Source organism: Megascapheus bottae, chromosome 5 (genome assembly GCF_031878675.1).
Source record: "Megascapheus bottae isolate mThoBot1 chromosome 5, mThoBot2.hap1, whole genome shotgun sequence".
Classification (NCBI taxonomy): domain Eukaryota; kingdom Metazoa; phylum Chordata; class Mammalia; order Rodentia; family Geomyidae; genus Megascapheus; species Megascapheus bottae.
In genome coordinates, this window is record NC_143513.1 from 65,672,347 (window position 1) to 66,725,171 (window position 1,052,825).

Below are 1,052,825 nucleotides of genomic sequence, written 5' to 3' on the forward strand. Positions count from 1 at the left end.
ACAGATATGCTAAGATTTAATTTACAATCTTCTTACGAGCAATCAGGACACACAGGTGTATTTTCTGCCATGAATCAAGAAATCATCATGAAGATCTTTGAATGTGCAATATCGAATAATTTTACTAGTGTATCTATCCATACAACTGATGACTCAGAGAGAGTGGTAATTTCTCATCTTGAAGAGTACAGTTTATTTTACACAATCTTCACACTACACTATATCCTGTGTAGTGCTAATACTGGTATTAACTAGCTGCCTAGCTACAAAATAAAATTGATTGGGAAATTTCATTCAAGAGCTATCTGAAGAGTTCAAATCAGAGGTTGATAGAGAAACTCCTCGCAAGATAAAATCAAGTAATCTTGGGAATTCTTGAAACTAATGTTGGCAACTTCATCTTTACTTAGGGAACAGACTACACATTTTTATCAGATTTTCAAAGAAGCCTGCAATCCACTTCTGCCTATACTCACAAAGTTCTATTTGTAGGAAAAGTTGCTAAAAAAAATCACATGGTCTATATATTTGTTTTACTAGTCTAATCTGATAATTAAGGTAATATTTTTTTTTATTTTTAAATTTTTAGTTTTACTGTGAGAGATAAGAATGGTAAACCAAATAAGAGAATGTGATATTACTATTGACAATAGTAGTAATAAAAACAGATAGTGTTCTACCAAATTCAGAGATTTCTGATTTAGTATGGCATCATGAGCATGGTTCTCCCTCTTTTACCTTCATTCTATAACTCCCACCGTCATCTCCTGGCCCTATGGCAAGACAACTAAAATCCTTACCCTTCAACCCTTAACCTATAGTCCTAGGGTTAAAATGTATGGTCACATTGGGCTGGGAGTTTGGCCTAGTGGTAGAGTGCTTGCCTGGCATACACCAAGACCCAGGTTCAATTCCTTGGTACTACATACATAGAAAAAAGACAGGAGTGGTGCTGTGGCTCAAGTGGTAGAGCTTTAGCTTTAAAAAAAGTCCAAGAACAGTGCTCAGGCCCTGAGCCCAATCCCAGGACTGGCAAAAAAGAGTGTATGGTCACAGCCTTCTCCATTGTTGCTCTTACTACTTCAACTAATTTGTAGGTGAACTATGTAATTTCGCTTTGAAAGGTATACTGGGAAGACCTGTATTTCTGCAGTAATTTTAAATTGAGGTAGTTTTAAATTAGTCAAAGTAAGTTTCTGCCTCAGTAATATAAACTCCTCCTCCTCCCCCCCCTCAAATATCAACTGCTAGAAAATACAAGGTTTATTCAGTCTATTTGTGTTCCACGAGTCTTCTATCTTAATCCATGTCTGTAATGATCTCTGTAGCAGGGTGCAAGAAACCATGCAGAATCAACCTCCAGCTCTATATTTCCGGCCCCATTGGACAAATATACCATCATATGTTCCTGCCTAGTTAGCTGTAAAATTACTGAGGAATTTGGATATGAAAATTTAATAATTACTTTCTTTGTCACACACACATATGTCCAACCATTTCTAAGATATGAAAACCTGACAACTCTGATTGGTATGTATCTGATACTGTTCAGAGACATACCTGTCTTATCCCACTTAAGCCTCATGAAAACCCTGTTTGAACTTGAAAATAGAATCACAGAGACTTTGTAGAACTCTCTTGGGCTTAGTCATAGGAAGGTGTCACTCAGGAGTTCATCTACAGCATTTCACAATTCTTTTCTCATCGCTTTTCCTCTTTTTGTTTAATGTCACAGTCACTAAGTACCTACAGTATTTGTGAAACTGAAGTGTGTTCCAACAAGGTGCCTAATCCTGGGCCTGAAAAGCTCAGTGTGGTAGGTAAGAGAGATGAATTGCAATAGCTGTTACCTGGTACAAATTACAATGTGTCCATAAAACCCCTCATTTGCATTGCTGGATTAGAATCAAATTTTCCATTGGGAAAATTATATTTAACTGCCTCTCTGGTGGCAGGGTCCCTCTCACATCAACACAAAGCATCTTCCCTTGGAGGAATCTCCTCATGACACCTCTCCTAGGTTTTAGCCATATCACTTTTTTTCCTTGGCATTATCATGTCCGAAGGGCAGATGTGGTCATGACCATCTCTACATGCCCACCAAGAAGGCCAAAGTGCCAAAGCATGGATCATTTTCACTTCTCAATGTACTTACAACAACATCATGTTAGCAATTGCTTTTTTACTAGTATGAGATTGATATCATAATAAGCATTAAGTTGAAACAGCAAACTAGCTATTATTTAAAAGAAGAATAGTAATAGTATGCTGTAGTCAAAAATATGGATTGAAAAGTGATCTCTCTGAACTTAATTTTTTTTAACTTTTTCATATATAAACTAAAACAGTTTAACTGTGTTATACATCATGCAATTATTTTGTAAGCAGACAGGTTGGAGGTATCTGTACGTAATCATTTTCATATGTCAGTACCTTACTTTGTGCTCTTGCCATTCATTGATTCCTGACCTGAACAGCCTTCCCTAAATAATTGGTATCCAGAGAAAAAGATTCTCTGCCTAGGTTTCTGCGTGAGTTATGCTGTAACCTATCAATAGGATTTCAGATAAAGCCTGGATTGCAATTTAAGTCTACCATACATGGCTTTGGCTAAAACAAATTATTCCATTTTCATGTAACATATATTATTTTAAACATGCATTTTCTGTCTTTTGGTTTTAATTTTTAATGTATTATACCATCAGATCTGCACCACATTAGTTAGATTAGTTATTTTCTTATTTAATATTTTTTTAAATTAATGTCTTTCAAACTTCCATGTTACAAGTGCCTATGGGAATGTCACGGGAGATGTGTCTTGTGCCATTTGAAGCCCATGCTTGTCTTCATGAAAACTCCAGGCTCTAGGCACATCTCCATGGAACAGAAACCTTAATTGTATTTAGCCATTTACCTCCAGCTGATTTCTGGGTTGATTTGACACATCCTGTCCTTTGCAGTGTGGTATTTTCCATGTTCCTATTGAACTGTTTGCTAAGAGGGAATCTGGCTCCCTTGGTATTTTTTGTTTGTCTTCTTTTTTATTATTGAGAGAATAAACATAACCACAGTGTTGGCACATTTTCTCTCGGAGTCTCGCTTCAGTTCATCTGACCAGTGTAGATAGTAACCTTTACTACTTCTCATTTGTATTCTTCTACGTGTACAATGTCTAGTGAAAATATTCTCATCTATGTTACCCCCTAGGGCTTGCAGGAAGGGTCAGAAGCGATAAAACACTGCAAAGTTGAGTATGACTTGGTTTCCTGATGCATTTCTTTAGCTGCAGGATGCTGCCTAGAGACTCATAGCACTGGGGTGAGCTGAAAAAAAAAGGTGGTGGAAACAACAGCCTCACTTTATAGAGAAGTGAGCGATGAATGGTCTGTTGGGGAAGTGGGGGGCGATGATCTACATAAAATTGCTGTGAATCCAGACAGAGCTATGAGCAACAGCCCAGGGATAGACAATCAATTCCATCTCCACTGTAATAGAAAGCATTCCCACTTCTGGAACTGCTTCTTGTGAATATTTAACATAGGGAACATCGCATCTATACACATATTTGAGGAGTCCCAAGAAAGGCAGGCACAAGGTAGCCCTATTTCCTCACACTCGCAGATTAAAAAGAGGTTAGATATTCTTTATGCTATGTGATCTGAGTCTCACCAGTGAAATGACCCTGTCTGACTGACAGATAGAGCAAAGGAAAGAATGGGTGAAGAATGTTTCTTTTGAGACAGCAATGAGTCCAGGAATTTGTGGTCCATTAGGGATGTCTGAGTTGTATTGGTTCTGCCTTGTCTGCCTATCGTTGCACCTGAGACCTGTTCTTCCTGTAGATTCTGTGAGATATCCAAATTTTCACCAAACTCTTTCTCTGTGTATGACAGAGTCCATTTTTTTGTTTGTGACTAAAGGAGCAGCTGTAATAAACCCATTAGCAATGCTGCTACTGATTTACTTGACATCAATGCAATTTCTCTTCCTTTTGTCTCTTGTCAGTTCTCACTCCCTTTTAAATTCAAATTAAATCCTCTGTGTCTACTGCATAGCACCTAAGACAAGGTCCATACTAAAATAAGAATTGTAGAAAGAAGAATTAAAGTAGGGAAGGAGAAAGAAAGCTAGAGAGAGAGAGAGAGAGAGAGAGAGAGAGAGAGAGAGAGAGAGAGAGAGAGAGAGAGAGACAGAGAGAGACAGAGAGAGAGAGAGAGAGAGAGAGAGAGAGAGAGAGAGAGAGAGAGAGAATTTACTACTCATCAGAATGTAAAGGACACTTAAACCCAAAACTCATATCATAGGCATATGATCTAGGGATGAATATTACACAGGGATAAAAAGCAGACAAAAGGTGGAAAGTGGCCAAGATAGGATTCTGGGTATATTCCTACATACATATTTCAAATAAAGGAGATATAATGCCTAAAATATTCTAGGAAATGATAACCAGGGGAGGTCAGAAGACCCTGGATCACAGAAACTAGGAGAAAAAAATCAGTAGAGACCTGAAATTAAAAGTGAGTAGCATTTCAAGTAAAAGAAGCCATATAGCAGTCAGGGGATTTAACACTGCTCAGATTTCAACAAACTTCGTGAGTGTTCTGAGCACTTAGAATCAATGAGACTGGGTCTAGGATCCCTCTGCACAGCAAACGTCTGCAGATGCACAGGCTAAGTCTCTTCTACAAAATGGCAGAGATTTTGTACATTTTCCCCACATATCTTAAATCATCTTTCGATTACATTATGCCTGATAGTATGTAAATACTGTGTAGTTTTCATGCTCTATTATATATGAAACAATGGCAGGACATACAAATACTGGACATATTCAATGCAGACTCCATTTTTGTTTTTCTGTGTTTGATCTATAATTGCATCCACAGATGAGGAATCCTCAGAGAGAGAGCCCACCGCATCAGAGGATTGATTGCACATGCATCACTGGCCCTCATTGCACACTCCTGCTGGAGTTGTGGGAAGGAAAGCCAGTTAGGGAGAGGTTACTAATGAATAAATGTGATGGTTCTTGAGATGCTGAGACCAGGTCTGGGTCCTTGTACATGTTAGGCAAATGTTCTGTCTCTGAGCTGCACCTCAGAACTGAAGTAGACATTCAAATATATTTCTGTGAAGAGATAGCAGATTTCCAGAGGGAGCTGTGGCATCGTTTTTGCACCTCTTGGAGATAGGTCTTTGTTGTTTTGTTAACTCTACCTAAACTACCTTCATTTGTCATCTCATCTGTGATGCTCTCCGGTATTTAATGTGCTGCCTCTCTGTGACTGATTTTGCTCATTTTTATTATTTTGATGAGTTCATACACTTAATAACATCTGTCTCTTCTGTGCACCAAAGTCTGACAAGTCCCTCAAATATAACAAACATTGTCAAGTTAGTCTTTCACTGAATCTTCTTGGTCTGCCCACAGAAAACACTCAGATCCTTTGTTCTGACACAATGATGACTCATTTGCAATTCAGTAATGTTTCCTTTGTCCTCTTTTATAGTTAGTTATTCCATCTCTCACCTTTCTTGTACATGAAAATATATACATAAAATAATAAATGCCATATAGTCATAAAAGTATGAATATCAAGCAAGACATAAATAGAAAAGCTACATGGCACATATAACATATGCAAATATTATGTATAATAGAAATACACACATAGTATATAAACTGAAACCCTGATACAACTATGGGGTTTATACCCACAGGAGTAGGGACATTCACCAGAGCTTGTGAAATGAGGAATGAGGGCCCTTTGCATACATCAGAGCCCCCTCCTCAGCAGTATCAATAAGGGAAGGAATTTATAGCAAATCTCACAAATCATCCTGAAAAAAAAAATCCTCTTTCCCAAGAATCTCCAGGGCTTTCCTAACAGAGATATGAGGCAGATGTTCACAAACCATTTGCAAACACTTTGAGCTAAAGCAGTGGAATATATTTGACCTTGTCACTTCCTAAAAAATTGATTGTGATCTAACAGATATACATAAAGCTGTACATATTCAATATACAAAGTTTTGTAAGTTTGAACCTACGTGAATATTTGTGGTGGTTGGTGATAGAATCACGCTACTAAATATCCACTTTGAAAAGATGGACTTCTCCCCTTTTATGAAAAATGATTTTTATTTTACCTTGTTAACATAATCTTTAATATTTTTTTCTTGGCTTGTTTTATAAAGCCAAATCTCTCCTTTGATAACTTAGGTCTGCTCTGTCTCTCAGTGTTTCATAAGTGGCAGATGGCAGAAACTGAGAAATCAATCTGAGAGACAAGGCAGTGGAAGAAACTGAGAGATAAAAGCAAAGCTACTTCAATTAGGACTCTCTTTCTCCTTAGTCTCTAGATCCAATTAGTTACTGATATTAAACCTCTCTTTCTGGGTTTTACTTCTCAAATCTTCATTTTCTTTTGTCGAATTGCCAATGACCTAGCCAAGTCTTCCACTGGATCAAGGGTATTGTTCTGACCTTTAGCTTCCTGCAGTCTCAGTTCTCAAAGCCACTTAAACTAGTTTGCAAAACCATGATGCACACCTACCACTCTATTGCTTAAAAGTCCTGCAAGGATATCCTGATGCATCCTGTATATACTTTAAAGTGCTTTACAAATTGGTCCCCAATTACCTTTGCAGAATTAAGTCCTGACAGCTTATTCTCATACACATTAATCATCAGCAATACAGAACCATAGTTTGCATATGGGATATCAGCAGGACACTTGAAATCACCAGAAATAAATGGTATAAACTTTTCCTCTCATAGGTGAACTACAAAATTATAGCACAACAGAAAAGAACAGAGATATCGAGAAAACATTATTCTTATCATGGGCTCATGCATCGAATTCACAGAGGAAGAAAAGGCTGACTCTGCTTTTTATAAAGAGAGGCTGTTATAATAGAGGCTGTCAGTACTTTCAAAACCAGTAGTGAACATAATGGGCCAATTATAACAGCATTTCTCTGAGGGTTCTGCTGTTGCATGGATGAAGATCTGGGAACTGATAGGAACTGAGAGAAATTTGAAAATGACTGCTAGAGAAGGATGATGATTGATATTGAAATTGCATCAAAGCAGTCTTATGACACCTACTAGATGACTAGATCACCAGGACTCTAAACACGAGTGAATTAATATCATTACTATACAAACAAATGAATTATTATGGATAAAGGAGTTATAGTCATTCAGCATATTCCTAGGAAGGTGCACTGGAAAGACTGACCAGTGAATGCTAAGTCACAGTGAGAGAGAAGATATTGAAGTGTTCATTACACACTAGGATAGGTAAGGATAATGTATTGGCTATTCTTGGCAAAGCAATAAGGAAGTATTTTTAATAGATTTACCACCAAGCTGTGATATAGATATCTGCACACTGATTTGAACATTACATAAGGTATAGTTGTAGCAACAAAACACATAGCATATCATAAATATGTATTTCTTAGGTATAGCAAACAAAATATTAAGTGGGTATACTGGCTCCAACTTATAATCCTAGCCACTTGGGAGATTGAGATTGGAAGGATAGTAGTTCTAGGTCAACTTGGGAAAAATGTTACAGAGACTTAATTTCTCTAACTTTAAAATTTTGAGCATGGAGGCGACCCAGCAGGAGGTGTGACATTCCATTGGAGCTGCTGAGCTATCCAGCCTGATACCATCACCACCCTGCAGCTGCTTCCTGAGAGGACTGGAACTAAACTCTTGGTGATGCACGGATAGAATGTCCGTGCTAAATTCAAAGTCCCCTAGGTTTTTGCAGCCATTATGGTGACTCTGGATGGGCGAAGGGAATTTTCCATCCAGTGCTGAACAGCCTAGACGTGAGAGGTGCTAATTATGAATGACAGCTATAGTCAGGTAAAGAAGAGAGAAAAAGTTTAGTAAAGAAAACCTTTGGAAAGGAATTGAGGAAACAGAAGGGTAGTTTATGGATAAGGGAGGATCTGAAAAGAATTGCCTTATGTTTGTTCTACAAAAAGGGAGAAAGACAAATCCTAGAGAGTTCCTGTATGTAGTAGATGGTATGAGCATTATCATAAGAATGGAGATTACAAGTAGACTTGGTAGGTATATAATTGAGTTAGCCATGATGCAAGCTGGGTCAGGATTGGTACACTGATGTGGAACTATTCTTTGTGCCCACCTGAGGGATTGTTAAGCATGCTTCCTAGTTGTGAGAGCTTTTTCTTGGGTGCAGAACTGGGAGGGCCTGGTATATGCCCCTCCAAACCAAAGAATGCTGTCTGCCTGAGTCTGATAACAATTATTGGCCCCCAAGCCATGTGTTATCTCAGCTGGCATTGTTAACCATGATTCAATCCAGTCCTTACAAGTTGATCTGGGGACATGTTCATTGTCTGGTTTCCAGTACCCTAGCACTCAAGTGAACCTACACTGTGATTCCCAGCACTCCAACCACTGTGAAGGTAGCAGGAACGAGCTACTGGGTTCATCACTCTTAGGTTAAGACAGCATGTGAGGATCCTGGACTTTCAGACTCCCAGAGAACCCACTGAGGTCCCTAGCTGAAGTTGTCCTCCAGAACAGAAGAGGACTAGATATATTTTTCTTAGAGATTTGAGTGTCTCCCTGGGAGAAGAATGTTGTTTTAGGTGGACCATACTGGAGTAACAAAAGATAGCCTGGCAGCTGTAAAGAGGCGACTAGAGGAGAAAGAAAGGGAGAGACAGGGGTCCCAAGGATGGTATGAGAGGCTGTACAACTGGTTCCCCTGGGCAACTTCCCTAATCTCAGCCATTATTGGCCCACTGGTGATTATTTTAATGTTATTGTTGATTGCCCCATATGTAATTAATGAAATGATGTCTTTAGTAAAAGAAGGATCAGAGTTATAAAACTGATGATCCTACATCCCCGGTATAACCCTGTTTCTACTAAGGTAAACTAGTCAAGGATTTGACTAGGCTGAAAGAAAAGCGGGGAGTGTTCAGGGGAGCAGGGAGTGTTAAGGGGAGCAGGGACTGGCACCATCCGGGATGCCTAAGAGTTCCCCGCCCCATTGTGGAAGGTCGACAATGGTATAGCCCAGCCACCTTGACCTCCCCCCCCCCATGAGGAGGGATATCTTGTACAACCCAGCCACCTTTGCCCTTCTAGGGAGGGGCAACCTTGACCTTCTCCCCACCCCCCATGAGGGGGGCTATCCCCTTGGGTGGGGAAGGGCCTGCTTTGTGTGGAGACCTTCTCAATTTGCGCGCCAACTCCAACTAAGGTGATAGGTAAATTCAAACCCTGGGCTGTAACCCTATTGGTTACCTGCGTGTGGCTGGAGCTGACTATGGTCCCTCTGTGTATGTGACAATCCCATTGACCACCTGTGTGGCCAGGTTCGCCTGCATGGGTTTTGCCCTTAAAAACCCAGCGTGAGAGCTGCTTGGGGTCACAGTGTCAGTTCCTGAGTCTGCACTGTGTCCCTGGCCGGCCAGTTCACCATCTACTTCCCCAATAAATTCAACTTTTTATATGAAAAAAAATTTGAGCATGGTGCTGTTTGCCTGTCATTCCAGTCACATGGCATGTTTAAATAGGAGGATTAAGGTCTGGCCATCAGCAAGACCCTATTTACAAAAGAAAGGAAAAAAGATCTGGAAGCCATAAGAAAGGATATCAATGTTTGTAAAGTTATGTACTTTCTATCTGGTGAATATAATGTAACCCTTCTACTAATCACAATAAAAATATTCATATTGTCAAAAAAAGATCTGGAAGCATAGCTTGAGTTATAGAGTACCAGTCTAGCAAACCCTGAGTTCAATTCCCAGTATCACCCTACGAATTAGAAGGAAATTGTCCTCTGTAGTGCTATCCATATTCTACAGCAAGAAGGTCCTTGCCTAGCACCAGTACTATACTCTTCCATTTCTTGACCTTTAGAATTCTGAGTCATGTGAATTTTCTTGTCTAAAATAAATTATTAGCCTTTGATATCCTGCTATGATACTAGAAACTTGGGGGAAACCTGCAGTTCAACTATTGAGTCCTTCTACACACAATTTGCATATTTCTTTCTTTATTCCTTCCTTTCTTTTTTTCTTCCTATCTTCCTTCCTTTCTCTTTCTTTCTTTCCTTCCATTTCAACTCTCCATTTTTTAAAACATAAATGACACATGGATTTGAGTAGCAGGGCTCACAGCATGTTTCTTGATGTTGTTGTTATGACCCTTATTTTACTACATTAGCGATACAAAGATGAACATGCTTCTATGGAAATGTTTGTGAGAGCTCCCTCAGTATGTAAGAAAGCAGTCTATTCAGACTATTTTATACAACATTCCGTCCTAAGTGTCACAACTCTGATCTTAGTCCAGACTATTAATTTAAAATGGTTTGTACTGGAATCTAATAATTTCACAATCTTACCTAATCTCAGAGATTCCCTTTGTTTAGAAGATCATTTTAGATGCTGCTTATCAGACCTTCTGGGTTTCATGCTGCAATTCAAGTTGGCAATTGACTCATCTGAGCCTCATTGTTTCCCCTGCACTGTTTCAAGGACACTTAACCACAACCAGCTAACTATGAAGCTCTACTATTGCTCTTGGTCCCTAAATTACCATAAATATCATGGGAGTAATACATTTCCTATGTCTACCTTCTGATACAGGTCAGCCTGAGAAAGATTCTTACTACTTGTAAGCATGCCACGTTACCACCATAAGTTCTGCCTTCCTATTCTGTGCATCTGACAATAAAGGAATGAGATAGTGAGGAATTCCAGAAGGCAGTATAGAACATGTTCTTTAAGGTTGTGGCTCTAAATGAATAAGGAAAAAGGAGAATTTGAACACAAGCTTTGCAATGCTAGGTGGAAACATAGATAAACCTGGAAGGCAATAGTCACCCCACAGGCTTTTTAGCCTACTGCGCATGGGCAAAGTGGGCCTCAAAGATGAAATAAATTCCTCCAGCAAAGAATTGCAAGAGCTGTCAGCCGGAACCCTGTCAGTGAACAGAGCAACACAGGTGGGAAGGAGGCCAGCAGCATCTGCCACTATATTCAAGTCCTGGAATTTGGGAGTTTTTAAGTTATTCTCCCGTCTTAGCCTACTCCCCCCCCACTCCTGACTTGCATTAATTCCATCTCAAATTCCAGTGTAACTGTTGGAATTTCCCTGATGCCACCTCCATCAAATTAATTATTTTTTTCATATAGTAGGATATATTCTTCAGATTCCCAGCCATAAAACCCTCCATCAGTTCAGAGATTCTTTTTAATACATGCTTATTGTCAATAATAGAAGGGTTACATTATATTTGCTAGATAGAAGCTGCATTACTTCACAAACATTGCCACCATGTCTCATGTTTTTGTCCTCATTTCCCTCCCCCCACCTCATCAGAGATTCTTAAACATCATCAGTTGCTCTGCTATGACAGAAACTCTTTTCTCATGCTCAGATCACACTCCCTTGTGACCCAGTGTGTGTCTTCAGTTATGGCAGGAAGTTTACCATGGCTTTACTGATGTCTCATATCTCTAGGATATTGTATGCTGCATTGAAAACAAAAACTTATGTACATTTAGTGAGAATAAAAAGATGAGAAAGCAAGTTTGACCTACCAGCAAATAAAGCCAATTTATTAGAAAGCACATGCTAGTTTATCATCAGATATTATAGTTTCTTTAGAAATCAAACTTTTTCCTTTAAGAAAAGCCCACAGAATTGATTTAGTGAGAAGAAAATCTGCAGACAAATTGAACTCTAGACCAAATGTCCTGTAAAGTTGATCTTTTTAATAAAATGAAATTTATAAAATGGATAGATATTAACATGACTATATTTTTAATGAATATAGTATTACAACATATTGAATTTTCAAGCACTCATTAGCCTGTAATTTGAAATTTAGTGTTCATATCTGACAGAACAACTAGGAATAAGCCTCAATAAGAAATCATTAGGATGACTGTGTTGTATCCTAAATTGATCAATTTTATATATTCTCTGAATTTATCTGTAATTTATGGTCTACTTGTGTTCAAAAATACATTTAAAATTCCTGAAATTAGTATTTATGGGAAAGAACATATAAAGATTTCTAAAGGAAGAGGATGGGGAATTCAGAATATGGATATGTATATATATAATTACATATGAATATGCATACATTCACATAAGGGTGTAGTGTGTGGGTGTGTGTATGACTTGTTCCCTGTGGTTGAGGAGAGCTGGGCACAGTGGCTCATACCTGTAATCCTAGCTATTTAGGAGGCTGAGATTTTCAGTGCCATCCTGGGCACTAAAGAACCTGAGACTCATCTCCAATTAACCACTCGAAAACAGGAAGGTGGGCTTTGGCTCAAGGGGTAGGGTGGTAGCATTGAGCTGAAGAGCTCAGAGCCAATGCCCAGGCCCAGAGTTCAAGCCCCATGACCCACATAAAAATGTTGAGGAGACATATCCTCATTGTGTGATCCCCTGGATCATGAACTATGTTGTTCATAAACCATTCCACATACAAGATAACTTCATTGCTACAACTTCCCACTAATTCACAGGAATATCAGTTTCCTCTCTAACATCACTTAGAGAACATATCTATAATCTAATCACCTCTATCTCTTTTTGAATTAATTAACAATGAACTTGTGTAGTACAATACTAAATATGTTGAGTCTTCACAAAGGAAGAGAATGTTTGGCCCCAGGCATGTATTCAAAGAATCACTCTAGGACACAGGACTCATCTGTGACAGCCTTGCTGACACACTTCTTTCTACTGTGAGATGAAATAATGGCATAGGGAACATGGGCTCCTGTGAATGCGAACTCAAACTGATGCTCAGTGTGAAATCTTCCAGTCTGTGCCTTCAGTAGTTCCTCTGTTGTGCCATGAAGTCAATATTTCTGTGTGACATTCCCCAAATTTATGATCTATGACCATGCATATATCCTATTGCAGTTTCATCCTTGGATGAAACTTTCCACCTTCATGTTCTTTCAATGAGTGAAAGGCTAAAGGCCCCTGCTTGTAACCCCATATTGCTGCTGTTAGATTTTTGTACTATTACTGGGGCTTGAACTCAGGTCCTCACAATCTTGCTTGCTAGTTTTTTCCTTTAAGGTTGGTGTTCTACCATTTAATCCATGTCTACCCTTCCATCTTTGTGCAGATTAACTGGAGATGAAAGGCTTTTGCATTTATTTATTCAGTCTAACTTTTAGCCTCAGTCCTTGGAACTCCACCTCCTGAGCAACCAAGGTTAAAGGTTTGAATCCTCTGCACCTGACTGACACCGTGGGTTTCATAGTAAATTTCCCAACTAGAAGCAACCATGAGTTAGAGATCTAGCATGGGGCTTCTAAATTCATTTTCTAGAAAGACAGGAACTATTAGACTCTGTGGAAAATAAATAGCAGCTTTGGAAGTACGGAGGACTCCAGGTCGGATTAGAGATGTCACAAATAACTAAGGTGTTCATTTAAGGGGGACTAAGGGAAAATAAAAGGATTTGAGTTGTTTGTCTTGGCTGAAAGCACTTTAAATGGAGAAAGGCAACTTCAGCACTTATTTATAAGCTTAGGAAAAGAATTAAATTGAATTTCAATGGGTTAGGCAATAGTTCTTTCCATGAATTTAGCCTATATTTCATTGGATTTCATTCTAAGACCGTCTTTTGACCAAATGAGCTTTTCTAGAACAAAATATTTCAAAGTAGCATCAGCTCTACCTTTCTCTAACAGATGTTTATTCGTGTTCACTATCATAATGAATAGATGCATTTTTCTTCTACTTTCAGGGAACACAGTCACCTTGCTTAGCTTCGTAATAATAATTTCATTTATTAGATGCCCATGCAAGGCTCTGTAAATACATTGCATCACTTAAACTTCCAGAAAAAGAATTTGGACAAAGAGTATTTTCTGCAGTTTGGAAAAGGCAGGAAAGTTAAGGGACTTGTGTTTGGGTAGGGAAGTTGTTGATGTGCAAAGCTTGTGATGGAAGGAGTCAGGAATGCTCAAGGAGGATAATGCATGCTCCAGAGTGGAAGACTTAACTAAGCACATATATTGAATTTTATGAGAAGTGTTCACAGTGCCTAACTGAAGCAAGACCACTGAGTTCTTTACCACTAGGGCAGTTGACCTAAAGAATAGCTAATTGCTGATCTAAAAGTTTCAGATGTAGGGGAGGATTCTAAGTGGTATCCCTCCAAAATCCCCATGTACAAATAAACACAGCTTTCCAGTACATGAATATGTTTGTACAGGTGGTGGGACAGGACCTGCTCTGGGATCCCACATGTCTTATAACTTGGTGCCTGTGTCTAAATGAAGGAAACTCCCTTTCCCTTTCCACTGAAGAAGGGTAAGACAAAAAGCTTCAGGTAAAATGTTGTTGCCTTTCTCCCAGAAGGAAACCAACATGCTCAAGGGTGAGGGTGAGGTGAAAGAGACCCAGGAGAGATTAGAAAGTGGAAAGAGTTGAGAAAATCATATTAAATGAAGTAAACCAGATCCAAAAAAATGTAGGCTCCATGGGTTCCCTCATTTGTAACAGCTAGTATATGTCTAGAATAATCCTAGTAGAATCTCAAAAGAGCTCAACAGCTATGTACATATGGCCATCTAAAATGATGCTAATCAAAATGAACTCTAAGATATGGAAACAAGAGATCTTTTGGGTTTTTGTTTTTTTTAATGTACTGCGTGAAAATTATGCTAATCAAAATGAACTCTAAGACATGGAAACAAAAGATCTTTTGGGTTTATTTTTGTTTTTTAATGTACTGCATGAGGTCTTTTTCTTTTTCCTTTGTCTACCCCCCACTTGTAACTTGTCTTGTTTTAGTTTGCTTTGTTTATTTTGGAACTCTGTGTCATATATATATACATATATATACATATGATTTGGGTAAGGGAAGGGAAAAACAAAATGGTGAGAAAAAGGACAAAGAGTGAAGTAATACAACAGTGATACTCACAAGACATTAGGTTGGAAATGAACTTTACAACTTAGAGGACAAGTGGGGGGAGAAGAAGCATAAGAAATGTATTGATTACTTATGTAACTGCTACCACTCAGTATATCACCATTACAATAAAATAAAATAAAAATTGGGGGGAGAAAAATAATCTGGATGATTGCTACTGAAACTCTAGTTTGGAAATCATCCATGACATTCTACCTCATTTTTTCTCCTGTTAGTTAATAGTTTTTTATCCAGCCCCATTTTTCCAGACATCAGTATCAGATAGCCCCCTCATTATAACTTCTCAATATTATAATGAGTGGGTAGACAGTTTATTTGCTACTAAATAAGTTAAGGCATACATAAGAACAAGGCAACAGGCAAACAGATATGGCCTTCCATGAAAAGGTATTGTTTATATGACTATTTGGTCAAGGAAACTACATTTTCAACACTATATCTGAGGTTGTGATATTCTATTATTACCCATACAATCACCCATGGCTGGACCAGAGAGAAAAGAATAGTTCCCAAGAGAACTGTGTATAGAACAGAAAGTGGGCACTGACTGCACATTGCATACTAGATGCTAAGTGGTGTGCTACATTGTATCTCCTGCCAAGACAGATTAGGCTATCTACCATTCATCTCTCTATAATGAAAGGACAGAATATATATTAGTCTTTTATAGGAATATAATAAATATTAATAAAATTAATGGAAATTGGAGCTAAAAATTTTAGATATATGCAATATTCCTTTGGTTGATTAGTTAAAAGTGTTATTAATGGAAATTACTTTTTAAAGCCTATTAGAAGGAGAATGTAACTGAGTAAATGGCATTAAGACAATTAAGTAGCTTCCAAGTAACAATACACACATATTATATATATATATACATATATATATAAAACATTCAGTATAAGATAAAGGAACTGGAAAATACCCTATAGTACACTGCCTCATTGACATATATAGCTCAAAGCAATGGGCAATCTTAGCCTGAAGTCTCTAAAATGCAAGCCAGAGGAAACCTTTTCTCTATAAAAACATGATTACTTCAAGTATGTGTTAAAGTTGCAAGAAGCTGACTAATACTGGCAAAGACATACAAGTTGAAATCAAAAGAGTAAATAATCCACAGAAATATACAAAAATAGAGATTTTTCAAAAATATATCAAGTAAAAGACTGAATCCAAAATGTAAAGTTATATGTCTTATAATTTGAATATACATACACACATACACATATGTATACATACACATATGCATACACCTGAACGCATACATTTTTCTCTCATTTTTGTCAAATCTTCACAGAGAATCTGACAATAAAATCATGAGAGAAATTATCTTAGAGATGGTAAAGCATTGATAGGTCAGTAAGAAAACTGTCACTAACTCAACTGAAACTAAAACATAATCAAACTATTAGATGGGAAGGAAGAAGGAAGAACAAAAACAAGAAACAAAAGGAAAAACAGAAAGAAAATTCACAAAATTAGAAATAAAGATAGCTTTCAATTTTGTGAGTATGTGGATTCAAACTAGGATTCCTCTTTTCTGCTATTAAGTAACACAGTATAATGGGACTTTCACACAGGTGAAATTCAACAAGTAAATTCAAATAACCTCTGTAAAGTCATTTGAAATGCACAATATCCATTTCCATGAAATGCTCAGTCCAGCTTGGCAAGGCTTGCCTTATGTGTTAAATTATAGGGGCAATAGCTAGGTCTTATGCAAGACTTGGCACTGCACAATGGAATCTTTAACCAGTCAACTTTAAGATTTACCATGTTTATACTATTAAGTGATGATCAAGACAAGTCATATAAGTTAGGGCCGGGAATTTGGCCTAGTGGTAGAGTGCTTGCCTAGCATGCATGAAGATCCAGGTTCAATACCTCAGTACCACATATATACAAGAAGAATGGTGTTGTGGCTCAAGTGGTAGAGTGCTAACCTTGAGAAAAACCCAAGGACAGTGTTCAGGCCCTGAGTTCAAACCCCAAGACTGTTTAAAAAAAGGAGAGATTAAGAGAGATAGAGAGAAAGAGGTCACATCAGTGATATCTATTTTTCCATGGAAGTTAATCTGTACAGAGATTCCATGAGTCTTGGAAATCTATGGACATCTTTGAGCTATGAATCTACTTTCCACAATAGAAATCAATTTGAATATAATGACATTTTATTTAAAATGAGGACTACATGTATATACATATGTGTGTATAGATCTATGCATATAATAGATATATTATGTGTATATGTAGATAGATGTGTATGTCTTATTGCATATAGGTATTATATATGCATTATACGCATGTATTGCTAGAGCTATTTGTGAAAGTATTGATTTGGGCTATATAGAAATCAAAAGAGAATTCAAAAAGAGAAGATTGTTTTTTAAATTTTGTGGGGTTTTGTTTGTTAATTTTAGCAATCTTATAAATGCTGTCATAGACGATCTATTTGAAGGATAAAACCTGGTGTCTTTGTGAAATATAAAATGATAGGTACATATTGATTTTATAGCCTGTGAACCCTGATATTGGATAAATAACACATGTTGTTGCAACCATTGCGGGGAGGTGATGTGGAGAAACCAGTGGTGAGGCAGCCTAGCAGCTCAGCGAGGTGGTGGCCAGCAGAGGGGAGGAACAGCAGAGCTTGCTCTGTTGACATCTCACCCTGCTAAGATCTGCTTCTGTTCCACAGGATCCTGAAGAACCAGCCACATGAGAGAAATAACAAGGAGGGAGAAATTCTAACAGCATTGCTGACTCTGCCACTTGACAGAAGAGTATCCAATCACCAAAGAAAGAATGTGGAGACAAAATGAGAAAACTTCATCATTCTTACATTTTAGATTGACAAAGAACACAGAAAAATATAAGCTACCTAATTAGAAAACAAAGGAAAAAGTAATGTAATTTAACTCTGATTGGTAATTAATGAAAATGAAAGTAAGGAATTGTAGCTCATAATAATCATATTGTTGAATGTTCACTTCTTGCTCTTTGGTGTGACTTTTTTCTTTAAAGAATTTATTAACATTAATTTTTAGATCATATTTCAACTGACGTGTTTAACAAAAAAGTATTCAAGAAGGAAATCTCTCTATGCAATCACTAGTACTTAATTAAACTAGAACATAATTAAAATTAGGCTGAGGGTTTGTATGTCATAGATACATATTAATCTGTGGAATAAAACATTACATTATTTCTATAGAGTCATAAACGTTTATGTCTTTGTAATTGTGTTTATATTTCCAATACCATGTCCATAGCACTGGGTATGCGAGTATTGAGTCCTCGCTCTTGTACTATATTAAGGATATCATGCACCTTTTGTTCCTTAGGTCTTGACTTGTCTCACTCAACATGATTCACTCTAGATTCATCCACTTCCCTGCAAATGCCATTATTTTATCTTGTCTATTGGTTATATAGAATTCCATTACATATTATCTGCTTAATACTCAGAATGTTTGTAAGGTGTCTGGGTTTTTTTGGGGGGGGGGTTGGTTTTTCTTTGTTTTGTTTTTGTCTGAGATCAGGACTTGAACTCAGAACATGCACGATTTTGCACACTGGCAGGAGATCTTTCATCCAAATCTCTTCTTCAATTCTATCATTACTTCAGTATCCACAATTTACTCAAGAAGAAACTGAAATGCAAAAGTTACTAAGCTGGGGAGCTTCAGGAAGATGGCGCAGAGACAATAGGGACGCTGCCTAGCTCTCTCTCACAAAAAGAGAGAACCAGGGAGTCCCAAGAGTCAATTACATTAAGAAATCCACAACAACAAACTCAAGAAGCAAAGGAGAAGAACTCAAACCGGAAAAGAAATCCACATAAAGCTTATATCCAACTTTCTCAAAGAATTCGGAATGCAAGGACCCCTCCACCACCCCTCACCGCCAGCTCCAAGCCCCGAAAAGCGGCGGCGGATGGCGCCCCGCCGGGCAGTCCCAACCCTCAGAAACCAGCATTGGACCAGGCCAGCGAGCCGCAGAAGCAGAGGAACCCAGACACAAACCAGAACAGCAAGCAGCAGAACCCAGACAACAGGTGGCAGCGGAGATCCAAGGGGAGTGAAGGATTCTCCAACACCGTGCAGCACCTACAGATGAACACAGAGGCTTGAGTAGCTGAGCGGGACCCCAAACCCATCGGGAAAGCAGAGCTGATGCCAAGCAATAGAACTTAACTCAGAACCCTCCACCCCGCACAAGAAAGACCGGCAGGAGCAAGGGGGCAAGGAATTTAGAATCCTGTCCCTTCCCTCAACAGCCCCCTCCCCCAGGCCATTGACTGGCAACTGACAGGCTGGTGGCGCTAAGACCCAGCACCCCACCAAGAGAGGCAGAGGTGTCCCAGCCCCCACCCGCCCACCAGGTTCAACTCACAGGCCTCTGACTGGAGATTGACAGGAGGGCTAGCCAAGACCCAGCACCCCACTAAGGGAGTCAGAGGTGTCCCAGCTCCCACCCGCCCACCAGGTCCCTCTCCCAGGCCACTGGGTCTGGAGAGTGGGGGGCGCTGTGACCCTGCCTTACAACAGCGGGTGGGGTGAGCGAGAAAATAGAAGCCAGCATCTGTCCCCCTCAAATCTTGAGCCAGGCATCCTCCAGCTGGGAATCCTGAGCAAGACAGCACCGAGGGCCCCCCCCAAAGTCACAGACTCTCTGACAAAGCAGCAGGGAACTGAAAGGCCTACCAGCAGCCATGCTCGCCTTCTGAGAATCAGAAAGGCAAGGCTCCGCCATTGGAGCCCACTTCCTCAGCTGGGCCCCGCCCCTGGGAACAGACTGGACACCTGCTGGCCCTGCTGAGAGCCCCTGGGAACTCCCAAACCCCAGACCCTTGGGCGGGGGCCTGCCCCTAGAAGCAGCAGAGGAAAACAAACTGTCCGCCTAGCATGCTGAGACTGAAGCTTGCAGATCCATCCCACGGCCCACTGTGAGGCCACTGGTTGGGCTGACAGCTAGTCATGCAGCAGCACACAGCCTCTGGGAACCAACCGAACACCGGCAAAAACTGCAAACTCTGACCTAGTCAGCAGAGGAATCAATTTGGCCGAGAAAGACAGGTATTCACATATTCCCAGAACCACCGGTCCCAATCCAAGTAAAGACCGCTACCTACTGACCACAGAGCGAACTACAACAACAGTTCTCGATGCCAAGGAGAGCGCAAAGATGAATTACGACATACATAAATAATCAAAGTCCCACGTAAAGCCCAAAAGGTAACAAGAGCAAAGGGACGAGAGAGATGTCACCATCCCAAGAAATGACACCTGAAGAGACACGAAACATGACCCTATTCAAGGAGATGATTGTGAACATGACTAAAGAGATTAACACAGAACTCCAAAAACAATTCCAGGAACATAAGCAGGAAATCACCAAAGAGCTCCTCGAATTCAAAGGAGAAATGGAAGAAAAGATTAATACCCTCAGAGCAGACATGATCAGCTCAGTGTCCACAATTCAAGCAAAAATGGAGGCATTAAGCAGCAGATTGACGGAGATGGAGAATAGAACATTAGAAACCGAAGATAAAACACAAGAGCTGGAACAGAGAATCGCCACCTTGGAAAAATCAGTCAGAATCTACCAGAGAGAGCTCCAGGAACTGGCAGATGCAGCAAAGAAGTCTAATTTTTGTATAATAGGGATTGAGGAGGGGGGTGAATTTCAGGACAAAGGTATGCAACCTTTATTCACCAAAATCATAGCAGAGAACTTCCCCAACTTCAAAAGGGAAAATACTCACATTATTGAAGGTTTCAGGACCCCAAACAGGCAAGATCCTAGAAGGAACTCATCTAGACATATCATAGTAGAGACACTAGACCTGAATACCAAGGAATTGATCTTAAATGCTGCAAAAACAAAGAAGGAGCTATATTATAATGGGAAGAAAATTCTAATTACAGCAGATCTCTCCATGCAAACCCTAAATGCAAGAAAAGCTTGGAAAAACATCATTGATGTCCTGAAGACCAACAACTGCCAACCCAGACTGATATATCCAGCAAAACCTAGCATTTACATTTGAGGGAGAAACAAGAATATTTCACTCCAAAGAGAAGCTTTATGAATACGTGCACACTAAACCAGCGTTACAAAGAATACTAATTAATCGAGAACAAATTGTAGAACATCAAGAACTCCCATCAAGAAGCAAACATCTATAATTCACTAAACACAAAAGGGGAAAAAAGAGAGAGAAAGAAACCTAGAAGTAAAAATAAATAACGACAATGGACACTGACCACTTCTCCATAATCTCCCTAAATGTGAACGGGCTGAACAATCCAATCAAAAGACACAGAGCAGCAGACTGCATTAAGAAACACCACCCATCCATATGTTGCCTCCAAGAGACCAACCGCATTGCCAAAGACAAACAAATTCCAAGTGAAAGGATGGAAACGAATTTTCCACTCCAATGCACCATGCAAAAAAGCAGGAGTAGCAATCTTAATCTCTGACAAAATTAACTTCTCAGTAAAATCAGTACTTAAAGATAGAGAAGGCCATTATATACTAGTAAAGGGTACAATCCATGCCCATAATATTACAGTTATAAACATTTACTCCCCCAACACGGGAGCTCCCAAATTCGTCAAACTCTTTTAGAACTACAGAACAAGATAGTCTCAAACACAATCATTGCAGGAGACCTCAATACACCACTCTCAACAAATGACAGGTCAACTCAACAAAAGTTAAGCAAAGACACCATCGACTTAAATGACACCATAGCCCAGCTGGGCTTAACAGATATACACAGTCTTCCAACCAATGGCCAAACTTTTTACATTTTTCTCAGCAGCACATGGAACACACTCCAAAATAGATCATATAATAGTTCATACAGAAAACTTAAGCAGATACAAGAGGTCTGATATAATCTCATGCATCCTATCAGACCACAGTGGAGTCAGACTAATTCTGAACAATGCAGTCAAAGTCAAAAAACATTCAATCACATGGAAACTGAACAACACACTTCTGAATAACTCCTGGGTAACAGATCAGATCAGAAATGAAATTAAAAACTTCCTTGAATGTAATGACAATCAAGAAACATCACAGGGCTGGGAGTTTGGCCTAGTGGTAGAGTGCTTGCCTAGCATGCATGAAGACCCAGGTTCGATTCCTTGGTACCATATACATAGTAAAAAGCCGGAAGTGGTGCTGAGGCTCAAGTGGTAGAGTGCTAGCCTTGAGAAAGTTCAAGGACAGTGCTCAGGCCCTGAGCCCAAGCCCAGGACTGGCAAAAAAAAAAAAAAGAAACATCACAAACGAACTTATGGGACACAGCAAAGGCAGTTCTAAGAGGCAAATTTATTGCACTAGGAGCAAAAAAAGACAGAAGAAGAGCACGTAAATAACCTTAAAAAAACCCTGAAACACCTAGAGGAGCAAGAAAAAGTTAATTCTAAAACAGCTAGGACAGAAATAACAAAAATAAAATCAGAAATTTCAGAGATTGAAATAAGATCTACTATACACAAAATTGATAAATCAAAAGGTTGGTTCTTTGAAAGAGTCAACAAAATAGACAGACACTTGGCAAGATTAATCAAAAAAAGGAAAGAGGAGACTCAAATAAACAAGACTAGAGACCCCACAGGAACAATCACAACTGATTCCCAAGAAATCCAGTCCATAATGAATAGGTACTGCCAGGGCCTATAATCAAAGAAACAAGAAAATCTAGCAGAAATGGATGATTTCTTAAATAAATATAGGCTACCCACACTGAACAATGATGAGCTAAACAAACTGAACAGACCAATTTCTTACAATGAAACTGTGGAAGCAATCAGGGAAATGCCAACCAAAAAAAGCCCAGGTCCAGATGGATTCACTGCGGAATTCTACAAGACATTTAAAGATGAAATAACACCTGTACTCTTGAAACTCTTCCAAGAAATAGAAACAGAAGAAGCAATACCAAACTCATTTTATGAAGCTAATATTACTCTCATCCCCAAACCTGGGAAAGACCCAACAAAAAAAGAAAACTACAGACCTATCTCTCTAATGAACACAGATGCAAAACTCCTCAATAAAATATTAGCCAACAGAATCCAGAAACAAATTTAAAAAATCATACACTATGATCAAGTGGGCTTCATCCCACAAATGCAAGGCTGGTTTAACATTCGCAAATCAATCAATGTAATACATCATATCAATAGAGTTAAGGATAAGAATCATATGATAATTTCTCTGGACGTGGAGAAGGTATTTGACAAAATACAACATCCATTCATGTTAAAAGCACTAGAAAAAATTGGAATAAGAGGAACATTCCTCAAAATAGTGAAAGCCATATATGAAACACCTACACCAGTATTATACTAAATGGTGAAAGACTGGAACCATTCACCTTAAAATCAGGAACTAGACAGGGATTCCCATTCTCTTCAATATAGCCACACCAATAAGGCAAGAAAAGGACATCAAAGGGATTCACATAGGGAAAGAAGAAATTAAACTATCCTTATTCGCAGATGACATGATCCTCTACTTGAGTGACCCAACAAACTCCACTCCCAAACTTCTAGAATTAATAAACCACTTTAGCAAAGTGGCAGGATACAAAATCAATCTTCAGAAGTCAGTAGCCTTCTTGTACACCAACAATACACAAACAGAAGGCCAAATCAAGAAAATGATCCCATTCGCAACAGCCCCCAAAAGAATAAAATACTTAGGAATATACTTAACCAAAGATGTAAAGGAATTATTCAATGAAAACTATAAAAGCCTAATGAAAGAAATTAAAGAGGACACTAGGAAATGGAAAGACATCCCATGCTCATGGCTAGGGAGAATCAACATAGTGAAAATGGCTATACTGCCAAAATTGATATACAAATTCAATGCAATCCCCATCAAAATCCCAAAGACATTTTTTACGGAAATTGAAGATATAATCCAAAGATTCATATGGAACAAGAAAAGACCTAGAATAGCCAAAAAAATTCTAGGCGAAAAGAGCATTGCTGATGGTATTACAATACCAGACTTCAAACTCTACTATAGAGCCATAATAACAAAAACTGCTTGGTACTGGCACAAAAACAGACCAGAAGACCAGTGGAACAGAATAGAAGACCCAGAAATAGAACCACATAGCTATAGGCAACATGTATTTGACAAAGGAGCCAAAGATATATAATGGAACAAACACAGTCTATTCAATTATTGGTGCTGGCAAAACTGGGCAGCCACATGAAGAAAACTAAAAATTGACTCTAGCCTTTCACCATGCACAAGCATTAACTCAAAGTGGATCAAAGACCTCAACGTCAGACCGGAAACCGTGAAACTGCTACATGATAAAGTAGGAGAGACACTGGAACTCATAGGCACAGGCAACAGATTCCTGAACAGAATCCCAGGGTCACAACAGATTGGAGAGAGATTCGATAAATGGGACTACCTAAAAATAAAAAGTTTCTGTACGGATAAAAACATAGTTGCAAAAGTAGAGAGACAGCCAACCAACTGGGAAAAGATATTCACCAACAATACATCTGACAAATGCTTAATATCTAGTATCTACAGGGAACTCAAGAAACTAATCCCCTGAAAACCCAATAAACCATTCACTAAATGGGCAAGGGAACTAAAGAGAGACCTATCAGAAGAAGAGATTAAAATGGCAGAAAAACATATGAGAAAATGTTCATCATCTATGGTCATAAAGGAAATGCTAATACAAACAACCCTAAGATACCACCTTACCCCAACAAGAATGGCCAAGATTTTGAACTCAGACAATGACAGTTGCTGGTGGGGTTGTGGGGAAAAAGGAACCCTACTACCCTGCTGGTGGGAATGTAGACTAGTTCAGCCACTCTGGAAAGCAGTGTGGAGGTTCCTTAAAGAACTGAAAATTGACCTTCCCTATGATCCCGCCATACCACTTCTGGGCATCTATCCTGAACAGCATGACCCAAGACATTATGAGGACACCTGCTCAGCTATGTTCATCTCTGCACTATTCACAATAGCCAGGCGATGGAAACAATCCAGATGCCCTACTGTAGATGAATGGATACAGAAAATGTGGTATATATACACAATGGAATTCTACATATCCAACAGATATAGATGTAGATAAAATAATGGCATTCGCAGGGAAGTGGATGAATCTAGAGTAAATCATGTTGAGTGAGACAAGTCAAGACCTAAGGAACGAAAGGCGCATGGTATCCTTAATATGCGGCTATTAAATCCAAAGTGTACAAGAGCGAGGACTCAATAACTGCATGCTCAAATCCATGTACATGGTAATGGAAATACAAACATAACTATATAGACATAAAAACCTATGACTCTATAGACATAATGTTTTATTTCATAAATTGATATGTTTCTATGACATACAAACCCTTAGCCTAATTTTGATTAAGTTCTAAATACTATGTCCCAGAGATTGTAATTAGAGATTCCCTCATTGAACGCTTGTTTGTTAAACTTGTCATTTAAAATATGATGTAAACATAAGCCATATAATGAATGATTGTTGTTCTTAAGGTACTATGTTATCTCTCATCACTTTTTCTGTCCCTTGGTTATCTCATATTGTTACAGTATCTCACTTTGTTACCTGATATATAGGATATATTTGTATTTGGTTATTTGAAATTGGATAGGGAAGAGGGAAACAAGATGAGAGGTGGGGATGGGGGGCAGGGAAATGGGGACCAAGACATGTGAAAGGGTATCAATGTATGGGAATTAATGTACCATATATCTGGCAAATATCATGTAACCTTTCTACTAATTACAATAAAAAATATATGGAAAAAAAAGAAGTGAAAGCCATAGGTCTAGATCTTATAGGGATCATGGTATTGAGGACAGGATAGATCAGCAACAATCAAGAGGACAAAACAAGAAGCTACCACAAGACAGGCAAAAACTGAACATTGCTGGGGCAACAAAGAGTGCCTCGTCAAGCTAAAGGTGCTGCTGAAGACGTGGAAGGAGTGGAGCCCCCTAGCACACAAACTATAAGGAGTAGCTTAAACGAGAGTAGCCTTGCCATGGTGGAACAAAGTTTGTTAGTGTCAATAAATGTAAAAATTGGTATACCACGTCAGTAAAAAAAAAAGTTACTAAGCTGGTAATAATCAAATAATAAAGGCTTGAAAACAGTCACTTTTAATGAAACCTTATTCTACTTACCACACATACTGAGGATAAAGTGCTAAGTATTTGTTCTCTGAATAGATGAGAAAGAGAGAAAAACGAGTCAGGGATATTTCCTAGAGTAATAGTTGCTAGGCATGAGCTGTTTATTACACCTTTCTAAACTACTGTAAATACACGTGTGAACAAAGACTATGGCATGCTGGAGTAAGAGACAACCATCTGCCTGGGAATTCAGGATAAGCTTGTCCCATAAGAAATTGACACTTCCTGGCAGGAACATTGGCTCACAGCTGTAATCCTAGATTCTCAGGAAGCTGAGATCTGAGTATCGCAGTTCAAAACCAGCCCAGGCACTAAAGTCCATGAGACACTTATCTCCAGTTAATCACTAGAAAATGGGAAGTGGGGCTGTAGCTCAGGGGTAGGGCGGTAGCCTTGAGCTGAAGAGCTCAGGGACAGCACCGAGGCCCAGAGTTCAAGTCACATGATCCAGAAAGAAAGAGAGGGGGGGGGAGGGAGGGAGAAAGGAAGGAAAGAAGGAAGGAAGGAAGGAAGGAAGGAAGGAAGGAAGGAAGGAAGGAAGGAAGGAAGGAAGGGAAAGAAGGAAGAAGGAAGGAAGGAAGAAGGAAATGAAGAAAGGAAAGAAAAATAAATTGACAGGTCCTGAGGTCTTGAGTGAACATGGAAACGTTCCAAGCCAAAAAACCTGTCAGAAAATCTAGTGAGAAATTTACTAGTAATATCGGGGGCCATAACTCCCTTTGCAATTCTAGCTTTCTATTTGATCTGATTATTACTAAGCTATGTTTAAATGGGTTTTTTCTGTCCTGAATTCCAATAGCAAGCTATTCCATGGACACCAAGTCCAACATTATGCATTCTATATGCTCAATTTCCCTACAAATCGGTAGCTTTACAACCTGACTCCCTTGAGAGTCTTCAAACAGAGATTTAATTAGAAAGCATTAGGAAAACCTATCCTGTAATAACAAAGGCAGTGGTAGACATAGGAAGATAATACTTGGCTGAGATGTTGAAGGATTGACTGCAGAAACTGCAAAGCAAGTGGGAAATAGTTGCATCTGAGGAAAGAAATTTTGCGCTCTCATGAGAATGTACAAATTTACTGTAGGATGATATGTATCCGTAAAATTGGTTTCACTCATTAAAAATTAGTATTTGTTCTTTGCTTCATTTTGTAGCTATAGGGAAATGTATCAGGAAAAGCATTAAAGGTAAGGTACTAAAACAGAGAACTGTCAGAAACAATGATTATGATCACTGTAATTAATTGTGTACTTTATTACAATTAAAATTTTATCTTACACAAAATCATTGACATTTAAAATAAATATTTATAAATGTGATCTAAGTTTTAGATTGATAATCAGTGATACAACTATTGATGATTTGATTGCTGTTAATGATATTTGTACAATTTTGAGTTTATGATCTCATCAGAGCCAAGTGTTTATTATGCAAACAATTTTAAAATACACATATGCCTGAGGAGGTAATTGCCACTTATTACAGAATCTTATCTAAGCTCTACTTTGGAAATAATTGATATTATTTTCTAACAGAAGAAATGACAGATAATTGCTTAAATCACTTATCTTCCTTAGTATGGTGCAACTTATTTGTTGTACTAGCTATTGTTTGGTCTCTGTCTCAAATACTTCTCAACAGTTTTTAATTCCCAGGTATGTTTATGTCGATGTACAAGACAGATATGTACTAATATTTAAAGTGGAAACATTTCTCACCCACTGACCCATTAATGAAAATCAGAACTTTGTAGAGAATCAATGAAATAAAATGGAAGAAATAACACAGGAAAGTGGTGCATAGATGAATAATCCTAAGAAAAAAATGCATAGGAAATAGGAAGAGGATGAGCATACATCCATATGTTAATAATTAAGGGTACCACCCCACCCCTAGAGCCTCATAGCCACTTCTGGTTTTATAGAGGTTAATTGGAGATAAGAGTCTCATGGTCTTAGTGCCTGGGCTGGCTTTGAACTGCTATCCTAAGACTTCAGCCTCCTGAGTAGCTAAGATTACAGGCATGAACCTGTAATGACCTTTACATCAAGCAAATATGTGAGAGTTCTTTGTGTGCCAGGTGTTGGGAGTTCAGCCATGGACATACATTCCATTCCTGTCTAAATAGGGAGGAAGATACAATAAATTCATATTTTTAGGAAATAACAAAGCAAGATAAGGGCAAAGAAATGAAAAGGGTGTTGCATATAAGATGTCACTGATAGAGGATGTACTATGAGATAAGTTGTCAATGTCTACGAAGAGGTATCCATAGCACCCCAAGTAGGTATCTGAGAAATTAGCACTTGGAGTAGGCAGAATAGTTAACACCAGTGTGCACATAGGACCCCTTTCAAGGTTGTAGAAATAAAGTGGTCAGGTACAGCAACAGAACAAGAAAATTGTAAGACAAGATGTCTCTGAGTTTTGGGATACCCAGATTATATAAAGACTTTACACCTATGCTCAGAATTTCAGTGAGCACTGATTAGGTATAACTATTGAGTGCTTGAAATGGGGCAGGAATAGTGAATATTTAATTAATTTAAATTGATTTATATTTAAATTTAAAATGCGATGCTTGATTCCATTATAAGAAACATTCAATTATATTGCAAAAAATACATAAAATGGATATACATTTTGAACTATGGATTTAATGAAAGCTAGTATGACTCAGGTATTTGAATGGAAATTCAGTGTCTGAACTGAGATATGGTAAATATATACAATGCAAACTGGATATAGTTACTATGAAGACTTTTAGAAGCTCAATTATTATGTTGAATTCATATTGAAATGATAATGTGCTTTGATTTTAAACTATCCTAATCAATAAAAAGTAGTATCAAATTGTGAGATACATTTAGTAATACATTAGAATTGAAAGAATAGACTACTTTATGGATGACATTTTGGGCATATATAAATATGTATATATATTATCCAGTAGTGTCATTATACTACGCAAACATAAATATGACAACAATTTAAACAACCATATCCCAAATAATTTGAAATAGAATCTAAATAATGCCAAGAATCCATTAAATTTATTATAGTACATTTTACAGTGAAATTTCACAAAATAAAAATATTTCATAACAAATAATTTCATAGAAATAGTCATTTGTGTTCATTTATATCTTTTTTTTTGCCAGTCCTGGGCTTTAGCTCAGGGCCTGAGCACTGTTCTTGGGCTTTTCTCAAGGCTAGCACTCTGCCACTTGAGCCACAGCACCACTTCCTGCCTTTTTCTATGTGGTGCCAAGGAATCGAACCTGAGTCTTCGTGCATGCTAGGCAGGCACTCTACCATTAGGCCAAACTCCTGGCCCATTAATTTATATTTTTAAAAATGATTTTAAAAGCAGTCCTTATGAATTACATCATTCTGGGTAACTGTTAATTCTGATAGTTTCATACATCCTAAAATAGCATAAAGTATTTTTTTGCCAGTCTGGGGCTTGAACTCAGGGCCTGGGCACTGTTATTGAGTTTCTTCTGCTTAAGGATAGCAACTGCACCACTTGAGCCAAAGCACAAGTTCCAGCCTTTTCTGTTTATGTAGTCCTGAGGAAACAAATCCAGAGCTCAAGGTGACCTGTAGACACTTTTATACACCAAGATTTAAGACCACTAGTCCGAAATGTGAAATATCCAGGGCCTACTCTGTTTTGTTTTGTTTTGTTTTAACTGAGCCACTTTTCAAGCAAAATGTATATTGTATATGATTTGAAAACATAGATCATCAGTTTGATGGACTCCCTTTCAGTCTGGGATAGGAAATTTTAATAGGTGCCATCATTTGTAATGATCCCACTTTCTGTGGTTGAATGAGTTTTAAAACACGTTTTGTTAAATAACTCAGGGTTCTCTGCTAATGAAGTATGAAGAAAAACCATCATTGCAACATTTTATTTAGAATAATAACTTGAAATTAGTAAGACCTACAGGTGTCTTTTAGGGCTTGCGGTATATATTTTTATATATAAACGTGCATGAAATATTCTCATTTCCTGTGTAAATTATGATCTGCAGTTTTACAATTTAATATGCCAAGAATTAAATAAAATACCTTTTTCCCCCTATAGTAAGCCTTTTCTGTTGTGCTGGTAATACAGGTCAAAGTTCATAAATTCAGTAATAGGCTTCTCATAAAAATACAAATTATATGTACACAAACTGCACAATGCCCCACAGTGTTGCCTGAACAATGGAAGTGGGAGATTGCTTTATTAGTATATATTTTTTCTGATTTTCCTTAAGTAAACACTGATGCCTACTTCCTATGAAAAATTCTTTTGAGATTTTTACTTTAGCCCTCTTGGTCTTTTTATTTTAGTCATCTTATAAAAATAATCCTTCTCTTTGAAGCATTCCCAGTGAGTTGTATCACCCCCACATTTATAGTTTTGGATCCAACTATTCAGTATAAACCACTTAAGATACTATCTCTTTTGCTGTCCCTTGGTTATCTCATATTGTTACAGTATCTCACTTTGTTACCTGATATATAGGATATATTTGTATTTGGTTACTTGAAATTGGATAGGGAAGGGGGGAAAACAAGATGAGGGGTGGGGGTGGGGGGAGGGAAATGGGGACCAAGACATGTGAAAGGGTATCAATGTATGGGAATTAATCCACCTTCTATCTGGCAAATATCATGTAACCCTTCTACTAATTACAATAAAAAATACATGAAAAAATATTTTTTGTGCAATGTTAAAAATTGTTTTGATGTTTAATACATTTAACAATACATTTTATTATACAAAGCAAATACTTCAGTTTAATATCACAAAATTAAAATTGAATCTTGCTTTATGGTATATTTTTCATTTTTATGTAGGACAGAGATCAGAGAAAGTAGAAGAAACAAAATAATTATTCTTTAGTCATAAGCATGTGTGCTTATGTTTTGTCTGTATGCTTTGAATATAAATTTCAGAAGAATTTCGGTATTTTAAAATGAAAAAATAGAATTAAAACTGTTGCATTTTGTTACATGATGAAACATTAGCATAAATAAGTTATTCAAAGACTGAGAGAAAACTCCATCCTCATCAAAAAAATGCTAAAGTATTCAAAAAATTAGCCTCAAAGAATAATGTATTAAAGGTGGTGAGGGAAAGACAAGTTAACATTTTCAGAAAGATCAAGGAGATTGTTCTTTATTAGGTGCACAATATTAAAAACTATATATATAGATAGATCTATTTGTTTATATCTATATATCTATCTATCATCTGTCTATCTATCTATCTACTTTGAAATTCTGTAAATTCAATTCTGTGGCAGGATAATTGTTAAGTGCTTGCTAGAGCAAGGTCAGAATTCTCACCCAACGCACTATTAACTTGCTATCACCATGATAACTTAGCACTAGTTTAAAGAGCTTACAAGAAGTGTTGGAAGAAATTTAAGTAAATGAGTTCTTCATTTGATATGTTAAAGTCTCTTAGTAATTTTTCTCAACTATAACCATTCAATCATAATGCAGCTTTAAGTCGATTGTCTTTCTCACTTGGTAGCAAATTGGGAGTTCAAACGAACTCTCCTTATACACTAAACTCTATTTGGACCATTAATAACAATAAAATCACTCTACAATATGGAAATTAAGAGATCCTTCTTTTGGGAGGAGGGTAATGCAATTCACATTCATTCAAAAATGTATCAGAAAATGTTTACTCTGAAGTAGCCAAGATGCCAACATCATTAACAGTTTGTTATTTAATGTAATTACTTAATATATATTTTCTATCTGCTCTCCACCTCATTACTTCCTTAGTTTTTAAACATGTCAAGGGGCCAGGAGTTTCGTCTACTGGTTAAAGTGCTTGCCTAGCATGCATGAAGACCCGGGTTCTATTCCTCGGTACCACATATGTAGAATAAAGCTGGAAGTGGTGCTGAGGCTCAAGTGGTAGAGCTCTAGCCTTGAGAAAGTCCAAGGACAGTGCTCAGGCCCTGAGCTCAAGCCCAGGACTGGCAAAAAAAAATGTCAAATATAGGCTCAGTATCAATTTCCTCAATGTTTTTGCAAATGAAATTTTGTCAGCTAGTATTTGCCAATCCTTATGATTTGATTCAACACTGAAGAAATTCTGATGTAGTCTATTAGAAAACTGTGCATCTTATAAAAGAATCACTTGAAGAGAAGAGCCTGTGGTATATTTTAGTGACAGAGTGCTTTCCAGGCATACACAACACCGTGAGTTTGATTGTTAGCACACACAGAAAAAAAATAATCACTTCAGTTTTTACCATTTGTCTTCATTTTTTCCAACCCAATGGCTTTCATGTGGTCAAAGTCAGGGACAATCTTCTTAGATTTCTTCACTCTAATTAATTCCTTCCATTCTGTCTGTAGAATCTCACTCCATATACTAATTCTGTCCCTTGTGGCACACATGATTTGGTCTTAAACATAATTCTTTTCTTTCGGCCATTTCCACTTGTCACTAGTGGGTTCTGTTGGGCAATTAGTCAACACCTCCTCTGTCCTGGGAAGGCTGAATAGTGCCCTCCACCGTTCTCCTGTGAGTAATCACAAACTAAAAGGTGAACCCAAAGTTAAATGCTGCAACGTTGCAGTTTACGGAAACCCTATAGAGTATTCACAGATAATACTTGCCTGTGTTATTCTCTCCAAATGGGATGAACAGTTCCAATTATTTCGTGTAGCCTGTCACAGGACAGTACTGTCTTATTGATCTGGATCATGGCTGTTGAAATAAGTCCTTTAGTTTGTATAACTGAGGAACTATGTCTGATTGAACACACTTGGTTTGCTTTCTAGTCTTAAAAACAGAATCACCAGAATCTCTGTCCCCAATGGCAGAAGTTAAAATAGTGTCGACAAAGCAGAACCAAAAGAACTGGGGATTCCAGAAATCGCTGGTGAAATTCAGAAGGATTTGCATTTGATGCATAAGTTGGCTGGTGTGGCAAATCACATTTAATGCTGACAACTGTTAAAAATGATAAATGGAATGCGAAAGCAAGAAGGTAAGTGAAACAGACATTTAGGAGCTGGGCTCTTAATAGATGACAAAAAGCTCTGACATGATTTGATATCTTTGGGATGGTAATAAATGGAGAAGGCGGGAAAATGTAGGAACCTAAATTTACAAGTCTCATCATCTTTTGGCTGTTTCCTTAGCTTGGTAATTGTGACTCATGTTGCAATTGTTCTATTGTATCCTAACACAATTCTTTTGGATATAGGCCAAAAGTTTTATTGTTGCTAATATGGTAGTTTTTGTTGGTGCAAGCAGGTCCATCTTGATTTCCAAGGTGATTGCATTAATCTACCTTTCTACCAATCATGCCTGCTTCTTGTTCCTTGTATGTTGATTGTATTATTAATATTTGTCATTCAGACTGGATTGAGATGAAATCTCAACCTTGTTTTGATGCTGAGCATTTGAGCATTTGATATATTTACTGATCATTTTTACTTCTTTAATGTGTGTGTGCGTGTGTGTGTGTGTGTGTGTGTGTGTGTGTGTGTGTGTGTGTGTGTGTTAAACTGGATATGATGGCTCAAGGAATTTCCTGCCCATTCTGAACTAAGAGCTTCTAGGTCTTATCCTCCAGAGTAGCTGGGATTATAGATATGTGCCCCATCCCATCCCTCATCCTGTACTTATTATAAGAGTTGTCTCATTCATTTTGATTGCCTGTGTGTTAAGTAAGTGATTGTTTCTAAAGGAGGAATTTAGTTTTTAAGTTTTTAGTATATCCTGATTATTAATTCCTCATCAGGTATCTACCTGAAAAGGCTTTCTTCTTTACTATCTGCTATATCTGCAGTTTAGTCACTGAGGCCCTTGCTTTGCAGAAATTCTTTAGCTTGATGTCACTCCATGTGTTTATCTTTGTCTATGCAGGAAGATGCTGCCTGTCTCCATAACTCACCATTGGAACTGAAGAGCCAAAAATAATCCTGTACAGTTACAAACAGCTGATTACTCTCCAGGTGCCAAAAGCATACCTAGGAGAAAAGGCAGCCTCTTCAGCAAATGGTTTTGGAAAAACGGTCAAAGATTGCAAACACATATTTCTTTTCCCTTCTTGTTCTAGTATGAAGTCAGATTGGATCAGAGGCCTTAATATAAGACTTAGAACTTTTAAGCCACTACAGAGAACATAGGGAAAACTTAGAATAATTTAAATTTATAAAGGGATAGGAAAAAGCAATTTGAAAACGAAATTTTGCAGTAAGATTCTCTAAAGCAAAAGCTATAGCACACATTTCAAAGTAATTAGCAGTTTTTAATGTTTCCTATTCCACACAGAAAAGTTGCTAAATGCTGTCCAAATACTACCCTTAAAAATCTTATTTTATAGGTTTGAGATGAGAAAAAATATCTCATGCTTAATTGAAATCGAATGGATGAATATATTTGGTCTAAAAATTGTCTTCTACATACCTGGGAGAAAAAAAATATCTATTTTGAGAGGCAAATGTTTGAAGAGTTAAATAACAGAAATAAACTGTAAAATATGTTTTCACTTATAAGTAGTCTGTATTGCCAGAAGAATGTATCAGATGACAGTTCAGCATATGCTAGGTCACTATTTTTATCAGATCTATTTAAAATAGCTTCGCTGGAGATGGTGGCATATTTCTACTTGCTACACAAATGTCTATGAATTGTCCTTCAAAGACTTGCATATGTTTTAAGTTGGCTTGTCACTGTGCACAAACATCTGTCATAAATGTCTTTGAACTGATTCACTCTAGCTAATGATCTCCTTTCCTCCATAATCTAGTTTGCCAAATAAATATTCCATTTGTATACTTATCATGCTGTGAGAATTAGGGAAATAGTAGATAACCCAAGATTGCAAGATGAGTTCATTTTTATTCATAAACATTGAGAAGCAAGTCCAGCATTCAATTTCAGGATGTTAGGGCAGGCACCACTGGTGATAGGTATAACCAATTATTTCTCCATTTTCATCTTAGATTAAATATCCTTGACAAACATACTAATTGCAAAAATGTACTGTAACTGATCTTTTAAATTCTGCCAGTAATTCATTCATAATTACAGTTCTGACAGTTTTATTATTTCCTTAACCAACCATACATCATTTTGCCTTCTTGTTTAGCTCATAGTACTGCTGTTTGATAATGTCTTCAGTAAATATATGAAGTAGAAGTTGTCACTGTGGGCATCTTTGATTGTCCCTAATTGAAAGAGAAATATTACAACAGTTAAAAGATGTTTTGTTGCGAAATATCGATAACTAACAGTTGAGTTCCTTGTCTTTCTAAACATTTTAATGATGATTGGGATTTTTAATTGATTAAGTATTTGCTTGCACTGCTTTAGTTATTACCTTATTTTCTCTTACCTGTTACTATGATGTCTTAGATTTATTGATTATTTTAGAAAAAGAAACATCAACAAACAAAACAAACAAATGAAAAATAAATTTTTATATTTCTAGAATATAGCTGGCTTGGTTGATGTTTGATCTTGTATGCTGTTAATTGCTAGGTTTGTTTTTCTCAGATTTGTTAAGAAATTCACACGAAAGAATATATTTATTTTATTTTATTTATTTTTTATTAAAATAATTTAATAACTGATTTTTACATCATATTTCAAATGACGTGTTTAACAAATAAGTATTCAAGAAGGGAATCTCTCTATAGATTCACAGGCTCTTAATTTTTAGAACATGATCAAAATTAAGCTAAGAGTTTGTATATCATAGATACATATTAATCAATGTAATAAAAAAGGAATTATTTTGTTTTTTATTATTGTTATTGCTTTAATTCATTAAATTAAATTTTGATTTAATTGAGCTCATACAATGAAGAAAAGAATACTCTCTCTTCCCTGCTCTAAAAGAGTCTTGACAATGCATATCCCTGAGATGTCTTGAGTTTTCTTTGTGCTCAAATAGAAGCTCAATTTTCCTGTTTTTCTACCGTTTATTAAATAGGATGAGCTCTTTAAACATTGCCGTAGGACTTTGTATGGGTTCAGAAAGAAAATTCCAAGTGAAAATCAACTCTGAAACCTCTGTGTCTATGAACCAAGAAATATCTTTTCTCTTTTACACTGTATTCATCACAATATAGAAAAGCATGGCTAACAAAAATCTTAATTATTCCTCAAAGTCATGTTTGAAGTCTTGGCCAACTGTTTTGTTACACTACTAAGAGATGCTGGAACTTTGGGGAGGTAATAACTAAGCAACAAAGGTAGGCTACTACAGGTGTGGCATTTAATAGGAGTTTTTTGCTCTCTCTCTCTCTCTCTCTCTCTCTCTCTCTCTCTCTCTCTCTCTCTCTCTCTCTCTCTCTCTCTCTCCTTTGCCTGACAATATGTGAATATCTTTGCCTTAAACTGCTCTCCTCACTGTGATATTTTGCCTTACCTATCTCTGGTCCCCAGGCAAAGCAGCCATGAACCCAATCCACTGGAATCTGAGTGGAAATATACATTCCTCCTTGCAAGTTTCTTAGCTACTTTTGTCATATCAAAGAGAGCTGATGAATACAGTGGTAATAAACTATTTGTATTCACATTAAGTCAAGGGCAAGAATCAATTTCATCTTTATAGAACAAAAGCCTAAATGATGTATATTAGTTTATACTTTTATTTTTTATTCACATTGAGGAATAGAGACTACCAGATTCATTTTCTAATTTTAGCAAGTTATAAGTAAAATAATGGATTTTCTAATTCTTTACAGATTTTCATCTCATTGTATTTCCTTTTAAATTTTTGGATACCTAAAGCTCCATAAGAAGACAAACTTGATTTTCTTAAGTTAACATGTAAGACAAGAGATGACCGCATTTAAAAAGAAAACTTTTTCTCGGTACCCTGAACATGCCAATGTGTGCTGGTTATACTATTAGTTCGAAGTCCACTTTGTCTTGACTCCTTTAAGAGATTCTTGTCAATTTGAATTTCTTGCCTGTCAGGTGTAGCAGTGATGGTTTTCATCTGGCTGTGTCAGGCATTTCACTTTATCCTTGTTCACAGTGAAAAGATGTCAATTGGAAAGACATGCTTTGGGAGAAAACTTCCAACTCACTGAAAAACAACTAATCTTTTTTAAAGATGTAAATTAAGTTTAACGTGAAGCATGATATCCTGGAACATTCATATTGAGACTAACCTTGACAATAGCCAATTAGCAACTTGCATCATGATTATATTGACTCTACATCATATAGTATAATTTCCAGGTTTTTGAAACTCAAAATTTGGCTCTCTGTTTATCTTCAACCACAGAAGTGACCTTATGTGACATTTGTCATAAACACATTTGTTCCTCAGATAAAAATTCATAAACCACCACAGTGCTCAGGGCATAAACATAAAAAATTTTAGTGCATTCAAAATTATTAAATTTTTGGCTCCAGTCTTACTTCTAAGCCTTAGTTCATTGAAAACATCATTTGTGTAGTCAGACACAGGCCTTTTTAATTTCAAATCTATGCTACTCGTGGTAGCATAACATAACACGGAGCAGAAAAATGACTAACAGAAATAAAAGCTAACAGAAATAGCTAATCCAATATCTCCAATTGAAATGATGTAAAACTTACATTAGCAAAATACTCAGATAATTCTGTTTCAATCAGTTCAACTAAGAATATCTGAACTGCTTGCTGTGATTAGAATGTGGGAAATGGGCTAAAATATTTGCTGAGGACAAAGAGCAGAATGTTTGAGGTCAGACCTACCAAAATGGTAGAACCAAAATTGTTCCAAGAGTTCAAAGAGGCTGATATTTGGAGAAAACCCATATATTAGTCATTTTTGCATGTCTCTATTATGTATGTTTAATAAAAGTGTGAAGATTGGAAGAATTTTGGCTATTATCTCTGATGTCTCTACATGTGTGTAGTTATTATTTTCTGTGTGCCAGTACTGGGGTTTGAACTCAGGGTCTATCACTTCATTTTGTCACTGGACGTTAGTCTTTATCACATGAGCCACATGTTCCTTTTCACTTTTTGCTGGTTCATTGGAGATAAGCATCACACAGATTTACTGAGGATGCGTTTGATCTTCGCTCCTCAGGTATCATTCTTCTTAGTAGCTAGTACTATAGACATGAATCACCAGGGCTTGGCCTATGTATTACTGAAAGTATCTCCCTTATAAGTGGAGACATCAACCCCCTTTCTGAGTATTTTCTTAGATACATATCCCAGTATACAGAGCAAGTGCTGTCCCTGTCCTCTTCAGCTCAAGGCTAGCTCTTACTACTTGAGCCACAGCACCACTTCGTTTTCTGGTAGTTTAATTGGAGATAAGAGTCTCAAGGGCTTTCATGTTCAGGCTGGCTTTGAACCGAATATTCAGATCTTAGCATCCTGAGTAGCTAGGATTATAGGCGTGAGCCACCAGTGTGCTCTGCAGGGAAGGAAATTAGACTTGAAATGTTATAGTGTCTTATTCCTATCATTGTATTTTGAAAGAGAAGATGATACCACATCAATACTCATGATTTATTTAGCATACAGATGAAAGTAAAATAAATTAATGCTTTTATTCACAGAAAAGATAATTGTGTGGAAAGAAAAATCCTAAAGATTTTATCATTAAGGCTCTAAGAATTAGAAGTGATTTAACAGCTTTACAAGATATAAGGTTAATATTGCAAGTCAGCTGCATCTGTCTTGATAAACAGCTATAGAGACAACGTATTAGAGGCATAAAATAACAGATGTGAAAAGACAACACACCACGAAACTTCCCCACACCAAGGTCAGAGATACACACCCAGTCCAAGTTTCCTGCATCCTTTTCCTTTATTGTGCTGTTTTCAATTTAATTGAAACAAAAATGTAATTGTTTAGCAAGTTTCGTTGAGTGTACTTTGCTATCTATATATTTATCTGTCAATATCAATATGTTTTATATATTGATCTTGCTTATCAGAAATTTGCCTCAGTGAACTCCCTATCTCCAGCTGCCCATCAGCTGGTCATCACCACACATTCTATCCTTTGTGTCTATGTTCAGTAGTATCTATAGATATACACATTCCATTTCTTTTAAAAAATTTTTTTAATATTTCTTTTTTATTTTAATGTATAGAGGGGTTATAGTTATATTCACTGGATAGAAGGTGCATTATTTCTTACACATTGATACCCCTTCTCATGCTTTTGTCCCCACTTCTGTCCCCCACACCTCCCCTCATTTTGTTTCCCCTTCCCTTTTTTATTTCAAATAAACAAATATTCAAATATACAATATGCCAGACAACCAGGTAAGATACTGTAACAATGTGAGATAACCAAGGGACAAGAAAAGAGATGAGAAATAACATAGTACATTAAGAACAACAGTCACACATTATATGGCTCTGATTTCTCTGTCTTGGAGGTCCATAAATTTGGACTCATCCTATATGGCCTTATGTATCTGAGATTTTAGCTATTGTAATTCTCTTCTAGGAGAGTCCTAGAGGTGTACTAATTATGACAAATGAGGGAAACCATTGAGCTTATGTTCCTTTGGGTCTGGCTTACTTCACTTAATATGATTTTTTTTAATTTTTCCATTTCCTTGCAAATGAGGCAATGTAATTCTTTCTGATGGCAGTATAGAATTTTGTTGTGTATAAATATCACCTCTTTGTGATCCATTCATCTACCGAAGGGCATTTGGGTTGATTCCATATCTTTGTTATGGTAAATAGTGCTGCAATGAACATAGCTGCGTTAGTGGCTTTAGTATGTCTTTGTTTCTGGAACACTGGGTAAATGCCAAGGAGTGGAATTGCTGGGTCATAGGGGAGATCTATGTTTAGTCTTTTGAGGAACTGCCATACTGCTTTCCACAATTGTTGAATAAGTTTACACTCCCACCAACAGTGCATTAGTGATTGCTCCTGGCCACATCCCCACCAGCATCTGTTATGAGATTTCTTGATCATGGCCATTCTAACCAGAGTGAGGTGGAATCTCAGAGTTGTTTTGATTTGCATTTCTTTTATGGCCAGAGATGTCGAGCATTTTTTCATGTGTCTATAGGCCATTCTTATTTCTTCTTCAGAGAAATCTTTCTTTAAGTCTTTGGCCCATCATTTAAGGGGGTGGTTGTTTCTTTGATGATTTGTTTTGGAGAGATCCATTTTTTTTAGCTGTTGATGTATTTTAGTAATGAGGCCTTTGTCTGTTATATGGTTAGTGAAGGTCTTCTCCCACTCGGTGGGCTTCCTATTTAACTTGCTAGCTATGTCCTTTGCCATACAGAAGCTCTACAATTTGATGCAGTCCCATTTGTCCAAACATTCTTTAGTTTCTTGTGTTTCTGGATCTTTATTAAGAAATTTTTGACCTGTGCCACTGAGGCCTATTATATCTCCTATTCCTTCTTATAAAGTTTTTAGGGACACATTCCATTTTCAAGCATAAGAAAATAAAATAATTATGGAGAAAGTTTTGAGAAATATATGAGTCTTGGTAAAAAAGAAATGTTGAGAGAAATATTGAAAACTAAGCCTGGAAAAATATTACTCTAGATGCAGTAAGTCTTGCAAAGAGAGACAAAGAACACATATTTTCTCTTAGTTGTGAAAGTTAGATCTAACTTATAAATACATATGTAAATATATTCAGGATTGTATGTACATCGGCACAAATGAATTAAACTATGGTACATGGAAGGGATGTTTTCAAGGTTAAATTCAAACAAAATGTTTACCAGAAGGCTAAAATATATTGTTCAACATGCATTGTACTCACACACTGACATGTTGTACAGCTTTAGATGAATAATTCCTTTGTACAACTAGTTAAGGATAATAAAAATAATTAAAGTTGCAGATAAATCTGCTTAGGAATACTAAATTTTAAGTTTTCAGAATGATGAATCAAAGATGGTGTTAGAGATGGTCTTTCTTGTAGAATAACAAGGAAACCCTAACTATAAAACGTAAGGGGAAACTGGAGGTGTGGCCTCAATGGTAGACTCATACCACCAGAGAAAACAGATCTCAACTCAAGCTCCAGTAGTGACAGGTACACATGTGCTCATGCATGTATATGCACACACAGTATCCTTAAACACAAAGAAGCCCAGGGTGAAGCCCAGGCACTGAGTTCAATCGCCATGACACGGAGGGAAAAAGTAACAAAAAAATAGCAACTTTGCATCCCCACATTAAAGGGTCAGTCCTAAGTACAATTTATTTAAATAGCTGGTCCTAGTTTATTTAAGTAACTTGTCTTACATAGAAGAGATACAGAGTAATGCTATTATCAAAGCCAAAGAAATACTTTATTTAAGTATTATAAGATACTAGCTTCTTATATGATACTTAATATAAGGTACTAACATTTCAATCACTTTTGAAAATTTCCTGAAAGGTTATAATTCAAATTGATCTTGCAAACTCGCATTTTTTCCCTACTGAAAAATCAGAAAGTTCATGGTTCAATGCCAGCCTGGAATAAAACCTAAAACTTCAGAAAGTGAAGGGAAGGGTAACAATTGTCCAAAACAAAATTCACTTATTGCCCAACCTCTGTACAACATCTTTAAAAGAACTGTAGCATTATATTTCTATGAAAAGCAAAACTTAGTTTGAACCAGCTATGCAAGAGTCATAGTAGTAGAATAGCACTCTGAAGCCTATCCTAAGAAAATAGACAGACCCTTATATTAACAATAAAATTTAAAAATACTGTGGACATGGCTCAAGTGGTTAAGCAACTTTCAAGAGAACTTGAGCCTTTGAATTCTAATACCAAGTATCGCTCTCCCCAGAATCTTTTGTCAATGTCAACCAGTATTTAATCCACGGCATACATTTCTTTCATTAAATCTCAAAATCTTTCACGATCCTTGTTAAAATGTTTATGCCCTTGGCAAGTCAGGTGTTTTTCTTTAATATTTACTTATAACCCTTATTTATATTTCATATCTAAGTTCAAGTGGAGTATTTCATTACTAAGTAACCAGCACATTTCTAAGTAATACTGATGATGTGCATAGTCACACCCCTTTTCTTCCTAAGGCATTCTAAACTTTGAAATAAAACTTTTGATATTTTTAAATTACAATGACAATCTTAATAATTCTTATCATTTTGAGCACTAATGTCTTTACTTTGCATTTAGATCCTGCCTGAGCTAACTATGATAACCAGTGATAATCTTATCTGTGCCTCCTGAAAATCTACGACAGCCAGCATGAGCCACTAACCCCAAGCTTAACTCTTATTTTAAAACAATGTGTTACAGTAACAATCTACTGTGATGTACATATTTTTTTCTTCTAGCTTTTTTAATTAAAAGGGTAATTAGTGTCAAAATTGTAATGCCTCTTCTTTCCAGTGATTTGCTGAAATCGAACTGGAAGATTTCATCAGCTGTCAAGTTTCCTCAGGGTAGACATGTTAGAAAAATTGTTCTTCTAGCCAGCTGTCAAGAAAGCTTCACAATGTTATACAATTTCATCTATTAGTTGTTCTTTCAAATTCTAGCAATGTTTTCTTTGTATATTTTTCTGATAACAGTATTTGTTGATAAGAATGAATATACATATGATTCCAAATCTTTGTTAAACATATTAATAAAACATTATATATATATACAGTATGGAGACATGAAATACAACATTCAAGTTAACATTGAAAGAATATTCTAAGTAAAAGAAACTAATAACCCAAGTCCATATACATATACTTATAAATATTAAATTATTTGTGCACAATATTTAGAATAAACATAAATATGTCCACAGAGAGTAGTTTAGCCATAGCCAAATGAGTAAAGTGGTAAGATACTAATTGACAGGATCAAGAATTTTCAGCTGTTATTGGAAAGATTCTAGCATTGGATTCTAAAGATGACCACACAAAACTGAAAACACATGTAAACAGTAATTGTATACTTTACAATGTCCTTACTTTTCAGGTCCTATCTACTCCTTTAGAATGCTAAATTCCTCAAAATACATTCTCACGGACTCAGTGGAAGTTCTAACTCTCTGCAAAGATACTGCTACCATGAAAACTGTTTCTATGGTGCTGGCCCATTAAGTCCCACCATTGCAAATATAATTAATCAACTGCTGGGAGTTAGACAACCCTCTGACAGCTGCTCTGAGGGCAGAGAAATGAGGATAAGCTTAGCCCCAGACACATAATCACTTAACCTCTGCACCAAGAAAAAATGTTTTAAAAGTACAGTAGTAGAGAAATTAAAGGGCAGTGGGGAAAAAAAAGACTTTATAGTAGCAACATTTCAAGAACCTTCAAAGTTAAGAGAAATGCATCAAAAATATAAAAAATAAATAAAAAGCAAATGGTAAGAAAAATGTCAGTATTGAAAAAGGAAGGAAGAAGGTAGAAGATGGAAATTGGAAACAACATTGTGATAAGCTTGGATGAAAGGCAGATGGACCAAAGCGAAGATACAGAGACTGTCTACTAAGAGGAAGTAGATGAGTTCAGCTTCTCATGATGAACAAAGTATGAAAAGGGAGAAATTCAAGACTCCTCAGGTTAAATTTATTAGTAGTACAGTCAGCATTCTGTAAAGCACAGAACAGAGAATTCTCACTATTTTCCTTCTGAAATGCCACTGTTGTTTCTGAGGTGTAGTGAAAGAGGTCTTTCTGGTGCTAATCATTCTGCCCAAGAAAACCAAAGACCTGTTCATATTGAAGACGTTCACTCTTTGATTGTATTTGAGCATTTGGATAATTAGATTTCTCATCCATATTTAGGAGAAATGCATTCAATTATACATACAATAGGGAAAAATTACAACCACCTGTGATTTCTTACCTCATGCTCAACTCAACATCCACTTCACCATATTCTAATGTAGGAGAAAGCCAGGCTGCTCTCAGCTACTTTCTTTCTCCAATCCACAGCTGTCCAAATTTATAGAAAATAAATTACATTCAAGGGGGGGGAGGGAAATGGGTACCAAGACATGTGAAAGGGTATCAATGTATGTGAATTAATGCACCTTCTATCTGGCAAATATCATGTAACCCTTTTACTAATTACAATAAAAATAAATAAAGAAAAAAAGAAAATAAATTACATTCAAAATCAGAAAAACTAAATGAATGAACACCTTGAGAGCAACTTGAAAAAGTTCATTTCCTTCCAAAGTGACATTCAAGATTAATGGAGAAGATAGGAATTCCTTTTGGGAAAAAAATACTTTAACAATGTGGGAGAGTAGATGACAAAGCACTACAAGGCACAGAGAGGAATTTGTTGTACTTCGAAGTAGAGAGCTGAGTGGAGTCAGGAACTGGGAGCATAAAAAAGAAAAACTGAATATTGTACAGGTTGGCCAGTAGACATGAAGACACCAAACACACAGTAGTAAATTTACATACTAGTGTGATGGGAGAAATGATGAGATGGCTACATGAAAGACAGCAGACAGAAGCAAGAGTAGATGTCAAGATGATTGCAGTGTTGCTGAGCATGCTCGATTGGTATCAGTAGGCCTGCATTTGAAGATATGCAGCAAGATGTTGTTCACTAGACATGGTAGTACATTTTGGTTGTCAGACGAAATGGGGAGATGGTGATCACACTGGTAAAGTGTCCTTCTTGGGGGTGTTTCTAGACGTGATTAACATGTAGGTCAGTAAACTGAAGATGGGAATAATCCCAGCTGCACATGGTGGTAGGTTCTGAGTACACATGGAACCGAGAGCAAAAACACACTTGGGCCTAGAAGCTCAGTTCTTTCTTCTTCAGTGGGTGAAATTGTCTGTTTGGGCATCATAGGTGTAACCCAAGTCCTTACACAAAAGGATAAACACTTTATCACTGAGATACATCTCCTGCCTTCAGGCTTATTACTTGCTGCAGCTACTGTCAATATATGTTCTTTTATGTAAAGGTGATATACAGAGTGGTCACAGTCACATAAGTCAGATATTGATATTTCTTTTAGAACAGTGTCAGACCCCCTTGTTTTTCCCTAGTGTTTTCCCTCTGGACCCCAGTCCTCACAAGTTGTATAATTCATTTTCAACATAGTGTCTAGTGAGTATCATTGCTGCCTTAGTTTACCCTTTGGATTCTTCTTCACTTTTGAAAATAGACTTAAACCAGACATACTCCAGGTAGCTCGAGCTACATGAGCTCCAGAGCTCAGACTGCAGTGCTATGGTCAACTCCACTTATTTTAAACTTCAGGCTTTTTGTTCTAAGCATTTACTGCTTCTTTTGACCCCCATCCTTCAGATAGATCTTGAAGGATATTGTCTTTGGTCATGTAAACCAAACAAATAATTATAATCACAGGTACATTGTTCTGCTCTTCTAGAGAACCCTAGATTAATATGACATTCAGAAAATGATGTAGGAACGTGGTTTTAAATTTGAGATATACTAGTTTACAGAAACAGTTTAAATTTTCAGGGACTGAGTCTGGTTTTGAAAACCACACTCATCTGGACTCTATTTCTAAACCACCTCTGGATGAAGATGTCCTCTAAACCTTATAAACAGTGCAAGAGATCCTAGAAAAGTTGAAATATCCAGTCAAAATTTCTAGGTGATATCCTGCCAACTCATTCCTATTCTCTTTCTCCATGTACGGGAGATTGTGCATCCATACATCAATCCATAAAGCCCCGAAGCCAGCTTGACCTTATCGGCAACATCAAATGCCTCCCTTGATTTCCTTCAGAATTTAGCCTTGACAGCAGCTTCTTTTTCAATGTAATATTTGCTACCACGTTTGAAATATCATTCATCCCATCACTGATTATTCTCTTCCCAAACCTTCACTAAGCAAGATTTTGTTTTCAACAGTTTATCAAAAAGACTCTTGGCGAGTTTATAAACTACTGCACTTTACAAATCCAAAAATAAATTATAAGGGCTCTTCTTTTTTGACCTTCATGAAGTATTTTGTGCTGTTCAATCTTGCAAGCTTTCTTTGCTTGGCCTCTGGAAAGGTCACTTCTTGTCAGTGCCATTAACTTTCACTGGTTTCCTCCTCCTGCTCACCCTTATTCAGTTTGGGTAACTCTTCTCTTTCTCTCCATTTCTCTGCCCTGTTCATACTCATGTGGTTACCTCCATACTGGCCAAGGTTTTGTCATTGTGTGTGATCAATATTTGGGACAAACAGTGCAAAGGAAGAAGAATTTGTTTTGGTTCATGGTTTCTGAGGTTTCTAGTCCATGGTGATCCCGGCTGGCTCCAATTGTTTCTAACACATTTTGCAATGGAGGAGGATGCTTTCTCTCCTAAAGGCAGCCATGAGGAAGGAGACAGGAAGAAGGGGCCAGGCATGGATTGTAATCTTCAAAGGTTTTCCTGGTAACTTAACTTCCCCAGAGAAGCTTCGCCTGCTAAAAGTTTACTAAAAATACAGAATACTTTTTCAAATTAGCATCCTTAGTTTAGAATCAAGCCTTCAACACAGGACCCACTGGGAATATTTAGTATTGAAATCATGGCAACTGTTCAGGCTTTCAACTTTGAATACCATGAGTAACCGGTAACCCCTACACTTGCAAGGGCGGATCAAAATGTTTCCATACTGAATATCTTTATCAAAGTTTTTATTTAATATTTCTATTCCTCAGTATTCTATAAATTATTCTCATGTCTATTTATTTGAAAATATAGCTTATATGTTTTACTTATTCTCCACTCATGCACTGAGCACTTCATAGCAGAAAATTTCCTGTTTTGAAACACTCTGTAACACTCCTATCAAGGCACATAATTGCCATTGAGCAGATAAAGAATTTGTGCAAGAAATGAACAAGAGAAGCTTGCTAAGTTTTACTTGGTGTTGGACATTCGGCATAGCTGTAGAGCATTTTACCAGCTTCAATAATACCCTTCAGTTCAATCCCCATCAATTCAATAAATTCCATATAGCACATATTAATATATTGTATATTACATAGTAGGTGTGTATGTATATCTGTGTGTGAATTGATATAAAGGTAAGAATGAGATTATTGCATTTGATTAACTTGCAAATTTTGATGACTTCTACTCAGTGAAATATTAGGAGAAGACATTAAGAGAAATTGAAGATTTTTTTGTGTTGCGAACATGTTCCTAGAGTTCTCGGAGGAGTTTTTAATTCTGAGGATATTAACTAACTTTTTAAGGTAAATACAATTTAATTTGAGTGAAATTAATTTGGCAGTGTTTTTAATTTGGTTAAATTTAGAGTTAATCTGTTTCTTGTCACTTGAATATTGCATTTGTAACAAAGCCACATCTAAAGACTTCTTTTTTAAAAAAATCTCTTTTATATCCAAGGCAATCTCTTTTTTGAAGGGGAATATCATTATATGTTTCTCTTTGGTGTAAAAATCAACCAAATGGGCACCAATGTAAGATATAAAACTGAAAGTATTATATTCTTGGCAACATCTTATAAAGGAGTCTTTGTCCAGCGAATACAATAGAAATTTAGCAAACCATTCTTCTTTAGTAAAGAGAAAAATGGCTAGCAATGACAGCTGATGGTACTAACATCTCAGGCAGCTGAGAAAACAGAACAGGGCAAAATTTCATGTATTGAGTTGTACCTGAAGTTTAATATTCATGAGAAGAGTGCCTAATACAGAAAACAAATAAATTCTATGAGTGAAATAAATAAATATGTCCTGACTTACAAAACCTTTTTCTATTACTTTCTCATCAATATATTTTGACGTTACAGTAAGTTATGAGTCAAGCAAAATAGGGTTTTTGAGCTTTTTCATAATTTGCAGTTCCATCTATTCTGGATAAATTCTAAAGTCTTCATTGCTGTGATCATTGAGTTCATAAATACCTATTTTAGGATGCCAAAATGACAGTGACATGAGGAAAAAAGCCAGTTTTTTTATTATGGCAGGGTGACTTACCATCTATACATCTTTCCTCTTTCAAGCACATGTACACACCAATAGTGTTAGTGAAAATAATCCCTGTTGTCATGATTCCTTTGAGGAAAATAAATATTGATTTAAAGAAATAGTTATTCGGGGCCGGGAGTTTGGCCTAGTGGTTAAAGTGCTTGCCTAGCATGCATGAAGACCCGGGTTCGATTCCTTGGCACCACATACATGGAAAAAAGCCAGAAGTGGTGCTGAGGCTCAAGTGGTAGAGCTCTAGCCTTGAGAAAGTCCAAGGACAGTGTTCAGGCCCTGAGCTCAAGCTCAGGACTGGTAAAAACACACACACACACACACACACACACACACACACACACACACACACACACAAACCAAGAAATAGTTTTTCAATGCATGTTTCAAATAAAGTCCAAAAGCATATGATATCTTTGTTTTTTGCATAGTTTGGTATTCTATCACCTCTCTTAGCTATTTCTATCATCAACTTTTTAGATCTGACACTGTAAACATAGATATCTGTAAGGCAGATGGCTAGCCAAAAGGTATTTAAGTCTCCTCAAACAAGAGCATTGCTGAACTGTGTATTTATCTGCTTGTCAAACAAATCATATTCCATTTGATCAGCTACTCCAGATCACATTTTTACGAGATCATATTACAGCATAAACTTGTCATTGTGTGTGTGGGGGATAATATGGTGATTCAATGCACATCTTGGAGATTTGTAATCAAAGACATGTTTCTGGAAATTTTTATAATTAAAATAGTATCTACAAACACAAGGCTTGCAATACTTAATTTGAATTCAGCATTAATCACCATCACTTAGTGCATGGGGAAATGTGTCACTTGCTTTTGAATGAATAAACATGACTTTGCCAAATTAGCTCTTCCATTAAGAGAAAGTACATCGATTATTCTTTTCTAAAAACGTCACTCCCAACTTCAGTTAAGGTCAATGGTTTAGATAATCATGTCCATGAGACTTAAGAGTCAAATATGAGTCCATTAGTTTGTTTGCACCATGGTCACTGACATGACTGACCCTGGCATATTATTAAAAATAATTATCACTGTGCAAAAGAGGACGAAGCAAACACTTGGCATCCTTTAGAGGAAACTTGCCACTAAGAAAGGTACTATTAGTACAATAGACAGTGGATGGTTGCATTTTGGTCCTTTCCTCAGGTGAAGTTCTCCTCTCACCCTATCATGTTTTGCATGTTTGGTTTTTATAGTGCACTGCATTAGGCTTTTGCCTGAGTGCAGATGGAGTGTTTCATGAAGGAGAGGGTCTTCATCTTCCCATACATGTTCCTTGAAAAATAATTAACACTGTGAGAATAAGTTAAGGGAAATTATGCCTCAGTTTTGATTTCTCCCTCTGAGAAATGTACTTACATGGGTAATTTCTTGAGAAACTGCCCTATAAACCAACTTTATTCCCTTTCACCATACTTACATGCACAGGGATGATCATCCAAAGTAATTTTATATAATGTTTAATGCATAATCCATTATGCTAGTGAAAGGAAATAATCTGAAATTGTGCACCTAGGATCAATAAATTTATATTTATTTTGCAAATATTTTTTAAAAAGTAGCCTATCACTTCAAAAAGATAATTTATGGTGCTGTGTTTAAGAATTAACTTTTGAGAGAAAATATATCAGTCTGCTTTTTTAAATATCAAAGACTATGATGAGTTTAGGATAGAAGAAGGAATGGGAAAAACATGGTTAAACATGTGAATTAATCTTCCAAGAGTATGGTTGCATAGTTTGCAAATCCCTCCGAAGATCTTTTCTAAAAGCTGAGTGAACAATAGCATCTCCCCAAAACAATGTAAATGTTTTTTCCTCTATCAAATCCTGGACTGGATGACATAATTCTGAGGCATGTGCCTGGCCAGAGGTCTGACTTGCAGAGTGCTTCATTGCTTTGCTTTTCTAGCTGTATCTCTAACGACCAAAACAACCTAGCATAAAGCAGATATTCAGTTCCCATTTCAGCAATTCATCAATGAATTAATCTACAGGCTCAAAGATTTTATTCCTCTTGAAAGACTTAAGCAAAAAAAACCCCAAACAAACAAAAAAGTATGTGCTTATACTACCACTGAAGAAAGGCTTCTTTGCAGGGGGAGGTTTAATGGGAGGTAGACTCTGGTGTTTAGATTCCTCATGATAAGATACGCATAAAATGCAATCCCTATTTCCTTGAGAAGATTTCAGGTTATCTTCCTTCATACTGCCTATTTCTTACACAGGTTAAAAACACTAAGTCATCCCTTTTTATAACCTTCAGGTTCTTCAAATGAATTGTGAGTCCTGATTGTCTTGTCTCAGCCAGATCTTAACATTCTGTAGCTGAAATCCTGGTGAATATGTATACATTTTGGAGACCACTGAAAGTTAAACGAATAACTGATCATGTACAAGTATCTACAATTAAAATTTGAAAAGTTCCTACTTGTATTCACTTTTATCAGAGTTAAGTTACAATTTTAATCCTCAGTTTTCAGTGTCATTTAATATCTAAAATTTGAACATGAACATGGGATTTCTTACCTAGGAAGCAGCAGGATTATAGCTATTCTTCTTAGACTATTGTAATAAGTTTTTAAGAAAGGATAATATACTCTGGTAAATATGAGTATCATTCTTTTATTTTTTTACAGTAAAGCCTAAAACAACAACAAAACAAAAAGAAGTTTCAACTGAAATATATGCACCCAGTAGCTTTGATCATATTCAGTTTCAATTTCTTCCTAGATATAGCAGAATAAGGGCACAAATGAAAATTACAGGAGGTAAGAAGGCAAATGTCAGAAAGCATCATGTCATAAAAGCTTACAGACATTTAAAAACACAATAAGAAAAATGAAGGAAAAAACTCTGTGTGCCATGATTGTTAAAATCACTAGAGCTATTAAAAAAAACAATTGCAGCATATAATACCTAAGTGGAAGAGTGAATCTACACAGTCCAAAGGATAAACCTCTTCCGGCTGAATGCTCTTGACATACTAAACTTCCTTTATCCTTCTTGAGGTTAGTTTATGTTTAGATATAAGCTGTGTTATAAGTACACATATTAGGTAACTTACCTCAGCTTTCTACAGTGAAGAGTATACAGTTACAGAAAAAAATACATATAACACAATTAGGAAACAGGCCAGAAAGGAAAGAAAGAACAAAACCAATACTAGTGAAACACTCCAGCTCCAACAGAGAGCTGCCCTCTGTTTTTTCTCCTGCTTTCCCTCGTCCCTTCCTCTCCCCCAGCTCCTCTCTCCTCCAGATAATAACACTAGCTGCTAGTCTGTAGTGCAGTCAATATTCCCTCGGAATGGATCGCTGCCACAGGTGCCCATAGCACAGGGTCACAGAAGAGAACAAGGAAGAATCATTCAAGATCTTCCCCAAGATTGACCCATTTAGCAAGTTCCAGAGGACTCTACAAGACTAGGCATCCCAAGAAGTAGAAAAATGACCCCAGATGCCAAGCCTATGATTTAAACAGACTAGAATCTCAATTATTCTGATGCCTCAGCGTCATAACTCGAAGTAGGTTCAGTCCTATGCGACTGGCATGCTGAGATTACTGGTTGTTGATATTCATAAATAATGACAAGGTTTTTGTCACCATTTATGCAATATTGCACTAGATATAGACATCTGCCTAGTGCTTTTTATTTATTTACCTATGAAATAAATGTGATGGATTCTGTTCTGAAAATTATTATTATTATTTTTACAGTAGGGGTAATGTATAGAGGGATTACAGTTACATTGGTCAGGTAGTGGATGCATTACATTGATACCCCCTCTCATATTTTTGTCCCTGTTTCCCTCCCACCACCCCAATCATCTTGTTTTCCCCTCTTCCCTTCCCTATTTCAAATAAACATATATGTGATATACCAAGTAACAAAGTCAGATACAGTAACCACATGAGATTAACCATTAGGGAAAAAAAGAGACCAGAAATAACATAGTACATAAAGAACAACAATCCCAAAGCCTGTTCTGAAAATTATCAGTGTTCCTTCTTTCCTAAATTACTATGATCTTTATCTCAGAGCTTCATTTGGGTTTACCTAATTAATATTTTCATAGAATAGGAAAATTAAGTAATATTTTGCTTGAATAGGAAATTAAATAATAGTTCTTTTGGCCATTCAAAATAGGATTTTGCATTGAGATAATTGGCCTTCAAGCAAGACTATATTCTTGTGAGAAGATAGATATTTCAATACTTTTCATTGTATTTGGTATATTAAGGGTTAAGCTTGCAGGATTGTTTATGGAACTTTCCAGTGAGGAGGTTGGAGACTGGGAGCAGGAAATCACAAGACCTGTCCTTCAAAGGGAGTTGGAGATGAAGTAGTGCATAAAGGACAGGAAAACAAAACACAGATTAAACAAAACAAGACATTTTCCTGGTTTTCAGGCCTACTATGGACTAGAATTGTAGAGGTGAAAATGAGAGTGAAGGTTTAACATAGACTGGGCTTTGGCTTGCATGTGTAAGTGTGATGAGCAACTGGGAGAATGAAAAAGTCTTAGGTCTTCTCCCTCTTTGGAAATTTAGCACAGATGTACTCATTGATTTAGAACCAAAAGTTCAGGGTTAGATACATGGTAACATAATTCTAATCTCCTTCTTCCTCATCCTTTTATAGCTAAACCCCAGGTCAGTCCAATGGGTTAGATTCAGACACAATTGCTTGAGGAAAGTATTTGAAAATCTCTTATCTCCCATTTTTACATTATCAAAATAAAGAAAAGGGGTAAAATCATTTTTCAGTATACTCTGCACCTTTAAAATATGATGAATTTATATTCTCAATATATTCTGTGGCCCTTTTCCATTTAAAAATGTGTCTGAGAAACCTATGTATTTGTCTTTTCTTTTCTATTACTTGTATTTATCTTAAGAAAAGAAAAAAATGGAATTTAGCTGGATATATTGAGTTTCAGTTTCATTTTGTAAGAAAGGAAAGATTTATGAAAGTAACTGAATCACAATTTATAGTAATAAAGCAAACAATATTTCTCCAAGAATCTGATAAAGCACAAAAGCAGAGATGATCAACAAATCATATAGGTTGGAAAGAAAATAAAAGAGTATCTACCAAAGATTGTATAGATTAAGAAAAATGTTATGATGTGCATATCTAAACATATTTAGGTTTTACCATCAGAAATAATTTTCCTATAAACACTGTCTTCTTTCCATTTAGGAAATACTTTATCTCACAAAAGCTTTCTGACCAAAGGAAAAGAATAGACTTCTACCTTTTCTTAGTATTACTCTTTTTATTTTGTATGAAACTACAAGCAACAGGAAAAATAAAACTGTTCCAGGTTTTACACATGTATGTATGTATGTATGTATGTATGTATGTATGTATGTATGTATATATGTATATAAATATATATGACTAGGTTTTATATATATGTATGACTAAACAAAAATTATACCTATATTAGTCAGAACACTCTTTTGTCTTACATTTTCATATACTTTAAATTGTCCTATGTTCGCCATCAATCTCTACAAAACAGGTGGTAGATTTCATAAAGTCAAAATGGGTTCCTTTAAAAGTTGCAGATTTTCATTTAATAGTATTGTATATGATTTTCTATTTTCTCACTCCCCACAAATAATAAATTTTCTTGATGGCCACTCAAAAAGACTTGAGGAACAATTGTAATCCTCGCCTCTATTATGAAGATATAATTCCCCTTCTAATAATGTCATTTGTCCTTTACTTAGTCCTTGGACTTGTAAGGAGAAGGAAAAGACATGACTTTCCTAGGGCTGTAGGTACCTGACTCATGCTTACTTAAAATAGCACTGTTATCCACCGCTTGTCTTGGTCACAGCAAACATTGATAGAGATATACTTAATTGAAGGAAGTGCAAGCTAATTAAGATAAATGTATAGACAAAGTAAATAAAAATTTTATGGAGGAGATAAAGTAGGATTAAAACAGGAAAATCAAGGTCACAATCAATATGTAGTTATCATCAAGCTTTTTTGTCCTAACAAATACATAAGGAGGGAACAGCAAGTAATTTGAAATGGTACATACTTTATGGAGGAAATTTTTTAAAAATCATATCACAAAGTCAGCCTTCAGTGACTATCCAGAGACACAGCATATAGTAGAAAACCTTCATAAATAAAATCCTTAGTGGATGGAAGTAAACTGAGTAAATCAAGAAAATTCATTCACAAAGCAACATCTAATTCAATTATTTGAATAACAATTGTGGGAAAGAAATAATAATAGTGAATGAGAATAAACGTATTTCCCACATATTATCCTGGTTGACTGGCTGCATTAATCTAATTCATTAGATTGATTAATTGCTCCGTTTTGTTTTTATTAGCACTGTCTCTGTGTCCCAAAGCCTAAAGCCCTGTGGGTTACACTTTGGTCTCATCTTTTTCAAAATAAATCTTGGAATCAATTAATCATAGAATGCTAACTTCATGGTGTTTCATGCAACAGTGACTCACAATACAATTTGTGAAGAAAATGTATTTTTTCAAGGGTGAGGGCATGGCTTAAGTGGTGGAACACCTGCCTAGCATGTAAAAGACAACGAATTCAAACTGTAGAACTATCAGAAATTGTCTTTTTACGTTAATCAACGTAGCAAATCTCAATGTAGTACTTTTTCAAAAATTAAGCTTAAAGCAATGACACATATATTGTCAGAACCTTCATATTAGCTCTATTTACTTAATGATCTATCTTAAAATGTCTAGTTTGATTCCATTTAAGTGGAATTGCTTACCCAAGATTCCCTGTAAGTCTCATCTTCAGCTTCTTCAGTCCTTGTGGATCATCATTTCATAACCAAAATTTCTTTGCCATATTTGATAAAAGGGAGCCAAGTTTCTTCTCATTTTTCTTTTTACGTTATTTCAGAGAATGACTTTACATTTGGGGAGCCTCGTTGATGGTTTACTCACCTCTGTCAGTCTCCTGAGCTCCTGTCAACTGGGATTCAAATAATGGCTTCCATTCATCTTCCATGGCTAAGGATGACACAACTCCTTTTAGTTGTCCAAAGTTATTCTCAGATCTGATGTCTTTTAGAAAAAAAAAGTTAAATGAATCAACTAACTTTGCGTGAAGGAAAAGGAAAGTAAATGCAACAGTTCATCATTATGCATCCGTCTTTGACTTTTCCTTACTTTCCAATGCTTTCTTCCAGAGTAGAACGTTGACTGTTCACTAGAAAATAACTTTTTTACTCTAGAAAGGCCATTCCAAACTTAAGTTGTAATCTATCTCTCCACCATTTGAATTTAAAGTATTGTATTGTAGAGAATGAGAAAAACAAAACCAAATCAACTCTAAAGCTTCTGTCTTTTCTCTAATAGCATGTGCACCTCAAAATCTGCTGGTATCTTATCCTGCTAGGTAATTCCTACTTATTCTACAAAGAATATCTGATCAAATGAAATAAGCATAGAACTTATAAACCAATTTGCATGTCAAATTTAGTACTGTATCTGGCTTTGGGATATTTTGACTGTCCTTTCTTAGCTTCACTCATTTGAAATCTGAAAAGTGTTGGCCTCAGTTGAATGTCACAGGAATACATGCAGCTGCCATTCAAGTCCTCAGTTATCCAACTAGGGATATCACCCTTAAAGTACCATGTGGGAATTGTGTGGAGGATTTGAATTATTTGAGGGAATTTTTAAATGGCCTGTATAAGACATTTAATTGCTAGTCAATCTTCTTTCCAGCAAAAAGGAAAAAAGAAGTCATCCATAACTTTCTATATAAAACAGAGAAATGCAATTCTTCTAAAACCTTGAATAATCTTGGAAAAGAGCCAACAAGCCAAATATGCTGTCTTGTTCCCTGGAATTAGCACTCATTGTGCACAATATGAAAATTTTTCCAATTTACATGAAGATGATGCACGGGTTATACATTGGGCAAAAGACAAAATTTAATTGGTCTCTACTCCTAAAATTGGAAATAATGTTTGGTTAGAATTTTTTAAAATTAGAACAGAATATAATGATCAAGCTGTCAAAGAGACTTGATTGAAAGTTCCATGATTTCTGAATAAGTTAGGTATAAAGGTATTAAGACAGTACTTATAAAGTTTATGCATTCTAAGTGATCATTTGAAATATTTTGTGGATTAGACCAGAAATATTAAAGTTAAGATACTAATTTGTTAATTACAAGAAGAGCAGTCATACAAAGGCACTTCAGCAATGAAGAACTTAAATTGTTTAGTTGCTTACTAAATGCAAATGGGTAGTTTCCATATAGTTATTTTTATTTCATTAGCTGTCTTAAAATTAGTCTGTATTGAAACATATCCAAGCTGACATTTTTTTCCAATAATTTGTTGGAAATTCATGACAGATTTACAATTTTCCTCTTCTGTAGATCTTCTATTTGTTATGTTCAGATTTCCTAGAGAAATAATTCTGTAGCTCTACCCAAGTCTTGTACTATGAAAAGCAGTTTATTATTCTATGTGGTGGCGCATGCCTATAATCCTAGCTACTCAGGAGGCTGAGATCTGAGGATCAAAGTTCAAAGCCAACCCCAGACACAAAAGGACCTGAGACTCTTATTTTCAACTAACCTTTAGAAAATAGGAAGTGGGGCTTGGTTCAAGGGTAGGGTGGTAGCCTTGAGCCGAAGAGCTCAGGGAGAGTGCCCAGGCCCAGTTCAAGCCCCATGACCCACAAAGAGGGAAGGAGGGGAAGGCCACCGTTTCCCCAGTGAGAAAGTTCAAAGAGAGAGAGAGAGAAAGAGAGAGAGAGAGAGAGAGAGAGAGAGAGAGAGAGAGAGAGAGAGAGAGAGAGAGAGAGAGAGAGAAATCTACCATTTCCCTTACTGTCCTCAGACTCTGATAGAATGCTATTCTCAAATTCTTTGAGATCAGCTTTATTACATTCCACATATGAGAGTGTTTGTCTTTCTAAACCTAACTTAGATTCATTTAACATAATAATCCCCAATTCAATACCAGTTACCTGTCTTAAATCCCAGGTCTTAATTCTACTTAGAACTGAATATTATTTCATTGTCTCCTTATGTAATATTTCTTATCAGTTGGTGACTTATCTCCATTTCTTGGCTAGTGTGAATAGAATTGGATTGACTGTGGAAGTGCAGATATTCCTTTGACACATGGATTTCAAGGAAACAGTTTTTATTATACATGGGGATGTATGGAGCTAAAAGCTGAGGATCAATTATTATATAAGAACAAAATGATGAATATCCAGGATAATTAGACATGCTTATCAGAGCAGAGATGACCAAAAGTAATACGATTGGCAGTTTGGCAAATGATATCTCCAAGTACTGTCTAGACTTGAGCTTGGTAAACCACTTCTTTAGGTTCCTCTGCTCTACTCCTGGTTTCTGATCTACTTTGGTAGATCACCTTGGTAAATTTAAGGTGATATATTAGCCATTAATTCCAATCAAACATGGTAATTAATTCTGATCAAACATGGTAATTAATTCCAATCAATAAAAGAATTGAAACCCTTTTTCCAAACATAGACAGCTATAGGTCCAGAAATGAATGATAGGATCGGAAAATAAGACAGGATTAAATTCCTGCAAAAGAACAAAGAGTAAGCAATCTTAGGTCAAAACTCGTAGAGCATTTCAGAGAGTAAAAAACTACCCTGTCTCATTTGCTTAGGTAAAGGTTGTATATCCCTTGATGTTTAAAGGATGCTCAACAAAACACCTCCCTATTTCACTAAGATAAGGAACTAACAATATTAGAAATACTTTATGTTCAATCAAATACTGAGCACTTTCTATTTTGGGGGAAGAATTAGCCTGGTCAGCATCCAGATGACTTGGCATTAAGTTACAGTAGAAATGAGTGTTTGGCTGGCATGAGTAATAATCAGAGTCAAAAGTTGAATCAAATTGCCTGAACCCACTGGGGGTGGAGAGAGAAACTGACATCTTTATTACTTGGCGTTTTGTTTTTCTTTCCTTTTTAACTGTTAAATTTGGAAATGTGAACTAGGCTTTCATATGACTGACAGACATAGAGTTTTCAAGAGTTCCTTGGAAAGATGATTATATCTCTATTTTAGTATTGCAAAAGGTAACAGTTAAGGTCCCAAATCCTATTGAAATTGGAAGAAAGTGACAAATCAGATCGACCAATGATAACCAATGTTGGTTTATGTGAATTTTTCCATAAGAAAACAACACACACACACACACACACACACACACACACACACACAAAATAAATAAATAAAACCTTACCCACTGGCACCAGGTGTTAAGTTTAATCCTTAAATTCAGATGCATTTTGACACATTTGTAAGTGAGCTTTGACACATACACAGAAGTGAAGATTAACAATTCTGCCTTACATTTTACTATTAGAAGAGTATTAGGTAAGGAGATATGAGCCCTCACTGTGGGAGAGATAAAGTGATTAAAAGGATAGGCTTTTTAGTGAGATGAGTTTTAAATTTAATAAGATTGTTACATATAGAGTAACTTAAGGTGGAGTGTATATGTCTGTGTCTCCATTTCTTTACTTATAAATGAGGATAATACTGTTATATATCAATCATAATAGTCTTAGTAAAGAAGATAATTCATATAAATTGCTACAATTTTGAATATTTTATTTATAGAGGATGTGTTTAAATGTCTCTTAAGTATTCCTTGATAACACACTCAACAAATATGTAATATTTAAGTATTAATCATGTATTAGTTTATAGCTCAAACTTCACCAGTAATGAAGGTAAAAGAAAATCTTTCCCTTGAGAATCTTTTCTGAGTATCAATGTGTATTTTAAGTTATATCACATGTTCACATGTCCATATTTTAACCTAGTCATTTTCTCTTTTCTGTTTTTTTTTGTTTTGGTTTGGTTTTTGGTCAGTTGTGGGACTTGACCTCTGGGCCTGGGCATTGTCCCTGAGCTCTTCAGTCAAGGCTATCACCCTACCCCTTGAGCTACAGTACTACTTCTGGTTTTCTGGTGGTTATTTGGAGATAAGTGACTCACATACTTTTTAGTGGCCAGGCTGCCTCTGAACTGTGATCCTCAGATCTGAACCTCCTGAGAAGCCAGATTACAGGCATGACTCATGTCAAATAAATTGGTTGATTTCTTTTAAAGTGATTTATTTTTTGGATTTGAAACATTCGAACTTCAACTTTCACATTCTGATTTCAGAATCAGCAATCAATTGTTTTGTCTTTTGGACAGTACCATTTTAATCACAATTTTGGGGGGATGATTTTGTTTGTTTTGTTTTTTAAGTTCACAATCTTACATTTCTTTTCTTTTTTTTTTCTTTTCTTTTTTTTTTTTTTTTTTTTTGCCAGTCCTGGGCTTGAGTTCAGGGCCTGAGCACTGTCCTTGGACTTTCCTCAAGGTTAGTGTTCTATCCTGAGTCACCGCACCACTTCCGGCCTTTTCTATGTATGTGGTACCGAGGAATCGAACCTGGGTCTTTGTGCATGCTAGGCAGGCACTCTACCACTAGGCCAAACTCCTGGCCCCCACAATCTTACATTTCTCAAGCAGACTCTCTGCCCCTTAAGCCACATCCATGGTGCTTTTTAGTTTAGTTTTCATTTCAGATAAGACTGATAAATTTTTCCAGGCCCAGCCATGAGTGGAAACTCTCTCTATATGGTATGAGCAGCTAAGGTAGCAGTGAGTGACTCATGACTTACTCAGATTTGCTTTAATAAACAATACCCCCCCCTTTTTTTTTTTTTACAAAAGAAGACTTTTTACATGTTATAGGCTTGAAATTTTCAAGTAAAGAATTAAAATTCATTGTATCACCACAATTCTAAATACGAAGTATACTTTCAAATTCGTTGCTACTTTTCTTTTTTTTTTTTTCTTTTTTTTTTTTTGCCAGTCCTGGGCTTGAGCTCAGGGCCTGAGCACTGTCCTTGGACTTTCTCAAGGCTAGAGCTCTACTACTTGAGCCTCAGCACCACTTCCGGCTTTTTTCTATGTATTTGGTACCGAGGAATCGAACCCGGGTCTTCATGCATGCTAGGCAAACACTTTAACCACTAGGCCAAACTCCCGGCACGTTGCTACTTTTCTTAATGTTCTAAATCATTTGGTGAAATGACGAAAATAGCAACCAGCCCATCTTTCTCTATAATTTTCCTTACATTGTTCATATTTAAACCAGGCTGACAAATGTGGGGAGAACAAGAAAGGCGTCAGTTTTTCACTGTGTCCTCTCCTTCTCCCCATCTAGTCTTTTCACTTCAGTGTTCCCTCTTTCCTTCTTCCCTCTACCTCTCACCATAATACAAAATGAAGAATCAGGCACATTTAGCTAGAGATGTTAATCAGAGGAGAAAGTTTCCTTTTCTTCTTATCTAAAACTCCACAGAGGGGACATATCTATGACTGCGGATCCATTTTAGAATCACTTCATGAACAACTCGTTTATTTTTTTCCTTATCTCTCTAAAAACCCCCTGCTAGCCACCAGCCATTTGTACCACAGTCATTTCTCCACTGATGGCTCAAGGAAGTATATCGTTCTCAAAAGCAATGTAAAGTTTTGTGTTGCTAGGAAATCAAAATGGAATCTACTGAATCCACAAGAATTCCATGCATTCCTTTTAAATGATATACCTTTAGTCAAAGACCTGCTTTTACCTGGGATATATGGATTGGTTCTAGTCATACCATTGACATGGGTAGGAAATGTGCCACCAGGGCCCAGAAAACTATTCTATTCTGCAGGAGATCCAGGATGGTGTTGGGGGGTGGGGGTAGAAAGAGGGAGGGAGCAGGAGAGACCGAGAATGTTGGATAACTGTATTTAGCTACACATTCAGATTACCATAGCATTTTCTCTAAGAGCAGATCATAAAAGTCTTAAATAAGCCACCTCCTTCTCCCTGGATATTTTCTTCTGGAAAGACCAATGGGGAATAAGTTGGCACATGTGATCAAGCTAGGTAGGTCAGACTTCATGGGTTGTAAAGACAAATCTTCCTTTGGTGCCCTAGAATCCTTATTTCATTTAGAAACCCACCATGGAAAACCGTCGGAAAACTCAATGCTGCATTAGAACACAAAAATCATCCATAACAGAAATGTTTTCATGCAAATTTGAAGATATTGTTCAAAATTCCAGGCAAAGAAGAATGTGCCCAAATATTTACTTTTTTATGTCCCTCTCATGTTCCAGGCTCATCATCTCCAATCCTAACAGTCTTGTCTGGTGAGTTCATATATAAGTAACCAAACCTCAATTTTGTTATTATCTATTACACAATTACTCTTTGCTAAAGCAAAGATATAATACCATGAGCAAGGAATTAGAAGTTGAGGATAAATGGAAGGTATTCATTCGACTTGTACAATTGCATTTGGATATGTATCATTTGGAAAAGTGGAGATAAAATGGTCTTGACAAAATTATTTTTCCTTTCTGTAAGTAAATAAGTGCATCCTTGAAAATTACTATTGGCAAGCACGAATGGTTTTGTGAACAGGAATATATTGCTATTTTGTTTCATTGAGGTCGATTCTCTTTTATTTGTTTTTCCCATCTTTGGTCTTCTGCCATTTTCAAACAACAGTTCATTTTCTTACGTGAAGAGAGAGATTCAAAGCAGTCATTCCATGCAATCACCAGAATGTAATTTCCAACTGCTGGTCTAAAGTATTTGGCACTTTTAGGCAATAATTTATAATCCTCCATCAGACCCTGCCATTTGAAATAATCACAGTTTTGTTATTTTATCTTGAAAATTGTGTTCTGTGGGACTGCCATTCAAAGAAAAATATACCAAAATATAGATAAAACCAATCATTCTGTCATGCCCTATTCTGCATCGTAGTGGAAGATGATGGTGACAGATGAAAATTCTTTGAAAGAAGAATTGCCTGTGTATATCAACCCGAATGTAACTTGTTTTGCATTGTCAGATAACAATGCTGACTGGAGCAATGAAAAAAAAAACATGGACAGGAGCATCAGTGGAAAAGTCCATCACTCAATTTCTACCAATAATAAATAAATGGAGAAAAAATATATATTCATTACATGGTTGAAAGACTCGAAGCCCATAACATTTAGAAATGCAATTTCCAAACATCCTGCAAGCATTTTCTGAAGCTGTAGCTGAATTTCAATAGGATACTTGTTCATCCTCAAAACCATACATATTGTGGGAACTTTTTCCTTGTCTCTTTTCAGTATAGCATACTAACTTGACTGATCCAGTTAAATATAAATATTGGCAGGGCTATAGGTCAGAGCTGTTATAAAACTGACAAGCTCCTTGGAGAAGAGAGACATTAGGGAAACAAAATATTGATTATGGGGACCAATGAATTTAAATCATCTTAAAACTTTCAAAATCAAACAAGTTTTATCATTGTCTGTTGATACTCTTATGAAGAAAGAGATTTGCAGTCACGTTTATTAACATGCACAGAATGCATCTCAAAATGATGAGTGTCAGATAAAAGACCACAAAGCCAATCTTTATGGTATTTTGCATTTTGAAGATTATTCTCTGGATTACAACATAAAGTGAGTGGACATATATATTATGACAGGGCTGGCCAGCTAATATTCAGACAAACAAATCAAAATGGAGAAGTCTGTCTTTGCGAGTTGGTTCCAGTATCAAGTAGCTGAGTGGCACAAAGAAGCAGACTAATTAATAGACAACATGCCTGTTTTCTAGTTTTTACCTAAAATGTACATTTTTTTCTCTACTTACTATTTTATTATTTTCAAAAAGAGCACAGTGACGCAAATGAAGTATGGAACTTTTCTAATCATAAGGTTTAATATGTAATTCGTAAAATGTATTTATTTAGTGCTTTATGCCATCCACAAAATTTCATACAGCTAAGGTGTCTAAAGCTACAGAGAAATCAACTGAAATTGGAAATGGATTAAGAGGCTAGTTTTTTGCTCTCTAACTTTTGTCACTATACTCCCAGCAATTTATTAACCCCAAACAAGCTCACAGCTGTGAACATAATTATGTTCTTTTTTAACCCATAGGTTAAAGTCTTAACTTCCAGTTCAGAGATATTTGGAGCTGATAATGTTGAAGGAAATAGGATTAGATAGTCATGAGTGCAGAGTCCTCACCTAGAAATTACCGCATCTGTAAGAAGAAAGAGATTTTGTTCACTTTCCCCTGTATTCTGTGAATAGGCATTAGAAAGTGATCCCTCAATAGAAACAAAATAAGCCAGCATTTATTTCTTGGAGTTTTCCGTGTCCAGAACTGTGAGAGAGAAGTGTTCTCTATTTAGAACCCCAGCTTAGTCTGCATTATTATAGCAACCAGAGCAGTGTAAAGACCACCATCAGTTAAGGTTGAAGAAACTCAGCATTATGAGAAATAGGACAAGAACCATCAAATCATCCACCAATTAATATGAAATCACTTTTCAGTAAGCCAGACTCAAAGGAACATAGGCTCAATGGTTTCCCTCATTTGTCATAATCAGTAGAAACCTTGGACTCTCCTAGCAGAGATTTACAATAGAGCAAAACCCAGATACATAAGGTCATATAGTATGATGCTAAATGAAAGGACCTCTAGAATATAGAAACAAAAGCCATATAATGAGTGTTTGTTGTCCTTAATGTACTATGTTATCTCTCATCTCTTTTGCTGCCCCTTGGTTATCTCATATTGTTACAGTATTTTACCTTGTTATCTGATGTATTGTATATATGCTTATTTGGTTATTTGAAAGCAGATAGGGAAGGGCGAAAACAAGATGAGGAGCTGGGGTCGGAGGGAGGGAAATGGGGACCAAGACATGAGAAAGGATATCAATTTATGTGAAGTAATGCACCTTCTATGTGGGGAATATAATGTAACCCTTCTATTAATTACAATAAAATATATGAAAAAAAGAAATCACTTTTTAGATTAGTTGTTCTAGCTATCATCAGAGATTTTTTTCAGTCATTTTAATGACACAAAGGACATGAAGCTTGCTGATGAGTTTGCTCTCTTTTGCATATGAAGTAGTCACAACCCAATTCAATCCAATGGGTAATGTGTTTTAATTCATAAATTTCTTTGGATTAAAGTTCTGTGTAGTAGAGATTATGAAGAAACTAATGCTGTCAGACAGGGTAGTCATTTTCAGAGGCTACAAGCTCAGATTTCCTTACTGGAGGTTGGAAAGCAGTCACTTTGGACAAGATGGGGCCTTAACCATAGACTTGCTCTCAAGAATCCAATCGCAAGATATTTATCAGACTAGAATATTACTAATCCAGCTTTCTCAATGGAAAATATGTTATCATTTGACCTGAAATTTATGCAGTTCAATTGTAATCTCTTTCTCAGAAAACAAATAGTACAGAAAATAGAGTAACCCTACCTCAAAGAAGCATGGTCAGCTGCTTTGTCCCTTTCATTACTTTTATGCAACTCTGTGCTACTGCTTGTAGACCGGGAGCTCATAGGTCATACTACAGAAAGATCTTTCCTGTTTATGTGATTTAGCTCTCTACCTCCTAGTCCATGGTTCTCTCTTCTATCCATTTTGCTGCAAAAGTGCTGATTAAAAGAGGCCAGGCAAAATCTGGGTATATCTTGTGAGTAATTCATTTTGTTTTTTTCATTGTTGTTTCTCTACTTATAGCAAAACCGCATACATAATCTAACCTGCTCTATAATTTGGATTTTTTTCCCAAATTTGAATATCCTGTCTTCTACTTAGTATAATTTTGAGTCTCTCTGTTTATACCTGATTTTAATCAAATGGATGATCAAAATTAAACTCTAACTGATAGAAATCATTACTAAAATATTTTATTTGTAGCACTGAAAAAATACATATGGTAAACTCATGTTTATAAATGATCTATCTCTCTTATTTTTTGGATCTTCCATATTAATGAACCATGCTGCTAAATTAGAGTTCTGGATATGAAGGTAAGGTGTGATCTACCTGACACAGAAATAAGTGTCAGTGTGAGAGATAATGTGCATAACTTGAGAAGTCAGGTTTATAATTTTATGGCTACCTTTTATCTGAGGAGTTTTGTGTTTCCTCAAAGCAATATGGTCCTTCAATATTTTCAGTGACTTCCAGTCAGAAAATTTGGATATACAGGGCTGCAAGCCTACTTCCTATCATCCTATTCCAGGAAAGAATTGCACAAATTGGATTGGAGTGAGTGAGCTTATCTAAGGAAGTCCTTGTACGTAAACAAATGAAAAAATAAAGGAAAAGGGAAAAGGAAATGAAAGGAAATACAATAAAACAAAAATACCTTGCAGCTGGCATCTAACACATTTTTCCTTGCAACTTTCTATGTAAAATTGTCTCTGGGCATCAGTCAATTCTCCTTCCCCTGTGCTCATCGAGTAGTTGGAAAAAATAAATCACCTATTTCTCAGTCTAAGGGTAGTTCAGAAATGCCAGTCTTTAACAAGAAAACACCTAATGAAATGCTGTGACCTCTGATTACTTTATTCCTGTGTCCTATTTTTTGCTCTCTATAAAGCTCATCTTAACCTGTAAGTTTTAATTTGTTTGTTTATGTTATTTTTGCCAGTATTAGAGCTTGAACTCAAGGCCTCATGCTCTCACTGAACTTGATCCACCCCTCTGCTTCTGACATTTTGCTGGTTACTTAGAGATTAGAGTCTAGCATATTGACAATTCTCAGAGTAAATCTTCCTGAATACCTGGTATTATATTTGTGAGCTATGGGTGCCTAGCTTAAATGCTATTTTTCATACTGGTTAAAAAATAACTCTATCTTAACATTTCTATCATTTATAAATTATTACCTTAATATACCCATTAGTGAAGAAATTAAATTGTCTTTGGAGATAAATATTCTTTTCTTTCATAAAAAAAAGGAGGACAGGATAGTAAATACTTGCTGGTACCCAATGCCCTCATTGTCCACTGTGATTTAGTCTCTCTGACCCTTGCAGAGATCTACTCCAACCAGCTTCTTAGGTCTTCTTAGCTTTGCCCTAAATATAAGGCAAAGATTTCTTCCTATACAAGCAAATAGTGCAGCGAGTAAAAAGAAAAAGGAAAACAGCAACAACAAAGAGTGCTATGCTGGGGGTGGAGAAAATAGGAATTTCAGGCTGTTGCTAGGTTATATTTGTGTTTGCAAGTGATGAGGATGTGAATAGGAAAGCAAGAAGGATGTAAAGAGCACAATTAAGAGTACAGTTGTTGGAAGGTTAAAAAAAATCTGTGGTTGTATGGTAGGAACTAACATAATTCTGTAGTACAGAAAAGCAGTAGGCCATGGAGAAATTCTTACAAAGCGTGACCTTGAAATACTCAGTGATCTATGACACAATACTTTTTTGTAATTAAACTTCAACTCAGAAGAACTTGCTTGTATTCAGAAACACTAAATGGAATTTATATGTAACAGTGACACATTCCAGGTTATATGACTTATTTTGGATAATACTAAACTATTGCTACATCCTCACTTTTCTCTCCCTCGTGCAATGGTGCTTTATGCATATCTTGCACCTGGTGTAAGGCACTAGCCCTGCATGGGTACTAAAACTTAAAAAATGGCTCATGTGTGCCAGGCACTGGTGGCACGCATCTGTAATCTCAGCTATGCTGGAGGCTGAAATCAGAGGATCCTAAATCAAGACCAGCAGGAGCAGGAAGGCCCATAAAACTCTTGTCTTTAATTAGCCATCCACAATGCCGGGAGTGGGACCCTAGCTTGAGTGCGGCTCAAGTGGTAGAGAGCTAGGCTTGAGCAAAAAAAAAAGCTCCAGGACAGTGTGATTGAGGAATTAACAATGCACAATGAACAAACTCTAAGAATTTAAGATTTGAAAAGGGATCTATGGATATACTTTGAAGTTTGGCAAATATCACAAACTACATTACCTGGCAAATTTTAGTTGGATTCATTCAACTCAATTTCGTCCTCATTAGGGAAATGATACAGAGGTGTAGTCTGTAAAATGTGCCATTCTGAGAACATAAGGGTGCCACTAGGGGGAGCTAGAAACCTCTCCTGAGATGATAAGAGCAACTCCAACTTCCACCATTAAATAGTCTGGAAATGATACCAAAGAACAAGACTCAAATACTGTTTCTATCTTCTTCTGGCTCTGTTTTTCTATGTACCATTTTTTATTCATCCTGTTATTTCTTTGGAGATCTTATAATCATCCTTGAAAAGTATTTCAACATCAAGGCAATTGTCTGAAAACAGAAGCTAGATGACCTGTAACTTCTTTTGTTTACTTGTAAGAGATTAGAACAGAGACTGTTTATGTGTTTTTTGTTTTTGTTTCTTTTTTCTACTTCAGCTATAGGAAAGGAAGAGCCTTAGATGATAGTGTCAGTTCAGTACAGCCAAACTTTCTCCTGGGCCTTGAAAGAGTTCCAGTTAGAAAAAGGTGTCAAGAAGTGGTGGAGATGGGGAATAGGGATTTCCTGATACCATTTACAAACAGAAGCATTGTGCAGAGCTTATCTGGGAAATGCCTGCTCATCAGAGTGTGTGTGTCAAGATCCAGCAGACTGGGCCTCACCCCTGTATAGTAATAATAATTATGTAGTTCTTATTTCACAAACGAGGATCCTGGGAAGATTTACTATGCAGTATGCCTCAACCGTTGTGTTTGAAATTCAGTTGTCTGAATCAACCTGTGCTTTCTCCATATTTGCCTCTTTTCAATAGTTGTGCTGAGGATTCTCCCCATACATGGAAAAATAGTTCTCCAACCTTTCAGTTAAAAATGGCAGAATTAATTGTGGTTAAGACTCCTGGAAGGAGAGGCATTTTATTGTCATTCCAACAATACTACAATGATACAAGGTTCTCAAAGAGAAACAGAATATTAAGCTTACCTCTTCTGTGAGAAAAGTCTATTGCACGTAATACACTTTTCTTAAGACCCCAAAGACTCACTTTATAAAAGTCCAGATGTTCACAGACACTCTGCAATCAATTTTGACCTTGGATAATTGCATTCTTCCTATCCAAGGGCAGTTTCAACAGGCTATGATATATTTTGTTTTCGGTTGCTTGTAAGTACCAATAGCTCAAGAAATGCTGTTGTAATAACCCACTTTATCCCAGCTAGGAGCTGACCTCCAGGGAGCTTAAAACATTTTATTATTAGTTTCTTATTAGTTATCAAAACGGAGGTCTTCTTCAGGAAATAGAAAGCTATATTACTTCCATTTTACAGATAAAGCAGTCAAGGCCCAAAGGCTAAATAATTGCTTTATAGCCTCAGAGAATATAAAGCCTCCATGTTTCTCAGGTCAGAGGCCTAAGAACTACAAATATAAAGCCAAAACAACATCCTGCTGTGTGAAATATTTGTCATGTCATATCCCAACCAAAAACAGAATAGAACTTTCTTTATGAAGAATTTGTCATAACTAATTCTTGATTTGCAGAGCAACAGAACATTATCCTTTCTAGTTCCACTGTCATGGGATTTTTAGTAGGTTGAGTCATGACATTATTAAATATTAATTTTATAAAACTTTAATAAATATTTTTCTGTTGCATAAAATGTTGCTATGTTCAAGAATTAAAGAAAAGCTCCTCCCTAATTTTGGAGGATCTAAAGTTATGAATGGAGGGTCACACATTTAAAGCAGCTTATCACATTGAAGGATAGAAACTGTCTTTTTGAAAAATGTATTGTGAAATATTCAAATGTTTCCTGATCTGAACAGGATGCAGTGACATTGTGAGAGACATTTTCCTTGAAAATTGAAAAAGATACCAGCAGGAAAATAAAAGGATCCAAGAAATGAAAGGAAAACTCTAATGGACAATTAAGTTTTACAATGACTTTTCACTATCAGTCTATAAAGCAGAAATATATGTATGTATACATATTATATGTATGAATTGTCTTTTGCCTATTTGCTTTCTTTCAAGATTGTGGGTAAGATAATAGTAGATAGGATTAAAAACTTGGTCTTAATCCTTTATTTCATCTTAATTCTGTTCTCTTTGTGGCCACTGTGTAATGTATAAATACCAATAGCACATAGCAGGAGAAAGCAATTATAGAATTGTAGGTTAGCTCTCTCATGTTTATTTCTGTGATTTCTTTTCATGCTTATTTCTACTGTTAAGCTAATGGTGCCTCTCAGAAATTTCCTATTTCCTGGAAGACAGAAGCTCTCTTTTCCTCTCCCTTCCCTTTTCCTCCTTTTTTTTTCTCCTCCTCTTCTTTCCTTCCCTCCTTTCTCCTTCTCACTCTGTGTGTGTGTGTGTGTGTGTGTGTGTGTGTGTGTGTGTGTGTGTGTGTGTGTGTGTGTGTGTGTTTCTCCTCGATGCTGTGAATTAAACCAGTCTGGTAGGCAAGTAGTATAAACTAACTTTCTTCTATAGCCCCTAGACACTGTTCCCAAACGCTGTTCCCTGGTACATAAACAGAGTCTTGGATGCAGCCTGCCTCTCCAGAAGAACTCCTGCCTTTGTGCACTCCCTTCTGTACTTTGTAGGTGAACCAGTGAGAGCCACTAACATTCTCCCTGTAAGGAACTTCTCAAAGCAGGAGAGTAAGGTTGAACCAGGTCATCCTTTCTCTCCTTGAGGGTTCCCATGAGTTTATGCTATCCATCGACAGTGTACCGAAGCATGTCATGAAACTTAGTAGAGAAATGACAATTACAAGCTTATGGAATGAAAATGGGAGAACTAAACAGAACAACAAGTGAAAAAATGTAAAACATTTGAGTGCTTTTCTTTCTAGAAACTTAAAAATTATTTAAAGAGAAATATGAGAAAAACTATTTAAGGTGATGTATATAGTTTATGCTAAAATATGGATTTGTGAGAGTACCTTTAAATAAATTTTAAAATGCTTCTACTTGCATTTTCATGATGTTTATTTTAATTTATTGGTAATTATATGCCAGACACATTTATATCTGAAAGAACTACTTCATAGTGATAGATTAGACTTGCTAAGCAAGTAGTTTGAACAGTTGTTTAGAATCTCCCTCAACTCCCTTACCATCTTCCTTACCCCACTCACCTCAGCTTTCTATGCCTTTACTAGTTAGGGTCACCAGTCTTGTCTGTAATCTAAAAGTGCTTTTTGTTTCAGATCCATTTCACTTGACAGATGTTGAATCTTAGTGAGTGTCACATTAATCACCTCATGACAAATCTCATAATGCATACATAATCAATCTCAGATGAAATCCATCTCTGTTTTAAAACTTCGTATGATACAGAGCTCTTCATCTAATATCTACCACCACTGAGAATACACAGGGTGTTTTTGATCCTTTTTGGTCCTTGTAGTACTTGCCAGAATAATTGGTACATTGTAGGTGTTTACCAGACAACTGCTGGATAAACTAAGAGGTCAGATCTTATGGCTTACAGCAAAGACAGTTCTGCAAAACATTTCTGACATCTGATTTATGTAACTTCTCTGGAAACCTTCTTTCATTGCAAGGAACTATTAGTCAACATCACAGTTTCCTCACTTTCCATGTGCAAACGGTCACCTGGTATCTAGAACCAGTTATCACACTCATCATGGACTTAAGTCTTTGCATTTTTTACCTAGTTAGTTTTTCCTTCAGAACTTCCCTTTGTATAAGAATTTCAAGTCACATTCATTGGCTTATATGACAGCTTAACTCTCTCTTCAACTATGACTCCAAAAATAAAAGTAAAGATATCACTAGGTTACTCCAGGGTGTGACAGATTCTTTCCATTCTATCTGGACACTGTAGTGATATTAAACCTGACTGAATTCTATTGCCTACAAAGAATGAGTTATTCTATCCTGCAATCTTAAAAGTGTTCACTGAGGTCTGATTTTTTCAACAGAGAGTTTCTGTTATCTCAATTGTTTTGATGCCACACAGAGGCAAATTGCTTTAAAAAACATCACTTCATGAGTATGCAAGTATTTTTTATTTGTAGAAAATGCATTCCATGGAATATAAAAAGAAATTTAAAAAGTAAAACAAACTTGGTAACAACATGAAATAATATTGCTCCAAGGAAAGAAAAGATGACATTTCACTTACATGTGCACACAAATCAATATTTTCAGAACTTTTAAAGAAATAACTCCTAATTTCCATAAAGTAGACTCATTGTATAATATATTACCACCAATAGTTATAATTTAACAGATTTTGCATGCTTTATTTATTCCTGAGGTTCCCATAACATGATAATCTACCATCTATTTTAATTGGTGCTCTTTGTTGAAGCTACATGCCCAAAACTATTATGGGAGAATGATCAGCCTTATTCATATGCATGGTCCTATGCTTCTAATGGAGAGAGCTTAGGATCAAAGTGAAGTCTCCTCTGGTTTATCAGATTGAGAAGAAGTCATATTGGTCCCAGAATTTCTTAAATAGAGATAAATTCCTACTGTGTTGAAAACTCTTCATTTAGATCAAGAGACAAAGCCAAGAGAGAAAGTTCCCATTGTATGGAAACTATAAATGAGCTTAGGCATGGGAATCTCTATGGCAATTTTTATCAGTAAAAATCTTCACATATGAAGTAATCAAACTGCTATGTAATGAAGTGGTAGACTTGGGTTACAGTACAGCAAAATTAGGTACTCAGCTGCTCTGTGTCCTGGCCACTGTGAATAGATATTACGTATCATGGACTAAATGGATGGGCATCTTCTCAAGTTGCCTTCTCAGGACCCCAGTGAGTAGGAGAATCAACACAGGTCCAACAGCACTATTTTTAAAATGCGGATTCTCAAACCCTGCATTACAATATGCTTAACTCAGGGGGTCAAACTTGACAGGAATTCTCAGTCTACATTCTGAAACCATATCCTTGATTCATCATGATGCAAGTATAGTCAGACCACACTTGGAGAAACCCTGGATCAAAACAATCTGTAAAGTGTTCCTGTTTTCTCGGGTATTTTTGAAATGTCTGGTATCCTATTTTACCCTGAATGCAAGCTGCTGGGCCAGAAGTTACTGATAAATTGATAGATTGCTTTCTAAAGTTTGATTTTCATTTAAATTTTAACTTATAGATTTGCAGACTAACTTATTTTTTTGTTTCGATAGAAAGATGTTATTTATTATTTTCTGAACTTTAAGTGTCCGTGTATAGTTCCTTGCTTTTTGATCAATTGACCCTTTACCATTGTCCCTTACCCAATCTACCACTCTCTCCTAGACTCATTTCATGTTTCCTATTTCCTTTACAACATAGATTTACTGAAATTTTGATGGCATTTGTCCTCTACTCCCATAATGAACTAAGTTTTCTGGTCCTTCTATGATGATGAGCATTGTAAAATGACAATACTTGGACTCAACAGAAACATGAGAATGAACTTTCTGGTTGCCTTTCTACTTATTAAATAATTTGTTATATACATTTACATAGGCATTTCCTATTACAATTTCATCATCAATGTTTTTTGTTTTCTGTTTTCTGCTCCAAAATATAATACTAGCCATTTTAGTAGGTAGGTGAAGAGAGTATCTCAAATATATAAGATTAATATTAAGCCTTAAAATGTATACAACAATGCAGGCTATTATGCTTCCTGCCTGTAAACATGACTACAAGAGAGGAAAAGATCATTCAAATTGTGACTTCCAGGGGAAAGCAGTTTGCTAGACCCTATCTCAACAGAAAATGCTGTCTATGGGAGCACATTTGTCACCTCAGCTACAGGAGGAAATACAAAACAGAAGGCTCACAGTCCAGGCCAGAACAGAAAGAAAAACATGAAAGATTTTATCTCAAAAATAAACAGAGAAAATAACCAAGAGCATTGTCTTAAGGGGTATCATGCAGGCATAGTAAGCCCAAAATCCTGAGTTCAACTCTGCTACCATCCAAAGTTATTGTATAATTATAGAATATGCCATGAGAATTTGCTGCTCAAATTTCTTTTGAAAAGAAATCTGCAATTATAAGTAGACTTTACTAATTATGGAAGTTTTTTAAATGGTCACATTGGTATATAATATGACCTGTTAAGTAAACTATCACCATTAAATATGGTGGACTGAACTTTGTCATAGCATGTTCAAAAGAAATTTCAAGTATTTATTCAGGTTAATTCAACATGAACCATTTTATCCTGTATGTGATCCTTACCTCACAATGTATAATGACTTAATGGATGAAGCATGATTATTTATTCATGGTGAAAATTAAGTTAAATATATTTTAACATATTTGCCAAAGCTAATAATAATAATGACTAAATGAAAAGGACATTTTCTCTTTATTATGATGATTAAATATGTCATTTAGGTTCTTTTTTGTCATTTAGATTCTATAGCTAGAATGAGACCCATAACTATGGTAACTGTACTTGAATACTATGCAGTCAATATAGCTAACAGTTACATGTGCAAAGCATCCAAATTCTTCTCCTGTTGCTTGCTAGTAAAACCTTTAAAGTATTTGCTTCATGGGCAACAGCTGTCACAGTTGGTAAAAATATCTACTATATGAACTGAGGTTTAGGTACTTTCTGAAAGCAAAGTCTTTGCTACAATATATTATTAAAGCTCCTTCATAATGGTGAAAGGCCAACACATAGCCCTTCTATGTTCTAGTCCATTTATCCAGTCATAAAGGCACTGTGGACCATCGTACCTATCCATCAGAACTTCAATCCATTAAATATCAATTTTGGACTTCAGATCTTTGCTAAAGAAAAATGCATTTTTCTAAAATGTGTACAAAAGTTTTCATATATGAAGTTTCATTTTTATATGTACATATAAATTGAGTCTAATCTCTGGCCATAAAAGAAATGCAAATCAAAACAACTCTGAGATTCCACCTCACTCCAGTTAGAATGGCCAGGACCAAGAAATCTAACAGATGCTGGAGGGGATGTGGCCAGGAGGGATCACTACTACACTGTTGGTGGGAGTGCAAACTCGTTCAACCACTATGGAAAGCAGTATGGCAGTTCCTCAAAAGACTAAATACAGAACTCCCCTATGACCCAGCAATTCCTCTACTTGGTATTTACCCACTTGTCCAGAAACAAGGACATACTAAATCCACTATCACAGTGATGTTCATTGCAGCACTAGTTACCATAGCAAAGATATGGAACCAACCCAGATGCCCCTCAGTAGATGACTGGATCAAGAAGTTATGGTACTTATACACAATGGAATTCTATGGTGCCATCAGAAAGAATGACATCACCCCATTTGCAAGGAAATGGAAAGACTTAGAAAAGATCATATTAAGTGAAGTAAGCCAGACTCATAGGCTCAATGATTTCCCTCATTTGTAATAATTAGTACACATCTAGGATAACAGATTGCAATAGCTCAAAATCTAGGTACATAAGGTCATATAGGGTGAGATTAAATGAAATGTGATTGTTGTTCTTAATGTACTATGTTATTTCTCTTTTTTCCCCTTATGGTTATTCTCATATTGTTATTATATCTGACTTTGTTACCAGGTATATTATATATACATTTATTTTTTATTTGAAATAGGAAAGGGGAGGGAGAAAACAAGATGATTGGGAGGAGTTAAAGGAAGGGAAATGGGGACAAAAACATGAGAAGAGGTATCAATATGTGAGAAGTAATGCACCCACTACCTGACGAATGTAGCTGTAACCCCTCTATACATTATTTTGACAAGAAAAATAAATAAATAGAGTCTAAATTTTGCTTAAGATAAATCACCCAAATATGTGTCTATATATATATATATATATACAAAAATCATCCATATATGTGTCTATATATATGTCAATTCTCTTTCCATTTATTTATATGCATGTATATATGCATGTTCATAGGTATATTTGTACATATGTATCTACTTTAGGAACTCAGCATCTCTTATGCAGTAGTAAATTAAGAATTAGGTAAATAATCACAATAGTGCAGGCTGAGTAATGGCTCATATCAAGTAGTCTAGAGCGAAGTGCTAGCTCGGCCCTGTGAATGGTAAAGTTCTATTCTTGGCTCAATTCCTAATGGAAAATTTGACTGTCATTCATGATCTATCTGTATGGAAGTCATTATAATAATAATGTACTATAATGTATGAAGGAGTTAATTCATAATTATGTACTGAGGCTGTTTATGCATGAGAAAACAATCCTAGATTACCATGCAATGGTTTTAGTGAAAGCACATTTGCAAACAAGATGATTGAACTTATGAGTCAAGTTACCTTAAATATAGAAAACGTCACAGCTAGTTAATTTGTGTTAACTTCACATTATATCATAAATAAATCTCTCAATATTCTTATCATACTTAAAAAATTTTCAATGTGGTATACCAAATTATAAAGATCAACATAAACCCTAATCTTGAGATATGCATAGACTACTAAATTCTGAACATGAAAAGTGAATAAAAATGAAAATTCTCAATCAAATACATGCCTGACACTACCTTGAATTCTTCAATGAATTACCCTTTGACCTAAACAGATATTCAGAAACCAAGAAAAGTTAACTTCCTAGAATCAGATTGTCATGCATAACACACTGATGCTAGAAAATAAATAACCTTAGAACTTCTTTCATAGATTTGCCTAATTCCCCCAGCTGAGTATGAAAGTCATTTTTCTGAGCCCTATAGATACTGTTGTAACATTCAGTTGACACATTCTACCTGAACCTGGCAATTCTGCATCTAGAAGTTCTCTGAACTCCAAGCAGTCACTTTCCCCCAACTCAGATAAAGCAGTAACAAGTCTCTAGATAAAACAGTAACACTTCTCCCTCAAGACCACTGCAAGAAACATTCCAGTCTAGAACTGAGTGAAGTGGCTTACATACAACATGTATCTATATTCACAATTATTGTTAACATCTCTGTTGTAAAAGTTATTATTAGGCATCCTTTCCTTATTTGTAAGCTCTTTGTATACGTATTCAAAGAGAAGAATTAATGTACAGTTTTCACATTGCTCTTACTATGAGAATAAAAAAATAGATGTTCAAATGGGTGAAATAATAGATTAAAAACAACATGAAAGACCTCAAAGATAGTGTTTGTATATACTAAGGAGATAACTAGCAATATATTCCTTTGGCCCCTTACTACTTGTGATCTTAGGTAATGTCCCCTTCATCTATTATACTTCAATCATATTTGCTTCTTGAGAAGCCACTGAGTTTTTTTCCCTGTGCTGTTAATAAGAGAATTTTGGTTAGGATGAAGGATTAAAGATATAGGATAATATCCTGAGGCTGGATTCTGAGGAGCACCACGCACTTTTGAATAGTACATAGACTAAGATAATAAAAACTTAGAGATCACAGGCACTTTAGGGAAATTAACTGTGTAATAATATCAATCACCAAATAATAAAGCATATTTAAAAGTAGACACCAAAGAACTTAGAACAGACTCAGGAGGTAGACAAGAGTGGTAGGTAGAAGCTAGCAAGGGAAAAGAAAAAGCCTCTTAAAATCCAGCCAAGGTTGAGAGTGTTGAAAGAAAGGACCCAAGACCCGAAAATTATCTTCGAAGAACAAGTGATTGTCCTCATAGTGATGTTGCCCTCCAAACTTGTGTCAGGTCTTTCAGAGTTATTAAAATTAATAATTTGAGTATTCAAGAATGCAACTGGAGGACACAATGAAGGAATCAAAATTAGATATTCATACTAATAGCTACCTTGTCTCTATAAATAGGAAAGCAATCTTTTCAATTACTTGCATCAAAAGCTCTGCATTGTTCACTCTACTTCAACAGATATCCAATCCATTAATAAATCAGTTGATTCTTCAAGAATTTACAGACAAACCACTTTACAGTGGTTTACCCAGTCCAAATGTGGTGTCCTTTCTAATCTAGACTATCTAAAGTCTTATAATGGAAAGGTGAACGTTTGTTATTCCTTTGCTCAGAAATCTCTTAACAGTTTTCCATGTGAGTTAAGGTAAAGCTATTCAATGACCTATGAAGATTTACAAAACTTTATAATCAATTCCCAATTATAGTCATCTTCTCTTGGTCTAGGCATTGTTCTCCTCTTAGGACATGTCACTATACTATTCTAACTGTGTGAAGTTCCTTTCCCAAGACATTTCATATACAAAGCCTTCAGGTTTTCAAATACTATCGTCCTTGCTGTCCTTTCTAAAATTTGAATTCTGACTTTAATCATCAAAGTTACACCTGAACTTATTGCCTATCAATTGTTTCCCTGGAGTATTCTTTTTTGGCATTTATTAGTCTAGAACATGCCCTATATCTTCAGATGCATGTTATTAATCTACAGAAACATAAATATCAGAAAGGAAGAGATTTTTTTGTTCCAGTGTTATATTCTGAGCACCCACATGACTCATGCAACATAGCAGATACTTAAAAGTTTCTGAATAAAATAAATGACTAAACTATTTCCATTAGTACTTAAAATCTAAGTGCACTAGCTTTCCTCAAGACTTTGACACAACTCCTGTGATACTAGATTTTGGGAGAAAAAAATGGTTGACATAGATAAGTAATGTGTGGTTGCACAGTTGAAGTACAACTAACTGAGAAAGCCCAAGGTTGAAAATATGGATCTCTAAGAACCTACAATGCACACTAAGAAGACTAGTCATTAGGTTGTTTTGGAAAGAGGTATAAGTAAGCTGAGAACCAACACCTGAAAAGAAATAAAGAGGGAGAAAGGAAAACAAGTTAATATACTTCACCTACTTCATAAGTTTGTCATCTTTTAACTGCCTCTCCTTCCATACCCTAGGAGATAAGAAAAGTTCCTTTACAGTGAGCTGACAAAAAACTATGGAAGGGTAGCAGGGTATAAAATTAACCCTCAAAAATCAACTGCCTTCCTCTACACCAACAGTGAGAGGAAGGAGGCAACAATCAGGAAAGCAACTTCTTTTGCAATAGCCTCAAAGAAAAAAAAGTACCTAGGAATCACCTTAACTAAGAATGTAAAGGACCTTTTTGATGAAAACTTTAAAACCCTGAAAAAGGAAATTAAAGCAGAACTGAGGAAATGGAAAAACCTCCCATGCTCCTGGATTGGAAGAATCAATATCATGAAAATGACAATCTTGCCAAGGGCTATCTACAAATTCAATGCAATACCCATCAATATCCCAATGTCATTCTTTAAAGAAATAGAAGAGGCAATCCAAAATTTCATATGGAATAATAAAAGACCCCATATACCAAAAACACTTCTTAGCAGAAAGAACAGCAAAGGAGGAATTTCAATACCAAACTTTAGACTCTATTACAGAGCTATAATTATCAAAACAGCTTGGTACTGGCACAAGAACAGGCCTGAAGACCAATGGATTAGAACTGAACACCCAGATATTAAACCACAGACCTATGGCCACCTAATCTTTGACAAGGGAGCCAAAAAAATAGAATGGAAGAAAGACAGCCTCTTCAACAAGTGGTGCTGGCAGAACTGGTTAAGCACCTGCAGAAAACTAAAGTTGGATCCTTCTTTGTCACCCTGTACTAGGATCAAAGACCTGGAGGTAAAAGCCGACACTGAAAACTTTACAAGAAGGAATAGGAGATACACTAGGCCTCCTTGGCACAGGTTGAAACTTTCTTAATAAGGACCAAGAATCACAACAAATCAGAAAAAGGCTGGATAAGTGGGACTGCATTAAACTGCAGAGCTTTTGTATGGCAAAGGACATAGTTAGTAAATTAAATAGGAAGCCTACAGAGTGGGAGAAGATCTTCACCAACCATACAACGGATAAAGGCCTCATATCTAAAATATATCAACAACTCAAAAAATTGAATCACTCCAAAACTAATCTCCAAAGTAACAACCATCCCATTAAAAGATGGGCCAAAGACTTAAAGAGAGTCTTCTCTGAAGAAGAAACAAAAATGGCCTATAGACACATGAAGAAATGCTCAACATCTCTGGTCATAAAAGTAATGTAAATCAAAACAACTCTAAGATTCCACCTCATTTCAGTTAGAATGGCCAGGATCAAGAAAACTAATAACAGATGCTGGAGGGGATGTGGCCAGGAGGGATCACTAGTACACTTCTGGTGGGAGTGCAAACTCGTTCAACCACTATGGAAAGCAGTATGGCAGTGCCTTAAAAGGCTAAACATAGAGCTCCCCTATGACCCAGCAATTCCACTACTTGGCATTTACCCAATCATCCAGAAACAAGGACATACTAAATCCACCAGCACAACAATGTTCATTGCAGCACTATTTACCATAGCAAAGATATGGAACCAACCTAGATGTCCCTCAGTTGATGAGTGGATCAACAAGATGTGGTATTTGTACACAATGAAATTCTATGCTGCTGTCAGAAAGAATGACATTGCCCCATTTGTTAGGAAATGGAAAGACTTAGAAAAGATCATATTAAGTGAAGTAAGTCAGACTCAAAGGAACTTAGGCTCAATGGGTTCCCTCATTTGTCATAATCAGTAGAAACCTTGGGCTCTCCTAGCACAGATTTACAATGGTGCAAAACCTTGATACAAAAGGCCATATAGTAGGACGCTAAATGAAAGGTTCTCTAGGATATAGAAACATAAGCCATATAATGAATGAATGTTGTTCTTAAGGTACTATGTTCTCTCTCATCTCTTTTGCTGTCCCTTGGTTATCTCATATTGTTACAGTATCTCACTGTATATTTGTATTTGGTTAATTGAAATTGGATAGGGAAGGGGAGAAAACAAGATGAGGGTTGGGAGTGGGGGAAAGGGAAATGGGGACCAAGACATGTGAAAGGGTATCAATGTATGGGAATTAATGCACCATCTATCTGGAAAAATATCACGTAACCCTTCTATTAATTACAATAAAAATATATATAAAAGAAAAGTTCCTTTACAGGACCACTGAGTCCCAGAGCCACTTAGAAATAGGGTTCCACAAGAGAAGGGAACCCCATGGCTCTGTATTCATTATTTCCCTGCAAGGCAGCCATGTTACCAGAGAAGGGTTATTAAATTCTTGAGATATTTGTAGAAAACCAGAGCTCCTTTATCATCATTTGCTTATTATCTTCATGGACACTCTTGAAATCAGATTTCATATTTTAGAGTGATATACCACAAAAAGGAAGAGAGAATAGCCACTGGTAAAATAGTATCCATGAAAAAAGGATGCTGTATTTTCACAGACTATAGATCTTCCAGATAGGAATCTGTTACCTGAAGGCAACCATATGTTTCTTCACATTTCTCCACCACCTCATTTTATATAACCCTGCCTCTGGAATGGAGAAACCCTTGAAATAGGGATAAATAATTAAAACATTTATCCCAGGCACTCTCCATTACTAAGTGAGTTATCTTTATATTATTGCAGACACTTATGATCCATATAATTCACATGTTGCCAAGGTAATGCTTATATAATCAGAGGGATGTAAACTAGTATCATTCATATCAGAGAAATCAGACAAAATTTGGAAATAAGAATTGTATTTAATTAACAGAGTAGTCTTCTACTTATGACCGCATCTGAATTTATAGGAATTTGTAGCAGATTTTAGCAAGTAGTAATTAAAAACATTTGTGTCCAATAGATAATGTTCATGTTTATAGTTTGTCATATGGTAAAATATGTATCATATCAGGAGTATAGCTAATATTGTATGTATCTGCCTTCTGATTTATCACAGTAGTTATTCACATACAATACATATCACTAGCTTTTCGAATACCCTTTGGACTAATTCTAACATTGTATTTGAGATCCTCATTAAGTAATGATGAGTAATATCCTCAATGTGTTGTTGTTGCTATTTATTTTTCTTTTTCCTTTATTTGTTTACAACTATAAATGTTATACTTTGATTTTCTAACTTCTTTCATGGACTTTAAAAATCATCCTGTGCTGTAATGAATTTACCCACTGACTTCCTGAAATTTTACATGGACCATTTGTCTTGCCTTTTTTTTTTTAATCACCTTACCTCTACCCACATTTAAGTCATTAAGTGGGGAATTCTTGTCTTTCCTAGGCTCTTAATGACTTTGTATGAAGTTACTTATTAAAATCAGCTTTAGCTAAAATATTTTTCATATTAAACAAATAGGTTAACAGGTATACTTTTTCTTCCTTCTTATCACTGTGAAAGTAGACATGTAAATCAAAATGTGACATGGGACTTTACATTGATAACAGACTGAGTTTAATATAAACAAAATACAATCTGAATACCTTATGAAAGATGAAATGAACTGACAAGCAACAGAGCTCAGAGTAGCATCACTGCTAAAGGTTATACTGTAAAAAATTGACAAAACTACTGTAATATGGCAGAAAATATGTTTAAAATTTGAATTACATGCTTTTTTCATAGTAATGTGCTACTTTTCAAGTGCCATTAAGTTTTTATGTCTGAATATATGTATTATAGTTTTTCTTAAAGAAACTATAATTTTCCTTATTACTGATATTTATCAAATGTGAACCATAAAAGATCAAAAAGAAACATGTATAATACTTATTATATATGATTAGAGTGTTCTGTAATTTGCTATAATTTCCCAGTCATCCTTTCATGGAAACTCAGTGCTTCTCGTGGGCATCTCATCGGAGAAGTTAGTTAAATACAGATATTAAAAATATTAGATAACCGAAATGAGAAACCTTAGTAAGATAACATAATCGAAACATAAAAACTTATGTCTTCTACCTGCTGGCTGAAAAACATAACAATGTTGGCTCATATACTTTAGAAAACTGTTAGTATTGTTTCCATATTGTCAAATATTGGTAAACACTATGGAATTCTGAGTTAAAGGGGAAATTATAAATTATCAAAAGATTTGTTTCTAGTTTATCTTTAGTGAGGTAACAAAATATAAAATCATATTAATGTGATATGGTAAATTATAAAATTTTTTGATAGTCTCTAAATCTCTTTCATTTTCTACTGGTTGCCATTAAGTTTCAATTACTTAAAATTTCTTGTCCCTAAGTTTCAGTTACATACCATGTTTGTGACAGACCAGCTATCATTGAGTTAGAGGCCTTGGTGTATTGACTATTATTATCTATTTTTTAACTGAGGACAGATTTGGCTCAAGGTCACACTAATATATCTCTCAATGTCCAGGAGTGACATTTGCTGAATATTACTATGGGCTACATTTTTAGCATTACCCCTGGCATGCTGAGATTAGATATGACATTTCCTGTCCAGAATAAAACATAAGGTCAATATTTAAAACTCTAATACTATATATATTTTTTTCTCATGCAACTTAGCATTTGCTTATCTATAGAACACAGGCAGTTTGTTTTAAAGCAGGAGTCCTGTGAGCCACCACCAACCAGATGCTAAATCTCTCTCACAGGATGCTACTGTTGTAGCAGTCTATCTGAGAAACTTCTGGGAAGCCCTCAGCAAAATCCCTGAGAAAATTAATACAGCAGAGGGTACATTCTCCATCTCCTAGTGTAGAGCTGAGAGAGCTTCTACTAAGAGAATCAGAGAGCTTGTTCCTTGTGGAGGACAATAAGTTTCATCAGCAGAAAAAGGTACAACGACTGGCAGATGGAAATCCAGGACAACCATCATTCGATCATGAGTTCAACCCGATTTTGCTGACACCAAACAAGCATCAATTAGTTATAAAATTAGTGAAGGGAAGTAGTTACATGAACCCATTGGTAAAATAGCAATGGGAAAAAAGTTTTTGAAATTCCATGACATTTTATTTTAAAAACTTTGAAATGTCATAATAATAGTAAAATTCAATTGAATTTTATCAGCAATGTCCTCATAATTACCCTGTCACATAATTACCCTGATTAGAGTCAATAAATACATAAAAACATGAATGTATACTTGAGTTTTTGTTCCCTCAGTGAAATGCAAGGCTTATAAAATTCAAGTGTTTTTCTTGGCAAATCATATGGAAAATCACCTAAAATCAAGTAACAGAATCTTAAGAACAATCAACAATCTCCAAAAAAAAGAATACTAGCAATTTAAAATTCTCTCTTAAGATGTTTATTTGGTACTTAAATATATTATAACCCAATCATAAATTCAATATCCGGTGATGGTTTTTATGTTCCTCAGTGTCTATCTTATCTAAAAAAGGCACACCTAGGATTGGGTTTAGGATCCAGGTTACAGGAATGTGTCATTGGCAATTCAGATTGTCTGAAAACTTAAATTAATATCCTTTCTTTGACCTATATATGTTGTACCAAAGACAACCCTTTTCAGAAAAACTTTATAAAAGGGCAGTAAATGCATAATCGTTCTTTTGTGGTGCTATCTTCCCAGGTATCTCAGAACTGTTCTTGTATGTGAAAGGAGTCTGTGCTGTTGCTTCAACCTTCTCTATTAAATAAAGTTGACTGTTAATATCTGGGTGGAAGCCACAGAGCTCTTTATATCTATACAGAGTGCAATGAGCCATCCAAGCTAACTCAGCAGAGAGAACATTTACTAACAAAATGATTGTAGAGACCCATTGATTTGATGGATGGCTGGGGTTGTACGCAAGAGAGACACTCATGAAAAAAAATGGTAACAGATTTGAAAGCCTTTCAGAAGCTCCTTTTATCCATCTGGGCATGGTTTATTAGCATGAGACAGACTCCCTGTTTTCACTCTCTTTAATGATACTGTTCTATGAACCAATGAATGTTTTCATTTGGAAAATAAGAAAGCATTGACATGTTATCTGAACTATGGTTTCTTAGTAATGGGAAGGGAATAAATATGCTAATTCTGTGCTTTAAAGAATGCACTTGGTAAGGCCCATTACAGATTGCCGTGATTTTTAGGTCCAGGTGAGAAGAGGTTAATATCAGAGGAAATTTCATTTTGCAAAAGTTTGGAAGTAGAAATGTAAAGGGGAATTTCAATGACACCTTAATATATATATTTACATGTTTTTTATATTACATTCTCCAAGCAAAGCTTAACCCTCATTTGTCAATTATAATAACTTGCAGCAATTTACCTCAAGCAAATGCTTGATTCTTCATGAAAGAGGCAGTTATTAGAAAGAACTACCACAGAAAACTGGGAATATTCAGAAAACCTTATACAACTAATTCCTTTCCTGATAGGAATAAAAGACAACCTTCCAAAGGCAAACACAAATGTATAAACATTCCTGGAGGAAATGGTATTTTCTTGGGAACACCCAGAAAAAGGAAAAACAAAACAGAAGCAGGACAAACTAGAAAGGTGAATGACCTAGCTTTTTAAAACTGGAACGAAACAACTCTCAACATTTGCAAAACATTCCTTTATTATTAGAAATAAATTATTTGTATAAAAATTGCATGCGTCAATCATTGCATTTATTTTTAGCACAACCCAGGGCTTCAATCAGGTCAGCCTTTACAAGAAACAGACTCATTGTCTTATACAAGTTGAACAACGTGGGACAGGAACGGGAGTTCTCACAATCACAGAAAAAAATACAAGAATAACATCAGACATGGTTGATTTCAACAGCATTTTTTTTTTCACAAGCTAACATTAGTTTTCCTTTTGAGATTTTAGGGTTTTTTTGTTTTTTGTTTTATAATTGCTCATGAGTCAGCAGTACTTTTAGCTTGACACTTTGTACGAAACCCGTTTCTTCACTCCCCAATAGCTATTGGTACATTTGGTTCATTGCTAATTTTTGTTCCTTACAAGACTGACTATGAATTTGATTGGTTGTAGTCTACGTTGGTCTCCAGGAGAGAGTTTTTGTAGTCTCATACTTATTGTGTAAGATCACAAACCACGTTTCTTCAGATTGCATCTTTTCCCTGTTCAGATTGAATGATTGCTGTAGCTGATATAGGTTGTCTTGGTAGAGGAAGCTGTTAAGACAAATTGGGACACATTAATAGTAGGTCAAAAATTGTGTTGATATGATTTTACATATAGTTTCAAAATTTAAATCCTTTGATGTTTTGTGATATTCAATTTTTAAGTGGTAAGTTTAATTTTAAGCCTATCATAGGAATTCAATGATTATAGAAATAAAAATTCCACAGCAAATTTAATCTGAGAAAACCACTAATCTGAGGTATGCATGGATGTTTAGTAGAAAATTTAAACTATTAACGTTCTAATCATTATAGGTGAGATTCAATTTAGATGTATATTTGACTAAGAAACAGCTATGTAAAATGAAAAGTATAGATAATGAGTTTAGAAAACTAAAAAACAAAGGTGATGAGGCACCCAAATTCATGGCAGAACTTTTTAACCAACAGTAAAATATCTACAGAAATGTAATTTTTCATGTTTGTTTACTTGAAGTCTCCATTTTTAATTTATATAGTCTTATATAATTCCAATTTCTTCTAAAACAGAGAAGGTAATTTTGTTGAAGGACTTTCAAGTCTTTTATAGAAGGTGGGAAAATTGTCAGGAGTTAAGGGAGCATTTTAGGGGTCAGTCAACTTCATTTAATGTTAAAGATTGCTAAGAATATCTGAAAATACAAGAAGTATTTATGTACCAGGCAAAGACCATGATTAAAACAAGAAGGAAAAATAGATTTTATAGAATGGCATCTTGGCAAAGGCATTAATATACACATCTGCTTTAATGTCTTTCTAATTTTGAGAGCTTATGACAAAACTATGATTCATCACACTTGATTTTTTGAAGTATTAAAAGTGAGCTGCTGGAAGAAAGGTGGCAGACTACTATTGAGAAATGAGAACTATAATTTAAAGTAGGTTCAATTAATTTTTTCCATTGGTTTCAATCAAGAAACATAAAGTTTGGAAACATTGTTTCATCAAAATGGTAAAGCAAATAAAGAATTAAAGACCAAGTAAGGGGGAAGAATAAACTGTGAATGGGAGATAATTTGCATAAACTTTTTTTCCCAAAATATGATAAGGGCAGGAGCTAATAGTTCATGCTTGTAATCCTAGCTACTCAGGAGGCTGAGATTAGAGGATCAAGGTTCAAAACCAGGCACAGGAGGAAAGTCCATGAGATTCTTATTTCCAATTAACCGCCAATACACCAGTAGTAGAATTGTAGCTCAAAGTGATATAGCACTAGCTTTGAACAGAAAAGCTCAGAGATAGTGTCCAGGCCCTGAGTTCAAGCTCCACAACAACCACCAACAACAAAAAGATGAAGAAAAAAATGAATCTGGGCCTGGAGTTTGGCCTAGTGGTAGAGTGCTTGCCTAGCATGCACAAAGACTCGAGCTCGATTCCCCTGTACCACATACATAGAAAAAAGCCAGAAATGGTGCTGTGGCTCAAGTGGGACAGCTCTAGCCTTGAGAAAGCCCAAGGACAGTGCCCAGGACCTGAGTTCAAGGCCCAGGACTGGAAAAAAATGAATCTAAAATGAACAGAAATGAAAAGATAATTTTTACAGTTGTAAATGCTCATGTGAATAAAATACAACAATGCATGTACCTCTGTATATTATTCTGTGTGTACACATGCTAGAGAAAATAAGTCAACCTGTAGTGATGGCAGTTTCTGCGACTCATTCATGAATACAAGGAATACAATGTTCAGCACTGCTTAATTTTGTACAGTTAGCAAAATTTACAGATACCATGTTTGCTTCTAACACTGTCTCTTTTGCTTTATGTAGGATTTAGTATTTCACAAGTTCAGTAAGTTGGCTCCCTTTCTAGTTTCCCAGTCTTTTTATTTATGTCCAGTTGCTTCATGTAACCTTCACATCTGGAACTTGTGTGGGAATGTCTAGAATAAACAATTTGCATGTACAAGAAGACTGGTAGGGCTTCAGATTATGACCAAGAGTATTGCATGTATGCTATAGTTATTAGTCCACAGTGGATATGAAAATATTCAATAATCAAGTAGCAGCCATAAAGGTCAAAATTTTCCATATGATAACAAAGAGAAAAGAAAGCTGAAACATTGGGTCTAGTTGTTCTTTCTGAGATGTTATTCTATTAACCATCAGCTAACCTGCTTAAAGCTCCAATGATACTTTTATATTTGTACTATGTCTTACAGCTTTTAAAACGTTGTTGTTGGTGGTGGTGTGTGTGTGTGTGTGTGTGTGTGTGTGTGTGTGTGTGTGTGTGTGTGGCGCCTTCACTATGGCTAGGGTGATTCATCAGACATCTGTGAGCAGAAGGGAAAAGAGGACAGTATCACACACACACAGCTCCACTGCATTAACTGGACTTATTATTAATAAATCCTATTAATAATAGGATTTATTGAGACTAGGCTATTCATTTTGAGAGGAAATGTCTTAAATTCAAGATTAGGTGCTTTTCATAACTGAATGTCAAACAGTTTTCCAACACACAATTGAATTTCTAAATCCACACAATTATAGGCAGATAAAAAGTAAGTGGTTATTTGTGTGGATACACTTTTTAGTGAGTTTGTGAGTTCAGAAGCTTTTAGCTAATTTTTTTTTAAAAGCAACTAATGGCAACCTGGACAAAGCCCTAAAAGCCTGTGTTTGGGCATGGAATTCTATGTGGTAAAGACAAGACATGTTTGCACAGCACAGGTATCTACTCTCTCCTCAGATGACCATGTAAGGAGACATGAAAGCAGAGATGAGCATGGCTGCTCTGATAGGTAAACCTGTGAAGATTTCACAAAACTGACTCTGCCGAATGTGTTACCACTCTAACCGGACCCAATTTAGTTAAACCTAAACTAGTTCTGTAAAAGATAAAACACTAAAACTTCTCAAGTAAACTTGAAACTCCATTCAGGCAGTAATTGAGATGAGCTTAATTCCTCTTTTCCACTTTCCTTTATCTTCCAAAAGTGAGCTTATAACTTCCCAGGAGTTTTTATAGATTTCCCCTCCAAATAGTCTTCATGTTTGGAATGCTTCAGTCTTATTTTAGAGAAAATAGAGGAACATATGCTTGCAGCATAATTTCCATTTCAACATTGACAACAAATAACAGTAAGGATTTGAAGGTTATTTCCATAATGCAAGATTAGTACTTTGAAATATTAGGAAATTTCCTAAGAACTGGTTGTTCTTTAAAGAACTGAAAAATGCTATTACCTCCACAGGAGAGTGTGGAATGATTGATTTTTTAGATTGTAACTAAAACACAGTAGACTGACTTGAGTCATCAGGTAGATAGATGCCAGTGTTCAAAGGGTTGTCTGTCCCAGTTTACTGGCCTTACATGGGTTTTACCTTTTCATACTGATGCTTTCAGAGTAGAAAAGCACAGGGAAACTTCACTTGGGTCACAGCATCCTATTCTGGTGGCTTGAACGTAGTTATGAATCATTTGTATGAAAGGACAATTAATAGTCAATTGCCTATCTATATTGACAGATGATTGTAAGTAATTTTATAAACATCATTATTGTGCCTTCCATTCACATATCACAAGTTGACAGAACGCTGACCATGTGAGCAGTGTTTGTGGAGCCTTGTGAGGGTTTTTTTCTCTAAGAGCAAGCTAAGTTTGGTAACGGTGGTAAGGTGGTAAGATAACCCAGAAATAACAGGGGGCCTAACAGTAAATGAAGCCAGTGAGTAAATTGAGCAAAGCTGTTCTTCCTGCTTGGCTCTACCTTAGAGATATTCTGCTGCCTGACCACTCACCTCAAAGTCTTAATACAAGGTAAGTCAGTGAATGCAGAGAAGACTTGCAATGACAACAAGACTAATTAAACCACAGATATACAACTCTGATTCTCTGGATTTAATGTCAAAAGTAGGGTAAAATGAGAAATATAGACCATTGAATAATCCTGAGAGGAAGGTAATTTTTACTATAGTCAGCCTTCTATTTATTTTACAATACAAATCCTTAGCCTATTTGATATTATTTTACTGCAGATACAAATTAGGACTTAATTGATCTGTTGAATTATACTAGATTAGCCTGTATATCATTGAGGTGCTTCATATACTGTTTCTGAAGTACATGCCAGAGAAGCGAAGAAACATGAAGAAAACAGAAATGTTGGTAGTCATGGAAAGGATTTTCTTTCAAGGTTATTAGACTTGCAGAAAATAGGTCTAATTTTCATTGTGTCTTCAAGAAATGAAGGGAGGCCAAAAATAGAACACAAGGAGAAAAGATTCAGTTACTATAACTTAACTAAAACATATTGGCTAATTTTCACATTCCTCTCAAGGCCCAAATAGCATGTCATCGAGGATCTCTCTTAACAGATTCTAGCAATATTGAAAAACAAATGCAATGTTCATGACCTTCCAATCTGAAGTCTCCAAAGTTGGGAAATAGTTTCTATGTGACTGAATTTTATAAATGGAAGAGGGTTCCAAGCCACAGGTCTGTACTGCATGCAAAGAAAGATCTGAGTGTCATGCATTGTAAAAGAGATTTGCAGGGCCTGCACATGCTTTGAAGAACAGCCACTCATCCCACAGTCATTTGGCCCTCTCACTAAATGGTTCTGACAGTCTTACAGTGTCTGGGCACATTGTTCCCCTGTGACCATGTAGCATAGTCCCCAAGGCTTATAGAAGATTGTTCAACGTACATCTATTAGGAAGTGCTCCCGCTCTTGACCATCTGAAAGTCTATAGATGACTTACTGTTGGTTTCAAGACTCTCACAGAGTTCACTTTTCACTTCGCCATTTGGTCTGTCATTTCCTTTTTGGATCAGTTTGCTTTGCATGGTGGCAGCTGTCACCACAGCCTTGAAGCTTCTCTTACGTTTTTGAACGTTCTGCTCTGGATGAAAAATTATAATATAAACCTTGGGCATATAGAGCATTCCCAGAGACACTGAAGCACTGAGACTCATGGACACAGTTAGAGTTGTTGTCTGGATGTACATCTGAGGGAAGGAAAAGAAAAAAGAATCACAGTTGTTAAGTCTGCCTAGTAGAAGGTAAATCAAATAACATGCCATTTTATAAAATTATTCCAGCTTCTATGTGAAGATGCATTTGAATGTACTTATTGAAATTGCCCTTAACTATAGCAAACATCCAAACTTGCAAGGAAAGATGAGCAAATTTGTATTTTTTGAAAGACCTGATTGCTGCAAACAAATTCACAATAAACAAACAAGCTGATGGAGCCTACTTTCCTTTTCAGATTATAAATAAACTCCATAAGAAAAGGGCCAAGACCAGTATAAGAAGAAATTACTGTTTGGTGGCAAAAAAGCCATTCACAGAAGGTAGCTGTGAACATGTGATATTCTTTCAGTACTCCTTACCCCAGACAGTAAATTACATATGGTAAAAATAAGATTGAGAATGAGGCATTGTGCAGTGTCATTCTTCCACCCCACTTCCTGAATAATGCATTGTTTATACCTCCATATTGTTCCTTAATTTTAATAATCAAATATGATAAATCACAAGCAGGCTGTAAGGGTTTAATTTAAACAACACCTTTAAACTGTGCTTCCAGAGATTTCTCAGCAATCACTTCATATCAGAATGAATATCAGTACCATTACCAAATGTATAAGAACACCTCCCTGTAAAACTGAGATTTATAAACTAGGGAGTGAGTCCTGGTACATACATTTTGAAAACCCTCCTTGTGATCATTCCTTACAAAACCCCTAACTCCAAAATGACATGGAAGATGTCGCTGGAAATGTTTTCTTTCTACATATGATACATTAAGAAAGTTAATACCACTTGTTTTGATTTTTTCCTTATAATATAAAAGGAGATATGGTAGTATTTAAAAACAAAAATTGTTGATCTCATTCCACTTTCCTGTCTTGAGATCATAAACCATTGAAAACTATTCAGAAGGATGAATTCATAGATCAACACTAGTGTTGCTTTTTCTTGGGTTAAAGGTTTGCTTTTAACAGAAGATAGAGCTTTGTGATCAAGAAGTTTCGAAACCTTTACACTACGCTCATCTGTGAAAGTATACTATGTAGACATCTAAGTTTTCTTATCCATTCATCTACTAATAATGTTATATATATGTGTGACTCTACTGTTAATATGGGAATATCTTTCAAAAAATGATAAAAAATGGATTGTTTCAAATGTCACCTCACTTATGAAATTCTTCCTGGTAATCATAATCTCAATTACAATATTCATTACTCCTAAATATTAAGATACTAAAATGAATAAAGTAAACTATTTATTCATTTCTACATACTTAGTTATATTTATATTAACTTTATGCTATAAGACTTATAAGAGTCTATGCAAGGTTTATGACATAATAATCATATAGAAACAGCTTCTTAATTTTAGGTGTATGAAGACACTCAAGAATTTGATTTGCAGAAATTACATCAACATGGTTTCCATAGTTTCCCATTCTGTAAATTGGGTCTCAGTCATAGATACCATAGTACATTGATGACACTGTGACTATAAAACAAAGTGACGAGATTCTCGGCCAGCATAAAAAAAGACCTGCATCAAGGTCACCCCTCAACAAAGTAAGGAGTGTGTGAAAAGAAATTCTGTATTAAGGTGGAGAATACTAAAAATTTTACTGGAATGAAGATCCCAATGGGGTGCATTTATGTGCCTTTAAACTGCCTTGGTATCCACTTGGAAACAACCTATAATTATAAAAACTCCTAAGCTTCCCATGAGTTACTTAGTCTTTGAATTCCTACCTATTTTTCAAGCTAGCATTGTTGAAAAAAAATTCTCTGCAGAAAATGAAATGCAGAGGGAGACCACTGAAGAAAAACATGGCAAAGTTCAAGCCATACACATCAATATTGCAAACATACTTGAATAGGTAGCCATCAGATGCATCTCCACCAGACCTTGCCAAGCCAATTTAGCCCCCCAAAATAAATAAGTAAATAAACAAACAAATAAATAACATCTGGAGATCAAACAGTCAGGAAATAATTGGATTAGTTGAATTTCTTAACGTGTCCTTGTCTTATTATAGAGTGCAGAGTGAATCCTAATAGTACATAAAAACCTTTATAGTTAAAGAAATCTTGTATTTTACTCTGCTATCCATCATGCAAGTGATAATTTTCTCTCCATCTTTGGTAGCGCCTCTGAAATACACAGTAAATTCAAACTTGCTAAATATTAGACATAAAGAAGATTGTGTAATGCAAGCTTCCTCATTAAATGCATTACTGTGGTTTTTCTTTTTGGCAAGTCTACTCAGAAAAAGACATAATAAACACAGAGTTAAGAATTAAATAGCACTATGCTTAGTGTACCAAGCTCTCCATTAGACATTAGAGTTCCAAATTACTGCAGAATGTTCATCTTAATTATGTGCTCTCTTAAAACGGCTGTTGAAAAAAAAATAATATGAGTTTAACCCAGGAAAAGAATCTACACAAAATTGTACTTTAAAAACCTAAAATCTCACATAACCCTGAACTCTGAAGGCACTGGGTGGATGAGCTTCAGCCTTTGCTACCTAATGAAATGAATAAATCATACAGGTAAGAGCCACAATGATATCAGCATAAAACTAATAAAATAAATAAATAAAAGTGCTTCTTAGGCTGAATGCAGTGAAAATACTTGATGTCCATGTGTAAAAATCAAACAATGAAGCTTGTTGAGCTAGGTTTGCCCAGGCAAAGAAAGGGCAAATGAGACTGAGAAAGGAGATGAGTCCAATCAAGGTACATTTTATGCATATATCGCCATGTTGAAATGGAACTGCCTTATACAACTAGTGGAAGCTAATTAAAAATTATGGAGAAAAGGATAATATGGTTTAATTTTATGAAAAAACATAGCAAAAGCACTAAATACTCTCATTCAGAAGTTTAATCCCTAATATCATGGATTATAGAATTTAAAATATCTTCCATGTTGAAAAGGAATGGAGGGGTTATAACCAAAGTTTGGAAAATGAACATTGATTCTAAAAAAAATACTGGATTTCTGCACACCTAAAAACAATTACAATGTTTTTCCATGACAGGAGTAAAACATGTTTTTAGTGGCCGAAGGGTATGTATTACAGCACCACCCCTTTATAATTATTTTTGTTTTGCCAGTTCCGGGCTTGAGCTCAGGGCATGAGCACTGTCCTTAGACTTTCTCAAGGTTAGAGATCTACCACCTGAGCCTCAGCACCACTTCCGACTTTTTTTTCTATGTATGTGGTACCAAAGAATCAAACTTGGAACATCGTGCGTGCTAGGCAAGCACTCTACTAATAGGCCAAACTCCCAGGTCCTATAATTATTGTTTAAAGAAACACGAGAAAGGGTATCAATGTTTGTGAAGTAATCCTCCCCAAACCCAACAAACCATTCACTAATGAGCAGGGGAACTAAAGAGAGACTTATCAAAAGAAGAGATTTAAATGGCAGAAAAACATATGAGAAAATGTTCATCATCCATGGTCATAAAGGAAATGCAAATAAAATCAACCCTAAGATACCATCTTGCCCCAACAAGAATGACCAAGATTTTGAACTCAGACAATGACAGCTCCTGGCAGGGTTGTGGAGAAAAAGGAACCCTACTGAACTGCTGGTGGGATTGTAAACTTGTTCAGCCACTCTGGAAAGCAGTGCAGAAACTTCTTAAAGAACTGAAAATTGACCTTAACTATGATCCTGCCATATCACTCCTGGGCATCTATCCTGAACATCATAACCCAAGATATAAGGACACCTGTTCAGCTATGTTCACCTCTGCATTATTTACAATAGCCAGGTGATGGAAAAATCCAGATGCCCTACTGCAGATGAATGGATATACAAGAAAGGGTATCAATGATTGTGAAATAAGCACCTCCTACTTGGCGAATACAATGCAACCCTTCTAGTATAATAAAAAATAAAAATAAAAAAAGATGTAGGGTCTATCGTAAACATAAGAAAATCAACAAGCCAATCAAGCAAGCAACAATCCAAACTATCAAAATCTTCCCTTGGTGTTCGGAAGATGTCTGATTTTATTTTCCTCTGTCTATTTTTTTTTCTCTAGAGTTGAGGAAGGCAATATTTTTCTTGCAGAGGAATTACAGGGTGGATTAATATGTCTTCGAAATGTCTTATATGCACAAACTTTGCAAAAAAATAGATGGTAATAAAGTGACATCCAACTATGAAGAATGAGAGTAAAAGAGAGATACATACAGATAATTTTGATTACTAAACTGGTAATATTCATGTTCCAAGTGTCTGGAAAGCCATTGTAATCACACTTTGTACTAGGTAGTATCAGTTTTAGTTCAAACACCAAGTGTGCTGCTTAATGTCAAGGCCACAATCATATGCGGGCTACATTCACAATCACACAGCAGCTCTCTGCCTCAATGATACGTCATCAGAATGCATGTAAATCCATCAAGAGACACTGACAGTGGTATTAGGAGTGTTGATAATAATCCCTTTCCTAACTTTCTCTTATATGCCTCCCCTGCCTCCTTCGCTCCAAAATACCCCAAGAAAAGAGGATGTATTCTCCTACATCCACTAAGCCTATCATTTTTTAGCCTCTGCAACCCAGGCATATTCTGAATGTGAAGAGGTCAGGGACATTGACACTGATTTAAGCAATCTCTGGATAAGCTCTGGAAGAGCTAGCACTGTAGAAGACACCAAAAGGACATGTTTTTCTGGCCTCGTTATAGCTCCCTCTTCACTCTCTAAAATGTATCATTTGCACCCAGCAGAGTCATCTGTAATCAATAGACCAGGAAGAATGAGGATGGAACTATGTGAACATAAACCTGGTGGTGGTTATAATCCTTTTGAAGAACAGGGCAGCCTGTTTTGCTAACATGCAAAGCAGCTGCATGTCAGGTGAAAAGAAAAAAATTCATGATTTATTCCCACATATTTCTGCCTTGCTGTGGATTGTTTAATTTCATGCTTACATTACGGCCAGGGGTGTTCTGTTTGGCTGTTCTCCACACACCTTGAGCAGCTTTCCTTACATCTTGCCTCTCTCTATGCTTCTGTCATTTAGCTCCTTATCTCTGCATCTACCAAAATGGCACTTGTATTAAAAAATAGATTTTCTTCTTACTTTCTAAGGAGATCTTCAGCCAATGGACTTCAAAACTCTCATTTATTACTAGAGGTGATTATATTTTTAAAAGAAATGTGGTCGAGAAACCCTGGAGTGGCTTGTAGATGATAAAATGCCCCGAATCAGCCCATCACAAAATAACTCCAACTCTAAACTTTCTTGAGCATCAGGAACATCAAAAGCAACCACCTAGTTCTAAAGCAATCACTTGGCTCTGAAGCAACCACTTGGCTCTTCTGACTGAGCCTGGACACTAGAGAACTAGCATCAAGCCTCTAGTAATATTTTACTGTTGTTTCAGTTCTCTTTGGTTGACATTTCTTCCTAATTTCTAAATTCAGTACAACCTCTCTACATTGAAGTACTTAAGAGATGAGTCCTTAGACACCTGTACATTTATTTGTCAATCCAAAAATGGCACAATCTTGCAGAACACATTTGAAATGATAACCTTAAACTTCTATTGGGCTTAAAGCTCTGCTATTATTGTTATGCAATTTATAATATATTTGGGATAAGAAAGTTTAATTTTCATTTTTCATTAAGACCTACAAATTATGCTGTTGATCCTTTTAAAAAACCATTTACTTGCTGGCAGGTTCCAGACTTCTCTAGAGACATTCAAATGCCATCTGGGTAACTCTCCTAGATGTCTGACAGCAAATAAAACACACCAGTGCCTGTGATTATTTGTTTCTTTGCCCTGAAATTTGTTGTTAACAATGAGCCTGTTTGATATTTTATCTTTCCAGTTCTTGGGACCATCAGTCTTGAAGTTGAACTTGACCCCTTTAAACATACTCACACCAACCTATGACAAAATCCTGTTGATTGACCTTCAGAGTGTTTCCAGACAGGTTATTTTCTTTGGTTCCACTGGCACTAACTTGCTCAAAGCCTCTATGAACTTCCACTAGACTGTTCCTGTAGCTGTCCTACTGAACTCACATGCTCTGCCTCTGTTATCTTCTGTTTAGTCTACTGATTAATCCTAACAAAGAAGCTGGCAGAGACCTATTATTTGTGAATCAGGATAGGGCCCTTTTATTCTTAAAAGTATGCAGTATTTTTCCCATATTAGTCTTACAACCACTCTCTAAGCCTTACTGAACTCACTTCCCTTTATTCTTCCCCTTACATATCCTCTTTCAGACACACTAACAAATCCTGGAACTAAACAACCATGCCTCAGCTTTAAGGTTTATATATCTGGTATCCTGTTCCTTCACTTCCATAAAGTCTTTCTTGAAATAGTCTTCTCTATGACACCTTTCCTGAACACAAGGTTAAAAATGATGCTGCTCAAAGAACAGTGCAGGAGAAATTTCAATACCAAACTTCAGACTATATTACAGTGCTATAGTATAGCACAAGAACAGGCCTGTGGACCAATGGAATAGAACTAAAGATCCAGAAACCAAACCTACAGATTTATGGCCACCAAATCTTTGATAAGGGAGCCAAAAAAAAAAGAAATGGAAGAAAGACAGCCTCTTCAACAAGTGGTGCTGGAAGAACTGGTTAAGTACCTGGAGAAAACTAAAGTTGGATCCTTCTATGTCACCATGCACCAAGATTAACTCTAACTGGATCAAAGACCTCAAGGTAAAACAGATACCCTGAAAACTTTACAAGAAGGAATAGTAGATAAACTAGATCTCCTTGGCACAGATAAAAACTTTAATAAAGACCCAGAAACACAACAAATTTAAGTTTGGGAAAATGGGCTGCATGAAACCACAGAGCTTGTGTATGGCAAAGGAAATAGCTAGCAAGTTAAATAGAAAGCCCACAGAGTGGGAGAATATCTTCACTAACTATACAACTGACAAAAGGCGTCATATCTAAAATATATCTACAGCTAAAAAAATTGAATCTCTCCAAAACAAATCTTCAAAGAAACAACCATCCCATTAAAAGATGGGCCAAAGACTTAGAGACTTCTCTGAAGAAGAAATAAGAATGGCCTATAGACACATGAAGAAATGCTTGACACATCTGGCCATAAAGGAAATGCAAATCAAAACAACTCTGTCATTCCACCTCACTCCAGTTAGAATGGCCAGGATCAAGAAATCTAATAACAGGGCTGAGAGTTTGACCTAGTGGTAGAGTGCTTGCCTAGCATTTGTGAAGACCATGGTTTGATTCCTTGGTACAACATACATAGAAAAGTCTGGAAGTGGTGCTGTGGCTCCAGTGATAGAGATTTAGCCTCATGAAAAGTCCAAGGACACTGCTGAGGCGCTGAGTTCAAGACCCACAACTGCCAAAAAAGAAAAAGAAAAAGAATAACAACAGATGCTGGTGGGGATGTGGCCAGGAGGGATCGGTACTACTCTGTTCGTGGGAGTGTAAGCTCGTTCAAGCACTATGGAAAGCAGATTCCTCAAATGACTAAACATAGAGCTCCCATAAGACTCAGCAATCCCACTCCATGGCATTTACCCAAACGTCCAGAAACAAGGACATATTAAAGTCACTAGCACAACGATGTTCATTGCAGCATTATTTACCATAGCAAAGATATGGAATCAACCCAGATGCCTCTCAGTAGATGATTGGATAAGAAGATGTGGTATTTATACAAGATGGAATTCTATGTTATCTTCAGAAAAAAATGCCATTGCCCTATTTGTAAGGAAATGGAAAGACTTGGAAAAAATAATATTATGTGAAGTATGTCAGACCCAAGGAACACAGGCCAATGGTTTCCTTCATTTGTAATAATTAGTACACATCTAGGACTCTCCTAGCAGAGGATTACTATAGCTCAAAGTCTAGGTACATAAGGCCATATAGGATGAGACTAAATGAAATGATCTCTAGGATATGGAAACAAGAGCTTTATAATTTGTGATTGTTGTTCTTAATGTGCTGTGTTATTTCTCTTCTCCTTTGTTGCCCTTTTGTTAATCTCATATTGTTACTATATCTGCCTTTGTTACCTGATATATTGTATATATATTTATTTGTTTATTTGAAATAGGAAAAGGAAGGGGGGAAAACAAAATGATTGAGAGGGTGTAGGGGGAGGGAAATGGGGGCAAAAATATGACAAGGGGTATCAATGTGTGAGAAGTAATGTACCCACTATCTGGCGAATGTAACTATAACCCCTCTATACTTTACTTTGATAATAAAAAAATAAAATCAAAATAAATAAAATATTTCATACTAAAAAATATACTGCTCATCTCCAGTACCTGTATTCCCTGTTTTCACTTCTTAACATCTAACCATCTAACACTTCCATAGTCAAAGTCTGAATATTTCATTATTTAACATCTATTTTAGCAATTTGTCTTCATCTGGATAAAATTTCCACAGATGGAGGGATTATTAACTTTGGTGTGTATGTGTGCATGTGTATGTTTTACTGCTGTGAGCTCAGCACCTTCAACAACTGTCGGGTTTTAGTCCTGGGGCCCTCTCAACTCAACCAGGATGAGCCGAGAAAGAAGAGGGCCACACCAGTCCTCCCTTGCTGGAGGACAATCAGACGCATCAGGGAGACCCCTCAAGGTAGGAAGTACATTTAGGTAATATAGGGTGCAGGAGCCTATCAGTACAAAGGTGGGAAGGTCCAGGGAGGTCCACGTGTTTACTTTCACTATAGGTCTCAGCAGAGGGTGATAAAGCAATAACACATTCATACCCAATGGTAATCAAGTCTCAGCAGAAAGTCACAATATTGACAGTATAGCTCAAAGTTAGGCATGGTGTCCTACAACAGCTCATTTCTTTGTGTGGTTATCTTACTCAGTGATGCAGATTCATGGGCCAGCCTCACCCTGCCCTCGACTCCCAACAAACACCATCTGGGTGACATTCATTTTCTGTATCTTGATTGGTGTTGAGCTAGGCATTCAAATAAAAAAAAAACCTGCATAAATCCAAGCAGGAAACAATAATTCAGAGAGATAAATTAAAAGCATAGGAACATTGAGGTCTATTTCCTTTCAACTGACCTTAATCATGAATAGATAAGCATGAAGCTCTTCTAAACTCTAATTAAGATAATAATGGACCATGTTGCCACCACCTTTTCAGGGAAAAGTATAAACTGAAAGTTAATGGCATCCACTTTTGTGAAGTGAGAATGTTAGGCTGCCTCCTTTTGGAGGCATACTTAATAGATTAACTGAGTTTTACACTCTTTCTAAATTTCCATAGATCAAAGTCAAAGGATTTAATGAGACAACATATATAAATCACTGCCACAGAAACTGGTCCATTTTAATTAAGAAAGAATAGCCATTATTGACACTAACCTTAATCTTCCTCACACCACAAGCACTTCTTTCACAAAGGAGCTTCATGGTTTCATGTTTTTTTTTTTTTTTTTTTGAGGAGAGCCTATTTTTATAAGGATTACATAGAAGTACAAGCAAAAAGATGGATTTGTAAAAATAAATGCAAAAATATCCTGTATGCTTGTACAAAAATCATATTTAAAGGACATACAAATTTAACTTTGGGAAGAATCACTATTTTGAGTGATGTGTCTCTGACAGAAGAAATCACAGTGTTGTGAACCCATCAGCAGGTCAGAGATGCTACAGTGTGTTGTCATCAGAGAAAATGAAGCTGGATTTTCTGTGATCCATTTACTGACTCATCACATCCCCTTTGGCCCAGGACTGAGGTTTTCAAAATGAACAGTCAAATGCAAGTCTAGAAATACAGAGGGAAGAGGGAAGATACAGGACTGGGATGATTCACCTAGGAGTTTTGAATCCTTAACCTTGAACTTGATGGTAACGGTGGGCATTAGCTATGGAGTGTCAGGCATTAATCAGCAAGTAGAACATCAACATGGCCAAAGCTAGGGAAGGTTATTCTTTGTGCTGACATTATGGCTTGAAGTCAGGATCTAGACACTGCCTCCTTTTCACTCAATGTTGATGCTCTAACACTTCAGCCACAGCTCCACTTCTGGCTCAGGTTATGTGTGGGGTGTTTGTTTGTGTGTGTGTATGTGTGTGTGTGTGTGTGTGTGTGTGTTAAATTGAACTAATAAGCAATGGCTTAATTTCAGGTCAAAAGAAAAGAGAAATTATTATAAATTACTATGAAACAAAACTTATCTTTGAATATTGTATGTAATGTTACATTCATGTGACATACATGTATACATATATACATGCATACATATACATACATATATATTTCAGCCATTATTTGGAGATAGATGCTTTTCTGGAATTTGAATTTGGGGATAAATTTATTACCAGATTTTATTATTTTTTCTTGCCAGTCTTGGGGCTTGAACTCAGAACCTTAGCTCTGTCCTTGGGCATTCTCAAGGCTATAGTTATACCACTGGAGCTACAGTACCATTTCTGGCTTTTTTCTATGTATGTGGTACCAAGGAATTGAACCCAGGTCTTCGTGCATGCTAGGCAAGCACTCTACACTAGCCCAAACTCCCAGCCCTTCAATGACAGTTCTAAGAACGATGGTACATTACTGTTGAGATAGATAATTTTTTTTTACAAAACCATTACTAAAGGCAAAACAATTATATCAGTAACTCAGTGCAAATTATGTTGTGGGTTTATAATGTACTATAAATACTATGCTATTTCCTGAAGTTATAACAACATAGGAGAGACCACAGAGAAATCCCCTCTAAAATTTATATGATGAAATTTTGAGCCACAGTAGCTCTTAATGTAACTATACTTGAAGATGTGGTCTTTAAAAAGATAATAAACTACAAATAAAGTTTCTGCGGTCACTGTAACACTGTTAGTGTTACAAAGAAATTAGAGATGTCCATAAAGAAAGACACATGAAAGAATGACCACGTAAAATTCTGAAAACTTCTTTATAACAAAACATTTCTAATGACTTAAGTCAGACTTCAAAAAGAAATAGATTTTTCTGGTTGGTGGCACGATTACAGTACCTTCTTGTGGCAATTCAAGCAAACATGCAGAATCCATGTCACTCAAGAATTCTGGAAGTTCTGTGATTATGGGTGCTGTATGGTTGAGCAAAATGACTTAATTTATAGAATTCCTATGACAATTACCAACACCACATATTATTTATTGAACTTTATAGTGCACAGGCCCTGTTCATCAGATAAGTGATGAAATATACTCTTTTGGAAAGCATAGAGATAGAAATCATATGGAATGTCACACATATAAATATTATTCCAAATTCCACAAAACCATTTACTGAAAGAAATTTGGAATGTACACTATTTTAATTTTGAGGACAAACAGGGTGCTATTAATAAAACTATGTTCCAAAGAGTATGGGCTTATGATAATAAAAAAATAAATTATTCCATTGGTAAATTTGATAGCTGAAATTTGAAATTTTCTTTTTTGCCAGTCCGGGGCTTGAGCTCAGGGCCTGAGCACTGTCCTTGGACTTTCTCAAGGCTAGAGTTCTACCACTTGAGCCTCAGCACCACTTCCAGCTTTTTTCTATATATGTGGTACCGAGGAACCGAACCCTGGTCTTCATGCATGCTAGGCAAGCACTTTAACCACTAGGCCAAACTCCCGGCCTTGAAATATTTTTAAATTGAAAATTTGGTTTTCAGAATAATTATCACTCAGTGAATATTTGAATTGCTGCCTAAGAAATATCACTAAATATTTCTTCTGTTATGGAAAAAAATACCCCATACATTTTCCCTTTCATTATTTTTAACTAAGAAGTCTTAAAAATATAACAGTTTCCCAAGAAGAAAATTAGTTTAAGAAAAGACATATTGCACATGGAAGAGGATTGTGATAAAGGAGATAACAGTCTACCCAGATATGTGCATCTTATTCCACAGGGTATTACAGATTCCGGGATTGCCTGCCCATGTCATGGTGGACTCAGACTAAATATAGTCAGGTGGTTTGGACCAATTTTCAAACAATGCACTGTGAACAAAACAATAACAGTCATAAGGGTTTCAGAGAAATCATTGTAAAATGAGAAGAATATGTGCACTGTCCCTAAAATCAACTTGCCTTTCTGCTGAGTCTGTATTCATGATAATGAGAGCGGCAGAACTATTGGATGGAGAAAATAGAAGTTTCTGAATCATCACACAGAAGAGATTTTGCAGTCAGCCAGAAAACACCAGACCCTTGTTGTAGCAGCAAGGAATATAGTTACATGCTCAATGCATGTCTTTCTACTCAGATGATGGAGTAGTATCAAACCCATGGCTGTGGGAGGAAAAAATGAGGGCTCCATATCCTTCCATGGATTGTAATGACTCTACACCATTTACTTGTTCTCACAAAGTGTCTACTCTGTCATGTATAAGCTCAAGACATTACAATTATTGCCATGCTCAGTGATCCTGGCATTGGGTAAACGAAAGCACCACACTATATTTCCTATCAAAATTTCAGAGGATCCAATTTACATACTTCATATGTGTTTAAGGATCTAAGGGAAGTGATCAGAAAGGAAGCCTATGAAGCTCAGCATTTCCAAAAATACTGCAGGCCGTCAGACACAGTCGCGATCCTTGGGTCCATGGCTCTGCACCATGCCTGAATCATAGCTATCTCTGTTGGTCTTCTCTCAGCTAATTCATATCTGACAGTGCCTCCAACCAACTCCTTTGTTATTCAAACAACTAATCTGAGTCTCTGAATCTCTAAGAAATAAGTACAACAAAATGAAAGAACTATCCATGCTAAGTCTTCACTTGTAATGTAACTTTCCCAATTTATAACAGCTCTTTTTTCTTTAACTTGAATGTTGATGATTCCTTGTTCTTTTCCTGTCAAGACTTTCATCTGTGTCTTTGTCTTTGTCATCTTTTGAATCCCTGTACATCTTTTTTTTTTTTTTTGCCTGTCCTGGGCAGGAGCTCAGGGCCTGAGCACTGTCCTTGGACTTTCTCAAGGCTAGAGCTCTACCACTTGAGCCTCAGCACCGCTTCTGGCCTTTTTTTATGTATGTGGTACCGAGGAATTGAACCCGGGTCTTTGTGTATGCTAGGCAAGCACTTTAACCACTAGGCCAATCTCCCAGCCCCTCCCTGTACATCTTATCATCATCCTAAGTCTCTATGACAGAACTTCATACTTCTGTCATTGTCATACAGCTTTCAGATCTCGCTATGGTAAGAAAATATTTTTTTCATTCTTCTTATACTGGAATTCCTCATGGGCTATGGCTTAGAAAATGTGATGAGCAAATGAAATATAGTTATTAGTTATTTGGTATCACCGAATGAATAGCGATTAATCCTTTTCTCCTATGAAGAGAATGGATAGCATTTGCAGGACATTCTTCAGAAATGAATCATCACCCTAATATACAATGAAGTCTAGAAAGGGTTATGTTACTGCTAGGCCACTGAATTTAGGGTTATCTTATCAGCAGAAACTTGTAAAGGCAAAAGTAATACATCAGTATTGTGCAGATGAAATAAAAAATCTACTGAGAAAATATGAAAACTAAAGTTAATAGCTTAACTTTACCACCCTAATTTTGGTCATTCCAGGGCAATAAATCAGTTTCTCTGATGTAAAATAGAAAAAAATATTACTGATCTGAGAAACTCACAGAGTTAGTTATGAGTAATGAGTAAAAAAGTACTGAAATAACATGTAACTGGTAAGTGTTAATATTCTTCAGTATCAGTATCATCACTCAGGTGTTTTGCCTTTAGCTTTTCTGTCAAGTGGAAGGGTTATAGGAAAACTAACTTTGGTTAAACTTCTTCCTTTCACTAAACATTGATTGTAGGAAGAAAGACTTAACAGACAAACTTAAGTCAAAAGACTTAGAGGTACTGCTCAGGTCAGCAGACTGGTGTCTGATCCAGTTAGGAATCTAGAAACTTCTAGTCAGGGCAAAGAAAGTAAAAATCTTTGGTTTTATGGATGACTTCAAAAGCCCAAAGACATAGAAAAGCACAGAGAGAATGCCTTAAAACAGAGTAACAGTGAACTACACATATAAATATATATCATGTAACAACCCTTTATAACCACATTCTATGCATTATCATTTTACTACAGATCAGGGTAGCATTGTGTTTTTTTTCCAATTTTTCAGATAAAGACAGAGAGGAGAAGAAATCTTAAGTAACTTTTCTGAAGACATAAGACAGGTAATTGGCTCCAGAGTCTGTATATTTCATTGTTTAGTCCAATAAATCTGTGTTCTATTTCTTATAAAATTATTCACAGTAGGCAAGATGAAAATCAACCTGACTATCTATTATAGAAAACTGGGTAAAAAAATTGGCATTTATACAAACTGCAATATTATTCAGTCATGAAAGAGGAGGCAATCTTGCTATGTACAACAACCAATAGAACTAGTAATCCTTCAAATCTACAATGTCCTCCGATCAACAAGGATACAATCCCATTGTTAGTTCTCAGATCCTTCTTTATTTGGCTTCGCTTGTATTGTCAACCATAAAAGCATTACTTTGTAAACATGCTCTGCTTTCTTATTTCTATCTCCTGTCACTGCCTATGTCCAGAAAGTTGGATTTCAGCTTTGCTGAAACCTAACTCATTGCTTCTTCAAGAGCTGTACCTGCCAGAATATTCAAACTTAGATTTGTTCTAAGACAGTTTTCAGTTGTTAATGATGAGCCTCAACCAGGTCTCTGGCAACTTGCTACAATATCAGGCTATCCTTGTCAAGTCACTATTTTATCTTTCAAGTACATGACTAAGTCACATCTCTTCATATGGCTGTAATAACCACTCTTCTTACTGTTATCTCAAAACTCCTGCTTCCCTCTTCACTGTGAAAATAGATGAGAAGATTATAGAACTAGGAGCTTTCATACAACTTTCAGTAACTTACTGGCTTCTATAATCACTGGTGCAGTTTTTGTTCCTGTGAATAGGTAAAGACAACCCAATACTCACATAATTACATTACATTGAAAGGTTCTCCTCTCCTAATTTTCCCTTGTCTTCTGAATGAGTCTCATCACTATTACAGTCCATCATAAAGTTTTCAGCGACTTTGGTATTTGCCAGCATAAAAAAAAAATCTTAACCTTTGTGATTTCATAGGAAAATTCAATGTGATTTTTGTCCATATTTGCTGAATACATTTGATTTCTACCCATCATTTCCTGTTACCACTCCAGTTAGCCTTTTCCTACATACTTCTATAAAAATTGCTACCAAGTAGGCTGGGAATTTGGTCTAGTGGTAACATGCTTACCTAGCATGTAAGCAGACCCAGGTTCGATTCCTCAGTACCACATACTTAGGAGAAAAAAAAGCCGGAAATGGTGCTGAGGCTCAAGTGGTAGAGCTCCAGCCTTGAGAAATTCCAAGGACTGTCCTCAGGCCCTGAACTCAAGCTCAGGACTGGCAAAAAAAATTGTTACCAAGCTTACCAATAGGTCAAATTGGCATGAACTTGGCGATTCTCTCACCAATGTCTGTCAGTTGATTCCTAAGATGACTTGGATTAGTTTATTTCCCACATTCCAAAATTAAACAACAGACTTGCAAAGGAGATTTAAATAATGTTTAATAATACATTGTATTAAACATATAAATCCATCAATATAAACACATCTATAAATATGTATGTATATCCATATAGAGGAGGATTTATCTCCAACACATGATTACTGATATGTAAGAATTTAATAGCAAACTAAAATAATCATACATCATCATCAACTATTACCAACTTATTAAACATGAGAAACCCAATTAACAGAATGAAGAAGTAAAACCTTCCAAGCATTAAATAGATAAGAAAAATCATTTGACAAATACCAACATTATTTTATGGTAAAAATTCTGAAACAATTAGACATAGAAAATTCCTCAATAACAAGCCCGCAGATAACTTCACACCAAAAACATTTTTGTCTAAGATCAGGAACAAGATGATAGTGTCAACTATAAATAGTTCGACTCAAAATAGAGTATTTCCAGCTCCCTATAGCCATTAGCAGTAACTTCCCACAGTGTTCTACTCTCAAGCCTAGATGACTAAAAAATATTAATTATTTAGAAAAAGAAAACTGACTTTATAGTGGAAAAAAAGCAGAAGAAATCATATTAACTCAATTAATTGGATCACTCATAAGTCATGAGGCACATCATTGCATGTCATTATATGAGATACAAGACACAGACCTAAGTGGATAAAATAACTTTATATAATAGTATTCCTAAAATGAATACATTGAATGTAACCAACAGAAAAGGGATGCACCTTTTATAAAATAATTCATACTATTCAATTTTTTCCAAGGACATAAGAATTGAAGAAAGCCGAAGAACCTCTCTCAAGATCAAAAGACAAGGGAGGTTTGATGGGTAAAGGCAATAAAATCCCAAATTGGATAGCAAAAAGGTTTAAATCTAGTAATTTCACTCACTATATTAAAGCATCAATTTGAATTTCCTTAGATTTGATCACTTTACTTGTTTTTACATTCCATCATTTTAGCATTAGGGGAAACTGACAGTGGGCGAGCCTAAGGGAAGTATTTGTTTTACTTTCACGGCAGTTGTATAAGTCTAAAATTTGCTAAAATTAAACCAGAAGAAAACATTCTTCACAATTAGGCAAAGAATTTGAACTCACATTTCTGCCAACACAACATATGATTAGCAGGAAAATATAAGCCAAAGTATCAAAAATATATCAGTTTATATCTAAATAGCATGACAATGCTGTCATTTGGATAACCTCAGAAAACTTCTTTTGAAATCAGATAAGACCCTTAAGAGAGGAGTGAGTCCTGAGTGCCTTGTATGAATAGACCAAAACATGCATGAGTTTGTGGTGATCCCTTATTGCCTTCCAGCTGCCCCTGGCTTACTTGTTTTCATCATATACCAAGCCGAGTGCCAAGTGCTGGCATCAGGCACTAAAACTTTCAAAACTGTGAGCTTAAAAATCACTATTTCATTATATATGTTTTTACTATGTATTTATTGTTATTGTAAAGGTGATGTTGAGAGGGATATAGTTACATGAGTCAGATGAAAGGTATATTTCTTTTTTGATCAATGACACCCCTTCCTTTGCTGTCTCCCAGTTTTTCCCTACTGTTTCCATCCACAAGTTTTCTAGTTCTATAGTTCATTTTCAATATAGTGTCTAGTGAGTATTACACTATATATGCTGCATTTGTTCAACCTTTGTCCAACTACTTTTGTGTCCCCTCACCTTTCATAGTAAATCTTATTTCAGATATAGTGCTATAACATCAGAGAATGGACTACACCAGTTACTATTTAAAAGAAATACACAAGAGAATGCCTGTTACCGAGGATGTAGAGAAACTAGAACTATCATCTAGCAAGTTCAGCTATGACTATCTCTCAAAATTTAATGAAATATTTTACAGGTCTATGTTCATAGAATATTATTCCCAATGGCTAGACATGGAAGAAATCAAAACATCCCATTTAGAATGGATGAACAAAATTCAACAAAATATGCAATAGAATATTATTCAACCTTAAAAAGGAATAAAATTGGGCCAGGAGTTTTGCCTAGCATGCATCAAGACTGGGGTTCCATTCCTCGGTAACACATACATAGAAAAAGCCAGTAGTGGTGCTGTGGCTCAAGTGGTAGATCTCTAGCCTTGAGAAAGCCCAAGGACAGTGCTCAGGAGTTCAAGCCCCAGGACTGGCAAAAATAAGAAATAAAATTCTGACACACGAACTCCAAAAGGGATGAACTTGGTGTACATTATGCTGAGTGTAAGAAGATAAGTTTTATGCTATGTATATTCTACAAGGGCAGGGGTGGGGGAAGGAAATGGGGACTAGAACATGAGAAAGGGTATTAATGTTTGTGAAGTAATGCACCTTCTATTTGGTGAATATAATGTAACCCTTCCATTAATTACAATAAAAAATATATGAAAAAGTAACAGAAAAAAAATGGAAAGAAGTGATGATCAAAGAGAAACCTGGAGTTACCAGATTACCATATAAGGTTTGCGTAGTTGTGTTGTTAACTTTGGTTTCAAACTTTTCCAAGAATTCACAATAAATAAAAGTATACATATTATATATGTATGTATGTATCATATATACTTACATATGTATGCATGTACACATTTGCACACTTATATACTCATTTAAACATTATAAATACATAAATATGTATACATTATATACTCACACATACCATATGTGTAAATATAAAAAACAAAATCTATTTTCCTTTCTTCCCTCATTTCCTTCCTTCTCCTTTTCTAACTTCCTCACTTCTTCCCTTACAGTGCCTGTCATGACCCTGTGAGCAGATTTTATGATTTACGGAGGAACTTACTAAAACCTCCAATGTGGCTCTCTTCAGAATTAGGTAAACAAAATTAGACTGCCACTAAGAGTCCATACGTACAACTTGTTCCCTGCATTATCAAAATTTCACTCTCCAGAACCTTTCCAGCCCAGACCTGACCATCAGCTATCACAATTTTTATTACAGGTACTTTAGAATAGAGCTCTGCTTCAATAATAATTACTCCATCAGAAAGCCTCAATTTGTAAAGCATTTAGTCTTTAGTGCTCATGACGTAAATGTCACAGTTCAAGTACTTGATGGAGAAAAATATTAAATGAAGTGCACTTGTTTTGAAGATAATTTCATTTAACATCTCTAAAGCGGAGCATAATTAAGTTACTCTGTCATAGAAAACGATGGAGGCTTTAAATAAGTAACAGCTGGATACCCCAATGATGGAGCAACTGCAGAAAGCCCTTGGCAAGGACAGCTGTGCAAACCCAAACCACGCAGTATGCTAATAAACTTGAATCATGACTAAGGAACGAGCTGGACTGAAATGACAGCTAATAATGCAAATAGTCAAACTAGTCCTTGTAGCTCTTCACATTATTTCAGTCATATTAATATGGAGAATATTAAGAAGTTTATTTATCACTCCTATAGTAAAGTGATTTTCTTATGTCTAGATGGAGTTAGTCATTACAGACCAATGAATACATTTGTTTGTATTATAGGCTATACTTAAATTAGAAATTAAGTTCCATTTATTCATTATTTTAATATTACCATGGTGATTTTTTTTAAGTTCTGCTAAAGTCTTACCCCAAAGCAATCTGATTATTTTTTGTCAGACATGGAACTTGAATTCTGGCCTGGGTGTTGTCCCTGAGCTCTTCAGCTCAAGGCTACTGCTCTACTCCTGGAGTCCCAGCCCCACTTCTGATTTTCTGGTGATTAATTGGAGAGAAAGAGTCTCATGTTCTTTCATTCCCGGGCTGGCTTTGAACCGCAATCCTCAGATCTTAACTTCCTGAGTAGCAAGAATTACAGGCATGAGCCTGGCTCTTTTCTTAAAAAGATTTTCACAGATTTAGATAGGAGTAGCCTTGCATCAATGACTTAAAAATGGTAAAAGCTGACCTCTGGAAAACAGATGTTGCTATACATATTAAAATATTAAATTATTCATTCTCTTTGGAAATTTGAGTGTTTATGTTCATATGAATTTACTGCTCAATACTTTATTCAGACTCTTACTATAACTGTGAGTTTGATCAATATACTTACTTTGTTGGTTGGTTGATCAGAATTGTTCTTAAGTTATACTGGTAGCCTTTCTGACATGAAATAGTTTAAGATAATTAACTGCCTTCTTCTTCTTTCATTACATTTAAATACAAAAACCTAGATACATAAGGCCATATAGTATGACCTCCAGAATATAGAAACAAAAGCTATATAATGAGTGATTGTTTTAATTAATATACTATGTTATGTCTCATCTCTTTTGCTGTCCCTTGGTTATCTTATATTGTTACAGTATTTCACCTGGTTATCTGATACATTGTATATATGCATATTTGGTTATTAGAAATCCAATAGGGAAGGGGGAAAACAAGATGAGGGGCAGGGGTGGTGGGAAGGAAATGGGGACCAAGACATTAGAAAGGGAAGGGTACCACTATATGTGAAGTAATGCACCCTCTATCTGGTGAATATAATGTAACCCTTCCATTAATTACAATAAAAATATATGAATAAAAGGAAAAAGCATGCTATAACTCTATATTTGGAAGAAATACATGCACTGTATAAGTAATGACTAGAAAAACTGAGAATCCAAAAACTGGTCAAAATAATACTATGCCAAATGATAATGGATATACAGTAAGCCACATATGTAACTCATGTACCAGATTGGGAGTTCAGTTATTGTTGGGGACTGACTGTGGGGTCAGTGACCGTGACTGTGGGGTCAGTGACCTTGGACCCGCACAATTGAGTACACAAGGAAGTAAGCTCTTATCATGATTTTGGGCTGTGTCAATAGCTTCTCATTTAACCTGTTTGGGACTTGATAGCTTCTCATTCAACCTATTTCAGACTTGATACTGTTTGTACGAATGTAGCCCCTGGCAGTTCCCTCGTTTAAAGATGTGTATTTAAGATTGAGAACTGGAAATAAACTGGGCTACGGTCTTGGGCTACAGGCTTCTTAAGCTGTGGCTCCTGATTTGGGCTGTAGCCCTCCTGAACCCCATCTGTTTGTCTCTCTTCTATTTTTTCCTAGTCCTTGCCCCCTATTTCAGGAATCCCAATCTGCGAACCCTGGTTTGCTGCCGGTTGGCCCCGGCATCTGGCGCCTGAACAGGGACAGAATGAACCTTATCTAGAATTTCCTAAGAAATGTTCTCTGATTTAGATCTTCAGAGATAAGTCTTACAAAGCAAGCAAAACATAAAAGAAAAGACAGGAAAGGCTCTTTAGGCAAGGGAAACTGGATGAACTATGGCACTAGAGCACAGAATAACGTAGCAGGGTGTGGTTTGTGTCTTTATAAATAACAGTTTTAGCATGTACAATGTGGAATGGTGCTTAGAAAACGAATTCCAACGGCTTCTTCATAGGACCCATCATAGGAAATATTAAGGAAAGTTGAAGTGCTTGGACTTTGAGATACAGACAAGAATTACAGGGGGCCGGGATTTTGGCCTAGTGGTAGAGAGCTTGCCTAGCATGCACGAAGACCCAGTTTCGATTCCTTGGAAACACATATACATAGCAAAAGCCAGAAATGGTGCTGTGGCTCAAATGGTAGAGGTCTAGCCTTGAGAAAGCACAAGGACAGTGCTTAGGCTCTGAGTTCAAGGCCCAGGTCTGGCAAAAAAATAAAACTAACAAAACAAAACAAAAAACCCCAAGAATTACAATCACAACTCCTTTCATCAACAGTCTGAGATAAAGGGAGATCACATGGAAGACTGAAACAACTTTAATTTTCACATATTCTCAGATTACCAGTTATCAACTTCTTTGGCTCCTTAACCAATTTACAATTGATTAAAAACAGTTGCACACTTGTGTTTATGTGTTTATGTAAGTTATATCTGCTCTTATTTACCATATGTAAAAGGAAAGCCAAAGAATTTAAAAATATTTCCATATAAATTCATATAAAAATACTGATAGCAAAACCACTGTATATGACTTAAATGTCTGCTTTATGTAAAACAACTATATTTTCAAATATTATGAAGCAGTGGTCTTTTGTACAAATATTTAAAAATATTTGTCATGTCTAAGGTTAATAGACAATCATTGGATCCTGATGTTTTTGCCCAAATTCAAAATATAAATAGTTTGGATTAAAGTATATAATGAAAACTCAGTTTCCAAATAATGTAGCTGGAAAATGAAGAACTATTTTAATAACCTTTTCTAATAATTATATTTTTATATAACACTATTATTTGGCTGCAGTAGTTCTTAAAGGTTACATGTAATGCAGGCTCCAAAACCATATTAATGACCTTTCCATCTACAATTCCATTAAATAACCATTTGTCTTTTTTGTTGTTTATATGTATTTTTAATTTAGGCATTTGTTTATTATGGTGATCTTGTAACATCATTTATTTAGAAAATTATAACTTAACTCCCAATCTGGTGCATGTGTTACATATGTGGCTTACTGTATATCCATTATCACTTGGCATATTATTATTTTGACCAGTTTTTGGATTCTCTATTTTTCTAGTCATTACTCATAACAGAGTGCATGTAATTCTTCTAAATATAGAGTTATAGCTTGACTTTTATATTTAAATGAAATGAATGAAGAAGTAGTCAGCTAATAATTGAGCAAAGCCAGAATTATGTACTGATGGATTTTATTATACAATACCAAAATAGATCACATTTGTTAATATCACCACTGAACTCATCAGAAAAAAAGCTCATGATCATGGTACAAGTTTCCAAAACCCAATTTTTGCTTGAGAGTTCAAATTTTATCATTGGCAACAAATATTGTCAGTGTGTTTTTTTTCCCTGAAAGTGACAAGCTTTCTCCATTCATTTTTAAGGAAATGTCTGCCATACACCTAATTTTGAATAACCAGAAGTTATCTGTCAGTAGCTCAAATAAAAATGACATTCCCTGAGAATAATAAGTAATTCCACTTTCAACTCAACCTTCTAAGATGGTTTGAATAAATGTCATATTTCTGTAAGTATGAGAAGTGCCTTTCTTGTCATGTAGAAGCCTGGTTAAACTAGATTTAATAAAACTAATAGTTCTCACTGAAACTGGATCATTTAAGGAACCATAAGTGAGGGGTGGAGAAATCAAGGTGATTGATCACACAATCTGGGTGTTATTGTCTTGAGTCCTGTTAAGACATGAACATTTTAACCAACAGTACTTTTGTAAAAATAGTATACATATCAACTCAGTGAAAAAGACAAATGAAAGCTCAACATTATTAAGAAAACACACTTCAGTCTCCTAAAATATCTTTGGGTATCCCCACAAATACCCTCTGGAGAAAATGCTATGCTGAGTTTTAAAGTCTATGACTAAAACCCATCTATATTCTATCTGCACATGTTAAACCCATGTTCTGACTTTTGAGAAACACCTCGTTCTATGTTCATGTCCTAACATCAAGTCCATCCCATTCTTCATAATATACACAGCTTTCTATCTCTCCAAATCTAATTTCAATTTATCACCCTGTTTTTTCTTGCTACCAAATCAGTCATTACATTATGCATTACAAATTTTCTCAAACTTGTCTATAAAAATAGAATTTAAGCTCTCCCTGGATGAGGAGTGATTTATAATCCTGTTTTTACTAAAATATTTTCTTAATTTTGATTCCTGGTGTATTTTATATATATGTGTGTGTGTGTGTGTGTGTGTGTGTGTGTGTGTGTGTGTGCACATGTGTTTATTTGAACTAGATGGCATGGGGAACAAAAGGATGATGAGACAAAGGATAAGGGGTGAACCAATGTAACAGGGATACTCACAAAATAATATGTTGGAGGGGCCGGGAGTTTGGCCTAGTGGTTAAAGTGCTTGCGTAGCATGCATGAAGACCCGGGTTCAATTCCTCGGTACCACATACATAGAAAAAATCCGGAAGTGGTGCTGAGGCTCAAGTGGTAGAGCTCTAGCCTTGAGAAAGTCCAATGACAGTGCTCAGGCCCTAAGCTCAAGCCCAGGACTGGCAAAAAAAAAAAAATAATATGTTGGAAATTAACTCTACAATTTGCTAGGGGATGCTGGGGATGGGAAAGTGGAACAAATCCATGAGAAGGGTAACCATGTTTGAGAAGAAATGTACTCATGACATTTTACACAAGTAACTATAACCCCTCTTTACATCACCCTAACAATAAAATTAAATTAAAATTAAAATAGTTTCAACAAGATGAGCATGCCAAAATGTTATTAATACAATTATTATTTTTTTGCCAGTCCTAGGGCTTGAACTCAGGCCCTGGGCACTATGCTTGGACACTTATTTTTTGCTCAAGGCTAGTGCTCTATCACTTGAAGCCACAGCGCCACTTCCAGCTTTGATATGTATATGGTTAAGGGTAATTGAACCCAGGGTTTTGTGCATGCTAGGCAAGCACATTACCACTAGGCCATGTTCCCAGCCCTATATCATTAATTTTATAAATAGTTTATTATTAGGTGAAAAACATGCATGTGCTTCTCTAGATGTATATGTCTTCATGGAGAAAATGTATTTTTTTATTTTAGTTTTTGGTTTTTGCCAGTCCTGGGCCTTGAACTCAGGACCTGACCAGTGTCCTTGAGCTTTTTTCCTCAAGGCCGTTGCTCTACCATTTGAGCCACAGAACCACTTCTGGCTTTTTTCTATGTATGTGGTACTGAGGAATTGAGCCCAGGTCTTTGTGCATGCTAGGCTAGCACTCTACCACTAGGCCAAAATCCCAGCCATGGAAAAAAATTTTTAATACAATAAATTAATAATTTATCTTGTACTATCCTTCATGTGAGTAATCTATCTATCTATCTATCTATTTATATATGTGATTAATCTGTTACAGAATATCAATGAAACTAAGCGAATTCAATAGTATACAAATATTACAGAAGGAAAACTACATGGGAAGATAGAAAAAGTACACTTAAGTGTCCACAATCATAGACTGAGAGAATCAAATAAATTTGGAACGGCCATAAAACCAAAATATACAACAGTAAAATCTTCTCCCTGCTGTGATATGTAAATGAGGAATCTTATAAGAAAGTTTGTTCTTAAAAATATAGTGCTCAGATGGAATATTTTGTGCAATTATTACTCAGATGAACATGCTGATTGCAAACAAATATCATTTTTAAGATCACTCAATGAGCATCACAGCAATTAGGAGGATTTAACAAATAGAGCTGAGACTTCTAAAATTTAAATCGAAGTAATTTGAGGTATTTAACACTCTGCTTAGAGATTAACTTGCACATTGGTAAATGCCTTGTGTACTTATATTTCATGTGTTACCCACATAAAATAAAGGGATCTAATGACTCTGAACGTCCTAAAGATAAACAAGACTGAAGAAGTATTATAGATTTGTACATAATCGCACATAGAAATATCTCATAAATCTTTAATGGCTTCTCTTTCTCCTTTTTAGACCTTATCTTCATCTACTGCAACCTTATTCCTCTAAAAGCTACCAACTTTGCCTAGATTAAGAGATGCCCAGAAATATTGGAAAACATATTTTTGAGTGTTATCTGTGAGGCTATTTTCTGAAACAGATTGATATTTGCCTCACTAGACTGAGTGAAGTACATCTGCCATCACCAGTACAAGTGGGCAAACTCGTGAACTCATGAGATTCCAGAAAAAACAACAACAACAAAAAGCAAAAAATGGCAAATTCTCCTTTTCCTTATCCAGGACACCCATGCCCCCTCCCCCTCAAACTCTGGAGTCCTGGTTCATTGGCCTTCAATCACTCACTCAGCCCACCCACTACTCCCACCAAAAGCTCAGACTCAGAGTAATTCCACTGGATATTGACACTGCTGGTTTCCAGACAGCAAGTGGAGGATCTTCTCAGATCCACAATTGTATGAACCAACTCCAGTCCAAATATTTTCCTAGGTAGATAGATAGACAGACACAGACAGACAGACAGACAGACAGACAGACAGACAGACAGACAGACAGATGGATAAAATCTAGATAGATAATAGATAGATAGATAGATAATATCTCTGGATAAGTCAATATCCTATGAGTGCATTTCTGTGAGACCTCTAACACTCTACCTTACCAGTGTGTTGGGTTCTATTCAGTTCCTCCACTCCCAGTCCAAGTAAGGCACTGTCACTCATGCTGATCACAACCTTCCTTGATTTTGGTAACATAAGTATTCTGTTTCAGGAAATGTTCCATTTCGTATAAAAATAAAATTGTTGACATTTCCACAAAGTCAAGACCAGGTTTACAGAGCTAAAACTCATCTTAACTAAAAGGTAAATAAAAGGTATCAGAGAAGCATGCAAAGTACTTCTTCACGTTAGAGAAAGAAGCCCCTGCAAAATATTCACTATGTCAGAAATATTATCAGGCTCCACTCCTTTATGCATGTGGATGAATAGTGGAAGTAATTTTTCTATGTGCACAAGTCAAGCCCCAAGAGACTACAACACCCCAGCCCCACCCTACGTATCTCCACTTGCTTCCCTGTCTCAGGGAAGTTCCCCAACTCCTACTCTACATTTCCTCCCAAATACACAGCTTGTGCTCCTCTCTTTGTTTCAGGCATCTGGTTTCAGGGAAACCACTTCTGAAGGATACTGCACTCTACATGTTACAGAGTATTCAGACAGATGAACTTTTAATTCTGGAATAATCCCAGCAGGTTTCCATTTTAAGAATAAAGACCAGGTAATTGAAAGCAGTTATGTAATATGTCCTGGCCGGGGCCGGGAGTTTGGCCTAGTGGTAGAGTGCTTGCCTAGCATGCACGAAGACCCGGGTTCGATTGCTGGGTACCACATACATAGAAAAAAGCTGGAAGTGGTGCTGAGGCTCAAGTGGCAAAGCTCTAGCCTTGAGAAATCCCAAGGACAGGGCTCAGGCCCTGAGCTCAAGCCCAGGACTGGCAAAAATAAATAAATAAATAAAAAGATTTAGATGTGTAATATGTCCTGGCCACACAGCTAATTTATAACAGAATCAGGATATTAGCAAATTTTCACACTGTACAAAGCTATAATGGTTCTTCTTTTTTCAATTTTGTCAGGATTTGCAAACACTAATTTAAAATATTCTATTATGCTTTACATTTGTAAATAGTATTTCAAATGACTAGAGGAGTTTCTTTAGTCTATTTTTACCATGTATGCTATGAAATCTGAGGGACAAAGTTTATGACCAAATTGGCATTTCTTAAGAATTCAAATCTACGAGCTGTTCTCCAGGAGGCTGCGATCTAAGGATAGAAGTTCAAAGACAGCCAGAGCAAGAAAGTCCTTGAGACTCTTATGTCCAATTAACCATCAAAAAGCCAGAAGTGGAGGTATGGTTCGAGTAGTAGAGCACTACTCTTGTGTACAAAAGCTAATGGATGGCACTCAGGCCCTGGATTTCAGTCCATTACCAGCAAGGGGAAAAAAAAAGAATTGCTCTATAAAAACTATCTTCAACTTGAGAGCTTACAGTAATGTAGTATTTCACAGAAACATAATTTCTCTCTGAATAGATTCTCAACAATTTACTCTTTTATCATAATGAAACTTAGTCCAACACCATTATAAATGCTCAAAACTAAATGAATCCTAAAGTTGTGTTTCTATTATCAGCATTTTAGAGCAATTTACAATGAAATGGATATTGTTGTTTGTCACTTGCATTTTTATAAAAAAAACTTTATGTGCTTCTTTGAGGAACTTCAGTTTAAGGAGAGGATTACTCAAAAATTTAGAGTGCTTGCATTTTTATAAGTATGCAAATATAATCATACAGAACTTTTACAAAAGTTTTTGTACTGTTGAGTGTGATGGGACTTCACACAAACAAGAGGGAACTGGAAAGAAAAAAGGTAGAAGTTTTCTCATTTTCTTTCATATAGCATATCCATGATCCTTTAACTAAGTCATTTTACCTTTCTTAGCCACAGGCATCTTAGTAGTAAAATAAAGTTAAGACTCAAAAGGCTGGCAAAAGAATGCAATGAGGAACTAGTTGGAAATGACTTTTGCAACAGATAATAAAGTGAGTGGAGTGTAAAAGGGAGTTCCTTGTTTTCTGTTTAGTCTTCAGTAAGATTCAGAACATTTTCCTCCTCATGCAGGTTTCCACTACATCGGCTCCTTGATTGGTAGTTTGTCCTTACAGCGTCAATGTCTAAACTGGGATGCTGGCTTTGCAGAGAAGTAAAATATGTTCTTTCTTTACATCATGTAGTCTTAATTGTACTAAATTTACACAGGTCTTTAAAAACACAATTATATAACTGGCATTTCATAACAAGATTTTTTTTGGTACTAGCAACTGAAAAAAAAAACATTTTCTAAAGTTTCCACAATGGCAAGACCAGAACATTACATTTATTATCTTTCACAAATTTAATTCCTATGAAATTAGTGGCTGAGGTTCTATTATCCACACAAGTAGCACAAAAGAAACTTGAAATAAGAGAAGGATTACTGGCATGAAACGGTCACCATTTCACAGGCAAGCTTTAGCCCACCTTACATACTAAAGCAAGTTTATACTATTCATGCTAGTTGTTTATTAGGAAGATTGGGTCATATCCGATGCATTAAAATAATTAGCTAAGTATAATTTTATCTATCTATCTATCTATCTATCTATTCACATGTTGCTAGTTCTGGGGCTTAATATCAGGGCTGGGAACTGTCTTTGATCTTTCTCAAGGCTAGCACTGTATCAGTTGATTCATAGCAAGCACTACTTCTGGCTTTTTCTTTTTTTAGCATTTTATTTTATTTTTATAGATTTTATTGTAATTAATAAAAGGGTTACATGATATTTGCCATATAGAAGGTGCATTAATTCACATACATTGATACCCTTTCACATGTCTCGGTACCCTTTACCCTCCCCCCACAGCCCCACCCCGGTCTTGGTTTTCCCCGCTTCCCTATCAAATTTCAAATAACCAAATACAAATAAATTCAATATATCAGATAACAAAGTCAGGTACTGTAACAATATGAGATACCTAAGGGACAGCAAAGGAGATGAGAGATAACATAGTACATTAAGGACGATCATTTCTTATATGGCTTTTGTTTCAATATCCTGGAGGTCCTTTCAATTAGCTTCACATTATATGGCCTTATGTATCAAGGTTTTGCTCTATTGCAGATCTCTGATAGTAGAGCCCAAGGTTTCTACTGATTATGACAAATGAGGGAAACCATTGAGCCTAAGTTTCTTAGAGTCTGGCTTACTTCACTTAATATGATTTTTTCTAAGTCTTTCCATTTCCTAACAAATGGGGCAATGTCATTCTTTCTGACAGCAGCATAGAATTCCATTGTGTACAAATACCACATATTGTTTATCCACTCATCAACTGAGGGACATCTAGGTTGGTTCCATATCTTTGCTATGGTGAATAATGCTGCAATCAACATTGTTGTTTTAGTGGATTTAGTATGTCCTTGTTTCTGGATGGTTGGGTAAATGCCAAGTAGTGGAATTGCTGGGTCATAGGGGAGTTCTATGTTTAGCCTTTTGAGGCACTGCCACACTGCTTTCCATAGTGGTTGAATGAGTTTGCACTCCCACCAACAGTGTAGTAGTGATCCCTCCTGGCCACATCCCCTCCAGCATCTGTTGTTATTAGTTTTCCTGATCCTGGCTATTCTAACTGGAGTGAGGTGGAATCTTAGAGTTGTTTTGATTTGCATTACTTTTATGACCAGAGATGTTGAGCATCATGTGTCTATAGGCCATTTTTGTTTCTTCTTCAGAGAAGACTCTCTTTAAGTCTTTGGCCCATCTTTTAATGGGATGGTTGTTACTTTGGAGATTAGTTTTGGAGTGATTCAATTTTTTGAGCTGTTGATATATTTTAGATATGAGGCCTTTGTCCGTTGTTTGGTTGGTGAAGATCTTCTCCCACTCTGTAGGCTTCCTACTTAGTTTACTAGCTAAGTCCTTTGCCATACAAAAGCTCTGCAGTTTAATGCAGTCCCACTTATCCAGCCTTTTTCTGATTTGTTGTGATTCTTGGTCCTTATGAAGAAAGTTTCAACCTGTGCCAAGGAGGCCTAGTGTATCTCCTATTCCTTCTTGTAAAGTTTTCAGTGTGTCAGCTTTTACCTCCAGGTCTTTGATCCATTTGGAGTTAATTCTAGTGCAGGGTGACAAAGAAGGATCCAACTTTAGTTTTCTGCAGGTGCTTAACCAGTTCTGCCAGCACCACTTGTTGAAGAGGCTATCTTTCTTCCATTCTATTTTTTTGGCTCCCTTGTCAAAGATTAGGTGGCCATAGGTCTGTGGTTTAATATCTGGGTCCTCGGTTCTATTCCATTGGTCTTCAGGCCTGTTCTTGTGCCAGTACCAGGCTTTTTTGATAATTATAGCCCTGTAATAGAGTCTAAAGTTTGGAATTGAAATTCCTCCAGCACTGTTCTTTCTACTAAGAAATGTTTTTGCTATAAGGGGTCTTTTATTATTCCATATGAAATTTTGAATTGACTTCTGGCTTTTTCTGTTAATGGGGTACCAAGGAATTAAACCCAGGGCTTTGTGCATGCTAGACAGACACTAATACACTATGCCATACTTCTGGCCCCAAGTATAATTTAATAATAAAAATTAGACTTAAACCACATATTGATCCCAGATATATTTATTATTTTGCAAACACTGACTTTTATAAAAATATGTAGGTCACTTTATAAAAAATGTTTCTTTACACATCCTCAAAACTAAGTAAAATTATCTTATGAAATTTTCTTTTTGCCAAGGTTTATTTTCAATAAACAAAGTATGATAAGTAGAAATCACAGCTAAACATAAGAAATCCATGAAACTAGGCCGAAGGGGTTTGGCCTAGTGGTTAAAGTGCTTGACTAGCATGCATGAAGACCTGGGTTTGATTCCTTGGTACCACATATATAGAAAAAGCCGGAAGTGGTGCTGAGGCTCAAGTGGTACAGTTCTAGCCTTGAGAAAGTCCAAGGACAGTGCTCAAGCCCAGGACTGGCAAAAAAAAAAAAAAAAAGAAATCCATGGAACTATTGCCTGGCAAAATTTTTCAAGTCTACAAAATTATTTTCTAGTAGAATAAATATCAGACTTTGAATGCTCACCTATACATGCAGACAAATAAAAAGGGCATGGCTGTGGTTTATTGATTTTGGGAAATGATTTGTGAGCTTTCTGTTGTTGTTTATTCTACTTGGTTTACTTTACTGATTGTTTTTATTACAGAGTAGATAAAATATCATTCTGTTATGGAATTTCCTCTCTTTTTTAGGCAATGATCTTAATGAATGACGATATACTTAAGCCAGAAACAGGTGTAGGAAACAGCTAATGTTAACAAATCAGAGGCTGTGTTATAAAATTTGCCTGCAATGGCCGGTAGTTTGGCCTAGTGGTAGAGTGCTTGCCTAGAATGCATGAAGACCCGGGTTCAATTCCTCGGTACCACATACATAGAAAAAGGCCAGAAATCGTGCTGAGCCTCAAGTGGTAGAGATCTAGCCTTGAGAAAGTCCAAGGACAGTGCTCAGGCCCTGAGCTCAAGCCCAGGACTGGCAAAAATAAATAAATAAATAAATAAATAAATAAATAAATAAAATAAAATTTGCCTGCAAGATTCCCAGCAGCAGAGACAAGAGAGCATTATAGAGGTTCAGAGTTCAGAGTGTCTCCCACATTTTGAGAGATGACAGAACTCACAGGGAGAAGAGAACAGGAACTGGGGAGGCAAAGGAAATTTTTACTCCAAGAAACTGAGTGAATCATGCAGGGAAGATGAGTAGGCACATGTAAAGAGTATTGTCTTTCTCCTCAGAAGAACAGATTGTAGCACAAGATGGGGCCACAGCACTGGAATCTCTATGGCAGCCCTTCTGAAAGGAAGGCTAGGTGAAGATAAGCGTGGGCTACAGTCATGTTGCCTTGAGCTAGGCAGTTTCACTCATCCAGGCATCTGAAGGCCTTGCTCCAGCACTGCTCTGTGACCTTCACAGACTCCTTGGCTGCTTTCTTGTTTGTAAAATGGAATAAGAAAGGCAAGCTTAGGCATTTCCATTTTCATTGATAGGAAGGTCTCCCTAATCTATCTCCTGGCCAGACATCTGTGTGTCTTCCGTAATGAACAGTGAGGCCAGACAAGCACACTAAGAATGGAGAGCTCAGATCCTTCCAGGCTCTTTTGGAAGACAGCAGGCTGTAGGAGGCACATTTTTCTCTTAGCTACTGCTGTCATGACAGGCAGGTAGTCTCAGCTCTGTGAGATTTTCTTTCTTTTTCTCTCATAATGACTTTCAAGAACCATGGGGCAAGCCCTAGGGTATGAAGAGGTCAATGCACAACTTTCAGGTTCAAACACTTTTTGTTTTTCCAACACATAATTACAAATAATGAACATTTTGCTTATTTATTTACAACTCTCTATTAATTGTGAAGTTGGTTTAGAATCTGTGGGGAGAAAAGAACATGATAGTTGTTTGAATATACTAATAAGTCTTAGGAGATAAGTAGTGTAGGCCATCATTATGAATTCAAATCTATGGACATACTCTTCAAAAGTATGTGACTATGCAATTATGTTAAGCAACCTGATAATGTCTGCAAATGACCCATGGCTCATACGTGCAAGGTACAGCCTAAACCTGATTCTGGTGATTTTTACACTATTTTTAAAAATTACATCTTCAATTGCATCAGAAAAACATCAAATCTTTGTTTATATTTCATCTCTTTAAACAGACAAAATCAGTAAAATATAAACCCATGGTAGAGGGATGTATCCAGGAATTGCTATCAGGATTTAGATGAAAGAAAAGACTTAGGGAAAATAGATACGTATCAGAAACAACATCATGTCCTTTGGCACATTTCCTTGCACGCTGTGTACCTTGAACATTTTCTCATTCATCGTCACCAAGAAAAAAGAACAAAAAAAAAAAGAGGATTTTTGCTACTATCACTATTTAGGAATACAAAAATTGAAATTGAAAGTGGGATTTTGCTGTAAATACGAGAGTGTTCTGCTGGTTTCTGTTATTAAAATTACAAAATGCAGTGCTTGAAAATGTGCAAAAGGCTTTTCCCCTAATGAAAATTGAACACAAGGAAATGCTATGTATTTGTTTTAAGAAGATAATTTCTGACAAAAATGTTTAATTTCATAGCGTAAGTACTTTTTTTTTTTCTTCGTTGCTCATGGGTTTTGAACTCTGGGCCTGGGCACTGACCCTGAGCTCTACAGTTCAAGGCTACTGACCTACCCCTGGGTGTTGTCCCTACCCTTGAGCCAAAATGTCAGTTCCGGCTTTCCCTTGGTTAATTGGAGATAAAAGTCTCATGTACTTTAGTGCCAGGGCTGGCTTTGAACCTTGATCCTCAGATCTCAGCCTCCTGAGTTGCTAGGATTGCAGGTGTGAGTCACAGCACCCAGTTAACATAAATACTTCTTATGAACATAGGTTTATTTTTTATTTCATCTTTTGTGCCAATCCAGGGGGCATGAACTCAGGGTCTGGACATTGTCCTGGAGATTGTTGGTTCAAAGCTAGCATTCTAGTACTTGAGCTACAGGTCTACTTCCAGTTTTTTCTTTTCTTTTTTGTTTTTGACATTTGTCAAAATGGACATAAGAGTCTCATGGACTTTCTTGCCCAGGCTGGCTTAGAGCCTCAATCCTCAGATCTCAGATTATAGGCATGACCCACCAGCACCCAGTAAACATAGGGTTTTTAATTTGCATTTTTCTAATCATAGCTAATGTATTGCCAAAAAAATCAACTAAATAAAAAGAAAATTCAATTACATATCATTACAATGTTTTCCAAGTGGATATGACCAATAACAATAATTTTTTTAAAACATTTGCAAACTGTTGTATAGCACCAGGATAGAGGCTGTGGTCCAAGCCAGGATAGAAGAGAAGTGACCAGACCTCCACAGGACTCAGTAAGGGCCTGCACAACACATGAACTCCAGAGCAGTGGACAGATGGCACAGCTGTGTACACAACCAAGTTGGGTGGCAGCCAACTGAGCAAGCCAGAGCTGTTCTTTTCTCACTAGCAAAGTCAGAGACCTGCACAAGCAAGAAAGATCTGGAGCCTGATCCCTTCAATCTTATGTAAGACAGAATATCTTGAAGAGGAAGCTTTCTCCTAAGTAAAAGACAATGCAAGATGGAAAAGAAGAATGGTGAGAAGAAAAATAAAGAATCTATACATTGAGCCAAATGAGCCACTTCTGGTTTTCTAGTGGTTAATTGGAGATAAGAGGCTCATGTACTTTAGTTCCCAGGCTGGCTTTGAACCTTGATCCTCAGATCTCAGCCTCCCGTATAGCTAGGATTACAGGCATGAGCCACAGAACCCAGCTAGCATATGCACTTCTTCTGAACATAAGTTTATGTTTTGTTTTGTCTTTAGTGCCAGTCCAGGGGGCATGAACTCAGGGTCTAGGCACTGCAAATGAGTTCTGTTTCTTGTGTTCCAGGCACAGTACTCCATCTCTGGCCTGCTGAACCATTTGTACTTTCAAGGGTTAGGATCTCAGGTTTTTCCATCCAAAGATCAAGTTGGAAAAATAAAAAAGGAAGAAACCTTACATTACTGTGAAACCAAGGGCTGTTAGGTCCATTCAGATGCTAAGGACTTTTCTGAATTTGGAGAGGATTAATAGGGCCAATTTACTCAATCTTCCTTCTGAAAGAAAACTGCTGGAGGTCTGTTCATTGATGTTATTATGCTTATTGCTCACTAGCTCTATGGCCTGGAAATTGTTTCACCTTTACTCTCTCCATTGTACACTTGGGATAGGTTCAATAGAACCAAGGATCAAGAGAAAATGTGGTGTATCATTTTTAAAAAGTGTTCCTCCATTGCTTATTTCATATAATCTTCACTAAAATGTCTTTGAAATGTGTTTTCCTAATTCTAGTCTCAAAGAACTCTTACCACTACTACTGATGAAGGGAAAAATCTCTTTATGTACTGAGTGTATATGGAGTGTTGAGAGAGACTCATGAGAATGTTTTTTTTACTGTCTCCCAAAGTCATTTTTCACTGGTGGCAATAACGTCATCATAGGGTAATACTAAAAACCATGTACATTAAAGGAATTTAAGAAGTGTTGGGCATAGTGGTTAAGGGTCAATTTGTGCATGTGGTCAGAACACAGTGAAACATACAGTGAATAGCCTTCCCCAAAGAAAGATTACTGGAGCATACAGAGAGATTATTTATACCCACTTCAAAAATGTTTCTAACTAGCCAGGCCCTCATGACTCCTGCATGTATTCCTAGCTACACAGGAAGCTGATATCTGAGGATTGCGGTTTAAAGCCAGCCTGAGCAGGAAAGTCTGTGCAACTCCCTTCTCCAATTAACTACCAGAAAAGCTGAAATGGAGCTGTGGCTAGAGCACTAGCTGATAGAGTAAAAGAACTCAGGGACAGAGCCCAGGCCTTCAATTCAAGCCCTACCAATGACAAAAAAGAAAGAAATGTTATGAATGATAACCTAACCATACATTGTATTTTGGAATTTCAGCCTTACATTTCCTATTTTATTTATCTTCAAAACCTATATATAAGGAAATTTGGAACAGTAATTTTAAATTTGCTGCTTAAAGTAACACAATATTCAATCAGGATTATCCTTCAGAATTAGTTACATGTATCTCCCAAATCCAAGCTCCTTTAATTAACACACATACATGTAACTTAGCATTGTTTAGCTGCCTCCAACTGAATTTATTCATTTCTGAAGAGGAATTAGTCAGCTATTCTCACCAAATGGCCAACTAAGCACATGAATATATTAATGATATTAGACATTCTCAGTGGAATAGCCCCATCTGGACATTCCCTTTAACCTGTTGATGTCTTCTCCCTCATCTGTCACTGTAAACACCAGCAATTGGTTTAGGCTTCAGAAAAAAAATTCCTTTCTAGGTAGAATATTTGATATGTTCTCTGAAGTGATCATAACCTTTCTGCAACTGGTAGACAGGAAACTGAAGTGTATCCGCCACAATTCTAAGCTAAAGCTGTAAGCACCCAAGTGTCAATGTGAGCCTTCAATGCTAGTCTTATACAGAAACCTTCTAGAAGATGTCCTTGCTAGAAGTACCCTATGATGAAAGGGAGGACAAAAAGGGCAATCAGTAGATCCGTTGAGACAGAAAATCATCTGGGTAGTGACCTCCTACTTCATGAAAGAAAATAGAAGTTCAAGACAAAAATCAGAGTACAAAAGCACCATTTGAGCAGGAAAATTTGGAAAGTGAGGCAAAGACAAAAAAAATATCCTTTGACTCTTAAGTGTGGGTCCTGAGGACACAGAAATCCCCACAGGACAAAGTGGTACTGTTAGCCACTGGAGCCTTGAGACCTGATGGATGCTTCTGGAAATTTAGCTTACAGCAGAAGGCTTGGATAACATGGCCCTATATGAATTGACCTCTGGCTGGGAAGCCCCTTTCTGGTACACTGCCATGGAGTAACTGACAATGCCCTCAGCAGAGACACTGTATCTCCAGGAAATAGGGAACTGGCACGGCAGATAGTCTCTGCTGTTTCTGTCTGATTAAAGAGATGGCTGCTAGCATTAAATATTTTATAGCTTAATTTACTTTACTTTTCCCACCTTTCTTTTGCCCTGCTCCTTACCAATTTACATGAGCTTTCTTGGCAGAGTCCTGCAAAGAACAAACTCTAATAGATATAATGTACCCATGGTATCAAATTAGGCCTTTTATTATGGGAAATTTGATTACAGGCCATAAACTATGTATTTATCATATAGTACCTGATGAAAGTAACTTGTTAATGAAGAAAAAGAATCAAAGTTATTGACCTATAGTGAATCTCTTCTAAATTTATTGGAAAGCAGAATATTCTGTTGTCTATAGGAATGCATATTTGTTTTGAGCTGGGCACACTCTGTTTTTAGTATCTCTGAGAATATCTCTGAGAAATATACTCAGAATTCATATTTGTTACTTTTCAGGTTATAGATTTTCTTTCTCTCAATAATTCTTTCCAAATTTGAACCTCTCCAAATCTATTCTATTGCATGTTCTGCTGAGGGGGGAGGCATGGGGCTTGAACTCTGCCTGGGTGCTCTCCCTCCACTTCCCATTTTCTAGAGGTTAATTGCAGATAAGAGTCTCAGGTCCTTTTGTGACCAGGCTGGCTTTGAACCTTGATCTTCAGATCTCAGCCTCCCAAGGTGCTAGGATTACTGGCGTGAGCCACTGTGCCTGGCTGGAAAAGTACAATTCCTCCTCTCTACAGCTGGAGCTTACCTCAAATTCAAGAGCCTCCTACATCAGTCTCCCAAGTGCTAAGATTAGAGGTATGAACCCACCATATCCAACACTTTTTTTAAAAAACATTTTTTCTACATTTTTGAGAGAAGTTTTACTTTTAATTGAAAAATATTGATTGTTAAAGTTTATGCCATATAACTCTATTCTTCTGCACATGGATGTATTATAAATGAAATAGATGACCATTTTGTATACTTAACCAGTTCTTTATGAGAGCATTTAAATAAGAACTCATTCAGCTACTTCAAAGATACATGTACTATGATTAACTATAATCCCCTTGCTATATATTAGAACACAATAATTTGCTGAATTTACTGAAAATTTCTGCCCCTTGATCATACTTCTCCTCTTCCCATTTCCCCACACATTCACAGCCTTGTTAGCCACTACTCCACTTCTATGAGCAGATTTTAAGATTTCACACATGCCTTTCTTAGCATTAGCTGTGTTTCTGATTTGTTATGTGGACACAATGTACTGGGAAGAAGCAGATGACAAAAGGAAAAGAGAAGTAACTCCTTGTTTCCTTAGGGTAGCCCAGCACCAACCCCTAACCCAACAGCAACATTAAGTCCTGGCCTACAGCTTCTGTTATCATTCCCAAGGATCTCATGTGGTCCCAGGTAAGAACTTTCACAGTTACAGTACTCTTTGTCAAGACAACTGAGTTCAGAGATCCACCAGTCTTTTTGGCTGAGAGCAGATTAACTCCTGAGGCATCAATAGAAGCTTATTGGCCTGCCCTTCTCAGACTCTTGAGTCTCAAGCCTGAAACATTGCTCTCATATACAAAACCTCCCTTTTTCAGGGTTTTAAAGTTTTCATCATAAAGGTCCTTTACATTCTTAGTTAAGCTAATTCCTAGGTACTTTATTTTCTTTGCGGTTATTGAGAGAGGAGTTGCTTTCTTGATTGTTGCCTCGTTCCTCTCACTGTTGGTGTAGAGGAAGGCAGTTGATTTTTGAGGGTTAATTTTATACCCTGCTACCCTTCCAAAGTTTTGAATCAGCTCAAGGAGCTTGGGAGTAGAGTCTATAGGATTCTTTAAATACAGAATCATGTCATCTGCAAAGAGGGATAGTTTTACTTCCTCTTTCCCTATTTGGATCCCCTTTATGCTTGCTTCTTGCCTTATTGCACTGGCTAGGAATTCTAATACTATGTTAAAGAGGAGTAGAGAGAATGAAAACTTTAAAACCCTGAAAAAAGAAATTAAAGCAGAACTAAGGAAACATAAAAATCTCCCATGCTCCTGGACTGGAAGAATCAACATTGTGAAAATGACAATCTTGCCAAGGGCTATCTACAAATTCAACGCAATACCCATCAATATCCCAATGTCATTCTTTAAAGAAATAGAAGAGGCAATCCAAAATTTCATATGGAATAATAAAAGACCCCATATACCAAAAACACTTCTTAGCAGAAAGAACAGCACAGGAGGAATTTCAATACCAAACTTTAGACTCTATTACAAAGCTATAATTATCAAAACAGCTTGGTACTGGCACAAGAACAGGCCTGAAGACCAATGGAATAGAACTGAGGACCAGGTATTAAACCACAGACCTATGGCCACCTAATATTTGATAAGGGAGCCAAAAAAATAGAATGGAAGAAAGATAGCCTCTTCAACAAGTGGTGCTGGCAGAACTGGTTAAGCACCTGCAGAAAACTAAAGTTGGATCCTTCTTTGTCAACCTGCACTAGAATTAACTCCAAATGGATCAAAGACCTGGAGGTAAAAGCTGACACACTGAAAACTTTACAAGAAGGAATAGGAGATACACTAGGCCTCCTTGGCACAGGTTGAAACTTTCTTAATAAGGACCAAGAATCACAACAAATCAGAGAAAGTCTGGATAGGTGGAACTGCATTAAACTGTAGAGCTTTTGTATGGCAAAGGACATAGTTAATAAGTTAATTAGGAAGTCTACAGAGTGGGAGAAGATCTTCACCAACCATACAATGGACAAAGGCCTCATATCAAAAATATATCAACAGCTCAAAAAATTGAATCACTCCAAAACTAATCTCCAAAGTAACAACCATCCCATTAAAAGATGGGCCAAAGACTTAAAGAGAGTCTTCTCTGAAGAAAAAACAAAAATGACCTATAGACACATGAAGAAATGCTCAACATCTCTGGTCATAAAAGAAATGCAAATCAAAACAGCTCTAAGATTCCACCTCACTCCAGTTAGAATGGCCAGGATTAGGAAAACTAATAACAACAGATGCTGGAGGGGATGTGGCCAGGAGGGATCACTACTACGCTGTTGGTGGGAGTGCAAACTCATTCAACCACTATGGAAAGCAGTATGGCAGTTCCTCAAAAGACTAAATATAGAGCTCCCCTATGACCCAGCAATTCCACTACTTGGCATTTACCCAACCATACAGAAACTAGGGCATACTAAATCCACTAAAACAACAATGTTCATTGCAGCACTATTCACCATAGCAAAGATATGGAACCAACCTAGATGTCCCTCAGTTGATGAGTGGATCAACAATATGTGGTATTTATACACAATGGAATTCTATGCTGCTGTCAGAAAAAAAAAAACGACATTGCCCCATTTGTTAGGAAATGGAAAGACTTAGAAAAAATCATATTAAGTGAAGTAAGCCAGACTCAAAGGAACTTAGGCTCAATGGTTTCCCTCATTTGTCATAATCAGTAGAAACCTTGGGCTATACTAGCAGAGATTTGCAATAGAGCAAAACCTTGATACATAAGGCCATATAGTATGACGCTAATTGAAAGGACCTCCAGGATATTGAAACAAAAGCCATATAATGAATGATTGTTGTCCTTAATGTACTATGTTGTCTCTCATCTCTTTTGCTGTCCCTTGGTTATCTCAGATTGTTACAGTATCTCACTTTGCTATCTGATATATTGGATATATTTGTATTTGGTTATTTGAAATTGGATAGGGAAGAGGGGAAAACAAAGATGGGGGGTGGGGAGAGGGTAATAGGGACCAAGACATGTGAAATGGTATCAATGTATGTGAATTAATGCACCTTCTATCTGGTAAGTATCATGTAACCCTTTATTAATTACAATAAAAAATATTAAAAAAAAAAACCTCCCCACCCCTGTACCTAAGACTCAGTCACAAATCTGCAAGCCCTTTGCTCCTTACTTCAAAGTTTTGATCCCCCTCAAATCTTTTCTTATTCTGGAGCTTGCTACTGCATTACTTGAGTACTCCCTTTAACTTTTTATTGCTCCAACATCTTTTTACCAATTCTCAAGTATCTCTACGGCCTGTTATTGCTTGTATTTTCCTTGCACAGACTCAACGGAGCCCAGGATGTGTATGTTAGGAGGCTTCCTCCGAAAATCGTAGGCTGAAACAATGCCCTAAATTATTGATATGGAGTTTTGGATGGTATCACACCATTTTTCCTGTTGCTTTCAGTCAAAGAGTGAAAAGCTGTGGTGCTGTCACTTTAATAAATAGTTTATATCAAGGAACTCTTGGGAGTGCAGCTTCATGTCTTCTATCTTTCATTTCTTTCTTTAACTTTTTAATTGAAGTATAAGAAATAAGAAGCATGTATTCATCTTAGATGTATATACATGGGGATATAGATCATATTATATAATATATATAAAGATATGGATCAAGATATAGCTCATTACCAACATTAGGACCTCAGAGATCTCCCAAGACCTCAAAACAGACAGTTCTTCATTATAAAGACAAGAAAGGAAGAAAGAATTTATGATGTCCAAGTAAGGGTATCTGATATTTTGATGTTGGAAGCAAAAGGCTAATAGCTGGACTGTTTTGAATTAAAATTACAACCACTGTGTGAGTAAAACTATGTTGCTGTTTTGTAGCCTTAGTATTTGTTACAGTAAAAGATGTTATGTGGGAAATAAAGTATGATCCATGTGTTTACTTAGAAAAGGCTTATTAAATTCCTCTCTGGAGTCACGCATAACATTAAATGTTAAGAGAAATCTAACATGGCCCTTACAGTCAAGTGGGAAATAAATAAACATAAATGGAGCTGAGCACCACTTGCTTATGCCTGATATCCTATCTACTTAGGAAGCTGAGATCTGAGGATCATGGGGCAATGTCATCCTAGGCAGAAAAGTCTGTGAGACTCTTATCTCTAATAAACTACTCAAAAAAAGCCAGAAGTAGTGCTGTGGCTCAAGGGGTAGAGCATTAGCCTTGACCACAGAGAGGCTCAGGGACAGCTTTTAAGCCCTGAGTTAAAAAAAGAAAATAGAAGAAGAAAATGGTGAATTAATACAGCAATGATACAGTGATACTTACTTGGCAATATATTGACAATGAACTTTACAACTGTGGAGAAGGGAGGTTAGGAGGAAAAAAAAACAGAAAAGGAGAAGAGAGGTGATTGACACTGTTCAAAAAGAAATGTACTCATTACCTGACTTATGTAACTGTCACCCCTCTATATATCATCTTTACGCTAAAAATGAATGAAATATATATGCATACGTGGAAGTACAAATTAACTTTGGTAGAGATAAACAGAAGAAAAGAAAAATTGAGATTCTTCAATCATAGTTTCCATGTTTCTCATGCAAAAATAATAAAGAAATATTCTTCTAGAAAAAATAAATTCAAAGCAGCAAAAAGTTTGATGGCTAACACATGAGGTAAGTTGTAGGATGAAGAGAAGTAGTGTATACTAAAACTTGAACCTCAGAAAATCCAGAAGGAGCTGGGTGCAGTGGTTTGCGCCTCTAATCTTAGCTACTCAGGAAGCTGGGATCTGAGGATCCAGGTTCAAAGCCAGCCCAGGCACAAAAGGACCTGAGACTCTTATCTCCAATTAATCACTAGAAACGGGGCTGTAGTTCAGGGGTAGAGAGGTAGCCTTGAGCTTAAAAGTTCAAGGACAGAACCCAGGCCCAGATTTCAAGTCCCACGACCTACAGAAAGAAAAGAAAGAAAGAAAGAAAGAAAGAAAAAGAAGTAAATCGAGGTCTTCCTTTCTTCCTTCCTTCCTTCCTTCCTTCCTTCCTTCCTTTTTTCTCTCATCCTTTCTCTCCTTCCTTACCCCCTCTTTCTCCCACTGTCTCTTCCCTTTCTCCTTCCTACATTTTCTTTATAGGAAAGTGACACTGGGTAGAACAGACAGACTTAAAATGGCACAGGCAGTTAACAATGAAGGAGATTTGCCTATTATGTGACTGATAAAGAAGACTTAAAAAGTTCTCCTAGGTAGCATTAATGAAGATAAGAGCAGATTTAAGAAATTTCTAAAAAAATTTGGAATGAATTGGAGTGATGGTATACATGTGGCAAATATGACAGATAAATAGAAGTTTCCTAGGGCAGGGAGTAGATGAATCATGATCAAACATTAAACAGTGAAGAAAAATCCTTGTGTTCTGCTCTCAACTGGTCCTCTTTGAAATTCCTTCCTGATACCTAAGCCAATATGCTTAGTGGTACCTGGAGACAAGACTGGTATTGAGAAGAAAAGTCAGAAATACAAAATTTAAGAAATAGCTCTGTGAAGAAAGATAATTCCTGACAAATAGTTGATTCAGATATTTAGCAAATTAGTGCACAATAAATGAAGCTGTAGTTAGCACAGAGAAATAAATATGAAAAAGCTTCACCAATTACTGTATAAAAGAGGTTCAAGCTCTGCTAGTCATCTGAGGAGGTCTTGCTTATAGCTTTTAATGAATAGTAAATATAAATCATAAGGTTCTATATTAGCACAAAAGGAATTTGGCTTTATTTTAATTGCATTTTGTCAAATTACCATTGCAGAATGCTTGCATTTTTGTAGAACATTAATCTATATATTGTCTATGTTTTTTCTGTTAGTTATTCATCAAATTAATTTTTTCTGGCCCTCTCAATTAAATCACTTCAGTTCTGTGGATCATTATTAGAATGTCCTTTAAAATGCCTTTTATTCTACTTAAATTCCAATTATACTAAAGTGCTTAGGGGAGTAACAGCACAAGACATTACACATGTTTTAAGAATGGATCTCTAAAAGTTCTCATTTCATAACATAGTTTTAACTTTAAAGATAGTTACAAAACCAAGAGCTAGCAATTCAATTCCATGTTTTGTTTTTGTTCTTTTAAGCAATGAGAACTGACTGGTACAGCTCAGGGGTGTGGTGCATGACAGGCATGCTCAAGGAAGGCCCTAAATTCAGCCTCAAACACCACTAATGTTTAATATATCTATCTATCTATTTATCTATCTATCTATCTATATATATATATATATGTGAGTATAGAACTGGAAAATTACCTTAAACAAAACAACTCAAGATGAGTTGAAGAAATGTAGCTTCTTTATGGATGGGCACTGAAGCCTGCTGTTTCAATGACCATCCATAAAGAAGCAACAATTAAGAATCTAAGCTACATCTAAGAATCAATGTAGAGAAGAACCAAGAGTCTCAGAGTAGCACTTTGTACTAGATAAGTGAATCATTGGAAACCACAAAAATATGGGCTTAGAGACAGAATCAGGAGGAAGATGGAAGGAAGAAAGGAAGAAAGGAAGGAAGGAAGGAAGGAAGGAAGGAAGGAAGGAAGGAAGGAAGGAAGGAAGGAAGGGAGGGAGGGAGGGAGGGAGGGAGAGAGGGAGGGAAGGAGGGAGGGAGGGAGGGAGGGAGGGAAGGAAGGAAGGAAGGGGAAAAAGCAAGGTGTGAAGAGAAAAAAGGGGAGAGAAGGAAGAAAGTGAAGAAGGAAAATGGGAAGGAGGTAGGAGAGCCAGGGGAAAAAAGAAAGAAAATGAAATGTGAGAAGCAAGGAATAGAGGGGAGGAAATGGAATGTAAGGAGAGAATGAAAGGATAGAAGGAAAAGAGGGAGGAAGAATAGGGAAGATGGAAGAAAAGCAAATTAAAGGCAAAAGGGAATGCTGAACAACTGTAGGAGCGTCAGAATGTCTAGAAACAATAATGAGGAGACAGAGTGAATAAGAGAGCTAGAGCTTATCATTTAAGTGGAATGGTCGTATTCAGACCAGTTTAGATTGGATTGAACTGGTTCCAGAAATCCTGGACTCATTTGAACATCCAAAGTCAGACAAGTAAGTCTAGGCAGGCTAGGAGTTGCTGTTTGGGGCTAGGGAGAATGCTAGTTCTTCCCAGTGAAAGCTGATGGAAGCACTGTGCAGGCCATCTTCAGGCAGAAAGGATTCAATCAGCCATGCAGGAGGATGTGAGCACATCAATGTGCTTGTTAGAGGAAGGATCGACGCCTGGCTGATGGTAGTACTTATAAGAGGTTTACCAGAATTGATGGCTAGGTTTGATTCACCTTTTAGAGCAAGATCAGTAGCAAGGCTGAGTTGTTGATTATAGCTGAGAGTAACTTTAAAATCATACCTTAATAGAAAACTTGCCATTGTAAGAGTAAAGGATTGCTAATAGGCAGCCACAAGTATCTCATACCCATAAACCTACCTATTCAGGAGGCTGAGATCCAGAGGATCTTAGTTTGAGGGTAAACTGGGCAGAAGAGACTATGACTCTATTCCCAAAATAACTAGCAAAAAGCTAGGCTGGAAGAATGGCTCAAGTGGTAAAGTGCCTTCCAAACAACCAAGCCAAGCAAGCTCCAGATCCTAAGTTCAAACCCCCATACTAAGAAACAAACAAAGAAAAACCAGCAAAAACTGAGTGAATAATTAGGCTCTAGGGTTTGGAGTTGGTATTGGAAATGTTGAAATTTATCAAACCGACTTACGACGTTTTGGTCACTTGGGAATGGGACAAAATATAAAACAGCTACCTGTCCCTTAATGCTGTAATAGGAGTACAAGGCATAGTCTGTCTGTATAGTGACCTTGGGAGTAAAGATGAAGGGTAGATGGGACTATTGGCAAGGACAGTACTAGCAAAAAGAATGGAAGTTAGAATCTTCAACTGGGATCTGTTCACAAGAAAGGAGACAGTTTCTAAAATTGATTGTTGGAAGTGTGATGGGGATATTGAAGTACCAAGCATTTCTTTGTAGTATGCAAATGAGCCTACATTAGCATACACTGAAACAATGCCAATTTCAGGAGTAAATAAATATATTTGTCTTTGAAAAGTTTGTGGACTGCTGTCAGAAATATAAAACATTGGTTCATGAGCCAAAACTGTTTTATAGTAAAAGTCTTTGTTTCCCAAATGGGAATAATAGAATTATTCCAGAAAAGAAGTTTCCTACCCACTAATTTCCAGATAATCAAGTTCCTTGTAACCATCATGAAAAAAATATGAATTCACAAAATAACCACTAGTGGTACCTGGTAGCAAAGCTAAATTATAGAGTTTTGTCACACTATGAAGGCAAAAAAATAAAGGGCTTCAAATGTTCAGTGGGAGCTGTTTTTTAGTTTCAAGTGTTCAAGGTGGAGTAATGACTAGGAGAAACAGCTCTTGTCACCAATTAGGTTGCAGGGTGATGGATGCAAGCAGACCTCTACAGGAAGTAAAATTGATTTGCTGTAACCGCAGACTTGTAGACATATAAACGCTAAGTCATGCTGCTTTCCTCCTATCCTCACCCAAATTTCCCATAGTGTCTCCCTTATTTATTGTGGCGCCTTGTTAATTAATCTAACCATTAATTAACATGAACATTGATTAGCCTGGTCCCCACCCATACACCTTCCGAGTCTGCTTGAATGGACAATCAGACTTCTAAGCTTTCCAGAGATTCTTCTACGGATGTGAAGATAGATGTTTTCCCAATCATACACCCCTCAGTCCAAAGATGGTCCTTACTCAGAAAGGCCAGTGCAAACAAATGGTTGGTGAGAAGTCCTCTGAGTTTATGACAGTACACAATGTTCCCCAAACTATCGAATCAGAGAATAATTGCTCTACGATGTAAACATTTTGTCTGTACATAGAAAAAGTCAACCAAAGAAACTTTAAGTGTATGTCCTATCTTATTGAAAAATAAAAAGTGTGTGTGTGAGAGTGCATGTGTATAATGAAATCAGATTCATTCACCTTGTATTTCATTCCAATAATGTATCAATTTCTCTTGAACTGTGGTGCTCAAGCCAGTTGATAGCCATTCCTTCTGCTTAGATCTGGGTCTCTTCTTGTCAACAAACATTCTGCTAGACATCCATCTCCAACACTACTTCCCTATGTGACTTCCTCAAGTTATCACTGTTTTTGTTTTGCAACAGCATCGTTTATACCAATCTAAATGACTTTTCTAACATCTGAGCACTCCCTGCTCTCAACCCTTACCCCTGTTTGAAACTCTGTGTTGTCATTGTTTTATTACAAATGACTCTGAAAATTTCCTATACCAGTGAGATAGAAATGGGATGGCAGCACGTGCATATTTATTAGCTAGTTCATTGTCACTGAGCAAGAAAATTACACATTCAGCTTCAACTTCAGAACTAATTAAATTACCTTTTTTTTTCTTGCCAGTCATGGGGCTTGAACTCAGGGCCTGGGCACTGTCCTTGGACACATTTTGCTCAAGGCTAACACTCTACCATGTGAGCCACAGCTTCACGTTTGGCTTTTTCTGAGCACGTGGTACCAGGGCTTCATGCATGCTAGGCAAACACTCTACACTCCTGGCCCCTAAGTTACATTTTAAAATATTTTTATGTTAAATATTCTTCCTGGTTTATTTTTTAGATTTACAATATTTATCACTGTTATATAGTCTGGGTAATTTATAAAGAGCACACATAGCAGAAGGCTGAAGGTAGAGGGAGAAACCACTTGTAAATCCCTTTATATAAATTATGACCTTCACACATTCATGTGAATATTGCCCTTAGGCCTTAAATACCTCCCATTAAATTCTCACCTTCCAATACCAGTACTTTGGCCATTAAATCGTCACGTGAGATTCTGAAGCGACAGATTCAAATGGTAATAATTATACATGAATGAGATTTGTATTACTGTAATTAAATTACCTTAGTTATGTACTTCAATAATGTTTAGGCAGAAGGCTATTTCAACACATGCAATAAACGTTTTATTAATGATCCCTTTAAACAGCTTACAGTCATGAATGTCAAGTACAGTCATCAACTGAGAGTTGAGAGGCAAGTTGGCTAACTCAAATGCATCTCATCTCAAACAAATGATGGAGCATGTGTTCTGAAGAGTAGATGACATATTTTAAAGCAGTGGATGGGGAAAATGGGAGAGAACAATGGAAGGGGTGCTATTTATCTCAATGTATACTCATAATCAAGATGTACTCATAATCTGACTTGTGCAATAGAAACCTCCTTGTACAATTTCTTGAAAAAGTAAATATAAATTTAAATAAAATTTCACAATCCTACATGGCATAAATTATATGGCACTCTGCCATATTGCATAAATGTCTGTCTGTACATACACACCAGGAAGTAATTTTGTTTGAAAGAATCCATAGTGGAGCATCAGTAGAATTGCCTTGCATAGATTTGGGCAAATAGATCAATATACTGGTTATCTCTCCATAGCAGATATGTAGATATAGTAGCTGAAATTCATTAAGTTCTACTGGTTCAGAGCTATTCCAAAAAATAAGGGAATATATCATGATGATAGAATACATTTGAAAATTTATTTCACTTTTGAAGCTAGAATTCAGTAAATGAAAAAAAGTAAATGAATGATTTGGGATAAAAAGTTTTAATGCTTTTATCCTTGAAGAAATGCTTAACATACTAACATAAACAAATGATTCCTGGGAAAAAACTGGCTAGCTGCATAGAATAATGTCATAAAATAGAATTTTGATCTCTGGGATATAGCTCACTATATCAGAAAAAACAGGTTGTAGAAGTATATGTTTTTAGAGAATAGCTGATATATCCATCATTAATTTAAATGGAGCATGAACGATGAATAAAAGTTCACATTAAGTTTTATTTACAGATTAATAGCAAAGTTTGCATATTATGAAGGTGAATGTAGCCTAGAAATCACAATATAAGAAAGTGATAATAAAATAAATAAATAAATAATAATAAAAATAAATATATCTTGTTGATCCACTCATCAACTGAGGGACATCTGGGTTGGTTCCATATCTTTGCTTTGGTAAATAGTGCTGCAATGAACATCATTGTGCTAGTAGATTTAGTATGCCCTTGTTTCTGGACAGTTGGGTAAATGCCAAGTAGTGCTGGGTCACTATTTATTCACAATGGAATTCTATGCTCCTGTCAGAAAGAACGACATCTCCCCATTTGTAAGGAAATGGAAAAAATCATATTAAGTGAAGTAAGCCAGACTCAAAGGAACATAGGCTTAATGGTTTCCCTCATTTGCCATAATCACTAGAAACTTTGGACTCTTCTAGCAGAATTTGCAATAGAGCAATACCTAGATACATAAGGCCATACAATATGATGTTAAATGAAAGGACCTCTAGGATATAGAAACAAAAGCCATATACTGAGTGATTTTTGTTCTTCATGTACTATGTTATCTCTCATCTCTTTTGCTGTCCCTTGGTTATGTCATATTGTTACAGTGTTTCACTTTGTTATCTGATATATCTGATATATGCGTATTTGGTTATTTGAAATTGGATAGGAAAGGGGGGAAAACAAGATGGGGGGGGGAGGGAAATGGGGACCAAGACATGAGAAAGGGTATCATCAATGTATGTGAAGTAATGCACCTTCCATCTGGCAAATGTAATATAACCCTTCTATTAATTACAATAAACATATATGAAAAAAGAAGCTCAAGAGCAATGAGAAAATAAATATATATATATATATATCATTCAGTGAAATGCTTGTTATGTTTCAGACACTTGAAAGTTATCTGATTCAATGTTTCCTTATCTGATTCAATGTAAGTTTTCATTATGGCTACTACTCTGATGTCTACAAAAGAGGTTTAATTGTTTGGAACATTGCTAAAAATTTCTGAACTAGGAAACCATGAAGATAGAAGTTAAAACTGGGACTGCCTAACTAACAGTTCACTATGGTAACTACATAGTCATGAAGAAAATAACTTATGGAAAGTAATAGAAGAGGTCTACACAACTTCAGTTACCTCTATCCACAGCATAGTCAATACGTATAGTGCAACTGTGATGATAACCCACAGAAGAAAGAAAATTTTAAAAAATGGAACAATGATTCCTTTTACTAGACTTCCAGTAATGAGGATACGCTTCAAAACACACACAAAGAGAGAGAGAGAGAGAGAGAGAGAGAGAGAGAGAGAGAGAGAGAGAGAGAGAGAGAGAGAGCGAGAGAGAGAGAATCTGTTAGAAGTAAAGGTAAGATCTGTAATTATAGTGTATATTACTCCTGAGAAAAGGACACAAATGGAATACAATCACCAACTCCAACTTCCAATACAATCACCAATAATAGCACACATCCAACTATCTATCTATTTATCTATCTATCTATCTATCTATCTATCTAGGCATGCATGTCTCTTTTGACAGAGTGCAGATTATCTGTCAAAAGAGACATGCATGCCTAGATAATCTTCTAAAGTCATTTTAAGACAGAACATCTTTCAAAGACATAAAGAACTATACAAAAAACACGAAGATTTTTTTTTCTCAGCCGAACACACAAGCAGTTAGAAATAACAAACTCAATATGAACCAGGAATGGATAAGACTTCCATGTAGAAGCGAGTGTTATCTCCCTCATTATTCACTGAACCATCTTCCTAAATAAACTTTCCCCATAGACTCAACCTGGACTATTCCAGCCTCTTTTCAATGTACTCTGCTTCATTCTTGTCAAAGACTTCAAGTGGATTTCATTGAACATTTGAAATGAAAAAGTGTTTTGGCACATTATTGAAGGAATTAAAAATGTTTAAGGTGAAAACAAAACTAAAATTAACCATGATGACTGTCCCCACCCCATACATAAGAATAAACAACCAAATACTTTCAACATGGAAATTAGTCTTGTTTTGTTATTTTTTTCTTTATGGATTCGTAAGTGTAAGTTAAAAGCTTATGCAGGTTAACTCAACCATGAAATGACTTAAAGTCAGTGTGAACAATTCTCTTTTATGTCGACTTGGAAGATAGCTTGTAGTCACTTGAGGTGTTCAGGTATTATCTGAATGCACACTGATTGGCATCAGTTCTTGATAGGCCATTAGACTAATTACCCATTAGGTAATTAAGATAATTGAGACACTGTGATGCACACACCTTCTTTTATAGACCCTCTTCTCATAGTGTTGTATATCTGTGAAATACTTTAACCAAACTTAGAAGTCAATCTTGAGATATTCTTATAGGGTACATCTTGGGGCATTGTATTAAATTTCATATGGAGATTTAACCTGTAATTTGGAGCTCAATAGCCTTACGTCCTCTTGATTCTTATAAAGCTATGGTAAAAGAGTTCTGGTGAATGAGATAAGTTAAAAAGCCATCAAGAGCTATCCTTGAAATTGACGTACATCAATATACTGAGAAAGCTCCTCTGTCCCCTCCATAGGGATACCTATAAACACTCAGTTGAATAAAAGCTAGATGCAAGTGATGGAAATGTGCTTCATTCTCATAACTCAGTGTTATTCCGTGGCTTGGTCCATCAGCTTCCCTTCCCCCAGGGGACCCTCTCCAGCCCACTCTCCAGACAGAATCTTAGTCAAAATAGGAAAGCCCACACCCCAACACATTCAGGGGATGATCCCTAAGAGATGGAGCAGGATACTTGCTCAAACAATAGGGTTCCCTGTGTCACAAACTTGGAAAATGTTCCAGCTACCTGAGACCCTTTCCCCATTCATTACCCCTATTTATGTCCCTCCACCCCTGCCTCCATCATGTCATGTATCCTTCATGTCTCCTGACTCTCCACAGGTCCTTGTAGCATCTCTCTTCCACTTTCCATTAAAGTTGATCTGGTCTGTTGAGGTCATTTTCTGCTCTTTCTTTATTCTAATACCCATGTGACTGAGTTTCCTCAACGGCTCATGCCTGTGCTACTCATGAGGCTGAGACAGTCATTCGAGCAAACCTGGGCAGAAGAATGTGCATAGGTGCTTTCTTACCAAAGAGCTAGATGCAGTCCACACAATGCTTATCCTAGCTACTAGAAAGCCTATAACATATTTGAATTATGGCTTTGAAAATATAGAGACAAGAAGCTCCTTCTCACCAAGAATAAGACCCTGTTTTCAAAACCACCTAAGATGTGCATTATATAGAATCATATCAGCAGTCTCATTGATTTTATATGCGCAGGGTGCTTACTGCTTAAGAAGTCCAGGTGGTGCTTTCTAAGTTTCCTATCACATGACCATCCATTTCTGTCAAATACAGACAACTGCTAAAGCTTTTAGCAGGGAATATGGTAAGCTTTCACATGACTGAGGAAAATTTTTTTTTTTTGCCAGTCCTGGGCTTGAGCTCAGGGACTGAGCCCTGTCCTTGGACTTTCTCAAGGCTTGCACTCTACCACTTGAGCCTCAGCACCATTTCCAGCTTTTGTCTATGTATGTGGTACCAAGGAATCGAACCCGGGTCTTCGTGCATGCTAGGCAGGCACTTTAACCACTAGGCCAAACTCCCGGCCCCGAAAATTTTAATTGTCTTGATAATACATCTTAACATTGTATGTATGAATGTTCTAGGCTAAATGTATAGACAAGCGAACCACTCTTGAGTTGCCTCAACTCTCAACCTCTTGAGTTTTTCTAATCTTTTTTTCCCATTAACAGCAGACTGTAAGAAGAAAACTATGGTATTGGCTTTTAGCCCTTGAGAGAAAGTTCTCATAAAGCAATGCCAAGATAATCAAGAAGATAAACAAGATGTGTGTCAAAAAGAAATGACTAGATTAACTGTACATAAGTAGGACCAAATTCCATGAGGAGTTGAGAATTATATATGAGATAAAGGGCAAGGAATACACTAATGTGAATTTAGAAAACACATAGGACTAATACTAGAAAGAATTCTTCAATAAATTTGTAAAATTCTAAGTATTAAAATGATGAATGATATCAATTGTAACTCTCTAGGCTTAGCTGTGATTTCAAAGAGGAGATGAACATTAAGAACAAAGAATCAGTGGGAGAATTATATCTGCAGCTGGATGATGAAGAAAGTTACAAGTGTAGAAGAAACACAAAGTAAAAACTAAATTTTAAAATTCTTCAAAGGAAAGAATAGCCAGACCTCTAACATCATAGAAACAAAATACAAAGGAAAAAAATGCTTCTCCACAAAGACTGATAAGGACTGCTGAAGAATGAGAAATACAAAGGATTTCCAATCATTCTGTTTCTCTTGTCTAAAGAAGAAAGCAAAGGATTGGGGAGCATTGTCTCCAAACCGCTATAACCTACATAAGAAGTCAGAAAATCCAGTTAACATGATTAACATAGAAGACAAGAATTGCATGGACTCACTCATACATAGAATATAAACGTTATCTCAGAAATTGAGAGATGAAATGGTGCTTCTCAAAAGCAAGGAGAGTGAGTGGGAAAGGAGAGAGGGCTGGTGAAACCTGAACAAAGGGCTTGACTAAAGGAAAGAACTGGGGCCGGGAGTTTGGCCTAGTGGTTAAAGTGCTTGCCTAGCATGCATGAAGACCCGGGTTCAATTCCTCGGTACCACATACATAGAAAAAAAAAAAGCCGGAAGTGGTGCTGAAGCTCAAGTGGTAGAGCTCTAGCCTTGAGAAAGTCCAAGGACAGTGCTCAGGCCCTGAGCTCAAGCCCAAGACTGGCAAAAAAAAAAAAAAAGAAGGCTAAAGGAAAGAACTGTTGTGTTCTGTTACCTACTGGGGGGACTAAAGCAATAGTATGTCTCAAAAAGTGAAAAAAAAAAAAAAGATTTTGAGTCTATTTACCATAAAGAAGTGATAAATGTTTAAAGAGTCTGAATACAAATGTCTACATGTATTGAAAAAAATCACATATTATTCCATTAATATATATGGTTGTATTTTAATGTATTAACTAAAATAATATTAATGTATTTAAAAAGAAGCTGGCACTTGATATATGCAACTTATGGCTGGCTGCCAGTTAGCTCCATTTTCAGCTCTTTTGGTGGCTGCTTTGTGCAGGTGGCCCTAAATTAGGCTCAGAATAGACTATTTTTCAGCCAACAGATTGATTCAAATAAGAATTCCTATATACAGGCACCAAGAAAAAGACTAAGAAAGTGGGATCTGCCCGTTTCAGCCACACTCACCACCAGCATGCTCCACCACACAATATTCTAACACACAACTCTCCAACACACAGCACTCAAGCCTCTGGGGCCTCTCTGATGTGGTTCTTTTTGGTGTGTGTGTGCTGGCCTTGGGGCTTGAACTGAGGGCCCAGGTAATCTCCTTAAGCTTTTTGTCTCAAGGCTGGTGCTTTATCACTTCAACCACAGCTCCACTTCCAGAGTTTGGGTGAGATGGAGATAAAAGTCTCACAAACATTCCTGCCTGGTCTGGTTTTAAACCATGATCCTCAAATCTCAGCTTCCTGAGTAGCTAGGATTACAGTCATAAACCACTGGTGCCCAGACCTGGCATTGTTCTTAATCATAGTCCTTCCTGCTGGGTTTCTATAAAATGTGAGCCCCACTTTATGTTATAGTTTTGTCTGATATTCACAACTTTTAAGAATCAATTCTATAGACAACAAGATGTACATCCAAAACATAAGGATAAAGGACTCATTTCCTTGCTGTCTTAGAACTCCTCAGGAGCAAACTCAAAGAATGAGAAAACACATACCCTGATCTTCCATTCTATGCATTTGAACTTGACCTGGTAAGCTTGGGAAGAGTGCTGAGAGGAGCAACTCATAAGTGCAACATCTGCTGTAATCTCTTCTACTTAGCCCCTAGGTGTCCTATCCTCCACAGAAATGAAGTATTTAGGACTTAAAACTATTATTACCATTCCTTAGGCTGTCAAAAGTTCGTACACACACACACACACACACACACACACACACACACACACACACTCACACCCCAAATTATCTCCTAATGACCTAAAACTTAGAAGACAGAACCATTATTCAAATAGATTACAACTCTAGAAGCTACAAATGACAAAGCTCATATGTCATTTTATTTCAAAATGCCAATTATGAAAAGCCTGGAGTATTTCCCATAATTATCAATTTTCTGGGCTCTTGTGTCCACACAACAAAATTGTCTTTTTTCTCCTTTGTATGCTTTAAAAATTAATCTCTCAATAAAAAATAATCTCATCTTAAAAATGGAACATAAAACTAGTTTTAGAATGTATATGCTCTTTATCACACATCTTTATCACTCACTCTCTCTCTCTTTCTCTCTCTCTCTCTCATTTGTCATATAGAGAGAATAAACACTCTTACTCAAATGAAGCTTGGGTGGTTTTCTGACTTTGAAAACTTTAGAACCATGAGGGCAGGAAGAGACACCGAAAAAGGTTCATGGGTATTGTAAAGGGTGATGAAATTCGTGAGCATCAAGCTCAGCAGCTCTAATTTCCATCGCCAAATCTACCTACTTACTGTATCAGTATTTCATAAACAAGGCCTCTTAGAGAAACTCGTAGTGTTCTAACAAGTGTAGCCCACACTGTAGCTCTGGTCCACTTGTTCCCATGGCCACTTCCCAGCCTGAACAGACATTGTCAGCATGAGGCCTCTTGTTCTCCACTTCAGGCTTCTCTGCTGCCTGCTAGAAGCATGCTGCCACAGCGGCCTGCCTTTCTGTTCATTATTACCTCTCTTCCCTCGCCTTACTTTCATCCTTATAGAAATGGAAACGAACTCAGGTGAAACTATTTTTTCAGGTTATGGAGCAAGGCTAAAGAACAGAAGTACTATCCAAGTGCTGGTAGTTCATGCCTGGAATGTTAGTGACTTAGGAAGCTAAGAGTGGGAAGAATACATGCAAGGCTATGCCTGGCAGAGAAGCCGTGGAGACTCTGTTGAACCCACAGTTGGATGCAGGAAGGATAATACTTCACTCAACCTAACTCTAATATAGTTAATGTTTGCCAGAGTCTGTTCTAAAACACTTTAGAAATGAGCTAACCAGATTCATATTGTTAGTCATATTAAATTACAAACTTAGAACATATTTTAGTTACCTCCATGTAATCATTATAGAACATAAGTCTCCATAACTATTTTCCATAGTTGTATGATGATATATATTCCTTACAGCTTGGATTTTCTTCTTTTATTTTTGAAATAGACCATCTTATTTTTTAGCCACATGTGTTAATTAAAATTCCTTCAAAGTTATGTGGTTATGTGGTTTCTTTTACTATATACAAGTGATTAGTTGTGAATTAACATTTTGAATGTAAACCATATGGGCTTAGTGTATTGTTTCAACCCTATCCTCTGTCAAATCATTTCAATATGAAAATAAACTTAGATTATCATAAGGTAATTAGTCTTAAGGAATTTTATACCTTGTCTGAAAATGACAGAAACTTTGGCCTACTGTCTATTTTTTTTAGTAATTTATAATTTTGCCTTAACAATATAAACATATTAAATTCATATAGTAAGTAATTGTGGATTTTAAATATTATTTATTTGTCTACTTTAATCAACCTACTTTAGGGTTGACTGAAAAAATGTAGGGCACAGCTGTGAATCAGTGGCTCTTGCCTGTCATCTTAGCTACTCAGGAGGCTAAGATCTGAGGGTCTCAGTTTGAAGCCAGCTCAGGCAGAAAAGTCCATGAGATGCTTACCTTCGATTTAGTGGTAGAGTGCTAGACTCTATTCAAGTGGTAGAGTGCTAGACTTGAGCAGTTAGTGACAGCAGCCAAGCTCTTAGTTCAAGCACAGGATTAAAATAAAAATAAAATAAAATAATAAATATATACATATAAAGCAGTTAAATTTTTATTTTGGATAAAGAACAAATATTTTGAATATCATTTTTGACATGCTTAAGCATGCTTAAACAAAATATTTATCTTTTCTTATCTGAAATTAAAATTTAATTAGAGATTTGAATTTTATATAATAAACCTGAAAACTAACAGCATTTTTTAAGCTTGGAAAAATACTAACAGTATATACTGAGCTGAGAGGTAAAATTGAAATGGACCTACTTATCCTTAGTCCTGTGGAAAGGGAATATTGTATCCTTCTCTACGGATGAAAATGTCCCAATTTGCTTTAAGTTTGAGAATATTGAGATTTCAAGTTGTTATAAAATTTAACTTAACAAAATAGTTACACAACTCTTCTTTTGATGTTATGATATATATGTTACATTTCAGTAATAAGGGAAATGATGCAAAAATGGATCAGGTACTCCAAAGTAAAATACTAACACTGAGGAAAAAGATATCTCAAAAAGGAGCTTCAATGTTGAGGAAAAATACAGAACTTTTTTCTAAGCTGTTCTCCACTAAAATTCACACAGAAAAAATGAAAAACTCTAAACTCTAATCTTCTGGAAAACCACCCATGTATAGGTGGGACCATCTGGTAAAAAGATATGTGGGAAACAAAGATCCTCAAATAATACATGTTGTAAAGTTTTCAACTAAAAGGACATTATTCTAAATCTTAAATGCCTGGAAGTAAATATCGGGTTAACAGGAATCACAGAGAAGCAGGACTGTATGACATAAACTCTGCTGGTATCTGTGATATTCAGATACACCGTGGGGATTGGTAATGGAGTGTAAAAAAGAGATCCCTTTGCTGTAAAACATGACTGTGTGGTACAGCTTTAAGTTATTGAGTACTCTGCAATACTGAACATGTGAAATAACTTGAAATGAGAATCCATGTTTTGGAATTCATGATATGAATGGATTCATCTAGAAACTGTGATGACCGATATGTTTTAAATTTATTTAAATATGCATTAAAATGATTTCAAGGTGAATTTCACTATGTATAAACAGATTTTGTATTGGCTGACATTCACCAACTGTATCTGTTTTTCTCCAGAATATAAATTGTTCATCATTTCTAGTCAAATGCTAAAAAATTATTTTAAAGTAATACAACTAAATATTATTGATCTATTATGATCTAAATATTATTAAGAGTGTAGGCAATAGGGATGAAAATGTTATAATGAAGCACTGAAACATCTCTCTGCCTTTTTAGAGCAAGGATACAGCATCAATCTTTGTTGTTAGTATGAAATTATGTAATACTTTATAACAAATAACATAACAAGGTGAAATACTTTGTGGCTTGTGTGAAGCTATGAGTACAAGTGGATGGGACAATTGTGAAAGATTTATATACCAAGATTAAAAACTTAAAATATGGCAAAGAACCAAATTCATTAACATGGATATATAGGAAAAACAAGGGATAGAGAATGACAAGGGGCAGCCAAGCATGGTGGCTGAGATCTGGAGATCGCAGTTCAATGCTAGCCAGTTTTATCTCCAATTAATGACAAGAAAACTGGAAGTTATGCTGTGGCTCAAGGGGTAGGGTGGTAGCCTTGAGCTGAAGAGCTCAGGGACAGTAAAAAGAATGGCAAAGGGCTTCATATTATCTGGGAATGGGAAAGAAATGCTCACCAACTGGTCACCAACCCCATCAAGAACACTGTAATAACTCAAATCAGTGGTAGCTCAATACTCAAAGCAATCCTGTGTGCCAAAAATGGTTTGGGCCCCAATTTTACAAAGGAGAGTTGAGGTTTAGATGAGTATTATATGAAGTGTTGCTTGGAACAAAGTCAAAATAGGATTCGTATCAAGTACCCAGGCTCACTATCCAAGAACCCCGCTACCTACCTGCAAATACAATGAACATAATTTCCCACCTTGGGGTATCATTTACAAAAAGATAAACATATAGATTTAACTTGCAACTATAGTTCACTGTGATCAGTTAGAAATGACCAGAAATTATTCTGTGCTCATAGGATCTTTCTAAGTAGAAATTATTACATAACTTTCACTACTATCTCACTAAGACATTTGAATAATGACATAAAAGTTTGAGGAGTTGGGCTGGGAGTTTGGCCTAGTGGTTAAAGTGCTTGCCTAGCATGCATGAAGACCCGGGTTCGGTTCCTCGGTACCACATACATAGAAAAAAAAAAGCCGGAAGTGGTGCTGAGGCTCAAGTGGTAGAGCTCTAGCCTTGAGAAAGTCCAAGGACAGTGCTCAGTCCCTGAGCTCAAGCCCAGGGCTGGCAAAAAAAAAAAAAGTTTGAGGAGTTAAGACTGTGGAAAAGCAACTGCTTTGTGTGGTTTCAACTCTAAGGGAAAGGAATGTTTATACATACTACCCTAAATTCTCAATCAAGAGAACTTTTGTACCAACATGGCTTCTGTATTTGAAGTACACCTTAAACTGTCATGGATTTGTTTTTCCAGAAAATAACTGCTTTATTATGCCTATCACAAAAGAACTTTAAAGCTTTAGCTTTCTCCCAGGGCCCACAGATTGAACGACATTAGAAAGACGGGGGAAAAAGTCAAATGAGGATAAAATCAAAAGTATACAAGGGAACATAACTGGTTCTTTTACCCACCTGCTACAATTTGTCACAAGAGGACTGGTTGGTAGACATAATTTCCTTCTCCATTCCTTAGGCATTGTATTAGAGCCATTTATGATACTGCATTAGCAAGATGAACAAAGTAGATGGGATAGAAAGGTATAAGGAATTTGCTAATGTGAGGTGAAATCAAGATCAATCTCTAACAGGAGATTACTTTACACAAGAATTTCTCTTGTGTTATATCAAAGTCTTCCAGCCAGTGGCTCAAGTACTTCTAGCAGTGAGGTGATTTGAATGACAAACGAAAAGTAATAAAAGAGTAAAGTCAGTAGCACAATTTGATAAAATGGGTGATATTTGCTAAGTACATTATTTTTTTATTTCTTCCTTTTCTCTGCCCTTTACCACTACTCTTATTTTTTGAAGCTGGGGAGATAAGGAAAAAAGAACTCTAGAAATTAATGTGCTGAGTGTCTTTTTTATTTGCTGCTCAAGATAACTCCTAAAAACGGAAAGTACTATATGGGGAGAGTAAATGCCCATATGGGACTCTCGAAAAAGGTCTGTATCACATTTTTTAAGATATTTTTATTGTAATTAATAAAAGGGTTACATTATACTCACCAGATAGAAGGTGCATTAATTTACATACATTGATACCCTTTCTCATGTCTTGGTCCCCATTTCCCTCCCCCCACTTCCACCCCTCCTCTTGTTTTCCCCCCTTCCCTATCCAATTTCAAATAACCAAATACAAATATATACAATATATCAGATAACAAAGTGAGATACTGTAACAATATGAGATAACCAAGGGACAGCAAAAGAGATGAGAGACAACATAGTACATTAAGGACAACAATCATTCATTATATGGCTTTTGTTTCAATATCCTGGAGGTCCTTTCAATTAGCTTCATACTATATGGCCTTATGTATCAAGGTTTTGCTCTATTGCAAATCTCTGCTAGTATAGCCCAAGGTTTCTACTGATTATGACAAATGAGGGAAACCATTGAGCCTAAGTTCCTTTGAGTCTGGCTTACTTCACTTAATATGATTTTTTCTAAGTCTTTCCACTTCCTAACAAATGGGGCGATGTCGTTCTTTCTGACAGCAGCATAGAATTCCATTGTGTATAAATACTACATCTTGTTGATCCACTCATCAACTGAGGGGCATCTGGGTTGGTTCCATATCTTTGCTATGGTAAATAGTGCTGCAATGAACATCGTTTTGCTAGTGGCTTTAGTATGTCCTCGTTTCTGGATGTTTGGGTAAATGCCTAGTGGTGGAATTGTTGGGTCATAGAGGAGCTCTATGTTTAGTCTTTTGAGGAACTGCCATACTGCTTTCCATAGTGGTTGAATGAGTTTGCACTCCCACCAACAATGTAGTAGTGACCCCTCCTGGCAACATGCCCTCCAGCATCTGTTGTTATTAGTTTTCCTGATCCTGGCCATTCTAACTGGAGTGAGGTGGAATCTTAGAGTTGTTTGGACTTGCATTTCTTTTATGACCAGAGATGTGGAGCATTTCTTCATGTGTCTATAGGCCATTTTTGTTTTTTCTTCAGAGAAGACTCTCTTTAAGTCTTTGGCCCAGTTTTTAATGGGATGGTTGTTACTTTGGAGATTAGTTTTGGAGCGATTCAAATTTTTGAGCTGTTGATATATTTTAGATATGAGGCCTTTATCCGTTGTATGGTTGGTGAAGATTAATTTACTATCTATGTCCTTTGCCATACAAAAGCTCTGCAGTTTAATGCAGTCCCACTTATCCAGCCTTTCTCTGATTTGTTGTGATTCTTTTGTACCATACTATACTAATGAGAATGAACTTGATTCAGATTTATGAGACCTATAATCTGTCTTAAGTACATCTATTTTCTAAAATGTCTTGTGCATCCATTTACATCCTTCACTGAATATGTATATTAATCTTTGTGTGCATTTGCTTCAAAATTAGGTCATGCCTTTACATAGTGGACTATTTCATAAGTAAGTGCAGTGTTTATCTGCAATGGTAGCATTTTAAAGTGAGACACTGTGAATTCTCAATTTTACTTGAGATGAGGAGACTAAAATCCAGAGAAAAGAACTTCTTTGATCAAAGGGAAAAACCATATAACTGAGGTAAGAACCTTGATTTCTTCCCTTAGTTCAAATGTTTTCTCCACTTTAACTAAATGTTTTTTATGTTTATCTTTTGAAAAATATCCTGAGAGGCAATTCTCCTTTCTTAAAATGAAATTCTCCAGAAATTAGTTTTCTTTTATTTACATAAGGCTTGCTCATGAAAGGAATAATTCCACAGGGTTTAGATTCGTTTCTTTGTTGTTGCTGTTGTTTAATATGCCTTACAATAAACACTGTCCTTTTAAGTTCTCAATTGTCCACTCACACACTGAGAGTACCCTTTCGAAAATAAATCCAATTCCCTTCAACTATAAACTAGATTTCCAGGTTGTCAGGGTTGAACTTCTGTCTCTGCATGGCCACAGGGCAATTTCACACCCTGGTCCTCAGACACAAGCTAATTGAGAAAATAACTAATGAAGTGATGGTGAGAATAACGGCAGAGCAATGTGAAGCTGGAAAAAGGTCTCTTGCCAGCTCTGGATATCAAGGACATGGATCTCTTGGACCTGGTGGGAGATGGTTCCCAATCTCCAGACCACTGATGGCACTAAGGGGTGGGCATGGACAACATGTGAGAAAGAGGTGAAGTAAGATATCCTTCCCAAGATGTGTTTTCCATACTCATCTGTTGTGAATGTTCTCCATCAAAAAAGAGTTCTATGATAAAATAATTCTGACAAATGCTATTGTATTCCCTTCTGTCATGGACATAGTCAGTTAGCATTACCAAGTTCTCTGAGAAGCCCTGTGGAATAAAAAGGAAAACAACAGAAGCCTGCTCAACTTGATGTCCCTGAATGTGGCCCAAATAAATATAAACCCTGCCTTACTTTTCTTTTCCCCATAATGTCTGTTAATAACAGCTAATATAATATCTCTACTTTTCTAAACTCACTTTTTAAAGTACTCTGACACAAAATTGGCTGGAAAATGTTTCATTGTTTATCCAACTCAATTAAAAACCAAAAGCTAGGTATCAGTGGCTCATACCAACAATCTTTAGCTACTTGCATGGCAGAGATCTGTGGAATACTGTTAGAAGCCAGTTTAAACAGGAAAATTGGTAAAGACCTTTATCTCCAATTAGTCACCAAAATATTAGAAGTGGAGCTGTGGCTCAAGTGGCAGAGCACTATCCTTGAAGAAAATTGTTTAGGAACACAGTGTGGCCTCTGAGTTCAAGCCCCAGGACTAGGACAAAAAATAAAAACAAAATCAAAAACAAAAAACCCTTTACCTAAAACTATTTCCAAAGTACTTTGACAGCACCACTTCATGGGGTTTATAAGAAGTAAGAGGAGAAGAATATAAAAGAAATATACTTATGTATCTTTTCCTGAAGAGTTACTGACCTGGGATACAACTACACATGTATAAATAAACCTTAAGTACAAATATGAAAATGTACAAAAAGAGAAATATAGAGATCATATGTATGTTTTGAAATTATAATACGTATATATTAGAGGTTTCATGGACTGGTTGCATTGGTATAATCAGCTCATATGAAGAATGATAGTTGAAAGAGAATGTTTGAAATTTTAGGTTTTAGTTAATGGTAATAAGAAATAATTTTAGTTTAACATCCTTTTGCAAAACCATTGATACGCAAACATAATGTTTTTTTTCTGGGTAAGTCAGTCTCCCTCTCTAAGTCATATAAAAGTAGGGAGGCCACATCTGGAGCAAACAATGCTGTGAGTATTCAACAGAGTAAAGGCATTAAGTAGAAAATATTTCACAGAGAACTATAAAAGTAAAATGTATACTTGTTATACTATGATTTTATGATAGAAATCTGGAAATCTCTGTCTAATGCCAATTCCAGATTCACTTTTATATCCCCAATGCATCCAGGCATCTGCTGGGGATATGATCTTAGAAGTAGGGGTAAGAAAGATGGATGTAGTAGAAATTTCAATGAATACACTTCATCAGCAGAATTTAAACAAGAAAAAGGAAGAATAAGTCAAGGTCAATTTGTACATTTGACTCTCTGTAAAACAAATATGGTAGTGTTAGAATTGAACATTAATAAAGCCTAAGAGTTGTGGACAAATTAAACTCAAAATCTTTTTTTACAGTAAGATGCAGAAATTCCTGATTTCTGTACAAAGTTGATTTCATGGACTTACAGAATTCAACTTTTAGACATAAAACAAAGTAGTTTAAATACAAAGAATCTACATGAGAGAAGGTGTCAATGTGTGAGATGCACCTACTAACTGATGAATATAAATGTAACCTCTCTATACATTATCCCAACAATTAAAATAAAATAAAAATAAATATAAAGAATCTAGCCTGTTTCAGGGCACATGAAAGGCATTCAGATAGGACTGCTTGAAAAGACAATACATTGTGGGGTTTTTAGCTTAATTTCACAATTTGTGCTTTGGATTGCTTTCAGATTTTAGCATTGCAGTGTTTCAGCCCGCATCTTTGAGCATGTATAAAGGGCAGAGGGGAAGAAGGCAGTTAAGCAAGCATGAATGTAGCTTTGCTAGAAGCCCTGTCAATGATTGGCACTTCAAGGAAATGGTGCCTGGGAGAAAGGCTACAGGCAGAGGCAACATGAGCAGAAGGAAGATGAGATAAAGGAGATAAAGAGAAGCAAAAGGAGATTTAGTGTGTTTTCCAACAATGCAAAGTAAGAAGTAAAATGAGGGTATCAGTGTCAATGGCAGGTATGCATGTACTGTACAATAAAAGACAGTAAAACAATAAGATGTGGGGGTGTAATTGAGCTTTCTTGGTGATACTTCCTATATTATCATATAGTTCTGACTGGCTCTGCACCTTACTGCTTTTCATGCTGTCTTCTAAATATATCCTTTTGCATTTCAAAAGTACTTAGGCATTTTGCATGCATGCTTGTCATTGTTAGTTCCTCACAATAAGAAGGCAATAGAACCAAGTGCTGAATAAATCACAGTGTGATTGGACATTTTACCGTGGAGAAAGTATTTTGTGGGAGAAAGGGCATAGTGGTAGTGATAACCTGCCTGCTGATATCAACACTTCCAGTTTTTATGACGGGCTTACAATCTACCAATACGCTTTTCAATTCCCTTCAATTTGAGTAGATGAGAATTTTAGAGACAACAGCTGGCAAGAGAAATACATGGCACTTAATCTTGCTAGACAATGTGAAATCTACAGAAGCTCTGCTTTATAGGGGTGTACAGCGTATTTTTGCATATATTGCCAAAGTTTATGTAGATATCTCTGTTCTTTACGATTTGAGCCTGATGGGAACTTGCTTGGTTCTCACAACTCCATGTTGCTACCCAATCTTTTGATATATGCAAAGACCCTTACGAGGGACTTGCCTCTTCCCTCTGAGCCCAATCTTTTTATTTGTCTACAGATGGAATATGAAGGACTGAGTCCTGCCTTATTCCCCAGGGTGAAGCAAACCATTCCTAAGGGTCAAACAAAGTTAGCAAAGCACCCAGTGGTTGCTAACATGCTTGTCCCGCAGGCAAGCCATTGTGACCTTGGCCCCCCAAGAGACAATAACCCCTCACCCTAAGTGGAACATCCTGCTCTGAGCCTGGAGAAGGACACTTCCCTTGGCCCCAAAGAAACCGTAACCCCCTTTTGTTTTTGCTTGCTTGTTAAGACTTATTTAAGCTCATCCCCAAATCCAGTCCCTCAAACAACCTCCAAACCCACTGGAAAGTCTATGCCCCTGGCTGACAATAAACAGTCCTAGTCTGTTGACATTCCCTTTCCATTCTGCTCCATTTTCCTATAAGGGCCAACAGGTATTTTTCTTAAGATATGTTGGACTAAGCAGGTAAAAAGTGCACCATATTGCACTTGTCACATTAAAAAACAATTTACATGGAATAGCCAAATTGTTTTGTTTTGTTTTGTTTTTTGGCCAGGCTTGAACTCAGTGCTTGAGCACTGTCCTTGGGCTTTTTCCTCAAAGCTAGCACTCTGCCACTTGAGCTGCACAGTACCACTTCTGGCTTTTTCTATGTATGTGGTGCCAAGGAATCAAACACAGGTCTTTCTGCATGCTAGGCAAGCACTCTACCACTAGGCAAAACTGCCAGCACCCCTAATTCATTTTTAAAGCAACAACAAGGAAAAACAAAACCCTACACTCTGGGTTAATGTTATTTTATTTGCTCAAAACTAATCTTAGCCATAGGATTCAGAACCCTACCAAAATGCAGATTCTTACAGATTATCTTAAGGATTCACTATACAAAATTTTAAGTTATTTAAATGGAAATAAAGAAAAATAATTGCATAATAAAGCAACCAAAATTGCACAAAATGAGACACACTGTAAAGCAAAACAAAAGATATTGTTCTAACTTGGTAATGACAAGCAGAAAAAGTTAAGACAATCCTAAATTTTACCTAAGCTCATTAGAACATAAAAATCTATTGGTCAAGTACACTTAATAAAAATATTGTATATGTATTTAAATGTGATGTACTGTTTTAAAAATGTTTGGATTTCATTTTCAACGAGTTTTTTTTCTTTTTTTCCCTTTATTTATTTACCTTTTTTCTTTTTGGTCTGTCATGGGGCTTGAACTCAGGACCTGGATGCTGCCCTTGAGCTTTTTTTCTTAAGGCTAGCATTACACTGCTTTGAACCACAGCACCACTTCTAGTTTTTGAGTTGTTAATTGGAGATAAAAAGCTTCATGGGTACTTTTCTACCTGCGTGGGCTTTGAACCTCAGACCTCAGATCTCAACCTCCCCACCCTGCCATGTAGCTAGGATTACAGGCATGAGCCTCTGGCAATAAGCCAAAGAGTTTTCCTTTTTATTTCAGCTATTAGACTTTATTTGAATATCATTTTGGTGTATCAACCCAAAAATCTATAATCCACAAGGGTTTCTTGGCCCTGCATCTTTGTTCTTGATGTTATACATGCAAACTAGTTTTTATTCAGTTTCTCTATTGTAATACTAAATATATTTCTCTATGATCAGCTATATTGAATAATCAGCCATTCAAGAATAAGTGCTATCCATGAACAGAGATTTTTTTAAACAAATTTATGAGTTTGGGATGCATCTCAGTGGTAGTGGACTTGCCTGGAGTACGTGAAAACCTGGGCTTACTTTATTTCTTCCCCCAAAGAATTGTTTGTTACAAAGCTATGTATCTTTCTGAAGTCTAATCAGCCTGAAAGAAGTTTCACAATTACAAGCATAACCACAGGCCAGTCAGTCTAAGCACTTTACCTCCCATTTTATTTTCTGTTTCCAATTCAATTTGAAATGAGTCCCCAGTATTTATTGCCTGCATTCCTTCTTTCTCTTTATTTTCCCTCATTTTTCCCTTATTTTCAAACACTACAATTTGTCAGTTCACCACAGCAGAGAAATTCTGCAAGATGATTGTACTGACAACACAGCCTTGCTTGAAGCAACTCAGATATGCGAAAATGCACTGTTGCAGAGACCTACCCTCCTTCCCCACACACAGAAGGTCCCATCGGAACGTGAATGAACCTGCATAGAGAAACTGCGTGGGGATCTTTGCCTTTATAACCTCAGCCCCAGAGGAAGCTAAGGGCTGTCCTCCACTATCCCGATGGTGGGGAACAGATGCTGAACAGCTAATACAAGATACCTACCTAGTCCAACTGACCGAGTGTTGGTGACCTCATTGTTGTGGGTTCAAGTCCCACCGGGGTGAATGGTATATTTTGGGATATTTCATGTATAGCAAGTGAAGTGCAAGCTCTTCTATGTCCTTCCTTAGATTGGCTTCCGGTGATCCCACTAAGCCTTATGCTATGGATACTCATATAATGTGCTGCACAAACTAGGAAACCATGTGGAGGACTGAATGGTGTATTTTATGATGATTAGGCCACACAGCTCTCTTGGTGGCTCTGCTAAACCAAGAAGGGCTTTTATTTTTTCATGCAAGTTTGACAGAATTTCCCCTTACTCCATGTGGAAGCATTCTCCCAATTGTCTAAAGGACTTCTTCCATCAGTTTTTGTTTTCATGGAGACTTTTTTCATCCCTACAAGTACATTTTTCCCCCCTTTCTCCACACCTGGTCCCTAAGACCTTTCATATCTTACTGTGCCTTGTAACCACTCCTTCCTGTGTACTTGACATGGGCCCCTATGACACTGCTAACAACTTCTCGCCTTTTTCAGTTTCCTAAACACCAAGAAAAGGTCTTGGCACATTAAAAATAATACTTAGGAAAAATTTTTTGAAAGACAAGTTTCAACAAAAATTGAAAACAAAAGTTACAAGTTATAAGCTGCTATTTTAAAAAGTGGGTCTGTGGAAACTAGTTATTTAGTTATTTCATTAACAACTAGATTTTGAATCATTTTACAAATTTAAACTCATCCGCTTCTGCATTTACAGAAGTCTTTAAAAATCTATTACACACTAAATATCGTTAACCTGAACCTGAATATTCACATCGTCTTCGAAAAGATTTCACGAAATCTAAAATACATTTATCTGTATATAAATGGAATGATATACTTATAATTTCTTTGAGCTTGCCTCCTGTTCTGTTGTGAACTTTTTTGCTAATGTCTGGGGAAGTATCACTTGATACATGCCTCCAGCCCAGAGTATTTCTGGTTCATAGGATGTAAAATCTAAGGGAAATTTGCGTCCATGCTGACTTCAGACTTTCATCCCCCCAGGAGCTTAAATAGGATTAAGTGTTTTATCATACATATTTATTTAGTAGAGTCTAAATATTTGTTTGATATAATTAAATTCTTTATCAGTCTTCCACTCACCATCTGATTTTATTCTATATAATTAAAATTTGGATAGTTTTTTAAATTGTCATTTATTTTTCTGTTGTTAAATAATGTGACTCTATCTTGAGTTATTAAGTTTAGATTGCACCTGTTTGCAAATCACAATGAAAGATGAGTGATTTGATATGCTGGCATTTCTCCCTTATATCTCCCTACAACATTCTTGTTAAATCATATTACTAGTTTAAAAATTCAGAGTTAATAGCATTTACATTTACTTTGGCCCTATCAATATTTCTATTTTATTTCCAGATTTCTTCTAAGAATGTAAGGCCAATACACAAACTTTTTACTGTGTTATGGCTACTAAATCATACTTACTTCAGATACATTCAAGTAGCATAATTATACTTTCAGAGAAGGAATAAATTATTAAAATTCTGACTTTTAAATGCTAATTAGTCTCTAGGGTAATAGATCCTTTCACCAATTAACAGTTTCTTAAGCTTTCTCATTTCTTCAAGATCACGTGACTGCTACTGTTGCCAGTCTGATATGAGATATGCCTTTTCATTGGTGAATCACATCTAGAATGATTCTTATTTTTTCTAACCAACTTACATTTTTGGCCTCACAGTGATTGATACTTGGGCTGGCTATACAAGTTTAAGAATAAAATTCTTCACCCTGAAGAAAATTTTTGTTTTTCACTTAAAATCCTGGAAGGTAGCTGGACACAGGGGACACACGCCTGAAATTCTGGCTACTTAGGAGGCTAGTATCTGAGGGTCACATTAGAAAGCAGAAAACTCCATGAGATTTTTATCTCCAATAAACCAGAAAAAATAAAAACAAACAACAAGTAGAGGTGTGAGTCCAGTGGTAAAGTGCAAGAGGGGAAAAGCTAAAAGAAAGTAAAAGCACCCGAGTTAAAGTCAGATTTTTTTGCCTCTTTCTCCCTCCCCCCCACAAACACACACACACACACACACATACACACACACACACACACACACACACACACACACACACAGAAAGATGGGTGACATCTGACTTTCATTCCTTGTAGAAATATTTTTTCTAAATATTTTAAGAATTTTCTGCCAATTACAGAAATTATACTAAGAGAAGTAGCATTTTCAATATTGTGACTTTAAGAATTATCTTGTTTTGGATGTTTAAACTTTTTTCAATTGTACAGGTCAATCATTTGCTTTATTTGTCTGTGTTTCCTCTTCTATAATATTTATAAGGTATACAATTGGATCTTGAACTTATCATAATATTTTAACTTTTTAAAATATTTTTCTTTTTTACATTTTACTTCGCTGTTGTTTCTGCCTATTTTTTACTTCATAGACCATCACTCTGGTCTTCTAGTTCTGTCCATCTGGCCATTTTTATATTAATGTTCATAATTTTATCTTCTGGAATCATATTTTATTCCCTGATTGATCTTTTCCAAAGCTATCTGCATATATATGCTGTTTTCATTACTAAATGAACTTTAATGTCTCTATTACTTCTAGTATCCTTTGTACAATGCTTTATTTTGCTTTCCATAGGCTTTTAAATCATGTTCTTATTATATTCAAATTTTATTATCCCATAATTAGTGACTAGCTATTATTGATAGGACAGACTGCTTGATAAAGATTAATGGAGAGAGGATGGGGACAAAAACATGAGAAAGGGTATCAATCTGTGAGAAGTAATGCATCTATTATCTGGCAAATATAATTGTAACCCCTCTATACATTACAAGGAATAAAAAAAAGATTAATGGAGTAAGCTGGACATCAGTAGCTCATGCCTGTAATCCTAACTACTCAGGAGGCTGAGATCTGAGGATCACGGTTCAAAGCCAGCCCACACATGAAAAATCTATGAGACCCTTATCACCAATTAACCCCTGGAAAACCAGAAGTGGTGCTGTGGCTGAATTGATAGAGTGATAGCCCTGAGTTGAAGAGCTAAGGGACAGCACCAGGGCAAAGCCTTCAAGACCCACAACCCACCCAAAAAAATTAATGGAGGAGCCTGAATTCTTTGCTTGAATTGGGGACTGTGAACTGATTAAGGATTTTTGACTGGCCTCTGTTCAGAATGCATGGATCCTGTCCAGCAAAGAGGCTGGGGATCCAAGCATAGGAAGAACTTGTGGTTAAGAAATGACAAATCTACCTATGCTAGATAGGGATGCATTTCCATCTGGTTGATCTTTTCAGTATCTTTCTTGCATCATTGTCCTGGTTGCATATACAATCTTATTCTTGTTTTTTGTCTTAGTCTTGTCTTATGTGGACTATGAGATTATCTCTCACAATTTGTTCAAGCTATTCACAATTTCAACTTGATATGAGGGATTCAGCAAATACTTCACATTTCTACATTTTTTTCTGCTAAATATTTGAAAGCAGTTAGGTATTGCTACAGGAAGAACTCTTCTTCCTAATCCTACAGACTCACATCTCTGTTGAAAGACTCTTTTATGGTAGTAATTGCAAGATTCTCACTCTTGGACAAGCTTTCATGTTTGAGGAAACAGTTAGAGGACTTAGCAGACAGGGTTTAAGGGGATACAAAAATTGAGACAATTATCTGGTTAAATCAAATTAGGTCCTCCAACTCAATCCATTTGAATATAACAGTCATTAAATATTTTTAAGAACCTATTTCAGACCTGGTATTATGCCATTTGCTGAGAATAATTGTGAGCAAAATCAGTCTTTTCCTTCATGGATAATAGCCCACTGGTAATCATAGCAAACACTATTCACTGCTTATTACATACTAAACATTTTCATGATTCATGGATTTTGCAAGTATTTGAAAAACTAGTAGGGGGTATCTATTAGTACAAACAACAACAACAAAACCATGAAGATACAAAATTGTGTTTTAAAAAGAATATGTTCCTGACTTCCCCAGAAAAATCTGCTCTAGTTTGAGACTAGGTAAAGCTCAATGCAAAGAGAAGTCCATTGCATTCTGTAGCTCTGTGGTCAAATTTGCACTCTTTGAGGGAATTTTACTTAAAGACGCTTCTTGCCTATATTTTCTCAAGTAGCTTAACAGACAAGAGGAGCAGAAAACATGCCCTGAGTCTGTAGAGTTCTCCCTCTTCCTGACTGATCCCTGCATCTGCCTCCACAGAGACAGAGATGATAAAGGCACAAGGGTGGGGCAGCATGGCAATGAACTGACTGGTCCTTTGCCTTGTGAATTTTAATCGAAGGACGGATAACTGGATTAATTCTTCCTTTGCCTTTTCCCTTAATATTTAATACTCAGAGTAAGTGATAATGAGAAAGCATTTTAAGAAACGTATGTGATCTATCATTGAATGGAGACAATCAGAAGAAATAACATTGTAATGAGGACCACAATAGGATGTATGTTTTAAAAACCTCACATTGTGCCATAATCTAATGGAAATCCTAAGTAGGCATTTATATTATTGTAATATGCTCCTGTTGTTCAAGATGCTCCATTCACTCCTTTAATATGCACTTGCAAAGATACTATTTGAAGGGCTCTGCCTTGACAATATTCATCCAGAAATAGATCAGATCAACACTACTGAGGCTGTAAAAGTTCATATAGGATTCCCCCAGTCACTGTCTAGAGTGACCAGATCTGGAAAGAGAAGGAAAGAAGGGCTCATTCTAGAGGTATTAGGTGTGTGTGTGTGTGTGTGTGTGTGTGTGTGTGTGTGTGTGTGTGTGTGTGTGAAGGGGAGGGGGAGAGACAGAGACAGAGACAGAGAGATTGAGAGAAAGTTTGTACTTTATTTTCTTTCCCATTCTGAAACCACTTTGTTTTGTCTGGTGCTTTGATTGAAGCAAAATGCTCTCTGGAGCTTAGTAGTCTCATAAGCATTGTCTGGTTATTTCTATTTCATAAACTCAATTAGGAAGATAAAATAAGCCCTTATGGAATTTCTGACACCCTAACAGCTCCTAACTACTCCTACAATTCTTTTCCTAGTAAGTTAATTATTACTTTTACTTTTTGTCTACTCGGTACAATCACGGGTTTGTATTCACCTACAGGTGTCCACTCTTCCTGCATACCACTAAATAGGAAGAGAAAAGATGCATTTATGTCATGACTTAGTAGATTCTAACAGCATGCATATAATGCTATTGAAAACAATGGTTTAATTTCAAAATCAAATAAAAACAAAGAATGTAGAGAAATTAAATGGTATCTTGTTTCTGAATGAACACATGCTTCCATTACTTCTTTGCAACAGAACCCCCTTGACTATGCTACAAATCTCTCCATAAAACTTCACTTTACTAAAATGTTTTCCAAAACATCTGCATACATTATTTAAATAATCTTCTTTCTTCCTGCCTCTTTTAATTTCAGGAAAAATTATCTGGGTGGTTAGACGAGTTCTTGGCTATAGAATTTATGCTGAGATGACATATTCAAATGCATGTAGGAAGAACTTGTGTTTTCCTCTGATATTTCCATGTCACTAGTGTGGTGTTGACGGATGCTTACTTCTTCACTGTTTCATCTCAGATCTGACCCCTCACCATCTTTCCTGCCCATGAGACTTGAATTTCACAAGTCATGGGCTGGAAGCCTAGATGTTGTCTGACAAAGAAGGCTCAAATAAGCAGACTGACATGAGTTCAATATTCAGCACAATGTTGGACAAATGCTCAATAAGGATCAGCTGAATGAATGGATGTGTGCACTGCCTGGCTATTCTAAATGCTACACATTGATAAGGTGAAACTAATTGGCTGAGCATTATAAATTAAAATAGAAGAATGACCATTTCTTTGTTCCTTCAAAGTCAATACACTTTTTAAGAACTTCTTGTAGAAGTATACATGTATTCTTTATTTATGATCTTCCTCTAAATAAATGTTTAGTAACAGTATAAATTAATAAATACTCTTATATCTTATCTATTGTTTTGAATGATAAAAGATAAATTTGAGAAAAAATAGCAGATAGTGAATTTATTATTATTATTATTATTATTATTATTATTATTATTATTATTTGCCAATCCTGGGGCTTGTACTCAGGGTCTGAACACTCTCCTTGGGCTTTCTCAAGGTTAGAGATCTACCATTTGAGCCACAGCACCACCTCTAGCTTTTTTTTATGTATGTAGTACCTAGGAATCGAGTCCTGGTCTTGGTGCATGATAGGCAAACTCTCCCAGCCCAGAGATAGTACATTTCAAGGTAAGTTTAATATAGCATGTATTTCTATTACATAAGGTAGTTCAGGGACAAGAGCTTATTTACCATACAACAGGTCTCAGTGTACAATGTGTCTAAATTGAGAAACTCCAAGGCTAAATAATATGAGGGCCGTACAATGTCCTAATAATCCTAAGAGTTAGTGCTTCTTATTAGGGTTTTCAGATTGTCTCATATTTAATTTTATTATAAATTAAAAGTATATCAGCTGGCACCAGTGGCTCATAGCTGTAATCCTACCTACCCCGGAGGTTGAGATAAGACAGTGGTTTGATGCTCACCCTGGCAGCTCATGAATCCATGATAAGAGTCTCATGGAATCTATCTCCAATTAACCATCCAAAAACAGCCAGACAGAACTGGAAGCATGGTTCAAGTGTCACGTGAAATCCTTGAGGACAAAAATTCAGAGACAAAGCCTAGGCCCTGCATTCAAGCATTAGGTCAAGTGCATACACACACACACACACACACACACACACACACACACACACACACAAACCAACGAGCATGTTTTTATCATTCATTTTATAATTTGATTCCTATACTTACTTTGACTCCACAAATCTAAGGGAAAAGAAGGCAAACTTATAATCTGTGTTCAGTCATGAGTAGTTCCATACATATAAAAAGAAATGTAAGGTTTTTAAATGGATGTCAGTTAGCTCTTCTAGGCTCAACAACACAGGGAAAGTTGAAACCCCTGCCATATGCCAGTGTCCATTTCACCCCCAATTTTTTTCTCTCCATCTTTCTTCCTCAGGAAGTAGCTACACTTTGGCAACAGCAGAGCTCCAAAATAAATACCTACTTTAAAATCACATTTAAAGTCCTACTACTACAAGTCAAATTTGGCTACTATGACAAAAATCTAGTAGCTTGGTATGGGGTGAGTTAATTAGGATTAAAAGCTGACTCAGAGGCATACGTAGTGGCTTACGCCTGTAATCTTAGCTACTCAAGAGGCTGAGATCTGAGGATCAAGGTTCAAAGTCAGCCTGGGCACAAAAGTACTCATCTCCAGTTAACCTCTAGAAAATGGGAAGTGGGGCTTGGCTCAAGGGTAGGGTGGTAGCCTTGAGCTGAAGGGCTCAGGGACAGTACCCAGGCCAAGTTCAAGCCCCATCACCCACCAAAAAAACAAAAACAAAAAACAACTTGACTCAGTTGTAACAACAGGGGAAAAAAATCATCATACCTACATATATATTTGACCTCTTTCTTTATGTGAAACTCATTATATTAGAAAAAAGGGTTATACTTTAAAGATGTCCAAAAGAGAATAAAAGAAAAAGAAGCTATATATTACCCAGGTTTTACTTGGTATAAATATTTTTTATCCAGCAGAAATCAGAGGAAAGCCACTAACCAAAGCCCTCTCTAAATAAAACTATACAAAAAGAGTCAAATATAAATATAAGAACTAAGACAAACTTATTAAAAATCATATAAGGTTGACATTTTCATACTCTGAAAAAATATTACTCCGCACTGACTGATCCAATAAATCATATTTAACAATAGAGTTGAGAGGGATTTTTTGTTTTTGTTTATTTTAGCTCTTACATCTGTTCATAAGGTAGATATACCAGTTTGATACTAACAAGTTTCCAACCTTATATTCCAAAATGTTTAGAGTGTTAGGGTTAGAGTTTTGACTGTCTCAGTTTTACATTACAACCCTAGTTATAGTCCTAGACAAACATCCATAGACTGGTATGGATACATACAACCAGGACATTGCAAATGGTCTGAAACTCATGACAAGTCCATGCTGTTCAGAAATGTTAGCAGAAACACATTTTCTTTGAGTTCTTAGTTAAAGTCCACGTTGTCCCCAAAAGGAGCCAAATAAGCTTTCCCACCCCTTACTAAGAACCCCTTACTTACTTGGCTGGGATTTTAAGTCACGCTTAACCTCACCTAAAGTGTGTCCCAGGCAATACAGCCTCCTGCCAGGGTCCAATTTCATCCCCTCCACAGTGATGGAGAATGGTCCAATCCTTACCTCCTCACTGGAAAGATCTCCCATACATACACATTGTAGCTAAGGGCCTTTCACTACAGAAAGACAGCACTACAGCTGTTCCTTTCTCTCTACTTAAAACTATATGCATCCAAACGAACCAAAATGTGCTTTATATTACACATTCTGTATAAACCACATTTAGTGTAGAAAAATAAATGGCAGATTAATGACAGAAGTGACATCCTCACCTTCTAAAAAATGCTATACAGTCAGTGCTGGTGGCTCATGTCTGCAACTCTAGCTACTTAATCACAGTTCAAAGCTAGCCTAGGCAGCAAAGGTTCATGAGATCCTTGCCAAATTAACCACCAAAAAAAAAAAAAAAAACCTGGAAGCGGAACTATTGCTCAAATAATAAAGCACTAGCCTTGAGTAATGAAGCTAAGAGACAGTGTACAGGCTCTGAGTTCACACTTCAGTACCAATACACACACACACACACACACACACACACACACACACACATACACGGATGCTCCATAATAGTGCTTTAAATCACTGTCCACTGCTGCCTTCTGAATTCTGTGTCATCTTCCACCTATGGTAAACTAATAAAAGTAGGGATTGAGAAATTTCAGGAAGATGAGTCCAATTGCAGTAAACATTTTACTTCCTCTTCGGTTGAGTATGTTACTCTAACCTCAAACTTCTATAACTGAAAGCATCATAATTATCATTATCAAGGAATTTTTTTTTCCACCCAGAGTTCGGGTAGAGCAGAAAAGGAAGCATTTGTTATGCTGTCTGGGACAGCTCACCTCTGTGAGCCACATCTGCCCTCTCTCCTGCTCTCTTTTTAATTAACATTTAGAAGAGAACAGTGGAGTTTTTAGATAACAGAGCTGGGAAGAGTGCCCTGGAAAATGGTATGAGTCATGTCAACTTGGCCAAGGAAACTGCAATCAATTGTTTTCTTCTTTTCTTCTTCTTCTTCATGGAAAATCAGCTTTAGTCAACACATACTCAAAGCAATGTGACCCTGATACATCTATATCTAGTTCTAGTTCTATAGGTGCATCTGTATCTATACATATATCTATATATCACCTATGATTCTGAAAAATAACAACACATACTGAGGCATCTTGAGAGAATGGTAATGAACCAACCACCCAGAAAAGCATCCCGGAGGAAGAATTCTCCATCCAGGAGAAAGAGCTGCCACACGCACCTGCCCTGGGCTTACCTTTTCTGCCGACTGGGCCGTGCCAAAGAAGATGGGGATGAAGGCTAACCAGACGATGCAGGTGGTGTACATGGTAAAGCCAATGGGCTTGGCCTCGTTGAAAGTCTCCGGGACCCCTCTGGTCTTGATGGCATATACAGTACAGGTGACCATCAAGAGGATGCTGTAGCCGAGCGAGCAAATGAGGGAGAGGTCAGAGATGTCACACTTGAGCACGCCCCGCGCGTTCTCGGGGTCCAGCGTCCGCTGCTCCCCGTAGTCGATGATGGTGTGGGGCGGGTCCACCACAAACCACACCAGCACCCCGAGGAGCTGGATGGAGATGAGGCTGAAGGTGATCACCAGCTGCGAGGCTGGACTGATAAACCTGGGCGCGGTCACCGACTTCTTGCCCTGCTCGAAGATGCGGTGGATGCGGTTGGTCTTGGTGAGGAGGGCAGCGTAGCTGAAGCACATCCCTAGCCCCAGGAAGATGCGTCGGAAGGAGCAGATGAGGGTGTCGGGCGCCGCAATCATTAAGAAGGTGATGGAGTAACAGAGAAAGATGCCGGTGAGAAGCACGTAGCTCAGCTCCCGGCCCGACGCCCTGACGATGGGGGTGTCGTTGTAGCGCACGAAGGTCACAATCACAAAGGTGGTGGCCAGAATGCCCAGGATAGCCACAAACACAGGCACGACGGCCCAGGGAGAATGCCACTCCAGCTTGATGATGGGGATCCGCTGGCAGCCCGTGTGGTTGGCGTTGGGCCTCTGGTCCAGAGGGCACAGCTCACAGGAGAGCTCGTCCACCTGGTAGTTGTAACCTTCGCAGCGCTCACAGTGCCAGCAGCACGGGACCCCCTTCACCGTCTTCTTTCTCTCCCCGGGCTGGCAGGGCAGGCTGCAGACGGAGGCTGGGGGCGCGTGTTCTCTGGGAGCCCACTGCATGTCTTCCACCTAGGGGTGGTGGAAAAATAAGAGCACTAAGTGAGCTTTCCGCGTCGCCTCCATCTATGATATCCTCATCCTAGCCACAGGTTCATCACCCATCACCACGTACTGACAGACAAGGCCAAAGAGAGTTTACCATATGAAGAGCCCAGTTTCTTTCCCGGATATGGACTTCAGGAAAGGGTTAGGCTATTGGGTCCAATAAAATCATTCACATCGTCCACCACCTGATCAGAGCTGTTAGTTTCCACTTACCTGGTGCTCCTATCTGACATTTTGCAGAAAGATGTATTGTTCAAAACAGTTTTAACAAGAAAAAAATTTTAAAGCATTTAAAAGAGAAGAGCAACAGAATCCAGAGAAAGCTAATCATGAGTATAAATGCAAAATCCTTGAAAACTGGAATAGGATACGAATCTATAGAAAATACGCTCTACAGAGGATTCCAATAGCTCAAAACCTAGGTATGGAAGGTCATGTAGGATGAGACTAAATGAAAGGAACTCTAGGATATGGAAACAAGAGCTTTACCTTGTGTGATTGTTATTCTTAATATATTATGTTATTTCTCTTTTTTTGCCCTTTGGTTAATATCATATTGTTACTGTTTCTGACTTTTGTTACATGGTATGTTGTATATATGTATATATGTATATACATATAATAAACAAATATGTATATGTTTATTTATTTATTTGAAATAGGAAAGGGAAGGGAGGAAACAAGATGATTGGGAGGGAAATAGGAAAAAACATGAAAAGGGGTATCAATGTGTGAAAAGTAATGCACCCAGTATCTGGCAAATGCAACTGTAACCCCTCTATACATTATCCGAACAATAAAACAAAACAAAACCAAACAACAAAAAAATCGACTTCAAGTAACATATCAAAAAAAATAATATGCTCTATGCCTTTCTGCCTTATTGGGGGAAATACATCCTATCACTGTATCAATTTCAAAAGGAGATGATCCATAAAGTGATTTTACTTCTGTCTTAACTTCTGAGTTTTTAGACATAGCAACTACCTGTTTTACCCCACACACGCACCCTTAGAGTCTACACATTTTCCTATTGGTCATTCCCACATTGTGAAGAAGAGTATGCTCAAAGAGATACCATAATGGTAGTGTTCTCTATTGGAAAAAAAAGTAGTAGTCCTCTATTGAAGGGTTTAAATGATGTAACCCATGATTTGCACAAAGGCAGATCACATAATGGCCTTAAATTTTCAACTCATAAATCAAAGACCAAAGCTATTGAAATAACCACATAGTTTGAAGGTAATAATTTGATTTCCAATTACTTGTGTAGAATAAATTTAGCTAATATACATGTTGAGTTTAAATCCCTTTGTACAACTATTTAACAGTAAAATTATACATTTAATGAGGGAAATAACATCTAAGAAGGGAATGATTTGCTAATTGGTATGAATAGTTCCTGAGAGAGAGATGGTTCTCCATGCATATTTGTAGAATGTATAAAGAAAAGTAGGAGAAGCCAACAAGAAGACTTAAAGAGTCAAGGGTGGGCTATCTGAAAAGTACTTAGATTTGGAGATATGCAGTAATTCAGAGATGCACAGAAAAAGAAGATTCCATATCTGTCTATGGAAACATTTTTAATGCTTTCAATTTTTGAGGAGGGAAAAATAAACCTTATTTCACCAAGATCAGGCTTATTACCAGTGCTGAAGTAGAATTAAACATTCTAAATGATAGTCAGCTTCCAAGATGGCCTCTTAGAACCTCTCCCCCTGAAAGCAATGCACTCATGTGGGCGCATCCCTCTTTCAATAGAGCCCACCCACATAAATACCAGACTAGGTAATAATGGATACTTTTCTTTCTACCTTGCTCTCTCTTGCATCATTCATGCCAGGGGAAAATTGTCAAAGAGTTCTATGACACACAACAGAAAAGTCTCCTTGCAGTCACAAGCTACAACTTACCAGGTATTTGACAAATCATCAAGAATGTAACTTATGACATATGCCAAGCTTTCAGATGATTGAAGTATTGATTGACATCTTGACTTCAAGGTCACGAGAGTCTCTGAATCTGAATAACCTAACCAAGTTGCTCCTGAATTTCTCATTTATAGAATAGATATGAGATAATAAATGTTTACTGTTTTAACTTATACACTAGGCTTTTTTAATGCAGCAAACAGAAAACGAAAGCAGCTCTGACTAAGCTTGTCCAGTCTATGACACCATTATTCTAATACCAACATAGCAATCTATTGAGAAGCCACACTCACTTCAGCCACCACATATCTGAAAAACATGTCCCTTGCACAGTTTCATCAATATTCTTTCAACAGTTTTAATGTTGTCTCCCTTTGGCAGCCAGGTGGCTGCCATTTTTTATGGATAGTACCCCTTCATAAATGTCCCTTGAATGGTTGAGAACAGCAAATGACAGCACCCAAGTTCATTATGACAACAAGACTATTTCAGCAGTATGGCAGTTCCTCAAAAGACTAAACATAGAGCTCCCATATGACCCAGCAATTCCACTACTTGGCATTTACCCAATCATCCAGAAACAAGGACATACTAAAGCCACTAACACAATGATGTTCATTGCAGCACTATTTACCATAGCAAAGATATGGAACCAATCCAGATATCCCTCAGTTGATGAGTGGATCAACAAGATGTGGTATTTGTACACAATGGAATTCTATGCTGCTGTCAGAAAGAATGACATCACCCCATTTGTAAGGAAATGGAAAGACTTAGAAACAATCATATTAAGTGAAGTAAGCCAGACTCAAAGGAACATAGGCTCAATGGCTTCCCTCATTTGTCATAATCAGTAGAAACCTTGGGCTCTCATAGCAGAGATTTACAATTGAACAAAACCTAGATACATAAGGCCATATAGTATGACACTAAATGAAAAGACCTCCAGGATATAGAAACAAAAGCCTTTTAATGAGTGATTGTTGTCCTTAATGTACTATGTTATCTCTCATCTCTTTTGCTTTCCTTTGGTTATCTCATATTGTTATGGGATTTCATCGTGTTATCTGATATATTGTATATATGTGTATTTGGTTATGTGAAATAGGATAGGAAGGGGGAAAAACAAGATGAGGGGTGAGGGTGGGGGGGGGGGAAATTGGGACCAAGACATGAGAAAGGGTGTCAATGTTTGTGAAGTAATGCACCTTCTATCTGGTGAATATAATGTAACCCTTCTATTAATTACAAAAAAATCAAAAAAAAAGAAGACAGTTTCAGCTACACAAGTTGGACTTTTTATGGCTTTAATTTTAAACATCCTTCCTTAGATAGGAGATGCTACTTTATGCATTTGTTAGATTAATTCTGTCTACTCACTACAAAAGAAAACCAATCTATTATAATTCTATTAATTTACTATCAGCTATTAATGAATTAAAGAAGCTTCTTTTTTGTTTATACAATAAAGAAAGAAAAATTATTAAACTGAGAGTACATGGTGGCATCTCTCAAAATAGGGAGTAAAAGGAAATGTTCCATCAAGTGGCTACAATATTGATTTTTCTGCCATAATGGACTCATAAGATGATAAAAATGTCCTTTGAAGGTTCCATTTCAAAGAGAAGTATTGCAAAATCCAATTTTCACATTTTATTTCTAGAGCTTTTATGTGTTTATAATATTATAATCCACCACCAAACACTCAAAAAACAGCAAAAAAACTTAAAAAACTTAAACTTCAGGATTGACAGAAATCTTGAAGATTATCATCTCTAGTCACATGTTTAATGTTTTCATTCTGAAAATATTTTATTTTCAAAAGTGAAATGTGATTTGTTAGCAAATAAACATGCCTATACAAAGCAATTCTCATGTAGGATATTCTCATTTTGTAGCATAAGAAAAATATGAAATTTTCCTTGGTAAATTTTCTATAACAAATGAACTATGAATATTATGGAAAACATGCTTTTTATAGTTCTGAATTTTATTTAAATAAAATCCATTTAAGTACTGTAGTTACTATTTTAATATAATGGAAATTATATAGGTTTTTAATAAATTTGCTAAACATATAGACTCCTTTTTACCAAGAAATATTTCAATAAATAACTGAAGTATGGATTTATATCATAGTTAAAATTCAGGAAACCTGGGACTGGGACTTTGGCCTAGTGGTAGAGTGCTTGTCTAGCATGCATGAAGCCCTGGGTTCAATTTGCTGGTACCACATACATAAAATTAGCTGGAAATGGTGCTGTGGCTAAAGTGGTAGAACTCTAGCCTTGAAAAAGCCCAAGGACAATGGTTAAACCCTGAGTTCAAGCCATGGGCCTGGTTTAAAAAAAAGTCAATCTTTAGCCAGCTGTTGGAAAAACAAACAACACATGCATGAATAAGGACCTTATCAATATATTAATAGAGTCTAATAGATTATCTTAAACAATTGCTAAAATGATACTACTCCCTAAATCCCTAAATTTCTGTACAGATTCAGCCCAATCCCTACCAAAATCCAAGATGTTTCTTTTTCAGAATTGGCACCCTAATGATATGAGGACAAGTAGTGACCTCATTCTTCCCTGCTGCCCTGTTTTGGTGTCCCGTTGAAGGAATGTGAGTTTATTTGCAGATACACTGAGGAAAACATGAGGAGTCTGTTGGATGCATCTTTATAGCCATCACCAAATCACCAGCTGTTGTGTTTTTCGGGCATGAGAGAACACTTCTTGAAGCCAAGAGCCTCTTGGGATCAGCAATCTAGCCACCAACTATCACAACAAGGTTGTCACAACTGTGTCTCCCCATTTCTACATGGAATCCCTATCTTCAGTCTCTTTAGTCATTTGACTAGTGTTCTTATAAGAAGAGTGAATTAGAATGTAGACATGTGTAAAGAGAAAAACCACCTGTATACATGCAGGGGAGGAATAATTTATCCACAAGTCAAGGGAAAAATGGTTCAGGAAAAACAAAAACACAAACAACTCCACTGACACTTTGATTTTGAACTTCTAGATCTCCGAACTGTGAGAAAAAGAACTCCCGTTTGAGTGACTCTGCCCGTGATACTTCACTTTGGGATCCCATGAAACCAGCATGGGCTCCAAATGGTGGGCTCTTGTGTTCGTCACTTCGTAAGGAAGGCTCACAATAGGGACTACACATACAGAAAAATAAAAGACTGTTTCTTTTTGTCTCATGGAATCACTGTGAATGTGAGAGACAAAGATAATAAAGAAATTATATGTAATATTAATAAGTAGGTAAAGGATACTAAAAATACAGAGGTAGGGAATGCCCTCATTGGTATTGGGGCACAAAAGGAGTTTCTCAGGGCAGGGGTTGCTTTGGAAGACACTGCGGAACTCAGGAAGGCAGGGGGCAACCATCCTATGCCATGAATAAAGATAAAGAGGAATTGCTAACAGTGCACCTGTGCAGGAATACAAGAAAGCAAACCAAGCCTGTAGGCATATTCTGAGAAGCTCTGTAAGAAGCACCAAGTCTTCAGATTTCACTCTCAAGGTAAAAGAGAGTCACTGAAGAGTTTTAAGCAAACATATCACAGGATATTATTATTTTTTAATGTTGGTGTAGTCACGATGGTAACAAAACAGGAAGAGTGGAGTAGAAGTTAGAGTAAGAATTAGAGAACGATAGCAGGAGCCTTTGAGCATTTTGACTGACAGTGCTGAAGGAGGTAGATAGACATAAGACATGTTCCATTCGTGTCTTAAGGGAAACAAGAAGACAAGGGTGGAAGTGAAGGCTGACATCTCTATTTCTCATTGTCATTTATTCTAACATTCCACTAACCGTTGCTTCTCATGTTTGACCAGTCACTAATCTACATGGCCTTTTCTGTCTCCCAGGATATGGCTTGTCCATTACTTTTAAATATTCCTATTTCCTCTTGTGTTCTCTTATAGCTCTACTGAAATAATTTTATATTTTTGCATTTTTATGGAAGTGTTCACAAAACATTTAGGCTCACTCCAAAATGCATATTCCTGCTGCTTAGAGATCATAGTTTCACTGAGTCTGCAAAGGAACACTAAGATGAAATTTTCACAAGAAGTCTTTGTCTAGTGATTCTCACACAGTGACTTTGACTCTCATATATATATATGAGAGTCATATATGAGAGAGAGAGAGAGAGAGAGAGAGAGAGAGAGAGAGAGAGAGAGACAGAGAGAGACAGAGAGAGACAGAGAGAGACAGAGAGAGAGAATTACTTGTTGTGGGGCTTGAACTCTGGGCCTGAGAGCTGTTCCTGACCCTTCAGCTCAAGGCTACCACCCCACATCTTGAGCCACAGTGCCACTTCTGGCGGTTAACTGGAGATGAAAGTCTCATGGACTTTACTGCCCAGGCTGGCTTTGAACCTCGATCCTCAGATCTCAGCTTCCTAAGAAGCTGGAATTACAGGTGTGAACCACAGTACCTGGCTCTGAGCCATATTCTGGTAAGCACCAGTGTAAAGTTTGTTTTCTCAAAGAAGTAAAGACCAGGTCCAATTTTCTACCATTGTATTGTGGAGTCTAGTGTGGTAACTGTGATATAATAGTTATCAGTAAATATCCATCGAATAAATGAAAAAAAATCAAGTGAATGAAATGTGATATCCTTTACTGGAAAGGCTGTTACCAGTTAATAATAGGTTTCTTATTTGTTTGCTTGTTTGTACTTTTTGTTTGCTTTGTCATGAGACTTGAACTCAGAGATTGAGTGCTGCCCCCGAGCTTTTACACTCAAGGCTAGCACTCAATCGCTTTGAGCCTCAGCGGCACTCCAATAATATCTTGAAATGTGACTTGATCATAAGTTATCAGAATTGGATAGAGTTAAGGATTTCAAAGGCACAAGTTTATGCAAGGCAATTAAAACAATGAGTACTTATCAATGAGTTCCCATCCATAGAATTGATAGCAACTACAAAGGAAACAGGGCACAAGTAGAGGTTGGTTGGAGATAAGAGTGTCAGGTCCTTTTGTGCCCAGAATGGCTTTGAACCTTGATCCTCAGGTCTGAGCGTCCTGAGTAGTTAGGATTACAGGTGTGAGCCACAACACCCGGCTCACTTTTCCATTCTAGTCTTACCTCATATGCCAGACATTTAACTCGGCTTCTAGTAGGTTACGGGAATTAAAGGTATACAAGACATAAAAGATAAACAAAGGGATTGGGATAAATATTTTACTAGCAAATCACAATAATGAACCAAGTATACATAATGGCATTTATTAGTAGCAGGTACTGTCAATTGAAGGCACAGTATGTGAGAATTTTTCTAAGAAATTAATATTAAATACTTAAAATATTGCCGTGAGTTAGGTATCTACCCATGCCTCATTTTTTATGGTGTCTCAAGGCTAAGTATAATATTCATCTCATGACATAGCTATTTAGTGAGAGTGAGAAGGTTCAAATCTAGAGAACCTGAAGCACAAATTCAGTTCAGTCACATTTTATTGCCTCTTCACAATGTTCCTAAGGTAGTATGTGACACATAGCAAGCACAGTAGATAAATAAACACATTTGGAAAAATGATTGGCATTAGGAGCATCCAGAATATGAGCAAGGGAGGCAGGATAGTAGACATCAGATGTTTAAAACAATTAAACAATGTGGCCTCAAACAAAAACAGGACAACAATGAGTTACACCCAGAGGTTAGTTTGCTGGGAATGGGAAAGGAAGAATACGTCTGCAGCAAATCTAGAAAAATGATCAGACATATTTATGAGTATTTCAAGGCTTTTGGACATTTTGGATGTACTGTAGCTTGGATCTTAAGAGTCCCCTCAAAGGCCCATATGGTAAATATTTGGTCTCCAACATGATTCTGCTGATGAATCCTTTCAGAGGTGGAGCCTAGCGGGAGGTCCCTAGGTCATTGCGTCTCCAAGTCATCTCCTTAGAGGTGATTCTAGCCCCTTCCTCTCTTTCTATCACACTCTGACCATGAGGTGAGAAATGTTCTCTGCCTCCCATTCCACATCCTTGCCACTTTTTACCTCTCTCTGAGGCCAAAAAAGCAGCGTCCAAGGAATCATGAAGCCGAACCTCTAAAATCAAGGGCCCAATTAAACTTGTTCTGAATGTAAGCTGATTCTTTCACATATTAGAATAACAGAACTCTAACCACATCTGTCTTAGAATAACATGAAAAGTGGTTTCACAGCTTGAGAACTGTTCACCCTAGTGGATCCTATCCACGGAATCATTGTCTCCTAGTTGGTTAGCTATCTGAGCCAATATAAGAACATCATAACTGTTACTCTTCCAATTTCAAAGGTTTTATTCAAAGTAATCCTAAGCAATGTCATTCCTGAAAAGTAAAGTGAAGGCTTTCTTGGGATCAAGTCATATGACTTAGTTGGAATTTATATTATATGTTATATAAAATGTAGAAATTTAAATCCTGAGTTTTGAGTTTTTTAACCCTTTTCTCTACTTGAGTCAGAGAATGTTATTCTTCTAGAAGGAGATTTTGAAATTCAACTTTGGTGATATTTAGATTCAGCAGCCTGAAAAAAAACCTAAATATTCTTCATATTTAGGCAAAAAAAACATAGGCCTTTTCAGTGAAGCCCATTGTTAAGAAATATGTCCACAGTAGAGAGTTTAAAATCAGTTTTTTGCTGATGGCTCACGCCTGTAATCCTAGCTACTCGAGTCTGAGATCTTAGGATCATGGTTCAAAGCCAACCTGAGCACGAGAAAGTCCATGAGACTCTTATCTTCAGTTAACCACCAGAAAACAAGAAGTGGTGCTGGGGCTCAAGGACTAGGGCCATAGCCTTGAAATGAAAAACTCAGGGACAGTGCCCAAACCCAGAGTTCAAGTCCCATGACTGACAAAGAAAAAATCAACTTTTTATTTTTATGTTTTCATAAATATGAGTCTAAGTTCAAGGATCATTTTGCTTTGGAAAAAATTTCCTATCATGAAAAAAATAGATGTCAAATTAAAGAGGAAAGGTATTTTAGAAAAAATGTAGACTATACAGAGATGAAATCACATTAAAATAACGTGGTTTTTTTAGATTGCATGATTGAAATAAGGAATATTGGTGTAAAAAAGAATACCTAGAACACATGAGAGCTTAGAAGTCAATACAATCATTATGGCAATTGAAAATATGCATATATAGTTGTATTAGTTATGATTACTAATTATTATTTATAATTAATTATAATAAGATTATTCATCTGAATTTCAGAAATGAAAACGCACTATAATTAGAATGTAAATTTGAAGTGATCCCATAGAAATTAGAGTAAGAAAACAGAGTAATCAGAAAAATAGGTAAAAGAATTAAAGGGTCAGTACAGAAAGTCCAAGATCTATAAAATAATATTTAGGGAACAAAAAATTGTACTTAGAGTCATTATTTTTTAATTCTAGAATAAAAATATAAAATTCTGAAATATAAGACCTTAATGAGATCACCATGTAACACTTAAAAAGCATACACAGAGCTAGGAATTTGGCCTAGTGGTAGAGTGCTTGCCTAGCATGCATGAAGACCCGGGTTCTATTCCTTGGTACCACATACATAGAAAAAAAGTTGGAAGTGGTGCTGTGACTCTAGTCCTTGACAAAGCCCAAGGACAGTGTTCAGGCCCTGAGTTTAAGCCTAGGACTGGCAAAAAGAAAAAGTATATGCAAGAGTTAGTTTCTGTCTTATTGAGACTTAAGAATTCAGGGAGTAGACAGAAATTCTTAAAGCATTCTAAACTATTGGCAAGAACGGATTATGTGAAATATGAGACTCAGGAAACAATTTCCAAACTACACCTGCCTTTCTATTTTGAAGTATACTGGTAATAAAATGAGAATGTGATGGGTTACTTTATTCAAGTTCTGGAAAAAAAATCTTCACTTTTCAGTTCAGTAAGTTAGCATTGATATTTTGTACCCTAAGTATAACAGGAACTGAAAGTTGGTTACAAGAAACAAGAGATTCACACCAAAGGAGATGAATTAAAGATGAAGGGCGATTCCAGGAGGCAAGTCCTGTCACAAAGACACTTATCTAAATCAGATAGAGTGAATCTCCAAGAGCATAGTCATGTTAGCTAGCCAGATGCTCTCTGAAAGTTTGGGAGTTAACTGTCAAACCTCTATCTATCTGTATCTATCTCTCTGTATGTAAATATTTGTACATATATATATATATCTTTCTACATTTAGATATTTATACCTATATTGATGTTTATATAAATATCTTTAGAGTGATATATCTACAGATATAATCTCTGCATCTACATGTATTTAGAAATACAGTACCTATATATTACTTTAGATACCTCGATATATCTGTCTACAGATAGTTAGGTATTAATAGATAGATCAATATTTTACACAATCAAACCAATAAATAAATATGTAAGCAATAATTATTACTATAATGATAATTAACTGCAGAAACAATAAAAATAATTTCCCAGGAAAGGAAAGTTAACCAACTTGGCGCTTGCTTGAATTCCATCTATGGAATGCTCTTGATGGGAGAAGATGATAGACTAGGAAGCCTAACCCTAATGACAGGATCAGGAGATGGTTCTTGGTGGCTCATAGTCAGAAGTCAATATAAACAACACGGTAGACAAAAAAATTAAGTTGATGGTAAATATAAGTTATCTGGACACAATAAAACACATGAAGAAAGCTATTCATTTAAAAAGTTAAGTACAGTTACCCCAGGCTATCTGAAATTAGAGGCAGAAATATCATGGGCTGGCATTTTCAAAAGAAGTCTGGTAGACCAATGACTTTTAAAAGCATGAAAATTTCATAAACATTTTTAAGAAGAATGGATTGAGAATGAAGACAACATACCCAGTGGATAGACAGATGAGAAACAAAGGTTTGAGAAGTTGAAAATGAATTTCTGAGTACAAAGAAATGGAGCACAGACTGCAGTATGGAGTTTGCATGAAAACCGAGTATTGATTATTCATATGTCTTTTCTAATAATGGAAGGAAGGAAGGAAAATGGAAAGGTGGAAAAATTAAAAAAGAAAATAGATAGCATTGATTATTGGTAAAAATAAAAATAAATACAGATATTTCTTTTTTTGCCAGTCCTGGGGCTTGAACTCAGGGACTGAGTACTGTCCTTGGTCTTTTCCCTCAAGGCTAGTGCTCTGCCACTTGGGCCATAGCACTTTCGACTTTTCTATGTATATGGTACCAAGGAATCAAACTCCGGTCTTCGTGCATGCTAGGCAAGCATTCTACCACTAGGCCAAACTCCTGGCCCCAGATATTACTTAAGGAGAAATCTAAACAATTATTTTAGAAAAAATACTATAAGAAATGAAGGTGTATGGAAATAAGACCCTTCCTTCCTTTCTTAGGTTTGAACTCAGGTAAGTGTGCTTCCTACCTGTACATTCCACCACTTGAATCACAATTCCAGATATTTTTTAGTTATTTTTTCATCAGACCTCATGTTTTCACTTGGAACCAACCTCCTTGTTTCAGTTCTGCTCATAGTTGAGATACAAATATATGGAATTATGCTCAGCTTGGTAATTGAGATGGGCATCTCAATAAATATTTGCCCGGGCTATTCCCAAGGTGCAGTCTTTCCACTCTCTGCCTCGTAATGCTATTCTGTGATGCTGCAGTCTCTCTTTCTTTCTTGACACATCCCTACAGAATATAGGGTTGTGCCTCTGTTCCACCATTTCCTTCCAAAGTAGCTTATGCCCTCTACTCTTCCTAAGTGTACATGAGCAAACATTGGCATTCAAACCCAAAGATCTCCTTAATCCACCTCTTTTTTGAAAGTCTCATTTCTTGCCATCTGAACATTATTACCATTGGTTCTTCCCCTTTTGCTATGAGAGCTGGATTTACCTTTCTCAACCATTGAATGGCTTCAAATACCATTTATTTTATATTTCAATCTGATTTAGTTCCTTAAAAACTAGAACATTTCTAAAACCTTACTCACCAAACAAAGTCAGACAGAGTCAGAAGATAGAAACCTTGTCATGTCTAAAAGCAAGTTCATCCCTAACCTACAGCATTTTCTTCTTGCCTTCCAGGTTCTTTAGAATAAGTGAATGCCTTATGCTAGCTACCCTATACATTTGTTTTCCTTTATCTATCCTTAGTTGTATATTCTAATCCACCTTGCATGAAAAGCCAGATAAAAGAAATGTTTCCAACCTCCTCTTCTCTCTTCTGTTCCTTCACTGATTTCTTGCTAATTAAAAAGCAATAATGATGATGACCCTTGAAGTCCTCAAATAGTCTGTTAAAATGATTTCAGCATCATATGAAACAATCCTACAAGTATATTATTTATTTGATTTTTGCATTCCACTTCCAGGACTTGAATGCAGGACTTTGCCAATGCTTCCTCACTACTAAGCTGGTGCTCTGACATATGAATCATGCTTCAATTCTGCATTTTTGCTGGATAATTGGAAAAGGAGTGTTGAAGACTACCTAGTTTGGCTTCAAACTTCTATCCTCAGGTATCAACCTCCTGAATAGTTATAATTATGGGCACAGTCCTGGCATAAGTTTTGCATTCATCTTTTCCTGTAGCTGTCTGTTTGCTGTCTGTAATTATCTACTCCTGCTTCACCTCTGCATTAAAAGTCTTTCGTTCCTTCTCAGTGATCAAATCACTACCATTTCTTTCAGAATGATAAATGCCTCCTCCCAATAATCTGTCCCTTATCATTTAAACCCTAAGTGGCCATTTTATGCAATTTTATTTGCATCTCACCTCATGCAATTTTATTTGTATCATTTGTATAATAATTTCATTCTACTCTTATGCTATAATTAACTATTTTATTTGCTTTTAATCTCATTGAAGGCAAAAGCAGTGCCAAATACATGTCTAAATATGCTGTTTAGATGCATATCGTTTTAACTTAGCATTCCACAGAAAGCACAAGTGCTAATGACATTTTTAATGTACATTCTTGAAATAATTTAATCTGACAGACATTTTTAAAGGCAGTAGCAAATAATAGCATACAAAGAAGCAAATATGCACTCTCACCTTTGTGCATTTTTGAGGATTGTGTGATACAAGCTAATACTGTGAAATCCATTTCTGCACACTTTCTCTCCATTACATACAATTTCCAGGCTTACACCTCCTGTTAACCTCACTCTGAAATGTAAAGCAGAACGTATGATGGCACTATATTCCTGCACTTACTGTGGGGGCACATGCTGCTCAGAGCATTTTAGCTGATGGTATATGTTTAAAATGCTCATGCATAATGCTAGGTTTGCTTTGGTTTATCTTTAAAGAGGATATGAATCTGCCTTTTTATGTCATTATAATTTTCTAGCACCTAATAACAAATTATCCTTCACAGATTACAAACCATTTCACTTGAGGCATTTTGGAAATTTGTTTTTGACATAAAACTTGAAATCAAATCAGGGCTTAAATCACTTATGTTCAACTTACTAACTGCAGTCCTCTGATACACCATTTTCCTATTATGAAAATAGATTAATATATTTGTTCAAATGATTTTGTGGAAATTAGATGAATGGAACCATATAAAATGTCTCTTATAGGGTAGATACAGGGACACTAATTGGTAACCTCATCACAACTTACCATGACCTCCTTTGTCTCCCCAGCTACTTTTTGCCCTCAAAATATCTACCTTTTAGGTTTTTTTGAGACAGAATTTATGTATCTCAAGCTGACCTCAAAATGTGATCCACGTATCCTTGCCAGCGAAAGTGTGAGATTACAGCCATGCTTACCATTTTAACATCTACTTCAGTACAATGTGTTTCTATAATTAATTTTGTGTGTATATATATATATATATATATATTCTTTTTCATTTCAAACATTGAAGTAGTTTGTTAAGATGGCAACTTTATTAAGTTCCCTGAGATAACATTTTCTTTGACCAAGAACAAATTGGTCACATGAATGAATGAAAAATCTGTGGAATACTCTGCTTTGTGTGGATTATAACCTCTCTATGTCCAAACCATGATATGGGTTTAGTGAATACATCAGAACTTAGACATTCAGGCAATTAAACATTACCCCAATTATATTGACTACCTATGAAATATCATGCTTCTGTATTTTAAATACAATAGTTTTTATTCCTGTCTCCAGAGATTTGTTAAGTGGGAACATTTATAAAAAAGTGCACACATGTCACATTGATATGGCTGGAAAGTAAATCAGCAGCATTGTATCGCTTAAGTGAAATAGTCACATGTAAAGTCACGAGGCAAACACCGTGCTTTGCATGGGCTGAAGCAGGGAAGTTAATTTAATTTCTCACTAAACCACAGGCAAAATGCAATAGTGGCTTCCTCCTCATCTTAATGCACATCCAACATTTTTGGACATGTGTGTTGTGTTTAGCTTTGTTTAATGATAGAGTTTCACTACCTAGCTCAGGCTGTCCTCAAACTCAGGAACTTCCTGCCGCAGCCTCTGAAGTGCTGGGATTATAGATGTGAACTCCACACTCCTTATTGATATGGTATTACTTTCCACTTGAAAGCCTTTCATGTGAATATACACTACTTGTCAATATGTGAATTTGTAGAACTATATACCACATATCCCATCATTTCTTAAAGAAATCAGATCTGAGCCAGGTGCAGTGGCTCATACCTGTAATCCTAGCTACTCAGGAAGCTGAGATATGAGGATCTCAGTTCAAAGCCAGCCTGGGCACTAAAGTCCATGAAACTCTTATCTCCAATAACCACCAGAAAACTGGAAGTGACACTGTGGCTCAAGTGGTAGGGCTGAAGAGCTCAGGTATAGCACTCAGCCTGGGGTAGGGCAGTAGCCTTGAGCTGAAGAGCTCAGGGACTGCACCCAGGCCCAGAGTTCAAGCCCCAACATCAAAAAAAAAAATCAGATCTCAGATGAACTGGATTAAGCAGAATGTTCTAAAATTGCTTTGGGTTTTAGTTTGAGGAAATAAAAAGTTGCATATCTCTAATGGGTAAATGTGTGAAGTCATGCATACTAATATCAAAAAATGTATAGATAAAATTCAAATATAAAAAAGCTTTGGAGAAATCACTAATCACTTAAAAATGAATTAAGGAAAAGAGAGGTAGGGGGTAAAGTCCAACAAAAGTGAATGCATTCCTTACAACAAAAAAAGGAAGTAGTTTTCAGCTTTTAAGGAAGTACAGTTAATTCAAATTATTTTTGTTAAAATGTTTTAGAAGTAGTTTTGTTCCTTTGTAAGGCACTAAGTTACTTAATTTGGTTTAGAATACTTAAAGAACATCACATGGATAATATTTATCATTCTTAAAGAGGTCTTCATTTCTCATTTGGTAAAATAATATAATAGATGTAAGGAGAGGAATTTGAGATTCCAATGGGTAAAGTGGAGACTGTTTTTCCTTCTGGGAAAACATGACTAACACATGGCCTATGACTCAGAATGAAAGGGTGAGAGGCAGTTAGAGAGGCAGTTAGAATAAAGGATGATCTCAAAACTAAAGGAAACTTCAAAACCAAGCAAACACAAAAAGCACAACTGACATCATTTAGAGCAGAAACAATGGGGAAAGGAGAAAGGAAAGAAAGGGGAAGCAGTTTATCTTGATAGAATCTTAGGACATGTAATCTGATTCATGTGGAGAAGAGTAAGGTAGTTACAGATTATAGCCTAATTCAAGGCACTGTGCAAAGCTAAGCTACAAGCGCAGTATTCACAACTGGATATGAAGAAGTAAAGTAGGCAGATGGTAAAAGGAGCTTCAAAGAAATTGCTCAGGTCAAGAGATTATCTTCATGGCCTTCCCTAAGAGCAGCAAAATCCAATGGGATCTGGTGACCTTTCTGCTATTCCTCTACCAATGCTAGGAGCAACTAGAAACCAGACTCGGCCTCACCACACTAGATAAGCCTGTGGGCTGATTACTTATTACTGGGAAATGAGCCATTATTTTAACAAATATCTGTATTTACTATACTTGTTATAGCCCATTTTTAATTATTTTTAGACCATATTCAATTATTTTAATGAATGCATTATTTATAAATATAGTTTTTTATTATATTGCTGTATCTTAATAGTGTATTAACCTGAAATAAATAATTTATTCGAAAGGCTTTTCATATTTGACACTTCATATTATTAAGGGAAAATATTGTTACCATTTTATTACAATTGTTCAACTTCTACAGAGTTTTTTGGGATTTGTGCTTGGTGATAGTTAATATGTATACAAGCAAATTCCCAACTTAAATGTGAGAATAATTCTGAAAAAAAGGTATTGTTTTTATTTTCAGATCACAAAGCCTTAAATCAGAACTAAGAGATGACAATGTAGCCAGAGGCACTTTAGAGATATCTTCTTGAGAATAAAAGGGGAAGAATGTGTATGCTTTTGTTAAGGTTTTGTTAGAAGCATTTCTTCTTTTTCAAAAGTAACCTCTGGCTTTGTAAATTTCACTAATGACTGATGCTTTAAAGATATAAAAAAGCTGTATACAAAACGTTGAAATATATCTTTTGGCCCAAGAAAAACTATTTTGCCTGTAAAGTGAAGGCAAAATTCTTCTGTCCATATTACCTTTTCTCTAATCAAATACAAATATCAGTATTTGTCTTGTCTTTAGCATTCCCTACATTGCTTGAAAAAATACTGAGATAACAATAAAAATATTTTTAAGGGGTAATCCAAATGATAGCATAAGAAGAAACAAACAACAACAACAAAAACAGAAGATACAGTCTTGATTTTCCTCTGGAGAATGACTGCCCTTCATGGAGGCTGCGCCAATAAAGATGGGATCAGGGACCTTTCTCCATGATAAGTACGGGATTAGTGTCCCCAAAGGGCACGAGCAAACTCAGGGGGCCTCAGCAGTCCTCCCTGGTGACTTCTCCTGAATATATTTGTACAAAGAGAACTTTGAAATCTTAGGACAAAGCTAAGGCAGCAGTGTAGCTGTGGTGGGGGAGCGGGGCAGACTAAGAAAAAGTTCAAGGTTCAGTAGCGCCAGCAGAAAAAATCCTGTGGAAAATGGAAGAATTATATCCAATGATAGACTGGGACTCTGGGTTCCCATCTGGGACTCCTGCTCGCATCTTTTTCCTCATCTTTGTACAGGTTCTCCTCACATCAGCCCAAGATTTTCCCGGCTGTTTCTGTTTCCTTCTTGCCAGTGGTCATCTCCATGCTCAAGAGGATAGCTTTCCTTTCCATTTCAGTCAAAGTACAAATGGAAACCATGAGGAGAGCCCAGCTCACCCGTTCTCTAAGGCTCTTTGTGTCTGGAACTCAGTGGAAATAAAGAATTCAAACAAGAAACCAGTGAAGAGCAGGATAATGAGCTGATCCAAAGAAAGCCTTGTTTATCTCAGAACACTTGACTCACCCCATCACTGAGTGTCTGAAGTCATGGCTTATTAGAAATGGATAGCAAGTGGCAAAATAGCAAAGCAGAGCTTAGGTGTGCTGTTTCCCAAGCAACATATATTGAATAAGTATTAATGAAATGCCTAAGTAGATGATATAAAACAATAAATCTTTGTTTAATATCACAATGTGCTAAGAAACTTCTTTATGCGATCAATTGTAAAGTCCAAAGAAATGAGCATAACTAGAGACCAGGAATAGGTCAGGAATCAAGCATTTATGCACTAGGGAGAGAGATAAGGACTTGGATGCATACAGGAAATAATCGGCAGATGGCTGGGAAGTCAAAACCATCCAGTTTGCATACTGAAGAAAAAAATAAAGAACATCAGCTAGAGCTTATTTCCACACCAAGCAAAGAGCAACAGGAGCTCTTCAACTTCACAAATAAGGCTCAAACCTCATATCTCAATTACTGTCATGCTGGATACATCCTGAACTAATCACACTGTCTAGTGGTGTCCCAGCTCCATCGAAAATGCCGTCAAAATGGCTTTACAACTGAAACTGGGTCATAGGGAGAAATGTGTTTAAAACAAGAACTGAAAAAACTCTCAATTGATTCAGTGTGTTGTCTCAACTCTACAGGAATATTTCAGTGCAAATTGGAACTTTCAGAGGCCAGGATGGGATAAATTTCAACCATTATTTCAAACTGGAACTGAAAATTTCAATCTTATTCTCAGCACTGTATAGGCTCAGTGTCACAATAGTGAGTTACTGCCTTCTGAGAACCACTCTTGTCTGGATTTGCAACCATATAGGTTGCTTTTTATCTTTGAAATTCTCTTCAGTCACTCACTAGTCTTGAATAGCGGCATCTATAATTGTGTCAACAGACATGATCATTTTCTGATCTGAGAAAGCCAGAACAACAAATGCATTGCCACTTGAAATCTAACCCAAAGACGGAAAGCTGTTTTGTCAGAGAGAAAGCTAATCTGTACTTACATACCAGCAGCAATGCTGATATCATGGGCCGCCTTTGCTGAATTTATTTTTCAGGGCATGACTGAATCTCTACTTCACATGAAAGACCATACAAGTCTTGAACGGAGAGGTTGTCAAACTCACATACCTTTTAGTTGAGAGCAGTGATCTCATTCAAATCGTTGATTTTTTTTTTTTTTGCCAGTCCTGGGCCTTGAGCTCAGGGCCTGAGCAGTGTCCTTGGACTTTCTCAAGGCTAGAACTCTACCACTTGAGCCACAGCAACACTTCTGGCTTTTTTCTATGCATGTGGTAACGAGGAATTGAACTCTGGTCTTTGTGCATGCTAGGCAAGCACTCTACCTCTAGGTCAAACTCCCACCCTACCGGGGCCAGCTGGTAGTGAACCAGGGTTCGCAATTTGGGATTCCAGAAATAGGGGGCAGGGACTAGGAAAAAATAGAAGAGAGACAAACAGATGGGATTCAGGAGGGCTACAGCCCTAATCAGGAGCCACAGCTTAAGAAGACTATAGCCCAAGACTGTAGCCCAGTTTATTTCCAGTCCTGACCTTAAATACACTTCTTTAAACTAGGGAACTGCCAGGGGCTACAAACAGTATCAAGTCTCAAATAGGTTGAATGAGAAGCTATTGACACAGCCCAAAATCATGATAAGAGCTTACTTCCTTGTGCACTCAATTGTGCAGGTCCAAGGTCACTGATCCCACAGTCGGTCCCCAACACCACCCCCTACTTACTAATCTTTTATCATCTAGTTTTAACCCCCCAAACAGTAATACTGAGCTATTTAACAGAAAGGCTGAAAGGATGAATGAAATAATTGTATAAAAATACTATATTCTTGATTTGAAAATTCTGTAAATGGTCTTGTTTTCATTTTGTGGTTGGAGAAAGTGCTGAAAGTCAGCTTTCCATGATTACTTAAAAAGGAGTCAATAAATCAATGGAAATATTTGCATAGAGATCAAATGAACCAATACAATTCTGAGAAATATAATGTAAAGAAGCAACGGATATCACAGATAAGATTGACTACCACAGAATTAAATGTCTTTTTTTTAATAAGAACATACCATGATAAATAAATACTTAAGACCTTACAGGGTAAGTGAATTAGTTTCTGCAACAAGTCTCTAGAAGACTAAAATTGTTACACAGCAACACTGTAATGATCCTATAAATATAATTCTGAAGTACCTGAATTCCATCTCCAAGAGAGGATTAAACAGTTCTTGGGTAGATCATATCTAGAAATGGTAAAAAGATACTATTTCTACTCCATAAAAATAAATCAAATATATACTTACTGAGTTGACTTAAATAGTCTACCAAAATGTACCCATAGGTAGTAATGCTGTAATTATGATAGAAATTACTAAGAAATCATACATTGTTCAGTCCTGTCCTCAGTGTGAGCCTATAGTAAGAATATGCTATTTTAAGAATGGCATTCAGCTGTTTATGTAAAACTTTATGTCAAGACTCTCCCTATGACAGAAACATTACTTTATCTACTGATGATACTAATTTTACACATTGACATTCATATTAACTGAATTCTTTATTTTACCTAGATCACTACTTGCATTTTCCTTCTTTTATCTTTTTAGGAAAAAATCCACAAAGCCAAAAACCAATTTGTGATGCTATGCCATAGTTTTATCAAAATGATAAACAGCACAATAATCAATAGCATGGTCTATAGTTTCCTTGTCCATTACCCAATGATTCTATTTTATTTTACTCACTTTAAAATTAATACATTCATTTATATCTTTTTATGTGCAAGATGTTTCCTTTTGAGTCATATAAACAATACCTAGTTGGTTCATCCTTACAGGAGTTATTTCCCCAAACCCTGAAATTTAAAAATATGATCTAAAATTCCAGTACAAAATAACTAGATAAGAAATTCACAACTTCCAAGCTGAATTAAAAAGAGTGAACTGGTCAGATTGAGCTCTCTAGTCTACAGAGTAAGATCCCATTTCAAAGCAACAAAAAAAAAAGTAGCAATGAAGACCATCCAGAAAGAGCAAAGGTAAAAGAAGGACTTTTCCCAACAGTACTACTCCTGTTGATTCATATCTCCCAATGTCATTTACTTATTTAAAATTTTATGAATATTCAAGGTGTAATGAGTTCATATTTAGTTACACTATTTGAATGTCTTTTTGGAGAAAAAGACACTATTTCTAAATAGTCTATTACTTTTACTGTAAAATTGTCAACTAACATAGGTAATTCAGAGATGATCCTAATCTTTAAAACTAAACAATACATCAGCCAGGCACTTGTGGCTCATGCATGTAATCCTAGCTCCTCATGAACCTGACATCTGAGGAGCACAGATTTGAAGCCTGTCCAGGCAGAAAAGTCCCAGTGAGACTCTTATTTCTAATTAGTTAAAAAAAAATGGAAGTGGTGCTGTAGCACAAAGTGGTAGAGTGCTAACCCTGAGCAAAAATGCTCAGGCACAGGGCCCAGGTATAAGGTTATCTGATTAGCACAGGAAACAACTAATTTGTATTTCAATAAAAAGAGTCTTTTCTGTGTCCCATGCTCATGGATAGGCAAAACCAACATAATGAAAATGGCCATACTACCAAAATTGATATACAAATCCAATGCAATCCCCATCAAAATCCCAAGGATATTCTTTGCTGAAATAGAAGGTGTAATCCAAAGGTTCACATGGAACAAAAAAGACCTAGAACAGCCAAAGCAATTCTAGGCAAAATGAGTAATGCAGGTGGTTTTACAATACCAGACTTCAAACTCTACTATGGAGCCAAAAGAACAAAAAACAGCTTTGTACTGGCACAAAAAGAGTCCAGAAGATCAATGGAACAGACTAGAAGATCCAAAAATAAAACTACATACCTACAGTCAACTTACATTCAACAAAGGAGACAGAGATACATAGTGGAATAAACACAGCCTATTCAATTATTGGTGCTGGGAAAACTGGGCAGCTTCATGCAGAAAACTAAAAATTGATCCCAACCTGTCGCCATACACAAACATTAACTCAAAATGGAGCAAAGACCTCAATATCAGGCCTGAAACCCTAAAACTGCTACACAACAGAGTAGGAGAGACACTGGAACTCATAGGCACAGGCAAAAGCTTCTTGAACAGAGTCCCAGGGTCACAACATATTGGAGAGAGACTCGACAAGTGGGACTACCTAAAAATAAAAATTTCTGCACAAAGACATAGTAACTAAAGTAGAAAGACAGCCAACCAACTGGGAAAAGATATTTACCAATAATAAATCAGACAAAGCTTAATATCCAGTATCTACAGGGAATTCAAGAAACTAATGCCTGAAACCCTACATTCATTCACTAAATGGGTAAGGGAACTAAAGAGAGACCTATCAAAAGAAGAGGTTAAAATGGCAAAGAATCATATGAGGAAACGCTCACCATCTACATTCATAAAGAAAATGCAAATAAAACAATCCTAAGATACCACCTTACCCCGATTAGAATGGCCAATATTTTGAACTCAGACAACAAATGCTGGCAGGGATGGGAAGAAAGAGGAACCCTACTGTACTGTTGGTGGGAATGTAAACTAGCACAACCACTCCAGAAGGCAGTTTGGAAGTTTCTCAAAAAACTAAAAATAGACCTTCCCTACAACCCAGCCATGCCACTCCTAGGCATCTACCCTGAACATCATAATCCAGGATATGATTAGGACACCTGCACAGCCAAGTGCATCGCTGCACTATTCACAATAGCCACGCTGCACTATTCACAATAGCCAAGTGATGGAAACAATCCAGATGCCCTACTACAGATGAATGGATACAAAAAATGTGGTACATACATACAATGGAATTCTACATAGCCAACAGACAAGATAAAATAATGGCATTTGCTGGGAAGTGGATGAAACTAGAGTGAATTATGTTGAGTGAGATTAGTCAAGACCAAAAGAACAAAAGGTGCATGGTCTCCTTGATAAGTGGGTATTACATCCAGTGATGACTCAATATCTGGGTACTCAAGGTCATTGACACTATCTTGGAGATATAAATATAACTACATAGACATGAAAATCTATGATGGAATATAGACTCTATCGACATAATGTTATATAGATGGATGTGTACTTATGACATGAAAACTCTCAGCTTAATTTTAATTTTGTTCTTAAATTTATGTGCCAGTGATTGCATATAGAGATCCCATTCTTGAATACTTATTTGTTAAATATGGTGTAAAAAATCAACATTGATCAAATCTAAAAAGAAAAAAGAATAATAAAGAGTAAAAAAAAAAAGTTTTTCTCTTTCTCTGTCTTTGTCTCTCTGTCTCTATCTCTGTCTCCCATCCCTTCCTCAGGGCCACTGGGCCACCCTCAATCCCCCTGTGGGCTATTATTTTAATATCACATAATTGCAAACATTGGAATATTTCTTACATTGAAATAAATGATTTTTCAAAAGTATGCTTGTCATTCATGTCATCTCTATTGAAAAATACTAAAAACAAGGCCTTCCTTCATTTTTTGGTTATAAATAGCTACAATGAATAAAAATGCCAATCAAGTTAAAATGTAAATGGAACTATTCCTTCCTTAGGTTTAGAATATCACAATTCAATCAAATCAGAGGATGCTGAGGACTTCTGTGTTGGCTTCACTAATATAACAATTACTCTTAGCTCTTTAATGAGTTGGAAACTATTACAAAGGGATTTGAGATCTAGCTAGGTTGAAACATACAACGTGAAATCATGAGCAAGGATTAGAGTATTGCAACAAAAAACAAGGGGCAGAGGGAACAAACCAAGCTATGTAATCCCAGAGGAGAGCAATGCCTGTGAATGCCAATCATTCATCATTAATGATTCAGACCCAAATCTGATGATTCCTCAAAATTCCACTCCCTCATCCTTCTTTAAATTAGAAGTCTTTACATTTTTTCCTGCCTTTAAGTTTTAGCTGCTTCAAAGAAACACACAAAAGATTCTCAATTACATAACAAAGAACATGTTTCTCTCCAGGGAAGAATCTAATGTATATACTACAAAATTAAGAAGAGGTGGGTAGGTGAAGAACCGGTGGAAATGTTGAGAGGGGTGACATTGGTCAAAATATACCGTCTTCATAATCTCCTTTTTAAGTGACTACTCCTTTGTACAATTACTTAAAGATAATAAGAAAAATATGTAAAGAAATATTTTATAATTTGTAAAGAAAGAAGAAAGGAAAAAAGAAGGGAAGAGAAGGGAAAAAGAAAGAAAGATGTTTCTGTTCTCCAGTGTGTCTTCGGAGTCATTTCTTAATCTAGACGTGTTTTGTGTTTCACATAATCTAACCACAGGCCAGCAATTCTCCAATTTACCTCATGGAAGGAAACTGGCAAAAGTGCCAAGTAACTATTGTTTGCAAAGATGTATTTTTCAACTTGGATATTTAACAAGTTTGACAGGCTCCATGCAACTGAGTTTTTGTTCTCTGAAGATAAAATGAAACTCTTCAAAACAGAAACACAACTTCTGAAGCTGGAATTTATTTTTAATTTTTTTTATCATAGGGAAGAGAGGACACTTCATATTCAGATCAGAGCTGCCAGTCAGCTGACAGAGCAGCACTCAGGAGCCTGTGTAGGCAAGCTATAAGAAGAACGGGACAGAAACACATGGCAAACTTGTCAAGAGGAGAAAGTCTCTCAGCTTTGCTAAGAAGAGTAAAGGGCTTAAGTGGCTTCTCCCAATGATGTGCATTAAACTGTGATTTCTCTAAGGCCCATTTGGCAGTATAACTTATCCCATCTAGAAAAGGAAGAAGGTATTCGGATTCCAAGCCCATACAGGAAGGAAAGCAAATGATAGAACCCACCCCTGCCACATCATCTGAAGAGAAACTCTACTGGTTTTTTTATATTTGAAAAAGATCAATCTTAGAATTATAGAATTATAATCCTTGTCCTTCAAAAGGCATAGAAATTATATACCAGGTCTTGATGAACAACTTACTCCCATGTAAGAAAATTGCCTTTCTCCAAAATCACCTGAAATGGAGTTCATTGCTATTACAACTGGATGTCATCATCTAAAATTATGATTTCTCCTTTAACCCTAACCTGACTCCATACCACATTGTATTTTTCCATTCTTCTTACTTCTGAAAGCTAATATTTTCTTTTACTGTCTGTTGTCTTTTTTCTTCTCCCTCACTGCTTCCAGCTCTAGCCATTTCCATTCCATCTGCAACCACCTTACTGCCTGTCTAGTGCCAACATCACATATTCATAGTTTTTGGCTCTCTGTGGTTTTGTGAGTGGTTTCAGTTCACCTGCATTCCCCACTGGGAGACAGTATAGAAAAACATCGTATCAAAGAACCTTTCATCAGTGAGCATGAAGGGAGATACCAATCGTAGACATCTGTCAGGCAGAATATTTCTTAAATTATAACTTGAGGACTCCAAGTATTAATCTAGCCCAGCTGCAATAGCCAAGTGCATTGTATGAATGCAAAATAAACCAGAACTTCAAAACAGCTCCTGTACTCTTAGGTAGCCATTCTCTTAGTCACAAAATCTCGATGTCTCTAAAGAAGATTTGTAGGTGGTCATGATGAATAATTTACATGAATGCTAATCCTATTATCTATCCACTCATGGGAGCATTGAAGAGCTCCAGAAAGGCACCTTATTTCACCTGACACTAAACTATAAAATTCTTAAAGTTCCAGGAGCATCCTTTTACATCCTCCCCTTCCTCCAAACCTATGCTCCCTCCCACCTTTGTGATGCCCCATTTATTAGCATGAGAGCATTTGGCCTAGTCATAGCATTTTAATAAAATTAGGGACCAAAAGCACACTCTAGGGCTGGGAGTTTGGCCTAGTGGTAGAGTGCTTTCCTAGCATGCACAAAGACCCGGGTTCAATTCCTCAGTACCATATGCATAGAAAAAAGCCGGAAGTGGTGCTGAGGCTCAAGTGGTAGAACTCTAGCCTTGAGAAAAGTCCAAGGATAGTGCTCAGGCGCTGAGTTCAAGCCCAGGACTGGCAAAAAAAAGCACACACTAGGGGCCAAGAGTTTGGCCTAGTAGTAAAGTGCTTGCCTAGCTTGCACAAAGACCCAGGTTCAATTCCTTGGTACCACAAACATAGAAAAAAGTCAGAAGTGGCTCTCAAGTGGTAGAGCTCTAGCCTTAAGAAAGTCCAAGGACAGTGCTCAAGCCCAGGACTGGCAAAAAAAATAAAAAGCATACTCTAGAAGCTCATCTAGAAAAGATTTCCAATGCATTCACATATGTACTCCTAGATATCTCAACAAATGGGCTGTCTAAAATGTCTTTTCTAGAGTGCTTGTCATTTTTTTTACTAAATCCAATCATTTGCACAACCCACGCGTAACTATGTGCTTTACAATGAGACATTTCACATGATTGAGTTTTCTATCCATCATTCCAAGATATGCAATTGAGCATAAAGTTATTGAAGTCTTTGCCATTAAACAGGTTGTATACACTAAATGGGTCAGGAAAAATAAAAGCAAGGAAAGCTAGAATAATCAGAAAATAGGTTTAATCAAAATATAAAGCAAGCAAAATATAGTTGACTATTAAATAATAGATTTAATATCAAAAAAGTAAATCCATCTGACCTTGGAGACAGTAACATTGTCCTTTGAGTGACCTCCAGTCCAGGTTTATTGACATTAAAAAAAGGAGTCTTTCCCAGCACTTAATATTTATTTTACATTATCATAATAAACCAAATGTTCCTTTGGTTTCTATTTTTAGTCAACCAAGGACAAAGAAAGGAAATGCTCATTTGTCCTTATAGGACATGTCTATATTAACAATTTAAAGATGAAATATTCAAAGCATGACTCAAAACACTAGACTAAGAAGCAGTGTTTAGGTAGTATAGACTTGCCTGTCAAGCATAAGGTCTTGAGTTTAAACTCCATTATCACTTAAAAAAATCGCTGAAAAGTTTAAAACGCTGAAAAAGAAAATTAAAGCAGAACAGAGCAAATGGAAAAACCTCCCATGTTCCCAGGTTGGAAGAATCAACATCGTGAAAATGACAATCTTGCCAAGGGCTATCTATAAATTCAACGCAATACCCATAAATATCCCAATGTCATTCTTTAAAGAAATAGAAGAGGCAATCCAGAATTTCATATGGAATAATAAAAGACCCCGTATAGCAAAAACGCTTCTTAGCAGAAAGAACAGTGCAGGAGGAATTTCAACACCAAATTTTAGACACTATTACAGAGCTATAATAATCAAAACAGCTTGGTATTGGCACAAGAACATGCCTGAAGACCAATGGAATAGAACTGAGGACCCAGATATTAAACCACAGACCTATGGCCACCTAATCTTTGATAAGGGAGCCAAAAACATAGAATGGAAGAAAGACAGCCTCTTCAACAAGTGGTGCTGGCAGAATTGGTTAAACACATGTGGAAAACCAAAGTTTGATCCTTCTTTGTCACCCTGCACTAGAATTAACTCCAAATGCACCAAAGACCTTGAGGTAAAAGCCAACACACTGAAAACTTTACAAGAAGGAATAGGAGATACACTAGGCCTCCTTGGCACAAGTCGAAACTTTCTCAATAAGGAACAAGAAACACAACAAATCAGAGAAAGTCTGGAAAAGTGTGACTGCATTAAACAACAGAGCTTCTGTAAGGCAAAGGACATAGCTTAGTAAATTAATTAGGAAGCCTACAGAATAGGAGAAGATCTTCACTAACCATACAATGGACAAAGGCCTCATAGTTAAAATATATCAACAGCTCAAAAAAATGAATCAATCCAAAATTAATCTCCAAAGTAACAACCATCCCATTAAAAGATGGGTCAAAGACTTAAAGAGAGTCTTCTCTGAAGAAGAAACAAAAATGGCCTATAGACACATGAAGAAATGCTTGACATCTCTGGTCATAAAAGAAATGCAAATCAAAACAACTCTAAGATTCCACCTCACTCCAGTTAGAATGGCCAGGATCAAGAAATCTAATAACAACGGATGCTGGAGGGGATGTGGCCAGGAGGGATCACTACTACACTGTTGGTGGGAGTGCAAACTCGTTCAACCACTATGGAAAGCAGTATGGCAGTTCCTCAAAAGACTAAACATAGAGCTCCCCTAGAACCCAGCAATTCCACTACTAGGCATTTACCCATCCATCCAGAAACAAGGGCATACTAAATCCACTAGCACAATGATGTTCATTTCAGCACTATTTACCATAGCAAAGATATGGAGCCAACCCAGATGTCCTTCACTTGATGAGTGGATCAACAAGATGTGGTATTTATACACAATGGAATTCTATGCTGCTGTCAGAAAGAATGACATTGCCCCATTTGTAAGGAAACGGAAAGACTTAGAAAAAATCCTATTAAGTGAAGTAAGCCAGACTCAAAGGAATATAGGCCCAATAGTCTCCCTCATTTGTCATAACCACTAGAAAACTTGGGCTCTCCTAGCAGAGATTTACAATAGAAGAAAATCTAGAGACATTAGGCCAAATAGTATGACACTAAATGTAAGGACCTCCAGGAGAAGGAAACAAAAGCTATATAATGAGTGACTGTTGTCCTTGATGTACTATGTTTTCTCTCATCTCTTTTGCCATCCCTTGGTTATCTCATATTGTTACAATATTTCACCTTGTTATCTGACATATTTTACATGTGCTTAATTGGTTATTTGAAATTAGATAGGGAAGGGGGAAATCAAGATAAGCAGGGGGAGGGTGGGAGGGAAATGGGGACCATGTCATGAGAAAGGGTATCAATGTTTGTGAAGTTATGCACCTTCTATCTAGTGAATATAATGTAACCCTTCTATTAATCACAATAAAAAATTTAAAAAAAAATTGAATCTCTCCAAAACAAATCTTCAAAGAAACAACCATCCCATTAAAAATGGGCCAAAAACTAAAGAGAGACTTCTCTGAAGAGGAAATAAGAATGGCCTATAGACTCATGAAGAAATGCTGGACATCTCTGGTCATGAGACTAAATGAAATGAAGGCTAGGCTATGGAAACAAGCACTTCATCTTGTGTGATTGTTTTTCTTAATTTACTATGTTATTTCTCTTCTCTTTATTGCCATTATGGGTAATCTCATGTTGCTACTGCATCTGACTTTGTTACGTGGCAAATTGTATATATGTTTATTTGTTTATTTGAAATAGGGGAGGGAAGAGGGAGGGGTGGAGAAGAGAAATGGGGTCAAAAACATGAGAAGGGTTATTAATGTGTGAGAACTAATGCACCTACTACCTGACAAATGTAACTGTAACCTCTCTATACAGTATCTTGACAATAAAATAAAATAAATGATTCCAAAGGAAAATAAAACATCCGTTAACCAGGAAGGAGAGAAGCATAAAGCATATATGTCTTCCTATATTTTTCTTCCAATAAAAAGAGTCAAGATATATGTCATAATCAAAACTTGAAGCTTATTTGTATTTGACAGAAGGGGAGTTCATAAAAGGTGCCAGACCTCCATCTCCCTGCCACAAATCTGTCTTCAAACAATAGCATAAACATATGACACTAGAAACTAAGTGATGATCTAGAAGTCACTAAGAGAAAAAGATCTAGAAGTTACTAGGAAAAAACAACTCAAGGGCTCTAAGTCAAAGTAAACAAAACCTAGTAAATGAAGAAGGTGAAATATAAGAATAATAACTGGACTTAAATTAAAAGAGGTTGTTTCCCTTGGAAAGTTCCAAATATCTGAAGAGTTGATCTCAGATATTCTAGAGTTCTAGTTAAATAATTTTTATTTTCTAAAATGAAAACTTCAAAATATGATTATTTATATCTACACTACTCTTTCCAGGGACATTGGTATCATGAGCAACTAATGTGGAGATCAAATGACTGTTTGTCAGGAAATGATCATTCTTCCATATGAAAACTACTGATCTAGGGGCCAGGAGTTTGGCCAAGTGTTAGTGTGCTTGCCTAGCATGCACAAAGATCCGGGTTCGATTCCTTGGTACCACATACATAGAAAAAAAAAGCTGGAAATGGTGCTGTGCCTCAAGTGTTAGAGCTCTAGCCTTGAGAAAAGTCCAAGGATATTGCTCAGGCCCTGAGCTCAAGCCCCACAGCTGGAAAAAAAAATTACTGATCTAATAAACCACCACACCTGTGGGGAGCCGGATGGCACCTGTTTCCTGCCTCGCTCCTTGTAACTTATTTGGTATGTGAGTGCGAGGCCTTTACTCGTTACTAAGTATCAAGTTGCTCTTCAGTCTGCGCATGACGAAAAAGGGCGTGACCAATCCCGAGTCTCAAAACGGCCTTAGCAACAGAGCAGCCAATGGTAGAGAGCCCTTTGTTCCTTGGGCCTATATAAGCAGTTGCATTTCCCTGCCCAGGGCCCCTCTGCTTCAGCTCTCCCTTTAACCAAGTGGCTCTTCATTAAAAGCGTGATACGAGAAGGATCCTCGGGTGGTGTCCGTTCTTCCCTGCTGGTCAGGGGTGCCGGGCGCCGCAACTGGTGCCGAGAACCCGGGACCTGCGGAGGGGCCAAAGAGGATCCAGAACTTGACACGTGAAGAGGACTCCTTCTAGGTATGTTGTTCTGAGAAGTTCCTGTCTGGGTGCTTGTTATCGTTCTTCCTCTGTGGTTTGTGTTAACTCAGTCTTTAAACATCAGTATGGGTAACTCTTCAGGAAGTGTGTGCCATATAAGGGACTTCTGTGCCCCTTTACAGGCCCTTCTTAAACAGCGTGGGCTGAGAATTTCCCGCGGCACAATACATAGAGTGTTAACAGATATTGAGATACACGCCCCATGGTTTGCGGAGTCTGGAGATCTCTCACTGGCCTGTTGGGATATATTAGGCGAGGACCTGGATAGAGCTCTAGAAAAGGGAGGGGTCTCCCGCGCCACGTTGCCCATATGGAGAATGGTGCGCGCTTGTTTGGAGGAGGACAGAAATACTGAAATTATTAAAGAAGGGAGGAAGGTATTAATTAAGCACCAGGATAGTCTCTCGGAGTCATCGTACAAGGAAGGAGGGACCACCAAGAGTGGGGTAAAATGTAAGAGAAAACAAAAGAATGGAATTGAGGGACTGCAGCCCTCACAAAGTACAGTGCAGGAGGAGGAGAGAAGAGAAAAGAAAAAACAGGAGGAGAGAAGAGAAAAGAAAAAACAGGAGGGACCAAGGAGCTCCCTCTATCAGGATGCAGGAGAGTCAGATCAAAGCACAGAAAATGAGGGGGATGGGCTCCCGGAGAAGCTAAGTTCAAATGAAGAGGAGGAGCTAGAGGAACAGGCTGCTGCGTATGAGGCTGACAGATACAGCCTCAGGGGAGGATTTGGTGCAGACAATGGCCAGGCCACAGAGAGCTTTGGTTCGTCGCTCAGGAGCAGACCTTGTCTGCTTGTCCATGGCCTTAAATAACTGTCCCATGTTAACATTAACAATTGAAGGTAGGACCTTTAGTGGTCTGGTGGACACGGGGGCTGACCGGAGTATCATCCAAATAACTCAGTGGCCAAAGACATGGCCCCTACAATTTTCTTCACAAACCCTGCAAGGCTTAGGTTATGCAGATACTCCTCGGGTCAGCGCAAAACAGCTGACCTGGTCCACAAAGGAAGGTCAAAAGGGAAAAATTCAGCCGTTTGTCCTCCAGGTCCCAGTTAATTTGTGGAGCCGGGATATCCAACAGCAAATGGGTTTAATTCTAACCACTGATTATAATGAGAAATCAGGGTTTTGTCCCTACTGGTGGATTAGGAAAACATTTACAGGGCCGACATACCCCTGTAGAGCCAGTTGCCAACAAAGGTAAACGAGGTTTGGGTTTTTCTTGGGGGTCACTGAAAGTTTAGCCTCCGCTGGTCCAACACCCATACCCTGGTTAACAAATAAAGTGGTGTGGGTGCCTCAGTGGCCCCTGTCCCAAGAGAAACTGGAGGCTATAACTCAATTGGTACAGGAACAACTACGATTGGAGCATGTAGAACCTTCTGTTTCCCCGTGGAACACTCCTATCTTTGTTATTAAAAAGACCTTAGGCAAGTGGAGACTACTGCATGACCTTAGAGCCATTAATGCTCAAATGCAGGTATTAGGGTCAGTTCAGCGCGGTCTTCCGCTGCTTTCTGCCTTGCCTCAAAAGTGGCCCATTATATCTATTGATATTAAGGACTGTTTCTTTTCTATTCCTTTGCATCCCAGGGATAGAGAACGTTTTGCCTTTACCTTGCCTTCTGTTAATCATGAACAACCTGATGCACGATTTCAGTGGAGGGTTCTTCCACAAGGAATGGCTAATAGCCCTACAATATGCCAACTATATGTTGACACAGTTCTTTTCCCTGTGAGACAGCAATTTCCCATTGTTAGAATTCTTCACTATATGGATGATATTCTAATAGCTGCCCCTGAGCAGAATATCCTTTTTCAAGTATTTAGTAAATTATCTAAACTCCTTGCAAAGGCAGGCTTAAACTTGGCACCAGAAAAGGTGCAATTTTCAGAAAAGGTTCAGTTTTTAGGTTCCATAATTTCTCCCATAGCTGTGACACCCCAAAAGGTCGTCTTGAAAACAAAGCATTTGCATACCCTTCGTGATTTTCAAAAATCAATGGGGGACGTAAATTGGGTGCGAAATTTTCTTAATGTCCCTCGCTCTGAATTGTTGCCCCTGTTTTCCTTATTGGAGGGAGACCCGGATGTTACCTCACCTAGAAAATTGACTGTTCAGGCTAAGAGTTCCATTCAGCGTCTTGAACAGGCCATAGAAAATGCACAACTCTTGCGTGTAAATCCATCAGCGCCAATCTTACTGTCCATATTTAAAACAAAGAATTATCCTACAGGAGTATTATGGCAAGAAGGCCCATTGTTATGGTTGCACGGAAATTCTTATGGCTTAAAAACTATTCAGTATTTTCCAGAATTAGTTGCTTTGCTAGCTCTTACAGGTTGCAAGGCGTGTTTGACTCACTTTGCAAAATTTCCTGACAAATTAATTATTCCTTATACCCGGCAACAAGTACAAATATTGGCTGCTCTGTTGACTGGTGGGCAGTTTTGGTGTGCTCCTTTCCAAATATAATTGACAATCATTATCCCAAACATCCACTGCTGAACTTTGTGCGTGAAGATTGGGTGTATTTCCCCAAAGTTACGAAAAAACTGCCTCTGAATAATGCCCTAATTATATTTACAGATGGGTCAAAAACAGGCCGAGGTGCCTATGTAGTTCAAGGAAAAGAGCCAGTAACTTTAAATTTTCAACCAGAAACTCCACAAGTAGTTGAATGTCTAACAGTTTTAGAAGTATTCAGGAAATTTTCTGAGCCTTTTAACCTATATTCTGATTCACAATATGTAGTTAATGCAGTGGCATCCCTGGAAGTCGCAGCCTCCATAAAAGGTAGCAGTACAGTTTCAAATATATTATCCCAACTTCAGAGTTTAATTTTACAAAGGAAAAATCCTTTTTTCATTGGTCATATTCGGGCACATACTGGCTTGCCTGATCCCATGTCAGAGGCCAATGCCTTAGTGGATTTGACTGCCAGAGCCCTGGTGGGCCTTTCCCATAATTCTGTTCAATTAGCGCGAGATTTTCATCAACTTTATCATGTTTCTGCAAAAACCCTTCGATATAAATTTTCCATTTCACGCCAACAGGCTAGAGAAATTGTTAAATCTTGTCAATCCTGTGTAGTATATCACCCCTCTTTTATAATCGGGGTTAATCCTAGAGGACTTTGCTCTAGCGCCTTATGGCAAATGGATGTTACTCATGTGCCTGAGTTTGGCCGGAAAAAATATGTTCATGTTTCTGTGGATACTTTCTCTGGCATAATGCATGCCACTGCCCTTACTGGGGAAAGGGTGTCCCATGTCAAAGTTCATTGCTTGGAAGCCTGGGCAGCATGGGGAAAACCATTAAAATTAAAAACAGATAATGGCCCTACTTATGCCTCTGCTGGATTTCGCTCCTTTTGCACTCAAATGCAGGTGGTTCATTCTACTGGCCTTCCCTATAATCCCCAGGGTCAGGGAATTGTGGAACGTGCCAATAGGACTCTTAAACAACTTTTATTTAAACAAAAGGAGGGAATAGGCCAAGATGCCTCCCCCAGAGAAAGGCTGGCCATTGCACTGTTTACCCTAAATTATGTAACAGTGGATGATAGAGGACAAACAGCCGCTGATCGGCATGCTAATAAAATGGCGATGCCATCTATACAAAAAGCAATGTGGAGAAATGTCATTGATAATAAATGGTATGGACCGGATCCTGTAATTCAGAGATCCAGGGGAGCTGTTTGTGTTTTTCCACAGGGACAAGATTCCCCCCATTGGGTACCACAGCGCCTCGTAAGAATATTGGAAGAAAATCAAACCCCCAAAGAGGATGATGCGAAACAAAGTCCTGGGAATAATCCTGTTAATAATTCTTCTGCTGCCATGACTTTGGACGAAGAGACAGAGGGGAAAGAGCAACAAGGAAAAAATGATGTGGGCAATAATGAAGACCTTCCCATTACCGATGCCCGTGACTAATGCCTCGATGACTGCAGTGACTTCAGCGGCGGCCCTTGCCGTCAGCCGCAGGGTCAACAGCCATGGAGACGCGGACGGAGACTAATCAGCACTTGTATCGTGGTTTTATGATTCTCAATCAACGGGTGGACTTATTGCAGGAACAAATGGATTTAATGTATAGGTATTCTCAGCTTGTATGTGCAGCCAGTTATTCTGGAATGTGTGTAACAACCCTACCTTATAATAATTTTTCCTATGCTGCAAATTTGCCTAGAAAGTTAGGTGGTTATTAAAAGAACAGTGGACGGAACAGTTTGAGGACCTAACAGAACGTCTAAGATCAGAAATTATGGTGATCAATCAGACCAGGGTCACAATAACTGCAGGACAAGTTTTGGATTGGATTGAAAGTTCTTTGTCATTTGTTAAGGAGTGGGCTGGGCTGGGAGTGTTTGTTGCAGCCTGTTGTGGATTTTGTGTCTTTAGCCTCTGGTTGCTCTGTCGCATGAGATCTCGCAATAGAAGGGATAGAGTACTGGTTGCTCATGCACTCACTGCTTTAGAGCAAGGATGTTCTCCCCAGGTATAGCTTGCAGCTTTAAAGGCCAATTGAAACTACCCTGTACTGCCTTTGCACCCTCGAGACCTCGGTCTATTGCACGAGGAATAGGAGTATGGACAGCCAAGAGTTGTGAAATGCTGGACAAAGTACCACTCCTGACCCTAACAGGTCAGGGAGAGCATGTGCGTCAGCATATGGGTTTGCGCCCCTAGCCCATCTCCACAAAGGGGATAGAGAACCTGGAGGGGAGGGATCCAGGGTTGGCCTCCTGGGTCACTCCTCTAGAATAGGACCTCGAATTTTACTTTGGAGGACAGCACCTCTACTCTCTTCACAACAGGCATTTTGGCTTGCTGCTATAAAACAAAAGGGGGGAGATGTGGGGAGCCGGATGGCACCTGTTTCCTGCCTCGCTCCTTGTAACTTATTTGGTATGTGAGTGCGAGGCCTTTACTCGTTACTAAGTATCAAGTTGCTCTTCAGTCTGCGCATGACGAAAAAGGGCGTGACCAATCCCGAGTCTCAAAACGGCCTTAGCAACAGAGCAGCCAATGGTAGAGAGCCCTTTGTTCCTTGGGCCTATATAAGCAGTTGCATTTCCCTGCCCAGGGCCCCTCTGCTTCAGCTCTCCCTTTAACCAAGTGGCTCTTCATTAAAAGCGTGATACGAGAAGGATCCTCGGGTGGTGTCCGTTCTTCCCTGCTGGTCAGGGGTGCCGGGCGCCGCACACACCAAACTCTTTGCTGTTGTTACTGGAAAAAAAAACTGGGATATAACAGTTCTTGAGCAGATGATTGGAGAGTTCTAGCTTGATTGGGTGAAGCCATGACAAGCTGTTGGGCTGCAGAATAGGTGCAAGAAAGGATGTGATGTTTATGAAGAATACAACAAATATAGCAAATGCAGAAACCCACAGACTTATTATGAACATCTTCCAAAGATGGGTGTAAAAGACGCTTTTGTTAAAGAGCTAAAATTTCCATTAGTGAAGAAGCTGCAACTTCAAAACTTATTTGGGTTTGAAATGTTCATTTCCTGAATCACTGTCTATATTTCCTGTTTTCACATTCCTCTTTTTTTTATTTCTACCAACCTAAAACTTTAAGTACTTGATGATCTGAAATTCTCCAAGGCAACCAAGTCTCCTTTATTTTTTTCTTAAATCAAAGAACAGTGTACTTTTTTCTTGTCTGTTTTGAACACTTGCTCCCAGAGTAGTCCTAATGTTTGGATGCTTCTGATCAACCTGGTTGTCAAAGCATGGAATTGACCCTTCCGGTGAAGAAGCTACCTCATGACTCTATCTGGTAAGGACACCAAGAATGGCTACATCATCTTCTCTCAGCCCTATTAAATTCCAAAATAGATTTGCATCTTCCAAATTCTCTGAAGGATCCTCTTCCCCCAACTAACTTCTTATTACTAAACAGAGTGCAATCTGTACTACAGATCCTATTTGCAAATTTATTGGTTAATTCATGAATCTTGTCATTAGGTATGAGGAATGAAATAAAGTATTAACTAAATCATCATAATCAAATAACGGGATGTCAATGTGGGGCTTAAAAATTACATTTGATTACATACACCAATGTTTTTTGTGTGTTTGTTTCTTAGTCCTGGGGCCTGAACTCAGGGCCTGGGCCTTGTCCCAGATTTTTTTTTTCACTCAATTCTAGTGCTCTACTACCTGAAGCATAGCTCCACTTCTAGCTTTTGTGGTAATTTATTGGAGATAACAGTCTTACACTCCTACCTGGGTTGGCTTCAAACCATGATCATCATATCTCAGCCTTTGGAGTAGCTACGATTTCAGATATGAACCACTAGTACATGGCTGTTTTTGTTGTTTGGTTTGCTTTTCTTTTTGGTGCGTCTATGTTACTCAAACTTATGAGGCACCAACTCTAAAACTGGATTGTGTTTCCTCAGCTACTATTAAGTATAGAGTTAGCGGTGGACTCCAAGAAAGCAATCCAAGCAAGATCCCACAACCTCTTCCATCATTGTTCTGGCTCTCCTGTTTGAGCCACATCCATAATGAACAGTTCTATTCTGCCCTTGGCTCCCAGTTCCTTACATTTCTACCAGTGTTAGTGGGTTTCCAGGCCCAATCTCCGGGAATTAAAATTGAAGTCACAGCCCATCCAGTCATGGATGCTTTTCTTCGTCCTTCCATTCTGAATCATCACCACCCTTTGTTATATTTTTTGACATTTTAGAAAGAAAACTCGGAAAGGTATTTTTTGAACTGTAGTCACCCAAAAGCTTTTCCTAAGCAGTATCAAAAAGTAATCATCCAAAAACAAATGGTAGACTTCTTAACCTCCTTTAGCACCTCTCTCAAGCAAGATTTCTTTTATGGAAAGTCTTTCAGTCTTAAACATTCTCATTCTGCTTCTCTGTTTCTGTCGCTCTGTGTCTGTGTCTATGTGTATCTTTCTCATTCTGAAATTGTTCAAAAGATTCTTCCTTCTGTTATATCCCTCAAACTCTCCTACAAAAGTCCTACCCTTGGTCCCTTCCATGTTCTTTTCTGTCTATATCCTGGATCTATTCCTCTGTCTGTGGTCTTTTCACTGTCAGTCAAACTAATTTCAGTGATTACTGATTGTCTCCCCATTCATCAACTAGAGTCCAGGCAGCAAAGATACTTGTGCTCAAACAAAAATAATAAACAAATTCCTTAAGTAAACTTTTATATGTGTATACAGGAATACTTTATGCTTATATTATATATATATGATGCATGTATGTATAGAGCAATATTTATCAAAGCAAGATGATTAGAAAAGATATTTCTGTAAATTCCAGAAGTAGTAGTGAGATGGACTACAAGAGAATTCTGAATTGCTCTGTGACCAATCTCATTCTCTCTACTCCATTCCCACTTAGCAACTTGAAGTCAGGTTGGAACTAAATGAAGATGAAGCATAAAGTCTCACAGGCAGAGATCAGCATCCCAAGCAAGGCATGAGACAGTGGTATGGAAGAGATTCAGCTTGACTTAGTGTGTCTACTGCTCCCCGAATGGAACTCTGCAACTGGCAGGTGGTGAAGAAGACAGAGGCAGCCACCTAGCTCTGAAACAGCTGCTGTCCCCTCCCCTTCCAAGCTGTGTGTAAGAACTGGGCAGTTTGGGGACAGCCACTAGGGAGCAGTGGCAGATGGCTGTCCTGCTCCAGAGGTGAACTCTTGAATGGTGAGGATTCCAGTTACATTTATATGTTGTGACCTACTACATGCCTGCACAGAGGCCCATCCATGGGAAATTACCATTTTTAATTTGGGTCTATAATTAAGCTCTCTAATTTGAGTAGCATTTCACACTACGCATCAGCCATTGGACAGTTATGAGGCTTAAAGGAAAAAGAAAAGTTTCACAAAACTGCAGTTTCTCCTAGCCCAACTTTACCTCTTTGAAACAAAGGGGTAAATAATTAAGTGACAATCCCAAAGGAAGTCTAGCATTTCCCACCTCATTTCCTGGAACAAAACTTTATGGCAGTGCCAGACTTATCCATGCTCATGGTCTTAGTAGAGTCCATTTTTCCCCATTCCATGCATGCAAAAAGGCACAGGAAAACAAAAGTGTTCAAATCTCTGTTTAAATGGATGTCAATCCAATACTGACTAAGTTTATGCTTGCTTCACAAAATACCATAAATCTCCCTCAGAATAAAGGGGCAAAATGTTTTCTTTTGAATTGTGGGTGATGGTTTTGCTTGTGTTGTTAACTTTATGTGACTGGTATTTTCTAGTCAAAATGGTTGCAGTTATTACAAATACTAGCGTATACTTCTACAGCATATTGGTCAATAAAAGAGCAAATGAGGATGGATTTCAGAACAGTAGTATGCTCGCTGGCTTGGCCTCTGGGTCACAGAAATGACACTTGCATAATCCTACCGCAGGAAACAGACATTACAGCTAGGTTTTGTTTGGCATCAGATACATCCTTTGGCCAATCTGTCTGATGAGCAGGGAAGATGCCATCTGTATTCTAGGAGGAATAAGTATCCATCATTTGTCAGCAGTACTTAAAGCTCAACCCAGGTATCTCGGAATTTTTCCACTAAATCACTCCTTCATACATGCTTAATTATACCATTTAAGGAAACAGTAAAGATTAATGAGTCTAACCAATATGGAATTTGTTTGGTATTCTACTGTTAATCAATGTTACAGAAATAGTTATGAGACTAAAATTGTTATCTCTGACTCATATGATCCCTAACTTCCTTAAAATGAGGCCAAAATAAAAAAGACAAAACAGGGATGAGAGAGAAGAGCAGTGGTAGAAAAAACTAAAAGCAGAATAGAACAATAAAATAGGGAACTGATCTTATTTGATATGAAAAACTAAGGAAAGATGCTAGTTAGGATAAAAGTGATTTTTTTAATGAATATGCTGGAGGTACAATCACATTAATTTAGTAATTGGACTGATCAAAAACACTGATAATTAGCAATTATCTCTAAAAGCAACCTTTTAAAAAATAAATGAATAGAAATGAATCTTCCTTTGGGCCTGTTGTGAGCAGAGCATTGCTTTACAGTGATCGGCACTAAATATAAAATGAAACCATGTTCAAAGTTGAGATCAAATTCCAAAATTTGCTTATCGTAGAGATCTAAGGCATTCCTGGCTCCCTTAAAATTCCATGACTCCCAGAAAGAATGACATCACCCCATTTGTACGGAAATGGAAAGACTTAGAAAAAATCCTATTAAGTGAAGTAAGCCAGACTCAAAGGAACATAGGCTCAAAGGTTTCCCTCATTTGCCATAATCAGTAGAAACCTTGGACTCTTCTAGCAGAGATTTGCAATAGAGCAAAATGTAGATACATAAGGCCATACAGTATGACACTAAATGAAAGGACCTCTAGGATAGAGAAACAAAAGCCATATGACTGATTGTTGTCCTTAATGTACTATGTTATTTCTCATCTCTTTTGCTGTCCCTTGGTTATCTCATATTGTTACAGTATTTCACTTTGTTATCTGATATATCTGATATATGTGTACTTGGTTATTTGAAATTGGATAGGAAACGTGGGAAAACAAGATGAGGGTGGAGTGGTGGAGGGAAATGGGGACCATGACATGAGAAAGGGTATCAATGTTTGTGAAGTAATGCACCTTCCATCTGGCGAATGTAGTGTAACTCTTCTATTAATTACAATAAAAATATATGAAAAAAAAACAAAGAAGCTCAGCTAAAGGTTGTTGTAGTGACATGTACGTACTGTCTACACAACTCGGGAAGCTGATCTAGAAATGATGTGACTACAAGGCCAGTCTGAGTTGTTTACAGAAGTGTCAAACATTGAAACAATTTAATATTGTTTCAGATATATATGTGTACCATGTAACACATGATCTACATGATTGACACATGATTATTGAGAACATAAATAATATGGTCTGGGTAAGTAAGAACTGAGATATTTACTTGTATTTATTTTTAATCCTGTTTAAAGGCAAATATTTGTATTTAATTTTTTTTGCATTAGGCTCTGCATATCCATAATTTTGTATGACTGTTTCATAATCAAATCACCCATTCTGTAAAATAACACTGCGTATTTCAAGTTTAAAAAAAAATTCCATAACTCCCTCTTTTTGTTGTCCATTCCTTAACCCTGGAATATCTTGGTTTCTTGTCCCTTGCCCAGAACATTCTAGCATTATTTAAGTGTGACTTCTTCAACCCTTCCTCATTTGATCTGAATTCCTCTTTCTGTGATTTCACCTAGTCATGCTGTGCTCCTATTTCTTCTGATGTCCAATTAGTCATGAATACCTGCCTGATTCTAATTCTCAAGGATTCCTTGTAGTCATCTATATGTGCTCGTAAATTGTATCTATGTTACCAGATATGGTGACATCTGCCTGTAAATCCAGTTACTTGGGAGGAAGAGATTATGCAGATTGTGGTTCAAGCAAAAATGTTAGCAAGAATCTATCTCAGCAAATAAACTAGGTACAGTGGCACACAGCTACACAGGAGACAACGCAGAGGCTAAAACAGGCAGAACACATACAATCTTATTTGAAAAATAGTTACATAAACTGGAGTACGATATGTCTCACATGGCAGCATCCTTAACTAGAAAATATAAGGTACTGTGTTCAAACCTCAGTACCATAGGGAAAAGAAATAAAAAAGGAAAAAAAATTCTCTTATTGGTTCCCACTGAATGACTGAATGACCTTAATAAAAAGCACCTTATTATATTGTTTTGGTGTATATGTGAAAGAGAGAGAGGCTAACCTTGAACTAATAATAATCCTTTTATCTCAGCTTCTTGGGTTATTGGGGTTATGCTGGGATTATTGGCTTGTGCTATCATACTTGGAATGGCCTTTCTATGAGGATCTAACTCATAGGTGATGATAAAATTTAAAGAATTGAATACATGTAAGAGCTAAAATAGAAAAGTACACTGAAGCCAACACTTCTCAGCAGTTTCAAGAAATTTGGGTACCATAAAATATTCTTCATATAAAAATAAATTTGATAATTACTCTGTTTATTAACCAGTTCTATCCAGTTCCAACTTTTCACTTGGCCATGATATATATCAGCATATTCGAGCCTCTAAAATGCCTTACTGGAAAGCAAAATCAAACAAAACAAAATCAGTTCTCTTAACATCCTCCATACTCACTACCACAAAGACTTGGTATGTGAATATTCAGTATCCATTTAAAAGTCTATATGGTTAATGTTCTGAGGAAGGTTACTGAGAAAATTCTGACTTAGAAAAGAACTTACAGTCATCATGTTAGAAGTTATTTCAGCCTTTGGGTTTTTAACCATTTTTTTAAAACAAAATCTGAAAAAGAAACCATCTTCTAATGTTCAGAATCATCACAAACTGCAAAACAGGATCCAAATTCTGTCCTGTGGGTCTCTGTACCATAACCACAGAAAAATGGTATTAACTTTCCAAGGCCAATTATTTCTGCTCAATATCTTCAAGGATGCAAAGATGTGCTCTTTGTCATGCAGTGCTCACTAATTGCTTAGTCAGGCAGCAGCGGATTCATGAGTTCATCTCAGGAAAGAAGCTTAACATTAAAAATACAGGGGTTTAGTCTTTTGAGGCACTGCCGTACTGCTTTCCATTGTGGTTGAACGAGTTTGCACTCCCACCAACAGTGAAGTAGTTATCCCTCCTGGCCACATCCCCTCCAGCATCTGTTGTTATTAGTTTTAAGCTCCCCTATGACCCAGCAATTCCACTACTTGGCATTTACCCAACCATCCAGAAACGAGGGCATACTAAATCCATTAGCACAACAATGTTCATTGCAGCATTATTCACCATAGCAAAGATATGGAACCAACCTAGATGTCCCTCAGTTGATGAGTGGATAAACAAGATGTGGTATTTGTACACAATGGAATTCTATGCTGCTGTCAGAAAAAACGACATCAACCATTTGTTAGGAAATGGAAAGACTTAGAAAAAATCATATTAAGTGAAGTAAGCCAGACTCAAGGGAACTTAGGCTCAATGGTTTCCCTCATTTGTCATAATCAGTAGAAACCATGGGCTCTACTACCAGAGATCTACAATAGAGCAAAACCTTGATACATAAGGCCATATAGTATGAAGCTAATTGAAAGGACCTCCAGGATATAGAAACAAAAGCCATATAATGAATGACTGTTGTCCTTAATGTACTAGGTTATCTCTCATCTCTTTTGCCATCCCTTGGTTATTTCATAATGTTACAGTATCTCACTTTGTTATCCGATATATTGGATATATTTGTATTTGGTTATTTGAAATTGGATAGGGAAGGGGGAAAACCAAGACAGGGGGGTGGGTGGGAGGGTAATGGGGACCAAGACATGTGAAAGGGTATCAATGTATGTGAATTAATGCACCTTCTATCTGGCAAATATTATGTAACCCTTTTATTAATTACAATAAAAAAATTTAAAAAAATAAAAACAAAAATACAGGGGAATCTGCACAGGGTTGCCAGAACTCTCTGTAGGCTCTGAAAATAGATCCACCTGTGCCTGTGAAGGAGGAAGCATGGAAATCAATGCTAATAATGCACCTTTCCAAACATACCTTCCACCACGCACCAAGTAAAAGGGCCCTAAACGCTTGTGGTTTGATTGTGTCAATGTTACAAGCAGAAAGCACACATTTTGTACTTGGCATCTTAGGAACTCTGAGATCATTTTATTGTTTTATTTTTCTTTTTATAGGAACAAAAATAAGCTGAGTTCCAATTTATTGCTCATGAGTGGCCTCCTCTTTCCTAAACCATGAGATTGGCTAACTCGCCACAAACATACAACTTACCATACCATGATCCTCAGATCTCAGCCTCCACAGTAGCAGCTAGGATTACAGGCATGAGTTATTATCACCTAGCACAATCTTTTTATTAAATTTCTATCTTTTTAAGCATTAGGCAGGTCATTCTGGCACATATCTATAATCTCAGGTACTCTGGAGACAAAAAAACAAGAGGAGCACAATTTGAAGACAATTCAAGGAAAATATTAGTGAGATTTTTATCTCCCAAAACAAGTCAAATGTGGTGATTCATGGTACCCAGCTTGAAGATTAGTATTCTAATTTCCCATTTTGTGGGGTTTTTTTTTTTTGTAGTTTTTGTTGTTGTTGTTATTCTTCATGTGACTTGAACTCTGGCCTAGGCACTGTCCCTGAGCCCTTCAGCTCAAGGCTATTGCCCTCTCTTGAGCCACAGCAGCACTTCTTGTTTTCTGGTGGATAATTGGAGATAAGAGTCTCAGGGACTTTAGTGCCTGAGCTGGCTTTGAACTACGGTCCTCAGATCTCAGCCTCCTGAGTAGCTATTATTATAGGTGTGAGAAATCACACGCAGCTCCCATTTTGCTTTTTTACATTACCATAGAAGTAAATAAGGTCTGAAGTTTAAGAGTGATGTCTCAAAACTGAACAAAACAAGGAATGTTACATTCTCAGAATTTATAACTAGCTCTTTATTAAGTTTCGAGTTCACACTCCTTATTATTAACTCTACACCTCTACGATTGTGCTTTAGCTTGAGTCATTCCGGTATGTGGATGAGTTTGTTGGTTATATATCCGAGGATAGAGGGAAGTACATATAATTGAACCTTGTGCCCATCAAGGGCTTATGAGGTTGCTTTTTTAAAATGCATTCACTGATTCCATACACATAGTATTTCTTTTTTTTCATATATTTTTATTGTAATTAATAGAAGGGTTACATGATATTTGTCAGATGGTGCATTAATTCCCATACATTGATACCCTTTCACATGTCTTGGTCCCCATTTCCCTCCCCCCCACCCCTCATCTTGTTTTCCCCCCTTCCCTATCCAATTTCAAATAAACAAATAAAATATATCCGATATATCAGGTAACAAAGTGAGATACTGTAACAATATCAGATAACCAAGGGACAGCAAAAGAGATGAGAGATAACATAGTACATTAAGGACAACAATCATTCATTATACGGCTTATGTTTCTATATCCTAGAGATCCTTTCATTTAGCATCCTAGTATATGGCCTTATGTATCAAGGTTTTGCTCTATTGCAAATCTCTGCTAGTAGAGCCCAAGATTTCTACTGATTATGACAAATGAGGGAAACCATTGAGCCTAAGTTCCTTTGGTCTGGCTTACTTCACTTAATATGATTTTTTCTAAGTCTTTCCATTTGCTAACAAATGAGGCAATGTCATTCTTTCTGACAGCAGCATATAATTCCATTGTGTATAAATACCACATCTTGTTGATCCACTCATCAACTGAGGGACATCTAGGTTGGTTCCATATCTTTGCTATGGTAAATAGTGCTGCAATGAACATTGTTGTGCTGGTGGATTTAGTATGTCTTTGTTTCTGGATGTTTGGGTAAATGCCAAGTAGTGGAATTGCTGGGTCGTAGGGGAGCTCTATGTTTAGTCTTTTGAGGAACTGCCACACTGCTTTCCATAGTGGTTGAATGAGTTTGCACTCCCACCAACAGTGTAGTAGTGATCCCTCCTGGCCACATCCACTCCAACATCCGTTGTTATTAAGATTTTCTTGATCCTGGCCATTCTAACTGGAGTGAGGTGGAATCTTAGAGTTGTTTTGATTTTCATTTCTTTTATGACCAGAGATGTCGAGCATTTCTTCATGTGTCTATAGGCCATTTTGTTTCTTCTTCAGAGAAGACTCTCTTTAAGTCTTTGGCCTATCTTTTAATGGGATGGTTGTTACTTTGGAGATTAGTTTTGGATTGATTCATTTTTTTGAGCTGTTGATATATTTTAGATATGAGGCCTTTTTCTGTTGTATGGTTGGTGAAGATCTTCTCCCACTCTGTAGGCTTCCTAATTAGTTTACTAGCTATGTCCCTTGCCATACAAAAGCAATGCAATATCCATCAATATCCCAATGTCATTCTTTAAAGAAATAGAAGAGGCAATTCAAAATTTCATATGGAATAATAAAAGACCTCATATAGCAAAAACACTTCTTAGCAGAAAGAACAGCACTGGAGGAATTTCAATTCCAAACTTTAGACTCTATTACAGAGCTATAATTATCAAAACAGCTTGGTACTGGCACAAGAACAGGCCTGAAGACCAATGGAATAGAACTGAAGACCCAGATATTAAACCACAGACCTATGGCTACCTAATCTTTGACAAGGGAGCCAAAAAAATAGAATGGAAGAAAGATAGCCTCTTCAACAAGTGGTGCTGGTTAAGGACATGCAGAAAACTAAAGTTGGATCCTTCTTTGTCACCCTGTACTAGAATTAACTCCAAATGGATCAAAGACCTGGAGGTAAAAGCTGACGCTCTGAAAACTTTACAAGAAGGAATAGGAGATGCACTAGACTTCCTTGGCACAGGTTGAAACTTTCTTAATAAGGACCAAGAATCACAACAAATCAGAGAAAGGCACATGGTATTTCTTAATGAATAATCATGACTCTTTGTTCACATTCAGTCAGCATGTTGAAATGAGCTGGTATTATTCATGATATATTCAATAAATACTTATTGAGTGCCTACTTTGGGTCTAGCAAGAATATAGTTAAAATTTAATCACCTTAACATTTGCTCAGCATGTCAAAAATATGACTTTACCTAATGCTTATTAGTTTATAAACAGAGATAAAAAGTAATGATGCCAAAATGACTTCTTTTTAAAAAGAATAAATTAGCATCTAATGAGTAAAATACAGTTCTGAAGATGAATCATCTTGTTACAAGGAAAAGACTAATGATTTTCAGAGCAGAGTAAAAAGCAGGAGCTAATGTAGCATTCAGAGTTCTACCAGAGTGCAGAGAAAGATTTTGGGGACTGACTTAAATTTGTGCTTATACAAAAGAGATGCTTTTTAAAAATTGTGCCTTTACTGTAAACTTTATTTGAGCACATATAGACAACAGTATGAGAAAACTGTTTTAAACATCAACAGCTGTGCAAACAGGGAAGCAGAGGCAAAAATACACATATGACCTCTAAAAATCACAGCTAATAAGTTCTCATACAGTGTTTCAACTCTATTCAATCTATCAAGTATAGTTTAATATCCTTCATTACATCAAAGTTGTTCCTGTATTAAATTAATGAGCCTAATGATTTTTAGTAAAAAAAAAATGGTTGCCATTTATTCAAATCAATAAGCCCCTCAGGAAAAAGGAAAGAATCAAGAATTCTTTTTGCTAAATGAGTAAATAAAAGCACAGTATAGTATATATACATCTGAATAATTATCAACAGAGAGCCATATATGGAATTAAAATATCACAGCAGAGGTCTATAAGTCTGTAATAAAAACCAGTTTAATAGAATTAAATGCTAAGGTAAAGTTTGCTTAAATGTTTGTTTGTTGTCAAATTAGTTAAAGCAAGGAGGCTGTGTTGTGGGATTATGGAATAGAATCAAACAACTTAACATGGTCTATGCAATTCTTTTCATAACTTTTTAATACTCCCTACTCAAGACCTCAGGGTACAAGTCAAGAAAAGTCTTTATATACTGCTTCCATTTGATTTAGCTCTTCAGTCTGCTTACCCTAGCAAAGCAAGTAAAAATTAATATTGTCACATTTATTTAACACTATCAGTCAGCTTATGGGTCATTATATACAGAATATCCATTATTATCTCAAGAAATAGAAAATGCAGATACTACAGTTTCCCAGGAAAGCATAATCTTGAGTTTAAAGATGGTTACATAGCTATGTATCACAGGGTACAAAACCTCTCACAGGAAAGGCCAGAATATATCTTTCCAAGTGTCAGTCCTTGTCTTTAACCACTATATTCCAATGCATTTAAATCCATTCATATTGGTATTCTACCTTAACCCAAATTTGTTTTTCTATGGGATGTCCCACTAGGCAATTAAATCAGGTTAATGAAGCCTGTCTCTTGTCCTGCTTTCCATTTTATTAAGAACCACTAATAACTGTGAGGGAGGTGCCATCATAAAATCATGATCCTCTATCATTTTTATTGACCTCAAATTATTTCCTTGAGTAGACAGAAAAGAAAATAAGACAAAAAAGGCAGCAAAAAGTTTTTAAAAAGCTGTGTCCATTCCCATAGGAATCCAGAAGGGGTAGCTGTGTTTGGAAGCATACGAAGGTGAGCCTTGAGTTATTTTCAGCACATCCAGTAACCTCAATACACCTTCTCCCCCTGGACTCATGACAACACATGGCTGTTATTTCCACAGTTCATCTGCTTCTGTTCACTCAGAACCTCTAGGTTATAGTATGTTTGGTAATCGCTAACAAGGAACGCCTGTCTCTTAAGAGATCCAGCTATGTCAAAATAGACATCTAATTTTTCAAATTCACTTCCAGGTGGACAGAATGTCCTTCAGATGTGGATAAAAATTTTGGAAATGATAGCTGATACAAGATTAAACTTTTTTGCTAACTGATTATAACTGCCAAGCTGAAAACATATTTCTTCCATTCTATAAGAAAATACAATAATATTTTATACAGTAAGTGCAGTTCCTTTGAGGAGATATATACCTTTTTTCCAGGAAAAAAAGAGAATAATTTGCTGATTTAAAAAATTCATTCACTTTACTAAGATATATTCAGAATAAACTTGTTGAAATTCAGTAGACATCATCATAGACTCTCTTTGTGTACAATTTTACTATGGTTGAATTCAGCCAGAAAAACTGGCTCTTGGAAAACAAGAAGAATTCAGCTCAATAAATGTCTGATAAATGCTTACCATTGAGATTGTGAAGCCAATCGTAAATCTGGTTTAATAGAATGAGGAGAAATAGCACATGTGGAAAATAAATCCTCCTCTCCATTCCCTTCCTTTCTCCCTACAATGATCTCAGCCAGTGGTCAGATCTAGAACCTTCGCTGTGTGTTTTTAAAGCACACATATGGGTTCCTCGCTGTCCTCATTATACTGCTCCTGGGGATCAGCTTTGATGGTGTAAGCCTCTTCTCTCCCCATCCAAGCTGTAAAGGCCCCAAGAGAGGGATCACGGATCAGCTTTGGTTCTTTTACCTTTAGTATATCATATGAGCACAGAAATAACTAACCCAGTACAATAAAAAACTAACAGCCAAGCTAGGTGCTCATGGCTCATGCCTGTAATCCCTAGCTACCCTGGAGGCTGACATCTGAGGATCCTAGGTTGAATCCAGCCCAGGCAGGAAAGTTCATGAGACTCATCCCCCATAAACTATGCAGAAAAAGCCAGAAATGGAGTTTTGGCTCAAGTGGTAGAGCATCAGACTTGGGTACAAAGAGGCTCAGAAACAGCACCCAGGCCCTGAGTTCAAGCTTTGGAGGAGGGGATGGTGTGGAGAGGGAGGGACCAAACAGGCTAAGCTAGGCACCAGTGACTCACACCCATAATCCTAGAATACAGACTAAAATATCTGCCCGCCTATACCTCCTATCTACCTGGTTTCATTCCTTTGATCACCGAATGTGGCTATCAGAAATAGTACTGCGATGTAGTCTTCATGATAACTCCAGGAGCAGCAGTTTTATAGTGAAATGGTTTTATCACAAAAGATTAGTATGAAAGGTGACAGATTTGTTTACTTGACTGTTTTAATCATACCACATCTTAAAAATATGTATTTATAATTAGTAGTAGCAGTCATTAATTAAATGTTTTCTTGTCTGCTGGGCCTGGAACTTGAACTCAGGACCTGTATGCTGTCCCTGAGCTTTTGTGCTAAAGGCTAGTGCTCTACCATTTGAACCACAGCTGCACAACTAATTTTTTGTTTTTGTAAGCATTAGGCAGGGCTTCTAGCACACATCTATAATCTCAGCTTCTCAGAAGTTAGAAAATAAGAGGATCACAATTTGAAGACAATCCAGGGAAAATTCTAGTGAGATGTCATCTCAACAGACAGCCCAAATGTGGTGGCTCATACTTGTACTCCCAGCTATATGGAAAAAAAATAGGTGGGTAGATTGCAGTCAGAGGTCAACTCTGTGTGAAAAGTACAAGATCATATCCAAAACATAGAGCAATAAAAGGACTCTGGTCAAAACTAAAGTTTTAGAATGTTTTTCAAGCAACTACAAGACCCTGGGTTTAAACTCAAGTAACACCAAAAAAGGACCAGGAGGAGGAGGAGGAAGAGGAGAAGGAGGAGGAAAAGAAGGAGGAAAAGAATATTATATATATTAAAAATAGGAAACTGAGCCAGGCTCACTCCTGTAATCATAACTACTCAGAAGGCTGTGATCTATGGATCATGGTTAATATCAGCCCATACAGAAAAGTCTGTGAGACTCTTATTTCTAATTAACCAACAAAAAGCTGAAATTAGAGCTGTGCTTCAAGTGGTAGAGTACCCACCTTGAGTGAAAAAGTTAAGGAACAGTGCCCAGGCCATTAGTTTAAGCCAGTATCTGTGCAAAAAACAAAATAGGATATTGAAAACACACCACACACACACACTGTCTAAATGACATATCCATCATCTACTAGCATATGAAAATAAACTATGTATTATCATACAATAAGTCTATAGTCCCAGTGCAAAGAAATCATCCCACTGTCAGAGATGGGTAAAAACAGTCATATCTCCAATTGGCACATTGATAATCAGATCTCCCAGTTCCTAGGTAGCCCCATGAAACACAGGAATCACCTAGGTAATATTTCTTATGTAGGCCTGGCAACAGACTAGAAGATTTACTGTGCTATTTCAATTAATTCTCATTGCAACCCTTTAAAGTGGCTGCTACCAGAGTTTCCATTTGGGAGATGATATTAAGACAAGCTATGTACTCTGCATTTACTTAAGCTCTTATCAACAAATCAGTAGCTTTCCGAACACCCAGACTCAAAATATAAAAACAGGGAGTTGAGCCAGGTACTAGTTGCTCATGCCTATCATCCTAGCTACAAAAGAGGTTGAGAGCTAAGGATCAAAGACTGAAATCAGACCAGGGAAGAAAATCTGTGATATACTTCTCTCCAGTTAACTACCAAAAAGTCAGAGGTGGAGTTGTAGCTCAAATGGCAAAGTGCCAATCTTAAGTGAAAAAGTCAAGGTCCAGAGACTTGGCTCCAGAATCAGCATAATACGGGTCCAGGAGTTTAGCTTAGTGGTAGAGTACTTGCCTAGCATGCACAAAGACCCAGGTTCAATTCCTCGGTACCACATACATAGAAAAAAGCCAGAAGTGGTGCTGTGGCTCAAGTGGTAGAGCTCTAGCCTTGAGAAAGCCCAAGGACAGTGCCTAGGCCCTGAGTTCAAGGACCGGGACTGGCAAAAATATAATTAATACAAATAATTATATTATTATTATTGATAATAATACTAAAAGTGGTTTACTCAGCTCCCAAGGAGACTCATTTGGTTTGTCTTGACAGTCCCCAGAATGCAATCTCTGATTTACAAACTTCCTCCAGTCATACACACTGTTTCCTTCTGAGAGCTATGCTTTCCCTGTTTCTGTATAAATAATACCACTGGGTAGTTAAAGGATCTCATCTCCACATGGGAAATAATTCTGACAAATTGTTTTGATATATTTTATGAACAATAACACAGTCATAAACATAAAACTTTCATGGGCCGTTAAATATACATAAAAGAGCAGCTTGAGATTTGATATGAAGTTTTACAATAAATACATTAGGCAAAAATAGACATGTGTGTGTACTTGTGTGTGTAATTATTTTAGGTATCATGGTTGTGTATATATATATATATATATATTTAGTGCATGTGTATCTGGAACATTGAATTCTGTTGTACCAATCACCAATGAAACAGGCGTTTGGGATATTTATAAAAGTCAGATGAAAGTAACTTTCCTGGCTTTGCTCTTGTCAAAACTCTTTATCATATTGAATAAATCTACTTTCCAAAGGGCAACTGTCCAAAGGCTATTGATTTTCAGATTATTCATAACCTGTGGAGTTTTTCAGAGCTTTGTTTCAATAAATCAATATGAGTCTCAAAAGAATGGCTAAGGTTTCATGAAGCAGCTACATGGAGTAATAAACTGCAGAGACCCAGGCTGACATATTACAACAGTTGGAAGCAGAAACTATGTCTGCATTGCTGAAAGCAGAGCTGTGATAATTATTAAGGAATCATTTCCATGAAACAAGAAATCCTCCTCTCATTTCTGTAATCTCTCATCATCTCCTTCGTGGCTGAGAACAAGGGTGACTGGGTACTACAAAAACATATGTCAGGGGATATACTTGGACACAGCAAAAAAAATGTGTTTTAAAAATACCACAGAGATGTTTCAATCACAGAAAAGCACACACGCACACACACACTCACAGAACTGCGGTAGCTCTAAGACTCAGGAGAGAGAATGAAGGGAGAATTAATCGCACTCTGGAACAGTAGAACAGTGGAAGAACACTTTCCTAGTTCAGAGGAAGTATCTGAAAAGTGTCTTACTGCCAAGAGAAATAAAAGCCTAGAAAATCCCTAAGTTATGTTGCTGCTCTCATAACTTCTTGGCACTAAGGTCCTGTAGATAGGCCTGTTTACACAGAAGAGACAGTAGAGAAGCCAACTCCTATACTACTCTTGCTGAGCCAATAGGGCACTCTCTCAGTACCTGGAGCTGACCCTTGCCCTAGGAGATCTTCAGAGCCCTTCCACCAGCAAGGTATGCATAAGGACAATTCCCCCTGCTGCCATCCAGATCACTGGCTTCCCATCAGACTCCGGTCAAATGAGATGTAACCCACTATGAATGAATGATACACAGGCAAACCAAGTGTCTAGCTGCTTCATATAATCCCCAGGATCCCCCTTATGTGGCCATTCATAATAAGTTCAAAATTCATGAGGCTCAGACTGTGAGAGAGCCTGAGACAGGACAATGGGCAACTGGAAGGGCTGTTACATAAGCTCAGCACCATCTGGGATACATTGATTTTCCTACTATTGCAACTGAGAGAGGCGATTAAAAATTCAAACACTGTCCACAGCTGGCAATCGTGTGTCGCCCTAAGGTCTCACCGTATGATGTAACAAAGGTAATACAAACTTTCTCTAAGCCCAAACATTATAATTCACTACAAATCAGCCAAACCCACTCTGACACATGTACGAGCACTCATGAGCAAGTGTGCACACATGCACAAATACACACAAACACATATATACACTGAATACAAGGCTTGAACAATGCATCTTTCAGAACAAAGACTTTTTCTCTAAGAGTACAGTCAATTGAATTGAATTGAATTGAAAAGAATTCATTGAATCCTTAAAGATAGGAGACACACACACACACACACACACACACACACACACTCCTCCTTGAGGTCTGTGTGCATTGGTGGAGGCTTATATCAATACTTGCTTTGAGATGAAGCTGATTGGTCCAGTGTCCGATGACTTTGTATTCTGTACTTTTGTTATGAATTTGATACTGGAAGATATCATAGCGCCCAGGAGCATCTCCGTTTTCATTAAAAGTGACGGGTGTGCCAGCACTGCCTATAAAGATTTAGAAAACAATGTGAATAAAGTTGTAGTAAGATAGTCCAACGTGTTTGGTTTCTTGTAAGGCAGAATGGTAGGTTAACATATATATTGTGTGAAGTAAGTGATGTGAAGATCATCTTTCCTGCAAGGTCATTCTTGAAAGCAGAGTATCTTTCACATGAAAAATATCCTCCATATATACACATAAGAGTAAGATAAGCTTTATTATTCACATTGGAAAGCAAATGACAAGCATTCGCATTAGGCAAAGTGCATAGAAGATAATAAATAGAAGTTGATAGGCTGAATATCCAGGACTGGCAGTACAGGATGGCTGTTAATGAAGAAAAATGTAAATGTCTTGGTGCATGACAGCTGTTGTACATTAGGAACTACAAGTGGCAATTTGAAACTGGCGGTAGAATCCTGACATGGACTTTATCTCAACTCCAAAGAAATTCCCCATGCTTGTATAACTGCCTCTGCACCTCTACCCACCCAGCTGACAACAGCCCTGTTTCTTCGGGCCCATCATCTCTCTGCTAGCCATTTTCCCGCTTTCTCTTTAGGGAATATTAGAGTCAATTTCCAATCCATAATAGAGAGTTTTTGTTCTGTGCTCCTTTCCATATTATACTCTCCAAAATTATATATAATTTGCAGTTAAATACATCAACATTTTATCATTCTATTTTGCAATGACTTGTGTATTTTATGTGTCTAGCTCACTAAAATCAGTAACTACTGAAATATCTTTGCTTATCAAGCAAAAATGAGTGACTATCACTCATAGGTAATAACTTGTAAGCAAACATAATCAGAATCACAGAGTAATAACTTGAGTAGTTTGTAGCTGTTCATACAGACATTTGGAATTTTCTTCTATTAGTTTTTCTTCAAATTTGCATAACACATGAAATTGGTAAGGAGGCCACAGTTATCTGAAATATCAGATAACTTCTCAAGCTGGGTGCAGTGGCTCACGCCTATAATCCGAGCTACTCAGGAGGCTGAGATCAGAGGATCAAGGCTCCCAGCCAGTAAAGGCACTAAAAAAACCTGTGACTCTTATCTCCAATTAATCACAAGAAAACTGAAAGTGGGGCTATGGTTCAGGAGTAGGGTGGTAGCTTTGAGCTGAAAAGCTCAGGGACAGTGCCGAGGCCCAGAGTTCAAGCCCCATGACCCCTCAGCCACCCCCAATAAAATGAACTACTGAGCCCTTACAATATGGTGCAGATTGAGGGCAAGAGCATGGCCTGAGAGTCTAGAGCCACATGACCCATGATGATCATTCATCACATACTCTTGCAACTAGTACATGGTTTTGCCTCTCTATTTACGATAGAAGCTTAACATAAAGCACTAAAAAGGAATATACATGACTCATTGTTACTTGCAATGTTCATTAACTTCTCTGGAAAATGGCTTTGTAAGCCAAAAATGGAATCAGGAATTAGAGACGAATGTAGGAACTTTCTTCCTACCTGCACTGTTCTATTACTCCTTAGCCATTGAACTGGAAATCGATTTGTTATCCAGCACTAAATACATTCCCAAGTTCTACTGATCTTAGGTAGGTTAACCTCAGTTTTCTCAACTATGATGTTACAAGAATTAAATGAGTCAGTCATTTGCAAGTTCCTAGAAAGATGAATGAGGTAATAAAAGTTACTTTTCATCCTGTATTCATTTTTAATAAATACCTATAGATAGAGATACAAGGAAGATTGCAACCTTGTGTGATGGTCCATGCCAGCAGTCTAAGATACTCAAGAGGTAGAGATAGAAGGATTCATCTCAAGCTTGAGTCCAGTAGGGCTAATGAAATTCTCTCAAAAACAAAATAAAAGCATAAAGGCCTGGGGTGTGACTCACATCAACTAGATTAAAACCTGTAGGCCTTGGATTAATTTTCCATCACACACCAACAAAATATACTGCTAACTCCCAAGCCTGACCTGGAAACTTGTGATGTGCCTGACTCCATCTGGAGAATCCCTGAGATAATAGGCTGTTGACTGAAATTCTTTAGGTAATACCTAAACCAATGTTTATTAGCATGCAAGTAAGAAAGGCAGTTCTGCCTGGAAAAAAAAACTGTTATGAATTTCCAAGTCACATTATCAATTCCTGACATTTATATTATCGCTTTGAAACCTTTTGAGGTCATAGGCTTCCTAAATAAAGCAGTTTTTGAGTCAATTCCCAATGTTGTCACCTCCTTGAACAAATGACTTCTTATCTCCTACAACAGCTGTTTCCGTTTTTTTTTTTCCCCATTGATTCTCTAGATAGAAAAATGTCACTTCTGTGACATCCTCCAATCAATGTACCCTACTGGCTTATACATAATTCCTCATGTGCAGGCTCTTTCTACATCTCAATTCTCAAGTTTAAGAAAGTATATTGGAAATCCAAGGATGAAAATAAAATAAGAACTGCCAAATTTGATATCACAAATATGATTTTAGTATAAAATGATATGAAATGTTTGTATCATATTAAAGGGCAATCTGTGAAAGAGATAATGAATCCGGACTCAGATTGTCATGTTCAAAGTCCAAGATCTATCACTTGTCAGAAGGTACTGTCTTAGGTGAAGTCTTAACTGAATGATGTATTGTTTTCTCCCCTTTGAAGAAATAAAATAGCAATTCTCATCTCAGAGGACTCCATGAGAATGATTAAATAAATTAGTATACATAGATAAATGATAAGCTCTATGCAAGTATAACTTTTTACTTTTGTTGTTTTATGGCAATATTGTGTTTAAAACACACTGTCTGTAAGAGAATATATGAACTCAGTGAGCAAGTTTAGTTTTTATAAAATCTCTCTCGTACTAATCCCCGTGCCCTTTCAGAAAAATGTTCCATCTTCCTAAAGTCAATTTCTCGGGATCTACCATGGTGTGCTTTACCATCCTGTCTCTGGATAGTAAGTCTCTTCCAGTTCCCTTCGTCTTCTTTGTGTTTAATTCGATCTGGGGCTGGCCCAAGGGACATACACTTCTACAATCTTCCTCTTCCAAAGCTGGAGCAGAGTACTCAGTACCTCTTCCTTTCCTCACCCATCTGTCAAAGCATGCCATTCACTTTACTCCATACATCTACACCATCCATCACATTAATAATCACAACATTTATTCACCAGGCATTTATTAAGAATTTACTATGTGCTATTCTATCCTGCATTCCTCACACAACTATGGCCTCAGTGAAGGCAGAGTGTATGTGTTCTCTCAACAGAGCAAGCCATTGATGAATGACAAATAGGCACAAAAGAGGCATCTCTTTAATTCTCTCAAGAAAATGCCCCCTCATCCTCTTCTTAACATTAGGAAGCTAATACTATCACTCATGTGTTATAGTCACAAAAGAAGATACTTAATTGGCCCTTTCTCTTTGTTACCAGGGTGACTTTGGAAACCAAAGCAAAAGCATTGATATGTCTTTGCTATGTCATATTTCTGAGTAAGTTACTGGTAGCTGATAATCACTCTTGCATCTTCTTTTCCTAATCTGCTTTCTTGTCATGGAGTAGCAGCTGAATTACAGTTACATAAATTCTCTTACATAAAGTCCTGCCTCCCTTGCATACAGGCTAATTTTAAACTATTTCCCCGATACACTGGTCTATGAAACAAAGGGTACCTTTAAAGAGTATAAGAGAATCACTCATTGTATACTGCTTTTAATAGATTTTTTTCATCAAAAAAACCCTTTTATACAAAATACACCACCGTGAAAAACAAAATTGAGTGGTATGTTGTCCAGACAATATTTCAAATGACAAATATTTCAATAAATTTGTTGAATTGTTTTGGTTTAAGAAAAACACCAATAGAAGTATTACATAATTCTATTTGGATAGGCAATGTTCAGAAATATAACTTATAACTGCATTTAAAATACTCAAATACGCTGAATGAATTTTAAAATAGGAAATAATCATTACTCAGTGATAAATATCTCAAGGAAGCAGATCAATTAGAAGGTTTAAGTAAAGCATCATATAAGAAAATTGACCAAAGAGACTACTAAATATCAAATATTTGTTTAAAGAAAAGGAAATTAAGGAATATATAACAATTAGGAAGTTTAAATGATACATTTAAAGGGGAATTTGGTACTAATCCAACATCTATTTTAACAGAACTCCATTCATTATGAACAAATAAAGCACATTATGATTTAGCAGGGATTATTAAATCCCCTCTAAGTAAGAATTTGACCACATTATTTTCAGTATAAGAAGAAATGTCCTGTGTTAATTACTGTATCTCTTCCAGTAATGAAGACTTACATGAGAGAAAGGTATGTGTTTATGTACATTTACATACATTCCAGTCTTTTCTAATTCACTCTATTAGTAGGACTTTAATTAAATAATCCACTGTGATACCTGAGAAGAACAAATTGCTCTTCAAATCTATAACAAACCAGTCTATCTTTTTTGTTGTTGGTGGTCATGGGGCTTGAGCTCTGGTCCTGGGCACTGTTTCTGAGCTCTTCAGCTCAAGGCTAGCACTCTACCACCTTTAACCACAGTACTACCTCTGTTTTTCTGAGGGTTAATTTGAGATAAGAGTCTTATGGACTGTTATGCCTGTGCTGGCTTTGAATGGTAATCCTCATATCTCAGACTCCTAACTAGCTAGGATTACAGACATGAACTACCAGCTCTTAGTGAATATTTTCATGTCTGTGCAATAAATATGGTTTTGCCTCAAAACCTAAATATTATTAATTATTAGACCCTGAGTTTAAGCTCAGGGTTTTGCATTTGCTTATTTGGTGTTCTCATATTTGACCCATGCCTATAGCCCTGCTTTATGCTGTTATCTTGAAATGGAGTCTCACAGACTTTTCTACTCAGTGTGACTTCCAAGCACCATGATTCAGATGTCAGTCTTCTGAGGAACTAGGATTAGACATTAACCATTGACATCTGGTTTAAACTACCTATAATCAATCTCCTTTTATTTCATTTTTCTTTCCTTCCTTTATTCTTTCTTTTATTCATTCTTTCCTTTTTTCCTTGCTTCCCTTCCTCCCCTCTCTCTCATTTATCACAAACGATAAGCAGGCATTCTACTACCTAAGCTACATCCATAGGCTCAATTATAAAATTTTGGATCCATAGCATCATATAAGATGTTGTATATTTATTTCTATGAACTTAATATTATTTAATAACATTATATATGCATTTTACATTGTAGAATCTTCTTTGCTGTGAGTTCATCTGACATTATCTATATATAACTTACATTATCTTGAGGTCTTCAAACTAGAGGTATTGTATCCCCATAGACTATTTGAAAATTTGAAGATATTTTGGGGGTGGAGTACTGGTACTGATGTTCAAACTCAGGGCTAATACTGAGCCACACCTCTAACTGTATTTACATTGATTATTTAGGAAGGGATCTGGCTTTTCCTTTTATTTGTGCAAATATGAGCCTGGACTATCAGGTGCCTATTTTATGTTGCTCATAACAGCCAGGATGCCATGAAGGTGCCTCCATGTCCAGCTTCTTTCTTTGCCTAGAACTACAATCTTTCTGATGTCTGCCCAACTCCCATACAGTGGAGATGATAGCCGTAGACCAATATAGACCAGTATAGTGAGCTGTTGGGAAAGAAAGGATCTTGGGAACTTTGTCTAGGCTGGCCTCAACCTTCAGTCCTCCTCAGTTCATCCTCCAGATTACACAGGATTATAGATTCATATCTGCAATTATCTAGCATGCACTTGATTTCTGAAAATATTTTTATTGAGACAATGTGGAAGTAATAAGGGCACCTAGAAAAAGAGGCCAGAAATGCTACTTGAAAGAGCACATTATGCAAGATAGCCCACTATAACAAATCCAAACAGCCAGTAACGTCAAGGTCTTGTGAAATCTTCCTCATTTATCTAATAATTTATCTCAATATTTTATTTCTATGTAAAAAAATTCATGTTAGGTATGAGTATTCTTCTTCCATTTTTACCTTCACAGTTCTTAAACATCCAACCTTTACTACACTACTCTACTCCCTAAGATCTTTAGTATAAGTCTGGTATTGAGGGGAAATCTTATCTTTAAAAAGTGCATCTTACAATGGCCATGGTGGCTCACGTCCATAATCCTAGCTACTCAGGAGGCTGAGATCTGAGGATGAAGATTCAAAGCTAACCAGGGCACAAAAGGACCTGAGACTCTTATCTCTAATTAACCTCTAGAAAATGGAAAGTGGGGCTTGGCTCAAGGGTAGGGTGGTAGCCTTGAACTGAAGAGCTCAGGAACAGTGCTCAGGTCCAGAGGTAGAATGGTAGCCTTGAGCTGAAGAGCTCAGTGACAGTGCCCAGGCCGAGTTCAAGCCCCATGACCCACAAAAAAATGCCTATTACATTTTCCATTTAATGTTATGCTCACCTTTTGAGTATTACTTAACAGTGTAAGAAAGCACATCTCAATTTCAACCAGGTAAACTTGCTCATAGGTACAGTTTAAATATTGGTAAATTCTTGTTCTATGTCAATTAAGGTATTCTTTCCACTTTATGAGCCATTGTATAAATTATATTTATGTATTTTCTAATGTTCTGTTACAGAACTTGGAATGGATCCAACCCAGATTTGATATTTCATATTTATATACACTATTAGATTCAATTTGATAATGTTTTGATTAGAATGTTTGCATGTATACATCAGTGAAATGAATTTGAAATTATTTTTCTTGTAATATACTTCTTGCTGTGTTATTAGGATTATTTCTATCTCAAAGAATGATTTGAAAAATAATCCCTCTTTTTCTAATGCCTAAAAAAGTTTATGTAAACTTGTGATAATATCTTGCATGAATGCTTTATCACTCACAGTTGGAATCATCCTGAGTGCCCAGAAAGAGTAAATACATCAATTATGGTACATGGCATCTTAATGCAATATAATACCACATTGCAGATAAACTGAATGAGTTATACAGGTAACCTCAAATGTTAAAATGAATCGTAAGGACATGTGAAGCTAATTGAAAGGACCTCCAGGATAGTGAAACAAAAGCCATATAATGAATGATTGTTGTCCTTAATGTACTATGTTGTCTCTCATCTCCTTTGCTGTCCCTTGGTTATCTCATATTGGTATAGTATCTCAGTTTGTTATCTGATATATTGAACTTATTTGTATTTGGATATTTGAAATTTGATAGGGAAGGGGGGAAAACCAAGACGGGTGGGGGGAGTGGGGGGGGAGGGAAACGGGTACCAAGACATGTGAAAGGGTATCAATGTATGTGAATTAATGCACCTTCTATCTGGCAAATATCACGTAACCCTTTTACTAATTACACTAAAAAAATAAAATGAAAAAAAAAATAAATGGAAAAAAATGAATCGTACCAACACTAAATGGAGAAAGGAAGTTCACAAAATGCAATTTGCAGAGGAAGAACAATCAATTTTTAATTGCATTCATTTGGGAAATTTACACCAATGTAAGGCAAATGGATTTGAAATGATAAAATATGGGTTGATCCTGGGGTAGTGGCTCACACCTATAAACCTAGCTACTCAGGAATCTAATATCTGGGGATCATGGTTCAAAGCAAGCCCAGGCAGGAAAGTTCATGAGACTCTTATCTCCAAATAAACACAAAACAACACAACACAACACAACACAACAAAACAAAAAACCATAAGTGGTGTGGTGGCTCGAAATCCTAGCCTTCAGCAGAAGAGCTCAGGGACAGCACCCAGGTACTGAGTGCAAACCCCCAAATGAATGTGAACACACACACACACATACACACACACACAAAGCTATGGCATTGATTTTTCAGTAGTGGGGGTAGTTTGGTACTGTAAATACATGCTTAGAAATAGCTTTTTGTCAATATGTAACAGGTTTCTTTGGGGGGGCAGTTAGGGAAGGGTTTCATAGGTGCATATTACATTATTGAAAAAAGTGAAATACTTGAATTGATGAACATAGACATTCCATCAGTGAACAATACATGTGGTCATGAAGCACCTGCTCAGAAGAAGGCAGGGAGAGAAACAAAGGAGAGGAAGAAGGAGGAAAAGAAGAAAAGGAGAATAAGAAGGTGGAGGAGAAAGAGGAAGAAGGAGAAGGAGAAAGAAGAACAGAAGTAGTGAAGGAGAAAAGAGCTTTTGAACAGTAGAGAAAAAACAAAAATGGACTTAAATAGAGAAATTAAACAAAGGTAGAAATAACAAAGTGGAGAAGTTTGTTTGACATTATGAAAAAGGAAAGATGCTTTCATTTGTAAGCTGTATGAATTAATTGGATGCTATACTTAGGCCTCCCATCATGCCCTTTGAGAATCTGAGTTTCCCTATGGATCGAGGAAACCAAACAGATTAGGCCACACATGCACACACACACACACAATTGCCTCACCAAATTTTCTAAAGCAACTTTATGTATATTTTAGATCTTATGTTAGTCAACCTTCTGTCATATTTTCCAGTTTATAAACAATAACTATCTGTAATTAGAATGATGAATTTTTAAGCCAAAATCTTAATTCATATTTCATCATGAAAATTTTATCTGAATAAAATAAAGCTGAAAATTCATCTCTTCACAGCTGACTCATTATTTCATTCTTGCTGAGTTTCAGATTATTTTTATCATGGGCTTTGTATGCCTTTGTTATAATTCATTGTCTGAAATATCATTAAGGTACAGCCTTCTACTGTATTTCAGAACTAATATTTTGTTAATATTTGCCGAATTATAGTGAGTCAATCAAGTATAAGAACCTGATAAGAACAGAGGCAAAAATGTCTAAAGAAATGAGTAAAATATCAAACTGCTAAAGGTCTACTCATCTTTAATAAGAGCTTATAAATTAAATTTTTAAGGATATAAATCATTTACTTACGATGAAGCTGATTTTCTGTAATTACACGAACTGTCAATATATATTAGGCCACTGTGATAAATGTAAATTGTGTAGGTTGCTATGGTGATGTGTGAGTCTACTGAACACATATAAGATTGAGTACAATTAAAGAAAACAATGAAATTATATGAAGACAAAAAATTGTCTAAAATATTTAAAATTGACTTTAGCATACTCAGTTCACAAGCTGAACTCTTGATAAAAATAATAATCATTAAATAATATTTTCTAATTTTAAATGTACATGAAATATTTGCTGGACTATTTTTAATCATTTTCATTTTTATATTCAACAAAGCCAGAAAATGCTTTTAAAAGTCTAAACAAATACCAAAAAATTATTTTGCCAGTCCTGTCTTGAACTCAGGGCCTGAGCAATGTCCTTGGGTTTTCTCAAGCCTAGAGCTCTACCACTTGAGCCTCAGCACCACTTGCGGCTTTTTTCAAGTATGCAGTACTGAGGAATCAAACCATGCTTGGTGCATGCTAGGCTAGCACTCTACCACTAGGCCAAACTCCCTGCCCCCAAATTTAAAAAAATTCAATAATTACCAGTGTTACAAAAAATTAAGATCTAGTTTCAATAACTACCTACCTAGACAATTTTGAAATTACAACAGTAGATTATTGTTTACCAGATAGCAGTGTGTTTTAAAATGTACAGGATGATATTTGAGGTCATGATGGAGGATTAGAATTTTTTCTTTGTAGCTCTGAATGAAGAATGTTAAGGAAGCAAAGAAAAGTCTACATTTTTGAAAGGGAGAGGAAGAGTATTGGAATAAAAAAGGGTTGACTGGACAGGTAAGAGCACACAGAAATGGGAAGGCAAAAGAAAAGTAAGCCATCTGAAGATCCAACTTCAGCATCCCAAGGAGAGGGTGACCAGCAACTATAAGATTAGTCAGCTGTCCTAGTGAGGAGAGATTGGCAGTCCTGGCCACAGAAGAAACTCTACTCACGTACTTACATTGAGAACTGACAGTTACTTCCCATGCATAGCAGGTTAGCAGTGGAGAAGAAATCCAGCCCACTGAACCCATCTCAAGGTTTCTAGTCACTCATGAAGGAGAAAATGTTCCCCTGGCAACATGAGACTCTATCTGAAAATAACCACAACTAAAAAGGCTCAATGGTAGAATGTTAATCTAGCCAGGGTATGGTCCTGAGTTCAGACTCCATATTGCCATTAAAAAAAAAAGTTCAATAGGCTCAATGGTTTCCCTCATTTGTCATAATCAGTAGAAATCTTGGGCTCTCCTAGGAGTGGTTTACAATAGAACAAAACCCAGGTACATAAGGCCATATAGTATTTTGCTAAACGAAAGGACCTCCAGAATATAGAAACAAAAGCCATATAATGAGTGATTGTAGTCCTTAATGTACTATGCTATCTCTCATCTCTTTTGCTATCCTTTGGTTTTCTCATATTGTTACAGTATTTCACCTGGTTATCTTATATATTGTATATATGCTTATTTGGTTATTTGAAATAGGATGGGGAAGGGGAAAAACAAGATGAGGAGTGGGGGAGGGAGACCAAGACATGAGAAAAGGTATCAATGTTTGTGAAGTAATGTACCTTCTATCTGGTGAATATAATGTAACCCCTCTATTAATTACAATAAAAATATATGGAAAATTTTTTTTAATTCAAATTTTGTTTTAGAATGTCAGCAATATTGGTTAACAGGAAATAAATAATGATATTAGGTTAAGATTTCTGACACCACAGTGGATAAGGGATTTTTAGACAAAAATGGACTCAGTTTTTACTCATTTCCATTCAATTCAATCTCCATCAGAATCACAAAGTAGAAAAGTCAACCCAAAAGTTCACAAGAAAGTATAAAGACTGAATACTCAAAGCAGCTCTGGGGAAATAGGAGTGGAACAATACTGAAGGTATCACAATAACAGACTTCAAATGAACACTACCAAGCCATAATGACAATAACAGCAGCTTCCTGGCATAAAAACAGACAAATTGATCAATGGGTAGAATAGAAGACTGAGAAACAAACCAGCACAATTACAGCCATCTTTTATTTTATTTATTTATTTATTTATTTATTTATTTATTATTTATTTTGTAGGTCATGGGGCTTGAACTCGGCCTGGGCACTGCCCCTGAGCTCTTTCAGCTCAAGGCTACCACCCTACCCTTGAGTCAAGCCCCACTTCCTGTTTTCTAGAAGTTAACTGGGGATAAGAGTCTCAGATGCTTTTGTGCCCAGGCTGGCTTTGAACCTTGATCTTCAGATCTCAGCCTCCTGAGTAGCTAGGATTACAGACATGAGCCACAGTGCCCGGCACAGTCATCTATTTTTGACAAAGGAGCATAAAACCTATGTTAAAGAGCAGATTGTCTCTATAAAATGGTGTTGGGGAATGTAGATATCCACATAAAAGAAGATTGAAACTGGATTTCTATCTCTCATTCAACGCTAAAATCAATTGAATGAAATCAAAGATCCTAATATGAGACTTGAACCATTGTAACTACTGCATGGCAGAATTAGAAAATGGTGGAAGATACAGGGGGAAACAACAATGTCTTGAATAGGACTCCAGTAGCTCATCAATTGAGAACATGAGCTGACAAGTGGAACAGCCTCAATTTAAAAACTGCTACACATGTAAGGAAACAATTTCTAGAATCAAGAAACAACCCACAGAATAGGAGAAAATATTTGCAAGCTTTTCATCAAAGCTTATGGACTGTATCCATCACACATGGACTATAATTTAAAAAAATTCAAAAGTTGGGCCAGGAGTTTGGCCTAGTGGTAGAGTGCTTGCCTAGCATGCATGAAGACCCAGGTTCAATTCCTCAGTGCCACATACACAAGAAAAATCCAGAAGTGGTGCTGTAGCTCAAGTAGTAGAGTTCTAGCCTTGAGAGAGCCCCCCAAAAAAAAATTCAAAAGAATTACACATCAAAAGTACGCACCTGTAAATTTAGCTACTCAGAAGGCTGAGATCTGAGGATCACAGTTTAAAGGCAGCCTGTGTAGAAAAATCCTTGTGAAACTCTTATTTCCAGTTATTCACTCAAAAAACAAAAACAAAAAAAAAACTGGAAGTAGATCTGTGGCTCAAAGTGGTAGAGCAGTAGTCTTGAGCAGAAAGTTAGGGACAGTGCCTAGCCCTGAGTTGAAGCCCCACAACTAATATGAAAATAAAAAGAGCAAATAATCCAACTAATAAATGAGCAGCCAAATTGAAGAAAGTTCACAGAATAATAAGAGGTACACATAGTTCACAACTACATGAAGAAAGAACTGTGTACCATCTTCTGTCATGAAAAAAATGCAATATGCAAAGGACACTGAGATTCAGTCTCATACCAGTCCCAATGGCTACCATTAAAAAACATAAAAACAGCCAACACTGTTAATGAAACCAAGGGACAAGTGTACTGTTGGTAGAAGCATAAATGATATGGCTGTTAATGGAAACCAGAATTGAGGTTTCTCAGAAGATTCACAGAATTATTATATGACCCCACCATACCACACATGGGCATTTATCCAAAAGAATGTAAATTGAATATATACAAGATAAACATGCCAATCCATGTTTATTGCGGTGCTATTTAAAATAGCTGATATAATGGAACCAGCCTAGGGACTCCTAAATTGATGATTGGGTAAAGAAAATATTGTACAGTTACATAGGGCACAGTGGCTCACATCTGTAATCCTGGCTACTCAGAGGCTGAGATCTGAGGATTATGGTTCAAACCTATCCTGAGCACTAAAGATCCTGAGACTCTTATCTCCAATTAATCACTAGAAAACAGGAAGTAAGGCTGTGGCTCAAGGAGTAGGCCAGTAGTCTTGAGCTGAAGAGCTCAGCAACAATGCCCAGGCCCAGGGGTAGGGTGGTAGCCTAGAGTTGAAGAGCTCAGGGACAGCCCCCAGGCCCAGAGTTCAAGCCCCATGACCCACAAAAAAATTATATGTTGTCAATAATTGTTAGTCTTTTCATTCCTCGGTGCCATGTCTCAAAAAGTAAAATTAATCAATAATTTTAATCCATAATTTTGTACAGCCAAATATCTAATTAACTAAAAAAAGTCATTTTATTTTTCCCATTGATTTGATCAAGACTGTAAAAGCATTAACCAAGTTGATATTTAGTTTATGTCAATATGAATTCTCATGTGAAATGAGTTAATACCCCTGAGCTATGTATGTTCAGGTTGGGAATTAATATCAGCTTTTTTTTCATTTCTCTCCATATCTGGGTAATTGAGGAACTGATCTGAGTCTCACTAAATGTAAGAAAAGAGGATTGGCAAAAGCATGAAACCCACAATGCTCTTTATTTCCAACTTTGTTGCCTTCAGTGAAGTCCCAAGTTCAAAAGAGAGATTTAGTACAATTATTGGTTCCTGCGAATGAAACTAAAATTTGTTTACATTGATTATCTCTTTTGATAACTATGACTATCTATACCAAATTCATTTGGACTTTTAAATTTTTCTGTTATTAATCTGTATAAGCCTACAAAGTATGGCATATTGCTACAATTAGCTTCAGGAAAACAGCATATCCAAGCTTACAATACTTGTGGCATTCTATTTGTGTCCTATGTGGAGAAAAGTACAATGTTCCTATGCACAGCATTGGTTGTCGTTTGGTTTACAGATGCCCTGATTAGAATTCTGCACTAATGGGATTCAGCTCAGACATCAGTTGCTCACTCACTGTAAGAATAAAATGATGAAATCACAAATTTACTCATTTATTGAAATACTACTAAATTTCTAAATTGCATACCAGCATTCATAGGTCATAAATTCACTAATGAAACCAAATATTTCTCCTTTAGAAAACTGATATCCCCAACTAATGAAGATTGCATTCCAAATATTCCATCTACATGGTCCAAAACAAATATCTGAAGAAAATAACAAGTTTTCTTCAGAATGTGTATGAAATAGACTTTTCCTTCTCTTGAAATTACTAGATGTTTCTTATGTGTTCTGATATTAATGTTTTCTAAAGTTAAGGACTTGTTAAAAGCAATTTTTGAGTAAAACACCCACTGACACATGTAAAATATATATTTTATATTTTTAAATGTGAGAATAACCTTGGAGGATTGTGTATGCAATATGTAATAGAGAACAAGATTGTTCCGGTTTCTATGACATGAAGCCAATCAAAATCTAAAATTATATGTTCTTTTTATCTGACATCAGAAATTTTGTAGTTTTACTTAAATGTTAGTTACCACATAATCAATGATGTTGTTCTTAAATCCTAACCTAAACAAAATGTGAGATGGAATAAGAGCATAAAAGGAGATTTTCATTTATTTACTATTTGTTATGCGCCAGTACTGGGACTTGGACTCAGGGCTTTTTTTTTGTTCGATGTTAGCACTGTAAAATTTGAGCCACAGCTCCATTTCTGGTTCTTTACTGGTTCACTAGAGATAAGAATCTCATGGACTTTGCTGCCCAGCCTAGATTCAAATGCCATCCTCATTTCTCAGCTTCCTGAGTAGTGGGGATTATAGGCATGAGCATCAGGCACCTACTTGAAAAAAGCTTTAATTAAAATGTCATATAGCTCTGACCTTTTAGCATTATATGTTTTGCAAACATATTGCTGTTCATTCATTCTTCATATTTAATGCTAAAGTTCTTCACCATCTTAATGCCAATCATTTTCTTGATACAAGAAAAGGACAGAGAATGATGTTATCTTGGAAAATTTACTTAATAATCAATCTCCCGAAGAAAGAGAGAAAGAGTAACTGTTCACACTGCCACAGTCTAGGTTCTAGATTATTGTTTGTCAGGGGAGAAAATTATGACCATGAGACAATATTTAATTAAATGTTTCATCTGCCTATTGCTCTTTAAAAAAAACCTCATGTGATTGTTCATCTTTAATATCAAAAATAGGTAGTAGTGGAATATAATCCAGTATTAGGAGTTGTCTTTATTACACTCAGAGTAGAATGCTCATTTTTATTTGAAGTGAAAATACTCATTATAGATATTTTATATCTATTTGAAAAATAGAGATAAGCAAAAAGACAATAAGATTAAAGAAGTTCTTGCCTACCATGATACCATGACACATTTTTTATTGATGGATGTATGAGTGGAAATAGAGATTTGAATGTGAGATGAAACAAGTCAGCTTCTCAGAGGCCAGGACTGCATGTTTTCTCTCATATGTGGAATAGAGAGAGACAAAGAATAATAAAATGAAAGCGTGACTATGCGGGATGGGAGAATGGAAAGGGAGAAGAGAGGGGAAATAAGAATCAGTTAATAGTCAGTGACTACAATTAAAGCACATTATAGACATGTATGGAAATCTCCTAAAGAAACTATGTTCCATTGTACTCTGCACAAGGAATATATACTAATAAAGAAAAGAAAGAATAAAATGTGGTTTCAAGTAAAAGATAACCACAATTGTCTTCCAAAGCAATATTACTAAAAACAATTTCCTTAGCCAGGAAGAAGTCTAAAGAGAACAAATATCACAGTGGTATCCTGCATAGGATCTTGGAATAGAAAAACAAAAGTTATACAACTAATAAGTAAGTTCAGTAAAGCATGAACTTTAGTTAGCAGAAAAAAAAACAAAGAAATACAAAACCATGGCTTTACATTGTTTATATCATATGCATAGTCATACAAACAGAAATGACTAGCAAACCCAGAATAAGTAGTCTTGGAAAGGCTCTGACAAACAGGGAAATGCATGTCTTTAACACAACTAGATCTTTAAACTATGATGGAAATAGTAAATTGTGTAAATGTCTATTTATCCCAATTAAGCAATAAACAAATTGGATTTTAAAAAGTAAAGAAATACTTAAATAAGAAAGGATTCTGGAAATGTCCAGGTACCAAACAACTGAAAGGTAAATAGAAAAAAAATAATGGATAATAAAGAATTGCTTTGCTTAAAAAAATCTGTTACTCTTTGCACAGAAAATTGCAATGTCCCACATTACTGTCTCTATGAAACATGGGGCAAAGGGAGAAGAATGAGCCTGTTTTGCTTAGGCCAAATTTAATTTGTGTAATTATGTGCTAGCTGCCTAGAAGTCCTAGAAGTCTCTCATAATCTGTGTCACTTTCATCCTTAATCTGTTTACAGGAGTCTATGCTCTTTCAAGTGGTCATTACCACCTGCTCCTAAGGTGTCTCTGCATTTCAGGAGGAAAGAACAGGATTCCTATATTACAGATGGGCTGGATATGAACAATTAGACCCCTGAGGTTTGATGATGCAAACTGGCCTGAAAGTCCCTGGCAAATAAATGGAAATTTCATGGGGGTAGAGCGTTAGCTGTAATGTCAGTCTCCTATGACAATTGCCCTTAATTTGTCTTATCAACACTTGGCCTGACGGATGAGCACTTTGAAAAGTCAAATAAAATAATAGCACTACACGCCACACTTTTCTAACATTTTATTGAAATAACACATTTACACTTGGAAAGTAAACATTGGTTAGCATACATTTCTGCCTTGTTTGTGAACCATCCTTGCCTACATATCATTGGTTGATATCTAACATTTTCTATTTCATTTTTGCAGAAAGGCCAAACTCCATTCATCAAGAGAATGGATGCATTCCCCTTATACAACACAGAAGCTTCTAGATATTTTCCTACATCTCTGATATAGGACAGAGAATCTTCTCATTATCATAACTATTGGAGAGTTAACTCATGGACATGTTGTTATTTTAGTAAAGACAACTTTATCTTTCCACTAATGTGGGATTCTGATGTTTCTGGTCATGTGGATAAAGATGTGCTATGTGTATTAGTATTGGAAGGGAATTCTGGGTAGGCAGTATCATGGAGCAGCCAGGAGAAAGAGGAATTGGAGAATGACAATGTCTGTCAGGAATAGTTCCAGGATGATGAAGAGCAGTTTTCAAGTACAGGTGACTAGTGGGTTTCTACGTAGCATTTCCCTCTTCTTTGACGTAGATTCAAGGCTCTGCAGACCAAGGCACTAGTCTTCATTCTTCCCTTGAATTTTCTTACCGGGTTCTCCACCCTGTACCATCTTCAACTGCTGAACATTTGCCTGTAGAGTTTTCTTTTGTTCTATGACTGCAGATCACATACCCTCAGCCAATACACAGGCTTTGTGCTTGCTCCCTATGGTCCTTCATGGATCTCTGAAGCAATAGAGGAATCACCTTCCCTGAGAAGCCTCCATGGCCTCCCCTGTAGCAGCTGTGCTACCTTCCACATGTGCAACCATGTGCTTTCCCTCTGGATGCACTGCCTTTTCACTTGTCTCTGAATCTCACTGCCTGTCTATTCTTGCCACATGTTCCACTGAAACTGCACAACAGATTTCCCAGATATAACATCCACTAACCAAATACAGCTCGAGCTCTTCAATCGGACCCTGAAGCAGGAAGCCTGCCTTGGAATCTCCCTCCAAGTTGTTGTCCTGATGCCAGCTCCTTGGTACTTTCTCCCTTCATGCCATTTGGAAATAACTTCAGCACTTGGCTTCTACCTCTCTTTATGGCACTGGTTCTGTTTGGCATGACAATACATCTATCAACCATGAAAATTAAGACATCACGAGGTTAATTCATTGCATGCTGATTGTAGCACATTTATTATCTCACTCTATGGACTGCATGAAGTGGGGACCTCCCTTCATAGAACAGAATGCCTCACCCCAAACAGATGCTTAACATGCTTGGCTGAATTTATATCCACTGCTGTGGGATTCAAAAGCCCCAAAAGCAGAACTCAGAGACTAGAATGCTGCAAACAGAAGAGACAAGAAAGACAGTGTATCTCAGGTATTCTAAAGATTCAGCATTCAAATTTTCCTGTATCCTTCATGGTACTTTTGTAAGCAGTCAGTCTCATTATGTGAGTACAGACCATAAAATGTCTGGAAGCCAGACTGCAGTCAGACCAGTTCATTTTGAAGTTAAGACCAAGCAAGAGTAGGCACAGTTAGGGGGTCATTCCTTTCTGTGCAAGCATAGGAAGGGGGCTGTGGCAAAGCAAAAGGTCAAACAAGGCTATGCTCAAATAATACAACAAGGGTACAAATAGGAGATTGAAATATTGGGATTCATTCCAATCATGATCAAATGAATAATGTAGCCATGTCTTAATTTTCATTAGCGGATCCCCACAGTAATAACTCTGTGTTTAGTAGGCTCAGCAACTGGTGTGAATGAGTCCTTCCTCCAGGAACTAAGCGCTCTCTGGCTGGCTGATGTGAAGGTTCATTAACCACATCTTGCTGAAGAACATTACAGGTTATAAAAATGTCATCTAGACCATGCCGACAAGCCCATCTGTAGTTAAGGCTGAATCCCTTTGAGATAAAAGCACTCCATGTGGCTCAAATGGGGATGCTATTTCAGATGTCAGAAAACTATTAACATATAACCAGAGCATAAGAGCCATAATACAGCAATGGAAGAATGTGGGATATGAAATATTTCTACCAGTCTCTCACTTAAGGCCTAAGTTAGCAGAAGAGTAAATTTTATAGAAAAAGAAAACTTGTTAAAAATTTGTATGTAATACACCAATGTGATTAAGAAGGATTAGTGCTGCCATATTATGCAATTTGTGGCTGAAGATCTATGTTATAGAATGAGGAGTAGAGATGTTGATGATTTTGATTGGCATTAGATTCCTTCTGCCTGGGGTGTGGATGGTGTGGGGATTTTTTTTTAGAATAACTGAGCACAAACTATCATTTGTATAAAAACAAAGCTGTTTGATTTTTTAGAATATCATTTCTAGATAAGATATTTGAGATTAAGTTAATTGCTCTGATGGGTATGTACACATATATTCTCTACAGATTTGATTCCTCAGGTTTTATTTTTCATGATGTGTGCCTCCTTAACTTCCTTCCGTCTCTGGTCCAACTTGGCATATACTCTTTTTTATTGTAATTAATAGGAGGGTTACATTATATTCACCAGATAGAAGGTACATTTCTTAACAATCATTGCTACCCCTTCTCATGTTTTTGTCCCCATTTCCCTCCCCCGTCCCCTCATTTTGTTCCCCCTTCCCTATCCTATTTCAAATAAACAAATATACTCTTTACACTACTTTTTTTTCTTCTCTTTCTCTCTTCTCTCCTTCTCACTCATTCCCAAATTCAGTTGTGTCCAGGTGGGGATGTCTCAAAAGCAAAGAATCCCTGGAGAAGCAATTTTTTCATGCCACATGTTATACCTTGAATATGTCCTGCCCCTTTAAAAACTCATGTAGAAATTCACTGTTATTTGGGCAGACTTGGGAGGTGGATCCTCTAAGAGTTAACCAGTTCACTATGGGAGATTGTATCTTTTGGTTTTGCCAGTCCTGGGACTTGAGCTCAGGGCCTGAGTGCTGTCCTTGGGTTTTCTCAAGGCTAGAGCTTTACCTCTTGAGCCATAGTATGAATTCCAATTTTTTTCTATGCATGTGGTACCGAGGAATCGAACCAAGGTCTTCGTGCATGCTAGGCAAGCACTCTACCACTAGGCCAAACTCCCGACCCAAGATTGTATCTCTTGACAGAGACCATGCCCATCCCCACTTCCCAGCTTTTGCAATTCCATTCCTTTACAAATATAGTTCAGGGCAGGGCCTGTGCCAGGCATAGCCACCAGTCTTAGACTTCTAGTGTCCAGAAGCAGGAAAAAATATATACCTCAACTTTTATACGTCACCATCATTTTACATTAGTGACAGTGAATATACTAAGTCAACCAACCAACCCGCAAATAGCTAACACACAAGTGGGCAATATGTCATCAGACCCCAGAGGGTCTTCCATCCCCTATGGTGGTACAATGTATTCTAATATTATTATTAGCAACTTTAAAGAAAGTTAGTATAAAGTATCATATTAGCTATTGTATTCCCTCTTTCAGTGTAGTCCCAAATACCACAATGTGAAGATCTTCTTAAATTTATTAGTTTAGAATCATACTCTTCAAGTGCTCTGCTAGCAGTGGGAATACTTGACTTTTTCTGAGTTTCTCTAGCCTGGATCTATTTGTTTGCTCTCTTTGTCCCTGGTGCAATGACCTGTGACTATTCAATAAAACCTTTTTAAACTGACCGTCTGCTGATCTGAACCCAAAACAAAACCAAAGTCTGTGAAATAAATTCAGCTTGACTTAAGCTCTAGAACAACATGAAGTTTCAGTCCACCTGAAAACAAATACTGTAAAGCAAGACTTCCAAGCTTCCTCAGATCTCCCATTGTTTGCTCAAAAAGATATCAAAATTATTCATGAAAAAAATGAAGAAAACACAGAACGTTTTCTTGTATAATTGTGTTGCAAGAGCAGTCATTAAAGAGAAGCTAAACATCACTTCTGCTGAGTATAAGGAAAGCCACTTGGTAAATCCACTGCTTTGTACCATGCAAGGCAATTTTCACACATTATTGCATTGAATTCTCTATCTCTGCCATACAAGTAATTTTACTATTTTGTTTTGAAAGTAATGATGCCTAGAAGTTTCATAATTTCTGTTTTAAAAAATAGCTATATGAGAAGGAGGCATCTTTCTATTATTCAATGAGAAGATACTGCAACCAGGTCAGGAGGTTAGGATGTGAAATTCACAGTATAGAGCATGAGCTGGGATCTAATAGGAAGAGAATCCAAGTCAGTTTTGAGGAATTAGAATGTGTCTTGTTATGTGCCCAGATGTTCCCTTTTAATCTGGAGAGAGAAAAATCACATCCCCAAACTAAGCTCCTGTCTTCCATTTACTTTTCATTGGTCAGAAATACCCTAGGGCACCCTTGGCTGGAAACTGGGTATGTGCACCCCTTAGACAAATGGATTGTATTAAACTGGACAGGATCAGTGGCTATTGGCTTAGCACTCACATTATGTCACAGAGTTAGCCAAATCAGGAACAGTGTTAAAAGTAGCTTTTAATCCTCCTACTTATTGTAACTGTACCAGTTTTCATCCACCAACACATCTTAAATCAGTATCTACTTTACAGTGGATGTCAGAGGACCTGGTACTGCTTGGCTATGTCTTCAAGGTGTTTTATGTTCATCCCTGCCACCACAGTGATATTGTTTTCACGACTAGTGCCACACACAAGTAGACTTAACCACCTTATTTATAATTGTGATTGGGTGCAAATGTTAAAGTGTCAAGCAAATGATTTTAAAACAAGACACAGAAGAAGATAAAACGATTAACAGCACAGGGTAAGAGATATGGTTGCTGGGATCAGAGCTTGCTCTGACTCCACAGTTTATGTGCTGTGTGACCTTAAAGAATTCATTTTATCTACAATGGCTGATCTACAAAATGATAATAACAAGAGTATACTATACAGATTATATGAGCTTTTGTTAATAGAGTGCTAAGAATTAGCTATAACATACAGGAAGTACTGAATAAATGTTAGCTATCACTTATTAATATATTTGAGGCAATAAATCATTTCAGGGGAATAAAGGTATATTAATACTGTCTTTTAGATCCTTTATAATTCCTAACAAATGAGATATACACCTGTAACTAAAACTGCGCATATATATTTATGTGTGTATAAAGTCTATCTAAATGCATTCAAGTAATCAAAGTATCTAACATACATATGAAACAATACCTAAAAGCAACAGAAAGAAAGAAGTCAGAGGATTGATCAAAGCTAACAAAATTTTCTGAGACCCATAACGTTTCATTACATTAAAACATAGTCACTGTCTAAAGCTCCTAGCTGCTAGTCAGATATTATATAAAGCTATAAAAGCAACATGTACTTCTATTATAGAAAAATCGGAACTGTGAATTCAACCAAATAAGAAATGCAAACAAAGCCTAGTGTTCTTCAATATGCTTCTAAATTATTCTTCCAGTCCTGAGGGGAGTGTAAAGGTCAAGACCAAAAGCATGGGCTTGAGGAAGTGTCATTCCAGTGCACGGGAATAGGCCAAAGATCGTGAGGAATGTGTAGACTATAAATGAGAGGAAGGCTTAGACTCTACTTTTGACTGTGGTGCAGAAGAACAGAGTCAAAATCATTTGAGGAGAGGTATAGGAAAACAAGCTCTTGTTTTGTTTTGTCTCAAAGAACTGTATATTTAATCTGCTTTCCCATAAATAAACTTCTTACAAAAATCTATGATAAATCTTAAACAAAATGATACAAACTGTATCCGTATTAGGGCCGAACTGCCAATGAACCAATTTGGATCTGATCTGTAGAACTCATTTCAATGGTAACGTCTTCTTTGTGTACAACTTAAAAATCTGAATCATGCATTCCTCGTATTGATAGTGGCCTCAAACTTGGATAATAAATGTTTAGGAAAGCATTTCAGGAATTTTGAAAATTCAATTTATGGTAAACAAAAATGCCCCTCCCTTTTTTCCCACCATACTTTTGCTGGAGCTTTGGGAAGGAATGAAAATAAAATGCAAGAACTCATATCATCCCTGGGCTTTTCTACTCAAAGGTCTAATTTTCCAGAATTAAAAAATCCTACTATCATAGCCATATGGCAGTGCTTTCCACAGACAGAAATGATATCTCCATAAGTCCCTAAGTTTTACTGTAAAAGATGACTTGACTTCTTCCTTTTGGAAATTAGTATATGCAATCAAAATCTCTTGAAAACATTGGTTAGTTTTCTGTGCATAGCATGCACTTCATTTGGAGTGACTGTTGCCAGAATTCTGAGAGGCTGAATCTACCATGCAAATATTATGTATTACAGCCAATTTTCAAATGCCTTCTAAATCCCACAGCAGTGGAGGAATGATTAGCAACACAGTGAATTATTTCAGTTTACTATTAGGATCTCAAGACAAGCAGCTGACTATGACAGACAAGTTTTATAGACTCTATCCTTAGCAAATAAAAATGTGAAGGGATTCACAAATGCTTTTAGTTTCACAGATATAGGAATTTTTCTTCTCCAGAGCAAATACATAAATCAAAGAATGTGTTGTTTAAGTATCTTCAGAAAATAAAATGAAATAATCTAATGGAATTATCGATTATTTTTCATTTTCTACTTCCATAAGTGTTAGCCACCACTATTTATTTACCTATAGGTTCGCATTACATTGATTACCAACTACATATCATATCATGAAGATATATCTGTATATATTCAAAATAAGTTATTTTTTACACTATGGTATAACCTAACTGAAATGGTTAGTTTATAGAAGTGGTTCATTAGACAGATGATTAGGTAAATAGAAGAAATCCAAAATACACCCCACTAGGTTGAGGCACATTTATTGTATCTTATTCTAAATACTTGTGTATTTATATCTTTAGCATGTAACTGGGAATACTTATTTTGGGCTTGAGAAATATGTTGTCTATAAAATTAGCCCTGACCAGGGTCCATGGGATCCCACCAGAATAGTTTTGTAGGATCCTTCCCTAAAGGAATCACCATCTCCTTGCTTTAGTCATGCTCAGTCTCCAATCTCTTCTCCACATTCAGCCTAACAGCAGACCTTTAAAAAGTCTTTGTGGTCAGAGAAGCAGGATAAAAATAGGTCTTATCTGACTAGTATCACTTTCATTTCATGTTCCTGTACATTAAAAAGACATCAACATTATCCAGAAGTCTCAGGATATTTCCCTACATGCTAGTTCTCACTCACGTGCTCCACAAACATTGACTGTTCTCTTCCAGGTATGCCCCCTTCACCATGTTTTCTGGCCTCAGCTGATGCTACTGTCCTTTAATGCCCTGTGAAAATAAAGCTCATAATGCCTAGCCACTGATTTATTCCACAGATAAATTTTCAAAGTTAACTACCAACCTCCCCCCCCCCCTCTCTCTCTCTCTCTCTCTCTCTCTCTCTCTCTCTCTCTCTCTCTCTCTCTCTCTCTCTCTCTCTCTCTCTCTCTCTCTCTCTCTCTCTCTCCTGATAATGAAGAGAAGATGTCCGTTCCATGAAAGTGAATGCCACTCTGTGCATTCTGGTCATTACTTACTTCCACATGTTCAGCACCCCTCTTCATAGGTTCTTGCATATTTCACCGCTTTCTGACCTCTTCTTTAGTAGCAGCCTTACCTGTCTGCATTTAAATGTACACTCACAGAAGACTTGAAAAAAGGGAAGATGACTATAGACAGGGAGGAGGAAGGAAAATCTTCCTTTGCTGTTTGGTCTTTCTTCAACTCCCACAGAGCTCTGCTGGTCTTGGAAACCAAAGTCTTGAAAAATCTGCCTAGAATGCATCTCTATCAACTAAGTTATCTTCTTCTATTCTTCAGTTCCTCAGTATTTTATTCTTTTTCTCAGTATTAAGGTGTCTCTTTCTGCTATAGTTTGGGCCTTGATGTCTTTCAAAGGCTTACACTTGTGGAAGTAAGGGGTTGGAGCCTAGGGAAGGGTAGTTAGGTCATTGGGGGAATGCCTTTGAAGAATGTATTCTTGTTTGTCCATTCTTGTTTGCCTTTATTTCCCTGCTACCTGCGAGTGATCAGCCTCTCCCACCTGTGCACCAGTCATGACATATTACTGCATTATAGGCCCAAATATATTGAAACCAACAGTGCATACTTTGAAATCTCTAAAACCATGAGCCAAATTAAAGTTTTCTTTATAACTTCTGTTTTTTAGTAGGATTCAAACTTGAGATCCTCTTGTATCTGCTTCTCAAGTATAAATTAGTTATTTGTTGATATGGTCTGTGATGTTTCCTTAATTTGATTCCTGGCACAGCTCAAAACACAACCCTGGAAAATAGACCATATAACATGGATTTCAAATGTGAATTACTAGAGAGGGATTGTGGGGCGCAGGCATGGTGGTACAAACATATATTCCCAAATGCTCAGGGAGCTGAAACAGGAGGATCATGGTTTGGGATAATCTATGCAAAAATGTACAAAACCCTAATACAAAAACAATCTGGGTGTGGTAGCATGCATCTGTGGTTCAAGCTATTTGAGAAGAAGAGAGGCAAAAAGAGATTGTCAGATTATGGTCTCATTATAATCATGAGACTCTAATCATAATGGACTAGAGGCACAGTCCAAGTGGTACAGCACCAGCCATTAATAAAAAACCTGAACAAGATGCATCATATAGAAAAAATTACTGAAATTTCCACTAGCAAGAGGATGGGGTGTGACTCAAGTGGTTGATCACTCCATCAAGCATGAAGGAGTTTTACTCTGTTGGCTTATAAATTCTATGTGTCTCCTTCCCAGAATCAGGAATCTTTGAAACATACACTTCAGTTAGCATTAGTAATTAGTTATAGAAACACTAAAATCATAGCGAGGATGAATTTTTATTCTGAGGAAAAAGTTTTTTATCCTCAGGATAAAAATTGTCCACTAACCTCATCTTTCCTGTGTGTTAAAATAATTTTATCCAAAACAGGTAATTTAACAAAAGCATTGATTCAATAAATACAATTTAAAAATTCTGAAAGCACATAAAATTTACCATATCTTATCAAGCTGGTTCACTCTATAGCCTAATTTTTAAAAAAAGGAATTAGGAATTATGAGCCAGGCACTGGTGACTCACACTTAAAATCCTACCTATGTGAGAGGATGAAATCTGAGGTTAATAGTTCAAAGCCAGCCTGGGCAGGAAAGGCTGTGAGACTCCAGTTACTACCAAAAAGCTGTAAATGGAGCTATATCTCAAGTGGTTGAGTGCTAGACCAGGTACTGAGTTCAAGCCATGACTGGCAACCTTTACCCCAAAAGAGATTTTGTTACATACAGAAAGCTCAAAATCCACAAATATCAAGTAAAAGCAATAGTCCAGCACAAGAAATATACAAGAAAAATAGTTGAAAATACTGGGCATTCAAACAGTTTAGTTCATAGGACTGCTTTTTGCCTAATCAAAGAACAATCTATACTTTTATTTATTGTTCCCCAAACTGTTAACACAGCCTATCCCAGTAATATACTTTGTGAGCAAGAAGGGGAAAAGAACCGGACTCAGGGCCTCCTTGGGTAATGCAAAAAGTATTCTTTGATCATTTGTGGCAGGTGCTAGATAAGGCTATAAACAGCCTATAAACAGCTGCTGAATTTAAAAGTCAGAAAGGCAAAATTCATATGGCAAGATCGTAAGAGGCTTACAACTTTTTCAGGCACCAAGAGAAATGCAGTCCATCAGAATTATAGCAAACTCCATGACCATTTCTAGAAATAACCAGAGCCCTAAGCAGGTACATGTGCATTCTTAAACTTCCTATATATCTGGATATGTATTGACATTTGGGTGTAGTTGACAAGAGCAGGTTTCCAGAGCATTTGATGTAATAACCTAATTCAATAGTAACACTAAACATCTTTGGTGATCTGCATGTGGGTGGACGCCAAGCCAGCTGATTCTATGGGTTCTGCCCAGGCTCTGCTGGTATCTGGTTCTGCAAACTTAACCTCTTGGAACTTTGATTTTCTTCTCTCTAAATTGAACAAATCCAGAATTGCTTTGAGATGAACCTCCAGTTCTAAATTCTTAATCAGGAAAACATATAGGGCATGGGTTAAGAAGATAATTAATAGGGTACAGAATTAAAATAAAAACAATTCGCTGATGTAAGCAAGAAAAGACTCAAAGAACAATATGAGGTACATTTTCCTCTAGACTACATATTTATGCACCTGGTATTTATGTGGACTTGAAAACTATTAGTGTTTTTGAACACAAAATGAAGGCATTTAAAATTATTAGCTGCTTATCAGCATGAAACACCAAGAGCACTGGAGTGTGAAATTTTTCCAGTGAAGTTCATCATTAATTTAACTAACAATGCCGTCATTTCCTTCTTTCCCCTCTGTGCTCAGACCTTCTCCAAGGCACAATTTTAGGTTTAGCGATCTTAAATCTAGGTAAGACTAAGAAAGCTGAACATCCAAATCAAATGATTAAGTTTTTAAAACTTCTACAGATATTTAAGCCCTAGGAAAGCTTAATTAAAGTTAATGAAGAATTTAAAACAGGACTGAAAATTAAAACAGTAGGAAGCGTTAAAGAAAAAAATTACTATTTGGCTGACAAAAAAAATCTAGGAAAAGCCACAGGGAACTGGTGCTAATTATCATTGATTGGAGGAACGGATTATGGCTGATGCAAGCAAGGAACCTGAAGAAATGTTTCTGTGAAAATGTGGCCAAAGAACAAAAATAAAGGAGATAGATAAAATGAAGAGATTTTCTTTTCTCAGGCAGGGATACTAATCCTGGTTAGATCTGCTTTCACGACTTCATATTATCATAAAGACAATTATAGCATCCTTTGATAGTGAATATTCATTCACTCTGCCACCATTCACTCATTCATTAAACATTATATTCAGAACTCTGCTTATCAGCTCATTGGAGTCCTGAACTACAAGCCTCTCTACTCTCCTACCCCATGAGAATTGATCATGATTTTATCCTATAATCATAAAATGAACTGGAAATTGTAAAACACCTCTGCTTCCATCACAAGTACTGGTTATTCATCCTGAGCAAGTCTCATTCCAGTGTATTATTACCTACAAATGAACCTGAGAAGGAATTCCTCAAATGCCTTAAGCACTGTGTTCTTGGTTTTATTTCTCAGTGACTACTCAAACTGTTAAAATGAGAGACTACAAAAACCATATCCAAAGCTAAAGAAGGTGCTTTGCTTCCCTTAAATCACCAAAGAAATCATTCAATCACCCATCCATATGTGATTTCACTGATGTACAAGATAGGCAGATTTCCAAAGCCTGGCACATGGGAAACATAGAATATTAAAACCATGTTCTCAGTTAAAGGTATCAAGGAAATGCACAGAAAATGGACTAAACTTGGCATTCTTTCTTCTGGCAAATAGCTACTGTGCTCAACCATCTCTTCGTAGTTGGCAGTAAAACATAAATAATAAAACCTCTCCTAAATAATGCATAGGTGATCCGATTCAGGAAACCATCCTTTGAACTTCACTGTTAGCTTTTGTTTTTTTGAAAGGATAAGTTCCAAATAACAAAGTAAAAATAATAACTATAAATTAATGTCATGGGGCATTGAATGTCGGTGCTTTGGAGATTTGAAGAGCAAAGCTGTCTCTCATTATAACCAGGTACACTGGTGAAAAGATGTGGCACCCTGGGATTATGATGGTGAGGAAAGAATGAGAGAGAAAAATGTGAAAGCCAGTCTTGACTGCTCAGGGCATCTCTTCTGAATAAGAACCACTCCCCACTTGATCCTTCGGAAACAAGACCTGCCTAGCAGAACACTAACGAACCAACCATAGAAACAGGATGAGGATTCAGCTCGGTCTATGGGAGATGCTAACTTTCATTAACAGTGCTTGTTATTAATAACAAATTAAATACACTGCCTCTCCCTAGTGTAAGCCTTGTCTGGAAGGCTCTTGAGAACTCAGAGTAACAAATTCACCCACTTCTGACACTGGCTGCAGAGAAAGTCTAAACTCCAGCACCAGATGAATGCATTAGCCAGGAACCCAGATGAAAAATGCTTATGCATACAGCACAATGGCTGTGATTTAGTAATGTACACACAGCAATTTATATTTACTGAGTGCTACAATGGTTTCTATTACTCTTGGAGACAATTCCATAAGGTATTAAGCCTCCAATTTTCTTTTGGGTTTTCTCTTGTTGTTTTGTTTTGTTAAAGAAAATAAAGCACAGAATGGTTAATATAGAGTCAAGGCAGGAGTCAGGTTGTCTCTACAGACAAAATCCACATTTAGAACTGAAAATTTAAAACCAACAACAAAAGTTCCTGAGAAGTTTCTTGATTCACATAGTCCAGGGAACTAAAACATTTTTCTTAACTGCAAAGCTTTCTCCTCTCAAGAAGCTTTCAATTCCAATATATAAACAGGCTAACAATAGTACTATCATTGAAGATAATTATAAGTAGGAATTTTTGACATGTACTAATGAGCATACCAACATATGTATAAACTTAAAAGTTTATGCTAGCTTGCATGGATACTAATAATTATAGACCTATATCATTCTTCCTACCTGTAAACTCCAGAACTAAAAGTAATTATAAAAAATAAAGCTACACATGACTACAATGGCTACATGGAATAAATAGTTGCCTAATGGTAAATGTAAAAAAATAAATTCGGCAAAACTAATATGTGCATATAAACATAATCTTACAATAGGTAAGCTGAGAACATATGGCAGATCTTAAATACAGTCAGTGAATCAGCGGATCATCCAGTAGGGAGTACACAACTCAACAGACAATGTAGTTTTATAGGATGACTTACGAGGTGCTTGAAAGAAGGCTTTGTGGCCAATGGCAAAACTTCTCCTTGATCTTCCTTTGGGATCTGTCTCAGAAGATTCTCAGAAATCAAGTAAAGAGATACTAATGTTTCAAGCAATAACTTGAAACTAACGACCTAAAGACTAAAATTATATGAATTAATTGAAATAGAATTAAATCAACCAGCAGGCTGTTTAAGGGATACCTGAATTTCAAGAGAAATAAAGGGAAAAAGTAATGACATAAGCAACAAGGACAAGTATAAAAGAATGCATTTTAGATCAACTGGAATGGATGCTTTGGTTCTGTGAACAAAGGCATCATGGATGAGGTTCTCTGAGGAACTGGAAGGAATTAGAACAAGAATTCCAATAGTGGAGTTTTAGAGAAAGACTCCTGTAACCTTCAAATACATCAAATAGGAAATTAAGTTAGTTCATGCATCAACACATCCCACCATATCCCATAAATATGTACATTTTTAATGTTTCATATATCAGTTAAGATAAATTTAAATTAAAAAAAAAGAAAATTCAGCTATTACAAGCAGCACTGGGAACATGCCTGAGGAATTTACTATTTCTGTTAAATGAGGAAGTGTGTTGCATTGATCTTTTTAAACTTAAAAAAAAGAAACTAGAAAAATGAAAAATACTCTAAATTAACTTTCAAATCACATGACATGTTTGTCATATGAGTAAAGTGTGTCTTCAACGGTATCATCCCTTTACCATTCCCTCCTCATCAAACCCAACCTACCACCCAAATTACCTGGTTCAGATATAGAGATTTCTGTTTTACTTATTTATTTTTGTGCCAGTCCTAAGGCATAAACTCAGGGTCTGGGCATTGTCCCTGAGCTTTTGTTGTTCAATGCCAGCGCTCTACCACTTGTTCACAGCCCAACTTGTGGCTTTATTGGAGATATTTCTGTGCTCCTTGTCTTGTATATACATTCCCTGATTTGGGGAAGGGAAGGGGAGTCACAGAATTGGTGGGACAAAGGATGAACCAATGTAGCAATGACACTCACTAGACATTACGTGGGAAATGAATTTTACAACCTGGAGGAAGGGGAGCTGGAGAAGGGGAAGTAGGAGACAATGAGGGAGGAGGTGACATTGTTCAAAAAGAAATGCACTCATTGACTTATGTAACTGTAACCCCTCTTTATATCACCCTTACAATAAAATGGTTGGGGGAAGAGTCTCATGAACGTCCTTTGCTCCAGCTGGCTCTGAAATATAAAATCCTCAACTCTCAGCTTTTTGAGGAGCTAGGATTACAGGCATGAGCCACCAGTGCCTGGCTTAGCTAGAATTCTTAGAAAATAAGCCAAAGAGAAAAGAGAACAAGAGCATTCACTGTTAAACTTTCTATTTAAAAATAATCATTGTTAACACCTTGGTACATGGCAGAACAGTCTATATTTATTTGTGTATCTATGCCTCATTTAAACATGAAATTAGTACACTAATGCTTTGGTTTAAACATACCTTGCGTACTTTGTTATTTTATTACTTTTTTAAAACATCCTTTTTCATTTTTTATTGTATTATTGGGATGATATACAGAAGGGTTACAGTTAAATGTATCAGGTAGTGGGTACATTACTTTCTTGAACATTGCTACCCCTTCCATGTTTTTCTCCCACTTTCCTTCGCCAAACTCCTCCCCCTCACCTTGTTTTCCCCTACCTTCTCTTTTTCAAATAAACAAAGAAACATATACACAGTATACTAGATACCTCATTCTGATACAATAACCACATGAGATAAATCATAAGAGGAAAACAAGAGAAAAGAAATAGCTTCACATAGTACATCAAGAACAATTCTTTAAACACTTATGCTAAATTTCATTGCTTATAATCATTTCTCTGAAGTTGAAACTTTCATCTCCGAATCTTTACTATTTCAAATAAAGTCACACTAAGGTTCTTGATTCTACTGGCACCTGTTTACTAGCAAGATTGATTATTGCCATGTTTTGGCCTATTTATAATTCTTTCATGAACAAGTTTCATATTATTGCCTGTTTTTCTATCAAGGCATTAAGATTTTCTTATCCTCTATGTGCAAATCCACTATTTGTCGTGTGTATTTCAAATGTCATGTCTTATTTCACTGATGATAATTAGTTTTAACATCGAAAAGTTTACATTTCTGCAGAGTTGAATATTGGGTTTCACAGAATTTGCTTTCAGGGAGAAGTTTTACGAATTTCCCTCCACAAATCGAGTCAGCTGTATGTTCATTTAGTTTTTCAGTGACAAAACTTCAACCTGGTGTTCTATTTTGCCTCAAATCATCTGAGATTTAACCTACTCTGTGGTTTAATTTCTTCATCATAAAGTATGGTTAATATTAGTATCTGCCACATGGGACAGGAGGAATAAATGGCCTAATCCATTTAAAGTGCTTAGTGGAATGCCTGGCACATAATATGAATGCTCAACTCCAATTGAGCATTATTTTGGAGAATAGAACAAAATAAATCTAAATTTAGTGATTTTCTTATTTGTGCCAACCCATACCATATTTGAATAACATACATTGTATCTCATTCATTTGAATTGCTACCTCTACTGCAGACTAAATGACTACAGGTGTTTGGATATGTTTCTAGACATTTTATTGATGCCCATTGATCTTACCTTGGTAGTAATAGAACACTGCAACTACATTAAAATCAGTATGGCTGAATAATGTTTTAATTACTTTTAGTGCAATTATCCCTCCATAATTATTCTCTTTTTATTTTTCAGCAAATACCCTTGACTAATCATACTGCCAAAACTTGGTTACAGTTCCAAGAGGAAATTAACCAATGTATATGAAAATGCCATATTTCTAAAGAGCACTGGAAATGCTATTCATTTTTTTAAGTCCAAGGTGAACCCTTCTACCAGAATCTTACCTCTTCTCTAATCACTTCCAAGGTCTGTCCAGTAGAGTATAAATATATAATGTTAGAGTATGAATGTCAGTATCAGCTGTCAAAAAGAAAAATCTGGGCTTTAAATGCATGATTGTAAAAGACTGGAAAATACATTGTGTCTCCTAACTCATTCCCTTTACCCAGCCCCAGGAGACATGTCCACCTTGACCCATCACAGGAATCCCGAGCAGACCTACCTCAAGAGTTACCACAAAAGGAAGAAACCGAACATCTGATAGTAAATACCCTAGGTGCTACTCTTCCGATGATGCTTCTGTCCTATGGAGAATAGGCTACCTGCAGCTTTTCAACCTGCACCACTCAGTAGGCTAGCCAGGGGAATGTCTGCTGAGTCGCAGGAAAATGGAGTGGAAACAAAAAGATGCTGAAAGTGCACTGCTACACTTCTCTTTCCAAGAGAGCCGATTTACAATTCCCTTACAGAAAGATGAAAAACAAAGGAGCTCCTTAACAACTTGTTTCAAATCAATATGTGCCACTTTAATGAGAGGTTGCTTGGGTCTTCTCAGTGGTCTGATTTCTGTCCTGTTTCCTGTTTAATGATTCTAAGACTCCCTGCACAAAGCATATATTTTTGATAGATTCTTGAAAGGTATTGTCATTAACTGTTGAAGTGCTTTTCTATTCTGTTCACTTCTTATTTCATGATAAATACCTTCAGATTTTCTAGATCACTCTAAATTTATATTTTGTAGTAGACTCTTTGGGGACTTTACTTTTACTTCCTCCATGACTTGAGAGGCTTCAAGAAAACAAAACTGTAAAAAGGATCTCTTGTGAGAAACATGAAAAGTATTCTAAAGAGAATATAATAAAAAATGAAGAAAATATATATTTCAAAACAGTGCTGGCCATCAGGTAGATTAAAAGTGAGAAAAATGACAGAAATGACAGAAAAAATGCCTACGACATGTGAAGCCCTGTGGGAGCTAGTGAGAAGAGGAGTGGCAAATTTAATCGGATGGGTAGATGCTAAGATGGGAATTTCCTCAAATCGCAATAAAGAGAAGGATGAAAGTATAGCTGAGGTTCTGAAATGGAAGAAACCTCAGGAGGATTTTTAGAATTTCCAAAAAGAAACTGACATTTTTTTCTCCTACAAATCATCCATAAAAGAAAGAAAAGGACAGGAAGGCATATCTAAAAAGATCAGCAAGAATCTCTGATGATCTCAAATGTGGTGAGGATTTGTGCAAATCATAAAGAAAGATGGCAAAGCATAAGGAGGGAATGTTTATAAAACCCACAGTTAAGAAAGCTAATATCATAGTAAACTAGGACTTGAGAGAAAAACCCTGCCTAGAAAATATTATCCTCCTCTGCCCCTCTTCCATGATACCTTTTCAAAGCATCACACAATCCAAGAGATGAGAGCAGATACCTTTGGTCATCAGTAATGGCATGGTTAATGATTTGGGGGACTTTGTGAATGGAATGCTAATTTCCATGCTATTTTGTGACAGAAGATTGCTGTCTGTTAATGGCTGGAATGGATAATGGCAAGAAGCTACCCTGTGGAGAGCGTTATATAAGCAATCCTCACTCTGAATGAAGACTCAGCTAGATTCACTTCATAGGCAGGTAGGCAATTTGTTTTGCCAAAGAGAAGCTGGGGTTATGCTTGTCTGTTTGGTATTAATAGGCCCCTTGTCTATTTTCAGATTGTATACATTTGGATGATAAATTATATGGTCATTTTTAGCATCTGTCAACATGATAACAGAATGCGTATCTTACTGTTTGCAATAATTTTAGGAAACTCACTGAAAATAGAAGTTATGCAGTGCAAGTGGAAATTAACAGATGTTTTAATTTTCAAAAGTGAAAAGAAAATACATGATATATATGATGGTATATATGATCATAGGTATGTTTGGATATATTGATATATACATAATAGTATACATGTATACTGTAATATATACTGATATATCACACATATATACATATTTCTATATGTATACAAATATATATGAAAATATCTAAGTATGATGATCTGAGAAACAGATTTTCACTCAGATTTTTGTGATGGCTTTGGGAGATGTGGTATAATAAGTGAAATGAAGCCTAGGTTTACAAAGACTGAATTAGAACTACTGCAGTTCCTTCATGGGAGTTCTGTAGATAACAAGTGGTGTGGGGAGCAGGGGTAATATGGGGGAGTGTGTCCTGGAACTCAAACTCAGAGCCCAGGCATTGTTTCTGAGCTCTTTTGCTCAAGGCTAGTACTTTCACATTTGAGTCACAGCTCTACTTCTGGCTTTTCGGTGTGTCACTGGAGATCAGAATCTCAGGAATTTTCCTACCTCAGCTGGCTTCAAACTCCAAACTAAGATCGCAGCTTCCTGAGAAGCTACAATTACAGTTGGACACAAATGACCAACTTCAACTGTGCATTTTAAAAAGCCCTCAAATGAAGGATCTTAGAAACAAGGATAGAAACTTGAATTAATGATCACAGTTTGATATATTTTAATAATCTAAGTGATCATTTCAATAGTGTTGACTAATATTCACTAACAGACAATGTGAATTCTGCCCTTGGCACTGTCATATCCAATATTTTTCTCCCATGCTATTGAGTTATGACATGCTGATGAAAGTTCCATCTGATATAAGGCAAGAGTCAATAAAAGATGACAGAATCAGGATCCAAAATCATCTCATCAAGTCAAAAAAATATGCCATGGCTAAAAAATTACTTTTTATGTGGAGGGAAAAACAACCTCATAGAGAGAAGTTCTCTTTCCAAAGACTTGTTGCACAGAAACATTAAGAGATACAAGTTTATTTAATAGAACATAAGAAAAAGAAATAAAGGTTGTCGATTTAAGATTCTAGTGTGAGTCAGATGCTAATGACTCACACCTAAAATCCTAGCTACTCAAGGGTCTAAGATCTAATAGCCTGCTCTCTGGTGAGAATTTCAGCGGAGGCAAACTGGGAGCTATAATATAGCAAACTACGATTGTCACTTTTAAAAAGAATTAAAAAAAAACAGTAAGATTGCTATCCTCTTTCATCTGTAATTCTGAAATCCAAAATCTGAAAACTAAGACACTTAATTCCATCATCACCTAATCCTGACCTGAAATAAGAGAAGATATTCATTTCCTGATTACATGAAGTTTCTCATATGGAATGTTCATGACTCAAGCTCACTCGGGCTCACTTGATGATGCTACATAATCTTGCCAGTCCCCATGTTGCCTTTTAATTAAAAAAGAAACCCCAATAATACCAATTTGAAAACACATCTAGTTTCAAGTGGCCAGGCTAGACAATGGGGGTTTAATAATAAATTATTATTGTTGTTATAATAACATTGATGTTAACATGATAATATTTGCTTCACAAAGGCACTATGCATTGATCTAAGCATTTTACATGTTTAAGCTCATTTTAAATTTTCATCATAACCTGAAACACTTAGTACAATTATTACCATTATTACTTTACAATTAAGTACATTGAAGCAGAGATTTATCCCAAACTCCGTGTTATAGAAAGATGAAATTTGAATGGTTACTTGCTAGTTGTCTTCTGAGAGAAAATCTAGAAACAGGGATTTTAATTGATGGTGCCAAATAGAAAATATTTAAAGAGGCCTAGAATACCTGCCTAGTATGCATGAAGCCCTGAGTTCGATTCCTTGGTATCACATACACAGAAAAAGCCCAAAGTGGTGCAGTGGCTCAAATGGTAGAGGACCAGCCTTGAGAAAGCCCAAGGACAGTCCTGAGTTCAAGTCCTAAGACTGGCAAAAAGAAAAGAAAAGATGGTTCAAACTACTTTCCAATTCATATGTGTCCATACATATAGATATGTATAGATCAATTTGCCTATGCAGTCAAATTTTTATAAGGAAAAGTTACCAAATGCTCAGGCAGAATAAAAGGGAGAAATAATTGATTTTGAAATCTATCAAACCACTGTTCCCTAAAATTTTCTGCTTCAATGTTCACCACAATACAAAATTGGGATTCTAGAAAAAAGGGTAAAAACCTACAGGTGACAATAGACTTCCAGAAGTCAAACTTTACGACACTGGCGAGGAAGTTCCCTTAAGCTTAATAAAAGCAGGGATGTGAAGGGAAAGCTGCTGGATGTCTCGTGCTGAAACCACGAGACAATGGGGCACAAGAGCTGACCCACTGTGGTTTTGTTGCAACCATACCAGCCAGGGCATTACCATGGCAGAGGACAACAGGTAGCCATGAACAGTAACAAGAACAGCCTGTCAGACTCCTGCAGCCCTCTTCACCTGTTTTTGGCAGCAGAAGCCACATGCTGGCTAGATTGGGTCCATCACAACATACTAGGACAGTTTAGAAAAAAGACCTCAAATGGAAGCTAGCTTCCGCTTAGACATGTATTAAAAGTGGACTGATGTGAGACACCCAAGAAACAGGTTTTCTATTTTATAGACAATGACAGGTCCCACAAAGCAAAAACACATAGGTCACAACCCCCCACCTCCTTCATGAGCAGTGAAGGGGCTTCAAGGGGTCTGGAAGGAAACCAGTGTGAATCATTATCTTGCTTTTCTCTTTAAAATGCAAGCTTGTACTTGTCAGATTTGTCCTGGTAGAAGCTGAGTTTTAATTATTGGCAACTTCTGAGTTGTTGTTTATATCCTAATCCTCTCATTCCAGTGCTCGGAATTCTAACGTTCAAAAATCTGTCTTTGATGTGAAAGTTTAAGGAGACGTTTTGGGAAGACATAGGTTGTATGACCTCTAAGAAACTTTCCAATTCAGAGTCATTGCTTTTACGAAACTCTCCTGGAGAAGAATTACATACTATTAATATTTTCCCTAATCTTGGTTGGCATTCCATTATCCCTCTCCAGTAATTCTGCACAGTGAATTGAGAACGTAAATGTATCAGTAGAGACCTTTGTCCCCAATTCCACTAAGTGATTTAGTGCAATATAAACCACACTCTGGTTGAACATCATTTCTACCTAACTCAAACACTACAATTCAATCTCTACCCATTCTTATTCCATCTCTCAACCTACTGGCCTCTTCCATTTATTTTCTTCTTCTCCTCATGGCAAGGCTTCAACAGAATCTATACTCCACTTCTTCTAAACTGTTAACAGGAGATTTGAGAATCCCCAGGTAACAATAGAGAAGATTCACAGCTATATGAGTCATAAGGAATAAGGAATAAAATGAGCATTGTGCTGTGTGTTTTCCTACTCACAATCCTTAAATGTGGGTGATAATATTTTCTAGTTGATAGTATCTACTTGATATTCTTTCTCTCCTGTATAAGATGACAAATGATTCTCCTGAAATTGGTACTCACGTCCTCAGATTTGTATCAATAGAAATGTTCATTGTGTGTAGTGGTATTTCAGTCATATTAAGAATGCCAGATTCACATTAGTTACAACGTTCAGTCAGGCTGTTCAATTGTTCAAACTTATTTTTCTAGAAAAATGATTACATGAACTATGTTAGATGCAGGAGAAAGCACTAGATATGCTTTCTAACACCAGAGGGTTCGGTGTAAAATAAAGAAGAACTCTAATTTAATATAATTAGTATAATAAAGAAAAAAGTACAATTGACCGACCCAAGACAGCCCACATGCCATTTAGACAAGAGTAAAAGACTGTGGGCGTAGAGTAAGTTACCATGGTAACATAAAAGCCTGCTGGACAGTGAGACACATTCCTAGGCAAACCTCATCTGGCATTTGCTGTTTGGCTTGTACACATTTCAGTGTAAAACTTGTATAAGCAAAAGCAATTCAAAATTAATAAGTGAATCAAGATTCTTTTCCTGTTTCTAATCAGAGAAAGTAGAAACACACACACACACAACTTGTCAACTATATCAGGCCCACCTGTTGGTCTCATCATCCTTCAGAGAGTAGGATCCATGCATTAGTCTGGACTGAATGCTCCCATTTTCCCCCAAATTCCTTTGCTAAACATCCCTATCCTTACACGTGGTAGAATTAAGACAGTAAAGGCCATTGAGAAGGACAGAGGTCAAGATTTTGGAAATTATCTGAAGAAACATAAAAGGACATGAACATTATTAAGATTTTATATCTAACAATAATTTGATCATTTCTTTTCTGAAAGTACTTCAACAAGGGTTAGGACATTATATAGGTCTAAGAAAATTGTTCTTGCCTTCTTTTTTTTCTATTTTTTTTTTGCCAGTCCTGGGCTTGGGCTCAGGGCCTGAGCACTGTCCCTGGATTTTCTCAAGGGTAGGGCTCTACCACTTGAGCCAGAGCACCACTTGTGGCTTTTTGCTACGTATGTGGTACCGAGGAATGAACCTGGGTCTTCGTGCATGCTAGGCAAGCACGCTACCACTAGGCCAAACTCCCAGCCCCTATTTGGTTTTTTATGCTCAGGACATAGATGACATGTGCTTAATACATGGGAAGTAAATAGACTAATATTCAAATAATTGCATTGAGTAATCTGGATCTGACATGTCTTTGCCTATGTTGTCACTGTTAAAAAAGCTCAAGTTTTTGCACATCTGTGGAATGTTATATTTGTGTGAAGTTTAAATGGAAAAAAATGTGGTACTTAGATTCTTTAGTCAAGAGGAGGAAAATGACAATATTTTTTGTAAAGGGGAAATAGCTTCATTGGAGCTACTTAAAGTACTTTCAAAGCCACATGTCTCCTCTTTCTGATAAACTAAAAGCACCCCTTAGAAGTCCTCCATCCAAAAGAAAAAAAAATATTTTGTAAACAGTTTTCCATGAAGAGGTACTTAGGTGCCTGGAGAAGTTGATGCATCTGGAGCGCTCGACGTTTTCTTTCTGGTTGAATATCAGGTCATGGAGATAATTTCAGATCCTATCCAAATGTCAGGAAGGGAGAGATTTGTCAAAATTTATTTGTGGTGAGTTAGAATGAAGAGAGCTCCAACCAAACATCAGATCCCCCGTCTACAGTTTTAAATTTATATGATAAAAATGACTATGTCACTAATCTTAGAAGAACTGTTTTGAAGCTCTGAAATCTCTTTGTCTGAACTTCTATAAATCATTAGAAGAAATGAAAACTTCCTATTTCAATACCTGTATCTAATCCAGTTTGTTATGCAAATTCCCGACACCAGCAAAGATTTCCACTGTATTATTCTGTTTCCCTCCTATTTCATTCACTTAGTTTTCTTAATTAATTCATAAAAAGTGTGCTTCAACTTACAGGATCAGGGCTAGATCTTGAATTAAAAAGATGAGAGAAAGTGCATCCCTAACTTGAAGGATCTTATAATCAACTATATAATCAACCAACCTTCAATTATAACATAAAATGTACAGACTTCAGGTACATTGCAAACTCTTTTCCAAATGGATATTCTACTTACTATTATTTTTAGATGCATGAAAACAGTTTTGATTAAAGGCTAGAGTTTCCTCTGATATAAAGTTTAGAAATGGGAATACATGAAGAGAAAATGGATACAACATTTTAAGGAGGAAAGAGTCCATAGAGATCTTTCAGTGATATATCCTCCTCTTATTAGTGGAAACACAGTCCCCAAGAGAGTGCAACAATTTTTCCCACCAAATATGAATGGAGTATCAACCATATGCTGGTAGGGAAGGTGGAATCTGGAATGACATTAATGAACAGGACCCACATTAGTATGCTGCACTTAACAAAGTAATTATAATTGCAATACCTGGAGACACAAGTATTATGAGGTACTTGAAGAGTGAAAAATAGAGTGATGAATCCCAGTCTGTTCAAAGGCTACTTCTCCCTAGGGGACCATTACAGATGGGACAGAGTGCAGGGGAGGCTTGCTTCATTGCAGAATTAGGAACATGTGTGACTTGGGAGACAGCAAAGTTTCTTCAGGTGCAAGTGGAAAATTCTCTGCTATGCCACCATCCTGAAAGGCAGATATCTTTGGTAAACCATCAATAAGATTGACTATAGAAGACTGTCCACTTAATTCACAAGGTGACTTCTACTCCTCCTGCTTGTCAAGTCACCCCAGCATTCATATAAAACTAAGTGCTTCTTTCTGTCTTGTTTGATTCCCTGTCTTTGGGAGGGTAAGGGGGAGCACAGAAATGGGGGCAAAGGGTGAACAAAGGCAGCAGCGGTATTCACAAGACACAATGTGGAAAATGAACTATATGACCGGTGGGTGGAGATGGGAGGGAAAATCTAGGGGAGAGAGAAGGAAGGGGTGACATTGTATAAAAGGAAATGTACTCTTTACCTGGGTTATGAAGCTGTATGCTCTCTGTATATCACTCTACACAATAACAATAAAAAATTAAAAATCTAAGTGCTAAATCTATTTATCTCCTAACCTATATATCTATATGAATATATGTGTGATAAACCTATATATCTGTCACATTTCTTTTTCCTGTTCTTTGATGAAGAAATTTTTTGATTACTTAAAATATTTCTTTATTTAATGAACATGTTTTGAACACTTAGTTTTATGCAAAGTCTATTTTACCACTAAAGGAGTTGAGGGATAAATAGGATACTATTTGTATTAATAAGTTATTGCATTCTGTAATATAGTTATTTTGATGATAATTTTTAGGCCATGATATCAGCATAGAAAATAGGTTTACAAAAGATCCAAATCATGTAGACTTGCTTTCTTCTTTTTTTGTGGGTTATGGGAATTGAACTCTGGGCCTGGGCACTGTCCCTGAGCTCTTCAGCTCCAGGCTACAGGCCTTCCCTTGAGCCACAGCAACACTTCCTGTTTTCTAGTGATTAATTGGAGATAAAATTCTCACATTCTTCAGTGCCTGGGCTGGCTTTGAACTGTGATCCTCAGATCTCAGCCACCTGAGTAGCTAGTATTACAGACATGAGCCACCACACCCAAATTGAAGAAATGTTTATTATCACATGTCAAAAGCTCCAAAATAACTAGTATTTGCTTTATACTTGTAATATATCTTTAAAGCCTTTTATGTTGCACACAAATTATTAAAGTTGATTTTACGCATCATCATATGATAATTGAAGTAATACAATATGTTAACATGTATTAAATGCAACCATTTTTCAAATATATCCTGTATCTTGTCCCTCAGTGACATACAATTTATTTAATAATAGCAAGAGAGGAAGATGAGTGTGACTCTCATAACTAAATTATTTATCACAGATATACCCCTTTTACCATTGTCTGCTTGGCTTGTACACTGCTGACATTTTTAGCAATTGGGCTTAGTGTAAAAGGATGCAAGAATAACTAATTTTGCCCTATTTGCCCAGAAATATTTGTTACCTCCAATTTTTTTATTACTTTCCAGGCCAATCACAGTAACAAAAAAGAATCCATCAATAGAAAATTCCCATATCTGCACATATGCATACACACACACACACACACACACACACACACACACACACACACGTGGCTGTTTAAAATAAAGGAAAAGTCATTTTTACAGTATCATGAGACAGGATTCTAGAGCTTAAGTATTTGTGAAATATTTGAAGCACCTAGCAGAAAGAGAAAATATGTAGCTAAACAGGTGCCAATTGTCTGACCCCTCAATTCCTATATTCACTACCCATTACCCAAAGCTTCTTGCCAATAGACTTACCAATAGACTGTCAATTCCCTGTGAGTCTCCTCATTAGATTCCTCACAAGTATGGGGGGCAGGAATGTTGAAAGAGGTGACGCTAAACAAGATGCCTTATATTCATAAACTACTTTGTTAAGTAACTACTCTGTCCAACTATTAAAGATTATTCAAATAGATTTTTTAAAAAGTAGAAAACATCCCCCCAGAAGTACCCCATTATGAAATATAAATTGTGCCTACTGCTGAGTCAGTAGGCAACCCCTATAGCTATACTCCGCAGCTCAATACTGGTGTATTTCATGAGGGCTGAACGTACCACAGGTGCTGTACTAATGACTCCAGAGCTATACGTGCTACTTCCTGGCTTACCCATCTTAATGCAAAATGGCAAATGAGACAGGAAGTACTCTGTGTACATTTTATCCTGGAACCTAGTCCTTGTTTGGGAAAAGATGGAAGACAAAGACTTAGATTTTAGGAGTGTTCTCCACGGGAGGTCCCTGTAATTACTAGATACATGTGTGTGGAGGTAGATTTAAGAAAGATTCTTTATGAGTTTTATGTTACTATAACAAATGCCTGAGATAATCAGCTTATAAAAGATTTGGTTGGGGATGGGGTGCTGGCTCATGGTTCTAGAAGCTTATTCCATGATCATTTAGTTCTGTTTTGACATTGATGTGGTGCTTCATGACTGCGGCGCATGCTGGGATAAAGTCATTTATCTGGAGATGATGAAGTGAAAGAGCAGGGGATGAAGGGACCTGGATTCCACCTTCACTTTGAAGACATAGCCTCAGTGACCCAAAGATCTTTGTAGGGCTCCAGTTCCTAATAGTTCTACAACCTCTCAGTAGTGTATCTTGAGTTCAAAGACTCCACTTACCACATGGATCTGTAGATATTTGGGACTCAAAATACAGCGTAGTACTCTCAAGTTCAAAAACCCGGTCAGTGAAATTCCAAATCTGTATTTTTTAATGAGAATGAGTATGTAGCTAGACAGATATTCAACAAAGACAAAATTCATTGCTTTTAATTTGCAGCATATTTTCCTACCTACTTTATCAACTTCATTAATTGTTTCTGGTTAATTTGCTTAATTCAATCATAACCCCTGTTTATGAATATGTTTTGCTTGAATTTTAAAAGCTCCACCCTAGACCCAATATATACTAAACTATCTACCTTGAAAAATACAAAGATCATCATTCAAAACCAGGAAACTTGAAATCTAGCATTGTTGCTTTCCCTACAGATACTTATGCATCTGTTCACTTCCCTTTTCTCCACTGCTAGCTCTTAGATCAGGTGTAGATGGTACATATTTTTACATCCCTACCATGACTTAAGTGGCACTAACTAAATCCCTGTAGAATGAATGAGTGAGCAAATGAACTAATAGACTAATGAAAGTAGTAAAATATTGAACAGAAAATAAACAACAGGGATTGCAATTGGGCAATTTTTATAAATGGCATGATTTAATTCTCATGATATTATTAGGTAGGTATTTTATCCTGAATTTTCAGATAAGCAAACAGCTATTTAGAGAGGCTAAGTGACTTAGCAAAGGTTATACATCCAGTAAACAGCAGAATTCATTTAAATTCTAAATTTTCCTCATTAAAGCCTAAACTCTTATTCTCTAGGAAAGTGAGAAAGTATAGTCTCCACTACTTCTGCCCACCATTGCTTTTATGACAACTTAACAGAACTATATGTGTATATGTGTGTATGTAGACAGAGTAAATATATACATATGTGTACACACATACATGTATATTATATGTAGACAGAGTAAATACATACGTATATGCACACATACATGTACATTATAGTTACATATTATACATGTATGTATGATTTCTGCATACATATATATACGTATATATATATATAGGTATATAAATATATATGGTCTATGGCTGCTCAAGACCACAACAGAAAAATTGAGCAGCTGCAAACTATTACAGAATATAAGGCAAATGTATGCAATTTTTAAGCTAGGATATATCAAAAGAACAGACCACAGAGGTAGAAGGACTGAGGGAGACAACAGAATCTTACCCAAATGGGTGACTTAGCCTCTGCATTATCCAAATTCTCCATTTCTTACTTACTGCATTCCAACACAACTAGGTGATTAGGAAACTTGGCATCACCCATTCAAATCCCTAATGCAAATCCAGTTGGCCTTGGGTAACATTGGTCTGTGCTGCTGCCTCATCAAATTTTCTTCCCTATTTGGAGTTACAGAGAGCTCATTCCCAGGAAGGCCCCTGAGAGTTCAAGCTGAGGGCAGTGAAAGAACTAAAACTCCTGTTAAACAATTGATTAGAGAAGTGGAAGATGGCACCAAGACAATAGGGACGATGCCTAGCTCTCTCTCACAAAAAGAGAGAACCAGGGAGTCCCACGAGTCAATTACCTTAAGAAATCCACAACAACAAACTCAAGAAGCAACGGAGAAGAACTCAAACCGGAAAAGAAATCCAGATAAAGCTTACATCCAACTTTCTCAAAGAATTCGGGTGTGGGGACCCATCCCTGACCCCTCACCACCGGCTTCAAGCCACGAAAAGTCAAGGCGGAGGGTGCTGGGCCAGGCAGTCCCGACCCACAGAAACCAGCATTGGCCCGGGCCAGCGAGCTGCAGAAGCAGAGGAACCCAGATGCGGAACACAGGCATCGGAGGACATGCGAGGGGAGTGAAGAATTCTCCAACACTGTGTAGCACCCACAGACGAAGCAGAGGCCTCCCTCCCCCAGGCTATTGACTGGCGACTGACAGGCAGGCTGCACTAAGATCCAGCAACCCACCAAGAGAGACAGAGGTGTCCCAGCCCCCACCCACCCACCAGGTTCCTCTCCCAGGCCTCTGACTGGAGACTGACAGGCAGGCTAGCCAAGACCTATCACCCCACCAAGGGAGGTGGAGGTGTCCCAGCTCCCATCCACCCACCAGGTTCCTCTCCCAGGCCTCTGACTGGAGACTGACAGGCAGGCTACACTAAGACCCAGCACCCCACCACGGGAGTTGGAGGTGTCCCAGCTCCCACCCACCCACCAGGTTCCTCTCCCAGGCCACTGGATCTGGAGAGTGGGGGGGCACTGAGACCCTGACTTACAACAGCGGGTGGGGTGTACGGGAAAATAGGAGCCAGCACCTGTCCCCCTCAAATCTTGAGCCGGGCATCCTCCAACTGGGAATCCTGTGCAAAACAGCAGCAAGGGGCCTCCCACAGTCACAGACTCTCTGAAAAAGCAGCAGGGAACTGAAGGGCCAACCAGCAGCCAGGCACACCTTCTGAGAATCAGAAAGGCGCGGCTTTCTGCTGACCTAGTCAGCAGAGGAATCAATTTGGCTGAGAACCACAGGTATTCACATATTCCCAGAACCACCGGTCCCAATCCAAGTAAAGACCACTACCTACTGACCACAGAGCGAAGTACAACAACAGTTCTCGATGCTAAGGAGAGCGCAAAGATGAATTACGACATACATAAATAATCAAAGTCCCATGCAAAGCCCAAAAGGTAACAAGAGCAAAGAGAGGAGAGAGATGTCACCATCCCAAGAAATTACACCTGAAGAGACATGAAACATGACCCTATTCAAGGAGATGATTGTGAACATGACTAAAGAGATTAACACAGAACTCCAAAAACAATTCCAGGAACATAAATAGGAAATCACCAAAGAGCTCCTCGAATTCAAAAAAGAAATGAAAGAAAAGATTAATACCGTCAGAGCAGACATGATCAGCTCAGTGTCCACACTTCAAGCAAAAATGGAGGCATTAAGCAGCAGATTGACAGAGATGGAGAATAGAACATCAGGAACAGAAGATAAAACACAGGAGCTGGAACAGAGAATCGCCACCTTGGAAAAATCAGTCAGAATCTACCAGAGAGAGCTCCAGGAACTGGCAGATGCAGCAAAGAAGTCTAATCTTCGTATAATAGGGATTGAGGAGGGGGCCAAATTTCAGGACAAAGGAATGCAACCTTTATTCACCAAAATCGTAGCAGAGAACTTCCCCAACTTCAAAAGGGAAAATACTCACATTATTGAAGGTTTCAGGACCCCAAACAGGCAAGATCCTAGACATATCATAGTAAAGCCACTAGACCCGAATACCAAGGAATTGATCTTAAATGCTGCAAAAACAAAGAAGGAGCTATATTATAATGGGAAGAAAATTCGAATTACAGCAGATCTCTCCATGCAAACCCTAAATGCAAGAAAAGCTTGGTCCTGAAGACCAACAACTGCCAACCCAGACTGATATATCCAGCAAAACTAGCATTTACATTTGAGGAAGAAACAAGAATATTTCACTCCAAAGAGAAGCTTTATGAATACGTGCACACTAAACCAGCGTTACAAAGAATACTAATTAACCAAGAACAAATTGTAGAACATCAAGAACCCCCATCAAGAAGCAAACATCTATAATTCACTAAACACAAAAGGGGAAAAAGAGAGAGAAAGAAACCTAGAAGTAAAAATAAATAATGACAATGGACACTGACCACTTCTCCATAATCTCCCTAAATGTGAACGGGCTGAACAATCCAATCAAAAGACACAGAGCAGCAGACTGGATTAAGAAACACCACCCATCCATATGTTGCCTCCAAGAGACCCACCTCACTGCCAAAGACAGAAACAAATTTCAAGTGAAAGGATGGAAACGAATTTTCCACTCCAATGCACCATGCAAAAAAGCAGGAGTAGCAATCTTAACCTCCGACAAAATTAACTTCTCAGTAAAATCAGTAAATAGAGACGGCTATTATATATTAGTAAAGGGTACAATCAGGAGTAGCAATCTTAACCTCCGACAAAATTAACTTCTCAGTAAAATCAGTAAATAAAGATAGAGACAGCTATTATATATTAGTAAAGGGTACAATCAATACCCATAATATTAGTTATAAACATCTACTCCCCCAACACGGGAACACCCAAATTCATCAAACAAACTCTTTTAGAATTACAGAACAAGGTAGACTCAAACACAATCATTGTGGGAGACCTCAATACACCACTCCCAACAAATGACAGGTCAACTCAACAAAAGTTAAGCAAAGACACCATCGACTTAAATGACACCATAGCCCAGCTGAGCTTAACAGATATACACAGAGTCTTCCACCCAATGGCGAAACTTTTTACATTTTTCTCAGCATCACATGGAACACACTCAAAAATAGATCATATAATAGTTCATACAGAAAACTTAAGCAGATACAAGAGGTCTGATATAATCCCATGCATCCTATCAGACCACAGTGGAGTCAGACTAATTCAGAACAATGCAGTCAAAGTAAAAAAAACATTCAATCATATGGAAACTGAACAACACACTTCTGAATAACTCCTGGGTAACAGATCAGATCAGAAATGAAATTAAAAACTTCCTTGAATGTAATGACAATCAAGAAACATCACAAAGGAACTTATGGGACACAGCAAAGACAGTTCTAAGAGGCAAATTTATCGCACTACGAGCGTATATTAAAAAGACAGAAGAAGAGCACGTAAATAACCTTAAAAAAAACTGAAACATCTAGAGGAGCAAGAAAAAGTTAATTCTAAAACAGCTAGAAGGACAGAAATAACAAAAATAAAATTAGAAATTTCAGAGATTGAAATAAGATCTACTATACACAAAACTGATAAATCAAAAAGTTGGTTCTTTGAAAGAGTCAACAAAATAGACAGACCCTTGGCAAGATTAATCAAAAAAAAGGAAAGAGGAGACTCAAATAAACAAGTTTAGAGACCCCACGGGAACAATCACAACTGATTCCCAAGAAATCCAGTCCATAATGAATAGGTACTACCAGGGCCTATATTCAAAGAAACAAGAAAATCTAGTAGAAATGGATGATTTCTTAAATAAATATAGGCCACCCACACTGAACAATGATGGGGTAAACAAATTGAACAGACCAATTTCTTACAACGAAATTTGGAAGCAATCAGGGAAATGCCAACCAAAAAAAGCCCAGGTCCGGATGGATTCACTGCGGAATTGTACAAGACGTTTAAAGATGAAATAACACCTATACCCTTGAAACTCTTCCAAGAAATAGAAACAGAAGGAGCAATACCAAACTCATTTTATGAAGCTACTATTACTCTCATCCCCAAACCAGGGAAAGACCCAACAAAAAAAGAAAACTACAGACCTATCTCTCTAATGAACACAGATGCAAAACTCCTCAATAAAATATTGGCCAACAGAATCCAGAAACAAATTTAAAAAATCATACACTATGATCAAGTGGGCTTCATCCCACAAATGCAAGGCTGGTTTAACATTTGAAAATCAATCAATGTAATACATCATATCAATAGAGTTAAGGATAAGAATCATATGATAATTTCTCTGGACGCGGACAAGGTACTTGACAAAATACAACATCCATTCATGTTGAAAGCACTAGAAAAAATTGGAATAAGAGGAACATTCCTCAAAATAGTGAAAGCCATATATGAAAAACCTACACCAGTATTATACTAAATGGTGAAAGACTGGAACCATTCACCTTAAAATCAGGAACTAGACAGGGATGCCCACTCTCTCCACTTCTCTTCAATATAGTGCTGGAACCCTTAGCCACAGCAATAAGGCAAGAAAAGGACATCAAAGGGATCCACATAGGGAAAGAAGAAATTAAACTATCCTTATTTGCAGACGACATGATCCTCTACTTGAGTGACCCAACAAACTCCATTCCCAAATTTCTAGAATTAATAAACCACTTTAGCAAAGTGGCAGGATACAAAATCAATCTTCAGAAGTCAGTAGCCTTCTTGTACACCAACAATACACAAACAGAAGGCCAAATCAAGAAAATGATCCCATTCGTAACAGCCCCCAAAAGAATAAAATACTTAGGAATATACTTAACCAAAGATGTAAAGGAATTATTCAATGAAAACTATAAAAGCCTAATGAAAGAAATTAAAGAGGACACTAGGAAATGGAAAGACATCCCATGCTCATAGCTAGGGAGAATCAACATAGTGAAAATGGCTATACTGCCAAAATTGATATACAAATTCAATGCAATCCCCATCAAAATCCCAAAGACATTCTTTATGGAAATTGAAGATATAATCCAAAGATTCATATGGAACAAGAAAAGACCTAGAATAGCCAAAAAAATTCTAGGCAAAAAGAGCAATGCTGGTGGTATTACAATACCAGACTTCAAACTCTGCTATAGAGCCATAATAACAAAAACTGCTTGGTATTGGCACAAAAACAGACCAGAAGACCAGTGGAATAGAATAGAAGACCCAGAAATAGAACCACATAGCTATAGGCAACTTGTATTTGACAAAGGAGCCAATGGAACAAACACAGTCTATTCAATTATTGGTGCTGGGAAAACTGGGCAGCCACATGCAGAAAACTAAAAATTGACCCTAACCTTTCGCCATGCACAAGCATTAACTCAAAGTGGATCAAAGACCTCAACGTCAGACCGGAAACTGTGAAACTGCTACTTGATAAAGTAGGAGAGACATTGGAACTCACAGGCACAGGCAACAGATTCCTTAACAGAATCCCAGGGTCACAACAGATTGGAGAGAGATTCCATAAATGGGACTACCTAAAAATAAAAAAGTTTCTGTACAGATAAAAACATAGTTGCAAAAGTAGAGAGACAGCCAACCAACTGGGAAAAGATATTCACCAACAATACATCTGACAAATGCTTAATATCTAGTATCTACAGGGAACTCAAGAAACTAATCCCCCGAAAACCCAATAAACCTTCACTAAATGGGCAAGGGAACTAAAGAGAGACTTATCAGAAGAAAAGATTAAAATGGCAGAAAAACACATGAGAAAATGTTCATCATCTATGGTCATAAAGGAAATGCAAATAAAAACAACCCTACGATACCACCTTACCCCAACAAGAATGGCCAAGATTTTGAACTCAGACAATGACAGTTGCTGGCAGGGTTGTGGAGAAGAAAAACCCTACTACACTGCTGATGGAAATGTAGACTAGTTCAGCCACTCTGGAAAGCAGTGTGGAGGTTCCTTAAAGAACTGAAAATTGACCTTCCCTATGATCCCGCCATACCACTTCTGGGCATCTATCCTGAACAGCATGACCCAAGACATTTTGAGGACACCTGCTCAGCTATGTTCATCTCTGCACTATTCACAATAGCCAGGCGATGGAAACAATGCAGATGCCCTACTGCAGATGAATGGATACAGAAAATGTGGTATATATACACAATGGAATTCTACATAGCCAACAGACAAGATAAAATAATGGCATTCACAGGGAAGTGGATGAATCTAGAGTGAATCATGTTGAGTGAGACAAGTCAAGACCTAAGGAACAAAAGGCACATGGTATCCTTAATATGCGGCTATTAAATTCAAAGAGTACAAGAGCAAGGACTCAATAACTGCATACCCAAAGCTATGGACATGGTAATGGAAATACAAACATAACTATATAGACATAAAAACCTATGACTCTATAGACATATGTTTTATTTCATAAATTGATGTTTCTATGACATACAAACCCTTAGCCGAATTTTGATTAAGTTCTAAATACTAAGTCCCAGAGATTGTAATTAGAGATTCCCTCATTGAACACTTGTTTGTTAAACTTGTCATTTAAAATATGATGTAAACATAAGCCATATAATGAATGATTGTTGTTCTTAAGGTACTATGTTATCTCTCATCACTTTTTCTGTCCCTTGGTTATCTCATATTGTTACAGTATCTCACTTTGTTACCTGATATATCAGATATATTGTATTTGGTTATTTGAAATTGGATAGGGAAGGGGGAAACAAGATGAGGGGTGGGGGTGGGGGGGGAGGGAAATGGGGACCAAGACATGTGAAAGGGTATCAACGTATGGGAATTAATACACCATCTATCTGGCAAATATCATGTAACCCTTCTATTAATTACAATAAAAAATATATGCAAAAAACAATTAATTAGCCTTTCAGAAGGTACACATAAGGTAATCACATTATTTATTCTCCCTTTCTTTTCCCAGCCCTGGGGCTTGAACTCAGAGTCTGGGTACTCTCCTTGAGCTTTCTCAAGCCTAGTGCTCTACTAAAGCAACAGCATCACTTGCTGCTTTTTATGTATGTGTATGTGGTACCAAGGAATCCAACCCAGGGCTTTGTGCATGCTAGGCAAGCACTCACAGCATCTCCTTTTCTGTAGGTGCCACTTGTCTCTCTACTTCTCTTCCTCCTCTCCAATCTGCACTTAACTGATCTCACTGAATAGTAAATATTTTTCCTATAAATTAAATATGACCTAATAATTTCTCAACCAGGTAGTTAAACATCTTCTATACAGACTGTGTTTACCAAATGAAGCAGGTACTTGAAGATTAGTTATTATTGGTAGATTTATTGTTTTGGTGATAGGCATGTCTTTCCTTCAGATATATTTATTTAGTAGCAATGTGTAGTAGTAGATTAATACCTTCAAATCTTTCTAAATGAAAATAAACTTATACTGGTTGTACTGAGTTCTATTTTCTGTAGGATAGTTACCAAAACATTTCTGAGGATCTTAAGCCAAAATCAAGGCCAGGAGATGTTACAATTGTAACATCTATGAAAGAAGAAATTATCAAACTTTTCAATATCCAGCAGATACTCTGGTATGTAAATATTTTTGGATGAAAGAAATTGAGCTTTATAGTTTTCCAACTCAAACTTTATATAGAATAGAATATTCTACAATCATTGTATCTGCTTGGTTACTTTTGATTTTGCTTGTGAGAATCATCTTTATTATTAAAGCTCTCTATTTATTTTCATTACTGAAGACTATTCCATTCTCAACATATAATTTATATAATAATTCTAGTACTGATGAACACATAGAATATCTGTACCTTGAGCTATTATGTACAGGACTAACTAAAATAAAAATTGTTTAACATATGCCTTTCTGAGAAATGAATATGGATTCCTATTGCGTCCAGACCAGAACAGCATTCATGGATGAGCCAGCATCTACACTCAAGCATAGAACAAAATCCCTATCTAATCTACAAAGCAGTTTGTTCAAATTACATTCCATTCAGCAGAGTCTGAGAATCCTTATAGCTTCAGAACCTTGACAAAACCAGATATTCTGTTTTCTACAACTTGAGCACCTTTCATAGATAGATATCACTATTTTTTTGTGGTACTAAATTGCATTTTCTAGATATGAATGGGTGTTTTCACTCCAGCCTTTCTTTGTTGTATGACTGAAGTACATGATCACAACCTATGGTATTTATTTTTTTGGCTAAGTTTCCTTTTTTTCCTCACAGTTTGTAGCTATGATGTTTTAATAGTTATTCCAGAATTTATACAAACTATTCCATCATTGTGTGTATTTCAAACATCCTCTCCAATTCTGTGGCTTCCTTTATCAGGATTTGTCCTGAACATTCTCATTTAGCTGAATTCCAAGATTCAATTTGTTCAAAAAACAAGCACTGGTAGTACATTCATGATAGACAGATATTGAAGGTACTATGGACTGTGTAGAAGGAACTTGCCAGGAAAACCCAGGAAAGTTGAGGACAAAAAAGTACCATCGAGAGGCAAAGTGAATATTGAAAACATACATTCATATTTCCCAGACAATTAAGGACACAGTTTTTCAACACAAATAGTCTGCAACACTTCTCTCTTGCCTTTTTAAGACAGCTAAGTGGGAAAACAGTACTCTTGACAAGACAAAATTATAAGGACATCAGTGATTAATCGAATTTTAAATATCAATAAGTAAAATGAGCCAGTGCTGGCAGCTCATGCTTGTAATCCTAGCTATTTGGGAGGCTGAGATCTGAAGATCACAGTTTGAAGCCAGCCCAGGCAGGGAAGGCCATGAGACTCTTCTCTCCAGAAAACCAGAAGTGGTGTTGTGGTTAAAGTGGTAGAGGACTAGCCTTGAACAAAAGAACTCAGGGACAGTGCCTAGGCCCTAAGCTCATGATTTCCTAATCATAAGAGCACATGGGTGACAAACACTTCATGAACAATAGAGTCCTATCACTGAAGTCATACACATTCCATGGATTAGCACAATCTTAACTTTTAAGTACAGTTTTGGAACTTCTACAGTTAGGACACGTTGTGGGGGTCAATAGCAGAAGTGAAGATTAGATGTGAAATGAGGCTAAAAGAGTGGTTGGGAAGGTGGCTTAGTGGTAAATCACTTGCCTAGCATGCATGTCACCCTAAGTTCCTCTCATCACTGCCACATAAACAGAAAAAGCCAGAAGTGGTGCTGTGGCCCAAGTAGTGGAGTGTTAGTCTTGAACTACGTATGTGGTACCAAGGAATCGAACCCGGGTCTTCATGCATGCTAGGCAAGCACTTTAACCACTAGGCCAAACTCCCGGCCCCATAATCATTTTCTTTTAACTGAGAAATTCTTTCAAGAGTTGATTCCCATCACAGGTTAAATCCTGAAAAAAAAGTGAAAATCACTTTTGTAAAACAAATGTAAAGTCACAAAATCTGTAGGTCATTGGTCATTCTTAAGGGGCTCTTTTCTTTTCATAATCTAATGCTCTGTTTATTTTTTTTAGAGTTATTTTTTTATACAAACATTTGTGTGCTAAAAACATTGATCATTTACCCACACTCTTGGCAGAGAAAAGCTGCCCGGAAGAGTAAATACCTCCAAACTCACCTGAAATCTGATGAATATTTGTTAACTGGTGATGCTACCTCCCCTTGAAGACCACAGTACTCATTTGCTAAGTAACAAATCATATGATAGATACAGGTACACAAATGGTTCACAGAGATTGTGCTAGTTTATTAGAGGTTGGATAGAATGCAGGGTTATAGCAATATTATTCCCTTAAAATTCATTTACTATCAAAGATCTTTTATTACTAATGTATTCTTCCTGATCATGAAAGTAATAGACATCTCTTATGGAAAACCAAGGAGATCAGAAAAAAGCACACAACACAACAAAAATAATTAGGAAGAAAGCTGACAATGTAATGATTAGAATTCTTCAGTCAGTCTTTTGGCATATAAATATTAGACATCATATAAAAAATGTAGTTCATTTTTTAAGCTCACAGTATGTTCTTATTTGAATAAATTATTATGAACATTAATATTGGGCCTGAATTATATTACATTTATTTCTAACATTAAGAATCTCCAAGAAATTTTTATGCATTCTTAGAGAAAAATTTTAATAAATAATGTTTTTGAATCAAAGGAGAAAATTTGCCAAATTATTCTCTAGAATTTCTCTACTTACAATTTGTTTAATAATTTGTAGCTTTATGAATAGCATTCCAATCTCTGTTCTTATCGACCCTAGATATTTCTTCCAAAACTATTTTCTGGTTAAGAAAGTAAATAACACATCTCATATTAAAACATGTCTTATTGATTACTTCTGAGGCTAAATAGTTGAAAATGTATCACTGAAAAGCAATTAATTTTGTGACTTTTTGGGAGATGCTTCTTGAAAATTAATAACTCTAAAATCTTTAAGGGAGGTTAGGGGAAATGTGTTATTGTCATTCTAAATATTCAATGTATTGACCTTGGAGGTTTGTCCTAGTGGTAAGAGTGCTCATCTCACATGCACGAAGACCTGGGTTCGATTCCTTGGTACCACATACATAGAAAAAGCCAGTAGTGATAATTTGGCTCAGTGGTAGAGCTCTAGCCCACGGACAGTGCTCAGGCACTGAATTCAAGCCCCAGGACTGGCAAAAAAAAATAAAATAAAATAAAAGGAAGGAAGGAAGGTAGGAAGGAAAGAAGACAGAAAGAAAGGAAAGGAAGAGAAAATTAATAGTTAATGCATTAAAGTTTTCTCTGATACTGAAACAGGTACTTCTCCCACTTACTTTCTTAATGTAATTTTGGTTTATTTTATTGAGTTAAACTTATCTTCTTCAATTTCTGTAAAATTAGAAATGTTCCTCTTCTTCTAAAGATTAGATAACTATTATCATTTTAAAAAATAGAATTTGGGCTGGGAGTTTGGCCTAGCGTTAGAGTGCTTGCCCAGCATGCACGAAGACCCAGGTTCAATTCCTCGGTACTACATACATACAAAAATGTTGGAAGTGGTGCTGAGGCTCACGTAGTAGAACTCTATCCTTGAGAAAGTCCAAGGACAGGGCTCAGGCCCTGAGCTCAAGTCCCGACTGGCAAAAAAAAAAAAATAGAATTTGCTTTTTAATTGTTACTGTCAGAATGAAACAAAACTAAAAATTCTTAATAAAATTAGCTAACAAAAATTTCCACTGCTGACCCAATATTATAAAAACATGGGACCTATCATGTTTAATGGTGTATGGATTTTCCTAAGCTGGGTAACTGTGAAATAGAGTGTGACCAACGATTTGAGTGTTACTGTGATTAAACTTTCCAATGTTGGAAGACACTTTTAATGGAAGCTATTATCTATATTTATAGCAGTTTCATTTTTTTACTTCAGCTATTACTTACTTCATTTTTTCCTCTTTTTTTGCAATTGATTTGCAAAGTATTCCATTAATTGCCCCATAACTGTCATATCTATGGGAAATTGTTAGCATGCCTTACTGTGATAAAGAAAGCTCTTGAGTGTTAAATATACTAAGTCTTATTTTAGATCTGTTTCACATCTGCATTCTGCTGAGGCAAAACGAGTTAGATTTAATGATGCTTTCATGTATTTGCAATTAAACGATACTAGACTGGGTGAGTTACACTGTTGAGATATGTGTGCCACTCTAGGTCTCTTTCCTGGACTACATGTTACAGGAATTAGTGCAACAGCTCCATGGTGCAGCTAGAGGCATTTGTTCTGGACAATAATGGTCTTATTCCTTATAATGGCTTCTGTGGGGATCTGATGAGTTCTAGTCTCCCCTCATATCCACAATTTACCTCCTGAGTGAAAAGAAACAACAATAATAATAATGTCATAATTTCTCAGGAACTCTATTGTTACTAGAATGACCAGGCAGGAGTGGATTTGTCAGAAGAGAATGGACAGAGAGGAGAGCTTGAAGAATGTGAATTTTAGAAAAAAATAATTTCTAGGCAGATGGACAAACCATGATTCATCCAATTACTAGATTAGTAATATGTGAAGGCACTTAAAAAGAAATCCTGTCACTTTTTTGTTTCAAATAAGATACGAATCCTATCCAATATAATATTGTCTCTACGTATGTGGGTAATATTTATTTCCTGCCAAGAATTACTCTATGCACTAGAGATGAGGAATCATCCCTACCACCCTGTTCTCTGGGAGCTCATGGCAGAATGAATACTGCAGACAACAGAACTACGAGAGGGAATCCCAACTGATGGAGAGACAACCACGTGGAGGCTTGCTCATGCCATGAGTCCTGGAGAACAGGATCTGCAAACTGATTTTTTTTTATTTTATATTTTTTATTGTAATTAATAAAAGGGTTACATGATATTTGCCATATAGAAGGTGCATTAATTCACATACATTGATACCCTTACACATGTCTTGGTACCCATTACCCACCCCTCCACCCCCCTCTTCGTCTTGGTTTTCTCCCCTTCCCTATCAAATTTCAAATAACCAAATACAAATATATCAGATAACAAAATGAGATACTGTAACAATATGAGATGACCAAGGGACAGCAAAAGAGATGAAAGATAACATAATACCTTAAGGACAACAATCACTCATTATATGGCTTTTGTTTCAATATCCTGGAGGTCCTTTCAATTAGCTTCACACTATATGGCCTTATGTATCAAGGTTTTGCTCTATTGTAGATCTCTGCTAGTAGAGCCCAAGGTTTCTACTGATTATGACAAATGAGGGAAACCATTGAGCCTAAGTTCCTTTGAGTCTGACTTACTTCACTTAATATGATTTTTTTAAGTCTTTCCATTTCCTAACAAATGGGGTGATGTCGTTTTTTCTGACAGCAGCATAGAATTCCATTGTGTACAAATACCACAACTTGTTGATCCACTCATCAACTGAGGGACATCTAGGTTGGTTCCTTATTTTTGCTATGGTGAATAATGCTGCAATGAACGTTGTGGTAGTGGATTTAGTATGCCCTAGTTTCTGGATGGTTGGGTAAATGCCAAGTAGTGGAATTGCTGGGTCATAGGGGAGCTCTATGTTTAGCCTTTTGAGGCACTGCCATACTGCTTTCCCATAGTGGTTGAACGAGTTTGCACTCCCACCAACAGTGTAGTAGTGATCCCTCCTGGCCACATCCCCTCCAGCATCTGTTGTTATTCGTTTTCCTAATCCTGGCCATTCTAACTGGAGTGAGGTGGAATCATAGAGTTGTTTTGATTTGCATTTCTTTTATGACCAGAGATGTTGAGCATTCCTTCATGTGTCTATAGGCCATTTTTGTTTCTTCTTCAGAGAAGACTCTCTAAGTCTTTGGCCCATCTTTTAATGGGATGGTTGTTACTTTGGAGATTAGTTTTGGAGTGATTCAATTTTTTGAGCTGTTGATATATTTTAGATATGAGGCCTTTGTCCGTTGTTTGGTTGGCGAAGATCTTCTCCCACTCTGTAGGCTTCCTAATTAATTTACTAGCTATGTCCTTTGCCATACAAAAGCTCTGCAGTTTCATATGGAATAATAAAAGACCCCTTATAGCAAAAACACTTCTTAGCAGAAAGAACAGCGCTGGAGGAATTTCAATTCCAAACTTTAGACTCTATTACAGAGCTATAATTACCAAAACAGCTTGGTACTGGCACAAGAACAGGCCTGAAGACCAATGGAATAAAACTGAGGACCCAGATATTAAACCACAGACCTATAGCCACCTAATCTTTGACAAGGGAGCCAAAAAAATAGAATGGAAGAAAGACAGCCTCTTCAACAAGTTGTGCTGGCAGAACTGGTTAAGCACCTGCAGAAAACTAAAGTTGGATCCTTCTTTGTCACCCTGCACTAGAATTAACTCCAAATGGATCAAAGACCTGGAGGTAAAAGCTGACACACTGAAAACTTTACAAGAAGGAATAGGAGATACACTAGGCCTCCTTGGCACAGGTTGAAACTTTCTTAAGAAGGACCAAGAATCACAGCAAAGAAGAGAAAGGCTGGATAAGTGCAAACTGATTTTTTAAGGGAAGAGAATTTCACGTAGAATACCTAGAAGATTCATTCAAGGCTCAAAATGAGGAGAAAGTATACAATTGACTGTCTTACTGGTATTCCAACACAAGTCTTAGGATCAATGGCATGACATGAAAATTAAAGGTTTACTAGGACCCTAACTTAGATGCTTTGCTAAGTGTTACAGATTCCATTCTATGCCAGTAAGTAATTGATGAAAGATTCTTATCAAGTCGAGGGTATGATAAGGTTCCCAATTTAAGAAGACTTCTCCAGCTTAATGATATGGCCAAGAGATCAGAGAAGACTGGGAAATACATTGACACATACAAAATAAGCAATTGAAGAAAGAGTCACTAAGGATCTTCATTAGAGATGATGTTTCCGAAGGAAATTATTAGAGATAAAAGGAGATATAATACTATCATTGATTATATGGTTGGGAACCCAAGGGAAAAAGAAAGAGGAGGGCATACCTTAGACTCCCCAGATTTGTCGCTTGAAATGGAGCTGTAGTGAGAGAGAAGATAGGATTGAACGGCTGTGAAATGTGCTTGAGCCACCGTGAGCTAAGCAAGGATAGAGTGGGTGAGGAGAGTGAAGCACTCAACTGGGTGCACAATTGAAGAGACAAAACAAAGAAACAAAGCCAGGCTCAAGGGCTCACGCCTGTAATCCTAGTTGCTCAGGAAACTGTGATTTGAAGATCTTGGTTCAAAGTCAGCCCACGCACCAAAGTCCATGAGGCTTTTATCTCCAAATAATCACCAGAAATCCAGAAATGGTGCTGAGCCTCAATGGGTAGGGTGGTAGCCTTGTGCTGAAGAGCTCAGGGACAGCACCCAAGCCCAGAGTTCTAGCCCCGTGACCAACAACAAAAAAAGGACACAAATAATAATGATTTAAACCTTAATTCCTAGGTAAACAGTGAATCCGTATGAAATATTGCTAACCAAAATTAAACTAAAAGTCATGAACAAAATAACCAGCTATTATATCCTGGCAGAGTGAGTGATAGCATCATGACCAAAGACCAAATCCACTGAAGCAAAGGCATTCATGAACAGTAGTTCCAAGGGCACAAGTTTTAGTTTCAGTGGAGTAAATGGAAATCCCATCTGGTTAAGGAAACTATGATTGGGAGGGAAGCGGGAAATGTAAGTCTTTCGTGAAATAAGAAACTTGAGCTGGTTTACAGGTTGACACTCAAAAGGGTTGTGATGGAAAAGCAGAGCAGAAAGAAGTCAGAGAGAGGAGAAGATAGAAATGGACACTGGAAGAAAGACGTTGTAGATGGGGCTGAACAGAGCAAAACTTGAGAACTAAAGGAATTTCCAGTCAGGTGAAATCAAACCACACAGCAAACTCTCTTCTCGGTACAAAGACAAAGGAAATGGATCATCAGGTTGCACATACAGTTGCATTCGTTTGTTGAAGCATTATTCCCAACAACCAGATATGAACGCAATTCAAATTTCCTTTTCAGGAAAAGCAGACATCAGAAGTGTGGGCATGCACTCTAAACAGAATATCATTCAGCTTAACAAAGGACATCTTATCATTTGTGACAATTTAAGTGAATGGGAGACAAATATTGTAGGTTTTTACTTATACTTTAATTTTTACTTTTGCATCTTAAAAAATGCAAAACTTACAGAAACAGGGAATATAAAAGTTGTTACAGGGGACCAGATGGGAGCACAGAATGGAGAGGCATATGTTCAAAGTTGCAGGTATGTGTAAGCAAATCTAGAAATGTAGAATGTGTGGATTACAGACTATAATTTTGTCTTGTATATTCGAGATTTGCTGAGAGTTGCTGGGTACGTCTATCTCCATCAAAAGAAATTAACTCTTCCAGGTGATAAATATATTCATTCATTTGGCTATAGCAAGCCTTTTATGATATGGTAGGTATTGTATCAAAATATCATGATGTGCACTTTAAATGCTAAAAGAGAAAGAAAGAGGGAAAAGGAAGAGAAAAAGTGTGTGTGTCTATATGTGTGTGTGTGTGTGTGTGTGTGTGTGTGTGTGTGTGTGTATAAGAGAGATACAGAGACAGAGAGAAAGACAGAGAGACCACGCTTTATTATTCAAACACCTGGCCTCTATGGGTCATTCTTTTCTTTCTTCAGAGGTGTTTATAAAATTTGCTCACATCTTCATTCATGTGTCCCCATTCTCACATTTGGAGAAATTAGTATGCAATGCTTATCTTCCTGTAATCCTGTCTCTTTTGAGCATCAATCAGCATTTACTAATGTGAGGCTTTAATGAGGAAAGAACAGAGCAATACTAAACACACTGTTTGCTGAAAATAATAGAAGTGGTGCTTCAGTGTTGCTCAGATCTCTTCACCAATGCTCTTACCCAACCTGCTAGTGGAAACTACACTCCGGGCTGCCATGGCTGCATCCCTAGCTTCACTGAAGTGGATGCCTTGCAGCAATTTATGCCACAAAACAGTTCTTCCATTTCAGCAATACAATGTCTACTAAAAAGGTGAGAAGCAATGCAAGTAAATGCAACAAATGTTTGTTATCTGTAGAAGCAACATATTCCTGTGTGCACTGCTACTGTTTGAGTCAAGTTCCAGAGGTGTATACCAAAGAAATTGCTTGCAGATCTGCTTCTAAGAACTACCCTCGAACATGCCCAGTATCCAGCCTGTCAAATTAAAGGAGTCCCCTGGATCACTCTTCTTTCATCATTTTTAATTAAGCAATAATCTAGTTAAATCTTCACAATTAATCTGAAGAGTTGTTCTGCAAAAAATGGAAGGAAAATTTTAAATTGTATATAGTGACTTGAACCTTACTATACTTTCATTCGAGGGTGGTGAAAGCATTAGAATGCAAAAAAGTTCTTCTGCTTCCTCCCTTTTGAAGAAAACTGCACAATCAAATCATAACATTTCAAAAAAAGTTGTTGAAAAAGGAAAAATTACAAAAGAAAATGGGTTGGAGTTGTATAAGGTCCAGTGCTTTCATACAACAGATAAGGGCCTTAAGCTAAAATATACCTACAGCTAAAAAATTGAATCTCTCAAAAACAAATCCTCAAAGAAACAATCAACCTGTTAAAAGAAGAGCCAAAGAGTTAGAGACTTCTCTGAAGAGGAAATAAGAATGGCCTACAGAGACATGAAGAAATGCTCGACATCTCTAGCCATAAAGGAAATGCAAATCAAAACAACGCTGAGAGTGCAGCTCACTCCAGTTAGAATGTCCATCATCAAGAAATCTAGCAACAACATATGGTGGGGGTATGTGGCCAGGAGGAATCGCTAGTATACTGTTGGTGGGGTGGGAGTGTAAACTTGTTCAATCACTATGGAAAACAGTATGATGGTTCCTCTAAAGGCTAAACATAGAGCTCCCACATGATCCAGCAATCACACTCCGTGGCATTTACCCAAATGTCCAGAAGCAAGGACATACTAAAGCCACTAACACTATGTTCATTGCAGCACTATTTACCATGGTAAAGATAAGGACCCAACATAGATGCCCCTCAGGAGATGATTGGATCAAGGTGTGGTACTTACACACAGTGGAATTCTATGCTGCCATCAGAAAGAATGACATCGCCCCATTTGTAAGGAAATGGAAAGACTTGGAAAAAAATCATATTAAATGAAGTAAGCCAGACCCAAAGAAACGTAGGCTCCATGGTTTCCTCATTTGTACTAATTAGTACCCATCTAGGACTCTCCTAGCAGAGGATTACAATAGCTCAAAAGCTATTCACATAAAGTCATATAGGATGAGACTAAATGAAATGAATTCTAGGATATGGAAACAAGAGTTTATCTTGTGTGATTGTTGTTCTTAATGTACTATGTTATTTCGCTTCTTTTTTTCCCTTATATTTAATCTGAATATTTGCTGAATCTGACTTTGTTACCTGGTACATTGTGTTTACTGGGTATAGTGTATATATGTTTATTTGAAATAGGGAAGGGAAGGGGGAAAACAAAATAAGGGGTGAGGAAAGGGAAACAGGGACAAAAACTTGAAAAGGGGTATCAATGTGCAAGAAGTAATGCACCTGCTACCTGAAATGTATCTGAAACCCCTCCATACATTACCCCAACAATAAAATAAAAATAAAACAGAAAAAAATCCAGTGCTTTTAAAAATATTTACTATAGATTAAAGCCAATTCTCAATCATGCATATTTGCCTTATGTTAAAATTGTTTTTCACTTACATTTATGACTATCCATGTACATGCAACTCACTAAATACCTTTTCCTTGGGACTCAATAATTGTCACCTCATTTTCTGCTCTGGGATTTCACTGGGAGAGTGTGTATCAGGGTTATTTCTGTACTTAGAATAACCTCCACCCCCTATAGCTGAGAACACCTACCCACCTCACAATTCTCTAGACCATGAAATCCCTCCAGATCAAGCTATGTTCTCATGAATTTCACAGGAGCTTTGGAATGTCATCAATAAAAGAACAAAGGAATAAAATGATAGCTCACAGTGGGTGAGCTTTACAAGCCACATGCCTGTGAAACAAGAGTAGAACCTGTCCTATCGTAGTACCTGGAATACCGGCAGGCCAAATGTTCACTGAATTATTAATTACACAAGCATTGAAATAAATCAAAATACATTTGTATTTCTTCAAGGAGTACTTTTGGAATTATGTCAGCTTCCAATGCGAAAGCTGTGTGTGACCACCGCCCTGGTCTTGGCAACCATAACCATCATCATCCCAGGTAAATATCCATATAACTTCTTTTTGAAAGTGGTGGGGAAAGTTGCTCACTAATTTTTGAGCATCTAGTTGTATAATAAGGCTGTCATCTAACGCTAGCTATCACAAGAATTTGGACAACTTTTATCTAATCTTAACCCTGCACCTGACTGTCAGGCAGGGCATATCACTTACCCTCTCAAGGAATTAATAGGTTCATCTGTAAAACAGGACTGCCATCAAAGAATGGGGAAATAAGAGATGACTAACGAAGGAGTAAGGGTGGATTTAAAGATTGAATAAAGCTATCAAAATTCATGGCAAAACCATTTCCCATTATTTCCCCCAATTGTAACTGTACTGCTTTTATGACAAGTGAATTCAACAAAAATAAGCTTATTAGAGTTCTTAGTGCTAGTTTGTGTCTGCCGGACTGATACTTAATGTAAGAAAATCCCCTTTCCTTTCAAAAATGTAGACTATAAAGCATTTTAGAAATTCATGATGTTTTCATTAGATGCCCAAGGACTTTTGACAAACCATTCTTTCCATGCTTTTGGTAAGACTGCTAAACTTAAAAAAAAAAGCAATTCATATATTCTCCTTTATTGCTTTCATCCTCTTTGATTTCCTATTTCATTTTTCCATTACATTTTGAATTTGTCTTTTATATTCTGCATCTTTGCCTTCTTCCTGAAGCAGCTGAAAGTGGTTTGCAAGCTCCAAGGTGCCATTTTGGGGATTTGATTGGGTACTCCCGAGGTGTCTGTCAAGCAATCATTTCTAGAATTCAAAACCAGTGTAGCCCAGATATGCCCAAAGCTCAATAAGGGCCTGCTTTCCTGAACTGGTTGCACCTCCCTAGTTGCAATGTACAGGACAACAGCGAATATGGTTCAAGAGAGATTGATAGGTAGTATTTTCCAGACATCAGTCTTACAGGTCTAGGCTGCCACAGTGACGTTTCTTTCTCACGAGCATCTACACAGGTCCTGCACTAGGAGTTTGATCTCTAGGGTAAAGGGGTCGAATCTTAGGAACCTGAAGTCTAATGGGAAGTGAGGAGGCCCTCTAAAAGGATTAATGTTATTCTCACAGGACCTGTTCTTGAACAAGAGTAAGCCTGGTCTCTCAAACTTTTTGGCTTGCTCTCTAGCTACATGAACTCTTTCTATCTTTCTTTCTTTCTTTCTTTCATTTTCTTTATTTCAATTTTGGGATAATGTATAGAGGGGTTTCAGTTACATTCATCAGGTAATAAATGCATTACTTCTGGCACATTGATACCCCTTCTCATGTTTTTGTCCCCATTTCCCTCCTCCCATCCCCTCCCAATCATCTTGTTCCCTCCCTTTCCCTTCCCCATTTCAAATAAACAAATAAAGTTATATACAATAGACCAGGTAACAAAGTCAGATACAGTAAGAACATAAGATGACATGAACTGTTTCTAAAGCCGTGTGCCACAAGACCTTCATCAGTGATGGAATAGCAGGGTAGTTACATGTTGGACTTTCAGCACCCAAAACTGAAAGGCAAATAAACCTCTTTTTTTATATATTGTCCAGCCTCAAGTGATTAATTAGACCAACAAAAAAAAATGAACTGAGACACAGAACTGGTTGATAACCTGGTCTGTTGGTGGGGAGCAGGCACTGTGACATCTTTTTCTGGGTAGTAAGCATCATAGAATGAGGGTAGAGAGGATAACAACTGAGCTGGAATTGGAGCTACAATATGAGAGGAGAAGGCTGGAGCTGAGGTAGGTTTCCTTCAGATAGTTGAGAAGGTTACTTCAGTCATCCAGTCAGCTTTACCCAATGGCTGTGTTTTGTGGAAGGTTGGTGTAGAGCAGATAAACATGGAAGAACTGAAACCTTGCAATTTCTAGACAACTAACAAACCCAAAGAGAGTTTCATGTGTCAGTACTTGAAAGAAGGCGCATGGGATCTCAAAGACAATGAAAGTTCAAAATGGTGAAAGTAAGGCTGATCAGAATATAGCACGACTCAATTCATGATGATTTAACTAAACAAGACTCTAACAACTTGTGATAAATTTTTGAGGGTAGGAGGCAGTACGTGGGTTGGAGCTCAGTGCCTTTAGTATTCTAAACAAGCACTTTACCATTTTAGCCATACCTCTAGTCCTTCATGCTTTATTTTTTTTTCAGGTAAAATCTTGCTGTTTCCCTGGAGCTGGCCTTAGACGGCCAACCTTATGCCTATGGCCTCTCACACAACTGAGATGACCCTGTTTTTTAAATAAGATGGATTCTCACTAATATTTTGGCCTGGGCTGGCCTCAAATTGTAATCCTCACAACCCTATCTCTCTAGTAGCTGAAATACCAGGCATGAGATAACACATTTGGCTTTAATGACTGGTCTTGAAGAAATCTTATTTCTGCAAGGAATCAAATAATCATTTTTATATTTCACTTTTAATGTTCTCTGGTGCTTCCTCATGCCATAGCTCACCTGATTCTTCTAACAATATTTCTCCTTTATTAAGTTCAGCTGATTTCTCACTTTCCCTTAACCTAAAATTTTAAAGTAGTTACTACAATTTACATATTGGGATATTAAAAGTTTAAAGAAATAAAATATATAATTTAAGAAGTATGGTAAAGAGGCCTCTCAAACTCCAGTCCTGATTTAATTCAGCCAACCAACAGCCTTTTTTGCATCAAGCAGTTGCATCATCAAAGGAAATTAAAGTGTCACTTACATTTAATTTTAATGTTTCCTAAAAAATTCAGCTAACTAGCCATACGTAGTGGCTCACACCTGAGGATTTTGGTTCAAAGCCAGCCCAGGCAAGAAAGACTGTGAGACTCTTATCTCCAATTAATCACTAAAAAAAGTGGAAGTGGGGCTGTGGCTCCAGGGGTAGGATGGTAGCCTTGAGCTGAGGAGCTCAGGGACAGCCCCCAGGCCCAGAGTTCAAGCCCCATGACCCACAAAAGAGAAAAAAGTCAGCTAACTACATTAGCTCTCAGACACCTAAAACCCAATCTAGCAAAATTTGTTTTCAGCTAGTCATATAAAACAATGAAGAACATAGAACATAATGCCTTTTCCCCAAGACTTCAATGCAAATGTTTTCCCAAGAACAGTTCATTTGCTTCTCAGCTCTTACAATAGCTGTCACCTGACTCCATCTAGCTGCTCTCCCTCCCTTCCCAAATTCCCTCCTCCCTCCATTCTTTCCTTCTGTAATAAACACATGCATGCACTCACCAGCGGTTATGTATACCCACAATTCCTAAGCACACACCACATACAGGTCAGTCTGCTGCACCACAAGAATTTCAAGAGAAAACAGAAGCAATGAAATGAGCCAGCTAGTTTTGGAAATTAAGTTAGGCTCAGTGGCTCTCAGATGCAAACCCAGGATATTGGAGGGGGGCCCACTGGACACAGAGTACAGCATGAGGAGGACCTATTAGTCATTACATCCTTGGCTTTAGTGAATGTCAGTATTTGTGAGGAATAAAGGTACTTATGCCAATACGAAAGGCAGAGCTCAGAGACTTCTAATCTCCTTATTCCTAAATCTAACCGCACACCAGAGTCACTGATAGTTTTCATAAGGAACAGGTTCCTGAGCTCTCCCAATGGAAATCAGCATGCCCAGGAAGGAGCTGCTTTTCTAAAATTTGTGCCCATCGTAAACGCGCCCAGTGATTACTGAGCAGCCTGCTCCAGATCATATTGGAAAATCTTACTCTATAGCCCTACTCTTTATTTTAACTACTACAAGATCAAGACTCAATCCCAAATAATTCTGTGTAAGTTCTGTGAGTCAAAAATCTCACAAGAAGTAGAAAATTTCTATATTCCCCAGAATCCAAATCTTTGCAAAACTGTTAGAAAATGCCAGAGAAGCAAAATTAGAAATGAGGCAAGTAGAAGCATCTGGGTCTTTCAAAAGCAACTAAAGACTATCAGATTATTTTGGACAACCTTATTTTATATGTTATGCCTTATTATAATTGTAATTATAATACTAATTATAATTATAATATTAATTATGTTACAAATTTCTTTCTTAAGTTTCCGAAGTTTGGTATAATCTGATATATGGCCTCCTTAAACATAAAAAAAAATTGATCAGAGGCCAGTGACTATCCTCTAGTACATTTCAATGCATTCCGTCACTCTGTTCAGTGAAAGAAGGGATTTTTCTCTAGCAGTCATAGATGGCAAGTTGTGTATAAACTGAGAAAGTTTAGTTTAGAGGTGGGAGATTTGTCATATACAAATGAGAAGTGATAAAGGATAATTTTATTTCTTTTCTTTTTTTCCTTTCATGGTTAACCTCATGTGGTTACTGTATCTGACTTTGTTACCTGGTATATTGTATATTTGTTTATTTGTTTATTTGAAATAGCAAAGGGAATGGAGAAAATAAGATGATTGGGAGGGGAAGAGGGAAAGGGGGACAAAAACATGAGAACGGGTATCAATGTGCAAGAAGTAATGGACCGGGGCCGGGAGTTTGGCCTAGTGGTAGAGTGCTTGCCTAGCATGCACAAAGACCCGGGTTCGATTCCTTGTTACCACATACATAGAAAAAAGCTGGAAGTGGTCCTGAGGCTCAAGTGGTAGAGCTCTAGCCTTGAGAAAGTCCAAGGACAGTGCTCAGGCCCTGAGCCCAAGCCCAGGACTGGCAAAAAAAAAAAAAAGAAGTAATGGGCTTACTACCTGACGAATGTAACTGTAACTCCTCTATACATTACCCGACAATAAAATACAATGAAAATTATAATAAATGCACCTATACAAGAAACCATAAGAGAGAAATGTGAATGAGAAAGAAACTTCCAGCAGATTATCATCTATTTTAGTGTCCCTTTGTGAAACTTTCTGTACTCAAGCAGTTGAAATGATGGAAGCCATCTGTCTACTCACCCCTCTGAGGAGACAGGTATTTTGATTTGAATCCTGCTACCCAGATTCAGTTATCATGTGTGACACTAGGCTGAGGGAAGGACAGAGCTGGAGGAGAGGAGACATTGTCAGATTTTTGGCTGAAATCTGGCCTCCCGATTACCTAATAGCACAACAGTATTATGTTACTTACAGCCAGTACTTCTGGCCTTCCTTCCAACTCCATTGTTCATGGTTATGATGGCAGACAGGACAATGGCTTCCTGATCTCAGCTTCATGGTGAGGCAGATCGGATGGATCACTTCTTAGGGTAGGGGGGGTTAGGGAGGGTGTCCAACCTGGTGATTATTCTTAAGATCTTAAAAAATTACAATTACTAATATATTCATTTAAACACGCTGTGCTAAAAGAAAGAGTATTTTTCTGTTGTTTGTCACTAAATGGTGAAGATCAGAAGAACATATTAAAGAATGTTAGTTTGGAAGCCTATGGAAAAAGAAATAAAGCAGATTATCTGTGTCCATAGCAATGTCAGAGGGAAAGGAATTAGGAGGTTAAGATATATTCTCAGCTTTCAACTAGTAGATGTCATACAATTTACTGAAATAGGAACTGGAGGTATTTGTGTTAGAGGTATGGAAGATTTCTTTGTTTCATTTTGTGCAGGTTTAATTTGAGATGCCAATTGGACATTAAAGGAAATATGCCTAAGACAGGTCTGTGAATGAGTCTAGAAGAAGAGCAATTCATTTTCCATCTAGAGAACCCCATTTATCCAAGGTATGGCATTTCCACCCAAGAATGAAGAACAAGGCCTGGGAGCAGTGTGCATCTGTGTATTTATTTCTTACATTGGTGCATAGCAAAGCTATCCCAGTTCCACCCCATTAACTCAGTAATCATAGCCTGTGCTCCTCCACAATCCTGAACACTTTCCATATACAGGAAAGATCTGACTTCTGCCTCCCACTGCCACCAGCAAATGATCAAATCACACTGTCCAGACAGCTATAGGCCTTTTATTGTGCACTGACTTCATATTCCCAATTGAGGTCAATGGTCCTGAGACCAACTCCTGTCAACTACAGCCTTGCTTTCATAGCTACTCACATAGTTGGCTTTCTATTATGTCCAGTATGTACCAAAATATCAATGATATCATGTGCCACACCATGCCAGTGTCTTCCTTGGTGTACAGACTTGTTTAGCATGCCTCATAGGCAAGCTTTATCATAATTAACAAATACCATTGTCAGTAGTATTTATGATTACTACTACATACTGGAAAGTGGTTATATCAGTATTTAAATATGCAACTTTGTAAATCTAAATACCTTTGTATAACTCAGTATAAAAATTATATATGGATCTATACATATAGGTAAGCCAATCTCCTTACATGTATATAAATATGTAAATAGGTATATAAACACACACAGAGATCTACATTTATATACACACATATGTATATGTGTATGCATATATTTATTATATTCTCTTATGCATGTGTACATATGCATACCTAAGCAAGAATGTGAATGTGGATATATAAAAACACGTAAACATTTTGCCATGAATGTACTATTATAACTCATTGCCACTAGAAGTTACAAAACTTTTAGGATTTTTCACTATCCGAAAAAACTGAGGAGGCTCAAAGCTTTTAAATGACCAGCCCTTAAATCAGAGTGATTCACGTTTTAATAAATAAAAATAAATAGTTTGGCATATTTATTCAGGAATGATAGTAATTTTTTAATAAATTTTCATTATATTTCTTTCAAGTTATTTATTACTTTACAAGTAGTCTGGCTTGTTGAAAGCTACTGAGATTAAGAAAAAGCCACATCATCATTAAATAGATCACCAGGAAATAAATTTTATGTAAAAGTGCTATTATTTTAAGATGGGAGAACACATAGTTGCTAGAAATGATATTAATTTAAATGGTACTGGGAGTATAATTAGGAGTACGCTGCTAGCAAATAATGTGCTTGTTTACTTCACTATCTATGTGAAGCTAAGACAAATTGTCCATTAGGCAAAGTGTCTGTAAGATAGATATGTAAGTTGGATGTATACATTTACAACTTATGTAATTTGTAATATATATATATATCATATTGATTTTATACATAGAAAGAGATTTGCTATAAGGAACCAGTTTGTTTTGTGAAGACTGACAAATTCAAGATTAGAAAAACAGGAGAGCCAAGAGAAAAGGAGAGCCTAGAGAGAAACATGAGATGTAAGAAGTTCTTGTGTCAGGGTCAAGGCAGGAAAGTACCCATGACCCATCCAATGGAAGCCAAGGTAAGGTAGTAGGAATCTTCTCTCCCTGAGAAGACGGTCCTACTCATCATTTGTTCTATCTAGCCCTTCAACTGAGCATTAACCCAGCCTCCTTAGGGAGGTCAATCTTCTCTACTCAGAGTCTAAGGATTTAAATGGAATCCTATCTCAAAATATTCTCATGGAAACACCAAAATAATGTTTGACAATGTAAGTACCCTGTGGTCCATTCTTCAGTAGTGTCTGCCACAGAGAGCCTATATCCTGTAAATCTGATTTTCAGAAGCATCTTCTATATCTTTTTCTTTCCAGTGGCCCTCATTAGCATTATTATTAATCTATACACAGTATCAACCCCATATGCTCTGTAAATGTGAAATAAACAATTATTCAAGAACTGATTCTTTTGTGTCTTGCATCCTCATGGAAACCCCATGTCTCTTCAAGACAATCCATGTTCTGCACATTTACCATATAATCTTCCCAAACCACTGCAATCATCTTACCCCTTTCCTCTTACATATCTATAATGGATCATCAGAGAGAGAAGCATATTGACTTGAATCCCCACAAAGAGATGATGATCATTCTTCTACAATAGGTCTGTAGTATCATTTTCGTAGTCCAAAGAACATTAACTCCCCCATGTCATGGAAAATTTTAGAATCACAATGAAAAGATAAAGGGCTAAACAAACTTAAAAACACAGCAACTTCTCAGGTGTGAATTATACTAAGCTTTATCTCTGACATGGGTGCATATGCAGGAAAGAATGTGGAAACTAAGGAATGCTTCATTGAAGTGGTCTTTCATTCCTTTATCAAATATTTTGTGGTTTTCCATGTACTTTAGGCTTATGCTAGACACTAAAGTTTTAAAACATTAAAGACACAGGCTCCAAGGAAATCAGAATACATCCATAACTGTGGAGTTCATTATTTGATAATGATACCAATTGTACTCAATTAGCATGTCTTTCATCGATGATGTTGGACAAAAATGAGTATCAAGCACTTCATATGAAAAACACATCTAAATGTGAATTCATGTGTAATGACTCAGGCTTATAATTTCAGTTATTCAGGAAGCTTGAAGACTGAGCAGATCAACATTCAAGACCACCTCAGGCTAAAAAGCTAACAAAATCCCATCTTAAAAAAATAGCCGGGTATATTGGTTCATGCCTGTCATCCAGTTATTCACAAGACATCAATAGCACCATGTGATCTAGTTTGACACAGGCATAAAAATACTTAACACAAAATATGTGAAAAATAACTAAAGCAAAAAGGAGGTGGGGCACAAGTTGAGTGGTAGGACAACTACTTAGGCAGTGTGGGGCTCTGGGTTTAAATAGCAGGACTGGCAAAAATTGGGATGGGGGGATTGAAATGGATTAGAAATGTAAATGTAAGCTCTGATCATGTAGAATATAAGAATAAGTCCTTAGCATTCTTTTTTCAATTTCTTTTTTATTAAAGAATTTATTGACATATTACATCATATTTCTAATGACATATTTAACAAACAAGTGATTTTTTAAAATAAGATACTAAAAGTAATGAAGGTAAAAATGCATGAGTAGAACTAAATCAAACACATTTCTGCACAGTGAAGAAATCAGTACACACAATGAACGGACAGTGCATGGATTTGGAACAGATATTAGTAAACAAAAAAGTTGATAATGTGTTAATAGTCCAAGTATATAAGAAACTCACATAACTCAACAGCAAGAAATTAGCCCAATGAAACACACACATAGGACTTATAGAGTCCTCACACAAATGGTCAAGGGAACAGGAAATGATAGGCTGAAAACCGCAGAGCATAATTTGATAAGGATATCACCCACATTTCAGAAGGCTTACTCATCCTAGACTTGGTAGTCTGTTGACTAATTTTTCCTCAGTTGTTATTACATTATATAACCAACTTTGGAAATCAGACATCTGACTATGGACTGTGGCCCTGAAATTCTACTCTGAAATGTATGAAAGAAAGGTTTGCTAAGAAACACAGGAGGGCTAAAATGACAAATGTCACAGAAAGAGGCTTCATGGGAACAGTAACTCCCCCTCTCTTTGTCTCCATTCTAATCTCTTTAATACCAATATCCAAATGCTACAATAACTAGACCAGGCTCCTACCCATCCTCCTATGGCAAAAATTAAGGTCTTTGGTCTAAAATACCTAGTTCTTCCCTTTTCAAATAGTTTCCGCCCCCTCTAATAGCTTTTCTTTTCTTCTTGGTAGATGTTTTCTGCCAAGACTAACTTTTCCTTTCTGACTGCTTTTACAGTTATAAAACTAAGCATATATTTCCAGAGTTGCTTAAAATCCAACTGTGCTCTTTAAAGTTTTGAATGCATAAATCCTTTGACCAGAAACATATTTTATATCACCTTGTCATAAAAATATTTGTATTCTCTAGAATACTAGGCATGTAGTAGGTGTTTAATAATAATTTACTCGATACCATTGAATAGGATTAAGAAGCATTTAAATTTAGGCATGCAAATTGAATAAATACATTAATTCTTCCTTTCTAAAAGGCTAGCCTGGCTTCTTTATCAAAACATTTTTCCCTTCCTTACATATAGGTAGGGTTTTAGACATGACTGTGCACTCTAATTGGCCTAATTTAAAAATCATGTTGGCAGCAACCATTTCTATAACTATCTGGAGTTATAAAGCATTTATGCAGAGAAGTGTGCTTGACAGCTAAGTTATTTCTCCTTGGAAATGCATTGAAATTTAGAAAGGGATCAGTTAGTCTTGTAATTTCTACTATTTTGCTATAATACACTTATTTCCCCTATGGCAACCTACATTATTCCCCAGGGTCTCAAAGGTACTTACTTGTATAGATGCATGACATAGTATGCCTAAGATTTCAGTAGTTCTTTCCAAAATGCTACTGTGGTATGCCAGTTCTCCCTCATCTCTCAGACATTCTTTTACCCAAATGCTTTACAACACTGTGATCCATCTATATCTGTACCTAGAAACTTAAGGGCTTATGGCTTCCATTTCTCTGGGTGTATTTGTACGGAACATTCTTCTCCCGTGCACTTGTAGAGTTTGTGAGGCAGAGTGGAGATGGAAATATCTGTGAGGAGTGAGAGGACAGGAAAGAGAGAGACTGAAAGAAGAAACCAGAGGAGAGGGAGAAGAGGAGGATCAAGAGCAAAAAAGAGAAGAAAACAGGCAAGAGAGCTCCTTTCCCACTGATAAAAACAGATCACAAACATATTAAGGAAATCTGGAATGAAATAACAGCTTAACATTTTTTGAGATGGAGAAAAGTAATTACTGAAAATAAAATGACCATAGATATGCTTACATCCTACTTACCCACTACATCCCCAAACCATTAACATATTGCTTTGAAAGAGATCTGATTTTGGTACAATTTGGAATAACTAGCTGAATAACTAGCTGGAATATCAGGGGATCACCCATGTAATCATGACTCCTTCTCAACCCAAAGCTAGGTGTAATGATGTAAGCCTGCTGTCCAAAGCTACATAAGAGGATGAGAAAGAAAGGTTAAGATATAAGACTAAATCCACCAGCACAACAATGTTCACTGCAGCACTATTTACCATAGCAAAGATAAGGAACCAACCTAGATGTCCCTCAGTTGATGAATGGATCAATAAGAGGTGGTATTTGTACACAATGGAATTCTATGCTGCTGTCAGAAAGGATGACATCGCCCCATTTTTTAGGAAATGGAAAGACTTAGAAAAAATCATATTAAGTGAAGTAAGCCAGACTCAAAGGAACTTAGGCTCAATGGTTTCCCTCATTCATCATAATCAGTAGAAACCTTGGGCTCTACTAGCAGAGATTTGCAATAGAGCAAAATCTTGATACATAAGGACATATAATGTGAAGCTAATTGAAAGGACCTCCAGGATACTGAAACAAAAGCCATATAATGAATGATTGTTGTCCTTAATGTACTATGTTGTCTCTCATCTCCTTTGCTGTCCCTTGGTTATCTCATATTGGTATAGTATCTCACTTTGTTATCTGATATATTGAATTTATTTGTATTTGGATATTTGAAATTTGATAGGGAAGGGGGGAAAACCAAGACGGGTGGGGGGTGTGGGGGGGGGGGAGGGAAACGGGTACCAAAACATGTGAAATGGTATCAATGTATGTGAATTAATGCACCTTCTATCTGGCAAATATCATGTAACCATTCTATTAATTACAATAAAAATATATGAAAAAAATAAATATCCAGTGCATATTTTTAACAACAACAAAAAAGATTAGACCAGGAAGAAAATCCTTGAGATGGTGTTTTAGGGGCAGGGCAGGGTAGGGGGTGTGGAGTAGGAGGCTAGATGGAGTAGTGCATGCCTGTTTTGTCACAGCAATGACAGGAGGCATAAATAGGCAGATCACACACAGCTAGAAAGGAAGCAAATACTATTCTAAAAATAATCACTCAAAATCAAGTCAGAAAGTGTTGCTCAATGATGTTGTGTCAGTCTCAGCAAGTGCAAGGTGGTAAGTTAAAACTCTAGTACTGATCCCCCTCCAGATAAAAGAAAACCAGATGCCAGCAGCTCATACCTGCAGTCCTAGCTCCAGAGTAACCAGAAAATGCTTGGTTAGAAGGATGGTCCAGCTAGTAAAGCACCAATAGGATGAGCAAGCAAGACAGCTGAGTATGAGGCCCTGAGTTCAACCCAAAACAAAACAAAACAAAGACAAAAAATCATAAAAAAATACTTTGTAGTCTGAATGGCAATGCCTTTCTTAACTTTACTGCTTTTTCATTATTTGTTCGCTCTTTCAAAGGGCAAATTAAATTGGCTCCAGATTGGGAAGTTACAAACAAAAAGTGTTCTTCAGCAATCAAGTGTATTCAGTCAGACTATTTCAGGCTTAAATTTCAGAATGGAGGAAAACATGAATCCAAGGTGTTTTTAGTTTTTGATTAAGGAATTTCATAGCTAGGGATGAGACAAAGTACAATCATGGGCTTTCCTTCTATGTTGAGTAGTTGCTTTGTCAGTTTGACCGAGAGGCCAGATTATGCCTAAGTGTCACCTCCATTAGCGTTAATGAGAGAACAGAAGTGCCAAGATTTTAACGATAGACAGATGGGAATCAGATGACTAGGTTACCTTAAGAGGTAGCTGGTTTTAGGAAGGTTATTTAATCTTTGTGAACCACAGGTCTTTTTACTTACTGTGCAGAATAAATTAATATATGAGATGATAATATCTAGTCACTTTATGTAGTATTGTGGCTCTAAAAATTATTACAGATACTTTAGATGCTTTTACCTTATCGAGTCCTTAAAACATACAGAAATATTTTGGAAGTAACTGATGTTTTTTATAGTAGTAGAGTTTGAATTCAGGGCCTCATAACTGCTAGGCAGATGCTTTATCACTGGAGACTCCCTCCCAGCCAGTGGGAGAGGTAGTAATATATTTTTTACATTTACATGAGTTAAATTTTATGTATTTTTAACATATACATAGATTTTATGTTTAATGACCACAATTAAATATTTACTCCACGGAGTATAAATATTTTAGGCTCAGAGAATCCCTACTAAAATCTACTATAGCCAATAACTGAGGAACTATGATGGTTCAGGAATTGAATTAAAAGGAGCCATAAGGATAGTTGAAATGGACTTTGCCAAGTCTGACTTCTATTTCTACACGAGTGTGCTGTTGTAGGCAAGGAGAGGCATCCTGTGTGAAGAGTAACAGCCCAGGGCTCAGAACCAACACAATGCCTTCCAAAGGAGACTTATCAGGCTTCTGATCATTGTGGTCACCCCAGGCTAGGATCCACTACAGTGGATTAGCTGAGCATTTTTTTTTCTGGAAAAAAAAATGCCACACAATTCACCAAGCCTTCAGGGAGTTGGGAAATTACAAATAGACAAAGACTTGAGTGGGTGGATTTTTGTTCTTCAAAGCAGCAGCTGTTAAGATAAAAGGCAATCTTAAGTCTTAAAAAAATAAGAAATACAAAGTATTTACTGATTTCTATGGCAAGTGTGATTGCTTTTCTTTTCACTTCTAGTTCTAATATTCTTAAAGCAATAGTCATAAGTTTTAAAAGTATCATTAATTTATAATATCCCTAATAAAAGTGGATGTAATAACTCTCCATCTTAATCTCCATCTTTGTTCTCTCCCTCTCTCTTCTTTGTCACTCTCTCTTCCTTTTATATATTTAGCTTAATCCTCACACATGATTTCTTTTTAAATTTTATTGCCTGGATGATGTATAGAGAGGTTACAGCTACATTGGTAATGGAGTGAGTACATTACTTTTAGAACACTGTGACCCTATTCCAATGTTTTGCTCCCACTTTCCCTCTCTCCCTATCCCTCCCAAGTTGTAAAGTTAACTTCCAACATATTGTCTTGTGAATATCACTGTTACATTGGTCAACCACATTTTCCCTTCTTTTTTTCTGGTTATTTCTTTTATTGTAATTAATAGAGGGGTTACAGTTATATTTACCAGATAGAAGGAGCATTACTTCATCTCACACATTATTTCTTAAAGTAATTGAGAATTATTAAAACAGCAGTCATTCTTCTGACAAATTGTCCTTCTAGTATGAGAATTATCTACAAATGTAAGCAAGGTAAATTTCCATTTTTAGTCAAACTCTGATCATTTCTGTATAATCTTTTGAAATGGACAACATATAAAAGATCACCTTTAAATGATTTCTAAGATACTCACACATAACTTTTAAAATACCAAAGTGTTCTTAGCCTAAAAAAATTAAAAACAAACAATCCAATGGATGTTAGTCAATTAGGAAAAATGTCTTATGGATTTCTTGAACAAAGCTGAACTTCGTACAAAAGAGTAATACTTCCTGGAATTCCAAATTCCATTATATTTCTGGCCTATTGTTACAAAGAACAAGAGGGAAAAGTCCATTTTCATTGCATGGGGTTGGAATTTTTATGGTTATCACAAAGAAGAGTCTGGGGGGAGCTAGGGATTTCAGCTAGCTGTTCAGGAAACTGCCTTGTGAGTATTTGTTTTTCAGCCTTCTTCTGTGTTTTCCCCCTAGCAAACACAGAGATTAAAGATCAGTGTGTTGGCCATTCACTGTCATCACAACAGAAAATGTTTTCTGCTCCCCTGAGCTGCCATCTCATCAGCACTAAAGCTTGACCTCCACACCCCAACCATATATAGCACATACCTGTCTTTAAAAATGTGTGAACGGAGTTTTATCAGCAATGATTTTTCTTTTTAATCCCTTGATCTGTCACTATTTCTTCACAATGTCAAAAGCCTTGGTGCTCAGCTTGAATGGTGATCAAAGTCAAAGGCACCCAATTTTGGATCTGATCCTGAATCTACACAATCAGAAAGAAATCCTTTCAATTCATACTCAAACCCTGCACTGTGCCTTACAATGGTGAAGAGCCATCATCATGAAAGCTCTGCTTTCCCCATTAAGCTTTGCAGAGGTTGCACATAATGAGGTGATAAAAAAGGAAAAAGATTTCTCTTACCAAGTATACTATAATACATGCATCTGCAGAACTCTGATCTTCTGTGTCTTCCTTGGGATATTAAGTCCTTTCTTGATGCTCTGGTCAAGGCCAGAGCACTTGTTTCTAAATTCCTCTTTGAAATTGACTTTGTAGATAGCTTCTAACATTCATCAGAAAATCAACACTATCAATTTATACCTAATCTATTTCCTTCCTTCAGTTCTCTATCTTCTCCTTCCTCTTAGACTTGACTATCCCAGCACTCCTGTCTGTCCATACACAGTCACATGACAAACATTCTTTGAAAAACATGCTATCCTAAGCAATGCATGTGTCCATCTGTGTTCAAATGTATTATCAAATCCAAACCTTCTTCTTCTTATCCTCCAACTTCTGGAGGGGAAATACTATGGGGGTGTTTTTCCTCCAGAGGCATAGTTCTCACCTTGCACTAGAATTAACTCCAAATGGATCAAAGACCTGGAGGTAAAAGCTGACACACTGAAAACTCTACAGGAAGGAATAGGAGATACACTAGGCCTCCTTGGCACAGGTCGAAACTTTCTTAATAAGGACCAAGAATCACAACAAATCAGAGAAAGGCTGGATAAGTGGGACTGCATTAAACTGCAGAGCTTTTGCATGGCAAAGGACATAGCTACTAAACTAATCAGGAAGCCTACAGAGTGGGAGAAGATCTTCGCCAACCAAACAACGGACAAAGGCCTCATATCTAAAATATATCAACAACTCAAAAAATTGAATCACTCCAAAACTAATCTCCAAAGTAACAACAATCCCATTAAAAAATGGGCCAAAGACTTAAAGAGAGTCTTCTCTGAAGAAGAAACAAAAATGGCCTATAGACACATGAAGAAATGCTCAACATCTCTGATCATAAAAGAAATGCAAATCAAAACAACTCTAAGATTCCACCTCACTCCAGCTAGAATGGCCAGGATCAGGAAAACGAATGACAACAGATGCTGGAGGGGATGTGGCCAGGAGGGATCACTACTACACTGTTGGTGGGAGTGCAAACTCAAACAACCACTATGGAAAGCAGTGTGGCAGTGCCTCAAAAGGCTAAACATAGAACTCCCCTATGACCCAGCAATTCCACTACTTGGCATTTGCCCAACCATCCAGAAACAAGGACATACTAAACCCACTAGCACAACAATGTTCATTGCAGCACTATTCACCATAGCAAAGATATGGAACCAACCTAGATGTCCCGCAGTTGATGAGTGGATCAACAAGTTGTGGTATTTGTACACAATGGAATTCTATGCTGCTGTCAGAAAGAATGACATCGCCCCATTTGTTAGGAAATGGAAAGACTTAGAAAAAATCATATTAAGTGAAGTAAGCCAGACTCAAAGGAACTTAGGCTCAATGGTTTCCCTCATTCATCATAATCAGTAGAAACCTTGGGCTCTACTAGCAGAGATTTGCAATAGAGCAAAATCTTGATACATAAGGACATATAATGTGAAGCTAATTGAAAGGACCTCCAGGATACTGAAACAAAAGCCATATAATGAATGATTGTTGTCCTTAATGTACTATGTTGTCTCTCATCTCCTTTGCTGTCCCTTGGTTATCTCATATTGGTATAGTATCTCACTTTGTTATCTGATATATTGAATTTATTTGTATTTGGATATTTGAAATTTGATAGGGAAGGGGGGAAAACCAAGACGGGTGGGGGGTGTGGGGGGGGGGAGGGAAACGGGTACCAAAACATGTGAAATGGTATCAATGTATGTGAATTAATGCACCTTCTATCTGGCAAATATCATGTAACCCTTTTACTAATTACAATAAAAAAAATTTTGTTGACACTCTGGTTTTGCTATTGTTGCTGTTTGCTTTGTTGACAAATGAACAAGAGCCAAACATTCTAGAAATTGAAAGGTAGTTTGTGTCAGTGTAGCCTTTAGAGTTGTATATCTGGAAGTCGCTAACTTTTGCATGTGTATATGATAGAATTATTGATTGGAGTGGACCATCAAATCTGCACTTGCACTATATTTCTTTCACTGTTGGGAGCCGAGTGCAGGGTAGGCTGGCCCATGAATCTGCATCACTGAGTAAGATAACCCACAAAGAAATGAGCTGTCATGTATGAACGCCATGCCTAACTTTGAGCTATATCATCAGTATTGTGAATCAATTTCTGCTGAGACTTGATCATCATTGGGTACGAATGTGTTATTGCTTTATCATTCTCTGCTGAGACCTATAGTGAGAGTAAACACATGGACCTCCCTCGCCCGGCCCACCTTTGTGCTGATAGGCTCCTGCACCCTATATTAGCTCAACGTACTTCTGCAATAAAGAAGCTCTTGCCTTAATGGGTCTCCCTGACACATCTGATTGTCCTCTGGTGAGGGAGGGCTGGGTGCGGGCGGTCAAGTGGCCCTGTCCTTTCTCAGTTCGTCCTGGTAGGGTGTGTTCTCTCCATCCCTCCTGCGGGTCAGAAGGGACCAAGGACTAAAACCCTGACACTTCACTTCACTCTTGACCTCCATGATTTTTTATTTTTATTTTTTGCCAGTCACGGGGCTTAAACTTAGGGCCTGGGTACTCTCCTTGAGCCATCTCAAAGCTAGTGCTCTACCATTTGAGCCACAGCACAGCTTCTGACTTTTTCTGTCTATGTACCAAGGAATTGAACCCAGGACTTCATGCATGTTTGGCAAGCACTTTACCCCTAGACCTTAATCTTGGCCCAACTCCATGATTTTTTTAAAATCCTATTTCTGGGCCGGGAGTTTGGCTTAGTGGTAGAGTGCTTGCCTAGCATGCACAAAGGCCTGGGTTCAATTCCTTGGTACCACATACATAGAAAAAAGCTGAAAGTGGTGCTTGTGGCTCAGCGAAAATCATTTTATCTATATATACCTATGCTCATATATTGATTTAGTAATATTTATAGAGCTGGAGGTGTGGCTCAAGTAGAAAACTGCCAGCTGAGCAATCCTTGATGGTAAAGGCCCTGAATACAAACCAGGGTACTGAAAAGAAGAAAGACATTTCCATTAACAGAAAATGAGTTCTCATAGACCCAATTCTGCTTGTCCTTTCACGTAACAAACACTACTAAATCTATAGATCTTTCTCCTACATAATTTTTGTCAGTCATAAGGCTTGAACTCATGACCTGGGAGCTTTCCCTGATCTCCTTTGCTAAAGGCTAGCACACTACTACTAAAAGCTATAGTTCCAGTGCCAGTGGTTAATTGGAAATAAGTCTCACAGATTTTCCTGCATGGACTGGCTCTGGACCGTGATTCTCAGATCTCAGCCTCCTAAGTCACTAGTACTATAGGCATGAGCCAGTAGGTCCCAGCTAACCAATCTGGTTAATCTAGGCCATTCTCCTGATGTCAAAATCCCCTGCTCATTTCAATTACTCTATATGAGTACAATCAGCCTAGGATAAAGGAAAACTAGACACCAAAATTCTTTTCCCTTAAAAAACAAGGACATCTTTTTCTGATATGCTCTGAGCACTAGTTTTCAACACAGTAGCAATCTGCATAATCATTCAGGAATCCAGCAGGATGACTGACCATCTTCTTCAGGAAGGCTGAAGGCTTCCCTGAAGCAAAAGGCTGCCCTGACGTTTAAATGCTAGTCAGTCAGCTGAAAGGAGAAGCATATGGAAAGGGGAGAGGGTTTTGTACTCAGTCTCAGGTGTTGTACACTCACTTCCTGGAGGGAAATTGGGGATGAACTCACTGACACACAAGGGAGCCTGGGAAAGAGTCTAACTTGAGCCTAAGAACAAAATCAAGCACATTCATACCCAGCTGGTGGCCTCACACATGGCTACCTAGCATAAAATAATGGATATAGAATGAAAATAGACCTTCCTTACAATCCTGCCATACCACTTCTGGGCATCTACCTTGAGCATCATAATCCATGATAAGGTCACCTGCTCAATCACGTTCATCTCTGCACTATTCACAATAGCAAAGCAATGGAAACAACCCAGATGCCCTACTACAGATGAATGGTTACAAAAAATGTGGTACATAGATACAGTGGAATTCTACATAGCTACCAGGCAAGTTAAAGTAATGGCATTCACTGGCAAGTGGATGAAACTAGAGCAAATCATGTTGAGTGAGATATGTCAAGACCAAAGGAACAGAAGGTACATAGTTTCCTTGATATGTGGATATTAGATCCAAACAATACAAGAGGGATGACTCAATATTCAGGTACCCAAGGTTGTAGACATGGTGTAAGAGATATAAACATAACTACAATGACATAAAATCCATGATAGGATATATACTCTATAAACATAATGTTATATTATATAGATTGATAAGTATCTATGACATCACCCTCAGCTTAATTTTAATTATGTTCTAAAATCTGTGCCAGTGATTGCATATGGAGATTCCCTTCTTGAATACTTATTTGTTAAACATGACATTTGAAATATGATGTAAAAATTAGTGTTAATAAAATCAAGAACAAAAAGAACTGGTAAATTATAAACAAAACCATTTTTAAAATTGGTTTTACATAAAGTGACATAGAGCTGAGCATCCCTGACATATCTGAAGATCCCTGAAATAGTTTGAGGCTGTATTTTCATTTCTAGAAGGAAAAACAACCCAAACTACAAATCTCAAGTATGTACAAGGTCATGAGTTGGTTTCACAGACTTTTTCCATTACTGTAGAAGCTTAAACAGAGATGTCCCACAGATGAGCTAAGTTAGACCAGGCTTCCTATCTTCTAAGCACTCCTCAGAGGAACTTGTCCCTCTATTCAAGAAAGGAGACTGTTCCTTGGAGGTAGGCATTAAAGGATTGGGAGTTTCTTTCCTTCTAGCTTTATGTAGATGGAAACAGTTCTAACATATTGATAGAATTCAAGAATATGGAATGAAGCAATATAGAAATCATCTTTCTCCCAATGTATGCCTCTTCCATGAAACACCACATTTGTTCATTTCACTCATTTCTGAAGTTCCATCAAGTGATGATCTCTTGTTCTCCTAACTATTGACTTAAAAGTTTCTATAGATCTCATCCTGAAGCACTCACAGGCTTGAGCAATAAAGGCCCCAGAACTGATCTGGGATAAATAATAAGCCAAGTGTTAAAGACACTTTTGGACCCCAGACATTAGAATACTATGAAAGAAGAACAACGTTTCAGCTGTGTTATGGCCTAGACAATCATGACAGGTCAATAATGACATGTCAACTGCTACACTTTAAACAGTTTGATTTCAGGAGTGGGAAAGGCAATGTCAGTTAGGCTGCAAATAAAAGTCTAGAAAGATAACTTTGAATGTGGGTGAGTGAAAACTCAGAATTCTGATGTCAGGGAGATATATCTTAGCATTGGAGAGAATTTTTACCATAAAATCTGTGTTAACTTGAATCCACTAAGCAAATTACTGGTTTTACTAATGTCTTTCTGAAACTACCCACTCTAGGCAAAGTGTAAAAGTCAGAGCATTAAAGAATTTGCGATCATGGAAAAAAGAAATCTGATTAGATAAGGAAAGAAAAACAAAGTTAATTTTATAATTTTATGAAAGTCAGGCATCGTGCATAAACTATCCCCTCCATTTTCCAGGGGTTTAAATGTAGTTGGCAGGGTACACATGTTTAAATAAGAGCCCAGGTGAGGTATGTAAGAAAACGTGTTCTTACATTTTGTGGTTGGAGATACCTTCATTTACTTGATACCTATTATCAGTGGTTTCAGAAGGAAACCAATTTAGCTATGGGCATAAGGTTTTGAAATTAGATATATAATAAAGATTACTTGATTACCAAATTCTACTTCTATTTCTCCTTGACTGAGACTTACCTTTCCTAGCATCCTTTGCAGCTAGGTGCCGTCCTGACTGAGTTCTGATAAAAACAAAATGGAAATGTAAGTTTGAATGACACTTCCAGGCCTGGCTCTGAAGGACTTCCTGCTGCCTCCTCCAGGCCTTTTCTGCTCATTTATTGATCAGTAAATCTCTGACCTTGTTACTCTGGGGAATGACAAATCACAATATGAATGGAAGTCGAGCTACTGAATGCCTAGGCAAGGCACCCGCTTTTAGCATCATCAGCCAAAGTCACCAGTCCACGCCATACTAATCCATTGTTCCATCACTGCCCCCACAAATGGGCTGGGAGCATGGCCTAATGGTAGAATGCTTGCCTAGCATGCATGAAGACCTGGATTTGATTCCTGGGTACCATATACATAGAAAAGCCAGTCCTTTGGCTCAAGTGATAAAGCCCAAGGGACAGTGCTCAAGGCTTGAGTTCAAGCCACAGGACTAGAAAAATAATTCCCACAAACACATGTGAGATTTTATGCTTTATGGTGATGTGTTTGTGTTACTTTCTCTGCATTTGTAAAAATAAATGTATCATTTCAAGGAACTTTTAGTTAAAGCACGTTTTGTAATATATGCCTGAAAGGACAGAGCTTAAAATATTGCAAATATGCATAATAAACTCCTATTTGACAAGTATGAATGTTCACCCCGTACTACCCAAGGCTGTTGTAATACACTTCTATCACAGACAAAATTTTAAAAGGGGTAATTTTGATCATATTTTTGTCAGTCCTAGGGTGTGAACTCAGGGCCTGGGCACTGTCTTTGGGCAATTTTTGCTCAAGGCTAGCACTCTTCCCCTTGAGCCACACAGCCATTTCTGGCTTTTTCTGTGTATGCTGTACTGAGGAATAAACTCAGGGCTTTGCACATGCTCGGTAAGCACTCTATCACTAGGCCATGCTCCCAGCCCAATTTTGATCATTTTAATATCCATCTTCATGTTTATTTCCTATACTTATCCTCAAAACTGATTTTAAGCTACATTTCCATCAGAAAGAAGGAAAAATCCTTCATTGGGGGAAGGGAGAAGATAGAGGGGATTAAAATGAAAGCAGCGATTGTAATTTACCTAGGTGGATATACACATTTATCTTGGTGCTGGAAATAAATAAGGCCTCATGTCATCCTTTCTAGTCTAGGCTCTCCCAACTGAGGCCATGCCGTGGAAACAGAATGTAAAGAAAATCATGAGTACAGATGTTTTATCAAGGCAGCACACTAGAGATGTGTTGGAAAGCATGGAAACACAGTCTACAAGTGATAAGCTGACAGCAAGGTCATGTCCAGCCTTCAGATTGGCATCCCCAGGCCAAGCAGGCTGCTCCAAGGCTAATTTCATTATATTCAATAATGAAAAAACAATGTGATTTGCTCCCTGTGCCAGCTTCAATGATCACATGCATGAGTACATACAGTGCAGGAATATTTCAGCTCAGGATATCCATCTTTGTAGCTTAATTCACAATATAAAATATATACCCTGCTTGCCTAGGGACCCAGATTGTGATGTCCCAAACCTCAGATTACAGGCAGTCCTCTTTGTCTCTTCCAAATGTATTTACCTTACCTCACTTGCTTAACAGTAAGTGTGAAGTCTGGGGGCATGAGGGATATGGGCAGTGGAAGGAGGGAGATACAATTGGGTAATTCGCTCTACCTGCCAGGAAATCACTTAGGCTTTTATATAATTTAGTGTATTTAATTGCAGAGCTATACCAAGATAAAACACACATTTTAAAAGGAGATCCATGGATATAAACCAAGCAAGTCTCCTGTTCTGGAAAAAAAACAACAACAACAAAAAAAAACCTGTTATAAACTTCCTCACCGGGGGCCAGGAGTTTGGCCTAGTGGTTATAGTGCTTGCCTAGCATGCACGAAGACACGGGTTCGATTCCTTGGTACCACATATATAGAAAAAGCCAGAAGTGGTGCTGAAGCTCAAGTGGTAGAGTTTTAACCTTGAGAAAATCCAAGAACAGTGCTCAGGCCCTGAGCTCAAGCCAGGACTGGCAAAAAAAAAAAAAAAAAAGAACAACAACAACAAACTTCCTCACCGGCACAATGTCTCACACCAGTAATCCTAGCACTCAGGAGGCTGAGATCTGAGGATCAAGGTTCAAAGCCAGCTCAGGCACTAATGTTCATGAGACTCTTATCTTCAATTAACTACTAGAAAACTGGAAGTGGTACTGTGGCTCAAGAGGTAGGGTGGTAGCCTTGAGCTGAAGAACTCAGGGACAATGCCCAGGCCCAGAGTTAAAGCTCCACAACTGACAAAAACAACAACAACAACAAAAACTTTTCTGGAGTAAACCAATGTTCGTGCACAGGAACCAGTGAAGGAGCAGGGAAATGAAGAAAACTTCTCACAGGCCCATGCCTCTGAAGAAGTTGGGGCCCAGATGGCTGGGGGAACAAGAGAAAGAAATTCCCATTATACAGGATTAATATCACGGAGAAGGAAAGACTCTCTGAGTCAGGTTTGTCGTTTTATGTTGTTGAATGTTTCCCAGTTGTCTTCTCAGTCTGTGAATCCAAACAAAGGATTGGAGAAGGAATCACAGAAAAGCAATGCACCCACCTTCCCTGGCTCCAGTGGGGTTGTCCTTTATCACACAAAGGCACAAAGATGAAAAGGCCCAGTGTGTGTGGAAACCACTCCAATGCAAGGGGAAGAAATTGAAAAGTTCTGAGAAGTCATTGGAAGAGAAGCTCTTTGAAAGCACCTCAATAGAATAGCTTGATGAATCCTTAGAAAATGGAAAACCTGGAAAACCCTGGCCCAGTGTCAAGAAGGATTGATAGTAATGACCTGGAACATAAGACAAGGGGAAGCTCACTGGGGACTACTGGGTTCCATGTGATGTGTTCCAGCTGCCTTGCCTTTTTCTCAGTACTCATTCTGCTCCAGTCACCCCGCTAACCCCATTATGCCTTAAACATACCAGACATTCTCTAGGCTTCAAGCACTTTCCAGAGACCACCTCTTCCCTTCCCTCCTCCCCTCACACTCATCAGCATGCACTTCCTTACTAACCTGCTAACCTTTACTTTCCATTTCCTCAACTTCCACAATACCTTCACAGCAAGGAGCTACAGTAGCCATCTAGAACAGCGTCTATTCCTGCCTGGCTCTGCAATTTGCAACACTTCGCTTACCACTTTTTACTTCATTCTTCTGCATTTGGTCCCAACCGACACTAACATTACCCAAGTCTTCCCTTCCTCTTGCCTGGTCTTCAGGAAGCTACCCTACACACAAAAGCACCAACTCTCTTCAGCCATACAGTGTCCTCTCATTCCAGGAAATACTGTGTGCAGAACTAGTGCAAATATGCCAAGGAGTTAAAACTCCAAGGAACAGGCTCCACAGTCTGACGAGTAAAGACATCAGCTTCTATACACTTCAAATGTACATGGAAGCCAAGTTTTGAGTGAGGATTGACCTGAATTCCAGATAGCCACAGCCTAGTTACCTTCTAAATGGCTCTTTTTCAACTTCCTTTCTCTTTTATTTCCTCTACCCCCTTGTTGTGATTATTCCTTATATTAAAATTCTAATCTAGGATTTCTACCTTATAGATGGATAATGGATAGGTTTAAAAAGTTAATAAAATAAGCCAGGTGCTTATGGCTCACACCTGTATTAGTTGCTACTCAAGAGGCTGGGATCTGAGGCTTGGGATTCAAAGCCAAACCTGGGCAGACAAAACCAAGAGACTCTTATTTTCAATTAACCAGTGAAATGTTAGAAGTGAAGGTATGGCTCACATAGCATAGCACTAACCCTTGAGCAAAAAGGCTAAGCAAAAACATGAGTTCCTGAGTTCATGCCCCACTATCAGCTCTAAAAATAGATTTTTTAAGAAGGGTTAATAAAAGAAAGATGGAAAGGTGCCAGGAGTTTGGCCTAATGCTAAGAGTGCTTGCCTCACATACATGAAGACCCAGATTCAATTCTTCAGTACCACATACATACAAAAAGCTGGAAGTGGTGCTGTGGCTCAAGTGGTAGAAATCTGCCTTGAGAAAACCCAAGGACAGTGTTCAGGCTCTGAGTTCAAGGTCCAGGACAAGCAAAAAAAGAAAGAAAGATGGAAAAATAAAACCTGAACACAAAAATCACTGAACTAATATTAATTTTAATATTCATGCTTATATTTGGCATCTAGAGAAAAGCCCACTAAGAGGATATGATTAATGAACACATTGAAAAACATGAAAAGAATCAAATAAAAATGGCATTACTGAAAAGAAAAAGGAGTCTGAGTGAAATAAGGAATCATAAATGTACAACCAAAAGAAAAGTGATAGTTGTATAATTCAAATACAGGACAGTCTGGGCCTCAAATTGTGAGGACAATAGGGACTGTTCAAGAGTCAACTGCAGAATATAAAGAGAATAACCAAGGAGGTGAAACATGACTACACTAGGTATGGCTCAGATATGGAAAAAAATCCAGCATAAAATTTAGTAGTTAGCCATGAAAAAAAATTATCTTTTGGAATGGAAATAATATCTAGTGTAAGAACCTGCTTAATATGAAAAAATGAGGAGAAACTAAGTATATAAATCAAAAAGGTCTAAGTATCTGCAAGATATAAAACAACAAGGAGCCATTTCTACTTTCTTAAAAAAAAAATCCAATGCTCATCTGTCTGAATGGAGAGCTTTCTCTTCGCACATGTCACTAACTTGAGGAGAGGATTTATTCCTGTTCCGTGAAAGAAGATATCCCCCTAAATTTTCATTGACCACTATCAAGTTGTAGGAGATTCCCAGAGTTTACCAGGCTGGTGTTATTGCCACCATCAGAGGAGTTTGACTAAGCACTGTTGTGGGAGTGGGAGAGACTTAGCAAATACCCATCAATCATCCCCGTGCCATCAGTTCCGCTTTCCATGGAAGTTCCACATTTGGCAGACAGTATGTTAGAGCCCTAAATTCAGGAACACACTTTTTGCCTGTAATTGCTGTTAGTCCATTGTCTACTGCTATGACAACTAAATAGAATAATTTTTTTTTGTTTCTTGGTTTCAGAACTTTCATTCCACGGACTCTTGGCTCCATAATTCCTGGGCCTGTGGTGAGTCAGATATCAGGAAGGCAGAAAGCTCACTTTGTGCTAGCTGAGAAGCAGGGGTGGGGCAGGGGAGTGCAGTTCAAGGCAAATAAACCTTACAAAGCCACAACTACAACCATCTAAATCCGCCAGTGTGGCCCTGCTCCCACAAGCCCATTTATCAATGAATTTGCCAAGGGGTTAATCCAGTGAGAATTGTACCTGTATGTATGATCCATCACCTTTCAACAGCACTAAACACTGGGAACCAAGATCAAGCACATTGACCTTTGGGGGGCAGGGGTGGGGACACTTCACACCTACACTATAACAATTACCTTGTCTCCTCTGTGACTATATTATTATTCAAGACCTCACAGAATTCTAGCCTTGAAATATCAGCAAACTTTCAACTCACACATAAGCATCTTGACAATAATATGGGGTGTCTTAAGGAGGAAAGTGTCTCCCAACTTTAAGGCAAAGCAAAAGTCTAAAAAGAGGAATACAAATCAACTGTCCTAAGGGATCTATACTACAGGAAATTTTGGAAGGCAATATAATTAATCTCAAGTGTTCTGGAGCAAAAGTCTCCATTCCAAAGATTCATACCCATCCAAGCGATGTATAAGACCATCACCTACTGAGAATGTTCAACTAGAAAAATAAAAACAAAAATGGGGAGAGGGGAAGTGGGAGAAAAATGAGGGAAGGGGTAACAATGTTCGAGAAGAAATGTACTCACTATCTTACATATGTAACTGTAACCCCTCTGTACCTCACCTTGATGATAAAATTAAATTAACAAAAAAGAAACATAAAATGTAAACTAAATTAACACTAAGGATGAATAAATAAGTAAATGAAGTTTTTATGTAATAGTAATATTTGAGTCCTTTATAGTCCATTCAGTACTAGTTGGAAAGATTAGCAGTAGATATACACATAAATAACATATGGGTCCAAGAATAGTAGTGGCAATACATTGATTTGGAACCAGAAATAACTTGGGATGGAAATAAATATTTGGCAGCTTACGCAAAAATTTAAAAGGGGAAAATATTTGGGTCTGGCAAATTCATATCAGTGCCTGCCTACCAGACACATGCACAAAATCCTGAGTATGAGCCCCAGATATTAGAACAACAAAAAAGTAATCTTGAGAAGATGACTTCTGGATTTCAGTTCAGAAAAATCAAGAATCATTTTTTAAAACAATGCAGACCTGTCAACTAAATGTATCTCCAAATGTATTGGAGAAAAGATAAAATATGATAAACTCTGTTATGGAAAAAATTTTAAATTGCTTAAATACAGAGTTAAATATAGAGAAAGACACTATTCTGAAGTATCAAAAACAGGATTATATTGAGGCTATTTATATTTAATAAATCATAAAATTAAGGAAAGAGAATGTTGAGCTGCAGAGCACAGAAGGAATACTGTATCAGTTCTTGGGAGATTCTCTCATTCACACCTAGATAAGTTATTAAATATGCTTTTAGAAACATGTATAAAACATGTTTTCTTTTTTTTCTTTTTATTATATTTTATTGACTGGGTAATATATAGAGGGGTTATAGTTACATTCATCAGGTAGTGCATTTCTTCTCAAAGAGTACATTCTGTATTTTGAACCAAACATGATTTAAAGTTACAAGTTAAATAAGCTATAAATTACCATATGTAGGTTTCTTAGAATATAATTATGTTTAATTAGACAATAAAAAATAGAGATTTCAGATTTTTTATATTAAGCCAATTTTTTTGTATGGAAAAGAAAACTTGTGAAAGAAAATGCATTTTTAAATTATTTATACATGCATTCTTCTGATAACCTAATAGTGATGTTCCATACTGACTAACTAAATTACAGAGAGAACCTGTTTCATTAAGTCAGATTTTTCTGCCCACGCTTAGGAAAGTGTGAAGGAAGTCCTGGAGATCATGAAAACTTGAGTTTCATTTCTACTTTCTTACCTTCCTGTTTCTCTTTTGTCTAAGCATTCTATTATTTAAAACAAAACTGAAGAGATGGTAGCCAATTATCTCTTTAGTAAAGAGAAGAGAAACAAAAATCCCTTCTAGAAACTGGGCATATTTAGTAAAGCATTCACTGATATTATTAATGAAGTTTATTTCCAGGAACTACAAACCTTTTTACTTAGGAATTCTTTGTTGAACGCATTTCATAAATATCAACAATAATAAGCTACTAGAATAAAACACTCAAATTTCTATTCAAACACTTTAGAATAATTCCTCATGATAGAGAATAATGATGGGATGGGAGGTAAATGGGTGAATGTATTCATATAAATTAGCAGTGCACTATTTCCAGAATACAATAAGAATACATTACCATCTAATTTTCTATGATAGCTAATGTTTGTGTAAATGTCAAATTAGACAACTAGTTAAGCATATTATTTTCATTATTAAGGAGAGAAGGATTGTTTTCTTTATTAAATGTTTTAGTCACATATTGGAAGGCTTCCTATTAATTTCTGTTTCATAGATCTAAACTTCCTCAATAATAGGAGATCCAGTGTGAAGCAGGAAAAGGCTACAGTGATACTCTCTCAGAATGAAAATACTATCAAAATTCTAATTGGTTAAATGTGCCAGCAGCTATTCCTTGTATAAAATCATTATCCAAATTCAGTTTGTAGCTAGAATAAATATAATTATACATGCTTTCACCATATTAGATGTTTAATACCATTTCAAATAAACTAATTTAATGTATGAAACCAGAAAACTGCAGGCAAGTTATTAAGGTTGATAAAAGACCAGTTGTAAAAGAACATCTGTTGTAAAACCAAAAAACCTCATTAAGAAATCAAAGATATTATGTAATTAAGTCTTCTATACTATTCATAGCAATAGCAAATATCTCTGAGTTATCTGTAAAAATTCAGTCTTCAATTAACTATTTCCCTCCTTTTGAATTTTTTATCTTTTATAAAATTCTTTGAAAATTATTCATCAAATAGAAACACAAGGAATTTGTTTGTAAAAATAAGTAACTTGTCTCCTCCATGAGCCAAAAATTGTACAATAAAACACTTGAACTATAGTGAAGTGGATGAAATTTCAAACATGATAAACATGGCTAAGCAAACCAAAGGACACTTATACACACCTTAGTGAAATCAAAGACACAGAAAATATACTGCTGGTCTGAATGGAGTTGAAGAGGGTTCAAATAATTAACTGAATGAAGTAACTGAGATAACACATATATGAAAAACAAATGCAGAATGGATATAAAAATCATGAGAGAACAAAACAGAAAGCAATATATAAAACAAAAGGCTCAATGATGCCCCAACCTACATAATAAACTCAAAGTTTTACAGATAACAACAAGTTGAAAATTTAGTATCAGAGACTAAAGACTTGGAAAGGAAATAAATTATTCAAGTAAGATCCCAAGCAAAATAAATAAGGAACATGAAAATACTCCTATAAACCATAACTGAGCCTAGGAGAAGAGATACAGAATAGAGGTATAGGAAATACAGCCTCATAAAGAGAGGGTCATCCATGTACAGGAGGCATTCAGAACCTCAAACAGACAAAAGCAGAACAGAAATACATCCGGATATATTGTAATTTTAAAAATTAAGCATATACAACCTATGAAGTACATTGGAAGCTGCAAATAGAAGTAATGTCACATGTAAATCTATAACAGCAGATTTTTTTCATATATTTTTATTGTAATTAATAGAAGGGTTACATGATATTTGCCAGATAGATGGTGCATTAATTCCCATACACTGATACCCTTTCACATGTCTTGGTGCCCATTTCCCCCTCCACCCCCACCCCTCATCTTGATTTCCCCCATTCCCTATCCAATTCCAAATAACCAAATACAAATATTTATATATCAGGTAACAAAGTGAGATACTGTAACAATATGAGATAACCAAGAGACAGCAAAAGAGATGAGAGATAACAGCAGATTTTTTAACAAAAACTCCAAATCAAAAAATTATATATTCCAAGATCTAGAAGAATGTAACTATCAACTAAGATTTATGTATTAAGAATCATATCCTTCAGAAACAAAGAAGAAATAAAAATATTCCACAATGAACAACACTAAAAATGATAAATCCTAAAGGAATTAGTGAACCCTGCTTTAATGTAAAGGACTAAAAAGGAAAAGAAGTAATCAGTTAAATAATTTACTAGGTGAGCAGAGAAGCAGATGAGGATTACAAAAGAAGCAAGCACCAAAATCAAAATGGCAGAAAGCAGTATATGGTGTAATATTAACACGAAAATCCAATTGCTTTAAATTCTCCAATCAAGATATATACAATTATAGTAAGGATTTTTTCAAAGATGAAACAGAGGCTAAGATATACAAATCTTGGTTTGAAGCCAGCCCAGAAAGAGAATTTTATGAGGCTCTATTTCCAATTAACCAGCATAAATTAATTGACAAGCTAATTAATCTTTTGAAAATTGGGCTAGAGATTGATTCAAGTGGTAGAAGGACAACCATCAGTGAAATAACTGAGCAAGACTCTGAGGCCTTGAAAAAAATGGGAAAGGACAATTTGTCACATACAAAAAACATATTGAACTGACAAACTGGCAGAGAATGAAAGGAAGCAACTGGTTGCTCAAAACATACAGAAGTAGGTGTACTCACATCTGTAAAACAGATTTCAAACCAAAATTATTTTGAAGTGAAAAAGAAGTTCATATCATATTACTAATAAAAGAATTCTTCAAGATAGGACAACAATCATTGACATAGGTATACCAAACACTGGTGCACCCCATCCCTTTAAAGCAAAAGACTACTGGACATAAAGGCACAGAGAGAATACTCAGCACAATTTGCTTTATTTTTCACTTGATACGTGAAATCGATAATACATTGATGTATTATCATGTCAGGCTATATATTTGGCAATAAGCAGTATGTTTTCCCAATTGGAAAAAGATTGTTAGGGAAAAGATACAAAGGGAAAACTAAGGCTTAGAACTGCTCCATTTAGACATATGAGTGCAAAATACAATCGCACTACTAAACATTAACTGTGAAGGATAATTTGATATGTTTCAAGAAATTTAAGGCAGCAGTTACACATTTACTTCCTAAGAAAGAAATTGAATGATTATTTCTATCATCTTCCTATACAAAAGGACACCATGTTATTATCAAGATTCTTATGAATTATTTATTTTTCCAGATTGAAAAGCTCTACTTAGTATTATAAAGACCCTGTCCTTGCAATACACTGAAATCAAGTACACACAAACAATTTTAGATGGTCCGACAATCCAAAAGCTTTAATTACAAGAACAAAGGGAGACATCGTACAAAAGAGGCAGATGGAGACAATGTGAGTCCCGTTTGTGCACCTGCGGGGAATGGGTTCTCTGGAACACTAAAAAGCTGTAAGCAGAAACAGGGACACCTGGCACTAACTGTCTTCCTTTCCCTGGATGAGGATAAAGCCTTGCTAATGGCAAATTCAAGTCAAGAGCCAGAAGAACTCAATATTTGAATAGAATACCTTAACAGAAGTGCACACATTGTTAGCACTAACTTCTTCCAGAAGGCTGATGTAAGCTCTGGATACAACAGACTCATGGTGAAGCACAAATGGAACATTTTCACAGATTAAGCAATGCTCTATTTAAGATGGGAAACACCAGCCACAATTCATCGTCTATTCCATAATCAGGACTCAACAGAATGTACTGTGTTAAATCAGAGTTTTAATATAGCATAGAACACACATGTACACACAAGTCTCTTCTCCCTACTTGGGAATGTACAACACCTTTACAATTATGAACTAATGAAATTCTACAAGGTACTATGGGTAAACACAACTCTCCTCTCAAGCAGGAATCAAAAATGCCCTAGAACTTTTTAAATGGAACTTGCTGAACCTAACTAAAGCATTTTCATTTCTCATGCATGATATATTCAGGCTATCCTGTAATTTGGACAAGGTCATTCATTAATTATGTGTGTCAATGTTATGAGTCTATAATTGCAATCTGGATGTTTTGTGTCCCTCTCATTATACTAGTGGGGGGAGTGCTTTAAATATTTCTAACCTTTGCTGCTATTTATCCTCTGAGGATAGTTGATGCCAGAATGTCTTAATAGAAATGGAAAAGCACAGTCAATCACTCACAACCCTAGATAGCTATTCTATATAAAGCCAAATATACATCTATTTCTAAGCATGTCTAGATTTCCAATCAGAAAATCTTTCAGTCAATGTTGTTGGAATTATGGAAATGCTGCCATGTTTGTAAAAGAATCATAAATTGCCCCAGCTAAATACCATTTCTCTATAAGAAGACAACTATAGACTTTCTACTTTTTCTCTCTGTCAATGATATTATATCTAACAATAGAGTAAAATTTCACTGGCATGCAATGTTTTTATTCCTTTCCTGACTGATGCGTAGAATCTATAAAGAGTCATTACCAAATCCCACTGGTTAATTTTTTTCATTCAATATACTTTCATTGAATACAATACCTTAAACAGAGCATGAAGTCAAAGAAATCATGACTACGCCCTCAAGAAAATTATAGTCTAGGCTAGACAAGTACATTAGCAATTTAATTGGAATACAGAGAGTGATTGCTACAAGTTAAGGGGCAGGGTGGTGACATGGAAATCAGATCAACTCTAATGAGGACAATCTCATGTCAGGAAAGGCTTTCCAAAGGAACCTTTGAACTGAGGTTTGAAAGATAAGAAAGAAAAGGTAGTATGTCAAAGAAGGAGGAGATTTGTACAGTAGAGGAATAACAAAGAAGTTATTAAAACAAAAGTTCAACATAGCATTATCCATTTGTAGAATTACAGGTCTATTGTAACCAAAGATAAGGCCATGAGCAGTATAAAAACAGGAAACAAGAAATGTTACAGGACAAAGGTGACTGAAGTTGAGGCCCCCCCCCCCGCAATGCTAGGACATGATAATTATGACTATAAAGCCCTTTTGTGACTTTAAGCAAAAGAAAACTATGATAACCTTAGTAGCTGAAAACATGCACTCTAACTGCTCTATGGAAGACACAAAGAAAGCCAACTAGAGAAACAGGTCTGGAGGACTAGGGTTGGAGACCAATATGGGCAGAATGTTTATGAGACACTATCTCAAACTAACCAACAAAAAGCTAGACAGAAGGAATCTCTCAAGTAGTAGAGCCCCAGACATGAAAAAGAAAGCCAAGTAGAGTACCAGCTATGATACTGAAAAAAAAAAAGTGTTCAAGGCCAAGCATCAGCGAAATAATGATTTAAAAAAAAAACGGACTATTACTTAATTATTACACATCTAGGACTCTTCTAATAGAAGATTAAGATAGCTCAAAACCCAGTGCATAAAATTATATAAGATAGATGAAATGAAAGGATCGCTAAGATATGGAAACAAGAGCTTTATCCTGTTCAGTTGTTGGTCTTAATGTACTATGCTATTTCTTTTCTCTTTTTTTGCCCTTTAATTAATCTTATATTGTTACTGTATCTGACTTTGTTACCTGGTATATTATATATACGTTTATTTGTTTATTTGAAATAGGAAAGGGAAGGGGGATAAACAAGATGATTGGCAGGGGGTCAGGGAAGGAAATGGGGACAAAAACAGGAGAAGGGACATCAATGTGTGAGAAGTAATGTACCTACTACCTGGTAAATTTAACTGTAACCCCTCTATACATTATCCTGACAATCAAAAATAAAGTTAAAAAAAACAGATTATTACTACAATAATCTAAGCAATAAATTTTAAGATCTTTATTTTAGTAGGATTGGTCTTTGGAGAGAGAACAGATTTAAAATGTATTTTAATGTGAAACACTGAACAGAGAAAAAATTTAAACTAGTAAATGAGTGAGATAGGAATCTAAACTAGTTCTGATTTCTGACTTGGCAAACAAGGCAAGTGCCTTTCACTCAGTAAGATAAGGAATTCAAGAGAAAGAATAGATAAGGAGTCAGGTAATACACTTTGAACTTGAGATCAACATTCAAGTGGATTAGTGCTGGCTACAGTTGGATAAATGAAAGCTTCTAGTTCTCACATATGGGAATCATCATAATCTATTAGTGAACTGGTAGCTAACGCCAAGAGAATGGTGAAGGTTACCTACCACAGGTGAAGAGATGAAGAAAGGAAAACAGGAACATCAGCCCTGAAGTCTCAGAAATTCTGACAAACATTGAACTGCTGGGAGATGGAGGGAGGGAGCTATCATGCTACTCACCCTCAGAAGCTGATGAACCGATCACAAAATAAAACATCTCTGCTTGCTGTAGGGAGATCACTTCAGTCTGCAAAATAAATATCTAGAGGTTTTTAGTAATGTACAGATCAGACCAAAGGAAACAGATCTCCAGTGATGAGAAGGAGAAAAAGAAATATCCAGAGTCTGGAACGCTTCATAGAACCATGGGCAGGACTTTACTTACAATTTATCAAAGAAAGAAAAGGCCGAAGACTTACCCCTTATCAGATACTACTTTTATTCTAGTTATTGTCTAATTGTTCCTCAATGCTTGGGCACCACCAAGTCTTGGAAAGTTTCTTTTTTTTCATTTCTTTTCCATTTTTGTTGTTTTGTTTAGGGGAAATGTTTTGCTCTGGAGTCCAGGCAAATCTCAACTTTGTAACCTTTCTGTCTTTAGTTTCACCCTCTGAATGCTGGGATAATAGGCAGATACCACTACCTTACCTGGAAACAGTTTTCATTGGACACTTTTATTCTTTTCTATTCTAATACCCCAAATTCCAGTCAAATGGCAACAATAATTTCAGGAGCAGTGGCTGGGTATTAAATTGAGTTTCCTTTAAAGGTATCCCCAAATGGGTCTATACACAGACATAGTTAACACAACATGATTTATCTAGTGAGAATAAAGAAGGATGTAATATTAATTTCATCTCATCTTACACATATCTAGTTTAATACCAAGGTCTTCTGATCCATCATCTGATATTAAACATTAATGTTTTAGATTAATTCTTGCCACCAGGTTTAAATCATTGCTCTCAATGTTCCTAATCTTGTCTCTCCGTACACCTTTTGGAGATGGGTTATCCGCCAGCGGGAGGATAACAAGTTTTGCTTGTGTTAGTTTCTAACTCAAATATCAGCTGATAAACTTAACGAATAATCACACTGAAATAGCATTGTACCACTTGAGGGATCCCGTAGCACTTTTTCCTGCAAATCAACTCTTACATGAGCAAATGCTTTGTGATGTTCATAGGCATAAAAACAACAAGCTTCACAGTCACTGTGCTGTTTACCTGGCTCTCTGAACAATAGGGATGCTTCATCGGATGGGAGCTCTTGTCAATCACAGGAGATGCTCCACTGACAAATGCCAGGCTGATATCACCTCCCACTGTAAACCCGGAGCCATGTTTCCTCAATTGGGATACAACACTTATCAGGTCAAATTGAATGAGGTTTGCCAACTAATTAGAGATCAGTGGACTTTTCCAAAGTCGAGTAAAGTGCAATACTTTATGCACACTTAACCCCCCCCAAAAAAAACCCTTTATTTAAGAAAGAAAAAGAAAGAAAGCTATAAGAAAGCTTTCTTGCCTAAACTAAGCTTTTGCTACTAAACAGAGAACATTGCTAATGGGATGGAGGGGTGGAGGGGTAGGAGACACAAGCTCAGATTCTAATAGGCATTCTGGTCCATGACCATAAATTTACACTGTCTACCTGAGTTTCCAGTGGTGGCAGGAAAATTCTATTATTTCTGATTTGAACTCAACAATTCATGATTGGAAAGATCATGAAAGTAGGCTGACAAATTCTTCTAGCCACAGATGGCTTTTACAGTGCAGTCTTGGCCTAAAACCTCATATTATTTCAGGTATGTGTGCCAACCAACCATAACAGCAACTTAGAATTTCATGAAAATACCAAAGGACAGGCATTTACCACCATAGGAACATCTATTTATTACCTTTCTCTCAGGCTGGGGAGCGTAACTCATTGGTAGAATATATCCTTAGCATGTATAGGATGCTTGGTTAATTCCTAGCACATAATAAATACAATTATATATACATGTATATATATTCTCATATCCAAAAGAAACTTTATTAAAATATGAAAAGTGAGAGAAATGAGAAATTCATGGTAAGTAAAATCAATATTGGCAATTGATTAGTGCTTAATCAGGTATATCTAAGACAGTATGCTAAGCATACACACATACACACACACACACACACACACACACACACACACAGCTCATTTCATGAACATTGTAATATCAAGTAGCTCTGCAATAAGTCAAACATATGTTAGGAATATATCCTCATACTGTCACAATTGCAAAATTTTCAACACACACACAAAATTAGAAGGTTTCTGGTTCTTACAACTACATGTATTCCTCCCCATTTCTCCCATTTTTTTTTGCCAGTCCTGGGACTTGAACTCAGGGCCTGAGCACTATCTTGGGTTTTCTCATGGCTAGAGCTCTACCACTTGAGCCACAGAACCACTTTCAGATTTTTGGTTTTTCCTCAGTATGTGGTACTGAGGAATCAAAACCAGGGCTTCGTGCATGCTAGGTAAGCATTCTACCACTAGGCCACACTCCTAGCCCCTCTGGTTCCATTTTAACATATGCACAGGTACTATTCTAACTTCATTCACCTACAATTTCTGTCATGGGTGTGGTGGTCATGAAAAGGGTGATGTGAATGCAGATGTGCTATTCTCACAAACTGACATGTTGAACTGAAATTCCTTTGTACAACTAAGGTAATTGAAAAGAAAATAAAACTACATGTAGCAACATATGGTAGTAAACTCATGAAATCCCAGCTACTCAGGCAGCATGAATTTGAGGTCAGTTTCAGCTCAGACTCTTCATCCCAAATTGTATGTACTGAGAACCATCCATGTTAGATCGCTCCCTTTCCTTTCCTTTCCTTTCTTTTCCTTTCCTTTCCTTTCCTTTCCTTTCCTTTCCTTTCCTTTCCTCTCCTCTCCTCTCCTCTCCTCTCCTCTCCTCTCCTCTCCTCTCCTCTCCTTCCCTATTGCCTATGGTTGGCTCTTTAGGCTATCTTTAATATGAAGCTACAGACTTTTGTAGCTTCAAGAGGAAAATCTGCATCCTTGGGTTATGCACACACTGTAGTGAAAGCACTTGATTTGCTACACTTCTTAGAACTTTGAAAGCTACTCTCCAATAGACAAGCATGTAAGTACTAAACTCATCAAAGGGAAGGGTCAATTGTATTGAATTCACCCTTCAGGAAAATAGGAAAATGGAACTCGGTAAAGCTAAGTGGCATTTTCTAGCAACACATCTAGTAAAGGAAGGATGCTGAAAACACTCCAAAACCTGTTTTCTTTGTTTTACAACACAGCATCTCCCAGCCAATCTGGCATAGTGATTGTCTACTGTAACTTTTAATAGAACACACACATTAAAAGCAATAACTCCTAATCTCAAGATACTTTGCTGAGATGAGGTTTTAGACTGTAATCATAACCCTTTCTTCTTCATTCATGAAAATGAATATCTTTTAGTTGGGTCTTAAGACCCTGCCAAAGTTTTTCTAAATAGATCCTCATGCAGGAAAAGCTGTGTTTATGATTTTGTAAAAGTATAAAATATGGGATAACTAAGAGATTCTTTTTTTTAATTAGGTCAAATGAATCAGGGTTGTAACCCTGATATGCATTAGTACTATACATGATTTGAGAACAGACTTCTCTCTTGTGCATATTTCAATGATCTTGATTTTACTTTATTGAGGATCAAATGAGTGCTCTTTCACTCTAATGCTTGAAGAATGCACATTGAAGACAAACAGGATTCAACACTCAATTTTCCTGGGTCCATTCACACAGAGCTATCTTTCTTTCCACCTAACGAAAAAGTTCTTCCGAATCTGCCTGCCACCACATCCTGCAGTGTTTCTCAAGCCAGATTGGATGTAATAGCCAGAGTCAATTCCCAATCCTCACAGAATCACCATACAGACAGATGAAGAACCACTTGCTGAGAGACTCTGGTTAACTTGGCAGCACTCACAGCTAGGAGTAAACCAAGTGACCAACAGGCCTGGCTTTCCACCACTGCACGATATTGCTTCTTCCAAGAAGTTTGTCAAAAAGATAAATTGAGCACTAATAAATCACTCCCTGAGTTTGGGTTTATATTTCATTTAGTTTGGTCTTGTGTTTTGATTTTTCTCTTTTTTCCAATTTTTTAATTTAATTTCATTGTCAGGGTGATGCACAGAGGGGTTACAGTTACATATACAAGGTGGTAAGTACGTTTCTTGTTGATCATTGTCACCCCTTCCATGGTTTTCTTCCATTGCCACCCCAAGTTGTAGAGTTCATTTCCAATGTATTGTCTTGTGTGTGTTGTCATTACCCTGGTTCCCCATTTGTCCTTTTTGTCTCACCAGTTTTTTGTTCCCCTACCTTTCCCTAATTCAACTAAATGTATTTTCTTCTTCAAACCATGCTCTGAATTGTAAAACTCACTATTTTGCCCAGGGCTGGACTTGAACTTGCACAACCTCTGCTTTCAACTCCTGAATGCTAGAATCATGCCTCGCATTTCCAGTATGTTTCTAGATCACCCATGAAAAACAAAAACAAAATCTCTATTTGCAACTATAAGAAACGAATACTCCTACAAGTTCAGCATTTTACTTTCTGCTGGAAAGCAGAAACAATAACTTTGCTCAGTTCAGAGATGCATATAATATGCCTGCAAGGGTACAGAATTATGCAAGCATATGTTGTTCTCTTTGTTTGATTATTTTGATTATCTTCAGAAAAGAACGTGATTTTTTTAACTTGGAATTATACTCTTGAATGTGGGAGAATAGAAAAATCATCAAGGAAACCAGTTCAACACAAACTGGCAGGGTGATATCAGAAAATGAACAAAGGTTTTGAGAGGTACAACTAACAAGAGTCAAAGCTCCTAGCTTTGCCCTCTCTGGGAGTACAAGGCTACAATGCAGATTCCTTCTCCTTGGGCCTCAGCTTCATTTCCTCAGTTGAAGGAGAGAGTACAGCATGGTATTTAGAGTGGGTTTAAATCCCATTTCTCCCACCTAATTTATGAAGATAAAATCCTTCAACCAAAAAAGGGTTGTCAGAGAACCAATCCAGGAGTATGACAAGGAGGAGGCCATGTGATAGCATGTGTTCCTGGGCTGAGGACTGCTGCAATTATTAAATTAAACCTTTAAGGAATGGATGTGGGAGCCTGCTCAATCTTATTATCTCACTGTTTTGAACATCATATCTGGTAAAGTAGCTGAAGCAATCAACCATGTTGGGCCTGCCCCATCAGAAAGTATTTGCCATCCAAGAGACTGAAGAGGAGGGGGAACCAGAGGAAAGCCATATTTTAGAACTGTGACTTAATAACATTTTCATAGTTAACCCATCATTATAATCTCAACCCCACCCTAAACTCGCATAGCACTACTTACAAAAGCAGCTCTCCAAACCCTCTGAGCCTCACTGATAACGCATTGTTACATGAACAATAGATGTTTTTAGAATTTTGACTCTTACTTCTGTCTACCTAAATATATCCCACTGAGAATACTCCTACCCACCCAAGAAAATCTCCCTCACCCTCCCAAAGATAGGACTACACTGCTTCTTCCTTCTCTAGGATTCCAATACATTTCCTAGAACAATATTTTGTGCATATTTCTATTATGAGTTCTACTCACAACTTCATTATGATATGTTTTAACAATTGCTTTTTTTTTTGCCAGTCCTGGGCTTGAACTCAGGGCCTGAGCACTGTCCTTGGACTTTCTCAAGGCTAGAGCTCTACCACTTGAGCCTCGGCACCACTTCTGGCTTTTTTCTATGTATGTGGTACCGAGAAATTGAATCTGGGTCTTTGTGCATGCTAGGAAAGCACTCTACCAGTAGGCAAAACTCCCAGCCCAGACAATTGCTTTTTATAAGGTTGAATTTCCCTTAAATTTCCCCTCCTCTGGAAAGAGAGTATATCTAATAATCTTCATTTTATCAAAGAACCTGATCTGCTATTTTGCACATAATACATATTCAACATTTAGTTGTTGAAACAGTATTTGTGCATTGGTGGTAGCTGGAATCATTAATGAAGAACATGGAAAAACCCAGCTCAATTGCTTTTGTGTGCTATGATGCCTTTACCCTCCTGCATAGTATACACTGAAAGAAACTAACCTGAAAAATCAACACTGAGTCTTTAATATCTGAGAAACCGACAAAGGCATAGCCTAGCCTGAGGCATATGAAGTAAGATTCCAGAGAAAAGATGCAGTTAATTGGCAGTTTAAAAAGCCATTCTCCCATATGAAGATATTATAGCTTAATGTACCGTAATGCACATCCAATAAAAGCCTCCACCATTTTCATTTTTAAACATTTGAAGATACACATGCTAATATCCCAGGAACAGGGATTGACTTTCCATGCATATGCTATTAAAATGATTCACATTTTTTTTTGTTTTTTTGTTTTTTTGTTTTTTGGGGTTTTTTTTTTTTTGCCAGCCCTGGGCTTGGGCTCAGGGCCTGAGCACTGTCCTTGGACTTTCTCAAGGCCAGCACTCTACCACTTGAGCCTCAGCACCACTTCTGGCTTTTTGCTATGTATGTGGTACCGAGGAATCAAACCCAGGTCTTCGTGCATGCTAAGCAAGCACTTTAACCACTAGGCCAAACTCCTGGCCCCAAAATGATTCACATTTTATATCATACTTTACACTGATTGTCATGGCAGGCTTTGAACTTTACTTAATTAGATCTTAATCATAATTATTAGGGGAAAAAGGGAAGTGGATGTGTATCTTAAAGAAAGTATGCTAAGTGAGGATGCCAAAATTTTGAAAATGATATTTGAGATTGCCTATGTCAAAAGATGTGAAAATGCAAACTATCTCTAATAGTACAACCCTTAAAGAAATTTGTAAAAATGTAACTAGACACATCTCTTAGAGATTTTTTTTTCTGTTTTGGAATATGTTAATAGAGTACCATTTATCTTAATATGTATTTCATTTGAAATTATTTTTAATGATTTGACATTTTGACTTTATCATCTTCAGAAATAATGAACATAAACAAAGGGGTATTTCCCAGTGCTTAATAATGTTTATCAGTGAAAAGTTACTGGTGCCAAAATGTTCCAGAGCTATTACTTTATTAGATATATGTTGCTATTCTCTACAGCTTGACAGAATGTTCTTTGGCAGCGCTATTTTTGTTCTGTTTAGTTTCCTTCTTTATCTACACAGAGACAATCATATTCATGTCATTTATTCAACAGCTATTTCTCATTCCTGACGATAGGCCACACAGGGTAGGAGTACACGAAAATGGTGGCGAAGGTCCTGTCGACTGGGAACTTCAAGGCTTCAGAGTTAACCATGCAGGTTCATGCCTTTATTCACATCTTACTATGTGTGCACATATTTAGTCACCTTCTATATACCTTTACATGTGTGTTCCCTCAAAAAACCATAACAGATTTCACACTGAACCCATGCACTCAATGGCTCATATTTAATAAATGCCAATTTTTTTCCCTCATGATCTGGGAAGAGTGCCCTTAATACTATAGCAAGAATATAATATGAAGGTGTTTTCCTTTTGTAATGACAAAACCTATCTGTGAAATGCCATTCATGTTTATCCCATCTCAGAAGACAATCTCCACCTGTAAAGCTATTCCCCCTAAGTCAGGAGTATTGAATTTCTTCTTGTACACAGGACTTTCACAAGATTGTTGCACTGATCCTGGGTTTTTCCCTTTCCAAAGGCTACATGCCATCCTTATGATGAAAATTGATTCAGTCACATTGAAAATGCATGTATTCCTTTATGTTAATTCTAAAGTGTAGTGGAAAACAGTATATAATACATTTACATCTTCCAGAAATTCTTATTGATTTGGAAATAACCACTTGTCCCCCAAAACCTAAGAAAGTATTATTTATTTAAAGTGTTATTTATTTAAAGGGTAAAGGGGATTTTTTTCATTAAATACTACAATTTTTGCTTTAATGTCACAATTCCAAATAGAAGATTTTAAAACACATAGCAAAAATTATAAAATATTTATTTAAATGCAAATATTAATGTAACTCTCTATGAATTAAATAATAACAGTAAAGCATCAATGTATGGTCATAACCATAGAAATACTTTTCTGCAGTACCCTGATATTCATATTATTTAAATTATATTAATAATTCATAAATGTCTTTTCAAAGTCCCTAATGTTATCAATCTTTCATAATGATGGGATAGGAAAATTCTTCTATTGTTGTCTGGAAGGGAGAAATGAACTTTTATGATTTCAATAGTATTCCTTTACTGAGACCTCCATTAGAACTATTCATTAAAAGTTAAGAGTTTTATAACTGGGAATAAATTTAAACTGCCTAAGAATTATGATTAAATAACATGCAATAATTCAAGAAATATCTTAATAATTATCTTTCAAGCAAGACATAGACAATCAACTTATTTTTCAATCTTTCACTTTTCCCTCATATTTATACATATTTGATAGCAGCTGTAAGAGAATTACAGAAAACAATAAATTACTGATTAGTTACTGCTAATATGAATGCTATTCGCAGTAACATTTCCATCCTTCTTAGTTTTGCCTGCTCTGTGTTAAGCACATATATAGTAACTCCTCACTAAAATAGATCTAATTTTAAGGGCAGCGTGATCATCAAGGATACCTTCCACATTATTAGTGGTATGGATAAGCATCGAGTCAGGCTTCAAATTACCATGAAATGTGAGGTGAGAAGATAGTTATGGATATGATTTCTTTTTCCAAAATAGATTACTTGTTTATGGTTTTCCACTGTTACTGTTTTCGGCCTTTATAATGTCTTCTGCACAGAAATTTGTGGCACAGAGCATCTACGTTTGAGTTTCAGGTGTGTAAGATGATGGGCTCTGAGCCAATGGGTTCCTCTCAGCCTGTGTTCATGCATTCTTCCATCTTTACAATTACATGTGCACAACTCCCTTTCTGCTTACTATCAAACCAGAATTACTCTACCGGTTTTTAATTGTATACATAGTCTGACACCAATGTATTAACCAATTTGATTTTTCATTGCTTACTAAGAAAAATGCATTTCAAGTATTGACACCAGTATTGCTATGCTTGTGTATGCCAGGATGTTAACAAAGTTCTTCCTATTTTCCTTGTATGTTGGAGAATTACCTGCGCTTTTCTCCTTCCTTCAGTTTTGTTTCAAATTATGAGAATATAATACCTTAATTGCGTTCGTATGGTCTCATTCCTGGAAACTATCTAATTTATCTTCCTTACTCTGGAAGAGAAACTGAACTAACTACTGCCTAATAGCTTATATCATTCCTGTATGAATTTTTACTCATTTACGTGCACTTATACCAATAAAGATATATAGCATAGATTAATATTTTATATTATTATATATAACAATGTCACATCATTTATTTTTTTTAGATTTATCTAGATTGCTCATTTATATTAAATGTTTTAAATGTAGTTATTTCTGCCTATGACAGGGGAAAATGTAAGAATGCCTGAATTTACCACTTTTATTCATGTTTTTAATTTAACAACCATATGAGAGGACATAATCAGAATTATAAAGAAGAAAGAATACTTGAAGAACATGTATATTGGAAAAGAACTAATATTGTGTGTTTGTAGACAACATGACACTCCTGAGACATCTACAAAAAACAGCTAACATATAAGCTATATTGCTTATATGAACATAGAAAAGTAACATTTCTTCTCATAAAACAAACAGCAATTGGAATTATTAAATAATTATGGTCACATATGGCCATAAAATATAGAAAAAAATTAAGATGAATTTAACAAAGTTGTAACATCATGACACTGAGAAATACAGATAGAAAATTTAAAATATCTAAATAAAGGGAAAGTTCACCATGATCATAGCTAGAAGATTAGATGTTAAATTATTAATTCTCTCTCAATTGACCTATTCTCATGTAATCGCAATTACAATTGCAGTATATCTTTCTTTTTCTCTCTTCTTTTTTCTTTCTCTAAATTAAGAAAATAATTCCAGAATTGACATGGCAATGCAAAAAACAAAATAACTAAATAAGTTTTGAAAACACAAATATCATTTATTTCTGATTTTGAAAAAAGCTATAGTAACAAAGATGGAGTATGAGAAATTTGGAGTAATTTGGGTCTAGAACTGTCTCACAAATTCACTCAATTAATTCTCAACCAAGACATAAAAATAAACTACTAAATAGTTGACTTTTAAAATTCTGTTTATTTTACCAGTCCTGGTGCTTGAACTCAAGGCCAGTGCTCTATCACTTGAGTCATAGAACCACTTCTGTCTTTTTCTGTGTTTGTGGTACCGAGGAATCAAACATAGGGCTTTGTGTTTGCTAGGCAAGCACTCTACCACTAGGCCACACTCCTGACCCCAAATAGTTGATTTTTAAATCAAATAGAGGTGAAACAACTATACATCCATATATTTTTAATGAGTCTCAATATTTAACCATAAAAATTACCTTTTCTTGTGGATCATACACTTAAATATCAATGCTATCATACTAAAAATTCCAGAAGAAAATATTGGTATTTAAACATTGAATGTTTACAATGCCATACTAAAAATCAGAATTAAAAAATAAATTTTTAAATAGCAAGGGACTGGAGACATAGATATATAAATGGCAAATGAACATTGGGAAAAGTATGCAAGAGAACTAGCTATCGCAGAAATGCAAATAATAGCCCACAAAGAGAACTCACCATATTCCCTCTAGAATAGCTAAAATTAAAATTAATGGCAGTATTGAAGAAGAGCAGAGTAACTAGGATTGTCATCTATTTATGCCAGGAATGCAAATGGTATAGCCACTTTCGAAAAAAGTTTGCATTATCTTACAAGGTTAAATGCATCCTTATCACACATTACTGAAGATTTACTCTCAATTATTTACCCAAGGGAAAAAAATAAAAGCATATGTCCTCACAGATTTGCACTCCAATCTTTACAATACAAAAGTAAATAAAACTAAAAACAACCCAAATATCTAGCAATTATAAAATAGCTGAACAAATTTTCAGATACTTGTGCCAGAATTCAAAGGTAACAGACACAAACACAGGGTGAATTTCAAATATTCTGGGCAAAATGGAGGAAGCCAGACAAAGCCACTGCAAAAGGTAGGCTTATGATCCTATTCACTATTTCAAAAGCAAACATTTATGGGTAAATCAAGTCAATTACTGCTTACCCATAAGTAGGATCTAGCACAGGAAATTAAGTGCAAAGAGGTCCTAAGGAATATTATAGTTGGTGAAATAGTTCAAACCATGATTGTGATGATGATTATATTTGTGTAAGTCACATCACACTGCACCCTTCACCTAGTTGGATTGAACTCTATGTCATAACTTACCTCCAGAAAGTTTAGGAGAAAAAATATTGGGCTACAAGGAATCTCTGTCCTATCTTCTGCTTGAGTAAAGTCATGAATGGCATCTATACCTTGGAAAGAACTTGACTTCATATTTGTTTTATTACTGCCTTCCAGTTCTTGGGAGCAACTTGTTTTGGGCTGCTCACTCCATTTTCACTCTGTTTCCCTTTAGCTGCACAATTACTGGAAACTCATCTGACTCTGAAAGTCCCAAGGTTCAGCCTAAATTATAAATGTTCATTGTTTCCTCTTTCAGACACATGGGTATTTTTTCCTAACCAATTTCCTTTGCTTTTCCAATAGTGTTATCATTAGAGGTGATAGACCTTAATTACTGTAGTAATTACCATAATCACCATAGTAATTAGGACTAGGAATACAAACTAAATAATTCTTCAAGGGCTCAAATCCTGATTCTACCACTTAATCAAGCAAGCAAATTGGGTGTGTGCCTTGGTTTCCTCATCTGTAGAAATGTGTATGAAAATGTCTCTATGCCATTTTATTATTTTGAGGATTGCATGAGACACACTAATTATCTCATGTGAAAGTACTATTCTTACTTGCATATCTACCTAGGACATTATAAATTTTAGCATTTGCATCTACCCTACTTTGGAAATATTCATTGTATCACAAGCTTAAATAAGGTAACCTCCCCAAAAGATATCAAATTCTTATTTTAAAAAATGTTAATATAAGCCCCAAATACTTTTCTGCTAGCAAGAAAAATTTAAAAATCACTGAATTATATTATGGGCTTGATGGTGACTGGCTATTCTTAACATAGGATGGTTATAAGGTCATCCATGCATGATAAGAACATATTTGCGGGCCAGGAGTTTGGCCTAGTGGTTAAAGTGCTTGCCTAGCATGCATGAAGACCCGGGTTCAGTTCTTCGGTACCACATATAGAAAAAAGCCAGAAGTGGTGCTGAGGCTCAAGTGGTAGAGCTCTAGCCTTGAGAAAGTCCAAGGACAGTGCTCAGGCCCTGAGCTCAAGCCCAGGACTGGCAAAAAAAAAAAAGAACATATTTGCATTTTTTAATATTAAAAAAGATCATATTTTCCCTTTTCACTCATGTCCACAATTAACAGCTATAATAATTAGTCTAATACTTTTAGACTTATGTATATGTGAACTCTCTATAAACATGGATATCGATATACATAGATGCTTAGAATAAAACTGGCTAAGTACCTTCTTAGCTTCCCAATGGGCAGAGCAATGAAGGATGACAAGAAATGTTTTGTTTTCTCTGTAGTTTCTTTATATGAAAGTACTAATGATACTCTCTTAATTTTCAATAAAGCATGGATTTAAAAATCCAAAGAAAACAAATATGATATGAAATCAATATGGAAATGTGTATATGATTTGCTGACGTATTTCAATTAAATTAATTTTAGGTCATGAAAGCTGTATTTCTGACACTATGAAACTATATTGTAACTCTTGTAAACTATATTCCTTTCAGAAGATAGCTTAAAATATTTTTGGAATAGATAAGAAAAACCCCAAATATGACAAAAAGGGATAAATAGAAAATCTCTTTAAAAATGTAAAAATTCAAATTAATCATAAAACTTTTCTTGAAAGCAAAAATAGTGCATACAAAAGTGAAATACATGGGACCGGGAGTTTGGCCTAGTGGTAGCATGCACGAAGACCTGGGTTTGATTCCTTGGTACCACATTCCTGGAAAAAAGCCAGAAGTGTGCTGAGGCTCAAGTGGTAGAACTTTAGACTTCAGAAAGTCCAAGGACAGTGCTGAGACACTGAGCTCAAGCCCAGGACTGGCAAAAAAAAAATGAAATACAAACAACCAAAAGAAAGATATCAAATTCAGGAACCATTTCAATAAGATATGGTCAACAGAAGAGTGATTCTTTGACTTTTCAGTTTTTATACAGTTTTATTCCTTGTTGTTGCAGCTGTGTGTTTTAACTTTTTGAATTATAATACAATAAAGTGAGCAAATAAACATTATTTCTTGGGAGAATATTTCTTGTACCTATTGTAGCCTTCTATGATGTGTGTGTGTGTGTGTGTGTGTGTGTGTGTGTGTGTTTGTGTGTGTGGTGTGTGTGCATGCTCTGGGTGCATTTACTTTATCTTTGCCTGACCTCAACTTTAACCTTCAACCTGTATAGGACTTATGTTACCTTGAGCCACTTTACAGACTAGCGCCATGTGGACAGGAAAGCCAGAAATGCCCAAGTCCTTGGCTTGGCCAATGATTCCTTGAGTTAAAGAAGCATAAATCTCAAGGAAGAGAAAAAAAGGCACAACTATCCTTCAGTTAGCTACAACTGTGGCTTCAATCCCAGGGTGAAAATTTCATAAACTAGAGGAGACAATATCCCCATGGGAGAAAAATGAGCCAGTTATACAAGCAGAGCCTATTTTTTGTGTGTGCCAATCCTGGGACTTAAGCTCAGGTCGTGGGCGCTATCCTGAGCCTTTTTTTTTTGGCCAGGACTGGGGCTTGAACTCAGGGCCTGAACACTGTCTTTGGGCTTTCCTCAAGACTAGCACTCTACCACTTGAGCCACAGCACCATATCCAGTTTTTTCTATGTATGTAATGAGGAATCAAATCCAGGGCTTCGTGCATGCTAGGCAGGCACTCTACCATTAGGCCAAACTCCTAGCCCCAGACCCTAATTTTTGAGTTGAATTAGAGGATCATATGCCAAGCCTTTCTACCAGGATAGTAATCTTTAGTCAGTAGAAGAACAAAAAAAAATCCACAGAGAAAAGTCTAGAATGTACCAATGTGTGTAAAGAAACATCTTAGCACTTCAGCTAAGCACTACAGCACTGTCGCTCAACTCCTCTCCCCAACAATCTTCTAATGGGAGTGTTTTCATGTGACTATTGCCAGAAGACAACTCCACCTAATTCACAGTGCTTGAACTACAAATCTTCCCATCTTAATGAGCCTTTTCTTTAGGAAGTAGGGGGCAGAAGAAAAGGAGAGAACTCAGTTCTGAATGGAGAAAGTTCATTTGTCCTCAAACTTCTAGTGTGTTGGGGAAAATATTAAGTCATGTTTTTATACCATACTTTCTAATAACTCCAATTATTATCAGGGAAGGAGTGACAAGTCAAAATACTTGTTCAGTATTCACTAATAACACATTCTCAAATAGGAACCGCAAAGCAAACACTTACTTTTCTTAATCCATGTAACGTTACCACAGTGGCGTGCAGGGCAGGGTGAGGTGGAATATGAGCCTGGACTAGTTTCAGAGTTTCTGTGGATTTCTACAAAATGTTTACCAGAAAAAGTGCCATTTGAAGCCTGAAATAATTCAATTGTATTTTGAAAATATCAAGAAATACCACATACTATAGTTAAAAGTAACCTCATTTCCGTGACTGAAGAATCAACATCTTTTTTCTGTCTTTCCTGTCATAAGGGTTCTCTTCCAGGTTTGCTTTGTAATTTCACCCTCAGACATTACCATTCCAAAGAAAAGAGAGGGGAAAAAGGAGAGGGGTAAGGGGGGAGGAAAAGGGAAAAGGGGAAAGTGGAGAAGGAAAAAGGAAGATTTATCATGACATCGGCCATGAGTTATACCCTGCCTTTCCATATCTCATTTTTTTCTTTGTCACTTTCTATGCCGAGTTACACCAAAGCATAATGTGTGCATTTGCTCACTTTTCATAATAAACTCTAAAGCTTTTGTTTCAGGATTTCACTCTTTATTCAAATCCAATTGAGGACTTCAAGCTACTTCACTGAAACCATCACTGGTTTGCTTAATGTGTTTTAATTTCATAAGCACTTTGTGTTGTAGAAAAATTTATAGACTGCTTATTTTCTGCTTCAGTACTATTGAAGCACATTGTTATCGTATTCTAAGGCCAAAAGATCATTTCATATAATGGTAAAAAAAAAAGCAAATCAACACAAAATGATATTTGTTCATTCACACATTAGCATACCAAGGTCCAAGGTAGTACTATTTAAATTTTGTATGTTCAGTCTCCTTAAAGGCTGAGAGGCTACAAAGCTATGAAGCACTCAATCCATAAAAGGATAAAAAGAATATTATTCAAGAATGGCAATAAAATTCTCATTAGTTTTTAACAATATCTGATAGTTGATGCCTGTGCAGACAGACTTTAAGAAGGAAAAAAAAATCCTTTCTCATCTAGATATTCAAGTTAAGTACAGACTATAGCAGGAGAAAAACCATTTCTCTCTCACACCCCAAGGCTTCTTCTGTTCTATGTATAGTGTATTGAAATTTACCTAGAATTAGACAGTTATATTCAAGAAATTGATATTTAAATACTACACACATTTTTTCTATAATGCCATATTGAATCTTTTTGAAAAATGGGCAATTTTATCTCAGAAAATAAAGATGAATAGGAATATGAGAGTGTGGGAATCTGAGTAGAACGCACTCAGGATCATGGCCTTTAAATGCCACTTCAGCATCCAAGACTATGTTTGTTCTGTATTGACTCCAGAGTTGCTAACATGTGTGACATATTGTCATTAACAACTAAGTGGGAAAAGCAAATGTGTTTTCCTCTCTGGCAAAATGAAAAGTGTGACATACATACATACATACAGTTGGCAAACTATACACTTATATTTGGTGCTTTGGAAGTGTCACAGAAAATTAGCTGACACAGTATAATTTTCTTCTCTTTAGTGCCCAGATGAAAGATTTATGGAATCTGGAACTCAGGAATATTTTTTTCAAAAATACTGATTATATGTGAAGGAATCTGGAAAATGCTATTTCCTGGAAGATGAAATGTACTTGAGGAGATACATCCGCATGTCAGTATGCACTAATTAAATGCCTTGCATCTGGCCAATTTGTCTTACACCGTATTAATTTTCACTAGTCAGTTTCTCAACTCAAACTTACTAGATTTCATTTACCTCATCACCATCACATTTTTCCTGTCCCAATAACCACAAAACAACCCAATGATGGTACACACACTCACACAGACTCTCTCTCACACACACTCACACACTCAATCTCTCCTTCCACCACCCCCACACAAACACAGCATAGTCTATCTTTACAGAATTTTTGCTTACACTTCTAAGGACATTTCCACAACTGAGTAGGATGAAATTTCTTTTGTCTAGTTACCTGAAACAATTTTTAGAATTAGTCTCCCAGATTTGTGAAAAATATAAGATTCTAGAACCTTACTGGTAGCCTGTGCCAATTCTGAGACAAAACCTCTATGTCTGAATGAAAGAAAGAATGACATTGTACAGAAATGTACTCATCTGCCTTATATAAATCTAACTGCCCTGTGTATCATCTTTATAATAATATTTCCCTATATTTTTATTGTAATTAATAGAAGGGTTACATTATGTTCCCCAGATGGAAGGTGCATTACTTCACAAACATTAATATGCTTTCTCATGTCATGGTCCCCATTTCCCTCTATAATGATATTTTTATAAAAGCAAAAAATAAACCCTCTAGGTTTATTTTTGAAGTGAATGGTACTTAACACCTGAATGTTCACATGCCCAAAAGGAAAATGAATCCACATAGATTTGAGCACCTTCACAAATAGGCTCCAAATGAATGTTAGACTTAAATGGCTTGATCTAGGAAGTAAACAGTTGGTAAAATAGAGCTCATTCAAATGAAAAACCACTCTTTGAAAGATGTCTGGAAATTCTGAAAACAAGCCATAGCATGGGATACAATATTTACAAAAGGCATCTAATATTGAGGTGAAAAGGATGAAAAAGTACAGTAGTGGAACTCACTGGACACTGGTGAGAGTGAGCTATACAGCTCCTGGGTAGAGATGGAAGGGAGGGACTGGGAAAGTGTGAGGGAACAGAAAACACTGCACAAAAGGAAATGCTCTCATTACCTGACTCTTGTGATTGTAATCCCTCTTTACATCACCTCTACAATAACAATGAAGTAAATTCATGAAAAATAATGTAAAAAATAAAAAAATTAGGAAAATGCATCTGATAAAGGGCAGTTAATCAAAATACAAAGTGAACCTTAGAACTCCTAAATGTAAAACAACATGATTGGAAATTGAACACCCACCCTGAACAGAGATATTCAGATGACAAATAACTACATGAAACGTGGTCATCATATGCCACTAGGCAACTGAAAATTAAAATGACATCATAATACCATGACTTACTAGAATGGAAAAAATTCAAAATAGTGAAATCATTAAAATGCTACCAGGGATGCAGCGGGACTCTGATTCACTGCTGACAATTATGCAAATAGTAATACCACTTGGTAAGATTTTGGGCCATTTCATATAAAACAAATCACACTTTTGTTGTATGATCCAGCAATCAAGCACTTTAGTGTTTACACAAAGATATGTAAAACTTACATCTCAATATGGATCCTTATTACAGCATTACTTCCTATAGCCCAATGTACAGGCAACCAAAATGCTTCCAAATGCCCATTAGGCCATGAACTGATAAACTATGGTGCACCCACACAATAGAATATTTTATGTTACAAAGAAATCAACTTCTTTTTTTGCAGCAAATTCCCTATTGTACTCAGTTTTTTTCATATAATTTTATTGTAATTAATAGAAGGGTTACATTATATTCACCAGATAGAAGGTGCATTACTTCACATACATTGGTACACTTTCTCATGTCTTAGTCCCCATTTCCTTCTCCCTACCCCCATTCCTCATCTTGTTTCCTCCCCTTCCCTTTCCAATTTCAAATAACCAAATAAGCCTATATACAATATATCAGATAACAAGGTGAAATACTGTAACAATATGAGATAACCAAGGGACAACAAAAGAGATGTGCGATAACATAGTACAATAAGGACAACAATCACTCATTATATGGCTTTTGTTTCTATATCCTAGATGTCCTTTCATTTAGCATCATACTATATGGCCTTATGTATCTAGGTTTTGTTCTATTGTAAATCTCTGCTAGGAGTGCCCAAGGTTTCCTACTGATTATGACAAATGAGGGAAATCATTGAGCCTATGTTCCTTTGAGTCTGGCTTCCTTCACTTAATATGATTTTTTTCTAAGTCTTTCCATTTCCTTATAAATGGGGCGATATCATTCTTTCTGACAATAGCATAGAATTCCATTGTGCATAAATACTACATCTTTTTGATCCGCTCATCAACTGAGGGGCATCTGGGTTGCTTCCATATCTTTGCTATGGTGAATAGTGCTGCAATGAACATCATTGTGCTAGTGGATTTAGTATGTCCTTGTTTCTGGACAATTGGGTGAATGCCAAGTAGTGGAATTGCTGGATCATAGGGGAGCTCTATGTTCAGTCTTTTGAGGGATTGCCATACTGCTTTCCATAGTGGTTGAATGAGTTGCCATTCCCACCAACAGTGAAGTTGTGATCCCTCCTGGCCACATCCCCGCCAGCATCTGCTGTTATTAGATTTCTTGATCATGGCCATTCTAATTGGAGTGAGGTAGAATCTTAGAGTTGTTTTGATTCGCATTAAAGAAATCAACTTTCAAGCCATAAAAAACACATCGAAAGCCCATGTGTGTAGGTGTGTATATGTGTGTGTGTTATGTGTGTTTCCTAAGTGAAATAAACCAATATGAAAAGGCTATTACATTATAGAATTTACATTGTAGAATTTCAACCTTGACAATTTGTAAAAGGGAAAATTATGGAAATAAAAGATAAATGATTGCCAGGAACTAGAGAGAGGTAAATATCTATGAATTTGTGACATGCAGAGGATTTTTTAGTATGTTGGAATTATTATGTATGACACATTGGCGAGTAATGACACTATACATTTGTGAAACACAATTATATTATTGTATGTGTATGATAAACCCCAATGTGAACTACTGACTATTGACTCTTGTGCCTTTCACTCCACTTTTTGTAAAACTAAAAGATCTCTAAAAACTAAAATCAAGGAAGTGGCGCTGTGGTTCAAGAGGTGGAGCATTGGCTGTGAGCTAAAGAGCTCAGGGACAATACCCAGGCCCAGAGTTCAAGCCCCACTACCGACAAAAAAATAACTAAAATCAATTAATAATAAGAATATGTTCAAGATGAAAAAGTTCATGAAGGAAGTATTTCCTTTGTCACTTTCAAAGAAATTGTAGGCATTGAAGCAAAAACTTAATTCTTTATACACTTAAACTTCATTAATAATTATTAAAGGTTATAATTGCACGAAATAATTCAATGGGCTTTAAAAAATTAAATGTTGAGTACCTCACCAAGTAAATTTACATAATTGAATCTAACATTAATAGAAAAAGGTGATAGTGTAAAATGTGCTTTCTTTCTTCTCTATCCAAAACTACAGTGACATGAAGTCAGACATAAAAGCAACTTCATCTACGTAAATACAAAGGCAGGCCATCCTGCCTGTTCTGCTAACAGTATCCACAGTGACTTCTTGAAGAGAGGCCATGAAGGGTACAAGGGAGCAGGAGATTCTAGTTTCTATGTCCTGTATGTTGACTGAGGATGTTTTGAATTCTGAATTAGTGCTTTCAGTGTAAGAGAATTTGCTGAACTGTAGATTTATTACACCTTTTTCATATGTTATCTCTTAAAATAAGGAAAAGTGCAGTAAATGGGTTTTCATCAGCTTAAGTTTTCAGTGAAGCAAAAAAGGAGTGAGCAATGAGGAGCATATAAAATTCAACACACACAAACAATAAAATAAAATAAAATAAAATTCAATGGAAGCCCAAGTTTTATATGAGAAGAGAGAGGAACCCAAAGAGTCCTTCAGGAAGCTCAGAGGAATGGCCCTTTGGAATTATTGTTAAACATACAGAATGCTTTTTACTGCCAAAAAATTCGTATTTTTCATCTCTACTTGAATTACTTTTAAAAGGGATAGAATTTATGATTTTTGGCCTGTTCTATGGAGTTGAGTCTGCTCTGTTCTGAAAAAGTAAACAGATGTGCGCATTGGTTCACATGTGGTTTGACTGGTGAGTTCTAGTTAAATTCCTTAGACAAACCACAGATGTCTTTTTCAGTCCACTATTGACTTTCCAATGAGACTCCTAACAAAAGAACTACATTGTATTCTAGTACACATTCCCTGAATACTGCTACAAGCAACAGCCTACCAACCCTGTCATTTTACTCTAGGGGAAAAACAAGGATTCATGTGTCCCCAATTCTCTTACCTCACTGGAAGGTACTAATAACAAATGAAAAGTTCAGAAAGTAACTGCAACAGGAAAGAGAAAAGGTCAGGTAAAAAGTCTGAGCAATCTTGAGGAAAGAGTGAATAAAAGCTTGCAGAAATAATAAATCGACACATTTTGAATTATAGAGGATTTATCAGGTGATTTGCGATGTAAGGCATGTAGAAGATGTTGTATTTTGGAGAGCTTATGTATGTTTGTTTGAAATTCAGAGGATTTATTATTTTCAGGGGCCAGGAGTAAAAATAATAATAGCTATCATTTATTGAGTATTCACAATGCACAGGCATTACATTGAGCCCTTAAGAAAGACTTACTTAGCTCACTAAATGCTCACTTAACACTTTAAGGACATTTTGCTCATTATTTCCATCCAATGCTAAGAACAGAGGCTTAGGAAGTTTAACTGGCTTATCATAGCCTAAGGATATCTCTGAAAAGCTCATATTCAGCCATTTGCCATTCTTTCGGTTACTTAATGATCACAAGAAAACTCAAAGAAATAGCCTGAAGAAGGAAAAGAGGAAGAAAGGGCAATAAGTTCAAAATACAAAGAGAAATGAAGTAAGGGAAAGAGATGAGAAATTAAGGGAGGAAAAATACAAAGGCACAATTCCAATACCAAGTGTTTGTTAATGAATGTGTTTGACACAATCTCAGTACACACAAAGTTTTTGAAAAGAATTAAAAGTTGGGAAATTTTCACTTAGCTACAAATGCTTCAAAAGTTATTTTATAGTCACAGTTTTAGAGCACAAACAAAAGACAAAGGAAGTCAAAAATCCCCAACAGAATGATTAGCCACCAGAATTAAAAGATTCTTTTGTATTCATATCTCACACGTTCAAACTAACTTTGTGATTAAAGCTTAATGTAATTATAAGAGTTAATAACCTTAAAGAGAAAAATAATCAAGGCTCTCTGCTAATTTTCAGGTAGATTCTTTTTGAAGTGAAATATCACCAGAAACTAATTGCCCCTAATAACATGGGAGCTATTCCATTACATACCTTTCTTTAGTTCAAAAACTGTACATAATTTTGAAAGAAAGAAAGAAAATAAGGAAGAAGGGCCTCCATTTGATCTACACTAGACAGAATAAATGGCTACCTTAGCAGTAATGGACTATCACATGCAGGGCAAGAATGTAAAGTCATTACATTTGGTTTCATGCTCCAAGTGGCTAAGACTTCTGGGAACATCTCTTGATTGGTGTTATAGCAGAAGTTTACTCTCGGATATCTGCCTGTCTTCACTTCCACAACTGGTCCTCGAATTCAACGTCTTGTACGTCTGTCTTCCTAAAGATTCTCAAGCCCCCAGTCTCATGCTATCCCTTATATCATTATTGCTAGATGGATCCATACTTACTTTGAAAGAAGGTGGTTGAGCAGAAGTACCTTCTTGCAGCCCTCTGGGTGCCTCTGAAAAGGTGAGAGATGTTATTTATTGAATGCAGATGCCTAGTCCAAGGTGAGCTTGGAGGGCTCTGCTTGAGAGAAATGCAGATACCACAGCCTCAGAAAAGCTTTACATATGGAGAATGGAAGTCTGCCATCTTGTCCTCATGATGGAGGAAGGTGAAGCTCCTCCCTCTCTAAGGTAATGGGTGTGCCTGAATCCCTTGGAGCCAGGAGCCGGCACTTGGCTGATAGGTACTAGACTTGTCAGTGAACTACTTGGGACAGGGAGCTTCCTGATTCCTGCCCTGACCCTATTTAGGCCTGGACCAGCTTAGACACCATGCCACTACGTGTCTCCATGTTCCTGTCCTATGTCCTGTCTCAGAGCTGCTCTCAGGTCACCACAGTGTGCCAGTTCGGCTCTCCATTGATGCTGAATTGGCTTGTTGGCATTGTTTTTGTTGTTTCTTTCCTCTCTTGCCTGTTTTCTAACTGTGTTAAGTGTTATTTTCTGACTGCTGGCCTTTGAGACAGGAGTCTGTCTATTTTTAATGTTGTTCAAGTGGCAAATGTTAAAATAGACTAAGTGTTACATGTAAGTTTCTTACACAACTTGTCCCTGTGCTATGCAGTGATTTGAGGAGGTGGGGTGCTTCATCCCAGGCTCTTAGAAGCCAGAAGAGTCTTATTCCAACTTGATGTTATGGCCTTCCTACCTCAAATTAAAATGGACTCACATTTAAAAAAATACATCCCAATATTAATGTCATTAATAAAAGAAACAGTTTAATACCACTGTTATCTGCATAGAAATTAAATTGGGGGCAGTCATTGTCCAATATTAAAGAGAGCATTACTAAATGATTCCAGCAAATGGTTCTCATTTTTGTTAATTACTTAAGAGAAGATTTTGTAGCTCAATGGTCTTGACAGTAGACCTTGAAAGGCTCCCTGTACAGTGTCCTGTGCATTTCATTCTTTTCGCAATTGCTAGTTGCTATGCTGCACTAAACCCTCCTAGTATAGGATTTGTTGTGTATGACAAGGATCTTGGGACTCTTCAAGTTTTTAAAAATGTTTGTCCTAAACATTACTTGGTGTCGCCGACGTTTCCCTTGTACTCAGGTTTTAAGTGGTCTGTCCCATGACATGGGAATCCAGATCATCACCAACAGAATCTCACCAGATGCTCCCATTAACAGCACTAAGGAACAGCTTCTAGACTCACAACAGAACACTCTATATATCAATGTATAGTTTGCGAAGTTCCCACCCAAACAACAACAACAACAATGTGTAAGTCTGTGTATTGGATGAGAAAGCCAAAACAGCTTCAAGGCACCTTTAAAACCAGCAAATAAGACTAAGATAAATGAGCTGGCCAAGATGATGCCAACCCACTCAACTCAGAAGTTCTTAGTTTACCGTGACTGAGCTGTTAGTTTTACAAGTAGGATGTTCATTTTTAAAGCAGAGCATAATGAAGTGTAATGAAGATGATCATAAATTCTGCACAGCCTTTGATACCACACTATATCATCATAGTATAGAAGGTTCCACATCTAGATCAAGGAGATTATCCTCATCTCTTCGGAGACTACCTTTTAGTGGAATATCTTTTGGTATGATAGCATTACCTTTCTTGTTTTGATTGTGAGCACCTATGCAAAACAATCCAGGAAAAGGCTGTAGTTTTGCTGAAATTTTGTTAAATTTTTTATTGCTCATTTGAATGTCAATTTTATATAAAATGTCTTTCTTTTGAAGATAATTTCCAAGCCCATTCGCTGTATAGTGAAATATAGATGGGCTTATTCCTCCCATTGCATGGTTTTCATTGCCAGTAGCTTTATTCCTTGATTAATTGCAAGGCTCAAAATGAACAGTATCCTTTGTGTTACTCTGTGGGTTTGTCTCCTTTATTTAATCCTTCTGATATTTTATTTCTATTTGAACTGCCCCCATCTTTTCATCATAAAGGTATTAATAATGGAAGAACATTAATAAAGAAATGAAAATAATAAAAATAAAAAGCATGATGAACATCCTGAAAATTATTGAAAAATCAAGAGAATTATTTTTCATATGATAATCTGTTGCTCTTCAGGCCTCTTATCCTTACCATTAGGTATAGGACTTCAGATAAGTCTCAAGACCCACAAAATAAATCTCAAATAAATTACAAGAACTTCTCTTTCAAGTTTATATACTAAAATCATGTATTTTCCATGACTTTCTCCTTACTTGGGATACAGTTTTATGTCAACACAGTTTTGCTAGGCTTTGTAGGTCCCCTAGGCTTTCTAGATGCACAATAACCTTTAAGAATTGCTCACAAGAACTACACAGTATATATGTTGTTATCACTGTACCCCTTTATTTTTAGATATCTGTCCTCTGCAAAGTTCATTCCTACCTAACTCTAGATTAGAAACATCCCCCATACAAATTATAAAGTCCCCTACATTAGGGAAATTTCACTAAAGACGTTCCACTATGGTAAATTCTAATTCCAATGACTAACTTCCCTATTAGCCCAAGAGTACACAATTATAGATCTATATGCTAAGTGTCCAAGAAGCTCTAAACTCAGATTTGTGTTGTCTATTTTCACCAGTTATATATCTTCAGCACCAATCATAATGCTGATCACAATCTATATGCTTCATGAATACCGCTTGACTAAATTAACAAAATGTTATGTTTGCTTCTCTGTTCACACAGTAGATTGAAAGCAGCAGATTCCAGAAAGAACCAATGCTCAAGACAAGCACAACAATGATACTTGGATGCTGTAGAAAAAGTCTATTAAAAAAAAAAGTAGCCAGAAGAGCTCAGAGTTCATTAGCGTCTAAAGGTGAATTGTCTTAATAGCTATTAGACTCTAAGGTACTCTTTAACTGTCTATAATGGCATCATTATAGTATGGTATAATCTACTAATTGAAGTCATCAGGAAGAGTTAGGGTTTGATCTACGGTTATGATAAAAAGTAAAATTAGTGAATCACCTTTTCAGCATTTGCGCCCAGTGCATCTTTATAAGATTTCCATATCTGAGAGAAAAAAAAAAACTATCTTACTAAGAAAATTTACCGATTTGCATGCCTCATTCCACTTTCTTGCACTTTTAGATCGATGGAAATTTCCTTAACCTCAGATTAGGGGTTAAAATAAATAACTTATCACAGGAACAGTCTTCTTTTGGTCAGTTTGTTAACTGCATGAAAACTATTTTCAAACTCCCGTTTAGTACATAGAGTAACACAAGGATTAAGGTTATATAATACTTTTCAAAACTCCTGCTAGAGCAAAAGTTATTTTGAGTTGAATGTAAATCAAATTCTGCCTTCTACTGCCTGGGGGCGGGGAGGGGGGGAAAGAGCAAAAGACATTTCCACTTGAATTCTAAATTGAGGATGACCTTGTGCTGTTTTGAGAAAAGCTGGCAGCTGAGGTCACGGGAGTGTCTTTGATGGACAGCATAGCCCTGTGTGTGACTCAGAGGCATGTCTGCTGTGTGGATTACAGCCAAACCCAAAGAAATAGCCAGCTCACAGCACTCTATCATTTCATTTGAAAATAATGGCCAAAATCATGGGCAGCAGCCATTACAACTCAGATGAAAAAAGAGCAGTATTCACTAATTCCATCACTTCTGACAGGCGGTTCCACTGAGCTCCACTAAGTACTGAGAACCCAGCATATTCTGTATCAGTTTCTTATAACAGTGACAAAAGCAATACTGCTTGCTTCTACACTAGGAAAATTCCATCTACACTGTATCATTCATAGCTCCTCTCCCCAGCCATTGAAAAACAGCTCAAACAAAGAAATCATTGGGAAAAAAAAAACACAAGGAAAGATGACATAGAAACAAAACACTCATACAGTATACAGAGAAACCCCCAAATCATTCATTTTTCACTCTTGAATTATAATACAGAGTGACTCCCAAATCATCCATTTTTCTCCAGATTGATTTCATATTTATAAAGCTCAAAATCAGTTTCAAAAGAAAATATCTAATAATTCCTTTCTTAGTAATGCCAAGAACAAAACATATTCAAGTAAATCTGAACTGTTGTCAACAGTTTTGAATGAGGCCTCCAAGTTGTTTCTGAAATAGTCCTATTTAAGCAGAATATATTGACTGATAGAAGCTTATTTTTAACTTGGGCTCAAGAGCAGATTAATGAAAACCACCCCCCCCCCAAAAAAAATGTTTCAGATTTTAAAAGTAGGTGATAAAACTCACACTTCTGATTTAAAAAGAAGAACAGCATCTAATCTTGTAGGTTCCACTCTGCCAGAATATTTCTACATGGTAGGCTGGGAGGGCAGGGAGGAGGGAGGATGCAAGGAACAACCAATCACTTCTAGTAGACAAAAAGAAAAAGTTATAACTCACCATTAAAATTTACAGCTCGAATATAACCAAGCAGCTCTTTTCCATCAATGGTGCTCATTCGTGGACAGAGGCCAATGTATCCAGGGCAGAGATCTTTGTGCATATTGTGTAGGGCATATGCCATGGAATATACTGCATCAACTACAAACTGGACCTTCCCCTCCTGTTCGTAAGATGAATCGCGTGCAATTCGTTCCAGCCCTGCAAATAAAAAGGAGAACCATCAATTGACTTGGTTAGCTTTACATATAAGACCACCTGGGTGCTATGATTGTAATGATTTCTATCCCCTCCAGCACACATCTGATTCCTTTAATCCTATCTTAATTGAGTCGGGTTTTTAGAACTGGGTATTTGGATTCTTTATTTGGAAAGAGTAGCATGTATTTCATTAGGATCACAAAGATATAAAATAACTAAGAGAATTGTGGTTTTATTATCTTCATTTCCAACTTATTGAGTAACACATGTTAGTAATTGCATAATATTTGAGCAATGACTTGATCTTTTGAGTAAAATGTCATTCTTTTTATCTTCCTCAATTCTAAGAGCACCATTTAATTAGAGGCCCAAAGTAAGGTCTCCCATGTCCCACATGTTCTTTTCAATGACAGCCAGAATAGTTGCTTAAGTGAACGTGGTTATCTTTAGAAAGAATCATGCTGTTTATTTTCTTTTGGAATTCAATTTTCACCTTAAATTTTTATTTAAAAATATAGTTCTCTCAAAAAATATGAATCAGAGAAGTAGTATTAGTGTTTAGGCATATGTAAGGCTAAAATTTGGCATTTTATTTTAGGTTGTTGCTTATCTTAGAGGCATAGAATTTAAAAACTGAAGATAAATTAGATATTAGCTATGATCTAGGCTTCACTTTCTGAAGAGGAAGAGACTGAGAGATTCATGGTGATTATACTCACAATAGACATAAGGAATAGGTTCAGGTAATATTCCAAAGTATGACACTGACAACTAAGCATTCTCTCTATCCTCAGAAAATAAAATTGGTGAAGATCTTCTCCCACTCTGTAGGCTGCCTAATTAGTTTACTAGCTATGTCCTTTGCCATACAAAATCTCCGCAGTTTAATGCAGTCCCACTTATCCAGCCTTTCTCTGATTTGTTGTGATTCTTGGTCCTTATGAAGAAAGTTTGGACCTGTGTCAAGGAGGCCTAGTGTATCTCCTATTCCTTCTTGTAAAGTTTTCAGTGTGTCAGCTTTTACCTCAAGGTCTTTGATGCATTTGGAGTTAATTCTAGTGCAGGGTGACAAAGAAGGATCCAACTTTAGTTTTCTGCAGGTGCTTAACCAGTTCTGCCAGCACCACTTGTTGAAGAGGCTATCTTTCTTCCATTCAATTTTCTTGGCTCCCTTGTCAAAGATTAGGTGGCCATAGGTCTGTGGTTTAATATCTGGGTCCTCAGTTCTATTCCATTGGTCTTCAGGCCTGTTCTTGTGCCAGTACCAAGCTGTTTTGATAATTATAGCCCTGTAATAGAGTCTAAAGTTTGGAATTGAAATTCCTCCAGCGCTGTTCTTTCTGCTAAGAAGTGTCTTTGCTATACGGGGTCTTTTATTATTCCATATGAAATTTTGAATTGCCTCTTCTATTTCTTTAAAGAATGACATTGGGATATTGATGGGTATTGCTTTGAATTTGTAGATAGCCCTTGGCAAGATTGTCATTTTCACAATGTTGATTTTTCCAATCCAGGAGCATGGGCGGTTTTTCCATTTCCTTAGTTCTGCTTTAATTTCCTTTTTTAGGGTTTTAAAGTTTTCATCAAAAAGGTCCTTTACATTCTTAGTTAAGCTAATTCCTAGGTACTTTATTTTCTTTGAGTCTATTGCAAAAGGAGTTGCTTTCCTTATTGTTGCCTCATTCCTCTCACTGTTGGCGTAGAGGAAGGCAGTTGATTTTTGAGGGTTAATTTTATAGCCTGCTACCCTTCCAAAGTTTTGAATCAGCTCAAGGAGCTTGGGAGTAGAGTCTATAGGATTCTTTAAATACAGAATCATGTCATCTGCAAAGAGGGATAGTTTTACTTCCTCTTTCCCTACTTGGATCCCCTTTATGCTTGCTTCTTTCCTTATTGCACTGGCTAGGAATTCTAATACTATGTTAAAGAGGAGTGGAGAGAGTGGGCATCCAATGGACAAAGGCCTCATATCTAAAATATATCAAGGACTCAAAAAATTGAATCACTCCAAAACTAATCTCCAAAGTAACAACCATCCCATTAAAAAATGGGCCAAAGACTTAAAGAGAGTCTTCTCTGAAGAAGAAACAAAAATGGCCTATAGACACATGAAGAAATGCTCAACATCTCTGGTCATAAAAGAAATGCAAATCAAAACAACTCTTTTTTTTCTTTTTTTTATTGTAATTAGTAAAAGGGTTACATGATATTTGCCAGATAGAAGGTGCATTAATTCACATACATTGATACCCTTTCACATGTCTTGGTACCCATTTCCCTCCCCACCCACACCCCCCACCCATCTTGGTTTTCCCCCCTTCCCTATCAAATTTCAAATAACCAAATACAAATAAATTCAATATATCAGATAACAAAGTGAGATACTATAACAATATGAGATAAACAAGGCAGAGCAAAGGAGATGAGAGACAACATAGTACATATAACGAATGATTGTTGTCCTCAAAACAACTCTTAAGATTCCACCTCATTCCAGTTAGAATGGCCAGGATCAGGAAAACGAATAATAACAGATGCTGGAGGGGATATGGCCAGGAGGGATCACTACTACACTGTTGATGGGAGTGCAAACTCATTCACCCACTATGGAAAGCAGTATGGCAGTGCCTCAAAAGGCTAAACATAGAACTCTCCTATGACCCAGCAATTCCACCTCTTGGTATTTACCCAACCATCCAGAATCTAGGGCATACTAAATCCACTAGCACAACAATGTTCATTGCAGCATTATTCACCATAGCAAAGATATGGAACCAACCAAGATGTCCCTCAGTTGATGAGTGGATCAACAAGTTGTGGTATTTATACACAATGGAATTCTATGCTGCTGTTAGAAAAAACGACATCGACCCATTTGTTAAGAAATGGAAAGACTTAGAAAAAAATCATATTAAGTGAAATAAGTCAGACTCAAAGGAACATAGGCTCAATGGTTTCCCTCATTTGTCATAATCAGTAGAAACCTTGGGCTCTCCTAGCAAAGATTTGCAATGGAGGAAAACCTAGATACATAAGGCCATACAGTATGACGCTAATTGAAAGGACCTCCAGGATATTGAAACAAAAGCCATATAACGAATGATTGTTGTCCTTAATGTACTATGTTATCTCTCATCTCCTTTGCTGTCCCTTGGGTATCTCATATTGTTACAGTATCTCACTTTGTTATCTGATATATTGGATATATTTGTATTTGGTTATTTGAAATTTGATAGGGAAGCGGGGAAAACCAAGACAGGTGGGGGGTGGGGGGGAGAAATGGGTACCAAGACATGTGAAAGGTATCAATGTATGTGAATTAATGCACCTTCTGTCTGGCAAATATCATGTAACCCTTTTACTAATTACAATAAAAAAATTATTTAAAAAAAGACAAAAGAAAGTCGTTTAACTTTGCTCATGCATTTTAATTGTCTGTAATAAATAATCTTTAAATCCAGCAATCCTTATTTTTGCTACAACAATGCATATTGCTGCTAAATTTAAACAGTGAAATAAAATTATTGTTTTCTCTTTTGGCGTTTATTCTCTGGCAATGCTAGTTACTCTCTTCAGTCAGTTCACTTTTATTCATCTAATTATTGGGCATATTTTCCTTCTAGTCTCATCACTGTGACACTGCTCCTTTGCATCTTCTTTGGTGGCATTCTAGTTTCTGAATCTGCTTGGCTGAGCTCTGCTCTGCTCTTTCCCTCCCACCCTACCCCATTCCCCCACTTTTTCATGTCTCAACTACTGATTGTCCAAACTTAAGCCTTTTTTCTCCCCTAATCTCAGAATCTATTCTTTCTAGATGCTGTCAACTTTTAGTATGGCTAAAATTATACGCTGGAATCCAACACGTTAGTTATAAAGCTTGAAACAATAGATACATTTATAGTAAGCCGGTTAATTTACTTTGGAAATAGACTTTGGGAAAATGAATTTTCTAAGCTTTACTTGTTGCTTAATTGACAGACCACATTTACCACAGGCCTACATTACGTACCATGGTTCTAAGTAGTCTCATTTTGTAGTTGGTGGTGTGGTGGTGGTTTTTGTTTTTTTTTTGTGCAAGTTCCAGGGCTTGGGTGATGGCCTTGAGCTTTTTTCCCCTCAAGGCTAGAATTCTACCATTTTATCAATATCTCCACTTTCAGATTTTTGGTGGTTAATTGGGAATAAAAGTCTCACAGACTTTTCTACCTAGGCTGCCTTCCAACTCTGATCCTCAGATCTCAGCCTCCTGAGTTACTAGGATTACAGGTGTCAGCCAGCCACCAGTGCCCAGCTGGGAGCCTCACTTTAAGTTATATCTGAATCAGGCTATCATTGTAAGGAATTGTTTTCCTGAAAACCTTCTCTTGAGATTTTTGGGGTTTGTAAGTACACGTTGATGGTAAATACCATCACTTGTCATCAAGAGGCTCTTCAAGCATCTAGAAGTACATTTGGCCTACTCCAGCTACCTCAGCCTTCCGATCCAAGTGATAAGTTGTACAGACATGAGAATGATGTAACAGTGCCCCCTCCCTACCTCTGTGTCGTCCTAAGACCACAGGGTGTGCTCAGAATCCCATCAAGTCACAATGGAAACAGTTCCCTGTGTTTCTCTCTGGAGAAACCACAAATAGACAAACAATTCATATACACTGAAGAATTGTTACAGCAACTAAAAAGACTTAGTTGCTTCTTTATGGAAACTTATCTAGATAGCAATACCTCTGGTTAGTTAAGGACTGAGGGGGTGTTTCAGAACATAAACCAAAAGCTGCCCAGCTCTGGAACAAACTGGCTGCTTACAAAATAGAAGGCAAGTGGAGTTAGGCCCCAGTGATTCAAGCTTATAATCCTAGCTACTCAGGACACTGATATCTGAAGATGGCAGTTTAAAGCCAGACTGGGCAGGAAAGACTATCGCTAATTAAAACCAGCAAGCCCGAAATGTAGCTGTAGCTCAAATGGTAGAGTATTAGCCTTGAGTTAAAAATAAAAATAAAAATAAAAATCTCAGGGATGGTGCCAAACTTTCTGTGTTTAAGCTTCAGGACTGGGGAATCAGGGAGTGGCAACAGAAAACTGGTGATAGAAAATTGAGTCAGAAAAACCACTTTTAAAATCTACCTCTAGATAGAGGTAGTTTCATTGACTGTGTTTCACTGAACCTGGTGAATAAAATGAAGTCTTAAAAGGTCCTGAGCACTCTTCACGGGCTTGGGCTCAGTCATCTTAAGTACAGATCCCTCAGCATCACTCTCAGTTGATTGCCTCAGAACTTCCTCCCTGGAGAACCTGGAGAATCTGTCACATGAAAATCTAGTCCAAGAAATTATGATATAACCAGTCTAGTTTGTGAATCAGCTTTTGTAAATCACTTCTCTATCCAATGTCATAATATTTGAAAGGTCACTCAATATAGAGTGATGACCTAGGAGAGAAGTACCAAAATAAAAACAATCATTTCGTGGTATATGAAACTAAGAACCCTTCCTCTTCCTGTTGAAGGAGTAAAATAAGACTTGTACTTCTACTCAGTGTCTCTAGAGGGCGCTGTTAGCCCCAGTATTCTGGGCACCATTATAAGGTAAGGTATTTGCATATCATTACACATCTTTAAATAAGTTCTCAATTACTTACAACACCTAATACAATGCAAATACTATACTAATGGTTGGCGAAATATAGGGAATAAAGATGATGTATGAGCAGCTGCATATTACCAAGCTGGGGAACCATTTTTTTCCTACCAGTGGTCATTTGGATATTTATAATATCATTTGGAACCCATGCAAGGTTAGTAATACAGGAAAATGGCCATGGCCAGCCAGCCAGAAGCACCCACATCTATCCTGTAAGCCACCAATGACCTCCAGGGCCTTCTATGTTCCATGGGCCAAACATTCCCCACCTTTGTCTGCTGTATTGTTTTCTGCTTCTGTTTTTGTTAATGGTTTGGATTCACGGTCAGTTCAATCTAAAGATATGAAACCTGTGGCTTAGGGGGGACTCACTGTATAATTCCTAATGCTATAAATTTCAAAACTTCTATCATGGGGAAGCCTGAAGCTAATTCTGAATAGAAGTCAGAAAACTATAAACGAAAGTGAAAGGAATTCAACATCTTTCTTTGGATTTAAAAAAGAGAGACTTTGATTATTGTTGTAATGGTTTATTTTTTTCCAGTGTTCTAGGAGGCTTTTTTATCCAAAGTTTTATGACTTACTACTGAAATTGAGCATCTTTCCATTTCTGTCTTCTCTGACCATAATGTTCTGTCTGGATAGGTGGTTTACTTATTTACTTACCACTTATCTATTTATTTAGAGATGGAGGCATCAGATGAATGGGTGTAGAGGAAGGAGGGGGAGAATACAATCATAATAGTCAAAGTGTATCCTATGAGGGGAGGAAATGGGAGGGATGGGGGAGAATGCCAAGAGAGGCGTGACATTGATAAACATGCATTGTATTCCTAAGTTTCTTTGTTGAAGAATTGTTGCACGATTATTTAAAGATAATAAAATATAATTAAAAGATAAAAAAATTAAATACAACCTCTTACTATAGAAACTATGAGAAATGTGGAGAATAGAAAGAGTGAACAACAAAGGGAGAGCTTCTGTCTGAAGTTTAAAATTAACACAGACTATTTTAAAATAAGTCAGTGTCTCACATTCCATGTTAAGTTGTTTGCCTTTCTGTCACACACACACACACACACACACACACACAAACACATAGCACACACACACACACACACAAGTATAGCACACCTTTCCACAAATATTGTCATTTGTTAATCTGGTTTTGTTTCCTTTTGTGAACATTAAGAAAAGGGTATATCTTCATGTTTCCATAACTGCAGGATGATGAGTGGACAGCAAGTATAGAACTGGCAGAAGGTGTGTAGACCAAATTGTTTAAAAGGAACCAATGACCATGAGAAAATTACAGCATTTGGAAATTTTCCACCATGTATAGTAACCATGCAAGAGCTAAACACATGAACATTTTCTATCTTTAAATATTCTAGGTCCCAAATGCTCTGGATTTGGTATATTATTTTATTTTAATGGCACTTTAACCTCTCTGGTAATTTATAAAAATATGCCTCAGCATTTTAATGGAATACATTGATATATTACTTTCCTGATATATTGAAATAGAGGCATGTGAGTGTAGTAAGCAGAGTCTTACTTGTCAGAAAAAGAGAGAGAGAGATTCAATTTATAACTAACAGATTCCTAGGTACTGTTTTGTTTTACTCTGAGAGTCATGGGGCTTGAACTTGGGTCCCTGAGCTCTTTTGCACAAGACTAGCGCTCTACCACTTTGAGCCAGGGCTCCATTTCCAGTTTTTGATTGGTTAATTGGACATAAAAGTCTTACAGGGGGGCCGGGAGTTGTCCTAGTGGTTAAAGTGCTTGCCTAGCATGAACAAAGACCTGGGTTTGATTCCTCGGTACCACATACATACAAAAAAGCTGGGAGTGGTGCTGAGGCTCAAGTGGTAGAGCTCTAGCCTTGAGAAAGTCCAAGGACAGTGCTCAGGCCCTAAGCTGGAAAAAAAAAAAAGTCCCTTACAGGGACTTTTCTGCTTGGACAGCCTTCAAACCACAATCCTCACAAGCCTCGTGAGAGGCTAGATCGATAGGTGTGAGTCACCAGCACCCAACTCTAAGTTCTCTTAAATAACAAACCACGTGATAAGGGTCCTAATTAAATTTCACTACTTAACTACGAATTTCTTAGTATAGTGACTTAAAAAAAATCCAGTCAGTTTGAGTGAATATTAAATACAATTAAATATGTGCAGTTTTCTTTTTAACTTTTAAAATAAGATCTGACCTGTGACTGGTATTCACACTTGAATCAATAGACATCAGAAGACATTTTCTATAAATTATACTAATATAGTCACAAGCAGAAAGATGGAAAGCTATTTCAAAATCAAAAAAACATGTTTCTCTTGGGCTGTTCAGATCATGCATTATTTGTTTGCTAACATTTGACCCTCAGGATGACATTATTTCATAGCAGCATCATTTTGCTATATTTTCTGAAGTTGCCTTTAAAGCATTGCTGTACAGTGCTAAATATTGTCAAAGGCTGTATGTCAGCCATCCATTTAAAACATCACTGGTTTTAAAGTCATGTGTTTTCATTATGTTGCTTAAAATTAACAATGCATCATAGTGGATTATTTGTATGGTGGGATAAGAAGTTAGCCTTGTAAATTTTACAGCAGAATTTGTGGATGCTTTCATTAATGAAATGGCAAATATGTGACTGCACTGCCTGTTCTTTAAAAGCATACTACATTTGTATTGATCCAAAAAATACCACTGAACCTCAGTTAATATGGGCACATCCCATAGTATATCTTTGTGTCTTTTTATTACCTTCTTAGTAAAAATCAAATCAGCAAGGGGTGTGTGTGTGTGTGTGTGTGTGTGTGTGTGTGCTTGCGCGCGTGCGTGTGCGTGTACACATACATACGTACAAGCAAAGCATTTAGGTGCAGTGGATGCTCCTAAGAACTTAGCAGGTGTGTTTAATGCTTTGAGGGGCACACTCCTGTGGCATAGATTTGATTTACCTTCTAAAAATTTCATTTCCTCTTCCTAGGGATAGAGTTCAGTTTTCCAAATTGAAATGCCACGAAATTATTTTCATTTTCCTGAAATTACTCATACAAAGCTTTCAATATTCATGTAGTGATGGTCCTGTCAACAGGAATCACTTCAGGATAAAAAAGTAAATAGGAAGGAGGGAAGGAAGGAAGGAAGGAAGGAAGGAAGGAAGGAAGGAAGGAAGGAAAGGAAAGAGAGGGAAGGAGGGTAGGAGGGAGGGAGAGCAGAAGGGAGGGAGGGATGAGGTCTTACCAACTGTTTTATAAACAGAAAACACATCCAGTTTACCGCTTTTAAAAAGTTACTATCTCTTCTTGGAGTAAAAATCATGGACACTAAATTGGTAGGTAAAACTGCAGTTTTTTAAGTTCCTTCCTGAATTGTTCTGAAGTATACAGAAACTATTTAATATAATTAAATCATTCTTTGGAGTTGCTGTGGAGAGAATGGAAAGAAAGAAGAGGAGAATCTGTAAACCTGAGAGTTATAAATATATTCTTGTATCTAGGAATAAATTTACAGGTCATTCTGAATTCCACCAGGGACCCATGGGCCTCATTATTAGTAGCCAAGAAAAAGACTTCTATGCTGTATACCTGCATTTCCCAATACTGTGCAAACACATTTCTGCTGCCTCACACAGAGACTTGAAAATTAGTAAGAACCATACCAAAAAGCACTCTGCGCACTGAAAAATAATTGCTATCAAACTGAAAAGCATGGATCATCTTTTATGGGATTTCAGCTGACTTGAATCAGAAGATATAATTAAAAGAACATGGTGTAAGAGGGGTGAGGGAAAGAACATTTGTGCCTGTATGGCTACACAAGAACAGTACTAGCATGAGGAATTTCCCTCCACTCCCTCCATACCACAGAGGGATGAAAACAAGAACTCTTGGGATAATGCAGGAAACCCAGCTGACAGAAGAAAGCAGCTCACTCTAGAAAATGAGAGGTCTACATAGTCAGTAGACCCCAATTTGTTATGAAGCCAAAGACACATTACTGAAATGAAGTCTGAACCTTCACTGGAAAAGTAGTCTGCTGAGACTGTTCTTCAGTGTTTTCACCTCTCTCAGCAGCATCCCTATGTCTTTGAATTTGAGCTGAGCTAGCCAAGCCATTGAACCTCACTCAATGGGTCGCTCAGCCACTCTCCTCACTGTGGCCCAGAAACTTCAAGCCTCATGTTGCCTCAAACTATTTAATATTTCATGATTTTTAAACAAGGCAGGTATCATTCAACAAAGCACTATATGAACACAGTATATGAATTAATCTGTCTCACCTCCTTCAACAATCTCATCCCCCTTTGAGACACCCTTTTCCTTACATTTCTCAATTTGTGGTATGCACAATGAATTATCTCCTTGCTTTATTGTCTATCCTCTCCATTTGGTCTCCACCTCTCTTGCAAATACACATTTTTTGGTGCTTATTTGGTTGGGCTTTGACAGTATTTCTTAAAAAAATACTGTACTATTCAAGCTCTTCCTAGAGTCTATTATAGTTCAGTTAATTCATTTGGAACTGCTTGCTTATCAGCCAGCATGTTTCCTTACAGGTTTATGGGTACATGTTACCTTCCACTAAAGAGAGCAATCCTGCAACCTATGCTATTCTGCATCTGGTTTACATCACTTAATATAATTCTTCCCAAGTCTTCCCATTTCCTTACAAATTGTACAATGTCATTCTTTCTAATAGATAAGTAAAATTCTACTGTGTATATATCTAACATTTTCTTAATCCATTCATCCACTGAGAAGCAGCTGGGTTGAATCCATATTTTGGCTATGGCGAATAGTGCTGCATGATTTTTTAATAGTTTTGATTAGACCATGGAGTATCTTAAATGCTAGACTTAATACTATTGTTTGCTTGAAACAAAGAGCCATGATAAATATTTAAAACTACTTCTGGGAATGATTCATAAAATGAATTGAAGCAAGGCCGGGTTGATGGGTAGAGATTTAAGTTGGGAGACAGGCCAGGCAGAGATTGGAAATAGAAGGAGACTAGGGAAATGGAAGTAGGAGAATAAAGAGAATATACTTCATATGTCCAAGTGATGTAGCCTGACTTCCTGAGGAAGTGGACCAGTGAGGCTCAGGGAATCAACAGCTCAGGGGTTTGATGCTAGATAATAGAACATTAGCACCATGAATGTAATTTGGAACAAAACAGAAACATGATAAAATTTATGGAAACTCCCCAGCTGCACCAAGATAAAAGGGCTGATTTTGAATATTCTTCATGGAGTCTGTCCTCTAATGCAGTACAGATCTTATATAAATCTGTTGGATTCTTTCCAGAATAAAAGTTCCAATGCAAGGGACTGGTCAAGCCTCTTGGGTCATCTACTCAGGAAGCTGAATTTGGGAAGTATATGGTATGAGAATAGCCGGGGAAAAGTTACCCAGATCCCTTGCTAATCGTTAATCCAGGTATGACAATTCAGGCTATGATCCCAGCTATGAAGGATCATGATCTGAAGCTGGCCGGAGCCTCTCATGCTGGAGGCATGGCACAAGTGGTAGAGCACCTGCCTAGCAAATTCAGTGTACTGAGTTCTACCCTCAGCCTCTTTTCCTACAAAAATACAATGTTTAGAGAAGAGTATAGCAATAATACAATTGGACACTTATTTGTAATATTTCAATAATGTAAACCATTTTTTAGCCAGGACCTTATGCTGTATGGGGTAAAATGATAGCCTGAAACACGACTTGTGCTCTACAACTAATAGTGCCACCACTAACTTTGTGGCATTGGGCGGGTCATGATCCCTGGGACTTTCACTTACTTCTCTTTCCACTCAGGAACTGAGTAACATGATCTCACAGTGCCTTCAGCATTACAATCCTGTGTTCTGTTCTAATTCTTCTCTCTGCTCTCTAAAACCCCCAGAGGATTATATAATGAGATCACTGAGGAAACATGATCAGATTCAATACTCCAAATAGTATAGAATGCCCCATACCTAGGTCATTGAGGAAACCTGGAAATTTTGCACTAACCAATGCCAGTCAGGGTTTTTATTCCTACACCCAGTCTGATTCTGTCACCACATTTTCATCATTCTTAGACAGAAGCAGCAGATCAAATTTCATTCCCCATCAAAGTGAACACAGGACAGAGAAAAGACAGAGGGCATTAATTAAATTGGAAAGGTCACAAATAACATCTCCTTCATATTCAATTACTGTTGTTCCTCTTTTACTAAGAAAAACATTAAGACTCAAAAAAAGATAGTTTGCCCCAAATCACAAAGTTTAGGTAATAAAGGCTCATTTAAAGTTTTGTGTGTCTGCCGAGCACAGTGGCTCACACCTGCTATCCTAGCTACTAAGGAGGCTGAGATCTGAGGGTTGAGATTCAAAGTCAACCTTGGGTACAAAAGGACCTGAGACTCTTATCTCCAATTAACCTTTAGAAAACAGGAAATGGGACTTGGCTCAAGGGTAGAGCCATGGCCTTGAGCTCAAGAGCTCAAGGACAACACCCAGGCCCAGTTCAAGCCCCTTGACCGAAAAAAAAAAAAAAAAAGACTCTCTCCCTAAAGTTTATTCTGTCTTTTCCTATGAAATTGTCTTCAGATTTCCCAGTTAAAACCAAAGTCTTAAAGACATTGTTCATTTTTGAAATTATGCACTTTTATAAAAATATTAGCAAATAATAATTATGTTTCAATATAGTACCCAGGAGAAACATGTTTTGGTAGCATTTTAATCGTTTCCTCTAACCTTCAATAAATGTAACTTCCTGTTTATTTCAGTCATATACTTGATATTAAACTCACATAAAATGGCTGAAATGCAACTCCCCCCCCCAAAAAAAAACCCAGAAAAAATAATATTTGTGCCAAAGTCAAAGGCAAGAAAGCTTATCACTTTATCCTAACAAAATTATAATGGAATGTTTTAGTCTTGGAAGGATGTGGATGTGTGTTTGTGCTATAGTATTTCTCTAGGAAAACAACACCAAACGCAAAAGAGAACTGCATGATGGAAGGCTACTCTGAAGTTTCCACAGTAGGCTTTGTCAGGGACTCATAGATTCAGAAGCATGGGGCTAATGAACTAATTTGAGCCTCTGCCTTATCTATTTACAAATGGCAGAGGAAGTGGAAAGATAAGAGTCCTTTGTGGAAAATCATCTGCTCTCCATCTTTTGTAATTTAAATGTAGTAGCAAGAAGTGAAGACTCTTAGCTGACTGCAGACAAACACATCAGGAGACACTTGTAAATCAGCCACTGAAGAGCTCTAGATCAGCCCGCAGTAACTCTCTTTTGTGCAGCAGGAAAAGGAAAGTGCTTCAGGCAGGTACCAGGAGTCCCCTTCAGGTGTTAAATTTTCCACAAAATACCCTAGGGTTTCTAAGGCACTGAAAAATCTGAAGTAAGTGGCAGAGTAAGATTAAGAGTGTAACTTCAGGCAAAACAACCAGTTTAAAAGAAAGATGTTCAGAAGAGCAAGTTATTGCACAGATAGATCCCCAAGTCCCTAAACAAAGAAAAGGCTGTTTGATTAAATCTGATCATTTGCATTTTTCTACATAATTATCTTAGATCAGACACAAAAGAGACAAATTTTGATTTTCAGTACTATGTAAAAGTGTTGATGTGAAAGTTCTCTCTTGAAAGGGAATTAAAGACCTTTCCTTCTGTAGATACATTCAAAATATTCATTATACTTTTGGCAGAGAAGACATCTAACATTTTCCTCCACCCAATATGTTACAATCATAGCAAACTCTGACTTAACTCAGGATTTGCCTTTGAAAGCATATTTCATTTCTTTCTGATTCCACAATAATACGAAGTTTTAGTAGAAATATGGCAAACAGTATGCAAAGAAGAAAATGAAGAATGTGTCTTAGCCTGCTGTCTTAATCAATATTTGTATATTGGTCTACTGCCTTATTGAGCATTTCTTTCTTTGACTTTATTTTTACGCATTAAGGTGATGCACATTTTAATATATGTAATAATTTGAATATGCATTTCATCTATAGTGAGAATTTCTCCATATGTCAGGAAAATACAGTTTTAATAGTATTTAAGTTTTAATTGGGATTCTTGTGTACTCTTAGTAGATTCGAGATTTTTGCATTTAGTTGTTTTCTTTTTTTTCTTTTTCCCATCTTACTGATTATTTTTTCCAGTCCTGGGCTTAAACTCAGAGCCTGAGCACAGTTCTTGGGCTTTCTCAAGACTAGAGCTCTACCACTTGAGCCCACTGCACCATTTCTGGCTTTTTTCTATGTATGTGCTTTCGAGGAATCAAATCCTGGTCTTGCATGCTAGGCAAGCACTCTATCACTAGGCCAAATCCCTGGCCTTTTAGTTTTTTTTCTTGAATGACAATTTAATAGTTGAGAGGTTCCAGCTTTATGATTTCTAAATAGTGGATCACTTCTCCCAACACTATTTATTGAAAGGATCTTCTTTTTGTTTATATTTAATACACATTTAATACATATCTAATTCTCATACATTCTTAGACATATAACTGAAATTCCTGCTCAATTATTTCTCTTACTACATTTTCTAAGCATTATAATTTTATAATATTACATCAGTGGTTCATTGGTTATATCATGATCAATTTTTAAAAATTTCTTATCTAGTCTTACTACCTCCAAAATTGGCACTTTCTATTATATTCACATCAATGTCTAAAAATAATTATAGACAACTTGACATTCAAGAATATTAAATCTGTTTCATCAGCTCTCCTTTTGGATGTCTCAGTAGAAGATAGTTCATTCACATATTTCTTGTTGATTCCTCTGTCTTCATGGTTCCTCTTTTTATAAAATAGGAATTGTTTCATTTGATTTCTAATTGATTATTCATGGCATAATTCATGACTCCTTACTCATTTTTATTTACTCAATATTATCTCCTCCTCTTGCTTTAAGTCTGTATCTTAGAAGGCCCAGATAAGACCTCTCGGTCAAATCAAGGGCTCCCAGTTGTAACAGATCAAGACGCTATACTGTGCCTCAAAGTCTTTCATCCTTCATTCATAAAATAAGAATTTACTGCCTTTGTTGTCTAGTCATTGTGAGGATTAAATGAGAAAATGTAGAACATCTGGTACATTATACAATAAATAAATAGCCACTGTTAGGTATTAAACATTTAGCCCCCTACGATGAATAACATTTCTACAGTCACACCAACAAAAGAAGCCACCACAGAAAGACAAGACTAGGAATTCATTCAGTTATTCAGTAAACATGAAAAGATCAGTTTAACTTATAGTTTAGACATGTTCACGTCAAAAATGCTATCTCTGTAGGTTCAAATGTTAGGACTGTTATTTTAATAGTTTTTTCCATAAATTCCTTCATTTCTTGATTACATTTTCTTACCTACAGAATTAGGGCATAATAATAACTTTCCCATAAGGTTGCTGCCATGTTTACATGAGTTATAAAGCAGCTGGAAGAATAGGTTGAAAATAGGCACTACTAAAATGACACCATTGCTAAAAACAATCTTTGTTGTCATCATCTATCATTAAGCCTTGGAGTACACTGAGCACAGAACAGGTTCCAATAATAGACAAGAGTAGACATAGTCTTGATTTTGCAGAATGATGCACAAGATAATATCTGGCAAATAAGTGGCAGAAAACCAAGTGAGCAGGGTACATAAGGGAAAGGCAAGAAGCGGGAAATAGAAATGACACAGGCCTAGTGGTAATAGAGCAGAAGAGTGTGATGAGTTGAAATACATAACAGGACAAAATCATAGGTGAGGCCTGAGAGGGAGCTGGGGCTAAATAGAATACCCAATAGGATGCCAAAGTCTCCTCTGTCTTTTTCTTTTCTTTTTTTTGAGGGGGAGAGGGAGGAAGGAGAGGGCAGTACCCAGGTATGACCTAGGTGCTGTTTTTGTGTAAGGTAGTGCTCTACTACTTGAGCCACAGCTCCACTTCTGGGCTTTTAGTATTTAATTGCAAGTGAGAGTCTCAGGGGCTTTCCTTTCCATGGTTTTAAACCATAATCCTCAGAACTCCACCCCCTAAGCAGCTAGGATCATAGGTGTGAGCCAGTGGCACCCACCCTGTCTTCTTAGAGCAGTGGGAAGCTATAAAATGGGAGAGGCATCAGATTTACAATTCACAAAGAGCCTAGGAGAACTGGTAGGATGAAGAGAAGCATGGAAGGGCCATTCTGAAAGTTTATCTCATAGGTTTATTGCATATCTGCATATGGTGGCATGGGCTAAAGTGGTGATGAAGATGAAGACCTGTGAAGGTACTGGAGGCCTATTAGAAAATAAAATTAACAATAGTTAGATATGGGAACTAAAACAAAGGCTGTAACGCAAGTGATGTCTAGGTTCCTGGGTTAGATATCTACACAAATCCGGATGCTCTTCAATGAGGTAAAGGACATCATCCAGGCCAGGATATGATGTTCTACTAGATTACTGCATTTTTGCCTAAATGGAAACCGATACAGTGTGTCTCTTCCTATGAAGAGTAATATACAAGTATATACAAATGTATTAACTGAGGTAAGATAGATTCAAAGAAGAATTCAGTATAATTCCTTAGGAAAGCAAAATCATAGATCAACAAAATAAATGCCAGGAAATGGGGGCTTGAGGGGGTGGGATGTGTCAAGGGGAGAGGGTAAGATGAAAGAAGAGAAGAAGGGAGAGAGAATACAGTCAAAATTCACTGTATATCAAACAAAATTAAGAAGCTGAGAGGCTGGATCTGTGGGAGAGATACGTGAGAATGCTGAAAGGGGTGACACTGAAAGTGATGCACTCTTCTAAACTGTTTGGTTGAATGGCAACTCCTATGTACAACTACTTAAACACAATGAAAAAAGAAAAGCAGACACACCCTATCTGAAATTGGCCATGGTGGTCCACTCATATATTGCTATCTACTTGGTATGCTAACAATTGGAGGGACATGGTTCAAGATCAGACAGAGTGGCCTGTGGCTCAATGGTAGAGCACTAGCCTTGAGCTGAAGAGCTCAGGGATAGCACCCAGGCCCAGATTTCAAACCCTACAACCAAAAAAATCTTAGACAATGCATAAATGTTTATGAAAGCTCTCTCAACCAATAGCTAGGGAGGATAGCAATATCTATCATCTCTCAGCTATGCCATTTGCTAAGGCTGGAAGGATCATCATTCCAGGTCAACCTAGGAGAGGAGGGAAGGAGGGAGGAAGGGAAGCAAAGAAGGAGGAAGGAAGGAAGGAAAGAAGGAAGGAAGGAAATACTTTGTGATATGATCCATTAGTAGTACTTGATATCAATACAGATGGTCAGACAGTATACTTTTAAAATACACAGAAATCAAACACCATCACAAATAATAACATAAAGCCATTTTTTTCTTGAACCCCTATTTCACTTATAAGGCATGTATATTAAGATATGTGTTGTCACACCTAAATTTTTAATCTGGAGTTCAATCCACAAAATTATGCAACTCCCTAAACTATCTCAATTTTCTTAGTTTACAAATGGTGAAACTGTGACAGAAAGACTAGGTGATTTCTTTTCTGGTCTAGCAGCACACAAAGGGGCAAAGCAGGAAAAAAAACCCTGAATCACCTCACTGTACAACTCTCCCATTAGACCATCTTGCATCTTTCAGCCACCTTTTCTCCCCTGTTATAATTGAGCTCCAAGAAAATAAGTAAAACTTAAGGGAACCATTAAATGAGTTTTCTCTTAAGGAATTAAAAGCCTTGAAGGAATAAGTGAACTATAGAAAGAAATCGGTGACATAAATGTTGGCGTTATGACAAGATTATCTAATTTAATGGATAACTATGAGTGAAAACCCATGTCAAAGAGTCGTACTTTAAATAATTTTCCAGTGTCTGTGTGTGCTACAGAATTGCCCAGATTAAAAACAAAAACAATGGTTGACTCTACAATCCGGTCAATCCTCTGGATGACTGGCTAGGTCTTTCACTTTTCTTCCCAATTTTAGGGGTCACAGCACAGGCGTAGGTATAATGCCAGTGGCTGATTAAAGCAGGTCTCAATCTGTCTAAGAGAGTTTCTGTGCCATCCTTCATAGGGACAGGGAGACCAGACAAAATGACCTCTCTTGCTGCCTCCCAATTAATTCAATCAGCCTCTGCTTCTATCAGACATCTTCAGGGATGCAGACCATACACTTACTGCAGGTCCTCAGGGGGAATTGGTAAACAAAGGGGCTGCTAACGGGACTTAATGAATAAGAAGGATTCATCCTTCTGCCATCCATTTTTCCTTTGCAGTTTGCCTCCTAATACTATTGTCTCCCTGAGTTTCCTGTGCACCCTAACTTAAGATGTTCCCTGATTATTTCTTAAGTGGATGGCTGTGCTTGTAAACCGACACAAACTGATCTTGCTAAAGAAGCACACAGAAATTAACATCCCCAATTCCCCCAATCCTTTTGCTTTAATATTATATTGAGTATCACTTTAGGAAAATTCATACAATATCTGCTCAAGTAAACAGCACAGAGTTTATTCAGATAAACAAAACCCATATCTTCTAGCTTTATGTTTAACCAATGTACAGCCAAGATGCAGTTAGTGTGAGTGCTGGCTTTTTATTATTGTTAGAAAGAGAAAGGATAATTTCCATAGAAGAGGAAACAGATCATCGGAGACTAATCACATTAGACAATGTTGGTATGACAAACCCAAGATGAGGTGCATTCTCGAATGACAGCTTGTGTGTAGTCCAACACTTTCTAAACAATCAATATGCAGCACTATTCATTAAGCAGAATTGAAACGCAGCATTGCCTGAGAATAAAAAAAAAACACCATAGCTTTTGACTAAAACTTTGACTTATAATGGAAAATGTACAAATTAGTCTTTTCCTAAAAGAAAATGCAATTTATATAAAATATAGCATTCTTCAACCTGTACAGATAAGCTAAATTATAGTTCATGGCAGTTAGGCACTATGAAGACTGAGGAAACATTCCAAAACAAGCATGGAATTTTGGCCCAGAAATAACAGAACTCACCACCCAGGATGTGATTTGGTAACAAACCCTGGTTTCACCTTGAAGTATAAAGCAAAACTCATCAGAATCAATCACTCAGTATTACCCTTCATATGCAAATGCGAAGGAGAAAAGAAAACCTGAAAATATTTTCATCTTTAAATTTCCCATGCATGCAAAGGCAAAAGGAATTGAAAATATTTTCATCTTTAAGCACTCATCACATGTTTTGAATATCCAAACACATTTGATGAGAAAAAATTATAAATAGAAAATTGATAAATTTAGAACTAATGTGAAAATCATAGCCTGAGATGCACTTGAAATTTATTTCTAACAAATCTGTTTTTCTTCGTGATTTATTTTTTGCTACTCAAATTATGTTACTGGCACCAAGGACGAGGATAGAAAATAGAAGATATGATAAAGGAAATATTTAGACAGAATGGCCCAAATGTTCAAATGTTCATAAATATCCTTCCTATTAGAAACCGAAAGCAAACCTCACATAGAGATCTATCATGTGCCCACTTCCATGTTAGAAAAAATGAAAAGACAGTAACATACTTCATAAAAAATCTTCTTGAAGCAAGATTTAAAATTCTGAGTCCAAGATAAAGATTTAGAAGATATTACAACCAAGACTCTATACTATGTCATTTTGCTCAAGCTGTTCATTCTTTTACAATGTAACTCAGGGATAACAACAATCGTGCCTAGAAGAGTGCTGTGGGTTTCACATGCAGATGAAAATATAACCTGTTATCAAGTCCTTAGATGAATCTATTTTGTTTAACCCAGTGTTTTAAGTACCTAGTGAACATTGAACCTTGGAATTAATATCACAGGTCTTCTTGCGTGAAAGTGGCATATTTTCATTGTCATTTGGTTTCAGTCACAACATTGGCTGGTTCTTACCTTAGCATGTAGTACATGTCTAGCAAAGCTAGGAAGGAGACTAAGCTAGTTGTCTATCTTGTTTTTGAATTTTTCTCTTCTAAATAACCATCTTTGTTTTCCATTCCTGCCAAACAAGTGACTATGTAAATAGTCACTTTACACTGAAATAGTCATTTTGAATATACTCATGTTACCAGCCAGGATAGATTTTGTTAACATCCCGGAACCTATGAGGCCAATGAGTTGTATGCTAAAAACAAACACCAAATATAAACCAACCATTGATCTCAACTGTCCCAAAGATGAAGAAAACAACAAAACAAGAGGAAACCAGTGATCATAATGTGAATCAAATCCTATAGTATGCCTTTTATAGTCAGACAGAATGTAATCGTTTTAAATTAAATATGTTCATATCCTTAGTTTTTAGGATAATTGGTTAGGTAGTCCTCTATTATTAAAAAGCCTCTTTTTTTCCAAAATAAAATCTCACATGAAAAAAATTGTTATCCAATTAGGTTTTTTTCCCCCTTCATTCTACTTGTGATTCAAGATTCCTTTATTTATGCCATATTTACCATATCTATCTCTTTGAGTAATTTTCCGATGGAAGTCCATTGAATATATTTATTAATTTGCTTTATATTTGACCTTTATCTTTTTTAACTACTTCATAACCTTTATTGCCCTCCATTGCTGTTTGTGTACTTCAATAATTGTCCCAGCTGGGCACAGGGGCTTATGCCTATATTCCTAGCTACTCAGGACGCTGAGATCTGAGGATCATGGTTCGAAGCCAGCCCGGGCAGTAAAGACCATAAGCCGCTTATCTCCAATTAACCACCAGAAAACCAGAAGTGGCAGACTTGAAATTTTTTTTTAACATTTCTCATACAACTTATACTACATCTTCCAGATCGCCCCTTTTTGGAAGAGGTACTCAAATATCTCATATCCTAGCACATGAGAAAATTGATTTATACTCTGCCAGTTGTGATGCTAAGTAAAATACAATTACACTAAAAGACACAAGAAATAAATTCTGCTTTATCCTACAGAGGGTTTCATTACAACTACATAGGTAAACATACAATTAGAGCAAAAGAACAGAAACTTTTAAACTAGACATAGACCGTAGAAGAGGAGTCTACAGATTGTGCCTCTAAGACAGCAAACAGGTAAGGTCTGTCAGGTTAATTCCAAAACAAAAATATAATAAGTTTCCTAAGGGAGAAGGGAATACAACTGTCCCTAGTTTTGTGTTTTAGATAATGTGAATACAGTCTTAGTGAAAGCCAAGCTAGTCTCCATACACACATAGATTATTTTCACACTCTTCAGAATGCATTCCAAAGCTTGTTACAAGCAGCACTCTAACTATGCCACTCCCTTTTCTGAAACACTTACCTAGTATTCAGGAAGAGAGACAAATGGAACAAACAGCAAGCATATTACAAAGACTAGGGATAGGGAAATGAGACGTGTTTATAGCATATATTTTTCTCACAGTATGATTTAAAATGGGCAGTGCAATATTTGCTATAACTATCTCACATATAGTAGTATATTTACTTTGTGTTTCTTGCTTCCCAGAAGACATACTGAAATCTAAGATAGCCTAATAATGTTTAAAAGACACACACACACACACACACACACACACACACACACACACACACACACACCATAGTAAAACACAACCACAGGGAATTTTTTTTTCTCTAGCTGTAATCAGTTTATAATTATAGCCTTGCAAAAAAGGCATCCCATAAAGAAGTGGCAAGAATGTCCTACTCAGCTACTACATTATAAATTTATGACAACTTTGAGCTTTTTATCTTTGATTCACTGACAGACAACAGGGACTCTGCAGTGCTTAGGCAACTGTTCTCAGCAGAACAACATCCAGATGTATGTTCCAAGGAAGCTAATTTATGTATTTTTTACATGTTAAAACCCCATAGAGTGTGACAAATAGCACCGGGTTTAAAATATTAGTAGCTACAATCCAACATCAGGAAAAGTCCCTTCTTGTTTGTCCATGACAAATCACTAGCTTGAAGAAATAGAAAAAATATTCTACCTCTAAGAGCAGACCATCTGCTTTTATTGCTTATAGAAAGCATGCTCATCGTGATGGAACAGAAAGTGAGAGGCTCTTTTGCTACTCTGGTCATCTCCTTTTTTTTTTCTTTGCATATGGTGACTTTCTAGAGACATTTGCAAAGTGAGTTTTATTATGTAGAGAGAGATGAGCATATCTAGAAAAGGATGAAGATGAAAGTACTCCTTTAATGCTATGCTTAACTGAGTCACTAGACTTAGACTGCCAAATGGCAGTTTGGAAAGTGGAGCCTAATTATTGTATTTGTTTAATTTCAAAACTAGTCTATATAAAACCATACCCTTAATACTAGTCTATCTTCTTCTTCAAAAAAATCAAGCCAAACATGCGTATTACTGGAATTAGAAGTGTATTGAAATTTCCTTGCACTTAATAGATGCAGATTCTACTTCCAAAGGAAAAAATTACATTTATGTAGCTTCATAAAGATATGTGTGCTAATGTTTTGTGTTGCTGGAGATGTAGTTTTGCATTAGTAATTGCTCATATTGTTTTATCAGCCACATTGGTATTTTACTTGAAAGGTGGTTTTTCTCATCGTGGCCTAAGTACTACAGATGAATAAACTCTTTTCTGATGGCTGTGCCAAGGCTCAGAGGGCAAACCGGAGACCGCCCCTGGAGGAAGAGCTGCACAGATTGTAACAAGAACATATGGAAAGAACAGTACAGAGTCCAGACAGGTGAAGGTGAATGACAAAGACCCACAGTGGGGCCCCATAAAGTGGAGATGTAAACAGGAAGTCCTGGCTGTGCAGGTGAGAGCATAAAGCTCACACACTACAATCATCTGTCATGAATGTCATCTGGTGTCACTCTCTTGTTACACTGCAACATACATCAGATACCTTTCCTGTAGGAGAGTAAGAATGAAAGAAAGTGTGGCAGTCTCCTGGATTCTTTGGGACAGTAAGGTCCCATTTAATAAATGAGTGCCAGAGTCCTAAATGGAGTCTGAGCAGCTTTTGAAATATATTTTCATCCTAACCTGTACTACCTAGGTTATTAGTGTAAAGTTTGACTGTGCCCATTGTGTCTTAATGTATACATGGAGCATGCTCAGTGATTGGACCAGGAAAAGAGGAAGGGAGAAGAAGGGAGGGGTTGGGGAGAAAAAGAAGGATGGAGGAAGAGAGGAAAAAAAGGGAAGGGAGAAGGAAGGAAAGGGAGGGGAGGAGTTAAGAGAAGAAAGAAAAAGCTATTCATGGTGTATAGTTCTTAAGAATACTGTGTAACTATTTTCTTACTTTTATAAAAAAAAAGACTTAGCTGAGATGGTATGCTTACATAATTGAATCTCTTCACTTGGTACTACATTTCTTTCACACCAACACAATCCTTTTTCTCAGAGTTACTATTAACTTTCTATCTTATGGGTCACATTGAATTTACATGCAAAGCATTGTCGATTGTCTCACATGAGGCATCTTTTCCAGACTGGCTGCTCTGAACTCCTGTTATGCCAGGGCAGCTGCCAACTGAAGGTGGTGACTCACCCATGAGTTCTGCACACATTCAAGTAAAGGAAGGAGGAGGAGGCATTTTCGGTTCTCCTTGCTCTGGAGCTCTGAAGGAGAAACTGCCTGGGAATGCAGCTCACCACCACTCAGGACCGTGCTCAGAAGCACAGGCCTCCAGTGTTCTCCCAGAGCATTTTGCTCATAATTATGATTGGTTACCGTCAGGTAAAAATAGCCTCTTGGGCACAGTGTGTGAGTAAAAGAATCATAGGAGTGATGAACCAAATTCCATAAAAATAAGATGCAACTCTAAAACAGATAAACATCCATTTTAATCAGGCTATTAATCATTATCCTGAGATTAACATGTAATTGCAGGGAAACAGGTTTTCTGGAAGGATGGAGAGAAGGGAGCAGCTGCAGATGAGGGACACCTGAGCATTCCTGCTTCCTCCTCATCCAGTATGTGAGCTTCTGGTGCTGAAGATGCCCGAGAAACAGGGAGATTCTCGTGTGTGTAAACATCCTGGCAAAGAAATTTCACGGGGTGCAATTTTTCTGGATGTATGACTGGAACCACTTGTGCTAGAAGAAAAGCATTGCTATCAACCCAATATCTAGCAGACCATATTCTGGAAAACAGGTGAGTGGACCCAGGACATTCCTCAGAAACATCTAGAACGGTCACAGGTCGCACCAGTCCTGAGTGACCTCTGCATCTGGACAGTATGCTTCTTTCATGGAATGTCCAAGAACTCCCTAATCAATGGACCGGTGTCCATTGTTTATGGAAGCAAAGAGTCATCAAACTAGCATTTAACCAGGGGTTTGTCCACAGGCAGTCGTTGTGCCAGCAAAAGGAGCATCTCTCCTGCCAGTAACTCCTCAAGGCGCACACTAATACTACTTAAATGAGAAAATCCTGATTGACCAGAAATCTGGATGGAAGCAAAATGATTCTGCAGTACTCTAATTTGAAGGCCACTGGCTTAAAATACAGTTAGGTGCTGTTTCTCTAAATTCCTCTTGGATTTATTTATTAGCCCCACCCTCCCCGATTTTGCAACCATAATTCCAGCAGCTTAAACCTCTGTTTCAATATATGTGCAGTTCTAGAAAGTAAAGTCAACTTTCCCATAAAAAAAGAAGTCTTCTGTGGGGTTCTCAACGGCTCTTTTTGCATCTCTATTATGAATATTGCATTTAATTTGTCAGAGCTGCTTCAGTGATAGTAGGAAACAGAAAATCTCTGGATAGCACTGGCCATTCATCAATGTGGACTGATGCTGGGGGATGTCCAGAGGTGGAGATTCCTTCCCTCCTCATCTGCCCTACCCAATAAATGTTCATGAGAGTCATCCATGAAAAATACACGTTAAACAACAGAACACTCTTCATTGATTGTGCTTTACCCTCCCCGAAACAGGAGAAAATTGCAAGGGTGTTTGAAATATGATTGCATTGAAGTACTTTTTGGGTAAAAATTTTTTCATCAACTTACTTTCAACTCTTTACCTGATTGTTTATTGTTTTCTACTTGTAATTTTTTTAAAGAAAGTCCTTTTCCTTATTTTCTGATCAATATTTTAAAAAATAGTAATTGTTTCCTTGGCAACAGTTGTTTACCCACTATGCTTTCATTTATTTTGCTTGGTTTGGCCTGATCTTAATAAGAGAAAGTAATGATCAGGAAAAAAGCCCTGTGTGTCAGAAGGTCCATGTTTTAAAGGAAAATCCAGAATTTACTAACGGGATCAGGACATGGCCCTTAGAAGTTTAAGATGGCCTTCCTAATATGGAAAATGGGATTCATAATTATCTCTGCCTTGTATACTTATTCATCACAAGAAGAAATTTTAAAATGTATGTCACTGTGGCCACTGGAAAGAGCTGTCTGAATCTGATCACTAGTATCCATGAGAGAGCTTTCTAGAATCAAAGTTAAAAGACACATAGAACTAAGACCTGAAAGCTCTCACCATCTTATAGTAACAGTTACCTATTAACCAGTCACATACAACATCACCATTTAGACGGGTTGATCCAACTGACTAGCTAATAACTGTTAGTAATAACTTTATAAATAATACTTCTGCTTTGCTTAATCAGTCCTATGCAGCTCCATGTGCAAGTATACATGGAGCAAGTATACCACGGACCATCGCACCTAAGAAAACAATGGATGTCAGGCATTGATGGCTCACACTAGTATCCTAGCTACTCAGGAGACTGAAATCTGAGGACCACAGTTTAAGGCCAGCCTAGACAAAAAAAAAAGTCCCCATGAGATTCTTATCTCCAATGAACCCCTCAAAAACCGAAGTGGTACTGTAGCTCAAGTGGCTTGGGGACAGTGTCCAGTCACTGAGTTCAAGCCCCACAACCCGCACTCCCCACCCCTCCAAAAAACAAAGAATTATTAAAAAGAAACAATGGAAATAAAATAGGCCTTGTAGCTAATCCATGGTGCTGTGATAGATTATGAGAGAGACTCACACCCGTAAGGAAATACATTGCATCATTAAAAGCAGTATATATTTCCATCAATTTAAATAGCCCTTGAAAATAAAGCCTGCGTCTTTTTCAATCCTTAGGAAAAATATTGATTCAGATATCAGAAAGCACCAAAATCAAAAGGCTAAAATAAGACAAAATGTCTTTGCTCTCTTTATTCCTGAAACTATATAAGAAATGAATAAAATAGCCCTTGGCACTGGCAGTGTTAATTATTGACATTATTTTCCTGGTATACGATGTTTGCAGGGAAAAATCATCCTATGAATCTTCCAGACTGAATTTCCATAGACATGCTTTGCTACGCATGCGTTTACAACCAATTCCACATTGCACCAATCCTCCACTCAAGTGTCTTCCTAGGCCATTTCCTCCAGTACTGATGATTAGGGAAGTGGAGCTCGCTGTGACCACAAGGACCTCACCTTCCATTGCAGAAGATGTACAACTTCTGTTTATTACACAAGGAACTAACAGTAAATGGCAGAGAATTTTAATACTCATCTGAAAAAAATCTCCCTAACCTATATTATTCATTTTCATATATTAATATATAAAACCTATATTCATTTTTACATATATTCATATATTAAATTTGTATTCATGTTTATATGTAATCATATAGTAAATTATATATTTAATATATAAAACATAATATATTTAATATATGTGTTATATACTACATAATGATACAATACATACATATTTTATAGACTATATATTAAATACATATTCACTAATATCTATGATCTTGAATTATCTATGTATAGTTATATCTAATTTATAATTGTATATCATATATAATTATAAAATATATTCATATATGAAAAGGTATGTGAACATGATATTCATTCTCAACTAATGTATTATTCTGTACCCTGGGATTTGTTTTTGTGAGACTTTTCAGTAACATAAAAAGAGCAAAATGTTGATATAGAGAGGGAAGGAGAGGAAAAGAGAGAGGGAAGGAGGGAGGGAGGCCAAAAAGGGAGGGAGGGAGAGAGATAAGAAAAGGGGGAAGAAAGGAAGGAAGGAAGAAGGAGAAGGATGAGGAAGAAGAAAAAGGGATGGAAGGAAGGAAGGAAGGAAGGAAGGAAGGAAGGAAGGAAGGAAGGAAGGAAGGAAGAGGGAGGGAGGTACAATGAGGGAGGCAAAATAGAGAGTACAGGAGGAAGGAAAGTAAGGAGGGCAAGAGGAAGAAATGCATGGAAGGAAGGAGGAAAGAGAGGAGGAGAGCAGTATTGCTTAAAATATACTCTAAAACAGTGTTTGTCCATGTGGCCACCAACCATCTACAACCACAAATGAATAAGATGCTACTTAAAGGTACACTCTGTGTAGTGGAGAGAGTTGGGAAATAGGGCTTGGCTCAAAGGTAGGGTGATAGCCTTGGGCTGAAGAGCTCAGGGACAATGTGCAGGCTCAGGGGTAAGGCAAAAGCCTTGAGCTGAAGAGCTCAGAGACAGTGCCCAGGCCAAGTTTAAGCCCCATGACCCACAAAAAAGAATATATCATTATAATACTCCTTTCTGAATGAATAAATGCTGGGCATTTTATGCACAGTGCAATTTATAAACACTCTCCATCTAGCCAGTGATAGAGGTTTGCAGCACAAATTTATCTGTAAAGCCTATGAAAACACCAATTAATTACTAGACTTTACCTTAACCAAATACATCAAAATGTGTGGGCCATAATAAAACACAGAACATTGTTGTTTAACATACTAAAAATCATTTCTTGTTTTTCTGATATTTAAGTTTAATTAAGCATCTTAAATTACCATATATTCAATTAAGCATCTTGGAAATGGAGCTGTGACTCAATGGTATAGCATCACTCTTAAGAAAGTAAGAAAGCTAAGGGAAAGCACCCAGGGCTTGAGCTCAAGCCCCAGTAAACACACACACACACACACACACACACACACACACACACACACACACATACACCACTACCACCACCACCACCAACAACAACCAGCTATTTTTTTCTTTGGGAAACAGTTGGAAAGGGTGTTAGAAGTTATCTAGTCACCCAATGAATAGATTTCTAGATGGAATCAAAATAGACACAAATATCATCCCCAGATTTGCACAGAAAAAAGAATAGAAAGGTTGTGGAACATACAAAGTTACAACAATAAAACTCACAGATAATCCTATCATTTCTGAGGTGATGGGTACTGACACCGCATGTTTCAAACATTCACATAATCTGTACATAAGAATACATTACAATAGGAAAAACACTGAGATATCATTGAAGTATTTTTATTTTGATAAAAAGCATTTCAGGGGGCTGGGAGTTTGGCCTAGTGGTTAAAGTGCTTGCCTAGCATACACGAAGACCCGGGTTCGATTCCTTGGTACCACATACATAGAAAAAAGCTGGAAATGGTGCTGAGGCTCAAGTGGAAGAGCTCTAGCCTTGAGAAAGTCCAAGAACAGTGCTCAGGCCCTGGGCTCAAGCCCAGGACTGGCAAAAAAAAAAAGCACTTCAGGTTACAAGTACCCTCTTAAGAATGTCTGAAATGAGCTGGGTGCTGGTGGCTCACACCTGTAATCCTAGCTGTAATCAGGACGCTGAGATCTGAGAATCATAGTTCCGAGTCAGACAGAAAAGTCTGTGAGACTCTTATCTCTAAACTACTGAAAAAGCTGGAAGTGGAGCAGTGTGCCAAGCACAAAGGGCCCCAGGGACAACGTTTAGCCTCGAAGTTCAAGGCCCAGGATCATAAAAATATTTTTTGCAAAATAAACACAGCTGAATTCTCATCAGATGACTGACTTGGGAGGAGGATATTAGACAAATTTTATCAAGAACATATCATTGTAGCCAGGCGCAGTAGCTCATGCCTGTAATCCTACCTACTCAAGAGGCTGAGATCTGAGGATCAAGATTCAAAGCCAGCCTGGACTAAAACGGACCTGTGACTCTTATCTCCAATTTACCTCTAGAAAATGGGAAATGGAGCTTGGCTCAAGGGTAGGGTGGTAGCCTTGGGCTGAAGAGCTCAGAGACAATGCCCAGGCTCAGGGGTAAGGCAAAAGCCTTGAGCTGAAGAGCTCAGGGACAGTGCCCAGGCCAAGTTTAAGCCCCATGACCCACAAAAAAAAAGAATATATCATTATAATACTCCTTTCTAAATGACTAAAATCCATGTTAAGTAAACAAGTCAATTGACATGGAAAACCATATCCCCATTTTAGGTTTTTTCTCATTTATCTTGGCCCACATTCCTGGTATTATACCAATATGTATCCCATTAAATACCTCAGGAAATCACCCTCTTCTCAAAATCAAAAGTGAATTGTAAGTTCATGTTGCTATCTGTTAGTACAGCTCCAGATGTGCTATTAAGCCACTTTGAAATGTGGAAAATAGGAAAGCATAAAGGACAAATAAACGATTTCATTGACCTTTGCTGAGCTGGATCTATGAAATAATGACTTGATTGGCAAGAGAGTTATCATGCTGACCTGCACGTCCCCTGGGATTTGGTGGAAGTCAATTTGGCAGTCCTAATGATAATTTTTCATGGTTCCCAGTTGGTAAATTTCCCATTAATAATTATAATGGGCAGGCTGATTTTGTGTTTCCACATCAAATTCATGTAAGTTACATAGCCTCCTTAAAAGATGGTGCTGAAAAAAAAGAAGATTCAAACCAGGTGCCCATCTGCCCTTTGCAAAACTCATTATGAAATGGATAAAAGATCCAAAACAATAAAACTACTAGAGAAAGATATGGAAAACACTGCAAAATATAGGAATAGGCAACAAGCTTTGTATAGAACTCTGATGGCTCAGGAAATAAGAGAAGAATTGACAAATGGGATTGCATCAAATTAGAAAGCTTCATCACAGCAAAGAATAGAAATGTGCAAGTGAAGACAGTCTAAGAGTGGTAGAAATTTTGCCAGCTATTGATCCAACAGGGGATTAATATCCAAAAAATAGACACATACATACGCAGAGTTCAAAGAGTTCATAAACTCCTTTGTTAAATGGCAACTCATTTATACAACTACTTAAAATAATAGAAAAATACTTTCTTAAAGTTTAAGTAGCTAATAAATACATGAAAAAATTGTTCAACATTTTTAACTATATGCAAATCAAAACTACATTGATAGCCATTCTTACTATCGTCAGAATATCTAACATCAAGAATATAATAAATAACAAATGCTAGGGAGGATACAGGGGTAAAGGAACCCTGTACACTATTGGTGAGAATGTAATTCAATCCAGCTATGGTGGAAATCAATACAGAGGTACAAGAAAAGAAAAGAAAGGAAAAGAAAAGAAGAGACAAGAAAAGAAAAGAAGAGAGAAAAAATAGCTGGCAGCAATAGCCAACAGCAGTACTTGGCCTAACAACCCATTTTTAAAAAAGGTGTTTTAAAACCTTTATTTCTCCTATTCCACTGTCCAGTAACTTCTTTTACCAACCCATAACTACAAAGACTCCATGGTAAAATTGTGGCCCATATGGAAAGACGGATCATTTTTGATCATAGCAGGACTCAGGCATGGAGGCAACTGTGGGTCTCAGGTCAGTGCTCCTCCTCGGTGATGTCCCAAAGTATCCTCCTCTTGGGCATCTGAAACTAACTCCCTTCACAGGTGAAGGACCAGAAGCTTGTATAGACTCTTCAGCAGAAAGGTGTGGTCCCCTGTTCAGGGACCTACAGGTGGGGAAAAGAAGTCTACCCTCCTGTATTCCACAAGATTAAAGAGCCTGGCCTCTCCAAATTAAGCCCAATTCCCAATCTACCTTTGGACCTTGGCTCACACTTTTTACTTTTAAACTCTCTCTGTAATTCCTTGGAGAATATCATCTCTGCCCAATGGAAGAAGTCATTCTTCCCTATGGAAGGAGCCTTGATAACACTACATAACATTCCAGATGATGCTACAACACGTGTTCCAGGCCCTGTCTTCCCTTTCAGTGCCTCTTAGCCCTCCCTACCATACTTCTGTCCAATTCTGTCCCAATATTCCACTGAATCCTGCCTTGTCTCAGCAGACGTCTCTAAAATCCTCTGCCAGGAGGACAGATACATAAGCAAGAACATTTCCATGGTCCATCAATTAGGAGGCAAGAAAAGATGAAGGGTGAACCCCACTAATACCAACAATGGTTTTCTTGTTTTCTCAGGGGAAAATATGTATCGACCATGAGGAGACAGGTAAATAGGAAAGTATTCAGGGCCCTGTGGAATGGGGAGGCTAGCCAAATACTTGCGGTGAGCCAGATGAATATGAGAATAAAAGCAAAGTTGGTAAATCATTTCTGTGTATGCATAATTTGAACCATGCTCCCAGAAAAAAATCAATTGGCAAAATCCCATGAAAAAGGAACAGATAACCAGAAAAATCCCCAGTAACCCCATAAAACCCTGTCTACAATGCTGTATGAAAACAGAACATCAACTGTAGCAGTATATTACTTTGTCTAGCTATATGCCATTTTAGCTTTAATGGTGTCCTTGAAAAGCCTTTGTTCCTTTTCAAAACAGTGAAAAAAAAGACAACTACCTTATGGTGCACATTATAAAAATACCAGCTGAGAAAATATGATGCCACCTCATTTGTCATGCACAGTATGTATATTCATTCCTTTGGGTCTAGATGGGCCTTTGCTCTCTGGGAATGTAAGATACATACTCCTCTGGCTAGGATTCTCCTGATAAAGAACAACTTTGTTATGTATACTATATTAAATATCATCCACTAGGGCTTATCTCAATCCAAGGTATTTATTATAAAATTTGCTCTTGTCATTTTCTCTCCATTTTTGGGGGGGGGGCTCAGTCATGGAGTTTGAACTCAGGGCCTGGATGTTATCCCTGAGCTGTCTTGCTCAAGACTAGTGCTCTACCACTGTGAGCCATTTCCAGTTTTCTGATGGTTAATTGGAGATAACAATTCCATGGACTTTCTTGCCTGGGCTGGCTTTCCACCATGCTCTTCAGATCTTAGCCTCCTGAGTTTTTAGGATTATAGATGAGGCATTGGAACTCAGCCACTCTCCATTTTGAAGAGAGTTTCAAGACAATTAAATCTGAGTTGTCCAATTTAATAAATAAAAAACCAAGATCCTCAATTGTTTTAGTTTCAGGAAAGCAGGTGCTATGTTTCCTCCCCTTGAGCAGAAGAGATGAATTGGATATTTGCAACTTGCAATTCATTTCCTGAAAAGAAAAATCAAATTTCCAGTTGAACTCTGGACTACATAACTTGTCATTAAATTATGAGACTTTTCTACCCTCATCCTATAAGTTATTATGTGACTTTTAGTTCATTAATTGTTGAGATATCCACAGTTTATAATTCTCCTAGCATTTCTGTAAGTGTAAAGGTTAGAATTTAATCAGTTAAAGCTCTTAATTTTTATAAACACTTCATTTGTGTTGTGATTAGCATTCATAAAGATGGCTCATATCGGATGGTCTATTAACAACCTTTGTGGTTTATTATCTATTATTTATATCTTGTGCATGTAAACCAGAATTAGGAGTACAATGGCACATATTCTTAATATTTTATTCAATTATAATTTTGCTATCTTTAAGTGGTTATGCAAAGGAATTACTATTCAACAAGTCAGTTTACAAGGACAATGCTCTTGACCAATGCCACCCCTTTCATCATTCTCCCCCAACCCCATATTCTTAATTTTTAAGGTTTTCCTTAGACAATCACAAACATTTCTAAGTGTATTTAAATTTTTATTTAAAAAAATCACATTTTATATTCTTCTACATATTAAACCATGGCCTGTGCTCCATGAATATATTCATTAGGACTGAAGTCAGCCATGTGCAAATTTATCGATAACTTGCAAGTAACAGAACTGAAAGACAGCTCCAATTCGAAGCCTACCAATGATTCTCTAAAGCTAAAACATTTCAGTCTATCAAGAATGGATTTTTTCATGATTTTTGACCTTAAGAGATTTCAAAGGAAAGAGGATGAAAATTTTAAAGGTCTAATCATTGGATTAAAAAAACTACTTCTAGGACATATTACTAAGATTATGATAGTATAAAATAGCAAAGGAACTCAAATGTTGTTGTTCCTTTACCTCTTAAATGATGACATGAGCATTTATTCTGCCTTGAGCTTAACTCTACCCAAAGGTACATTTTTAGGCCTCCATTTAAAGTAGAATTAAGGAGAACACAAACCTTAAATTTGTCTCTTAATTTGTCTATCTAACCCATGACACCATTGAAAAACATTCAGCCTTACCTTCTTTAGGAGTAAATTTGTATCTCTAGGAAAAGTACACGAATGTGACTCCTCCATGAGAGGCAACAAAAGCTGTCCTATTATAAACTACTCGCATTAAAGAAATTCTCAGCATGCTTTCCCAAATTCAGATGGTATCAAGATCACTATCTTGTCCTGGATTCTATTGGAATTAATATTTCAGCAAACTTTCTTCCATTCTGCAGCATATATCTCTTTTACATCAGCAAAGCTTTCAAAGTTATCATGGAGGAAAATGGACAAAGCTCTGGGTGTTTGCCCTTTCCAGGAAGAACCAAAATGGTAAGAAGAGTCATGATAGGGAAAATAAAATTTAAGGTTAGAACAAAAAACCGGGTAAAAATATGCATATTGCTTTACTTTGGATAAATTTGGAAAAGATATAATATGCCCAGCCCAGGATTCTTGCAAGGCCACCCATAAGTGTGTGTGTGTGTGTGTGTGTGTGTGTGTGTGTGTGTGTGTGTGTGTGTGTGTGTGTGTGTGTGTGTCTACATGCATGCACACACAAGGCTAGCCCTCTACAACTTAAGCCATAGCTCTACTTTTTGGTAGTTCACTGGAGGTAAGAGTCCCTCAAATATGTCTGCCCAGGTTGGCTTGGAAACTTAACCTCCAGATTTTGGTTTCCTGAGCTTCCTGAGTACCTAGACTTACAGTCATAAGCCACTGGCACTCGGCTACTTGACACGATTTTGAATGATGAGTGCAAGTTAGGGATCACTACAAGGTTGGACCAGAAACAAGATCTTATACATTCACAGGGATGGTGATGCTTTGACTTGTGGCATAGGGCTCTGCTGCCGCCACGATAGTCTGGAATTCATAGGTAGAATTTCTTTCCACACAGTACCTCCATCACTTCTTTCTTCAGCCCTGCAACTGCAGACAGCCAATTCCCTGGCTGGGGTGCTCAGCTCTGGGGAATGAGGGCATGGCTCATGAAGAGTATAGGGAACCATTCCTTTGGAGCACAGAAAGTGTTCTACACACGTGGCTTCTGTAATTATCACTAACAATAGCTGTTGGCATTGGCTGTGCCTCTCTCCTCACGTATCCAAATATGGTCCTTCTGGGTTGAGTTTTCTTAAGTTACTGGGAGTTTTCAGAACCTAAGTAAGAAGGGAGAAGGCAAACCCATCCAAAAATGAAGAACGTAGCCATGATGCTTTCTTCTGAGTCCAAGGAGAATGAGGTAAAGGAGAAGAGCCATGGAGTGTTAAACCTCTTTAAAGCATGGGCAGAAGGCATGGCACAGGTTAACATACTCTGTACTCAGGAAGCATGCATTGACTTGAAATCCCTTTGAAATGGAAAGCCTTGGGGAAAAAATCATACTATGTGAAGTAAGCCAGACTCAAAGGAATATAGGCTCAATGGTTTCCCTTATTTGTCATATTTAGTACACATCTAGGACTCTCCTAACAGAGGATTACAATAGCTCAAAACCAAGGTATATTAGGTCACATGAGACTAAAAGAAATGATCTCTAGGATATAAAACAAGAGTTTTATCTTGTGTGGTTGCTGTTCTTAATGTACTATGTTATTTCTTTTCTCTTTCTTTTTTTTTGCCCTTCTGGTTAATCTCATATTGTTACTGTATCTGAATTTGTTGCCTGGTATATTGCATATACGTTTATTTGTTTATTCGAAATAGGAAAGGGAAGGGGGGGACAAGAAGATGTTTGGGAGGGAGTAGGGGAGGGAAATGGGGACAAAAACATGAAAAGGGGTAGCAATATGTGAGAAGTAATGCAACTACTACTTGATGAATGTAACTATATCCCCTGTATACATTACCCTGACAATAAAAAAAATCCTTTGTACAACTATGTAAAGAGAGTAAAAAATAAAATAAAATTGAAAAGACAATAAAAATTAAAATGTAAAATGTAAAGTCAGACCTGGAATGTTCAACCCACTTGGCAAGACCAGAAAATATAGACATTTTTAAAGTTCAATGATACACTTATTTTCAAGCATCAGCTTTGTCACATTGTTTTCTTTCTTCTTTTCCTAGTAAATGCTGACAACAATAATGAGGACTAATTGCTTCTGAAAATATTTCACCTCAGCAAGTTACCTTGTGGTCTCTCAAAAACCGTAAGTTGTTTTTTTTTTGTTTTTTGTTTTTTGTTTTTTTTTTTTTTAACCAGGGCCTATATTCAAAGAAACAGGAAAATCTAGTAGAAATGGATGATTTCTTAAATATATGTATAGGCTACCCACATTGAGCAATGAAGAGGTAAACAAATTGAACAAGCAAATTTCATACAATGAAATAGCAGAAGCAATCAGGGAAATGCCAACCAAAAAGAGCCCAGGTCCAAATGGTTTCATTGTGGAATACTACAAGACTTTTAAAGATGAAGTAACGCCTATACTCTTGAAACTCTTCCGAGTAATACATGCAGAAGGAGCAATACCAAACTCATTTTATGAAGCTAATATTACTCTCATCCCCAAACCAGGGAAAGACCCAACAAAAAAAGAGAACTACAGACCTATCTCTCTAATGAACACAGACACAAAACACCTCAATAAAATACTAGCCAACAGAATCTAGAAACAAATTTAAAAAATTCTATACTATGATCAAGTAGGCTTCATCCCACAGATGCAAGGCTGGTTTAACATTCACAAATCAAAAGAAGAGATTAAAATGGCAGAGAAGCATGTGAGAAAATGCTCATCATCCATGGTTATAAAGGAAACCCAACTAAAACCAACCCTAAGATACAACCTTACCCCAACAAGAATGGCCAAGATTTTGAACTCACAATGACAGATGCTGGTGGGGTTGTGGAGAAAAAGGAACCCTACTGCACTGCTGGTGGGATTGTAAGCAAGGTCAGCCACTCTGGAAAGCAGAGTGAAGGTTTCTTAAAGAACTGAAAATTGACCTTCCCTATGATCCCGCCATACCACTCCTGGGTATCTATCCTTAACATGATAACCCAAAATATGAAAGGACATCTGCTCAGCTATGTTTATCTCTGTACTATTCATAATAGCAATCCAGATGCCCTACTGCAGATGAATGGAAACAGAAAATGTGGTATATACGTACAATGGAATTCTACATAGCCAACACACAAGATAAAATAATGGCATTTGCAGGGAAGTGGATGAATCTAGATCGAATCATGTTGAGTGAGACAAGTCAAGACCAAAGGAACAAAAGGCATATCCTTAATATGTGACTATTAGATCTAAACAGTACAAGAGCGAGGACTCAATATTTCTGTACCCAATGCTATGAACGTAGTATTGGAAATATAAACACAACTACACAGACACAAAAATTTATGACTCTATAGACATAATGTTTTATTACATAGATTAATATGTATCTATGACATAGAAAGCCTCAGCCTAATTTTAATTATATTCTAAAAACTAAGTGCCAGTGATTGTACATAGAGATTCCCTTCTTGAATCAATGTTAAGAAATTCTTTAATTAAAACAAAGAAAAAACCCCATAAGTTTTAAGGATCTAATCACATGCTGGTAAAGGGTGCTGAGCAGGCCCAGGAAGGGAGACCTGTCCAGACCATGCATCAGCCAGGCTTTCTGTCACATTTCTACTACAAAAGTGTTGCCTTTGGATAAGCTGTGCTCTTCGCTTGCTCATTTCAATATTTACCAGTGCCACAAAGTCATGCTCTAATGCAGCAATAGTAATTCTTCCTCTGTTTAATGACAGATGTGTGGAACAGGACATAGTGAATTCCCGCCTCTTGAGTCCACAGGGCTCATAACTCTGTTTCTCTGACCAGCTAGAGCTGGCTGCTTACCCCAACCCAACTTGAGGAAATCTACACAATTTCCCTTTCAGTGTCTCTTATGTGGCCCCACAGCCAATGTTTGAGAGACACAAAACAGTATCAAATTGTACATAAAATAATGTTCTGGCTTAAAAAAAAAAAACTACTGGCCAGATGCGAGTGGTTCACGCCCCAAATCCTGGCTACTCAGGAGACTGAGATCTGAGGATCACACTACAAAAGTACACAGCCAGACCAGGCAGGGAACATCAACAAGTGGAAAGTGATACTGTGACTCAAATGATAGAGCACCAGCCTTTAGTAAATGTATTCAGGAACAGCCCCCCAGGCCCATCCACCCACCCACCCCAAAAAGTACTCAGAAAAAAGCAGATGTTTATATTACCCTGACTAAAGAATTTATTAAAGCCTAATATGAAAGTTAATTGTTGATGGTCATGATTAAAATATTTAACTAAGTAAAAACAAAAACAGTGAAATGTCAAAAGGCATGTTAACCGTGGCATTAAAAAACAGTAAAAGCATAGTTTGTGTTGGGTGATGAATAAAAAAATTTAGCATTGTATTTTTGGACAAAGTTATTTGAAATAAAGAAATGTTTGAAATAAGATTTCAGATTGAAAAGGTAGAGAAAATAAAAGGATATTCAGAAAATAAGAAATACTACCAACTAATATGCATTTTAAAAAGCATTCAACACCAATTATGCAAACTACAAATGGAAGCTATGCTGGAATACTGTGAAACTTAGATATTAATATGTAATTTATGTATTAATTTACATATTACATATTAACATCCTATTACTAAGAGTGGTAGTATAAATGGATTCATATTTTCTAGATTTTATAATTTGCCAATATCTGAAGCACAAAATTTAAAATGTACAAGTTTCACTTTTAAAAATGAATTTTAGGTACCAGGAGTTTGACCTAGTGGTAGACAGCTTGCCTAGCATGCACAAAGACCCAGTTTCAATTCCCTGGTACCACATATACATAGAAAAAGCCAGAAATGGTGCTGTGGCTCAAGTGGTAGAGGTCTAGCCTGGAGAAAGCCCAAGGACAGTGCTTAGACCCTGAGTTCAAGGCCCATAACTGGCAAAAAATATGAGTCACCATAAATTTTTTGTTTATTAAAAGTACAAACAGTAGGAGACTCTTGGAATATTCTGTTTCTGTGAAAATCTTTGACCTAGATCTGAACTATTAAAGATTATTCCTAATATATTGCTACATTATATTTTGGAAGATAATATATGATATTATTTTGCTTGATTCAAATGAAAATGATTATATAAATGTTTGTGAAAGTAATAAACTATCATCATTGCTACCTAGGCAATATTTAATAAGTTTACAATTACATTATCTGTAGTATATTCTATTGATATATAATACTATATAATATATAGTATAACGTACTTGTTTCCTTACATAGTACATAATATATTTGTATCTTTATATAACATAGCATATATACTATATATTACATATCACCATAATAATTATAATAATGACAATTATAATTAAATATATATATTTACAATTTGGAGGAGAAGGAGCCTGAGAGTCAGTACATGTATTATTGACAGTGCTCCCTATTGTTCAGCAAAAGCTAAACACAGAGTGCTTAACTACAAAGGGAAGAAAAGGATGCTTCAAAGTTTTTTTGGCTCCATTGCTCTGTCTAGAGTCTCATTGCTTGGCCCACATTTTCAACTGTTTAAAGAAATACAAGCAGGCAAATATTAGTATGGACTTTTGTTGAACCTCCAGTAAGTGAGATTTCCTTAATGATTTATTTCATTAACATCAGCATTGTGTGTCAATCTATTAATTTATGCAAGATTTTAAAGACTGTGTTAACTCTGTTTCCATGTGTTGTAACTTTTCAACTGACAAATAAAAACTGTGTAATTATGGTATACAACATTGAGCTAACAATGTAGAACATAAAAATCAAACTGTCTAATGTGTTATTAACTTGGCACACTTTTTTAAAGGTACAGCACTTAAACTGGAAATTTTGAACTATAAAATATATTTTCCTTCTGTAGTCATCATGTAAAATAAGTCTCTTGACCTTATTTCTCCTACATAACTGTCTGTATCCTTTGACCAATACCAATATGCCATTACACTCTTCCGAAAATTCAACTCTTTGGATAAAACACATGAGTAAGATTATGAAGCATTTGTCTTTCTGTGTCTGCCTTATTTTGCTAATCTGTTTCTTCATAAAGAAATGAATAGATAAAGAAAATGCACATACATTACATAGATACATACAAACTTAGCCATAAAAGGGGAGAAAATCTATCATTCACAACAATATGAGTTATAGCATGGCTAACAACATACAGTTAACATTGGAAACCATCACCTTAAATAAAATAATTTGAGTGGATCCCAATCTTATGATTTGTTTTTCTCTTCACTACACCTATCCCAACCATGTCTGCCTCCTTGACAGCTCCAGTTTCAAAGATGTGTGAAGCACACACATACATTATAGGACAAAGTCAAAAGTGAACATTTTTCAAGTCAAAAAGGTGAAAATACGTGAATATGATAGAGACCATGACTTCAGGACAGACCACCATCTCAGCACCATGGGGATTAAATGAACGCACCAGGACACATGAATCTGGTGAACAGCTTTCCACTGTCAGGTGTTTTTAGCCAGGTTTACTACCTTAAGAGACACACACAGACAAGAGACACAGGGTAAGTCCACAGGGTCAATTAAATGAAAAGTCCCTCATAATAACTGATGATGTTCTTGGTATTCATGAGGCTTGAGAATTTCCCTGGCCTTTCATTGTCTTTAAGAGAGTTGCTGTTCTTTCCCTTTAAGTTCTTTTCTTCCTCATTATAACATTTTACTTACTTGTAAATAATAAAAAAAATACATAGTGTATCTACGTATACTTAAGAAAATATTCCTGGGCTGGGAGTTTGGCCTAGTTAGTGGTAGAGTGCTTGCCTAGCATGCACGAAGTCCAGGGTTGATCCCTCGGTACAACATACATAGAAAAAGCTGGAAATGGCTCAAATGGTAGAGCACTAGCTTTGAGGAAAGCCCAAGGACAGTGCTCAGACATTGAGTTCAAGCTCCAGGACTGACAAAAAAGAAAGAAAGAAAGAAAGAAAGAAAGAAAGAAAGAAAGAAAGAAAGAAAGAAAGAAAGAAAGAGAGGAAGGAAGGAAGGAAGGAAATATTCCTTAAGTATTTCTTTTCCAAAAAAATTACTTTGCTAAACATTCCTTAGTTAATGACCCAAAGCAAAGAATTTGCTATGAATTTCTGTATCATCTATCTTTATAAATAAAGCATAGCTTGCACAAAAACAAAAATTCTATTCTTAAGCCTTAACTAGTCTGGACCCTGGAAACATGTGCCTGTAATTTAGAGAAGTCACCAACAGATGGCGAAATTGACTTATCCAGTAATGTGACATGGACTGGCGTTCAATTCTAGATAGGAGACTGTTTATGAAGCTTCCAGAGATCAATAGGGAAAACTGGGTCTTTAATGAAAAGCATATGCAAATATTATAGAATGGTCATAGGAAACAAGTTTCCATTTTAAAATTGCAAATCAAGTTGAGAACGGACTAAGTATTTTTTTTTTTTTTGCCAGTCCTGGGCTTGAGCTCAGGGCCTGAGCACTGTCCTTGGACTTTCTCAAGGCTAGAGCTCTACCACTTGAGCCTCAGCACCACTTCTGGCTTTTTTCTTTCTTTTTTTTTTTTTGCCAGTCCTGGGCTTGAGCTCAGGGCCTGAGCACTGTCCTTGGACTTTCTCAAGGCTAGAGCTCTACCACTTGAGCCTCAGCACCACTTCTGGCTTTTTTCTATGTATGTGGTACCGAGGAATCGAACCCGGGTCTTCATGCATGCTAGGCAAGCACTTTAACCACTAGGCCAAACTCCCGGCCCAGTATTTTGAGTCTCATAACTGATACAAGGCCGATTAAACTACTGTTAAATCTTATAATTATGATTTATACTGCTCTCCATCCTCAGAGATGGCCTTAGTGGTATTTCTTTCGATCTGGCCCATTCAAGTGATTGTGAAAACTAAGAATTTTTCTATTTCCTTCATAATTGAGTAAATGGATGTTCTTAATTATGGCTATATAGAGGAGCTGATCCCAGTGGTCAAGAATCCCAGCCCTTGCATCCAAAGGGCCATTTATTTCAGCAAATTCTTGAAACATGTTAAGTTGTAGTATCTTCATCAGTAAGATAGTGTTAATATACCTTTCTCATGGAATTAAATGTCAGTACAAGTATCTAAACTACTACACTTATATCACTCTACCTGGCACAAAGTAAATGCTCATTAAGTCTGTCTTAGTATATTGTTTGAATAGATATCCCTTCTTCTGTTTGAATGGCCAGATTGTTTCCAGTGTAATAGCTAACTCAGAATAATTTACTCAACTAGAAATTATTCTACCAGGAACCCCATCTGACTCCTCAAGCTAGAAGGCAAATGGCAGAATTCCTTGTCCAGATTCTGGTTTCTCGTCACTTGGTGTTTTACATGAACCTACTCTGCCTGAGTTGAGAAACAGCAAAGAACACTCTAGCAATATGGATAGAATTTTTGCCCACATACCCACAGTAATTGGCTTCATGAGCTAAACCATCACTTCTGCAGGAATTGGCCAAGAAACGGTAGAATTTGACCCATTATTGATGACTGCTAACATTCCTATTGTTATCCCTACCCTGCTTCCAACTCTTGGGCAATAGGAAACAGTCAGATTAGCTGTATCAAAGCAACCACACAAGAAGCCTCACTGATAATTAGCTAGCCTCAGAATTACCATGGCAATAATATCCAATGAGAGCATATCAGATTCCCTCCATCTGTCCATTCATCTATAAATCTGTCTAGAAATGTTGTCCCATTCTCTTGCCTCTCTTCAAGTCTCTTAATAAGTACAAATGGTGGCAGATATCTTTGCTATGGCAAGCTTGTTCTCATTTGAATGGTGTCTATTATTTTCAATGTTTCTGGAGGTTGTACTGAAATGTAATCTGAATGACCACTGCTGCTTCCAGGAGGTTTCAATCAGGTGTGGCACCCAGGGGGAACTGTTTGTCCTTTGTAGCTCATGGCTTATTGAATCCACATAAATATGGTGAGTCAGCATGAGATATGAACTCCGGTCTCTTTTCACTGAGTCCCTCAGCTATTTATTCTGCTTGGTATGTAAGTCGTGTTGTAGGTTCCCATTAGTTTGACATCCTTGGCTCACATTTCTATTCATCTTTTTTTTTGCTTTCTTTTCTGCTTCTGTCTGTGTCATACTACATAAAATTATTGTTTTTCAAAAGAGGTAGAATCACTGGATAGAGTCACAAATATGAGTCTCCTACACTGATGTTCACGCTGGCCTCCCAGACGGATGAGAGGTTTTGGTTCTCAGTAGACATTCTTCCACCCATACAAACTGTGCTGTAAAGAAACCAATAAACTGGATGAGTGCTTGCTTTCAATTCAATGTTTATTTCTGAGAGTTTGGCTTTATTTCAGTAAAGGTATTCTCTCTCCTTCTCTGTCTACCAAGGGTTACACATTGAAAGCTCTAACACTTACAGAAAGGTGACTTAGTGGGATTCCAACACATGAAGTATCAACACAAGCATCTCTCTTGACCAACCATCATGGGTCATTTAAATCTGAGTCTTCTCTTCTAAGAAAAATAGCTGCATTATCTACACACTCTCATTATAATCCTATATCTTAGGCAAAGCTGTCTAAATGGCATGAACGCATGAAAGAAGATTCTAGTCTTCAAAGCAAACTCTGAGTAGAATTTGGATTGAGCAAAATTGTTTGTTAAATGAAAAAAAATACAATTCCTCAACTCTAATAGATAGAATTTTCCCGTTGATGTTAATGAGGCTGCAGATGAAATTCTCACTTAACGTATTTCTCCACAAAAGAATTCATTGTCTAAACTCATTTGGTCCAAACTTGACCATTTGACAAACTCACACACAATTTATTTGCCTAGGGAACTTTTCACTTCTCCATCCTTCACTCCCCTTGTAAACTAGATTTTTCTCTTGCTCCTGCATTTGTTTCTCTCTCACTCTTCCACCATTTCATCCCTCTTCCTGCCTCTGCTGGACTTTTCCACAAGATCTTGGGAGTAAACCCCCAAAACATCAGTTTCCTCTAAGGCCTAGTTTTCACAAATTCAAGCATATAGCCAATTCTAGAATTTAAACCTCATATGTGAGCTGAATCAAAAGATAAAATTACAGATTTTCCTGAACCCAGAAGAGAACAGCAGGTGCTCCTAGAATTTAAAGTGTGTTTAAATGCAAATCTAACCCTTATCAACTTAGATAAATATTGTTTGGAACCGTCGATGCTAGATCATAGATGGCAAAAGCTAATTAAGCTGACACACAAAAAAGGAACCTGTGGAGTTCTACTTTTCACAGTAAATCTGAGGATCTAGAAACTGAAAGTGTACAACTAAGTCCTGTTCCTGAACTACTTCTAAATAACAATGAGTGGGCCCTTGTTTAGTGAGGTGAATGTGGAAATGTAGAAATCATAGAGCATTTTCAAGAGAGCCTAGAAAATTCTTTTAAGCAGTATTCAGGAGTTAAAGAAGTTGTTCATGAGCCAGGTGTTAGTGGCTCAATCCCTAATCTTAGCTACTCATGTTTGAGCACTGATTCCAGCCTGGTAGGAAAGTCTTTTAGACTCCAATCCCAAATAACCAGCAAAAAGCTTCAACATAAAGTTGTAGCGTGCCAGTCATGACACAAAGCCAGGTACGAGGACCTGAGGTTAAGTTCTGGTACACACACACACACACACACACACACACAGTGTTCAGGTAACACTAAATGCCAAATGCCAAACTTTCCATCATATTTTATCAATAAAGTTATATTTAAAATTGAAGACTTGCTTTAGGGATCAAAATTAGAATTGGAATAAACCATGCTACCAGAATTCCGATATGCTACAGGATATTTTTAAAGACTCTTAGAACAAAACAAAACAGAGCCCAAAAGAAACTTTCAGTCCTTTAGATCAAACAAATAAGTGGCTCAATTTCAATTGATCACCTAATGACAAGAACACTTCAACATTATCACAGAAGGGGCACTGGAAAACAAATTCTTACAAAAAAAGATCAAGTTCAAAAAAAATCTCTCTGATGAGGAAAGATAAAGTACCCAATATCTTGCCTTAAACACTAAAGCCAAATTTACCAAAATATAGATTGGCAACCTCCAGCCTGGTACAAAATTCTGCCACTTCTACTCAACCTCTTCCTCATTTAAACTGACAGCAGATTTTGGAGAGTAATTCCTTCAAATAATACATAGATTTTCTCTCTCTTAGTCTTGCACTAGAACCCTTGTGCCCTTACATTTAGCAACTACATCTCCCATCTCCTCTGACACAGAGCCAGAATTGGTGCCCAATAACTGATGAATAAACAAAATATAAATGGTATAACTATACAACCGAGAAGTATTTTGATGTAAAAAATAATGAGTAAGGGGCTGGGAGTTTGGCCTAGTGGTAGAGTGCTGGCCTAGCATTCACAAAGACCTGGGTTCGATTCCTTGGTACTACATACATAGAAAAAAGCCAGAAGTGGTGCTGAGGCTCAAGTGGTACAGCTCTAACCTTGAGAAAGTCCAAGGACAATGCTCAAGCCCTGAAATCAAGCCCAGGACTGGCAAAAATAATAATAATGAGTTATTTTGATGTAGGAAAATAGGTCAAACTAGAAAACATCATGCTAATCAAGATAAACACATGCACCCATAAAATAAACATTGTATGTGTTCAATTACATGCAGAAGTTACACATAAGAAAAAGTAAAAGTACAACATATTTTTGAAAGTGACCAGTTTCAAAATAGCAACATTGAACAGAGAGAGGGGTGAAAGGAGAGGATGATGGGTGAATGAATATTATAGAAGTATATGTAGGGGCAAGGAGTTTGGCCTAGTGGTAGAGTGCTTGCCTAACATGCACAAAAACTCAGGTTCCTGATTCCTTGGTACCACATGCATAGAAGAAAACCCAAAGTGGCCCAACTAGCAGAGCTCTAGCCTTGAGAAAGCCCAAGGACAGTGCTCAGGCCCTGAGTTCAAGCTCCAGGACAGGCAAAAAAAGTAAATGTATATAAGAAGAGCATAATAAAACTCCCATTAAAGACTCTTAAAGAGAGAGGGTGAGCTGAGCATGGTGGCTATAATCCTAGTTACTCAGCAGGCTGAGATCTGAGGATCAAGGTTCAAAGTCAACCCAGGTACAAAAGGACCTGAGACTCTTATTTATTCAAGTTCAGAGAATTCTATCAAACAATGATCCCCAATATCACTTGAACCCAAACATAAGGACAAACTCAACGCCATGAAAGCCTTATATCCAAAACCTTTTCTCATATCCTATACTTGTCTTTCCAACATTTCCATCCTGCCAGAAAAAAAGGAAACCTATTGATTTTTTTCAAGACCTTGGGGCTATGAACAAAATTATATCTTTCAATTGCCCACAGTAACTTAGCCAAATACCAAGCTCTCAATTCTGAAGGAATCTACTTGGGCATTCTAGTAGATTTTGGCCCTGCCTGTTCAGTATGTCTCTGCACTGCTGAAGTCAACAACTTTACATCTTCTACTGGGGAAGAAAACAGTCTACCTAGATAGTCTCACCTGCACAGCTTGCCAAAACCCTCCCATTTTCTGAGGTCCCTACATGGCCAGGAGATGGTGTGTATTTTCCTTTGGATTCAATTTCAATAGAGTGTGCAAGTGCTCTCCTGTGTTGCTCAGAACACAAGAAGCCCACCTGAAGGAGTCCATTCACTCACTTCCAGTTCTTGCAGGACAGAACATGCCATGACAGAAGATAATTACAATGCTATAAGCACAGAGTCCATTATTTCCAGTATGGTCTATCCTTGGAGTAGAAAACATTGTCCTGTTTTGGATTATCTGAACTTATTCCTCCTAAGAAAATGACAACTTAGGTATACTTGGTAGTATAATTTTCTGGAAATACTCTCATGTTGAATTTTGCAAAGTTTCAGTAAGAGAAACATGCCTTTGAGAGATCAACCATATTGGCGTCTAGGAACCTAGAGAAGGCTTTTCTTTGTCATTGTTCATGATTGGGAACCGAACCCTGGGCTTTGTACCAGGCTAGGCTAGCTCTCCACCACTGAGTTACCTCCCCAGCCCAAGAAATCATCTTTAAATACCTACTTTCCTGGGCAACCTTGACTACAAAATGTCCTCTTGTTTAATGGTGTACAAGTAGTCAGGGCAAGATGAGGTTTAAATTCAACTTCATGAGGAACGTCAAAACCCTGTGGCTAACTACAGCTGTATCTCTGAGCCTGGTGTAAAGGCTCTGGATCTTCCTTGTCTCAGGGCAATAGCTGTGAAATCTGTCCGCAAGCTCCCGAAAAACATATCAATGTTCTCCTGAATGAATTATCTCCCTGCTTTAACTCCATAGTTCTTCACGCAATGCACCTATCACTACCCTAGAGCCTAAGAGTAGCCATCATTAATTCACTCCTAATCAGACTCTTCATCTTTCTTTATCTAGCTCCCGCTTGTTTCCTGTTCCTACCAGCAGATAGAAGATGGGTATTACCTTACTTAACTTGTATAGCTGTTTGTCCTCCTGTGCCTGTATAGAGTTTGACCTCAAGGGACTGTACTGTCACGTGGATATTTCTCTCAGGAATGGTATGCTACCACTTGAGCCATGCTGTCTTGCCCACTTCCAGCTTTTGGCTGGGTAATAATGAGTTTACAAACTTTTCTGCCCAGGTTAGCTTTGAACTGTGCTCAGCCTCCTGAGTCGCTAAGATTTCAGGCATGAGCCACTGGCAACCCAGCTAACTTGAGAAACTTTTGTACCTCACTACAATATACTGGAGATTTCTACTGCAAACCCTGATACAGTTTTCCTTGCTGGTGGATTCGATCTCGAGAAAGAAAAGAGAGGCAATCAAGTAGAATATATAATCTCTAATGTAAGCTCTCCCTTAGTGTGTCATCTTCCAACTAAGGTGATAGCAGAATTTGTTAAGACAGAATTTATTTCTTGCTTGTAATTTAGCCAGAGGCTAAATATATAGAGAGAACCAATTACTCTTGCAACAGAACATGGCTGTGGAATGCTATGCAACCAACAGAGTTTCTGACTTCTATTCTACTGAAACTTGCATCCAAGTGAATAACAAGTTAGTAGTAAACGTCAATGTCTCCCAGAAGAATATTTAATATAAATGTTTGCGATTTGCTCCAAGGTGAAGAGAGGTCATTTGGATGTATAGGAAGTGCTAGGGCAGAAAAAAAGTGCTAAGTGAATGGCCTCCATCAAGGCCACGATCCTAATAATTAACCCCTCTAAGGAAGGGCCTTAAAGAGATCATTATAAAATGCCGAAGTTAAGTCCCTGAAATGGAAGAATGGGAAAGATGGTTGTCCCTTTCAAACTGCTTCTGGCCCTTCCAATGCACATGCGTGAAAACACAAATAATTTCTTTTTTTTTGGAGGGTTTTATTTTTTATTGTCAGGGCAATGTATAGAGAGGTTACAGTTACATTTGTCAGGTAGTAGGTGGATTACTTCTCACATATTGATACCCCTTCTCATGTTTTTGTCCCTATTTCTTTCCCCCTTCCCCTCCCAAACATCTTGTTTTCCCCCTTCCCTTTCCTATTTCAAATAAACAAATAAATGTATATACAATATACCAGGTAACAAAGTCAGATACTATAACAGTATGATATTAACCATAAGGGCAAAAAAAGAGAGAAAAGAAATAACATAGTACAGTAAGAACAACAATCACTCAAGATAAAGGTCTTGTTTCCATATCCTGGAGGTCCTTTCATTTAGTCTCATCCTATATGGCCTTATGTATATAGGTTTTGCGCTATTGCAATCCTCTGCTAGGAGAGTTCTAGATGAGTACTAATTATTACAAATGAGGGAAAGTATTGAGCCTGTGTTCCTTTGGGTCTGCCTTACTTCACTTAATATCATTTTTTCCAAGTATTTCCATTTCCTTACAAATGGGGCGATATTCTTTCAGACGGCAGCATAGAATTCCATCTTTTTGATCCAGTCATCTACTGAGGAGCATCTGGGTTGGTTCCATATCTTTGCTATGGTAATAGTGCTGCAATGAACATCACTGTGATAGTGGCTTTAGTATGTCCTTGTTTCTTAATGTACTATGTTATTTCTCTTCTCTTTTGTTGCCCTTTGGTTAATCTCATATTGTTACAATATCTGACTTTGTTACCTTGTATTTTGTATAAATGTCTCATATTTTTGCCCCCATTTTCCTCCCTCTATTCCCTCCTAATCCTCCTTTCCCTTTCCTATTTCAAATAAACAAATAAACATTTACCTTGTATTTTGTATAAATGTTTGTTTATTTGAAATAGGAAAGGGAAAGGAGGATTGGGAGGGAGTAGAGGGAGGAAAATGGGGGCAAAAATATGAGAAGGGTAGAGGGGAGGGTAATGGGGACCAAGACATGTGAAAGGGTATCAATATATGTGAATTAATGCACCTTCTATCCGGCAAATATCATGTAACCCTTTTATTAATTACAATAAAACATATGAGAAGGGGTATCAATGTGTGAGAAGTAATGAACCCTCTGTCTGGCAAATATAACTGTAACCCCTCTATACATTACAATGAAAAAATTACAGAAAAAAATCCAGATCATGTAAGCCATTGTTACTGGCCCATGGCATAAATGGTTCTTCTTTTTTATGACTTTCTATTTGCCCATTTTAGCTTCTACTTCCTTTGTGACCAGAATGCCTGTCCTTAGCTTTCTAAGACTAATACTTTAATCACACTACGGACAATATTCAAAGAGATTGCATGCAAAGATTCTGGTTTTGCAAATCACTCAGGCTAGAAATTCTGACTAAAAGTCCCATCAGTAGTTCTGCAGTGTTTTGACAGGCTACCTGGGAGAATTACTGAGTCATTGTTCAAATGAACAAGCAGAGCAATGTTCCCAATTCTAGGAACCATATAATTAGAAAACCCCGTGATAAATGCATCATTAATTCCAATAGAAGTTGACTAATAATATCTGCTCTACATGGATCGGTATCGGCCTCAATTCATTGACAATAGTAATACCTTAATTCTGGTAGCATTAGTGCTCTTGCTAATACTTCTTGCCATGCATGAATCAATGAAGTATTCAAGGCACTATGCCTTTAGAAAAATGTGATCTCATCACTGTTGAGCTTGTTCTCATGATCTGAGTTGGTGTGTTCTGGTCCTGGTGGAGGGTCTTGTGCAGACTCTGTTCACATGGAGACTGTGTTGTTGTGGATAATACCATAGAAATTATTTACTGGTCTGTTGTTACATTCTACCTAGATTCTCAAATGCTTCTGGGCAGTATTACATTATCATGCTATAGCCATGACTATATAGAGAAAGATGGACTATGGACAACAACTGAACAAGTTCCAAAGAATAAATGTCTGGTCTCTAGCCTTGTAGAAATTAGTCAACTAAACCTCACTACAAGTGAAAAAAATGACACAAAGGTTGGAATGAATCTACAAGTTGGCTATGGCCTATGGCCTAATCATATATATAAATATATATATATACACATATGCTTCCATATTTTTATCCCTACTTCCACCCCAGGAACAACTAGAAAAAGCCAGATATGCTCCTTCCAACCAACACATAAAATACCTTACTTCTCATTAGCCTAACCATAGTTAGGCTAATACCAAAAGATCCAGTCCGAACATACCTCGAATCTTTGCTTGTTTCTTCAAAATAATTTGAATTTCTGACAAATGTGCATGGTGGTGCCTGGAGCTCTCAGAAGCTCTGAATAAATACTTTGTTCTAATTTGAATAATCTTAATTCGTGTTCATAAAATTTTATACCATTCCCAAATGTTCTAGCATGCTAAATGCCAACAAGTATGTTGATAATGTAGGAAAGCAATACAATTGGAAATTGCTAGCTCAATTACTCACTCAAAATACATCTGTTCTTGAGAAGGTAGTTAATATCTCTAAGTCCTAGTTTTCTCTTCTGAACAATAGATATGGCATAACAACTGGGTAAATGTAATAATTGAAAGTGTATACATAGTTTAGCCTATTGTATGACCACAGAGGTGGTCAACAGTAAATGACTGTCATGATGCTCTGATGAAGATAATGACAGAAATAGTAGTTTCTGATACTTGCTATGTCTTGCAGTCTACATGGTAATTGTATCTTACTATTTGCCAGCTCATGTGGCCCATAGTTAAGAATTTGCATCTATGGCAGAGATATTACATACATATACAAACACAAAAAGAGAGAATTCTTTGAATATGGACTCTATATTAAGTATATATATACATATATATACTCTTTCTATATATAAAGTATATTTTCTCTATATGTTTCTGTATATAGCTATATATAGTCTCTAGTGTATAGATAATATAAAATATTGTACAGTATATATACAGTACATACTATATCTCAAATAGTTCATTTTTATTGTGATTAATAGAAGGGTTACATTATATTCACCAGATAGAAAGTGCCTAACTTCACAAATATTGATACCCTTTCTCATGACATGATCCCCATTCCCCTCCCACCCTCCCCCCTCTTATCTTGATTTCCCCCTTCCCCATCCAATTTCAAAAAACCAATTAAGCACATATACAATATATCAGAAAACAAGGTGAAAAATTGTAACAATATGAGATAACCAAGGGATGGCAAAAGAGATGAGAGTATATCTCAAATATTTTTAAAGTTTCAAGCATATATAGAAACACATAAATGGTATGGTAATCCTCAATGCACTTATCATCCTGTCTTACTAATAATTATCAACTCATGAATAATGTTTTTATCCATAATCCATCAAATCTCTTTTCATTTTAGTTGAAGCAAATTCTGATTACATTATCATTTCTTTAGTAATATTTCATTGTAGACATTTTAAGAATAAAAGTAATTTTGGAAAATAAAACCATATTCTCATTATTATTTCTGAAAAAGTCCTCAATATTATCCACCTAATTACTATTCTCTCATCTGAGGAGTTCAACATTGACTTACACATTCCTCAAGTATTTTCATATATTTGAGCCTCAAATTTTTCATTCTTACTTTCATTACAATATGCTTAGAAAAAGGTTACTAATTTAATTGCTGTATATTTTGAGAAGTATAATTTTAACAAAGATTGAATTTTGCCTCCATTAATACCTATCTTCAACACCTTTATGCTCAATATTTCTTGTTAGATTCCAAACAATCTGTAGTACACAGGATGAAAAATACTATTTATTCCATTTTAGTATTGCAAAAGGAATTACACTAAAATGATACCATGGAGAATATGTATGAGGTTTCACTTTATGCCATAAATATCTTCTCAAATATTTTCAAACTATTTGCCAGTATCCTCTGAAATAATTTACTTCAGGGATAATGTGTTTTTGCTTGTCTGATTTGTTTCTAAGGTTCAGTTAATTTAGTAGGGATTATTGATGGGCAGTTACCAGTAAATTTAGAAAATATCCTGTAGGTTGCATATTTACGAAAAGTCCTTCCCTCTCATTTATCATCTTCTAAACACATCCTGGCCACTTTTGCCATCATCAGTTTTGAGCCATTGATTTTCAGAAACAGACATTTGAGGGGAGTGGATGGAGGGGGAGGTTGTTTCAACGTTCCTATTTTTATGAGTCAATAACTCACCTCGATGAAAATAATTTACAATTTCACTTAGGTAAGGAAACTATCCTTTCTATAAGAAAGAAGTTGGGAAAGAGAAAAATACCTCAGATTAATTCTACATAGCTAAATCATTAAACATTCTTTCTCTTTTCTTTATTTACAATGTACTTTATTTTCCCAAACTCTAATACATAATTACCACAAACCAAAATTTTCACAAGTCTCATCTGAAAACACCACTAGTAATTCTGCTAGTGTATTATTTAACCAGTTTTAAACTTCATAATCTTTAATTCTTTCTGGGTAATAACAATAGCATCTAAATCAAATTTAAAATTCTTAAAATATGCTTTGCTCTGGTAGAAAAAAAAGTTAAAAAAAAAAAAGGTAAAAGAAAGTTCGGGAGTTTGGCCTAGTGGTAGAGTGCTTGCGTAGCATGCTCGAAGACCCAGGTTCGATTCCTTGGTACCACACACATAGAAAAAAGCTGAAAGTGGTGCTGAAGCTCAAGTGGTAGACTGCTATCCTTGAGAAAGTCCAAGAATAGTGCTCAGGCCCTGAGCCCAAGCCTAGGACTGGCAAAAAAAAAAAAAAGTGGGAGGAGAATCTTCTAAGATAAAATTGTGATATTTTTAACTCCTTACTGGAAAATATATTATTAGTCAGTTGTAATATTAATGAAAATGTCTCATTTTCAGCTGCCAAACAATGGAATTGGTTTTCAAATGAGATATTTGCTTTCAACAAATCTCAGGAAATGTAACTTGAAGTCATTAGTAAAACCATGTTCTAAAAACAGTGAAATCTAAATTAAATTTTTTCTATACTGACTTAGGGCACAATTGTGTTCTTTAAATGAATAGTAGCAACTGTTCTGTTAAATCCTTCCCTGGAAGAAAAATATTGAAGATAGAATTTCAGGACACAAAGATAATCTCTTCACGCCGACTCATCTAAAACTTACTTTAGTCCCTTAGTGCCAATGGACATTATCAAATGTCACATTGTTCTTCTATAATAATTCTATTATTCTTGGCTGATTCAATCTTTCACAAATATGTTCTGTAAAAGTGAAGATTCCCTGCCATGAATTAAAAATTTTAAATTTTGTTGGCAGCCTTAATGTTCATTTGAAAATATTCCCTTTCCTCCACAATAGTCATTGCATATTCCCTTTTCTCAAGAGAAAAATTAAAGCTTTTACTAGTCTAGTCACAACTGCAATCAAAAACTTGATGTATCAGTCTCTATGAACCAACATATATACTAACACAAAAGTAGGTCTTAAGTCAGACTCCTGGAACTCTGTTTATAATCTTAGCTATCCAAGAAAATAAAATTTACAGGATCTCAGATGAAAGTCAGCTCAGACGGAAAAGTCTAAGAGATCCCATTTCAAAAAATAACCAATAGAAAGTATGGATGAAATAAAAAGTAGGGTAGCTTAAGAGCTATGGTACCAGATGAGGGAGCTACTCTACCGAGTGTGAGACACTCAGTTTAAACCAAACCCTGCTTACTGGGAAACAATAGTAAGTCTAAACTATGGACTATGCAATAGCATCCTTTCGAAACTTAATTTGGGATGGTCATATTTTTATAACATTACTTTTATCAGAATTACCATGACAACCTAGGTAATAAGCAAATACATCCCAAACATATCTACAAGAAGATACTCTCAGCTAAATGACAACTGTATTCAAACCCAAAGAAGACTCATGTAACTATTTAGAATTCTGACATGGGTCGTGATAAGTGACAGTATAACCAACCATGTGTTACCTAATATTTACCCTGCTTGTTCTTGGCAAGCTCTGAGGCATTCTGTACTTGTTAGGAACTTCTTGGAGTACCACTCAGTAAATCCCTCCAAATCTAATCAGTGCTAAATCTACTTTCCTGAACATCCTTTCATTCCTAACACCTAGTTCAGGTGCACTTCACCTCTCCCCTCAACTATAAACTGGCCATCTAAGCAGCCTTTCTGTTTCTGGTTCAACATACCCAGTAACTCCTCCTTGCCTGAACAAATTGTCATCTATCTTCCATGAGAACAAATATTTACATGGGCCCTACACTAAAGTCACCCAGATGCTTCACAAGTTATTTTGACCAAGCTTTCTCATATTCTTTCTCTCTCAGAAATCCTTGTCTTTCTTATTCCCTACTTCTTATTCACAACACATTCACGTACACACATGTACACAGTACATACACTCATATCACATCGACTTTAATCTTCTTACAACTTCCAGAGAGTCTATTTTAATAACCTTCACTCTTTTTTTGATTGTAATAAGTATACTTACTATTATAAATATGGTGATGTCTATGGTTTACACCACTAGACTATGAATTTCATGGAGCATTTCATAATTTTTATTGCATTAATCTCCTTCAAAAAATGTTGATAAAATAAAATTAATTTAGCAAACCTAATAGTCAATAGTTAAATGTCAACTATTTAAATATTCACTAAATGACGAAAACAACATTTCAACTTCATTGAACTTTATTTAGAGCCAATGGTTCAAATTTTAAAATCAATATATAAGACCTTAGCACATTAAATATAAATTTTGAAAAAGGTGTTTGAAATGTAGGAGAAAGTTTTAAAAAATTAAATCATGTTGAAATGGAAAATCATATTCCCACCATTCAAAGCATTTCAATTAGAAAATAAACATTGGCTTGCAAATTAAAAAATCAAAATCCCGGGCCAGGAGTTTGGCCTAGTGGTAGAGTACTTGACTCACATGTATGGAGTCCTGGGTCCGATTCCTCAGTACTGCATACATAGAAAAAGGCAGAAATGGTGCTGTGGCTCATGTGGTAGAGCTCTAGCCATGAGGAAAAAACCCAAGGAGAGTGCTCAGGCCCTAAGTTCAAGCCCCAGTACTGACAAAAAAAAAATTTAAAACCCAAGAGAGTGTATTTCAGTAGAATTCTCAATCATAATTGTAATATTCCTTAATCATATTGTCTAAGACAGTAGTCACTAACTACAGAGAGCTACTAAGCACTTGAAATTTAGTAAAAGTATATAATACATTTTTAATTTTAACCAATTCAAATGCAATACAAATTCCATTTAAATTTCATAGCCACTGGTAGATAGTTGGCTGTTAGGAAGATCTGTGCATTTCAATGAAATCCTCTGAAATTAAAGTATCATGGTATTAATGACACCAACCTGTAATCCGAGCTACTTAGGAAGCTGAGGTTTGGAGGACTGAAGTTCAAAGCTAGCCAGGAAGAAAAGTCCTGAAGACTCAATCTCTAGAGTAATCAGCAAAAAACTAAGCTGGAATTCAACCCCTGGTTCCCACAATAAAAAGTAAACATTGCTGAGAATGATAGCGCATGACTCTAATCCTAGCTACTCAAAAGGCAGATATCAGGAGGACTGTGGTTTAAAACCACCCCAAGCAAATGTTTGAGAGACCTCAATCAATAAATCTGACATGATACTGTTTTCCTGTCATCTCAACATTGTGGAAAGCATAAATAGAAGAGTTGCAGCCCCGCCAGACATAAACATAAAGCCCTCTAAACAAGTAAAGCTAAAAAGTCTGGAGGTAAAATGCTCATGTAGCACTGATTTCAAACTCCAGTTCATCAAAGAAGACAAGAGAAAAACGCAAATCACAAAACAAGGAGAAATTATGTGTAATACACCTGCTCATAAATCATAGCCTTAAAATACAAATTATTCTTACAAAATGGGTTTTAAAAATCCCTTTTGAGAAATGTACCTTATATAATAACTCATATATACATATATGATGTATAAAAATGTGGGGAACAAATGACTCACAACTACATAACAAAAACATTTGTTATGCATTAGTTATATAAAAAGTGTAATTGGAAACAACATCCTGAGTGATCCTGAGTGTTCTTGGTTTTCCTTATCAACCTCTTTACAGAAGCCTATCACTTCAAGTGCTTACTTAAGAACACCATTATTTTGACATTGATTAGATAGATACGCTTCTGGCACCCACTGAGCAAAAATTTAGCCTTAGACAAATCCAGGAGAGCATGGCAAGGACTACAGAATATGGAAGAAGCCATACCACAGCAAACTTGGCAGAACCACAGGTAGATGTGGGTTTCCCTACTTTGCTAGCAGCACAGCCTACCCATATTCTTTACCCTAACTCTCCTGTAACTCTCCTTGTCTCCATATTAGCTACTTACAACCTTTCCACTGTCTCTGACTTCTACAGCCATTTTCCATCTGGACTTTCAGATGGCAGCCTCAGTTCCTATTTCACAGAGAAATAAAAGACAATCTGGGAACTCTCTTCAACCTCCATCCAGTGGAGCCACAATTTACTTTCATTCTGCTTATTTCTTAAGACTGCCTATTCTTTCTTATGCTGCATCCCACCTCAGGACCCCAGGTCCCAAATCCATTTTCTCCATCCATCTGCTAGAGTGCTATTACTCTAATTTTCTTCCATTTTTTTCTGTATTTTCCATGACTACACAACTAGTGGCATGTATTCGTGAACCATTTAAGTATGTTCAATTCCCTTCCATTTTAAAAAGAAAACATTGTGCCTTGATTTAAACACTCAAGCTGAAATGACAGCTCTGTCACCTACTGTCCAATGGTCACATTTAATCTCATTCTCATCCTTGTCTACCTTTCCTTTTGTGTTAAAGTAGAATAGCAACAATGACAAAACATTCCCTCCTTTGTACAGCTGTGGTCAGAGAATGAAAACATTTCTACCAGGCCCTTATTGGAGTTCTCTAGCATATGAGAACCTTTTTAGAAATATTCTCAGGCATTTTTAATACTGTTGCAGAATTTAAATTCTCCTCTGCTTCACGTTCTTTCCCAGCCTTTTCCATCTCTCCTTTCCCCTTCAGAAGAAGCTGCTTTACTAAACTAATTTTATAATTAGAGAGAAGTTTCAAAGTAATATAGTAGCACATTTCCCTACATAACTGTGTTACAATGAGAAAAACACAGTAAGTTATCACTGATGAAAAAATTATTCATTTGTAAAATAATTAAAAATTTTGGCAATTTTATTCTACTAATGTCATTTCCTCACCCAGAGTCTACATCACTATTATATTTATATTGGTCCTGAGTTTTCTCTAATCTCTAACAGCTGCTTTGTCTTTCCTACTTATGATGTCACCACTTTTGAAGAGAATACATCAGTTATTCTGAAAAGTGACCAGATTGAGATTTGTCTCCTATTTGTCATGATTGAAATGTGAAAATTTCTTGAGTTTCAGCAAGAATGCCGCAAACATAATGCAGCATCCTGCACTGAGAGATTCATGACATCAATATGTTAGACATAACATTTTGTAAAGATGATAATTTCCTATTGCCTACACTTCATCTCTTCTCTCTTCCTTTTCATCCTCTGTTCACCAGCTTTGGTTCCTATCTGTCTTTTAAATCTGCTCTTATTAAGGAATACTTACATTATTCAGCTATAAAGTGACATCTTGGCTCTTTTCTTCCACACTGCAGGTCACTTTGGCACTTCTGAGTACTCTGAACACAACTTTCACACCAGCACCCAGAGCCACAACATCACACCTCACTTGTCACACACCAATTATTTCTAGAGTCCTTTCTTTGGGCTGGGAGTTTGGCCTAGTGGTAGAGTGCTTGCCTAGCATGCACGGACCCGGGTTCAATTCCTTGGTACCACATACATAGAAAAATGTCGGAAGTGGTACTGAGGTTCAAGTGGTAGAGCTCTAGCCTTGAGAAAGTCCAAAGACCGTGCTCAGGCCCTGAGCTCAAGCCCAGGAGTGGCAAAAAAATAAATAAATAAAATAAAAAATAGAGTTCTTTCTTTAATGTCCTTCCCTGGATACTTTTTTTTCCTCTGACCCTCATTTGAAGAGGTGTTCTTTTTTTTCATATATTTTTATTGTAATTAATAGAGGGGTTACATTACATTTGCCAGATAGAAGGTACATTAATTCACATACATTGATACCCTTTCTCATGTCTTGGTCTGGATACTTTTAAAGTACCCTAGCTATGCACTTTACCCAGACAAACCCATCTCCATCTCTCATTTGATATAGCATCCACATAGGACAGTTCCCATATTAGTATTAGTAATATATTTTTATGTTTTTTTTAAATTTTTAATTATCAGGATAATGTATAGAGGGTTTATAGTTACCTTTTCCAGGTAGTAGGTGCATTACTTCTCACACATTGATACCCCTTCTCATTTCCTTCCCCCAACTCCCTCCCAACATCTTGTTTTCTCCACTTTCCCTTTCCTATTTCAAATAAACATATATACAATATACCAGGTAGCAAAGTCAGATACAGTAACCATACAAGATTAACCAAAGGGCAAAAAAAGAGAAGAGAAATAACATAGTACATTAAGAACAACAATCACATAAGATAATTTATTCCCTAATCTTCCACTTACAATTGTACTCCAAACATTTCTATGGGTTATATCACAGGAAGTATAAATTGAGCATTTTCCCCCATGAACACTACTAAAGCTATAAGATTTAGTCCTGAGACATATGGTTTACTTTATACCTCAAGAGGACCCTCCTACCACATAATTTAGTAAGACATTGGAGGAAATTAGTGAATGAATGAGAAAAGATCTAGAATACTATCTGTCCTCTGAAACAAATTCTTATTAACATAGTCCAGGATGGATGTGAGTTTTATAATATGCACATTACACAATTAGCACATACTGAACTGGCTATTAAAAATAAGTCCATTTTTCTATTTGTCAATTATTGTACACCTAAAGAAAATTATATATATGTATTAGGAATATTAGCCATTAAGACAAGTGAAATTGTGTGATGTGTAGGAACATAAATTAAAATGGAGACCATTATACTGAGCATGGAAAACCAAGCTCAAAGAACCAAATACTGCATGTTTTCACTCATTTGTGGAATCTACAACTAAAATGGATGATGATGAAGAGGAGAGCAAAAGGCCAGAAGTAGAGGTGAAAATTTCAGATATTGATACTTTCCATTGAACTATCACTATTATGAAAGAATACTAGCCTTCAGCAAACAAGCAAACAAAAAATCTAAGGAACAATTGCCAGTCCCTGAATTCAAGCCCCATTGCTGGCATACATGCACATGCGCACACACACACTGCTTTAAAAGCTAGTAATCCTGGAAATGAACCTTACTGTATAATGATGGCAGCTATATCTCCCATCATCCTTTCTGAAAACTGGGGAGAAAGGAGCACGTTAGTGGAGGAGAGGTTAGTCGTGTAAGCAACTATGCATGTTGGGCTTCCTATTATCTCCTGTGAAACAATGACATCTAGGACACATACTGTAGGTAACCCTCCTACAATCCCCAAGGTCTCCAAGCCTACCAGCCTTGTCTGTTTGTTAGGTCATATCTGACCATTAATGACTACTACCTTTATGAAATGTAGAGTGAAAATACTTTAATAAGCAAAGTCCTTCTTGATTAGTAACTAAGAAATAGTTTTGCAATCTTCTTGAATTCCTAGCAGTACCATTTTACTGCTTCTTTCCTTGTAACTCGCAAGTCTCTAAGTTAAGGAAGGCAGCCAAGGTGGAAGAGAAGGCCTTATGAATGAAAACCTTCATTCCAGGAGGCCATTTCTGCTGGAAATTAATTCAGAAACAACAGAATTTGGGCAGACTACTTGGAGCCAACTGTCCCTGTCTGTTGCTTCATCAAAGTTTACAGAAACAATTGCCCACATAAGAATGTCTTAAAATGTACCAAATTTCTACTGAGGAATTACTTTCTGCATCATTATCATTGGCCTGACTATTAGTAAAGTTAAGATTTTAAGATATTAAATTATCTGCCTAAATGTTTCTAGGAATGTGCAATGAAACTGTCCTAGGACTTAGTGATATCACAACCATACCACAAACAAACTCTAATTTAACTGGCAACTTTTTACACACACACATGTAATTTTATGTCGGTAGGTGAAATGAATGGTTTATTGAATATTCCACATCTGAGTTGCTGTGCCTGTTTTCTCCTTCATTTTACAAGTTTATATGAACAGAGATGGGGCAGAATATATTCTTGAGCTTCCTTTTCAGAGGCAAACACAATCTCAAAAAGTGTATGAAAACTTGTAGAACTCTACAAGTCTATCTCTAAACATTGTGGAGGTAGCTACTAAATTCCAATGTTTTTCCAGAGAAGGGAGGAGTCAGGACAAGATCTCACCTCATGACTGCCTTCCTCTGGTGGAAGTGATGGAACCTGGCCCCACACCATGTTTGAAAACATTTCCAGGCACCTTGGCCCCTCTATCCACCTAGTGCTGTGCTTAGCCACAGCCATGGCTCACCTCACCAGCCACTATAGCTTCATGATATCAATTTCATAAACCTAGAGACATTCACCACACATCTCCCTCTTACCTTAATTATTCATAAGGAGTGTCAATTTCAGTATAGTTAAGCCATATTTAAATGTATTTGTATTTTTCACTTTCAAAATCAATCTCCATTCAGTTAAAGCAGGAAAAAATATGTAATCATACAGTACAAATGACAATGTGGAGTAGAAACATTTTTAACTTATGTCTAAATAATTTACCTAACTTTTTCTTCACACTTTTTAGGGGGACAGGAAATACTGCGGATTAAACTCAGTGTTTAACACTTGTTAGGCAGATCTACCATTTGAGGCATGCTCCAGTCCTTTTTCTTTCTAAGTTCATCTCTTTTTTTTTCAGATGGTCTTTCATTTTTACTCAGGCTTGTTACTTTGCAAGTAACTGGAACTACAGCTATATGTCAACCTCCGTACTCAGTTTGTTTTGTTTGAGTTTAGGTCTCACTAATTTTTGCATGGGCTAGCCTCAGAGAGAGTCTCTCCTATCTCTGCCTTCTAAGTACCTGGGATTGCAGGTGTGTGTCTACACATCTGCCAATGTTTATAGATTTTTAAAAATTATTTAATATAAGCTATGCTATATCATCAAAATATAGCAATAAAAAGATCTAGATAAGGAATGAGACAGTGGTGGAAAGCTTGTTAAAGATTGGTGATAAGATAGCAAAGATATGGAACCAACCATATGCCCCTCAGTTGATGAGTAGATCAACAAGATGTGGTATTTACACACAATGGAATTCTATGCTATTGTCAGAAAGAATGAATGACATTGCCCCATTTGTAAGGAAATAGATAGACTTAGAAAAAATCATATTAAGTGAAGGAAGCCAGACTCAAAAAAAACACAGGCTCAATGGTTTCCCTCATTTGTCATAATCAGTAGAAACCTTGGGCTCTCCTAGCAGAGATTTATAATAGAACAAAACCTAGATACATAGGCCTATAGAATGACACTAAATGAAAGGACCTCCAGGATATAGAAAAAAAAGCCATATAAAGAGTGATTGTTGTCCTTAATGTACTATGTTATCTCTCATCTCTTTTGCTGTCCCTTGGTTATCTCATATTATTACAGTATATCACCAAGTTATCTGATATATTGTATATATGTGTATTTGGTTATTTGAAATCAGATAGGGAAAGGGGGAAAACAAGATGAGGGGTGTGGAGGGGAGGGACATGGGGACCAAGACATGAGAAAGGGTATCAATGTATGTGAAGTAATGCACCTTCTATCTGGTGAATATAATGTAACCCTTCTATTAATTACAATTAAAAATATACAAAAAAAAGATTGATGGTAAGGAAAGAGTAGGAAAAAGGTCATGCTTTCCTGAATTCTGTAACTCTATTCTAGGCAAAACTTAGGGAATTATTGTATTTTATTTTCATCCCTTTCAAATGGTTTATAGTGATTCCCCGAATAATAATAATCAAGAATTAAAAGCTACAACGTATGTTAAATAGTGCCATTATCACATAAATCATATTTAGTGCCATTTGTGAACATGCTGTTTATCTTTCAGAAAATTCAGTGATGGTTGGTAAATTTTGAAGAATCTCAAAAGAAGGCATGATTTTACATTAAAGACTAAAGGACTTCTGTCAATTTCAACGTTCACTGGGAGGTCACATGATAGCCTCAAATTTAATGGTAAAGCAAATTCACTTAACTCTGCAGAAACATAAGGAGTCTTGCACAGTCTCATGGCTAGCCAAGGGCAGATTAGGAATCAGGACACAAGAGTTTTAAGCTCCTGAGCTGTATTTTGAAAACTTTCCTGCACCAAATACAGTTAGTGAAGGAAACTAACCGATGAGTAATAAGAGAAAGATACAGAGATTGAGATTACAGACAATACAACTGCAATAGAGAAAAAAATGAGACAAATAGATCTAAGAACTCATCATGTTTGAGTAATCATTTTTTTTGCATTCCATAGTCTCCCTTCTTCCACTGTAGGATCAGGCTGCATACATACCTAAAGGTAGTCTGGCTTAGAACTCTGGTTTTTCTAGTCACCTTGCACTGCTGTGACAATATATCAGAGGAAAGTTGGCTTAAACAGTATTTATTTCTCATAGTTCTGAAGTATGAAGTTCTAGGCAAGAATATAAGTATGGCTAAGTTCTGTTGAAGGCCTTGCTGCTTACTAGATGGTCATATACTTACTATACCAGCAGATGGAATAGATGTAGGTTCTGCTGTTCCTTTTACTTCTTATCCAGGCACTGCTTTCATCACAAAGCCCTCGCTTTTATCGCCTAACCTAGAAGCAATCATTTCCCAAGAGTTCCATTTCCTAAGACCATGGTGTTGATGCTTATAGCTTTAATATATGAATTTGAGAGGACATGACAATTCAGTCTCTTATCCTGGTCATTTAGCTTTAGATATCTGGTACTTAGAAAGGCACAGGCAGAACCATGCAACCTTTTCTGCAACACTTTTCATTCTGATCTCTTCCATCTGGAAGATGGTCTGAAATACATTCAAAAATTAACCTAGGAATTGTAAGATAAGAGTCCACATTGTGAAGCGTCTCATCTTGAGCCCAGGATAGCTTTGGGGATGAGGGATTGCTCACAAATCCTGTGTTCAACATACATGAGTGAACGAGTTTGCTATGGATGAAAAGACAGAACCAGGAAGTGTCAAAGGAGGCACATCTGCACATGTGCCAGCCAAATAATGCATGTGACAGAATGCCCTCTAGTGCTGTCATTTGCATGGCCTTTGCATAATTTGAGTAACAGAAAGGGGGACAAAGTTGTCAGGTATCTCCCAATCCAACATAAAGTTGAATTTTTAAGATTGCTTTAGGGACAGACAGGAACTGATCATCCCTTGAAATAGCATGTGTACAGCCCAGTGAAGGTGTTGGAGACAAGGAGCACTCACCCTGAACAAAAATAAGCCTACCTTGCAAGGTGATAGTAAGGAAAAGTATATCCAAGGAATAAAACCCTTATGAAAGTTATGTTTAGTAACATGCCATATTTTAAAATATATTGGCTAATTCTATCTTCTATGCAAAATGTGCAATCATAACCATGACCATAAAGAGTTCAAAAACTAAGAAAGCAGCTGGGCACGGTGGCTCACACTAATAATCCTTGCTAGTCAGGAGGCTGAGATCTGGGGATCATGGTTCAAAGCCAGCCCAGGCACTAAAGCCCATGAGACTCTTATCTCCAATTAACCACCAGAAAACCAGAAGTGACGCTGTGGCTCAAGGGGTAGGACGGTAGCCTTGAGCTCAGGGACAGCACTCAGGCACAGAGTTCAAGTCCCACAATCAAGAAAAAAAATAACCTAACAAAATGAGGATAACATTCAGTAATTAAAATTTGATAATTTAATTATAGTAGGTAGTGTATAGGAATCAGAATAAAACCCCTGCATGGACAGGTTTTGGTAGAATTAACTGCTGGGGCTTTACTTTGTAAATACTGAAACAGGTTCATAGCATTTTGCAGCACTCAGGTAGTGAAGATTTTTTTTGAAAAATCATTGTTCATAAACATGAAAGAGAAGTGTCAAAAGTGAAAGAACTGCAATGCTGAGAAAATTATATTTTCAACATTTTATACCTTTTATCCCACCAGTTCAGATATGCTTTAAATATAAATTCATGAGATTACTAATGTTTCAAGAAAAAGAAAAGTAGATGCCATGACTGTTTATTACTATTAAATTATTTATATCCTAGGTTTCCATCACCTATAGTTTAGTAAAAGAAAAAAAGTGAACAAGAAAAAGTCATTTCTGTTAACCATTCTTGTCTGAAGATAAGCACCTCCTTAACACAAACTGAAATTTTATTGATGAATCTGGTGATGTGTTCCTGAATGAACATGGTTCTCAATAAATACAAAAAAAATCTATTAAGCAAGTTCCAAGTGCCCAGGAAACTATTGTCACTGGTACCTTTTAAAATTTTGGATAAGAATAAATAATATTTTCAATGATAAATAACTCATTATTGATATATTACATTAAATATTTATATCTTTGAATTTCCTCATGCAAATTTGTTTGGCAATACAAAGTTTTCCAAAGATGGAGATTTATTCATGGATTTTACTCTCAGGAGACTTGGTACATACTCTTTTAAAATGCTATGTGGCACACAGATTCTCTAAACACACACACACACACACACACACACACACACACACACAGAAATTATGTGGATAAATTCATCCATGTACCTTAATTGCCTTTGTAAAACTGTAGGATATTAATTCAAAGGACAGTAGTATAAGGTGTTTTAAAGTAAACTTCGAAGTGAATACACTGGTTTAAAATATACAAAGAAACTCAATTCTGAAAGGAATAGATTGACTTCAAGGGTGGAATTCTTGTTAAATTCCTAGACATAGTCTGCTAAGACTGAGAGCGGCAAAGAGCAATGGTCTCTTAATGGTCAAGAGCCTCATCCTGCATCTCTAAAAAAATTCCTTCTTTTGTCAGCTCACTTTGCTTCAATCAAAAGTATCAGGCTATCACTTGTTAACACAATGAAAAAATTATATCAGAAATCTACAGTGGATTACATATACTACTGAAGTCTACAGAGAATAAAACACAGCTGGACTGGAATTTTAATTTCCTAGCCAGAATGATGTTCTTTCAAAAGATTAAAGGAAAAGTAGCCAGACTCTCATTTTTGGCATCCAAGACATCAAACATTGTAAGTAATGTATTTAAGTATTAGGGAAATAAAAGGAGGGGACAAAGAATTCCACAGGAATATTCACTAGAAGAATGGTGTTATCTTAACACTGACCACTGATGTTTGGAGAATAATACCTTTCATTCATTCAGTTCACTTCTTGCTCTTCTCTCAGTGCAGTAATTTCATTGCTTACATGAAATCTGAAGACCATACCAGCATATGGTCCATTACTCCCTTCCTGAGCTGTCTTCTGTCTTTCCCCCTCCAGTCTCTGCAACATATAGCCCCTCTCCCAGTCAGCCATGTCTTCTCTTCAATCATAATGGCTTCCTCCAAGTTATCCAAACCTCTATGTCTACACCCTGACTCATATTCGTCTTGCTGTGTCCTCCTCATGTCTCAGACTACACATATATTCCTTAAATTTGGTCTTTGGCAAATCTATAACTTTCCTCATCTTTATAAGCATTAATTATTTGTACAGGGCAGTTTGGTTTTGGACCTGTCATCATATGCCTCCAAGGTACCCTGCTCCATTACTGTATTCTCCTTTATCACTCCCCTTGCCCACCAAACTCGCAACACAGTTTATTGTTCTAGTCTCACACAAGCACAGGAACTATTTTCATCATATTGACCTTTCTTTACTCTTTCTGGGGTGCCCAGTGCTCCTTTCAAGAGTGCTCTACATTTTCTGTAGGACACTTACAAACATGAAGGATTAGATGACTAGGGAAAATTATTTAATTTCGCTTTCCTGCATTTGACCACATGATTTCTGATGACTAATATATGATAACTAGCTTTATTAAAGTTGATAAAAATCTCAGTTTGGGCACTGAATAAGCATATTAGTTTTGACAAGTTACCCAACTTCTTTGTGCTTCTTCATCTGTAAAAATAACAATCACCCTATAATACTAGATGTTTTCACATACCCAGGTTATAATTCCCAAACATTTTGTAAATTGGAAAATGCCACTGAAACTTAAAGTATGAATGTTTTTGTTCCTACCTCTGGACAACTTGTACAAACAAATAAACATACACACTTAAGAATATAAACCAAAGAATGGTTTAACTGATATTCTCATCGTGTGTTAACACTGTATTTATACAAAAATGTTGTCATGGTCATTACTCATAGAACTTTATATTTGGGGAATATTATAGACTATGACTAACAAAGAAAGATTTTTTTAATGTATACCTAAAATTTGTGCCACATCAGGTATATCAAATTCTTTTTGTCAGTACTGGGACTTGAACTCAGACCCCAGACACTGTCTTTGGGCTTTCTTAAGGCTAGAGTTCTACCACTTGAGACACAGTATCAATTGCAGCTTTTTCTGTATATGTAGTACCAAGAAATCAAACCCAGGGCTTCGTGCCTCTACCTCTAGACCATGCTCCCAGCCCATATAAAATTCTTGATGAAGACAGTTCCTTTACAGTAGTCTATGCTGGGGTACCAAATAAAACTTAATTAGAACTCTGAATTCTAGTTATGTGACTTTTATCAATTTAGAAAATACAGGACATTTTCCACTTCATCAATTAACCATAGTATTACTAATATTCAAATTAATGTCAAAACTATAAATGAACTTTATATAACAAGAAATTGCACATAGGCAATCATGGAAGGGCCTGCTGTCTAAATTGTTTTTCCATGAATGGAAACTCACCTATGCACAATCCACACTTTATTCCCTCTTTGAATGGCAATTTGAAAGGCTGTATGTCCACAGCATGTTTTTATCAGAGTAAAAGGAATCAACAAGTGCCAGATGACCATGGTCTCATCTTTTCTCACCTTAACCTAGTGACCTACTGGGCCAGGACAGTAAAAGATTTGTGATGTTAAAAGAATTTACTCCTGCCTGGATATTTTAGGGATTTGACTCCTGTCAGATACTGCAACAAAGCCAAGTGATTTCAATTTACCAGGCAAGGACAAGAGCAGGTTTCAGGAAAAACCAAGGTGATGAACTATTGAGCATTCAGTTCATTAGCTGTCATCCATCTTGACATCTTCATCTTTCAAGCAGTACTGCAGAAAATCAAAGACTTGTAGTGCTTCCCTCAAAAAAAAAATCTGAGAAGGAAGCCAATATCCTCTCAAAGTTAAAGGGACCATGAAGGCTATTTCAAGTGGATTATGAAAGATGACCATCATCGCAAAAGTGAACAACTCAATAGATACTCAATTGTAAACATGACCAGGGTCTGAAACATACAGATCTTCAAAAAAACATCACTAAAATATGAATTAGGTATATTGACAAAGTACTTTTAGTCTACTTTTATGAAATCTGCATTTCAATACATAGTTATAACATGAAAAAATATCTGACTTTTCAGAAAAAGCATCTTTAATTGTATTTTATTGTAGGGATAATGTATAGAGGGGTTGCAATTATATTTGTCAGGTAGTGGGTACATTACTTCTCAGACCTTGATGCCCTTTCTTATGAAAGAGGTATAAAACAAGAAAAAGAAACTTAAGTAAAAAGAAAAAGAACAGTATTTACCTAAAAGAAATCAGCCAATAAAATACAAGCAGAAAGTTAGAGTCTAGGAACACTACCAAGAATGAGAGATATCACATTTCTTCTGTTTCCCTGCTCTGCTTATTCAGCATTGAGATACTGAAACTGTGGGCTTTCAGCAATTTGATAAAGACTTTCTTGAAATTACAGAACAATATAAATAGCCAAATGTATCAAAGTGGTAGTCCATAATCTTCTCCAGCTATTATCCAGTGCCAAGGGGAAAGAAATTTCCATTCCAAGTTCTTAAAGACCCCAAGAGAAAATCTGAGATGAGTATAATGCTCTACTGTGTCTTTCAAATAATATGATATTATTACTATGCATCATTGTAATGCTATATTTCAATCCTCTCTTCCTGTAATGCTCAGTGAAGATGCCTCCAGCACTATGGATCATAGCAAGCGAAGTAAAACAGAAATAAAGCTTCTCTCCCTGCCCCTTCCCCCTGAATTTACCATTTGAAACATCTATATCAAACTGTCAGGCAAAAATGTGAACTTTCAGGTAGTATTTTCTAACAACAGACCACAACCCTTCCAACATTCCTGTAGATTCTTAAAAAGTGTGCCCCTTACTTAATGGTTAGCAATAGTTAGACTATTCAAATACAAGATTTCCTTATCAGGAAAAGCTTAAAGATGGGTGGTTGCATGGGCTTCTTCCCAAGGATAGAATTGAGTATGCTAGTAAGTTTCTATTTCTAAAAATGATTCCCAGAACCTTGGATTGAAAGTCTATGGTGTATTTTTTAAAATAACACAGACATCATCACTATCGCCAATAACATGACCTAATTTCAGTACAGTGTACTGTGCATAAAGAGATTTATGCAGTACTTGCAATATCTGGAATACCTGTATAAGTGTTGCTACTTTCAATTGACAAATGAGGGAAACTGAGTACCGTGTTCTAGATTTTTGCTAGAACAAGAGGCCATTTCATAGTTCATCCATAGAAGTGTAACTACATATTGTCAGAGAAATTGTTAGAACAGCAGAATAATAAGCTCAACCTCCAGAGGACTGAATGGATTCTGCATTTTCATAGGCTGCCAAGGTGTCTTCTATGTCCATGATTATTAAGAAACTTTGGTCTAGGTAGACAGAATAACTCACATTCCAACACCGGTCTCTCTGACTCAAAGATTTAGATAATACTCAGCTCTTCCTGATGCTGTTGTTATGTATAAGCAGGGGAAAATAAAAGACCTTTGTACATTAGACACTTTGCTTTTTCGTTAACTAAGAATTATGAAATTTAGAAAAGAAAAGGGTGCTCAAGGAATTCTAGAGGAAGTAGATATGAGGCAGGTGGGTACAAGAGAGCAATAGGGGAAAGGAAATGGAGCTGAAAAGTCCAATTCACTTCAGTTTAGCTAAGGACTGACTGACTGCATACACTATTTACAACATCTAAGAGCCAGGTTTCTTTTTTGGGGGGTGAGAGAAGAGGAAATGTGAACTCTCATCAAACAGTCCTAAATCTCCTGAATGGGCCTTGATGTCTTGACAACCTTAGAGGAAAATTTAGGGGCGCTTCATTTGAATGATACACAGAATCACACGTCTTAGGAATCCAGCATGTCCCAGAACAAGGACCTGAGACTTGTTTTCTGAATGTACATATTTAATGTGTTTAGATTCAATATTGCTCAACTACCTCAATATTAGAAGTAAAAGCAACTTCTCTATGATTGATGAATGAGAACTTTTTTCTAAAGTCTAATTTTAGATTCAAACTATCTTAACCAATCAACAGGTGTATTGACAGAATTCAAGCCTGATAGTTAAAAGCGCTATTTTAAGCAATCAGCATGTGATCTTGAAGACTATTTCCCTTAAACTTAAGCTCCTTAAACACCTTTACTATGATCTTCCCTATGAAATTCCCCAAACTTATCTTTGTTCCCAGAATAGAAGGGTAAAACTACAGGCCATCTACAATTTACAGTTTAGATCACAATTAGGTTAGTGTTACTGCTTTTTCTTTAAAAACAAACTGGGTCCTACTAACATTGCTCCTCATCTCATATAAGAAAATAAGCAATTTTCATAACACATACTCTAAAATGAATTTAAAAATATAACTTCTCACTATATAACTCAGGTGTAATGCATGATTGTGTTGCCTTAGGACCCTTGCCTAGTGCTGGGATTCCAGCCTGTTTTCACAAGGCTAAGTCCCCATATGCTTGTCTTCAAATTGTCTCAATACCTGCCTCTGTGAGCTCCTTTTCTTGAAATATGAATTTGGAGCTATATGTTTCTCATTGTGAGAATTACTAAATTCTAATGCATAGCACGACTTTTAATAAATGCATTTGCACCAAGAAAAAAACATGAGCTTTGTGCAAAGTTCTAATAGAAAGGATAACAATCTTTCATCAAACTTTCATTTCAATAGCAGAAAGCATATACTAATCTTATACCACTTACAAGACCAAAGCTTCTGTCTTTGTAATAAGAATTCATTAGATTCTCTGAACCTTATCTGAGAAAGATCTGAAATTTGAATAAAGAAGATATACTTTATTTGGTGTAAGTAGCTATGTATATAAAGATTAAAGGCTCTGGCAGTGCCTAAAAATGAAGTCCTTTATTTTCTATATTAGAATTCTATATGCATCACCATTGTAACAGCTTTAAAATCTCATCAAATGAGACTTAACATGGAATGCATGACTCATGTTCAGGACCTGAAATGTATTGAATAATTTTACAGTCATCTTTTGCTACATAGCAAATCAGACTTAGATAGTGTGGCTTATATCACCACCCACTTGATCATTTATGATAATGGTGTGAGTCAAAACCCATTTGTGTCAGGTGGTGTCTTCAGTAAGAACGGGTGGCTTGGTGTTCCAGAGAGCCCTTGTCAGCTTCTTTTATATATCTAGATGGCAATGGCAAGAAAAGTGGGCACAGATGGACAAGAGAGATTGCCATGCTTCATGTGGCCTCTGAAACAAAGTGTGATTGCAGATTGACAGATGATGTGGAAGTCTGAAGTTTCTATGGAAAATGTTCTGAAAGACCTGCAGGAAGATAAAAATCTTCTTGCACATTAGTATCAGAAGCTCCAAAGCACCATTCCACTGTACTTATTGATTACTGACTAAATGGAATTTGGATGCAGGACAGACAAAGGATACTAATTAAAACCAGAGAAGATTGAATGATGCATGGAGATAGATAGATAGATATTGATTTAGATAGAAATTGATGAATATATATACCAAGCACTTCTTGTCCTGTAAAGAAGGATCTAGAGACCTAATATGCAACATATTCAGTACAAAAAATATATGCATTATACCATATACCATGTTTTATATGATGTAATATATTAGTTTTATATGCCATACATTATACATGGTATATAATATATATACAATGTATACTATATATTAAGTTATACATTGCTAGGAAATATACAGTATATACTGAGTTATATACATTGCTAGGAAAAAGAAATGAATCACTAATATAAAATAAAAACAAGGCTCATTTACCTACATTGCCAGAAAACAAAGAAATGTTAGTTATGATCCATTCATTATTTACTCATTTAAAAGTTTTGTGATTCATTACTGAAAAGGCATAGTTTAGAGAAAAACTTTAATCATAGTTTATATGTCTATTATGTAATGAAATTGAGAAGAAAATGCTCTCCTAAGAGAAGAGTGAGACCGGGGGAGGAAAACACAATGGCACAGTTGGCATCACAGCAGGTAGGAATAGAATAACTTTACATAGAAGGATTATTAGAGAAAAATGGAATGTGAGTTATCAGAAAGTGCTTGAGATGATCTACATTACTGCAAACCAGGATAAAACCTTTTAATATATATATATATATATATATATATATATATATATATATATATATATTCCCAGCCATGGGGCTTGAATTCTGGGGGGCCTGGGCACTGACCCTGAGCTCTTCAGCTCAAAGCTACCACCCTACTCCTTAAGCCAAATCTCACTTCCCATTTTCTAGAGTTTAATTGGAGATTCAGGTCCTTTTCTTGCCTGGGCTGACTTTGAACCTTGAGCCACAGATTTAAGCCTCCTGAGTAGTTAGGATTACAGGAATGAATCACCAAGCCAAGCTCCATCATAATATTTTTATCTCATTCTTCAAACAGATGATTTCCAAATCAATAATTAATGGAAAGAAAAAACACTCAAAACAATGTAACAAGAAGGAAAATAATAAGTAATTCATTTAACCTTGATGAGAGAGACACAGACAAAGAGAGAGCAAGGGTGTGCTGTGTATGTGTAGTAGGCAGAATAAGATGTCCATGTTCTATCTCCTAAAACTTGGAAATTTATTATGTTATATACTAGAAGTAGAGTAGCAGATGCAATTGAGGTTGCTAATGACATGGATTAACTAGGAGATTATCTCAGATTACCAAAGTGGACCCAGTATGAACCCAAAGGTTCATAAATGCGGAAGAGGGAAAAGAATCCAGCTCAATAGAAAGAAAAACTGATGAGTACTAGCTTTGCAAATAAAAGGTGACCTGAGGTAAGAACTGTAATCACATAGAACCACCAAGGAAGCCAGACTGCTTACTCTTTAAAGTAGTTAACAGTACTTCTAGTAGTACGTTTCAAACTTGGGTCCTCCAGAATGATAAAAATCTGTGTTGTTTTGAAGCAGTAACTTTGTGATTATCTATTACAACAGAAAAATAAAGCATGTGGAAAGCCTGATACATTATCTCATGTCCATAATTCTAGCTATTCTGATGGCTAAAATTGGAAGGATTACAGCTTGAGAAGAACAGTCTAAGTAAATATTTCACTAAACTGTATCTTCACCAATGACTGAGTACAATGACATACACCTATTAATAGGATCAGTGTCCAGACTGGCACAGCCAAAAAGAGAGGAACAAGGGGCTAGAGGCATGGCTCAACTGTGAATTCTTGTGTTCAAAAGTTTCACTCTTGAAGTGATCTTTCAAACCATTATTCTCCATGAGCACAAGTACTCCACTAGCAATGAAGTTACAGTGAGAAAGTAGTCTTGGTCAACAGACAGGTTTCAAAGTTTAAACCAGTAATTTGGATTATGTTAAAGTCACTTCTCAGTCAATGACTGACTAATTCTGCACCCCTCCTTTCAAAGTCACATGTTGAACCCCCAAGCCGGACAAAGGAGATAATTAACATTAAAGAAGGCCAAAAGAATACTAACTTCATGTGATTGGCATACTTACAAAAAGAGAAATAGAAGTCTCTCATGCACCTATTGATAGAATGGAGAGAAAGTCACTCACCACAAGAGAAGGAGAAAGCCCTCTCAGAACCTGACCATGCTGGCATGCTGTCTTCACATACCCTATCCTCCAGAACAGTGAGAAACAAAGGCCTGTTGTTTACACCACCCACCTATGACATTTGGTTATGAGAACTGATGATGACTAAGGCAACGAGTGACATTAACTATTTGCCTCCCCATCTAAAAGAGGATATTAATGTCATCTAGCTCACAAATTGACTTTGAAGACCACAACAGATCACATACTTGGGCTTGGAGATTGAAAGAAGAGAAAATGGAGGTTTGGGGATGGGAGTTTGCCCTAGTAGTAGAGTGCTTGCCTAGCATGCTCAAGCCCCAGGACTGGGAAAAAAAAAGGTCTCAAAGAAAAAGAAGGAGGTCTGAGGGAAATCTTGTCTAGATTTTATATAACCCTTGTTATGTAGACTCGACCCTGTAGATCAGAGTATTTGCTGAAAATAAGATTCCTGGCTGGCCAGGAGTTTGGCCTAGTGGTTAAAGTGCTTGCCTAGCATGCATGAAGACCCGGGTTCGATTCCTCGGTACCACATACATAGCAAAAAGCCAGAAGTGGTGCTGAGGCTCAAGTGGTAGAGCTCTAACCTTGTGAAAGTCCAAGGACAGTGCTCAGGCCTTGAGCTCAAGGCCAGGACTGGCAAAAAAAAAATTCCTGGCTGGTAGTGTGGCCTAGCGGTAGAGTCCTTGCCTAGCATGCACTAAGACCCAGGTAGATTCCTCAGTGCCACACACATAACAAAAGCCACAAGTGGTGCTGTGGCTCAAGTGGTAGAGCTCTAGCCTTGAGGAAAGCCCAAGGATAGTGCTCAGTCCATGAGTACAGTCCACAGGAGAGGCAAAAAAAAAGGAAAGAAAGAAAATAAAATACAGATTTAGATGCTTTCTTTAGATCTTTCACTCCCACCCCAAAATTAGAATTTTTTGGATAGGCTAAGGAAACTGGAACTTACAAGTCAGAAGTGATCCTGAGTATATTGAAAGTTAGACATGCTACCTTGGAAGCTGGGTGCACTAATCAAGCCTCTAAACATTGTTTTATAAATGCTCAATGCCAGGTATTCAAATTAGAGCAATTTATGTCAGTAACTGCCAATAGACAAAGAGAAGATTAATGAAAGTCTGTATTTAAAATGTGCTATCAGTGTCTGCCTTGGTTATCATTGATCTGTGTGTCAATAACTTAGAGATGCCACAAGGGACAGGGGGAGGAAGGCTAGCTGTGGGATCACTTAAGATACAATAGCAAGATTCCTAGGCAATTATATTAATTGTGACCCTATTTAAATATCACATTCTAATAATATGAGAACATCGTGTCTTCAGAAGGAAAAAAAAGAACAGATGGAAGTTACTGCTTCTGCTACATTATCTGTACTGCTTGGAATAAATAACTAGCAGGTGAGGCACATGCAAAAGATGAAGGAAAACATCAGCCATGCCCCCCTCCCTGCTCCCAGAAATATAGAATTCATTTTTAGTGATACTAAGTCTCATCTAAATGATTAAATCTTTAAAAAGAACACCAAATTCCCAGCAAATGGTAATTACAATGCCTAATGCACCCCCTCACATCTTTGTGCAAGACAATATTTACTCTAGGTTATGTGTTTGCCAGAACAATCATAGCACAGCTTCATCTGTGGGTGTTTAGCTGTATCTTTGCCACACATTTTTCACAAGATGTTATGAAGACCCAACTGAAACTCAGCTTTCTCAATGGTTAAAAATGTCTCACTAGAAATATATTATCATTTTTTTCACTTGGATCTCAATTTGAATTCTTTTTTTATTCCAAATAATTTTAGCTCCCTTCTCTCTTCTTTCCCTTGCTAATGTACCTTATCTAACAAGCCATCTGTGATACTGAGCTTTTCTTGTTTTATAACCCTATGTAGACTATAGAATCGACTGATTTCTTCTTGAGGTTCTACTCTGTGCCAGGTACCAAGTAAGTCACTGAAATCTAGAGCCACCGAAATTAACATGAAGTAAGCAATACAGGAAGTTGGTTCAAAATGCTAAATGGACATTTGTTATGAACCCCAAAGAGTGATGTGTTTCAGTACATAGTTTTGTTCTTTCTTTTAGGAAAGATAATGTATTCTATTGTAATGTTTTATGTCTCAAGTCTCAATATCACTTATAAAGTCATTTTTTCATATATTTTATTGTAATTAATAGAAGGGTTACGTGATATTTGCCAGATAGATGGTGTATTAATTCCCATACATTGATACCCTTTCACATATCTTGGTCCCTATTTCCCTTCCCCCCACCCCCGCCCCTCATCTTGTTTTCCCCCGTTCTCTATCCAATTTCAAATAACCAAATACAAATATATCCGATATATCAGGTAACAAAGTGAGATACTGTAACAATATGAGATAACCAAGGGACAGCAAAAGAGATGAGAGATAACATAGTACCTTAAGAACAACAATCATTCATTATATGGTTTATGTTTCTATATCCTAGAGAAGCTTTCATTTAGTGTCCTACTATATGGCCTTTTGTATCAAGGTTTTGTTCTATTGCAAATCTCTGCAAGGAGAACCCAAGGTTTCTACAGATTATGACAAATGAGGGAAACCATTGAGCCTAAGTTCCTTTCAGTCTGGCTTACTTCACTTAATAAGATCTTTTCTAAGTCTTTCCATTTCCTAACAAATGGGGCAATGTCATTCTTTCTGTCAGCAGCATAGAGTTCCATTGTGTACAAATACCACATCTTGTTGATCCACTCATCAACTAAGGGACATCTAGGTTGGTTCCATATCTTTGCTATGGTAAATAATGCTGCAATGAACATTGTTATGCTGGGGTCCTTGTTTCTGGATGATTGGGTAAATGCCAAGTAGTGGAATTTCTGGGTCATAGGGGAGCTCTATGGCAGTTTTGAGGCACTGCCATACTGCTTTCCATAGTGGTTGAATGAGTTTGCACTCCCACCAACAGTGTAGTGGTGATCCCTCCTGGCCACATCCCCTCCAGCATCTGTTGTTATTCGTTTTCTTGATTCTGGCCATTCTAACTGGAGTGAGATGGAATCATAGAGTTGTTTTGATTTGCATTTCTTTTATGACCAGAGATGTTGAGCATTTCTTCATGTGTCTATAGGCCATTTTTGTTTCTTCTTCAGAGAAAACTCTCTTTAAGTCTTTGGCCCATCTTTTAATGTTACTTTGGAGATTAGTTTTGGAGAGATTCAATTTTTTGAGCTGTTGACATATTTTAGATATGAGGCCTTTGTCTGTTGTATGGTTGGTGAAGATCTTCTCCCACGCTGTAGGCTTCTAAATTAGTTTACTAGCTATGTCCTTTGCCATACAAAAGCTCTGCAGTTTAATGCAGTTCCACTTATCCAGCCTTTCTCTGATTTGTTGTGATTCTTGGTCCTTATTAAGAAAGTTTCAAGGAGGTCTAGTGTACCTCCTATTTCTTCTTGTAAAGTTTTCAGAGTGTTGGCTTTTACCTCTAGGTCTTTGATCCATTTGGAGTTAATTCTAGTACAGGTTGACAAAGAAGGATCCAACTTTAGTTTTCTGCAGATACTTAACCAGTTCTGCCAGCACCAGTTGTTGAAGAGGCTATTTTTCTTCCATTCTATATTTTTGGCTCCCTTGTCAAAGATTAGGTGGCCATAGGTCTGTGGTTTAATATCTGGGTCTTCAGTTCTCTTCCATTGGTCTTCAGGCCTGTTCTTGTACCAGTACCAAGCTGTTTTGATAATTACAGCTCTGTAATAGAGTCTAAAGTTTGGTATTGATATTCTTCCTGCGCTGTTCTTTCTGCTAAGAAGTGTTTTTGTTAAATGGGGTCTTTTATTATTCCATATGAAATTTTGGATTGCCTCTTCTATTTCTTTAAAGAATGACATTGGGATATCGATGGATATTGTGTTGAATTTGTAGATAGCCCTTGGCAAGATTGTCATTTTCACGATATTGATTCTTCCAATCCAAGAGCATGGGAGGTTTTTCCATTTCCTCAGTTCTGCTTTAATTTCCTTTTTCTGGGTTTTAAAGTTTTCATCAAAAAGGTCCTTTACATTCTTAGTTAAGCTAATTCCTAGGTACTTTATTTTCTTTGAGGCTATTGCGAAAGGAGTTGCTTTCCTGATTGTTGCGTCTTGCCTCTCACTGTTGGTGTAGAGGAAGGCAGTTCATTTCTGAGGGTTAATATTATAGCCCACTACCCTTCCAAAGTTTTGAATCAGCTAAAGGAGCTTGGGAGTAGAATCTATAGGATTCTTTAAATACAGGATCATGTCATCTGCAAAGAGGGAAAGTTTTACTTCCTCTTTCCCTATTTGGATACCTTTTATGCTTGCTTCTTGCCTTATTGCACTGGCTAGGAATTCTAATACTATGTTAAAGAGGAGTGGACAGAGTCGGCACCCTAATCTCATTCCTGATTTTAGAGGGAATGGCTTTCTTAAATTGGTATCATTGAAATCTCCTATAACAACCTCTCTCTTTTCTCTATATATTCTTATTATTACTCTTCTTATTTTGATAAGTTTTATCTAAGTTCATCTAATCTTTCTACACAAATACTCTACCTGTCTATCACCTTAGGTCAGTTATCCTTACACGATACTCTTTCTTCATTACTATAATATTCTTACACTCCTGTATTATTCTTTTCCTACCTCCCTTGTCATCTTTCATATTATTTTTCTATCTCTGGTCCTCTGTTCATCCTTCAACTCTTATAATGCATGGATCTACATTTGATGGTTGTTGAGCAATGCTGTGTATCTAGGTGTTCAATTATACTCTAGATCCAGAGGGACTTAAACACAATAGAGATTGGATTGAGAGTCTTAATGTTTTGGTAATAAATTAGTCATCTCTGATTGTATTAGATTTGTATGTAAGTGTACCAAAATAAAGAGAGGGTGTTATTACCAATCTAAAAGAGCTGATATCTATTTTCAGCCAACTAAAAAGGTCTAGGTTGGTTATATCTGAAAAATTATAATCTTGTTTACTATTAATCTTGCTCCCATCCTCAAATGGGCAGAACAAAAAACTCAAGAATATTGTCAAATCAAGGAATAGCATCTCCCACCCAACATAAATTGGCAATGGAGCAGTCAGTGGCAAATCTAGAGGAGAGCCTTCCAAGTACTATACAAATGCAATTGATAAACATCATTAACGAAAAATGTGAAAACATAAAAAAAAGATAAGGGAGGAAGCCACAGTTAAACAAGAGGAAACCATAAACAAGGTGATATGTGGAAAAGGGGAAGCCATAAAGGAGGCCATAATAAAGGTTTGTCAAAGAAAAATGGACGAATTCATAGAATCCACAAACAAAAAGGTGACTGAACTCCAACAAATGTCCAAAGAGAATAAAACTGCTGAGCTAACCACTCAAATGGAAATCAAGGAGCTAAAGAAATCCATACATGATCTAAAATAAGAGATGCAAGGCATCAAAAATGAGCAATTAGAAGCAAGGGAGATGAAGAATAAAGTAGATAGCTTTGATAGCAGGTTAGACAATGCAGAAGAGAGAATTCCAGGGGTTGAATATAATTTAGTTGTTATAGAAAAAGAACAGAAAATGAGTCTATTCAAATCTAGGAAATATGAGAAAACGCTACAGGAGGTCCAAGATACAATTAGGAAGCCTAATTTAAGGCTAATTGGTATTGAGGACGCTCTAGAGAAAGAGGTCAATGGTATTGGAAATATACTTCAGGGAATCATCTCAAGAACGTTCCAAATATCCAGAAGGGCAGGTCAATCCAGATACAAGAAGCTTTTAGAACCCCAAACAGACCTGACCAGAAAAGGACATCCCACTGCCACATTATAATCTGAACGGGGTCAATAGAGGTCAAAGATAGGATCCTAAAAGCAGTCAGGGAGAACAATCATCTATAAAGGCAAACCAATCAGAATAACCCCAGATTTCTCAGCACAGACCATGCAAGCAAGATTTTGGAACAATATATACCATCCCCTGAAGTCAAATAACTACCAGCCAAGAATACTGTACCCAGCTAAGCTCTCATTCATAACTGAGGGAACAATAAAAACAGTCCAGTCCAAGGAAAAGCTTCATCATTATGTAGCAACAAAACCAACACTACAGAAAATTCTCAAAGATGTTCTACACATGGAAAACCAATACAAATGTAATACAGAGACAGACATGGCACCTAAAACTCATAACATCTAAGTACCACAAAAACTATCAAGACACAGGCCCTAATGAAAGCTTGTAAAAATGGCAGGAACTAATAAATATTTCTCAATCCTGACTCTCAATATCAATGGACTTAACTCTCCATTAAATGGCATAGATTATCTAGTTGGATCAAAAAACAAGATCCATCGTTCTGCTGTCTTCAAGAGACACATCTTACCCAAAAAAAAACCAAATACCTTTTGAAAATAAGAGGTTGGAATAAACTCTATCAAGGTCACGGCCCCCATAAACAGGCTGGAGTTGCCCTCCTCATATCAGATAAAGTAGACTTTAAACTAAAATTAGTGAGAAAAGACAAAGAAGGTTACTACATACTACTAAAGAGATCTTTCCTCCAGGAGGACATAACCATCCTAAATATCGACACACCGAATCCCGGAACTCCAAACTTCATCAAGCAAACTTCACTTTCACTGAAACCATACATAGATTGAAACACAGTGATTGTTAGTGACTTTAACACACCACTCTCACCTTTGGACAGATCAACAAGGCAAAAACTCAACAGAGAAACCTTAGAATTGAACAACTATATAAACCAACTAGATCTAACAGACATCTGCAGATTATTCCACCCAGCAACAACACAATATACATTTTTCTTAGCAGCATATGGAACATTTTCCAAAATAGACCACATTTTAGGCCATAAAACAAACCTGGACAGATTCAGAAACACTGAAATTATTCCCTGCACTCTCTCAGACCACAAGGGCATCAAATTGGAACTGAACACCCATCTCCACCAATGAAAACTCTGTAACTCATGGAGACTGAACAACACATTGTTGAATCACCAATGGGTCATTGAAGAGATCAGAACAGAAATCCAACAGTTTATGAAATTTAACAAAAAGGAGCACACAAAATACCAGGTCCTTTGGGACACGGCAAAGGCAGTACTCAGAGGAAAATTTATAGCTCTGAGTGCCTACAAGAACAAACTGGAAAAATCACAAACCAACAATTTAATGTGTCACCTTAAGCTCCTAGAAGGAAGCAAATTATTAAAATCAAAGCAGAATTAAATGAATTGGAATCCAAAAAAACTATAGAAAGAATCAACAAAACAAGGAGTTGGTTCTTTGAAAGAATTAACGAAATTGACAAGCCCTTAGCAAATCTTACCAAAAAAAGAAGGGAGCATACCGAAATAAACAAAATCACAGATGAAAATGGTAATATCACGACAGAAATTACCAAGATCCAGAGTATCATGAGGGAATACTTGTCAAACCTTTATGCCAACAAATTTGAGAATCTAGAAGAAATGGATGAATTCCTAGACAATATTAACATACCTACACTGAACCAAGAAGAACTAACCCAACTAAACAGGTCTATTTCAAGCACTGAAATAGAAATGGCAATAAGAGAACTTCCACCTAAGAAAAGCCCAGGGCCAGATGGATTCACAGCTGAATTCTATAAGGTCTTCAAAGCAGAGCTCACACCAATAGTCCTCAAGCTCTTCAACGAAATTGAAAATGAAGGTTCTTTACCAAACTCATTCTATGAAGCCAGTATAACCCTCATCCCCAAACCAGACAGAGATTCATCAAAGAAAGAGAACTATAGACCTATTTCTTTGATGAACATCGATGCAAAACTTCTCAACAAAATACTGGCCAACCATCTACAACAACTCATCAAAAAAATTATACACTATGATCAAACAGGTTTCATCACAGGGAGGCAAAGCTGGTCCAACATACGCAAATCAATTAATATAATTCAACACATCAACAGGAACAAGGACAAAAATCACATGTCTCAATAGATGCAGAAAAGTCATTTGACAAGATCCAACACCCCTTTATGTTAAAAGCTCTGGAGAAACTAGGAATCCATGGAACATTCCTCAATATAATAAAGGCTGTGTATGACAAACCCACAGCTAGTATTATACTTAACAATGAAAAGATAAAGTCATCTTTGAATGATTCTAAGTGCCTTTATATTTCTCTTTCACCCATTTTTCAGTAGTTTCAGAGAGAATGCTAGGAAAGGTTTGAATAGGTTGTGTTTGCCTCTGTTACTAGCTCACATCTGTCTTCTTTACCAGTGCTAGACCAGAACAGACACCGTCTTATGCATTTTCTTGTCCAAAAAGTAGTGATTGTAATTCAAAATCAGCACAGAAAAAATGTCACTCACAATTAAACTTCCACTATACTCCATGGTGTGACAAGGAAATAAATAAGGCTTCAAGAAAAAATTAAAAAAGCAATTTTATATTGACATCCAGGTAAACTCAAGAAGAAATTCTTGTATTTAAAAGGTCATTTTTGGTGAATTCATAAGTATTTTTACTTTCGTTGGAACTTACATACCCAAAGATATTAATCTTGTATTACATAAACTGTATTATTCTGTTAGGGAAAATCCATTAAAAGAAATCCATTAAAAGAAAGAAAGACAATCTTCTATTGTTAAGTTCAAGCCAACATGTCATGAGAATGAGGCAGGCCTGTGATAGAGAGATGCGTGAGGGCAGGTCCTACTACGATGGTGATGGAAAAAAAATGGAAGAGGGGTGAGGGATGGTAGAAAATAATAGGAACAGTAATTACTTTTACCTCCAATTGTTTGTCCTGAAGTATAATATGTATTATGAAATATATAGGTAATATAGACATAAATATATGTCCCATATATATTTAACATTTATATATAAATATATAGTAGTTCATTGTGATTTTCCATCCATACATAGAGTATACTTTGACCAAATTTACTGCCTCTATTACTCCTGTCACCTTCTTAAGACAATTCCAGTAGGTTTCATTCTCTAATTTTCATGCGTGTCAGGCTTTAACTCAGGGCCTGGGGATTGTCCTTGAGCTTACTCAAGGCTAGTGCTCTATCACTTTAGCCACAGAACCACTTCTGGCTTTTTCCCTGTAGGTGGAACCAAGGAATGAAACCCAAGTCTTTGTGCATGCTAGGCAAGCACTCTACCACTAGGCCAAACTCCTGTGTGTGTGTGTGTGTGTGTGTGTGTGTGTGTGTGTGTGTGTGTGTGTGTGCGCGCGCGCAGGCGTGTTTTATTGTTTTATAAAAGACTTCAACTATATTCTCCCTCCTGAATCCACTTGGATACCTCCTTCTGGTACACACCTGAACAAAATTTGTTACTGCCTTACAATTGTTTATTAAGTATATATTAATTAAACAAAGGATTTCATGGTATTTAACACATGCATATATTTTGTCAGATTTGTACACTTTATTACTCTCTCTTTGTCCATCCTTTCTACCCCATCTATACCTGCATGTTTGCCAACATTCGTGGTTTTACTGATGGTTGTCATTCTCATCATGTCATGGAATCATAGTGTACTTATGATCAAAAATGACTAACATCTTTCCATATATTTATCAGACATTTGAGCTTTTTTTGTGAGAGCCATCTGTAACAATCTGTTTGCTCATTTATTAATTGGGTTATTTGTTCTTTTGCTGTTTTTTTAGCTATTTATACATTTTGGATATGAATCCTGTATGCACTGAAGATCTAGAGAAGATTTTTCCCCATTCTGTAGGTTCTCTCATAATCTTGTTATATTTATAAAACCATTATATAAAATTGTTATATTTGATGTGAAGAATTCTTTAATTTGATGCTCTTTCCATATGTCAGTATTTATTTTTCTCTTTTTGGGTTAGTTGCTGTGCTGGTTAGAGAAGAAATTACCCTTGTACATTCTAGAGTTCTATGATTACCTATAGTAATTCAAACTTCATAGCTTATACTAAGTTGTTTATTCATTTTGAGCTGATTTTGTACTGGGTGATAGGCAGAGTCTGGTTTCAGTCTTTTGCATTTAGATAACCAGTTTTCCCAGCACCATTTGCTGAAGAGGCTATCGCTCTCCACTATGGTTTTTTTTGGCTTCTTTGTCAAAAATCAAATGACCATAGCGGTGTGGGTTTATTTCTGAGTTTTCAGTTATGCTCCAATGGCTTTGTGTCTGTTTCTGTGCCAGTACCATGCTGGTTTTCTCTTTAGGGCTTGTTTTTAACAATGGATCCAGGATATAATTTGAAGTGTAGTGTTAAGATACTTCAGGAGCTGTTCCTTTGGGTCGGAGTACTCATGCTATCCTGGCTCTTTCATGCTTCTATGTGAATTTGAGGACTAATTTTTCTACTTTCATCAAGAATGGCCTTGAAACTAGGATGGAATTGCATTGAATCCATAGATTAAACTTAATGGCTAAAAGCAATAGTGAAAATTACCTTTTTAAACAAGTCTACCCATTTTATAATATTAGTGGGAATAAGAGGCTTGTTTATGGCTTAAGTGGTGTCAGATACAGAAACCTGAAGGCATATCTGAAGCCTCCAATTACCTACAGTTCTTTTAAATAGCCTTTCCACTTGGCATATCCTGCACTGAAGTCAGAAAAGCTAGAAGTTTTGTATGTTGACTGAGAATTCTCAAGACGTGTAAGAGAGAGAACCAGGTGGGACTATTTTCTTCTGGGTGGGGGGGAAGTGATATCCACTCTGAGGCTTGAACTCAGAGCTTGGGTACTATCCCTGAGCTTTTTTGTTCAAGGATGGTGGTCTACCACAGCTCCAGCTTCTTGGGAACTGACTGGAGCAAAAATTCTCACAGATTTTCATAGCTTTGAACCATGATCATCAAACCTCAGTCTCCTGAGTAGTTAGGATTACAGATATGAGCCAGTGGAGCCCAGCTTGTATTGCTTTTTACGACACACCTTGCTTCTCTTTGGGTTACAAGCTTTAACAGATTAAATGGGAGAAAACATGAATCTCATCTTTACATGGAGAAGTGTCAACTGCACATTATATGAAGAAAGCATGTGAGAATGATAAATTGTTGTGCCAAACATTTGGACACTACCATCTGCACATATCTCCTCTGCAACTCTTCAGGCACAAGGACAATGGCACCATGAAAGATTTTCAAGCTTGGGAACATCTCATTCATTTTCTGGCAACCAAAAAGCGCACTGAACCAGAAAGGAATTTAATGGGCCTATTAAACTGGTGTTCTAGTTCCTCTCTCTAGGAACCATCCACATGCCACCCACAGTCCTAGCCTTTTCACTGGAATGTCCAAGCTTCATCTGCAACTTCAGAGCTGTGAGCTTCTCTAGAGCTGTTAACTCTGATCTCACCTGGAGGTCACATATGGCTACCTGACGCAACCAGACAATGAATGTCCACGTCTATTACAGGAGAGAAGCATAAAGGAAACAGAAAAGAAACAATAAAACAACAGAAAATAAGAGGAATGTGAGAGCAGGAGAGATGGGGGCTATCAGAAGGCAAGGTTGGCCATTCTTCCTCCATATCTCCAGGCATTGCTCCATCCTTAGGCTCAATGCACCCCCCTACTTCTCATGCTAAAGGACCCTCTTAGTTTAATCTACTTGCTATTCATCAAAGCATAATAATATCAAATATATGCATTTGCATATATGCAATCTTATACCAAAGTTCAGTTATGTAGATGGGCTGTGAATTAAAAAGAATTAGCTTTTTTTATAAGCTTTGCTGGGTCTGGAAAGGGTCCAAATTGATTCATAAGTTCTTTAGAAGAGCCTCCTCAAGCTTCACCAGGCAGAGATCTGATCTTTCATTCCTATCACCGAGAGCATCTGAAGTAAGTTCAAATAAGGTAGAAATTTGACACAGTAAAGGAGGGGAAATAGTAAGAAAAATTAACATCTCCCTCCTCCCTCATCTATTACAACTCAAACAAAACAGAAAAAACTGATAATGAAAAGAAAAGCTAATGCCATATTCACCATGCACCATCTCCTGGGATCTGCCCTTTTGCCCTGAGAGACCAGTCTTGTAATATGGTTGTTAATATGAAAGGGCTGAAAGAAACAGAGTCAAATAATCCCAGAATTACTATACATGGCACATCCTTCAACAAAAGTCAGGACTTCAGGCTTGTATTTGTAATACACTCCATTCGACAGAAAAAATATTTTTCCTGATATCCCTCCTAGCTGAGATCATCATTATTTGCCACCAGGCCAAACCCTTTGTGATGAACTCTGACCAAAGTTTTGGTCAATATTCTTAGTTCACCTCCCCAGTAATTGGGAAATCATGTGCCATCATACTTGTCCCTCTCTTATATTGTATCTTTGGGGAAAAATAGTAAAAAGAAAGAACTACAGGTACTAATGAAATTCATCAACCTTCTTCTAAACTGTATGAAGCAATACTCATTCATTGAAACAAAACAAAATAAAATTTAAAATGCTAACCAAACATTGAAGTCAATTCAATATTAAAGGATATTTTCCACAGTGGAATCTTAACTAAGGACATAAATACAAATATTTCAACACTAACATGTAAATGATGATACACACACACACACACACACACACACACACACACACACACACACCCTGATTCGAAAATTGTTTATACAGGCTGCTCACAGACTTAGTGCTACATACTGGTGTTAGTACTCTAGCTAAACTTTGGTAGAATGAAACTAATAAAGGAAAAGTAAAGTAGCATGCATTGATGAATGGCCCTTCAAAAGATCCATGGGTCGGCCGGGAGTTTGGCCTAGTGGTAGAGTGCTTGCCTTGCATGCACGAAGACCTGGGTTTGATTCCTCGGTACCACATACATAGAAAAAAGCTGGAAGTGATGCTGAGGATCAAGTGATAGAACTCTAGCCTTGAGAAGGTCCAAGGACAGTGCTCAGGCCCTGAGCTGAAGCCCAGAACTGGCAAAAAAAAAAAAAAAAGACCCATGGGTCATGCTGAGCCAGCTGCCTGGCATTCATGAGGCCCAGAAACAAGCAAGGAGAATGTCTGTAGAAGACTCAGTCTCATTTGTCCTCGTTCATGGAGACATCTCCATCCACAAATGAGGATGAGACCAGAAAGAGGGCCTGATGCTACCTCCTGCCCTATACCTATGAGTGCTATCATCACCCTTTAGGCCCCTACAGACCTGGAGCAATCAGTTCTCCCAGGCTGCCAATTCCTCTTATTTCCCAATTACTCCAGCACTCAGTCTCTGGAATGACAACATAGATGTGCCAAGCAATCTTCATACTGTGATTAAATAAAAGCCCCAGTCTCTGTGGACAAGGGGAGAGAAACAGTACCATTTTAGAGAGGAAGATGAGGGAAGGTACATCCTAAGATGACACTGGCGTGAAAGCCTGGAGAAGTGGGAAGTAATATCATGGAGATAGATACCTGAGGAGAGAATATTCTGAGCAGAGAAAACATGCAAAAGCCCTGAACCACAAAGGGGCAATTTTCTGTGTTCAAATGAGGCCAGTGTCACTAAATCAAGGTAGGGAATGGTAGAGGGTGCAGGAGAGAAGTTCAGTAAAAGATCCAGAAGAGACAAGTCACAGAAAAGATTTTGATTATTACTCTGAGTTGAGAAGCCAGTGAAAGTCTTCCTGCAGATGAGAGGTGTGATCTGATGACTGGCTTTCTGGCAGATGTTGAACCGAGAACTCACCAAAGTAAAGGAAGCATGGAGAGTAGTTAGGAGCTCTTCCACAATCCAGGAATAATGATGTAATCAGAGACAAAGAGATAGCTCTAGAAAGATAAATAGCCAGATACTTGGCACGTTTTGTAAGTAAAGATAAGAAGTTTGGCCAGGCATTATACTGTGGTATAAAGGAAAGATGTGTAGATAAAAATCAAAGAACAGAGAATTTTGACATCTCATAGGGAAGAAGTATGAAATTATCCAAACAAAGATGTGGAAGTCTGAAACATAACATATGAGGATCTAAGATTCAGATATATTCAGTATGAATAGACTTCTGAGAGAAGGCTTTCTGGTTCTCATGTAAATTCAAAGTCATAGAGCTAAGGCTATAAACTTGATTATAGTCAGATAGTGATAGATTGAACAGTTATAATTAGATGCAATCAGAAGAAAAACAGCCACACACCAGCGTCCTATTATCACCTAGGCCTTGTTGTCTTTACAGGCTGATCTGGACACTCACAGGCAGGCCTTGCTGTACACCTGCTAACCAGAACTTCACAGAATGCTAGCATCACACAAGTGAACATGAGGCCATTCCAGGTTTATGTCTAAACATAGATAAAACATGCACAATATTCAAGCAAAACATGATCAACTATTCTGCCCTGAGTTCCTATCACTGCTTTGGCCTTGCTCTAGTCTGCCCTTTCCAATAGATAAGATCATTTATTTATTATCATAATTATCATTTATTGTCATTATCATTTATTGAAAGAATCATAAGACTGAACTCTCCACAAAATCATCCAACTGAATCCCAAACCCAATAATAACTCATCTTAATTTCATAGTTAACTTTTCTATTGTGTATGTTCCTCCTCCACTGAAGCAAACAGCTAGTCTAGTTCCTAGAACTATATGTGTGATTCAGATGCATTTGGCTAGAGAGCACTGATTGTCGATTTGAATGTAATGGAGAAATACCTAGGAGATTAGATAGCAAACTTCAAGGCATGTCTCTGTTGACAATTTCCCTGATGATTAGAAGAGGAAGACTGGCTTTAATTATGTGGTATGCCCCATCCAATAGAGTATGGGCCTGAATGAAACAAAAATGGAAGAATCTCATCAAATAAGCATGCTGACTCTCACTTTTTATTTGGGCTGCCATGATGTGAACCAATCATCAAAGCATTCTGTCTCAATTCAGGCCAAGTCAATGGATCAAGGTGAACTTGCATGGAAACTTCTACCAGTATGAGGCAAAATAAATCCTTCCTTAAAACATTTTTCCCCAGGTATTTATCATAGCAATTAAAATTGACTATCATATATATGCACATTATATATAATAATACATTCTTATATATTATATAATGTATTATCATACTATATACAATATAACATATTATATATATTATGATACTGTATAATATAATATTGTGTTACATATTAACATATATACATAATTCACCAGAAAAGCATTAAGAGCTGGGCCCTGGAGCATTCTAACTGTAAGAAAATAAGAAGATAAAAAGGAGACTAACACAGATTCTCTAAAGAACAATAGTCAGGGCCTGTACAATGTAAACCAGAGTGCATGCCATTCTGAAAGGCAAGAGGAGGAGTTACTGTTCAAGAACATCTTAATGATTCTGAGTGATCTATGAAGATGAAGATCAAGAAATGATTTGATATACTTGAAAAGGACAGTTGAATGGTGGAAATCCTGATTGATACAGTTTCAGGAAGGACTTGGGAGAGAAACTGAATGCAGCAAGTATGGGCAACTCTTTCAAGGTAGTTTGATGTGAAGGGAAGAAGAGAACAGGAGTAATCATGAGAGGGGGGCACTTCTTTAAGATGGGAGACAAGGTGATTTTTCTGTACTGATTGGCATCATTCAGGGGAAGGGGAAATTCTGATGCTGGAGAGGAAGGAGAGCAGGAGCCACACCACTGTCAGACACTGTCAGAATGTAGGCGGGATGCAGTGAATAAGTGGGAGCTTTTGCTAAGCAGGGGCATTGGAAAGGGAGAGGAGAAGAGTATATGAGCATGCAAGCCATTGAAGATGAATGAGGAGGGACAGAGCTGGGGAGGAGACTCCTCCCTTCTGAGTTCTCAGTGAAAGGGGAAGCAAGATCATCATCCGGCAGTTACAAGTGGGGATGTAAGTGCAGATTGGAGAAGCCAGGCTGGAGGAGGTAGCATGAAAATAAATGGGGTCTAGGGAAATAAAGTATGCTGTGGAGCAGCACAAGCAGTCCACTTCAAGTAAGCAAACATTAATCCAGTCATCGTTTTCCATGTACTTATTCTTTCAGCAAACATTTACACACACAGAACAAATCATAGGAGATGATGTGAGAAATAACACTGAACTCTACTTCTCATGTTCCGACTTTTTCCTGTCTGATTGAAGCATTCCCTAAGGTTTTTTTCTCAATCACTCCTCTTTCCCTCTTGAATTTTTCTCACTCAGAAATAGCATCCAATCCCATTCTTTCAAGTAGAGTATAGGATTTGAGTTAAAGAAACTCCAAATAGAAGCTCTGCCCTCCAAATCTGTAAAACAGAATTTTAATAGATCACTATTTGTGCTTTTAGTTGTGTAGTAGCCAAGATTAAAATATACACGCAATGTAAAGTTGATTTTTAGTAATATACATTATTCTCCTCAATACATCTTTTCCATTCCCATTCAAGAAATCATGTAAAATTTTCTTGCAGTTTTGTACTAAGCTTCAAAGCACAATGTAGACTTTACCTTGATAGCACATTTCCATTTAAACCAGCCCCACTGTCTGGACTCCAGAGCTCTTTGAAGTCTTGTTTGACAGTGAAGTTCTAGATGTTCTTTTTCCCCTCAACTGGACAGAGCTGGACGCCTCTTACCTCATCTGACCTGCAAGGATAACTGAATATATCTAGAGCTAAATTAACCACAATTCCCCAATCTGTTCCTCTTCCTGACTTTATGTTTTTTTTTTTAAATCTCCATTTGTTCCCCACTCTTCCTTTTCCATTGAGAAAAGGGTCAGAACAAGGGTCATTCTCCAAGTCTTTTTAGGGCATAGTCCATTTCTACCTGGATGATTGCAATAACGTCCCTAAATGCTCTTGCCATTTCTCACCTCCTCCCATTCTGTAGTCTATTACCAGCAGATCCTTCTTGAAATTAGACTTGATGGTGTCAGTCTACTTCAACAGCCTTCAGTTATTCCCTCCTGCCACCAAAATGAAACCAATAGTCCTTCATCTAGATGAAACATAACATGGAAAATCTTCTCCTGAATTACATCTATTTGTCTTTCCCGTTTGCAATGGCCTCTCTTATACTAGGAATTTCACAAAAATTCAACTCTATTCCATCCCCTGAAATGCCCTCATCTTTCTCACTTTCTTATTTTACCTAAATAATTTAATCAAATATTTCTCAACTTTCTTATATATCAGAATTACCTGAAAGGCATGTCAAAACATATATTTCTGGAACTATTTCCAGCAACTCTAATTCAGTATGTCTATGGGAGAACCCCCAAATTTCATTTTTCTAATAAATTTTCAGGTGATGCAGAGGCTGCTGGTCCCAGCACCATATTTTGAGATTTGCTGATTTGATTCTCAGTGATTACAATGCTGCTCTACCTAGGTGCACTGCTAATACTCATCTTGATGCATTCTTAAGTATTGTGTCTTGAAGTCAAGAATTTTGGACTTCTCTTGAATCATTACCTGTCTTGAAGCAGAATGAATATATATATATATATGTGTGTATATATATATATATATATATATACTGTGTGTGAGAGAGAGATGGAGAAAAAGGAGGGAGGGAGAAAGGGACAGGGGGAGAGAGCGAGGGAGAAGAGACAGAGAGAGAGAGAGAGAGAGAGAGAGAGAGAGAGAGAGAGAGGGAGATTCCAGCAACAAAGATCCAGATCCATATTTCTTGGCTTATTTCTTTATCTGGTGCTCTACCACTAAACCATTCCTCCACTTCCGGATTTTTTCTATGTATGTGGTACTGAGGAATCAAACCTGGGTCTTCATGCATCCTAGGCAAGCACTCTACCACTATGCCAAACTCCGCCCTTACCTCAGCTTTTTGCTGGTTGTTCTTTGAAATGGAATCTAACAGACCTTCATGATAGGGCTTGTTTTCAGACTTTAACCTTCCAGATCTCAGTCTCCTGAGTAGATAGGTGTAAGTCTTCAGAGCCCTGCCTTAATTCATATTTTAACTGAAGTAAAGATATGTTCTATGACATTAAGAGAACCTTTCAGAAAAAGAGAAGGCAATATGACACTGTCTTTATTAATAGGAAAAAGATATTTTCAATCATTAAGTAGCATGGACTTGAGCAGCTCTTTAAAATTTGTCCCCAAGTATTGTTAAAATCCACATTTTTTTTCCCAGTCCTGGGGCTTGAACTCAGGACCTGAGCATTGTCCTTGGGCTTTCTCAAAGCTAGAGCTCTTCCACTTGAGCCACAGCACCACTTCCAGATTTTCCTGTGTATGTGGTACCAAGGAATTGAACCCTAGTCTTTGTGCATGCTAGGCAAATACTTTGCCACTAATCCAAATGCCTGGCCTTTCCACATTTTTTTTAAGTGAGTTTCCCTGAAAATTTCTCCAAACTGGATTCGGCGGAAGATGGCGGCGGTTCAGGGTGAGACATACTGAGCTCCTGCCTGTACTGGCAGTGCAGGAGACAGTCCTCTAACAGAAATTGATCCTAAGTAAGCTTTAGGACCACAGAGAACTCAGGCAGAGAGGAAAAAAAGGAAGAATACCAGCGCGAAAAGAGAGCTTGGAGCGCTGCCGTGGAGCGGCCAGGAGACAAAGGCTCTTCTGAATCAGAGCAAAGAAAGCTCTCCACAACAGCGCATACCCGCCGGCTACAGACAGAGCCACACAGAGCTGCGCGAGCCCAGAGCCTACACCAGGCCCTGCACGGAGCTGCCTGCAATTTGTGAGTAGCTCTGAGAAGTTTCCACTTCTGCTCAGGAATGGCATTGGGAGGGAGCCCCTCCCCCACCAGCTGAGAGCAGCACCTTCTTGACTGTTGGCAACGACCCAGGCCAAAGCAATTGGAGCCTGAGAGGTGTTGCTGACAGCGCCACCTAACTGGCAATGGATTTCCCAGAGATCCCTTAGCCAGGAATCCAGCCCCAGGGCTGCTGAAGTCCATCCCCCTGTGCTGCCCACAGACCTGGTAAACAAAGCCGCCCTCCGATCTTTCAGCTTGGTTTTACCAAACAAGCAATCTCATCCCAAAGACCGCAAAGCCAAATCACAAGAGAAAAAGACTTTGTGAAGTGTTTAGATCCCAAATTTAGTGGAGACACAAGTTTCCTAACTTCTCCCCCCAACAACAACAAAAAAAACTGAAGAATACCCTTTTTTTAATCTTTTTTAACCCCATTTCATTTGCATTTTTAAATGTTCTTATTTTTCTCTTTCCCATTTAACCTGCACTTTCTCAGACCACAAGGGCATCAAATTGGAACTGAACACCCATCTCCACCAACGAAAACCCTGTAAATCATGGAGATTGAACAACATATTTTTGAATCACCAATGGGTCATCGAAGAGATCAGAACAGAAATCCAACAGTTTATGAAATTTAACAAAAAAGAGCACACAAAATACCAGCTCCTTTGGGACACAGCAAAGGCAATACTCAGAGGAAAATTTATAGCTCTGAGTGCCTACAAGAACAAACTGGAAAAATCACAAATCAACAATTTCATGTGTCACCTTAACCTCCTGGAAAAAGTGCAACAAACCACCCCTAATCCTACAAGAAGGAAACAAATTATTACAATCAAAGCAGAATTAAATGAATTAGAATCCAAAAAACTATAGAAAGAATCAACAAAACAAGGAGTTGGTTCTTTGAAAGAATTAACAAAATTGACAAACCCTTAGCAAATCTTACCAAAAAAAGAAGGGAGCATACCGAAATAAACAAAATCACAGACAGAAATTACCAAGATCCAGAGTATCATGAGGGAATACTTATCAAACCTTTACGCCAACAAATTTGAGAATCTAGAAGAAATGGACGAATTCCTAGACAATATTAACATACCTACACTGAACCAAGAAGAACTAACCCAACTAAACAGGTCTATTTCAAGCACTGAAATAGAAATGGCAATAAGAGAACTTCCACCTAAGAAAAGCCCAGGGCCAGATGGATTCACAGCTGAATTCTATAAGGTCTTCAAAGTAGAGCTCACACCAATACTCCTCAAGCTCTTCAACGAAATTGAAAATGAAGGTTCCTTACCAAACTCATTCTATGAAGACAGTATACCCTCATCTCCAAACCAGACAAAGATTCATCAAAGAATGAGAACTATAGACCTATTTCTTTGATGAACATCGATGCAAAACTTCTCAACAAAATACTGGCCAACCATCTACAACAACTCATCAAAAAAATTATACACTATGATCAAACAAGTTTCATCACAGGGAGGCAAATCTGGTTCAACATATGCAAATCAATTAATATAATTCAACACATCAACAAGAGCAGGAACAAAAATCACATGATTGTCTCAATAGATGCAGAAAAGTCATTTGACAAGATCCAACACCCCTTTATGTTAAAAGCTCTGGAGAAACTAGGAATCCATGGAACATTCCTCAATATAACAAAAGCTGTGTATGACAAACCCACAGCTAGTATTATGCTTAACGGCAAAAAGCTAAAGCCATTCCCTCTAAAATCAGGAATGAGAAAAGGATGCCACTCTCTCCATTCCTCTTTAACATTGTATTAGAATTCCTAGCCAGTGCAATAAGGAAAGAAGCAAGCATAAAGGGGATGCAAATAGGGAAAGAGGAAGTAAAACTTTCCCTTTTGCAGATGACATGATCCTGTATTTAAAAAATCCTATAGACTCTACTCCCAAGCTTCTTGAGCTGATTCAAAATTTTGGAAGGGTAGTGGGCTATAAAATTAACCCTCAAAAATAAACTGCCTTCCTCTACACCAACAGTGAGAGGAAAGACGCAACAATCAGGAAAGCAACTCCTTTCGCAATAGCCGCAAAGAAAATAAAGCACCTAGGAATTAGCTTAACTAAGAATGTAAAGGACCTTTTTGATGAAAACTTTAAAACCCAGAAAAAGGAAATTAAAGCAGAACTGAGGAAATGGAAAAACCTCCCATGCTCTTGGATCGGAAGAATCAATATCATGAAAATGACAATCTTGCCAAGGGCTATCTACAAATTCAACGCAATACCCATCGATATCCCAATGTCATTCTTTAAAGAAATAGAAAAGGCAATTCAAAATTTCATATGGAATAATAAAAGACCCCGTATAGCAAAGACACTTCTTAGCAGAAAGAACAGCACAGGAAAAATATCAATACCAAACTTTAGACTCTATTGCAGAGCTGTAATTATCAAAACAGCTTGGTACTGGCACAAGAACAGGCCTGAAGACCAATGGAAGAGAACTGAAGACCCAGATATTAAACCACAGACCTATGGCCACCTAATCTTTGACAAGGGAGCCAAAAATATAGAATGGAAGAAAGATAGCCTCTTCAACAAATTGTGCTGGCAGAACTGGTTAAGCACCTGCAGAAAACTAAAGTTGGATCCTTCTTTGTCACCCTGCATTAGAATTAACTCCAAATGGATCACAGACCTGGAAGTAAAAGCTGACACTCTGAAAACTTTACAAGGAGGAATAGGAGATACACTAGGCCTCCTTGGCACAGGTCGAAACTTTCTTAATAAGGACCAAGAATCACAACAAATCAGAGAAAGGCTGGATAAGTGGGACTGCATTAAACTGCAGAGCTTTTGTATGGCAAAGGACATAGCTAGTAAACTAATTAGGAAGCCTACAGAGTGGGAGAAGATCTTCACTAACCATACAACAGACAAAGGCCTCATATCTAAAATATATCAACAGCTCAAAAAATTGAATCACTCCAAAACTAATCTCCAAAGTAATAACCATCCCATTAAAAAATGGGCCAAAGACTTAGAGAGTCTTCTCTGAAGAAGAAACAAATATGGCCTATAGACACATGAAGAAATGCTCAACATCTCTGGTCATAAAAGAAATGCAAATCAAAACAACACTAAGATTCCATCTCACTCCAGTTAGAATGGCCACGATCAGGAAAACTAATAACAACAGATGCTGGAGGGGATGTGGCCAGGAGGGATCACTACTACACTGTTGGTGGGAGTGCAAACTCAAACAACCACTATGGAAAGCAGTGTGGCAGTGCCTCAAAAGGCTAAACATAGAACTCCCCTATGACCTAGCAATTCCACTACTTGGCATTTACCCAATTATCCAGAAACAAAGACATTCTAAATCCACCAGCACAACAATGTTCATTGCAGCACTGTTTACGATAGCAAAGATATGGAACCAACCTAGATGTCCCTCAGTTGATGAGTGGATCAACAAGATGTGGTATTTGTACACAATGGAAATCTATGCTGCTTTCAGAAAGAATGACATTGCCCCATTTGTTAGGAAATGGAAAGACTTAGAAAAGATCTTATTAAGTGAAGTAAGCCAGACTCAAAGGAACTTAGGCTCAATGGTTTCCCTCATTTGTCATAATCTGTAGAAACCTTGGGTTCTCCTTGCAGAGATTTGCAATAGAACAAAACCTTGATACAAAAGGCCATATAGTAGGACACTAAATGAAAGGTTCTCTAGGATATAGAAACATAAACCATATAATGAATGATTGTTGTTCTTAAGGTACTATGTTATCTCTCATCTCTTTTGCTGTCCCTTGGTTATCTCATATTGTTACAGTATCTCACTTTGTTACCTGATATATCAGATATATTTGTATTTGGTTATTTGAAATTGGATAGGGAACGGGAGAAAACAAGATGAGGGTTGGGGGTGGAGGGGAGGGAAATGGGGACCAAGACATGTGAAAGGGTATCAATGTATGGGAATTAATACACCATCTATCTGGCAAATATCATGTAACCCTTCTATTAACTACAATAAAAATAGATGAAAAAAATTTCTCCAAACTAATAATTAACGAAAGACTGGTTTTACATTCAGAATGTTACAGCTGTGAACTTTACTATATCAAGTAATTACTTCAAGAAATACCATATTTTAAAATATTTGCAGCCAATGCATCCTTTTTATTAGCATCTTATAAATTTCCTTGTCACTGTGTGTCTGCAGAGTATGCCTGTAATTTAAAAAAGTCAACACAAATAATATTGCAATATTTTCCCATAAACTTACTTTAATTTTTTTTGTTGGTCCTGGGGCTTGAACTCTGGGTCTGGGTCTTGTCCCTGAGCTCTTCAATTCAAGGTTACCACCGTACCATAGCCACCGTAGAGCCACAGCTCTACTTACCCTTTTCTAGTGGTTAATTGGAGATAAGAGTCTCTCGCCCCTCAGTTGATGAATGGATCAACAAGATGTGGTATTTGTACACAATGGAATTCTATGCTTCTGTCAGAAAGAATGACATCACCCCATTTGTTAGGAAATGGAAAGACTTAGAAAAAATCATATGTGAAGTAAGCCAGACTCAAAGGAACTTAGGCTCAATGGTTTCCCTCATTTGTCATAATCAGTAGAAACCTTGGGCTCTCCTAGCAGAAATTTGCAATAGAGCAAAACCTTGAGACAGAAGGCCATTTAGTATGACGCTAATTGGAAGGACCTCTAGGATATAGAAACAAAAGCCATATAATGAATGATTGTTCTCCTTAAGGTACTATGTTATCTCTCATTTCTTTTGCTGTCCCTTGGTTATCTCATATTTTTACAGTATCTCACTTTGTTATCTGATATATTGGATATATTTGTATTTGGTTATTTGAAATTGGATAGGGAAGGGGGGGAAACAAGATGGGGGGTGGGGGGGAGGGTAATGGGTACCAAGACATGTGAAAGGGTATCAATGTATGTGAATTAATGCACCTTCTATCTGGCAAATATCATGTAACCCTTTTATTAATTACAATTAAAAAATATAAAAAAAAGAGTCTCTCGCCCTTCAGTGCACTAGCTGGCTTTGAATCATGATCCTCAGATCTCAGCTGAGTATTTAGGATTACAGGCATGAGCCACCATGCCCAGCAATTTTTTCCTTTTTTGAGGGGGAGGCGTTGCAAGTCCTGGGGCTGGAACTCAGAGCCTGTGTACTAGCCGTGAGATTTTTGCTCTCCAGGCTAGAGCTCTGCCACCTGAGTTAGTGAATGGCCATAGCTCTATTTCTGTCTTTTTTGTGGGGGGGGTAGTTAATTAAAGATAAGAGTCTCTTATAGGCATTTCTGCCAGGGCTGGCTTCAAACTTCTATCCTCAGATCTTGGCCTCTTAGTAGTGTGAGCCATCTGCAGTGAGCTCAGTAAGCTATCTTAAAGGAGTTGAGTAGTTAATGGCTGAGATACTTGGACTTGGAGAATGAGTGACTAAAACTTATACTGGAAATAATACTGTTTCTGTCTGTCTTTATGTTTACTTGCTATTCTCCTTTTTGTAGGATAGCTTTAACAAGGACTTCTGGTGTGTAGTCATACCTTCCATTACACAACTGATTTATATCTGACCTCATACTGTGAATGAGTGAGTCTGGAAACATTTTAGCTAACTTTTGGGGAGAGATTATTAGACAAGAGGGTTTAGAAATGAAAGTAATATATGACCCCGCTACTAGTCCTCATTACCACCATCAAAGGAGATTTTAAAGGCTTTAGATGAAAGAACAGGTCAAAACTTCTTGGGAATATCCATATACACCAGAAGACCTGTTCATTCTTTCACTCTGAATACGGGGGGGGGCAGTCTTTTGGTGGGTCAATTTCCAACTGGGTTGGGGTATTTTGGGAATTAGCATGTCTTTCTCCCAAGTCCTTTGAGAAATTCTCTGTGGTTACCTCCTTGATTTAAAGATTTTAATGATACACAAGTGCTTTTGTAATTGTATGGCACATTTACTCTACGGAAAAAACAAAATAACTTTCCTTTCCACAAGTAGAAAATCTTTACTCAGAGGATCTTGAAAACTGACCTAATTACTCACCAAAGGGATACTATGCCCATTCTGGAAGGGACAAGGGAGAAATACCAGTATTAGGGAAAAATCATATCCCACCACAACTATACAAGGATAGACTCTGTTTCTTATGGGTGTCTAGAGAAGTCTGCCTTCACTTTAGAAAGCTTCTCAGCAGAGTTGCTGCTCTGATTCTGCAGGCAGAGGTGGCAGCTGCATTTGTATATAACCATTTTCCACTGAATTACCCCAATAAAGAAAGGAAGTTCAATATGTGACCTCCTGCAGGAGGAAATGTCTCACCCCCAACTCACAGAAGCAGTGAAGCATCTCCTTTGGCATCATCCTTTTCTCCCTAAAACTGGGTCATTTACACACACACACACACACACACACACACACACACACACACACACACAAAATCTGTTCCAAACAAAGTTCATCTCATATAGGAAAGACACACTCGACCAGGCTTCACTCTGTGCCTCTATGCCATGTATTCCTACAAACTCATTTCAGGGTTTTCCATTGTACTGTCTACCCAACTTTTCTCTGCTTCTCTAGCTTATTGGATCCTATATTTTAAATATCATTTGCCTTGAATCTTAATTTTTTTCTCAAGGTCCTACTTTTCATTTGAAAACTTAAAAAGTAGTGCATGTGTGAGTTCTTGTTGTTTCTGTTGTTGTTTGATTTATAAGCAATAGTGATTGAATTCAGATCTTTGCACTTGCTCAACCATTTTGCAAGTAGGGTCTCTTTTTATGCCCAGACCAACCTGGACTATAACCCTTCTACTTGTACTTGTCTCCATCACAGAGGATGCCAGGAACACACCACTGCACCCAGCCATTGTTTGAAATAAAGGCATACAACCTTGCTTTTGTTTTTGTTGGTCTGGAACAATCATCCCTTAAACTTCACCTCCCAAGTAGCTTGGATTTGAGCCACCATGGCCTCCTCCTCAACAGTTTTGTCTCCCACATGCAATTCTATTACTAGATGTAAAGGCACTTATGACTTTCTTTATTCTAAACAGAATTTTTAGTAAGCACAAAGCCCAGAGTTCAAACCTTTTTACTACTTCTCCCCCACAAAATGGAAATTTCCACTCTATAGACTCAAATTTGAACCTTGTTAGATTGCATTACTCTCCACAGAGTCAAGTCTTTTCCATGAGAGAAGGCGATGTCTCCACTCAGCCCGTTATTCAGTTTGATAATTTAATAACTATTCCTTTCCCTTAGCTCCCCACCAATGACCATGCTGTATCTAACAACGCTATCTGAAAGTGCCAGAACATATATGGTGTCTTGGTGATATGGCTATTGAGTCTGTCTGCAGCTATTCTTGACATTTAAAATTCACTTTCCAAAGAACAGCAGGGGTCAAAGTTTCAATGCTTAAATCAGTCCACTCCCTCTATTAAGAATTATTAATAGTATTGCTTCTTAAAGTAAAACTATAAGCCCTAATTCTGGCCTATTGGGAGTTGGATGAACTCCTATGTAAACTTCCAAGCTAACTTTTTCTTTGTCTTTCATGCAAGCTGGTCAACACATGGCTCCTTTCTGTCCTTTGAATACACCAAGTCCTTCTCTGCCTTCAGGTACCAGGACCTTTTGCTTGGATGACTACTCTTTATTATTTTGGTAGCAGACCCAGTCTAGTGTCCCTTCTTGTTCAGCCACAGGCCTTCCCAGGAGACCTCATAAGCAGCCTCCCATATAGTAGGATAGCTGTTTTTCCTCAGAGCATGCACACCTGTTCCAATACACTTCCAGCCCTTCCCACACTCTTGGCCCTGTCATTCATAAGCTTCTCAATTTGTGTTCTTGCTTATTGCTTTCTCTGGTATACCATGGCAGCCCCAGTGCCTAGCACCAATTCTGACACATAGAGGACTTTTGATTAAAATGTATGTGGTTTGAATGGAAAATACTTGGGCTTGCTATGACTAAATCAGACAAAGTTAAGCCAACTCTGAGACAAAAGCCCTTAATCACTCCACTTCTGACTACAAGTCAATTAACTCACACTGAACCATAATTGACCAGTATAAGTCATATCTTTCCTTAGGCTATTTGCATTTTAATGGAGAGGGAGGGAGAGAGGAAAAAGAATTTTTCATGTATCTGTAATTAACATGTTAGAATTAAAGCCAAAATATTCTTACCCAAATGTGGGAAGATATCCCCAGTGATCCTTAGTAATGCTTTTGTGAAGAATGGAAACTCCACTCATATTTAAGAGTGAAGGCATACTACTGTGCTGAGAGAATTATAGGTATGTTGAGGCTGGTGTAAGTGTGAACCAAACTATGAAATAAAAAATACATAGGACTTGAGTGATCTCTGAGCCACTGAAGGCTATCAACTGTACATGCTGAGGGCTGGACCCTAAGTAAATAATCCTTTTATTTTATTATGTGAACAAGACTTTGCTTTCTTTCCTAGTAAATCCTGGGTCATTGGTTTTGCTTGTAATTCTTCCTCAGAGCAATTTGAATTTGTTCGTTGCTTTTAGAGACAGAAGGCAAAAAATACATAAAGTAAGAAGAGTGAAATGAAGGAATGCTAATATTAATTGGACACATGTGTCTGGAATACTTCAATACCATTTCCATGAAATCTAATTATCTTATTTATTAAAAAACAATTCTCACATTTAACTATCAAAACTACCTTGTAAAACTATGAGCTTTAAGTTTATAGACAGGACAATTGAGGAAAAGAACATTAGGTCAAATGACATCAAAATGAAAGATCATTATAGAGCAGACTCATAACCTGAATGTATGCTGGACCATATACTAATATCTTAAAAGTAGTCATTTATCCTTTCATCTAACCAATGAGCAGTCACATTACGACCCTTTATTTCTAGTCATTCTTTTTTTGTTCCGCTCATTCAAACCATATTAGCTCCCTTTCTGGTAGCATCAACTGAGATCCTTCAGGGAAAAAAAAATGAGCTATGTAAGCATTTAACCGACTTGATTACCAATACTGTGAAATATAATTACTTAGATGTTATAAATAAGATTCTATGCCTTCTTATTACATATATATATTACATATAGATTGCTTAGGCTTCACTAAAATACTTGCAATATAGATATGTTTTTGAAATTAAGGAGTATTGACTGCCAATTACAGATGCTTATATAACAAATAATTCTATAACTAAAAAAATAAACAAAACCTCATTTAAGGCATTTTTTACCCTGGTATAGATACTAACTCTATCTTTTTTTAAAAGGTAGAAATTATTTCTGGAGAAAGTAAGCAAAGTGGATTCAAATCTCCTCCTCTATTCTATATCATACATTCATAAGCTCAACAACATTTCTAACACTTAAGAATGTTGGGAAAATGCTGCGTAATTGTATCTATCTATGTCCTTTTGCTTTCATATGTTGTCTACTTAGCAGTAAATAAAGATGCTATGACATTTGGAACTTTGCTACTATTTCTACCATGGAAGCAGATAGGAAGAAAGCTAATAAAAACTCACATTCTGATCACCAAAACTTCACCATTCTATCCCTATGTTTTCCTCACTGAATGTAACTCTAGTACTGAAGTTTTTATGCCTCCTTCCTTGTCCATACATTTATTTTTTGTATATGTGTAATATCCATTCACAAAGAATATCACAGTATATTTTTCTTTTTTTCTTTTTGTGGTCATTCTGTAGCTTGAACTCAAGATCTGGGTACTATCCCTGAGCTTTTCTTTTCTTTTCTTTCCCTCAAGGCTAATACTCTACCACTTACACTCTACCACTTGAGCCATTTGCCACTTTCTTGTAATTATGGAGATAAGAGTCTCACAAACGATCCCGCCCAGGCTGACATTGAACCAGGATACCCAGATATCAGCCTGCTTAATAGCTAGGATTTCAGGCACAAGCAGCCAGCACGTGGCTCTGTTTTCTCTTTCTATTTTTTTTGTCAGTTCTGGGCTTGAACTCAGGGCCTGAGCACTTTGTTTGCACTTTCTCAAGGCTAGAGCTTTACCACTTGAGCCTCAGCACCACTTCCAGCTTTTTTCTATGTATGTGGTACCAAGGAATCGAACCCAAGACTTTGTGCATCCTAGGTAAGTGCTCTACCACTAGGCCAAATTTCTAGCTCTCTTTCTTTATTTTTGTTTTCATTTAATTTTGTTGTAAAGGTGAGATACAGAGCGGTTACAGTTACATAAGCGAGGAAATGAGTACATTTCTTATCAAACACTGTTACACGCCTCGTTTCTCTCCCACTAGCCCCCTCCCCTAATCCTCTTCCAACCTAACAGGTTTTAAAGTTCATTTCCAACCTAGGTCACCCTTTGACCTTATTTTACCATTTTTTTTATCCCTCTTCCTTTCCCCAAACCAGATAAACATGTATACAAGACACACAGTGCCAGAATCAAACACAGTGACTACAGGGGAGAAACCAATGGAAAGAATTTCATATAGTACATTAAATACAACATCATCAACAACAACAAAACCCTTCTTGTTTCCACATCTTGGAGTTCATTTTGATTTGCATCATTTCTTTTTTTAATATTTTTATTGTAATTAATAAAAGGGTTAGATGATATTTGCCAGATAGAAGGTGCATTAATTCACATACATTGATACCCTTTCACATGTCTTGGTCCCATTACCCTCCCCCCGACCCCTACCCCTCATCTTGTTTTCCCCCCTTCCCTATCCAATTTCAAATAACCAAATACAAATATATCCAATATGTCAGATAACAAAGTGAGATACTGTAAAAATATGATATAACCAAGGGACAGCAAAAGAGATGAGAGATAACATAGTACATTAAAGACAACAATCATTCATTATATGGCTTTTGTTTCAATATCCTGGAGGTCCTTTCAATTAGCTTCATACTAAATGGCCTTCTGTCTCAAGGTTTGGCTCTATTGCAAATCTCTGCTAGGAGAGCCCAAGGTTTCTACTGATTATGACAAATGAGGGAAACCATTGAGCCTAAGTTCCTTTGAGTCTGGCTTACTTCACTTAATATGATTTTTTTCTGAGTCTTTCCATTTCCTAACAAATGGGGCGATGTCATTTTTTCTGACAGCAGCATAGACTTCCATTGTGTACAAATACCACATATTGTTGAGCCACTCATCAACTGAGGGACATCTAGGTTGGTTCCATATCTTCCCTATGGTGAATAATGCTGCAATCAACATTGTTGTGCTAGTGGATTTAGTATGCCCTAGTTTCTGGATGGTTGGGTAAATGCCAAGTAGTGCAATTTCTGGGTCATAGGGGAGCTCTATGTTTAGCCTTTTGAGGCACTGCCATACTGCTTTCCATAGTGGTTGAACGAGTTTGCACTCCCACCAGCAGTGTAGTAGTGATCTCTCCTGGCCACATCCTCTCCAGCATCTGTTGTTATTAATTTTCCTGATCCTGGCCATTCTAACTGGAGTGAGGTAGAATCTTAGAGTTGTTTTGATTTGCATTTCTTTTATGACAAGAGATGTTGAGTATTTCTTCATGTGTCTATAGGCCATATTTGCTTCTTCTTCAGAGAAGACTCTCTTTAAGTCTTTGGCCCATTTTTTAATGGGATGGTTATTACTTTGGAGATTAGTTTTTTGAGCTGTTGATATATTTTAGATATGAGGCCTTTGTCTGTTGTATTGTTAGTGAAGATCTTCTCCCACTCTGTAAGCTTCCTAATTAATTTACTAGCTATGTCCTTTGCCATACAAAAGCTCTGCAGTTTAATGCAGTCCCACTTATCCAGCCTTTCTCTGATTTGTTGTGATTCTTGATCCTTATTAAGAAAGTTTCTACTGTGCCAAGGAGGCCTAGTGTATCTCCTATTCCTTCTTGTAAAGTTTTCAGTGTGTCAGATTTTACCTCCAGGTCTTTGATCCATTTGGAGTTAATTCTAGTGCAGGGTGACAAAGAAGGATCCAACTTTATTTTTCTGTAAGTGCTAACCAGTTCTGCCAGCACAATTTGTTGAAGAGGCTATCTTTCTTCCATTCTATTTTTTGGCTCCCTTTTCAAAGATTAAAAGCTCTGGAAAAACTAGTAATCCATGGTACATTACTCAATATAATAAAGGCTGTGTATGACAAACCCACAGCTAGTATTATACTTAATGGCGAAAAGCTAAAGCCATTCCCTCTAAAATCAGGAAGGAGATAAGGATGCCCACTCTCTCCACTCCTCTTTAACATAGTATTAGAATTCCTAGCCAGTGCAATAAGGCAAGAAGCAAGCATAAAGGGGATCCAAGTAGGGAAAGAGGAAGTCAAACTATCCCTCTTTGCAGATGACATGATTCTGTATTTAAAGAATCCTATAGACTCCACTCCTAAGCTCCTTGAGCTGATTCAAAACTTTGGAAGGTAGCAGGCTATAAAATTAACCCTCAAAAATCAACTGCCTTCCTCTATGCCAACAGTGAGAGGAATGAGGCAACAATCAGGAAAGCAACTCCTTTCACAATAGCCGCAAAAAAAAAATAAAGTACCTAGGAATTAGCTTAACTAAGAATGTAAAGGACCTTTTTGATGAAAACTTTAAAACCCAGAAAAAGGAAATTAAAGCAGAACTGAGGAAATGGAAAAACCTCCCATGCTCCTGGATTGGAAGAATCAACATCGTGAAAATGACAATCCTGCCAAGGGCTATCTACAAATTCAACGCAATATCCATCGATATCCCAATGTCATTCTTTAAAGAAATAAAGAGGCAATCCAAAATTTCATATGGAATAATAAAAAAAACCCCATATTGCAAAAACACTTCTTAGCAGAAAGAACAGTGCAGGAGGAATTTCAATACCAACTTTAGACTCTATTATAGAGCTATAATTATCAAAACAGCTTGGTACTGGCACAAGAACAGGCCTGAAGACCAATGGAGTAGAACTGAGGACCCAGAGATTAGCATCATTTCTTATGATCATTTGCAGTTATTATTATGTCTTTTTTTCTATTTTGCTTTAACATTTGGTCATTATTTCTACACAAAAATCTAATTCATCTGCATTCACTCATAGTCCACAATTTATCCTTTCCTCTCCACATGTCCATGTGTGTAATTTTCAAGCTTTCAGTATATAAAAAAAAGTGCAGCCATGAAGACCCAGGTCACAACACAAACATCTCTATATAGCCTCTGTGAGCAGTATGATGATTCACAGAGAATGCAAATTTTCATCATTATGCTCTATCTGCAAAGTGCCTTCTAATATGGTTCTGCCACATTATTTTTCCACAAATACAACTTGAAAGTGTCCAGTGCACTACAGCATCTCTTTGTACTGTCAGATTTTAATTTTTTGCCAAAATATATAAATTTTTATCCTTGATTTTTAAGAAGAAATATTTTGATTATCTTTGTGCTAAGAATTTTCATGTTTTTTTTCTCTATTACATATGCCCTATTTCTATTCTTGGTTTTAAATTCCATTCAGTGACTTGTTGTTTATTTGTTTGTTGACTTTATTTATATAGCTTGGAGCCTTGCTATTTCTGAGGCTTTTGTTTTTTTTTTGTAAAAAGTTCAAATGCATGTAATAAAGCCAATAATGTCTTATTACACAGTTATTTTTAAGTAGCTTTGGTATAGTCAAATTCAATAATTGGGTCAGTTTTCTTTATGGCTTATCTATTTCATTTATTTGCTTTTCCACTACTGAGGACTGAATCCATGTCCCTTATGCATGATTGGCAGATATTCTATCATTGAACTACACACCCAATTTAGCTATGGCCAATTTATGGAACCGGCCTAATTCTCCATCTTTTGAATGAATGAAGACAATGTGGTATACAAACACTATGAAGTGTTACTCAGCCCTAAATAAGAATAGAATTATATCATTTGTAGGAAGATGGATGGAATTGGAGATCATTATGTTAAGTGAAATAACCAGACCTATAGTTATCATGTTTTTTCTGACAAGAGGAATCAAAAGAGGCAAAAGCGATGAAAAAAATGAAAAGGGAGATGCCTAAGGACAGGGAAGTAAAAGATAGAAGAAAAAGAATAATGAAAGGATAAATATGATCAACATGCATTACATACCTGAATAGATATATTCTAATGACACCCCTCAGCTTGTTCAATTAATATACATGAATAAAAAAGAAATGTGGTTACTCACATCACAGGAGAACTCAAATAGTGTAATTCCTTAGAAAACCAGAATCAAACTTCAGCAAAATAAGACACCAAGCAGGTACTCTAAAGTGGTGGGGTAGGATCAAGGGGAAAATGATAAGCAAATGAAAAGAAGAGGTGGAGAAACAGGCAAAAATCCAATGTACATTCTACAAATTTAAGAAGAGGAAGAGAAGTGGTGGGTAGGAGATGGGTGGGTAAGAATGTTGAAAGGGGTAAGATGGATCAAGTTGTATTGTATTCATGAAATACTTTGTTAAATGTCAACTTCTTTGTACAACTACAAAAAGAAGAACAGGATAATAAAAAGAAAACAGGAACATAATTCCTCCAGCAACAGTCTGTGAAAAGTAAAAGTTCTTATTCACTATGGGATAGTGACTCCAAAACAGTGTATATATTTATAACCAGTATAATTTTCCCTTATCATATAAAATTATGTTTGTAATGATTCCTTGCATCTGTATACTTGAACTACTATGATTCTTTTTTTATTTTATTGTGGAGGCAATGTACAGAGGGGTTACAATTGCAGAAGTGAGGTAATAGCATTTCTTTTCAAGTAGTGTTAGTCCCTCCCTCATTTTCCCCATTCTTCCCTTCCCCCACTCCAGGTGTAAAGTTCATTTCCAACATAGTGTCTAGTGAATATCACTGTTGCATTGATCCACATTTTGTCCTACCACATGTGCGATTCACTCTCCCTTTCCTAAATCAGATAAACATATACAAGACAGGAAACTGAAATCAGGAACCATGATCACTGGGAAAAATTAGAGGAGAAAAACCAAAGACAAAAGAAAGAACTGCAAACTTCAAACATATTAATTCATTAGCAGGTTCTAGTCTATTATTCATCTAATATATTGATGATTTCATTTCTAGAAACTTTGTTTTAGTTCTTTTTCACAAATGGCTTATCGTTTGTATTTTAATTTATAATTCTATTGTATTTTATTGTCAGGGTGATGTATAGAAAGGTTAGTTACATTTGTCAGGTAGTGGTACATTACTTCTTGAAAGCTGATAATCCTTCACACTTTTCCTCCCCCCTCCCCTCTCAATGATCCTGTTTTTCCCTTTCTCTTCCTTATTTAAAATAAACAATTAATTGATAACATTTAAGATTTTAATTTTTTTGTTATTTTTACTAGTTACTCATGGTTTTCATTGTGATATTTCCATTCTAATAATTTGATTGAATGACTTTTTTCTGTATCAATACTGGGACTTCAGCTCTGAGCCTTATAATTTCACTTAGCCTCTGTACTTACAGCTGGCACTATTGCATTTGAGACACACCTCCTCTTCTGCATTTTTCCTGATTAACTGGAGATAAAAGTTTCAATATATTTTCTGCTCTGCCAGCTTTGAACTTTGATTAATTAGGATTGCAAGTGTGAGCCATAGATGCCCAGTCCTTTACTCTTTCTGAGTAGACATTTCTGGAGAAAAATATGAACTCATTTGCCCATTTTAAATGAGTTTCCTTTTATTTAATTTTAATTTTTGGTGGCATTTAAATTTGAATTCAGTGCCTTGTCCTTGCTAAGCAGGTTGTACTTTCAAATAATCCATGTCTCAGGCTTTTCTCAGATCACTTTCCTCTGAACTCTGTCTCCAGTATAGTTGGGATAATAGGCATGATTAACTATATCCAGATGACTTTTATTAGTGCATTACAATAGTTCTTCTTGTTCCTTTTTTTTCTTATTTTGTGTTTTGTCAGTTGTCAGTTTTGGCCTGGGCCAAAGTTCTTTGAGCTCTGTGCCTGAGTTCTTCAGCTCAAGGCTAGCACCCTATCACTTGAGCTACATTGCCACTTCTGGTTTTCTGGTGGTTTACTGGAGATAAGAATCTCACGGATTTTTGTGCCTGGGCTGGCTTTGAACTGTGATCCTCAGATCTCAGACTCCTGAGTAGCTAGGATTGCAGGCATGAGCCACTGGTGCCCAGTTTCCTTTAAAAATGGCTTAGATTAGTTCTATGAGGGCACGCTGTTATGTTTGCCATGCATGCTTATAATTCATTCCCAGGAACTATGTAGGTCAAGAACTACAACCAACCTGAGTCGCTAGTATCAAGAGTCCCTTAACAGAAAGACTCATTGATATAGGTTGCTTTCCTATGGAGTCCTGATATGACCTTGTTGCAAACATTGATTGTTGTGATTTACAAGAAATGAAGGCAAGTAATAAATTGGGCACTTTCTTACCCAAACCACTGGAGGTTTATTTGGAATTTAGATGTATTGACTGGAGACTTTTATAAATTTTGAAAATCGATGCTAGTATTTTCAAGTAATGAATCATCGGCACAGGAAAAAGAATAGAACTTCTTTATAATATGGTAAATCCTTGTAAGTAATTCTTGTCTGTATTTCTCTCTACCTAGCAGTATGAGAAAAAAGAATCTGAGAGAGTAAATGTGAGAGTAAGAGACCAATCCTATCAATAAAGTGAGTGAAAACAAAGAATAACGAGATGAAGGCAGAGTTGGGCACTGAGGAGAAAATGCAAGGCAGACAAGATGATGTCATCCATCTGTATAAAAACGATGCTTTCTAACCAGCATCAAGATCATAACTGGAATCAACAGAAGTAACCAACCAACAATAAGTCTGAAAGTATTAATTGCACACCACAGTATCAGTAATTGTTCATAATAGGATAAAACATATAATCAGAATCTAAAGTTATTTATCCATCATAAAATGTTGATCCCAGGAAAATAAAATGGGAAAGTGAACAAGTTAATCAAACAGCGTGTGGTAAGAACTAAAGCATGACCCTCTTCTAAGGCTCTGAGTAAGCTAATGGTCCCAAGATGGCCAGGCCAAGGTCAGAAGAACATATTAAGATGGCTTCAAGTCCTGTCCCACCTGTGACCCACAAGCTGGACACTCTGACCAATCTCATCACACCATCTCCATGAGCCATGGCTGAGCCCCTGCCAGGACCAGAAGATGCAATACCATGTGGGATGAAGTGTGGCAGAATTGTAACCACTTAAAGGACAAGAAAGCTCTTGAAAAACACAAATGGTGATCAGTGGAACTTCAAGTGTGACAACCTCAGCCCCAGAACCACTGGGGATGCTAGAACTACCTAACCTGATACTTCTACTGAAGTAGACACTGTCCCCAGAGCCCAGCCACTGAAGGAAGGCCAGAACAGTTGGTCCATCTTGCTGGCAGGTGACCTTCCTTCTACCAGGCCTGGGTCTTGGAAAAGAGAAATTATAGAAGGATATACCTCATTTGGTCCACAGGAAATGCCCCCAAACCTTTGGGAAGATGTATTGGCCATTGATGAAAGGCCTGGATTAATAATATGAAAGAATGGATCTCAAATTTCTTCTCTTTCTAAAAACAATTTTTGTTCAAGTGTGGGCCTTTTTCTTTAAATTTAATTCTGATGTGCCAAAATGTTGGCATCTTGGAGATGCCCTTTGAATTAAGAAGAAGAGAGGAGAATTCATTGAGAAGAAAATGCTTTAGAAATTGAATTGCCATCCCTACTTCTAGAAACAGCAGCAGCTGTTTATATTTACTCAGTGTATTTAAAAGCAGATAGACAGAAAGGCTACCATGAGAATGGAATGGTTCTCTGCTTGAGTGGAACTGGCTGTATTTAGAAGTCATTTTCATTTTATATACATTGTTCTCTGTGTTTACTCTGTTCCTCACAATTGCATACTGCTAACTGCTTTCCTGAAATAAATGCAAAGGGCTCCATATCATGGACAAAACTAGTCATCCTCCATGTGTCCTGTGAACTTCTTGTTTTGTTGGATATATATTAAATATCATGAAAAAATGAGTCCTCTTTTGCAAGGCTATGTTTTTATAGATGTTAAAGAGGATGCTAATGTAATATAAAGGTAAACTAGATAGTGCATTTTGTGTTCTATAGAAAAGAGTGCCTTCTGAAGAGAATTTGTGAAAGCAACTCTGTTCATAGCAGTCGGCTCCCAAGCTTTGTGTCTGCAGAGGATGAAGGAAAAGGAAGGAGTTCTGGTCTTTTCAGGGAAGATTAGAGTTTTGACTCTCTTTTGAGAATGAGCAAACTGTTTTAAAGGTTTTCTTGTACTTTCTTTTCTCTGTTTTCTTGTTCTTCTCTCAGCTTCCCACCTTTCTGTTTCTCATCTTTTCCTTGTGAAATATCAAGGAGTTTGGGTGGAGAAGTTATTCCTAGCTTTTCCCAATTGCAATGTAGATCTAACTTTTCTTTCATTTTTCCAGCAATAAAAGCATGAATCCTTCCAGCATGCTGTTTAGGGAGCATCTATTATCCTACGTAGTGGCAATCTAAACAAAATGGGAGCCTCTATTTTAAAGTTAAGGTGATACTTGTCTTTAGCTTGTATTGTGCATTGGTATTAAAGTAATGCCTTCTGGGGGACCCAGTCAACATTTGAAACATGGTTATTATTTTTTCAGTAGCTAAAACATTTAAGGTGAGGGCTGTACTAGAATATCCAGATTTCCTGCAGTTGGCTTTCTGCCACTGAAACCTCAAAACCAGATCTTCTCAGCAGTGTACTGCATATATTACACAGGTACATAAAAGATTTATCTCTTCTCTCGGTTCACCTCCGGGGAGCATTTCATCATTGAAGAAAATAACTAAACTCATTTGAGCCCCTCTTTAATTTTTAAAGTGAAAAATCTATATCCATCAGGCATATGTCATAGTTTCAGAGGGAGGAAACTAAGATAACTTTTTGTGAAACACACAATCACAGAGTGCTCTGAATATAAATGACTTAAAATTCATTTCATATTAATAAAAAGAATTACCAAATAACTACCAAGGTCCCAGTGTTGGGGTCATTTAGACTTTCTACTATAGTTTAATACACATACACATACATGAAAGCACAAACACATGTTCTCATACCATACTACAAATATAGTCTTCCTTTTCTGGCACATATTACCATGGATTCACTTCTGATAAATTTCACTGGGGAACACTTTTCAGCCTAAATTGTATCTGCACAATACACTCAATTTGGCTTTCTAATGAAATTGACAGGCCAATTCAAAAACAACCATATTGGCTGCACTTTTTTTTATTCTGCACTTTGACAAATTCACTGAGCATATTAGTTTTCTTTAAAACAGAGGAAATTTTTTTATTTTAGTTTTTATAAAAGCAAGACTTATTTTATTAACTGAGAGGAAAACAACTGATCTTCAAAGTCTGTATATCAACTTTTGGCCTGTTTCATATATGTTGTTTCATTTAAACCTTGCAAAACCTTATGAGGTGGGTATTATTATGAATTCTCAACTGGGGGAAAACAGCCTTCTCAGAGGGAAGTCATTTCACCAAAGATATAGCGTTACTTAAGTTTGGTGATGCTAAGAAGGGTGGCAGCACATCAAATGGCCATTCATTCTACTGTTCACTGGAACAGGTATGTAGACATTGGCAACAATTGCTTGATAAAACTCGAAACTCAGCAAATAAGAGCAAGGATTCATTAATGTGATTGTATCAAACTAAAACACTTCTGCACAAAAAAAGAAACTATTACTAGGCTGCAGAGACAGCCTACAGACTGGGTAGAAAATCATTGCCAGATATGTATCTCAGAAAGGACAAATAACCAGAATGTACAGGAAACTCAGACTCCTACACTACCAAGCAATAACAACCCAGGTACTACAAGGGCAGATAAACTGAGTAGTCAGTTTTCTAGTAAGTAGAAGTTACTAATAAATACATTTAAAATGCTCAACATCCCTTTCCACACAGGAATGGCTAGTCAGTTTTTAATTTTCATCTTACTTCAATGAGAATGACTATCATTAAGAATGCAAAGAACAAATGATGGTTAACATGTGGTGGGGGGGTCAGAGGAGGAATCCTAACACATGGCTGGTGGTACATTAGTATGGAAGTTTCTCAAAAATCTGAAACTAGAATTTCTGTATGATCCAGTGATCCCACTCTTGGACATATATTCAAAGGAGTGTAAATACGGATATAATGGAGGCACTCATATATGTTATCATACTATTCACAATAGCTAAGCTATGAAATCAGCTAGATGAATGCATAAATGTAATTATTGAGCCACAAAGAAGAACAAAATTCATTTAGATGGATCTGGAGTTCATTGTCTTAAGTGAAGTAAATCAGGTTCAGAAAAACAAAGGCCTCTTGTTTTCTCTCATAGGCAAAATCTAGCCCTAAAAGATACATGTACATGCACAGAGAACTGTTTGGGGTATATAGAGTATGGAGAGAGAATGTTGGAGGATTGATAATATTGAAATAAATTATGTGTATGTTTGATGATGGTATAAGGAAATTTACCAGAAACGGTTAAACCATAAAGGCGTAGAAAGAACATGGAAAGTTAGTTTAAGTTAATCTGTCTGTTACAATAAATGTATGTAAGGTATACTATGGTAACAAAAACCCCTTCCTTATGCAATCATTATACACTAAAGGAAATAAACTGTAGGAATTTATAATAGGTCCTTTGCTTGGCAGCTCCTAGTATGTAAGTTGGGAATAGGGATGAAGGAAGGTAAATGCAATTGAAATGTTTTGTGTCAGCATGTGAAATTAGAGCACTGGGATCTGTTGAAATTGTTTTAAGCAGGGTGAAAGAGAATGAGGGAGAATGATATAGAAGGAGAGAATTCAATTAAGGGACATGGTATGTATGTATGAAAATATCACAATGAAACCCCCTTTCATAACAAATATATACTAACAAAATGACTTAATAAAGTGGATTAAATGTTATATACTCTCAGGTTCTTTCTTTACAAAATATGCCCATGAATCATAAGATAGTCAAGCATTGTTTAAGGTTCTATGTTCAACTTGTCAGTAATTGGAAGAGTCTGATAAACTTTGATGCCCAGTGTTTCATCCATAATGTACCACAAATTTGGTCATTTATTATAAATGAGCACCTTCCAGATTTAGTTTCATGATTATGTACGATATAATAAAATAACAAACCTTTAAAGAAATTAATTTATTTTGCTTATATGTATTGAAATCTCCATACTCTATATAAATTTGAATTGAGAATAGATCAAGGAAGAGATAGATACAAAATAAATTTTGAAATAGTGTTTGAACATATGAGAGAGAAAAAATAAACTGGGAAATTGGGTTGGGACACTGAAAAATTTAAATAGATAATAAATAGCAAAATTGCCTTACTTTCACAGAACAAGAATTTGAGTTACTCAAAAAAGCAAGTATGGAAACTTCTAGAACCTTTTCCTTGCTGTCTCCCTAAAGCAATGAGATAATTCTGGAAACATTTCCCAATGGGAATCTAACTTAAGCAGTGACTGTAACTATAAATAAGCAAACAATTTCATGTTCCCTGTCATAAGGAAAATACATGATGTGCACATCTACTCTATCAATTATTCAATAACTCAATCCATCTCATTATGACAACCTTAATAAAAGAAGCAAGGAAACTAGAATCAAGAATCTATGCCATGCATAATAAAGCAACTATTTCTCAAAATATGTCCTTTCTATTCTACCTTTATGGCAATTGCCTGAGATAGACACCAACACCACCAATCCCTGTTCTCATATTATGCTTTTAAGTGATCTCCTTATCTACCTTATCTCCCCATGTGACCCTTAGTGATTTCCTACCATCTCCTGCATACCTAGAAACTTCTTGTGTTCTTGCCAATGCCTCACCCTCTAGCTACATTATCCACTGTATTGCAAAAGCTGTTTTCCAGTTGTATTGAATTCAATACTTCTGTCAATTGTTGCTTTTTTTTTAATATGCTGTTTCCCCCCTGAACCCAGTGTTTCCCTTCTCCTCTGTTCCTGGAGGATTTATCCTTGAACAGCCTACCCCAGTGGGGTCACTCTCCCTAGGAAAAGTTCTCCATGATCTTCTCCAAGTTGACTTATTACACCTCTGCGCTCCCTTTGTAATATTAACCAAACCCTTTCTTTCACGGCAGCATTTACTTTGGCTCTCAGGCTTGAGTTGAGTGCTAAGCACACGGAAGATACTCCATGGGATGAATACATGACAGAAATCCATCTTTCCCCAAAGGGCTTGGTCTTTCACAATCACTGCTGACCTAAAAAATATTCTCCAAGCAAATCTCATGAAGTTTTTTATTGGCTACTTGGACTTGGAACAGATTCTGTGTGTTTATCAAGTAGTGCAAGTAACTTTCATAAGGAGAATACTGGAAGAATTGTCAGTTATCCATTCATGAGCGACAGGAAATTCAGCACAAAACATTTCTGCTCATGGATTACCTCTCTTAGAGGTATCTATGGGGGATACTCCTCTCCCTTTATATAGTACCTATCTGTGTGGTGCAAGGAAAAGCAGGGTTTTTCCCCCCTTCCAAACATAAAAATGAGGGCAGAGGATAAACTATCCAGAGCTCAGAATATAAACTCAGCAAGGGGCTTGGTTATCATTTCAGCATTGTTTGTATCCTTTCAGCTAGTGTTTTCAGTGTGGCCTAAAAATGTCATGACTCAGAGCAGTTATTTGTAGAATCACTTCAAGATTTTATCAAAACCACTATAATTTCATACCTGGTATTGAAGCTACCTGGTTTGCCTGCAAGAACTTTGCTTGCATGGCGATTATTCAGTGCCTGCTGAAACTAACTTAGTGTGTAATGTTTTATTCCATAACTCCAGGAATAGAAACTTGTTCTAAAAGATGATGCTCCAAATGCACCTACTCAGTAGATCTCACTCGTTAAGCCTTGCCTCCACTGCTCAAGAGAAAGGTCTTCTAGATATCACTCATAATCTCCCACTTGCCAAATCTAACAAAGATTATTTTTTCCCACCTTCATTAGACTCTGAACTCAGGGTAAGACAAGCCTTTCTTCAAGGTTCAATCTTGTCCATCTTATATCTCTTGCTATTACTGTTTTAAAAATCTCTTTTGCAAATTGATTCATTTGATTTTCCTTCATCAAAATTTGGTTCCTTTTTTAGAGTCCAAACTGGTTGGTCTAGCACTTAAGATATCTAGGACTTCCCATACCACACTCCTCTCCATATATCCTATGGTTTAGGTCATTTCCAGTCACGTGTGGCCTTTAAAAAATACATTTTTAAAATTGTGCTAACCATACATCAATGATCAATAGCCACATGACACTGCACAGGCCATTTACATCATATGACCATGATTGTAGAAAGTTCTAATGGGTAGCACTAGTCCAAAAACCTAGATTAGGCAACCATCTTATTTCTAAACTTTTCCGTACTCTGATCCATATTCTGGAGTGTCACCCACCAACCACATCTCTGTTTATTTTTCCTGATCCACCAATTAGTTTTAACATTTAATATAAGCAAGTAAAAATACAATAGCAAACTACACTGTTGGTGGGAGAGCAAACTCGTTCAACCACTATGGAAAGCAATATGGTGATGCCTCAAAAGACTAAACACAGAGCTCCCATATGACCCAGCAATTCCACTCCTTGGCATTTACCCAATCATCCAGAAACAAGGACGTACTTAAGCCAATAGCACAACAATATTCCTTGCAGCACTATTTACCATAGCAAAGATATGGAACCAACCCAGATGAATGCTCATCTGTAGATGAATGGATCAAGAAGACGTGGTATATACACAATGGAATTTTATGCAGCCATCAGGAAGAATGACATTGCCCCATTTGTAAGAAAATGGAAAGACTTAGAAAAATGGAAAGACTTAGAAAAAATGGAAAGACTTAGAAAAATGGAAAGACTTAGAAAAATGGAAAGACTTAGAAAAAAACAAGGACGTACTTAAGCCAATAGCACAACAATATTCCTTGCAGCACTATTTACCATAGCAAAGATATGGAACCAACCCAGATGAATGCCCCTCAGTAGATGAATGGATCAAGAAGACGTGGTATATATACACAATGGAATTTTATGCAGCCATCAGGAAGAATGACATTGCCCCATTTGTAAGAAAATGGAAAGACTTAGAAAAAATCATATTAAGTGAAGTTCCCAAAGGAACGTATTGTACATATGTTTATCTGATTATTTGAAATAGGAAAGGGAAGGGGGAAACAAAATGATTGGGAGGGGATGGGGAGAGAGAAATGGGGACAAAAAACATGAGAAGGGGTATCAATGCATGAGAAGTAATGCACCTACTATCTGGTGAATGTAACTACAACCCCTCTATACATTACCCCTACAATAAAAAAAAAGCTATTGATGTTATTACCACCAAAATGGAAGACAGATTTTGCTTGGATACATACATGACATAAATAATAAATAGAAGAAAATTTAAAAAATACAATAGCGATCTAAATAGTTCTGATAACTTGAGGAAGCTTTCTTTCTCCCTCCCATAGAAATAAGCCTCAGTTTAGCTTTGAATATGTTGATCAGTTCTGTCTACCAATTACATACAAGGGCCCTTTCTCTAATCGCACCTGAATGTTGGTGTTGTTTTGTTTCCTCCTACTCTTTAGAAAAACTATTCAAAACACATTTGGGAAATATTTACAAGGTTAATTCTATTATTATTGTTTCAGACTTTCCTCAAATATTTATGGCTATTGTTATTTTTTCCTTGTTAAGGTAAAGCAATAAATCAACACATACATGATCTTATTTATCAACTGTGAGATTTGAGGAACTAATTTTATACCTGTTAATAACAAAAGAAATGTTATACTGTACCTGCTCCTTTATTACACTAATTGTCTCATATTCCTAAGCAAAACTGCTTTTCTCTTGTATTAGCAAATACATTAGGATGATTATCATACTTTCATTTATTTTGCATCTAACTTGGAGCCAGTGTATTTTTTTATTTAATCAGGATGAAAATCAAAGGAACCTATTTTGAGGGCCTTTTCTCAGTCACAATGCACAGTCTTCACTAAAATTTTGATATCTGACCCAGAAAAAAGGAGTCTATAAAATAATGTATCCAGGAAAACTCCAGTAAGTGGCAAAAATCTGTTTCAAACCTAAGCCAAATTCACTCCAAAGCTTGTGACCTTTTCATGATGAGTGGAACATAATGGTTAATATGGTTAATAGCCAGCCACCAGTGGCTCTTGTCTTCAATCCTAGCTACTCAGGAGGCTGAGATCTGAGGACTGTGGTTTAGAGCCAGTCTGGGCAGGAAAGTCCCTAAGACTCTTATCTCCAATTAGCCAGAATTAAAAAAAAAATCCAGAAGTGGAGCTGTGGCTTAATGGTAGAGGACTAGGCAAATCCTGCACCAAAAGAAGGAAAAAGAAAAGGTAAATGGCCAAAAGTTAAGTTAAAGGTCTATGAGTAAAGCATAATTGTGCTTGATAACTAATCATGAAAATACTTATTAGGTGAATAAATAAATAAATTTGTAGGTGCTACTAGGTACACATTAGCTCATTTACCTCTCTGAGAGGCGGGGAAGGAACATTTCAAATAAACATTTAGAAGGAAATCACAATTAGAAAACTGTTTTAGCAGTGATGAGACTGATAGGATTATTCTTCCAAGTTCAGTCCTCTCGATGCACACCTAATTTGCTTGAAGTCTATCATGCCATTGGACTTGAAGCTGAGGAAGTCCCACCAACAGGAAGCAGAAAATGAAAGATCTGAAATACTGCTCAGTGAATAGGTTGAACTGAAATTAGCCTCTTCGGACTTTAAGAGCTTCCCCACAAAATCCATGAAATAGAATGTTGTTTCCTACAACCAAATATCACCTTCATTTCTAGTGTAACTTCAGCCATTTGATCTAATGTGGGGACATCAAAGCATATGTATGGGAGCTCCACATGTGAGGAGTTTGATAATCAGTTTGAAGCAAACCCATCACATGAGCAAGAATGCAGGCTGAAGAAGTAGTAGTGTTTTGTCTTTTTCATCCCAGCTGCCCCTAGCTAAACCTGTCTTTAATCCCTGTCTTATTTCGAAAGTCTGTTTACCTCTTCTCTGTCCTATCAACCTTCCTTCCAACTTCTACGCTTCCCTATAAATGACTACTAGAAAAGTCTCCTGCAAAGACAGTTTTTATCACAGTTTTCTAACACCTGGTATATACCTGACTTGGAAAGTCTTTACTCCTATTGCTATCCTGTTTTCTCCCTGGGAAAGATTACCTGTTGGTAATCAACAATCTTGTACTAGGCTCTGTATTTTCCTATCTTATCATGTATGGATAGCCATATTAGTGATCCTAACTTAGAGTTCGTGAACATCACTTGCATATTATCTTAATCATACCTTGATATATGGGTATATTATCAATCTCTATGATTAGGGCCCCCAAAGGAAAATGGAAGTCACCATTGCTTGTCTTTGAGTGTTTTCCCACCCATTCACTATTTTTTATTTGAAACATCTAGGGTGAATTCCATTTTCCTTTGGAGGCCCTAATGATAAAATAGGAAAATACATCACTCTGACAACAAAATTTTAAAATGTGTAAAATGAGCCCAATGATAGCTACTATTGTTAAAAACTAATTGAAATGGTAAGTATGGATAAATATATAGATTGCCCCTTATAAAATGTCTTGCAGTATCATAATGAGTCATCAAAGAATCGACGAATGCTAGTGGCCACCTTCATAGCTCACCTCTACCTTCCATCCCTTGGACTTAAAAAATGTGGCAGGACATCTTCAGAACTTGGCAGGCATACTATTTTGTTTACACTAGTGACTTGGATGCCATACCTCTTCTTTCTACTCATAACAGACGGTGACCTGGACAGCAGTGGCATCTGCAGCCTCAAGGGAAAAGGGTCAGCACAAATTTTCATTTTGCTTTTGGTTTGGGCCTTCAAGCACACAAGCAGATTTTTTTTCTTACTGTCAGTTTCTATCTAGCTTTGTATCTGACATTTTTAATGCTTTATGTATTTGGATTGGCCCAGAAATTTATAGCTTCAGGTTTTTGCTTATGTTGCTGTCTCTAATCCAATCTCTGATTTTTTAGGTTAAAAAAAATTCTATAAGAAAATGGTCTAGTTGTCTTTTCTATGTGACTAAGGAAATAAGAACGAGGCGACTGTTCTTTTTATGATTAAGTCGACATTGGAATATTTTAAATAATTGATAATGAGAAGAAAAGATAGCCTATAAAAATCTGTGATTCAAAAGAAGGCAATTTAAAAACTGGAGAAGAACATTCATAGAAATTGTCATGCTATTTTAATGTTCATGAAATAGAATTCTAAACTAGATCTCTACAATGATTGTAAAAATACATATACATGCGTACATGTATGGTACTACATACCTACACACATGCATAGACTTCCATTCAAACAGAATCTAGGGTTTACATTGAAAGTAATTTCAACCTCCACAGTTCAATGTCAGGGGGTCCCTTTAATAGAAGATGAAGCTATGGGTTGTGCCCATGGTCAAGGCCATCAACATTCCTGTCTAGGCATCCCACCGAGAAAAAGCATCTATCCCTAAGCATATAAAATAGTACCCCCATTACTGAAACACTATAAACCTCGATAGTACTTGTAATTTCCCTGTGCCCTGGGGCAGTCTTCAAAGGTCAGAGAAAACACTAAAGGCTGTGTCTGTCAGATAATTAGATCAAAACAGAACTAAAGCCTGGCCTCAGGTAGCTATTTCTAATGTGAGTCAATCACAGGACAACAAAACCTACAATTTGTGCCCAAATGTTCTCCTTGGTCAAGGAGACACTGATGAGATTAGGATATTTCTGATTGGCTTCTATCCAGAGCATCACAACAAAACTCAAGAAGCTTCACAGACAAATCATTAAGCACTTCATTTAGGTATTTGGATTAGATAAGTTAGTTAAAGTCCCCTTCATGTGTTTCAGCCCGAATTTTCTGGACAAATAAATATTCTGAATTTCAAGAGAATGTAGCAGATCATCTGAATCATACAATTGCTATAAAAAAATAGAACAGACTAGGACTTATTTTATTTTGATGCCAGAAAGACAATTGGAATGACATGCATAAATCATTCAGACTAGTACAGCAAATTAACAGCAATTCAGTATGAGACAAGGAGATTCATATAGGAGATTTCTAGCCTTAGTTTCTTTCTGTAGCCTTTAAATAAGCTACTCCAATTGATTCCATATTTTCAACATATAACATTAAATACCAGATACATCTCTAAACTGTCTTACAAATCCTAAAAATAAAAGCTATTGTTTTATATACCAAGTGGGGACAAAATGTAATTTTGTGAACTATAGGACTCTGTTTCCACAAGGCTATATCTCAGGTGGCTCTGAAGTAAGTATGTATGTTCAGAACTTTCTAGCTCCAAATTAAAGAAGAATTCAAGGAAGAACCAGGCAAAATTTAAGCATCTAATTCAAAGAGACAGACCAAATCCTTTAACCGAGACTCATATCTACAATTATAATGCTGGTATTTTTTGTCATTTATTCTTTATTTCAGTAGCACTGGAGTTTGAACTCAGAGTTAATGTTGGTATTTTTATAAAGGAATTCAATCAGGAGACATAAAGAAGCCATGTTTTGAGAGGTGGAATGAGGAACTTTTATTGGAAAGCCAGCAATTGCATGTGGACACATGTCCCAAGAAAACTTGCAAATTCAAAGACACTTAACATTGTTAGAAAACTGGGACATGAGGGTAGTGAAGAAAAGAAAGAACAGAAAAACAGTCACAGCAAACCAGATCAACTCCAATGGAGAGCTGAAGAGGGATGAGTCAAGAGACATGGGGTGTGGTGCCCAAGAGCAGATGAGCTGGTTGGGGACAAAATAGGATCATGGTCAGGGGGCAGAATCATAGGAAACTCTAGAGTCTTGAGAATTCATGACATGCGACTGGCAGGTCCAGTAACCTCCTGTTTTAGTCCCTGCCACTGCTTCTAGGAATTCAGGCACACCCTGATTTCACCTTCATCCACCAAGATGACAAAATGGCACCAGTTCAACCTGGTATTCTTATTTCATTCCCCACTGGATCAAATCACTGATTCTTCAGAGAAAGGGGTGCATTGGGCCCTTAGGGCTAGGAACTTAAGCAAATGTCTTTAAACAAAGATTGCCACAGAGGCTCTCCTTTCCTAGACCTGCCTCATCAGCATAAAAACGTTTTTCCCAAGGATGCACAGTTCCCTCTTCAGTTATGCCTGAGCTCATCCCAACTGCAACCTGGAGAGTCTCCAGCAGTCGCACATCCATTTATTGGATATGTATCAAAAAATTAAAAGTGAGGCACTGGTGGCTCACACCTGTAATCCTAACTACGCATGAGGCTGAGTTCTGAGGATCAAGGTTCAAAGCTAGCCTGGCAGGAAACACATCCTACCACACACAAGCCCTAGGAAATTCCTAACATCCAAAATTGGCTGTAAAATAAATCCAAGGTGACCTCTCCCTTTCTAGTCACTTATGTCTTTAGAGATCTGTCCAACCACACAAATGCCATCTTCAAGCTTGGGAAATAATAAGGTTAACTGAGTCCTTCATATCAACCTAATAAATCCATTGCCATTTTAGGCAGTAGGAAATTAAATGTGTATTCACAATAAAGGTGATTGTCTGAGTCTAAAGGCAAGTTTCCTTTTCTTCCCCTCATAATATAGCCCCTAGAAAGGCAGGGGCTGAGTTTTTATATTCTTTATGACTCTTGATACAGTATAATTTCTGTGGAGCTGACATAAAATAGCCCCAGGTAAATACTGTGGTGTTATGTTCATTCCATTCTTTATCACCACACCCAGATAGCTTTGTGCAGGGACACTTATGTTTTTCTTTACTTAAGTAGCACTTTTGCAACCATATTTCTGTTATGATGTTGAAGTGGGTATCATGAGGAATATCCCTTAGCCCCTTGGGGATAGGGTCATTGTGGATGCTACTCACTACAAAACAAAATCCAAATTTCCCCCAGTTACACACACCCTCAGTGTCATACCATTTGTAAATTTTTTGTGTGTTGGGGGTCATGGGGCTTGAACTTGGCCTGGGCACTGTCCCTGAGTTCTTCAGCTCCAGGCTACCACCCTACCCGTGGGCCTGGGCACTGTCTCTGAGCTCTTCAGCTCAAGGCTACCCTACCCTTGAGCCAAGCCCTACTTCCCATTTTCTAGAGGTTGAGATAAGAGTCTCAGGTCCTTTTGTGCCCAGCCTGGCTTTGAACCTTGATCCTCATATCTCAGCCTCCTGAGCAGCTAGGATTATAAGCATGAACCACCACACCTGGCCATTCATACATCCCGAAGATCAACTAGCTAGGAACATAAAAAACCCACAAGTGAAGAAAATGGGCAATAGAACTCCTGACACATTTTTAAATTCTTACTCTATTTAGACTGTGGTTGTTGTGTTTTTCTAACAAAGAAACAACTTTGCTTGCTTCTATGTGTTCAATTTTCCCCTTGTATTTTGTATTGAAATTTCAAAATAGTTGGACAATCTAGGACAACCCAGGACAATATAGGTCCCTAAGTGTGTAAAAATTACCAGACTTGCAAGGACTGCAGCAATGGGACTCAAGCATCTTTTACAGTGATGCCAAAAAGACAAGGGCAGAAGGAAGGAGCTAATGAGAAAATCCATAGGATAAACAGGCTTCATTAATTTCTGAGTAGGCCACACACACATTCATTAATACCTACAGGATAGAAGCATGATAGTTTAAATGAAAACTCACTTTTGAATATGTATATGTTTCTGAAAAAATCATAGCTAACTCATCCTACATAGTCAAAATTTCATTGAAACCTTTATATTGATCTTTTCATGGTCAACATAATCCTTTCCCAAGTGAGAACCACATTCCCATATACGAAGTTTGAATATAGCCAATTTCCTTCATAACAGACTGTGTGAGATGAACCTTAGATATCTATCTGGTGTGTATTCTAAGTAACAATAAACAAATATACTAAATCCAAGTAAAGAACCAAAGAAAGGAGAGGTGAGTTTTGAAAAGCAGAGAAATGTTGTTCTGGATACATGTCTAAACAAGATTAACTCCTTCATGAGTTGTGGATGATAAGTAGAGACAAGGAAACTAAAACCTTGGTCCATGTGGGGTTTCAGTAAAGGAGTTTTCAATCTCAGAAGAAGGGCATGAATATCAGATCTGAGAAGAGGTTACATGAATATACAAATACACCAGGAGCAATTGCTTTCATAAGTGCTAGAGTTAGAATTAGCTAGTGAGAGTTAAGTAAGATCTAGGAAATAAAACCTATTACCAACTGGTAAGGTTCTTTAAAGATATAATGATACTGTGTGTATTGTAGAGTTGAATGCAGTATTTTTCCTGGGAATTGCCTTCAGAAAGTCTATTCTTGAACTATAATTATTATATTAAAGTTACTGCTCAACCACCCAGAGAGCAGTCAAAGGGAATGATAACTGGCCCCAAGATGTGTCCTTGACTAACAGTGGAACCCACGTGTGATTAGCAAGTTATCAGCCACACAGCCTGCTGCGTGCCTGAATTTAAGAGGGGGAGAAGGGAGAAGTGGGGTGTATTGAATTTGCTCTTTCCTTGTAAATCTTACTCCCTGCTTATTTCTATCAAAACCACCATCACCCCCTGAACCAAGTCTCTTGGTCACACTTCCACTAATTCTTTCTACACATATCCCAAATTACATACTGCAGTTATTAATAATGGGAAGAACAAACTGTTTGCCCATCTTCATAATCATCTCGCCTAAAAGGTCATTTAAACATTTAATCAAACCCGATGTTGTCTGGGGGACGAGTGTCAGCCATTCAGTTCGCACAGCATGCTGGAGCTGAGAGTTTTGCGGCAGTCTTAGAGAACATGCAGACCAAGCCCACAAAGAAATCAACAACAGGGACACTTTCTGTCAGTAGGCAGAAAAGGAAAAGCTAAACAGTTTCCAGGACTGCACTGAATTAAACCTTCACACCAATTAATGGGACCCCCTTAGGCAAAGCTTCTTGTCAGAATTCCCAGGATGGCAGCCATATATTGAAATGTAAACTCTGGTTCTTTGGGTGCAGGGAGGAGAGTAGGTGGGCATCCTACAGCAGTATAAATTATTAGTTTCTCTGCTCTATGGAGCTGCTTCATTCAGCATTGCTCCCTTTCCTAGTTACAAATATACAAAACTGAAGGCTTCTGTTTCATAAAAGTAGCTCAGACAAGTGACACTCCTCTGGGTATCAGCCTAACGCTGGCAGTCGGCCCACTCTCTGCCCTCTGGCCTGTGGGTACTTTTCACTTCCACAGCTATCAGCCTGCTTCAGACCTCTGCCTTCCCTCTGACGAGGGACAAACAAAAGATCACAGTAGAAATCCTTCTGTGTACTGTTAATAAGCCTATTTAGAGTCAATGAGAAAGCCTCATTTTGTACCAATAAAAGCCTTCAAGAATTTTACTGAATCAGTGAAACTAAAATGTCCTCCCTGTCCTCATTTGACATCAGCCTAGGAGGTGAAGCTTGGAAGATGTTGGGGACAATGACCTCTAAGTTCGCTTCCTTCACTAATGTCCCCTGATTCTGTTGGCTAGTAAGATTTGGGCTCTAAATTATCTGAGTCTCATGGAATCCTGAGAGGTTTTCAGGTTTTAGATCATCTCTCGACATCTCTGGAGTCTGCTGAGTTGGCATGTTCGGAGTCTTGGATCTGTCTTGGCAAAGGGCTAACTACTGCTCCCATCTCACAGCTTAGCCAACAGTGCCTTCTTTCTTTCCAGAAGAAATCTGGGTGGGGAGAAACACAAGTAGAGCATATCCCCTTTCATAGGATGAACGGCAACAATTCTTATATTCATGGACCATGAACCAAAAGGAGAATTCAAGTCCAGATTACTGTCCTTAATTTTAAAATATTCAACATTTTCCTAAATGAGAATATACATATAACCATATAACCACAGTGATGTAGGCAAATAAACTTGCAGTGGAAAAGTTATGTATCAGTTAATGGCTTTTGTGGGAAGTAATGTGCATGAAATGACATCACCCATTTGTCAGAATACTACCCTTTCTCACGACTAGTATCCAACCTCTTGTCAGCCCATGTTGGGAAGAAACATCAAAGAAGTGAATGCCATTTCTGAAAGCAGTGTGAGCTATACATTTAAGTTCTATGTTTTGGCCATGTAGAATTTTGATAACATAAAGGGGAAACGGCAATCTGCATGGTCTTTACGACCATGTATTTATACTAATAATAACTACTATCATCACTATCAAAATCTAAAAGCAAGAAAGAAATAAAATTTAGCAAGTATGCTAGAGGTTAAGTTGCCCAACTAAACTAGAATATAACTACCTATAAGGCAGGGGATTTTGCTAAACACAGAAAATATTCCTCTTAACTTTTATGTTCTAATTGACAGAGTTGCCAGCACTTTGAACATATTTTCACCTGCACTGAAAATAAAAAAAAACACTAGCTGAATTATCTCCTACCTGGGTGGTAAGCAGCAGCACTTCACCATCACCTGCAAAATATTTTGATAGATGCTCACACATGAAATTCTAGCTATTCAGGAGGCTGAGATCTGAGGAACAAGGTTCAAAGCCACCCATGCAGGAAAGTCCATCTGATTATCTCCAACGAACCACCAAAATGCTCCATAAATGGAGCTATAGCTCAAGTGGTAGAGCGAAAGAAATGACTCAGCAAATGTTTCTCAGCAAAAACAATCAGGCATAACACCCAGACCCTAAGTTTAAGACCCAGCACTGGCACTAAAGCAATCAAAAAAAGTTTTCTTTGACAGAGTAAATCACATTTTGATTAAAGAAACCTAGAAATAAATTATTCTGGTAAGTTAAGGAATATCCACTAATAATTTATGTTTTATAATTCTTCAACTTACACAAAAATATATCTCAATGAACTGTGGTCAAAAAGCTGTATATTATCTTAATTTTTGTAAATAAAATTACATTTTGTGTCACTGAGAGGTCAAATTTAAGTAATCAACAGCGAATCCACTTAAAAATATCAATAGTTTTATCAGTATTATAAGGATTCCTCTACTGGCTTCAGTTTTAATTTTTTCTATAAGAATAATTGTATTTTGAATTTTTTTATGTCTTTTCAAAATGAGTGATGTTCACGTCATGTCAAATAAATCATTTCCATTTATTTATAATGCATTAGGATGAGAGAGGGCATTTCCAACTGCAGACAAGAACTCTAATGCAAAATGGCTTTCAGAATGGGAGAAGGTATTATCATCTCATATAAACTGAGAGGTTCGAAGGGTCAAAACAGGAACTCAGTTTCCAGCCACTTGTCTATCCTGCTGTCTTCAGTATGATTTTCCCACTACAGGTCCAGCCACCAATTACAAATACAACAACAGCCACATTCCCTTTCCAAAGGTTCTAGGAGATTGTTCCAACTATTTCATTGATTACAATTGTTTGCCAACTAATCTTTCAGTTAAACACTGGCCAGCAGGGTATTACTTCTACAATAAGAAAAGGCCAATCAAGATTAATAAGTTACATCAGTTATGCAGAAACTAAGTTGTTCTGTAGTTCTATGAGCCCAGACTTCTGCTATTCATATGCTAGTCACCAGCTTCATATGGATACTTACAGTTACACATAGAAATAAGTGAAAATTAAAAATCATAGCTGGGCACTGGGGTCTCAGGTCTATAATCCTAGCTACTCAGGAGACTGAGATCTAAGGGTTGTGGTTTGAATCCATCCCAGGCAGGAAAACACATGACTCTCATCTCCAAATAACCATCAAAAAAGCCAGAAATGGAACTGTTGCTCAAGTGGTAGAACACTAGCTTTGAGCAAAACAGCACAAGGACAGCACCCAGGCCCTGAGTTCAAACATTAGGACCAACACACAGACACACAGACACTGACACACACACACACACACACACACACACACACACACACACACACACAAATAAATAAAATCAGTTCCATATTTATTTGCCAGTTCTGAGGCTTAAACTTGGGGTCTGGGCATTGACCCTAACCTTTTGCTCAAGGATACTTAGCACTCTACCACTTGAGCCACAGCACCACATCTGGCTTTTTCTGTTTATGTGATATTGAGGAATCAAACACATAGCTTCATGAATACCAGGAAAGCATTCTACCACTAAGTCACCTTCCTAGCCCAGTTCCACACTTTATACTAGCCATATTTCAAGGAATCAAGAGCCACATGTAATTAACAACTATACTATTGGACAATGCAGTAAGTTCTACATAAAGGAAAGGGAAATTTCCATTGGATAAGTAAGCAATAGTGTGGATTATATGCCCTCTGTAGCAAGTCATCAACCTTATGCATACCATGTCCTTTAATCATCTTGTATGGCAGGCACTAGTATCCTGTGTATTTGTGGATTCCAGGTTGCTAGCTAAGGATGAAGAAATTTAGTTAGAAGACCTCTGAACTATCTCATGTATCTGCAAATAAGGGGAAGGGCACAACTCAAGGCTTCATTATAGTTCTAACTTTTTGCATCCATCACCTGTATTCTGTCCTCATATCCATAGTATTCGTTTGGCTTATTTTTCTGGAAACACATTATCTCACAGTCTCACAGTCTCAAACCCCATCTACTCCCAGAAGAGACCGATCTTTCTATTTCCTTTCCTATTTCAAATGCTCGTTGAAAGTTCTATGGTGATGCAGCTTGGGTCAAGCTCTCACTTTAGGCCAATCAGTCATGGCTAGGGAGCCATTAAAGAGGCATCTAGGTGACAAATCTGAGCTAGGGCTACAGGTACTCTACTAACCCTTGATGAGAATTATCAGAGAAATTGCATGAGGGAAGTCTAGTACTTTAAATGACCCCTAAAGACTAACTTCCTACAAGCTCTGCCATGGGCCTTGTGCCATTTGCTCTCTGTAAACCTATTGGTTCTCTCTCACCTGATCCCCTGTATCATCAACTTTCTTTGTAGCATGATCTCTTTCCTCCATTTCAATGTCATATAAATATCAGGAGAGCAACTCCTTTTACAATAGCCTCAATAAACTAAAATAAAATAAAATAAAATACTTAGGAATTAAGATAACCAAGGAAGTATGATGAAAACTTTAAAAACCTGAAAAAGGAAATTAAAGATCTAGGGAAGCAGAACAATCTCCTATGCTCCTGGATTGGAAGGATCAACATCTCGAAAATGACGATACTGCCATAGGCTATCTACAAATTCAATGCAATACCCATCAATATTCCAATGTCACTCTTTAATAACAATAGAGGAAGCAATCCAAAAATTCCTATGGAATAAAGACTCCGTATAGCAAAAACAATCCTTAGAAGAAAGGACATCACTGGAAGAATATCAATATCAAATTTCAAAATCTACTTCAAAGCTATAGTAATAAACAGTCTGACACTGGCACAAGAACAGGCCTGAAGACCAATGGATGAGTTCTGAAAACCCAGAAATGAACCCACAGACCTATGGCCACCTAATCTTTGACAAGGGAGCAAAAACAAATGACTGGAAGAAAGATAGCCTCTTCAACAAATGATGCTGGCAGAACTGGATAAATACCTGTAGAAAACTAAAACTGGATCCTTATTTATTACCCTGTACCAGAATCAACTAGAAATGGATCAAAGACCTTGGGGTAAAAACAGATACCCTGAAATTTTTACAGGATAGGAGACACACTTGGGCTGCTTGGCATGGGTCAAAACTTTCTTAATAATGGCCCAGAAACACAACAAATCAAAGTAAGGTTGGACAAATGGGATTTATAAACAGCAGAGCTTCTGTACAGCAAAAGACATAGCCAGCAAGATAAAATAAAATAAAATATAAAACAAAATAAAGCCCACCGAGTAGAGGATATTCACTAGCTATACAATAGACAAGCACTTCATGTCAAAAACATATGTAGAGCTCAAAAAAATTAAACCCTCAAAAAACAATCCTCAGAGAAACAATCAGCCCCATTAAGACATGAGCTAAATAAATAAAAAGACTTCTCTGGATAGGGACTAAGAATGGCCAATAAACACATGAAGAAATGCAAATCAAAACAACATTGAGATTATACTTCACCTCAGTTAGAATAACCATTATCAAGAAAACAAATAATAACAGATGTTGGTGGGAATGTGGCCAGAGGGAATACTACTGCACTGTTTAGAGAAATGTAAACTTATTCAATCACTCTGGAAAGCAGAATAGAGATTCCTCAAAAGAGCTCCCCTATTATCCAGCAATTCCCAGTTTTGGGTATTTGTCCACAAACAAGAACATACTAAAGCTACTAGAACACCATTGTTCACTGCAGCATTATTTACCATAACTAAGGTATGGAACCAATCCAGTGGATGAATGCATCAAGAAGATGTGGTATATTTACAAAATGTAATTCTATGCTGCCATCAGAAAGAATAACATGGCCCCATTTGTAAAGAAATGGAAAAACTTGGAAAACATCATTTTAAGTGAAGTAAGCCAGACCCAAAGTAACATAAGCTTCATGGTTTCTTTCATTTGTAAGCATTAGGATGCATCTAGGATTTCCCCAGCATAGGAGCGCAATAGCTCAAACGGTATGTACATGTGACCATGAGGATGAGGCTAAACAAAATGAACTCCAGGATAAGGAAATGATCTTTATCTTTGGGGTTGTTGTTTATAATGTACTATGTGAAATTATTGCTTTACCTTTTTTCTGTTTTTCTCTTTTTTCCCTTTCCCTTATGATTTATCCTCTGTAGATGCCATATCTGATGTTGGTACCTGGTATACTATATATACATTTATTTGTTTATTTGAAGCAGGGAAAGGAAAGGAAGAAACAAGATGATGAGACAAAGGACAAGGGGGAACCAGTGTAACAGTGATATTCACAAGACAATATGTTGGAAATGAACTTTACAACTAGGAAGGGGGTAGGAGGAAGGAAAGTGGGAGAAAAACATGGGAAGATGTAACAATGTTCAAGAAGTAATGTACTCACTACCTTATGAATGTAACTGCAACCCCTCTATATATCACTCTGATAATAAAATAAAAAATTTTAACAACAGTCATATAAATGACTACATCTCAGACCTCAGCCGCTCTTATATCTCACAGGTTCCGTAAACTCGGTGTGCCCCAGAAAAACCCATCATCCTCTTCCCCTGCTCCACCAAACATTGATATTGGGAATACTTTCTCAACCACTCATTGGATTTCCTATTCCATCCCTCTCCAGTATTGACCATGACTCGTCCATCCTCTCCTTAAAGATGTCCTAGTTAACTACTGCATATGTCTCTTAAGAAATATTCTATCTCTCCTCAATTCAATGCAGCCATCAGAACTCAGGCCACTATGATCTCTGGAGGAATGGTTCAAATATCTCTGTGCCCCTACCCCCAGTGTCATGCCTCTCCAATGTATCCTTCACACTACAGCCAGAATCATCTTTCTGAAATGGAAATCCGATTATGTCACCAATCTGCTTAAAACCCTTTAGTGCCTGTTCATTGCCTTTCAAAACAGATTTCAGCTCCCTCGTGAAGCATATAAAATCTTGTATTTCCTGCTCTTCCTTCTTTCCTATTCCCCTAGCAACTCTCCCCAACAGCAATTTTGAATTTGCCCTGTTCCTCTCATCTCTGTCTCCTGGTCTCTCTTTGCCTTCTACCCGAAATGATCCTTCTACAATAAATTCTTCAGCTTACCTAATTTTTGCTTATTTTAATCTAAGCTTAAATGATCTCTCTTCTCCCTTATTCTACATTAGTTGTCCCTGGTATATGTCCCTATTGTATTTCATCACAAGAATTTTGCTTAACTGTTCATCTTCCCAATTGTCTGTAAAAATAAAGTTCATTTCTGTTTAGTTCAGTGATGTTCCACTGATGCCTACTAGACAGTGCTTGAATAAATTCAGATAGTAAATAAAAGCTGAACTGGATAAGAGATTCATCAACAACTCAAGGAGGTCCAATTGTGCCAAAATCTATCTGAAGCATTGGATACAGCAGACAATGAAACAAAAGGTCTCTTCCTTTATGAAATCTATGTTCTTGAAGGATGAGGCAATACATCAGTAAATAAACATGCCTGAGCATGTTCTTAACTGGTATTTTCCACCATATTGTCCAGGTGATGTTTCCATTGTTCTGTTACCTCAGTAGAAGTAGTATGAGCATAAAGTGTTGTCTACTTAAATAGTATAAATGAAAATTTTAATGTGTTAGAGCAGGGAATTGTGACCCACACCTACAGTATCAGCTACTCAGGAAGATAAAGATAATTGTTTAGACCAGCTTGACCAATTGTTAGAGAGAAAGTATATCAAAATCAAGCTAAGTATCACGGTAGCATACACCTACATCACAGCCACTTTGCCTATGGAGGTAAGAGGATAGACATCTAAGATCCTCTCAGGAAAAAGCACAAGATTTTACAAAACAAAACAACAACAACAAAAAACATTAAAAACATCCAGGCACCGGTGGCTCATACCTGCAACCCTAGCTACTCAGGGAGCTGAGATGTGAGAATTGCGAATTGTGGTTGAAAGCCAGCTCAGGCCAGAAAGGTCCCCATGAGAATCTTGTCTCCAGTTAACCACTGGAAAACAGGTAGTGGTGCTGAGTCTCCAAGTGGTAGAGTGTTAGCCTTGAGCAAAAAAGTTCAGGGACAGACCCAAGTTCAAGCTCCATGACCAACCGAAAGAAAAAAAAAAAGAAAGAAACCTACAAACAATAGGAATGCGGAAAGGATTCAAGTGATAGAGTACCTGGCTATCAAACACAAATGACATTTACACTATATGCATATATATGTGAATATATATACATACATTTTTATTGAGTTCACACTAAACTAGGTACCATGTACCATCTACAGCTCTATAATGAAGTTCAGGCCAAAATTATTTAAAAGACTAACACTGGGGCGGAAGTCTTAAAAATGCTTGCTGTATCTTTCATCTCTTTTGCTGGCCCCTGACTATCTCATATTGTTACAGTATTTCACCTTGTTATCTGATATATTGTATATAGGCATATTTGGTTATTTGAAATCAGATAGGGAAGGGGAGAAAACAAGATGAGGGGCAGGGATGGGGGGAAGGAAATGGGGACAAAGACATGAGAAAGGGTATAAATGTATGAAAAGTAATGCACCTTCTATCTGGTGAATATAATGTAACCCTTCTATTAATTATAATAAAAAATATATGGAAAAAAAGAGTACTTTCCTAACATGCATGAAGTCTTGGGTTCAATTCCTCAGGACCATGTACACAGAAAAGGCTGGAAGTGATGCTGAGGCTCAAATGGTAGAGCTCCAGCCTTGAGAAAGCCCAAAGACTATGTTCAGGCTCTGAGCTCAAGCCCAGGAATGGGGAAAAAAAGGCCAACAAAGCTTTTGTAAGTAATCTACATACTAATTGGTTAATTTTTCTAACAATTGTGTCTTCATAAAGCATACACTCCTTGAGTAGAGATATTTACCACAATATAGAAGTGTTCCCAATAACAAAAAATAAATCAGGATTCTCTAGGATGTTTTCTCAACTAACAATTGTAAATTCAGAAAATCCTTTGTTTTGGGTCTCATATTTGGCTCTGCTCAGCCAGCTAGCTGTTTTGTTTAGACATGTGTATAAGAATTTAGGTTAATTCTCTTTTACTTTACTGTTCCAATAACTAAAGCACTCAATCAAATTTCATGGGCTTAAAGGAAACCTAGGAAAGAATCTTATTAAAATATTTTCTTTGTCATATAATTAATCCATAGTATTTCACTTGCTTGTACTTTTGGGGGGAGTAAGGATGTTAAATTTTCCTGTTACTAAGCCATCTATGTATTTGTTTTTTTTCTTTTGGGCTTGGTTTGAATGAAACCATTCTCTCAATTAGTGTTTAATTACAATTGAAGAGAAGACAATTTCTTGTTTTCTACTCTCTGTCATCTACATTTACCCAAGTCTTACTGTGGTTTTTTCAAATAAGTGGTTTTCAAAAATTCTCAGCTGGCATTTTTTATTATATATTTTTCTCTTTTACATTTTTTATTTGTTTGGTGCAATACTCCAGAAATCATCCAGCTAACATTCAACACTCAGTTATATCCATAAAGCCAAAATCTGTTGTTTTGCAGAAAGGATTTCTAAAACTATTAAATTCATGAGCATTTTATGAAATGAGCATTGTTCTGTTTTGAGTATTGTTTATAAAGTGTGAACATTTTATGTATTCTTGAAGTTTACTCGAAATACTTCCAAAAGTAACAAAATTAGTGTTTCCAGATGAAGAACATCAATATGATTCCCTGAATAGTCACAAGAGATTCACATAGGATATTTAACCTTGGCTAGCCATTGGGAAACAGGTCACTCTACCAGAGAAAGGATAGTAACAGGTAAGATCAACTCAGCCCTATTAAGAGGCCCTCAGAACAAGACAGGAATAAGAAAAGAATCTGACATCAAATCAAACTCCAAAACTACCCCTTGCCATTGTCTTTTGATAACTCATGTAGGCCAGATAGACCTTGATTTCTGAAAAATGAAAACATTGAGATAATCTCTCAGATATTTGGGTGGTAAAGACAGGAAGACTGCAGTCCTACACCTGCCCTGGCAAAAGCATGAAACCCGGCTTTCTTGCTCTATGTATACTTATAGTTGAAAGTATAATTTAAGTTTTCAGAATATTTTTGGCTATTGACATGGCAAACTATAATCTACTTGCATATTTTAACGATGCAGGTGCATCTGTATACATTTCTTTAAATTTAGCAATTAGGCTTCCCTTATAAGAAAACACATACACATATTACTGCCTCTTTACACTTTACTGATCAAAATACTTATTGAAGCTGGTATATACAACACAGGCTCCTGATTCAACTTTATTTTGCATTTGATGATTTACACTCAAATTTTTATTCCCATGATCCTCTGTAAGACACCTTGAGCTTATCAGTAATCCTTAGTACAGTTGACTATTTATCCTGCTAATTAAGCTTCAGTTGCTATTGGTATCATTAAAAACTAACTCTTACATTCCTTTGACTTGAAGCGCATCCCAGGTCACCCGGGAACTGTTGAAAATACATTAAATGCCTCACTCTAGACCAACAAATCTGAATCTTCATCTTTACAGGGTACCTGAGTGATTTCTGGGCACATTTAGAGATACTATCCTCAAATTGCTGCTTCTTCTTTTGGTGCCAGTCCTGGAGCTTGCACTCAGAGCCTGGGTGCTGTCACAGAGCCTCTGAGCTCAGAACAGTGCTCTATCAATTGAACCACAGCCACAGATCCACTTCTGTTTTTTTTCTTTTTTCATGTTTACTTGTTTCGCTTTTGGTGTTTTTGGGGGGGATTAATTATAGATAAGAGTCTTATGAACTTTTCTGTCTGGGTTACCTTGTTCTATAATACTCAGTTCGTAGCCTTCTGAGTAGCGAGGATTACAGGAGTGAGACACCTACGCCTAGCATTATGTTTGCCCTTATTTTTTTTAAGTAAGGGGTGAGTGATTGAACTAACTGTAACTTCACAAAGTAAATTGCTTTAATTCAGTGCCACTGGACTTTGAGATATAGAAACTTACAAACTGTAGCTTTTTCCTTTTACATTTCTGTTTTTTTCCCCTAAATGTACTACTAGTACTACTCATAGATGTCAGGGAAGAAGCAGAAAACTCTATAAAAAGGTTTGTGCTTTTTCAGAAAATCTACACATAGAACTGAAAATCAATAGGAAAAAATATTAAAATGTTTAATATTTTGTGTAAAATTAGGCAACAGCCAATATATTTTATTTTTATACGTGGTGGTTTTCAAATCCTGCAACGCATTGTGTCACATATAAAGAATCATAAGGAGCAAACAAAAAATTTCTGTCACGTATGTGGCAGCAATTCTGAACTAAGTAAATAATAAAATGAATTGAGGGTATAAATGTCAAGGACAAATTCAAATAAAAGACACCAGGGTTCTAGTTGCGTCTCTAAGACTAACACTGTTGTTTTTAATAATTCACTTCTCTGGTTTCTAATTTCCTCATCTAGAAGATTAGAGCATGATTTTGATCTTGAATTCTGGCTTTAAATCCTAAAATCTAATGTGTCTGAAATCAATGCCTATTTTCTCATCTCAGATGTAGCTATTGGAATTCAATATGGCACCTAAGAAATGGCATAGAGAAGTCATTCTGAGAGTTTGAGCATTTTATTTCCCAAGAACAATATCACATGGTCCAAAGGCCACCTTAGAGGGCTAATGTAAACTTGTTATCCCTGTCAGAGTTTTACTCTAAGCAAAGGAAACAGGAGTGCCAGAACACATTTAAGTTCTAGAAAGAACATCCTGAGACCCTTTCATGCTGTATCACCAGACCAAATGTTAGAAATCTGTCCCTCATGATAACCACCCAACTCGTTCTCAAGGATCTCATGAGCCAGGGCCAAATGAGAAAGAGCTTTCTCCTCGCATAGCCTTCCAGAGCCAATTGAAGGGTACTATGAGATGGCTATATCTGGAAAAAAATGACTCAGTTATTCTGACACTAGAAAATAAACTGACCAGACTTTCCAGGAGCTAATTATTGAGCCTGCTATTTGGTTCACTGACAATATTGCTTGTTTGTGGGAAGAAACATATTTGGGCATTGCTTTTTCCATTACCACTATTTCTATCATCATAAATAAGAATCAATAGGCCATTTTGTGTAACATCCGCTCACCACCATTTAGTATCTGAGTGTCAGCTATATGCTAGCTAAGCTGCAGGGCTCTGATCCCCTGGCTGAGGATTAAAACCTAGCAGGCAAGGAAAGCACTTCAGAGTCAAAGAGACAAGTGTGCATATCTTTGTGAAATCCTGGGGACCAGGAAGTTCTAGTGTTTCTCTCTAGACCTATAATGCATTTGCCTGGCACACCGTGGGTTATTCAAATGAATCAAGTGAATGAATGAATGACTGCAAGGTACTCTATGGAACTGATTGGATTTATTGGGTTGGTTGGTCAAAGGATGTGGCCATGTTCTTTGTCTTATGTATCTTTTTGTTTGTTGGTTTGTTTGCTTGTTCAGAAAAAAGTTCTCACTATGTTTTATAGGCTTCACTAGGTTTTGTCTTACTATGTTGGTAGCCCTGGACACACAATTGTCTCACCTCAGATTCTCAAGTTCTAGGATTATGAACATGTACCCAGACATATAGATGCTTTTTTGGCAAGGAAGAGCCACTTACAATTCCTGGTGGAAAAATCACAGCAAAGACACATTGCAAGCTGAGAGGACTCTGCCTTTAAGATAACAATTTGAGCAGCCATGGAAAGGACTCCGCAAAATTCACCATTGACTCCTTACTTGAGAAGCAAAAACATGGAAATGACAGTCTTTAATATGTCAGAGAATAGCTCTGAAGAAAATCTTCATTGCTGGACAAAATAGTGCCAAATAAAAGAAAAGATGGGAAGAGAGAGAAACAATCAGGAGGCAATGAAGGGAAATAGTGAATGGTTGAGGCAGGAGACTACCTAGAGAAACAGATTTGTAAAAAATGAAGGTGTATGATGGAGATGCTTGTATCAGAGGGGTCTTTAAGTGTCTGGCTTTTGAGGAGTAGAAAGCCTTAAGGCTGAGAGTAGAATGGGAGAAGGAAGGAGAGAGAGGTCAGCTCAATATCTATAAAATAACAGCCATCACTACTGATAACAAGCATAAAAGAGTGCATTTTCTCTTCTGGAGAAAGACAAAGGGAATTTTAAGTAGGATTAAGTAGTGGTAGTTTTCAGAACTCAACAGCTCTCAGAAGCAATAATAACTACATAAATAGCTAAGTGCATGGTAGGGATTACCTACCATGCTGGAATTTGGCCAGCATATCAAAAGTGGGTTCCGCTAGCACATCTTTCTGAAAGCTTTCATGAGAAGGGAGGGGTGGGGATGACGGTCACAGGGGAGAATCATCCCAGAAAACAGTTGAAACTGAGGTAATGTTGGAAAGAGGATGCTCCTTGCTGCTGGAAGATATTCTGACTTCTGAAAATTAATAATCTAGAAGACTCAACGCTGCTCACTCCTTTTATCCATGTAAGTATATTGCCAACATTACCTTCAATAGAAGCCAATAACTATGTTTAGATTATCACTATCTAATGTGAAATATTACCCAGCACCTTTAACCCGCAGATAATGCTCTAGTATATGTGGGAACAATGGCTGTTACCATATCTTACTCTCAGAGTTCCTTGGTTTTTCTCCCAGTCTAAACAGTTAAAGAAGAACATTTTGTGTGTGTGTGTGTGTGTGTGTGTGTGTGTGTGTGTGTGTGTCTGTCTGTCTGTCTGTCTGTCTGTCTATCTGTCAGGGCTATTACTAGGACTTGAATTCAGGGCCTACATGCTATCCCTAAACTATTCCTCTGTCATTTGATCCACACTTTCATTACCAACACTTTGATACTTAATTGGAGATAAGAGGCATGGGATTCCCTGCCCTGGCTAAATTCCATCCTCAAATTCAGTCTCCTGAATAGCTAAGAGGCTATTCAGCAAACAAGAACATTTTTTTTGCCAGTCCTGGGCTTGAGCTCAGGGCCTGAGCACTGTCCTTGGACTTTCTCAAGGCTAGAGCTCTACCACTTGAGCCTCAGCACCACTTCTGGCTTTTTTTTTCTATGTATGTGGTACCAAGGAATCGAACCCGGGTCTTCATGCATGCTAGGCAAGCACTTTAACCACTAGGCCAAACTCCCGGCCAAACAAGAACATTTTAAAGCCAACTTTAAAAATAATTTTCAAACCCTAGCCCCCACTACTTATGAGTATACTATAAACTATTCCTCCTGAGTATACTTGACCATTAATATACTAGGCCTTCTTCCATCTTTCCCCTAAACAGAAATGAAATCTGAATGTGTCAATAATATGAGACACAGGTATCTCCTCTCCACATTTGGAAACTTCCATGGGTTCTTTCTTAAAGAAAAAAAAAACTAAGTCAGAACATTTCAATATTTATTTGCTTTTGCTTTCTACCTCGGAACAGTTATTTTAATATCCTCCACAATGGGATTTACAGAGAAATCTGCCGACTAAGCCAGTTCCCTAAATTTGTTTGTCCCAGCACCCAAACACTAGAAAAAGTTGTAATCGAACAAGCTATTACAAACCCCAGCAACACCCATATAAATCAAAGGATTGTGAAGCCAACTTGCCACCAATATGTATTGTACAACAAACCAATTAAATTGCTTATTGTACAAAGAGTTGCTATTTAACAACGCAGTTTATGAATACAGTATATCTTGATCAACATTACCCCTCTCGATATTCTCACCCAGCCCTCCTCTATCCACCCCATCCCCCACTCTTCTGAATTTTGTACCTATACATTGGATTCCTATCTGTATTCTCCCCTTCTTTATCTCTTGATTCATCTACCCCTGTTTTATCTGAAATTGTTCTTACACTCGCCTTTTCCTCCCTTTTCTTTCTCATCTCTTACTCTACCTACCTTCTTTCACTTTTCCAAATTTTATGACAAAGCATCTTTTCTTCTAATTCTTTTCTTTTGTTCCTATTGAACCTCTCAGTGTCTTGGTACCCCTCTCACACTTCTGTCTCAGCCAGATCTCTCTATGGCACAGCAGAACTGCCCTTGATCTATCAAGCTAGCTTCTCTGCTGGAGACTGCGATGATATGATTCTCCATTCATCTCCCTCCCTCTCAAGACCATCATTCTGTTTCTTTTCTTGCTTTCTCCTCGAGACTCTTCTATCAAAACTCTACATCCCCCCCCCCCTTACTTCCCTGTGGCAATTCTTTCTCTATCCTGGCCTTTAACTCTCAATCTTCCTCTATGACTCCCTAGCAAACACATTGGATGGTCCAAGACATTATGCTGCCACCTGCTGGGCAATTCCATGGAGCTGTATTGGACCAAATCAAATTCCTCTTCATTCTGTTGAATTGTATCACTGTTTTGCTTGACCTCCCTAACAGAAATGCACCATTACAAACTTCCATCTTTTCCCCATCCCCTACCCCATTGTGAGTCCCTCACTTGTACAATAAAGCCTACTTGTGGCTCCAGGCACCAGTGGCTCAGATCTGTAATCCTAGCTACTCAGGAGGCTGAGATCTGAGGACCATGGTTCAAAGCCAGCCCAGGAAGAAAAGTCCTTGCCTCCAATTGACCACCATAAAGATAGAAATGAAGCTGTGGCTCAAGTGGCAGAATACTAGCCTTGAGCACAAAAGCTCAGGGATAGATCATAGGCCCCGAGTTTAGGTCCTAGGACCATTATCAGAAAATTAAACACACAAACAGCAACCAAATAAAATAAAATAAAATAAACCCACTAAAACATCTTCTGAACATGTCCTGCATTTCCTGTATCTTTCCAGCACTTGTGCAGGTGGCAGGACATCCTCACCAAGACTGCTGGAGAACTCCTCAATGACTTGTTTGACTTTTCTTTCACATGAACCCCAGTCTCCTCATACTTCTCATAGCCCTCCGCATACTTACATTACCAAAAAATAGTTTTGAAAACTTCTCCCTTGAAATGGATATGTGAGTGCCTTCTGTCTACCATATAAGTAAGTTAAAGCCAAAACTTTAGGAAGGATTTCAAGGCCATGTGTGACCTATTCTGTTAAATTCATCACTATCACTCTCACTCTGGATGCACAGTGCTCTGTCTTCTGTCCTGTTTTCTCACGGAGCTGCTTCTGTTCAGAATTTGACACAGGTGCCTAAAGTCAGGTTCCTTTACAGAATAACACCCTTTTCCACATTTTTGTCTTCTCTCTGATAGTATGTCTGCTTTGCCACTTGACATAGCACCTCAAACAAAGTGAAACAGAGGGGAAGGAGAATGTACCAAAACATGTAGCTGTCACAGGACTGAACAGTTTCTATAAAACCTTACTTTTCTCCATAAACTTAATAAAGTGCTTTCCCCACAGTAGACAGTTAATAAATGCTACCCGATAAGATGTGAAATGCTGGGTACATAGTACAGCCTCAATAAAGAGCTTGTTGATCAACTATAAGCCAACAAACATATTTATTGAATAATTTGTGCCTGCTTACTCCTGCTGAGAAACTATAACAAGAGCCATAAGGAAATAGAAGACATATTTATTGCTAGTCACAGAAAAGCAGGTCATTTGCCAGGTAATGCCAGAAGAAATGTACCAGGGCAATTCCAGTGGCCACCTACCTGTGCATTTCTTTATGTGACTGTTCCTTTTTCCATGTGATCCTAACTTGCATCCAAAATTCTCCTCCCAGAATTCTGCAAACCACACATTTCTTCGATTATTGGCAAGAGTTCGGCTTCTAAAATATCGGTCAAATCCTATTTTAAAGAAGAAAGATACAATTTTAATATTTTTCTTTCAAATTCAAAAATTTGTCTGCAAACTGAATTTTGAATAGAAGCTGTGCCACACAATGATTATTAAAGAATGCACCTTCTATCTGGCGAATATAATGTAACCCTCTATTAATTACAATAAAAAATTTAAAAAACAGGCACAGTAAAACAAAAAGAAAAAAGAAAGAAAGAAAGAAACTATGCTACAATCATTGCTGGAGTAATGATTTATTTCTAGCCAGTAGCCTAGAAATAAGAATTCACAACAAAAGCCAAGAAGGATCAGTGAACAGTCACCAAACTTTCCTCTCCCCAAAACAGAAGAGTCAGAGAAAAACAGGGAATTCTATACCTATTACCATCGAAGTTCATAATGCTTCCCTCAACTCTGAATTACCCAGGCAGCCAGCAGTGGCCTCATATTGTGTTCTAGATGTTTCTGAGTATTCAGATTACAACTCTTCCTCTTCCTCTTCTTCCTCCCCTTCCTACTCTTTCTTTCTCTTTTCCTTTTCTTCCCCTTCTTCTTTAATCTTTCTCTTCTCCTTAGCATGGATCGGTATTCCAGAACTTTCCAATGTCTCTACCCACTTCAAAAAGTGATCCATCCTATGTGTTTCATTTTTAGTTGATTCACTAAAGCAATCTTTGCTAATCTTATGTGGCCTTGGGCAAGTAGGCTAAGGGATTATCTTTCTTAGGTAACCATCTCATTGAAAGGAGATCATCTGGAAATAATGCCTTACACCAAAAGATAATTTCAAAACTAAGAATTCTAGTCTTTGTCAAAACCTTTGGAGAGCTTTGCTTTCAAACCTCTCTCTCTTTCTCTCTCTCTCTCTCTCTCTCTCTCTCTCTCTCTCTCTCTCTCTCTCTCTCTCTCTCTCTCACACACACACACACACACACACACACACACACACACACACACATGCTCCATTTCTTTCCAAATCTTTCCAATTAAATTTATTTGTCATAAACCTTGGGCTCTCCTAGCAGAGATTTACAAGAGAACAAAACCTAGATACATAAGGCCATACAGTAGGACACTAAATGAAAGGACCTCCAGGATATAGAAACAAAAGCCTTTTAACGAGTGATTGCTGTCCTTAATGTACTATGTTATCTCTCATTCCTTTTGCTGTCCCTTGGCTATCCATATTGTAACAGTATTTCACATTGTTATCTGATATATTGTATATACGCCTATTTGGTTATTTGAAATTGGATTGAGAAGGGAGGAAAACAAGATGAAGGGCCGGGGTGGGGGGAGGGAAATGGGGGCCAAGACATGAGAAAGGGTATCAATGTATGTGAAGTAATGCACCTTCTATCTGGTGAATATAATTTAACCCTTCTATTCATTACAATAAAAAATACAATTCTGTATTTAGTTTTTTGCTAATTAAGTTCTTTCCCCCAAAACAGGCTATAACCTTCAAATATGCCCATGGACATATGCAAAACTAAAATACAATTATCAAAAATATCGACTACTAACTATAGTTCTTTTTCATAAAGCAAAGGTTTAATGGCTATTCTTTAAAACATGCTAGGTTAGATAGTTACTGAAAGGACAATTATATTATCAGAGCTAAAATTTCTATTCAAAGTTATCAATAATGAGTGCCTTTCATTTTGTTCTAATAACCAGTTTTTGCTTTTGTATTTTAGTTCGGGAAGAATAAAAACTAAGTCCTTACCATCGATCGATGCCCTTTTGGGCAGAATGGTGACAGCACCTTCTGCAATCTTCTCCTGCTGATAGACAGGTGCTATTTTGGATCCCCAGCTATCTGAGCCGATCCATAAAAAATGCCCACTTTGGTTTAATTTTTTTGCTGCTTCCAATATTCTCCTAGAGGAATATAAAGAAAGACAGCGTGACGTATTCATTACAGAACAGTAGAATTATGCATTTTATAAGACCAGCACTATGCTTTGAATATATCTCATACAAATTTCATGAGTAAAGAAATCTTCAACATCATATGCTAGTTTCTCAGAGTTGGGGCTCTTGGAAGGCAATTTGGACTGGATGAGGCCATGAGAGTGTGGCCCCAGGATGGCATTAACAACTTTAGGAGGAGAGGAGAAGACTGAGCAAGAAGCTGCTCTACCTTGCCACGTGAAGCTCTCCTCTATCTCTTGACCCTTAAAGAAAAACCTTGGTGGATAAGTGGAAGTTGGAGCCCTCTCTTAGATCTCCAGAACCACGAGCTCAATGAAGTTTTCTTTATGAATTATCCAGTCGGTGACATTTAATTACAGCAATAGAAGCAAACAAAGGCAACCACTTTATGAAATTAAACACACTCAATAGGTCACAGTTAAACAATTAGTCAATCATTCTAACTGCCTGAGTCTTATCGGTTCCTAAAGGAAATAGAGCAGGGACTTCAACTGTACCACACGTTAATTAGCCTTATCCTTAACCTTGTTCCATCTCTGTGTCTATCATCCTTATTTATCTCATCTTGTTCAGTCGGGCTTTCCACTCAGGCACAAAAGACATGGAAACCAAAGGCTCTTGTATCTCTAGCAGAAGGCAGTCTGTAATTGCAAAAGGACTTAACAATTCCAGCGGAATCTCAGAAGATTTCACAATGAGCATGCACAGGAGATATATTTGAAAAGGATGTAGGACAAATCTGATCCTATATACTGAAGGGAAGTAATCCGCACCTGATGTCATCCTCATTGGCAAACATAATCACTGCTCGAGCATTAGGTGTTTCTAGCAGGCGTTTGATAATTTTTTCAAATTCACCAGGTCTGGGTTCCCGTGGGATTTTCTGTGATTGAGCAATGCAAACACCACCTATTGAGTGCAAAAAAAAAAAAAGGTGGTTCAGAAAGAGAATTTATTTATAATTTGATGAGGTTAACTACTTTATAAAAGGAGTCCATGTGGTATATTTTTTCTAAAACATTCTCAAAATAATCATGCTTATAAATAAACAATATAGACATTTAAATAAGTGGCATCAATTACTCATCAATATATGAGTTTTTTTATTAAAATTTAAACATCATTTTTGCAGATATAGGGAGGAAAGGAACATGCGTAAGATGAGAGAGAAGGGTCAAAGAGTGGAAGGAAGAGGCCTGTGCTGATTTATTTAACATAAGCCAAAGGAAAACAGATAGAAATAAGAAAAACTGAAACTGTCTCTTAAGTAACGACATTTTTTGTTGCTTTTATTTACTAGTAGATCCTATTTAAAGCTAATTTTGTTTTATTGTGTGTAGGGCTATAGCAAAACAGAGTCTCATGGATCATCTCAATGATATGGTATAAGGCAAAACTTTCTTCAAGGCTAGAAGATACAGACACCACTCGAAGATGCAGTCCTCAGTTACATATATATCTCAACTACAAAAATCAAAATGACAGATCTGGCATATTTTTTTTCTTTCTTCTGCTAGACCTAGAGCTTGAACTAAGAGCTTAAGGACTATCCCTAAGCTTTTTGGTTCAATGATAGCACCCCACTACCCCACTACGTAAGTCACAGCTCCACTTCTGGCTCTGTGTGTGTGTGTGTGTGTGTGTGTGTGTGTGTGTGTGTGTGTGTGTGTACATTTGGTGCTTACTGGAGATAAGTAAGAATGTCCTACACTTTCCTGCCTTGGCTGCCCACAAAAACTGTGATTCTCAGATCCCCGCCTCCTGAGTAGCTAGGATTACAAGTGTGAGTCACCAAGCACCTTGCTAGAAATCACATCTTAATAGCATAGCAAAAAGAATGAAAAAGAAAGGAAGAAAAGAGAAAAGAAGGGAAGAAAGGAAGTAAGACAGAGAAGACAGGAAAGAAGGAAGAAAGGAAGAAAAGAAGGAGGGAAAGAAGGAAGGGAGGGAGGGAGGGAGGGAGGGAGGGAGGGAGGGAAGGAGAAGGGAAAGGAAGAGAGGGGAGGGAGGGAGGGAGGGAGGGAGGAGGGAGGGAGGGAGGAAGGAATTTCTTCTTGGGATATCTCCTTCTAAGGTAATGAGAGAAAATTTGAGAAAAGGTCTCCCATAGGCTAGGGTGAAAAGGAAAGAAAGAAGTTCCCTCACACTGCTGTGAAGCAGAGAGAAAACATATTATCTTCTCATACTAGAAAAGAAATATTAGAAAAAGGTTTCAATTGCATTATGATTTAAACAAGTTTCTTTCAGTTAGCTAAGAATTAAATCAACATTTGTAGAGCAACTTCACTAAGTAAAGGCAGTTTTACTTCCAAACAATTGGCAATATCTTCAGGCACCCAACCATTATGTGATGCTGTTAGATGTTTTGCATTCAGACTAACACTGGGAATGCACAGTGTAATCCTTGAGTTACAATCTAGTCTGAGAGATAAACATTCCAATAAATTATTATAAGAACTATGTATTAAACCATGTAATTAAGTATAGAGTTGAAGAAAATGTACCAAGAATGAAAGCACAGGTGAAGAAATAACAAAAGTGCTTGAAAGAGCTGACTTTTAAGCAACAAATACAAATTCATACAGGGAGAAAAGTGAGATGTTTATGGCAGAGTCTAAGGCATAGAATGACCTCACTTGATAATGGTTTATATTCACTTAAGATGAGATTGCAAAGAAAAAACCAAGCCCAGACTGAGAATGAGTTTATTAGTCATGTCAAATGATTTTGCTGGAATATACTCATGAAAGAGCTATGGGTATAGCTCAGGGGTTGAGCCTATCATGCAATTGTCCTTAGCCTGTTCCTTAGAACCATAACAAAGAAAAAACTATATGTACACTAAAATTTAATACCCACTGTGATGATATTAGAAGATTGATCCTTTATAAAATCATGTTGAACCTGCATGGATGAGATTAATATCATGGTCAAAAAGAGCCCAGGAGGCTACATGATAGCATTCACCATGTAAAGACAAGACAGCAGCTATCTGTAAATCAAAAAGTAAGACCTTCCCAGAAGCCAATGACTTTCTTTTGCTTAAGAGCCATACCACCCCTGGTAATTTGTCATAGCAGTCTGAATGTAATAAAACATCAAATAATTTAGACTGTATCCCGAAGACAATGAGAACCCATTAAAATCTCATAAGCTAGAGAGTTCCATCATGATCTTTATGCTTTAGGAAGAAAACTGAGGTAGCCATGCAAAGAAGAAATGCCTGGCACCTGACAGTGGTCTCCAATGTTCATGATCACACTAAACGTATGCCGCAAAAATGGATGATTGACAAGAGCTATAGTATCGAAGGTTTGTTGTTAAGTTTGGGAACAGTACTGAAAATGCTCTTACCCACCTTACATTATGCCCTTCATGAGGAAGGATTGCTTATGATCCTGTAGTTAGCTAAACTAGTAATATATCATTAGTAGTTGTGATGATTAATTCAATGTTCAATAGTTATTAGGTGTGGAAAGCACATACCTATACTCCTAGCTACTCAGGAGACTGAGATCTGAGAATTACAATTCAATGCCAGCCCAGGTAGGAAAATGCATAAGACTCCAGTTCACCACCAAAAACCTGGAAATGAGCTGTAGTCAAGTATTAGAGTGCTGCCTTAAGCAAAAACAGCTCTGCGACAGTGCTGAGACTCAGAGCACATAGCACCAGAACACATACACACACATACACACACACACACACACACACACACAACAACAACAACAACAACAACAACAACAACAACAACAACCCATGGTGAACCATGGTTAGTAGAAATACTAAGTAACTATAGAAATTCAACACCAAAACTATAATAACTCTCCGGGGAACAATAATTGTTTCAAAATATGATTGCTCTTTTAATTAAAGTGCCAGGATTACTTAAGCATCCTATTAAAGGCCTGTTATATCCTGAGCATCATTCTGAGACTATGAGCCGGAAGAAATGAAAGTTGAAATTTTTATTGTGACTGTTTTGGTGAGGCAAACAGGCAGTCCAAACATAAGATGGAGAGGGCATTCATTTATTTACCCACTAATGATGAATTGTCCATTTTCGTTATAAAACCTTGAGTTAAGTTGGTTGCTGGAGGCTCATTCCAGGTCATCATAAATACCAGGGATTATGAGATCTGAGAATCCAGTTCAAAGCAAGCTAAAACTGAGAGACTCTTACATACAGCTACCCAGCAAAACGTAAAAAAAAAATACAAGAAATGCAAATGAAACAACCCTAAGATACCACCTTATCCCAATCAGAATGGCCAATATTCTGAACTCAGACAAGAACAAACGCTGGCAGGGATGTAGAGAAAGAGGAACCCTACTGCACTGCTTGTGGGAACGTAAACTAGTACAGCCACTCTGGAAGGCAGTTTGGAGGTTTCTCAAAAAACTAAAAATAGACCTTTCCTGCAACCCAACCATATTACTCCTAAGCACCATAACCCAGGATATGATAAGGGCACCTGCACAGCCATGTTCATCTCTGCACTATTCACAATAGCCAAGTGGTGGAAACAACCCAGATGTCCCACTACAGGTAAATGGATACAAAACATGTGGTATATACATACAATGGAATTCCACATAGACACCAGACAAGAGACAATAATAGCATTCACTGGGAAGTGGATGAAACTAGAGCGAATCATGTTGAGTGAGATAAGTCAAGATCAAAGGAAGAAAAGGCGCATGGCTCCTTGATATGTGGATATTACATCCAAACAGTACAAGAGCGATGACTCAATATTTAGGTACTTTGACAAGATCCTGGAGATATAAATATAACTACATAGACACGAAAATCTATGATGGTCTATATATTCTATAGACATAATGTTATATAGATCAATATGTATCTATGACATATAAACTCAGCTTAATTTTAATTTTGTTTTAATTTAAATTTCTGTGCCAGTGATTGCATATAGAGATCCCACTCTTGAATACTTATTTATTAAACATGACATTTAAAATGTGATATAAAAATCAATGTTAATAAGATTCAAAGCCAGCCTGGGCATGAAAAGACCTGAGATTCTTATCTCCAATTAACCTCTAGAGAATGGGAAGTGGGGCTTGCCCCAAGGGTAGGGTGGTAGGTAGCCTTGAGCTGAAGAGCTCAGGGACAACACCCAGGCCAAGTTGAAGCCCCATGACCCACAAAAAAAAATTTTTTTTTTAGCTTTCTTCCCTTTTTTTTGCATTTTTATTGTAATTAGTAAAAGGGTTACATGATATTTGCCAGATAGAAGGTGCATTAATTCACATACATTGATACCCTTTCACATGTCTTGGTACCCATTTCCCTCCCCCCCCACCCCCCACCCGTCTTGATTTTCCCCCCTTCCCTATCAAATTTCAAATATCCAAATACAAATAAATTCAATATATCAGATAACAAAGTGAGATACTATAACAATATGAGATAACCAAGGGACAGCAAAGGAGATGTTACTCCACATTATATTTGTCAGTACACAAAATTTGTGGTTTTTGGGTGGAGACATTGAACATTAATTGATTTCAGCTGAACAAAGACTTATGGAAAGCTTGCCCCAAATAACATTTTAATTTGCTTGGTGTCTTCTGGATATTTCATTAAGTTGGAGACTGATAACTTTTCAAGTGATAGGAGTTAGAATATCAGGATAATTTCTGTGGCCCTGAAACTCATTTCCCCTTTCTATTTAATCCATTCATAAGTACTCATGGTCTGCTATGTTGAAGGACCACAAATATTCAAAAAGCAACATCTCGTGAGAGTCTTATTAGATAATTCAATGACGAGAGTAAGTTAAAGAGAAAACAGTGGGAAAATACAGCATAAGAAATATCAAAACATAGTCATAAGTGACAAACAGATCATCCTCTAAATAGTCTTTGATGGTGTCTAAAGAAAAGGATATTCCATATAGTTAAGTTAGACTTAACAATATAATAACACAACATCTACTATTTGAATTTTAAAAGAAACTATCTCTCCTGATTTAAACTCCTGGGGCAGCTAGAAAGAAATGATGTTACCCCCCCCCCATCCAAGGATTTGCCCATGACATCCATTTTCTGTACCTCACTCTAAAAGATGACTGCTTATGTATAATTCATGGAGCATCTTTATTCTGTAGGCATGCCTAGTGCTGCAAGAAAACAATTTTTAAACTTTAGCACTTACAAAGGAAAATGTAGTAGGGAGGAAAATAGAACTGGTTGTTTTATAGAATTTCCTCTCTGTTTTCCTTGAAGCCTCTGTCATTTTTTTTCTCCTTTAGATAATTAAAGATAATTTGGTGACCTGAACACTTCATGTGCAATCCAAGTTGTCCCTCCTCCCCAATCTCATCTCTGAGTACATCACTATGTCTAACAACAGCACTCTAAAGTTGATATTATTCTCATCTTTCTGGTGACAAAACATAAATCAGGCTAGCCACAGCTTGCTACAGGCTAGACCTACATTCAAAGTCAGAACTATCTCAAGTCTAAACATTTTTTTCCATCACTTCACTCACCCATAATTGACTATACCTGTAGCTTAATGGTTTAGTGGTTGCAAAGCACTGATGAATAAAATAGACAAAATTTAAAGACTCATTTTAAAAACCCAGCAGGTTGTCCCTTGTAAATCTAATTGACAGCTATATAAATATAGCACTTGTATTGAATATTAGGAGCTTAATTATGACAGTCAGGACTCTGGCAGACTTTAACTTTAGTGTCTAACAATTCAGACCAGAACTAGCTGATCTTTCTGTAGATGCATGTCCTCAGAAAACTTGCCTAGCTCCCTCACGTTCTACTTCATTTTTGCACTGCAATAACCACATATTTTCCTCCTCTCTCCTTCAGCAAAAACCCATGACCACAGAACCATAGTTTTCACATTATCTTTTTATGGATCGTCTTATCTTTTTCATTGCCATATTCTCAATACCTATCAGCATCTTACTACATAGAGATTTCAACAGATGTTTGTTGAATGAAACTGCAAGATGTGAGATGAGAATTGTGGTGAGAAAGAAACAGATATGGTACAGTCCTGGCTTCACAGAACTCTCAATCAAGCAGATAAACAATAAGATGAATATAAATAGATGTTTAAGAACATATGCATCATTAATAGAGGTAAATAATACATGGATAATTCAGTGGAAGTTGTCACTGAAATGGGCTCACACTAGTATCTCCTTAAACTAGTTTTCTTTCAGGGTCCCATGAATTAGAAAGTTAGGCTATGGTTCATTCATCTGTCAAGTGGAATCTTAATTTGACTCGCCACCAAATCCAGGGTCAACCTTAGAAAGAGTCATTTGCTAATTGTTATCTCCACAGGAGTGTAGAATCATGGGTAAGTGATGTCATCTGCAAACTGAGAGATGTAAGGCTTGTATGTATTGATTATCATGTGCAAGAAGAAGGTAGACTGGGAAAGAAAACAGATTTGGTGTAGGAAGACATGATGATAGGTGGGCCTTTAGACCTTAGTGGATCCAAGTCTCTTATTTATTAGTATTCTCATTTCTGTGACATGGATAGTCCACGAATGTTGTGAAAAGTCAATTGCAAAAAAATACATATATATATAGACTAGCATCATCAACCTTATAGAGGAAATAATTGATGGAAAAATGTAACACATGATCTGATTCTTTATCCCTTATCAGATATTCTAAATTCTAGCCTGGCACAGGTAGCTCCAGCCTGAAATCTCAGCTATTTAGCAGGCTAAGTTAAGAAGGAGGATGGTTAGAGGCAAAAACAACAACAAACTCCTGTGGCCCTATTTCAACCAACAAATCTTTGGTGAATTGATTTGCACTTGTTATTCAGGACAGCTTAGGTGAATGCAAAACCCTATTCATGAAATAAGAAAAGCAAGAATGGCTAGGGGTCTAGCTCCAGTGATAGAATACCAACCTAGCAAGCAAGAAGCCCAAATTCAAACTTTTGGATATCTTCATTCTAAGTAGCCTTTGCTTATTCATTTACACTAATATATAAAATGATGATATTAAAATAGGATTGCTTCAAGGGTAAAGGATGTGAGTTGATAATTATATTCACTCCTGACCTGCCCCTCTCAATCATCCTACTCCAAAATTCCTATCAAGGAACGTCTGTAACATTTCAAAGATTTGAACTGAAAATAGGATTTAAGTCTGGGCTACAAATGGGAGAAGCTGCCTTAGGAAAGGCAAAACAAAGGAGACATAAGCTTAAACGTGGCTTGTGAAAATGGATAAAAGGGAAAAAATTCAGATGACAACACATATTGTTCAGGAACTTGAACATTATGCTGAATATCCACAGGGCTCTGTTCTTTGTGTAAGTATTGGATTTAGAAGGTCTTTATGCAGATCATGCAGCTAAGTCACATTATAAAAGAACAAGGCAGTATCACTTGCTTGTGAACAAGTTCCTGTAAAATGGTAAGACGTGTTCCCTCCCTTGGATATTTATATGCTGGTGTTCCCTAAGAACACTTTCTACAAAGAAACAAGATAAAAAATGTCAGAAATGTAATATAGACATTGCCAGCCTGGCACACTTGTTACCTAAAACGTGCTCCATCCTTCTGCAAAAGTGCTCCTGTGAAAACCTCTTTTGCTTTTCTTCAAATGGTTTCTCTAGAGAACTAATCAAACAAAATTCAACAGGTTGATTTCCATATATTCCATCCATCTTTACAGCAAAATATTTCTCTTCCATTACCTTTGTATCTTCAGCCATGGATAGGAAGATGATTTTATAGTACTGATAAAGTAATAAAAAATAAATGTTGGGGCCAGGAGTTTGGCCTAGTGGTAGAGTGCTTGCCTAGCATGTACAAAGACCTGGATTCGATTCCTCAGTACCACATACATGGAAAAATCTGGAAATGGTGCTATGACTCAAGTGGCAGAGCCTTGAGAAAACCCAAGGACAGTGCCCTGGCCCTGAGTTCAAGCCCCAGGACTGGCAAAAAAAAAATGTTTGCTATAACTTTTTGACAGCTATCTACTGTAAGCACTGTATCAGACACCTATATAATTCCAGCTTCTTTGTGAAAGGCTAAAGTATCATGGTCCAAGGCTTACCTGGGCAAAAGGAAAATAAAAAAGGGGTCCAGGGTGTAGAGCACTTGCTTAACAAGGCCCAGAGGGATGAGACAAGCTGACATAACACAACTGCGAAGAATGAAATGCTGTTTCACTCACTGAAGATTTGAAGATGGAAATGAAGGAAACTTCCCCTTAGTATCTTCCGCAGGCACAGTTCAGGCAAAAGTAAGACTAGGAAGAGAGGCATAATAACAGATTCTCAACACCACAGGGGATTTTGCCTTCAAAGACACTTTAAAACTAGCTACAAAGACCAACTTGGTCCACTTCCATATCCAATAGCGCAATGATTATTTCCTGAGTCAACTTGATTGAACTGTAGGCTGTCCAGATAGCTCGTGCAACAGTATTTCTGTGTCTATCTATGAAGATGGGGCTAGAAGATGTATTTTCATTGGTGGATTGAATAAAGTAGATGATCCTTACCGATGTGTATTGGATTGATCCAAGTCATTGAGGACGGGGATGGGACAAAACAGTGGAGTAAAACTGAATTGACTTGACTGTTTGACCTGGAACATTAATCTTTTACTCATAGTGTATCTGGTTCTGAGGTTTTCAGACTACACCGTGTACATAGTCCTGGACCAAAAACTTGAAGTTGGCAAGCTATGGGATTCCTCAATCTCAGCAACTGTGGGAGCAAAAACCTCACAGTAAATTAAAGTCTGAAAAACTCTAATGCAATCAATCACTGGATGTGTCCATCCTCAGCAGGGGGAAGGAAAACCTTGTGCAAAGCAGCTGTTTGTGGTTAGCTCATACTTAAGGAGGAACTGAAACCTGAAAGTAAGAACAACATGTTTCCACTTACTGAGAGCCTTGGAGGGTTCTTATCTTATATATAAATTGAAATTCATAGAGAAGTGACGATATTGTACCCTTGAAATGATAGGGTAAGTCTAGTAATTAAGACTTTTAGCGGTTAACATTAAAACATACCTTCCTTGGAGATTTATTACACAAAGAAAGGCAATCTCTACACAGCACAAAAGTGGAATTGTAACTACCACAGATAAGAGACTTAGGACTACAAAACTCCTTAGTATTTCAATAGAAAAGTTTTGTGAGAACAACCTAAAAGGGTAAAGAATTGTAATGTTCAGTTATTGCTTATTTTTAAGACAAAATCTCTATTAATAATGCATTGGAGAAAAATAAGAAACAATGCCACAGCGCTAAGTTCCAACTGTGATGGAAATAGAGGATTAACTTATTAGGATGAAATTACTTACAAAGCCATTTACAAAATATTCAATGTAATTTTGACAGGGAAATCCCCAACACAACTATTATCTGTGAATCAAGCCAGCTCCCATTTTCTTCTGAACTGAGTCCTCTATGATTGTTCAAGTCTCTGTATAATTTGATAGGTCCACATGTCAGACTTTGATTTTGGTACACAAATATGCAAACAAGTTCTCATTTTACTAACTGTTAAAGAAATAACTAGTGTGTTGGTTTTAAATGATTGGTTAAAACTTTAGGCTAACTGTAAGAAGTTGCCTTTAATTGACCATTTTAATGTAATGGAAATCCAATAGAGTCATTGGCTATTTAGTTCTTTGTATGAGTATATCTTCAGATAATTAGCAAAACAAAATAACTAGACTTTTTAAGATGAATACATGAGCTCTCCACAATAACTATCCTCAGCATCATCTCATCACATATTTCTGGAGACATAAGTTAAATAACAATTTATCTAAATATAATTGGCCCTTTAGTGATGGTTGAATAAAATTTGTTCTAGGGTTCAAATAAGTGTAATCACACTTCTTGAAACAATATTTTCACCTCCTCATGTGATATACAACTGGGACTTAGCAGGAAAATGTGCAATATGATGAAACTGTTCAAGTTTGTCAGCTCAAAGTGCACTTTGTGAAAGGAAAGGTTTATATCACACAGCACTGTAAAGAAAAGGTGTTATCTTTGCCAATATGGATTAAAATTATATTCAGAGATCAGTGTTCACTGTCTCTCCTGTCCCAACACTCTGACTCTCTAGCATCTTAATACATTTTCTATCAAATTCCATATGGACTCATTTATTTGAGAGACAGAGGACTTTAGTATGTAGCCTAGGCTGGCCTCAAACTCATGATCCTCCTGCCTCAGCTTTACAAGTGCTGGCATTACAGATATGCACCAACACACCTGGCCCATGTCAACCCTTCAGGAACCTCCGAGAAGTGACGTAATGTGGGAATGAAGCTTCCTGTGCAGAAAAGGTATACATTCAATATGGAACTCCTGCATGCAGAGAAGCAACAGGGACAAAGCAATATAGAAAGGCACCTGGAGAGCAGACCCCTCCTGTGATTGTCTCCATATCAGTTCTCAGGGAGATGTTAATGTTTTGGACACAGATTTGGCTGGCTCATGCTCCCAGCATCATGGTCCACACTGGGCTAAAGAAGCCACAGCTCCTCCCAGAGTCAAAGCCCTTCTCAAAGGGAAAGAATGGTTTGGTAGTTACAAATCTCATCTCTGATGTCATATTTCTTGGCTTCAAATCCTAGCCCCTCTCTTCCCAACTTATGACATCTTTGTACCTCAGTTTCTCATCTGAAGATTGAGGGGATGCTTTCCAAATGGGTTGTCTTGAAAGAAATGGCATTTGGCATCTTTGTTTTCTTTTTGAAAAAAATATTATAGTTGTAAATTATTTACCATCAAATGAAAAACAACTCTATTCTGTCAAGTGATATTCACTGATATTATGTCTAGGGGTTTAAATTTCCTTCCCCAAACAAACCCAGAAAAAGAGCTCTTCCTAAGAGTTTTCTTTCTTTACTGGGGCACAGGGTTCACAGAAGGTTCTAGAGTAACACAAGAAGTACATGTCTACCACAAGTTAGAGCTGTCTGAGGTGTTTATCCACCAATGTCTGAAAATTTGAAATGTCTAGGGAAACAAAAGAACAATACATGGGAAAATTTCAGGATAAAAAGAAAACAAGAAGCTAATCAGGAAGAGAAGAGAATGTGAAAAGTCATGGGATGGATGATGAGTGAAAGGAACATAAAAGAATAAGAGTAAAAATCAGAGAAGTAACTGAGCAAGCCACAGAAGTATTCAAGGAAGATTTTCTGTAATATCAAAATGAGTACCTGATAAGGTTTAACGAATTTTTGTAAATGTGTATTATCCATTTGTATTTATGCTGATTATTTTAAGAGAGTGGCTTAAGGTTTTTATGTTTTATATGTTTGCTTGTTTTTATCATTTCCAGTTAGATTCCCAGATGCTGAAACCAAAAATTAACAGGGAGTTCTCCAAATCCCTTTACATGCCCACATAGCCAATGTGAATAAACGGTGAGAAAAGAGAAAAGTTCATGTTTTCCAATCCATTGCCTGGGAAAATTATTATGTCAATGAGTGTATTGGGTTAAAATGAGCATTGTTTAAATTTCCTACCCATCCTAGATTTGAAAATCATTGAATTAGAATTTGAATTCAGCCCAGTACAGAATTAGTAAGCCAGTCTAGGGATTTATCATAGAACTATATCCTTTAAAGAAGTTAGTTAGAGACGAGGATTCACCTATCTACCCCTCATTTATTCAACAACATGGAATTCATGTGGAAATCTACATGTTAGATACTTACCACAGTGAACGACAGACAAAAGGCCGCTGACTTCACAGCCTGCACATTCTAGGATCTAGGGAAGCTTGATACCCCTGGCATTGAATATGTGATAAGTAGCTAGAAAACCAATTGATCTATCCATGTTTTCACTTGACTGTCATTCATAGAAAAGCAAGCATCTGTGTACCTCTGTTGCATGTGTGTATATAAAATAGACTCACTTCCAAACACCTTCTTCAGGTAACATAGTATCCGTTGTACCTCATTAGTACCTATCAGAGATTGCAATCCACAAACTTTCTTTTTATTCAGTACTGAGTAGTGCTGAATGAAAATGTGAACTCTGAAGTTTTAATCATTTGGGAGAACAGTTACAAAAAATGCTTTTAGGTCTGGTTCAGGTGACTTGAAAATTTCATTCACTAATATTTTCCCAAGAGATTATCGTGCAGGCTGTTTTTCCCTCAAAAGCCCAAGGACCTTACAATTACTCCTGGAGCATTAACTAAGCTCTTACTACATGCTGAGTTCTTACTATGTGATGACTTCTCTGTTGCAAATCTGAAGTTTAAAAATATGACTAAGATACAGTCCTACTGCTCTTCAGGAACTCACAGTAAATAATACATATAAACAAGTAGAGTATTATAAGGTGATGTGAGAGATACTGTAATATGGGTAGCCTAGGAACATGGAATTAAGAAAATGGAATCTGTTAACAGAGTAAGATTCACTGGCTCCTGCCAGTGACCTTGGAGATGTATGATCAGGGAATCATAAAAAAGTTTCTGTATAGTATATACGGTATAAACAACTCAGAAAACATTTCAGAAGAGAGCTTATGGTTGAGTTAGCTATCCAGAAACCAAAAAAAAATCTATTTCTAATATATATTACTAGTCAATAAAGACACAGCAAATTTCCCATGAAAGTGTAATTGTCATTAAATATGTTGCAATGAACACTTTACATTTGTGTAGAAATGGAACTCCACAATAAGAAGCAGACAAGTCACTGAGAAAGAGGGAATACTAAGGAAAAAATAGAAATAATGATTAAAATGGCTACTTGAAGAGAAAATAGCAAAGCATGAATCCTAAGAACCAAGATGCTTGACTGGGTACCATAAATGTTCATCACAATTAATTAGATTTAGACTAAAAGATAGACAGGTAGACAGAGAGACAGACACATACATACTTATATACATACTCAGAAACATACACAGGTTAGACAGAGGATGCATGGATATGATAGATGAGGGATATACATTATAAATGGATAGATGATGTATAGATAGATACAAATGGATAGATGAGAGAGAGAATAGATAGAAAAATCTATGTGCTGAATTCTTGGAAGTATTTTTAAATGTACTCCAGTTATAAGAAATTTTGAAAAAATTCAAGCTAGAAAAAGTTCATAATTAAGGATCTATTATCTAGAACACTTACACTGAAACAAAAAAGTTTTATAACATTTTCATTATAAAAGCATTGTGTGTTATAATCTTTTATTGTTATATTGTTTATCTAAGGGGCCCTAGAAAAGCATATAAAGTTTTTCATAGTCCTATGATCATGTAAGCACAAAACTTAAAACTTACCAGAGCTGTACATGACAGAAGGCTTGTTATCTCATAAATCCCTAGGATATCTTTTCTACAATTTCCACTCTCATAGTGACCATTAAGTAAAACTCATTTACTTTATGAATGCATTTTTAGCTTAGCCATACAGGTGAATATAAAATACAAATATACAAATGAAAGGCAGTTCAGCCAGGAATATAAATAGAATATAATTCAATCCTGGAATAGAAATAGAAAAACAGAAGGCTGCATTCTATCATTATAAGAAGCTCTCGTGACGTGGTATCATCTTCTCATGTATACACTGGAGCAGGTTCCTACTCCCTTTGCATGGCCCCAGTTAAGAAACCTAACCTCTCTGCTACCACTTAATTCTTTTGTAAAAAAGGTTACTGTTATAGTATCTCACTTCGTTATCTGATATATTGAATTTATTTGTATTTGGTTATTTGAAATTTGATAGGGAAGGGGGGAAAACCAAGATGGGTGGGGGGTGTGGGGAGGAGGGTAATGGGTACCAAGACATGTGAAAGGGTATCAATGTATGTGAATTAATGCACCTTCTATCTGGCAAATATCATGTAACCCTTTTACTAATTACAATAAAAAAAAAATAAAAATTGAAAAAAAAAAGGTTACTTGCCATGATGACCTCACATCTCCTATGCATTTCAACGTTTCACTGTGTTTCTACGGACTTACCACATACTCTGACTCCCATGAGGACGGTGAATTATGTAAATTCTAATATGAGAATAGAGCACCAAGGTCATTGCAATAAATCATTTTCTTAAAAGCCTACGAGAGAAACACTGAGAGGAAACATAAGAAAATGCGGCCAGCTCAGCATTCTGAATACTGACTTCATGAGTCAGAGTTTGACTGGTAGCTGAATCTTACTTTTCATAAGTGGTAGGTGTCTATTAACTAGAGTCACTTGGAAAGCCAGGATAATTGAATTAAGCCTGGGAGATACATTTGGAGACATTTCCATGGTGCTTTGTCCACTAACACCTTCCATTCCACGTTACTCTTCAGTAATCTCTCCCTTACTCAACAACAGGGAAAAGAAGTTGCCTATCCTGTCCCTGTAGCATATATTATCCGTTAATGTCCATATTTGTTTGTGTCTCTAACATTCATATGTTGAAACTTTGACTCCCAAAGTGATGGCATTCAGGGACTTTGATAGGTAATTAGTCTCAATGAAGCCATGAGGACAGAACCACTATTAGGAAATTTGTGTCCATATAGGAAGATCGAAGGTCTAGACACCTCCTCGTCCGTCTCTCCATTCCTATCTCTACCATGTGAGGACACAGTAAAAGACAGTCACCTGTCAAGAATATGACCCTTAGCCAAGTGCCTGACACCCTGGGATTTGATCTTGGACTTCCAGCTTCTAGATTGTGAGACATAAGCATTTGCTAGGGACGATGGTGGCATTTGTTTCAGAAACTGGGGCTAAGTCAGTCTCATTCCTCCAGATCTCCAAGTAAGTAGAACAATACTTTTAGAATCGTGAAGAATGTTGTGTTCTACTCTAGGATGAACAGAAAGCCAGTTGACCTATAAATCATGTGGTTTGTGGGTAGAATAAAGTCAATTTTGGACATGAATATAACACACAACATTGACTGCCTGTATATTCTTCTTAGAAAAGATGCATGCCACCCAATGAAGGAAGGAACTAATAAAGAGGAAGATGCAGGGTCTCAGTCAAAGGGTAAGGCAACACAGGAAAGAGAGACTGTTTTCACACTGAGGATAAAATGGGGTCAGAATTAACAGCCATGCAAGTAGTCTAGAGATGATCCAGCCCACATCAGAGCAGATAGAGGACCACTACGAAAGAAAGAGTAGAAGTGGTAGTGAGAAAGGACAGTTGTGCTTAGGCATACTGAACAAGCACATATACTTTTGGCAGAATATAAGGATGTACTATACATAATATAATCATCATATGTGCTATATAATACAATATGTAATATATGATATATTATATGTGCAATATATATATTTTATACTATATTATATACTATATAGTACATGTTATTAAATATATAATCAAACATATATCAAAGCAAAAATCACTTTCTATGCAAGCACTCTACTATTTGACTCAACTCTCACTCCAGCACTTTTTTTTTAGTTTATTTTTCATACAGGGCTTCATGCTTCTGACCCTAATCCTTCTAGCTCTGCTTCCTAAGTAGCTAGTAGCTGGAATTATAAGTATGAACCCTGTACACAAACCTTGCCCATAATTGTTTCACACAAAAATCCCAAATACTCTTTTCAGATACATCACTAACTAGTTTCATTTTTTTAGTTTAATTGATATGCCTCTTTGTTTTTCTCATTGTTTTGTGGCATTGGAAATCAAACGCAGGGCATGGAGCATGAAAGAGAAATGCAATAACCGATTTATTTCTTTTGGGCTCATACTGGGGTTTTCACTTCAGGGACTTTTGCTCTCACGCGGTGTGTTTGCTCCAGGCTGGCACTCTACCACATGAGCCACAGCTCTGCTCCTGACATTTTTCTGATTAACCGGAGGTAAGATCCTCATGGAATTTTTTTTTGCCCAGATTGGCTTCAAAATGAGATCCTCAGATTATCAGCCTCCTGAAGACCTAGAATTATAGGCAGTTGGCCGCAATAATTGACTTTAATGACATAGAATATCTTCCATTGCAAGAAAACCACAACTGACAGCCCATCTGGTAGAATCTGCATAGAATAACATGTTTGTTGTTATGATACAGAAAGTTGATTATCATTCAAATAGTCTGATAGAAGCACTTCAAGGAGCCCAAAGGAATAAAGCTGGATGGGCAAAATGGCTACAAGGTAGAGGACACACAAGGAACTGCGATGAGCATCTGCAACAGGAATGAAAGCAAGCCTGCTCATCCCACTAGGAGGGGCACAGAGTTCTAACTTAGCAGGTGTTCAGCGGTTTCCAAGAGAGAAGAGCACAGAGAGAAAAATACCAATTTCTATCATCCAGAACTCTCCAGGTACGTCAAGTTTGCAACCCTGGCCAGGATACTTTTAGGAAGAGATGAGACTTGAAAAGGCTTGTGCATAAAATTGTAGCTAACTTGTCCAGATTAGAACTTGATGAAACCTAGATAAGAAACGAATGGCAGATTTTATTGATCTGGGATTCTAATACATCACATATCTTTCTAATAGGAGGCATACATTGAGGCACTGGGAAATAATTAGCTCAAGTTTTCCAGAAAGAATCTTACAGTGATTTCTTTCTCCATAGTGAATGAACTGCCCTCTTGTATGACACATGAAAAAATGAGAGGCCTGCTATGCCTCTCAGTCCTCACATATGAGAAAGGAAAACCAAACAGCACGGACAAGGAGAAATGTCTCCTGCCAAGCACTGAACAGGAACTGACCAGATCCTGATTATGAAAAAAATATGAAAACCACATGATGAAAGCAAGAACAGGCCTGGATCTTGAGGCATTCCTTCATTTTAATGTGAAATAAAAAAATATTCCTTTTAGCTATCAGCTATCATCATATTCATTGGGAACAATCACATGATTCAAAAAGTATTAGATTCTTTTCCTGCATTACATCAGCCTACAACAGAAATAGGACTATGTAATCCCCCTGGGGTCTCCTGGATGTCCTAGATAAAGTGGCATATGAAACTAGGCTGTCATGTTGTCTGATAAGTTTTTTTCACCTTCTATCAATTCACATCCATAATCCTCACAAAGTTGGTGTTGCCTGTTTTCTTCCTCCCTTCCCCCCCCCCAACACTCTCTCTTGTTTTTTCAAAGAAAGAAACTAATCATCTTGGGTGTTGATGGTAGCAGTGAAAATGTAGTTCTTATCAGGTTCTACTTGGACGTAACATTGTGCAAATGGAATTCATGTTTAGAATGTATGCGAGGCATTTGATAAGAGAAGACTGGAAGGAAGAGACCATTATTGATCCTTTTATATGGATTAAATCCAGCACCATCGATGTAATTTCACAGTACTCCAGGAAAATAAATGTCTAATGAATGTCTGTGAGACTTGGGGAGGCAGGACCATGATTTAAGTGAGAAAAGCAGGCAAGGAAGGTAGAGAAACAGGAAAGGAAAGAGACCTCAGAATTGGAACGGAAGGAAGATACTGTTGACAGCTTCATAAAATCATCCAATAAAACAAGGCTTCAGCAGTAAGACCTCTTCTTCCTGTTCCATTTGTTTAAAGCACAAAAAACTCCAACATAGCACTCTGTTCATCATGTTTAAGAGTTGATAATATACATTTCTTCTGTTTTCTTCTGTAGACTGGTTGAGATTCAATTTATTTTTGCATAGGTGCCATAACACATGAGCATAAAACTGTGAACAAAATTAAATAGCTCCAAAAGTGTAGGTGGGCTTCTGTGAAACTCGTGCTGAATGAATTTTTAGAAAGCAGAATGCAGTACTAGAATTAGTACACATGTGTTCTATTATTAAATACCTAACGCTTCTAATTTGGGAAAGATAATAACAAATAATCTTATGGAAAGTCTGAACAGCTAAACAATACAATCCTGAAACTAAAAATTGGTTTTTTTCTTTCTTTTTTACTTTTATATTGTGAGTGTGTAAGTATGTATGCCAGTGCTGGGTCCTGAACTCTGGCCTGATTCCTGTCCCTGAACGTTATGTCTACAGCTAACAGTGCTCTGCCCCTTGAACTACATCTTTCTTTCTGGTTTTTTGCTACTTCATTGGAGATCAGTCTGACAGACTTTGCTGCTGTGAATGGCTTTGAAATGTGATCCTCAGATTTCTATCTGCTGACTAGGATTATAGACATGAGCCACCAGTGCCCAGCTTATAATTTTTAGAATAACATTTTGTCAACACAACACAAAATTCAAAGAATAACTTCTAAAGGAAGGAAAATATAATCCATAACCTTGTCATCCTAGCTCCATAAACATTATGATTGATTTTAGCCAATCACACACCCACCATTACCAAAATTATTCGGACTAGACATAAGTTTGGTTTGCCTCTCAGTGTAACATTCACTGAAAGTATTCTTCTATTCCATTATAAGAGAAACACAAGAACAGTGGATTTTGATCCAATGTTAGCATATATTCCTTCTTTCACTGACTGTCACTAATCCTTATTTCCCCCACTTACCTCATCTTCTGTAGAATGGATAGAATACATTCTATTTACTCTTTCTTGTTATTGGACATTTAGATCATAGTCAATATTTTGCAGGTCTAAATAATGCTATAATACACATTTACTGAATAAAGCTCTTTTCTTACACTCCTTTTTTGTCTTTGATATAACTTCATGGCAAGTAAATATACTTATAGCCTTTAGTGCATAATACCAAATTGTTGCCAATATTTAAGCCAATTTTTACCTCATTGCAAACAGATGCTGTGCCAATACTGAATATCAATGCTTAGTATTTCTCTAGAGTAAGGTCTGAACAACGTTATCCCAATATATCATATAGATGTTCCATGATAGATTTATTACATTTTGTAATAATTAGTGGAAGCTCTCAGGAGACTTGAAAATTAATAAAATTTTGAATTATAACTCATAGATCTATAAAAGGACTATAGATATCATTTCACCTAGTCTTTTGCCCTTAGAGAAATTTTTACAGCAGTAACTTTGATGGAAATATGGCAATTATACTAGACTGCTCACTGTGCCTAATTGCCCTCATTCAGCATGTTAATAAGCTCTGTTGTTTCAAACCGAAATCCCTCTTACATCTGTCTGCCCTGCTTTGTCCTCTCTGCAGTAGCCTTGGTTCCAGTTTTCCTTTTCCCTTCACCCTGATTACTACAATAAAGTCTTCTCTGGCAGTTCTGTCTCTAGTTCACTGTTTGGTATGTTGTGTGATGTTAAATATCAATCTTATGGTGGTTGCTATTCTGCTGCAATGGCCTGCAACCCACTTTATATTTTCAGAAGAAGAAAAAAAAAACTATCTGGGGCTGGGAATTTGGCCAAGTCGTAGAGTGCTTGCCTAGCATGCACAAAGACCTGGGTTTGTTTCCTCAGTACCACATACATAGAAAAGCTGGAAGTGGTGCTGTGGCTCAAGTGGTAGAGCACTAGCCTTGAAGAAAAAGCCCAAGGACAGTGCTCAGTCTCTGAGTTCAACCCCCAGAACTGGCCAAAATTAAAAAACTATCTGAATTTTATGACATGGCATATAAATATCTTGATAGTGTCGTTTAATACTTGGTCTTACCAAGTATCGTTAATTTCATACCCTCCATATTCATGGTGGTATGCACATCTGAGCCTTTATTAAGATGACATACTCACCAGAATGCTTTCCTGACTCCTCATCCTGCCAATGTTGGTGGGTTTTCCATGATTCCACTAACCCAGATTAAAATCTCTCACCAAAGCATTGCTTCCACAGTGTTGAGACTGCATATTTAGCTTATGATAATCCCAATCAGCCTCCTTTTCCCTTAAAGAGGGATCTGTTTCTCTGGGTCATCAGAACCCTGTTAAGTGCACACTTAATGATAATAAATACATGCTTGTGATAGGAGTTCACCAAGCATTTTATCCTGGGATTTCTTTTTCCTGACCTTTAAAAACTTCTTTTAAATTTCTTCCATGTATGCCTAGGCCTACAGTCTGTTCAAAGGTACAAGATACTGTAAAAGTATCTTCTGTCATGGAAGTCACATGAAATTGGTACTTTTGGGTCACCTACTAAATAGAATACTGGATACTATCTTTGACATATGAATCAAACATGGCCCTATTCCACTAATAGAGATATAGGTAGAAGAAAGTTTTGGGGAAAAAAGAAGGGAGGGAAAGGAGAAGGGAAGGAAGGAAGATGGAAAGGAGAAAATGAAAGAAGGAAGGAAGGAGGGAGGGAGGGAGGGAGGGAAGGAAGGAAGGAAGGAAAGAAGGAAGGAAGGAAGGAAGGAAGGAAGGAAGGAAGGAAGGAAGGAAGGAAGGAAGGAAGGAATTTCTAAGGAGGCATTTTATTCAAAGGTGGTAAAGAATTTCCAGTTAATTTGACTGTCTCAGAAAATCCTCCTGCAGCCCAGGAAAGCCTGGCTAATGGAAGGAAGCAAGTCTGTAAACAGACTGCCCAGAGGCCAAGGTGTTGATGCAGTTAATGGGATCTGGCAGCTGCTTTCACACATACATATTCAGTATGAAAGGAATTGAATCAAGAGAAAAAGAAAGAAAAAGGGCGAAGCCCATTTGTATAAAGTGAAAGAGGGTTCACAAGTAAATGAGAGGACAAGGAAAGAGATCATATATTTATTCCATAAGCATAAAAACTTGAAAAGCAAGAGAAAAGAATGGATACCATGCTGTCTGACTTGAAAAGTCCCCCTGTTACTGTATGTATATTTGGTAGAAAGACTTTCTATGGTGATGACCATGTACAGTAACTTTCCCATCCAGCACAGCAGCCAGCAGCAACAAATGTCATATCTGGCCACCTTAACTAAGAAGCTGAGTTTCTAGCAGATCTAAATTTAAATAGCCACATGTGGCTAATATAGACAAATTGGGGCATGGAAGAATTGTATATTGACTGGTATTTTTTAAAATAATGAAACAAATTAAGAAAGAAAGAGGACTTATGAGACAAGTTTACTTGTTGGAAGATAATGTAACACCTCTGTGTGTTTATAATGTGCTTAATTGAACAAGAACACAAAAATTGAAGAGGACTGCAGACTCTCCATGGGCAGACCTCACAAAAAGGCATCAGGGCTCACTGAATTAGAACAAGGTTCTTGTAGGTGAAGAGGGTACTGAGCTGTGCTGAACAGGCTGGGATGACAATGATTAGGAATGCAGACTCAGAGCCAGACTACCTAAGCTCACAAATCCATTTCTGATTAACTAGCAGTATGATCTTTGTCAGGTTATTGGACTTGGCGATGCCTCAGATTCCTTCTCCACATAGAAGGAATAATGGGTATATCAGTCTCACAGGACTGGCATCAGTTAATATATGCCTGCAAAACTCAGCATATTGTTCCCTAATGGCTAAGAAACCACCCATAGGAGCAACCATCCCCAAATGGCCAAAGAAGCCTCTTTGGGGAAGGTATATTTCTCCGGCTTTGAAGAGTTCCCCTCCTGACCTTGATGCTTCATTGTTACAGAAAGTCAGATGAGGATTAAATAAGATCTCAGATAAGGGAAAACAACATGTTAAATAATTAGTACTAGAGCATTCTTTCCCAAGTTTTCATTTCTTCCTAGGAATACAATTCCATCATCCTGTCAGTCCAATTGTAATTTCATTATGTTTATGTGGATATTTTTTCCTTCCAGTTTTTACCAGGTGAGAAACAACAGTTTGGATGAAGCATTCAAACCTCCACTGATTTCTACTGATACTTGAATGTCTTCATGCAAGCATGGCTTGGTAAAATGACAATGGCAGTCAGTGCTTATGACAGCCTCCTGTTTTTTAGTTTGACACTGAGACGATCATTTGATTCAGAATGCTTTCTCTTGGTCACATCCTGGCCTGTTCCTGGATTGTCTCTTTCTCTGCTTTTCCAGTTCCTTCCATGTGACCCTCATAAGCCCCTCTCTTACCATCTCTCTCCAGCATGCACACCACTTAGTACAGCAGGCTAGAAGCTTTTAAAGTTTAAAGAGAAAGCTCTCAAGGGCAGCAAAATAATTTGTCTATAAGCAAAGCTACTTTTGAATATCCAAGAAGAAACGCATTAGTTAAAATAGAGAATAATGTAAAAATACATCATTTTTACGAGTAATGGGAACTGAATTAAAATTTTAAGGTGTTACAAGCTACAGCATGTGACTAGAGCTCCTGTAATTGCTAGGAAAGAAAATTCAAGAATATTTTTTATTCTCTTCCAAATACAAATTCAGTGAAGTGCTTTGAGTCAGTAGAAGAAAACATCCAGGTTGCAAAGATGTGATGAGAAATGGTAATATCGAGAGGCTTTATGAATTAATCTTTACCTGAGGCATGCTTCTGCATGCCTAGAGTGAATTATTCCTTATAAAATAACACTGAGCATAATAGGAAATGCAGTTTGTAACCAGGCTAACAAACAACAGATTAATAGTATTTCATGTCAGCCACAGATAACTAAAAAGTCAACAGTCCAAATATATATTTATCAAGGCTTCATAAAACATTTGCTTTAAATAGAAGGAGCCAAGTTCGATTGTCTACATTTTTTTGAAATGCACTGGGGATAGCCCTACTAATATCAGAATGTATATGTCTCACTGGGACACTTGAATAGTGTAAGTATCTGTGTATATGTCTTCATTTCTAGTTTAAAGTTGAAAAAAGAACCTTATAAGAAGGAAAACAGAGTCTCCCACAAAAATCTGAGATCCTAATGAGTTTGCTGCTTCCTCAGACAATCTCACACAAAATCTAGACAAATGTGCCTGCTAGCTCTGTTTAGTGACATCAGCTCACACAGTAATGTATTATTCTCTCATGTGTGGAATAAATTACAAATGCCTAATAATTTATCACAGTTGCTCTGAGAGCATCCCATAGCTCTTTCCGTCTAACTCCCTAAAAAATAACTATTGAGCAACATGACCTACTCCAAGGCCTGACTTTTGTACTCATTTTGAGTAATTTTTCTCCTCTATACTTAGTGAGGTATCATTTAGGGGTAACTTTTCCAATAGAGAAATCTCTCAAGCATCAAATAGAGGGCTACAGAGTACTTCTCTCTTTTCCTCAACATTGGTGTGTTTGTTGACTACTTTCTTTACTTGGGCTTTGTGGTGAGTCTTTCCTTAGGAAAGACTGTTATGTTCTTGGCTCACTCTGTTAATTCCTGCTACTTAGAAGGTATGGATCAGAAGGAGGACCACTGTTGGAAGCTAGCTTTCAACAGTGAGATACCCATCTCAACAAACAAGCTAGACATGCTGGTTCACATCTGCAATTCTAAATATGCAAGAGTTGTATGTAAACAGATGTCTTTGAGACCACTCAAAGACAAATTAGAAAATTACCTAAAAGCCAGAGAGACTTACGGGCATGGCTTTGGTAACAGAACATCTGCCTGGCAAATGTAAGCATCAACCCAATACTTCCAAGAAGAAATGTCATATTCTGTTCTGCATTTGAATTTTGCTTTTGACTTAAGTTCCTACCATGCTGCCTATACCGGCTTTGAACTCCTCAGAAGCCCAAAGTGCCAACACCACTTACAAGTGGCACCTGGTCCCATACTTCGCACATTTATTTTAAGGGCAGTAGAAATTCTTGATAGAATCATGAAGATTTAGAGTTAGTCAAGGTAAAGGAGGCATATAAGTCATGCTCAATAAATAGCAAGGTGACGCCCCATTAGATTCATGAGAAAGAGTCCTTGTCTCTCCTCTTCCTTTCTGGGATATATACAAGGCTTGGAAGTAGGAGAGCTCCAAGAATACATGTGGAGGAAGTGAACAAGTCCTCACTCCATATTTTGTTACCCAAGAAGCCCTTGATACCTGTGTTTCACAGTCCACTCTGGATCTATGTTCTCCTCTCAAGGTGCTACGGGAAAGACATTCATTCTGTACACTCAGTACAACTGCTCATCACCACAAGTAAGCCTGAGCAGATACTTAGGAATCAAATATAAAAAAAAAACATAGATTGGTACCTAGTATATTGTATATACCTTTATTTATTTATTTGAAATAGAGAAGGGAAGGGGAAAAACAAGATGACTGGGAGGGGGTGGGAAGAAGGGAAAGTGGGAGAAAAGCATGGGAAGGAATATCAGTGTTCAAGAAATAATGTACCTACTACCTAAGGAATGTAACTGTAACCCTTCTGTATATCACCCCAAAAATAAAATACAGAAAAAAAGAAAGAAACATAGAAGTAGGCAAAATCCTTTAGTCTTAAAAAATGCTATCATAGTTATTTGACATTATTGATTGGGGGGGAATGTACTCTTCAGAGAGGAAAAGAGAGAGTTCACTCCTCAAATGTCTCAAATAAAAGTCTATTGTCCACAAAATGTAATTATGTAGCCCCACCTTAAATCAGGCATGAAGATGTTTGAGGATGGGATGGGTCTCTGCAGCATTGCTCATCATTTACAAAACCATTGATTACTATAATGGTTTGCACAGAGGTCAAACCACAGCATGAAGAGTGAGCATGTCAGTCATTTCTAGGCCAGAAAAAAGTAGCAATACAAAAAAACTGAAAGGCAAAGGAAGAAAATAAATCCTTAAACAATTGGGAAAACAAATGATTTCAAGGTCAAAGGACCTCTAAAAAGCTGAGATCTGAGGACGAGGGCCTGGAAACAAATCTGAAAAGTCTTACTTTCAGTTTGTCATCAAATATCTGAAAATGGAGCAGGATGGCTCAAGCAGTACAACACTAGCCACGACGGCACCAAGGTGTTCAAGCCTCTATTGTCATACATTCACATATACACACACAAAGGATCACTAAATAAATGATACTCTTGGGAATAAAAATGGCACGTCCTGCTAGGCACAGTGGCTCACGCCTATAATCCTAACTCAAGAGGCTGAGATCTGAGGATGATGGTTCAAAACCAATCCAGGCACAAAAATCCGTGAGACACTTATCTACAGTTAACCACCAGAAAACTGGAAGTGGTGTTGTGGCTCAAGGGGTAGGATGATAGCCATGAGCTAACGAGCCAAGGACTGAGCCCACGCCCACAGTTCAAGTCCCACAACTGACAAAAAAATAAACGGGCAAGTCCTAGCCAGGCTCAAGTGGCTCATGTCTGTAATTCTTGCTACTCAGGAGGCTGAGATCTGAAGACTGTAGTTCAAAGGTAACCTGGGTATTAAAGTCCATGAGAATCTTCTCTCTAATGAATACCAAAAGGCCAGAAGTAGAGCTATGGCTCAAGTAACAGAATGCTAGTCTTGAGCAAAAGAAGCATTAGGACAGTCCCTGGCGCTGAGTTCAAGCCCCAAGACTAGCATGAAATAGATAGATAGATAGATAGATAGATAGATAGATAGATAGATAGATAGATAGATAGATAGATACGTATATACACACATACATAGCAAGTCCTTCATTTCTGAAATTAAGACCCGGTGCGAAGTGATATTTCTATATGTGAGTCAAACAAGATGTTGTCATCAACTGAATCTATCAATTGGCTTGCATGTATGAGGAGCCACCACCTATTCTGAAATGCAGTTTTTATGTTTTTGAGTGGAATTTCTTCATCAAGAACAAAACCCTTTAGCTCAAATCCCACAGTTAGTAGTCAATTTCTTCAGTTAGGAAAATACATATTTCTCATTTGGAATACTGTGACTCCACAGATATTTGAACATGTGTTAAAAGATTGTGCAAAGCCATGGGGGCAAAAAAGAAAATTCTTTTCTAGTAAATCAAGTCCTTCCTGAAGACTGGTAGGAGAGGGACACAAATTTTTTTTACTGGGTGTGATTTAAACCAGTTATTTATTTTTCTTAAATGGTTAAGTTGTGTTGTTGAATGCAAGATTTATGTGCATTGTAAAGAAAATATGAAGCTAAAAAGAAGCATGCATTGGTATAGAGCATGTTAAACCACTGTAGGATTGGGCTGCAGAAGGAGACTTCAATAGTAAAGATTCATAAAGAAGAATATAGAGAAGAGCCTCAAGGCCAAGCTTAATTTGGCAGAAATGCAGACTTGTCTAAGAAGCAAAGGGAACAAACGACAAAAGGGACAGAGACATTGGGGAAATTTAAGCACATTAGAACCAGCCATACTCAATACCTAACCAAAGACAGCAACGAACACTGACAATGACAAAATGATTGGAGAACAACCATTTCAGGGTTGGGAGTTGGGACAAGGCCAGGAGCATCAGACTGTAGCTCCTTGTTGACTTGGTGGATGAAGGAGACAGGCACACAGGCACTCACATACAGTCTCAGAAGCAAATTTTGAAAATATACATTAAAGTGTATAACAGAGTTCAACTTAGACACACAGGAAATTGCTGTTAGGTGCTGGATGGAGCTATGACTAAAAGTAGTAGAGTGCTAGCTTTGAGCCTAGATGCTCAGGGCAGTACCAAGGCTCTGAGTTCAATCCCCAAGACCAGCAGACAGAAAGGAAAGGAACAGAGAGAGAGGGGGGGAGGGAGGGAGGGAGGGAGAGAGAGAGAGATAGAGAAAGGGGGAGGAATAAGAAGAAAGGAAGGGAGGGAGGGAGGGGAAAAAGAAAGGAAGGGAAGAAAGGAAGGAAAGAAGGAAAGAATGAGGGAAAAAAGGCAGACAAAAGGGAAGGAAGAAAGAATCTTTCTTATAAGTGTCCTTTAATATAAGAAAACAATATAGAGGTACAACTTGCAAACCACGTTTTCCAACCCAATTTGCTTTTCCACATGTGATGACTCTTCTGTGTTTTTCATCTCACTTTAAATAAACCTCATCTTCCAGCATAAACTTAGAAATCAGTTGCGTCCACAGGGCTAGTGTTTACAAAGTGCAACAAAGATTCAGACTGGCCAGGCTGGATGCCAGCTTATTATCTTCACATCTTTGCACACAAGTCTAATAACACACTTGCTTTCTCTTACACATTTCTACTAAGTCAGAATTAAACCAGCCAGGGCTTCAACAATGTTAATAATAAATAAGACAAAGACTAACTAAAACAGATCATTTTGAATTAGCTATAAGCACACCTTTCCATATAAGCCGAAAAACTTCTGTGATAGAACTATGATGGGTTGGCTGAAAGAAACTTGAAAAATAAAGAATATTTGAACTTTAGACAGTTGCTCACTTATCCTATGAAGGTTTTTTTTTCTTAAATCTCAGTTCTCATTGTATTTATAAAAATACAAGGAAAGAGCTGATCAGGTAGCAAGACTTTCACTTTTCATGCTGGATAGGCTCCTTAGATATGAGACAGTATTAAGGCCTGTCAGAAGTCCAATCATGTTTTAATTTCATTTTATAATCTGCCAGCTTGCTTGTAGTAGAAATTATCTAAGACCCCTTTGTTGTCTCTTCTACTTTTTCAGTTACATAAACCCTAAATTTTATTTAAGTGCAAAGAAAACTCCCTAGAGACAATGTCCTCCTCCATACCAACCCCCAACCTATGCCCTCAGCACTAGATGTGCTTAGAGAATCTTTTAGCAATTAAAGCAGAAGTAGGAATGAGGTGTGTCACTTAGGTTTGCATCAGAGCATTGATCTCCACCCTCTCTCTCTCCTTCTGCAGACTGGAAAGTCAACAGAGAACTTAGATGCTTCCATTTGAGAGCCACTCATAGAGACTCAGGACAATAGCAAAAGCAGGAACTTGGGCCCTGGTAGATGGTATAGAGCAGAACCTTACCCGTCTCTGTCTGATTGCCCATCTGGAGGCCATGACATGAAAAAGAAGCTAGCTCAGCCTGTATCCCTATGTAGAGTTGCTATATGATATCCCTATAACAAAAACCAACATATCTGGAAGCAGCTTAGAGAGAAGGTCACAGGGGGTGAAAACACGGAGATTGCAGGCCGTAAAATTGGGGATTCTGCTGGGAAAGCCAGCTGCTTCTTGTGCTCCACAAGCTGTAGAAGACACAATTATTGCTCCAACATGACTTTACAATAACTCCAATACCAGGTTCTCTTGGGCCACACAATGGAAAGCAGTCCAGCCATAAACATTCAAATGGAGCAGACACAGGCTTTCTCCCCAACACGATTGCTTCCAATGACCTCATGGCAGAAGTCCTTAAAAATTCAAGTGGGCTGTGAACTGTGAAGCCAATTAACAGTACAAAACAAAATAAAAAAAGAGAATAGAATCAGATTCTTCAGGCTTAAGAATATAACCAAAGCCAGGCACAGTGCCTTACACTTGTAATCCTAGCTACTCAGAAGGCTGAGATCTAAGAAGCATGGTTCAAAGCCAGTCCGGCACTAATGTCCATGAGACTATCTCCAATTAACCACTAGAAAACTAGATGTGGCACTGTGACTCAAGGGGTAGGATGGTAGCCTCAAGCTGTAGCTGATTTCGTTTGGCCACATGACTAAATTTTGGACACGGGATATGGATAGTGGCCTCAAGAGTACATGCTTATACAGGAAATTGCTTCTTCTCACCTTGCTCGCTTTCCTCTTCCCATAGGCAAGAAGGCAGATGTGAGAGGAGGGGCTACCACTGAGTACACAGTTGGGGACGACATCATAGGAGGGCAGAGCTACACAACAGAACAAACCTGGGTCCTGATGATTTTACCTTCTCTCTCTGAATTCCCTCCAAAACAACTAGTGAAGTAAGTATATAACTGTATAATTTTTTATAGCAACCAAGCCTATTCTCTCTTATAGGAGAAACTACAACTAGGGTTGCTTGAGTATACAATGTATACTATGCATATATAAGAATGAATTAAAAGTTAGAAATGGTCATTTTAAAGAGTAGACATTATTCTGAAATGCTTACATTAAAACCCCAGTACCCCTCACTGAAGCTCAACTAAGAAAATCCATGAGAGTCACTGAAACTACCTTCCTTTTGAAAACAAGTTATCTAAAAGGGTGAAAGGAATTATAAAATCAAAGCATTTTCTTCTACTTCAATGGTTTAAAAGTGAGAAGTCACTTGATCTATTCAGGAAGAAATTCTATAAAAAATAAGTAACTCACCTAGGAAATGAATGGTACCTTGCTCAAATATTTAGTGTAAATATCAGAAAAGAAAATCCATAGGAAAGAGGCAGTTGACGGTGCTGGTTAAGAGCTCTGATCAAGAAGACAGGTGGACTTCTTATATGCCCATACCCAGCTCTTCAGTTATGACCTATCTGACCTTGAGCTACTTACCTGGACTCCCTAAGACTTGGCTGCCTGGAGCACAGTGGATTAAGTTAGATAAGGAACAAAGTATCTGGGACAATGTCCAGCTCTTAGTAAGACCTCAGTGAATATTTTCTAAAAATCATAAGCAAGAGGTTGTGAAAAGGTCACTATTTAAAAGACAAGCACTTTTATTTTCTGTCCTCTAGGAAACTAATGCCTTTTGCAGGCTAGCAAATGACAGAATGCCAATGACTTAGGCTTTAAGGAAAGAGTCTTTTTCTAAAAAGAATTCGTGAATGCCAATATCTTATTATGACCTGGGTGCTCCATGTGATCAAATAAAGACACTGATCAAAAATCAGATTCACGATTTGTTTGGGTTCAACTCCCATGTATATTTTATCTGAACAAGAATACCTGGTTTCTGCCAGGCACCATGGCTCACCCCTGTAATCCTAGTTACTTAGGAGGCTGAGATCTGAAGACTGAGGTTCAAAGCCAGCCTGGGCACAAAAGGACCTGAGACTCTTATCTCCAATTAACCTCTAGAAAACAGGAAATGGGGCTTGGCTCAAGGGTAGGGTGATAGCCTTGGGCTGAGGAGCTCAGGGACAGTGCCCAGGCCGAGTTCAAGCCCCGTAACCCACAAACAAAAAAGAATACATGGTTTCTGAACTATCATCCCATAATTGGGTAATGGAAAGCAAGTCTCAAGTACCTTTGTGACCAGGTTTCCTCATCTCTGATCTACAAACAATATTTAACTCAGCGATTTTTTAATGAGATAATATATACAACATACCATGAAGTAAGTATTCAGGTAACAGACAATAGAAACTTTGTTACTGGTAATTATTTTCACATAGACTAATAGAATACAAATCTCATTATATCTTATCATGGTTATTGGATGCGCCGTTTTTCCTCCATCGTGTGGAGGATAATGCTAAATAGATTCTCATCCCTTCTTAATGTCAAAATAGCATTATTGAGTTTCCGTCATCCAGGACTGCAATGCACTTATGAAACAGATTTGTCCCTCTGTGGTGTTAAAGGACCCTTACGAAATTGTGCCCAGAACACTGTCTGCTATTAAAGCTATCTTCTATGCAACCAAGTTGTCTACTCCAGACTTGGCTGAGTAATAATTACAGCAAAGCTGGACAACACAGCCCATTATCTTCTGAGACTTGATGATTTCCCAAAACTAAAGTTAAGTTTCCACAGAAAAGGATCGCTTGGCCTGAAGACGGCTGAGGGTAACAACTAGCATCACTGGGTGACCCAACGTCCACAACAGATTAGGAGTGTTTCTCTTTCACTAGGACGTGCGCTTAAAACTGATGGGAAAGTGAGCCTTTAGAACCTTTCCTCCACCATCTGAAATTCTCTCTCATATCAGGGAAGAAGACATGTAGCATTGCTCATTTGTATGTCAGACATTAGGCTTAAACTTGGAGCCTGGCTGCGGTGCATGAACTCTTCTACTCAAGGCTAGTGCTCTGTCATTGCAAGGCACAGCTCCATTTCTGAGTTTCTGGTGATTAATTGAAGAGCGGCTCCAGACCTTTCCTCCCTGGGCAGGCTTTGAATCCTGATCCTCAGATCTCAGCCTCCTGAGTAGCTAGGATTACAGGTGTGAGCCTGTACGCAGTGCCTGGCTTTCTCTTTTATTTGGAGAGAAGAATTTTACCCAGACTAACATGTCTATAATGTTTGTTCTTGCAGATTTTGGTTATAATCACCACCCGAGTTTGACCCAATTTTCTAAGCTGATTTTTCTCCGCTGTGAAGCTGCCTGCTGGTTGGCTTCACAGTTCAACTGCTTTCACTTCTAGTGTCATAAGCCCTGGAACCATCTGGGCTGCATCCAGTGGGTACCTCTGGGCACGTCATGAAAAAGTCAATCTTGCCACCCTTCGTCCCTGAGGTTCACACAGTTCAATGGTGGCAGAACCAAGATCAGATCTGTTATCTTTATAGGCATTATGCACACAAGGACCCTTTATCCTCTGTAAATCAAACACAAAATAAAGAATTGGCATGCTCTACTCATCTTCTGGGACTCCTGGCTTATCTATAAAATGTCTGCACACAGTTTGTCTGCCTTCTACTATTGTCATTTGGGTCATACTTTGTCCTTTCTCTTCCTTCTGAAGTATTTTCAAAGTATTTTTGTGCAATTTGGATTGCTTGCTACTTGGCTGGCCCTCCAGACTAAGTACCTAGCCCAGAGCCAGAGCCATCTCTGTAATCAGCGTAGATTATGTTATTGTAAAGGGGACTTTGTCTATCATTATGTGCTTGCTTGGCCAGTTTTCAGGCTATTTGTTTGTATCACCTTGAAACAAAGATGGTGATAACGAGGCACAGAGTTTTGCACATTTTAGCTTAGCATTTGCACCACAAGGCTTTCTACCAGAATATGATCTGAGTTCAAATTTTTCCTTCCACCCAAATGGAGTTCATGGCTTCATTGAGTTTTTTTCGGAAGAGCCCATGGCCTTCTCTTTAAATCTCCCAGGACAGTTATTTTTAACCACATGTAAAACTGATTCTCACAGTTTGTCCTCTATCCCTGGTCATACAAACTCCTAAAGGACAGTTTCTCTGCCTGCTTCAACCATGGAGCCTTCCTAGCATGCTGGCACTGTCCTTGCGCACAGGCATAGGATCCACAAACAGCAACAATCCAACATTGTGGATCTCTTCAACAAACATAAAAGCAGATTTTTCATTCTACTTTCTGCAACCGAGCCTTGCTGCAACCAAAGCAAGCCAATTAAAATCCACTCTTGAGATCCAGTAAATTACTGAATCTGTTCCATTAGTAGAACAAAATCATGTAATTTTTAAAATTAGTTCATGTTTCTATCTAGAAAAAATGGAAACTAAAAGATAATATTCAAATGCAGCAAAATTGCCAACACTATCAACTCCAAAGTCCGACGTATTTATAAATTATCAACATTAAAATCAAGTCTATCTAAAAAGATCCTTTTACAAAGGAGATTAGTTGGTAAATCTCTCTACTCTCATATTGGTTAGGGCATAAATATTTTCTTCCAGATATATTGGATAAATGGATATATTCCCTTTCATTAATGAATCCAGTGGTGGTATGGTAGCATGCATGAAGGCCTGGGTCTGTCCTCATTCTTGCAAAGACAAATATGTCAAGAAAATAAAAAATGAGTTTTGTTCATCATATCTGAAATATATTTTCTCATGTGAGCTGGAGAAGAATTTGAGAAGCCTGAGCACCTCATGAATTGTTTTCTGGATAATGAAAGAGGTGGTTTCTCTGGACCTTTTGGCATTCTTCAGCTAGAAAACACTTTCTAAATTGTTTAATTATATGAGCAAACATCATGAGCAAAATCCCCAAACATCACACTCCCAGTAAAGTGACAATGTGGAGGTCTCGCATTACTAGAGAATGTGTCTATTTTGAAAGTGCAAAAATTTCCTCATAATGAACTGGTCACCCACCACAAGGTCCAAGATAATTATGCTACAGGCATATATGCTATGGATTCTTTTTCAATCCTGCATGTCTTTTCTTCTCCTTTTCTTATACCATTTTCCCATTTCAGACTACAAAAATTGCTTGAGGGCTAAGACCATATTGCTAATAATTCATTATAATTGGAAGCAGTGGGTGCTTAAGCACTCATTACCTAACACGGAACGTCGCAATAACAAGCTTAGTTTGGAGGTCAGTGCTAATAAGGCCAAGGTCCTGAACTTGTCATAGATGAAGATTTGCTCTGCTCCAAGAACTGCTGGCAGCCTGGGTCTGCGTGGCTGATCATCCAGCATACGAAAGGGAAGTACAATTGTGAGGAGGGGGTGATGTTCTGCTGGAAGTTCCCAGGAAACCAAGACAGGGAAGACCCCAGCAAAATGTCCAGAACCAGGCTATGCTCCAAGCCAGAAGTGGGCACAAGTGAATGCAGGACTCCGTGTTTCTTTCTCTGATGCACCCAAGTGAGAGCCAGGCTTCCATTTGTAACATAGATAGGAGTGCTGATAAAGCACACAGTACACTCCCCAGATGAGTGTACTCTCTCATGAAGATGAATGGGGATGCCTCATAGCTTTGTGGAAAATATGACACTGACACTGAGAGCTGAATGAAAATTTAGTCAAATGAAAGAGTAAAAACCACTTGGGGAATGTCTCCAATGGAAGATTCTCATGCAGAAGGTCTTAATTGGAACCTAAAATTCCATATTTCTATTAAGTTCTCAAGTGATGTCAAACCTGCTGAGTCATTAGACCTCACTTAAGTAGTAAGATCCTAGGCTTCTTCTAATTAGCATACATGTAGAATCCAGGACCTCATGTGTCCAGTCAGGACTTGGTTGGAATTACCAGGTTTTCAAAAACCAAGAGATTTTACTGGTCACCATGACTCAGAGAGAAAGTCCAGAATTCAGCCTCAACTATGATCAAGGGTTCCAAGTCAGGCTTTCTCCCTCTCTACTCTCCAGAGGAAGTAGCTCGGGGGACATGCCAGAAGAATTCAATTTTGCGGCATAAACAAAGGGAAGGAATCATTTACGACACAAAAATTAAATGGACACTGACAAAAGACAAGGAAGCTGAGTAGTCAAATCTTAGATCCTAGCTTTAGAGGTAAGAATAAGTTGGCAATGACTTTCAGATTACATTATTGAAATGTGGGTATTTTGCCTGGCACTGATCGCTCATGTCTGTAATCCTAGCACTCAGGAGGCTGAGATCTGGGGATGATCAAACAAAGCCAACCCAGTCAGGAAAAGTCCATGAGACTTATCTCCAATTAACCACTAAAAAACCAGAAGGAGTAATGTGGCTCAAAGGCACTAACCTTGAGCACAAAGAGACTCAGAATAATACCTGTTCCTTGAGTTCAAGCCCCCATGATCAGAAAAAAAAATGAAAAAGAAAAGAAAGGTGGGTACTTGTTTATACCTGGAGGAAATCTTCTCCATTGCCCATTTGATATAACAAGTAGAGTTCTCTTTAAGTTTTGGCCCATCTTTTAATGGGATGGTTGTTTCTTTAGAGATTACTTTTGGAGTGACTCAATTCTTTTAGCTGTAGATATATTTTAGATATGAGGCCTTTGTCTGTTAGTGAAGATCTTCTCCCATTCTGTAGGTTTTCTAGTTAGTTTGCTAGCTATATCCTGTGCCATACAGAAGCTCTGCAGTTTAACGCAGTCCCACTTATCCAGGCTTTCTTTAATTTGTTGTCTTTCTGGGTCCTTAAGAAAGTTTCTACATGCCAAGGAGACCTAGTATATCTTCTATTTCTTCTTGTAAAGTTTTCAGTGTATCTGCTTTTACCTCAAAGTCTTTGATCCATTTGGAGTTAATCCTGGTGCAGGGTGACAAAGAAGTATCCACCTTTAGTTTTCTGCAGGTGCTTAACCAGTTCTGCCAGCACCACTTGTTGAAGAGGCTGTCTTTCTTCCGTTCTATATTTTTGGCTCACTTATCAAAGATTACTTGGCCATAAGTCTGTAGGGTTGATATCTGGGTCTTCAATTCTATTCCATTGGTCCTCAAGCCTGTTCTTGTGCCAGTACCATGCTGTTTTGGTTACTAGGTCTCTGTAATAGAGTCCTCTCTGAAGAAGAAATAAGAATGGCCTATAGACACATGAAGAAATGTTCTACATCTCTGGCCATAAAAGAAATGCAAATCAAAACAACTCTAAGATTCCGCCTCACTCCAGTTAGAATGGTCATGATCAAGAAATCTAATAACAACAGATGCTGGTGGGAATGTAGCCAAGAGGGAATCACTACTACACTGTTGGTGGGAGTGCAAACTCGTTCAACCACTATAGAAAGCAGTGTGGCAGTTCCTCAAAAGACTAAACATAGAGCTCCCCTATGACCCAGCAATTCCACTACTTGGCATTTACCCATCCATCCAGAAACAAGGGCATACTAAATCCACTAGCACAATGATGTTCATTGCAGCACTATTTACCATAGCAAAGATATGGAACCAACCCAGATGTCCCTCAGTTGATGAGTGGATCAACAAGATGTGGTATTTATACACAATGGAATTCTATGCTGCTGTCAGAAAGAATGACATTGCCCCATTTGTAAGGAAATGGAAAGACTTAGAAAAAATCTTATTAAGCCAGATTCAAAGGAATATAGGCTCAATGGTTTCCCTCATTTGTCATAATCAGTAGAAACCCTGGGCTCTCCTAGCAGAGATTTACAATAGAACAAAACCTAGATACATAAGGCCATATAATATGACACTAAATGAAAGGACCTCCAGGATTTAGAAACAAAAGCCATATAATGAGTGATTGGTGTCCTTAATGTACTATGTTATCTCTCATCTCTTTTGCTGTCCCTTAGTTATCTCATACTGTTATAGTATTTTACCTTGTAATCTGATATATTTTATGTGTTTATTTGGTTATTTGAAATAGGTTAGGGAAGGGGGGAAACAAAATGAAAGGCAGGGGTGGGGGAGGGAAACGGGGACCAAGACATGAGAAAGGGCATCAATGTTTGTGAAGTAATCCACCTTCTATCTGGTGAATATAGTGTAACCCTTCTATTAATTACAATAAAAATATATGCAGAAAGTTTTTATCTTTAGGTAGTTCTATTTATCGAATCTCTCTCCAATCTGTTGTGACCCTCAGGTTGTGTTCAGGAATCTTTTGCCTGTGTCTATGAGTTCCAGTGTCTCTCCAACTCGATCATGTAGCAGTTTCAAGGTTTCTGGTCTGATATTGAGGTCTTTGATCCATTTTGAGTTAATGCTTGTGCATGGTGAAAAGCTAGGGTCAATTTTTAGTTTTCTGCATGTGGCTGCCTAGTTTTGCTAGCACCAAGAATTGAATAAGCTGTGTTTGTTCCATTGTATATCTTTGGCTCCTTTGTCAATACAAGTTGACTATAGGTATGTGGTTCTATTTCTGTACATAGACATAAAAACTTATGACTCTATAGATATAATGTTTTATTACATAGATTAATATGTACCTAGGACATACAAACCCTCAGCCTAATTTTGATTATGTTCTAAAATCTACCTGCCAGTGATTTTATATATAAAGATTCCCTTCTTGAATACTTGCTTGTTAAACATGTCATTTGAAATATGATGTAAAAATCAATGTAAATAAATTATTTAATTAAAAAAACATGGAAGAGAAAAAGACAAGTAGAGTTCTTCGATACCCAAGATGAAATTGCATTCTATTTCTTTCTGTGTATCTAGATGAGGCTGTGTAGATATTAGGTGTTGAAACAGGTGAAAAGTAGGCTAGTAGAGTCATGTTCACAGAAAAGGCTCTGCAAGAATGTGTGGATTGGCCATCAGCTCAATAAAGAATAAATAGATGAACAAATTTACATTTGCATAGGGATTTATTTAGACATTGGGCAAATATTTGCCAAAAGAGCTCTTCACTTCTAAGGAAGGCATAGCTTGATTGTTTTTCTTTCAAAGGATTTGTTTCACCTAAGACTTTGGTAAAAGTTTAAATATATACTGCCTGAACAAAAAGGTGCATATTATTACTTCCTTTATCTTTTCAGCTAGTTCAGCGGACCCCTTTCTAGGGCTAAATTTGTTAGCATGTAAATGAAGCTTAGATTCTTAGTTAGTATCCTAACCAAGAGATAAGGACAGGAACTGTCAAGTATTTAGACTCTCTAAGAACCTCCCAGCAACATGAGAGCTAGCTGTCATGAACCTACCTCCTTTCTGACCACCAACCAAACTTAATTAAAATAACTATTCGAATGTCCCTTGAACTCAAAAGGAAGCCAGGTCCTCAGATATCATAAATAGAGAAGGTAAAGTCAAGAAGGTGCTCTGGGCTTATGTTTAGAATCTTGAAGCTGGGCCCCAAATAATAACTAGAGATGAGTCTCAAAGATGGGCGGAAAGTTCTAGCCTTGCTTGGCACGCGTCCACTGAAGAAGTAGAGCTAGACGCCTGAAATTAAGTTACAAATATTTCTGAAAATGCAGTGACAACTATAAAAGTTTTATTTTGTTTCCTAGGTTTTATGCTTTTAAGAATTTTATAATTAAATTAAGTTACAGATATTGTCAAGGACAGATATACATATTTCTATCCCTATGTGTAAATATTCACAAAGAGACCTAGAGGAATACTATAAAGGAATCGAATGGCAAAAAGTCAAAGGGACATTTCCTCTTCTTCACCTAATTCTGTGTTACTTTTTATTTATAAACATAGATTCATATACCACCGTGAATTGATTGCACTGAGGCACTAATTAACATCCTTTATGCAGCCACACCTTTGCCCTATAACTTTTTGACTTGGCTTAGTAAACAGGGAACAAATTAAATCACAATTTCCCAGGAACAATGTTAGGTGTCAAAAAGACCTTTTCTGTACAGCTAAACATACACATGTCTAGACAACCATAAACTCATGCATAATTCTGAATGTGTACTTTAGAAGCCACTGAGTTTGGGAATGGTTTCATTATGTCACCACAGTATAAAGTTTCAACATACATGCAGCATGTATGAGAATTTTTTTTGAAGTATGTGGAATGCTAACTTGCTGATTTACAGCTAGATGCAATATATGACAATGCCATGACTCTATGGTCATCCTAATATCAGCATTAGAATTGGGCATCTGAACTTGCTCTTATTTTGCTTAACCATTGTCTCCAGTGGAAGTACACCAGCTATGAGCAAGAGCTCGAGGCACAGAATTCAGGTCCTAGAATCCACACACAATAAAGACAATGAAAAAGCTTGTAAGTGTGTGCTACAGTTAGCTCAAGCAAATATGAATGTGAATGGAAATCAAATGAGGAACTTTTGATTGACTCTAGTTTTAGAAAAGAGTCCAGTGTGAGACACAAGCCTGAATAGTTTTCCCTTATACATCTGAGTGGACAAATATTATTCAACATCTTGACTTAATTGTAGACACCAAATGATGACTGTGGAGGAAGTGTACAAAGCTAAAATTAAATGGGTGTGTGTGTGTGTGTGTGTGTGTGTGTGTGTGTGTGTGTGTGTGTGTTGCTTTGGTTTAAAACAGATCTCTTGTGTAGATCAGCCTCCAAGTGATGGAATTACAGGTATGCCACTTCTGACCAGAGGCTGAATTTTACTATAGCCTAGTGCTGTGACTTTCAGCAAGATTCTTAAACTTTCCAGAACCCCCCCCCCCACACACACTTTTTTTTCTTTTGAAACAAGGGATTCAATGATGTATCTCTTAGGTTCTTCCAAAGTTGAACCTTCCAGGATCCAGTGACAGGGTAAGAAGCCCTGAGGCCTTCCTATTACAAAAGCAACCTTTTCTTTCCATTTCAGTCTCCATAGACTTTGATGCCTTTCCTCTTTTCCAAATCATTCATTTGTACAACTTGGACTGAAATAACGATTTTAGCCAAAAGCAAGTTGAAAAGTAGTTGCCATTAGAAATTCTGTATTACCCCCATTGTTACACTGGCTAGCTAGTCCCCAGGGAAGAGGCATGAGCAATCACCATCAAGATCATCACCTCACAAATGAGCAAATTAAAACCCTGGAAGGTCCTGTAATTTACCAACTACTCAGCAGCTGGGTAAGAAGAGAAGATTTTATTTCAGTGTTTTCTAAAGCAAGACTTTTTACTTAGCAGACACTTTGCTAGGCACTAGAGATGCAAAGAATTCTTGGAAAATTGCATGGTCCTCTCAGAGCTCCAAGCCTAGTGGAAATGAAGGATAAGAAAACAGGCGTAGGCTAAGACAAAGGTGTTTGTGGAACACTTGAAGGTGGTGGGGGAGGGGAGAGAGAGATTTCACTGTACTGGGAAACATGAGGAAGGCAAGGGATAAACAAGACAACTGAGCTCCATTTTGAAAAAGAAGCTGGAGTGACAGAGTAGAAAGGCCATTGCAGAACTTGGCATTTACAAAAGTGTTTAAACACGAGCATACACACACACACACACACACACACACACACACACACACACACACACACACACTCATGATTGAAATGCTGTAAGCATCTAGATAATCCTGAAGTTAGTAAGCAAATTAACACTGTCAGGAGACATAGGAAGAAGACACAAGCAGGAACAGATAAGACCAAAGAAAGGAGTTTTAACTTCTACCTAAGGAGATGAGGAGTGAGCCATTGAAAGGCCACAAATAGATGAGAATCATGGTGGTCCTTGCTTTCAGCAAAGAACATATTCTTTTTTTATTGTAATGTATAGAGGGATTATAGTTATATTCGCCAAATAGTAGATGCATTACTTCTCACACATTGATACCCCTTCTCATATTTTTGTCCCCATTTCCTTCCTCCAACCCCCTTCCAATCATCTTGTTCTCCCCACTTCCCTTTCCTATTTCAAATAAACAAATAAATGTATATACAATATGCCAGTTAACAAAGTCCAATACAGTAACAATATGAGATTAACCAAAGGGCAACAAAAGAGAAGAGAAATAACAAAAAAAACACATATTCTTAAAGAAGAGACAAAAAATGATTAGGAAAAGAAAGGAGGCAGTAGGAGGCTAGTTTGTGTCTGCTGCTCTTTCCTCTACACCTGCTGGTCTTCTTCCCTCCAGCCTGAATATCTAATGATCTAATCCTATGAAGAAGGCACTGGAGGTGTTTAGGAGTTTCAGGCGGGCCAAGTCTAGGAGCAGAGCCCATGGTTGCTCACAGCTGACTCAGTGCAGGAAAGCTATGCTGGTCCTAGGAGAAAAGAAGCATCTCGGGAAACTCTAGAGACTAATAAAATTCAGCCACAGCTGACCTGAAGTAATAGTGAGGCAGATGGCCCTGCCTGTGGCCTTAGCAGGTGCTTTGCCATTGAAGTGCCTGCATGAGGAAGATTATTTCATGGTTCTAAGCTCAGGATCCTGACCTATGAACAGTAACATCCATTCATGTTATGGATATATGAAATGAAATGATACATGTGGGATACTTGGCACAAATATTGGTAGATAGCAAGCACTTTTTTTTTGTCAGTCATGGGGTTTGAACTCTGGGCCTGGATGCTGTTCCTGAGCTCTTCAGTTCAAGGCTACTTTCATACCCCTGGGCCTGAGCATTGTCCATGAGTTCTTTAGTTCAAGGTTACCTCCCTACCTTCAGAGCCACAGCCCCACTTCCCCTAGTGATTAATTGGAGATAAGAGTCTCATGGTCTTTAGTGCTTGGGCTGGTCTTGAACCATGATCCTCAGATCTCAGCCTCCTGAGTAGCTAGGATTACAGGCATCAGCCACCGCAACCAGCACAAGCACTTTTTAATCCACAGTGGTTGTGGTTATTGTCAAGTTACAGTCAAGCACTTGGCTTATTCTTGAGGAAATCTGGAATCTGATGCATAATAGAAATGCTTTCCTCAGTATCTCAACTTCTGAAATTAAACAGGCTTTTTCTAGTCTCCCCTCCAGGAACCTCAATGGAAAATCTCCTGAATTTAACCAAACTCTTCTGCAGTCCGGAGTAGAATTTGTAATATTCTTAAAAAGCAAATTTAGAGTAAGACCAATGAAAGAGCAGATGTGCTCCTGGAATAGCTGATAGAGTTGTAAAACTTCCCCTTCTCTTCTGAGATGGCTCCATTATCAAAGGGACAAAGGACATTAGAGTCATACTCAAGTGCTTGGTGGTTTGTTTTCTGAGCAAAAGGTTGAGATTTAGGCAACAACATTACTGAATATCTACCTATTCACTTTTTACCCTCCAGCAGTTAAAAAAAACTAATAAAATGCAATTTTCCATGATCTGGAAAGTTTCACATATCACAGCGCCATCTCACTTTTTTAAACTTCTATTTTTGTGCCTGATCTGGAACTTCAACTCTGGGTACTGTCTGTTAATTTTATCACTCCAGGCTGGCAGTCTACCACTTGAGGCACAGCTCCACTTCTGGCATTTTGGTGGTTAACTGGAGATAAGGGTCTCAATGGACCTGGCTTTCTCTCCTTAGTTCTCAGCCCCCTGAGAAACTAAGATAATAGTTCTGAGCGCTGGCTCATCTCACATTCTTGAAATATTAAAAGACCAATGATACATCTTCTACACTGGAGCTGGAGAAATGAAGAAAGGTAGAAAGGAGGAAGGGGGCAAAGAAGATCTTACCATTAAGATCATTAAATATCATTAAATCTTTTGCAAAACTTACCTACAATTTCTAAAATCCATAGTCATGATGGAAATGAGGTGATTACAGCAGCAGTGTCTCAGTTAGCCTAGAGATTTCTGAGGAACATTTTTGATTAAGGCTATGGGTTTGAGATTAATTCCTTCTCTTTGCTAAACCACAAAAATAGAAATATAACAAATGAAATTTCAAACAACAAATATCAAGTTTTTGGACTTAACTATATCATTTCTAGGGAAGTGCTTAGAAAAAGCTACATTTATAAAAATAGGTAAATGATAGAGCTAAGGATCTATGTTATTCAAATGTCCAAGTCTACTGAGCTTTATTCTAGTTTACCTGACTGCTTATTTACTTGTGTTTCAGATTTGATTGACAAGACCTTACATAGAAATAAAATGATCTAGTCAAGCTTTCTGGTAGGAAGAATAGTGCTGTAGGAAATACAATAAAATGTTAAATAAACAAAGCATTTATATGAAATATGATATTTTGATTAAATTATACATCTCTCAGCAAAAACCTATTTGTACTTTTTTACATAAACATGGAAAATTGTATAAAAGAATTTATACCAATCTACCAGCAAGAGCTTTCTGTGATTAAAGATAATTTTCATTTTTTTCTCTCAATCAGCATTACTTTCATATATAAACAGATTTTTGGTTTTGTTTTGTCTTTGTTTTTGTTTCTGGCCAGTCGTGGGCTTAAACTCAGGGCCTGGGCATGGTCCTTGAGCACTTTTGTTCAAGGCTAGGGCTGTGCCACTTGAGTCACAAGCACCACTTTGCCTATTTCTATGTATGTGGCACCAAGGATTGAATCCAGGATTTTGTTTATGCAAGGCAAGCACTCTGCCACTAGGCCATGATCACAGCCCCATAAACAAATGGTTTTTAATGTCAAGAATTTTCAATTATACATATGTATATATATATAAAGAATCAAATCATCAAAAACTTTATCTTAGAATATTAAATAGTTCAACACTTAAGAGCAATTGGTAGCACAACAGTGGTGTTTCACAAGCAATGTTTAGCTTACTATGTTACATATAGTGGTTTAAGCCTCTCTTTGTTATTAATCCCATGAGATAGAGATTCTTTTCATTCCTGTTATATACAAGAGGAACTGAGGTATGTGAATGCTAAACTACTTTCTCATATGTATATTACCAACAAGTCATAAAATTCCTAATTTTGGGGGGACCCAAGTAAAAAAAAATATCCACAGTATGCTTTTCTTTGTATGAGAAACGGAGGACTATAACTAAATACCTGTTTTAGCTAACCATTTATAAGAAGAGAATGTGGGGAATTCCATAGAAGTAAAGTATTTTTTTTATCTACAGGAAGTTTGCAAAGAAGAAAAGAAATGGCTTGAGTTTTCAAGAAGAAATATAAAATTATACTTCTCCAAAATATAATTTTGAAATACTTTGGTCCTAAGAATCATCCTTTGGGTACATAATTTTCATATCTCTTTTAGCAGCAAGCAATGAAAACTAACTACAGTGAGAATCATGTATGGAATACAAAAATCAAAAACTGAACCTAATTTTCACAAAATCATACTGAAAGAGTGGGAAAAATAAAATTAACCTAAGTAATTGCAGTAATAGTATCTTGAGTCATTACTGTAAGACTAAAGATGAATACTAAAATGCAGTAAATGTGTTCCTTGCTCGAGTATATGTTTAAAAATTCTGAAATTACTTTACATATAAACTAGAATTAACAAATAGATTTGTGGGAAATAGGAACCCAAATTTTCACTACTTGAGAAAAAATAATTGCCAATTAAGAGGAATGTGAAAAGTGAACCCTGAGGTCATAGTGTAAATACAAGGTATTAGTCATAGTGTAAAGTGTATATATATATATATGTATGTATGTATATGCATACACACACTGATGAATAGATGGATAGATGCAGAAATATGAATGTTTTACACTATATATACCAGTGGGTATATTAGCTATGCAGAGAAGTATATATTTATATAATACATAATGATATATAAATATACATAAGTAAATATATATAAGTATATATTTACTTTTCTGTGTTAAGAGAGCTTCAGCAGTGATACTGCTGTGACAATAAGCATTCCTCACACTAAGATTTAGGTTCCTAAATACCATGTTCAATAAAAGAAAACTCGAACAAGTGGTTGACCTGAGAACTCCAGTGGAAAATGTACAAACAAGTCTGTATTATAACCTGAATCCAAAGAATAAGAAAGCATTAGAGAAAGGATACGGCTTTAACAAGAAAGCACAAGCAACAATCTGAAAGAGGCAAAGAGGAGAATGAATTGAGCAGCAAATTAAATGATAGTAAGACTGGATTACACTAGAAAATCAATAAATATCAAGAATTGCATACTCTCTAATATAAGGATTCAGTTGTGTAGAAAAACCGGATGAAATGATAGCGCTTCCTTGCTACATAGTCCAGTAACCAAATATTGAAAAAAGGAGGCAAGTAGAAAAAAAATCACAAGTACACAAAAATCACAGTAATCATTATTAAAACACATGTAGATGAAAATCAATGTGTACAAGTTTAATGAGAAACAGAAATCATAGAGTCAAAGCATTTCCCTCAGTACATTTATTAGCAATAAGGGGGAAAATAGTAACTATAGAGTGAAAAAACTCCCGCAGAAATCACATCTGATTGATCTTGGTAGATGCCACCATAACAAAGACCACTGACACTGAGCATTTTCTCTGCTCCATCCTAAACTAGTGGGATCAACAGCTTCTAAAGAATTTCCTATGCCAAGGGACCAGATGTGGTGGTGTATACTTGTAATCTAAGTTACTAAAGAAATGGGTAGGAAGACTGTAATTGAAGGTCAGCCTGGATAAAAGTGTGAGATCGTATCTGAAAAACAAACTAAAGTAAAAAGAGCCCAATGCATTGGATGCTTGCCAAAAACACATAACCTCATTCCAATCATGACTAATCACCAGATAAGCCCAAACAGATGGACATTTGAAAGAATAATACAAACCCTTCAAAAATTTCCAAGACACAAAGGTTAAAGTAAGATGATGAACTGTTATCCATTTCAGGAGGCGAAAAAGAAGTAATGACAAAAGGCGGTATAAACTCCTGAGAGGACTCCTAGAAAAATAGCAAAAGGACACTGATAGAAATTTGGTGAAATCCAGGTAAGTCTTTAGCTTGCTTCTTTATTGATATTGCATCAGCACTAATTTCATGATTCTGATCATTACATTTGCTTACGTAAGGATTGATTGAAAGTGAAGAGATGAAGGAGATCCAAAATCTGAAACACTTCAACAGTTTTAAAGTAGTTTAAAGTAAAAAGTTAAAAGAAAAATTATTGTCTTTATTAAAACAATTTGAAAAGTTTGGAAGACATCATTCGTTGTTGAGATGAAAGATGAAGACTGTGGGAGAAAAATACTGGGATGAAAATAGTTTGGAAACTGAGTTTGATCAAAAATTCCCACTTTTTGATAGTGATAACAATATAACAGTTCTGTCCCTTTTCGTTAGCACATGAATTGTGTGTGTGTGTGTGTGTGTGTGTGTGTGTGTGTGTGTGTGTGTGAATACTAGTACTAGGGCTTGAACTCAGAGCCTCATGCTCCTTGCTTGGCTTTTGGCTCATGGCTGGTGCTCTATCACTTGAACCATACCTCCACTTCTGGCATTTTTGCTGTTTAACTGAAAAGAGTCTCACAGTTTTCCTGTCCAAACTTCAAACTGATATCCTCCGATCTCAGTCTTCTGAGTAGCTAGGATTACAGGATTAACCAGTGCCAGGTTAAAACAATTTTTTCTTCTTCAATTTATAATCAACATCTCAGTCTTCCAATTTCAGTGAAATGCTATCTTTCCCTTCCCCAAAGGCACAGCCTGTGCAAGAAGTGTCTGTGACCTCTTAGTTGTTTGCAACTGCAAGCACAAAAAGCTTCTAGTCCATTTGTTTTCTGGCCTGAAGGAAGTCCATCACTAAGATGGACTACGCAGGTCCTGTATTTCCCTTTTGTCTGCTGAGCAGTTGCATTTATTTGCTTTTTCACATCATGAAAAGAGCCAGGTTTGGTTTTCTCCTTTTTCTCCTTCTCCACTCCAGTCTCTCCTATTTAAGAATGTCTGTCAGACACAGCTATAAAGAGCACAGTGCAGCCTCATCAGTCAGGACCCAAGCACCCTGGATCTGTTTGTTACAACAGCAAAAGGAATGGAGCATACATAATGAAGCCTCCAAGCAACAGACTAATTAATACCTCTCTGTTCTTTGAAGAAAATGACCCTCTATTGAATTCCAGTGGATTCTACAACATTTGAATTCACTATCTGCTAAAAGGATGATTATGTTATGAAATGAATTCCTATTTATTTACTTCCTGATAACACTACTAGTCATTCAAATTGAACCCCCCAGCTAAGGTCTGAAAAAAACGTGAATAGGACAAATACATATTAAATACATCTCATGTTTATGCCTCTTGTTCTAACAAATGAGATGGCAGATGGAAATAATAGTGGACATTGTCAACACACACAAGCAGCTGATAATTGTTACTTGATTCTTCCTCCTATCTGGCCTCTATTTTAGTTGCATTGTTTCAGGGTTAATGTGTTTCCAAGATTTGCTTTCAAGAAAGCCACCTTGAGAATAGGCTGGAGATGAATGACTTTAGGATGAACAAGAGCAAACTTACTTGATACATCAAATGATAAAACCACTGAGGAGTTGAGAGGCAGCACTGGTTGGTCCTGCAATTCACCTTGCTGTTAGTCATGAGAACATAAAATCTAAGACACTTGGCATTTTCTGTCCTCCATCCTAAACTAGTGGAACTAGATGACCTCTGAAGAAATTTATAGGTCAAAGAACCAGATATGGTGGTGTACACTTGTAATCTAAGCTACTCAAGAAACAGAGGTAGGATGACTGCCATTTAAGGCCAACCTGGATAAAAGTGTGAGACTATCTGAAAAGCAAACTCAAGCAAAAAAAAAAAGCTGGGAGCATGGCTGAAGTGGTAGAGCTTTTGCCTAGCAAAAGAAGGGAATCTGAGTTCAAGCCCTAGTACTAATTTAAAAAACTACAACAACAAACTTCTTGCATCAAAATTTATTCTATAAATAATTAATACTAGAGCTAGATTTTGAAAATAACAATACAGGATGCCGCATCCCATGTAATATTTAGGATATACTTACAGAAGAAATTTTTCATTGTTTAGTTGAAATTCACATATGTGTGTGTGTGTGTGTGTGTGTGTGTGTGTGTGTGTGTGTATAGTGTTCTATATTTTATCTGGTGAAGGGATAACCCTTAGATCTGGATTCTTACACAGCTGCAAAACTTGCTTTCTACACTTACTAAGTAATGGTTTTGTTCCAGATCAGACACTTGAACTCAGGGCCTAGGCACTGTCTCTGAAAGTCTTTTGCTCAAGGCTCTACCAGTTTAGCCATACTTCCACTTCTGGCTTTTTGGTAGTTAATTGAAGATAAGGGTCTCACAGACTTTACTTGCCCAGGCTGGCTTTGAACCACAAACACAGATCTCAGCCTAGGATTACAGTCATGAGCCACTACCACCTAGCTTAAAATAACTTTTTAAGTGTCTCTGGCTCTCCATTTTCCTCTTCTGCCAAGTGAGATAATGAGATAATTGTGTTAATAACTTCCTTTTGGGTTGTGTGAAGTAAAACAATCTACACATAGTTCAAAACAGTACCTGACATTTAGTATGCATTCAGTAGATGCTTTATTTTATGTAATAATTCAATCATTGCTGTTGGCATTGTGTGGTAAGAACAAACAAGTTAATAAATAAAGTTCAAATTGTATCCTAAAGACAGAAAGTATCTTTGCAATGCAAGGCAGAAGCAGAAGAGTCTGTGAATAAATTGAGAGTCCTGAAATTACACTGCAAGATTTTCCTGTAATCCTTTAGTAATAATTACTGTCAGGCTTCAGAATGAGGAAAGCTTACAGAATTTTCTTGCAATGTTTTTGTACATTTTATTTTTTACTTCAGTTCAGAAGAAAAGGCAAAAGAACTGGAGTGAAACAACTGAGATAAAAATGAAGGAAGAGTATATATGTAAATTAAAAGTACACTTACTACCAGCTCTTAGAAACATTGACAGTGACCTCCAGTCAGATATTTCTGTGGAAAGGCTGGGTTACAGTCACTCCCTCAAGATTACCTCAGCCTGGATGACAGCCAGCATTTAAGTCCTTCTCTTAGAAGTGTCCTATCTGCTTCTCCCACCTTCCTCTCCTCCGGCAGCTCCTCAGAACCCATCAACACAAATACAAAGGCTGTAAAATAACATTTTCTTCTTGGTTGGGTGCAAAAACCAGCACTGCAGAAATGTGCTCAATGAAAATTGTTTGAATAATTGTATGTTAAAGCATCACTTTGTGTGTGTGTGTGTGTGTGTGTGTGTGTGTGTGTGTGTGTGTGTGTGTGTGTGCGCACGCGCGCCAATCCTGCAGCTTGAATTCAGGGCCTGGGTGCTGTCTTCATGGGTATTTTGTTGTTCTTAGTTTGTGGGGTTTTTTTCAAGGCTAGCACTCCACCACTTGTACCACAACTCCACTTCTTGCTTTTTGGTAGTTCATTGGTGATGAGAAATCTCTTGGTCTTCCCTACCCAGCCTGGTTTGAACCCCTATCCTCAAATCTCAGCCTCCTGCATAGGATCACAATTGTGAGCCTCCAGCCCCTAGCTTGCAGTAGCACTTTCTAAAAACACTTCCCTCTGTCCCAGAATTGTCTCTATCACTAGTATTCATAGGTATTTGAGCATATTCTTTATCAGATCACAAGGGTTTAATTATTCCTGTCAATTGAAGTCAGTCTTCTTGTTAACAAATCCCAGTGGACCTTTTTCTTTATACAACCATATAAACTCCAGCTTCCAACAATTTAATGGAAAAAAAGCCTTTTTTCCATTAAAAAGACTTTTTTCCCTTTGTTACTCTGATGGTTAATTGTATAGTCTAAAGATCAAAAGGATCTCTGTAGAGCGTTCCATTTCTTTCTTCCATCAGGAAAGAGAAAAGGCCAGACAACTTGGTCAGATTCTGAACACAACTAACATTTAGTGTGGGAGAATTTCCAAAGCTAATAGATACTTTTTTCTAGAAAACACCTTCCCATTTTTTTTATTTAAAAAAGTCATTCAACTTGACCACTTAACTAATCATGCTGGGAACTAAGTTAAAAGTCTCTCACAACCTACACAAGAGAGGACCACAGTGCTATTATGGTTCAAAGTGGTAGAGTACTTGCCTTGAGCAGTCCCCAAGTTCAAGCCTCATGGCCAAGACAGACAGACAGACAGGACCATAGGCAGTCAAGTTTGACATATTATCGAATTCCTAAAAGTAAAGGACACATAATAAACTTCAGGGGCAAAAATTATGCTGGTGAGATATGCTAAAGCTCTAAATTTACCACTCTAAAATTATGTTATTCTAAGTTTTATTTGGAGAAAGAGGGAAATAAATGACATCTAGAGCCACTAGTGAAAGTTATCTAAAGGACCACAAGGAGATGATGCTGAAAGACCATTGAAGGCAGCGCTGGCAGGTCTCCCTTCAGTGCTTTGTATTATTTTGTTTCTCTCAGAATCACCTTCCTCTATAAGAGGCAAATAAGAGTGCCAACCCATTTCAAAGGCTCTTCTTTCATCAAACATAATGCCAAATAGAACATCAACAAGAAAGAACAGTATCTGACAGTAAGTAGGTATTGTGCTCATGTATAATACATTCACATGCCTTACTCAAGTCTGAAATGAAACATAAAGAGGTACAACTTTGACTCTTTATTTTATTCTAATACTGTCTCAATTAACCTGACAGGAACGTGGATCATTGTGTCTTCTCTCTTCAAGAAGAATCTTCATGGAAAATATCCATGTCGGTTGCATGAAGAACTTTCTTCTACCTTTTCCCAGCCCTCAACTCCATGTATTAACACATGACAGGAGCCCCCTTTTACCCATCTGGTTTGTAAAATACATTCATCAAGGTTATCAAAACAAAGTGCTGATGGCTGTCATTGTAGCTATTCAGGAGGCTGAGATCTGAGAATCACAGTTCAAAGCTATCCTAGACAGGAAAGACTGTGAGATTCTCATCTCCAATTAATACCAGAAAAAGCTGGAAATGGTGCTGTAGCTCAAGTGGTAGTACAAGCCTTAAGCAAAAGTTGCTTAGGATAGTGCCCAGGCACAGAGTCCAAGTCCCAGGACTGGCAAAAAAAAATCTTTTTTTTTTGCAACAAATAAAAAAAATACCACAAGACAACAAGAAAGATATATTTAGATGGAGAAATTACTGACTCCCTGAAAAGCTTCAGAATAGTGAAATTTAATGTGGGCTGATAGAAAGGAAAAGCTAGAAGATAAAAGGATATGGGGCCAGTGAACTAGGGAGAACAGCCCTTAGAAAAGACTTTGAAGCAGAATTCTAGTAGAGGCTGTTAACTCTAATTCATAGGGTCTTGCGTGAATCCACAGAGTGTTTAGGACTGGCTTCCTATAATCTTTAATTGAGAGGAAAACACCACAATGATATAAGGCAGTAAAGACAATCAATAATGAGAAGTGCCAGATGCTGGTAGGAAAAAAAATAAATAACACAAACCTACAGTTCATCAAAGAAGGCTTTGCAGAGAAGGAAAGCCTACAGCACAAAGCCATGCCAGAGGACTGGAAGATAAGGGAAGAAGGAATACCCAGAGGCATAATTTAACAAATATAAAGTAAGGAATAACAAATTAGAAATAATAATCTAGCCCAGGTACAAGTGATTCATGCCTATAATCCCAGTTACTCAGGAGGCTGAGATCTGAGGATCACAGTTCAAAGCCAGTCTATTTGAGAGACTCTTCAAATTAACTAGAAAAAAAAAACCACAAAGCCAAGTGGAGCTGTGGCTCAAGTGGTAGTATGATAGCCTTCAGCAAAAATGCTCAGGGACAGAGCCCAGGTCTTGTGTTCAAGCCCCAGTACTGGTATATTAATAATAATAATAATAATAATAATAATAATAACAATAATAATCTGTGCTGGGATATGGCAAACATTACAGTGAGTTATATCTGTATTATTTCCTATTTGAACCAATAAGCATGGGACCCAGATTTCATTGAGAAAGAGCCTACTTTCTAGGACAGAAAGATGCACATTTTTCAGCAAGAGGTGGTGGTCCTTCCACAGCAAAAATGGCCCCTCTAAATCTTATCAGAACATTTGTGAGTATTTATTACTTAATTGCTTGTGTGCATGTCTTTTCTTTCCTCTGAAGAAACTCCTTGTGGTTTTATATCCACCATGATTCTTAGTAAAGGGCAGCTCAAATACCTAGAATCTAATTTGATCGTAAGTTATGTGGTCTTTGTCATTTATCAGTTGTGTGGCATTGAATACATTAATTATCCTTCCTAAACATGGTTATTTGTTTTATGAGATCATGTAAATAAATAAATAAATGAAAGACTTTAGGCATAGTGGATCAGCCTATAATCTTATTCAGCCTATAAAGCTATTCAGGAGGCTGAGAAATCTGAGGATGGTTCAAAGGCAGTCCAGGCAGGAAAAATCATGAGACTCCGATCTCCAATTAAACACTACTAAAAACAAAACCCAAAAAAGCCAGAAATGAAGCTGTAGCTCAGATGGTAGAACGATAGCCTTGAGCAAAGAAGCTTACCGGCAGTGCCTATATCCTCATTCCAAGCCTAGTAGCAACACACACACACACACACACACACACACACACACACACACACACACGAAATTCAAATATGCAATGGCAACAGAGTATGTCATTTCCAAAAACACAAATTTTTAAAAACAGAACTATTCCTATGTTCCACACAGTACCCGTTAAGTTTTGTATTTTGCAGCTGTTGCTACTTTCTATATAAGTTTCATAGTTCTCCTCAGCTCCATTGCTAAATGGTTTAGTAACACTTAAAATTCAGCCAAGAATATCCCCCTCTTCAGAAGTAGAGCTGTCTCTCCTGCATTGTTATGAATGACTGACATCTAAACAAATGTGATGCTCAGCACTGAAGCTATGTCTGCTTCTGTGAATATTCACACATCAAACAATTCTCTTTCCTCATTTTCATAAAGACAGTTCTGACCACATTATTATTATAGCTACAGGATAAAATAAATAGCTCTCCAACTCAATTCATCTTCGTTATCGGTCTTACTTTAAATGAAGATAGCAAAAAATCCTTTCTCTATATTAAAAATGTTATGCTTCGGGGAAGGGGGGAGGGAAACATGAAGGATTTTCTGGTTCGTTCTAAATAGGCTTTGGAGAAAGAATCACTTAAGTGTAAAACTCCTCACCTACTGCATTTCATTGATCAAAGTATTTTGTAAAACAAGTGAATGCTGAATGCATTTAAAGCACTTGTCTTTTGGAAGTTAATACCCTTTGCTTAATTTATCATTGATTTCCATTCTCTCATACAATCGCCATGTGTAAAAGAATATAACATGATTCTCAGTTGTCTGGAATCAAGTTCGAATTGTCCATGCTACAATTACTCAGTGAATTTGTAAAGTGGTTAGGGGTGCATTTGTTGTATTCTATCAACAGGATGCGCCCCAGTATGTGCCCGGCTCGAGCCAAACAGGCTGGTGCTGGCTCTATCAAGTCTCCAAACTACCATACAGGGGATTTTCTAAGTTTCAGACTCAGAAAATCCTAGAAATGGATACTTTGCATGTGTTCTGCTTACTCACTGGCTCTCAGAGTAGAGCCTAGAGGGAAGCATTTGTCCTTAACTCAAGATGTAGAGGAGGAAAGACAGAAGAACTGTTTCCTTCTACAGGAAAGTTTGCATGGACCTTTGCTTCTCAGGTAGGGCTAGTCCTGTATGAAAAATTACCTAGAATTTTAACACTTCATCACTCTTCTATTCTAGTTCTAAGTATTATCCTGCATCCACATAGAAGAGACCCATCTCCTCAAGGGTTCCAATTACATGTGTGACATCAGGTGATCCTCCCCCACTTTTCTCTAAACCTTTGACCTCCCTCCCTAAACCTGGAGGAGTGGGGAAGGTCAGAAACAATATTGCTTGCATCAAAGATTCTCATGATGCTCATTTTAGTGACAACTCTTTAGTGTATAAAAACTGTCCCACAGAGACCGCATTAAACTGCAGAGCTTCTGTATGCCAAAGGACATAGCTAATAAATTAATTAGGAAACCTACAGAATGGGAGAAGATCTTCACTAACCATACAATGGACAAAGGCCTCATATCTAAAATATATCAACAGCTCAAAAAATTGAATCACTCCAAAACTAATCTCCAAAGTAACAACCATCCCGTTAAAAGATGGGCCAAAAACTTAAAGAGAGTCTTCTCTGAAGAAGAAACAAAAATGGCCTATAGACACATGAAGAAATGTTCAACATCTCTAGTCATAAAAGAAATGCAAATCAAAACAACACTAAGATTCCATCTCACTCCAGATAGAATGGCCAGGATCAGGAAAACTAATAACAACAGATGCTGGAGGGGATGTGGCCAGGAGGGATCACTACTACACTGATGGTGGGAGTGCAAACTCTTTCAACCACTATGGAAAGCAGTATGGCGGTTCCTCAAAAGACTAAACATAGAACTCCCCTATGACCCAGCAATTCCACTACTTGGCATTTACCCAATCATCCAGAAACAAGGACATACTAAATCCACTAGCACAATGATGTTCATTGCAACACTACTTACCATAGAAAAGATATGGAACCAACGCAGATGTCCCTCAGTTGATGAGTGGATCAACAAGATGTGGTATTTATACACAATGGAATTCTATGCTGCTGTCAGAAAGAACGACATCACCCCATTTGTAAGGACATGGAAAGACTTAGAAAAAATCATATTAAGTGAAGTAAGCCAGACTCAAAGGAACATAGGCCCAATAGTCTCCCTCATTTGTCATAATCAGTAGAAACCCTGGGCTCTCCTAGCAGAGATTTACAATAGAACAAAATCTAGAGACATTAGGCCAAAGAGTATGACACTAAATGTAAGGACTTCCAGGAGAAGGAAACAAAAGCCATATACTGAGTGACTATTGTCCTTAATGTACTATGTTATATCTCATCTCTTTTGCCATCCCTTGGTTATCTCATATTGTTACAGTATTTCACCTTGTTATCTGATATATTTTATATGCGTTTATTTGGTTTTTGAAATTGGATAGAGAAGGGGGAAATCAAGATAAGCAGAGGGAGGGTGGGAGGGAAATGGGGACCATGTCATAAGAAAAGGTATCAATGTTTGTGAAGTTATGCACCTTCTATCTGGTGAATATAATGTAACCCTTCTATTAATTACAATAAAAAAATCTGTCCCACAGAAAGTGCTTCTCAGCCTTCCAATAAATAATATAATAATAACAATAGTGACTCTGGACAATGTGCTAACAATATTGTTGATAAAAGGTTCTTCCTCTAAACAGAACTGCAAGGTAGCTGTTAAAGCTAAGTAAATAGAAGGTTGGGTAGAAGACAGGACTTTGACAAGGTCAAGTAGAGTTGCTGATTGAGACTATTTGAACCCAGTCCATTGAGATACCAAAGCCCGGCTTTTCCCAACATTCCCACACGATTTCATAAGGTCAAGAAGTAAGAAGCAAAGCAAAAATAAGATTATAGCAGCAGGAACTTGTTGAATACACATGTGTTTCCTTTCAAGCTTATCAGAGGAGATGTGTTTCATTTTATTTCCAACAAAAGACAGACACTGCAGAATAAGTTAAGATCGCCCAAAGTTTGTGTTTGTAGTACTGGGGAACAGAACACTCAGCGGCGGGCTTGTAGATGAACACTGACCCAGCATTGAATAGAAAGCAACTTAATTGATTTATGGAAACTGTGCCTCTTAATAACTCACAGTTAGCAATTTCCAATTTTAACCAATCCCCCTCGATAAAAGCTCAGTAGAAACATTTAACATTGTTTTTGTTTAATGCCCATGGTTAGAGCAAATGTTTCCCACCAGGATAACCAGATCAGGTTATTCCGCAGTAAACAGTGTCTGACCCCACATATAGATTTGTTCTGCCCAATAGTTTGCCCTAGGTCAGATTACTCTCACATACTCTCCTCTGAAAATGAAGTTTCGTGCTCTGCATTCAAGATAGTTAAATTGACAAAAAGTCTTCTATTTTGTGTGGTCTCTCTACATGTGGAAATATTAGACAATTTTGCTCTTAACTTCTCTTCCTGTCATATCACTTTGAAACCTTGGTGAACACACATACAGTAAGCTCACCTTACTTGTGGGTTCATTGCACATGGTTTTGAATAAACATGGTCAAAAATAAAAACCTTTTAAATTCCAGAACAAAAATGGTAAATTCCTGTGCTTGGCTTTTGCCAGCACATGCAAAGCCCTCCTGGACAGTTGTGTGTTTGTCATTATGTGATTGGCAGAGTGATTCCTTACCCCTAATTTGGTGCAAATAATTTGGCCTGAAAAGCCAAAGCACACAAAAAGTAAAAGTAAAAGTTGTGGTGATCCAGCCAAGGTAGGGAAACATATTGTATTTAATTTAAAGAATAAGGTAAAAAATGAAGATTTGTTGAAAGGCAACATGTTTTTAGCAGAAGTTTTTGGCCTTCTAAGAAAAACAAACTCAGCCTCTGCAGTATTTGCAACAAAGAACAGAAAATGTGATCCAGTTTTCATGGAGCAAACAGTATTAATGGGAGCAATCCTAGTTTTTTGTGATGGTAAAATTGCCTGATCCACCCACTTTCAAGTTATTGGAGGCTCAGACCCTACTGAATGTACTATGGGTTCATTCTGACCTCAATGCATTCTGAGAGGATTCTTGGTTTTCCTCTATGGCAGTTTCCCTGGAACTAGTTATCAGTGGATACTAAGGACTTACCATACATATTTGTATATGTTTATAAGAATGGATTTACATGTCTCCTCTATGAACAAATGAACTAACTCACTAGGATCTTTGCCTGCTCTTGTTGGTGGTGGGGGTGCCACTACTAGAACTTGAACACAGGGTCTTGAACTCTCACATGGCTTTTTCAATCACAGCATGGTTCTATCACTTGAGCCATGCCTCAACTTTAGGGTTTTTTTTTTTTGCTGTGTTTGTTCTATGATGTTTTATTGTAGATAGTCCCATCGACTTTTCCGTCTGGGATAATTTGGAACCTCAATCCTCAGATCTCAGCCTGCTGACAGGTGTCAGCTACCAGCATCAGGTTCCAATAAACACTTATGACAAAACTAACATTGTCTTCTCCGTCTCCCTCCTTGTGTTGGTCAGTGGCAAGTGACAGTTCATTGTATTTACATGTTCAGATTTACATCTCTGGTATCATTTCTCTAAACATCATAATTTCTACAACTTACAAAATTTATAACTATTAATTGAATATAAATTACTACAAATACAGATAGCTAGAAAAATGAACCATTTGTATCAAATATTACATACAAATAGACAATAGACAATTAACTTCTCAAAAGGCATATGCTAAGCATTTATTTTGCTAATTGAACATTTTAATTCCTTTTACTTGAAGTTCATCTAAATCAGCACTTCTTAATTATTATATGATTCAATTGTATTTGTGATTTTGAAATTTTAATAGGCTTTTATACATTTTCCTGTCATATTTTGAAAAGTAAAAGAAGCAAAACAGCATTTTTCCCTCTCCTTTCTCGCTGTTTTTTAAATTTCTGTACCCTTTACCTTATATGTAAGTGTATCTGTTTGGGGAAGGGCAAGGAGAATACAGAAATGTTGGGCAAAAGAGTGAACTAATGCAGCAGTGATACTCACTAGAAAATGAGCTGTATAACTTGTGGATGAGGAGGGATTGGGAAGGAAAAAACCTTGGAGAAAATGAGAGAAGAAGTAACAATTCAAAAAGAAATATCCTCATTTCCTGACTCATGTAACTATAATCTCTCCGTATCTCACCTTTACAATTGAAAAAATAAGTAAAAAGAGCAGGTCATGTTGAATTTCTCATTATTATTTATAATCATTTCTAAATTTTTGAATGTATAATTATAAATTATCCTCATTATAGTCAATTTCATTTGATCTAGTATTTTTGAAGCATTAGCACTTCAATATGTAATGAGTGTAAAGTCAATACTGACATTGACCTTGTTTTACCATAAAAATATGCTTTCACACATCTGGCGACTATAACTGTAACCCCTTAATACATTACAATAAAACATATGCTTTCTACTTCCTCCCCTTTCTGGACTGATTTTTCACCCAGTGATAAATACCTGAGGTGACCATTTAAAGGAAGAAAGATTCATTTGGCATCAAAACTTCAGAGTTTTCAGCCAAGACTAGATGCATCCATTGCTTTGGGCCTAGATAAAGCAGAACATCCTAGCAGACAGGGAGTGATGCAATACACTTGCTTTGCTCTCATGGCAACTAGTAGCAGAGAAATAGCATGCCAGAACTACCACACGTTTTCCTTCCTTTATTCCACCCGAGACCCACTTTGTTGCATGGTGCTGCCCATGTTGAGGACAGGGTTTCTCCCTTATTTGCTGTCCCACAGGCCATTATCCCTGGAAAAGCTCTCACAAACTACACTAGAAGTTGCCTTTACTAATCACCTTGGTGCCTCTCCATCCAATCAAGTTGAAATTCAACATTATCCATCATATGGAGTTGAGAATTTTTTTAAATCTATCTTTAGTCTCTGTTTTCATGCTCCTCTTTCACAAAGCCAGACCACTTTCCTCAATGAACCTCCTCTCTGTATCTCCTGGCAAGCTGTGGTTAAACTTCTCATTATACTTACAAATCAAACAAACAAGCAAAAGACTGATTTTTTTCTTGCAAGACTGTAAGTATATGACAGTGAGTTCACATCTTTTCATCTTCTTGACTCCAGCCCTCAGCACAATGTATGATACATAGTAAGTATTCAAAAATGTTATTCAACTTAGATTAAAAACAGATTCAATGCTACTTTGTAAAACCAAACTTTGCTAAAATACAAGTGCATTTGTAAGTTAAGAACAGATGCATAGATATTTCTTTCAGTTGTGATTATCTCATTTTAAAAGGAAAAGAAAACAGTAGGATGAACTTGAATACAGGATATTTCCCTGTAAAATAAAATTATGAGAGAATCCCATGAAAGAGAGAAGCATATATATCATTATTTCCATATTTAAAGAGTACAGGGAGTAAGCATGTTTTGTTCTAATAGGAAAATTGCTGGAAATGTTATTATACTGGTCAGTCTGACCCAAACCGAAGAATTGATCATATTCATAAAGAAAAACATCAAGGCCAATCAAAATAATAACTTGACACCCAAGATTCTTCTGGATCCTTACAAAGATTGAAGCCATTAAAAACAGCAAAATGGTAAATAGAGAATCCCTTCTTGAACATTCGTTTGTTAAACTTGTCATTTAAAGTATGATGTAAAAAATCAACTTTAATAAAGAAAAAAAAGTCTCTAAAAAAAAAAAACCATCAAAATGCTTTTGAAGAGGTAGGCCAGTCCAGGTCCAGCCAGCTCTGTTAGATACAGATGGAGGGGCAAGGTTACAGGGGAGAAGGGAGAGAAGCACTCATTGTTCACCTAAGTACTGTTAGGCTTGCATTGCACTGTGCTGTTTAAATGTCCAACATTACCTCCTCTGCTCTACCTAGGATAGACAAATCAGAAATGCAGAAAATGAAGCCCTATTCCTTAAGAATCTTCCTTGCAGAATTTATTCTGGATTTGTTCAATCTAGAGATAGAATGTATGGCAAACATAGTGTCTCATTTACTAAGGCCACCAGTGACAGGTATGTTTCTGATGGTTGGCACTGAATTCTGAATTTTGGTTTCACATGAATACATACATACACACATTCAAGTATAATTTAACAACAAAAAGGGATCTATATACATGATGTGTCAGAAAATTACTGTGAGACTATTATAGAATGCATTTATCCAGGGCCAGGAGTTTGGCTTAGTGGTAGAGTACTTGTCTAGCATTCACGAAGACCCGGGTTCGACTCCTCGGTACCACATACGTAACAAAAAGTCAGAAGTGGTGATGTGACTCAAGTGGTAGAGCCCTAGCCTTGAGAAAAATCCAGGGACAGTGCTCAGGCCCTGAGCCCAAGCCCAGGACTGGCAAAAAAAAAAAAAAAAAAAAGAACGCGTTTATCCAAACCAAGATGGCTATAATGTCAGGTGGTATTACAATTCTATGGGACCACTATCATATACAAAATCACTTGTTGCCTGAAATGCCATGATACCTTCCTATTCTTGTGCACAATTTAAAGATTTTGGACTTGATAAAATCTGTGGTTAGACCAGAGAAAATATTGGCTAACTTTTAAACTAGCGTCCTCTACTTTTAACCTTGTCCATGCCTATTCAGAGTTATCTTTGAATTATTAGACTTCCTTTTTGACTTCACATCATCAGAGAGAAAATAATGCAGACATTTTTCTGCAGTGTTCCATGGGAAACAACAATCTATAATAAGATAAGCACTCAGCAAACCTAGATCTGTTGTGGTGGCATGGAGGGGAGCGAGGAAGAATAACATGAAAGTCTTAAATGTTTCATAGGAATCTAGCTCCATCTTTTGTCTCTCATTTTTTAAAAAAAATACCTCTTTTCTTTGTCCCCCAAATACAATGGTCTCTTCAAAGGTGCTTTAAAATGTTCGATCACATGAAACAAGAAATAGCCTCATGCTTAGACATTAACAATATTTAACATAGTATTTCTGTACCCAGTTTGTCAAGTCTTATATAGGTCTCCAATTCACAGAGAGTCCTTTGAAAGTTTGAAAAATAGCTCCCTCTGCAAAGAAAACAGTGCTATGGATATACATCTTCTTACAGTTAGACTAATAAATAATAATAAGCAAAAATGGGACTTGAGGTAACTGCCTTAATCTGCCCTGACATTATAATTCCATATTCAACATAAAAAAACCCAATTCAGGATTTGCAGTTAGCAAAGTGGATGATAGTCAGCAGCGGCAGTGAACTCTGACCCTTTGGTAGCTAGAGTGAGCACTGGTCTGGACTCAAGCCCTCTGAAGCTTAGGGCAGAAGCACAGGGCTGTAGACTTACAGGTTCTGCAGTGGGAGGGATTTCTGAGTTTCTTCATAGTTCAAGGACTCCAGTGTTACAACTCTCTGCTGCCTACTGCTACTTTATGGTTCCCTTTGCCTGGGCTGTTCAGCTTGCCAGCTTTATTACTGCCACTGCTGCTGCTTCTAGTCGGCAGCTTCACAACAATGAGCAAGACCAGTCAAGAGAAAGTCTTTAATAGCACCTGGTGTTAGAATATCAAGTGGGAAATGAGGAGTGTCTTCACAAAGTAAGCCAAACAGCCATATAGCAAGAAGGAAGGACAACAATATGTCTCCACCAAACACCAACAACCTCTTCAAATCTGCATGAATCAAGGAACAACCCATTATGCAAATAAAGGATTCTGTCTGTACCAATTACACACAAAAAAATCCCAATTCATGTTATTTGAGTATATTCATGTAAGGTTAAATGTATACCTATATGTGTTCAGGATATATATATATATATAATATACACAGGCATAAATGTGCTTAAGGACTTCAGTTTATAAACCATTAGTGTTGGAGAAGTAACCATTTTGAAGTCCATTAGATGTAAAACATGAGTGTACCATTGTATCCTCATCACGGCATCATGACATTGTCTAAGATTTATCTATGAGACAACTCAGATGTTTGTGAATGCTCTAGAAATGCAAAGGAAATTGTGAAGTCATTAAATCAGAGTCAATAAAACACACCTGTGCAAGTCATAATGAGATCTTCCAACACCATCATATTTTAACTGCAATGTCTTCCAAACTCGTTTACCACTTTGGAAGGCCTTCCTCTGAATTCTTGTTACCACAATGTAAATTGCTAAGACTGGTTAACTGTTAACATTAAGGTCAGGAAAAGATGAAGCTTTGGAATGGAAACTGATGAGTATGCCTGAGCTGTACTAGTAAACATGCAGACAAACCTTGGCATGAAATGATGACCACTTTAGTTCTGCTATTAGTTTACCTCAGTTACTCAACTTAGGAAGCCAGCACTATAAGCATTTTTACTGTGCTATAATTCCTTCTATAAAAGGTCTTACAGAATTTTCAGAGAAAAACTTCTAAATAGAGTTTTTTCATTGCTGCATAGATTAAGGAAACGATTCCATGGCTCAATATTTCCCTAAATAAATTACGTGACTCATGCTAATGTGAGCTGGGCTTATCAATGGCGCAGTTTGGAAGACTGAAAAGGCATGTCTGTGGGAAGTGACAAGTCTGTTGTGCATAGAACTCGTACAAAAACTTAGTGTAGCCTTGTTGCAATGTACACATATATCAAACTATCATGAGCCAGGCATGTACCCCACATCTATAATCCCAGCACTTAGAGGCTGAAGTAGGAGAATCACAAGTTCTAGGCCAGCCTGAGCTACATAGCAAAGAGACTGCTTCACAAAAGAGTGAAGCATCAAATTATATACCATCAATCTGTTTCACTTTTACTTGTCAATTAAAGACAGAGAAAAGAAGCCAATGAGATAGGTATCACAGTCTCTATTATCAACAACTGGGTAGTAAGAATTCTAAAAGCAAGTAAAGAATGAAGAAAATCAATCATAACAATGGTAAATATGTGATGATTACAAACCAGATTTTGCTATGTGCCTTACACATGTTACCCTACTATTTTCATCATTTTTCATTCACTCACTGGATAAAAGATAAATAATAAAATTAAGGCCCAAAGAGTTCCAGATCTCACAACTACTAAATTGTTAAGAGGAATTCAATTATCAGTCAACCCTGCTAAATTCACTTAACTAATCTATCATAAGGTGTTCCCAACATCCCAGATAATCTATGAGAAGTGTTAATATCCATTTCAAAGAAACCAGTGAAAGATTTCACAGTTGGTGTGGGCTCCCAGTTGCAAGATGTAAGCTGGAGAGAAAGATAGATATCTAGCAAGAAAGGGCAGATTATACTGGACAGGACTGAAGTAGAAAGACCTAGGAGGAAAGAGTTCTTGGGTATAAATCAAGTAGTCTTTTGAGTTCAAGACACACATCACAGCAAATATTAGGAAGAGAGTTACTCAGAATCTGCATTGCAAGCTGGCCCCCTCTTCCTTTTTTGTAAGACACCAATCTGCTAAGTTTTAACCGAGCTCAGCTTAGAGATGGACTTGGGGTCTATGGATCACTACAACTATACACTACAGGTCACTAGACTGAACTAGTTAACCAGCTCACTGAAGCGTCTAAAATCTCCACTCCCATATTCCAAATGTTATGCTTTCCTTTTTTCCAATTATAACTATCTGCATCTCCACCACATGTCTGGTAGGAGAAAAACCAACAACAATAAGACATCTCCTTAATTCAGTCATCTGGGAAATGCTGAAGATACTACAATATGATGGGTCAAATAATGCATTCAAGAACCAACCAATTTAGTGGAAAAAGAACAATCAAATTGCTCATTTTGCATCATGTAGAGAAAATAATTGCTATTTGAATGTTGTGTTTTTCAAGCAGTTGTACTGATGTTAGGTAGACATAATCATATTCACCAGGCATCTCTATCTATACTTTGTCACTTTTGGTATTTCATTTTTCTCTATTGCCTTTTCTTCTTGGAATCAAATTCATTTCTCCTTCTGGGATGCTTAATGTCAATCAATTTCTTTTTCACTAAGTAAGCAGGTTCTGTGTTTTTTTTCCCCAACTAAATTCTTTAATCAGCTTTTGTTCAGAAATTGTTTAGGTTATCTGCATTACAAATGCTAGATTTAACCAGTCTATCAACCTAGAGTAATATAGGGAGGGATCTTTATCAATCTGTCCTTTCCTCTTAGGAACAAAAATTCTGTATTTGTTACTTCGCAATAAAGGAAATAATAGGATTAGAATTAGATTGGGGGTAGGAGGATGTCAGACCAAAGAAAGGCATGAATCTCATGACCCTTCTAAAGCTTCCCCATCTAGTATGGGAGTTGTAATCTATTCATGCTAAATGTCTTGACTATGCTCATTATGCAAAAAAACATTAGAGCCTAGTATATTTTCCTACCATAGTTCTGCCTATTGGGAACTATAATTAAAGCACATTTCAGCAAATGCAATTTTATTTGTTATTAAGCAACTAAAAGCTTAGTCACCCTTTCAAATATGGCATTATCTTAAGATTACAATATGAACCAGCCAACTAGCCGATAATCTTTATTAGGTTCTATCGTTATTAGCCAGGCCTCCCATCCTTATTTTAGGTAACTCGCATTGTGTTTGACAGTGGTCTTCAAGCTTGAGCATGCATGAACCACCTGGCAAGCTTATTAAAATACATTACAGGCCCATACTCGCATGGTTTCATTTTATTTTTTGGAGAAAAGCAAGTCAATGTTTATTAAAATGAATACTTATTAATCTGCCAGATAAATAAAAGACTACATTAACCTAATGTGCCAATAAACTATACATTCTTGTCCATAAGGAAAGGCAGGTTTTCAAGGCCAGGGTTTCTCATTCTTTAGGTCTAAGATAGGGCCCTAAAATTTGCATTTTTAAACAAATTTTGAAAATGCTGATTCCACAGACTTGAACTATACCACATCATTTGTAGGATTTTCAACTCAAAACTACCCAGGTTTCATTCTGGTTCTCCCACCAATATGTACCTGCAATGGTGGAGGTTATTTCATTTCACTAAATCTCAGTTTCTTAATCCAGATAGTGGGTATAATGACTATCTAATAGGTTTATGTGAGGATTGAGTGAGAGTCAGCATCCTGGCAAAAGAATTAATTTATCTCATTATTATTTCTGCCCATTGAGAAATATGCCAAGATCTATGCCCCAAGGTTGTATATCAGATTTACCCCCAAAGAAGTTTTATAAAATTTTATACCATGAGATTTAACTGAGAGCAGTATTTTGTTGATTTTAAGATGTCATAAGTTATAAGATGAATCAATATCATAGTCAGAATTTTAAAAATGTGATTAAACCAAAATCTCTCCCCAAAACAAAATGTACAGAGATAGAAGATAAACAATGATCAGATACAGGCAGAAGATAGGGAGATATGGGTCAAAGAACAGAAAAATCAGTTGTATAGGATGAGTAAATAAATCTAAATAATTGAATAAATAATTAAATGTATAATTAGCAAAATACAATTAATAAAACTGCATTGCATTAGAACTTTTTCAAGGATATGTGTGAGATAGTAGGGATTTTAATTTGCTCACTTATAGTAACCATTTACTGTCTATGGATATTTCTCACACCATATTGTAAATATCAAATATGCACAGTAAATATATTGTAAGTACTGCTGTAATTAAACCAATACAAGGCATATCCATTTTCAGAAATAAGGAAAAATGGATCATACAGTTGGTTAAAAATATGAATACGAATTGGATCTCAATTTCCTGGTTATATGATGTGGAATTCTTCCCCAAGCCTTCCGATTTCATTGATGTAACAAATTCAGAAGGGACTCAGATCAAACGACTCTAAGTCATGAGAACCTACATCTGAAGGACCATTTGTAGAACTAAAAGTAGACCAGTATCATAATCTGCCACATCACTGTACAGGCAGTAAATAAAACAACAGAAAATCTTCTTTTGCTATAAAGCATCCAACCTTGAAAGGCTTTTCCACAGAACACTAGTCAGCGACATGAGGCTCTCCAATCAATACTCTGATACCCCGTCAATCAGATCAGAGAGTAAAGTGCAGTTGCAGCTGCAGGAAGTTATCAAAGTCTGGAGCCATTCTGGGCAGTTGTTTCATAAACATGAATTCAACCTTAAAATATGGGGACCACTTGGGGACCTTTAAGATTGTTTTTGGCTTTGTTTTGTCTTGTTGCTTTCTGTATTTGAGCCATGTTCTCATTTTGTAGCTCAATAGCCTGGGTTACTGATTCTTCTGCCTCAGTTTCCAAAGGGCTGCCATGAAAACCATTTGCCACCATGACACCATGCATTTCCTTAGGGAGTGCTTTTAAGGGACACTTGCATTCCAGGGAGAAGGGGGGGACAGTAAAGGTCATTGACATTACTGGGGTGTGGCCCAAGCAAGCCTTTTTTAAATTTTTTATTGTGATTAATAGAAGGGTTACATTATATTCACCAGATAGAAGGTGCATTACTTCACAAACATTGATACCCTTTCTCATGACATGGTCCCCATTTCCCTCCCACCCTCCCCCCATTTATCTTGATTTCCCCCCTTCTCTATTCAATTTCAAATAACCAATTAAGCACACGTAAAATATATCAGATAACAAGGTGAAATATTGTAACAATATGAGATAACCAAGGGATGACAAAAGAGACCCATCTTGTTTAAATTTTATTTGTAAAATAAAGTCAACTTTGTTTAATATGATTTTTTTCCATCAAGTTTACACATCAACAATTCCCTTTAACTTTGAGAATCTTAAAAAAGGTAAGCAAGGCAATGGACCCAAACTCAAGTTGATCTTCATATCCACACTCATAAGAGATGCGCTCATTCTAGAACACAACATTGAGTGAATGAATCCTAACAATTTTATTGGGGAGTTCAGAATTTCCAATGGCTTCAGAAAGCAGTCGCTAGTAACTTCTATGCACATGAGTTAATTATTAATTGTCAAGAAAATAAAATAGTATTCACTTTACAAATTCTAAGAATATGAATCTTCAATGAAATTTTGAAATAATGTCAAAAATGTATTTGCATATTTCCAGCTGTATGCAATGTGAACTCTTGCCTATCTGTGATTTTCCAGGCTCTCCTTTAATGGACAGCATCACTGACTGGGAATTTTCTGTAAGTATTCAATCCAGAAGAACAACAGAGCATTCCTTTAAATCAGGAAATGCAGGGAAATTTCCAGGAGATCTAGAAACTGACAAAACATAGCTATCATAATTAAAGTTAAAAATACATGAATATACGTGGCTTTTCTCATTTTCTCATTAGAAACACACACATATACACTATCAAGGAAATCTTGACTTCCAAAAATACATTTTTGTACCTTTGAAACTTCTTTTAGTCTTGGCTCATATTAAATTCCATTCAATAACTGTATATTAAAGATTTATCATAATGATATTTTTGAAGCTATGATGTTCTTAAATTTTCATGCTTCAAAGTACAGAATAAGGAATACATGAAATCACAAAGTTTAACAAAAAATGGCCTGAAGTCTCCAGCAAAGAACACATAGTGCTGATTTTATAATATTTTAAAGTCCACATAATTTAAATAACTGCACATGTTAGAATATCACATAATGACCCCCCCGGACTCTTGAATGATGACAACTAAGAAAGCAGTTGCACTGGACATAAACATACCTGCTAACTTACATGAGGAGTTACCAGAAATATTTTTACAAATCTGGTTCTGTGTTTAACTACAGCAGAGATGACAGGTGGTTGGTTGGTTGGTTGGTTGGTGACACTGCAGATTAAGCTCAGGTCCCTACAGTGGTTAAGCAGGTGCTTTACCACTTGAGCCAGGCCCTCAGCCCAGCTTCTGTCTTATAAGGCTTTGTTACACAGCAAATGAAATCCTCATTTTTCATATAAGGCAACCTAATCTCTAAATTCTTCCATTATCTCCATCATTGTGTAACCACCCTACTCCTTGCCACATATCTTTCTGAGAAGATTTTTATCTTCACCAAGGAATTCCTCAGACACCTATTTCTATTTTAGCCAAATTACATGTAAATCTCCTGCAATTTCATAACACTGACATAACTAATGATTTAAAACAGTTTCAGTTCTTTGGAAAATATACAAAAAAACCTTAATAAATAAGGAACAGCAGTTCAGAAGTTCTGGTCTGTTTGAACCAGAACATCAATTATATCAATTATGTGGCTGATGAGAAGGTAGCAGCTCTTACTCCATTATCAAAGCAATTTGTTATGTTTTCTACTCCTATAAAATATCATTGCCATTTCAAAAAAATATATATATATGAATGTTTAATTTGCTGGCAATGTCTTTTTCTCAATACTATATTAGGTAACCACAGATATTGTTTGCCTCAGAAGAAATATGCCAAACAAAAGATAAGGTAACAATTTTAGAAAGAAATGTTCTTTCCTTCTTTGATATAATTCCTAGGATCATAGAAACTACAAATACCCTGGTATATACAGCTTGAACATGACCTTTCAAAGATCTTCAACTATCCCTATAGGCAATATAGAGCAAATGTATACTAAATATGTGGACAGTGAAGTTGATGACTGACAAATGTTTTCAATAGCTATACCCAGAGGTCCCTAGTAAATGAATCAACCTTGACTCAGATTTAAATAGATCCGTTTTGTAGAACCATAGGACTTTTCCTTGGTTCTGTTAGTTTCCACATGCAACTCAATGTCCCACAGGAGAATATGGAAAATATATAAAAAATCTTTTAGATGAGAGAATGGTGATTATCAGATGACTGAAATAGGGATGAAAATGAAGCTGATAGGTTAAAAAGAAGAGCTAGCCAGGTGTGGTGGCTCATGCCTATAACCCTAGCCACTCAGGAGGCTGAGATCTGAGGATTGCAATTCAAAACCAGTCCAGGCACTGAAGTCTGTAAGACTCTTATCTCCAATTAACCACTACAAAACCTGAAGTGGCACTGTGGCTCAAGGGGTAGAGCAGTAGCCTTGAACTGAAGAGCTCAGGGACAATGCCTAGGACCAGAGTTCAAGCCTCATGACTTACAAAAAAGGGGGAGGGGCTAAATTACAAAGATGAAAATAATAAAAAAATAAATTTTAAAGAAGAGAGTAAGTCCAAAGAACAGTTGCTTGGCATGGAATGGAAAAGATGTGGCATCTTAGCGATACAGGCAATTAAATAGTGTAAAGATTTTAGTCTACAGGAAATTAATTTGAATCAATAGCGTATGGAATGCAGTATTTGTTGGTCAGATGAATGAATAAATGTAGTGTCAATGGGAAGGTAAAGGAGAGAAGGGGAAAGAAAGAAGAGTAAGGGGAGCAGAGAAAGAGAAGACGGGAGGAAAGAAAGGCAAGGAGATAGGTGTATATAAGAAACACAAGTCCCTCTTGTCTCCATGGCCTGGGCCACAGTGAAATACTATAGTACCAATCTGAGTGAACAGCACATTCAGAAGGGGCCTGAGCTGTTCAGATATCCAAACCTAACACCCAAGTATCTCTCACTGTAATGGGACATGGCTAGCCTACGAAATCTCATCCTTGTGTTCACAAATTCCAAGAACTTTTATAGGAAAGAGGCACTGGAGTTACTGCAGTACAACCACCCCAGTGGCACAGGTAGATGCACAAATAGAAAGCACATTTTTCTCTTCTGTGTGAAAACTACATCTAGCTTACAAACCCATAAGCAAATATGCTGAATGTTATACAAGTGGCATACAAATGTATTAACTGAAATATAGTAATTCAAGGAAGATCTCAAATAGTATAGATCTTCAGAAAGCCAAAATCAGTATGCAGCATAATAAAACACTAGGGAGAAAGTAGTGGAAAGAAGTAGTGTGGGATCAAGGGAAAGGGATAGATGAATGAAGAGAAGGAGAGGGGGAAAAGTGGTCAAGAATGCAATGCATATCTTACCAAAAAAAAAAAGAGTTAGGAAAGGAGTAGGAAGGGGACAGATGTGCGAGAATGTTGAAAGGACATTGATCAAGATATACTGTTTTGTTAAATGGAAATTCCTTTAAACAACTATTTAAAAATAATTTTTAAAAAAAAGTTTAGAAAAACTCTCGAAGAGCAAAATAATCCAGCTTTTGAGTTATTGATCATTCTTCCCAGGAGATATTGAAGCACGATCGAATGGGTTCTTGGCAGAACTTCTGTAAAATGAACTCAAGCATAAAACAGGTTTTATGACTAGATAAATCTTAAAAGGTCTTTTCCAAAGCTCACGTTGCCAATACTCAAACATTTTCCTGTAGTGTCAATTACATTCTTGCAAAATATGTTTTTCCTTTTATAAAAACAATGAAGACAAATAGTTTTCCTCAGGGATGTGAATTAAGTCTGAAGGAAACCCTAAGAGACTCGCTCTACTTTCTTTCTTGTTTTCTCCCTAGAGAACAAATCTCCTTTTTCCAGGAATGTATTAATATCTCTTAGTCCTCTGCTATTCTGCAGACTTGGGAAATTTGCACACAGCTTGCTTTCTCTTGCTAAATACAATAGTCTGTCCAGCATTCTTCCTTTGTGAGGAATCCCTATTCACTTTCATGAATTATGTGAATAGATCTGAAGCACACTTTCCTTTCTTCAATACCGATTATTCCCCAAAGTAGCCTAAAACATGCCGAACATCTGCTCCTACACACAGTTCAATACATGATGCTGATATGTATTATTGCTAAGTGAATTCTGAATTCAAGGCCAATTTAGCACATTCCTGAACAACTCCACCCCCACCCCACAGCCTACTTAACAGAGAACTGAAGGGATAAGAGGATGAGTCTATTATTTGCTTAAAAGCAGTAACTATCCGGGAGATAGCTACAGATAGTTTTACAGGAGATATTCAGCTAAAGCAGAAAACATGGTAGAGATAGTAGCATTCCAGTTCCAACATAAATATTTAAGTATGATAAGTATTTGTCTAACTTAATAAATATTTTAATACATGAAAGTATTTGAGAATCTGCCATGCTTTCAATATTTTGAAGGTGTTGCTTTTCCAAACTGAATTGCTGGATGACTCCATGTAGGCTAAAATTATTTCACCTCATCTATTTTTTTCATATATTTTTATTGTAATTAATAGAAGGATTACATGATGTTTGCCTGATAGACGGTGCATTAATTCACATACATTGATACCCTTTCACATGTCTTGGTCCCCATTTCCCTCCCCCCCCACCCCACCCCTCATCCTGTTTTCCCCCCTTCCCTATCCAATTTCAAATAACCAAATACAAATATATCTGATATATCAGGTAACAAAGTGAGATACTGTAACAATGAGATAACCAAGGGACAGCAAAAGAGATGAGAGATAACAGTACCTTAAGGACAACAATCTATTTTTTAATCATTGGATATAATTATTGTTAACCATGATTCAAAGAACGATGTGCACAGCCCTTATATCTTGCACTCTTTCTGCTCACCCCAGAAACCTCTACCATGTACTTATAGATACTTAACAAAAGTGAGTACTGAAAATCTCTGAGCAAACAACTTTATGTCTAACTAAGATTTGGGGCCCAAATGAATCTCTAATATCGTTCCCTAAAAATGTGACCCGGACCTCACAAGAAGGGTTATTTAATGGATCTTGTCCCCAGGCCTGGAATGAATAAAAGCAATGTCATCCATGAATATTTTATTTGTTTTTTTTTTGTTGTTGTTGTTTTTAGCTACACTCTAGTTTGGTACCTTTACCCACCCAACACCCTGGTCCAGAAGAGAGTTGCCTAAGGGGGCAAGTTTCCCTAATAAGTGAGGTCATTCTGTATACCTGTAATGTCCAGTACAGTAGCCATTGGCCACACCTAGATATTTTAATTTAAGCAAACTAAAACTTAAGGTTCCATTCCTCTGCTGTATTACTTGCCTACGTGTTAACTAGCCGAATATGACTATGGGGAAGTGGGCAGAGAATCTTCACTCTGTCCCACCGGACAGTACTCCTGTGGGATTCCATGTTCTTGAAAGAAGCACACCTTGTCCTTGGAGCTGGAAGAGAACTGCTCTCACTGAAGAGCACTGTGTGCTAGTGGTTAGTCATGTATTCATTCAGCCAACATTGACCAGTTCCTGGTCTACCGATTGGATAAACAACCAGGGGCAAAATAGAGCTGGCACCCACTCTCATGGAGCTTACATTCTGGTTAGAAACCATCAGTAAGTAGGTAAATAGTAAACAGAAAAGGTGATCTCAATGGGCACTTCCATGAAGAGTATGCATCTCCCTATAACCTCATCCTAACAACGTGGTTTCCTTCATTCATCCCCAATAGCAGTGATCCCTACTTTCTCCTGAAGTTCTGCAGATGGTAGCCAGTGGCACTTTTTGGTTTTATTCCATTCTAATGTTTCTTCTCTCTTGGTTACTTTAGAACTCCCACCCAAAGCTTAATTCTTGCCCCTACACCTAGATTTTATCATTTAAAAAGATCTTCAAACTTTATAGGGATTTTTTTTCTGTTTTGTTTGATTTTCTCAGTGCTGGGAACTGAACTCAAGACTTTGTGTGTTCTTGATAAGGCTTTACCACTGAGTGGATTCCATAGTCCTTGTTTTCTGTTGTTGGTATTTTGGTTTGGTTTGATTATTTGTTTAGATTTTTTTTGTTTTTGAGATACGGTCTCTCACCAAGTATCTCAGACTAACCTTAAACTTGCAATGTAGCTCTGGCCTCGAGCTCATTAATCCTCTGCCTCTGCTCCCAAGGGCTGGAGTTAATGGCATTGTAACATCATGTCTGGCTACTTCTACCATTATTTTGTTTGCTTGTTTGGTTGGTTGGTAAAGGTTTTTGGTTTTTTTGGTGTCACTAATTGAGCTTGAATTCAGGGTCTAGTCATTGTCCCTTAGCTTTTATACTCAAGGTTGGCACTCTACTAACTTGAGCCATACCTCAACATCTGACTTGTTACTGGTTAATTGGAGATGAGATTCTCACAGATTTTACTCCCCTGGCTGCCTTTGACTCAAGATCCTCAGATCTCAGCCTCCTGAATAACTATGAGCCACCAGTACCTGGCATGGTTTTATAATCTTAAATGTGATACTTAACTAGTAGTACAAGAAACAACTCAACATTCTTCCTGGATGATCACACCTCCAACTTCTCAGTCCTGCCATTAGATCAGTATCTCTCTTAAACTTTTATCTTCCATCCCACTGTACCATATAACCACAGCTTACAATTCGTTTTTTCCTTATCATTTAAACAACCTCTTCATAAATGCTAGTGTCTCCACTTCTTTTCCTTGCAATTAAGTGCACGTACTTAAATCATAAATAATCTTAAAGTAGCCTACCATTGCCCTCTCTCTCTCCTCTGTTCTGGAACCTCTTCCTGCCATAGTCCCTCAGCTAGTGAAAAGGTGTACTTTTGTCACCTTACCTTGGTCCCTATCCTGCCCTTCCCTTTGGCCAGAGGCCTCTCTCAGGTGCTACATTCGGCACTGTCTACAGCACAACAGCTGGAAAGAGCCTCAATAACCCATATTCCCTGACACTTAACCTTCTCCCAACAAATACCATTTCAAGGGATGTCAACAGAGCAGCCAGCCTCATTGGGGTTAAGGCTACTCTATTTGGTACAGCTGGCTGCAGTGCTGGGATGGGACAGTGTTTTGGAGATCCCCCAATGGTGACCTCATTCTCATCCTCTTCATCAGGCACCGGAGCCTCTCCCATTTCCTAGTTCTCTCCCCATGGCTCAACTTCCCTGTGTTCCCTTCTCAGACAGTCTGGATGGCCTGATCCAGTCAGCTCAGGACTTGACAGAGGGAAGGGAATAAGTATTATATCAATCAGAACATGTTCACGTCATTACCCTGCCCAGGAATCTATTGCTCCTTATAATCTGTGGAATCAAGTTTCTCTTTAATAAACTTACTGCTTTGCAAAGATAAGCCTAGAACTGAATGATTCTGTTATTAATATGACCATTTCATTTAGGAGTAAGAATTACATAACTGGTATGGACCCTGAAAAATGATTACAATTTCAGAATAAGGCTCATATGATGTTACATACCAGCATATGTCTTCTCATTTTATCTACTTGGAGGTTTCTTATCATTTTTCCATTTTCCTAATCAATTTTCTTCTGCTTCAACATTCATGCATCCAAAGTTAAATAGACCAGGAAAAGTTTCTGGAGAAACTTTGCTGAGTTCATTGGCACAGGTATAAGTTCTGAGAAGCACTGGCAAACAATTTTATAATATTCTGGCAAATTTTATGTACCATTCCCATTTCCTCATCACTGACTGGAAGCCTTCCTTATATTCTTTTCCAAGGGGTCTCAAGCTTACCACATTAGATTAGTCACGGAAGGACTTGTGCTTGCCAATTTCTTTTTTTTTTATTGTGATTAATAGAAGGGTTACATTATATTCACCAGATAAAAGGCGCATAACTTCACAAACATTGATATTCTTTCTCATGACATGGTCCCCACTTCCATCCATCCCCCTGCTTATCTTGATTTCCCCCCTTCTCTATCCAATTTCAAATAACGAATTATGTGCTTACCAATTTCTAGGACAACATCCACGATCTCAAATCCAGCTTTGCCTTTGAACTTGGGAACTTGAATTATTTTACTGCTAGTCATAATTGTAAAAAAGTAAAAAAGAGAGAACTGTTTGATCATTCATGTTCTCAAATGAGATTTGTTTTGTTGTGCATTTTAAATGTATAAAAAAGAAGTCTAGCTTACTTCGCTAAATATGATTTTTTCTAAGTCTTTCCATTTCCTAACAAATGGGGCGATGTCGTTTTTTCTGACAGCAGCATAGAATTCCATTGTGTACAAATACCACATCTTGTGGATCCATTCATCAACTGAGGGACATCTAGGTTGGTTCCATATCTTTGCTATGGTGAATAGTGCTGCAATGAACAACATTGTGCTAGTGGATTTAGTATATCCTAGTTTCTGGATGGTTGGGTAAATGCCAAGTAGTGGAATTGCTGGGTCATAGGGAAGCTCTATGTTTAGCCTTTTGAGGCACTGCCATACTGCTTTCCATAGTGGTTGAACGAGTTTGTAAGCCAGACTCAAAGGAACTTAGGCTCAATGGTTTCCCTCATTCATCATAACCAGTAGAAACCTTGGGCTCTAATAGCAAAGATTTGCAATAGAGCAAAAACTTGATACATAAGGCCATATAGTATGAAGCTAATTGAATGGACCTCTAGGATATTGAAACTAAAGCCATATAATGAATGATTGCTGTCCTTAAGATGCTATGCTATCTCTCATCTCTTTTGCTGTTCCTTTGTTATCTCATATTGTCACACTATCTCACTTTGTTATCTGATATATTGGATACATTTGTATTTGGATACTTGAAATTGGACAGGGAAGGGGGGGAAACCAAGAGGGAGGTTGGGGGGAGGGTATTGGGGACCAAGACATGTGGAAGGGTATCAATGTATGTGAATTAATGCACCTTCTATCTGGCAAATATCATGTAACCCTTTTATTAAATACAATAAAAATATTTAAAAAAAAGAAGTCTACATTCAAATTTGTTAGCACTTGAAGCAGAATTCCTAAAAGATTTCTTTGGTGAATTGATCTAACAACTTTTCCAAAAAGTAAAAATCTAAATGCATGCCAGGCACTGGTGCTCATTTCTGTAGTCTAGCTACTTGGGAAGCTGAGATTGCTGGATTCACCATTCAATGCTGGAATGGGCAAAAACCAAACCAAACCAAACAAAACAAAAAAATCCCCAGACATCTTTTAAAGCAGAGTCATATATGATGGACTATGCGTGTTTTGTCTTCCTAGCTATTTGGAAACTTAACACAAAGACATGATCAAGTACATTCCCAGGCCAACCAAGACCCTATCTTGAGGAAAGATCAGGCTGAGGTAGAAGAGGTGAGAGGAAGTATCAGGAGGAAGCATCAGGGCTGAGGTGGAACTCAGTGGTATGACAGTCTGCTTGGCAAACACAAAGACTAGAGTTTAACCTACAGATATCTAATTCTTTTCTCATGAGTGTTAATTATATAAAATACAATCCCATTTGATTAATATTATTTCTTGTTCTAGTAGCCAAAAGCAAGTTCTTAGATATCTGTCATATTGTATCACAGTTGAACTAATTCTTATTAGTTTTGTTATGTATACAACTAAAAAATTGACTGATGCTTCTAGTTACTGAGTCCATATTGTTTTTAATTTTCAACATAATAACTATTGTTCCTACTCTCATAAATGTTGCAGATTCTAAGAAGCTATGTAGACTTTTATAAATATTTGAAATTATAAATATGCAAATAAATCTATAAAATATCCATGAATGTTCATATACATAAAACAATTTTCCTCCCTTGGACAATATTTAACCTATTCTTCATTTAACATAAGTATCATTTTCCTGGAACTTTAAGCTACTACAATTACTGCATTTTCATTGATTTAGAAAACATACTAGTATCACAGGTAACAAGTAAATATTGTGTTAATATAGCTTGGTGCTTGTGTGGCAATATTTAACAAGGCTAAAGATAGAGCTCATGTGATAGAGCACCTGCCTAGCAATTATGAAGCCCTCAATTCAAACTCCAGTACCATCAGGGGAAAAAAGAAAGGGAACAAAATTTAATACAACACTTTCTAGCCCATGTATTGTTCTAAGCCTTCTATAAATATTAATTCATACAATCCTCCCAGGAGCCTTTTGAGTTAGGCAGTATGACCCCCCCCCCTTTCATAAATGAAAATACTACAGCAAAGAGGGCTTGGGTGTCTCACCCAAGTCCTTAGACCCAAACAATGACCATGTCAGAATTTGAAACTAGAGTTAAGTATCTGCATCTGAACTCCTCCCCCCCCCCACACACACACATACACAGTGAATTCTGGGCCTGGGCATTGTCCCTGAGCTCTTTAGCTCAAGGCTACCATCCTATCCCTGGAGCCACAGAGCCTCTTCCAGTTTTCTAGTGGTTAATTGGAGATAAGAGTCCTGGGCTGGCATTGAACCACAATCCTCAGATCTCAGCCCCCTGAGTATCTAGGAATACAGGCATGAGCCACTGAGCCCGGCTGAGTCTGAACTCCTAAGGACTCTGCTAGGCTATCACGCAAATGTTTAAATCATTTTCTATTCAGAATCTAATCTAACAAAAGGATGTTATTGATTTTAATCAAATAAAACTTTCCCTAGGAGAGTTAGAGTACTTGCATGGCATTTGCCTGGCTCTGGGTTCAGTTCCCAGGATGGAAAACAAAATAAAAACTATTGAGATCTGAAATCACTGTTATGGCTTCCATGTTGGTCCCAGAGACTTCTTGACTGTCTCATCAACTAACAAAGGAAATGGGTATGGCTCAAGTGGTAGAGTTCCAGCCCTGAATGAGAAAGTCAATCACGCACATTCACTCCAACTGTACATTAACTAAACTGTGCTTTCTCTGGTAGTACAAGTCACCCTGCATTTGCATATTAAATAGTAACTCATTTAATTCATCTATTTACAGTTGTGTCACCAACACATGTACCTGAACAGATTTAGCTTAGTTATAAATTATCCATCAGCCAAACACTTGACCTGATTTCTTATCAAATAAAACATCTAAAACTACATTTCTTCTGTTTACTTACTGGAGTAGGCACTCATCTTACTTTTAAAATTAGCAGGTTTCTGCAAACAAATGTGTAATTTGAAGAAAATGAGGCCATATGTGGTGACACATGTTTATAATCCCAGCTATAAAGAAGGGGGAAAATAGTGTGAGTCCAAAGTCAAAATCTAGGGGAAAAAAATGTGAAACCCACAGAAAATAAGTACAACAGGTCAAAGGGTTAGGGGTGTGGCTCAAGTGGCAACACTTTCCTATCAAATGCAAGGTCCTAAATTTAAATCCCAGTATCACCAAAAATAACAATAATCAATAATAAATGGAGACAATGATACCATGGAAACTGCATTCATCAATGGCCCACTTTTACCTTGGCTAGGACATTTTAAACTTTGGGAATTAAAGCTACTATAGGCCCTCAATTTTTTTAACTGTCAGAACAGACACAACTTGGCATCAAGTTGAAAGTTAAAGAACATACCTTAGGCTACCTTAGCAAAACTGAAAAGCAAGCAAGCAATTGTCAGCTAGCACATTGCTCTTCACAAGAAATGACATTATATCATTTTGTGCAAAGGACATCAAAACAACTTGTCAGTTTAGCAGAGGATCTAGATGTGCCCATGAGAAGACTTTCATGGAGCTTTGTAAGCATGTCTGTCAAGATTGCTACAGAAGCTCTTAAGGCACAATAAATTGAACCTAACTAGACTTACTAGCCCACACAAACACTGACTTTTCTGAAATGTTTCCTATTTTTATAAATGGAAGAACTTAGTTATAAAAATCCTACTTATTCTTTGGAGATAAGAGCTTCCATTCCACAACATTCCCTTGCCAAGTTGGAAATTATGTCATCCTAATTTACTAGGTACTCTATTGGATGGACCTGTATGAGTAAATTTTCTATAAGCCAATTCATATGGTTAACTCAAGTCATTTCCAGATTTTTGTTGAATTCAATACCATTGAATTCTTAATACATACAAGTAAGAAAGAGCACAATATGACTTGTCATAAATAATTATTTTATCTAAGATGGTAAAAACTCACTCATATAAATGTATCACATATAAGAATGTGTCAATGTACATTAGTGTGTGTATGCACCTACAGAACATACATGTATGTATATAATTGGTATTCCTATTATTTTTCATTTTGCATGTTTGACTAATTTGACTAATCTGTTCACTCAAATAGTCAAAATTGATTTGGCATTTAATTTAAGGACATTATAACCATAACATGAATAATCAGTGGAAGACCAGTTCCTTCCCAGACCACAGTTCCTAAGGGTAAGTGCCATGACTTCAGCAATCTAGAACTTGATGCCTTTCTTGACACTGAATTTGCATCACTATACAATTGTTTCAGTTGATGAATTCTCCCACTTAACCTTTCTCCAAAACATAAAATTATATTCCACTTAGAAAATTCTCCAAAAATACTAGATATGAAGATGGCCATTTGGCTATCTTCTGCTAAATGCAGAAAGAAAAATCATGTTCTTAAAACAATAACAAAGGTATCCATTAACCAACACAAGCAATGGCTTTATTAATTGCTATCAATTTCAATAAATTCTCTAAACCTTTTGTCATTGATCCTCGTAGACTGATTTTTTAAAATCATCTCGTTGTCTTCTAAATTATGGTGTTTATTAAGATAGAAGTTAACAAGATAATAAGTTAAAACTGCTTCAAAGTTTACCAGTTTAAATTGTATCAGCAAGGCGTGATTATTCAAGCTTAGAACCTATTTATAACTTTGAGAAGATGAAAGCTGCATCTCCAATCATACTGTCCTATACCCATCAGACTATATGCTTATATATACTATCAGTTTATGTGGTTATATGTTTTTCTTGTCTCCAAATTAAACTTTAAGCAAGAGCAAAGATCAGGTTGGTGTCCCTCTTTTATGAAATCCTTATACTATAACAAGAGGTGCACTGAGGTACTCAATTCAGAGACACATATAATGAAGACAATATCATACTTCACACAAATGAGGTAGTCAGTATACTGAATTCCTTTGCTGAAAAACCGAGTTAAAGGTAAAAGAGAAGTAAAATAGTAATCCTTTTCTTCTCCATCAATCTCTGTCAATCTTTAACACCTTGCAGAAATTCCACAAGCATTAACGTGAGAACATCAGCATTGTGAGACAGTCACGTGTCTCACATTGGTTGGGCCAAAGAGCTGATGCAGTCAAAAGGTGGTGCAGATATCTTCTGTTGCTAGCACCACTGAGCATTCTTTTTCCTGATTCTCTTGCAGCTATGGTTGACTCTAACTAAAGTTTGGCCGATGAAACATGAGAAAAGTCAAGCAAAGAATTTCTTGGAAAAGTTTTTCCCACGGGTCCCACAAATGGATTTGTTTCATTAAGTTCATCCTGGCTAACCTCTGGAAATGAGAAAACAACTTTCTACTCGATTTTACCCATGTGTAAAGTATTTGGTATGTAACTTGCCACACAGTGGTAGTCTCAAATACAAACACATACTTTAACACCGAAATACAAACACCTAGAATTGTCGTTTAAAGTGAATACTGTTCCTTCGCTTTTCAAAACTAATGTCATATAAAAATTCATATTCTCTGTCATTAGGTTATCATAGAATTCAATCTTTATAAAATAATTCTCATGGTAATTTTATGATACATATGTATGTATGCTTTAGGTATGAAAATATACAATAAGTATCTGATGTATAAACATATTCATATGTGATTGAATTTTGTGGTACAAACATTATTTAATATTAATTACTACAGTGGTTTACACTTATGTATTACCTTATAATCACAAAAAATAAACTATTTCTTCCAGTCCCAGGATAGACAGAAATAGCTAGAAATAACTTTACATTTGTCTGTCATCACTTCACTCAGAAACAGGAGACACTATAAATGCTTAGTGTTTAATTTATTAGATTATTTTCAGCGTACCCAGGCACTTCTTTAGTTCATGAAAGCAGCAGACACTGGCACTTTTGTAATTTGTTTTCTCTTAGTCAGAAGTATTTTAGCTTTACCTCAACGTGATCGTTATTCCAACTCTTTTCTTTGGAGGCTTATCTTATAAGGCCAATAAAAGACTATCCCAGGCCTAAAGAAATTCCTTTTATAGCTTTCCATTAAGCCGCTTAAAGGTAAGTATTTATACTAATTAGTTGAAAGATAGGCTGTCTTATGAAATAGTTTTATTAATTCAAAAAGATTATAATTTATACTTCTAAATCCCTTTTTATAATTTTTACTTCTAAATCCCTTTTCTTTTATTCACAACAAAAGACATAAATTGATTAAGATTGGTAAAATAAATCAAAGCACAGAAAAAGAAGATTAAAATATAGAAATCACTAGGGTCATGATTATGCCCCCCCCCAATAGCCCTGAGCTTCCACTACATGAAGGAAAAGGTAAACACTAAACAATTAACTAAACAATTCTCAAATTTTGAAGAAATAGTCTAAAGCACTTTTACACATGACTACCACATATCTTGTTACTAAATGACAGTAAGAATTTATCTAATAGTCTTCAAAGAAAATTAAATTGCATAATGTAGTGATTTTTACCACTGAGGTTTGGAGTCTGTTTCTATGTCAATAAAAATACCATGACATTAGTCTAGCAATTTTAAGGTTATTTTAACTATGACTCCTAAAAAAAAAATACGGGGGGAAAAAACCTATTAAAAAGAACTTCCTAATAAAAACAAGAGTTGAAGGGCCCAAACCTACCATGGATTCCAGAGACTGGATAAGGAAAAGAACTCTGTAGCCTCCCCTCCCCACCAAAAAAAATGATCGTACTTCCTTAGTTACAAAAATGAAAATAGAACTAAACTATCTTGCAGCTCTTGTGCTGTCTGCATAAGACTGAGAGCAAGGCCAGAATGTCTAGTCTCTTCATTTCTATTTAACATTGCACTGGATTACCCCAGTCAGTGCAATAAGCAAGAAGGAAAGGAAGGGTAAGGCAATAAGACACATAGACAAGGAAGAAGTGAACCTTGTCTTTTCACAGACAGCATGACTAGTTACAAAGAAAACTTTCTAAAATCCTCCAAAGACCACTAAAACTAATACGCTCATTTCTCAAGGTAGAAAACTAGAAGATTAATCAGCAAAGATTACTGTATTTCTACATACTAACATCAGGCAACTAAAAACAAAATACAGCCAGGCACTGATAGCTCAAGCCTGTAATCCTAGCTACTCAGGAGGCTGAGATCTCAGGATTATAGTTCAAATCCAGCCCAGGCAAGAAAGTCCTTGAGACTCATCTCCAATTAACCACCTGAAAACTGGAAGTGGTGCTGTGGTTCAAAGTGGTAGAGTGCTAGCCTTGAACAAGAGTTCAGAGACAGTGCCCAGGCCCTGATCTCAAACCCTATGACCAATTTATACTCAACAATACTACCAAATGTACAGTATTAATTATAAAATATTAAGAAACAGATTTAACAAAATGTGTGTATAGACAATACTCTTAATATGACTACAAACAGAGAAAAATCACAGAATACTTAAAGACATTGGTATAGACCAAACTGTGTTTTCCTTTGGGTCATGTCTTGAAGTCCTCACTCTCAATGTCATGAATTTGGGGATGGAATCTTTGGTAATTAATTGAGCTTAGATGAAACTATGATGATAAGAAGGAAGAGCTTCCTCCCCTTCCACGTGTGCATGAAGAAGAGATCACCTGAAGAATGATAGGGTTGTGACCTCTTCTATCATTCTCCTCACAATCTCTCCCAACACCATCCATCCCCTCAATTTGTCTAGCTCCCTTTTCACATATGGACATTGTATCTTATGCCTGCATTCATCTATACCCTTTCTCTCCTCCATTCATTACCTCTCCTTTCCTTTCACCTTCCCCACCCCAGAAAACATATTTGAGCTTCCTGATATTCATTTTGGTAAACTGGAAATTAGTTTTCTCAATTGGAATCCTCCCCTGTATATATCATACTTCAGTTAATATATTTGTATATTGACTATATATGCCTATATATTTTAACATGGGCTTTAGTCCCCATCTTGACATTCAGTTTACATATATTTTTGTTACTATAAAGAATATTACCATAATTCCATTTTTTGAAAAAGGAGCCCATTATAATATACAGGAAGCAGGTAAACACTGTAAGCCAAAAAAGAGTTAAATTGACCAGAACTTTGTTAGAGGCTGAGGACAGCCTCTAACACTGTGAGAAAATACATTTCTTTTGTTTCAACCCATCCAGTCTAAAGTATTTTCTCATGAAAACCTGAGTTGACTAAGACAGATAGATAACGTTCACTGATCAGAACACTCACATTTTTACAGTGAGTTTAGGGTTTAAATTTATCCCAAGTTTTTCAACAAGTCCAGAAAAAGTCCTACTAAAATCTCCAAAGTTCTACATCTTTCAGGAATTTTATTACCAAGAACACACCCAAAAGCATGGAAAATGAAGACTTGATAGGGACTTTTTGTCACTTCTGAGAGCCGTTGGCCAAGATAACTCACTAATTCTCAATCTCCTACCTCCAACGTAGTCCCTGAATAATTTAAGTAGATTTCAACCAGAAAAAAAAAATTTAAACATTGAAAGTCTCAAGTAATGATTGATGTGTTCTTCTTGTACAAATAGAAGTTTGTTTCATGGCCATTCTAAATCTCTTGATAAATTTCATTTTTCTCAGATTGTCTGAATGACAACTGCTAATAACAAGAAAAAAAATACCTATATCAACTAAGGGCCAGTGGCTTGCACCTATCATCCTAGCTACTCAGATTGCTGGATCTGAGAATCATAATTCACAGCCATCTCTGGAAAAATCCATGTTATCTCCAATTAATTACTAAGAGCCAGAAGTGGATCTGCGCCTCAAGTGGTGAAGCACTAGCCTTGAGCAAAAGAGTTCAGGGACAGGGCCCAGGCCCTGAGTTCAAGCCCTAGGACCAGCACATACAAAAAACTTGTTCTAGTGCTATGATTTTCAAACATTGCCTTTTTTAAGTCAGTCTTCAGATTCTGTAAAGAGGCTGGAATTAGAGTCTAAGATCTGCATTTAAACATCTTGCCAGTGATCTTGTTGCAGACTACCTCTCAACACCTTTTGGGAAATACTGTTCTAATGGGTTCACTCTTCCATTGCTCTGCTAGAGACACCATACATAAACCAAATCACACGAGTCACTGCATATTTTCCACAATATGTCCCTCAGGAAGACACAGCAAGATTACTTTTGCACAGGGCAGTATATAACTGATGACTGATCTTTGCTTCTGCTAATGAATTTTGAATCCAAGTAACATTGATTCTACAAGCACCATCCTCAGAAAGTAACCCATAAAGAATACTTACTCTCAGCTCCTAAAGAATGATAACACAGTTATTTAAAAGGACATGAAATAGTTTGCCACTGCAGATTCCACTTCTTCTGAGAAAAGGTGTGAAGTCTTGCAGGTGGTATGCAGATGGAAAATTACTCCCTTCCCACTCAAATGGAGAAAACTCCATAAAACCTCTTCCACAATAGCAGAAGACAGGGAAGACATTTTGTGCCAAGAATTTTTTCCAATTTGTGCATCGAAAGAGTACTGTAACTTTTTTGGAGCGCTCTATTATGGGTAACAGTGTAGTGTCAAAAAGAACAAAAATAACTAAACTACTGAAATTGACTTGATGGAGAAGTAATATGTCTAAGTCTAAACTTTGAGAATGGTAGATAGACAGACAATTTTCCACCATTATGTCAGCTTTTGATCTTCAAAATGAACAATCTAACATCAAGCAGCATGGGTCAGCATGGGATACAGACAAAGCCAGATAATTGAAAAAGAACTAGGAAAATAGGAGAAAAAGGATTCAACTGAAACTAAAGATTTCTTCTTAGTCTCTTGTGGTTAAGAGTCTCACTAACACCTGAATTGTCAACTTAGAACAGATAAATAAGTCTTTACCAATTTATTTCTACTCTTCTTTATATATTGCTAGGTCAATTATTTAGATAAACCTAAACAATTTATTTTGTTAGAGAAGTGGCTCTCATTCTTTATAAATCATTTTAAGAATCTCATAACAATATTCATTATGTTTTTAAAAATATTCAAACTAGGTGAGCCTAATCAACAATTATAATTAGTTCAAATATGAGCACCCCTTCTTATGAGGGGCTTTTAATGTCTGAGATATTTTTGAGGATTTGCTGATCATTGGATTTGAACTCAAAGTCTCAGTAATTGCTGGCTTGCTTGCTCTTAGAATACCAGCCCTAAGAGTGTTAAGCTAGTCATTGGTGTCTTCTAACTGTCATCTTAGTTACAAGGCTGAGACTTGAAGAACTGAAGTTCAAAGCCATCCCAGCTAGAAATGTCTGTAAGATTCCCTCTCCCATTAACTAGCAAAATGACTGATGGGAGCATGGCTCAAACAGTAGATCTCCAATCAAGTACCAAGTCCTCCATATCATGGATTGAAACCTAAAAACCTTAACCCACAATAAACTTTTTCTTTTAAGAAATCAGTTATCTCAGGTGTTCTGCTCTGGTAACACAAAATCTGACTAATAACACCCAGGTTCAAGAAAAATAACTTAGCTTCTCAATTCCTGATATCCATCTTTTTTGCCTATACATTTAAACACAAGAGAGATGTCCAAAATGAGAACCACAAGATATATAATAAATATTTCCAGAAGGGAAAGTTTGAGCTGATTATTACCTTTGTTTCCCTCTATTGTTTGTGTAGAAACAACAAATAAATTATTTTTTAGAAGAAAGAAAAAAATGAAAGAATAGATTAATTATGAAAGAGATTACTCATTACTATTATATCCTGGGCATTTATCCAAAAGATTATAAGTTACTTCATCATTAGTTACCTAATCATTATAAAGCATAAAGGAGTGTGTTTAAGAAGAGACAATCACCTACTTTTTGCTGATGGCAAACCAGCTATGCGGTTTCCTGGGAATTCCTGTTAATATCTGCTATATTAGAATTTTACTGTCCATAATTTTGCCTGATATTTCTCTCTAATTTGAAGTGTGTGAAAGAGAACTCTTATTTATGGAGATCCAACTGTGCCACTGATTAAATGAGGTCTGTATTCCATAAATATTTACATTCTATTTTACAAGAGCAGAGAAACAACTTGATGTGCCTGTTGCTTTTTCACTTAAGCAGACTCTACTCAAGAAAACAATTGTGGATCATTTTCTACATCTAATTATCTTCTCTATTACGTTGCTGGTAGAATGTCAATTCCCTGCAGACACAGACTGTGCTTTTACTTGGTTCCAGATGATATCTGGCTTTGTGTGTTGGAAGTACTAAAGATAAAAAAATAAATAAATTTTTAAACTAATTGATGGTTATGGAGACATTGTTTTAATTCCCTCATGGCCAGGCTGGGGGCTGTCTGAAGTAGACATCGTTTGTACTGCCCTGTAGACCCAAGGGATTGCCAAGCCTGGCTGGCTCTATTTACAGGAGCCCGTACAATAACAGTATCTACTGCCTTCCCAATCACTCCTTAGCATTTCATTAAAGGGTTTAGTGGGTAGTTCCCTGCCTATCTCACCACAGATGATCATGTACTAATTTTAGCAAAATTCCAATATTCCTTGTTCTCCTTTGTTCCCCCCACACTGCTCATTCCTCAAATTCCTCTTTTAAAATCCTATTTTCTTCAAACCTGTTGCATTGGTGGGACTGTAAACTAGTGCAATAACTATGGGTGGCAGTTTGGAGATTTCTCATAAAATTCAGCATTGAGCTATCCTGTGATCCAGAAATACCACTCTTGTGTCTTTACTTAAAAGATTGCCAGTGAGGGCTGGGAGTTTGGCCTAGTGGTTAAAGTGCTTGACTAGCATGCACGAAGACCTGGGTTCAATTCCTCTGTACCACATACATAGAAAAAAGCCAGAAATGGTGCTGAGGCTCAAGCGGTAGAGCTCTAGCCTTGAGAAAGTCCAAGGACAGTGCTCAGGCCCTGACCTCAAGCCCAGGACTGGCAAAGAAAAAAAAAAAAAAAGATTGCCAGTGAGGCCAGGAGTTTGGCCTAGTGGTAGAGTGCTTGCCTAGCATGCACAAAGACCTGGGTTCGATTCCTCGGTACCACATATTTAGAAAAAGCCGGAAGTGGTGCTAAGGCTCAAGTGGTAGAGCTCTAGCCTTTAGAAAGTACAAGGACAGTGCTCAGGCCCTGAGCTTAAGCCCAGGACTGGCACAAAAAAAAAAAAAAAAAAAAAAGATCGCCAGTGAGAAATAAGTAAAGACATTTATACACCCATGTTCATTGCTGCTCAATTCATCATAACCAAGTTTTATATGATAGAATTTTACTCATCTGTCAGAAAGAAGAGTATTATGACATTTGACAGAAAATGAATGAACCTGAAACAAATTAGGCTGGGTAAAGTAAGTTAGGCTCAGAGAGGAAGCATGCTTTCTCTCATATGTGGAAATTAGATCTAATTTATAAGCATATAAGAAAACATACAACAGGAGAACTCCAATGCTGTAACTCTTTGGAACAACTAACTTACAATTTTTAAAAAAAGTAAATACCAAGAAGCTAAATTATGTACTGCTGAAACAGAGGTTAAGGAGAATGAGTGAGATGACTGGAGAGAGGAAAGGTAGGCAAAGACAATCAGAATAGTCAATGTACATACATGAAAATGGAACTAAGTAGCTTGGTTAGTGGGGGCTGAGACAGATAAAGGAAAACTATGGAAGGGATGACACTGATGAAGATGCATCGTAACCATAAACTGTCATGTTGAAATGATACCGTTTGTTATAATTACTTACGGATAATTTTTTTTAATCAAATAAAAGTCAACTTTCTCCCTATACTTCAGCAGCTGAAAGTAGCTGAAGAAAATCACCCACTTCACTAATTTAAACTGTCAAGAAATAATAATTCTTAGAAAACTCTTCCTTTCCTTTAAATAAAGAAGATGAGTGCTCTAGCATCATTTGATAGTGACTCAAATTTCATGAGAGTAAAGTTGAGGCCTAGAAGGGCACTATGGTGATGCAGAGATATCTTTGAGAAGTAGAGCCGTGTATGAGGTTCTTGGACCAGTCTCTTCCTCCTCTGCTTCCTGGCTCATCATGTAAGCAGTTAGCACTTCCAAATGTCCCTGTCATCATGTGCCACCCTCACCCACAGCCCCAAAGTAACAGATAAGATCTTGGACTGGACGCTCCAGAACTACAACCTAAACCCTTTTCTCTTCATAAGTTCATTTCTCTCCAATGTTTTATTGTCATAAATGGAATCTTATTAACACAAACACAGTTTTAGAAACTATGTCACCTTCAGCATTCTACTGTTTTCAGAGGATAGTAATTCTCCAGTTCCCATTAAAATGTATTTTACATATTTTCCTCACACCTCAACACCTTGACATCATTTTTCTCTCTCCTGCTCCTCATACTGAGCCAATGATCTTGACTTGTGTTTACAAGAAAACTAAAAACCAATAGGAAAAGTCCTTTGTTTCTCATCACCAAATCTCCTCATCTAGTGGCATCTGACCCATCCACTTTGTCTTTCCTAATGAGATGAAAGGAAAAATCTCTGTGGTCCATATGAGCCTATTCTCAAAGGGGCACTGGATTCCATACTTCCTTGCATATTGAGAATTATGTTGCTGGAATTCTGTTCTTTTATACTTTCCTCCGAAGATTTCTCAAAAGGAAGTATTCTATTTCAATGCAAAAGTCTCCTACCTTGGAAAGCAAACAAACTTCCTTAATCTCATTTGTCCCTCCAGCTTTTACCCCATTCCCTGCAGCTTTGTTGGGAAAGTGTCTACTCTGTCCCATTCATTGTTTAATTGACTCTAATTAGGCTTCTGTCACCACAGTTCCCAAGGAGCTGCTCTAAGCAAGGTTATTAAGATCTTCCATCTTGCCACATCTGTCTCTAAATTACTCAACTTCTCAAAAGTGTTAACTTAATAAATGATTGCTTGGTGCTCAAATTAAGTGTATCACTTGGGCTTCTAGCAAAGAGTGCTTTAGTGTGGGTTTTTTTTCTCTTAATTCTTTGGCTTTTCTCTTCTGTTCCTATTGCTGGCTCTTCCAAGTCTCACTGTTAACATTCTCCAGAGTTGAGTTCTTGGCTATCTTTTGTTGCTCAAATTTATTTCTCCTTGGATGATATTACTAAGTCCCAGAATGATTATGTACTAAGCAATATGCTGCTCATAGTTGAGATTATAAACTCAGAGCCTTGTGCTCCTAAAAAAGTATCTACACTCCAGTCCTGTGTTTTACTGGCACCAGCCTGGATTGCAATCCTACTTTCACATCTTCATATATCTGGGATGGCTGGCTTGAGCCACCATGCCCAGTTCAACCTAGTAATTTTGGAACTACTTTTCTATTCTCTACTACTCCTCTGTTACAAGCATCCATCTTATCCATGCTAAGCTAAAGCTGCCTGTATCACACATGACCTTCTCCAGGTCCTGTATTCTATCAGAAGCATCTCTTCCATGAAAGCAAGTGCATTATGAATACTTTCTGGCATGATGTAGAGTGCTCATCATGAGGCTACTTTATACCCTACAATTCAACCTACCCTGCTTGAGCCCATACATACTTTTCCATTTGAAGGCAAGTTCTAATCTCTATGAATCTCAGAAATGTTCATAATAGTTTAAATATTGATGCATAATTGTGACAGTTAATCTCAAGTATTGCCTTGACAAGGCCGTGAGATGCCACCATATTTGACTAAACGCTATTCTGCATCTATCAATGGGGAAATTTCTGGGTATGTAATATATAGTATGAGTCAAGCAGATTGCTCTCCTGATATGGGTAGGCTCTGTCTCATCTAATAAGGCCTGAATAGAATAAAGGCTGAGGAAAACAGATTTTTCTCTCTTCCTGAAAGTCCTCAGCTAGGAGAGTATCAGTGTCATCAGATCCACTCTAGATCTTAAACCAGTAACCCTCTTGCTTCTCCGTCATTCAGACTGTAGATATTAGTAGTTCTCATCATAATGGCAAAAGCCATGGATGTTGATTAATAGAGTAACCCTTGTCTTATGCCTCCTAAGAATCCCTGTAAAATCTGTCAGGGTAGGAGAAACTTTAAGGGCACCAAATCTTTTCCTCTTTCTTAGCATTTTATTCACTATGATTGGGGGCAGAACTGAAATAGCGTATATCCTTCTCTAAGGGTTTCTCTACTTCTTCCTTCTAGATGAAGATATCTATCAATCTTACTTCCAGTAGGATCATTTTCCCAAAATGATTTTGAAACTATTTTCATACAAAGTTAATTTTGAAAATAGTAAATTACAGTGAGAAAAATAATAATTTTCATTTATAGATATGGGATGCCATTTTCATTTAATTACTCCTTGTACCTTAAAAAATAGAGAATATATCATGACTGTACCATGAGTGGTAGCATTGTAGGGCTTCTAGTGCTATTTTATGCTCTGAGTCTTCAGAAATGTTAATCTTCCTAGAAAAAAATGTTTTATCCCTTAAGGAAGAATCTCTTTCTATCACTCTGCTTTACTTTATATTAATAACTTTTTTCATTAGTTTTACTATTAACTTTTGACTTCTAGCAATGTTTTATCACTAGTGAATTCTTTCAGACTACCACAGGGTAATATGGTAAGGATTAACATCTTAATAAAGAGAAAAACTTCTTTGCATTCTTAGAGAGTTCAAGGCCAAGATAATTTTCTTATAATCATAGTTATGAAAAGCTCTTTTCATGTTTTTTTAAAGATGCCAAAGGAAATGCTCTCTTAAAATACAGTATCAAGTATCTCTTTAACTTAAATCCATACACATAGGTATTGCCTAAGCAACCCCAACAGGATTATAGGACATCAAAGTCAAAAGTGCCTCAATTCAGATACTCTTATAACAAAAGATACTTTTAAAACTCCTAACTTCCAGTAGCTTCTGGGGATTTAACAAAGAACATTCGGAGCATTTCCAAAGTTTCTATATTGTCATAAAACCTGTATTTATTCCTAAAGGAGCCACTTGAACAATTCTTTTAAAATCATAATAGGTAACCAGTTCTTGGAGATCACCCACATTGCTCACCAGGATTATTGATACGTTTGGCTTTGTTCTGAAATAAGGAAGATAATGAAGTGAAGGAAACACAGGTAAACAATGAGCTTAGAAGTAAAACTCCTACAGTCATTTCCCTCGTTGTCTTCCTGGCAGAGCTTTGAAAAATGTGTCTGCAGGATACAGAGTAAATAATTTTTGCTAGAATTTCACATGTAGGTCTAAGTATCTAGCCAGGTTCAAATGTAATCTTTTCAACATTGACCTGATGAATGGAACGAACTTGAACCATCACTGTCATGTTGTTTCATTTTGCATCTGACTAATTCAAATACCAAAGTTCCTTTTACAAAATCTTGCAAACACTTAGACATAAGGACTGAGAGAAAAGGAAAACAGGCCAAAAAATTAAACCACCCATATTTGAAGGCAAATGCATGCTTACAGACCTAGCACTATTAAAATTATCCCTTATGCCTCAACACCTGGTTACTAAATTGTTTGTGATGCATTTGTGAAAAGTACGTGCTGTTCTCTAAATTATTTAAAACTACTTACATCTTCATGATGAAATTTTATCTCTCAGCACTTATTCAGGTGAATTATCAAGTGTTGTTTTTGTCTTGTAATTTCTGCTTTCGTTTAAATTTGCTGTTTTTAGGCCAATTAATAGCACAAAAATAATATCAAAAATGTAATGGCCCGAGGATGGTAAAGTACATGGCACTATTTTTCAAACACATCCAGATGGCTTCTTACATAGAGTGAGTAGAAAATATATTCACCTCTCATCAAGGATGTCAATTGTTTGGGCTCTTTGATCTTTTCAAATATATTTCTACCTCTGTCAGTATAATGAATCACTTTTGAAGCTCTCATTAGAAAGCATTAAATAATACAGGGTAGCATTTTGTATGAAATCCTACATCACATCTTTCATCTGTTTGCTTTCTTATTTAAATTTGCTTGGCTGAGTTTTGTTTCACATAGCTTTTCCTGAAATAACAGGGAAGACCAGTGATACGGAATTTATAGTGTTTCTTACCCAGCTCTACACCAAATCAGTTTGATTTTTATTAAAGTAAATGATCAGGGGTGGGGGTGGGGGGAGGGAAATGGGGACCAAGACATGAGAAAGGGTATCAATGTATGTGAAGTAATGCACCTTCTATCTGGCAAGTATAATGTAACCCTTCTATTAGTTACAATAAAAAATATATGAAAAAAAGTAAATGATCATTGGTGTTTACATAATTGACAGTCTATTACTTTACTTGTTAAGAAATCAATTATTTTAATGTGAAGGGCCAAACAGATTGTGTTTCATACATAATCTAAAATGATTTTTTTCAATGTTGAAATTACCAACCAAAAGCAATAGCTAAAGGTGTGATATACTAAAGTTCCTTATAAATGACTACATTAATTTGGAACTTTAATTATTTAAATCTTTTCCTGTATATATACACAATGGAGTTCTATGCTTCCATCAGAAAGAATGGCATTGCCACATTCATAAGCAAATAGAAAGACATGGAAACAATTATACTAAGTGAAGTAAGTCAGACTTAAAGACACATAGGCTGTATGATTTCCTTTATCTGCAATAATTAAAATGTGTCTGTAAACCCATGAAAAGTAAATGACAAATAATTACACCCAGACTTGATTAATTAAACAACAGTCTAGACATTCACACAGAGAAAACAAAGGAGGATATTCTTAGGAGAGGATTGCAAGGGCTCAATAGCTATGTGCATATGACCATATAAAATGATGACTATCAAAATGAACTCCAAAAAATTGAAGCAAGAGATTTTTTTATTGTACTTCTTTCAGTTCTTTGTCCCCCCCCCCTTTTTCTTCTGTATCCCTTCTTCGTTTGGATTATTCCCTTCTGTCACTGTTTTGATTTGTTTTGTTTTTAAATGTCTATACCCTTTGTCTTGTATACAAGTCTACCTGATTTGGGAGTGGGGAAAGGGAAGCACAGAAATAATGGAACAAAGAGTGAGCCAGTTCAGCAATGAAATCCACTAGACACTATGTTGGAAATGAACTATACAATGCTGGCGGAAGGAGTCAGGAAGGGACAAATTGGGAGAGAATGAGGGAGGCGGTGACACTGCTCAAAGAGAATTGTATTCATCCCACTTATGTAATGGTAATCCCTCTGTACATCACTTATACAATAAAATTTTTAAAATCTAACAAGAAATAAATACAATCAATCTTTTCTTGGCTGAGTTAATACTTTAATGCTAAAATATTGATAAAGTTTTACTCACGTGTGTATCATGCATTCATACACTACCTAGAATGAAAATATGAGTCATTCAATATACAAGACCAATGTCTTAACTTTTCTTAAACAATCCATTGGGTGAAAAACTAAATTGACTACAAGAAAAATGAGATCTTTCATCTAATCTCTGCTTATCATTCTGGGGGGGGGTTGTATGCCAATACTGGGCTTAACTCAGGGTCTAGGTCTCCCTTAACTTTTTTCCCCTTAAGGGTAGGGTTCTATCACTTGAGCCACATTTTCACTTTTCTTATGTGATCCTCAGGTCTCAGCTTCCTGAGTTGCTCAGATTACAGATGTGAGCCTCCAGTGCCCAGCCTGTGTTTTTCATTTTGATGTGTTCTTTTTAAATTAAAGAGAAAGTTTTTGTTTAACATAAAAGTTATAGAGAGATAAAATGTCACAAGTTACCACCATACAAATTTGAAATTGTGAAAAAAAATCTAGTGGTTTTATTGTTGTTACTGTTGAGTTGATACTTCAGTTGATGTAGAGATTTGAATTCTATTTTAACACATGCAACACAGTTGGGCACAAAGCTCAGTTTAGCATCTGCCTGCCTTTATACTTCACTAATGTTTGCCAAACTCCTTAGGAAAATTTATCTCTGCTTAGTTTTCCTTTGGGCAACAGAAGCTGGCCAAAATTTAATCATGTCATTTTTGTCTCGTCCTATTTATTTTTATAGTCACCTTCTGTGTGTACCAGAGGATACTGGTTTCCCATTTATTAAACTAGTATAAAGTTTTCTCTTTAAATAGATTTATATTACAAAATAAGCCAAGTTAAAAAAGAATATTGGATAAGAACTGTACAGGTGATAAGTAAGTACATATATAAAAGTCATAAAAGTGGTAAATGTGGCTAGATATGAAGAAGTAACTTTATATAGCAGCAATACATGAAAATGTATGCTTAAAACTGTAAGAGGAAACCCAGCTACTCGGGAAACCAAATGTATTTCCTTCTCTTTCATAGCATTTATTTACATACCACTATGTTTAATTATGAATTTTCTGTGCTTTATTAAAGTGGGTCGATAAAAACTTTTGCTCAATAATATAAAGATATCAAATTAAACTCCTCCCAGGAAACAAGTCAATAATTCAAAAACTTCTTTCAACAAACATTTACCAACCCCTCAGTACATTTAATGTTGTAAGCTAGCTTTAAGAAGGGATAAAAAGATTTTTGCATCCACTCTTGGATACAAAACTTAGTTTGAGCAACCACGATACTCAAAGCTACTTGCTATGTAGGATTTAATTGAAGAGAAGAATAAGGAGTGAGTAGAAAACTAGGAAGAGAAGAAAAAAGTAATAATTAAAAACAATCATAGGTGGGCATCAATGGCTCATGTCTGTAATCCTAGAGTATAGGCATATACTCAGGTGGCTGAGTTCTGAAGATTACTATTCAAAGCCAGCCTTAGCAGGAAAGCCCATGAGACTCTTATCTTCAATTATGTACCAAAACAAACAAATGCACACAATAAAAACAAAAAATACCTGAAAGTGGAGCTATGTCAAGTAGTAGAGCACTAGCCTGTGTAAAATCTTAAGGACAGTGACCAGGCCCTGAGTTCAAGGCTCAAAACTGGCACAAATGAAAAAAAAATTAATGAAATTTTAAGAACATATTTGAAATTCACAGAGATTATTATCTATCTCATTTTTACTTATTACTGTCACTGAATCTTACTTATCATCCTAAATATTACTTTACTTCCTTACATATTGTCTTTTTAAAGAATTCAGTCAGAGGTGATATTTAAGAGACATATCCTTTGGGTGTCATATTCTATGAAACTCAGTAACAAATTCATGGAATACAAAATAGTACAACCTTAAACTCACAGCAATGTTTATAAAATTCTATAACCTTGGTTTTTTCACATATTCTCTGTGAAAAGAGAGAGGCTATCCCAGCAAGAGAAAGATTCAAAATTCAGGAAAATAAAAGTCACAGTGTTTACTTGAATATATGCATTGAATATGAAAACCTATAGGCAGAGTATCTGAGGTTTGACTATAAAAATTAAAACTGTTAGAAATAAACTGTTCTCCTCTAATAGAATGCTTTCGAGTTTTATTACATTGAGATATCTCACATAGAATGTGGGATTGTAATGCTACCCTGTTTATAAAACTACTTGTATAATTTTTTTTGCCAGTCCTGGACTTGAGTTCAGGGCCTGAGCACTGTCCTTAGACTTTCTCAAGGTTAGAGCTTGACCGCTTGAGCCTCAGCACCACCTCCAGCTTTTTTCTATGTATGTGGTACTGAGGAATCGAACCCGGGTCTTTGTGCATGCTAGGCAAGGACTCTACCACTAGGCCAAACTCCTGGCCCAAAACTACTTGTATTTTTATACTCCTGTTTCTTTTTACTCCCTATATGATGTATATTAATGACATCTACAGAAAAAATAAGACAAAAATCTATTACTTCATATTATAAAAATGGATTTTAAGCTGGACACAGGCGGATCACATCTATAATCCTAGCTATTCAGAAGGCTGAGATCTGAAAAATATTATTCAAACCTAGCCTGGGCAAAAGAGTTCATGAGATTCTTATCTCCAATTCAGCACCAAAAAGCTGGAAGTAGAGCTGTGACTCAAGTGACAGAGCACTAGCCTTGGGGCTCAGAGTTGGTGAAGTTAAGGACAGGGACTAGGCTTTGAGGTCAAGTCTCAGGCCCTATACCAAAAATGAAAAAGTATTTTGATGTTTTCAACTTAAAATTTTCATTACTGATTTAGTGGGAAAAGATTTCAAACAGAAGTGTTACACTACATGCACTCATGTCTAATATTTTTAAAAATAAAAATCCTAAAGAAGAGTTACAAGACTTTTTTTTTTGACACCCTAACTGTGTGATAGCATTTTCTGTACCTTCCATGCATGGGATGTTTGCTGTACGCATTTGAGGCTGAGAATGCAGCTAGATGGAATGCTGTAGTTGCCATGTCAGTCAGTCTCCAGCCTCCCATTTGGATTGGATCTCTCCTTTTAAAAGACTTATAAAACAATTCATTGAGCTTCTCAATACAAATATTAGCCACCTGTAAATCAGCTTTACTCATTTTATTAATTTTACCCAACAGTATAGAAAGCTAGGCAATGTGAGGTATCAAAAGAGTCTAAACCAGAATACTGGCTCTGCAAAGAAATGGGGGTGTTGTAACCCTCATCCTCTGGCTCTCTGTCCCCCAGAATTATTTCACCCAGGCCAAGCCTGATTCATCTGTAGTAAAAAATAAAATACAGGATTCAAATCCCCACACATTCCACAACTCTGCCAATCCATCTCAGTTCCAACAAGCTGGCCTGGACTCCTTTCTGTTATGATCAGTCTTTACCTGGCCCTGTGTTCGCCTCATTCTTCCCTTACTGCCTTGTCCTCTCATTTAACACATGTCTAGCATGCCAAGTACTGTGCTAACAATGGAGAAACAGGAAAACATGTCCCTCAAAGCAGGGGTAAGAGGCTAATTCACACAATTTCATGTCACTTGTCTTCCATGACACTCATCTGGCTTTGCTTACTATAAAAGTAAAACTATTTTTTTCTTAATGTGAATTTTTTCAATACTTTATAATTGCAGCCATTTGGGCCTTCAATTCTGCCTAAATAGCATTTTACTTGCTGTGGACGTTTAATGAAAGTATTTGCTTATTCTTTCTGTGATTATTTTTCAGTTCATTCTACAGTTTCTGTGATGATCTTGGGTTTCTGGCTTCCTTAATTAATTTTTCAACACATCAAATCACTGGAGTTTGCTGATAATTGGAAATGAATAACTCAAAATTATTTTGACCATAAAGTTATCTTTAATGCTCCATAAGATGTATCATTCTCCTTTTCTTTCACATACTCTTTATTTAAGGACACAACAATGAATTTGCTTCAGAAAAGGGGTTTTTAAAAAAAAGAAAACAGAGCTCTCCAACAGAGCTGTGTATGTTGTTTGTGTGTGTGTGTGTTGTACTGAGAACTAAACAGAACCGTGTGTGTGTGTGTGTGTGTGTGTGTGTGTGTGTGTGTGTGTGTGTGTGTGTGATGGGGCTTGAACTTGGCCTGGCGCTGTCCCTGAGCTCTTCAGTTCAAGGCTACCTCCCCACCCTTGAGCCAAGCCCCACTTCCCATTTTCTAGAGGTTAATTGGAGATAAGAGTCTCAGGTCCTTTTGTGCCTGGACTGGCTTTGAACCTAGGTCCTCAGATTTCAGCCTCCTGATTAGCTAGGATTATAGGCGTAAGCTACTGTGCCCAGCCTAAATAGAATCTTTGATATGTTTTCTACCATTTGAGAAATGCCCTCACTCTTTTTTAATTCCCCCCCTCCCTCTTCCCTCTTCTATGCCAGTATTGAGCCCTGAACTCAGGGTCTGAGGGCCATCCATTAGCTTTTCCACTGAAGGTTAAAGCCCTACCACTTGAACCCCAATATCCCTTCTAGCCTTATTACTTGGAGACAAAAGAATCTCACAGACATTCTTCATGGTCTAGCTTTGAACCAAGATCCTCAGATCAAGCCTGTTGAGGAGCCATGAGCCACCTACTCTGGGCTGTATCTTCTTTTTGATGTAGAGTCTCTCTAACTTGCCTCAGGCCGACCCCAAACTCAGGATCCTCCAGCTTTAGCCTTCTAATTACTGGGATTACAGGTATTTGCCACTGTGCCTGCCCCACTATAACCTTTCTGTGGCATATGCAGAATATTCTTCAGGGTTTCCATGGCATGTCATTTTCCCCTGGTTCCTTCTCAGCTGGAAGGAAAGTCACTGCAGAGAGTGACAAGTGAGAGTGGCAGAAAGGACAGTGAAACAGCTTGGGATCAGAGAGTTTTACTGCTAAGGCAATCAACTACCTGGGAACCTCTAATTTCCAGACTTTCCGTTTAATAAATAGAGATCCTTGTGCTTAGGGCATTGATCAGGAATGAGGTCCATTATCTGAAGCAGCCTGGTGCAGTCTCTGAGATCCATAGAAACACAGCTTGATCAATCTACTGGCTCTACCAAAGATGTTAAAGAGGCTCAGTTTGGGGCCGGGAGAGAAGCAGGCTTCTGAGGACATCCATGAAGGCCCTCGCCACTCCAGGGTTTTCGGAGTAGTTTTCTATAGTTTGATTTTCTTCAGTGAATAGAAACAGGTATCCTTTATTCAGTGTTTTGGGACAACAAAGGCATGAAAATGAAGTGACCTCACCTTCACCTTCTCTCCTAGTGTAGCCATTTCAGATGTGGCCATGGCTAATCCACAGGAGACATGAGGATTGAGACTATCCTGGTAACCTGGAACCGAGGAGGTAGAAGAATGGGTAGCTCTGATTCATGGCCTTTGTCAGTTTTCAAAGTAGAAAAAAAATCCCAGCTAGCTCATGCTTGTAATCCTAGCTACTCAGCAGGCTGAGATCTGAGGAGCGTGGTTTGAAGTCAACCCTAGCAAGAAAGTCTGTGAGACTTGTATCTCCAATAAACTATTCAGAAAAAGCCAGAAGGGGTGCGGTGGCTCAAGTGGTAGAGATCTAGCCTTGAGCCAAAGAAGCGCTGATCTCTGAGTTTGCCGTGAGAATGGCAAAAAAAGAAAGACAGAAGGGCCGGGAGCATGGCCTAATGGTAGAGTGCTCGCCTAGCATGCACGAAGCTCTGGGTTTGTTTTCCCAGAACCATATACACAGAAAAAGCCAGAAGTAGCACTGTGGCTCAAGTGGCAGATTGCTAGCCTTGAGCATAAAGTGTCCAAGAACAGTGCCCAGGCCCTGAGTTCAAGCCTCAGGACTGGCAAAAAAGAAAGGAAAGAAAAGAAAGAGGAAGGAAGGAAAAATTAAAGAAAAAAAACAAAAGAAAAAGAAATCCCCACCACAGATATCAAGCTGCAAATAGATACTACACAGCTGACCATGTTCCTGGGTACTTAACAGCTGACTAGAAAGTCGTTATCACAGCCACATTACTGGAAAGATGCGTGTGTTTCCTTGTTTTACACATTAATGAGGTTTCTTTTGAAGTTTGATGTTGTTGTTTTTCATTTGAGAAAGCACTGTGCAACCAAAGGGGGCTTTGTTGAAGGAGTTTCAAGCATATGGAAGCTACAATCAAGCTGAATGCTGGTAGCTGACATATCTAATTCTGGTTACTTAGAAACTCCATCTAGGAGAATCAAAGCTTGAGATGAACCCAGACAGTGAATTTGGTAGATCTTATCTCAATCAAGAGCTGGGCACACACAAAATGTCACGTGCCTAAAGCACTAACTATGTAGGCATCTGAGACTGGGAGAATAGTGGGTCAAGGCCAAAAAAAAAAAAAAGAAAAGAAGAAGAAGAAAGAGGAAGAGGAGGAGGAAAAAGTGCAAAAACCCATTCAACAGAAAAGAACTGGGAATGGTGACATGTAACTGTAATCCCAAATATGGTGGGAGATGTAAAATAGGAGGATCATGATCCAGTCTGGCCCAAGTAAAAAGTGAGATTCTACCTCAGAAATTCAGAGAGAAAAGGGCTGCAGGCATGGCTCAAGTAGGAGAGCACCTGTTTATCAAGCACAAATTCCTGAGTTCAAACTATAGTCCAACCTAAATCAGAACTTTACAGTCAATTTCTCTTTTCATGGAGCTTATGGTCTGGCTACAAGTGCAGCAATATACATAAGAAAACCAAAGTCATATGGCAGTATACTTCCAAGTGCAAATTAACTCCAAGTAAATTGACATGTAAACACCTCAGGCAGGAAAATGAGTGCATCCTCACCATCTCATGGGGTGGCTGAAATGCTCAACGAGATCACAGACTGTCACTAAGTTACAGGACATTGCAGAAAAATAAAGGAGCATTCTGCTTAGGGTGCAGTGAGGCTAATCAGACAAGGCAGCATCTGGGTGCCCAAAACACAGTAATTGATGATGACAAGGTCAAAGATGGAGAAGCAGGATGCCTGGGGACAGAGGGAAGACTCAGCCATGTACAGAGCCCACTGACCTCAGAGAGTGTAGTGAATTACAGTGAGCCCAGTGATTTCCTACCACCCCACTGTTGCATTTTTTAATTCCATATATTCTATAATTATGGCCAAGATTTTAATTTCTCTCTAATGCACAAAAACCATCCATCCACAGAATTACCCTAAAAGGCCTGCTTAACAGATATTCAAAGACCTAAATGAAGACCCAAGTGACCTTCAGTACAGCCCCCTTTCAAATAAAATCAAGTCTTGATCGTGTATTAGTCACTTAGAAGCATGACTACCTGACCAGTCAGTAGGTAAACACTCTGAATCTCAATGTTTTCACCTGTAACAGAGGAACAGCAATATCTAATGCATCACATGGAATTGCAGGTTAAACAAATTAAGGAACAGAAATCGCCAAGTACAATGCCTAGAACATAGTAAAAACCTGATAGATACTATTGTTACTTATTTTTAACATACATATGCCATCCAAAGTTTGGGCAAAAATTCTACAATGAATAGTAATTAAATTCATATTGATATTTGTCTTTTAGCAGGACAGGTTACATCAAATAAAAAATTTTCTGTAGGCTAAATTAGAATATGAAGTTTACCTTTAATCTGGCTTAATAAATGAAAGTCAGATTACAAATAGCCAGAAAAGGATGTGACACAGACACACACACACACACACACACACACACACACACACACACCTGCGCGCGCACACACATGCATGCACATACACATAAACACAACACTCAAAAAATGAAATCCATTTTCTTTTTGTTTTTCTTGGCCATTGGACTTGAATTCTGGGCCTGGGTGCTGTCCCTAAGCTCAAGGCTACCATCCTACCCCTTGAACCACAGTGCCACTTCCAGTTTTCTGGTGGTTAATTGGAGATAAGTCTCATTTTCTTTCATGCCGGGGTTGGCTTTGAACTGTGAGCCTTAGCTCTCATCCTCCTAAATAGGTAGGATTACAGGTGTGAGCTACTGGCACCTGGCTAAGAAATCCTTCTAATCTTCCAATACATATGTCCTCCTCTCAGGTCACAGTCATTATGAAACCATGGAAAGGGTATAGTGATTGATGCTTTGCAGGTAATCTCCTGTAGTTGTAAAAATGTTTCTCTACTGATCTGATCATCTTAAGCCTTAATGTACAACCACTTGATAATATGCTTAGTTTGGACTTTCATTGCTTACAAATCCACTCTGTACATATATATATATATATATATATATATATATTTCTTGCTCTACCTTTTCCATTTTTAAATCTGGATCTATAAATTTCCAAACATTCCAGCTCTGTCCAGCCAGGGCCATTTCAACTCTGAACACAGAAATTGGTCTCACAATGACTGTGACCTGAGAGGAGGACACATGTACTGAAAGATTAGAAGGATTTCTTAGCCAGGTGCTAGTGGCTCATGCCTGTAATCCCAACTTCTCTGGAGGCTAAGATCTGAGGATCACAGTTCAAAGCCAACCTGGGAATGGAAGTACATGAGACTCTTATCTATATGTGAAATTTATACTCAAGCTGAATGCTGGTAGCTGACATTGCTAATCTCAGTTATGTAGATGCACAGATTAAGAGAATCAAAGCTCGAGATTAACTCAGACAGTGTATATGTATACACACCAACATATAGATATATTAGGACTTGCCTGCCCACGTGTCTGAACAGATTATCACTAGGTCTTATCCTCCTGAGTAACAAGATTGCAAGCACAAACCATCAGCACAGTTCCCTGTTATATTTGAAAACAAATTTGACTGTGATCCACTATTGTACTTAATAGTTTTAACTGACATAAAAATGAAAAGAGAAGATTCCTTATAAACAGAAGACAAACCCTAGTGTTACTTGTTATTATGTTTTTTTAATAAATCTGATTTTCTTATTTCATTAGAGTGACATATATCAATCACAGAAGGTTAGTTCTGAAAAGGGAGGAAGTTATTAAGTTTTAAAGCTGAGTAATGCAACCCATTTGAATGATCTTCATTGAATCGACTATCTGAACTGCAGCCATCTGTTCTGAGACACTTATGAAGATGAAATCCATAGAAAAAGATGAGGTCTATATTTTGGGGTTCTCTTGCATGCTAGTTGCTATTTTGGTTAGACAAGTTTTTCTTTATTTAGTTTGGGGTTTGGGGATTTTATTTTTTTTTTTACTTCATTGCCCTAATTTTCAATCTTCAGCTCTCTTCTTATGACAGTAGTTTTCATTATTATGATGGATGGAAACCTAAATAACCCTTACTTTGTCTTATGGGAAGAATATGAAAATGTCTAGAGGAGAAGCTCTAAAAATAACAAATAAAATACAGGCAACAATAAAGGAGAGTAGACTCTTGGTCTCTGACATCCTTCTCTACTATCCTGCCATGGCAGTCTCACTTCCATAGGAACCTTAGCATGGCTTTGATGCTAGATGCATTTAAAAGCTCCCAGTTAACTCATGGCCTCCAGGCATAGCATTTTAATCTGTACATAATCCCCACCATCATCTGAATGCTTGCATAAGAAAGCAAGGAACAGGTATAAAGTTAAGGAAATTAACAAGGATGGACCCATGTTAGTAACATCAGCTATGTTTTACTTTAAATGCTAGACTTGTAAAAAAAAATTACTTTTCAACTAGTCATGTGTCATCCTGAAGACATTGCTTTCCTTACTTACTTATTCATCCAACCTCTTAACACAATTCACTACTTTTTCCATATATTTTTGTTGTAATTAACAGAAGGTTACATTATATTCTCACTACTTTTTATAAAGGCAAAAACCACACATCTTGATTAATGAGTTAATCTGCAGAGCAATTATGCTAACTTTTCTAGATTTCATACTTATTAATTTCAATAAATTTCCACTAATTTCTGTAGTATGAAAGTGATTGACTGGGAACATCTAAGCTGCCATTACAAAGCCCTTTATAACTGCAACTTTACTTCCATAGTTTCTCTCTAAATAAACTTTGTAATTTTCTCATCAATAATGCAAAAGTTGTCCAAACATACCATCATAAAGTATACCAGATACTTTAAATAGTGAATTCCTCTTAAATTTTATACTTAAGAATAATTCTAAGTTGTCTGAATTGATTATTCCAAGCAAGAACATGGTGTTTAAGTGCATTTACCAGGTTGCTGAGCTGGCAAATCTTCCACCCCTCTACTTAGGCCAAAACCTTTGAATTTACCATCTGAAATGTGCCAGCACCCCAAAACATACAGACTGTATACTGCAATAAGTTAGTAAATAGTACATGGCTAGATCTATTTGCTAAGTTAAAGAAGTAACACTTAATGGTATAAATATACAATGCCAAAAATAACAACAAGTTTTCAAGTGTATGTAAGTAGAATGTGTCATCACTTTCAGAAACTATAAACTTAAGATGGATATCTGATGAGTGTCATCTGGAATTTGTTGAGCGTAGGCTGAAGAGATTCCAATGAAAAGGCATCAGAGAGTTGGGTGTGTGATGCTAAGACCTGAGTAAGAGAACTGGAATGAAAACGTAGGGTTGTAAATAAAGATAGCAGCCATCCAAGAAGGAGAGGAAGAATAATCCAGAAAGAGAGGCAGGGACAGAGCAAAAGAAATACAAGTGAATGGACAATATACTAAAAACAAAGAGAAACAGATAAATGTAAAGCCACAAAATAGATCCATGCAGTATTAACTCACTCAAACCAATATGTACCAAGAATCTACTCCATCCTGGGTATAATATTTCACAACCAGCAGGGAGAGATATCCAGGCACCAAGGAAACATTCCCTAGGTACTCATGGAATGAAGAGTCTAGGGAAAAGTTGAGCAAGGCATTGGACAAATAATACATCCTCCCTCTCTGTCCCTAACATACACATTACATGCACCATAAGTATAATGGTGAGAAATGCTCCAAAAAGGGAAGAAAATAAAGTAAATCAAGAGGCTGAAGACAGACCTAAAATAAATGGTCTAACAGTCTAAATTGTCTTCAGTGTTAGGGAAGACTGCCTTAAGGAAACAATCAAGGTTATGCATGAGCAATAAAAAAAATAACAAAAACAACAAACAAACAAACAAACAAAGAAGTGGTAAGCAAAGTCAAGGCTGGAAGTGGAAGTGAAGCTGTCATCTTGTCATGAGATCTTACTAAATAAGACACTAAATGATAATATCTTGTGTGTCTTACTAAATAATACACAAGTGAGAAACAGTACCTGCAAATTTGATGGTGTCCAGGTTTACCTGGTTATTCACCTGATTAAGTCAATGTAGACTAATTTCAGTTCCTTGAAGTCAAATACCATACCTGACAACAAGAAGTAGGGAGGAAAGAGTATCTGCCAGTGTTAAGAGACCAATCGAAGCCATGATGACATAGACAGAAATAAGGACAGAACATCATTTCAAGGAACCTTTCAGAACAAAGACACACTGCCATTGCCATACATCCATGGAATGATCAAGCTACGAATGAAACATGTTGCTTATTTAGGAAAAACACTTTGGAATGATAAATGTTATCTCTTGGAAGCTTTTAAAGCGCAAAAAGCATGTCTATTTTAAGACATCTAGTTGTCACATCGCAAGATTTTCTTTAGAAAGACACTTTCTCCAATGGTGTACATTGATCTAAACCATCTGACAAAGTGACAAGAGTGTTTGAAGAGTTCAGCTGTGTGCTGCTGCTGCAGGTGGCTGGACATATAAGCGGCGTTGTTTACCCTACATGCCGCATAAAAGAACCTCTGCGAGTCTCTGACTCTAAAACTACATGTCAATTTGGCAGAAGACCAGTACCTTTTTAGAACCTAAAGCATAAATAGATTTCCAACATTTCCCTTTTCTCTAATTATACACATTGATTTGTCAAGTCATTGCTGTTTTACAGGATACGTGAAATCAGCTCTGGCCAGCTTAGACAAGCATTGTAAACACAAAGAATCCTTATTCTGTGGCTTCTATAATGCTGTGCACTGCAGCAAAAATTTCACTCTAAGGTATACCCAGCCTAATAGAGCTCTGAAGCCAAAAGCCTTAATCTGTTGAATGCTAATTGGATTACAAATAGCCAATCTGTCAGAGCTTTGGTTTCCCGAATATTTACATTTTGTGAATAATAAATGGTCTGGGCACAGTGGCTCACATCTGTAATCCTAGATACTCAAGAGGCTGAGATCTAAGGATCAAGGTTCAAAGCCAGCTCAGGGACTAAAGACTGTGAGACTCTTAAATCCAATTAAAAACTAGAAAACAGGAAGTGGCATTGTGGCTCAAAGGCTAGGGCAGTAACCTTGAACTGAAAGCTCAGAGACAGTGCCCAGCCCAGAGTTCAAGTCCCACCTCTGACATAAAAAGCAAATGATAATAGTAATAAATGAGATCTATTATAAACCCACACAGTGGACATGAAGACCGACCTCCGCTACTGTAAACTCTCTGCAAACATACTTTCCTTTCTCTTCTGCCCTTTCTCTAGCCTGAACTCCATTTAAGGAATCTTCATTAAAGGTGGTAGAAAAAGCTAGTAAGTTTTGGGGTTTTTTTGTTTTTGTTTTTGTTTAACAGAAGGGACCTTAAACTAATTACTCATATAGGGAGAAGGGATTCTACTCGAATCCTGAAGTGAAGATAACAAATACATGGATGTGGTAAAAAAAAAAAATCAGTTATACCCATTCTTACAAAAGCACATAGAACTGAAAAAGTGCACTCAAGGATTCATGTTCAAAAAACTAAGTTAGAAAAGCCATATAATGAGTGATTGTTGTCCTTAATGTACTATGTTATCTCTCATCTCTTTCGCTATCCCTTGATTACCTCATATTGTTACAGTATCTTACTTTGTTATCTGATATATTGGATATATTTGTATTTGGTTATTTGAAATTGGATAGGGAAGGGGGAAAACAAGATGAGGGGCGGGGGTGGGGGGGAGGGAAATGGGGACCAAGACATGAGAAAGGGTATTAATGTATGTGAATTAATGCACCTTCCATCTGGCAAATATAATGTAACCCTTCTATTAATTACAATAAAAATATATGAAAAAAACTAAGGTGAAAATGTTGAAGGGATGATACAGATAAGGATGCATTATATACATAAACTGCTTTGTTAAATGGCAAAAATATTCAATATGTATCCTAAAAATTAAGAAAAGTAAAGGAAGGGGTAAGCCAGGAGGGATGGGTGAGAATGTCAGAAGGGGTGACATTGACCAAGTATTCATAAACTGCAGTGTTGAATGGCAACTGCTTTACAACTAGTGAAAGATAATGAAAAAATGTCAAAGCCTAAGTTAGAATTAGTTGCACTGGAAAAGAACTCCAAGGAATTATTTGCTTTGTCCTGTTAGACATGAGCCAGGGGGTATGCATGGGCCTAGGCCTGTGTGCAGAGGAGTGAAGGCTGGAGAAAGATTTTCTGATGAATCCAGCTTCCCACAGCTTCCTGGTACCCAGATTTACAAAGGCCTGCCTCTCCCACCTTGAGTCAGTACAAAACAAAGCAAGCATCTCCCTGAGGAGCCCAAGGCCCCCTAACTGAACACCTCCTTGGCTAGTCAATTTTGATTATGTCTCTTTCTTTAATACAATTTGACAGGCAAACATTTATAAGTAGGACTCTAATGATAAAGCAGTTGTAATATTTATGTATACTTAGTATTCACATTTTTTTCTTCAGGAACTGTGAATAGTGACATTTATTTGGTCAGTTCATTTGTCTATTAACAAAGACCAAACACATCTCCTGGTTCATGACCATAGGATGGCCGTGGTTGTGTCTCGGGGGAGAAGGGGAAAGATGGTCATTTAGCTTTGTAATTATTCAGCCAATGCTTTACTTTCTTTTAGGTGAGTGGCCAAATTTGCATTATTCCTCTGTTGCCCTGATCATCATAAATCAGGAAACAAGAACCTCAAAGTACAATTACTATTCAGAGTAGTTACAGGAAGGAAATTAAAGCTCTTTCTAAGCAGAGGATAGGGTGATTCCAGTGAGCTTCCTAAGGGAATGTGTACTGTGCTGAACACTACATTATTGAAAAAGAGATAAGCGATTATGGGATGTACAACTGCCAACACTTTTTAGTCTTTCAACTTCAGTTCTAAATGCTTACAAGGAATGACATCCCTACTATTTTTTTTTCAAAACACTGCTCAAAGAAAAAGCCACTTATACACACATTTGTAAGGTATAGCAAGCACAGCAATTATTTGAAGCAGAGAATGAAAGACTGAGAGAGAGAGTGAGAGAGAGAGGGAGGGAGGGAGGGAGGGAGGGAGAGAGAGAGAGAGAGAGAGAGAGAGAGAGAGAGAGAGAGAGAGAGAGAGAGAGAGAGAGAGGAGAGAGAGAGAGAGAGAGAGAGAGAGAGAGAAGAGAGAGAGAGAGAGGAGAGGAGAGAGAGAGAGAGAGAGAGAGAGAGAGAGAGAGAGAGAGAGAGAGAGAGAGAGAGAGAGAGAGAGAGAGAGAGAGAGAGAGAGAGAGAGAGAGAGAGAGAGAGGAGAGAGAGAGAGAGGAGATAAATAGAAGAGAATGAAGTCTTGGTTTTCACACCAGAGTTCAATGACCAGAAATATTTTCCATATAAACCTTATCCTCACTACCAGGCTCTGAGGACCTGGGTCTTCCCCTCCCCAAATTGCTTCTTTGAAGAAATTCCAGCCCATGTCTAATGAGGTAGAATAGATTTTGATGGTTGCAGTGCATTGATTTCTCCCCACCCCGTGTTTGGGGGATATAGGGAACTGGAGAAGATGAAAGAGGGTCTGGCTTTGTAGCCCATGCTAGCCTCACAAACTCATGATCCTACTACTTTAGCCTCCCAAGTGCTGGGATTACAAGCATTCACCTCCACGCCAAGCTGAAAGAAGGTTCAAAGAAGTGAACTTCAGAGAACTATAATAAGCCCAATTCTAAATTGTTGGACTATTTTTACTCCTTGGTAATTTTTAGTTCAGATAAAAGTTGGTAAAAGATACTAACCAGGCAAGTTAAATTACATTGCTGGTCAGTTTACTCATAAAAGCTATGTAAATTATATACAAGAAAAATTTGAGTTAAGCTAGTTGTTTGCACAGTTCAATCAATGATTCAAATCAGTATATCCTCCAAGTTTGTGGAATTATATTCACAGATCTTTATTTAACAAAAAACATCACTGATGGCACTAGAAAGCTACTAGCTGTCATGGTATTTTAAAACAGTGACCACAGCTTCTACCATAAAATACTTTTAGAAAAATGATTTGTCAATGATTGATAACTACCAGTTATTAAGCTTGTTAGACTAAATTCAGCCATATTTTCAGGAAAGAAATACATTCCAAGATTAGATTCAGTTTATAGAGGACATTGTAAAATATAATGAAAGGATATGAATAAATGTATCTCTTTGGTTTTGGGGGGGCTTTTATTTTTATTATGTCCTTCTATTAGAGCTTTGCAATTGAGTTGAGTGCTGGTAAAACAACAATTAACCTAAACTTAAATGCTATGCATTTGACACAGTGTTAAAATAGAATTTATCACTTTTCAGTTTTCTGCCTAAGAACTAGCTGGCTAATAGCCCAAGCATGATAGTAGGTCATGGTTAAATTGTTTGCATTTTCTTGGAACAATACCACATATTATTTCTCTTGTTCTGCTTTGTTTTTCTAACATGAATTTCGTCATGTGGCCACATGGAAAATGTCTGGATTCTAAATTACCTTGGAAGAAGTAGTTCTTTAAATATATCCTCTCTGTGGTCTATACAAACCTTCCTGTTTGGGAGATTAAAAGTCCAAAGTTTAATATATCTTAAATGAAGAGAAATCATGAGTAGTATTCATTCCAGTCATACTAGCTACTTGAGAGGTTAAAATCAAAAGGATTACAGTTCAAGGTCAGACTGAGTTTTAAAAAAATGAAACAAGTTAAAGAGACCCTATTTCAACAGAAAAAGATACCTGTCTTCACTGTTACAGTGGGAAACATAAACAGAAGGATCACATTCTTGGTCAAACTGGGAAAAAGGCAACAGTCTATAGCAAAAACACAAACAAACAAACAAACAAACAAACAAAACTAGAAGTATGGCTTAAGTGGTAGAACACTTACCTCTTAGCAAGAGCAAGTCCCTAAATTCAAACACACACAAATGACAGTAATTATGTATAGTATATGTAATATATAGTATATACAATACACATTTATATATTACATAATATATGATATAGCTAGAGAAATAGGATTTCTACCACAAATATAAAATTCTAACACAAAATAAAAATGGAAATAAAGTAGTAAAGACTGTATCCACATCAAAGCATCGCAGATTGGCCCCCAGACATACCCTCGGCAAGGGAAGACAAATGAAGAGGGATAGATTAGATGGCGGAGCTGACTGCATGGGACTAGGGCAAGCAATTCAGTAACAAAAGAAAGTCAAAGAGCAAGTCTATGGTTTCCAAGATCATGTCTTCCAGGAAGAGGTATATAAACCACCAATGACAGAAACTTTTCACTAATCTATAAATCCCGTTCATTTTAGTACAAAACATCACCATTTTATTTCACTAACAACCCAATTTTATTGCTTTTTCCAAAACCAAAATAGAGAGAGAGCAATCATAATATTCAATGCACATATATGAAAATGGAACCAGAGTACCTTGAGGGAAAGTGGGGTTGAGATAGATGGTGGAGTGGAGTGATCAAAGCAGCGACACCCATCAAGATGTATGGTACTCAGGTACTGATACGTTGAACTAAAACTCCTTTGTAAACTTACCTAAAGAAAATTAAAAACATAAAATAATCCTAGCTACTCAGGAGGCTGAGATCTGAGACGAGATTGGAAGCCAGCCCAGGCAGGAAAATCCACCAGACTCTTATCTCCAATTAATCACCAGAAAACTAGAAGTGGTGCTAGAGCTCAGTGATACAGTACTGTCCTTGAGCAAAAAAATGCTCAGGGACAGTGCCTAGACCCATAACCAATAAAAATAAATCTGAGCTGGCTTTCTAGAAGCCTACTTCTTTCCTTTCTTTTGCATGAACCACCATTTACAAAACTGTTGTTCGTCCCCATCTGAAACATACACTCTGCTCTCACGTACAGAAAGCACACCACCTACTTTTATAAGTTTGAGAAATACTTTGGATTTTCAAGCTGCTTTCTTCAGGTTTTATCCTGGATGGTTGTTTTCCTCTGTATGTAGAATGAAATTTAAATACTTATGAGATTTTGTTTACTCATCCATTATTTAGAGTTTATGATTACGAGAAAACGTATTTGTAAAGCTTCCTTATCAGTTGGTGCCAATCACTCGTAGGCTATACATAGAACCACACAGAATCTTTGCACAGGAACAAAAACTGGGAATACTTCCCTCCTGAACAGAACCTCATTCCTTTCCAAATCTGGACACTCATTTTTTTCTTTTCATATATTTTTATTGTAATTAATACAAGGATTACATTATATCCACCAGATAGAAGGTACATTACTTCACAAATATTGATACCCTTTCTCATGTCATAGTCCCCATTACCCTCCCCCCTCCTCCTGCTCATCTTGATTTCCCCCTTCCCTCTCCTATTTCAAATAGCCAATTAAGCATATATAAAATATATCAGATAACAAGGTGAAATATTGTAAGAATATGAGACCCAACAAGGGACAGCAAAAGAGATGAGAGATAACATAGTACATTAAGGACAATAATCACTCATTTTGTGGCTTTTGTTTCTATATCCTGGAGGTCCTTACATTTAGTGTCATACTATATGGCCTTATGTATCTAGATTTTGTTCTATTGTGAATCTCTGCTAGTAGAGCCCAAGGTTTCTACTGATTATGACAAATGAGGGAAACCATTGAGTCTATGTTCCTTTGAGTCTGGTTTACTTCACTTAATATGATTTTTTCTAAGTCTTTCCCATTTCCTTACAAATGGGACAATATCGTTCTTTCTGACAGCAGCATAGAATTCTATTGTGTATAAATACCACATCTTGTTGATCCACTCATCAACCGAGGGACAACTGGATTGGTTCCATATCTTTGCTATGGTAAATAGTGGACACTCATTTTTAAAGAGGAATGTCCCCTAAATATTCACAACAACTAGTCAAATTCAGAGACCTAAAACTAAGATTATTTCTCCTTTAAATTCTGAACTACTAATTTTACATTTCAAAGGATTGTTAGCTTAGAAGCAAAAGGCTTTGATCATTTCATCAAATAAAAACTGTAAAATTGAAATCATAGAGACATACCAAAAAAAATCTCCTCAGTTGACAAAAATTTCCACTTTTAAAATCTATGGCCACCTCAGTGTTTGCACAGCTCCATAGAATCTTGTTGACTCAATGAAATGAAATTCTTCAAAAAATGTGTTTTTCCTATGTTACATTAAATTGGACAACATTAAGAACTAGAACATATGAAGGAGTATTTTAGGGAAAAATAGTTTGATACGTTTCCAGGGATATATTTCTGAGATTCCCAAATATCCCAGCATCTAGAGAATATTTCAAATGTTCCATTTGATATTAAAGTCTTTCCTCTGAGGCTAAGTCTGTAAATAAAGTAGCTTTTTTAAAGATGATATTTAGTCAAATATGGAATTGGTTTTAGTCATTGCACTGCTAATCATTTGTTTGACAAAACTGATAGCTTGTCAAGTTTTCTATTTGGCTATTAACAGCTGCCACCTCTTCTCTAGCTTTACTGGTACATATTCTTGCTTGGGTGAAATAAAAAAGGATTCATTCACATGCCTGGAACCACGTAGCTTTTCATAAGCACCCAATATGTGACAACTGCTAATATCTTAATAACAATTATTTTACAAATCCAGGAATGAAAAGGTGACTCATCGATCATTAGGCATAGAGAGTTCCACCATTTTCTGTTTTTTTTTTAATTCTGCATTCATCAATAAGAATGACAGCAACAACTGAGATTTTAACACATTAGTCAGAAAATAAAGCTGGTTATTACTTAATTGTCTTCCCTTCAGCCTCTCTGTTACTTGCATTGCACTCAAAAATCATCTTTCTAACCCACACATTTCTTCACCTGATGGAAACTCTTCAAAGGCTAAACCACAAGGAAAATAAAGTCTAACTTTTGTACTGTGACCTTCAAAGTCCTCTTGGAAAGTAATTTCAGGTCTCTACATATCATTTCTTTCTCTCTTTATTCAATTCACTCTTTTGTTTGTTTATTTCTTTGTAATTTTTCTTGCCTTGGCCAAGTCTTTCCAATAATAGAGCCCTTTCTTGAACTTTCCTTGTCATTATTTCTGTCTCCCCGGGGCTGGTCTTTCTTCCAGGAGAATTCAATACTCTTTTTTTTTTTTTGGACTTCAAGGCACTTCAAGTTTAATGTATATATATTATAATAGTATATTTGCATAAACACAGAGGTAAAATAAATTATCTACCATAATCACACAAATAATACATGTAATGGGATGTCATGTACCTAAAATGTATTGAACTAAATTCTCTAAATTTTCACATTAATCTAGGATGATAGTTGATTCTGTGTAGTTGTTTCTAAAATGGTACATTCTTTAATAGCCTTTGCTATACCAAATGATTGATAGTAAATCAAACTAGCTCATTCTGCATATTCATTTAATTCTAACATTGTCACTCCATCCTGGATAGAGAATTCAATACTCTTAAGCTGGTTGACGATACCAAAGATTGTAAATCTTCGTCTCTTTCTCTCCCCCATCCTTCCCATCTTATCCCCTCTCATCAACTCTTCTAGTTCTTGTATCTCTGCCTATGTTTTTGGTTTGCCTTTGCTGATTTGTTTAGGTAAACTGGATATAGAGAAACCTCTGTTTGTTGGAATATAAACATGAAACCACTTTCCTTGGCAAAAGCATGGCAATCGTGCCTCCTTCTGTAAAAGAAAACAACTTCTTTATTGACTCTAGGCCAAAATCCCTTTCGGCTACTTGTGGCTGACAGCTTTGATATATCATCATTCCTTCCCCAGAACAAGCAAATACATGTCTTTTTATTTTTTTACACAGTCCTCCTTTTCATTATCTTTTGAAATTTCCTCTCTTATCTTCCCTCATTGGACCATCAAAGAATCTCAATTCATCCACCATTCAAGAACAAGGGTTTTGTAAAGATACTGCTTTTCTATTTCCCATTAAATATAAGTATACTATATAATCTCCCCTCCATCTTCTCCCTGCCAAAGTGTAGACTTTAGTTCCATTGTGTTTCTATTTGCAGATCAAGAGCTATTTCTTTTTTAATCCTAATTTCTTCCTAAAAATAAACATTACTTGTGTTTCCCATTTCTTCAGTACTGACCTCTTTTTTTTTCTTGCAAGCTATGCATGTATTCCTTGGCAGTTAATATCCTGTCCAAGGAGAGTCCATGATTGAATTGGCCAAAACCAACTTCTGTGACATCTATTTAGCATAATAGTTGTCACTCTAGGATAAATATAGAATCTAGGATTTGTCAAATGTCTGGATATCTGTCATTCTTCAGAGTTCATACATGCCTACCCTTTCCAGGGGTCAATTTTTATATTCTTTCACTACCTGAAAAGTTCTAGAATATTAGCTCCCCATTAATTTTAGAGATTAATAGGTTGTTCACATTATTCATATTGCTACTCATGCTCTTTTCCAATCTGAGGATCTGGTGGCAAGGACAAAATAAAAGAAAACCAAGATTTGACCTATTCTTACATTGTTGTTACCTGTATTACTGTGCCATTAACTTCAAGCAGTAAGTTTCTTATGTCATTTTTTAGCATTACAAATACATTTAAAACACAATTTATGATCTGGGTTTTCATGGCTCACATCTGTAATCTTAGCTACTCAGGAAGCTGGATCTAAGGATTGTGGTTCAAAGCCAGGTGGAGCAGGAAAGTCTCTGAGATTCTTGTTTCTAATTAATGGGCAAAAAGCAGAAGTGAAGCTGTGACTCAGTGATAGAATGCTGGCATTGGGCAAAAGAACCTCAGAGAAAGTGCCAGGTCCCTGAATTCAAGCTCCAAGATTCACACACACACACACACACACACACACACACACACACACACACACACAATTTATGGTCCATCTTTTTTTTTTTTTTTGCTTTATTCCTTTTGACCATTGCTGATACCACTATATCCATGCAAGGAAAGCAAGCCGTAGAGAAATCCTCTGATATCGTTCCTCATTTACACTCGGAATGTCCACATCTTTTACATTGCTCCTTCTCTCAGCATTCCTTCTCTCTAACCTGTCATATTCCACACACTTTACCATAGCACTCTTTCAGAGGACAGCATTCCTCCTTGAGTACCACCTACAAGGGTGCATTGTTGTAATCTCTGGGACACCCAAGCATCTGCCATCTAAGAATGCAGTCTCTACTGTCTTCCTGACAATGGTCCGAAAAGAAAATTGAAGACTGTACTTTGCAAAGGTTCATTTACTGCCTCAATTTAGGGTACTTAAAAAATCAATAACAATCTTAATTCCCACCAGTGATAAATAGCCCAAATCTTTAACTATGCATGAACATAGGAAATTTAAGAAAATATAAAAAGAACTTTAGCCTTCAAATTATCTATTCCCTTCTCAGAACTCCACTTTTCCCAAACTGGATGGCCTCCAGATATGGGTATGAGGTGAGATGAGAGAAAGACCTTGTGGAGTTTTTTGTTTGTTTGTTTGGGTTATTTTTCTCCATAAAGCAAGGAAGATAAGAGTTTCCTATTTTTAAACGTTGATTTTTTTTTTTTGCTTTATGTCGTAGTTGTTTTATTTCTGCTAAAGGCTGAACTGGAAAAGACTTTTTTCTGTACATTCTAGAGTGAGGAACTTTAGGTAAAAGTTCTTTCAATGGCCATCTATACATTCTATTATCAGTGGGTGTCTACAAACTACCTAGAGGTCTTTCTTGCTCTATTGTTGTTGTCACTATTTTGTTTGTTTCTTTTTTCATTGCTGTTATTGCTTCAAAATCTTGTGTTTTGACTTAATTACATATTATAATGAGTTAATTTTTCATGCTTGCATCTTCATACTTCTGTAAGTTAGATATTTTTAAATAGAGAGGTAGCTTATTTATACATAGTATTCTTCCAGTTGATATTTATATCATTATTTTTGTTTCCTATTCTGCTGCTTACTCTTTGATTTTATTTAAAACCTAGCTCCATATAAAAATTAATAAAATAGTTTCTGTAAATTTCCATTAAATCTATAAGACTGAGAATCATGTGCTTTGATTGTGCTGAATAACAATATCCTTTTTCTTGATTCATTTCCTCTCATAAAAATCTAAACTTTTATTATTAATTATTTATTTAGTATGTTTCAATATTTTGTATGCTAAACTTTCTATTATTTGTGAACTCTACTTTAAAAAAATTCAGAGCCTACTGTATGTTTCATCAATCATGCTTCTGATAGTAATATATATATATATATTACTAGAAAAGTTACATACTTTCAGCATCTATGTACCATAGACTAGTCATTCTACCCATGTCATTTCATTCAAGCTTAATTAAAAACTCCAACATATGGATGAGGAAACTGAAGATTCAAGAGCTTAATATTAAAACTGTACAAGACACAAGGGTTACAACCAGAACTCATACCTGAAAAACTAAGCCTTCTCTCTCCAAACCCACGTACATAATCAAAGCACTTCCTTGATTATGAAAAATACTATATATACTCCTTTTTCAAATATCCTAATAGGATTTTTCCAAACACTAAGCCACAGCCCTTAAGTTTCAGGAGGATCAGGAATGATGACCCACAGAAAAATCTGCCCTCATATAAACTTTGGACACATATATTAAAAATAATAGACTGTTAATAATAGTGTTAAAAGCACATGTGTAAACACATTCTATGCAATTATTTCCCTATGAGCACTAACAATGCATGACAAATAATGCTATCAAGAAGACATTCCACAAAATATAAAGTTAGAAGACTCATGGCTAGGGTCTAATGGAATAATTTTCTGAGAGAATGAAAATTCTGAATCTCCAAGATTTCTTGTCACTATGCACTGTTACCCCATCTCATTAATCAACTTGGAGATGGCCAGAGAAGGAACATGAGCCAGAGAACACTGCACAATATGCATGGCTCTTCATCAGATACATTCAAATGTATTTTCCTTCGCATGCACTTTAATTCAGGAATTGCAAAGTAGTGATGTTCAGTACTCAAACTCAGCCTTTAGAAAAGTGCTAAATATCCTACACAAATGTGTATGGACCTTCTCTAATGTTCCACTGGCAACAACACTTCCTTATATCAAATATGGCTTGGTTTGATATAATTATATAACCTGGCCTAACCTCTATAAGCATTTGGGTTTTATGAGCCTTGGATAAATCATATTACCAATGCAATGAGACAAAAGCCTGTATTATAGGGCCTATATTCAGAGTCTAGTATAGGTATACTGTCTCCAAAATGAGTGTACAAGAGAAAGTGGCTAGCTCATTGTACAATCAGTTGACAGTCTCTCTGAAATTTTACTTCTATTTTCCAGGCTACCTCCTCTTTTCTTTTCAGACCTAGTTCTAAGCAGCCAGCTTTATGTGTTCATGTTTGTACTCATTATTGACTTAAGATCATACCTGGAGTCTGGAGTCAGAATACAAAATTTGGGACACAGTCTACATCAGAGACATATATCCCTGACCTTCCACAATTCCAATGACTTTATTGTTACAAGCCCTGGGTATACAAGCAAAATTATACTCATTCTGTATCTTAAATAACCTTGAACAATGCTGTAGAGTGGACCATGGAGACAAAAGTTTCTTTTTTGGAAAAGAAAAAGAACAAAATATCCTCTTTCCTTTCTTAAAAATAGCATTGCTATAGGAAAGCCATACAACTGAATTTTCACTCAAGTAACTTTAAAGTACTTGGTCAAGGAAGGCATGAAAGAATATAAGAATATATATACATATATATGTGTGTGTTTACATCTATCTTTAGAGCTTTAAAAGAAGGTATCCTTTTAAAGCTAAGAAAGTAGTAATAGTCATAAACTATGCCAGGTCTTTAAATCAGTCACCAGTGAATAGCCAAGAAAAAAAATCTGCCTCCAAAAGAGATTTCAAATGTATCTTTTTAAAAAATGGAACAAATAATAGACTAGAAAATGTTTGTAAATATTTGTAGAAATATATTTTAGATAATGAATAGTATTCCACTGAAATAATTATCTTCCCATCCTGTAGTAGAAGGTCAGAGCAAAGCTGTGTAGACCCCAATCAGGAAGCAGATTCCTGGGAAAGTCCCACTGAGCCATTTCCACAGCAAAGAATTATAATGATATTTACATTGTTAGGGCTGTGTCTATATGATGCCAGCACACACTTGATTAGGTTGATTCACTCAAGCAACCAGTCAATTTAGTGAAACATTTATTCAAGCCTGTGTTGTTTGCCTAAATTAACTAAGTGATTTACTGTCCTGTTTGGTTGACTGGACACTTGGATAACTCCTGACTGTTCTCCCACCCTCTACCCTTTAGGCGCCAAAGACTCACTGTCTATTTCCTCACTCCATCAGCCTGTCTCTAGTACTAAACACTGGAATCTCAAAAGGCAATTGTAGCTTTCTGGTTTCTACTTTCAGCACCATGGATAGCACCAGAGACCTATCAAGGTGGGAAATCAGTTGCCCTTCTTGCAGAATAGGAATATGTCACGTTCTTTTTCATTCCCTACATAGTCTCCTATACACAAAGGTTAAGTAAGCACTTCCACAGAGATGCAGCACAGGCTCTCACCTGCCTACTGGTACCCCTATTAGGGAGCTTTCGCCACCAGGCTCTCTCTGCTCAAGTTTTACCTGTTTCCAGCTTCATAAACTGCACTACCATGAAGCGATCTTTGACAATGTGGCAGATACTTCTTTCTTCTAACTTTCATTACTATTTAGCTATCTGAGCATTTGTCCTGTACTTATTAGTACATGTTAGTTACCACAAAGATGATTAAATGCCTTTGAGATTTGGAGCAACACATTTGATTGACTGTGTTTAGCCATTTTTTGTAAGGACTTAAGTAGTACTAGTCTGAGTCTCTTCCCTCCTCCATTTCTACATATTCTTCCAAACCATGACATACTGATTCCTCTTGCTAGGTCTTCAGCTCAGTTCATAGCACAACTTAACTAGCATCCTAAGTTCTGTCTGCCTTCTTCTTCTCAAGGTATGATCACCCTCTTGGATATAACAGTTCATGTCTCTTGTCCCAAAGTTTTGTTGTGTCACAATTTCAGAGTTAGAAGAGAGTAAAAAAGCAGGGGCTACCAAGAACTTGTACAGAAGAGACAGAGAGGAGAAACCAGACACCAAAGCAGAATATACAGTTCTGCAGATCATATGAGTGACAAGAAAGTTTAGCTAGAAAGGTGCAAAATCCAGGTGTGTGTGTGTGTGTGTGTGTGTGTGTGTGTGTGTGCATGTGTGTGTGTGTGCTTAAAAAGATGCTACATTCTGCATCAACAAAAAGATGCCAAATTTGATGCCTTTGATATATATCTAAAAATTAATGAAAAGGAGTTCTGAAAATATGGTTTGACAATATAAAAGAAATACCAATTTCTATTACATATGAAACACATTTACCATTTACAACTAAATACCAAATACAAAATAACTGGTATAACAATATACATAGGTATCATTAATTTTTATTACAAATTGCATTTCATTTGCATGCTGAAAGTGATTTTCTGTCAGCCGAGCCTCAGAATTTGCTGCTCCCAATTCCCAACGTTAAGGGAAACATTGACAGAAATCGTACCTTACACTTCTTTTGCTTTTCCCTTAGCTTCTAAATAACACAGCAAGATTGTCAGAGAATTGATAATCTAGCTTTGAAGACAAGTGTTTGCATATATACTGGAAGCTACTGAAGGAAAATATAAAAGGGGTCTGAAAAACAGAGTACCTAGGATTTACAGAAAAACAAGGAATGGGGAATTAAGAATAATTGACCAACCTTAAAAGCCTATCTAAAGAGTATGGAGTATGAACTTGGTAGAAAAGAATTCCAGCCTGGGAAGAATATTTATTTTTTCTGATGTAGAAAACATTCAAAATTTTAAATAACGCTTTAATGCATCTTACTATACCTATTACCTTATAATGAAATAAAACATGCTTTGAATTAACCCATATAAAGAACTTAAAAACATCAATTTTAATGTATTTATACACAGAAATAGATATTCATACCTGTATTTGTCAGTTTTTAAAAAATGAGAATTCCAGGAGACAGAAAGATGCATATAAAATTAAAAGGTAAAGCTGGGCGCGGTGGCTCACACCTATAATCCTAGCTACTCAGGAGGCTGAGATCTGAGGATCAAGGTTCAAAGCCAGCCCGGGCACAAAAGGACCTGAGACTCTTATCTCCAATTAACCTCTAGAAAAGGGAAAGTGGGGCTTGGCTCAAGGGTAGGGCAGTAGCCTTGAGCTGGAGAGCTCAGGGACAGCGCCCAGGCCCAGAGGGTAGGGTGGTAACCTTAAGCTGAAGAGTACAAGGACAGCCCCCAGATCTATTTCAAGCCCCATGACCCACCCCTCCAAAAATTAAAAGGTAGTCTATTATAAACATGAAATAATAAAATTACCAAGAGTAGATGGCATATAAAACTTTATATTCCTTTCTTAAATGAGGAAGTAGGTTAAAGATATGAATTTTCTCATCTTTTTTTATTTGAGCCAAATGAAGTAATAGCAAATGAGAACCAAAATTAATGACACGACTAATAAGGTCATATATCCATTATTAATAGCAAAATTTATTATATCATAGACAGTGAAAGCAAATGAAAGGTTTTAAAGTCCAAGTTATAGGTAAAGACTTTAGGAATCCATTAAAAGAGTTGAGAGGACAAGAAGACAACTCCACTCTTTCTGATCTCCCCAAGGCTTTAGCAAACTCATTGCATTCTTTCTGAACTCACACCAATTAGGAAGGCTGAGTAAGTTGACCCATGTCTTCCAAATAACAAAAGTAGAAACAGCACTGTCAAAAGAAAATGATTAGATACTATGGAATGTATTACATCCCTCCTACAAAGGGTCTCTTCAAATGAGGCCCTAATGACCTCTGATCCAATAAGAAAGATGGCCTCATAAAAAGAGATTAGTGTACAAGAAATCAGAAGAAAAACTTACCAAAGATGCAGGAGAAGACAGCCAACCTAGTTTAAAGAGAGGCTTCACAATAAAAATATCCATATCAACACCTTTATTCCAAGCTTTCAAGCTAGAGAACTGTAGGAAATAAATAAATTTCTATTGTTAAGCTATCGAATTTATAGTCCTTGCTGTGGTAGTCCTAGAAGATAAACACACAAGAGAGAACTAAATCTTCTGAGAGAAAATGAAGAACAACTAGTCCACACTGTCTGGCCCTGAAGGAAGAAAAAAGAAAAGAAAGACGAGAAGTTAAAAAACATGACAGTGTCTGAGCTTGGCATAGACAAGTCCAGGATCTCCCACTCACTACTGGGTTGCCTTGGTCTCTCTGCCACATTCAGTCACTCATGGAAAACAGCTCATGGGTAGTAGCATCAGTAATAGTCTTCATAGCAGTGAGTTTTTAGGTTACGATTCTCCTTAGCTTTGGAGACTCATTCCCACAGTTGTTAGTGCCAAGGAAGACTGTCCATTCAGAGGTCGCGAATGTTGTCCAGATTTCCATGGAATGGAAACCTGTTTCCATCTCCATAAGACTCTACAGAATATTTTTATCTATTTCTGAGGCATAAGCATTGTTCCACATTTTCTAACAGTAAAAGCTAACAAAGTCAGACACTACTGATTGAGGAATTTTAGCTGCATGAAGACACCTATTGTGCACATTACTTCTGCATTCCTTGTTAACAGAGGGGCAGTTTAGCCAAATTAAAAATGTAAATACAAGACAGCAATGACCCTATTGAGATGTTTCCAGAAAGCTAACAGTGGTAAAATCCAGTTTAAGTATAAAATGGAGCCATCAAAGGTGGTAGTAGTAGGCTTTCAGTCCCCAAGATTCCCTCTCAAAACCACCCACTCTTCTGCCAGATACCAGTGGCTCATGCCTGTAATCCTAGCTACTCGGGAGATTGAGATCTGAACATCACAGCCAGAAGCCAGACCAGGTGAAGGAGTTCATGAAACTCCTATCTCCAATTAAATACTAAAGAAGCCATAAGAGGAGCTCAAAATGTAAAGTACTATCATCTAAGCAATAAAGGCTTAGGTAGAACGCAGAGATACAAGTTCAAGCCCAGGACACACACACACATACAAACTCATTCATCCAGGACTCACTTAAGTCTACCTTCATTTCTCTGGCTGGGAAATCAAGATGGCTATTTTATTGTTGCTGTCGGTGGTGGTGATGGTGGTGGTTGTACAGTTGGTGGTGGTGATGGGTTGGCTTGTTTGTTCGTTTGATTGATTGATTGATTGGTTATGTCTGTTCATTTATTTGTGACAGAGTTTCACTTATGTAGTTTAGGCAGACTAACATCTAATTTATGATCCTCCTAAAACAGGCAGTTTTGTAGCGCTGTCTAACATGCTCTATGGCAGTGAGAACATGAAAGGTAAACATTAGTGAAGGAAGAATTCTCCATATTCAAATCACAAAGATGATACAATTAAATTAATCTGGCAGGCAAACTTAATCCATGCATCTCCCTCCACTGCTTCACACAATGATTGATGGTATGTGTCCAATTCATATTTGAACACTAAGTAATGGTACACATATTGAATCATTAAGTTTCATGGTGATTAATAATAAATGGAAGTAGTTCCTGTAAATGACTGTAATTAGCATGTCTGTGGTTGAGTGAGGAGGGGGTGAAGCCCCCACCAGCAGAAAGTTGCAGTAAAGCTCTTCTAAATCAGAGTCCATTCTGAGAGCAGCAGAAAGAAATGAGACACAGACAATGGGATGGGACCATAACATTTGAGGGCAAGACTGCATTTATCTGTAGTGGTAAGGAAGCTACAATGTTTTATTTTTCTCTTATTTACAAGACCAGTGTATTATAAAACTTAGGAAGAGGGAACTGAAATATATGATATCTAAGTTCTCTCCCAAACCAGCATCACTGCAGTTCAAAATGTATCATTGTCTTCCTGCTTCTGCCAAAATGACGCTTCTATTGACTCCTTCAGTTAGTGTCCCTGATCAGAGAAAATGTTAGGTGGCAAGGAAATAAAAATTAATAATAAAACAGAGCTTTGATTATTAAAGAAGAAGATAAAATAGACCAACAAGCCACTCCAGTATAATGCATGGGATGTGCTAAGAGGTTAAGCAGGAAGAGCAAGGACAGGGAATTGCAGACATGGCTGCAGGGCAGGTAGTGGGGTAGCAACTAGCTGACATTTGAACCAGGTCATGAGGAGCACAGTAAGAGTCCCATCTACACAGAAGAGTTGCAGGAAAACAACAGCTACAAACACACACAGGGCTGACAGTTCTGATTGAGAGAAAATGAAAAGGTGCAGTGGGTGAAGAGGTAGTGGGAACGAAAAGAAAGCAGAAAGTCTGTTTCAAAGAAAACAGACTTCCTACTTAGATGGTTCTTCTGTCCCCTGAAGGAGAGGTTGTGTTGCCAGTGGCAGTGTAAAATGAGGATAGCTTCTGGAAGAGCAATGGCCTAAAAGTTACAAGAGATGAGGGAGGGATGCAGGGCTCTGCAGAGAAGGATGAAGTACATCAAAGACCACCTCGACCTGTTTTTCCTTCCCTTTTTTTATGTGAACACTGTGTAAACACTCTTTTTCAAACCTTCTCAGGATCTGACTTTGAAGCCTTCACAAATCCCTTGCCCATAGGGGAGAGGCCCAGAAAAGAAGGGACACTCCCTGGAGGAGAACTATGCGGGTTCTTTGAGAATGTGGGGCTATGGAAACAGGAAAGTCAAAACTCTGAAGACTGCAAGCATAATGAGCAGCTGCACAGAAGGGCATCTGACACTCACCACCTTTCCAATACCTTCCTGAAGGAAGATCCATCTGGATGCTCACACACCTTGCTCTGGAATAATCAAGCTTAGAAAGGCCCATTTGACTTCTCCATGTGAGGCTCCCAAATGCTGTCTATGAAAGGGTCCCAGAAGAATTTAGATACTAAAGTAACTGAAACACACCTATAACTAGTACTGAATCTAGAGCACGCATGCAGTGTCTCTCCATAAGTACTCCCCAAAACCAGAGTTTCACTAAACCTCAAGCCATCTCCACAGAATTTAAGTAACAAAGACATTCCAAATCCTTTCATGCCAAAGCCCAATCAGGGGTGGAATCAGACAGGCTGAAGGCTACATAAAGATGTTGCAGGGAGAGATATAAATAGGAACCATCGTCAGGGCAATGAGATTACATCAATGGCAAAGATTCCCTGACCACTTCCTGTGGGTGAGGCAGCACCATAGTATTGTTCTCCACGTGCCATCCTGATTCATTCTGTTTTTTCTTAAATCAAAAAATGCAAAGGAAAAGCATAATAATACCTAGGCACGTGCCACTCCATGTAAAATTTTCTCTGATTGGCTTCAAAATTTTGAAATAACAAAAATTGCCGAGATGAAGTTTTACATCCTTCAAATCCTATTTCTTTCCCTCTCCTCAGACAACCTCATGTCATGAATCTTTTTTCTTCTTCTTTTATCTTCTTTTATTTTTAATTAACTCGGAGTAATTTTACATATTTATGGGGTTCTGTGTGAAGCTTCAATCAATACAGTCATACCATAGGCAAAGAGAAATTTTCACTTTACAGAGGGGAGGGTCAGGACCAAGAGCAATCAAGAAAACAGATCAAAGAGATTTTATCTTTGTGTATGCTTCTTTTCAAACTTCGAATCTCTGTTGCTTCTACTTTTTTTTTTTTAGTATTTGTGATTATCTTTTTTTCCTCTTCTCTTTCTTTCCCTTTCTCCATTTTTTTTTAGCTTTCCTCTTCTCATATGGTCTTTTTACCATTCTAGACTTTTTAAAAAGAAAGCAATATGTGTTCCTCTGATTAGATCACAAACAAAACTGGCCAACAATTTCTCAATAGCTCTCTGTGTCAATTGCTACACTAAATTACTTTACTGAACACATACAAATTGAATACTATTTACTAGGTACTGTTCTGGGTCCTAGAAATAAATCAATGGATAAGAACAATGATTCCTGACCTCACAAAGTTTACATTTGAGTAGAGGGAAATCTATTTAAAAATGCAAATTGTAGCTGGGCACCAGTGGCTGATATCTTTCATTCTTTCTACACAGGAAGCTAAGATCTAAAGATTGTGATTCGAGCCAATCTGGGCAAGAAATTTTGTAAGACTATCTCCAATTAAAATACACATAAATAACTATAACCCTTCTATTAATTACAATAAAAAGAACTTTTAAATTTAAAAAATGCACACAAAAATCTGAAAGTGGAGTTTAGTCTTAGCCTTAGCCTTGAGCATAAAAACACAGGGACAGAATCACTTCCTGTTTCTTCTGTTATGTGGTTCCCAGGGAGTCAAACTCAGGGACTTTGCATATGCTAGGTTAGCACTCTCCCACTAGGTTATGCTTCCATCCCAGTTGCAGTTACTTTTATTTTCTGGGTCATGGGGCTTGAACTCTGTGCCTGGACGCTGTCCCTGAATGCTTTATTTTGTTGTTGCTATTTTTTTCAGATATTTTTTATTGTAATTAATAGAAGGGTTACATGATATTTGCCAGATAGATGGTGCATTAATTCCCATACATTGCTACCCTTTCACATGTCTCAGTCCCCATTTCCCTCCCCCCCACCCCTCATCTTGTTTTCCCCTGTTCCCTATCCAATTTCAAATAACCAAATACAAATATATCCGATATATCAGGTAACAGAGATACTGTAACAATATGAGATAACCAAGGGACAGCAAAAGAGATGAGAGATAACATAGTACCTTAAGAACAACAATCATTCATTATATGGCTTATGTTTCTATATCCTAGAGATCCTTTCATTTAGCGTCCTACTATATGGCCTTTTGTATCAAGGTTTTGCTCTATTGCAAATCTCTGCTAGGAAAGCCCAAGGTTTCTACTGATTGTGACAAATGAGGGAAACCATTGAGCCTAAGTTCCTTTGAGTCTGGCTTACTTCACTTAATATGATTTTTTAAATGGTAGAGTTGCTAGCCAGCCTTGAGCAAAAAGTGTCCAAGGGCAGTCCTCAGGCCCTAAGTTCAAGCCCAGGACTGGCAAAAAAAGTAACTGCAGCAAAAAAGGACTAAGAGTGTAGCTTAATAATAGTGCACCTACCTATCAAGCACAAGACCCTGGGTTCAAATCCCAGTAGTACGAAACAAAAGCAAAAGAACAAGAGAGGCAAGAGGTAAATGATTCAAGATTTCTGTCAGTCGTATTGTCTGAGGGCAGATAGCACATGTGGCTGCATGCTGGATGAAAAGTACCAAAATGTGAGTTGTTTGGTCTTCCAACAGTGGCCATACATTCTTCTGAGCACTATAAATTTCATTTGGGCACACATGTAATGCTGTATATACATGTGTTTATGCATTGACTGTATGTGTGTATATGTGTACATGTCTCTCTTTCTCTCTATTATTTATCACATTTTTGTTCAAGAAAAATTAAAGGGAAACAAAGACTTTGTATCATTTAAAAAAAAAACAAAAATCACAGGGACAGCATCCAGGCCCTGAGTTCAAGACCCAGTGCTAGCACAAAAATAAATATAAAATAAAATAAATAAATTGTAAGTGGTGGAAAAACAACACAAAAGAAGTGAAAGAGGAAGGCAGAAGTGCAATTTTGTAAAATATATCTGCTTCACTGAGCAGAAGAAGGAGGTGAGGAATGAGCTAGAAGAAGCCCTATGGCAAGAAGACTCCTGGTAAGTCAAGGAAATTGCAAAGAGACCAGGACAGTGTCCACAGAGCAGAGAAAATAAGAGTGGGGCATTGTAGGCACCACATTGTTCAGGGCCTAGTTGACTCCACCCTGTCTACATACAAGAGCCACTAAAAGGGTTTATAGGGTTTTTTTTTTATTTTGTTTGTTTATTTTTGTGCTGGCCTTAGGTTCTGAACTCAGGGCCTTGAGTTTTTTTCTTTCTTTCTTTCTTTCTTTCTTTCTTTCTTTCTTTCTTTCTTTCTTTCTGTTTTGTTTTAACTCAAAGCCAACACTGAACTACAAGTTCCTCTTGTTGCTAATAATTGGAGATAAGAAGATTTATCTGCCCTGGCTGACATTGAACAATGATCCTCAGATCTCAGCCTCCTGAGTAGTTAGGATTACAAGTATGAGCCACTGGTTCCCAGGTTTTGAACAGAAGAAAATAGATTCTTAAAGGATCTCTCCAACCACTGTGGTGGGACAGGCTGAGGAAGCCACCAGAGCCATTCCAGTCCTAAGGGAATGCTCATGTCATGTTATCATGTAGCCTTCCAATAGCTGGATAAAACAAGAAGTTATTATAGATGAAGTAACTAAGACTTAATAAAAGGCTCAATAAAATAAAATAAAAGGCTTAATAAAATAAATTGATCATGAAAAACAAAGCGAGGTTTATACACAGTCTGAGTCAACATCAAAGCAAAGAATAGAAAGTTAAACTCATTCAGATTTCACCTCGTAGAACTGCTTCACAAGTAAACACTATTTAATGTATGATATTTACTTTAAAAGTCTTATAATTTTAAATTAGTCATAATTAACATAATTAAACAGAATAATATAAATACGTTTTATGTTTCATGGACTTTTAAATAAATCTTACTACCAAATAAAGACTATTTGGATGGTAGCGATCTGCTCTCAAATCACTTAACAAAAATAATTTGAAACCTAGATCCTCAAATATTAAGTTTGCTTCAAATAAACACATTTTCCAAGGGTTTTATTTGTTTTAGCCCCAGAAACTACAAGCTCAACATCATATTCCTGCTTTCTTACAGTCTCAGGTTATAGTCTCTAAAAGTCACCTAAACACTTGATTGTTGAGTCATCTGCTCTAAAACTTTTGACTGAAAATTGTATTTTCCATCTCATACACTGGAAATATAATATATCCCATCAGATTTTTGCTAGATCAAGTGAAGAGGAGCTACTTCTTTTTTTTGGGTATGTGTGCCAGCCCTGGGCTTGAAATCGGGACCTGGCCACTGCCCTTGGGCTTTCTCAAGGCTAGAGAGTTTTACCACTTCAGCCACAGCACCACTTCCAGCTTTTTCTGTGTATGTGGTGCCAAGAAATTGAATCCATGTTAGACAAGCACTCTACCACTTTACCATACTCTCTATCCTCTTTCTTTATTTCCTTATCCTTTCTCTGTCACTCTTTCTCCCTCCTTCCATCCCTTCCTTTCTGTGTGTGTGTGTGTGTGTGTGTGTGTGTGTGTGTGTGTGTGTGTGATATTGAGTTTACTAATAAAATAATTCTCTTTTCTCAGCAGTGAAAAATGGATGGCTCCCAGTTAAATCAACATAAAATTAGATTTCATGGATTAAAATTCTAGTCTATTGAAGATGAATGTTTTCAACAAAGTACATTGACCTAGGCGTATAGCTTCATAACACTGAGAAATTTAAATGTATGTATGTGTTGTATTCTCCATGTATTCCATGGAAAATGTGTATTAATCAGCCACAGACATCTATTTCATTTATTTAGTGGTATGTAGGTACCATCTTGGGTCTTGGGAATTTGATTATAAAAATAAAGTAACAAGGATCCTGTCTTTGTTGGGGGAAAAAAAGGAAATAAAACAAGAAATCCACAATTGGATGGTAAGCCATGAAGGAAGAGAAAGTTCAGGCTGCTCCTCACATGACCAAAATCAGCACATTAGACTGAGATACCTGAGCAGCCTCTTAATGAAAATGAATTTCATGTCTAACTTAAATAGACACAAGTTATGAAAAGAGCAAGGGATAGATGAAGAAAACTTTTCAAGTAACAGGAGAACCTGGTCTGCTATAGTGTTTCCTCAAGGAGAAAATCAAGGACAAAGAAAAAGTTAGAGAGCAGGGGGCGGAGGCAGGGAGAGATGGGTTGGAGGTGGAGAGAGAAGAGAGTCGTGTGTGTGTGTGTGTGTGTGTGTGTGTGTGTGTGTGTGTGTGTGTGTCTGATGGAATGCAGGACTATTGTGTGCTTACCTACCATGTAAGGCATTGCTAAATAAAGGCAGGAACTATGATCAGGTCATGCTAAAATGTTTGTATTTAGCTCCAAAAGAAAAGAGATGTCACCTCAAAGGGATATTTTTTAGCAGTAGTATCACATATCTAGTTTGTAGTTTTTAAAGTTCAGTCTGGTCCCAATATAACGAATAGATTGGAAAGGAAATAGGAATCAAGAGTATATGAATCTGTTGTAATCATTCAGATGAGTGCTGTGGGCAGAGGTGGAGGTAGCAGGTGAGTGAAGATAAACAGATCACTGCCTTGTACAAGAGGATTAGTTGCTGTGAGTGCAGGCTGTGGCCACTTCTTTCTTTGTTTCCTCTTTTGTCTTGTAAACCCTTCTTCTCTGTTATATTGTAGTCACATGACCCACACCAGGGGCTACTATCTATGATAATTCCAGTCTTGGGACTTTCCGTCTCTGTAATATAAACTCTAGAAACTTCTTTTCTTTATATATTGGCTGATGTCAGAAACCAGACTGAGACACTGACCCTTCGACTGTATCCCATGTAGTGTTCAACCCTTGCTGGAATTTCCTTCTGTCCTTCTAGAAGCATATTCATTTCTCTCCCTTGGCAAGAATGATACCCCATTTATCCCTTCAGTAGAAGGTGGCCTGTAAAATAAAATCTGTGCAAGCTATAGTTTAGCTTGGCAGGAACAAGTGGTCCTGAAGCAGACCTTGTGCTCCCTAACACATACTTGACAGGGCTATCTGCCTGAGGGAAGAGGACCATCCTCGATCTGGCCCATCTCAGCCAATGGCCCTTGGAACACCTGCCCTGACAAAACAATGAAGGTTCCTGATGGTGCTGTTTCTCCTTCATCCCACCAGTAATCTCTTCCAAGGATAGTGTCCCCAAAACCTAAACACCTCCCACTGCACCATCTTAAATATTAACCAGCTTCTAATGCACTTCCATTGGGACCAAGTTTCCATGTCCCCTTACAATGGGGACGTGATTTCTCTTTGGAAATACACTCAAGCTATATCTGTGAGGGTGCAGACAGGAACAAAGAGGACATCAACGGAAACAGAGCTGCTCCCCCATCCCCGCCCCCTCCAGGAGGTGTACATCACACGGCACCTCCCGATTACTTTGTGCCTTTGCATAACATTTCCTTTTATGCTTTTCCTTCCTTTGTGAGCTGGTGATGGACCTATTGATTATTCCATAAAATAACGGGAAGGACGGAAGGACTACTTTTCTCATTTAATTGTATTTGAAAGTTCTGTTACTAGTTTACATACTCTAGAGGAAATGTAGAATTTACTATTAGAGGGGAAATGGTTTCTGAGTATATTACATAATCTCTTGTTTTTATTTTCAACACAAAATTCATAGCTATAATCCTAGCTATTCAGGAGGCTGAGATCTGAGGATCATGGTCAAAAGCCAGCCCAGGCAAGGAAGTCCATGGTAAGACCCTTATCTCTAATTAAGCATTAAAAGGCAGAATGTAAACCTGTGGTTCAAGTGATAGAGTACTAACTTTGAGCAACAAAGCTCAGGAACACCATTCTGGCCCTGAGCTTAAGCCCCAGTACTAATACAAAAAAAAACCCAACTATATAATTTCTATTTTTAAGTCACACTGTAGCTTATGTGCCATACTAATTTCAATGAAGATGCTGGACGTATTATGCAAATGCATTGGAATAATCCATTAGAACTCACAATTCATCTCCCAGGTGTCTCTCAAAGACTGCTTCTGAGACCAGGAACATAGAATGTCAGCCTTATGCAGACTCCTTTCCAGATACACGGAATCAGGCATTTTCCAGATAATGGCATCAGCAATCTCTTTTGGATTAGCACACCTAAGTGATTCTGATACATGCTACAATTTGAGAAGTGCTGCTTTAGTAGAGTGCATTCCAACATTTTCACACCTCAGCTAAAAGAGAAAATGATGGTATCTGTGCAATAGGTCCATAGGTGATACCCCATGTTAAATGTATGAAATGTCAAAAGGCTGTAACTACAAGGCAAGAGGCTGCAGCTACTCCAGGCCCCACTGACCTGGGTAGCTCAGTACAGCTCACCACTGTAGCAACTCATGTCAGTGCAAAAGTAAGTAAAATGAATTCAAGAATACATCCTAAAAATATACTCTGGAATTGTTTCTAATAATGAAAATTCACCCTAATACCTATCAACACGAATACATGACCTGTGATAGGATATATATATATATATATGTATATGAATACTACTCATAGTTAAATGAATGAGCAGTATATAAGGATATAGCAACAAAGAAGTCTTAGAAACATAATATTGAAGAAGTGAAGTCAGCTGTGGAAGAATCTGTATAGTTTGATAACTGTTATACCATGCAGAACAAAAATGATAGTGTGATCACATGTAGAAAAATCATAAGGATCTGGAAAGAATGATTAAGCAGTTATCTAAGTGGTTCACTCTGGAGAAAGAAGAGAATGGGATGTGTATTAATGGGGCTTTCTAAATTTCATTTCTTTAAAAATCTGAAGAACATAAAACAGAAGTATGGAAGGTTTGACTCAGAAATAGGTGAAATAGATACAAAGGTATTTCTTCTGTTACTCCAAATAAATAAAATGCTTCATTACAATTTTGATAAAGAAAATCGAAATCAGTTGAAGGAATGATACTGTACTATCTGTAAAGAAGTGGAAAGGCCTGGAAAAAATGTTAAGTGAAGTAAGTCAGGCCCAGAGAGACAAAGGATACTTATTTGCCATTGTATGTGGAAGCTAGATTTAGCTTATAAACTTATAAGTACATACATTGGGTGATATGCAATTGTATACAAATGTATTAACTAATATAGACTCAAAAGAGAATTTTGCCTTAGAAAGAAAAAGAAATTCAACAAAATAAACACCAGGAAGCAGAGACTGGAAAAGGGTAGAATGGGGCCAAGAGATAGACAAATGAAGAGAATGAAGAGAAGAATGAAATCAAGAATTCAATGTACATTCTACAAAATCAAGAAGATTGAGAGAAGGGGTGGGGAGGGGTGGGATGGGTGAGACTATTGAAAGGACTGACACTGATCAAGACGCATGGCATTCATGCACTGCTATGTGAAATGGCAACTCTTTTGTGCAAGTAAAGATTATAAAAATAATAATTTAAGAAAGAAAAATAATTAGTAGCCATTTGCTATTCAATTACTGGAGTTTTGGAAACCTCATTCTGACAGTAGCACTATGGTGTTACTATTTTCTATCTCTGGGCCTCAGATTCCTAATAGGCAAAACAGAGGAAACTGAGTTCAGAGATCTCTGAAGTCTCCTTCCTTGGGCACCCCTATGATCTATTTTGGTGCTCACATAGAAACTGGCCTGCCCCTTCGTTTCTCTATGCATGAACAGTGGCCAGTCTCATCCAGCTGTCCTCCCTAATAGCCCCCTTGTTCACAATGGCCTTAGCAAATGGGACAGGCATGGGCTAATAGCAGATCACAACCAGGAATCATACAATCTGTGCTGTAAGATATATTTTAAGGCAAGAAGAATAAAAATAAAACCAGAAAAGTTTGGCCTCTAGACAAGCTGTGTTAGATTTAGAAAGTGACCTTGAATTGATAAGCAACCTTTCCTTGAAGGAGAATTTCTTCCCTTAGCAATATATTTCACCAAGTGCAAAGGAATTTCAAGTCAACATGACAGTGATGTTCACTTTTCTATCCTTTTTCTTTAGCTATCACCCTTACCTCTTTATCCCCTACCTCAACATCAGAAACGATTCATCTTAACTAACGATTTGACTTTTTCCATGAAGGAAAGCTTAGCTTCTTATTTCCAGGAATTGATTCTTTTGAACTTCCCTCAAGGTATGCCTTACACAGGAAATCCTCTTTCTAAATAGATTGGCTTACTGGTTCTTCTTGAATGTCACCCATCACTTCAATAACATGAATGTATGTGAATTAAAGGACCTTCTATCTGGCAAATATCATGTAACCCTTCTATTAATTACAATAAAAATATATGAAAAAAATCACATGAAAATCAGAGCAATGCCTACAAATGATGACCACATTTGACTATTTTACTCTTTCTTACACGATATGTCAAGCAAAGAAAAATATAATAACTAGCGTAATATATCATATCTTTTAAGTTTTACTAATTTTCATACTGGCAATCATGAGGCCAGGTTACAATGGCACTGTGATTGATTAGAGTGATTCACTACAAAGATTAATGACTGGTCATTGAATGATGGAATGATCACTGACTAATGATTAGCTAGAATGATTTTGTGACTCTGCATCACAACTTTCTGGGATTTCAGAAACTCTTGAACTTTTTAGGCATTTGGTCAGAGTGATATTGGGAGAAATAGATCTAATATTGACCAGCTAGGAGTATATGTCAACATCAGTAAGTCTGGTGTTAGATAGATTTCCTACATGGTTTTCACAAAATCTCTTGGGTTCAGTAATCTAATCTGTGATAGGTACAGGCTGCTCTTACTCATGATATTATTTCCATTTATGAAATCTTTTTGTTCTATATAATAACCAAATAAGGTAATTGTTCTATCCCTGTCTGAATTTTCAACCCTTTTAATATATTAGTGGTAAAGAAGAACATTTTCATTTTAACAAGTTCATACATCCTGTCAAACTTACTCCCCATCCCTCTCTTTAACCCGCTCTTTACTTCTTAAAACAATTTCAGGACGTTTAATTGCCCTATTATCATACATGTAAATAAATTACTTTGACCATATTTATCCTCATTTAGTCCCGGTCTGCCCTCCCCACTGCATCCCCTTAACTGAGACTGTTCTATTTTTTTCTGTAAACTTCCAATTCTTTTGATTAAAAATATATTAATTAAATTTTTAACGAATCACATAGATCCCAGCTAGATTCAATGTAGCATAAATATATATATATAAATGTTTTATATTGATTACATAGTTACATATATTTTATTTCATAGAAGGAAAATGAACAGTTTCTCGGGTACTATACCAAAACATCTAGTATACACCATAGAATAGTATACAATTAATACTTGCTGAAGTAATTAATAGAAAAAATTAACAGAATTAATGTTTATACTGTCATGGTTTCTGCTAGGTCATAAGTAGATATTTATGACCATTTGTCCTTTCAGTTTTACAGTAACCCTAAGAGGTAGATATCTTCTTCCTAGAAAAGGTTTCATCCTTAGTTTAGTGGTTTGATGAATTCTGTCTAGGCCCACTGCAATAACAATGAACTCTTTATAAGCCTTCTTTTTGTTTATCACTCCAAAGCCTGAAGCGTCCATCAACTTTTAACTTCCATTCAACACTTAACTACAACTTTATACTTGTTATATTTATGATGATATATACCTCTAGAGATGAAACAAATGGACTTGAAGCTTAAATAATGAGAATTGGTATCTTGAGATTTACTCAGTGGATCCATTCAGACTTCATTCTCATTTAGACAAATAGAGTTGAATTTTACTACCTGTAGGTGCTTGGCTTTGAGAATTAACTGCAGTATCGATTTTGTCTTCACCAAATTTCTTCACCTACCATGTTATGTACACAAACTTGTGTCTGTCTTTGAGGGAGTTATTAGTCTGTTTGGTCAGGAAATACAATCAATAAAATATGCTGAATTATAGCAAAACATCTGACAGGGCCTTTTACATCCTAATGGAAAAAGTGAAAAACTGCACACTGGATAGTAGGACTGGAAAGAATATGGCCAGCTCTATGCAAAAGAGTAGTTATGAAAAAGATGTTAGCTGGGCTCTAGTGGCTCATGACTATAATTCTACCTACTCAAGAGGCTTAGATTGAGGATCATAATTTGAAGACAGACAAGCAGACACATCTTTGAGACTCTTATCTCCAACCAACCACCATCACTGCCAAAACCAACAACAAAAACTGGAAGTAGATGTGCAGCTCAAGTGGTTGAGGGACTAAAAAGCTTAGCATCAGAGGAAGGCCCTGATTTCAAGCATCAGTACTGGCCCAAACGAAAGAAGGCTCTCAACTGTGTATGGGAATTTTGTCCTTGACTTTCTTCTATTCTCAAACATTGCCAGTGCCATAGATAAATAGAGAGCAAAGGATCTAAAATGGGAAGATGATACAAAGTTGAGTGGGATAATAAATATGTTGTTTAAATCAAAATAGATCTGACAGGGTGAAAAAATGGGTCAAGTTGAACAAATTGAAATTTAACAGAGATTAGTTTAGGATCCAAAAACAACCTTCACAGGTGTACAGTATTAAAAAAACAACATGGTTTTTCAAGTATCTTGAAAGAGACATTGAGACTTTGGTTAACAGCAAATGCAATCTGTATCCACAATAGGGTTTGACTACCCAAACACCAATCTCTTCTTTTGATGGAATAATAAAGTATCTTAAAACAGAAACACCATAGCTTGTTCTTTTGGTCACAGGTAATTAAACTCTAGATTGTAAGTAAATGTGAGGGCTAATTATATAAAATGGAATTGAATCTTAGAGACATAAACAAAGTAGACATTTAATATCTCATACCAAAGGAAACGCAAGCTTTCCATATCAAACTAAGTGTGTGTGGGGGGGGCGTTGGGGAGTGTGATGTGCTTAGACTGAAAGAAGAAAAATTACTAAGGGACCCAAGAGTTCTCTTTAAATATGAAGATGACACAAAGAATGGAAATAATATTACTCAAAATACACCCAAAGAGTAAACTGAGGTTTAGTGGATGAATGCACGCACAGACACACACACACACACACACACACACACACACACACACAGATATTTTATATGGATATATATTCAAACATATTCATCACACAAAACATAGATAAAACCACAACTCATGGTAGAATAAGCATCAAATCCTCATCAAGTAAAATTCTCCATTTTGAAATGATGATTCATAGGGGAATAGGATCAAAGTTTACTTCCTCTCCGGGGGAAGAATGTTTGTGATGTCAACTGTTAGTGTAACAAGATTTCAGAGAGGAAACTTGGGCCTTATATCTACAATCAGGAAAATACAGCCTTAAAAATAATTAGGTGGAAGTGGTGCTGTGGCTCAAGTGGTAGAGATAGCCTTGAGCAAAAGAGCTCAGGGACAGCACCCAGGCCCAGAGTTCTAGCCCCACAACCAACAACAAAAAAATTTTAGGTGACACTCTCTGTACAAGTAATTCTTCTCAGTTTTTTTTTGTGGAGAGACAAAAGGTCATTTTAATAAGTTTGAACTTACTGAAAATACTTTGTCTTTCCTCTGCAATTACATCCATCTAGTAAATAAATGTAGATATTTCTACATCATATTTCAAATATCATGTTTAAAAAAACAAGTATTCAAGAAGGGAATCTCTATATACAATCACTGGCACTTACGTTTCAGAACATAATTAAAATTAAGCTGAAGGTTTATATGTCATAAATACATGTTAATCTATGTAATAAAACATTATATTAGATCCAAACAATACAAGAGTGATGGCTCAATATTTGGGTACCCAATGTTATGGACATGGTCTTGGAGATGTAAACATAACTACATAGACATAAAAATCTATGATGGGCTATATACTCTTCTCAGTTTCTTAATGATCCATTTTTACCAGGTTACATAGAACAAAGCAGTCATTTGTAGTGTTAGTAGCATTTACTGAATAATAAAGTATTTTCAAAGTTAAAAAGCTCCGTTTTTCCTGGAACTGATTGTTCCCCAACTTGAAACTAAGTGAACTTATTTAAGGAACATTGGAGATGATATGTTGCCTAAGGATCTTCCTGAGTACAGGCAAGAAATCAATCACAATAGATCACTACCAGCCCAAACAGAACAATTGCCATCTAAAGAGAAATAAAAGTATTACAGTCTAAACTTTACCTTACAGCATCCAACCAAAGTAAGAGATTGCACACACTGGTTTTAAATTATATAAACTGTTCATCTATATGTAGGATCTAGTGTTACCAGCTATGTGACTGGCAAGGTTGTATGAGTTAACAACTTGTGCTGTTCACTCACTCAGCTGCACTGGCCTAGAATAAGACCAGAAAGCAGAGGCTGACACTCATTCTAGCTATAGCTACGCAGGAAGCTGAGATCTAAGGATCAAAATTCAAAGCCAGCCTAGGCAGACAAATCTGAAAGATTTCTATCTCCAACTAACCAGCAAAAGTCCAGAAGTGCAGCCATGGTTCAAGTAGTAATGTGCAAGTAAAAATAAATAAATAAGTAAATAAATAAGAAAGAAAGAAAGAACAGAAGCCCCGAGTTAAGCACCAGTATAAACCAAAAAGTAAATAAAATCAAGAACATTGAACAAATGTTTGTTCCTCTGTCAATGATGTTCGTCTCTCACACTTTTTGGAGAACTGGGCTCCAAAAATGTATACATGGCTAACACAAAAAGGCAAGTGAGACAAAGTACCCTGGCAGAATCCAAAAATAAGTCCATTTATTAATAAGCAATCATATCCTATAATCAAGAAACAACCTGTTAGTTAAAGTTATAAGGAATTACTTTGCTTGTTTAATGTGTAAACCAACAATAATTCACAAATGTGGTCATTGTTTTTCTCCGCTGCTTATGTGAGCTGCCAAGGAGTAAAGCTTCATATTCAAAAGTAATCAGCCACCGTTTCAAACTCTATCAAAAAGTCATGTATCACTTTCAGAAGGCATAAAAGGGAATGGGGAAAGCAAGATGTTTGGGAGGGATGGAGGAAGGGAAATGGAGACAAAAACATGGGAAGTGGTATCAATATATGAGAAGTAATGCACCTACTATCTGGTGAACATAACTAACCCCTCTATACATTACAATAAAAATAAATTTCAAAAAAGCACAAAGGAAATGCGTGCATATATTCTGTAATTTGCCCATTCAATTTTTCTACTAAATCCAGAAAAATACAGTACCTTCATTTTCAAGATAGTAAAACTGCAACACAAAATAAACACAGGCCTGGTGTCTCTCATCTATAATCCTAGGTATTCGGGAAGCTGAGATATGAAGATCTCTGTTTAATGTCAGCCCACATCAGAAAGTCTGTGAGGCCCTTATCTCCAATTAAGTCACTAAAAGCCTGAATTAAAACCGGGGTCCATGTAAGAAAGCACTATTCTTGAGCACAAAAGCTTAAGGACAGCACCCAGGCCCAGAGTTCAAGCTCCAGGAACAGAAGAAATAAATATATAAACACACAACACAGAGCTTTTCCAGGAAAATACACAAGTGTGCACACACATATATACATACACTCAATCACACTCAGAAATGTCCTTTTTAACACTTTCATATTATTTAGACGCCTAGTATAAGAATATTTTGAAAAGCATGCAAAGATTAGTTATAGTGCCAATTATAAATCATTTTACACAGCAACTCTGAAATATCAAATATTTTAACAAATATGCAAATTAGGAGTGGATTATATTTTTAAATTTCATTGTCAAATTGTATTTAAATTTAGCACCAGTTCATAGTTACACACGGAAAAATAATGCACATACGGACAACCCGTGACAGGAGTCATCTGTTAAATGAATTATATTTCGATTTCTAAATCTGCCTTGCAAGGACAGAGGTTATCATTTCTACAAGGAGCTACGTATAAACTATAGAGTCATGCCTCACTGAAGCAGAAGTTTTCTGCCCTCTAATTTACAGATGTCATGCTATTTTAGACCCCAAGTCCTAATTAACTAAGCGTAGATTAGTCTCCAGCCTAAAAACACTCCTGGAATCATGTCTTTACCTGGAGTTGTGACGTCTTACGTCATGATGTTGCGTCACCACGTGATGACGCTATGCCATCACAACACATCATCGCATATTGACACAATGTCATGGCATAATATCATCAGATTACATTCCTCAGCACTTTCTCAGCCTGGCACAAGCAAGGCCAGAAAGCTGGAAAGGTTTTCTTTGTTCTGGTCAACACTCTTGGTCTATAAGTGTTAGCACTAACTGAAGAAATAATTTCCTGGTCTCTTACATTTTCCTGGATTTCCAATGTCACAAGGAAGAGATTGAGAAGCATTTTTGTACGTTGTTTCGTGCTTTGTCACAAAATTAATAATACTTGAACTCCATTTCAAAAATAAATATTTGCAAATGACAATCTCTCCTTTACTTCCCCCAAGCCATAAGCAAAATAATGTTTGTGTTGATTTAAAAGCAGCTCCATTTGCTTTTTATTTTTCATCCTTCTCATCCACCAATTCTCTTCCTCCATCTACCACATTCTGAAAGAGCAGGTCAAGGAGAGCAGATGGCAGACACAGTGGATGTTTTTGACTAGAGACTTTTGAAAAAGGTTGGAGGTTCCTGGAAACTGTGGGGAAGGTTCTTGTTGCCCTCATAGAAAAGCAGGGCCCCTTGCCCACAGCCACATTTATCTAAACACTATCTGAATTCACTGAGCTCTTCCCAAAAAAATGGGGCTATTGTATTATTCAAACACAAGAGGTATTTTGTGCATATTTGTCAACATGACACTTGCCTTTCATTAATCCAGTCCTAAGGTGGTCGAAGAGTTTGGAGGAAGCAGAAGAAACAGGGTCACCTAGGAGAGCTCACAGAACATCAAGGAGACAGATGAATACAACCTTGAAAATGATCTGCTAAGGATTCTAAGGATGATAAGACAAGGCTCTAGGGAGCTAGAGGAAGAAAAGACAATCTTGGAGATACTGAAAAAAAAATCCTACAAGAGAGAGAACATCTTTCGTCATTGTTGTTCTTGTAAACTGAGCATGCAGAAGAGAAAAAAAAATCCAGATTTCAATACCAAAAGCTGGACATATGGAAACCCTAAAGTATTAGACTAAATTCATCCTCATGTAGATGGTTTTTTTCAAAGCAATCTGTTGAACAGATTTATATGATATAAATACTATTTGAGGGGTACTGACTCACAAACTCATATGAGTATCATAATGATATGATCTTTAGATGAGTTTTTCTTACAAATAGCAATTCAACATGTCAGTAGATGACTACATTCTCCCCCAATTCTTCCAACCCCACCCATCCTCAGTTGAACTAGTTCCATTTTCACAAAGATACCTTGATTGTTATGACTGCATCAGCCTGCCCCTCCTCTGTCCAGTTGTGTACACCCCTCCCCTTGACTCCACTTCTGACATCACAAGTTCTAGCTTCTCAATGATTACCTTAGTCATCACTCATCAATGCAGCACATTTTAGAAGAGTTTCCTATCCATCAGGTTAAATATGTTCCTCTCTCTTCAAAACCAAATATGTGGGCAAAAACAAAGCTGAAAGATTTGGATAGCCACAAAGATCTTGGCAACTTCTTTTCTGGTACATAATGATGGCTCTGGAAAACCTTTGCAGGTATTTTTTTTCAAATTGCCACTGAAGAGAAATATCTAATCCCAGTCAACCATCACAGGCCCCATTTTCTGACATACATTCTCATATGAAGGTCACTGGTGGATATTGTCTATTGCCAGCATCATAATCATCAAGAGGTGATTAAAAGCTAGGTGTGATGAGACAGTAAACTCTGGAGGATTTCAATTCCTGGAGAATAGATTTCATCTTCCTGAGAATTATATGATACTGAGAGACAACTTCTCCAAACAGCTTTCCAAATGTCACTTCTAAGTGAGATATACACATATTCTTTTTGGAATTCAGTTGAGCAATTATTTAATAAAAACTTGATGAAATTGCTTATGTTTGCTTTATAAACTAGGCCAAATATTCATACAACCATGCATGCATACACATATATGTTCATATCTAATTTGTAAAATGATCAAAAGAAGAGTCTTAATAGTTGTTGGTTAAATACAAAAAATTCCAAAAACTAATACTTTCAACATATAAAATGCATAAACTTTATCATGAAAAGGATAAAGAAATAAGTGAAATGAGACATTTTCTTGTAGATGACACATTTTACAAAATAGATTACAGATCTCTCCCCCAAATTATGAGATAACATCATATATTAAAAATATTCTAAGTTAAAAACACATGGATTATACCTATCCTACTAAATACCCTACCTTGGTGACACAGCATACATGTACACATGTACACATACACACACACACACACACACACACATTCATACACACATAGAAAACTGATCTGCTGTCACTGTTCTAGATCATATAGGAGTATCATACCACATATGGCTAGTCTAGGAAAAGATCAAAGTTTAAAGTATAGCTTCTACCAAATGCTATCAATTTTGCACTATTATGCAACTTAAAAAATCCTAAATTGAACCATTAAAAGTAGGGAACCATCTGCTTAGAAAATACTGGGAGAAAGCTCTATAGAAGATGAAGACCCAATGACATGAAACAGCACGCTGGGTGTTAGTGAGGTTCTTAAGATTTGTTACCCTGAGGATTTTATATTTTTTGTAATCTCAAAACCAAGAGAAAAACAAAAATAATAATATCAAAAATTCCTAGTTTTTGCAGATTTATTCAACTGTATATTAATATTCTTTTCAGCAAGATAGAATTCAGTTTATGAGAAACTCATGCTACAAAAAAGATAACTCAATTTATGTCTTAGAAAGCAAAAAAAAATGTTTCACAGCAGAATAATCACAAATAATTTGCTCATTTTGCAAATTCAAATTTCCACATGCTGCTTCTATTCAAATAAATTTGCCTCCTTTGTGTAAATATTCTACTACATCATAGTGAATATTGGAAGTGAGGACTGAAAATATTCATGTAAAACTTATTTGATGCCATATTCTACATTTTGTATACCTGAGACAGGCAAACACCTACTCAATTCTCTTTCATCTCTCTATATTTTCTTCTACTTCTTGAGGACTTTTTAAATTCCTCTGAACTAAGCTGGGCCTTGGTGGCTCATGCCTGTAACCAGAAAGATGAGATATGAGGAATGCAGTTTAAGACCACATAGACAGGAAAGCCTGTGGGACTCTTATCTCTTATGAACCATTAGAAAGCTAGAAGTGGAAGTGTGCCTTAAGCGGTAGAGTGTAGATTTGAATTTAAAGCAGCACCCAGGCACTGGTGGGAGGCTGAGATCTGAGGATCCTTGTTCAAAGCCTTGTTTGCTGCCTGGGCAGCAAAGTCAGGGAAAATTACCCATCAGTAAAGTCAGGAAATCAGAGAAACTCCTAGTCCTGGAGTTCAAGCCCCAGGATCAACAACAACATAAAAGTTAAAAAAAAATAAGGCCCTTGCCTTGACTTGATGCCCCATATCCCACACACAAAGGAAGGAATGAAGGAAGGAGGGAGGGAGGGAGGAAGGGAAGGAGGGAGAAGAAAAGGAAAGAGAAAAAGAAAGAAAGGAAAGAAGGAAGGAGGGAAAGAAGGAAGGAAAGAAGGAAGGAAGGAAGGAAGGAAGGAAGGAAGGAAGGAAGGAAGGAAGGAAGGAAGGAAAGGGGGAAGGAAGGGAGGGAGGGAGGGAAGGAGGAAGTAAAGGAGGGAGGGAGGGAAGGGAGGGAGAGAGGGAGGGAAGGAAGAGGGAAGGATCAATCCCATGAACAAGAACAAGCAGTCCACAGAGATACTTTAAACATAATTTACCTGTGTAAATAATTTATTTAAATTTGGGGAAATGGAAAAATAAAAGCACTCCCATTTCTTAAAGACCCACTAGGTACCAGAAATTGTGCTGCATGTTTTACATACCTTATCTCATTGATTTCAGTTACATAGGATGATCCTGAAAGAGAACATTATTATTAACCTACACAAACTGCAAGATGCCATTGGTTGAAGTTTGTCTGTTAGTTCATTGGCTTTATAAATAAATACAATAACATTTAAAATGTATCTGTGAGCTATATGCACTGTTATTCTCAAGTTAACTCATCATCTTCCTGAAGCTTCTAGGTAAGTTGGCCTAGATCAAGTCATAGACTTGATAAATTCTTTCTAGCCTCAGGGTCTCTCCAGGAGATTTCAGTCACAGTTCCATCTTCTCCTTCAGTCCTTCCACTACCCACTAACTATGGACGTTCAAGTTCTGCCACATCCCCCAGGCCAACTACACTTCTCACAGACACTCTGCCCTTATGGCATAGACTTCCTCCTGCTCACTCCTTGGGACTCAAGGCTACAGATGTCGAGGTTAGGGAGAATGGTTTGCCACTAGGATGAAGACAGTCTACTTTCTATATGGAGTGCATTTGATTTTCACAACAGAATAGGAAGACAACTTGAAGAAAGAACCCAAAATTGATATTGGGGTGGATAAATGTCCATTTTTGAAGCAGCTTTATGCCCACCTGGATTCTGGATGTCCCTAAACTCCACACAGAGAGGATTAAATTAACCCCAGGAGTTTCAGGAGAAAGAACTACAAAGGGAAAATGACAGATGGTTGAGCTCTGGTGAAACCTATGGGTGGGAGAGGCAGGAGCAGTTCCCTACCAGATCAAGGGGAACATGCATGATAGAATGGGTACAGCAAGAAAGGGCCTGGGCTTTGGGTAGCAAGAGATAGAGCCTTTGCCTAGTGTAGAAATGAGGATGCTGTAGTGGACATGCCATCACAGAAATATTTGGATGGGACTGAAGGAAGCAGAGGAGTGGAGGCAGAGCTGCCCTGACACTGAAAATATAAAAGCTAGGGTTAGGCTGGTGGCATACCACAGGCAGCCATGAGGGTCTAGCCAGACATATTTTGAGCAGAACTCATAAACATATTTTATATAATATAAAAAGGCAAAAACCAAGAGAACAAAAGGACAAATCCACAACATTTGAGCATGACAGATGGAGAAAGTAAGAGCAATAGCAAAGGTTGTGGTGATGTGGAGGTGGAGGAGGAGAAACTCAGTTTAATTTAGAGATGAACACTTGATGACAAGTTAATGTAAGTAGAATTCTCCTGTTGGTTGTGAATCCCAGCTGTCATTCCAGAGCCTTCCAGCGAAGTTCTGGCTAGAGAGCACCGATTTCCTCAGAAAAGACTTAGCTCAAACCTGCTGATAAGCAGTTGCTACAATCGCTGACTTAAGTGAACCAAACCTATGCATTTTGCAAATACCAGTGTTTAAAAAAACATACCATATCCTTTTCTGAGTAAAATAAATGGGATTTTTCTCCCTCTTATTCAGAAACCGATCTTCAGGAAATGATTGAAATTGTTCACTACTTAGAAACTTTTTCTGAAAAGCTTTGATTTGTTAAGGGAACAATCACTTCAAAGAAGGAATGAGTTCCTTAAAGCTCCAGATGGGAACTAGATCACATTTTTTCCTCATTGTGACTCCATTAATTGGTTTTTCTTGGTATTTAATGGTAGCAAAGTCATCACATTGAAGAAAGCTTATGTCATTTATCAGCTTCCTCTCCAGAGTCCTGAGGACACCTGATGATTATTTCAATCAAACCGATCAGTCACTGAACTCATAATCATGAATAATTGAATAGCGCAATAGATCTATTACTTAATATAGTGCTAACCTTTTCTAATGCTTGTACCTGGGGAAAGGAATAATATCCGTGTCACAGAATAACTTATCCCAGGCCTTGGGTTTTGGGGGCAATGTTGTGACTCATAGAATAGCTAAATACAGGCAATTATAAACCACATTATGAGAAAACAGTTAACCTTTGTGTAGCATTTAAGAGTTTACAAAGTACTTTCTCAGACATGATCTCATCTGATACTCAAGTCAACCCTGTGAGAGAGAGGTTTCATTTCATCGGTGAGAACAAGACAGGCTAAATGACCCACTAAATGGCTAACTGGGAACTAGATATGAAGTGGTGGTGCTGGAATTCTCTCCCCCAACCCCCACCCCAAGTTTAGTCTGTCTTATGCCAGGCTCTTTATAGTGTGATGAAAGGTCCCCAAAAGCCTTACATTTCTAACTTTTGTCTACAGTTTATTAACATCAATTAGTTGTACACGGGGGTTTCATTTTGAGCCAACAGGCTTTCTAAAAGCAGACTCTGTCCAAACCCATAGCCTAAACAGCCCATTTGTGGGCTAACTTTATTGGCCACTCCTTTTGAGGACCAGGGATCCTACTGCTAAAGCAGGGTCACAAGCTACTTTTTTATTTCTTTGCCAGTCCTGGGCTTGGGCTCAGGGCCTGAGCATTGTCCTTGGGTCATTGTCCTTGGGTCAATTGTCAAGGCTAGAGCTCTACCACTTGAGTCACAGCACCACTTCTGGCTTTTTCTCTATGTACGTGGTACCAAGGAACCAAACCCTGGGTCTTCATGCTAGGCAAGTATTCTACCATTAGGCCAAACTCCTGGCCACAAGCTACCATTTCTAAAGCAACAAACACACTGACTTCGTTATGAACCTGATCACATGTGAGCATTTCTGCAAGGTGTGCCCACTGCCCACCATCTCACAGCAAAGAAGCAAACATCTGGTAGTAACAGATGGTACATTCCTATTTATTCCTTCCATGAGATGTGTGCCCCTCTCTCCCTCTCCCTCTCTCTCTCTCCCTCTCTCTCCCTCTCTCTCTCTCTCTCTCTCTCTCTCTCTCTCTCTCTCTCTCTCTCTCTCTCTCTCTCTCTATCTCTCTCTCTCTCTCTCTCTCTCTCTCTCTCTCTCTCCCTCTTCCTACAGTCTGCTCTTGAGAGTTCCTCACTAACCTTGAATGTCACCCCTTTGTTTTAAAGGATATTATCCTACATCCATTGCAAGCAATGGAAAATGTCATTAATTAACTCTGACATTTCTTTTACAGTAAAAGTAAACTTCATACAATTTAGAATAGTATATTAAGTCCAATCTTCACTAGTCACATAAAACATTTTGTTACTATAACCTTTCTTTTCATCACAGGTGTTGATACTATTATTTAAGTGTTTTACTTAAAAGTAAGAATCCTTTAAGGGTCATGTGAAGTATGTATTTAGACAAAGCTCTTAGAAAGGGAGATTGAGATTTAAAGAATAAGGAGAGCAACGGCTGATAACATAGTTGGGCAACTCTTTGTACCCCATTTGTACCTCATCTTTACAGACCTGTGGATACAGACAGGCAAGAATGTTTTCCTACAAAATAAAACATTTACTCTAATGTGATGAGCTTCCACTATTCTTTTTACATTCTCATATTAATCAAGGACAAACTTTATCCCGAATACCCTGCATTTAATGGAACTCTTTAATGAACTGAAATTTTAATCATTATAATTTGTGCTCAAAAGATGTGGGTGGTTTGATCATCAAAATCAATTATTTAAGAAAACTGATTGCCAACACTCAAAATTCGATTTACTAACACACCCAATGATAACTAGAGAATTTTGGCAATTTTTTTCTGAGGGTTCAAACTTAACAAGAGACAGAGTGTTGATGTAATGTTGAGAAGATTCAATCCACATTATCAAGATAGTCTATATGGTTACTGACCACCAACATGCCCAAATATCTAGATTTCCTGATACATGGGATTTTCAGTGTTAAAACCAAGACAGTTCAGGACAAACAAGGTTGGTTATCTATATTCAAGATAAGGAAAAATGTTTAACTAGAATTACGGCAAACACAGAGAACTTGCTCATGGAAACAGAGCAAAAGCCAGAACACAACGTTGAAGTTGGGCTGGAAGTTTTGATGTCACCTGAGTATTCAACCAAAGCCTACAACTGAGCTTCAACTCCAGAGAAATCAGTCCCAGAGCAGTACAACTGAATGTTCAGCTGGAGTACAGATAAACAAACCAGTAGAGCAAGAAGTGAGGTGAGAAGATCTCATCTTCTGGGGTTCACATCTCATTGTGCTCTCCTGTTAGCTGATCAGTCTACTTTATTCTCACTTTTACTCAAATCAGGATACATTGCTTTGTCCTTGAGCATGTGTGGGCAGAGCAAAGCTCCCACTTCAGAACTTCAAGGGGATAAGGATGTGTGAGAATTATAGGACTTTCCTGCTATTGTGAGGAAAAGTCTTTATGTGCTATGCAAAACATTATAGATATGCATATATATATATATATGCTACTCTGAGTTTCTGCTATACTAAAGCACTTTGCATTGGAAGCCAACCGAAAGTTTCTTTCCATTCTTTTTGCAGACAGCCAGTGTACACTGCTGCATCTATTATAAACAATACTTAAGAAGGAAGAAAAAGAAATCTTCCCTTTATGCCTAGTAAATTCTTTTTTAATGGGTACCATGAGAATGACTTGTTGCCAGAATAGTGGTTGTACAGTCCTGGGGAGCAGATGAAAGAACCCCCCAAGGGAAAATAGAACTGTCAACATCTATCTTTTCCAGAAGCTCAGAACAGAATGTCAGTGGCACTAGATGCACTGACTTATTTTGTTAATGGAGATGACATTCCTTTACAAGTGGGGCAGCAATTCAGCGCCATGACTAAAAGCATCCATTTGTTCTGTTGTAAAATGTATGATCATCACTAGTTCTGTAACCTCTTAAAGACAAACTCTCCTGTGGGGAAAAAAATGAATGACAAACTCCCCATGTACAGAGATTCTATAAGAATTATATAAGAGATGTAGATTATCATTTCACAAGCAATCAAATGTTAGGCCAGCCCCTTTCTTACTTTGTTGACAATATCCTGTCTACAAATTAACAAAATAGGTCACTGTCAAATTCAGAAAGTTATTCATTATCACCACTTATTACCAATCTTAGAAACAATGTGATGAGACCTAATCTAATGTACTGTCTTTGTCTTTGTATTTATCTTATCCGTCCAACACTAAATATCTTTTTAAATACCATTCAGGAGTGTCCCTGATATTTGTACTTGTATATTTGTATTTGTATCCTTGAACATGGATGCATCTACATCCTTTCATGAGTATCTATCAAAACATAACCTTATTTCTAGGGAAGGGTCATGAGAAACTCTGTTCTGGGATCTTACTCTATTTTTTGTTTGTTTTTTTTTAATCTTCTAAGAAAAAGTATGAATCCTAGGTAGATGAATGATTACCCAACATAAAGTTCTCCAAAGCTCATTTTGTTCATATCACAAATATAATCATCAAAAGGAAGAGGGCATAAAGTTATACCATTTTCAAATCATAATGAACACAACAAGTCAGTAACACAGTAAAAGTTCAAATACCCAATTTCTCTTCTGATCCCTTGTCCATATCAACACCCTTCCAGTCACTGTGACTCAGATGTGTCACAAGAACTTGTGGGGAGTTACTGAGCTAGCACAGGGAGAAGGCCTTCAATGTCCATTGCTAATTCTGAAAAAAAAATTAAGAGCTATTGCCATGTCAGAAACTGTACCAAGCATATTAAAAATATTCAAAGTTGGTTTAACTCTCATAATACTTCAGTGTTATCCAGATGATTTGAAAAATATCTCAAGATAGAAGGGTTGACATTGACCAAGACACAGTGTACTCATAATCTGACTTATAGAATTATAACCTCTTTGCACAATATATCCTCCTCCTCCTCCTTCTCATCATCATCATCATCATAACTAAATGAAAAAAAGCTCAAAGTCCCAGGACAGATGACAACAAAATTGACCCCTGCTTCTGTGTCTTCTTACTTCAAGGCCCACTGTCAGTATCCATTATACTATGTAAGAGAAGAAAGAATTGTGCTTCTTTGAGGTGAATATCATAATTCTAAATTACAAAACTTAATTTCATCTCACTTTTCTAATGGCACCAAATGATGCACCTGAATAAGCATCTCGATTTTATCCTCCAAATTGTTCAGTAGAGCCATGGTCCCGATCTCTCATTTCCTGAATCTCAAAACTGAAGGACTCTGAAACACCATCTGAAAACACCAGCTGACCTTCCATAAGCATTTTGTCTCCTAAGCAACTTCTTAGACTTGACATAACTAGTTGAAGAAAATGTCCTTCAAGGTTCTATTCATCACGGCCTTAGGAAAAAGAAAAAGAAAAGAAACAACTAAGAAGCTCTAAGTTTTATTCACTTCAAAGATGGAATGTCTAAAGATATGAAAGAAATGTCCTAGTTTTTTGACTCAATTTTCAAAAGATTTTAATGGTTAATTTGATATCCTAGAGTATTCAGCAGTATCCCTTAATGAGCTTAAAACTGGACTTTTTTTTATAGACTTGGTATTCAGATAATGATTTAAGACTACCTTACCCTGCCGTTTTTGTGAGTTGATGTCATTATACTCAGAGTCAAGCATGAAGGTGAACAGATATTAATTTAAGATCATTTAGAGCTACATTCTCTGCATCTTCCACAACAAGCTTCCTTTAGTAGCCCCTGTCTGGGCTTTCATTAGCTGGGCCAGATCAAAAGCTAAGTGGTAATAACCTAGCCTGGCAACTCTGACATTTTGCCTATCCCCCCTCCTATTTGCAGCAATCAGTTCAGCGGTCATGGGAAACACTGTAATTCAAAAGAGAGTATTTCCAAGGATAAATCAAACTGTTTAAAAATATGGTGATAAAAATGTAAAGTACCTGGTTGATTTTTTTTCTATATGTTTTACTAACTATTAGCTTTAAGTAGTTGTACAAAGGAGTTGTCATTTAACAAAGCCATTTATTAATACAATTGATCAATGTCATAGAAATAATGTGGACTCTTAGCTAGGATATTTCAAGTTAAGTATCAGACCTCTAATTGAAATTAAGCAGTACGAAATCAATATCTTTTGTCTCCCAAGATTTCTCCTCTCATGGGGGAATGCAGTCATTATATTCCATGTGCATGTGTGGCAATGAAACCAGGTAAATTGAGAGGATGGGTGGGGTTGGGAGAGATGGAGGAAAATGTGATCAAGATGTGTTATACACACAAACTGACATTGTCAAATTGAAACCTCTTTGTACAACTACTGACATAATTTTTAAATCCATTAAAACATAAACTTCCCCCTCTCCATTCCCAAATGTTGATCAGAACATCTGGCACTCATTAATTTCCCCCTGTTCCCTTCATTGCTTCAATCTTTACCCCTTGGGTTGAGCAGCGTTGGGAGTTGCGATTCCCCTCAGGAGAACTGGCAAGGCTTATGTTCTGTTTCCAGAGTTGTCAGCTCACTTCTACTATTCTAATACATCATGCCTTCCTGTCTTTCTGGTCACCTGCTCAGTGCTTGTTACACCCTGTGCCATCTAAATCAGTCCTGCCAACCCAGTGCCTCAGCTCAGCAAGCGTTTTCCCTCCTTCATTTTCAGCATGCTTGCATCTGAGGGTCTAGACAGTCTCTCTTGGATTAGCAAAGCTCTTTGTTCTCATTTTAGTAAACCACTTCTTCCACAGACATGAAGAGTCCTTATGTGTTCCCCTCTTCCAACAACTCACATTGAGAGCCCTAACATGTTTTCAAAATGTTTCCCATTATCTTAGAATGAAGTACAATCCAGGGTACCTGGTGTTTGAGGCTTTCCAATGCTTCTCTGTATGAGTGGATTTCCCCCATCCATGTCAGATTGTATTGATCTTCTCTTTTCTGAAGTTTTTCTGCATTTATGCTATATCTGTACCCATCATTCTGAACTTTTCTTTCACTGTTACAGAAGAGTTTTGTATATGTTTTCCGCTTGTGGTGAAAACAACTTACTGTTGAACCCTCATGTTATACGTGCTGCAGCATCTAGCTGAGCACCAGACGAAACACAATCACAATATCCAAAACTGGGTATTAATTTGGAAAGTATGAGTGTATGCATGAATGAACATGGTGCTACCTCAAAATGCAAACAAATTCCAGGAACGGTGATGGTAAAACACCTGATTTAGGGAGAGATCGTTCTTAGTATTTTTCCAGCCTACCTGATAAATCCAAAACATTCTTAGGCAGTCTTGAAGAAGGGTGGGATAAGGTTAATTCCCTTCTTTTATTCTGACAAGGGACTGGGGAGTGTGAAGCCGGCCCACTGGATGCTTGCTTGCAAATAAGTCATCTTTCTTCCTTTTTCCTTTTATTTATTTTCTTCTTGTTTGAAAAGGTAGTGTTCTAGCAAGACAACTCCTAAAGGAGGGCATAAAAGGTGACTGGGGACTAAGAAAGGAGAATGAGCCAGTCATTCATCACTGGCACAGCTGGAGGATGGCAGCCTTCCTCTGCCAGGAGGCAGGAACAAACATCACTCCATTCCAGGCCACTGAGCAGACCTGTATGGGGATACAACTCATATAGACTAGAGGGACATATTAGGAGAAAACGTACTTAGCAGCTGAACAGGATCCACCACACAAAACGCTTCAAAGATGGAAATCCTCATCTTAGTCTGATCCCACTAACAGGAAGAGCAGAGACATAAACCATGATTGCGGGGGATTAGGTGAGTGAGTGAATAGAAATAGCACCCTTGATCTGTCAGTGACAGTCACTCAGGATGCTTGTGCTGCAAGGCTTTTGAGAGGGAGGACTTTGAAACTTTCCCTTCGCTCTTTCAGAATACTAAAAGTATAAGCCAGAAGATCTCATGTTGTTGGATTCCATGGAACCTAATTTTTCCAAAGTCTGTGAAACAAAGACTGACCTGTCAATGGTCAATTTTAGTAGAAACAGCGTGAGAGCAATGGAGTTCATTGGGAGCCACTTAAACCCTCAGGGACCATGGTAAGGGGGTAGCCAACCAGATCACAGATAAAAGAAAAGTTCTAGGCCCAAGAAGAGTCTCTTGAGTGCCATCAGTATTTCCTAGACATATTTTCTCTGCATATGATAATACTGTGCTCTTCTAACTAGAGAGAAAATCCTGTCTAATGTGAGTTACTAACTCAATAACTTGAAATTTCCTTAAAGAAGATTTTTGTCCTTAAAAGGAAAATCCTACAGTTAGCACTATAACATTAATAAAAGGGTGGGCAACCAGAAGAATATGCTATATTTTAATTTGTGTTTCAGCATTACAGTTTAACAAGGCTGGAATGTTTCACATACAAATCGCTATAATGTATTTGGTTTAGCAAGACTTGGAAATGGAAATAGTTGCTACTGACAAGCCCAGATGGTAATACAATAGTATGCTGAATTAATCTGATATGCCAAACAACAATGGGCCTTTTAAATCATAGAAGGTAGCAATAAAATAATGTTTCATTAATTTTAACCTAGAATCCAGGCACAATTAATAAAGGCACAAAGGTTTTGAGTCACCAATGTAAAATTCCAGAGGTTTTTTTTATTGCCATTCATGAAAGTTTAATTCCACATAGTCTATTTTTTATATTTCCAATTTCCATTCACACACCACATCTAAGCATGAAATTGTGCAATATAAGCAAAGGACAAGGACAGAAGAGGGTCACAGATGTGTGTGCTGGAAGGTAATGAGGCAGGGTGATGCTGCTCCTTTGGGGACAGAGCTTCTGGATGTCCCCACTTGACCTTCTCTGCATGATGATTCTCAGCTTTGTACATCCTGAGGACAGAAGGCTGCCTCACTTGGAAGAAAGCTCACAAAAATTTACACTTCACCACAATTTGAAATAAGAGGATGATCTTGAGACACCCTTTGCTGTTATACACATTGCCATTTTGTTGATCCATAGGCCCAAGGTTTCATCCATTATGGGCCATCTCTTCCAACAGTATTGCTGTACATGAATTCCCTTCTATGTCCCTCCTCTCTCCCTTCCTTCTTAAATGTTACAGAAATTCTACCTTCTATTGGCACCTTCTTCTAAAACCTAATGGTTAAGCTCTGCTTAAGGTTACACCTTCACCTTTGGTTGGAGATTCTAGATATTAAGATATTTATTTTCCAGATACTTTTCTGTCCCCTTTTATAATACACTCTCCTAGGCAGGGTCCTCCAATAGGAAGCTAAAGTAATCCCTTATATATTACGGAAATCTATAGCTTTCCTGTTTGGGGGTCAATTGCCAAGAGGACTTCCCATTACTCAGAGTTGGCAGGGACAGGCAAATATTGGACACCAACTAGCTAGTTGGGCCAATACACACTGTGATCCTGGCAAAAGGAAGCACAAACCATTCTTGCCATACCTGCCTTCCAAGCCCCCATTGGAGCCCAGCGGGAAACAGCCACAGAGCCTTACTCATCTTTATTCAACCCAAGGGTATCTACCTGGTAGAAGGCCTTATACAGAGCAAGACCTAAGAAGTTTATTGTATTGATTACTATAGTGGTATACCACCATGTTTTAAAAGTGTTAAAAGAATGAGATGCTTAGTCTACTCACCAAAAGTCTTGTGTTTAAAGGATAGGAGCTTAGCTATCGTGTTTGAAAGCTAGGGCAGCAGTTTGGCTAATAACCTGCTTGAATGAGTCTGGCAGCCAGCATTGGAAGTACAAATGGGTAAACAATTTGCCATAATATAGTAAAGTACTCATAGAAACAGCCCTGAGTCAAACAGGAAGAATCCAACTAGGGAAAGGGGAAGCAGTAAAATGAGGCAAATGGAGTTTTAATGTTTTAATATATAACAGAAACAGGAGCCCCATATTTCTGCTTATGCTGTTTCAAGAGGAACAGAAGTTCTATATTTCTGTATCATGTGGATATTCTTCCCAAGAACTCAGCCAACAGAGAATCAGAACTGGAGAAGGCAAGTTATCAGTAAGTAATAATCACAGAACTTGGTGAGGGTTTCAGCCCTGGAGAAGGGAACAAAGAGAGTCTTCAGATTGTAAGGAGAGAAGAAGCTTCTAGAACCTACTACCAGGAAGTTTGGTGCCTGGTAAGTAATGGCTTTCAGAATAATTAGGCCTTCTTTCTTATGGACACACATGAAGTAAAAAGTTAGAAAGGTCTGTAGTTAACGGCAGATAATTTAGCTCAACAAAAGCCATTAAATTAGGAAGAAACAAAAATCCAGAGAAGTTAGACATGATCAAAAAAAGCCCTATAGTCCATGCTCTGACCATTCTCTATACAGCAGGAACACCTCTCTTTCTTCCTTTGGATAGCCTGTGTTGTTTCTGTGTAGGTTTTTTGCACTATTTTCATAAGTTCAGGTATCATAGGAGAGGTAGGTGTGGGGGGGTTGTAGATATATGTGTATGTGTGTGTATGTGTGCCTGTGTTAGGGCAACTCTGTCGCAGTAAGAACTTAAAGACATCTGGGAACACCCAGCTGTTCACATGTACCTTCTGGGATTGTGCCAGGTCTATACCAGGGCTTTTCATCAATCACTTTCCTCTAAATCATTCTTCTTCCCAATATAATCAAGATCTTAACCGGGGATACTCCTCCTTCAGATTGTAAGTATATTAGCCTGATCCTTCCTTAGCCTCACTCTATATGTACATTGATGAAGTTTCTCCAAATTTGCTGCAATTTACAGAGCAGGCCTTATGGTTTCCTATGGTTCTAACTCATTTTCTAACACATAGTTCCAGTTGTAGATTATCTACTGGAATTAATGTGACATTCTCTGTTTGATACCATATATGTACACAAAATCCTTCCCACTGCATGCGCACTGCATGTGAGAAGGCCATTTACATTAAGACAATGCAGTTCCACTTACACCTGGCCAGAACACATGCCTATGGTTTAATAGTGCCCTCCTCCAGCGGGATTTCATTGGTGAATTAAGCCCCATCCACACTGCAACATTTTACCATCTCCTCAATTCCTTCTCTCTTCTTTCCTGACTCCTGTCCCTGTCCTACCCCATTCCTCTTCCCAGGATACTTTAGGATTCTGCCTTCATCTTAGGCTACTGTTTAGAAACAGTGATTCTTTGTGGTTCTGTGTCCTCAGGTAATGCTTAAAAATAAGGTACCAATGAGGAGTGCTAGCTTCTGACACCTAAGAAGCAGACTCAGAAATGCTGTTAACCGTCTTACGTGTACACAACAGGCTTCCACAGCAATGAATCATCTGGCCCAAAATGTTATGTGACTGAGAAGGATAGGAGTTGAGAAATCCTGACCTTGAGCAAGTTAGCTGTAGCCAACTCTGCCCCCAACTGTAGCTCCACATTTATCCCAATAAATGCAGTTTAACATAGTGTTCTCTTACATCCACTGTACTAACGAGATTCAGATCCATATCACCTCCCTTTGCAGCCTCCATAATCCCTCTCTCCATTCCTCCATCTGTGCTGTCTAAGGTTTTACTCACCACCACCCCATCAATCACCCTAACCCACCTGGTTGCTTAGCAGCTTGGCTTGTTCCCTTTTAGCATCCCTTGCAGAGTCCCTGGCATAGAACTGGCCATTTCATAAGCTTGTAGAATGGAATGGAATGTTCACAGAGAATCTCTCTCAATGTTAGCAGGAAGCCCAGAAGAATAGTGGAAATTACATTGTCAGCTGAGGGTCATCTTAATTCCTGTTACATGAGGAAACCAAATATGGTCATAGGAATGTCTCTACAATGATGCAAGGTGTACCTTTGGTTGAAAACACCACCCTGGTTCTCTAAATGAAGAGATCCAAAGAAGATTGAACATACAGTAGCTCAGAAACTGACATTGCCAATGGAACATATCAACCAGAAAGATCATTGTCATTTCAATTTTCAGCAATAGTATCACAGCTTGTAATTTTCATTGCAATCAGGTATATTTTAAAAGAAGAGGTGTAACAGTCTATCTAAATATTGCTAAAACACACATAAATGCCCATTTTTCTTGACTGAATAATGATAAGTGGTACAATTATTTTAGAATTAGCAGTAATTTTCCAAAGCTTTGTGAGCAGCTTATAAAGTAATGGAATTTCTGGTGGTAACTTATGGTTAATTATTCATTAATGAAAAAGATTTTTTAAGTCTGCATGTAAAGAAAGGGATGTACATCCAATGGAAATTTTCACTATACCATTTGTAAGCAATCACTGTGATCTCATCTACATGATATTGTTACATGAAGCTATCCCACAAGATCCTATAAAAACATATATTCTTTAAGTCCTTACGATTAAACTCCGATGCTCTTTAAAGGAAAGTACTTCTTTATTTTACTTAAGGGCAGAAGAAAATTAAAATAGTGGAAGTAAAGAAAATCTGGTGACAGAAATCATATGGATTCTTCTGCATGATCACATCTCTACTAAGTTCATGTCCACTGATTATTCTTCCTCTTACCTCAACCTCAAACAATTCCCCTGGGCCAGTTCTTGCCTAGTGTAGATCCAAACACTATTCCCCCTTCCTCTCTGCTAGTTTTTTGGTGACAGTTTCTATTTTATTCAGGGTACATTGGCCCCTGGTGAATGTGGTTTAGTTAGTCTAAGTGAATATAATTATCCCTCAGTATCCATGGAGAATTGATTCCAGGACCCCATGGATATCAAACTCTGTAGATATTGAAATCTTTTATGTGAAATGGTACCCTATTTCCATATAACCTGTTTTCTTCTCCACATTTACTTTAAATCATCTAAATTGTTTATAATACATAAACAATGTACATGATAAATAGCTATCATATCATTCAGGAATGCTGACAAGAAAATAAATATGTACAGACTAAGTATGGGTGAAAATTATTTACATATTTTCAGACCACTTTTGATTGAATCTCTGGATGCAGAACCCACTGATACAAAGGATTATCTGTATCTCTAGATATCTCTGGCTTCTCTGTTAGATGTTTTCCTCTCAATCTCCTTTCATCTTTCTCCACTGAAATCTGATTCCATTAATATACTGTGCTTTGGAACACTAAAAGACATTGTAACATCTATAATTGAGAGATCCTGCCTCTGATTTACAGAATAATGGTTCCTAAGGATGTCTACATTCTAATTCTTCATCTCTGGCACCTATGAATAGGAGAAATGACATGGCAAAGGGGAATTTAAGGTTTCAGATAAAATCAAGGCTGCTAATTAACTGAATTGGAGACGAGATGATTTATTATTATTATATTTGTATTATCTTTAAGTAGTTGTACAAATGAGTCACCCTTTGTTCAACAAAACTGGATACTGTCATCTCTTTCACTATTCTCTGCCGTCCCAACTAACCCAACTCTCAGGTTTTTTTCAATTGCACTAGTGGGATAAATATAACTACCAGATCTTTAACTGATGAGAAAAGAGGCAAAAGAGTCAGAAATACAGTGAGGTTATGTTTTAAAAAAATCTCAGTCGATCACAAGATAGAAGAAGCCAAGGAATGAAGGGAATTTTTTTTAAATGCTCAAGAAGCCAGAGAAATGGATTCAGAAAGAAACATGGTTCTGTTCTATAATTAGTGTCTCTGAATTATAGCCAGTAGGACTCATTTTGGACTTCTAACTTTCCAAGCTATATGATAATGAATTTTTGGCCAGGAGTTTGGCCTAGTGGCACAAAGCCCTGGGTTCAATTCCTCGGTACCACATACACAGAAAAAAAATGGTGCTGTGGCTCAAGTGGTGGTGTATTAGCCCGGGCTTTGAGTTCAAGCCACAGAACTGGCGTACACACACAAAAAAAGGGATAATGATTTTTTTTCTGTTTCAAGTCACTACATTTATAGCAATCTAAAACAGAAACATTCCCAAGAACCACTTTTTATCGCTATGTGGCTATTGTATCACCGTTGGGAAGATATGATCTAATTCAGTCCTTGTAACTCCATTGTATATCCAAGTACTGACTTAGAAACTTCCAATCAGGGAGACATGATAACAAGTCTTCTGGAATTTTCTTGGAAAGATGTCTTATTCTTTTTTTCTTTTTCTTTTTCTTTTTTTTTCCTCAGATCCTTTTGTGCCCAGCTGGCTTTGATCCTTGATCCTCAGATCTCAGTCTCCTGAGTAGCTAGGATTACAGGTATGAGGCATCATACCCAGCTAAGATATCTTTTTCTCTTAACTAAAAAAAGTTGAAGCGATCCCTAGAAAGAGACGTGCTCAGTTACCCTACATGCAGGGCCATCTACATGTGGTCCCCAGATCTACTACAATGGGATCGCAAGGGCAGATGGGTAGATACTGCCTGTGTACTAAGGATAGAAGGTCAGAAAGACAAAAAGGAGCCAAATTCTTCTTACCTTCACTGTGCATTGACATAGCAACTCTTTGAGAGTGAATGTGTCTCACGGCTTCTCAATAGGGAGAAAACCCACTTCTTATTTCATCTAGATGAGGAATGAGTCACCTATGGCTTTAAGTCAACCAGTCTCCTTTCCTTTACCAGATACGAACTCATTCCTTTACAGAAAATACTCCAATAGGCACCCCTCCACCCATTGAAATTGAATAAGTTGAACAGAAGTATTTGAGGTACAATCTAAGAGATTATTTTTTTTAAAGTCTAGCTGGTACCAGTGGTTCACACTTATAATCCTAGCTATTCAGGAGGCTGAGTGCTAAGGATTGCAGTTTAAGGCCAGCCTCAGCAAGAAAATCCATGAAACTTATTTACAATAAACTGCAATAATAATAATAATAATAATAATAATAATAATAATAATAATAATAATAATAAATGGAAGTGAAACTGTGAATCAAGAGATAGGAGTGCCAGCAGCCTTCCAGAAACAATAGAAACAAAGATCAAAGACAGCACCCAGGGCCTGAGTTCAAGATCCAGGACCAGCACAACAAAAACAAAAATGTAAGTCTAATTAAAGATGGCTAGAAGATAGTTCAAAAATCCCCTTCTAGCACTATAGGTCTTTTTGAGCTAGGTTTTGGCCATAGAGCTAACCTATGCTCTGAAGATCCACAGCCTGAGCTGGGCCCACACTGTGTTCCATTTCTGGTACCCATCATCCTAGACAAACATGAATCTCATCTCACCCCCATGTGGTTGAGTAGGATGGCCTCTAGAGCTTTTACCTGACTAGCACCTTTTCTATTCTTCATAACACAACTGAGATATTGGCTTCAAGGAAGCAAACCTCTTATCCTCACCCCACCTAGGAACCATTAATAACCTTACTTTCCATGGATTCTCCTAGAACCTTGGATATCCTACATTCTTTTTTTTAATTTTTCATTGTAATTAATGGAGGCGTTCACAGTTATATTCTCCAGATAGAAGGAGCATTACTTCATGATATCCTGCCTTCTAACACATGCACATTTTCAAAGTGTTAGCATTGCTGCAATTGCAAGAGTCCACATCCATCTCCCCTCTACTCTACCCTAGATCTGAAACATAGAGCTTTCATAAGGATCCCCTACATCAGAATGGTGTCTGGCCAAGAAAGCAAGAGAGGAGGGAAGGAGAAGGAGAAGGAGGAATATGAATGAGCTGAGTGGAGCTAGGATGAGACATCAGGGCTGAAGATGCTGTGTGGGGAATCATCAACATACAGATGACAGCCAAAGCCAAAAGCTTGGATGAGACTGCCAAGAAGAATTCCTTCACAGACATTTTCCCTTATGGATGGGGGGAGGCTAAGGTCCTTGGAGAGAAACAGGGAAAGCAGAGAAGGTATCCACATGAAAAAGGAGACAGAAGGGCTAGGAGGGAAAGGAACTCATTAGGAAAGTAATAGAGGAAATGAGTGGATCAAAGTAAATGAGTGTGCATAAATGTCACAGTGAAACCCCTGTGAATAATAAATTAATACTAACCAAAAGAGAGAATAGAAAAGGAAAGAAAGAAAGAAAGAAGAGAGCTGGAAAGAGGGCTTTGGATTTGACTTCAGGGAAACATCACCATCAAGAAAGAAATTTCACTCAAATGAATGGAAGAAAGCCAACAGTGGAGCCTCACAAACACATCAACAGAGTCCATGGAAAAATACCTGTGTAACTGCTCACCCCCAAAAAAGAGAAAGGAAAGACGCTTGGTCCTTTTTCAGTTCATACTCATATAATCCTGAACACAATTTTATGTAATAGAAGAAACATGAAAACCTTTTTGCGTTTCAGTCTATTCAGGAATTAGGCCTTTTTAAGGATTTTTATCAAGGGAGATACCAAATACAGCCTCAGCGGCAGGACTGACTTGACAGAATGGGAAACTGACTTCATTGTGTGGACTCAGGCTAAGCCCCTTGCTCAAATGGCAAAGGCAGGAGACCAAAAAGACAAGAGACCAGAGCAGGCACTACGCTTTCCAGTAACTTACTCTGTGATCTTCATGAAGTCATTCACCCCTCTGGGCCTCAGTTCTTCCCTTCACTTGATCTTAGTCAAAAGGCCAAGAAGCAACATTTCTCCCTTTTTAGCCTATTGTGGTTCTCTGATCCCACTCACAGTGCCAGGAAATGATTTAACCATTCAATGAATATTTACCTACTAGTCCACTGTGCAAAGCATTAAGCTAAGAGGCTAATTCTTCTAATGGAAAACTCTGATCCCTATTATCACATAAACCTCCCCTGGGAAAGGTAACAATCTGAGCCGCTATTAGTCATTAACATTAATGTGTAAATGTTTCTTTGGTTATAATAATAATGGCAAACATCTCTGGAACATTTACTGCATGCTAGAACTCATGGCTTCAAGATTTACATGGGTTTTTTCTTTCTGCAAAAACCACAGAACATGGTTGCGGGCAGAGTACAGAAGAGGTAGGCAGGGATCAAAGAAGTCATGAGCCCATTATTATCACAGAATCAGCACAGGCAAGTGCTGGTGCAAGTACAAACCCAGCTAGAATGGTCTCAGACATAGTTTTCCAAAGAAGCATAGCCAAGAGGTTATTTCTCAAAGGAGATCCATTTTTTTATTCAAACCTTCAACCATTGAGACAAGACACGTCCACTTGGTAAAGGACAATCTGCCATGCTCAGAAATCAAGGAATTAGGGCTGGGAGTTTGGCCTAATGGTAGAGTGCTTGCCTAGCATGCACGAAGACCCAGGTTCGATTCCTCAGTATGACATACATAGAAAAAATGCCAGAAGTGGTGCTGTGGCTCAAGTGATAGAGCTCTAGCCTTGAGAAAACCCAAGGACAAAGCTTGGGCCCTGAGCTCAAGCCCAGGACTGGCAAAAAAAAAAAATCAAGGAATTAAATGTCAACTGGCCTAGTAAAGTTGGCACATAAAACTACCCATCACACCTACATTCTTATCATAGTGAGGTACTAAATAGTTTCTTCGTTTGTCTGGCTAGTTTTATTTTCATTCTAATTTTATTTATATTGAACTCAGGCCCTGGGTGCTTATCCCTAAGCTTCTTTTTTTTGCCAGCTAACAGACTTGTGATTTTTACTTTACTTCTTTCTTTTTTTAATTTATTTTTATTGTAATTAATAGAAGGGTTACATTATATTCACCAGATAGAAGGTGTATTACTTCACAAACATTGATACCCTTTCTCATGACATGGTCCCCATTTCCCTCCCCCTGCCCCCTGCTCTTTTTGATTTCCGCCCTTCCCCATCCAATTTCAAATAACCAATTAAGCATATATAAAATATATCGGATAACAAGGTGAAATATTATAACAATATGATATAACCAAGGGATAGCAAAAGAGGTAAGAGATAACAGTACATTAAGGACAACAATCATTCATTATATGGCTTTTGTTTCTTTACACTTGCATTTAGTGTCATACTATTTGGTCTTATGTCTCTAGATTTTGTTCTATTGTAAGTCTCTGCTAGGAGGATCCACTCATCAACTGAGGGACATCTGGGTTGGTTCCATATCTTTGCTATGGTAAATAATGCTGCTTCTTTTTGCTCAATGCTAACACCCTACCTCTTGAGCCACAGAGCCACTTCTAGCTTTTTTGGTGGTTAATTGAAGGTAAGAGTCTCACAGACTTTCTTGCCTGGGCTGGCTTTGAACTCTGATCCTCAGATCTCAGCCACCAGGGTAGCCAGGATTACAGATGTGAGCCACCAGTGCCCAGTAGTACTCCATGTTTTCTTCTTAATTTAATGTCAGTTTCTCTCAAACATCTACTTCTAGATTTCCTCATTTGGTTAGGAACAGAATTATCTACTTAAGTGGTCAAGCCAAAAGTTTGGAACTTTGTTTCTGACTCTCTCTTTCCCCATGTACCCAAGAGCTTGCCAGGAAAGACCTATTGATTCTATTTCCTATCTGCCGCCTCCTCTCCATCCTTACTACCACAGCTTTATTTAAGGCCTTGTCATTTGTTGCCTGGACTATTGCAATAAACTACTAATTCACTCTGCTGCCTATAGATGGGATGGAGTTTCTCTGTCCATCTTTCAACCCACTGTCAGAGAGACCTCCCTAAAGCACAAATCTAGTCATGCTACTATGCTGTTTTAAATCTGCCAATAGACTGATCTCCTTAGTTTGATGAAAAGTCCCTGTATAGTCCTGTCCTCATTTATTTTTCAGGCTCATCTCCTATCATCCCCCCCAATAAATCCTCTACTTCTTGCACCCCCATCTTGTAAAAAATACCTGTACTTTCTTGAAATTGCCATTTATTGGTTCTCAATATCTGTGAATATTGTTTCCCCTCCATCCCAAATGCCATGCTTATTTTTCCCCAAAAGCAACTCAAGCATCATAATTTTGTGAGAGGATTTCCTGATGTCTCTGAATAAAATACATACTTGCATGTCTAGCCTCTAAGAACTGTGATGTAAATACTTTTTCAACTGCTAAGCAACTTCCACTCCAATCTGGAGATTCCTGAAAACTGCCCTGCATTAAGTTCCTTTTGGGGACCTCAACCCCTAATAACATAGCTCCTGACATTCAAGACAAGTAACCTTAGATGTGTATTTGAGATCTTATTATTGACTCTTTCAGAGATCACATTTCTCAATTTTTCTATTCTCAGTGGATAAAAAAACTGGTTAGGGCCAGAAAAGTGGATCAAGTCTTAATTCTAGCTACTTTAGGGGGCGCAGATCAGAGGAATCACAGTTTGAGGCCAACTTTAAGCATAAAAATTTGCAATGCCCCATCTTGACCAATGGCTGTAAAAACTGGTGGTTGATTATGAACTCAGCTGTAAATGAGGCACAATGATTGGATGAAGTAACCCACCCTTGTCATCTTCAGTGACATGGGGTTAGCACAGATAGGAAGACTATAGCCCAGACAGACTTGGGCACAAAGTGAAACCCGATTTTGAAAATCATGATGGCAAGAACAGATTGGAGATCTGGCTCAAGTGGTAGAGTGACTGCTTTGTAAGCATGAAACCCTGAGTCCAATCACCAGTACTGGGAAATTTTAAAAAAGGAAAAAGAAAAGAAAAAACTTTAGCATCTCATAATGTAATTTAGGTCTTTAAAAACTACTAGAGCTACTTAAAAATAGCAAGTAACTCTATTTTTCCTTCATAAAACTTGCAGTAATTTTTTGTCTTTAAAAAAGTAAGATTCCAGGCCAGGAGTTTTGCCTAGTGGTAGAGTGCTAGCCTTGCATGCACAAAAACCTAGGATCAATTCCTAGGTAACCACATATATAGAAAAAGCTGGAAGTCATGCTGTGGCTCAAATGGTAGGGATCTAGCCTTGAGGAAAGCCCACGGACAGTGCTCAGGCCCTGAGTTCAGGCTCTAGCTAAGTTTCCAAACTACTAAAACTAGTTGGTGAGCAAGAAAAAAATTTTAAAACTCAGTAGAATATTGAGACAGGACAGAGCTAGACAGCTAGCAACAGGACAGGGCTGTCACTTATCAATATACATGCAAACTCCAGAATCCTCAGACTCAGGACAATTTGTAGGAGTTGAAACCTTTTGAGGAGTTGATGTAAAATGGAGTATTGTCTCTAGCATCTGTGCATTGGAGTACTTGAATGGTAGTAGGCAGAGGGAAACTTTGGGATTTGGGACCACAAGCATGGTAAACAATAGACGATAGCGTGGGTAACCTTTGTTATAAAGTAGATTTGCTTTACAGCCTTCTGTAAACATGAGGTTATTAATAATCAGTGAATATAAAGCTATGATAACTCTTGAATTCTAGGAAGCATTAAAATAAAGTTATGCCATCAGTTGTGTCACAGCTACAGAAAGAAAAGGCATCCTGGCCTCATTCACCCTGGCCAAGCCTGGGTGTAGACAACAGTGTCTACCACATTGTTAGTTTAGTCTCCTGGCCTCTGTGTATCATTCACTGCTACTGAAGGTTTGTCAATGTCAATGACAATGAGCAATAATAAATCTTCTATCAACAAGAAAATATAAGGAATGAATCAAGGCATACCAAATGTGCTGGTGGATCATAAAATACAAGGAAGGAGGAAACCAAAGGCATTTATTATAAGAAAAGCAAATTAATTTTTATTACTAAATTAAGTATCCAAATCCCAAAGTCACCTTGTGTATTCGATGCAAATGGTCCTTACAAATGTATACCCTCTTTCTAAAAGTATTGGAAATGGGGTCTTGCCATCTACCCATGTGCTAATCTAAAACTCACTATGTAGCCCAAACTACCCTCAAACTCATATCCTGTCACAGCCTCTCAAGTTCTGGGGTTACAGGTAGGCACCTCAACATCTAGCCAATAAAAGTCTTTAACTGTGAAATCTTGAAGTTGATGAAGCACAAATTGTTCTCAGTGCCTTTACTAGTCTCTCCAGTCTCCTGACATGCATATCTCCATTTCCTTTCATAGCAAGCCAATGCTGCCTCTCTATAAAGCCTTCCCACATGGCTCCACTGGAATCAACTTATTAACCTTTGCATTTACAAAGCCCACTTTTATTGCAACCACACCTCTATTTGGTGACTGTTTTGCATTCATATCACAGCTATCTTTGTGTCCCTTTCCAGTGACCATCACAGAGCCTTGCCTGAAGGTGGAATACAAGGCGTCTTATTGAGTATGACCAAAGGACATTGCCTGTGACAGCATAGAGAAACCAGTTTCTGCACTTGTTCCATCTTCATTAATCAAGTCCTGCCTTCCAGCTTGCTGTTTACAAGCAAAGAAGACAAAAACTGAACTCACAAGTTCAGGCTGCTGAGATCAAGACCTGAAGCATATGTTGGCTCACATGGAGGGCCTGATGCCAAAAGCTAGGTAGAAATCCAAAGTTTCTCCAATGGGAAAATAAATGGAGGTAGAGAGAAAAAATACTATCTCTAGTTAAAGATAGGCATTGTATACACTACACAACAGAAATATGTTTGCCATTCTGTGCTTTTTTATCTGTAACAGGACTGTCTGGATAGATAGGAACCATCAATACAGGAAAGGCATCTGGGGTAAGAGAAGGGCACAAAGGGGCAGCAGGGAAGAAGCAAACCTCAGCACCAAGGGGTTCAGTCCCAAGCTGCAGGAGACATTCTGATCAACTGAATTCCGAGACTTCCTTTGCTTATAGGACCACACATTTTAATCACCAAAATGAGACTTCTCCTATATTTAGGAATGACTAGAAGGACTAAAAGTATGAGATCAGGGTAACTTCCAAACAGAGGTGAGAATAACCCAATGCAGAATCCATAGGAAGAAAGAAAACTAAGAAAAAAGGAGAAGGAGAAGAAAAAGGAGGAAGAGTGGGAGGAGGAAGAGAAGGAGTCAGAGGAGGAGGAGGAGGAGGAAGCAGTTGAGATCTGAGAGCATTATTTCAAGTTAATAAGAAAGATAGTAGGGAGACTAAGTCTGTCACAGCAAGCAAATACTGCATTGATGTCACTTCAATGAAGTAACCAAAGTAATTCAACCAGGCATGCTAGCAAACACTTGTACTTTTAGCTTCTCATAAATCTGAGATCTAAGGATCATGATTCAAAGCCAGCCTGGGTAGGAAAGTCTGTGACACATACCTCTAATTAAGCACCAAAAAGAAAAGAAAGGAAAAAAGTGCCAGAAGTGGTTTATGTGGCAGAGCACCAGCCTTGAACCAAAAAAGCTCAAGGCTAGTACCCTTTTCATAGTTAACCCCCCCCTCTCACACACACACACACAGAGGAGTTCACTTCATAGCACCCCAGTGTAGAATAGCAGTAGTAGTCAAGATGGAATTAGGGTGTTATTAACCAACAGGCACACAGATGCAGTCAAGCAAGATAAATGATCTCTAGAGATCTGTTGTACAATATTGCACCTCCAGTCACCAATAACACATTAGATACTTGAGAATTTGTTAAGAGTAGGTATAATGTGTACAACTCTTATCTCAAAAAACCTGAAATAACTGCCATAAACTGAAGAAGGTTTAAAGTAACCAAGTTACTCAGAGCCAGGCACCAGTACGTGTGCAATCCTAGCTACTCAGAAAGCTGAGATCTAAAGATTGTGATTCAAAGTCAGCCCTAGAAGACAAATCTCTTATCTCCAATTAAACAGCAAAATGCCTGAAGTGAAGGTGTGATTCAAGAGGCAGAACACCAGCCTTCAATGAAACCGTCATAACATGAAACCCCGAGTTCAAGTCAATAGGGGAACACCCATCATAAAAGGTTTTCCGTGAATTCCTATCTATTCAATATGGCAATTGTGTTCCCATGTTTTGTTAGCTCTCACGTAAACCTCCCCAGAATGCCTGTCCCCCTTGAGTCTCACAGAATACTTACAGCTTCCATGCATCTTGATAGTCACAGAGAATTCCATGTTTTATGGAAAAATTAACAATCAAAGGAACTAAGTTGGGGCCAGGAGTTTGGCCTAGTGGTAGAGTGTTTGCCTAGCATGCACAAAGACCCTGGTTCAATTCCTTGGTACTACATACATAGAGAAAAGCTGGAAGTGGTTCTGAGGCTCAGGTGGTAGAGAAAGTCCAAGGACAATGCTCAGGCCATGAGCTGATGCCCAGGACTTGCAAAAAAAGGAACTAAGTTATATTTTCCTTCAAAAGAGAGAGAAGGAGAGAAGGGGAGAGAGGGGAGGAGAGAGAGAGATCCATTCATGTTTATGAGAGCCAACCAAGATGTCTAGTTCTTTCTTTTTGATCTGAACTCCTCTGATTCCCTTAACAATAGCTAGTGGTCAGGACTGACCCATTGCTGAGAAGTCTCATTAGGGTCACTCTCTGGTTGCTGAATGGTGTGTGTTCTTTTCACTTGCTGAAGCTAATGAATTGCTGGAGGAGGTAGGAAGAGCCTACATGGTGCTATAAAAAACTCCTGAACAGGGACAGACAGATAAAACCCCATGGAGCCCCAGAGTTAATGAGCTTGGTTTCTAATACATTAAGGCTAATGGAGGTAGGACAGATGCAGAAACTTTCAAATGAAAAACAAATGTCTTCATAGAAACCTTTTTTTTCTTAAATCCTTGAAACTGCTTTGCTTGTTGTGATTTACATGGAAGCCCAAACTATTTTTAAGAAACATTATGATGCACGGGAAAGTTGGGTCTCTGTAACTTCATTTAACATATTTGACAGTGCTTCTATGGTGCGCCAGGCATTGATGAGTAAGAGTAGGTTGCTTGTCCCTAAGAAGCTCAGAGTCTGGATGTGAAGCAAGGATATCTACAGACTGACACCATAATGTGGGCTGCCACCCATGTGACTCTTCTGCTAGGAAGCCTTTGTTCCTTGTTCTAGAATGGCCACTTTCTGGCTCAGACCATAGGTTGCACGTGGCACTCACCTCACCTTCCTCTTCCCAGCCCATGAGTTGAATATTATGTCCTCAGTATAACTAAGTGAAGAGCACTTCTGCAGGTGACAGTGAGAACTAAGTGGTGAAGCTCAAGTCTGGAAGCCCTGCTAGAATGAATGAGAGGAAAGCATACTTTTCCTATCAAACTTGCTATAGTAAGCTAATTAGATTCCCCCCTCCACATTTCACCAGATATACTCTACTTCAAAGCTCAGAGCATTATCCTCATTGACCCTAGATGACAGAGAGTGCTAAATCCTTTGACATTGGTTCCTTGACAAGGATCCTTATACAAGACAGAAAAGATGCTGTGCATGGTGGCTCATGGCAGTAATCCTAGCTACTCAGGAGGCTCAGATCTGAGCATCATGGTTCAAAGCCAGCCCAGGCACTAAAGTCCATGAGACTATTATCTCCAATTCACCACCAGAAACCCGGAAGTGGCTCTGTGGCTTTAGGGGTAGGGTTGTAGCTTTGAGCTGAAGGGCTCAAGGACAGCACCCAGGCCCAGAGTTCAAGTCCCACGACAGATAGAAAAAGAGAGAAAGAAAAGGAGGAAACACAAATATCCAGACAGAAGGCTGACAGAACAATGGTGTCAGAGATTGAAGGCGGGCAGTAGTGGCACGCCAAGCAATGCCAAGAATTGCTGGCAGCCACCAAAATCCAGGACAGAAGTATGGAGCAGATTCCCCTTCAGAGGTTCTGTAAGGAGCCAGCCCTGCCAACACCTTGATTTCAGACTTCTGGCTCCACAGCTATGGGAGAATGTATCTCTGTTGTTTTAAGCCATGGAGCGTGTGGTAATTTGTTAAAGCAGCTTTAGTAAATGGATAGAGTTGCTAAGTCGGCATAGCAGTACAGAAGCCTACAGCTATGTGGCCACCTTCCCACTATATGGTAAAGAAGAGAATGAAGCCAGTGCATTCAAAAGCAAATCTAGAGCTATATCAAGACCCCTTCCTGTCAACTTCCTTTTCAAAGTAGAGTTAAGCCCACTTGACGTTGAAATGACCCCTAGATCTTTTGTTCATTTTCTTCATTGCTTCTCTGAGTGTGAAATGAAATAAAATGATTTCTCTGCTACAGGCATGTATGAAGGTCTGTAATAACAGAGATGAGCTCAACCAAAATGCATCTGGGGATCTTAGAATCTCACTTACACTGGATCCTAGGATGGAAAAGCCCTCTAGGCAAAAGCTGTAGATAAAGCATTTCCAGCAGATGGTACAAGGTCAATACAGACTCATTAGAAAATGTTCCATCAAGCAGGTGTACTGATATATGCCTTTAATCCCAGCTACATAGAAGGAGGACCATGGTCCAAGGCCAGGCAAAAAGCGTAAGACTTTGTCTAAAATGTAATTGAAAAGGGGCTGGCACATGGTTCAAATGATAGAGCAGCAGTTTCGCAAACATGAGGCCCTGAATTCAAACTCCAGCACTGTCACAAATGAAAAAAGAAAAGTTCAAGTCAGGCTCTAGTGGCTAACACCTATAATCCTAGCTATTCAGAAGTTTACTCAAAGCCAGACTAGGCATGAAAGTCCATGAGATTCTTATCATCAGTGAAAAACCAGAAAACCAGAAGTGAAGCTGTGACTCAAAGTGGTAGAGTGCTATCCATAAGCAAAGAACACAGGCCTAGCTCAAGCCCCACAGTCAACCAAAAACCAAAACAACAACAAAAACAACAACAACAACAAAAAATTCAAGTCAGAAGATACAGTACAGAGCTCAATGTGTAGATAGGAGAAAGAAGAAAAAGCAAGGAATCAGCTACACAGAGCTCTATGTAACAGTGAATTGATCTTTCCTAAAGATTGACAAAACAAGGATAGAAAATATAAATGCAGGAATTAAATTTAGAACTCTTAGGAGAGAAATGGAGAGAAATACACATACTACAGTTGTCCTAACTGAGCTATCTTGGCTTACTGCCTACATTTTGAGCCTCTGTTTTGTCATCTGTAAAACAGGGGAAATATCTACCTCACAACAGAGTAAAGTATGAGGTGATACATATAAAGCAAACACTAAGAAATATTAATTTCATGCATTATCTAAAGAAACGCTTAGATGTGAGGACAATGGAACAGCAATTAAGCAAGATCATGGACAACTTCTTGTCTTCCATTGTGGCTTTTGGGAGATGGTTGTAGACAAATAATTCATGTATAATAAAATATAGTCTATGTTGGAATTGACAAGTCAATCAAATTATAATTGTCCATATTTTAAAAGAAAAATGTACTCCACCTAATTTCTAAAGCCAGAAGTGCCAAATCATCCAGTTCTGTGGCCTTTGACTAGGTGAACCCACAGTGATTACAAAATCACCACTGCATTATGAGTGCCCAGAAGTGTCCGGCAAGCTGCATAATGATTAATGAGCCTTGAATCCTTAACACAGAGGCTTTAAAAAGCAGTAAGAAATATGAGTTGAGAGGAAAACATTCAGAACTATTAAGAATACTCTAAATTCCAAGTCCTCCACCACCTAGAAAAAAGAACAATAAAGATCCCTAACCAAATGTTCTTTTCAAAACAAGAAGAAAAACTAACAATTCTTCCCCAAGGATATAAATGCTGTTAGCTTTTTCAGTAAGGCACCCATTAGAGTGAAATTTTTCCAGGCAATAATTCACTTGACATGGCACCCCTAGTAATCCATCCACACTAGCCACATGTCCGCTCTAGATACACCCATTTGGGTTATAAGGCTCCAGGACATATCATGCTGTTGGCTACAATATGTAATAGAGTTCTGTTGCAAGGTGTAGATCCTCACAACATAAAACGATGTCAGACCTCTAGGCCTGCACCTTGTTTCCACTTGTGCCAAGGCTAATCCACACACTTATTTCCCTTATGCCAACACCAATCTAAATCAATCCAGCCCTTTTCTCTTGCCTATGATAAATATCTAATTCAACGTCTGCATCTACCCTTCCTTCCACCCGCACTGCGTTTGAGCCTTCCTGGTTACCTAGCTGAATCTCAAGTGAATCATAAGCATGAATTATTTCCATCTTACTAAGACACAATGTATAATTATGATCTTATTTACTTTTGTTTCTCTTTAAATCAATTGTCTGACTAGAAGCTAAGGGACCAGATCTGTGAATTCTCAATACCTAGCTTAATTTTTGGAATTTCATATAAGCACCTGGTATGTATCGAATAAAAGATAGCAGCAATCCTATCTGCCTCCTACCAGAGCCTTGAACAGGATTCAAAATATCAAAGTTTCTGGACCATTAAACATCTTGCAGTCAGGAATCATATCACACAGTTAAATATCTACAACACTCCAAGCCAGTTGAAAGAGGAGCAAAACATTTGACAGATTAATCTACTTCCTGAATTTTTTGTATCCATCCTATCTGTCAGATGTAACAGAGAGCTAGCTGGTCCTTAACTTAGCTTTATTCCTTTGGAACTGTAAAATTTCCCATCTGGTTTTGATTCTGAAAATCAAGTATAGCAGTCTGGGCATTGGACTTGTTCAATCTAATGCTTCTGTTTCTCACTTAAACTTGGCCCTGAACTTTAGTTTCCTCCCTCTCGATTTTCCCTGTGTACCTTCCTGTGAGAGAAGCAGCATTGGTTCCTAACCTATGTTTCTCATATTTTGCCACCAGGTAAAATGTGATGATGAGCACAGAATGAGCTGAGCATCTGCTACAGAATTATTTCATGTACACTCCCCACTTGTCCCATCTCTTCATGCTACCTGCCTCTCGATGTCCTATCTACACCATGTACCTTCCATGTGTCCCTTTCTTCATTCATTCATTCAGTATTCTAAGAGCATCTTCTAGACCTTGCAACTATATAGAGATAAATAAATAAAATATGATTTCCCACTGAAGGAAGAAGAGAAAATAATTAACATAGGAAGTGGTAAGCCATCTTCCTGGCACCACAGAAGTGTTCACAGTGGCCCACATCTTATATTCTCCATGGTCTAGACAGAACATTAGCATTCTCTCCTTCTTAGAGCCCATAACTCTGTTTTCCCCAGATCTCAGCAAGCAATGAAAACTGGAATGTGTCCTCTTTATTGGCTTTGCCTGAGAATCAGCTGACCACAGCAAGAAGCAATCCTGTCAATCATGTCCTAACTTTGCTTTAACAATTTCATTATTAAATATTTGCTTATCCTTCTCTGCCCTATAAGGGAAGTCATTTCTCTTTGATTTTTGTGATGGCTACAGATGTCTAGGTTTGAAGCATTCTCTATATTACAATATTCTTTCTTCTGAATAAAGTCTTCCCTTATCAAAATCAGGATAATTAGTTTTTTTCTGACAGAAGACAGAAGCAAAACTTAGCTGAAAGGAAAAAGGATGGTGATTAGTGAGGGCTTCCTGAAAATGACCAAGAATGGATGGATGAGGCGATGTTAAGCAAGCCAATATGGGTGACATGACATTACAGGCTCAGAGGTGGTAAGCATGAATTGTACGCCACATTGTGGTAGGCTCAGGCCAGACAACAAATTCCGCTCTATGTTTTGCACATGGAAGTGGAATTTGGTGTTCTCTCTACAAATAGGTTTGCTCTCAAACATCTGCATCTGGTGAGGTAGCCTGTCCCAGAAGCTACATACATAGGCTGTCTCTATATATGTTCACACGGACACATGAACACACATGCTGCTACTTTCAAATGTGTACCCCTTTACCCCCAAAAGTCATAGATGCCTCAAGTAAACTTCAACATCTTCAGAATACCTATGACTCCAGCTCTGGATAGAAGTGATTTGGGCCCTTTCTTGGCTTTCAGTAAGCTTTCAGTCTGATCTCTCAATGGCTTCGTAGTCTAAAGAGACATGAAGCTAAAAGGACACAAAATAAATAGAATTGACAGAAGGCTTGACTGAGAACTCCACAAGGTTAGGAATTGAGTCTCTGTCAGCTCCTTTTCTCATTTTCCTATTACTTAGAACAAGGCCCAACCATCTAGTAGGGGCTCAAATGTTTGTTGAATGAAATGTCACATCAGCTCTTATGAATAGTTTCTTCAAACATAGGATTCCCCCTGGAAATCACATCTAGCCACATTTTGAAGGAGAACATGATTTGCAACACAAAAGACCGGCAAGGTACTCAGACCGTCCAGGTACTCAGACCGTCCCCCTTTCCCTTAATAGCCTGTTACACACATGGCAACCGTGATACATGATGCAGTGTGCCTCCGGAGTCACATGGCTGTGCATCCCACTGCCTTGAAAGTGTGTCTCAGCTGCTACAAGAGGCAATATTTTTTTTTCTCATGGTTACAACTGGCAGATGATATGTTGAAGTCATTACTTGAAATTCCTTTCCTGACCAAGCCTCTTCCCAGAGCTATTAACAAGAAACAAAAATGTGCTCTCCTTCTTCTGCCTACCTGCTCCTTACACACATACACACACACACACACACACACACACACACACACACACACACACACACACACACACAGCTCCCAGCAAATCAGGAAGTAGCTTTGGTCTGGTAGCAATGAGAAAAGCACAGAAAGGAGCCTTAGATTTGCAGACTGTGGAGAATACATTAAAGAATAGAGTGCCATGTGGCACAGTTTTGCCAAGGGTCCTGGCCCTCAAAAATAACTAGCACCTATTTCAATCAACTCCTCACCTTACAGCTCTCTGACTTTATTACTCATCTTCAGCCATCTGATCTTAACTCTGATTGTTGCTTAGTTGAGGAGGTATAAGTACACTGTGAAAACACTCTTCTAATTCTCAGGCCAACTCTTTTAAGACCTATAAAAATGACGTAAGTGGATGGTGGTGTTGCTTCATTTCTGTAGAAGGGTATCTTTTATATATATTGTGTACTTCCACCAACACAGTAAAGTACAGATTGCACCTTAAAGCTCTCAGCCAGTGCTGAAGTTTGCAGACAGAAGGCCTTTAACAAGGAAATGTCTTTGGAAAGGAAAATAAAAAGATACAACTTCTTTGGGGCTAAACACAGAGGACGCAACACTTCCTGTCTTGATGTGGGCATTTAGTTCCAAGGTGTTCAGAGACAACCTAGCAAGGACCTGGGGAAATGGCCCTAGCTTGCCTGGCTACAGAAAATGATTCCTTAGGTGGTGTTCAGATGGTCAAAAACTTGAAATCAAGTGATACACTAGTGCACAAGTATGCTCCATTTGGACGAAACTCCATCTAGTAGCTGAATTTGGCATTGGCTCTCTAAAAATCCATATGACAAGACCTTAACCCTTAGAACTTTAGCATCATTGTTAATTTAATTAAATTAAATTAAGATGAAATCCTAATCCAATATGACATGTCCTTATAAATAGTAATTCACACACACAGAGGGAAAAGAGGCAAGGAAAGGAGGAAGGGAAAGAGAGAGGAGGGAAGAGGAGGAAGGGAAGGAGGGAGGACAAGAGAAAAGGGGGGGAGGGAAGGAGGAATGGAGGGAGAGAGAGGGAAGGACAGAGGAGAAAAGGAGGAAGAGGATGGAAAGGAGGAGGAAGAGGAAGAGGTAGAGCTCACAGTGGTCTTTTTCACACAGGGAAATGAAAAGAAGTGACAGCAAGACATTAACAGAAGAGAGCCATGGGCCAGATTCTTTCTTACATCCCCCAGAAAACATGAATCCTGCTGGAAATATTTCCTGATCTTGCACTTCCAGCCTCCAGAACCATACCACAATATATGCTGTTTAAATAGATTTGATTTGTGTTACTTCACTACGGCAGCCCTAGGAAACTATTCTGCTTGCAGTAGGAGTTAGATAACAAGAAGAAAAGTTGAAAAAGGAGCGAGAGAAAGAGAGAGAGAGAGAGAGAGAGAGAATCAGAAAGAAAGAAAGAAAGAAAGAAAGAAAGAAAGAAAGAAAGAAAGAAAGAAACAGAAAACCATCACCTATGACCAAATCCCTTAAATCTAGGGGATTCATATCTATTCATTTATAGCATCCTTTCTATTACTATAATATAAAAAGAATATGAGAAATGTAAAGACAAACTAGACAGGGTCAGGACTCTAGAACATGCTGAGTTAGGACAAAGTCAAGGTTCTGCTCCATGGCTTCAAACACAGTCTTTAGGGGTAGTATACAAGCAGAATCAGGCCATGAGACACTTAAGGTAGAAGTTGACAGAGAACAGGTGGTGTGACATGGCTCAAACACAGGAGATGAAGCTAGATGCCAGTGACTCAGCTTTTAATCCTAACTACTCAGGAGGCTGAGATCTGAGGATCCAGGTTTGAAGATAGCCTGGGCAGGAAAGTCCATGAGACCCTTATTTCCAAGTGACCAGCAAAATGCTAGGAGTAGAGCTATGGCTTATGTGGGAGTGCTAGCCTTGATCAAGTAAAGCTAAGGGACAGGCCCTAGATTCAAACCCTAGTACCTACCAGCACGAGGGTGGGGGACACCAGAGAGAGACAGAGACAGAGAGAGACAAAGACAGAGAGACAGAGACAGACAGACAGACAAAGAGAGGAAGGAGGGAGGGAAGGAAGGAAAGAAAGAAGGAAGGAAGGAAGGAAGGAAGGAAGGAAGGAAGGAAGGAAGGAAGGAAGGGGAACAAACCTAAGAAGCCAGAGTTTGGGACCAGACCCCTCACTAAGAATCTAGACTGTAAGTCAAAGTGATCTTGAATATTGAGTCAAGGCAGACTAACACCACTAGTATGGAGTAATAGAAAGGAACCTAGAACTCCTGATGTCAGGGTCTATGTAGCAAAATGATTCCAAACCCTGACAAAATGCAGGTTAAAGTAGAGCCCTGGCTCAGAATTTGAGCCAAATGGAAACTACTATGAAGACCTGGGTAATGCTAGGTGGGAGTGAAAAACAGGCACATGCTGTCAGGATGGGCACTATATACTCATGACCCAGCCAGGCACACTGAGTGCACATCGAAAGTGAATAGATACAACTTGCCAAACATCACTTGCAATTCAAATGTTTCAAACATTTCATAACTTCACACCATATTATTATAAGACTCTTATCATATTCTACATCTAATTTCTGTGCTACTTTTCTTCACTGAAAACTATGCTTCTGCTGAAATTATTTTAATTCACATCGTACTGTGCCATTCCTTTGCTTGGTATCCTCCCAACATCCCTCCATCCATCCTGTCTAATGGCAGGCCTTTTTTTGTTATATGAACTAAAGAAGGCCTTTAAGTGGACCTAGTGATCTTGGGTAATGCCTCCCAAATGATGCCATGCTCATATTCATCTGTAATTATTTGCATCTCTTTATTCTCTGATACACAGTGACAATGACCTGCTGGAAAGCAGAGGCCATGATTTATCTCTGTCTCCTGTAATATAGCCTGGAACCTCAAGGATATGCTACAGTGCTGAATGGGTCAATTAATATTTAGAAGGTTCAAAATAAATGAAGAGAAGGCATATTAGGTGAGGCAATTCTGACAGTACTCAATTAATTCATGCATTCAACTACATGCCAGCACTATCCTCGATAATAAGAGTTGTCATGTTAAGAAAAAAAAATATATATATATATAATAAGATTGGTGACTGCAAAAGCATGTCTTCTGTACAATGAGTGAACTTAGATACAGGTTATGGGAAATAAAATCACTCATTGGGCACTCTACTGGTAGTGGGAAAGGCCTCTAACAATACAGATTGAAGTTGAACATGGTGGTTTGTGCCTGGAATATCAGCACCTGGGAGTCTGAGATGTAAGGATTGAGAGTGTGAGGCCAGCCTGAGCTACATATCAAGACTTTGTGGTAACAGTAGTAATAGTAATACAAATATGAAGTGATGGTTGTAGAGCACTTTCCACAGCTATGTCAGATACATATGATCTCACACAGTTCTTACACAATTATCTTTATTCTGCAAATGAGGAAAGTGGAACACAATGCAATTAAATTATCCAAGATCCCATTGACAGATAAGGAACTCAGGCCTCACCAATGAGAAGCCCTTAATTACTACTCAGTGCCATTTGGCTAAGGGATTAGTCAGGTGGAACCTTTAGATTATAGGCTTTGATATTTTCCAGGGGGGAAAAAAGTGGCTTAATAGTTTGGAAGTTTCTGATATTTTACTAGTAGATTACATATTTGCAAATACAACCTATACACCCTTGTTGGAGACATAGTTGCCTTTCAGCTTCCTGGGCCTGATTAAGGCTAACCTCTAAACCCACATCACCATCTCAAGCATGAGGCTGGCAGCACTGGTTATTCAACAGTAAAGCACCTGTTATATGCCATTTGTGTTCCTGGATGCAGTGTAAAACACACTCAAGTCAAGTCAAACACACCCAAGAATCAGCAGTGGAGGGATTAAGGTGGGACCGGTACAGGGGATTAAGCACAAGACTCATGGGAGAACACTGCTGAGAATGAGGTAAGATACTTCAAACTTCTATGAACATCTCAGCCCTGTTAAAGGAGCAGCTGAATGCACCTAGGTAATGGAACTGCCGGATGAATGAGAAGGGACATCCTATCACTGATGGTGGCAAAAATAAGATGTTAGATAGAACACCTGCCCAGGAGGTGGTGGAGAATTAGAGAAACAAGAAGGAAGGTGCTCAGAAGCCACTCAGAACCCCATTCCTTGGGCTTTCAGACAGAAATATAATGGATGATTTAAGTTTGAAGGTAATTGGTAAACCAAGCAATGTCTTCCCTGTGAGTTCAGATGTCCTATCCACCAGCCCCTCACACCAGCTTTCAACCACCCATCATTATAGCATACACCTTTATCATCCCTTGGGGAAAGGCATCTGTCTTCTCCCTGTTCCTTTCAAAAAATATATTAAACAATATTCTCAAGTTTATTTTCAAATGTGTCATCTTTATTATCTTTAGTTTTACAGAAGGGTTTCAAATTGACTTGCCAATGTATGAGTACAATGCATCTCAAAGAGAGTGACGCCTTCCATCATTCCCATCTAATCCCAGCTCCTATCCCAAGTTACCTGGTTCCATTCTCCCTTGCTCTCTCTCACACACCCACATACACACACACACACATTGACTATTATGATTGTATTCATCTATCCTTCTTCTCCCCCTTCCTCTGCCCTCTCTAATAGTCACTATTATTCAACTTGATGGCCACCAAATAGGGCTCCCCACCCTACAAATTAATTACTCCTCAAAGAAGATCATGATCAAAATCTCAGAATAAAGGAAAGGGTTTTGAAAAAGTTCTTCTGATCCCACCCCTGCAACATGGATTCCACAGCACCAAACTTCCATTGTGTACTAAAATCATCAATACAGCATTAGAATGATGGATTTTAAAGCATTTATTGGAATGCTGTTTGCTAGTTCCCATTAACAGCTGCTGTTGGTACTTGGCAGTGATGAAGCCCTAAATATTAGGTAAGGCCAGGGAGCAGAACAGCTTTGAAATGACACTCTATTTGATCAGGTTCTGCAGCAATTGTTAAAATCATACCCACTTTCTTTGGATGCTTCCACAGCTTCCACACTATCAGTGCACCTGCAGTTCCAATTTACAATCTCCTCAGCCCTCCTTTGAAGTTATTCTTGCCCAATTGCCTGGTGTTAATATTAATTAAATATGATTTGCAACTTGAAATATGGTGTTATCAATGGAACTCAGCTGTAGGAATATAAAGTAAAACTGTCAATTGAATTAAAACGTTTCCTTTCATAGTATTTTACAACATTAATACTTTTGTCAAATTGATTTTTGCCTGCTGGAAGTCATTTTTCCAAAGCAATGAACATCTACGAGGAAAAATTCCTCTTTATGCATTCCTTCCTTTCTGTCATTGATAAATACTTTGTTTTCATTGTACAATGAATCCATTTCTGTTCATAGAAATCTGACGCTTGTTTATAACCTACATAGGAGGAGAAAGAGAAGGCAGTGCCTTCTTTTCAAACATATGACCTAAAGGAAGGTTGAGAAAATGCACACTCTTTGAAAACAACTTCAGGATAGGGACTGGGGTAAGGGCTTAATTGGGAGAGAATGATGGGAGGTGTGACATTGACCAAGATGCACTATAGTTATAACTTGACTTACAGAATGGAAACTTCCTTGTACATTATTTAATAATTTAAAAAGTGTCTGTGGGTACCTTTCAGTTCTATACTAGGAATATGATGCTCTTTTATGGTTTGATGCTCATTCCCACATTTCGGCACATGTCAATCATTTTATATACAAAGAATGGATGAATTAAACTGGTCAAAAATAGTAACATTTCAAACGTATGCTTCCAATCTAGTGACTTCTATGATTCCTTCCAACACTGTGATTTTAAGATTCAGAACACACCCAGACAACAGTCAGAAGCTTCCAGCATTTACAAATGAGAAAAAAAGGCACATTTAGTACAAAATTGGACAGATTCAGGTCTATTCTGCTCTCTGTAATGTAAGCCATGACGACCTGAAGGCCTGTCATCTTCAATAAACCATTAGTAAACACGGTGACTGATTAAAGGAGGCGTGTCACCATACTGGGCAAAATCCACAATGAAAAGATAGCACGCTTCCACCAACTCCTTTTATCTTCAAAGATAAAGCTTTAGTTTCCTTGCCCCTTATAATGACAGTGGTAGCATTAACATTTATTATCCTGTCTTCTTTTTAAAATAGTATAATAAGGTAAGACAAAGGAATGAAAGAACCTGTCTAAAGACTCATGGAAGTCATTTATTGAGTCACAAGCTACAAGCCCCACAGCTTATGATGGAAAAGAAGGGGTGAATATCATCTTCCCCTTTATTACAGTATCAATGAAATATCGCATTGGATAATTAAAACAAGACAAAGGACTCTAGTTCTAACAATTGAGGGTATAACATGAGTGATGAGTAAGTCTTAACCAGGGTATAACTCAGTGATTCCCTCCCTTGAGCTGAAGGAGACCAGAGGGGGTCCTACTTGCAGTAAGATAGGCTTTTAATCCAATAAGGCTGCATTCTTATATGGAGAGAAAATGCAAGCATGATGTATCCCTAAGCCAATGAATATCAAATCTGCTGGCAAACACTAGCAGATCCAAGGGCCAGAGAGGTTTCTCCTCTCTGGGTTCCAAAACCAGTACAGCCCCATGGACCTAGACTTCATATTTCAAACTACCAGAACTGTAAGGTAAAGTGTCTTATTTCAACTGCACAACATTCTTGACTTTTCCCTAAAACAAAATCCCATCCTACCACTTCACATAGTAGAATCCTTCTTCAAAGTTGATAGATAGCCCTCCCATAAGTACAAACCCAGATAGAGAGGGAGGAGTGAGAGAAGAGGGGAAGGGAGGGAGGGAGGAAGGGAGGGAAAGAGAGAGAGAGAGAACAGAGAGAGAGAGAGAGAGAGAGAGAGAGAGAGAGAGAGAGAGAGAGAGAGAGAGAGAGAGAGAGAGTGGGAGACCCTACCTTTTCTTTAGTAGCCATTTATAGCTGTGTCTAGACTATTATTCCCAATCGTTGTACATAAACTTCTTTCCAAGAGTCCATTCTCAATCCCTTTTGCTTCTCCAGGAACCACAGTTACCTTTTCAACTACTAATTTTACATCTGCAAGGTTTGTTGTTTTTTTTTAATCTACCTCTCAGTTCCTACTTAGCTCAAGGTATTGAGAAGCTCCATGGTTTGTTTTTTGGTTTTTGGTTTTTGGTTTTTTTCGAGGGTCAAGAGTTAGTGTTTTTAATAGAATGAATTAAGGATACATTAATCTCACAAGTGATAATTATATTAATACTAATACTTCACACTTTCTTTTGGTGTGTGGGGACTATCACCATATGATGCAATTTCTCTACTGTTCATTTCACTTTCCACTAACACGGTAGATATTAGGAGCCTCCAGGAGATATGTGATTGCACCAAACATGGTGGTACAGTAGAGGCATGAAGTAAGACTATGGGTAGTAGATTACTAGCCCACTAGGAAGATCTGGCTTGCTGAAGTCTGGCTTAGAACCTCCAGTTGCTAGTGAATGATTCTTAATTACTGTTATGCATTTTATGACCAGGATGATGGGGAGAGTGGGATTGAGAGGCTAGAAAGGGTGATGATAGAATTTTGTAATTTTCAGTGTAATTATCCTAGATTCAGCATTCTGCGATATCCCCAGGCTGTCAGTCATCTATCAGATATATTTTTGGAATTAAATTGGAAGCTCCGTGTTTTTATGATCAAACTTGAGCTCTTTGTATGGGACTTCAGTCATCCAGGTTCAGAATTACATGATCAGTTTTAATTTTTCTCTTATACACAATCTCTATAAGTAGGTCCCTTAGACTCTATCTGAGAAATGCACTCATCTATTTCCTCTTCCATATTAATATTATTAAGTCAAAACTGATACTTTTGATACAAATCTATTTCCTCTTCCATATTAATATTGTTAAGCCATATTATTAAGACTGATACTTTTGAGTCCTCTTAGCTAGCTTCTCTCTCGTTCTCATTCACTTAGTACTATCATAAGTACATATCCTGACAGATTTCCTCATTCACCAGCAGCTCCTCCTTTGTTTAAAAAACTATTCTGGATGAAATAAAGAAACTTTCAAATACTCAACTATGTGTCTGTATTGAACCTTCCAATTTTGTCTCCTAGGTGTCGCTAAGCACCATGTTACAGTCAAAGTGTGCTATTGGCTGATCCCAAAATGATTTTGGCTTTTTTTTTTTTCAGTAAAAATCCTATAGCTAAAGAGTTGCTTTGTGCTGACACTCTAACAGCGAGGACATCAAAGGGCTATTTGTCTTTATTTTCTCGGGTATCTCTTATCTCTCCTTCACAAGGATACTGCCTAGAGAAGAGCCATCACAGAGGTCTCTAGCTGCCATCATTCATGACTTGCAGCCTCTCTGATTCACAAAGGACACTTCTCCAAGTCTCTGACTTGGTTCAAATTAAAAATACCCTAATGCAACTGTACAAGTAATTTATCACTAAGTGCATTTTCATTTCCCTTATCACTATATTATGATCTGCCTGAATTCATCAGATACAAGATGCAGGATGCTTCCATGTAAGCTGAAATGTCTCAACCAAAGTTACCAAAGAGAGAAGAAATTCAGAACAAAGTGTGGAAATTTTTGTATATGATTTTCTGTAAACTGTGAGCACACCTCCTTGTTGGTCAAGATACTAAGATTTTTAATTGGTTATTTGAAATTGGATAGGGAAGGGGGGGAATCAAGATAAGTAGGGGGGGAGGGAAATGGGGACCATGTCATGAGAAAGGGTATCAATGTATGTGAAGTTATGCACCTTCTATCTGGTGGATATAATGTGACCCTTCTATTAATCACAATAAAAAATATTTAAAAAAAGATACTAAGATTTTAAAGTACACAACTCACATGATGACAGAGATGTCATCAATGTTGTAGGAAGAGTTGCAAATGATATAGAACTAATGAATTTTCATCAGCACTCTCCGATCATTTCAGAATGGGTTAAGTTACTACCATTTGCAATTCCCATTAATATCATTGTCATGTAAAAGGTTTAATCTTCAGCTATTTTTGTTCTGGATAAAAATCTTTGTCATTAAAATGAGGGATGATTTTGATATTTAATATATTCCATGGCATACTCTAGTGTGGTACTAATTTGGCCTTTTCAGTCTTCTGCATATTAATTGACAAGCCATCCCCCCTCCACTCCCCGAGATAAGTGAAAACTGAAATAAAATGGACAGCCAATCGAGCTGCGGAATACAGAAGAAATAACACAGAAAGCACTAAAATTATTTTCACCCATTTTAATGACTACTATTTAGAAAAAAAAGTAGGAATGATGAATGGTAACATCTGAATACTTTTATGTGACAATATTACCAAAACATAGCAATGTTCTCCAAAAGTGAAAACTAAGGGTTTCTTATTTTAATCAGAAGAATAAAACTGTACTCTCACTTAACTTGTAGAACAAAACATTATGTCAGATTCCACAACAATTGACAAATGACATCCTGTATTGAATTTTCCATAGCAATCTGTTTTGCGCACACGAAATGTGTCTTGGCATTAAAGAATGTCCAAGATCACTGCAGAAAACTTTTTCAACACACATATTTTGTTGATGCCTTCTCATGGTGAATTATCACTCTGGTAAGAACTGACATCAGCTGCTTAAATAATGCATTAATGCTACTTCCAGAAGCTATTGTTTTCATCTGAGTGGGCATTTTCTTTCATGATAAACTTGGGGCTTTTATTCAAGATGAGAATATAATTTAAAGTTCAATAGATTATTTCCAATCATTTTATAGTGATAGTGACATAATTTAAAATTCCAAAGAGCAAAGATTAGACACTGCCAGTATGATCAGGTGTCCAATTAAATCAATTAACCTGATGTAGCTAACAAGACTAGCTTTTCTCTACAGTTTCTACTACAGTATGGGCATAGAATAAATGTTAAATAGAAAACCTATTGTGCATAATAAATGTCCATATTCTGCTATATACAGAAGAACTACAGCAAGCATCTACAAGTCTTTCAAATGAAAGTCTTATTTTAATAACTTTATATTCTTTGCCTTTGATTACTATGGTTAAGTCCATACCATCCCTCTCATCTTTCCCTGAGTCAAAGCCTTCAAGAAAGATTATAAATTAATCAACATAATTTCTCCAAGTTGAAAATAATTGAAAATATCCGATGGACATGCAAATCTTGCCATAAAATGCTCTATCTCATGTTGAAAATTTTATTTTTATTAAGAGGACCAGTATCATATTTCTTTTCGTCCCTAAAGATACATGGTGGACTAATTAGCAATAAGGCTTGTGTTCTAAGTTGTTTTAGATTGTTGTTTTGTCTCGTTCTGTTTATTCCAAGGAGTGGAACAAATTTATGACCACATGGGTAAACATACAACTTGGTGAGAAGTCTAAGGAGATTTCAATAAGCATTGTGGAGAAAGCCTAGGATGTACACTGGGCATGCGTTTTACCTCTGTAACCCCAGCATTCAGGAAGCTAAGACAGAAGGGCAATGATTGTGAGGCTAGTCTGAGATACATAGTGAGTTTCAGGCCAGGCTGGGATATAGAAAGGGATCTATAAAAGGAAATGACAGAAGATATGAAGAGAGGGAAGGAAAGAAAGGAGAAAGGGTCTCAGCAACACTTGGTCCTAATCAAGTTCTACCTTTTGTCTTTCATCCCACTGATAGGTAAAGAATAAAAAAGCAAGAAATGTCATATACATCACTTAAGTATAGTCTTGAGGGCTATATTTTGGGAATGCTGCTTTAAGGTGATTATTAGTCTTAATCCCTTCAGAGTTGGATGTTCAACTCCATTGACTTTTTAATGACTTGCTCATGTAAACTTGCATCTAGAGCAATCAAATAATATGTCACTTATTTAAATTTATAGTGGCTCTAATGTGCCAGCCAACTCTCTTGTCAAAACAAACTCAAGCAAATGTTCATCTGAGTCAGATGTCCTATGTCCTCCTAAATTGGTACCCACGTGTCACCTTGATAAACCTACTAAACAACAAGAAAAAAATTCTAATAATATTCAGCTTCCCTCTAAAATAGCCAATCAAGTCATGGATCTGTAGTCGTTCTAATTATTCCATGCATCTCAGATAGCAGTTGGGGCTGCTCAGACTTCATCATCACGTCACTACTAAACACAACCCCCTGGTAAATTTATGCTCACCAATCTCCCTCGAGATCTGAGTGAAGGCCTCTACACCGCTCTCGCCATAGTTCCCCTCAGAAGCCAGCGTTGACACATAATTCCATCCCAGGGCTGTCACAATGTCCACCATGGCTTGGGCTTGGTAGGAGTCAGGCGGGACCACCCGAGAGAAGAAGTCATACCTGGTGTTGTCACTTAGCTCTGGGGCTGTGGATGCATAGCTAATTTGAGGTATCTGCAAAACAAATGACAGGTCAACTTTACCCTGTGAGGAATCGTGTAGGATGATGAACTGACAAGAGATTAAACATCCAACATAATTAGAAGGGCTATCTGGAGGATATCAAGAGTGGGTAATATCTTGGTAGTTATAGAACCACCAATAAAAAAGAGTTTAGTCTTTGCCCTGGCTTTTCTTTTTGTTTGCTTGTTTCCTTCAGGAGCCAAAGGAAAGCATTTGTGTTGGTCGTTGCTGCTGATTATTCTTTTTCAGAAATGAGTAACAAAGGCCTAGAACATACATACACATAACAGAAAACATCCTCTTCAAATGGTCTTTGGGCTTAAAACTTTAGGCTGTATAATGTGTAACAAAACTCATCACGAGTTGTTTTTTTAAATTGGAGATTTGACACCATTAAACAGTAAGGTTGCATTTTTACTAAATTACTTTAAGTGTATAATTTTGCAAGTTTAATTATTATTATTAATATTATCATTGAAAATACTAAAAGAATTTGGTTGTAGCCAACTATGTAACTACTAATAAAGATACCTTGCCAATTAAAAAAAATTACAAAGAGTAAGATTCCAGATCATAAATGCTTTGGGAAAGCAGCCTATTTTCTGACGTGAACATGAAAAATTTATTAAGTATTTTTAAACAGTAGGAATCCTATATAATGCCTCAACCATGTCTGAGAGCCTGTGATACAGTTCTACATCTTATCCCTATTCATACCATGCTGGTTATACATAAAGGTTCACAGGTCACATGGACTCCACAATGCCCTAGCTACAGTGATGTGCTTGAAGATGAAAATGCAGGTTTGACTTGCACATAAAACAATTCATCAGCTGGGTGTGGTGGCTCACACCTGTAATCCTAGCTACTCAGGAGACTGAGATCTGAGGATCAAGGTTCAAAGCCAGCCCAGGCACAAAAGGACCTGAGACTCTTATCTCCAATTAAACTCTAGAAAATGGAAAGTGGAGCTTGGCTCAAGGGTAGGGCAGTAGCCTTGAGCTGAAGAGCTCAGGGACAGCACCCAGGCCGAGTTCAAGCCCCATGACCCAGCAAAAAAAAAAAAAATCCATCAGATCTTACAGTGACCAATGCCCTTCTAATTCTAGAGCCATCTACCCAGTATTAGTGGCAAATGATATCACTAGCTTCCTCCGATACACATAAAAGCATGAGACACTCAGATGTGCAAAACAACATATCTGGAGCTCTCCAGGGTGCTCAGAAGCATTCAGCCTCTGTGAATGCCTTCTGTGTCCACCTATCTACCTATCTACCTACGTGAGCACAACAATGACTACTGAATCCGGCCTTTTTAACCCTAAAGGCCTCCTACTCTATTCTCTTGGTGGGGATCATGTTAACTTACTTATCAACATCAGGTGACCATGAAAACTATCTGACCTACCTATTCTTGCCCTTTGCTTTCTCTGCTAGAAAACAGCTGTGGGGTTGACAAAAGGTTACCTTATGCCTCTGTGGTTCAGGTTTGTTCAGAAAGGCACTCCTTCCAATTTCAAACCAAACGCCAAACTTTGACCTTTTTTGCTTTTTATCACTTTTGCTTCAAGAACTCAGGTAAAAGACCACAATGGCTCAGTGACATCTTCTCCCTCTTAGGGAAGAAAAAGAAAAACCTTTCCAAAGATCAAAACATTGAGTATCTCTGTGCTCTAATAGAAGAGATTCAATAGTCTGAGCTTGATATTGGAAGAAATTCTGTATGTGAGTGTGGGGTGTGTGCACACACACTCTCAGGGAAGAGGAGAGTATTTTATAGGAAATTCTATGACACTGTACAATTTCCTTGTCATATCTGGAGACATAACCCTCCCACTTTCTCAGCTACTCAGAGTAAAGCAGTAAACTGTTTTATCCAACCCCCATCCTGTCTATAATAATGAGGCAACCCTTTCTAAAAGTGAGCACAAAGTGTGAAAATTGAGTGTTTGAAACCAAAACTAATTATCTCAAATTACTACCTTCAGTCAGTCACTTCCAGGGCTGCTTAATTAGCAGTCAGCATCATGTTTAGGATTAATTAAACAGGTGTAAAGGGTATAGAAAATAAAAGTGCAGATAGAAGATAGTTGTTTGATTAATTCAGTAATGGACTTTCTCCCCAAAGTCCTGGAGAGTTTTCTCTTTGGAGATCAATGTGTGAAAAAGCAATGAGAGACTGCACATTTATAATTTCATGGGTTTTTTCTGTTTTGAACTTCAAGATAATATACATCATGGTACAGTGATAGTATTTCAAAACAACTTTCCAGGCCCTCAGAAAGTCACATCTCATTTTTATGTTGCTGTAGTCAACCACCAAAGCCTAGCTCATTAAGCATTTTAATTTATATGCCAGTATCCCCAATATTATCACTGTCCTCTAATGAAACCCCTACCTACAACTGAAGTGAGAACATATTAAAGACTTGCAATATTTCCTTTTCAACTCCCCACATCAAATCTGCCCTCTATACCCTCTTAATCCTGGAGGTTTCTTCTGCCACAAACAATACCCACAACAATCAGGAAAGTATTCAGTGAAAGAGAGACGTTGAAAGTGAGGTGAAAGGAAAAAGAAAAGAAAAAAAAGAAGGCAGCCTTTATCAGTTCTATTCTTTTAAACAAATACTATATGTATTATCCTCTGTTGACTCCCACTTACTTGGCAACTTTAAGGATGAAATCTTCCGTCTGGCTCAGAAAAAGAACCAGACTCTGTGCTTGCCTCTCTCTCTGACTAGTGTCTTCTGTCCATACTCTCACAGCATCTGGATCTTTGTCCATGCTAGTCCCTGTGCATGATAAACGAGATTGTCCCCTCCACCCTGCCTCCAAATCACTTCCTTGGGCAGCTTCCACTATGTCCATCAGCTTTTCTTTTGCTGTTCCTCATACCCATACCCCTCATCCTCTGTTTTTAGAATCCTTATTGTCTTCTGATATATGATCCTCTCAGGAACAAGGGCATTACTGACTTGTTGTCCATAGCACCTAACAAAGCAAGCACTCAATAAGTATATGGAGGCAATTAATTGATTAGAATATAACAGGAAATCTGATACGATGTGTTACATTGAAGTGTTAAGCAGGCTTTACTTGCCCCACCTCAACCCTTCTCCTTCCTGCTGTGTTTCCTATGAGGCTTCCTTTCCTAATGTTTTCTTCCCTCAAGCTTCCAATTGACTTTAGCCAAAGGAAGGCATCAGCAGAACAGGGGAAGACAAGAGAAGGCAGAAGGCAGAATTCATTCCTCTAGCTTCTTTCCCGATAGGCAATGTATTTTCCAACCTGAGCCCTCAGTCAATAGCTCAAGTTCAGATCAGGCTCTAGGAGCATACTCCACCCTTGTAAGAACTCTAACAAACCTCTCACCATTGTTAGTTACTGAATACTTTACTTATGTAAGGTGTGATGCCCACACCTTACAAATGGCCTTTGTGTGAACCGCTCTCCCACTGTCCTTCCAGAGTGCCAACAGCCTAGCTAATATGACTAACATACCCCTGTGATGGGTCTCTGTGAAGGAACAGGTCATTGCCATATCCCTCAGCCTCCATCATACCCAAATCTCTTAGTCCTGTTACACCTGCTTTCCCTTCCAGCAGTCTCCCTCACGTCCTTATGTGACTCTCCCTTTTCCTTCTCTCAAAGCTCCTGTAACATCAAACTGCATATTTGAAAACACCTGTCATTTTGCTTCTCCTCGCTTCTCATTATTCTTTGTGCTGAGGTTTCATAAGAATAAGATGTGTGCTTAAAATAAGTCCATATTACCATTATCCAAATAAAGAATATTTGAGGTGATTAATTACACAACTCTTCATTACCAGAGCTTGCCTTTAACTCTCACTTTTCTCATTACATTCTTACTTCTTCCCACAGAAATGGAGGTTCACAGACCCAACTCCACTCTTCTTGTTTCCAAGTAAAGATTTCCTGTCTAGCTTCCCCCATTTCTTTACTCTCCCCTAAGAAACTAAATCAAGAGACTACATTGATTGGGAGAAATATATAGGAAGGTCTCCCTTTATGTTCTGTCTTGCCCCTGACCACATACATATACATTCATATATACATACATATATCCCTGTGTGTAATGTATATATTCATATATTTCCTGAGATATATATGTATATATAGATAGATATAGATAGATATATAGATATAGATATGAGACCAGGCAGTATTTTCTTCTTTAGAGAAGAAACACACTCCTTGCAATAGTCTTCTGGCAACTAGTTGTGTGAGAGAGAGGTGGCGTCCATACTAATGGCTAGATGGATGGGCTTCAAGTCTTTTGGGTAGGTAGAAGTAGGTCTCAAGGTTAACATTTGGTGTAGAAGTATAAAACAGTAGTTCAGCCTCAGGTCCAAACTGAATTCTTTCCAATATGCTTCTTAACAGACAGCTTTGTGTCTGGAGAGCTTTTCTGTGCTTACCTAGCAGTTAGTAAATCTAATTACTTGATCTCCATTTAGCTAGTGATTCTGTGCCTCTTGGACTTTCAAGTCTAGGAAGACATTTCAAAAGCTTGATGTAGAGTTCAAGAAGTAACTGCTCTATTTCAAAAGAAATTCATTCACTGGTATTCATAAATGCATATTTTAATGTAACTTAGAAGAGACTATTATCCTTCAGTGGGTACCTCTACTTTTCCCATATGAAACTCTTGACTTTTCCCAGGTTATTTGTCCACTCAGGACTAGACTACATTTCCCAGACTTCCTGAAAGTGTCCTTGAAGAGAAAGGATATTCCTTTCTTGTGCTCTTCCTTCTTCCTTAATGACTGGAATTCAGATATTAATCAAGGATCCTTCTTATCATTTTCCTCCATGTACTCCAACTTTAAAAGATTTGCTTTCTTTAAAACTATTTCAGTGGAAAGTTACCCATTTCTCTTATTATTCAATATCAAAAGTCTACTCAGCTTCTAAAGTTTCTAAACCACATGAGCTAGTCACAAGCTGAAGTGTTAGAATTCCTGTCCAAGTCTGTAGACTATGAAGATTCATCACAGAGAAGCACATTATCACCGCCAAGCTCTTTGGGATGCTACAATTGGCCACATAAACCCCAGAAGTATCTTGAGCAATACTGTGAAAGCCCATGGAACTCAAAATTTCAATACAGAACAAAAATTACACGTCTAACTAAAGACAAAAGGCACAGATGATTTAATCATTTACCTCTTCTGGCTGTTCTTTACCTGCAGACTGATGATCTATAGACATAGCTAAAGGTGTTTGTACCTCCTCACACATGACCTTTACGGACTGCAGTAAGTCTTGTCTACACAGAATGAGCTCTGCTTCTTTTCTCGATAGTTTCTGATTTTTTTTCTTGCCAAAGAACTCAAGGAAGGTAAGACCCTGGAAAAGACTTCTACTTAGCCACCTAAGGCACAGCTAAGAGAAACCTTAAAGAATTGTAAGAAATTGAAATCTTCCTGCAAAGAAATCCGTACAACACAGGTTTTCAGACAGAAGACTTGGGTCACACACATCTTTACAATCAATTCTTGCTTTTAAAAAAAAGCCATTCGTTCTTTTATCTCTGAAAACAACCTTGCTCATCCATTGATTGTCGAACTTGGTGGGGCAGGTTGGCAGGATTCTGTGTGCCGTTCAATAGCATCACTGGTTTTCTCCAGTAAAGGATCAGCTTGACACTCTGCTCTTCCCTCAGGAGGTAGTGCTTGCCTGAGCACTTCTCCAGTGATGGTGGCCTTAGCAACAGTGGCCATCGCAACGATTACTTCCTGCCACTCAGACATGCCATAGATTTGTTGTTGCTGCAAAAACTCAGGCCCAGAAAAGCGTAATGACTGCTACCATTAACTTTCTCTTCTCAGACTTCATTGCACTGTAGTATTAAAGCTACTAGATGCTCATGGCGAAACATGACTGTATAATCAGAAATTAGAAAGCAATGAGGATTTGGGTATAGAAAGCCATGCCTGGAATCTGCCGTCTACTCTTAAACACTGCCCTGAGCTTTCATACTCCTCTCGGCATCATGAAAAATGGCATAAGGGCAAAAGAGGAAGGAAATGTAGAGCCAAAGGATGATAAAGAAGAGTGATAAGTCACCAAGATTTTCCCAAAAGCATAAAGTATATCCTCCATTTATTAAGCCTGCTCAAAACAACCCTTTTCACATAGTAGGTAGTTTCTGAGCTTCTTGTTCATATAAGCTACTGCCAAATGGGAAATATTTTTTCTTTCTCTTCAGTTGATTTCTCATAGGTGACAAAGAGGAGGTCCTGGAGCATTGGGTTTTCTTTTGCTAAGCAGCAGAAGAAACAGATAATGCCTATAGAAACAGGAAATTGTGGAGGCCAGAGACAAGAAAACCTTCATTGTTCACTGTGCTGCATTCGTATAATTTTCGCCTACATCAGCTTCCTCACACTAGGCAAAGCTTTCTATACACACCCACATCAAAAGGCTGTGTGATAGTTAACACAGCCGAGTATAATTCAGTGTCAGGAAGTTTAAGATCTTAGGTTTAATCCTCTTCTGTACTAAGGATGTAGACCTGCAGACCACACCCCCTCACCAGATCCTTCCATTTCACAAACATACATAGCACTGCTGCCAAAGTCAGCCTTGACAAGGTTCATGCAACCAGCAGGAGTTGTGAATGGAAGCCCCCACGATAAAAGAACATAGCCAGCCCATCACAGGCCCACGAGGAATTATATCTTGATGTCTCCCATACATACCTCCTACTGGACCACTGACAGAACACACTGGAAGCCAAATGGCCAGACAATCTTTTGAGGGTGCTATCTGTGCAGTGGAGTCTCCTACTCAGCAAGCAGAAAGGCAAAAAGAGGGAAGGTGGATGAGGAGGGAAAAATAGAAACCTTCTGTACCAGGTGACATTAGGTGCTAATTATTGGACACTTACTATTACATTTATGCATGATTGTGATATTTCATTCTGCTACATTAAATTATGGTATACTAACTTGAAGTTCCCAAATACTGGGCAGAAAATCTACATTGAGACATTTTGGGTTGATATTGAATCTCTAAATCCTAAAACCAAGCCGATTAAGGTAAAGTTTCCTTAGGAAAATAAAATAACTAATACCCTACCTGTTTTTGTTTTGCTTTGATGCTTAATTAGAAATGAGTCTCACAAAAATTCCTGCCAAGTTTTCAGATCTCAGCCTCCTGAGTAGCTAGTACTTCAGGCATGAGCCATCAGTGCCAACTTGGGGGTTTATTTTTGTTCTTTTTTTTTAATGTAATGGTTATAATGAAATTGGTAATGGCATTTGACTTCAAATCTGCTTACTTAAAATTAAAGACAAGCAATCTGTGAACACAAAAGAATTTACATACAAACAAGCATAAATGAACCTTATAAGATTAATATACTTTTTTAAATATCTTCTACTTATATTTTACATTGGGAAACCGTAAGGGCTCCTAAGGGAAAGAGTTGCAATAGTCTATCTAGTCATTAGCAGTGTAAAGATATTTAAGCCAAGGTATCCTACATCTAGTTTCATTCAAAAGTTTAAATATGAAGTTGGATTAAAGCCTTCACTATTGGAGGAAAAACTTCACTATTTGAACTGATTACAATTCTCTAGTTTAAAGCCTCTCTTGATTAATTTTCCTCTAAGTGAACACCATATTCTTCTCTGATTTCTCTACAATTCATTACTTGGTGATTGCTAGATTATAACCATGGTATATACAATATTACATACAAGTTTAAAAGGTTAATTCAGTACAGACCTTTGTTTTGATCAGTGATTAAATTAAAATCAATGTCTGTTGAATGGTTACACCAAAAATCTTAAATTTTTATTTAAAGAATTTTATTATGTAAGGTGCCAGTCACTATAAACTGTCTGAAAAAGATACATGGTCCTCAAACCCTTGCAGCATGCCGTCCAGGGAAAAGACAGGCATTAAGTAAACAAGTCACAGCAAGCACTATGAAAGTGAGGTATAGATTGCCAGGAGTTCCAGGGTCACACAGCTGGAGTGGAAGGGGATGTGTATGGGGGAAGCAGGCTTCCCTGATGAAGTGAAATTAACACATAAAACGGGAGGAGGAAGAGCTAGCTTCTCTAATCCTAGCTACTCAGGAGGCTGAAATCTGAAGACTGAGGTTCAATACTAGCAGGGGCAGTAAAGTCTCCAATTAATCACCAGAAAACTGGGTGTGGCACTGTGGTTTAAAGTGGTAATGGACTATCCATTAGTGTTCAAGCCCTACAACCAAAAAAAAAAAAAAGGAGGGAAAAAGGAAGTCAAATTAAATCCTACCCATAGATAATTTCTCATTCAAATTTGCTTAAGTTATATAAAATCCCCAACATGTACAACTGAAAAGGAGACTCAATCAACTAACAGTACTTAATATTAAAAACTTGTCCCAAGGGGAAAAAAGTTAAGCAAAAACATTAAATCACTATTTCCCATATTTCACTTTTTTCTTCTTTAGGTTTTATTTTTAATTTTGATTGATTATACCCATTTATGGGATACAGAGGAATGTCTGAATACATGCATGCATACTATAGTGATAAAATCTGAGTAGTTGCATATTTTGAAATTTATCATTCATTATTGTTAGCTGCAACCACCTGAGAAATATATTTTCAAGTAGTATACCTTATTGAGGCCATTAAACCAGAACTACAATGAGATTATTGGCAGGAATTCATATAGATCTACACAGATCTTTGAGTTCCAAGTTTTGTAGAGGTAAGGAATGGATGGATGAATACATAGAAGGAGGGTGAATAGATTAATGAATACAGAAGAAATTAAGCTCAGAAAAGAAACAATTTTAAGAAAAGAGCTCAGAAAAAGTAATGCTGATTTCCATTAACAAAAGCACTATCATTTGTTTCCTTAAAGATATTAAAATGAAAGCGAATGCCCTCTTTATTTTGCCCAAGCAGGGAATGCTTTGGAAAAGAATTTCAATACACATGAGAAGCCAGTGAGAACTAATCCTAGAATATAATCAGAAATCTTTTTTAACAACATAGTATATATGTTCTTAGAATAAAGGGGAAAAAATGGATCTGTCCTCCTGTGAAAACTCCACAAGGTGACCTAACAGCTAAGGAAGACAGGAAAATGTCATTTTCTGATTTCATTATTTCTAAATATTACTGCCAAGATCCTGGTACATTCTGGAATAAAAGGCACTTCTTTGATACCCTTCTCAACAAGGTTTTCAAGCAGCTCTGAGTTTCAAAATGTAATCTCTTTTTGAGTCTTCTTTTAAGCAGAAGGTGAAGAAATTTTATTTGGAGGTTTGGGTCATTTTTTGTTTTGTTTTGTTTTGTTTGAGTTTCAGTTTTCACTTAGAGCAGGGAAAATGTTCTGTAGAGTCATTTTCTTACATGAATACCAAAAGATGATCAATTACAATTTCTTATAATAGAAAAACCCAAATGATGTGGTGGCACTTTCTTAGCATCATTTGCTAAATCACTTAAAAATTTAACTTTCCCACCCACTCATTCCTATCACTGCTGACTTGAAACTTTCACCTAGCATTTAATTTTCCTCTTCTGCTGATTTCCTTGCTGTGCAATCACTACTATGGTTCAATTTTTTCCCTAAGCATGCCAGCACAAGAACATTTAAACATAAAAAGTTAGTAATTATAACCAACAAATTGAAGTCAATAAACCTGAAGCTGGCAAATATTCTATTTAGACTGGCATCTTGCCGCTCAATAATGCATGATTTGAATCCTGCAAATGAGGGAAAAAGTTAATAAGGATCTTTTATCTATGCAAATCAGTTTTCTGATTCACAGATTCCTTAGATTTTCAGTGATTGTTCACATTCACTTCTATCATGGTCTTCAAGTCATTATTTCTTTTCCACCTGGCATTTAGGTTCCTGATTCTAAACACCGAAGACCAATAGAAATGTCTGTTTCCACTATGTGACTCAAGTTGGTGCACTCGTGTTAAAATAAAGCCCACATAAGGTTAAAGGTTTTAATTAGAGGTCAATTTACATAGTGAATCACTTCGCTGTAGCTCCAAAGAGAATCACTGACTTCATTCATGATTATTACAGGGGAATGGGAAAGTAGATACAAGAACTCAAATAATGCAAAATTCTTTACTATGGACTGGAGAATGCTCCAATAATATATTCCCTGAAAAAAATCAGTCCTACTGAGCCGGGAGTTTGGCCTAGTGGTAGAGTGCTTCCTAGCATGCACAAAGACCTGGGTTCGATTCCTCAGTACACATACATGGAAAAAAGCCAAAGTGGTGCTGAGACTCAAGTGGTAGAGCTCTAGCCTTGAGAAAGTCCAAAGACAGTGTTCAGGCCTTGAGCTCAAGCCCAGGACTGGCAAAAAAAAATTCAGTCCTACTACAGAGAAGTACACTAAGTGACCCCAAAGAGAATTGAATTCACCCTTTATTCTCATCTACAATACAATTTTGAGAACACTAGCTTAGTGTTCTTTATAAACCCCTTATGTATCACATTCCAACCTGCATACCTAATTCATGCATTACATGTGTACTTGCTGGTTTCAACAACATTTATTTCTGTTGCTTTTTGTTTTCATTATTGTTGGTTGCTTTGTTTTCGCTAAATTCTCCATCTCCATTTTGTGGGTGAGAAAACTGAGGTCTGGAAAAGTTATGTAGCTCTTCTAAAATTAAATAACTTCTAAATGTCAAAACAGCATTCAAACCAGGCACTGTGAATCTAGATTCATCTCCAAAACAGATTATCCTTCATAATCTAGCCCTCACTCCTCGCCATACTCCCACCCCATCTTTTATTTGTCAGTTGTTGGTCTTGAATTCAGGGCCTGGGTGCTGTCCCTGAGACTTTATGCTCAAGGCTAGCACTCTACCACAGTTCCATTTCCAGATTTTGAGTGTTTAATTGGAGGTAAGAGTCTCATGGAGACTTTTCTGCCTGGGTTGTCTTTGAACTGAAATCCTCAGATTTCCTTCTGAGTAGCTAGGGTAACAGGTGTGAGCCACTGGTTCCAGGCTTCTAGATCCCCTTTTAAAATACCCATTTTCATGAGTGCTCATGCTTCTGAGGAAGAAACCATGTTTCCTTTACCTACCTCCTCTAGGCACCTATGTAGTTCCTTCAGATGCCACAGTGCATGGCTTAGCACTTGGACATAATCAACCACAACCACATACAGCAATCACAGTGAAATGGAGATACTAATATAGTATCATCCAAATAGTATCAGTCACTCTTGCTTTCTAGCAAATGTCCAGGGGTAATGGCTTCCTGTTTAGTGAGATATCAATAAAATGCCAGAGACAAGACTGGCCAGATTGGTCAACATCAGCCAAGTTGACAGAGAAATTCAGGCACCAAAAAAAGGGGGGATAGTTCTAAAGGTAAGAAAAAAAAACAAAAAGAAAAACAAAAAACAAAATAAGCAACAATAACAAAAAAGGTCTTAACACAAAAGAGAATGAAGACAAGAGACCGAAATGAGGAAAAAGTAGACGACCAAGGAGTATTTCAGACAAATGATAGCTTTGAACTGAAATACACAGATGAAAATATTCAGATTGCTTAGGAAAGGCAAAATAATCAGTGGTCTTGACACAGGTTATGAGCTTATTCCATGATTCTAAAGCAGTTCCATTTCTGGAGTTTTATTTGTTTTTGTTCTTCACTTTAACAGACATTTGTTCAACCATATATGCCAACATTTGTACCTAGTTTCTATGAGAAATCACTCCTTTCTTTTTTTCTCTTCTATCTCTGCCACCTTTGGCAGCTATTTCTCTTGTGTTCTTTCTTCCTTTTAACATTAATATTCATCTGTTACATTTCTCTTTTCACTTTACACACATGCTAGGATGTAGTCTAAATGTCTCTAGTGAACGCCAGACCTCTGTTTCTCATTTGACATTTCAACTTGAGTATCCAAAATATGTCCCCAAACTTGACACCCTGTGCCAGCATAATGTAGGGTCAACTGACCTACTGGGACCTCAACGATAGCTAGGCAGCCAGCCTAGTCCGAAATTTATGAGTGCTACATGCTTTATTACACACTGTTCAATTACACAGTTTTCCTATTCTGCAATTCAAGGTATAACTTTGAGCTGATTATTAGAAGTAAAGACTACTCAAAAGTTAAATTTGGACTCATATTTCCTCAAGAACAAACCATGATATGACCAATAGGTTTTTATTGCAAAGGTCAGTTTACCAGCACTGACTATGGTAAGTTTTTGCACTTAGTTTGTTTTGCATTTAGGCCAGGCTTAGGGCTTGAACTTAGGGTTTGGGCACCGTCATTAAGCTTTTTTTCCTCAAAGTTAGTGCTCTACCATATGAGCCACAGCTCCACTTCAGCTTTTTTAGTGCTTAGATGGATGAGTCTCATAGACTTACCTGACCAGCCTGGCTTCAAACCTCAATCCTCAGATCTCCTGAGTAGTTAGGATTAAAGGTGTGAGCCACTGGCACCCAGCTTGACTAAGTAGTCCTTAGACCTTGGTATTTGATGTTGTCAGCAAACCTACAGCATCAGGATCCATATCACCTGAGAACCAGTTATAAATGCAGAATCGCAGGCCCAGACCTAAAAAATGTGAGCCTGCATAAAACAAAATCCCTAGGTACTAAGTTGGAGAAGCATTATTGCAGTTTAAAAAATTGGATGTGTACTCAAGAGCTTCATATTTTCTTTTGAAACATTTCCCTATGATGCTCAAGGGAATTTAGATACAAGGATTATGTTTTGGCAGGTCTAACTGGTGTCATTGTGAGATGATTGAAAACCTCCCCCTATTTCACCTTATGAAGGAGTTAATGCTTTCACCATGATGCTCACTTCCTCTAAGGTGAGCAACGTCTTCTGCTAAGTAGAACTTGGGCTTGAGAAATATACTGCTTCCCAAGTTATATTTTAGAGAGCATGATGTTTCAATCGTTGTATCAAATGTTGGCATGGAGTTTATTTTTCGTGTCACAGCAAATCTATACACTAAGGAATATATCATATGAAGGGCTGAGTCAGTAAGTGGTTTTTAAATGTATTTCTTACTTATTTGAAAATAGCAGATGAGTCTTTAGAAAATAAAAATTTGACAAAGCCCACAAGATTAAATGTCAAAAACACAGTGCAATATACCCAATCACCAATAAAATTTCCATAACATTCATATGCAAATTTTATGAGATATCCATTTCTGTCTAGTTCTTGCTGCTTTGGGAGACCATGAAAAACACTTGTTCCCATTGTGTCCTCCATACCATCGATCCAGTCTATGTGTCTGGAGAAGTTAGCTGATTTTTCAGAGGCTTCAGCTAACAGACTGAGCTGATTTATTACAAACATGTCTCAAGGGTTAAAAAGAATGAATAATTGGAAATGGAAACAGAGAAAGGGAATGATGACCCACCATGAGTAGGGAAACCTCACTTTGCTCCTTTGCAGTGCCTTGTAGCCCAAAAACCTAGTCATAGAAGTATGTTTCTCCTATTTACCATGGAAGAAATGGGATCCAACTCTTTTTAGTATCCCATTTTTTTGACTATTTTTATTTTATTGTCAGGATAATGTATAGAGGAGTTACAGTTACATTCGTCAAGTAGTAGGTGCATTACTTCTCGCACATTGATACCCCTTCTCATGTTTTTGTCCCCGTTTCCCTTCCCCCTCCCAAACATCTTGTTTCCCCCCTTCCCTTCCCTATTTCAAATAAACATATATACAATATTACAGGTAACAAAGTCAGATACAATAACAACATGAGATTAACCATCGGGGCAAAGAAAAAGAGAAGAGAAATTACATAGTACATTAAGAACAACTAGGGTTCTTATGAGCATCTCTGTTGTGAAAATCTTACAGTCTTGGATCTCAAATTCTGGTCACCCAAAATATGACTGTCCCAATGTCTTTCACACTTAGTCAATGAGGTTCCATGCCTGGATTCATTTGATAAGGAAGAAAAAAAGTCTTTTTGTACCTGAGTACTTAGCAGCAAATGCATTCTTGGGCTTACTTCCTAAGATAGGGTAGGCTTATAAGCTGAAACTCTGGGGTATACTGTTATTCTCCAGCAGATTCCATAGTAATATTTTGAACACAGTCCATAATGTGTATATGTTATTGATTAATTGCCTTGTAATCACAGGAAAACAACACAGATTCCCAATTTTTTTCCTTAATATTTACTGTCTACCTAGTAAAACTTCTTTTCAAAACGTTCCCATATTTTTGGTCCTTAAGTGAAAATATACTTTTCTGTTTTTATGAGTAGCTGATTCCTTCTTCTCAGGCCATAACTGAGATATATGAAGACATTTATTGTCTTTCTAATTCTCTCTAATTTTCTAAAATAATCTAAGTATGTAAATGTCTTCACAATGGCTTGCCAAAGATGCTATGTAAATATCACTGAGTTCTCTTTCAAAGTAACAAGAACAAAACGAAACAAAAACCTGACAGGTGGGTTTTTTTTAATAATAGTATATTTACCATTTGCCCCCAACTTTGAAACAATAGAGCAACTGGGACCAGAAGTATACCCAAGATGAAAGGATCTCCAGGATATAGAGATCCAGAACTTTATCTTGTGTGGTTGTTGTTCTTGATGTACTATATTATTTCTCTTCTCTTTTGTTGTCCTTTGGTTAATCTCATATTATTACTTCATCTGTCTTTGTAACATAATTGTATATACGTTTATTTGTTTACTTGAAATAGGAAAGGGAAGGGAGAAATCAAGATGATTGGGAGGAGTGGGGAGAGAGAAATGGGGACAAAAACATGAAAAGGGTTATCAATGTGTGAGAAGTAATGCACTTACTATCTGGCGAATGTAACTGAAACCACTCTATACATTACAATTAAAAAATTAAAAAAAAGAAGTATACCCAAAGACTCAACAAACCATCATCAAATCAAATCCAGAAGTATACAGAAAGGATAATAAACAATGGCCAGCAAATTATGTAATCAATTCACAATATAATAAGATTCATACAAAAATCATGGAATCATCTCAATTTATGTACAGAAGAAAGTGCTTGAAATTTTCAATAATCATTGCTTAAACAAATTTTCAACAAGTTAGAACTATAGTGGAACCTCCTCACCACAACAAAGGGTATATGAATTGGAAATAGTTGTCTGTTCTGTACAAGGAAAGTATCTAGCTTATTACTTCTATTCAGAAATATGCCAGAAAGTCTAGCCAGTACAGTAGGGAAAACAGAGAATAAATACGCAAAAGGATAGTTAGGGAGATGGATGGATTGGATGATAAATGGGTGGATGGATGGGTACATAAATTGAAAGGAAAGACTAGGCACCAGTGGCTCATACCTACAATCCAAGCTACCCAGCAGTCTGAGATCTGAGGACCCAAGTTCAAAGCCAGCCTGGGCAGATAAATCCCAGAGACTCAATGAACCACTCAAAAGCCAAAGTGGGACTGTGGAGCAAGTGACTGAGCACCAGCCTTAAGCAAACTAGTTAAGGAAGAGCTCATGATTCTGAGTTCAAGCTCCACTACTGATGCACACAAAAAGGGAAAAAAGAAAAAGAAAAAAGAAATGAGCTATTGGAACTTGTATTTACTTATAGATAACATAATTATCTACATACAAATCCTAAAGAATCTACAAAAAAGTTACTAAAATGAATAGGTAAGTTTAGTAATGTCACAAGATACTAGGACATTATAAAAACAAAGTAATTGTGTTTCTGTGTCAACACTTCTTTAAGTGAAATAGAGACAAATTTAACAAACCATAAACAAAAAATGTGCATTGAAAAATACAAAATATTACCTAGAATATTAGAAGAACATATAAATGAATGGAAAGATGTTCACCAATCAGAAAACTCAATGATGTTGTGATTTCAATTATGCAAATTAATCTCAAATTAATTTAAAGGTTTACTGTAACTGCAACTGAAACTTCAGCTTTCCTATAGAAATTGACAGCAAAGGACATAAAATAGCTGAAATAACTTTTACATCTAAAAACAGAATTGGAGAACACTTTATGTGATTTCAAGACTTACTAGAAAACTTACAGTAAAATTGAAATCAACCAAGTGAAGTGCTTGAATTAGACATAAGCTCAATGGAATAAAGGGCCCAGGACTAGTAGATTGGGTTTCTGTAACGATGCCAAGACAATCCCAACCAATGGTAGCGGAACCAAATGTTCATGTGGGGAAAACATGAATTCACACTTTTCCCAAAAATTAACTCAAAATAAATAGCAACTTAAAAGCCCATGATAAAACAATAAAACTATAAGAAGACAATCTTTACAAAATTATGATAAACAAAATGATTTACAGAAGATACCAAAAGTGCAGCCTACTAGGATAATTAATAAATCAGACATCCAAATTTAAAACTTCTGCTTTTCCCAAAGCTTCACTAATGAAATATAATTCATGTCATTCCTATCAATGGCAAGAAAATATGTACAACATACATTTGGTGAAGAACTTTCACCCAGATTTTTTTTTTGCCAGTTGTTGGGCCTGAGTGCTGTCCTTGGACTTTCTCAAGGCTAGAGCTCTACCACTTGAGCCACGGCACCACTTCCAGCTTTTTTCTATGTATGTGGTACTGGGGAATCAAACCTGAGTCTTCGTGCATGCTAGGCAAGCACTCTACCACTAGGCCAAACTCCCAGCCCCACACCCAGAATTTTTAAAGAAATTCATAACTCAATAAGTAACACAAATAGCTCAAATTTTAAAATAGACAAAAGATTTAAACCAAAATTCAATTGAAAAGACATACCAATGAATAACTGAAAAGATGCTCAATAGATTCATCTCATGGGGAATAAATGTTAAAATTACAATCAATAAGATAAAAGTATACACCCACTAGAATGGCTAAAGTTAGAAACTGACTATTCCAAGTTTAGACAAGTTTAGGTTATTCCAAGTTTAGAAGCAACTGAAACTCCCATACATTGCTGATCAGAGTACAAATTGGCATAATCATAGTAGATAATAATTTGTCAAAATTATCTGACATACAAATCTTTATCAGGACAAGAGAGATGGATGGATAGATGGAGAGAGACATAAATAGATGATAAAGAGATAAACTGATAAAATATTTATTCTTATGTATATGCTTTCTAAAATTTAAACATATGTACATACATATAATCTGGCAATTTATATTTATTCTGAAGATACAAAAATATAAGTACACAGATTGTACTCAAATGTTTATTCTAGCTTTATTATATAATATATATAACACATATATCCTCAAATAAAAGGCAAAGTACTATTCACCAACAGATGATTGGATAAACAAATAATGTTAAAACAACAAAATAGAACACAAAATAGAAAAGCACAAAATTCTGGTGTACATGAGTAACTCAAAAGTATTAAAATTAAATTATTAAATTATTAATAAAGTAATTCATTATTAGTTGACCTAAAAACCTCAAAAGTCAATCCCTAGAAACTACATTCAATATAATTCCATCTATTGTACCACCAGAAAAAGGCTAATCTAATGTGTAATAGGAAAGCAAATCAACGCTTTTCTGGAACTAGAGCACAATGGGAGATTTTTAAGAATGAGGTAATGATAAAAACAATCGAGAAGGGGCCGAGAGTTTGGCCTAGTGGTTAAAGTGCTTGCCTAGCATGCATGAAGACCCAGGTTCGATTCCTCGGTACCACATACATAGAAAAAAAGCCGGAAGTGGTGCTGAGGCTCAAGTGATAGAGCTCTAGCCTTGAGAAAAAATCCAAGGACAGTGCTCAGGCCCTGAGCTCAAGCCCAGGACTGGCAAAAAAAGAAAAAAAAGAAAAAAAGCAATGGAGAAGCCAGGTCAGTGGCTCATGCCTATAATCCTAGCTACTCAGGAGGCTGAGATCTGAGGATCAAGGTTCAAAGCCAGCCCAGGCACAAAAGAACTTGAGACTCTTTCTCCAATTAACCCCTAAAAAACAGGAAGTGAGGCTTGGCTCAAGGGTAGGTCTGTATCCTGGAGCTCAAAAGCTCAGGGACAGCGGCTAGGCTGAGTTCATGCCTCACGACCCACCAAAAAAAAAAAAAAAAAGCAATGGAGATCTTTAGATGGAAAAATGCTGAGCTCAACTATACAGATAGTATATAGGTTTGATCTTTATGAAAACACATAAAGTTATGTACTTAAAATGTTATATATTATTATTTTAAACATCTTCAATACCTGATCTCTTATGTGCTAGCCTATCACCTTCAAAATCAAGCCATGAAGCTTTTTAAAGCCTAGATATCTTCCTTTCCAACTTCCATATTCACCAATACTCAAATTTGTATAGTTACTAAGTTCTATTTCCCTTCAAAAATATCTAAGCCTAAGGGGTAAAAAATGTTCAAGAAGTAATGTACCTACCACCTGATGAATGTAACTGTAACCCCTCTGTACATCACCCCAACAATCAAAAAAAGAAATAAAATAGGTCAATTCCTTGGTATCTACAGGGAACTCAAGAAACTAATCCCCCCAAAACCCAATAAAACATACACTAAATGGGCAAGGGAACTAAAGAGAGATTTATCAGAAGAGATTAAAATGGCAGAAAAGCATATGAGAAAATGTTCATCACCTATGGTCATAAAGAAAATGCAAATAAAAACAACCCTAAGATACCACCTTACCCCAACAAAAATGGCCAAGATTTTGAACTCAGATAATGACAGTTGCTGGCGGGGTTGTGGAGAAAAAGGAACCCTACTACACTGCTGGTGGGAATGCAGACTTGTTCAGCCACTCTGGAAAGCAGTGTGGAGGTTTCTTAAAGAACTGAAAATAGACCTTCCCTATGATCCCGCCATACCACTTCTGGGCATCTACCTTGAACATCATGACTCAAGACATTATAAGGACACCTGCTCAGCTATGTTCATCTCTGCACTATTCACAATAGCCAGGCGATGGAAACAATGTAGATGCCCTACTGCAGATGAATGGATACAGAAAATGTGGTATATATACACAATGGAATTCTCATAGCCAACTGACAAGATAAAATAATGGCATTCACAGGGAAGTGGATGAATCTAGAGCGAATCATGTTGAGTGAGACAAGTCAAGACCTAAGGAACAAAAGGCGCATGGTATCCTTAATATGTGGCTATTAAATCCAAAGAGTACAAGAGCAAGGACTCAAAACTGCATACCCAAAGCTATGGACATGGTAATGGAAATATAACTATATAGACATAAAAACCTATGACTCTATAGACACAATGTTTTATTTCATAAATTAATATGTTTCTATGACATACAAACCCTTAGCCTAATTATGATTAAGTTCTAAATACTAAGTCCCAGTGATTGTAAATAGAGATTCCCTCCTTGAACACTTGTATGTTAAACTTGTCATTTAAAATATGATGTAGAATGATTGTTGTTCTTAAGGTATTATGTTATCTCTCATCTCTTTTGCTGTCCCTTGGTTATCTCATATTGTTACAGTATCTTTGTTACCTGATATATCGGATATATTAGTATTTGGTTATTTGAAATTGGATAGGGAACAGGGGAAAACAAGATGAGGGGTGGGGATGCGGGGGAGGGAAATGGGGACCAAGACATATGAAAGGGTATCAATGTATGTGAATTAATGCACCATCTATCTGGCAAATATCATGTAACCCTTCTATTAATTACAATAAAAATATATGAAAAAAAGAAGTAATACACCTACTATCTGGTGAATGTAACTGTAACCCCTCTATACATTACAATAAAAAATGCTCTTATAAAAAAATAAATAAAATATGATGTAAAAATCAACGTTAATAAATTCTTTAAAAAAACAACAAAAATAAATAAATAAAATAAAATCTAAGCATAGCTAGTTGTACACTGCCCTTTTTCTCTTGTCTCACATCCCATTATCTCTCATGGTGCCTCACTAGGGATCCTGCTGCCCTTCCAATGAGTCTCCTAGACTTCAACCAAATACACATCTGATTGCTGGTTCTCCAAACACCCTACTGTCCTTGATACAGTCTATAATGCCTGCCTTGATCCAAGGCACTCTTCAGTCTATTTCATGCATAATCTAGGCCTCCATACATTGGCTATAAGGCTTTTGTCCAGCTCTTGAAGTGATTTGTTCTTCCCCTCCCCTGAGTCCTTGCCTCTTCGGATTTTTGCTTCCACATCACTGCATCAGAAAGCTCTTCCTGCCTCAAACCATCTACAAATCAGAGGCCCCAGACACAGGTTCCCACACACTCCGGCAATTTCCTCTGTGGTACTTGCTGCCATTGCAAATACACCATTTGGTATAATTTATCCTTTAATGTTTCCATCACCTGTTGAATTTAAGCTTCACAAGAATAGTAGCTCTATCTATCTTATTCCTTAACAGATCTCCAGTACCTACTATTAAAAGTTCAACAAACATGGATAGAAGAATTAATACAGCCTACAACAAAGAACCAAGTGAGCCCAAAGTGACAATAAAATAATGTGTCAACAATGACCTTCGCTGAGAGCAAGTAGCTTCTTTAATCACTGACATTTTGCTTCTAAAATGGGTCCAGAGGGACCCAGGATTCAGAGTAGAATAAACAAGCCTATAAAACGGGAATGTCACTTTATCACTAAAGACTTAGTCACTGAAATAAATCCCTGTGTTTAAAATCTAAAAAAGAAATGGGCTCATTATCTGAGATGGGTCAAAAAGAATAACTTAAATGAATATAAATATATAAAATACATAATGGGTAAATTCATATAAGAATACTAAAACTTCATTAGTCATCATGCCAGTTGCTAGGACATAATGCATTGCTCTGAAAATTCATATAAAAAATAAGAAAATCAAATACTGGATATGTTTTTTCACCAGTTCAAAGAACAAAAGACTTCGACTTCCTCTAATAAGTACAGAATCATTTCTATGGTTGTGACACTCATACTTAACTATGTTTAAGCTGTGTGTAACTTGATCTTTCCTGTTCTATGGAAAAGTCAGAGGCATCTGTCTAACTTCCACAGGTTTTCCATGACACAGGACCGATAGGCTGAAGTTTGGTTATATAAAGAGACTTAAATGTGGATACATTCAAGATGCTTTGTGGAGCATGTAGAAGGCCAACACCAAGAGTCTGTGCTGAATTTGGTAGGTGGAGGAAAACCACAAGTAGATGTTCTTTCTTAGCGATGGGGCAACACTACCAGTGCTGTGCTTTATAAAAATAAATCTGGCAGCATACATTAAAATAGACTGCCAAATGGAGGGACAAGGAGTACAGAAAGACTTGTGAAGTTATTACAATATTTAAAGAAGCTGTCATAATGGCCTGAAGTGGGGTGAGACCAATGGGAATGGCAGTTCCAGAAGCTAGTGGGGAAGTATAATTAGACAAAGGCTAACCATTGATTTTTTTCAAAGAAAGGCATAAACACATAGAATTAGATGTGATGACTGATAAATGGCTTGTGATAATAATACTGTCTGTCAGGACTCAGTTCTCCAGCTCTAAGCAAATAAAAAGTTCACAACATTCTTTTGTAACAATAAAAATGTCAAGTGGTCAAGCCTTACTATTGTATCACAAGCTAACCAAGTAATCGAAATCACTTGAGTACTCAGCAAAGTGACAGTAGACATGAAGATTCAGAAAACAGAGGTAATATGAGGTAAGCGTCTGAGAGCAGACCCTACTGCAACTAAGCCAGAGAGAAAGACAGACAGAGACCAAGGCACGAAAGAGGGAAGGAGAAAAAGCTGAATGTTGGGGTTCATGCCTGTATCCTACACAGAAAGTAGAGTTATGGCTTAAAGTGGTAGAGTGATAGCCTTGAGTACAAAAGCACCCCAGCCCCAAGTTCAAGCTCCATGATTGATGGAAGAAAGGAAGGAAGGAAGGAAGGAAGGAAGGAAGGAAGGAAGGAAGGAAGGAAGGAAGGAAGGAAGGAAGGGAAGGAGAGAGGGAGGGAGGGAGGGAGGAAGGAAGGAGGGAAGGCAAAGAAAAGAGAGAAAAAAGAAAGAGAGAGGGGGAGAGAGGGGGAGAGAGGGAGAGAGGGAGAGAGAGAGAGAGAGAGAGAGAGAGAGAGAGAGAGAGAGAGAGAGAGAATATAAGAGAGAGAATATAAGAGAGAGAATATGAGAGAGAGAATATGATAGAGAGAATATGAGAGATCCAGCTGATAGTGGAACCAAATGAAAGCTAATTTCCCTATGATACAGGACACACTAGTGTATGGAAGGAAAAATGGAAGCACATAACCCAAGGACTAAGACAGGTATAAGAATTTTGGTGACATCCTTGCAATTTTCAGTGTAAGACTAAATAGTCAACTACAAGTATAAAATCAAACACAAGTACAAAATCAAACACAAGCATAAATCCTAGTAAAAAGTATATATTACATTAGATTTGGAAAGCTCAGTCTAAACTCATAATGTCTTTTATTTTTCTATGTGGATTTTCTAACTCTATCTTTTCAAAGAGCTAAATACAATGAAATAGGGAGCACTGTACTCTCCCAGCATGGAGATTATTGTTCTGAATACCATGGCCCACTGAAATGAAGCAACACTCCTGCTGGGAATCACTTCTTCCTAGGATATAGTACATACTGAAGCTGGGACCTCAATGCTCCAGAAATCTAGAACAGCCTCCAAGACACTAGGGAGGGGAAGGGGAAGCACAGAAATGGTGGGAGAGAGGGCAAACAAATGCAGCAGAAAGACCAGACACTATGTTGAAAATGAACTTGTGGAAAAACTGGGGTAAAACAAGGGAAGAGACATCCAAAAAGAAATGTACTCTCTACCTGACTTATGTAGCTATAATCCCTCTGTACATCATCCTAATAAAACTAATGAAATAAAATTAATAATGAATAACAAATATATATAAATTAACATTTTTTAAAGAATCCAATGATCCCTCAAGTCGATCCAAAAAATCTGGGTCTGAGTCTTAAGAAACAGTTCCCCAAACCTGAGTGATAAGTAAAATCAACTGGTAAGTTTTTACAAATTCAGATTTCTTCCTGTCACATATACCCCTAGATCTGAAGATTTTTATCCACTTCTGAGTGCCTCCAAGTAGCTTATGAATCATGCAGATTTGAAGATCACACTAGACTGAAATCCGTGGAGGAGGGTTCTATTATAATTTGAGTTTCTTTGGTTATACCACTATATCTATACATTCCAGCAGTTATAAATGAGGGCAGTTTTCACACCAGAGTGACCCCTCAATCAGTGTCTTACTGCATCTTTCAATGTGGCAAAGTAAAAGTAATAACCTTACCACTTATGGTAAACCTTCTAAGCAGGTTAGGTATGCTATCTCTAGCTGAATCAGTATGTGTATTTTATAGATAAGAGAACTAAGACTTAGGAAGATAAACGAGTCCTTTGATTATGCACATATCATGATGGAGGGAAAAGGCTTAAGCCAGGATCAGTGAAACTCTGAAGATCACAATCATTCAGTGATACTGTTCAGCTTCTCTAGCAGCAAGCAGACTGCATGACTTCCTTTAAACTGCAGTGGGAATGTGTTCTTTCTCTATAGCTTGTAGGTGGCAGAAGACGCAACAAAGTACTAAAAATAGCTAATCGCTAAATACATTGGTAACATAGCTAACAGCAAAAATATTGGTAGGAAAAAGATGACAATGTGTGAATTAAGACCCATACTACAGTGATATTAGCAATGCTAATCTCATGACTTCAAAAGAATGTCCTCTTCACTAATAAAGTGGAAGTCATTATTCTCTGAAATATAAATAATGCTTCATTCATAAATACCATGTATAAATGCCTGTAAGAAGATCAGAATTTAATGCATCATGCATTTCATAGCTGGAATGTTAAGTTAACATTTTCATTCCTTGATATTTTTAATAAATCTACAGAATTAAAGCCAAAAAACTATTATCCTTTTAGACAAGGCATAAGCAAAACTTAACACTTTCATTTACCATTTTCTGCTACAGCCATTATCTAATAGCTTACCTTGATGAAAAGATACTTGTTTCCTTAAAAATGATTTTCTCCCATTATGTATAAGTGTTCCATAGCCTTGGGAAAGCAAGTGCTCAGCATGAAAGCCAGCTCTTTGTTCTTTAGTACAATTTTAACTAACACTACTTTCACACTAAAAAGTACAAATACTCATGTAAGATAAATATTCATAACTGAAATTTCCAAACATCTATGCTAAAAAATTCATTTCTCATCCTCACATAATTGTCAAGAAACTAACCTTCCTGTTGGGTCTAAAATATACACAGTAGGAGATTGGATTCCCACATTACAGAAGCTCAACCAATGAGAAAGTCTGAAAGCCTGCCCTTGGCAGCCACATTGTAAATACAGACATTTTCCTCTGGGCTAGAATCTTGGTGGCACACCTCTTCCCAGTCTACTTTGCCCTAGAAAACAAACACATGGATCAAATAGTAATTTTCTCCTGAACCACTGTCACTCAATCACCTGGTCATTTCTCACAAGTAGGATGTGTGGCAATGCCAGAAGAGATTATTGTTTGGGAACATAATTATGAGTGTCCTTAACTGTCTGAGCTTGTGTTAGCCAAGTCCCCTCAAAAAAAAAAGAAAAAGTTGCATGGAGAAACAAATGGTCATAACAAAACATTCACAAATTCACATTTTCTTCCCAATCTGATCAAAATCTGTGTAATCAACCTCTTTTTGCTTGCTTATTCCAGTCAAAGGTGTGATGGTGTGATGTGAATGAACTGCAAAATGAAATCTTATAAAAAGGGTCAGAATTGCATCAATGAAAGCAATATTATCCAGAATTTCACACAAAGTCATAGACTTCTTACACGGCTGGTTAAATCAAGTAACAACTACAAACAATATAAAGGCTTCAGGAAAGTAATTGCAAAATTTGGCTGTGATTGTGTGTGTGTGTGTGTGTGTGTGTGTGTGTGTGTGTGTGTGTATGTATGCCAATCCTGGAGCTTGAACTCCCGGTCTGGATGCTGTCTTTGGGTTTTTGTGCTTAAAGTTAGTGCTCTTCCACTTGAGCCACAGCTCCACTTCTGTCACTGGGGGGTGGGGAGGTGGGAGTTGGTACTTGGTTAGAAATAAGAGTCTCATAGACTTTCCTGTCTGGGCTGGCTTCGAACATTGATCCTCAAATCTCAGCCCCCTGAATAGCTAAGATGACAGGCATCTATGCCTGCAATTACATGGATTAATTTAGGCAATTAATTTTCCATGATTGTCATTTCTATGTTTTTCCAACGTAGGCTTGAAAGACAGAAGTGATTGATCCAATGCGTAAACTGGCAGTGAAAGGAGATTTGTTGATGTATTTTATTTCTTGCATAATTTCTGTTATAATTTAATATTTCCTCCCTTCATCATTTGCTTCCCACATTTGTTATTTATGCTTAATTATGTTTTCCTCCCCAAACCTAAGCAGCTCTGAACTCTTACATGAAAAAGAGTAATCTGAACAGTGGGAACTTAATTTTTAACCCTAACAATGACATTTTTCAAAATAAAGAACAGTATTTTGCAGCATGCCATTTGTTTTGCATACTGCAGTCTTGGAAAGAAAAATAGGACAAACCCAAAGCCGTTATGTACCACCAACCAGTCTTCATTATCTGCGTTTTACTGTGAACAGTTTTCCTGTGGCACAGCAAATCTGAGGCCTGAAGTATGAATCTGGACCTTGTCTTATTACGTGACAAGGGACACTGCTGTGTATCAAAGGTTGGTGTTGGGACATACTTATTTTCACAGTAGTTATGCAGACCTGAGATGTATAGGTTAAAGGAAAACCTTCTCCTCTGCCTCTTGTATTCATCCCATTACCTCTGCTATAAATTTGTTGTTTTTGCAGTCCTTTTTAGTCTTTGCAAGTATTTCTTTTCCTTCTTAAAGTTCTTCTGTTTCTTCTTTTTTTTTTTCAAGACCTTACTGGACCCCTTTACATGATATTGCACTAAGCACCAGAGACTCAGCAAGACAGATAGGATTTGAGAAGCTTAGGATAGCACTGAGGATGTGAGCAGCACGTCCATAATAGTGAGTAGGGGCATTATAATGAAAGTAACCTGTGTTAGCGTGGTAATAACACAAGAGTCTCACCAGAGCTGGAGGTTAGAGAGGAGCTCTCTGAAGCCATAGCAGGACAGGAAGAACTCGTTACAAATAGTAGAGGATGAAAGTTCAAAGTGCAGGAAAGATCTGAGTCCTCTACGCAAAGGATGTGCCTGGACAGATGGACTAAATAACCCCCAGACACCCACTGGGGAAAGCAGAATACACAGCATGATTTTCCCCCAGACTGACATTTCCCAAGGAAAGCCTCTTATCAGAGCAGGAACTGGGATTATTCAGAAAACAGGATGAATTCCATAAATCTCTGACAACTGTTTAAGAAGCAACTTTTTCTTAATTCTCTGTAATGTATAAACTAATAAGTAACCAAGTTGTGCATAAATATACACTATTGTCTTCTCCAAGGCCTCAATTAGCTGCCTGCTTACAGGAAACTGGAATCCAAGACAATAGTTTAACAGAGGTAGATGTTGTCTTTAGGTATATGGACTTTGGCACATAGCAAAGTCTGCATCCTCCTTCTACTTCATTTTATCTGTGTTACTTGGATAAAATTTTCTTTCATCCTTGCAGAATTATCTCTCAGCTTGTCCAGGATCCAAAAGGTAGGTTGAACAATGAGGATCCAGTGAAATACTGTATATAAAGATTGCTAATGCTGAATCTGGTACTTAGAAGCACTGATTAGGCATTAGCTACTGCAATCATCACTTGATTTTGTTATCATATAGCTAATCTATTAATAATTTAACTTGTGAGCAAATCAAAAACTCATTACTAAGTATACCTGCATTCATTTAAAAGCATTTCTGCCTTGAAGTAAAATTATAGGAATTTTAAAAAGTAGTGGATGAGAAAATATCTACCAACCATTCCAAGTTTCATTTAAAACCTAATTACTTCTTAGCTCTCATTACCTTAAAATATTACCTCAACTTAAAAAAATATTACCTCAACTTGACAAATCACCATTACATAAATTCTAGGGAGGGTTATTTAACCATAAATTCTGCTATGATCCAGTGAAGAAGGGATTATTTTCATCATAAACTGATGGGATCAGCCAAGATGGGATTTGAATTGTAGGGACATTAAAACAAATATTTTGTGCCAGTCCTGGGACTTGAACTCAGGGCCTGAATACTGTTCCTGAGCTCAAGAATAGCTCTCTACCACTTGAGGCACAGCTCCACTTTTGGCCTTTGGTTGGCTAACTGTAGATAAGAGTCTCAAGAACCATCCTGCCCAGCTGACTTTGAACAATGAACCTCAGAGTCCAGACTCCTGAGTAATTAGGATTAAAGGTAAGCATGAGCCAACTGCACCAGGCCAAAGAGGAAAATAATAAGTGAAAGTTAAACTAAAACTCAGAATCATTCAGATTTCTCATTTTTAAACATTTTAAATGTCAGAGCAATGTTTATGATGTTTTCTGATCTCTTTTTTTGCCCATCCTGGGGCTTGAACTCAGGTCTTGAGCACTTTCTTTGGGCTTTCTCAAGGCCAGAGCTCTACCACTTGAGCCAAAGCATCACTTCCAGCTTTTTCTATGTATATAGTACTGAGGAATCTAATGCTGGTCTTTGTGCATGCTAGGCAAGCACTCTACCACTTGGCCAAACTCCCAGCCCATTTTCTGATTTCTTAACTTATAGAAAAATCTTAAACTCAACTAAAAATACAGGCAAGTTACTGGGCCGGGAGTTTGGCCTAGTGGTTAAAGTGCTTGCCTAGCATGCACAAAGACCCAGGTTTGATTCCTTGATACCACATATATAGAAAAAGCCGGAAGTGGTGCTGAGGCTCAAGTGGTAGAGCTCTAGCCTTGAGAAAGTCCAAGGACAGTGCTCAGACCCAGAGCTCAAGCCCAGGACTGGCAAAAACAAACAAACAAACAAAATACAGGCAAGTTACATATCTCTGCATATATTTCAGCTAAGTGAACCCTTTATCCATATTTCAGCTGCCTTTCCTTGAAGATGTTAGATATTTGGAATTTGCAGAAAACTTTAGCAATTTAACACTTTTATAAATGAAAATTTGTAAGTATACTGAATGTGTGTCCAACTGAGAAGTTTAAAATGATGAAAATTTAATAGACAAGGGAATTTTTAGTTTACTATATCATTGGGAATGACAGGAATGTAAAATAAGTTCTGTCCAGTAGGCGAGTAGTAGTGGGAGTGGGAAGGAAAACCAAAGGGTGAAGGGAGGAGAAAATGGACTCAATATCATGTATATATGTAAATGGAGCTTGTTAAGATTAGTTTGGGAAGGGGAAAGGAGGAAGTAAGGGAGCATGAAGGAGGATCAGAATGATCAAGGTACATTGTACATAAATATGAAACTCCCTTGTACAACTAACTAATCGATGCTAATTTTAAAAGTCTGTGTGAAAAAAGAGGTTCTGTAGAATACAATAGAAAAGTTACAAAAATCCGACTTATTGTCTTTTATATTGTATTTTTAAAAAACACTGGCTTGCACCACATGTTGAAGAGGCTGTCTTTCTTCCATTCTATATTTTTGGCTCCCTTGTCAAAGATTAAGTGGCCATAGGTCTGTGGTTTAATATCGGGGTCTTCAGTTCTATTCCATTGATCTTCAGGCCTGTTCTTGTGCCAGTACCAAGCTATTTTGATAATTATAGCTCTGTAATAGAGTCTAAAGTTGGTATTGAAATTCCTCCTGCACTGTTCTTTCTGCTAAGAAGTGTTTTCCTATACGGGGTCTTTTATTATTCCATATGAAATTTTGGATTGCGTCTTCTATTTCTTTAAAGAATGACATTGGGATATTGATGGGTATTGTGTTGAATTTGTAGATAGCCCTTGGCAAGATTGTCATTTTCACGATATTGATTCTTCCAATCCAGGAGCATGGGAGGTTTTTCCATTTCTTCAGTTCTGCTTTAATTTCCTTTTTCAGGGTTTTAAAATTTTCAGCAAAAAGGTTCTTTACATTCTTAGTTAAGGTAATTCCTAGGTACTGTATTTTCTTTGAGGCTATTGCAAAAGGAGTTGCTTTCCTGATCGTTGCCTCATTCCTCTCACAGTTGGCATAGAGGAAGGCAGTTGATTTTTGAGGGTTAATTTTTTTCTTTCATATATTTTTTATTGTAATTAATAGAAGGGTTACATGATATTTGCCAGATAGACGGTGCATTAATTCCCATACATTGATACCCTTTCACATGTCTTAGTCCCCATTTCCCTCCCCTCCACCCCTGCCCCTCATCTTGTTTTCCCCCATTCCCTATCCAATTTCAAATAACCAAATACAAATATCTCCGATATATCAGGTAACAGAGATACGGTAACAATATGAGATAACCAACGGACACCAAAAGAGATGAGAGATAACATAGTACCTTAAGAACAACGATCATTCATTATATGGCTTATGTTTCTATATCCTAGAGATCCTTTCATTTAGCGTCATACTATATGGCCCTTTCACATGTCTTGGTCCCCATTTCCCTCCCCCCCCACCCTTCCTCTTGTTTTCCCCCGTTCCCTACCCAATTTCAAATAACCAAATACAAATATATCCAGTATATCAGGTAACAAAGTGAGATATTGTAACAATATAAGATAACCAAGGGACAGCAAAAGAGATAAGAGATAATATAGTACCTTAAGAACAACAATCATTCATTATATGGCTTATGTTTCTATATCCTAGAGATCTTTTCATATAACCTGCTATACTTCCAAAGTTTTGAATCAGCTCAAGGAGCTTGGGAGTAGAGTCTATAAGATTCTTTAAATACAGGATCATGTCATCTGCAAAGAAGGAAAGTTTTACTTCATCTTTCCCTATTTGGATCCACTTTATGCTTGCTTCTTGCCTTATTGCACTGGCTAGGAATTCTAATACTATGTTAAAGAGGAGTGGAGAGAGTGGGCATCCTTGTCTCGTTCCTGATTTTAGGGGGAATGGCTTTAGCTTTTCGCCATTAAGTATAATACTAGCTATGGATTTGTCATACACAGCCTTTATTACATTGAGGAATGTTCCATGGATTCCTAGTTTCTCCAGAGCTTTTAACATAAAGGGGTGTTGGATCTTGTCAAATGCCTTTTCTGCATCTATTGAGACAATCATGTGATTTTTGTCCCTGCTCCTGTTGATGTGTTGAATTATATTAATTGATTTGCGTATGTTGCGTTTGCCTCCCTGTGATGAATCCAGTTTGATCATAGTGTATAATTTTTTTTGATGAGTTGTTGTAGATGGTTGGCCAGTATTTTGTTGAGAAGTTTTGCATCGATGTTCATCAAAGAAATAGGTCTATAGTTCTCTTTCTTTGATAAATCTCTGTCTGGTTTGGGGATGAGGGTTATACTGGCTTCATAAAATGAGTTTGGTAAAGAACCTTCATTTTCAATTTTGTTGAAGAGCTTGAGGAGTATTGGTGGCAGAACTGGTTAAACACCTGCAGAAAACTAAAGTTGGATCCTTCTTTGTCACCCTGTACTAGAATTAACTCCAGATGGATCAAAGACCTGGAGGTAAAAGCCGATACTCTGAAAACTTTACAAGAAGGAATAGGAGATACACTAGACCTCCTTGGCACAGGTCGAAACTTTCTTAATAAGGACCAAGAATCACAACAAATCAGAAAAAGGCTGGATAAGTGGGACTGCATTAAACTGCAGAGCTTTTGTATGGCAAAGGACATAGCTAGTAAACTAATTAGGAAGTCTACAGAGTGGGAGAAGCTCTTCACCAACCATACAACGGACAAAGGCCTCATATCTAAAATATATCAACAACTCAAAAAATTGAATCAATCCAAAACTAATCTCCAAAGTAACAACCATCCCATTAAAAGATGGGCCAAAGACTTAAAGAGAGTCTTCTCTGAAGAAGAAACAAAAATGGCCTATAGACACATGAAGAAATGCTCAACATCTCTGATCATAAAAGAAATGCAAATCAAAACAATGCCAAGATTCCACCTCACTCCAGTTAGAATGGCCACGATCAAGAAAACTAATAACAACAGATGCTGGAGGGGATGTGGCCAGGAAGGATCACTACTACACTGTTGGTGGGAATGCAAACTCATTCAACCACTGTGGTAAGCAGTATGGCAGTGCCTCAAAAGACTAAACATAGAGCTCCCCTATAACCCAGCAATTCCACTACTTGGCATTTACCCAATCATCCAGAAACAAGAACATACTAAATCCACCAGCACAACAATGTTCATTGCAGCACTATTTACCATAGCAAACATATGGAACCAACCTAGATGTCCCTCAGTTGATGAGTGGATCAACAAGATGTGGTATTTTTACACAATGGAATTCTATGCTGCTGTCAGAAAGAATGGCATTGCCCCATTTGTTAGGAAATGGAAAGACTTAGAAAAGATCATATTGAGTGAAGTAAGTTAGACTCAAAGGAACTTAGGCTCAATGGTTTCCCTCATTTGTCATAATCAGTAGAAACCTTGGGCTCTCCTAGCAGAGATTTGCAATAGAGCAAAACCTTGATACAAAAGGCCATATAGTAGAACGCTAAATGAAAGGATCTCTAGGATATAGAAACATAAGCTATGTAATGAATAATTGTTGTTCTTAAGGTACTATGTTATCTCTCATCTCTTTTGCTGTCCCTTGGTTATCTCATATTGTTACAGTATCTCACTTTCTTATCTGATATATTGCATTTCTTTGTATTTGGTTATTTGAAATTGGATAGGGAAGGGGGGAAAACAAGATGAGAGGAGGGGGTAGGGGGGAGGGAAATGGGGACCAAGACATGTGAAAGGGTATCAATGTATGGGAATTAATGCACCATCTATCTGGCAAATATCATGTAACCCTTCTATTAATTACAATAAAAATATATGAAAAAAAACACTAGCATGAAATTCAGTAATTTGGAAGTAGAGATGTTTGGAAAAGCCTGAATTTGTGTATCTATTATCCATTTTATAAAAGGGAAGTTTATGCAGTAAATTAATAAGATGGAAACATTTTCATTAAAACAATATTTAGCCCGTTCAAAAGGGGACTAAACTATTTTGAGAAAACTAAGAATGCCCATTTCCATATGAATAAATGTGAATGTTACATAGAATTAATTATAAGCTAATTATAAATCATTTTTAGCGATTCATTTAGCAAGTACACAGAAACTTCTAAATGAAAATGTTCAAAGCAATACCTTTTAGGCATTGTTTAAGCTACTGGAGATGTTTAAAACTAATGAAGCTAAAATGATTTAATATTCATAATAAAGACTGTTTTACTAAATTACTGATCTTTTCACACCTTTCCCCCTGCAACTTTGTGCTGCCATTGAGGATGAGACTGAACCGGAGAAATCAATTTTGAGAAATACTTAGAGAGTCAGAAGTAAGAGATAAAGAATGAATTTTTTCCCAGTGGAGCCAGGCATGAAACTGTTAGAAGCAGTTGAGCAAAGAGATATACCATCATCTAGAATTATCATTATTATTATTTTCAGGGAGAATTTAAATATAAGACAAATCATTCCCTTTCTTTGCCTTGATCCAAGGAAGTTGTTTCTCTCTGACAAATAATAGGGAAGTACTGATACAGAGATTCTGCTTGTTATCTTATTATTTCAATAGGCAGTAATTTCAAGAAATTAAGAGTTTATTTATTTATAATCTCAGTTTTGGTAATACTGGGGATTGAACTCAAAGCCTTATACTTGCTAAGCAGTTGCTTTGCCACTTAAGCCAAGTTCCCATTCTTTAGTTTCCTTTATTTTTGAATAAGGTTTCACATTTATTGCTTCCTGAATAGTCAGGATTGCCTGAACCACCATACCCAGATTGAAGGATTCTTTTTTATATTTCTCTTTCCAAGCCACCTATATGTACAAGGCTGTATACACTGTAAGAGTTCTTTAAAGAGTATCAATTCCGCCATACACCTGTAACCCTAGCTAATCAGGAGGTTGAGATCTGAGGATCCAGGTAGGAAACCAACCAGGGCAAAACAGTCTGTGAGATTCTTATCTCCAATTAAATCACAGAAAAAGCCAAAAATAGTACTGTGGCTCAAGTAGTAGAGTGCTAGCCCTAAGCAAATGGAACTCAGGGGCAGTGCACAGGCTTTGACTTCAAGCTGCTGTGCCCCCCCAGAAAAAAACAAATTCTCAAAGAAACAATCATCCCATTAATAAGTGAGCTAAAAATTTAAAAAGAGACTTCTCTGGAGATGAATTAAGAATATCCAAGAGACACATACTTTTTTAGCTCTAGGTATGTTTCAATTTTTGAGCTGTAGGTATATTTTAGATATGATGCCCTTGTCTGCTATATAAATAGTAAAGGTCTTCTCCCAATCTGTGGGCTATTTATCTTGCTAGCTATGTCCTTCACCATGCAGAAACTCAGCAATTTAATGTAATCCCATTTATCAAGCCTTTTATAAAACTTTGTTGTGTTTCTAGATCTTTATTTAGGAAATTTCAGCCTATGCCAATGAACCCTAGAGGATTCCCTGTCCCTTCCTGTAGTATTTTCAGGGTATCTGTTCTTGCCTCTAGGTCTTTGATCCATTTGAATTTCATTGTGGTGCAGGGTGATATATGAATACAATACATCTTGATCAATGCCATCTCTTTCAACATTCTCATTCATCTTTTCCCTACCCACCCCTTCCTCACTCTTCTTACCTTTCTGGCATACATACTGGATTCTTGTCTGCATTCTCACCCTCTTCTCTTCATTCGTCTATCACCTTCCCCTCGACCCCACCGAACCCCTTTTGTATACATGGTTCCTGATATTTTATTTTGCTGACCTTTGAGTTTGCCTATTTAAGGAATTACACTATTTAAGTTCTCCCTTGAATCTACCATATATTGATTAGTATATTCGTATACACTTGCATAATATCCAACATGTTTAGTTCTAAGTTTATTTTTAAAATATAGCCTTCACATATAAGGGAAAACATGGATCCTTTGTCTCTCTGAACCTGACTTATTTCATTTAACATAATTTTTTCCAGGTCTTTCCAGTTCTTTTTTTTTGCCAGTACTGGGCTTGAGATCTGGGCTTGAGCCCTGCCCTTGGATTTTCTCAAGGCTAGAGCTCTACCACTTGAGCCTCAGCACCACTTCCGGCTTTTTTCGATATATGTGATACCAAGGAATCGAACCCAGGTCTTCGTGCATGCCTAGCAAGCATTCTACCACTAGGCCAAACTCCCAGCCCTGTCTTTCCAGTTCTTTACAAATGAAAGTATTCATTCTTTTGCCTCACATTCATTTGGCTTTCTTGCTCATGGCTAATATTCTACCACTTGAGACACACTCCAGCTACATTTTTAACTATTAAATTTTTTCCTATCAAAACATATATAGTGTTAGCTATGAGAATCAACTTCTGTTTTTCTACTTAAAGTTTAAAATTTGCTTTAAGCTCCACCATAGCTTTACAAAATTTTAATTTCATCCTTTCACAAATTTAATTTGATTGGAGACTTTTTAAATTCAGAACTATAGGCTCTGCATACCTGGTGAGTTGTTTATTTTTTCAATTCAAAATGCAGTAATTTATTAAGTAAAAATTTCTATAGCTGGCTGGGTGTTGCCTACAGGCAATATTGCCCATTTATAATTCTTGTTAAAAAGTAAAGCAATGAGTAGAAACCTTGGGCTCTCCTAGCAGAGATTTGCAATAGAGCAAAACCTCGATACATAAGGCCATACAGTATGACGCTAAATGAAAGGATCTCTAGGATATAGAAACAAAAGCCATAATTAGTGATTGTTGTCCTTAATGTACTATGTTATTGCTCATCTCTTTTGCTGTCCCTTGGTTATCTCATATTGTTACAGTATTGCACTTTGTTACCTGATATATTGGATATATTTGTATTTCGTTATTTGAAATTGGATAGAGAAGGGGGGGAAACAAGATGAGGGGTGAGGGGGAGGGAAATGGGGACCAAGACATGAGAAAGGGTATCAATATATGTGAAGTAATGCACCTTCTATCTGGAGAATATAATGTAACCCTTCTATTAATTACAATAAAAAAATATATGAAAAAAAGTAAAGCAATGAAAATGTGTGTGTGTGTTGTTGTTGTTGTTGTTGTTGTTGTTGTTGTTGTTTTGCTAGATTGTAAACCCACAGGAGTAAATCAAGTGGTAATTGCTTAAACTCATTTCCTTTTTAATCCAGGGATCCTAATTGTTCTAAGTTTGACAAGTGGACAGCAGTCTATCTGATACAAAGCATATTAGCCCTTCCTCTTGTTTTCCCTCCCCTCTCCTCTGGATTAGCACCCCAGGTCCAATTAAAAGTACAAATGAAGCAGGCTTAATCCAAAATCCTGAATCCTAAAAGGTTCTTGAACTCTTTGAGCATCAGCATGATGACACCAGTAGAAAATTCCATATCTGATTTCATGTAATAGAAGTGAAAACACATATGCATTAAAAATATTACATAAGATAACCTTCAAGGTATGCATGAAATATAAAAGAATTTCAGGCTTAGATCATCACAATGTTTCTCATTATGCATATGAAAGTATTCAAAAATAAAGAAGTCTCAAATCCAAAACCCTTCCCATCCCAAGCATTTTTTCCATCTACCTTTTTGAAATAAATATACCATGTAACTAATCTTTTGCTCTATCCATTTTATTTTTTTTGAAATAGCTTTCTGCTAGCTGTATGAAGATTTTTTCAAGTTCATATAATTGGGCTGGCACACCCAGAAGCTTGAATATTTCCTGTACACACATCATCTCTTGAGAGGTAAATCAGTTAGCAACCTGAAAAACTGCTCTCCTTCCTGCAAGTTGCCCAGAGCCCTGTTTTCCCAGGTACTCCAGGCATCTCTGCTACTAGAAACTTTACTCAGCTGTGGCTGTCAGTGTGGAGCCCAGCCAGACATGGATTTTCATTTCATAGACATCCTAAAAGCTCCCAGTCATTTGATCATAGGACTAGGATTTGAATGACAACATTTAAGCACAGTGCTGAATAGAGTTACACATTTTCATTTTAAAATGACTAATATTTGGATGAATAAAACCCTTGTCCTTTGTAACTTGCCTGCATCACTGTAAATCCTCAAATATTATTTCCAACACACACCCACACACACGCACAAACACAACAGGGAGAGTAGGAAAGAGAGAGAGAGAGAAAGAGAGAGAGAGAGAGACAGAGAGAGAGAGAGAGAAGAGAGAGAGAGAGAAGAGAGAGAGAGAGAAGAGAGAGAGAGAGAGAGAGTCTCCAAGACAAAAATCTCTCTTTACTGAGGAAGAGCACTGAATAGTGTCCAATAACCCCACACACACATGAAGCCTGGCCTCCAGTTCATCCTCTCCACATATAATAAACAACATCATTACAGAGAATACAGATTGTTCAAGGCAATTAACAGCATCAATGATGATAATTCACTATACCATTATCCAATGACAATCAATAATTGTTTTACTGATACTGGGTGTCTGTCAAATGAGCCACATATATTACCTAATCCTTTATAACCACAGTTCCTATTTCAAAAGTAAGGGAAAAAAATAAAAGAAGCCCAAAGTCTTACATGATGAATGTGGCAGAGCTGGGGCTATATCATTGTGTCTTATCTCCAATCCACAAAAGCTCCTTCCAGCACCTTCTCTCAGATTCAGTAAGGAAGAAGGAAGGCAACACTCAAGTAATTTCTTGACTGAGTTCCCAGAATCCTTACTCATGTATGCAGACACTATACTTTGGATGTACTCAAGGTATTCCTTGAGTATCTCACATACCTATTAAGTGTCTCTTTTTCTTTCTTCCATGGGAGAAAGACTACAAAATATAACATGAGACAAATGTTCTACATCAGTGTAGTTCACAATACTGTAGTCATATCAGTGTGGTGCTCCCTTGGATAATCAAGACATGAAGACGGGAACATCAGAATGAAAAGGTAAATCTAATGCTTCTATGTTCTAACTATTTGGAGATATTTCGTATTCCATGTTCCTGTGGGCCTATATGAATCTGATATATCCTGGCTTAGAGCACTCTGCTTTTCTTATTCTGGGGCTGTAGAACTGGAAGTTCCCCCTTGGTCTCACTTGTAGACTTATATACACATGCTAATTATTACAAATGAGGAAAACCTTGCAGTCTATGTTTCTTTGAGTCTGGCTTACTTCACTTAAAATAATGTTTTCCAAGTCTTTCCATTTCCTTACAAATGAGACCATGTCATCCTTTCTGATGAAAGCATGGAATTCATATATATCACATTTTCCTTATTCATTCATCTACTACTGAGAGGCATATGTGTTGGTTCCATATCTAAGCCATGGTAAATAATGCTGCAATGATCATGGTTGTGTTGGTAGCTTTAGTGTGGCCTGGTTTTGGATGATTTGGGAAATGCCCAGGAGAGGGATTTCTGGGTTGTAAGGAGTATGACTGTGACTATAGGGAGTAGGGTCAAAAGACTAAATATAGTCCTTTGAGAGGCCTCCAACTGTTTCCCAGAGAGGCTGAACAAATTAACATGTTCAACTACAGTGTGCCTGTAAATCTACAAGTAAAGTAAAAGACAAAAATTTACACTTGGACATGCATGATTAATTAAGCATTCACACACTAAGACCAAAGGAGGATTTTAGGAAAGAACCACAAGGGCTCCATCACTATGTGCATATAATCATGTAAAATAATGTGTATCAAAATGAACTCCCAGAAATGGAAACTATGGATTTTTTTATTATACTGTTTTCTGTTCTTTCTGATTTTTTTCATTATATTGGGCTTATTCTTTTTTTGTTTTTTGTTTTTGTTTTTATTTTTTTTGACCCATCCTAGGGCTTGAACTCAGGGCCTCAGCGCTTGTCAAGGCTAGTTCTCTACCACTTGAGCCACAGCACCACTTCCAGCTTTTTTCTATGTATGTGGTACTGAGGAATTGAACCCAGGTCTTGGTGCAGGCACGCACACTACCACTAGGCCAAACTCCCAACCCCAGCTTATTCCCTTTTGTTGCTGTTTCTGCTCTGTACACTTTGTCTTGTATATGAGTTTATTTGATTTGGTGAGGGGAAGGAGAAGCACTGAAACAGTGACTGAAAGGGTGAACCAATTCAGTAGTGATACTCCCTAGACGTTATGTCAGAAATGGGGTGGAGGGGAGAGGAAGGGGAAAAACTGGGAGAAAATGAGGGAGGCAGGTGACACATTTCAAAAAGAAATGTACTCGTTACCTGACCTATGTAACTGTACATGACCTTTACAATTAAATCTTAGATAAATAAAAAAAGAAATTAAAATTCCCTTAACAAAATGTAAGACGTCTCCTACTACCAGGCTCTGAAAAGCTTCAGTCTCTCTTGGACTTCCTTTTCTGAACATCTGGGAATTTCTGAATTCTACCTACCTTTGGAGTCACTCCCAGTCCTTTGCTCAAGGACTGGCCTGAAATCGACAAGAAGGGACATTGGTCTCATATCCTTAGTCAGAGTCAAGTGTCACTTGTTATTCCTCAATAAAACACACCCTTGTGACCAAGTGTTGAAAACCTGGCATGTGAATCAAAATGCACTTTCCATTTACCATTTCATTCAATTATGATCATTTATTTCTTCATTCCTACAATTTTATAATTGATCTCATGATGTTATAGTTCTCTAGAATTAGGAACCCAAATTATTCTACCAGTCCCAGTTCCAAATTTGCATGCTGATAGTATTGTTGGTCCCTTAGAATTCCAAACACCCTTTGCCTCAGGGTTGAACATTCCTGAGCATCCATAACTCATCAACACATGCTCACAAGACCCTGCTGCACTTATAAGCTCTATTAAGCTTCTGCCACCTGCCTTCCCACCCACCCACAGGCTGCTAACATCTGCAAGTCAATCTCTTCTTGAGTATTCATCATCAAGTCTTTCCTTTCAAAATGGTAGTTACCCTAGCTCAGCTATCATCCTTAGATCTAGATTGGATGCTAGCATTATTGATCATCTAGCTCTTCTCGATACTGTATTTAAACCTTAATCCAGATTGCTGTCTTTTCTTGAGTGATTCAGAAATATATAAAAATTAGAAAAAACTGAAACATATTCTCTGGTTCTTCTTCACAATGCATGCAGTGTTGGAAGTTATTATTCTTAACTCTCACATCTTTTTCTCAGGAAATGGAAGACTTTTGCAACTCTCACACCTATCAAAACTATTAATCACATCTTTGCCTCATCATCTTTCTTCTTCATACCTATGGTGACTGAAAAATTTACAGACAGACAACTCATCAAATGAGAAACAAAAATAAAAAGACTCTGATTCATTGGTAATTAATTTCAACTACAGCATCCACATGAACTTGAGATGTTTATTTGTAAAGAACATGTTAGCTCATGTTTTTCTAGTACTCTTTCCTTTATGGAAACCTGTATTCACATTATTCTATTCAGCCATGGAACTTGATTTGGCCAGGGTACTAATCAACAATTAGCGGTTACACTGGGAAGTTACAAAAGCAAAAAAGAAAAAAAAAATATTGGAGTGCCCTTAATGCTTTCAGAACCCCCCTGAGATGCTGGACAAGAACCCCCAATCTAGTTTTGATTTATCCTACCAGAATATAACTTAGTTAGTATATGTGAGTACCCAACCTGGTGCATAAATGAGGAATACCCAAGTGTAACCAGGCATTTTGACAGCAAGAAAGAAAGGACCTGGAAAAACTCAAGTTAAGTAAAGTTAGTCAGGCTCACCCAGAGAGACAAAGGATGCATGCTTTCCCTCATATATTAAACCTACAATCATTTTATTATAAGTAAACTTACAAGTATTATTTTATACATATAAAATTTTAAATTACATAAGCAAACTTACTTATAAATAAATATATAAGTAATGTACTAATATACATTGAACTATGATCGATTCAGGGAATGTAATTCCTTAGAAAGGTAAATTCACAGCCCAACAAAACAAAAACCACCAGGTAACAAGCATTCACAAAGAGGGAGGAATGAGATCAAGGGGAGGAGGGTAGACAAATGAAGAGAGGAAGATGGGAAGAATGCAATAGCAAAATTCAATATATATCCTACAAAACAGAAAATGGAGGGAAGGGTGGGTTGGAACAGATGGGTGAGAATGTTGAAAGGGGTAACATGGATTGTATTTATAAACTGCTTTGTTGAATGGCAACTACCTTGCATAACTACTTAAAGGTAATAATTGAAATAAATAAATAAATAAATAAAAGTAAACCCCAATGATACAAGCCAATTTACAAAGCCCATTGCTCTGGGAATAAGCAGTGCTATTCACGTTGTAGCTCATGATCCAAGGAATTCGAAGTAATGACCTTCTAAAGCTCTATCCCCAGGAAGTATACAAAAATTAATTTAGTAAGTCTGGGCAACTGCTTTTTTCTTTTTATAGAAATGAATTAAAAATGGGAGAATTCATTATACACAGTAATTTTAAGAATGTGTGGTGAAACTTTTTTCCTGATAGTTTAGATATATAAATAGATACAAAATACATACAACTATCTACTGAACATGTATTCTGGGCCAGGCACTTATTCCAGGAAGTTGGGTACATCAAAGATCCCAACAGATAAAAGACCCTGAGATCAGCTTGGACAGCTATGTAATCCATATTACTTAAATTACAGGCATGTTCTTCAGTTTGAAATCAACATTTTAAAGAAATGCCTATGCATACTCCACCACACCATTGCAGAGACCTTTCCAATAATTGCCACACACACACAGTGGAAAGCTATAAGTAAGGTGAAATAGAAGGAGCAACCTAAGTCATTACTCTTCTCCCCTACCCAGCCAGTCTTCAAGGCCAAGCATGATCTCTTAAAGCCATTCTCTTCTGGCTTGGCTTTGCCTCTTCCCCCTAATTTCATCTTTTTTCCACACTTTTAAAAGATAAAGAAAGTTGCTGAGAGAGAAAGAAAACAGCAAAATGAACTAGATCCTGGCAAGTGTTCTTGAGTAATGTAACAGATGGAGAAGTTTCATTTTAATTTATAATAAATATCCACTCTTGGTAATGGGCTAGCTATTGAATTTGGAATAACCATTCTCTTAGGCAAGTTAAAACACATAACTGCATACATTGTTCCTAAATCTCTTCAGAGATCTTCAAATCGGTATTAACTAATGTCCAATTTGGTATTTCTCAACATAACGATTTGCTTATTTAATTTGCAGCAGCTGTACTTCACATGTAGTAAATCTCTAGTATGAACTCAACATTGTACTTTATGTTTTATCTTTAATCTTTATAATGACCCTGAAAGCTAAATTATGGACTACATTTTGTGAAAGAAGATACTAAAGCTTACCGAGGTTAAATAATTTGCCCACGATCAATCAGCCAATAATTGGCAGAACAGAAATTCTAACAAACTCCTTGTAAGTTCATAAATGTATTGCACTGTGGCCCGATTAAAAGCAGAAAACATATTATATATGAAAAATAGGATAAAAATATTCTCAGAAAACTTGTTTTGCAAGCATATGCCTCTCTTTGCTTTTAACCATGCTTTAACATGTTGATGGTTATTAAAAGACTCCATAAACCATTAAGTTTATAAAATATATACTTTTTCTTATCTTGCTAAAGTGGATTGGTACATGTGGTAGCTCAAAACGTTTGGAAATCTCTTCCATTCATTCAATCTTTCCACTAATCATCTTAATGATGGAAGAATAACAGGACAAACTCTGGGTCCAAAATGCCTGGTTTGAATCCCATCCCTACTGCATATGAGGTATATATCCTTTGGCAAGCTCTGCTTCCATTTCTTATCCATAAAGGAAATAGTACTGATATACAGGAGTTACAGTTAGGTATTATAATAAATGAACACTAAATCAAACCATGCATTGTTAAGCTCATGACTGTTACACTAGCTTTAAAGTTTATACTAAACTTTAAAGTCCTAGAGTTTATCCAGATGACAAATAGAAGAATAATTTTAGGATGGGGTCAGAGGTTAGAAGAAGAAATCTTTCAACTTGATTCTCTATATAGACAGACAAGTGTATCCATTCCATCATGTGTCTCTCTACTCCCCAGCTACTTGGCTTGCTGATAGATTCTGCATGATAGATGTGATTGCCTAGCTGATGCTGTTGTTGGAAAGCATTACACTTCATAAATTATTTGAAAAGGAATCATTTTGTTTTTATGCTGATATATGAGAAATTATTTTTTTTTTGCTTTTCAAAACACAAGCAGCATATGTTTATTTACTGAACAGAGGTCAGATTGTGTGAAAAAGAGAAATCATGGCCATTGTTAAAAGAGAATTCAAACCAATTTTGTAGCACAGGTCTACATGTTGTTTGAAACAACTATTTCAAATGTTGGTCAAATGAAAAGGTCAAGTGTACATCAATATAAAAGAACATAAAGGTCCTCATTATCCTTCTGCCTATCCTGGCTGCCAGTGTGGCAAGAATAGGTTTAAAGCATATCTCCCTGTGATCAATTTCTTTACTTACAAATTTCATTCTAAATGGACATTTTACAGCTGATTAATTTTTGTCCCTTTCTCTCAAATACAAATGCAAGGCTAAAATGCATACCTCTGGTAGATTTTCTTTCAGCTGATTAAAGTTATGATTTTCTACATATTCTGCTATCTACAGCCCTAGCAGAAAAATGATTTTCAAGCTATACTCCCATATCCCTTAAATATATTCATCTTTTCTTCAAAATATTTAAATTAAGTGAACAATTTGACATTAGAATATAGAAGATTTTTAAAAACATGGCTATTTGCTTGGTTGGAAAATAAACACATTTAACATGTTGCATCCATAAATGTACTCAATTAACATCTTCATTAAGAGTAACAAACAGTAATTAAACATGACATTTTCATTAATGTTCTCTATTGTAAATTGCTTGATGAAAGTTATAGGTAAACCTGATTCTAGCTCAATATTTCTCCTTGAAAACATGGTGACCTCAAACTACTTCAAACAGGAAACACTTTCTTGAGGTACTTACAGTTACAATGTCATATCTGTAAATATTTCCAAAATTGTTTGATGTTTTGAATCTTCTTCAGGTAGTATGTGAGCAATAGGGTAACTATATATAATAACCCTGTGTTCCAAAGTACTTGTGTATACTTGCACCAAAACATTGTACTGAAGAACTTAATTATTTAGATCTACAAATAAATATTCTTGCTTAATTATTAAATCCAAATAAACAACTTTCAAAGCCTAGTGACCCAATTCCATAGTATTCAGCTTTTCTTTTTTTAATTACCAATAGTCAGTCATACCTGTCTCAAGTTTTTTCAACACATGGGAAGTACCTAATTGTGTCAAGTGACTTTATTAACTTCTCAAGGTAAAATTAGATGTAATTTATTTTTTTATTTTTTATTTTTTTAAATATTTTTATTGTAATTAATAAAAGGGTTACATGATATTTGCCAGATAGAAGGTACATTAATTCACATACATTGATACCCTTTCACATGTCTTGGTCCCCATTACTTCCTCCCCACCCCCCTTCCCTATCCAATTGGTTTTCCCCCCTTCCCTATCCAATTTCAAATAACCAAATACAAATATATCCAATATATCAGATAACAAATTGAGATACTGTAACAATATGAGATAACCAAGGGACAGCAAAAGAGATGAGAGATAACACAGTACATTAAGAACAACAATCATTCATTATATGGCTTTTGTTTCAATATCCTAGAGATCCTTTTAATTTGCTTCATATTATATGGCCTTATGTATCAAGGTTTTGTGTAACTTATTTTTTTAATATTTTATTTTTTAATAGAAGGGTTACATTATATTCACCAGATAGAAGATGCATTACTTCACAAACACCAATACCCTTTCTCATGTCTTGGTCCCCATTTCCCTCCCCCCCCCCCACCCTGCCGCTCATGTTGTTTTACCCCCCTTCCTTATCCTATTTCAAATAACCAAATAAGCATATATACAATATATCAGATAACAAGATAAAATACTGTAACAATATGAAATAACCAAGGGAAAGCAAAAGAGATGAGAGATAATTCATTTTATTTTTGTAAACAAATGTTGGACTCTTCAATTCCTTGAAACCAAGTATTGTGAAAGGATGAAAAACTCATGCTAAAGGCTACCCATTGTCTATGTGAAATTAAAATTTAGACTATATATTATCTGGAAAACTTTTTTTAAAGAACCATGTCAATTTGAGAACATCCTCCTGGTCTCTGATTAAGAGGGATTGATCTCTATACACTGATTCTTAAGTGCATAGACATTTACACTATTTGGCGATGTCAATGTTTAAGTACTTCAGAACAGAACAGCATATTAGGATTACATTTCCTCTCTAAAGGACAAGACTATTCCAAGAATCCAGGTGAGATTTCACTTAATATATTTCTGAGAATTTTGACAATGGGACCTGCAGGCTTCTCTCAGTTCCGTACTACATCATGATTCAACAACTCAGAAATCTTTTACAAAAGTAAATCTTCCTCGACCTAGGTATCTATCTTTCAAGCACCTATTAAGTAAAAATTTCTCAATTACTTATTTAAAATCTTACACTTGCAAACAAGAATAGCTCAGGACATGGACTCTATTCAGACATTCTATTCTTATTCTTACCAAAACAAACACCCTAAGAAGAACTTACGGTGAAAAGACATGGTATTCAAGTAATATAAGGGTCATTGTGTGAACTTTCAATTATGAAAATACAATGCTTATAAATAAGATGACAGATAATAAGGGATATAGTGGTAACATGTAAAATGTAAACAATAATGCAAGATACAGATATGGATTCTGACATGGGTAACTCAAGGAAAACTGCAAATGATTCTGCTTTTAATGGTTGAGACAGCAAGCTTTTGAACTATGAGACAAAAAGAACATGAATACCCAGGTGCTGGTAGCTCACATCTATAATCCTAGCTACTCAGGAGGCTGATATCTGAGGATCACGGTTCAAAGCCAGCCCGGCATGAAAGTCTGTGAGACTCTTATCTCCAATTAACCACCAGAAAATCAGAAGTGGCACTATGTTTCAAGAGGTAGAGCCCTAGCCTTGAGCTGAAGAGCTCAGGCACAGTGCCCTAGCACAAAACCTTGGTATATAAGGTCACATAGGATGACACTAAGTGAAAGGATCCCTAGGATATGGAAACAAGAGCTTTATCTTATATGATTGTTGTTCTTAATGTTATTTCTCTTCTTTTTTGCCTTTTGGTTAATCTCATATTGTTACTGTATCTGACTTTGTTACCCGGCATATTGTATGTATGTTTATTTGTTTATTTGAAATAGGAAAGGGAAGGGAGGAAAATGAGATGATTGGGAGGGGGTGGGAGAGGGAAATGGGGACCAAAACATGAGAAGGGGTATCAATGTATGAAAAATAATGCACCTACTATCTGGTGAATGTAACTGTAAACACTCTATACATTACCCCGACAATAAAAAATAAAATTAAAGAATGAGAGAGATTGATCTATAGCAGAAAAAAGAAATCTCCTGGTTAATAATACTCCAGGCCTCTCTAAGACCTGAGAAATCATAAGGATGGCTCAGCAGCCAGCATTAAGAGAGCAAGTCCAAGAGACAATCTCTGTTTATTCAGTAAGTCATATCTGGAGTTTTCAAAGTTATTGATTATTATTTAATGTGTTCTAATTTAATTGGTTTTTAATTATAATAGATCTCAGAGGACTATAAGCCTCTCCGTTACATTTTACCCTTTGTAATTGTGCAAAAAAAAAAAAATGTTCAGACTCAGGAAAACTAATTGCAATGACAGGATGGCATTGGGTCAGTGCAGGAGACACTTGTGACTTTGTGGTCTCCCAGGGAAAAGCCCCTGGAAACAATGTGGTCTCTAGAGGAACCACTGGAAGAGACTCACAAGTGCCCTCCAGTGAAAAAATCCCAGACAAAAGACTCTTAAGGCTTAAAGAAGTAAAGAGCAAAGAAACAGAGGGACAGAGGGACAGGAGGCAGGAGAGGAAGCACAAGTTCCAGCTGGTGAGTGTTCAGGTACATCTTTCCTGGCTGAGATTGTGAGGGATACGATGATCAGGACATGTGACCAGCTTGAAATCTTCATCTTGTAATCTGCTGGGTAGAAACTGAACATTCTCTTTTGACCATACAAATAGTTCAAAGAGATGTGTCTGCTCTAGTAAGACTTAGCTACAGCCACAAATTCCCTCCCTTTCAAAAGCATTCCCCTGTTACCTCTGCTTACTTAACAATTCCATTTTAATTTGGAGGTCACTCAGTTTACAGTAACACCAAACTGCCCATTCCACCTCTGTTCCTCTTAAGAGAATTTTCCATCCGCCTAAAAGAGGGCTGAGACCACATGATATTTACCTGTTAACTAAAATTACTATCTTCTAATGCACATTTGCCATCTTTCAAGCTGGGCTCCAAATGCCTTGTTTTAGCAGCTTGTAGGCACTAACAAATGCAACCCACATTTACAGTTCTCATCTTTTATCTGTAATGTCTGATAAATGCACTTGTGTGTCTATGTTTGACACAAACTACCTTCAAGGAAAATCCCCAAAGGAAATTAGCTCACTACCAGGTAGAGATATCTGCATCCCCATGTTCACTGCAATAAAATCCAAAACAGGGAAATGATCCAATGTCTGTCAGTGGATAGATGAGGAAGGAAACAATGGTACATATTTCCAATAAAATATTACTCAAACAAAAAATACTTTGAATTTACCACAGTGCAAATGAGCCTGGAGGATATTATGCTAAGTGAACTATGACAGACCAAACAGGAAAAAATGTGTGATCTTACATGAGAAATCTAAAAAGAGAAAAATCCAAACCTCCACAGAGAATAAAACAACGGTTTTGTTAACCAATTTTGTAACATAGAAGGGAAATGGAGAGAGGTGGATCAGAACATTCAAAACAGCAGATACGTAGGTTGGACAAGACTAGATAGATGCAGCATGGAGATTCTAGCTAATAATATTGCACAATAGTCACAGAAATTAGGCCAATATTGGCTGTACCTTCTACCAAAGAAAGGACAAAACAGAAAATTATGTGTTATGATGAAGATATCATTTGCTTTACCATAGTAAACAATTTTCTACCTACACGCATCCCTTCAAGTCATGTTGCACACCTATAATATGAATAATAAAATTTGTTTTAAAGATAATTATAGCTGGGCACTGGTGGCTCACACCTGTAATCCTAGCTACTCAGGAGGTTGAGATCTGAGGATTGAGGTTTGAAAACATCCTGGGTAGAAACATCTCTGAGATTCTTTAATTAATCACAGTAAAAGCCAGAAATGGAGCTGTAGCTTAAGTGGTAGAGTACTAGCCTTAAGGAAAAGAAACTGATGAACCATGGCCAGGCCCCAACTTCAATCCCCAGAACTGGTACAAAGTAAATCAAATAGTTATATTAAATTAAAATCTCTGTTAATTCTGGGCAAAAGTGAAAAAGGACAGAAGTATTCACAGATTAGAAGGCTTGAATAGACAGGAGAAAATAATGAATGTATCTTTCAGCAAACAACTGCAGAAGGATTGGTAGTGGAATCATTGCTCCAGCAGGGCCTGCAGAGCTCTCCAAAGCCAGGTGCAGCCTCAGACAAAAATACAGGAACAAATGCACCTGCAAGTCAATCACCAGAACCCGACAGAAGACAAGAGAATGGCAACAGGATGCTGACATCTTGGATACTTCAGCCTCTCTGACATTCAGTATTGGTGGGCCAGAGCTAGACTTAATATTCTTTTTCCTCTTTCACTTGACAACTATAATAGAAAATAGAGATTATAATTCCCACTTTGTAAACTGAGTTTTTAAAAAAAGGAAAGATTGTGAAATTCTCATTTTATGAGGATGTAGGACTCAAACCATAACAGGCTCCCAGGCTGGGTAGCCTCAACCCTCTGTATCCCACTGTGTTTTCTAATACTGACACACACATGGGTCTCATCACATAGTGTGAACTCATCCCCAGCTCTCCCTTTGGCTGCCTTCAGCATACAAGAAGGCCTCTGGATGCTACTGCACATTCATCTCTCAAAGGTGGGGCAGATCCTGCCTCAAAACCAACACCATCCACCAGCTCAGGGAGTCAACAGAAGCTGACACTATGAAATGCTGTCTTACCAAAGTGTGCTTTTCCCCCAGTTGGTACATATTATACCTTAAAATCCGTGTCAACTCTTAGAGGAAAAAATGAAGCACTTTTTCTTCTTTGGGGAAATAACATGTGGTGGTCTTGCTCAGCGTATGGCCTGCTAGCCCCATAGCACACGAGGACTATATGGGAAGACGTGTCTCCTTAGGGCTGCACTGAGACTCTACGTCTCTCAGCCATGGCCTACATGATCTGTGTAGCCCCCACAGGCTGCACTACCTCATCACCTTCCCCAGACTCAGCCTACCTAGAGAAAATCACACCTTATAACAAACTCAATTACCAAGGTTTCTGTTTATTGCTAAATATATGGACTAAACTCTAGCAGAAGTCTCCCACCTCAAGGTAGGTATTATATCTCTTCTATTAATCTACTATGAAGCAACTCTGTCTCTTATCCAAGGATCTCTTTTCTCTTCTGTTGGTGTCATAAAAGAACAAAATACCCAAATCGTTAATTATGGAACGTTGTGACATGATATCAAGTTAAGGAAAATATCAACATCATTTTAACAATAGACGGGATCAGATGATCTTTTGAGAAGTGTTGCAAGTCATGGTGTAACTTTGGCACCAACACATAGTCCTTTTTTCTCTGAATTGATGGCCTTCTGTTTCTATTTTAAGAAATATAGGGCTCATACTTGTAATCCTAGCTACTCAGGAGGCTGAAATCTGAGGATCATAGTTCAAAGCCAGCCAAAGAGGTCTGTGAGACTCTTATCTCCAATTACCCAAAAAGACAGAAGTGGAGCTGTCTGTGGCTCAAGTGATAGAGCACTAGCATTGAGCAAAAAGGTTCAGGGATAGTGTCCAGGTCTGAATTCAAGGGAAAGAAAGAATGAAGGACAGAAGGGAGGAAGGGAGGGAGGGAGAGAGGGACGGAGGGAAGAAGGGACAGAGGGAGGGAGGGAGGGAGGTGATACATGTACATGGAAATGAGACAAATGATGCATGCCTTCTCTCATGTGGAAGTAAGGTCTAAAGTATAAACATGGGTAGTAATATACAGGGGGTTGTGCATATACAACAAGCAAACTGACTAAAGGACTTAGGTCAATCCCCTCCAGAAATCAGAGTCCACAGGTATAATTCTTCTGAACAACTAATGAATAGTTTATTAGAATGAGTACCAGGAAGTGGAAATATGTTTTGGGGAAACAATGGAGAGGGCACACAAAATGTAAGGAGGAAAAATGAGCATATGCAGTCATTGTAGTCAATAAAACACTATATAAAATCTGAACCATGGCACTTCAGGGTAGGGATGGGAGGGGGAGTAACAGGGAAGAGCGATGGAAGAGTGACATTGATCGAGATGCATTGTACTTAAAGCCTCATTTATGGAGGCTTTACAACTGCTATGGAGGCCTTTGTACAACTGCTTAATAATAATTGTTTTTGACAGTCTTGGGGCTTGACTCAGGGCCTGGGCATTGTCTCTTAGATTCTTTTGCTCAAGGCTAGCACTCTACCACTGGAGCCACAGCACCACTTCCGGCTTTTCTGTGCATGTAGTACTGAGGAATTTTTCACCTGCTAATTGTTGAATTCACAAGTTTATTTTTAAACTTGAAAACAGGGAAACTGCTATCTCTCTACCACTTTGTGACACTGAAGGGAGAAATGAACTAAGATAGCGTGAGTCTCATGGGAATGGGCAGGGAAAACTGGCAGATCACAGGGAACGGAAGAGGGGGGAGAATCATTCAGGCCTAAATTCCATTTCAGGTTTTACTACTTACTGAGTGGAAAATGAATTAAGGGCAAGTTAATACTCATCTTGCTGAGGCTGGTGTACAGCACTTGCCACAGTTTAGAAAGGCAAACTGTGGTAAGGATCAGTGGTCGTGGTGGTAGCAGACAAATATAGCAAGACAGAAAGTGAAGTACAAAGTAAAAATCTTAAATAACACTGAACAGATTACTCAAAAATCAAAATATGTCAGGGATAAGGAAAATGCACTACAAACCATGATTCATTCTGTCTGGAAAGATGTTAAGAGCTAGATTCTAAACTTCCTTGAGGATCTACATACTAGCTAATTTCATTCCAGTTTTCTCTACATTCAAACTCTAGAGTAATTAATAACTAATCCCAAGGAAAACTCAGCCTGGAGTATTCTTAGGTGGTTTTCTTTTCCTTTGTCAATTTGCTTTGAATTCTTCTCATAAATGAGTGCAAGTATTAGGAGGAAAAATTATTTTTTTTTGTCTGTCATGAGGCTTGAACTCTGGGCCTGGGCACTGTCCCTGAGCTCTTCAGCTCAAGGATACTGCCCTCCCTTGAGCCACAGCCCCACTTCCAGTTTCCTAGTGATTAATTGGAGATAAGAGTCAAATTCTTTAGTGCCCTGGTTGGCTTTGAACTATGATCCTCAGATCTCAGCCTCCTGAGTAGCTAGGATTACAGGCATGAACCATCACACCTGACAGGAAATTATTTCTTTAGACACACATCTGACAACACTTGGAGAAAACGATTAAAAGACACTCCCTCCCCAATGAAATGTAGCCAAAAGGAAAATCATCAGTAAAATTATTTTTTCAGACAAGTTTCCTAGAAGTTGTGTGCTATCTCTGTGTGAGACTTACGTTCTTAATAATCTGGAAGCATTTGTCAGTCAAAATTAAATTATAGGGCTGGGAGTTTGGCCTAGTGGTAGAGTGCTTGTGTAGCATGCATGAAAACCTAGGTTCAAGTTCTTGGTACCACATACATATAAAAAGCTAGATATGAAGCTGTGGCTCAAGTGGCAGAGTGCTAGCCTTGAGCCAAAATGTTCAGGGATAGTGGGTTCAAGCCCCAGGACTGGCAGAAAGAAAGAAAGAAAGAAAGAAAGAAAGAAAGAAAGAAAGAAAGAAAGAAAGAAAGAAAGAAAGAAAGAAAGAAAGAAAGAAAGAAAGAAAGAAAGAAAGAAAGAAAGAAAGAAAGAAAGAAAAGAAAGAAAGAAAAGAAAGAAAGAAAAGAAAGATTGAAGAGGGTGGAAGGAGGGGAGGGAGGAAGGGAGGAAGGGAGGAAGGAAGGGAGGAAGGGAGGAAGGGAGGAAGGGAGGAAGGGAGGAAGGGAGGAAGGGAGGGAGGGAGGGAGGGAGGGAGGGAGGGAGGGAGGAAGGAAGGAAGGAAGGAAGGAAGGAAGGAAGGAAGGAAGGAAGGAGAAAAAGAAAAAAAATAAATTATAGGCATTACATTGGAAGGAGAGAAAAAATAGTCAATCTTAGTTACATGAATTACAAAAAAAATAATCTTAAGGCAGTTCACACCCTCCCATTTTCTCAACATGAATATCAGGCCACATTAATCACAAGACCATAGCCCACTTACTTAAAGGGTATATTACATAAAAGGTCGCACAACCTGCTGTGAAGTACTATATCTTTAGCATTCGGATCGCTTGGGATGTGGAGAGGAAGGATTCATTAATGAAGTGTGAGGCTCATTTTATTTATAGTCCATGGGAAAGACATATTTCATGGCTATCAGAAGCACTTCTATGGGCAAGAGTTTAAAGTGAATTGGAGTGCTCTGCAACGCTAGTGCAAGTCCTCCTAGTGTCCTTGGCAGTCACAAATAATGCAAAGCAGAGGGAAGTTCATTTTTTAAAACTAAAAATTGAATTAAAAAATAGAGAGCACATTAAATTTGATCATACCTAAGAATAAATAAAAGCCCAATGCTTGGGAAAAAAATAGAGAGCACAGGGACTATGAGAACAAGAGAGATGAAGTCCAGACCACAGCTGTTTGGAAGAGATCTTGTGGACTGGGCTGAGGACTCTCTTTAAAAGTTGGAAGGATGCTGAAATGACTCTGATCAGGTTATCTTGTTTTCTCTGTGAAATAGTAGGAAGGTTTATTCACACAAAAGAGGTGGGGAGCATGGTGATTTGAAAGAGTCACTGTGGAATCTGGCCAGTTATGTTAATTGGGAAACCAAAATGTCTTGTGATCTAACACTGTGACTATAAATTTAGAGGCGGTTCAGACTTCTCATTCCAGTTCCATCTACGTCGACTTCATATCTTGAAAGGCTTAATTTGCTTTGTCCCTGGCACAGCTCCTATGCCAGAGTACATCCTCTCGTAATGTTATGTATGTGAGCCCAATTAGAAACGGCAACTACTTGAACCACCTGAACCTATAAAAATGTTAAATAAATACTAGCATGAAGCTCAACATCAGGAAGCCAAAACAAAGGAAGGCCTGAGGTCTGGACTCTATATTCCACATGGTTAAATGGTACAGGGGAGAAGAAACAAGATGAAAGGTTCCAAGCAAGAGAACCTGGAGGTCGTAGTGGTGGAGGTCAGATGTCTGCCCATTACCTCAGCTGACAGCATCTTCAGCATAGCAGGGTTCCAGAAACAAGATCAAGAGAATCAAGAGTGGCGCTGAGCACCACATTGCTGTAAGGAAACCATGCTTGCTAGCCTTTGGCTTGGGGCCAAGTTCTCAGGGAAACCTATCTCCTTCATAATCCAGCTTTCCAATTTTGCAAAGGCACCATGCCTTTCTCCTGACCTGGCTCCTGCCTGCTTCATCTCCAGCTTCTTCTCACTGCTTTCAACCCAGCACCTCATGCTCTAACTCTTCCGAAATATTTTCTGGTTTGAAACACCATGTGTCTTTTTAAATCCCAAGCTCCACTGGGGATGTTTTTCTGTGCCTGAATCCAAACTCCTACTGCCCTCACTTCAGGTCTCCGGCTCTATTCCCCAAGTAAAAGAGCCCACCCATAAAGAGTCTTTGAACCTATCTTCAGGCATGGAAGAAATCGCACAAGTTAACTTTTTCTCCCCATGATTACGCTAGCACATGTCAAATTAAACTTCACTGTGTATTTACCTTGTGGGCAAATGACTACTTCTTCAGTATTAGTTCATGTTGACATTTCCTTTTTTCTGACTCATGGCTCAAACCTTTTTCTTAACCATTTTCAGCACCACCTCCTACATATGCACTACTGGAATTCCACTAAAACTTCTGAATGACAGACATAATTTAAATAAATCCTAATTGCTTCATCCTATTCATTTTTTTAACCTGAACAGTCTAGGAACATTAAGGTTCAAATGTATTTAGAAGAGTTATAAATACTGCAAAAGAAAGGGACTTACAGAAATAAGACTTTGCTCCTCCAAATACGAGAGTCTTACAATTTGAGGCACCCCTTGAAGACTGAAGAAGGTAACTTTAGAATAAATAAATGAGAGTGCTACTTGCCACAGCAGGAGGCAAGCATAAAACTCTTTATTCTGTGAATTGATACAGACTTGAAATATAAGTAGGCTCCCAGAAGGACTTAGCTATAATCCAGCATGATGGCTCCAACATGTCACTGAGTAGACATTAGAGCCATTTATCTTGTCAGCAGGGTGTACCATCTCACATTTTCCCCCAAAGTGCCCCCTACATCTTTGTCATAGCTATAACTCCAAGTAGGATATATTCAGTTTATCTGATCTAAGTCAGCATGGTATTTCTGGTGCTATTATACTCTTAGAAATCACAATTCTGCACACCAGTGTCTTATCCCTGTAATATAATCTTAGCTACTTAGGTGGCTGAGATCTGAGGATCATGGTTCAAAGCCAGTCCAGGTAGGAAAGTCCACCTACAATGAACTACAAAAATAAAATAAAATAAAAAGAATAAAACCTGGAGCTGTGTGGTGCAAGTGGTAGAGTACTTAGCCTTGACCAAAAACAAGCTTAGGAACAGTACCCAGGCCCAGAGCTCAAGCCCCAAGACATATACAAACAAGAAAGCAGGACAAAAGGAAAGAAAGAAAGAAAGAAAGAAAGAAAGAAAGAAAGAAAGAAAGAAAGAAAGAAAGAAAGAAAGAAAAAGAAAAGAGAGAGAGAGAGAAAGAAAGAAAGAAAGAAAGAAAGAAAGAAAGAAAGAAAGAAAAAGAAAGAAAGGAAGGAAGGAAGGAAGGAAGGAAGGAGGGAGGAAGAGGGAAGAAAGGAAGGAAGGAAGGAAGGAAGGAAGGAAGGAAGGAAGGAAGGAAGGAAGGAAAGAAGAAGGGAGAGAGGAAAGGAGAGAGAGAAAAAAGGAAAAGAAAGAATACAAGAAAGAAAGATAACCAGACGTCGGTGGCTCATACCTGTGATCCTAGCTACTCAGGAGGCTGAGGTCTGAGGATTGTGGTTCAAAGCCAGACTGGGCATGAAAACCAGTGAGACTCTTATCTCCAATTAACCACCAGAATATGGGAAATGGTGCTGACTCAAAGTGCTGGAACACTACCCTTGGGGTGAATTGCTTAGGAACAGTCCCAGACTCAGAGTTCAAGCTCACAACCAACAAAAAGAACAAAGAAAAAGAGAAAGGAAGGAAGGAAGGAAGGAAGGAAGGAAGGAAGGAAGGAAGGAAGGAAGGAAGGAAGGAAGAAAGGAAGGAAGGAAGGAAGGGAGGGAGGAAGGAAGGGAGGGAAAGAGAATGAGGAAAGGAAAGATGGAGAGAGAGAAGCAAGGAAAGACAGCTTTGTTGTTAAGGGAAATTTGCTTTTGGAAACAAGATGTAATTTTTTTCTTACAACCCATTATATCATCAATTGCTTTGAATAATATCATCTAAACCACTTTTTTCATTAAAAAAAACATGAAAGAAATCAGGGAGGCTTCTCTAGCACAAGCTGCATGTCTTTCTAAATAATCTATGTTCAGGAAGGGAAAAGCTGAGTTACCCATAGGGTTGAAGTAAGTTGGACATGGATTGAATTCAAGGCCTCAAGCTCTGCTTGGTTTTTTCACTCAAGACTAGTGTTAGACTGCTTGAGCCAAACTCCACTTCTGGTTTTTTGCTAATTAATTGAGGATGAGAGTTTCAAGAATTTGTCTGCCCACATTGGCTTCAAACTAAAATCCTCAGAATTTGGCCTCCTGAAAACAGTATGGAGGTTCCTCAAAAAACTAAACATAGAAACAAAAGCCACATAATGAGTGATTGTTGTCCTTAATGTACTATGTTATTTCTCATCTCTTTTGCTGTCCCTTGGTTATCTCACATTGTTACAGTATTTTACCTTGTTATCTGATATACTGTATACATGTTTCTTTGGTTATTTGAAATAGGATAGGGAAGGGAGGAAAACAAGATGAGGAGCGGGGATGGGGGGAGGGGAATGGAGACCAAGACATGAGAAAGGGTATCAATGTATGTGAAGTTATGCACCTTCTATCTGTGAATATAATGTAATCCTTCTATTAATTACAATAAAAAATATATGAAAAAAACAAAAAACTAAACATATGCAATTTATATAAAAACTAAACATAGAGATCCCCTATGATCCCAGAAAAAAAAAATGAAGAAACTTTGAGGAAAAAGAAATCAGTTAATAATCAAATCAAGAACGAGAGAAAAATGGCAGCCAGTATGAAAAAGGTTCCAAACTAGCCCAGGCAAAAAAGTCCACAAAACCACATATCAGTAGGCATGGTGGTAGATACCTTTTATTCCATTTATGGTAAGAAGTGAAAAATAGTAGGATCATAGTCCAAATATATATTCCCAGACAGGAAGTAAAACCCATCTCAAAAACAGCCAGTGTAAAAATGGGTTGGCATTGTGGCTCAGTAGTAAAGGGATTGTCTAGCAAATGGAAAGTCCTGAAAGCAGGCCCCAGTGTTGCCAAAACAAGATGCTTAAAAAAGGAAAAGAAAGAGGAGAGGTAAAAGAAAAAATTAGGCCAAATAGATATACAAATGATTGACATACTCTAGACTGGAGGCTCTTACATTTTAGCACCAAGAATCACTTTAAAAGGAAGGTAAAACCTATGAACTCATTCTAAAATACGGATATTAATACACAACACAAAAATACATAAGATTACACGCCAAGCATATTGGAGGTACACCTGTTATTTGAGCACTGAAAAAGTTGAAACAGGAGGATCATGCATTTGAAGCCAGCCTGGGCTATATAGACCAAGGAGGAAGGAAGGAAGTCTGAAAGGTTGGCCACAGATCCTTTTTTTAAAACAAAGGCTATCTTCACTATGTATTCTCTTGTCAGTGGAGCCAGCACAAATGTAGAAACCCTGTAATCTTTCACACTTTTAGCTGGAGACACAGCATCCCATCTGTCATAGTTCACTTCTGCTGCTGTAACAAAAAAATACCTTACAGGAGATTATTTAAAAACAATCAAAATGTATTTATAGGTTTCATTGCATCAACACATCCAGCAACTGGGAAGGGTTAACGTTCTGACTTGGTGCTATCCTATCATGGTGGAAAACTGGCAGGCAGAGGAAGTTCCTTGAGCCCCATGAATAAGGGTTCTCATCCCATGCAAGTGGTTAGAGTCCTCACGACTGACTCAGTTCCCAAAAGCCCCACTTCTTACTATTGTCACACTGAGTTTAAGGCTACAACGTGTGAATTTCAGGATAATCCTACCACTTAGAGCACCACATGCACAATATGCATACTTCATCCCCACATATATAAGGATAGCTCTACTCACTTCATCCTTTCACAGTACTTTCACTGTCTTCTAGCTATAGGAGGTGGCAATAAATAAGTAAATGTTGCTCCTTTTGTCTTTATGTATCCGTAATCTCTATCGTGGCTTCCTGAAATGCCCTAACCAAAGCAACAGCATACATAACTCTCTAACCAAGTTCTCCTGGTCTCCAAACATGTCATAGGCATTCCTACAGTAGAATATCTGCATAGAAATAACTCTAATGCATATTCTATTGTGTTGGGACTTAGTAAGAAAGGAGTATGTGCAATCACACATGGCTGCCTCACTGAAGCAAAGTTGGAAAGGACAGTAAGGGCTTTGCTTCAGGTTTCTGGGTATTCTTTAAGGTATTTTTTAGTGAACTAATAATATCATATCTGATCCACATACAGATTACTCTTGTCCTAAAATCACGTATCTAAGTTAAGCCTTTCAGTCTCTGATAAAAAGTACTAGTGAGCACAGAAAGAATTAGCAGACAGGAAATCATCTGAGTGTGTGTGCAGAGATTAGCCATCAGCAACTATTTTTAAAGATGACCTAATCGATGGTAACATAGAATAAAAAGAGAACTGAATATGGCCAAACCTTTTAGACAAACCTACCACTAACTTCAAATACATGGTGTTGTAAGAGCAATTCTACAAAAGTTTCTGGTATAGTTCAAATGTAGCTGTCAAATATGATTGGGGCAATTGTGCAAGGACAGAAGTCCACTTGAATCTCTAGGAGAAGGAAATGGGTGGAAATGAATGAAAAGAACGATTAAAAATAGTAGTTTTCAAATCGCATGCATTGCCTTAACACAATCCTCACTCAGTAAATTGAATTCATATTCATTTTGTAGCCTAGGCTTCTTGTTGTTGTTGTTTTGATTCCAATTATACAAGTACACTGTGCCCTGGAGCTTTACACTGCTTTTGCTTTTGTTTTGCATTTTTTTTTAGTACTAGGGATCTAACCCAGGACATTGCCCTTGCTGGCAAGTATTTTATCATTGAGCAACATCCCAACCTATTTACACTGCCTTTTTTTAAGACAAATGAGTGTTATTTAAATGGCAAATAGAGCAAAGACTTGCCTTTTTGTTAAATTAAGGCATTCTAAAAGTTAAACATTATAATCCAGATACTGGACTCTCTACCCTAAAGATCAGATATAAAATGTAATTTTAAAAAGTGGAAAAGATAGAAGCCTACCACCTAGTTATTTTCACAAATAGTAAAAAGGGATTCTTACTTTCTTTTCACAGTAGGAAAGCAAAAACTGAAGAATAAATACTCTAATGGAATATAGAAGAGCCTATTTGGGAGGTTTGTAAAAAGGATTGCCTAGGCTGGAGAAAACTGGAAAATAGTATTTAAAAGACTAGGAGTATTCATTGCTTTCAAGGAAACACTAATCCAATACTATCTAGCAAAAGATATATGAAATATGTACATGAAGACAAAACCTAGCCAACAATAAACATTGTCAGGCACTTGCAACTCCCTATAGGAAAGTAGATGACAGATCAGTGAACATCCAAAATTCAACTGAATTGGGCATAGAAACCTCGCAACCTTGGAGAATTCAGTACACTGGCTCATGGCATGTTCCTCTACCTAAGTTTAATTAAATAAAAACTAATAGGGGAAAAACCCTCCTACACACATTAAGTCCAAATTAATCAACAGATGGAAAACAAAGAAAAGGCCTCAGTATTAGGTCAGCACTTTAAAGAAATAGCAGGTGAGGAAATAAACCAGTGTTTCTGGAGTGTACACAGATTTGTACAGGGTACAAAGATTTGGTTATCACCCACGCACACCCATAAAGCCCTCATACAAGTTACACAAGGGAGCTGCAGAATTCTGAGTCCTCACTTCAATAATAAATCTGGAGAGAGGCAAACTTAGTAGGTTGGGTCTTTTTCCCCCTGCTCTGGGGAGCTGTAACAGGAGAAAAATAACAGTTCTTCAACAGAGAGGCTCCTGGAGTGCAGGATGAATTGATGGAGGCAGATAGCATGTGTAGACACTGACGTGAGAGGAGGACATTATCCTTCCAGGTGGGTATACAGCATCACCTATCTCTGAGGCAAAGCCACACTAACAGCTCGGCGGAGGTTGTACCGCCAGAAAACAGGAATGTGGCTCAAACAAGCAAAACAGCTAGAATTGTCTTCTCTTGGTAGAAACAAGCAAATCTCAGGTTCAAAGGGGAAGACATTCAAGAATTGTGATGATTTCTGTCTGATGGGATTAGAAATTATTCTTTTTCCCTTCTCTGTATACTTGTCTGGATTGTTTAAATTTCTTGTAATAAATTTGATTTTCTTTAAAAAAAAAAATGGAGCCGGGACTTTGGCCTAGTGGCAGAGTGTTTGCCTAGCATGCACAAAGACCCAGGTTCGATTCCTAGGTACATATATAGAGAAAAAATCCAGAAGTGGTGATGTAGCTCAAGTGGTAGAGCACTAGCCTTGAGAAAGCCCAGGGACAGTGCTCAGGCCCTGCGCACTTTTTGTTGACAGAAAGAAATATGACCACACAGACTTTAAAAAAAATCTTTCAAATAAAGAGATAAGGAGATAGAAGCCATCTAGAGCTTCTGTCATCTTTGAAGCCCAGCATCTTAACTTTTGAGAGGAGAAAAGAAAAATATCAAGGATTTAGAAGACTTAGTGGGAAAAAGTCAAGGAGGAAACCTGCTGGTGAGACTCAAAGGTTAGTTTGTTTAGCTCTGGCTCTGGTCCTAGCTCCCTGCACCCACTTCACAGATCGGGCAACATAGTACACACATCCGGCAGTCCACTGCACACAAACTGCAGTACACTGCACCATCCACCAGTGTCATCCACCAGTGTCAGCGCCAGACTCTGACACCCACTCTCCATCTGCTGGAGGCAGGGAAGCCATCTTTTTCAGTCATGACGAGGACCCTATTCTGGGTAGATCTCAAACCAAACTGTGTTGCTCCTAATCTCTATTGCGCATATAACTAGGATTATAGGTGTGCGCCATTACACTCAACATCACCGTTATCTTTTTTGATGGTTAATTTTATTTCTTATTTATAGCAGAAACACAATAATTGCGCATATTCATTGGGTAAGGTGTGATCGTTGAACAAGCCATCTAGTGTGCGAGTTAGTGTAAGTAACATGCTCATCAGCTCAAATAGTTACCATTTGTCTTGCAAATATTTAAAATCTTCATTGTAGCTGTTTTAAAATACACAATGACTTATTATGAACTATTGTGACCATAATGTTCGAGGGAACACTAAGTATATTTTATGACCAATAACATATCCTTTTTTGTCCCCATCTCCTATAGTCCCCAGCCTGTAAAAACTATTATCTACTACTACTTTCTACTGCATACTTCCATTTGATCCATTCTTTTAGCTTCCACGAGCATTGTACTCATAAACTGATGTGTTAAATTTAAGCCCCTTTGTACAACTATGTAAAGATAATAAATGTTTAAATGAATAACGTAACACTGTTTATCTTTCTGCGATGGCCATTATTTTATATGCTACTGTAAAAGAAAAAAATACTGTGAAGAACACTCTAATTCAGTATCTCTTTATCACATGGACTGCTGAAGCCCATTCTGATTACAGAGATATCAAAGCGGAAGAGATGCAGTTAAGGTTAAGTGTCCCTTATCCACAATGCTTGGGAAGTGTTTAGACATCAGATTTGAGAATGTTTATACATACAAAATGAGAAACCTATGGATTGGACCATATCTAATCATAAAATTCATTAATGATTTACTACACCTACCTATATAGCCTGAAGGTAAATTAATACAATATTTTTAATGTGCCTGTGTTTCTAACTATATTTAAATATATTTAAGTATTTGTACACATGGGATTTCAGTTCAACATGTCAATGTATGTACAGTGCATCTTGGTCAGTTTCACTCCCACCAGTGCCCTCCCCCCTTCATATATCCACCTTTATGCCTCCTCTCATGCTTTCTAGTTGTGCTTGTGTCTTCATTGTGATCCATGGGGTCAGGTGTGGAATTTTCTCCTTGTGATAGTGTTAGTGCTCAAAAAGTTTGAAACCTTGGCACATTTCTCATTTCAAGTGTTCAGATTAGAAGTGTTCTCCTGTATCACATTTCACAGATACATCCTCATTAAACAGGCCCCTAACTTTCCTGGTTATCTATGTCTTTTTTGTTTCAGTCTTGGGGTTTGAACTCAGGACCTAGGCACTGTCCTTGAGCTTTCTCAATGTTAGCACTCTACCACTTCAGCCACAGCACCACTTCTGGTTTTTTCTGTGTCTGTGATAACCAAGGAATCAATTTGTGCATGTGAGCCAAGTACTTTACCACTAGCCTATAGCCTGGACTACATCTTTTGTGAGGTTCCTTTGAATTCCAAAGATTCTGGGGCTTCAGGTGTCTAGTTTTCTTCCTAAAATAAGATATTCTCAAGCCCTTAGACCTTCCAGGAGCTGCAGGTAAGTTCTGCTCTTTAAAAAACTTGAGTAATCTCTGCACAGCTACTTCTACTCCCATGTGGGGAAGCCAATGACACCATAGCCTTCTTTCCATCTCCACCCATCTCTCGTGAACATCTCCCTATAGGAGATGTTTTAGCCTCTTTTCTCCTAAACCCAAAGAAAGAAAGGCCCTATGGAAAGGATATGGAAAGGAAGGCCATAGGTACTCCTCTTCCATATAATCCCTGGGGTGGCTTTCTTGCACTGTGGGAATGGTTGCCTGGGTAACCAAGTATTAACTGTAAGTCATTCCTAACCTCTTTTTGCTCTTCTAGCCATTCTTCTGGATCCTCATTCTTGTCTTACTAGAGAGTTAATAGTGAAAGGATTTATTTAACTAGACTGGATTTTACAACCCCTGCCGGCTTCCAACAGCAAGCTCCAAACTGCCTCTTACTGGAGGCTCGTCTTAAATGAAGCAGAACTACTTTTTCTCATCTAAATATTTTAAACCTAATTGGAACACAGCAAAGCAAAGCCACTTCGAAAGGCAGTCATCGTAGCTTCTTTATCAATGTCTGAGGCAACTCTATTGAAATATAGATCTTCTTTTATAGCATCAAGATCAGCTGAGATTAAGAATGCTTTTGCAAAAACAAGAGGAAAAGATTTTCCTTACCAAAACATCTAACTCTACCGGCTCATCCCTGCTGTCCAAGGAGATTCTTCTTTAGCTGTGTAAGATGACATGTGGGGTCCAAAGTGACAAAGCAAGAGTCCAAAGTGCAGTGATGGGAATGCATGCTTCAAACGACACAGATTGTCTTAGAGGGACCTTCATGATGTTAGGTGAGAAGGAATCACTACTCCAAATCCACTTTGACAACCTGCTGTGTGCCTAGGAGGTTATTCCTCAGAGCCATGTCATCTTTTGGTCTTCCTGTTGAAGCTTGTCAATGCAAGAGACTTGTCAGGGTTGAGAAGGCAAAACGAGAGAACAGTTCTGATGCTTGGAGCACTCCCTCTCTTCCTGCTGGCTTGGCAATGGCTGCTGATGACCCAGCCCCTATAGCTACAAGTCCTCATGGGTTTCAGCAAGCTCTTCAGGTCTGCTCAGAGGAGGCAGCTGCTTTCCCTGCCCAGGAAGGGTTCTCAAGCCTTGTGGAGTTCTCTCAATCCTTAACCTTTGAAAATATACCTTCTCATAGCAACATTCTACAGAAGGATTGCTTCTCTTAGTGTGAAAATGATACTATAGGTATATTTTCCAAGTGAAATTTGGTCTTTTAGAGATACACCCTGAAATATTTAGGGGTTAAATGATGCTTAGGTCAAACATTTGGCCATTTAATTAATTACTGTCATGGCTACGATATCACTAAAGGAGTCCAGGGTCTGCCTTCCAATTTTCTCTTGACTTTCTCACTGCCATTATACGTAGATGGAAAAGATCTCTTTTTACACACATCTTTTGTTTCTCTTGGAAGCCTGCATTTATTTAGGAATATAGGAAAAATGAGTGAAAAATAACAAGATAAATATGACTTACTCTGTTATCTTGCCTAGAGCCACCCTCCTAAAAGCCATAGACTTACCAGGGCACAGGTAGGAAGAATAAATTCTTTTTATATCTCTTAATTATAAAAAGGAATGTGTGGCTTTTGCATACATGCATACAATGTACTTTGATCAAATTCACTCCCCCTGCCACTTTTCTCTGTCCAATGTGGGGCTTGAATTCAAGCTGAGAATGCTGTCCCTCAGCTTCTTTGTGCTCAAGGCTTGAGCCACAGTATCATTTCCCATTTTTGGGGGTGGTTAGAGCTAAGAATCTCATGGGGACTTTGTGCCTGGGCTGGCTTTGAACCATCATCCTCAGATTTCAGACTCCTGAGTAGCTAGATTGCAGGCATGAGCCACCGGCTCACCCCTCTTTTAAGAGAACTAACTTCTAACTTTCTATGAGCATGGTATGTAACACATTCTGTAGCATAGTGCCGAATTACTTGTATATTTCAAAGCAACTAGCAGAGAGGATTTTATATGCTCTAAATAAAAGAAACAAAAGATGTCTGAGGTGACAGACAGATGTCTGAGGTGGATCCTTACACATGGTATACATATAGAAATAACAAGCTGTGTCTCATAAATTTATACAATTACTATGTGTCAATGAAAAATATTTGTAAGCCAGGAATGTTGGCTCACACTTATAATGCCTTATAATGCCAGCTGCTGTGGAGATGGAGAACAGGATGATCGTGTTTTAGAAGCTAGCCCAAGCAAAAAAAAAAATCTCCACTGCTATCAGTAAGCTAGGCATAGAAGAATGTGCCTGTGGTGTCAGCTATGGAAAAAGTTCTGCATAGGAGGTTAGAGTTATAAGCTAGTCCCTAGCAAAACGAAAAGACTCTACTTGAGAAACAGCTAAGAAAAAGTGGGGACATGATTCAAGTGATAGAGTTCCTGTTTTGCAAGTTTGAGATGGTCCAATACAAAGCAGCTGATCAATTTTAGCTACAAGTGTTTTCATCGACCCAGAAAGCATCTAGATTTTTTTAAGACCTGAAAATACAACAGTAAAACAAAATGCCCTTGTCCGAGGGGAGATCCTTTCTAGCAGAAGGGACAGACAGAAAATAGAGAAATAGAAATATTTAGATGCAGGCATATGTATTAGTATAAATTTAGATATGTGGGTTTCAAATATTATTAAGAGGCCTGAAGAAACAAAAGAGTAAAATAACTGTGTGTGTGTGTGTGTGTGTGTGTGCACACGTGTGTTTGTGAGTGAGTAAATGTGTGTCTATACCATTAGTGAAGACTAAATTCAAAGCTTCCCACACCTACTTGGCGTTTTTTTGTTTTTTTTTTTTTGCCAGTCCTGGGCTTGAGCGCAAGGCCTAACCACTGTCCTTGGACTTTCTCAAGGCTAGTGCTCTACCACTTGAGCCTCAGCACCACTTCTGACTTTTTTGTATGTATGTGGTACCAAGGAATTGAACCGGGGTCTTCGTGCATGCTAGGCAAACACTTTAACCACTAGGCCAAACTCCTGGCCCCTTACTTGGCTTTTTTGTACAAGGCTGGAACCTTACCACTTGAACCACATCTCTACTTTAATCTTTTTGCTGGATAACCGCAATTAAGAATTTCATGGATTTTTGAATGTGAGGGCCATCTGGCTGTGACTTCTGTTCCCCCCATGATCACCAGGGTTGATAGGCTGATCTGGCTGGCTAGGCCGGTGTCCTCTTCCTCCCTCACAGCTCCCTGTGTGTCCCTCCTGAAGCTGTGTGCTCGGTCAAAGAGGACGACCATCCCTGATAGAGGAGGACTGGCCTTCAGTCAAGGGTATGTGAGCAGCTGCACTCCCCTGCTAGAACCTCCAGACAAGCTCTCTCAAGAATTGCATGGATTTTTCTGCCTGTCTCTGAACTGGGATCCTAAGATCTCAGACTCCTGAATAGGTATGATTATTGGCATGAGCCACCAGTGCCTGGCTTGAAAGACACTATATTTTTCTTAATAAGTTGCCTGTGTGTCTCTTGAGGAAGAGGACATTTTGATGACAGATTCATACTGAAATTCTCTTCAGTTTTACAGCCTGAGGAAATGCAATGGTAGCAAAAGGCTTTTAAATATTTGAGGACTGTATGTTTCTCAACTGAAGTAACCAAGCTAATAGACAGGTCATGGTTTGAAAACAGCAGTGGTGCACATTCTATGGCTGTAGCCCATGGCCTTTTCAAATGTTATCATATTTCTCAGATTGTCTTTTTCAGACTGACCTAATTTTTCAAGCATAGTGCTCTGTCATCACAACTTGTTCACATTGTTGACAGGTTCTCCTCTTTCTGCCGTTTTAAAGATGGGGCCTTTTAATTTCGTCTTCACCTTTAATTGTGTCCTAAGATACCATCCACAGACTGAATTACACCTTTAAACTGCAGTTATTGTTTCTGTTCACCTATTTTCTTTTTATATCAGAGACAGTGTCATTGCCTTTTTTCTTCCTCTTTGGTATCTCTCTTCCTCACAATCTTCAATATATAGCCAAGGTGACAAGAGACTGTGAACGGAGCTGCCCGCCCTGGGAAGTGTGTTCACAGGGCGAGGGAGGTGAAAAACTCCCAGAAGCAGCAGAAGCAGGGAAATAGGCCAGCGGAGAGAAGATTGAACATGATCTGAAAGTCCTGCTCCTGTTTCCTGACAACTTCAGAATCAGAGAATCAATAAAGTAAGGATTTGCCTTAGAGCATGTCAGGAGATTCAAGAAGGATAAAAATACAATGGTCATTTCTTCCAGGAGAAAAAAAAATTTGTTAATAAAAATTGTCACCTGAGGAGTCCTTTGGAAATGGACTAATAGGACACATGTAAAACACTCCAGAGGTGGCCCACATGTGTAATCGTAGTTACTCAGGAGGCTTCTGAGGACTGCAGTTCAAAGCCAGCCAGATCAAGAATGTCCCCAAGTCTTATCTCTAACCAGCAAAAAGTGGAAAGAGGAGCTGTAATTCAAATGGTAAACTGACAGCCTTGACTAGAAAAGTTAAGGGACAGTGCCCAGGTCCAAAGTTCAAGCCCCAATAGCAGCACAAAAGAAAAAAAAATATACACAAAGATACAGATTTCTAGCTATATAAATTAATAGGGGCCAGGGGCCAGTGGCACATTCTATAATCTTAACTACTTAGGAAGTTGAGATGTGAAGCTCACAGTTTGAAGCCAGCCCAGGCAGGAGAGCCCATGAGACTGTTATCACTGATTTATCACCAAGAAGTTGCAAATGGACCTGTGGCTCAAGTGGCATTAGTCTTGAACAAAGCAGCTCAGAAATAACCTCCAAGCCCTGAGTTCAAGCCTCAGGACTGGCACAAATCATATATAAATGCCTATGAATATGTATGTGTGTTTGTACAGGGGACGGTTTAAAATTGAGCCCCTGGAGTTTTCTCTCATGTAAATCAATGAGCATAGACAGTTATCTCAGCTAGGTGAACACCCTTCTTAACTTCTATCTCCTTTGCTTATATGGTGTTTTCCTTCAGCCTTCTTTTTCATACTTGATGCCCCAAACAACTTGAAATGCAAATACATCAAAAAGCTTAAAAATTAACTTCTGAAGATTAACTTTTAGGAGGTTCATTTAAGGACCATAAATTCTTATCCTAGAATATGACAGTTCAGATTAATGAACCCACTTTCTGAAGTTGTGATAAATGGGGAGGGGGGGTCACATAAAACCAGTCAAGTCCTCTGCTTCTCACATAGCCCATGTGGTAGCTGGGATGGAGCTGCCATCCCAAAGACTGGCCCCTGCCCAGAGCATGCCAGCCTCCAAAAGAAGGAATGGAGTTTCATCAGCACACCTGGGAAGAGGTGACACTAACACAGAGGTCTCAGGTGGAAGAAAGAAGAAAAATATTGCTCTTCTAAGTGAAAATACAAACCCAACTTCATTGCCTCTCACTTGAAAATAGCACAGAGAAGCCAGGCGCAGTGGCTCACGCCTGTAATCCTAGCTACTCAGGAGGCTGAGATATGAGGATCAAGGTTTAAATCCAGCCCAGGCACAAAAGGACCTGTGATTCTCCAATTAACCTCTAGAAAATGGGAAGTGGGGCTTGGCTCAATGGTAGGGTGGTAGCCTTGAGTTGAAGAGCTTAGGGTCAGCGCCCTGGCTGAGTTCAAGCCCCATGACCCACAAAAAAAAGAAAAAAAGAAAGAGGAAAGAAAGAAAAAGAAAGAAAGAAAGAAAGAAAGAAAGAAAGAAAGAAAGAAAGAAAGAAAGAAAGAAAGAAAATATCACAGAGAAAAAAAGATATCTGAGAATTTTCACATTTTACTCTCCTACATTCATTACTCTTTCTAAATAATTTAAATAATGTTAAACTATATTGTCCCTACGCCTTCCCCCCCAAAAAAGTCTTTTTGCTGTGAAAGTTCCACAGATCTCAGTGGCTGGGTTACTACTGCATTTTAGTAATGTGCACAAATGTTAACATGCTGTCACTGTGCATCCTTTAATAGATCTATAACATCCTATCACGTCCACTAACGCAGACCATTCCCAGTGATGTGGTAGTCTCCCAGCACATGAAGTCACAGCACATCATTCATTCAATGAGAGCTCTTGAAGGCTAGCCAGTCATGCTAGTCCCGCTGGGACCTCCTGTAGACCTATACTCTCCTTAAGCACTACTCTCAACCCAGTGCCTGGTAAGTTGGTTTAGATCTGCAGATGTTTTATTTGTGTCTACTATAAAATGATATTGTTTTCTGTACTGCCATTTTTCACATACCCCAGTGCAAAATTGGAAAGAGAGCTGGGTGTAGCGGCTCATATCTGTAATCCTGGCTACTCAGGAGGCTGAGATCTAAGGATCGAGGTTCAAGGCCCGCCTGGGTACAAAAGAACCTGAAACTCTTTATCTCTAGTTAACTTCTAGAAAATGGGAAGTGGGGCTTGGCTCAAGGGTAAAATGGTAGCTTACCTCTTAGCTCAAGGACAGTGTCCAGGCCTAGTTCAAGGCCCATGACTCACAAAAACAAAAAAAAAATGGAAAGAATCATGAGACATGGAAAGACATGCCTGGGTTCAACTTGTGATTGTTATTCTATAACTTGCGTTGATAAGGAATGCTCTGGAATTTTTGTGGGAAGAAATTTAAAAGTAATATGGACCTTAAACTTCCAACTCAGTTTGGTTTGAATAAAGACAAAATAGTACATATAAAATAAACAGCGTTAGGATATTAATTATAAGAAAGAAGCAACTGAATTAATTGCATATGACCACTGAGATATTCATTTGTGTTTTAAAAATGTACAGTAATAAGTGCAAGGTGTAATATTCCCAACAATACTTTAAGTTCCACAGGACTTATTTTACTATATTTCATAATATTTTAAACTGAGATTCATCTTGGGGGTGTCTGTGTCTGTGAGTGTCTGTGTCTCTGTGTGGGTACATATGTGTGTGTTTGTGTGTCTCTGTGTGCTGTTACTGAGGTCTGAACTCAGGGCTTTGGTGCTATGGTTTGGCTTACTGTGCTCAAAGTTGGTGCTGAGTCACACCTGCACTTCTCAATTTTTTCTCTGATTAAAAAGAGATAAGAGTCTCATAGACTCTTCTGATTGGGCTGGGTTTGGACCTTAATCCTCATACCACAGCCTCCTGAGTAGCTAAGGTTACAGGTATGAGCCATTAGTGCAGAGCAATTTTTTTTTTGCTGTTGATGTATGTTTGTTACTTAATTGACATTAAGCTACATACAATGCTATTCATTAGTGTCATATCCAATTAATAAGTAAGGTTTTCCCCTGCTTTAAAAGATTTGCATTAGTATAATTTAAAAGCATCAATTTGTATTATGGACAATAGAAACATAATAATTTAATTGAAAATTGATGGAACTTACAGATACATTAACTAAAACTGAGAAAGTATCACATAGAAAAGAGAGGTAAAAGTGTATTTAATTGCTCATCTTTCATAGTAGGAAATAAAAGGCTATAATTTTATTGTCATTATTGACAATTAGGGATCTATCCTTTAAAATTTTAAAGACAACCACTAGTGATATTCTGCATAACTTTCAAACTGCAGAGATTATAAAAAGTATTAAAAGTCATAAAACTATCAAAAGCATCAGTCCAGTATTACACTACTTTTTACACATGGTTGCCATTGTAACCATACATTCTATTTCATATAAAATTATCTGATGATAACATTATTGCCTAGAGAAGTAAATCACATAAGCTGACCATGGTAGGTCACACCTATAATACCATTTACTCATATTGGAAAGATTGGGTCAAGCACATTTGGAACTATCCTGGGTAAACAGCTAGCACAGACTCAACTCAAGCAATAGCTGGGTATAATTGGATTTACCTATCATACTAGGTGCATGCAGAAGCATTAATAGGAGAATGATAGTCCAGGACAGCTAGGGGCAAAAACACAAGACCTTATCCCAAAACATAATAAAAATATAAAGGGTTGAGGACATAATGCAAGTGGAAGAGCACCTACTTAGCAAGCATAGGCACTGAGTTCACCCCTACTACTGCCAAAAACTTTGTGATAACCATGTGCTATGATTGTGAACATTCTTTGTATATCACCAGCCTTCTAGAGTCTTCTTAGATTATTTCTTTTTTTAATAATTTTTTATTGTGATTAGTAGAAGGGTTACATTATATTCACCAGATAGAAGGTACATAACTTCACAGTCATTGATACTCTTTCCCATGACATGGTCCCCATTTCCCTCCCCCTACCCCCCCTCACCCCCCACCCCGCTTATCTTGGTTTCTCTTTCTTTCTTATCTCTCTCTTTTGACAATAATAGGGTTTGAAGTCAAAGCTGCATGCTCTCTCAGTTTGCTTCCTTATCTGGTGCTCTACAATATGAGTCACACTCTTAGACCTGCTTTTCTCTGATTATTTTAGAAACAGAGTCTTGTATACTTTTCTACATGGGCTGGCCTCATATTGTAATCCTCTGGGTCATATTTCTTTTTTTGCCAGTGCTGGGGCTTGAACTCAGGGCCTGAGCACTGTCCTTGAGCTTCCTCAAGTCTAGTGCCACAGCACCATTTCTGGCTTTTTCTATGTATATGGTACCAAAGAATCGAACCTAGGGCGTCATCCATGCATGCTAGGCAGGCACTCTACCATTAAACCACACTCCCAGCCTTAGATCATATCCTTTTGTGTAACTAGACTTACAGCCACTTGCACACAGCTCTAATCTTTTTCTGCATCTTAAGTCTCACACAAATTTGTCTCAAAAGTGTGAGCTGGTTTTGATGGTAAATTCTGGAGTAGCTACAATGAAAAAAACAATCAAGACAGTCTTTCATGCACGCATTCATTCATTCAACAAATAACTATCTAGCATTCAGTCTTGTGTCAACCTACCAGTATAAACACTAGAGATTCAGATGCTATAAATTTCATGTCTTCTGGGGCCTCCCTGTAGTGGAAAAGACAGGCCCACCTGTAGTGGTATATGGCTATAACCTGAGCTACTCAGAAATTGGAAATCAAATCAGAAAGATCATAGCTCAAGGCTACAGGATGCATAAATATGACGATTACAGTCCAGACTAATCCAGGCAAAAGTGAAACAGTATCTGAAGAAGCAGGGGGGGGAAGGAAAAGGCAAACAATAACTAATAAACATGATAAACAGGTAAACTGAAGCCAGGCATGATGGTTCACTCCTATAATCCTAGCTACTCAGAAGGCTAAGATCTGAAGATTGCAGTTCAAAGCCAGCCTGGGCACTAAAGACTGTACAACTCTTACCTCCAATTAACCACTAGAAAACCAGAAGTGGCGCTGTGGCTCAAGGCAGCAGCCTTGAGCTAAAGAGCTCAGGGACAATGCTCAGGCCCTGAGTGCAAGTCCCAGGACCAGTACAAAAATAAGGCAAACAGGAAACAGTTCCCTATTTTATTCCCTTACCCAAATGACTACACTTACATTAGACTGAGCCAATTTCATCAGTTTAGATGCCAACATTGTTCAAGTGAGAGAATTTGCTATCTTTGGAAGTACCAAGTAGTACCAGAATCCTTGGCAATGGAGTATCGAAGGCATAATGTGTTGAATCTTAAAGGGGGGGGGAATTAAAAGAAATTCCACATTCCTACACATACAATGGAGATAATATATTATGAGAAATACACTATAAAACAAATAAATAAATATGTACTATATAAAACACAAAAAAAAGGGGACCGAGAGTTTGACCTAGCAGTAGAGTGCTTGCCTTACATGCACAAAGACCCAGGTTCGATTCCTCAGTACCATCTACATGGGGAAAAAAAGCTGGAAGTGGTGTTGAGGCTCATGGTAGAGCTCTAGCCTTGAGAAAGTCCAAGGACAGTGCTCAGGCCCTGAGCTCAAGCCCCAGGACTGGCAAAAAAAAAAAAAAAAGAAACACACAAAAAATGATTGAAATTTCATGAACAAAGACACAGACATTGTACAAATCAGGGGTAAAATGATTACCTGAGCAGATATTTAGAAATGAAAAACAACCATCATTATAAATCATTGTAAATTATAGTTAAAATATGACTGTCATAGAAGGAAGAAAGAAACACATGTAAAGATTCTAACTAGGAAATGTAGCAGGTATTATGGTAGAGGCCTCCAGGAATCTGGCCTTTATGGTCTTTGTTAAGAGATTCCTTCACTCCATTTTCCCATAAAAGCAACAATACCTATTTTCTTAGTTCACTTCCTGTCGTCCCAGAGGAAAACAATGCCACATTGCCATATTATCAGTCTCTGTTTTTATACATCCTTATTAGCCTCACTTAACCAGGCTCAGATCTTTGAAATTATTCCCTTCTTTATTTCCTCCATTTTTTACATGACTGTAATTTGATTAATGTAAGCACAAAACGTATGTACATAAAGACAATGTGAAATATTTTCATTTACAAGAGCATTTTTGTTATAACAAACTGGATCTTACACAAATGTAGTATATACATGGACTCATGTATACCTTCCTTTATGTTCTTCTTGCTCTTTTTAAAAGAATTTTTAAAGTAGCTGTTTGAAAGTATTGCCACTTAACAGAGTAATGTATGAAAACAATTATATCTTGGTCAATATCATGCCTTCAGACATTCTTACCCATTCCCTCCCCTATATCATCATAGAAAAAGGTGGACATGAATGAACTTAGGCAGGGGTGACAACATTTAGAAAGAGTGTCATAAAATGAAGGACCCGGGGACCTGGAAAGGGTAAGCATATACATACAGAGATCTAACAGTGGGCACTACATCACCTGGCAGCTGGCAGTGGCACCCAGCTTAAGTGCAACACGAGATATCAAGTACTACAGCATTCTATGAGACGCTCGGTAAGCACCTGTTGACCTCCTCACAGTAAAAGCATACTCAGAACTGCCTTCCAGATGGCATTTCCTGACAAACCAGCAGAAACTGTTCAAAGAGCATCCATTAATAAGTAAGCACCTAGGTTATAATAATCCCAGTACTATATGCCCTTTGAAATGCATGAGTAAATATATACCTATATATTTATATATAAGCATATATAGGCGTATATATAACCACACTTTTAGATATCTAGAGATCCTTTTATATATATCTTTAATCCTTTAATATATAAGCATCATTTAATAATATCTAGGTTATAATAATCCTAACACATATGCCCTGGTAAATGCATGTCTATGTATATAAAATATACATACATATATACAGAGAGAGGGTTTATTTTTTCATTGCCAACACCAGACTATTTGAGAGGGGATTCATTTATTTCTTAAGAACACTCATGCCAAGGAAAGCAGGAATGGATTTTTCACATGAAATCTCAGAGAGAAACGATGTGCCTATGTGTATAATCAAAGTGAGTCTCCAACCCCTGAAGTCAGAACATTGAATTGGAGCCCTTCATACAAATACCAAGCAGAAGTACACCCAGGGAATCCCCACTGCCACCAGCTAACGGACCATAACTGGCATAATCTCCTTTGTCATACATCTGCTTCTGGTATTTTCATCTTCTCTCCATTGAAAGGTGAACTCTCAGGCCTTTCCTCTGTGTGACTCTTGGGTTTGTCTGGCCCTCCTCACCACTCCTTCTGTGCTAGCTCCCTATTACAGACCTCAGAGTCCAGGGATCCTGCTCTCATTTTCTTGACTGCTTTCATAGTCCCACTGAAGTACGGTATTTTTCCAATATTGCATCTTCCTATCATTCTCCTGCACGCCCTGGTCAAATGGCTCAGATTAACACAAGTGCACTTAGGCCTGTATTCTCATTTGTTTTTAAAAAATGAAACTAGGCCTCAGCAGCAACAAAGGTCTCTTTTAATTTGAGTTTTATTGTTCCTCCACTGTAAGAATCTCTTCAGAGTTAACCCAACGGCATCCACTATTCTTCACACATCCATCAAACAACACTTCCTGAGTGTCTGCACCAGGAAGAACACGGTACTGGGACATAGAAGTACCAAACACTGTTTCTGGCCTGGATGTTCAATAGAAGCTGACATTTCTGAACTCAGAGCACCGCCCTGTGACAGCCCTATGATGCAGGTCCCGTTGATGATTCCGTTTCATAAATGAGAAAACAGACACAGAGGCCACTAACGTGGACCAAGTCATATAACTAGTAAATGACTGAGCCAAGAATCATTGCTTCTAAAGGATAATACCTCTTAAATATGAGCCATGAAGACTGCCATTCACAAATTCTGAAAAGGAAAAAATCTTAGCTCTGCCAAGATCTCCAGGATAAGGAGTTAACTGAACTCAAAGGTGCCTTCCACTCCTTGCCATGTTTATGTTATGTCCCCATCTAAAGTACCCCGCACATGGTTTCAGTCCATAGCATCTCCATCTTAAGGACTGCATAAAAGACAAACACCTTTAATAATTTCACTGCTGTCTGTGCTTTATTCTTTTGTACCTGCTGATTGTTACTTTGTACATATACTACCTCTGAAACTATTTTTTCTAACCTGTTCTAGTACCATGTGTTTCATCTCCCTATCCAATATATCAGAGGCTTCCAACCAAGCCTGAAATGCTGTTCCTCAAACAGCAACAAGGTTTCTTTTTTTTTTCATAGCAACAAGGTTTCTTAACAAATCAATGATAGATTCTATCCAGAGAGTCGAATCCAAACCATCTGGATTAGTTTAAGGACACTCACTGACCTTGACCAGGAAGAACTTCCCTTGTTCATCCTCGAGAGCTGAGTTGACTGCTAATATTCTCCAATCAGCCTTCCACATTCCCACTCCCAAGACTTTTATCTTGTAATAAATGATAATATACAGTCTTCAAAGTAATGAAAGGAACCTTTACTGTGATATGGTTTCTATCACCCAGGTTATTTTTTCACATATCTTATTGTAATTAATAGAAGGGTTACATTATATTCACCAGATAGAAGGTGCATTACTTCACATACATTGATACCCTTTCTCATGTCTTGGTCCCCATTTCCCTTCCCCAACCCCCAATGTGGTATTTATATACAATGGAATTCTATGCTGCTGTCAGAAAGAGTGACATCGCCCCATTTATAAGGAAATGGAAAGACTTAGAAAAAATCATATTAAGTGAAGTAAAGCAGACTCAAAGGAACATAGGCTCAATGGTTTCCCTCATTTGTCATAATCAAAAGAAACCTTGGGCTCTCCTAGCAGAGATTTATAATAGAATAAAACCTAGATGCATAAGGCCATATAGAATGATGCTAAATGAAAGGACCTCCAGGATATAGAAACAAAAGCCATATAATGAGTGACTGTTGTCCTTAATACACTATGTTATCTCTCATCCCTTTTGCTGTCCCTTGGTTATCTCATATTGTTACAGTATTTCACCTTGTCACCTGGGTTTTTATATTGTAATCCAAAACTTCCATAAAAGTGAGAAAGCTTCAAAAGTGCACATAAAGGAATTCGGATGCAGGTAAAACATTTACTCTAAGAGTTGTCTTTCCAGTGAGGACCTTTCCTTCCTTTCTTCCTGGTAGGAGTGCATGCACTATGTTAAGGTGACCTGCAAACCTAAGCAGGTCTATTTTCAATCATTCATCCTTGCAAACGTGTTTGTGTTTTAGCTGTGGGGTATTCTTAAATCCTGCTGCTGGTGATGCTTTCTGTAAACAACAGAAATTTTAAAGTGCTTTATCGTGAATGCAATGATTCATCCCCAGTGCAGAGAAGTCGCTTTATTTAGAACTGGCTAGAGGGGGCTGGGCACCATTGTATCCAATTTGATAGAGTGTTTGCCCAGTTCTGATTCACCTATGTATCAGGTCTAGTTTCTTCCTGTTTCTTTTCCCTAAGGTAAGCATTGCATTCCTAAACATTCAGCAAATATCCCCAAGTTTGATGCTTTCTCTAAATAATTCATTCTTAATTAGGTCATATACTGTATTTTGCAAATGTTCGCTTAGTGGATGAAACTCCCATCCCTGTGTGGCCCCCACAGTGACTTACACACAGTAGGCACTAAAATAAATTATTGAGCCAATATCTGCTGAACAATGATGGCAAAAGAAACAACTGAGGCAAGAAAGGAAGGGAGGTAAAATTCAGAATAGCATGTGAAAAGAAGTCAAGATCCAAACCCCATCTCTGTCCGGCTTGTAACCCACTGAGTCTCAGAGTGACCCCAAAAGTCAGTCAATCATTTCCATCTTGAATTTGTGCTACTAGAAGAATCTCTTTTGCAAGAGAACAGCCAATAATATAACTATGCTTTCCTAAGGCTGAAAAATTCCAAGTCAATGTATTTTGGCTTCTTTAGTAATGTATTAGGTAGCTACTGCCATATTACTCCATAACAAACAGCTACAAACATCTTGGTAATATTCAGCAAGAAGTACATTTTCACTTGGGTCAGCTGGAGGTTGGCACAAGGGTTCTACTCCTCTGAGCTGGACTTGCTCACATGTCTGCAGTCAGCTGGCCTTGGCTGATATCAGCTGGCCTTGGCTGGGGCAACTGGGATGACTCAGCTGTGTTCCACATGTCTCTTATCTTGTAGCAGACTATCCAAACACATTGCCATAGCAATGGGAGAGGAGCTTGCCACTAGAAAAAGACAAGAGCACTTCAGGCCTAAGTATTGGCCAAAACAAAGCCAATATGGACAAACCCAAGGATGAAGAATTACTTCCCTCGCTCCCCACAGAGTGGACTGTGAGGTTAAATGACAAAGGAGTGGTACAGTCAAAGAGGAGGAAGTGAGGCCAATGATATAATCTACTAAAAGGCATACTCACCTAAAAATAAAACCTACCACTGAGTTATAAATGATAGAGTAGATCATGCCTATAATCCTCCTTGCTCAGGAAGCTAAGATTGGAGGATTATAGTTCAAAGCCAATATCTATGTGAGATTCTTACTTCCAAATAAATACCAGAAAGCTAGAAGTGGAACTGTGGCTCAAATGTGAATGTTACCCCAAAGTACAAAGACTTAAAGACAGCACCCAGGGCTTGAGTTCAAGCCTCAGACTCAGCAAAAATACTGATAATTAATTAATTAAAATGAAAACTATAAAGACAGGCATTGTGGTACACTCCTATTGTTATAAGATTGGGAAGGCTGAGGTGGAAAGATCACAAGTTAGAAATGAATATGGACATCACAGAAGATAGTTTTCCAAATATCAAATAGTTTTAAAAATATCAAATAAATGACTAAAAAAGATACAATATTTTGAATTGCAAAGATGGAATCCCTGCACATTAGCAGGTAATGTTAGGTAACCAAACTAAGAAAAGGTACCTATTTTGCTTTCACTCTAGTCTTAATTTTCTATTATAGTTAAATATTAGTTTGAAATAAACAATATGAATTTATTCCTTCTTTGGAAAATCTTTAACCAAGTGGTCTGGTCAAATTTTATATAAATTAATAGAACCTTTGAAAAATTTTTTTTGTGGGTCATGGGGCTTGAACTCAGCCTGGGTGCTGTCCCTGAGCTCTTCAGCTCAATGCTACCACCCTAGCCTTAGGCCTGGACTCTTCAGCTCCCAGCTACCATCCTACCCTTGGGCCAAGCCCACTTCCCCATTCTCTAGTGATTAATTGGAGATAAGAGTCTCAGGTCCTTTTGTGCCTGGGCTTTGAACCTTGATCCTCAGATCTCAGTCTCCTAAGTGACTAGGATTACAGGCATGAGCCATGTGCCTGGCCCTTTGAATGGTTTTGTAAGTCTATGACAACCATTACAAATTTTCCAAATATTTTGAGAACAGAATTAAAATATCTAATATAACAAAGATAATGAACAAATTTTAATCCTTTCCTATATTTTAAAATCAATGATGTTTTTCACAGGTCTGACAAAATGAAAATGAAATGATTCCTAAAGTTTTGTTTCTCATCTGAATCAATTCTGTCAGTTTCTATTTTGTAAATACCTACTCAGTCATATCAGGGCCAAGGCTAAATCACTCTGCAATATCAAAAGCAGTTTCTGATTTAAAAAAAAAAAAAACGTAGAAATGAGATTCCATCTCCACAGAAATCAAAATCTCTATTTCTGGGTTCAATGCATTTGACAGTTTAACTACCTGCATTGTTTTTGTCATATGAACAAAAAAAGAAAGACGACTTTAATTCGACATTCCTTAACCTTCTAGCAATGAAATCATTTGAGAGGGAATATAATGAATATAAAAGGAGCAAGTGTTTGAATTAGATTCATTTATAGTTAATTGGAGAGCCACTTTCGTTACTGAAGAGGAAGACCTTTCCACCTGACCATCAGTTAGTGGCTACTATTCTGAGGCCTTAATCTTCAGTGTCCATTCCCTTGATTCAATACAATTATGGTAACCCATAAGCTAATATAGTCTCATAAGAGATATGTCATCATTACACAGATTTATGGGCATAGCCACATCCATAAAATTTAGATAATTGCATGTGTACTGCCAGCCTATTTTGCCTGTTAATATAAATAATACTTTCAACATTAGCTACCAAGAGGACAAATTTCTCATCAGTGACTTCGTACTTAATTCTGTCAGATAATCTCCACTGCCATTTGATAGAGGAGAAACCATCAACAATTTCTGACAACCTTCGTTTTTCTTATGTGTTCTACAGAAGAGGCCCAATCTGTTGTTTATCTAGGGTTCTTACCACATTCAGTTGATTTAGGGACACCATTTCCCTTTCTTCTGTCTTCCATGCTCAGTTACCTTATGTCACATTTATTAAAACTCATAGATTAACATGTATGTTTCAATTTGTGGGAGCAAACTAATGAAGCCCATCTCTCCCCCTCTTTCTTTTTAAAATAGTATTTAGTATTACCTGGCTTATGTAACTATAACCCCTCTGTACATCACCTCTACAATAACAATAAAGTGTATTTTTTAATGAAAAATAAAATAAAATGGTGTTTAGCAACTGCCATTCCCATATTGCCACATGAAAAGCAAACTCAGCATGGAGAGATTTGTGCAGTGTTCTGATTAGGAGACACTACCTAGGGCCCTGGAAATGTGGGAAATACCTTTTTAAACACAAACGTGGAAGAGGTAAATGGCACAAAGACAGAAGAAAAGGAACACATGTTTTATGCTACCAAATTACGCATCATTATTTTGAATAGCTAACCAAAATGTGTCATAGATTGCGATGCTTCATTTAGATTTTAGTCCATTTGCAGTTTTTGATTTGCCAATTCCCATGGTAGGGCAGAAGTGAAGGAAATAACTTCACTTTTGGGAACTGAACTCTAAAATCTGCCCTGAGGAGGAGAGAAGGGGCTCTCGAACTCCAGCCCACTCCAAGGGAGGCCCTCGGAGTTCCTGTACATTATGCTTCTCTCCGTTTAGCCACTAGGGTTGTGCTTTATCACAATCTCAAGGAGCCCATCAGGGCTTACAAAGGAAAGGAAGTCTGAAAGTCATAAAAAAAAAAATATATATATATATATGCTTGAATTCCAGCCAGGGAGCATTCCATACTGTATAGAGTACAAGAAGGATTCCCTGGAATCTCAAGGTGACGATTATGTTCAGAACCAGTACAAGGACTCAGATGCCACCAACACATTCCGCATGGTATTAAAAGGAAATATCTAACCATATTTGAAGTTTCCCATAGCCTCACAATATGAAGTACCAGAAGGAAGTACCAGGTTGCAATCCAACCACCCTACCACTTCTGTATTTTTTCTACTTCTTCCAGAAACAATTGGCACTTTGACCTTATGGAGCCAGGCTCACCTGAATAAGCCCTAAAAGTGTTTCATGCTTCTGACCTTCAAGTCCCTCCATGCATTTAAATTCTAATTCATATCCCATCATCTCACTTTCTGGAAAACTCAAACCCAGCGTTAGTTCTGCCTCCATGAAAAAGCACAGCATCGAATTTCCTCTACCCTCTATACAATTACCATATACCTTACACAAGTAGCCATTGTTTCTCTAAAAGGTGAGATTTTTAAGGAGTAAACCATATTGCCATGTTCACGCAAGTTTGGTTTTTATGTGTTTTATATAGTTATATTTTTGTTGTAAATATGTTCTTGTTAATAAAGGAATGTAACATCATCATATATATTCAAGCATAAATAAGAATGCAAAACCATAATTCTTTCCAATGTCCAGTGGAAGAAGAATTAACGCCATAGACCCAGGAAGGTGTTTCAGCCTATGGTATGGAAATTTCTATATTATTTGTTGGAAGATCCAATTCAGTCAAAATCTACTTTTCCTTATCACTGTGGATCCCTGAGTGGGTCAACTCCATAGCACAAAACTTCAAAGTTATTATGAGATAGATTAATTCCCAATTCTAATTTAAAGCAGTACTCCTGGGGCATTGCAAGAGACTCCAGATCCTCTGGCAGCTTAACAAGTGAAGCAGTAACTTCTCCTGAGCAATTGTTAATACTTGGGGCCAAGAACAGTAGTTATGCAACACTGCCTCAGAATCTTCAGATATTACAGTCTTACAGAGGGAAAAAAATCATGGGAGAAAAGAAGATGATGATTTAGGAAGTTGCTTCCACCACTGGGAGTTTCTGAAAGTTAGAGCCCAGTTCATCCAAGGAGCAATTTCTATCATATCTGGTTTTAGGAATCATGTTTCTCATTGCTCCAAGCATCAAAGACAAAAACACACAAACAAAAAGTACAATCCAACTTAAGGCTGCGAAGCCATAACATCCAAGTATGAGTAATACTTCGAGCATGGGCAAGCAACATGAGGCTCCATCACAAAGACAAGCAACTCCCACTGGTGACAGAACACATTCACAGAGGGGCAAAAGTGGCTTCATCCCCAGTGAACCCACTGGCCTTGAGTTCCACCAGTGACTCGGAGTACAAAGCAGTAGCTTCTACCCTAGCCCTATAACTACTAGGTCTATTGTCTTGTTTAATTAGCCTTTCTCTTTCCTCCGTTCATTTTGACATTTTTATACTCCATTATTTCAGGCGGGACCTTAGGTGGGAGGAGGAAAGAGTACAAATTACCTATTATACAGAGTTCCGTGGAAAATATGCCTCTATTATTCCTTTTAATATAAAGTCTCTTAAAATTATTGTGTAAGTGTGGCTTACGGGTGATAAAGAAAGATAGAAGTAGTTGAGAAGAACGGAAGAATATAAGCTTTCCTGGTAGCCTCCAACCATAATAGGCTCAAACACATTTCTGACAATGACTTGCTCTGTGAACTTGGACACATCCATTCGTCTAGCTAAGCTTTGTCCCTTCATGAATAAAATGAGAATAATGTTCTTGGGCACATATCAAAAAAAAAAAGTAGGTGAGTGGCAATAAACAGTATTGAAACACTGTTGTCTTCATTACCAGTACTATTATTATAAGGCAGTTCAATTAGGATACCTCCTAAATATCCATTCCACTTCCAACAGCTTATGAAATGGCTGTAAGGTGAGAAAACAGAGAAGCCACATTTTGATAGCTCAAGTCTTGGAGTCTCATTAAAGGGCCAGCAGCAGCATGGTGGACTCTTGTCCTAAAGACCAGCACTTGACGCTGTTAGGAAACTGCACCATGAAGGCCAGCGAGGAAAGAAAGAACTGAAACAATACCAACAAACCAATTCAGCTCCAATGGAGAGCTGAATCGAAGTTCCATGGTGACGAGACAGGAGCCAAGAGAAAGGACAGGGACACAGAGCTAGGTGGCATGGCATAATGGCAGCTGAGCTGGTCCAGGCCTCAGTAGGGTCAGGTAAGGAGTCAGGGTCACAGGAAACTCCCAGTCCTGGGCACTGGACTAACAGGTTTAGGACCCCATCAGCCAAGTGCCCACCCCCTCCTCCAGAGGTTCAGGTATGCTCATCACCTGGGAGGTGGGGGCTTCACCTTTCCTTACCATGAAGACAAGATGCCAGACCCTTCCATCCTCCATGTGGCCAAGATGGCACCAGCCAGACCCAATCATCCCACTTCAAAATAACAGCAGAAGACTTCAACGAAATCCTCCGTTGGGTAGGTGCGTGTGGTTCACATTTGTAATTACAACTACCCAGGAGACTGAGATGTAAGGATCATGGTTCAAATCCATCCTAGGAACAAAAGTCTATGAGACTTTTATTTTCAAGCAAAAAGCCAAAAGTAGAGCTAATGGTAGACCATTAGCCTTGAGAGACACCACCAAGGGACAGTGTCCAGGCCCTGAATTCAAGCCCCATACCAGCACTAAATAGGTAAGTGAAGCCTCCACCGGTCCTGCGTTTTCATTACCCTCAAGTTTAATTTCTTTTTCTTTAAAACAGCACTAGGGTTAGGCATACTTGTTGCCCCCAGGACATTTCTGTTTAAACATCTGCATTTTACTTTTCAAAACAAAGAACCGAACACTTGGAAAATGGTCCCACTTCCACAAAACTCTTGCTAGTGAATCCATAAGAACAAATCCTAACTCCCTAATCCATCCAGTTTTCCTGATAGACTAATTGTATAGGATATGGAAATTGTGAATACCAAGTAATGAGACTGATTTTGGCAACACATCCAGAGAAATCAGCATAAATTACTCCTGAGTCACACTTATATAAGGAAAATCATTTTAAGATTTTTTTTTATATCCAAAGGATTAATGCGAAGAAGTTAAAGTATACTTTCCAGAGACATCCACATGATTGGTGGCTTGTCCCTTCCCCACCCTGAAATAATGAATAGCATATAAAAATGTCCAAGTAAAGCTTTACTTTACTTCCATAATTTCGACAGGTTTTCTCTTTCCTGAGACTGAATAGAGATAATATCCCTCCATCTTGATTTTTCCCTACATCTCTCTCCCATGTCCCACAATGAATGCATGCTACACTTATTTGTGTCCTTCATTTAAAGCTCTAATGCAAAACCTTTCCCCCAGAAGAAAAGCCTTACCCTGTGCTGGTGAAGTGAGAAAACTGCATCTCAATAATGTCACAGCCATCTTTGTGCCTGACTAGGTGATATGGGCTGTGGTTTTCCCAGCCATCCTATGGAAGAGGTGCCTACCCAAGAGATGGATGCTGACCACCCAGCTCCGAGCCCTAGAGGGGAGACAAGCCACCTTTGAATTGCAAATGCCTGGCTCAATGGGTAGAGCCAGGAGGGCCCTACTTTGGAGAATATATGTTGTTTAGCCCTAAAGAAGCCCTTTTCCCTGTGCTGGGTTTATGTGTAATGCTTTGCCGAGGCTTGGTCTCCATCCACACATGTGACTGTTGTCTTTAAAAGTTTGGCATAAGATCTTTACTCAGGGCTACAGGTCTTTGCAACAAATGGTCCACTTGCAGACCGCTCGCATGGCAAGATAGACTACAAAATTAGACCTTTCAAAATGTGGCTTCTCTACAATCTCCTGACTGGATTTATGTTGATTTAAGGTACAACACTGGTGGCTCACTCCTATAATCCTAGCTACTCAGAAAGCTGAAGAACATGGTTCAAAGCCAGCCTGCACAGGAAAGTCCACAAGACTTCTATATCCAATTAGCCCCCCAAAACTGGAAGTGGAGCTGTGTGGTCAAAGTGGTAGAGTCCTAGCCTTGAGCACAAAAGCTTAGGGAGAATTCCCAGATTCTGAGTTCAAGCCCCATGACTCACCAAAAAAAGAAAGAAAGAGGGGGAAAGAGGAAGGGTGGGAGAGAGAGAGAGAGGGAGAGAGGGAGGGAGGGAGGGAGGGAGAGAGGGAGGGAGGGAGGGAGGGAGGGAGGGAGGGAGGGAAGGAAGGAAGGAAGGAAGGCAGGCAGGAAGGAAGGAAGGAAGGAAAGACAGAGAGAGAAAGAAAAGAAAGGAAATGTTTGTCTTGCTGTCTTGGTCTCACAGCCTTACAGTATGCCTCCCTGAACCCAGTTTCACAAGCAGGAAATTTCAAACTAGTGGCTTTAGCCATCTATTCTTTCATTGATCTTCTGTTTCAATGTGACTTTCCCCATAATGCTTTGAACATTCCTTAGAGTCCTTCCTGAATTAAAAAGTGATTAATTAACAAATCAAGGAGTAAAAATGGGCAGTTATTACAATGCTGATAATTACAGAGATCTCCCTAAGATCAATTCTGTAATTTACTTTATACTAATTTTATATGTCAAACCACCAAAAACCATACCATAATAGCAGAAATCTATTCTCATAATACATAGTAACATAAAATTTAAATAATCCTAAAGTAGCTATGGCAAGCTTCAGTATATTCTTGGCCTCTGGAGAAGAGAATCAACAAAACTCTTTAAGATGCTACTCCCTAAATATAGGATCCGCCTCTGAATTGCAGCACAATAGAATTCAACTGTATGTGATTATTTTGTGGAAATACTGTGTGTGATTATTTTAAGGAAAGGTATAGCCTGATCTCTGTTGTAGCAGATTCCATGCAGTATGAATGTGTCCAGAAGAGTAGTCAACTCAATGGTTATCAAATACATTTCTCCACGAATCATAAATTGATTGACTCTAGAAAAGAAGTCTACCATGAATCATACCCCAGCACCTGTATTCACCTTGACTGCCCAGAGGTTAAAGTGCTCGGAGGGGCATCGAGGACTTTAGGTCCTGTGATTATGGGGTGTTCATGATGCCTAACACAAAGAGATATTTGTCCTGTAAATGAAGATACTGTTTTATGATAACTACCCCCAGAGTTGAAATGGCCAATACAATATGGTAAATATGAAAACTTGCAAACTAACAAAAATCTCTTAAAGAATAACAAAAAAAAGTGTGTGTGTGTGTGTGTGTGTGTGTGTGTCTGTGTTTCTGTGTGTCTGTGTGTGTCTGTGTGTCTGTGTGCTGGTCCTTGGAATTGAAACCAGAGCCTGGATACTGTTTCTGAGTTGTTGTTGTTGTTGTTGTTGTTGTTGTTGTTGTTTGAATTTACCTCCACTTCTGGCTTTTTGGTGGTTAACTGGAGATAAGTCTCTCAGACTAGTTTTGAACCATAATCCTTAGATCTCAGCCTCCTCAGTAGCTAGGATTAGTGATCAATTTTTTCAAATGTGCATCAATGAAAACAATGATGGTCACTTATTTTTTAAGTTCTATTTTAGTTATTTGGATTGGTAAAAATTTCTTTGTTGAAAAACCAGCAAATTATGATATTATGGGACTATTACTGACCCTTAGTACAGTTCGGTCTTTATCTGTATATCTGATTTAAGAGACAAGATGGCAACTTTTCACTCAATTCTTAAGTACAAGAACAGAAACATGGTTTCCATGTACATGCTGAAAGATTTACTATATATGATCAATGGAGTACCTCCCCTGAACAGATACGTTAGCCAATTTTTCATCACTGTGACAAAGAACACGAGCTAAACCTCGCAAGGGAGTGAAGATTTCTTTTGGAAATGGGGACGAAGACATGAGAAAGGGTATCAATGTTTGTGAAGTGATGCACCTTCTATCTGGTGAATATAATGTAACCCATCTATTAATTACAATAAAAATATATGGGAAAAAAAAAGATTTCTTTTGGCTCGTGGTTTCAGAGCAGAAGTTTGTCTGCATTGTTTCTGGGCCTGCATTGGCACACAGCATCATGCCAGGGAGCAGCTGACAGTGCAGAGCTTCTTACATGGTGGGGGAGGAGGACTAAAGCATAAAGGTCAAGAGGATAGCATGATGCAGGTGGTAGTTCCCGCCTAACAAGTGTAAGGCCCTGAGTTCAAACTCCAGGAAGAAAGAAACCTCAAAGAAACAAAGAAGGTATGTTCACAGAATCTTAACAACTTATACAGATAGATATTCATCAAGGAAATGGAACGTTTGAATGGAAATTGAATCAAAAGCACGAGTTTGCTTTTTACTGCAAGCTGTTCATCTCAAAGGAGCCACTCTTTAGCCAGGTCACCACCAAAGACACCCTATTCTGTTTCACAACGCAGTCTTCAGATTTAGATGTGCATTTTGTTTTGTTAGGTTTTGTTGTCCCTAAACAAAAACAGTGTCTTTGATCTCTTTCATTGAGAAAAGAAACACGTCTGTCAGGAAAAGAAAAAGGGAAAATTGCAAAGGGAAAACATCCCTCAGAGCAAAAAGTGAAGGAAGTAAGACAATAAAAGGAGCTAGGAAATTCTCTGCTGTTGCCCAGCTATTCATGGAAGAAAATATCAAACACTGGGGAAATACGGACTGTAAATTTGGCATCCAAGCAGGACAACATCATTTTCCATTGCTCTTATTTGCATTTATTATTTTTCAGGTAGAATCCACTCTGTGCTGGGAGAAGCCTGAGCTATGATCTTTTCCCATGTTGTTAGGGATGATAGCCGTGTCACTGGGCACAACCATTGCTTAGGATGGAGTCACGCAAACTTCTTTTTGTCCTGGCTAGCCTCAAACAATTCCCTGAATCTCCACCTCCCAAGTAGCTAGGATTACAGGACTGAACCAGCGCTCCCAGCTCCAATAATAAGCTTTTAACATACATTTATGCTGTTTCAGGTCACTGCATGAGGCATGCAAAAATCTTTTTGTCATATTGAGCACAGGCATGTACAGTCAGTCTGGAATTCAAATGCCATAAACTTCTCAGTGGCCTGTCAAGTTACTGACCTTAAATAGCAGTTTCACATTAAATGAAAATAAAAGCGATTGTGAGGTAGCTCCTAGACTTAGGAAAGCAAATGAGCTAATTTTTGCCAAGACCAGGGTAAAATGAGCTCTCAGCAAACACTAACTACTGAGTTCTTTATGATGGCTTGTTGTTGTTGTTTTTCTCTTAACCTAGTCTAGGATTTGATCTCTGGCTTTTATGGTCTGGTACTAAAGGCATGTGCTATTTTCACCTCATACCCTGATGGATTTTCAACTCAACTGTGTTTAAAGATGATGGCTGGCAGTCAAACCCATACATGCTCATTAGTTAGAGCTTAAAATCACATTCAAATAGAATGAGAACTTATGTTACAGATGAAAGGAGCTGGTCCAATTACAGATTTTCTTAAAAATGAAGACCAAGCATCTGCATGGGTTAGGCAGTCTCATTCTTGGAGATTTATGCCAGGAGAAGGCAGAAGCAAGAAGTAGAGCCCTTAGTGGGCCTCTGCAGTGATCACCTGGGAACTCAGCTTCCATTGGTCTGGATGCCTACAACTTCAAGCCCAGCTGTAAGCATTAGCTGTGGCCACATGAAACAGGGGCACGTGAGGATATGATTTCTTTTCGTCCTACCTTTCAGCAGCCTTTTCTGAAAAAGCTATTTTTTAAAAAAAAAATAATGCAAATTGTACCTCCATTTAGCAAAGCACAAGCCATTCCCCAGTTTCTCCCCCAATTCAACCACTGTACAGGATCTTAATTAACGCTGGGAGCACTCTGACAGCTATGCTGACTATTTTAAGCAGAGAGATCTTTTAAAGAGGAAGAAAAAAAAAACACGGCGTCAGACAAACAACTGTTCAGTTCATTATGCTATTGATTTTTAGAATATTTAACTTCAGCTTTGCTCTTTTGTGGGTGTACATCCAATAACCACAAGTGCTTTAAGTCATAAGAACAACAGTGTCATGTGTACTTTTTCCTTAGAGAAGAGAATTCATAGAGACTAGTTCAGAGCTGCAAGGCTGAGCTGGAAGCCAGCAGCAAGACAGAAACTTCACACACCCTATGCATTGCTTGGGTCTTATAGTAAGTTAAAAATGGAGCAGAAATTGAGATGTTCCGAATGCATGGTTCTCATAGCATGTATCAACTCAATTCAGTTGTCATTCCCTTTACCAAACTCATAATAGCTCAATAAATACCTACCAGAGGTCAAGGAATACAGTTTAGCCTTTTTGTTGTTGTTGTTGTTTTTGTTTTTGGACAGGTACCAAGAAGAGGAACTAACACAACTATAAACTATGCATACTTGAATTCTCTGTCTTCTGCAGCGTATATAATAGCCCCAAACTCTTTGTGGAAAAAACATAGACTGTTGGCTATGGTCAAGACATTCAATATGACTTGAATTTCAAAATGAATTCCCTTATAAAAATCTACCAAGTTTTTTTCTTCTTCTAGGCCAACACACACACACACACACACACACACACACACACACACACTCACAGTTTCTACATAATTGCCCTGTTTATCAAGTATATGAGGCTGACCAATTAGAAGCTCAAAGCTTTTCCCCTAGCTCTGAGTTAATCACATTTTCTTTGGTAAATTTCAAAAATGAAAAAAATAAATAAAATAAAATAAGGGAAGTGGGGCTGTGGCTCAGGGGTAGGGTGGTAGCCTTGAGCTGAAGAGCTCAGGGACAATGCCCAGACCCAGAGTTCAAGCCCCATGACCCATAAAATAAATAAATAAATAAAATAAAAATAAAACCAAACCCTAACACATTGTAACCTCCATCGTGTAAATAAGGTTATATTTAACTTTCACTTGTAGTAGGATCTCAGGAGAGCTCCTAAACCTATTACTAATCTTGGTTTGCAAGTTAAAGCAACATTTTTGTACACCATTTACACAATATTAACCAATAAAAGAAAGAGGGTACAGATGCTACATGATTTATATGCTAGTAAAACAAAGTGTAATACAGGCACAGTGGCTCACCTGTAATCCTAGCTACTCAGGAGGCTGAGATCTGAGGATCAAGATTCAAAGCCAAGCCAGGCACAAAAGGACGTGAGATTCTTATCTCCAATTAATCACTAGAACAGGGAAAATGGGGTTTGGCTCAAGGGTAGGGCAGTAGCCTTGAGCTGAAGAGCTCAGTGACACTGCCCAGGCCCAGAAGTATGGTGGTAGCCTTGAGCTAAAGAGCTGAAGGACAGCAGCCAGGCTGAGTTCAAGCCCCATGACCCACAAAAAAAAAATTTTTTAAGAAAATAGTGTAAGTCAAAAATGCCTTTATTGCCAAATTTCCCAGCCTGTGTTAAACTATGTTCAGAAGACCTAGAATTAAGGGAAAATCATCCAACATAAGCCTAATTCCAATAAAGTGTTAAACATCTCATAGAATTATTACACTAAAATCCATAGCAATGAATACCCTTGTATGATGGTACATTTTTGCACTACCGCAAAAGTGAAAAATCTAAAGTCAGAACACTCAATGTTGATCATTCTATGTGGCATAACTGCTTTCTAGAGCTGCAGTAAGGAAGTACCCCAAGTTTGGTGGTTTGGAGCATTAGAAATGTTCTTTGTTACTTCTGAAATGTAGAAATCTGAGATCTAGGAATCAGAAAGACCATAGATGCTTGGTAGGTTCTCAGAGGGGATTCTTCCTACTTTCTCCCAGCTTCCAGGACTTACTATCAATCACTTCTCTTCCTTGGGGGCCATATGTTTAATATAATGTAAACATAGACTAGGTAATGAATTCCACAGTCATGCATAACCTTAATACACTCTCACCAGGTCCCTTATATTTAATCTATTTTATATTTCTGAAGTATTTCACTATTACCTCTTTATTTGTATTACTTTAACCTGTTTTATATTTCTAAAATATTTCAGTATTACCTTTCTTTATTTGTATTACTATACATGTATTTAAATATCTTATAAAAATAAAATTTAGAACCATATAACTTGAGGGCATAGATGGGGTTAGAAAAACTGGAGAAGAATGATGGTAGGGATAACATCAATCAAGACACACTCTATTTATAAAGTTATTTGTTGAATCAAAACCCTTTGTACAACTTATTAAAGACTATAAATTTAAGATTTTTAATGTTCCACAATTAGGAAATTCTTTTTCTGGATATGGAGTCTTTTTTTCTTTCTCTATTTTTTCTTCCTTCCTTAAAGCAGTTCATAAAAATTGCATCCCTTTAATGCTATAAATTTAATCACTTTCTTTGTTTGTTCTTAAATACAAAAAAGTGACCACATACTTGGCAATATTTGCCTATGCATAAACTAAATAAGTTAAATTCATATATACCAGAGATATCTCTTAGATGTCCATTTACAAATGAACCAAATCATGTTTCCTTGAAGCATAATGTTTGGAGAAAACCCATATGTAGCATTTGACCTGTAAGATAAGTCTTAAACTGGGCGCCAGTGGCTCATGCCTGTAATCCTAGTTACTCAGGAAGCTGAGATCTGAGGATCGCGGTTCAGAGCCAACCAGGGCACAAAAGTCCGTGAGACTCTTATCTCCAATTAACCACCAGAAAACCGGGAATGGCATTGTGGCTCATGTGGTAGAGCACTAGCCTTGAGCTGAAGAGCCCAGGGACAGGGTCCAGGCCCAGAGTTCAAGCCCCACAACTGACAGAAGAAAAGATAAAATCTGAAGTGCAACGCCTAACTACAGGTGAGGAAATTATTTAAATACTAGGGACCAAAAAGTTCCAGCTTCCTTGAGCTAAAAAGATGAATGTGCTCAGGAAGGAACCTATTTCTACCTCTATAAAACACACTGTTGGGTTAGAAAGATGTCAAAAGATGAGAATGACTGATTTAGTGTTTAAAAGGGCTGGGGTGAAAGGAAACATAGTCAAAAAGGTCATGATCTCATAAATGAATGAGTGGATATTTTTCCTTGTGAGATCAGCTCTAGAATTATGTAAACTCAAATCAAATTCCAACTCATCCACTGACTAGTCACTCAACACCTAGAAAGTATAAAATAGGTTCAGTATATGAGATAAGCACAAAGTATATTAAGATCTTACATGACAGTGAATTTATTAATTAATTTACATTTTCATGACATTTTTTTCATATATTTTTATTGTAATTAATAGAAGGGTTACATTATATTCACCAGATAGAAGGTGCATTACTTCACATACATTGACACCCTTTCTCATGTCTTGGTCCCCATTTCCCTCCCCCAACCTCTGCCCCTCATCTTGTTTTCCTTCCTTCCCTATCTGACTTCAAGTAACCAATATATACAATATATCAGATAACCAGATGAAATACTATAACAATATGAGATAACCAAAGGACAGCAAAAGAGATGAGATATAATAGTACATTAAGGACAACAATCACTCGCTATATGGCTTTTGTTTCTATATCCTAGAGGTCCTTTCATTTAGCCTCATTCTATATGGCCTTATGCATTGCTCTATTGTAATCCTCTTCTAGGAGAACCCAAGGTTTCTACTGATTATGACAAATGAGGGAAACCATTGAGCTATGTTCCTTTGAGCCTGGCTTACTTCACTTAATATGATTTTTTCTCTTTCCATTTCCTTACAAATGGGGCGATGTGGTTCTTTCTGATGGCAGCATAGAATTCCATTGTGTATAAATACCGCATCTTGTTGACCCATTCATCAACTGAGAGACATCTGGGTTTGTTCCATAGCTTTGCTATGGTAAATAGTGTTGCAATGAACATCATTGTGCTAGTGGATTTAGTATGTCATGACATTTTTTTTAAAGTGGGTTGATCACTGGTGGCTTATTCTTGTAATCCTAGCTACTCAGGAGGCTGAAACCTGAGGGTTGTCGCTTAAAAACAGCTCCAGCAGGAAAGAGTCTCCTATCTCCAATTAATCAGTAAAAAGCCAGAAATGGAGGTATGGTACAAATGTGTGTCAGCCTTGAACAAAAAACAAAACTGAGGAATAGTGCCCAGGGCACATATATGGCTTAGGATATATATGTATATACATATAAGCCATACAGTTAATATAAACAACACTCACTGAACTGTAGACCGTGGGAAGCCAAACCCTAGAAAGCAGCTCTCAATATTCAGTAATGCTCTGTATCAAGCTGTTTGCACAAGATTTTATGAAACATGGCACATGGCATAACAATATTCGACTGCAGATGCCTCTGGCAACATGGAATGGCTACCAGATTGTACTGTACCAAAGCTATGTGGTCAACTCAGTGGCTGCTGGCTCTGCCACAAGACACTGGAAGAGCTAAATATCACAGTGTCCACTGAGGGCTCCAGTCAGGTTTCCAAAAGAAATATCCTGGCCATTGATGTGCATTTTACAGAGGGTTGGAGGGGGTGATAAACAGATCTTTTACTTGAGTTGCCATCTGTGGATTTTCAAGCCATCAAGGCTTTATTTCCATTATGCTCCTGATTGTATCTGGTAGTTAGATGAGCTCACTAACACGTGAATCCATTCTACAGAGAAATCTGTACTGAGCCAATCTCCCATTTGATGCGAGTCCAGTGTTACTCTTCTTTTCTATTTGTAATCTACCAGGTAACATAAACCAGCTTGAAACTCTGGCCTTTTTGGTGATTCAGATCATTCTTTTCATGTCATCCATTACCGAGGGTTTACATTAGAAAGCCATTAATAAATCTGAGTAGAATTTGTGTTTTCAATTTGACCCAGACTAGCAATGAAAAGACATGGAGAAGAAACATGGCCTTTCTGGATAGGCTGAATCAATAAGTTGTTATTCTTTGCCAATCATGCTTTATATATACAAATTGCTTCATTTTCATTCGCCTTCTCAGTGAGAGCCCAGACAACCAGTGGTGAGTGGGAAACGACTGTGGTGACACTGGTCACACAGGCTGTCCCCATTCGTTTTTTTTTTAAACTTTTCTAGTTGTTGTTTTACTGGGAAACAAAATTGGGCTGATGCTGACTATACAAGGACCAATAATGAAATCTGAGCATTCTTTTCCCTGAGGCTTTCGCCTTGGTTTCTTCTGTCAATGAGACGATGTTCCCAGCACAGCTGGCTGTGGAGGGTGATTTTCTAGTAGCAATGACAGATGTCATTCAACCACTTCCAACTGTAGGCATGGAGTGCCTAGCAGGTGCTAACTGCTATTCTAAAAACACACACAACAATGAAAACAAATTTGCTGCCTTTGTAGTGCTTTCATTGAAGGGAGACATTATTCTCCATGGCTACTCGTGAAGTCACACACTTAGGCATTATCCTCTCTCTGCTGGGCTCCGCGGGGCCCTCTGGGGGGATCCAATGTGTCACATCTCACCAGGCAGCTGGAAGTTAGAATCCGAGGCATGGCTTTAGTGGTAGAGCATGAGTCATGAGCAGGAAAAAAATACTGGAGGTTCACTTGCTTGCTAATATTACAGTTGGGGATGTATGTGAGAAAACAGACCCAAAACAATGCAGGAAGAAATTTTTGTCTTAAGGTTATAGGCTGTTCAGTACCATCTCAGGCTTCTACTCACAAACACCCAGTCATGACAGTCAAATCTAGACCTAGATAGACAGAGCTTAGGAGGCAAAAGTAACTTCCATTAAGAACCACTGAGAAGGGGAAGGTGGGATTCTGAATGGCAGCTCCACAGGAGATGATTCACAAAGAAGAGGAGGAAATTTGCCTGGAAGTGAACAAGAGAATTTGAGGTAGAGCGAATTGCAGAACAAGAATCTAGGATGAGAGCTAGCAATGTATTTGAGGCCTGTGTTCCCTTCCAACAAAAAGGCCTTCACACACATACACACACACACACACACACACACGCACACACACACACACACACATTTTTTTCTCCTAATAAGATTCACCAGGAACTGACCAAGATAGAGTGGACAAAGACACACTTCTCTAGAAACCTAATAACCGAGCTGACATTGCAGAATCTTTTCTTTAAATAGACACTATCATTTAGAGAATTGCTGTCAGGTTCTCTGTACCCAACTATAGTTTTAAAAAAAAAAGTAATTTTAGAATTCTAATATGATTGAAGCCAAGTTTTACTTGGCATTTTTACTGATACTTAAAAAATTTAAAAGCCGGGCATGGTGGCTCATGCCTATAATCCTAGCTACTCAGGAGACTGAGATCTGAGGATTGCGGTTCAAATCCAGCTGGGGCACTAAAGCCTGTCAGACTTTATCTCTAATTAACCATCAGAAAACTGGAAGTGGCGCTGTGGCTCCAGGGGTAGGGTGGTAGCCTTGAGCTGAGTTGCTCAGGGACAGCGCTGGCCCAGAGTTCAAGCCCCATGACCAACCTTTTGGTCCTAAATTGGCCAAACAAGGGGCCCAGGAGATATGGACTTCAATTCTAACTCTGCTATGACTGTGTCCCATACCACAGAGTTAGTCATTTCCTATATTTTCCTCTCTGGCTCTAATTTCTAAAACGTGGGGGTTGAATGAAGTAGATTATTCCTAAAGTTCCTTCCTGGACTAAAAAATCCATGATTCACTTGCAAATAAGTGCTAAGTAGTTTTTTGTCTCACCATGTGTGAATGCTATTAAATATAGCATAATCACAGCATTTTAGAATTATGGCACTGTATATAATTCCAAATACCCCAAGCTTCACTACCCCATGAATATGAATGTAGTCATATTACCATTAACTCCTGAAATACTAGGACACAGGTTCCCTTAAAGCTTCTTTAATGTGAGGATGCTAGCAATTGTCATAAAACCAAATAATCACAATCATCCATTTCAGACTTTTCACTTGACACCAGGCACTCTCCATGACATCCTGGCTTCCATGAGATGACTGACGTAGGTGACAGGATTGATTGTCCCCACTTCTTTCTGTTCCTTGGCTTTCAACTGGACTCTGCCAGGCCCACCAGGAGGAGCTGGCACACCACACATGACTTGAGGTCCTTTATGAGATAGGGAGAGAGAGCTGGAGGTTCATTCGCTTGCTAATATCACTTTTGTCCCCTATGCCCCATAGTTCTAAACATTGCATAAAATACTCCTTTTCCTTCCGACTATCACCTCTCTCCTCCAACTAAGCTCTATGTATTTTCTTCATTTTTTTTCACTTTTCCTCTCTCACTCTCTCCCTTTTCCCTTCTCTCTCTTTCTCTTCTCATTTTCCTTTTCCTTGCCCTCTTGCTCTTCTTTCTTTTCCTCTTCAGATACCCATTCCTTAAGAAACAGGAATGTTTGTGAGAATCATCTTGTGCAACTTGACCATCATGGAATTGACTGAAATGATGTTCAAAAGGCCACAATCCATCAAGAAGCCATGCTGGCCAGAGACAGATGAGAAAGCTGAGGTCCACTGGCATTCAAAACACCAGCACCAAAACTAGTCTTGAACCACTCCATTTCATTTCCCGACAAATGTATTTCCCTATCCAACCACTACATCAGAGCATTTTCCTCACCTTCCACCCACAATGAGTATAACTGGAGCTTGTGGGTGAGGCACATTTTAACACTGCACCAATATGCTTTATGATCCCTGCCAAGCTTATTCCCTAACCATTCTGGTAAGCTTGTCAATAAGCTTGCCTAAATGTGGTAAAGTTATCTTTTGGAACTGCTAATTTGAGTCTACTCATCCATTTAACTTGAGTTTTCCTAATCAATATAGAAACATTATCAGCCTCTGAATTCTGCATGATTAATTCTCCAGTCCTTTATGATTTCCCTTGGCTAATCAGCTGCCCTAAGTATGCACACAGACTTTGCACAAAAACTAGTTTTTCCATCTTTCTGTGTTGGATTTCTCCACATCTAGATTTTCTGTGATGATAAATTTTCATTTCTTTGGAATTATTACTTCCATTACAGCAAACTACAGAACAACCTCAAGTTATGTGCGCTTCAAACACACCTCCAACTAGCCTTAGCAGCAGTCTCCTCATACATAATTCTGTAGGAGAGAAAGCAAGCACCACCACATTCTGCAAACCCATGGAAATCCAAGCTGCTTAAATCATTCATAAGTCCTATTGCATGAACACGGGAAGAAAGCATGCCAGCAGAAGTTCAATCATTGGTTGCCTTAGACATTCCAAGAAGAGTTTTTCTTCATTATCAAGTCAGGGTACTATGACATCATGTAGACTAGAGTTGACAATAGTTGGACAAAGGGAATTGCAGTAGGGAAAGACATTCAGGATAGATTCAGAAGCTAATCAGGAGATGTAATAAGCATGACACATATGCCTCCAAAGGTGATATAAATGAGAATATGTGACAAGTGGAAAGTAGCGATAACTAAGATTTCTTAGATGATGAAGAATCTACAGCTTTTTATTTATTAAACACAGGAGTGATCCAGGGAGAAATATAATTGACATTAATTTACATTTGCAAAATAATGAAACTAATGGGGTCAATATCCCTGATTTTTATTAAAAGAACAGATATTGAAGTCACAAGAGAAAAATGTTAGTAAATGCAGTTGACCATTATTCTACAACTTATTTCAAACTTTTCTGTATCCATGGTACATTGAATAATATTATGCAGCAGGAGAGCAAAGAAATTATTATTCTCACTCAACAACTAATCAGAAATGGCTCACATATATCAGCAAACATGTGGCCAGTACTGATCCAAGCTATAAAAAATATAAATAGGAATAACAACATCTGACAAGTAAACTGTCAGTCACCATCCTTATCATGTGACATGCCACCGGCAATCCTATGACAGTACCCAATGGAGTTGTCATTAAAAATTCTGTTTCACAATTCTAGCAGAAAGAACAGCGCGGGAGGAATTTCAGTATCAAACTTTAGACTCTATTACAGAGCTACAGTAACCAAAACAGCTTGATACTGGCACAAGAACAGGCCTGAGGACCAGTGGAATAGAACTGAAGACCCAGAAATCAACCCACAGACCTATGGCCACCTAATCTTTGATAAGGGAGCCAAAAATACACAATGGAAGAAAGACAGCCTCTTCAACAAGTGGTGCTGGCATAACTGGTTAAGCACCTACAGAAAACTAAGGTTGGAGCCTTCTATGTCATCCTGCACCAGGATTAACTCCAAATGGATCAAAGACCGCGAGGTAAAAGCAGATACACTGAAAGCCCAAGGACAGAGCTCAGTCCCTGAGTTCAGTCCCCAAGACTGTCAAAATAAAAAAAGGCACCCTCTGTGAATGAGAGAGTGGTCTTTCCAGATAAAGAATGTGCTAGCAACTTGATCTTGGATATCCTAGCCTTCAGAACTGTGAGACAAACATCTATTATTCACAAACTTCTCAGTAGAAAATATTTTGTGACAGCATCAGGAGTGGAATAAGGCAACACTGCATTTAGGATATTTGATTTGAGATAATTATACTCAACTAATAATCTATTAACCCCATAATCAAGCAGAACAGTATCACTCACATGGCTAAGTCAATTCCAACTTTAAGGTTACAGGACAAAGAATCTCTTACTTCATAATAATCACAGGCTTCTCTAATGATCTCTTGCATGATGGTCACTCTTCTATGTGAGAGCTGACAAAGTCAGCATAAAAAGCATTACCCTTGCACACACTGAAACAGCATTTTAGAGGTATTTTAAGTGCAGAAATATGTTTTCAATTCTTTTACTACTTTTCTATTACTACTTTTAAATAGACAAAAATTCCAAGTGCTTTGCTTTGCTTTGAAGTTGTTGTGAAAGTGAAGCAATGCCCACAGTCATATATTTTACCCAAATGTAGAATTTCCCAGGAAGTCTGAGGTTATTTGGGTCAAGTTTATGTGGTGTTTGACTCTGAGCCCAATAATATATCTTTGTGTTGTAAGAGCAACTAGGACATGGAGCTTGCTATCTTTTAAATGAAACATAAAATCTAAAGTAATGGCCTACTTGTCTTCATTGTCAAGTCTTCATATCATTATAGTCGAAAGAAAAAGGCAAACCACTTCCAACCTGCTTGTCTCTATGAATGTGTCTAATGAACTTAGATGTAAATGTCAGACTTGCTCACTTCGGGCTTCGGATCAAATTTGCATGTGGATAATTAAAGTTTCAACTTTTCAAGTTCCTTCTGTAAATTCAGCAGATGTATTCCTCTTCTTGTATAAGTTATTGTTTACTAATGCTCTGAATTAATCAGCAGCTGTAATTGTTCCATCCAGTGGGTGTTGAAGGCTATAGTAAATGGACAGAGGTATGTGGATGGATGTAAATTCAAAGCATTCTTGCCATAAGGGCACAACAGTAACTCATATTCCTTCTTGCCTGTGAAGCACAGCCCTCTACAGCAACTGGTTCACTTTTCCTGATAGTTAGAGATGTTCAATCAGCTTTGCCACATACCTTTTCTGCTTTGATCTACATCAACCTTGTCTAAACATACACAATGCACTTGGAAAGTGGCTAAAATCAAGATGGCTCATTTGTAAGAGTTCATAAGAAAAAAAGAAATATAAATGTATCTAAATAGTTTTATTGACATGTTGAAATATTTTATGTATATTGGATTAAAAAGAGCATGTGGGATTTCTGCTGGAAGGTACTGAGCTATACGACTTTAGGCTGTCTTTCTCTGACACAGTTCCACCACTGTCACCTTCAGCTAAACATAAATTTGTCCTTCTACTTTTAACCTTTCTGTTTCTTAATTGAACTCTTATTTGCCCTTTTCTGTGTCTTTCTGTTCTACCATGTAGGTATTTTCTCATATCTAGCTTCTACATCACAGACTTTCTTCATTGAGTCTTATCCTATTGTTAATACATCTGTTCCATTCAATCTCCAATATTTAGGATGTTTGACCTTTTATATAGGGTTTTGTTTGTTTAGCATCCACACAAAACTTCATCTGGGTTAGAAAAACTCCTGAAACTGTTAGCTAATTTCTGCTAATACTGAATACATACAAGTATTCTGTGTTCACATATTCCTCTCCTTGGCATAATAAACTTGATGGAAGAAGATAAATAATACCTCAAAATGGAAATGACCTAAACGTCCATCATCTATGAAACAGAACATAATTATTATATACATATACAGTTGTTCTACTGTAAAGAAAACTCTCCCTATATTTAAAATATAAACATGTTTCAGACTTATCGTTTTAATATGTTAAAAGAGCATATACTATATAAATCCATTTATATTAACTTATGGACAAAACTAATATGGTATTCAATCCAGTTCCAGATAATAGTTGACTTTGGAGTAAGAATATTGAAAAAAGAGAAGCTCATGGGCATCTGCAATGCTAATAATTTTCTATTTCTTGATGAGGATATTGGTAACATGGTACATTTGAATTTGTGAAAATTTACCATCATACTTAGTATTTTTGTACTTCATCTATGTATATAATTTTTAACAATGTTGTACACTCAAACTCTTGTTAATTCTTTTCAAAAATACAGATTGAGGGGCCAGGAGTTTGGCCTAGGGGTAGAGTGCTCGCCTAGCATGTACGAAGATCCGGGTTCGACTCCTCGGTATCCCACATACATAGCAAAAAAAAAAAAAAAAAGCCAGAAGTGGTGCTGAGGCTCAAGTGGTAGAGTGCTAACCTTGAGAAAGTCCAAGGACAGTGCTCAGGCCCTGAGCCCAAGCCCAGGACTGGCAAAAAAAATACAGATTGAAACCTTTTCATCTTCCTTTTTTAGTCTTATTTCAAACATAATATACTCTAATTCTAAAGTTTCATTTTGATTCTTTTTTCAAGTGCTGCCTAACCATTTTTCATTGATTTTTGCTCACATTTCCAATATATCCTTTATTTCAGTAAACACTTTAAGGACATTTAATTTGTATTTTGACTCTGATCTTTCTATTGAAGTTCTTGAGAAGTCTAATTCTACTGTTAGTTATTTCTACTGATTGCTTGTTTATGCTGTGTCATTGGTAACTTTTGCTTGTAGAACTCATTGCATAGCTGATCTTAATATGAGAGAATTTTTTTTGACAGTCCTGGCGCTTGAACTCAGAGCCCGGTCACCATCCTTGGACACATTTTTTTCAAGGCTAGTGCTCTTCCACTTGAGCCACAGCACCACTTCTGGCTTTTTCTGAGTAGTTGGTACCGAGGAATCTGGCTTTTTCTGTGCATGTGGTACCGAGAAATCGAACCTAGGGCTTCATGAATGCTAGGCAAAGCACTCTCCATTAGGCCAGCTTCCGGCCCATGAGAGAATCTTAATGAGGCCCATCTATAATTTTTTTTTTATTCTGTCAGACATTTTGAGTTTTCTCATATGGGAATCATCTAAACTTCACTCATCTCTAATGGTTCCTTGGACAACATCTAAACTCTCATTTAAGCTCAACCTCTCAAGAGAGGTTCTTTTGATTCCCATATCTCTAGCTAAGGCTGGAATAATTTTCATAGTAACTTGCTTAACTAGATGGAATTTCCTAGTCCATCTTCATACTGAGAATACTTATCTTCAAGATCCTTGGTTTTGGTAGGCTCTTAAATCTGTTCTGGCCTACTCAGTACCTTGTTTCCCATCATGCCAAACTCCACTATTTACAACCTGTTGTATGGTGGTTAAAAAACAGGAGTCTGGGGTTTTGTGAAATTCAGACACCCGCAAGACATCCCACAGCTTAGTTGCTTACTCATTGCCCTGTTGTCAGCTCTCCATATTTAGCCCCTGTGGAGTTACTCTTCATTTCACAAGATCAGCTGCACATGTAAAAGGTTGTTTACAGGGTGCATCCAGAATTTCTGTGTGTGTGTGTGTGTGTGTGTGTGTGTGTGTGTGTGTGTGTGTTACTGAGAGAGGTTTGTAGCACACAACCTGTCATGCCAAAAGCAGATATCCACCAGGCCTTCTCTATCTGCTAGTTAAAGGATGCTAAGACAATGTAGTTGTGCCTTCAGGGACTTTGAAGGGTCCTACTGAAATACTTCCCAACTTAATGATAACTGAACTTCCTATAACTATTTTTTTTTAAAGTTTGAAGTGAGCTGAGGTAAGCTGGGGTGTGGGCCAACACAGTTTCTCAATATGCTGCCACCTACCACTTTGTAGACTTGCTGAAAGTCTACCAACAGAGACAGCCCTGCCCCTTCTTTATCCTAAAAGACAAAGAAATCCAGAAACCATTCATTTCTACACCAAAAACCCACCCAAGAACCCACTCTTTCCAGGTACAAAATGTAAGGCATACAAAAGTGATTAAAACATGAATTCGGCCCTTAAGGAGCATAATAAAAATGTCTAAAAATTTTTACTAAAAAATACAAGCTGACAATTAGTCTGGCAATTTCTGACAAGTAGTGGTTGCCTGGAGTATTGTATTAAGAATCTGAGACAAGTCCAGCCTGGGTAAATTAAACTGATCTATAAAGGTGAGTGCCAGTGGCTCACGGTTCTAATCCTAGCTACTCAGGAGGCTGAGATCTAAAATCCAGATTAAAAGCCAGTCCAGGCAGGAAAGTACGTGAGAGTCTTATCTACACTAAACAACCAAAAAAGCCAAAAGTGGAGCTGCTGTTCAAGTGGTACAGAGCCAATCTTGAGCAAAAAAAAGCTCAAGGACAGCACCCAGGCCTTGAATTCAGGACTGGCACCAAAACAACAACAACAAAACCCTGATCTGTGAAGACTGAACTGTACCATTCCATTGTCCTGTTTAAGCATCTCTAACAGCTTCCCATTACACACCTGTACAATATAATTGAAACTTCCCTGGCTTACCAGTAGTCCCTTTAAGCTGTGGGCTCTTCCCATCTCCCATCTTCCCATGCTCATTCCGTCCTATCTACCCTGATCTCCTGTTGATTCTCACCTTAGCTCTTTTGCTCATACACTTTACTGCACGCAGAAGACCCTTGGATCTCATGTCTCATGCTCTCGGTCTTACCTCAAAAAGAGACCCTTCAAGAAGCCTTTCGCTGGCTACATGATCTAGAGCAACTCTCAACCATATGGTTTATTACAGCAAACTTGTTATACTTTCCTCGTTGTCCTATCAGCATCTTAAATTATCAGTTATATGTGTTTTCCCTTATTATGTCCTTGTTTTGTATTTCTCTGTATTACCTAAATGTACTTAGCAAATGTTATGGATGCTCCATTTACAAATATAATAAATGGTCAATAAGATCTGCAAGTATACAAAATAGGATAATGGTACTACATAATTACATCCCCCCAAAAGAAGACAAATAACAACTGAACAACCATAAAGTGCAATCAGTACCATTTGGTTCGACAGTGGCTGAAGGGGACCTAATGGATTCTGATGGTGACAGACAGGGTGGAGAAAGGCAGAGAAATGTCCCACAAAAGGCAGCTTTACCAAGCAAGCAGTTGCTTGCTGGTCACAATAGACAAAGCATCTGAACAGGAAAGAGCTCATGCAGCCACAACTAGGTATGCAGTGACCCCTCCTGTTTACTGTCACCCAGATGATACAGAACTTGACAAAGGGTCCCAGCTTTGTCAGAAGTGACAGGTGACTAGACAGCAAAGTTCAAGTGCAGACTTTGCCACCAACAGTGTGATTTTTTTAAGCAAAGCTTTTCACTCTTTGGGCCCTTCGACTCAACATCTGTAAAACTGAGGTATGAATTGAGAGTCTGCCCAGTCCCTTCCAGCTCTGGAAGTCCATTTGATGCTCTGGGGTTGATCCAGCACACGTTGTGGTGAGGCTAGTACTGGACCTGTCAATTTATCCTTTCAGTGATGACATTTTTTGCTAGTGTTGGTTGTAGGTTTTTGTTTAGTGATTAAGCAAGAGATCTGTGGAATATCTGTGCTCCACTCTGTTGCCCAACCGTGGCTAAATGCAAAAAACAATTAGGTAATGCAGTTCTGAATTCTGATAAACTCTAAAGCATTGTTCATGCTACTTGGGAACAGTTGCCAGGGCTGGCCAGAGCACAGGAGGCCCACTGAACTCTGATTCTCATACTATAGGGCTTCTTTTCTTTTTTTAAGCATTGGGATCTACAGACTAGTCACTCTGTATGAATGAAAGCCCTTGTTTAAATACAGGGCCATGCTTGTAATTCTAGCTACTTGGGAGACAAAGATCAGAGAAATTGTAATTTGAAGTCAGCCCAGGCAAGAAGTTTATATAATCCCATCTCCGCCAGTAAAAGCTGGAAATTGGGGTTCCCAACTGACTTCTCAGATATGCAGAAAGCCAAAATATGAAAGTTGCAGTCCAGACATAAAAGTGTGGTCTTATTCAATAAATGGCCAAAGCAAAGAAGATCTGGAAGCATGGCTCAGGTTGGTAATATGAAGTCCAAGTTCAAACCATAGTACCATCAAATTAAATTGCCTTAAATGCAATGAGTATGCCCAGTGTCCACTCCCCCTGTGCCAGTGACTTAGAATGACACTGGAGTAGGATAAACACAGAAATCCACCTTATGAACACTAGCAGGTAATTCCTTCTCATGTTTCCTCAAGTAGAGAAACCCCTAACTCTATTCTGCTCTATTTTGCTCTATTCTGAGACAAAAACAAAACAATAGTCAAAACATTGACAATAACAGTAATCTCCCTGACTTTCTTTCTTGCCTCCAAGTGTTAAGGACTTCCCCCATTCAAGAGCAGTCTCCTGAGAACATCAGGTCTCTGCTCTATCATTTCTCTGACTTCTCAAATGCTAACTAGATCTTAGTGGAAGATAGAACTTTAGAGCTTTAGCTTTGATACCAAACTCTATGAGTTCCAAACCCAACTCCGATGTTCACTATCTATATGACATTGGACAAGTCATTTTGTCTCACTGGGTCTGTGTCCTCATTCATTAGGTAGAGGTAAGAAGCATCCTTCCCTCATACAATGAGAGCTGACTTGGGTGAAGAGGAACCTAGCATTATGATAAGAGCTCACACATTAGCCATGAAGGCTCTACCTCCCCTTCTTCTGATTCTGGGCTTAGTGGTGCTTCTCACTGGTCCCAAAGGAGATCTCTGGCAATCAGGAAAAGATGGAAGTGAAGAAAACTCAACCTTCCTCTGGGAAACAACACAGCACATGCTCCTCAGACACTGGGTCACTAGAGTTGCCTTCCGAGATAAAGAGCAACACATCACCTGAACCTAAACGTTCAAAGGTGTCAACTCCTTTCTAGCACAAAACCCTTTCTGGCTGCTGCTTTTTTTTTTCTTTCCAGCCTCCTAATGGTTCCATCTGTCATTAGGAACCATTCAGTTCAGCCACAACCAAGCACAAAGGGATTCCACCCTTTGATCCCCAATATAGTTAATCTTTATAGTTTGGCAGGTAGGAGCTGGTTGCAGCACTAACTCCTGGAACCTGCCTCTCATTATCCCAAGAACTGCAACACGTTGCTGCATTGAAGTGTGAGTGATGACAAATGCGTTCTGATGGTGAGAATTGCTCTTTACAGTCAGCTCCCCAGTGCCCTCTTGACACACAAGAACTTCATTGACTAACATCAATCACCATTAGTAGTGAATGGCATCTGTCCAAGCACCACCTTAACTAAGGGAGACAGCTACACCTTTGGCGTGTCAGGACTGAAGTACAGAAAAGCAACAAAGAACTTTGTGCTTCCGTATCAAAAATGATTCTAGGGCCAGGAGTTTGGCCTAGTGGTTAAAGTGCTTGCCTAGCATGCACGAGGACCCGGGTTCAATTCCTCGGTACCACATACATAGAAAAAAGCCGGAAGTGGTGCTAAGGTTCAAGTGGAAGAGCTCTAGCCTTGAGAAACTCCAAGGACAGTGCTCAGGCCCTGAGCTCAAGCCCAGGACTGGCAAAAAAAATTATTCTAAAAGACACATAGTTACTCATCTTAACGATAATATGAAATTCTTCATTCTTCTTTCTAAAGAAAATTATTTTGCCAGGTGCTGGTGGTTCATGCTGGTCATATCCTAGCTATCCAGGAGTCTATGATCTAAGGATCACAGTTCAAATCTAGTCCAGGCATTTGGGAGACTCTTATCTCTAGCTAATCACAAAAAAAAAACTGGAGATGGAGCTGTGGCTCAGGTGGTAGAGCTATAGTGCTTCCCTTGAGCATAAAAGTTCCAAGATAGTAACCAGGCCCTGAGATCAAAGCCCATGACTGACAAAATAAAAAAATAACTTCTGCATAGAATTTTAAATAAATCACTATTAGTGACCACAAATATTTTAAGAGCTCAGAGAGCTCTCAGAAAAAGTGGCAATGTCACACCAACCTTATGTAAATTAGTATGAAAAGAAGTTTTTCCAAGAATGTATTTTAATAGATGTTGACCTATAATTTCCTGAAACACCTAAACTTCAGGCAAAAGAAAAAATCAACCACTTCTGTTAAATAACAGTAAAATATTCTCATCAGACACCTCTGTCCTTGGCGCTGGGGGCGGGGGGGGGGGGGGTCGTCGGTAAGGGGGTGAGGGAACTATCTTCACAGAGAGCCAATCCCCAAGACTGACACGGCTGAAGTTTTACCCCATCTCCCTAACTTACCTTCTCTGGCTACTCCCTAGAGCGATGCAGTCTCCTGCACACAGAAAACATAGTGAAGTATGAGGAAAGCATGCCTCTTCCCCAACAGGACACAAGTTGCAACATTGAGCCAAAACATTACTAACATAAACACAGTAATGTAAAATATTACTCATATAACTATTGCAATATAAAATATTACTAATGTACTCAGCATGGGAAAGGAAGGAATCTCTTGTTAGATGGATAAAATGAAAATTGGCAGGTCGGGGGAGGGTGGTAGTTGACCAGATACAAGAAACTGAATCTCAGACTCTGAACACCATCGGACTTCTAGATGAGGAAAGGGACGTTTTAGTTCTTCCCAGAATCTACCTAGTAGATTCAGAATTCATGTGAACTTCTTTGATGACTCCTGGATCACAAAACTATTCAAACCTTTTATCCCTGGTCCTCATATCCCTGGAGCCAAGCATACTTTCAAGCTCCCAAAGGCTGTAAGCCATGTGGCAATAGCCTTTCCCCTCTCTCCTCTGGGCTTCTTTAAGATCCCTGTGGGGGGAAGGAAGATGGCGCCGAGACAATAGGGAGGCTGCCTAGCTCTCTCTGACAAAAAGAGAGAACCAGGGAGTCCCACGAGCCAACTACCTAAAGAAATCCACAACAACAAACTCAAAAAGCAACGGAGAAGGAATCAAACCGGAAAAGAAATCCAGATAAAGCTCACATCCAACTTTCTCAAAGAATTCGGAACGCGAGGACCCCTCCCCCACCTCTCGCCACCCGATCCAAGCCACGGAAAGCCGTGAAAAGCGGCAGCTGGCGCCGGACCAAGCCGCGAAAAGCAGCTCCACGCTGGGAAAGCGGCTGCGGGCGCCGGCTCTAATCCAGGAAAAGCGGCGGCAGTGGAGGGCGCCAGGCTGGGAGCCCAACGGCTGCAGAAACCAGCACAGAACCGGGCCAGCGAACAGCGGAAGCAGCGGAACCCAGACGCAGAACCAGAACAGCAAGCAGCGGAACCCAGACGCAGAACACAGGCGGCGGCGGAGACCCGAGGGGAGTGAAAGACTCCCCACCACCGTGGAGCACCCGCAGACGGACGCAGATGCGTGAGTAATACAGCGCATCCCCAAACACATCGGGAAAGAGGAGCGGGTGCCAAGCAATAGAACTTAACTCAGACCCCAACACCCCGCCCGAGAAAGACTGGTGGGAGCAGGGGGGCAAGGAATTTAGAATCCTGTCCCTTCCCTCAACAGCCCCCTCCCTCAGGCCATTGACTGGAGATTGACAGGCGGGCTACCCATAGACCCAGCACCCCACCAAGGGAGGCGGGGCTGTCCCAACTCCCACCCACCCAACAGGCTCAACCCCCAGCCCTCTGACTGGAGACTGACAAGCGGGCGGACCCTAAGACTCAGCACCCCACCAGGGGAGGCGGAGCTGTCCCAGCTCCCACCCGCCCACCAGGTTCCTCTCCCAGGCCACTGGATCTGGAGAGTGGAGGGCGTTGGGACCCTGCCTTACAACAGTGGGTAGGGGGTGCGGGAAAATAGGAGCCAGCATCTGCCCTCCCTCAATTCTTGAGTGGGGCATCCTCCAGCTGGGAATCCTGAGCAAGACACCACCGAGGGGCCCCCCACAGTCAGAGACTCTGACAAAGCAGTGGAAACACAGCAGGGATCTGAAGGGCCGACCAGCAGCCAAGCTCCCCTTCTGAGAACCAAAAAGGCGCGGCTCCACCCTTGGAACCCATGTCCCCAGCTGGGCCCCGCCCCTGGGAATAGAGGGGTCTCCTGCTGGTCCTGTTGAGAGCCCCTGAAACTCTCAATCCCCAGACCCTTGGCTTGGGGCAGCCCCTGGAGGCAGCACAGGAAAACGTCCGCCAACCTCAATCGGACGGAAGCTCGCAGAGCCATCCCATGGTCCACTGTGAGGCCACTGGTTGGGCTAAGAGCTAGTCGTGCAGCAACTCATAAGTTTTATTCTAATACTTTACAAACTTTGTACTCAAATACCTACTTACCCCCTGACCTCTCTCATTCTATTTTTCAATCTCTGGACCTCTGCTCGTCTTTCAACCCTTATACTGCATGGATCTACACTTAATGGCTGTTGAGCAACACTGTATATCTAGGTGTTTAATTATTCTCTAGGCTCAGAGGGACGTAAAGACAATAGAGATTGCATTGAGAGGCTTATTGTTTTGGGTATAAATCGCTTATCACTGGATTATTCGACTGGTCGGTAACTGCACAAAAAGAGTAATAACACCAATCAAAACTTGTGAACATCTAGACTCTGCCACCTACAGAGGTCTCGGTTGGTTATATCTGAAAAACTATAATCATGTTTAGTATTAATCTTGCTCCCATTTTCAAATGGGCAGAACAAGAAACTCAAGAAAAATGTCAAATCAAGAAACAACATTCCCTACCCCCCTTACCCAATGTAAACAGCCAATGGAACAGTCACTGGCAAGCCTAGATGAGAGTCTTCCAAGTGCTGTACAAATGCAATTGATAAACATCATTAATGAAAAATGTGAAAATATAAAGAAAGAGATAAGGGAGGAAGCCATAGCTGAACAAGAGGAAACCATAAACAAGGTGATAAGTGAAAAAGAAGAAGCCATAAAGGAGGCCATAATAAAGGTTTTTCAAAGAAAGATGGATGAATTTATAGAATCCACAAATAAAAAGGTGACCGAACTCCAGCAAATGTTCAAAGAAAATAAAGCTACTGAGCTAACCACTCAAATGGAAATCAAGGAGCTAAAGAAATCCATACATGATCTAAAAGAAGAGATGCAAGGCATCAAAAATGAGCAATTAGAAGCAAGGGAGATGAAAAATAAAGTAGATAGCTTTGATAGCAGGTTAGACAATGCAGAGGAGAGAATTTCCGGGTATGGAGATAATTTAGTTATTATAGAGAAAGAACAGAAAATGAGTCAATCCAAATCTAGGAAAAATGAGAGAGCACTTCAGGAGGTCCAAGACACAATTAGGAAGCCTAATTTAAGGCTAATTGGTAGTGAGGAGGGCGTGGAGAAAGAGGTCAATGTTCTATACATAGAAAACCAAAATAAATGCAATATAGGGAAAGAAATGGCACCTAAACAACATACCATCTAAGGACCACATGAACTGTCAAGACACAGGCCCAAATAAAAGCTTTTAAAAATGGTAGGACCTAATAAATATCTCTCAATCCTCAATATCAATGGACTTAACTCTCCAATTAAACGGCATAGGCTGTCTAGTTGGATCAAAAAGCAAGAGCCATCGTTCTGCTGTCTTCAAGAGACACATCTTACCCAAAAAAACAATCATCTTTTGAAAGTGAGAGGTTGGAATAAACTCTATCAGGCTAACGGCCCCCATAAACAGGCTGGAGTTGCCATCCTCATATCAGATAAAATAGACTTCAAACTAAAATTAGTAAAAAAAAGACAAAAAAGGTTACTACATACTACTAAAGGGATCTTTCCTCCAGGAAGACATAACGATCCTAAATATTTACACACCCAATCCCGGAGCTCCAAACTTCATCAAGCAAACTTTACTTACACTGAAACCATACATAGATCGAAATACAGTGATTGTCGGTGACTTTAACACACCACTCTCACCTATGGACAGATCAACAAGGCAAAAACTCAACAGAGAAACCTTAGAACTGAACAACTATATAGACCAACTAGATCTAACAGACATCTGCAGAATATTCCACCCAGCAACAACACAATATACGTTTTTCTCAGCAGCACATGGAACATTTTCCAAAACAGATCACATCTTAGGCCATAAAACAAACCTGGACAGATTCAGAAACACTGAAATTATTCCATGCACACTCTCAGACCACAAAGGCATCAAACTGGAACTGAACACACATCTCCACCAACGAAAACCCTGTAACTCATGGAGACTGAACAACACATTGTTGAATCACCAATGGGTCATCGAAGACATCAGAACAGAAATCCAACAGTTTATGAAATTTAACAGTAAGGAGCACACAAAATACCAACTCCTTTGGGACACAGCAAAGGCAGTATTCAGAGGAAAATTTATAGCGCTGAGTGCCTACAACTACAAGCTGGAAAAATTGCAAACCAACAAGTTAATGTCTCACCTTAAGATCCTGGAAAAAGAGCAACAAACCAACCCTAATCCCAGCAGAAGAAAGCAAATTATTAAAATCAAAGCAGAATTAAATAATTTGGAATCCAAAAAAACTATAGAAAGAATCAACAAAACAAGGAGTTGGTTCTTTGAAACAATTAACAAAATTGACAAGCCCTTAGCAAATCTTACCAAAAAAAGAAGAGAGCATATCAAAATAAACAAAATCGCAGATGAAAATGGTAAAATCACAACAGAAATTACCAAGATCCAGAATATCATGAGGGAATACTTCTCAAACCTTTATGCCAACAAATTTGAGAATCTAGAAAAAATGGACGAATTCCTAGCCAATATTAACATACCCACACTGAACCAAGAAGAACTAAGCCAACTCAACAGGCCTATTTCAAGCTCTGAAATAGAAATGGCAATTAGAGAACTTCCACCTAAGAAAAGCCAAGGGCCAGATGGATTCACAGCTGAATTCTATAAGGTCTTCAAAGCAGAGCTCACACCAATACTCCTCAAGCTCTTCAACGAAATTGAAAATGAAGGTTCCTTACCAAACTCATTCTATGAAGCCAGTATAACCCTCATCCCCAAACCAGACAGAGATTCATCAAAGAAAGAGAACTATAGACCTATATCTTTGATGAACATCGATGCAAAACTTCTCAACAAAATACTGGCCAACCATCTACAACAACAAATCAAAAAAATTATACACTATGATCAAACCGGATTCATCACAGGGAGGCAAAGCTGGTTCAACATACGCAAATCAATTAATATAATTCAACACATCAACAGGAGCAAGGACAAAAATCACATGATTGTCTCAATAGATGCGGAAAAGGCATTTGACAAGATCCAACACCCTTTTATGTTAAAAGCTCTGGAGAAACTAGGAATCCATGGAACATTCCTCAATATAATAAAGGCTATGTATGACAAACCCACTGTATGAGAAACCTACTGCTAGTATTACACTTAATGGTGAAAAGCTAAAGCCATTCCCTCTAAAATCAGGAACGAGACAAGGATGCCCACTCTCTCCACTCCTCTTTAACATAGTACTAGAATTCCTAGCCAGTGCAATAAGGCAAGAAGCAAGCATAAAGGGGATCCAAGTAGGGAAAGAGGAAATAAAACTATCCCTCTTTGCAGATGACATGATTCTGTATTTAAAGAATCCTATAGACTCTACTCCCAAGCTCCTTGAGCTGATTCAAAGCTTTGGAAGAGTAGCAGGCTATAAAATCAACCCTCAAAAATCAACTACCTTCCTTTACGCCAACAGTGAGAGGAACGAGGCAATAATCAGGAAAGAAACTCCTTTCACAATAGCCTCAAAGAAAATAAAGTACCTAGGAATTAGCTTAACTAAGAATGTAAAGGACCTTTTTGACGAAAACTTTAAAACCCTAAAAAAGGAAATTAAAGCAGAACTAAGGAAATGGAAAAACCTCCCATGCTCCTGGATTGGAAGAATCAACATTGTGAAAATGACAATCTTGCCAAGAGCTATCTATAAATTCAATGCAATACCCATCAATATCCCAATGTCATTCTTTAAAGAAATAGAAGAGGCAATTCAAAATTTCATGTGGAATAATAAAAGACCCCGTATAGCAAAAACACTTCTTAGCAGAAAGAACAGCGCTGGAGGAATTTCAATTCCAAACTTTAGACTCTATTACAGAGCTATAATTCTCAAAACAGCTTGGTACTGGCACAAGAACATGCCTGAAGACCAATGGAATAGAACTGAGGACCCAGATATTAAACCATAGACCTATGGCCACCTAATCTTTGACAAGGGAGCCAAAAAAATAGAATGGATGAAAGACAGCCTCTTCAACAAGTTGTGCTGGCAGAACTGGTTAAGCACCTGCAGAAAACTAAAGTTGGATCCTTCTTTGTCACCTTGCACTAGAATTAACTCCAAATGGATCAAAGACCTGGAGGTAAAAGCTGACACACGGAAAACTTTACAGGAAGGAATAGGAGATACACTAGGCCTCCTTGGCACAGGTCGAAACTTTCTTAATAAGGACCAAGAATCACAACAAATCAGAGAAAGGCTGGATAAGTGGGACTGCATTAAACTGCAGAGCTTTTGTATGGCAAAGGACATAGCTAGTAAACTAATCAGGAAGCCTACAGAGTGGGAGAAGATCTTCACCAACCAAACAACGGACAAAGGCCTCATATCTAAAATATATCAACAACTCAAAAAATTGAATCACTCCAAAACTAACCTCCAAAGTAACAACTATCCCATTAAAAAATGGGCCAAAGACTTAAAGAGAGTCTTCTCTGAAGAAGAAACAAAAATGGCCTATGGACACATGAAGAAATGCTCAACATCTCTGATCATAAAAGAAATGCAAATCAAAACAACTCTAAGATTCCACCTCACTCCAGTTAGAATGGCCAGGATCAGGAAAACGAATAATAACAGATGCTGGAGGGGATGTGGCCAAGAGGGATCACTACTACACTATTGGTGGGAGTGCAAACTCGTTCAACCACTATGGAAAGCAGTGTGGCAGTGCCTCAAAAGGCTAAACATAGAGCTCCCCTATGACCCAGCAATTCCACTACTTGGCATTTACCCAACCATCCAGAAACAAGAACATACTAAATCCACTAGCACAACAATGTTCATTGCAGCACTATTCACCATAGCAAAGATATGGAACCAACCTAGATGTCCCTCAGTTGATGAGTGGATCAACAAGTTGTGGTATTTGTACACAATGGAATTCTATGCTGCTGTCAGAAAGAATGGCATCGCCCCATTTGGTAGGAAATGGAAAGACTTAGAAAAAATCATATTAAGTGAAGTAAGCCAGACTCAAAGGAACTTAGGCTCAATGGTTTCCCTCATTCGTCATAATCAGTAGAAACCTTGGACTCTACTAGCAGAGATTTGTAATAGAGCAAAATCTTGATACATAAGGCCATATAATGTGAAGCTAATTGAAAGGACCTCCAGGATATTGAAACAAAAGCCATATAATGAATGATTGTTGTCCTTAATGTACTATGTTGTCTCTCATCTCCTTTGCTGTCCCTTGGTTATCTCATTTTAGTACAGTATCTCACTTTGTTATCTGATATATTGAATTTATTTGTATTCAGATATTTGAAATTTGATAGGGCAGGGGGGAAAACCAAGACGGGTGGGGAGCGTGGGGGGGGGGAGGGAAATGGGTACCAATACATGTGAAAGGGTATCAATGTATGTGAATTAATGCACCTTCTATCTGGCAAATATCATGTAACCCTTTTACTAATTACAATAAAAAAACTATAATGTAAAAAAAAAAAAAGAAAAATCATATTAAGTGAAGTAAGCCAGACTCAAAGGAACTTAGGCTCAATGGTTTCTCTCATTCGTCATAATCAGTAGAAACCTTGGGCTCTACTAGCAGAGATCTGCAATAGAGCAAAATCTTGATACATAAGGCCATATAATGTGAAGCTAATTGAAAAGACCTCCAGGATATTGAAACAAAAGCCATATAATGAATGATTGTTGTCCTTAATGTACTATGTTGTCTCTCATCTCCTTTGCTGTCCCTTGGTTATCTCATATTGGTATAGTATCTCACTTTGTTATCTGATATATTGAATTTATTTGTATTTTGATATTTGAAATTTGATAGGGAAGTGGGGAAAACCAAGACGGGTGTGGGGTGTGCGGGGGAGGGAAATTGGTACCAAGACATGTGAAAGGGTATCAATGTATGTGAATTAATGCACCTTCTATCTGGCAAATATCATGTAATCCTTTTACTAATTACAATAAAAAAAATTTGATGCTGTGCCTGGGCCAGGTGCTGTCCACAACTTCAAAAAAAAAAAAAAAAAAAAAAAAAAAGATCCCTGTGGCCCACAGACCAGCAATTCCTGACCTTAGTAAATGCAATAATTTCAATCAATTCAGTTGACTTCAGCAGGTTTTAAGAGTTCATCTATGGTAATCCATTTTTTCCCCATGTGTAAGATGCAGAAAGGTTCAATGTAAAAGGCGATGTGTAAAAGGCACATACCAAACTTGGAAGTAAAACTAAGTTGAAGGCAGTGATTTGTAAGTGATAGGAGTGTTGAAGCAGTAGAGGTTAACACTGCCTGTGTTCCCAGGGAATCCTTTCACAGCTGTACACACTGACAACCTCACACCTCCTCCAGAGAACTGCCCGTGGATTCAGAGAACCACCTTGCTCAAGTCAGCCAGAGAAAGTTGTCCTAGCTTATTGCCAATCAATGCAAGGATATAAAGTCTTCACTTCTTTGCCTTAAGGCAGAGCAGATTCTGAAGTTACTGATGTTCCAGGGTATCCCACAGGACCAGACAGAGGCTAAACTTCACCTGAAACCACATCCTTTCTCTGGAGAATGCTCTTAACCAAAGCACTTGCATAGGAATTCCCTGCCTTCAGGGAACTGCCCTGCTTCTAGGGAACCTGGCCTGACCCTGGATTTTCTCCATGAGCGGTTCCAAGCTGACACACTGGCACAGGCCCCACAACAATTAAATGACCCATCTTTATCCACAGCCTTTCAGCATTAAATCCAGTCAACTCAGCTAGGAATAGCCTCCTTTGCCTGTCCAGCTTAGAAGTTCCTCCTTCCCATGGGGAAAAGGCAGTTCATCAGGGTCCTTCCAACTCTCGCCTGACTTGTAGTTAGGAACTCAAGATATTCTAAAGACTGTGGAGGACAGAGCTGGAGTGACCAAAGGTAGAACATGAAGAGGTGCCCAAAAGTGAATGGCTATTTCGAACATCACTATACAAAACTATCAATACAAGAGACCAACGGGGCAGCCTAAGTGTCTTTCTGGTCACGTACCAAATGATTATTGTGGGACTTACATGTCTATGGGCCATTTGTTCCCATGTCTGCGTGTATTTGCTCTTCAGGCCCTTTTTGGAGAACAGAATCATCTCCCAATATCCTTCAATTTGCTTCTTCCAGAATGAAATCTCTTCTACAGAATATAGGATTTCATCACAGTGTTAACATCACCAACAAAGCACTCATCCCTTCTAATATTACCCCCTTCCCCAGGGGAGTCTTGTTCCATGGTCTAGTGATATTCCTGGGGACAGCGGACTTGTCATTTCTAAAAATTATTACTTACTTATGGCTTGTTTGCATCAAACACCCTTTCTGGAAAACAGTTTTGGAGGGTTTTACTCCTGATAGCAATCAGAGTTTTGACAAGGTATCTAGAAATTTTATGGCTAACAGGGTCACAATGTTTGTTTTGGTGAGACACCTATTATGTACCAGGCATCACAAATATGCCACTCCTAACTTTTCATAACAGGTGTCAAAAATAAGGACTGGGAAAGATAATAATTTGGTTGAGGTTCAGTTACAAATACATGGCTTGTCTAACACAGATTAAACTGCTTCAACTCCTGCCCTTACTACTACTCCAGTGCTAGGGTCTAGTTCTGAACTGCACTATTCCTATTTCAAGCTAAATTTACTGCAAGAATTATTAGATGGTCAGCCAGGAGCCAAGGCCAGTAACCGTAGATACTCAGGAAGCTGAGGTCAAGAAGGAGGTTCAAAGCCAACCTAATTGTCTGTGAGACTCTATCTACAAAACAACCAGCAAAAATCCTGGCTGGAGGTGTGGCTCAAGTGGTAGAATGCCAGTCCAGAAAACAAGCAAGCTGAGTGGGCAAGTAAGTATGAGACTCTGAGTTCAAACCCTAGGTACCAGCAAAAAATAAAATAAAATAGAAAGTTAACTTACTTAATTAAAAGGTGCTCCAAAGCACATCACATTCTCTGACCTTTAAAGAACAAAGCAGCTAGGCAGTACTCAGGAATCTGAGATATTGGTGATCATGGTTCAAAACCAGCCAGGCAGGAAGATCCCCGAAACTCTTCTTTAAATTTTTTTAAATTTTTATGTTTTTGAGGGTCATGGGGCTTGAACCCAGCCTGGGTGCTGTCTCTGAGCTTTTGAGTCCAAAGGCTACCACCCTGCCCCTTGAGCCAAGCCCCACTTCCCATTTTCTATAGATTAATTGGAGATAAGAGATAAGTCCTTTTGTGCTGGGCTTGCTTTGAACTTTGATCCTCAGATCTCAGCCTCCTGAGTAGCTAGGATTATAGGCATGCGCCACTGTGCCCGGCTTTTTTTTTTTTTTTTTTTTGTCAGTGGGGCTTGAACCCTGGGCCTGGGTGCTATCCCTGAGCTCTTCAGCTCAAGGCTCTACCACTTGAGTCACAGCACCACTTCTGGTTTTCTGGTGGTTAACTGGAGATAAGAGGCTCACAGACTTTAGTGCCCAGGCAGACTTTGAACCTCGATTCTTAGATATCAGCCTCCTGAGTGGCTAGAATTACAGCCACTGGCTTCCCTGAGATTCATAGCCAGTTAATCATCAAAAAGCCAGAAGTAGAAATGTGGCTCAAATGGTAGAGTGCTAACCTTGAGTACAAAAGCTCAGGGACAGTGCATAGACCCTGAGTTCAAACCTCAGGTTTGGCATCCCCCCAAAAAATAAACGGGGGGTGGGAGGAATGAATTAAGCAATAGAAAGATCATCTAGTGTGGATAAAGATAAAAATGCATGCATGACAGTACATGTAGTGAATATGCTGCTTCAGGATTTCCCCACAGGTATAAATACAACTGTACACAATGCATAGATGGAGTTACACATGTTAAACCTGTAACACCTGTTAAAGACTTTGGGTCCAAGGAATAACATGGTAGTGAGTTCCTAGATTTCCTTTTTCTACTATATATCCCTTTTTTTAATTTCCTTTATATATTTCTTCATCTATCCTGCAGAAACCAGCAACCAGGGTATAGGAATATAACAAAAACAAAGAAAATGCAATCAACCAGCAACAACAACAAAAAGTGCTTACTTGATACATCTAAAGAATTAGAAATGGAACCACTTAGCCTGTTTTATAGAGAAAATTACCAGAGAATAAGCCCACAACACCAACCAAAAACCACAGAAAAACTGTGACACAGGAATAGGCTATAGGAAGCCACACTCCCAGGCTTTCTTTCCCCTGTGCTGTGTGGGCAATGCCAGGTAGGTGGTATCAGAGTCAGGACTTCTCTTCTGCACAGGAGAGGGAATGGCAATCTTCAGAGGTACCAGCCACAGGCACCCCTGCCCCTGCCCCTGCACAACCCAAGTACTACCCACTTCAAGGAGCAACTGTCAAAATTCTTGAGAGAAAGCATTACTACAAGAAGTTAGCACAGCAATAGAAAGTCAACAAAGAAGCTGAAGATAGGATCAACTGAACATTTTAGAAATAGAATATATCCTAGCTGAACTACTGTTTTTTGTGGTTTTTTTCATTGTTGGGTTAATGTGTAGAGGGGTTACTGTTACATTTGCCAGATAGTAGGTGTATTATTTCTCACACATTGATACCTCTTCTCATGTTTTTATCCCCACCCATCCCAATCTTCTTGTTTCCCCTTTCCCTTTGCTATTTCAAATAAACAAATAAACATATATACAATATGCCAGGTAACAAAGTCAGATACAGTAATAATATGAGATTAACCAAAAAGCAATAAAAGAGAAGAGAAATAACATAGTACATTAAGAACAACAATCATACAAGATAAAGCTCTTGTTTCCATATCCTAGAGTGCCTTTCATTTAGTTTCATCCTATATGACCTTATGTACCTAGGTTTTGAGCCATTGTAATCCTCTTCTAGGAGAGTCCTAGATGTGTACTAATTATTACAAATGAGGGAAACCATTGAGTCTATGTTCCTTTGGGCCTGGTTTACTTCACTTAATATAATTTTTTCCAAGTCTTTCCATTTCCTTACAAATGGGGTGATGTCATTCTTTCTGATGGCTGCATAGAATTCCATTGTGTATAAGTACCACATCTTCTTGATCCAATCATCTACTGAGGGGCATCTGGGTTGGTTCCATATCTTTGCTATGGTAACTAGTGCTGCAATGAACATCACATCGTTGGGTAGTTGAACTACTGTTAACATTCCAGAGCAAGCCCCCACAGCAGAATGGAAAGTCCAGAGAATTAATTACTCAAACTTAACAATACAGATTAACTAACTAGTCTGAGGGTGAAAATGACCGGCACTACAGAGGCCTCTAAGAGTAAGACTATTAAAGAAAGAAGAACTAAAATTCAGGTCAGCAGACTCCCACAGGAGAGGAAAAGAAAATAGAACTGAAAAAAACTATTTAAAGAAATAATAGCTTAAAACTTTTCAAAGTTAGCAGGAAGCAGGTGGAGAATCTGAGAGAACACTGAACACATCAACCCAGCAAAGCTAAGACATATCACAGTCACAAAGGCAAAGAAGTAGGCTTTGGAAGTACACAAAGAAAAATGATACATTAACCTCAAGGAGGAAACAAAAGATTCCATGACAGAAGATTTCTCCAAAAAAAAAAAATCAAAGAAGTTCAGGGAAAGTAAAACAATGTTTTGGGGTTTGGGAGCCTCCCCACTCTGAGTGCTGAAAGAAAGGGCTATCCATCAGAATCCTATATCCAGAGAGCATAGCCTTCAAGGCTGGTATTCTCAGGTGAAAAAAAAAAACTAAGAGAACATATCACCACAGATCTACCCTAAATGAATGACTTAAAGGAGTTATCTACACCTAAAGGAAAAGCTAAAAGAATCTTGGAACCCTAGGAAAGAAGAAAAAAAGCAAGAGAAAGTAAAATGATGGGCAAATCTGATACTTTTCCTCTTGAGATTTGTAAATTCAGTTGATAAAGCAAAAATCCTAACACTCTCTAATATATTTCCCAAAGTGTACCAAGGAAATGTCCGAGACAATCGTATCGCAAAAAAACAAAGAGCAAAAGGAAAGTAAGTCTCTGTCCTTTACTGGAACCAACAAAATGACCCCACCAGTAGCTGTGATAAATTATGTATGTATGTCCATAAAAAGCTATATAAAAGGATCCACTCAAACATTGTAGATAAATCAAAAGTGGAATTCCATGCAACAAAAGAAATGCTCAAATAATCCACAAGAACACAGGAAAAATGTACAGGAGAAACTGAGGGGAGAGGGGAAGAGGCATCTCCGCCTCCAGAGCTGACTGCTCTTTTCCCAGGGTGGCAAGGGATACATTTGAGATGGAAGAAGGGATACAGCCTAACAGCTCTTTCTCAGAGCTGTCTTGGTCATAATTCTTGTGTGGGTGTTCATCAAAGGCTCTTCTCAAAGGCATCAGCTGGCCTGCCAGCACTTCCCAAGGGACATCTTGGCAGGGTCCAGGTCCCAGCTAACCTGCCACACAGCTGATACTCTCACCAAGGATAGAGGTGGGCCTTCCCCACGTGGACCACGGACTCGGGTTCCATACCACCCAGCGTTGGTGGGCCGGCCCTCCCTCTCTCTCTCTCCCTTCCTTGCCAGAGAGACTAGTTGAATAAGCTTTATTCACTCTTATAAGTATTAAAGAGAAAATGAATGCTGAATGCTAAAATGAATGATGTTCCCTTTAATTGTATTAGAGGCAAGAGTATTACATTTTTCCATGTAAATGGGAACCTATTTCCCCAGATCCTACACTGATAGCATTTTATGTATTTATAAAGTCTTAAGTCTTATGCATTTACCAGGCTCTGCCACCCCTAAAAGCAGGTTCATATTTCCTATTCTACACACTGCTAGGATCCATCCCACTTCTAATTGCATTAATTTACTTATACAAAACTGTAGGTACCTGGTGCTGCCCCAGTTTTTCTGGACCCTCACCTTCCTGTCCCCTAGAAGAATGGTTCTGAAACATTCTCTTACAGTTGCTTTTCAGGTATCGATTTCAAATAAAGGGAAGTTAAAAAGCTGGGAGTGTGACTCAGTGGTAGAGCCTGTGTCTTAGCCTGCAAAAGGCCTTGGGTTTGATCTTCAGCACCAATTGAAAAAAGAAATGGCAAGAGTATTTGCATGATAGATGTCATTCATCATATTCCAAACATAATTTTCATCAGATCAACATAAAAGCACTGGTAACATAATGGTACTTTTAACTTAAAATATGGAAATTTATGTTAGGAAAAAGAGGGCTTTAATTCACTGAATCATCTCAAAAAAGTACAATTAACTAAGCAGTCATCCCTTCTTACTTTCTACCTTTCCATCGCCTTTCCTTCTCACAGCTTTTTCCTATCTCTCTCACTTTTCCACCCTCATATAACAAAGATCAGGAGCCTTAAGGTATAAAAAAAGACTGCTTGCTTCTTTTCCTGCCAGATTCTCAGAAACATAAATCATTTTACAAAACTTGTTCCTTAAACTGGGCGCCAGTGACTCATGCTTGTAATCTTGGCTACTCATGAAGCTGAGATCTGAGGATCACAGCTTAAAGCCAATGTGGGCAAGAAAGTCAATGAGACTCATCTCCAATAAACTACTTTTTTTAAAAAAGCCAGAGGCCAGGAGTTTGGCCTAGTGGTAGAGTGCTTGCCTAGCATGCACAAAGACCCGGGTTCGATTCCTCGATACCACATACGTAGAAGAAAAAAAAAAGCCGAAAGTGGTGCTGAGGCTCAAGTGGTAGAGCTCTAGCCTTGAGAAAGTCCAAGGACAGTGCTCAGACCCTGAGCTCAAGCCCAGGACTGGCAAAAAAAAAAAAAAAAGCCAGAAGTGAAGCTCAAGGGCAACATTCAGACCTTGAATTCAAGCCCCAGGACTAACACACACACAAAAAGAAATTGTTCTCCATAGGGAAAGAAAAATCTTTGCTTTGTATATTCACCTTGTTTTTATTTGTTCTTGATAAATTTTCCTCTTCATTTTTTTTTTTTTTTGCCAGTCCCGCGCATGAGCTCCTGACCTGAGCACCGTCCTTGGGCTTTCTCAAGGCTAGGGCTCTACCATTCGAGCCACAGCACCACTTCTGTCTTTGCTTTTTTTCTATGTATGTGGTACTGAGGAATCGAGCCCAGATCTTCATGCATGCTAGGCAAGCACTCTATCACTAGGCAAAACTCCTGGCCCCTATTGATTTTTTTTATCTGTATCCAGGAGTCCAAAACAGTGTATTTGCAGACAATGCCAAGCAGATTTCCCTGATATTTTGAAAACAATCTTCCTTCCACCAAAAGGCAAATAGCTTGAAGAAAGTCTCTCGTATGTATCTGACTTTCCAAGAACAAAATTGGCACTCAAGGATTATTGAAACTTAGAAATGGGGTTCCATGGCTTCATAAATACTGTTAACTTCAAAATTAACACAAGTTAATTTTGTTCTTTCTGCCTTGAGCTTCTTAATGAACACTAAATGTCACTCACGCTAATGCTCCCAAGCCATTTGTCTACAATGTAGGACTCACTTTCCAAATTTTACTGATTGCAGAACAAGAGAGGGGAGGAGAACAAAAAAGAAGAAAAAGAACTATGCTCAGATCACTTTATGACCATCGTCTAAAATGCTTCTATCAAGTTTGCACTCCTTGTCCAGGTGCATTGGTACTTACTGTATTAATCCATAATACTCTGACTTTCCACTGGCTCGTGAAGCTAGTGGCTTTCTAAAGCAGTCCTGCAATCCATTACCATGGAAACAAAAGGCATAAAAAGCTGTTTTTATCTAATGGGAAAACCTGGAGAAATTCTATGAAGATCAAAAGTATTTTCAAAGTAAAGCTATAACCAAACATATTGTAGCTTAAAGAAGCTTGGGATAGAGAGCCAAGACAGGTTAACAGAGAAAGAATGGGAGCACAGTATGACAGTAAAAAGAAAAAAAAACAGCAACATTATTGGGAGGCTCCTGGGTTAGGAAAAGTCCTGAAAGAACTCCATTCTATTCCTCTGCTTAGGCACAAGGGAGAAGACTAAAATTCTTGGCCTCTCCCCACAAATGTCAACAGAAATGGCCAGTTCTCCTGAAACTTATAGCATCATACAACCCTGGTTCTGATATGTTCTTGATCCATTCTAGACTAACCTCTGACAGAAATGAGGGATAAAACAGCCACGTGCTGGTAGCCCATGCCTGTAACCCTAGCTACTCAAGAGACTGAAATCATGCGAAGGAAAGTCTATGACACTCGTATTTTTTAATTAACCACAAAAAAAAACCTAGAAGTGAAGTTCTTCCTAAAGTGGTAGAGCCTTGAGCAATAAAAGCTCAGGGATAGTGCCTAAGCCCTGAGTTCAAGACCAGAAATAGCACACACACACACACACACACACCAACTTTCATATGAGTAGGCTCCATTTACCATCTCTCCTTTTGATCTAGAACTTAATCTTTTGTGTTGAGAAAATGCTGTCATGTGGAATTAGTTTGGGAAGAGAGTAGGCACAAACCACATGTATTTATCTTGATATTTTCAATATTTTCCCTCAAGTCCAGTAATCTCACCACATCCTGCCATCAACATCAAAAAAAAGAGTTTTGGATCTAATATTCCTTTCATGGAAAATTTCCCCATCCACAAACTGCTCTGACCATCTGTAATAACACAGACTCTTTCCAGCCAGTGTCCTCCTCAGAAAACATCTGAATCAATAGGAAGCTCCCATCCAAAGGAATACAAGCATCCCACCATTTCTCTGGAAGCCATGTGGCCAGCCCAGCAGGTAGGACAGTACATGTGTTCATCATGAAGAGTCAGAGGCCAGAAAGCCACTGTCTGCCACCTACACACTGAGAACATGAAGCTTACAGAGCGAGTATCGTGCATCCAGGGCTGAACCCCAAAGGCAATCTCTTAGAGGGACAAGGGGAAATAATGGATTTAACCAAAAAATAGGTTAAATTAACAGTAGGAATGTAGACAACGAAAGGACCAAGCCAGGCATTGATGGTTCAAACCTGCAATCCTAGCTACTCAAGAAGTCTGAGATCTGTGAATCACAAATTGAAGCCAGGCCAGTCAGGTAAATCTCCAATTAATCTCCATCTCCAACTAGTCAACAAAAAGTCAGAAGGGATAATGTTGCTCAGGTGATAGAGTGTCAGTCTTAGGGAAAAAGCTAAGCCCCCAAATTGTCACCATAAAAAAACACACCAATAGAAAACATGAAAAAATAAAATTAGCATCTGAATAGTGGACAAGCAATGATTAAAACCTTAAAACCTTTTTGTCAGTCATGCAGTTTGAGCTCAGGTCCTAGGTATTGTCCTTGAGTTTTTGTGCTCAAGATTAGCACTCTACCACTTTGAGCCACAGCTCCACTGATGAATTTTGGACATAAGAATCTCATGGGCCCAGGCTGCCTTCAAACCATGGTTCTCAAATCTCATCCTCCTGAGCAGCTAGGATTACAGGCATGGGCCACCACACCTGACAAAATTATAAACTTTTGAGTCCATCTGACCTGGGTTTAAAAACAGTTTGGCCATGAACTTTCAAGGTAACCTTAGACAATCCTTATTTGTTCTTGTGAAAACCATACTTGCCTGAAAACTGCAATGACGATCCCATGAAACAAAGCATATGAGTGTTTAGCACATTGTCTGGTGTATAGGAAGCTGTCCACAAATGACAATTCTTGTGCAAATGAACCAACAGGAATGCACAGAAAGGAAAGAAACCAGGCCAGGTAAGGTGGCTCACATGTGTAATCCTAGCTACTCAGGAGGCTGAGACCTGAGCATCACAGTTCAAAGCCAGTGCCGGCATTAAAATGTCTGTCAGACTCTTACCTCTAATCAAACACTAGGAAACTAGAAATGGCTCTGTGGCTCCAGGGTAGCCTGGATCTGAAGAGCTCAGGGACAAGCCCAGGCTCAGGGTTCAAGTCCCACAACTGACAAAAAAGAAAGAAAAAGGAAAAAAAAAAAAAAAGAAACCTTCAGGTACCTGAGCAATTATCCTGAGCAATTATCCAAAGATAAAGAGATATATCAAGAGACTAGAAAGTGAGTCAAATGTTTTATTTTTCCGAAGGGAAACAAAAATCCTATCTACTTACAACTTCCTATGGAAAATTGTTACTGAAAAGGTTTTGCTTTGAATAAATGGCTATAAAAAGAAGACCTCAAAAATCCCTTCCAAGTGAAAGACTCCATGATTGTAAGGACTTGAAAACAGGAGGGGGAAAAAAAGAGGATATTGAAACAAAAGCTATATAACTATATAACGAATGATTGTTGTCCTTAATGTACTATGTTATCTCTCATCTCCTTTGCTGTCCCTTGGGTATCTCATATTGTTACAGTATCTCACTTTGTTATCTGATATATTGAATTTATTTGTATTTGATTATTTGAAATTTGATAGGGAAGGGGGGAAAACCAAGACGGGTGGGGGGGGTGGGGGGGAGGGTAATGGGTACCAAGACATGTGAAAGGGTATCAATGTATGTGAATTAATGCACCTTCTATCTGGCAAATATCATGTAACCCTTTTATTAATTACAATAAAAAATGAAAAAAAAATAAAAAAAATTTCTCACCTTGCACAGTGGCTCACGCCTGTAATCCTAGCTACTCAGGAAGCTGAGATCTGAGATCAAGGTTCAAAGCCAGCCTGGGCACAAAAGGACCTGAGACTCTTATCTCCAGTTAACCTCTAGAAAATGGGAAGTGGAGCTTTGTTCAAGGATAGGGAGATAGCCTTGAGCTGAACAGCTCAGGGACAATGCCCAGGCCCAGGGATAGGGTGGTAGCCTTGAGCTGAAAAGCTCAGGGACAGCACCCAGGCCCAGAGTTCAAGCCCCTTGACCCATACAAAAAAAAAATCTTCTCATGGACCAGGAGCATGGCCTAGTGGTACAGGGCTCGCCTAGAATGCACAAAGTCTTGATTTCGATTCCTCAGTACCACGTACAAAGATAAAGCCAGAAATGGTGATGTGACTCAAATGGTAGAGCCCAAGCCTTGAGAAAGGGCCCAAGGCTCTGAGTTTAAGACCCAGGATCAATTAAAAAAAAATCTTGTCATGTGTCAAGCTTCCAAAAACTTTAAAATCCATAGGCCACTGTGGATATGATCCATTCTATTTAAAAATCATAAAATGCTATTGAATTAATTTTGAGTTGTCTGAAACAAAGCACAATGCAAATATATGTACCTTTAGAGAATTATGGTCCAACCGGGGATAGATTCTTTAGAGGTAATTCCTATCCTGTAGAAATAATCATTATTTATAGAGTTTGTATTTATTTTATTTTAAAACCTAAACTTGTACCACTTTATTAGAACTAGCCTTTTAAAATATCATGATTTTTTAATAATTTTTTATTTCAATGTATAGAGGGGTTACAGTTATATTCGTCAGATAGAGGGTGCATTACTTCTCACACACTGATATCCCTTCTTATGTTTTTGTCCCCATTTCCCTCCCTCCATCTCTCCCCCCATGCTTTTAAGCTGGGCTCTGGTAGCTGATACCTGTAATCCTAGCTACTCAGGAGGCTGAGATTTGAGGATCATGATTAAAAGCCATCCCTGGCACTAAAGTCCCTGAGACTCTTATCTCCAATTAACCACCAGAAAACCGGAAGTGACAGAAGTGACGCTGTGGCTCAAGTGGTAGACCGCTAGCCCTGAGCTGAAGAGCTCAGGGACAGCACCCAGGCCCAGAGTTTAAGCCACACGAAAGACAATAAATAAATAAGGTGTTAACAAAATATTCATCCATCTATACCACCATCATATTTAGATTGCTGATTTACTATGCTGGAAAATGTTATCTTGTGCTATGCCTAATGCTGGTTACAATAGAGGCAGAAATTCAGATGAAATTACAGTCCAAAAGTACACATTTTCATTTTAGCTCCCTATCACTCAGAGAGATATTTAGAGGTCTAATAAACTTAAATCATAAACGCTCAATCTTGCCACCAAATATTAAACCCACCCTGCTTCCCATGAAGACCCTGGCCCCAAACACTCCCAAGGATGTGCTGGCTCAGACCATCACTGAACCCGAAGAGGCCACATGCAGCACAGGAGTGGCTTTTCCTATTTCATTTTCGTTAGAGAAGGAAGCTGTGGGAAAAATATTCTCCACTTAATCTACTTTATTTTCAATGAGGTTCTACCTGTAAATATTAATTTATACACCAGCCCAATTCATTAGATGTCTAAGCGGCATGAATAATATAAATGAAAAGAAGGAATCCACACTAAAAATAAAGAATGGAATATCCAGGGACTTCCTACCTCAAGCTGGGGACCGGCAGGCTGTGGGGGGTGAGGGGGAGAGGATGGCACAGCAGAATTCAAGGACTTAAAATTCCATTTCTGTGGTTTCCAAAACAACAGAACACCCCTCATTCCAATAAGCGGGAAAATTACAAGGTGAAGCACTGTAGCACTAAGAAGAAAAGTAATCATTTGGGTCATTTTCAATTAGGACTCTTATTTCCAAATCACCCAAGCCTTTCTACTCAGAATAAGGTTGACTTACTTTTGCCTACTGAGATCTGTGATCATGTGGTAAATCAAAGCAGTACGGATATGATCTCAGTTTACTCAAGGATGAGAAAAATCTGTGAGGCTCCCTCCAAGGATTGCCTTACCTTATAGGAAAAAGACAAAATTGATTCACCAATCATACATTTCTCTTTCTGAAGTTAATTGTGCATTTATATTTTAAAAGAATAGCAAAGATGTCCATATGGCTAATAGAAAGAAAACTATGATATCAATACATACTATCTAAAGATAAGTTATATATAGTTATATAGATATTGAAACAGCAAATCCCACTGCAGTTGACACTGCTGAGTGTGTAGCACTCTGCCCTCTGGATGCCCTGTGCCCACTGACGTAGATCTTAACTGAGGCCTCTGGTTTTGCATTCAGTGGGATATGGGGACACAGCACTTCTACCTTCCTCATTGTGACTCTTCCTAGGAGCTTCCTAATGTGGTGCTCTGAGTATCTGTTGCAGAGAGAAGCCGTTAGAAGAGAAAGATGTTTCCTCTTCCTCCACTTCCATCCTCATGGCTGATCCTGAGTTAGCATCAGGTCAGAGGTTTACGAGATTCCCGGGTTTGGGATGCCCTTGCTCTTATCTAGATAACAAAATTGGCTTCCTCATCACCCACCTCCCTCCACTGACCCCATTCCACATCATTGCTGAAACCTTTGTACCATGTGTCCTAAAATTCACAGATTGAAATCTAACACCAATGTAATGACAGGAAGAGGCAGGGCCCTTCAGAAGTACAGTAACTCACTCATGCGTGGAACCCTGGTGAACGGATCAGAGTCCTTTTTTCCTCTCTCTCTCTCTCTCTCTCTCTCTCTCTCTCTCTCTCTCTCTCTCTCTCTCTCTCTCTTTCTCTCTCTCTCTTCCTCTATCTCTCTCTTCCTCCTTCTCTCTCTCTTTCTCTTTCTCTCTCCTCTCCTCTATTCTCTCTCTGTCTCCTCTCCTCTCCTTTCTTCCTCTTTCTTCCTCTCCTCTCTCCTTTCTCCCTCTTCTTCTTTCTTCTCTTCTCTTCTCTTCTCTTCTCTTCTCTTCTCTCCTCTCCTCTCTCTCCCTCTCCTTTCTCCTCTCTCATGTTAGGATACATTGAGAAGATGGTATGCTTGAAATCAGGAAAAGAGACATCACCAAAGACCCACCTACTGATACCTGATTTCACACTTCAGTCTCTAGGCCTAGTTTTTATTGTTTAAGTCATCCAGTCTTCTATTATAGCATCCCCAGCAAGTACAGTACTAACTGATAATATTTGCTTCTTTGAACAAAGATAGCTTTCATCTAAAACCCAACAGGTTTCTCATTACTGTAGCTCTTATGACATCATATTGTTCATTGTTGTTCTATGTTAATGATGTCTTCCCCCCAACCCCCATTCAGTTTAAGCAACTTGACAGCTCAGGATTGTCTGCCTCTTTCACACCATTTATCCATCTGTTACAGTGTCAAACAATGTGTAAATACCTATGGGATAGTGACAATGTCCAATGATAAACTGATTGAATATTACCTAAACAATTGTTCACCCAATTCAGAGCCCTGCACTTGCTAGACAGGTATATCATTTCAATCACTGTCCCACCCCAGCCCATTTTGATTTATTCAGGTGATGGTTTCATGGGATCCCCCACACATATTGGGGCCAATCTCAGACTCAAATCCTCTTACAACCTCCTACATCACTAGGGCCACAAACATACACCACCACACCTGGCTTGTTTCGTGGGGATGAGGTCTCACTAACTTTTTGCCCTGGCTGGCCTCTTAACTGTGATTCTCCAATCTCTGATTCTTGGGTATTTGAAATTACAGGTATAAGCCACCACTTCCAGCTCCTGAGTAGCTGTTTTTTAATAAAAGTGAGTTGATAAGTCAAGACCAAAGGAACAAAAGGTGCATGATATCCTTAATATGTAGATATTAAGTCCAAACACTACAACACGATGACTCCATAACCCAAGGTTATGGACATAATCTTGGAGATATAAACATAACTACATAGACATAAAAATCTCTGATGAACTATATACTCTATAGACATATGTTTTATTGCATATATTAATATGTATCTATGACGTACAAACCCTCAGCTTAATTTTACTCATGTTCTGAAATCTATGTGCCAATGATTGTATATAGAGATTCCCTTCTTGAATACTTGTTTGTTAAACACTAGATTTGAGCAAAAAAGCTCAGATAGTGATCAGGCCTTGAGTTCAAGCCTTAGGACTAGCACACACACACACACACACACACACACACACACACACACACCTTACAAAGGAAGTAATATATTTATCTACTTCTCACAATTAAGAAACCTAGATTTAAAGAAATGTAAGACCCACCATTAATACGTATAAAGAATTTATTTTCATCTGTTTAAAAGAAGTATCAGCCTCACTAGAGAAATATATTACAATACCCTAAAATTTAAAATAGACAGCCTATCATGATAACAAAGATGATATCTTATAAGCCACACACATCTAACAAATCTGCATATGCAGGATATGGCATTTGTTCAGCAGACAATAAACACAAATGTTCTGAAGATGCTAATAAACAGAAGTGTCACCTTGTATAGATATTGAAAGTGTAACCAATAGTGCAAACACTAGCTGGAGCTAGAACTCACTCTGGTTCTATGTGGAGGGAAACAAAAGAAAGGTATCGATGAACACATGAGCATAAACACATGGCCCAGGGTGTGGAGGACTCAGAGAAACAGATCCATGACTTCTCTACATCTGGGGCTGACAAGTGGGCCTCATGGATTACTGCAAGGAAACCAGCCCCTCTATGTCAGGGGTAGCTATAAGAGCCTTGGAGGGAGACACACACTCAGCATTGATAACGCCTATTGGTTTGCTGGGCTGAGAGTACAGGAATGCTGCAGAGTGAGGTCATTCTGGAGGACAATACTATACCTAGACCCCTTCACCTATGTACAATATACAAAAATTATTGGTATATTTTTGTGTTGTTAAGCATGCTCAGGGAAAGCCAGGGTTCCTAATCATACCTAAAAGAGATAACATTCCCTTGCTAGCAAGTGTGTTTTATCAATTAAACGGGTAGCATGCCCCTTTCCCACTGTGGGAAGAGAAGGGACTTCTGTGACCCTCTATTGATTAAGACTGTGATTGAATGCTATTTGCAATCGCATGGCATAATCATTGCTGTCATGGTTTCTGAAGACGAATTGCTAGGAACTGAGCATTGCATCTTTTGTCTCTTACTATTCTCAGCTCCCACTTAATGTGTAAAATCCAGTCTAAGTTTTTGCAATCAGTTGACTGTAGTGTCTCAGCAGTTAAAAAAATGAATAACTGTTGTAATTTAGGTGACCCTACTTTAAGAACTGTGTTCAAGTGGCCATCGCATTCATTGTGAGACGTGAGTTATGCATGCATTATTTAGTAAAGAACACAGCTTCCAAAGCAGAGCACAATTAAAAATAGATCCATACAGCAGCTGCTGTGATTATAACCAGAATGAGCACAAGTCTAACCAGGTATGAGTCAAAAGAAAATAGGTTGCTGTCAGACAGAACATTGCTAAATCTCGTTTTTGTTTTGCATCCCTTGCCTTGCTAAGTCAGCCAGCAAGCAATTTGTATGGAGCCCTGGTTTTCAATGCATGGTCTGCAAAACAGCAGCGTCAGCATCAACTACAAACCATGAGAAAGAAATGCCAGTTCTCAGACCTGCCCTGAATCTACAGAATCAGAAACTCTGATGGTGGGCTCAGCAATCCATGGTTCAGTGTTTGAGAGCCACTCAACTAGAGCTACAAGACAGAATTTAGAGTTTAAGTCTCCACAGGAATGCAAACCTGTTGGTAGAAAAAAAAATAAGGAAAAGACAGTCAGACAGGCAGACAGGCATAAAAAGGAGAGAGGGAGGGAGAAAAAGGAAGGGAGAAAGACTGCTCTAAAAAGCAGTTTATAAAGGTTCTTTAACAAAAAAAAATCTTTAGGGAAAATGAGTAGAAACATTACATTACTTTCCTAATACAAATGTATTTATTTATTTAAATCTACCCTGACTTGTCCTAGGCAGGTTTACTGACAACTTCCTAAGCAAAAATATATATCCAATTCCCAGTAACACTCTTTCACGATTTTTTTAAAAACAACCTAATTTTAAATACCCAAAGATAAACATTAATCACTAAGTAAGTGCTTAAGATGTCTGCAAATAAAACACTGTAGTGAAAATCCAAATCATTTGAGGTTACAGAAAAGGTAAGTAAGAGTTTTTAATTCACCAACAAGTTTAAAATCTTCCACTCAGCTAGAGGTGTGTCTCGAGGAGGAGAGCACTTGCCTAGCAAACACAAGGTGCTGAGTTCAAACCCCAGGATGGAAAGAAAGAAAATATTTTTCACCCTACAAGAGCCAAGGTGTTCCTTTCACCGTTGGAGTGCATGGTCACAACACTGACTCTAAGGTACTACGTGTTGTGAACAGCCATCCTCTGTGATGCATTCATGCTTATGTCACAAGTGCTAACATTAGAGTGAGATGTTTGGGTTATGTATTAACACAGCTGCTTTGTGGGTCCTAAAAAAGAAGATTCCATTATTCCAAAATTCACTGTAGAACTAACAGTATTTGAATAAGTCTCTAATAATGTTGCAACAGATTTTTTTCAAGTACTTACACATCCTAAGAAATCAAATTGGAATATTATTAATTACTTCTCTAAAATAAATTACAAGTCCATCTAATTTTAAAAAGAAAACAGCCAAACAGCCACTAAAACAAAGAAATTGTCTTATAGTAATTAATGCCAGACAATTAACATAATCATCTGGTAATCCTTTCAAATATATCAAGGCAAGATTCCACCCAATTTCATTTGTCTTGGATTGGGTTTGAACACCTCTACATTTATAGTTATCCACATAATGGTAACCTTCAACCTGGGCTGAGAATGACCAATGTATACCTGTACAAACCAACATGGAAATCTCTCCCAGATGCATTATCAAATAAAAAAGATAATTATAAGATGTATCTCTTAATAGAAGTATGTGTGTGTGTATATAAAGAAATTTTGTTGATAAATATATGAGGAATTGGGCCTTCCATTTACACATGAACTTACGTTAAAAAAAACTTTCAAAAAGAGAATGTACCCATCTATTTAATTCTTAAGTTTAGAACTCTATTTAGAGAAAACGTGAGTGCACAGAAAAATGAGGAAGCACATGAAAATAGGAACTCTCAAAATATTCAGTATTTCCTTCTTGTTCCCCTAAATATTCATTCTGTTCCTATTTCTTAAAAAGCATAAAAAAGTGAAACAAAATTCTATTTCTGTCCTGTCTGTCCAGATATTATTTCTAATATTTGACATTGGAAGGAAGGAATACGTATGGGACATGATTGGTCATTTATTCATATTCATTTAACATTCACTAGATTCCCAGACAGGGCTAGGCCAAGGAGCAAGAAACACAGCAACTAGTGAGATATACATTCCCTGCCCTCACATAGCTTATGGTCTAGTCCCGGAGCCAGCCATAGACAAGTAAACAACTACAATCATGTGAGACAAATGTCAAGGGAAGGACTGCTACACTGTGCTATGCAATAAAGAAAAACTAGTCAAGGATGTGAGAAAAGACTTTGCAAAGTAGAGGGTAAAGGGCTAGAAATATGGCTCCGTGGTAGAGTGCTTCCCGGCATGCATGAAGCCCTGGGTTTAATTCCTCAGTACCACATAAACAGCAAAGGCCAGAAGTGGTGCTGTGGTTCAAGTGGTAGAGTACTAGCCTTGTGCAAAAGAAGCTAAGGGACAGTGCCCAGTCCCTGAGTTCAAGCCCCAAGACTAGCCAAACAGCAACAACAAAAAAAGTAGAGAGTATACCTCTGTCCTGGGGAAAATAGTAACCATTAAATGGTTTTAAGGAACCCGGTGAGTAGCTTCATGCCTGTAATCTTAGCTACTCAGGAGGCCAAGATCTGAGGATCAAGGTTCAAAGCCAGCTGGGGCACAAAAGAACCTGAGACTCTTATCTCCAATTTAACCTCTAGAAAATGGAAGTAGAGCTTGGCTCTAGGAACAACACCCAGGCTCAGGGATAATGTGGTAGCCTTGAGCTGAAGAGCTCAGGGACAGTGCCCAGGCCAAGGTTTTAAAGAGAGATACATTACCAAGTCTACATTTTTTTGTATTATTATGTCAGTTGTTGGGTCCAACTAGCCCATGGGCAGTGCCCATTGTCACCCAATGCTACAACTTCTAGCCACTGTAAAAGAGAATACTCACCCTGTCTCATGCCAGGTGAATGAGCTTTCTTCAGAGTTAAATTAGAGATTGCTACAGTGTCAAAGAATTAGATCTCTCAGTTTCCCATTATCTTTGGGTTGTCACATAAGATTTATATGAAAGGTTCCCTCCTGCACAGTCTATTGAGTGGGTTCATTTTATTTGTCCCTCCAACTATAGGAGCCTGGATATGGCAAATTTTACAGTTAATAAAACTGTATACAATAAGCACTCGCCTGAAATGGTGGCTACAATTGGAAGCTTCTGTTGGAAGAAAATACATCTTTGTAAACATTGAAAAGTAAGCAAAGATTTCCAGGGGAACAGGATAGCTCTTCATATTTCATTTGTTTAACTTGAAGATCAATTTTAGTCATTTAGCAGTACAACTCTATCTGGAGATGAATTAACCCTCCCATAGATTTCTATGGGAAAGTCTTAGTTGATGGCTTTCAAATAATATACTACTGACCATCTAACCCCAATCCTTCAAGAGTACAAAATTAACAATCGAGATAAAGTTAACTAGTAACACAGAAGAGAGAGAAATTATATCTGACACGGTTCCCTTATAACCCAATGAATCTTTGTGGACCTTAATGTGAGTTACCTCCAGCATCAATGTGCTATTTTTAACTTGGAATGATCAATCTTTGCTCAACTTAAGCTATCTGATTAGTGGTTTGAGGAATTGATTTGCTCTAATTTAAAGGAAAGGGCTAGAAATGTTCTAGGAAAGGAAGAAAGGCTTCTTTACAAAACATAAGCAACTGGCTCCAGGGTAAGGCAGTAGCCTTGAGCTGAAGAGCTCAGGGACAATGCCTAGGCCCAGGGTTAGAGTGGTAGCCCTGAGCTGAAGAACTCAGGGACAGGACCCAGGCTGAGTTTGAGCCCCATGACCCCCCCAAAAAATAAATAAATAAGCAAGCAAGCACATTTCTGGGCTTCACTGTCGGAACTCTTCATGGTGGTTGTTTTAATTTTATTTATTTATGTCTAGCTATATAATCTCTGAAAGCTAGACCCCTCTCTTCAGTAGATTTAGCAAAGTTCAGGGAGCCCTGAGTTGTCATTTGTACTTTTGTTTCAGATGGAATTATCCTGGGTCTAACATGTCACACTGCCCAAATTGATGCTACTGTCATCTAAAGCCATTAACTTACTAGAGGAGCTGCCAGACAATCATCTAGATGACTGTTCTGCTTCATGTCAGCCTGTGTGTGTGTGTGTGTGTGTGTGTGTGTGTGTGTGTGTTGTGTGTGTGTGTGGTGTGTGTGTGTGTGATGGTTTAATACTGCTGCTACAAAGTTCAGATTATTAAAATGTTGTTTTGCTACTCTCAAGTGTAGCTCTACTCTTAACACACCTGTGGGATGTGAGTCACCCCCAACTCCTCTCCATGAAGGGAAAGGGAGGATGGGGGGTGTGGGGTGGACCCACACTTCTTACTCACTGGGTTCTGCCACTGACACCCCCCCCCAGGCAATTGTGATAATCTAATATACATCTCAGGAAGAATGAAGTTCACACGACCCTTGCGGAGAGGACTGTTGATTCAGTGGAGCATCCAGGACCCTATGGGCCTAGGCCACACCTTTCTTGCACCAGTTCCATGTCCAACTCTCACGTTACCAGCTTTTTCATTTGCTTTCATTTCTGAGGGTTAGTAAAAAGAGAAAGAAAACTGGAACAACATGGCTTCTCCCTACACAAGATGAGCCAGACCACCCGTGCTACAGGCAGGGAAGGCTGCTCCCTAAGAGCTAGACTAAAGTCCTACAGCAAATACAGCCCTCTTCTGACTTAAACAAAGACAGACTAATGCGCAAAAGACAGATGATACCTGCTCCTTCGTACCAGGCTTTGGCTAGAACACTGGATGAGGTTGGACAAGACTGAAGTTAGAGGAAGGCAAGAGTACCTGGGGAACTGTGTCGTATTCACAGTTTAGTCTAGAAAGTACCTGTTGGTAGAAACAGGACTTTGCCAGCATTTCCCGAGAAGAAAACGGAGGTATTTGGAGTGGGTTTCCTCTTTTGGTCCAGATATTTTCTATAAAAAAAAAAATCTTTAAAACATGTTCCAGCCACATTCTTAAAACTCCAATTCATATTTGTTGCTGAGCAGGAGAGGAAATTCATAAAATTAAGACCTTGCTTAGACCCTGGAGGTTAAGGTTAATTGTTTATACAGCTTCAACCCAAAAGGTGCTACGTTATTTAACCCTATTAATCCAGGAGTAAGCGGCAATACTCTGATTTCTGTGTAGCTTTATAGATTTAGTAGGTCTTAGGCTGTCCAGGAGGAGCTGTAAACTGTCCTAAAATTGACTTTCCTTCCAGTTACAGCATTTGACCTAAGAAGAGTATTGTTCAAGAAGGAATTGTATCCCAATCTCTAATGCATGGTCAGTCATTTCTTTGATAACTATTCTAATGTTTCATAGTTGTCCTAAAACATGAGTATAAACAGCCATTCGTATATAAAGTGAACCATTTTCCATCCAAAGAGCAATCATCATTACTTCATAGTTAAAATCACTATGGAGTGCTAGCCAGAGGTCACACACAAACCATCGAAGTAAACAAAAGCAACATAATTCTAAGTCACAATTAACTAATTCACATCCACGTGATTGCGGGTTCAGCTGGAACATGGACTGCAGACCGACAGACCTCACAGGCTGGTGTCTGAATGAGATCAATTCTTCAAATGCAGTGAATTTGTGAATTTGTAGCTGGTGAATAAATAGATTGGCATCAGTTAAATGCTGATTCTGTGTGTGTGTGTGTGTGTGTGTGTGTGCACTGATGGTATAGCTAGTTATGCACCAGCTACCATAGCTGGCTAAAAGTGGTCTAGTCCCCAAAAGTGACTCAGGAGTTTGCCCAATGTGCTGGCTCTGCCCAGATGCTCAATAGTATTTCTCTTACCGGGTCACATGGAATTCCTCTTCAATTATCCAATAAAGTCAGAAAACCTACTAGTAAGTTAGCAGAATAGCCAGATCCAGCTTATGTAAAACAAATCTCTCCTCTGGCCTTCACATGACTCTTAAGTGTCCTTTAGCAACCCCAAAAGCCAAAAGATACAGCCAGGCTTTGGCATAATACTTCACCTGCAATTTCTCTGGATTAAGAACACTCAATAAGCCAGGTATCAGTGTTTTAGACCCATAATCCTACCTACTCAGGAGGCTAGGATCTGAGTACTATGGTTCAGACTCAATCCCAGCAAGAAAGTCCATGAGACTCTTATGTCCAAGGACAGTGCTCAGGTCTAAGGACAGTGCTCAGGCCTAGTTCAAGCCCCAGGATTGGAGAGAAGAAAAAAAAACTAGTCTAACCTGGTATAATTATTACCATCATCATCCTACTGATAAACTGGGGCAAAAGTTAAATTAAACAAGCTCTGAGAAGCTCAGATAAGCACCTTCTACCCCCAATCTTCAGGTCCTTGCCCAAGCTCCTGGCTACACAAAGGAGGTAGAGTCATATAGGAATCCCTAAAGATTGATGAAATTAGCACAGAAGGGGACGGTCACAAAGCAGGAAAATAATCCTCATGAATGTTATCTTTTCTAAAAGTGGGTGTTTCTGAGATTTGGAGCAAGTGAGGAGGAAGATTAAACCAGAGAAGAGAGAAGAGTTGGGGATTTCATAACACTAGGCCAGACACCATCCCCAAACAGAAAATATCATGTGACACAGAATCCAGACTCCTGGGAGCAATCCTAGATCCCAGGAGAGGGAAAGATCCTGGAGCATCATAGCTCTGTATCTTGTCTCTAGGCCTGATAGAAATTATTTACAACTGCCTTATTTACAGCCATCTCTAAGGTTTCTGGAGACAGAAAATGAGAGCAACTTTGGCTTCCTGTACTCATCTTGTATCCTTCTCCTTGCCAGGAGACTCTTCTAATGCTCTGCTCAAATGTCTCTTACTCTCCCTAGGGCCTGTTCCTCTCAAGAATGCCTTAGACACAGAGAGTTTGTGGTCAGCAGCCTCCTCATTTGAGGAAATTTCATCAATCTCAAAATAGCCATTAAACTGCATCTTAATGTCCTCTCATCTATGTAAAGGAAACTCACAGAGGCTGCACAGCCTCTCAGGGGATATGAAAGACAGAATGCCAACATCAGGTGTGGACCAAACTAGGCAGGCCCCCTACATACCTTCATAATCAGAAAGCCTTTGATTCAATTCCTTTCATCATTTCTTGTGAAGTTTTCTATTGCTTTGTTCATTGTTTGTCACTATCCCTGTCTTCAGCCCCACTTTAAATCTCACATGCCTTAGGAGTAGTTTTTCACAATATAAAATGAAGCCTCATTAATTCAGGTTAAGTTGGAAAAGTCAAGTCCCCTGAGTAAGAAATAAAGTGAAAAGTATTTCCAACTTAATATGTATGTGTGTGTACTACAGAAGACAACATGATGTAATTAACAAATAAGGTATGGAAATGGTGAACTATAGAAACTTTATTTCTAAGATGGCACTCTATGTAATTCAAAATGTTTTTATCATAAATTATTTTGTATCAGCAATATATTCAGTACATAAAGGCAGTGTCTAGGTAATAGATCATCCACTGTGAATCAAAATGTCATGATTTATCCTGCTGAATCTGAACTATTAACTTGCTAAAAATTATACATAATTATTCCAAGTGTGCATCAGAGCAATCTGAATTAATGAGGTTCTATTCTATTGTAGATATAATAAGTCTGACAATTTTATGGCCATCTTATCTTCTAGAGTGTCACTCCTATCTACAGATTAGTAATAAATACTGTTTCTTCACACAGGAACTTTTTTGTCATAACAGAGCATCCCACCTTGAAGAAGTTTCACCACGTAAATTATCTCATCCGTACTTCAAATAGCAAAGGAAGGCTTTTTGTATGACAAATGTGCTAGGGGCTCATTATTCTCTAAAAAAAAATTTTTTTAAAGACCTGCTTTGCTTTAAAAATGAGCCTCACTGAAGAGGAAATACCAAGATGGTAAGGACCCACTATGTCATAGAATTTACTACCTTTCTCTCTCTTTCTCTTTAGGACTATTCCCTGTATTCAGGGACTGTGTTCAGGCAGAATTAATCAGTCCAGTTAATCATAAATAATGGAACTAACATGACAATTGCAGAAGGCACAGAATCCCATATATCAGGACCTACCTCTTTCTACTTTCTTTCTTTCCTTTATGTGTGTGTGTGTGTGTGTGTGTGTGTGTGTGTGTGTGTGTGCGTGTGTGTCTATACTGGGACTTAAAATCAGGGCTTTGTATTTTTGCTTGGCTTTTTCACTCAAGGGTGGCATTCTACCACTTGAGCCATATCTCTACATGAGGGTTTTTGCTGGATAGTTGGAGATAGGAGTCTTCCTGGACGTGTTCTCCCTGGGCTGGCTTAGAACTGCGATCCTCAGATCTTGAGTAGCTATGATTACAGGAGTGACTCCCACCACCTGACTTCACTATGTCCTTTACGCCTGTACCTGCAGTTGCAACAGCTCATTGCCCTTGCACAGGGGTCACAAAACAATGTCATTTACCTACCTTAAAAAGTCTTAAAATATTAGCAACCATGATGGACACGGAGCTGGCGGCAGCACCTATGACACCAGAAATCTTGTCAGGCTTGGTGAAGATGGGTGGGTCTCCGTTAGCACACTTCACGTCGGAAGCATCCTTCTCTATCAAGGCCTGCACGAAGGTTAACGACTGCTCCAGAGCATAGGTGTCTCTGGAACACGTGTCGAGGATCCTGACACCCAGGGTGATATTGGAGAGGAGATCTGGGTCCTTGTTAATCTGGTCAATGGCATACAGCATGGCCTCCAATCTATGGATCCCCTTTTCCTTCTTCAGTTCCCCACAAGGCACCCCTCTCTCTCCCTTTGCATGGACAGGGAAGAGACCTCCCAAAATGATGTCCCCATCCACTCGGATAGAATGGGCATATTCCTGGCTGTGAGTTCTCTGCATCATGGTGAGGATCCAGTAGAACTTGGCTGTCAAGAGGAAGAAACAAGAGCAAGAGGCGGAGCGCTTTCCCTCGCATGCCATGTCCTCCACGGTGGGTGTTGCAATCCACGACCCGAAGTTTATTCTTGATACCGAAAAAGAGGGACCACCTGAGGCCACACCTTCTGGAGGCTACCATCAGGGCCCATGGGGGAAAGAAGGGCTCTGTGGACTTCAGCAAGTTTTCTTGGTTCCAGTGTCACAGTGAATTTCCATCCGACCTTTAAGGTCCAAGTTTATTCCCGGGAAAAGTCAACTTGCCTGGAATGCTGCAAAAAGAAGAGTAGCATCTGAGCTTCTGATATAGTGATGAGGTCGACGTTTCATGTCCTGGCAGTCAGCCCTGTAGCAGACTTACTCCTGTGGGAATAAGCAGAAAGGAAAAATGGGGGGAGGGGGAAGAGGTTCTGTTCAGTGAGGCTGCAATTTTTACATGTTTAAGCCTTGTCTACATTCATTTATTTTTCTCTCCCTCCACTCAGTAAGAAACTCTCTTGTCCCCCTGTGATTCTGAACACCTGGTCACTCTGCAGCTAAAACAGGAGGACGGATGACACTTTCAGAGCAAGTGAAAAGGCAAGAAGCAGCAAGTAAGTTTGATAGCCAAAAAGTATTTTTGTTTATCATTTAATTTTAATAAATTCTGTTTCCATGAAGGTAAAAATCCTGATAGATGGCATAATTCCAAGTCTGTTTTTCACATTTTAGAGCTACTTGAATCCAGCATTTAAATGTCATCCACAAAATCATAGTGCAAAGTTATTGTTCTGTGATATATTTAACAAGCCAGAAGCTTGTTATTAACATTTTTTTGTGTGTCAGTACTAGAACTTGAACTTGGGGCCTGGGCACTGTGCCTGAGCATTTTTGAAGTACACTTCCATACCTGGCTTTTTGATAGCTAATTGGAGATTTAATTCTCACAGATTTTCCTGCCCAGGCTGGCTCAGACCTCAGACTTCAGCCTTCTGGATGGCTAGGGTTATAGGCATGAGCCACCACCAATGCCAGGTCTTGTTGTTAATATTTTTAATATCCCAGATTTCCCAGTTGGAAAAAAATTATTCTATTTCCCAGTAGGAAAAAATTATCCAAGAAAATCCCCCCACCCAAAGATTTTAAAAGATATATAAATTTTGTAACTTGTGAAAACATTTAACATGGAACAACATATCCATTATCTATTGTTCTCTGATGACAAAGCAAAGACTGGAAAATTAAAGACATGGGGAAGGGGGTATGTGACAGTCTTCCTGTTGTTACTGTTAGAATTTAATTGGTTGAGACGGAAGCATGGGGTTAGCTTACAGTTCTCAAGTAAATACACTTGATCCTGAGATCTCTAGGAAAGCATCAGAGCTGACGATGAGTTGAAACCCTTGCTAATTTTGTCTGACTCAGTGGAGAAAACAGTTATTTCCTCAAGACTAGAAATATCCTAGAGTGAAAAAGTTTATGCAAATCCATAGGAAAAGTTCATTCTAGGTCTTTCATCCTTAAAGAATCCCATGAGTCTCTCAAAAGACTTTTGAAGACATTGAACTGAAGATGAGAACTAATCTAACCTGGGAATCTGAGAGTTGGGTCATATTTTACATTAGGAGAATAAACAGCACCCATTGATTTGGGCAGAATGGTTATAACAGTGTTCGTTCCTAACTTATATGTATATGAGTTTCAACTCTGAAATTTAGACCATTTCTTTCTCTCTTAGCCAGCCAACATCTGGTCATGTTTTCCACTCACTTGTTCAAGTTCCAGTTCATAAAATTTTCTTTCCATCCTCCTTGTCCCAAAAGAAAAAGATGGATCCTCCCTAGGGAACAACTGAACATATGCTCAAGTGCCTTCAGAGAGAGCTGCACCTTTTTTTCCTCCCTTTCCCACTTTAGTGAAGGGGCTCAGAGCAGTCCACTGCACTGAGCACATTGCGAGAAGGCGGGCCAGCCACTGGCCCCTCTGACAGGTGCCCTCTGCCCTATGGCACATGGTAAACCTTGTATTTCTCCCATAGTTCTCCAGTTATTTGGTCTAATGCTGCTTAAGCTCACTTCCCCATTCTCAGAGCATCTGCTCCTCCCTTGGAAACTCTGATTCCACAACAGCCTGACCTCAAACAGTCCACAAAAGGAAACAGAAAGTCAACCTGACTTTCTGATTGAAACCATTTACGTGATAGGCTGTAAATTACCCAGGGAAATAAGTTGAATTATGTCCTATAGTTCTTCAAAGAAGACTAGTTTCATGAGAGTAAAACCTCACTAACTTCCATCACTAATTTAGAATTTGAGATCAAATCCACAGGGCTAGACTGACCCTTAAGAACTCCTGTCTGAAGCCGGGTGCTGGTAAACCACGCCTATAATCCCTGCTACTCAGGAGGTTGAGAGCTGAGGATCCAGGTTCTGAGTTAGCACAGGTAGAAAAGTGTGACACTCTTGTCTCCAACTAACCACGAAAAAAAAACAGAAATAGAGTTTCCTTGAACAAAAACAAAAAACAAAAAACCAACTCAGGGGCAGTGCCTAAGTCCTCAGACACTCAGACCAGCCAAAAAAAAAAAAAAAAAAGAAAGAAAGAAAGAAAAAGAAAGCCTTTCTGGCAGAACCTGGAACCCATAGACAAATGAAATATGAAATGAAGGTATAATATTCAAGGGGAAATAAATGGTGCCAGCACTCCACAGCCTTTCCTCATTAAACCACCACACTCTCCCACATGCCTGAATGCTGGAGAGAATACATGGCTGCCAGTCATAGACCACAATGTAAACAGTCCATCCCTACTTGCAAAGCACCCTTACCTACCCTACGCCCCTTGCTGTGGAGTCCTGGAAGTAAGTCCAATGAGATCCCTTTAAAATGATGGATGCTTCAATAAGGTCCAGTGTCTTTGGCATGCCCTATGTCTGTTTCCTTTTAGGAAATGTCAAGGAATGGAGAGCAGGAAGGCCGGAGTTATTTGTTTTAGTAGACAAATACAATGAAATGAAAACGAAAGTTTCCATGTGCTGGTCAGCTTGCTTGAATTTTGGCTAGTGTTTTCTCCTCTGTAACATAAAATCCATGGCATGCAGACACTCTAGTGCTGGATTCTCGAGACTTAAGTGGGTGACAGAACCTGCATACATGGCTATGTGCTCAATTAACAGGAGCTAACCTCTTCTACTTAAGGAGAGCAACTTTTGTCTACTTGCTCAGTTGATGAAACTTCTACTCAATTTTGTTTGTGCCTTTAAAATACAATCAGAGCTCCTTATAAAATATTTAAATATTGCAGCTACTTCCAGGACTGATACATTGCCACATAATCCCAGACTCAGTGGCTAGATTTAGTTTCCCTTTGAAATTGAAAAAAAAATATTAAGTGAAAGCCTGTAGAAAACGACATAAGTCTAATTGTGTAATGTTACATTATCCTAATCTTGTTCTGAGAGAGTTCTTGTGAGCTTGAATCCAAACGTAGCCTAGTTGGAATCAATGAGTTAAGAAAAAAAAATAATAATGACCTTTCTCTGTTATAGATCCAAATAGCTCTACTTCACTCCCATGTTTGATTTCAAGGAAAATAGCTTCTCTCTCAAACTGACCTTGCTCTGGGCTCTGCAGAAACTTCACCTGTGCTGACAGACTTCTTAAAGGAATTGTGAGGCCTGAGCTGACATCGGAGAACGGAGGCCTTCAGAGAGGTTAGCTTAGCTATGTGCCACTCACTGAGCCCTCCTCACACACATCCCGCCGATCCTACACTACATAGGGTATATCACCACTGGCCTCTCACAGTGCTCCAGTTGTTTTCCGAGAGACCATTAAAGACATTTCTTCATGGACCAGAGGCCTGAATTTTGCTGCTTTCTCCTTCTTCCTCTTGTTCATCCTCTCCCCCTCCTCCAACTCTTCTTCTTTCTCTTCCTCCTCTCTCTCCTCCTTATTCTGCCTTGTTTTGGTACTGGGGACCAAACACGGAGGTCTCATCGTCACTAGACTGATTTTCTACCACTGAAGCCATGAGTCTGGCCTCTTCGGGCACTGGTGATTTTTGAGGCAGGCTCTCATTGTATGCTTAGACGGCCTGGGCTTCCATCTTCCTTCTAGTGATTCCCCTGGGTTGCTGGGAATTTTAAGTACCATTGTGCCCAACCATTATGCTTGCCCAATCACCACCAGGTACAGCCATTATTTGAGTGGGAGCCTCCAAATCAACTGCCTATTGTTTCCCTAGACTGCCCTTAAACTTCGATCCTTTGATTTCCAATTCTCACATAACCAAGGATTACAGGCTTGAGCTGCCACCTGCTAGCTGCTTCCTTTTGTTTATGTACTATGCTAAGTCTCAAGTCTCTAACACATATTTAATGAATTTCCATAGATTGCCTGTATAAATGGGAAAAGGAGATTCAGAAAAGTTGAGTACAGTCCTGAACTAGCAAGAAACAGCACTCCACAAAGTCCTCAAGCCTTGAAGGTCAGTCCTATCTTTTGAGAAGGCCTTCAGTACTGTGGAGACCAGCTATGATCACATAGTGAGGACAGGGCCCTTACCTCTTCACTAGACTCTTTCAAGACTCTGTACCTCTTCAGTGGCTAATTAGGAAAGGACAATACGGGGGCCATTTTAGAAGGGTGATTTCCGAATTTCTTAAGGGGTTGAAAATATCCAGTTCACTTTTTCTAAATCTAGTTTCCCTTCAGATCTAGTTTCTTGATGAGCCACAGCCCCAGAACGAGCAGGGACTATCAGACTCAGCCTTCTTGTCTTAATCTAGTAGCATGCCGTAGTAAAATCCCCGTTGAGAAGCTTCATTGATAGCCAAAAGTTAGCTCTTTTTTTTTTCTCATCACAATACCAAAGCAGCATGCCTATGCTGGGTTTCATTCGTCTGTAACAGAAAGGTGATGTTAGTGCTGACACCAACCCATAGACATGCAAATCCAGATGATCACCTGAAACTATTTGGAAATACATCGTATTTCTGTGCCATCTTGAAGACTGCCATGTGTGTGGATTCCTCGTGGAGGCAGAGTAGGGATAGGGACCTTCCCTGGGCTCTTTGGACAGTCATGGGCTAGTGAAACTGAACATGCTACTTCATCTCTGTAGAATTCCTCTGTGAAATGAATGACCATATTCTGATCTTTAAGGTACCTTCCAGCTTCCCATTCCGAGGTTCTTTTATTTAATAAGAGATTATACTCAAGGGCCAGGAGTTTGGCCTAGTGGGTAAAGTGCTTGCCTAGCATGCATGAAGACCTGGGTTCGATTCCTTGGTACCACATATATAGAAAAAAAAGCCGGAAATGGTGCAGAGACTCAAGTGGTAGAGTTCTAGCCTTGAGAAAGTCCAAGGACAGTGCTCAGGCCCTGAGCTCAAGCCCAGGACTGGCGCAAAAAAAAAAAAAAAAAAAAAAAAAAAAAAAAGAGAGATTATACTCAAACATCAGAGCAAGGCTTTGCCAACTGAGCACAATTACTGATTTTGTTTGCAAGCTGAGTGACTTTTTCCCATCTGGAGAGAGGGCTATGAAAGCTCTTCTAGACAAGCAGGCCCCATATTAAGAAAATCTCATCCGCAAGAAGCTCAATGTACTAAACAGATAAATTAGAAGGTGATTATTTGCATTACAAAAGAATTCACCACAGGTTTCCTTTAATAGCTAAATCCTGTGCATTTAAAATACAATCTGATTTAGTAGAATTCAATTTGCACCCTTTTTTCCCAAAAACACAGCTGTTGCATCAAGAGACCATATTTAAAGATATGAGAAGCTTCTTTTGTTGCATGTGGCAGATTAGAAGAGGGAAATGGGGGTGAATGCCCCCAGTATGCCTGCAGTGTGTCACACAGTATCTCCTCCCTCCTAAAATTCACCTACACACTTGGCATTACAGCCTCATTCTGGATACAAAGACCTGCAAACAGGTATGTTATATTACCTGTACCAAGATTCTGGTCAGGGTTCAAATGCAGGACTGCTGTGTGTACCTTCCTCCACATCCCCTGGGAGCAGGGCTCTTGGTGGACTTGGCGCTGTCATGTGAGGTGTGAGTGAGTTATCCAAGCATCCTAGAAAACCCTCCTGCAGTCTCTTCAAGGCACTGAACAACTCACTTGGCTTTGTCTGAGGAATGATTGCTGCTTCCTACTTGGCTGTGAAATCAAAGGATATAATGTATATAAAAGTACTTCATAAACTACCAGAAGCTTTTAGAAAGGACAGGGAAATGATTAATGCATCATCAGTTCTGGAATTTAAATATTTTCCTGGTATAATGTTCTTAGGCATGCTGAGAAGATTACTATCCCATCATCCTTATGGCTGGTGTGATCTTAACAACAGTTGTGCATCTAAGAATAAGCCTTGGAAATTCCATATTGGGAGCCTGGAGCTTGAAGGAAAGCTGGAAGGACACAAGAGGAAAGTCAACGCTTGTGCAAGATGTGCCTGGTAAGCCTACAGTGGTGGATACTTGAAGCGTCCCAAGGGCTATTATGAAGGAAGTAGTGACAGGATACACTTTTGTAGTTTTGTTTTGTTTTGTTTTTAAATATAGCCAGGTACCAGTGGCTTATACCTGTAATCCTGATTACTCAGGAGGCTGAGATCTGAGCATCATGGTTCAAAGACAGCCTGCCTGATCAGGAAAGTCTATAAAGTCTTATGGAAGAGACCATAAGACTCATCTCCAATTAATCATACAAAAAAAAAGCCAGCTGCACAGCTGTAGCTCAAGTGATAAAACATTAGTCTTTAACACAAAAGCTTAAGGACCGTGTCCTAGCCCTAAATTCAAGCCCCACGACTGGTACCAAAAACCAAACAAAACTAGATAATGGGAAAACTTTCTAAATTATAAGCAGAACATAATTCTTTTACCCCTGAGGGTTATTGTCACTAGGAAAAAAAAAATCAGGTAATAAGAAGCCCAGCGTAGTTCTATCTTTAAACAAAATCTTTTTCTGGAAATTGGAAGGCTATGTACAATAACCTCTGTCCACTCCTCTTGAGCCTCTCCTACATCTTCCCACTTGTGGTGGACTGCTGCCCTCCCCACTACCTCCTCAAAGCTGGACCTTTTCCTGCCCTGGCTGGCGTCTTCCCTGGTCCTGGCTTCAAGAGCTTTCTCCCTCATTAGCCTGGTACTCTGCAGGAAGGAAGTGGAGACACTCCTATCATCCTCCAGCAAAAGTGTCTACATTTTTAACATGGTTCCTAAGTCAGTCATCATTTCTCTTTTCTCTTTCTTTCTTTTGTCAGTTATGGGGCTTGAACTCTGGGCCTGGGTGTTGTCCCAGAGCTCTTTAGCTCAAGGCTACCACCCTACCCCTTGAGCCATAGCACCACTTCCACTTTTCTAGTGGTTAACTGGAGATAAGAGTCTCACAGTCTTTAGTTCCCAGGCTGGCTTTGAACCATGATCCTCAGATCTCAGCATTCTAAGTAGCTAGGATTACAGGCTACCATGCCCAGCTCAGTCATCATTTTTTTTTTCATAGAAATACACCATTAACACCAGCTAAGTCTGGTGATGTAACAGGCTAGAGCAGGGAGCTCTACGTCAAGCTTGAACTCTCAACAGTGCCTCTGGAATCACTCCAGCAGTTATGTCCACAGCTCATAAGATGGGGCCTGAGAGAAGACATTTTGCTCAAGGTCCTTCCACTCCGCGGATGAGTTTGTACAGCCTGTCAAAGCATGAGTGGAATCTAAAATCAAAGAAAACAACATTCTCTGAGAGAAGCAAGGAAGAGAGAGGGGAGAGAGGGAAGAAGGGAGGGAGGGAGGGAGAGAGGAAGGGAGAGAGGAAGGAAGGAAGGAAGGAAGGAAGGAAGGAAGGAAGGAAGGAAGGAAGGAAGGAAGGAAGAGAGGAAGGAAGGGTCCTATACCTAAATCCCTAGCAAAGAACTAAAGCATTTTGAGATGGAAGCGGCAGACTCAGATCCTGGAACAAGGGATGTCACCTCTACTGGACAAACTACATGTGTGATACAAGATCAGGTTCTTCCCAGAAAACAGCAACTATTTCCTGAACCTTTGAGAGCCAAACTATTCAACAGGCACAGAGACCTGGCTAAGTCTTTGCTGGGGATCCAATGAGAGATAAACCCCTGCAGCAGTAGCAGTATCTTTTCAGGCACTGAAACAGAGCCATGCCACCCTGCAGACAAAAGCAAGGCCTTCTTTATGTTGAGCACTCTAACCATGGGGGGGCGGGGGTGGGGTGGGGGGAAGACAGCAGGCCAGAAACTTGGAAGGAAAACCATCGCTGCTGTCACAAGCATGTGTGTACAGCCTTCTGTGAGTCATGCCCTGAAAACAATGGAACATTCTTACACAAAGATTGGCACTAGATGCTGCCAATGTGAATGTCAGCTGGGTTATTTGCAGCATAAATATCAATTAAACAAGCCCCTCAGCAACCTCAACCTGCTCAGCCAAGTTTGAAAAGAGCATATCTCTCCAGACCTCTAACTTTCCCCTGCATTCACTGGGGTTCAACTTATCTATATATTCCTTTTGGTTTGTATTTTGTAGAATTATTCAAGCAGCCATAACTTGCAAAGGGGGGAGGAGGGTGATGAGGGGGAATAATAGAGCAGAAGTAACAAAAACCATATGAAACAAATTAACCTTCCCTAACCACATAGAACTGTGTTCTCCACATCTTCTTCCTTATTCTGAGCAAAATGTCTCCTAAAGAACCTCCTCTCATCTAATTGTCTCCACCTTGCTTACTTCAAAGGAAAACTTCAGTCTTTATCTTAGATGTGGTTACAACCTGTAGTGGACTCTAATGAGAAATTGCACTAGAAAATTATGTCCCTGATGAATAAGGTTTTCTTTTCAAGCAAGCCATATATTCTCAAAAAGCAGAGAATGAATTTCACAGAGCCAATTCTGTCTCCTACAGACATTGCTCGAGATATTATTCACAAGCAAGTGACCAAGGTAAACTAAAAGTGGTTTCTGTAGCCCATTTGCACTTATTGACAAACAATTTCATAACGGAACATGGAAATTGCAGTCAAGTACAATAAACTGTTTATCTGAAATCTACCTGCTAGTGGCTCCCCCCCCCTTTAATTTTTTCTTTCAAGCAAAATACAAGCTATGATCGGAATGCATTTCCCCCGGCTTGTAATTTTTCTTGTAAATATCCCCACCACAAACCCTACCTTCCAGTCTTGTCAACTGACAGGATTTACTGGCTAGGACCCTAATGTTTTCTTGGGTGCTCATAAGAATCCCACGCTCAGGTCTGTTGGCATTCCCTCCAGGGGTGGGGTTCGGTTGGGGGAACTGGGAAGTTTGTCTTCTGCACCCTAAGACCGGGCATATTTTCACACATACCCTGCCACTATCTTGGGCGCTCCTGACACACTCACACCTATTTGAGCCATCTGGGGTACTCAGGAAGCAATTCCTCAGAGAAGCGCGGGGGTGCTGTCTTGCACAACTGGGTGATTCTGATTCGCATGCTTCTCTACATTTCATTTGCGCGCGCGCGCGCGCGCACACACACACACACACACACACACACACACACACACAAAGCATGCCAAACAAATGGGGTTCTGCCGAGTCGGGAAGGACTTCGGTTTATATTTCCACCGAGTGCAGGAATCTCAAGCCTCTTGACAGAGCAGATGGGCTGAGTCTCCAGCTGAACCTCATCAGAAAGCAGCCCCTCACTCCCTCACCCCACCCGGGCCCCCCTCTCCGCCACCGTGTCTTCCTCGGCTCCTTGGACTAGAGCGGCTTCGTTCTGGGTAGAGGCACGAGCTGCAAGGAGTTGCCCCTCGCCGCCTCTCCGTGCACCCAGGCGCCGCCCCGGGGCTCCAGCCGGCGGGCGCGGCGCAGCCGGGAGCGCAGCCGCCACCACCACACCTGCTTCGCCCTGAGCGCCCCTGAACCCCCAGCTCCCGTTGATCTGCGCCAAACCGGGAGGTGCCGCTTAGGAGCGCCTCCCTTTTGCTTATGAAACTCAGGATCCCCGAGACCTTTCCTCCTCCCCACCCCCACCCCCCAACAACACACAAAACTCTGGCGTTCCCCGAGCCACCACGCCGAAAGGGGGGCCGGGGGTGTGAGGGTTCGGAGATGCCAGCCTCGCAGGGCTCACTCACGACGCCAACTCCAAGCTGAGCGTGCGCCCCGTGTGCCGGGCTGCGGATCTCCAGGACCCCCACCTCGGCCGGCTTCTCCAAGAGACACCCCCCCGCCTCTACGCCCCGGCACACGCAGCTCCCCTAGAATCTCATTCGACAGACAGGCAGCCCAAGCTCGGGAAAGCGGGGTTCCCTCCCCGCCCCAAACTCCTCCGGGAAACCGCTAACTTCGTGCCTCCTTCCCGTCAGATTCCCACACCGAAGGTACCTCGTCATGTTGTCGGGGCCGGGGCAAATCCACATCCAGCCGGGGCCGGTCCGGAGGTCACTCGCCCAGGGCGGGCGAGCCAGGCCGACAGACGGGCTCCCTTTTGATCCTACCCCGCCCTGCCCGCACTCCCCGGCCCAGGCTCCGCGCGCGCCGGCCCGCGGCCACCCTTCAGTCTCCCACCTCGGACTAAACTTTTGGGGAGGAAGGGGGGATCCCAGCGCCAAGCCTCGGGAGTTCCCGGAGAAACCTCCTTCCCCCCCAAGCTCCTCACTGGAATGTAATCTCGGGAAGACAAGAGGGGTGGCTGCCACGTAAAATCAACAGACACCCAATCAAGCTCCAACGCCCGGCCAGCCCCTCGCCCCCTGGTGCCCACTCTCCCCTCCCTCCCCCCCCCCCCCCCTCTCTCTCTCTCTCTCTCTCTCTCTCTCTCTCTCTCTCTCTCTCTCTCTCTCTCTCTCTCTCTCTCTCTCTCTCTCTCTCTCTCTCTCCCTCTCTCCATTCGCCCCCCCCCCCGCCAGTTGGCTTCCAGACTCGGCTGTGCAAGGCCACCTACTTGTGTCCAGAAAAAGCAAATGACCAAAGTGACGGGAGTAGGACGCGCCCGGCTTTCCGCTTGAACCGGGGCAGGGCGAGGGGATCAAATCGGGGGAATTCTTCTTTGTCAGCCAGCTCGGTGTTTGGGGAGGGGGTGGTGGGAGAGCTCCGAGCTGTTATTTTTTTTTACCCCTGTGGTGGGCACTTGCTTTCCTTTTTTTCCTTCTTTTCCTCCTCTGCCTGCTGCCCGGCGGGGAGTCTTACCCTGCTCCCCGCAGAGGGCGCGGTGAGGAAGCCCGCGGTGGCCCCGCAGCTCCATAGCGCCGCCGCCGCCGCCTCCGCCGCCGCGCCGAGCGCACCCCGAGGCGGGCCGCACTTGTGGCTGGTCTCCGGGCTGAGGGGGCTGAGGCTGCCGAGCCGCCGCCAAGTCTCTTCCATGTGAATAGCAAATACTCCCACCGGCCGCCCCGATTGGTCTGCGCCCCGCGCCTCCGGATCCTCCGCCCCAGGCCATTCACCCCGCGCCGCCACCGCGCGCGCCCGGACCCACGGCCCCCCGGGTTCGCGCCCGGGATCGCCAATCGCTGGGCGCCAACCTGTCACCTCGGAAGGACGCGGGAGGAGGAAGCCCGAGGGGCGGGAGTCGGGGTTGCGGCACGGCGTGGGCCGTCCCCGCGCAGGACCCCCGCCGCCGCCGCCTCGAGCTGCGCGGGGAACCAGCGATCTCAATCCCGGTGATGTTTTTCCCCTGAAATCCCCACCATCTGCTCCGCCCCCACCCTAAAGGGAGGGCTGGGGTGCGGGGGCCCAGGGCGCGCGGGCAAGCCCGGGGCGCGCGCGGGAAGGCGCCGGCCCACCCCCACCTCGGCGAGCCCGGGTCCCCACCCACAGGGCGCGTAGTTTTGGAGTGGGGGGGGCAGGACCGAAGACGATGTTCCGCCACGCTGCCGCCCCACGCACGCTCCAAGTGGAGCCCGCACTCCGCGCGGTTGGTTTCCCAGCAAACTTTGCCTCCACCAGCCCAGAGGGGGTTTCGCCATTTGTGCCGCCCCTCACCCCTCCACGTCTCGAGCGTCTCCACCCCACACGCTGTGCCCCGAGACCACCACCGCCACCAGGGCGCCTTCCATCCACCCCCTGGAAGAACTGGACGTGGCTGCACGCGGAGGGGCGCTCGGTGCGGGGAGGAGCGGGGTGACCGTCCTTGAGTGGAAACTCCTGCGGAGCGAGGCGCGGAGGCAGGGGAGCCCCGGGATTCCCTTCGCCTCCAGCCGATGGGAACCCACGGAGCTCCCCGCAGTCGGTCCAGCGCCCAGCCCCTACCCACACCTGCTGGGTGGACGAGGAAGGGCCACCCCCCGCACCTCTGCGCTGCCTGGCCGTGTGTTGGTGAGAAAGTTCCATCTAGAGGTGGCCGGGCGCAACTGCAGCCCGGGCCCAGGGCCAGGAGCCAGGGAGGGAGGGACGCTGAGGGGGGTGGGGGAAAAGAGATCTGGGCAGCAAGATTGAGAAGGGAAACCCCAGAGACTCCCAGGTCGGTCTCCCACCCCACCTCTCTACACATCTGGAAACCTCTGCCATGGATGTGAACTTCCAAGCATCACGATACGTTCACTGTACACAGGAATGTATGCATTATGCATTCGTGTCCAGATTTGAGTTTCACATCAGCTCTGTAAACATGATCAAAATGATGAACCCCACTCTACAGATGAAGAAGGAAACCGACATAGAAACACACCCGAGAAATCCTAGAATCAAAAATCAAGAATTTCAAAGCTCTGTAGACATTGCCTACCCAGCAACCGTGTGAAATTTCCGTTGAGAAGACAGCTGTCTCTTTTCTTGTTTCTGAAAGCCACCCTTCCCTCTTTCACTTAGCAAGATCTACGATTTTGGCAGCTCAGGGATTTTCTTTCTTATCTATTCATTCCTTGTACCATCTCTGCAGGAGAAGCTACTTGATGGGAGAAACCTTCTTTTATGGCACCACCATATGGAATGAGGAGAGAAGATTTCAAAAGCTGAAATAGGCTGGGTCACCTGTCCCCAGATGTTTCTGCCTAGGAAACCTCAATTCGCAGGAAATATTCAGTGCCTCCTTGAAAGAATAGCAGAACAGGGCAAGTTGGGATAGGAAAGGTGAAAAGAATCCATCGTTGGCCCAGAAATGCAGTGGAATGGATTAGTTGGTTGCCTTTCTTAGGCACTGAAAGAACATTCCTTCCTCCAAATAGGAAGGTATGTACGGAACAGCTTGGTTTCCACAGCAGACAGCCCAGCCCAGCCCAAACCCCAGACCCCAGACCTCTGTCCGAGCAGAGTTATCATAGGTCATACAAGAGTATAAATAAATCCCTCTCTAGACCCTTCACTATGTCTGTCTGAATATATTTGTGGGAGAAGGATAAAGCAGGGACAGGCAGAGTAAACCTGAAAATACCACAAGGCCTAGAGCTGCCTGCTGACCATGCTCTGGTCTTCAGGGTCTGCTGGGGGTTAACTATAAGCCCACTGGGATTGTTGCCTCTTGTTAGCCAGGAGGCCTGTGACCTGGTGTCCTGGTGGGGTCATTCCAAACGAGGACAACACTACTGGCTGTGGCTTTGGAGGCCTGACAAGGCCAAGTGAACTGCTAAGAAATGCCTAGTGGAGTTGCTTCTCCTTTCCCTGTTGCTCATTTCCTGCCGAGAACTGGTACCTTATAAGCACAGGGCTGCCTTTTCTGTTGCACCCTTCTGAGGGAAAAGCAGATCTGATCTCTCTTAGGGAAAGTATCATTTGGATGTTTGGTTTTGTATCATCCTATTTAGAATAGAGCCATCATTCGAATCACACAGGAAATCTGGTCAGTAGGGAATAGGGCCCTTTGCCATACTCTTGAATATACCCAAGACTTTACCCAGAAGCCCCAAGCAAGTGATATGGGCTCATACACTGATCAGAACCCACCTAGAATGACTGACATCCCTAGGCAAAGGAATGGTCTCTTGCACTGATAGGGCCATGTTCACATCAAACAGATATCAGCTAGACAAGCCCTACTTATGTAGCCTAGACACTCTTCAGTCCAAGCCCAGGCATCCCAGTGCCCACAAGCAGGTGATTTCACTGTCACCCCCAGCCACCCCTGGTGCTCCTACTTTCTGTAGCATGAAGCATGCCTTCACCAAGTATCTGACCTTATCATCCACCTTGTTCCAAATATTTATGTAAACCAAATACATTTCCTGGTAGTTAATCCTTCAAGAAGATAGGCCTACAATATTCTCATTTTTGGTTGATTTCAAATGTGAGAGCTGCCCATGTGTTAGAAAATGCAAACAAAAAAGTAATCAATGTCATATGTTTGAGGTACATGCTATGCTATGCTCTGCATTCCACACATGAAGATTCGTGGCACAATTCCTGCATTAGGGGTGATCATGAAGGCCCACTCACCCAAGAGAGAGTTCTGACACAGCAAAGCTGAAAGTAGAAAAACGAGAATTCGTTTCTTTCAGAAACTAAGACAGACAATATTTGTTTTTCTTGCTAGACCATCTGCAAGTAGCAATGAGTATATCATGTGGGGTTTGCTCAATTTATTAAGACACTGCCAGAAACAAGATCAGACATGTTAGACTGACAATCATAAAAAGCCTGGAAGATTTCTGAAAACAGATGCTTCTTACTCTGTCTGTAGTCAGCTAATACCTGCACACCGCATTCATGGAAGAAATTCCCTGAGAGGGTGAATGCATTAGGCTGGATGCGTATCTGTCTCTCTCTGCTGGATGTGTATCTGGGTACCTCCTAACGCATCACCTGAGACAAAGATTCAAGGGTAAAGCGTTTATTTCAGAGGAGAAGTAAACAGCATTATTCAGGAGGGAAAGTGAAGCAATGAAGGGTCCATTTTCAAAATAGGCAGTGCTCAGCCAGGTACCAGTCACTCATAACTGTGATCTTAGCTACTCAGGAAGCTGAGATCTAAGGCTGGCCATTCAAAGCCAGCCTAGGCAAACAAATCCCAGAGACTCTTATCTCCAATTGACCACCAAAAAGCCGGAACTAGAGCTGTGGCTCAGTTGAAAAAGTTACAGCTTTGTGTGAAAAAGCTAAGGGACAGAGCCCAGGTCCCGACTTCAAGCCCTAGTAATAGTATCTTAAAAAAAAAAAGGACATTGCAGCACTATTTACCATAGCAAAGATATGGAACCAACCCAGGTGTCCCTCAGTTAATGAGTGGATCAACAGGATGTGGTATTTATACACAATGGAATTCTATGCTGCTGTCAGAAAGAATGACATCGCCCCATTTGTTAGGAAATGGAAAGACTTAGAAAAAATCATATTAAGTGAAGGAAGCCAGACTCAAAGGAACATAGGCTCAATGGTTTCCCTCATTTGTCATAATCAGGAGAAACCTTGGGCTCTCCTAGCAGAGATTTGGAATAAAGCAAAACCTAGATACATAAGGCCATACAGTATGATGCTAAATGAAAGGACCTCTAGGATATTGAAACAAAAGCCATATAATGAGTGATTGTAGTCCTTAATGTACTATGTTATCTCTCATCTCTTTTGCTGTCCCTTGGTTATCTCATATTGTTACAGTATCTCACTTTGTTATCTGATATACTGGATATATTTGTATTTGGTTATTTGAAATTGGATAGGGAAGAGGGGAAAACAAGATGAGGGGTGGGAGTGGAGGGAAGGGAAATGGGGACCAAGACATGAGAAAGGGTATCAATGTATGTGAATTAATGCACCTTCTATCTGGCGAATATAATGTAACCCTTCTATTAATTACAAAAAAAATACATGGGAAAAAAAAGGACATTGTTGTAGGGACTTGGAATCTTAATCCAGTGGAGAACACTACAATCCAGTGGATAATACACACCAGAAACTGGCTGTGTTATATATACAGCACTTCCTATCATGTTTGGTTTTGAATTGTTTCTAAATGAGGAGAATTCTCCAATACTTTCAGCCTACATGGGTGACAAAGCAGCCCCAGAATTCAGTAAAGCCCTTTGGCAAAGAAGTGTAGGCGCTGGCAGTAAGCAGGTGATGTGTAAGGGAGAGAAAGTGTAGGCAATCCACAGCAGGCGTCTGCAACATCTGTCTTATATAAACCTCATAAAACATAGAGTAACAAGGGACTGTCTCTCCACCAGTAATACAAGGACCACTTGCCTTAGAATTACTGGGTTGCTGGTTAAAAGCACACACACTCTATCTGAAAGTTGTCTGAATGAGATTCCTAGGATAGTACTGGAGAATTTGCATGTTTTGCAAACATTCCAGGTGGGTTTGATAGTCACTAAAATTTGAAATCCAGTACATTCAAGAAATCGTCTTCCAGCAGGCAGTGCATTTAAATGTATTAAGACTTATTTACAAAGCCTAGAAGGCAGACTTTAGAACCCTGGGAATGGATGCCACGCTGTTCATGGCCAGAAATGTCCTTTGTTCTTTCTCCCAACAGAGAGGTTTAAACACTGCGTCTAGTGATTTCTGAGGGAAGAAATGAGTTTAAGTTCCAGCTCTAACTTTACTATTACCAAATCATATCATCTTGAACGTTTAACACTTCTGCATTACAATTCCTTATTTACAAGGATCCCTGTGGCAGATATGTACCTGTCCAGCCAAGATCCATGCTCCCCTTTCAATAGTGGTACATCATTGCTAGAATGAGGCTAACACACACACACACACACACACACACACACACACACACACACACACTCTAGTGATATATCATCACATAATAGTAGTATAGTAGTATAATTCTTTCTCTCTCTCTCTCTCTCTCTCTCTCTCTCTCTCTCTCTCTCTCTCTCTCTCTCTCTCTCTCTCTTTCTCTCTCAAAGGTTACATTTCCTCCCACCTCCTTGCATCTAGGTAAGGCCACATACCTAGTTATAACTTTCAAAATATAAATAGGTGGTATCACTTCTAGGCAGGGGCACTAAAAAAAAACCTGCCTTTCTTCTTTTGCTTTCAGTCAGAGAACCCTGTGATCCTAGGATTGACAGCTGATAGAGTTTATAGCTTCTGTTCCCGAAGTTCAATATGTTAAAGGATTTGTCCCCTCAGTGGTGGAAACTAAGATATGAGGCCTAGCTGGGAGGTCTTTGGGTCAGTGGAGTTGTACTCTCAAAGCCTTGTGGGAAATGGCCCCTTGGTCTCTTTCTCCACTTTTCTTTCAGTTAAAGTCAGCAGTTTTTGCTCTATAGTACTACATGCTCTTGAGGTATTCTTCAGTAATCTCAAAAGCTACAAGCTAGTTAGGTAGGGGGAGGATTCAAGGGAGACACAGGAATGGAAGGAGGATGGGTGAGCAAATGTAGTCATTATGTTCTATGTTCATCATGTCATTGTTGAATTATGCACCTTGAAGGGAAAGATGAGAGGGAGGAACACTGGGGGAGAATGATGGAAGGAGGAGCATTGATCAAGATTATTATTCTTATAACCTCTTTGACAATGACTTTATACTAATAATAAACAAAAGCAACAGGCCAGCTGATTATAGACTGACTTCTCTAAAACTGTGAGCCAAAAATACTCAACCTTTTGTTATAAATTGATTGTCTCTGGGATTTCCTATAATGGTAGACCAGTCACTGAAGTTACCAGAAACACCCACACTTCATTGCTACCCAAACAAGAATCTTGTATAGTTCAGTCACTGAAATTTGTGGATTTTATCATAATAGCACAAAGTGTTATTCTTATTATAAAGCTAACATGGTACCATAAGTCCTCCATGACCTAGTGACCTAGGAAGTTCCGGGGTGGCACCCTGGGGAAGGGGTTGTTCCTGCCAATGTAACCACCACTTGAGATCCAACTTGCATTCATGTCCACATGCCATTCTTTGACTTTTAGGCACCCAGAAGCACACAGCCACCTTCAGGTGTTCCGTAAGCCCAGCCCTCTCTTCCACTGGCATGGATCTGGCCTGTGAAGAAAATGGAAAGCTAATGCAGCAACACCTCTGCATGTGTGCCTCTTCCCTGAGTACATACTCAGTAGGACCAAGGGCCCATTGGGACATCTTTGGATCAGGAAGAAGAATAGCTTTTTATTTCTTTTCAGATGCTTTCCCCCAAGAATTAAAAGGTAGATTTTTTTTGTACCACCCAAGAAAGGGAATATGTACTCTCAACAAGCCCTAGACAAAGGTCCTCAGTATTTTTCTAGATCCTTTTTTTTTTTTTGATTGTGGGGTTTGGATTCTGGGCCTGGGAGCTATCCCTGAGATCTTCAGCTCAAGGCTAGAGCTCTACCACTTTGCATCACAGTGCCACGTCCAGTTTTCTGGTGGTTAATTGGAGATAAGAGTCTCATTCATTCCCGGTTGGCTTTGAACAGTGATCCTCAGATCTCAGCTTCCTGAGTAGCTAGGATTACAGGCATGAGCCACCAGTGCCCAGCTTTCTAGGTCCATTCTGGACAGGCCAGTTAGTCCTATTTTCTCCTTAGACAACTTCCCAGACTTCTGGAACACCCTACGGTTAACACAGACAGTTCAGCTGTAGTTTGATTATGTTCCTTCATTTTGTTTCTTAAGGCATATCTGTGAGTCTGTACTAAACGGTAGTGGCTAGGACTATATTCCTAGCTGGTATAGTAAATAATTATGAGTTACTTGACCATTAACCTTGGGAGAAAACAATCAAATAGGCATATTACTACCATCACCACACATCCACTATTACCACCACCATCACCATCACCAGAGGAGACACACACAATTGCTTTCCAGGCTAAATGCTGACACTGAAGAAAGCAGTGTGTGTGTGTGTGTGTGTGTGTGTGTGTGTGTGTGTGTGTGTATGTATGTGTGTGTTACATAAAATGTATAGCATATTTTGAAATACTTTGTGAAAACTGCTGCATGCAATTCAATTCCTAATGTGAGTTTTCTTCAGGTAGTTCAGCTGTGAAGGGTTTAATAATTTTTTAAATCTTATATTTCTCAAATTACTCATGAAACTTTAAATATGAACCTCTGTCACCTAAGTTAAGAAAAATCACTTAGGACAACAGCAAACAAACAAAAATAAACATAAGTGGTTGCTACAAGCTGATATTGTCTAGAAAATAATCTGTATTACATTTCATGTGGTTTTAAGTTCATAAAAAAAACTTTTTGTGGGGTGCATTGGTTTCTGGATCTCACTGCTCACTTTCCTAAGCAGCTTTTACCTTTGCTTTGAAATCAAGATATACTGAAAAAAATCACTTTAGGGGATAATCTTGATGTAAAAATTAAGCATTAGTTTCATGGAACTTCCACTGGCAAAATAGTTTAGCTTGTTTGGTCACTTGTCTTTCAACTAAACAAGGGGCAGCAGCCAAACAAAAGCATGTACAGAAATATGACATAAGCTATTTGGTTCTTTCCAAGGTTAATCATGAAGTGACTCAGGATTATCTATTTGACTCAGGGACTGAAATAAAGTCATAGCCCCTATTCCATAAGACATGTCAGAGAAAATGTAGGGAAACCAGCAACCCATGGCTTATCAGTGTGCATGTCTTTGGGATGTACAGGGGTCTGGAAAGGCTTTGGGAAGATAAGATCAAGCTGAATTGGGATGATGACTAGAAAAGAAATAGTGAGTGGAACTTGGCATTTACCCAATCATCCAGAAACAAGGACATACTAAATCCACTAGCACAACAATGTTAATTGCAGCACTATTTACCATAGCAAAGATATGGAACTGACCCAGATGCCCCTCAGTTGATGATTGAATCAAGAAAATGTGATATTTATATATAATGGAATTCTATGCTGCCATCAGAAAGAACGACAACACCCCATTTGCAAGGAAATGGAAAGACTTAGAAAAAAATTATATTAAGTGAAGCAAGCCAGACTCAAAGGAACATAGGCTCAATGTTTTCCTTCATTTGTAATAATTAGTATACATCTAGGACTCTCCTAGCAGAAGTTTACAATAGGGAAATACCTAGATACATAAGGCCAGATAGGATGAGGCTAAACGAAAGGACCTCCAAGATATGGAAACAAGAACCATATAATGTGTGATTGTTGTTCTTAATGTACTATGTTATCTCTCATCTCTTTTGCTGTCCCTTGGTTATCTCATATTGTTACAGTATTTACCTTGTTATCTGGTATATTTTATATATATATATATGTTTACTTATTTGAAATAGGATAGGGAAAGGGGGAAAATGAGGGGAGGGGTGGGGGAAGGGAAATAGGGATAAAAACACGAGAAGGGATATCAATGTATATGAAGTAATTCACCTTCTATCTGGCGAATATAATGTAACCCTTCTATTAATTACAATAAAAAAAGAAATAGTGAGTGGAAGAAAATGGCTTCTCCTCCCCCCCCCCCACACACACACAGGGAGTTCAAGTGAATCACAATAAAACATCTTCTAAGTGAAAATATGGGTTAAGGCATGCAAGTCAGAGTATTGAGATATAAAAAGGTTCAGTAAAGAAGAGTTAACTTAGAAGTAACTAGAACTGTGTAACAAGATTTTTTCCCCAAAACTTACCCTTTGCACAATGCAAGATTTTTTATCTTGTGCTTCCTATGAGTGAGGAACACATGGCTTAGCTAGATTGTTTGCTCAGGTCATCTCAGAAGTAATAGAATCAAGATATTAGATAGGGCCTTACTCACATTAAGACAAGTCTTGAAAGTCGACTGAGGCAGGATTTGCTTCCCAGGTCACTTAGTAGCTATTGGTAGGAGTTAGTTTTTAGCAGGCTATTGGATTGGGAGCCTTAGATCCTCACTGGCTGTTGGCCAAAGGCCAACCCCAGTTCCTTGTCCATGTAGAGGGTCCATAAGGCAGCTCAAGGTGGTAACAGACTCCATCAGAATGAGCAAGTGAGAGAGCAAAAGAATCCCAATAGGATGGAAGCCCCATTTTTTTGTAACCTAATCCTGGAAATGACATCCTATTGTGTTTGCTGTATTCCATTCATTAGAAATGAGCTTCCAAGTCAAACACATATTCAAGGAAAAGGAAGAGATTACACAAGAGCAAGCTACTGGGAAGCAGGAATTATGGGCTTCCCTTAGAGGTCCAGTGCCAAAGGGGATTCTATAGTTGGTTCTTGTAAGATAAAGCCACAGGGGTATTCGCAAAAAAAGAAAAAAAATCCCTGCCTACCTGCAACTGGACAGCTGGATCAGATATTCATACATCATTTATAAAGCACTCTAGTTAACAGAGTCAACAATACATTTAAGGAAAATGTGACCGGGAGAGACAACTATAGGAAAGGAAGTCATCACTTTGTAACCGCCCTAGTTTTGTTTTCTATCTCTAGATGGTCACAAAGCACTCTAAAGGGTTTCTTCCATGCATACCTCACATGGTCTCATTTCCCCTTCTTCCAGGTCCACACACTTAGAGGTGACTCCATTACAGGAAAGAAAGGTATTACATTTTGGAGTGTCTTTCTCAGTAGGAAAAGAACAGAGAGTGACAACAAAGAGAATAGGAGGAGAAGTGATAGAGAAGAAGAAGAAGAAGAAGAAGAAGAAGAAGAAGAAGAAGAAGAAGAAGAAGAAGAAGAAGAGGAGGAGGAGGAGGAGGAGGAGGAGGAGGAGGAGGAGGAGGAGGAGGAGGAGGAGGAGGAGGAGGAAGACAGGAGAGGCTGGGGGGGGGATTGCTTAGCCACCTGTGTTTTTAGCATCATAAATTAGAAGCAAGGGAAGAATCTCAACTTCCCTTGAGCCCAGCTCAGTAGCTGGAGGAGGATGGATCCACATAAGATTTATCAGACCTGAGAATTTGGGGGAGGAGGAATCTTTCTCCAAGGACAGGTTACTGGATGATCAAAGCTGTGAGGCATTTAGACTGGACCATCACAAGCCCCTTTCCTTCCATCTTCTACCTGCCTATGTCTGGCCCTCTCTTCCCCTGGCTTCCTACCTTCATCTGCTAGCTTTACTCTTCCTCAGCCACCTTCCTGTTTACCATGCTTCTTTCTCCATTTCTGTCAGTTCTCACTCCTTCAATGAACTTATTACCGAACAAGGGACATTTATTGTAATTCTCATTTCTAGAATAACCTTGAAGTTGGTTACTTGTAACTTCTTACATAATAACAGCATTATCTTTAATTCCTGTGACCCTCTTTTCCTTTCTCTTATGGCCCTTGATGGGAAAAAAAGGTATTTCTGCTAATAACCATGTATAAAATTTTAAGAGTATCCTTGCTAGTATAGCCTTACTTTATAAAAGGCTCATTATCCAAAATAAGTTCAAATTGGCAATTGGAAACCAGAGTGACCTGTCAAATCAGAACTAAATTTAAAATCTTGCTGATGACCTGAGGATCAAAATTTTCTCATAGTATAAAGTCAGTACAAAGACACACTTAATACTAAACTGGCTTAATGGTTTATATTGCAAATCTATTGTTACAGCCTGACAAATGACAGCCAAAAGCTTTATAGCTGGAAAGAAAGAAAGAAAGGAAGAAAGAAAGAAAGAAAGAAAGAAAGAAAGAAAGAAAGAAAGAAAGAAAGAGAGGAAAGAAAGTGATCTTAAGCAATAATTTGATCTCAACCCAGAGGAGGGAGGGGCTAGCTCTTGGAAGCCTAAAATTAAACCTTTCACCTCAATTCAGATACTATTTTAGCAGCAGCTGCAAAGCCTCCAGCTGCCACCCTCTGAGGTGTGATCCTGTCACTGTCACACTCACAGAGAACTGTGTAGTGGCAATGTCTTGATGGTGAAATCTCCCAGAGACACCTGGGTGTCACAGGACCTTGTGCCAGCTGCCACAAATAAGGGATATTCTCACTTTCTCCAGCACCAGGCAAGGAAGGAACATCCTCTCAAGTCACCATTTTAGGTAAAGCCAGGGCCTTCCCATAATGATATCTAGATAATTCATTTAAACTCTGTCTAAGTCTAAGTCAGGTAAGGCTATTGTAAATGCCCTAGTGAATAGACAGACAACACTGTCTTCAGGGAGACACTGAAACCCAGCTAGCCTCGTATAGCTATCAAAACCCATTCTCCAAAAAAAAGATGGAAGATCTTAATAATCAAAACCACTATTGGTGGTTTGAAAGAAAATATCCACTAGGGGAGGATTTGCTTTTGAACCAAGTTCTATAAAGATCTACACCAGTCTCCATCTAGCTCCTGTGGCAAAAATACTCTCTAATGTTTGTTTGAGAAAGCATTTCACTATTATATCCCAGGCTAGCTTTGAACTTGCTATATAGCCCAGACTGGCTGCAAATGCATTAAACTCTCAATCCTACTCCCTCAGTCTCCAAAGTACTAGAATTACAGGCATGTACCACCACACCCAGTCCTTTCTAAACCTTGGTTGAAATGAATTGACATATGATTAAGTGAACAAAGTTAAGGACTTTCCAAGACATTACAGTACAATTTTCAAAGTGACATTTTCTATTGAAAATCATTTATTTAGGACAGTATTAAAGAGTTTTGAATGACCACACAGATAATTGGAAAAAAAAATCTCTTGGATAGGGATCATGAGAAATATCACTGATATCACTTGGTACACAATATATCTTAGTTTCCGTGACTGGTTTGTATTATGGTTTGAATAGGAAACAGACTTTATAGATTCACATATGAAAGCCTAGGTCTCCATCTGGTGGTACTGTTTTGGGAGGTTCTGGGCACTCCAGGAGTGGGGCCTAGCTGAAGGAAGTAGCTCACTAGAAGCATGTCCCAACGATAACTTGGTACTGGGTTCCTAGCCCTTTCTCTGCCTCCTGTCCATGACATGAGCTGTTCTGTCAGCTTTTCCATAATACACAGACACCCTGAACCTGTGAACTAAGTAAGCCTTTCCTTCTGGAGTTGACTCTTTCAGTTGTTCTGCCACAACAATGAGGACAGTAACTACAAACAGGTTGATAAAACTGACTTCAGAGAAAGGACAGGCAAGATATACTAAAGACTACCATGCCACACTTCCTGTCGCATGCCTTACTTCTCATCAGAGTTCCATATATCCTTACATAATAAATATGACAACAAAGTAATTTAAAATAAATAGGTAGAAAAAAGGGGTTTGGTACAACAGAAATATAGAATCCTTTCCTAATCTGTACAAGGCCCTGGGTTAGAACCCTAGCAATACACACATTCATAAACACACACACACACGCACACGCACGCACACACACACACACACACACACACACACACACAGAACTTAACTGTCACATGGAAGGATGAATGGGTTGTCTAAAGAATAAAATAAGAGTACCTTTATTTAGGCTGGGAATGTGGCTTAGTGGTAGAGGGCTTTTCTAGCATGCATGAAGCCCTAAGTTTGATTCCTCACTACCACATAAACAAAAAAAGCCAGAAGTGGCACTGTAGCTCAAGTGGTAGAGTGCTAGCCTTGAGCAAAAGAAGCTCAGGGACAGTGCCCAGGTCCTGAGTTCAAGCCCCAGGACTGACCAAAAAATGAGTATCTGTTATTAAATCAAGAAGCACTAATGTCCAGATGCCCCTCAATGAACAAATAGATCAGGAAGATGTGGTATATATACCACATCTTATACTCATCCATTAGAAAGAATAATATTGTATCATTAGTAAAAAAAATGGAAAGACCTGGATCTAATTGTATTGTGTTAAGTAAGACATACCCAGAGAAGCAAAGATCCATGTTTTCCCTTATATGTGGAAGCCAGTGGTAGGTAAAGACATACAAATATATCAACTGAAATACAGAAGGTTCAAGAGGTTCTCAGTAGTGTAATTCCTTAGAAAGTCAAAATAAAAGTTCATCAAAATAAAACACCAGGGAGCTACAACACCAGGTACTCAAAAGGGGTGAGATGAGGTCAACCGGTCAGGGCAAGCAATAAAGAGGAGAAAAGGGGGAAATGCAGACAAGAATCCAAGTATATTCTACAAAATTAAGAATGAAGGAAGGGGTAGTTAAGGATACTTTGTTAAATGGACATTCCTTGGTGTGACTACTTAAAGATACTGGTACTTTTTAAATACAAGCACTAGGCATTCAAATAGGCATGTTAAATTATAACCCCTTTACATAACCTTTTAAAGTTCAGAAAATAAAACACAAAAATAAACACTTAAAAAGAGCATTTGTGGCCGAGAGTTTGGCCTAGTGGTAGAGTACTTGCCTAGCATAAATGGCAAAAGCAGGAAATGGTGCTCTGGTTCAAGTGGTAAAGCACATAGCCTTGAGAAAGCAAAAACAGTGCTGAGGCCCTGAGTTCAAGCCCCAGGACTGGCAAGAAAAAAAAAGAGCATTTGTGATGAAATAATTCAATTTCCTTTTACCCAAGACAAAAGTAGAATTTCAAATGGATAAATACATATATATATACATATATATGTATGATATATGAAACATACATATAACATAATATATGTGATATATTACTGAAAGATAAAGGAAGGGATAAGCAAAAGCAATGACTTCATACAAAAAGTCACCTGTGAACAGAATCTTCACTGTATAAAAACCTTGGCACACCAGAGTGTCAGAAAGCTACATAGTATTTGAAAAACCACAAAATGTCATCACTGAGAGCACTTTCAGTATGGTACCAGCCCTCGATTTTTATTGTCTAAGCCAACTTTACAGCTCTTCAGGGACAGAGGTTAATTTGTAGATTTTTTTTATAGAACAGATAACCAGAGAAGTTATGGTTTATGACTTCGTTGGATATTAACCACTTTTGTTTTCAGTCCTTTAATCTTATTTTAGCATTGCCTATAACTGCCTAAAACTCAAATATTCTTTGAACCTGTTTCAACATCTTACCAGTTCCTTTAGTAGATAGGGAGTTGAATAAAATGTTTGACAAGTGTTCATTTTCTATTTGCATGAATCACAGTTTTCCTCTTAGGAGCTGCATGACACTGTCTCATACCTGTAATCCTAGATTCCCAAGAGGCTGAGATCTGAGGATCTGGTTTGAAGCAAGCCCAGGCAGAAAAGTCCATGAGACTATTACCTCAATGAACTATTGAGAAAAAGCTGGCTCATATGGTAGAGTGATAGCCTTGAGGGGAAAAAAAAAATCTCAAGGAACACATCCAAGCCCTGAGTTTAAGCCCAGGACCAGTTAAAGAAAAAGAAAATCCTAGGGATCTTCACAACACATCCTTCAGGAAACTTTAGTTGATTATAGAACTAAAACTTCCACCTTCAGTTCTTCCCAATTCTCAGACTCTGTACAACCAGCCGATGGGCTGCTCCCTTGATGTCATCCCTCCCAAACTGTGACCTGTGAAGTCCTACATGAAAGCAGCATCCCACACTTTGCCTGTGAAGAGAGTGCAAATTTGGGGCTTTCACTCACCACTGAACTGATTGCTGAGGCGCCTCTCCCAGCTCCAGGGTGACTACAAAGAGATTGCCAGGAAAAGGAGGAATTTCCTGCAGGGAGTTGGCATTGGTTCCATGTTCCTTCCTCTCTAGACCCCTGATAAATGGTGGCACTTGGAAGAGAAACTTTGTAATAGAAATACTTAAGACATTGACATTTAAACTTAATAGAGGTAGTGAGGATAGTTGTTACATTTCATTAACAAGGGGTGGGGAGGTGCAGAACACTTAGGTGTCAGTCAAGGATTGTTCTGGAAGATGTGTGGCGCCCAAAGGCTGCATATTACTGTCACAGCCCCACCAGCGGGCTCCAGTCACTGAGCAGCCAAATGGCAAAGACTCCTTAGAGGGAGCAGTAAAGCCCATGTGAATGTCTTAATATGACAGGACCCTCCTTTTCTTCTCTTAGAGAGAAGATTTTTTTAATATGAATATTGAACATTCTGGGGGCTCAGTAAGGCCCTAAAGTCACAGTTTTTTCCCTTACAAGGCTTCAGGTCAAGCGTCTGGCTGTCATCACTGCTTCACATCACCTCATCATCTGTTTCAAAAATGCCAGGGAGGGATGGCCGATGCCTTAATCATAGCTGCTTGCGTGGCAGAGATCAGCAGGATTGTGTTTTGAAGCCAGCCTGGGCAAAGAGGTCATGAGACAATCCATCTCAATCAATAGCAGCTAAAACTCCATCTCCACAGACAAAAGTTGAGTACCGTGCTATGTTCCTCTCATCTCAACTATGACAGGAAGCATGAGACAAGAGAAGCACAGTCCAGGCTGTTCTGGTCTAGTTTTATCTAGACCCCATGTCAAACATAACCAGATCAAAAAATAACTGGAAGTATGGCTTACATGGTAGAGTGCCCTGAGCTCAAACTCTTGTACAGCAAGAGAGGGAAAAAAATCCTCTGTTAAGAATGCAGATTTCTAGCCAGGCACTAGTGCTCCATCCCTATAATCCTAGCTACTCACAAGGCCAAGATATGAGGATCACAGTTCGAATCCAGCCCAGGTAGGAAAGTCCATGAGACCCTTATCTCTAATTAACTACTCAGAAAAAAAAGCTGAGAGTAGCACTGTGGCTAGCTAAAGTGCTAGACTTGAGCACAAAGAGGCTCAGGGACAATATCCAGGCCTACAGTTCAAGCTCTAGGATTTCTCTATTCACATACTAGCTCAGCACCTCTGGAGTAGAACCTAGAAATCTGAGTATCTAATATGCTGCTCTGGAAATATCGAAATACATGCAAATTGGAGAGACACTATCTTCAGAAATGTTCAGTGAGTAGGAAGAGAAGGATAAAAATCAAGATGAAGGGACTGGGAGTTTGGCCTAGTGGCAGAGTGCTTGCCTAGCATGCACAAAGACCCGGGTTCAATTCCTCAGTACCACATACATAGAAAAAAGCCGGAAGTGGTGCTTAGGCTCAAGTGGTAGAGCTCTAGCCTTGAGAAAGTCCAAGGACAGTGCTCAGGCCCTGAGCTCAAGCCCAGGACTGGCAAAAAAAAAAAAATCAAGATGAAAACTCTGTTGTCTACATGTCATTTTTAACCTACAACATCTATGCATTCATCATCCCATCTTCTTGAGAGTAGCTTTTTTATATGCAAATTCAAGAATATGTGATTGAGCTCAGGACTCATTCCTTAGTATTAGTGCTTTTCAGGCCATTATGACAAAAAATATCCTAAGTGACACGGCTTGTAACAAAAGAAATTTATCTCTCACAGCACTGGAACCAGAAGTCCCAGTTCCAGGGTGTTGACAGATACAGGATCTGCTAAGGACTTTCTGACTCACTGAGAGTACCTTCTAGTTGTCCTCACATGGGAAGGGTAAATACGTTTCCTTCGGCTTCCCTCATGAGGGCATTAATCCTATTTTTTAATGGTTTCTTAAAGATTCTGCCTGTTAGTAGCATCACCACCGGGGCTAGAATTTCAACATATGAATTTTTAGAGAACATAGCAGACAACTTCTACTCTAAAACCTCAAAACTACATAGGAAAAATGAAAAGACAAGGGGTGAACAAACACAGCAGTGGTACTCACTAAACACGGCATTGGAAATTAACTATACAACTTGTGGATAGGGATGGCAGGGAAAAACAGAGAGACAAAGGAAAGGGGCGACATTGCCCAAAAAGAAATTTACTCGCTATCTGACTTATGTAACTCTAATCTCTATATCACCTTTATAATAACACTAAAATCTTTTTAAAAACTTACCTGAAGTCATATTCAAGCCTAAAATCATAAAACCTCCATGCATTTCTCTCAAATTGGACAAAGTTGTTTCCATAGTATTGTGAAAAACATAATTCACTCTGGTTTTATCAGTGAGTCTTATTTCAAAAGTCAGAAGACCAACATTGAAGAAAGTCCACTGGCTTTGGTGTCAGGCAGAATCAAGTGAGTCCCATTATTGGCTCTTGATAGCTTGTTTTAATTTGAACTATAGCCTTAATCTCACTGACCTCCAGTTTTCTCATCTAGAAAATGGAAATCATAGTGCTTGGGATTGTTAAGAGAATTAAAGATCATGCTGGACAAGTTCATTCGACGTGCCAATGATGCATTCAACAAATGTTTGTAGAGCCCCACTGGGCACTCAGGCCCACTGGGCACTCAGGGCTCCTTTCTGAGCTCTTGGGACCCACTGATGAGAGAAACTAACATCCCTATCCCAAAGGAGATCGCAGCTTTATAAAAAGAAGCAAAATACTTAACAAGAAGTATAGTTTAAATAGAACTGTACCATGGGTTAAGAGTGGCAATAAGGCAAGTTAAAAAATAGAAAAGGTTAGAATAAGAAGGGTGGAAGAGAAGGTCCACACACATCTCTTAGAAAGTGAGGTTAAGCCAACTGGCAGGAAGGAGGCCGAGGAAGAGCATCCAGGCAGGGGGCTGGCTAGAGCACAGGGCCTAAGGTGAGGAGAGTGACAATGATGCCTCGTAATGAGGATCTGGGCTTTGGCTTTTGGTAAAATGGAGCGGAAGTGCAGGGTTTGGGACCTGAAAGATAATACCCTTCAATCATATACACAAAGACATTAACTGAAGTGCAAGAAAGTTCTGAATACACGAGTTCTCAAGAGCCACAAATCTTAGCCTGTCCCATGTTTCAGTGATGATTCTTCAACACAGGTTGTATTAGGACTAAAGTTGCCAAGAGACTTCCCGTTTATATAGTCACCTTTAAGCATGGCATCTCGAGAGAGCACTGTGAGTGCACGCGCAAGGTATGTCTGCATGTCTGCATGACTATGTCTATGTGTGTAATTTCATGTTCAGGGTGTATGTGAGGGAGAATGTGTCATTCATACATGAATGAATGTGTATGTGGTGTGTAAGTGGGGGGCTTCATGTGCAGGGTGAGTGTGTCTAATGCATATGCAAATGCAGATACGGGGGTATGTGAACACATGCTCACAGTGAATGGGTATGAATACATGATCCCAGTTTGTAAGAATGCATGTGAAGGTATATGTAATTACACATGTATGAAGGCAAGTATGTGTACACATGTGCTCACACACTTCATGCTAGTCCCCAGATGCTGATCTCCAGGAAGAAACCAGAACCCTTTACACACACACGGGCCACTTCACCTGTGTCAGAAATGAAATTTCAGCTCTAGCTGTACACAGCCAAGGCTGCTGGACATTCTAGTGAAAGCTTTTATAAGTTATGAATTTCCTCAGTTCTGCGCAGTTAAATGAGAGGTGATGCAATGTTACATCTTCCGGAGGATGGAAATGGGCTAGCAAAGAGGAAGTATCACATGGCTTCAGTCAGTTGGGAAGCCAGCAGGGAGAGTACAGGAATAGTCTTTCAGCTAGGCACTGGGGGCTATGACTGTAATTCTAGATACTCAGAAAGCTGGGTAGGAATGTTCGTGAGACTTGTTTCCAATTAACCACCAAAAAGCCAGAATTGGAGCTATGGCTCAAATGGTAGAGTGCTCATCTTGAGCATAAAAGCCCAAGGACAGTGTCCTGGCCCTGAATTCAAGTCCAGGATGGAATTTGATAAAAAATATTCTTTTATATTTTATTTATCCACAGAAACTATGACATTGAATACTACGTATCAAAGAAATTTTACTACCAGAAATGTGTGGTATACTATAAAGATCCTCACACTGACGACATTCACGTCTCATAGTTTACTTCCTTCCCGATATCTTTAGTGAAAGTTTATTTTCCTTTACAGGCTGTTGTACTTGCTAATATCACCTGAATAAAATACAATGGTGCAATAAGGTAAGATTTGTCCCATGGAACAGGTAAATGCAATGCTATTGAATACAAATCTTAACCTTCCTGGGCCTTGTGTTCTGACCCACATTGTGCCTTTGTGATGAGCTTAGTGGGTATCTTAACTATTAAACTTTCATATTCAAAAAGGAAAACAGTATGATAACTTATATGATATGATATATATGATATGATATATATATATAATACATAGCACAATATGATAACTTATTTATCTAACAGGAGTGAAATACAAAAAGCCAGGCAGGCATTATTAGCCAGTGACCCTAGAGGTGGGTCACTTGCTTAGGAATAACTTCAGGCTTACTCTGGGCTTTGGGGATTAAAAAGCACCAGAGTATATTCACAATGGAATTCTGCTCATCCATCGGAAAGAATGATATTGTATCACATGTAAGGAAATGAAAAGACTTGCAAAAACAAAACAAAACAAAAAACCCATACGTTCCATGGTTTCCCTTGTTTGTGGTAGCCAGAATGTACACTGGATGCTAAAAATAAAAACTACACTGAGTCATGATAAATTATTCAGGGCTGTAGGCATTCACACACAATGAGACCAAAGGAGGATTCTCAGGTTAGGGTCACAAAGGTTCAATTCCCATAGCCATCTAAACATATCAAATAATTATCAAAATGAACACCAGGAAGTAGAAACAAGTTTTTTTTTCTTTGTGACTGTTTTTGCTTTCTTTTTGTTTTCTTTCTTTTTTTTTTTTTGGTCTTGTTTGTTCATTTATCTATTTGGAGGGAAGAGAAATGGAGGGACCAAGGATGAATGAATGCAGAAGTGATACTATGTTGAAAATGAACTATATAACCTTATGAGTGGGCAGAAGAGAGAAAAAAACAGGAATGAGGGAGAGAGAGGTGACACTGCCCAAAAAGAAACATACACTTTACCTGACTTATGTAACTGTGACCCCATGTACCTCACTTTTATAATAACAACTTTAAAAGTTCACCAAAAACAACCCTATTTCCTTGATTCTGTTCTGCTTTGAGCTCCATGATTTTCTTTTAACTGCTTTTGCCTTTGGCTAAGTCTCTTTTTATGTAACAACAATGTTTTATGTATTTTAAGAGCATCAGAGATCAGGCACTTATGGCTCGTGCTTATAACCCTAGCTACTCAGAAGGCTGAGAAGCTCAGGGAGAGTGGCCAGGTTATCCCTGAGTCCAAGCCCCAGGACCAGCACACATACAAGAAAAGAGTCGAGTATAAAATATCACCTTGTACTTATTTATATTTTCACTTCATCTGGAAAATTGAATTAAGGCATGTCAAATCTTCTGATTGAGCGTATAAAAGAATAAGCTTCTATTACTATCTTCTTTCTAGTGTCAGATTATCTAAACATCAGCACTCACTATTTTTCCAAAGGTGTCAAATTATTAATTGTTAACGGTGTTTACAGCAATATTCAGAGTGAACTGATATCCTCTGCAGTGGAAAACATACAAGATGAGGTGAATTCTTTTGCTGATGTGATGGTGAAAGTTTGAGCCCTGCCTAGAATCTCCTGCCAGGACTTAAAGCCCAGTTCAGTCCTGCCAGTTCCTGAGCAAGTTGTCTAATCTCTCTGTGACTTCCCTTTTGTCTAATCAGTGCAATGAAAATAGCAATAAAAATGCTAACAAAATGAAACAATTAAGATCTTGAAAGTGGAAGGATACTACTAGAAGGTTGAAGGGAAAAGAAAACTTGGGAGGGAGGAGGGAAATAAGAAAGAACAAAAGCCAGGCTCTAGAATCCTAGAATCCTAGAATCCTAGGAGAATCAAAGTTTGAGATTTGAGGATCAAACTTTGAAGCCAACCCTGACAGGAAAGTATGAAATTCTCATCTCCAATTAGCTACCAAAAAAAGCCAAGAGGTAGCACTATGACTCAAGTGGTAGGGGCTGGGGGAAAAAGTAAAGCTCAGGGACAGCACACAGGCTCTGAGTTCAGCGAGTTCTGCACAGAGAGAGAGAGAGAGAGAGAGAGAGAGAGAGAGAGAGAGAGAGAGAGAGAGAGAGAGAGAGAGAGAGAGAGAGAGAGAGAGAGAATACCACCCACATGCATTATATATATTATAAAACATACATTATATATATTATAAATATATATTTCCATACATGTATATATGGAAATGTCATGATGAAAGCCCTTACTGTATTTGTCTTCCTTCATTGTCCTCCTAAGGGTTCTGCATTTGCTCCCTCAGTGGTCTAATTTGGCTCACACATTACATCCCTGTAATTACATCCCTATAATTGTGATAGTTACATGTAAGCAATATAATATAATGTTCTTTTGTTCAACCTATGTTACTTTAGTACATTTAAAAAATACCCTACTTTATTTCCTCACTCCTTTATCCACTTGGATTGAAAACTCACCCGTGTGTTAATAGGATAGCAACTGCACAGGATACCGTTCGGTTCAATTGGCCATATGTTGAGGAAAACTCCAGTTTCCTAGAACAATTAACTACTGTCTGGGCCTTGAGCACAGAGAGGCTCGAGAACAGCACCCAGGCCCTGAGTTATACTCAAGGACCAGGCAGAGCCGGGGTGGGGGGGGGAGAAATCCCACTGTTTTACATATCGAATTATACTGTTTAAGATTTCTAAATATTCACTCATTTTCTACTCATTTAACTTCATGAAGCCATAACTTATGTCTTCCTTTCCTCCTTTTCACATTTTCCTTTGTTGTTTCTTTCCTGCCAAGGGCGGTATATAAAATTCTATTCAATATAAATCTCTACCTGCCCCCCTTTATCTCTTTTTTAGTTCTTCTCAAACCTCTCTGACACTTGCTCAGTTTAATGATGATGAACCACAGAATGGGTTAGGAATAGGGCTGGGCCTTAGAAACATTTCTAAAACTGACTTCAGGTTAATATTTTCCCACCATGAGGTCTATTATGGAAATGAATAAAACTGCAGAATAATAAAGGCCATTTTGTATTTTATCAAATTTGTCATATATGACTCACAAATTTCAAACTTAAGCCAGAAAAGTTTGGGTTGAAACAGAAAGCTGACATTCGAGGGAAAAAAATGGAAATACTTAATAGAAAGTAAATTAATTATTGACATTTCTCTCAAGAGAAAATTAACTTGACAACAGTGTACTACTTAATGATTTACAACAATATTAGATATAGATTTAAATATGAATATATGTGTACACACACACACACACACACACACACATACACATACACATAGTTGCAGTACCCAGACAACAGTAAAATGCCTTAGAAAACTGGAGCTTTCCTCAACTGAACCAAGTGGCATCATCCTGTGTATTTTGTTCCCTATGAACACATAGGTTTATGTTTCAAAGTACATAAAGTAATGAGGGGAAAAAATGGGGTTTTTTAATGTGCTAGAGTAACATAAGTTGAATTTAAATAAAAGTATATTATATTGGGCCGGGAGTTTGGCCTAGTGGTAGAGTGCTTGCCTAGCATGCATAAAGACCTGAGCTCGATTCTTTGATACCACATACATAGAAAAAGCCAGAAGTGGTGCTGTGGCTCAAGTGGCAGAACACTAGCACTGAGGATAAAGCCCAGGGATAGTACTCAGGCCTTGCATTCAAGCCCCAGGACTGGCAAAAAAAAAAGTATATTATATTGCTTATATGTAACTATCACAATTAGACCCTTTATACAAATAATTTCTTCTAATAAAAATTTTGGGCAAAAATATAGAAATTCATTCATGTCTCTATATTATAGAAAAATATGTGTACATACATATATATACAGAAGCACAAACGTATATTTGAATATGTTTTTGACTTTTTAATAATAAAAATTACAGGGAACAACATTTTTCTTGACTAGAAGAAACACACAAAATATATAATGATTTTCAACCAGAGACTCACCCTCTGGGAGATAATGGAATCTCAAAACAAGGGAAAGAAAAAATGTGATTTTTTAAAAACTAACCATAGGCAAAGATTTGGAGACTTTCCAAGCACTCATATAAGGAAGGCAGAAAGATGGTAAGTGAATATCAGAGCTGTTTGGACTAAAGAAGAGCCAACCTCTGTCCATGCTCTGACCCTGCTTCACAATCATGCCCAAAGGCCTTGACCATGACTTTAGACTTGGCATTGGTAGTAAACTCAAAGACTTATAGTATCTATGATATTATCCATCCCCAGCTATTGTCTTTATCGTGCTATATTCTACTATACTAAAAGAATTGATTTTTGCCTCTCATTAAAATTTCCAACTAATATCTTTGATACAATTATAACTCTGTAGTCTCTTTGCTTAAACCACATCATTTCTTGAGAGCTATATTCCAAAATTATTGGATATTCTGCACATACTACTAGACATGGATTAGAATTCAAATGATCACATTATGGGTTCCCTATAAGTTTATGCCATGGTGAAATATATAATGGAAGCTCTTTTGTCTATTAGAATAGTAATAGTGTATAATCATTATTAAGTACCATATGCTACCATATGCTACTTATTGTTCTGAAAGCTCTAAACTTAGTAATTAAAATTGATTTAATCTTCATAACAGCCCTTATGAAGTCGGTGCTATTTGTATCTAGCCAATGTAGGAAACTAAAAATGTGCTTGTTTTGAAGGTACTTAAGAAACATGTGATTCTTACAGAGATATAAAAAGCAAACTGAAAGATCAAAACAAATGCTTAAGAAAACATTTATCAGGGCTGGGAACATGGCCTAGTGGTAGTGTGCTTGCCTAGCATCCCCAAATCCCTGGGTTCAATTCATCCATACCACATACACAGAAAATGCTAGAAGTGGTGCTCAAGTGGTAGAGCATTAGCCTTGAGAAAGCCCAAGGAGAGTGCCCAAGCGCTGAGTTCAAACCCCAGGACTGGCCGAAAAAAAGAAAAAAGAAAATGTTTATCACAAATATCATTACATAGATTTTACTGAGTATTTTTTTTCTTTTTTTCTGCCAGTTTTGCGGCTTGAACTCAGGGCCTGAGCACTGCCCGTGGACTCTTCTCAAGGCCAGTGCTCTACCATTTGAGCCACACCACTTGAGCCACAGCACCACGTCCAGCTTTCTATGTGGTACTCAGGAAACAAGCTCAGGTCTTTGTGCATGCTAGGCAAGCACACTACACTCTACCACTAGGCCAAACTCTCAGCCCTCTTTTTTTCTTCTTCTTCTTTTTTTTTTTTTTCTATTTTGCCAGCCCTAGTTCATCACCTGGGAACTGTCCCTAAGCTTTTGTGCTCAAGGCTAGTGCCTTCCAGTGTTTTGGTTTTTAATTGGAGATAAGAATTTCACAAACTGTCCTGGCTGAGCTGGCTTCAAACCACAATTCTCAGATCTCAGCCTCCTGAGTGGCTAGGATTACAAGGTATGAGCCACTTGCACCTGGCAAATTTTATTAATTAGTGAATCTAGTATATTTAAAATATTGTATCTGAAGACAACTTGTCAGCTAGATCTTTCTCACTTCCAAAAATCCCTGAATTTCACTCTGCTTGCTAAGACATCATAGTCAACTTTCTAATAAAATGAGTATCCACAGCGAAGCAACTTAAAAAAAATGTAAATCTCAGAAAACTGATGGGACTGGAGTATAAGGTTCAGCAAAATCAATCAGATGAAGAAAGACAAATATCACATCTTTTCACTCATATGCAAAATCCAATATTAAAAAGAAGTAAAAAGGGGGGGCTGGGAGTTTGGCCTAGTGGTAGAGTGCTTACCTAGCATGCACAAAGACCCCGTTTCGATTCCTTGGTACCACATACACTGGAGTGGTGCTGCGGCTCAAATGGTAGAGCTCTAGCCTTGAGAAAGCCCAAGAACAGTGCCCAGGCCCTCAAGCTCTGGGACTGGCAAAAAAAAAAAGAGAGAGAAAGAAGAAGAAGGAGGAGGAGGAACAATAAGAAAAAGAAGAGGAGGAGGAGGAGGAGGAGGAGGAGGAGGAGGAGGAGGAGGAGGAGGAGAAAGAGAAAGTGGAGGTGCAGGAGGAGAAGAGGTGACATGGAAGCAGAAAGAGAGACCAGAGAAGAAGAGAGTATCAAAACACAGATAGAGGTAAGTTTGAAGTTCATGTTTACACACACATGAAAGTATCATGATACAACACATTGTTTTGTACAACTAATATACACTATGAAGATACTGAAAACTTTAAATCTCTGCAAATTGTCACAGAATCACATGACATTTATATATTCGATTGTGCATACTCATATGGAGGAATAGAGGAGAGACAGAGATGTTGAAACTTTCCCAAACTAAGGAAAAGACCCACAAAGGGGTTACAGCTTGTGGCCTGCAGTGGCTTAAGGAGCCTTGGAAGTGCTAAGGACTTTCCTTTCACCTTGTTCAAGTTCACTCTAAGTTTAAGATGCACTAAGGAACCATGAAATAAGATTTGAAAGCTGATAAGTTTGTCCTGTTCCCTGCTGGCTATATAAGCCAGGGCAAAGGCCATATGGTCCTGTTCCTCATCATCACACAGGACTGTGGTAAAAATAAATAACACTACATATTAGAAAATGCTTTTCCTACTACACATTTCCATGGAAGTTATAAGAAGTAATGGCTAATCTCCTCCATTTGTCTTTTCTGTTATTAAAGGAAAGACGATTAAAAATCTAAGATTCTTTTTAAAAAGAAATTTGTTTTCTTACTACTAAGTAAATGGAATAATCTACTAAAATGCCGTCAAAGTAGCTTCCTGTCCTTGGAAGATTTATTCCTATAAATAACCAAGAATAATTACCCTAGTGGCTTATTGTAAATGAGCATTGCTTAGATATTAGAATGTATCTTCTTATGTGGTTTCACCATACTGTCGGGAAATATTATTTATACCTGCCCAATCTCAAGGCACCTTGAACAGATATGTTACAACCACCATCCTCAATGTGTACTGCTTCCAGAGACCCACAGGTAACCATCTACCTTGCTTTCCCAAAAGCTTGAGACCCTGCAGCTGCCTGCCTGATGGGCTGCCCTGGACTAAGTCTTCACAGAATCCCCTTACTTGGGGCTGGACCTGAACAGAGTAAGACAGATTTGCTTTTTCCTGTCCATTGAGTCTGACAACCAGAGTGATCCCTGGTTTTTCTGAGTTCCAACAATGTAAGAAGAACTTAGAATCCCATCTTAGCACTAAGATCTTTAGAAATTGATGGTGATGATGAAGATGATGATGATGGTGAGCAAGTAAAGAGGAGAAAAATGAGAATTATATACTCTAGAAATTCTTGGTATATTGTCAGTTTATTTGAGCAATATTGTCACCTGTTTGTACATTCTGCCTGAAAGTCCAGAATGGATGTGGTGGGGCAAGAGGTTAAGAAAGGAGGAGGGGGAGGACACGGATGAGGACGAGGGAACAGCAACAGGAAAAAGCAAGATGTCTAACTTATCTCTTACCCCTAACTCCTCTGTGGCTGAGAGGTGTCAGGCCAGAATCTGATAGATGAGGTTAAGACAGTTGCTGTAGTTTCAAGTGAGCTTCTAGGTGGTCCAGTACCTTCCAGGAAGGCAGGGATACCAGAACCCCTGAAACATGGAAACATGTGGATGGAGTCCAGAAATTCTTAAGTAAGGTCATCAGAATCACACAAGAGTTAGAATGCTGGGCAGCTGTGCAGAAACACATAAAGCATCTCTAGGTCAACACCAACGACCTTGATAGACCAGCAGACTCAGACAGGTGAGGACTCAAGCTAGAAAAGTTTATTTACTTATGACCTTATGGTGAATGTGACCTTGGACAGCTTGGTTACATTGCACATGCTTCTGCTGTCATTGGTCTGTCTCTGTGTTTCACTGTCCTGACCCAAAGCAACAGCTCCCATTCTACAGATAGAAATAGAAGGAGCAGTCTTCAGCTCTTATGGAAATTCACTGTGAGTTTTACAACCCCCTCTCCAACATGCAATGTAAAAAATCAATCCATTCGAGTTCTTCATCAGAACATTTAAACATGGGGAAGAAAGTTAATGTTTACTATATGCTAAATGAGACAAAATTGACAGAAATTGGGCACAAAAACTTACTCGTCTTGCTCAATCCCAGCACCCAAGAGAGCTTTGGAATAAATGATCTGAGTCTTGCATAGATCATGCTTATTGATTTATCCACAGAAAGACAATTGGGTATCAATATCACCAAACTCAATCACTGTACCTTCCCTTAGCTATAGATTGGCTCCCTGTGGTTTCAGTGACCTATAGTCAACAATGAGCTAAAAATATTAAATGGAAATTTCTAGAAACCAACAATTAATACACTTGATCATTGTGCCAGTTCACATCATCACAAGAATGAGTACAGTACAATAAGATGGACAGACAGACAACAGCCAGACAGTTACTCTGGCGGTGCCTCTTCAAGCTTTAAGTTCCTGTCTCCATCTTACAAGCATTGAAATTGCTATGAAACACTGTGCATATTTAAATATTTATGCCTGATGATTTTCAAACAAAACTGTTGCCACTTTTAGCTTCTCGTGAATTTAGAAAAACACGAATATGTCTAAAATGCGTGGCTGTCTTAGATATAATAAATGTCCTTCACAAAACCTTGCAATATTAAGCTACATGGTAAAGGGTATCTGTTTACAATTGGGTGGCAAATAGTGGGAGGGAATATTGCTTGTCATGAAAATGGCAACTTTCCATGGGAGAAAAAAATGTGCAAATGAAGCTGGGCATGGTGGCTCATGCCTGTAATCCTAGCTACTCAGGAGGCTGAGATCTGAGGATCGCGGTTCAAAGCCAGTCCGGGAACTAAAGACCGAGAGACTCCAACTATAAAAAACGGGAAGTGGGACTGTAGCTCAAGGGGTAGAGCAGTAGATTTGAGCTGAAGAACTCAGGGACAATGCCCAGGCCCAGGGGTATGGCAGTCACCTTGAGCTAAAGAGCACAGGGACAGTGCCCAGGCCCAGAGTACAAGCCCCATGACTAACAAAAAAAAAAAAAAGCAGAAATTAAAGTACAAAAAAACTAGATGGATATAGTTGTCCTCCAAGACTCTTTGGAGACAATAAAACATAAAGGAAAAGCATTCAGACTCTCTCAGTGCATGGCAGAAAAGGATCCCACATCCCGGCATCACCACTGCCTCCTAGTTATATTAACAATGTTAGGTAACAGCCCTGTGTGGAAATCCTGCTGCCAGAATCCCTTTTTCTGGCTTTAGATATTTTAATTAAGTTGATTTAGTTAAGTTGATGTCTGTACTTTTAAACTTTCATTGCTTAATTAACCCCAAAATGCACTGCTTAAATTCTGACATTAATGGAACTGTTACTCTAATATCTTACTTTGGACTTTTGCTCTTCTCCCTTATTCTTTTGCTATCACTCAATACTGTACACATTTCTGAATGCGCTTTACTTTTACAAGCTTACAACCCCAAGCTTGCTCCATTGCAGCATCTTCTCACCACCTCCCCCACATTTTGGCCTTCCTTCATCCCCACTTTGGCTCCACAAGTTATTCACCCCTCAAGCAAGGACAATCTCAGAAGAGTAATGTGGACCATCCAAGAAGGGTCTTGGCTCCCCAGAATCTGCTTCCAGTGAGCCTCTGCCTGACATATACACAGACAATAGCTCCAGTACAGTCGGATAAAGATGTATTGAACATAGTCTAGTTCCTAGTAGGAAGCAAATAGTGGCATTGAGCTCTGCTAGAGAGACATTTGGAAAATGTATAAAAAGTGAAATCCTAAATGAACTTTACAATTTGGGATGGGGTGGAGGGAGGAAAAGAAGGAGTGGAACATAGGAAGGGGTGGTAACATTGTTCAAGAAATAAAGTACAATCATCTGAAGGTAATTGTAACCCCTCTATACATCACCCTGACAAAATAAAAGTTAAACAATTAAAATTAAAGCTTTAAAAAAAAAATAAAGAAGTGGTCCAATGGCTCTAAGGGTAGGCCTTGGGCTGAATTGCTCAGGAACAATGCCCAGGCCCAGATTTCAAGCCTTATAACCAACACAAAAGGATTTTCTTTAGCTGGGAACAGTAGCCTTGAGCTGAAATGACAAAGAACAGAGGCAATTAAATGGAAAAGGATAGTCTTTGCAACAATTGTTCAACAATAAGATAGTGGCCTTACAAATTCCACAAAATGTAACTCAAAATAGAATCCAAACCTGAGTAAATGCAAAACCATAACATTTCTAAAAGAGAACAGAGAAGAAAGTATAGATGACTTGGAATTAGAAAACTTACCAAATTTACTAGGTATAACTAGAAAAATGATCAATAAAAACTTGATAAATTGAGATTTATTAAAATTGAATTTTTCTGCTCTGTAGAAGACCATGTTGAGAAAATTAAAGGAAAAACCACAGTCTTAGAGACAATGCCCAGCTGTAGGGTGGTAGCCTTGAGCTGAAGAACTCAGGGACAGCACCCAGGCCCAAAGTTCAAGCCCCAGAACCCACAAAAAAATAAATAAAGTCCTGCCTAGGTCTCCTCTTGATCAATAATGGCCTGCCCTTCAGAATTTTTTAGACAGCCGTAACATCCAAGCATTGACTACCAATCCAGAATTCAGAGGATGTGTTGCTCCTCAGAAAGCATCATAGAGAAATATTGCTGTGTTTATAACAGCACAAAGGAAAATGAGCCACGTCCTGCCATATCAACAATGTTCAGACCTATGATACTTGGGGAAGCCTGTTGCCGGCCTTGAAATACAGTGGCCACTAACCCAGAATGATAGAGTTCACCTATCTACAAGGATTTTCCATGGCAGGCCATGTCATAAAGTGGCTTTGCATAATAGACTGTTAATAACTATGTCTTTTATGAAAAACCTTTCAAAACAGGCAGTACCATAGAAATTCTTTGAAACTCCTTTTAAATCTTCAATCTGGTGGTGTCAAGCAGACAGAAAGTGAAGCAGCATATGTCTTTAAGTATCTCACAGCTGTCATGTGAAAAGCTATAGACAGCTTTAATTCAGCCAACATACTCATTTCCTTCAAATCAAGGGTTGAACAGACACCTATATCTCTGCATTCAAAATGCATGAGCTTGCATATTAGACTTCATTTATTTCGAACACTCTCTATTTGCAAAGGGCTTTCTGATCTGTCTGGTTACTCACTCCATATGGCAATCCTGTGAGTGGCATTTTTCTGGGTTGACAGACAAGACAACCATGATGCTGTAGACTGAGATCTCATGACACCCAAGGGGTCCTGCAGCTCTGTGCACTGATATGACACTGGCGACTGAGACTCCAGTGTGAAAGCAATACTGGTCTCCACTTTACAATTGTTTCTCTCCTAAATTACTTAGAGTACCTCTCAAGTAATAACTTGAAAATTATCTAACATCTCTGTGATATGTGTCTGTAGCAAATATATTCTTTCCACTTTAGCAATAAAGAAGAAATTGAAACATCAAGCCATAGGATAATTTGGAATCTCCCTTAGATCCCCAGTCAGCAAGTCAATTTAGCAAAGGACCGTGTATGTAACTTCAGCAAAGAGCATTGAATAGGAAAGATCTCACACATGCTATGTAGCTCAGCTTTGACTTTCCTTTCTAAGGAATTACAGTATTTGAGTTTTCCCTTGAATCTACCAGATCTCAGTAATACATATATATACACGTGCATACCACCTAATGTATTTACTTGTAAGTTTATAAGCTAATTCTAGCTTCCACATATTAGAGAAAACATGCAGTCTTTGTCCATCTGGGCCTGATTCACTTCACTTAATATAACTTTTTCCAGGTCTTTCCATTTCTTTACTAATGATATAATATCATTCTTTCTAATGAATCAGTAAAATTCCATACTATATTTTCTTGATCCTTCATCCATCGAGGGGCATCTGGGCTGATTCCATACCTTGGCTTTGGTGAACAGTGCTGCAATGAATATGGTTGTGCTAGTAGCTTTACTGTGTCCTTGTTTGTAATATTTTAGATAAAGGCCTGTGACTAGAACTGCTGGAGTTCTATGTTTAATGTTTTGGAAAACCTCCACACTGCCTCCTTGACCAGGAAGCAAGTATTCAAAAGGAGCAGGGTAAGGTCAAGGGGAGATGAATAAAAGAACGAAGAAGCGAAGGAGAGAATGAAGTCAAGAATCCAATGTATGTCCTACAAAATTAAGAAAATCAAGGGAAGAGGTAGAAGGAGGGGGGATGGGTAGGAATATTGAATGAGGTGACAATGGATCAAGATATATTATATTCATAAAATGTTAAATGGTAATTCCTTTTTACAACTACTTAAAATAATAAACAAAACTAAGAAATAATGGCATTAAGTCCAAAACAAAGCTTTTGGCTCCGCTGAGTCTCAGTAACTGTTACATGATCCAACAATACTGAGTGTCTGGTTATTCTTGGCTCAGGCCATCTTAGACCCATTTTAGCCCTTTAAACTTCTTTTCAATGCCAAAAACTGTCATTAGGGTCCTTTGTTTATTTGTATTTAGAAAAATAGATGCTCCTTTTAAACCAGAAAGTGTAATTGAAAAGTTTATGATTGCGGAAGGCTGGAGAGAAGGGGCTGAATGAGTGAGAAAGGGACTAGGAGATATCTACAGCAACACTGCTCAATGTAATATGTGATAAAGAGAGAAATGAGAATTGAGTCTGAGGGAGGGAAGAGACAAGATGGGGGAGAATGATGGGAGAGTGACTCTAAGCAAGAAACCACTGGGCAGTAAACATGTTACCTTATAACCCTTGTACAGGGGGGGTAATTAAAATTTAAAAAAGTAGCAGGGCCTGACTTGGTGCTTGACGCCTGTAATCCTAGCTACTCAGGAGGCTGAGATCTGAGGATCATGGTTCAAAGCCAGCATGGGCACTAAAACGTCCATGAAACGACTATCTCCAATTAACCACCAGAAAATCAAAAGTGTTGCTATGGCTCAAGGGATAGGGTGGTAGCCTTGAGCTGAAGAGCTCAGGGACAGTGCCCAAGCTGAGTTCAAGTCCCAAGACCGACAAAAAAAAAGTAGCAGGGCTGGGAGTGTGGCTTAGTGGTAGAGTGCTTGCCTAGCATGCACAAAGCCCTGGATTCAATTCCTGGGTACCACATACACTGAAAAAGCCAGAAGTGGTGCTGTGGCTCAAGTGGTAGAGTACTACTTTTGTGAAAGCTCAAGGACAATGCCTAGGCCCCGAATTCAAGCCCCAACACTGGCAAAATTTTAAAGTAAAAATAAACAAAAAGCAGCAAAAAACAAAAAAGAAAGAAATGAAGCATGTTCATTTCCTGTGATGCATAATCAAGCAGGTACCTGTGTGTGTGTGTGTGTGTGTGTGTGTGTGTGTGTGTGTGTGTGTGTGTGTTTATTCGTTTGATTTTCTTGCTCTCTCAGGGATCCAAATGCAAAATAGAGCACTTGGGAACAAGTCACAGATTTGTAAGGCACTCTGGGGAATGTGAGGTCTATAAACTGAAGCATTAGCCTCATCCAAAGATGGAGTGTAAAGTACTTTTAGTGGCACAATATGGACCACAGTGTTCCTAATCCAGAAATAATTCGGTATTAGCAACCAACACAGCACTGGTACCAAAATTTCCTTCATTTCCCTTAACTGCTTCCGACTCACAGAAAAGTAAATGCAATTGAGTGGAAATTGCTTTTCAAGGAGCTGTGCCTGCACAGAAATGTGAGAAAAGGGACTCAGAGTCCACCTCCTCTCCCTAGAACCAATACCATGCATTGGCTATTAAAAACATCATCAAAAGTTGCCGCCATGGCTTTGTGCTGAGTTTGTGTAGTTTCTGTAGAGTTATGCATTAAATACATTTTCGTAAGCCAAAAATGGGGGTGCAAAAATGCAACCTTTACTTCATCCATAATTGAGCTTAACTTCTTTCTCAAGCTCTTAGATTTCCCTATGACAGGAAAAGTTAATCTCCCCGATTTACATGAATCCAAATTAGTGATTCCTCAGATATGTCAAGGACAAAAATAGATAAATCCTGTTTTATGCTCTCTTTTCCATTTCTCGGGATGGCAGCAGTGCCCTGGGGGTCGGCAAATCTTGGAGGCAGAGACCTTCCCTGGCATCAGAGAGGTTTGGGGTGACTTGCACCTCCCTCCACACCAGCCCCTGCTGCTTGGTTTGGGTGTGTCCCATGGGATTCATATGCTGGGAACGTCATGCCCAGAGTCAGACTGGTGCTGTTCTGAGAGAGGGCATTAGGACTAAAGGCATTTGGAAGGTATCTTTCATTTGAGGAGGCCATCAGGATGGGGCTCCTAGGATGGTGTTGGTGACTTTGTCAAAAGACAAGGAAAGACCTTAGTTGGCACATTTGCTCTCTCTTACACAGTGAAGCCTTCCACCACGGTCCTCAACCACTGTACATCCCCTGCTCTGACACATCCAGTCTCTGGAACAAGGAGCTCAAACAAACCTCTATCCTGTATAACTGATCCAGTCTGTAGCATTCAGTTATAACAACAAGAACAGACTAACACACCTGCCCCTGTGCATGGGTCACCATTGGCCTCTGGCATTTCCATAAGTCCTAGGCCTAGCCTTTCCTGGTCATATCTACAAGTTTCTTAGGTACACTGAAAATTCTCTATGCCACAGAAGCCTTGGTATTGCCACAGTCCTTCTCTTCTAGACCTGCCCAGCATCCTTTCTACTGCTTCCAAATACTCACAAGGTCTACTCTTCTTTCAGGCTTCCTTCACAAAGCAGACACAGGTTGTTCCCACTCTTGGCATCCTCTAAACCAACATGTCTTTTATCCTCAAGCAGAACTTGTCACTGCTAAACAAAGATCATGAGAGAAATCACTGGCTCTGCCATGAAGTCACATTCCAGCTGTGTGACTGAGCCAATCACCTCACCCCTCTGTGCTTCAGTATCATCATCTACAAAATGAGATCTGTTACAGGAGGATATTGATAAGGCATTTGGGTTAAACTGTGCTCCGAAGACTGCTCATTGTAGAGCAAGTTGTAAACGTACAAGGCATTCTTACTGTTTCTAGGCCACAGTGGGGGTGGGGGTTGGGCACCCCTTCTCCTAGAACTATAGCAGCAGCTACCTCCCAGCCTTGCAGAAGAATTTACTTGTCCCTCACACTGTCTTTCCAATGTCCATTGTGTGAACTTTGAGCTCTCAATCCTTTGCTCTCAGCTCTTTAAGAAAGACCTGAACTTCAGCAACTCGAATCCTTGACCCCAACATATATATCAAGAAGTTATGCAACTTGCCAAAGTTAAAAAGTTAATAATCTCTCTTCTGTACTTGCTTCTCCTCTAAGTTAATCATCCTGCACCAAACGTCAGCAATATCCCTCTATATTCTCTACTTTTCCCCTTCTTTTCAATGCTATTAGAAAATTTCAGAAGAGAGAAGCAGAAAATAGAATGGGAGGCTTTGGCATGCTGACATACATGGCGAGCTCAGCCAGTTGGTAGGAGGAGATAAGAAGCCGAAGACCAATCAAAGATATATGGAGTGAATTAGACTCCCCTGCAGTAACTTCCAGAGGGCTTTGGGCCTACAGTTCCAGAGGACTGTGCCAGCCTATGACACATGTGCTGCCTTTTGTCGCTATATGTGGCTAAATGCTGCTTTTGTCCAGTGGGAGTATAGACAGGCACCTTTCTGGGCAGGCTAGAGGGTAGAATGTGGTCGCATTTAGAGAATGAGGCTGGTGCTTGTTCTTTATCTGCAGACAGCTTTGAATAAGCATGGCCCCCATTCCTACCATGCCCCCAATGCCATGTCAGCTTCCCTGACTGACAAACACACTAAAGCAAAAGAGGAGTGAGTCTGTGGCCTGAATAGTACAATCCTTTCCCTTAGCAAGCACATGACCCTGTGTTCAATCTCCAGTGCCAGAAAGGAAACACACACACACACACACACACACACACACACACACACACGGAAGAATTGGTGTAATCCGCTGCAAACTCTTCTTAGGAAATTGAGAGTACTTGGGTGAAAGGTTAGAGAATATTGCTTGCCTGTGTGTCTTTGGTGGCTGCTCTTTGCTTTGGTCCTCTTCTCCCTTGCTTTGGTAAGCAGTGGAGGTGTTATTTAACATTGAGCAAGTGAATTCTACTAACTCATCAGAAGAGCTGCCCTGTCAGCTGTGCCAAAGCACTCCATTCAGAAGCAGGCTTGTAGGTTCTCCTAAAGCCTTTCGTCTTTGTGAGTTGCCTACCCTGATCACCGTGGGAAGAGAAATAACAGTGACCCTCACTGACCACATCTGCTTCAAATATTTCCAGATACCCTTGGCAAAAGTTAAACACCAACCAAAGCATATGCCCCTACCACTAACTTGTGCTTAACTCGCTACAGGAAAGTAAGAATGCACTAAAGCAGTGGTAGCAATACAAAAACAAGAATGCGGATGCTATCTCTTCTGTTAGAACAGAGATGCTACTTTGCTTCTTAACTGAATATTTCAAGTTAGTAACAATCCTGCTTTCATAAGAGCTTTGTTGAATTCTCTGCACAAATAGCACTAGTAACTTGGTAGCTGGTAGTGAGTGGGGGAAATTATTTAAATCAAGACTCTCCTCTGGGGATTTTCATTTTAAGCTCTCAATATGTTTTTAGTTACTGAACCAATTTCCTCTGGCATGAGAGCACGTCCTCTGAGCATACTTAGAGATATATTGCCTCTTCTGGGCCAGTGGGGCAATATCTGATGAATTATGACCTCGCTGTAGCGAGGACATTATTTACAGAATCCCTGAAAGCATCTGCTTAGTTCTACATCCACAAACTCCCAAGTTACAGCTGCATGTCTTCAAAAGCCTTTTTAAGAAATAGCTAAATAATGCCACTAGGTATTTTAAATCAACCCACATTAATTTGAACTTGAAGTAGCCAAAGTTCATCAAGAAGAAGGAGCACCTTTTTTCCTAACAGTACAACAATTGACTCTCTGATCAGCTTCAAACACGTGTTTTTAAATGTCAGCTTTCAGACACTCATCACCCACAGCTCCAGCTCAGTGGTTACAGAGAAATTAATTATGATACATGAGAGGCAGGATCCTTGAGAATGCCCCAGGCAGGGAACTTTCAAAAAATCTCAAATTCATTTATGTATGGAAATGGAGTCAGCTCTATATTTCAGTAAAACTACAAAACTATTGATCATTTTCTCGGGCATCATTTTCAATCTAGGGGGCTCAGACTGATATTAAATGTACAATTAAATCACTACCCAATTATTTGATTTCTGATGATAGCTTGCACTTAAAAGGAGGTTTGCATGCTCCGTTCACCTCGTTAAGTTATTGATGGGTATTATTCGATTTGGTATATTAACACAGTCACTTTACATGAGCTTCCGGAGGAAACATGTCTAAGATCATGACTGGAAACACTAGGACTAAACTTGGTCTGTGTGGTTTTCAAGCCTTAAACTCTTTTCTGGTGTGCCAATATTGGATTTGAACTCTGGGATTCACATATTCACTTGGGTTTTTACCCCAAGGCTTCTCTTTCCAGCGGGATTGGGGGGAGAGGGGATTGTTTGTTTTGCTTTGTTTGTTTGGGTTTTTTTTTTTTTTTTGCAATAAGAGTCTCATAGACTGTTTATCGCAGACTAGTTTCAAAGCACAGTCCTCAGATCTAAGACTTCTGAGTAGCCTGGATTACCAGCATGCACTAGTACCTCGCTTGGGTGCTGATGCTAGTGTAGCCTTTCTAGAGTTCTGAAAACAAGCCACGGATATCATGTGATATAATTGCAAATGGAGGAATTCGGGGGGGGGGGGTTAGAGACAATATACAAGCAAAGCATCAGCAGAAGTGCAGAGTGCTATCTCCTGAACTGAAACTAACATGTCCCGAACAAACCAGTTATTCCTGAGAAAGCTCATGGAGTGGGACAAATGGCCTGGTGTCCCTTTACATCTCCATAGAGGCATTGGCAATATCTAGACACCTGCGAGACAATGAGGATTTATGGCAACAAAAATGCCCTTGTTAGAATGGAGAACCCTGGGCTCAACTTCTGGGACAGCCTTCTCTTCCATGGAGTCAGCTTTTTCCTAGCCTCGAGGAAAGGAGTATGCCTCAGTAACACATCTCTGGATGTGTTTCTTCTCAGGGTTTGAGCCAATATTTTTAGCATGTCCTTGTTTCAAATAGAAACAACTTCAAATGCATCAAAAGGATATCATAACCAGCTGGAAGGGACACTCAGTGGTCACATTTGAGACAACTTAAGTAACAAGAAAAAGAATGATAGTCATGAATTATAACCCAGGGACTAAAATAAGAATTCAAGAGTCTATAATGAGTAAATAAATAAATCTTCCTTACACTAGATTCCCAAGTAATAAATGTTAGATGAAGGAATGATGGAAATAGAAAATCAATTTGGCAAACACTACAGAAATCACTCTTTCAGACAGGAATCATTACTAACAGCTTAAATTTGTGGATGAATGGTGAAAAACTAGATAATTTCTAAGCCGCAGAGTATCTCCTTATAAGATGCATACTAATGGCAAGAGAGAAAATAGTAACTTTTGGAGAAAGCCTACTTGATGTCTCCTTAACAAGTGATGAAGATGGACACCAGTGGATATAGACTAGACAGACAACACGGGCCATCAATATGAAAATCACTTCTCTTGCCAAAAAATAATAGAGTGCATAACATAGACGTAGAATAAAATAAAATAAAAATCGACTGATTGGATTGAAAGATCCAAGGAAACTAGGTACCGTGGCTCATAGCTGTACTCCTAGCTATTCAGGCGGTAATAGATCTGCAGATCAATTCAAAGCCCACCAGAGCAGGAAAGTCTATGAGATTCTTATTTCCAATTAACTCCCTAAAAGCTGGTAGTAGAACTGTGGCACAAGGGGTAGTGAACTAGCCTGGAGCAGAAAAACTCAGGGACAGAATGCAGGCCTTGAGTTCAAGCCCCAGGACTAGCAACAAGACATTGTTGTAGCAGGAAAAAAAAAACATGATTAGAATTTCAATCTGTTTTAATATGCTGCCTATAACACATATAATGTGTATACTGTATGTTAGCACATTGTATATTAGCACATTGTATCTACATCAATTTCCTCATCTTAATTATTATACTTCTATCAAATAAAATACAAACTCTTGGGAATCAGGATGAAGGGTTTCCAGATACATTCTGCATCTGAGCAATTATTGTCAAATCCTAGGAAACTCAGAAGTATGTGTAAGTAACCATTTTCCTAATTATATTTAGAAAGATTATCATTTTTTCTCATTGTATATTCACCTCTGTAACAACTTATCATCTCATTTTACCATCAAAACAATTGTTAATTTGGAATTTGCATATCTTTGTAAAGCAGAGAAAAGGAGATAGGATGTGTTGTAGGGTGCTCTTAATTCCCATTATCAATCACTTCTGTGTCCCTTCATTAAATTCTCCTGATAGCATTTGCTCATCAACTTCCTAATTCTTCAATTCCTTAAAGAAATACAACTCACACTCCCATCCCATGGACTTTTCAGCATAAAGCTCCTTTTTTGAAAGGGGGTGCAGTAGCTTCCTACAACTCAACCCAAAAGCTCCTTCTTAGACTTCACTCTCCTCAGATACTTCAGCATATGAGGGGAAAGGAAGAGGAAGGGAGAAAAAGAGAGTAAAAGAGAAACAGAGAGAAACAGAGAAAGAAGAAGGAAGTAGTCCTTTCTAATATATATATTATATAATATATATATATATCATAGAAGCCCTATATATTTTTTTTGCCAGTCCTGGTCTTGAGCTCAGGGCCTGAGCACTGTCCTTGGACTTTCTCAAGGCTAGAGCTCTACCACATGAGCCTCAGCACCACTACCAGCTTTTTTCTATGTATGTGGTACAAGGAATTGAACCCAGATCTTCGTGCATGCTAGGCAAGAACTCTACCACTAGACCAAACTCCTGACCCTATATTTTATTTTTTGAGAGAGAAGAAGACAGAAGAACAACTTTCTAAACGTAGCAAATTCTAGATCTATATATTCCATAATTCCACTGCCATGCAGACTGACAAGCAGGCCAACCACAATGGGTTCTCCGTAAGTTCCTACTTCCTACTATGAGGAAAGCATGGCGGGGAGGCATTCTCTGTGTCTGGGGCTCCCAGAGGCAGAGCGTGGCAGAGCCTGGGACTGTACAGACAAACCTGGGTAAACTCTGCTCTACTCTATGTCTTCATATTTATGACACTTGAAAGAACAGAATCTTTTTCTGTTACAAGAAAGAAAAAAACACATGAATAATAATGTTAAAATTAGTTACCATCAATGTGTTCAGGCCTTGCTATAGCCATATGTTGGTTATTTAAATTAAGCAAGAAATGATGCAAGTGTTTAGCATTTTTGTTAATGAAATCGTTTGTTATACATACCCTACTGCTATGTGGAAGATGTGCTGGCACTCTCATCAGGAAACAGAACTTTTCACTCCCTGGCATATAGCTTAAGAAATACATTGGTCACTGAATGCATTGAACACATGATAATTTTCTGTTTTAGAACTAGTTTTTAGAAGACTTCTGTTTCCAAGAATATAGAGGGCCTATCGTTTTCCCCACTCTTCCAGAAGCCTAAGTATTATATATAAAATAAACACAGGAAGACTTTGAAGGTGAAGAAATATATTTCTTCAGAGTAGAAATTCTATAGGAAGATTCATTTTGAAGCACTTTCCTCTTACATATCAAGTTCAGTTTTGCATAGTTTTCCAAATAATGCACTTAGAAAACATCTCCAGGGCATTCCACCCTGGGAAAATTCTATTTTTTGCCTCTCTTCCCGATAGTTTTAAATGAAAACAAACTTGAAAAGCACACAGCTAGAAGTAGTAGATATGAGCCTCCTTGAGACCTGACCCCTGGTCTGTCCTGGAATGAGATGTTTCAAAGAAGTCTCAGAGAACTTTCCCTTCGGTTCTTAACAATTTCTAACATCGATTGAGTATCAACAGACATTTTTCCAAGTGCTTTAAATAGATTAATATACACAATATCCAGCTCATTAGTTAGATTCACCAAAGAATGGTTACCCAATTCAGTCAAAGTCATAAATAAATATAAATAGCCACTATCTAGATATCAAGATACAGCCTCTAAACTTCTTCAGATTTGAAGACTGAATTTGGTGTTTTTCAAGGTTGGTCCAATATTTGTTTTAGGAACATGATGCAAAGAAAATATTCCTAAGTCCCACCCCAACATTGCTAGATTTGAATTCATTTGACAAGCACCCTGGGGAATTCTCTTATGCATCAAATCTGAGAACTCACAGACCATACTCCAGTTCCTACAAGAAAAACTTGATTTCTGAGAAAATCAGATCAAACACAAGACCCCAAGTGATGGCCCAGTAGGCTTCTAGCCATTGCCACCTGTAAAAACAGAAAGCAGAATCAACTAGAGTGTATGTTTGCTCTGAAGTATTATGCTGGAAGCATCTGTTCCCATCAGGGATCCAGTGGAGTGGTCAAACACACTTGATTAGGAAAGTCTCAACAGTTGGCTTGCTAACTGAAGCTAGACTGTGATTTATTTTCTTTGGAAAATAAAATGAATGAATCAGCAAATAAACTTAAAATTTACAGAATGTACATCAAAATATCTAACAATTTACCATTCGCTTTCACAAATGTCCCTGGAGGTGCTGTCATTTACAACTGGCATTGCCCATGTTCAAGTAAGAGATAGTATCAAAACTCCTTTACCTTGATAACATTTGTCACCTGACCAAAATAACCACAGATGCCCCTTATGACATAATAGTTCAAAGCCAACCATTTCTTCTTAACAACAACAACAAAAAAAAAATAATGACAACACTGAGAGGTGAGGAGGGAAAAATAATTGTATTTGTTGTTCCAAAGAGACTAAATAGATCTGTATTATATAGCACATGTCATAACTATAATTAGCCCAACCACTAGTACAGAGGCATCACAGGTCTGTTAAAAGACAGACTTAGAACAAATAGTTAATAGATTTCTACTGGTGATATCTATAAGAAATCACATGAGTCTGTTTGGTAAGAACACTGTTTTGGCTATAAGGCTTAGATGAATATTATAAAAGGAAGAGTTAGCAGGTAGGCCTAAGAGAATGAATGAATAATAGTATTTAATAGAATTAGAGAACCAACAAGAGTGGAGGGAACTAATATTTTCTATGTCATGCTAAAATACCTTAATACACTCAAATCTGGTAGAAGGCTGTACTATTTAGACCACTCATGGCCATATGGGTAATAAAAATATAGACCTTTGGAGTCAGACAGTCCTAGATTCAAATCCTACTTACTAGCTAACTTGCCTTAATCCCATTACAAAATTTCCTTTTGCTCACCTATAAAATGTGCACACTAATTGTATACAAAACTTGGGGAAGTAATAAAGACAATAATAAACTCCTGACATAGCATCTCATACATACTAGACAGGCAATATCACATTCTCTTTCCTTCTTTCTCCCTACCCCCCACAAAAAGCTTCAGATGCTGGTCTTACTGTTGTTTTTTTTTAATTACCAAATGAGGGTATCTCACCAATAAGGGACATTCACACCAACTTAAAGGGCAGCATTATACTGAAGAAGTACTTGCAAGATCCATTTATCCACTTGCCATTCCCAAGTAAACTGTAAGAGAAGACTCATGGTGACCTTGTAGCCTCTGAAGAAAGCCAACCTTTAAAGTTGTATGGTGAATGGATTTGTTCTCAAAGATTAGTAGGAATGACATTTGCAGAAACAATAGTTAGGACATTATAGGGTTCGGTGGATTCTTTTAAAAATCTTTATCTTCTTAGAAAGACAGTTAAGTACATACAGACAATCCTAGTTATAACACAGCAAGATTTCTGGTAGTTGTTTGAAATTATAGGTAATAATAAAGTTATGAATGCCTTACTTTTCCAGGCCAGCTCACATGGTGTGGAGGGATGGGCAGCCAGGAGAGTAGCTTGGCTAGGTGAGGTGGTAGTGAGGCAGAAGATATTGAACAAAGCAGAAAAAGCAGATGAAGGAAACAGAACATTGCCTTCTGTGAAGCTGGGCTGTGAGCTGAGCATTCGTGGAGCTTGAAAGGACTTACAGAGAGGTGATTATGCCACACCCTCCTCTCCTAAAAAAAGAAAGAGGGACATCTGGCAATAAGATTTCCAATGTCTCTGAAGGAGGTCAAGGTCATGGGAGAGTACAGTCTGTACACTCACAAGTTCTTTGGTACATTTAATGTGTTCCTAAGTGGGCCTTGGAGCGTGTATGATGCCTTGTCTCCTTCTGCCAATAGCTGTTCCTCCATGAATCTCATACAACTCACACCTGTAGACAAAGACAACCTGCCCTTCCATTTCCCAGAAGCCAATGGTCATGTCTGATGAATTAAAAAAAAATTCCAACTCCTCCTCTGTAGTACTCTGATAAGACACAACCCCTAGCGCCAGCCACCCACTGGCCCACGTCACCTTGCCTTTGGTACTGAGCAGGATCTCAGTCCCCCATCACCCTGCTCTGAGGGTTCGCCAGGTGCAAAGTCTGTGACAGTTCTCTATCCCAGCTGTGGGTCCTCATCTTTTCCTCACCTGAATCTTTTTGTCCTTGCTCAAGTCTCACGTCAGCATGACCCAAGTCAAATTCGTAGCCTTCGTTTCCAAACTAGAACCTAGGAAGCCCTGGGTTTTCATTTTAACAGCCAGGCAGTTTGTAAAAGAAACTAGGTAAATGCCAAGTAGTGGCATTGCTGGGTCAAAGTGGAGTTCTATGTTTAGTCTTTTGAGGCACTGCCATACTGCTTTCTATAGTGTTTGAACGAGTTTGCACTCCTACCAACAGTGTAGTAGTGATCCCTCCTGGCCGCATCTCCTCCAGCATCTGTTGTTATGAATTTTCTTGATCCTGGAGTGTGGTGGAATCTCTAGAGTTGTTTTGATTTGCATTTCTTTTATGGCCAGAGATGTCGAGCATTTCTTCATGTGTCTAGAGGCCATTCTTATTTCTTCTTCAGAGAAGACTCTCTTTAAGTCTTTGGCCCATCTTTTAATGGGATGGTTGTTTCTTTGGAGATTAGTTTTGGAGTGATTCAATTTTTTGAGCTGTTGATATATTTTAGATATGAGGCCTTTGTCTGTTGTATGGTTAGTGAAGATCTTCTCCCACTCTGTAGGCTTTCTAGTTAATTTGCCAGCTATGTCCTTTGCCAAACAGAAGCTCTGCACTTTAATGTAGTCCCATTTATCCAGACTTTCTCTGATTTGTTGTGTTTCTGTGTCCTTATTAAGAAAGTTTCAACCTGTGACAAGGAGATCTAGTGTATCTCCTATTCTTTCTTATAAAGTTTTCATTGTATCTGCTTTTACCTCGCGGTCTTTGATCCATTTGGAGTTAATCCTGGTGCAGGGTGACAAAGAAGGATCCAACTTTAGTTGTCTGCAGGTGCTTAGCCAGCTCACTGCTATAATACTGGCTACTCAGAAGCTTGAGACCCAGAGCATCATAGTTCAAGGCCAGCTTGGACAGAAAGTCCTGAGACTCCGTTCCCACATCTCCCAAATAACTAGCAGAAAGCTAAGCTGGAGGTGTAGCTTAAGTGGTAGCACCCCGACGAGCAGTCAGATTCTGAGTTCAAATTTTAGTGCTGCTTTAAAGAAAAGAATGTAGATTTTAAGATCATAGCTTGAATATCAAGAGGGAGGCCTGGAGAAGTCAACATAGCAGTTAAACAGTAAAGATGCATATAGGTCTATAGACACAGCTAGACTGGGCTGTAAAGAAGAGAGTTTCTGTATCAGTTAGGGCTCTTGAGCTACCATTTATAACCATAAAAAGTCTTTGTGGGAATTAGAAAATAAAAAGCAATCCTTCCTCAGGTTATGTGACTTCTATTTTCCAGAAATCAACCCAATAAATGTACAAATCAGTGATGCCTGTGGTGAGAACAACCCTACCTCAGACCTGACACTGCACAGCAGTACATAACCATTTCAGCAAGGCTCCAGGGGACATGCGTCTTCGCCTGCCTGCTCCTCTGGGTAAAGAAGCTGAAACTCCTCAGTAGGCTGGTGGGCTGCAAGTGAGGGAACTAGGCCCAGCTCACACTGATGGTTTCTGGGAAGAGGCAGCCTCTCTGTACTTCTTGTTGACATGAAATTGCAATAGAGTAGAAGCTGGAAAAATCCTCAAAGCAGAGAAGGGTCAGAGGCTTCAATTTTTGAGAGATCCAAGAAACTTAGGGAGGCACCGAAGGTAGCTGACTCAGAGCAGAGGTCAGAAGGAGTTGGTTCTGCGAATACCAAGTCCCAGTAAGAGCCATGATTGGGACCAGACATAGGAAGGGAGATGCTGAGCTTTGGGGGATATCTCTCTCTCTCTCTCTCTCTCTCTCTCTCTCTCTCTCTCTCTCTCTCTCTCTCTCTCTCTCTCTCTCTCTCTCTCTCTCTCTCTCTCTCTCTCTGTTTCCCCATCTCTGTCTCTCTGTCTTTCTGTCTCTCTCTCTATCCTCCTCTTCCTCCTCTCTGTTTGCCCTGTGCCTGAGAAGATGATGACACATGGGTCCAAATGCCCATGAACAAAGACAAGACAGCTCAGGGATCTCTCCCCACACATGCCAGGACAATGGATAAGCCCTCATTCATGTATAGGAAGAAGAGGGGAGAGGAGAAGGAGGACCATATTTAACAGTGACTGCCCTGTTTTAAATTGCCACAAAGACATTTCCCCTGTTTTATTTTATTTTAGGTGGGAGATGTGTGTGTGTGTGTGTGTGTGTGTGTGTGTATTAATAGAGTTTGAACTCAATCCCTTGCACTTGTTTGGCAGGTCATCAATCATTTAAGCCACACCCAAGCCCCTATTACATTTATTGACCACTTGAATTTTTTAGAACTGTGGATATCATACCTGCTACAGACAAAATGTTCATTATGTATTTCTCAGGTGTCTCCTTCTCTCCACTTTTCACCCCTCTTTTTGCTGCAGGCTAGGAATTTGGATTTCACAGTCAATCCCAGGAGGAACATTTAACTGGGTAAAACTTCAGACTTTCTGCTTTTTAAACTGTGAACTTTTGCCATTCTTGTTAGCCTGTCTATTCTAGAGTAGCTAATGTTAAATTTTTAGAAAGAACACAGTCAGTTATGAGACTGGAATAACAGGCACTCATAACCAAAGTATGTTCTTAATCTGTGAAGAACGAATGAGAGCCTTCACCCAGTCATGTCACCAAAGTGACAGCGGGGGTGGCAGCCATCTGTGTCCCAGCTGTCCTTTGGCTTGAACCCCTGGAGATCTGAGTTATGGAAGGGTGGAATTCTCCTTGAATGTTCTCCAAAATGAGAGTGCTTGGGTTAATTCTGTGGTCTATAGTGTGCACCGATTCACCTGAGGAATGATATGAAATGTTTCAGCTTACAGGCTCTATTTAATATAGTAACCTCAAAATTTATTCTTTCTGAGAATATTTTCACATCACGTTCTACCCAAGCTATGGTTAAGACAAAATCCAGGGCCTCCATATCACCTTTATTTTGTCACATAATCTAGCACAGGCATCATAAAAGTTGGTAAGATTTTCATAATTGATATCATCTATTGTTAAAGGTATTTCAAGCTGTCAAATTTGCTTATATTAGAACTAGGCTAATAACTATATAAATTGGCTCATTTAACTCTTACAGTCCTATGAGAAAACTATATTCGGTCCATTAATTAATTCTTTAGATACTACATTTGCCTAACTGGATTCATATTCTGAGTTGCGATGTTGTACTGTTTTCTGAGTGAAAAGTAAAAGGTTGAACATTGAAGCTGATGAGTATTTGCCTATATTTCCACAGATTGATTCCAACGGAGATAGGTGTTCATCATCCACAGCCTGAGGTGATGGTTTAGCTTTTACTAGGGAACTAACGATGCCTTGATGGTTCCATTGATCTTCTGCTCATACCATCCTCAGACTGCTCTTTACTTCTTAATAACTGTTCTTTTCTCCTTTCTCAGGAAGAATTGATTTTTCAGTTTAGTCCTTATGATTCACCAAAGAAAGAATATGAAGATTTCTGCCTTTAGAAGATGAAAGATGGTGGAATTAAAATGGATTTTTATTTATCTTTTGTGGAAAAAAAATCAATCTGGTTAACAAAAAACACAACCCTCTACCTCTTAGCCCCATATACACTGTTACTGAAAACATACCTGGCAATTCTAAATCAAGAAAGTTAAGGAGTGGGTGTGAGGAGAAATACATGAGAAGGGGTATAAATATTCAAGAAGTAATGGACCTGATGTGCCAGGCACAATGGCTCATGCCTGTCATCCTAGCTACTTAGGAAGCTGAGATCTGAGGATAGAGGTTCAAAGCCAGCCCAGTACTGAAGTCCCTGAGACTCTTATCTCCAATTAACCTCTAGAATACCGGAAGTGCTGCTGTGGCTCAAGGGGTAGGGTGGTAGCCTTGAGCTGAATACCTCAGAGACAACACCCAGGCCCAGAGTTCAAGCCCCACAATCAACAACAACAAAAAAACGTAATGTACTTGACGAATGTAACTGATGTAACTGTAACCCCTCTATACATCACCCCAACAATAAAATATAATTTAAAAAGTTAATTTTACTTTAAAATGCAAGGGAATAACAGCAGAGGGCTTTCCAAGAGAATAAAAGAAACGTGAAGCTCCAATGGGCCTGCCTCCAAATAAACCCATTATATGTTGACAATATCCTAAGTTGAAAAGGCACTGAATAGGCCGGGAGTTTGGCCTAGTGGTAGAGTGCTTGCCTAGCATGCACAAAGACCAGGGTTCAATTCCTCAGTACCACATACATAGAAAAAGCTGGAAGTGGTGCTGTTGCTCAAGTGGTAGAGCTCTAGCCTTGAGAAAGACCAAGGACAGTGCTCAGGCCCTGAGTTCAAGCCCCAGGACTGGCAAAGGGGGGGGGCATTGAATAAACCTAGCCTACCAAATGTGATGGCTTAGCAGAGCAGTGCACTGCCGAGGTCTGTTCACCTTCTTGGTTGAGGGCACTAGGGAATCATAACAGCATATTACAATCATGTCACATATTGCTAATAAAAAGGAAAGACCTAGATTCAACTTGAAATCATTGTAAAATTGAAAAACCCTAATGTAAAAGCTGGGGATGGCCTATGAGCAGTCATCCTTCATTCACTATCCTTGGTTGGTAGATTCTAGGACTCCCTAGAATATCCAAAGTTGGATCTTCAATAGGGTATCTACCCTAATTGCTTAAATAAGTAGCCTCACATGTATATATTATCTTCCCATTACTGTAGCAGATAGGTTGGCTCAGAGTTCCAAAGGCTTCAGTCCATGGTCCCCATTGTCTTTGGCTTTGTGGTGGATGTCATGATGGGAGTGCAGAGTGGAGGATGTTGCTCACCTCATGGCAATTAGCAAGCAGAGAGGAAGAGAAGTGGGTCAAATCCAGTACTTCTAAGTCACACTCCCAATCACTACCTTCCTTCCACTGTGCTCTCTACCACTTCTTAGTATCAGAGGCTAGGAACTAAGCCTTCAATATAGGTCCTTTGGGAGACACTTAAGATCCAACCTATAGAAATATGCTTACAATCTGGTCACATCTTTTAGTGTGCTCTAGATTACTTAAAACATGAAAGGTTTGTGCATAGTACTTACAGATTATTTACAAGAAAAAGAACTGTATGAGCCAGGAGCATGGCCTAGTGGTAGCATGCTGGCCTAGCATGCACAGAGCCCTGGGTTTGATTCACCAGAACCACATACACAGAAAAAGCTGGAAGTGGCTCAAAAAGCTATGGCTCAAGTGGAAGAGTGCTAGACTTGAGCAAAATGTATCCAAGGACAGTGCCCAGGCCCTGAGTCCAAGACCCAGGACTGGCAAAAAGAAAGAAAGAAAGAAAGAAAGAAAGAAAGAAAGAAAGAAAGAAAGAAAGAAAGAAAGAAAGAAAGAAAGAAAGAAAGAAAGAAAGAAAGAAGAGACAGGAAGGAAGGAAGGAAGGAAGGAAGGAAGGAAGGAAGGAAGGAAGGAAGGAAGAAAAGAAGGAAGGAAGGAAGGAAGGAAGGAAAAGAACTGTACATGTTCAATTTTTTTCAGAATATTTTCATGCCATAGTTAAGTTCATGGACACAGCTCATGTAACACAACTGTTTAACTATTATTCATTATTATTTCTCCCAGTATGCAAACAAGAAAACTAGTCCTTCAAAAAAAACACATGCCTACAGCTTACTCAGGTTCATACAACTACAGCATTAAAGCAGAATTTGAATCCAGCTCTGATCAAAATATCTGCCCTTAGAACTTTAGTACTGAAATAATCTTTTGAGTTTCTAATCTAATCTCTCATTTTATAGATTAAGAGACTAAATCTCATTTTTCCCCTTCCCTTCCCTAATTCAAATAAATAAATAAATGAATACACAATATACCAGATACCAAAATCAGACACAGCAACATTAGGAGATAAATAATAAGGGGAAAAATTAAAATAAATTTAAAAAGAATAAAGAAATGACTTCACATAGTACATTGATGATAACAACCACAAATATAAACCTCTTGTTTTTTGCGGGGGAGAACAAGATGATGAGACAAAGGGCAAAGGTAAACCAATGTAACGGCAAAACTCACAAGACAATATGTTGGAAATTAATTTTACAACTTGGAAGGGGTAGGGGAGGGAAAGTGGGAGAAAAACATGGTAATAGATAACAACATCCAGGAAGTAATATACTTAGTACCTTACAAATGTAACTGTAACCCCTCTATATATCACCTTGATGGTAAAATAAAATTTAGAACAAAGAGGCTAAATCTCAAGTGAAAAAAAATTCATCAAAAGAATATATCTCAGAGCTTTATTGCATTTACTTCATGACTTTAATTTTTCCATCCATATTCTATCCACCTTATTTTGTATGTACTTCAGATGAACTTGTAAATATGTACAGATTTGCTTATATATCATAGAGTCTAACATTTGTCTAACTTTACATATAATGAACTGCAAAAAAAATTTAAGTCATTTATTATATTTTGGCAAATACACCCCCCTGTCCAACCCAAATTTCTATAAAGGTACAGAATAGTATTCTCATTCCAGAAAACTCTACCCTTTCCACTCAATCCTTATCCCACTCTCTTTTGAAGAAACTATTGTTCCATGACTTATTTTCCACCATACATCTTATTTTTTTCTATCCTAAAATTTGGTGGAATGAGAATCATATATTACATGGTCTTTTGTGAAAGACTTCTTTTACAGTGACTGTTTTGAGAGTGATCCATGTTTTTGTGAGGGCCAGAGGCCATTCCTTTTTATTGCTTAGGACTATATACCACACTTGTCCATTCTCCCCCAGCAAATGTTTGTACAATATTTCACTAATATCTAAATCCAATGTGAATATACCTGTAGAAGTGTTTGGGAAGTTTTCCCTAAGGCAACTACCTACAAGCAAAATTTCTGGGATCTCAGGGGATTCATGTTTAACTTTATAGAGAACTGCTACAAGCTTCCCGAAGTAATTATGCCACTTTCTGCTCTCAGCAACAATGAACATAAGAGAGCTCTGGATGCTCTCTATAGTTATTTACATTTGAAGGTTCCAGATTGATCATTTTAGCCCCTCTAGTGGTTAACTTTGAGTCACACAATTTCTCATCCATTTTCTTCCCAGATAATTTTGAAGGGGAAAAGAATGTTGCTTTCACCTGAATGTTTATGGTAACTGCAGCAATGAGGTGCCAGAATATGTGGTTCAAACCCACTGTCTATTAACTCCTTTATTCTCACCCTCATGTTACCAGAGAAGCCACTGAGGCACAGTAACCTCATCAAGACACAGAAAAAAGTAGCAGCAGTGCTCCCTGACTCCTCCAGAGACCCTAGTCTCACCTCCCTGCTACGCCTGAGGCTAGTACTAGGACATAAAATGATTTTGCATTTGGAACTTCCTCCTGAACTCCACGTCAGATAACTGGAACACACTCAAATCTTAACAGGAATCCACAGAGGCAGAAGTAACTCCTTAAGTTACTTCTAATTTTACCCACCTGGGAAAATTAGCCTTCTTTCAGTCTTTGCCCATAGCATAAAGCAATTGGATTTCTTATGTTCTGTCATATCTTATGAGTGTTTCACTTTAGACGTGGCTCACATTTGTAATCCTAGCTACGTGGGGAGGCTGAGGTCAGGAGGATTACAGTTTGAAGCTGGCCCAGGGAGGAAAAATTCACAATATCCCTTCTCAACCAAGAGCTAGTTACACAGTAGTTCACACCTGCAATTCTTGCCACTCAGGAAACAGAAATGGAAAGATCTGTGTGAGGCCAGCAAGGAGAGAAAGTTACTGAGACACTGTCTTAAAAATAAGCCAGACTCAAATGAACATAGGCTCAATGGTTTCCCTCATTTGTAATAATTAGTACAAACCGTGGACTCTCCTATCAGAGAATTATAATAGCTAAAAACCTAGATACATAAGGCCATATAGGATGAGGCTAAATGAAAGGACCTCCAGGATATGGAAACAAGAGCTATATACTGTGTGATTGTTGTCCTTAATGAACTATGTTATTTCTCATCTCTTTTGTTGTCCCTTGGTTATTCTTATATTGTTACAGTATCTTACCTTGTAATCTGGTATATTATATATATATATATATATGTTTATTTGAAATAGGAAAGGGAAGTGGGGAAAACAAGATAAGGGGAGGGGTGAGGAGGAAAATGGGGACAAAAACATGAGAAGGGTATCAATGTGGGTAAAGTAATGTTCCTTCTATCTGGTAAAAATAATGTAACCCCTCTATTAATTACAATAAAAAAGAATTAGTAAAAAATAAGCCCGATATGCTGGAACATAGCTAAAATCCCAGCTACACAGAAGTAAAAATAGCGATATCAAAGACTGAAGACAACCCTGGAAAAGAGGCAGTGAAGAAAAAAAAGAATTGGTTGAAGTCACACCTCAAGTGATACAATTCTTGCCTACCAAGTACAAGGCCCTAAGTTCAAATCCCAATATGATTTTAAAAAATGGCATTTTGGGCCAAATTATTAGATATCAGGTCCATGTCCCAATCTTTTGCTTATGTCATTACACATATACTCTTTCTCCTTGGACTTCACTTCTCCTTATTCATTTCTATTAACTCGTTTCATCAAAATGAACTGAATTTTAATGGGAGCTCCAGAAGAGCAATTTCAAAAGCAAATCATTTCTCCTCACAGTTTCTTTATCATCTTTTCTTTCAACTTCCATAAGAATCCAGAGGTTTCAATGGAAAAAAAATTAAGGAAAGCATAACTCTGTTGAAAAAGTTTTGTTATTCTGAAGCACTTGCCAGAAATATCAGTCCTTTCATAATGGCTTTCTCTCACATTACATAGAGCTAGTTCCTCCTTCCGTTTCTTTGGTTTTTCAGCCTGTGATAAAATGCTGATGTGGCCAACTACTGGAAATAGTGAAATCTAGAAGAAGGATCATCCAATTACGTAGCGGTATTTCCTGAACAATTAATCAAGGGCAATAATTTCTGACATTCTACTGAATTCAATGTGTGTCATGCATTTTAAGTAGTCAGCAAATACCTACCCTGTGAAGTAGGAATATGAACGTTTCTGAGCACTGTGAACTTTACATCTTGCCCTTTCTGTTCATTCTTTCAGAACCACAGTCTGAAAAGCTCTGTCAAATACAGAGCTTTTACTGATCTTTTTTTAAGTGAAATCATGTAATACCTGAAGCACTTCCAAAAGATTAGTCCACTGTGTTTTATTTAGTATGCACAATGGCAAATAATAGTACATACTGAAATAGCAAGAGTCAGAAAATTAAAATAATTCCGAACTGTTTCCTTTTAAGTGTTGCTTTCTCCTAAGAAACTTGAATCTGTGCATACCATTTGCCATTTCCTGCTAATACTACAAACAAAATCCTACATAGTAGAACTAACTATATTATCTACATGAAATCTAAATTTCACACAGCATTTCACAATATTTGGCTGAAAGAATGTGTGTCAGAAAATCACCAATAGCAACCAAACAAATGAAACTGATAACTGCATATTCCTTTTCATTGGAAATGATTAATAGTGTTAAGGAATGACATTGAAGTAAAACTGTGAATATTAGCTTTCTAATTTTGGAGGGTCCTTTTTCAAATTCAGTTCAAGATCAGTAAACTGGCCATTAAACATGGGCAGTTATAATCCAGGCTCTGGTGGTGGTGGTGGTGCATTTTTATCTTTTCAACACACAGAGCAATGAAGTTACTTTAAAGCATTTGTTGTGCCAAGGAAGAGCCAGGCCTCCTGCTGAGTAAAAGGAAACTGAAATCTGAATTAGGAAAACTCCAAGCAGAAGAATTTTAAAGAGACCACTAGATTAATTGTGATGTGCCCCGAGTGCCTCTTTTGCTTGTATTTGTTTCATGCTGCTTGCCATAGCTAATTGTAACAAATTTAGAGGCTTACAATAACCCACATGTAATGTCTTTCAGTTCTGGAGTTAAGAAGTTTCACTGAGCTGAAGTGAAGATGCTGGGGAGAAGATTCATTTCTTACTTTTCCAGATTCTCTTGGTAATAATACATTACTACATCTGCTTCCATCTTGCATCTCCTCCGACTTCTGTCTCCTCCCTTCAACCTGCTGGACTCATTATCATTATGCTGGCTCTCCCTAGATAATGCCACTCAGCCTTATCTTCTAAAAGAAAACATAGAAACAGAGGGACAAAGGGTGAACAAATGCAGGAGTGGTGCTCACTAGACTATAGATTGAGAATGAATTATGCAACTTGTAGGTGTGGACAAGAGGGAAAACTGGGTGAGAGCAAAGGAAGGAAGGAGTAACATTGTCCAAAAAAACATGTACTCTTAACCTCACCATAACCGTACATCCCTTTATAATAACAGTTTTCAACACATACCAAAAAGGACTGTTTCCTTGATTCTGTTATCTTTTTGGTGTCTGTTTTGTTCATTTCTGTCTTGATTTATGTGATTCCTTCCTATCTACTTTTGCTTTGGACTTACTCTTTCTTTTCTAAGCACTTCTACATCATTGAACTATTTATTTGCAATCTCTGATTTGTTAGGGTAGGCACTCATAAACTTTCTTCTTAGCACTCACTGCCTTTGCTGTGTCCCAAGGGTTCTGAGAAGTTAGGTTTTTCATTTTATCAAGTTTTTAGATTTTAGCCACTCTCCCTTCATTTTTCAGTGACCAGTGTTCACTCAAGTGGACTGTTTGTTTAGTCTCTTGCTGTCAAGTTCCAGTTTTATTCTGTGGTAGTTGGAAAAAATGTAAGAAATTATTTCCATTTTCTTACATTTGTTAACATTTGTCTTGTGTCCTAAAATATGATCTATTGTGGAGATAGTTCAATGAGCTGCTGAGAAAAGTTAACATAGAGTGGTAGGAAAAAATTACTCTCTCGATGCTTGCAAATGTACCTAATTTGGCAGTATGAAATTTCCTGTTGATTTTATTTCATTATGTATGACTTATGGCCTGTCTATGGATGAAAATGGTGTGTACAGTCACAGCTATTGTATTTGAATCTATCTGTGTTTTTATGTCTAGTAGTCTTTGTTTGGTGAAATCAGGTACAACACTATTTGGTGCATATATGGTTACAATTGTTATAGCCTCTTGATGGATAGTTTCCTTTTTCAACATACAAGTTTTTTTTCCTTTAACTAATTTTGGTGAGAGTTTCCCCCTGTCAAATATGGGTACAGAAACACATGCTTGCATTCAGGCTCCATTTGCTTAGAAAATTTTTCCATCCTTTTTCACATAAAGCTTACATTTTCTTTGCCAATGAAGCACTGTTATTTGTAAGCAGCAAATGATTGTTTCTTTTTAATCAGCATTCTAATCCGTATATTTTTATTGCAGAACAGAGGTCATTAGTACTCAGTGTCTTATTTAAGGGTATATACTGTTTCCTGACATTTTGTTGTGATATTTGATTCTTCCCTGCTTCGTATTTTCTTATATAGTCATCTTGTGAGATGACTTTTTCCTCTATTTTCATGGCTGTGTTTATTCCTTCTGTGTACAGAATTACTTTAAAATATTACATTAGTTTAGCAGTCATGAATTCCTTTACTTTTTATTTATAATGAAATAATTTGCTTTCCTTCATTTATATTAGTAATTATCTTCTATTACAACTTAAAAAATACATTTTTCCATCCCCTCCTTACTTTTTTGTTTGTTTTGCCAGTTCTGGGCCTGGGATCAGGGCCTGAGCACTGTCCTTGGATTTTCTCAAGACTAGAGCTCTACCACTTGAGCCACAGCACCACTTCTGGCTTTTTTCTATGTATGTGGTACCGAGGAATCAAACCTAGGTCTTCATGCATGCTAGGCAAGCACTCTACCACTAGGCTAAACTCCTGGCCCACCCTCCTTACTTTTAAAGTTCCTATTAAGAAACTTGATGCTATTCTTATAGATATGCTTTGTAGGTGATCTAGTTTCTCTCTTGCAGCTTTCAATATTCTTTACTGTTCTGTGTATTTAAAGTTTAAGTATAATATGCTTTGAAGAAGTTTGGATTATTTTGGTTTTTTTCCCTGTTCTCCTTGTCTTAGAGCCCTAAATGTCTGCTGTATCTAGATGATCATCTCTTTTTAGATTTGTGATATTTTCTGCTACTACTCTATGCCTTTCTTTTGTACTTTTTAATGTTCATGATCCATAAGTTTGGTCTTTTCACAGTGTCCAAAAAATCTTGCATATTCTACTCATACTTTACTCACACTTCACTTTTTTTTGTGCTAGTGTTGGGGCTTGGTCTCAAGAGGCTTGGTCTCAAGACCTGAGTGTGCTGTCCCTAAGCTTTTGTGCTCAAGGATAGCACTCTACCACTTGAACCACAGCCCCACTTCTGGCTTTTTGGAGATAAATTGGAGATAAGAGTCTTGTGAATTGTCCTGTCCAGGCTGACTTCAGATCACAATCCTCTCATCTCAGCCTCCCAAGTAGGTAGGATTACAGGCATTACCCACCACCTTCTGGGTCATACTTCTATTTTATCTACTTTTCTTCTGATACTTTTTTTTTATTCGATCCAGTGTATTGGATCAAATCTGAGGTTTTTTCTATAATTTCAAGGTTTTTTTTCAATATTTCTATTATTTCTTTATTGAATTTCTCTTTCATATCCTACTATGTCTCAGCCATTTACATGTATTTTCTTGGAATTCATCCAGTCATTCATGTCTACTTTAATTGAATCCTTTGCCTGGGGTTTTTTTTTTTGCTTCACTATTATTAGTGAATATTAGTGTGGACTTCTTATGTTGCCTACTTTTCATATTTTTTATGTTTCTGAATAGTATTTAAGCATTTGAGGCCAAGTTGTTGACTGGAAATTTAGCAAGCTGGAGTCTCAATGTTCAAGAAGGAAAGATTTAAGTGCTGTTCTATCCCTGGACGGGAATTTTAGCTCAATGTTTTGCCCACATGCTCAGGCAACTCAGTCTAACTACCAACTCTACTCAGACTGAGAATCATATGCCTTGTTAAAGAATTGGTTGAAGGGGATTGGAATTTAGCTCAGTGGTGCATTGCTTGCCAGTGTTCATAAGACTCTGGGTTTGATCTCCAGCACAGCACAACAAACAAATGACAAAGACAAAAAGACACACACTAGTCTCAATCCACACAAGTGATTTCTATATCCAAGCCTTTTCCCTTAGTGCTCATTTTTCTTTTCCCACTCATTTGTTTACTAGAAAATTATCTCTCAACTTTCAGACTCAATTCAAGCACCACATGCTTAGAAAGTCCTTCTTTGGGTCATTCACCTTCATGATGCCACACCACAGTGAGTATATTTTTATAGTTACATTTATGTCTTTGGTTTTTAATTGTTCTCTTACAGGATTTTTGTCTTCTGTGACAACAAGCTCACAGAAAGTAAAGACCATGTTCTAATTTATTTCCTAGAGAAGTTCAGAACTTCTCCATGGAGACTGATACAATGGGTCTCTCCATTCCCTTTGTCTTATACGGCCACATTCCCTTGGATTTGAACTCCAAAAGCAGTCAGACCTTCATACACCTCTACTTCATCATGTTCTTGGCCACCTCCAGCTTTCTCATGGGGTTTTCTCTGCTGGTTTTGTCATTCTACTTTTCTTCCTGAACTCTGGCCCTGGAAATTCTGCTCATTTTCTACCTTTCAACTGAAGGTCAGTTCTTCTAAGAACTTAGTCTCTGAGTTTTCCTACTAAAAGATGCCTCTTAGTTTTACTCTCCCGAGGCATCCTATGCTCCTTTATGTATCACTGTGTATTTATTACAATTTACCTAGTATAACTTTTTTTTTGCAAGTCCTGGGACTTGAATTCAGGGCTTGGGCATTATCCTTGGGCTTTCTCAAGCTAATGCTCTATCCTTTACCCACAGCACCACTTCTGGCTTTTTCTGAGTATGTGGTACCAAGGAATCGAACCCAGGGCTTCCTGCATGCTAGGCAAGCACTCTATCACTAGGCTATGCTTCTGGCCCTAGTATAGTTCTTATACTACTGTACAAAGATGGGAAAGATATGTTGATCCTTAATTTTCTAAACATAATCTCCCTACTTACCTAGAAGGGAAAAACAGCCAGTAATGTTCTGATGAGCCTGTTAGAATACAGAAAAGAGAAACTCTGGTGGCTTTTGTGGATTGTGGTATGAGCTTCTGGTTTTCAATCCATTGTGGTCCATAGCTCTTGCTAAAATATTCATTATTCATTTTGTGGTCCATTCTAAGAAAGAAGCCTCTAGTTTATGAAGTTTTAGGGAACCATTAGGCTGAACGTTGTGAGCCCAGGATTCACCCCTAAAGTGACACCCTGTAGCCACTGTCTTCTCTGAAGCCTGAACGTGTCCCTTTCCCCTCTGAGGCTCACAGGATTGCAAATTTTGCTTGTAGTCTTATGTACCAATTACATTTACAAAGATCGACACAAGAACAAAATGAAGGCTTGTGTACCATATGTCTAATTTTAAAGTTACAAACCTAGCCCGTGAGCTGCTGTGATGTCTTCTATTGTCTAAGCTGACAAATAAAAATTTAATAATTGGGTAGGTGAATGTATATAAGGGTTTTGGATTGCCCATAGTTTTATGCTAAATCATAATGGCCCAGTCAGCAACCCACACATCAATGGGTCTCCCATCCATAGGTATGGACTTTCCAGCCTGAAGAACTAATCTTTGTCCATGCTCCAGTAGAGAAGAGAAGTGATATGAAAAGAATGGAAGATGTACTATTTGTCTTGAGAATTCTGGGTCCCCAGACCCCAGAAGAGGTTCGGGATGGATGCAGTCCACAGACTCTTCACCCTGGTAGAGGAGGAGTCTCCAAGGAGGTCCAGAGAAGGACCCTATGCAACACCTTGGACTTAGGGAATTAGCTCAGTGGCAGTGTTCACCTAGTAAATACAAAGCTCTAGGTTCAATCCCCAGCACTTCCTGATAACATAGGGAAATGTTCACAAATAAGAAGCAAAATAACAAGCCAATTAAAAAATACAACTTGTATCCACTAAAACAAATGAGACAGACATGTACAGAAACGGTCTTAGAAGGAAATAAAACCAAAGGTTAACCGTACTTTTCTCTGAGTGAGTGTTTTATTTATCTATTTAACTAAAAAAAATGATTATAAAAAAGCTACCTTTTTCAAGTGTAAAAGTTTACTGATGCTAAAATTTTGTGACAAGTCTGTATTCATAATATATACATCTTTCCTGATTCCATTAACTTTAATGGGAATTTTTTCTAATGATGCGATCTTTCAAGTTAATATTACTTTCCAATTTAATATTACATGAAGTAAAGAAAGAGTCATTCCATTCACTGGCACTAGTCTTAAGGTCCATTTACATTTCAATAATTATTACAATCAACATTATTTGGCACTATTCAAAGAAGAAACTCTGGAGCAGTGCCTGTATACAATTTCAGTTATGCTATATCACAGATAAGTTTAATTTTTACAACAAATTTGACTCTTTATTAAAACATCATCATAAATATTAATATGCTTACTTTTTATTAAAGAAAGCAGAATTAACAGAAACCTCACAATAGTATCCTAAATTATACCAGTTAAAATGAAACAGAAACATCCCTATAAGCTATTGCTTTTAAATATCATTAAGTAAGAGAACACATACCAACACCTTGAGTTGCAAAGACAGATGCAAAGATGAATTTAGACTCTTATGTGTCATTTCACTAAATATGGAATAAAATAAATGAACTAAGATATAAATTACAAAGAAATGTACGTAAAACAACAAAAACTTGTGAAACAAATGAGAAATTAAAGATGAAATGGTATTTATACATAAGACAAACAGAATTGTTAAAAATATCTATACGTGGTTTCATTTAAAGACATCTAATAAAAGAAAACATACCCAAAAGATTAGAAATAACAAGTTAAAACACAAATACAGAAAAAAATAAGCTTAATTTTAAGGTAATTGTATTTAGAAATCTTTTAACCTATCTTAAAACTCTATGAAAAAGGATTGTATGTGTGTGTGTACATCTAATTTTAAACTAGATAGTCAAGTAATGGATAACCTATCTAGGCCAAAACTATATAAGAAATGGTTTCTTTTAATTTTTTTTTGTCAGTACCAGGGTTTTCATTCAGGGCCTTGTACTTGCTTGGTTAGTGCTCTACCACTTAAGACATGACTCTAGCCCTGCTTTTCACCAGTTGTTTTGTTGGACCTGGAGTCTTGTGGACTTCAATGCCTAAGCTGGCTCTTCCTGAGATGCTAAGATTATAGGTATTGGCCATTGATTCCCAGTGCAGAAGAATTTTTTGAAGTTTTCAGTAAATTTTCTCCTTACCTAATCTGAAAAGGTTTGAGATCTAAAGCATCTTCAGAGTGTGTTTTTCCAAGCCATTAAAAAACTAGCAACTCTATTCACTACTATAGCACAAAATAAAATAGAGAACTCATTGATTGAAACAGAATACAAAACTATAATTATAGTTCAATTTTTTATGAATATAAATGCAATAATCCCAAATAAAATATGAGTAGAATTCAACATTATTATAAAGAGGAAACAGTCCCCATAATGAAACAGGATATCCCTCAAGCAGAAATAACTCAGTATTAACAAATCTATTACATAATTTATTTTTATAATAGGCCACAAGAGTAAAACCATATGATAATCTCTAAGTGACTAGAATATATTTAATATATTTCAACAATTTCCAATAAAATATTTATCATATGAAACCAGAAAGCCATTTCTTAATCTGATAAAGATCTGTGTTTCAGTCTAAGAGTTAACATTAAAAGTTGGTGAAATATTAATGGCATTCTTAAAAAGTTGGGAACAAGAGAAAACTTATACCATCATTTATTCAACAAATAAAGTATAACTATTTAGTAAGGGGAAAGATAAGAGTATTAGTAATTACATTTAAAAGTAGCTATTTAAAAGAGAATCAATAAGGAGGATTAATAAAAGAGTTCAAAAAATTACCAATATAAAAGTCAATTGCTTAACCAATGGATTATCAACCAAAAAAGGAAAAATGGGCATACTCAAATCGCAAAAAAAGATAGGACATAGCAAATAATCATAACTAACAAATGCTCAACATATAAGAAATTACTGAAGAATATAAAAAGTATCTTCAGGAATTTTTATTTGCAACCATTTCCTGAATAGAAAACAAAGTTTGCATTTCTCCCTATTAATCTATAATGTTAAAGCAATTCTAAATTAAATGACATTGAACTGCTTTTGGCACTTAACCAAAATATGACCAAACAAATGTAGCCAAAACATCTTGATAAATAAGAGTAACATTTACCCCACTGTAAAGTTAAACATACAATAAAGCAAGTGGTAAAATAGCAAAAATTAAAATAGCACAGGTCAGGAACACAGAATACTAAAAAGTAAACAAGCAATAAATCCAGAAACCACTCCAAGTATATGCAAGAATTTAATATTTGATAAATGTAGAATATCCAAAACAGTAGAAAAGAGTTTTCAATAAATGATGATGCAACAACTATATAAATATTTAGATCCTTAATAATACCTATATCAAAAATAAATTCCATTTGGGGTAAATATTCAAATCTAAAAAAATACAAGGCAACATAGATATTTATATCATATTGGCATGGAGAAGACTTTTTGAAACATATCATCAAAGGCATAATTCGTGAGATTTATCTAAGTGAAAAATGCAAATATTTCTGTATATCAAAGACATCATGAATTTAATTGGCATATAGTCAAGAAAGGGCACGATGTCTATAGCATACAGAAAAAAAAACAATTGTTAGTTGTTTTAATATATAAGAGCTCTTACTGAAAAGTGAACCCCTAGCAGAAACATTAGCATATGCATTCATTTATTCCTTCAACAGATATTTACTGTGCACCTAGTGTTTGCCAGATATTGTTCTAGGAGCAGTGAATGCAATGTTGAGGAATCCAGACATCCAGGCATCTCTTCCCTCATTTATTCTAGTGTTGGCAACCAACTCCCCAAAAAGTAAATAAACAAATACATAAAAATAAAGAACTGAGACAGTAAATCCAGAGTGTGAATTACTTTCAATAGAATGCTTTCAGCATGCTTTTCTCAAAACACTGCATCTAGGCATTTATGATACATTGCGATGGGGGAAGGGTGGTCATAAAGACCAGTTTAAGCAGAGAGAATACTACATATTATGCCCCTGAGGTACAGAAAAGATTTTGGCACAATGTGGCTGTATCACAGTGGGCAGGAAAGAGAGAAATAGAGATGGCACTGGCGAACTAGCTATATGTCAGATTGTACAGGAGTATGTGATAGGTTTAGGTTGTATCCTATGAAGTACAATGTACTTAATTCAACGTACAAGGGAGGTGTGGGCCAAGAGCACTAGTAGAAGAACCAGATGGATGTCACAATAATCAAGTGAGAAAAAAAGCACTGGTCAGCCTAAGCGATGACATTGTACTTGAAAAGAAGCAGATTAAAAGTAATGTGTGAATGGTCAAAATAATGAAGCTGCTCAACTGGGTATAAGGAACAGTTCACGAAAGCAAACAAGGGTTGGCTCCTGGTCTCTGGCTTGTGCAGCTGGTTGGACGGTGGTGGGAAAAGATGAAGAAAATAGATTTAGGATAATGTTAAATTTGAGATACCTGAGTCAACCAAAGGGAGCAATCAGATATAAGAGCCTAGAACTTAGAGGCAAGATTCAGGCAGGTCATATAAATTTGAAAGTTGTTTTAACAATAGATAGTACAGAAGTTTATGAAAGTTGGTGTTTAAAAAACCTGGGAAAGAATACAGCAAAAAACAGGGCCCCAAATTTCAAATTTTTAAAAAGCCATTCATAAAAACAGAAGGAAACTAAGGACAGAAGAGAGGCTTTGGTATGGAGAGAGAACACTTAGAATGTCCTCTTGGCAGAGGATGGCAAAAGTGAGAATAGGAAAGGATCTTTCTGGGTTGGGCAATGTAGAGGTGCCTGGTGCCTTAAGACAGTATTGTTGGCAGTATGCTGGGTAAGTCACATTGCTGTGGATTGCAAAGTAAATATAAGACTGGAAAATACAGACATTTAAGGAAAACTCCTTAAAGTAGTGTGATTATAAAACGGGTTGTAGAAGCAGAGGCAAAGCTATAGATTGAAAAGACATCCACAGGGAAGGTTTGGTTTAGACAGAAGAGACCGGCACATGCTTGAAGGCTGGTTTGTAGAGGGGAATGGAGAGGATGTAGAAGAGGAAAAGCAGAAAAATCTAAAGAGAATGTTCTTACAGGCATAGGAATCCATAGGAGTAGGCAGAATCCAGAGCAACAGATGGTGTTTGAAGTTTCCTACAGGGCTACAAAGAGGAAGTTACTCAAGGTAACTGGGTTGTAAGATTTTGTGGTGGGATGAGGAAGTTTATATGTAGTAACTTCTATTTTCTTGGAGAAATGTGAAGAAAACAGGAGAAAGGGATCAAAACATTTTGAGGAGATGAAAATATTTTCAGTGGAAAGCTAATGCTACAGTAGGAACAGCACTGGTTTGAACTGTGAGATAAAGAACTGAAAGTAAAACTAGGTGGCTGGGTTGTGTGGTTTTCTAATCATTGTCCAGACAGGCCAAAGCCAGATGCACAGCAAAGTTTAGCCAGGGTTCAGGGGTTTTGTCAGGAAAGTAACTTGGAAGAAACTATAGAGTGCTGACAGCAATCCATTTCAGGGAGAGTGATTTTGATAATGGACCACAGACTCCAGGCTGACTAGTGTTTTCAAGACAAAAGCTGATTTGTGGGGGAATATGAGGATGATGAACTTGTCAGTGACCAAAGACCCCAGGACAGGAAGATGGCATGGGAGAGTGGAATATCTATTAGTTCAGGTGCTAGAAGCAGACACCAAGACAGGGATCACCATGCAAGAATTCTATTGAGGGCACCTGTGATAAAGGGCAGGAACCAGCAGGAGGGCTGGGCGCCTTCACACCATAAGGCAGGAGTAACCCATGGATGAAAGGAAGACTGGGTAAGAGTGGCTTCAAACTGCATGCAGCACAGCACTAAAAAAGTTTCAGCCAGGTGTTGAGAACTGCCCACAACTGTTCACTGGCGCATCCAGTAGCTCACAGGAAAGAGCCCTCACCAGTCCCTCCCTGTGCTCAGTCACGAGAGCCGCCCAGGGGACGCTCCACAGTGCAAAGCCAGGGGTGGACACTTCCTGAAAGGAGGGAGAGTTGTCAATCAGTATTGCTCTGTGGGGCCAGAGATCAGCCGGGCATTCCCAAGGCCTCCACAGACAAGATTCCAGAGAGGATGCCATTTCTAACCTTGGGATCCTGGAGAATAAAGAGAGAAAATGATCGTTTGGGACATGAAGTTATAGGAAGAAGGGGACCAAATGAGGGGGCTCAAGTTCCACCGCAGGTGTGCATACCGCATGTCAACCACCCAGCGCTCTCTGGGGATTTGCAGGTATTGGACAATCTTCTGCGCGGAGGCAGTGTGCTTAGTGTAGCTTCTGATGATAGAAACTGAGGTTGAGAAGACTAAAAGTAGGAGTTAGTCTTTGGAGAACTAATAATGAAAGGAAAGCCACAAGCAATGGAAACTTCTATAAATTACAAGGAGGACGGAAGAGGAATCGTCTGTGGCGGGCAGGATGAAATAGTCTAAGAGGAAATACTCTAAGAGTCGCAATGGCTCGCCTAGGAGCCACCCACGGGGCCTCAAGGCACAGGGTACTGAGTGGCTTGGTGGGAGTGACGCGGGGTAAGCGGGGTGGGCAGGAGAGGAGATGGAACTGGCTGTAGACACTGAGAGCGAGGCGGAGAGGTCCGGTGAGGTCCGAGGGCAGGGCGGGCGCGCAGCCCGTGCGCAGTGGGGTGCGGAGCTTTCCCGGCTCGCTTCCCGGCTCAGGAGCCTGCGGGCTTGCCGGGCTTGCCGGGCTTGCCTGGCTTGCCGGGCTTGCCCAGGCCGCGCGCCTTGTGCTGGCGCTCCCGGGCGGCCCCTGCGCGGAGCTTGGCACGGCAGCTGACGGCGGCTTGGCGCGTGGTGATGGCGCCCGCGGGCGGGCAGCGGCTTCCGGGTGCGGCGGGACGCAGGACGGAGGCGCTGCGGGGCGAGGGCTTCGCCAGGCTTCGGCCGGGACGCAGCGGACCCCAGGGAGGAAAGACAGAGAGACATGGCGATTAGAAACGCGCAGGAAACCCGGGCAGGGCGCAAAGCCAGGGTGGAGGGGTGGGGCGGCCGCTTTGCACCCCCAGCCACACCGCGGGAACGAAGTGCATCGAGGAAAGTAACACAGCCACGGAATCTCTAGAATCGCTAACCCGGGCAGGGGAAGGGCTCCCAGCCCACGCATGAGCGGGCCGCGCCCTCGCCTAGACACCCCACTTTGGAGTTTCTCTCCACGGGGTGACTTGACTTGAGTGCAAGACACATTTTCAGACAGGGAGGTCCACGCAGTCTGGATCACAACAAACCACAAACGAAAAGGCCCTCGCAGGAAGGCAAAGAGAAGTTAGAAATGCTCTGGATCCCTCGATAAAGGACATAGCAGATACTACCTGAACGGTCCGGTACACCTAATGGTGCGGAGAAGGGTGTAAGCCATCCATTTGTGGCGCGCGCGCGCGTGTACTGACACAGACACGTAGAAAACAGGAGGAAGAACACAGCAAAACGTTCAGCAGTTAACTCCAAGGGATGAGGCTGCAGGTGATCTTTATTTTTGATTCCCAAATTTCATACATTTCATTTTTATAGTAAGAACTATTTAATCTCATACAAGGAATTTTATTCCACTTTATATAGCATTCTATCTTTAACCCAACTCAAATTATTTCATTTGGTAGAGCAAAATGGTGGACATACCCACAAAAAAAGATTTTAAAGAATGGTCCACTGAAACGATTTACCTTTCTCAAAAGTCCCGAGTAAATCACAGTTATGAGTAGTGTTTTCACATTCAAACCAAAAGCATTGTCTTTGATGAACTTGTATCTAATTTTCTATATTTCATTTCCTTGAAAAAACAAAGTCTTCTGGGCTTTTGATGAGAGGTAATTTTCACAGACGGGAGAACATGTTTGGTAAAAAGAAAAAAATAGCATACTTTTTGGAGCAAACATTTTCGGTTGTCTTACTCTTTTACAATAACCCAATAATTTCCCCTTGATTTGAAAAAAAAGGAACAGGAACAAAAGTAAAATATTAAGATGGAATTTGTTTTGCTAAAATAGAAAAATATATAAAAGAAGAAATAACATCAAAGACTGGAGTGGTTCCAGGATTTTGTAACTAAACTGATTTTTTTTAAAGACTGGAATATAAATTCCAAAGATGTATTAAGCAAAAATGATCTCAAAGCTGTCTGATTTAATGATGAACAAGTCATGTTTGCTTGTGTTGCTTTGTTGCTTCAATACATGATGGCTGAATTACTCATACCATCTTACAATTCTCCTTCCCTCTGAAAATACTAGACAGAATGACCATGTCTAGAGGTATGCATTTAGTAGATATTTATATATTAGGAATGAATAAAATTTACCAGGATATGAATCTGAAGAAGCCAAATATTTGTGTTAACTAACTGAACCCAATGAGGATTGTAGGAACTGTCTAAGAAGAAGTAGGATAAACAACTGCAGTCATGTTATTCAGTAGACACTACATAGAAATGACCTATGTAACTGGGGGAATGTAAAGAAAGGGGTGACACTGTCCACAAAAGAAATCATTTCCCAACTTATGAAATGGTAGCCCCTCTGTATAACACATTAATAGTGACAATAAAATTATTTTTAATCTTACTATTCTCCAAATGAGCTAATAAAAATAGGATTAAATACAGTTAAGACAAGAAAAAAAAGCATTTATTGTTGGTGCTACAATTCAGCTTTCATGATCACTTACTTCAACTTAATTCAACATTTTTGAGAGACCTATTACATCTGAAAGACTGTGCTTAGACACTAAGAACAAAAAAAGTTTGCTACAGGGCTCCTACCTTTGAGAAGCACTATCTACAAAATTACTTTTAGATTATTAGAATGACTCAGACCCTAAGGCTAGCCTGAATCCCTAAATCACCATGCAGTTCTGCCAAAGCTTTTCTTCCCATATTTCCCAGATGAACTTTCTAATTTCCTGTCATTCCTTCCTCAGCTCACAGATAAATCAATAGTTGTTAACCTATGAGGGGAGCTGAAGATCCATCTCAGAGCCTATCTAAAATTCTGGCCCTCTTCCAGAAATATGTATTGGAAACTGACTAAACATAAACATGAACAATATATCAAAATTAATATTTGTAAGGGGTTTAGACGCACATTATTTTTCATGAGTAAAACATGGATACTTCCTCAGTAGAAAATTTTGATGAGGTTTGGCTTAGGTAAAATTGTGGTACTGCCAAGACACAGCAACACACATTTATTTTTGATAATCAATTGTGACTTTCCCTGAGACAGCAAGTGCTAAAAACCTTGACTCACATTGGTATGCAGAACCCTAAGCAGAATTCTCTACTAAGCTTTACCATATCAAGACTCAAAAGACAAGGCATAGTATTTCCTCTGCCTCCGGGTTCAAACACCACTTATGGAAACTCAGCAAGTTTCTGTGTGGTAGCAAATATATTCTATTCCTATTTCCTAGTGATGCCTCTTGGAAAGATGGTGGGCACAGCGGCATGTGGCACCCTCTCATCACTGAGGAGAGCCATACTGTGGGCCTGATATCACAGGTGAACCATCTGCTCTCCAAACAGTTGTCATTCTTTTACTTTCAACTGGATATTTACCGAAGTGAGAGTGAGAGCTAGAATAAAGAGTACTTTGAAGATGCTGAAAATCTCCTGCTTCTAAAACTTGTTTTGAAAAGGAACTCTGATGACCTCCGGAAGCATACACAGAAGAGAAAAGCTGGATGCACTGACAGGCTTCATCAACAGGTGCACCCAGTTTCACACAGAAGAAAAACAAGCTATTCATTTTTACAAAATGTGAAGTAAATGAAGTTGTTTGACAGAACATACATTGGTTTTTGTTCATGAATTACAAACTGGGGCCAACCTATCTGACTCTCCACTCCTGTAACAGTCACTCTTTCCCATCTGTGTGCTCTGGCCCTCAGAAGTTCACTCACTGAAACTTTTCCAATGGTGTCCATTTCTCAAGACCCAGACCTCAGCCAGTCCCTTTTGTTAAATTTTTCCATGAGTGCTACAGTCTTGACATGGTCTCACTCTATAAGAGTATCTATCTCTATTCTAATGTTGTTAACAATGTACGTGTCTGTATTTCTACAAACAGCAGGAAGGTCTGTATCAATGTCTCTACCGCTTTGCCACATCTATTTTGCCCCTTTTAGAGGAACAATTCATTCTCAAGGCTCAAAGCACATATTATCATTGGGAGACTGACTTGCCTGAATGATTCATTTCCATACAAAAATAGTTTTCATTCATCAAGTACAAGTGAGATCTGCAATATTATTGACTGCTACACTACCATCATCCTAACACGATTAGATTTGCAATTATTATCAGCAGCACAGTCAACTATGATTCTGCTACCATTTTTAATACACCATTTTTCTACCCTGGGAGAAAGTTTAAGGAGAGCATGAAAGGAAGGTAGCAGAGTTTGACAGAAAAGGCTAAGATCATCTATTCAAATAAAAGCCAAAAATTAAATGTACTCTAGAGCCAAACAGTATGATTAAAATCATTTCTTCCAACAGATTCACATTTCAGATGGGAGAACCATGCGGTATAGGGTATCTGGGGATAAGAAACTGGAATTTAAGAATAAAATATTAAAGATAAAAGAGTTGGAAAATCATATGGAGTCAAATGATGTCCTAATGTTAGTTCATAGGAGCAGTAGTTAAGGATATATGAATTTTTAAAATAAGTGAAGAGTTGACGACTTAAAAAGATGAAAATTATTCCATGTAAAACATGAGAATGAGACAGATTAGTCATCTACAGATATGGTCCAAATGATTGTGTTTGATATAACAAGATGAGGTAGATTGAACATTACGAGAGGCACTGGACAAGTGTATTACATGCATTAGTCCAACAAGTCAAACTCTGAATAAAAACGTGTTAAAGGAGATAATTTATAGTTTCCTAAGAAAGCAAGGAAGTAAATGTCAATGTGCTTACAACCTCCTTTAGTAGAAATAATATTTGGGAAACAAAAAAAAATCTGCTCTGAATGGCAATTGCATTTTATAGGAAAGATCACATACCACAGAAAAGCTGAGTCAATGCACATGAAACAACCTTCTGGTTATAACTTATTTTTATATGCAGATTTGCCTAATGGAAAAAATGCACTGATCCATAAACACAAGAAGCCATCATGCCTGACACTTTTCACTGAAAATTCCAGAACTGGCACTGTGGAATTCATCCACTAGCATTTGTGAGATTAGTCATGGTGACACAATCATCCAGCACCCAGTCTCCTCCCTGATGAATAGTTCAAAATTAGTTGCCACATCAGTTACCTGCCAGGCCTAGTTGATAGGGGAATGTATATATTTCTTGAGTATCAAACAGCTCTTAAATGCCCAAAGACACTGACAAATGTACAGGCTTGCTTTTGGAGAAGGGAATGGGAAAACTGAGAGATGAGGTTAGGAGAAAACTTACCTTTTGCAGTAGTACACTTCTTTGCAGTGTTGTTTTTTTTTTCCAGATATGCATATTACCTAGTAAAATAATCTTAAGGCATAGTGTCTTTGTTCCTTTTTCATTAACTATAAGTGATCTTATGCAACCACTTGCCTCACTTTTCTCCATATTGAGACTATACTAAATTCTTAAGATTTTTACATCTATTCTTCAGAAGAATTATGACTTAAAAGAAGGCAAACACAAAATGCCACTTAGCAAAATGAACTATAAGTCTTGCTTTGTAACAACTTACATAACATAACATGCAATCATTTACACTCTGCCTGTAGTACCACTACCGGGCTGTAAAAATGGCAGAGTAAACAAGGGACTAGAAGAAAATTCAGGTGTGCAAACTTGATGTTCCTCTTTTTCTTTTTATTCTGCATTACGTATAATATCTGGTTAAGTGATTCTTCTGTTTTTACACATCCAAACTCTTGCTTGGGTGATAGATACTCTCCAAATATCTTGCTAAATGAGTACATATTAAATGCATCAAGAAGTTGATTTTTTATGTTAGAGTTTGAAAAACAGATCTTGAGATATGAGAAAAGCTGAAAATCACTTTACAGAATTCACTCCAGAATACCCTAAACTCTTCCTAAATAGAAGATATTAACCAAATGAAAGATAGCAAGAACAGAGCAATGAAAGGCTTAAATCAAAAAAAAAAATAGCATATGAAGAAAACACTGGAAAGAAACCAGAACTCACTGACACTTTGTAGAATAGGGAAAATAGGGACAGGCCTGGCGGTCCATTTATCCATAACTCTACGTGCTATCAAGTTATGCTGACAGTAACCAAGGGTTTCGATTCTAATCATAGGGACAGTGTAATGAATGGAATAAAAGTTGGGTGGAAATGGTTCACGCCCTTAATCTAAACTAATCAGGAGGCTGAGATCTAAAGATCAAAGTTCAAAGTCCTCGAGACTCTGATCCCCCAATTAATCACCAAAAAAGCCAGAAGTAATGCTATGGCTCAGGTTGTAGAAAGCTAGCCTTGAGCAAAAAGCTCAAGCCAGGTCCTGAGTCTGTCCAGTATGAGCACTTTACTCACAACACACACACACACACACACACAAATAACACAAGGAGGAATGTGAAAAATAAACAGTAAAGCAGAGTTCATGAAAGGAAGAAGTCTCTATATCTTGGACTCAGAGACAAAACAGACTTTGCCATCTGTAATTGACAAAGGAATGATGACAGCATGCACAAGGTGAAGAAATCACCAAGAAGAGTCAATTCCTGTAGGGTAGTTACAGGAATGAATGAATTTATTTTTAGTTGCAACGTTGTTTTAAGTAGTAATATTGCTAAAAATGCTAGACATTATTTTTCAAATACTGGGTTGCTCAATTTCTTTATATAGAAAGTACTATATAGAAATAATGACATGAAGGTAGTCTACCAAAACTGACTCACTAGGCTCAAATCTTAGATTACTGTGGATCCAGATCCAACTTTTTTAATATGGCAGGTCTCCAAGGCATGAGATCATACTGATATGGCATTTTGACAATTTTTTCTAGGATTTTCTTACAGGTACCTAATGTTATTATCTGTCACAACCTTCATACTCAGGAGTTAGCAGCATCCAAAAAACACAAAATGAGGAAGTATATTTTTTACTTTTCCATTAAGAGTGTAGTTGATGCAGATTTGCCATGGGTTTTATTACATTAAAAAATGTTCATTAAAACAAAACGGTCCTCATTTGTCATAATTAGTATAAACCTTGGACTCTCTTAGCAGAGGAAAACCTAGCTACATAACGCCATATAGGATGAGGGTAAATTAAAGAACCTTCAGGATATAGAAACAAGAGCCATATAATGTGTGATTGTTGTTCTTAATGTAGTATATTATTTCTCATCTCTTTTGTTGTTCCTTGGTTATTCTCATATTGTTACAATATCTTACCATTATCTGGCATATTGTATATATTTGTTTATTTGAAATAGGATAGGGAAGGGGAAAACAAGATGAGGGGAGTGATGGGGGAAATGGGGACAAAAGCATGAAAAGGGGTATCAATATTTGTGAAGTAATATAGCTTCTATCTGGCAAATATAATGTAACCTTTCTATTAATTACAATTAAAAAAAGATCTAAAAAAAAACAAAATGAAACAAAAAAAGCATCTTCTCTTAGTGATCATATAAAGCTAAAGAAATAATGTATAATCACTAACTTTCCATTGAATATATACTATAAACTCCAGGTACTCATCATCACATGGGTAGAGTATGTGTGTGAGATACACAGAAAGAGAAAGTGGCAGCGGGGTGGGGGGGAATCAGCCCACAATGCAGAATGTAGAGATTTCAAAATTCTATTATTTTGGTTTTGTCATAATATATAAGTTTTCTGGAATGGAAGTTCAAAGTCTGGGCACTAAAGACCATGCGACTCTGATCTCCAATTAACCACTAGAAAACCAGAAGTGGCACTATGGCAGAAAGGGTAGGGTGTTAGCCTTGAGCTAAAGAGGTCAAGGACAGCACCCAGGCCCAAGGTTCAAGCCCATGACCCCCCCCCACACACACACAAATTAAGATTTGATGCACATATCAGTAAAAGTAATATTTTACCCAATAAAGCTTAAAAAGCAATTCCCAATCTTAAAAGTAAATAAATACCTCACTTCCAACAAAACTAGTCTTATAAGAAATAACTTCATTAACATGTGACACAAAGACTTGCATCACTCAAGAGGATGAAAAGAAATCTAGGTTGTTCTGATCTAACAAGCACCAGTTTGCCTGTATGCTTAGGGCACCACCTACCTATCAGTGAAAGGTAAACACATCTTGCTGCTACCTCCCTACAGCTCCTGAAACAACTACAGTCTCAGCAGCCAACTTCCTGCCATGTACCACTGCCCAAGACCCCTTTAACTTCCTGCAATATGTCTCAGTAAGACTTGAGCTATTTTTAAATCTCAGCAGCAAAGGCAAGTTAATTATTTAAAAGCTATAAAACTATTTCCAATTCTGTAGTAAACATAGCAAAATCACTATGACTCACACATAAACTGGAAACAAAAGTGAGTTTTTAAAATAGGTTCTTTTCAAAGAGCTTATAAAAAACCAAAATGGTCAGTTAATACCTAAAAATCAATACACACCTACCTCTAAAAATACCATACTGGAAATAAAATACATACCATCTTCAGAGAGGCACATTTTATTTTGGAGAGGCAATCTGCTCTACCTAGACTTATCTCCTTACTTGACTTCAAAGGAACTTCTCTGACAGAAGGGTCAGAAATGAGAAATTACTTTCAGATTCAAGCTTATCATACATCTGATGGTCACAGGAAAAAATAGGAGTTCATTCTCTATGTATTGAAGCCTTAATAAAGAACATTCAAAACAAAGCTATCTTATATTTAAAGGAAAAAAAAACTGTTTCATACTGGATCTGAAGCCATACAAAGTGACATCTTCTGAAATAAACAAAAGTAAAGAGAGACAATCTTTACAAAAAAACAAAACAAAACAAAAACCCACCCAGCCATTCTTCATAGCCCTATCAGTCAAGGAATGAGTCAAAGATTAGTGATATGAGTACTGCATGAAAGTTTGTAGGACAGGGAAAATTTCAGATCCCATCCAAACCTTCCTTCTCCATTTTAATTAGGTCTCATATGATCTGAATAGATGATAAGATTTGAGCTTCTCTTACTTATATAGTAAAGTAGTTCTGGCTACCCCATCGAATTAACCAAATAATAGGTATACAATTCAGGTTGACAATCCCTAATCCAAAGAGCTAAAATCATTAATGCTCTAAAACTTCAAAATTGTTTCAATGTTGATATAATGCCATAACTCAAAAATTCCACATCTAGTGGGTAACAGTCAAAATGCAGGCACACTAGAACAGTGTATAAAATTACCTTCGGATTCTGTGTATAAATTACACATAAAATATAAATGAATTTCAGGATGTGTAGGAAAATATTTTTAAAAATTTAAATACCTGAAACAATTCTGATCTCAAACATTCCAGACAAAAATCAACCTGAGTCTGTGCACATTCATATATTTTCAGATAATTTGAATTCATAACCTGCTGGAACCACCACCTAGTGTAACCTCAGAAAGTTTGCCTTTACCAATGTACACAACTCATTTAAATACCAAAGTCCTCTAAGACACTGTAAATAGAATTTTTACAGACAAGACACGGTGACACACACATACCTACTACTCATTAAGCAGATATAGGAGGATCACAAGTTTAGGTCAGCCCAGACAAAAGTTAACACAACTAATCTCAAAACAAACTGAATATGGAGGAACACCCCTGTAAACTCAGAGGGAAGGGGAGGGAAAGGAAAAGGAAAGGGAAGAGAAAGGAAAAGGAAAGAAGGGAAAGGAAAGAGGGAGAAGGGAGGAAAGGGGAGGGGAAAAGAGGAGAGGGAGGGAAGAGAAAGGACAGGATGGAAGGAAGGAAAAAAGAAAGAAGAAGAGAGGAAAAAGATTCATGCATTCAAGTGTTTCAGGCATTCTACTTTATCATTTGTATATTTATATAAAATTCGTTGCATGATATTCAATAGTCTCTCTCTACAGAAAAGTTGAGGCCATTCAAGGATGCCTTTTTCCTAAGAAAACAAATTAGTTCTTTGTTGGAACAAAATATATTTGAAATCACAAGGTACCACTAGTATAAATTTGTACTTTCTTTTTATTAACACAGACAAATCACCTGAGAGGACAACTATATTCACACTAACAGCAAATACCCAATTCAATCAACATAACAATAAAGATAAAAACAAGAACAAAAATATGAAAAAGTATTTTTATCAACCTCATGGGTATCATTATCACAGATTATGACTACAAAAACATAATCCAAGTATACACTGGCTATGAGGTACTATTCTGGGCAATCAGGACATGAGAATGGAAGGACACAGCCCTTTCTTTTTTCTTTTTGGCAGTTCTGGGGCTTGAACTTAGGGTCTGGGCCCTGACCTTGGGTTTTTTCCAAGGCTGGCACTCTATCACTTGAGCCACAGCACTACTTCTGCCTTTTTCTGTGTATGTGGTACTGAGGAACCAAGCCCAGGGCTTCGTGCATGCTAGGCAAGCACTCTACCAACTAGGCCAAACTCCCAACTCTGACAGCCTTTTCTTAAAAGGCCTTTCACTCTAGATAGGGGACCCACATACAAGTAATCACAAAAGTGTACTAGTAAATGACACAAGGGGTTATAAGTGGGATGAATACACTAAAGATCTGTCTACTGTTGCCTTGTAGAGACAGAAGGATAAATCTAGAAGGAGAGGTAATACAAAGCTAAAACAACAGGACATTGAACAAAAACCAATGTTCAAGCCTCGTATAAAAAAAAAAAACCAAAAACCCTACTCAGATTCAGTATGAGGTAATGAACCTAAGAGGAACAAAATGAAAGATTTTGGTTAGAAGCCACTGACCAAGTAAGCCAGGATAAGAGGTTAGGCCTGTAACCTGGCTATGTAGGAGACTGAAATGGGGTTATAGTTGAAGGGCAGCCTTGCATAGTGGTATACAGTTGTTATCCCAGCTGTGCAGGCAGCTAGGATCAGGAAGACATGGCTCCAGGGCAGCCCATGCATACAGTTCATGAGATATCATCTCAGAATAGGCTGGAGGGCACATGATTGTCAGGAAGGCATAAAATGGGAGGTTCACAGCCCAAGCTCAGACCCATGCAAACAATAAAATCCCATATTTCAATATAAGCAGTGCAAACAATGTCTAGAGGGTTCAATGATTCAGAGCCTGCCAGGTAAATGGGATGCTTCAAGGTCAAACCCCAGTACCTTAAATAAAGAAAACTTAATAGTAACATAGCATGAAATATATGAGATCAAAATGATCAAAGTCAAGAAGGAGAGCTTGGGGGCCGGGAGTTTGGCCTAGTGGTTAAAGTGCTTGCCTAGCATGCATGAAGACCCGGGTTCAATTCCTCGGTACCATATATAGAAAAAAGCCGGAAGTGGTGCTGAGGCTCAAGTGGTAGAGCGCTAGCCTTGAGAAAGTCCAAGGACAGTGCTCAGGCCCTGAGCTCAAGCCCAGGACTGGCAAAAAAAAAAAAAAGGAGAGCTTGGAAAATTCATGAGCAAGTTCAAGTGATGCTAAGAAGAAGTAACAAACCAAGAACTGACAAAAAAAATGTTGCATTTGTGGGGATAGGGAAGAAGTCAAGGATGATTCTTATATGGTCACACTGAGAACCATCCAGCCCATGGGCCATTTAAGGGCTTCAGAATCATGTGGTATATGAACAGAACTACATATGCTTCTCATCAGCTTCCCACAGCCATCTGCCTGTACCAGTAATTTTGTATGAACCTTAATTGAAGTTATATACAGGGGCCCTTGCCAGAAAAAAAAAGCTCCCCATCCCTGTTCATGAGTAACAGGTAGTTTATAAGGAAATATAACAGGAAGTACAGATTCTAAAAGGAAGATAACTGTTTTTAATATGGTAAAAAAAAATTAATATGAGATGTGCGTGTATTCCTAGCTAGTCAGGAGGCTAAAATCTGAGGATTGAGATTCAAAGCCAGCCATGAGACTCTTATCTCCAATTAATCACTAGGAAAATGAGAAGTGGGGCTGTGGTTGAGGGGGTAGAGCAGTAGCCATGAGCTGAAGAGCTCAGGGACAACTCCCAAGCCCAGGGGTAGGGCAGTGGCCTTGAGCTGAAGAGCCCAGGGACAGCACCCAGGCCCAGAGTTCAAGTCTCAGACCCACAAAAAAAAAATATGAAAACATCCAAGACAACTTAAATGTATATAGTTCAGATGAAGGACATTTTTTTAAAAGACTACACTTACATACCTTGAGAGTAACTAAGTCTTTTTTTTCAATTCTCTAATGCTTGGTATAAAGTAACCTTTCAAGTATAGATGCATGAAAAGATGCATCAGTAGAAAGATTAAGAATTTAAAAGACAAATTAAATTTAACTGATGAATTACCATAACATTTATCCTGTCAGCTCAATGTATAGCAAAGTATGAATGGCTCTAGGTAGACAAACTTAGTTTATAAAGGAAAGAAAATATATTTTGGAATTGTCCCCATTTATAATTTAGCTTCTAAGTTTAAAACTTGGGGGAACTGGGTGCCCACAGCTCAAGCCTGTAATCCTAGCTATTCAGGCAGCTGAAATCTGAGGATTGTGGATCAAAGCCAGTCAGTTCAAGAAAGTCCATGAGACTCTTATCTCCAATTAACCACCGGAAAACTGTGGCTCTCAAAATGGAAGAGTACTAGCTTTGAGCAAAAGAGTTCAAGAACTGCACTCAGACCCTGAGTTCAAGCCTCATGATCACCCCTCCCCCATCCCCAAGAAAAAGCCTTGGAGGGAAGCTACATTTACCTGTAATATCAATTTCAACAGGTTATCTGCTAGGATGTTAAACAGGAAGTTACATGTTGAATGTCCTATAATACATAGACTTCTGACCTCTAGTAGCTCACAATTCCTTTAGAGACATGATGATTCTGAGCCCCAGTATAAGACTAGCCTTTCCCAAAGGTAAGAGAAACCCACAGAAATATTTAGATAGGAAGAATATCTAGAAATATTATTTGACTGAAATTTCCTCAGAAGTGCAAATGCCTCCATGAGACAAGTGACACTAAAACTGCTCTGATTGAATATGTGCAACCCTAGTTCCCACAGTGCCTTCCCTGAGCAATGAATGTGGGTGAATGTATTACTGATTCCTACCTTGTGAAAAGGAAGAAGGTATAACCATTTTAGAAAGGCAGGAACTACGAATAAAGGTCTGTGAGAGTGTCAGAAGATTCTAGGACCCTATAACCATCCTGCCTTTCCTGGCTTTGCTATTTCCTACTTGCTTACAGTGATTAAGTTAACATCCTTCTTCTAATTCAACAAATAGTTTTTAACTGTCACCATGTTCCAGGCAAAATAGTAGGTAGAGATACTAACAAAATTCTGGAGCCCCTGACATAATTCATTCAGTAGGATAACATTGAACAAATAAATGCACAAATATAAACATACTGTATTAGATAATAAGATGTAACCGATGCAGCACTTAAACTGAGATTGGAAAGATGAATGATCAAGTGATAAAGACAAATTAACAATAGATTTGTGTTTTAAGAAAATTCAGAATTGTAATGGTTTTATTTTCTCTCATATGTGTATATAAGACCCAAAAATGTATGCACACACTTGAAATCTCATATAGAACATGTTTGTAATTTTGAGACTGTTTCAGGGAATTAAGGATGAGAAACACTAAAGGGTGAACAATATCAAAAGATGCTGGATCTGCAAATGAAGATACAAAAAAAACTCACCGAAAGCTGGGATGGGAAAAATGAGAGCTCAACATGATTAAAGTACTATATGTGCATGTGTAAAATACCACACTGACCCCTTTGAACAATTAGCAAATACCAAAAAGAAAAGAGGAAAAAGAAGAGAAAGAGGGGGAGAAGGCGGCGGAGGCAGCGGCCTCAGCAGAAATGTAAAATATATCTTATCCAGGGTGTTGGCACTGAAAGGAGGGAAGGAGAGGAACAGAGAAGATAAAGGAGGATTAATGTGGTAAAAATATTCTATGTATGCACGTGAAAATGAAACAATAAAGCTTGTTGGGACTGGCATGGAAGGGAGGAAGGGATTCATAAGAGTGACGGATAGTAATTCTGATCAAGGTATACTGTATGCACATCTGGGCATGTCAAAATAAAACCTAGTAATATCCATTGTTGTGTATTTTAAATATGTAAAGAGAAAAAAATGGTTCTGGCAACAGCATGGAAGACAAATTAGAAAAAAAGCATAGTTAAGATACCATTACAACACTGAATAGATATGAATCCACACTAAACTTCTAAAGAGAGAGATGGCAAGGTGGAGCCAAATGTGAAAAAAGCACTTAGAGGTAAATGGATAGATCTATCACTGATTAGGTAGGTAGGGCTGAAGGTATGAATCAAGTCTTAGAGCATTTGTTTAGCATGACACTGGTCCTGAAAAATCACAATATCAAAAAGAAGTCATAAACTATCGAACAATTACAAAAAGGCACTGTCAGAAATGACAGCAAATTCCAATACAGATTAAAAGTCCATGAAGTAATGACATACTTGTACTGTTTAAACCACTGTGCATCTTAGTTTTATCAACAACGTTACATTTGACTTTGCAGTTAACGGTTAGATTAATGGCAACAAATGACAAATGGCAAAGCAAGATAACCAGAAACTAAGAGCTAGAAAATTTGTTAGCAGCAAACTGATTATAATTATCATGATTATTACAATAGTAAAAATAAGTATCTGTTGGGGACTATGTTAAGTATTTCATATGCAATATCTCATTAAACTTTTAGAAATTCCTACAACTTGATTATAACACAGTTTCTGATTTTATCATTATGCAGGCAAGGAAAGCAAAAGTTTAACATAATAAGTAACTTTGCCAACCTACAGAGTTAGTAAGTAAATAAGCAAAGAATTTAAACTCCGGTGTGTATAACTCAAAAACTGTGTTTTAGGCCAGAAGTGTAGCCTAGTGGTAGCATTCTTGCCTAGCACGCACAAAGCCCTGGGTTCAATTCCTAAGTACCACATTGGTGCTTCAGTTCAAGTGGTAGAAGCACTAGACTTGATAAGAAAAAAGAAAAGAAAAGAAAAAAGCTCAAGGACAGTGCCCAGGCCCTGAGTTCAAGCCCCAGGACAGGCAAAAACAAAAACAAAACCAGTAATCATACCTGTAATCATAGCCACTCAGGAGGCTAAAATCTGAGGAGCATTGTTCAAAGTCAGCCTGGGTAGAAAACTGACACTCATGTCCAATTAACCACTAAAAAGCCAGAAATGGAGCAGAGAATCAAGTGGTAATGGTAGCCTTAAGCATAAAAGCTCAGAGGTAATGTTTCCCAGAGCCCAGAGTTGAAGCCCCAGGAATAGCAGGAAGACAAAAAAATTGCTTTAGCCATCATGATCCTTTTTTTTTTTTGGATAAACATTAAAGAGTGTCTATTGTTGAAGGAATGAGTGACAGAATATAAAATAGCTATTGCCAAGTATACCCATACAGAGAAGCAAGAATAATACTTTTAAGGATTTAGGATTTACTAAATCATCAACTCAAGCTGTGCAGCCTAATTGTGGGTGCTAGAAAATACTAGCAACTGACAAAATGACCAAATATGCCACTACAGGAAATATAATGGTTCTTTCTCAGTGAAAATGTTATGCTACTAAACTACAAAGCCAAAGATGGAAATGGCAACTGGCAGGAATGGCAGATGTTGATCAAAGGACTATTTCCCACATTTTATCAATATGGAAAGGAATGCTAATGCTGCATTGGGTGTACCTAAGATCAGAGGTTGCATGATGTGGTATTTATACACAATGGAATTCTATGCTCCTGTCAGAAAGAACGATATTGCCCCATTTGTAAGGAAATGGAAAGACTTAGAAAAAATATTAAGTGAAGTAAGCTAGGCTCAAAGGAACATAGGCTCAATGGTTTCCCTCATTTGTCATAATCAGTAGAAACCTTGGGCTCTCCTAGCAGAGATTCACAATAGAACAAAATCTAGAGACATAAGGCCAAATAGTATGACACTAAATGTAAGGACCTCCAGGATATAGAAACAAAAGCCATATAATGAGTGATTGTTGTCCTTAATGTACTGTTATCTCTCATCTCTTTTGCTGTCCCTTGGTTATCTCATATTGTTACAATATTTCACCTTGTCATCTGATATATTTTTATATATGCTTAATTGGTTATTTGAAATAGGATAGGGAAGGGAGGAAATCAAGATGAGCGTAGGAAGACGGGGAGGGAAATGGGGACCATGACCTGAGAAAGGGTATAAATATTTGTGAAGTAATGTACCTTCTATCTGATGAATATAATGTAACCCTATTAATTACAATAAAAATATATTTAAAAATCAGAGGTTGCCTTTAACTTCTATCATCTTTCAAATGAAAAGCAGGTACATCCAAAGCTTAAGATATCTTAGCAAAATAACTCCTTCCATTGAGCAAGCTGTGAAAAGGGCTAGTACAGGAGATTCACCCAATAGGCAATGAATCAAACTGTACCAGGCAGATTTTCCCTTGCAGGAGTCTGAGGTCAAACTGTTTGAAAAAGTAAATGAAAAAGAAGGCAGGAAGAAGAAATCATGAAGCAGTTACAACCATATTAAGATAAGTGCAACACATTCATTGGGCAGAGTGGCATTCAATGTTCCTAATTTCTATACATCCACCTAAATTTTACCTGTTGATGCCAATTTATACAATGACTCCTGTACTCCCTTAAGATATAACTATTTCTATCTTCCCTAACATTGCCATGGAAAGCCTTCTAATATTCTTCCCTTATTAGTTACAGACTAAAATTCTATGTTCGCAACCAAAAGAAAGTCAACATAGTATTTCTATTATTATTATATAGGTGTCATGTCTTCATACATGGTGATGTACATGGTAGAACTCCCTTCCAGCTTGTTGTATCTGTGTTTGGACACTATGTAATTCAAAAGGCTATTCTAAACATTAAAAATTAATACTTTATCACTGTAATTGTGTACTTTAAGATTAAAGAGACACAAGGAAGTTACAGAAAACAAAATTAGCTACTTTAAAATGAATTATACGGCCGGGAATTTTGCCTAGTGGTTAGAGTGCTTGCCTAGCACACACGAAGACCTGGGTTCAATTCCTTGGTACCATATATATAGAAAAAAACCAGAAGTGGTGCTCAGGCTCAAGTGGTAGAGCTTCTAGCCTTGAGAAAGTCCAAGGACAGTGCTCAGTCCCTTATCCTAAACCCAGGACTGGCAAAAAAAAAAGAACCATACAACTTTGGGGAAGTCAGGAGAGGGAAAACTTGGAGAGAATGAGGGAGGGATCATACTGTTCAAAAGGAGTCTACACATTACCTGAATCATGTAATGGTAACTCCTTTGTACATCACCTTTACAGTAAAATTTTTAAAAACAGAAAATGGGGGAAATAAACTTCCTTCCTAACCCAGCGATGGCAGTTTACACCTGTAATCCTGGCTACTCGGGAGGCTGAGATCTGAAGATAGAGATTTGATGTCAGCCCAGACAGGAAAGTCTGTGCAACTCCTATCTCCAATAAACGACTCAGAAAATAACCAAAAGGGAAGCTGTGGCTCAAGTGGTAAGAATACTAGCTAAACTTGAGCAAAAGAAGCCCAGAGACAGCACCCAAGGATCACAGTTCAAGCCCCAGGACCAGGAAAACAAAACAAAACACCTTCTTAAGTGTGCAAATATATCTTATGTAAGAATTTTGTGGTAAATTAGTGAAGTGGTTCTTCTAGAATCACACTGAACAGCTGACTAGTCAAAAGGCCAAAGAAGAGAAATTAGACAATTAGGAAGAGGCTTGTAAAAAGCAGAGGCTACTGATATAAGCCTTGAAAATTCTTTGTAAGTTTCAGCAAATACACTGTTTAACTTTGTTATGGTAATTTTTTTCAAAGCCTACCCATCCCTAAAAGAGAATGTTCAGAAATTTTCAATATCTACAAGAGCAAAGGGGGTTCCTGGAGAAACATTAAAGAGGTAAAACAAGGGCCAGGAGTTTGGCCTAGTGGTAGAGTGCTTGCCTAGCATGCACGAAGGCTGGGGTTCGATTCCTCGGTATCATATATGTAGAAATAGCTGGAAGTGGTGCTGAGGCTCAAGTGGTAGAGATCTGTCCTTGAGAAAGGACAGTGTTCAGGTCCTGAGCTCAAGCCCAGGACTGGGAGAAAAAAAAAAAAGAGGAAAACAAGAAAAGAGTTTTCTGTGCAATAACAAGCACATTTTTGCACTATGTTCCTAATACTTTGCTATTTTTCTTCTGAGGTGTATCCCTTACATTTTAGTGCCAATCAAAGTAAGTTGCCTGCCACAACTGACCAAAGAACCCAAGAGGAGCCTTAATTGTTCTTGTAAAGTATGTTTACACAGATAATAAAGTCTGGCTAAAATTTATGCATCTAATTTATCTTCAGTATAATCCCAAAAGGACGAAAGGTTAATATTCAAAATCTGAATTGTAATGCTAGTTGCAAAAATGATTCAGTTTGATTTGGTAATTTCTCATATGCATCTTCTTATATTAAATGTGTTACCAGATTATATGAGGGATACCCAAAGTTATTACAGCTCAAGAAAACAATTTCAAGCACAGGGAGGTACATTTCCAACCACATCACTCTTTTGCTTATACTACTATGTTTTGTGTGTCAGTAACACACTCCTCTGATACCTGTCACAAGCATAAATGCCAGGAAATGTGGCATTTGCCTGAAATCTGAAGTTGAGGAACCTGAGTTGCAAGCCAGCCAATTATCACAAGAGCCTGTCAAGAAAAAAACAAAACCTACAGTACAGATCTGAAGACATTAAGTATTCGACACCTACAGAAAACCACCCAAGGTTCTCTCTGGTGATGCAATTATTCTATTCTCTGAGAACTGAAAGTTCCTAAATCACCTTATCTTTACAATTGTGATCGAGAACCATCAGATGTGTGGGTAAACTCTTCCACAACATAATTTAACAGCTACTGCCACCAATGATTACTATGGGCAGGTTTTTGATGAGTACTGTTTTTTAATCTTTTTCTAACACATTCAATAAAGCAATTTCTGATTCAGCTAAATGATAATCTCCTGAAGAATTTACGTTTTCCACAATCAAATGAGTTCTTTCAAATTGTACTTTGTATCTACCTTCATTTGGTTTTATAAAGATAGTTCCGAAATACTATGCAATTATTCTTTGCTCCATTGTCAGTGTTTTGAACATGACTAAAAATATTTCTATGATAAATCACTAAGATTTGCAACAAAACAATTTATAATGAATGTTCTTATAACTCCCTAATACACTGGGGCACTGTAGCTCATGTCTATAATACTACCTACTCAGGAGGCTGAAATCTAAGGATCAACGTTCAAGCCCGCCCAGGCACAAAAGGACCTGAGACTCTAATCTCCAATTAACCTGGATAAAATGGGAAGTGGGGGTTGGCTCAAGCATAGGGTGATAGCCTTGAGCTGAAGAGCTCAGGTACAGTGCCCAGGCCAACTGCAAGTCCTATGACCCACAAAAAAAAAAAAAGCTTTAATACCTTTTCAAAACAAATGAAATAGTTCTAAGAATGATAAGCTAAGTGACAGCAAACCATAAAGTAATGTCTTCATTATCCCAATTAAATATAAAGCAGCAGATATAAATGTGATGATACAATAGGTTCTCTCTTCTAATGCAACAATTTCCACGTAAATTAATTTAGTAATAAAATTCTTCATCTAAATATACCATGAAAGTACTTTACAGTACTAAACATGTAAAGTGTATAGCAACATGCCAGTTGTTGTTTTACATGTATTTTTCACCTTACCCTCTGATAAATCTATGAGGTAAGAAATATAATCTCTACTTTACAAGTAAGGTCACTAAGTCACAGAATATTTAAAGGAAGCTGGGTGCTCCTCACGACTCACACCTGTAATCATAGCTACTCAGGAGGCTGAAATCAGAGGATTGTTGTTCAAAGCCAGCCAGGTATGTGAGAAGCTTATCTTCAATTAACCAAAAGAAAACCAAAAGGGGAACTGTAGCTCAAGTGGTCAGTGGTAGCGTTGTCAGGGACAGCACCTAGGTCCAGAGTTCAAGTCCCCCAACAGACAAAAAAAATAGAGGAATGAGTGGATTCAAAAATTGTACCAACTTATCTAACTCCAGATCATTATTAAAAACTGCCAAAAAGATACACTGTGGTAAATGCCTTTTCCAGATGGTAAAATGTGCAATATAAGGTTGTAATGATTCTGTTGTCTCCAACTATGGAAACCTGAGTATATCTCATTAAACTCCAGACAAAAAGCTGGACACAAGTAACATATATGTGTAATACTAGCTACTCAAGAGGTTAAGATCTGGAGAACCAAAGCTCAAAGCCACTTTGGGCTTGGAAGTCTGTGAAACCCCATCTCCAACTAACCAGCAAAAATTATCATTAAAAATAATAGATTCCGGCTGGGAGTTTGGCCTAGTGGTAGAGTGCTTGCCTAGCATGCAAAAAGACCCGGGTTCGATTCCTCGGTACCACATACATAGAAAAAAGCTAGAAGTGGTGCAGAGGCTCAAGTGGTAGAGCTCTAGCCTTGAGAAAGTCCAAGGACAGTGCTCAGGCACTGAGCTCAAGCCCAGGACTGGCAAAAAAAAAATAATAATAATAAATAATAATAGATTCTATCACAGGTCTGTTGGTAGGATTAAAAGCATTACACATGTAAAGTGTTAGCAGAGTTCTTGGTATACAAGAACTCCATAAATATTATTATTAGCCTTAAGAATTAACTTTATTTTCATAAATTTTCATCTACTTGGAAGTATTCTCTAAAATATGATTCACCAATATTTTGATAATGTTTATGAAATTAAGATTCAAAGTCTCAAATATGTTTAGTACCATTCCTATTCCTAAACATTTATAAGTGCCTTGGTGTATATGAAAATTAGGCACAGTATAACTTATTAAGATACAGTTCCTAATGATAAAACCATACAACTAAACTAATTCATTGAATGGATAAAAACAACTCCCCCCCCCAACCAAATAACACCTATGGTACTTAAATTCTCCCACAATTCTGGTAGTAGCAAAAATATAAAAACAAAGAAGTTTAAAAATACTCCTTCTAAATCAGTGTAGAGCAATAAAGATTCAGAAGAAAATGAACTGTAAATTTCACATTTCTTGCTGGGTGTGGTGGCTCATGCCTATAATCCTAGCTCCTCAGGAAGCTGAGACCTGAGGATCACAGTTCAAAGCCAGCATGGGCACTAAAGAACCTGAGACTCATCTCCAATTAATCACTAGAAAATGGGAAGTGGGGCTGTGGCTCAAGGGATAAGGCAGTATCCTGGAGCTGAAGAGCTCAGAGGCAATGCCCAGGCTAAGGGGTAGGGAGGCTCTTGAGCTGAAGAGCTTGGGGACAGTGCCCAGGCTTAGAGTTCAAGCCCCATACACACACACACACACACACACACACACACACACACACACAAATTCACATTCTTACTTTCCTCAAAGAAACATTTTCATTATCTTGGCACTAATAATCTTAATTAAAAGACAAGAAAAAGCCAAGGTAAGAGCTAGATGTTCACTGAAATAAGATAAAACATTGTGTGAGAGAGGGAAAAAGAACTGGTAGTTAAAAAAGCCAAAACTACTGAGTTTAAGTAAAACTTGTTTTAATCCCATATTTTACAATGTGCCTAATCCCTATGAAACCAAGATAGCAGCTGCTCCTAAGATTACTGATCCTTTCTCCTTAGTTCCTAAAGACAGAAGGAAAAAAATAGCATAGAACACACATGTTTCTGTCTATGAGCACAAATACCATGCTGCATTATATCCTACAATTCAACTATTACAACCATAGCTAGATTGTAATTCTTCAGAGACTATGGGTTCTAATAGAAAAGTAACTTCTAAAATTCCAAAGAAAGAACTGTAGGTCACTGACGGCAATTTAGAAGTCTATTATTATTATTATTATTATTATTATTATTATTATTATTATTATTATTATTTTGGTTGTGGGTTTAAACTCAGGTGGTCCTGAGCACTCTCCCTGGGCTTTTTTGCTCAAGGTTAGAGCACAGCACTTCTGGCTTTTTGTTTATGTGGTACTAAGGAATCAAACCCAGGGTTTCATACATGCTAAGTAAGCACTCTACTACTAAGCCACATTCCCAGCCTCCTTTTATTTTTTTAAGAAGTTATTTCTAGCTCATTTTCAGTGGTCATGCTATTTGAAAAGACCTTTTACAACTTTGTTATAGCAAATATGCCTATTTTCATACATATTTGCTATTAACACTTATAGGAAAAATCTTTCTGCAAACCCACAAAACTTTCTACCACAAAGTTCACTAACGCAAACTGGGTAGCACACACTGTTATTTATAAAGCAATATAACAAATACATTTTCCTTTGAAAATGTGAAAGTACTTTTCAAAGCAGCCTGTGTTACCTAAATATTTAGCTGATACAAGCAAAACTAGCTAAAAATTAAAGATGGGAAATTTATATCCTTTTTCTAAAGGTTTTCTCCAAGTTAGAATTATAAAGGAAGAAAAAGAGACAATCCCCCCCCCAAAAAAGAAAAATCGTACATTCAGGTGTATGTGTATCTTCTAATGAACCCTGCTCATTTTCAGCCAGACCTCAACAGGCTCTTGTGCTTTTACTATCCATATTCATGATGCTAAAGAACAAAGTTATACCTGTTATGTGTCTCTCCTTTTTCACCACTCTGAGGAAGACACCTTTAGAGAAGAAAGTTAAATTCAATTCTAAAGAAAACCTTTGTTGTTTCTTAGGGGACAGGTGTCCTCAAGTCTTGGCTGGCCTACAACTTGCAATCTCTTGCCTAAACTTCCTGAGTGCTGGGATTAAAGGTGAGAACCACCAAAGCCATCTTACAAAAACTTTTAATCAAATGGCAGCAAAATGGTATCTTTAGTCTGAAATTTGTTTTAATATAAAATAAGCCGTTTCTGATGACTTTATCTGGTTAATTACCATTCACCACAACAAAAAGTGAGACTACTTCTTTGTATGCCTCAGTACAGATAAGCTTCTAACATAAATTCTGTATGCTTCTTGACCTCAAGGACATCAAGCCCAATCCCTTGAAATGGCAGAGCTCAAGACTTAAAAAACAAAATGTAAGGATGAAGATTAGAAAAGGGTAGGAAGAACGTTCTAATTTCTTGTCCATTCAACCTTACTACACTAGCCCCAGTTTAGTCTGTTATGTGTGCCATGATCGCTATTATAAAATATTCCCCATGTCTCTAGACCCTTCTAATTTAGGAAAATTTTAACACTATTTTTTCCACGATCCAGATGCAATTTTCTGACAGTCCCTAGAGCTCTTGTTTTCTCCTCTTTCGAGTGCTGTTCTGTGGCTCAAATTATTTAGGAGGAAACACAGTAAGAATGATCCTGTGAAAACCAGTGGGTGGATGGAAGGAACTTCAAGCAACTTGTCCTCAACATCAGGCTATTTTTCTTTCTTCTCTACAGAATGTAACAAGAAAAGGAGAGATGAAAAGGCCAACATAGAGTATGTCTTGTGTGTAGGCATGCACAAAAAGATAACACCTTGCAAAGTCAAAAATACAGGTTTAATAATGTGCAACTAATGAAGATGGTTTATAAATGAAATACCACCTACACATTTAGTCCCTAAATATATTATGCTATTAGTCATTAAATTTAGACCTATAAGTACAAATTTACCATCTGTGAAAAAGTAACCTGTTTTTAAATTAAAGAGAAATCATTACTCTACTTCTTAAAAATAAAACTATCAGGATATATAATTCAAGTGTAGCTGCTCATAGTCACTGAATAAATTTAAATCTGATAATAAAACATTTAAGTTTCAACCAATGCACCTTTGTTGAAGCACATTTAGCTGAAATAACTTCGAGTCTGGTTTATTTCCATCACATATAGTACATTTTTCCAACAAGAACATGTACATTCAATATAGAACATTTCCAGCAACAATTACAGTCTTTCTAGTTTCCTTTCACAGTATATTTTAGTGCAAAGCACTGAGAAGGGTAAATGTTTTTCTAGCTATAGAAGCATTTTATTATGACCTTATGGATCTTCAACAATTTAAAATTTCATACAAAAAGTATATATAAATGGACAGAGTCCATTTTAAGTACAGATGTGAACCTATATAAAAACATGGTATATTTTCTGCTGTAACTTTTAAAATAATTTGACACAAATTGCTAAAAAATAAAATATTCCCTAAAAATTACAAAATATTGATACACAAAACCCTGCCCAAAATTTCATAAAGATAGATGTACTTTTTTTTCTAAAATCTTGATTACAAAAATGGACAAGAATTCATTATTTTCTAAATTTTACTGCAGGAGTCAGATATTATATAAAGTAGTCATTTAAAATCTTTCTTGGGAGAAAAATAAAAATCAAGGTTTACAGCCCCATGTTCCTTTCTCAGCAACATTTAAAGAAATAAACTAGTAACATAAGAAGTGGTTGTGCATGGATTGTCCTCATCCATAAAATATCAGCAAGCTATTTATTACCTTCACATAAGCATTAATGTGTGGACTTAAAGAAAAATTCAGAAACTGAAGAATAAGGCTGCATCTATCATTAAAGTGCTTTACATAAAAATAAAGAAAAATAGGGGAATGTTTAATTTTCACAAAATCCTCAGATGTTTACAAATAAAAATGCAATGTTCCACGCATTAAAATGAGCTGTAACTTTACTGTAGCATATAGTTCAGAAGAAAACCTTCAAATATTTAAGTGCTGGAAAACAAGTTAAAAACAAATGGCTGTAAAAAATGATCATGAATATTTAGTAGGCTAAATATTTATGGTGTGTTGATGCTAATTTATCTTTTGTTACTAGAATACACTCACTAGGAAAATTGTATGTCTGTACAATCCAAATGAAAATTTTGCAAAATAAATGAAACAAAACTTAAATCACTAAAAATATAAAATCTGTCAGTGAAAAACTTATTTTCTTCAGGTAGTTGATCATTTAATCAACAAATTATTTGCAAAATGAAATCTGCATCATTTTTGTAGAAACTGTAGACCAAATTCACAAAGCCAAGGTGGTTAGGTGATGGACTGTGATGAAAATATGTACTGTCACAACTAGTTGAAAGTGATGGAGTAGGCACTGCCTTAGAAGCTAGTTATTATTTTTGTCAGAAAACAGGAATTACAGTTGAAAATTTATGAAAATGTTTTCTTTTTTCTCAAAGTACCATGTGAAGACGGTTAGTGGTTCTAACAACTTAAAGTCTTTCCACAAAAATGAACTTCAAACCTTTTCGCACATCACTTGAAGTTATCTGAGGAGAAATGGGAATAAATGAACACTTTTGAGTTTATCGATAAAACCTTGGTCTTAAAAATTACACAACAGTAAATGACTTCTAAAGAATGTTTTCATTTCAAGTTTTCCACACAAAAAAAATGTGTGATAATCAAACTACAACAGTGAAACCTACCAGACACTCAAACTAACTATTTCGCTTTAGAATTTGAATTTGAAACTAATTTAATTCTAAATACCTTAAACGCTTTAATATAAGAAACACCAGTACAGAAGGTAAACTTTGAAAACAAGTAGACTTGCAAAAACAATTAAGCATGAGTAGTCTACTCTTACTCTTCCTTTTGGACTGCATTTGAAAAATCTACATTTGTTCTAAAGCCTTCTTTTAAAAGTATTATTTTTCTTCCTTCCAAATAAGGATTTTACTTTTGTTGCAATACACAACCACCAAAAAAAGAAAAAAGAAAAAATATTGTTCCTTAATAATAACTGCTGAGATAATGATCACCAAACTTCAAACAGAAAGGGAAAAATAAGAGTATCTAAACTTAAATAATTCTTTATTCTTTATATAGCTCAAAACTAAAAAAAAAAGTCTCTAACACACACTCCCTAGGGAGAAGGGGGGAAAAAAAAATCAAACTTTCATTTACCAACATTCCCCTTTGCCTGAAAGTATTGTAATTAAGATAAATATTAAATGCTAATCATTATTCTAAATTAAATTTAGGAAATTTTTTTCTGAGTGCAGCATTTTATTTAACCATCACAGATTTTTTACAATAATTACAGTGCCTCAAAATATTCTTCCTATAATTATCATCTTCACAAACTCCTTCTAATATATTTAATTTCCCTACAATGCATTAATTAGTATGCTAAGCCACCAAATCAAAGTAAACCTGTGCAAAGTTAAACACAAGATTTCTATTGTAAACATAACCAAAATAAATGTATATATTTTACATTAAAAGGAAAGCACTGACCCTGTGCCACCTATCTGTAACTACATTGCATTGTCCTGTGGAAAGTAAGTTCTGAAGTTAATTTTTGTTCCCACGCCACTGAAATAAAGGTCACTGAAGAGGTAAATGCAATATGCACATTACTCTTGCAGTTCCCATTGACATAAAATAAATGGAAGTAAATGTGTTAAAATGAACCAGCTATAAGAATATGGTCAATTTTTTTTTTAGTTCGATGGGGGTAAAAAAGCAAAACTCTGTAACTGTTCCTCACCAGACAAGAGCCTTAGATCTTGTACTTCGGCCTTTGGTTTTGTTTCCTTCAGGTGAATTGGAAGCATTTGCCTTATGAGTTTTCTTATGATGTTCAAGGTAAGTCTTTTTGGCAAATGCCTTTCCACACTTATTGCATCTGTGAAGAGAAAAGTTTTTTGTGACTTTTACTTCAATACCGACGTCAGCTACTTCAAACTTTTTACTGGGAGAGTTAGAAGTGCCATCATGTTTTGAATCACTATGTTTTGCTTCATCCTTCGAAGGGCCTCTTTTTGCCACTTTATTTAGAACAAAATCAATAGGCTTTTTTATAGCTCTAATCTCTAAACTGGCTGTTATTTTCCCAAGATAGCGAGATGACTTTTTATGAACCACAGTTATATGTCGTATCACATCGCGCTTCCGACGAGTTTCGTAAGTGCAAAGAGGACACTTGTAGAATTTAACATAAATGTTATTTCCATCTGTGTGCAACTCAATATGTTTAGTCAAGTTCTGTTTGGAAGTAAACTGACGTTTACAAAGTTTACAGTAAAGTTGCTTAAAGTCAAAGCCAGCTGAAAGTTTTGGTTTCCTAGTTTTCTGCTGGCCACCTGCAGCTGACGGACTAGTTGATTTAGGGCTTTCAGAGTCTTGTTTAACTTTATTTTTCTGTGCTGCCGGTGTGTTCTTCTTTTCATTTGAATGATTTGTTCCCTTTAATTCATTCTGTGGAGAATGGGTAATGGAAGGGGGTGAAGATTCTACAGATTCTGCTGGTTCAACTTTCACTTTTATTTCTGAACTGTTGGCAGTATTATTAGGACCTTTTTCTCTTTTAGAGTTTGTTCCAGACAGAGTTATCTTGTGGACAATTTGCATATGCCTTTTAAGCATTATTTGTGAACTATATTTCCTCTTGCAAAGAAGGCATTTGCATGCAGTTAAATTGTATTCAGCCTTTGAAGGCGACTTTTGTTTTCGAGTCTTAAAAGATTTTTTAGGAGAAACAGAATCCAGGAACAAAGGTTGCCCAGGCTTTGTTGCTATATCAGGAGTAATTGAATCCCTCCTCAGTCCTCTATGGACTTCATCAAAATGCCTCCTTACATTCGCTTTTGTAGCAAATGATTTACAACATACTGGACAACTCCTACTTAATGAAACTAGAACATTTTTACTGCGTCCTTTAGTTTGGTTTGGATTCTTCCGTGTTTCAATATACTTTTTTAGTTCTTCCATCTTTTTCTTGTGTACTTTTCGAATGTGACGACGAACACCACGTCTAGAATTGAAATCTTTTCTACAAAGGCAACATATCAACTGGTGGCCAAAATCAGAACTGTCAGAAGTTTCCAAGTCAGCCTGTGATTCCTGAGGCTGTTCATCAGATGTGGGTGTAACTTCATCTGCAACACTCTCAGCAGGAGGGGGCTCTACAGTTTCCACCTCTGCGTCTACAAGTGGTACTGCTTTTGACTGCTCCGTGTTGGTTTCTTGGACTTGAACTTCAGTTTGCTCAGGAGTGTCACTGGACTCTGTGACTTCTGTAGGATTATCCGTCCTTGAGATATACTGAAACACTGCATTTTGGTTAGTTTCTATGGGTTCTAGCTTAATAATATATTCTCGCTTATCCACACTTGGATATATGGCTTCTAGGAGATCACTTATGGCTTGGCTCTGTTTATCATTTACATCAGGAAGGTCTGTCAAAGATAAAAAACAACAAAAAAACACATTTTAATCTGAAATAGTTATTCTGCTCTAGAGCCCTCTAGTATTTTTAAATAACTTAGGGCTCTATCAAAAAACTTTATTACTGATCCATAGATATATTTTTACAAATGCATTACCTACTGTTCAATAGTATATGACTATAAAAACTAGTATTAACTAAATTAAAATTTGCTTTTGCTCAAATTCTCATCACAGTATGAAAATGTTAAGAATGCTATCATCCTAAAGAGCTACTTTTGCTTCTAAGTGCCCTTATTATAAAGCATATAAGCAAATGGATGTTCCAACAAATAAAACTGCATACTTTTAGTCTGAAAACATATCTTATTTTCACAGTTTTCATGCTCATTTTTCTAAGAAGAGGAAATCAAACTTCTGTTTTCAAACTAGTAAAGGTACTCAGAATTCTCATAATCCAGGTCAAATTGAACATCATGAAGATTATATAAATGAAAATGATTTTTAAAATAAAATACAACATTGTTCCCATTAAGCCTTAGTAATACTGTTTACATCTCAATATTTAACCAAAATAAGAAAGTATTTCTCAACAATTTGATAAATGACATGATGTATAGAAAGAATTATTTGCTATGAACTCAATCTTATTCTACATCATCCTTCCCCCCCTTCCCCCAGCCCAGTCCTAGGCTTAAGCTCAGGGTCTGAGCACTGTCCTTGGACTTTCTCAAGGCTAGAGGTCTACCACCTGAGCCTCAGTACCACTTCCGGGTTTTTTTCTATGTATGTGGTACCAAGGAATCAAACCCAGGTGTTCGTACATGCTAGACAAGCACTCTACCACTAGACCAAACTCCTAGCCCCCCAACCTTTTTTTTTTTTTTTTTTTTTAAGCAGTACTGGAGTTTGAACTCTGGGCTTTATGTTTGCTAGGCAGGCTGCTCTGTACTGCTAAGCCACATTTCTAGCCTTTTGGCACTAATTATTTTATATAAGCTCTCACTCATTTCCTGCTCAATATGCACCTGGACCATTTTTTCACTCCCATTGTAGCTATGGCAACAGGCATGCTTCCATGTTCGGCTTGTTCCACTGAGATAAAGTCACATGGATTTTCTGTCTGAGCTAGCCCGAAACCATAATCCCCTCAATCTCCCTCCCGTGTAGCCAGTATGAAAGACACGTATCATTGCATTTGGTTATCTGGAAAAGGTCTTGAAAAGTCTCTGTCTCTCTCTTCTTTTTTTTTTTTTTTGGTTAGTCATGGGGCTTGAACTCAGGGTTTGGACACTGTTCCTAAGCTATTCAGCTCAAGGCTAGTGCTCTACCACCTGAGCCCAGGTACCTTATCTAGTTTTCTAGATATAAGAGTTTCATGGACTTTTGTGCCCGGGCTGGCTTTGAACTGTGATCCTCAGATCTCAGCCTCCTGAGAAGCTAGAATTACAGGCATGAACTACTGGCATTTGGCTCTTGAAAATTCTTTTACCCACACTAGCCTACATCTGCGATCCTACTGATTTTAGTCTCCCAGACAAGTCCTAACAAGACACAGTGTTACTAAAATGGTTAAAAACTGTATTTATTCAAAAATTAAGAGCTAGTTTTACTTACTCATACAGTAGTTCCACTGTTTATAGGTAAAAATAGCCTATTTTAATAGAATTTGTCTAACACAAGTTACTTTTCCACATACAACTCTTAAATTAAATCTAGATACAAATACGTCTACCAAACCTATTACCTATTTAGAAATCAAGAAATGATTCATTATAATTCCTCTAATCCACTCATCTTTCTTTTTAAAATGTTATAGTATGATAATACTTTCATAAAAGTGTAGAATTACCAAAACTAGTACAAATCTGGTAAAATCCATCTGGCAATCATTTCACTCTGTGAGTAAATTCTACAATCTAAACATTTTTTTAAAAAAGCTACAAAAAATTAGTTTCCTGGAGCCAGGAGTTTGGCCTAGAGGTAGAGTGCTTGCTTCACATGAACGAAGGCTTGGGTTCGATTCCTCGGTACCACATACATAGAAAAAAGCCAGAAATGGTGCTGAGGCTCAAGTGGTAGAGCTCTAGCCTTGAGAAAGTCCAAGGACAGTGCTCAGGCCCTGAAGCCCAGGACTGGCAAAAAAAAAAAAAAAAAATTAGTTTCCTACTAGTATGAAAAGGATAGCTATGAAACTAATTTCTATGAACTTCCTTTTAATTCACTGCTCAATAATATGTTGAATAATATCGAACAACAGGACCAGGAATGTAGCCTAGTGGCAGAGTGCTCGCCTCCCATGCATGAAGCCCTGGGTTCGAATCTTCAGTAATATGCAGAAAAAGTCAGAAGTGGTGCTGTGGGTGAAGTGACAGAGTGGTAGCCTTGAGCAAAAAATATCCAAGGACAGTGCCCAAATCCTGAGTTCAAGTCCCAGGACTAGCAAAATAATAATAGTAATAATAATAATAATATCAAATAACAATAGGAATTCCCTTTTAACCTACTTTGAGGCTAACAATCTAGTAAAACATAGCACAACACTTGGATATGTAGTTTGCATTTTACTCTATCCCAAAAGGTGAGGAAGAAAATATTTAAGACCCACAATCCATCTATGGTGTCAGTCTGATAAAGTAAATAATATATTGGTAAGTACATAAAAATGTAAATCCCTGAATAAGAAATAGTGAAGTAGGCTATAATTAATATATTTTAGAGAACTGACATTAATTCTTTAAGGAAAATAATACAATTAATTATACACTGTTACCTTAACACAAAAAATTATATACCTATTCCAACCAACATCTGATTCTACATTCTACTTATCTTTCATGACCTCACGTTAGTATGTAATACAATCTAACAGCAATAAAGGGACTGATCTAAATTAATTTCACTAAGAATAAAACTGTCAAATCAAGACCCAGAAAAAAATAGATTACTGACATTTTGAAATATTCTCCATCATTCCCCAAAATCATATGATTCTTAGTCTTTAATTTTCAGCATTCTCATTTACTTAGGGACAAACCAAGTGATCAATTGTATCTGGTTATAAGCTGTTAAAGTATTAATTTTTTTTTCTTTTTACATTTTTTATTGTAATTAGTAAAAGGGTTACATGATATTTGCCAGATAGAAGGTGCATTAATTCACATACACTGATACCCTTTCACATGTCTTGGTACCCATTACCCTCCCCCCACACCCCCAAAGTAATAATTTTTTAAAGAAAAACAAAACAAGAAATTGCTTCATGATACCAGTAATGTTGTTCCTTATAAACATTCTCGATATAAACTATATGCCCATATGGATATTCAAAAACAATAGCAAATACTGTAATACAAGTAAGCAAACTACTCAGTTTAACTTCTTATATGATTATCTAGGAGAGAAAGCATGGCTGGAGTACCCACCTAAAAAACATAATTTTAGTACTATATCTGAATTATCTAAAAGCTGGATTAAATGCCATTTTAATGAAAATGTATAGATGCAGTATAAGAATATGACAAAATGTGTAATTGGTTATGCATATGAATAGAATAGGAACAAAACTTACTGTCATCCATCTGGAGGCTTGGTGGGCAATAAAATTTCTTATGGGTAATTAAATTTGGTAATCCTCTGAAGAGACTGCGGCATAATTTACATTCAAAAATTGTGTCCACATCTTTTAATAAAATGTGCTTAAGTTGTCTAGTTCCTACAAAGAAAAAGAAAGGAAAAATTAATATAAAAATTTAAACATGCACTTTTAAATGGGGAACCCAAAAGGGCAACTACTCTTTGAAAACAAAACATAAACATGGTCAATTTCTCCATTTCTATATTTAGAATTAAGTTACAAATTATGTGCAAAGCAAAATCTTACTATTATCTATCAATTTTGGGAGTAACACATATCCCCTTTCTACTTTACTACCCAATCAATTCTTGGGATACCCCAAGGTTGTTTCTGTTATGTGGTTAATCCAGTGAGTTGGGAACAAAGACATATGCAAACCTGAAGATTTTGACTCAACAGGTCTTGGTTACAGAGGGCAGGAAAATGTTTACAAAGCCCTAGGTTCAATTCCTCAGTCCCACATACGCAGACATGGTGCTAGGACCCAAGTGACAGAGCCCTAGCCTTGTGCAGTGTCCAAGGACACAGTGCCCAGGCCTGAGTACAACCCCCAGGACTGGCAAACAAAAAAATTATGAAAGACCAAAAGAGACAGAAAAACAAGTGGCAACAAGCATTCAATTTTTAAAATAAAACATTTTCCAGTAATAAAATATAAATAGAAGATTCTTGTTGGTACTTCCTACAGGCCCTTGCATAGAAATGCTGACAATATTGTCAGCATTTGTAAGCTTTACAAGTTAATGTGACTGAAATCTCCACCACATACATAAGTGATTAACAAACTACAAGGAAGAACAAGATAAAAATGATTTGGTTAAGTTTATCTAATTCATCTCATTCTTAGGAAATCTAGTTGAGTACCTAACCTAATATCCATGGCAAAACCAAAGAAAAATTTTCCAAATATTCTAAAGTAAGGCTTGCTGGCCCATACAAGAGATTTGATTCTGCTTTTAAAGATAGACAAAAAAAAGCCGGGCATGGTAGCTCCCGCCTGTAATCCTAGTTACTCAGGAGACTGAGATCTAAGGATCACGGTTCAAAGCCAGTACAGGAACTAAAGACCATAAGACTCCCACTAACCACTAGAAAATAGGAAGTGGGGCTGTGGCTCAAAAGTAGGGCAGTAGCCTTGAGCTGAAGAGCTCAGGACAGCACTCAGGCCCAGGGGTAGGGCGGTAGCCTTGAGCTGAAGGGCTCAGGAACAGAGTTCATGCCCCATGACCCCACCCCCCGGAAAAAAAAATCAGTATATAATTCAAGTGTCATTCTTAGTCATTAAGCTTAAATTCGATAATAACACAATAAAAGCCAACCAAGATTGTGAGGTCCTGAATTTAAAAAAAAAATTCAACTGAAGATTGAAATGGAAAGCACGTACTAGCTGATTTGTGCTTGTGTGCATATACATGCGTGCCAATGCTGGGGCTTAAATGCAGTCCAAGTTTTTACTCAAAGCTAGCAACTACCACTTGAGCCACAGCTCTATTTCTGGCTTCCTGCCCCGGCTGGCTTTGAACCACAATCCTTAGATCTCAACCTCTTGAGTAGCTATGATTATAGGCATGCGTCACTGGTACATAGCCACAGTAGCAGACCTAAAGCATAAAATAGTGCATATGCACTAGGTTGTTCATAAGATAACTAACTGCATGTTAAGACTGGGAGAGGAGAGTCCAGCATGAGGAAGAAGAAAGGATGATTCAGATGGTGAACATGATTCAAGCATTATTGTATGCATATATAAAAATAGTTATAGTGGGGGCCGGGAGCCATGGCCTAGTAGGTGAATGCTTACCTAGCATGCAAGAAGCCCCAAGTTCGATTCCTTGGTACCACATGCACAGAAAAAAAGCCAGAACTGGTGCTGTGGCTCAAGTGATAGAGCACTAGCCTTGAAAAAGCTTAAGGACAGGCCCAGCCCCTCAGTGCAAGTCCCGGGACTGGGAAAATAGTATAATGGCCAGTATAATGGTTCATGTTTGTAATCCATGTTATTCTGAAGGCTGAGATGTGAGGATTATTACTTGAAGTCAGCCCAGGCAAAAAAAAGTCCCCGAGACTCTAATCTCCACTGTGGTAGAATAAAAAAACTAAGGGACAGCACCAAGGCACAACTGGCACAAATAAAACAAGAAAATAGCATAATGAATTTGTTCAAAACGGGGAATCAGGGGGGTGGGGGGAAGAATAACAGAGGGAAAGAATATGATCAAAGTATATTATATCCAGATATAAAATTACAATCAAACTCCTTTGTACAAAAGTAATATAAACTAAAAGAAGCATAAAAATTTCCACCTATATCCCTAAATAAGTCCTACTACTATGTTTACCAGATTCTCAATTATAGAACAGCTATTAGCAACTCCTTAATTAATCCTGAACAGTTAAGCTGAGTAGGAAGTATATGCTTATGCCCAATAAACATCCAAAAAAAAAGATAATTCTAGTTTGACTATCAACAACCATAGTCATCCATCAACCATAAATGTTTCTATCAAAATACACATACACATACACATACACATACACACACACACAGAATGAATCCAGGCCCATCCAAGAAATATTCCCTCTCTTTCCGTCATGTTGAAGGCCTTCACTTCTTTTTTCTAAATATAACATTCTCTTACTTCCCAGGTCTGGTTCACTTCTAAAAACCATTAGATTCGAAAGTAGATATCATTTCCTCCAGGAAGCCTTCTCTAACTCTTCCTATTTGTTGTTAAGAATTCTTCACCCATGGGGCAGGGAGTTTGGCCTAGTGGTAAGAGTGCTTGCCTAGCATGCTTGAAGACCTGGGTTTGATTCCTTGGTACCATATACATGGAAAACTTGGAAATGGTGCTGTGGCTCAAATGGTAGAGCGCTAGCCTTGAGGAAAAACCCAAGGACAATGCTCAAGCCCTGAGTTCAAGCCTCAGGACTGGCAAAAAAAAAAAAAAAATTCACCTATGTACTCCTACTTTATTAGCTTATACACTACAATTGAAATTACTTTTCCACGTCACCATGAAGCTAGAAGATCTAAGTGAGCAGAGACAGTATCTTTGGAGCTGACTACTGTATCCGGAGGCAGGATAATACTTGCTGACATCTGTCCAATGACATGAGAGTGCTCTTTGTTTTTAAAAGTAACTTCATTTTTTAGTCTATGTGAAGTAGACTGGGAAGTCAAAAAGGGTATTGTATATACATTTATTTGTTTATTTGAATCAGAGAAGGGAAGGGGAAAAATAAGATGATGAGACAAAGGACAAAGGATGAATCAGTGTAACAGTGATATTCACTTCTTAGCAGAAAGAACAGCGCTGGAGGAATTTCAATTCGAAACTTTAGACTCTATTACAGAGCTATAATTCTCAAAACAGCTTGGTACTGGCACAAGAACAGGCCTGAAGACCAATGGAATAGAACTGAGGACCCAGATAGTAAAGCACAGACCTATGGCCACCTAATCTTTGACAAGGGAGCCAAAAAAATAGAATGGAAGAAAGATAGCCTCTTCAACAAGTGGTGCTGGCAGAACTGGTTAAGCACCTGCAGAAAACTAAAGTTGGATCCTTCTTTGTCACCTTGCACTAGAATTAACTCCAAATGGATCAAAGACCTGGAGGTAAAAGCTGACACACGGAAAACTTTACAAGAAGGAATAGGAGATACACTAGGCCTCCTTGGCACAGGTCGAAACTTTCTTAATAAGGACCAAGAATCACAACAAATCAGAGAAAGGCTGGATAAGTGGGACTGCACTAAACTGTGGAGCTTTTGTATGGCAAAGGACATAGCTAGTAAATTAATTAGGAAGCCTACAGAGTAGGAAGAAGATCTTCACTAACCATACAACAGACAAAGGCCTCATATCTAAAATATATCAACAACTCAAAAAATTGAATCACTCCAAAACTAATCTCCAAAGTAACAACCATCCCATTAAAAGATAGGCCAAAGACTTAAAGAGAGTCTTCTCTGAAGAAGAAACAAAAATGGCCTATAGACACATGAAGAAATGCTCCACATCTCTGGTCATAAAAGAAATGCAAATCAAAACAACTCTAAGATTCCACCTCACTCCAGTTAGAATGGCCAGGATCAGGAAAATGAATAATAACAGATGCTGGAGGGGATGTGGCCAGGAGGGATCATTACTACACTGTTGGTGGGAGTGCAAACTCGTTCAACCACTATGGAAAGCAGTGTGGCAGTGCCTCAAAAGGCTAAACATAGAGCTCCCCTATGACCCAGCAATTCCACTACTTGGCATTTACCCAACCATCCAGAAACAAGGGCATACTAAATCCACCAGCACAACAATGTTCATTGCAGCACTATTCACCATAGCAAAGATATGGAACCAACCTAGATGTCCCTCAGTTGATGAGTGGATCAACAAGTTGTGGTATTTGTACACAATGGAATTCTATGCTGCTGTCAGAAAGAATGACATCGCCCCATTTGTTAGGAAATGGAAAGACTTAGAAAAAATCATATTAAGTGAAGTAAGCCAGACTCAAAGGAACTTAGGCTCAATGGTTTCCCTCATTCGTCATAATCAGTAGAAACCTTGGGCTCTACTAGCAGAGATCTGCAATAGAGCAAAATCTTGATACATAAGGCCATATAATGTGAAGCTAATTGAAAGGACCTCCAGGATATTGAAACAAAAGCCATATAATGAATGATTGTTGTCCTTAATGTACTATGTTGTCTCTCATCTTCTTTGCTGTCCCTTGGTTATCTCATATTGTTACAGTATCTCACTTTGTTATCTGATATATTGAATTTATTTGTATTTGGTTATTTGAAATTTGATAGGGAAGGGGGGAAAACCAAGACGGGTGGGGGGTGTGGGGGGGAGGGTAATGGGTACCAAGACATGTGAAAGGGTATCAATGTATGTGAATTAATGCACCTTCTACCTGGCAAATATCATGTAACCCTTTTACTAATTACAATAAAAAAAAAACAAACAAAAAAAAGAATAGTATTAGTATGCACCAGATAATTCACACATTCACACATTATCTTAGTGAACCATGTGACAACTCAGTAAAAAAAAAAAAAAAATAGAACTATCATCCTGATTTCATGATTTAAATTTATGCTACCAAATTAGAGTTCATAGTTAAAATCTACCATAGTTTAGTGGATAAATAAAAATGCAGTTCAAGGGGCGGGGAGTTTGGCCTAGTGGTAGAGTGCTTACCTAGCATGCACGAAGACCTGGGTTCGATTCCTCGGTACCACATACATAGAAAAAAAAAGCCAGAAGTGGTGCTGTGGCTCAAGTGGTAGAGCCCTAGCCTTGAGAAAATCCAGGGACAGTGCTCAGGCCCTGAGCTCAAGCCCAGGACTGGCAAAAAAAAAAAAAAAACTATGGAATAATCCCAACTTTGTGTGAAATGTCTGATATGCAAGGTCCAGATGTTAACCCCAGAGCTGCAGGGAATTGGAAGATAGACGGGTCCTACACCAAGCAGGGATGGGCAACATTTATGGTGTGAGGGATAAGAGAAGTAAGTGGTTTCTACAAAGACATGAAACCCCTGGTTAGTCTGGGGCAATGCTGGAGATTAGCAGTCAAACATGGTCTGTTAAACATGATCAAGGCAGATTTTGTAACAGACTATGACCCAGGGAGTTCAGGTAATTTCATGACAATGAGAAGAGAATCGAAACTTTTTCAAGAATTTTATGATTTTATGCTGTCCTTTGTGTTGCTCAGCACAGGCAAGTTCCCTCCTAACTACAGCAGCTACCTGTTAGCATTTTTGTGTTATGATTATGATTAAGATAGGCAATGTAGATTAGTTTCAAGCTCACCATCCTCTAGTCTCCATTTTCTGACCTCTATATATGCATGTAACATTATTTGCAGAGCTTAGAAAGTGTTTTCTAAGACTGTCATACAAAGGAAAAATCCATTTGGTTCATTGAATAGTAGACTACAAGGGTTGAAATATAATCCTTAAGGTGATGTGTTTGACCTTTAATTTAACTTTATATCAAAGCTGAATTTGAGCTGTTTCAATATACAAATCTCCTTCACTTTAAATTCATGTAAAAATAAAAATGCCAGAGAATTTTAAGTAAAAAAAAAAAAACCAGTGATATTCACAAGACACTATGTTGGAAATGAACTTTACAACTTGGTAGGGGGTGAGGGGAGGAAAAGTGGGAGAAAAACATGGGAAGGGGTAACAATATTTAAAAAGTAATGTACTCACTACCTTATGTAACCTATCTATACATCACCTTCATAATAAAATAAAAATTAAAAATATAAAATTTTTTTGTAATTCACTGGGCACCAGTAGCCCATGCTGTAATCCTAGCTACTCAGAAGGATAAAAATTAAGATTCAAACCAGCCTAGGCAGGAAAGCTAGTGAGAATCTTTTTCTACTTAATAACAAAAAATCAAGAAGAAGAGCTATAACTCAAGTAGTAGAGCCTTAGCTTTGGGCACAAGTTCAAGAACAGAACATAGGCAGTGAGTTCAAGCTCCAGGACCAGTATATAGACACATATATAGTTCCTACAAATTTTACAAAATGACAAAAATATGTCTCATCCCATAAACTCTAAAAGATTTTCTCTTAATTTTAGTCACCATATGATTTCATGTTTTTTAATAGGGATATAATCAAGCCAGAAGTGGTGCTGAGGCTCAAGTGGTAGAGCTCTAGCCTTGAGAAATCCCAAGGACAGAGCTCAGTTCCTGAGCTCAAGTCCAGGACTGGCAAAAAAAAAAAAAAACCAGGGATATAATCACATACCATTCTGATTGTTCTGCTTACAACTGAAAGAAGTCCCTGTCATACTAAAATCCCCTCATTTCTCAAACAATTAACATGGTCATCTAGACAGTACCATAAAGTTCTTCCACAGCTCGTGATCCTGAGAAACAAAGCCATCCCATTTTCTTGTAAATTATTCCTTTACTGTGTTCTTTTACCCCTTTTGTTGCTTACACAGATCACCAAACCAGGACTTAACTACAATAAATTTTACGTGAATAAAATTACTTTGGGGCATTATGTCTACGTGGAGAGTCTTTATAACTAACACTTACTAAGCACCTATTAAATATCAGGTACAATTTTATTCACTGGAAATAAGAAAGCAACGAATATGGTCTGTGCCCCTGAGAAATCCACAGACTAATATAAGTAGTTACTCTTCCAAGCGCACAGATCACAGAATACGCCATGAGGAGGAATGAAAGTATAAATTAAACAACTGTATTTTTCTTATTCTACTAAAAAATATCTAGTCCCATTTTGAATTTCCTGTAATTGCTATGTGACAATCAAAAGATTCCATCAAAGGATACAATTCTCTCCTGTGTGTCTTTCATAATTCACATTTCCATTCTAAGGTTTTATCTAGAATCACAACTTAAGTCATCACTATTCAGTCACAGTTTATGCTAAATGTAACTAGGTGCTTCAAGCAGAGAAAAAATAATTTCTAAGAAATTAAATGTCCAGGGGCCGGGCGTTTGGCTTAGTGGTAGCATGTTTGTTTGCCTAGCATGCATGAAGACCCAGATTCAATTCCTCAGTATCATATACATAGAAAAAAGCTGGAAGTGGTGCTGAGGCTCAAGTGGTAGAGCTCTAGCCTTGAGAAAGTCCAAGCAAGATCAGTGCTCAGGCCTGAGCTCAAGTCCAGAACTGACAAATAAATAAATAATAATAAATAAAATATTAAAAAAAGAAAATAAATGTCCAATCCTAAGAAGATAATGACAACAGCAAACATCACACAAAACTAATTTTTTTACTATCACACTATCATTATTACTCCCGTAAGACAAAAAGATGGAATTCTTTGCATAGACTAGTCTAATCCACATATAAAAATCTTTTATTCTATAATGATATATGCAATTTCTTTTTGTATATCATTAATTTTAAAAGATGTTTCTTCATGTTAAAGATTAATTTTGAAAACTGAACAAAATGGTTATCCTTCTCTAACTACCTCTACTCACACATCACTCTGTTTCTAACCTTAGGACCATTCTACAGGTCCTTTCCTCTGTGACATAACTAAGAGAATGAGAAAGAACAGCAAATTCAATTAGAATAACTAAAATACTAATTATTTATTTATTTCTGTGTCAACATAAAGAAGGGAAATTTGAAAACATCAAATTACTGCTGTGCTCCTCGTTAAGACCTCACTAAAGATAGGGTACAGTCAAGGTACTGTCTGAAGCCAGGAGTTTAGAACAAAACAGGTTTCAAATGAATCAACAACGAAGGATCTCAAAAGTAGAGAATCTGCAGCTACAAAACCAGCAGCCTTCTAAAAACATATGATATCTTTCCCCAGACTAAAGTTAAGAACCAAATCTATCTAGAAAGCAAAGGTACACTAGAGTATAGAGACTGCAACCATTATACTGTGATGAAAATGAACAATCTTAGGTTGATACATATATGGAAAAGGTCCCTGGAAGAAGACACGCAAGCTATATAGCAGTAGTTGCCTCAGCAAATGAGTAAGGAACAAAATAAAAGAGTTTTACTTCTGCATATTTTGTTTTTTAACCCACAGGCTCATAATCTGATCCCACCACCCCCCCCCCGTTTTTTTAATCAAGCTTTCAATTAAGCTATTGATGGGAGCAATTGTAACTACTTAGGAAGCTAGAGAAGAATTACAATTGGAGACCAGTTCAGACAGATAAATTCACAAAAGCCTAACTCAAAAATAGCAATACAGGGCTTGGAGGTATGGCTCAAGTGGCAGAGAACCAGTTAGCAAGCATGAAGCCTTTAATTCAAAGGCCAATTCTGTTATAAAAAAAAAAAAAAATGAAGCCAGGCACCAATGGCTCACACCTGTCATCCTAGTTACTCAGGAAGCTGAGATCTGAGGACTGCGGTGTTAAGGTCATCCAGGTATGAAAGTCTTATCTCCAATTATCTCCAATTAACCACCAAAAAATCAAAAGTGGTGTTGTAGCTCAAGGTATAGATCCCTAGCCTTAAGCTGAAGAGCTCAGGGACAGCGAGCGTGCTCAGGCCCCGAGTTAAAGCCCCATGACCGACCTCACCACCCCCCCCCCAAAAAATCAAGAATCCAGAAATAAAAAGATAATCAGAAATTAAAAACTTGTAATTTAAAACCAGGAGAAAATTCAGAGTAACAACTTAAGTCTAAGGCAAAGAGAATAAATTAAAATTTTTCATGCGGCTTGGTGGTACCAGTGGCTTACAACTGTAATCCCAGCTACTCTGGAGACTGAGATCTGCAGTTTGAAGCCAGTCCAGGCAGAAAAGTCTGAGACTCTTATCTCCAATGAACTACCAGAAAACCAGAACTGGCACTGTGGCTCAAAAAGGTAGAATACTGGGACTCAGACCTTAGCTTAGTGTACAGTGCTTGCCTAGCACACATGAAACCCTGGTTTTGATTCCTCAGTACCACATACACAGAAAAAGCCAGAAGTGGCACTGTGGCTCAAGTAGTGTAGTGCTAGCCTTTAGCAAAAGAAACTCAGGGACAGGTCGGGAGTTTGGCCTAGCAGTAGAGTGCTTACCTACTATGCACAAAGACCCAGGTTCAATTCCTTGGTACCACATACACAGGAAAAAAAGAAAAAAGAAACTCAGGGACAGTGCCTTGAGTTCAAATCCTAGGACTGGCAAAAAAAAAAAAAATGCTAGCTAGCCTTGAGCAGAACACCTCAGAGTGAGTACCCAGACCTTGAGCTCAAGCCCCACAATCAAAAACATAAACAGAGAAAGACAAACAGACAGACTTGTCATGCAGTCAGTATGACATATATCAGATATATCAGATTGATAAAAACTTTGAAAGTCAATCAACCCACTAAGACAGAAGTCTCTTTTGAACTTGCAGCTTGGATAGGAATTACTATCAGTTCATGGACAAGACAGTATAGACAGAAGGGCTAACTCTCAAACACCAATATAGTGGCTGAAGACAACTGCTTAAGCTTGTTAGCTATCTTAACACATAACTACTGTTAGAACAGTCTTAGCATCTGCATCTGTAGACTGATAACAAAAACATAAACTTCAGAATCCTATCTTCAAATATCAGATTCATAACACTAACAGGAGAGTTCTTAAAGGCAATATGAAGGGATGGAGACATGGCTCAAGAGATTTGTCTAGCAAGCAAAAGGCCAGAGTTCAAACCCCAGTTTCAAAAAGGTGGAGAAAATTACTCATTGAGGGTAATGTAGTAAGAGTAATGTGATTTCTTGGAGTTCATTTCTATAAGCATCATTTTATATGATCATATGTACCTAGCTATTGAGCCCTCATAGATTCTCTCTTACAATTATATTCCTTTGTTCTCATTGTGCAATGCTTAGAGAGCTGTTCAATCCATACCCATGTAATTTTTTGTCTTTTACCATCCATTGAATTAACTTGTAGATTTTGTAATTTATAGACATATACTAGTTATTACAAATGAGAGAAACCATGCAGCTTATTTTTTGTGTGTCTGGCTTACTTTGGTTAGTATAATTTTTTCAAGGTCTTTCCATATCCTTATGAATAGGGCAATGTCATTCTTTCTGCAGAAGCATAGGATTCCACTATGGATCTACACTACTTTTTTTTTTTTTTCTTTTTGGTCTATCATAGGATTTCAACTCTGGGCCTGGGCACTGTCCCTGAGCTCTACAGCTCAAGGTTACCGCCCTTCCCCTGGGCCTAGGTGTTGTTCCTGATCTCTTTAGCTCAAGGCTACCACCCAACTCTTTGAGCCACAGTGCCACTTCCAGTTTTCTAGTGGTTAATCGGAAATAAGAGTCTCAGGTTCTTTAGTGCCTGGGCTAGCTTTGAACTGTGATCCTCAGATCTCAGCTTCCTGAGTAACTATGATTACAGGTGTGAGCCACTGTACCCAGCATACCACATTTTCTTGATACATTCATCTACTGCAGGGAACCTGGGTTAATTCCATAGCTTAGCTATAATAATGCTGCAATAAAAATGGTTGTGCTGGTAGCTTTAATACAGGCTGGTTTGTGATTTATTTGGTTATTGCCTAGGAGTGAGATTACTGGGTCATAGGAAAGTCCTATATCTACTCTTTTGAGGAACCTTCCATACTGCTTTCCAGACTTGGTAAAAAAATTAACATTCTCAACAACAGTGTAGTAGCATTCCCTTTTGGCCACATCTGTTATTATTTGTTTTCTTGATAGTGGCCTTTCTAACTCTGGTGAGGTGGAATATGGAAACAATAAGTTTGTTTTAACTGTACTGTTTGCAGTTACTTCTTTTTTCTTTCTTTTTTCCTTTGGTTTATTTCCTGTTGTCACTTTTATTTCTGTACCCTTTGTCTTGTTTGTAAGTTACTTTTTTATTTCTGTACCCTTTGTCTTGTTTATAAGTTTATCTGATTTGAGGAAAGGAAGGGGAAAACAGAAATGATGGGACAAGGAATGAACCAATTCAAAAGTGATACTCACTACACAGCATGCCAGAAATGAATGCTAAAATATGGGGGAAATGGAGTAGAGAGGGGAAAAGTAGGAGAAAATGAGAGAAGGGAAACAGTTTTAAAAGAAATGTACTCAATACCACCTTACTTATGTAACTTTAACCACTCTGTACATCATCTTTACAATAAAATTTAAATTTAAAAACAAAAAATAGGGGCTGGGTATGACTTAATGGTAGAGTGTTTGCCTAGCATGCATGAAACCCTGGATTCAATTCTTCAGTACCACATAAACAAAAGTGGCCAGAAGTAGAGCTATGGCTCAAGTAGTACAAGGTTAGCCTTGACTAAAAAAAAAACTCGGGGACAGTGCCCAGTTCAAACTCCAGGACTAGCAAAAAAAAAAAAAAAAAAATAGTATGCACAGAGAAGGGAGGAACTGACAGATCCAAATTAGAAAGATCTTAGTCCCTCAGTCATGTTCCAAACTTCTATCCCATCCTCTCAAATTTTAGTCAGCCTTGATATAAATACCTTTATATTCCACACTTTCACAGACTTTGCATATCATCACTTTGAACTTAAAAGATGAATTAAAGATACTACCCTGAGCAAATTAATTTTGTTAGTTATGAGACACAATAAATAGAATTTTTCAATCCAAAATGAGTTTCTCTCAACAGCACAATTTAGAGTTTTTGTTTTGTTTTGTACTAGTAGAGGGCTTGAACTCAGGGTCTGCATGCTTTCCCATAGCTTTTTCCCTCAAGGATGATGCTTTAGTACTTGAGCCACAGCTAAAAGTGATTTTTTTGATAGTTAACTGGAAAAGACCCTCACATGCATTCCTGACTGTGCTGGGCATCGAACCTTAATCATCCCAACCTCCTAAATAGTGAGCCACTGGTGCTGAGTCATTTAGAATATTTCTAAATCATTTCAAATTTCAACTGCTGGGCACTAAAAAGAACTTATAGTATTTATAGAACTTTCCTATATAAAAGGAGTTAAAAAAAAAGCTAATTTTCTAGAGATTCTTTTTTTTTTGCCAGTCCTGGGCCTTGAACTCAGGGCTTGAGCACTGTCCTTGGTTTTTCTCAAGGCTAGAGCTCTACCACTTGAGCCACAGCACCACTTCTGACTTTTTTCTATGTATGTGGTAATGAGGAATCGAACCCAGGTCTTCGTGCATGCTAGGCAAGCATTCTACCACTAAGTTAAACTCCTGGCCCCTAGAGATTCTTTAAAAAGAACATATTGCAAAAGATAAACAATAGATGTGGAACGATACCACATAAAGACTATCCACTGTACAGTCCTTGTTCTTATGTATTAAAGAAATAGCAAACGAAGAAAACACACCCTGCAATAACGAAATCATTCCATCTTTAAATGTTTACCTTCCAAAATTAAAAACATATATAACTTGCATAGGTAACTGTGTTGAAGAGGCACTTTTGAGATAAAGCCCTTGAATAAATCAATTTTTGACTTGTTAAATAACAATGCAATATTAAATAACCATATCATTTAAAAATTATATACTTTTTAACAGAAGTCTATTACTCTCACTTCCATGGTATGAGAAAAAAAAAAACTTTATTTCTATTTTAAAAGTAGCTAAAGCCAGTTGCTGGTGGCTCATGCCTCTAACTCTAGCTACTCAGGAGGCTGCGATCTGAAGATCACAGTTCAAAGCCAGCGCAAGCAGGAAAGTGTGAGACTTTTACCTCCATTAGCCATCTGAAAATTGGAAGTGAAGCTGTGGCTTAGAGTGGCAGAGCTTTAACCCTGAGCAAAAAAGCTCATAAACAGTACCCATGCCCCAAGTTCAAGCCTCACAACCAACAACAACAAAAAAGTAGCTAAAGTAAAAAGAAATTCACCACTTGTCTGTTATGCCAAAAATATACATACTGGCAAAATGTGTATCCCTGATAAGTAAAATTTTATTCTAATTGTATAAGAGATCTTGACTACATATTCTTTTAACCAAGGACACGTGGCTAAATAAAAAGCAATAAAAAAAATATTGTATATAAGTACTAACATAAGAATATGTACATGGTATACTCTGAACACCTCACTAAATTAAATATGGCATAAAGCCAATGACATGAGGACTAGAGATAAAAAGTCTAAGAAATTGATCTTGAAGAGTCAGAGACAAAAACGGTTTTCTAATTCAGATTACCAGACAACCTATTTCTTAGAATCCTACAAAAGCAAATGTTTTCCCCTTTGCAATGATTTAAGAACAAGCATGTCAAAATTCTCATCAAAGCCAGACGCCAGTGGCTTATGCCTGTAATTCTAACTACTCAAGAGGCAATATCTGAAGCCTGAGGTTCAAAGCCAGCCCAAGCAGGAAAGTCTGTAAGACATTTATCTCCAATAAACTACTTAGAAAAAGCTGGAAGTGTTGCTGTGGCTCAAGTGGTAGAAAGCTAGTTTTGAGCACACAAGGGACAGTGTCTACACCTTAAGTTCAAGTCCCAGGGGAGAAAAAGAACTCATCAATATAAAACAAGCAACATACATGAGTTACGCTATCCCTTTGAACCTGTCAAGTAATGACAAAATACAATAATGCTTAAAGTGTCCATCAATTCTGTTCTTATTCACATTTGACTAAATAGCCAGTAAAGTCAGAGACATTATAGCAACCTAAGCCCTTACGGATAATAGAGGAGTTATAAAAGTTCTCAATCATGTTCATGGAGTAACACCTATTCAATAGTATTGGGTTGCAGCTACACAATTAACACAGCCAATTAATATAATTATAATTATAAAATAGAAATAAAAACTAAACAAATGTATATGAAGATATCAAGGCTGACATATATTCTTTTTTTATCCTGTACTCTATATTGAAAATCCACAATTTGGCAGGAGAAAGTAAGTAACCTAAATACAAATAATAAGGTTGGAAAGCTGGGGAGAAAAAAAGGATGGAATGGCACTGATCAAGATGTATTGTACTTAAACTGGTATACTGAACTGCAGCCCATTTGTACTACTTAAAAGTACGAATAAGAACAATAAATTGTAAGGTAATTAATCTAGAACAAATAACACCTCAGACATTCTAAGGAAATGATCTACTATGCCAAAGGTATACAGGCTTGGAATAATTTACTCCCTTTTTCAAATTTAAAAAGAACATGACAAAACAATTGATCTCTAAGAGTAAGATGCGCTTTACCAGCAAATATACCACATATAATTCTTTACACTATACTAAACTGATTTTAAGATTAATGTCTCATGTGTGGTATTGAAAAATATTTCTAGCCTAATCAATATTTATTCATCTACATTCAGTATGACAACTAAAAGTATACTGTATTTTTAAAAATTACTATATACATTCTAATTTTTTAAATTAAAGCCTAAGTCCTTCTAGATAATTTTAACTACAATGTGATGATTAAAAAATATAACCTAAAACATTCATACCTGATCGAAAGCACTCAATAATTTGTTGAATACCAGATTTGGATGTCTGTAGTGGTTGCTGTAACAAAGGAGGATCTCCAGGCTCCAGGATTAAAACTACATGGAAGACAAACACCCACCCCAATCCCCACAAAAAAGTTATTTAAATAGTTTACTACTGAAGTAAAACAATTGTTTGCTACATTCATATTAATACTGATAATCACAAGCACATATATTTACATATGCAAAAGTCAGTCATCTTTATAAGGTAAAATGAAACAATGGAGGAAAAACTAAAATAACTCTCAACTAAAAGCTAAATTAAGATTGCTTGAGGCTAGATACTAGGGTTATTTACAAAGACTTCAGTATGGTGGTATCATTTAATACATAGTTTGTCTTTTTATTCCCCTTAAAGAAGAACCACTGAACTTAAATAGGAACTATTTATCTTAGATATTCTAAGGCAACGGTAGCCTAATCCCCACCAATTAAACTATTCCAAAAGTCTATTTGATACAGCAAAACTTTATATGTACTGCCTAACAAAATAACTGGACAACTACACAATAATGAATGTACGAAAGTTTCACTGCAGCACTCTAGTACTATATATAACTGAGAGAAATGTCAAGGAACTTAAAAATCTCAATAAGAACCAAAATGAAGCTATGAAATTGCTATACAATAGACTCTTTTGAAACTGTTGGAGAACATACATTGACAACAAAAGATATCAAAATTATTAAGAAAAAAGCCCACCTCCTGATCCCATTTATCTCAATTTCTATTTATGTAGATACATAAATATATAATTTTTTTTGGTCAGCCATGGGGCTTGAACTCGGGGCCTGGGTGCTGTCCCTGAGTTCTTCAGCTCAAGACTAGTGTTCCACCACTTGAGACACACCACTTTCCATTTTCTAGTGGTTAACTGGAGCTAAGAGTATCACAGACTTTCATGACCCAGCTGGCTTTGAACCGCAATCCTCAGGTCTCAGCCTCAGGATTACAGGCATGAGCCAACAGTACCCAGCTAGAAATATATAAATTTAATGTAATTTGGATATATGCACTGATATTAATATCAACAGAAAAACAGGCTTAGAGGCATACCAACAAAATTTAGTAAAGATTCTGCCAAGATAGTTTACAGAGATGAGGTTCACCTTTTGCAATACATCTCATTATTATTACCAAGCACACTTTTAGAAGTGTGCATTTTTTTAATGGGCTGGGGCACAGTTCAGTGGCAAAGTACTTGTTTAATAAGTACAACATCCTGGGATCGATCCCCAGTACCAAAAAAGAAAAAAAAGAACACATTTTAATAAGAATCACTTTCCCATTTTAAAAATAAAACATTTCAAAGAGCTATGCTGTAGCAAAAGTCAAAACATGAAATTAAAACTATTCAATTTCACATACAGATGTCTATAGCACCTCTCCTTCCCAAAATTCTTAGTTTAGCAGTGTAAATTTATTAGATTATAAGAAACAAGGTAGCTGAAAAGAAACACTGAGTTTTTTCATCAGTTATCAAATAAAAGCAAAAGCCTGTGATGGATAAAGACCAGCCATTTTAATTATCTCTTTTTTAAATATGCTATAATGTTCTACTCAGCTTCTACCATTCTAACCCAGGATATTTCCTTCAGTGTGACAAGATAAGAAGGGTTACTTCAATACTATGCATTGCTAATGCTTCAGGGCTTAGGCTTAGAGAGCAATTAGCTTTTTGATAAAGGAAATGAATGAAGCCTATGATGGAGAATGCCTTCAATTTTCCTTTACGCTCCAAGTCAAGTGCTCAGTGTACACAACAGGAAACTATGTGCTCAGGATCAAATCATTTCATCGAACAACATCTTCTCAAGTTTAAAAGACAGTTCAAGAGTATTTAAAATGAATTAAAAACATATATACAACTCATTTTGAGAACATCTTATACTGGGTAATACTATAATGTCCAAGAAAATAAAACTCCAGATCTGGCCAATCAGCAATTAAATTCTTGTTCTGCTATTTACTACATATAACTAGGAAAATTAAACTCACAGATCTCTCTTGTCTCTTCTCTAAAATGGGGATGAAAAAGTATCCAAATTAGAGGCCAGGAGTGTGGCCTAATGGTAGAGTGCTTGCCTAGCATGCATGAAACATTGAGTTTGATTCCTCAGAAAAAGCTGAAGTGATGCTGTGGCTCAAGTGGTAGAGCACTAGCCTCAAGACTGGCCAAAAAGGAAAGTATCCTAATCATATTATGTCTGAATTAACTGAGCTAATAAAGAAAACTGATTAAAACAGAGCCTGAGATACAGTAAGTGCTCAGCAAATATTCTACCAGCTATAAACAGGAGCATCAAGTACAAATCACTGCTTTCCTAACACTAGAAACAGAAAAGAAACTCTCATACAAAAATGTAAGCATAGTTTCTTAAAGAAACAGCAGATGTTTACAAATAGGATAATAATATCTATTTACAAATGATGAATCTCTTTTACAGTACTTGTATATAATAACAACTGACACACAAAAAACTGAGTAATTTAAATACAAAGACAACAGGTGAAATCCCGCACAACTGTAAAAGAACAAGTGTCTGGCTCTAAAAATTCTGAAATTAGAGAATGAACAACAACAAAAATTTAAAAATGGGCAGAGATAACAGGAAATAATACAGATTTCACCTTAAAGTCCAATTTCTATAGGTATATGCTATAACAACTTTCACATTACAGTACCTGATTTACATTCCTCTCACACCATTAACACAGCACTGCCTAGACACATCCACACTTGGTTTGCACATCTGTGCAGCTCTCACTCTTAATAATTAAGAAATGATTCTTTCTTCACTTGAAAATACACTTTCAACTCCAGAAACCTTTACACATTAATTTTTTTTGCCAGTCCTAGGGCTTGAACTCAGGGCCTGAGCACTGTCCTTGGGCTTTTTTCCTCAAAGCTAGCGCTCTACCACTTGAGCCACAGTACCATTTCTGACTTTTTCTATGTATGTGGTACTGAGGAATCGAACCCGGGTCTTCATGCATGCTAGGCAAGCACTCTACCACTAGGCCTGAGGAACCTTTTTTTTAAAAAAACATTTTTTATTGTAATTAATAAAAGGGTTACATGATATTTGCCAGATAGAAGGTGCATTAATTCACATACATTGATACCCTTTCACATGTCTTGGTCCCCATTACCTTCTCCCCCAACCCCCCATCTTGGTTTTTCCCCCTTCCCTATCCAATTTGAAACTGAGGAAACTTTTATAAAATATTAATGTGTAGGCCTGGGAATTTGGCCTAGTGGTAGAGTGCTTGCCTAGCATGCACAAAGACCCATGTTTGATTCCTCGGTACCACATACATAGATAAAAGCCAGAAATGGTGCTCAGGCTCAAGTGGTAGAGCTCTAGCCTTGAGAAAGTACAAGGACAGTGTTCAGACCCTGAGCTCAAGCCCAGTACTTGGTGGGGGGGGGGGAGTTTCTCATATATCTTATCCAGCCCACAATCAAAGATTCATCCAGGCTATCACCATTTTCAAAAACACTATCTTAAAAAAAAAAAAAAAAAACACTATCTTACTGAAAGTATGGCTCAAATAGTAGAGAAAGTACAAGGCCCTCAGGTGAAACATCATTATTATCCCAAAAACATTCATCTTCCTCCAATCAAAAACTCCAGACCCTGTAACATCTTTCTTTACATCAGTCCTAAAAGGTATTTCCCAGTATAAAATCCACTTCTGCAAGTCTCTACTACCTTAGAACTAGTTCCTCAAAAGATTTCTCTAGCATTCACTTAGGAAAAATAGGAGCAAAGGAGTAGTTGGAGGACACGAAGGGAATTGTAGGGAAGGGGAAAATCAATGGAAAAAGCAATTGTCAGGACAAGGTGCCAGTGGCTCTGTAATCCTAGCTACTGTGAAGGCTGAGATCTGAGGATCTCGATTCAAAGCCAGCCTGGGCACATGAGACTCTTATCTCCAATTAACAGCAAGAAAATGGGAATTGGTGCTGTGGCCCAAGTGATAGAGCACCAGCCTTGAGCTAAAGAGCTCAGGAACAGACAGCTCCCAGGTCCTTAGTTCAAACCCCATTACAGACCAAAAAAAAAAAATTGTCTACTGTTCACTGATGGAGTTTTGTGTGGGTTATATCACATTCCTTAACACAGTTCTATTTTGAAGACTTGAACTTTTCTATATAAAACACTTAAAATTATAATTGCTGGGTCTGGGTGACTATAACTCCTACCTACTCAGGAGGATGAGATCTGAGAATCAAAGTTCAAAGCCAGCTCAGGCAGAAAAGACCATACTAACTCTTATCTCCAATTAAAGTCAGAAATAGAGCTGTGGCTCAAGTGCTGGAAGGCTAGCCTAGACTGACAACATCTAGGCCCTGAGTTCAAGCACCACTAGTGCTACAAAAAATATATATATATCGTTAACTATAACTGACTCATCCCATTAAGGCACAAGGGTTTCCCCAGAAATACTGCTCTCTTGAAGGCATATCAACAGTTCAAAATCCAAATGAGAACAGACTGCTCAAGAAAAATTAAAGAATTTTTCCAATATCATCTCACCTACTTCCCTTTACCTGAAGACAGTCTGTTAAATACTGTCATATCATATCTTTTTTTCAATCCTAGACACATCTTCCCACTCAGCACAAAACTTCCCTTGAAGAAAAAAAAATTGACAATGAACTCCCATAAGTTAAACAAACTTTGAAGTAAACCCTTTGAAACTACTCTACCTCAGCAAAAGAAAACACAGTAACTGCTTAATTTGCTGAGTCTGAATATTGATCTGCATCAGTTTCTGGTAAATAAAACCTTTAATGCAATTAATCTGTTATGGGAAGGAAAAAAGAAGTTCCACGCTATATATTAGTGGTTCAAGTCTGTAATCCTAGCTACTCAAGAGACTGTGATCTGAAGATCACTGTTTGAAGCCAGCCCAGGCAGAAAAGAGGGTGATTCTTATCTCTAATTAAGGGGGGGGGGGGGGGAGGAAGAAGAGGAGAAAGAAAGAAAAAGTCAGAAGTGAAGCTGGTTCAAATAATAGAGCACTAACTCTATCAGTGACCAGACACTGTGTTCAAGCCTCAGGACAAGCACCAAAAAAAAAAAAAAAAAAAAAAAAAAAAAAACATTCCAGCGTATTTAAAAAGAACTAAAAAAATCTCTAAGAAAAACTTTTATTACCAGCATTCTAAGGCTCATAAATCATCTCATTTATCTTTCTACTAGCAAGTCTCATGAAGGGGAATGTTTTATCTGTCTTTTTCAACCTTTTTATTCCCATTCCCCTCAGACAGCACCTGACACCTAATAGGTAGTTCAATAATAATTTGTTAAAGACAGAAATAAGAAAACTCCATTGACTCCATAAAATATAAGCAATATACATTCATTTCAAATACACAAAATGTGCTGTGTGAAAGCATACTCTTAAATGAGTCAAGAACACTGAACAGCAAATGGAGTCTTGGGGCAATGAGTTTGGCCTAGCCTGCACAAAGACCTGGGTTTGATTCCCTAGTACCACATACATAGCAAAAAGCTGGAAGTGGTGCTGAGGCTCAAGTGGTAGAGCTCTAGCCTTGAGAAAGTCCAAGAACAGTCAGTACTCAGGTCCTGAGTTAAGTCCAGGACTGGCCAAAAAAAAAAAAAAAAAACAACCTCTTACAATAAAACTCAAATATTTAGGTATAGCAAGTATTCTATCGCCTATCTTTTCCCTTTCTCTTCAGTTTTAAACATTCATAGAGCATCCGGGTATACCACTAGCAGAAGGCTGCCCTGAAAGAGAAGGGAGAAGCGCTGAGACTGAGTGATTGATCTTGTGGAAATGATTGACGACGACATAAGCAGTATTTTCTTTAGGGGATAGAGTGTGGGGGTGGGGGAAGAACCTCTTGTTTGAATAGGTTTTTACCTTCGTAACTGGCTTGTGCTGGGGCCAATTTACACTTTGCTTTACAGGTGGCAAAAGAAGAGTGGAAGGAAACAGGAGGCAGAGTGTGGCCAGAGACAGAGGAGGAGGGCAAGGTTTGTGGCCAGGAACCCAGGAACAAGGGCATACCTGGTTCACAGCATCCGTGATGATGGTGGTCCGTCTGACAGTACTTGTCCCTTAAAGGCATTTTCAGTGGGTGCGACCTACTTTTTCTTCCACTACGAGAAGCTCTTCATTGCGCCCTGGCTGTGGGAGGAAAGCACAAGCCCGTCACTCACGCAGAACTTCCCTCACTGAAAGGGCGGGGGGTGGGGGTGAGCCCCACTCGAGGCAATTCCCGAAGATGTTCCCATCCCTCGGGCCCTCCTCCCACCCCCCTCCACCGTCCCGCACTCTCCTCTCCGAAAGTGAACTGACTCGGGAAGGCGCGTCCCGCCGGCTGGCTGGCGAGGGAGAGCTCGACGCTCTCGGCGCACAGGTTCACCATCCTACCCGGAAACGCAGCCCCGGGCGCGCAGCGCGGCGCAGCGCGGCGCGACGCACGGAGAAGGCCCCGGCCGGGCAGCTGGGGCGGGCGACGGCCTGGCCAGCCCGGGCCGGCGAGTGAGAGAGAGCGCGCGCGGAGAGGACGCAGGGCGCAGCGGGCACCGCCGAAACCCCGGGGCGGCCGACTGCGGAGCCCACCCGCGGGGAGGCCCGCGTCGCGCCCTCCCGCCACGCACGTGCGTCGTGGTCTCCGCGGCGCAGCCCCAAGTGCCCACCCCGAGTGCGCCCAACTTACTCAACTCCTGCGGCCACGGGGCCCCACCTGGCGCAGCCTCGGCGCACCTCGCCAAGCGGAGCCGGGCTCGGCCCGCCCGACGCGCTCCCACAGACTCTCCCGCCGCCGCGGCCGCCGGACGCGGAAGCACCGCCGCTCACCACGTCCCTCCGCGGGCCAGGCCGAGGCCGGGGCGGCAGCGGCGGTGGCGGCCACTCACGGCGTCCCTCGGCGGGCGCGGCGGGGCCGGACGGCCCGGCGACGCGCGGGCGCGGACAGTTGACAGAAGGAACGGCCCGGAGGTGGCCGTCGACAACGCCGCTGAGGGCGCCGGAGCGGGCGGGACCCGAGGCGCGCCTCGCCGCGGCAACGGCCGCCCCGCCGCCCTGCGCCCCTCGGCGCCCCCTCGGCGCCGCTCCACCTGCAACGGTCCCTCGGCCGGCCGGCGGAGAGGGGCGGGGAAGGAGGGGGCGGCCCCCTGCGCGGGCCTTTCTGGCAGACGATGCTGTGTCGGGAAACTTTTATTAAGTCAGTCCCTCTTCTTCTCCTTCGCCCTCTCCCCGGAGAGCCCGAGCGAGACCGCGGCGGAGCTGGGTAGCACGGGGGGAAGCGAGCGGCTCCGGCAGCGACGGGGAGCGACTGACTGACCCCGGACGGAGATGGGGCGAGGGCAGGAAGTGACAAGCTCCCGGAGTGGGTGGGGGGAGTGTGGCCGGCACGCCCGGCTGCGCTGCGCATGCGCCCGACGCCACCTTCGCCTCCACCCCCCCCACCCCCAACACACTCACACTCACACTCACACACACACACACACACACACACACACACACACACACACACACACACACACACCCCTCCGCCTCCGCCCCGCCCCGCCCCGCGGGGAGACGGCGCGCTGAGACCGGCGGGTGGCTCGGGACCCGCCGGACTCGGGCGGGCCGCTGGCGCGCGTGCGTCCTCCCGCCGCGGCCGGGGCGCCGATGCCCCGGGCTGCGCGCGCTCTGGAGACGTGAGCTCCCCGCCTGGAAGTGCGCGCCGGGCTCGGCCGGGCCGGAGACTCCCGGTGCTCGGCAACCAAACTGCGGCTCCCTCACGGCGTCCTCCTCTCCCTCCTCCGAGGATCCGAATGGGGCGGGTTGGAGAAAAGTAGGGACGGGCCGGGCCCGGCGTGAGTCTCCAGTGCGGCGGACCCGGGGGTAGAAAAAAGTTGTCAGTGTCTTTCGAAATGGCAAGAGTGGAACTTGGGGCTTTTTCTGGTCTCGCGTGGGGTGTGCACTCGCTGGGACTCGGGGGGAGGGTGTTCACCCGACGGTGCGGGCGCAGGCCCTCCCCCGAGGCCCTCCCCGCGGCCGCGCCGGGGCCCCGCGTCCAGACGCACTTTCCCTCCCCGGGCCACATCCCCGACGACGACGACGACGGCCCCCGGGGGCGGCGAACCCGCAAACCCGGGAGCGGGGCTCCCTCCGCCTCCCCCCCCCTAACTTCAAGCACTCAGCCCCGCGGGAAGCGATGAGAAAGAAGAGAACCCACGCGGCGATCCCCCGCCCCGCCTTCCCCAAGGTCACCGAAGACCTTGGCAGGCGCGGGACTTCACCTTGCCGTGGGCTGGGTGGAAGGAAAGGAAAGAAACCAAGTTCAAGGTGTTCTGAAGGAGCCTCTGCAGGGGGCTGGGGTGAGCGGTGGGGCTGCGGCGGCTCGCGGACGGGTGCGGGGAGGACTGGAAGGGGGGGAAGCGCTCCGCAGCCAGGCGGACCAGCGCAGACCGAGCGTGAGCGCGGGAGCCCCCGGTGAAGAAGCATCACACCACTTCCTAGGGACCTGTCGGGATGCACAGGAAGTTCATAGTTCTGTGAGACGGGTTCGTTATGCACCCAACAAATATATTTCCTATCACATTTAGTTTAATGAGCCTAAAGCAAGTTTTTGACCTGTCAATTGATACATGTTCATGCTGTGTTTTTTTTTGAAATTGTCCAGGATTAAGCACACACAAACCTTAATAAACAGAAAAGTTAGGTCAAGCCTGTCATGACATGAAAATGGTGCGGAATAATAAAGATTCAAAATTATACATTATGAGCATGAAAAAATTATCATTGAAGATATTTGAATAAAAGTAAAAATGGTTTCATATTTCACTTCTTGTGCCTAGGTGTATTCATCACAGATTTCTAAAATATCTGATTCTAAGTTCCCATAAACCTGTAAAGGGCTTTTTCCCAATATGTGAAAGTTATGTGTTCACTGACCAGATACAGGTCAACAAAAAAATGAGTAAGCAAAGTGTTAGAAATAAAACTCCAGTACCAAGCAGCCACTAATTGAAGTTCCTCACAATTGCTTACAAGTTATAAACAATCTTTTCTAAAAAAAAAATTGGAGACAAGATTAAGATATGTGTGTGTAGGTAAAAACGTGAAACACTCAATCATGAAATTTATTTAGCAAGCCCTATTTTACAGCTGAGAGAGTTAACTAATACAACAACTGTGTTCAACACCTAAGTAACTCCCTACTGTAATATGACAGTACTAATATTTACAATATATTCAGTAGTTACATGTTTTAAGGTAAAATATTAACTCAGTTAATTCTAACAAGGTTTTTATTCCATTAAATAGTTAGGAAAAGTGAGTCAAAAAATATTAGACCCTGCCCAGCATGGTGGCTCACACCTGTCATCCTAGCTACTCAGGAGGCTGAGATCTGAGGATCAAGGTTCAAAGCCAACCCTGGGCACAAAAAAGACCTGAGACTATTATCTCTAATTAAGCTTTAGAAAATGAGAAGTGGGGCTTGGCTCAAGGGTAGGACAGTAGCCTTGAGTTGATGAGTTCAGGGACAAAGCCCCGACCCAGGGGTAGGGTGGTAGCCTAGAGCTGAAGAGCTCAGGGACAGCACCCAGGCCGAGTTCAAGCCCCAAAACCCACAATATATATATTAGACCCCTCTTAACATTGTAACTGATAAGCAGTGAAGTCAGCATTTGAACTCAAGCAGTTTGGCTAGGACTCAGACTGGTGTTCAACCATTACGTGGTATTCCTTTTTCTGTGTTGCTTTTAACAACCACAACTGTTTCAGATAACATTGTGTAAAAAAGATGAACCAGATCCTACCAATTGTGAGAGATACGACATATCAAAATACTATGACCAAGTTTGTGAAGTGAACATGCAGTTTCTGAATCACAGCAGTTTGGTTGGAATTTCTTAGGGCTATAGAGTTTAAAAAGACTTTGAACATTACCTAGAAACCTCTGAAAATATGTATAAAATGACCATCATCCTAGAAAAATAATCTTTCTTCCCTTTCATTGTTCACTGCAGCAATCTAGGAAACAAATAATTACAGCATCCCTTTTTCTTTTTTTAGACAGTCTTACTATGTAGTGCAATCTAGCCTTGAACTACTAATTCTCTAGGGTACTGGGATTAGAATTTTGTACCACCACACACAGTGAGTATTACTTTTAAGTTCTTACATGTCTGGAAGTATAACCTAATGATTAACTGGAAGTCCATGTTTTACAGTTATGCTCTCATACTCAGAGTGAGAGAACACACATACACTAAGGTAGATAGATAGATATATATATTTATTCATCTATATCTTTCAATAGATATATATCATTCTATGTCTATAGATATCTTGTATGTATATATGTGTGTATACATATAATTGCTACATAAACACTTATAATTACTAGTTTAAAGCCCTTAATTCTGTATATCAGTACTTTGGTCTGGCCTTGTCTGGGATCATGTAGTTGCTAGAGTTGCCTGGCAACTTGACGGAGTGTACTCACATGATTGGGAGCTAGTGTTGATTGTTGACTGGACCACTGTCCTTGTAGCCAGCTTTTCATCCTCAACAAGAATAATATTGGCTTCCTCATGTCATAGCAGTATGCTAAGCCAGTAGAGTGAGAGATGCAAGACTTCTTGAGGCCCAAAGCTCAAAAATTACATGATACTGCATCTACCACATGCTGTTAGTCAAAGTCGGCCAAAAGGCTAGCATAGACTCAGGAAGTGGGGAGCTAGATTTCCCATGTTGATCAAGGGAGGAGCAAGCAAAGTCATTGCAAAGGAATACACCTGCAGGTGTGTGAGAACTCTGATGATCTCCGCATACAATCACACTATATAATTATTTCAGAATTGACAGATGCTTATTAAAAATGCGTTTAAATGCCTAGTAATGCCTTTGACAGCAGCAAAACAAGGAAACACTGGTCAAATCTATTTAGACTGCCACTGGTCTTCCATAAGGTAGACTTCCATAGATAAACTTGGGTAACTCCTTACTTTTGGCACTGGACTTGTTTTTCTTGCCATTGGGTGGTTTTCTTTAAAATTAAGTTTTAGTTTTCCATCTCTTTTAAATATATCCCACTAAAACAATAAAAATCAAACAAATAGAATCAATTGGGGTTCCTTTAGGACTTATAACCTTTGATACAAATTTATAATGTACTTAAGAATACATAAATTCCCAACTATGTGTAAATTTAATTATGGTCCAGATTGGGGGGGGGAGGGTAAGTAAGGGTTCATTGAAAAGCCATGGACAGCTGGCACCATTGGCTCATGCCTGTAATCCTAGCTACTCAGGAGGCTGAAATCTAAGGATTGTGGTTCAAAGCCAGTCCAAGCAAAAAAGTCCCTATGAGGCTCTTTATCTCCAATTAACAACTCAAAAACTGGAAATGGAGTTGTGCTTCAAAGTAACCGAGTACTAGCCTTGAGCAAAAAGCTCAGGGACAGTGCCCAGGCCCTGAGTTTAAGCTCCACAACCAGAAAAAAAAATCAGTGGGGACAAAGTGATTGAGAAGAATATTTATCTATATATCTTTTATCAATTATATAGACTTTAATACCTAAACATAACATACAGAATTTATAAAAAGACATGGACAAGACAAAGCAGGCACCTCAGCATAAGCAGAACTGAATTTTTCCTCTTACCAAAACAGTTCTTTACTCTTCCAAATTTTACACACAATGTTGCTATCCATTCAGGTTCTCAATTAGAAGTTATGGAGTCAGAGGGTGTATGCAAAGATGCAAAATAAATGAAAATTGCCTGTTTACAAGGTTCCTCTTCTTGTTTATCCCCAACATCTAACCTGGAACCATAAACTGTTGGCTACATCGATAAATATTACCTCTCTCCACTTGTACCATTCAGTTGAGGTCCCAAACCTCAACTGTGAATCATTAGAATAACTATCTCTGTGTCCTCTCTACCACCAATCTTTCTCTTTAATATTCCACACTATCCAGAATCACAAACTTGATATCTCTGCCCAATACAATGCTCTTTTCTTTCTTTTTTTTTAAAAAGCAGGGAGTCCCTATGTAACCTTAATTTGTGAGCTTCCTGCCTCGCCTTCTAAATCCAGGGATTAACCATCATGCCTCGTAGACCTGGCTTTAAATTTTCATTTGACTTCCAACTGTACATGTAAATGTGAAATCTTAACAAGAAGCATTAGTAGTCAATAGAAAAGTTGTTCTGAACTCAGAAACATCAGGGGCAGGGGGTGGGGAGTACTGTATCACTCACAAGTTGTGATTCTAAGCAAATGAGAATCTCCTTGGAAACTCAGTTGCCTCAACTGAACACTACTCTCAAGACTTGTGAGAAAGTACCCAGAAGGAACTAGAACAGAGTAAACAACATATACTCTTCTACCTGGCACTCATACAGATTTACATACATTCTCTAAGCACATTGGACTTATCCTTGGTAGAAATGAGAGATTGAACAGGGTAAGGCAGAAATTTAGAGGAAACAGACAGAGGTCTTATAATGTGAGTGTAGTTTATTGAAAAGGTACCTCTAAAACCAGATATATTGGAATTTTACTTATCCATCAGAAGAAATATTATATTATTGCAGGGACCTGGGGGAAAACTGTGTTAGCTGAAATAAGTCAGGCTAGTGAGTCAAAGGGTTTTTCCTCTCGAATGTGGGTGTTAGGTTTTTATAAATGTATATAAAATACATTCAGGGTCATACATAAATAAATACAAAGTATGGTATATTCAGGGGAGGCTTGTAATGGTGTGACTCCTTACAATAACTTTCAGTTTAACAGGAACTAATACCAGAACGTTGAAACATGTTTTATGAGAGGACGAGTCAAGGAGATGGGGGAACAGATGAATGGAGAGAGGAAGGGCGGGTAGTATGTATATGTGAAAATGGAACCAGGCAACTTGAGAGGATGGGTGGGGATGGGAGTGATGGTGGTGAGTGGCGGGAGAGACAACATTGATCAAGATGCATTATTCAGGGCCAGGAGTTTGGCCTAGTGGTAGAGTGCTTGCCTAGCATGCAGGGTTTGATTTCTTGGTACCACAGGGTTCGATTTCTTTGTACCACATACACAGAATCATACCAGGGTTCAATTCCTTGGTACCACATACACAGAAAAAAAGCCAGAAGTGATGCTGAGGCTCAAGTGGTAGAGCTCTAGCCTTGAGACAGTCCAAGGACAATGCTTAAGCTCTGAGCTCAAGCCCAGGACTGGGGAAAAAAAAAAAAAAGATACATTATTCTTATAAACTCATATGTTGAGTTGCAACTCCTTCGTACTTAGAAATAATTTAAAAAATTAAGTCTACCAATAACAATCTTTAATATGTGGACATTTCATTCTGAAGTATGTAATAAGTAATGGAGTGGGATAAAAGGACTGAATATACAAGACTGACAGGATGTTGATGATAGCTGAACTTACAGGATAAGTATATTAAGATTCTGTTTATCTTGTATAAGCTTATATTTTTTTGTAAGTTAAAAGTATTAAAATATATTCAACTTCATTAATAAAATTGCAAATTAAGACTATAATAAAATCGAATAGCCTCCAGAATTGTTGAAATTTAACAATTCCAGTGCTGGTATAAAATTCTCAGTGAAAGGATGTACAGCAGTGGGAACTTTCATAAACTGCTGGTGAGAGTGTATACTGGAACAATTATTTTGGGAAATTTATCTGTGTCTCTGTCTCTGTCTTTTTCTCTTATAGTTTGAATATGAAATGTTTCCTACAGACTAATGCTATAAAGGTTTGATCCCCACTTGATGGAAACTAAACGAGGCCACTGGGACATGGCTGTGAACTTTGTATCTAGTGTCTGTCGCTTCCTCAATCACTGCTGCCTGTCTGTCACAAAGCAAGAACCTTCTACCACATGCTCCTGCCACTGTCATGTTCTATCCCATCATGGGCCCCAAATCACCAGAGGTAAGGTCTGTGGCCTGAAATCTCTGAGGCCACAAGCTAAATAAATCCTTGCTTCCTTAAGTTGCATATGCCAGTGCTTTGTCACAGCAATGAAAAGTAAAATGTACTCTTTTTCTCTCCAAATACATATGTGATTGTTTTAGCCACAGAAGAGTAGGTTTTGCACATCGTGCACTTTTTTTCTTTTATCATTTCAGTGTCCTTTCTGAAAGAAGAGATATTGTTTTGCTACATAACCATAGTGTAGTTATAAAAGTCAGAAAAGTGAACATTAATACAAAACTGTCATTTAATCTCTATCTACATCCTAATTTTGTCAGTTATACCAATAATGCCTTTTATGGGTTATTTTGCTGCACTATCAGACCCAACTTAGGATTGTATTTAGTATAGTCATCGAGTTATAGAGCAGTTCTTTAGCCTTTCTTGGTCTTTCATGATGACATGTTGAAAAATATAGGCGAGTTACAGAATGAGTCCATTTAAATTTACCTCATATTTCTTTACTACTAGCTTGAGTTCATAGATTTTTTTTTTTTTTGCCAGTCCTGGCTTGGGCTCAGGGCCTGAGCACTGTCCCTGGATTTTCTCAAGGCTAGGGCTCTACCACTTGAGCCACAGCACCACTTCTGGCTTTTTGCTACGTATGTGGTACTGAGGAATCGAACCCGGGTCTTCGTGCGTGCTAGGCAAGCACTCTACCACTAGGCCAAACTCCCAGCCTGAGTTCATAGATTTTTAATAGAATGCCACAGAAGTTCTCAGGTGGCACTGTAATGGGCATTTGATATTAATCTTCATCACTGGCTCAAGGGGATAGTCAGTTTTTCTATGACATGGTTGCTATTTTTCTTTTGCTATTAAAAATAATTTGTGGGAGACATGTTCCTCCAAATTGTGAATATTTTGTTGTAATAACTAACCACTCCAGTCTCCCTCAGTGTATTGAGAAATCAGGGCTTCCAAAAGGATTCTGTAGCTGATGTCTCAGCTATATTTGGTAAACTCTACAAGTATATGCATTTCTGTATTAAAGGACAATATTTGGGCCAGGAGTTTGGCCTAGTGGTAGAGTGCTTGCCTAGCATGCACGAAGACCCGGGTTCGATTCCTTGGTGCCACAGACATAGAAGAAAGAAAGCCAGAAGTGGTGCTGAGGCTCAAGTAGTAGAGCTCTAGCCTTGAGAAAGTCCAAGGACAGTGCTCAGGCCTTGAGCTCAATCCCAGGACTGGCAAAAAATAAATAAATAAAAAGGACAATATTCATAAAAGATAAGAATCATGACTCGTATAAATATGAAAAAATAATTTGTGGGAAGATAACAGTGGTTTTATTAGACTCCTCTTAAAAATGCTCTTTGTAGGGCCAGGAGTTTGGCCTAGTGGTAAGAGTGCTTGCCTGGCATGCATGAAGACCGGGTTCGATTCCTTGGTACCACATACATAGAAAAGGCCAGAAGTGGTGCTGTGGCTGAAGTGGTAGAACTCTAGTCTTGAGAAAACCCAAGGACAGTGTGCAGGCCCTAAGCTCCAGCCCCAGGGCTGGCACCAAAAAAAAAAAAAAAAAAAAATGCTCTTTGTAGCTAGATAGCAGTGGCTATCTAGTGCCTTTAATCCTAGCTGTTCATGAGGCTGAGATCTGAGGAGCTTGGCTTGAAGCTATCCTGAGCAGGAAAGACCAGATAACTCTTATCTCCAGTTATTCACAGAAAGAGCCAGAAATAGAGCTGTTGCCCAGGTGTTAAAATGCTAACAAAAAAGCCTTGCCCTGAGTTCAAACCCCAGGATTAGAACCAAATATAACAAGGAAAAGAGAAGTAAAAAAAATATTGAATCAAATCAAATCTGTAATATCCTATCTCTGATAGTTAAAGTTTCTAAAATGGGATCCTGATGTACAAAATGACCTTTAATCTTTCAGTCTATGTGAGTACACATGTATGCATGCATGTATGCACACACACACACACACACACACACACACACACACTGGTATTGAGGGCTTTGCACTCTCATTTGGCTTTTGCAGTCAAGGCTGTGAAAAACTTGAGTCATGCCTCTAGCTCTGGGTTTTTGCTGGTTAGAGGTATAAAGTCCTGAGTATTTTATCTGCGTAGGCTGGCTTTGAACCTCGTTCCTCAGATCTCAGTCTGAGATCAGATATTCTCTTGAGTAGCTTGTGAACCACCCCACTCAGCCTTCTTTAATTGCCGTTATTTTTCTTGTTCAAATTTTCTAATTTAAAAAAATACAAGTTGTATCTGAGAAGTCTCTACAGCATACAAATGTATTTTACATAAAAATTAGGAAGCTGGCTGGTTGATTCTCTTACCTACTCATCATTAGCTAACCTAACCAGTTGTTTCTCAAGCAGTTTCATTGTTGTGATTGTCATCTATAGAGAAAGGTTAGATTAGGGAGGGAATTTTAAGGGAAACATCCCCAAAAAAGCCCCATTGAATCTCTGTCCAACCTTCTGTCAAGATGTAAGCTGTCAAGAAACTCTAAAGCACCCAGTAACACCTAAATGCTGAAGGCAGCATCACTGTGGAACAGGGGAATACCTAAATCTAAAACTACTCCTTTTTCTAAAATAAAAGGCACTAGGAGAAACCAAGGGTCAAAGTCCAGTGTGGTTTTATTGTCATTTCTGAAAGAAACTATGTCACAGCTCTAGGTAATGCAATTTCATTTATCGAAACCAAATTGCTTTACATTTCTCAGAAGGTTTTTCATTGGAAGAAGAGTAGGTTAGCACTTGGGTTTGAACTTACAGGGCCTTTCCTTTGATAGGTAAACATCTTACTACTTGAACTATTCCTCCAGTGCTTTTTGCCTTGGGTTATTTTTCAGTTTGGGTCTTGCTATTTGCCGCATACTGAGGCAAGATACATAGATCGAAGAAAAGACTGGGAAATTATACTAATTTTAACCAATATCAAAAAGGCCAGACTCAAAAGTTAATTCCAGGAAGTAAACCAAAAGAAGAGATAAGCTTTCCCCTGCTCCCCGCCCCGCCCTGAATTTGCCCCAACCCCCCACCACACACAAACCAAACCTCCTTTTATATGTGAAATTACAAGATTAGTTTTAGGAGGGACTATCACAATCTGTCTCCTCTTTTGAATTGGTAAAAATCTGAGAACTTTACAGGGAGGAGTAGAGACAGAATAATAGGCATATTTGGGAAAAGGAAGTCTTACAGGTTATATGGTTTTAGGTGGACCTCATACATCTTACATATGCAAAGCCATTGGTCTAAGGATTAGGAGTTACTATGCTGCTATGCAAGTGTATTGTCCCAGCTCAGAAAATATAGGAAGCATCTGAGTCACTAATTTTCATTTCCCGAATGAGAGACAGGAAATATTTCTCTCTTTTTCTATTTTCCTCTACCTTGTATACCTAATGAGATACCCCGAATTGATTTTCAGAAGTGGTTTTCAATGGCTTGTGTTTTTTGTGTAGAAATTAGGAGGTAAGGGGATCTGCCATCCATCTTCTGTGCTACTGCCCATAGCAGAAGAATCATGCTACTACATTCAACTTCACTGGTTGAAATAGTATCTTGCTATATTGTTTGAGCTGGGTTGAGATGCCCGCCCGTTCTAGCTTTGAACCATTATCCTCCAGATCACTGACTCAGTAGTAGCTAGGATCACAGGGGTGAAAAATTCTCCTTTGTATTGTTTTGTTTTGAGGAGCAACTACTCACTGGATGCAGTAGCTCATGGCTACTTGAGTATAATCCCAGTTACTCAAGAGGCAAAGATCTTGAGGATAGTAGTTCAAGATGCATGAGGTGGATAGTTGGCAAGATCCCATCTCAATCAATAAACTAGGCATATCCTACTGTGCAGGAGGCAAAGCCAGAATAATCCAGGCCCACAAGGCGGAAACTCAAGACTGAAAAATAACGAAAGCATAAAGAGCTTAGGGTGTGGCTCAGATGGGTAAATTATTTCTCTAACAAGCACAAGGCCTTTAGTTTAAACCCTAGCACCACAATTTAAAAATTTTTTAAATTAAAAATCTACTGCAGTAAGGAAGCAAAAGCCATATAATGAGTGATAGCTGTCCTTAATGTACTATGTTATCTCTCATCTCTTTTGCTATTCCTTGTTTATCTCATCTTGTTACAATATTTCACCTTGTTATCTGATATAGTTTATATGTGCTTAATTGGTTATTTGAAATTGGATAGGGAAGGAGGAAAATCAAGATGGGGGGGGTGGAATGGGGACCATGTCATGAGAAAGGGTATCAATGTTTATGAAGTAATGCACCTTCTATCTGGTGAATATAATGTAACCCTTCTATTAATTACAATAAAAAAGAAAAAATATATCAAAATCTACTGCAGGATTTTATTTTCAATCTCTCAACAGTACTTCCATTTTCTTTTAAAATTTTTTATAGTACAAGGAGATTTTATTGTGATAATACCATAATCACATACAGTATACTTTGAACAAGTTTGCTTCATTTATTATATATCCTTCTCATTCATTTATTTATTTTTGTGCCACTCCTAGGGCTTAAACTTAGGGAGTGGCTGCTGTCTCTGAGTTTTTGTCATCAAGGCTAGCACTCTACCACTTGAGCCACTATTTCACTGTGACCTTTTAGTAAGTAATTGGAGATATGAATCTCACCAGCTTTCCTGGCCAGGCTGTTTTCATACGTGGGTCTTCAGATCTCAGCCTTCTGAGTAGCTAGGATTACAAGCCTGAGCCACCCACCATCTCTCAGCTATTTTTTTTAATATTCGTGCCTTTTATTTCAAGCTGTTAGCAAATAGTCTTTTTAACTATTTGTAACATATTAGGAATCATTAAAATGTGCACATCCTTTGATTAGTAAACACCATACCTGGAAATCTTTTTTTCCTCTGCATTTTATTAGCATCAATTAATTGTATAAAGGGGGTTCATCTTTATATGTCCACACATACATACAATAAATTTGGATCCAATGTACTTCATTCCTTGTCCCTCTCTGAAATCAATCTCAGTAAGCTTCATTGTTCCATTTTCACATAAAGTATTTTGACTGTATTCATCCTCATTTGACCTCATCACCCACTCTGTTGATTCTCTCACTCCAACTAGTACCTTCATCCAAGACAATATCTGTTTTACATTCCTGTAATTCTTTTAAGTATGTACAAGTTGTTTAAAGGGGTTCCCCTTGGTGTATAATATGCATATGCAGCACTGAAAACTCTAATATGAGAAAACCCTCATTTTAAATTATTGCTCATTTTAAACACACAGCACAGATGCTTGAAGATACAAAACCATGCATAAATTTGCATAAATTAAATAAATTCCTCGGGTTCAATTCCTCGGTACCACATACATAGTAAAAAGCCAGAAGTGGTGCTGAGGCTCAAGTGGTAGAGCTCTAGCCTTGAGAAAGTCCAAGAACAGTGCTCAGGCCCAGGACTAGCAAAAAAAAAAAAAGTATATATATATACATATATATATATGTATATATATATAAGTAAGAACTAACATTTGTTAAACTAAAGTGCTGTATTTTACTTGAAAATAATTGAAGTCCGTTTTGTCTAACTGTCCTTTAAGATTTCACCTAAAGAAAACAAATCCTGTGTCCTGATTAAAAGACAGTCTGAAGAAATTGCATTTTCTACTAGTTTATCCTTGCAGGATTCTGGTATTAAAAGAGGCAGATAAATGCAAGAAAAAATATAATGAGGAAAAGGAATTAACTAAGATTTGTAGAGTTCTCTGTAGCACACACCAGCCTAGGCATATTAGATCCACTATTCCATTTATAAGCAAAGTAAAAGCATTAACTGGTTTAATTTCCCCCTCTATATGCCGCTTGAGCATGGGGATAAAGGGAGTTATTTTTCTGTGACATAGAAAAGAATTATTTTCATCGATCTAAAATGCTTTTGCTCTGATACATACATAAGAGACAGAAAGTGTGTAGGCTCAGGGGAATTGTTGCTATAGTGGGGGGGGGGAGGAGAGGAAAGGAATGTTCAGTACACTCATGGCTCTCTACTAAGCTAGTATTCCTAGGAGCATATTATTGTATATAAAATATATGCAGAGACCAGTCTGATAGTACACACTCTCAAAAAAGATATAAACAAGGGGCCAGGAGTTTGGCCTGGTGGTTGAGTGCTTGCCTAGCATGCACAGAGACCCAGGTTCGATTCCTTGGTACCACATACTTAGAAAAAGCCAGAAGTGGTGCTGAGGCTCAAGTGGTAGAGCTCTAGCCTTGAGAAAAATCCAAGGACAGTGCTCAGGCCCTGAGCTCAAGCCCAGGACTGACAAAAAAAAAAAGAGATATAAACAAGCCAGGAGCTAGGCCTATAGTCCTAGGTACTTGGGAAGCTGAGATATAATAACTGTGTATGAATGCACACTCATGCTTGCACACACACATACAGACAGAAACAGAGATAGATTCACTTGGGTGAGTGCTCAAAAAAGGGAAGACTTGAAATGGTACCCTACATGGAATATAAAAATAAGAATTTACCTAGCTAGTAGACACTTCAGTTACATGAGGGAACGGGAAATGTGAGATGCAGAGTAAATATAAGTTCTATATATCCATCCTGGCTGGAAACTCAAAAAGATCAATTTCAAAATAATACAATAAAAAATTCTCTGTGCAACTTGCCTAAAAGTGGATGGATTTCCTCAGGAGATGCTAAGTTCCCATCACTTGGAAACTTTAGGTTCTTGAGAAGAATAGTTTATAGGGGATTCAAATATTCAATGAAAGGTTAAAAGAGGGGGAAAAAAGCATGACTCTGAAATTAATTCCAATCCCTGGTTGGCAATTGAACTGAATCCTCAGACCTAAGAAGGTAGAAGTACAGTAAATCTGAACAAACTATCTCATATGACCTATTATATTTTCTGTCCTTTCTCATTCAGTTACTTATTTTTTACTTACTCCTTCATAAACTAAGACACAAACTGATAATTTGCCCTATTAGCACCTTTACTAGAAGCAGACATGGTTATTTTATCCACTGTAACTTCCATCATTATTATTATTCTTTTGCCAGTCCTGGGGCTTGAACTCAAGACACTGTCCTTGGGCTTTCTCAAGGCTAGTGTTCTACCACCTGAGCCACTTCCGGCTTTTTCTATGTATGTGGTGTGGAGGAATTGAACCAGGGTCTTCGAGCATGCCAGGCAAGCACTCTACCACTTGGCCACTCTCCTGGCCCCTATAACTTCCATTCTTATTGATCACCTACTTCCTCCACATGCGGTTTTAGACAATCAACAACAACAACAGAAGCCAAGACAGAGCTTATACTCAAGCATATTTCCTGAATCCCCACAGTTCATTTGGTCAGTTATGGGTCTAGGACTCTGGGCCTGGGTGCTGTCTCTTCAGCTCAAGGCTTACCGCCCTATCCCTTAAGCCTCAGCGCCACTTCTGGTTTTCTAGAGGTTAACTGGAGATAAGAGTCTCAAGGTCTTTTGTGCCTAGCTGGCTTTGAACTGAGATCCTCAGATCTCTGCCTCCTGAGTAGCTAGGATTACAGGTGTGAGCCACTGAGCCCAGTTAAACTTGACATAATTTGAGAAACAGTATTTCTTCCAAAAATATATTACTACTTATTCTCACAGAGTTGATACAAATGTATAATGTCATTTGTAATGATGAAGTTATATGGACAATAATTTACAAGAAATCAGATTAATTTAAAGAGTGCAATTGAGTAATCAAAAATGATTTATGAGGGCCGGGAGTTTGGCCTAGGGGTTAAAGTGCTTGCCTAGCATGCATGAAGACCCGGGTTCGATTCCTCGGTACCACATACATAGGAAAAAAAAAAGCCGAAAGTGGTGCTGAGGCTCAAGTGGTAGAGCTCTAGCCTTGAGAAAGTCCAAGGACAGTGCTCAGGCCCTGAGCTCAAGCCCAGGACTGGCAAAAAAAAAAAAAATGATTTATGAGCTGGGCTCCAGTGGCCCATGCTTGTATTCCTAGATACTCAAGACGGGGCAGAGCTAGAGGAGTACAGTTAGAGGCCAGCCCAGGCACAAAGTTTGCAAGACCCCATCTCAACCAACAAAAGGAGCTAGACATAGTGGCAGGTGACTGCCATTTCAACAACACATGAAATGTAAATAGGAGGATTATGGTCCAGGCCAGCTAGGCATAAATGCAAGCTCCTATTAAAAATAAATAAGTAAAGCAAATAGGGCTGAAAGCACAAGGCCCTAAGTTTAAATTCCAGTACCTCTAAAACAGTAATAACAATTTATGGAAATTAATTCACTGACTTTTGTTGTTTCAAATGGTTAGTGAATGTTTGGATCAGGAAAAGAGACATTTGTGGTTCTTATGTCTAGTTATTATGTGCCTCAATAGTTCAATTTGCTTCAAAACTAAATTTGCAGGTTATAAATATAGTATAAGATTAGGTTAGAAACTAGTAAAAAAGCTTTCAAGATTATTTGCTGAGAGACATTAGGAGAAAAATACGGAGTCTTTAAAGCTGGGTAAGTTCCTGCCACATATAGCCATGTTCTCCGAGAATTAACTTATCTTTACTATATTCATAATCCTCATAGGTCCTGTTTCCTAATCATATTTGATTAAACCAGTTATTATTTCATGAATCAAAATCATCCTTTGTATGTCACAGTCGGCATTCAATAAACTGTTTTTTCTCTGGTCCTGGGGCTTGAACTCAGGGCTTGGGACTATCCCTGAACTTTGTTGCCCAAGACCAGTGCTCTACCACTTTAGCCACAGTGCCATTCCTGGCCTTTTCTGAGTAGTTTATTGGAGGTAAGAGTCTCACGGACTTTCCTGCCCAGGCTGGCTTTGAACTGTGATCCACAGAGCTCAGCCTCCAGAATAGCTAGGAATTAGGGAGAGAGACACCTAGTGCCCAGTTCAATAAACATTTTTCTTGTGTGTGAATGGCCAGTGCCAGGGCTTGAATTCAAGGCCTAAAGCTCTCTCTTGGCTTTTTCACTCAAGGTTGAAACTCTGCCACTTCTTCCATACCTCTACTTTCAGCTTTTTGGCCACTCGTTGTAGATGAGAGTCCTATTGACTTTTCTGCCTGAGTTGCCTTGAACCCTGACCCATAGAGCTAAGACTCCTGAGTCGCTAGAATTACAGGGATGAAGCACCAGCCTCTAGGTTCAGTGAATATTTTTGAGTGAACAAATAAATGGGCATTAGTGCATATAAACTAAAATGGTTTCACAGAGACTGAAAATGACTCACTTATGAGTTCATTGGATAAATATTAATTCATTTTTATAAATAGATTATGTACTGTATGTCATTATAGGGATCAAAAAAACCATCCCTCGAGGAGCTTAAAGTCTAATTGAAGTGAAATATTCATTTAAATTCCCATTCAAACACAGATATAAAGAACATAATATGTAGAGTGGTATGATTAGAGCACAACAGAAGAATTTGGTTTTGTCAGGAAGACTTAATTTAAAGAAGCAACAAGGAAGTACCCAGATGCAATGAAGTGGAAAGAGAATTCCAGGCAGAATTCTGGTTCAGGCCCAAAGGTCTACCTGGGAGAATAAGGATAGTATGACTACTTCATTGAGGACATGGTGTGAGGTGGGGTTTGGGACCTTTGTAGACCTCAAAAAGGGGCCCTTTATCTTATGAGCTAACCAAATGCCACAAAGCACATACAAGAGTATAGATATATACTATGTATATGAAACACTGCATCATTTTTATTCTATGGGTGTACGAAAATATTCATCCATATATATATATATTTTTTAACTGCAACATCCTGACAGAGATTTAACCTTTAAAACTCAACAATTTTGTGGGTTGCTGTCTATTGACTGCATTCTACAACTGTCATCACAATAATAATTGCAGAACTTTTACTCATTCCCCCCAAAAGAAATCTCATACTCATTAACAGTTACTTTCCATCTCTGTCCCTCTGGGTCTCTGGAAACCACTAATCTAGTTGTGGTCCCTGCAGATTTGTCTATTTCAGATTTTTCACACAAATGGAATTATAACATGACCTTTTGTTTCTGGCTTCTTGCACTTACCATAATATTTTCAGGATTCATTCATGCTCCAGCATGAAGCAGTATTTTATTTCTTTGAATGTCAAATATTTTATGATACTAACATACCACATTTTTCTTACTTTACTTTGTTTATTACTTCACTAATGGTTGACTATTAACATTGGCATGAACACTGGTGTTTATTCAGACAAGCACTAATACTTTTATTTCCCTTGTATATATACACCAAAGGATAAGATTTCTAGGTCAGTAGGATGTTCTGCTAAAGTTCATTATTAATGTGAAGAGAGATGAATTTCTAACCTATTCTCCACTCTGTCCAATCAGAGCCAGCAGTTCCTTTTGGTCCAAAATTAGCATCCCCTGGGTCATCTGTGTATTTGTCCCTTCTCTGTCCAGCTATTGGTTCAGACTATCCAAAGTAAATGTGCCAGCTATAAACTCAGCATCCAGGACTTACAGAAACCAAGAGGGAATCAGGAATGCAAACTATACCTCTCTCTGACCACATCACGCTTCTAACCAACAAACGTATTTCCCAGGTGGGTGCTGACTTCCCTGCAACTTCCTGTCCCAAAGTGAATAAATCAATATTGCATCCACTCTGGCTGTCCCAACTCATGTAGCCAATATTTTTTTCAGACTGGAGGAAACAGCAAAGCCAGCATATCTGAATAAGGATAAGAACTTCACCAAATTTTCCTATACCAGGATTAATTCCAAATGGATAAAAGACCTCATGGTAAAAACAGAAACCCTAAAAACTTTACAAGAAGGAGATACACTAAGCCTCCTTGGCACAGGTCAAAACTTTCTTAATAAGGACATAGAAACACAACAAATTAAAGATAGCTTGACTAAATGGGACTGCATTAAATTGCAGAGCATCTGTATGGCAAAGGACATAGCTAGCAAGTTAAATAGAAAGCCCACAGAGTGAGAGAAGATCTTCACTAACCATACAACAGACAAAGGTCTCATATCTAAAATATATCAACAGCTCAAAAAATTGAATCAATCCAAAACTAATCTCCAAAGTAACAACCATCCCATTAAAAGATGGGCCAAAGACTTAAAGAGAGTCTTCTCTGAAGAAGAAATAAGAATGGCCTATAGACACATGAAGAAATGCTCGACATCTCTGGCCATAAAAGAAATGCAAATCAAAACAACTCTGAGATTCCACCATACTCCAGTTAGAATGGCCAGGATCAAGAAATCTAACAACAACAGATGCTGGAGGGGATGTGGCCAGGAGGGATCACTACTACACTGTTGGTGGGAGTGTAAATTCGTTCAACACAGTATGGCGTTTCCTCAAAAGACTAAACATATATCTCCCTTATGACCCAGCAATTCCACTACTTGGCATTTACCCATTGGTCCAGAAACAAGGACATACTAAATCCACTAGCACAACGATGTTCAATGCACCCCTGGTTACCATAGCAAAGATATGGAACCAACCTAGATGTCCCTCAGTTGATTGGATCAACAAGATGTGGTATTTATACACAATGGAATTCTATGCTGATGTCAGAAAGAATGATAATGCCCCATTTGTAAGGAAATGGAAAGACTTAGAAAAAATCATATTAAGTGAAGTAAGCCAGACCCAAAGGAACATAGGCTCAATGGTTTCCCTCATTTGTAATAATTAGTACACATCTAGGACTTTCCTAGCAGAGGATTCCAATACCTCTAACCCTTGATACATAAGGCCTTATAGGATGAGTCCAAATTAATGGACCTCCAGGACATGGAAACAAGAGCTTAATTGTAAGTGACTTATTCTTTATGTGTTATGTTTTTCTCTCTTCTCTTGTGTTGCCCTTTAGTTAATCTCATGTTGTTACAGTGTCCCACTCAGTTACCTGGTATATTATATAAATGTTTACGTGTTTATTTGAAATAGAAGGGGAAAAATGAGGGTAGGGGGTAGGGGGAAGGAAATGGGGACAAAAACATAAGAAGGGATATCAATATGTGAGAAATAATGCACCTTCTATCTGGCGAATATAACTGTAACCCCTCTGTACATTAAAATAAAAAAATTATTAAAAAAAGAAAAAGCTCAAGTATAGCACCCAGGCCCAGAATTCAAGTACCACAACTGACTAAATAAATGAATAGTCATTCTTCAAAAAAAAAAAAACTTCACCAAATTTTTTCCTCGTCATTTCTGTCTCTACAATTCTACTCCACAAAAATGATTGAATTTCTTTCAAGTTTTCTACCATTTGCTGTTCTGTTTTAGATTATGAAACTCCTTTTAACAGACTTAGAAACAAAGATACCATTAAATGTTAACAATAAGAAACATTCTAAAATATATATTATTTACAGCAGTATGGTGATTCGTTCTTTTTTTTTTTTTTTTTTTTTTTTTTTTGGTCGGTCATGGGGCTTGAACTCTAGGCCTGGGAGCTTTCTCTGAGCTCTTCAGCTCAAGGCTACCACCCTATCCCTTGGCCTGGGCATCGTCCCTGAGCTTTTCAGTTCAAGGCCACCGATCTACCTCTTGAGCCACAGTGCTACTTCCAGTTTTCTGGTGATTGACTGGAGATAAGTGTCTCATGGACGTTTTAGTGCTATGGCTGGCTTTGAACCACTCAGATCGCAGACTCCTGAGTAGCTAGGACCACAGACATGAGCCAATGTGCTGGGGCTATGATTCATTCTTGAATTACCCTAGCTAAAAGTTCACAAGACCATATCTTAGTCAATAAAAAGCTGGTCACAGTAGTACATGCCTTCATCATAGATATATGTGAAGCATACATAATAGGATAATAGTCCATACCAGTCAGGCAAAAATCAAGACTCTATTAAAAACAACAACAATAACAACAACAAAACCACAAAGGACTGACTAGCAACAGCAAAGCCCTGAATTCAAACCTCAGCATCCCCCAAACACACTTTGTCATTTCCAACTGAATTATTTCAATGTTATGCAAAATTAAGTTTTCTACATTGTAGAAATGTCATATTTAAATCACATATTTTTAGTTGCCTATTGTTTTTCAATCCTGCTTTGATTGTGTTCCCAGAAACCTATCAATCTCTTGGTAACCTCTTCTGATACTGTTTTATTTTCTCAATCTATCTTACCCAGATATAGATAAAGTACTCAAATTCTTTCTAGATATAAAGATTAGACACAATAAGACTTTAAGGCAAGAGATATGGGGGTTTTATAATGCTATTTTATCACTTCCTGCCCAATGTCATACTAAGAGGACTATTATTTTACATTATATTTATAAGACCAAGCTTATTGGTATAGATATCATACTTCCTCATTTTCTCCATTTCAGCTACCTGTAATTTGTCTGAGTTATTATTCACACTCCAATTATGTTTATTTCTTCTCTCTTGTCATATACAGATAAGTTTTATCTATTATTACATATTTTAATTCTAATATGTATTTTCATTTCCAATCACACTTCTGCTCTTTCATTTTCTTGTATTTCTTATACAGAAGAGTTTATTTCTTTTAAATTCAAGAATTGTCATAATTACAAGACAGAAGTAACCTACTCATCCATTATATCCTCTAGTCTAGACATGTAGACATTGAAAGACTTATTTTATAATAAATAATTTTCTTTTAGTTCTCTTGTAGCAGATTCAGTTTATTAATATTTATGACTTCCATTTCAAGGTAATAAAGGAAGCACTGGAGACATTATTTATGAGAATGGAACACGGGGTCTGAGAGGGTTAAGGCCCACTGGTCTGCATCTTCCTCTGGCTCTCATAGGAAGGAAGGGTATCTCCTTTGTATTATGCAAGGCTCTGTGCTCTCAGGTGTGTGGGCTAGGTTCTTGATACTATAAAGGAATTTAAATACTCACTGTCAACCAAAACCTTGTTTCAAGATTTGTGAAGCCAGGCAACTACCTTCTTACCTCTAGCACAGTAGAATTCAAAGCTAGTTTCAGAAGTAGAAATGACAGGACTCATGATTTAATGGACATCGGAGAAGATGTGATTTTTAATTATCACTAACTATAAAGGACATTATGTAGGACCAGGAGCATAGCCTAGTGGTAGAGTGCTTGCCTAGCATGCATGAAGCCCTGGATCTGATTCCCCAAGTACCACAGAAAAAGAAAAAGCCAGAAGTGGTGCTGTTATTCAAGAGCACTAGCCTGGAGCAGAGAGAGGATCATGGAGAGAGCCCAGACTCTGAGTTCAGGCCCCACGACTGGCAAAAAAAAAAAATTATCTAGAATAGGGAGCAACACAATCATATACAGAAAAATGACTGTGAGACGCTCAGAAAACAAGAGACCCTTTCTAAATGTTCCCCCACAAATCCAATGTGAGAATGTGCCAACATTACCACATGCATTCCCTGATGCCAGTTGTTTTAATCATTAAAATGATTCTTTATCACTATTTGTAAGTTTTGGGAATTATCAGCATAATAATATAACATAATGACCTGGGGAATAGCCTAATGATCTTAACAGTCTAGCTCCTTTGTATCCTAGCTTTATATATTATGCCTAGCTATACAGATTCTGGTTGATAAGGGTCAGTCTTACAAGTCTAATTACCCAGCGTGAGCTAGGAATTATGGAAGCTTTATCATCTTGCCTTTCCTTCTTAAATTCTCCCATTTTTTTGACTTAACAAAATTGTCATCGATCTAATATGAAAACATGTCCTGTAGTTATCACATGGTTTAATAGTAACTAGGGTCACACTGATCCATATGAGTTTTTTCATTAAGGAAGTGTTTCGCTAGGTTTCCCAGGTTCGTCTCGAACTCCTGATCCCAAGTGATTCTCCTTCCTTAGCCTCCCAAATACTGGATTTACAGTTATATGTACAGCAGATTTAGTGACCCATTCACCAAAAGGGCTATAAAATTGTAGACTAGAGAGAAATGAGTCATCAACTCACTCAAATTATTTTGGAGAGATTATGCAATGTTAAGTAAAAAATGACTAGCAAGGACGGGTGCCTGTGGCTCACAGCTGTAATTCTAGCTACTCAAGTGGCTGAGATCTGAAGATTGAAGTTCAAAGCCAGCCAGGGCACTAAAGACAGTGAGACACTTATCTCCAATTAACCACTAGAAAAGGGTAAATGGGGCTGTGGCTCAAGGGGTAGGGTGGTAGCCTTAAGCTGAAGAACTCAAGGACAGCGTCCAGATCCAGAGTTCAAGCCCCATGACCCACAAAAAAAAAGTAACATGTATGGACTATAGTAAATGGAAATCAGATGGGAATCAAACCAGGGAAGAAGTCCAAATAAATTTAATTGTAACAGAATTTCCTAAATCTTGAAATCTTTCCTACTCTATGTAATGAAGATGCTGTGGAATCTATGAAAAATATCTTTCTATCACCCACAGTCGCTCTACATAATCCCTGTCATGCTAACAGGCCTCCGTTCCATGGGCTGCTGCTGTCTTTGGTTGATCACAGCTACACTGAATACAGAAGATTTGTATTTTAGCTGTTCACCATTTATTTCAACAACTAAGATTGAAGATTTTTTTTAATTTCCCTCATTTTGTTTTCTTAAGATGTGTTTTCTTTAACTTGGAACTATTGTTTTCATTTTTAAATGTTTTCCCTTTAGATTTCTCTTAGGTACTTCCTGTGAATTTTATGAGGCTCCCTCTTCTAATGCCAGGGTTGTCGGGTGTAGTCTTACCAATCAAATGAGCAAGGAGAATTCTACTTCTCTACAACTTCCTATCAGGAAAATGACTCCATGCAATGACCGACTTTTTGAAATCCCATAGATGGTCATGTTCTTCTGACGTTCATTTTTCTCATTTCCCAAATACTGAGCTATTCTTTCCATGATGATTTAGTAAAGGAAGTAGAGATAAAGTTCAGGTTCTCCTGCTGACTGATTCTATGAGTCATTTGGCTTTCTTGGAACTCCACTCTTCTCAGCTGCAAAATGGGAGTAAATTAACTACATTTTTTATTGTTTTCTGTTCTAACTCAAATGTCCCTGGTAGCATGAAGTACCAAAAACAAAGTTAAATGAATAGATAAAAGAGAGGAATTCAAAGGCAATAAAACCTCTGAGTTCTCAACACAGCTCAGAGCCTTCCCTCACAACCTGGCTTTCACATGCAATCTATTTTTCAGATGGTTTGATTAGGAGGAGTTGTATGATGAATGAGTTTTGGTCCAAGGTGCAGTTGAGTGATGGGTAGTAAAATCCTAAGAAAAAAACTACACACTAGTACTGAAACTCTGTACAGTTATCTAGTTCTCCAGCAGAAATTATTGCCACATTCCTTTCTCCAGTTTAGACTGGGAATAGACAGGACTCATGAGAAAAGCCTTAAAACAGATAGGTGACCTCACAGGTAGGGGTGTATTTTGATATACAGGACCACTTAGTCTCCTGAAGACAAGCAAACTTTTAGAATGTAAAGAACAAACAGATTTTGTGAAACAAGTGACCCAGTCCCAGAATAACCTCTAGGAGCTAGGTAAGTCTAGTAAGAATATATACCTAGGGAAGGCTGGATCTTACAGGAATTAGAGAAACAGATATATTACTTCTGAGCCACTAATAAGTAATTTTAAATGAGTTTGGCCATGACAGGTTGGTTGGTGATAAGAGCAAGTGCATGAAAGGATGCAATTTAGTGGTTAGTCTTTCTCTTGTCCTTGGTTTTCCCTGCTAATTAAAACACTTGTCCTTTGGAGGATATTGGATATGAATCAGGATCCTCAGATCTCAGCCTCCTGAGTAGCTAGGATTATAGGTGTGAGCCACCACACCAGACAAAGATTTTTTTTTTGCCAGTCCTGAGGCTTGAACTCAGGGCCTGAGAGCTGTCCTTGGGCTTTCTCAAGGCTAGAGCCACAGCACCATTTCCAGCTTTTTCTATGTATATGGTACTGAGGAATTGAACCTGGATCTTTATGCATGCTAGGCAAGCACTCTACCAGTAGGACAAAATCTTGGCCTTAAAAGATTTTTTTTTGTTGTTTTTGCCAGTCATGGGGCTTGAACTCAAGGATGAGCACTGTCCTTGGACTTTTTCTCAAGACTAGTGCTCTATCACTTGAGTCACAGCACCACTTCCAGCTTTTTTCTATATATGTGAATCCGAGGAATCGAACCCGGTCTTTGTGCATGCTAGGCAAGCACTCAACCACTAGGCCAAACTCCTGGACCCTTAAAGATTATTTTTAAAGACTGTGATTTTTGTTAATAATAGATATGAAGTATAATAAAGAAAAAATTTAATAAATCACAAGTGAATTGAGTTTCAACTTTAATTCAACTGAAATAAAACCAAAAGGTCTTTAAACAGAATTTTTTTGCTAGTGATTCTTATTCCATGAAAACAAGCCATTTAAAAATATTATTTAAAAATAATAATCAGCTGGATACCAGTGGCCCATACCTGTAATCCTAGCTACCGGGAAGCTGAGATCTGAGGATGGTAGTTTAAAGCCAACTGGGCAGGAAAGTCCATGGAACTCTTTATCTAGTTAACCACTAAAAAGCTGAAGGTGGAACCATGGCTCAACTGGTAGAGTGCTAGCCTTGAGCCAGAAAGCTCAGGGGCAGCACTCTGGCCCTGAGTTCAAGCCCCAGGACTGGCACACACATAAAAAATCAATTGTTGGTCTGAGGATTTAGCCCTGTGGTAGAATGACTGCCTAGTATGCTCAAGGCTTTGGGCTTCATCCCCAACGCCAAAACAACACAAAAAGTCCATTACGGTATTTTTGAAAGCTTATTCTTTCCACTAAGCACAAAAACTAAATAGCATCAGAGACAAGTGGATTACAAATTTCAAAGCACTTGGTAAATTACACAAATAGACATTGCATTTCTTTCCTGAAGAGGCTAGTATTGATTAAACCGATGCATAAATTTGTTTAATTCAAAATAACCAAAAAAGCATATAGGAAATTTTTAAAGAAATAAGGCATGTGACAAATAGAAAATAACAAGGCAGCAAATAATTGCTACCTCAATCATTGAATATATGCAGTATGAGTGGGTAAGGAGTCTTGTACATTTCACATTGGTACACACCTCACCATGGCTTGATCCAATTTTTTTTGCCAGTCCTGGGCTTGAGCTCAGGGCCTGAGCACTGTCCTTGGACTTTCTCAAGGCTAGAGCTCTACCACTTGAGCCTCAGCACCATTTCCAGATTTTTTTTTTTCTGTGTATGTGGTACCGAGGAATTGAACGCAGGTTTTTATGCATGCGAGGCAAGCACTCTACCACTAGACCAAACTCCTGGCCCTGATCCAAAAATTTTTTAAAGCATGTTGAGAAATAAATGTAATTTTTTTTGCCAGTCCTGGGCTTGAGCTCAGGGCCTGAGCACTGTCCTTGGACTTTCTCAAGGCTAGAGCTCTACCACTTGAGCCTCAGCACCACTTCCAGCTTTTTTCTATGTATGTGGTACCAAGGGATCGAACCCGGGTCTTGGTGCATGCTAGGCAAGCACTTTAACCACTAGGCCAAACTCCCAGCCCCTAAATGTAATTTTTAAAAGGAAAAAAATTCTTTTTTTTATTGTAATTAGTAAAAGGGTTACATGATATTTGCCAGATAGAAGGTGCATTAATTCACATACATTGATACCCTTTCACATGTCTTGGTACCCATTTCCCTCCCCCCCATACCCCCCACCCGTCTTGGTTTTCCCCCCTTCCCTATCAAATTTCAAATATCCAAATACAAATAAATTCAATATATCAGATAACAAAGTGAGATACTATACCAATATGAGATAACCAAGGGACAGCAAAGGAGATGAGAGACAACATAGTACATTAAGGACAACAATCATTCATTATATGGCTTTTGTTTCAGTATCCTGGAGGTCCTTTCAATTAGCTTCACATTATATGGCCTTATGTATCAAGATTTTGCTCTATTGCAAATCTCTGCTAGTAGAGCCCAAGGTTTCTACTGATTATGACGAATGAGGGAAACCATTGAGCCTAAGTTCCTAAAAGGGAAAAAATTCTTAATAACAATTTTTTGTTTGCATTTTTTTTGTTTTGTTTTTGGTGATAGTACATGTACTTGAACTTGAGGCCTGGACAGTCTCACTTAGCTATTTTGTTCATGGCTGGCACTCTACAACTTAAGCTACATCTCTACTTCTGGCATTTTTATGGTGTCTCTAGCTATGAACCTCCATCCTCAGATCTCAGCCTCCTGAGTAGTTAAGATTACAGACGTAAGCCACCAGATCCTCAAAAATATTATTTTTGTAGTAGGTAAAAGTAAAAGAAATTTCAGGCAGTAGGTAGAATTGTATGTAAACAAAAGCCATGAGCCAGCCATTTAAGGTAATGCCATATAGGCTACTATTGATTGGCTCCTGATGGTAGCTGATATAGTAATAGTTTGCAGAAGGAAGGTTAAGGTACACTAAGTCATATGTCACAGAAAATCTTGGCAAGACAATAGGGAGTGTCACAAAAGCAGGCCAACCAACTCATTCATAAACTTCCCACACAGCTCATTCATCTACACAGCATTTTTTTTTCAATTGTGGGTAAAAAATTACAATCTAGGCACTCTTGGGAAATGCTTGAGTGCATAGTTATTCAATAATCTAGAAGCCTGGAACATAACAATGGCAAAGAGAAACAGCAGTGGGGAAACCAGGGAGATTGTGGAGTGATAATGAGAAACAAATTGGAGATGAGTTTCCAATGACGTAAGTAGAAAGCAGATCAGTGCCGATTTGAACTGGCAATTGGGGCAAGACGGTCTTCCCTAATGCAGGCTGAGCCCCACGTCATGTTCAAATTGGGAACACAAAAAAAAAAACCTGTCCACAGTCAATCTAGCAAAACATATAAATAGGAGACTTCAGGGCTTTATTTATCAGAAAGAGAGAGAGAGGAGAAAGAAAGAGAGAGAAGAAATTAAATAATTATGCATAAGCTGCCAGGAGATAACAGTGGATATAAAGTTACCTGATATGTAAAAGGTATTAATGCTAAGAACAGAAAGCCTTTGGCTCAGAGCTAAGAATAATGGGATTAAATTAAGAACTAAAAAAAAGTAGTAAAAATTATTTAAATAGTATCATTGTAATATTTCTTATTACATCTTTTCACACTACTGTGCCATTTAATAGCTTTACTGACCCCACTCAAGTGGCTTGCTGGATTAGTGCTCATCCCTTGTCACCAGTAAATGACTTAAGCTACTTAAATTCCTTAAATTATAATATAAGACAGTAGTGCCCAAATTTTGCTGCGTGTGAGGATCATCTGGGAACTTTTCTTCCCCATGTTTAGGCCCCATCCCACAGTTAGTAAACCAAAGTATCTGGGATGAGAGGTGATCACTAACTAGCTTTAGAGGTCATCAGGGAATTCAGATTCACACCGTGCCTTGAAGATTGGGAACTACCCATACAGAGTGCAAATGCTGGCAGCTGCATTGGTTGTAGAATTATGCTGATTTAAAAAAATTCCATGAGAAAATTAGCCCACAAGTGCCATTGCCCAGTCACATCAGCTAAATTCTAGAGTGCAACTGACAAGAATTAAGATACAAAGCCAGATATGGGGGGCTCACACCTGGCATTCCAGCTACTCAGGAAACTGAGATCTGAGGATCTGAGTTCCAACCTTGCCTGGAGAGGAAAGTCCATAAGACTCTTATGTCTAATCAATTACCAAATAGTGGCAGGGCACAGAAACTGAGAAATTTCACCATACTTTCAGCTTGATGGAGAAATGCTGTTGTCATGTTATAAGGACTATTGTCACACTGGCTGCAAAGAAGCAAAATGGTTTGGCTTTTGTCACACAAATGGGAGCTTATACGCAATGATGAAACCAATTTCATAAAAAATATTTTCAAAGCCAGGCACCAGCGGCTCACACCTATAATCCTAGCTACTCAGGAGGCTGAGATCTGAAGATCACAGTTCAAAGCCAACCCCGGGTGTGGAAGTCTAAGAGACTCTTATTTCCAATTAACCACCAGAAAACCAGAAGTGGCGCTGTGGCTCCAGTGGTAGAGTGGTAGCCTTGAGCTGAAGAGTTCAGGGACAGGACCCAGGCCCAGAGTTCAAGCCTGAATTGTAATTTTTAAGAAATATAAAGAGGTCTAGATGTATGAATTTGGAAATGACTTGAAAAGAATGCATGAAAATCATTTCACTTTTAAAATTTAAAAGAAATTACATTGTTGGAGTTTGGCTTTTGAACATTGTTTTATAACTTACATTTATATTCTGTATATGAAACAAACTCCCTCTCTCATACTTCACTTCATTGAATGATAACCTGGTGCATTTTTCTCTGCCCCCATCCCATTATCCATCCACCAGCCTCTAATCCCTCTTTACCCTCCATGGTCCTGGCCTCTCAGTCTGAGGAAATTTGATAGACCAGAGATGAAAAGAACCACCTAACTTGACATAATAAAAGGGGCGGGGGAACCTTCACAAATGTTCCAGCCCGACCTACTGTAGGTGAAGCTTCCCTAGGTCCTTGAGCTCCTCTAACCCCAGAGGGTCTGGTCTAGACTGTGCATCCACAAAACAATGGAGCAGGAACTACCCTCTCATTTTCATAGCTACCAACCTGGTGCTGAGCCTGACACACCCAGGAACAGTTCTCTCTAAGCCTCATTTATACATCATGACGTCACTTTACTGCCAAATAAAAAGACATTTACTTTAAGACATTTACTTCTGCTGGCACTTGGATTTTACTCCCCCCTCCCCATCCCAACCCAACCCATACTCATAATCTTGTTAACATCATCAGAAACTTTAGTATCTGGCAATGAACCCTTACTCTCTTGATGACCAAACTTGTGGTTTCCGGCCTCTTGCAATCCTCTGATGGCCACTTTTCTGGACATTTTCATCACACAGTATCAAAACACATCTACCAACTCAGAGCTCCCCCCGGAAAACAGCAAACCGCCTGTGTGCTCTCTTTCCCCCATTCAACCAGCAATTATTGCACACTTACTGTGGGCTCAGCCCTGGGTGTGTAACAACGACCAGACACAAACCATCCTCCCCTAGTGAGTGGCACTATCCTTCTTACACTGCCATACAAAGTGAACCTGACTTCCTGCTGCCTCATCAATTTCCAACCCTCTCCATGTTCTAGGCATTTTGATTAGCTGGCTTCCTTCCAAGGATTTACATGCTTAGATGCCTCTGGTTTAAACATCACAATGCCTGCTATGACCCCTGCTGGCTCATTCTGGGTCTACTAAAATACCAACACCAGCAAGCAAATGCCAAGAACACCTTTCCACCTCCACTAATTGGTACTTTTTAACTATCAGTGGGAGGAAGGTGGGACTCCTGCTAAACAACCACCATTTAATCTCCTTCAACAACCCCAACTACTCTAAATTCCTTTCCACCCCAGCAGGACTCCAGTAGAGCCAGTTATCTGGGCTCCAAAAAGCAATTGGCTACGTGTTTACTTTCTTATGTAGAATTTGGAGTTGGGAAGAGATACAATAAAAGGATATTTATGGGTATCTTATATAAATAAAAAACCATTCCAGAATCTTTAAATAAATTTTCTATTACTGGTATGGGTGGATTTGGGGGTCCAGAACACTTTCCCTTAGCTTTTGCTCAATGCTGGCATACTACTACTTGGGCCACAGCTCCACTTCTGACATTTTGGTGGTTAATAGATTTACAGACTTTGCTGCCTGAGCAAGTGTCGAACCAAGATCCCCAGATCTTGGGCACTTAATAGTACAACTGTGAGCCATGACACCTGCCACATCAATATGGATTTTAGATGACAGCCAAACTAGACTGAGAGTCTCTGAGATTGAACTCAGGGCATTAACACTTGTTAGATAAGTGTTCTACCACCTGAGCCACATTCCCCAGCCTTTTTGCTTTAGTTTTTCTTTCAAGTAGGATACCATAGACTTTTCCCACAGCCAGCCTTAGACTGTATTTTTCTTACTACTACCTCTTGCATAGCTGGGATGATAAGCATGTACCATCATGCCCAGCTTGTTTTTGAGATGAGGGCTTGATAACTTCTTGTCCTGACAGGCCTCAAACCAGGATCCTCCCATGTCTGCCTCCCACTTTGCTAGGTGACACCATAACCAACCCACAAACTGTCATAAATAAATGGATAAGTATTTTAAACAAGTAAAACTTTTGCCTGGCACCTTTCTTTGTTTGCCAGTCTGAGGGCTTGAACTCAGGGCCTGAGCACTATCATTGGAGTTTCTCAAAGCTAGAGTTCTTCTACTTGAGCCACAGCATCACTTCCAGCTTTTTCTATGTATTGTGGTATCGAGGAATAGAACCCAGGTCTTCATGCATGCTAGGCAAGCACCTTTCTAACCATGTAATTCCTGAATCAACATTAGACCACTTGTTGCTTAAACAGAGCTATCTACACCAGTTGTGGAAAATTGAGTCCCAATAATCCTATGGATAGAAAAATGAAGCAATTAATTATCCTGGGATAATATGTGGATAAGGAAAGTGATACAAGGTCAGAATCAGTAAAAGCACTTACTTGCCAGCATACATACAGGCATACCTTTGACTCCAATATTCTTTCTTGTTGGAATAATTATATACTATGGTTGGATTCTTTTATTATTTTAAGTAAAAACAGTCTAATCCTAAGAAACCATGTGTGTATGTATGTGTGTACATGTGTGTATATAAATGTCAGTCCTGGGGCCAACATCAAGCCTGGGCTTGAATGTAATGATGGCTTGAACCTGTGATACAATATGTTGCTGTGCCATCATTACATTCTAGAAAGGCAATTTAGTGATAGGTGGTACGTGCTTTCCATTAGCTGCACAGTTTACAATTTTCCTTTGGCCCTTGCTTAGTAGTTTTATTTTTTACTTCTCAAAATCAGAAATTGATTGTCAAAAATTACAGAAGCAAATGTGCTCAAGAACAGTTAAACATACAGTGCTCCCACATGCAAGGCATACATATTTTAAAATATCTCATCAGGAGGCTGAGACCTGAAGAATCTCAGTTCAAAGCTAGAAAGCCTGGGTAAGAAAGTACCAAATAACCAGCAAGTAGCTGGTAGTAGAGCTTTGGCTCAAGTAGTAGAGTGCCAACCTTGATTGACAAAGCTAAGGGCCCTAAGTTCAATTCTCAGTTCTAGCACCAAAAAAAAGACTGAAACCACAAGCAAAACCAATAATACCACAAGCAATTCCTTGCATAATAATAGTTTTCTAGAGCAACAGGACCATTGCAGGAAAAAAAGGTATTTATAACTACTTAATACATATGTAACTCCATTTTAACATAATACATGTAGATTATTGGCTTTCCCAGTAAGCTTGAAAAGAATAGTTAATATTTGGGGAATTTCAAAATATGCTTTTAAGGTAAAATGATGAAGTATCTTTCACAAACCACTTTATGGAACCATTTTTTTAATATTTTTTATTGTAATTAATACAAGGGTTACATGATATTTGCCAGATAAATGGTGCATTAATTCCCATACATTGATACCCTTTCACATGTCTTGGTCCCCATTTCCTTTCCCCCCTCCCCCACCCCTCATCTTGTTTTCCCCCATTCCCTGTATGGAACCATTTTTAAAAACTTATTTTTTTTCTTTTCTATTTCTTCTTTTGTGGAGAGAGAGAGAGAGAGAGAGAGAGAGAGAGAGAGAGAGAGAGAGAGAGAGAGAGAGAGAGAGAGAGAGAGAGAGAGAGAGAGAGAACTGGAGCTGGAACTCAGGACTTCACACTATCATTTGATTTTTCACTCCAAGTTGTTGTTATACCACTTGAGCCACAGTTCCACGTCTGGATTTTTGCAGGGTAATTTGGAGATAAAGGCCTCAAAGACTTTCCTACCTAAGCTGACTTTGAACCATAATCCTCAGATCTCAGACTCCTTAAGAGCTAGGATTTACAGGCATGAGCTACCAGTGCCTTGCTCATGGGTAAGTTTTACTGCATATAATTTATACCTCAGTAAAGATGATTGAAAATCTTTTGGTACTATTAGTTTCTTTTTCACTTTTTGAAGGGGAGGAGGAACTGAAAGAAATTTTTTGTGTATTCCTTGGTGTATTTTTGAACTCATTATTAATGAGACTGGTGTGACATTTTCATCCACACATACAGTATTCATTGACACCTCGTCTGTGCCCAGGGCCCTCCACAGTTCCCCAGGAATCACTAAAGATTGATTTTCTTTTTTCCTTTTTCTTTTTTTTAAATTATTGGTCTTCGGGCTTGAACTCTGGGCCTGGGCATTGTTCCTGAACAAGTCAGCTCAAGGCTATCGCCCTACTCCTGGAGCCACAGTGCCACTTCCGGTTTTCTAGGGATTAATTGTAGATAAGAGCCTCACGGTGCCCCCAGTGAGCACTAAAGGCGGGAAGTCCTCAGATCTCAGCCTCCTGAGTAGCTAGGATTACAGGCATGAGCCACTGCATCCAGCTTAAGGATCGATTTTCTAAGGGCAGATAAATAAATGGGGCTGTCTAGCATGCACAGGCGCCATGTTCAATCACCAGTACTGCCAACTTTTAAAAAGCACACAATTATTATAGTAATAAGATGATCCATGTAGAACAATTATGATAATACCTTACAGGTGATTACATTTAGTCATACTAATTCCTTTAAACTTATTTATGTATACTAAAGTCTAAAAGGAATATTTAGATACAAATTCTTTACATCTTTCATATCTATTCTATTTGTTGACCTTTGGACCAAATTTTTAGATGTGGATCTTTTTTATTTTTTTAATCTGGCTCTTTTTTATATGAATGAGGAATTGTCTTCATAAAGATGAAACAAAAAAGGATATTGAGTATAATTTTTTCTGCATTAAGGTGTGTCAGAAACAGGGTTTCTTCCTCCAGAGATTAGTGTTCAAACTGACCTTACTCATTGCTAATATACATAGGGTAAGTGCAAAGGAAGAAGAAGAGTTTTGATCGGGTGTTGTCAAGTGAATGAAGATGAGTTACTATATGATTTTATACTGTGGGACTGATTGAGAGACAGGTAATGCTTTTTTTTTTTTTTTTTTTGCCAGTCTTGGGCTTGAGCTCAGGGCCTGAGCACTGTCCTTGGACTTTCTCAAGGCTAGAGCTCCACCACTTGAGCCTCAGCACCACTTCCGGCTTTTTTTTGTATGTATGTGGTACCGAGGAATCGAACCCAGGTCTTTCTGCATGCTAGGCAAGCACTTTAATCACTAGGTTAAACTCCCAGCCCCAGGTAATGCATTTTTAAACCTACATTAATAATAGTACTTGAGCAAAGTTATTTTCTTACAATACTTTAAATTGTCAGCAACTTGATAACTATTGCAGACATGATATGTTATAGCTAAAATGTGTAAGTAAATGCTGAAAATCTTCAAGTGATATAGGTCTAGAATTTAAGTTGTCTAGTGAGACAAGACTATGAATGGCTAGGAAGCAAAACAAGTATTGATATGTGTTGCATTGATAATTGCTGAAACTGAATGATGAATGTGTGGGTTACATCCTACTCTCTTCATTTTGTGCATGTGGATGTTTGAACATTTCCATAATAAAGATGGCTGTGTTTGTGTTTTAAGTTTCATGGAATAAGCTTGCCTTAAGTGACTTTGGTCTGGAGTCATTTTGGAATCCATAAGCAAGTGATCCTGGTTCACTGTGGCACTAAAGCTTTCAGTCACATGCAAATGTACTGGGGAAAAAAGCGTTTACAAGGATGTGAGGCAATAAGAATGCTCCTGTGCAACTGAAGGAGATATGTTGCCACTGTCATGGCAACCCATTTGGGATGTACTTATCAGAAAACGTATCTGTGTGATCCAGTATTTCCATTAGTGGTAATTTCCTAGAGACACATACACAGGTACAGAAGAAGAGATGTACAAAAAAATTTATAACCTCATTGTTAGTACAATCAGCATAACAAGAAGCAACCCAAATGTCAGTCAGTTAAGTGGTATTATGTTCATATTTGGGCATAACACATAGTAATGAAAATGGAAAACTTAGAACAACAGCCTGCATCAGTAAAGATGAATCTTCAACATGCAAAGGAGCAAGCCACAAATGAAGACTAAGCAAAGTTCCATTTATATAAAGCTTAAACACAAAAGAAAAGGTCAGCTTCATTGGTAGCATATGCCTATAATTCCAACCAGCAAGAGGAAGAGGCAATTCATGACAACTTATTTTTCGTCTAACTAAAAATTCATCCTTTCCACAGACAGTTATCTGCGGTGTTCCTGGATTGACAATCCTGTTCCCAAACTGATCTACTAACACTCAGTATCCAGAATGATTGCTTGGCAATCTGCCTTAATCAGCATTCAAAAATCTGTCACACAAGCAGTGTGGCAGTGCCTCAAAAGGCTAAACATAGAACTCCCCTATGATCCAGCAATCCCACTACTTGGCATTTACCCAACCATCCAGAATCTAGGACATACTAAATCCACTAGCACAACAATGTTCATTGCAGCACTATTCACCATAGCAAAGATATGGAACCAACCTAGATGTCCCTCAGTTGATGAGTGGATCAACAAGTTGTGGTATTTGTACACAATGGAATTCTATGCTGCTGTCAGAAAGAATGACATCGCCCCATTTGTTAGGAAATGGAAAGACTTAGAAAAAATCATATTAAGTGAAGTAAGCCAGACTCAAAGGAACTTAGGCTCAATGGTTTCCCTCATTCGTCATAATCAGTAGAAACCTTGGGCTCTACTAGCAGAGATCTGCAATAGAGCAAAATCTTGATACATAAGGCCATATAATGTGAAGCTAATTGAAAGGACCTCCAGGATATTGAAACAAAAGCCATATAATGAATGATTGTTGTCCTTAATGTACTATGTTGTCTCTCATCTCCTTTGCTGTCCCTTGGTTATCTCATATTGGTATAGTATCTCACTTTGTTATCTGATATATTGAATTTATTTGTATTTGGATATTTGAAATTTGATAGGGAAGGGGGGGAAACCAAGATGGGTGGGGGGTGGGGGGGAGGGAAATGGGTACCAAGACATGTGAAAGGGTATCAATGTATGTGAATTAATGCACCTTCTATCTGGCAAATATCATGTAACCCTTTTACTAATTACAATTAAAAAAATAAAAAAAAATCTGTCACACAAAAAATTAGGTTACCATTTTTCTAGTGAATATCGTGAAGGGTCATGATTATTCTTTACTTATAAAGATGCATTGTAGTATTCTCAGATTTTCCTCTTATAGCTTTTTTTTTCCCACCACCATACGCCCTAGTAAGATACAATGCTTTAGAAGCAGAAAAGTCTCCGTGAGACTCCTATCTCCAACTAACCACTCAAAAACCAGAAATGGCACTGTGGCTCAAGTGGCAGAGCACTAACCCTGAGCACAAAGAAGCTCAGGAACAGTACCCAGGCCCTGAGTTCAAGTCCCACAACCGGCAAAAAGAAAAAGGAGAAGAATTGTAATGAAAGAAGAAAAGAAATTTCAGAACTCAGTACAGAAAGACAAAATCATTTGAAAGTAGGAAGTACTTTTAAGTAATACATTCTCCCTTGATGTATGAATTCTTCTGTTGCTCTACTCCATAGATATGTCAGAGCAAACATACTCTAATCTTGCTCTACTATATAGATAGTGTAGAATAAACAGAACGATCTCTAAAATGATGAAAAGTTTTCCACTATCACAAAGAAGATAAATACAGTGCCTAGTGAAACCTATTTAATTTCTGCTTCTTGGCATACAAACAAAGCAGAAAGACTTCTTAGAAATATTTTCCCTTGAACAGTAAGTTAATGTCAAAATAAATGAAGCAAAGGAACTTCAAATTACAATCCTTTCTCTGTCATATCCCAACACAGATTTTACTCATTATTTTAACAAGTAACCAAACAAATTGAAATATCTGTTGGCTATGTTTTTACCAGATTAAAGTAAAATGGTAAGCTTTACATAAGAAACAACACACTTCCAAGAAAGTATTTTTCTCCAGTTGTAAAACTGTAGATACTGAGTGATTGACATATTCTTTTATTAATTTTTTGAGTCAGAATCTCTATATTGTCCAGGCTTGTCTTGAAGTCTAAAGCTCAATTCTTCTGCTTCCACATGCCAAGTACCTGAAACTGGAAGAATGTGCTACTACATTGTTGATCTCCCTTTTCTTTCTCTCTTTTCTCTTGATTATCTTTATGCATGAAAGAACATGGAAGCTTCGCCGTTAAGCAGCGTTCGTTGCAGGGTGGCATTGCTTGGAAAAGGCCAGGTGGGGTTTTAAATCCAGATCTTCAATGGTTTCCATGCTATGAAGCATAGTTATACTTCTGTCAGATAAAATACAGACTACAGAAATTTTACCAGAACAATACTTGCTATGGATGCGTCAATTTGTAATTTGTCTCCCAAACATCATCGTTTTCAAAGTTTCGACTCTTCCAGGGGTGTTTAGTGCATTTGAAATGTAACTTAAGCTTAGATTCATGCTATGGAGATATGATCTTCACAACAATACAAAGGTAAATGGAAGTAGATGCTCTGAACTAAAAGATACTGAGAAACAGTACGGGTTACAGTTAACTGGAAATATACAAAATTACAAAATATTAAATATCAACTGGTAATCAACATAATTTCCTACCGGCCCCTGTTCACTCTGTTAAACCTCAGACTCCAATCTAAAAGAGATAGCTTTGGAATGGTCATGTTCTTAAGTAGATCAGCACATTAGAAACTGAATTTTGAAATCAGTGCACTGACAGACAAAATAAATCTGTGATTGTGTACATACTTATACTGCCGTTTTTGCAGATGCAGAAGCGGAAAGAAGGAAGAAGACAAAAAGAAAATTCAGAAAATGAAAGGAAAAGGACAATGTGAACGAAGAACAAAAGCAATGAATAAATAAAAACAGAAGAAAAATGGGGTGCGTAGGAAGAACTCCGCTATGGTATTCCAGAGAATTATTTAGTAATCTATTCCCATAATTTTTGGACACCTCCAAACTTTTCTAGATACTTGATTTGTAAAACTCTACTAGATTATATTTAGATACAGGCACTGCCACCAGAGAGTAGATAGAGTAGTAGTAGAAAGTAATACAATAAGTTAGGGCCAGCCACATTGGGTAGTATGAAATTTAACTTATTAAGGTTGAAACTAGCCAGTTGGCAGTGGCTCATGCCTGTAATCCTAGATACTCAGGAGGCTGAAATCTGAGGATCGAGGTTCAAAGCCAGCCCAGGCACAAAACTCTTTCTGTGAGACCCTTACCTCCAATTAACCACCAGAAAACTGGAAGTGGTGCTGTGGCTCAAGTGGTAGAGCACCAGCTTTGAGCTGAAGAGCTCAAGGACAACACCCAGGCCACCCATAGTTCAAGCCCCATAACTGACAAAAAAAAAAAAAGGATGGAAATAGTAATCCCATAGAATGCCTAGCAGATGCCTAGTTTTGTGTAGTTTGGTTTCTATAGTTATTATAGCCATTCTACAATTAAGAAAATGAGACTAAGAAAGTTTCAGTCACATTCTAATAGGTCCACCACAATGCTAGCCCAGAATTAAGTACTGGATGACCCTATCTTACATCTTTTCAGAGCCCTACATCAATACATGTAGTGTTTGTTAATTGTACATTCCAAATGACAACTCAAGGTTCCCCTACTTCTCTTTATTTTGTAATTTTTGTAATAAAGGTGATGTACAGATGGCTCAGTTACATAGGTTACATAGTGATTATCCTTCTTTTTGAACAATGTCACTTCTTGCCTTGTTTTCTCTGATTTTTTTCCTCCCAATCCACCTCACCCACAGGAGACAGCTCATTTTCAACCGTGTCTAGCACGTGTCACTGCTGCATGCGTTCACCCTGCGTCCCACTTCTGTGCTTCCCCCTTACACTTCCCAAAACAGATAAACTTACATTCAGGACAAATGTTACAGAAATCAGGGCCAAGAGCATAGCCGAGTGATACAGAGCTCACCTAGCATGCACAAAGACCTGAGTTCGATTCCTCTGTACCACATACACAGAAAAAGATGGAAGTGGTGCTGTGGCTCAAGTGGCAGAGCGCTAGCCTTGAGCAAAATGTCCAAGGACAGTGCCCAGACCCAGGACAGTTCAAGCGCCATGACTGACCAAAAAAAAAAAAAAAGTTACAGAAATCAGACACAGCAGCAAAGGATAAAATAAAAAGCAAAAATCTCTTGTTTCTTGGAGTTCATTTTATATTATCATATGTACATAGTTATTAAGCCTTTGTGATTCTCTCCTAAGAAGATTCTCATTTGATCTTACTGTGTAAATGTTTAGAGTCCTGTTCATCATATCCAAGTGTAATTTTTTGTCTTTTACCATTCATTGTGTTTACTTGTAGATTTATCGGCATATTTTAGTTACCCTTATTTCTCTCTCCTTTCCCCTCTCCTCTCTCTCCTCTCCCCTCTCCCCTCTCCCCTCTCCCTTCTCCTCTCTCTGTCTCTATCTGTCTCTCTCTCTGTCTGTCTCTATCTGTCTTTCTCTCTCTCTGTTTCTGTCTGTCTCTGTCTCTCTCCTCTCTGTCTCTCTCTCTTTCTCTCTCTCTCTGTCTCTCTGTCTCTTTCTCTCTCTGTCTCTCTCTGTCTCTCTCTGTCTCTGTCTCTGTCTTTGTCTCTCTCTCTGTCTTTGTCTCTCTCTGTCTGTCTCTCTCTGTCTCTCTCTGTGTCTCTCTCTGTGTCTCTCTCTGTGTCTCTCTCTGTGTCTCTCTCTCTCTCTCTCTGTCTCTCTCTCTGTCTCTCTCTCTCTCTCTCTCTCTCTCTCTCTCTCTCTCTCTCTCTCTCTCTTTCTCTCTCTCTCTCTCTCTTTCTCTCTCTGTTGGTTATGTTGGTTATGGGACTTAAACTCTGGGCCTGGCCTATCCCTGAGCTTTTCAGCTTTAAACCATGATCCTCAGATCTCAGCCTTCCTTAGTGACTAGTATTACAGGTGTGAGCCACCAGTGTCTGCCCCCTACTTCTCTTAAAGAAGAGATGATATGGGCAGAGGTCAAAGATAATACAACTGAGCCCTGAGATTATGGAGTGAAGTTTTTATTATAGGCCAATGCCTCTTATGCCAGGATGATTGCACTCTTGTTTGGCCACATGGCTTTGATTCTTCCCTTGCTTAGACATCAAGAACTTGAAGCACAAAGTGACAAAGTATTTGAGGAAAAGGTCAGGAAGGCCACGTGTGCCGTTGTCCCTGGTCCTGAACCATCATATACATTGTACATGACTTCTCTGAGAAGTGGAAGATGTGGTGTTGGATTTGGGTTAAGGACACCAAACCAAGAAGACCTCTGTATTGACAAAAAAAAAAAAAAAATTACAGAGGAGTTTTGTCATAAATATACAGAATAATGTTCTGGCAAATGCACAATGAAAAATCTGATCTTTTTAAAGTTTGTATAAAAAGAATTAGCTGTGAGCAGCTGATCCTTCACTTCTTCTCCCAGTTCCTGACTAACGTCATCACACTCACTGGGATAATTCACAGATTCAGTTGCAGATAGAACACGTGATTAGAAATACGTCCCTTTATCAGCTAGAGATGTGTTTACTTCGCAATGAACAAAAGACTACTTATTCAGTCTTGTGAGATTTTTTTGCTTGTGAGCCCAAAACTTAATTTCAAAACTAAAATTTTGACATCTGAGTGTTATTTCACAGATAGCAATAAGAAAACATCTGGCATAACTTAGGTGAACAGATAACCATATCCTATGAAAAATGTTAGCTCTTAGTGTGATGGTCTGAAACCATTGAAACTGGATTTAAAAGACAGAGGTAGATGAGTACCAATGACTCATACCTAGACTCCTAGCTACTCAGATATGAGGTTGAGATCTGCGAGAGGAGAACAGTTCAAAGTCAGCCCAGGCAGAAAAATTTGTGAGACTCTTACTTCCAATTAATCACCAAAAAGCTGGAAGTAGAGCTGTAGCTCAAGTGATAGAGCATCAACCTTGAATGAAAAAAGCTAAGAGAGTCAGGAGATTGGCCTAGTGGTAGAGAGCTTGTCTAGCTTACACAAAGACCCGGGTTCAATTCCTTGGTACCACATACATAGAGTCAGAAGTGGTAAATGGTGCTGTGGCTCAAGGACAGTACTCAGGCCCCAAGTTTAAGCCCCAGGACTGGCAAAAAAAAAAAAACTAAGAGAAAGCACCTCTTCACCCTGAGTTCAAGCCCCAGTACACACACACACACACACACACACACACACACACACACACACAGAGAAATAAAACATGAAAGCTGGGTGCTGGTGGGTCACCCCTGTAATCCTAGCTACTCAGGAGGCAGAGATCTGAGGATCACAGTTCAAAGCCAGCCCAGGCAAAAAAAGTCCATGAGACTCCTACCTCTAATAACCACCAGAACACCAAAAGTGGCACTGTGGCTCAAGTAGTAGAACAGGAACCTTGAGCTGAAGAGCTCAAGGACAGCACTTAGGCCAGAGTTCAAGAAGAAGAAGGAGGAGGGGAGGGAGAGGAGGAGGAGAAGGAGGAGAGGGAGAGGGAGAAGAAGAAGGAGGAGGAGGAAGAGGAGGAGGAGGAGAAGAGGAAGCGGAGGAAGAAGAGGAGGAGGAGGAGGACTAGGAGGAGGAGGAGGAGGAGGAGGAGGAAGAAGAAGAAGAAGAAGAAGAAGAAGAAGAAGAAGAAGAAGAAGAAGAAGAAGAAGAAGAAGAAGAAGAAGAAGAAGAAGAAAACTATACACAGCCTTTCTTGGAACAAAACAATGTTCTTGCAGCCTGGGGTTCACACCAGAGTGAACTGTCACCCAGGCATGTGAACCAGATTACAGAGTCCTGTTTATTTGTTCCAGGGCATAATACAGGCATAACAACTCAGGGAAAGAGACTCGCATGAGTTCACTGGGGAAATACTGTGGCCTTTAACAGCGTTTAACCTTGCCAAGGCTCATTGTTCTCCTCTGTAAGAAGCAAATAGAAAACCTTCTTCCCACTTCACAGAGCTGTGCACACACAAGATGTGGAAAGGCTTTGAAGGAGTTCAAAATTGCTGAGCAAATGCAAGGTGATTTATACCTGGTGAGGGGTACAAACATGCAGAGCCACTGGGGAGTGACAGCAGCGACTTCACCCAGCCACTGGACAGCTGGTGATGTCTCACATAAAAGCAAAGGTGCTTACGACCCCAAAGACCTAACAGGGACCAGATATGAAAAAACACACTATTGCAAAACAGATTGCATTGAGTCTGGGGTTTTCACTTAAGAAAATAATATTTTGAAAAACTGTCATGTTAAATCAAGGTATTCAGGGGTAACTTCAAACTATGCAATTTGCATTTAGCCCAGGCTTAATTATATCCTAAAGGAATTCTCCTAATTCTCTTTTGCAACAATAATCTTGCAAAATTGAATGGCCCCATTTACAAAGACATAAGCACAAGGTTAACAATAACAAATCATTGTTTATACCTACTTTCTGAATAATCATTTTCTTTCTTTCATGTAACACAAAGCTGGCAAACATGGTTTATATGCAAGCCACACAACACGTCCTTGTATCCTTTCAAGGTCTCTTGTGTTAGAGTTCTTGTTGCTGTGACAAAATGCCTGACAAGACCAACTTAGAAAAATTTTAATTTTACCAGATTTTTTCTAAGAGGCATAGAAGTCTAATTATATTCTTTCATTTATGAATATCCACCACCATTTGTTGAAAAGACTAATCTTTTCTCCACCACATTTTTTTTGGTGGTTCATGGGGCTTGAACTTGGCCTGTACCGTCCCTGAGCCCTTCAGCTCAAGGCTACTGCCCTACCCCTGGGCCTGGGCACTGTCCCAGTGCTGTCTTCAGCTCAAGAGTACCACCCTACCCTTGAGCCAAGCCTACATCCCATTTTCTAGAGGTTAACTAGATAAGAGTCTCAGGTCCTTTTGTGCCCCGGCTGGCCTTGAACCTTGATCCTCAGATCTGAGTAGCTAGGATTACAGGCATGAGCCATCACACCCAGCTCTGGTTCACATGTTCTAAAGGTTCAATTCATGGTCACTTGGTCCCAGATACAAGGGCACAACATGGCAGCACAGCTTGTGACAGAGGAGGTAAGTAGAGGAGAACAGATTGCTTCATAGTGGAGGGAGAGGAGGAAAAAAAAGGAGAGAAGGAGAAAGGAAAAAAGTAGAAGGGAGAAGAAAGAGAAAGAAAGGGAGAGGGATAGATACCCCTAAGGATTTATCCTTAGTGACCTACTTCCTCCAGCTTTGATTTACCTCCTGAAATTTCCAGAAGCTCCCAACCAGCTAGAGACCTTGGCTTTAGAACATGAGTCTCTAAGGTATATTTCATATTCAAGCCATTTAAAAGTCTATTACATAATTTCCCACACAATAATACTGAAGAAAAAAGAGTTGTTTACCATTATCCCTCGTCATCCATGGTGGGTTAGTCCTGGGACATACTCCCCTCTTCAGAGACCTGAATCTGCAGAATAGTCAAGATCTTTTCATAAAATACATAATATTCTATTCTATTCTATTCTAGAATTAGTGTGGTATTCACATAGAATCTATACATATCCTCCTGCATAATCTATTTGGGTGTGTTGGGGGAGGGTTGTGTTTAATGAAAAAAAATGTAACTAAGATCTTATAAAATTTATGTCAGGAAATCTCATTAATAAAAGAGAAAGTGGCCAGGAGTTTGGCCTAGTGATAGAATGTTTGCCTAGCATGCATGTATGTACCACATACACAGAAAAAGCTGGAAGTGGTGCTGTGACTCAAGTGGTAGAACACTAGCCTTGAGAAAGCCCAAGGACAGTGCTCAGGCCCCGAATTCAAGCCCTAGGACTAGCAATAAATAAATAAATAAATTAATTAATTAATTAATTAATTTTAGTCAGGTCCAGTGGTTCATAATCTTAGCTTCTCAAGAGAAATAGGTTTGGGAGGTTAGTGGTTCGAGGCCAGCAAGGGGAAATAAAAGTGTGAAAAACTCTCTCTTAGCCAAAAGCTAAGTCATCCTACGGAGAAAAGGAAGCACAAATAGCAAGACTATCATCCAGGCTGGCTGGCCCAGGCATAACGCAAAACCTTAGCTCAAAAACTATTCAGTACAAAAATGTACACAGAGAGATTCATATGGTGAAGAACCCACTTAGCAAGGGCAAGGCTATGAGTTTAAACCCACAAAAATCTGTTGGGGAGAAAGAAATATTTTGGAAATAAAAATCGAATTCTCCAATTAGAAAGCTTTTAAAAGTTCACAAAAGCAACCAGAAGGCTAGAATACTAGCTCAAACACAATGAATTATTTCATCTGCGGAATTGTTCAAGTACTGCAGGCTTATAACCTGTGAATCACTTTTTTTCAAGAAGAATCCAAAGTCCTAGAAAATAAATTCAATTGACTAAGCTTAGGTGGTGGGCCTTCACTGAAAGGAAACTGAGTGGAAGGATCTGATAAAAGACAGGTCCAGGCTTCTTCTACTTCCATAATGGCAATGAAGAATCCCAAGAATTTACCATTCTTTCATGACTGCTCACAAGCGGGATGAGTTATTTCACAAAACAATCCATTTTCTTTAAGAAGCACAAAAAGATGCTGGGATCTAAACTAGTAAATATTGTACCACAGCATCCTAGCCTGTCCAATAAGAAAAAAATCCCTTTTAAAAATGAAATAAAGGTTAACTATCTGAAGGGAATAAATTAAACACTCTTCTTTAGACACTGTATAATTACCAAGCTCCAAAATCCAATAGAATCTCAAGGGAAAAATACTAAGATAGATATAATACAAGGATGCTAAAGTGACTGAATACAAGAAAATGATAAATTCCATGTGTATCAACAATAACCAATTAGAAAATGTCATGAAAATATCTGTTTCCAAAGACAGCAAAACCTAGAAAAGAACTAGGAATAGCCCTAGGAAGAAATGACTACACGAAGATTTCAGATTCCTCTACTAGCAGAGAAAAAGCCAGAATGCTTTCCATTTGGCCGCCCCGAGTATCATCCATCTTAGTAGACTCAGATCCTCGAGCCTGCAAAATCATCAACCAGGGACCTTGGTCTGTGGAGATTCTCCCTCAGAACGCTGTCCACTGTGCTCTAGAAATTTGGTAAAGATTTGGATGGCGGGACTGGGAGTTTGTCCTAGTGGTAGAGTGCTTGCCTAGCATGCACGAAGACCCGGGTTCGATTCCTCGGTACCACATACATAGAAAAAAGCCGGAAGTGGTGCTGAGGCTCAAGTAGTAGAGCTCTAGCCTTGAGAAAGTCCAAGGACAGAGTTCAGGCCCTGAGCTCAAGCCCAGGACTGGCAAAAAAAAAAAAAAAAAAAAAGATTTGGATGGCTCCTGGAGGTGGATGTTAGAGAAGTTAGGTGAATGTTAGGGATAGATAGCCAAAAGGGATCATTCTACAGGAGTGACTGGAGGTTTTGATACCTGGCCCACACAGAGATTACTGCAAGCAATCACCACCTGGGAGACAACATATTCATAAGATAACATTGTTCTTTGTACATCTACTCTCAGGTGTGGACATCTGAGACTGCTCACAGACCCAAGTCATAATCTGTGTGTGTGTGTGTGTGTGTGTATGTGTGTGTGTGTGTGTGTGTGTGTGCGTGCCAATACTAAAACTTGAACTCAGAGCCCCAAATTCCTGTTTGGCTTTTTGCTTAAAGCTAGTGCTCTCCTACTTTAGTTATACCTCTATTTATAGACTATTTTTCTGGATAAGATGATACTCTCATGGACTTTTCTGCCCAGGCCGGCTTCAAACATCGATGCTCAGATCTCAGTCTCCTGAGTAGCTAGGATTACAGATGTGAGCCACCAGCACCTGATTAAATTCTGTCTCTTTAAACTCTAGAGAAGGACTGGCTATATCTGCCCTGTCTGAGTCTAAGCCTCCCGTATTTTAGACATGTGATAAATTTTGCATGTTCTTTTTCCTGATAAAGCACATAAATTATATTAAATCTATACTAGGGGCTGGGAGTGTGGTCTAGTGGTAGAGTGCTTGCCTGGCAGGCATGAAGCCCTGGGTTCAATTCCTCAGTACCACATACACAGAAAAAGCCAGAAGAAGTACTGTGGCTCAAATGGTAGAGCACTACCTTGAGAAAGCCCAAGGACCATGATCAGGCCTTGAGTTCAAGCACTAGGACTGACAAAAAGCAAAATCCAAAAACTCAGGCAAAATCAGGGAAAAAGAGAAAAGAGGAACAAGAAAAGTAGAAAATGGTCATACAGTCAGCAGAGGACAAGAATGATTCTGAAAGCAGCCACATATTCCTAAATTCTGTTACAAGTAAATGGGATTTAGTACAACTAGCTGACCATTTGGAAACAAAATTAGATCTGTATATTGTTTGTTTAAAAAATAAACCACAAGGGGGGAGGAAAATGGGGACAAAAACATAAGAAGGGGTATCAATGTTTGTGAAGTAATGCTCCTTCTATCTGGCGCATATAACTGTAAACACTCTATTAATTACAATAAAAAAACAATAATTAAAAGAAAGAAACCACAAACTTCTATGTAGATGAAAGAATTTAGTGTAGACACCTCACTCCAGTTAAAATGGCCATTATCAAGAAATCTAATAACAACATGTGGCCAGGAGGAGATGCTACTATACTGTTGGTGGGTGTGTAAACTCATTCAACCACTATGGAAAGCAATATGGCAGTTCCTCAAAAGACTAAACATAGAGCTCCCCTATGACCCAGCAATTTCACTACATGGCATTTACCCAAATGTCCAGAACCAAAGACATACTAAAGCCACTAGCACAACGATGTTCACTGCAGCACTATTTACCATAGTGAAGATATAGAACCAACCCAGATGCCCCTAAGTAGATATGGTACTTATACACAATGGAATTCTATGCTATCACAGAGAATGACATCGTCCCATTTGTAAGGAAATGGAAAGACATAGAAAAAATCATATTAAGTGAGGTAAGCCAGACCCAAAGAACATGGGCTCAATGCTTTCTCTCATTTGTAATAATTAGTACACATCTAGGACTTGCCTAGCAGAGGATTACAATAGCTCAAAACCTAGGTACATAAGGTCATAGGGAGATGAGGCTAAATGAAAAGAACTCTAGGATATGGAAATGAGCTTAATCTTGTATGATTGTTTTGTTCTAAATGTACTATGTTATTTCTCTTCTCTTTTTTTGCCTTTTGGTTAATATTGTTACTGTACCTGACTGTTACCTGGTATATTGTAAATATGCTTATTTGTTTATTTGAAATAGGGAAGGGACGAGGGGAAAACAAGATGATTGGGAGTGGATGGGGGAAGGGAAATGGGGAAAAAAGCATGAGAAGGGTATCAGTGTGTGAGAAGTGATGAATGTAACTGTAACCCCAACATTACCCCAACAATAAAAAATTTAAAATAATTAAAGAATTTAGTGTAGAAACTAAAAATCCTTCTAAGAAAATAAAAATAATAAAAAAATAATAAAATCTTGAGGTGGGTGATTTTTATGAGTACTAGCCATTTGATTGCATAAAATTTTTAAATTTTTACATAGTACAAAACAACTATAAAGAAGTTTTTTTGTATAGCACTTTTTACTTTTTCCTGAGGTAATTTTTTTATTAAAGAATTTATTAACATTGATTTTTACATCATATTATAAGAAGTTTTTTAAACTGAAAGTATTTGTAACAGCTCCCAAAGATTAATAAGAAAAAGGCAACCCAAATACAAGTAGGCAGAAATAAAGCAAAGTATTTACTAAACCTTTTCACATTACAGATGTGAATGGTTTCTAAGTGTTAGTACTAATCAAACAAATGTAAACATAAAGCAATGATCATGCTTTTCACAATCAGATTTGCAAACGTTAAATATTCAATACTGATATGAGAATTCAAGAGACCGTCTTTATAGAAATATTAATGGTTACAGCTTTTTGGAAGATAATTTGACACTATCTATTAAAATGTTAGACATAGGTACTCTTTGACCTGGCGGTTCCACTATTGAAAATGTATCCAACAGAAATATGTTCTCCATTATGATTACATACACGTAATTTTATAGCAAGATTTTCTGTAACTGCCAGGAGCAAAAACAACTTGAATATCTGTTAGCTGGAGAAAAGAAAATTAAATCCATATTATGTGAAATCGCACAATGGTTTGAGAGAATTATGTGACATGTATATTCTGGCATGGAAAGTGTGTTAAGATATATTAAGAAAATAAGTGAACTTGCATGAACGAATGACCTCTTTTCTAAAAAATTATATCCTGTATTTCTGTTTATGGTCCCAAAGGTATGCATATATATGCATTTAATATACACATGTACCCATATATACAAATAATATATGTAACCATATATGTATACATATATACAAATATGTGTGTGCATATATTATATGCATGTATGTAATATATACAGTGTGTATATTGTGTGTGCATATGTATACATATATGCATGCATATATAAAGAAATATATAGAAAGATACACACCAAACTGTTCCTGGTGATAACCTCTTCCCTAGGAAGAGCCTGGGGTTTAGGGGGGGGAAAGACTGTCTTTTTTTTTTTTTTTGTAGGTCTTGGGGCTAGCACCCTAGGCCTGGGCCCTGTTCCTGAACTTTTCAGGTCAAGGCTAGCACCCTACCCTGGGCCTGGGCGTTATCTCTGAGCTCTTTAGCTCAAGGCTACCACTATACCCCTTGAACCACAGTGCCACATTTTCTAGTGGTAAATTGGAGATAAGAGTCTCACAGTCTTGGGGCCGGGAGTTTGGCCTAGTGGTTAAAAGTGCTTGCCTAGCATGCATGAAGACCTGGGTTCGATTCCTCGGTACCACATATATAGAAAAAAGCCGGAAGTGGTGCTGAGGCTCAAGTGGTAGAGCTCTAGCCTTGAGAAAGTCCAAGGACAGTGCTCAGGCCCTGAGCTCAAGCCCAGGACTGGCAAAAAAAAAAAAAAAGAGTCTCACAGTCTTTAGGTCTTTAATGCCCAGGCTGGCTTTGAACTGAGATCCTCAGATCTCAGCCTCCTGAGTAGCTAGGATTACAGGCATAAGCCATGGCATCCAGCTAAAAGACTTTCTTTTCTTACTCAGCTGTTTTACTTAAAGTTATTTACAACAAAAATGTCTACTTTTGCAAGTTCATTGCAATTCTCAGAAACCATTTCTTTTTTTTTTTTTTTTTTCCAGTCCTGGGCTTGAGCTCAGGGCCTGAGCACTGTCCTTGGACTTTCTCAAGGCTAGAGCTCTACCACTTGAGCCTCAGCACCACTTCTGGCTTTTTTCTATGCATGTGGTGCCGAGGAATCGAACCCGGGTCTTCATGCATGCTAGGCAAGCATTTTAACCACTAGGCCAAACTCCCGGCCCCGTCAGAAACCATTTCTAATAACAGAGTGCAGGGGAAAAACTAAAGAAGAATAACATTAGTGACAAAAAGACCAGAGCTTCTGTCATCATGGAAATAAGAAAAGAGAGCTCTGAGTGGGCACTGGAGGTGAAGAGGACATGGCTTCAAAAGACACAGTAAGGAGAGTCACTCATCTTCCAGATGTAGGCATAAGCAGGGAGGAATACTAAAAGATAGGGAAGTCTATGGAACAATTTTAAACGTGAGGAATGCCATTTACTGAGGCAGAAAGCCTGGAGGACTGAGTTTAGAGAATTGACAAATTTAACTTTCATGCATATTTTTACAGTGCTGTGGAGCACTGAAATAGCGATATTCCTTGGGCAGTAAGTAGTACCATAAACACAGAAAATCACTATATATGTGGTGCCTGAAGCCAGGTGGTATAAATGAGATCCCTTAAGAACTGCATATATAGTGGGGGGAAAAAACAGCAGAAATTTCAGCAGAATGATAGGAAAACACTGATTTCTAAGGGGTGACAAAAGGAAGAAGAATCATGAGGAAGATAAAAGGGAATGGAAATGAAAGGAAGGATAAGGGCTGTGATGGTTAATCTGGATTTTTTTCAGGTTAATCTGGATTTTTTTCAGCTTGACTGTAGTGAGGGATGCAAAGAGATTATTAAAGCACACCTCAGGTGCCTCTGTGAGGGTGTTTCCACAGACGATTAGATTACAAGAGCACTGACCTGGTTAATAGTCTAACCCATTGATGGATGCCAGAGTTGAAAAGACCATTAAGAGATGGTAGAAACTGGGGAGAGTTGAAGGAAATAGGGCTTTGTGGGGATGCCTTGTAATAGTGTAACTTCCTGTCTTTCTCTGTTCCCTGGCTGTCATGAGTTGACAGTTCTGCTCTGCTATACTCTTTGCCCCTATGATAAAAAATACTGCTGAGACTGTGAAGTCAATAGTTCCTCTCTTCAAGCTGTTCTCTTAGACATTTTGGTCACAGGTGCAAACGTAAATAATATAAGAGGTAGCATGGACCATCTATGCCAAACCCATAGCTCACATCATTCTCCACAGTTAAAAGTTGAAAGTTTTTCCTCTAAGATCAGAGGGATACAGCAAGTGTGTCCATATTGCCACTTCTTCTAACAGTATACTAGAAATCCTGGCCTGGGCATTCAAAAACAAAAAACCGTTACAACTGATGAGCCAATTTAAGAAACATAAATCCAAATCTAAAATTCAGCAGTATCACTGAATACTAACAACAAACTCTCTCAGAAAGAAATTAAGAAAATCCCACTTACAAGAGCAACAAAAAATGAAATAACGTACCTAGGTATAAGTTTAACCAAGAAGGCAAAAGACCTATATACTGAAAACTACAAAATATCAATGAACAAAACCGAATAACACACCCAATGCCAATGACTCATGTCTATAAACCTAACTACTCAGGAGGCTGAGACAGGAAGATCGTGGTTTCAAGCCAGTATAAGCAGGAAAATCTGTGTGACTCTTATTTTGAATTAGCCAGTTTAAAAAAAAAAAAAAGAAAAGCTGAAATTAGAACTGTGGCTCAAGTGGTAGAGTGCTAGCCTTGAGCACAAAAGCTCAGGGACAGCACCTAGGCCTGGCACAAAGAAAAAAGGAGGAAAAAAGAGACAAGAAAAAAAGGAAGAAAGGGAGAAAGAGGAAGGAAGGAAGGAAGGAAGGAAGGAAGGAAGGAAGGAAGGAAGGAAGGAAGGAAGGAAAGAAAGGGCAAATAAATGTAAAGTTATCTCAAATTCTGAAGTTCATATATTGGGGCTGGGAGTTTGGCCTAGTGGTAGAGTGCTTGCCAAGCATGCATGAAGATCCAGATTCAATTCCTCGGTACCATATATATAGAAAAAAGCCAGAAGTGGTACTGTACCTCAAGTGGTAGAGCTCTAGCCTTGAAAAAGCCCAAGGACAATGCTCAGGCCCTGTGTTCAAGCCCAGGACTTGCAACAAAAAAGAAAAAGATACTTAGAAGTTTGTTTTTTTTTTTAATACCTATATTACTCAAAGTGATCTACAAATTTAAAGTAATTTCTATCAAAATTTCAGTGTCTTTCACAGAAATAGAAAAACAACTCTAAAATGTGTACAGAACCACAAAAGACCTAAAGGCCCCCAAAATATTATGTTGAGCAAAACAACAAGTGTGGAAGCATCGCACCCCTGATTTCAAAACTTACTATAAAGTGATCCTAATCAGACAGAAGGACACTCAAATTCATTTCTTAGTACTGCCAAAAATTAAACAAACAAAAACAAGTAGAAAAAGAAACAGCATGGTACTAACATAAAAATAAATAAATAAATAAATAAATAAATAAATAAATAAATAAATAGAGAAACGAAATGGAACTCACCTTAACAAACAACAAAAAAGAAAGGGTAGAGCTGGGTGCTGTTGGCTCACACCTGTAATCCTAGCTACTCTGGAGGCTGAGATCTGAGGATCGCGGTTCAAAGCCAGCCTGAGCTCAAAAGACTGTGAGACTCTTATCCCCAATTAACTTTTAGAAAACCGGAAGTGGCACTGTGGCTCAAGTGGTAGACCGTTAGCCTTGATCTGAATTGCTCAGGGACAGCACCCAGGCCCAGAGTTCAAGCCCCATACCCTACAAAGATGGAGGAGGAGGGGGGTGGGAAACAGAATGGAACTAACATTAAAAAAAACAAGTAGAGAAGTAGTACTGTACTAGCATAAAAAAAAATTGTAGAGAAACAGAATGGTACTAGTATAAAATAGATGCAGAGACCAATGGAACAAAACAGAGAGCCTAGAATTAAATGCACACGTTTAAGGGTCAATTGATTTTTTGAACAATGTCTCCATGAACACAAAATAGCATAAACACAGATTTCTCAATAAAGTGTTAGGAAAATGGGGAATCCTGGTGCAAAAGAATAAAATGGGACCTGGGGCATCTTACATTCTAGAGCACAAAGAAAGACTAGGAATTAGACAGCTAGGAGAGAGATCAGCTCCTTTACTAAAATTTGGCTCTAAGCTTGCACAGATGCTCCATTTTCTCCCCTCCCCCCATCCCCATTCCCTGCCCAGCACCTATTTCCCACCCTTCTGGTATCTCATAATATTTCAACATTTCACATGAAAGCAGCTCCTTTCAAAAATGGAACTTATTCAAGTCCTAAAATTCTAACTTTAATCATAAGGCTTCCTCAGTTGCAATGTGATTTGCATCTCTTTAATTCACTTGCTGTATCTCAAAAGTTCCACTCTGTCGAGTGTGTGATCAGATGAGAGAAAACTCCACCAACCGGAGTAGATTTCACAAAAGGTCACTTAGAAAATTTGTACTAATTTTCAGCCTGCTGTGCCTTGACATTTTCTGGGACCGCACATTTAAGAAAGAAACCTCACATTGAATTACAGGCAGAATTATAAAATTACTTCATTCTACTACAGAGTACAAATCAATGAAATCGTACGCCTCATTCTCCTTTACCTCACACCCAGGAACCAGACCCAGGGACCCTACTTCTTCACCTCCTGCCCAAGATAGCGCAGTTTTGGTTGTTTGACTTATTAATTATTCAAAAAGCAAATAGGAGAAAAGGCAGGAAGTTTAAATTCATAAACAACTCGTTGTACCCACAAATTGACATGTTGACCTGAAACCCCTTTGTGCAACTGAAGTTAATAAAAAATAAAATAAAATCCATCAACAGAATACTTGGTGGCATGAACAATTGTTACAAATTTTGGAAATGCACAGAAAGTGGAGATGGAGTCTTTTTATTAAAATACTTTGGGAAAATTCCCTTCATGGCTGCTCCTCTGTGACATGCACCTCTGCCGTCTCCAACAACAACACAGATGACCATGATCAACAAAACCGGGTAAAACTTTGGTACCTTAGCACCTTAGCTATGCTGGTCGGTGATCGCTGTGCTCTTCATTGTCACATAGCCACAGCAAATTCCTAAGCGGCCAATGTCACTTAACAATGGAGTTGATGAAGCAGAAAAATAGATCAATTTTTTTCTAATCTTGACATTGGGAGCAATGTCTTTTTAATCGTCTCGGTGACCAAATGAGAAGTAGAAAAAGCCCTTCTGAATGTGCGATGATTATCTCAGAAACAAACACTTGTGTGATTGAGTTGCTAGCTGACGTAACCTGTTTTGTTCATGGACCACCATCCTTAGTTAAAAGAGTGACTGACAGATTAAACTATGGCTATTCAGACTTGGATAATTGGCAGACATTTTCTCCAAATCAAATGAAGTAAGCCTGCTCCTGCAAGGAAAATAACTTGTAGGACTCATGGACAATGATAAAAATTGAGTTTTCGAGAAAAAAAAAAGAATTTTTAGAAAATTTGTATCTGTCATCATCAACTCAACAGCTTCTTCATCAACTCAACAGCTTCTCAATATCTAGAATTTTTCTAATGGGTTCAGCGGGGATGTTATTAAATATAATTGTGTCCATGTCTGAAAGAGTTACACAACTTGGTGAACTTTCGATACAGAAAAATAAAATTGTTGAAGTTTTAAGTTGACAGGTTACAGAATGAATAAGAGAACAATTTTGATAGAGAAATCAAAAGATATCACCCATTAGGCAGTACAAATAGGAAAGAATATCACAAAAAACCTGCTTTTATTTTGAAAATATTATTTTCTTTCATATTTTCCTCCCTCTTTGGGACAGTTTCCTACTGATGTCTCATTTCTAAGAAATACCCAGGTAAGGGCCGGGAGTTTGGCCTAGTGGTTAAAGTGCTTCCCTAGCATGCGCGAAGACCTGGGTTCGATTCCTTGGTACCACGTACATACAAAAACGCTGGAAGTGGTGCTGAGGCTCAAGTGGTAGAGCTCTAGCCTTGAGAAAGTCCAAGGACAGTGCTGAGGCCCTGAGCTCAAGCCCAGGACTGGCAAAAAAAAAAAAAAAGAAATACCCAGGTATTACCATTTAGCATTCTACATCTGATAATCCCCAATTATGAATTCATTATGGCTCTAAATTTCTGATGATCTGTATCTTAATGAAACAATTCTTTTTTCTTATGATTTTTATAATCTTTTCTTTCGGTGTACGTCTGGCAAGTGCTAATCTACAGAAATCTTGAGAGGCTAATTCTCCTCCTACAGGCAGGTTCGGCCTTGCTTCAGCTCAAGGCCAGGGGGCGCTAGACCTGGAGCTGCCTTCAGATTCCATTCACTTGACTAGCACTGAGCCCAAATCTTAGTCTTCTGAAGGCATTTGCTTACTGCCTGCTGTATCTTATCAGACTGGAACAAAATCTTTTTCTTAAACTTCCTTGAATAGTTCCACAAACCTAGTGCCATATATATGACTGCAGTATTAAATTTGTAACGAGCAAATATCATAACCAAAACAAACTTTTTTTTTTTGCCTCCCACTGCCCCATCGTTTTTATTTAGCATGAGTAACATTACTTTGAGACTGGATGAAACACAACCTTAATTCAGCAAGTAGAACATCCAATTCTGGATATTAATTCTAACTCTGGGCTTGACAAAGCAGTGAATCTCCTCCTCTTCCAGCTTGACTCTGCTTCAGGCTAAAAGCGTCCAATGAGAAAGGGGTGAGATAACTTCTTCCTAATTCACTGCTACATGTTTTGATGTCCTAAGGGTCTGGCCAAGAAGATGACAAGGAAGAAAGGAAGAAGGCATTCTCATATGAACAAAAACCCTCATGATCTGAGGATGACTAATGAGCTTTCCAAAGGTTACTAGGACTCTTCCTTACAATGTCTCATTCAAGTTGGTGCATTGACAGCCTGTGTGATCACTTACAATCACCCACCAGTGGTATATAACCGGCCTGTTTTCTGGAATCTTCTAGTTGGCAAGGTCTAAGTGATGGCTCTTTATTTCAAACAGGTGTCCACACATAGTGGCTTTGGAACAAAGAGGCAGGCTTTGTGATCACACACACACACACATGCACACACACACTCACACTCCCTAGGCCAATCCATTCCCATGTCTGCCAATAGTCATTAGTTAGCTGTTCTCCTGCCTTCTAGGTGTCACCATGAGAATCAAACCCCATCCTACACACTCTACCTCTCTCTGGGTGACATGGAAGAAGTAGGTAGACTGTAGATGAGGAAGGAAATATGTCCCCCTGTGTGGGGAAAAGAAGTGGGACTTATGGCACTATTTTTTCTAAACGCATTCTCTCCACTAACTACTTTTACTCTCCTCATGTACTTAAACATTTACTACTAATTTATGGAGCTGACTGCCAGAATTTCCATATGATTGCTCTCAAAACTCAGGGGGAATTGAGTCCTAAGATATACTGGTCTACCTACCTACCTAAAATATTCTAGTTTACTAGAACTGGCAGCTGTATATTTAGTTTGCCAGGCTGGAAGAAGCTGCCAATTTTAGTCAACTGAGTGTAAATTAAAGCATCAAATTTCAAAAACATCTGATAAAAATGGTTAAAAATAAGGCTGCAAGCCAGGCACTGATGGCTCACACCCGTAATCCTAGCTACACAGGAGGCTGAGATCTGAGGATTGCAGATCAAAGCCAACTGGGACATGAAAGTCTGTGAGACTCAACTCCTTTAACCACCAGAAAACTGGAAGTGGCACTGAGGCTCAAAATGGTAGAGCATTAGCCTTGAGCTGAAGAGATCAGGGACAGTGTCCAGGCCCAGATTTCAAGCCCCAAGACCAAAAAAAAAAGCATGCAGTATTCTCAAGTCATAAGCTAGAGATCCTGAGCTGTGAAGAACTGTGTGGCCACACCCACAAATTCATGTCATTTCTGAACAGTAATAGTCAAGTAAACGCTCTTGAGAGCTCAGCTTATTCATTATGCCTTGTGCTTCATGTACAATGTGGCTTAAGTATATCTGAGGCCACTTTTACCTCATTTGGATGCACATGAGGCCATTTGTTTCTCCAGATACACATTGTGTAATTATTTTCCACTCTAGTAAATGAATAACTTAATTAGCACCTTAATTTGATGTTAAAGGCTAAAAAATATAAGTATTAGTACATCCTTTTGGGGAAAATTATTCTAAGTAAGCACACTTTGTGTCTAGTTCTTAAATATGCAAACTGTCCAGTTTTCATACAAAAACAGAAGAAAAAAAGCAACAGCTACTAGGAGCTATTTTGGGCAATTAGGAGGAAATTCTCTTGTTTACATTAGAGAAGAAATAGTACAAAAGTAACTGAACACATGCCAGAATAATTAGCAGCACTTGGCTCATTTAAATTATGTGCACATTGCCATTTTAATGCGTTTTTTAAACAACTACTTGCAATCCTATTTTATCCTTGGAAGAAAATTAATAGCTTTCTGCTAGGTATTACTAATAAAACCCGATTTGCTTCTGTTTTCTTGGAAAAGATAAATCTGTATATTTTATATGCCTATTTTTAATAATAATTAAAAACATAAAATAATAATCATATTCTTGGAATTATACGACACTTGTGCATAATGACTGGAGGCATTCTTTTATGTAAGATAATTCCTCCACATAAATATCATGCTGTTTCTTTCTTTATGCTCCATGTACAACGTGTTGATTCTAAGGATCATCTAATATTAATAATAACAGGATTAAGGCTGTGATTTTCTTTTTCCAGGAAAATACACAAGTGATTCCTATAAAACAAATTCAGGGCATGAATTTTACAGGATTCCCTCTCAATTAAGGACCCTGACGATTATTCATGATATAGTGATTAGCAGAAAGTATATGTATAAGCATGTTTCATATCCCAAGACATGAAAGCAGGGGCAAAGAAAAAGATAATTATCTTTTTGTGCATACCAATCCTGGGGCTTAAACTCAGGGCCCAGGTGATATCCCTGAGCTTTTTTGCTCAGGGTGAATACTCCCCACTTGAGCACAGCCTCACTTCTGGCTTTTGGTGGTCAGTTGGAGTCTCATGAATTTCCTGCCTGGGCTGGCTTCAAACCATAATCCTCAGATCTCAAGATTACAGGCAAAAGCTACCAGTGCCCTGCTCGTTCTTTTTCAATTTTTGAAGATATAAATGCAGAAAAATGTGTCATAAAGACAACAGATCCTAAGGTGGTAGCCTTGAGCTGAAGAGCTCAGGGACAGCACCCAGGCAAGATCAAGCCCCATGACCCACAAAAAAAAAAAAATAGCAGACCCTTTGATCTGAAAACTGTAACATAGACCAACGAAAGTCCTCCATTAAACTGTTACAACAGCTGGGCACTAATGACTCACACTGTTCATCTTAGCTACTCAGGAGTCAGCCAGAGCAGAAAAATCTGTGACTCTAATCTTCAACTAACCAGCAAAAAACTGAAAGTAGAAGTGTGGCTCACATAGTAGAGAACTACTAGCCTTGAGTGGAAAAGCTAAGGGAAAGCACAAGGCCCTAAGTTCGAGCCCCACTACTGACACAAAACAAAAAGTTACAACATAAGCACATACACAGCTCACCTATGTAGGTCTCCTGATAGACTTTCCTTGGCCTATGAAAATGTGAAGAAAATAAATAAATAAATAAATGCACCCATGCTATGATGTGCCAATCTGCTCCAACCCTAATTAGATGCCATGTGTGAGAGTACAAGGATACCAACCACAGGCATCAGGGCTTCCATTCTACTGAGAGAGATGATTGATCGATAGATAATTATGAGGTGAAGGAAATGAGTCTGAATTCCCTAAGAGAATCAGGAGTGCTAATAAAACTCACAGAAGGGAGGAACTGCTTCTTCAAAGCAAATCAAACAATTCCCAAGCAAATCACCCAAAAAAGCCATGGAAATTAATGGACCTCAATGGGTCCTTTAAAGCTAAGGAAACATTTGTTACACTCAGTCATTGTATACAGACAATCTCAATTGAGTAGAACCTCTGTTGCATAAACCTTACAGAAAGAAAATAATCAGGACTTGCCTATGTCTAAAAGGACAGAAACAAAAGCAGAGACTTCGGTTGAGGAATCGGCCCCACATGCTATTATACTCTGTGCCTCCTTAACTCAAGACTCTAGTCTTAAATAAGATATTTGGAAGGAAAGTTCAGGTCTCCCCTGATCTTCACTTAGAGAGGAAAGGGAGCTGCTCTCAGAAGGAGGAGTGGGCCTTACTTGCCAACATCTCTGTGAGCTATGACAGGATGAGGAACAACAAGTGAGTTGGGACCAAGAGAGAGGAAGCTAGCTATACTGCTAGATGCAACTATTTTCTATCTTCCATTTGTACCTTCCTATCGCTCCTTCTTTTGAAGGCAAGATAACTAATACTAATAAAAGTATATTTTTGGAGGCTTGATCTAAATAGCTACAATTGTGGAGACCAGACATGTCACCAAAGTTCTTGAAAATATGCACTCATTGCAGGAGTTTGACATGTACTGACTTTAAAGTTGTACTTTAGTAAGATTTTTTGTTTAAAAAAAGGGAAGAACAGGGCTGGGAGTTTGGCCTAGAGGTAGAGTGCTTGCCTACCACGCACGAAGACCGGGTTCGATTGCTCGGTACCACATACATAGGAAAAAGCTGGAGGTGGTGCTGTGACTCAAGTGGTAGATCTCTGGCCTTGAGAAAAAGTCCAAGGATAGTGTTCAGACCCTGAGTTCAAGCCCCACAACTGACCAAAAAAAAAAAAAAAGGAAAGAACAAGACCAAAGGAACAAAAGGTGCATGGTCTCCTTGATATGTGACTATTAGATACAAACAGTACAAGAGCGATGCCTCAATATTCAGGTACTCAGGGTTATTGACACAGTCTTGGAGATTATAAATATAACTACATAGACATAAAAATCTATGATGGGATATATACTCTATAGACATAATGTTATATAGATCAATATGTATTTATGACATACAAACTCTCAGCTTCATTTTAATTATGTTCTAAGTCATGTGCCAGTGGTTGCATATAGAGATTCCCTTCTTGGGTACTTGTTTGTTAAATATGACATTTGAAATATGATGTAAAAATCAGTGTTAATAAAACCTTTCCATAAAAAAGGAAAGAAATTATGCATTCTTCATTTTCAAGATATGTATGTGGTGATAATATTCAGATTATTTTAGCATGTTCTTGACAACAAAATAATATAAAATATTCTCTCTAAAACTAATAAATATTGTAAAAGGATAAAGATCTGATTACATATATGTATATATATAATTTTTTGTCGGTCATGGGGCTTAAACTCTGGGCCTGGGCGTTGTCCCTGAGCTGTTCAGCTCAAGGCTACTGTCCTACCCCTTGAGTCACAGTGCCACTTCTGGTTTTCTGGTGGTTAATTGAAAATAAGAGTATCACAGTCTTTAGTGCCCAGGCTGGCTTTGAACCATGATCCTCATATCTCAGCCTCCAGAGTAGCTAGGATTACAGATGTGACCACAGTGCCCAGCTTTGATTATATAATATTTAAATAGCTCTTCTAGCACATGTAGCTACTGGTTTGTGAGCTAATTTAACTTGACATGTGAAAATTAATCAGCATTCTAACTTTGATCCATGCATGTAACGTCATTGATTTTAATGGAATCTATCTTCAAGGACTAAGGAATCATTCCATAATTATCTCTACCAATCCAGGTACTAAATTTATTATAATAAGCCACTTCATTTTCTATAGTAAGAGGTTGAAACTCAAGAGTTCATACATTATATTCTACTGGCATGTTAATTCCATACACAGATGTAAAACCATCATGAAATTTATAAGATAACAGAACAGGATTTATCTGAATTATGACAGTAAACACTTCTTAATATTTTAGCATTAGGACTGATATAAGTACGTGCATTCAACATTTTGTCCCATCCTTCAAGGTGATGATTTTAATAAGCTTTTCTAAGATCCTTTCCAAAATTAATTGATCTCCAAAATTCACCACTTACATCAGCAACCAAAAAATAGGTAATGAAAATGTCAAGAAAATTAAGCCAATACACTGAGTTCTTTTCAAATAAGACAGCAGTTACAGTTATTTGAGCAAACAGCAAAAAAAAATCCAGAAAGATGTCATAGAATCTATTTCATTATTTTCCAAAGAAAAGAAATAAAAGTCTGGTATTTCTTTTTAAACCTGAACATGAAAAAGAGCCTAGAACTATGCCCATGAGAATCAGAATGTTTTAGATTTCTGTGCTATTTGTATGTGTATATGCATGTGTGCATGCATGAGTGTGTGCATGCATGTACTAGGGCTTGAACTCAGTGCTTCATGCTCTCTCTTGGCTTTTTTGCTCAAAGCCTAGCATTCTAGCCATATCTTATTTGGACACTTTATCTATAAAAATATTTATCTATTTTGGTACCGGCCACAGTGTAACTAAATGAGTGACACCAAAAACATAACCTTCGGGGAGCTAAAAGACCCTGAAGTATGCTTTTAGCCAGAAGCGGCTATTCGTTTTTTTTTTTTAATTGTAATTAGTAAAAGGGTTACATGATATTTGCCAGATAGAAGGTGCATTAATTCACATACATTGATACCCTTTCACATGTCTTGGTACCCATTTCCCTCCCCCCCACACCCCCCTTCCCTATCAAATTCCAAGTATCCAAATACAAATAAATTCAATATATCAGATAACAAAGTGAGATACTATACCAATATGAGATAACCAAGGGACAGCAAAGGAGATGAGAGACAACATAGTACATTAAGGACAACAATCATTCATTATATGGCTTTTGTTTCAATATCCTGGAGGTCCTTTCAATTAGCTTCACATTATATGGCCTTATGTATCAAGATTTTGCTCTATTGCAGATCTCTGCTAGTAGAGCCCAAGGTTTCTACTGATTATGACGAATGAGGGAAACCATTGAGCCTAAGTTCCTTTGAGTCTGGCTTACTTCACTTAATATGATTTTTTCTAAGTCTTTCCATTTCCTAACAAATGGGGCGATGTCATTCTTTCTGACAGCAGCATAGAATTCCATTGTGTACAAATACCACAACTTGTTGATCCACTCATCAACTGAGGAACATCTAGGTTGGTTCCATATCTTTGCTATGGTGAATAGTGCTGCAATGAACATTGTTGTGCTAGTGGATTTAGTATGCCCTTGTTTCTGGATGGTTGGGTAAATGCCAAGTAGTGGAATTGCTGGGTCATAGGGGAGTTCTATGTTTAGCCTTTTGAGGCACTGAGCGGCTATTCCTTTTGCAAAACTAACTCAGAATGATTCATGGAATTCAGTGTAAACATAAAATTATAAAACTCTTAAGAAATAAGTTGGACACTGGTGGCTCATGTCTATAATCCTAGCTATACAGGAGGCTGAGACCTAGGAATCATTGTTCAAAGCAAGCTGGGGAAGAAAAATCTGTGAGACTGTTATCTCCAATTAACCAGCAAAAAGTCAGAAACGGAGCTGTGGTTCAAATGGAAGAGTGCCAGCCTAGAGTGCAAAAGATAAGTGACCAGTGCTAAGATAGTAAGTTCAAGCCCTAGGACAAAACAACGGGATGCTTAGCTTTATAACTCTGCTCACAAGGCAAAAAAGATGGAGCATTTCATATGGCTGCTTCATTTCTTAAAATCATTTTCAAAGGATACAGTGAAGCCTAATAGAAAAAGTAAATGTGTCAGAAAAAGCCCAGATCAGGGGCCGGGAGTTTGGCCTAGTGGTAGAGTGCCTGACCAGCATGCATAAAGACCCGGGTTTGATTCCTCAGTACCACATACATAGGAAAAAAAAAAGCTGGAAATGGTGCTATGTCTCAAGTGGTAGACCTATAGCCTTGAAAAAGCCCAAAGACAGTGCTCAGGCCCTGAGTTCAAGCCCCAGGACTGGCAAAAAAAAAAAAAAAAAGCCCAGGTCGGTGCTAACATTTCTTTGCAGTTAACTTTACCCACCCTCCACACACACCAATACATTAAAAGTACTGATTATTAGATATCCTATCTCACCCAAGTGCTATCATTTTAGAAGTTTTTGCAAGGAGAAACATTGAAATGATATCAACTCCCCCTCGCGCCCAGGATTAGATGAAACTTCCAGGGTATAAGAAGCTATTGCATGTCTCTAAGAAAGCTTCCATTATAACAAACTGACGTTGACATCTTTGCAGGGGAAGAGGCAATGGAACAAATTCCTACATTAAACCAAAGCCTAAAGTATGTCATAAGAGACTCCCAAACTCTGCTGTGTATTGTATCACAACACTGACATCTATTGGCTACAAGTATACTTGAATCCTTCTTGTCTGGTTCTGTGCCGCCTTTTCTGCAGCTCCTTCTAAATCAAATCATGTCCTTTATTTTAAATAGACTGGAAACTCATGTTCACAGTTACTCATGTGAGCCTTTACCTCTCCTATGAAATGAGATTTTATGTCATTTTAATTCTCCCATAAACCAACAACCACACACCTCCTTTATGCAACAGCTCCATTAACCAGGCACAAACTACACAAATAAGGACCACCACTGATTAAGTTAGAAACATAAATCAGGAAGATTATGCTAGCATGTTTACAGACGCATCCACACTGCACCTGGGTGAAGGCCTCCTGCCACTTATACTGCTAACTACTCTTTCCTCTGTGATTCACCTTTGATCCTCCTCCTCTTCACTGTGATCCTGTACTCATCTTTCTTCTCTGTTCATAAATATGGGACCCAAAGAGTCCCTATCCAGCCATTTAGAAGCCTTTCAGCATTTAGCATCTAAGCACAGGTTTAATATCCTGCCTCAAAACCTTCAGTCTAGAACTTAAATCTTCTCTTCTGGATATCTCGTTTAATGATTTAAAAGATTTACCATAAAGAATTGTCCCCTAGGTGGGCACATTAGTGGCTCATACCTGTAGGCCTAACTATTCAGGAGGCTGAGACCTAGAAGATCAAGTTTTGAAGACAATCCACAGAAAAGTCCAAAAGTCTCCATCTCACACTAGTAAAATACCACTGGTAGACGTGTGGCTCTAGAGTCACTTGATTTCTCAAATGGCAGTGAACAAGAAAGCTGAACAAGAATGTGAAGCCCTAAAAAACATGAGAAAGAGGTATCAAGGTTCGAGAAGTAATGTACCTATTACCTAACAAATGTAACTGTAAGCCCTCTACATATTATCCCAACAATAAAATACAATTAAAAAAAAAAAAGAATGTGAGGTCCTGAGTGCAAGCCCCAGTACCTGTCCACAAAAAAAACCCCAAACAATGCATGTTCTCACTCACTTTTGGAGAATAAAATAAAAATGATGCCAGGCTCAGTGGCTCACGCCTGTAATTCTAGCTACTCAGGAGGCTGAGATCTGAGAATCATGGTTCAAAGCCAGCCCAGGCACTAAAGTCCATGAGACTCTTATCTCCAATTAATCACTAGAAAACTGGAAGTGGGGCTATGGCTCAGGGGTAGGATGGTAGCCTTTGAGCTGAAGAGCTCAGAGACTTCACCCAGGCCCAGAGTTCAAGCCCCACGACCCACAATAAATAAATCAATAAATAATAAAAAGATGATGATGATAGTATTGATCCACTAATATATAAAAGGGGACCATTAGGAAGAGAAGGGGATAATGAGAACTGGAGAGAATCAAAGGAAAAATGTGTGTGTATGTGTGTGTTATATGTCCACAAAAACAGCACAATGAAACTCACCAGACACTTTGTAGAAGGTGGAAGGAGACAAGAGATGAGAATATGACAGAGGAGGTGAATTTATCCTAACTGTACGATATGCATGTATGAAATATCACAATGAAGCCCCTCATGCTACAAATGCATGCTAATTCAAAAAGAAAATAATCTTTAAAAAGGAAATTGGAACCTCCCGAACCCCCCCAAAAAAAGGAAATTGGAAGCCATATAATGAGTGATTGTTGTCCTTAATGTACTATTATCTCTCATCTGTTTTGCTGTCCCTTGGTTATCTCATAATGTTACAGCATTTTACCTTGTTATCTGATATATTGTATATATGCTTATTTGGTTATTTGAAATTGCATAGGAAAGGGGGGAAAACAAGATGAGGGGTGGAGAGTGGGGGGAGGGATATGGGGACCAAGACATGAGAAAGGGTATCAATGTTTGTGAGGTAATGTACCTTCTATCTGGTGAATATAATGTAACCCTTCTATTAATTACAATAAAAATATATGAAAAAAAGGAAATTGATTTTAGAACATGAAATAAGCAGCTAATATATAACTTTCATTAATGAAGATTAATAGTAACTGGGAACATAGCTCAATGGTAGAATGCTTGCCTGGCTGGCCCAAGTCCCTCAGTTCTACATCCATCACCATACTAATAAAAAAAAAAAAGAGTTTCCAGTTTAGGAAATAATTGATGATGATGATGATGATTAAAAAATTAATGATGATGATCAATGTCTGTTGGATTCTTGCCTAGTACATGGTATTATACAAGCATCTCATTTACTTCTAACAACATTCCTGTAAGATGGCTTATTTTCTTCCTCTTCTGAATTGTATCCACTTCTTTAAGAAGAGCCCATCTCTGAGGACGGGGCTGAAAGACTCCCTGCCAAGACACAAGAAGTGTGGTGAGAATGCCAGAATACAGCTGAAGGGAGCTGCAGAGAAGACTCTCCTGCGTTCATAAAGTATCTTCCCAGAACTGACAAAGAAACCCTAATCCTGGCCCAGCATCTCTGTTGCCCACCAGCAGCGTGCGCTCTGCTCTCCACAATCTAGACCTAAGTGGAGCCATTTGTCATGAGTTGCCCTGTCCTCAGGGAGGCTATGCATCCAGTATTCCTGGGGTGCTGCCTCTCAAGCCACATTCCAAGTCAACTCTCCTCAAAGAGCCATGACCAAGCTCCCTAGTCAATTTGTCAAAGCTTTCAGGCATGCCTCACCCTGCTTTGGGAAAATTATTTTCCATTTATATGCTGTACATTATTACTTTGTGTGCAGGCATCATCTATATTGCACTGCACAGAAAAAAAATTGATTACTCATGAGTGACAGAGTAATTGGCAGTACCCTGGTTATTCAGCTATTTTTATGCATTATAATTACTAGCTTCAGTACACTAGACAGAATTTAATGTTCTTGAAAATTAATATCGGAGGACTTGATACAAAAAAATGTAATGTTCTTAAATTAAAAACTTGTCATACACTGATAGAGTCTCACATTGTTGGGTATTTGTCAACATTTTTGTTTAAGTCATTTCAAACTCCTTTATCAAGTTGTTGAGCCTGGGCTCATTCAGAACAACTGAATTGCATGCAGTGAGTTTACAATATAGAGTGTACAACAGTAATATGAAATGTTTCGTGCTGGGTTGAAGCCCTAGAATCATCTGCCTACTCATCTGTATTTATGGCTGTGAATTCCTTGAAAATAACAAAAAAAAGTTATTTACATATGACTCCAATAAGTGCTTGATGTGCTAAGGCTACATGAAATAGATTAAATAAATAGAATAATATACAACAGTGATGCCCAAGAATTTACTAGAAGAAATTCCATCCTTTCTGCACTGTGGCCTTCACATTCTGTCCTATGACACAGACTAGAGACCCTTCCAAGATAAAGGCATGGGAAAGAGCTGGAATTGGCTCCTATACTAATGAGGTGACAGGACCAAGAGAGGAAATCGTCAATTATGCTCTGACCACATGCTGATGGTCCTCCTTCAAAATGACTGTCCAATTCTCTTCCAGTGCTTACTTCCTCATGAACTTTGTTTTCTCTTCTGCACTGTATTTATATACTTATTTATTGCTAGTTCAGGGCCTGGACACTGTCCTGAGCTTTCTCAAGGCTAGCACTCTATCACTTGAGCCACAGCACCATTTCCAGCTTTTTTGTGTGTATGTAAAACCAAGGAATCCAACCCAGAGCATCATGTAAACTTGCTAGGCAAACACTCTACCACTAGGCCACACTCTGGCCCTTCTTTACTGTATTTAATGCTCCAGTTAAGCAGTAGCTTTCTTTCTTCCTTTCTCTCTTTAACAACACAAGAATATTTAAAGACTTGTAATCTAGTGCCATGCATCTGGATGGGGTTTTTCTGCTCTGCCTCAGGCTGAGTTAAGGCCCCATGATCTCAGCTTCCTGAGTGGCTAGGATTACAGTTGTGAGCCACTGCACTCAGCTTAGTTGCAGCTATTATTACTAAAGGCCCTTTCGATTTCTGGAATTCTGAGATGTCTAGTGGAATATTCATTTTAGTAGTACAGTACTACTATACTGTTAAATTATTAAAAAGTAATGAGTTTTAAATTAAAATTACTAAGAAACATTGAAGAAATCCTTTAGTCTTTCTGCACACTTCCCATTATACCTGTGTGCACTTGAATACTTTTTCTACCTCTGCCAAGTTAAAATAAGGTGCCAAATAAGGCTTGATGAAGTAGTTCAGTTGTTCCAGAATACACAAGTTCTTTCAATAAGAATTTGCCACCTTCTGGGTCATGACTTTCTGATCATACTTAAGGTTACCATGGTCACAGATATGACACTTATGAGAGATATGCCCATGAAAGCCCAGGGCAAGAAGTAACAGCCACAGCAGCAGATGCTGTCATCTCTGCCCTTATGTTCTGAGTCAAAGGAAAGACACTTTGCTGATGGCACAAGGTTTTATTTTTTCCCCAGCTAATTCTGATGCCCATATCCTTGTGATACTATTTCTTAGATCACCAAGAAAACATTATTGACATCATTTTCAAAATGACAAAATTACAGGGATGTCGCTACTGTCTATTTTGACAGACTGATTTCTAGTTCTCAAGGTATCTTCCTTTATCTTCAAGTGGTCATTTATCTAAAAGTTAAACACCAATGTAAGTTCCCCCATGGAGCTAGCTGGATGAAAGTTGAAAGTGGAAAGGAAAATCACCTCATCCTCTGTGAACCTACTAATTTTCTTAGAAAAGAGAAACCAAATAAGACTAAAGAAGAGTCTCAGTAATAATAATAATTTCAATAGTAACAACCAGCCTCTATTTAAAAAAAAACTCCCTTAGACCCAGTTGTTAGATAGATAGAGGCCTTAATTTATGTTTAAATGAATATATGTCATACTAATAAACAGTAGCTTGTGATTAAATCTAGGGCCATTCAAATCTCTCCAAGGCCATCAATATACCGTCAACTTAAAAGGTGTTCCTGAGTGCTATGGCACGTATCTGTAATATGCTTCTCCAGAGGCTAAATCTGGAAGATTGAGGGTTTGAGCCCAGGGTAGGCTATATAATGAGTTTCTGGTTGCCCAAACTACACAGTGAAGACCTTCTCTCAAAACAAAAACAAAATCAGAGGGGGGAGAGCAGATACACATTTCCAATAATTGCTCTAAAATTTATTAGCATTTCTACAGAAAGCTTGTCCTTCCTCTGTAAAGGTGCCCATGAGAAAATAATAACTAGTGAGTATAAACAAATGACACATTATGCCGAATCATAATCTCAAACAAATGAAAATAACACAATTCCACAAATGACTCCATCGTTCCAGTAAATCATACAGACCTCATCAAACCAGTTGAAATGCACAATGGCATTTAGAATAATGTTACTCCATCTCAATCTTGTTTTGCCATCTGTGAGGCTCTACAATTAATGCATCCTACTGTGACTTTACCACTTTGTCAAACACAGACCCCCAAGCTTTGCAGTATGGCATGTAATGCGTAATGTGATTCAGAAAAGACACAAAACATTCCAGAGAATATCTGATGATCTATTATTACACATTTAAAACTATAGTAGGTGATCTATTATAAAACTTCAACATTTTTATGTTGGGATTTTTTGTGGGGGGGAAGAAGAGTAGACCCCACCACCAGATGAGCTGAATTTTGCTAAGATTTGTGCCTTTAAGCAATGTAACTTCTCTGCACCTCTGTTTTGCCATCTAAAAACTGGGGGTAAAAATACTACCTACCTCCTAGGTTGGCAAGGAGGCTTACATGACTTGATACATATAAAACAGAATAGTGTCTGACACATAGTAAATACTATGCAGAAGAGAGTTGTTATTATTTCTATTGTACTAGAGGTGAGGGCTGTAGGAGGATGACATTTTAGCAAGACCAACACAAGGGAGTCCATTGCATTAGCATTTCCCAATGCTTGGTCCAAAAACAAAATCTAACCAATAATTTAGGCCTTGTGTTAACTAGATTTCTCAAGGTATACTTTCAGCCTTTAAACATCCAAGGTATGGAAAGGAATATATTCTGCACATATTAGTTAACTAAGAGATATCAACAGAAGACTATGCATGAGGTATGATACAATAGCATCTACCTATGAGGACATTACAAAATATTATTGATAATTGAGAAATAACTTCAAAGCCCAGGATCACAGAACCATGAACACTGTCCCCCACCACCACATGATTCTTGGTGTGAGTATGTTGATCTACCACTGCATGTTTTCTTTTTTATTTGCTCAGTCTCTGTACAGTAAAGACTTCATTAGATCTTCTTTTCTGTGATAATGTATTTTAATACAGTCCTTCAAATAAGTACGGAGCTAGCATACCATAATCGCCAACATTTTCATGTCTAATAGAGGAGTACTAGTATTTATTTGGTAAATTATAATATGAATGAATAACTGGGTGCTGGTGTCATCCTAGCTACTCAGGAGGCTGAGATCTGAGAAATGAGGTTAGAAGCCAGCCCAGGCAAGAAAAACATTCCATGAGACTCACCTCCAACTAACCAGCAAAAAGTGGAAATATGGCTAAAGTGGAAGGGTACCAGACTTGAGTAAAGAAGCCAAGCAAGAGCTTAGGGCTCTGAGTTCAAGCCCCAATACACACACACAAACACACACACACACACACACACACACACACAAATGAATAGATAATACTTCAAATGTCAAAAATTAGTATCAATTATCATTTATTTTGTAACTACTGGTTAAAAACTGGAGAATCAAACCAAGCATAAGGTAAACCAGATGACTCTAAAATTAGATTACCCCGAGGCCCACTCTGACTTCCCCAAAAGCTGCTGCAGGAGAAGCTAAGAATTCCTTCATTTTGGGGCCAGGAGTTTGGCCTAGTGGTAGAGTGCTTTCCTAGCATGCATGAAGACCGGGGTTCGATTCCTTGGTACCACATACATAGGAAAAAGCCAGAAGTGGTGCTATGACTCAAGTGGTAGAGCTCTAGTCTTGAGAAAAATCCAAGGACAGTGCTCAGGCCCTGAGCTTAAGCCCAGGACTGGCAACAACAAAAAAAAAGAATTTCTTCATTTCATCAGTCCATTGTTATACTGAGATGCTGGTGCAGGAGGGCATTACTTCTCCTTCGGGAGAGTTAGAATGTAGAGCCTCTGGAGCTTGCTGGGAACGAGTCTCTAGGCCTTATTCAAGACCAGCTGAATCTGAATATGTATGGTAAGAAGAACCCAGGTCATCCATAAGCTTATGAAAGTTTGAGAAGTACCTGTCCAATCTATAGGAGAGAATCAGGTGGCCTCCACTGGGACAATTCTCAGCCCCAGGAGAGCCATACTCCAAGCCCCACCCCAGGCAAACACAGGAAAGGAAGGGACCCTGCCATAAGGGTGGGAGAAAGGGTGGAACCACACTGAAGGGCCAAATCACCTAGCTTTTGGATTTACACAAAACTCTCAAGGCATCTTAAGATTTGATGCCTTTTATTTATAGTAAGGTCTAAGCCATGAGCTTAAAAGATGAAAAAGCAAAACAAACAGACAGTGGAGAAAGCCTACAGCCACCATTAAGGACACTGTTAAGGCTGTTCATTTTTACAGGACTAAGAACAGGTACTAGGTATCAGTCATTCTAAGAAGGATTGAAGAATGTGGCATTGTCTCTGAATCAGCTGGCAGCTGAGGCAAACTCCTGGTATTGCTCTCTGAAGGTGGGGGGGGGCAGTGGGCCCCCTTCCCCCCACACCCCCATGTGGCTGCCAGAATTTTGTAATTCCCACATGACGTCTACCATACCAGGCAATCCCCTCATGTCACCAAAGAACAGCTCCAAGATCCTTGCTCATCGCTCCTCAGCTGGCATCTCAGCGAGTACATGAGTGTTCTCGCCACATTTACAATCGATTTGCATCATTTCATCCTAAAAGTTGCCTTCTCTAAAGCTGGGAAAGGACAGCTGTGGTCACCTTTGCATTAGCAGGGGTACTTGTTAACTATGCAGCAATATTCAATGTGCTGCAGATTCAAAAAATCTGATTATGAACCCATTTATAAATGATTTCTCATTTCTGGTATTACCAATGCAATCTTTCCAACAGGGAATCAATAATTAACATTCTCCAACAGTTCACAGACAAGCAACTCCCAAACCTAGATAAACATCCAGGAAAAAAACCCGATAAACTTCAGTTACCTGAGTTTAACTGCAAAGGCACACCAGCAGAGAGCCGCCTCTGAGCTGAAAACTGGTGAAACAATTACATTTTTGCCCTCGATGAAATTACTGAAACTATTTTCTGCTTTACAACATCATCTACAGAAAACATTTTTTCATGTCTCATCCATGGCTGGAGGCAGTTTTTTTTTGTGGGTTTTTTTTTTCATTCTGCAGCAGAAGGAAATTGATTAATGTGAATGTTTTAGCTGTGGTTGTTGTTTGTGTATAAACTTTTGTTAAAACAAGTACGGCAGAAGAAATGACCTTTATGTAGACACCTATTAAGGCACTAAAAGGCCTGGCTACATTCATCTGGACTGCGTACACATAACCAGGACACACAATAACCCCATCAGCAGCTGCGGGGGTTGAATTGAATTCTTCAACAATAGAAAAGTTTTTCAGACCCAAATACCGGCAATCAAAGAGAATTTTTGCAGATAATCCGAGAGAAAGAAAATAAAAAAAAAAACTGCTAGCCAACTCTGCACTTAGTTAGCATAAGGTTGCCATCTGAAACTTGTCAGCTTAAGAGCCGTCCGTATCTCCATTCTTTAGCCAACTGCAGTATTCAAAACTGTTTCCCCCAAATAATCCCAGATGGCAAGCCACAAAATTTCAATTCATTTTAAAAAGCTTTCTTTGCCGTTATTATGTGATTGAAAGTGCAAAAGCAAGTTGCCATTCTCAGGGCACTATTTGCATTGCCTATTATCTCCTAAAATCCCCTTTAAACAGCTACATTGTCAGCCCATAGGCCTCATTTAGAACTACAAAAAGGCCCAGATTAATTCGATCAAAGAAAGAGCCAAGTACAAAATGCACTTTTCAAACTGTATCAGAGTAGGTTCGCTTTATGGAGCAAGAACTGGGGATGGTGGGGAGAGGGGGGGCGAAGGGGAAGGCCTGAAATAAAGGTTAGTTACCAAGTAAAGTAACTCCCTTTAGCTCCCAATTGGATTTATCTGAGCATCTACAAGGCAAAAGAATCTCCAATTAAAAATTCTGGGAGGGAAATATATTTAAATATAAATGCCAGAAACAGACACCCACAAATTAGAGCCACACTGCAGGGGTCGCCTGCTTAGTAAAGAGCAACCCGAAAGTCGCAGGCACTGAATTAAGCCAAAACTACTTTACACCCATAAAAATTTACATCTGACTTTTTTTTTTCACCCCATCCCGGAGGAAATGTTTGACGGTTATCCCCAGAAAATAATAATGGGCTGGAAAACAAAGAAAAGCAGTGATGACAGCATTTCTTTCCCTAATTAAAAACAGGAGGAGGAAAAGGATCCAGAAGCAGGTGAATTCCGGGAGAGAGCCAGCAAGCAGTCCCGCCCTGAGCCATCCATCCTCTCAAGGTTTGTGGGTTTAAGTCTCACCTGGGGCTCTGGAAGTGCGATGAGCCAAGCTGGAGTTTGGGGTTCTTAGGGCTGCTCCATGAGCTTCCTAGGCAGATTTAGCAGCGTCGTCCCCACTGGAGAAGGCCCAGAGGTGCGCTGTGGCGGGCGGGCTCCCCGGCTCTCAGCCCGGAGCGGTTGTGTTCAGCAGCCGCTTTGTGCACTGAGAACATTTTACTGAGGAGAGAAGGGCTGCACAAAGGTAGGCCGTGTGCAACGCGATTGCCTCTTGAGGGACCCAGCGGGGCCAGGAGCGCGGAAAGCGCTGCAGCTGCAGCAAATTGCAGGCATCTGCGGCAGAGGCGACTCCAGCCCGTTGTTTAGGATCACACTTCTGCTCCAGGAAAGACCAAACCCAAAGACCCAGGCTGTTGCCCAGAGCTACCCGGGAGACAAAAGACACCTCTAATCAAGTCCTACACTGTTTGTTTGTTTGTTCTTTTAAAGTCAGGCTTATTGGGGCCTGGTGTGCTCCTAGCTACTCAGAAAACTGAAATCTGAGGACCACAGCTGGAAGTTAGCGCGCATGCAGGAAAATCCACCCTTACCTCCAACTACCCACCACAAATCTGGAACGGGAGCTGTGGCTCAAATGGTAGAATGCTAGCCTGAGTGAAAAAGCTAAGGGACATGGGTGAATTCAAGCCCCAATAGAGGCACACGCGCACACACACACACACACGGTTCAGAATCTGTAACTTATATGGATAGAGTCAATGGGACCATATGTTTATGCTTTCACCATAATAAAATAAAATCTTCCAATTAAAAATTGAAATGAAAAAAGCAATGGTTCAGACAAGCGAGAAATTCCTCTCTTTATATCTAGAATAAAATCCAGAATGACACATTGATCAAGAAACATTGTACTCACAAACTGACATGTTGACTCAAAACCCTTTTGTGCAACTCCTTAAGGATAATAAAAAAATAAATAAAAATAAATATAGTATTTAAAAATAGAAAAAAATACAATCTACAAGTAATTCTCTGGCTTTATCACTTCATTAGGTGACACACCTAAGTATCTTCTGTCTCACTCTCCACCTTTCTAGCATCAAGCCTTTGTTCTCATGGTCCAAGAGGGTTAGTAGAGCTTTAACTATGAGAATGGAGAAAAACGAAAAAAACAGAGGTGCTTTGCACAAAAATCATGTACATTTCCCCTTACTCTTTGGTGGTTTTGCATGCTGGTGCATATAGAAAGGGAAAGGGCAAATGTCTTTTAGCAACGAGACTGGCTAGTTAAGTACTGAAACGAACTGAAGTGGCAGATGATCAGCAGGCTGTCATCACATGCCATAAAATTATACCTGCTATTATTTAAACCTAAGATGAAACACTTGCTTATGTAATTATTCCTAGATATTGCTGGAACACACAGATTTCTCTTGAAAAACAAGAATTCAGATTTTAAAAGGGGAAAGGGAAAGAAAACCCCCTTCACGACAGCCTCTTCTGTGCTCTTCACTATGCCTTTGAATCTGTCATCTCATTGACAGTTTGACACAAGGTGTGACAGGAAGCATAACTTCCCACAATCAGAAAGCAGGGAGGGCTGGATCCATGCAATAGAAAGATAACTTATTAGTAAATTACTGTAGAGAGGAAAAAGATCTGTCCCCCAGGGTCCTGGAGTACGAGAGCTGATACCTGTGGCCTAGTTGGCTTTAATAACAAACATTTATTGCTCACATTGCTGGAGACTGGAAGTTCCAGGCCAGGGCACTGGCAGATCTAATCCAAGTCGGGGCTTTCTTCCTGATTTTCAGACAATCCCAGTTTCACTCGATTCTCACATAGCAGAAAAGCAGGAAGGAAAGAGGAGCAAGTTCTTTTTGTGTCTCCTCACCTTCTTCCTCCTTCTCCTCTTCCTCCTCCTTCTCTTCTTCTTGCCGGACTTTGGGTCCCTGATAAAGTAGAAGACTTCGATGCTACAGGTCCCATAGGACCAAAGAAAGCCTGGTACTGCTCTGCCTAACGGCCCCAAGACTGGGATCTAGAGTCACTGCCTGGTGGAAAATGAATTCAGTACCCTCCATATGGCCCTAACATGGTTACTCCCAATGTGAGACCCACACTATAGCCTCCATCCCTTTCATTGTTACCAGGTAACACAAGGGCCACCATTTTTGCTGCAGCTGGACCAATCCCATCCATGAAGGTCACACCCCCATGACTCAGTCACCTCCCCAAGCCCCAACTTCCTAACACTAATCACATTGGAGGTTATCATTTCAAACACATATAAATGCAGAAAGGGACACAGAAGACAACTGGATGTATTAGAGTTGGATGAATGGTCACTGCTCCTTGAGGATAAAGCATTTGTATCTAGCATCCACCCTATACCTGCATACATCTAAGAGTCTCCAGAAATAAAGAATCATTAGCTAAGCAGGAATTGTAAAAAAATAAATAAATAAATAAATAAAAATCCCCTTAAATCTCTCTTATGAACTTCAGTTATCTATCTATATGCACTCCTATCCCCAAAAAATTAGTGCATGAAGCATTTATTCCTAGAATCCCTCCTGCTGAGAAACCATTAGAACTTGCTGATGTTCAGTTCAGACCCATCACCCACAATGTAAAGACCTGCTCCAACAGCATGGTCACCAGGCCTCTAGCAAAATAAACACTTATTTTACTTTTTGAGCCACTGTGCAATTGATGTGTCAAATTCTGTCTTTAATATGCCCTTTTCCAAGGCAGTAATAAAAAATGTTGTTTTGGGAATTACATTTTTCCAATGATTAAGTGATTTAGTACACTAATCACTTTTGCTTTTATGAACAATGTTGTTATTGGAGTTTGTCAACTAAAAAATGTAATCTGGGCTATTTATGTAAGTCTCCAGCTACTGCCAGGATTTCTACAGAAAGGTGGAGTCAGTGGTCTCTTCTGTCATCTCTCTTCTGCAATGTGGTGACTATTGTGAGCATCAGTCTTCTAATTACATAAAGTAACTAATGCACTCAGGGGAAAAAATGGATAACTACATAATGATGAGTCAAAACCTCCTAATTAAGATCAGAGTGCCAGAAATGAGGCCTAGCTGCTCAGGGGCGCAGTTATAATCATTAGTGGATGTCTCTGAAATAAGTTGTGCACTAATACACTGGGGGAAGTTGGGTGCTGGTAACTCACTCTTGTAATCCTAGCTACTCAGGAGGCCAAGATCTGAGAACTGAGATTCAAAGCCAGCCTGGGCAGGAAAGTCCCTGAGATTCTTAGCCACCAGAAAACTGCAAGTGGCACTGTGGCTCAAGATGGCAGAGCACTAGCCTTGAGCAAAAGAACTCAGGGATGGCACCTAAGCCCTGAGTTCAAGCACCAAGACCACCACCAACAACAACAACAAAATTTTAGCTTCCTCATCAGGATATTCTAGATCCTTTGGGTCTTCAGGACTTCAACATTATTAGCAATAGAATGCTGAAAATAGATCTTTTCATATATGGAATAATTGTTTTAAGTGGGTTCTGATCAAATCTTTCAAAGCTCTAGTTCCCTTCTAGATCCGTAAATTTTTAAAAGTGGATCTTTGAGCAGGTCAAGGGTGGCTTATGCCTATACTTCTAACTACTCAGGAGGAGGAAATCAGAGGCACCACAGTTCAAGGCCAGTCCAAGCAAACACATTACGACACCTCACTTCTGATAAAGTGGTGCATACCTGGCCTCCCAGCTACACAGGAGGCTGAGAGCCAGAGGAGGATGGCTTAAGGCTAGACCAGGCCAAAAATTTCAAAAGACTTCCATCTCAACAGAAAATAAGCAGGATGTGGTGGCTATTACAGCTATGTCAGGAAATAAAAAATGAGAGGATTATGATCCCAGCTGGCCAAGGGAAAAAGGAAAAGTTTATCTCAAAATTAAAGCAAATAAGGTTGGTAACATGACTGAGGTGGTAGTACCTGTGTAGCAAGTGACAAAGGCTTAAATTCAAACTTCAGGGGAAAGAAAGAAAGAAAGAAAGAAAGAAAGAAAGAAAGAAAGAAAGAAAGAAAGAAAGAAAGAGAAAGAGAGAGAAAAAGAGAAAGAAAGAAAGAAAGAGAAAGGAAGGAAGAGAAAGGAAGAAAGAGAGAAAGAGAAAAGGAGGAAGAAAGAGAGAGAAAAGGAGAGAGAAAGAGAGGGGGAAGAAGGGAAGGAAAGGAGGGGAAGGGGAGGGGAGAAAGGGGAAGGGGGATAGGAGGGTGGGACAAGGAAGGAAGGAAAGAAGAGAAGGAGGAGAAAAGGAAGAGGAAGGAAGTAGAGAGAGAAAAATGAATGGAAGGAAAGAAAGACTGGAAGGAAGGAAAGAAGTAGCCTTTCTGCTATAGTCCAGTGATAAAGTGCTCTCCTAGCATTCACAAGGGTCTGGATTTAACCACTTGCACCTAAACTGTTTTTAAAAAGTGACTCTCAGACCAGTTCAGACATTTGATTTCCCTTATGATCCAATGGCTGAAGATAGAACTGTCATGGCCTCAAGGCCCAGGACATGGGACTAGCAGATAGACATTCTGCTCACATGGCTCATCAGAAGAAATTTTCGCAGCTCCTTCCTGTGCCATCAGGGCCAGGGACACTCCAGGATATACCAGAAGCACCTCTCATGTGGGGAGGGGCTGGTAATCTCAAAGAGTTCGTAGCATGACCCTATTCCATTTGCTATTTGTTTCACTCATAGTTCCACAAGGAAAGACAGCCATCTTGCTCCAGGGTTAGGATCAGCCTGCCCTACTTCATACATTATGCTGAGTTTTGGGAGAGAAGGATGAGCAACCCAATGCCTAGGAAAGTGACCATCCTGAAGCCTTGGAAAATATACATACACACCCCTACACCAATGTACATGAGTACAAACATAATACATACACACTCATACACCAACATGCATATGTACATACATAATACATACACCAACATGCATATGTGCATGCATAATACATGCACACCCATACACAAACGTGCATACGTATATGCATAATACATGCATATACACCCATACACCAAAGTACATACATACATACATAATACATACATACACACCCATACACAAACATATATACATACATGCATAACCATATACCAACATACATATGTACATACATAATATGTACACATACACAAATGTACATGCGTACATTCATAATACATACACACCCATACACAAACGTACATGCATGCATGCATAACACATATACCAACATACATATGTACATGCATAATACATACACACATACACAAATGTACGTACGTACATACATAATACATACACACCCATACACAAACGTACATACGTACATGCATAAAACATGCATACACACCCATACACCAATGTACGTGCATACATGCATAATACATGCCTACACACCCATATACAAATGTACATGTGTACATGCATAATACATGCCTACACATCCATACACCAACATACATACGTGCACACATAATACGTACATACACACCCATACACAAATGTGCATACATACATACATGCATGATGCATACACACATGCAGAAACATACATATGTACACATAGTACATACATACACATCCATACACAAATGTACATACATAATGCATGCATACACACCCCCACACAAACATACATATGTACATACATAATACATGCATACTAACAAGAGGTAAATTTCCAGTCTCTTCTTCATATCCTTTATGTATCCATCAGCCTTTTTGCCTTTTGGTTGAGATAAAATTCATATACAACTCATCCATTTACTTTTGCCAGTCCTGGGTCTTGAACTCAGGGCCTGAGCACTGTCCTTGGGTTTTCCCAAGGCTAGATCTCTACCACTTGAGCCACAGCATCATTTCCTGTTTTTTCTATGTATATGTAGTACCGTGGAATTGAACCCAGGTTTTCGTGCATGCTAGGCAAGCACTCTACCACTAGGCCAAACTCCCAGCCCCACAACTTACCCATTTTAAAGGACACAATTATTCATTTCTCAGTACTGCAAAACAAAAAAGGATGAAATTTGATGGTTTTCAAGGTGTTTGTTACATCCACAAAGTTGTTCAATCATCATCATCCTGCAACCAGAACATTCCATCAAAGTTTATTACAAAAATAAGCTTTTGTTCCCATTAGCAATCATTCTCTAGCCTTATTTCCTCATCCTAAGCCCACAGCAACTAGTGATCTTGCCTTCTGCATCTGTGGATTTGCCTATGCTAGACACTTCATATGAAGAAAGTCAATAAGCAGCCTGGCTGACTTCTTCCACATTGTATAGTATTTTCAAGATTCTTCTATGTTATAGCATGTATCAATAACTTCATTCTTTTTATCATTGAATAATATTCTATTGTATGGAAATACCACATTCTGCTTATCTACTGATCAACTGATAGGCATTTGAGTTGCTTTCCCTTTGGGGCTTGTATCAATATAGCTATGGACACTCCTGTAAACATTTTTGTGCAGACATACATTTTCAGAAACGTAGGAGTGACACCGTGAGACCATATGATACACAATTGTATTTAACTTTTTGTAAGAAATTGACAAATCATTTTCCATTTATTTTGCAAGAGTAAGAAATAAGCTTCTTTCTGTGTAGTTTACTCTCTTTTAGGTTTTGTTATATCAACAACTGAATCTAATTATCACTGGTACAGTTGGCCTTTAAGACGTCAGTGCTGCCAGGCACTGGTGGCTCTCACCTATAAGCCTAGCTACTCAGGTGGCTGAGATCTGGGGTTCATGATTCAAAGCCAGCCTGAGCATGAAAGTCCATGAGACTATCATCTCTAATTAACCGCCAGGAAATCACAAGTGAAGCTGTGGCTCAAAGTAGTAGAGTGTAAGCCTTGAGCACAAAAGCTCAGGCTCTGAGTTCACGCCCCTTCACTGGCCAAAAAAAAAAAAGACTTCAATGCTTTGGAAACAAGGTACATGCTCTTGTTGCCAGGGTGTAGGGTGTGCCTCCTCTGCCCCAGAAGGCAGGAGGAACAGGAATCTACACCTTTATCCTTCTGCCTCTACCACAGAGCCCAGTACGGTGCCACACCACAAACAGAAATGATGGGAATACCTGTGGAGGGATGAACCAACGTGGGGGCTAGAATAAATCCAGAGAATGCCAGAGCCTCGCTTCTGCCTGTCAAGTACTGAGACGTTTCGTTCCTTCAGCACCAGTCATTGATCTTCATCACAGAAAAACTTAAAAGTTTCTGGTGAAGTTTATTTGGGGAAACACTAAGTGTTGCTGGTTTGCCATGAAAGGAAATATCACTAGGATTCATTCGATAGTACTTGAAGTGAACTGGAAGAATTTTGATCCTTGATTTTTTTTTTTTTTGCTTTTATCAAAGTTCTTCCCAGTCAGAAAATTTTACAAAGATATAGTACTGTTAGCAGAAGGATAACTCAGTGTTCTAAATCCAAAAAAAAACTATTATGGTTCAAGTCAAAGGGAAGTGGAAGTTGCTCATTGGCTGACTTTAAAATAGGAAAGGGACGGGGAGTTTGGCCTGGTGGTAGAGTGCTTGCTCAGCATGCACAAAGACCAGGGTTCGATTCCTTGGTACCACATACATAGAAAAAAAGCCAAAAATGATGTTGTGACTCAAGTAGTACAGCTGTAGCCTTAAGACAGCCCAAGAACCATGCTCAGGCCCTGAGCTCAAGCCCCAGGACTGGCAAAAATTAAATAAGTAAGTAAGTAAATAGGGAAAACTGGGTTTGGTGGCATATACCTGTAGCCCTAGCTTCTCAGGAGACTGAGGTAGGAAAACTGCTTTAGTTCAGGGAATCATGGAAAACCTGGGCAACATTACATGGAATTATGATGAAGATAAATAAAATAGGGCAATTATTTTGAAATTATCTGTGAGTGTGCCTAAGGTTAATCACAAAGGTCCCTAAGAGTGGAAGACAAGCCGAGTGACAGTGGCTCACGCCTGTAATCCTAGCTACTCAGGAAGCTGAGATCTGAGGATCATGGTTCAAAGTCAGCCCACGCATGAAAGTCTGTGAGATTCTTATCTCCAGTTAATCACCAGAAAGCTGGAAGTGGCACTGGCTCAAGGGATAGGGCAGTAGCCTTGAGCTGAAGAGCTCAGGGGCAGCTCAGGCCCAGAGTTCAAGTCCCATGACTGACCACCCCCACCAAAAAACAGAAGAAAAATATGGAATAGGATATAGAAAAACTCAGAACTAGATTTAAATTATACAATTAAAATCTGTCCATTCACCTGATATTTTTTTTTTCCTTTCTCAATTTATTTCAGGTTTGGGGATCACATCTGCTAGGCAAGTGTTCTATCACTGAGCTACATCTCTAGCCTTAAATTCATGATTTCTAAAATGCGTACATGTATGCATATAATAACTTCAAGGACACACATGTACATGCATGTGTACTTACAATACATACACATTTTCTAGTTCTGATTGTCGTAAGGACCTAGAAAAAAAATGACAGCCTGGTAACAATGAGCTCCTACTGTGCCTGTGCACCAGTCACCACTGAAAAGAAACAGAATCCCTAGACAAATAGATTAGCTCAGGCGGGAGCAAAAAAAAAAAAAGGTATAGAATGCGCTGGAAACATGTTTTCTGGAAGAAATTAAGATCCTAAAGTGATGAAGGTATGTAACCATAACACAGGAGGGTGAAGGGACTTGAATTCTCCAAACTGAGAGAAGCATAAGCATCAAAATAATAAGTAAAACCATGAATCATAAGCAAGTAAAAGACAGGAATCTGTAAGTCCACAGATGGACAGAATTCAGAATTTATTTTTATTTTTGTGTGTTTGTGTGTGTGCATGCACACACTTGCATGCCAATACTAGGGCTTGAAATGGTATCTTTGAGCTTTTTTGCTCAGGGCTAGCTTTCTATCACTTGAACTCAAGCTTTTATGGTTAATTGAAGATTAGAGCTTCTTGATTTTCCTGCCCTGGCTGTCTTTGAACTGAGATCCTTACATCTCAGCTTCCTAAGTAGCAAGGATTACTGGTATGAACCATCAGTACTAGGCTCCGAATTAATTTCCATTCCACTTACCAAGACCAGCCAACACCCTGGCCTCTGCTCCAGTTCCACTACTACTACTAATTCTTACAAATGGAATCTTTAAAGAATAAAGGTCATGATGTCTATCTGTACTTTACAATATTCAGAAAAATGTGTGTGTGTGTGTGTGTGTGTGTACGCAGAGAACAAGCAAAAGCCTCCAGCAAATGGAACAAAACCTTAATAGGTGATTGTGAGTAAAAATGTATTTTCTTTACTATTCTTGAATCTTTTCAAAGAATATAAAATTATTTCCCCAAAGATTTTTCCTCAGTGGGACCTTTCTGCATGTCACCCACACCTCACCCATGGCCCACTTACTCTCTCCTCCCCATTGTGTTCTGCAGTTCCCCAAATTACTTTCAACTCATTTCTGGGTGCTTCCATCCACATGTGCTCTACACTTAGCACACTCTGTCCAAAAGTCAGCTTTTCTTCTCTGAGATGGGCACCGACCCTCCCTGCTGCTTAGATTGAGCTCAGAAGTCACACTCCCTCAGCCACAATCTGGGAAACAGGAAGGCACAGCACCTGGTGGCTTCAACCCACATGTTCCTGTTAGAGCCCCACAGAACAATGCAAGCCTCGCTCTCCACCTACGCAACTCTGTTCTAATTCTAACTTCTGTTGGAATCTCAATTTCCTCTGGCATCTGAGTTGCAAGAGCATTGTTTTTAGCAAACGGGTCTTGCAGCTCAGGAAGCTGAATCGAGGAAACTGGAGCCAATGTTGGATGAGCTAATGGGCTAGGATCTGCTACTCTGCCCTACTCTTCTCACCGCCACTATTCATCCAAGTAGCTAGGGCCAACTGGTCCTACTCTTTCAAAGCCAGGTTCAAATGTGGTCTTCACTTTATTCCCTGATTTGTTGTAGGCCGAGTCCAATGTCCTGACATATCTGCCTTGTTCTCTGCCATTCTAGCAAGAAAACAAAGGATGCCACAATTAAGCCAAATTATAGGAATTTTTTTTCTTTTTTTGATGGTCCTGGGGCTTGAACTCAGGGCCTAGGCACTGTCCATGAGCTCTTTTGCTAGTACTCTGTGTGGTTATTTGGCAATAAGAGTCTCACAGGGGCTTTTCTGCCTGGCTGTCTTTCAGCTGTGATCTTCAGAGCTCAGGCTCCTGAGCCACTGGGGTGACTTATTGCAAAGGCCAGCGACTACATGGGGGCACAGGCTTCCCAAATCACGCAGCACAGAGCCATCTCAGAGTTAATCTTTTAAAGGCGAAACCCACATCCTTTTTGACTAGCAATTTGTATAGGGCTTTTTGGTTTTGCCAAGCATAGATAGAAACAAAAGTAAGCATTATCAGTAAATGTAGACTTACTTCTAGGAATACTTGGTTGCTGGAATATTTGGGGGGATTTTTTGCAGAATCTGCTTGAGGAAACTGTCAGGTCCGAGAATGAGCCCACCAACACAAATTTGGGGTTTGAAAAACTTTATTAAAGTGTTGCAAAAGCTGGCCACCCAGGGACTCAGTGCAGACAAACACTGTGACCCGAGCAGGGTTCAAATTAGGCTTATAAGGATAAAGCACCACAAACAAGTTGGAGTCCTAAGGTTCCATTAACATAACAACAGCTCTTTTTTGAAACAAAGGACTTTTGGGGGGGGGGGGTGAACTCATGGTCTGGGCACTGTCCCTAAGCAGTTCAGCTCTAAGCTACTGCCCTACCCTAGAGCCACAGCCCCTCTTCCCAGTATTCTAATGTTTGATTAGAGATAAGAGTCTCACTATCATAGTGCCCCAGCTGGCTTTGTACTGTGATCCTTAGATTTCAGCCTCCTGAGTAGCTAGGCTTACTGGCATGAGCCACCACACAGCTGAACAAAGGACTTTAACAACAGTAGTTAAATATTACTGGGTAAGGAGGTCAGGAGGCTTTTACAATGGTAATTACACATTACTCTACAGGAGGTCCAGGGACATTCTTCTGAAAACAGTCTTGTTGGGGGCCAAGTAATGCCCTGTCTAATAACTTTCTGCTGAGACCTGTAGTAGGGGTAAACACGTGGACCTCTTTGTCCTGCCCACCTGTCGTGCTGATAGGCTACGGCAACGAATATAAGGAGGAGGGATTTGGGGAAGACAGAGAGAGGTTTTCCTGCCTTGATGAAGCTGCATGGCGTCTCTGTTCGTGCTCCGGGGAAGGAAAGCTGAGTGCAGGAGGTCAGTGGGCCCTTTCCTCTTGCGGCTTGTCCTGGTCGGTGCGTGTTTTTCCCCATCCCTCCTACTAGTCGAGAGGGACCAGGGAAGAAGGACCTCAACAGGGTCTGGGGTTGAGTTAAAGAAAAACTGCCCTTTTCGGGGCAGGAGTTTGGCCTAGTGGTAGAGTGCTAGCTTAGTATTCACAAAGACCAGGTTCGATTCCTCGGTACCACATACATGGAAAAAAGTTAGAAGTGGTGCTGTGGCTCAAGTGGTAGAGCTAGCTCTGGCCTTGAGAAATGTCCAGGTCCTGAGTTCAAAAAAAAAAAAGGAAATTAAAGCAGAACTGAAGAAACGGAAAAGCCTTAATCTTGCCAAGGGCTATCTACAAATTCAATGCAATACCAATCAATATCCCAATGTCATTCTTTAAGGAAATAGAAAAGGTAATCCAAAAATTCATATGGAATAATAAAAGACCTGTATAGCAGAAAGAACAGCGGACAGGCACGAGGAATTTCAGTACCAAACTTTAGACTCTATTACAGTGCTATAGTAACCAAAATAGCTTGGTATTGGCACCAGAACAGGCCTGAGGACCAGTGGAATAGAACTGAAGACCCAGAAATCAACCCACAGACCTATGGCCACCTAATCTTTGATAAGGGAGCCAAAAAAAAAAAAATAGAGGGGCCGGGAGTTTGGCCTAGTGGTTGAATGCTTGCCTAGCAGGCACGAAGACCCGGGTTCAATTCCTCGGTACCACATACTTAGAAAAAAGCCAGAAGTGGTGCTGAGGCTCAAGTGGTAGAGCTCTATCCTTGAGAAAGTCCAAGGACAGTGCTCAGGCCCTGAGCTCAAGCCCAGGACTGGCAAAAAAAATAAATAAATAAAAATAAATAAAATGGAAGAAAGACAGCCTCTTCAACAAGTGGTGCTGGCAGAATTGGTTAAGCGCCTGCAGAAAAGTAAATTTGGATCCTTCTATGTCACCCTGCACCAGAATTAACTCCAAATGGATCCAAGACCTTGAGGTAAAAGCAGATACACTGAAAATTTTACAAGAAGGAATAGGAGATACACTAGGTCTCATCGACACACATCAAAACTTTCTTAAGGAAGAACCAGAAACACAACAAATCAAAGTTTGAACAAATGGGACTGCATTTATCTGCAGAGCTTTTGTATGGCAAAGGACATAGCTAGCAAGCTAAATAGAAAGCCCACAGATTAGAAGAAGATCTTCAGTAACCATAAAACGGACAAAGGCCCCATATCTAAAATACATCTACAGCTAAAAAAATGGAATCACTCCAAAATTAATCTTCAAAGAAACAACCATCCCATTGAAAGATGAGCCAAAGACTTAAGAGAGACTTATGGCCTACAGACACATGAAGGAATGCCCAACATCTCTGGCCATATTAGAAATGCAAATCAAAAAAACTCTGTGATTCCACCTCACTCCAGTTAGAATGACCATGATCAAGAAATCTAATAACAACAGATGCTGGAGGGGATGTGGCCAGGAGGGATCACTACTACACTGTTGGTGGGAGTGCAAACTTGTTCAACCACTATGGAAAGCAGTATGGCAGTTCCTCAAAAGACTAAACATAGAGCTCCCCTATGACCCAACAATTCCACTACTTGGCATTTAACCAATCATCCAGAAACAAGGACATTCTAAATCCACTAGCACAACGATGTTCATTGCAGCACTATTTACACAGCAAAGATCTAGAACCAACCCAGATGCCCCTCAGTAGATGATTGGATCAACAAGATGTGGTATTTATACACAATGGAATTCTATGCTGCTATCAGAAAGAATGACATTGCCCTGTTTGGAAGGAAATGGAAAGAATCAAGTGAAGTAAGCCAGACCCAAAGGAACATAAGCTCAATGGTTTCCTTCATTTGTAATAATTAGTACAAACCTTAGACTCTCCTAGCAGAGGATTATAATAGGTCAGAACCTAGATACAAAAGGCTAAATGAAAGGATCGCCAGGATATGGAAACAAGAGCTATATAATGTGTAACTGTTGTTCTTAATGTACTATGTATTTCTCATCTCTTTTGTTGTCCCTTGGTTATTCTCATATTGTTCCAGTATCTTACCTTGTTATTGGGTATACTGTATATATATTTATTTGAAATAGGAAAGGGAAGGGGGAGGGAAATGGGGACAAAACCATGAGAAAGGGTGTCAATGTATGTGAAGTAATGCACCTTCTATCTGGCAAATATAACTGTAACCCTTCTTATTAATTAAAATTAAAAAAATTAAAAGCTGCCCCTTTATAGCACTCCTTAGTTCCCAGTAAGGGATCAAATTCCTGACTCAGTTTCCCAACTTAGTCTAGGGGCTTTTTATTCTAAGGTACCTTTACATAAACAAAAGCTCTGAAGGCCTTTTGCCTTGAGGCACAAAGTGGTGTCACTTCTATCAGGCTTTAGGATTAAGGATATAACCTGCTTCACTAGCACTTGCCATATTGAATTATAGTCATTACTTTTTACCTATATCATTAACCTTGCTAGTTCCTAGCATGAAGTAGAAAGTATTTCTTTTGGTGGACAGATACAACCTAAACGTTTGAGGCTTCACCTAGTGAACTTCAAATTTTGGCCCACAAACACTGGTACCCATGGAGAACAGCATCTGAGTAAGTTCTCCTTCCTTGGCTGAATTAATAACACCATCCTTCCTACCTCTCCCCTAAAGAACGGTCTCTTCCCTTTGGGATGGGAGTAAGGATGTAGTTGTACTGGAGTTTGAACTAAAGGCCTTTTACCTGCTAGGCAAGTACTTTACCACTTGAACTATGCCTGCAGTCTCTCCCCCTATCTTTTTTTGCCAGTTCTGAGGCTTGAACTTGAGGCCTGAGTACTGTCGTTGGGCTTTCTCAAGGCTAGCACTCTGCCACTTGAGTCACAGCACCACTTCTGGCTTTTTCAGGGTACATGGTACGGAGGACTCGAACCCAGGGCTTCGTGCATGCTAGACAGCTACTCTTCCACTAGGCCATGCTCCTGGGCCCCCACAGCCCTTTTTTACATTAGTTGTTTTTCTGATTTTTGTCCAAGCTGTTTTAGTTCTGCCTGTGCTTCTTGTGTAGCCAACATCAAAATATAACCCTTTTAATCTCTACCTACAGAGACTCTTCCTCCTTGTATCTCTGTAAGAAGCCCAGAAGCTGTGGTAGGAGAAGAGTCACATATCTCCAGAACTGCTGCCTGCAGTCCTGTCCTCCCTCGAGTCTAACCTGGGTCAGATTAGATCTGATGACCTAGGCTCATAGTGCACAAACCCATCATTCTTTTTTTTTTTTTTTTTTTTGCCAGTCCTGGGCTTGAGCTCAGGGCCTGAGCACTGTCCTTGGACTTTCTCAAGGCTAGAGCTCTACCACTTGAGCCTCAGCACCACTTCCGGCTTTTTTCTATGTATGTGGTACCGAGGAATCGAACCTGGTTCTTCCTGCATGCTAGGCAAGCACTTTAACCACTAGGCCAAACTCCCGGCCCCAAACCCATCATTCTTAAAAGGCCCCACGCACCTGCCATGCAGCCATGACTTGTCACCTGTTGACAGTTTCTACTTCATTCTTTGGAATCTATGTTGTATGGGTCTTGGTTTCTTCTATTGCTGAGACAGGGACATGGCCTAATAATCATATCCCTTTTAGGCTTAGCCTCCTGTGATTCCAAAAGCATTACCTTCTCTGAATATCAGGTTTCAGTCCAGGCCTTTAGTCTATGCTTTCTCCTGTATGGGATGTTTTCCCATCAAGGCCACTCAGTGAAAGCTAAACCCACCCATCAAGGACACTCAGTAAAAGATCAAACATCACTCACAGCTACAATCAGATCCTGGGGCCTTCTTTCATAGACTTGGATAGTTCCTGCCTCCTTTCCTCTTATGGTGCATTGGTTGTATCCCTTTCAATCGACAGAGTTTGAAAGCAAGATGGAGAAACATGACTGAGTATAGAGGTAGCATCATGCTACCAGGACAGTCCATTCAATGTGGCGAGGTAGCAGGTTCACTTTGGTTGGTGTACCTCCAATTCCCTAGGCCCTTCAATCATGTTGACCGCTCCAACTGTGAAGATCACAGGAGTTCCCTTTCTGGCTTGTACAATATCAGGTGGCTTAAGTCACCCTAATAACTGTGTGAGGGGGATGGAGACACCCAGATATCTCAAACAGCCCCTTAATAGCTATTAGCTTCCATAGCCAAGGGACTCACCAGCAACCATCCATAAGCACTGGCAATCCAAGAGAGAGGCTCCCAGGAAGCTCACTAGAAAGGTCACTAAATGACTGTGTCATCCTCTTGGATATAAAAGATACCTTGATCCTCTGAGTCTGAGCTAGTCTCCTTGCTAAACTCATGAGTAAAGTTCTCTTCCCATGAAGTCACTGGTCTCGAAGTGCCCTTTGCTGTTCTAGGCTCCCTAAACTAGTCTTAGAATCTGTCAGACTCAGGAGATAATTGGCTCCAGGAAAAATAATCTGTTACTATCCAACCTCATATTTGAGTGTCCAGATTATTGTTTCCAGTGTTAAAAACAAAACAACACAAAAGCAAACCTGGGCTGGGAATGTGGCTCAGTAGTAAAATGCTTGACTAGTATGCATGAAGCCCTGGAACTGATTCCTCAGTACCACATAAATAGAAAACGCCAGAAATTGTGGTTCAAGTAGTAGAGTGCTAACCTTGAGCAAAAGCAGCTCAGGGAAAGTCCCCAGGCCCTGCCTTCCATCCGCAGGACTGGCAACACACACACACACACACACACACACACACACACACACACACACACACACACACACACACACACACACACACACACACACACACACACACACACACACAGTAGTCTGTGTGGCACTGTTGGGAGAAAATACAGAGAACAGAGGGCCTGGCCCACTGGGTCACATACACATGCTCAATTCCTAGTTCTGCCATGACTGGCTCCAGGCCTTGGCCAACCCATTTCTTCACCTGAAAAATAAGTATGTTGTGAGAATTAAGTAAAATAATTGAGGGGCAATGTTCACTGTCTTCCCCACAGCAGGCACTTGATTAAAGATAGTCATTTTGAAACAAGTCAAGACCAAAGGAACAAAAGGCATATGGTATCCTTAATATGTGGCTATTAGATCCACACAGTACAAGAGTGAGGACTCAATATTTGCATACCCAATGCTTTGGACATGGTACTGGAAATATAAACACAACTACATAGACATAAAAATTTATGACTCATAATGATTGTGAGGGATTCCAGATTCCAGGGGAAATCCCTGGGAGTTCTGTCCACGAATGGCAAAGAGTAAAAGCCTCTGATGATTGGAGATGGTTTTCTCTGGAGTTTGGTGAATGATGCTTTTAGAAATATGTAGATTCTCTAATAACAACAGATGCTGGAGGGGATGTGGCCAGGAGGGATCACTACTACACTGTGGGTGGGAGTGTAAACTCGTTCAACCACTATGGAAAGCAGTATGGCAGTTCCTCAAAAGACTAATCATAGAGCTCCCCTATGACCCAGCAATTCCAGTACTTGGCATTTACCCAATCATCCAGAAACAAGGACACACTAAATCCACTAGCACAACAATGCTCATTGCAGCACTATTCACCATAGCAAAGATATGGAACTAACCCAGATGCCCCTCACAATGGAATTCTATGCTGCCATCAGAAAGAATGACATTGCCCCGTTTGTAAGGAAATGGAAAGACTTAAAAAAAATCATATTAAGTGAAGTAAGCCAGACTCAAAGGAACATAGGCTCAATGGTTTCCCTCATTTGTCATAATCAGTATAAACCTTGGACTCTCCTAGCAGAGGTTTACAATAGGGCAGAAAAAAGGCCATATAGGATGAGGCTAAATGAAAGGACCTCCAGGATATGGAAACAAGAGCTATATAATGCATAACTGTTGTTCTTAATGTACTATGTTATTTCTCATCTCTTTTGTTGTGCCTTGGCTATCTCATATTGTTACAGTATCTTACCTTGTTATCTGATATATTATATATGTTTATTTGGTTATTTGAAATAGGATAGGGAAGGGGGAAAAACAAGAGGGGAGGGGTAGGGGGAGGGAAATGGGGACATAACTAGGAAGCAATGACTAATATCCCCATTATAAGAAAAGTAGCTGGCACAGTGGCTCATCCCTGTAATCCTAGCTACTCATCTCTTTTGCTGTAGCTTTGTTATCTCATATTGCTACAGTATTTCACTTTGTTATCTGATATATTGTATATATGCTTATTTGGTTATTTGAAATAGGATAGGGAAGGTGGGAAAACAAGAGGAGGGATGGGAGTGGGGGAAGGAAATGGGGACCAAGACATGAGAAAGGGTATCAATGTTTGTGAAGTAATGCACCTTCTATCTGGGGAATATAATATAATCCTTCTATTAATTATAATAAAAATATATGAAAAAACATGAGAAGGGGTATCAATGTTGAGAAGTAATGTGCCTACTATCTGGCGAATATACCTGTAACCCCTCTATACATTACAATAAAAAATTTTCAAAAGGAAAAGTAACCTCAGAAAAATTGTCCAATGTCACACAGCTATAGGTTAGGTTGAGATTTCACTAATGCCTTTTCCAAAAGCCATCTAGCATAATAATAGAGGTATGGTTCAAGTGGTATAGTATTTGCCTCAAAAGTACAAGGCTCTAGTTCATGCTGTGATAGTGGTAGAGCATTAGCCTTGAGCAAAAGAGCACAGACAGTACCCAGGCTCTGAGTTCAAGCCCCACAACCAACCAAAAATGAAATCAGGCAACTAACTAGGAAACTTATTTCTGGGAAACAGGTGATAAGACAAGGAATTTTGAATATATGCATGTCTGTTTCTAGGCTGTGTCTGTAAAGGGGATGAAAGGATCAAGACTTTCAATTGAGTTGAGAGAAACTGCAACTATCTATAGATCAGATACTTAAAATTATTACAGGGAGGTGCAGCAAGATGGCAGCTTAGAGATCTTCCAGCAATTCAATTATTTCCTTGCACCAAACTACTTTCCAAGAACTTAGAAAACTAGGTAGGAGATCTGGTTTTAATGTAATAGGAAAAGACGTACTGAAGATGGCAGGAAAGTCCTTTCCAACTTAAGAAAAAAAAAAAATGAAGTCTTGGCATGAGACCCAGTGTGAGGATTGCTTCCAGCCAGATAATACCTGCAGACTGGACTAAGGAACAAGACAAAAGCTAACACTAGGGTTTTGACCCCAGAGCCAGGCCCATCCCATGGTTAAAACTCAAGGGCCCATATGTGGGCCAGAATTACAGATGAGCTTTCTAGACTTGGGACAATCTCACTTCAGCCTGCGTCATTACCAGCCTTGGAGTGGGTTCAGTACCCTATTTGGAATGTAGAGATTCCTGCACCTGGGAGGCTCTGGGGCAATATAGGTGAGTATCAGCCTAGGTATTCAATGAAGTGTCTTCTATCATCCAGCCCTCTGTTCTAAGAACAGTATCACATTATGGGGTCTTGAGATCTGAACTGACATTAGGCAGAGACCTGTACCTCAGTAGGATAGGGTGATGTTTTAGCTTACATCACTACCAGCTGTGGCATGGGCCAAGGTACACCCCTGAGACTGTGCAAATTCTTGCAAGTGTGCGATCCCAAGGATGACTCGGCTTAGCATCAATCTTAGCCTAGCAGGAATAAGAAGACTATGTTAGCTCAGGGCAAGACAGGGTAATTCACCACAGGACTTTGCCTTGAAACTTGATACCTATCTGGTAAAACCCAGCAGTAGGCAGATCCTAATGACCTCCCTCTCCAAACCAGGTCAGCAAACAGAGTCTCAGAAACAGATACAATACAAGAACCCATAGCCTCAGCCTACCAGACTTCTATTTGCAGATTTGGAACAAACTTGGGCTTGGATTACCTTCTAGTGCTGAAACCCTGACAACACATACACAGTAAGACTTGTGTCAAAGGCAGACTTAGGCTGACATCTAGTGCTAAAATAGCAGAAGTGAATACAGGCTCAGAGAAAAGTAGCCTGCTTAGAATTTCTGAAAAGGCAAAGAAAGCCAAATTCTGAAAAGTAGAGTAAATACTGAATCCTTCAATGTTCAGATTGCATTGCATCCTACTCACCAATTACATTCAGAAAATAATGACTTAAGGGTCAAAATGAGGCACTAGAAGCCAGGCAAAGAGCAACTGGTATGGCAAATTTAAAACAACGATTATAAGGAAATCCAATGAGATTCAAAACAAGAAAACAACTGAGACATGGAAGCAATTTTTTTAAACCAAACAAATCCTTGAACAAAATATTAATAAACCAGGCAAAATAAGTATCATAGGGAGTATCAATATCAGAATAGGTAAAATAGAAAAAAGCAAGCTCAAAACTCAGCTATGTAAAAATATACAGCTATAGGAAGGGGAAAGGAATGAAGAAGGAAAAAGAAAGAAATCTTACAGGAACTTTGTGAAGTGAAACAGCAATCATTTGGGTTGTTGGGGCTCAAGAGAGATTTAAGAATTCCAAAGAAATAGAGAGCTTACCCAAAGCTATCATCACAATTTCCCTAAACTTAGAGAAGTCAAATATCCAGGCAAAGATCAACAGTCGCTAGTCAGATTTAAATAAAGGAGTCAATTTATGAAAAGAAAATCAAATCTAATGATAGATGAGTGTATATAAAATTAAATCAGCCAGGGCTGGGAGTTTGGCCTAGTGGTAGAGTGCTTGCCTAGCATGCACAAAGACCTGGGTTCGATTCCTCGGTACATACATACCAAAAAGCTGGAAGTGGTGTTGTGGCTCAAGTGGTAGAGCTCTAGCCTTGAGAAAAGTCCAAGGACAGTGCTCAGGCCATGAGTTCAAGCCCCATAACTGGCAAAAAAAAATAAAAAATAAAATAAAAGATTTACTTAAAAATATTAAATCAGCCAAATATGTAAAATAAATCCAAGTAAAATTAGGGGACTTCAGGATCTTACCTTCAGCAATGGATAGATCATCCAGACAAAGTCAATGAGTTAAATTAAACTTGAGCCATATCACTGCTACCAGACATCTACAGAGCATTCCACTGAATACCTGTACAGCATATTTTCTCATAAGCACATAGAAATAGTATCAACTTAAACTTTAAGCCATAATACAATCAAACCAGAAATTAGTAAGAAATCATATAACTAGCACATTGAAACAGAATAACAGATTCTGAACAATCAATGGATCAAAAAATAATAATACTAATCAAGAAGGGAGGGGTCAGGAGTTTTTGGTAGAGTGCTTGCCTAGCATGCGCAAAGACCAGCTTCAATTCCTCAGTACCACATACATAGAAAATAGCTGGAAATGGTGCTGTGGCTGAAGTGGTAGAGCTCTAGCCTTGAGAAAACCCAAGGACAGTGTTCAGGTCCTGAGTTCAAGCCTCAGGGCTGGCAAAAAAAAAAAAAGGAAATTAAGAGATTCCTTGAGGCAAATGAAAATATTAATTCAGCACATCAAAATCTTTTGTATACAGAAGAAGTAAGACTAAAAGGGAAGTTAACAGCAATCAATATACACATGAAAGAGAAATATTTCAAATAATCTACTATTGAATCTTAAGGAACTAGAAAAGGAAGAGAAAAAAGTAGGAGGAAAATCAGTAGGAGGAAAGAAATAAAAATATAAATATACTTTCAAACATAAATGACACCTATCTGTAATCTTAGCTACTTAGCAGGCTGAGACCTAGAGGACTGACGTTTAAAGCCACTGTGAACAGAAAAGTCTATAGGATTCCATTTCTAATTAGACTAATGTCTCGAGCAGTAGAGCACTTGCTCAGCAAATGCAAGGCCCCTGAATTCAAATACCAGCACCACCAAGAAAAAACTGGAGAAAGACAAAGAAGGGCCAAAATGGATTTTTCACAAAATACATAAAAATGTATATAGAGGGCTGAGAGTTTGGCCTAGTGGTAGAGTGCTTGCCTAGCATACACAAAGACCCAGGTTCGATTCCTCAGTACCACATACATAGAAAAAATGCCAAAAGTGGTGCTGTGGCTCAAGTGGTAGAGCTCTAGCCTTGAGAAAACCCAAGGACAAAGCTCAGGACTTGACCCCAAGCCCAGGACTAGCAAAAAAAAAAAAAGTATATAGAAACTGGGAGCCACTGGCTCACGCCTGTATGTCTTGCTACTCAAGAGGCTGAGACCTGAAGATCACAATTTGAAGCCAGCCCAGGCAGAAAATTTCATGAGGCTCTAATCTCCAATAACTACAGAGAAAAAGCCATAAGTGGTACTGTGGTTCAATTGGTAGTGTTAGCCTTGAGCACAAAGAGGCTTAGGGACAGTGCCAAGACCCTGAGTTCAAGCCTCAAGACCAACATACAAACATATATATATATATGAGAGAGAGAGAGAGAGAGAGAGAGAGAGAGAGAGAGAGAGAGAGAGAGAGAGAGAGAGAGAGAGAGACGGAGCGCCCCAGGGGCATGGTCTAGTGGCAGAGTGCTTGCCTAGAATGCACAAAGCCCTGAGTTCAATTCCTTGGTACTACATATACAGAAAAGGCCAGAATTCGTGCTGTGGCTCAAGTGGTAGAGCGTTAGCCTTGAGGAAGCCCAAAAGTCAGTGCTCAGTACTGGCAAAAGCAATAACAACAACGAAATATATACATAGAAAAAAATAGTAGTAATCAGGGAAGTACAATTCAAAATTACAAGAAGCTATCACATCTGCCAAAATAAATAAATATATAAAGGTTAAGCAAAGTAACTAGCCAGGATATGAAGAAAAGATAAACTTTGTCTTCTGTGGGTAGGGACATAAATTAATACAGAAGACATGACAGGTGCTCAAAAAGCAATTAAAAATTCCACCTGAACCAGCAAACCTACTACTGGATAAAAAGGAAGCATAATTAGTATGTCAGAGACATTGCACTCCTAGATTTATTACAGATAAGAAAAAAATCTAGGGCCAGAGTTTGGCCTAATAGTAGTGCTTGCCTAGCATGCATAAAAGACCCAGATTCAAGTGCTCAAAACCACATACATAGAAAATGGTACTGTGGCTCAAGAAATAGAGTTCTGGCCTTAAGAAAGTCCAAGGACAGTGCTCCAGCCCTGAGTTCAAGCCCTGGAACTGGCAAAAAAAAAAAAAAAAAGAAAAGAAAAGAAAAAACCTGAGTCAGGTGTAATCCTAGCTACTCAGGAGGCTGAGATCTGAGGATTGCCCAGGAACTAAAGACCATGAGACTCTCAGCTCCAATTAACCACTAGAAAATGGGAAGTGGGGCTGTGGCTCAAGGGGTAGGACAGTAGCTTTGAGCTAAAGAGCTCAGGGACAGCGCCCAGCCCGAGAGTTCAAGCCTGACCCCTCACCCCCCGCAAAAAAAAAAGCTAATGAACTCAAGTGATAAATTAAATGTGATATGAAGATACAATGAAACACTATTAATTTTAAAGTATGGCATCCTATCCTTTGGAACAACATGGACAGAACTGGAGATCAGGATATTGAAATAAGTCAAGCACAAAAAGACAAGTACCACTTGATCTCACATGGAATATACAATAGCTGATCTCACGGAAATTGAGAGCAAAATCCATGTTCATTGCTGTACTGATCACTACATTCAAGTTACAGAAACAGCCCACATGCCATAAAATCGTAACGGATGAATGGATTGAGAATATAAATATATATGTACATATATATTCACATTGTATTCATACTACACACACACAAATGCACACACACACACACACACACACACATATACAGAATGGAATTTTACTCATCCAGCAGGATATTATTTGCAGGGACATGCACAGACCTGGAAAATACGTTGTCAGGCTCAGAGATACACAGGTCATGTTTTTGTCTCATATGTACAAGCTAGAATTAAATTATAAATCATCTGAAAACATCTACAGGGCCATATGTATACATATACAAATGAATGTATGGTATGTGTATGGGTTTCAATAGTGTAATTTCTTTGAATAACTAACACATAGTTTAACAAAATAAATACATATTTTGTCAGAGGAGGATGAGATCAATGGGAATGGGAGATGGAGAGGAGTGGTAGGTGAATACAATTGTAATATTCAATAGATATATGTAAAAATGGAACCAGGTAACTTCAAGGCATGGTGAGGTTGGGCTAGATGAGAGAACAATGGAAGGTGACGCTGATCAAGATGCATTATTATTTATAATTTGACACATTGAACTGAAAACCCTTTGTACAACTACTTAAATTTTTAAGTATAATTACCATAGGCCAGGGAGAGTAGCAAGTGGGTGAATGTGCAAAGTTGATCAGTGAATACCACGTTAGAAGTTCTGAGACATGAGCCCATAGTTTAGCCTAGGGGTAGAGTGTTTGCCTAGCATGCATGAAAACCCGGGTTCAATTCCTTGGTACAACATACATAGGAAAAGCCAGAAGTGGTACTGTGACTCAAGTGGCAGAGTGCTAGTCTTGAGTCAAAGGTGTCAAAGGACAGTGAGTTAATCACCAGGCAAAAAAAAAAAAGTTCTGAGATGCAATTTCACAGTGAGTATGGATTATAGTGATATATTGTGCATTTCAAAAACCTAGAATTTTTCATTTATGATTATTTTCCCCATAAAGAAATGACAAATGTTTAAGGAAACATCTTTTTAGCCTGACTTAAACACAACACAATGTGTACACAGATGGAAATAACACATAGCACCTTATTATTAGGTACAAATGTTTCCATATATTAGTTTATTAATTTAAAAATAGAGACAAAAAAGAAATGTCAGGGACCAGGAGTGTGGTACAGTGCTTGCCCATCATGCAGGAAGCCCTGGGTCTGATTCCTGGGTCTGATATCACATAGACAGCACCAGAAATGGGGCTGTGGCTCAAGAGATAGAGCGCTAGCCTTGAGAAAGCTCAAGGACAGTGCCCCAGCCCAGAGTTCAATCTCTAGGACAAAAGAAAAAGTCATACAAAATGTGAAATAGGGCTGGGTATGCCTGTGGAAACTCAGGTGGCTGAGAACTGAGGATTGGGGTTTGAAGCTGGGGCAAAAAAGTCCAAGAGATTCTTATTTCCACATACACAAAAAAAGCTAGAAATGGTAGAGCACTAGCCTTGAGCATAAAAGCTCAGGGACAGCTTCCAGGGCTTAAAGTTCAAGCCACAGAAAAAGAAAAGTAAATGTGGAAAAAAAAAAACACAGATATATTAGTATTAGTTACATTATTAATGGTGATATTTAAGTTATTAATGGTGATATGTTATTAATGATGTTTCATTTCAAATAAAGTTAACTTTAACAAATTAATCAGAAATTGAATTGCTTTTTTGCCTTGTCATCTTAAAAAAACATAGTAATTATTATAAAATGCAATTTAAAACTACATATCTTCCTGTTTGCCCAAGACTTAGAAATAACTACAATTACAAGATCTCCTACATTTAAAGGGAAGAAGGTATGAAAATGAAGTCTATTATTAACAGCTTAATGTCCTGAGATACTCTTCTAGGATACATAAACCCAGACTTAAAGGAGATTAAAGCATTCATAAACTCATTACTGGTATGGAGCAGTGATTGTGCAAGTGTCAAATCCACCCACTAAACCCAGGAGAAAGCTTCTTCCAGTAGAACTGCCCCCACTCAAACTAACACTCCGTTCTCCCTCCCTCTTCCCTCCTCCCCTCCCCTCTCTCTCTCTGTTGCAAATCTGTGAGAAATAAGACAGTGAAAGCCCTGAAGTATTCCACTGTGGATTCCAGCTCATGAACTAACATAATCCTATTTCCAGCCTTTTCACCTGTCATTTACACCCAGGCTTATTTGTATCCAGATATTTAGACAACATTAAGGAAATACACAGGTCAAGTTACTCAGGTTTAATGAATCCATGGTTTGTTAATATCATTTAAACACCTCAATTTTGTTCCATTTATATCTGTTCATTGCAGATATTCCAGGTCATCTAGCTTCTCTTCAGAACCCTGTAAGAATCTTCTTTCAAAAAAGAGAAAACCCGAGAAAGATATAAATCAGCTCATTTAGTGGTTGAGCATTGGTCTTTTAGGTGCAAAGATCTTTATAACCAACAGGAGCAGGTAGAGGGAAGAAAATAGAGTAGATACTATTTGGACCCAAATTTTCCAAAAGCCACCTGTCCTTAAAGAGCAGAATTAGTCTACCTATGACAAGACTCACCAGGAGAAAGTATCCGAGCCCAGCTCCAGCTGAGCTCCCACCACTTCCTATAAGGGTCACGACCTTTTGGAATCTTTTTTAGCCAATTTCCCTCTTTTACCTTTCGCCATAAAAGCAAAAATAGAAGCAAATCCCAGTGGAAATTCCTAGTTACTGGGGAGGATCAGAGCTCACTATTTGACAGCCTCTGTTAAGAAGCTAGGATTTCTGTCCTTAACACAAGTTCAACACTGAGGAAAAGATAATGGAGTCACTCAGGCTCAGGCCCATGTTGGGCATGAGGTTAACACAGGGATCAGCCAAAAAGGTTGATTTCTAACTTGGCCAAAGTAGGTCATTTTGGAACTCCCTAAAGATCAAAATGGTACTCAGAGACCAAGCTCCCAGCTCCAGGATGAACTCACTATTCCTTGGACCTTTGGGCAACATGTCACTATGTCTGCCTTCCTGGTCCCTTTCTAGCTTGGCTACATGTCCCAGAGAATTGGAGCAGCACTCTCAGATCAGACAGTGATGAGATGAAGAAAATGGCTGATTGTGGTGCATGTTCAGCAGTTAACTGAGCACTTTAAAATAAGGAGCTACATTCTTTGCTGTGCCAGGAGCACATGAAAACAAACCAACGTATTTTAAAAGATTTTTTACCACTTCAGTATTTGCACCTCTCCATCCTAATTAATATCTCTCTCTTATTCCCACCTGTTCTTGTACACACCACCAGAAGATGCTGGCTTAACACTTCTAGTACTTCTAGAGCCCAAGGATAAAGCAGCATTAATGGCCTTGGGCAGAAAAATCCCATTCTATTTCCACCCCCTCAAGTTCAACACAGTGAAAGTTATAAATGATAATGTAAGAGAAGAGGCAATGCAAGTCAGAGACCGCCCTTCCCACATAAAAGAGGCACAAAGATGTCAGGAGTTAGTGGAGAATGTATCATCTCTTTCCAGAAGGCCACCAGCTACCACCACTTGGGAGCCGCATAATCACTTGTTTCTCCTCTGGACTGAAATGCAAAATTGTCAGTATGGCTGTGAGAGTCTGCTGGCGGCCCAGGCTGTCTGGCAAGGTAAGAAAGCGATAGATGATGTTCTTGAGATACTCTAGGTTGGCTCCCTCTCTGCTCTGGTCCCGGATGTTCTTTTCAATATGGCTCTGCAGGACTCCAACCTCTTCTCGATGTCGTTCCCCCTCCGCCAACAGCCGTTCCTGCAGCTGATGTGCCTCCACCTCCAGTCTGTGTTTCTGCTTCCTCAGAGATGTGATCTCCACCTCCTTGCGGGCCAATTGCTCAGCATACAGGAAGAAAGTAGGCTCACTGGCTGCAGCGAGCTGCAGCGCTTGGGTCAGGCTATCTGGGGAAGATGTGTCAGCTGGGTCCCCACTGCCCACAGGACTTCTACGTCCTGGCAGCCCAGATGACAAGGCCACAGAACGCAGTTGCTCCAGCTCCAAGTCCTTTTCAGCCAGCACAGCCAGTGCTCGGTCCCGCTGCTTGTGCAGCTCCTCCTCCAGTTTTAGAATACGGTCCCTGAAATCCAGCTGGCTGCGCTCCAGCTCCTGCCGATGCTGCTGTTGCAAGCGAGCCAGCTCCTGCTTCCACTCCTCGGCCTCCTGCTGGTGCTGGCGCTCAAGCTCCTCACAGGACAGACGCAGAGAGATGTATTTCTCCTTCAGCTCTGAAAGCTGCTCCTGTGTAGCCTCGAGTTCCTTCCCCAGATTCCCATCTTTAGTATTCTTGCTTTTGAGCACCACCTGTGCCCTCATCTTGTAGCGCTCAAACTCTTCCTTCAACTGTTTCAGTTCCTGTTGGTAGTAGAGTGCAGTAGCCTTTTCCCCATCTGCAGCCTCTGAGCTGGGCATTATTTCCAGGTCACATAGCTTCTCCACATCAAGAGTCACCTGGGTTTTCCTGGCTGCAACCTGTAAGAGCCTCTTTAGCTTTTCCATCTTGTCTTTCAGGACATTGACATCCAGACTGGACTCATCTCCATGGCTGTCGAGAGGAGATCGGCTGGAGGCTGCAAGGGCCAGCGTCTTGTTCTCCAGGTCTAGCTGCAGAATTCGCTCCTTCAGCTTCTGGATGGTCAGCTGGTCCTTCTGCTTGGCTTTTTCATAGGTGCCCAGTAGTTCAGATACCTCAAATATTTGATTCTCTAGGGCTGCTACCCTTTGTTCTTCTACCTGACATTGCTGACGGAGCTGATCCTCTGCAAACGCTGTCTGCAAAAGAAGCGTCATAGAATGGTACGGTAAACTGCAGAAGGTGGAAGCCGTAAGGGAGACAAGCAAAGGGGCCAATCCCAAGGATTGGGATGACCTGGAAAGAATGGGAACCAGGACTTTTGGGGTCAGTCGTAGGGCTTGAACTCAGGACCTACATAAACTGTCCCTGAGTATTTTTGCTCAAGGCTAACACCCTACCACTTTGAGCCACAGTTCTACTTCAGGTTTACTGGAGTGGTTAATTGGAGATTTGAGTCTCACAGTCTTTCCTGCCTCGGCTGACTTTGAACTGTGATCCTTAGATCTGTCTCCTGAATAGCTAGGATTACAAGCGTGAGCTACCCCTACCCAGCTTGGGAACCAGGGATTTTAATATTAAGCTCCTTTGTATAGCTGCTGTTATTCTGCTTCAGTTTTCCATTTTCCACTGAGCTCACATAGCGAGCTTTTTGTTGTCTTCTATGTGCTTCTCCAAATCCTATTAAGTCATGAAATATTCTTTTCCTTTTCCAATAATTCTAGAAACCTAAAACTCAGTTTGATTTCAAAACAGTATTTTTGCAAGATAGGTAAATCGTAACTAAAAGCAATTACAAACCATTCCTCCTGAGAAAATCCTCCTTTGCCTCTTCAAGTCATTCTACCTACAGGCACAGAGTGTATACCTCAGTATACACACAACCTTCTACTCTATGACTGCCAGTATATTGCTTCATAGGCCACAACTGGTAAGATGCCAATGCTCAGGGGCTGGCTCACACCCAGCCCCACTTAGAAACTCTATCTCTTGTTACAATGATACTCTCTCAATGATTCATGACTATAGTCCTAGCTACTCAGGAGATGAGGATTGTGGTTTGAAGCCAGTCTGGTCAGGGAAGTATGGGAGATCTCCAATTACCCAGCAAAATGTTAGAAGCAGAGCTGTGGCCAATGGCAGAGTGCTAACCTTGCATGAAAAAGCTTAGGGACAAGGTCCAGGCACTGAGGTCAAGCCCCAGTACCGGCACCAAAAATAAGCAAAAAGAAGAAGAAGAAGAAGAAGGAGGAGGAGGAGGAGGAGGAGGAGGAGGAGGAGGAGGAGGAGGAGGAGGAGGAGAAGGAGGAGGAGAAGGAGGAGGAGGGGGGGAGGGGGAGGAAGGGGAGGGGGAGGAGGGGGATACTCTCAGGAACAAGATTTTCCAGAATTCACTAGTAGGATTTTTCAGGTAACAGTAAAAAAAAAAAAATCAGAATATAAGCTGGGCATGGTGATACACAACTGTAATCCCAGCACTAGAGAGGCTGAAGCAGGAGGATGGTACTTTCAGGGCATAGGGTACATAGTGAAAACCTGTTTTCAAAAAAAAAAAAATCAGGGTGTAACTCCTTAGTTCTAACTATTAAAGTAGGAGGGAAAATCCTTACTATTTACTTACTTAGCTTAAATGGTTAATAACTGAAGGAGATAATTACCTTCCTTATTTCCTGTTGCAACTGGGCCTGGAAATGGCTCTTAAGGCAGGCAGCCTCTTCCTGAAGCTCCTGTAGTCGGGGATCTGGTCGATTTTTCTCATCTCGGATGGTCTGCAGTTCACCTTTCAGTTCCTCCACCTCACGGGTCAGCTGCTTAGTCTGCAGTTCAAACCCTTCCATCTGATCAGCTGCATATGCCCGCCCTGCCAGAGCTTCTCGAGTCTCTTCTAACCGAAGCTCCAGATCCTGACGCTGGGTCCTCTCCTCCTGCAGCAGCTTCTGGAGTTCACGCAACATCAAGGCATGGTCACTCTGCTCTTGGGCCCGATCATGCTGCTGTGTAATAAGTCGGGCTTTGGTTTCTGCTATCTGTTCCTGTAACCCCTTTAATTCTCCCTCCAGACGTCCCCTGTCTTCCTCTGCCTTTTTATTGGCATCCTCTAAGTCCTGTTTCATCTTCTTCTTGTCAGCCAAGTAAGAAGCCTCCATACGGGACTTCTCCTGGGTGACTGTAGCCAAAGAACTGGTCAAAGTTGCTAACTGAGTCTTTAGCTGATGCAGTCTTTTATCCACCTCACCACCCACAAATGGCCCATCCCCACTGCTACTGCTAACGCCGCTCTCCGACCCACTGGCCTCTTCGGACTTTGGGGGTGGTGGTCCACGGGCCGGTCTGTCATCGTCAACCCCAAACTCACCCTTGATGCTGGTGAGACTGGCTGCTGTGTCCAAGCTAGTGGCGGTCCCGGTGCTATCCTCGCTGTGAGTAGAACACCGATCATCTACAGAATCAGGAGAGTTGAGACTTGGCGACTGGACGCCTGCAAGGCCCACGTCCGCCTCGTGGGATACCGACAGCACCTTGATGCTGGCCTCCAGAGCCTCTTTCTCCTTCAGCAGGCTTTTATAGGCACGGACCACATCTTTGAGCCGTGCCTGGTACTGCAGAAGCTGCTTCTTCTGCGTCTCGATGGTCTCCAGCAGGTCCTTCTTGCTGGGGCCGCCTCCGAAATTCATCCCAAACTTCTCCATCGAGGTCCTGGAGTTGGGTAGACTGACGTCAGCGTTCCGGCAGCCCCGGAGAAGGCCACAGCGCCACACGTTAAGAAGCGAGGTGGGGTGGGTAGTCTGGCGGCGGGCCACACGCGCCTTCCACCCAGGCGTCCAGCGCCGGATGGCGGGGGGAGGGGGGTCAGGGCAGTGCCCGCGGGGGCCCGAACTCGATCGGCGGGGCAGGTTCTTCTCTGCGAGACCGGGCGACGCGGACAGCAGAGGCCAAGATCCACCCGCACTGGCCCAGGCGCCGCTCCGCCCCCTCCACTCCTCCGGGCCACACAGCCCGGTCCACCAGGAAGTTAGGCCAAGCAGGGCTCCATCACGACTTCCTAACTAGGGAGGCGGGAGGTTAACTTCGCTTCCGGGTCTGCAGGAAGTGACGCGGAGTGACGTCACAGACTCCGCCCCCGAGCGTGCACGGTGGGCGGGGCTTCTTCCGCTGCGGAATAGGAGGTGGCTTGTAGAAAACCCGGTAGGGCTGGTTTGGAAGAGCGGAGTCCAGGTCACCCGAGTGAAGAGATGGTTTGGTGAAGACACTGGAACTTGCCCTCTGGAAGCAATAAGGGGGACGTCGCACGACTTTCTTCCCAAATACCCAGATGAAGGGACACCTTCAACGATTAGGGACAACGTCCATTATGTCCCTTCAGGGCAACGGTTAAGACTTCATGTACACCACAAAAATTGCAGTCTTTTCTAGCATTACGCGTAGCTCTTAGTTGGCATATATATTCTTTAGTTTTGTTGAGCTGATACAACAGCTATATAGAGAGGGCACTCTATAAGCCACGAGGACTCTCATGAATGTCAGCTATATGCGGGGGGGAAGGGGGCCTCCGAAGTGTTCCGTTATTTTCTTTAAGAACTTTTGTTCAGATGGTATCCCTAGCCCTCTTACAGTTACAGGCACAGAGAAGGAACATTCCCAAGGTCAAACAGCTAGGGAGTTCAGAAATCCAATCTCATGCAGTCTGACCCCTCAACATACTAAGTGCTATGAAGTGACACATCATGAAGGGACAGCCTTGCTCTTAAAGAAGTCAGAGTGAAGACCAGGGTGTAAATAAACAGGTTCTACTATAGTATCAGTATGTATGGTATATTCAAAATAGTATAAAAATCAAGAAGGAGGCCCAGCCAGGAGTGTGGCCTAGTGGTAGAGTGCTCGCCTAGCATGCAGGAAGCCCTGGTTTCCATCCCTTGGTGCCACATACACAGAAAAGCTGGAAGTGGTGCTGTAGCTCTAGTGGTAGAGCTTTAGCCTTGAGAAAGCTCAAAGAGCAGTGTGCAGGCCCTGTGTTAAAGCCCTAGGACTGGTTAAAAAAAAAAAGGCCACTTTAGATGAGATATAGACACTCTCAGGAAGTTGAGATTTATTGAGATTTAAAGAATGGTTGATCATCTAGAGATGTGGGGAAGCAGCATCAAAGCAGGTGGAAAAGAATGCAAGGACTCCTGGGTTATCCCCTTGACTCGGTAGGGAAGCATTAAAAACCATTTCCACGCCGGGTGCCAGTGGCTCACGCCTATTGTAATCCTAGCTACTCAGGAGGCTGAGATCAAAGGATCACGTTCAAAGCCAGACTGGTCAGAAAGTCCTGAAACTCTTATCTCCAATTAACCACCAAAAAGCCTCTCAAGAGGCACAGTGCTTAGCCTTTAGCTAAAAGCTCAGGGAGAGCACCCGGTCCCCGAGTTCAAGGTCAAGACCAGCACATACACAGCATCATCACTACCATCATCTCCAGGCAGTAGCTTAGGTATAGGAGAGAGGTGGCAACAAGTGAGGCAGACACAATTGGTAGGAACTCAACTCGAGACTTTTTTTTTTATGTTGGGTTAGTTTTTTTTAAGACCTTAAAGCATTTTTACCCTCAAGAGAGGGGCATCATTAAAACTTGTATGACAATGGGATGGTATCAAGGGGGCGGGTTTGCAGTCGTAGGAAGTCGAGGCCCGATATTATTAAGAGACTCTTTTAAACGGATTCTTTTGCCTTGCCCTCCGCGCACCCAGAACTACCGCCACAGTCTCGAAACCTGCCACGGACCCATCCAGCTGCCCCGGGCTTCCGCTCCCAGGCAGCGGCGGTGGAGGGCGGAGTTGGCGCGAGGGCGGGGCGAGGGTGGGCGGGGCCGCGGCGAGGGCGGAGCCAGGGGCGGGCCTGGAGAGGCGGGGCCGCGTGACGTCGGGCGAGCCCGGACGCGCGGAGGCGGCGGCGGCGGCGGCGGCGGCGCCTCCTCCTCCTCCTCCTGCTGGTGCACCCCATCCCCCCGCGGCCGGCCGGTTCCAGCCCGTACCCCGCGTCCGTGCCCAGGTTTCCCCCCCACACCCTGTCCTGAGCCCAGCCATGGGCCTCACGGTGTCCGCGCTCTTTTCGCGGATCTTCGGGAAGAAGCAGATGCGGATCCTCATGGGTGAGGCAGATCGAGTGCGCGGCCCGGGTCAGGGCGCCGGCCCCGCCGCAGTCCTCCCGCCCCCGCGCCCCTCCAGCCCCGCTCACCTGGGCCCTGTGACCCCCGAGCCGCCCACTTCCGAAGCCTCTCAGGCTTGTGCTGTCTAGTCCGCCCGGGTCTGCAGCGCGGCCCCCGAGGCCTGAAACCCTGGACTGCGGGCCTGGGTGGAGTGAAGCTTTCTCCGCCGCCCAGCCCGGCTGTTAGGAAGGGAGGATGCCGCCCTTGGAGACGACTTTTGAACGGAAAGCGGCCTTCCTCCGGTGCCCTTCGCCCGGGGTAGGGGCAGGAGTTGGCGCTCGCCGCCCGGGCTGCCCGCGGGGCCCCGTAGGTGGAGAACAGCGCGCACCTGGAGGCGCTCCCGCTCTCCGCCCCCGTCCCCGTCAGCTGGCCGGGCCTCTCCCTCTCCCTGGGCTCTAGGGGGCTCCCTCGCTCCCATCTCCACCCCTGTACCCCTCTCCCGTTTGCAGTTGGCTTGGATGCGGCTGGCAAGACTACGATCCTCTACAAACTGAAGTTGGGGGAGATTGTCACCACCATCCCCACCATCGGTGAGCCCGCGCTGGGGGGGGGGGGGCGAGGAGGAAGCGCCCTGGAGGGCCTCCTCGGGGTCTGCTCCCGGCTGTCTACCGCGGGCGGTCCTTATCAGGAGCGGACCCTGTCACCAGATACCGCTACTTGAGAAGTGGGTCACCTATCTCTGCGTGCCTGCTGGTGCCGGAGGCAGGGTTGGACGGGGCTAGCCCCTCCCTGGTTGTTGACCTCCAGTCCATCAGGGTTCTCATCCCCCTAGCCTGGATCATGGACTTTTGCTTTTGTGTTCCTGCTAAGATCTGAGTCGTTTTAAGCACGTTCCTTTCGGGACCTTTTTTTCCCCTCCTTTCTCTCCTCTCTCTTTTTTTTTTTTTCTCCCACCCCAAATTATCTACAGGCTTCAATGTGGAAACAGTGGAATATAAGAACATCTGTTTTACAGTCTGGGATGTAGGAGGCCAAGACAAGATTCGGCCTCTGTGGCGGCACTACTTCCAGAACACTCAGGTGGAGTGTGTGGGGGGGAATTCCCCCCTGAGAAAAGGAGGGACTGAGCTGTTGCCAGAAACTGGGATCAGAAACATCTCCCCCTCTCCCTCTTTCTTTGCTTGGCTAGCTAACTTCTGTTCATCCTTCAGAATTCACCTTAGTCTTATTTTGAGATTTCTGGGAAGAAGAGTTCTGGGGCTTGATTTCATTCCCAGCAAATGTCTCTCTCCCTGGTCTTTTGCACTTTTCCTTTTCTCTCTCTCTCTCTTTTTTTTTTTTTGCAATTCCTTAAAATATATATAGAGATAGATAGATCTTTAAATAGTTGTGTATGATAGTTGCCATTAAACAGCAGTTTATGAAGAGTACATCTTGATCAATCCTTTTGCTATGGTCTCTAGTTTATGCCAGGACTTGTGCTGAGCCTTGGTAGAAGGTTTATTTACTAGATGGGAAGAAGATGGGAGAAGAGAGAGTTAGAACACTAGCCCTGTGGGAATGATGGCTGCTTCTTCTTCCTTCCTGACCACCCACCCAGGGCCTCATCTTTGTGGTAGACAGCAATGACCGAGAGAGGGTCCAAGAGTCTGCTGATGAACTCCAGAAGATGGTAAGAACCCAGAATCCAGAACTGGGACTTTGTCATGGGGACAGCACTGGTGGCATGGATGTTGGGATGCCCACACAGGTACAGAAGCCCTGGAATGTGAGTTTCTCTTTGTGGACATGAGACACTTTGTGTATCTCCCTGTTTGAAATAGGACTTTTGCTTTGAATTCTCATGCCTTTTGCTGACAAGTTGGTAGAGAAAAGGGGATTACATGTGATGGAGAAAAATAACACCTCGAAGCTTTGCCATTTCCATTTGTAAATTTTGTCATTTTTTTTTTGAGGCATGTTCTCGAATTAGAAGGCCTTTTCTGGATGTATGACTTAGACACTCTCCAGCTCACTTATAACTTGCATTTTGTATTTGGCAATAGACTGCATGATACTGTATTTTTTGGTAGAAAGGGATGTCCAACACAACAGGGAGAGGAGAGCCTAGACACCTCCTAAGAACCATATATTCCAACCTCTCCCCTCCTCTCTCAGCTGCAGGAGGATGAGCTTCGGGATGCAGTGCTGCTGGTGTTTGCCAACAAGCAGGATATGCCCAATGCCATGCCCGTGAGCGAGCTAACCGACAAGCTGGGGCTACAGCACTTGCGCAGCCGCACAGTAAGGGCCTTGTCCACTTCTCACTCATCCCTGGCTCTCAGAGCCACAGCATGGTCAAGGATATCCCCATTCGTGCTACTGACTTCTGTCTCTTTCCTTCTCCCGCAGTGGTATGTCCAGGCCACCTGTGCCACCCAAGGCACAGGCCTTTACGATGGGCTAGATTGGCTGTCCCATGAGCTGTCAAAGCGCTAACCAACAAGGGCAGGCCCCTGCTGCCCAGAAGCTCCCGCGTGCATCTCCGGGATGACCAGACTCCCGGACTCCTCAGGCAGTGCCCTTCCCTCCCACTCTTCCTCCCCACAGACAGGCCTATGCTCCTGCTCCTGCCTGCATGTTCTCTCTGTCATTGGAGCCTGGAGCCTGGCTCTCTGGGCATAGAGGAGTCCACTTTCCTGCCTGCTGGGACCTGTGGAAGGGCTTCCTGGCCAAGGCCCCCTCTTCCAGAGGAGGAGCAGGGAGCTGGGTTTTCCTTTTGGGTTTTTGTTTTTGTTTTTCTGTTTGGGGTGTACCCTTGGGGCCAGGTTGCAGGGGAAGGTGAGGGCTCCGAGTGGTGCTATGATGTGGAACTGGATATTGAGTAATAAATTTGCTGTGGTTTGTACCCTGTGTTGTCTGTAACCTAGAAGTGGGAGGTGGATCAAAGCAGCTCAGGCTGTGGTACGTGCACACACACACACACAACTATTTCCCTTACTCCATCTAGATATTCTGTAGGTTTTCCAGTGTAGGAAATCTTATTCCTTAGTTCTAAGGGTAACAAAATTTACTTTATGGTTCCATATGCTACAAAGCCATATATCCCTTCTAGCCACTCAGTGCAGTAGTTCTTTAGTTCTTTATGAATGCTTTGCATACCAGGAAGAGAATAGTCATTAAAAAAAAAAGTAGGTCCCAGGCCGGGAGTTTGGCCTAGTGGTAGAGTGCTTGCCTAGCATGCATGAAGACCGGGGTTCGATTCCTCAGTACCACATACACAGAAAAAAGCCTGACGTGGTGCTGAGGCTCAAGTGGTAGAGCTCTAGCCTTGAGAAAGTCCAAGGACAGTGCTCAGACCCTGAGCTTAAGCCCAGGACTGGCAAAAAAAAATAGGTCCCAAAACATACATAAGCAAATGATTCATCAGAACTGGTCTGATGCCCAACAATATGTATCCTTATATTACCCAGACAATTTTGGCACCCATCCGAATCTTCTCATTTTACCAAACATTGCTAGGGCCTGAGGATTGTTGCTCCGTGCTAAACTCTTTCTCATCTAGGAAGACCCTGTCTATGTAGAAATCTGAAAACATGTAAGGAACCAGGTCTGTGAATTACGCCAACCAGGTTTGACTGTGCATTTCTTTGTGGGTCCCAGCACCACTTAAAATATATCATCGGCACTCATTTATCTTTCTCTTTTGTGATGTCCAGTTTCTCCAGGTTGTTGGCTGGATTTTCTCCTTGAGTTTGGCAGGAAGTCCCAGAGATCTTTGAACAAGTCTGGAAGGAAGAGTTGATGTTCTTGTAGGCAGCTCTGACTGCTCACCCAGTGACCTACCCACCAGTAATACAACTGAGGGTGAAAAGCCTGCTGCATCTTCTGCTTCAGCAATTCTTGGCCTGGTCCTGAGGCAGCCCTTCTAGATTAATTTGAGTAATGTCAGTCTCAGTGGTTAGCTGTCTAGCTAGGGTTTCCTCATAGATCTGCACAGTAACTTCTGAGATATTTTTGCCTCCACTTCTGAAGGGCCTTAAAAGCTGATGGATTTAAGAGTTTTAGAGATTTTTTTTAAAGCTTTAAAATATGAGGGATCCTGGCAAACCCACTTCCCATGGGGAAAACATTGATTTCTAACCTGTGAGAAACAGGGCATGAGAAAAAGCAGCATACCCAAAGTCAACAGGTTGTACTTAGGTTTCTTATTATTGCAGCCTATCTTATTGCTTGGAATGACATGGGAAGGGCAATGCCAGAGACTCAGATCCCATTTCCTTTGGGCCTTAGATTGATGTTGCTGGACCAGTAACTTTTCCCCACTAGGGTGGGATAAGAGGTGACCCTCACAGTCACAATGCCCCCGGGTCACAAGAGGTGCTAGACCCTAGATCAGCTCTTCCTGAGAAGTTTCCTCTGGGGACGTCTTCTGGTGGGTACTGCAGGCCTTATTCCCGACCATATGGCCTGTGGAACTTTACCACTGGGGGGAAGGCTGGGCCGGACAGAGTCATCACCTGTGGTGCCAGCCCCATGGCTGAAGTGGAGTGGATACACAGACATCCCAGGGCCGAGGATCTAAGGATAGGGCTCATCTGCTGGGCAGGAACCTACCTCACCTTTGAAGCATGCAAGAATACAATCACAGCTACTGCAAAGTGTTTGGGCAGGAGACAGGTAATAAGGCAAACCTGTATGGAAACTAGTTTTCCGGATGGCCAAGCTCTGTGTGTGTGTGTGTGTGTGTGTGTGTGTGTGTGTGTGTGTGTGTGTGTTATGTATGTACGTGTGTATGCACATCGATGGGGATACTCTTTTAATCTCATCATCTTTCTGGCTCCAGTCATTGCCAGACCAAGACCCATGGCCAAGCTGTATGTGTGTGTGTGTGTGTGTGTGTGTGTGTGTATGGGGATACGCTTTCAACCTCATCATCTTCCTAGCTCTAGTCCTTGTCAGACCAAGACCCTTCAAGTTCAGCTTTTTGTTGGCAATTCTAATTGCTCTGACTTCCCTCTAAAAAAAAAAAAAAAAAAAAAAAATATATATATATATATATATATATATATATATATATATATATATATATATATATGTCCTAGGGGCCAGGAGTTTGGCCTAGTGGTAGAATGCTTGCCTAGCATGCACAAAGACCCAGGTTCGATTCCTTGATACCACATACATAGAAAAGGTTGGAAGTGGTGCTGTGGCTCAAGTGGTAGAGCTCTAGCCTTGAGAAAGCCCAAGAACAGTGCTTAGGCCCTGAGTTCAGCCCCAAGACTGGCAAAAATCTTTCTGTCTGTCTATCTCTCTAATTAGCCTAAGGTAAAGCCTGTTCCATGACTTTCAGGTATGGCTTGTACTCCCATCTCAGCACAGGGTGATTTGGTGATCACAAAAAGGTGGAAAGCCTAAGTTGGAAGGCAGAACTGTGGCCATCGAGGAAAGCTGGAAGATGGTGTCATTTGATAGTGGAGCACTCTAGAAACGCTAGCAGACTTGGTCACCATTTTAGAGAGAATTGCAAAAAATTCTGGTATGGTGCTGGAGTGAGGCATGAACAAAATTCTCATAACAAAATTGATCCTAGTTAAACCAAATAATTGCATCTCAACTGCTCCTGTATTTCTAGGCCTAGGCAGTCTATACAGGCTCTTGCTCTGTATAGAAGTAGCCTCTGGGAAAATGCTGTGTAGGTATAGCAGTGAGGACAAAGAGGCAAAACTTAAAGCGTTTCTTGACAAATTACATCTTGGAGGATGAGACCAAGGAAGAAAGAAATATTTAGCTACTGTTAGCTGGAAGAGCTAGGCATCTAGAACTTCAAGGCTCGAGGACCCTATGTCTACAATGATATAGGAGTCCAGAGATGTTTTTACTGCTTCTAGTTGGAAGAGCTACCAGCAAGGAGACCTCAGGACAGATGTGAAGAGGAGAGTGGCTGGTGTTGGTGAAGGTGATGCCAGAGGTGATAGTGATTGGTGGCACTTATTTCCCTCTTTTTCCTCCCAATGCCTCCAGACCTGGGAGCTCCTAGTGAGTAATGAGCATGACACACAGGCTGTGGTACGAGTAAAGAGCTTGCAGGGCCTCTACCTTCTGTGTGAGCCAGATGGCTCTGTGTGTTATGGCCGGCCAAGGACCAGCCATCATGGATGCTTCCTGCTTCGTTTCCACCGGAATGGCAAGTGGACCCTCCAGTGCATCATCTCTGGTCGTTATTTGGAATCTGATGGGGAAAATGTGTTCTGCCACTCCAGGGTGCTCTCAGCCTACCACATGTGGACTCCACGACCAGCACTGCATGTCCACGTGACCCTCTACAGTCCCATGCATCAGAGCTTTGCCCGGGCTGACCACACCATGGGCCGCATCTGGATGGATGCGGCAGTCCCCTGTCTGGAGGAATGTGGTTTTGTGTTACATTTCCAAGATGGATGCTACCATCTGGAGACATCAACACATCACTTCTTATCCCACTTAGACCGGCTGGTCCCCCAACCATCATCTCAGACAGCTTTTCACATGCAAGTGCGCCCTGGGGGGATCATAGCCCTGTGTGATGGAGAAGGAGGCACATTATATCCACAAGGCGCACACCAGCTCCTGTGTCTGGGCTCCAATCCCAGGAGGGGTGAGGAATGGTTCATCCTTCAGCACTTCCCAACTTGGATCAGCCTCAGGGCAAAGTCTCGGAGGTTCCTCTCAGTCATGTACGGTAAGTGCGGGGCCCAGAGCTACTGTGGAATGAGGAAGGGCCCATTGCTAGAAAAAGAAAAATGTGTTTGGGGTCACTGACAGTTCATAAACCTGCTCACAGGAAGATTCTCGAGTCCCAAAGATAGACAGGGATACACGGGACTTTCCTGAAAGCCACCTGCGTCTTCGCCTGTCACTATAATCCTTTTTTTTTTTTTAATCAATTTTGACAGAATTTATTTCTAATGTATCAGGATTATTTCCAGAAACCAGCTATGTTGAGGATATACAATCCAATGTGAATAAATACTAATAAAATGTGTCCATACAGTAACAAAATATGTCGTATAGCAACAGTAACTGAAATAACATAATTGAAGAACTCTCAGACCATAAATCAATGAATCACTGCTGTGTTTAGAAATAAACATAAGTTATGATTAAGAACATTTTATATTAATGGACGCCAGACCTACTTATAAGAGTATCCACATTTAAAATATGGTTCTAAACATAGGCTCAATGGTTTCCCACATTTGTAATAATTAATACACATCTAGGACTCTCCTAGCAGAGGATTACAGTAGCATAAAAGATAGGTACATAAGATCATAGAGGATGAGACTAAATGAAAGGATCTCTAGGATATCAAGAGCTTTATCTGTGTGATTGTTGATCTTAATGTACTATGTTATTTCTCTTCTTTGTTGTTCTTTGGTTAATCTCATATTGTTACTGTATCTGACTTTATTACCTAGTATATTGTATATATGTTTATTTGTTTATTTGAAATAGGAAAGGGAAGTGAGGAAAACAAGATGGTTGGAAGGGAGATGGAGGAGGGAAATGGGGACAAAACCATGAGAGGTATATCCATGTGTGAGAAATAATGCACCTAATATCTGCAAATGTAACTACAACCCCCTCTATACATTATCCTGACAATAAAAAATAAAATAAAATAAAAAATAAAATGATTCTATTTGAAACTTGTATGGTTAATAAACCATTATCCAATAAATCTCAGATACTTGCTAGTCAGACCACTCTGGTTTGGATACAATCATAACTACTCTAACGTAAACCAACAGGCAAAAACACTTCTAGCTCCCATGCCTATGCTTTTCCTTGGCAAAATATCTTTTTCAGACATAATCATGTAATGTGTACACGATCTTCACTATCTACATTTGTAATTCTCAGACATATTCATACATAAAAATGAGTTGAGGGGCCGGGAGTTTGGCCTAGTGGTAGAGTGCTTGCTTAGCATGCACGAAGACCCAGGTTTGATTCCTTCGTACCACATACATAGGAAAAAAAGCCAGAAGTGGTGCTGAGGTTCACGTGGTAGAGCTCTAGCCTTGAGAAAGTCCAAGGACAGTGCTCAGGCCCTGAGCTCAAGCCTAGGATGGCACAAAAAGAAATGAGTTGAGATTTCTTTTGAAATTATAGAAACATTTACATAAAAAATTACATGTTTGTCCCATGGTTCAGTTGTGACTACCTTCAAACTCTGAACAATTTATTTTATAATTTACTATGTGTTGGGGCCAGGAGTTTGGCCTAGTGGTAGAGTGCTTGCCTAGCATGCACGAAGACCCGGGTTTAATTCTTTGGTATCCACATACTTAGAAAAAGCTGGAAGTGGTGCTGAGGCTCAAGTGGTAAAGCTCTAGCCTTGAAAAAAATCCAAGGACAGTGCTCAGGCCCTGAGCTTAAGCCCAGGGCTGGAAAAAAAAAAGAAAGAAAAAAATTTACTATGTGTTTATAAGTCATTGTGGGTGAATATTTTAATTCATTTCCCAGTAGAATATCTATTTGACATTTTTTTCCCATGAGACTTTCACCAACTGCATAAAACTGAAGGCTAAGGAAATGTAAGTAGGAAGACTATGATAATATTTACTTGAATAATTTTAAAATGCTAATCAAGGATGGGGTACACTATGATCCTTTATAAGGGGCTATGACTGAAGAGGTAAAGTCCAGGGAAGCCCAGCAGTAAAACCTGGAGGAGGGATTGGGACTGAGCTTGAGGCCAGACTCAAGTTCCACTGATGGTGTACTTCTTCAACAGATGGGGATGTGTGTGCTGCCTCTGAGCGCTTGACCCCAATGTCCTTGTTCCAGTTTGAATGTGACAGTGACAACCTTACCCTGCAGCTTCGTTCAACCAATGGCTACTACTTAGCCCAGGTGAGGACTTGGTTTTTAGTACAAGACGCTATAAGCCCTTGTGTATACTTTCTCCTTCTCCAATGCATTTATCCAATAGATGAGCTGTGGGGGCCCTTGACAATAAATGTTCATTTTCACCCAATGGGATCTCTTTTTTTCTTTTATTCAACTTTGTAGAGGCATATTTTGAAAATATATAAAATTATATAAGTAGATTGTATATTGTATATAAATGCAGGGCATATATTTTATGTTTACTAGATGAATAAGTAAAATCTATTCTTATTTTGCCAGCCCTGCGGCTTGAACTCAGGGCCTGGACACTGCCCTTGGACTTTCTTAAGTCTAGAGCTCTTCCACTTGAACCACAGCACCATTTCTGGCTTTTTCTGTGTATGTAGCTATAGAGAATCAAACCCAGGGCTTCATGCGGTCAAGCACTCTACCACTAGGCCAGGCTCCCAGCCCCAGTACAATCTGTTTGTTAAAAGCCTATATATACAACCATGCCACAATCATACCACAAATTAGAGACAAGTTCCACCACTATAAAAATACCTTATGGGAGCCAAGAGTGTAGCCTAGAAATAGAATCCTCATCTAGTGTGTATGAAGCCCTGCATTGGATTCCTTGATACCACATAAACAGAAAAAAACAGAAGTGGCACTGTGGCTCAAGTGGCAGAGCACTAGCCTTGAGCAAAAAGTGTCCAAGGACAATGCCCATGTCCTGAATTCAAGCCGCAGGACTGGAAAGAAAAAAATCTGTGGCTCCTTACCATCAGTTTTCCTCTGCTCATGACCCTTCTACACCATGGTCTCTGTTTAAGCCTTATGGATTACTTTGGGTTATTCTAGAATGTCAGATAAATGTATTTACATGATATACATACTTCTTATGATTGCCACAATGTTATTAAGATCCATCAGGTATTGTATGTATCAGTAATTCATTCCTTTTTATTGATGAGTAGTATTTTATAATACTACTCAGAAAAAACAAGCATATTTATTTATTCACTATTGATAAACACTTGGGCTCAATTGGGCTACTATGAATAAAGTCTCTTTGAGCATTTGTGTCCACGTCTTTGTGTCAGCCTATGTTTTTATTTATCCTGGGTAAAAGACCATGAATACAATTATTTTGTTGCATGACATGTGTGCATTTAAGTTCACAAGAAAATGTCAAGGCATTTTTTTTTTTTTTTTGCCAGTTGTGGAGCTTGAATTCAGGGTCTGAGCTCTGCCCTTGGGCTTTCCTCAAGGCCAGCGCTTTACCACTAGAGCCATAGCACCACTTCCGGCTTTCCTATTTATTTATTTTTTTAATTTTTTTTTTTTGCCAGTCCTGGGCTTGAGCTGAGGGCCTGAGCACTGTCCTTGGACTTTCTCAAGGCTAGAGCTCTACCACTGGAGCCTCAGCACCACCTCTGGCTTTTTTCTATGTATGTGGTACCAAGGAATCGAACCCCGGGCCTTCTTGCATGCTAGGCAAGCATTCTACCACTAGGCCAAACTCCCCACCCCAATTCCGGCTTTTTAAAGGACTCGAACCCAGAGTGTCATGCATGCTAAGCAAGCACTCTACCACTAGGCCAAACTCCTGGCCCCTCAAACCATTTTCGATCCAAGAGATTAAGAGAAGGGGGAGAAAAGATGTGACTTTTGGTCCTTACCTTTGGCCCCTGGTCCCAATATTCTCTCCAGAGATGCCACAGAACCATAATAGCTGATGGACACCCACTGGAGTCCGATACCTTCTTCCACGTGCACTGGAATTGTGGAAAAATCATCCTGCAGTCCTCCAATGGACGCTTTCTGGGCATTGTATCCAATGGCTTACTGATGACCAGTTCCACCATACCAGGTGAGTTGAGCAGATTACCCTAGTGCAAATGTCCTATGGAAGGAGCTGAAGTAGGATTTTTTTTTTGTGGGTCATGGGCTTGAACTCGGGGCCTGGGCACTGTCCCTGAGGTCTTCAGCTCAAGGCTACCACGCTACCCCTGAGCCTGGGCATTGTCCCTGAGCTCTTCAGCCCAAGTCTACTGACCCACCCTTGAGCAAAGCCCCACTTCCCGTTTTCTAAAGGTTAACTGAAGATAAAAGTCTCGGGTCCTTTTGTGCCCGGGCTGGCTTTAAACCTTGATCCTCAGATCTCAGCCTCCTAGGTAGCGATATTACAGGCGTGAGCCACTGTGCCTGGCTGAAGGTAGGCTCTTTTGAAGGAAGCACTGAAGTTGGGGTCAGAAGTAATGAATCTATATGTCCACTTAGTCGCTGAATTTTTTTTGGGGGGGGGGCGCTTGTACTAGGGCTTGAACTCAGGGTCAGGAAGTGCTCCTGTAGCTTTTCCTGAGCTTCACTTCCATTGTCTATAAAAATGGAAATAATCTCCATTCTGCTGCTTCATAGGGTGGTTATGAGATGCAATAAACTAACACATCCCAAAGGAAGGGAGAATATTTCATGTCTTTGGGTTCTGCACTGCTAGGTATCCTCATGAATATAAAACAAGCACCTAGCATAACACCTGATAACCATTAAATGTTTTATTGTTGTTTTCCTGTGATGCTGGTTATTAAACCCAGAGCCTTCCATGTGCTAAGCAAGCTATCTACCATTGAATTCTATTCCCAACCCCAAGATACATTCAAATACTGGCAATACTCTTTGTGTGATTAGTGTTCCCTCCATCTTCCATCTGAGCAAACATTGAGAGACAGTTAACCCTTTCCTTTCATTGTCATTTGCTAGAGCTGGGGATTGAACCTACCTTTTCCTGTTTCTTTCAGGCCCAAATGAAGAACTGGGGATTCGATTAGCCAATCGAAGCTTCCTCATATTGAGAGGTCGGTATGGCTATGTGGGATCCTCATCAGAGCATGAACTCATGCAGTGCAATATGGATCAGCCTGACTACATTCAACTACTGCCCTGTCGCCAGGGTATCTACCATTTCCAGGGTGAGTGGCTCCCTCTTCCCCACCCCAGGGTTCATAATCTAGCCCCAGACCCACTCCCAGGCCAGATTTCAGGGCTTGCTCATAGCTCAGCATAAAAAGGGAAGACAAAGCTTCTGTAAGTCTTCACATTCCAAAGCTCCAGAGTGAGCTGGCAGATCAGAAGCCAGTGGAATTCTTGATGGTTCTTTATTTCCATAGATAAACCTACCAACACAGGCAGGGTCCTCCAGGGCCAGTACATGCTTTCAGAAAGCCTCTTTGGAGACTGTGGTGCTCTGTTCCAAACAACCCAGTAACCTGAGCGCTTCCCTCCCCAGCACAGGGTGGATCTTTCTGGTCGATAACATCCTTCGGCACTTTCCGTCCTTGGGGAAAATTTGCTCTCAACTTCTGTATAGAACTTCAGGGGAGCAACTTACTCACAGTACTGGCACCAAATGGCTTCTATATTCGAGGAGACAGAAGTGGCACCCTATTGGCAGACAGTGAAGACATTACCAAAGAATGTATCTGGGAATTTTAGGTAAGAGGGAGTGGGTAAGGAGTTGGCCCTGGGAACGGAAGGATGAGAGCAAGAAGGGAGGTAGATAGAGAGGCATGTGATAGAAAGACCACATGGGCTGACTTCTAGCTATGCTTTTATCAGTTCCTGACATTGACTCCAAATCTGTGCCATTCCTTTCAAACTGCCAGACCTAACCCTGATAGAGAAGGGCGAAGAAATCACATCTAGGTTACTTCATATTATGTCAAATAACTGATGTGCTTGAAAGTAAGCCTGGAAGGACAGAGTGAAATGTGTTTGCTGATCTCTCTCAACTTAACTTTAACAGGCAGAATTTCACCCCATTTGAAGGAAAGACAGATGACTTCAAGGATGTAGATGTGTGTAGGTGACTGGGTTTCTTAAGACATTTTTTTAAAATTCTTACTGGCAGAACCTCTGGCTGTCCTGTTTTGATCTCCAGCCCTGATTCCTCTTTGAAATTCCAACCCCATCAATCTCCAATTTCCCATTGGAAAGTTGATTTACTTTCAACCTGCCAGATCCTCAAAATCGGCACAGCAGATTTCTTTTCTTCTTCTTCTAAAGTGATTCTCTTTTGCCATTTATTTCTTTCCTTCCTGTTCATCTTGGTCATTACTGTGCTCACATTACTGTACTGTGATCAGGCCCAAGACTTCAGAGGTTCAAGAATTTCCTGGACAATGCCACTTCAGTGCTTTCTTTGCTTTTCTTTTATCTATCCTTCTTTCTTTCCTCCCCCCCTCCCTCTATTTCTGTCTCTGTCTCTCTCTGTCTCTCTGTCTCTGTCTCTCTCTGCCTCTGTCTCTCTGTCTCTGTGGTTAATTGGAGATAAGAGTCTCACAGACTTTTTGCCTGGGCTGGCTTTAAACAGAGATCCTCGGATCTCAGCCTCCTGAGTAGCTAAGATTACAGGTGTGAGCCCCCGGCCTGTGGCTTTTTTTTTTTTTCACTAGAAGTCTGCTCTGCTTTCATAGCTCCTCATCAGTGCTCCCAACTCACAAGCCCACCTGATTTATTTGCCTAACATGCTACTGTACTTCCCTTTTACCATTACCTGTTCGCAACTCTTTGGTATTCATTGTTGCTCTTGGTCATGTTCCTTCATCATTGACTTCATTCTTCTGCCTTGGAAATTCACAAGAATATTACAGGAAGCATTTTGGTTTTGTTATTAGACACACTAGGAATAAAGAATAGGTGGGTTAATGTATTAACTCAGTGACTTTAGGGAAACTACTTCCATATTTCCTTTTAAAACCCCAGTTTCTTTATCTGTAAGATTAGAGAAGTAGCTACTTCAAAGGTGGCATGGTTAAATGACAATCTGGATCAAATATGCACCCTAAGTTTGTTTGCTTTTTTCCTCCTATTTTTCTGTTTTCTATCCAATCCTTTTACTTTGGCCATAAATAAAATGAAATTCCAATGGGTTTCAGCTTTGCTTTTTAATGTATTTCATGAAAATTTGGACTGAGCTAAACTTCTCAAGCCCCTCTCAAATCTGACATTCTTAGTAGGTAGTATATTATAGTAAGTATATTATAGTGCATTCTCCTCAGGCCTTCATCAGTTAAACTCTGTGAAAAAAAATGAGCTCAAAGGCCACTTCTTTCTTTTTAAGACTTTATAGAGGGGTTACAGTTATATTCATAAGGTGGTGAGTATATTACTTCTCAAACATTGTTATCCCTTTCCATATTTTTCTTCCACTTTCCCTCCTCCCATCCCCTCTCAAGTTGTAATGTTCATTTCCAAGATATTGCCTTGTGACTGTCACTGTTACATTGGTTCACCCTCTGTCCTTTGTCTCATCTTCTTGTATTTCCCCTAATTCAAATAAACAAAGTGTACATATGAAACATCAAAGTCAGATACATAACAACAGGGGATAAACCATAAGGGAAAAACAAAAACAACAAAAGAAATAACTTCACATAGTACATTAAAAACAACAACCACAAAGATAAACCTCTTGTTTCCACATTCTGGAGTTTATTTCACTTAGTATCATCTTATCCTATATGGTAATATGCACAGCTATTGAGCTATAGTGATCCTCTGCTAGGAAAATCCTAGACGTATACTCATTGTTACAAATTGGGGAAACCATACAGCCTATGTTTCTTTGGGTCTGGCTTACTTCATTTAATACGATTTTTTTCCAAGTCTCAAAGGCCATTTCTTGCAGATAAAATGCAAATAAAGTATTGACCTTATAGAATACTTAGGAATGTTATATAGACAGTAAGTGTAAAATGTAGAAGTCTAGCACCTACCAGAAGTATCTAATCTCATTCAAATTTATAGTAAATTGGGGCTGTAGGTATTGCTCACTGGTAGAGTATGTACTTAGCTCTAATGACTAGATTCAATCCTCAACCCTAAAACAAAGTAAAATAAATCAAAAGACAACTTGATCAATTATTTTTCCTGTTTAGATAAAGACATTTTCTGCTAAATCTAATTTTATGTTTTTATTTTCCTATAAGTTAACTTCATACATGCCTGATGTTTAGTCTTCATCAAGAATTGAACACATTTTATTCTCACTCCTTCCATAAGGATCTTACCAACTATTCTTCCAAAAGCCAAAACTCAGACAATGACTACTTGACAGCTGAAGGTTTCTATTTCTTCTTTCCTCCCCAGGTCAATGGAATGCCACCTGCCGAACACCAAATCCTCCAGGGAAAACTTGTGCATTAGTCAGAACATGAAACCTAGAATCGAGATCCAAGAGAATATCTGTTACACAATTTTTCCTACCCAGTTTAGACAAACACTTGTTTATTGAGCAACAATACATCACAACAGGCCATCCCCCAAGATCATTGTGTGTATCTGACTCACTGGAGAGTAGAGGTCTGAATGAGGGTGGAATCTGAGTTCCTAAGCCATTCTAAGTTCTGTCCAGCAGAAGGGAAACCAAATGGCTGCAAGTTCTTCTACTCATCCTACCCATCTCAAACAAAAGCCCCAGACTTTTCCTAGGGGCTCATCCTAAAGGATAGCAGAATCTAGACATGACTTGGCATGTCCTTTTGATTTAGAACAAATGAAACAGTGCTAATCTTATGACCACAGGGCAGGGATAACATCTTATATCTGTGTAGCTCACTCTCTCCTTAGGATATAGTTCACCAAACTTCCCTGCCCTGGTTAACTTGGATTCAGTGAAGTAGGTGGAATAATACTCCCATCCACTGTTTTTCACTTTTTCAGGGAGATAGAATGCTTTTCCCAAGGTCTTATCCTTAGAGAACTAGGTCTCTGATTCAAATCTGCTGATTCAGATGTATATTATTCCTTTCATCAAGCGGCATTTCAAAAATATCTCTCCTCCTTTCACTGTCTTCATGACTTCATGAACTTTATCTACCTACCACTTGCCATATTAATGTTTTTATTGATAGAAGATCTTTTTGTTTGTACATGTGCCTGTACTAGGACTTCATATGAGGGCCTCACATTTTCTCTTGGCTTTTTTTACTCAAAGCTGGCACCTTACAGCCACACTTGAGCCATACTTCCATTTCTTGCTTTTTGTTGGTTAATTGGAGATAGAATTTCATGGATTTTTCCACCCAGGCTGGCTTTAAACTATAGTCCTCAGATCTCAGCCTCTTCAGTAGCTAGAATGACAGGCATTAGCCATGAGCCACCTGGATAAGGTTCTTAAATGTACGCATTTAGAAAAGAATGTTTTTATTACTTTTATAAAGCAGAAAAACTCCTGGCCACAAATAGAAAATGAATGTAAAATAAACACAATGAAAACCAAGTGATATTATCAAGTCCTTGTTCAGATATCCCCTCCCTACTCAAGGCTCAGTGGAAGTCTCCCTTTCCCTATGTCAAGGAAAGTTGATTAGGAACTGTTAAGAAGTAGCTGAATGAAACAGTGAAACTTTATCCTGATGCAATCAGGAGAAATAACTTTCTCATTTCAGACTTGCTGTCATATAAAGCAGCAGACAATGCCTCCTAGAAGTGTTCCTAAACACCAGTGATGTCCTTACTTTGGGAAAATTACCATACTATAACAAATACCTTTTTTTTTTGGAGGGGGGGGTGCCAGTTATGGGGCTCGAACTCTGAGCTCTTTTGCTCAAGGCAGTGCTCTACCAACTCGAGCCACAGTGACACTTCTGGCTTTCTGGTGTTTAATTGGAGATAAGAGGCTCACAGACTTTCCTGCCTGGAATAGCTTTGAACTGTGATCCTCAGATCTCAGACTCCTGAGTAGCTAGGATTACCGTGTAGGCATGTACCATCAGCACCTGGCCAAGTGCCTAATTTTTTGGCCAGTCCTGGGGCTTGAACTCAGGGCCTGAGCACTATCCTTGGGGCTTTCTCAAGATTAGAGCTCTACAACTTGAGCAACAGCACCACTTCCGGCTTTTTCTATGTATGTGGTAACCAAGAAATCAAACCCAGTCTTCGTGCATGCTAGGCAAGCACTCTACTGCTAAGCCAAACTCCCGGCCCCCAAGTGTCTACTTTTTAAATCCATTGAGAAAAGAAGGCTGAAACAAGGATATCAAAGACACTAAGTTTGGGTAGAGAAAAATGACTAGGTTTCTGTAACTGTATTTGTCCTCAAGAGCTACAAAAGAATTTTCTATCTTGCTAGGCTCTGGTACCTCATGCTTGTAATCCTTGTTACTTCGGAAGCTTGACTTATGAGGATCAAGTTTTGAAGCCAGACTGGACAGGAAAGTCTGTGTGACTCATCTCCTCTGTTAACCACCAAAAAAGCCAGGAGTAGTACTATGGCTCAAGGTGGCAGCCTCGAGTGAAAAAGCTAAAGGACAGTGCCTGGGTCCTGAATTTAAGCCTCAGTATTGGCACACAACTTAATTTCTTTTACTTAATAAGTAAAGGTTGAAAACCTTTCCAATGGAGCATTCAGTATAGGCCAATGCCAGGAATGCTGAGGGCCTTTCACAGGTGAATCACATAAACCCAGGAAGTTCAAGGCCATTCTGGGCAACATTGTGAAACCATGCCAAAAATCAGGCCCTGTCTGTAGAGATAATGACCTTGCAGATGATTTAATGCAGAATCTCTCAGCATTTCACAAATTAATACCCATGCTTGGATGCATGGACTTGTGAAGGTATGCACAAGGATTTCTGTGTGCATGCAAGCACAGAGGCGCATACACTGCATTAATGCTCAGTCCCCCACAACTGGCCCTCCATCCCCTGCTTGATTGTACTCAGCCATGGGGCTTCACCTGTGACAGTCTCTTCCATTGTTGACATCAGTGCTGTCACTGAAGTGAATACCCGGCTCTCAGGCTGTGCTTTGCAGACTGTCACCTTGTCTATAGCTTGTCTATTTCTCTGGACAGTTCTGTCCAGCAGGACCTTGAGCTTGAAAGTAGAGATGGCTGGGAAGGGGTTGGAGTGTGGTCCTTCTAATTGATCTAGAGCTGATCTAGCCCTCAAAACTTTTTTGTGTTTATGGGGATACTAGATACTCTTTTCTGTTGAGCACGGTAGCCACACATAGCAT

General features: G+C 38.2%; 5 protein-coding genes across 7 annotated transcripts; 2 read left to right on the forward strand and 3 right to left on the reverse strand.

Moving 5' to 3' along the window:
• Positions 1-84,532: 84,532 nt before the first annotated feature.
• Positions 84,533-814,234, reverse strand: Grm8 (glutamate metabotropic receptor 8). The gene is made up of 11 exons (XM_090333244.1): positions 814,120-814,234; positions 802,472-803,299; positions 665,634-665,850; positions 484,201-484,336; positions 483,219-483,373; positions 481,360-481,497; positions 341,658-341,858; positions 218,758-218,894; positions 165,511-166,446; positions 89,595-89,841; positions 84,533-84,901 (listed from the first exon to the last, which is right to left on the reverse strand). The coding sequence occupies exons 2-11, from the start codon at positions 802,979-802,981 to the stop codon at positions 84,852-84,854; spliced, it is 2,727 nt and encodes a 908-aa protein (XP_090189370.1). The 5' UTR covers positions 802,982-803,299; positions 814,120-814,234; the 3' UTR covers positions 84,533-84,851.
• A 63,717-nt stretch (positions 814,235-877,951) lies between these two features.
• On the reverse strand, positions 877,952-931,561 carry Znf800 (zinc finger protein 800). 2 transcript variants are annotated; one of them, XM_090333245.1, is made up of 6 exons: positions 930,930-931,561; positions 930,275-930,394; positions 924,185-924,280; positions 909,210-909,353; positions 903,960-905,649; positions 877,952-878,174 (listed from the first exon to the last, which is right to left on the reverse strand). In XM_090333245.1, exons 2-6 carry the CDS (start codon positions 930,333-930,335, stop codon positions 877,952-877,954), a joined length of 2,214 nt encoding a protein of 737 aa, XP_090189371.1. In that variant the 5' UTR covers positions 930,336-930,394; positions 930,930-931,561. The 2 variants fall into 2 exon arrangements, with proteins under 2 accessions (XP_090189371.1, XP_090189372.1); XM_090333246.1 differs by lacking the exon at positions 877,952-878,174 and adding an exon at positions 901,002-902,733.
• Positions 931,562-1,027,460: 95,899 nt separating this feature from the next.
• On the reverse strand, positions 1,027,461-1,032,874 carry Gcc1 (GRIP and coiled-coil domain containing 1). Its single transcript, XM_090333247.1, has 2 exons — positions 1,031,476-1,032,874; positions 1,027,461-1,030,017 (listed from the first exon to the last, which is right to left on the reverse strand). The coding sequence occupies exons 1-2, from the start codon at positions 1,032,505-1,032,507 to the stop codon at positions 1,028,731-1,028,733; spliced, it is 2,319 nt and encodes a 772-aa protein (XP_090189373.1). The 5' UTR covers positions 1,032,508-1,032,874; the 3' UTR covers positions 1,027,461-1,028,730.
• A 1,898-nt stretch (positions 1,032,875-1,034,772) lies between these two features.
• Positions 1,034,773-1,037,832, forward strand: Arf5 (ARF GTPase 5). The gene is made up of 6 exons (XM_090333248.1): positions 1,034,773-1,034,948; positions 1,035,455-1,035,535; positions 1,035,916-1,036,025; positions 1,036,546-1,036,617; positions 1,037,103-1,037,228; positions 1,037,337-1,037,832. Exons 1-6 carry the CDS (start codon positions 1,034,882-1,034,884, stop codon positions 1,037,421-1,037,423), a joined length of 543 nt encoding a protein of 180 aa, XP_090189374.1. The 5' UTR covers positions 1,034,773-1,034,881; the 3' UTR covers positions 1,037,424-1,037,832.
• Positions 1,037,833-1,039,315: 1,483 nt separating this feature from the next.
• On the forward strand, positions 1,039,316-1,050,131 carry Fscn3 (fascin actin-bundling protein 3). 2 transcript variants are annotated; one of them, XM_090333250.1, is made up of 7 exons: positions 1,039,316-1,039,604; positions 1,040,949-1,041,645; positions 1,043,707-1,043,825; positions 1,045,518-1,045,677; positions 1,046,606-1,046,776; positions 1,047,099-1,047,299; positions 1,049,955-1,050,131. In XM_090333250.1, exons 1-6 carry the CDS (start codon positions 1,039,461-1,039,463, stop codon positions 1,047,263-1,047,265), a joined length of 1,458 nt encoding a protein of 485 aa, XP_090189376.1. In that variant the 5' UTR covers positions 1,039,316-1,039,460; the 3' UTR covers positions 1,047,266-1,047,299; positions 1,049,955-1,050,131. The 2 variants fall into 2 exon arrangements, with proteins under 2 accessions (XP_090189376.1, XP_090189375.1); XM_090333249.1 differs by having other exon boundaries at positions 1,039,317-1,039,604; positions 1,047,094-1,047,299.
• The last annotated feature ends 2,694 nt before the right edge of the window (positions 1,050,132-1,052,825 follow it).

Coding starts and splice junctions, on each gene's coding strand:
- Znf800 (XM_090333245.1), bottom strand. CDS start 930,335: ATGCCTTTAAGGGACAAGTACTGTCAGACGGACCACCATCATCACGGA. Junction 909,354..924,184: donor TATTGAGTGCTTTCGATCAG/GTATGAATGTTT, acceptor TTTTCTTTGTAG/GAACTAGACAACTTAAGCAC. Junction 878,175..903,959: donor AGATCTAAGGCTCTTGTCTG/GTGAGGAACAGT, acceptor TCCCGGCCGAAG/CCTGGCGAAGCCCTCGCCCC.
- Arf5 (XM_090333248.1), top strand. CDS start 1,034,882: ATGGGCCTCACGGTGTCCGCGCTCTTTTCGCGGATCTTCGGGAAGAAG. Junction 1,035,536..1,035,915: donor CACCACCATCCCCACCATCG/GTGAGCCCGCGC, acceptor AATTATCTACAG/GCTTCAATGTGGAAACAGTG. Junction 1,037,229..1,037,336: donor AGCACTTGCGCAGCCGCACA/GTAAGGGCCTTG, acceptor CTTCTCCCGCAG/TGGTATGTCCAGGCCACCTG.
- Fscn3 (XM_090333249.1), top strand. CDS start 1,039,461: ATGGCTGAAGTGGAGTGGATACACAGACATCCCAGGGCCGAGGATCTA. Junction 1,041,646..1,043,706: donor GTTCCTCTCAGTCATGTACG/GTAAGTGCGGGG, acceptor CTTCTTCAACAG/ATGGGGATGTGTGTGCTGCC. Junction 1,046,777..1,047,093: donor GGGTATCTACCATTTCCAGG/GTGAGTGGCTCC, acceptor TTCCCTCCCCAG/CACAGGGTGGATCTTTCTGG.
- Grm8 (XM_090333244.1), bottom strand. CDS start 802,981: ATGGCATGCGAGGGAAAGCGCTCCGCCTCTTGCTCTTGTTTCTTCCTC. Junction 665,851..802,471: donor ATATTTTAAGACTTTTTAAG/GTAGGTAAATGA, acceptor TTTGTTTTGCAG/ATACCTCAAATTAGCTATGC. Junction 341,859..481,359: donor TCACATAAAGAAATGCACAG/GTAGGTGGCCAC, acceptor TTTTATTTGCAG/GGCTGGAACGAATTGCACGC.
- Gcc1 (XM_090333247.1), bottom strand. CDS start 1,032,507: ATGGAGAAGTTTGGGATGAATTTCGGAGGCGGCCCCAGCAAGAAGGAC. Junction 1,030,018..1,031,475: donor TGCAACAGGAAATAAGGAAG/GTAATTATCTCC, acceptor CTTCTTTTGCAG/ACAGCGTTTGCAGAGGATCA.